This window comes from Neofelis nebulosa, chromosome 3, assembly GCF_028018385.1.
Source record: "Neofelis nebulosa isolate mNeoNeb1 chromosome 3, mNeoNeb1.pri, whole genome shotgun sequence".
Classification (NCBI taxonomy): Eukaryota; Metazoa; Chordata; class Mammalia; order Carnivora; family Felidae; genus Neofelis; species Neofelis nebulosa.
The window spans coordinates 78,928,254-80,081,686 of record NC_080784.1 but is presented as its reverse complement, the minus strand read 5'-3'; the positions used below and the strand labels follow the sequence as shown (position 1 = coordinate 80,081,686).

At 36.7% G+C, this 1,153,433-nt stretch overlaps 1 protein-coding gene, 1 long non-coding RNA gene and 1 other non-coding gene across 13 annotated transcripts; 2 read left to right on the top strand and 1 right to left on the bottom strand.

The window, feature by feature from the left end:
• Positions 1-320,254: 320,254 nt before the first annotated feature.
• Positions 320,255-330,442, top strand: LOC131506120 (uncharacterized). The gene is made up of 5 exons (XR_009258740.1): positions 320,255-320,575; positions 320,645-321,028; positions 323,661-323,759; positions 329,317-329,507; positions 329,692-330,442. It is a non-coding gene; the product is annotated as an uncharacterized LOC131506120 (long non-coding RNA).
• Positions 330,443-472,560: 142,118 nt separating this feature from the next.
• On the bottom strand, positions 472,561-1,137,056 carry IQCM (IQ motif containing M). Of its 11 annotated transcripts, none has more exons than XM_058721193.1 (19): positions 1,136,788-1,137,055; positions 1,060,633-1,060,738; positions 1,059,707-1,059,789; positions 1,051,233-1,051,315; positions 1,048,935-1,049,202; positions 1,008,441-1,008,531; positions 1,003,226-1,003,317; positions 949,023-949,138; positions 912,415-912,470; positions 882,057-882,255; positions 862,124-862,268; positions 845,214-845,348; positions 751,570-751,731; positions 613,262-613,350; positions 505,152-505,269; positions 497,097-497,183; positions 493,910-494,014; positions 486,418-486,462; positions 472,561-472,697 (listed from the first exon to the last, which is right to left on the bottom strand). In XM_058721193.1, the coding sequence occupies exons 3-15, from the start codon at positions 1,059,741-1,059,743 to the stop codon at positions 505,204-505,206; spliced, it is 1,539 nt and encodes a 512-aa protein (XP_058577176.1). In that variant the 5' UTR covers positions 1,059,744-1,059,789; positions 1,060,633-1,060,738; positions 1,136,788-1,137,055; the 3' UTR covers positions 472,561-472,697; positions 486,418-486,462; positions 493,910-494,014; positions 497,097-497,183; positions 505,152-505,203. The 11 variants fall into 11 exon arrangements, with proteins under 11 accessions (XP_058577176.1, XP_058577180.1, XP_058577178.1 ...); XM_058721197.1 differs by having other exon boundaries at positions 1,051,242-1,051,315; XM_058721195.1 differs by lacking the exon at positions 1,136,788-1,137,055 and adding an exon at positions 1,135,154-1,135,241.
• LOC131508179 (U6 spliceosomal RNA) lies at positions 490,991-491,094 on the top strand. Its single transcript, XR_009259891.1, has one exon. It is a non-coding gene; the product is annotated as a U6 spliceosomal RNA (small nuclear RNA).
• Positions 1,137,057-1,153,433: the final 16,377 nt, after the last annotated feature.

The following is a 1,153,433-nucleotide window of genomic DNA, read 5'->3' as shown; positions in this document are numbered from 1 at the left end:
GGTGCATATATATATATGTATATATATATACATATATATATATATCTTTTCGAATTAGTGTTTTCATATTCTTTGGGTAAAAGGCTAGCAGTATAATTACCAGATTGTATGGTATTTCTATTTTTATTTTTTGAAGCAACTCCATACTGTTCTCCACAGTGACATGTATTTACATTCTCACCAACAGTGTACAAGCATTCTCTTTTATGCACAACTTGCCAACATTTGTCTTTTGGTAATAGTCATTCTAATAGGAGGTGATATGCACAGCATGATGACTATAATTAATACTGCACTTGCAAGTTACTAAGAGAAAAAGTCCTAAAAGTTCTCATCAGAAGAAAAAAACTTCTTGAACTATGTGTGGTGATAAATATTAACTAGGCTTACTGTGGTGATCATTTTCCAATATATACAAATATTGCACATTATGTTGTAGACATGAGACTAATATGTTGTGTGTCAGTTACACCTCAATTTAAAAAATAATAAAAAAAACCCCACTGTGACAGAAATAACATTTTATTCATTGCATCAACACAACCCTGTTTACTATAGTTAACACACAGAAGTTGCATACATTCCTATTCATGGATAAAGCAGGCAATTGCTCCCAGTGTCTAGTTGGATTGATCTAGGGAAAGAGATCCCCATGGGGGAGCATTTTCCAGTCCTAGACAATGCTTTGTTAGAAGTACTTTTGTGGAAGGATTAGCTTGTGTCCCAGCCTGCGGGGCACAACCCCTTGATAAGTTACTGCAAACACTGTTTACACAGTTACTGTTACCTGAGAGTTTGATAAACCTTTTTAGATTCCCAAGGGTCCACATACCGAAAAAAGGTTAGGACTCCACAGAGACTTATGTAAAATTGGAACATTATTAATTTAGAATAATAAACCTAAATTCTGCTCTCTTGGTAGATGGCTTGCTATGGAAATCTGAACAAGAAGAATTGGTTGGATAATCCAATCAACTGGTGACCTCCAACCATGGTGCCTGATTCAGCAATGCTTGCCCTCTTCTCAGGACAGTGCTAGAGATACTCTTTAGCTCCTTTCCTACATACATCTCACAGATCCAGAACATTGAAAGCCAGTTTGGGCCTGGGGAGAAACTTTTTAAAAGATAATTTCTAGGAAGAGAAAATATGTTCTGTAAAGTATTTGTTAAAACATATTTATAAGGGATTTGTATTGATAATATTGTCAGATGTCATTCCACTTTTTTTTTTCGAATAACTTAAAATATCCAGGCTATGTTGATTATACTTTGCATTCTTCTGAATCTCTTTAATTTCTTGAATTGTGTCATTTTATGTGTTACACACATAGAAAAGTACATAAAAGTAAGTATATAGCTCAGTGGGATTTTACAAAGTGAACACACTCATGGAAATAACACTGGGAAACAGAAAAGAAACAGAAGATTTCTAATACCTACAAACCCACCCACCACACCCTCTCCAATCTCTAACTGCTGACCTCAGGGTAAAAACTATTCTGACTTCTGCAGTCTAAAATAGCTTTGTTGAGGTCAGGATACTTTGTTTCTTCTGAATTTGTTTCCAGAGAGTTGTGTTGATTTCAACCTTGCTGTTGCCCCATGCCCTGCATGTAACTGGGACACTGACTGAGAAAGGTCTTTCCAAACTGAACTGATCCAAGAGTGTGCATGTTCTTTAGGCAATCAAGATATAGGTAGAAGAATGGAGTATGGGAAGAAGTGGGTGAACATCATGAGAAGAGGACTTAGACTGAGATGGCCAAAGACAGAAAAACTTTCCTGTTTCCACACTTCTACTAGGAAAATCTCTAGGGAGCAGAGTTCTTGTTTCTTTTTTGGAATTTTCCTCTTGAGACCTCTGTATGGTTCTTATTGTTGACTTTGCCATTTGTGCTTATAGAGGAAGATCATGTATTGCTCTCGATACAAAATAACTTAGTGAGTATTAAAGACATAAATACCAAGATTTATAAGGACATTGTGCTTACATGAGTATTTTACTTTGGTGCATTTCCAGGAATGTTTCCATCGGGGCTGAATAGGACCCATATTTTCAATTCACCAATACAGCCTTGCTCACTAAGTAGAGGTAAAAGATCAGTCAAAGCACAAGATTGTATCTTAATGAGAGGGTGTAGGGTAAGTAGAAACTGATGGCTTCAGGTGTGGATTCCTACAGGCCAGCAAGAACTGCTGAGAAATAAACAAACAAAAAAACCCACTGAGTAACTTACAGGAACACCCACTTGCTAAGGACTGAGGTAATTCTCTATTTTTTCCCTTTCTTTCTTTAAGAAACATGAGTCTGGAATACCCCTTACTAAAGGTGGGAGGAGTCAGTAGCAGTGTGAATTATTCAACTTAAGTCTAGGCAGAGTGCAGCACCTTTTCTTATCCACAGCATAATTCTTGGAAGGTCCACTTCATAGAAGAGCCTGACTCTTCTATGGAAGGAAACACTTAATAGTCCTGAATGCTTCCTCTCTTTTATTTGAGACAGACCCCACCCTTCCAGATGCAACAACGGTCTCATGTGTTAGAACATGTGACTTACTAAAGCAATTTAAGGGAGTTTGTTGTCTCTTCTGTCTGATCTACTTTTACATGGCCTCCTGTGTTTTTCCCAGCAGAACTAGGGCTTAGACTAAAGCCAGGGGAGACAGACAGCTATTGGAGGCTGGAGACCCACTCCTCAGTTCCTCCACATGTGCAAGAAAATGGCTATCCCTGCCAGCTGGAAGTAGGTTTGCATATCCTGTCTTGGTAACTCTCTAGGCTGGGAATAGAAGACCCCTTAAGTATTAGGTCTGGGATTTTCCCTTCAGGTTCATTCTGAGCTCTTTGAATCTCACTGAGACCCACATGAAAAGAATGTTCTGGAATGCATCCATATTTACGTCTTGCTTTATGTCATGTTTTCTTCTCATGAGCCTCAGTTCTCTTTGCCATCTTAGTTTTTATCTCTATTTTCTCCCTATTTTTGTCCTTATTCAAATTCCTCTAACTCTAATGCCCAGTAGGTTTCTTTTGACTTCTGATCTGACTCTGTTCATCTAGTCTTCAGTTTAGCTCCCACTCTATATAAAGTTGGATCTACTAAGGCAAAACTCTTTTTGATGAATCCTTGTTTCTATGTCCTAGTTTTTCCCAAGAGGGATAGCTCAAGCATGGGGCTCTTTCTCTCCTTTCTCTACCCCTCCTCACCTCTTTCTTTTTCCATCTTACCAATTTATTAATTTATAATGAGAAATACAAATGTCAAGTTATTTCTTATTTTGTTATTTTGGTTTATTTTTTTTCCCTCTGTTTAAAAGAAAACCTGCTTAGCAAACATGGAATAAGAAATAGGGTAGTAAATTACTATTTGATTATTTAAGCCATGCATCTCTGAAACTAGAAAGTACTTTTCACTTTGGTCATGTGCTTGAACTTGGGAATGCTGCCGTGTTGGATGGTACTGGTGTTATGTATGCACTGTGGAGCCTGAGGACCCTCCTTTTCCATGCACAGATCTAAGCCAAGCAGCTTATAAGCCTATAACTGATTTTCTTCCACCTTCTCAAACTCTCCTTATTTCTGTGCTTTCTTTTTCTGCTTCTTTAATGATGCATTTCTGTGATTCTCTCCTTTTTCTTCATTGTCCTATCTCTTGTTTCCTTTCTGGACACTCCCTTGTGGATCATGATATGCCTTTCTCTTTACTCCTACCACTTCACTTCCTTCTCTGTCTTCCTGCCCTCGTTTTCCGTATTCCTATAGTGAAGGGACTGTCTATTTGCACAGATAATCAGATCAACATTGGTGTCTAAAGACAGATAGCCTGCAGAATCTATGTTTCTTTAATATTTCCAGGAAATAGGAAAGTGCAATCACCATTATTCTTAATTGCCCTAGCTTAGCAAATGGTGGAGACTAAGGTACAGCAATTGGACAACCTCAGCTGTTTGTTAGCCATGGTAGCAACCCATTAAAATGCCAATTTGGAACTTTTAACACATTATTATTTATAGTGAGTTTTATGCAATAACATCTTCCTTAAAAATCTTATCTGTTTATTTATCTTACCAAGGATGGGAGTGTGGGGTGGGAGAGGCACATCTTAGGATCTGTTCTTAATTAGTCTCTTTTGGAATTGCTCTCAGCAATGTTTTTTCTTTTCTTTTTTTTTTTTTTGTTTTGTTTTGTTTTGTTTTGTTTTGTTTTGTTTTGTTTTGTTCTTTCCTCTGAGTAAATGAGGAAGTAAGTAAATAGGGGATATCTCATGATGTGAAAAATGAACCTAAGAAGAATTAAAGATGTATAATGATATTATTTTTTTTTTTGCTTTTAGTTGTTCATTAACTAAAATGAAGGCACGATAAATGAATGTAACTAGAATGAAAAATTGGCAAGGTGAAGTATTTTTAAAGAAAACATTATTTTTCATTTTTTTAAACAATGTGAATTAACTCCAATTAGCTGTTTACAACATGTTGCCAAGTAGAACTCCTACCACAACTGTTTTAATGAACAACAAAGGTTCATTTGTAAGTAATCATTTTTTCCCCCAAGGATATTGTGAAAGTGTATTTTTGGTTCGTTTATCATTCACCCTGCAACCTGGCTTATACTGATTTTCTCAGGTCCTTGCAACTCAAAGTATGTTTGTGCACGGCTAGCATAAGCAGCAACAGGGAGCTTGCTAGAAATGCAGACTCTCAGGGCCCCATCCCAAAGCTGCTGAAGAGGAACCTGCATTTAACAACTTCCCCAGGTGATTCCTATGAACACTGAAGTTTGAGAACCATTGACCTAGAAGATCTTTCACCTCAAATTACCAAAAAGGTAAACTTTAGTCTATACTTCATGAAATTATCCCAAATTCTGAATTAGTGGAATCAAAATTAATCAACTATCATTAGATTTCATTCCTAATGTAGATTAAATTTCACTGTTTTATTTTACTTACAATTTTTATTATCTAATAGTTTATTTCATAGGCTGGAGTTTTCTGGTCCAGAGAGAAACATCTATTAAAAACTGGACTCATACCCAAATTCTCTTTCAATCTCTTCAGCGTAGCTGGGCTTTGTCTATGAGATCTATTTAAGGGTAGTTTGAAATCATGACATTTCCTTTTCTCTGGAGTATTGTATTCTTTCCTTTAATTGTGCATTGGATAATTTCCTCTAGTCTCAGTAGAAACCTATGTATCATGTTTTTATTTCCTGAGTTAAGAATTCCCAACAGATTTACAGACGTCTCCTAACATATGTTCCATTAGCAGTATTTGGAACCTATTTGGTGATGTAAAAATTCCTTAGATATCGTAAAACACATTCGAAGACAAGTTTCAGCTTTTGGTTCAAGTAGGAGTGAATTTGTAAAGTAGCAAGAAAAAACTCTGCTTATCATGGTATACACCTTACATTTCTTATATCCACTTTAATCTTTTTTTTATCTTTGTACTTCAAACAATAGCTTTAAGTGGTTCTAACATGTGTAAGCCAAAAGCTATAAGGCAAAATAAAAATAGTACAAGTCACATTTGCCTGACATCTTTTTAAAAGGACAATTTATTGATCAATCTGAGAATCTATATTTTCTCTTTAAAGATGCATAATCTTGTAACTATCTGGATGGCATCCTTAATCCTACTTATTTATAAATACTTCTTGCAGGGAAAAGAGTTCAAGATAGCCATTTTATAAGAAGAAATACTTGTTGGATATTAATTTATTTGCATATGAATGTCAAATTATTGTAAAACTAGAATATAAACTCTCTGAAGGCCGACATTTTTTGTGTGTTTTTTTTACTGTTGTACTCTCTACTACCGGGGACAGTGAAACACACACACACGGTGTATGATAAACTCTTGGTGAAAAATGAGTAAATAATCAGGGTGAAAATGTAAGTTCTCTTCAAAACTAAACAGTTGGGATTCATTTCTTTTCTCTCTTTCCTTTTTTCTTTCTTTCTCTCTCTTTTATTTAAATTCATTTCTTATTGGTTGCATTTTGCTAAAAGCATCTTTGGGTAATAAGATCCTCCCTGGAAACGAGATCTTATCTAAACAATAACAGAAGCCAAAATAATTGTGATTCTTGAAGTTATTATGCAGAAATGGCTGCAACAATATGCCCAGTTTACCTATCACTCACCTATTTCACGCCTTTTATCTATGATGGTTTCACAGCCAAGTGTTTTTCTCTTCAAGTGCTTCTTCCTGTTCCTCGATCTGTCCCCATCACATAGAATTCTGGCAACAAAACTGTTCAGAGGGATTTCCTTTCTGCTTCCCACCTATCACCTTCTTGGCCCTGAGACGGATGAAGCCTATTTTCCCTTTAAACCTTGACTCTGGTGACTTTCTCTCTGTTTGGTTGGCTGGTGCATGACTCTCCACTAAGTTTATGTAATAGGCTCATGGCCTCCAATTTCTCTTCCTTTTCCTTATGGAAGAATATACTCTGTGTAGATGGTAGAGTATGTCAACAGACAGATAATAAATGGTGGAGCAATATTTTCCCTTTTGGGGAAGATTTGGGGTCAGAGTAACACCAGTTCTCTCCCATTTCATCTCTATGTCTTATAAAAAGGTCCCCAAAGAAAGCTGGCCTTCCATACCCTGCTGAGTTCTAAACTTTTAAAAATGACTCAATATTTTTTAATGTATTTTATAATTTTAAAAGGAAAAGGCAACTCTATTGTTTCCTACTTGAATTTACTGCTAAAAATGTGATGAGTGAGACACTGGGGTGGCTCAGTTGGTTTTGGCTGATGGCTTTTGGTTTTGGCTGATGTCATGGTCTCATGAGGTTAAGCCCCAAGTTGGGCTCCAATGCAGGGTGTAGAGCCTGCTTGGGATTTTCTCTTGCTTTCTCTCTCTCTCTCTCTCTGCCTGTCCCCTGCTCATTCTCTCTTCTCTCTCTCTCTCTCAACCTAAAAAAATAAATAAAAATGTGATTAGCAACTCTACATTGTGTGTGTGTGTGTGTATGTGTGTGTGTGTGTGTGTGTATTGGCCTAGGAAACTTAATTCCTACTGGGAAATACATCATATTATAACATCATGATTTGCTAATCACTTTCCTAAGCTAGGAGGTTTAATATATAGAGGAGGATGTTTATAATCTAAAATCATGAAAGTTTTGAAAGATTGGAATGGAAGATAATAATCCCTCAAGCCATTGCAAAAGCACTTAATTACTCATCCAACTATTAGTTAAAACAATTATAGCCCTTATCATAAGAGGTCCATTCACAAGCAAAGTGTATATATGGAGCCAACACAGTAGGGTAGCAAACAGGTGCAGGCTCTCCAGTCAGAATCCCAATCTGCTCCTTACAAGTTGTATGATATCAGCAGGTTACTATCAGCGGGAATCTAGTTGGTATCTCAACTTCCCATTTGTAATAAAAGACATATTAATATAACCTACCTGACAGAATTATTGTAAGGATTAAATAAAATACTGCGTGTAAAATAGAAGTACAATGATTATCATGCACTAAGCACTAAACAAATAGCAGTTCTAATCATACACACACACACACACACACGCACACACATATACACACACACTTTGTATGTTTATCAATTTAAAAATTCAACTGCCTTTGAACAAATCTAAAAAGCAACAGCCTGTTAAGGCATGCTGAGAGAGAGTTTTACATGAAAACATGGCATGAGAGGGAGGTGTTTAGCTAGAGAGGGAGCTTAGTGTACCCTAGCATCTACATCTCAGGCAGTTTGTCTTTTTCCATTTGATGCCAGGTGCAACTGATGGTCCTGGAAAGGAAGCCAGGTGCTTAGGTAGGCGATAGTATTGATAATCTGAAGATACATGGACACGTTTTTTTATGAGCTATGACCTACTGGCTATATTTGTTACTTGTTAAACAAGTAGGCTGCTAAATTAAAACCACAATGAAATATCACTTTACACTGGTCAGGATGGCTAAAGTAAAAAACATAAGAAACAATAATTGTTGGCGAGGATGCAGAGAGAAAGGAACTCTTGTACACTATTGGTGGGCATGCAAACTAATGCAGCCACTGTGGAAAACAGTATAAAGGCTCCTCAAAAAAATTAAAAATAGAATTACCATATGATCCACTAGTCACCATACTGTGTATTTTTTCAAAGAAAATGAAAATACTAATTCAAGAAGATAAATGCATTCTTATGTTTATTGCAGCTGTATTTATAATATCCAAGATACGAAAGGAACCCAAATATACATTGTTAGATGAATAAACAAGATGCGGTATACACATTCATTCATTCATTCACACACACACACACACACACACACACACACAGGAATATTACTCAGGTATGAAAAATGAAATCTTGCCATTTACAACAATATGGATGGATCTAGAGGGTATAATGCAAATGAAGTCAGTCAGAGAAAGACAAATATCATATGATTTCACTCCTATGTGGAATAAAAAAAATGAACAAAGGAAAAAAAGAGAGACAAAGAAATAGACTCAATACAGAGAAGAAACTGGTGGTTGCCAAAGGGGAGGTGGGTAGGTGGGGTAGTTGAAATAGATAAAGGGTATTAAGAGTAACCTAATCTTGATGAGCACTGAGAAATGTATAGATTGTTGAATCATACTGTACACCTAAAACTAATGTAACACTACGTTAACTATACTTCAATAAAAGAAAAAAAATAGGCTGTTAATATCATTCTTATTTTGCAAATAAATAAAAGTTAAATAGTTCATGACTTGTGGCTATATTATATCAGTGGTGGATCAAATATTACAACTCAGTGGGGTGCCTGGGTGACTCAGTTGGTTAAATGTCCTGTCTGACCCTTCTTGATTTTGGCTCATGGTTGGTGAGATGGATCTCCATGTTAGGTTTGGCACTGTCGTTACAGAGCCTGCTTGGGATTCTCTCTTTCCCTCTCTTTGTCCCTCCCTTGTGCTCTCTCTCTCTCTCTCAAAATAAATAAACCTAAAAAAATATTACAACTCAAGAATTTTTGTTCATTGTCTTAGAGGCAGATTCCTATGAAGGGAGCTAAGAGCTTCAAAGCACAGAATGACTTGAGACATAATTCAGGGAAACATTGCATTTAGAGCCAGGCCTAGCATAATAGGGTACGATCAAAAGAAGGGACCACATTGGTTATTTTAACAGTAAGACTTTAACATAAAGAATTATTAATTAATTATCGAAGAACTGAAAAGGGCTAAAAGAGAACGCAAAGGTATCTCCACGGTAACAACTGCAGAGAGCAGCTATCATCCCTGTGGCCTGGCCAGGAGTAATTGAGAGAACAGAGGGGGGTGGGGTGGAGTTATTAAAATTTCAAAGCTTGGAGGAAGGGGCTGACAGGGCTGAAACTCAGACCTCTGATAAGGGGCAGGGCTGCTGCTGGTGTTTGAATGCATGGTCAAGGAGGTGCCCTGTGGACATGGGACCCAGATTCCTGAGGAGAGGACCCTGGCTGCAGCTGACTGGTGTCTCTGAGTGGGCACAATGAAGTTGGGTAAAACTTCCTAACTGGGTTTGACAGGTGTTACTGGGATTAAACACCATGGCTTGGGGGATGAAGAGGCACTGCTGGCTGATGCTGTCAGGAACAGAAAGCCCACAGACAGTGAAGAGGAAGAAGCATCCCCTTCCCTCCTCCAAGCCCCATAGTCTCCCTCTAGGAGTCCTATTCAAAGAGTCAAGCAGCCAGTCAACAAAGCAGAAGTGCAGTTTTTGGAGTCCTGATCTTAGAATCACAGAACAGAGGCTGGAAGGATGGGTTTGAAGCTGAGAGACCATAGTATAACATCTAGAGCAGATAGGGTCTGTACGGTGGTGGTTGGGGGTGGAGGGATGATGCAGAATCAGGGGTTCCATGAGATCTGTCTGGCCTTCCTTGGGCAAAAGGGTCCTAAGTACTACCTCACAGACAGAACAGTCAGGGTGACTACTTTGTCAGGGAAGCATGAGCCATTGCACTAACAGGATTCAGAGGCAGTCTTGGGGGCATGTCATTATAGAACTTTATATTCTGGCTGCCAGCTTTATGGAATGCCAGAGTCTGCTAAGTGTTGGGCTGAAACTGTTCTAATTATGGTTGTCCCTGTAAAAATGACTCAAAGTAAGGAGGGTCTGAGGCTGTGAGGGTCAGCCAAAGTTGGGAACCATGTGATATGAGAATCTTGTATCGCAACTACTCTGGTCTATTTTTCTTTTTTTTTTTTTTTAAATTTTTTTTTTCAATGTTTTTTTTATTTATTTTTGGGACAGAGAGAGACAGAGCATGAACAGGGGAGGTGCAGAGAGAGGGAGACACAGAATCGGAAACAGGCTCCAGGCTCCGAGCCATCAGCCCAGAGCCTGACGCGGGGCTCAAACTCACGGACCGCGAGATCGTGACCTGGCTGAAGTCGGACGCTTAACCGACTGCGCCACCCAGGCGCCCCTCTGGTCTATTTTTCAATTCAATTTAATTCAATTCAATTCAGGACTTGATATATTTACAGGGTACTTGGCATTATGCTTGGTGCAGGAGATGTAAATGTGATAAATATCTCATGTTTCAATAGGAGAGACCTAGACATACATATACAATTTAATCTGGTTAAGTATTAGATTATGAACACTTAGTTATTGAGGATGATGATAATTAATTTTACCTGGGTGTGTCTGGGGTGAAAAGATGGGGAAATCTTCACAGAACAAATGAAAATATACATCTAAAGTGTCTAGATTGAGTTGATTCTTGGCAAGTGAGTAGGATTTTAACAAAGAGTCTAATGCATGAAAGAACACGATATGTTCAGTCAAGATGAATAGTTTATATGACTAGAAAACTGGTTGAATTGAGTAATAGGCTAGAGATGACACAACAGAAAAGTGAGAAGCACATTGTACAGAGTTTTGAATCCAACATAAATTGAACATCCATGAGAATCCAAGCACACGGCTATGTTCTGGTGGTACAAAAATGAATAAAAGTCAGTATCTATTTTTGAGATGTTCTCAGTTATATGGATGAGTCAGACATGAAGTAGTGTAGGGAAAAATTGCAGGTAGAGAGAACCAGACAGACAAAAACAGACAAATGCCTCTGATTTCAGGAAATAATACTAGCCCAGCACTGCTGGATGTGTGAGAGGGATGAGTGGAGAGAAGTCTTAACAGCAGATTGAGATGAGATTGGAAGACCACTGTTTGCTGTAATAGAAGTTTGGATTTTATGCTATCATTAACAAGCAGCTATGAGGATTTTAAAGTGAAGATTATCATGGTGCATATTAGATTTATAACTGATAACTTTGGTGGTGTTATATGAACTGTGACTTGACAGAAAGGTGGGAAGAGAGACTGGAGACCAAAAGACCAGATAAAGACTATTAAAGTGGTCCAGACGAGAGATTTTCTGGTCTAAGGCAGCTAAGGTTTTGTGATTGATGGTACTGTATTTTATGGAGCTTGGGAAGACAGAGAAGGATAATTTTCCTTTGTTTTTTGTGAGGGGAAGGAGGACACCTTAAGTTTGAGATATCTGGGTTATCCAAGTGACACAGTGAGGTAGACAGTTGAAAACATGCAGCCAGAGTATAGATTAGTCTAGATTAGCAACGTCTACCTGGTGTCAGCAGCTTGCAGGGGATAGATGAAGCTAAGTAAACAGCCAGAGATGAACTAGCTCTTGGGGAAAATCAGCATTTGGTGATGAACAAGAGAAAAGGAACAGAAGGAGACTAGGAAAAACCAGTGGAGATCAGAAGGGATGAATATTTCTGAGGTTCAGTTTCTCTCTAGACTTTAGAGAGAAGATAATTTTTTAAGAGGAACGTTGGTCAACAGTGTGAAATACTGCAAAGTCAAGGAAGATAAAGAACTGAAAAGGAAGACTTTTAGATTAAGTTCCATGAGTAAGAACCACATATATGTTTGACATATGGTAGGCACTCATGTTTGACATATTGGAGGCACTCAGGAAGTACTGTGGAATGAATGGATGGATGTACATTCTCGATTTACCTTGAGGGACACACACTGCTTCTCTTCTCCAGTTTATTCCTGTCTATATACGGGATTACTTATAATTCAATATGTAACACATACCAGATGTGAATATTTCTCTGGTTTTCAAAAGCTGGAGATAAAATTAATCTAAAAGTAACATGATCATATTTTTCTAGTTGAAAAGTAGGCATTATTCTGCATGAAAAGGTTTTTTTCCCTCGTCATTTTCAAATAAATGATATATTATGCATTAAACAATGGAAGATGAAATAGCACACATTTAATTTTCTATGTCATCAGAAGTATGTTCCTTTTGACCTTTACAAGTTAAATTCAAAAGTTAATTCAATTTTCCCACTAAAGGCTATTAAGGTTCTGAGGCAAGGGTTTAGGTTGAATTCAGAAAGATTTTAATGAGTTGGAAGTCGGTCAAAAAACATTTACTACTCATTTAAAAAAATGTTCCTGATTTATCATGACTTTTTCTACAATATTTTCATAACTTATCCTCTATCAAAATTAAATCCTATGAGCTGATCAACTGTTATATTAATTTAAAAGTAGCAAATCTCTTTCAAGGGGGCCAAATAATTTACAGAGCATTTAAAAATATGTATTACTTGAAAGGAACTTGACTTCAGAATCCTCAAAACTGCTACAAATCAAAATATGATTTTTAAATCTCCACTAATTTGTACTCTTCTAATTTTCGATGTGGTATTCATGTTAAGTGTGTGATATTTCTTTTTATATTCTCCTTGAAGGAGAGGTTTATGAAGGTAATTAGCAGACTATGGAATTCAAGGTGATTAATATAAACTAATTCAAAGAAAATTCTGGTTTTGAATATTACGTATACACATACACTACTAATTACAGATGAGTAGGAAATGTAGTGGTTTAACCTACTGTTTTTAGGTAAGTTTCTCTAGAACCAGACTCAGAGAGGAGGATTTGTGGCCAAGTGATTTTTTAAGGAGGTACTTTTGGGAGAAGCTGGCACGGGAGTGGAAAGCTGGGCAGAGAAGTGGGCAAGCCAAGCAAAGGTAGGATTTCCAGCAATGTCTTTCTTGGCTTCAGTTTGAACCCAAAGGGTTCCTCTGGAGTATTAGCTACACCTTTAAGTTTCTTACCCTAGACAAAAACCTGGGCTCTCTTGTTCAGTACAAGCTAGTCATTTATTAAGGGCTGTGGAGGGTGGGGGGGAAGGGAAGTACCTTTGCAGAACTTCCGTTTAATTCTATAGGTAAAGCGGTGCTTCCGGTGGCCTGAGGAAGACTTCTGAGGAGAGTCTGGCCATTAGAATTCAAAGGAGTAGGTAAGGGCGATGAGAGTGGGGTGGTAGGAATGGTGGAAGGGATCTGAAGAGATGAGTGGAACAACAACAGTATGTTTTGTATAGTCAAAACCTAATTTCCTTGAAAATATTACAATTTCCAAATTTGTCTAATTTCTCTAATTTCGGTTGCTGATCCAAAAGTCCATATAAAGAAGGTTTTATGTAACTAGTTATAGCGCATTTGTTGCTTGGTTGCTAAGTTAAAAGTGCCCTCTTTTCTCTATAGACAAAACCAGGTAGAAATACATTTAGAGACACACTAGCTGGCTAGAAGGAAGTGTTCTTTATTGCTCCATTTTTATTTAGAGAGGCTCCCTTCCTGTCCTAGCACAAACTATTCCACATAATGTGCTTCCGTAGTAGAAATAGGTATGTGATTCACCAAATAACTTCCATATCACATTTGACAAGTGACCATTTTTCTCCTTCAAGAGTCTTTCCAGATCCACACAAAGTTTGTTTTGCTTTTGTTATGGGAAGCCGTTTTTCTTTTCTCTGCCTTGCTAAGGTATTGATGATATAAGGATAAAGAAGCCATGTAAATGCATATGGTGATGTTTTAGCTCAAAAGTACTTCACATAAATCTCTAAATCATTAGTTTCTCTTTATTAAGTGTGTGAGAAGTTGGTTGGTACAAAAGTTACTTCATAGTTTTGAGTAGCTGCTTGAAAGATTAGGAGTTGTTTAAAAGACATGTTAGCTTTGCTTTTTTTTTTTTTTTTTTTGAAAAAGAGTGATATCTGAGCTCCAGTGTCCTCTGAAAAAAATCAAATTTTGATGCAAAAAAATATCTTGACAGAGATCTTAAGATAACAGCTAGTATTTGTTGCTCCAACTGAGGGCACTTGTGGTTTCAAATCTTTCACTATTGCATTGACAAACCATGGTTAACAGGGAAACTATAGTGGAGACTGGTGGCCATTTTCAGCACAGACAGTCAGGGTCTTCTGCCTTTCATTAAAACAAAACACACCTAAAATCAGGGCTGATTTACCTTTCAGGGCAATTGCACAATCCAACTGGCATTCTTCCCTTCCTTCACCCTCACTCCTTATACTTATCTAGTGTGAGGAGAAGTAAAGAAAAGGAGGTCAATTAGGGTTCACTTCTCTTAGAAACATGACCTTATCTTAGCTTTCAAGAGAATTTTTCTAGTTTGTTTTGGAAAGGTAGTTAAATCTTGAAGCAATAAGGTTATCTTTTTTGCTTGTATTGTCTATAATTATTTTCCATCACCCTCAGATGTTAGCAAAAATGACTTAAAAAAACCCCACCTAAACTCATATCTTTCTTATTGCCAAAAATGGACATACAAAGTAAGATATGTAGGGATGAGGCAGAATGGAGACCATTGTTAAAGAAACAGAGGAAGTAGAGGGAACTTACTACACCTGGACAATTCATTTAACTTCAAACTTCTTGACATTTAAGGTGAAACAAAACATATTTTGGTTTCTGAGCTCATTTGTTACCAATATCGGGTTACTTTGACACAGAGGAATGGGCCACAAGCCGGAAGGAATTTCGCCCAGTTTATCCCCACCAATGCAGTCTTTTTCTTTCCAAATTCCAGTCTGAAATCACAAATTTTAGAGGAAGACCTTATATGTGAAATACATAGCATCTAAATGCTGGAAAATGAGATCCAGAAGGTTTGTGACTGCTAAAGAATGTGAGGAGTAATGGAAATGGACTTAGACACCACCCCACATCCAGGCCTTGGACCACTGTATTTATCGACATTTTACTTTCATGGTGGAGTGGAATGATTTTAGAGATAGTGGCTACTCTGTACTCTGAAATTATGGAGGGAGAATTCTGATGGGAGAGTGGGTGGGAAGGCAGGCTGAGATGACCATCCCTTTCCTCCCCTATTCTGTCTCACTCTTACTTCCTTTTGATCTTAGCATCTTATTTCTCATTTCATTGTCATCAGTTTTATGGGATGTTTTTGGGTCCCACAATATCTGCTTCCATGGCCAAATTGCAGTTGACAGCAGACAAATCATTGTCCCTTTTGAACATCCGTTTTCATCACTATAAAGCAAAGAGGCTAGTCCTTGCCTTCTTGCTACCTCATAAGAGTTTAAGCAGAAGGAAGGAGAAAGAGTACACAGAATGTTCTAGATATCCAGGGAAAAGGTGTTGCATGCTAAAGGTTATCTCACTATCTCATGGGGGCTCTTAGGAACTGAGACAATATGTGAGATATTTGTATTTCCATGAAACACAGGCAAGCATATGTATTTGAGTTGTTGTATTAATGTTCTGTGAAGCTAATAGCAGCATTTTACTTAATATGTCTATTCACTACTTCATTCATTCTATGGCAGACTCCACATGGGCAGTGATTCAATAGTGGAAAAAAAGATTGTGTTTAAAACAATTCCCAAGCAAATATATAGTCATCCAATAAATATTGTATCCCCTGTCTACATATCACCACCAGGCCATCTATTGTGATTTATATTTTCCTTCCAATAAGGAGGGAGGTGGAAGAGGTGGTAATGAAGGGAGAGAGCAAAGAAAGGACAATGTCAGAGAGGTTTATATTCAAGTGATTCCAGGTCTCCTAACACTCAGCATGCTGAAGGTGCCTCCAAACATTAAGAAACCAAAACGTCTCTTTTGGAATATGGCTCATCAGTGGAATGGATTTAAATTTCTCTGTTTGCTACAGAACGACAATCTTTAAAAATATTAAAAAACTTTCCTGGAAATCTATTTTAAGAAACATGGGCCATACAGATCGACCCCTCCCATGGCCCATTCAATTCCAGAGCATCATGAAAATGTTTATTAAATGTTTAAAATTGATTGCAAGTAACATATTACTTTTAGACAAGCTAACAGAAAACAACACAAATTTAGTCAACAAAAATATTTTGGGGGAAGCCGGGCAGCCCACACAATGTAAGAAAGAGCTGAACCAGCAAACAGACTTTGAGAAAGACCAGAACATCTGCTTCTGCCATCTGAAGAGCAGTAATTCAAGGCTTTCTCTCCTTTGGTTGGGCCATCACCCAAATTAGTCCCTGTGTTCTGCTTAAGATACACTTCCTTGAGAGAAGGATTAATTGGATTAGTTCGGATCAAGTACCCATCTTGGTGTTGATGGCTGTGAAGGGGTTCCTGGAATTGACAGCCCCACCAGAGACGTGGACTTGGGGAGGTGCAATTCTCCAAAAGAAAAGAGGTTGGCAGACAAAACCCAAGACATCTACTATCTCAAAACTATACTATATGCTATACTTAAGTTGATTTCTTAAAATATGTAGTAGGTATTTTACAGTATATTGGATTCCTGACAACTTTTATACTATAGTTGTATATATTGCTTAAAGCTAATGTAAAGGATGCAATGGAGTAGTGTAGTCTTTGTACCTGGGTTTGCCTTAGAATGGTCACTAATTAGATGTATGATGTGGGCAGGAACCTTAATCCCTGAGGGTCTCTGTTTCTAGAGTTGAAAAACGAGAGGGTTTTTAGACTTTTTTTCCCTTTGTTTTTGTTGTTGATCTGGGATACAGAATTGAATAACTGTATAATTCAGTGTTATGGTATACCATCCATTCTTCTAAGCAAGGTACCTTTTTTTGTTTTACTTTATTTTCTACTCTATCCCTAATCTCCATTCTTTTCACCAATGGAAAATTAATCTAATACTTTCAATACATGTTCTTGTATATGTAAATATATATTACTTTTTGTCATGTGGTTGTGTGTATATAATACATATTATACTATACATATTATATTGTGTATATATATATTATATACACATTTAAACTGTTTGTAACTGGTATTAAGCTACTAATCTCATCCTGGTTTTTAAAAATTGTTTGATGCAATGTCATGTTTTTAAGGACTATGCACATTGGTTCCTGTATATCTAGTGCATTGTTTCTTTGCAATGCATAGAATGTTTGTAGCATTCCATTATATGTATGTACCCACTGTTATTGGATGTATCTATTTTTCTAGTGATACACACATAAAGCAACATTGAACCCTAGCAAATTACTTGCTTGTACATGTTTTTGTTTTATTTTGTTTTTGGTAGGACTTGCAAGAGTTTCTTTGAGATATTCCTATTTAGTAAGGTTAGGATATGAAAATTTATAATTTCACTAAGTACAGACAGACTGTTTTCCAGAAAGGTCTTACCACTTACCACTCCTATCAGTTCTGCATAAAAGCTATTGCTTGTCTATATTATTTTCAAAACTTAGTATTATCCAACTTCCTATGTAAATTTACACATATAGAAATAGACATATACATACATATATGCATATATATATGTTTATATATATGTGCTTTTTGCTTTCTGATCACCAAGATATTCCCCTATTTTTTTCCTATGTGCTTTATCATTTTAACTTTCATATTGAAGTCCTTAATGTGTTTGAAATAAACATTGTTTTTCATTTTGCCTGTATGCATGTAAACAAAATTTTTTTAAGACCGTCAACTAAATAAGCCATATATCATGTTTTCTCACTTATTTTTGGTGTCAACTTTATATAATATAGCAATTCACAAGTAAATATTAGTCTCTTTTGAACTTTCTGTTTTGTTTCATTAATCTGTTTGTTTTTGTACCTATACTACACTGCTTCAAATTACCATAGCTTGTGGCATGCCTTAATATCTGAGAGGTTAAGTCCCTGCTCATTGTTTTTCTTTTTCCAAAATTGGCCTAATGGCCAACTGGCTATTTGTATGGAAAGAAAGAAAAATAAACTGGAGTATAAAAGAAATAAATTCCAAATTAATAAGGGCATAGAAATAATTAAAAAATAAAACTTTGAAAATCTATGAAAATAAATGCACAACAGATGGAGTACCGAGATCTTCCAAGCAAAACTGGAAATCCAGAGGCTATAAAATAGGAGATAGAAATAATTGACTGTATAAAGTTTAAAACTTTTGTATGGCAAAATATCCCATAAAAGATCAATAGGCAATGATGAAACAAGAAAAAAAAATTGTAATTCAGAGTATAAATTTCTATAATATTCAGAGATGAACAACTCAGTTAAAAATGGACATGAGATATGAATAGATAATTCAGAAAAGAATAAATTTAAATGGCTAATGAATGTGAAAAGATGCACCAATTTAAAAAATGAGAAATCCACATTAAAGAAGCCATGAAATACAACTTTATATTCATTGGACAGAGACATAGAGAAAAGGGTAATGTGATACATGGTGGTGGTAGGGATGATATACAGCATTTTGGGAGGAGAATATGGCAGGATCTATGGTAATTAAAAATACATATTTTTTTCTATTCACTATTTCTATTTCCAGAATTCTCTCAATTACAGAAATGTAGGTACAAATCTTGCCCATAAAAATAAAAGTACAAATTTATATGAACATTTTACTGGATTATATATTCACCCAAACTGGAAGTAAAGATGTACTAATGAGTTGAATATAACTGAATTATGGTTCAAACACCATGTGATATTCTATAGTCCGGAGAATGAAGTAGAACGTATGTATGTGAATGTACAGAATATAGGATTATGGAGGAAAATAGAATGCTAGCATGGTTATATGGAATTAGGAATGACAGTGGAGAAAAGACATCCAGGGTAAAGGGAATGTATGATATGATCTCATCTCTATAAAATTATATATGTATATGTATGCATAAGTAGTGAAACAAAGGATAGTTAGAATGTTAAATGTGGTTTTCATAGGGTAGTGAAATTCCAGGTGACTTCTTTACATTTCTACATATTGTTATGATTTTTTAGTGAGCATGTTTTATTTATATAATCAGAAAAATAGAGATAATTTCATTGTATGAAAAAATTATAAAAATGCAAAACGAACAAATACAAAACAAAATTGACAACTTTTATGAACCATTATCCTTCCATGTAGTATTAGAAAGTTTGTAAGGTGTATAAAATAATCCTACTGGTATCTTTATTAGCACTGCATTGAATACAAGAAAAATTCTTTGCAGATTTAATCTTTATGATATATTTTATTGTATATTTATTTACTTCTGCTCATTTTTTTATTCTTAAAACAGCTTACAATTTTCTCTGTGAAGGTCTTTTACATCCTATATTAGGATAATTCTTAAATACATTGTTTTTGTTGCTATTATGTTTTCTTATTTTCTATTTTATTTTGTAATTTGTTATGAGGTATAGTAAAACCTTTTTTACGCTTATAAGTCGATCATTATCTTGTAATTGTGCTGAAATATTAGTTCATGTGGTATTTTTATTAGTTTGTGCTTATTTTATAATTAAAAATTTTTATTGTGGGAAAATACATATAGCATAAAATTTACTATGAACCAGTGTTAACTGCACAGTTCAGGGTTATTAAATATATTCATATTGTTGTTCAATGATCACCACCACCCCAAACTCTTTTATCTTGTAAAACAAACTCTGTACCCATGAAACAATAGATTTCTATTCCTCCCCTTCTCCCAACCCCTGGTAACTACCATTCTACTTCCTTTCTCTATTGATTTAATTGTTCTAGATATCTCATGTAAAAGGAATCATATAGTACTTGTTCTTTTGTGACTGGTTTATTTCACTTAGCATAATATCCGCAAGAGGCATCCATGTTGTAGCATGTGTCTGAATTGTCTTCCTTTTTAAGGTTGAATAATACCTCAACATATATATATATATCACATTTTTTTATTCATTCATCCATTGACAGACATTTATTGTGTCTACTCTTGGCTACTGAGAACAATGTTGCTATGAACACGGGTATAAAGATCTCTTTGAGACCGTTTCAATTCCTTTGGGTATATATCCAGAAGTAGAATTGATGGATCATATACTAATTCTAGTTTAATTTTTTGAGACACTGCCATATTGTTCTCCATAGCAGCTGTACCATTTTACATTCCCACCAGTAGTGCACAAGTGTTCTAATTTCTCCACATCCTTGCCAACACTTAGCTTTCTGGTTTGTTCTGTTTGTTTGTTTGTTTGTTAGTAGCCATTTTTACAGGTGTGAGGTAGTGTCTCATTGCGGTTTTGATTTGTCTTTTGCTAATGATTAGTAATGTTGAACATCTTTTCACGTGGTTATTACCTATTTGCATATCTTCTTTGGAGAAATGTCTGTTCAAGTCCCTTGCCCATTTTTGAATTGGGTTGTTTGCTCTTTTGTTGTGGAATTTTAGGAATTGCTTTTGTGTATATTAATCCATTATCAGACATATGATTGCAAATATTTTCTCCCATTTTGTAGGTTGTCTTTTTAATCTGTTGATGGTACCTTTTGATGCACAGAAGTTTTAAATTTTCAGGAAGTCTCTAATTTGTCTATTTTTTTGTCTGTTTTTCTTTTGTTGCCTGTGTCATATCTGAGAAATCATTACCAAATTCAGTTTCATGAAACTTTTGTTGTATGTTTGTTCACTTCTAAGGTATTTATAGTTCTAGCTTTTACATTTAGGTCTTTGATACATTTTGCATTAAATTTTTATATGATATTAGGTAAGATTCCAACTTAATTCTTTTGCATGTGGACATCCAGTTTTCTCATCATCATTTGTTGAAATCAAGAGTTTATTTTAATGTGGATTATCATATTTTTTTATTTTAGAGAGAAAGAGAACATAAGCAGGGGAGAGGGGCAGAGGGAGGGAGGGAGGGAAGGAGGGGGAGAGAGAGAGAGAGAGAGAGAGAGAGAGAGAGAGAGAATGAATTTCAAGCAGGCTCCATGCTGAGCCTCCTCTCCCCAAAGTGGGATTATGACTTAAACTGAAATCAAGAGTTGGAGCACAACCGACTAAGCCACCCAGGTGCCCCTAGATTATTATATCATTTGTAAATAATGACAGTTTTCTATTTTTCCCTTCTACTTCTTACAATCTTTTTTCCTTTACTTGTTGAATTGGCCAGTTACGAGATACCATGCTGAAAAGAGGCAAAGTGAGCATCTTTATCTTGTTTTAAAGTTTAAATGGATGTATCTAAAGTTGATTTGCTAAAAAAATGAGACTTACTGAAGACTTTTGGTATATTGTCTTTTCCAAATTAAGGAAGTTGACTTCTATTTTTGATTTATGAGATTAAAATATTGGGGTGTTGAACTTTAGCAAATATTTTCATGTATATGTTGAGCAGTCATAATTTTTTTCTTTTAGTCCATCATTTAGTTTAAACTGAAATTCTAAATTATTTGTTATTCATTAATTATGATATTCCCTGCCTCTGTTTAACTTTTTTCATGCTACCTGCAAGAGTTTCTGAGAAGGTTGTGGTAAAATATCCAGTTATAGTTGTTGATTAATTTTTTTCTGGATTTCAATTCTATCAACTTTTGCTTTATAGAATATGAAACTCTAGTCTTTGTTTCATTTATGTCTTTGATGTATTGTTCTTTTCAATCAGCATATTATGCCCCACATCAGTCTTTTATGATTGCTTTTGGTATTGAGTTTTATTTGTCTGATATTAAAATTGCTATTCTAGTGTACTTTTTTTAATACTCTTTTTATTTTAGAACAGCTTTATATTTATAGAATTATTGTAAAGATAGTACAGAGAGAGTGGCCATACACCCTCACACACAGTTTCTCCTATTAACATCTTACATTAGTGTAGTATATTTTTCATAATTAATGAACCAATATTGATACATTATTATTAAAGAAAGCCCATACTTTATTCAGATTTGCTGTTTTTACCTTATGTCCCTTTTCTGATCGAAGATCTCATCCAAGATTTAGTCATCATGTCCCCTTAACATGTCCCATCATGACAGTTTCTTAGACTTTTCTTGTTTTCGATGACCTTGACAGTTTTGAGGATTACTTGTTAGATATTATGTAGAATGTTCCTCAGCTGGGATTTATCTCATGTTTTGAAAGATTAGACTTGAGTAATGTCTTTTTGAAAAAAAGACAAAGAGGTAAAGTGCCATTCTCATCACATCAGATCAAAGGTATATACTATTAATATATCAGTGTTGATGTTAACCTTGATCACCTGACTTAAAGTAGTGATTGTCGAGTTTCTCCACTGTAAAGTTTCTCTTTTTCTCTTTCCCTCTCCATATCATAATCTTTGGAAGAAAGTCTTTATGCACAATCCACATTTAAGGAGTAGAGAGTTATGCTCTACTTAAGGGTGGAATATCAACATAAATTATTTGGAGTTCTACTGTGTGGGAGACTTGTCTATTCTCCCCATTTATTTACTCAATTATTCATACCAGTATGGACTGAAGGATATTTATTCTGTGGGTTATACTCCAAAGCCACTTTATTTTGTTACTAAAATTGTTCTAATTTTGACCATTGGGTGTCCTTTCAGTTGGTTCCTGTATATCTTTGACATATCTGCTCATGGAAGGTTTTTTGTTTTGTTTTTTTTTTTTAAAGCATTTTCTTTTTTTTTAAATTTTTTTTTTCAACGTTTTTTTTTTCATTTATTTTTTGGGACAGAGAGAGACAGAGCATGATCGGGGGAGGGTCAGAGAGAGAGGAAGACACAGAATCGGAAACAGGCTCCCGGCTCCGAGCCATCAGCCCAGAGCCCGACGCGGGGCTCGAATTCACGGACCGCGAGATCGTGACCTGGCTGAAGTCGGACGCTTAACCGACTGCGCCACCCAGGCGCCCCTTAAAAGCATTTTCTTACTTCCTAGTGCTATAAGATACTTCAGGCTCACCTTGTATATTTTGTGCTCCATTCCTAGAATCAGTCATTTCTCCAAGGAACTCTCATTTCTTTTATTGGAGAATGGTATTAGAAATGAAGGTTTTGGTGCTAGATGTTCTTGTTGCTAATGGATATAACTGTCTTTTGGCCCTCTCAGCTGACAGAGCAAGGAAATATATGTGTGTATACTAACCATGTACACATATATCTACACATATTTCTATATGTTACAATCTATATCTATATTAAGCTAAATATGAGATCTCATTGATGTCTCCAATTCTAATGCACTACCACATGATCATTCTAGAATCTGCCACCACCTTCCTTATTTGTAACATCTCACTCTCACCGTAAGAAATCCGGCTCCCACCACTTGACATTCTTTGTCTTGCCTTAGAATTAGTTTGTATATTATTTAGGAAATAGTTTGATGAGATTTTTTTTTTAGATTTTAATTGAGATTGCACTAAATCTATAGGTCAAGTTGTGAAGAATTGACATCTTAATAAGAAGTCTTCAAATCCAGAGTATCTCCCCCTTTTAAAGGTCTTCTTTGATTATTTTTTATTGGTAGTTTTTTATTTTGTAGTTTTCCATATATAATTCCTACACATATTTTGTTACATTTATAACTAAGTATTACAATTTGTGGGTGCTATTGTAAATATGTTAAATTTTTTTTCAACATTTGTTTATTTTTGAGATAGATATATATAGAGAGAGATAGGGAGACAGAGTACAAGCAGGAGAGGGGCAGAGAGAGAGGAGAACACAAAAGCCAAGGCAGGTCCCAGGTTCTGAACTGTCAGCACAGAGCCTGACACAGGGCTCGAACAACAAGCTGTGAGATCATGACCTGGGCTGAAGTTGGATGCTTAACCAACTGAGCCACCCAGGTGCCCCTGTAAATATATTTTTAAAAATCCCAAATCCCAGTTGCTCATTGATAGTATATAGGAAAACGATTGACCTTGTACTAACCTTTTTATATTAACCATGTATTCTGTGACTTTGCTATACTCTTTTATTCATTTCAGGAGATTTTTCTTCTGGCTAATTTTTGGAATTTTCTATGTAGACAATCACATCATCTATGAATACAGACAGTTTTATTTCATCCATTTCCAACTGATATGACTTTTTCTTTTCTTATTTCATCATTCTAGCTAATAGTTCCAGTACAACGTTGAATAGGAGTAGAAAAGAACATCTTTGCCCTGTTTCTTATCACAGGAGGAGAGGATTCAGTTTCCCATCATTAAGTGTAATGTTAGCTGTAGGTTTTTTATAGATGTTCTTTACCAAATTGAGGAAATGCTCCTTTATTCTTTGTTGAAAATTTTCGTCGTGCATAGGTGTTGGATTTCATCAAATGATTTTTCTTTGTCAACTAATATAATCATATGATCACTTGTTCTTCTTTAATCTGTTGCTGCAGCAGATTATATTGATTGATTTTTCAAATGTGAAACAGCCTCACATGCCTGGAATAAATCCCATTTGTTTGTACTGTGTAAGTTTTTATATACATTGTTGGGTTCAATTTGGTAATATTTTGTTAAGGATTTCTAAATCCATGTTTGTGAAAGATATTGGTCTATTGTTTGCTTTTCTGTTAATGTTCTTATCTGGTTTATGTAGTAGGGTAATGCTGGCTTCATAGAATGAGTTAGAAAGTATTCCTTCTGCTTTTGTCTTCTGGAAAAGATTATGGAGAACTGATATCATTTCTTCCTTAAATGTTTGGTAAAATTCACCAGTAAAATAATCTGGGCCAAGTATTTTTTTCTTTGGAAGAAAATTAAATATTAGTTAAATGTATTTAAAAATATAGGGTTATTCAGGATATCTAGTTTTCCTTTTTTGGTTTTGATTATTTGGGTCTTTGCAGAAATTGGTCCATTTCATCTAAATCATCAAATTGGTGGGCATAGAGTTATAATATGCTTTATTATCCTTTCTGTGATAATGGGATCAGTAAGATGATCCCTCTTTCATTTTTGTTATTGGTAATTTGTATCTTCTCTCTTTTCTTGGTTAGCCTGGTTAAAGGCTTATTAATTTCAATTATTTTTTTTCCCAAAGAACCAGCTTTTTTAAATTCATTGATATTCTCCATTGTTTTCTTGTTTTTAATTTTACAGAATTCTGCTGTAGTTTCATCATTTCTTTTCTTATGGTTGCTTTAGGCTTAAATGTTCTTTCTCTATTTTCCTATGATAAAAGCTTATGTTATTGATTTTAAATATTTTTTCATTAAAAAATATGCCTTTAATGCCAAACATTTTTCTCTAAGCCCTACCTTTACTGCATTCCACACATTTTTATAAAAGTTGTATTTTTATTTTCATTTAGTTTTAAATGTTTAAGATTTTCTTCTGAGGAATTTTTTGGTTTGTTTGTTTTACCCAAGTGCTATTTTGAAGTATATTGTTCGATTTACATATATTTGGAGCTCTTCCAGTTTCCTTTCTTTGATTGATTTTTGTTTAATTCTATTGTGGTCTGAGAACGTACCTTATATGATATCTACTCTTTAAAAGTTGTTAAGGTATATTTTATGGCCAGAATGTAGTTTATCTTGGTGAGTGTTTCATGGGAGCTTGAGAGGAGTGTGTAATCTGTTGATGTTGGATGGAGTGAACTATAAATGTCAGTTAGATCAACTTGATTGATAGTGTTTTTCAAGTCAACTGTATCTTTATTGATTTTCTGTCTGCTTGATCTATCAATTATTGAGGGAGAGGTGTTGACCTCTTCAACCATAATTACACTCTATTTCTCCTTTCTGTTCTATCAATTTTTATCTCACATATTTTGACATTTTGTGTTTAGGTACATACATGTTTAGTGTTGTTTTGTCTTTTTGGAGTATTAATTTTTCTCTATTATGTAGTTCTGTTCTAGATCTCTGATAAGTTTCCTTGTTTTGAAGTTTGCCTTATCTGAAATCAATATAGCTACTCCACATTTCTTTTGATTAGTTTTCTTTCTCTATCTCTTTGCTATTAATTTCTTGTATATTTAAAGTAAGTTTCTTGTAGACAATATAGTTTGGTATTATTTTTTATCTGCTCTGATAGTCTCTGTCATTTAATTAGTATAATTAGACCATGCATATTTAAAGTAATTATTGATATATTTGATTTAATATAAACTATGTAACTTTTTAATATTTGTTGTCTGACTTTTTCTTCTTTCTCTGGTTTTAATTGAACATTTATATGGTTCCATTTTATCTTCTCTCAGTTTATATATTAGACTTAAAAAATTGCTTTTAGTGGTTGCCTAAAATTTATAGTATACTTAAATTTTTTTTTAACATTTATTTATTTTTGAGAGACAGAGACAGACAGAACATGAGTTGGGGAAGGGCAGAGACAGAGGGAGACACAGAATCCTAAGCAGGCTCCAGGCTCTGAGCTGTCAGCACAGAGCCCAACTCAGGGCTCAAACCTACAAACTGTGAGATCATGACCTGAGCTGAAGCCAGACACCCAACCGACTGAGTCACCCAGGCGCCCTGCATATTATACATTTTTATACATTAACCTAAATCCACCTTCAAATAACACTATTTGCTCAATGTGTAATACAAGTATCTTATAACAGAGTATTTCTATATCTCTTGTCCTGTGACACTGCAATCATCCATTTCACTTTTATATATGTTGTAATCACTCAACATATTGCTACTATTATTAAATAGTTATTTTCAGATTAATTAAGAATAAAAAAAAGGGGGTGCCTGGGTGGCTCAGTCAGTTAAGTGTTGGACTCTTGATTTCAGCTCAGATCATCATCTCAGGGTCATGAGACTGAGACTTGCATTGAGCTCCATGCTGGGTGTGAAGCCTGGTTAAGATTCTCTATCCTTCTCTCTGCCCCTCCTCTTCTTGAGTGCACACACACTCTCTTTATAAAAAAAATGAGAAAAATAAAAAGATACCTTATTGTATCTTTATTCCCTGATTATCTTTATTTATATAAATCCAGGCTTCCTTCAGATTGAAAAAAAAATCTTTGAACATTTCTTGCAGGGCAGCTATGCTGGCAATGAAGTCCCTCAATCTTTGAGAAACACTTTATTTTCCTTAACTTCTGAAGGACAATTTTGTTGAATCTCGAATCTTAGGTTGGTGGCTTTTTAACACTTTAAATACTGTGTTCCAATCTCTTCTTGCTTGCATGATTTCTGGCAAAAAGTCTGCTGTAGTTCTTACCCTTATTTTTCCATAGACCACATGTTTTTTCAATCTTGCTTCTTTCAAGATTTTTTGTCTTTGGTTTTCTGTAATTGAATATGCTATGTATAGGTATGTTTTCATTTATTTATTTTTTTGGCATTTATTTTACTTTGTATTTTCTGAGCATATTAGGTATATGATTTGGTGTTTGTCATTAATTTTAGAAAGTTACTAGCCATTATTGTTTCAAATATTTCTTTTACTCTGTTTTCTCTTTGTTCTGTTTCTGGCAATCCAACAGCCTTTCAAAATTTTCCAAAGTTCTTGGGTAAATTATTTGTTTTTTAAAATATAGTGTTTTTTGTTTTTTGCATTTCAGTTTGCAGAGTTTCTATTGATGTATATTCAAGCTCCCTGATTCTTCCATTGACTGTGTCCAGTCTATTTATGGGTCCATTAGGAGCATTCTTCACTTCTTTTACATAGTGTTTTCAACATCCAGCATTTACTTTTGAATTTTTTCTGAGAGTTCATCTCTCTACTTGCATTATCCATCTGTTCTCGCATATTGTTTATTTTTTCCATTAGAGCAATTTACAGAATAAACATAGACATTTTATTTATTTTTATTTTTTTATATGTAATTTATTGTAAAATTGCTTTCCATACAACACCCAGTGCTCATCCCAACAGGTGCCCTCCTCAATGCCCATTACCCATTTTCCCCTCTCCCCCAGCCCCCATCAACCTTCAGTTTGTTATCAGTATTTAGGAGTCTCTTATGGTTTGCCTCCTTCCCTCTCTGTAACTTTTTTCCCTCCCCTCCCCTCACCCCTGGTCTTCTGTTAAGTTTCTCAGGATCCACATATGAGTGAAAACATGGTATCTGTCTTTCTCTGCCTGACTTATTTCACTTAGCATAACATGCTCCAGTTCCATCCATGTTGCCACAAATGGCCAGGTTTCCTTCTTTCTCATTGCAAAGTAGTATTCCATTGTATATATAAACCACATCTTCTTTATCCATTCATCAGTTGATGGACATTTAGGCTCTTTCCATAATTTGGCTATTATTGAAAGTACTGCTATAAACATTGGGGTACAAATGCCCCTATGCATCAGCACTCCTGTATCCCTTGGGTAAATTCCTAGCAGTGCTGTTGCTGGGTCATAGGGTAGATCTATTTTTAATTTTTTGAGGAACCTCCACAGTTTTCCAGAGTAGTTGCACCAGTTTGATTCCCACCAACAGTGCAAGAGGGTTCCCATTTCTTCACATCCTCTCCAGCATCTATAGTCTCTTGATTTGTTCATTTTAGCCACTCTGACCAGCAAGAGGTGGTATCTCAGGGTGGTTTTGATTTGTATTTCCCTGATGATGAGTGATGTTGAGCATCTTTTCATGTGCCTGTTGGCCATCTGGATGCCTTCTTTAGAAAAGTGTCTATTCATGAAACATAGACATTTTAAATTCTCTTCAGATAATTCCAAAACCTGTGTCATATCTCAGTCTTATTCTAATAATTGCTGTCTCTTCAGACTTTTTTTTCCCTTTTGGTATGCCTTGTAATTTTTTTGTTGTTGGAAGCTAGACATGTTGTAATCATTTACAGAAACTTAGGTAAAGAGGCCCCCAGTTTAGGAATTTATGCTCATCTGGCTAGGAGTTGGACTCTGTTTAATGTTTTCTGAAGCTATAGGTGTCGGAGGTTTCAAATCACTTTAATATCTTGATTTTTTCATCTCTTTTCTTTATTTTTGGCTTACCTGAGTATTCCCCCTCAGAAAGAGTGTTTCTTGCAGCTCTTTCTGCTGTAATGTATTTTTATATTGGAACCAGATTCACAGGGTCATAAGTTATGGGAGCGAGAGAATGTTTTATAATATTTCAATTAAGTCTCAGCCTTTTGGTAAGCCAGTGTCTTTGGTTTGTGACTTTCACAAACATGTTTTCTTACATAGCTCAGCAACCCTCCTGTTAAGTGAGACAGGAAAATTTGAGGGTGTTGGAATGAGAGTGATACCTTTCTTCTCACAACTATTGGAAAGGTTCTGGTAAAGTATTCCTTTCTAGAGAGTAGGCTTTTATTTTAAATAGAGAAGGCTCTGTGCATATTTACCAAGGATTACTTTTTACCTCACCCAGCTAGAGCCACAAAGGGATCTTTCTTGGATCTTTACCTTAAGAACCTGGTGGGGTTCCTGGAGATGAAGACTATGTGGCTCTAATACTTTTTCACTCTTAAGGTAGTATACATGGAACTTCCAGCAATTTATCAAAATTACTGTGTATGTGTCTAACTAGCTTGAGCAGCTTCTATTCTAGGTGAGTAGATCTTGGCTTTGATTTTTTGTGTTTGGCTGTCTCTCTAGGTTTTGAGGTAGCAGTTTGCCCTCCAAACTTAGATCTCTGATTTGTTCAAGAAAAGACATGGGTTTTCTGTTTGTCCTACTTTTTCTTGTTATGAGGACAGGAATTTACATGTTGGAGCTGAAACATAAAGTTCAGCTTACATCTTACATTTTTATTTGATGCATTTTCCACCCTTCCCAACCATTCTATTATTTTCAGCCTTTTCATATTCCTGTGCTAAATATGCCTCCTATATTGGTTGTGTTACTGGATCTTACTTTTTTAGTCCAATCTAAATTCTTCCCTTTGATCTGTGAATTTTAAAAAATTATATTTGTTATAGTTACTGCTCAAATGTAAGTTTTCCAGGTTATTTTGTATTTTCTATGCTTCTTTTTAAACTTCATTTCTTGTCTTCTAGCTATTGCATTTTTTGACTTTAAGTTACACTTTTATTTTTATTCTTTGGGTGATTACTCCTACTAGGGCTCATACTTAAATTTATTTTATTCATTTTTAAGTTTCTGTATCTTATCTCTTCCTAAACTAAATGACTACTTGCATACCTATAACTACTTCTGTTTTATCATTACCAACTTTGTACACCCCACCTCATTCATAGTGTATGTTATTATCTCTCCAGGTTTAAGGTTAGGTGGGAGAGCCATCGACCATGCTACTTGCCATCTTATTAGCTATGGAAAACCTTTGCTCTGACATTCAGTGGATCAAAACTCTAATTTCTACCTCATGTATCACTTGTTAGGGGCAGCAACAATTCACTTTGTCTATTTGGAATTAGAATCATAATTTTTGTGCAGAAAGTGATCTTAGAGATCATTTAGTAAAGTAGTCCCTATTTAATAAAGAGTCATTTTCACTGAGGCAGGGGCCAACATGGCGGAGAAGTTGGGGTATCTGAAGTACCCTTGTCTCTCAAACACAGCAGTGTGGAGGCCAAGGGCCTTTGAACTCCAAGAGTCCAGGAGGCAAAGTGACAGAGATGCCTCCAGGGCCCCACTGGGACAACCTGACAAGCCATAGGTGAATGATTGCAAACAGGGAGATAGAAAACGGGTGGTAGAGGAACAGAGGGGAAGGATCCCCTTCTGTGGAGAGACAAAGGGAAGAGAAAGAGAGGCTGGGGAAGCATAGGACTGCATCTGGACAAGAGAAAAACCATGGACCGGGACAGAGAAAGGTCCAATCTCTAACTGCGGGGCTTCTCTGGACTGGGGCCAGTTGTCCTGTTCGCCCACCTGGAGAGGAGGGGAGCCAGCCCCGGCTCAGTAACTAGTTCAGAGGCGCAGTCTGCAGTGGGAGAAAGCAATCTCCTCCCTGGAGTGCTGTGGGAAGAAGGTATATAGCCATTCAAAGGGCAAAGGCTTCCTGCACCCACCAGCCAGAGACCATATATCAGGCGGCACACAGTGGCACTTTCCTGAAACTGGGGCAGACAGAGTGGGAACCTTAAAGACATGGGGGTTTAAGTCCCAGCCAGTGCCAGGGAGGTGTGGGAGTCAGCGGAGTGGGACAAACTGCCTTGTTTGCACTGCGGCACAGTGAGGTTGGCTTGAACAGAGTGGTTTGGGACACCTGGTCTGTGGAGGAGAGACTGGGGTGTCAGTATTTGTCTCCCCATCACCAACAAGGTGAGGCTTCAGGGATCTGACAGTGGGGCCCACAATGGAAGTGATACTTGCCTACACAAAACTATGCCCCTCCACACATGGTAATTGTACATCTACTGGAGCAGGATTGTTGCTGATGAAACAGACAGCCACTCCTCCAGACCAGTGCTGCTGCATTGCCTGGTTTAATCCTTGGCAAGTTCTTATTATACAGATACATTCTTCATTTTCTCCTTCTTATCTCTTCCCTCCTCTAGTCTGTTTACTCTGGCTGTTAGTTTGTGTAAGCAGACATATTTAATCTATTCTCTTGATACATGTTCTACACCTCCTTATTTATTCTCCGTTCTCTCTCTCTGGATTAAGCTGTATAGTTTCTCTGTCTGGACAATGTTCTTTTCTTTTCTTTTTCACTGCCTCCTTCTTAATTTTCCTTTCTGTCTCTCTGCATTAAACTGTATAGTTTCTCTGTCTGGTCAATTTTCTTTTCTTTTTTTCCCCTGCCCTTGTCATTTCTCTCTTTGTATGGGATAAAGCCCCTTCCATCAGCATCACCTCCACCCTGTTGTTTACTTGTAACTGGAATTTCTGTTTTTTTGTTTGTTTGTGTGTTTGTTTGTTTTTGTTTTCTGTTTGTTTGCTTGTTTTCCATTCCAGGGCTACTTCAATGAAAAAATCAAAGCACACCTGGTGGAGGGTCCAAAACATCACTATGAGTAGGGAGATAAAGTAACCAAAGTCACAACAGCAGAGAGCAAGTAACACACTCCAAAAAACACCTCCTAAAGGGCTGGACCCTGGACAGTGTATGACCCCTCTTTATAGTAGTGCTTTCAGGTTCAGGGCACATAACAAGCTTTTGAAAATACATAAGGGACAGAAAACTAGCCAAAATGACAAAACAGAAGAATTCTCCTCAAAAGACATTCCAGGAAGAAATGACAGCTAAAGAATCGATCAAAACAGTTATAAACAATATAACTGAACAAGAATTTAGAATAATAGTGATAAGATTAATCACTGGGCTTGAAAAAACCATAGAGGACAACAGAGTATCTATTGCTGCAGAGATCAAGGAACTTAAAAATAGTCATGATGAATTAAAAAATGTTGTAAATGAGGTGCAAAATAAACTAGAGGTGGTGACAGTGAGGATTGAAGAGGCAGAGGGGAGAACAGGTGAAACAGAAGATAAAATTATGGGAAATGATGAAGCTGAGAAAAAGAGACAGAAGCTGAGAAAAAAAGAGATAAAAAAATTCTGGACCATGAGGGGAGAATTAGAGAACTAAGTGACAGTTCTAGCAGTTATTTGGTGGTGTCTGCTCCACCAAATGAAATGAAATGAAATGGAATGGAATGAAACGGAATAATATCCATATCATAGGAATTCCAGAAGAAGAAGAAGAGAGAGAAAGGGGCAGAAGGTGTACTTGAACAAATCATAGCTGAGAACTTCCCCAATCTGGGGAAGGAAACAGACATTGAAATCCAAGAGGCACAGAGAGCTCCCTTCAGACATAACTTGAATTGATCTTATGCATGACATATACTAGTGAAACGGGCAAAATAAAAAAGATAAAGAGAATTCTGAAAGCGGCTAGGGATAAACGGGCCTTAACCTACAAGGGTAGACACATAAGGGTAGTAGCAGACCTACCTACTGAAACTTGGCAGGCCAGAAAGGAGTGGCAGGAAATTTTCAATGTACTGAATAGGAAAAATGTGCAGGCAAGAATCCTTTATCCAGCAAGCCTGTCATTCAGAATACAAGGAGAGATAAAGGTTTTCCCAAACAAAAATTGAAGTAATTCATCACCACTAAACCAGCCCTACAAGAGATCCTAAGGGGGACTCTGTGAGTAGAATGTTGCAAAAACCACAAAGGACCAGAGACATCACTACAAGCATGAAACCTACAGATTACACAATGACTCTAAATCCATATCTTTTAATAACAACACTGAATGTAAATGGACTAAGTGCTCCAATCAAAAGACATAGGGTATCAGAATGGATTAAAAAAAATAAGGCCCATCTATTTGCTGTCTACAAGAGACCATTTTAGACCTGAGGACACCTTCAGATTGAAAGTGTGGGGATGGGGAACCATCTATCATGCATTGGAAGTCAAAAGAAAGCAGGAGTAGCCATACTTATATCAGACAAACTAGATTTTAAACTACAGGCTATAACAAGAGATTAAGAAGGACATTATATCATAATTATGGGGTTATCCATCAAGAAGAGCTAATAATTATAAATGTTTATGCACCAAATTCGATAGCACCCAAATATATAAAACAATTAATCACAAACATAAGCAATCTTATTGGTAAGAATGTGGTAATTGCAGGGGACTTTAATACTCCACTTACAACAATTGACAGATCATCTAGACAGAAAATCAATAAAGAGACAATGGCCTTCATATATGAAAAGCCCACAGCTAATATCATCCTTAATGGGGAAAAATGAGAGCTTTTCCCCTGAGATCAGGAACACAACAGGGATGTCCACTCTCACCACTGTTGTTTAACATAGTGTTGGAAGTCCTTGCATCCGCAATCAGACAACAAAATGAAATAAAACGTATCAAAATTGGCAAAGAAGAAGTCAAACTTTCGATTTTTGCAGATGACATGATATTCTACATGGCAAACCCAAAAGACTCTACCCAAAGACTGCTAGAACCGATCCATGAATTCAGCAAAGTCACAGGGTACACAATCAATGTACAGAAGTCGGTTGCATTTTTATACACCAATAATGAAGCAACAAAAAGAGAATTAAAGAAACTGATCCCACTTACAATTGCACCAAGAACCATAAAATACCTAGGAATAAGCCTAACCAAAGATGTAAAAGATCTGTATGCTGAAAGTTATAGGAAGCTTATGAAGGCAATTGAAGAAGACACAAAGAAATGGAAAAACATTTCCATGCTCATGGATTGGAACTATAAATAGTGTTAAAATGAGCATACTACCTAAAGCAATCTACACATTCAATGCAATCCCAATCAAAATGCACCGGTATTCTTCTTAAAGCTAGACAAACAACCCTAAAATGTGTATGGAACCACAAAAGATGCCACATAGCCAAAGTAATACTGAAGAAGAAAACCAAAGCAGGACGCATGACAATCCCAGACTTTAGCCTCTACTACAAAACTGTAATCATTAAGACAGTATGGTACTGGCACAAAAACAGACACGTAGACCAATGGAATAGAATAGAGAATCCAGAATTGGACCCACAAATGTATGGCCAACTAATCGTTGACAAAGCAGAAAAGAGTTTCCAATGGAAAAAAGAGTCTCTTTAGCAAATGAGGCTGGGAGAACTGGACAGCAACATGCAGGAGAATGAAACTAGACCACATTCTTAGACCATAGACAAAAATAAACTCAAAATGGATGAAACTCAAAATGTGAGACAGGAAACCATCAAACCCTTAGAGGAGAACTCAGGCAACAACCTCTTTGACCTCAGCTGCAGCAATTTCTTGCTTGACACATCTCCAAAGGCAAGGGAACTTAAAGCAAAAATGAACTACTGGGACCTCATAAAGATAAAAACCTTCTGCAGTGCAAAGGAAACAATCAACAAAACTAAAAGGCAACCAACAGAATGGGAAAGATATTTGCAAATAACATATTAGATAAAGGGTTAGTATCCAAAATCTATAAAGAACTTACTAAACTCAACACCCAGGAAACAAATAATCCAGTGAAGAAATGGGCAGAAGACATGAATAGACACTTTTCCAAAGAAGACATCCAGATGGCCAACAGACACATGAAATGATGCTCAATGTTACTCATCATCAGGGAAATACAAATCAAAGCTACTCTGAGATACCACCTCACAGTAGTCAGAGTGGCTAAAATGAACAACTCAGGATACCACAGACGCTGGCAAGAATGTGGAGAAATGGAAACCCTCTTGCACTGTTGGTGGGAATGCAAACTGGTGCAGCTGCTTTGGAAAACAACATGGAGGTTCCTCAAAAAATTAAAAATAGAACTACCCTACAACCCAGCAATAGCAGTAATAGGAATTTACCCAAGGGATAATTTACCCAAGGGATACAGGAGTGCGAATGCATAGGGGCAATGTTTATAGAAGCACTTTCAACAATAGCCAAATAATGGAGAAAGCCTAAATGTCCATTGACTGATGAATAGATAAAGAAGATTGGTTTATATATACAATGGAATACAACTTGGCAATGAGAAAGAATGAAATCATGCCATTTGCAGCAACGTGTATGGAACTGGAAGATATTATGCTGAGTGAAATAAGTCAGTCAGAGAAAGACAGATATCATATGTTTTCACTCATATGTGGATCTTGAGAAACTTAATGAAGGCCATGGGGGAAGGGATCGAAAAAATAGAGAGGGAGGGAGGCAAACCATAAACGCTTTTAAATATAGAGAACAAACTGAGGGTGGATGGGGGTGCTGGGGGAGGGGAAAATGGGTGATGGGCATTGGGGAGGGCACTTGTTGGGATGAGCACTGGGTGGTGTATGTAAGTGATGAACCACAGGAATCTACCTCCAAAATCAAGAGCACACTTTACACACTGTATGTTAGCCAATTTGACAATAAATTATATTTTAAAAAAAGAATCATTTTCTTGTGGTTCTCCAAGAAGGTTGCTCCTACCATGCCCATGTTATAAAAAAGGAATACAGTTAATTATGAAGCTTAGCTACTCTACACAATATATGTAGTGTCACTCCCATTTCTAAATAAGTTTCCAGAAAATTTCAGAATAGAAGGCAAGTATCACTCTAATGTTATAAGGGATACCTGAATTACTTTAGCTTCATGTTTTTCAGAGAAACAAACATAGAACTAGGTGGATTAGGTGACTATGGTCCAGATCATGTAGCATTTAAAAAAAATTTTTTTAACATTTATTTATTTTTGAGACAGAGAAAGACAGAGCATGAATGGGGGAGGGGCAGAGAGAGAGGGAGACACAGAATTGGAAGCAGGCTCCAGGCTCTGAGCCATCAGCCCAGAGCCTGATGCGGGGCTCGAACTCACGGACCGCGAGATGGTGACCTGAGCCGAAGTCGGACGCTCAACCGACTGAGCCACCCAGGCGCCCCAGATCATGTAGCATTTTAGAAGCAGAGCCAAGGCTGACTCCATGCTTCTGACTCCTGTTCCTGTGCTCAGTCCTTGGAACCATAATGGCTCCTATTTAGAGTCTATTTTGTGTAAAAGTATATGAAGAAATAGCTGCCTTTGAGTACATAAGAATTCCATATTACGATACAATGCTGTGTAAGGAGAAAGTAATTTTCATTATAAGCCATTCCTTTCCGTTGTTCAAAGTCTTCTGAAATAATCTCTTATAGATTTAAATTATCCCTGCTTGAAAAATGTATGGCTGAAGATCAGAGGTAATTTTATATTGAATAATTTGGGCAGACTCTTTTGAGATACATCAGATTGGTGGAAATATAAAGAAAGAAAATGTTCATAAAAACTCACAAACTTATTAGCTTTCACTTAAATCTCAACTTGCTGAATTCATAACTTTCTTTAAATAAAATTCTTCATTTAATTGGAATCAAATCATAAAATAGTTGGGTAATTTAAAAATGTTAGGCCACTTAATATTTAATATGTTAATTGGAAGTACCAATAAACATTATGGCCCTTATTTTTCTTGTTTCAGCTAGCATTATTTCATCTTTTAAAAACACCACAAAAACATATGATAACAGAACCACACACACAAACTTGTATTGGGGGTGATCATTTGAACACTGTAAAGTCAGGAGTTTTCAAATTGAAAGTTCTTTGTGAAATAAAACACAAATTTAATATTTCCTATTTCCCTTTTCTCACTGAATATTTAGTTAGGCATTTTTGCTTTGATAGAAAGGAATAGAAAACTGCTCTAACAACCCAAGCAGTGGAGTCTTATTGGAAGGATACATGTGGTCTGGAACCACATGAAGAAACTCACTGAGAACTGAACTGTTCCTTCTTGATCTCATTTATGGAGTCTTAACTTCTCTCTTGGTATCTGTTTTGGCTCCTTTATTCTTTCTAGCAGATTCTCTTATTTATGTTAAGCTTCTGCTTCTTCCTGTTTTCAATGTGTACTAGATTATTGCAGTCTTTCTGACCTCCCTATACATCATGACTGTTCATCTCCACCTTATCCATGGGTAACAGAATGCACCCACCAACAGGTTGCAGTGATATCCACCTTGATGCACCTGGTTTGACCAGTGCCACCTCAATGGTAGGTGCCAGTGAGGTCATGCTAGTACCAACTATGGCTATCTAGGTTTCAAGGGCTGATGGAGGGCATGTGGAGTTTGTTGTCTCTGGCACAAATACTTACTTATGTACATATTTAACCAAGAATGACAAATGGATACATATACAGTACCATGTCTAACTTGTCATCATAAATTATAGTTACTGGTGGCCTCATTGGAATTCTCCAAGGTGTCAAAAGTGACAATATATGTGGGTACAACTGTCTAAAATATTTTCCAAATGTATTTGTTATGAATCTTTTAGGTGGATATTATTATAGTATTTTTATGTAATCCAGACACATGGCATGAATCTGAACACATACAGTTGCTACACGTTATGACATCTAAAGAGTTTCTATTTATAGTTTCATTGGGGTTGGAGTGGGATAGAGAATGCATGTTTAAAAAAAAAAGGAAAAGAAATTCAAAATGTCACATGCTTGCTCTATTTGATCAATGTACGTATACATTATGTAGCAATATCTGGTGGGTCTTATCAAATGATCTTTGAAGCCAGAGTTTCCTCCATTGACTATTAGAGTTTTCCTTGGAAGGACTTAGGAAATTCCTCCTCCCAGCTAACTATTTCCAGTTGCCTAGATTTGAAGCTCTAGGCAGAGGCAGCCTGAACACTGCACTTGTCCCTGGTGTAATTGTGACTGTGAAACTGGAACTCATGAATCATGTTGTTCCAAACAGGATGTAGGAAATGAATGTAGGAGATTAAAAAGAAAAGGCCCTGCCCCCTCACTCTGTGGTCTCATGGATATTGAGCTGCAGGAGAAGTAGGGCAAATGGAGAGATACCAGAGGCCAAGATCCTTCTGGAGTTGGGGACTTCTATCAGTGGAACAGTGGAGGTCAGGGATCCAAACCACCAAGTCCTAGTCTACCTGCTTTCAAGTTCCTACAGTCTGTCTGATTAACCAAGTGGTTCATGTGAAAATCACAATATTACAGTTTGAAAAAAAGCTCTGCTGAACTGCTAATTTTGTATTTATATGAATGTATCTGGTATTTGTAAATCTTCTGCAATAGCAGAGGCTCTGTCCTGGGAACATTTGTACCGCGGGAAGATTCACTATGGTGTAATGGAAAAACCCTGGAGTAGGCATCAAATGTCAGAACCTGGTTTTGTTCCGACAAGCTGTTTGACCTTGGTCCTTTATGAGACTGGGTTCTTCATCTGACAAATGCAGGTGCTTAAAAAAAAAGAGGAATACCCACCCCATTTTCCTTCAAATGAAATTGTAGAAGGAAACCTATTACATGTAAGACTTAAGGCTGAGTTGGGATCCTCATTAAGCTTTCTCTTCACTCCTACAGCAGTCCCTGAACTGTCCCCTGCAGAACCCTAGGACTCAGAAAACAGTTTGAAAATGACTAGATTATCTCAATGATTCCTGGTCTCTGCTCCCAGAGATTCTGATTCAGAAGTGTTGGGGGCAATGCCTAGGAATCTGGATTTAATTCTCCTTCCCCTCAAGTGATTCTGATGTAGGTCTTCATGATTTATTCTTTTCTGAAAGTCTCTCAGTCTAAGTTACTTTAGATTTGTGAAATTCCAGTTGGCTCATCTGCAAATATGAAGATTAAAATATCATCCTACTTGAAAGGTTTTTTTGTGTGTGTAGGGGGGGAGGGATCAGATGAGATAATGTATACAAAATTATGACTTTTAAAATGACATCTGTTGAAAGATGATTTAAATACCTGACAGACTATAGAATACTATACTATTCTAAAAATAGTTTTATGTAAAAATGCAATCCAGATAGTATAAAAAAGAGTCTTCAACTCCAAAACTTCTATATTAAGATCTTTTAGAAAGAAAAACTCTAACTGGGTGTTTTTCTTCTGTTAACAAAAAAGAAAGTCATAAATGTGCAATCTGATTGATTAAAGAAATATAGTTTAAAAGAATAGTACTTATTTTTACAAGTGTTCTTTTAGGAATTTTCTGTATAACAGGGGACTATAAAGGAGATCTTTACTATTAATGTATATTCATCCTACAATAGATCTTGAATTTGATAAGAGGTGGAGGGTCTATGGCTGATTTTCATTGGATATAAAGAACATTCGTTCTTTTGGATGAAAACAGACTTGTGAATATTTGAAGAAGCTCCGTTCTAGTATATATTATGTTCAGCCTGGTACTCAAAACACTTGTTCATTTCAAAAGTCCCAGATACTTTGTTCCCTAATCCATAAAATGAGCATTTGGGTGATCTCTAGATCTGTCAACCTAAGCATAAGCTCCTATAGTACATAAATAGCACTCTAGAGAGGAAATTTACCTCAAAACATCCATGTAATCAGGAAGAGAGTGAGGTTATTGTTTGACTCATAGTCATGTTAAACTTTATTTTTGTGGCAGCTGATATTTTCTAATGAATCTGTAGAAATTCCTGAATTAATAGGGTTGCTATGAATTAGACTATAGCAGAAGATAATCTGAGCCAGTAGTCCTAAACCAGGCTCCTCTCAGATCTGTTGAGAATTCTGATCAGCCACATTTGGAAACTACTGTACAAGAGAGCCATTTGTTGAAAACAGAATTTCTCCGGATGTGACTCAATTAATTCTTGTCAGCCTATCACACTCAAAAGTAGCTATGGATGGTGAACTTTTCTAGAAATGTCCTGAATCCAGGTGTGCGTGTGTGTGTGTGTGTGTGTGTGTGTTTGTGTGTGTGTGTGTGAGTGTATGATTTATCAACTGTGCATCCACTGTTTTAAATAGTGTCTAGTAACTGTTAACACGTGGGTGCTTAAAAGCAAAATACAATATATCTTGTTGCAATGTATATGCAATATGCCATTTTATAGCTATGGAGAACTTAATATTAAATAGAAGTATACAAATAAGTAGGGTCATATCTATTCCCAAATGAAATTAAATGAAAATCCTTTCAGGACTTTAGTCAATATGCTTAAATTTCTGGAGCCTACACTGCTTAATACATATGCAAATGCATATTTCCGTACAATTCTCTACTGGGACCACGTGACAGGTACTGAGGGCTCAGTTATTCCACCTCGACTCTACAATTTCTTTGTAGTTGAAGGAGAAAAAGATTTTAAGAAAAGTAAAAGAAAAAATGTGGAGAATAAAAAGCTGCTGAATTCACTATAAATTAGTTATATGTTTATATATATTAAATATATTTATAATTTATAAATTAGTAGCCCCCTTTAAGCCCTGGAATGTTGGAGAGAAACCAGTGCAGGGCTTCTTAGTATATATATTTTTAAAGTGCCTTTGAATATCTTCTACTTTTCCTCCTACAGTTTGGACATCTTCCTTGCACCTGTGTTTTCTCTTATAACTGGCTTAGAAAATGTTTTTGTTGGTTGTGAGACAGCTGGTAACCTTAACTTTTACCTCATTATGTTCTTCTGAGTTCATTGTTTTGATTACAATCAATGTCCAAACTCCATTATTCTGAATCCAGTACAAATATGTACCATGGGTACTCTGAGAATTTCTTTGGGTGTATTCAATCCTAAATCATAATAAAATGTCTTTTTCATGTATCTCATATATGTTATCACAGGAATCATAAAGGCAAAACTTCAATCTGAAAGTTTGAAATACTACTTTTTAAAAAAAAATTTAATATTTATCTCTGAGAGAGAGGGAGAGAGGGAGAGAGGGAAAGAGAGAGAGAGAGAGAGAGAGAGAGAGAGAGAGAATGCAAAGCAGGCTCCAGGCTCCAAGCTGTCAGCACGGAGCCCATTGCGGGGCTCAAACCCACAAACCACGAGATCATGACCTGAGCTGAAGTTGGATGCTCAACCGACTGAGCCACCCAGGTGCCCCGAAATACTACTTTTTATAGCTGACTATCTTAGGGATGATTTTAGCAAAAACAGAAACCCACTCAAGCTAACATGAATGAGGGGGTGCATCTCACGATCTTTTACTGGGAGCTTGAAAGTCAGGTAGTTCCTAATTTCCCTTCTCCTTATTATAAAGTCTTCAGCTAGTGTCTCTGGTTTCCACTTCCCAGGAGACAGAATCTTGTTGGCTTAAGTTCATGTAATGAAGTTATGCTTCCTATGGCTGGGGGTGGTGGGGAGCAGATAATACAAGAAATGTCATGGGAACTGGGAAGAAGTGATGGTCTTTATAGTAAATGACTATTGCTACTTTTTGAATTTTGGTCATAGTATCTATTTGATATCTTCTTTTTCTTTCCTTTTTACATCTTCTTTTTCTAATGTTCTTTTAAGGATAAGTATTTATTATATTATTTTCTAAATGTTTATTTCTGACCGAGAGAGAGAAAGAGAGAGAGAGAAAAAGCATGAGTGGGGGAGGGGCAGAGAGAGAAGTAGACACAGAATCCAGAGTAGGCTCCAGGTTCTGAGTTGTCAGCGCAGAGTCCAGCATGGGCTCTCACTCATGAACTGTGAGACCACAACCTTTGCCAAAGTTGGGTGCTTAACCAGCTGAGCCACCCAGGCGCCCCCAAGGGTAAGTATTTTTAAAACCCAGTTAATTCACGTCACTAGCATCCTTGTTTTATTATTATTATTATTATTATTATTATTATTATTATTATTATTTTCTTCTCTGATGGTATACTAGTTTTGGACCAGACTGTTCGAGACCTCTCCCTTCTCTCCCTCTGGTCTGTGTTACAGGGCAGCAGATCCTTGCTGTCCCATTGCCCACCTCCCATGACAGGTTGGTTAGCTAATAAAACAGTTCTCAGAAGAGACTGGAGTGGGTAGAAGGGAGAAGCATGGTCCTACTTCCTGGGAACATTTATGTCAGTGTTACTGCCTTCTCTGCCACCCCAGGTCCCATGGGCCATTTGGTTCTAGCTCTCTCTACAGCCCAGCCTCTGGCTGTCATAACATGTCTTCCTCCCTTTGTCTTTTCAACTTAGGGGTAGAAGCTGCTTCCTGCTATTGCAAGTCACTGAGCTGGGCTTACTGTCTACACTTCCTCTGTTGTCTTATCTCACACCTCACCTATGTAACCAATTCTTGACTGATTGCTTACAGTTTAAATACTACCCAAAGCAATGTACACATTCAGTGCAATTCTTATCAAAATAACACTAGCATTCTTCACAGAGTTGGAACAGATGACTCTAAAATTTGAATGGAACCAGAAAAGACCCCAAATAACCAAAGTAATGTTGAAGAAGAAAACCAAAGTTGGAGGCATCATAATTCTGGACTTCAAGCTATATTACAAAATGGTAGTCATCAAGACAGTATGGTACTGACACAAAAACAGACACATAGATCAATGGAACACAGTAGAAAACCCAGAAATAGACCCACAACTGTATGGCCAAATATTCTTCAACACAGCAGGAAAGAATATCTAATGGAAACAAAAAAGATTCTCTTAAGCAAACGGTTTTGGAAAAACTGAACAGAGACGTGCAGGAGAATGAACCAGGACCACTTTCTTATATAATACACAAAAATATATAATACACACAAAAAAAATAGGATGAAAGACCTAAATGTAACACAAGAAGCCATCAAAATCCTAGAGGAGAAAACAGGTAACAACCTCTTTGACCTCAGCTGCAGCAACTTCTTACTTGACATATCTGTGGAGGCAAGGGAAACAAAAGCAAAAATGAACTATTTGGGGACCTCATCAAGATAAAAATCTGCACAGTGAAGGAAACAAGTCACAGCTCTAAAAGGCAACTGACAGAATGGGACAAGATGTTTGCAAATGACCTATCAGATAAAAGGCTACTGTCTAAAATCTATAAGGAACTTATTAAACTCAGCACCCAAAAACCAAATAATCAGGTGAAGAAATGGAAAGAAGACATGAAGAGACACTTTTCCAAAGAAGACATTCAGATGACTACCAGACACATGAAAGGATGCTCAACATCACTCATCATCAGGGAAATACAAATCAAAACCACAATGAGATACCACCTCACACCTGTCAGAATAGCTAAAATTAACAACTCAGAAAACAACAGATGTTGGTGAGGATGTGGAGAAAGGGGGACACTTTGGGGACACTTTTGCACTGCTGGTGGGAATGCAAACTGGTGCAGCCACTCTGGAGAACAGTATGGGGGGTCCTCAAAAAATTAAAATTAGAACTACCCTATGACCCAGCAATTGCACTGTTAGGTATTTATCAAAAGGGTAAAGAAATGCTGATTTGAAGGGGCACATGCACCCCAATGTTTATAATAGTGCTATCAACAATAGCCAAATTATGGAAAGAGCCCTAATGTCCATTGACTGATTTATAGATAAAGAAGATAGAACATTACTTGGTGATCAAAAAGAATGAAATCTTGCCATTTGCAACAACTTGGATGGAACTAGAATGTATTTTGCTAAGTGAAATACGTCAGTCCAAGAAAGACAAGTATCATATGATTTCACTCAAATGTGGAATTTAAGAAACAAAACAGATTAACATAGGGGAAGGGAAGGAAAAAAAAGTGAGAGGGAGACAAACCATAAGAGACTCTTAAATACAGAGAACAAATTGAGGGTTGCTGGAGAGGTGTTGGGTGGGGGTGATGGGCCAGATAGGTGACAGGCATTGAGGAGGGCACTTGTTGGTAAGACACTGGGTGTTATATGTAAATGATGAGTCAGTGGGTTTTACTCCTAAAACCATTATTACAGTATATGTTACCTAACTTGGATTCAAATAAAATAAAACTGAAAAATAAAATTAAAAATATAAAGACCACATTAGACCTTTAGAGCACTAATGACTCAGAAGAAGCTCATAGGAACACATTTAGAAATTATTCATTTATTCTTTTGCCACACCCATTTTTTTTTAAAGTTTATTTAAAAAGTAGTATTTGGACTAAGTGTGATACAGTATAGAACTGTTGCTGCTTGTCTTTTTTTTCTTAATTAATGGACTTTATTTTTTAGAGTGTTTTTTTGTTTGACAGAAAAATTGAGCAGAGTTTTTATGTATCCCCTGTCTACCCCCACATATAGTTACCTCTATAATTGACATTTTGCACTAAGGTGGTACATTTGATAAAGTTGATGAGCAAATAGTGATACATTAGTAGCTAAAGTCTATAGCTTACATTAGTGTTCACTCTTTGTGTTGTATATTTTATGTGTTTTGACAAATACATAATAAAATGTATTCAATTTATAGTATCATAGGGAACACTATCATTTCTTTTTTATGAAATATTATTTTTTTCTATTTTTTAATTTTTTAAATTTACATCCAAGTTAGTTAGCATATAGTGCAACAATGATTTCAGGAGTAGATTCCTTAATGGCCCTTACTTATTTAGCCCATCCCCCCTCCCACTACCCCTCCAATAATCTTCTGTTTGTTCTCCATATTTAAGACTCTCTTATGTTTTGTCTGCCTCCCTGTTTTTATATTATTTCTGTTTCCCTTCCCTTATGTTCATCTGTTTTACCTCTTAAAGTCCTCATATGAGTGAAGTCATATTTTTGTCTTTGTCTGATGGACTAATTTCACGTAGTATAATACCCTCCAGTTCCATCCACGTAGTTGCAGATGGCAAGATTTCATTCTTTTTGATTGCCGAGTAATACTCCTCTCTCTCTCTCTCTCTGTGTGTGTATATATATATATATATATATATATATATATATATATATATACACACACACACACGCACACACACACCACATCTTCTTTATCCATTCATCCATTGATGGACATTGGGCTCTTTCCATACTTTGGCTATTGATACACTCTTCACTTCTTTAAACATTCCTTGTTTTCCAGTTATTTACCCTTCCCTCCTCCCGGTAACTCCTGATCTTTTATTATCTTCATAGTTTACCTTTTCAGAGTGTCATATAGTTGGAATCATACAGCCTCTTCAGACAGTCTTCTTTTACTTAGTAAAATGCATTTGAGTTCCCTCCATGTGTTTTTGTGGCTTGAAGTTAATTTTTCAAATTGCTGTATAATATTCCTGTATAGCTACACCACAGCTTGTCTATTCATTCACATATCAGGCAACTTCTTGGTTGCTTTCAAGTTTTGGCAGTTATGAATACAGCTGTTTTAAACATTTGTGTGGACATATAATTTCTACTCATTTAGGTAAATACCAAAGAATGCCATTGCTGGATGATATGTAAGAGTGTGTTTAGTTTTGTAAGAAATTGTCAGACTGCCTTCTAAGGTTGCTGTGCTGTTTTGCAATTCTCACTAGCAATAAGTGAGATTTTCTGTTGCTCCACATACTCATGAATCCAGCACTTCAATGTTTTGGATTTTAGCCATTTTAATAGCATTTTTTCCCACTGTTGATGATAACCAAGTCTTTTTCTTTTCTGGTGGTAAAGAGATGAGATCAGTTGACGATATTATGACTATTTGTAAGCATGCTTTATTAATCATTACAATTTCTTAAGGACTTAAATGTTTTGAAAAACTTGTGATCCATTTGCTTTTTTAAAAATTTTTAAAAATTTAATGTTTATTTATTTTGAGAAAGAGAGAGAGAGACAGAGCATTAGCAGGGGAGGGGCAGAGAGAGAGGGAGACACAGAATGTGAAGCAGGCTCTAGGCTTTGAGATGTCAACACAGAGTCCAACATGGGGCTCGAACCCACGAGCCATGAGATCATGACCTGAGCTAAGGTCGGAGTCTTAACCGACTGAGCCACCTGGGTGCCCCTCCATTTGCTTCTTTTGGTTCCCATTGCTTTTTTGGGGGGCCTGTAATTCTTGTGTTTTGTTTCTTCATTGGCAGTAAAACTAGAAATTAAGAATTGGTGCGTGTGTTGGTGCATGTGTACATACACTTGCTTTTGTGTACAGTTTACACCTAAGTGTCCATGCACAAGGCAGGTGAATGAAAGATTTCTTGTATTGGCTACAAGCATTATCCTTATCCATGTTTTCCTTGTTGGATACATAGACCAGTAAGCCTATATCATTATTTACTACGGTAGCCCATAATTCAGTAAGGAGGAACAAGATTGTGCCTTTTCATTATCATTTTGGAAACTGTTCCAGGACTTCACCTATTTATGCAATGTCCTTTGTGTCCATTCCCAATGCTGCAACCTCGACTCCAGCTTTCCTGTTTCACTTGATTTGCACCAACAGTTTTCTGAGTGGTATTCTTGCCAGCATACTCTCATTCATTCACTCTATGAATAAAACATTATGAAGAGCCCACTATACGTCAACATTGTGCTACCTGACAGGGATACACAGATGAGAGAAATATGCTCTCTTCCATCAACATATTACATTGTAATATTATATTACAATATAGCATTATATTATAATATAAAATTCCAATATAATAGGAGAGAAAATTAGATACTGACATGCTCAGAATGGAATCGGTAGGTCAAACAATAGAGATATTCACACAATAACCTTATACTTATTCATGAATACCTCCAGGTAATTAGTTTTGGATGGGAGACTATGCTGTGGCTATAGTATGATCTCAACAAATATTTGCTGAAGCTGTGAAAAGACGAGTTCTCCCTCTCTGAATGCCAGCTAGGTCTTTGTATTTGCAGTTGCAAAGCTATAATTCTTAGGGAAACATAAATCTCACTAGTTTCCCCACCCAGAGATCTAGGTTTACCTGAACAATAATAAAGCATACTTTCTCTGTTCTGCAGAAAGAAGCAAGTCACTGTTTAGAATATTGCCTGTTCCTCTCATGAGGTTTGGTTTGGGCAGTATATGACACTCTATAAATATCCTGCATCCTGACTTATAATTTAGCTACAGTTGTTTTCTCCTCCGGCTCTTAGGGTAGTCTGTGTCTAGAGATTTTTGAGACCGTGGAGAAGCAAGTCAGGAAGGAGTCTTCCTTGTAAAGAGGCCCCATGTCAGGGGGCTCTGTGGGAAGGAAGTAGTGAACACGTGGACTCACCACATGGAAATGGCAAAAACAGACCCACATGCGTGTGCATGATCACACGACTGACAAAACTGCTCCTTGTAGCGGTCTCCTAACAATCAAGCTGGGGTTGTTACAGAAGTTGTTATTGAACACTTTCTATGTGCCTTACAAAGTGCCAGGCACTTTTGCGTGTGTCATTACCTTCAAATAAATATGCCACTAAATTTGTCAGCAAAGAGATAGCATGGAGAGAGTAGCTTTAGGGAGATATGGTTAATGTATGGTTGAGTACACAGAAGTGGTTCCTGCAGAGAAGCTTGGATTCAAGGTACAAGGGAACAGGGTAACCTTGCAGTGGGAACAAAACCTAAGAAAAGCAGTGCTTCAGGAAGACTTACATGGCAGTGCTCCCCACAAGCCCAAGGAAGTTGACATGTGAAGTAGACCTTAGCAAAAAAAAAAAAAAAAAAGCCTGTGCTTGAGATGAGCTCAAAAGTTCTCTTTTGATCTTAGCACCTCATTTCTGGAACATCTTATAGCCCTTGAAGCATCTGGCTTTTGTGTGCTCTGCTCTTCTAGTTGGAGGTACACTTATCTCAGAAGGTAGACACAAAGGGGTCAGAAGCACAGATGCGGCAGTTGACCCACGAAAAGCATAGGTCAAGATAGGAGAGTCAGGACTCCAGGACTAGGACTTGGGGAGGGAGAGGAGGAAAGGAGTCAGCAAAGAACCAACGGGCTTTGGAGCAAGAGCAAGAAATACACTCTGAATCAGGCTGCCGTAATATCAGCAAAACTGAGTTTTAAGAAGGAAAGGATGCTTTTTGGGATCAAGGGCAGTAGCACCTATTAAGAGTCTAGGAAGCAGTATTCTAATCATTCCATTTGCAGCAACGTGGATGGAATTGGAAGGTATTATGCTGAGTGAAATAAGTCAGTCAGAGAAGGACAGATATGTTTTCAGTCATGTGTGGATCTTGAGAAACATAACAGAAGACCATGGGGGAGGGGAAGGGGAAAAAATAGTTACCAACAGAGAGGGAGAAAGGCAAACCATAAGAGACTCTTAAATACAGAGAGCAAACTGAGAGTGGATGGCGGGCGGGGGGAGAGAAGGAAAAATGGGTGATGAGCATTGAGGAGGGCACTTGTTGGGATGGGCACTGGGTGTTGTAGGTAAGCCAATTTGACAATAAATTATATTCATAAAAGAAAAAAAAGGAACCTACAAAGCCTATTCCACAATCCTGGTTAAAATGAAGTACTCTGTCCTCTCTCAATAACCTGTAGAGCTATCATTTTTTAGAAGAACAAATATGTAATCAGTCCCATGACCTTTTTTACACATATCATTTCAGTCATTACAGCAGGTTTATTAAGTAGATATCATCAACGTCATCACTTATTTATTACAGATTGAGGACACTAACTCAGACTTTAAATGCCTTGCTCAGGTTTGCACAGCTAGGAAAGATGGAATTACAACCCAGGATGGTGTGTTTCGCAAGCCTGAGGTTTTAGTACTAGCATTATTTTATGGCACTTGAGATTTTGTAAGTGTGTCCCCCTCTCAAAAAAAGTTCCCTTTCTATTGTGTTTTTTTGTTTGTTTGTTTGTTCTCCACCACCTTATGCTCATGGTAGGAATACAATGCATATTCACTGAAAGACTGAGAGGAGTGGAATGAAAAAGAATAGGCCAGAATAGAATAGATGATAGAGAAGTACTTGCTACCCCTTGAAATCAGATTGCAAAGGAGTTACTTCTGACCTAAGTGGAGTTTATTATTCTCTCTCCTAGATGGTCTGTAGGCACCTCTAGATTCACATTTCTATTTATCTGACTGGTCTAAGAATTATGGCCCCATGCTTATATTTGTTAAGGGGACATTCTAAATCAGAACTCACTGGCCCTTTTCATTTCCTGAACATGTTATCTAACAGAGCTCTTATTTGCATAGAGTTTTGTTTAGTTTTTTAAATGCTATACAAGCTGATCTTGGTAGAAGAAAACTCAAGGAGTGTTAAGTGAAATGGAATTATTTTGCTCACTCTGAGTATAATATTTGATTTGTCTCTCCTTGTCATCTGAAAAGGAGACTACCTACAGACTAAAGATAAATAGAGTGCAGAAGGCTGCAGATCCTTGAATAAATATGATATGCAAAAGGTCTGAATAGTCAACTCCATTTACAGACACTCCTGTGCAAATTAGATAGTTGGATTTTCCCCTAGGTAAGTGAATTTTGGAGGATATTTAAAATCAGAGTGGTAGATGGCCTTTTTATTAAAATAGAAAACAATGAGTATGTGCAAAGAAGTTTGCATTTGAATGTCCCACAGGGATCATTGGATTCACTTTAGCTCTCACAGATAAAGAAATTGAGATAAGCTAATTGGCCTTAAATATCACACAACTAGGAAGGTAGGGAGTATACCAGACTCCATCCTAGTCTGTTCTCTGGTTACCATGACAAACTGCCACCCAATGACTCTGCAATTCCTCCTCTCAACTCCCCTGAAGCAAAATACTGAACTTTTCAAATGTTCCCAATCTTGGGTTATAAAATTTGTTTTGGTATATTAATACCAATGTTACTGATGCATACATAATAAAATAATTGGAGGTGGAAATGATTACTGAACTGCTCTGTGCCAGGCACTGTACTAGACGTGCTAGACCCAAAGGGTGCAACTGTGAGCAAGACATGGGCCCTAAACTCTAGGAACTTCAAAGCTAGTGAAACTGGCTTCTTGTTCTGCCACTTAGGAGCCAACCCTTGGAGTCTCAAATTCCTCATCTATAAAATGGGATAATCATAGCTCATAGAGTTACTGTATAAAGAAAGGTATACACAAAAGTCCTAACATACAGGATCTCAGTAAATTGAGCTATTACTAGCAGCTTTGTTTTACAAGCAAGGAAACGATGGTCCAGAAAGACCAACCAACACACTGAAGGTCACACAGTTGTAGGCAATCTGATTCATTCACAAACAGGATTTATATGGCTGGGGAATTCCTAACCATGCTCAAGGGTGTACCTTTACTTCAATTTTGTTGAATATATCTTGCATCATGGTTGCTTTCTGTAGTACCTTTTACATTGCAATCTCTTGGAATGTAGAAGCGGATGATTGAATACCAAAGATGACTTAACAAGTGTTCAGGGGAAAGCCCCCCAATATTCTTGAATCAAATTCTTCATTTCTCATAATAAAAGGAACTTCACAGTCCATTTAATGCATCCTCCCTATTTGGTCATTCAAATTAAGTCTTGTACTTTGGCTTTCTTAAAAGCTAGCTAGTGTTCATTTTAAAAGATGCTTAAGTAGCAGATAATCATCATGTGAAAGCACACTCATGGTTACAGAGCTTTCCAGTTTAGAAAATCATGCATTATAGGACCTATTCAAATAATATGTTCTCTTCAGACTAGTGTGATGAATTTGCTACTGGGTAGGGGAAGGTGAAGAGGTAATTGGTACCCATTGAGTAATATTCAAAGATTTTCAGAAAGATTTAAATTTACAGGCGATTTAAAGAAAGATTTACATTTTAATAAGCACCAATATTTGCTGTTGTATATACCAAAATTCATTTTAAGAGAAAACAAATCTGTTACCTCTTTCAGGACTCAGATTCAGTGTGCTCACTCTGGAGAAAGGCGAGGAAGAGGTCCTCCTCAGCAGCTCTCCCTCTCCGCTTTTTCATCCTCATTAGCCATCTCTTCCCCAGGGCTTCTCCTGCCTCAGGTTCACTGGGAGCTTGTTACAAAGGCGTATTCTTAGAGCTCATCAGACCAACTGAATCTGAGCTGGGGGTAGTGTGGGGTGGGTTTGAGAGAATCCACAGTTTAAACAAGCTCTCCAGGTGACATTTTCCCCATAATAAAGTTTGAGAACAACTACAGGTGTGTCTGTTTATTGGTCCTTGTTTTAAACCAGTGGTTCTCAAACCTGGTTACATGTAAGAACCGTCTGGGAAGCTTTGAAAAAATATCGATGCCAGGGCCCCACCCATGGAGATCCTGAAATAATTGGTCTGGGACTGAGCCTAATCATTAGTATTTTCTCCAAGTGATTTTCATTTGAAGACATAGTTGAGAACCATGGCAATGCTTCTGAGATCCCCACGTGATGCTTTCCCACATCTGCCCTCTGTCTCACTATTCTGCCCCCCTGTCTATTATTTTCCAATTTGCTGCTTCCTTTCCTTGCCTTGTACATCCCTAATTCCTGACAGATGGAATTCACAGACCATTTGGCATCTGAAAAGGGATACCATAAAGCGCAAAAAAGCAGGAAGTCACTCAGTATTTAACGTCTGTATTGCTGGCTTTTAATATCCAGGAAGGTTGTGTTCTAGTCATCCTCCTATAATTCAAATGATGCCCTTTGCACCTGGCTCTGAGATTCTGATTATGGAGATGACACATCTTAAAAATAAAACAACAGAAAAAACGTGATTGGTCCTATTCCTGCTGATGTTTAAATTTACTCTTATGAATAGGGGAAAGTCATGAGACATGTTGGGCCAAATGATATCTCTCCTGTCATCTTAGGAGGTTCAGATTGAAGACTGGAGTTGGTCCATTTCTTTCATTCCACAACATGTAGAGATGTATTTCCTCTTTTGGATTTTTGTGATTATTGTTTCATTCATTATGTTAATTAAATAAATATGTATTGGGCACTACTACAATGAGAATGAATGATCTATAGTCACATGCAACAATATGGATGAATCTTACTAACATAATGTTGAACAAAAGAATCCATACATAAAAGCAATGTACCGTATAATTAAATAAAGTAAAAGCAAATGCAAAATTAATCTATGCTATTGTAAACCAGGACTGTGATTACCCATGGGGATGTATGTACTGGAAAGGGCAAAATGGAAGACTTCTGGTGAGCAAGCAATGTTCTATTTCTTACTCAGGGTGCTACATACTGAGTATGTTCAACTTGTGAAAATTTATTGAGGTTTTTACTCATGATTGTATTTTTGAACTCTTTTATATTTTCATAGAAGTTAAAACTACATAAAGAAAAATATTTCATGGGCACTGTGAGACCCTAGGGCTTCAGAAGTGAATATGTCAGAAGTGTACCCTGCCCTCATGGTATATGCGGTCAGGTGGGGAACACAGGCAAGTTCCATCATATACAGTATTACAAGGTTTCCCAGAGAAAATGACAGCTAAGACATTTGAAGTGTGAACAGACGCTTGTCAGCATAAGTGGTGAGGAAAGGGAGAGTACCCATGGTCGCAGGAACAACGTGGACAGGACTCTGAAGGCTGAAAGCATGGTGGGGCAGACAAAGTGAAATGGCCAGCATGCAAGATGAGCCTGGACAGAAAGCAGGGCCAGATTAAAAAGACCTTCTAAGTCATTTCAGAAGCTGGACTACTTGTCACAATGGGGTCCCTGAAAAACATTTGAAGGGGACATGGCAGGCTGCGGTCCTGAACAGATGTGGTTTAAAAAAAATTACTGTTACTGCAGAGAAAGGAATAGATTGGAGAGTGCAATTCTGCAGGCTGGGTTCCTGTAACGCAGGCAGGAGATAATGGAGGTCTAGCTGTGATGGAGGCAGTGGGTGGACCAAAGTATTGAGAGGCATTTAGGAGGTAGACTTGCCAAGATTTGGTGCTAGGTTGGAAGTGAGGGAGAAGGAGAGGTGAAGGTTGAGCAGCTTAATGAATGGTGGACACTGGTAGGATGATGGTGGGTCCAGTTCTGGGCACAGAGAGAATGAGACTATGATGATTCCAGCTGAGAACTCTCTTAAGAAGGTGTGTTTTCTTGTTCTGCCTGCAGCCTTCCCTAAGAGCAGAGTCTATTTCGAAACAGCCACATTAATGGCAAAATGAAAAGAAGCTATTAGGTCCATTCATTGGGCAAGTTGAGGCATGTCTCTTAACCACTGGGTCTCTCAGCTTCTTTCTCTGTAAAATGATGACAATTAACAAGCCCCACCTATCCACCCAGAGGTAGAGAACATAAAATGGAATCCTAATTGTAATCATGTTCCCTCAATGCAAGGAGACATTATTTCATCATATTTAGTCTTGGAGAGCATTTCCCTGTATTTTCTTTTGCAACTGATGTTAGATGATATAAAATCTGTTCTCTCTAACTTCACATTCACAGGAAAGGTATTTCTGATATCCGTAGGAGAAGGACTGGAATCAGACCCTCCTTCATGGTTACCTTTGAGATGGGATCTTTCTGTGTCAATCTTTGCCATTTTGGCATTTTGGTTCATTTTGTGTTGCCAGAAGGTTGTCCCCACAGCGCGTGCTTCTCCTGGAGCTGCTCTCGGAATGTTTTAGTTATACAAGTGGTACCACCATCCACAGGTTGTGTACGCAGCCTTTGTCTGCAGCCAGGAAATTAGTTGGGAATCTCGACCTCCTCCACTGAAAGACCAGATGACTTCCCACAGACTGTCTCTCTCCTGCTCACTAATGAAGAGAATCACAGATGCCATTTGATGATTACTTCCCAATTTTATTAGTTGTCTGTCTAAGAAGATAAATGAAAATTCTTCCTTTAGTACGTGTTTCTGCAAATTGCTCCAGTAGGAAAGGCCAGGTTCATGTGTAATCATTATTTATCTATTAATGGAGCTGTAAAACTATAATCGTAATTTAAACTATAAATCACGGAGTTAGAGGTGACTTGTATGACTGCCTAAAGTTTCCGTGTCATGCTCAGTGTATGGTATTTTGGGGAGAGAATCTGACTCAACCATGCATCCTCCCTAGATTCTGAAGTAATTTCTGTAATCATTGTACATCACTGTGGTACAGAGTATTGTTAATATTAGGCAAAATATGGAGAACTGTCTCATAGAAAATGGCACTATAATCCATTCATATAGTTTTGTCCAAGATAAAACGAATTACCTTGGTAGCTACTGAAAATACAGTATTACATTGTGTTAGAAAAGAACTAGTCTGACTGAGGAATTTATTACATATTTACTTTGCGTTCAGTACCTTGGATATCCGAGTGCCTTCCTAAGTACTGAGTTGTGTCTTGATCGTTAAGTTCAGGGACCCCGGGTGTGGTTTACTCCTTTCTCTATCTCAAGTCTACGCTCTAATCCTTTCCTTACCTGTGCCCAGACTGTTCTTAAATCCATACACTGAGACTTGTTGCACTGGTTACACTTTTCAGTTTTATTATTTATATTTAGTTGCTTTTAAAATCTGCTTGCCTTATTTTTGCTTTATAGATTATATAATTTCCTTTGTTCTGTTTAATGTTTAAAACAATCTTGGGTTGCTTTTTATTACCTACACTCTTGGACTGTGAATTATGCTGTTTGTTGCATCAGCAGATTCTTCTGTGATAGTTTGTCCTCTTCTGTTTATAAATTTGGAGGGTGATCTCCTCTTCCATGCAAGCCTTACCACACGCCCTGGCTGAGGGTCTCAATATTCAGTTGGACTCAATTTCCCCCAAGACAGACCCTCTCTTGTATCTTCCTTGTACATTTTCTTGTACCTTTCTATTTATACCTTCCTATTTTCAGAACTGCCTTCGCCTCTACTTCCAGAAGTAATGAGTACCACTGATGTCTGAACCACTGTACTATAGAACTATACTCTTCTATTTTCATTTCATCCAGATGATAAGAGAGCCATATTTGACTCAACTGAGAATGTTTTAAAACACACTATTATAAAGAGCATCATTATATGACCAGTGGATGATTAGTTGCTTTACTGTTCCTACATTAACAAAGCACACATGTATTGATCACATACTATATGTGTCAAGCCCCTTCTGGTCACAAGAGATCCAACGCTGAGCAGAACTTATCTAGTTGAGGAGATTGACAAGTGAGCGATTATTATATGATCTGATAAACACTATAATAGAATTATGACCAAGAGTTCTGAAAGAACAGGTGCTATTAATTATCGCAGCAACTTATGGATATTTACTTTGTGCCAAGCACTATGTTAAAGGCTTAATTTCAGTACCGAGAGGCAGTTGACAGTGCTGAACCCATGTCAATATTCTCATTTTACAAATGAGAAAAATAGGGGTTATCCTATGAACAGGAGTTATACCCCTAGCAAGTGGCAAACTGGTGTTTTTAAGCACATCACTCCTGACTCTAAACCACCCCTTATGAGTAGAAACTGGGGGGATTTCGTGGAGGCAGTTCAACTGGGACTTGGATGAGTAGATATTAGCCAGTCAGGGAAGAGAGAAGTCACATTAGTATGGGAAGCATCTAGGAAGGGGAGCATCCTGATGTGACAGGGACTTAGGGAACATTGAAGGGGTGGGTAAGCATGGAAGATGAATGGGAATAGATCCTGAAGACTTCACAGCCACCATTGTCTCTCATATGAGCCTCGCTGGGTTTGGGGAGAGAAGTGAAAGGGTTGGGGGTAGGATTGAGAGTTGGGATAAGTATGCTATTGACATGCATTTAAATAAGAAAAATATAAAGTTCAGATATTGGCAATGTATGTGAATTCTCTGCTCCATTTGCCTCATGTATAATTGGAACCACAGAGCTACCGTCAAATGAGCAGACTGTACCTACCATCCTGGTGTGGCGTTTACCCTGTAAACACTTATTGCCTCATTGCATCCTCCTTCCCTTACTGCACAGCATCTGTTTCTGTTTGTTACTGGACTCCATGTCAAAGGTTTCAACCAGCAACTTTTTTTTAAATGATTTGCCATGGTTGAACTTTGCAAGGAAGAAAATCACCTCCTCCCCTGCCGCCCCATATTCTGGGGAGCATGTAGTCTATTCAATGACTTCAGGCAACTAAGTTAAAAAATAATAATAATTTGTGATAATATTTAGAGGAATGTCAGCGAGTTATGGTGTTGCCTTTTGGTTGGCATATGCACATTTGATTATCACCTAGGTAAAAATTATCTTCTTATAATGTACATCAGGTGATGTGTTGCATATTAGCATCCTTCCTTCCTTCCTTCCTTCCTTCCTTCCTTCCTTCCTTCCTTCCTTTTCTTTCTTCCTTCCTTTCTTTTCTCTCTTTCTTTCTTTCTTTCTTTCTTTCTTTCTTTCTTTCTTTCTTTCTTTTCTCCTCTCTTTCTCATTTTTTTTTCTTTCATCCTTCCTTGCTTCCTTCCTTCCTTCCTTCCTTCCTCCCTCCCTCCCTCTCTGCCTCTCTCCCTTCCTTTCTTTTCCAATGCAACAGTGACAGGATTTCAATCCATATGACAAATAATGTTTTGAGGTATTTTCCTACATTCACAAAGAAATTCCTGTGTTTTACTAGTGTGTGTGTTAGGGAAAGTGAAGACATAAAAATTGTTACTTGTTGTGGCCCTTTGTTGATACAGATATTTTCCTCTCAGGTACATGTTCACAGTGATTAAACACAGGTCATCTGAGCACATTATTTCATTTGAAATCCCAATTAAAGTATCTCATAACTATTAGAAGTTTAGTTGAACTTGTGTTCTTGGATTGTGCTCACTGTCAGCCATTCTTTTTATTTCAGTGCTAGATAATCACTAAATCCTTGTATTTATTTCCATTTTCCCAATTAGCTTAAGTTGTTAGTGCAAATTTATATGTCCTGGTTCTTCTAAGTTCTTGCCAATTACTTTGCAACATTGAACACTTTAACTGTGCTTGCTCTGGGGAACTAGCAATGAAACGGTAATTAACTGAGATACTTGCTCTTTTCCGTGAAAGCTAAGAGACTGAGATTATACTCCAATAAACAGACTTAAAGCAAAATGATGGTAACTCTTTTGATAACAAATTGTTAATCATAGTTTACATGTAATTCATTTTTTACATTAGTTAAAACTACAGAATGAAAACAAACTAAATTATAGTTTGTCAGATATAATAAAATGCTAACAGATCAGGTCTGGCTTGGCTCAGGGATACTCTACAATTTACATGACGTTTTAAATGAATCATAAAATGTTAATCAAGTAGAAATCTTGACTAAATCCAAGTAATCTGATTGAGTTCTGCTATAGAGATGAAACAATGGAAATTTCTTTCTCATTGCACTTTTTCTTTGAAAAATTCATTTATGGTTATTGAAGAACAGACTTAGAAATAATTTTTAAAATATTCTAAAGTTAATCTCTTCTACCACCTTCAAAGACAGTCCGGTCATTTTCCAGCACTGTGGAAAAAAATGAAATGGGGATAAATTATCACAATGTCTCAATACTTAAGTGGAATTTCAGACACATTTAGCGGCAATCAATAGATCAGTGACATTTACTGAGTTTCTACTAATGCATCTAGATAAAGATGCTAAGGAACTGAAAAGATACTAAGGAATAAATGTGTATGTGTATATATACAGTTGATCCTTGAACAACATGAGTTTGAACTGTGTGGGTCCACTTATACACAGTTATTTTTTCCAATAAATACAATAATATGCTGTAAATGTACTTTCTCTTCCTTAAGGTTTTCTTAATAATATTTTCTTTTCTCTAGCTTACATTATGGTAAGAATAAAGTATATAACACATACAACATACAAAATATGTGCTGTTTGACTATTTCTCAGCAAGACTTCTGGTCAACAGTAGGCTATTAGTAGTTAAGATTTGGGGAAGTCAAAAGTTATATTTGGATTTTTTTACTTTTATTTTTTATTTCTTTAGAGACAGAGAGAGTGCAAGCGGGGTGAGAGGGGCAGAAGGAGAGAGCAAGAGGATCCGAAGCAGTCTCCATGCTCAGCATAGAGCCTGATGCAGGGCTTGATCCCACAACCCTGGGATCATGACCTGAGCCAAAATCTGGAGTGGGACACTTCACCAAGGTGCTCCATATTTGGATTTTTGACTATGCAGGAGGTCGGTGCACTATATATGTGTGTATGTATATACATATATACATACACATAGTGTATATATATACACACACACACACACACACACACATAGTGTGTGTGTGTGTGTGTGTGTGTGTGTGTGTGTATACCTCCAACACATTGTGATATTATAAGCTGGTTTTTATATGGATCTAATACTTTAGAAGCATAAAATCCAGAGATGATGTGAGAAATTTTTTTTGTGTTGTGGGACTTACAGATACTTGTTCTGAGGCAAAGACTGAGATGGTGAGATGGAAGAGCCAAGTGGGAAGTTCTGCAAGTTACACAAAGGAAGAGATTCTATAGCTATACAAAAGTGCGGTGCCTTCAGTGGGAGCAGTTGCCACCCGCTCCTTCACTTCTTAAAAGTCTTCAACTCAGTTTACTGGGAGATCGTTTCTTTTTTAATGTCAACATATAGTCAAGTTTATTATGTAAATTAAAAAAACATTTAGTTTTAAAAAGGTTACATAGCCATTGTTTTTGGTATTATCTGGGTTTCATAAAACCAAAGGTTCATATGAGGTATTTTAATCAACAATGTTTTCCTAAGTTCAATGCCATTTGTTCTGCAGCAGGAGGTAATGTCCACTGCTGACATTCCTTAGCTATACATTTTTTTTCCTTTCAGAATCTGGGTCTCTGGGCAGTGGGAATTTGTGCCATCAGAGAAAGAAAAGTAGCTTGTGTTAGATTTCCACATCCCCAGAAAAGCTCATTTCTTCTCTTTGTGAAACCTCTCCATGCGGTTTATGATTTACTTCTCTCTCCTTTAGGAGCCAAGTATCTGTTTCCTATGAAATTTACTACATTTGTGAAAGTAAAACCTGGTACAACTATTCTTACATGGACTTGTCAAGACTAGGTGGAAAATTTTTTAGCTTCATTCATATCAAAACCTAAGTTATTTATAGAAGCTTTTCATTAGAAGGCTAATGGTTCATTGGGACATCTGTATCCTTGTTTTTCATTAGAAGTTTCCAATTTTCCTCTCAACATCTAAATGAGTATGACAAAAATCATTCTCCTGCTGTATCTTAATATAATGTAGAATGAAATATATCATCAGATGCTCATTTCTAACAGACATCTCGATCTTGGCATATCCAAATTGAGCTCCTAATCTCTAAATACCAGCCCATATGCCCCATGACTCTTTCCTCTTTCGATCTGTTCTGTCCTCCATCTTCCTAATATCAGTTGATGGTGACACCATCCTTCCAGTTACTTAGTACAAAAATCTTAGTGCAATGCTCACTTCACTTTGAAGCACTCTATGCTGGTGTGTCCTATCCCTCTTACCCTGCTCTATTTTTCTTTTTACCCACAGCATTTAGCATTTTCTAACACACTATATGGTTTACTCTTTTGTAATGTATATTATCTATTGTCTGTATCTCCATATTAGAAAGTAGGATTCTCAAAGACCCGAGGACAAGGATCTTTGGCCTAAAATAGTGCCTCCATAGAAGACACTCAAGATATATTCGTGAATAAATGATGAAATAAGCTATGAATAAATTCCACAAGAGATTATTCAGTTAGCTATTTTTGTTGCCTAGAAGTAGCTAAAAGTACCCAATATCAAGGAATCTCTTGCTGACGATTCCATTTAAAATAGTCTCAGAAGGGGCGCCTGGGTGGCTCAGTCAGTTAAGTGGCTGACTTGGGCTCAGGTCTTGATCTCACAGCTGGTGAGTTTGAGCCCCACATCCGGCTCTCTGCTGTCAGCACAGAGCTCACTTTGTATTGCTTTGGATCCTATGTCCCCTCTCCCTCTGTCCCCCCCCCTCCCCCAGCAGTCTCTCTCTCTCTCTCCCAAAAATAAACATTAAAAAAATAAATAAATAAAACAGTCTCAGAATGGCTATGATTTGGCTTTCAAAGTAAGAGTGAGGCAGGTTAGGCTGGTTTCTAGAGGCATCCTGCAAGTGAAGTGAATTATGAGGAGTAGAAGAATGATCTCTAATCTTTGATAAACCTTTATATGTAATATTTTGAGAACCAGTAGGTATAAGGAAAGACATTCTTTATGGCTTGAGAAAAATTAGTTTATATTTTGCTGTTATTGCTACAATTCAGCAGCATGATCACTTAATTCAAAGAGCATAGCTTTGATCCTGACAACACTCTCAGTAAATTTGAACAATTACATTCTTTCTTCTTTAATTTACTCAACTTAGCTATAGGAACTAGGATTAGATAGTTTTGTATTTATTTCTTCCCCAAGCAGGAAAATAAATTCAGCATTTTTCAAAATTTCTTAGAACATAGGAAATAAAGTAGTAATAATAAAAATGAATTCATAAGGTGTTTCATTTTCAGATAATTAAGACATAAGATTATTGTTTGTAAATTGCATTGTATAGATAATTTGTGAGATGTAAAAGGTGAATTATTATAGTTAGAAGTGTTATTGCTAGACTAGTTAAAATCAACAACATAAGAAACAACAGGTGTTGGCAAAGATGTGGAAAAAAAAGGAACCCTCTTGCACTGTTGGTGGGAATGCAAACTGGTGCAGCCACTGTGGAAAACAGTATGGAGGTTCCTCAAAAAGTTAAAAATAGAACTACTCTAGGACCCAGAAATCCCACCACTGGATATTTACCCAAAGAATTCAAGAACACTAATTCAAAGGGATGCATGCACCCTGATATTTACAGCAAAATTATTTATAATAGCCAAGATATGGAAGCTGCCCATGTCTATTGATGAGTGGATAAAGAAGATGTATATATATACAATGGAATGTTATTCAGCCATAAAAAAGAATAAAATCTTGCCATTTGCAATGACATGGATGGAGCTAGAGAGTGTAATGCTAAGTGAAATAAGTCAGTCAGTCAGAGAAAGATAAATATAGGATTTCACTCATGTGGAATTTAAGAAACAAAACAAGCAAGCAAAGGGGAAAAGGAGACAGAGAGACAAATCAAGAAACAGACTCTTAATCATAGAGAACAAACTGATGGCTACCAGAGGGGAGGTGGGTGCAAGATGGGTGAAATAGGTGATGAGGATTAAGGAGTGTACTTGTTGTGGTGTGTCTGAGTAGCTCAGTCAGTTAAGTGTCCTACTCTTGGTTTTAGTTCAGGTCATGATCTCACAGGTTCATGGGATTGAGCCCCACATTGGGTTCCATGCTGACAGTGCAGAACCTGCTTGGGATTCTCTCTCTCCCTCTCTCTCTCTGCCCCTCCTATGATTGCTTTCTCTCTCTCTCTCTTTAAAAATAAATAAACATTAAAACAAAAAGGTGTGTACTTGTGATGAGCACCGGGTAATGTATGGAATTGTTGAATCGCTATATTGCACACCTGAAACCAATATAACACTGTATGTTCACTATTTTGGAATTAAAATAAAAACTTAAAAAGGATGTTATTATTAGTCTATGTTTTCCAGAAGGTTTGACTTTTATTTGATGTGTTTGATTAAAATATCTGAATCTGAGATACATAGTTTTGAGTAATATCTTGAGTAATTTATTTCTACTTTATAGGAAAAGTATTTAACATATATGAAGATCTGCTTCAAGTTGACATTATGGAAATGGTTAGGGTTTTAGAAACACAAGGACAAGGGTAAAATAATTTTACAGTTTATAACGTACAGCTCTCTAATCTGATGCAACCATCCGGAGATCACACAACTTCAGAATTGGAAGAGACTTGGAGATTTCCATAAGATTTTATATTTTGACTAAGAGAAATCAAGTGATTTGCCCAATGGTATCCCATCCCACAACTGGTTCATGGCAGAGCTGGCTCTAGAAACCAGGAGTGTGACTGCCAGAGCAGAACTTTTTACTTTCCAAAAGCAGAGTTTTGAGCTAAATTAGGCCATCTTGGAATCTTACATTCTACTTAAACTTGGCTGAGGAGAGCATTCTTATTACTGAGAAATAATTTCTACCAGGAAGCAATCTATATTCAAGAACTACCATGTTTCAAATACCACTAGTAGAAGCATTTAGTGGAGCTGATCGATTTGGATAACTCTAGAAGACAAAATAGAATCTACAGATAAGTTGGAGAAAAGAAAAAGGAACGAAAGAGGAAGGAAACAATATTCTGGATAAGACAGAGTCTGGGATATCCTGGAGGTAGAGAGAAAAAAGGCACTAAGCCGCTAAAGCATTCTGCTTCCTCTTGAAAGGAATGTGATTTGGGGTAAAAAATCATTGGAAAGAGGGCAAGTGGAATTAGAGCCTATCAATCCAGGAGCACCTGGTTGATGACAAGTCCAGCAGTAATAGAGAGGAAAGATGGCAGTTTCATTGGAATCAAGTTAAACTTGGTTCCAGAATTTAGTGGACACTGACTACAAGGACACACCACAAAGAGGGAATTTCTTACATTCAGAATTCATCTGGAGGAGGGGAGATATGATATGGAGTATGAGGAAACATAGAAGTCTATTTAACCAGAACAGAGGAGCAAACATACATTAAAATCTCATGGGTCACCCCCAGGAGGGATGTAACTCCAGAGGTTCTGAGGGATGTAAACTGAGTTTGGTATGTTAGGTCTCAGTATTACATATGTTTATTATGCCATGTTATTTGTTAATACTCTATTATCTGTCCTTCCTGCTCTGTTACTCTTTCCCTCATTAGGTTCTACTAAATTATTTTGAGAGGAGAACTGTGCACTATTGTTCTATATCCCGCACTGCCCCTCCCATCTACTACCCAGTATTCCTAATCTCCCTACCCTGCCCTATTTTTATCCCCTTGTATTTACTATGTATTACATTTATAAGTTATTGTCATCTCCTGTTCAAAGAATGTAGGCTCCATGAGGGAAGAGATTGCTTTCTTTGTTTTTGTTTTCCAAATGTCTAGAAACATGCTGGGAGGTTAGGAAGTATTGAGTAACTAAGTGTTGCCTAAATTGTTAGGTCTCTGGTTAAATATCTTGGTTAGTTCCACGTATCTTATGGTTATGTTGTTCTTCCCTTGCAAGTAGATCCACAAAGCCAGATATTTAAGTCAGCATAGTCTCTATTTCTTTTTCTACGATCTGAGAGCAAACTGTTGGCCTGAAAGGAGAGAAAGAACATAAACTGACCTGGGACTGATCTGGGACCTGGAAAGACTGTGGCACCATGAAGAGGGCTTTCTGCTCTGGTCTTTGCTAATTCAAAGAGGCCCAGAATTTGCCTCAGTATCCTGAGCTTACAGGTGGGAGACCCTGGCTCTTGTTCTATTCTGTCACTAATTTACTATGTGACATCTAACGAATCACTGTCTCAGTTTCATTGTTTATAACATGAGTATAATAATGGTTTTAAAAGTTTAAGATGCTATGTATTTGTAAACATATTATTACTGCTTTTATTTTAAAAAAACATTTTCTTAAGACAGCATCTATTTATGTATAGGATAAGATTTTAAGGCATAATATATAATTTCTTTAGGTGACATATTTGCTTAATATGCACTCTCATGAAATATTTCCTGGTTTAGAATATCAGTCGTTTTTGTAGAGTATGATTTTGGGAGATATCTTTTTCATTCAGATATGGACATCAGTTTTTACTCCATTGGAAATCAGAAAATGAAGTTTGGCTATTTGTGATCACTGCTTTTGGCTGAAAGAATACTGGATTTGAAGTGAGATGCTGCATAGAGGTTGCACGGAGGGCCTGTGGGAAAGGCTTAGGCAGGTAATGGGCACTGACGAGGAATGAGTTTGTCATGAACCAGCCTATCAGGTGCAAGGGCCATAAAATGAGGCCATGAGGGACACAGTGTTCCTGATGACAGTAGTAAATCTGTTTCAAGTAAAGTGAACTGTTTGCTTAAACTTTCCCATGTTCTGTCAGACCTTTGGCACTGAGAACCAACTCAATACAGAAATTAGCTCACCCAGAGACTGCAGGGCAGAAAGACTCAAGTACAGATTGTTGCATCAAAATTGTATTTAGTAAAGCAAAGCTCTCATGAAATATTTGGTATATTGTTTTTTTAAACTTTCTGGTTTGAATAGAATTTTCCTTTCTTATATTACTGTTCTTTTAGCATAAAATGTGAAACAAAGTTCTTGCCTGATAAAATATGTATATATATATATATACATATATATATATATATATATATATACATATTTCAGCTCTCTGACAAATCTATACTCTCTTAATTTTAATTTTTTATTAAAATTATACAAGGAAAATTATTTAGCATCCCAAGGAAGCATTGATTGTACTTATCCTCATGGACATTTCTTGTTTTATTTTTATTTTTATGTGGACTTTTTTCTACTTCCTTTTCTCCAGTGAACATTGTTTCAAATAAAGCTGTCTTATATAGAACGACATGGTTGCTAGGGAGCCAGAGTCACAACGGCTGATGTTACTAGGGAGGATACAGAGGTGAGTCCCTGATTATAGAAGAGAACCATTTTTCATTCTCCTTGAAAGTGAGTCTTTATATACAGATGACAGGTTCACTAACTCGGTTAGGAATAAGACGTCAGAAAGAAATATGAAATTTTAATATGTTTCCTCAGAGTGATATAAATCTAAAGATATTTCTTCCAGATGAATGGATGGGGTTTATACCCACCTCTATCTTACTCTATGGTAAAAATGCTTTTGGAAAATACCACATAGTGCAAATTGGTTTATAAAACTGGGCAAACTCTCTAAGATCTTGAGCTCAAAACCTGTCATTAGATGAATCTCTGCCCCATATTCCTTTCATTTTCACATTTGATTAAGTATAGGTCAATAAACATCCACTGAGATCTACTATATGCTAGGCATTTTACTAGGGGATTTTCATGTGTTTTCTCATTTAATCTTATAATCCTCATGCAAAGTATTATTATTTTAACAAACACTAGTAAATATTCTAGTTAGTGGAGAAGGCAGAATTTGAATCCCATTCAGTGTCACTAACTCATTTCTCTTAAAACATCTCCTAATGATGAATAGAATAAATACATAAATACATCAATACATCAGTTTCATATAAACTATACCAACAGTACTTTTTCTGTTAGTTTTACTAATGCTTCTGAAAAATCCATAAATGGTACAGTTTAGTAAAATACTTTCAGGAGATTATCCTGGCATTTGAAAACAAAATGTGCTAAACATTTCTTAGTTTTACCATTAGATAATTTAATTTTGTTGTTTGGATTCCCTGTAGGATGTTGTTAATGCCCACGGTTAAACTCAATTAAAACTTACTGAGTAGATACCTTGTATACAACATGGTGCTAGAATAGGTAGGACTGTCATTATGAAGCTTTCTATATAACATGGTGGAGATATTACCAGATGGCAAAAGGAAAGCATTTTGAGTGTGAATCCTTTTTTTAAAAAAATGTAATCTCTGTGTTCAACGTGGGGCTCAAACTCATGACCCTGAGATCAAAAGTCACCTACTCTATCAACACAGCCAGCTAGGAGCACCCTGAGTAGAAATCTTTAGTGCCTCTTCAACATTTGAAATTTGCAAACAATCATATCAGCAACATGTTCCTCTTCAACTTTAGATACCTACAATCTTCAGTACTCTAGAACACATTAGTGGAGTCCTAAGGTCAAAGCCAAAGACTATCTTTACACAACTTCTGAGATTATGGAGTTTTCATTGTCACCAGCATCCATTCACAGAATCTGAATAAGAGCATATGGAATAAACTAATACACTTTAAGAAAAGGTTGTGAATCTTGAGGTTTACACGAGATGAAGACATGAGCCACACTGAAGAATGGATTGGCACCCTATTAGCCTGAGAAACCACATCCCATAACCCAGAATATCTTTTAGAAAACAAAAGTGGATTAAAAAAGAGAGAGACATGTTCTTGGAGAGCAAGCTGTATGACTTGAGTGGGATTTATTGAGGCAGTTATTGTGTCTGGATTTTCAAGAGTGCTGGAAAATTTTATGATCACCACTAGGCACTTGTAGCCTGGTCAGTGGAGATATAAGAGAAAGATTATTTAACGCTTCTGAATGTGGATTTATTGTCCGTGGGAATTAGGATTGAGAGTCTTTCCATGTATTGCTTTTTCCTATGCTAGATTATTTTTTTAAGATTTTTTTTTTAAAGAAATTTTGGTCTTTTCCTCTGAAATACCTATTTGTTGATTACTGTGAGGGGCAGGACATGTGATTAGGTGTATTGGCTCAAGTGTAGCAAATGCCACCCTACCTTAATAGAGGTTGCTTAGAAAGGTAGAGTTGGGGATTACTACCTTAATGGTCACCCATGGATTTAGCACTGTCAATCCCTTATCTCACAGAGGGCATGGGCAAACCTTTAAATGACTCCAATTTTAGACATGGTGACACTGTGCATTAGACATAAGCCTTTGCAGCAGACCTGAGCCTTGAACACAAACCGAAATAAGAGATTTATGGGAAAGACAAGCCTTGTTTTTCGAACCACTGGCTGTTCATAAAACATGACAATCAGATAAAACTGTATGAGTTTTAAGCATAGGAAGAAAGTGGAGATATTTCTCCACATACTTTGTGATTTTATCTGTAAGCCAACTTTCTAGGAAAAACCTTATAAACAGTTGCAGTAAGATGCAAGGTGTTAAGGGAAATGGCAATATTAAAATCAGCTGTAGGACTGCATTGTTTACAAATGAGCCAGTTCATTTAGAAGGATCCATTTAGAAGGATTTAGAAGGGAGTCAAAATAGCCAAACTATTCGTATAAATTACCTATGTTTTTATTTTATTTAAAAAAATTTTTTTAATGTTTATTTCTGAGACAGAGAGAGAGCATGAATCAGGGAGGGGCGGAGAGAAAGGGAGACACAGAATCAGAAGCAGGCTCCAGGCTCTGAGCTGTCAGCACAGAGCCTGATGCGGGGCTCGAACTCACAGACTGCGAGATCATGACCTGAGCTGAAGTCAGACGCTCAACCGACTGAGCCACCCAGGCGCCCCATAAATTACCTGTGTTTTTAAAAATTACCTATGTTGAAATATTCTAGGGGTTATGTGTATATATACAATTCACAAAGCATCCAGAAGTTAGTAGGAAGTTTTGGACATGGTTTAATGTGCCCCCTCCCCTCTGCCTTAGTACTGAAAAGGAAACATTCAGTTCTCCCCAAGATATCTACTGAGACCTTATTTTATGTCAGGCATTGCAAATGTGCCTATGGGTTAGACATAGGGAAATACAATCCTACTATTAAATAAAAAAGAATATTTATTAAACACAACATTGCCCTTGAGACAGGTTGTACGAAACAAAATAGGATTATTTGACCTTGCGTGCTATGTCAGTCATCATTGCCTATTTTAGAAGATCTTGGTTCATCATAGCAAAGACCCAAGAGACTTGCATATTTTTAGGTTATAATCACAAGAAATTAAAAAACTGTTTCATAAATATTTAAAGTCTTCTTTTTCTTCAGATACATACAAATAATTGCTGCTACGGTTTTTTTCTTTTGTTTTTCTCTTTGAATAGGCAATGGCTACAATTGATTCAGTGCTACTTTACCAGAATAAGTAAAGGTCTATTTGCCTTGCATGATATTAAATTAAATCTGTCTGAGAGATAAACAACTTAAATTTTAATGCTTCATATTCAAGAGTGCATCTGTGCTAATATTTAAATAATACAATACATCTATCTTTCAGACTCTGATTTAAAGTTTCGGTCTTCTTTGGTTTTAGGCTTTTGTTGAAAGCTCTAAATTTATTTAATCCTTCTCTTTTCCAGAAAGGTGAAGGTATTAGTCTAAACCTTGCCTGACTAAAAAAAGAGTGCAAATCTTACTTCAGATTCATCCACTGAGTTATTTATTTTACTAGTTTACATCAAGGCTTAGTCATAAAGGCAAATAATATGAAGCAATGTTACCTGTAATATTCTTTAGTATATTTGATAGAAGTATAGAATGACCACATCATCAAATATATGCCTATAAAGAAATTTATTTTATGTCTTTCCTCACCAATTTGAATTACTCCATTCCCCAAATCACTGAAGGTAAAGCAATCTTTCTAGGATTTCTATATGAATATAGGTATTTCTTTTTCACCTTTCATATATAAGATGAACCAGTGGAGTGTAAATACATTTTCATTTTCAATTTTTTCCCCTCCTTTATATTGGTATATATTGTCGCCAAATTACCTCCTTCTTTATGGAGGGTTTGTAATACAGACACACTCACTTTGCCTCATGAGACAAGATAGTGTAAGGAAAAAAAAATTCAGGGCCCTAATACTATTCCTTCCCTTAACTCGGGTGCAGTTATAAACCTTGAAGAACTTCAGTCTCTTTATTTGCAAAATGGAGTCAATCTATCTACCTTTTTTGGATTTTATGAGGATTAAATTAACATTCAAAACAAATAGATCCTGACAAATTGTGGGCAATAAAAAAGTGTCAGCCCTTTTCTCCTTATTGTTAACTGTGAATACATTAGTGGGACAAAGCCAATCATTCTTTCCTCTTCTTTCCACTAAGATCCAGGAGAAATGGCAAGACTTTATTTTACTTTTCATAATGTGTAGGTTGTCATTAAGAAGTTGTGGAAGTTAGTACTAGGAGATAGTCATGGTATTGTTTCATGTTTTTTTCTTAGAAGTAACTGAAGTATACTCATTTGAAATTTTATTAACCACAGAAACTATTGTATAGCTTGACAAATAAATCGAGTTGGCTTGAAATTTTATGTTTTTTGGAAAAGGTGTGTAGTGATCAAATACATCATTTTCACTTTGCGAATATTTAGTTCATAATTATGCCTGAAGGAGTTCTTAATGAGTTTCAATATGATTCCCAGACGAAACAGTTAACATCTAACCTTGTAAAAATTCCATAAGTCTTAGGCATTTGTGATGGATAAGAGTCTCACTGACGGCCATCACCAGTTTCTTCCTTCTCTAAACCTATCCATTGTTCCTCATATCAAGAGTGGAATCTAATTTCCATCTCCTTGAATCTGGGCTGGCCTAACTAGCTAGTGTGACCAATAACACGGAGCAGGAGTGATGCTCTGTAGCTGCTAAGCCTAGGTTATAAGAAGTTTCACATCTTCTTTGTTGGTCTTTTGGGATGTTTCCTCTCAGAATCAACCTTCCTTGTTGTGAGAACTCCCAGACACATGGAGAAGCCACGTGTAGGAGTTCCAATTGGCAGTGACAGCTGAGCCATAGTTGGTGGCCATTATCAGCAGCCAACCATGAGAATGAGCCGCCTTAGATGTCCAGCCCAGTCAAGGCTTCAAATGACTTTAGCCCCAGTAACTGTTGGACTGCAACCACGTAAGAAGCCCCGAGTTAGAACCAGTCAACCTACAGAACCATGAGAGAAAAAATTAAAAACCTGTTGTTTTAAGCCGCCAAGTTCTTGGTAGTTTGTTATGTAATTGAAATATGGGTAACAGGAATAGCATTATAAACAAACTACATGTTCATATAAAGATGTGGTGTCTGTTATGTTAAACCTCAACATATTAAACAATTTGTGTCCTTAATAGGACCAAATCCTGTTTTTTTATTTCAATGTGATCGAGTTCTAAAAAAAACATAGTGAGTGTATGGTGTTAGATTTGAGGGGGAGAATCAAAATATAGAATTTTGGAACTCTGAGCCTCATATGCATCCATCCATTCATTTAAATATTGATTATGTACATATGCAAAGCAATATGCCAGGTGCTGTGGGGGATAAAGGGATGAGTCAGAAAGCTGTACCAATATTAGCATTTTGGAAGACCCTCCCTTTTCCCTCTGAAGACAATAAAACACAGTGTTCAAGTTTCCTGCTGGGTTTTCTTTTGGTGTTCTTTTCAGTTTTCTTTCTTCCATTCTTTTGCCTTTTTTTCCCCCTTCAGATTGTAGTTTCTTTTAGTGTTTGGGAAATGTAAAAAGAAAAAAAACCCTTAATTTGAAGGAAAAATAGTCACATACATAATTACATAGTTATAAAAAAAACACACAAACTAGTAATGTTAGTAAGCAATCTAAGTTTTGGTGAAGATTTTTATTTTTATTTTTTGACCCAGTTTATTTCTTTTTGACACTATAATATTGTTGTCTTTTGGTGAGATTTACGTTCATGATTTGATATAAATGACAAGAAAGATAATACTATTTTTCTGTAGCTCAGATGCTTCAAGTGTGATAAACCAACTATTAATTGCTTTCAAGTACTGTGACTTTAAGAATATGGACTTCAAAGGGACAGAAGCTGAACCATATTTGTGACTGATGTTTACTATATTTTTTAATGTAGGTAATTTTCAAAACACTCTAAACCTAAGTTTTATTATTTAAAAAGTGAGCATAAAACTGGTACTGGGGCGCCTGGGTGGCTCAGTCGGTTAAGCATCTGACTCTAGATTTTGGCTCAGGTTATGTTCTCACAGTTGTGGGATTGAGCCCTGCGACCGACTCCACGCTGTGGATCCTGCCTTGGTTTCTCTCTCTCTCTCTCTCTCTCTCTCCCAAAAATAAATAAATAAAAACTTTAAAAAAATGGGGGGTGGTGCCTAGTTGCTCAGCTGGTGAAGCGTCTGACTTTTTATTTCAGTTAAGGTCATGATTTCGTGGTTTGTGGGATCGAGCCCCACATTGGGCTCTGTGCTGACAGTGTTGAGCCTACTTGGGATTCTCTCTCTCTTTCTTTCTTTCTCTGCCCCTCTCCCACTTGTTCATTCTCTCTCTTAAAATAAATAAACATTTTTTTAAAAAAACTTAAACAAATTATACTGATATCCAAAGGCTATTATGAGTATTGGACACAAATATGCATGTAGAGTACTTGCAAGAGCTCTAGCACATAGTAAGAGAACCAACATTTTTCTGAAATTATGGTCATGGGAGATTACATTTTTAAGGTATTAAAAAATGGTGATGCTGATAGTTTAAGGAAATGTGGGTTCCACAGTCAGTGGGGCATTTAAAAATTGTCTAGATCTGTTTACTTTTTACAAATGGTACCAAAATTTAAAAAGATCATTTAGGAGTGCAAGCTTTCTTTAAGTGTAATCCCATAAAAATGGGTCGTTTATCTAGTTGAAATGGGGGTAGGGATGAATCTCACTTTCTGCAGTGGTTCATGTAGGATGAAAACCTAATGGATTAGCAAAGTCCAGGTTAACAATGGTCGCATTAGGCTAATCTTTCCATATTTGTGACTGTGTTTCTTTTTAGTTCTGCTTGGCCATGTGTTGGAAGCCCTTGAAACTATATATTATCCTAAATGTCCTACATCATCTCTTGCCTCCCTGTGAGAGCAGAGTTCCTGCTCCTCATTCTGCCTGCAGAGTCCTAACCTGTGCTTTTGCTCTGGAGATCAGCTTCATTGCTTCAGCTTGGAGGGGAAAGGACACAAGTGGAATATGTTTTGAGGAAAAAAAACCTTGGAATGTGTTAAATTTACTATTGCAAACATTTTATTCCAATTACAAAATGAAATCAAACATGTTTCACCTTAATTGCTCAAGCAGACTGAGCTACATTTTCATCTCATAGCTTTAAGTTTTATAATTTGGGATTTCTCCAAATACATTCTAGGGAAGTTGGTGAAGGCACTACCAGCTGGTGAGCACAGATGTTATTTCATTAACATACTTAGCCAAACCTTGATGACTCCTAATATATGTTTCCTTAATCCAGGATGTTTCTTTCCTTGAGTTCCTTTTCTCAAAGACTTCCAAAAATTTCCAGGGATGCTAGCACATATTCATGAGATTTTCCTGGTTGTAGGTCTTTCTTTGGTGAGTCCACTCCAAACTCCACAGACCTTAAAGCTGCTCCCCAATTCTTGTGCATCTCAAGTATTTGCCACTACTATCAGTGATGAGGCTGGCTGTGTTTCGTATCTGGCACAGGGGGTCTCACAGCTTACTCTTGCACCTATAACGTGCAAATAAGAGCATCTCTTCTGCTCCCTGTTAGAGGGAAGGCTAAAAGTTTGCCTGAAAAAAATAAGTCCTAGAGTAGTTGGTGAAAGCTTTTTTTAATTAAACAAGAATAAAAATTTAAGAATAAAATATGCTTATTTTAAAATTTGAAATAATATAAATTCATGTAGGTAAAAGGGGGAAACCCCCACTTTTGTCCATTTTGTTCACATCTTCTATATATTTCTACTCTTTTGTTTATATGTGTATATACATATTTTAAATCAGAGCTCTTAGAAGGAAGAGAAAGAGAAGGAGGCAGAAGCAATATTTGGGAAGATAATGGATGAAAATGTACCAACTTTGCTTTGATTAGTGTTTCATGATATGTTTTTTACTCATGCTTTCATTTTCAGCTTTTCTATTTTTTCTATGTTGTATCCCTTAAAATTAATATGCAACTTGTAATTTATAAGGTATAGCCTAAAATTTTTTTCCTTTAACGGAACATATGGGACATTTATATTTGATGTAATTACTAACATTTCAAATTGTCCTGTCTTTTTTCTCCTTTCTTGCTTTTTTAGGGTAATTTTTTATTATTCTAGTATACCCTTCCACTACTTTGGAAGTTGTATATTATGTTTTTTTCTTTTAGTGGTTTCCCTAGAAATTATAATGTGAATAATCAAAGTCTAATGCCATATAATACCTTTACCCTTCTCCTAGACAGTAGAAATCTTAAAGACTTTTAATGCCATTTACTCCCTTCTTGATTTATATTACTTTGCTAGATATTTTAATTCTATCTTTTCTATATTCCACAATATATTATTACCATTTTTTTGTTTAATATAGTCAAAGTTCACTTAAATTTACTCAAATACTAATTTCTTTGCTCTATATTTTTTCTTATATCTCAGACTTTCCATTGGGGATCACTTTCTTTATACCTGGAGAATATCCCCTAGAATTTTATTAATGAAGATCTCTTAGTGGAAAACTTTCTCAATTTTGCTTATAGGAAAAATGTCATTATTTATCCTCTTTAAAAATTATATCTTCTCTGGGTATAGAAGTCTTGATTGACAGTCATTTATTTCAGCCCATTGAAAGTGCTGTTCCACTGGCTTTTGATTTCATTGAGGCTATTGAAAAGTCAGATGTCAGTCTGTTGTTACATTGAAAACAAATCTGATCTCTGGCTTCTTTTAACACCGTCTCTTTGTCTTTGGTCGTGTGCTGCTTTACTGTAATGTGACATTTCTTCTGTGGGGGATGTATTAAGACTCTGCAATTTGTGAATTGATGTGTCTTTTATCATTTCTAGATATCTTCCCACTATCTTCCCAAATACTGTCCTTGCCTTGTTCTCTCTCTCCTGTCCATCTGGGGCTTTGATTGAAAATATGTGAGGCATGCTAACTCTACCCTCAATCTTCTTACCCCATTTCTTTATTTCTTCATACTGCATTGTAGACAGTTTCTTCTGATCAATATTCCAATTAGTTTTATTTTTAACTGTTTTTAATCTGTTCACGGTCACATCAGTTGAGTTCTTAAATTTGAATAAATGTATTTTTTTTTAATTTCTAGAGTATCTCTTTTATTCTTTCTCATATCTGCTGGGTCATTTTTTATAGTGTCCACAGATATATTAATTCTTCTCTTTAATAGGTATTTTATAATTTAGAGCTCATTAATTAAATACCTGAAATCTCAGTTTGTTTTGGCTCTTGTTGCTGTTGTTCTAATAATGCCTTCATTTGCTGTGTACATTGTAAGTTTTAATTCTTCGTTGCTTATTTTCTTTGGGAAATTATTTGTGGGAATTGTTGAGTCCTAGAATGAAGATGAATTCCTCTAAAAATCTGAAGAGTATTTTTGTTTTTTTCTGCCATGTACCTGAGGGAACTGTGTCTGTGACTATCTTAAAGTAAATTTATAGTCTGAGGTATTTTGGACCACACAAATGAAATGAATTTTAGCTACAAATATATTGAAAAGCTGGTTTACAACTTTTCATTGAAGATTTATCCTTTTTGTTTTCCTTTAGTACCAAGTCAGATTTCCTTGTAGCCTCCTGGAAGTGGGGAAAGAGGGATGGGCCTATTTCTGATTTACTCTCATTTAGTTTGTGGACACCTGGAGTCACAGATTATTGATTGGGAAGTGTCTTTTATCAACTTCCTAACTTGGGTTAACTTTGTGCTTTATTTTTAATCCCCATGATTCCATGAGGCTATGAAAATGAAATTCAAGTTTCTAGGTTTAGAAAATGCCCCCATGTTAACACTACATTAGTCCTATGCTAACTCTTTGGATTCATTTTTTCCCCTGTTTTTGATTGGAAATAAATTACTATTTTGTCATATCATAGCTGCTTTTAATATGACATTTTTATGATTAATCCAGTATTTTTAGTTGTTTTCAAAAGGATAATCAGTCCCTCCAAATTCCTAACTGCCATAATAACTGAAGCATAAATCCCCATTCTTGTCTATACTATTAGTATATTACTTAATCATATGGGGCTTTGTCACATCTCTTACTTTGTGATTAATAATTATTAGGCTGTGTAACATTTTATTATATGTGTCACCATTCTAAGTGTATTATAAACACCTAAATCAACATTCATGTGACACATATGGCACCCCAAGAGTGAGGATCACATTACTGGTGCCCAGAATATATTGGCTGATTGAAAGACTAGGGTTTAATTTTTCCATTTTAGGAATATTCTTTTTTTTTTTTTTTAATCTATCAGTATAGCACCATGACCCACTGACAGTAAGTTTATGCTCTTTAAGTTGTTTTCTCCATAAACACTGATTAATTTGTACTGATCTATTTGTACTCTTTGGGCAAGGACATTTATCACCAGGGGCTTGTATTCATGAGCTGGAGAAAGATCAGGAAATGCAAGAGCAGACTACTTGTGAGTGTGTGTGAAATGGTGGAGGCAGAAATGGTGGAGGCAGGTTAGTTTTCTCTCAATATCTACTCTCCTTTTCTCTCATTACAAGAAGGTTTTTGGTTAGGTACATGTCTTCCTAGAATAATAAAATATACTGGCCAGCCTCCTTTGTAGTGATGTATGAAATATAGCAATATTCCGTGGGCTGTAAGTGGAAATACCCTGTGAGAGCTTCCAGGACCCTTTGATATGATACAACTGGCATGTACCTATTGAACCTTCACAACCACTTCCTGTAACCTGTTGCCTAGAATATTTGTGATGGCTATAATTCCATCTCAGGTCATGTGTGAAGACCATGCCCAAAGGATGGCACAGTGGAATGTTGGAAGGAGCCTGGATCCCTGAGGACATTGTGGAACAGGGCTGCCCTACTGTCTCACAGTAATGTTTAGCTCTGAGCTCTTACCTGAGAGACAAATGAACTTTTAGCTTGTTTAAGCCACTGTTGTTTTATGTTTCTGCTATTCACATCTGAACATTATCCTAACTAATGAGTAAATAGTTAATTCCAGAAATTATGCTGTCAGAGGGTTTGCTTTTAAATATCTGGGATCCAGCACGTAACATTTAGTCACACCTGATTAATGGTTTTTGTCACTCCGTAGGTGGGATTGGATGGTAAATAGCATAAGCTAATAATGTAACATCTGTTTTATATGCTTAAATTAAATGCAGAGTAAACTTTACAGTTTTCAGTGTATGTTTTGAGTTCCATTATTTTACAATTTGTTTTGTTATATTTTTAAAGTCTCCAGGTTAAATATCTTCCCTGTATCTTGTTGATATTGTATGGATTGGATAAAACCCCAGAAAAAAATGTTGTTAAGGTTGGGCTTCATGTCATAATGCACTGGGTAGCCCTGGAAACATGAGACATTTTTATAAACATTACATGGCTAGGTGTTTGTGCTTTATATCCATGTATATAAATCTCCCCACTGAAAACAAAATAAATTGATGAGAGCAATTTCTATGATGTTGATTTTTTTTTTTGTCATGCCACTGAAGTCTTAACACGATTCTTATTTCGGCAACTGATTAATTTTATGGAAATACGAAGGGAAATGTAAAGGTTTTACCAAACCTTTCAGGAAGAGATAATTACTATGTAATATATCCATTCCAGGGCCTAGAATTGGTTAGTTTTTCAACTCATTTTATGGAATGGCAAAATCCTGCTGTTGATTCCAGAAAAGATAACCCAAAAATGATAACTAAAGGAAATTCCATTTATAGATATAGATGCAAAATCTTAAATAAAATAACAGCAAATTAAAACAGCAGTATACAAATCACCATACCTCATGACCAAATAAATATTTTTTAGGTTGGCAAGTGTGGGTCAACATTAGGACAGACGCAAGTGTGATTCATTTTACCACTAACTTAAAAGTGGAGGGAGGAGATCATTCAATTTTTCAACTGAAAAATTCCTATTTTTATCAGAGATCCTGATCACGTCTCTTAGAAAGATAGAAATAAAGAGAAAATCCCTTAACTAAATATAGTGTATTTATAAAAGACCTTAAGCACAGATCTTACATAATGGCAAAATATTAGAAATGTTCTCATTATAGGCAAGCACAAGACAAAAGTTTTCACTACAACTGGTAGTGCCGATATTCGATGAGAAAGCCTGTTCAATTTAATAAATAAAAAAATTTTATATATATGTGTGTATATCATTTCTAAATTATATAAGGTTTATGCCTTATAATATTATTTATATTATAAATACATTATATAATTTATACATGATTATATAAATAATATACAAATCGCTTTCTATATAGACTAACTGAAGTCAGTCTAGAACATCTGAGTAAATTACACAGACAGGTAACCGAGGCTCATTTGCCTGATCTATGTAGTACTAGTACCTTTCCTTCAATCCATGCCTATGGCACCACTGGGGACATGCTGACAGGGGGAAAAAGGATCTGGGCCTGGCTCACAAAAATGTTGGCATAATATGTTGGTGCTAGTCACAAAACAGTTGCTGCTGTATGAAAGTCCCACTCGATCTTGACCCTGAAGGAAAGTGATTAAGAGAAATCTTCCCCTTGGACACAATTAAGAGCAATACACTTGATTATCTGTTGCACATTGAAAAAGAAGTGGCATGAGTAAAGGATATATACTGACTCCTAAGGAGTGGGAAATAATATAATCAAATAGTCAGAAGGAACAAAACACAAAGACATGAGACAAAGATGTTAGCAGAAACGTATGTACATAGACTACCAGAAAACAGCAATCTCATACAAAGCTCTTGGCAACCAAGTAGACAATGAATGTCAGTTAGCTTCTTACTGAGTCATCCCAGTGCTTATATAAAGGAGCAATGAAGCCATGATAGTAAGGATGGAATGTAAGCATAGATCAAAAACATATGATTCCTTTCACTAAGGCTTATCTTTTCATCCCACAATCTTAGTCTTTGCTAGATTAGAGATCCTAGCTTTTCCTCCATGGGATCCACCCAACGGGGGGCTATAATTACCAACTTGCCACTTTGGGGTCTCTTTGCCAGTGAACAAAAACAAAAACAAATAAACACACAAAAAGCAGGCAGTAGACTGGAATAAAAAAGACGCATACGTGTATAGAAATTATCCTTTTAACAAAAAATATGTATATATGTGTGTGTAACAAAGAATATATAAAAATCATCTACAAGTCAGCAAGAAATGAATCACCCAATAGAGGGGAAAAGCATATGAAATATGAATAAATACATAAACTTTTGAAATGATAGTAACTCTGCTGTGAAAATCAGGGAAATTAAATGAAAGCAATTGTGATAAATACAGATATTCCCTCAAATTTAGAAAAAAAGTAAAAAGATTGATGATTGATAATATCCAGTTTTGGTAAATCTGTGGGGAAATGACAACTCTGAATATACTGTTTGTGGAAATACAAATTGGTTAAGTCTCTATGGTGGGCCTTTGGAAATCTTTATCAAAAATTTTAAATGAGCTTAACGCTTGAACCAAATTTCAACTTCTATGTACATAAGTATCTAGTTATGTACCAAGATATTCACTGAAGCAGAGTTTATAATCAAGGATAACTGAGAGAAGCCTAAATATAAATCAATAATGAAATGGTTAAATATCAGCTTCATATAATAATATTCTGCTACAGTTCAAAAATAGGAAATACCTATAAGATATCTGGACATATTTTTAAGAAAGATTTTTTTAAAGTAATGTGTATGATATGATTTTATTTATGAAAATAAAAAAATATTTGTTATACACATATATACTTTGTGTAGAAATGCACACACTAAGCATCGACAAAATTTACATTGATCTTTCAGGAAGGTTCTACGGGAGAGACAGCAGGAGGAGGGCAGCAGGGAGTGTAAGGTGGTATTTACTTTGTAACCTACATACTTTTGTCTTATTTGCATGTATCAAAAAAAATTAAGCCTATGCAATTTTAAAGTGGTTACAAAGATCCAAGATTCTTTCTTTCTTGTTTGTGGCTATTCCTACCCAAAATGTTCTTGCATCTATTCTTGTATCTTATATCATGAGTAAGTCATACAGCATTCAAGGTGTCCATTTTAAAGGAAAGCCTAATTGATCATTAGGAATTTAGTATACATGTGAAATCATTTTTCAGGACAAAAACAGTGTAAAATGGTAGCCATTGTTACAATAAATGTGTATTTATATTATGTGGACAGTGGTTTCACTCATTATAGATATACAGGTTCTAACAATGCCATTTGTTTAGGTGTAAATACAATTCTCTCAGACAGTAAGGCTAGAGAATAAGATGGTGAATTTCTATTTCATTTGAGATAATCTTAAAGAGCTTGAAAATTAGAGGAGAAAAAAATAGGTAAATGTGAGTACAGGAGTTTTTCTAGAATGTTTCATATTCTGCCAGTTCTAAAGAGCCTCCTGGGGCGCCTGGGTGGCGCAGTCGGTTAAGCGTCCGACTTCAGCCAGGTCACGATCTCACGGTCCGTGAGTTCGAGCCCCGCGTCAGGCTCTGGGCTGATGGCTCCGAGCCTGGAGCCTGTTTCCTATTCTGTGTCTCCCTCTCTCTCTGCCCCTCCCCCGTTCATGCTCTGTCTCTCTCTGTCCCAAAAATAAATAAAAATAAATAAATAAATAAATAAATAAATAAATAAAGAGCCTCCTGAAGGGACAGATGCTTTTCACTTATTGTCTATTATGTTTTCAGTGGATTAGGAATAAGAATCTTGCTCAAGGAATCCTGCAATGTACTTGTAGTCACTAGAGTTCCTATCATGTTTTTTATTCTTGATGGAAGCAAATGTTGTCATATGACTAGGAATTATGGCTCTCATTTTTGAACACTATTAATGCCCCAGAAAGTCAAGGTTTTCACCTAAGAAAAAATGTAAACTTAAATTGGGGAATAATAATGTCCAGTAAAACTGTGTCTAAGTTACATTGAAAGAGAGGTTAAGGAATTTTAAAAAGGTAATATTATCCCCTGAAGGAAACTGTTTTAGGTTATTTGATATTACATGAAGGCAAAACATTTCTTCTTTTATGTTTGGAGAAAACAAACGAATGAAACGTGTGCCAATTACATTTTTACTAGTCAGTGCTGACAGATTCAACTTCATATTGATTCCATTTATGAAACCTGAACTGATACCCCCTTTTGTGACTCAATGAAGCTCTGCCAATCTGCAGTGGGTCTAACAATGTGCTGGGAGACAGATGCGTATATGGAATGTAGACAAGGACCAGAGGGAAAAAGTTACTGAAAACAGGAATACCTAAATTTTCAACCCACTGTTGGGAAATTACATCCAGGGAGGCAGCACTGAATTTTACTGTAAAATTCTAAGAAAGAAGGAGGTCCACCAAAGAAGGGCCTCAATAAAATAAAATGGAGGCAATTGAAAGCTTGGCAAGCAGAAATGCATGTCTGGGTAATTCTATTAATATGGGATTTCAAGGGAGTAGTGTGTGAAAGAAGAGACTCAGATAAAGAAACTTAGAACTAGAGAGGCCAAACAGTTTAGCTCTTATTTCATTTCTAATACATCTAGGGCAACTTCTGGCTGTCAGTCTGTAGCTCTTTTACTACATTTGGTCCTTCTTTTCCTTTAAAGAGAAAGCCTTTTCTCAGAAGCAACACTGAAGAAAGTCAACAAGGGAATCTCTATGGACAGAAACATGGAGGGTGTTATAAATAAATATGGAGGTAAATAAATATGTTGATCAGCATAAGAGTGATAAAAGTAAATTTGGCGATAGAAGGTGGCTATCAAGCTTTTTTTTCTCTGGAACTGGGTGAACTACAATTTTAAAAGTCAAATCAGGCAATATAGGAATAAAAATGGGAGTATTAAATAAATTGAGATGCAAATATTTATGATACAGATTCTATGTTTGCAAAAATAATTTTTCTTATTGAGAATAATGGCTGTTTAAATAATTATCCATGCTTCTATATAGATAGTTTAATCATTGGGAAGCATGTAAAATACTCCTGGCCTGTGTTAAATGTACCGTTTGGGTTCAGATTATGTTTGGCACCTTTTTTTGACCATCTTTGTCGAAAGCACTTCTACTTTTAGTCCAGTGGACTTTAGTGGAACAATAAAATACCCCTTAGACAGAGCTTTTTAGATAAAATTGTATTCTGTGTATAAAATTAATACATAGTGAAAGATATAGGAAAAGCTAAGGATAGACAGGATAGATGAAAAATGGTATTTCTTATTCCTATCTCTTGGGGATAACCATTGTTATAGTTTTGACACATTGCTTTCTCAAATGAATATTTTGAGGTATGGAGATCTATGTGTCAATGCTTATGTATCTTTACCTGTCTTTCTATCTATTTGTCATCTATCCATCTATCTATTCCTCATACACATACATATGTGTACACATACACACATCCATTTTGTTAAATAAATAAAATTAAAAGAATACAAAGAGAATTTTTAGCTAGACCATGTATTTATGTATACTTTTAATTATTATAATATATTTCTGTTTGAAAAAGAAGATTCATTTTCAGGTCCTAAAAGCCTAGTAATGTCTACATAAAAACTTTAATTTCTCTTCCAAATCGAAGCGTCTCCCCTCTACTCAGCCTATTTCTGACACCCCCTGGCTCAAGGACTTGTAATGAGGAAGGTGAGAAACATATTATTATCAATCCTCATCTTGCTGTTGGACTCCCCAGTGTTCAAACAAGGGAAGGGGAATTAGAGGAAAAGAGACAAAGTTGTAGATGACTAGTACTATTTTAGTTCTCTATTGACTAATACTATTTGTTTTTATTTTTTTTATTTTTTTTTATTTTTTTTTAATGTTTTTTATTTATTTTGGGGACAGACAGAGACAGAGCATGAACGGGGGAGGGGCAGAGAGAGAGGGAGACACAGAATTGGAAACAGGCTCCAGGCTCCGAGCCATCAGCCCAGAGCCTGACGCGGGGCTCGAACTCACGGACCGCGAGATCGTGACCTGGCTGAAGTCGGACGCTTAACCGACTGCGCCACCCAGGCGCCCCTTGACTAATACTATTTGTTAGTCAGGTCCTCCATTTTGGAAAGTGTCCCAATATTTACACAGAATGGATGGATTTCTAGTTCTTTAGGGTCAGTTTGCACATGCAAGTGCGTGCGCGCGCACACACACACGCACACAGACTTCTGTGCTATGCTGTTTCCTCATACAGATATTTCTCTGACTCCTTAACATGTTTTTCAACTGCCTCGTAGTTTTCCTTTTGGGTCACATCCATCATACCACTTAGCTCTCACGAATCTTATGCATCCTTACCTTGCTATATGGCTGAAGTACAAGCTGCTCCTTATGACTATCTTTTGTCCTTATTTTGCTAAAGCAGATGACTCCAGTCCATTACTTGCTTTCAGATCGAGAAGCAGTCTCTAGGGTCCTGAAATTCCAGGCGACACACATCAAGCTCTGTCAAGATTCTCACTTTATTTCAGTCTTTTTTGGAGCATTTGAGGGAGAGGTTGAAGGGAAGGGAAAATGTCACTGTATTCTCTGTGAGTTTGAACTATTCTTCTCTCTTAAGAGTGCTCTTGAATCCACTTTTGAACTTTAGACTTCATGTAAGTAGGTTATAGGTGGTGGTAGGAGTTGATAGTTGCTGGAACAGTTCTTTTCTCTTCATTGAATCCTCCATGGATGTGTCTAGCATCTCTCTTTAGAATGTGAAGTTATTTATAACTCATTGTTCTTGTTTTGGGGTTTCAGCCAAAATCCTAAGACAACAGGAAAGGTCCTATCCAAATTCTTGAAATATATATATATATATATATATATATATGCACACACACAGATACAGAGATGATTTCACATTGCTTATGTTGTGCTTTTTAACCTTCTTTTTACTGTCAATTATATCATGTTCATTTATCATGTAATTACATTTCTTTGGAAATGAAATACTAATAATTAATATTTCATCTTTATGAAAATGTCATAATTTATTTTCCCTTTTAATTGTTAAAATGTTAGTTTTTTTATTGGGTCATACCAGTAATACATGCTCATTAAACATTTTTGAAAAATACAGAAAAGTACAAGAAGACAATAACATCATTTGTAATTCCATGAATAAGGACTACCTGCCTTTTGGTATATTTCTTGCTAGATTTTCTCCCTCTGAATAGCTGTAGATAAGTATATGGATATAGAGATAGTTATATCTATGTATGTGTATATATGTATGCATATACAAACATATTTAATCTCTAACCCTTTTTATTATCATACATCTGTATTCAAAAATGAATGGGGTTCCTACTGTATATAGTTTTGTACCCTATTTTCACTTCCTATTATATTTTGATTTTCATATTTGAAGAAGTATTTTTGAAACCTATTTTTTTTATTACTAGCAAATATATGTTAATTATACAAAGGTTAGAACATATAGACTAGCAAAGAAGAAAGTCAAAATAATATTAACTTTTTGATATTTATCCAGTCTGAAGGTCTACCAAACCGCCTCTAGATAGAAATGAATTCATAATAATATGAATATGCAAATCTCACTAGCTATAGAACACATCAGTCTTCTGCTGCAAAGTCTGTCTCCTATCCCTACCCTCTCCAGTTATTTATGGGCATTCCTCACATTAGAATGCTAATCATTCACTTCTGCTGCTCATTCATCTATTGGTGGCAGCTGTATTAGGATATAGGAGGCATTGGGAGGCCATATCCCTCTGGAGAACCTGGTTGGTGGATGCAGTGTAAGCCATGCTCTAGTACCCCAAACCACAACCTTTTGTCTCTGGGAGTTCAGTCCAGTTTGCTACTGAGCTCCTTTTTTTCGCTTAGGATTCTTTCCAGGGATCCCATAATTCCTACCTGAAATCTGTCCTTCCTACCATCCTCCCTCCACTTCCCATAGTCTCAGAATGATGTCTGTATATGTGTGCAACTAAACTATAGACACAATTACAAAAATACCCTTTGCCCTGGGGGGGGGGGTGTTTCAGCCTTGTTGTAATTCATTAGAAGTTGTTAGGTGGGAAGTTGGCACAGGCAGTGCTTGCACGTGCACACACATACATACATGCACACATTTACATTTATGGGAAAGATTTTTATAATACACATATTTTATACCATAAAATACTTTTCTGGGTGTATTTATTATTAAACCTTTTAAATTTTTTAACGTTTTTTGTTTATTTTTGAAGGAGAGAGAGACAGAGCATAAGTGGGGGAGGAGCAGAGAGAGAGGGAGACATAGAATTTGAAGCAGGCTCTAGATTCTAAGCTGTCAGCACAGAGCCCCATGCGGTGCTCAATCTCACGAACTGTGAGATCATGACCTGAGCCAAAGTCGGACACTTAACTGACTGAGCTACCCAGGTGCCCCTATTATGAATCTTTTATGTGTTTAAAGATTTGTATCTGTGTAAGCATGTGTACATGGTAGTTTTAAAGATGTGTCTATAGATCCTTTGGTACTCCTCCACTAAGGAGAAGCTTAATTACCCTCCCCTTGAATGTGGGCTGGACTTAGTGACTTGCTTCTAGTGGTAGAATATCACCTCTAATGTTAGATTTTAAAAGACTGTGCATCCATCTCAAGCTCCCTCCCTTCCTCCCTTCCTCTCTCTGTCTCCTTTCACCTCTCTTTCCCTCTTTCTCTCCCCACTCTCTATAGGGGAAGCAAGGTTGTGAACAGTCTTATGGAGATGATCACATGGGGAGGAAATCAAGCCTCTTGCAGTCCTCCTGAGCCTGGAAGAAGATCCTTTAGTCCCAGATGAGTCTTCACAGATTGCAGTCCTGGCCAATAGCTTGGCTGCAACCTCATGAGAGATACTGAACTAGAACCACCCAGCTGAGCTACCCCCAGATCCCTGACTCAAAGAAACTTGAGAGAGAATAAAAACAATTGTAATTTTATGCTGTTTAGTTTAGGGTAATTTGTTATACACTAATAGAAAATGAACACAGGATAGATAGATAAATAGATGATAGATAGATAGATAGATAGATAGATATAGATAATGTGAGTTATAAATTTATGAAAACCTATGACCCAGGACTCAAGCTTGCAACATTCCCTACTACTCAGTATACCATGAACACTTTTATATGCCATTAAACTTTAGCCAATAATATTTTTAAATGATTAACAGCATTCTATGGTATAAATGCAATTTGCTTGACTCCAATACCAAATTTTGGATATTAAACTAATTTTTAGTTATTCATAATTAATAATCCTCTGTTGAACTATAAAATGTATAGTCAGGATTCTTAATTGTAAGCCACAGAAAACTTTTCTTGATGATTTAAACAGAAAAGGGATTTTCTTAGGTAATAGACCTAAAATTACTTAAAAATAAAAAGTAAAAAGCTCTGAAAAATGAAACAAGGGGCAACTGGGTAGCTCAGTTGGTTGGTTAAGTGTCCTACTCTTGATTTCAGCTCAAGTCATGATCTCACAGTTCATGGGACTGAGCCCTGTGTCAGGCTCTGCACTGACAGTGTGGAGCCTAATTGGGATTCTCTCTCTCCCTTTTTCTGTCCCTCCCCTGCTTGTCCCTCCTTGTGCACACACACACACTCCCTCTCTCTCAAAATAAATAAATAAACTTAAAAAAAAAACAAAGGATATTAGGAAATGGAAAAACAACATACCATATAGCCCTTTGGAGTACAAAAAGCTGCAGAAAATATTCAAATAATATTATGAAAACTGTTTCAGGAGGAAAATGAAGCCACCTCAATATCTTTAATGCTGATCCTACACCTATGGCACTCACTGATCTCGGTGGCACTGCTGCCTCAAGTGCCCTGGGAAATCTTGTCTTGTGACTGCCAGGCAGGATTCTCTTAGTCTCTGCTTCTTTCTGATACTGCCTCCCAAGTTTGGGGTTGTTGGGTGTGACTGGTAGAGTCCTTTTCAAAGGCATCTGCCCTCCAAATGAGAAGGGAAAAATGAGAACTTGGCAATTTTAGTTTCTATCCTGGGAGCTAAGTTGGGTCTTCTACTGAGAACAAGATATAGATACTGAGAAGTGAAAAAGGGTGCCAGATGTCCACTGACATCCACATTAGCATGTGCAACATTAGCTTAAATTTTTCTTGCAGTAATAATAAAATAAAAACCTTTCTCCAACTTAATGTAACTAACCTTCCTGTGTCCAAACTGCATTCCCCTCCTTTCCAAAGGGGAACCACACAAAATGTCATTCACTGCTGCATCCTGAAAAATCCATTTTCCTTCTAGTTTATTTACAATCTATTGTAATCCTAAGAGACAAACTGAAAGTTGTTTAGCATCAACATACCCTATACAAAATGGTGGAAGGAAAGATAAACAAGAAAGGAGAAGTGAAACATATAAGCCTGAGAAAGGAGGAAAACACAAAAAGTTGTTGTGATCCTCTCTTTGTAACTGGTCATGAGGTTCAAGTTGGTGATTATGACTTTTCTACTACTCATTTTGTGTATCTTTTTAAAAAATTTAGCCCACACCTCAAATGTCAAAGTGCTTAATGTGATGTAGTGTCCCATACTGACATTCTTGAGGAATCTAAGGCTTTGGTTATCTTCCCTACATAAATGTTGTGGCCTCCCAAAGAATTTTGTCAGTGAACATTCAGAACCAGGAGGCACCCCAGGATGTTCTTTTAGAGTCGTCAATATTTCTTACTTTCTTAATTGTGTAGCAGCAATTCTAACTCCTCTTGACAGAATCAATCTCAAAAGTCAACAGCATAATCCCCTTTATTTCCTGTTCACTTAGTGGCCTGAAGAGTCTGAATTGGCCAGGTGGTATTTTCAAGTTACCCATTAATTATTCCCTTGTTGTATCTTTTGATATAAGCAGTAGTGCTTTGGTTACTGAAACAACCAAATCAACAGCACCCAGAATTTCACGGGTGGAAAGTTATATTTTGAGAATGCCTGTATTTTGCACGGGGCCTTCTGAAATCTAGAATTCCCCATTCTACCCCCTTTCAGTCAACTGATCATTGGCAGCTTTGCATAATACCTTAGGCAAGAATAGAGGAAAGGATAAAATGGTAGCACTAAAACCATTTGTGCCTTCAGAACTTTATCAGGTCCCATCGTGTATATCCACTTCCATTTGATGATGGAGCATTTTGGAGTACACCTGACTTAATAGACAAGTGGGTTAAGATGTCAGATTCATAATGTGAAGTTTCAGGTCCCATGGTCACATGTTTAGTTGTCAATAGGTACCAGAGACAAACCAGGATCTATTATTCAAAATAGGAAAAGACACTTGAGGAAAGGGTAATGGCTTTGACCACGAGCCTGAAGAATTTCTTCTGTGATTCCCCTAGGGGCTAGCCACAAACTTAACCATTGGATTTCCTGGGTAAAATAGTGAAGCTACTTCCAGTACAGTTTGGTCAGCTGAAGAGCCTTCTTTGTCCTCTGAGACCTTACTTGAAATTCATACCTTTTGTATGTCACACCTATTATATTTCATAAATGCTCAGATGGCATATTCAAAAGTGGTTACATTTTCTCTCTTACAACTAAAATGGCTCAAGTGTAATGTCCTTTTGTAGTGGATACAAATTAATGCACCTTATCTTTCACTTTGTTTGAGACAGCCCATATTGCCCTGGAAACATCTTCTAGAGAAGTTAATATTAGGGTACTGTGTTTTTATATTTTTATCTCCCATTATCTGGAAAATGTATATTTTACCCAGGTATATTTTTACCTTTGGTTCCTAGTTTCCTACAAGCCAGAATAATGTTCTAGGAAGGTGAACCAATCCATTTATCTAAAGGGAATCCAGCTTATCTCTTACCAAAACTCATAAGATTGGTATTTTTCCGAGGTAGGAGTCTCAGGAGAATGACTAATGTCTACTATAATAATGAATGATTCCTGTTAGGTCTGAACTTGCAGTCAAGGAGGATTAACAATTCAACATACTTCTTTGGATGAGGCTGAGCAGTATGAGTACATTTGACAACCAGGATCTTAAGAAAGACCATTAAGTGTATCATTCAAATACAAAAACCAGTGTACTTCCCCTAGCCACTTTTACCACACTTTGACCCTTGTGGACAAGACATGTTTCAAAACTTTTAGTTTGTGTTGTTTTCATGTGGAAAAATGTGAATGTTCTCTTCATGGATAGATTCAAACTTTCTGAACAACACTATGCTCCCATAGTCATTTGTCCTGGGGGAGATATAGACAAATGGATTTAGACTAGGGTGGGCAAGAGACACTTACTACACTGAACCTATCATGATTCTCTCTACTTCCTAATGACAGAGCAAAAAGAACAGGTCCAATGTGCAGAGGTAGGGGAATAGTACCCGATTTGTCACTTTGTCCATCCTTTATGAAAATTCCTCTGTTTACTTTTTCCTGTTTATTCAACAAACCCTCCATCTTTTTTTCTGGTTTGCCAAACCCAGTCCTTTGACGTTTCTTTGTCTCTCTTCATGTACATTTCCCTGAGGACTTTTTAAGGGTAATTACATAAACATAGCTTTTAGTGACTAAAAAAGTAACATGTAGGGAATGCTATATTTCAAGCATTTTTAACTCCAACCTAAGTGCAAAAATTTCTACAGGGCATAGGTATGTAAGGTTGAAAGGAATATCTGATGGGTGTTTGATCACTTTATGCTATGCATTTAAATACATAATCTTCACATGTCTATGATTATTCTAGTATTAATTCTTACAGTCAAATTTCTAGGTCAAAGGAGGTACATGTTCATAAAGGGCAAACTTGGCCCCAAGAAAAGATGAATTAATTTATAATTCTACCAATAGTGTACAAAAGCTTATTTCTTAACATCTTTGTTAAGATATTACAAATAAACACAATCTTTGACAATCTGCCCTGTAAAAGGTATTATCTTCTTATTGATTTCTAATAACTTTTTATATATAAAGAATATTAAACATTTACTTGTCATTGGTATTTAAATATTTTCTCTAGGTTTTTTCCTCCAGTTAGAAGGAACATTTGCATTAAATATATATGTGATGAATATATCAATATTTTCCTTAATTTTTTTTTTTTTGCCTGGATGCATTGATAGCATGCCTAGAAAGTCTTTATCTGTGCTTAATTTGTGTAAATGTTCCCCTATAGTTTCTTATAAAACACTTTGTTTCATTATTCCAAAGTAAATCTTTATCCAATCTGTAATTCATTCTAGGGTATATCTTTGGGGGGAGTTGTTGCAGGGAGTATGGCCAGAGTCACAAAAGATGAGTCCACAAACAAAGTACAAGTCCACAAAGTGAAGGTCCTCATACTTGAGTCAGAATGAGGCCCCGACTCCAGAATGAAGCTTCTTTTTATTAGGATAATTACTAAAGACTACATGCAGAAAATCAGCTAAGCAAGTGTGCTAATCAATCTAATGGTTTAGCTTTTCAAGGTTGAATTTCGAGTTAATTGGTTTCTATAACACTAGGAAGGGTCAGGTGTGAAGGAGGATTGGGTCCTGGACAATGTTAATGGCTCTAGGTGTTCCTTACAAGCAGAGCCACAGCCACTTTCAGCTATGTAAACATGTCCTAAGGCCTTGCACCTCTCCAGCCTTTCTCTTTTGAAGTCTTTTTCCTTTTTTTTAAAATTTTATTTATAATCTTATTATTTTTTTTTTTGAAATTAACATCCAAATTAGTTAGTATATAGTGCAACAACGATTTCAGGAGTAGATTCTTTAGTGCCGCTTACCCATTTAGCCCATTCCCCCTCCCACAACCCTTCCAGCAACCCTCAGTTTGTTCTCCATATTTATGAGTCTCTTCTGTTTTGTCCCCCTCCCTGTTTTTATGTCATTTTTGTTTCCCTTCCCTTATGTTCATCTGTTTTGTCTCTTAAAGTCCTCATATGAGTGAAGTCATATGATTTTTGTTTTTCTCTAATGTCATGTAGCATAATACCCTAGAGTTACATCTATGTAGTTGCAAATGGCAAGATTTCATTCTTCTTGATTGCCAAGTAATACTCCACCATGTATGTGTATATATATATATATATATATATATATATATATATATACCACATCTTCTTTATCCATTCATCCATTGATGGACATTTGGGCTCTTTCCATACTTTGGCTATTGTTGATAGTGCTGCTATAAACATGGGGGTGCATGTGCCCCTTCAAAACAGCACAACTGTATCCCTTGGATAAATACCTAGTAGTGCAACTGCTGGGTTGTAGGGTAGTTCTATTTTTAATCTTTTGAGGAACCTCCATACTGTCTTCCAGAGTGGCTGCACCAGCTTGCATTCCCACCAGCAATGCAAGAGAGATCCTCTTTCTCTGCATCCTCGCCAACATCTGTTGTTGCCTGAGTTGTTAATGTTAGCCATTCTGACAGGTGTGAGGTGGTATCTCATTGTGGTTTTGATTTATATTTCCCTGATGATGAGTGATGTGGAGCATTTTTTCATGTGTCTGTTAGCCATCTGGATGTCTTCTTTGGAGAAGTGTCTATTCATGTCTTTTGCCCATTTCTTCACTGGATTATTTGTTTTTTGGGTGTTGAGTTTGATCAGTTCTTTATACATTTTGGATACTAACCCTTTATCTGATATGTCATTTGCAAATATCTTCTCCCATTCTGTCGATTGCCTTTTAGTTTTGCTGATTGTTTCCTTTGCTGTGCAGAAGCTTTTTATTTTGATGAGGTCCCAGTAGTCCATTTTTGCTTTTGTTTCCCTTGCCTCCAGAGATGTGTTGAGTAAGGAGTTGCTGCGGCCAAGATCAAAGAGGTTTTTGCCTGCTTTCTCCTTGAGGATTTTATTTTTAAATTTATTTTTTAATGTTTATTTATTTTTGAGACAGAGAGAGACAAAGTATGAATGGGGGAGGGTCAGAGAGAGAGGGAGACACAGACTCTGAAGCAGGCTCCAGGCTCTGAGCTGTCAGCACAGAGCCTGATGCGAGGCTTGAACCCACAGACCGTGAGATCATGACCTGAGCTGAAGTCGGAAGCTCAACTGACTAGCCACCCAGATGCCCCTCTCCTTGAGGATTTTGATGACTTCCTGTTTTACATTGAGGTCTTTCATCCATTTTGAGTTTATTTTTGTGTATGGTGTAAGAAAGTGGTCCAGGTTCATTCTTCTGCATGTTGCTGTCCAGTTTTCCCAGCACCACTTGCTGAAGAGACTGTCTTTATTCCATTGGGTATTCTTTCCTGCTTTGTCAAAGATTAGTTGGCCATACATTTGTGGGTCCATTTCTGGGTTCACTATTCTGTTCCATTGATCTGAGTGTCTGCTCTTGTACCAGTACCATCCTGTCTTGATGATTACAGCTTTGTAGTATAGCTTGAAGTCTGGGATTGTGATGCCTCCTGCTTTGGTTTTCTTTTTTAAGATCGCTTTGGCTATTCGGGGTCTTTTCTGGTTCCATACAAATTTTAGGATTATTTGTTCCAGCTCTGTGAAGAATGCTGGTGTTATTTTGATAGGGATTGCACTGAATATGTAGATTGCTTTGAATAGTATTGACATTTTAATAATATTTGTTCTTCTTATCCAGGAGCACAGAATCTTTTTCCATGAAGTCTTTTCCTTTGATGCTTCTCTCCTGCATCTCCCACAGGGAATTATCTATTCCCCCCCCCCCCAAATGATAAGTTCCCTGCTCTATTTTTAAATCGTTTGTCCCCTGATTTAAAGCACTATCTTATCCCACACTGAATTCTTAGGTATGCTAGTACTTGACCTGTCTGGGCATACTTTTCTATTCCTTTTGGTTTGATTCTGTGCCTTGGTTTGATTATTGCAGAATTTTAAACATTTTATTATATTTAGTTCTTAATTTGTCTTTGGTTAGTAAGAACATATTATTTTCCAAGTGACTCAGTTTGTCGAAGTTTAATCTAAAGTTTTATTCCTAGAATACTGCTATAAAGTTGTTTTGAATTGACATTATGTTCCTATTTTAAATACTTATGACATTTGTATTCACTTCATAGCTATATTAGCAACAGTTATTTGGTTTTAACAATGTTTAACTGGTTTCAAGAAACTGTCTTGCCCAGGTAAATAACATATTCTATATTCTAGAGGTCTTGTTTTGACTCTCTTCTTAGTGGATTCAAATTAATCTTGGAATAATACTTTGCTTTCCATGAGTCCATAAGTAATATTCTTTATTAGCTCATACACAGACACATACAGGAACATAAACACAAATACATAAATATCTAAAGCTCTCTTTCTGTTGTGTGGATACAACAGAAATTTTAGTTGGGGTTAGATCTTTAGGGAGATACAAATTTTTTCCTTAAAATTATCTGTAGATGTTAATTTTTAGTATCATTCTTAATTTTGATTTATTATTCAGACAGCTCTAGAATACTTTTTATTTTATCCTGGAGAACTGCATTTCAGAATTTGACCTATTGCATATCTTAGATTATCATTTTCTTATTCTCATGTAAAATGACTATTTTGATACATATACAATTATTAGTTACTCCATTGTCTTTGACATTTTGTGTCCCTGAGTATAAATCTAAGACTTCCCTATTTTTAAAAAAAATTTTACATAGCATACTTTTTTTCTGTCTATACACTTGTTTTACATTTTAGTAATGCAAAATTTTCTTTAAGAGAGCTTAGGTAATTGGCACCTTTCCAGTAAAACTTCCTGCAGCAAGTAGAGCAACAGCAATCACACATATTCTGTTTGCACTGCTGTTTCAAAACGTTTTCTACACTTATATCCTTGATTGTTTCTTCTGTTTTAATGTTAATTTTTCTTGGAATTTTTGTTTTGAATTCGCTGTATTGTGGGTCATCTTTTCAGGTCTGTACCCCTTATTACTGATTTGATTTCTGTACTCTGCTATACTCTATATTGATTTTAATATAGATTTTAATTCCATTGAAATGCTAATTTTGTCACATTATTCCCTTATTTCATACTCAAGCCTTAGTCCTAGATTTCCTCTTTATGTTACACTTCAATCATGCTTGGTTTTATTTCAATTTAATGTCATTATTTCATTTGTTTCTCTAATTAATTGAGTTCAAACTTTCAGGAGATTTCTGATAACACGAAGTGATGTTTTATAATTGTAAGTCTTCTGCACTTTGTTTTTTTTTAATATATGAAATTTATTGTCAAATTGGTTTCCATACAACACCCAGTGCTCATCCCAACAGGTGCCCTCCTCAATACCCATCACCCACCCTCCCTTCCCTCCAACCTCCCATCAACCCTCAGTTTGTTCTCAGTTTTTAACAGTCTCTTATGCTTTGGCTCTCTCCCACTCTAACCTCTCTTTTTTTTTTCCTTCCCCTCCCCCATGGGTTTCTGTTAAATTTCTCAGGATCCACATAAGAGTGAAAACATATGGTATCTGTCTTTCTCTGTATAGCTTATTTCACTTAGCATAACACTCTCCAGTTCCATCCACGTTGATACAAAGGGCCATATTCATTCTTTCTCATTGCCACGTAGTACTCCATTGTGTATATAAACCACAATTTCTTTATCCATTCATCAGTTGATGGACATTTAGGCTCTTTCCATAATTTGGCTATCGTTGAGAGTGCTGCTATAAACACTGGGGTACAAGTGCCCCTATGCATCAGTACTCCTGTATCCCTTGGGTAAATTCCTAGCAGTGCTATTGCTGGGTCATAGGGTAGGTCTATTTTTAATTTTCTGAGGAACCTCCACACTGTTTTCCAGAGTGGCTGTACCAGTTTGCATTCCCACCAACAGTGCAAGAGGGTTCCCGTTTCTCCACATCCTCTCCAGCATCTATAGTCTCCTGATTTGTTCATTTTGGCCACTCTGACTGGCGTGAGGTGATATCTGAGTGCGGTTTTGATTTGTATTTCCCTGATGAGGAGCGACGTTGAGCATCTTTTCATGTGCCTGGTGGCCATCCGGATGTCTTCTTTAGAGAAGTGTCTATTCATGTTTTCTGCCCATTTCTTCACTGGGTTATTTGTTTTTCGGGTGTGGAGTTTGGTGAGCTCTTTATAGATTTTGGATACTAGCCCTTTGTCCGATATGTCATTTGCAAATATCTTTTCCCATTCCGTTGGTTGCTTTTTAGTTCTGTTGGATGTTTCCTTTTCTGTGCAGAAGCTTTTTATCTTCATAAGGTCCCAGCAGTTCATTTTTGCTTTTAATTCCTTTGCCTTTGGGGATATGTCAAGTAGGAAATTGCTACGGCTGAGGTCAGAGAGGTCTTTTCCTGCTTTCTCCTCTAAGGTTTTGATGGTTTCCTGTCTCACATTCAGGTCCTTTATCCATTTTGAGTTCATTTTTGTGAATGGTGTGAGAAAGTGGTCTAGTTTCAACCTTCTGCATGTTGCTGTCCAGTTCCCCCAGCACCATTTGTTAAAGAGACTGTCTTTTTTCCATTGGATGTTCTTTCCTGCTTTGTCAAAGATGAGTTCGCCATACGTTTGTGGGTCTAGTTCTGGGGTTTCTATTCGATTCCATTGGTCTATGTGTCTGTTTTTGTGCCAATACCATGCTGTCTTGATGATGACAGCTTTGTAGTAGAGGCTAAAGTCTGGGATTGTGATGCCTCCTGCTTTGGTCTTCTTCTTCAATATTACTTTGGCTATTTGGGGCCTTTTGTGGTTCCATACAAATTTTAGGATTGCTTGTTCTAGTTTCGAGAAGAATGCTCGTGCAATTTTGATTGGGATTGCATCGAATGTGTAGATAGCTTTGGGTAGTATTGACATTTTGACAATATTTATTCTTCCAATCCATGAGCACAGAATGTTTTTCCATTTCTTTATATCTTCTTCAATTTCCTTCATAACCTTTCTATAGTTTTCAGCATACAGATCTTTTACATCTTTGGTTAGATTTATTCCTAGGTATTTTATGCTTCTTGGTGCAGTTGTGAATGGGATCAGTTCCTTTATTTGTCTTTCTGTTGCTTCATTATTAGTGTATAAGAATGCAACTGATTTGTGCACATTGATTTTGTATCCTGCAACTTTGGTAAGTTCATGTATCAGTTCCAGCACACTTTTGGTGGAGTCTATCGGATTTTCCATGTATATTATCATGTCATCTGCAAAAAGTGAAAGCTTAATTTCATCTTTGCCAATTTTGATGCCTTTGATTTCCTTTTGTTGTCTGATTGCTGATGCTAGAACTTCCAACACTATGTTAAACAACAGCGGTGAGAGTGGACATCCCTGTCGTGTTCCTGATCTCAGGGAAAAAGCTCTCAGTTTTTCCCCGTTGAGGATGATATTAGCTGTGGGCTTTTCATAAATGGCTTTTATGATGTTTAAGTATGTTCCTTCTATCCCGACTTTCTTGAGGGTTTTTATTAAGAAAGGTTGCTGAATTTTGTTAAATGCCTTTTCTGCATCGATTGACAGGATCATATGGTTTTTATCTTTTCTTTTATTAATGTGACGTATCACGTTGATTGATTTCTGAATATTGAACCAGCCCTGCATCCCAGGAATGAATCCCACTTGGTCATGGTGAATAGTTCTTTTTATATACTGTTGAATTCGATTTGCTAGTATCTTATTGAGAATTTTTGCATCCATATTCATCAGGGATATTGGCCTGTAGTTCTCTTTTTTTGCTGGGTCTCTGTCTGGTTTGGGAATCAAAGTAATACTGGCTTCATAGAATGAGTCTGGAAGTTTTCCTTCCCTTTCTATTTTTTGGAATAGCTTGAGAAGGATAGGTATTATCTCTGCTTTAAACGTCTGGTAGAACTCCCCTGGGAAGCCATCTGGTCCTGGACTCTTACTTGTTTGGGAGATTTTTGATGACTGATTCAATTTCTTCGCTGGTTATGCATCTGTTCAAGCTTTCTATTTCCTCCTGATTGAGTTTTGGAAGCGTGTGGGTGTTTAGGAATTTGTCCATTTCTTCCAGGTTGTCCAGTTTGTTGGCATATAATTGTTCATAGTATTCCCTGATTGTATCTCTGTATCCCTCTTGTATCTCTGAGGGATTGGTTGTAATAATTCCATTTCATTCATGATTTTATCTATTTGGGTCATCTCCCTTTTCTTTTTGAGAAGCCTGGCTAGAGGTTTATCAATTTTGTTTATTTTTTCAAAAAACCAACTCTTGGTTTCGTTGATCTGCTCTACAGTTGTTTTAGATTGTATATTGTTTATTTCTGCTCTGATCTTTATTTCTCTTCTTCTGCTGGGTTTAGGCTGTCTTTGCTGTTCTGCTTCTGTTTCCTTTAGATGTGCTGTTAGATTTTGTATTTGAGATTTTTCTTGTTTCTTGAGATAGGCCTGGATTGCAATGTATTTTCCTCTCAGGACTGCCTTCGCTGCATCCCAAAGCGTTTGGATTGTTGTATTTTCATTTTCGTTTGTTTCCATATATTTTTTAATTTCTTCTCTAATTGCCTGGTTGACCCACTCATTCTTTAGTAGGGTGTTCTTTAACCTCCATGCTTTTGGAGGTTTTCCAGACTTTTTCCTGTGGTTGATTTCAAGCTTCATAGCATTGTGGTCTGAAAGTATGCATGGTATGATCTCAATTCTTGTATACTTATGAAGGGCTGTTTTGTGACCCAGTATGTGATCTATCTTGGAGAATGTTCCATGTGCACTCGAGAAGAAAGTATATTCTGTTGCTTTGGGATGCAGAATTCTAAATATATCTGTCAAGTCCATCTGATCCAATGTATCATTCAGGGCCCTTGTTTCTTTATTGACCATGTGTCTAGATGATCCACTCATTTCTGTAAGTGGAGTATTAAAGTCCCCTGCAATTACCACATTCTTATCAATAAGGTTGAGTATGTTTGTGAGTAATTGTTTTATAAATTTGGGGGTTCCTGTATTTGGCACATAGACATTTATAATTGTTAGCTCTTCCTGATGGATAGACCCTGTGATTATTATATAACGCCCTTCTTCATCTCTTGTTACAGCCTTTAATTTAAAGTCTAGTTTGTCTGATGTAAGTATGGGTACTCCAGCTTTCTTCTGACTTCCAGTGGCATGATAAATAGTTCGCCATCCCCTCACTCTCAATCTGAAGGTGTCCTCAGGTCTAAAATGAGTCTCTTGTAGACAGCAAATAGATGGGTCTTGTTTTTTTATCCATTCTGATACCCTGTGTCTTTTGATTGGCGCATTTAGTCCATTTACATTCAGTGTTATTATAGAAAGATAAGGGTTTAGAGTCATTGTGATGTCCATAGGTTTCATGCTTGTAGCAATGTCTCTGGTACTTTGTCTCACAGGATCCCCCTTAGGATCTCTTGTAGGGCTGGTTTAGTGGTGATGAATTCCTTCAGTTTTTGTTTGTTTGGGAAGACCTTTATCTCTCCTTCTATTCTAAATGACAGACTTGCTGGATAAAGGATTCTCGGATGCATATTTTTTCTGTTCATCACATTGAAGATCTCGTGCCAAGCCTTTCTGGCCTGCCAAGTTTCAGTAGAGAGATCGGTCATGAGTCTTATAGGTCTCCCTTTATATGTTAGAGCACGTTTATCTCCAGCTGTTTTCAGAATTTTCTCTTTATCCTTGTAATTTGCCAGTTTCACTATGATATGTCGTGCAGAAGATTGATTCAAGTTACGTCTGAAGGGAGTTCTCTGTGCCTCTTGGATTTCATTGCCTTTTTCCTTCCCCAGATCAGGGAAATTCTCAGCTATTATTTCTTCAAGTACCCCTTCAGCACCTTTCCCTCTCTCTTCCTCCTCTGGAATACCAATTATGCATAGATTATTTCTCTTTAGTGCATCACTTAGTTCTCTAATTTTCCCCTCATACTCCTGGATTTTTTTTTTCTCTCTTTTTCTCAGCTTCTTCTTTTTCCATAATTTTATCTTGTAGTTCACCTATTCTCTCCTCTGCCTCTTCAATCTGAGCCGTGGTTGTCTCCATTTTATTTTGCAGCTCATTAATATAATTTTTTAGCTCCTCCTGGCTGTTCCTTAGTCCCTTGATCTCTGTAGCAATGGATTCTCTGCTGTCCTTTATACTGTTTTCAAGCCCAGCGATTAATTTTATGACTATTATTCTAAATTCGCTTTCTGTTATATTGTTTAAATTGTTTTTGATCAGTTCGTTAGCTTTCGTTATTTCCTGGACGTTTTTTTGAGGGGAATTCTTCTGTTTCATCATTTTGGATAGTCCCTGGAGTGGTGCGGAACTGCAGGGCACTTCCTCTGTGCTGTCTTGAATACCTTGAGTTGGTGAGTGGGGCTGCAGTCAGACCTGATGTCTGCCCCCAGCCCACCGCTGAGGCCACAGTCAGACTGGTGTGTGCCTTCTCTTTCCCTCTCCTAGGGGTGGGATTCCTTGGGGGTGGCGTGGCCCGTCTGGGCTACTTGCACACTGCCGGGCTTGTGGTGCTGGGGATCTGGTGTATTAGCTGGGGTGGATTGGCAAGGTGCACAGGGGTGGGAGGGGTAGGCTCAGCTCGCTTTTCCTTTGGACATCCACCTTGGGAGGGGCTCCGTGGCACCGGGAGGGAGTCAGACCCACTGGAGTGATGGATCCGCAGAAGCACAGTGTTGGGTGTTTGTGCGGTGCAATCAGGTTCCCTGGCAGGAACTGGCTCCCTTTGGGATTTTGGCTGGGGGATGGGCGAGGGAGATGGCGCTGGCGAGCGCCTTTGTTCCCCGCCAAGCTGAGCTCTGTTGTCCGGGGCTCAACAACTCTCCCTCCCGTTGTCTTCCAGTCTTCCCGTTCTCTGAGCAGAGCTGTTAACTTATAACCTTCCAGATGTTAAGTCCCACTCACTGTCGGAACACACTCCGTCTGGCCCCTCTGCTTTTGCCAGCCAGACGCGGGGGCTCTGCTTGGCCGGCGGGCCACCCCTCTGCCCCTGCTCCCTCCCGCCAGTCCGTGTAGCGTGCACCACCTCTCTGCCCTTCCTACCCTCTTCCGTGGGCTCTTGTCTGCGCTTGGCTCCAGAGACTCCATTCTGCTAGTCTTCTGGCGGTTTTCTGGGTTATTTAGGCAAGTGTAGGTGGAATCTAAGTGATCAGCAGGACGTGGTGAGCCCAGCGTCCTCCTATGCCGCCATCTTCCCCCAAGTCTCCTGCACTTTAAATCTATCTTTTCCTTCCAGCTTATGTAGAACCCCTGTAACTTTCTTATTAATTTAAATTTATAGATACCCATTCTGTAATAAAAGATTAATTCAAGCCAAATATTTGTCATTAAACCATATAGCTGGTTTTGTTTAGATGTCTCTTATTAGATCTTAAGCTAGTATTCAGATGATATGCACAACTATGAACTCAATTTTGGAGGATTGTGCTAATTCAGGTAGCATTAACTCTACTGGACATAGAATCTCCTACTCCTTTTTCTAAGCATATGGAAGATTTTTTTTTCCTGAACAGCTTGAGGCATTATATGTTTCTTCCTCTGTTAGATACACCACATCTAAAACTTCAATCCCCTAACTGCCCTTAAAGTTTTACTTATCTCTCTCCCTTCTAGTTTGGCCTCATATCCCAGTGTGATATTGTCCATTCACTTTCAATCTGAAAAGTGTTACAAATTACTGAAATTGTTGTTCCTTAATAGGAGAAAAGCAGGAAGGACCAGTGTGAGAGAGAGGTGAACATAAGGGAGAATTCTTTTTTTTTCCCCCTTGAAATTTTTAAATGTTTATTCAGTTTTGAAAGACAGAGAGCATGAGCGGGGGAGGGTCAGAGAGAGAGGGGAAACACAGAATCTGAAGCAGACTCTAGGCGTTGAGCTGTCAGCATAGAGCCTGATATGGTGCTCAAACTCGCAAACTGTGAGATCATGACCTGAGCCAGTTGCCGCTTAACCAACTGAGCCACCCAGGTGCCCCATGGGGGATTCTCTTAAGTGCTAGTAAAAAAAAAAAAAAACCAGTATGGGCATTGATTAATATTCAAACTACTACTGTTGCAACATCACATCTCTATCTATGCTGAAGAGAGAGCATATGTGTAGGTCAATAGGCAGGAGAGCTTGTGGACTGTAATGGGTTGTATGAATGGACTGTGTGGTGAAAAAGGGTGGGAGGAGATGAGGCTGAGGGGATCAGAGTTACATAATTATCACATATATCTGCCTGTGGAATCTAACTTTATCCTGAAGGAGGTGCTGAAATGTTCAAAGCTGGCATGTAATGCAGTGGGACAGAAAGATCTCTTTGGTAATCATTTGATTGGAGCAGGAGGAGATTCCTGACAGGAAGGGCACATAGGATGCATGGAAATCACCCAGGCAAGATAAGGTAACATGCTGGGGGGAAATGAAAGACTTTGTGATTGGAATAGAGGGCAAAGGAACTGGAGGAATCCAGGGTGACTCTTAGGCATTTGGTTAATGTTATAGGGTCAAGGAGTGTGACATTCACTGGAATAAGCTGCCTTCTTGGGCTGCGGTATTAAGTGATGATGAGTTCAATTTTGGAACTTTATTAGTGATTTCATATATACAATTTTATACACAGGCAGTGATCACTTTAACTTTAGTGGAACAACAACAAAAAATGTTTCCAAGGATAATATAAGCTGACTGTTTTGTACGCATGTATTGTCTACTTAAACTATTTGGATTGTGGTATGTTGTTGCTAAGGCCAAGGAAAGTAGAGAAATTAACCAACAAGATCAGTATTTAAATCAGGGTTGCATTGGCAGCACAAGAGAGTGAGAAAGAGCTTAGCTTTGGAAGGCAGGAAATTAATATCCTTGAACGGATTTTGCTCATTAACAATAGGATTTGGGGCAAGGCAGTTAGTCACTTAGTCATATAGGCTCCTGAGTTCCCGATTTGTAAAAGATAGATAATATCATCTTTCAAGTTATTTCGGAGTCTTAAGATCTGAACCAGATAGCTGATATGAAATTGCTTCCATATGCTGGTTTCATATCTGGAATGACAAGAAACAACATATTAGATATTTGTTGGAAACTGCATTGGGGCAAAAATGTTCTGGTGGACTACCTTATGTAGTAAGGAAGTAAGGATGTAAGGAAGACTAGCCTTTTGTGCATTTTAATGCTACCTTTGATAAAAGAATATATTTAATTCAATTTTGGTAAACATAATAGTTTGGAGACTAGAACATTACAAATGTAAATTCTGACACATTACAAATAAAATAAAGCTAAATGGCAGTACTGCGTGCCAGAGAGATATTTTTTGCAATCAATTTTTTAATTAGCATTTTCCTTTATTAAAAATACAAGAAGAGAGAAAAGAAAATAGTTTTGCATTCAATATTAATATAATTTTCAACTCCTGGCTATGATTACATCATAAATATCACAGCCAAACTTCTTACAGAACTAAATACAGAGCATTTCATATTCTTTCAAACAAGTTCACATAATTAAGAAAGTGTTTTTCAAATGAAATAGAATTATCTCGTTTACTCTGCTGTATTTACATATGTCTTTCATGAAGAGCTATTTGGCAGTAAATCTAGCTGTTCTTTAAATAAGCGTACTAAAATACTTCTTCAGAGTCTAAAGTTCTACTAAGAGGAAAAAAAATCCACACCAATTTTGCCTCTGAAAAGATATTATCACTGCTCTTTTTGTTGGTCTAGAGACAAAATATTGGAGAAAATGGAATTTTACCAAAAGCAAATTATGAATTCTCTTTCACAGAATCTTATCCTACAGTTTTTTTATAAACCAATAAAAACTAATGGATTAGGGGGAAAACCCACTTATTTACCTCAACGTATTTTGGAATAAAGAAACTGATCATTATTTACCCAGTGGCAGTCCTAGGTAAGCTCCCCTCAGGCAGAAGTCCAAATGAAAGACTTAAACACTGCAAATTGTGTTTGTCACATGAAGCTCTACCCCTCAAAACAAGCCAGCGGCACTTTTGATTGGTAAATATTTTAAGCTAGTGTCCAGTCAGCACCTTAGTTTGAATGGGTTTTATTACTAAGTTTAAATTTTGGGTATGTTAATATCTGACAGAAATTCTATTTTAACTCCGATGGTAAAACTAAAAAAAAAAAATAAAATAAAAGAGGGGAAAAAAAGGAAGCTATTTTAACAGCTGAATGGGTTTGAGAACAATAACTTTTTAGTTTGTGCCTGAGTGTCAACTCATTCTTGTTGTCACCAGGGGATTGATTAGACTAGTGTTTCAGAGGCCATCTTTGCAGTCAGGCTGCTGGAGTTTGAATCCTGGCTTGCCTACTTAGGAATCATGTGGCTTGAAACACATTACCTTCCTTCTCTGTCCTCATTTTCCCTAATTATAAAATGGGGAAAGTAATAGTACCTGTCTCATAGTTGTTGAGAGTATGAGTGAACATAGAAAATGTTTAGAACAGTTCCTGACACACTAAGTACTCAGCAGTTATAAGCTCTCCTTACTATTCTCAAAGAATAGTTAACACAACAAAAAGCTGATAAACAATGAGAAAGAATAGAGTAGGCTCTTTTAGACTAGTGCCCTGGACGTTGCAGGGATTTGAGAGAAGGAATGCACCATTAATAGGGGCTCTACCAAAGGCTACCTCTCATTCTTATTGCTTGGGATCGATCTTGAAAAACCAAGAGGAGGAGTATATCGCTATTTCCCTGAATGCTGGCGACCTAACCAGAACCTTCAGTTCTTTTCTTACTGGTAACATTCATTCCCAAATGAATCCCTCCTCTCCCCCTCCTACCCCCGCAAACTTGCAAAACCCACATGCCTCTCCTTGCTTGAGAAATACATGTGCCAAGTTTGAAATTTTAAAATTCAAACTCCTTTAATTTTTTGCATACACATAAATTCTGGCAAATTTCAATGCTGGTAAAAAACACGTTTTGCTTGTTGGAATGCTATTATCGCTCCAAACGAATGAACAGATTTCTTCAGCCTTTTTAAATGTAATTCATTTCTGAGAAGACAATAGGGATGAAGAATTTCTTCTTCAAGGGTCATGCTGAAGGAGGTGTAGAAAGTACTGAATTTGTGCATGCAACATACTGAATAAGTTTCCTCTCATCTATAACTGGTTATTGTATATACTTTTATTTGCAAAACTCCCAATGAGACAACATAGCCTTGACAAAATGAAGAAGAGTGTTAACCGGAACCTCATTTAACCCATTACGATGGATAGTTTCATGTGTCAAATTGGATAGGCTATGTTACCCGCCTTTTCAATCGCACGCTAATCTTGGCGCCGCTGCAAAGTTATTTTGTAGAAGTGGTTAACATCTGCAAACGGTCGACTTTTAGTAAAGAAGACTACCCTTGATAATGTGCATAGGCCTCATCCAATTGGTAGAAAGGTCTAAGGACAAAACAGAGGTTTTGCCCTTTCATGTGGGGTCTTCAGTGCCAGCTTCTACCTGAGAATTCCAGCCTGTAGGCTTGATCTACAAGTTTTGAACTCAGACCAACCAAACCCCACAATCTCATAAGACAATATATATACATGTGTGTGTGTGTGTGTGTTACACACATATCTGTATATTATTCAGTTTTGAGGATGAATTTATCCTCAAAAGAGGTGTATTTATGTGTATATATAATATACATTGGTTCTGTTTCTTTCTCTAGTAGAGCCCTGACTGATAGACTCTTCACCTTAATTGTGATATAAAATGCAAAGTACAAATTTCACTGGAATAAGACTTTTTACTTCAACTGCAAAAACACTACTGATTTCCAGAATTTGGGCATCTGATATGGTTGGTTTTTAACTTTTTATTGAAATATTACACACACACACACACACACACACACACAGAAGAATAACACACATCAAATTGAACACACCTGTGTAACCAACACCCAGATTAAGAAACAACATAATCTGGATACCAGAAGTCACCTTGGTTCTCCTTGTTGTCATGTCTCCCCTTCTCACAGAGTAACCAGTATGCTGACTTCTAAACACATAGATTAGTAACCAGACATAAAGATTTTCAGTATGGGCAAGTAAATGTGTTTGGAGGATAGATGTCATTATCTTCAGACTTAGAGTGAGGTCTCGAAGCAAAGAGACAGTCTTATTACTCAGAGGTTGCTCAGAGGTTAAGACTTACTAAAGTTCAGAGCAAATGATGAATTTTTCTTATTATTTTAAAGCCTTAGTCACTAGACGGGTTTTCTTAAGTGTATATTATAAAATCTACTCCAATCAGTAGTTACAGAAATCTATGTCCAGAGAGTAGGGAATTTAGGAGACAGTTTCTGCCCTTACATTATTTAATAATTAATTGCAAGAAATAATTAATTCTGTAAAATGGAAGTTTGTTTCCTTTCAAACTTCAAGCCAGTGGTGCTGGAGTGGTCTTGAATACTCCAGCTTTTTCATAAAGATGTTAGATCAGCTTCTTTGAAGAGAAGAGACTTTCTATGAATATATGAAAATATTCATATTTTCAAATATGAAAATATCCCTACTATTGGCATTTACACGATTTGTTATTAATAGTACTTTACCGACTTTGTGAAGTTCCCTTAGTCTTCTGAAGCTATTTCCTGGTATCACATATGCAATCAACTGACATTTCCTTACCAGAAAGTTAACCCACAGCAATTTCCAACTTGATGTACATTTTAAAGTTAAATAAATATCAGAAGATTATTGGTGTAACTAGCACCGCTTCAGAACTTGAATTAGAAAAACTCTATTTCATGGTGGAAAATAGGACTTTTACATCCAGAAAGATCTATGGAAAGATGGATGCTTAGGAAATGAAGCCAGGAAAGGATTCCAAAGTCCCTGTGTATACTCTCTGGCCAGAAACCTCCCAGGCACCTGTTACAGCATCCCCTCTCTCTTGGTCAATGTGGGCATTCAATTCTGTTTCTTCCTTGGGAGGGCATTACTCAGATCTAAATATACACAACTCCCAAATCCCTCAGGTTTTAAAAATTTCATGACATTTGATTTATGGAGGTGAAAAAAAAGGATCAGGGGAATGGAAAGCCCTGTTAAATGGCTTGGCCATTCTAACTTTCAGTGTGGTGATGAGAACAAAATCAGATTAATCTGGCCGTTGGGGATTTGCATGTTGATAACCTTTCTGTATATATATCATAGTCATATGGGTGCATGTCTTATCTTCACTAATACACCACAGACTTCTTAAGGAAAAGATATCTTCCCAATAAAGTTTTGTGTTCCTCCATAGTGTCTCAAAAATCAGTATTTGTCATATGGCTTTAAAAAATAACCATCATTTAGTTTTTAGTATTAACCCATTAAAATTAGAACAAATTATGCAGTTTTGGGGATGAACATTATTTATCCTCCAAAAGAGGTTTAGGTTTTCTGCCCATTGCTTAATTGTTTAAAGGAAGAATAGGCAGAACAAATCTAAATAAAGCCTTGATATGTCACCACTTGGGATGTTGCACATTATTCTAGTTGTTTCATCTTGAGAAACAGAAGATCAACAGAGTATTAGAAAAAGAATAAGAAGATCATGAAAGATCTTACATTATTGATCTCATTTCTTCCTTTAGTTACAACCTTTACAGCAAAACTCCTGGAAAAACATCTATTCTACTTGGATCTGATTTCTCTACTCCAATCTCCCTCAAATCTTCCCTGACCCACTTTTGCCTGCACCAAATCCACTCTACCAAAACTGACCTTGGGGGCCACACATTTCAAGCCTTATATGACTTGACTTACCATTGGACAAAGTGACCACTCCCTCCTTTTTGAAGTTTTTGGCTTAGCTTCTAGGGCACACTCTTCAGGATGCCCCTCTGCCTGCTCCTTCTCAGGGGTTTGTGCCAATCCCCCCTCATCTATCAGTTACCTTCATGTTGGAGTGCTCAGAGCTCACTTGCCTCTTTGTCTACATTCACCCTGATGAACATGATGTCAGTCTCATTGCCCAAGTTGCCTTCTGAATGTTGATGACTCTCACATTTATAATCTTAGGCTCACCTCTTCTAAGACTCCCAGTTCCAGCTACCTATTCAGCACTCTTAATGGATATCTAATAGGATATCTAAAGCATCCAAACTGACTTCTATCTTCTCCCAAACTCCCCCTGATATTACTCTGCAAGCTTGTTTCTCATATATTCCTCCTAATTTCAGATTCAGGCCAAAATCTCATCTTAAACTCCTCCCTCTCACAGTCTACATTCAAGCCATCCAGCAAATCATAGCGGTTCTATCTTAAAAATATTTTCAGGACTTCACCATATCTCACCAGTTTCACTGCTGCGTAATGTTTCACTTAGATTATTTCAACTATCTCCTGACAATGGTGTGTCTGCTTCACTCTTGCCTTCCTATAGTCTGTTCTCAATACGGCTGCCAGAGTGATTGTGTTAAAAAGTAAGTCAGATCACATTACTCCTCTGCTGAAAACCCTCTGTTGGCTCTCCAAGGTACTTAGAGCAAAATCCAAAGTTCTTATATTGGCCTGCAAGAGCCAACATGATCTGGCAACCTCATTTCTTACTATTCTTTTTCCTCCCTCTAATCATACTGGTCTTGCTGCATGTTCATGGTTTCTGCACTTGCTATCTCCTCTGCCTGGAACACCTTTTCCCCAGTCACCACCCCCTTGCTTCCATCAAATGAGCTTCTCAGAGAGACGTTCCTCCTCTATTATATCTGAAACAGCAACCACCTCCACATTCCTTATCTTACTTTCCTGTTTAATTTTTCTCCAAAGTACCTATGAACACGTGGCATAATACATATTTTGCTTATTTAGACACAGAATGAAAGTTCCAAGAATGAAGGGAATGTTTTTTTCTCTCTGCTAAATACTCTGTCACCTAGGATTTTAAGTACCCAATTATTTGTTGCATGATTGTGCCGCTTCCCTTCTCTCTCCCCTCCCCTCCTTTCCTCTCTTCTCTTCTTTTTCATTCCTTTCCTTTAGCTTGTTTTCTCTACCTACATTAATTCTTTTGATGATCTCCCCAGTGACATGGCTTTGGTTACTACAAGAAGTATAATCCAAAACTTGTTTAATAATTATTGCAATATAAAATATATTTAGAGGCATCTGTCCCCAGTGAGAAAATGAGGTAGGCAACATAGAAATAAAATGTTGTTTTATAACATTTACGTCCATTTCCATATAGACGTATTTCTACTACCAACAACTTCACTCACTCTCTCATGATTTTTCCTTAAATTATTAGAATAACTTCTTAGTTGTTATTTGTAACTTATTTGTGAATATCTCCAATCTTTTCTTCACATAGTTGCCAATGTAATCATATCACACATATTTAAATATATTTCAATTGCTTCCTACAAGTGAGGAGGATGATAAAAATGAGGTGTAGAATCAAGTATTTTGAAACTGGAATGAGCCATGTTTTTTCCCCTCAAAGTCAAATATATGTTTCCAATATGAGTTAACCATATCAAGGAGACACTCTGAAGAATGCCTGCATTATACATGTATATAATATTTCCACTGCGTGAAAAATACTGCTTAGTTGAATTAAAGGCCTGTATTGCCATTACAACTTTTAAACATTTCATTCTTTTAAATAAAGTAGAAATAAAATTGAAATCCATCTTGAGGATCATGATGCATTTCTATAAATCTGTGGACTGTTGCTTGCCATTAGGTCTGAGTTTTGGTTTGGTCAGCATTTTCTTTGCTAAGAAGGTCATCCATGAAACCCATTTTAGATTGATTGGTTTCTTTGTTAAGTTACACGCTATTTTAGTGGTGCAGAACATGGATAAGTTTTCTTTCAGGAAACACAAAAGTAGAAGTGTTTTCCAAATCTTTCTATACTTGAGTGACATTCTTCACTGGCCCAAACTTCTTTGGCTAATTGATTCTCTAAACAAGACCTCAGCCAACCTTCAGAGCAGCTGTTTCTGGAATAACGGAGACTGGCAAGTGAGGGAATAACTGTGGCTTTAACAGGCATGCATTTGCTTTCCACCACATTCTAAATTGCCTTCTCTGAAAGGGTTGCTTTTGATGACCAAATGCATCTTGTTTTCTCTCGGTTAAAAAAAGAAAGAAAGAAAGAAAATACAGTCCTATTTTTTAGACCATGATAACATAAAGCAGTCACTGGAAAAATTGGCAAGAGTGACTAGAGTTCCTAATAGGCTGGCCACTGTGACTTGGGATATTTTTCTGAGAAACCCAGTAATGCCTGTTTCATTTTGGAATAGATTCCTTTCCCCCAGTGGCACTCCAGAAGCCTAGCTGTCTGTTTCAATTATAAATCCCCAGTCTTCTCATCACAGACTCAGGGCTATAACTGACTTCTGGCAATTTATGATCAGACCTAAAGCATTTAGCTAGTGAATTGTACCATTTGTTGAGCATGTAAAAATTTCTGACACTCAGAGCCAAAATTAAAATGTCATTTAGTAAATGAGTGTGTTAAAAGCCAGGGAATCTTATAAGAGAGATAACCAGTGTCTTACTTAAAACCCCAGAATTTTAGAGCTGGAAGGGAACTTAGTGATCACTTACTCTAACCCTTGATTTTACATATGAGGAAACTGAGGCCAAGGAAGATTAAGTACCTGGCTCAAAGTCACAACTGGCTTAAACAGATCAGTAGCCTAGTTCCCTCCAAGAGCCTGTTTCGTGTCCCATGATTCTCTTTTCACTCAAATGGGCTTTTGTGAAAGAGCAAAATCGGAAGACAAAGATCTTAGGTGTTTATTTTCCATTATTGACAGTTCTCTTTTCCCCAGTGTGGTAGGCCAGGGTGGGCACAGGTGGAGGATGATTGTGCAAGCTGAGAAGCTCCTGAGATAATATTGCTTAACTTCTATGTATTTAGGACTGTTACTGTTGTAGGCTGAGTGAAACAGGAGGGGGATGAAATTATCTTTCCTGGAAACAACAACAATAGATAAGAACTTTTTGGGATCTGTTTAATAGTAGAAAGCATGAGGGCATTTTGGACAGCTGTTTTTAGTCAGTGTGTTTGGATAATTTGGTTCACTGTAAAGAGGTCCTGGGTGTATCATGGTATCCTGGATTTTCAGTTAGTTTGGGCTGTAGGACAACTTCTATCAAATAAAGCACAAATTTGAAAACAAACTTAGAAGACCCTTTGGAAAGACCATGGAGACTGAAATTTTGGAATTAAGAGCCATTTATCACTGGAGTTTTGCTGAAAAAATTGATAGGAAATGAGGAGAAGACTATTTTTGTAGTTTTATACCTTCAGGATTGTTAGAGGCAGAATCAGTCTATTAAAATGATGTTCCCTATACTGCTGCAGTATGCTATGGAGAGTCTTGGGATTCCTAGAAATGTTTTAGGGTTTGAGTTTTCTTACAGTTGACAGTGAGGTTGGCTCTACACTAGGACTGTAGGTTGTCTTTCCAATAAACATTTTTCCCCCTAACTAATCCTGAACATTCACATTTGATGGTGCTATATCCACGTCTCAATTATTAGGATATCAGAGAACATCTGTTGCATTGTAGATACTTACATGTTTTTCAAGAAAATGTAAAAGGATTATGAATTTGGATTTAATTCAGAGAGGGACAGAGAGTGAGTGAAAGGTTTTAGTATTGGATGTGGCCATGTTCAGGGTTAGACAACCTCTTCCAGCCGCCTGGGTCCTATCACCCAGAAGTTTGTGGGGGTCATTTGTCCCTACATTTCCTCCTATCCAGTTTGGAACAGAAAGAACAGATAACCCATCGAGCTACAACATAATGGCCAACGATTTTCTGCGGTAGCATGAGACTAGCGTTTTGATGCATGTAAATTAAAGAATATCAAAAAAGGGAAAATTGTTAAGGTTCTCCAAATATCCAATTTCTAATAATTCATCTACTAGGTTAATAGATTCAGTTTTTCTCAGCAAGCATTTGTTGATGCTAGCTGTGAAATATTTGGCTTCCATAGAGATAGAAGATCCCAGATATTCCTTGTGAGAAAGTCCATTAAAATTAGCATGTCCATTAGCATGTCCAATTTAGCATGTCCATTAAATTTCATTTTAACCATAATATTTATTTGAAACAAGACAAGAGAATCTTACCTCTTGGTACTTTAACAAACTATATGTAAAATAGTAAATTGATTTCCCTTTTACTACATCTAGCAGTTCTTCTTGTTTTTTTTTGAATTTCTAATGTTTATTTATTTTTGAGAGAGAGACACAGAGTGTGAGCAGGGGAGGGGCAGAGAGAGAAGGAGACACAGAATCGGAAGCATAGCAGTTCTTCTGATTGACTAATTTTATTAATATGATTATTTGGAAATACCCTGGATGCAGTATGCTAGTTTCAGTGACTTTAAAGGATTTCATATACCTACATGTAAGTGTAGGAGACAATGATCATAATTGATGTCACATAATGTAAGTGAATTCAGCATTTGAAGTTGATTTGCTGGAACATCTGATCTCACTGGAAGGAAGTGCTGATAAAGGCAGAAAGGTTTTCAAGGGAGAGAGGTATCAAGTTCAGTAACACCTCATTAAGTGCAAGTGCTTTGTCTGCAGGGAAGAGAAATTACTGATATTTTCATATCTTTCAACATTTTTCTTTGTAATTTAGCAGCACAAAGCCTTGTTTCTATAGTAAAATTCTCTGGAAAACTATCTTTTTTTTTTCCTGGGCCATGGTCTTTGACCTTCTTATAGTGGGACTCATTTTAAAAGTTCAAAATTGGTGAGAGGTTACATTGAAAATTGTATCCATTATTTTTCTAGAAATAAACCAAGCTATAAAACTTCAGATAGAAGGGGTACAGAGAATACCAAATGGGATAGATGAGAAACAAAACAAAACAAAACAAACCTATATACTATAGTGAACTTTTATACCAGAAAATACAAAGAAAATTTCTAAAAGTTTCCAGAGAAACACAGAAGGTTACTTACTAAGTAATAAGAATCAATATCTGACTTCTCAGTAGGAATACTGGAAACAGGTAAACGATTGAACAATATCTTGAGGGAAACCTTTTAAATATTAGACTTCTACAGCCAAATAAAATATTGTTTAAATATTAAGATGAAATAAACATATCCTCAGATATATAAGGTATCAGTGGTTCACCTCATAGGGACACTTTTTAAAAATAACTCTTAGAGAATGTACTCTAAAATGAAGAAAAATGAATCTGGAAGTGATGAGATATGGAAAGTAAGGCCAAGTTCATTGTTATAAAAAAGCAATTAAAAGTGAATAGCCATAATGTTCTAAAAATAAAATTCTAGAGAGCATCAATGATACCAGGGAAGTGAGTATAGTATAAAGGATAGATCACAGGGAGGTGTCAGCTTGTAGAAATTTTAGTCTTGTTCAGAGTGAAGACACAGATATTTATAAACTGTAGCGGAACTAGAGGGTATAAAAGTTCATGAGTTTTATGTAATGGCAGCCCACCAGAAGAATAAAAATAAGAAGTATAACTATTAAAGTAGCAGAAGAAAATTTTATTTAGCCAATAGAAAATAATAAAATAGAAAAAATAAAGTACAATTATTGTAAAATAAAATATAAACTAAGATGATACGGTTAAGATCTGATATAACAGTGATTACAATAAGTATACATGGGTTAAAATCACTGCAAAAATGAAAGAAGCAATAGCTGAGGGAAGAAATCAATATAATTAAAAACAGCAAAAACAATAACAGAAAAGGTATGAAAAGGAAAAATGAATCTTTAAAAAGATTGATCAAATATGTTGTGAAAGCCAGTCAAGAGAAATGGAGATAAGTTTTAAATTTTAACAGTGGAAAATAACTAGTAGAAACAAATAAAAATTGAGAAATAGTGTTCAGAAAAACTAGATGTTAATAATTCAACAAGCCTAGATAAGATATGTGAAATATATGATTTTGTTATGATTTCCAAGGTGAAAGTTTTCTTTGGCATGTCTAATAAATGCAAAATTTCTCTAAATTGAAAAAATGCATTAAAAGCATTAAATGCATTAAAAAGCTTAAATTATGATTTAAAAGTTTGCATTGGTTGGACATGCCAAAGAAATCTTTCACTTTGATTCAAGACCATGGTAATTTGCCAAGCCTGTTTTGGGGAGCCTTATAGTCATATCACTAATCTCTTAGGGTTTATAGGAGAAGACAGATGGCTTTAGTATGTTGTAACAGTTCCCAGTAAAATATTATCTCCAGAGGATACTAACCCATGCTAGTAAATGAATCAAAAAGTGAATTATATAATTATGGAACAAAAGCCCCATTGTCCATGAGGGCCAAGGACTCACCATTAGAGAGGTGATGCTGACTCAGAGTAACCCAATAAGATATGGCCATCTCATGCTTGGGGGGCTCTAGATGTTTTATTTATCACTAATTGTACAGTAGAAGATGACTAGGCACTTGGAGCTTGAAAAGTGTTTACTGATTTTCTGTGGAACCCCATGAACCATGCTCCCCTGGATCCATCTTAGCTTTTGGTTATGCTGTTTATTCCATTGTTTCAAGCCCTTTAACCCTATACTCAGAAAGAGTTCTGAATGACTTTCTGCTGCTATCAGTAACTTGGATCAACTAGTAAGAAATTTAGTTTCTCTGTGAAGGCAGAAGAATGGATAATTTTCAGACTGCATACTTTATACTCCAGAGACCTGAGGGGAATATCTTACCAGTAAAGTGGTAACATTTCTGTAAAAGACTGTATAGGTATAATACTTAAAATAATTGAGACCTGTAGGCAGAATTCCTAAGGGAGGAAAAAGGTATTTGTTCTGTTCAAAAGCATATGTGAGAATATCTATCTTTGGCTTAATCGGGTATTTGCCAGGGTTGTGCCATTATTTTACATTTAGATAATGTAACCAATCAAATAAATTTCTGGCACACTTATAAAGCTAACCACCAAATCAAAACAAAATAGGACCATTTGTATTTGAATACTCAGAAGTAGCTAGAGATGACAAAATAAGCTCTAATGATAACTGGCCTTGTTAGCTGACTGGTACTGGTTTCAAAATAGCATGTTATTCCCAAGAAGGAGATTCTTTTGATTCTGATCTGGTTGTCTTCTGGGTTGATTCTAGTCTGGATTCAGCGTTTCTAGAGAGCAGTTATGAATATCATGCTTATTTGGCTTCATGTTTGAGTGCATGCTCATTAGACAAAAACTGAATGATAAATCAGGTCAGTGTTTGAGTGGTCAGTTATGTCTAACTCATAACTATGTTTGTTGAATCCTGATTTATGGGCAAGGACTGAAGTAGAGTCCATTTCATGTTATATGCAGAACTTCATTTTCCATAACATATGCCTTGGAATTTGAAACCTAAAGGATTTGATAATTTTCTTTGAAAACCTGCTACCTTATGTAGTGCTCCTCTACTTCATATTTTACTATCATGGGACATCTGGGAAGAGTCACTTTGTTTTAGATTAATGGGCTTGGCTGTTAGATTGATGGAAATATGGAGTACTTTTCTGTTAGATGAAGACATTTGTGTCTCACCTCCCATGCAGGGAATGAATATTGTCTTTTTATAGTTCAGGAAAGCAATTAGATAACAATTTTTTTTAAAAGGAGGGTTGGTGTGTGTGTGGGGAGATATCTAGAAACTATTAAGGCTTAAAAAGCTCCATCCAAAACAGCAATAGCTTACACATGCAGTGTTTTAAAGTTTACAATGATTCCCATATATTATCTCATTCATTTGTTCATTTGCTCACTCCAACCATATAGACAACACTGGGCTGCCTTTTAGTCTTTCAAACAATTCTGTGAACTGGGTGCTATCCAAATTTGAAAGATACAGTGTATGTTACTCTATGAATCTCATGCATTGTTTTGTGATAGGGTTGATCATATTGATATTTCTGTTTATAAGTTCTTTCTTAGGGCTTCTATGAATTATGGTGCTTATGAGGCCAAAAGCTTTAAACCATGTAATACCTTTCAAGGGCAACTGCACATTCTCCAGCTACCCACTATGTACAAGGTAATCAATGTTTCATTGGATTTAGCAGATGTAAAGGTTGGCCCCAAAATGTGCAGCAGACAACTGTGAATGCCATGTACGCTAGTACTTCCATGAGGATAAAAGAGATAACTAGAAAAGGTCACTTTAACATATTTACGTCCTAATAGACTTTCCTCTGTGCTCTATTTAAAATTAAATGTCTATGCTGGACACTTCAATATAACCTCTAGTTGTAAGCAAATATCATTGAATTGTTACTTAGCTTTCTATCACAGCAAAAGTCTCACTCGCTCGTAATTGCTAGTTTATTTTACCGTTTCTTCCTCCAAACTGAGATCCTTAGAGCCTTTGTGTTTTTCCATGTACTCCTTTCCATCATTAAGCACAGAACTTGACACCTAATAAACATTCAGTGTAAGGTTTTTCGGTTTTTTTTCCTGATGAGTGGCTAAATCATAGATTCATAAATCTAAATTTCCAAATATTATTTCTGCCTGTGGGCAATGCCATTAAGAAGTCATTTTCGGGGCGCCTGGGTGGCGCAGTCGGTTAAGCGTCCGACTTCAGCCAGGTCACGATCTCGCGGTCCGTGAGTTCGAGCCCCGCGTCAGGCTCTGGACTGATGGCTCCGAGCCTGGAGCCTGTTTCCGATTCTGTGTCTCCCTCTCTCTCTGCCCCTCCCCCGTTCATGCTCTGTCTCTCTCTGTCCCAAAAATAAATAAAAAAACGTTGAAAAAGAAAATTAAAAATAAATAAATAAATAAATAAATAAAAAGAAGTCATTTTCTAGGGACACTTGGGTAGCTCAGTTGGTTAAGTTTCGAACTTCAGCTCAGATCAAGATCTCACAGTTCATGAGTTGGAGACCTATGTCAGGCTCTGTGCTGGAGCCCGCTTCGGATTCTGTGTCTCCCTCTCTCTCTGCCCCTGCCACATTTGCTTGCTCTCTCTGTCTCTCAAAAATAAATAAACATTAAAAAAATTACAAAAAAAGAGGTCATTATCTAATAAGGTGCCTTTTGATACATACACTGAGAAAAACAAATTCTATTCACATAATTGAACTTTAGTGGAAACTATGGATCAACTGCTTTCAGTATTTACATTGTATTGAAATAAGACAAATTCTACTTTGACCAATAAATTATTTATTACAAAAATTTAGTAAAGAATATTTAACTCCAAACAAAAGAAAGCTATACTAAGTGCGTCATTTGACTTCCAGGCAGGTGCTCGCCATCTCCATCTCCTTTTTTTGTTTTTTTCATGAGAACATTTAAGATCTAGTCTCTTAGCTAATTTTAATTACATAACTATATTTCAAATTTAAAATATATGACATAATTATACAGCATAATATATAATTATACCTCTATTCTTATGTAACTTTCGGAAATGTATCCTAATGACCAAATCTGGACAGCCTATCACATTTCATCTTGAAAGTTTGCTACAAAAAAAACATTTTTTGGTTTGACTGACAGGAATAAGAACAGAATGGCCAGATGAAGACTTCTTTAAGAGTACCATTCTTCCTCACTCCCCCAAAAGCTCAATGTCGTAGATGCAGAAGCATAAGATTATCTCACCTTGATAGAATACAATGAAAGTATCATGGTCAACTTTCATAAGATCGAGCCAAGAAAAGGTCTAAAGTGATGTACAAATAGTACAAATAATAACATTATACAAATGTACAAATAATATTCTCTCTTCTATTCAGTCAGATCAGTGCAACTGCAGGGGCAAGAAAGGGTATTTTCTACTACTAAATGCAATATGCTTCTATAAAAATGTTTCAAATCTGATATTACTTATAAACTTTTTTTGATGCCTGGGTTGAGGTTGAAGACTTGTAATATAAAGAGTGGGTCAGTTGTGAATCTTGTCAACATTGTGCTGGTGACAGACTTTGTTACATGTAAAAAGAAAAAGCAGCTTCAGAACATTTCAAATGTGTTGGCTGAACAGATATAAACAAAAAAAGATTGGCATCCTTGTAACTATATTTTATGTATTCAAAAGCCCCTTTCCATTCATGGGGAAAAAAACCCAGAGTTCATTATGTATTTATGAAAAACAAAATTACCTATTCATAAAAATCAAAAGCAATATGTTTTGCTTATATCAACGGGTAAAATTAATACAACTTTTCCTATAATAGCTCATTTGCTCTGACATGATTTTGAATATCAGAACAAAATGTCAAGAAGAGTTATAAATTAGAATAAGAGATAAAATTCTTCAAGTAAATTGTTTTCTCTATAGAGTCATAGGAATCAATTATTTATTATTCATGGAAATGTTAGCACTTCTAATTTGTACAAGGGCTTTCATTTTTACTTATTGATTCACCTACAGGGCATGCCCCTACTGTAAACATCAAGGTACATTATTATTGTTGCTGGCACTACCTATTAATAACTTGATATTGGAGCTGTGCTTCCAGTGCCATGTTTAATCTGCTTTTGATTAAACCAAGCATTCAATTATTCTTGGATAATATTCCCTTGAATCATACTTTTAAATATTAAGAGCAACAACCTCTTCTTTCTCTCATATACTGTTATATTTGTCCCTGTCTTGTAAAAACGACTGGAGATGTAATGAAACTTCATGGAGGCCTGTCTTCCAGACATCAGTGCTCCCTTGCTAGAACAGGTAGGGATGGGAAATGCAACTTCCTACCAATGAGACAGCACTCAGTAGGATTATTCAATTTCTGAACTTGCTTCTGCTACCAAGGCTGTTAATTAGCACCAACTATGACAGCTTGTGGCATGATTGGACTCTTGTTCAACACAAATAATCATTAGCTGCTAATGATTTTAAATCACTGTGAACAAGACAGAGTCTGCCCTTCTGACCTAAATGTTCCAGGGGATGCTTAGAAGTTACAAGGTCTCCTGTAATGGATGAGGCTGGGTGTCTGGATTGAGAGCTGGGATTGTTTCTTAGCCACAGGAATAACGTCTTTCAACAAATAAGACATTGGGGTCTCAATTTACTTAATTTAAAAAATAAATATTTTATCTGATATAGTATATTTTGTGTATAGAATTGGTGCCATACAAAAAAGCCACATAGAGGAAACGCATGAAGTACTTCTGTTGGATTTTGTGTGCACCTTTGCAAGTTGTTGGAAATGTCACTTTTGTTTTTCTTTCCACAGTGATTAGCGTAGTTAGTTTTTTTCCCATTATCTCTAGATAACTAGTCACTTAAGACTGGCTCAGCTGAAAGTGGAATGAATCAACGGAAAATGAAAAATGGCTCCTCCAAAGCATTGTGGAAAAAATTTTTAACATAATGAGTTAGTGATGTAGTTCTTTATATATTTTACATGTATTTAATATTTTGTATAACAGTTACTGAATTTATACATACAACTATAGCTAGAGACAGACCTATGAACTTAAAACACATCAGAATGAAATAGAACACAGATCTGATTTATCAAGACAAAAGTTCCTAATGTAAGGAATAAAAAAATAAGAATGTAAGAAATATAAAAATATAATAAGATATTTGAGGCCTCTCAAGGGCATTGCTAAATAAACTTATTATAGCATTACCAGATGCTTTAACTATTAAACAAACTGTTAGAGTATATGAATCAGCATAGGCCAGGAGTAAGAGTCTTAGGTTCCATTTTTATTGTATTTGTCACTCCCTCATTGCATAATAGCATCCCGAACAGTTGCTGCCCAGAACCTCTCAAAGGTGGGTGATTATTGCATTCTATCAATGGTTATACCAGAGACACAGGGTTATCACTGCACCTATTAGCAGCCAATAATGAATGCTATATACAAACAGTAAATAATACACACATATTTTCCAAAATGGAATTCTATTTTCAGGCAAGCATAATTGCTACTTTCCTTTGCAAGATTCCCTATAAATTTGTACTTATTGAGAAATTAGTCAAATATGGGATTGGTTTAACAATTATTAGTCTCAACTAGAAGATAACATGGGACAAATAAAAACAGAATGACTTGGAGATTTGTCTGGCTTCTTTGGGGACTGATAGCTTAGGAAAAGTTAGAGATGGGAAATAGGAATTCTTAGGTTTTTCAGAATTGGATTCAATGATTTTGATATATTTTTTTTAACGTTTATTTATTTTTGAGACAGAGAGAGACAGAGCATGAACGGGTGAGGGGCAGAGAGAGAGGGAGACAGAATCGGAAGCAGGCTCCAGTTTCTAAGCCATCAGCCCAGAGCCTGACGCGGGGCTCGAACTCACAGACCGCGAGATCGTGACCCGGGCTGAAGTTGGACGCTTAACCGACTGAGCCACCCAGGCGCCCCGATTTTGATATTTTTAATGATGGTGAGGTTTAGGATTTTGGTAACATTGCATGTTATCAGTTTCAAGTGTTTTATTCTAATTGGCTCAAATGAGCTGTAACTTTTCTTTACTGAGTAAATTCTGCTTATGACCAGAAGATGCTTAATATAGTAGTAAAAACTTGTATTTATGGGATGTCTGCCATGTCCCAAGAATTTGGCTAGGTGCTTTCACATATATTATCTTACTTTCACAAAAACACAGTCCAAATTGATGGAGAAATTAAAAGCCAAGTGTCTATGTGTCTCAACTTTTGTGAAGCATGGCACTGGTTTTGGCTTAATTGTCACTGTTTATCTTTGGTCTTTCCAGCCTCTTTTCCACTTCCTTTCCTAAATCCTTGCCCCATGAATACCTGCTCAAAAGAAAGTATTGGAAATTTGCATGTTATGAATATTTAAATAATATCAAAAACAAAAATCAAGAAGTTTTAATTCTAATATAAAAATTAGAGCAGTAGCTTATCTTAGCATAAAGCCCTAGGTACTCCCTAATGCACGCAAATCTGGAATTTTCTGAGATACTTAGACAGAATCACTGGCACTGACAAAAACTGAAGTTAGTACTGGACCTGGGGGAAAAAAAACCCCAAATATCCTTGGTTACGGGTAAAATGTTGGAATCATGATCCCAGAAATGTTCTATAGAGTACTTCATTATTGTTACAAGCCCCAGGACCAAACAATATAAAAGTAAAAGTCTAAATTAGCGGCAAAGCAAAAAGCAAAAACACTGTATTTTTGCTTCTTTCATGAAGAAACCCTAAATATGTGTGTTCTTGTGTGTGTGTATGTGTCCCCATGTCTGTATTCCCATGCCTGTGAGCTTATATCTGTGCATTGGTGCACATGTGCATGAGTTAGAAAGGAAAAGTACAAATAATGTAGGAGACCATGATAGTTGTCTCTGAGTGATAATACCCCAACAAAACAGAAATTTTATTAAGCTTTAACCCATCTGTGGATAGATAAATCCACATCAGGTTAGATTCATACAAGAAAAACCAAACAAAGCACTCAAATGAAGTTATAGGTGTGAAAGGGAAGGAAAAATGGAAAAAAAAATCATCCCGAAATTGTCAGTTTCAAGCCAGGGAAATGTGATCAGAGCCATAAAAAAGTCTAAGATGTAACAAAGCCACAAGGCTAATGTGATAACTGGATGCTTGATAAATCTAGCTGGAACTTGTTTCTATCTGTGAATTGAGGATAATCTTTGAAGAGAAACATGCGCCTCTTGACTGCTTAGATTCTTCTTCTAGGATCGGCACTATAATCCAGGTCAATTAAAGGAAATTGGCAGAGGTTCCCTGGTGAAAACAAAAGCAGGTTTTCATGCAACATGTGCTGTAGGTTAAGTAATGGACTCTTGGCTTCTTGGGACAGGATGTACTACTGGATATGTGCTAGGATCATTACAGAGAGAGCTTCAAGCATCCACCAGGGTTACAGGCAACAGTTATTAAATCCATTTCCTACTCAGGTTCTCGGAGGTTCATCACCGGCCTCCTTCCTGAAGTGACCTGATTCTTCTGCCCTGAATGTATGGTGTGACTTGCAAAGCTTCTCTCAGCATAACAGTACACTCTTTTCATTATTGTCTTTTTCTCTGGGGCTGGGCATTTTTCCCAGCTGGCTCTTATTTGGCTCTTGAGAAATCAAATCCTGTCCTGGCTTTGTGTATATCACCCTACTGCTTTAGTGTTTTATTATTATTATTTAATATTTATGGATGTGACATCATAATCATCGTGTGCCCATTGCCAATTTCCTTAACCTAATTTTGACAGTCTCTACCCACAGGGCTACAGATGCTCTGTGAAAAAAAGGTGCAACTTTCAGAGAGCGCTTCAGTAAGATATCATTAGTGAGTTGCTAATTAGCATGTTTTCTCTGCATCATTTTGGATGGTCTCAGCCTTGTTTTCAGTTTTTTTGAAGCATGCATTATTTTTGCCTCTCTTAAAACATACCATTAAATTTCACTTCATGTAACTACATCTGGAAAGAAAATATCAATCATTTCTCAGTAATTAAATGTGGCTACTTCATTGCTGATTTACTATCTGGTAAAATCTCAGAATTTCCTTGAGCATTATTTTAGAATCTAGCCCGTGAGAAGTGTTATCAGAGATATTCAAAGTTTTGTGGTAAATCTAATAAGATCTCATGATAATTTTGGTGATACCTTATTAAAACTCCCTGTAGTATATAATTAAGCCCCACCATCCTGCATTTAACTGAGGGGAGGAAATTCTGAACTGTAACGTCAACAGCTGCAACCACTTTATGAAAATGTTAAGATAGTTAGCAAAGCCAAAACAGTTACAGATTACTATTATGTAAATTATAAATTTACATACACCCCCACATACACACATATACACAGACATACACACATCTGCAGCAGAGTTTATTTTAAAATGGAGATATGGGTAGGTGAAATTTATATCTACCTTACCATCAAGTCTTACGTGTAAATCAACACTTTTTCCCGTCCCATGTCCTCTGTTATACAGGTCCATGGAAAGCCATCCCACACCCACCCAGGAGTCTCACCTCACATTGGCTTTTTCCTCCAGCTACCGTTTTCTTTCACATTGAAGTCTTCCCAGTCCTCACTACAACTTCTACAATGGCCTTTCCCTAAGTTTGAGGTCACAAGGGTATAAAACCCGCTACAGGGTGTTAGGGGTAGCAGTAACCCCACCTCCCCTTAAGTTCAAACCACTAGGCATGAAACCAGCTTGTGAAAGCTAATTTGCTCTCTATCCTTGAACAAGAAATATATGTTCCACAACAGCTATTATTGTGTCCTATCTAGGATTCACTGGGTCTCCAGTGGATACCAATGAATTGTGTATAGAGTTTTTCATCTCTCTCTATATCATATATAGATGTATGTGTATACACACACACACACACACACACACACACACACACACATATATATATATATATACACATATACATCTCAGAGATATATCCATATCTCTGGATATCATTTTTAACTTAAATTTTTATGAAGGTAAATTATAAATACAATTGTAAGAGATAATATAGAGAGATCTCTTGTATACTTTGCCTAGCTTCCCCCAGGGCTAACATTTTGTAAAATTACAGTCTAATATCACAGTCAGGATTTTAATATTGATACAATCCACTCAATCTCATTCAGATTTCCTCAGTTTTATTTGCACTTTTGTGTGTGTGTGTGTGTGTGTGTGTATGTGTGTGTTCTATACAATTTTATCACCTGTGTATGTTTGTGTAGCTACCAGCACAGTCAAGATATTGATTCTTGCTGCCTTTTATTACCATGCCCACCTCCCACCTTCCTCCTTATGTCCCATCCATAACTCCTGGCAACCATTAATATATCTTCAACTTTTAAATTCTATTATTTCCAAAATCTTATATAAATGAAATAGGACCCTTTGGAACTGTTTTTTTCTTTTTTCCATTCAGTATAATTCCCTGGAGATTCATCTCAATATATCATATATCATGAATTCATTCTTTTTTCTTTCTGAGTAGATTCCATGATATGTTATGTTCAAAAGTTAGTTTAGTAATTCATTGATTGAAGAACATCTGGGCTGACTCTAGTTTTGGCTATTAACAAATAGAGCTGCTATGACCACTTATATACAGGACTTTCATAAACATAAGTTTACATTTTCTCTTAGGAAGTAATGCATTGAGTTGAGAGCTGAAGGATGGAACAAAAACCCAGTAGTTCATCCCAGTATGTTCAGTTTTTATAGAAACTACCAAACTGTTGTCCAGAGTGGCCATACCATTTTTAAATTCCCATCAGCCATGTATGAGTGATACCATTTCTCCAGGTTCTCTGTATCTTTGCCATCACTTAGCTTTGTCAGTTTTTTATTTTAGATATTTTCATAGGTGTATGGTGAAATCTGGTGACAGTAACTTGCATTTCCCTAGTGGCTAATGATAGCAAACAATTTTACTTTTGCTTATTTGCCATCTGTAAACATTTCCAAGAAAATGTCTGTTCATGTCTTTTGCCCATTTTCTGGATTTTTTTTTGCTGTTGCGTTCTGAGACTATTTTACATATTCTACACATAGTCCTTTGTCACCTATGTTATCTGTAAGTATTTTCTCCCAGTGTGTAGCTTGTTATTTCATCCTCTTCACATGCACTTTCTCAAAGCAACAGTGTTTAATTTCTGGATGTCACTTAACAATGTCATGAGTGAGACCAGAAGGAAGAAATTGGTGTTTATTATTTAACTGCCATCATCAAGATATGGGTTAAAATGCAAGGTCTTCAGAAACCATAGTCCCACATCTAGTTCAGTATACAGATAATAATAGCTGGTGGCAAAATAAGGTATGTGATGGTATGTTGCAATAAATGGTTATCTATAAATTCATATATTCATTCAATGAATAATTATTGAGTGACACTTATGTGGTAGGCCCTATACTGGTGGTGCAATGGTGATTTAAATCACAAGAATGTATAATTAAAACTGAGATAAGAACTCTGATGTAATGGAATATTGTACAATAAGAACATTTAACAGAGGGACAGGAAATAATGCCTGAGTTGAGAGCTGAAGGATGCATAAGGGAGGAGGAAGAAGATATGAGTGAGGGTGGCAGATGGGGAGATGTGCTGTGCTCAAAGGGAGTGCAGAGACCCTGCAGTGGGAGGGAGCATGAGTAGCCGGGAAACAAAAGGAAGGGCGGCTGTAGGGTGTGTAGGTGACAGGACAGTGATGCAAGAATGAGATGGAATTTGGTCTTTATTCTGAGAGCTATTCCAAGACTTGGTAAGTTTTACAAGGGAGAAGTGAATGAGTGATCAAACTTACATTCTAGAAAACATACTCTACCTTCTGTATGGAATGAGGAATGGAAGCAGTAGGGAAAGGCTGTGGGCTCACAGGCTTCTGTGATTGTGCAGGTGAATATTGGTGGTGGTTTGAACTGAGATGCTTATGATATGTTCTTGATAAGGTTTTCAAAGGATTAATAGCCAACCTCAGACAATGAAATTAAAGACAGAATTTGGGCTGCATTTTGTAGAATTGGGTGTTCACAGAATTGGGTGGATCCCCTTTTAGACACATACATAGTAGAAAGACTACTACAGGGGTTGTTTCTTCTCTGGGAAGGGATAAGGACAACTATTTACCTGCCTTTAGGGTTGAATTTAGAAGCCTCAGTGCTTTGTCTTGCCACTAAGAGCTGAGGTGATATTCTATTCCAATCAGTTTTATGAAGTTTCCCTCCTCCCTCCTACCTAAACCCCTAGATCTAGGACCCAAAACCCAAATGGCCTGGGTAGCTCTTCTAAGACCTAGGTCATAAGAAAGGAAGTATGTTAAAAAAATACAAGAAAAGACAAAAGTTTAGAAAATCCAGGGAGTAAGAGTAAAAGAAAGGAGTGAGCGAAATATAAATAGAGTTTGTGACAAATAGGAATGAAGAGAAAAAGTTGCATCTGTCAGGGAGTGCCATTCATTATCAGTTGGTGTTTCCTCACCAACAGAAGCCCCCAGGTGGGCATAGCTCCCTTTCTCTAGCCATGATTGATGGTAGGGATGCCATTTTTGTGGATGAAGAGCATAGCAACCCAAAGAAAAAAAATTGGAGCCATCTATGGGGTAGTCTTGGGAGCTGAAAAGGGTCTATGACAAAAAGCAGAAATTATGTCACAGAAGCCATTGGAAGGATGGGGCAGGAGTGGATGAAAGAATACCTTTAACATGAACCAAGGATGAAATTTTACTCTAAATTCACAGAGTCATATTTCCAAGTACACTTGAAACATTTGGTGTCTGTGCTTGTTTATGGCTGGGATATCATAATTTCCTTTGTATGTATGTTTTAATAAAGAACTTGAAGAGAAAAGAAACACCTCTAAAGCCTTTTTTGATGACAAACAGATTTTATGAAACATTCTTTAATAATCTAAGTATAAAGGATCTAATAGCACATAGATCAAATCTCTCAAAATATCAAGTGAAATAAAAAGAAAAACAAATATGTAATAAAAAGAAATACATCGTTCTTCCAAATATTTCAAAATTTCTCTCAATATGCAGAAAGTCCCCAGCCCCAGTTACGGTTACCTGTCTCAAGGTTACAAGGAATGAAAGGACTTCTCCATAATCTGAGAGACAAATAAAATCTAATTTACTGTGGATATACATTAATAAATATGTATCCAAGAGGTCATTTCAGCTCTAGTGGCTTGGGCTGCTAAGTGCAGTCACTTTGCTCACAGAGAAACTATCTAGTGTAGTCAGCAAGTTCAGTAGGACTCATTTTTGATATTGTTGCCATTTAGAAAACTGACCTTTTTTTTTTTTCCTTTTGGTCACCATTTTCACATTCTAATTCTAGCATACGAAAAAGATTGGCAGTGCTTTGGGGCAGTAGGGGCAGCTGGCATTGAGAGAAAAAAATGCTGAAATGCTCAGGTTGGCATTTAAGGAGTAATTGCAATTGTGAATGGCTCTCTCAGGCAGTGTCAATGCAGATTTGCCTCTATGAATATGACCACTTGTTTTATGCTTGGAAAATTCAGGATAATGTATTTTTTTAAATCTCAGATAACCACATTTTGCATGATTCCTTTTTATATTCTATGAGGAAGATTCTTTTGGAAATTGTGTCCTAAAAGGTATCCACAGACTGGTGTTGACCAAGTGGTTATACACATTAGCTATTCCCTCTGCAAACTGTTATAGGACCAGATTATCTCACTTGTCCTATTAAATGAAAGAAAGAGAAAAATACCTGAAAACAGGAAAATCACAGAAAGAAAAGTATAAACCAATTGTATTTTTCTCCTTCATCTCACCCATCTCCTTAAGATAGTATTAGATTTGTAAATGAATGCTTTGTGCACAATACTGTTTTACCTTGAAATTTCTAATTTTATAAACAGTCATCTAATTTTGGGGAATTTTCTGATAGCACAGTTTCCTGTTTCTTGGTTGCTCCCCAATTTTCTAAAATGTAATCATAGTTTGTTGTCCAAAGACAGGTGAAAAGTTGCCCAAGGAAGAATTTATCAATCTGGGAAACTCCCAAGATAAAGGACACTGAGAGTTGATGCTATCATATAGTTGGAAATCACTATTAAGAGCTTGAGGAAAATTATGGTTCACATTAAGTGAAGTGGAATGCTAAATACCGTGTGACAGACAGTGAAGAAGGGATCAAAAGGCTCACAAAGTAGATGTACTACCATGTAAGCCTGGAAAACTCGCCTGATGACTACATTATAAAGGACATCCCAGACTTTAAAAATGGGAGGAGGCTGACTGCCTGGTTCAGTTGGTGAAGTGTGTGACTCTTGATCTTGGGGTTGTGAGTTGGAGCCCTGCACTAGGTGTAGAGATTACTTAAAAAGAAAATCGTTAAATAAAAAGAAATAAAAGAAATCCCAGGGGACACTCCTTTATTAAAGCAGCTTTGGCAAGGGGCATCAACACCATAGAAAAGCTTCATGGTGGCTGTGCTTCACAGACCATAGTTGATGGTAGGAGTTGCCTTAATAGACAGCAATGGGGATTGACAGGATCCCAAACTAATGGAGGCTAATTGTTAAATGTCAAAAGCCAGTTGGGCATATTTACTGTAACGAGCAGCAAGGCTATAGTGGTAGCTGAGACACCTGAGATCAGAGGGCTCTGGAGATGGTTAATAGAACATGGCATCTCTAGGGACAAGATAGATGGGAAGTCAGCAAAGGTGTTGCTCAATCTACACCATTAAAATAAATCAAGATTGTCAATATGCTAGGCAACTTCCCAATAAAATGTCAAAATCTCTTACCCCTTTTCTGGATTTGAGCCAGTTTACTGATCCATAACTTATTTACTGTAGAAGAGACCATATTCTCAGAAGGAAGGACACAACAAGATCATGACAAGTGTATATGACAATAATTCCCTTAGTACTTCTGCAAAGGAATCTCTGGGCACTTACTTGACAACTATATACTGAGAAAGGGACCCAAACATTTTGAGGAATATTGGACAAAGAGGCTGTGGGGAATAGATAATAAAGACCTGGCTCAGGTTTGACTCAAGGAGTCCAGAGACCCACTCACTGATTATTTCCCCAATCACCCAATATATAATTGAATGTAGCAAAAAGAAACTCCATATTGAGATCTAAGCCTACGCCTGTATGTAAAAGCAATCATAATGAGGAATGCCAAATAAAAGTCTCAGAAATAGCCTCCTTCCCATCTTGCCTTCCTGGGACTGAATTTCTGATCCTCCAGTTTCTAGAAGTATGGAAGTATAAAGCTGGGAATATGTGAGCTTTAACTTATAAAGCTAAGTTCCCATTTCCTCAATAATTGAGTCACTCCTCTTTCCCAGGGGAGCTTCAATCTAATGGTTAATGAGAAGGATATAAAGGTTGGCTCCTTTGCCAATTTCCTACAATTCAGCTGTGCACATCCCTAGCTTCAGAGCTCCCCATGAGATTGGCTGAGGATGTTGTGGGGCTTACCATCTCTCTGCCCATTGGTACTTCTTTTAGCATCCTATAGGTGGTAATGTCAAGGATACTCTCCAATAAACTTTGTGCATGCAAACCTCAGTCCTCTCAGAGTCTGCTTACCAGGGACCTGACCCGCAACATCATCCTTTCTCTTTTCAAAATAGAAGAATTGTGGGACTTGCCCAGCAAATAAACTCATCAGCTTATTTTAGCCAATTCTTCCAAAGTGTTAGGTATTCTAAATGATCGTTTGTCTGTGGCCTTTTTGATATGAAAATTACCTTGATCTGATGAATGATTACTTGGGAAATAAATTAATGAGTTGATTGTTTCATTTGGGCTCAGCCTAGCATTTTTATCAGAATATCCCATTAAAGATTCAAGGAGATGGTTCTTTCTTTGGAGAGACCATTCCATTCCTTCCAAGATTACCTTCCATTTTGGGGGAATTCTGAAATGCCCTGAGCTATGCAACTGAGTAAAAAGGAGCCTCTTTATTCTCTCTGGTCATAATATGCAAAATGGTGTGATCTTTTATTGAAATCTTCCAAACCTGAAATGCTTTTTTTTCCTTTGTCTATACTCATTCAAGTAAATTATTGTTTTTATAATAGTAAACCAGAGACAATTTCTCCTCCCATTTTTATATTTTGAAATTGATTTTTATTTTAAATCTTGGGTATAGACTGGCTTTTATCCATTGCTTTTATTTTTTTTAAAATTTTTTTTTTCAATGTTTTTTATTTATTTTTGGGACAGAGAGACACAGAGCATGAACGGGGGAGGGGCAGAGAGAGAGGGAGACACAGAATTGGAAACAGGCTCCAGGCTCCGAGCTGTCAGCACAGAGCCCGACGCGGGGCTCGAACTCACAGACGCGAGATCGTGACCTGGCTGAAGTCGGCCGCTTAACCGACTGCGCCACCCAGGCGCCCCTATCCATTGCTTTTAGAAGGCTTTACAACCTTTACAACCTAAAAGGTGTAAAACCCAGATTTACTGAGTATCTACTATGTGTCTGCCATTATGCTTCACTTATTCATATGCATTATATCATTTAATCTTCACAATCATCATGTATTATAATTATTATTCCCATTATATTATTCCCATTGTATTTCCCAACTCCTAAAGAGTTGAGAGGTAAAATAAATTGACTAAAGTCAGACAGCTCATAAACTGAAATCAAGGTTAGAACCCAGATCCTAGTCCCAGAATCCATGTTCAAAGCTTTTTCCACAGCTAATTTGACTGTGTGCTTTGTATCTAAAAACCATATCTCCTTTATGGAAGATTTTTAACGTCTTAAAAATTGTGTCTTATCTGAAATACTATGATTTTACAGATAATTAGACTCTATTGAAATTTTATTTCGTTTTCCAAAAATCACAGAGAAATTTGTGGAATAAGAAATCTTTTTTCTTTTTTTGCCTCTTAAAGAAGTGGACTATAGTATCCCCTTTTGAATTCTTTGCTTTGAACTCAGAAAATATTTTTACTTGAACAGAATGAGAATTTAGTATTTAAAATATAATTGTGGCTAGTGTGTATATGTATGTGAGTTTGTGTTTGTGTATATTTAATTTATAAGACATATTATTGTGTAGTAGAAGCGAATTAATAGATCATTGGAATGGTTCAGAAATATTTAATGTATTTAGGAAATAATTCTCTACCTACCTCACCAGTGGTTTTAAAAGGAACCAGGGTGATGGGGAAAAGCAATGGTTTCCTTAAATGGATCTGAAACAAATGACAATGACTCTCCCAGACAATGACTATACAGGAGGAAGAGCAGCACACTTATTCTTTGACCCTATCTCTGACTGAGTGGTAACCAAAGGAACAACTAGCAAGTAAGTCTTTCTGTATCACCATTTTAGTTACAAGAAACTCTCTTGAGAGAGCCAGTAGAGTATAATAACGTAGCATAGCCTAGATAGGGGCACTCCTCTTAGTAAAATAAATATCTGGGAGGAGATAAATAAGTGACTGTAGAAAGTATTAAGAAGTAATTGCTTGTGTATCCTAAGTCAAAAGTATAATTTTGTGATCAACACACATCTATTCTGTAGAAGAAAACCAGGGAGCGCAACATATCATTTATGTCAGTACATCCACAGCAACCCTTATTAGTTCCAGGTTTGGAGTGGGGACTCAAGGGCACTTTGGACTATTTACCAGATAGCGTTTTCTGCTTGTTGTTACTAATGCTTCATTTTAGTATCTCGGGATCAGTGTGTTTCCATATGGGGAAACTTTAGTCTACCCAAGAAAGTCTATTTTGACACTGACGTAAGAGGGTTATACGAGAATCTGATTCAGTGCTTTAACAAATGGTTAATCTTATGTAACGATGCAGTTCTGTAAATGCAAAACCTTTGGTTTAGTTACTAAAACAAACACTGCATATTATATCTAATGAAAGCTCTGATGTCGTGCAGTTGGAGTGATAAGAATTCATTCTTGTATGTTTACTTTATAATTTCCAAAGTGTTCTGTTTCATTCAATGTCTTGAATGTTTAATATGACTAATCTCTTCTTGCTCTGGAAATGAGCATGTTCTTTGATAAATTGTTCGAGTGTTTAGGCATATAAATGGAAAAGATTTAGATTCTTGACACTGTATAGCATACAAGTTGATGAAGGGAACCTCACTATCACATGCCAAACAGGTTCTTCAACATTATGTATGTACAGAGAGATTAATGAAAAATAGCATGGGCTTTGGAAAGTTAACCTCTTCTCATTCCTAGATTTTATTTTGTTTCTTTGTTTTTTTAAGCTAGAAACAACTGAGCCATCATTGAACAGGTGAGAAAATCATACAGGTTTACTTTATGTACACACACACATATACACACAGCTATTAAGTAATAAGTATTTTCTGAAGCATTTGTGAAGGCTAAGGGAAGACACTGAAATAACTATAGATGATGGGGGGTGGATAAGGCAACAGTGCCACCAATTACTTTTATCAGCCATATCACCCCATTATGTAAATCATAGAGATATGCAGATATATCTTTATAGATTGGCTTTGGCTTATCTATAGGGACAGATGTTATCATTTGAGTTGAACCCAGTACATCATACATTCATAAAAGCCAGATGGATGACACTGCTTATAGGAAGTTTAATACCTGCCCATAAAGGCCAGATGGGTGCTGCTTCACAAAAAGGTTTATATTGGCCAGCTGTGACTGCACTCCAGAGAGTAATGAAATATTCTCAATTCTCCAAAGAATTTCTTTACTCTTTGTTTTCCATTGTAATTGTCTACAGAACTTTTCAGAACAGAAACACGCCATTGATGTAATCATATACAACCTATATCTAAAGACTGTTGCTCTAGGGTAATACATAAAAAATATAAGACACTCAGCAACCATTTCAGTCAAAGAAAATAAACCAGTCAGATTGTGAGATGATTTTATGCTGGCTATTTCCTTCAGTTAAAAATGGTTTTGAGTCCCATAAGTGTAGCTTAAAATATGTCAAAGTGAACAAGAGATTTCTTTGATGGAAACACTCAAAATCTATTCTCTTCACCTGTATTAACACACAAGATTCCAAAACATTGTGGTGAGTGAAAATCAAGCCAATGTTGAATGAAGACTAAATTGATATTCCATCTCTATGTGGTTTCCTCATAAAACATTTATTTTTGTGACTTGTTCTCTTTGCTGACTTGGTGACTGAATTGGTTATGCTTGGTTTCTTAAATTTTCAGTCTCATAAATAGTTTGCTTGTAATTTAATATTATGATTACTTAAAATCCTAAATTTACCACAGACTTTAAATTCATGGGAGAGCAATCTCAAGGCTTTGTAAATATTAAAATTTATGAATATCACAATAGCAAATTATTTTCCCCATGAAACTTTTTATATTCTGAGACCCATAACTTTCTTATAGTGTTTCATATTCTGTTTCATTCCTGCCTCTAGCAGTAGCAATTCCCACTTGTTTAAGGACTATTTATTTCATAAGCCAAGATTTGTATCACCTCATGAGTTCTACTGTGTGCATGGAAAAATAGAGAATAATTGATCTTAGCTGTAGATGATGAGGTTAGTAAGATTCTAACATGTTCAACTAAAATTCTTTAAGGTTAGTCAGTGTTGGTGAAACCATGAATGTTAAGTCTGTGCATATTAAAAGTTTACCATGTTGTCTACTCTAATACACCTATGGTGATAAATCTCTTAAGGCTTTTTAGGGGGTTAATGTGGCTAAACAAAGAAAAGAAGTATTTTAATTAAGAAGAGGGAGAGCATGAATCGCTCCCTCTCACTGAAGTCTTTATTTTCTTCGAATTTCTTCAGATATTCAATATAGTTTCCCTCTACACAAAGTATGAGAAACTCTGAGCTAAAAAACCAATGGGAAATTACTTCAAATTTCAGGTGTACAGGTCGAGTTCAGACTGGACACCACTTCAACTATTTGGTGAGAAAGTTCACCAAAAGAAAAAAGAAGAATGGAAGCAATATACACTCAATCCACATTTCTTATGGGCCAGCAAGCCAAAAGTATGTTTAGTCAAATATACCAACCAAACTTGGCTCTTCTAACTTTCAATGTAGAAGAGCTCTTTCACAGATTGAAACACAAATATGATGTTATTGAAGAGTGAACATGGCTCCATTGTTATCCCCCAACCAGGAAGTAGAGTCTATGGCCCAAGCAGAAACACTTCAGTAGTTTTGGCCTACTGAAATAGGGTTTAAAGAGTGAAGGACTTGAGCCCCAGCATTACCATATTGACAAGACATAGCTAATTTTAGTGCACAGGGCAAAATAATAGAGTGGGCCAGATCTCTGAGGTTCTAGGAATACAATCTCCTTAAAGATCTCTCAGAGTTAGAAATAAAGCATTGTAAAATATTAGAAATTTCCACAGATGGCAGAGTAGAGAGATCCTGAGCTTACCTTCCCCCACAGAGAACCTATACCCACATCTCTGAGAACAAACTAGCAAAACTAGCAAAACAGATCATATACAACTAACAATACAAAGAAAAATCCATATTGAGATGAGGAGGAAAGGCAAAGATGTGGTTTGATCAGGAATTATTGCAGGTGGAATATTACAACCATAGAGGCCCTCTCTGAGGAATGAAGTCCTAGGCCCCACATTGGGCTCTACAGCCTGGGGGAACTGCACTGGAAAGAGGAGCCCCCAGTGTTTGGCTTTAAAAACTGATAGGCCTTATGTCTGGGAAAAAAGAAAGGCAGTAGGAAACCAAGACTCTGCTCTTAAAAAGTCTCACTCGCTCAGAATCTCACTCGCTCAGAATCTCACTCGCTCAGAATCAAAGTGCAGAGGCAACAGTTTGAAAAGCACTTGGGTTACATTTGAAGGAGATCCATTGACCAATTTACTCAATGTATGCCAGATGGGCAGGGATATATTGGAACACTCTTCAGGGACAAAAGCACTGGTGGGCACCATGTTTTTATTACTTCCCTTCTACCTAGCTGGCCTGGTGCTGGTGGGTTCCATTTCTGAAACTCTCCATCTATTGTCCTAGCATCACTTGCTCCACCCTGGCTTTCTTCTGTGGTCCTGCCCTATTAAACCCATCTGCCTACCAGGAGCCCCTCATAAGCTGAATGCTACCCTAAACTTCCCAGCAGTATTCATTGGCCAGCCCCAGAGCCCTTCCCAAGTAGCTTCCCCAGCTCTTCCACTTTCAGTGGGAATACTTGGCTGGCACTGAAACCACTCCCAAGTGGCCCTACTCTGGGGCCAGCCCACACACTAAAATGCCTATAATAGTGATAGCTGGACTACCACTAAGCCTATCAGTAAGCCCACAGCTATTGCAGCCAGACCCTGCAGCCAGTTGCACTGGGGGACAGCCTGCATACCATAGTGCCTGCAATAGTCATTTCCAGGCCACAGATTCAGACAGGCCATGGGCCAGCCCTGATCACCAGCATACCCATAAAATTCATGGCCAGACTTGACAGACAGCCTCCTTAGCAGGAGGCTGTCACATCAGCAAGTCTACAAAAATCATGATCCAGACATAACAGGAGGATGAATGCAGTCCACACAGGGGTCACTCCTAGGGCAAGTGGCTCAGGTGGCCAGGGAAAGTTTGCAGTACAAAGTCCCACAGGGGACCCTCTTCATAAAGACACTACTCCGAGACCAGGGAACATAACTCATCTATCTACCTGATACATAGAAAAAACCCCCAGAGAATTAGATAAAATGAAGATACAGAGAAATATGTTCTAAATGAAAGACCAAGACAAAACTTCAGAAAAAGAGCTAAATGAAATGGATATAGGCAATCTACCAGATAAAGAGTTGAAAATAATGGTCATAAAGACGCTCATCAAATTCAGACGAATGGATGAACAGAGTGGTATTTTCAACAAAGAGATAGGATATACAAAAATAAAAATAAAACCAATTAGAGCTGTAAAAAAAAAAAAAAGAAAAAAAACACTAGGAGGAATCAAATGGATTAGAGGAAGCAAAAGAACAGATCAGCAATCTGGAGGACAGAGTAGTAGAAATCATCCAAATGAACACACACAAAAAATAATAAAAAATAAAGATATGTTAAGCAATCTATGGGACAACATCAAGCATATTAAAAATCATGGTGTTCCTGGGTGGCACAGTCAGTTAAATGTCCAGCTTCAGCTCAGGTCATAATCTCATGACTCATGAGTTCAAGCCCCATGTTGGGCTCTGTACTGACAGCTCGGAGCCTGGAGCCTTCTTCAGATTCTGTGTCTCTGTCTCTCTGTGCCCCTCCCCTACTTATGTGCTTTCTCTCTCAAAAATAAATAAACATTAAAAAAATCATATTAAAGGAGTCTGAGAGAGAGAGAGAGAGAGAGAGAGAGAGAGAAAAGGGTAGAAACATTATTTGAGTAAATAATACCTAGAAACTTCCCTTACCTGGAGAAAAAAAGGACACCCAGGTCCAGGAAGCATAAATAACACCAGACAACATGAACTCAAAGACACATAATAATTAAAATATCAAATGTTAAAGATAAAGAGGCAATCTAAAAGCACCAAGAGAAATACAAATTGTTATGCAATTTATGCAATAAAAACTGCCTAAGGCTATCAGCAGATTCTACACCAGAAACTTTGCAGAGCAGAAGGGAGTGGCAGGATATATGTAAAGTGTCAAAAGGAAAAAAACAAGAATATTTTACCTGGCAAGGTTATCATTCAGACTTCAAGGACAGATAAAGAGTTTCCCAGACAAACAAAAGTTAAAGGAGTTCATCACCATTAAACCAGCCTTACAATAAATGTTAAAGGGACTTCTTTAAGCAGAAAAGACTATAACTATAAATAAGAAAATTATGAAAAAAATCTCACCAGTAGCAAACATATAGTAAAGGTAGTTAATCAACTACATATAAAGCTAGTATGAAGGTTAAAAGACAAAAGTAGTAAGGCAAATATATCTAAAATAATTAGTTAAGGGATACACAAAATAAAAGTTGCAAATGTGACATCAAATACATAAAATGTGGAGGAAGGGAGAGTAAAAATGTAGTGCTTTAGAATGTGTTCAAACTTATGTGACCATTAACTTAAAATTGACTGCTATGTACATAGAGTATTATATATCAACATTATAGTCATCATAAACCAAAAAACGTCTATTTTGTTAACTGATACACACAAAATAAACAGAAAGGAATATAAACAACACTAAAGAAAGTAACCAAATCACAAGGGAAGAGAGCAAGAGAGAAGAAAGGAACAGAGAACAACTACAAAAACAATGAGAAAACAATCATTAAAATGACAATAAATGCATATCTATCAATAATTGCTTTAAATGTAAATGGACTAAATGTTCTAATCAGAAGACATAGGGTGACTGAATATATTAAAAAAAATAAGACTCACACATGTGCTGCCTACAAGAGACTGATATCAGATCTAAAGACACATACAAATGGAATGTTAAAGGATGGAAAAAGTAATTCCATGAAAATATAAACAAAAAGAAAACTGGGGTGGTAATACTTATATCACATAAATTAGCCTTAAAAAAAGCTGTAACAAGAAAAAAAAAGAAGTGATTTACATAATGATAAAGGGATCAATCCAACAATAGGATATAACACTTGTAAATATCTATGCACACAACATAGGGGCACTTAAATACATAAAGCAAATATTAACAGACATAAGAGGAGAAAATGGCAATATCACAACAATAGTAGGGGACGTTAACACCCCACTTACATCAATGTATAGGTCATCTGGACAGAAAATCAATAAATAAACATTAACCTTAATGATACCTTAAACCAGATGGACTTAATAGTTATATACAGAGCATTTCATCAAAAAGAAGCATAATATACATTGGTTTCAAGTCCACATAGAATAGTCTTTAGGATAGACCACATAACAAGGCTCAATTAATTTAAGAAAAATGAAATCACATCAAGTATCTTTTTCAACCACAAAAGTATGATACTGGAAATCAGTTACAAGAAAAAAACCCCTAAAAATACCACAAATACAAGGAGGCTAAGAACCTGCTACTAAATAACCATAGGGTCAATGAAGATACCAAAGAAGAAATTAAAATATACCTTTAGACAAATGAAAATAGAAACACAATGTCCCCAAATCTATGAGATGCAGAAAAAGCAGTTCCAAGAGGAAGGTTTATAACAATACAGGCCTACCTCAAAAAATAAGAAAAAATCTCAAATAAATAATCTAACCTTACACCTAAGGAAATGAGAAAATGAACAAAGCCCAAAGTTAGTAGAAGGAAGGAAGTAATAAAGATCAGGGTGGAAATAAATTGAATAGAAATTCAAACAAAAAAAAAATACCTAGAAAACATCAATGAAACTAAAGTTTCTTTCATAAAATAAACAAAATTGATAAACTTTTAGCCAGAATCATCAATAAAAAGAGAAAAAGAGCGCCCAAGTAAATAAAATCAGAAATGAAAGAGGAGAACTTACAATGGATACCACAGAAATACAAAGAATCATAAGAGACTAAAACAACTGGGATGACGTGGAAGAAATAGATACATTCTGGGGCGCCTGGGTGGCTCAGTTGGTTGAGCAACCATCTTTGGCTCAGGTCATGATCTCACAGCTCATGGGCTCGAGCCCCGTGTTAGGCTCTGTGCTGACAGCTCAGAGCCTGGAGCCTGCTTGGCATTCTGTGTCTCCCTCTCTCTTTTCCCCTAACCCAGTCGCATTCTGTCTCTGTCTCTCTCAAAAATAAATAAACATTAAAAAAATTAAAAAAAAAAAAGAAATAGATACGTTCTTAGAAACACAACCTTCCAAGAAGAATCAGGAAAAAGTAGAAAATTTGAATACACCAATTACTAGTAATGAAGTTGAATCATAAGTTTAAAAACCCCAGCAAACAAATGTTCAGGACCAGACAGCTTCACTGGTGAATTCCAACAAACATTTAAATAGGAGTTTATACTATCTTTCTCAAAAAATTCCAAAAAGTTGAACATGAAAGAATGCTTCCAAACTCATTCTATGATGCCATAATTACATAACACCAAAACCAGGCAAAGACACTACACACACACACACACACAATAATTACAGGGTGATATCCCTGATAAACTATGATGTAAAAATCTTCAACAAAATTTTAGCAAGCCAAATTCTCCAATAAATTAAAAAGAACATACACCATGATAAAGTGGGATTTAATCCAGAGATATGGGAATGGTAGAATATCCACGAATCAATCACTATGATATACCATTGAAGAGCATCTCAATAGATGCAGAAAAAGCATTGATACAATTCAACAACCATTCATGATAAAAACACTTGATGAAGTAGAAAAAAGAGGGAAAATACCTCAACATAATAAAGGCCATATTTGAAAAACCCACATCTAACATCATACTCAATGGTGAAAAGCTGAAAGCTTTTTCCTTTAAGATCAGGAACAAGACAAGGATGCCCACTTTCACCACTTTTATTCAACATAGTATTGGACATCCTAGCCACAGCAATCAGACAAGAAAAATAAATAAATTTATTCATATTAGAAAAGAAGTAAAATTGTCACTATTTGCAGATGACATGATACTACATATAGAAAACCCTAGACTCCATCAAAAAATTACTAGAAGTAATCATGAATTCAATGAAGTTGCAGGATACATAAATCTACTGCATTTTTTTAACTATTTTTTTTGAGAGACAGAGAGAGACAGAGCATGATAGGGGAGGAGCAGAGAGAAAGGAGACACAGAATCTGAAGGAGGCTCCAGGCTCTGAGCTGTCAGCAGAGAGCCAGACGTGGGGCTCAAACTCATGAACTGTGAGATCATGACCTGAGCTGAAGTCAGACGCTCAACTGACTAAGCCACCCAGGCGCTCCCCCCCCCCCCCATTTTTTAAACTTTTTAATGCATTTATATACACTAATAATTAACTATCAGAGAGAGAAATTGAGAAAACAATCCCATTCACAACTGCATCAAAAAATAAAATTCCTAGGAATAAATTTAACCAAGGAGGTGAAAGATCTATTCTCTGAAAACTATATAACATTAATGAAAAAAACTGAAGACTACACAAATACCTGGAAAGATATACTGTACTCCTGGATTTGAAGAATATTGTTAACATGTCCATACTACTCAAAGAAATCTACAGATTCAAAAGAATCATTATTCAAAATACCAATAGCACTTTTCACAGAAGTGGAAGAATCCTAAAATTTGTATGGAATTACAAGCCCCCAAAAAGCCAAAGCAATCTTGAGAATGAAGAAAAACGTGGGAGGTACAGTGCTCTCTGACTTCAGATTATACTACAAAGCTATAGTAATCCAAACAATATTGTACTGCCACAAAAATAGACACATAGATCAATGAAACAGAATAGAGAATTCAGAAATAAACTCATACAGTCAGTTAATCTTCAACAAAGGAGGAAAGAACATATAACAGGGCAAAATCATTTTCTTTTGTAAATGGTGCTGGGAAAACTGGGCAACTACATGCAAAAAAATGAGACTGGACCACTTTTTTTTTTTTTTACAACGTATACAAAAAAAATTCAAAATGTTTTGAAGACTAAATGTAGACAGGTGCCTGGGTGGCTCAGTCGTTTAAATGTCCGACTTGGGCTCAGGTCATGATCTCACAGTATGTGGATCTGAGCCCCAAATCAGGCTCTGTGATGACAGCTCAGAGCCTGGAGCCTGCTTCCTCTTTCTCTGCTTCTCCCCCACTTGTGCTCTGTCTCTCAAAAATAAATAAACATTAAAAATTATTAAAAAGTAAATGTAGACAGGAAACCATAAAACTCCTATAATATAACAGGTAGTAAGCTCTTGGGCATTGGTCTCAGCAATATTGTTTTTGATCTGAGGCAAGAGCAACACAAGTAAAAATGAATAAATGGGACCAAATTAGACTAAAAAGTTTTTGTACAGTGAATAACAGGATCAACAAAAGGAAAAGGCAACCTACTGAATGGAAGAAGATTTTTGCAAATGATATAACCAGTAAGAGGCTAATATCCAAAATATATAAAGAACTCAAACAACTCAAGATTTAAAACAGCCCAATAATCCAATTAAAAATGGGCAGAGGATCTGGATAGACATTTCTCCAGGGAAGACATGCAGATGACCAACAGGCAGACACATGAAAAGATGCTCAATATCACTAATCATCAGTGATATGCAAATTAAAACTACAATGAGATATCAACTTACATCAGTCAGAATTGGTGTTACCAAATAACAGGTACTAGTGAGGATGTAAGAAAAGGGAGAAAAGGGAACCCTTGTGCACTGTTGAGAATGTAAACTGGTGCAGCCATTATGGAAAACAATGTGGAGACTCCTCAAAAAACAATTAAAAACAGAACTGAAACTAATACAATGTTGCATGTCAACTACACTTCAATTAACAAAAAAAAGTAGTTGCTATGGCCCATTTGGCTCCATCTGGAGCCTGCTTCAGATTCTGTCTCCCTCTTTCTCTGCCCCTCTCCTGCTCACGCTCTGTCTCTCTCTTTCTCTCAAAAATAAATAAACATCAAAAAAATTAAAAAAAAAAAAAGAAAATTTTGTCTATAATAGTCTGAATACTTAATGTCCTGAAGTGGACCTCTAAAAGATGATTCTAAAGTTGAAGAACCATAAAGGTAGGTAATTTTTGTAATAGCAAAGTTAAAATAGGCATTTGATTTTTCTTTCTCGGTCTATATGGGTTTTTATTTCTCTGGACTGTACATAAATATAAGGAAAGCCAATCATAAATATTATATATATGAATATTTTGAAAAATCTTATTTGAGCTTTACTGGATTTTAATCACACAGAAGTTAAAGGGTTTGCATTTGGTTCCAAATGCATTATACATTTACAGACTTTTTCTAGTTTTTTTTAATTAAAAAAATTTTTTTAATGTTTATCCATCTTTAAGAGACAGAGCATGAGCTGGGAAGGGGCAGAGAGAGGGAGACACAGAATCTGAAGCAGGCTCCAGGCTGCGAGCTGTCAGCACAGAGCCTAACATGGGGCTCGAACTCATGAACTGTGATATCATGAGCTGAGCCGAAGTCGGATGCTCAACCGACTGAGCCACCCAGGCACCCCTCTAATGTTTTAAATAATTATTGCTAGTTTGCTTTTGAAACTGAAACAGATGTATATCATTGATAGCAACACCAAAGGAATGTTTTAATTTATTAATTAAAATGTTATGGCTTCTTCAAGGCTGGTACCTAAATGCAAGCAAAGGCAGTGATCTGTGAATTAATTTCTTTTCTCAAATTTCTTTTCTCAATCATTTTCTCAATGGATATATAAATAGCATTTAACTGAAAGAGAAAGTTCTGTGGCTAAATCAAAGCATTAAAATATTTTAGTGAAATTTCGATTTCAGTTCATTTTCCAAACTCACGAATGATTTTCCCTAAGCATGAAAGGCAGAAGTTGAGGAGGCTGGGAAGAATGTGGTCACTGTAAAGGGAAGCACAGTCCCTGGTTTCTGTGATTGCCACCATTCCATTTCAATGTTGATTTCCAAAGTCTGGTCATGATTCTTTCTGTGGTTATATGTAACTAAAAATGTCAAACTGGTAACAAAATGGCATAGCTGTTGAGTTGGCCTCCCAACAGTTGGATGGCAGATCACTGTTTTGGCTTAAGAGCTTGGAGGAGAACCTGAAGATGGAACCGAGGCAATTCCTTTTCCAAAATTATGTTCAAAGAGGTTCTCTCAAGGTCGAACTTCATTGAGAAAGTTCCAGACAACATTGGCACTGTGCAAGGGAGACTCAGCAAATAGTTTTTGATAGAGTCAGTCACTAATTCTCTGACCAGATCTGTTCTAGATCATCATAACCAGAGATGCAGACAGGGCATGACAGAAGATTAGGCTAAATCTCTAACATACCCACAGCAACTATCTCTTTCATCTTTGGTTTTCGGTAGACTGACAGCTCTGATCAAATTCAAGTTGATGTTACTTTTAATACTATTCTTTCCTCAAAGGACACTCCTTAGTAAGAAGGGTGTGGGGAAAGACAGTGCCAGCTACAACATGCATTTTTGAAGGCTTCCTGGCCATACACCTTCTTTCGATAACATGTGTTCCATTTCTTATCAGACTCAGTATCAAATGCTTTTCTTTAGGCTTAAAATGAGTGTTCTATTTGTGGTTTAATAGAACTTATAAGTTAAATCTTTACAATTTATAGAAAAAATATAGCAGGGAAAAATAGAGAACTTTTTGTGGTGGGTAAACTTAGTTATTGGGGAGTCGAATATAAAAGGGAAGAGAAGACATTGGGCCTTGATAGATACAGGTTGCTGTCCACAATACTTATTAAATATGACCTTGGAAAACACTAGGGATTCTTATTGTGTACTACCAAATAAAATGATCCTACAGTCAAGAGAAATCCTGGATTGCAAAATGACTTCTGAAAATATACAGTACAAGTAAAATCGGTCTGGAATTTCAGTATGGTCTCAGTATGGAAATTCAGTATGGAATTTCAGAGATCTTACAAGTATAATGACTTTATAAAACTACTTCAAATTAACATAGAAGAACTAGAAACTGATTATATTATCTTTAATGGGTTAATGAGATTTATGAGGGAATCAACACATGTAGGAAAAATAAAATTCATGAATCTCGGTCTTAGATCTATACCTCTTTTTACCCTTGGTTCTTTAGAAAATGGAGTCTGTGACAAAGCTTAATCGCTCAGGTTTTATTGGTAGTAGCGGCAGATCTGAGGCAAAAGATAAAGAGAGGCAGGGAAAGAGGGAATGAACATACAAAAGGATAGATAGACAAGCTGGTTCTAGCTTCACAAGAAATACAACTGATTGCTTGATTTTGCACACTGTTTTCCAAACAGGTCCTGCCTCAGAGTTTCCACTTTAGGGCAGGAGTCCACAGAATTTATGTGTAAAAGGCCAAAGAGCAAATAGTTAGACTAAGCAGGGCATATAGTTTAGGTCACAATTACTCACTCTGTTGTAGAATGGAGTTGTCATAGACAATAAGTAAATAAATGAACATGTCTGTATTTCAACAAAACTGAAAAAATAAAAGGAAGGTCAGAATGACCCTTTGACTGCTTGACAAATCCCATCTTAGAGAGGAAGGGGAGAGGGATTTACTTGCCCTTTCTTTCCTGTCTCCTCTCTCTCATTGGTCAAAGTTCACCTCATGGGCCATTAATACTTCTGACTTTGTCAGCTACCCCTCCCAATAGTCACCGAGTAAACAGATTCCACATACCACAGTGTGGTGTATCATTTGAGCTCAGAAATGTTGAAGGAGTTGTAGCCTTCATAGGAGGTTGAACTTGATTCCAAGAACCACCATGATAGCAAATGACAAGGTACTAAGAGGAAGAAAGAATGGTGGCAATTTGAGCTGTCTACTTGAACAGGCAGCCATGGACTGAAGACTGGGACCCTGATGGGGCTGATTCAATCTTGGGAACTACCTAAACTGAATCTGATAATGTATCATATTCATATAAGGATTAAAACTTTCTGTGAAGAAAATATAAGTGAGAAGTGTTGATTGACACATATCTGACCTATGTTCTTTGCTTTAAAGTTTGTTAAATTACCACTACTGTAAAACCATTAAGAACATTCTCTGAGATGTTGCTGAAGCCTTAAATGGCTACAGAGCCTTAATGGCTACTGAGAAAATTGGGATAAAGCCAACATTTGAAAATAATATGCAAGAAGATGCAGTTGTCCTCTGACGGGTCTCTGGAGCTGCTATAATAGGCAGAATAGTTAGTTGATTAGATGGTCATCAGAGATCTTGCTCTATTTTTTACATAGCCAAACCCAGGCATTGGTGTCAGAGAGCTTGGGTTCAAAGCCTGGCTTTGGAATGGATCAGGCATACTCCTGACTCAGACCACCTCATTTGCTATTCCCCTACCTGGATATCCTCAAAACAAGTCCCTCATCTCCTTGGGGTCTTTGATGAAATGGCACCTGCATCCTGGGGCCCTGCTGGACCACTTGTTTAAAATCACAAATCCCTCCTTCTCCAGCCATCCATATTTATACCACCTCCTATTTAATTGTCTTCATAGCATGTATACCATCTAATACATGACACCTTTGATTTCTTTATTTTTATTAATGGCCTATCTTCTCTCCTGTAGAATAGAGAAAGCTTTTGTCTCTATTGGTCACTACTGGGTCTTTCATGCCTTGAATAATCCTAGCACATTTTTGAATAAGTGAAAAATCAACATTTGAAAAATATAGAATTTTTATATATATATAAAAGCCTTATAGTATTTTAATTATATATAGAATTTATATATATAATTTATAAATCTATAAAATTATACATATATGTACATAAATAAAATTTACATACATATATAATTTTATATGTATAAAATATACATATTTTATACACATGCACAATATAAATTTTATATATGTGTATAAATATACACTATATATGTGTATATATAAGTGTATATATGTATATATATGTATATATATGTATATATATGTATATATACATATATATATATATGGCTTATAGAAATAATCTAACTGGCTCTGGCCCAAGATAGTGACATAGTGACATAGGAAGACATTGAACTCACGTCCTCCATGAACACACCAAATTACACCTATTTATAGAGCAATTCCTCCTGAAGAACTGACGGTAGACTGAACAGCTTCTGAACAACAAAAGATAGAATGGCAGAAGAGAATGGCAAAAGAGACAGAGACAGGGTAACAAAAGGAACCCCTACCCTCAACACTGTGAACTGCAGTGGGGAGGGATAGTACTGAGGGACTAGAAACAGATTCATTTGTCCTGGAGCACAGAAAAAAGTCCCAGTTTAAAAGAGCAGCTAGTGTATAAAGATCCAGCCCTAGAACTTTGCCAAATGATGGGGGAGCTTCTGGAACTCTCTCTGGGTGGGATGGGCTGGTGGACATGGTCTATGCTCCCATCTACCTTGAAAGAACAGACTACTTAATGAAGGGTCTTGGTTCCAGAACATGCCCGCTGCTTCAGTAAGCCCCAGACCCCTGGCCCACACTAGCCCCAGCCATCCCATCAAAAAGGCCACAGGGTGGTTCCAAAACCCCTGGGCAGCACTCATTACAGCTCCAGCATTTATACCAAGGTGACACAGGCACAAAGCACCCTAAAACACTCCAGGCCCATACCACCTCAGCTTTAGATAGCTTGCTAGGGTACCCCCTGGATGATACCCGCTTCAGATTCAGCTGCCCTGCCATGATGCCCCCTACATGGAGCATTCTGGGAACCCCTGGCCCATGCCAGTGTCAGTTATAGCCACTTTGCCAGGGCACGCCCTGTGCAGAGCACCCTGGAACACCCCCACCCAGGCTGGCCTCAGCTCCCAGTGCCCAGCTAGTGTGCCCTCTGTGCTGAGCACCCTGAAATTGTCCCAGCTTGACCCTCCTTCAGCTTCATATATCCTTCCAGGGCACACTTTGTGCAGATAGCCCAGGCACCACACCAGCCCGTACTTCAGCTTTAGCTGTCCTCCAAGGGACTCCCCTGTGTGGAAGACCTTAGGGCCTCCTGGCTTGTACCCTACTTTGGCTCCAGGCACTCTTCCAGGCCACCCTCTGTATAGAGAATTCTAAAATACTCCAATTTACACCCACTTCAATCTCAGCTATTTTTCCAGGGTGACTTTTGTACAGAGAGTACAAGAACCTCCTGTAATGCACACTGCCTCAGCTCTAGTTGTCTTGCCAGGACACCCCCTGCATGGAGTGCCTTGAGACATCCCAGCTTGCACCCACTTCAGCTTCAGCTGTCCTGAAATGAGTATTTGCTACACAGAGCCCTGGCATTTCCTGGCCTACATCCTGCCTCAGCTCCATTCTCCCTCCCAGGGCACCTTCTGAGAGTCCTGGAATACCCCAACTTACATCCATTTTGGCTTCAGCTATCCTCCTTGGTGCCCTTGGTGTGTAGAGCCCTAGGACCACTTGGCTTTCACCCATTTCAGATTCAGCTGTCCTGCTAGGGCACCCTCTGAACAGAGAACCTTAGAACCACCATAGCCCACACCCACTTCAGCTCCAGCCATCCCACCAGGGCAGCTCTAGCACAGAGTGCCCCACAACCTCCAGCCCATGCAAGCCACAACTCCAGTAAGCCATTAAAAATCACCAAGCACACACAACCTACATAGGGGCAGATACACAGGACCATTCCTTCAAGTTTAGGAGCAGTAACTATGTGCCTAATTCATAGAAACAAACATAGAAATTCAAGCAAAATAGGGAGACAGAGGAAAATGCTCCAAAATAAAGAATAAGACAAAAACTTCAGAAAAAGAAGTAAATGAAATAGAGATAATAAATATGCCCGATAAAGAGGGTTAAAATGATCATAAAGATGTGTACCAAGCTGGAGTGAAGAGTGAAAGAACTCAGTAAGACTTTCATTAAAGAGAAAGAGAATATGAAAAGAACTAGCCAGACATGAAGAATTCAATAAATGAAATGAAAAATACACTAGAAGAAATCAACAGATTAGCATATTAGCAATCTGGAAGCAGTGTAGTGGAAAGCACCTAAGCTGAACAGCAAAAGAGAAAAAAATAAAAACAAATGAGGATAGGCTAAACAATCTCTTGAATGACATCAAAAGAATACACATTTATATTTTAGGGTCCTAGATAAAGAAGAAAAGAAAAGAACAAAAATCTTATTTGAAGAAATAATAGCTGAAAAGTTTCCTAACCTAGGGAAGGAAATAGACATCCAGGTTCAAGAAGCAGAGTATTTTAACAGGATAAACACAAGGACATCTATACCACGATACATAATAATTAAAAATATAGAATTTTAAAAGCATCAAGAGAGAAGCATAAAGTTATGTACAAGGAAAACACTATAAGGATATCAGCTGATTTTTCAACAGAAACTGTAGTCCAAAAGAAAGCAGGATGAAATAGTCAAAGTGCATAAAGGAAAAAACTGAAACCAACAATACTCTACTCAACAAGTTTATCATTTAGAAATTAAGGAGAGATGAATTTCCTAGACAAACAAAAGCTATAAGTATTTATCATCACTAAACCAGCCTTATGAGAAAGGTTAAAGAGACTTTGTTAATTGGGAAAAAAAGGCCATAATTAGACATAAGAAAATTATGAATAAAAAATGTGAAATATGACAATATATATATATAAAAAAGATGGAGGATGGAGTTAAAAATAGTGTTTTAAGAATGTGTTTGAAAATAAATGACCATCAACTTAATACAGACTGCTATAAACTTAGGATGTTATATATGAACCTCATGGCTCATAATCCAAATCCAAAACCTATAATAGATACATAAAAATTAAAACAAAGAAAGCCAAACATAACACTACAGAAACTAATCACAAAGAAAGAGAGCAAGAGAAGAAGGAACAGAGAACAACTACAAAAGCAACCAGAAACAATTAACAAAGTGACAATGAGTTCATATCTATCAATAATTACTTTAGGGGTGCCTAGGTGGCTCAGTAGGTTAAGCATCCCACACTTGATTTTGGCTCAGGTCATGATCTCATGATTTGTGGATTTGAGCCCCGTGTCAGGCTCTGTGCTGAGCATGGAGGCTGCTTGGAATTCTCTCTCTGCTTCTTTTCCTGACCTTTCCCTACTCACACTCTTACTCTCTCTCTCTTCAAATAAATAAATTAATTAAAAGTTCATAATCTCATGGTTTGTGAGTTTGAGGCATATGTCACACTCTGTGCTGACAAAGCAGAGCCTGCTTAGATTTCTCTCTCTCCTCTATCTCTGCCCCTCTCCTACTGTTCTCTCTCTCTCTCAAAATAAATAAATTAAAAAATAATAATAATTGATCTAAATGTAAATGGACTGAATACTATCATCAAAAGGTAGGGTGACTGAATGAATAAAGAAATAAGACCCATCTATATGCTGCTTATAAGAGATTTACTTGAGATCTAAAGATGTCTATAGTCTGAAAGTAAAGGTATAGAAAAACATTCACCATACAAATGGAAATGAAAAAATAGCCAGGGTAGCAAGATTTACATCAGACAAAATAGATTTTAAAACAAAGACTAACAAGAGACAAAGAAAGGCATTATATAATGTTAAAGGGATCAATCCGACAAGAGTATATAACAATATAAATACCTAGGCACCCAACATTGGAACACCTAAATACATAAAATGCATATTAAAGGACATAGCGGGAGAAATTTATAGTAATGGAATAATAGTTGGGGACTTTAACACTCTACTTACAACAATGGATAGATCATCCAGATAGAACAACAACAAGGAAACAGTGTTTTTGAATGACACATTAGACTAGGTGGATATAATGGATATATACAGAATCAAAAACCAACAGAGTACATATTTCTTCCAAGTACACTTTGAACATTCTACAGAACATGTCATGTATTAGACCCAAAACAAGTTTCAATAAATATGAGAATTTTGAAATTATATCATGCACATTTCTGACCAAAATGGTATGAAATTAGAAATTAATCGAAAGAAAAAAAACTGGTAAAAACACAAATATGTAGATGCTAAATAACATGATATTAAACAACCAATGGGTCAATGAAGATATCAAAGAAGAACTAAAACATGCATGGAGATAATTGAAAATGAAAACACAAGGGTCTAAAATCTTTGAGACACAGCAAAAGCAGTTCTAGGAGGGAAATATATACAAGTACAGACTTAGCTCAAAAGTCATGAAAAAGTTCAAATAAACAATCTAATCTTACAGCTAAAGGAACTAAAAAAAGAACAAAGCTCAAGATAAGTGGAAGGAAGGAAATAAGAACCAGAGCAGAAATAAATGACATAGAGACTAAAAAAACAATGGAAGAGATAAATGAAACCAAGAGATGATTCTTTGAAAAAATAAAACCTTAGCCAGACTCATCAAGAAAAAAAGAGAGGGCCCATATGAGTGAAATCAGGTATGAGAGAGAAGTAACAACTAACACCACAGAAATACAAAGGATTATAAGAGAATACAACGAAAAATTTTATGCCAACAAACTGAACAACTTAGAAGAAACAGATAAATTCCTAGAAACAAAATCTTCCAAAACTGAATCAGGAAAAATAGAAAGTCTGAAGAGACCAAACACTAGAAATAAATATGAATCGGTAATAAAAAAAGTTACCAAAAAATAAAAGTCCAGGAACAGAGGGGTTCATGGGTGAATTCTGTAAAACACTTAAAGAACTATTAATACATATTCTCCTCAAACTATTCCAAAAAAATAGAAGAGGAAAGAAAGCCTCCAAATATATTCTATAATATAGCATTACCCTGTGGTCAAAACCAAATAAAGACACCACAAAAAAAGAAAACTGCAGGCCAATATCCTTGATGAACATAGATGAAAAAAGTCTTCAACAAAATACTAGCAAACCACAATTAACAATATATTAAAGTGATCATTCACCCCAATCAAGTGGGATTTATTTTGGGGATGCAAGGATGGTTCAATATTTGGGGATGCAAGGATGGTTCAATATTTTGGGGATGCAAGGATGGTTCAATAATTAGTAAATTAATCAATGTGATACATATCAACAAAACAAAGGATAAAAACCATATGATAATCTCAATAGATGCAGAAAAAATATTTGACAAAATTCAACATCCTTTCATGATTAGAATGCTCAAGAAGTGGGTTTAGAGGGAACACACCTCAACATAATAAAGGCCATATATGAAAAACCCACAGCTAGCATCATCCTCAATGGTGAAAAACTGATGACTTTTCCCTACGATCAAGAACAAGACAAAGCTGCCTACTCTCACTACTTTTATTCAACACAGTACTGCAAGTCCCAGCCACAGGAATCAGATAGCAAAAAGAAATAAGAGGAATCCACATTGGTAAAGAAGTTAAAGTCATTATTTGCAGATGACATGATACTATATATAGAAAACTCTAAAGACTCCACCAAAACACTACTGAAAGTAATAGTGAATTTAATAAAGTTTCAGGGTAAAAAATTAATGCCCAGAAATATCTAGCATTTCTATATACTAAATAAAGTAGCAGAAAGGTAAATTAGGAAACATTCCATTTATTATTGCACCAGAAAGAATAAAACACCTAGGAATACACTTAATCAGGGATGTGAAAGACTTACTACAAAAATTATGAAACATTGATGAAAGAAATTGAAGATGACACAAACAAATGGAAAGATATTCCATGTCATGGATTAAAAGAATTGATATAATTAAAATGTGTTTATTACCCAAAGCAATTTACAGATTCAATGCAATCCCTATCAAAACACCAATAGCTTTTTTTCAGTACTATAATAAAGAATCTTAAAATGTATATGGAGCCACAAAAGACCTCAAATAGTCAAAGCAATCCTGAGAAAGAAGAATAAAACGAGATAACACAATTTCAGATTTTAAGATATACTACAAAGCTATAGTAATCAGAACAGTATGGTACAAATATAGATATATAGATCAATGGAACGGAATAGAGAGGCCAAAAATGAACCCACAGTCATATGGTCAATTAATCTATGACAAGGTATACAATAACACACAATGAGGGAAAAACAGTCTCTTCAACAAATGGTGTTGGGAGAAACTGGACAACTACATGCAAAAGAATGAAACAGGACCACTTTCTAACACCATACACCAAAATAAACTCAAAATGGATTAAAGACCTAAATGTGAAATCTGAACCCATAAAAATCCTAGAACAGAAGAAGGAAGTAATTTCTTTGACATTGGCCATAGCAATATTTTTCTAGTTACGTCTCCTAAGGCAAAGGAACAAAAGCAAAAATAAATTATTGGGATTACATCAAAATAAAACCCTTTTGCACAATGAAGGGAACCATCAACAACAACAAAAAAGGCAATCTACTGAAATGGAGACGATATTTGCAAATGATATATCTGATAAGGAGTTAATACCCAAAATATATAAAGAATTTATATACAATTATACAACTTGTATATTATATTTGTATATTATACAAATATATTTGTATATTATACAATATACAATTTGTATATTATACAAATATACAATTTATATACAATTATATACAACAACAATTACAAAAAAGGCAATCTACTGAAATGGAGACGATATTTGCAAATGACATATCTGATAAGGAGTTAATACCCAAAATATATAAAGAATTTGTATAATTCAACATCAAAAAATCAAACAATCTGATTAAAAAATGGGCAGAGGACTTGAATAGATATTTCTTCAAATAAGACATACAGATTTTCAACACACAAACACAAAAAAAGATGCTCAACATCACTAATCATCAGGGAAATGCAAATTGAAACCACAATGATGTATCACCTTATATCTATCAAAATGGCTAGAACAAAAAGATAAATAACGAGTGTCGGCAAGGATGTGGAAAGAAGGAACTCTCATGCTCTGTTGGTAGGAATGTAAATTGGTACAGTCACAATGGAGAACATTATGGAGGTTCCTTAAAGAATTAAACATAGAAATACCATATGATCCAAAAATTCTACTATTGAGTTATGATCCAAAAGAAAAATGAAAACACTAATTTGGAAAGATACATGTGCCCCTATGTTTACTATAGCATTATTTTTTTTCAACGTTTTTTATTTATTTTTGGGACAGAGAGAGACAGAGCATGAACGGGGGAGGGGCAGAGAGAGAGGGAGACACAGAATCGGAAACAGGCTCCAGGCTCCGAGCCATCAGCCCAGAGCCCGACGCGGGGCTCGAACTCACGGACCGCGAGATTGTGACCTGGCTGAAGTCGGACGCTTAACCGACTGCGCCACCCAGGCGCCCCTACTATAGCATTATTAACAATAGCCAAGATATGGAAGCAACCTAAGTGTCCATCAATAGATATATGGATAAAGAAGATGTGGTTTACGTATATGTTTGATTATAAATATTATAGACATAAAAAAGGATGAAATTGTGGCCATTTGTGACAACATGGATGGGCCTAGAGGGTATTATGGTAAGTGATATAAGTCAGTGAGAAAGAGAATGATATGAAAGTATATGATTTCATTCATATGTGGAATCTAAAAAATAAAAAAAAAAACAAAAACAAAGAAAAAGCAGAATCAGACCTATAAATACAGAGAACAAACTGATGGTTGCCAGAGGTTGAAGAGGTACAGGGATGGGAAAAATGGGTAAAGGACAGTGGGAGATATAGGTTTCCAGTTATAGAATGAATAAGTCACAGGAATAAAAGGCACAGCATAGGGAATATAGTCAACTTATTTCCTTGCTATATCCTAGCCTCACACTGGGTTTTTAACTTTTAATTTTGTACATTTTAATATTTTTAAACTATAATTTTTATATTCTCTGATAATACAGCAGACAGGGGGAAGAGAACTGAAAAGTTTAACCCCTAAAATATGCAGTAAAATTGCAGATTCAGTTTTTAACACAACAAGCTGAGGAATTGCACAGAAAATAACACAGGCTTGTGTCTTTTTACCATTGCTTTTGTCCAGCACAGCTCATTGAGCTTTGCGGGTATATTCAAGTGGCTTCACACAACTAGCACTCAGTTTTACAGGTGGAGTGACCCGTACTGCAGCAGTAATTCTGTGTGATAAGCATCTACCACTCGTCTCTTCCCTGGAAGGAGTTCTGTTCGAAGTGGGCATACCCAAATTTCTTTGCTGTTACTGACAGGACCCAGAAACCTATTTCTGGTTTGGACTGGCAGGAAAATACGAGAGGATAGCAGGGTAAGACTTGTCTTTCTGTGTCCAGGAGGATCCACTGCTGGCATTCTGAAGGGGATAATCAATTAAAATATCTTTATGCTACTCTGAAACTTGTGAAAAGAAGAGGTTTTTAATTCAGTAGGAACACTTCAATTGCATTACTTGCTGTCTTGCCTTCCCCCCAGCTTCTGGTACCTGCTGTTGAACATGTACCTACCTGGCCAAACCATTCGGGTAAAGGGAGAGGTGAGATATAATCTCTCCACCTACTTCTAGGTTGGGTGGCATCAAAATCATCCTGAATTCATTGAATTGTGCCGTCTCAGATCCTTCCCTTCTCTATGCCCAGAGAAGAGAGGGTCGTGGCATCCACTTTCCAGTGTTCACTAGAATGCTATTCAAAACCTTGGGATAGAATAACCTCAGCCTTTCTCTTCTCCTCTGTCATGAAACCAGGTCCTCAATTTCAAGGAAAGCTGTGATCTGAGTTTTACCTGCTCCTTTGAGCAACAGCGGAAGTGAAAACAAATTAGTTCCTCCTTATTTTCACATGCAAAACAAATGTAATAATATATTATTTTCCCCAGGAGAGCCAAACACTGGTCAGTGTTATACACTGCCCAATTTTGTATATTTCTTCAATTAGTCTTATTACAGTCATAACAAGTTAGCCAATATTGCCTTTGTTCTTATGCATTTCTCCTGAGTCATAGGATTTCTATTTGTTAAAATTCCTTAAATATAAAGAACTACGACTGGAGGATGGTATCTGATTTTATTTATTTATTTTTTTATTTTTTATTTTTTTTTATTTTTTATTTTTTAAAAAATTTTTTTTTTTCAACGTTTTTTATTTATTTTTGGGACAGAGAGAGACAGAGCATGAACGGGGGAGGGGCAGAGAGAGAGGGAGACACAGAATCGGAAACAGGCTCCAGGCTCTGAGCCATCAGCCCAGAGCCCGACGCGGGGCTCGAACTCACGGACCGCGAGATCGTGACCTGGCTGAAGTCGGACGCTTAACCGACTGCGCCACCCAGGCGCCCCTGGTATCTGATTTTAATACACTAAGCAATGTTATTTCTTTCCTACAGAAATTTTCTTCTGAGTTTGGTCTTATCACCATCATCGTCACCATTATCATTATGACAGATAACACTTACGTGGAACTTACGATATACTAGGCATTGAGAGGATTTTACATTTATTAAGTCACTTAAACTATAAAGCTTCTCTGTAACACAGATACTATTTACCCACTTTCCAGATGAGAAAGGTGAAGCTCAGAGACATTGAGTAGTCCAAAGTCACACAAGTAGGACAAGTGCTAGAGTTAGGATTTTAACCAGGCAGAGTAACATGCTCTTATCCTCTGAGCTATCCTTTTTGTCACCAACTAAAACAAACACTGCTATTCAACTGCTATTTTCCATTAAATTACTTGTTTTCTTTCTTGAGTCCCCTTTAGGTATATTAGTTCTATGATTAAGTGGTAATTAAGGAAGTGTTCAGATGCACAAATGGCCTTATATTTTTGATAAAACTCTGGTATTTATGTTGTCTCAGGGTTTTCCTCCTATTTCTTAATTTTTTTGTGTCTTATGAAAAATAATTCTGTCTCTTACTTGCTGAGAGTTATCATGACCATATAAATGAAAAATATAGTAATTTTAAAGAGAACCATAGAAGATTTATTCAGGTGGGCTTTAGCATTTGAAAATAGTCAAATAATTGAATTGGTAAGATGTGAACTGAAGGCAACAGCTTTACATGTCGCAGGAAGGAATTTTATAGGCAGCAATGGGCATGCAAGCCTTGTGTGGCACAAGAATATGTTTGCTTAATGACTTACCAGATCTAGTGCCAGTCCTAGTTTATGAGAATGGCCCTGTGTGTTGCTATGTAGATGATGAATTGTAATAAATGTGTTCAAGGACATTACACTACATCAGCAAAGACATTTGGAGAATATATACTATATGCTGTAAAAGAAAGTGGCAAACATTTCTGATTAATAAAAAGATATTTTTTGTGGAGGTATTACTTCATTCTTCTGTCTTTTAATCTTTATTTGAAAATTATGCAATCAGCTCTTTTGTTATTAAATTAGTTTCAAATCTACTACTATATATCTCAGTATATAAGTGACTGCAATTAGATGACAGCCATGTTTGATTTCACTGCATAGACTCCACTTTCTTTAAATTCATGTTCACAAGCAGCATATTAAATGAATTTATTTTACAAAACAGTAGTTGCTGAGTGATGTTAGGGGAGTGTGTGTGTGTGTGTGTGTGCCCGCAGCAACAGCACGTCTAGGAACAAACTTGTGTCTCAGGGTGAAAATTTGGCCCCCTAAGTTTCAGCCAGAATTATTTTTTATGACTTAGTTATAAACCCACAAAACATGGCTTTATAATGTAAATGCTGACATAACCTTTATATATACCCAGCAATAAATCCAGGAGCTATAAAATACAACATTTAAGAAGTCAAGCTAGGTAAAAATACTGAGTTAATGTGTATTGAGAGAAAGAGAGAAGTTAAACACTTCCAGTTTCAGTTTTGAACGAAATATAGACCCTTTTGTGTATTTTCCATAACAAAATAAAATTCAGAATGACCATCGTGTAGAAGTGAAATTAATGTCCAAAAATACTCTTTATGGGAAATAAAAGATACTTCAATTAGGGGATTACTGTATCCCAATCCAAAAGCAAACCTATGAAGGCCATTAAGAGTTCCTTCCCTAAGGAATTACATTTCAGTCACCTATGTTCTGCTGGAGATAGAAAAGGTACTCAGTTCTCAGGGAGTGCTGTGACAGGGTAAAGAGTTTGTGGAGTCCAGTGGAATATCATGCCAGCAGAATTCTCATTGAACACTTGATGTCATGCATCATCTGACACTGGCTTTTCCATCAGGTCATTTCAGGATAAGGTACTACTGAAAAAGCATAACTGACTGGTGAACTGCTGACAAGTTTTAGGTGTCTGGCTGGCATTCCAAAGTTTATTTGAGTTAATCTCCATTCTCATTGGCCTGCAATGCTCGGTGAAAACTTGGTTTTCAGGGAACACTTTCATTACTACCTGATTGTACTGGTATCACAAACACCACAAGAAAAGTACTTGAGAGACAGGTTTTTATAGGAATAATTTTCTTCAGGTAAGAAAGAACTTCCTGTTACAAGGTACAAGGAGTATCCAGTTTTTGTTTATTTGTAACACATGGCAACTGCAGACAGCCGTATTTACCAAAGCCAGTGTCATTGGTGTGTTGGTGACTTGTTCCTGGGAATTATCTGGAATTTATACTTTCTACAGTAGGTTCCAAAGAATTCTCATTGATTGGTTAAGTAGGTAGAAGGTAGCAACAGATAAAATCAATTCAGCAACTACACTGTGAATCTGCAGAAATTATAGTTGTAATTTTAAGTTTAATAGATGATGATTGATCTGAGAGGGTGTTAGACTGAATAGAAAATACCGCATTTTACTGAATCTCAGAGCCTTAGGGCTCAAGGACCTCATAAACTATACAACGATTCTCAGACTTCCATATATTCCATCACCATTTACAATGAAAAGGTCTGTACCATCTTCTGAGGATAATGCGTATATACTTAAAAGATTTTTCTTCTGCTCTAGTAATGGTTATGGAAAACCTATGTTCTGCTTAGACAAGTCTGTACCTGTGAGTTTGGTTGGGATTTTTTTGGGGGGTGGAGTTTGATAGTACATATAAAAATAATAGCTAAGTGGGAAAAGAAGCACTGGTTTGGTCAATGGCTGAGCAAACAGAAACATCGCTATTACTGGATTTTGTTAAAAGATTTGAGAACACAGTTTAATTTTGGAAGCTTAGATGAGGCCTCTAGCTGCCTCTTCAGGAGATCTTAAGTTCTGAGGCTCTCATCCCCACCGCATGAGAAAGGCCAATCCACTGCACCTACCTGTGCCAGAAGAAAAGGGAAAGGTAGCAAGAGAGTCTCCTTCCCACTGATGGATCATTTCAAGCTGGCCTAAGCTGTTTATACACTGCTAGGCCTGACTTCCTGTGTGTCAAGAGAAGAAGGAGAGCAAGGCCCTGGCCCTCTGACAGGTGAAACAAAAATTTATAGAGAGAGTGGAAATTTATAGAGAGACCTGTTTTAAATGGATACAGGAAGTGAAAGAAGAAAGCAGGACATGACCATTTCTTCTTAAGACACAGTAACAGTACTCTCCGTTAAATGTGGTGCCAAAGATGTCAACTTTTGTCCGATCAAGTTGGAATGTACTCCTCCCACAGGGCAGTGGGAAGGACTGAAGCCCAGGCAGACATTCCCTTCTTTATGAGCAGAGATGGGAATGTGGCGAGAAGAGGGAGAAATGTTTATCTTCTACACTTCCCTTCTGACAGTGGAATCCTTTCCATAATTTGCTCCCCAAATGACAATCCTGAACTTTCTTGAATACCTCCAGAAGCTGGAAATTACTCCTGGCAGTTCAGTGTGATTTGGGATACTTGTAGGAAGTTCTTATATGGAACCCAACTTACCCCATGACTTCTACAATGTATGTGGGTGTTGTCTTTGCAACAGTAAAGAGCTGGTCCAGCTATGTAACTCATTTCTAGATATTTGAGACCGTTATCTCTCTCCACACACCCCTCCTGACCTTCAAACACCATGCCTCTCCATGAAATCTAAGAAGTAGGAAGAATTTTTATAAATATAAGGACACTTAAATCAGTTTCCTCTTGAGAGCACTTTCTGTTATATCACCTCCTGGAGGGGAAGTTCAGGTTAGAGTGCAGGAGAAGCATCACTGATTGGCAGGACCCACAGTGGCACAGCAGGGAATGTGTAATGCCTCTTCTTTCCTCTCACTAAACAGCAGTGAAGGCTCTTGTCCCTCTCTGTGTGCCTTCTTTTGCCTCTGCTCTTAAAAGTGAAATTCTGCATAGTTGAGAGGACTGGTGCAGAGTTAAGACTCGTAGAGCCAAGAAAATAAAGAGTCAGATGTCCCAGCAGCTTTCAGTGCGTCCTGATTCTCACCACCCCCAGAGCAACCATGAAAGTAGGAGGGACCAGATGAAGACATTTAAAAATTGGTTCTGCTCCATAGTGATCCAGAGCAAGCTGGGGCTCGGCTGCTTTGAGGTGGTTTGAGAAGCTTCTCTCTGGGGTTGGGACATTAACGTGGCAGCCCTGCTTCCCTTTGAAATCACCCGGACTCACTCCCCAAAATAAAAGTGTTCCTTTTTAAAAAAAATCTATTTATCTTAACATACAATCTAATGAAACCAGATTCCATGGAAATCCAACAGAAGTATGTATTCAGCATAGCCATGGCCAACTTCTGGTCTTTAGCACGGATCTGTAATGCGGGAAGTGTGTGGGTGTTTGTGTCGGATTCGTGCCATTCATTGGGTCTAGAGTGAGATCTGTGTGAGTTAAGAATTCCATTTATCCCATACGTTACAAGGGGAGAAAGGAAGTGCACTTATGTGCAGTGTTAAGAAACAAACAAAACAAAACAAACCCCCCTACAATGTAAAGGCCTACATCTTTAAAACTGTACCAGCTGCTGGAGAGTAGATGATATACATTTGGGATCTCACATGACATGTACAATGCTTCATGGTCACTTATGTAACAACCATTTGGGTGGGGAATTACCTACCGAGGGCTTTGTATGACTATTAAAGAAATATTCATAGAAAATACCTAAGTATGATATGAAATGTAGATAAAGTAAACGTTAGCCACCTGCATATGACTTGGCAAAGCATGAGCCTTTGTAATTACCTGGTAGGAATCTAACATCTTCCAAGTTCTTTAGTAACCTTGGGAATTCATCAAGATTGTCAGGGCCTGTCACGAGGTAAGCACTGAGTGGATAAGGTTGAAAGAGCAGTAGATTGAACTTCCTTTATTTCTTTCTCATTACATCACACAAATGTCTGTGTTCCTGGCCAAATACATTAAGAAAAAAAATAAAAAGGAAATTCTAAATAATGATTGATAAAATGCCAAGCAACTTCAGAACTTTGTTGACATTTGCTCTCTTGAATTGTATCCTAATGCCTATATAAGATACAACTCTAAAGTAAGTAACTTAAAATACCAGTAAAAATATGCATTATTTTCACTGGAGCAGTCATTATGGAATGATAGCATTTAACCCAATAATTCCAAAATTATTCAAAACCATTACTATACTCTCTGCAAGTATCTACAGTTCCATGCACATTGCTTTGAATGTCAGTGTCCCTGGGCCTTACTGTTTGGCACATGCATGTCCTCTAGCATCCTCATTATAGAGAAACTTGATCTATAAAGTTCAAGTGATTTGTCCAAAGTCACAGAAAGCTGGGACCAGAATCAAGATCTGTTTTCCAGGATAATATTTTTGCCACAACATCCTTCTGCTTTTTTCCTTCGTGGGTGGACTTAATTTTTGGCAAAGAAAAGCGCATAAGTTATTCAAAGCCAAGTCTAGTGAATAAGATGGATGATCAGCTCAGTTCAATGCGGCAAACATTCATTGGGCACCGACTATATACAAGGCATTCTGACAAGTGCTGCATGGCATACAAGAGATTTTACGGTATTGGGCATGACCTTAAATTAACTGTAATAGATATTGGGAAAATGAACTGTGATTACAGTATAATTGAGAGCAGTTTCCTTGAGTTCCTGATTCTGTATAATATCCCTTCAATCAATAGGTTTGGATTTTCTAAAACCAACAGAGAAAGCACCTACTTTAGTTAAGTACCTATTTGTTGTGCCCTTCTTTCAAATTCACCATGACAGGATTAGAATGAACAAAATTATTAGCCTATGAAAAGCATTATGAGTCTTTAAAATGAAAATGGGACCCAGCATTTTAGGTAAGAATACAATTATTATTTTCTGTAAAACCTGTTAGAATTTTTAGAATATTTATGTACTGCCAAGTTGCTACGTGGATACCTTTGGGGAAACGAAATCAACACATCCAATCTGTGGTGACAGACCTTTAATCAATCCTGTGCTTTCCTAGAGTCTTTCAAATATGGCCAGCTCTTAAACCTACTGCTTTTTAAAATCCCAAAATAAAGATAATACTTTGTGAATCTACTCTGTTTCAATTAATTTATATTATGATGACATAACGGCCTAGAAACAAAAGTTCATTGCCTACACCTTTTCCTGTGGTTTATGTAACAGAATAAATGTCTTTTCACAAGAATATATAACTACTGACCTATCATCAATAGAGATTTGAGTTAGTTTTCCAGTAATAATGTCATTTGGGAGATTAACAGTTGTTAAACATACATTCGATGTCTGGTGCATTTTATAAATATTAATTGCATCATTTACACTTTTAATCCTCATAATAACTTCCTCAAGTAAGTGTTAGTAAGGAATCTGAGGCTCAGAGAGGCTAAATAAATTACCTAACTTCACAGAGTAAGAAAGTAGCTATACTGAGATTCAAGTTCAGATTTGTGGGTTGCTAAGCTGTCTTCTTCTTGCTGCATTATCTGTCCATGCTTCTTGAAATCAGAGTGCTACGTCACCTTTCCCTTTTATAATCAACGGTATAAACTGCAAGATGTCTGGCCTTGGGGGAAGAGAAAGTTGAGAATAAATGGCGGAGAAAGAAACGGTAACTAGTATTCTAGGAACTTCCAAATCCAGTCCTTGGCCTCCCACACTTCCCTGAAAGAACCTTGAGGGATAGGTATTCATAGAAAAACATGTCAGGCAAACATTAGCACTTTATTAATATCTGTGTCTTTGACCACACAGTTTGGTGCATTTTCTTTGGGATCTAAGCTGGGTCTTATGAGGAACCTCTATAGACTCTTGCTTAGGCCAGAAGCCATCCAAGTTGTCTCCTTTTTCCTCTGCCTCTTTCTGGTTTCCACTTGGTTTCTGAGGGGAAATGAAGTGGAGAAGAGGTCACTTATTCTTCAATTAGGACAGGGCCTGATTCTACTTTACCATGTAGGGATGAAGCAAATATAAAGAGATAAGTGTTTGTGTCCTTTCCGACAGAACAAGTCTTAGGGCCCTGTACTCCCCAGTCTTCAACTTCTGGCACACTCAGATTGTGATTCTATCCAATCTGGTGAAAATTATTAACCCAGAGACCAAAAAATGTTCTTTCTTGTCTTTCAATACATCCATAGTGAGTGGATTAAGGATAGTAGAAATGGGAATAGGCTAGGACAGGGTCTATAGGCTTCTCTTGGCTATTGGGGAGAATTATGCATTGATTTGAAAAACATCCAGCTCACAATGCTGTCTTAATTCACACACTACCCTAATCTTCTGAGTTAACCAGCCTATATCTACCTTAAAGTTAGGTGAAATCATTTCAGAGGAGACATGGATAAAATACATGCACAAGAATCACATTTGACAATATCCTTTATATACACTGTGGTAGAAATGACTTGACATGTAACCTGAGATTAAATATCTTTAAAGAAGAGGATAACTCACAAAACACCTGACACAAATATTTTCTAAATTTGTGGCTACAGAATAAAATAATTATAATGGTTTTCTTTTTTTCCCAAACTTATCACTAAGTTTGTGCCAAAATTCCAAACACATATCAAATCAAACTGATGAGCCCATAATGTTAGTTTCCGATCTACATTGTGTAAACAGGGCTTTATATGCATGTGGTTCTATGAAGTGAGGCCCATCTTTTCCATGTATGAGGATGGAGCTTTATCTATCGTCCCAGTCAGAATAAACAAATAAGAGTTTTAAGGATGTCTTTATTTGAGATAATTCTGGGATAAAACACCTATTTGAGCCCCAACAAATAAATATAACTATTTTATCACCACATATGTACTTTTCCTGCTCCTTATATTTTATTTCCTATTGGTGTAATATTCAAGACTGTGTTTAATATTTTTATTTTGTAAAATCTAAGTGTGGCAAATGCTATTACTTTACTGTCCAAAAGCTATAGTCTTTTCTTGGCTAACAAAATCCCAATTTTTTAGGTAGGCTAAGTACCAGCTTCAGGAAATGAATTATAATTAGACAAATTTGGATGATTCTTTCTACTTTATCAGATACTTGCTTTTCCAGCCTTTATTCTGGTGAGGGATGCCATATGACAAGTTCTAGCCAATGAGGCCCAAAGGGAGTTCTGTTATTTTTTTTCCCCTTTCTCCAATTAAAACGAATAGTAGCCTCCTTCTACCTGCTGCCTTCTTCCTCCCTACTTGAGACACTGAAATAAAGATGTGATTCATCATTCCTCGAAGTACAGTAATTATTTTGCAGTCATAGGGTACTAAGCCTAAGCTTGAAGGTCCATTCACCATAGCAGTGCAGAAACACAGGAGATGTGCTGCACCCAAAATGAAGCCACAAGTTTCCAGAATAAGAATTTGTACTATTAGTCAGATTGAAGATGTGGACAATAACAATGCACTTATGTATGTCATATAGAGGAAGCTTAAGGAGCTAGGATAGAATGAATGAGGATTCCAAAATATGGTATAGGCAGATCCAGGGTTATCCAGACCAAGGTAGGCAGAAAAATTCTGTAAGGAAAGCAATCTAAGCTGAGATACCAGTGGGTGCAAAGGCAGGTTGATGAGCAAGAATATGACCTGATTGCTGAATATCTGTTATGTAGTTTAAGAGTGTCAAATGCCAAAGGGTCAATGGTGAGAGATGAGGTTAGAGAGGGATTAGTATCCTGATCCTAAAAGGACTTTTATGCCAGACTGAGGACTTTGCACTTTATTCTGATGATAGAGTGTCATTGAGGGAAGAGAATATATTATATTACTACCTATTATATATTATATATTATATTCTAGAAGTTCCAGAACTTGGAGACAAAGAGATATGTTAGGATAAGGGAGAACATGAAGAATATAATGGATTTTTAATCCTTTCACAAAATGTGCAGATTTTATTGACTATGCCTTATTCAGAGCTAGTGATGTCCTAGGAAAATGTCCTTCTGCTATCAACGGGAAGCTTTTATACATAAAGACTAGGGGATCACATGTCTGGGTATGAAACCCAAAAGACAGATTCTTAAGCTACAGCATCCATATAAGTTGGTAGCAGAGGCTTTTCTAAGGAATGGCACTTCCCTCTAAATCTAGGCAAGTTTCCAGGCATCTAACAAGGAGACTTTTCTGGGTCCATTTTGGCACTGACTCTGTGTTCTCAGGGGCCACTGATAAGCAGGAATAGTGTAACCACAAGAATGCTCTCCGATAACAGTAAAGTAGGCTGCTGCATTCCTGTGCCAAAGCTATGTGCCCCCATCTACTGCCAGGCTGAAGAAAGAGACAAATTGGTCAAATCTGGTCTTACCTATTTGGGCTGGCAGCTATCAGGAAATGAGCAGCAGTATATGTGTATGTGTGAACGAGCAAGAGAGAGAGAGAGAGAGAGAGGGTGCACATGAGAACTTAGGCATAAATCCTGGCCATGTATGTGGTGCTACAGTGCCTTGCTTCTCTGCTCTCAGGGGAATACCACTTGACTGGTTGATGACTCCTGCATCAGAGGTGGACCTGCCAGAAGCTTGCCTTTGCCTTGACTCTAGCAACCTGAAAGAGCAACGGCCAAGCTGCTTACAGTGCCTCTGCCCACTGCATCTTCCTTCCTACCACATCTCTAAAACCAAACTACTCATGATGAACACAGACTTGCTTTGTACATGCTGTCCACTTTTCCTGGGATCTCTATCCTTCTTTATCTGCTTGGGAGAATTCCATTTATCCTTCAAAACAGTTCATGAGTCACTTTGTCTAGGAAGAAGATTCTCTTTTCTCTCAATACCACATCTGAATGATCACTGTGTCCCCCTTAGGTTCCTTTTATCCCTTAAACAGTTTCCTTTAATCACTATATATACATATACACATACATGTATATATAGGGATTGTGGTAAAGAATAAATAACATAATTGTGATAAAGAATACATAACATAAAATTTACCATCTTGAACATTTATAGTATACAATTTAGTAGTGTTAAGTACATTCACGTTGTTGAACAACAAATCTTCAGAAATTTTCATCTTGCAAATCTGATATTTTACACCCATTAATCACCTTTCATTTCTCCCTCCTCCCAGCCCTCACAACCACCATTCTACTGTTTGTTTCTATGAATTTGACTACTTTGATGGATCATATTAAGTGGAATCATACAGTATTTTTTGTGTTACTAGCTTGTTACTTAACATAATGTCTTCAAGGCTCATTGATGATACAGCATATGAAAGGATTTCCTTCCTTTTCAAGGCCAAATAATATACCATTGTATGTATACATCACATTTCATTTATCCATTCATTCATTGATAGACATCTGGGTTGCTTCTATCCCTTGACTATTGTGAGTAATGCTACTATGAACATGGGTATACAAATATCTTTTTGAGACCCTGCTTTCAATTCTTTTGGACATATACCCAGAAATGAATTTGCTCAATCATATGGTAATTACATTTTTAAGTTTGTGATGAACCATCATATTGTTTTCCTTAGAAGTTGCACCTTTTTACATTCCTACAAACAGTGAACAAGTGTTCCAACTTTTACACATCCTCACCAACACTTGTTATTTTCTGTTTTTCTTTTTAATTTTAGCCATCCTAATGAGGGTAATATCTTTGTTTTGCTTGCATTTCTCCGATAGTTATATTGAGCATCTTTTCATAGCTTGTTGGCCATTTTTATATCATCGTTGGAGAAATGTCTATTCAAGTCTCTTGCCCATTTTTAAATTGAGTTTTTGTTGTTGTTGCTGATGATTTGTAAAAGTTCTTTATATGATCTGGATAACAACTCATCAGATTTACAATTTGCAAATATTTTCTCACATTTCATAGATTGCCTACTTCTATTGTTGTTTGTGTTCTTTGATGCATAGAAGTTTAAATTTTGATGTAGACCCATTTGTCTATTTTTTTATTTTGTTGTCTGTGCTTTTGGTAACACATCTAAGAGATCACTGCTAAATTCAATGTCATGAAGCTTTTCCTCTGTTTTCTTCTAGGAGTAGTTTTTATAGTTTTAGATCCTATCTTTAGGTCATTAACTCATTTGGAGTTATTTTCTGTATACGGAGTAAAGTAAGGGTCCAATTTCATTCTTTGCCATGTGGATATCCAGTTTTCCTAACAAGAAAATTTATTTGTTGAATATATTGTCCTTTCCCATTGAGTAGTCTTTGAAAAGATCATTTGACCATATATATGAAGGTTTATTTCTGAGATTTCTATTCTATTCAATTGGTCTATATGTCTATGTTTATGCCAGTACCACATAGTTTTGATTATTGTAGTTTTGTAATATGCTTTGAAATCAGGAAGTGAGAAATCTCAAATTTTGTTCTTTTTTTTTTTTTAACATCGTTTGGCTATTTGGGGACCTTTGAGATTACATAGGAATTTTAAGATGGATTTTTCTATTTCTGCAAGAAATGTCAGGGGGTATAGTTAAGGATTGCATTGAATATGTAATTGCTTTGGGTAGTGTAACGGACTGAATTGTGCCTCCCCAAAATTCATATATTGAAGTCCTACTACATTTGGAGTAAGGGCTTAAAAGAGATAATTAAGGTTAAATGAGGTCATAAGTATGGAGCCCAAATCCCATAGGACTAGTGTCCTTATAAGAATAGGAAAAGAGAATAGGGATGCATGTGTACAGAAGAAATGTAATTTGAGGACAGACACAGCAAATAGACGACCATCTGCAAGCCAAGGAGAGAGGCCTCAGCAGAAATCAAACCTGCCCACATCTTGATCTTGAGGTTCTAGTCTCCAGAACTGTGACAAAATTAATTTTTTGTTGCTTAAGTCACCCAGTCTGTGGTATTTTATAATGGTAGCCTACTAGACGAAGACAGGTATTATTGAAATATTGACAATATTGGGGGGCCTGGGTGGCTCAGTCGGTTAAGCATCCGGCTTCAGCTCAGGTCACGATCTCGCGGTCAGTGAGTTTGAGCCCTGCGTCGGGCTCTGGGCTGATGGCTCAGAGCCTGGAGCCTGCTTCCGATTCTGTGTCTCCCTCTCTCTCTCTGCCCCTCCCCCATTCATGCTCTGTCTCTCTCTGTCTCAAAAATAAATAAACGTTAAAAAAAAAAAAAGAAATATTGACAATATTAAGTCTTCTAATCTATGAACAAGGTATAGCTTTCCATTTATGTGTGTCTTCTTTAATTTCTTTCAACAATGCTTTGTAGTTTTCAGTGTAAAAGTTTTTGACTCCTTGGTTAAGTTTAATCCAAAGTATTTCATTTTTTTATGCTGTTGTAAAGGAATTATTGTATTAATTTCCTATTAGGATTGTTCATTGTTAGCATAAAGAATACAACTGAATTTTGAGTGTTCATTTTGTATCCTGCAACTTTGTTAAATTTATTTATTATTTCTAAGGGTTTTTTTTCTGGTAGAATCTTTATGGTTTTTAAGATCATGTCATCTGTGAACACAGCTAATTTCACTTCTTCCTTTCAATATGGATTATTTTATTTATTTATTTTTTCTAATTGCTCTGGCAAAGACTTCCTATATGTGTAGGATAGAAGTGGTGAGAGCAGGCATTATTTATGGCTTTGTAAGTCTCTCTCTTGTACTAGACTAGACCCAAAAGTCTTGAAAGTAGGGATGAGTCTTATTTATGCCTATATCTTCAGTGCCTGGCATTGACTAATATATATTTAATTTATTTCCTTAGAGAAAATAAAAGATAAATAAATTTTTGCAGAAAATAAAAATTTATTTTGGGATTGCCTGATAAATATCTTTGTAGTAATATTAGGAATATAATTATAATAACTGGTAAACATTTCTGTTAAAAATATACAGTTCATTGTAGCTCACTCAGATTTAACATCAACAGTGACAGCATCCTGATAGAATGTACCCTAGATATAATGTGGTGAGAATGATTCTTTACCTCTGTGGTCTTCCTCCCCAAATCCCAGCCTAGTCATGAGAAAAACCCAGATAAATTTCAATTGAGGGGTCATGCTACAAAATACCTGACCATTGCTCCCCTCAAAAATGTCAAGATCATCAAAATCAAAAAAGGTCTGAGAAACTATTATAGCTAAGAAGAGTCTAAAGAGACATGACAACAAACTATAATGAGATCCTAGAATAGAAAAAGAACATTAAGAAAAACCTGACGAAATCAGAATGAAGTATGGATTTTATGTATTAATATTGATCCATTAATTGTAATAAATATGCCATATGAATATACGATGTTGATAATAAGGGAAACGGGGTGTACAATATATGAGAAATCTACCACCTTCACAAATTTTCTGTAAATCCTAAACTATTCTAAAAAAGAATCTGTTGAGAGGGTACTTCTCATGCTGTGGTCTTACCTCAATAAAAATTTTAAAAGGGGGGTTTTAAGTATTGGCATGAGCTACTGGGACACAAGATTAGAAGAAAATGAATATAGAAGATTCTAAACAAAGATTTTGGAAAAATGGATTTCAACCATTATTCTCACAGGCTCATTTCCATACTTTTTCTCTCTCCTCTTTATCCTCCCACTCCTCCTCTTCTTCCCTTCCTCCCTCCCTCCCTCCCTTCCTCACATACACAGATATACACACACGCCCAAACCCTCGAAACTGAGTATCCATATTTATCTATACGAAAGTGTGTGGAAGGAGAGAACATCATTGACATGCAAGGACAAAACACACACACACACACACACACACACACACACACACACATGTGCACACACACAAAACCCTCAAAAACAAACAAAAAATAATTGAGAAAGAGAGTAAAGAACAGGGAGGGGTGAGGTCAGCTAAATAGATTGTGAAGATGCCAATTAATCTTTCCTGAAGCAGGAATGAACAGAGATATTTAGGTTAGGATATTAGCCTGATTCAAGCTACTTTTTGGAAATTCAAAAAGTACACATTTATATTTGTATAAGATCTTTCAGAGTGGCACAGGGCAAAGACATTTCCTTTGGCCTGGTGATTCCACTGTAATATAAGCATGATGAAATAAGACATCGTTCTTGTCTACTGTTGTAAACCCATTACTTGAAACAATCCTGACATATAGTCAGCACTCAAAAAATGTTAACTCACCAATGAACTTCTGTGTGACACTGTGCAGATGGCAAGGAGCTCCATGTACATTATCATATTCATCCCTCTTGAGAACTGTATTGAAGATTCTCAAAGTCATAGAGCTAGTAATGGGCGGAACCAGAGCTTGAACCCAGCTCTGAATGTAAATTTCATGTTCTTTCAGGGCTGACCTCTTTTGTGCCCTAGTGCTTTATAAGTAATAGGTATTCTACAAGTATTTGTTAAAATTAATACCTTCCTTGCACAAATGTTATTTCTGACCATTAACTAGATAATTTGTTCTAGTCTTTGTCTGTCAATCCAGGGCAGCAAGTGTTTGTAGCTCCAATATTTATAAGCATTTGCTCCTAACTGTAGATGTAGGTTTCAGTGAAAGGCAGCAATGAGCCTAATTAACAATTTTTGCCATGGGTATATTTTCATCTGAAGCTATTTATTTTTTAAAACTACCATACTGAGCCACTGCTTTGTTATATATAGGACTTAATATACATAATATGTACAACATAATATGTTGCCTATATATAATATATATGCCTAATACATATATGAATGTGTGTATATTTCTGTATCTAGTCTTCTGTGTCTGACTTTGCAGGACTGGTGGGCTGGGATCCCTTCAGGAGATACTGTAACAATGCAGGCCTGCTTCAGTCTCCATGGACAGAAGTGAGTAGGGGACACTTGCCAATGGCTCTGGTAATCCAAAGACTGTAGCTCTGGAAACCATGCATGTCCTTGGCACGAACCTTGCAGTTTCCATAGAGAGCATCAGGAACAGCCTGTGTCAAGGTGCCTGAAAGAGGGAGTTGGAATACCTGAATAGGAGCAGACATATTCCTGGATACTCAGGAGAAACCATCATGAAATGCCTAGAAATAACTGGAAGATACGTTTAGTAAGGACTGCAGTCTGACAATCATGAAGATGGGGGCTAATAGCTGCTGTAGTTTGAACAGAAATGTTACTAAGACTTCACATAAGGAGGAGGCCTGGAAGTAGTCAGCTTACAAGGATAGCTATTAAACAGTGGTTAGTGTATACAAACTTGGACATTAAAATAATTACCACCAGGAAATGCCTCATAGAACAATCAGGCTTCTTTGACCCAAGGAAAATCACTTGTGGATTAACAAGTGAGTAACAGTCCTATTTGGTTTGGGTTTACTGAAAGTTAAAGGGATTGGTTTGAATGTCATCACTTACTTTTCTTAATAAATGGTTGATAACCAGTATTAACAAGAAAGTTTTGCAATAGCAAATTTCAGCTCTCAGAAATAGCAGCCATCCTCTACATACTGTTATTTAAAAATAGTGATGGTTTCTCATGGTTAGGAGTACAACAAATCTTAGCTGGCTCTAACTGTTACTCTAAAATATAGATCTTCTTTTCAGGTGGTCATGGGGTAAAATTATCTTGAATTGGTTTTCTTCCAAGAACTTACAAACCAGGCAACTGGGATTGGCTGGTGGTCAGTTACAGCCTGGGACAAGAAATTTGAGAAAAGAAGTTTTAGTGGGAGGCAGAGAACCAAAAGTTAATTAAAAACAAAAACAAAAACATACATTCAATACATTTAAGAAATTATTTCTGATCATTTTCAAATCCTCTCTGAACTAAGAGCATGATGGATGAGCTGAGCTTTAGGGAAATGAAGTAGTCTTCAAATTATAGCTTTATAAAGATTTCAGATTCTGCAATGAAATTTTAGACAATTTAAATCAAAGAGATTCAATTACCACTAAGCTAGAAGTAACAATTTTTATAATTTTCTGAATAAATGGGTTTTTTCCAAAGTCTTTGTTTTGATAAAATATTTCCTTCATGGTTCTCATTGACTTCTCCTTCTAGGCTGAGTGTTTTGAAATTAAGATCTTTGTGTCATCTTTACAGTTTCTCATGGCTTTACAGGTAGTAGGAACTTGGGGTACCATCTGCCAGTCTTTCTGTCTCATGTTGTTTGCACATGGTAGGAGCTCCATTACTAACCAAAGGCTGAGAAAGGGGCAATGTTTGCCTTGTAGATGACGAAATGCTGCTGTTATCCCCTCTCTTCTTCTCCGTGTTTGATATCTATGTAACTTTGAAATACAGCAATTGAGTTTTATCTATGGGAATACCAGGATACAATGAATAAATTTCAGAATTGCTGAAGTTTAGTTTAGTTAATGAGTCATAAATCATAGCCTTAAAAATGAAGAACACTTTTGGTGTCACTCTACTTCTAAAATAGGTAATAAAGCTGCCTCCATAAGATTTATTATTATTATTCCAGGGACGTAAATTGGATAAAATAGGGAGAAGAAGCAACAAATATGAGGCACATCCATTATTACTTAACCAAGGGAAGTTGGACACTGCCCTGAAAAAACCAGCATCAAAAGTGTAAAACAAAAGCATGCACTGACATTGCTTTATGGTCCTTGGATGGTTATCTCGGCTCTCCTGCATGCAGTGTATTGCTGACAATATGTTTTTCCAAATTTTTATTTCACTCTAAAGATAGTCCCGGAAATAAGTTAATCATTTCTTCTGGAAGAAATTGAAATTAATGTTACTCTTGAGGATCGGGAGAGAGCAGGTGAAACCCGGAAAACATAATGTGCTTCATATGGTCGGGAATCCAATACCAAACCAATCATGTTTTGGCATCTGAAATTAAATCTTATTGTTCCTATTTGTAATAGTGTTTCCTCTCCTATACTGCCTCTGTGCCTTGAATAAATGAGGGCGCTCACAGTTGAACTGATTGCTATGGTTACAGGCAATCTGTGTTACATCTCAAGGAAGTGAAAAAAAGGGTAGTTTAAGGTAAACATTACCTCTCTCTTAGAGAGGACAATTCTCTCACAACTGTACTCCTGACTCAGGCTTCTGTTGAAAATATATAAAGAATGCATTAAGGCTCAGGTTCTTGCCAACCCTCCTGCCCCACTCATAAAGGTGTACCCTTGATGCCCAATCCTATTTTCACCTCTAGAGGACCAGCTACCTTGGTTTCTGGAGTTTGGAGGCTAGGAGCAGGTTTAGAGTTGCAGACACAAAGAAATGTGTGAGACCTGTAAAGTTATATTTATTATTATAACGTATTTGGTAAGAACTGGTATTGTTATTGGCACTGACCAACTGAGCCCTAATACTTCCGTTGTTGCAATAGCTAACACTAACAGCAATGGTACTTACAGTGGTGCATGCCTTTTCACAGCCATGCCTCTGTCCCCAGTGCTGGATGGGGAGTTGGGCCTTTCTGCTCCGTGGGTAAAGGGCTGGTCTCCAGGCAGTCTGTTTAGTTGGGTTCACCTCTCAAGCATGTATTGAGAGACTACTCCTGGCCAGGTGCTCTCCTGGGCTCTAGAAATGCGAAAATGAATAGGTCTTTTTCCTCTTGGAGAGTTGTCAGATAATCAGTATCTTTCCAAAGATGAAGAGTGGGCTATGAAAGACTTCTTTAGAGGAGTTTTGTTTTGTTTTGTTTTGGTTTGTTTGTTTAGGTTTTCCAAAGGACTTGACTGGCTGACAGCAGTTTTTCTGTTAAGAGAAAGGTTGCAGGTGTAAGACACCGTAATTGGCTCTAGATGTTTTAATGATCCTACAGGCTCAAGCTAGAATCCTATTTCTTACTCGATACATTTTTCTACGTATTTTAGCCCATATTTCATGTTTCCATGTGTCTCTCCTTTTAGTTTATTTTTTCCTTTGTTCTCTTTTTGCCTTCTTTATGATATATTTATAGATGATTTTAACCCCATTTTCTCTCTTAGTTTAGATAATTCCTTGATAATTATAGCTCTGTTGAAATTGGAATTGAAATAGGGAAATTAACGTTGTAATTCATTACTAATGAGTTCATACTTTTCTTTGCATAAGAAAGATATTAATGGCATGAACTAAGCTGACTGGCTTTGCTCTCTGGAAGGAAGAGGTTTTATTTCTTGGTTACAAATCCAGCTTTGGGCAAATGTTTCTGTTTTGCACACAGCATATTTTAAGCCTGATTCTGTTGTGCAGGAGGTGATCCAAGGAAAGCTCAGTGTTTGAAGTAAATTGGTCAGTCCCAGATCTTGATTGAGCTTTATTCATTCTTCTTCTGTTGGTTTACAGTGGTCTGGTCTGTTCGCTAGCAAAATATCATTATTTAAATGAATATGGACAGAGAATCTTGCTGTTCTGACAGTGAACGACAAGAACTGGACACATCAAGAACTGGACACATATTCCAGAAATTTAGCTTCCATTTCAGAAGTCAGAGATTTTTTTTTAAGTTTATTTATTTAATTTGAAGGTGCGGGCAGAGAGAGAGAGAGAGAGAGAGAGAGAGAGAGAATACCAAGCAGGCTCTGCACTGTCAGTGCAGAGCCCAATGAGGGGCTTGACTTATGAAACTGATCTTGACCTGAGCCAAAATCGAGTTGGATGCTTAACTGACTGAGCCATCCAGGAGCCCCAGAATTTAAAGATTTTTAAAGAGCTACCTAGGAGAATTTTAATATTGATGTAAGAATTTTCAGCACATTTAACATTCATGCCAGTTACCTTTCTTTGCCAAAGTGGAATACTCTCTCTTTCTTTCTTTCTTTCTTTCTTTCTTTCTTTCTTTCTTTCTTTCTTTCTTTCTTTCTTTCTTTCTTTCTCTCTCTCTCTCTCTCTCTCTCTCTCTCTCTCTCTCTCTCACACACACACACACACACACATACACACAAATACTATCAAGCATCTTATAAAGCAACCCAATGTGAAATTTACTCCTGGCTAGTCTACATGAACGGAAAGTAGTTGGCAGGGATTCACTTCCAAGGAAGCTTTATAGAGATGTTTGGCTTTATGGGACAAAATTTTCAGGGAGGTTTGCGGAAATGATCGAAGATTGGGCATAATGGCTTGGTGGGTATTGAAGCAACTATGAGGAGACATTTAATATAATATGAATAATAATGTAGCATTTAACAGTCCCCAAACATCAACACAGGAGAAATCTATATTAAGCGCCTGAAGTTATATATTACAGTTTCCCAAAATGAGCTCTTGAGCTGTGCCCTAGCTGTTTTAAAATTAAAATGGAAATAGTGCATCCCTTCTTCATTATTTCATTGCTTAAGCCGGGAGGACTTAGATGCCTTCCTTGAATATGGGATTCTTTCCAACACTCCAACAAATTGAAGGAGATTATGGGTTTGGTGTGCATGCTGGTCAACCAGCCGTATCCTCTACAGGTTCTTTTAAATATTTTGTTTTTCTCCAGAGATTTTATTTCTGACTCTCAATTTGTAATGTGGACATTGGCTAGGTATCCCCAAATTGAGAGTAGGTAGCTGAAATATTCTAAAACAGGCAAACAAAAAAAGAAGCCTGAGCTGTTTTGTTTGTTGGTTTGAAAGGGGGATTGTTTTATGTTTTCCACCAAACACTCCCCATTTTCCTCATCCCCTGAGTAGCCATAAAGGGTGACTTTCTCTTTATAAATTAGATGCGTGTGTTAAAACTTAATTAAATACCCATGCAAACTAGGCTTTTTCTTTTAAAAAAATTTTTTTTAATGTTTACTTATTTCTGAGGCAGAGAGAGACAGAGCATGAGTGGGGGAGGGTCAGAGAGAGAGGGAGACACAGAATCAGAAGCAGGCTCCAGGCTCTGAGCACAGGGCTGTCAGCACAGAGCCCAACGCAGGGCTCAAACTCACAAACCGTGAGATCATGACCTGAGCCGAAGTCGGTCGCTCAACCGACTGAGCCACCCAGGCGCCCCACAAACTAGGCTTTTTCTTCCTGGTTTTATGTATGTACTATTTCTTTAATCTTTCCTTTTTTGGTTTCACTTGCCTCTGCAATCATGTATAAAACCAGAATTCCAATCAATTTTTAATGGTGTCATTTTGACGAAAGGACAGAATCCTACTTTTCATATAGCTGTTCTTTTTCTTTAAGTTTTATTCATTTATTTTGAGAGAGACAGAGGTAGCATGAGTAGGGGAGGGACAGAGAGAGAGAGAGAGAGAAAGAGAGAGAGAGAGAATCCCAAGCAGGTTCCATGCTGTCAGCACAGAGCTCAAACTCACAAACTGTGAGATCATGACCTGAGCGTAAACAGTCCGCCGCTTAGCCCACTGAGTCACCCAGACACCCCTCATGTAGCTATTCCTAACAGCTAAGTCTTTGAGTAACACATTCATAGAAGAGACAGTTCTGTTAAAAAGGTACTTAGAGACCAGACAATAGATTAAAATTCTAGAATTGAAACTTCCATTAGATGTCTGACAAGGTGGTAAACTTTTCCAGGTCTCTGTTTTCTCATTCTGACAAATGAGAATGTTGTGCGAGATGTTTTTGCATTTTTAAACCCTGTTCTATGGTCTGGAGATTTATAATCCCCAGATAGTGATTAAAATAATTAAAATTCTCTATTCTTAATCAAAGCACTATCACTATATTAACTAAGATGTTAGAAAGATACCTTTATGAAAGGAATATTCTTAATTCAGTCAATCTAAGGCTTTCAAGAATTTCACATTAATATTTCAAATTGAAGAGCCATTCACTTCAAACTAAAAGAAAACATTTCTAAAAGGGCTGTGGTGAGTAGTATTTGGAATTTGTGGACATCTGGAATGAATCCTCTTCCACCTTTTCATTGCTCTTCTTCCCACCCCAGGAATCCCAAAGCCAGCATGCTCTTGAACTTTGTATTTCTGGCCTGTAAATACATAGGTAATGGAGTCAGAGTATTCACTCTGAAACTCCCATGATCATAAGATTTTTGAAGTATTTTTTATAACAACAACAAGGACCCATCTCTATTAAAAATAATATTTTAAAAGAGCGCTATAGAATTTTTAAAAGAGATATCTCAAATCAGTAATTATTGTTAAAGGAAATCTTAAAAGCTGATAGTAAAATACATGGCCTCTATTTGCTAGAACAGAATTCCTTGCATTATAATATTTGGAAAAAAAGAAAATCTGGTTTAGTTTACACTCATATTCAAAAAGTGTTCATTTGTAACCTTCCATGTGCCAGGTGCCCTGGCAGTGGCTTGCTTGATTTTCATCTAGTTTAATCCTAACAGTGATACTATAGACAAAAACCAAAAAGTATTATATATGTTTTTTTTCAGATTATGAAAGTGAGCATCAGTAAATTTACTTGCCCAAGGATTTAAATTGAGTCTTTTGGCTCTAACTGTCAAAAACAACCATCATCTGAATAGCTTTTTCCTCAAGAAATTAAATTGTTCAAGTTCTCATCATTACTAATTGTATGCTAACTAAGTATTATCTAAGGGAAACTTTACACTAAAAAAGACAAATAATTCAGAATATCAAACAGCCAGATGATCTCTTGCAATTATAGAAGTTGTATGTAAATGGATTCATTTGTGTGGGCACTCTCCTTATGGGTTTGCCCAAGCCATAGTAATTTGCTTAGCTGCCCTTTTTTTTGATAATGTAAAGATAAACATCAACCCATATCTCAGCAATTACTGGATTAAATATCCATAATCCATAATCCATATCAATTTGGATTTATCTTTAGACCACTATGGAAAATACTACAATTATTATACAGTTGATCGTTGAACAATGTGTAGACTCCCCCATAGAGTCAAAAATCTGCATATAACTTTTGACTCCCCCCATAAATGGATCCTATGACTGGAAGCTTTACTGATAACATAAATGGTTGATTAACACATATTTTGCATGTGATAATGTATTATAGATTCTTATAATAAAATAAGCTACAGAAAATATCATTAATAATATCATAAGGAGGCAAAAATACATTTATATTACTGTACTGTATTTATTAAAATTTTTAAATGTTTATTTTTGATAGAGGGAGAGTGCATGTGGGGGAAGGCAGAGATAGAGGGAGACACAGAATCTGAGGAAGGCACCAGGCGTTAGCTCAGAGCCCAATGTGGTGCTCAAACTCATGAACCATGAGATCATGACCTGAGCTAAAGTTGGAGGCCTAACCAACTGAGCCACCCAGATGCCCCTAGTACTATACTGTTTGTTGAAAAATGTCTGTGTTTAAGTGGACCAGTACAGTTAATGTCCTTGGTGTTCAAGGGTCAACTGTAGTTTTATATTTTAAGAGATCAGCTCATCTTGGATATTGAAAGTTGTATGATATTAAATCTATGTCTTGGAACATGGTAAAGTTGTTATAGAAGATGTGTTTGTCTACTTTTCAAAGTTCAAAATAAGGAAATATTTTTTTCTGATTTACATGAAAAAGTTAATAAAGCTTTACAATTTTAAAATCTCTTTTAACAAAGAACTCAGAAATCAGTGCCAAAGTTCCTCCTTTAACATCCAAAAATGTCCAAAAGAGTGGGCCCTAGATTGATTTGCTTCTCTTTAAGCCTGTCTGATTGATTAATGAGACATTTTCAAAGGGAGAAATGTCTTGCTGTGTGGTTTTTCCGGGCCCTGCCTGGAGGAAGTAAACCTTGGAGGGAGCGGTTTATCAGAAAGAAGAATGAAGGTTTTCACCAGCCTTGTGTCTACTATTCAGCACCTTCTTGATCACTGGAACCAAAGTGCTGGGAAAACCTGGATACTCTGATGTGGACATGCAGGGCCATATGCTCACTGTCTAGTCAGAAGGGAATAATCCTTTTCCTTGTATCCTCATGCAGAGGCATGGACCACCAGTGTGATGGGAAGAAAACAAGTTACAACTTAAAAAACAAAACAGAAACAGATACCTTAATTAAATGTGATTTAATAGAAAGAAATTCATATTCATTAGCATACCATAATTGTAGCTTATTTCCCTGCCAGCAAGAAAACTGATCTCAAGCAAAGTTTACCCATTCAAGAAGACTGAATGTACTCTTATCCTTGACTGATTGCAACTTGGATTGAGATGAAGCTTATTCATCAAAAAACCTCAGCTAAGACGGTAATCTTTCCATCTTTTCAAATACCTGCCTGATGCTTCATAGGGTGACCTCATAAAAGTTTGATCCTCTACATACATATTTCTGTATCCCAAAGGACTGTGGGAAACAAGAATAAACCAAGATATCTCTTACTTTCATTGAAACCTGAACAGGAAAGATTTGAAGGAATACCACTCTTTCTGGGTCTTTTCAGGGAATCAAAGAAAGAAAACAAAACAAAAACAAAAACACATACCTCTAGGTTCAGTCATCCTCCTGTTTAAATCTCTGAGAATGGCCTCACTGATCTCCCCTATTCCCCAGGAAACACCTGCCCCTCCAGTTGGTTCTTTGTTGGTTAATAACAGTGTGTCAAGGGGAAATAGCATTTCCTCTGTGTTAGATGTTTCTTTGTTAGAGCTGTATCACGTTTAGGCATTTTTCTTTCATTTCTTTTTTTTTTTTTTTTTTTTTGATGGAGGAAAAATGCAGGATGATGAGAAAGCACTGATTGACATCACCAGATTACCTTTGAATTATAAAGCCATTCCAGTCGGATCACTAAGGCTTGAATATGCCTTAGGCTCAGAGACTTAATTGGAGTTTTCTCTTGCAGTTCCATTTTCTTCTTGAAGGGTTACAGAATTAGAGCTAATAGATAGAGAAAGGGTATTCCAGAACATTACATTTAATTTGGTGAGATTGTCCATTTTGTAATATTCATGTCTTTCAGCCCCTTCACGTGCACTTCTGTTGATGCTTCAGTTGTTTTTTTTTTTGGGGGGGGTGATGCACATAATTCCATTATCAAATTTACTTTCTTTCCCCTACAATGTCTTTTCCATTTTGGAGTTGTAGGAGATTATGCTCATTTTTGTTTTTAAACTACATAATCATTGGTTTGGGAGTAATAATGCTTACAAGTATACTTTTTTAATATAGCAAAACTTTGGTATGATGGTATTTACCAAAAACTTCTTGGGGACTGTAAGAATGAAGATTTACACCCAGTAGGTTCCCTTTCATCCCTTTGTTTCCAGTGACATTTGAAGCCCCCAGCTTATAGTTATTAATCACATTGCTGATGGCTTTGTCTTTCAACTACTCTCCCTCTACTATAGATTCTGTGGTCATCTTTATTCCATACAGAGGAATGAGGAATTTTTGTGATGCAGTAATTTGAAGTTCCAAGTGATTGAAAAACACAAAGAAGAATTAATGAATCTAGGTTAACGTAACACAATAAATAGTTTCTTTTTTTTTTAAGTTTCTTTTTTTTAAGTTTATTTATTTATTTTGAGAGAGAGAGGGAGAGAGAGAGAGAGATCCCAAGCAGACTCCATGTTGTCAGCACAGAGCTTGACGTGGTACTCAAACTCACAAACCATGAGATCATGACCTGAGCCAAAATCAAGAGTTAGATACTTAACTGACTGAGCCACCCAGGTGCCCCTCTTTTTTTTTTTTAATGAGGCAAAAATAACTAATTTTCCTCCAAAATAAATTGGGTCAAAATGACAAAAGGGTCAAAATACAGAATTCATGAGTTGGCCTGGAAAATACAAAGACAGACCAATAAAAATGAAGACCTGATCCCTGTCCTCATGGAACTTATGGTGTAAGGGGGGAACATACATTATTCAGATAATTACAAAAAACAATTATCTATAAACACAATAAGTGCTACAAAGGAAATCATGAATTAAGAAGGATTTTTATATTTTAAAATGACTGAGAAAATCAAGAGAAGAAGAATGTTCTGTGACATGTAAAAATTATATAATATTTCAAATTTCACTGTCCATAACTATGGTTTAATCTGAATGCAGTCATCCTCATTTGCTGATGTACCATGTATGGCTCCTTTTGCATTTTAGTGGCAGAGTTGAGAAGTTGTCACAAAGACAAAATGGTTCACAAAGCCTAAGACATTTACTATCTGGCCTTTTACAGAGAAAGTTTATAGACCCCTGTTCTAAGGGAATGAATTAAAAGTTGGTTTTGTTCCCGTGGTCAAGGAAAACCTTGGTTGCAATACTCATAAAAATAGAGTCCCTAGCGGTTGTAGACCTTACTTCTATAGAAATTGCAAATACTACAAGAACTGAATAAATGGAAATAGAAGAAAATTAAGGGAATTTTTCAGGAAATCCGGTTTGATCAAGGAAGAAACCAAGGCTATATATTTGTGTTATTTTAATAAATTTGCACTTTTTTTCTCCTAAACCTTTTTATCTACCTATCTGAATGTGTGTGTGTGTGTGTGTGTGTATATATATATATATATATATATATATATATATATACATTTACATATATGTATAATGGAGTCTAATTTTGACTTTTTATTTCTCACTTATAAGGTTCAACCTATAATAAGTGAAATTGGTTAGCAACTGTTAGATATTACCAGTCTCACTGAATCATTATTTAAATATGCTTATGGTTATGCCATTTGTTGGTTTTAACTTAATGAAAGGAAAGTATGAGAAGTTAGAGAAATGATATAAATATCGATTTTGGAGTCATGGGTCTAAATAACCTTCAACAAGTTATCCTCTTTTAGCTTTTATTTTTTTTTTTTACTCTGAAATCAGTATATCATTACCTCATATTGTTATGAAGATTAGATAATGCATCTAAAATGTTTGGCACCGTGCCTAGTACCTAGACATGCACCTTAAATGTGTTATTTTTATTGTCATTATCATCACCTTTACACTAAGCTTCTTGAAGTCAGGAACATGTCTCATTTGTCTTTAAATTCCCATTGTCTATTACATAGTAGGGGCTCAAATTTGTTAAGTGAATAAGCTATATTTATCACTTATATTTCAAAACTTCTATAAAACAATTTTTCTTTATTTAAAAATAATAGTATCTGAATTCTAAAGAACAAAAGCAATATTTGGCTTTTGGCAACACTTGCAGAGAAATAACATATTAAACAGGTCATTAGAATGTAAGAAGTTAGGGGTTCCTGGCAGGCTCAGTCAGTGGAGCATGAGGCTCTTGATCACAGTGTCATGTGTTCAAGTCCCACATTGTATGTTTACTTAAAAACAAAATAAAATCTTATAAAAAAAAAAAAAAGAATAGGGGTTCCTGGATTGCTTAGTTGGATAAACATCCCATTCAGTTTTGGCTCAGGTTTGTGGGATCAAGACCCATGCTGGGATCCTCAATGACTGCTTGGGATTCTCTCTCACTCTCTATTCCCCTCCTCCACTCATGTATTTGTGTACATGCTTTCTCTCTCAAAATAAATAAACTTAAAAAAGAAAAAGAACATAATAACTGAATTAAAATCTGCACTAGAGCTTTGTAAATGCAGAATTGATGCTGAAAAAAATCAAATCAGTGGGGTGAAGAGGAAATTGTGAGAAGTTCACCAATGCATATTTTTATGCAAAGAAATGAAAGTGATGAGATCAAGACACAATAAATAAGAAAGTCAAACTTCAGCTACTGATAATACCTGAAGGAGACAACAAAACAACTGGGAATGAAACAGTTATCAAAGATATACTGGAAGAAAAATGTTTCGAGCTAAAGAAGTATCCATTGAGCTTGCTTATTTCTATTTTTTAGTTCTTCCTGTAACCCTCAGATCTTTCTACCTTGCTTATCTTACTTGTACAAACACATAAAAGTTTCTGAGACTTGGTTATGCAATAGGAGTATAGCTTTCATAATTTTGGAATAGCTGGGATGCTTTTAAATTTTATTTGTATACTGAGAACAAACTGAGGGTTGATGAAGGGTGGGAGGGAGGGGAGGGTGGGTGATGGGTATTGAGGAGGGCACTTTTAGGATGAGCACTGGGTGTTGTATGGAAACCAATTTGACAATAAACTTCATATATTGAAAAAATAAATAAATAAATTTTATTTGTATAAAAGCCAATCCAAGTTTAAACACAGATAACTAAATTCTTACCTAGGTTGATTTAAAAATTTGAGTTAAGTTTGAATTAAATTTTAACTAAAGCACTAGATAAAGCATTGCTTAAAGATGGATAGTAGTGGTAAAATGTGTGTCCCATTTAGGCATCTAAAATATTAACCATGAAAGTCATTAATGAAGCTTGATAATACATATGAGCTTAATAAAATATCTGTTTAACAACACTTCCTATCTTGGGAAAAGGTAGGCTATAAAGGTGAATAACACAAAATTCTTGCCATCAGAGAAACTGATAACATGGTTGGGAAGAAAAATGTGTGCAAGAATAAATAAATGAACAAAGAAAGGATCATTAGAAGTATAAAACATGGTTTGAATATGTAATCAAGAAGATTCAAAATTTCAGAATAGACTATTAGTTATATGAAAGGGGCCATTTTAAACCATCAGTCAGGGTTACAATTGATTAAAAAAAATTCTTTAGGTTCTGGAGACCTGAAATGACTTTGATAAAAAGAGCTGATTTAAACCTTGTCACAGTGGGACTGTTGTTTTTGGATCATTGTTATCTATCTTGGAATGGAGCCATTTGATCTGTTTCTCCTCTGATTCTACCTCTTCTGGGCTCTCCCTTCCTCTTCATCATCATAATAATATCTGTCATTTATTAGATTGTTTTAAAGTAGTGGCTAATATTTGCATATTCACTATTCTGTGCTGGGTACTATCTCAAGTGTATAATTTAATAATCCACATGCTTTACTCAACAATCCTAGTAACAGCCTGAGGAAGTAGATACTATCTGTATTACCATTTTTTCAGATATGGAAACTGAAGCAAAGAGAATTCAAATAACTTGTCCAAGGTTGCAACTTAAAAATGGTAAGGCTTGGATTTGAACCCAGGCAGCCTATCTCTAGACTTTGCGATCTTAATTGTTATGCTGCACTATGACCAAGCCCTGCAATTGGTATTATGGTAATCTTCATAAGAACCTGCCAATATAGAGATTATTATTTTTATTTTCACAGGTTAAAACTGAATACTCATTAAATCTCTTAAAGTCATAGCGTTAGTAAGTGACAAAGCGGGACACAAACCCAAACCCAGGTTTGGATAAATCCAGTGCCTATTTTCATTATCTAGTATTATCTTTTATTAGATTTTAGATAAGATACCCTCTAAGCAAGAATTTCAACCTAAACAAAAAATTCATATAGTATGAATATGTAATATAGATAGGTTATTTTAGAGAGATGATTTTCTTATAGGAGATCTATTTTTTTTTTTTTTTTTTTTGGGACAGAGAGAGACAGAGCATGAACGGGGGAGGGGCAGAGAGAGAGGGAGACACAGAATCGGAAACAGGCTCCAGGCTCTGAGCCATCAGCCCAGAGCCTGACGCGGGGCTCGAACTCACGGACCGCGAGATCGTGACCTGGCTGAAGTCGGACGCCTAACCGACTGTGCCACCCAGGCGCCCCGGAGATCTATTTTTAAACAGATTTTCAAAAGCAGATATTTATGGGTAGAAATACATTTAATACTTGATAACAAAGACTTTTGCTTATAAATGCAGGATTGAAAAAGGCACATGTTTCTTAGCTTGCTCTTAAAGAGGATGATTAAGAACAACAACAACAAAATTCATCTTAATATGTTATACCACACTCAACTTCAGCTACAGTAATTTTAGAGCAAATGAACTGTTAGACTTTTTACTATATTCTGTTATCTGATATTAGAAAACTCCCTTGTATAAGTGACATATACAAATAAAGGGAATTAGCATTTAAATCACCAGATCAAGTCTAACAAAGCTTGTATATATTCATAGGATTGGTTTCCATGAAGAATAGAGTGTTGCATCAAGAAGATAATTGGACCAGTGTTCTTGAATCTTGTGTAGGTGATTTTGACAAGAAACCTTCATGTAGATTTGAAACCAATGACCTAGGAAGATGTGTGCTTTGAGTTTTTCCAGAGACAATGAAGTATGTAAGCTGTCATCATTTTCGCTTGGAGGCTACTCGTGTCATGGACTACCCATTTGTATGACAGCTAGCTGACATTAAGTTATCTGTGGTGAACTGGATGAAACCAACTGGTCTGCCATACAGAATGATCCTTTAGTTTCACATTTTGGTCATCATTTTTCTAACTGACGGATCTGTTTAATTAATCTCCCAATTTGGTTTATTCACCTTGGCTATTTTATGTGATTATGAATAAGTTTTTCAATCTCAACCCTTTTTTATGGATAAAAAAAGCAACATACTACTTTTGCTTTTATTTTGTGTCTTTGAATAGCAATTTGAATTACCACTTTTTTTGAAGTGTCAGGTAAAAGTGTTACAAAAGGATTTTTTTTTTAAGAAACCACAGTTTGCCTGTTCAAGTTTGAGCCAACTCAAGTTCTTTGGGTAAAAGCCAACTCAAAATAGATCTCCAGTTCCTGACATGAAAACAGCATATAAAGGTAAGAAATTTAAGACCACCTAGTGATTTTTAATATCACAGGGAAAAGTTTAGTTGATTTTTGCTATCTTTTTCCCTTTAGAAAAAGATTTAAAATGCTAATAAAACCCAGTCCAGTCTTCCTTTGAGAATGAAAAAGGAAATGGGGGCACGGTACTCATTTAATGATGGATATATGAAAATGACAGCATCTTAGGGAACAAGAGAAATGATGTAAATCTTTTAAAATGAGGATATTAAAGACTTTTTCTTGACATGCTAAAGGCAATGTGTACCGGGAATAATTATAATGCCTACAAGAAGGTAAAAAGCTAACTTGGTTTGCTGGAATAAGTATTATTGGGATGTACCTTTTTTTTCTGATGGGCTCAAATAAATGACTAAATATATGCTAAATATTGATTTTTTAAAAATACACATTTTTATTTACTAGATGGTTCTTTTTTGAAAAGATTATATGTGCCTTCCCTTCTTGGAAAATTTTGTTTATTCTATTTTTTTCCTTCCTAGTTTCACAATGCCATTGGTTTACTCCCACTCTTCCTCCATCTCACGTGTTCCCAATACACAGAGTTTTGTGATGCCCCTCATTAAACACAACACACGGTTATGTAGATTGGAGGTTCAGTTGTTCTAAGTACCCTTTTTGTAGCATTACGGATATTGCTAGTCTTTTGTGTGGGGTCTCTGAGATCTGTGCTTGTCTGAGCTTTTGCTCAATCTGTCATGATCTTAAAGATGGTAAAACAGGAAGAGAAAAAATTTGAACTAAATTTCAGGTATTTAAAAGCAAGTGCTTTTCATGTCCTTAACTTCTATCTGAAAAATTTCCTATTTAAAGCTTGCCCTTGGGGCGCCTGGGTGGCTCAGTCGGTTAAGCGTCCGACTTCAGCTCAGGTCACGATCTTGCAGACCTTGAGTTCGAGCCCCGCGTCAGGCTCTGGGCTGATGGCTCAGAGCCTGGAGCCTGCTTCCGATTCTGTGTCTCCCTCTCTCTCTGCCCCTCCCCCGTTCATGTTCTGTCTCTGTCTCAAAAACAAATAAAAGGTTAAAAAAAAAATTAAAGCTTGCCCTTGATTTCACTCTACCTAAAAATTCCCTTAAGACCAACTCGTAGTCATAAAGTTAAAAAAAATAACAAACAACATGATGATGACATAGTTACTCTTAAAAAAAGGAGCAGAGGTTATTGAATACAAAATATTTAGTGTACTCTCTATGCAAAATTGTAGTCTTACTTTGTCCTACAATATGTGCCACATTTTTCTGTGAGTTGGCATATTCAGTTTTAGGTGGTACCTAAAACATGAACAGGTAATGTTGATAAATAAGCTTGAAATCACACTCCAAAATTAGATGAAGAGCTCATGTAACCCATTTATGCTGGAGGAACCAGGGAATGAGAAGAAGGTACATACAAGGGACAGTGCTCACTACTATTCCTGTGCGCATTCAGGATTTGCAATTGGTGGAGTGGCCAGATCAGGGGAGGGCTGACAACTGCTCTCCCATCCCTCCTCCTTCACAGCAGATTTTGTAGGTTTAAGTTTGCATTGTATCAGAGCTTCGCTAATTGTTATTTCTAGCTGAATAGCACTCAGCTTGACCCAGGTGTGAGTACATTAGAAGGGAACAGAGGCAGGGTGTAAACAGAAGAGCATCATTATTCTTTCAATTTGCATATGTGTAATAATTACACACTTTGGGAGGAGAATTGGAAGGAACATTATTATATTCCTTTGTGAGTGCTTCTCAATTTTCTTACTTCTAATAGGTATACTCTTTCACCTTTGGAAAATTCTTGATGCCATAACTCTTTATCCTTTGCTTTCCTTTGGGATATAATTATTGGCAGTTGACAAAACTTTCACATTGGATTTCAAGTTGAAGAAAGTCATTTAAGTAAGCTTAACCAATGTACTCACTTTCACTAAATATTTTTTAATTAGTTATTTCAATAAAAAGGCCCATGTTTAAAATATTATCAATGAACTGTCATACATTAGCCAGAGAGAGTCTCCCTGGCATGAGTCCAGGCTTGTCTTTACAAGTGAAAAGAGAACATTTTGTATTCTACCTGCCAGGTGAGAATCTGAGTCATACCTCCCAAACTGGTGTTTTTGGAGGCAGAGAGCCAAAGAGAAATTTAAAATGTAGCAGTTTTTCCTTCTTAATATAATGCATAAAATATTGACAGAATGTGTAATATGGATGGTTTTTAATTTCAAGTTCTGGTTATAAAGTTCTAATAAACGATCGAGAAGAACACTAGCTAATTTAGAACATAATTCTTAGAGGAGTGTGTTATGCCCCAGGGCTTTGGCTTTGGAGAGACCTTTGACAATATTTAGCATTTCTTCATTGAAACTATTGAATAGCACAATCTCAGTAGCTTTGTGTTAGGATATTTCATTTTGTAAAACCATTCCTTCTCTTATTAGCATTCCCAAGCTTTTATAGTGGTTATAGGATGTGATTGGATTAATAAAAGGTTTTCTAGAAGACTACTCAATTCATTAATAGAATTTTTGTCATAAAAATTAGCATTTAAAAAATTGTATTTTGAAACATTTGAACATAATGAATGAGTTAAATAGAGTATGTATTTTTTTTTTTTTAATTTTTTTTTTTCAACGTTTATTTATTTTTGGGACAGAGAGAGACAGAGCATGAACGGGGGAGGGACAGAGAGAGAGGGAGACACAGAATCGGAAACAGGCTCCAGGCTCCGAGCCATCAGCCCAGAGCCCGACGCGGGGCTCGAACTCACGGACCGCGAGATCGTGACCTGGCTGAAGTCGGACGCTTAACCGACTGCGCCACCCAGGCGCCCCTAGAGTATGTATTTTTAAACTAACATTTTGTTATGGTTTTGAAATTCAAAACTTCACTTTTTTGAAGTAATAATGCATTTGGTGAGTCTGTGGCTTCAATTATTTACTATTCTTATCCATGCTATAATCAAACTTCAACAGTTAAAAATATTCATACTGCTATTCACTATTATTATGGGAGTCTCAGATTCCCATATAAACTGTATAAACACCTAATTCTTCCTGTTTTCATTGTGATACTACTAATCTAATTCCAGTTGCAGTATGTGCTTTTTTCCAACACTACCAAGCAATTAACTAAATTCTGATACTAACCGCCTGGAGACGGCATTAGATCCCACAGGTTAAGAGCTCAGTCTCCTAAGATGCTCCCGCCCCCTACCTTCAGACACAATTACACGTCCTGGTTGTCACCTGTGCTCCTGACTAACTGGCTACAGGTCAGAAGTCTCAACAGCTCCCTCCTTGGGTTTGGCTAGTTTGCTAGAGGGTCTCACAGAACTCAAAGAAATATCTTAGTTATTAGATTGTGATTACTGGTTTATGATAGAAGGATGTAACTCGGGAATATCCAGGTGGAAGAGATGCATAGGAAGAGGTGTGGGGGAAAGGATGGAGCATCCATGCTCTCCCAGCACACCTCTCTCTCAACACCTCTATAAGTTTACTAATGTGGAAGCCCTCCCAACACTGTACGTTTGGGTTTTTATGGAGGCTGCATTACATAGGCACAATGGATTAAATCATTGGCCATTGGTGATTGGACCTCTCTTCTGGGGGAGGAGTTTAGGCAGAGTTGAAATTTCCAACTCTGTAATCATAAAGGTTGGTTACAAGGGCAAGCAGTCACCATCCTTGGGTGCTTCCTAAAGGTCACCTCACTAATACAACCAAATACACCTTTATCATTCTCATCACAGGAAATTCCAAGAGTTTTAGGAGCTGTGTGCCAGAAACTGGACAATGACAAAATATATATTTATCATAAATTACACCATCACAGGTACTTCGGCCCACACTTATTTATTCTTCTTTAGAAATCTTATTTCAACTCAAACATCACAGCCCAGTAAGGAATCAAGTTTGTTTTCCATTGTCTGCATCAATGACAGATCATTCTTCTCAGGTTCTGTAATTCTTGCCCTGGTTAAATTGTAGGCTCCCTATCGCCTATAGCTTTAGACCAAGAATTGGCCTGCCCTTCAAAGTCTTCTATTACATGACCCCACTCTACTCGTCCAAACTTGACTCTTGTGACTCTTCCACAGGAAACACAGACCTTCAATAAAGCAAGCTATTCACTGCCCTTAGAGTATCATATATACATCTGTACATGCATACTTCTGTTCTACATTTTCCCCAGCCTTCATCGTGCTTCCTCTCCCTTTACATATTCTTATCACCTTATTAAATTCAATTCAAAAACCACTTTTTTCTCTATGTATCTTCACATGAATTCTGCTCCTAGCTCTCCCTCTCCTCACTTTGGATTTCAGTAGCATTCACTGTTGACACAATAACATTCACCAGGCACAACATGAAACTTTAAATGTATCTTTTCTTTTCTTGGAGTCTAATAAGCTTCTTAAGGGCAAGAACTCTGTCTTACCAGTCTTATTCATATACTGCACACAATATCGGCTCCAGAAAAGGCACTCATGGTTTGCTTAAATGAATAAATAAATAAATAAATAAATAAGAGTAGAGGAAGGAAAGAAAGGGGGGAAGGGTGCGAGGGAGGGGAAAAACGGAAAGAAAAAGAGGGTGATTGACTGATCTCTTGTGTCATCAGCAGAAAAATAAATTTTTGAAAGATGAGGGCTATACCTTTGTGTCAAAGAAACCACAAATAGACATCACAGAATTGTAAATGCTAAAATATTCATTCATTCAATAATTATCCAGTAAGTTACTCCTCTTCTGTCCTCCATGAGGGAATTTTTCCCTCTGTAATCATAGAAAGTACATCCCTGCTTTTCGCCTTATCACCTCAACATTTTGGAAAATAACATAGTTCCTCACTAGTTTTTGGAAGTCCATGTTAGTTATGTTGTCCATGTCTGTACCTGCATAAAAATGTTTTCCCTCAGCTAATATTCTCAGCATTAAATAATTTTAATTAAGACCTCAAATTGGAATTTCTGAATCATCTTCTAAAGTATACATCACACATAGTTAGATAGATTATGATTATGGATGAGTCATAGTTACCATAAGCATACAGATAAGGAGAGCCTCAAAATATCCCTAATCTCTCTGTGATGATAAATACCTCCCCTTCCAGTTCCAGACAACAGCAATCTAGGTCTATACTGAAGCATATTTACAAAGGATGTATATTCTTATCTTAGTGGGCTGGTTGTATGTTTTCCTTCTATATATAAAATTCTACCTGTAAAAAAATGGTCAGAGATCAGGTAGATTGCTCTGAAATCTTTCCTACCAAACCTGTATACCATATCATAACAGTTAGAATACACTCAACAGAATGTAATAGAAAACTCAAACACAAGTAAGTGGTTGAAACATTATAGTGGCCATGTTGATTAGCTTCGCAGCTCAGTGATGGCTCTCTCCATGTTTCTGCATTGCTGTCCTAGCTGGGTTGGGTAGCTCCTCTCTGCATTGCTAAAGCTCTAAGCATCACATCCTATTGATCAATGTCAGAGAAAAAGAAAGAACAATTTCTTCCCCTGGCATTAAAAAATATATTAAAAGTGAAGAATATTTTCCCACAAACATTTTCTATTAATTTTTTTCTTCTCCAATTAAAATCTGGGACCCATGTGAGCAGAGACGTTTCTGCTTTGCTCACTGCTGTTTCTCCCGGACCTAGTGTCTGCCATGTAGTGGGTATATATTTGTGGAATGAATGGATGAATGTATCTAGGTCTTATTGGCCCTGGATTGCATGCCCTTGCCCCAAACCAATCATAGACAAGGAAGATGAAACTCTATAACTGACTATGACCCTTCACAGTTTATCTGAATTAAATAGGGAAGGATAGACCCCAGAGCAAATTGTGGGCCTAACAGCAGGAAAAGGGGGCAAATGGCTATTAGGTTGACCTGCACATGGTCTTGGTAAATATCATAGCTAGCAATTTGCGGGGGGAAAGGGTATAAAAGTCAGTATTTGCAGTATGTTTTCAACAAAGTAGGTTGATGAAGAAAGAAGGAAGTAGGAGATAAAAAGTATAGAATATTTTTCCAGCCTAGGAAAGGAATGAAATATTGGATGCAGTAAGGTCACGGAGTCATGCAGCTTGAGATTGTCCAATTATTCTGTATCTTTATGTATTATCTATTTAAAGCTTTATATATGCCCAATGTAGTGTTGTTTATTTAATTAAACTTCATGGTAGAACTTTGTTTCATTTGTCCTGTTTTTCAGATATTATCACAAATGCTCAATCATGTCATTAGGAGGTATTATCCAAAGTTACCTGGAGAAATAAACTGTTTCAAATATTTTACTTTTATTTATCTTCATCAGATTTTTTCTTTCTAGATTTAGGCCTGGACATCCTGCTTAAACTGTTTAAATCCTGAATCTGCTGCCCACTGTATTTGCTACAAGTTATTATTAGAGACTTCAGTTTTGGACATTGGACAATTAACCAGCAATCTTAGGTTTAATGGTTGAAATGATCAGTCTTTTAGCAAACTGCATTATCATTGACCTTGTAGGTTTTTTTAGCTCTTGTATACCTCCATCATGAAAGCTTTTACTAAAGACTTTTCTGCAAAATGGTAATCAGAGACTTCAGCAACATCCAGGTAAATTGATCCATCACAAACAGATAAAACAAACAGTATTTCCCCCTTTTAAATCTGTGGATCTGTCTAGAGAGTTTTGTTTTCATATAAGAAATGTTTTTGATAATCAGTCCTGAAATTCTGCAGTTTGCTAAATACACCTTGATAGAAATTTTAAAATCCATAGTCTCTTTGAATATCAGATCTTTGTCTGTTTTCTATTATGTATTTATTTCATTCTTTATGACTCCTCAAAGATTTCAAATTTGATTCAACAGTCATATTTGGTATTCTTTTAGAACTTTTGGCAAGATTTCAAACACATTTTGAAGGGCTCATTCTTCTCTTTTCTTTGGACTTTAAGGCCTCTTCACCAATACTTTGCTTCTGACAATCTGAGAATTAGTTTCCCTAATAACTAAGACAAAGCCAATGGAAATAAAATAGTTCTCCCCTCATTGCCATGTATTAACAGGGTTCTGTCACTCCAATCTGAGGATTTCTTCCTTGAACATTCAGAATAAAATAGATGATATCCTGTAGTGATTAGACACATGGGCTTTAGAGCATGTCCACCTGGATTTAAGCCCTGGTTCTGCCACTTATTAGCACGGATCTCTTTGAGTATGGATAATGAGGATAATAACTGTGTTGATTTCATAGTACTGTTATGAGCATTAAATGAGATAATGTCCAAAAGATTCTCAGCATAATACTAGACACATTGCAATTGCTTAAAGATTGTAGCAGAACTGTCATGTTAAAGAAGATCTGGCATTGGAGAGGAGGAACAAAGTTTGGGGGAGGTTGCCAACATACGACAGAAATGCAGCAGTGCTAGGAGATGGAGTATTCTGCCAGTAATCAAAGTGTTGCTTGCACGGGACATTGCACATTGCTACTTTTGTATATGGCACTTGCTATTAGAATCTACTGCAGTAGTTTAAAACTCATGAAAAGGGATGACTACATCACTTTTGAGGGTGTGTAATCCCTAAGGAGTCAGTAAACTTATATGAGCTTTGACCTTTTTTTCCTGTAAGTGCTTGGGAAGTGTCAGAGTTTGTTTTCTGTGTTTTTTTTTTTTCTTTCCACCACCCCGCTCCCCTTGAGTTACCTCAGATGCCCTTTGGTGTGTTTGATATTTCAGGCACTACGCTTTGAGATATTCATTTTTTCTCCTCCCATTTATTCCCTCCCTTTATAAACATGAACTGTGGATCCCAGCCTGTATCTAAATGGGCTCTTTCCTTGTTGAGAGCATAGTAAGATCCATTGATCTCCAGGGTCTTCAAGTCCTCTGTGGCCAGTGTATTAAGGTGCACGCTGTGTGTTTTGTTCCCCTGTAGGACCTTGCCCAACTGGGTACTCTGCAGCTTAATTAACCTTGGAGATAGACAGTGAAGCATTTGTTTAGTTTGACATTGTGGGTTTGTCAGATTTTTTAGGGGGAATGGTAAAAATAAACATGTTATAGTAATTTATGTACAAGGATGTTTATTGCAACATTATTTGTAATGGTGAAAAATTGAAAACAGACTAAATGTTTATCAACCACAGAATGGTTAAACAAATTATGGCACATCTATAAGATGGAATACTAGCTAGACTTTAAAATAAATGAGGCAGATTTGTATGTAGTTGTATAAAAATTTTTCAGTACTGTTGAGTGGATAAAAGCAAATTGAAGAATATTGTGTACAGTATGATCTTGTTTCTGTGTGCGTGTGTCTGTGTGTGTGTGTGTATAAAACCGAGAATGCCCAGAGTGTAGTAATTAAACTGTTAATAGTTGCTACTTTTGAGCAGTGGGGTCTGGAGGCAAATAAGGAGTGAAACTTTTGCTTTTATTTAACACACTTCTATTATGTTTGAATGATTCATGGTAAGCATGAAATCCTATGATAATTTAAAAATAAAACTAATCAACTAAAAGCTGATTTTTTTTTACTTTATCTGCATTGTCAGTTGCTTATTGAATAAAAATTAAAGAGAAAATATTTTACATCTATCCTTTCTCCCATCCATAATCCTGGAATCTGATTATAAAAATTAATATAATGGCCCTGGAATCATAGATTCAATTTGATACTAACTAATACTTTATGATACAAGATTAAAATAGTAACCAAATAATTTAATAACTGATGTTATCAATTTGTATTAAAGAGAATATTTTTTAAAGGAAAATAAGGGGAAAATATTTTCTCATACTATTTCTATATTTAAGGTTTAAAGGGATATTTGTTTGAAGGGAAATAGGTCAGAAACCAATTGTACAAAACAAAGGACTCTGTGTATAAGAAGTAAATTAAATATTGGGATAGAGTATGGGAAAACCCAGTGCCTGGTTTATCACTACTAGGCTTACAAATTTTTCTGCCATTATTTTAATAAACTTGATGATGGATTGCATAAAGACAAGGACACATGACATTTTAACTCTATGTGTGTGTGTGTGAACGAGATAAGGGAAAGAGGAAGGAAAAGAAGACTCAGAGAAGGAGAAGGTGAGAGGGAGAGAGAGACTGAACTAGCAAAAGAGATCTTGAGAGAGAATCGTCCTTACCTCTCAGAATTTACCCTCTATTCTGCTGTAAGACTAGAGAAGGTGAGCTCTCAAGAAAACGTAGAACATGAAAAATGATAATAATTATCAAAAATTAAAAACCCAAGACTTCCAGTTTCTGGTACAGCATGTGAAAAGCTTGGCAGTTGCCACTCTGTCCTAACAGCAAAAAGCTAAACAAACTGAAAATCAACAATCCATCCTAGATCCATAAGAGAGGTGAGGTCACAAGGCAAACTGCTGCCCCCCAAAGTTGGCATGCCTGATAGAAAAATACAAAGAATTACAACTTACCAGAGCAGAAACTCGTGAGCTGAAACCTCCTCAGAACGAGGGTAGAGACACCTGAACTTCAGTTGACAAATGGCTTGAGGTTCCATGTGAACAACTCTCAATGCTAAAAACCCTGGGGTGACATGGTCATGGTAGAAGGGAGAAGACCTGCACACTCCTAGGTTCCACCTCCCAGATATATCTACCAGGTTCTTAGAGTGAATACTGGAGAAAAATCCCTTTGTGCTTCTGGCAGGGAGCAGAGAAAGGAACCATTTTGAAATATGGTAGAGAATTATGCTCTTCTTAATAAGGTCTGCCCCCAGGAGAAACGAGTTAATGAGAACCTAACCTGATGGAGTTTTATCAGAGCCTAATTAACCTGAGGGGAAGGGAAATATTCAACTCCAGCTGACTCTAGTTTCCATGTGAAGGAAAGAAAATACCTAACTAGAGCCCACTCTAGACTGCCATGTAGAAGAAGGAAAATATCCAGGTCCACCCAACCTAGTCATCCTTTCCCATCTAAGGGTAATGAGAAGATGGGGGGAACTAAGAAGCACGTGTGAACTTCACAGTCCAGAAGCACTGGTTCACTAAAAGACTGACAACTAGTTATAAGAGTAGAAAACACTTCTTCCCTTCCACCTACACCTTACCACTATATTCCTAAAGAACTTTTAGGAATGTGTCTTTTACCTGACACATCATGCCCAGCTATTGAGAAAAAATTACAAGATATACTAAAAGGCAACAAACACAATTGGAAGAGAAAGGGCAAACATCAGAACTAGGCTCAGGTACAGCAAAGATGTTGGAATTATCAAACCATGAATTTAAAATATTTATAATTAATAAGCCAAGGGTTCTAATGGATAAAGTAGACAACATTTAAGAACAGAAGGACAATATAAGCAGAGAGATGTAACATCTCTTTCATTTCTGATTTTATTTGAGTTCCCTCTCTATATTTCTTAAGTCTAGTGAAAGTCGTGTCAATTTTATTTACCTTTTCAAAAAACCTGCTCTTAGTTTTATTGATCTCTATTGTCTTCTTAGTCTCTATTTTTGCTGTAATCTTTGTTATTTTCTTTCTTCTACTAATTTTTGTGGGCTTTGTTCTTCTTTTTCAAGTCCTTAAGGTGTAAGGTCAGGTTGTTTGAGACTTTTCTCATTTCTTGAGGTGGACACATTGCTATGAACCTCCCTCTGAAAGCTGCTTTTGCTGCGTTCCACAAATTTTCGTATGCTATATTTCCATTTTCATTTATTTTTTTAAATGTTTTTTATTTATTTTTGAGAGAGAGAGAGAGACAGTGTGAGCAGGGGAGGGGCAGAGAGAGAGGGAGACACAGAACATGAAGCAGGCTCTAGGCTCTGAGCTCTAGGCACAGAGCCCGATGTGGGGCTCGAACCCACGAACCATGAGATCATGACTTGAGCCGAAGTCGGACGCCCAACCAACAGAGCCACCCAGATGCCCCAATTTTCATTTATTTTTAATTGAAGAGAAGATAATGGAAACGCATTCTTAATTATATAGCCTTAAAGAATGGAAGAGATAGAAGGAAGCTTTCAGGTCTTCAAATCCAAACTTCCTTCCCTTAAAAAATGCTTCTGTAACCTTTTTAATCATCACATCTCTATTTAAGCATTTCCTGCAGCAGGGAATTCATTCCTTTATTTTTATTTTTTATTCCTGTATTTTCAGATAGACTATTCCAGAACATGGACTTGTCTTAGAGAAGAAATCGTGTCTACTTCAATCTCTGACATCAACTAGCAGAACGAATTCTAGCAAGTCATTTAAACTCTCCAGGCCTTATTTTTTTTCATCCATAGGATGAGGTAGTTAGACTCAGAGGGTATTAAAGTCCTATATAGCTTTAAAGTGCTATTTGAACTTCTATGATTTTCATTTGGAGTAGAAATGTAATGTAACAGAATTAGCATGGGCTTTGGAATGAGGGAAACTGGGTATGAATATTAACTAACATTTTCTGGGTGGGTGACCTTGAGAAGATCATCTGATGTCTTAGTCTGACTTCCGTATCTTTAAATTAGAATTCACAAAGCCCATTTTGGATAGTTGTTCTGTGTGTTGATTGAAATAATGCTTTTAAAGCACTCAGCTCAGCATCATACTAAGCATGTGATAGGTGTCCAACAAATGTTAATTAACTCTTCCTTTCTCTCCATTTAAAACAGGAAATCTATGGATTAAAACGAAGCAAAAGTGAATACTTATTAGATAAAGAATATATTTTTTAAAAATAGAGTTAATGACTGGTATTAATTGGGTAAAATTTGTTCAGTGTTGTTTGGATTATTCTACTTGGATCCAGAAAGACTAGATTATGTTGGAAATTTATTTCTCCTCTCTAATTTACCATTATTACAACACAGAATGTTAAAAAATAGCATAATGATACACAAACATATTTAACACTGTTGAAATAACTTTCTATGCCCAAGATGGAGCCATTCCTGCCTGTGGGTATCACATCAGCAAACTGAAACTTAGATAACTTTCCTGTCCCCGGAAATGCTCCTCTTGATCAGAACTTCAGTAAGCCATCAGCCAGTCCCCAAACACTAAGCCAACCCTGGGCCTTCTCACCCCCAACAAGGTTGACCATGTGGCCCCAGCCTATCAGATATTTTCCATTTTTCTCTTTCTTCTTCTTTATTCTTTTTCCTGTAAAAGCTTCTTGCCTTCCACCCCATTTTGCAGTTCTCTGAATGGAGACTGTTTTATGAAGTATTAAATAAAGTTTGTTTGTGTTACCTACACTGTCTTCTTTAGTCAATTTTAACAACAGTTACTAGTAAAGAATTAGATACTTGTGGTGTGTTCCGGTGGCTCAGTCAGTTAAGCATCTGACTCTTGATTTAGGCTCAGATCACGATCTCAACTGTTTATGAGTTTGAGCCCCAAATGGGCTCCACGCCGACAGTGTAGAGCCTACTTGGGATTCTCTCTCTCTCTCTCTCTCTCTCTCTCTCTCTCTCTCTCCCCCGCCCCTGCTTGTGCTATCTCTGTCTCTCAAAATAAATAAATAAAAACTTAAAAAAATAGTTAGATACTTGTAAACACTTTGCCATGGTTTATTGAAACTATTCTTCTAAGTCTGTCTTTCAAAACAGTCCTTGAGGAAGGAATCCCAATCCATCTTTCTGCCCCCACCACACAGCATGGTGGCAGGCATATGTTAGGTATCATTAAATATTTATTATTCTAAGCTAGTAAGTATTCAATACAAATTACACCTTCAAATACTTTAGGAGAAATAACTACTCCATAATGAGCCAATTGACAGCACATATAATTTATTATCTCAGATTAAGAATCTGAGGTCCCAAAAGATTATCAGACTTGTCAAAGTTCAAAAAATGCCTTCCTAACAAAAAGAAGTTTGGTGACACAGCAACCAACTGGACCCACTCAGCTCTTCCTCTCCCTTCAAGGCCCTTGTAATTCAACAGAGGGTACTAAAACCAACGCAAAGAAAATAAAGGAATTCAAATGTAGGCCACACAGGGAAATAATATAGCTCTAGGTGTACTATTAATAAAGAGACATGGGGTGATTGGGTGGCTCAATGGGTTGGGCTTCCAACTTTGGTTCAGGCCATGATCTCATGGTTTGTGATTTCAGGCCCCACCTTGGGCTCTGCACTGACAGTGAGAAGCATTGGAATTCTCTGTCTCCCTCTCTGCCCCTCCCCTGCTTGCACTCTCTCTCTTAAAAATAAATAAATGTTAAAAAAAAAAAATAAAGCAGCAAAACAAGCAAAACAAAAATGCTCAGGTATAGCAAGAGAGGAATGGAAGAAAGTACTTGTGATCAGTTAGTTAAAATTTTGCCAGCTAAACTTTAAAAAAAATAGAGTCGAGTAAAAGAATAAAGAACCAACACTTGAGAACACATAAAAAGTTGTAGCAAAAAGAACATAGAAAAAAGTGAGAGAAAGAGACTCCTATTGCTTTCTATGAAGCAAAAAAAAGTATTACAGAGCAAAACGTCAAAGCTAGATTCATGCCGCATGTAACTCCCTGGAAATTCTCCTCCAGAGTTATGCAGCACTGTAGTGCGGATGGCATTCACCCAGAGATTCCAAGCCTCTGAGATATGCTTTTGTACCCATGTCACATTTGTACATTGCTTGTCAAAATTCTTCCATGGGATAGTGATGAATGAGAATGTGGAGCTAAATATAAACAACCGTATAATTCTACTCATTAAATTAAAAAGTCACTTCAGCTCAACATTCAAAAACAAAGGAAACTAAAAAAAAAAAAAAAAAAAAAAAAAAGAACATCTGTAAAATTAGGAACTTTGGCTGGCTTGAAGAAAAATGGCAAAAAGTATCTTTCTGTGAATTTTCATGGTTCATGGGATGAGGCCCTGTGTCCTTTGTGGACACCTCGCAAAATTAATTCCTTCATAACCAATCTTTAAATCCTCATTGAGAAAGACATTTCTAATCATTAGAAAAGAGGAAATAAACATGGGAAGTAGTAAGTTTGGGGGTAATTACCACTCTTTCATATTAAAAGATTTCAAGATTATCCAGATGTTTGTACAGTTCCCCAGAGAAAATTGGAGATCATTTCCTGCCAGGATGGAATGAATTATATAGTGTATGTGCAACATTTATTCTGTCATAAAAAAAAAAAAATCCCACAAGTTTATTCCATAACAATGAAACTTTGTTAATTCTTGGAAGATAGGAAAAGCCACCTGGGGCCTTTTATAGTTAATTTATTTCACACAGAAGACTCCATTCACAGTTTACCTGATTCTCTGTAATGCCCTCTTGTGCCCCTCAGGGCAACTTTATCTTGATGGGACTTCAGTTTACCTAATCCAACCAGTCTGCATGGATAGACTGAGTGGAGGGTTGGATTCAGATGCGAATTGGAGCCTGACATTTGAACACTGTGGTAAAATCAGGAAGAAAATATAATGACATACAAGGCATGAAACTCAAATATCACTCCAAGAAGCCCTGTGCTTTAAAGAAGTTTAGAGGGTGATGGGTATTGAGGAGGGCACCTGTTGGGATGAGCACTGGGTGTTGTATGGAAACCAATTTGGCAATAAATTTCATATATTAAAAAATAAAATAAAATAAAATAAAACACATGACTATTTAAAAAAATAAATAAGTTTAGAAAATAGTTATTTTGCAAGCTTGTCTTCATATTGGTTTTAAAATGCTGCTTCCAACAATGTATATTGAATAGATTTAAAAGCCAACATGTGACCCTTTTTTTCCTCCTCACCTCATTAGACTTTAATGAGGTGATAAAAGGAGAGAAAGATTGTCCCACACTTCAGGGCAGAGTCAGTTCTTCAAGAGCCCTGTACAGAGTAAGAATTGAAATTTGAAGAGAAGGGTGACATTAAGGAAGCATGAGCTGCATATTCCTATGGAAAGTGTGAAATTCTCCCAGATTTATCACAATTGAGATTCTTTTTTACATTTATACCAAACATTTCATAGCTTACTCATTATAGTTTTCAAAATCTATTCTCATAATTTATGTAGTCTGATTTATGTAATAATGCTATAAAATAATCAGAAAAGGTAATGTTAGAACAAAGATAGCATTAACATCCATGTAAATTTGTGGAGTCTGTCTCAGGCAAGTGAAGTGGCTTGCTTATGCTCAGCTAGCACATGGTCTGAGGCCTGGCAGAGGTGGGTTTACTCTCCACTATTTAGAGAAAGGTTCTATACATAGCTGCGTTTCCTGAAATTCTCTAAGTGATGCCTTGTACATCGTAGTATTTGACCCAATGTATGCTGAAAGAGCGATGCGACTGAGAGATCTGGCCCATGTAAGGGGAGAGAACTTCCACGAGAGAGAGAGCAGGTGGCTCAGGTGGGGTGAGGGGTCAGGTAAGCGTGCAAGTGGGAATAACAGCTACAAACCAGTTAACAACTGCACCGTTTGTTAAGTTCTTATTGTGAGTGTGGACTGGGTTTGTTTGTGTCTTTCTGTCTTGCTGCTTAAGTAGTTATGATACTTAGTGCATTTAGTGCTTGTAAGAGTGCTATGAAATAAGCATATTACTACCTTCGTGTTAAAAGATGAGGGAAACAGGTAAATGGGTGGCTCTGAGTCTCTTGGGCAGTCTCTCCAGTGTGAAAACCTAGGCTCTTCGTCCTGAGTCCTGGGGTTTCCCTCAAAGAGATTTGCTGAACTGGAGTGAAAGATAGGAAATGGGAGACTAGAGAGAGAAAATTATAGACATGCCTACAAGCAAGCCCATTATATCCACTCTCCATTAGCATCATTTCTGCCCCCAAACTATTAGCATGTTTCCCACCTGTATTCCACCTTGAAATCTAATGGGAATGCAGAAAGTGTAAGAAAGATATGAATAGAAGTGTGTCCAATTCACAAATGGGAATTGGAGAGAAAAGGAAGAAAGCCGGAAATGACTGAAGACTTTTCCCATGTTAGTGATGAAGTAGAAAGGATTAAAATAAAGATTTCTGATCTCTTGGCTGCCATTAGCTCACTTGACAGCAGTGAATGCTTAACGTCAGTTTCTGTCACCTTTAAAACAAATGGAAACAATATCCTTTACATCCCCAAATAATATAAATAAGCTTTGACATTAGACAAATTATATTAATGACATTTTGTAAATACTATCTCATAATTACACAAAATAAGCTCAGTGCCTTCAATACGTAAACATCCACATGTGAAGTGGGAAAAAAAAGGAGTAAGTGGTGTGTAGAGCCAACTGAAATCATGAAAGTATGAAAAGTTTTAATCTATATTTGTGTTGTTTCTGGAAAACAAAAAAGTAAACCAAAACATTCAGGGGTTTGCCAGATGTGGACCCACTTCACGAAACGGTAGCTTCTAAATACAGTGCATTGAAGTTAAACATTTTCAGATTGGGTAAAATGATAGAATGCTTCCACCAGCATTTAGCCCCATGAATCTTAATTTCCCATGAAGTTTGCTTTCAAAACCTTCCAATCCCTCTTATTCTACCTCTGGATGCTCCCAGCCCCTCCTCTGATTCAGGAGGAATCATATCATCGGGCAGTGGAGGCAAATTGGGACCAAAATTCAGGGAATCCAACCCGACATGAATAAAGTATGATGCTATCATGTCAGTACAAATCCAGTTACAATATTATTGAAATATGAAGATACTTTTTGCATATTTATGGAATCAAGAAATACACAACATCATGCTAGTTTTATTTTTATTACTTCTTATTTTGGAATTCCAAGATCTGAAACCATCAATGCGAATATTAATTTATATGCTTACTTTAAAACAGACCTCTAGAATATATTTATAGATTAAAAAATGGTTTTCTAAGAAACCATCAGTCATAGGAAAAGGTAATAATATTTTGTTCATTATTTCAGTGCTCTTTCTCCTAGAAATGCATGGTAGATTTGGTACTCTTTGTTTGCTGTGTAGATTACAAGGCTAAATAACATTTTTAACCACATACAGCTTTGGGATAACTATGTAGTACTAGATGATCATATATTACATCAGTGAATTTTAGTTATTTATTCTATTGGTTCCCTAAAATCAAAAGATATGTATGACTGATTAAAGATATATAAAAATATTATATCTTTAATTTAATTTTAAGTTATTTATTTATTTTTATTTATTTATTAAAAAATTTTTAAATATTTACTTATTTTTGGGAGACAGAGAGACAGAGTGCAAGCAGGGGAGGAACACAGAGAGAGAGACACACACAGAATCCGAAGTGGGCTCCAGGCTCCGAGCTGTCAGCACAGAGCCTGACGTGGAGCTCAAACCCACAAAGCATGGGATCATGACCTGGGCTGAAGTCGGACACTTAACTGACTGAGCCACCCAGGCACCCCTAATTTTAAGTTATTTAAAAAGAAATACACCATAGGACATAAATCAATATTGTCACTGTACTAGTTGATATATAAAACTACTTATTCACCGTCTATGATGCCATAAAATCCCTGAGATATTACTCATGTTACTCATTGGAAGTTGGTTTCATGTGACCGAATACTTTACAGGATGGAAATTCATACATAGTTTCCTTGGTAGCCATTCTCACAGATTTAATCATGGTGACTCATTTTGGCACTGTGTGGCTATAATAAGTAATTCCATGGGAATCCTAATGTAATTCAGGAATAATTAAAGTTCACTAAGCAGAAAAAGATTCTGGCAACATCACAATGCAGAAGTTAGTTGTCCATCATGGTTTTAAAAAAATATATGATGTAAAAATGCGGAGAAAGCATGTGTGGAAGGCCTTGGAATGAGAAGGACAAAGGGAACAGGTTTGCCTTACATCTCTTTTCAGAAGTTTTATTAGTGATTTCCACACTGAGAGTAATAGTGGTAACAGCTACCATTTATTGGCCACTTATATGTCTAGGTGTTTTACACAATTGTCTTACTGAATTTTGGGAGCAACCGTGAGACAAGAGTATTATAGTGTTCATTTTACAAAGATAGAGAAATAGTGCTCAGAGAAGTTAATCAATTTGCCCATGATCCCACTCAGTGAGAAGTTGACATTCAAAACCAGGTTTTCTGAATCCAAAATCTTCCTCTGTCCCAAGGAGCTACACTTCCACTGATTACTACAACTTCCTAGTGTACATCTCATCCTCATTCAGAAAACTCCACACTTCGAATACTTTTGGGATATTTCTTCATGAATGTTGAACAGTTGGTGGTGGGAAACCTCTGATTGATCTTATTCAGAAATGGTTACAAGGATATTGACCATTTACCCTGAAAATCAGATCTGTCTTGATCGACCAGATCAAGAGCCTGACTAGGGTATGATTTCAGAAGAACCAAAAGACTCTTCAGTCAAAAGAAACATGCTCACAGACTTGCCCACCAAAGCTGAACCATTGTCCTACTTCATTTCTTCACTTCTTACTAAAAATACATTTAAAAATTTTTTTTATTTTATTTTATTTATTTTTTTGCAGTGTTTCATGGGTAGAGGAAAATAGGAGAGGAACGTAGGCTGGAGGCTGAGGATTGGAGCTGTGGAGATTTGGAGAGGTAGGATCAGTTCTCCAGGCCTGATTTATTAATTGTAAATCATTAGAGGGTAGAAACCATGTCTAAGTCTGTCTCTCCAGCTTCTAACCCAGTGCCTGGCACATTGCTTTGGTCCCATTACTATTCACTAGGTTGGTTAAGAGGGATATTCAGGTCTTTTTTGAATCAGAAAAGAGAAAGAAAGAAGAGAGAGAAAGAGAATCTGAAAATCGTGAACACTTGGGTTAGGGGTAAGAATCAGCTAGTAGGATTTTCAGGATTGGGGGAGAATAAAAGAGATTTGATTAATGAATGAGAGTAAAGTCATTAATATCCTACCTAAGACATGTAGAAAGCACTCACAAATAATGACTATTTTTAAAATCTTAATCCTCATCTCATCTCCGTGATGTAGGTATTATTATTTCCACTAAACACATTAACTAATGCTCAGGGAGAATGATTAACTTTCCCAAGGTCACATAACCCGTACATAATCATGTTTGTTTGTTTTTGTTTTTTTTCCCTGGGACCTTCACTAGCATACTACTATATTGATTATTTGAAAAAGACAAACTTCAAAGACCTCACAATAGGGAAAGGCCTGGTTTTGTAGTCCCCTGAGCTCTGGGTTATCAGACCCATTCATTCACGTAGGTATATTTATGGTAGAAGTTACTGACAATAAATTTCAAATTTAGAAATAAACTTGATTTTGCATGTTACTATCACATGGCTGTAAATTCTCCTTACATTTCCCTACCACATGCCAGGCAGAAAGAGACTTAGACATTTGCAGGAAGCTGTGTCATTACCAGTCCCATGTTATATGAATTTTTCTTCTTGCTCACCAATGTATCGGCTGCTCCTTTGCTTTCTTTGAGGCAGTTCAGTTTAATTTTTCATTATGACAGGTTTTTGTCTCCAATTCTTTATTTAGAGCATGGTTCTCAAAACTTTTTCATTCTGTAATCCTTTTGAGGGTTTCCACAACCCTCAAACATACCTTGAACCACTTTGCTATCAAAATAAAAGTTTGGAAGAATAATTCAGCTGTTGGGAGGGGAAGCTGGTAACTGTCTCTACTTTGCCTGACACTGTGTGAGAGAGGAAAGTGCTGGGGAGAAGGTGGGCAGTGCGCAGAATGCAGGGTGGGCAGGATATAGGGCCTTATGGTTCCAGTAAAAGAGAAGAAAGGGGTTGAGGCAGAAGATATTTTGTTGCAAATCTAAAACTGCCCTTGCTTAACAGATGTTAGAGAGGTTGCAACTCTGATTCCCTGATTCCCTTGGAATAGCCCTGGGGAAAGGACATCCTCTTTGTGAAGTATTGATTTGAAAACAAGCAGCTTTTTCTCCTTTTGTCCCCATCCACTGCCCTCCTTCTCAAAACCCCTCCCTTTCCCTGTTTTCCCTTCTCCCCTTCTAACTCTGGCCTCTTTTCCTCCTCCTCAGTCACCTCCTCCTATTTAGAGAAATCCAGTGATTTGATTTATTTTCCTTGGGTTTTTCAAGGGGTCTCACTCATGACCCCACCAACTCCTAGGGCGAACTTTGCCCTCTGACCCAGAAAGCCTCAATCCCCAATTCAGCTTTTGTCTTTCCTACCAAATATAGATGAGTGATACTGGGTATTCTCTCTCTCTCTCTCTCTCTCTCTCTCTCTTGCTTTCTTTTTGGTGTGCAAAATTTAGCTCGCAGCAAATCTGAGCTGGCTCTCTTTTTCACTGGCTCTCTTTATTCGTACCTGCTTTTCTTGAATTGATCAAGTTGCAGCTGTTTTTCTCTCTAACTTCCCCTTCAGTTTCAGCGAAAATAAACTACTTCCTGACTTCAGCGCCTGGCCATCTAGTGATGTTATCCTGACTGAGTAGCTTGACTACAGAGTTAGAGGAAGTGAACTTTCAGCATTGTTTGCCTATTGAGTAACATTTGTTTTTTCCTTTGGTACAAAGACCTTGTTCGGTTTTTGAGGGCATGAAGCTTATGTTTTGTCCCCATGTAAAGATCATGTGTGGTCACTGAAGGTTCAACTGCCACCAAGACTACACATGTTTGCAGCTGGCCCTTTGCCACTCGTTCATTCCAGCATCCTCTGTGATGTCTGGTTCTCATCTGGTCCTTCCTAAGGCCATTTGCTTTGTGATAAATCACTGTGATTCCTGTCATCGCTTACTCTACGATTCCCTATTCTAGCTGCAGCTACAATCTCATGCTCAGTGACAAATCAACATTACATCAGCTTGACTGTCTTTTTGTGTCTTTATACAGTTTGAAACTTCTTCCTGCTTTTTTCAAAACTCCATGGACTTCCCACTCTCTAGGCTTCTATCTATTTAGATTGACTTCTTAAATATTCTCATTTTCTGGAGGCGTTTGGGCGGCTCAGTTTGTTGAGCGTCCGTCTTCGACTCAGGTCATGATCTCACGGTCCGTGGGTTTGAGCCCCATGTCAGAGCTCAGAGCCTGGAGCCTGCTTTGGATTCTCTGTCTCTGTCTCTCTCTGCCCCTCCCCTGCTTGCGCTCTCTCTCCCTCTCTCTCTCAAAAATAAACGATTTAAAAAAATAAAACGAAATATTCTCATTTTCTGTACCATCTTTTTCCCCTCTCCTTGTGCAGCTCAAGCTTACTATGTCTCTTGGTTGTCCATGGAGGCAGTCTATCCTCCTTTTCCCTCTTGAGAACAAGACTCGAGTTGTTTCCTCTTCCCAACACTTACCTTTGATCTTTCCTGGATAAAGAGAATGTGTAATGTGAGAAACTTCTTATTCCTTGCTCCACAAGTCATGTTTTTCCTTCCTCTTCCTTTCTCTCTCATGTCTCATTTTCTCCCTTCTTCCTTCAAAATAATTCTGTCTAGTGTTTTCTGTCCTTAGATGTGCACATTAATCTTAAAATATAATCTAACACCCAAATGTAGTTCATCTTATGTCACATTCAATTTTAAAATCTAAATTTTTAGCAACAAGTATCAAGTGTCTAAATACAAAACTCTAAATCAGCCTTAAAAAGTAAGGATACATTTTACCATCTTACAAATTATTTCCACTCATTTTCCACTCACTGAGTTATCCTTAAAAATGATCAATATGCCAAGATTCTAGCTGACTTGTTTGGCATAAACCATTATCTGGGTGGATGGATGATATTTTCTCTCAAATATCAAACCAATACATTATCAAGTGAACCTGAATGTTCTTTATCAGATTGGTTTAGATATAGAATGTACAAATCACTCATTTCCCTTTTTATTCCTGGGATGGTGCAGATTCTTGTTTCTGCTCTTAGAATATTACACCGAATGTGATGTTTACTATGTCACCACAGAGGCTTTTCCTGCCAAGGGTAGTTTATAGGGACTTACTGATGTCCCTACAACATTTGAAGAGATAGCAGAAACAGTGGAGGTTGAATATGCTAATAAACATTTTTGGATCAAAACTGTTGCATTTCCCCAGGATAGCTGGCTTTAAAATACACAAAGGAATAAGCTCTAAATTACTGCAGGGTTTGTCAACCTCCCTAACAGGTTTTTTCTCTTTTGTTCTGAATTCACTTTAATGTGGACTTAATCATTTCTCAAAGCAATAATCACCATTAGGAAAGAAGTGTGGAAAAGTGGAAAAGAGCTGAGGTTTGAAGTCAAGTTGAAGAGATCATTCCTTATCTGTATCTGCAGGAATGACATCACCTCTCTGTCATCATTTTCTCATAGGTAAAATGGGGATAGTGATTCTTAACTTTCCATCAGGGTTATGGGATCGAAGATACCATGTGAAAACACCTAACATTGTCTGGGAAGTAAAAGGTGTGAATCAAATATTGCATTATTGTATTGACTGGTACTATTTGTTTTATTCATGAACTGATACCTACATCAAATTTACAGGTTTAGGCACAGGTAGATGGAGTACCACATCCTCTGTATGATTTCTGGAATACTGGAAAGCTCCAGAAAATACTCAGAAGCCACTTCCTGACATTCTGACCTGTTGTCTCTATCCCCTATCTCCTCCCCTCAATGTGTTCTTTCTTTACCTTAAAGTTTGGTTCACCATTGAAATATAAACACCACTAAGAAGATTAATCCTTTGTCTTATCAATGGTTACCTTTCAATGTGAGTAGAGTTATCAGAGACATTTTCAGGGGAATTTGATTAGGACTAAAGTAAAGACAAAGAGCAGTTTAAGACACTGGGATTCTTGGGCCTGAGGATTTAGAAAAGAGTATATGGAGGGGGATTAAACAGCAGCCTTGAAGGATATATAGGTAAAAGAATGCTCTGAGGTGCCTCCTACAATCTAGCCACTGAGCTAGGGTGCCAACCCCAGTTGCCTATCAGAATCACCCTAAAGCTTTTAAAAATACCAATGCCCAGGCCCAGCACCTTGGAGATGAGGATTTAATCATTTGGGAAAGGCATCTTGGTGTTTAAGAACTCCTCAGATAATTCAAGTGCTTACTTGAATTGAAAACCACAGAATTGGAACAAATAGGGGCACTGGAAACATTTTTGTCTAGTCCTTCCTAACCTAGCCACAGGTTTTGATTGAATTAACTGCTTAAAACCCAACCTCTTTAAAAAGGATTTGTTTGGGGGCGCCTGGGTGGCGCAGTCGGTTAAGCGTCCGACTTCAGCCAGGTCACGATCTCGCGGTCCGTGAGTTCGAGCCCCGCGTCAGGCTCTGGGCTGATGGCTCGGAGCCTGGAGCCTGTTTCTGATTCTGTGTCTCCCTCTCTCTCTGCCCCTCCCCCGTTCTTGCTCTGTCTCTCTCTGTACAAAAAAAAAAAAAAAAAAAAAACGTTGAAAAAAAAAAGAAAAAAAAAAGGATTTGTTTGTTATTGGTTTAATTATTTTTAAGGCCACGCTTAAAAAAAAAATGTGAGGCCGTAGTATTTATTGACTCAATCTTGTCATTTTGTTAAAGAGCATACAGTTTGAATAATTAAGAGATTCTAGGATCAGTTCAGCAATCATCCATGCTAGGTAAAGAATTTTGCATTGCTTTTATCCTTAGAGTTTTTGAATTTAATAAGCAAGGTTCTCGTTCTTCTCAAATGAAGAGAATTATGATAGAATCTTTAAGAAATTCCTAAAATAACTAATTCAATTAACTAACTTGTTTGTTGCTTTATAATGTATAATGCAACTTTATATATCACAATGATTAGGTATGTATTATTAATTATCATCATCATCATCATCATCATCATCATCATCATTTTTGTCACTTGCAGAAGAGTAAACAAAGGGTTAGAGATTCTGACTTGCCCAGTTATGTGAAGATTTAAATGCAGAGGTAGAACTTCACTCAGGTGTTGATGTTAAAATTTGCATCCATTCCACAAGTTTATTATTTTGAAGTTCATTTTGTGTTTCTAGATCTTTAGCAGTACCTTGGTAATTTTTTTGACTTCACTGATTTTCTCTGTAATAGCTAGGAATATCAAGGATTATGTGGCATAGAAATCCCAAAACGGTAGTGTTAGGTTTTTGTTTTTGTTTTTTCTTTTTTGTCTTTTTCATTTTAGAATATCAGAAATCAGAGTGTGCTAACAAAAGAGTGACCCTAAGTCCTGATTCAGTCTGGGACGGTCTTTGCTTATACTTTTGTCCTGGATTAGTTAGCAATTGTGCCCCCTTCTCTCTCCAAAGGTTCTCAATTAGGATGATAAATTATATGATCACCCTACCTAATGAGCATGCATCAAGCTTCCTCTCTTTGTTTTGCAGAATTAAGTTATTTATTTGGTCGAGTTTTCTTTCAACGAGTAGTCAGTAGCTTTCATAGTTCCTTGATCCCCCCGTCATGTTTTACTTAAAGCTTCACTGAAATTTGAATATTTAGTGCATATAGAATCATGGTGATGATAAGGATAATAGTAACTTGCATTACTAATCATTGATTTGTCTAAGCACCAAGTTACAGGCTTTACATCCATTATCTCATTTAACACTTATAAAACCTTGTGAAGCAGGAACTAGTGTTGTCTTCATTTAACACAGGAGCAAACTGAAGTTCAGAGATGCTAAGTTGCTCTAGGTTCAGGGCTGACTGACAATCAGGACTTTAACCCATGTGTGACTTCAAAGTCTGAATTCTAAATCCATACACTAAAATTCATGGCCCTCTTATCCATTCTACAAGAACCATCTTCTTATTCAGCTACAAAGCAAAAATTCTTATCCCTGATTATTTGCTAGATGTAATAGGGCATAAAGGAATGTAAGAAAAGTAAAGCGTTATATTCAACATGCTGTTGGAAACTTTACACCTCCATATACAGTTGTGTCTATAGCGGCAGGAATACCTGTAAAGAATATAAATATTTTTGCTTAAAATCTCAATCTTTTGTCTAGTGTAGACTAAATATGAGGAAGATTGATGACTCTTCATCTGTATGTTTTGAGGTAGCCTACACCATTTAAAGTCAGTAACTTGGTCAGCAATTTTATAACTTATAATGTTGTGAGTTAATTGAAGCTAGACCTAACTTTGACTATTCACATGCACTTGCTATAAGAAAGGGACCAAAGGACTAGTCTAAACAAATGGTGCTCAGCATGGTTAGCCAAATATTTGTCACGAGGTTTAATCATTGTAAGTTCACACATATACAGCAGAGAGATGAAATTTTCTCCAAACTAGTTTCTATTGAGGAGAAATGCTAGGAAATGGTAGAGGTTCAAACAATGGAAATGGGGTGGTGGCGGAATTTCTGAAATTCTATCTTAGTAGTACCTGCACATGAAGAAGAAAATCAAAATAGTGTGACCAAGTCAATATTGTAAATCCAAGTAGAGTTATTCAGGGCCCAGGCTGATGGACCCTTATTGGATATTAGGAAATTAGGAATTACTGATGTGAACCTTGCCCGTAGAGAGGCCAGAGTAGTAGTGAATAGGAAAGACAAATTCAAATAAATGTGTTATTGACTATTTTGAAAAGTTTGAGGTAATATTTGGAGGGTAGGGAGTTGAGAAAGCTTTCTGAATGTGTAAGACTAAACAACAACTACAAAGATGAAGGGCATTTTCTTTTCAGACTGAGGGAATATGGCCGTACTGGAGAGCAAAAAAGGGCTATTAATGTGTCAGTGGCCAAAAGAAGGTGGCTTTTGGGTCTGTGCGGGGGGTTAGCCTCCTGGTGGCAGTGTAGTGGTTGGAGAGCACACAGATAGGCAGTCCCAATAGTAAAATATTTGAGGCCAGCACTGAAGGCTAAGTACTGAAGCGGGAAATGGCAGTGACAATATCCATATGGTGAATGCGAAACATTCCTGTTGTAGACATTGAAGATTCTGAAGGCATTGGAAGAAAATCTGAAGGTGTAACTTGAACAGACCTAGATCAAAAGGTTTTATAGAGGGCGCTACAGAGGGAGAATGTAGAAGGATGGTATGAAAGTGCCTGAGATTAGGAACAAAGTGGATGTATAGCCTTTATACAATAAGTTAGCACAAATCTAACTCTTCTTTTTACAGAGGTGAAATAGAAAGCAGATTTTCTTCTATTCAGCCAAACTAAACACTAATAAAATTGGCCTACATGAACGCAGAAATAAATCATCCCAAACATGATTAATGTGCACACGTAACGGAGTTTCTGAAAGCAGGTACAAAGTATATTTTTTCCACCATCACATAAACTCTATAACATTTCCATAATTTGAGGTTTCAAGAATAAGAAAAAAAACCCACAGCTCTAAATGTTGACTTCTCTTAAGAGCAGTCATTATAAATATATTTGGCAAGAAAAAACAATTTTGGAAAGATTAGTTGAAAGTGAAAAAAAGGGATTTTCTGAAATTTCTTAATTTTTTAAAATTATAATTAAAACTATTTTTAGAGTGGTTTAAGATTCACAGCAAAAGGAAGGCACACAAATTTCCCTATTGTACCTTTTGACCTCATATGTTCATAGCCTCCCTCATCGTCAACATTCCCCACCAGAGTGGTATATTTGTTACAATTGATGAACCTATACTGACATATAGATTCATGGATTACAATAAAGATTCATAGATTACACTAAGTTTCACTCTTTTTTTTTTTTTTTTTTTTTTTTTATTTATTTTTGGGACAGAGAGAGACAGAGCATGAACGGGGGAGGGACAGAGAGAGAGGGAGACACAGGATCTGAAACAGGCTCCAGGCTCTGAGCCATCAGCCCAGAGCCTGACGCGGGGCTCGAACTCACGGACCGTGAGATCGTGACCTGGCTGAAGTCGGACGCTTAACCGACTGCGCCACCCAGGCGCCCCTAAGTTTCACTCTTAAGGTATGTTTAATGGCTTTGGAAAAATGTATAATGGGTTGTATCCACCATTATAGTATTATACAGAGTGGCTTCACTATTCTAAAAATCCTCTGTGTTCCATTTGTTCATCCCTCTCCTTCACTCCCAAACAATGATATTTTTATTATCTGCATAGTTTTTGGTTTTCCAGAATGGAAATATGGTTGAAATTCTATGGTATGTAACCTTTTTGGACTGGCTTTTTTCAATTGGCAATATGCATTTATTTATGTTTCTTTTTGTCTTTTAATGGCTTGATAGCTCATTTCTTTTTAGCATTAAATCATATTCCATTGTCTTGGGTGCCTGGGTGATTCAGTTGGTTAAGCATCCAACTATTAATTTTGGCTCAAGTCATGATCTCAGGGTTGTGGGATCAAGCCCCGTGCTGGGCTCTGTGCTGAGCAGGGAGCCTGCTTAAGATTTTCTCTCTCCGAAGATGGAGCAGATAGAACCAGGGAGGGGAAAAACTGAGCTGTGAAAATCAAACCCACTTTTCACAACACAACACACACCATTTTTAACCCCAACAGAGGTGCTGCTGAATGCACCAGGGATCTGAGCTACTGAATAATGAGTTCGGTGGGAAGACCCCTTAGGGAGCCTTTCAGCCAAAGCCACTAATTTTCCTAAGAAAGCTGAGGTTGGTGAGGCCAAGTCACTTAAAAAAAAAAATCACACCATCAGTTAATGCCAAAAAAGGAAATAAATTTAGTTCTCCTACCTCTCAAAAAAAAAAAATTTTTTTTCTCTCTCCCTCTCCCTTTGTTTACTCTCCTGCTCACTAACTCTCTCTGGAAAAAAAAAAAAAAAAAAAAAAAAAAAAATATATATATATATATATATATATATATATATATATATATAATATCCATTGTCTGGATGTACCGCAGTTTATTCATCCATTCACTTACTGAAGGACATCTTGGTTGCTCCTAAGTTTTGGCAATTATGAATGAAACTGCTATAAACGTCTATGTGCAGGTTTTTGGGTAGACGTTAGTTTTCAGCTTCTCTGAATAAATACCAAAGAGCCTGATTGCTGGATCATATGATAAGAATATTTTTAGTTTGTAAGAAATGGCCAAACTGTCTTCCAAAGTGGCTGCACCATTTTGCATTCCCACCTATAATGAATGAGAGTTCCTGTTGCTCCACACCCTCACCAGCATTTGTTGTCAGTATTCTGGATTTTGGGTATTCTGATAGCTACCTCATCGTTGCTTTAATTTGCCTGTCCCCGATGACATGCTCTGCGGAGCATCTTTCCATGTGCTTGTTTGCTCTCTGTATATCTATTCTTTGATGAGGTGTCCATTAAAGTCTTTGGCCCATTTTTAAATTGTGTTGTTTACTTTCTTGCTGTGAGTTTTTAAAAGTTTTTTCTTCCTTTTTTTTATATTTTGGATAACAGTCCTTTATCAGATGTGTCTTGCAAATATTTCCTCCTAGACTGTGCATTTTCGCATTCTTTTGACATGGCAAAAACAGAGGTGTTCAATTTTTTTTTTTTATTTTTTTTTATTTTTTTTTTTATTTTTCAACGTTTTTTATTTATTTTTGGGACAGAGAGAGACAGAGCATGAACGGGGGAGGGGCAGAGAGAGAGGGAGACACAGAATCGGAAACAGGCTCCAGGCTCCGAGCCATCAGCCCAGAGCCTGACGCGGGGCTCGAACTCACGGACCGCGAGATCGTGACCTGGCTGAAGTCGGACGCTTAACCGACTGCGCCACCCAGGCGCCCCCAGAGGTGTTCAATTTTAATGAAGTCTACCTTATCAATTATTTCTGTCATAGATTGTTTCTTTGGTGTTCTATCTAGAAAGCCACTACCATATCCAAGGTCATCTAGATTTTCTCCTATGTTATCTTCTAGAATTTTTATAATTTTGCATTTTACATTAATGTGATCCTATGTGAGTTAATTTTTCTGAAGGGTGTACAGTCTGTGTTGAGATTCACTCTTTGCCTATGGATGTCCAGCTGTTCCAGTGTCATTTGTTGAAAAGACTAACTTTACTCCATTGTACTGTCTTTGCTCCTGTGCCAAAAATCAGGTAACTATCTTCATGTGGGTCTATTTCTTGGCTCTCTATTCTGTTACTTTTCTTTACCATTAGAATTTAGTAAGCTTATAAAAGTTTAAAATGTATATTCATTAAAAAAAAAAAAACTACAGTGTTTTCTTCTGTATGTAAAAGGCCAAGTTAGTAGTTACAATGCTAATAAAAAGCCTATAGGTGTGAATAGTAACTCTCCTGGAAGGCTGCTAAGATATTTAGAACACGTATCCACCAAAAGAGATCCAACAGAAGATTATTTCAAATTGTGGTGTTCTCTCAACACTTATGGTCTTTCTTCTCTCACTTCCATTCCCAGCTTTGTTCCTTTCCTGAGGTAGGAATGGTTCCCAAGACCTTTACTTAAATGTCCTTACGCCCTACTCAAAGTATGGACCCTCTCTGACTTCCTGTTCCTTCTTTCTGTCTTCAACAGAAATTGCCAGCTCATTTCTCTTTCCCTGGGGGCTTTATGTTCTTCCCTTTGGAGATGCTAATGAATGAATAGCTTCATTGTACGTGCAGATAATATTGATGTTCTGTCCAGTTCCCCTTCAATCCTTTGTTCCTAATTTGGGGGCGCTCCTGGCTTTGTGCGTTTTGGCTGTCAATAGCCAGTGTCCGTTACTTCAGGAACTTCTTTACCCACAAGAATCTAGGGATTTAATCCTTCTGAAGTAGCATTTAAAGAACAGCTAAAGAGTGTAAGATTATGAAAGCCCAAATTTGTCATTTTGGGTCAGAGACAATACTGAGGTGAGGCAAGCCTAATTTTTAAGGTTTCCCTGTTGAATCAGGCTAGAGCATATTGGGCCTCCTCTCTGTTCCTTTTTTGCACCCCCCACCCCCTTACTGATATCCCCTGGAAATGTATACATCTCTTCCACCTGAATCCTTGTCAGGGTCTGCTTCTGGCATATCTGACCAAAGATGGTGTATAAACTGCTTTAGAATTGTTTATATTTTAACAGTGATTATTGAAGACATGATGCTTTAGCTCAAGGGACTTACTTTCTAATGATGGAATAGCATGTCCATGTAAGGCAGGGGTGTGTTCATGGGCTTGTAAATAATGCCCTTAAACTGTGTAGGTGACCACCTAATTGTCTAGGCATAAGGCAAACTTTAGTTATAGGTATGGACTAAATTGCATCTTTAATTCTAGGTTCCTGTTTTCCTCATCTATAAAATGGGAGAAATCTCTCAATAACTTATTCATGAGTTGTCATGAAAGTTTAATAAGATAATGAAATTATGTAGACCTTAGCCTGTGCTTAAGATAGTAATCATTCATTAGCATTTGCTAATTTCTTATGAAGCAAATTGTATACAGGCTAAAATTAAAAGTTTTAAATTAAATTATACTGAAATGTATTTAAATTATTGCTTACCACTTTATTAAAGTATGACTTTGAGTAAATACCTTCTCTAAATATCTCAGCTACCATTGTTTATAGAATGAAAGTCATCACATTAGGGAAATTCAGTTTGAAATAGACTGACGAGTAGAATTATAAGTAGCCGATTTGTAATAAAATATAAATTAATTTTGTTTAAAGATCGAGGTCTTGAAATTAATGGTTCACAAAATACAGTAATTGTTAGTGGTAAATCACAATGTATATTTTGTGATAGTGCTTTTAAAATCAAGGGCTACTAGTTAGATATTAGAAGCATTTAGTTTACCTTTTATTGGGCTTCTCTCTTAGAACAATTGTTTAGCTTTATTAATAAGGACATTAATGAGAATAAGTTTATTCATTTGATCTCAGTGTGGGCCAGTGAGCTTTGCTCTCTTTCATGATCACAGACTGACTCTTAATCCTTGCCAGTCATTATGTGGATTTGTAATGCTCAAAATGAGAACACTAATGAAACTGGTCAGTATGAACACACTGGTACAAATCCCAAAAGGCCATTTATATGTATGTATATGTATATATGTACATACATAATATAGCACATCAGATTAGGGCCAAAGGATCCAAGAAGATTAAGTAAAGCTGAGGGTGTTAGTATAGGTATGAAATTCACTATAAACTCACTGTAAAGTCATGACAATGACTGAGGAAGATACTCAAGGTGCACTATAGCTCTAAATGAGAAGATTCACTTTCTGAATGGAAGGGTGACATAATTTTTATTTTGTCTCTTTGGGCCTTAGTTCTACATTTATAAAGTAAGAGAAATAATACCTTTTATTCATATATTAAATTACATCATTTGTTTAAAGAGAAATGAGGAAAAAATCTTTTGGGTTCTTTAGAAGAAAGGCCCAATATTCAGCTAAGTGGGTCTATTATTTTTATGACTTTCTTCAGAAAACCCTTAAGTATATGTTAATTATAAGAATAAGGAAAGTATATTTTGTTGTGAGATAGCACATCACAGAGATAATCAAAGTTTATTTGAAAGTTGCCAAACATGGTAAAAAAGAGCCATATGAGTCTTTGGTGCCTAAGTAAGTTGCGACCTAGAAGAACTCAAAGGACCATTCTAGTGGCACAATTCACTATTCTATTATTCTGTGGTTTCAAACACACATGGAATGCCATGTCACAAGTGGCATTAATTAGGTCCTTCTTTTGTAAATTATTGTTTTCTTCTACCTACCTCCTTCTAATTAAATTAGTTTTTGATCTTGATCGTTGGCCTTTTCTATTGGTTCTTTCATCTAGAATTTATGACTGCTGTGTTCTGAAGCTTTATCAAACCAAAATGATCTATTTGCTAGTAACTAGGAGATTATCTTTATTTTTAGAAATTTTCCACTGTCAGATTTGCCTCATGTATCTCTTCGGTGTGCAACGTTACGTGCTAGAGGGTACTGATACTATGGGAAATTTAAAATTTTATTTGCCTAAATACAATTGATAAGAATAAGATCATAAAGAGTTAGATAACAGGTTTATTCGTCTTTTGAACTTTCCGAAATTATGGGCACCAGAAACTGGAAAAAATCAAACACTGGTCGATATTGTTCTTGGTCAGGCCAAGAAGCCCAAAATGGAGCGAATATGTCAGATGAAGTAAAGGGATTGACAGTTCACATGCTGCAGAATTCTTTTTACGCTTTCTTCCTCATGTAAGTAAGTGACACTTGTTAATGACTAAATTTTGTAGGAGAATATTCAGCTGAATCTGGCCTCTAGATATCTGCCATTTTCAGATGGTTGACTTTATGCTGGCCATGGCCATAGCCCTGAGAGAGACCATTTTGGTTGATAAATCTAGTGGTTTTCTCCACTGCTTACTTCTTTCTAGAAACAAGTTGGCCCGTGAAGCATTGCCAGTGGTCTAGATAGAATTGTGAACAATGAGAAACCTTAGCAGAATACAGAAAGAAAAAAAATATGTCTTGTTTCTATTATCTTTGTTTCTAGATTAAAGTGGGTTTTTTTAAGAATTTTAATTTAGAGATAGAAACATACTTTCTTAGTTTAGTGGGTTTCACTGGACACAGCAGCAACCACAATTGCCAAGTAGCTGGAAGAAATGGTTTCTCAAATAGAAGGAAATGTTATTAATTCCCAAGATAGAAGTGTGGTAAATTCAATGGGGTTAGTTTGTAAATTTGACTTGGTAATGAACCACTAAGGAAAAAAAAAATGACAGAAATTTCCCCTTACATCAATAGCTAACATTGGATATTTGAAATGCCATGACACTTTCTCAAAATATTTTAAGTAGATGGTGGAAATAATAGTTAATTATATCATAGGACCTGACAGAGAACTACAACTATTGGGTCTTGAAAATATGGACTTAGAACATAAATTTGGGAAATAGTCCTGATAAATGTTGGGAAATAAAGACCTTTTGTATTTGATTTGGAGATCTTTGTTATTACAGAGGAAAATACAAGAATCCTGGTGTATAGTCCATATTTTGCCAGTCCAAATCTTATTTCTCATCTTCAGTACCTGGTAACCAGGAAAGGGAAATCTCATTTTCATAATGAGAAGGAAAATAAAAGTAAGTTTAGAGGGGAACAGGATAAGAGCCACTAGGAAAAGAAATAAGCATGAGAGATAATTTGTAACATTAAACCAACAGGGCTGCATAGAGAGAATTATGAGAGTGGGGAAAGTATCTGTCAATGCATATTTGGGGATATTTAGTACTTGAACTTAAACAATAAAACAATGATCAAGATAAATTTTAGTGAAATAAAAATGTTAAACTATAAACTTACCTATAAAATACACTTAGAAATGTCACTGAGGTTTTGTGGTATGAAACTGAAATAACAGACTATATTATAGTTGGAAAGCTAAGACATGTATACATACATACATATATATATATATATGTCTTATTATATGTACATCATGTGATACATGTATATATATATATGTATATATCACCTTTCCCATTTTTTATACATACCCAATTCTCTCACCCTACATCTATTTTTCTTTTTTAATTCATATTATCAATGAAATATATCATCTGGTATTGAGAGCTCTTTGGTACTATACTACCTTCTTTGTAGAGCTGAGAGAAAAATGTATCCTCTGTCCTCATGGTAGACAAACGGATATACAATAGTAATTTCTCTTGTGGATCATCTTATTGATGATGACAGCTAAAAGTTCCTGCCTTTGTTTGATTTTTTGAAATATGTATATCATTGCCATTCAATTACATAAGAGGAGTTGTAGAGGCGATGGAATTGAAGCTGCACTTTACAGCAAGAAGGAAAACTCCATGGGAAGCACTGTGTCCTCAGCATAGCTTTGATAGAAGCATAGACCTGGGAGTAGAAGCAGGGCAAGTGATCTACATAGACCTGGAGGAAAAAGTGAAGCTCTCAGGCAATGCATAGATCACTGCCAATTTACACTCTTTTTTTTTTTTAATGTTTATTTTTTTTGAGAGAGAGACAGAGGAGTGTGAGCAGGGGAGGGGCAGAGAGAGAGAAGGAGACACAGAATCCAAAGCAGGCTCTAGGCTCCATGCTGTCAGCACAGAGTCGGATGCGGGGCTCGAACTCACAAGCTGTGAGATCCTGACCTGAGCAGAAGTCAGATGCTTAACTGACTGAGCCAACCAGGCGCCCCCAGTTTACACTCTTAAAGCATTTTAATACAAGTGAGTATTTGATTTCAAAGGCTCAGGGAACACTTCCACTTTGGTCCTTTGCCCATTTAGCAGTTTAGGATTACCATTTGTGTACTAGCTAGATTGTGAGGTTGAAAGTTTCTATTATATTTTACTTTTATATGTGGTTGCTAAGGTAAATGTTTAATAAGCAATCACAGATCAGTTATGGGTGCCTTTTTTATATTAATGTGGTTGTGTGCAGCTCTTCTAATAACAAAACATATGCAGAAGATTTCAAAATTAGTTTCATTACTTCATTAAAGTTTTTACAGTGCTTTCCTTTGATACAACTCACTGAATGAAAGAAAAGGAGAAGCTGCCTTCAATTCCTTTCCCCATGTCTTCTTTGTCTAGTTCTTCTAAGCTATTGCATATATATAAGAAATATATTGGGGCACCTGGGGGGCTCAGCCGGTTAAGTGCCCGACTTCAGCTCAGTCATGATCTCGCGGTCCGTGAGTTCGAGCCCCGCGTCAGGCTCTGTGCTGACAGCTCAGAGCCTGGAGCCTGTTTCAGATCCTGTGTCTCCCTCTCTCTCTGTCCCTCCCCTGTTCATGCTCTGTCTCTCTCTGTCTCAAAAATAAATAAACGTTTAAAAAAAATTTTTTTTTAATAAAATAAAAAGAAAGAAATATATATGTGTGTGTATATACACACATATATATACATATATATACACATATATATGTATATATATACATATATATATACATATATATATACACACACATATATGTATAGCTTAGTTTCTTTCAGTTGAACTACATTAAATTAAGGGGTTACTTTGCCCTAGATTAAAATAACAAAAATAAACAAGTGAACTTTTGGGATTTTCTATTCCCATGCCCAACCCTTTTTTTCTAATAACAAAGGATGGCATTTTCTCTTGAACATGTTAGTGTGTTTTTCTCTAAATTGTTGCCCCTTCTTTCCCACAATCAGCCACTTTGGCTGGAGCTTATTTACTGTGGTCAATTACTGAGTGATTTACATATTCACTTTACATTTTTTTGTTAATGCAGTCTATTTCTTTCTTTCTTTTTTTACTGAAGTGTAATTGATATATAATATCCTATTAGTTTCAGACATATATCATAGTGAATTGATATTTTTATACATTTAGAAATGATCTCCATGATCAGTCTAGTTACCATCTGTCCCCATATAAAGTTATTACAATATTATTAACTATATTCCCTCTGCTGTACATAATATCCCCATGACATTTATTTTATAACTGTAAGTTTGTACCTCTTAATCCCCTTACTGATTTTGTCTGTCTCCCTCTTCCTCCCCAATCTGGTAACCAACAGTTTGTTTCTGGTATCTATGTGTCTGTTTCTGTTTTGTTTTGTTTGTTTTGTTTTTTAAATTCCACATATAAGTGAAATCATGTGTTATTTGTCTTTCTCTATCTGACTGATTTCACTTAGCATAATACCCTCTAGGTCCATCCATGTTGCTACAAATAATAAGATTTCATTCTTTTTTTGGCTGAGTAATATTCTGGTGCATGTGTGTATGTGTATACACCCTCTTTTTTATCCATTCATCTATCAATGAACATTTAGGCTACTTCCATATCTTGGCTATTGTAAGTAATGCCACAATGAACATAAGGGTTCTTATACCTCTTCAGATTAGTGTTTTATTTTCTTCAAATAAATACTCAGAAGTGGTATTGTGTGATAGTAAAGTAGTTCTATTTTTAACTTTTTGGGGAACCTTCATAATTTTCCAAATTGGCTGCACCAATTTACATTCACATCAACAGTTTTCTTCACAACCTCACCAACATTTGCTACTTTTTTGTCTTTTTGATAATATCCAATCTGACCAGTATGAGGAGATATCTCATTGTGGTTTTTATTTACATTTCCCTGATGATTAGTAATGTTGAGTGTTTTTTCATGTGTCTGTTGATCATTTCTATGTACTCTTTGGAAAAGAGTACAGTCCTCTGCCAATTTTTAAATTGGGTTGCTTGGGTTTTCTTTTACATTAGGTTATATGAATTCCTTATATATTTTGGATATTAACCCCTTTTTGAAATTCTGATTTTCAAATATTTCCTCTAGTTAAATAGGTTGTATTTTCATTTTATTTGGTTTCTTTTGCTGTGCAAATGCCTTTATGTTTAGTATAATACTATTTATTTATTTTTGCTTTTGTTGTCCTTGCCTGAAGAGATTGGTTCAAAAAATATTGCTAAGACCAATGTAAAAAAGCTTATTCCCCATTTTTTTAAAGGAGATTCATGGTTTCAGGTGTTATATTTAAGTCTTTAATCCATTTGGAATTTATTTCTGTATATTAGAGAAGAGAATGATCCAGCTTCATTCTTTTGCATGTAGCTGTCCAGTTTCTGAAACACCATTTGTTGAAGAGACTGTCTTTTCCTCATTATATATTCTTGCCTCCTTTGTCATAGATCAATTGATCATATATGCATGGGTTTATTTCTGGGCTACCTATTCTATTCCATTGATCTATTTGTCTGTTTTTATGACAGTACTGTATTGTTTTGATTATCATACCTTTGTAGTATAGTTTGAAATCAGGGACCATGATATCCCCAGCTCTGTTCTTTCTCAAGATTTCTTTGGCTATTGTGGGTTTTTTGTGGTTCCATACAAATTTCAGGATTATTTTTTCTAGTTCTGTGAAAAATGCCATCAGTATTTTGATGAGGATTGCATTTAATCTGTAGGTTATTTTGGATAGAATAAATATTTTGACAGTATTAATTCTTACAATCCATAAACATGGCATATCTTTCAATTTATTTCTATTGTCTTCAATTTCTTTCATCATGTTTTATAGTTTTCAATGTACAGGTCCCCCTGTCATTAAATTTATTCCTAGGTATTTTATTCTTTCTGTATCAATTATAAATGGGACTATTTTTTAAGAAAAATTTTTAGGGGCGCCTGGGTGGCGCAGTCGGTTAAGCGTCCGGCTTCAGCCAGGTCACGATCTCACGGTCCGTGAGTTCGAGCCCCGCGTCAGGCTCTGGGCTGATGGCTCAGAGCCTGGAGCCTGTTTCCGATTCTGTGTCTCCCTCTCTCTCTGTCCCTCCCCCGTTCATGCTCTGTCTCTCTCTGTCCCAAAAATAAATAAACGTTGAAAAAAAAAAAAAAAAAAGAAAAATTTTTAATGTTTATTTATTTTTTTAAGAGAGAGAGAGAGAGAGAGAGAGAGAATGAGTGCACACAAGTGGGGAGGGGCAGAGACAAGGAGAGACAGAATCCCAAGCAGACTCCACACCATCAATGCAGAGCCCAATGCGGGCTCAACTCACGAACTGCAAGGTCATGGCCAAGATCAAGACTTGGACACTTAACTGACTGAGCCATCCAGGTGCCAGTGGGATTATTTTCTTAATTTCTTTTTCTGATAGCTCATTATTAGTGTATGGAAATGCAACTGATTTCTGTATGTTAATTCTGTATCCTGCAAGTTTACTGAGTTTGTTTGTTTGTTTATTTATTTATTACTTGTAATAGTTTTTTTGGTGAAGTCTTTAGGTTTTTCTATATATGGTATCATGTTATTTGCAAATGGTGACAGTTATTTCTTCCTTTCCAGTTTGGATGACTTTTATTTCTTTTACTTGCCTAATTCTCTGGCTAGGATTTCCAATACTATGTTGACAAAAGTGGCAAGAGTGGGGTATCATTGTCTTGTTCTTGACCTTAGAAAAAAAGCTTTCAGTTTGTTGCCATTGACTATCATGTTGGCTCTGGATTTGTTATACATGGCTTTTATTACGCTGTGGTACACTAGGCTGGTTTAGTGATGATAAACTCCTTTAACCTTTATTCATGTGGGAAACTTTATCTCTTCTTCAATTCCTTTTTTTAAGTTTATTTATTTATTTTGAGAAAGAGATAGAGAGAAAGTGAGAGAGGGAGGAGCAGAGAGGGAGAGACAGAATCCCAAATGGACTCTGTGCTGTCAGTACAGAGCCTGCCATGGGGCTCCAACTCACAAACCATGAGATAATAATCTGAGCTGAGATTAAGAGTCGGATGCTTAACCAGCTGAGTCACCCAGGTATCTCTTTCTTTCAATTCTGAATGATAACCTTGCCAGATAGGGTAGCATCAGTTGTAGTTTTTTTCCTTTCAGCACCTTGAATATATCATGCCACTCCTTCTGGCCTACAGAATTTCTGCTGGGAAATCAGTTGAGAGCCTTATGGGGTTTCTCTGGTATGCAACCAGTGCTTTTATTTTGCTTCTTTTAAGGTTCTCTTTTTATCTTTATGTTTTGACATTTTAATTGCTCTGTGTATTAGTGTGGACCTCTTTGGGTTCACCTTGTTTGTGACTCTCTTTGCTTCTTGGACCTGGATGTCCATTTCCTTCTCCAGTTCAGGGAAATTTTCAGCTGTTATTTTTTCAAATGAGTTTCCTGTCCCTTTCTCTTTCTTCTTCTGGTACCCCTATAATACAAATGTTAGTATGCTCAATGTTGGTCTTGAGGTCCCTTAACCTATCCTCATTTTTTAATTCATTTTTTTCTTTTTGCTCTTCAGCTTAGGTACTTCCCATTACTCTGTCTACCAGATCACTGATCCTTTATTCTGCATCCTCTAATCTGCTATTGATTCCCTCCAGATTTCAGTTATTATATTCTTTGGTTCTGATTGGTTCTTTTTTTACATATCCTCTTTGTTGAAGTTGTTACTGAGTTCATTCACTCTTCTCTCAAGTTCAGTGAGTATCTTTATGACTATTACTTTGAACTCTTTCAGTTACTTCTTTTTCTAAAGTTGTTGTATTCTTTCATTTGGACCACATTCCTCTTTCTCCTCATTTTGTTTGACTTCCAACGTTTGTTTTTATGAATTACACAAGTCAGCTACCTCTTCTGTCTTAAAGGAGTGGCCTTGTATAGGAAGTACCCTATGTAGACTATGTGTGCCTGGAGGTTTTGGTTAGCTGGCTGGAGTTGGAGAGGTTGTGGGCCAGGCATCCCTGAGCACTCTGCACCAGGGACATCCTGATGAGATGGATGGATCTGGGGTGAGTACGGGCTTGGTGATACTGAGGTGCTCTGTAGCAGGGTCACCCAGGTGGGATGGATGGTACTTGCACAGCCATACTCCAGAGAACTCCATGCAGGGGGCATTCTGGTGGGATGGCTAGAGATGGATTGGGCATGGTCTGGGGTGTCCCAGTGTGCTTTACACCTGGGCTACCTTAGCAAAATAGCTAAAGCTGTAGTGGGTGAAGACTGTGTGTCTCCTTGTGTGTGCCATGCCAGGAGAGCCATGGAGGGACAGCTAGAGTTGAGACAGTCACATGTGTGGGCGGGTGGTAGGGAGCTGGTATGGGCTAGAGCCCAGGGCTTGCTGAGGTAGCAAGCTGCCTAAAGTGCCTAGCCCTTGCTCCTGTTTGTGCTATCAAGGTAGAGGAGAAATGTAAGTAATAGCATTCTCTAGCCCTATGACGCTGTAGAAAGTTTTGGCAGTTTCCTCACTGTTAGGTGGATGCTCTAGGGTTGGCAAATGGGTTTTGTTCACTTATGGTCTAGTTTCCCTTTTAACTGCTGGGTTATTTTGTTTGTTTTTTGCTATGTTCCAGGTCATGTGAATCTGAATGTGGACCACTCAATGCTATCCCTTCCCACTGAAGTTTGTAGAGTCATGGGTGGGCTTCCTATTGCTACTGTGTCTCCATCTCTCCTGCTGCTCTCTCTGTGGTCACTCTATCCTTTGTTGTGCAAAAGCTGTTCAATGGACCCTCAGTTCTTCTTCAGGAGGATTTATGCTACATGTAGATTTAGTGTGTCTGTGGGAGGAGATGAGTTCATGGTATTTCTATGCTGCCATTTTGGACCTGCCCTCAATACCTAAATTTTTTAAGCTAAGAAATGACCTACCTATGCTATGAGTCAATGGTGGGTTAGCGTTTTAAGGTTTTTTTCAGGACCTTCACCAAGTCTGCCATACCTTGTTATGGTAGTTTCCAGGGTACTAGGCATGGACTGTACACTTTAAATATATTAGTTCATTTAATCTTTAAAATACACCTGAGATAGATTCTATAATTATCACCATCTTGCAGATGAGAAAACTAAAACACAGAGAGACTAAATACCTCAAACTAATTGAAAAAGTAAACAGCAGAGCTAGGTTTTGAATTCAGGCATTCTGAATCCAGACACTGCCCTTAAATACTTTAAGGGATAAAGCATATTAGGGGCAGATGATCCTGGGCATTTTCTTCTCTCACCATTTTTTTAATAGTTTTCAAGAATAAGAGTGGGCTTCCAAAGTGACTTTGTGAAGCCCTGAGGACATCCCATGGATAAGTGTTGATGTAGGATATTAGCCTAAGGAGTTAATTTGTTCCTGGGTCATTGGAATATACAAGAAGTGATTTAAGGCATAAGTGCATGACCATGGAAAACCTTGAGCAGAATTCTTTTCCCAAGTGTGCATTGCTTCTCTGAGTACAGACATCCATGGTTAAAATTTGGGATGAGATAATTTGAGGGTAGTAATACAATCTTACTTCATGGAAACAATATATTGATGTTGTCATGTGTTTAAGGTATAACTAACTTCTTGAAAGTTATATAAGATATTTTATGGGACATATGAAAACATACTAACATTTTTAGGGACTAATTAAATATGTATGAGTGTGTATAAATATGAATAATTACTATATTATGATTTATTAAAAAGGAAAATACTTAGAGAAGTAGGATAATACCTAACTTTTGCAAGTGAATTTCACATTATCTCACCTAATCTTGTTTACAGACAAGGAAGCTAAACCTTATAGAGATTAAGTAACTTCCCCAAGGTCACAAATATGATAAGGACAGAACTGGATTTGAAATCAAGTTTGTCTGACACCAAAGTCCTTGATCTTTAAATATCACTGTGTGTGTGTGTGTGTGTGTGTGTGTGTGTGTATTTGAGAGGTAGAAAGAGTGTGCTGAGTAGAATAGAATAAAATGGTTTCCTTTTGTAGTTCTAGTAAGAGCTGAGTGGTACCACTTCTATACATACATTCTAGAGGTCATTTAGTTAGCAAATGTTATTAAGAATATGTTTTATTGAGATTATGTGCAAGATTATGCTAAAAACATTACAGGATATAAAGAACCAATGGTCAGCTCTACCTTGTACCACTTGTGGTTGGAAACGTTCAACTCTGTATCACTTATTGATTTCTTGTTCAAAGTTTCCTTCCTGCTTTTTCTTTGAATATCAGCTCATTTAATTACATCAAGGCCATTTTCTTCTTCCAAGTCCCAGTGATAGTAGGCTTATACCAAAGAGCTCTCAGTGGGGACTAAATGTTAGAGGAAAAGGTAAGAAACATTAAAAACATAGCAAAAGGCATGGTTACTGATATTATGGGAATGACAGACGTGAAAGGGGCTTTAAGGGCAAAAAAGAAAGCCTCCTTATTCCCAGACACCTTTGTGTCTGGGTGACTGCAAAGATGCTGAATCATTCTTGAGGAGACAGACATTAATATTATACACAATGCACTAAGAAAATACTGCTGCTATTAAGACTAATGGTCAAAATACTGATTACAGCTCTTCCTATGTGCCTTCACATAGGAAGAAGAGATTATCAGGCCTCCGATAAGATCATTGCTATAAACTATTTTTCTAGGGAAGGTGAATTTCTATTGATATTTATTTTGATATAGCTATGAGGTTTAGGGCTTATCCTGTTGCCTTACAGTATAACCCAGCTAGCTATAGGTGAACATAGGGTTGGATTCCAAAATTTCTCCCTTATTACTTGGGGCATCCACCAGAAGAGCCACATAGTTACATATTACTGAATGCCTTTCTTGGAAAAGGAAGTGCCAACTTTTCCTACTCCTCTCCATACACATACCACAGCCTTATTTAGTTCAAGAGTGCTTAATCAGGGAATAACTAAATTGGGAGTACAGTACTCCTCCCACCCCTTATCTGCAGTGCCCCTTCAGTTTCAGTTGCCTGTAGTCAATGGTATTTCAGAAGCAGATGATCCTCCTTCTGACATAATATCAGTAGCCTAACACTACGTCACTATGCCTAAGTCATTCACCTCACTACATCTTATCACATAGTCATTTTATCATCTCACATCATCATGGAAAGGTGAGTCCACTACAATAAGATATTTTGAGAGAGAGAGACCAGATTCACATACCTATTATATACAGTATATTATTATACTGTTGCATTTTATTATTGTTAATTTCCTACTGTGCCTAATTTATAAATTAAACTTTATCATAGGTATGCATATATAGGAAAAACATAGTATATATAGGGTTTGGTACTATCCTCCATGTCAAACATTCACTGGGGGGGGGGGGGGGGTCTTAGAACATAATCCCCGGGGATAAGGGAGGACTACTGTAATAAGTCATAATCAGTGTGACAGGGCAGTGATGAGTAAACACTGAGTGTTCAATAAATCTCAATAGCCAGTCAATAAAAATAGGAGGGACAGTAATTAAGATGGATCGCCACTTGGAAGAGGTAATCTGAGAGGGAGGAAAAGGTGATAGAGGGTTATGCTGCCCCCAGGAGTCAGCAAAGCCCTCATATTCCTTTGGAATTCCTCATGAAACTTAGACCTCCCTTTATAAGAAATGCCGTGACATTAAGCAAATGCACACCTCAGGTATGGCAAATTGTAGTGATCGCCCAGATTAAGGGTGAAAGATTCAGAGTGGTTTAAAGAGAAAGAAGTGGCAAGTTTGCCAGGAAAGCCTTAAAATTCTTGAGAATGTAGCATAATGAATGAAGAATGAATGTATGAAGAAATGAAGACTAAGAATCAGAAGGCTTGTGTCTTTCTCAGTGAAGCTTGGGCTCCACATCTAACTTCATTTTCCTTGTCTGTAACAGGAGGGGTGTAGGCTAGAGTAGTGCCAAGGTTCCTTCCTGCTTTAAAGACTCATGGTTCTGAACTCACGTCATTTCAGAATCTTTACAGAATTGACACATATCCTTGATCCCCAGTGAAATGCTAGTTTGGTTGCCTGACCACAGCATCTCCCTGCCTATTCTAAAACCACTTCTCAAGGAGCATAGTATTGTCTGGCAGTATCATTTCTTTTTAAAGATGTTCTTTGAGGGTGACTTTATATTTTGATATAATTTCAAGCTTATGAAAAGGTTCTCCAATACTTTTCCCAGATTCACCAATTATTTGCATTTTGTTCATTTGCTTAATCATTCTCTGCATGTGTATATGTTTTTTTTTATCACATATATACTTATAGACAGAAAACCATTTGAGAGTATATTTTAAATATTGTCACCCTTGATCCTTAGTTTACTGAATATTTCCTAAAAACACAGGCATTTTCCGACATAGCCATAGTCCAATTAACAAAACCAGAACGTTTAGCATTGATATATATTATAAGCTAACACACAGTCCATATGGAATTTTAATTAATTATGTCAATAATGTCTTTTATAGATATTTTTCCTTGTCCAGGATCCAATCCAGAATGACTTATTGCATTTAGTTGTAATGTCTCTTTAAATATGGAATGGCTCCTCAACCTTCCTTTACCTTTCTTGATCTTAAAATTTTTGAAGAGTACAGGTAACTTGCACTCTACAGTGTCTTTCAACTTCAGTTTGTGTAATGTTTCCTTATACATAGATTCAGGTTATGCATTTTAGGGAGGTAGTTGTATCACTGAAGTTGTATTGTGTCCTTCTCAGTGTATCATTTCATTCGGTACGTGATACTGGTTTATCCCAATATTGATAATGCTAACTGATCATTTGATTAAGCTTCTAGCTTTCTCTACTGTAATGTTTTGTTTTTTCCCTTTATAATAAATAAAATTTTAATTCACATTATAAGTTTCTAATCACATATACTTTAGCATGTTAGATATTCTACTCCATTGTTTCACTTTTTTTGTGCTAATATTGGTATGATTTCCTGCTGTCAAGTTTACTTATTCTTTTCATTGATGTTTCCAAACTGATGATAAACTGATCTACGGGTTTTTCATCTCAGATACAATATATTTCATTTTAGCAATTTCGTTTGACTTTTCTTTTATAATAGTTTATATGTGTATGCTAAAATTACCCATCTGTTTATTTATGTTATAAACCTTTTCCAATATATTATTTTAACAAAGTTATTTTAAAGTCCCTGCCTTATCATTTTAACCTCTTGGCCATCTCTGAGTCTGCTTGTATTTCCTTTACATTTTTTTCTTCATGTGTTTTATAGTTTTTGATGTGTGCATTGTATGTACTAAAATAACAACAACAACAGCAACAACAATAAGAACAACCCAAACCAAACAAACAAGCAAATAAGACACAGTAGAGACTGTGAAGTAAATAATGAGTAAATATGTTTCTACTCAGGAAAGGGAACACCCTTTTTTCTGTCAGAAGTCCATCTAAACCATAGTTGAGCTATTGTTTTAATTAGATTTAGTACACCATTAGGTTAGTGATTCAGGGGTGAATCAGTACTTACCTTTGGCAGAGTAAGAACTCTGTACAAACAATATCCAACTTTTAAATCAATTGGAATCTCATTCTGTCTTATAAACTGGCTCCCAGCTTTTTATGTTGTTAAGGAGTTCCCTTTGCTATCATGTTTTGCTTCCTGGCTTTCTGTGTTTCAAGAGATCTCTTTCTACTTTCCTGTCTTGACCTTATCTTTGGAGTACTGAGAAGTGTAGTCAGTGAATGCTCAGCATACCTGTAAGGGTTTTAGCATGGTATGTCCAACAGACAGGGCAGAAGAGCTGAAAGAGACTCTCAGGTTCTGGGCACCTGCTCCTCAGTGTTGTCTCCCTTAACTCTTCTGTTATTCCTCCTGCTTTGGAAAGCCTCTGAGAAGTATGTAATGAGGGTCTTCAGTGCCTTGGAGGGTCTCTCTCAGTTCTCCTCTCCTACTCTTAGCATTCAGCAAGTGCCTGTGTTTTAGGGGTTCTGTCTCAGATCTCTTGTTCTGCTCATAATCTTTTGCATAAGCATTTAGTGAGGCCTATGGGAAAGATCTGATGAGTAGGTATAGATTCTCTTTGTGCATAGCACTTCTCAGAATTCTGAACATCATACCAATTGCCATTTTAGTCTTTAAAATGTTTAGAGTTCAGTTAATTTCTCCTGAAGCCCATTAATGGTAGTTTCTTCCTATTTCCACTTTCCTACAAAAGATAAGAAAAGTTGTAGGACATTTTTTTTATATAAGAGTCTAGTGACTTTCTAGATTTTGGTTAATTTTGGCTTATTTCATCCTCAGCTATCTGATGAGTTTACCAAAAAAATCTATGAGTTTGTAGGTTATTTGGCTTGTTTTTGATATTAGGGTGAAAGTAGAAGCTGAAAATAAGATTTGGTGTTCTTTTAACACATTTCCATCATTATGTAACCACTTTCTGATAGAACAAGATGTTCCAGGATCATCTTATACTTTCCCGGCTCCAGCTCTGTAATTAGCCTTTTTCTCATGGATCCCTGGCTCTTTTTAGTGGAAATGTCACTATTAATTAGAAGCCAAATATAAGTATTAGATGTGTTCATTGCTACTAGTGTCATTTCTTCTAGGTCCTCTTAAGTAGACAAAGCTGAAAAACTATCATCTATCTATCATCATCATCATCATCATCATCACAATGTATCCATTCATCTATTAAAAACTGAGTTCATACTGGTGCCTCCTATTCCAATCTAACAACATTATATACATCATAATCTTCTTTTTTTTAATATTTGTAACTTTCTGCTACAACAATGTTAAACTTGAGCTTCATTATCCTTAACACATTTACTCATTTGCTCAAGAGAGAATACATAGAATTTAGTTTAAGAAATACTAACCCATATCACTGGGAAAAGACAAAACAAACCAACTAACTAGAATTCAATATTTATTTACCATTTTAAGGTAAAATTTACATAAAGTATAGAAGTATTAACTATTTAATTCAATGAGTTTTGATAAATGTATATCTAGTATAATCCTCACCCCTTTAAAGATACTGAACAGTTCCATTATTCCAGAAAAGATCCCCTTCCCTCTCTGTCCCCAAATCAATTCTCTCTCTCAAACAACTGCAGTTCTAATTTTTTTCATTATATATTAGTTTTGCCTGGGCTACATATTCACAAAATGGAATAATATGGTATGCATTCTTTTGTGTTTGGCTTCTTTGGTTCAGCATAATGTCTGTGAGAATCATATGTGCTATGTGTATCAATGGTTCATATTTTTGAGAAGTATATTATATGTACATATTTCATAATTTGTTTATCCATTTTCATATTGATGTACATTTGGGATTTTCCAGCTTTGCTATTATGAATGAAGATGCTATGAACACTCTTGCACAAGTCTTTGTGTGAACATATATTTTCATTTCTCTTGAATACATTATCATGTATTCATTCTCAAGAATGAAATTGCTGTGGCATAGTATATATATATGTATAACTTTATGAGAAACTGCTAAACATTTTGCCCAAATGTTTGTATCTCAAGTATTTTTTTTTACTTAATTTTAACACCTTTCTTTTGGAACTAGTATGAGGCTTTTTAGCTTCCCCCACTCTATGGTTTTACATGACCTGAGTGCCCTCCATAGAAAGAGCTCTAGTGTTGGATTGATTTAAGGTCATACAGGGAGCCTTTACCTAACTGGAGTAGGCTAGTTAAGTTTCTAACTGGGCTTCAAAGAAGTGGCAAGGAACCTACATTCTCATTCAAAGAGCTTCTGGTCTTCCCAAAATTCCCCTCCATCTCCTCAATCATGCAGCTATTCAATTCTGAACCTCTAGGAAAGTTATCATATTTCAGCAACAGCTGGAGTTACAAGATATTCTGAAACTTTGTCATTTGGGAACATACTTTGTCCTCCACAAACCATAAGATGTGATGCTGAGGAGTGGGTTGGTGGACATTCCTTTGGCTGACTTGACCCCTTTGCTCTTTTAGTCATCTTGTGGCAGAGTAATTGGAGGCTACTTAATGGCTGAACCAGGCCCTAGTCTTTGTGATGTCTAGACTTCATGAGCTCTGTCTTTAGCTAAGAATTGTCAGAAACAAACTGACTAGGGCGTTTGAAACTCTGCAGTGTTCTGAAATACAGTAAAGCGTCTGTACTCCCAAAATAGCACTCACACAACACTTGGAGTGTGCATTCTCTCTCTCTCTCGGGACACTGTTGTTGCATTTTCTTTACCCACACCAGTTCATCCTATTACCTCATCCTTTTCTTTAAAGGGAGAACGTGCTACAGTTGTATCAGATTCAGACACTTCTCCCTAACAAAGTCTTTTCCTTCAGATGTATTCTTATTCTCCTTTTTCTGGTTTATTGGTGTCACAGGGCATTATCATGTATTATTGTCTGGCTGTGTCTCCTTAAATTCAGGAGACACTAAACCCCTGGTAATTACAGTACTAGCCTAGTGAAGGGCTTTTGTGATTAAAATGTTTTATCATCAGTGGTTGTTGTTCATGATTTTTTAAATGTGTCTGCTGTCATGAACACTTATACTGTAAACATAGCTGTGATACGCAGCTAAAAAGAGCAGTAAAAATACATTTCCTGGTGAGTCAGTTCATTTTAGGTAACAAACCAGGCCCTGGTTATTATGTATGTAGCAGAGATGGCAGATTCAGAGCATACATGTCAGAAGAAAACTTCTGTTGATGATGAGAGCAGCCAGGCCCTTTTCTTTTGGGCAATGGAGAATGTGCCAGGAGCCCTGCTTCTCTTCAAAGAGAGAAACTGTTTCCATTACTAATTTGGAGTCTATCTTTTACTTCCTGAGATATGACATTATTCTCAGGGAAACCTGGAGTCCTGTGTTGGTTCTTGCAGCCCCATCCAACTGTAAATAGATGTTCAAATATTTTCTTTCCATATTCCAATAGGTCATTTGTTCTTCCTTTGGGGCATGTATGTACTAGTTTGGAGACCCTGGGTTAAAGGATGAGTTGGATATGAACCCCTCGTATCTGACCACATTAGAGAAAACTCCACATAAAAACTTAACTTTGAATGATGAGTAGAAACTGGAGAGTATGCACCAGAAGAGAGTGAATGGCATGAATACTGCCATGGAAGCACAGGGTATGTGGGAGGAATAACAAAATGTCCATTATTTTAGAGCATCAAAGGAGATTTGTGAGGAAATTAGAGCCAGGATATTAAAGGCATTGAATGCCTTACCTAGGGTAAGAATTTAAACTTTATTCAGTAAGCATTGGAAGGCATTTTACATATATATATATTTTCCCCTTTGAACTGGGAGGTGTTTAAGGGAAGCAACGTTTTTGTTTATCTCTCTTAATCTCTAAGAAACTGGCCCTTTTCTTATGTGCATTCCCTTCCCTACACAACTTGTTATTGGAAATACCAGTCTAGAGTAGATAGGGGCTGGGATACATTGGTGGTGAAGGTGATGAGAGAGGAATTCAGCAAATGAAAATGCTTCTTACATGACCAGTGACTGGTTTAAGTCTGTTATATCAAAGCCTTAAAGGAGGGTGATAGTGATGGAAATGAAGGCAAAAATCACAGATTGTTTAGTGAAGGAAGAGAAAAAAAACATGCTTCCATTGAGAGTTTCCAGCCTGCTTAAGTGGGAAAGTGGGGATCAGGAAAAATGGAGACACCTGGAGAAGGAGCAGATTTGAAGGACGTCATAATCATGGGGGCTGATATTTAGCTAGAGGTGCCCAAAATAAAGCAGAGAAATAGGTATATAAAGATAGGGCTGGAAATAATATACACAACTGGAACATTACAGGAATTAATAAGATTTAGAGGGGAATTGGTTAAAAGGAGAAGATGATCAAAGACAATGTTGGGAAGACACCTCCCCACATTTAACCAGGCAGTACTAGTTGGAGCAGAGACTAGGAAATCTCAGCTTAGTCTCTTAATTCAGTTATTCATGTCTTTGGTGATTGTAGCTACTTCACAAATTCTTTTCTATCAGTTAGGTAAAATTAATGTGTTTCAGAAATCAGACTTCAATAATCTCAGGGAGTAAGTTTCAAGAAGTCTCTACACTAAGAGGGCTTAAGGAGCAAAGCAATACAAAAGAGCTAAGCATACTTTTAGAAAATAACATAAAACATAATGAAAAGTGAAAAAAAATAGAAGTTTCTAAATACAGAACTACCTCTGAAATGGAAATAATTCTGAATATTACCAAGGCTATATTTAAGGTGACTTCCTTAAATGATATAGGCACACTGATGTTACGGACTTATCAACTCCACTAAATGTGAAGTTTGGTTTTTTTCTCACTGAGTTGCTCAGTTTGACTGAATTGATAAACTGTTTTGCTGTCATAAAAAAAAAAATCCAAAAGGTTTTTAAAAGAAATATAGAGAATTCGTGAAGCCTTTAAGGTAACAAAAAATCCTAGATCAGGGCTTAGGAAGTAATTTGGGGAAAAAAAGGTTAAACAAGGCAGAGACACATTTCTGGCAAATTGCCAATAATATTATACTTAGTGGAGGAAGGAAGAGTATGTATTTTTTTATGGGTTGAACTATGTTGCTCCAAAATTCATATGCTGAAGCCCTAACCCTCAGTATCTTAGAATGTAACTAGATTTGAAGAGGGCCTTTAAAGAGATTATTAAAATTAAATAAGGTCATTGGGGTAGGATCCAATCTAATATGACTGGTGTCCTTATAAGACTTGAGAGCACAGACTGGCACAGATAGGTGATCATGTGAAGACACAGGGAGATGATGGCCATCTATAAGACAAGGAGAGAGGCCTCAGAGGAAATCCACCTTGTCAACACCTTGATCTTAAACTCCTGGCCTCCAGAACTGTGAGAAAATAAATTTTTGTTTAAGTCATCTAGTCTGTGGTACTTTGTTAGGACAGCCCCAGCAGACTAATATAATTTTTAAATTTAAAGAGAGTGACCTGAATTAAACTTTTGTTTTGTTTTGTTTTTGTTTTTTGAACTTGGACAGGTTACTGGATGGATACTCATGAAGAAAAAAAAAATCTTGTCAGACTCAATCATTATGACCTAGAAAAATAGGTCTAAGAAAGATGTGATGCAGTCTATCTTGACTTGAACATGTTTAAAATTATATTCCATAGGAAACACTCATCATTTTATTAGGGAATCAGATTACAACCATCCTACGGAGGCTCACTGGTTAGAGGACCAAACTCAGAGCGTGGTTATGAAGGTATATGACAACATGGAGGGGGTTGGTCAGGACAAAGTGGACAATAATCTAGAAAGAAAAGACACATTAACATTTGCTGCTAAAATTGTATCTGTTTTACAAGATAGAATCAGCATTATTAATGTAGATTCCTTACTGATGTGGGCAAATGGTGAGAGATTCACAGAGAATTTTTATTAAGAGTGTAAAGTACGAGGGGCAGAACAATAATTACCAAAAGGGAATCCTTGCTCTGTAATCTTCCTTAGTCTGGCTGATGGCTATTCCAGGGGTGATTATCAAGCAATGAAACAAAAAAGTAGCCCTATAGAGGGTAGAGTCACCATAATGAGAGGCAGGAATAGAAGTGCAGAAATCAGGAACCATGAGGTCATCTTTCAGTTATGCTTGCCACTAGCCAGACAGTCCCTGGGACCCATTTTTAAGCTCTAGATTCCACTTAGGAGTTAGAGGGAGTTTAGAGGTGAAGATAAAAATAATTAGGAAGTAAGCTCTATGAATATAGGTTAAAATAACTGATTATTAAACAAGAGAGGCCTAGGTTATTTAATAGTACCTTGATTTTTTTTTTAAAGAATGGTTTAGTTATAACTGATAATAACCAACCATTCTCCATTTACACAGCAGGGGTCAAAACAAGAGGAAATGGGCCCCAACTGCAATGTGTGGGATTTAGATTAAACATAGGGAAGAGTTGGCTGAGTGGGATGAATTACTATGGAAGGATATGGAGTTTCCTACGTGGGAGAACTTTATAAATAGTTTCTCAAGTGTCAAGCCTAATTTAAAAATTAAATCCTGTCTGAATAGTGGGGCTGGAGATTGGTGAATTGGAAGGTATAAGAAAACAACACAAACACTGAAGAGACCTTCTAATCTTCAACTGTATGATTATCTTGTAAGTAGTACAAGATATGAAGTAGGATATTAGAAAATCAGTGAGCACTAATACATGTGTTGTGATTTATTCTTAATATTTTATCTTTCTTCTTCCATTAATCTGGGCAGCAGTTTGGGCCTTTGCCAAGCAAGTTATAATTATCTATTGTTGAGATTTAAATCTCTTGATTATGCAAAATGCACCAGAAAGACCAGATAGAGAGGTTGGGAAATTTTTGCCTTTAAGTGTGTGTGTGTGTGTGTGTGTGTGTGTGAGACTAATATAGGGTGGTTAGATAAACACATGGGAAAAATTAGTGCACAATATTAGGTAGAATTATTGACTTATGTGACAAGGGCTATTTGTGTTGGAAGAGTGGGACAGAGGGGTTTATAGGCTGGAAGTGTCACAGAGTAGATTTTAAAGGATGGGAAAGAATTAAAAAAGAGTGAGGGTATAAGAAGGACATTTCTGGTAAAAATGTGACCAAAGGGATGGAAGTGAGAATGTGTGTACTTGAGTCATACTTTTGATACACCTAAGAGCCTTGCATAAGTATAGCCTCTGGGATAAATTCATAACTGTTCATAAGCCACACAAAGCTTTTATGATTTGCCATTACTGACATCTGTGACCTTAACTCAGCTTCTTTTTGTTCACTCTAACTCCCTTTTCTTTGTCACTGCCTTGAGTCTATTTGAGTTCAAATTCAAGTTCTGCCACTTTATGACTCTGTGACCTTGAGTCTTAGTTGCATCATGTATAAAAAGGGGATAATAATGGGACCTATCTCAAGGCACCTGGGTGACTCAGTTGGTTGAGCTTCTGACTTTTGATTTCAGCTCAGGTCATGATCCCAGCGTTGTGGGATTGAGCCCTGCATCAGGTTCTGTGCTGAGTGTGGAACCTGCTTAAGGTTCTCTCTGTCTCTCTCTGTCTCTGTCTCTCTCTCTGTCTCTCTTTCTGCCACCTCCCCCCACTTGTACTCTCTCTCTCTGTCTCTATGTCCTTCTTTCTGCCACCTCCCCCCACTTGTGCTCTCTCTTTCTCTCTCTCTCTAAAATAAAAAAAAGGACCTACCACAAAAGGTTATTGTGTGAATCAAATAAATTAATAGATGCAAAGTGCTTAGAATAGCACCTTGCATGTTGTAAGCATCAATAAAATATTATCTATTATTATTATTATTATTATTACTAATCCTGTAAGTCATGAAATGTAGGTGTTATCTCATCCTTGTCCATTCCTGAGCAGGCTACATCAACATCATCCGTGTGCTTGCTAATCTTTGTTCTTACCTTGTTCACACACAGTGCTCTAATCCTAGGCTGGGATGTCTGTATCTTCCTGGGTTGTGGGGCCTGCAAGCCACCATATCTTGTTTATTTCTGTGTCCCAGAGTCTAGGAGCAGTCAGTCAATATATGTTGAATAATTAAATGAATGAATAAATAATTGATAGAGAGATACAAATCTATGAATTCACACATTATACACTTCCCCCCACCTCCACTGAATCCATCTTGTTTAGTTACTAATACTAAAGAGTAATATTAGCATTATAAAAAACCAAACAAAATAGTGGAATAGGTAATGAACGTGTGTGGATCAAAATTTAATGATTTTGTATAATTGATCTCACTAAAAAAAGCTTTACAAAATATATTCATATTGCAAAACTTAAAGCCTACCACTATTATGTAATCTTAACAATTATATTGTACTTTAAAGATTTGTCCATAGTAATCGAGGCATGAGGTATTTCCACAACCTAATTAGTTATAAAATGTACTTTCTATTTTTAAAGTTTTCTATTGTAAATTCTTAGACTGTAGAGGTGGAGGGATCCAAAGGTAGGAATCAGGAGATATGGCAATGAACTTTCTGGGCTTTAGATCCCCTTCTTTGAGGGTTTGGACTAAACAGTCTCTAAAATATCTTTCCTTTAGATATGTTTCCTGTAGATTGTCTGAATTTTGTAAATCTATGATGTGGCTGAGGTTATAATCTAGGTTTCTGGAATGTAGACCTAGTGTTCTTCCCATTAAAATCATGTAGTTTTATTAGTCACAGGATTAGTCTTTTCAATTATTTTATTTGCACAGAAGCTCTAAAAGATAGAATTATGGCAATGGAGAATTATTAATGTTTTAATAAAAAATAAAATGGTAAAAATAGAATTTTTATCTTTTTTTTTGGTAGATACCGTTCTTTTTTTTTTTAATATATGAAATTTATTGTCAGATTGGTTTCCATACAACACCCAGTGCTCATCCCAAAGGTGCCCTCCTCAATACCCATCACCCACCCTCCCCTCCCTCCCACCCCCCATCAACCCTCAGTTTGTTCTCAGTTTTTAACAGTCTCTTATGCTTTGGCTCTCTCCCACTCTAACCTCTTTTTTTTTTTCCTTCCCCTCCCCCATGGGTTTCTGTTAAGTTTCTCACGATCCACATAAGGGTGAAAACATATGGTATCTGGCTTTCTCTGTATGGCTTATTTCACTTAGCATCACACTCTCCAGTTCCATCCACGTTGCTACAAAAGGCCATATTTCATTCTTTCTCATTGCCACGTAGTATTCCATTGTGTATATAAACCACAATTTCTTTATCCATTCATCAGTTGATGGACATTTAGGCTCTTTCCATAATTTGGCTATTGTTGAGAGTGCTGCTATAAACATTGGGGTACAAGTGCCCCTATGCATCAGTACTCCTGTATCCCTTGGGTAAATTCCTAGCAGTGCTATTGCTGGGTCATAGGGTAGGTCTATTTTTAATTTTCTGAGGAACCTCCACACTGCTTTCCAGAGCGGCTACAGCAATTTGCATTCCCACCAACAGTGCAAGAGGGTTCCCGTTTCTCCACATCCTCTCCAGCATCTATAGTCTCCTGATTTGTTCATTTTGGCCACTCTGACTGGCGTGAGGTGATATCTGAGTGTGGTTTTGATTTGTATTTCCCTGATAAGGAGCAACGTTGAACATCTTTTCACGTGCCTGTTGGCCATCCGGATGTCTTCTTTAGAGAAGTGTCTATTCATGTTTTCTGCCCATTTCTTCACTGGATTATTTGTTTTTCGGGTGTGGAGTTTGGTGAGCTCTTTATAGATTTTGGATACTAGCCCGTTGTCCGATATGTCATTTGCAAATATCTTTTCCCATTCCGTTGGTTGCCTTTTAGTTTTGTTGGTTGTTTCCTTTGCTGTGCAGAAGCTTTTTATCTTCATAAGGTCCCAGTAATTCACTTTTGCTTTTAATTCCCTTGCGTTTGGGGATGTGTTGAGTAAGAGATTGCTACGGCTGAGGTCAGAGAGGTCTTTTCCTGCTTTCTCCTCTAAGGTTTTGATGGTTTCCTGTCTCACATTCAGGTCCTTTATCCATTTTGAGTTCATTTTTGTGAATGGTGTGAGAAAGTGGTCTAGTTTCAACCTTCTGCATGTTGCTGTCCAGTTCTCCCAGCACCATTTGTTAAAGAGACTGTCTTTTTTCCATTGGATGTTCTTTCCTGCTTTGTCAAAGATGAGTTCGCCATACGTTTGTGGGTCTAGTTCTGGGGTTTCTATTCGATTCCATTGGTCTATGTGTCTGTTTTTGTGCCAATACCATGCTGTCTTGATGATTACAGCTTTGTAGTAGAGGCTGAAGTCTGGGATTGTGATGCCTCCTGCTTTGGTCTTCTTCTTCAAAATTACTTTGCTATTCGGGGCCTTTTGTGGTTCCATATGAATTTTAGGATTGCTTGTTCTAGTTTCGAGAAGAATGCTCGTGCAATTTTGATTGGGATTGCATCGAATGTGTAGATAGCTTTGGGTAGTATTGACATTTTGACAATATTTATTCTTCCAATCCATGAGCAGGGAATGTCTTTCCATTTCTTTATATCTTCTTCAATTACCTTCATAAGCTTTCTGTAGTTTTCAGCATACAGATCTTTTACATCTTTGGTTAGATTTATTCCTAGGTATTTTATGCTTCTTGGTGCAATTGTGAATAGGATCAGTTTCTTTATTTGTCTTTCTGTTGCTTCATTGTTAGTGTATAAGAATGCAACTGATTTCTGTACATTGATTTTGAATCCTGCAACTTTGCTGAATTCATGTATCAGTTCTAGCAGACTTTTGGTGCAGTCTATCGGATTTTCCATGTATAATATCATGTCATCTGCAAAAAGCAAAAGCTTGACTTCATCTTTGCCAATTTTGATGCCTTTGATTTCCTTTTGTTGTCTGATTGCTGATGCTAGAACTTCCAACACTATGTTAAACAACAGCGGTGAGAGTGGGCATCCCTGTCGTGTTCCAGATCTCAGGGAAAAAGCTCTCAGTTTTTCCCCGTTGAGGATGATGTTAGCTGTGGGCTTTTCATAAATGGCTTTTATGATCTTTAAGTATGTTCCTTCTATCCCGACTTTCTCAAGGGTTTTTATTAAGAAAGGGTGCTGGATTTTGTCAAAGGCCTTTTCTGCATCGATTGACAGGATCATATGGTTCTTCTCTTTTTTTTTGTTAATGAGATGTATCATGTTGATTGATTTGCGAATGTTGAACCAGCCCTGCATCCCAGGAATGAATCCCACTTGATCATGGTGAATAATTCTTTTTATATGCCGTTGAATTCGATTTGCTAGTATCTTATTGAGAATTTTTGCATCCATATTCATCAGGGATATTGGCCTGTAGTTCTCTTTTCTTACTGGGTCTCTGTCTGGTTTAGGAATCAAAGTAATACTGGCTTCATAGAATGAGTCTGGAAGTTTTCCTTCCCCTTCTATTTCTTGGAATAGCTTGAGAAGGATAGGTATTACCTCTGCTTTAAACGTCTGGTAGAACGCCCCTGGGAAGCCATCTGGTCCTGGACTCTTATTTGTTGGGAGATTTTTGATAACCGATTCAATTTCTTCGCTGGTTATGGGTCTGTTCAAGCTTTCTATTTCCTCCTGATTGAGTTTTGGAAGAGTGTGAGTGTTTAGGAATTTGTCCATTTCTTCCAGGTTGTCCAATTTGTTGGCATATAATTTTTCATAGTATTCCCTGATACTTGTTTGTATCTCTGAGGGATTGGTTGTAATAATTCCATTTTCATTCATGATTTTATCTATTTGGGTCATCTCCCTTTTCTTTTTGAGAAGCCTGGCTAGAGGTTTGTCAATTTTGTTTATTTTTTCAAAAAAACAACTCTTGGTTTCGTTGATCTGCTCTACAGTTTTTTTTAGATTCTATATTGTTTATTTCTGCTCTGATCTTTATTATTTCTCTTCTGCTGGGTTTAGGCTGCCTTTGCTGTTCTGCTTCTATTTCCTTTAGGTGTGCTGTTAGATTTTGTATTTGGGATTTTTCTTGTATCTTGAGATAGGCCTGGATTGCAATGTATTTTCCTCTCAGGACTGCCTTCGCTGCATCCCAAAGTGTTTGGATTGTTGTATTTTTCATTTTCGTTTGTTTCCATATATTTTTTAATTTCTTCTCTAATTGCCTGGTTGACCCACTCATTCTTTAGTAGGGTGTTTTTTAACCTCCACACTTTTGGAGGTTTTCCAGACTTTTTCCTGTGGTTGATTTCAAGCTTCATAGCATTGTGGTCTGAAAGTATGCATGGTATAATTTCAATTCTTGTAAACTTATGAAGGGCTGTTTTGTGACCCAGTATATGATCTATCTTGGAGAATGTTCCATGTGCACTCGAGAAGAAAGTATATTCTGTTGCTTTGGGATGCAGAGTTCTAAATATATCTGTCAAGTCCATCTGATCCAATGTATCATTCAGGGCCCTTGTTTCTTTATTGACTGTGTGTCTAGATGATCTATCCATTTCTGTAAGTGGGGTGTTAAAGTCCCCTGCAATTACCACATTCTTATCAATAAGGTTGCTTATGTTTATGAGTAATTGTTTTATATATTTGGGGGCTCCAGTATTCGGCGCATAGACATTTATAACTGTTAGCTCTTCCTGATGGATAGACCCTGTAATTATTACATAATGCCCTTCTTCATCTCTTGTTACAGCCTTTAATTTAAAGTCTAGTTTGTCTGATATAAGTATGGCTACTCCAGCTTTCTTTTGGCTTCCAGTAGCATGATAAATAGTTCTCCATCCCCTTCACTCTCAATCTAAAGGTGTCCTCAGATCTAAAATGAGTCTCTTGTAGACAGCAAATAGATGGGTCTTGTTTTTTCATCCATTCTGATACCCTATGTCTTTTGGTTGGCGCATTTAATCCATTTACATTCAGTGTTATTATAGAAAGATACGGGTTTAGAGTCATTGTGATGTCTGTATGTTTTATGCTTGTAGCGATGTCTCTGGTACTTTGTCTCACAGGATCCCCCTTAGGATCTCTTGTAGGGCTGGTTTAGTGGTGACAAATTCCTTCAGTTTTTGTTTGTTTGGGAAGACCTTTATCTCTCCTTCTATTCTAAATGACAGACTTGCTGGATAAAGGATTCTCGGCTGCATATTTTTTCTGTATAGCACACTGAAGATATCGTGCCAATCCTTTCTGGCCTGCCAAGTCTCAAAAGAGAGATCAGTCACGAGTCTTATAGGTCTCCCTTTATATGTGAGGGCACGTTTATCCCTTGCTGCTTTCAGAATTTTCTCTTTATCCTTGTATTTTGCCAGTTTCACTATGATATGTCGTGCAGAAGATCGATTCAAGTTACGTCTGAAGGGAGTTCTCTGTGCCTCTTGGATTTCAATGCCTTTTTCCTTCCCCAGTTCAGGGAAGTTCTCAGCTGTAATTTCTTCAAGTAGCCCTTCAGCACCTTTCTCTCTCTCTTCCTCCTCTGGGATACCAATTATGCGTATATTATTTCTTTTTAGTGTATCACTTAGTTCTCTAATTTTTCCCTCATACTCCTGGATTTTTTTCTCTCTTTCTCTCAGCTTCCTCTTTCTCCATAACTTTATCTTCTAGTTCACCTATTCTGTCCTCTGCCTCTTCAGGCCGAGCTGTCGTTATTTCCATTTTGTTTTGCATTTCGTTTAAAGCGCTTTTCAGCTCCTCGTGACTGTTCCTTAGTCCCTTGATCTCTGTAGCAAGAGATTCTCTGCTGTCCTCTATACTGTTTTCAAGCCCAGCGATTAATTTTATGACTATTATTCTAAATTCCCTTTCTGTTATATTATTTAAATCCTTTTTGATCAGTTCATTAGCTCTTATTATTTCCTGGAGATTCTTCTGAGGGGAATTCTTCCATTTGGTCATTTTGGATAGTCCCTGGAGCGGTGAGGACCTGCAGGGCACTTCCCCCGTGCTGTGGTGTATAACTGGAGTTGGTGGGCGGGGCCGCAGTCAGACCTGATGTCTGCCCCCAGCCCACCGCTGGGGCCACAGTCAGACTGGTGTGTGCCTTCTGTTCCCCTCTCCTAGGGGCAGGATTCACTGTGGGGTGGCATGGCCCGTCTGGGCTACTTGCACACTGCCAGGCTTGTGGTGCTGGGGATCTGGCGTATTAGCTGGGGTGGGTAGGCAAGGTGCATGGGGGCAGGAGGGGCAGGTTTAGCTCACTTCTCCTTAGGTGACTCACTTCAGGAGGGGCCCTGTGGCAGCGGGAGGGAGTCAGATCCGCTGCCGGAGGTTTGGCTCTGCAGAAGCACAGAGTTGGGTGTTTGCGCGGAGCGAGCAAGTTCCCTGGCAGGAACTGGTTCTCTTTGGGATTTTGGCTGGGGGATGGGCGGGGGAGATGGCGCTGGTGAGTGCCTTTGTTCCCCACCAAACTGAGCTCTGTCGTCCAGGGGCTCAGCAGCTCTCCCTCCCTTTGTCGTCCAGCCTGCCCGCTTTCTGAGCAGAGCTGTTAACTTCTGACCTCCCAGACGCTAAGTCGCGCTTGCTGTCAGAACACAGTCCGTCCGGCCCCTCCGCTTTTGCCAGCCCGACTCGGGGGCTCTGCTTGGCCGGCGAGCCGCCCCTCCGCCCCGGCTCCCTCCCGCCAGTCCGTGGAGCGCGCACCGCCTCGCCGCCCTTCCTACCCTCTTCAGTGGGCCTCTCGTCTGCGCTTGGCTCTGGAGACTCCGTTCTGCTAATCCTCTGGCGGTTTTCTGGGTTATATAGGCAGGTGTAGGTGGAATCTAAGTGATCAGCAGGACGCGCGGTGAGCCCAGCGTCCTCCTACGCCGCCATTTCCCTCTCCCCTTTTTATCTTTTTTTTTAACGTTTATTTATTTTTGAGACAGAGAGAGACAAAGCATGAACGGTGGAGGGTCAGAGAGAGGGAGACACAGAATCTGAAACAGGCTCCAGGCTCTGAGCTGTCAGCACAGAGCCGGACGCGGGGCTCAAACGCACAGACTGCGAAATCATGACCCGAGCTGAAGTCGGCTGCCCAACCGACTGAGCCACCCAGGTGCCCCGGTAGAATTTTTATCTTAAAATAACAAGTAAAACTATATAATCTTTAGTTAATACTAATTAATAGTATTGTTAGTTATCAGCATGGCAATTCAAAGGACTCTAGTGTGTAAACACTTTTAAAGGCAATTTATTTTATTGTTACATATCTGTCATAATTTAGAGATATAAGATAAAGAATATATCTATTTCAGCTACAGAATCCATAGGACTGCTGTATTTGCTTTCATCCCAAAGTTAATTCTTTTTGAGAAAGAGGAATTCAAAGGCCATAATTATATTATTGAAATAGCTAGAACACCACACACAGTATTCCAGGCATTTTGGAAACCAAGTGGGCTAGGTGCATGATGGATCGGATCAATTACCAAAAAGTCAACAGGCAGGGATGAAATTAGCAATGGCACATTCAGGCTGCTACATACTCTCATCTATTAATTGGGTTGTTTAGTGACTGAACTGACCTACCATTTCGCATTTGGAGTTAATTGACATAGCCAGCCTGACTATACTATGTTCTGGTTAACTGAGACATAGATATGGTTCCTGCTTTCTTGGTTCAGAGGGATAGCAAAAATAAGATGATGAAGGCACTAGTCTGGTTAGATTGTCAAATCTGAAATATTCATTTTGGTATTACCATCAATACTCTAAGGAACCATTTTTCTATGCTCTTTCTTTCCTACATTTTAAAGTTAGCATTATTTATTTTAGAAATCTGTAAAACATACTTTACTCCTTTTCTTATAATGGCATTTTGTTTTCTGTTGATGAGGCAGTATAGAACACTGCTCATATTCTGGGAGTATAACATAGTGGCCAAAAGCTTTGGAGTTAAATGGACCTAGACTGGTGCTCCTTTTCTATAGTATGGAAGGTACAATATCTAGTTCCTAAGGTTGTGGGGAATTAAAGGTTCATAATAAACATGAAGGCCTTAGCACATGGTGATTAATACATAGTAAATAATTAATTAATGTTACCTCTTGTTTCTGAGTGATGACACCAGAAATCAATAACCAATTTTTTCCCCATCATCACTTGATGGAAAGTTTTGACTTAACATTTGTCAGGATTCACTGTTGCTTGTATTGGAAAATGATATCCTTAGATGAGAGACAGCCTGGGAAATGGGGATATACAGTACTGTTTGGAATAAACTTATTTTTCTTCCTTTAAAAACATTTTTAATGTTTTTATTCATTTAAAAAAATTTTTTTTTAATGTTTATTTATTATTGAGAGAGACAGAAGCAGAATGTGAGTGGGTTAGGGGCAGAGAGAGAGGGAGACACAGAAGCAGAAGCAGGCTCCAGGCTCTGAGCGGTCAGCACAGAGCCCAACACGGGGCTCGAACTCACGAGCTGTGAGATCATGACCTGAGCCGAAGTCGGATGCTCAACCGACTGAGCCACCCAGGCGCCCCTGTTTTTATTCATTTTTGAGACAGAGAGAGACAGAGCATGAGCAGGGGAGGGGCAGAGAGAGAGGGAGACACAGAATCTGAAGCAGGCTCCAGGCTCTGAGCTGTCAGTACAGAGCCTGACGCGGGGCTACAACTCACAGACCGCGAGATCATGACCTGAGCTGAAGTTGGATGCCTAACCAATTGAGCCACCCAGGTGTCCCAAAACTAGATCTCATTTTTTAAAAGTAAGCTTCACACCCAGCGTGGAGCCCAGCACAGGGCTTGAACTCACAACCCTGAGAACGAGACCTGAGCTGAGATCGAGCTGGATGCTTAACCAACTGAGCCACCCAGGAACCCCTTATTTTTCTTTTTTAATTGTTTAATTATCAGATGCTATTAATACAAGGAAAAACAGCTAAAATGATAGTGAGTGAAATAAAACACTGGTCCTCCATCATATATGTCTCATTACCTGAAATGTAGTTTATTTAAAAACTGATATATGCATTGAATTAAATCATGTTCTTTTTTTTAAATGTTAATTTATTTATTTTGAGAGAGGTGGGGGGAAGACAGAGAGAGAGAGAGAGAGAGAGAGAGAGAGAGAGAGAATCCCAAGCAGGCTCCGAGCTGTGAGTGCAGAGCCTGACCTGGGGCTTGATATCACGAAACATCAGATCATGACTCGGGCCAAAATCAAGAATTGGTCTCTAACGGCTCAACCAGCTGAGCCACCTGGGCAGCCCAAAGTAAATCATGTTCCAATCTTTGACAGACTCCCTCATTGTGCAGTAGAGAATGGTGGGTAGAAGCTAAAAACTACTTGAAAGACTTCATCCAGCTCTGGCTTCTACAACTGAGAGGGAATAAAGACATTATGTGTTGAAGGTTCAGAGAGAAGGTACAAAGGTGCCAAGAGACTGGAGACTGGAGACTGAGGCCTAGGAGGAAATGCTAATGGGGTTGGGCTTATAAAGAAGGAAACAGGGTTGGAGGATAATGATACTAATGTTATAAAGAGTTGACACTCAGCAATGTAGCACGGCCAGAGGCCAGACCATACCAAGGTGAAGTGGGAAATGAATGTCCTCTCTTCCCTTTGGGTGTTTGATTCTGCTCCCCGGATGGCAGGGAGCCCCCTTCCCACACATGCATTTTCACTTTTTGTTTCTTTCTTATTCCTCCTCCCCCATTGCTGATTCTTCTCTCCAGCACGTCTTAGTGGAAATAATATCTGATTTGAAGCTAGAAGCTCTGAATGTGAGGTTTCAGCAGGTAATTATTAAATATATGAACTTGAACCAGTTCTGAGTTTCATTTTTGGAAAAAAAATAAGCGTTTCTTAATTTTTAAAAGGAAGATAAAAAATATCTGCCTCATAGGGTTTCTGAGAGGGGAAAATAAAATAGCAGGCACAAAAATCAGTTTGTAACATGTAGAGTAAATATGGGTGTGGGTTTTTAGTATTATCAATGTATTTCTTCAGTCTTTACATCTTTCCTCTCCTCCCCCTTCCAAGTAACAGGTAGCAGAGAAGAGAGACAGAAAATTGCCTTCTTACCTTTCTTTATAAGGTAGCTTCTTATCTTTAAGAAAAGGCTTAGTGATAGAGGGATGGATCTCAGGCTCTATTAGGCTTTATTCCAGTCTTGTGATTTCATGACAAATAAACCTTCACATATTTCCTCTGTGGGGTTGCTTATTGCTTTTTTTTTCGAGGCCCAGAGCAATCACTATCGTCTTCTAAATCTATACTTTGAGACCCTAGACATTTTTTAAAGAGAAAACTAAGGAAAGGAACAATTTCAGAGGCATGATTATATTGGTATGGATTGTGCAGCCAGCCTCTCCGGGTTTACCACCACCAAACCTTGTTCAACGCACCCTGCAGCCAATGTGGATTTAATCCTGCAGTGCTTTGCCTTGGAGAAGGAGACCAAAGAGTCCTGACTCCTCTGCATTGGCCATGGCTGTGTTTCCATGGTGATCCCAACAGAGGCCAGACCTCTGCTTCCTGCTGTTTGCACTGTGCTACCTGAGAGACACAAGGCAGAGTCCTAACAGAACTCTCGGTTCTGTTGCTGCCCTAAAATCACAGTGAGCACTGCCTTTGCTCAAACAGTGTAACATGCTGGCCTGCCCTGGGCCACATTCCTTCACGGCAAGACCTGGGATTTGCCGAGCAGAAGTTGCAAGTGTCTGCTGTTTCCTCACAGGTGAATCCAGAGTTTCACAGGAAACTGAGAGGATCCCATTTGCTTTGTCCTTCGTCTCTTTCTGTCATTCGGGACCATGTTAGTTTGTTAGCGCTGCGGTAACAAAGTACCATAGCTGGGTGGCTTAAACAACAGAAATGTATTGTCTCACCGTTCTGAAGCCTAGAATTCTGAGATCAAGGTGTCCGTAGGGTTAGTTCCCTCTGAAAGATGTGAGGGTGAATCTGTTCAAGGTGTTTTTCCTAGCTTCTGCCATGTACTGGCAACCTTTGGTGTGTCTTTGACTTCTGCTGCATCACCCCAATATCTATCTTCATTTTCACGTGGCGTTTTCTCTGTGTGCATGTCTATATCTGAATTTCCTTTTTCTATAAAGACACTGACCTTCTTGGATTAAGGGCTTATCTTACTCCAGTGTAACCTCATCATAATTATTTACTTCTGCAAAAACCCTTTCCCAAATAAAATTACATTCTGAGGTACTAAGGGTTAGGGCTTCAGCCTATGAATTTTTTAAAGACATGGTTCAATCCATAGTAAGGAAAAACTCTTATATGTATCTTGATTAAAATCTATTGAGTGCTCAAACTGTTTAAAACACGATCTGGGTCCTGTAGACATTGCTTAAAGATGTAAACTATGAATGATCCATGCCTACTAAGAATACACCTTTTGTTGAAAGTCAACTTTGTAGCTGAGAAATGTTAAACAAACATGGGAATAATCTGAGCAAAATTAATAGTAGATTTCCAACTTTTTTTAAGCAAGAGGAAAATCTTGGAGATTGAGAATAAAATATAAAAATTAGAAAAGACATATTTTCTCTGATTCAAGTGAGGATTTAGAGTCTCTTCTACCCATTTCTTTTCATAATAGCCATTGAGGTTTCATGGAAGTATTAAAATTGAATTAGAAACCCAAAGAATAGTTTGATCTAAAAGAGCAGAGGTGAGGAGAGGGAGTGTTCCAAAATAAAACACATAACATACGAGTAAAAGTTTGGGGATAGGGATATGGAAGGAATCTTAAGAAATTAGAGACTTGAGTTATAGAGAATAGTGGAAGCAAGTATTGAAAAGTAGGTTGGCTTCTTAGAGTGGAGGATTCCTTCATGGTTTGACTGACTTCAGATCTTTGAAAGAAATTTTGGGTAATTAGAAGCTTTCCTGGCCTCCAATGACCTCCATATATCTTAAATCATCTTATTCGCCTGTCTATACCTTATCCTTGTTTGATGGTTTCCAATCATTAGATAACTTTTCTTCTTAGAAAGGCAGCATTGAGACAATCTTAGAATTGGGGAAGCAGTTTTGTAAACTTGTCTCTTTATTTCTATGCTAGATACAGCATAATTTTTAAAAATTACTATCAAATTCATGTATATAATATGGATTTAAAGCTTTGATGAGGATCAGATGACAGAATTATGAAATGAAAAGAACTATACAGTACATACTGTCCCAGGGCCATAGGTACAATATTGTATCTCATCTTCACAGATTTCTAAGAAAGATTTAACTATTCCTAATTTCCAGATGAGCAATATGAAGTTTAAGTAAAGTATTTTTTCCCAGTCTCACAGTGAGTAAGTGTAAGAGTTGGAATATGAACCCAGATCTGCTTGACTATAAAGTTTATGCCTTTTGTTTCCCCTAAGATCTTATGCTGGAGAATAGAAGATACTGAAATCTAAAGGTGTCAACACAAAGTCAAAGCTTATAGTCAAATCCTGGATCAGAAATGACAAAAGAATGAAGGGTTTGTGATCCGAGGAAGCATGAATCCAGACTATTCAGTACTGATTTGACTTTCCTTAAAGACCATGGCAGAATTACATCTTAAAGATGTAAACTCAGCCTCCCATGTCCATTGTTGAGCCAATGGAAGAATTTTCCTACTCTGAAATGCACACTAAGTGGTAGTCACTTCTGTCTAGTCTCCAGCCCATGATATAGATGGTCTCATGTGCTTCTATTCCTGTTTGCCAGTCTGCTTCTCCCTACCTTATCGTCTCATTCATACCAAACTTCATTAAATAAATCTCTTAGTTTTGTGCACATTATTTTTTGTATGTACATATAGAGTCTACATATTATATAGCAGAAAATAATTTAATAGAAATACAGGTCAACTGCTGCCTCTAGGATAATGTTCAGTGGGGTCAGGAGGAAATCAGGAAGTAGGTTATGGAGTTATGCAAGGGACTTCAAATAAGAGCAGGCTTTTCCTTCCAAAGGGAGTTTAAAATGTCCTTCCATTGTCAAAACTTGCCAAACACCAACTTAACAAGGAGAATGGAGCCACTGTATAAAAACCAAACTGAAAAGTTAGGTATGAGAGACAGCCATTGTATCACATGCTATTTATGTGAAATAATAGGACAGGACACTAGCATTTTACAAAACATTTGGAAAAGCTTGTCATAGAACTCAGTCAATTCATTCTCACTATCCACTAGTTTCAACAAATGTATCAGCAAAGAATAGATACTCAGAGAAAATGTGGAGTTACAAAGAAAAATAATTATACACATGGAACTCTTAAAAAAAAAAGGAAAAATATTGAGAACTTGCTTCCAGAAACGCCTGAACTATTATGCAGTCTCATTCAGACAAGCTCTATATCTTAGAGACATTAGCAGAATGCTAAACTTGTAAAGTTCTGAACCTGGGATCTGGCTATTCATGGGAAGCTGAGTTGTGGATACATTTAATTTAGGTTTCATGGAATGTATTTATGTAATTCTCGGTCACTTCTATGAATGTTTATGTCACTGCTAGCTGTCCTGGTATAGGAATGTCTATCAAAAATGTAGTGAGCATCTTTTGCTTTGACCCACCCAGCACTATGACAAAGAGGAGCATCTGTATCAGGTTATGAATGTGTCCTCCAGTGGTGGGCCATGTATAATCAGTAGTGGCAGAGAAACAGAGTTTGAAATGTGTGGACCAGGAGACAGCTATGGACATTTTTTCCCATAAGCTATAGTTTATATAAAAAATTAACTTGTTGGAATGCTTCCCAAGTCTTATAACAACATAAAACTTTATGTAATATCAATAAGTTGTGAAGCTGAATGAAACTTTGTAAAACATCATTAAGTAAAATAAATTTTGATCAGTCAATGATGATAGATAAAATACTGAATTATTTTCCATTTCCTTAATAAAAATTGTATTATAAAATTGTTGTCCTATAGAGTACTGATTAAAAAGTGTGCAGCCAAAAGTGTCTTAAAAAAATGACTTATATAAATGTGTTGGTCAATTAATAAAAATATTGTTGTTTTTCTGAGCTTTGTGATGTTTATGTTATTTGTCAGACTTTTAAGACATTTAAATGTTATATTTTCATTCTCCATTTTAAATAAGTAATCATTTGTACTTAATTTCATATTCATGATTTTGTATTTTTTTCTTAAAGAGTCTCCTTAGTACATCAGTCTCCACCCCCACAAAACCTGAATTCTTTCCTGAATCTGAGCAATAAATGAAACAGTTGATAATAACCAAGATATCTAAAAAGGAATGAATAGACTTTTAAATGTGGTCCTTGTAAATCTTAATTTGATGTCATCAAAAGCAACCTCAGAAAAAGGATTCTCTGAAATTCCAATTTAAGCCTCACTTCTTCAGAAGTTTATCTTACATTCTAAGAACACATAAATTTGTGTCAAAGTATTTTCCAGGCTTCTGTGTATTACTTCCTGATGTAGTTTCTCCTATCTCACACATAGAAATGTGGAAAGTCACACAATACTAAGAAGCAGAAGTAAGTGCTGATCTATACCCATAATTTGTGAAGTATTTCCACAAATTATAAAGCCACTAGAATTTCCACTGTGGCCAATAGTCTTATATACACTGTTCGCTTTTTCTAATAGAGCTCATATAAGGGTCCCCAGGAAGATAGAATTACTTTAGTCCTATTAACGTCAAGTTCTTGGCTCCAAGTCCCTGGGCCTCTTCCAGACATTGAAATGGGCAGCTGTCATCTACACAGGTATTTTCTTAGAAGTTTGCTGAAGCACCAACCCCTTTTCCTCTAACCATCATGGCTCTTTTTAAACACGTTTTGCAGCTAAAAAGCAAAATGATACAAGAGCACAAAACAGGGAGGTATAAAAAGAAAATAGGAGCGGCTCATTATGTCACAGAGGCAAAAAGCTGTAAATGGAGGAAGATCAGGGAAAGCCCTGGTAGGACAACTAATTTGACAAACTGCAAATTAGATTATTTCATATATTCCAATCACTCTAAGTGTTACAGAATTATGGACAAGATGAACATATCCATACTGCATGATGGAAGACACAGGAATGAAGCCAGAAGTTGTATACATAATCTTGTTCTTCAGATGAGCATATGAACCTGGGAGTCTACTCATCCAAAAATGGATAGTAAACAGACCTGGGGAAATTTGGATAGTGGAGGGCAAAAAAATTTCTTTAAGTATTACAGTATATGGAAGTGGAATACCATCTTGAAGATTTATTATTAAAAGAATAGGATGCCGAAAGAGATTTCTCGCAGGGAACAGAAGAAAATTTAATATAAATTTAATAAAAACACCTAGTCTCAATGCTTTCATTTTACTGGATAAACATCCAGTTTACAAGAAGATAAAATTCTTATGAAATAAAAGCCACAGTCATCCAGAAAAGTAGTACTATGAAAATAAACACTGGGGGTGGGATTATTTTTATTAAACCCAATAACTAATAATGTAATAACGGAATAAAAATATGCTCGTAAAGGGAAGAACTGTTGTTGCAGAAAACCAAATGGGTAATGTCAAGGATAAATATACTACATGTCCCCCAGAATGCAGACAAAGAAACAATAGCAATAAGAAAGAATACGGCAGTTAGAAAAGATAGAGAGCAAGGATTCAACATAAAAATTACATGTCAACTTAAGGACAATGCCAAACAACTGGGACAGATTCAGTAAATAAAGGCAAATTGAACTGTAATGTTTGGACTGAAAAAACAAACAAAAAAGCCCCCCAAACTTGGTAAATGTGGATTGAAAAAGCTCATCATATTCTGAAAAGAGCATGAAAAGAGATGCTATGCCAAGCTATATCTTGGCCAAACTTATGAATAATCGGTGACATCAGTGTCCCTACAGAAAATGGATGGAGACTCAGAATAATCTGAGGAGAGTTTATTTACAGAGAGACTAATTTCAAGGGAGTGGATGAGATGCTTGGGAACCACAAAAGATTAAGGTAAGAATCCAGAGCTAGTAACAGCAGCAGACTATCTTACTCATAGACCCAAGGGAAAAAGGAGATGGAGAGGTCATCAAATCCCAAATGTAAGTATGTTACGTAGGGCAGGCCACCTTAAGATGATCAGTGGCTTTCTGGGACACCGGGTTGGTTCAGTGGGTTAAGCATCCGACTTTGGCTCAGGTCATGAGACAGTTAGTGAGTTCGAGCCCCACATCAGGCTCTGTCCTGACAGCTCAGAGCCTGGAGCCTGCTTCAGGTTCTGTGTCTTCCTCTCTCTCTGACCCTCCCTTGTTCACACACAAACACACACACACACACACACACAAACACACACACTCTCTCTCTCTCTCTCTGTCAAGAATAAATAAACATTAAAAAAAAAAGATGATCTGTGGTTTTCTGTTAAGGAACAAACCATTTTGAAGCAACCTGACAAAGGGAAATAATACACTAATTTCTCTCCTTTCTCTTCCAAACTCTTGGCCCCAGAGGCCAAATCCAACAGAAAACCACAGGGTGGGCATCCCAATGGTGTACATTACTCAGGCCAATCTCTCAGGAGAGAGAACAGAATGGAGAAGGAACATGATGGATTGATAGAATATGCTCGATGCAGCAATCAGAAAAAAAAAAAAAAATCCTGGGGCGCCTGGGTGGCGCAGTCGGTTAAGCGTCCGACTTCAGCCAGGTCACGATCTCACGGTCCGTGAGTTCGAGCCCCGCGTCAGGCTCTGGCCTGATGGCCCGAAGCCTGGAGCCTGTTTCCGATTCTGTGTCTCCCTCTCTCTCTGCCCCTCCCCCGTTTATGCTCTGTCTCTCTCTGTCCCAAAAATAAATAAAAAAAAAAAGTTGAAAAAAAAATTAAAAAAAAAAAAAATCCTTCAACATTTGATAATTGAAGGAATAAAATGTATAAATAAGCAAAAAATGTTAGGCTTAATAAATGCTTATTTATAAATTTATGATTATTGTTAATCCATTTGAAAACAGATGCATAATTCTTAATAAAGAACATATATATTACAAAATAATTTGAATTATGGTAATAGCCCACTTCTTTTCTTTAATGTTTATTTATTTATTTTGAGAGGGAAAGCATATGTGAGTTGGGGGGGTGGGGAGAAGCAGAGAGGAGGAGAATTCCAAGCAGGCTCCATACTGTCAACATAGAGCCCATTGTGGGTCTCAAACTCATGGAACCATGAGATTGTGACCTGAGCCGAAATCAAGAGTCAGCTGCTTAACCGACTGAGCCACCCAGGAACCCCATTAAGAGCTTATTTCTTAACACCACAGATTAGAGTGAGATTGGATGGGTAAACTGATTAATTTCTGATCTCATCAGGCGTATAGAAAAGATAAAAGACTTTTTTTTTTCCTTTTTTTACCCTGGTATTTAGAAAAAGCTATATGTGTATCTGTGTGTGTGTGTGTGTGTGTGGAAACTTAGAGGTTATTTCAAATAGGCACACACTATATTTTTAAATGACTGAATAAATTTAAAATTGGACATAGCAAAAGATAATGTTTGAAAAAGGTAAACTGAAGAGACTGAAGTAGTCAAAATAAAAAAAAATTTAGCAGTAATTACATGTTCCAATTTTAATAAAAGTTGAAGGTACTAGTTTAAAAAATCTAATAGCATGCTGCTGTAACACAATACAATAAACAAAATGAAGAGAGAAATAAAAATTAGATGATTTATCATGACCTTATAATGGTTCTCAAGCTTTTTGATCTCAGGATCTCTTTTCCCTTATAAAAATTGAGAACACAAACAGCTTTCATTTAAATAGATTATATCTATCAATATAGATTGTGTTATAAATTAAACTGATTTTTTTTTAGTCAGGTCGATTGCTGTATACATAGTAAAATTTACTCTTTACATATGCAAGTCTATGACTTTTGGCAAATCTCTACAGTTGTATAACCACCATCACAATATTTCCATGCCCTTTTGAGGTCAAATGCCTCTCTCTACTACCAGTCCTGGAACACTCCATTTTCTGGCTCTATATTTTTACTGTTTGCAAATGTCATATAAATGGAATCATTACATAGTGTATGGAGTCTGGGTTCTTTCACTTGTCATAATGCTTTTGAGATTCATCTATGTTGTTACATATAGTTTGGTCCCTTTTATTGTTGAGTACTATTCCATTGTATAGCTGCCCCATGAATTTTTTTCCCATTCACCAGTCAATGGATGTTTGAGGTTTTCCAGTTTTTTGGCTATTATAAATAAAGATGCTATGAACATTTGTGTATGGGGTTTTGCGGGGATATATGCCTCTATTTCTCTGGGTAAAGACCTAGGAGTTGGGATTGTTATATTGTATGGTCAGTGTATGCTTAACTTTATAAGAAACTGTATAAGAAATAATAACTCAATAAAGACAATTCCAAAGTGGTTGAAAAATTTTGCATTTCCATTAACAACGTATGAGAGTTCTATTTACTCAGCATTCTTGCCAGGACTTGATATTGTCAATTAAAAATTATTTTAGCTATTCTAATAGATATGTAGTATTATCCTGTTGTGGTTTTAATTTGCATTTCCCTGTTGGCTACTGATATACAGCACATTTTCAGTGCTTATTTGCTATCTGTGTCTCTTCTTCGGTAACATGTTTGTTCAAATCTTCTGCCCATTGGGTTGTTTTCTTATTATTGAATTTTAAGAGGTGTTTTTATATCTTCTGGATACTAGTGTTTTGTCAGGGTATGTTTTGCAAATATTTTCTTCTACTTGTGGCTTTTCTTTTCCTTTTTATTTTTCTTTAAGTGTCTTTCAAGGAGCTGAAGTTTTAAATTTTGATGAACTCCAATTTATCAATTTTTTAATATGGTTCATGCTTTTGTATTCTATCTAAGAAAGCTTTGCCTAACCCAGGTCACAGAGGCTTTTTCCCATGTTTTCTTGTAGAAGTTTCATAAAACTGAGAAATTTTTAAAACATAAAAATACACAAGCACACCTACTATTACCCTTCAGAGTGTGATGTGTGTATGTATGAAAGCCATACATCATGTAGACTGGAACATTCTACAGTCCACTCCTGAAAGAACGTGAGTGAGGAAGGCAAATATCTTAGAATTATTCTGAAAAGATTGACCTCATAAGCTTTCTGAAAGGGTTTCAGGGATTCCCAAGAGTTTTTAGACCACATTTGAGAATTGTCAATCTAAAAGTAAAGATAAACACAAATTATAAGTGGTAATATTAAATTTCAAATGGAGTAAAATTCAGGCAATACATTAAAGAAGACAAAAGGGTATTTCATATTAACAAACTCTCCTTTACCCAATTAAATTATAAGAGCTCTACATTTTATATATCAAACATATTTTAGAATATATTTTAGAATATATTTTAAATATTTTATATATGAAATATATTTGGAATATATTTTAGAAGTCTAGAAAATAAGGATACTTTCAAGTCATTGCAATTGTACTTGAAGAAATTATACCTCTTTAATTATTTAAGAGATAAAAGAGATCAATAACATATAAAATTTTTAAAGAGAAGATATAATTTTGACTACCTGAAACTTTATATCTTATATAGAGAAGATACAACTTCTTTTGTTTTTAAAGTTCATTTATTTATTTTGAGGAGGGAGAGGGGCAGAGAGAGAGGAAGAGAAAGAGAATCCTAGGCAGGCTCCACACGGTCAGCGTAAAGCCTGATGCATAAGCAATGAGATCATGACCTGAGCTGAAGTTGGATGCTTAACTGACTGAGCCACCCAGATACCCCAGAAAAATACAACTTCTTTTTTAGCATTTATTGAACATTTAGAAATATTATTATTGCCATAGCTCAGTGTAGAAACGTTGCAGTTTGCATTTTTTGGATACTTACAATAAAATTAGAAAATAATCACATAAATTAAATAAACAAATAAAATTTACAAAGCATTTTTCTAAATAATTCTTGAATCATAAGAGACCAATACTGCATTAATAAATCATTTAGAAAATAACAAATAAGAGAATATTATATGGCAAAATTTATAAAAGATTGACAAAATCTTACTCAAAAGCAAATCCAGAGCCTTAATTTTTATGCTAATCACTGATGAGGAGGGGATATAAATAAACTTTGCATCATTCAAAAAAATAATAACAATAGGTAAACTTAAGTAGAGATAATTAAATAATAAAATCATAGAAAAGGAAATACTAAAAAATATTTTAAAAGGAAATGAAAATACTAACTCAAAAAGATCTCTACGCCCCTGTATTCACAGCAGCATTATTTACAATAGTCAAGACATGTAAATAACCTAAGTGTCCATCAGTAGATGAATGGGTAAAGACGTTGTGATATATATACGTGTGTGTGTGTGTGTGTGTGTGTGTGTATGTGTGTGTGTGTAAAGAAATATTATTCAGCCATAAGCAAATAGGAAATCCTGACATTTGTGGTAACATGGATGGACCTTGAGGGCATCATGCTAAGTAAAATGAATCAGACAGAGAAGGTCAAATGTTATGTGATCTCACTCAGACATGGAATCTTGAAAAGAGTGGGGGGAAGTCAGATTTGTGGTTGCAGGAGGCAGGGGTAAGGAAAGGGAGAATTGGAGGAAGATGGTCAAAAGGTACAAGCTTCCAGTCACAAGATAAATAAATACTGGGGATGTAATGTACAGAATGGTGATGTTAGCTAACATTGCTGTATGGTACATAGGGCACCTGTTAAGAAAATAGATCCTAGGAGTTTTTATCACAGGGAATTTGTTTTTCTTTTTTACTTTCTCCTTTTATCGCATCTACATGAGATAATGAATGCTAACTAAACTCCTGCCTATCATCATTTCACATTATAGTAAGACTATTGTGTTGTATGCCTTAAACTTAAACAGTAATAAATGTCAACTGCATCTGAGTAGAACTGGAAGAAAAGCACTTTGGAAAATCTGATGAAGAAAAAAGGAGAGAAAATCAAATAAAATATTGTAAATAAAAACAAATACAGTGAGAAGTGACAAGGTTTTTTAAAAAATATGAAGGATGTATATAAAAATTTTCTATTAATTTGAAAATGTTAATTATACAATACTATTTTGAAAAAAAGAATTTCCAAAAGTGTCTGTGAAGAATGTAAAACCAAGATACATCAATGACCATAAAAGGAATTGAAAAATAAATAAAAAATATCATCAACAAAAATCACCAGGACAAGTTAATTTCATAGGAACATTCTTTCAAACTTTCAAAGAATAAATTATATGTTTTCCATTTTAGCCATTGTAGAGAACAGGAAAGGTGGTTAAATTTTGTGAAACTGGCATTAAACTGGCAAATATAGAACAAAAGAAAACTATACCCTTTTCAAAATGTTAAATGAAACACTTGAATGTCCTGTCAGGAGTTAATAGTTATCCTACACAGAAAGCATTCCATATATTTAGCCAAATAAATTTAATAAACCATGGATAAAACAAATCTTAACAGAGTGCTCTAGTACAGGGCATCTTAGGATCTCAAATATACAAAAATGCACGGTAAGCCTTCGTAATTTATTTAACCGTAAAAACACCTGTCCTTATTTTTTCTTCCCTGCCCCATATGCCTAATAATGGTTTATAATATTGGGCCTCCCAGAGTTCCAGGCACTGGTGTGTGTTAGTATTCTCAGCTCCTGGACAGACTGTCAGAAACCAATCTCCCTAATTAACATAGGTGTTGAAATCGTAAATGATGAAGATCAAACTGACACTGGCAGAGTATTCACAGCATCATTCATCATCATCTTGTAGATTTTATTGTAAGAATGCAAGATTGATTTACTACTATGAAGCACATTAATGGAAACACTTTAGAAGGTTAGATTTACAAATATGATCATTTAAGCCAATGACAACATGGGCTCTAATAAAATTAAAGAGAAGAATATCTTCCTTTATGAAATTGGCAAAGATGGAGAAAGCTGGTTACAAAGCTGGCAAGACTGCTGGGAGCTGGGTGATCTCAGATGCTGCTGGTGGGAGTGTCACATGGACGATCTTTCTAGGGGACAATATGGTGACGTGGGCTTAATATGTAGTAAATTTCTTTAGAAGTTAAAACTTTTTAGAAGGCTTAGATTCTAAGAGAATCGATGAGAGAAAGAGATAGACCAAGAGTGTTGTTAATAGTGTCTCTATTTTATAAACTTGCTCCAGTCCTTTGGAACCAGCCAGCCTCTGTCCTCCTCCCTTCCTGACCCTCAGTCCCATAGCGAGGACGCTTTCATGTCAAGGAAAATGAAATTAAGTCTCCAATTAAAAATCTTTCCTGGTCCCCAAGTAATTGGCAGGTAAATGGTTATCTGCAATTGTGGGTTAAAATATTACTGGTTCTCAAGTCATATCAAGAAGACAATCTTTGGCCCGGCCGGCTGGGCTGCAGTAGCTAGGATTTCCTCACACAGTAATAACTCGAATTGCTCCATCACCCAGGTTCCTAGGAACAGAAAGTGCTCACAGGTGAGGCCAGGTTACCAGCTGCTTCCTTCAAAGTCCACGGGGACAAGTGAAAGGGACGCTCATGGTTCTTCAGTCAGAACTTTCTTCCTTCAGCATTCTTAACGCAAATGCAGTCTGGGAAGTTTAAAAATGTATTTTGTCACCTGTTGGTTCCCTGACTTCAGAGTACCAGTCAAAGCTGTAATGCAATAATATCCAAGAGGTGAGTTTTTGGTTCCCCTGCAGTCGGGGAGCCACAGCGTCATGCTAATGTATCTCCTGCACAATCACAAAGAACTCATAATGCTGGCAGTGTAGGGGCCTGGATGTCTTTTACACCTATTTGTTACCTTCAAGGTCAGCAAGGATGCACCTGGAAAACACAGATGCAGGAACCTTAATCCCGCCTACTCAGGAAGACTTGTCTTTGGTTAGGTTATTTGAATAAAACATCATTTGGGATCTCACATGGTATATTCACACATGCTTATTTTAAAAATCTGCGTTTTGTGGAATATGCTGTATTTTAAAAGATTCACTACAGTCTACCAGTTACATATTTTACTTCGCTTTTTACAGACTTCTGATAGCAACAGCAGTAAGACTACTGAAGAATATTTCATTTGTACTGAATATAAGCATGCAGATAATTGTATAAGTACAAAAAATACTGAGATGTGTGTGTGTGTGTGTGTGTGTATATGCATGAGCTTTAAATATGTACTATTTCCATGGCAACACTGGAGATGAAGCAATTAACAAGATTTGACAAATAATTTCAAAGAAACCTTTGCCATGTTGGAACTTACCAGGATATGTGCTTCCTTAAATTCCTCCTACCTTGACCACACTTTTAGGACTTGATGCTTATAACAAAGGATAGTCCGTTAAATACTAAAAAACATTCTAAAGCAACTTTGTCACCAATATAGCTATTATGATTAATTTTTCACTTGACCCTCATTTAAAGGCCTGGAACAAATTTTTTTTTTCTTTTTGTTTTATGAGAAAGAATAAGTGAGTTATGGAAGAGATTTCTACTGCAAAACCTTTATTAAAGTAAAATATTCTGAAGCACGTGACTTAAAGAATGTTGTTTTATTCTGCCAGTACAATAATGTCATTTACACTGAGCTCGATAGAATGGCAGTATCAGAAGTGTTGCACACCAGAAAGTCATTAAGCTAAATATTAAAAACGTTGTTTTATACTTTAAGGTATATAAATAATTTATAGCATGTAACTGACAATCTAGATGAGAAGGAGGGAATGACTGTGAAAAATACCTGGCCAGTGCAGATGTGGAGTCTGACTGCTGTTAATGTGTAGTCCTGGGATTCACTGTGGCACATTGATGGGGAAGATGCTAAAAGAGTTAAAAAAAATGTAAGTTCTAACTGAAGGGTCACCAAACATTACCTGGGCCAGTCACTAATCCTCTCAGTGCCTCAATTTTATAATCTGCAAAATGAGATCATTTGGAAAATGGAATGAGAAGAACGCTGCAAAGACATTTTGAGAGCATTATTATAATAATACTAGGAGAAACAGAAGTGAAGTAGACTGTGGCCGGGTTAATCATATAGGTTCACCATTGATGTTTATGAGGGTAAAGTTGTGGGATGTATTTTTTTAATAAAATTGTATTTTATTTATTTGTTTGTTTTTGAGAGAGAGCGAGAGAATGCGCATGCATGCTCACGTGCGAGTGAGAGAGGGGTCCAGGGAAAGAGAGAGAGAGAGAGAGAGAGAGAGAGAGAGAGAGAGAGAATCTTAAGCAGACTTCGCACCAGTGGGGCCCTGTTGCCACACTGGTTCTCACAACCCTCAGATCAGGACCTGAATCGAAATCAAGAGACGAATGTTCAACTGACTGAGCTACCCAGGCACCCCATAAAAATTGTATTTTAAATAAGGGCTTAGAGGAGTATGCTTTGCTGCATAACCATTACGTTTTTCTCTCTTAATTGACCTTTCATTCTTACTAATAGCTTTTATTCCTTCATGATTTTTACCGTATATATGTCCCGTCACATGCATCTCAGATTTACTTTCATTCACATCTTGCTCATTTTCTTAGTCCAAGGTTTTGAGAAAGGAAACATATTGGTCCAGTTTATCTTCCCATGCCACACAATAGGTTATATGTCAGGGGTGTCTGGGTGACTCAGTCCGTTAAGTGTCCGACTTCGGCTCAGGTCATGATCTCCTAGTCTATGGGTTCAAGCCCCACATGGGGCTCCGTGCATACAGCTCAGAGCCTAGAGCCTGCTTTGGATTCTGTGTGTGTGTCTCTCTCTCTCTCTGCTCCTCCCCTGCTCATGCTCAGACTCCCTCTCTCTCAAAAATAAATAATATCTCTTTCTCAAAAATAAATAAACATTAATAAGTCATATGTCATTAGCCAGCAGGAATGGTTGGCTGTTATTGAGATAGTACCACACCTGATTTAACCAGCTCTATTCAACGGGAGGGTCCAAGGTTTATATGATACAAAACATTGCTGACTAAGCCACAAGATACCCTAAGCATGGAAATTTCACTAATCAGGGACTGTGAACAACTGGGTGCTGGGGGATATCTCATATTCATCCAGACATACTGAACAACTTCCATCTTCCTAAAGGTGAAATGTCCTTGCCTCTGGGTCTTTGTAGATGCTGATTCTCCCATTTTCATTTCTTTAATACATCTCAAACTTTGTTTAATAAATAAGCTTACTCCCTTGATTTGATGCTCCACTATCCCTTCCAATATTGAACTCTCTTTTGGCGTTCATTCAACATGCTTGCCCATTCATGCTTTCATTGTAGGCTGGGGAAATATAATTTGATAGGTGGGCCTGAGAAAGCTAACATGAGTAAAATGTAAATACTTTCTTTTGACTGGGTAAAAACAGTATCTCAGCCCCATCAGGCTACTGCACATCTATCCTTACCAACTTTTGATTTTGCTATGTGCGCAAATGAACAAACCAAACTCTGAAAGAAAGGAAGTTGGAAAGGTAAACTGAGGGTATCTCTTTCATTGGTACGAAAATATAGGAAAGATAATTTGGCTGAGAAAGAGGAAACCAAGCCTTCTAGCAAACAAGCTGCTGAGGGAAACTTCATTGGAACACGCTTGAAGTAGGAGAACAAATTGCTGGTAAGTGATTTTGCTGTCTGAAGAGGAAGAACTAGTGAGAAAGTTTTTAAACCACCCCTTGGATTTTTTCCTTTGAAAAATGTATCTAAAATATTTTGTAGCACAATAGTTAATATTAAGTTTAATTACTGTTATAACATATTCTTTTTGGTGCAAGAAGGAGACTAAATTTACTTACTCTATGTTAATTGAATTAGCCAGTGTAGTACGAAGCCTTATAACTTGGGTCACGTGACTGACATTCTCCCACCGCATTTGGAAGCTCACCTATCTTATAGGTGTGACTTTTTCCAGCCACTATTAAAGTCAACTGAGAATACGTAAAATTAAAGATACTTAGTAACAGTAAAGTACTAAGGTAGCAGTGAATGTGATCATGGAAAGAGCCAGAACTTCATTACTTCAGAAAAATAAAATAAAATAAAATAAAAACATTGCCTTTGATGTCTGAGAGGGCTAAATGAAATCCAAATTTTAGGATTTACCTTTTACGTAATCTCCAGCAACTTTCCATTTGTTTATTCATTCATCCACCAGATGCAAAATGAGTGTTTATCATGTGCCCACGATTATACTAGATGCCAAACATAATGATGAACAAAGCAGGTGAACTAACGTCCTCCAAACATCTAATCCAGAGACTACCGTCCACTTGTATTTTAAATATGAATATTTCTTATCTCATTGAAAATATATAATTGAGTAGTTTAATTCTTTTCCCCAAATTTGAAGGGTTATTGTGAAAACTAAGTATTTTATAAAGTGCCTAGTATAAGTGCTTAATACAATGTAAATATTCATAATAAGTGGTATGTATTATTTCCACAGTGTCTTCTAAAATGTTTAGTATGGGACTATAGTTTTACTGATAATAAAAAATTGGTATTAAGAATATAATTAACTGAAATTTTTATGTTGCTTAAGTCAGAGAGATAAGTATAGTAAGCAGTATGATACAATCTGTGTTGTATATAAGAAGAGTAATTTTTTCCCAACTGACTATATGTGCATAACTTTTTGGAAGCTATTGGGAAAAGAAAAAAAACTATAAATACATAATATTAATTTCGTTAGAAAGGTTTTTTTTGAAAAAAATAGGCTTTTATGAGCTGTTTAAATAAGGGGAGAGAGAGAAGCAGATGAGTTTAGACGGCGTGGTGGGGGGGGTTCTGCTGAGTTTAGAGTGCAGCTTGGAGAAGGTTTGGATGTGGGTGGGAGAGGAATGCAAATAGGAAAGAAGGCTGTTTGCACATGTGCTCATAGAAGTGGTGAAGCTCCACAGGGAAATAAAGGAATCTAAAGGGAATGAAGGATAAAGGAAAAGTGATTAAATAGATTAATTCTAATCCAAAGTGTAATCAATGGGTCCAAAGTGTACTCCATTGTTAAAATGATGGGCACAAGTGGAGGGAAGTTGGACAGTACCCTGCTGGACTATGAGAAGAGTTTGCTTCTTCAAGATTAAAGAGAAGACAAAAACAGAATACTGAAAATGATAGGAAAGTATCAGGTTTTTGGAATGCTGCCTGGGATTACAGCAATGTACTTGCCTTTTCTAAACCTTGGAAGAAATATAACTAATCAGGGAAGAAACCCTGGAAATGGCAATAAGTATAAACTTTCTTCCTGAAACTAGAGGGTACCAGATCTCAACCTGGGTGGTAGAAATTATGAAAGAGGGAAGGATAAAGAGATAGAGGGAAAACAAGCTGAGATGGAGAACAAATAATGTGGATCAAACTTGAGAAGTACACAGACTGGTAATATAACTAGAGGCCACCAAAGAAAATGGGAACCTTTTAGAGTGTGACAAAAATTGAGTATTAGGTCTATGGAGTGAACAGGGATTCTCAATCAAGCCAGTCTGGTTTGGACTTTGACATTGGACAGGGAATCTGAATAGCATATATTTATTTTTTTAGTGTTTATTTATCTTTAGAGAGAGAGAGAGAGAGAGAGAGAGAAAGAGTGTGTGAGAAAGAGAGGGGCAGAGAGAGAGGGAGAGAGAGAATCCCAAGCAGGCTCCACACTTGAAGTGGAGCTCAATGGGGGCTTGATCATGACTTGAGCCCAAATCAAGAGTCAGACACTTAACAAACTGAGCCACCTAGGTGTTCCTAAATAGCATATCTTTAAGACAGGCCATGTAAAAGACAATCTGAGTTTTTACCAGGGCGGAGACTAAGAAGCACTAAGAAAGAGTGCTAAAGAAGAGTGGACCAGATGATGTGGGAAATGCATCAACCATCTGGGAATTTTAGGAAAGAGTTATTACCTTGAGAAACATTTGAGAAACATTTTGTGCTGCTTGAAAGTCTTTGACATGTCAGTATCTATGTCAGTTTCCATTCAAATGTAGACTGTGAAGAACTGCCATAAAAATGTGGCCATATTTTCCAAGATAATCTCAATTATAGTGTCTTGAGGGGACAATCTAAGTCTTTCACAGACATAGGGAGGATTTTACACATGTGTCACAGAGAATTAGCTATTATTATTTAAAAAGTGAGTGAGTTGTTCTTGAAGCAGACATACTGACATAGTTCTTTACAGTTGTTCCTGGAATTCCTAACACTTGAAACTGTGAGTACATTTGATGAATGCTTATAGTATTATTAAATTCATTTATTCTTAAATTCATTCTATAAATATTTATTAAGTACTTACTACATTCCAGGTACTATTGTAGGTGTTGGGAATATAAAGGTAAACAAGAAATACAAACTTTCTGTTCTCATGGAGTTGACATTCCATTGATGGCAGAGAAGGAATAGAAAATAAGAAGAAATGTTATTGAATACATGACAAAATAATTTTAAGTCATGATATGTGCAATACAGAAAATAAATAAGATGATGTGATAAGTCATGAGGAGGTGTGAGGTTTGGGTGGTCATGACAGAGTCCTCTGAGGTAGTAACATTTAAGCCAAAAGACAAGATGTCAGCTACTGGTGAGGCAGAAACACAATGGCCTAGAGCAGAAATGAGCTTTGGGAAGTCCCTGGAATAGCAAAAGGGTGAGAGAGCATAAGTGCAGCTAAGAGGAAAGAGGGGAAGGAGACACAGTTGGAGAGAAAGACTTGGTCTGAGCATACACACCATAGTATGGCACAAAATTTGGATTTTCTTCTTAGTGTAGTGGGAAGCCATTTGCTGAAGAGCAACTTTTTTTTAAAAAACCAAAACGTTGGCCATCTGGATGTCTTCTTTAGAGGAGTGTCTATTCATGTTTTCTGCCCATTTCTTCACTGGATTATTTGTTTTTCGGGTGTGGAGTTTGGTGAGTGGATGGAACTGGAGAGTGTTATGCTAAGTGAAGTAAGCCATACAGAGAAAGACAGATACCATATGTTTTCACTCTTATGTGGATCCTGAGAAACTTAACAGGAACCCATGGTGGAGGGGAAGGAAAAAAAAAAAAGGAGGTTAGAGTGGGAGAGAGCCAAAGCATAAGAGACTCTTAAAAAATGAGAACAAACTGAGGGCTGATGGGGGGGTGGGAGGGAGGGGGGGGTGGGTGATGGGTATTGAAGAGGGCATCTTTTGGGATGAGCATGGGGTGTTGTATGGAAACCAATTTGACAATAAATTTCATATATTAAAAAAAAATGTCTACTTTACTACTGATGAAAGTGATATTGAGAAAGTGACCAAAGTATCAACTTTATTACTGATAAAGCTGGTATTTATTGGACTGTAACTAAAATATTAACTTTATTATTAAAAGCATATTGGAGAACTTGTGTTGTATCTGTGGACAATACTATACAGCATTAGAATTATAATTCCCCCTTCTCCCCCCTATCCTGGGCAGCTTGGACTGGGCGGCCTCTTCTCCTCCTCATGGGGTCCTGCCCCTATAAAACCATGTGAAGGAAGAAAGCAGAAAGGGTGGGCTAGAAAGTTTTCTATCCCAAAGGGTTCACTGGAGGACTTTTAAGAAGGAAGTGACACTGTATAATTTCAGAGGTACAAGAAAATGTCCTACACTTTGATGTTCTCCAATTAGAAATGTATTTCTTTGCTCTCTTTCTTCCTTCCTTGGTTTGCCAAACACTTACTGAGAATCTATCACCCATTCATTACTCTGCTGGGTGCTCGTGATCCAAAGAAGATTTCCAGCCCTAGGGATCCTCTAGTTTTATGATGGAAATGACACATTTACTAGCATTGGTGGAGGCTTGAACCAGCAGAATTTCTTTTAGGGGGAAAAAAATCCATGTTTGTGAAAATGCTAGGATGTGCTGTTTTTGATTATAAAACACAAGGTCTCAACGTAGTGTGATGGGAAAAATTTGGACAGAGGAGCAAAACTGACCCAGCCAGTACAATGTCAGAAATTTGTAGTTTTCAGATTGGTCCACGGGACTTGGAATAAAGTAGAGAGTCAGAGTAGAGGGGTCCAACATGGCAGCAGGTAGCTGGTTGGGCTCTTGGGAGAGACAGCCAGTGAAAATTTCCTGTGATTGGTGAAATTTCAAGGAACATGGGATGTGGAGTTATTTCTTACCCTGAGCTGCAATTATCCCCCATTATTTATGACATTATTCTGAAAAGTCTGTTATGTACAATAGCCTTCTATCCCTGACTGGTTAAATTGGAGGAATGCAGAAGTAAAGTAGATGTCTTTGGTGGGGATGAAATGCTTCAAAGTGAAGAGGTATCTCTCAGAGGTAAGATGGTAAATGGGAGCAGGAAATCAGAATTACTGGTGGCAGGAGTATAAGCCCCTCAGAAATGTAAGCAAAAAGGGAAAGATTGCCTGGGATTTTCCAGCTGAGCCATCTTATTTAGGTATTAAAGGAAAAGGTAATGATCCAGAGGGATTAAAGACTTGAAACTTTCGAGTAGCAAATATTTGAATCACATAGAAAATTATAGTATAGTCTAATAAATACAAGGATTTTGTACTGAAGCCTGGGATAGAGGTAGTTAATGATAGTTTCCTAAGGAGGGCAATAAGAGTTAGCTGTGAGCCAAGGATGGGGTGAAGGAGGAGGTTTTTCATGCCAAAAAAGGTACAAAAGCCCACAGCAGTTTAGTTAATTGCAAGTGAGTTTCTAGCATCTGGGATATAGGACTAAAGTGGTGGAGCTAAAAGGTTAGTCACCATCAAATCCCAGAGAACTTTCTAGACTGTATTCTGGACTCTATCTTGCAGGTAGTTAGACAAGAAGAGGGTCTCTGAAGGATTTTATGAGGAAATGACACACAAGACTTTTTATGTTTTATTTGTATTTTTTAAAGTTTATTTATTTATTTTTTTTTTCAACGTTTTTTTTTTTTTTTTTTTTTTTTTTTTTTTATTTATTTTTGGGACAGAGAGAGACAGAGCATGAACGGGGGAGGGGCAGAGAGAGAGGGAGACACAGAATCGGAAACAGGCTCCAGGCTCCGAGCCATCAGCCCAGAGCCTGACGCGGGGCTCGAACTCACGGACCGCGAGATCGTGACCTGGCTGAAGTCGGACGCTTAACCGACTGCGCCACCCAGGCGCCCCAGTTTATTTATTTATTTTGAGAGAGAAAGAGTGAGTGCGCATGAGTGGGGGAGGGGCGGTGAGAGAGGGAGAAATAGAATCCCAAGCAGGCTCCTCTCAGAGTCTGACACAGGGCTTGATCTCACGAACTGCGAGATCATGACCTGAACTGAAATCAAGTGTCCGATGTTTGACTGAGCCACCCAGGTACCCCTAAACTTTTATCTTTTAAACTGCATTTGCATAAAGGACAGCTTCCCACATATTTAGAGTTGATTATGAAATGAGTGCAGGTTTCCTTGGAGGCTCTTCCCACCTCTCCTTCCTCCTGTTGTAACTTCTGATCATCCCACACTCCTAGACTCTCAGGTTGTATCCCGATGCAGGGTGCCTTCCTTTCCCTGAGGGCATCACATGACTGTGCCTTGATCTTCCTTTTCTTTTCCTCATCAAAGATCACTGATCTTATTTCTCCTACTCTTGAGGCCCTGTTCTCTGCCAAAGCAGAGCTGATAGAGCACCCACGCCTTCTGATGAGCATCGTCTTACTAGGACTGAGGGAAGATGAACTTATACATACCGTGTACCTTCCCTAGCCACAGTCCCTGTTTCATGTCCAGTACCTGGCACCATGCCTGAGGTGCAGATTAGACCTGCAACAAAAAAAATCTAATTAATCATTGCAACCAGCTCTATCTTGTTCTGATTTAGAGATGAAGAAATTTAAATTCAGGCAGATTATTAAGTTTATCCAAGGTCACAAAGCTGCTGAGTGGCCCTTTGAGGATTTAAACCAAAGTGGTTGGCCTCCAAAGCTCATCCTTTTGTCATTCTATCATGATACGCCACTCTCAGAGACATAATTAATATGAATTTCAGAAAAGGAGCTAGCGGTGTGTGTCATTTTCATATTCTTGTAGAATAATGGAGAAATACGATGTGGAGCTGGGATAATTAAGTGGGTACATAACCAGTTGAACAACCATACATAAAGGCGCTGACGGATTGATTGATGTGGGCTTGGAGGAAGATGTCTCCTGGCTATCCCAGTGTAAGTCCGCAACCACGTCCTCCTCAGCAATCTTGTTTAAGGCTAGAATGGAGACATATTGGTAATATGTACTTAATTTGTAATGACAAATGCTGGAGGATAATAAAAATGAGAATTCATAATGTAAAATGATCTTCACAGACTAAAATTTGGGGTTGAATTGTCTCCAACATTTTAGAAAGAAAAATTCTACATATAAAAACAGTTGAATGAATATTATATGAATACTCACATATTGAGTGCTTAGGTTAAACAACTGTTAATATTTTATCAGTTTTCTTTACCTATCTAAATATCTACTCAAAAATTTAAAATAAAATTTTTTTAATGCTTATTTTTGAGAGAGAGATAATGAGAGTGATCCGGGGAGGGGCAGAGGGAGCCCGAGACACAGAATCCCAAGGAGGCTCCAGGCTCCAAGCTGTCAGCACAGAGCCAGATGCGGGGCTCGAACTCATGAACTGCAAGATTATGACCTGAGCTGATGTTGGACACCTAACCAAGTGAGCCACCAAGGAGCTCTTAAATACCTACTTTTTAATCATTAGAAAGCAGGTTGCAGACCTCAAAATTTGACTACTCCCTATCTCCTAAAAATACATTCTTCTATATTACTCTAATTCTGTTGATCACATCTAAGAAGAAAATTAACAGTAACTCCCTAAGATCATAATATCCAGTCCATATTTAAATTTGCTCAATTTTTTTATTATGGTAAAATATTTATAATATAAATAGAATTATCTTTTGACCATTTTTAAGTGTACAGTTCAGCAGTCTTATGCACATTCACATTGTTGTGAACCATTACTATTATCCATCTCCAGAATGTTTTCATCATCATCCTCAGTTTTCGAGTCACTGAATTTTATATGAAATTTTATAGGTATGGTACATAATCTTACATTTGGATCTAAAAATCAACTGCATAAGCAGAAGACTGAGGAGATGGAAACATATCTGTAGGATGAATAAAAAACAATTAGGGGCTTTAGTCAACAATAAGTTCAATTGTGAGGGTCAAAAAATGAGTGCAGGCTTAGGCTGACATGCAGTCTTAGAATCTGAAATAGGGAGTCATACTATTTTCTGCACTGCTCAGACCCTATTTGGAGAAGTATGCCCAGTTCTAGGCTCTACACCATTGGGCAGTCAGAAAAATGATACTTGGAAGGTGAAAGGATTTTAAAAAGGCATCATCTAAGAAAGAGGGGAAGAGATTGGATATTTGGGACTTTCAGAGAAACAAAAGTTAACATATTGAGCAAGAGATGTTATTTTAACTGTCTTGGAATATTTAAAGAACTGCCATTTGGAAGGTAAATAAGAGGAAAGTGCCATGGGAAAGGTTTTAATTCAGTGTAAGAATTCGATTGAAAATGTTGTCTTAGGAAGTAGCTAGTATCTTGTTATAAATGGCATTTACTGTAATATTTGGCAGAGGAAATTAGATGCATTGAGTGACTTTTTTTGACTAGATGACTTTAGAGTCTCTTCTGACTATGTTTTGTTTAAGATTCTTTCGGTTGCAAGTAACAGACCCAAATAGTAAGCTTCTTAGGTAAATGATGAATTTATTAAAAGAATGCTTGATGCATTGCATATGATCAGTGTTAGGGTTGAACACTGAAACTCATGCCAGGCATGCTTCTCTTTCTCTCTCTGTCTCTCCCAATACCCCCACCCCCCACCCCGTTGCTGTAACTCTCACACACTTGCTTCACCCTCTCTTTAGCTCTGGCCTCAGTTTCTATCATTGATTCAGATGCAACCTGGTCAGAAAAGAAAGCTGCTGACTGTTTCTGAATCTTAAGATGCTTGGTTGAAAAATCCTAGAGAAAGGCTCTGTGTTACCTACCTGTCAACTCTGGCCAGGAAAAATATAATAATGAACAGATTTGCTTTAGCTGTTGAGTTGTCAACTGTCTCAGGTAACAATGGACCCTTATGATGGGAGATTCAAATGTTGTGAAGGCCCAGAGTGAGTGTAAGACCCTATCTTGCCTTAAATGACATGGATGGCCAGTCCCGAAGGAAAATCACCATCTGCAGAGTGCTTCATGGCAATCTCAAGACACCCTAGAGGAGAAAATTCTTGAAGGTCACCCGGAAGTGCCACATTAAATGTTGTAGCATAGTTGGGAGCTACTGAGTAATCCCTGCTACCCACAGACTGGCTAGGAATGCGGCAAATAAAGCAAGGCTTTTCTTTTCTGACAACTTATGGGAAAGCTGTGAGACAAGGGCAGTGGTGCATACCAGCTTAGGCTCTGCAAACATTTACATTGTGGCTGAAAGCCAAGGGCGAGGCCCAGGACCTTTGGCACTGTAGATGAGATCCTAGCATTTTAGCAGAAAAGTCCATCCTTCCTTTACACTCAGGAGAGCTGAAAGTCCTCAAGGTGAAGTAACAATTCAGTGATAGAAATGATCCTCCCTAACATGGGAGTTCCCTGTCTCCTGATATTTCCTCTTTCCTGTACACTGCCCCATCTCTGAGAAATGACCTTATCATCTCCACAGAGGATCAGTGTGACTTTCTGTGCATTCACAGTCTGAGAAGGACTAGGCTTAGCTCTCAGAGGGTGGACAAATGTCCCCAAGTACCAGTTGCTGGTGTCATTGCAAGGACACCAACTGAGGAGCATTTCATTTTAATTTCTGCACAGCTATTTTTAAATTTGCTGAATATCATGTGCATGCACACTAATTTTGCTAGGAAATTATTCATTTCTGGGGAAATTCTACGAGTTGTAGCAGGGAATTGGGAGAGAGAACATAAACACATTACAGGCTCCTATGGGCTTACTCTCTTCCCCCGCAACTTGCCAACGCCCACTGCCCACTCCCACCTTCCCTAGTCCTGTCCCTCCTCCTGCTCCCTCTGAGGCTGACCTAGGACAGGGGCAGTTCCAGGAGTGACCGAGGCAGAGTTCAGAATGAATGCCTTTAGTTCAGCCCACCTGGCTTTTGCACAGTCCTCCGTGGAAGGGGACATAGAATGATGATGAAGATGATGGCGATGGTAACAATGATGGAAACAGGTTGCCCCTGCCAACCAGTAAATGCAGGTGGATCTGCTTTGCTATTCTGAGAACGTTGTCGAGTGCTGAGGTAACTAATGAAATGAAAGCTGAAGCGTGTGCACGCTGTTGCTTCCCTGAAAACCCATAAGGAGAATGTCAAATGTTTGAATGTTTCATTATATTTTATATTTCATAAGATGCTGCAGGGTATAGAAAGAATAAAAAGTAATGGTTAAAAAATGGAGGAGCAGGAGTGATGAGTCCTAGAATTGAAAATAATCATCACTCTTGGTTACTCAGAGTCAATAATACACTGTGAAAACCTCAGGAGGAAAAGGAGCAGGACTGAAAAAAAAAAAGTAACCCCACATGGATGTAAATAGGTCTCCAAAAAACAAAACAACAACAACAAAACAGCAAAAAACAATTAGGACAAAAGACAGACAGCCTTACTTTCTCTTTCTGAACTCTCACGCCAGAAAAGAGAAAAGGGGACCATTTGGGAGAATGTGCTACATAATGTAACAGTGGCAGCAGTGACAACAAAAACGTCCTGGCCTCACAATGAGTTATGGATGAAACCTATGTCTGTGACAAATGTGCCTCCTGTGAAAGATACAGCACTTTAAAATATATGGATTTTTTTTTCCTCCCTGCATCTTTTGGTATGGAACACATAATCTATTGGAGACATATGCATGCTCATGCCCAGAATAAATCAAGAGTGAGCCCAGCAGCCTTGGGATGTGGAACACGGGCCAGTAAAGAGGGCCCGGTTGCTTCGTTACAGTAATGCGATCACAGCACCACTCCCCCCACCAAGTTCCACATCTGTCTGTATGAAGATACGCTTTCAACAGTAGGCTTCTAGAGGGTGGCAACACGTCTTTCTAATTTGGTCAGCAGTATAACTTTTTTTTTTTTTTTTTGAGAGAGTGAGAGAGACAGACAGAGTGTGAGTGGGGAGGGACAGAGAGAGAAGGACAGAGTCCCAAGCAGGCTCCAGGATGTGAGCTGTCAATGCAGGGCCTGACACGGGGCTTGAACTCACGAACCGTGAGATCATGACCTGAGACGAAGTCAGACGCTTAATTGACTGAGCCACCCAGGAGCTCCATGGTCAGCAGTATAACCTTCAGATGACTACTTTGGTGTTGGAACTGGGTCAAGATGTTGGAAGATGTCACAATTGTTCTCCCATGAAATGTGTGTTTTAAGCACAAACGGTCACTTGTTGCACAAACTGACCACCATTTCCATAAGAGGCATTGCCACAGGTCTCTCACGGAGAATGATGTGGACAGTGTGCAATTTGTTAATGCAATGTTTTTCATGTATTTTGACTGTGACCTACATTTAACTCATTTTACACTGGAATGCATTATACATACACATTTGAAACAAGATTTCATGAAATAATAATTACCCTAGCTATGTGCACCACTCCCTAATTTTTCTATTCTATTTCATTTCTTCTATGCTTTTTTCCTTCCTTCCTTCCTTCCTTCCTTCCTTCCTTCCTTCCTTCCTTCCTTCCTTTTTTCCTTTCTTTTCTCCTTCCTTCCTCTTTTTGTTTTATGTATTACATTGGTTGTGGCTTACTGTTTGAATAGTTCTGAATTAGAAGACATAAAGAGATCAAGCAGAGCATCTGTGCTCTATCCAATGGGCTGGTTATAAGCCCTAGGAGGGCAGAGGCATCCTCAACACTTAGCACAGGGCACAGTGCATTACAGGTCCTAAGTAAATGTTAGTTATTTTTAACATCATCTACTAATTATTTGAAATTGAACAAATCATTAACTGCTTTATGTTTCTATTTTCTCATCTGTAAAAAGACACTAATAGGGGCTCCTGGGTGGCTTAGTTGGTTAAGCATTTGACTCTCAGTTTCAGCTCAGGTCATGGTCTCACTGTTTGTGAGTTTGAGCCCTGCGTTGAGCTCTGTGCTGACAGTATGGAGCCTGCTTGGGATTTCTCTCTCTCTCTCTCTCTCTCTCTCTCTCTCTCTCTCTCTCTCCCCTTCTCTCTGCCCCTCCCCTGCTCTCTAAATAAATAAATAAATATTTAAAAAAATTTAAAGATACTAATAATACTTATCTCTTGGCATTGTTGTGAGGAGGAAAGGATCTACAACAGTGCTTTACAGATAGTTAGCCATCATTTTTATTGGCAGTGTTATAATTAAAGACTCAGTGGCAAATGCTATCAAGTGTAGCCAACTTACTTGGCCCATTTCCTCATTCACTCTTTTCTGTAGTGCCTCCTCAGTTCCCTGAATGATGCTAAGCATTTCATATTCATTATTATCATTATCTTCTCAACAATTCTATGAGGCAGGGCCTGTTAGTCTCAATTTATAGATGAAGCTTAACTAGATGAGCTACTTGCCTAACATACCATATCTAATCCTTGACATCAGGTTTATATGACTCTGAAGACTGAGCCATTATCCCTAAGAAAGTGGAGTTGAGTAGAGGTATTTCAGGCAGATAGATTGGCAATTGTAGAAGTCTGGCGGCAGAACTTAATTTTTTATTTCATATATGTTGTTTTCCTCTCATCTGTGTAAACACTCTGGATTAGATTAAGCGTAAGGAAGGTAGGAAAAACACACACCACTTGTGACAAAATAAAAGAATAAAGGAAGTGTGGCTTGCTTCCTTTTCAGTTCTTGTAGAACTACTTTCAGAACCTGCATCTCCTCAGTCCCATGGTGGGTGGGTTGGAGTCAGTCAGAGACATTGAAGCTCCAAATTTGATAGAGGTCAAGGAAATGCAGTAAGACATAGATTACCTGAAAATCAGGAATGAGAGACAGCCAAGGTCAAATAGACAAACTCAAGACAACTACCAAGTAAATACAAACATATAAATGGAGTAGATTCTGGAACTGGTGTTGTCAGGGAGTGCAGTCTAGACAGGCAGACTCATTTCTTAGGGTGGTTTTTATCTGCCCAGTGGCCACTTTTGAAGGGCTGAAGCTATCCTACCTTTGGCCCAAGCCTTCACTTTGGAAGCCAGCTTTGATAAAGGTTGTCGTTTTAGCCACCAAGTTCCAGAGCTGGTGGCCATTTCTTCATGCAAATTCCCATTCCTTATTAATTATAACTTACCTGCTTATTTAAAATTTCTTTTCCAATTTATATACTCAGTGGAATGAAGCACATTTTCATATTTTAATGTGACAGTATTTCATGTTCATTGAGACTCTCCAAGATGAGAATTGAAAACAATCCATTCCTGTTTGTCTTGGAGGAGACCGAAAGCCGTACACTATTGACAATGTAGAATGATATCAAAGGAAAAGAAGTTGCATGTAATGCCACATGATAGGTTTCTGAAGGAAATGACTGAGGACTTAATTTAATAACTGGACTGCTTGCAGAGTGACAAGCCTTGTCTTGCGAAAACCTGAAAGGAATTTCCTTTTTAGGAATGTTCTAATTCCAAACTTTTCACCCTACTCAGCCAATCCTGTAAATTTGACAATTTCTTCCATGATTTGTCACATTTTAGATTATGCCTGGGTCTACTTAGAGCCCAAAGATTCAAGTCCCTTGACATGAATGACTCCCATGGTCTGGTGCCTTCCATACACCAGAAAGCTCAGCTGCTATTGAACCTCCCTCTCCATTTTCTGGGTAGCTTATAGGCAGCCTCTCACTCTTCTTATAAAACCACCAAATATCCACATGCATGTGTGTGCACACATACTTAAAGTATTTAACCTGCTACATCATGGACCATGGGCACTGGCCTTAGAAAAACATACTGTATTGACTAAATAATAGCCTAGTTCACCAGTATTTCATATTAACATTCCAAATCATACATATTTGGGGGAAAGGGGATATTTCATTTTTTAAAGGTCATTTATTTATAGTTTCTATGTGTGGGAGACAGAAGAAGAGCCTGAGAGTGAGCAGGCAAGGGGCAGAGAGGGGTGGAGAGAGACATGGAGCTTGGTTTTATGACTCTGAGATGATTACTTGAGCTGAAATCAAGGGTTGGGTTCTTAACCAACTGAGCCATCCAGATGCCCCATGGGGGTGGGGGGGGGGTGTATTTCTTATATGAGACAAGTATTCCCTATCGGTAGGAAAGGGAGGTTTGGAACCAGAATTCCTAGTTTGTTGTTTGAATTGCATGCTCAGCCCCAACACTTTCCTTTATGCTGGGGCCACGTCTCGTTCAGGTAGGAACTCACAGACTACCATCTTCTTTGTAAAGCTTTTCTTTCTTTACTGCTCACTGATACCATTAGCAGTTTCTTTTTTTTTTATCAGCTTCTCTGAGCCTGTATTTTTACCTTGCTTCCTTTACTGTCCCCTTTTCTGCTAACCTCTTGGACATCACAAAATAAGTTATATGAAATATACATCTACTAAAAGGTTTGGGAAACTATGGAATGACTTAGAGAATGTGCAATTGTCTTTTAAATATGACATTTATCATAACCTCATCCATTTTCTAAGGGAAAAGCACTCAGTAGTTTAACTCTTCAGAAATAGTTCCGTCTAGCGGGGTTTCTCAACATCAGCACTATCAGCATTTTGGGCCAGATAATCCTTTGTTGGGGGGTCCTCTCTGTGCACTGCAGGATTTTAAGCATCATTCCTGGCCTCTACCCATAGATATTAATAGCACTTCGCCAGTTACGACAACTGAAATGTCTCTAGACATTGCCAAATATCCCCTGGCCACACCCCTGGAGTCTATATCATCTGTGTTTGAGAACCACTGCCCTCTAGAGACTTAGAACCACTGCCCTCTAGAGACACACAAAATGTGTTCTGCAAACTAGCAGCATCAACATCACCTGGGAACTTGTTAGAAATGCAGAATCTCTGGCTGTGCCCCAGATGTACTTAAACACAATCTGCATTTTGACAAGATCCTCTTAAGTATACCTTAAAGATTTTGAAGCTCTGCCTTGAAGAATGCCTCCATTTGTTAATTGTCTCCTCCTAACAGATCCATCTTTCTCTCACAGCTCCTTCTAATCTTCCCTGGAAAATTTTTCATCTTTGTGGAAATTCCTTAAGCTGCTCACAGATGTCTTGGACTCAAGAGCCATAGAGTTCTCCCTTTCTTTCCAGCAGTTCCTTTCCTCAATTCTAAGTTATTTAGGCTATAATAACGCTCCAGAGGCTCTAGAGTAACATTCCAGAAGATGAGCCTGGGCTAGGAAGGGGAGGGGAAATTTGGGTCTTCAAGTCTGGAATAATAGTTCAGATAAGTACTGACAGTCTATGTCTGTTCACTCTGATGTTTCCTTGCTTGTGGGATTTGAAATTATACCTAGGCTGATTCTGTAGTTAAGACTATCATACTTCATCAGTTGATATCACACTTGATAATGAGATTCAGAATCTATGAACTGCTGTTAAGAAAGTCTGTCAATCTTTGACTAATGACTGTCCTCATTTTCAGTGGTCTTTAGCAGTTAGAGTCCAATATCATTGCTTAACACTCCTTCCCAATGAATTAGCACTTGAATACTATACCAGCAGGACAAATATACCTGCCTTATTTTGACACCTAATGTCCAATTTCCTTTAAAATTTTTCATTTGGTCATCTATTTTAATAGATTTAATATTGAAATTTAGAACTGGGCATAACTTCCACACACTTTCATATACTTGCATTCTTTGTATCTCACTTCATAGGTGGTTATTTAATGGTTAAAGCAACTAGCGGAGTCCAGACACACAAGTGTCAATTGCTTCGAAGTGATGTGCAAACTGGCAGCCATATAATAGATCTAACAGGGCTGGGTACAAAGTGAGGCAAGATAGTTACCTGGAGCACAAACACTCTCCTAAGTTCATGTAACTTCTGATTCTAGTCTCTCCCAGAGACCTTGTATCTTCATTCTGCCTGTGACATGTTTTTTTCCAGTCATTTCTCTATCACCGAAGTCATGGATAACAACTAATTTCCCTGTTGTTTCAATATTCATGTTGTATTTTTTGTTCCCTACACGGTTTTCCCAGTCTCATTTCCTAGCCTTAGTTTTCCATGAAATTGGGCCATCTTGGATTCCTGTCTCCAGGGGAGGTAAATTCAGTAACTTGAAGAGTAGGGAAAATATGATTCAGAAGATCAGACTTGGAATTTTGTTTCCCAGATCCATGATCCCCATATGCTAGTTATCAATTTGTTGACTTCTCAATCCAAACCCACTCCCCTTTGCACTATTTCTTGATAGTGAATCTCTATCCTATAAAAATTTCTTTTGCCGGCTAGCTCCATGTTAAGCTTCGTGAGTAGAGTATGCTAGGGGAACTCTGTATGTACTCCTGTTTTGTTGCTTTGCTTCTTTCTTTGGTAGGGCAGTGGCCACAGCTACGTTCAAGGGGGAGACCAAGTGATGCACATTTTCCAGCAAGTCTTGCTGGCATTCCAGCCAGCATCTTCCTAGTGAGTTTGCAGGAGGTTGCACTTTAGCAGGTTGCTTCCTGCTTTCCAGTTCCACCCTGCTGCACATTAGTGAGCTTCAGTGTTATCCAAGGGTCCACAGCCATTATTGTCTCTAACAAGGTCTAAATCTCAGCCTTGGTGGGAAGGTATAGTGACTTCCAAGTTTGGTGCTTCCTTGGATATTCTCCTTCATTCCTAGAGGTAGTAGTTATTCCCTTCATCTGCTATTTCAGTAGCTCTAGAATTTTCTTTACTTCTACTAGTATTATTTCTCTTTTGCATATTTAACATTTCCATATGTGAAATTACTGGTGTTGTTTCTGTCTCCTGCTTGGATCCTATTTCATCTTCCAGTCCAAAAGAGAAGATCTACGAAAAACTAAGTCTATTCTAGTTTCAGAAGGCATCTGTAGGAGATACAGGGCCCTTGTAGGGATCCCATTTATTTTCTTTTAAACAGATTAGAAATGGCCTTCCTTGGGAGAGACTGTAATGACCAGCTCATTAAAAGGTGACGCTCAGCAGTTAAGTCTCTATTGCTGTAGCTTGGTCTTCCTGGGTTCTTGCCTTGCCACCTTCTTTTCTCTAGTTCTGACTGTAGAGGACCTACTACCAATCTGTTTGGACACCATTTACTTATGTTTAAGCTTTGGGCTTTCCTTGTTTTTTATATATATCATTATATATATCTATATATATAATATTTACATATAATTATATGTGTTATTTTTATATATTTATAAATATATATAATATTTATACCTAAATTAAAAATATCTAATATTATATAAAAATTTAAAGTATGTAATATGTTATATTGTATCATATATATATATATATATATATGAAATCAGGTTTTAATTGTAATATGTAATATGATCTCACTGGAGGAGATCACATTTTCTAACTTTTTTTATTTTTTAGAGAGAGAGAGTGCACAGTGGGAGAAGGAGGCAGAGGAACTGAGAGAGAGAGAGAGAGAGAGAGAGAGAGAGAGAGAGAGAGAATCTCAAGCAGGTTTCACACTCAGCACAGAGCCCAATGCAGGGCTTGATCCCATGACCCTGGGATCATGACCTGAACCAAAATCAAGAATTGGATGCTCAAACAACTGAACCATCCAGGTGCCCCCACATTTTCTAACTTTATTGTTTTCTATTTTGTTTTGTTTTCGACAATAGTAAATCACTAGAATGGCCTTTTCCCATGGTTTTCTACTTTCAGTGTAGTCTTTCTTAATAAGTGCTTGCTTTTTTATTTTAAATTTTTTTAATGTTTATTTATTTTTGAGACAGAGAGAGGCAGAGCATGAGCGGGGGAGGGGTAGAGAGAGAGAGAGAGACACAGAATCTGAAGCAGGCTCCAGGCTCTGAGCTGTCAGCACAGAACCCGACGCGGGGCTCCAACTCACAGACCGGGAGATCATGACCTGAGCCGAAGTCAGACGCTCAACTGACTGAGCCACCCAGGCGGCCCAATAAGTGCTTGCTTTTAAACAGCATGGATATTTTCATGACTAACCATTTTGAGATTGATAACAACCATATTGCTTATGAGGGTTAATGAGAAAATACAAAGTTTTTATAAGATTTTTCCATTTTTCAGCTATAGTTTTCTTACCAGCTGGGTCAAGGGGCCCTCTGATTTACAGGAAGAGCTGTTGAATGCTAACTTCTATGGGACTGTGATTAAGCTGGTTGGCTTGAAAATATACATTGTCTTTACCATGTAATTCTGATTTGAAGACAGTTAAAAGAGGGGACATTAATACCTTTTAGTTTGCCTACTTAGAAGTAGGTGTCTTATACTCACTTTGCATATTTATGAAAAATAAACCATACATCACAATTTGAGCCCATGACCTTAGCCCAAATTTATAGCAGTAAAGTATTGCAACACTGATTTCTGATTGATAACCTTCATAAATGGATCTCATGCTTCCCACTGTGTTCTTGGCAAGCATACCTTATTATTTATTTTCCTATCAATAAAATTGGCATAGAATTATATTTTGGGGTCCATATATTGACTGTGCATACATTAAATGCAAAGTTTTGTTATTAATAGTAGACACACTGAGATCTGAGAGTTAATAACTATCTAAACTCACATACTAACATGCCGATCAGGTGAATGTTTGATTTAACAAAGTGACCTTCATAATTTACAATGTTTCTTAGTCTAAACTTCCCCATGACTATTTTCATTTGCACCTTGAGAGTTCTGTATCTCAGGGTCTTAAAGTATCCTATGTTATCTATTACTATTACACTATCCCAGAAAAAGATAAATGTTCCGTTTAGATTTGTTTGATACAAATATCCTTTCCGAGTATTTTTCTAAAGATAGTGTTTCATTTCTAGATTGTAAAAGATGTAAAATAGATGCAGAATTTATTTTTTTTCCATCTTTTGGTCAGCATCTTCATTCACTGATTTTACATCTTAGTTATACTTTGGTGTGAACACCCACGAAAAGCTCCACATCTAATAAAAACAGCCTGAAAAATAATGCCTTCTTGCTTATGGCATGAGAGCTATTATGGAACACAATTCCTGTGTTTTGAAAAACAATAGAGTTTGTTATGAAATTGAGTTTCCCCAGAGAGTGCCACATGACCATAGGCTATTAATTATACAGTTTTATTATTATCTTTTGTTCAGAACAATAGTGCTCCTGAGGTCCTGTGGAACTTTTCTCCCATGCGATTATGTCGAGTTTTGATTAAGCATCATTATATACAGTTCATTAACAATGTATCTTAAAATGAGTTTTTGATTGAACATTTTTATTGGTCATTTACTATAATTGATGGATTCTGTTGAAATTTTACATAGAAAATTTGCCAGGATAGTTATAGTATTTTTCATTATGTATCATTATGCCCCTTTTCCTTAAAAACCCAAGTTTCTTTAAAAAAATTAACTTTCAAAAATTAGATATTGATCTATTGCCAAGGCAGTTGCTCCTTCCATAGTTCAATTAGGAGAGAAACAGAAACTGGTAATATTGAATAGGAATGAGAAAAATTTGGGAAATTAAATAATCCTATTAGCATAGTCCTTTTTTCCCTAGCGCTCAAGTCATTCTTTGGGAAAGTAAATGAATGCTTGCTGGTTGATAAGGATTCTTCTAATGCATTATAAAACTTCATCTGTTTCATTGGATTCCCCAATATTATAATATTAATCATAATGTTTACTGCACCTGTTCTTAACCTTAATCATAAATGATTTGGCAATGAGTTGACAGATTACTTTTTGTAATATCTTTATATTTAAGGAAATGTTAAAAATTTCTTACAAATTATTTAATGCATTAGTAAAAACTGCAGAAACTATTTAATGTGGTAGTAAAAACTGCCCTGGAATTTTATGATAGTGAACTTATATTCACCGGAGTTGTTCAAGCAAATGCTTGATAGCTACTCATTGGGAAAGAGAAAATGGTAAAATAGATAATCTTTAATATTTCTTCCAGCTCTAACCTCTTACAAATTACTCATTGAATATAACATAAAGCAGAGAACAAAGGAAGAAAAAGAATTAGAGGAGGAGTTTAAAGACTGATAGTGTTTGGCTTCAAGCAAGCTACTTAACTTCTCTGGGTTTCAGTCACCTGTGATAATAAAGAAATTGGATTAGATAATGCTAAAGTTACCTTTCTATTGGAACAATTCATGATTCTCTATTTCCCTGATGGCTGAGGATTAAATGGAACTCCTCTGAGAATCTATGTTTCATTCAGAAAATACCAGACCCTTGAGAAATAGAGTCCACTGACAACAGTTGGCAAATGTATGAAATTCCAATGAACTTACAGTTTTGGTATCTGTTACGTTAACTTTTATTCCTACCTCATCTAAAGTTTTGTACAGCTTTCCTCCTACTAAGAATGTGAACAAGAAAAGAAAAATAAAGAAAAAAGATTTTTTCTTTGTAATTCTTTATTTTCTTCTTTGAAATAGCAATTCCAGCTGCTGCTGGAAGCTTCTATGAATTAAAAATTATACTTTAGTGTTGTCATAGAGAAAAGGTCAAATTAAAGTTTTGGTTGCTGATCATGGGTTATTTTTCAGGAAAAGAAGAGCTAGTCATTGCTTACTATTGTAAATCTCATCAACTGATTGTCATTATCCTTCCCCTCATATTTATTTTCCTCTTTTTCCCCCTGGGCAGAATATGAATACTCTTAACTCACAAGTATAATTCTAACCCTGTAGACTGAGCAGTTTGAACTCAGCCAACCACCCAGATATTTTGGGGGTCAAAAGGGCTCAATCTTCTGAAACTTGAAAGAAAAGAAAGCCTAAATGTAAAGGTCATATTTTATCTACTACAGAACTCTCTCTTCCTTCTCTTTCTATTTCTCTCTCAACATCCTACCCCAGTTGCAAGCCACCACTAACGGAAGGAAAATGTGCCAGGAATATGTTAGTTTATAGTTAATTTGGTCACTATTTACCCTATAACATTGAGTGGATTACACTTTTGTATTACTTTATGTCTCAGAATTTATTGATTCAGTGATACCTCAAGTGGTGGCCAACAAGGACACTTTCTCCCTCTACCACACCTACTTTCCTTGATTCTCTTGCAATTTAAGTGGGAAAAAAATCATGAAAAAATATAGTATGAAGAAAATCCTTTGTAACGTCAAGTTCATGGGTCAAGTTTAAGACTCTATTTGAAGTTCTTTCACATGATATTTTGATTTACTTGCCATATGTAAGGTGAATGAGCAAACTAGCTTTGTGAGTATTTAATATTTTAACCATATAGAGGAGAATCACTGCTTTTGCTTAAAGGTAAAACAAGGAGATAAGATGCATTTTATTGCCTATCTAGGGTTATTACGGGTTAAGATCTACTGAAATAATAAGAGTTTCCTATCCCATCACATATCTCTACATATCTGGGTAAAAGAAAAATGTTCCAGAGTTAAGATAGTAGCTCAAACAACAACTAACCCTCTTATTAATTGATGTTCTTGGCCAGAAAGGGAAAAAATAGTCAAGTGTGACCCTATGCCTCATCTGTTTTTAATGTTGGAAAACAATGTAGCCAAAAAACAAAACAAAAATCCTATAGGTTGTCAGTTAGTATTATAATCTGAATGTAGAGAGAACAAAATATGAAAACAGAGCCCAGTGATCCAGCCTGGGAATAGGATGGGAAGGCAAAAGTGTCTTACCTTTACACCAGCAGTAAGGCATTCTGAGAAAATCATAGAGTTTGGTGGTTAATAATGCTATCCTCCAGCCCTCAGTCCATCATGATGACTTGTGTGACCTAGGCAAGTTAACTCATCTCTATCAGATTTTCCGTCTTCCTTCCTTTCTTCCTTCCTTCCTTTTTAGGATATCAGATTTACTTTCTTAACATACAAAGAAATGAGACATCCTTGGAAATCTCTGGCACAGTACCTAGTATACAGCAGGCACACACGAAGTAGTCATGGGTTCTATATCTTTCCCATTTCCTCATTCATGATGTGAGGAGTTTGATCTATAACACAACAGTTTTCAAGTCTTTTTTTTTTTTTCATTTGGACAACAGCAATAAAATTTTTCATGGAATCCCAACACATTAAATAGATAAAAGCTAAACTGTCCTGGTTGAAGTAAAAGTAGAAAGCCCAGAACCAGCTTCACTGATTATTTGTGTTTATTACGGCAAAGGATTGACATTCATCCAAGCTTTTGGTCAGTATATGTTCATAGACACTCACAATCACAAATTTTTTCAGCACCTTTCACTATTTCTTGGGCCAAAATGTATTCCAAGTAGGTTTCACATGGCAGTGGTTTCTAGAGTTCACTTACTGTTTCCTCAAGTAATCTCCTTGACAATTTGATGTTAAAGGGGGTTAATATTGGTGTGGCAGATGATAATGATCCTGTGAAATTGCCCTGGAGATCATTCTTTTGTAAATGAAGGGTAACACACTAAACTGCAGGCAAACCTGATTCAAGCAGAATGCTATAATGAATGTCATTTATCTGTTCTGCTGACTGTGGGTGCTGGAATTTTTACTGAAATCTCTTGGGGACCACCCAGGGCAGATATCTATTTTTAACAATACATGAAAAGTTTCTTTTAATTCAAGACTATAAAAAGTTAAAAGAAATGTTTGGTTTAGTATAAATCAGAGCATTGTAATAACTGTATGTTTTACTAAATATTTAACTTACTTATACAATAACTATACTTAGCAGTATGGCATGGTTAGGAGGGGCTTCAGAGTTAAATCCCAGCTCTTTCACTTATTAGCTTTGTGACCTTGAGTAATTATTTTATCCTTGCTAAGCCACAATTTCCTCATTAGTGAAATGGAAATGAGAATTCATTCCTCATTTCGGTTGCTGTGAGATTTAAAAGGAAAAACCTATTTTGAATCCTACCATTGGACCCAGCATATAGTAGATGCCTAGTAACTTTATTTTTGCTTAAATGTGCTATGGCTTTGATGTCACTTATAGTCCCTCCTCAGCAAAAACTTGGTGATACTTGAGAACCCAGTTTGGCTGAGGAGTTGCAATGGTACAGCCTGGCTCTTTACCTTATTTTTCCTCTCTTTTTCTACCTCTGTGTCATTTACTGATCATCTCCAGAGTCTTGAGCTGACTTGGATTTTTATGCCAACTTACAGAGATTCTCAGGTTCTCTTAGGTTACTTGTCAAATGTTTATACAACATAAAGAAATAAATGTCTGCATTAACTGTATGCCTATAATCCAATCAGCTACTAGTAGGTACTGCACCAATTTACACAAAGTTAGAATAAGAGGAAAACTTTCTTTCAAAATGCGTTCTGCAAACTATCTGCTATTGTCATAAGTTTACCTAAGAATGGGTCCCCCACCCGTTTCGTCCCATTAGATGTTTTCCAGGTGGTAATGACTCCAATTTATATTCCACATAAAAACTTTTGCTATTCTGTGCAGACAACGCTAACTGTAGAATTAAATTCTCACAAATTTAATATGCAGACAAAACACTTGGGGATCTTGTTAAGATGCAGATTCTGATTCAGTAGATCTGGTGTGGAGCCTGAGTTTCTTTTTTTTTTTTTTTTTTTTTTTTCAACGTTTTTTATTTATTTTTGGGACAGAGAGAGACAGAGCATGAACGGGGGAGGGGCAGAGAGAGAGGGAGACACAGAATCGGAAGCAGGCTCCAGGCTCCGAGCCATCAGCCCAGAGCCCGACGCGGGGCTCGAACTCACGGACCGCGAGATCGTGACCTGGCTGAAGTCGGACGCTTAACCGACTGCGCCACCCAGGCGCCCCTTTAAATTTTTTTTTTTTTTTTTTTTTTTTTTTTCTGAGTTTCTGTGTTCTAACAACCTCCCTGATGGTGCTCATGCTGCTGATCTGCAAACCACGGTTTGGGTAGCAAGGCTCCAGGTGCATGCTAGGTCACCTTGCCAATCATCCCTTATTGTCTCTCCACCATCTCCTTTGCCTATCTTGCTAGAATAAGCAGACTTGGTGTTTTGTTTGTGTTTTGTATTTATGTATTCCATGCCAGTCATGGTTACTTTTAAACCTTTTTAACGTTTTTTATTTATCTTTGAGATCCGGAGAGACAGAGCACGAGTGGGGGAGGGGCCGAGACAGGGGGAGACACAGAATATGAGGCGACTCCAGGCTCTAACCTGTCAGCATAGAGCCCGACACAGGGCTCCAACCCACAAACTGGGTGTTCATGACCTAAGCCGAAGTCAGATGCTTAACTGACTGAGCCACCCAAGCGCCCCATGCCAGCAATGTTTAAAATATAAACACAAAAACAAAAAACAAAAACCCGACAAACAAAACATTCCCAACTTGGAAATTTTTAGCTGTTTATCTCCAAAAAGTTGTCTTCTAAAGGAAAGAAAAAGAAAAAAAAAAAAAAAAGAAGAAAAAAACAAACACAACTTTGTATCGATTTAAAATGATGACCTAGATTTATATGACTTCCTTTTTTGCATTCTAAACCTTCTTTTGACCATCATGCAGGTTGAATTTTCTGTCCACAAAGAAAGTAAAAATTCCTCATGGAAAAAACCTACTCTTATGACTTTGAAAAGTATTAAGATAACATTGGCATGTGACTGAGGCCGGCCCCCTGCAGGCCCAGCACTGACAATAGGGTGAACTCTTCCTTCTCTGCTTGCACTCAACAGTGAGCTGTCTGTAAGCCCTGTCCAATTAATAAAAATGATGCCTATGTGAAATGAACCTCTGTGAATTTATTAATTCATCAGTAGCCACATGAAAGGCATATCGGGTGACATGTTGGGCTCCCCATCTCTCAAATCCCAAGACTTGAGGATATTCAGAAATGCCATAAACTCCATTATTTTAAGAGCTGTTTCCTAAGAAAACTCTGGGCCAAGCATTTAGAATATATTATCACTTTAAACACAGATTTTCATTGACAACATTCTGTGGGCATCCATTTAATATTAATATTAAGCCAAAGAAATAATGGTCCTTGTTTCTTTCCTTTAAAACGACAGGAATAGTGGGTACTTGTTCCTTCTGAAAAACAGGAAATATCTAAGCCAGCAGTATTCACACTGGTGTCATTACTTGCATTACTTCAGTTATCGATTGAACCTTGCCAAAATTCTCCATGATGCATCTGCCTTCGAGCAAGGGAGAGGCTTCTATGAGAGATTGGCTTATAAAGGTTATCCCAGGATCAAATGATATGCAGTTCTCTGCCTTTTAAAAAAGTCTTAAAAGGCTGGGAAACAAGATACCGAGGCACAGAAAACGAGGCAGCTGGGTGTAATTTTCTAAAATTAGTAACATAATATTTTAATGTAACGGGTACAAAATTTGAACTTAATTTTTCAGAAGGGATGCCCAAACCAAATAAGCATTCATGAGTACTGTTCTGTGTCACCTTGAAATTACTGAATTCTAAATATCTTCCAGGGTTAGAACCCAGGGGCTCTTAGGAGTTTTCCAGAATCCTTGAAGTTCTTGCCTACCAAGCAATTTACAAGGTGGGAGAATCAGAGGTCTTGGATGAGTTTATCCCCAAATTTCAGGGAGACTTCTTGGTGGTTCTTTCACTGACATTTGAGAATGTTGTATTTTATTTTGTCCCTTCTGTTGAATCTAGACTGATAACACCCTCCGAAACTCTTGCCCTAAGGTCTATACACTTATAAACATAAGAAAAGGAATTGCTGAGGCCTCAGTTTGTTCTATTGATTGGAGAGTGCTGCAGGGAGTCCCGAGATCAATAAAATACTGGCTTCCTCTCCTTCACCTCTTCATTGCCAGTTTTCTGTGCCAAATTTGCCTCTTTCTTTTCCTCGTCTTGCTTTTGGGGATCAGTGCCATAGGCATCTGATCTTTTTCTTAATCTCTCTGGGGAAGAAAATATCTTAAATGCCCAGTGATTTTGTCAGGATTTTATCAGCAGTATATTTCAAGGTGGATTGAAATAGTACCAAATTCGTATGACCACCTCCAGGTCCACCTTTCTTGTGTCTCCCTTTATCCATAATATCATGTAAAGGTGCAGTGCTTTAGGCTTCACTCAGATGGGTTTGACTATGGTTTTTACTGGCCTTGGCACAGGCTTGATTATATGTTAGTCTATGTGGTCATGTGAACACCCAGTATATTTCTTTCTGTGTTCCTGCTTCCCATTCTCATCTGCATGTGTGTGCAAGTGTTTATGCACACATGTATAAGTGAACATACATATACCAAGGACAGTATCTGTACGAGAGAGATGGGTATATTTTTAAAAGAGGTCAAAATAGGGATGATAAAACTCACACGAGGATAAAATAGAAGTCCACCCTCAGGACAACACTGTGATATTTTGGCGATTGAGTTCTACCCTAGGTCCTTGGTTTCCTCTCTGGAAGACCACCTTATTTTTGACAAGCCTTCCTTTAGATCAGCCTCTAGACAACCAGTAGGTGCCAGAGACTCTTCCTGAACAAAGAAGATATTCTGAAGAAACTGCCTTTCATCTCTCTAAGACCAGAGATGGATTTCATTCATTCATTCATTCATTCATTCATTCATCCATTCTGCTGCACAAAGACCCAGAACACCAATGAATTTCTTTAGATGCAGTTGTATAATTTCACTTAAGAAGATGTCCTTAGATTCCCCTGAATCTTTCTTTTTCCCTTATCCCCAGAATCAATACAGAAAATAAGAAGAAGAAGAAGAAAGTGAGAAATAAATAATTTTATTTATTTATTTATTTATTTATTTATTTATTTATTTTTAACGTTTATTTATTTTTGAGAGAAAGAGACAGAGCGTGAGGGGGAGAGGGAAAGAGAGAGAGGGAGACATAGAATTGGAAGCAGGCTCCAGACTCTGAGCTCTCAGCACAGAGCCCGATGCGGGGCTCGAACTCACAAGCCACAAGATCATGGCCTGAGCTGAAGTCGGATGCTCAACCAACAGAGCCACCCAGGTGCCCCTGTGATCATAATTAAAGAAGGTTTGAATAAAGCTCTTTCCCTACGTAAAGCAAATAAAAGTCTTGTTCTTTCCACCACTACAAACTACATATACCCCTCAAGAATAGATTACTACTGCTGGAGTCAGCTATGGTTTCCATAATTTGCTCTGAGAACTGTTGGGATTAGCCTTCAAAGGGACCCTCTCCTCTGCAACTTTGTGCCTCCTTCCTTGACTCTGAAATCACCTCAGCAGAATGTCTGTTCCTGAATCCAGAGTGGACTTTACATTAGGAACAAAATTTCCTCCATGATCAATGGCTATCCAAACTAGATAATGGCTAGAAGAGGGGTCCAATGAATAGAACAGTTTCTAACTGGTTGTTCTACTATTTTTTTTTTTTAAGAAAATTCACTAGTCTTTCAGGTGGGTCTCGGAACTCCCCAAAAGTGAATAGATTTGGAGTTGCTCCCCTTTAACTTCTGATATTGGACCCACATAGGGAGTGTTTTTGATCCACACTCCACACTCCAGGCTCGTGTTCGGCTCTCCCTTCCATGACTGACAGTCCCTATCCTGTTCTGAGGAACCATCTGTCTCCACAGCTCGCCCACACAAGGATGGAGTTGTCATTGATGTGGCAGCCAGGACTGCAACAACAGGCACTGATGCCAGATGACACAGGTGGTCGGGAGCATTGAGAGTCACCAAGGAGACTCAGAGAAGACTAGCACTTCCATTAGTTGGGTGGGATGCGTCTGAAGGCATCACCATTTTGTCACAGATTAAGGAAATCTGAGAAAAATGATGGACACTGACTCCTAAAATGTGTCCATCACATTCATAGAGATGTTAAAAAATGCAATATGTCACCATTCACTGAAAAAACACTATGTTTTCACTGTAAGTCACCAGACTTCAGTGCTTCCTTTGACTTGGGAAGCTAAGGTAGGATGAAGAACATGGTCAATTTCATCTCTAACTCTAGATTTTGCTGTATAATTTTTAAAAGGTACAGAAATATTCCAAATATTTTCTTTCAAGATGAACCATTAAGATCATTGGATGACCATTCAGATGCCAAGAAACCATTTCCAAGGTGCTATGCTATGGTAGGTTATACCAAAATATCTCAGGCAGTTGAAGCTATTCAGCACGTCTTGTTTCAAAGAACAAAGAAAAACAACATCCTCTATTGGTCTACAAGAAGTTAGGCAACATGTGAATGTAATGAAATTATACAACAAAACTTGATTCTTTTTCTTTCCTTCCTAATGACGACTCAAAGTCTGATAAGAAAACTCAACATAATCTCTTTCCTTCATTTTCTTCTTCAGTTTAATATGCAATGCATTTCCAGTGAAGTCCTGTTGATTCTTTGCATCTTTTCTTATCTCTTCCTTCTGTTTCTTCCTGGCTATAAATGCTGAGTCTAGAATAGACCTGGCATGTACTTAAGTGCTCAATACATTAGAATGTTTGATAATCCCTGCTTAGCCATCTTCCTTGACTTTCTGTTTTTTCCAGGATGAAGTACAAACACCTGAACATTAGATTTAAGACACTTTGCATGTTGGTCTCAACCTGACTTTCCACCTCATTTCCTTGCATCTTCCTCTGCACAAACCTTCTGTTCAAGAAACCTGAAGATCTTGTCATTCCTTAAGCTTTCCGTGTTTTTTCATCCATCTCTGCATGAAAACCCTTTTTAAGACTACCTGGAATACAGAGGTGCTGATGATTGTCTTTTCAGTCATTCTGTCAAACCATTCATTCATTCATTCATTCATTTCCTGACCAGCATCTACACATCCTTGAAGACCCAGGAAAAATCTTGCTGTTCATATGAAGCCCTCCAAGACCCCCTGAGTTTGTCACATTTTCTCAGTGCTTTTGTAGTACTTTATATATAATTCCATTGAGTTGTAATTTATCTTATGTGTTTCCTTTGTCCTCCTCTGGACTATAAGCTACTACAGAGTAAGCAATGAGTCATTTATCAACTTGTCCCCAGTATATTTTACAGTGCTTGGTACATAATAAGTACTCAATAAATGCGTAATGAATAAATGAATAACTAAGCTACTGGGAATAGACACATGTTTTAGAAAGCAGAGATCATTGTTCTGGATTGAGGATTCAGCAGGTGAACTTCATAGCATTTTATCCATATATTTGAAAAACCTCAAGGAGTCTCTTTAGTAGTTATGTAAAATGCATATTGAAATGTTATTAAAATAATATTTTACATTATGTGAAATTCATAGGATAGCAACCAAATAACTTAAAGATCTTGGATCTATAGACCAAGTAATATGATAATGAGTCATATAAACTGAGCAAAGGATAATGCAGCCTACAGAAAAATGTTTAGGGCTCCCTAGTCTCAATTATCTGTACATAATTCTCTATGAAGCCAATGAGAATGATGAATGACTAAGTAGAGCAACATTTGGTTTCTAGAGCAAGGAAGTTAACTATTTCAAAACAAAACAATATTATATAAATGTGATGATTGTCCTCATGTTTCTTTTAAAAGTGATGAATGTGCCCCCAAGTGACTTATTTAAATTTAAATGTAATTTGGTTTTTAAAGTAGATACTTTCACGTTTCTTAAATGAGAGAAACGTGCCTAGTCATTTTGTTTTCCAGTCTCTCATTCATACCTCATACCCTCCTCTGTCAATGACTTTGTTTGTTTTCCTACCTGAAGCTGCCCACAGAGAAAACAAAACAAAATGTTTGAAGGACATTGAAAATGGACAAGCGGGGGGGGGGGGGGGGGGGGGTGCTTTCCCCAAGAAAGGGTACTTCTTAAATGAACTGACAGTGTTCTTTGTTGGTACAAATGAAAAGCTAACATAAAAATGTCCCCTAAGCTTCACTTTTAGTGTTTTGCAAGAATGGAGACCAGCTTTGACATATTTCTATGTGCCTATCTTAATCCTTCAGAACTGAGGATTCTGAGCAAACTGCTGAACCTGCAGTGTTTGTCTATTTATCTGTCTTCCATCTGCACATAATATAGACTTCACATTGTTCATTTGGGAGTCCCTGTTATTGTCCAAATGCCTGTCACAAAATAGGGTGTCTTAGTCCTCTAGGGTAACTGGCCATGGTACCAACAGACACAGATGGTGAATGAATGCATTAATATGCTCTGTTCATGGCGAAAATTGCACAGAAATAATACATTAACTTTAAAGGATTGCTTCCCATCTTTGTTACAGAGTTTTTGAGGCCATGTCTGCATGCACAAAATGAAGTGGAAATTTAAGGCAATTATCTGGGCAATATTTGGGGGAAAATTATAGTTACCTGTTAATAAAGAATTGTTAATTCTTACATTCTGAATTTGCTCACCCAGCAAACGTTCCTGATGGATTTCACCTCATTTGTCCACTAATTTACCTTGCCATGTTTCATACTTAGAGTCACAGTATACTTAGGTATTTAAAATGCAAAGCTGAGTTTCCCAGCCCCTAAGGAGAAAGGGGAAAAAATGGCAATATTTCACTATAACTCAATTATTATTTATAAGTTGTTTAATAAAAGGCTTAAGTTTCATTTGTAAAATGGGAAGCACAGGACCTATCTGCCTCCCCACCACAGAGACAGGGCTGTGATGAAAGCCCTCTATAATTGTGAAATCCTTTATAAATATAATACTGTTGGGTTGCATGTATTTAGAGATGGGGCGAGGAGTGATGACAGAAGGTAACTCAACAGATCTGGATTTATACGAAATTTTCAGCAGGAAAGTAATCCAATCCTTTATTAAATCAGGTGCAGACACTCTGGAGATCATTTGGTCGTATCATACAAGCACTATATAGATACGTAGAAGGACAAGGGTCTCTGCCCCAAATCCTTTCATGCTCAGTACCTGAGCATTGGCTGCTCTTGTGTGGGAAGGCAATGCATGTGAGGGTCAGTGTGAGCTTTCCTTTCTGTCTACACTCTTTGAACCCAATTTCATGCTTTTCTCTACTTTGCTGCCCCTCTGCTGACTTTGTAATGCCTGAAGTTCCAAAACCTCCCACAAAAGACCACCAGAGTCGTAAGTCAAAGCCAAGCGGCAAGGGTCGTTTATTGCAGGTTCGAACCTGGTCCTCTGCGCACTCGTTGCCGGTGACACAAGAGGCCACGATTAGGGTTGGTATAGCGTTTTTATAGACAGAGACAAATAGCACAGGGGAGGTTTTTACTTGTGGTGGGAGGAAGAAAGGGGGAAGGGGGTAGGTGAGGAATGTGCTAAGCAAGCAGGTTTACAGAAGCGAGAAATGCCGGTTAGTTTGTATACAATCACTCATTCCATTACATATCAGACTACATTTAGGAAGTTTTACAGCCCATTCTACAGTGGGTTACAATCAGGAAAGGTCTCACAATGCTAAACTAAGGCAGGGCTGTCATTTGGATTCAAAGCTGTTCCTTTCAACTTCTGGCATACTTTTTTTGTCTTTCTTTTACCAAAGTTTCCTTAAAATTTTTCAGAACAATTCATGCTTCCTGCAATCAATGAAGTTTTGTAAAAAAAAAATACATAAAGAAAAATAATTAAGGGTCACCTGGGTGGCTCAGTCGGTTGGATGTCAGACTTGGGCTCAGGTCACGATCTCGCAGTTCACGAGTTTGAATGAAATCTTGTTCAGCTCTGTGCTGAGAGCTCAGAGCCTGAAGCCTGCTTTAGATTCTGTGTCTCCCTCTCTCTGCCCCTCCCCCACTCATGCTCTGTCTCTCTCTCTTTCTCAAAAATTAAACATTTAAAAAAATTAAAAAAAAAAAGAAATAAGAATCTTCCTCCACATTCTCTCTCTGAACCCCTGTTTTTGATGGGCATATTCCATCAACTTTTAGAAAGTGATGATGTTAATCACCTGATGTGCTCTTTGCACACTGCTCTCTCTGCCACACATCCATACGTATAGGAAAACATATTTGCACATGAACATTTGGGGCTGACTTTTGCTTTTATGAAACATTATATTAAACTCATCACTCTGAAATATACATTTTTTCATTTAAAAAATCATTATGGACAGTCTTCCTGGCCAATAATATATTTTCTTAATAGCTACATTTTATCCACACAATACTCCACTATTTGTTTAACTTATTGTGTCCTTTCAGCTTATTTATAGGTTTTTTTCCCTATTTTTTTAATGTTTATTCATTTTTGAGAGACAGAGACAGAGCTTGAGCAGGGGAGGGGCAGAGAGAGAGAGGGAGATAAGATCTGAAGAAGCAGGCTCCAGGCTCTGAGCTGTCAGCACAGAGCCTGACGAGGAGCTTGAGCTCACAAACCATGAGATCATGACCTGAGCCAAAGTCGGAGGCTTAACCGACTGATCCACCCAGGCACCCCATATAGGTTTTTTACTACCAGAAAATTATGCTGTAATTGACACACTTGTTCATATATATTTATTTACTATATTTCTGTTCACATATATTTACTTTAGGAAAAAACTGACATAGTCAATGAAGGTGTGTTTTTACTTTTCATGTATTTTACCTGTATTTTTTGTATTTATCTGTATTTAATACGTTACTAGAAAAGTTTCCAAATGGTTTATACCAACTCACATTTCCACCAAACTGAAAAAGAGTGTCTCCTTGCCCTCATCCTTTATCAGCACTGAACTGATCACTTTTTAAGTTATTTTGCCAATTTGTTACATTAAAAAATGTTATCTCATTAAACTGTGTTTGCTCTGTATTTTAGTGAGGTTGCACATCTTTCCCACATTTATTGGCCATTTGCCTCTTCTACTTTGTTATTTGTTCATGTCCTTTATATAAAGTTATAGTGTGTGCATATAGGGTCTCAAAAAATACCGGTTGAACAAATAACAAAAATATCTCAAAAAATTAAAATTTTCGCCATCAGTTTGTAGTAGTCCCTTGTATACTGGGGTGCTATATCCCCTTTTTTACACTATCTGTATTTTTTTCAGTTTATTTGTCTCTTGGCATTGCTCTACCATAAACAAAGCTACAAGAGATCTCTTGGAACATGATATAAGTAAAAAGCTGATACAAGCTGTAAAACATTCCATAACTCTAGTAACTATGTCTAATAACCATGTCGCTACCCCATGTTGTTATGCCCAGCATATGTAGTGGTGTGTGACCATGTCCGATGAATGACTCTGGAACCAGGTCTCTTACATCACCTGTGGGGCTTAGTTAATAAATCAGAAAGCAAGGCACAGGCAAAAGAACAGCCTTTTCAGCCTTAGAGAGTAGAAATAGGACTGAGAGTGACTGTTTGCCTAATTGAAGGGAAGCCACACCTTTTAGGATATTTATAATGGGGCGCCTGGGTGGCTCAGTCAGTTAAGCTTCCGAAGTCGGCTCAGGTCGTGATCTCAAATTCATGGGTTCGAGCCCCACGTTGGGCTCTGTGCTGACAGCTCAGAGTCTGGAGCCTGCTTTGGATTCTGTGTCTCCCTCTCTCTCTGCCCATCCTCTGCTCACACTCTGTCTCTCAAAAATAAAATAAAAAATAATATTAATAAGAAATAATAAAATGAGCAGTAAAGGAAAATAATAATGTTAGTGATCATGATCATGATAATAGTAATATATATACATCCTAAAAATGTGTTTGGTTTCTCTGTACAAAAGAGTAGTTGGTATTTTTTGCTGATAATTTAATATCATTTATATGGTGTTTTGTTCTGAAAAGAACTTTAAAATAGAAGGTGAACTCAAATATTTGCATTTAAGATTGCTACTAACCAAATAGAGTTTAGAATTCTATCACTTTGAGTTGAGATTTATAAAGCAACAGTGTTATGCACATAGGGCCTCAATAAATGCTGGTTGAATAAATACAAATATCTTAAGAAACTTATGAAGTGTGATTTCCTCACTTTATATTTTTTTAAATTTTTGTGTATTTATTTTGAGAGAAAGAGAGGGTAAGCATGTGCACACACACGAATAGGGGAGGGACAGAGAGAGGAAGAGAGAATCCCAAGCAGGCTGCATACTCAGCTTGAAGCCCAACATGGGGCTCGATCCCACCATCTGAGCCAGGTAAGATCGTGACCTGAGCCAAAATCACATGATCATGACCTGAGCTGAAATCAAGAGTCAGACACTCAACCAACTAAGCCATCCAGGCACTCCTCCCTCACTTTATAGGTGTAGTTCTTGAGGTCAAGGGAAGCCAGTGAATTTTGGGGACAGCAAATGAGTATGTGGCAGTGTCAGGATAAAGAGGGACCCTCTGCTTTCGGAGTCTCTGCCCAGCACCCTTCAGTTAATTCAAGATGTAATAAAACTCATCCATCAGACTCTAACTGGGTATTGGACAAAGGGTGGGGTGAAGCATGGTTCTGCTGTTTGCTTAATGGGAAAAACATACCATTGCTCTGTGACTGATTCTCTTCTTTACGAATATGCTCTTGATGTTCCCAGCACCTTGGCTTAACAGAAGAGGAAAGCTTGCTGATGAAGGCTCATAGTCAGTCACTCAGGGGCTGAGTTGGACTTGAATGGCCACTGTGATTCTTATACTGTTCACAGAAGAGAGCCTAAGAATGAAGAGGTTACCTAAGAAAAATCTGGCATCTCAATTATTGTTTTTATTTTGCAGTGTAATAGTCATTATTATGTTTCATGAGTTACATGGACCTCTGCCATAGATATGACTAGGATTGTCAACAGTTTTCACCTCAGATAACATGGTCAAATGTCTTACCAGGTATGAAGCTTAGTGATGGCCTACATCCAACTTGAACATTGATCTGAAACTATTTCAGGGCCAATAAAGTTGTTATCCATCTTATAAAATATATGTGTTCCTCTTTTGCTGGCACCACTCCCAGCAATTGTTGGATGCCTCATCCTGCCCTTGATCTTCATGAGCAAAGCAGTCATGGCTTTCTTCAGCTGTACTCGCAGTTCCCCAGAAACTTAGAATCCCATGTGAGGAGAGGCAGCTGTAAGCACAGTCTAGTTTAATTCTTTAAAAAATAAATAATGTAAGTCACTTCCTTTTCATTTCATTTCATTTCATTTCATTTCATTTCATTTCATTTCTTTTGAACCAGTAATACATTTGCATGGTTCGAAGACATTCAAAAGTAAATAAGAGAAAGTATACAGGGAAAAATCTCCCTTCCATCTTTTCCTCCTTGTCAGCCAATCCTGCCTGGGAGAATATTAGGTTTCTGATGCATTCTTTCAGAGTTATTTCATAGTGTATACATGCGTGTGAGGGGGTGGGTTTTGCGTGTGTATGTACATATGTGTACACTTATACACATATTTGTTCACAAATGTTCACATTCTAACATGTTGTTCTGCATTTTGAGTTTTAACTTTATAATATTTCTTGGGATTTTTTCCTTATAAATATGTAAAATTGTTCTTTATTCTGTTCATAGCTGCGGAGTCCTCCATTGTGTGGATATATCATAACTTGTTTAGCCAGTCTTCTATGAATGCATACTTAAACGTTCCTTTCAACACTTGTTATTACAAAAAGTTGTAGGGGTGCCTGGGTGGCTCAGTCCATTGAGTGTTTGACTCTTGATTTCAGCTCAGTTCATGATCCCAGGGTCCTGTGATGGAGTCTGCTTCTGGCTCTGCACAGAGCATGGAGCCTGCTTATGATTCTCTCTCCCTCTCTCTCTTCCCCTCCCCTGCTTGTGCACTCTCTCTTTCTCTCTCAAAATAAAATAAAATAAAAAAGTAAAATGAAATAAAAAATAAAATAACACAAAAAGGTGGTATTAAATGACTCTCTATATTGGTTATTTCATTTATATTTGAAAAAAATACGCTTCAGTTGTATAAATTTCTATCAGTAGAATGGCTAGGTCATGGCATATAGTGCACTTATTTTGATAGGTATTACCAAATTGTCTTACATATGAATGTTAGTTGATTGACCGCCATTCAGAAACTGTTAGTTTTCTTAAGATCCCATGAATCTAAATATATGTGATTTTGTTGTTTTGGGCTTATGAAGGGATTTTTTTTTACAAGTAAATGATGAGTAAACTAAGGGTATTACCAGTAGCAAATGTTTCCGTAGCATAGTATGTGCCAGGCACAGCTCTAAGAGCTTAACATTGATCCAGGAGTGAATACTCCATCCACTTCCCCCTTCATCCTCACAAATAAGAATTCTCCAGGGGCGCCTGGGTGGCGCAGTCGGTTAAGCGTCCGACTTCAGCCAGGTCACGATCTCGCGGTCTGTGATGTGAGTTCGAGCCCCGCGTCAGGCTCTGGGCTGATGGCTCGGAGCCTGGAGCCTGTTTCCGATTCTGTGTCTCCCTCTCTCTCTGCCCCTCCCCCGTTCATGCTCTGTCTCTCTCTGTCCCAAAAATAAATAAAAAACGTTGAAAAAAAATTAAAAAAAAAAATAAAAAAAATAAAAAATTCTCCATAATCAGCCTAAAATATTTTCCAATAACTTTATGATTAAAAGTAAATTTTGAGGAGGATTTTTCTTTCAACTTTTTAATCTTCAACTCTTTTTTTTTTTTTTCTTTCTTTTTTTTTTTTTTAAATTTTTTTTTCAACATTTTTTATTTATTTTTGGGACAGAGAGAGACAGAGCATGAACGGGGGAGGGGCAGAGAGAGAGGGAGACACAGAATCGGAAACAGGCTCCAGGCTCCGAGCCATCGGCCCAGAGCCTGACGCGGGGCTCGAACTCACGGACCGTGAGATCGTGACCTGGCTGAAGTCGGACGCTTAACCGACTGCGCCACCCAGGCGCCCCTCTTCAACTCTTTTCTCATGTAATTATTTGGAAAAAAAAATGTGGATTTGTTCCTTATTTTCAGCCAGCTTCCTACTTCCTTTTGGCCATCTTGCCACTTGCCTTCCTCTTAACCTTGCTCCTAGATGCAGACTTTTCCAGATACCACTGCATATCATGTCATGGAGGAGTAGGTACTAATAGGTGTCATGAGCAGTTCTTATTTCCAAATAAAGCACAGGATGGACTTGCTCCTTTCACAGAGTTGAGAAGCTGCTGACTTCTATGTTCTCTTTAGTTCATCCACAGTTTCTTCTTTACTCACAAAGAATGAGTCATTTTCCTAGATCTTAATTTTTATTTTCTTTTATTACTAGCATAATCAGTTGACTTTTTATCAGAGATTGTTTTTACAGTGAAACGTTGCTCTCATCTCCCTGTGGTTTACTCTCAGGGACAACAGCAGTGAACAAGAATAGGAAGCCCTTGTATAGTGCTTGCTATGTGCCAGGCTGTGTTCTAAGTGCTTTGAATATTGTATGAGGGGTACAAAGCTCATGTGCCTTCTCAGATCCCTCAATCGTATCTTTCTTTTTCAACATTCAACTAACACCAAGCACCTCTCCATTTGAGACCTGGCTGAGGCATGGAGTGTGGTTTCCAAAGTGCTTGTCAAGGGACCAGATGAAGCTATGGGTAGAATAGGGCAATTACCTCTCTGCAGAGTGAACCAGTGGAATTCAAGAGACCAAAAGGAGCCAGACGGGTATATCCCCTTCCTTTATCTCATTCATGGACTGCTGTGAGGTGTGCCTCCTCTTTGCAACCCTTCCACATTAATCCCATTAACATCACCTATGTTGAAAGAACATCTGCTGAGCAATGTGCTCTGTTTTCTTAGCTATTTGTAGAGTGGCCAGTATGGTAAGGCATCTTACTGCATCGCATGGTATCTTGTCTTGTTAGGTTTCCCTTTTAACACCACTGTTACCACCTTAGGCATGTAACTCCCACATGAACTATCCTCACCATAATGTCTGTATCTGGGTCTTTCTTCCAGAAGACCCCAGCTAAGATCTATACATCAACTAATTTAGTCCTCACAAAAACTCTACTGGGTAGATACTACTCTTTCCCCATTTCATAACTGATAAAACTGAGACAGAGGGGTTTAAATGACTTACCCAAGGCCACCAAGTTTCTTTGTAGCAGCATTGGATTTTAGTAGGGTGGCTCCAGAATCTATGCTCTTAGCCATTCTTCTCAGCTGCTCTCCAATATGAAGCTCTTGGAGCTAAGCTGTATAGTCACCACTAGGCTCCTTCATGGGTTTAACTGACTTGTTCCCAAGCAACTTCTTTGCATCATAAGACTCAAACTTGAACCTCAAAAAAAATGATAATTTGTTGTAAGTCATGACCCTTTGGAGGTTGTTTGGGCAAACAGGAACTGACTGTTGAAACTGAATTCCAAGGGTTTGTTGTAAGTGTGGTAAGTGTCATATTTACTTTTTTGAAAAGTGTATTTTTGCATACACATACAACAACCCATATGAGAGTCATATCTTCTGGTGTGAGCATTGGGATGTGTGGACTAACATATGTGACACCTCAATATCTCTCCCATGCTAGACAAAAAGTGACCCAGGAGGGGTGCCTGGGTGGCTCAGTCAGTTAAACGTATGGCCGTTAGTTTTGGCTCAGGTCATGATTTCCTGGTGTGTGAATTTGAGCCCCACATCAGGCTTCCTGCTGACAGTGCAGACCCTGCTTGGGATTCTCTCTCTCCTTCTCCCTCTGCCCTTCCCCCACTTGCTCTCTCTGTCTCTCTCTTTCTCTCTCTCAAAAATAAATAAATTAAACAAACAAAAAAATGTGACCCAAAAAATCTGAGACACATGGTTATAGTACATATATATTTTACTGTTGGTAACAATTATTTTTATAGAATTTTCTGTCAAGGTTGGCTTCTCGGTATCCCCATTTGAACTTCAACTCTCAGGAAACCTGGGCGTAACTTCCTTAACTTACTCCCATAATATGGTAATTGATTAATGTGAGAGGCTGACTTCATGAGGCCAGTCCCCAAATGCTGTGGAGATTCCATAGTAAGAGAAGTATACTGCCACTGCTTTAAAAATGGTAAATGGAAAGGAATCAGAGGCGGCATCAATGACGCTTTACACATCAGAAAACTCTCTGTAGACCAGACAGAGAATGTTGAACATGATACCTCTTGGGGTTTGGTGCAGATGTTACACAGTAAATATAGTTTGAATTGTCGCTGCATAGATTCTCTCATTGTCAAAAATTATGCTCTTTGAGGTCCATGCCTGAGGCACTGTCCTGTAATTAAATCAGAAGGTCTTGAAGAAGTCTCACATGTAGAATTTATTAAACTGTAACTAGGGTCTGTCAGAACTGTCTCATTATCCTGAATGACCAGTTCCTGGGGTCAAAGTTCCAAGTGACCATTCTTGTTCAAGAACCAGATATTTAAAGTAAAAGGTGCTATTAAAGTGGAGCCCAGTTAGAGATCACCTTGACACCAAGTTTGGCATTAACCGACCACCGAGAAGGGCAGAACATTTTTGATGTATGTCTGGGTTTGTCAGGAATGAGAGCAGCCTATTTGCTGTTGGGTCTCTAAGCATAACATTATGTGTGTATGTATGTGACTCGCCATCTAAGAACAGGTGCTGGCTTTCTAAAGCTGGTGGCCCTCCCTGACAGCCAAATTCCTCCCAGGCTCTATGGGCTTGCCAGAGCCATTATTTGTCATTTGTTTAGTTTTCATCTTTCTGGGAGAATATGGCAAAGCACAAGACCACAGCTGTGCCTCTTCTCAAACCCTTTCATATTTAGACTTGGTTTTTGTCTGATGAGGAAAATTTTACCATAAAACATGATGTCTTCTGGATATGGCTAGCAGAGCCAAATAGGATGGCAATGTCACCTGGCTTTTAAGGAGGCTTAAATACTAAAAGGCCAGTTTGCAAGCCTCACATATTTTGTCACTGACACCAAGCTGGGAAAGAAACGAAAATATTTTGATCACTGGGTATGGGCATTTGTGGCAGATGGTCTCTTCAGCAGTATTCCATTTGGGGGGTCAGTAGGGGAGAGAGGAGGATATCCAAATAGAATATATAAAGTCAAAGAGATAGAATCTTGGCCTCATTTACAGGGCTTTGTGCCAAACCTTGGAACACCCATGCGTCTCCACTCAAGCGGGTAGAGGTTCCCAGTCTGAGCAGTGTGACAGAGATGACAGTACATTTAAACAGTCTGCTGGGAGGAATTGCCCGGTTGGAAACCCAGGACCCAGGGAGACTGAACAGAATGGGAAAATGTGTATGCCTGTACCATCGATCATGAAGGGGAAGGCTTCCAGTTGTGCCTGCATAAGCCCTTGGTAGGAAGAATGTTGCCAGAGGCATGTGTCTATGGAAAAGACTTGGAGAAATGCAGCCAAAAAAAGAGCTGAATCATCTGACTTCACCTTAGGTGACTTTGCATAGGACTGAAATCCCCAGCACAGCTCCTTGTCTTAAGACCTGGATCCTGCTGGCTGAATGGCTGGCTGGCAGGGGTCCAGAGACGGAGTTGCCTAGAAACTTTGGCCCCCACCCCCAGTCTCACCAAACAACCATTATGATAATGCAAATGCACTCAGAAAAAGCAGGGGACACTGCAAGCTACCAAGTAGAGCTGGGGCTCTTTGAGGTCACAGGATTCTGCTAATTCCACTCACTCGGGTTTTCTGTCTTGATATTATTTATTTATTTGCCTGGAAACTGCAGGCTTTTTTTTTTTTTTTTTTTTTGCAAAAATGTTTGGGCAGAGGCAAGAAAATTATATTGGAGAAAATATTTTTCCCAAGGGTTCACTGGGTACAGAAGTTGAGAAAGAAAAGGCCCAAGAATGCTATCAGTGTCATTACAATGGATCACCGTTGCCTTTCTGGACCTTCTGGTTGAAGATATCTCTCTCAGTCAGCTTTAGTCATTGGTGGGCTTGAACTTGGACTAACCTTTGTTGTCTCTGACAGAAGAGGCTATTTTGAGGTCCCTGACAGGTGGGCTTGTGAGCCATAACGCATTAGTGCCTACCTGATGACCAACCCAGGCAATGGTTCGCTTAAGTGATAACATTTTCTGAGCAATAGCTGTGTTGTAAGGCCTGTTCCACTCTTAGGGGAAGAGCAGACAGGAAACTGGCCCCCAAAGAGCATCCCGCTTAAATGTTCTAAAAATTGTTATTTCTTTTTCTGTTGACATAAAAAGATCAGCTAAAGCCCCAAAGTAATTACTCAGAGCCAGTGGCTTAGGACACCTGGTTTGTAGTCCCACTCACCTTAACTATACATAAAAAGTGACAAGAAGAGGAGACAAGTCAGAATATGAGTTTTCTGTCTTTGGTACACTCATATAAATAAATAATTACATACAGTACATTACAGTTTATAAAATGCTTCATGTGTATTTTTATATTTTATCTTTGCAGCAATATATATGGATGCATCCGTTTTTTAGATATGAAAGCTAAGTTTAAAAAGGTCAAATGATTTGCCCAAAGCAAGACATCTCATTGATGGAAAGCTGGGGGGAAAAGGCACAAGTTTAGGATTTCTGAAGCAAAACCTGGCATTTTATTCCTATTTCACAGCTGCCTCACTTATGTAGAGTAGTGCTAAGTGAGTACATCACTGTGAAACCTGTAGATTTTTAGCTGGGGAATGTTTAAAATGGAAATAGCCTGGTACAAAATGAGGCTAATTTTCCCTCTTTGCAGAGGGAGAGATTAGCTTGGGAAAAAGTGTACTAGCAGCCGGGATGAGTCTCATCTGAACAGGAGACGTCCTTCCTCCCTTACTGTGGAGCAGAGAGGTGACTGCAGGAAAGTGTATTTTTGCACATCTCTGGCATATATTGTCCATCAAGTTTCATCCCTAGCTGTGGCTGTGCAGGTTAGATCCTGGGTGGGAGGTGAGACAAGAACTTTGAGTTTCTCTGTCCTTCCTGAAGTTTCCAACAGAAGCTGCTGGAAACCTGAAAAGGGGATGTAAAATGTTCAAGCTCTCTTCTTTTTTTAAAAAAGTTCTTTAATTTATTTTTGAGAGAGAGAGAGAGAGAGAGAGAGAGAAAGAGGAAAAGAGTGTGTGCATATGAGTCGGGGAGGGGCAGAGAAAGAGAGGGAGAGAATCTCAAGCAGGCTCCATGCTGTCACCACAGAGCCCGATGCGGGGCTCCATCTCACAAGCAACGAGACCATGATCTGAGAAGAAATTGAATTGGATGCTTAACTGACTGAGCTCCTTCAAGCTCTCTTCTATTTTCACTTTTACTTTTAACTCTTTATGTAATTTCAGAATACAGAAAAGTCACCCAAAGAGTAATACAGAGTTCCAGTATATATTTCACTCAGTTGTTAACATTTTACTACATTTTTTCCTTCTTTCATATATATATATATATGAAATATATATATACATATATATGTATATATGTATATATATATATATATATGGGGTTTTTTTCTGAACTTTACAAGAGTAAGTTGCTAATACAGTGACCTTTTATTTCTAAATACTTTACCATGTGTTTCCTGAAAATCAGGACATGCTCTTACATAAACCTAATGCAAATGTCAAACTCGAGAATTTAACACCAACACAATAATATTACCTAATCTATAGACTTTATTAGATTTTTCCAATTGTCTTAATACTGTCATTTATAACAAGAGAAACTACTAGATGGCACTTCGTATTCAAGAGTCATGTCTCTTTAGTTGTCTATAATCTGAAAAAATTTCTCCATCTGCCCCTGACCTTGATGGCCTTGATATTGTGAAAATTACAAGTCAATTGTTCTGGAGACTGCTTTTCAGTTTCAGCTTGCTCTGATAATTCATTCTGATAATTTATTCTGGTTGAATTTAAAAGTGAAGAAAAATGTCATTAATAAAATCATAGATAAATCAATGTACCTAAATTGTATTGCCTGTTTCTTTTCCCTTTTCCCCCTATTTACTGTTTTCCATTCTTAGTATTAATATTCTTTAGGCCAAGAACACTATATGTAAATATCCATTTTTCACTGAAAAATTCTGCTTTACTGCTCTTTTAAAATGTTCTCACTACCCTTTCCTTTTTTGAAATGTAACAAGTTTGATCCTTTGTCTTCTTTCTCCCTAGTTTCTTGCACATTTCTTAGAATTTTGTGGGTGTCCAGCATCCCTAGACATATAAAGACTCCTTTCCTTACTCACTTGCTCTGTAGGTCTCTTTTGTATCCCGTTTGAAACGTTCTTCTTTCTAGGATGATTGTTTCTCATTTGGTTAGTGAAGTGACACTAAGGGCATGAATCCATGTGGAATTTAGTGAAGTGTGTAAGCATTATAAGATCTCTTGGAAACGAGCTCTGAAAATCTGAGAGTCATTAGCAGGGCCTCTGTAATTGGCCGTGGAGGGGTGGGCTGGACAGAAAGTGCAATGTGGAGCAAGTAGGCTTAGCTCATTTGGAAGTGGAGCACTTTCTGTTTCTTTTTAATGCTTCATTGAAGCTGGTTTTGAGGGAATTGAGAGCAGTTTAGTGGGTACTTTCTACGTTCCCTTCTTTACTACCAACCCATCATACACCCATCCTCACACAGGACATTAAATACATAGGAGGGACAGGAATTACTGAGAGCATGTTCTGGAATTACTGGAGAAAAAAGAGACACTCAAGTCTGGAGGGTGTAGAAAATAGAACACAAACACATCTCTTCTGCTCTTGCTGTTTTGATCATGGAATGGTAGGTAGAGACAGTGACAAAATGGAGCACGGTTGTGGAAGTTATGGTTTTCTGTAGAAAGGGGTAGGAACAGTAGTAAAAATACAATACTTAAAAATGAAATGTGTATTTCCTATGCCCCCACAGACTTGGAGATACAAGTGGTATCATGTAGGGCAAATTTTGTGGGTTATTTCTGATTTCTGCTAACTCTCCTGTACACTCACTCCTGGAGATGATATATCAGAAGGGAAGTCAACACAATGGAGGCTGATGAAAGGGTTGCTATTTAAAAGTGATTATAACTATTGCTGTAGAGCCACATTTTACTCCTTACTTTTTATGGGTAATTCAAAATTTATGGGATCTATGATGTGGAGGGAAACACAAAGTGGTGATGGAAACCCTGTGAAAATGAAGGTTTCCTTAACTTATGTTCCTGAGTTTTTCATAGATGTGTTTTCCTGCACATGAAACAGAGAGCAGTAATGTAACTCAATGTGTTTGAAGGATGTAACTTTTTTAAGTTTATTTTTTTATTTTGAGAGAGAGCAAGAGAACACATGTGTGGGAGGGGCAGAGAGAGAAGGAGAGAGAGAGAGAATCCCAAGCAGACTCTGCACCATCAGTGCAGAGCCTGACACAGGGATTGAGCCCATGAACCATGAGATCATGACCTGAACCAAGATCAAGAGTCAGACACTTAACTGACTGAGTCACCCAGGCACCCCTGAAAGAGAAATTTTTAAATAAAGGCCATAGACATAGAACCAAATTGTGGTTTAAAAAGAAGAAACCAAAATGTTTTGTATATGAATAACAACCTCATTTGTACCCTTACTCTATAATAATCTCCCCTTTTTATTCTTGACCCTCAATATCTTTTTACTAATCTTTGTCTGTTTTCGTGCAGGGTCATATGAATTTTCAAAGCTTTGATATTTTCACATACTTAAGAATTTAGTTCCTGCCAATTCAGCTTCTAGTATGCCTAAGACATTGGGCTAGCTGTGGTGGAGCACACAATGAGAACCAAAACATGGCCTCCACTTGAACAATGTCATACTTTAGTATAGAGGTAACAACCTAGAAATCTTGAAAATGAACAAACATAGCAAAGTAAGAGAAATCAAGGCAAGTCATCCTGGCTTCCTCACGTTCAGAGGCAAATCCCAGTGGAAAATGCCCCCAGCTCCTTCTCTGGTCCATTTAGCCTGGAACTCTTTACACTCATAAGATTCATAGGTCATACACTGTCTGCCTTTCCAACTACAAAGAGAAGAGAGGTGAGGGAGTTTTACTGATGAGAAAGAAAATGGGGATCAACACACTCAGGTTTGGTGTTTCTAAAAGGAGGAAATCTAAGACACATCAGATAGAGCTTTACAAACATAAAACATCTTTGTACATAAAAATATTGAGAATCAATATGGTCTACCTAACAACTCATTTTAGAATAAAGGTAAAATAAGGTTATTTTTCACAATAATGGGAGGCAAAAACCTCACGCATGCATGCACTGACTGCTACACTGTTCTTTATTGGTCTCTTCCTGAAGCATATGAACACTTTGTAACTGGAGACAAAATTACAAATAACTATAGAGTCCAAACAAGGATGCCCTGAGAGATATGATGAAGGTAAAATTATAGAAAGAGATTTGGAGATTGATTTGAATACACTGAAGAAAATGAATTCACTGACGAAAGGTTACAAAGTACAGATACGAAAAATTATTTAAAAAATCATGCTCGAAATCAAACACTCTGATAATCTATTTATCATATCATGTGGTCTATACTCCAAGATATGTGCAGACACATGTAAATATCAGCATAAATTTTTGAGCCATTTATTTAATAGTATAATGTGCTGGTCTTTATCTGGCTTCTATCCATTTCTTCATTATCTCTATTTTTATGATAAAATTTGTTGGTGTATCATTTTGTTATACTGATGTGCCATAATTTATTTACCCAGTAGTTTGTTGTTGAAAACTATATTTCTGTACTTTTTAAACATTAATTTTTATAAAGTATCTACTATTTATTGGCTATTTACTATCTACCATGCTCTTTATTAAGCAGTAAGTTTATTGATCAGTCTCAACTCATTGGGTCTTGACATGGAACAAATTTGTTTTTCTGCCTTGCTATTTTAGACCTTTGTTCTTTGTTCTTAGATGACATTTAAAGAAAACTCCATAAGTTTATCATCATTTTCAATTATTAAACATTTGCTCAGTTAAATCTCAAACTTGAGTTCTGGAGAGTTCTTTTAAGGGCCCTGTAGGGAACGCTTTGTGATGGATTTCCCTGGTGTGGAGAAGCAGGAGATGGAATCTGGTTGAGCAACTTCCAAACCCCTCCTCTCCCACCTCCAAAGTTTTTGCTCCCTGGGCAGTACTATGGAAGGAGGCACTGGAAAGGTCCTCAGAAGTGTTGCTTCACATACAGAAACTTAGATATCTGAACCTCTCAGGTTGTCATTTTGGGTGGCCTCCTGTCTTTCCACTCTGCTACTTCTCCTCTCTCCAACTTCTTTCTTGTGTCAGGTAGCCACAAACTGATCAAAAAAGTTATATACCTAACTTTTTGTTCTCCATCTTGCAGAGATCCTTAATCATTTCCAGTGATTCATTTGATGTCCAGTCTAGCTTATTCAGGCTACTATGGCAAAATACTATAGACTGGCTGGTTTATAAACAACAGAAAGTTATTTCTTACAGCTCTGGAAGCTGGGAAGTCCAAGGTCAAGGTGCCTGGTTAGAGCCCATATTCTGGTTGATAAATGGCATCTTTCCATAGAGTCCTCATATGGGAGAAGGGATGAAGGAGCTCCTTTTATAAGGGCACTTATCTCATTCATGAAGTCTCTTTTCTTCATGACCTAATTAATTAAAGCCTCCACTCCAAATACCATCACTTTGGGGGAATTGGTTTCAATATATGAATTTGGTGGGGGAACACAAGCATTCACTCCATAGCAGAACCCCACCAACCTAACTTTTCCCCAACTTAATTAAAGCATGCCCGTTGAAGGAAGAAAAAAACAAAAAACAAAACAAAAAACTATAGTCATGCCACAGTGAGCTGACCACTTACTACTCTGAAGATTTTCTTGTCTTTTTCCTCTACTGTCTTTTGCTTGTAGAGACTGTAGGTTAAACAGAGGGTCTGGATAAGTGTTTCTCAAACCTTAGTATGCATATGAGTTACCCATAGAACTTAATAATATTAAGATTTTAATTCCATAGTTCTGGGGTGGGGCCTGAGTTTCTGTATTACTAACAGGTTCTTGGGTGATGCTGATGGTAATGGTTTATGAACCACATGCTGATTAACAAAGGCCTAGTAATTATGATTGATTGTGGTCAGGCTGTTTTTGCCCCGTTTTAGAGGCCCTGGATACACTTGTGGCCCCAACTGCTCGCTGCTATCCTGTGAATATGTGGTTATAAGTCTTAGTCCTCGGGCTTGGGCTCCACTTTCCATTTCAGGTTAATGCAGTAAGTCTCCATCAGTGTCTTCTTTCACATACATTACCCTACTTCTTCTTCACATAAACTTACTGTTACTGTTATGTTTACCAATAAAGAAACTGAGGCTTGAGAAGTCAAATAACTTCCCCCCCTTGTTACACATTTTTATGTATAAAACCAAGGAAAAACCCAGTTCTACTTAACTTCTTTTCAACCCTTTCTTGCTAATGCATCAATATCTCACATGATGTCTCACGTCCTAGTCCAATTTTCACAAAAACTGCCACAGAATTTTTCTTTTGCTGTAATAACAATACTAATAACTGAAATGTATTAAATGTTACTAAGTTCAAGGCCCAGTGTTGAGGACTTTACCTGCAAAATCTCGTTAATTTTCACATCTATCCAAAGAGGTAGAAGCTAGTATAATTTAGACGCAGAGAAGTTAAAAAAATAAAGGATCTGGGATTAGAACTGTAGGCTGCTCAAAAGCCCAAGGTTTGAACCATAACCCAATGTTATGGTATATATTGCTACAGCAATATCTTTTTGGTTTTAATTCTATAAAAATAAAGATCATTCCAGTGGGCTTTAAAAAGAAGTACGGGGGGCGCCTGGGTGGCGCAGTCGGTTAAGCGTCCGACTTCAGCCAGGTCACGATCTCGTGGTCCGTGAGTTCGAGCCCCGCGTCAGGCTCTGGGCTGATGGCTCGGAGCCTGGAGCCTGTTTCCGATTCTGTGTCTCCCTCTCTCTCTGCCCCTCCCCTGTTCATGCTCTGTCTCTCTCTGTCCCAAAAAAAAAAAAAAAAAAAAAAAAAAAAACGTTGAAAAAAAAAATTAAAAAAAAAAAAGAAGTACGGATAGTGAAATGGACGTTGGTAAGATGATTCTTCAAGTCGTAATAAAGAGATGTGTTCACAAATTGCTTAGAATTTTCTATAAACTCCCAACACACATTCTCTGAGATGCGATGATAAATTTTTTTTTTAGGTCTGAACTGATGCATGGACTTAGTGTTTGTCATCTTCTGGGATGGTGCTCCTGGAAGTACACAGTTTCGGATCTCTAGCTAATTATTAGTGTGAGTGGTATGCATGTGGTGTGAGATATGGAGAGTTTAAGTAACTTTTCCAGGGTGACCATAAGATAGGTGTGGGGTTTGACCTAGAATCCAGGTCTGGCATGCACTCCAGGTTATATTCAACCAGGCTACATTGCATGTCTCTGTCCTACCTTTGGGAAATTGTGTGCTGATTCAAAATCTTGTCTCATAACCTATTAAGCATCTCTAAAAGGAATGGGTTTATTATGTCTCTTCACTGAAGTTTGCATGACAGATACTAGCTTCTGCTCCCTGAACCCAACTCTTTGTCAACATGTAATTCCTTGGAAGACATCAGGAGGCCCCAGCATAGGCCATAGCCACTGCGGGAAACATGAGCTTGCTCTTACTGTGTACCTATATGCTTGTGACTGGGCATCCTTTTGCCTTTAATGAGATTTTGCAGTGACAGGATTGGAACAGATTGCTGGCATTATGGCAGCCAGGATATTGTCAGGAGGAACTTGGCAGCACTCATAGGTGTTATGATGCTGGCTCTTTGCTCAAGGGCAAGAATATCGAAGGGAAAATTAGAGACGAAACAGAGAGTGAGAGGTAATGTCAGAAAAGTTCAGAAGATGAAACTGGGAGCTGTAAATACATTGGAAATTATTTGAGGTTTACATACTTTGAGTCCTTGGTGACTGAAGACATAGCCAAGAATTGCTTCAGTGATATTCCTTCATAAATCTGCATAATAATCTCTCGGCAGGGATTTGGTGAAATTACAAGTATTCATTTACTAAATTGGGTTCAGTGTCTGTATCATGCACGCCATATGAATATTCAGTGCAGTGAATTCTTCCCAAGCTATGTTGAAGTTAACACATAAGCTGAATATAACTCAAGTAGAACTCAAAATTGCATGCTTATTTTAACCTAACAGAGGTCCTAGTGTCTTAAAGAATTGGACCCACCCCCACGCCCAATATGTCAATTAATACTCATTCTAATAAAACAAAATGTAAAGGCTTTCAGTATTTGTATCTGATTTTTGGCATAAAGTAGTTTTCTTTATAATAGAGGATTAGGATAATAATACACAGGACTATGAATGGTTCCTTAGAACACAGTGGCAGCTGCCAAGCAGATTCAGGAAGAATGTTTAATTACAATACTCAGTAATAACAACAAAGGAAAAGTTCAATGAGAAGAAATGACTCTATTATAAGACAGAGGTCTGTGCTGAGTGGAGGAGGTACAATGGAGCCTTTTCTAGACCATAGACATTTGTTGTAGCTAAAGTTGCCTTGGCAGCTGATGGCCTTTTTACCTTAAAACTTGACTATTTTTCTTCTCAAAGAAACTCAGTTGGCTTTCCAGGTTAAGCATGCAGAATCACTTCAATTTCAAAAAAGTGCATTCTTTCCTGAAATGAAAACTGTTAATGATTTTAAGAGAAGGATTGATCATCTCTAGTTCTGTATGGCAAAAGAACACTTGACCAGGCACTTTGAGTTCTTGTCCAGAACTCTGTAACAAACCAACTGTGGGGTCCTCAAACAGCTATGAAATATCTCTGAGCCTCTTTGAAGGATGAAATTTTCCATGCTATTCTGATTATTAATATATATTTGAGAATATTCCTTTTAGAACCTCCTTGGTCATAATATTTCATATGGCCCTAGAATATAATATGACTTTATATCCACAGTAGCTTGTCACATGTTATATGTGAAATTTTATTGATAGGTAATATTTGTTTGGACCTCTTATATGGCAGTTGTTATGCTAAATGTGTTTCACATGCCAAGTGTCAGCATATAAGATAGCTTTATAGATGGAGTGGTTATAGCCCAGAAGGTTTAAGTCACTTGCACAACAACGTGTATTCTCTAAGTAGCAAAACTGAGATTCAAGGTCAAGTTTCTCTGATTCTGACAACAATACCTTTCACTATTCTATACTTCTTTCCTTTAAGATAACTTATAGCTACATGGTGAACCTCCTGTGTCCATCACTGGTGTGGGCTGAGGAAATGGGCTTGTGTTCTTAATTGAGTGTGTTACTCATTTAAAGAGATCTGGGATGAGAGATGGGAGAATATTATTTAAAGGATTGGATTTTAGAGGAACTGAGAGAGGAAGGGTAGAAGTTCATTAACACTGTACTTAGCAACAGCAAACAACTAGTGAGGTCAGTTTTCTCCTATTTTTAAGGATGTTACTTTGATATCTCTGTGGCTCTAAAGCAGATATGGCAGAAACAGAAACATGCAAGTGTGCAAACGGTGCTTGTGAAGGCAGTACATGAGAGTGGGTGCAGATGCAAAGCAAGAAGTGACCTCACTTGCATGGGTCTTTCCAAATGAGGAAAGCTTTGGAAAGCTAATGCAAGGATTTGAGGAAGGAACTAAATATTAAGTCTGAAAGAAGATTTATTTTAGCAGAGACAGTGTGAACTGACTAGCAGACATAGAGGTTGCAGCTAGAGAATTGGGTGTGAAATTGTCTTGATGATGTAAGATGAGCCAAGTCTGAGGACAAGAATTTAGTGATGGTGATCAAGACACATGACTATAATATCTGGAAGGAGATCATCATTCTTAGGTGGTGAGTTGTCAAGATGCAGTCCCACATAGAGAATGCCTCTCAATGGGAATTTTTGGACTTGGAGGGATGGCAGAAGGGAAACTGTGTGCCAAAGTCAGCTTAAAGTTACAGAAACATGTAGAAGATAAAACAAGACTCCTGAACATGAAATTAGAGAAATTTATTTTTCTCTCAAGAAGTTTAGATTTAGATCCCATCAAACATGATAATCAGTTATAATGGAAATAGCTATGACTTGTTAAAGAAAATTGTAGAAGAATAATACAAAGTTCTTTGTGGATTGTTATAACTAATGAGAAAACTGGAGAGTATTTTGAAGTGGTGGAAGATGAGATTTATTATGTCAAAGCCAAAAGACCAATAGAATATAATTATGTTGGAAAGCAAGCTTTGGCATTTGGCCTGAAGGGATTAGGTAAGACAAAAGTGGTCAAGGGCAAATTGAGCTGACATAAGTTTCTCCTTGGAAATTTGCTTCAAAACTACTCCATTAGGAACTGTGTCATTGTTGGGCTACCATAAAAATTAAAGTAAAAATTCTTTATTCTTAAATTCAGAGTCTAAATCCAGTACTAGAGGGAAGGTCTTTCTACATTCATAGTATAAGCAAAGAAGAAAATCATGTGCAAATGAAGCTGTCTATCTCATACTATCGGAAGCCATATATTTATATGTATATAATATAATATATATACATATATATGATTTCTAACATATATATGTATATATATACACAAATGTTATGCCCAGAATTCGTGATCCCCAAAGACCACCAGGGAGCCGAGTCCGATGCAAAAGCAAAGAGCCTTTATTCGAGCTAGCTCCAGCTCAATCTCCTACTTGCACCGTCGCAGCGGTGAGATACCGGAGAGAGAGCCATGTTATTACGGTAAAAACTGTTGGTTTTAAAGTATACCCTGGAACGGTGAGAGTTTTATATGTAAACTTCAGCTTCTTGTCCACATGAATGGTTCGCTATCCTGTATCGTGATCAAACTCACATACATACATATGTGTATATATATATACATATATATGTGGTATATACATGTGTATATATATATATATATATATATATATATATATAAAATTTGTTAATTTATGTAACTAATCTCTATACCTAACATGGGACCCAAACTCACTATCCTGAGATCGAGAGTCGCATGCTCTTCTGACTGAGCCAACCAGGTTCCCCTACATGTATATTTTTTTAATAAAAATAATTCTAATATATTTATTTTGTTAACATTGTGAATATTACTGTGGTAGAGTAAGCAAAGTAAATCTAAATCAGGGAGGAAAAAATAAAGGGGTCATTAGAAAGTCTCTAATTTTAGAATTTCATGAATGAAGATAGTGTTTATAAAATTGGAGGACTAAAATGGGATCCTTCTTCCATATGTCTGTGTCTCCTAGTAAGCATGAATCTGGACAGTAATCATGGAAATTTACACATCCAGGATTAGATGAGTCTTCACTATGTTCTACTTAGCCAACTAACAGAGCATGGAGCTCAGCCTCAACGAGGTCAGGAGACTATTTGTGGTCCTCAGTGACTTTACTTAGATTACAAATGAAGCATCCTGATTTCAGGAAATAACATTCAATAGGAGGCCTGACCTTGTGCAGGCAACAAATGAAGCTGGAAAATGTACCCTTAGGCCAGAACATTCTCAAACAAATTGACTTAGATTCTTGTATTTACATGTCTTTGGTTCCAGCAAAATTTTTTTGGTTCACCTATAAGACAAATGATTTAAAAAAATCGGAAAACAACAAATAAATAAAACAAAGCAAAAGGGATTTTTCATGTAGAAATTTCTCCTTTGCTAAGGTCACTTTTTCTGTGGGTTTATCAGGTCAGGAAGATGTAATCATAAGCCAGAGCAAAAGCAAACAGAATTGTCTGATTTAAAAGGCAAGAGTGGTTCATCTTGGTTTCATACATTTTGATTATATGATATATTGAATTTGGTGTTTATAAATAAAGTTGGAGTAACATGTCCAGACATAATTGTTTTCCATATTGCAATCTTTCAAAATGGAAATGGCTAGGCAGCATGTCCTTGCCAGCATTCTTTTTAGTTATTCTAAAGGGTACACCTTTTTGGGTTAGATACCTATGCAGACATCAATCTTTTTATCAGATGCCTATCTCTAGTTCCTGTTGACTTTAGCAGAACTTGGTTTAGCTAGTTAAACACCAATTGGCCATATCCAATGACCTTGGAAATTAATCGGTGAGAGTAGGTAGAGCAAGTGATATACACATTTTCCTTTAAAGTTTAGTTAGCAGAAGTAAGAAGCTTCATGAAGGAGACTAAATTACAATTAAAAAATAAATATTGAAGAGGCACCTGGGTGGCTCAGTTGGTTAAGCATCCAACTCTTGGTTTTGGCTCAGGTCATGATCTCACAATTGGTGATATCGAGCCCAGTGTCACTTGTACTCTCTCTCTCAAAATAAATATACATTTTTTAAAAAAATAAATAAATGTTTAAGAAGCAAAGCATGGGGGCAGGAGGTGTTGGGCTTTCTTGGTGGAATAATGGATTTGATTCTGAGTGTCAAGTTTCCCATGGCTTAGTGAGACACTTGAAAGCCATATATTTATAGGTATTTACTTCAGTGTCTGCAAAATGGGAACAATAATTCCATTCAGTCCTACTTTACAAATAAATAACATGTAATTGACTTTGAGATCATGAGATTTAAAGTGCTATATAAATGTGAATGATTCAAAGTTGTTTAAAATGAATCCAATTGAAGGGTACCTGGGTGGCTCAGTCGGTTAAGTGTCTGACTTTGGGTCAGGTCATGATTTCAAGGTTAGTGAGTTTGAGCCCTACATCAGGCTCTGTGGTGACAGCTCATAGCCTGGAGCCTGCTTCAGATTCTGTGTCTCCCTCTCTCTCTGCCCTCCCTAGCTCACACTCTGTCTCTGTCTCTCTCTCTCTCTCTCTCTCTCAAAAATCAATAAACATTGAAAATAATAAAAAAAAAATGAATCCAATTGTTGAAATTAAATTTTTTTGAGAGAGAGAGAGAGAGAGAGTGTACAAGTGGAGAGGGACAGAGGGAGAGACAGAGAGAATCCCAAGCTGGTTCCCCGCCTAGTGTAGAACCTGATGTGGAATTGAGACCATGACTTGAGCAGAAATCAAGAGTTGGATGCTCAACCAACTGAGCCACCCAGGTGTCTCTAAATTGCACTTTCAAGGAGTCTTTATAAATGAATTGAATCAATTGAAATTTTAAAAACCATATAGCAAGGTATTCTGAATGGATTACTTTTGAGAAGCTGAGCTCTACTTTAATGATTATGAAAAAATCAGAGAAAAGGCAGCAGATTAACTTACATATAAGGCATGGCTCTGTTATTGTCTTGATTTCAAATAAGAACCAGTATTCCAGGAGTTTCAAATGACTGGTGACATGTGGGAAGAATTCTGAGTTTGGACTGTAATTTAAGCACACAGCATTATTATTAGTTTTTCCATTAAAATGAAAGGGAAAAAAAAGCACTTATAATGTGCTTCCTGTGTTTGAAGCAACATGCTAGGCTCTGGCGCTGGAATGGATGGGGAAGTTGAAAAAGAAGGTCTAGGGGCTAGACTCGGGCCATCATGGAGATCTGACCTGAGTCCCCATTTTCCATGACAAAAAGAAGACCTATCAAAATGCCAATGAAGAACATGATACCAGAGGGCTCAACACCACCCTATAAAAAGTTTCCAGGGCTTTATCGTGAAGTTCTAGTATATGGACTCAAGGTAAGAAAATAAAGAATGTCACCACTGGACATATTAAGGAGCATGCTGCAATATAGTTCTGCTGCTTCCTCCCCTGCCCCCTCCCCCCAAGGTTGTTTACAGCCTTAGAGCTTCCGTACTAAAAATAATGTAGAAAGGCAAGTCTGAGTTGCTCTGTAACCAGATAGATAAGGTACTGATGACCTTGAAGGATTTGGGATCCTGGAATCTTGAGACCTGGAGCCCCTTAAAGATAATTTTTCCTTAGAGGGGTATGAAGACCACAGATAGGATTTTCCACCCTCTACTGAAGAAGGCAAAGTATCAAATCTGCTTGATTTCAGGTAAACTTAGAAGACTTACTTATACAGTTACAATAATTTTCTATGCTGACATTACGAAGAGGGGCTATCTTTGCCTCTTCATATAAAGCAGGCAAATTTTAGCCTGTTTTTCTGTGTGAAAAATGGTCTGTGTGTGAGAGGAAAGTAATTTCCCCTAACATCTTCTGGTTGTTACAAAGTCTACTGAGATACTACATTAAATTTGTTCTTGTCTCTGAGGTAAGCCAGAGTCCTTTCTGAGGATGCCAGGAGATTTCTAGAGAGTAAAGAAGACCTCTCATTCATGGCATGTACTGTCAGTGCTTAATGTTGGACCATTTAGAAACTAGTGAGGTTGTATAATTTTACTTAGGTTTTCTTGCTGGTTAATCCTAGTACAATTTACCTCGTTAATTTGTTCTTAATGAGTTCATCAGCAATGATTTAATACAACTCTGAGGAACAGCTTTCTTTAGTCTTTAATTCGCGACAGTTCCCCTCCTATTTGGCAGTACATTAATGGAAATGGAAAATTGCCTCATTCTAAATGTCAGAATAATGCTGCACCAAAAACAATTCAGTCATGTCTTTCAAACCACGCACATATGGTTCATCACCAAATGTCACTGTTCTTCCCCCTTCCCCCCATGCCCCCCTCCCGCCTGTACCTTCCCTCTTCATTTTCTGTCTGTGGTGATCATTGTTTGGATTAACTTTCTAATATCTTTGCATGAGGTTTATTTCTCCTGCTGTCCAGGAACCAGTTCTCGCAACACTAGTTTCACCTAGTTGCTTAGGATTTGCCGAGTTCACAGATCAGGTGACAGCTATTGCTTTTAGTATCGAAAATGGCTTTCATCTGCTCTCAAAATTGAAGAAGAAAAACGTTTATGTGAAGTTTCTTCAAAATCATTTTTGTGCATAATTTGTGGCTGTTTTGTGAAGTTCTCTAAGTAAACTGTATTCCTCATTCTGTCGATGCTAAGTCAGTTCTTCCCCACACCCCTGCCAGTTTTGCGTTCAACCAAGTTTCTCTCTAAAAGAGATGCTTCTATTATGAATATTTTAGTTGTGATTTTTTTGAGTAAGTTCATATGAAAACACCCACCGCACAGTTTTACTTGCACTTAAGGATACAAACTTTTAATTGAAGATCTGGATTCACTAATACTTAAAGGACATTTCAATGGAGTTTTAAATTAGTCTACGAGCTGTCTAAAGACTGTCTACACTGTCTAAAGACTGTCCATTTTTTTTTCAAAAGGAAAGTTAAAAGATAGAGCAATTTCCAAAATTATTTATCAAGCATCACTTCTGTGGGCCAGCCTCTGAAGAGTATTTTCAATAAGTTTTTCTTTCTTAAAGAGACCCTACTTCCAATAATATTTGAAAAAAAATTTTAAGAGAAAAGAATCCCCACTCTTGGTTGTATATATATATTTTACATTCTTATATTTAAAGTACTTGTCTGAAACTGGAATTTTGAATCTTAATTAATTTATTGGTTTGGCTTTTTATTTCTACCAGCAAGCTGACTCATCTGTGAAGTATGAATATTTTAATTCAAGTAACTGTTTTCTACAGATTGAAGATCATTTGTTTAAGCAGGCAGAAGGTAATCAGAGGGTAACTTGTAGTTTCGCATTACAGAGTTAGAAGCACCAAGAATGTTACCTGATTTCTCCGTTTTTCTTTTCCTCTCTCTAGTGATACATAGTTAAGATATTTTCTGGGTTTGCTCTGCAGAGACTATATAATTACTATCATAATAATTATATTTTTTCCACAATTTACTTAGCATCCACTGTGTCAGGTGCATTATACAGGTTATTGAATCTAATTTTCCTGAAAAGAGTGAAGTAAAGGTTATGAAAATAGTTTTCATAGAAGTTTAAAAGGCTGTTTGACATTACAGAGACGCTATGCCTTTGGACGTGCTTTTCTTATTCCACACTTTTTCTTTCATCTGTAGTATTTACTTTAGAGCATAAAAGAACATAAGGAGTGCATTAACCATTCTCCTTCATTGTCAATAGTCATCTGGCCCCTTCTAGAGTATTCCAGTGACACAGAATTCACATATTCCTAAGGCAGGCAGACTGTTGTTGAATAGTTCTAATGGCAGAATATGATTCATTATATACAACTGAAGCATGTCCTATACTCTTGCCCATCATCTTTCTTCTAGTTCCTATAATTAGTCAAATCTTTCTTCCACATGATACTTTCAGCTGTTTGAAGACGCTGCCGATTTCTTGAATTGATTTCTCCTGTAGGCAAAACCTTTCTGATTCCTTGCTGTAGATTCTTTATTATAAACTCATAACAGGGAGCAATAGGCCTGTGATGAAATCTGAAGCCATGTAGGATAAAAAAGGATTTCATTTGGGCATTATATTTTTTTACATGTAGACTCATAGGGTAGCCTGTGCCCTGTGTCCACCTCCATGAATTACGAAAATTTAGGATCAAGTAAAAAATAAATGGCAACATAAATTCCTAGGAACTAGGTCACCCATTTTGTACTAATGTGATTGACCTTTTGACCCTAACATGAAACTTTATACTCTGTGTAATTTTATGCACACTGACTTGGCCAATCAGTGTAGTTTTGGTTCCATCAATTGATATTTGAATCCTCTCTTTGCCCTCACATCTTTCTGACATAGCTGCATTTCATGGAATTTTTTTCTATATTGTTAGTCAAGTGATTGATATAAATGTCAGTGTAGGGCATCCTTAAAACAAACTCCTAGAACACAACCCCATGGGCTTTCCTCCAGCATAACTACTGTTCAACCCATCTGATGGGCTGTGATTAAGCGTTCCTCAAGTCATCCTGAACCTCCAGAAAAAATGGAGGCTGCCCCTGAGGACTCTGCCTCTGTCCCAGACATTGCTTGATCTTTAGCTTTTGTTTTGTTTTTTAACTGACATCTGGATGTCAGCCTTCATGTCACGCTTCTAACAGAGTCTTTGTTCTTGGCTCTTTCTGTGTGATATTAATCTTTGCTTTTATAGCCCATTTGTTCAGACATTATTAATTCGTATGTTGAGTAAAACACACAAAAAACACTCATTTACTGGGGACTTTCTATGTGTATTAAAAAAATGCATGCCAGTTACTAGACCCTTATGAATCTATGAAAGACTTGCTCCCTGGGGTTTCTTCTTAAAGCAGAGTTCAACCAACTGCACCATGCATAGACACAAAGGCTTCTTCAGATTCTTCCTTCTTGTCTTTCTGAAAGAGATTCTAAAGAGTTCGATAGACTACAGCTCAGGGCGCCAAGTTTTACTCATTTTCACCCACTGCTGGGCTCATAGGAGGTGCTCAGTTCAGGTTTGTGGATCTCAGCCAAACTGAATTCTGATCACTTGTGACTTCATAAGAATTTCACTTTGAGGGGCGCCTGGGTGGCTCAGTCGGCTAAGCGTCCGACTTCGGCTCAGGTCACGATCTCACTGTCTGTGGTTTCGAGCCCCGCGTCGGGCTCTGTGCTGACGGCTCAGAGCCTGGAGCCTGTTTCAGATTCTGTGTCTCCCTCTCTCTGACCCTCCCCCGTTCATGCTCTGTCTCTCTCTGTCTCAAAAATAAATAAACGTTAAAAAAAAAATAAAAAAAAAAAAGAATTTCACTTTGAAACTTTTCTATCCTTCTTAATCTTTCATGCTTTTGGAATGACTATCCTTGGGATGACACCTCTTTTGTTTCTTTTCCTCTTAAAATCTTGTGTTTTTGACCAACTGGAGTTCATTGGCCTTGGCTTGATGTGCCCTCTCCATGTGGTTGCTACACCCAACATAAGCCCATCATGTCCACAGAATCCCGACATTTCCACATCACCAGTAACATTCTTTCTGGATGCTCAAAATCAAGTTGTAAATAAGCTAAAGATCCAGAAGATATGATAGTTTCAGTCAAATCCAAAGTAACTAATAACAACAAACAAATGAACAATTAAATTCAAAGGGGCTTTTCTGAGTGCTAATTTTCATATTTTAATTTGTTTCTTAAAGCTTATTTTATTTTCAGAGAAAGAGAGAGAGGGCATGCACAAGTGAGGGAGGGGCACTGAGAGAGAAAGGGAGAGAGAATCCCAAGCAGGCCGCATTCCATCAGCACAGAGCCCAGCTCATGGGGCTTGAGCTCATGAACTGTGATATGACCTGAGCAGAGATCGAGTTGGAAGCTTAACCAATTGTGCCACCCAGGGACCCCTAATAATCTTTTTTAATCCAGAAAAATAGCTCCAACACTTCCTGAGCACCTCTTCTCTGCCAAGCACAGTCACTGCTGTGTTCATGTAAGTTGTCTCTAAAGTGTATGAAAGACTTTCTGGTTACCTACTGCTTTAAGCAAATTGTTTTGTTTATATAGGCTAATAGAGAGTTGAAAGGTAGATCAAAAATATTTGCTAGAAGTAGAATAAAATTTGATTCTCCTTTTGAATGGTTCAAGCAATTTTAATGATTTGTAAATTCAACTAAATTTTTATTTATATAAATGCATGCACATGATAAGTGCTCAATAATGTTAAATAATGACAAAGCTGATTTTTTTAAAAAGTAACTTCGTTTCCTGGTTATTTTTGTGACCAGAATATCAAGTACCAAAATAAACTGTAACATGTCTTATGATTGTTGTTAACTGGCTGGAACTGGCATATATCAGAGGTCAGAAGCTTATCCTCATAAGAATTTTAAGAGCGAAAGTTTCAGGTTGCATCATGAATGCTTAGGCACATACCCATAATGCATACCCACAGCTTAGACTTTCTGAGAACTTTTTCTTATGTGATAAGTTCTTCAGGTAAATAGTAAGAGGTAGTGGAAAGAATGCTACCCTAAGAGTCAGGAGAGCTAGATTCTAGTATTGCCTTTTTTTTTTTTAAGTTTATTTATTTATTTATTGAGAGACAGTGAGAGAGAGAGAGAGAAGAGAGGCAGAGAGAGAAGGAGAGAGAGAATACAAAGCAGACTCCACACTATCAACATAGAACCCAATGCGGGGCTTGAACTCAATGAACTGTGAGATCATGATCTGAGCTAAAACCAAGAGTCAGGCGTGTAATGGACTGAGCCACCCAGAGACCTTTTATATCATAAATGGATTCCATTGGAGGAGGTGTTGGATTCACTACAATAGGCCAATGGAAAGGGCGCTTGAGTCAGATCTAATAGGACTAAACTTGTTGGGACAATGGCCTGGTATCTAAAATATAGTATCTGTATTGGTTTCTTATGGTTGTCACAACTAATTACCACAAACTTGGTGTTAAAGCAATAGGCATTTATTCTCTCATTGTTCTGGAGACTAGAAGTCCAAACAAAATCAAGGTGCTAGCAAGGCCATGGTCTCATTGAAGGCTCTAGGGAAGAACATTTCCTTGCCGTTTCCTGGTGACTCCAGGCATTCCCTGGCTTGTAGCTGAGCTGTGTCACTCCAGTCTCCACCTACCTCTGCCTTCACATAAACTTTTTCTCTATTTCTGTGTGCTTTTCTGTCTCTTATAAAGACATTTTGAATAGATTTAGGGCCCACCTAGTCCTGCATGATGTCATCTCAATTCTTACCTCTAGTGTGTCTTCAAAGGCCCTGTTTCCAAATAGAAGATTTAAATTCTATTTCTTTCCTACTTCTAGGTTCCAGGTAGATATGAAATAGGGAGTGGGAGCACACTGTTCAACCAACTATAGGATCTAAAGATACATGGTAACTTTTGATTTAGGCCAGTTTTGAGTCACTTATTGATCCATTGTTTCATTCATTCAACAATGATTTATTGAAAACCTATTATATGGCAGAATAGTGCTAAGTATGAGGGTACTATCCACAAGCAGATATGAACCACAATTTTATGGAGCTGTCTAGAAGCACATAAAGGGACTCTGCTGCCTATATTCCTAAAGCATGATCTCCATACTGACTTGAGCATGCATATTTTTTCAGCATGTACTTCTAATATAAACTTTCACATTTATTTACTCAATTATTATATGAACTACACTACTAATGCATATGTATATTGTATAACACACCCCAAAATTTATTTATTTTTTTTTAATTATTTTTTTATATGAAATTTACTGTCAAATTAGGTTCCATACAACACCCAGTGCTCATCCCAAAAGATGCCCTCTTCAATGCCCATCACCTACCCTCCCCCCCTCCCACCCCCCATCAACCCTCAATTTGTTTTCAGTTTTTAAGAGTCTCTTATGCTTTGGCTCTCTCTCCCACTCTAACGTCTTTTTTTTCTTTTTTTTTTCCTTCCCCTCCCCCATGGGTTTCTATTAAGTTTCTCAGGATCCACATAAGGGTGAAAACATATGGTATCTGTCTTTCTCTGTATGGCTTATTTCACTTAGCATAACACTCTCCAGTTCCATCCACATTGCTACAAAGGGCCATATTTCATTCTTTCTCATTGCCACATACTACTCCATTGTGTATATAAACCACAATTTCTTTATCCATTCATCAGTTGATGGACATTTAGGCTCTTTCCATAATTTGGCTATTGTTGAGAGTGCTGCTATAAACATTGGGGTACAAGTGCCCCTATGCATCAGTACCCCTGTATCCCTTGGGTAAATTCCTAGTAGTGCTACTGCTGGGTCATAGGGTAGGTCTATTTTTAATTTTTTGAGGAACCTCCACACTGTTTTCCAGAGTGGCTGTACCAGTTTGCATTCCCACCAGCAGTGCAAAAGGGTTCCCGTTTCTCCACATCCTCTCCAGCGTCTATAGTCTCCTGATTTGTTCATTTTGGCCACTCTGACCGGCGTGAGGTGATATCTGAGTGTGGTTTTGATTTGTATTTCCCTGATGAGGAGCTATGTTGAACATCTTTTCATGTGCCTGTTGGCCATCTGGATGTCTTCTTTAGAGAAGTGTCTATTCATGTTTTCTGCCCATTTCTTCACTGGATTATTTGTTTTTTGGGTAACACACCCCAAAATTTAAATTTAAAGAGAAACAATGTAATACAAGTAAATAGAAATAAAAATTATAATAATGTCTTTTGGGTCTTTATTGGCCATTTTATGCAAGTCATTCTTTTCTCAAGAACGCTCTGTTGGGGTGCTTGAGTGGCTCAGTCAGTTAAGCATCCGACTTCTGCTCAGGTCATGATCTTGCAGTTTATGAGTTTGAACCCCGCATTGGGCTTTGGGCTGACAGCTCAAAGCCTGGGGCCTGCATCAGATTCTGTGTCACCTTCTCTCTCTGCTCCTCCCCCTCATACTCTCTTTCTCTCTCTGTCTCTCTCAAAAATAAATAAGCATTAAAATAAAGAAAGAATGCTGTGTAGACACCCATTACATTCTGATCTGGTGAGTGACATCATAATTCTAGATGATTCCATGTGTTCGGAACAACATCCCAACCTGAACTGGGAATCCAGGAGGCAAATTGTAGTCCCTAGGATATTGGAATAACAAGGGTGTCAGCACTTTCCCTCAACCTTCAAGGGCAGACTGAGGATCATGCAAGGCTTCAATCACATCAAAAGATACAAGTAAAGAAAGGCAGGGGCCCATCCATACGAATTGTATAGTCGTGGTAAAGGTTAGGGAGACTGGAGATTGCAGGTCTGCATGTACTTGGGGCCTATACTCGGTAACTCATACTGGACACAGCTCTGAGTATACTTTTTACTGTAGTTAAGGATGGCTGGGATATGGATGAAGCTATTGTTGAGAGTGCTGCTATAAACATTGGGGTACAAGTGCCCCTATGCATCAGTACTCCTGTATCCCTCTGTATCACAGAGTGAATTCCTCTGTGTTTGAAATCAAAAAGACAGAGAAATGCAAGAGCAGACATTGTTCCTGCCTGTGACTAACTTTATGACTTTATAAGAGAAAGTGATCTCAGAGGCGTTACTTACCTCAGTAAAATGAAGGTAATAACACTTAAACTACTTCAAACCAGAGTCTCAGATCAGGAAAATTTTGCCATCTCTTCCAGAAATAAGACACATAACTGTAAGATTTCATTGTTTTTCAGTAAGTTAAATGTTTTCCAAGAAAGAAACTGTTGACTCTTCTAATGATGACAGTTAAAATCGCATACTCAAAGTAGGAGGAGGACCATTTTCAAATAAATCTATATTTTCATGGACTCAGGAGTGTCACAGAGAACAGTAAGCTGTGGTATGTTTCCCTAAAAAGATGTGGTTGATTCATAAGTGAATATCTTTGAAGGAATTTTACAGACTAAATGCATATGTAAATGCTGCCTTCATGGACTTGTGTTGTTTGATTAGGAGCATTGCTGGTTCTGTCTGGTGTGTTTATAGAGGGAAGTATATTTGCTGAGAAATAGAGGTAATCAAGAAATGGTTTTTATTTCTTCTTTTTTAATTTTTTTGATGTTTATTTATTATTGAGAGACAGAGATAGTGTAAGCAGGGAGGAGCAGAGAGACAGGGAGACGCAGAATCCAAAGCAGGCTCTAGGCTCCAAGCTGTCAGCACACAGCCTGACGTGGGGCTCGAACTCATGAACCGCAAGATCATGACCCGAGCTGAAGTTGGACACTCAACCAACTGAGCCACCCAGGTGTCCCAAGAAATGTTTTTTTAAAAACAGGCAATACAAAGATGTATCCTAAGTGGTTAGAAGAATTTGATTCTCACTCATTATTATTGAGGCTACCCATTTCAATACACTTTTGAAGATACTTTCTGCTCAGTTGTAACTATTGTGTTAATCCTTTAAAACTAACAATGGAGGAGCACCTGGGGGGCTCAGTTGGTTAACCATCCAAGTCTTGGTTTCGACTCAGATCATGATCTCACAGTTCGTGAGATCACATGTTGGGCTCTGTACTGACAGTGCAGAGCCTGCTTGGGATTCTCTTTCCTCTCTCTGCCCCTCCCCAACACCTCCTCTCAAAATAAATAAATAAACATTTTAAAGAATTAAAAAAAATAAAACTAACAAGAGAAATACAACCATAATATTATATTGAGATTTGTGATGCTTTTTTAGATAAGAAGTGAAATACCAACATACTTCTCAACAGTTTCATGTAATAAAAATTACAGGATCTTGTAAGTTGAATAAGCAATGGATTGGACATCAGAAGGTCTCTTTCTCCTGGTGCCCATTAGACTCACACTTCCTATTTTTCAGATAAAGTTCCTTTCCCTCTTTGAGTGTTTTTTATTTTATTTATTTTTTAACTAATGGGGCTGGGGTAGATTTTCTGTAACTTTCCTGATAGAAACATTCTGTTGTTTCTATCTCTGTTTCTTTCTGGTCTTTAACTCTGAGTTACTACTGTGCTCTCATGTTTACACTACGTTCTTCCACCCTTCATCTGCTTGGCTCAGCTGAACAATTATCTTTCCATTATTACCGCTCTTTTCTAGTGTCTCTGCTCTATTCTCTCTTTTTTTAATTTTTTCACATTTATTTATCTTTGAGAGACAGAGAGAGACAGAGCACAAGTGGGGGAGGGGCAGAGAGAGAATGAGACACAGAATCCGAAGCAGGCTCCAGGCTCTGAGCTGTCAGCGCAGAGCCCGATGTGGGGCTTGAATTCACAGACCGCGAGATCATGACCTGAGCTGAAGTCAGACGCTTAACCTACTGAGCCACCCAGGAGCCCCTCTGCTCTATTCTTTATATTCATACCATACCATGTGGATTAATCACAGTTCAGAGCAAGGTGGATAATACCATTGATTTCAAGCTGTGTTTAATTCAGGGAATTGGATCCCCAAAGGTTAGAAGGAACTGAAATTAAAAAGTCACTCTGGACTATTGATTTGAAGGTCACACTGTCATAGCAGCTACCCAGAGATCAGAAATTTCTGCTGCTCCCACACTTTCCCTCATGGTCATTAGCTGGTGACTAGCCTCTGGGGCATGGAGTCCAGTCACCACCAACACACCTGTATGACCTTGCTTGCCAGTATCAATACAGGCAGGAAGAGGGTTGCTACCCCACATTTATTTTGAGCTGTCCTTCAAGTCCTTGCTCAGATTTTAAAACTTAGCCTCAAGTGCATATGGGAAATTTAGAAATTAGATTTTGAATCCCTTAAACTAGAAGGAGGGTAGAATTGTGATTAAGAGAACCAACCCAAATGTCTACCAAAGCATATATAATGCTTGACATGCTGAACTCGTTTATTTTACGTGGATCTTCTTAAGGGCAGGGACCATGCCTTATTAATTTCTGTATTAATAAATTAGGAAGAAGACACAGCATGAAAAGGTTATAGTCCATTCAGAAAATGTGTATCAATAGTAAACACTGAGAAAGAGTTAAACAAAGTTATATGTATATATGGTGGACTGATAAAGTCTAGTTAGAAGACTAGTGAAATCTGGACTGATAGAGAAATCTTAAAAGATTTAGATTACAACATGAGTTTTTTTATTCATTTTTATTTTTTTAATTTGAGTATAATTGACACAGAATATGACATTAGTTTTAGGTGTACAACTTCTCTAGTGAATCAACTTCTCTATATGTTATGCTGTGCTCACCAGAGAACTCTATTACAATATCATTAATTACATTCCCAATGCCGTATCTTTTATTTTCAGGCTTACTCATTCCATAACTGGAAGTTTGTATCTCCCACTCCCTTTCACCCATTTTGCCCATCCTCTACCCGCCCCCCCTTCCCTTGGGCAACCATCAGATTGTTCTCTGTATTTATAGGTGTGACTCTGCTTTTTGTTTGTTTATTCATTTGCTTTGTTTTTTAGATTGCACAAAGAAGTGAAATAATATGGTATTTGTCTTTCTCTAACATATTTCACATAGCATAAAGATCACGACATGAGTTTGGAAGAACAGTAGAATTTGGATGGACCCAAAGACAAAGATAAGATGTTACTATGGAGAGACTCCACTCTAAGCACTGTGAGTCCCTGGAGCTGCCTCTTCTCAAAAAAGAAGTTTCTCACATACAAAAATATTTTTCATTTATTCACTAATTCACTTACAAATGTTTACTAAGTGGCTAATAGATACACCATCTATTTTTCAGGGGCTGGGGCTATAGCAATTAAAAAACAGGAGGGGCGCCTGGGTGGCGCAGTCGGTTAAGCGTCCGACTTCAGCCAGGTCACGATCTCGCGGTCCGTGAGTTCGAGCCCCGCGTCGGGCTCTGGGCTGATGGCTCGGAGCCTGTTTCCGATTCTGTGTCTCCCTCTCTCTCTGCCCCTCCCCCGTTCATGCTCTGTCTCTGTCTGTCCCAAAAATAAATAAAAAACATTAAAAAAAATAAATAAATAAAAAAAATAAATAAATAAAAAAAAAACAGGAAAAATGATTACAGAAGTATCGAACTTTGGTAGAGTAGATATTTTCAGATATTGATACATTATTTGACACTGTTTTTTATATTTTGGAATAGTTTATGTGATTGAATAAATATCCTTCCCCACCCCTTTTTTTCCTACATATGTGGTTCAAATGGTTTCTAATATGTTTGGCAATGTAGAAATTCTCATATAGGCTATGCCAGATGGTCTCACTGTCTAAATGTTTAACAGTTGCGTTACACTATAATAGATGTTAACACAGTTGTGGAGAGGAGGGTAATAATAATATGTTAAGTAAGAGATATGGAGTGTAGTTAGCCTATTTATTCCCTACCCCATCCCCCATCTTTTGGAAAACATCAGTTTAACAGGGAATATGGTAAGTAGGAAAGGTGTTAATTTTGGCTTTATGTTAAGATTTTGTTCAAAGCCAAAACAAAACCTTTCTAGGGAATGCTAAATGAGTTTAGACTCATGTCTGTTTCCCGTAAATATATCTTCATTCAATCTGTTAATGAATTTATATAGTAAGAACAAGTATCTCCCTGACTTAATCAGTGTCCCATGCCTTATCTATATTGTAATCTCTTCAAGGGGTGCAAACTTTCAAGCTCTGTAAATGCCACCTCAACATTTCTTTTATTTTGTCTACCCTGAAACTCATTGGTCATTTGTGTGTCTATGTCATATTATTGTGTAATCAATCTGCAAATTCTTCCCATCATTTGCCATTTGATTTCTATTTAGTAAACCATCCAGAATCATCTACACAGTTGGAAAATGTCTCCCTTATATTCCTAATCATTTATTAAAATCCTAAACAAAATTTGTTTCCTAGAGTAAATTTTTGGGTGAGAGGCTATATATTTATCCACTCATAAGAGTGACTTTTTAAAATTTTTATTTATTTATTTTTAATTTTTAACATTTATTTATTATTGAGAGACAGGGCATGAGCATGGGAGGGGCAGAGAGAGGAGGAGACACAAAATCCAAAGCAGGCTCCAGGCTCTGAACTGTTAGCACAGAGCCTGACACAGGGCTTAAACTCACAAGCCATGAGACCATGACCTGAGCCAAAGTCAGATGCTTAACCGACTGAGCCACCCAGGTGCCCCAGAGTGACATTTATTTTAATCTTAGAAAGAATAATCTCAGGATGTATATTTTATACTCTGCTTTTATAACAAAGTATTTGAAGCAAATATGACTTAATATTGAATCAGTTCATATTTTTAATTATTGTCCTTTCTAATGTATAATCTGCCTTTATTTTATAAAGAAATATTTATAATATAAAACATCAAAACTAAAGAAAAATTGAAATATCATAGAGTTCAAACAACAAAGATAACCAATGTTATAATTTTAATGTCTTTCTTTCTAGTCTTTTCATGTAGCTATGATACAAAAGAAAGAAATAGTTATATGTATTCTCAGAGCATTTTTTAGATTGGTTACAAATGGTGCCTTTCCCCTACTAGGTTATTTTTAGACATTCTACCTTTTTATTATGGCTCCATCTCAGAGCTGTTTCTGGTTTATAGCAATTGGGGTCATCACTCCAGACTTTGTGCTCTGGGAAGATCCATAATTCAACAGAGAACAAATTCCTAAAACTCCTGGGAAATAACTAGAAGAGAAGAAGGAAGAATGTTATCCCAAATGGGGGTTAAAATTACCTGAGACACTCTTATGGTTACATTTCAGCAGATATAATTCTGATGTGTTAGGGGTGTCAGGAGAGATAGCACTTCAACTTCCTTTAACTGCCACCCCCCTGCTCCCACCTTCATCCCAGCTTCCCACATCTCAGTCCTTAAGTTTAAGGCTGGCATTTTGGGAAATACTGTCTTCTTTTCCCTTCAGGGTACCCTTGATATTGCTTTTGATCTGCTTGTCTTGGCTACATTTAAGGGAATGTTTGTATGGTGGGGGCATATAAAATACTGCTTTTCAGTGATCCTATATGCCCCTAAATGTGGACTTGATTCTACCAGTTTAGGATTCCATTAACTGATACTCATCTTTTGCACTCCCTAGAATCTTCTCTAGTGATCTTCACATAGAATGAAAGTGTGATCACTGGTTATACATCTCAGGCCTTATGGCCATCTCTGTCAAGTTATATGTTATGGTCACTTTCTCTATGCCTGACGATTTTCTGAAGATACATGATTTATCTCTGTCTAGTTTATCAGTCAGTCCAGCACATTTGTGTGCATTTTCTGATGTTAAGTCTGTAATTGTTAGCTTTTGTGGTAAAAAGTTTGCAAAGAGGGCCACAGTTATTGTTCTCATTCTTATAAATACATACCTTTTCAGTGTGGGTTGGTTGTGTCTCAGAGTAAGATGTGGAATTTATTTCTCCACTCCCTGCATATGGGCTTGGCACGTGACTTGCTTTGGCCAATAAGATATATGCAAACAAAGGCTTGAAATGTGTTTGCCCATTGGGGCTTGCCTTCCCTTCCCGTCCTAGAAAAACTGTTGCCATGTGGGCAAGCTGGATTAGCTTTCTTAGAGAGCTGAGCCATGTGAAAAGAGGCCCACTTGTCCCAGGTTAGCTTGGCCTTGGTCATCCAAGCAAGGCCACTCTAGGCTCTCCAATCCTCAGGGAGTTGATTCAGACCAGAAGAACTCCCAGTCCGTCTACAGAATTGTGGTCAACAAAAAATATGCTTGTTTTCTTCCAGGCAGTTTCTTACGGGAATAGTTTATTATGCAGTAAAATTGAACTGATACAAAAATTGGTACCAGAAGTGGTAGGATGCTGTAACAAAACTCAAAACATGTAGCAATGACTTTGGAATAAGATTGGAAATGAAGGCTGAAAAAGTAATGCAGAAACTGCTGTCAAAGCCTGAAAAAAAGGCAAATGAGCTGTTAGAGGCTAGGAAAGTGGTGAGGAAACAGCAATAGCCAGCTAAAAAGATAACCCATGTTATGTAGCCATGAAAGAGTTGACATAGCTGTCATGGGATTAAAAATGTACCTAATAACCTTGTAGATATGCCTAAAATGATATTATGGCCAAATGGTTAAAGCGTCCATTGGCTTCTTCTCGCTGTACCTTATATGATACTGTGAGAAAAAGAGGAGCTAAAGAAAGAATGATTTGGCAAGCAGAATTTAGAGATGTAGAGGGAAGCCAAATTTCTAGGTTGGAAAATAAAGCTGTTTTCACATCCAACCTCTCCAGACGGCAAAAGATTCTCAAAATAAGAAATGGTTCCTTGATAAGGGTAAATCAAGTATATGGCTATCAGATCCTTTAAAAATCCTCCGGAAGAGGTAAGGTGGTGCTTAGCAGACTCTTTCAGCTGGACAAAAGAGCTTTCAGTAATTTTAAGGGTGCTTTCCTATATCAGCCTGACATGCTGCCCAAACAGAGAAGTGTCTATTCCAAAGAAATTGTGGATGTAGATTTTGGAACAAGGAGTGGACTTCATTCCTCTACATAGGGGAACTTATAAAACTTGGTGAGAGATTATCCTAAAGAGAAAAGAAACAGTTGGAAACCAAGAGAAGCCTCTGAGCCCCAAATTTCTATGGATAGGACGCAGGCTTCTAGAGCTACACTGAACAATGGACTTGGGAACCATTCCTGGGATTAAAATTGGGCTCCAATTAAGGAACATGCCCTTCTCTAAGAGTAGAGGCCCTTGTTAATGTTTACTTGGAAAGATTTTACAATAGCTACCGACCAGTGTGACTACCTGTATTTCTTTCTTCCCATTTGAGTGGAAGTATCTATTGATGTTAGCTATTCTTTCTATTACATAGTGTGTGTGTGTGTGTGTGTGTGTGTGTGCGCATGATATAAATAACTTTAGTGCTAAGTCTTTGAATAAAGAGGAGTCACATTTGAGGAACTGTGCCTAAAGATCCTCATCTGTTTCTGGACCTTATTTAGATGAAGATCTTGTAATTCAAAATGAATACCATAATGAGAAGTGACTTCTGGGGAAGAAAGAGAATGTATTTTGTATGTGGGAGGAAAGTTTCTTCTGTGGCTAGTGGGCAAACTATGATGGATTGTCTGTAGAGATGGCCACAATAATCCCTGCTATGCTTATATACGCATCTCTTTGTAATGTAACATTGCCATTCTTTCTAATAAGAGGTGGAATTTTATTCTTGCTCCTTTGAATCTGAGCATAGCCACGTGACTTGCTCTGGCCAATGGGACATGAGGAAGACAAAACCCAGGCACATGAATGGTTATACATTAAGACTCATTCTCTGTGGCTGCACATGTCATCCTTTAACAAGGATGTGGCAGTCCTGACCAGAAACCACATGGATGAGAACCAGGGAGGAGAAGTTCAGGATTGCCACACTGGTAGGTGAGGCCATCCTGACCATCCAGCTCCAGCTGAGCCAAGAGCTGACTGCAGCCACTTGAGTGAGAGACAGATAAATCCAGCAGAACTGCCCAGCTGATCCCAGCACAAATTGTCCATCTGCTGAATCATGGTCCAATCATTGTTGTGTTAAATAGCTAAGTTTTGGAGTCATTTGTTAGGCAGCAAAAGCTAATTGATACAGATTCTTCATTTAAAATGCAATTTAAAGTGCTATATCTTCATAAAATTCCTTTTTTCATGAACATTACAGCAAATGCTTTGCCTTCATGTGCTTGAATACAGCCTCCTTATCTTGAATCTCAAGAAGTTCTGTTAATACTTTACCTACTTTCCTTTCTTTGTTTAAGGACCTTAGTGTTTTATTTTGGATTCTCTTGCAAGGTGCCTTGTAATTAAGTAGCTCTTGACCTGTTTAAATTTGTTTAAATTTGACTTGTCACATTTATAGAATTCCCACTCTTCTTCCTGGAAAATTCTATTCCTCCCTAAAATGATTCCTTGCCCTTATCCCCTCCTTTTTTTAAACCGCCTTCTTTCCTTTGCCATTTAGGCATTTAGTGTTTATTTTCAAATGCTTGCTCTTTTTGGGCTGAGTCAAACATTTTTCCTGAGTTTCCAATAAGCTGTTCTTAAACAGTCTCCAGACTTCTTCATGGTTATTTACTTTCAGAACTATTTCTTTCAGGATTTTTTCCCTAAGAAAAGCCCAAATTTTGCCATAGTTCCCTTTTCTAAAACTGAATAACTTCATGATGAATATTTTTGGTTTTCCTTTCTTGCCAGAATGTTGGACTTAATCACGTGGTAATTGCTGTTAAACAAGCACTCCTTGAGACACAACATCTCTCTTATGAACATCCCTTCAGATGAACAAAACCATCTCCTCCCCTCTTCTGAGGGACTTGAAAAACAAAGCTTGCCTGTCTATCTAAAGCATATTCTTCAGCTGTTGAGAAGATTCAGATGGAAATGAGGTAGAGGGGAAAATAACAGTTTGTTATTTATTTTGGTACTTTTCTGATTAATTAGCCCTCTCTATGAGGACATACCTTTATAGCATCTATATTACAGTTATTTGTAAATTCATCTTATCTTCCGTACTAGACTCAAGACATTTGCAAATAAGCTTCAGGTTTCCATTATCTTTGTATCTTTCAGAGTGAACCCAGGAAATAAGAGTTACATTATAAATATCTGAATAAATGAAGAATTATCAAATAAATTGATGAATGCATCCAAGCTATGACCTGGACCAAGAACTTCTGTGGTGGGAAAAAGAGAAGGTTTTCTCACTTAAGCAACCCTCCTGAATGAACTGTTTGCCTCTCCACAGTTGCCTAGTTTTGCCTTCCTACCTTACTGTGCCTTCCTTAAATGAAACAGATGGAGTTAAAGAAATAGAAAATCTATAATAACAAATAACATTATTTGTCCCCACTTACCACTCAAAAGGAGTCTGAGCCTCCTGTACCTACTTCTTCTGCTGGTTAAGTTAAAGAGAAATCTGGAAGATGGTGATGGCACATTTCTTGAATCTGTCTGACTATCCATTAAAATAAAAAAAGTAATGACTATGATAAAACCAAACACCCATATAAGAAAACATATGAAAATATATTTTCCTGTACCTCCAAATGTGAGTGGTGACGAACCACCAACAGTTCACAATACAAGGTATTCATACCTGTGTGGGGAGACGCAGAAGGAAGACAACTGGATATCTATTAGTTCTGAGAATGGTGAGCACTGGGCTAATCTGAGAATAGTAGTCAGAAAGAATATGACAGGTTTCTGTAGAATCCAACTCAAAAAAGACTACAATGGATTATACTACCATAAATTCTAATGGTGCTTGAGGCATCTGGGCCTATAAACTCTCAAAATTATTAAAACAAAACCTATCTTCCAAGGTTGCCTGGGTGGCTCAGTTGTTTCAGTGTCTGACTTCAGCTCAGGTTATGATCTCACGGTTCATGAGTTCGAGCCCCGCATAAGGTTCTGTGCTGAAAGCTTGGAGCCTGAAGCCTGCTTCAGATTCTGTGACTCCCTCTCTCTCTGCCCCTCCCCTGCTCACACTCTGTCTCTGTCTCTCTCAAAAATAAATAAAACGTTAAAAAATTTTAAAAAAATAAATAAAAATAAACATTAAAAAGTATTAAAAAACTATCTTCAAAAAAAAAAGAAAAAAGAAAAATAAAAGAGGGGAGGCTGTGTGGCTCAGTTAGTTAAGTGTCTGACTCTTGATATCGGCTCAGGTTTTGATGTCATGGTTGTGGGACTGAGTTCTGTGTCAGGCTTGTGCTAAATGTGGAGCCTGCTTGAGATTCTTTCTCTCCCTCTCTCTTTGTCCCTCCCTCACTCATGCTCTCTCTCAAAATAAATAGATAGACTTCAAAAAGTAAAGAAATAAAACAAAGCTATCTTCTAAGACCAAGCCCCATACTGAGGAGAAACTTCTAGGAGTAGAATTCAACAAACAGGATAAAGGCAATAGGGAAAAAAAAAAAAAAAAAGACAGGTGAGGAAAGAGAAGAGAAGAGAAATATACCAGACTATCAGAAAAATTTCTTTACTTACAGGGATTATGGTTGTATCCAATATAGTGTAATGACTAAGACAAGAGAATAAAAAGAATAAGATTTCTACAGAAAATGAAAACGTGCAAAAATGCCATGCCCTCAATCATTTGAAAATTGTATGCTAATTGTGATAGGCATAATAATGGCTCCCTAAAGATATTTTCATCTTAATCCCCTGAACTTGTGAATATGTTAGGTTGCATGGCAAAGAAGAATTGCATTGCAAAGAAGAAGGTTGCAGATAGACTCAGGTTGCTAATCAGGAGTAAACTAAACAAAATAGGGAGATTAGCCTGAATCACTCTGGTTGGCCCAATGTGATATCAAGAGACCTTAGATAAGGGAGGCTAAAAACAGAGAATTAGAGAGATGGTGGCAGGAGAAAAACTTGGTCCAAAATCACTGGCTTTGAAGATGCATAGATGCAGCTATAGGCCAAGGATGTAGGCAATCTCTAGAAGCTGGGAAGAGCAAGAAAACAGAATCTCACGTAGAGTCTCCAGAAGGAACTCAGACTTGTTGGAACCTTAAATGAGTTAAGTAAGTTAACCCAGTGAGATCAATTTTGGATTCTGACACTCAGAACTGTAAAATAATACATATACATTGTCTTAATACATCAAGCTTGTGGTAATTTGTCATAACAGGGACAAGAAATGAATACACTAGTATCTTAAGATTACCTACAAAAATTAAGAAAATGATAGAAGCTATTATAATTTTTAAAAATATAAATAAAGTAGTTGGAGAAAAGCTACATTTGGGGAAAAATGGGGGACAGACTCAGAAAAGAAAAATAAACGATCATCTCATAAGTAAAGAACAGAGTACAGGAGCACCTGGGTGGCTCAGTTGGTTAAGCCTCCAACTTCATCTCAGGTCATGATCTCACAGGTTCATGAGTTTGAGCCCCGCATCTGGCTCTATGCTGACAGGTCAGAGCCTGAAGCCTTCTTTGGATTCTGTGTCTCCCTCCCTCTCTGTCCCTCCCCCACTTGCACTCTGTCTCTGTTTCTGTCTCTGTCTCTCTCAAAAATAAATAAACATTAAAAAAATTAAAAAAAAAAGAATAGAGTACAAAGGATATGAAAATGAATAACACTACTGATAATGCCTTAATAGAAGTAGAAGATGGAAAGAAGGAACAAATTAAAAACAAATTAGAAAGGGGGTGTCTGGGGGTCTCAGTCAGTTGAGCATCTGACTTTGGCTCAGGTCATGATCTTGTGGTTCATGAGTTTGAGCCCCACATCAGCCTCACTGCTATCAGTGCAAAGCCGGCTTTGAATCCTCTGTTCCCCTCTCTGCCCCTCTCCCTGCTCAGGCTCTCTCTCTCATTAAAAAAAAAAATTAGAAGATTAAAAAGAAATTTGAAGGAAAGTGATAGAGATTCATAAAGAAGGTTCAACACATTTATATATGAGTCATTATATGAAAAACAAACCAAGGGAACAGAATATACTCTCACTAAAAGTTTTTTTAATTTCTTGAAATAAAAGATTATTTGCAACTTATTAAAATATATACCACATACTTGGGAAAATCTACACAGAAAGGTAAACATCAAGGCATAGTTTAGTAGAAATACTGGATTAAACAAATCCCATGTGCATTGAGGTAAAGAACAAAACCATACATAATGAAAGAAAATAAGATTATCATTAGAGTTTTCTACAGCAACACTTTATCCCAGATATGGAATAGAGTAGCATTTTAAGATACTCAGAAGAAAGAAAATTTAAGACACATTTTCTATGTAGACATACCAACTGTCAACATAAAAGCTGTAAATAAATGCCTATGAACATGTAGTGATTTAGAAAATATTATTTCCATGAGCTCTACCTGAGTAATTTACTGTAGAATGAGCTTTAGCCAACCAAAAGATTAGAGAGGTTTTGAAGTCAATAATGCAGTGTCTGTGTTTTCTTGCAATGTAGATATGGAACAATAATCAAATGGAGAAGAGAAAGCAGAGTATTTATAAAAAGAAGATTGCTGATTGCTTTAACAGTATTAACCTGGAATAAAAGAATATAACTTCATTTTGGATATTGTGCAAAAATTAGGGAGAAAGGAAAGGTTACCGGCTAATTTCAACATAGTTCATAGTGGCGAATCAATAAGCAATAGCCAAAAGCAAATTTAAAGGTACTATAAAAAGATATTAATGTAAGTTTTTAGTGTATTAGTATAACTCATTTGTGTACATATTATGTCTATATACATATATCTTTATGTATGAAACCGATATACGGCACGAAATATTGATGTGTTGATCATGTCAAAAAATGTAAATAAGTTTAAAACACCCATTTGAAGTAAAAAAAAAAATTCAGACCGGTTAACAAATCATTATTTATTTATTTTGTTTTTATTTATTTTTGAGAGAGAGAGAGAGAGAGAGAGCACAAGCCAGGGAGGGGCAGAGCGAGAGAGGGAGAGAGAGAGAAAATCCCAAGCAGGCTCTGCACTGTCGGCATGGAGCCTGATGCAGGACCTGAACCCACTAAACCTGAGATTATGACCTCAGCTGAAACCAACCATCAGACACTCAAACGACTGAGCCACCCAGGTGTCCCCAGTTAACAAATGATGCTTGAACACTGGAGCACCTGGGTGGCTCTGTAGGTTAAGCATCTGACTCTTGATCTAGTTCAGGTCTTGATCTCAGGGTCGTGAGTTCAAGCCCTGCATCTGGCTCCATGGTGGGCATGGTGCCTACTTAAAATAATAATAATAATAACTGAACACTATGCTACATACTATAAATCTGAGAAAGTAGAATTAAGACCAAATGCATTAAGAAATACAAAATTAAGGCTTCATTGTGCTAATAGCTACATTTATTCAATAACATAGTACCAACTTTCATAAAGCAGAAATTACATTAATAGAGAAAATTTTGACCATCTAAGTCAAATCAAGTGGACAAGGTATTGGTAAAGCTACAAAAAAAGTATGATATATTTAATAAGGTAGATATAATATATTCAACAAAGTAGATCTTAGATAAGAGATACATATGAAAATCAATCCTGATAATGGAGGAAGCACTTTCCATCAAGTGGATATGAAATATTTATGAAGTTGACTATATCAAAGTACAGAAAAAGAACTCAATAAATTCAAAAGACTAGAAAAAATATTAATTAATAGTTTTAGACCATAATGAAAGAAAACTAAAAATTAATAACTAAATCAAAACCTGAAAGATTTTTATTTAGAATTTTTTAAAAAAAATCCTAATAGATCTAAAAGAAAATGAAAAATAAAGTTATAAAATTTCTTTTAATTGTAACATAAAAACATGATATATTTGAATCTGTGGGAAACAGAAAAGAAGTTATCAGGGGAAAATTTACAGAATTAATTATTTATCCAAATAGCAATGTAAACAAACATATGAATTTGCACCTCAGGATTTTAGAAAAAGAAACACACCCCACCCCCACCCACACACACACACTAAAGTAGAAAGAAATTAGTGAAGATTAAAAACAAAACTGATGAATTAAACACCAAAAAAAAAATGGAATTATTAAATAAAACTAAATACTAGGTCTTTGAAAAAAATCAACAAAATCAACAAAACAGGCAAAGCATTGTGTAACTTAGAAACAAAAGGAAGAAAGAACAAATACACAAAATCTAAAATGACAAGGAGAAAATAGTCATAATAGGAGAAATTTAAAATAGAAATAAGAAACCATTCTGCATTAGTTTACATAAATAAATTTTAAAACTTTGAACAGGGTTCTGTGAACTAGAGGCTAAATCTGGCCAGCTGTCTGTTTTTGTAATTAAAGTTTTATTGAAACACACCCATTCTTTTCTGTATTGTATATGGCTGCTTGCTAAAATGTCAGAGTAGAGTAATTGTGACAGAGACCCTATGGTTTGCAAAACCAAAATATTTACTATTAAACTATTAACAGAAAAAGTTTGGTGACTCCCAAACAGAGAAACTGATGATTTTCTTTTTGGAAAAAGTAGACTTTGAAATGGGCTTCAATTGAAACAATATCACCCATTACTGTAGGAGAAATACAGTAAGTGCTTAAAAAGTTACTGCAAGGGAAGTGTTATTCCATTCTCCCAACTGAGAGACACCTGGAGGCCAGGGGTTATCAACAAGGAGGATCCACAACAAGTATGCAGTCCATGAAGACTTTGTTCCTACATTCCTGAGACTCCCCTTCCCCGAGAGACAGATGGACAGCACCATTAGGTGAATACTATCATCACTAGCAGACCAACATGTGAAGCTTCTTTAACTCTGCAGGCTAGAGACTCTTCCCCTACCTAGTGGCACCAGGTGGCCCAGAACTCAAAGCTTTTTCTGTCTCCTCAAGCAGCACCATCAAAGACTAGCGACACCCTTACAACAACAAATAAATAAGCAGAACAATAGCACTGCAAAGTCTGAAAATTAAATTGTCATGGACCCACAGTCTATGAAAGTAGACCAAGATCTACTTGCTAAACCTGACCACGATGACTATCTTAAATTTAAAAATTTAAACAACTCAGAGACTCTTAACATAATTGCCAAAATGTCCAGCATGCAGTTGAAAATCGCCCATTCCCATCAGACCAAGAACCAGGAATTCACAACTCGAATGAGAAATGATAATCAACTAATGCCAACATGGAGATGAGTATTAGAATTACCTCATAAGGACCTTGAAGCAGGCATGATAAAAGTGCCTCAACATAAATTACCCATTTTCTTGAAACAAATGAAAAACAAATAGAAAATCTCAGCCAAGAAATAGAAGTCATATTTTCAAAAAGGCAGTATAGAACTGAGAAATATAATAGAAAAATATATTTGAATAAGTGCAAAGATGCACCTTTATCTTGGATAGAAAGTCTCAATAATGTCAATTTAACTTTAGTTAATGTAAAAATTTAATTACACTCCAAATGTAATATTTAATACATGGACATTGAGGAAATAAGAATGTTGATTGGATGCTTGGTTTTACTATGAAATAATCACTAATCTTTAAATATGATCATTATTTGATGGGTATAATTATGCAAATGAGTTCACATCTTTTGGAAACAAACAGTGAAATATAGAATAAATAATAGAATGTTTATGATTTGCTTCAAAATAATGGAGAATAGCAGGCATTAGGTAGGAATAAAACACGATTCGCTATATGTTAATTTGTTGATAACTGTTGAAGCTAAATGACAGGTATGTTCAGTCTATTATACCATTCCTCTGCTTCAGTATATGCTTGAGATTTTTCCAAAATAAAAAGTTTTAAAAATATGTTCTCAAGATCTGAGGCTTGCTGATTTCTGTTTTGGTGGGGGAAAAAAAAGGTAACGTAGAAGAGGCTGGCATTTGAGTAAGATGGAGGTAAGAAAATAATCGCAGGAGCCTGTAGCGGCACTAGTGAAGACGACTCCAGCCAAAGTATCCACAAACCACCATTTATTAAGGATATAACTTCAGAAAAATGACACACCCAATCTTGCTTAAAAATGGCGTTTTTAAAAATAAAAAGAAAAATGACTCAAAGGAGATCATACCAAAATTTCCTGTAGTACTCTAAAATTTCTGTCAAAATCACCCTTAGTATCTTCTTATACCAGCTTCTTTTTCTTATTGTTTCTCTTCTTTAAGTGCAATAAAAATAAAGAGATAAACATTTTATTTTATTTTTTTTTTATTATTATTATTTTTTTATTTTTTTTCAACGTTTTTTATGTATTTTTGGGACAGAGAGAGACAGAGCACGAACGGGGGAGGGGCAGAGAGAGAGGGAGACACAGAATCGAAGACAGGCTCCAGGCTCCGAGCCATCAGCCCAGAGCCTGACGCGGGGCTCGAACTCACATCACAGATCGCGAGATCGTGACCTGGCTGAAGTCGGATGCTTAACCGACTGCGCCACCCAGGCGCCCCAAGAGATAAACATTTTAGCATACTTTATTAATTTTCTGTTTTGCTTGGACACTAGTATTGTTTTCTGACATTTTTAGTGTAATTAGTTACCTATTCATGGGTCAGAACCTGTTTTCCAAAGACAGACTGTATATTTGAATCCAGCCTCCATCACGTAGGAGCAGTGTGACTTTGGGCCGATCACTCACTCCTTTTATGTGTCAGTTTCTTCATCTGTAAAATGGAGAAGAGCTAGTACTTAAGATGGTGGTTAGAATCAACATACTTACTGTGAAACTAAGGGAATTTGGGACACAATCTGTTCAAATGCCTGGGGTTTTTGATTATTCTCAGTGCATGGAAGGCACGGGCAGTTTATTTCTTGAACATAAAACTTGGGACTGAGCATTCAATGGCATGGTATTTGCCTCTATAATTCTCCACTATCCATCTTCATTAGTTTCCGGTGACTGTTATAACAAATTACCACCAACTTGGTGGCTTACAACAGAAATTTATTCTCTAACAGTTCTGGAGGTCAGAAGTCTGAAACCAAGGTGTAGGGCAGGGCCACACTCTGTTCAGAGGCTTTAGGGAGAAATCCTTCCTTGCTTCTTCCAGCTTCTGGTGACCCCAGGTGTTCCCTGGCATGTGACTGAGCTACATCACTCCAATCTCTGCCTCCCTTCACATAATGCTTTTCTCTGTCTCTGTATATTTGTTTTTGTCTCTTAAAAAGATAATTCTCACTGGATTTAGGGCCCACCCTATTGCAATACTGTTTCATCTCAATTTCTACCTGAAATATATCTGCAAAGACCTTATTTTCAAATAAGTCCACAATCTAGGGTTCCAGGTAGATATGAATTTGGGGGGACACTATTCAACCCACTATAGTATCTAAAGATACATCATAACTATTTTGGTTTGGCTTTCTTGGCTTGTGGTTGTATCACTCCAATCCCTGCCTGCATTTTCATGTCACCCTCTTTTCTGTCTTTCTCTTTTCCTCTGCATGTCTGTGCCCAAACTCCTTCGGTCTCTTTCCCCTAAGGATACACGTGATTGTTGTTAGGGGTTACCAGAATTATCTAGGGTAAGCTTTTCAAGAATCTTAATCACATCTCTTGCCATGTAAGGTAATATTCACAAGTTCTGGAGGTTAGGATGTAGACATATATTTTGGGGGGCACGATTCAGCTCACTACACTATCTGAAAGAGTCACTCCTCTAACGAGGTATCGAATAAGAAGACTAGGTAAACACGTGTGGAGACTCAAATTCAGAAGCATCCATTTTGGAAGCAGAGGAAAAGGCAACATAATTTGTCACCTACCACACTAGGCTGTGACAATCTTGGATCCAGAAAATGCTGGTGCTTTACATTTCTATCATTTGGGTCAAGGTCCACTGAAAGAATGTTGCACTGAATTCTAAGAACATAGCTTATTACCTTTGTTTGGCTACCTGACTTCAAGGTGCCCCAGCTTGCTGGACCACATTCCTGACTCATTCTGGATGTTTTGAGTACGATTTAGATGAGTGCCCTTGACATTTTTATTTTGTTTTACCTTTAATTACAAAGGTAACACATGCTTCTTGTTAAAACTTGAAACCAAGGACATTATATGTAAAAAGTGAATAATCTTCACCCCTTGTTTTTAATTACTTTCCTTACCCTAACACCACCACATCTCCAGGGTACTCATTATTATCAGTTTGGAGTTTGTGTTCCCATGTCTTTTTATGTATATGTAAATATATATAACCAAAATAGACTTATGCCATATGTATTATTTTGCAACTTCTTTCCAGCTTTCCTTTCTTTAAATTTTATTAATAGCTCTGTTTAATTTATCCGGAAAAAAATCCCGAAAACTATCTTACTACTTCTAATATCACCCATCTATTGTAACAATCCAAGTGAAAAATGCTAACGGCTAATGTTAGCAATAGAGTTTTGAGAACTGACCAAATAATGGAGATCCAGATACTTACTGTGATCCAAACACCCAATGGACAATATTCTTTGAAATGCTTTTGTAAATTGAGAATTGAGTAAGTGATTCGTACAGGGCTATCACCTTTATTGGTTTCTATTTACTGCTTAGGAAGCCAAGTACATTTCTTTTACTTTTGCTTTGCCAGGAAGCAGTCATCTACTTTACTTCCAATTTAAAATGCTCTATTGTAATCATGAAGAGCAACTCTAAAAGACTTCTCAGTTCTATTAAACATTTCTAGCTCTATTATCAGATGCATATTAGTTAGTATGAAATTTGCACCAACAGCAATTTCATGTTGCTTTTTTCTCATGAAAAGATAGTTTCACTATTACTGTCTTTCAACATTGTCTTCACTACATTCTCAACAGCCTATGCCTTTACTAAGGTCTATGACATCCTTGGCACTGTGCTAGGAGATACAAAGAGATGTGAGGTAGCCATGCTTTTCTTAAGAGCTGAAAATCTGGATGGTGAGAGAGAATATATAATAGTTCAAGTATCATAAATTGGTGAATTCATTCATTCGTCGTTTTTTTTAACACTTTATGCTAAAAAATATGTATATCAGCCATTTTTTGGCTCTGAGATAAAGCATTGAACTAAACAGATGCAAATTTCTGCCCTCAAGAGAAATACTCTAGATGGGGAACAAAGCAATTAATAAGAAAAATATATGGTACATTAGAAGGTTAACAAAACTATGAAGAAAAATAAGAGGGAAACAAGAATGCAGAATGTTAGGGATTTTGCACATGCAGTTTTAAATTAGATGGGAAGTGTGGACCTCACTAAAAAAGTGATATTTGAGTGAGAATTTGAAGGAAATATGGGAGAAAGTCATGCCAGTATCTAGGGCAAGGACATTTTATATAGAAGAGATAGAGCAAAATCTCGGAGGCAAGATCATATCTGATGGTTTCAAAGAATAGCAAGGTGGTTAGTATGGTGCAATAGAGTGAAAAAATAGGAAGTAGCAAGAGAAGAGGTAAGGAAGGTCACAGGGCAGGGGGCAGTATCTTGGCTCTTACAATGTCAGAAATAGGGAGAGGTTTCAAGCCGATGAGTAACTCGTTGGTTGAAAATAGACTCAAATGTGAGCTATAGGAAGTTGAGAAATCAGTGAGGACACTGTTGCAATAATTCAGGTGAGGCATGATGGTGGTTTGGACCAAGGTGGTAGGAGTAGAGAAAGGGAGAAGTCATCAGATAATGGATGCATTTTGAAGGTAGAAACAGCAAGATTTTCTGATGAATTGGGGGTATTGTGAGACAAAAAGAGGATTACTCTGAAATTTACTAGGCTGGACAATTGGAAAAAAAGTGTTGCTGTTAACTGCCAGGCATCAAAGTTAGGAGTTCAGTTTGGCACATGGTAAGCTTGAGATGTTTATTAGACATGCAAGTAGAGATGTTACATAAGCAATTGGATATAAAAAGCTACAGTTCAGATGAAAGGTGTGGCTAGAGATAGAACTCTTGTAGTTTATAGTGTAGACATGGTCTTTCTAGCCTTGACATTGGGCAACATCAAGAAGATATAGAACATCAAGGTAGAGAAGAGGTCTGAGGACTGAGTCATGGAAAACCCCACAAAGCAACCAGTAATGGTCCACGAGGTAGAAGGAAAACTCATGAAGCTCTGAAACAAAATATTTCAGGAAAGAGTGACCAACTTTGTCATATGTAATTGATGGATCAAGAAAGAGAAGAGAAGAAAAATATACATAAGTATGGAAACTCTTTATAGGAAAGCAAAAGGAACAGAAATATGGAAAGAGCTGGAGGGGAAGGTGGGTCAAGGACTTATTTTAGATGGGAGAATTAACAGTACAGATAAGACACTCTGTTTCATCTCTAATGTTTTAATGCATTGTGGATTTGAATATGTAGAGGAAGAAACGTTTTCTTTGTCCTCCATCTGTTTTAAGTTCAGTCTGGGGCCCTATAAATTAGACTGACACAAGACAGAGAAAAACAAACAGAAGTTTATTAACCTGTGTATCACACATACACACGAGAGTATTCAGTGATGAGTGACTCAAAGAGGTGGTTAGAATTTGAGCTTATATGGCATCTTAAAAAAAAGAACAAAGCATTTTTAGAGAAATGACAACACAAAGGAAAAAGACTGTTTCTAGGGTAGAAAATTGTGGGAGGGTAAACACATTTAACACTTAGACAACAGGTTTGAACTGTATGAATCCACTTATACACAGATTTTTAAAAAAAAAATAAATATAGTACAGAACTGTAAATTTATTTTTTCCTTTATGATTTTCTTAATAGCATTTCCTTTTCTCTAGCTTACTTTATTGTAATAGAACATATAATACATATATGACATACATGTTAATCGATTGTTCATATTATCCATAAGGCAGCAGTAGGTTATTAGTAGTTCAGTTTGGGGGGGACCCAAAAGTTATATGCAAATTTTCAATTGCCCAGAGGGCTGGTGCCCTTAACACCCATGTTGTTCAAGGGTCAACTGTATATGAAGAACTAATGGAAGGTAAAGGCTAGCTAGTGAAGTTTCTCATATAGAGTCCTCTGGGTTGATAAGGGTCAGAGTTGACTCTGGTGATTAATTTGGATCTTTCTTGGTGGAAAGGGGAGGAGGGACACCTTTACCAATGTATGTCCTGCCTTTAGGCAAATAGGGAAGCAGCTCTTATATCTGCTTCTTCTCAATTGCCTTCAGCTCTAAATAATCCTTATGAAGTGGCATATTTTGGGGTAGCATGTTCTGCTACCCTTCAAATGCCTCTTGAAAGGGCATGTTCTCTTCAGTTCTCCACATCCACATCCACCACATACTGTCTTTTGTCTAGCCCTGTAGGTGTTCAAGTTTGCAACTCCTGCAGGAAAATGTACACCTTTGTGTACTTAATATTGGCAGTTGTGGTATTTTAACCCTGAAAGACATGTACTCATTTGTACCTGTACTGAGGCACTTCCTGTTGGCTTTTTAAAATAATTTTTCGGTGCTTTGGAAAGTTATAAAACTAAAATTTGTTTATAGTAGATAATTTAGAAAATACATAAAGGGAGGGGCGCCTAGGTGGCTCAGTCAGTTGAGCATCTGACTCTCAATTTCAGCTCAGGTCATGATCCCAGCATCATGGGGTTGAGTCCTGTGTGGAGCCCCATGTCAGACTCTGTGCTGAGCCTGCTTAAAATTCTGTCTCTCCCCCTGCCCCTCTCCCCCCACTCACTCTCTAAAAAAAAAAAAAAAAAAAAAAAAAAAATATATATATATATATATATATATATATATATAAAATAAACAGAAAAAGGAAAAGGAAATAAATATTAACCATGAAAGATGGTAAATATTTACCATGAAAGATGATCCTCTATTATACTCTAGCATTTATGCTCATAGACTTTTGTGGATTTTTTTCAATGGAACCAAATTTGAGAAAAATGGGGTCACGCTCTAAATAATGTGTCATTTATTTTTTACCTTCAACATAGTATAAAGTCTTTTGGAGTAAGTATTCTCACTCTATCTTATGTAGTGATTTATATATAGCACCATTTTTATAAGTAACGGAATTCCATTGTATGGAAGGATTGAAATCTGTTTAATTGATCACTTGTTTAGATATTTATCTATTTGTTTATTGTGAATAAAATAATACGACAATGAACACCTTTATAGCAAATCTTTGCATGTGTTTATTCCAAATTAGGATCAAAAGTGCTGCAAAGCTGGTGTGAAAAGTAAGTCACTTGGCCTCAGGGTGAGCTGGCTGACTTCCTCATGCAAAACTTCATAAAGCTCTGTTGTCTTATTAAAATAAATTACCTCAGTCAACCTTCACCAAAAGAGGTAAATATTATAAAACGTGTCTTTTAAAAAATTGAGGAAATTTTGGGAAAGTCACATGTGTACTGAAATAAAACCTCTCAGATGTAGAAAAACATCAATGATCCAAATAAAAAGTGTACTTCCCATGTAATTTTTCCTAATCTTTCTTTAGAGTTTGTAAATAAATAGCACCATGTCTAACTGGTTCCTTTCACACATCAAGTCTTAGTGACTATTTCCAGGTTTTCTCTTATTGCTAAGCATTTAGACTTGTCAGTCTTACTATTTAGGCTATTGGCATCTGTATAGATGACTACGTATTTTGGCCTCAGCTTTTTCCTGCAAAGTCTCACATCTGTCAGTTGTCTGAGTAAGTGAGTCAGTCGCTTTGTCCTTTAGCTTTTCTCAAATATGGCGTAAATTCCCTTTCAACCATTCTGAAAGTGCTTTAAGTAACTAAAATCTTAGGCACTTTCACACTGAACTCTATCAAAATTTTGAACTCTGGAGATTCCCTACATAATTTTTATGCATTTGGTGCCTATCTCTTCTATGTAAGTTCCACCTGGGGCCCCTTGTCCAAAAACAGCAAAAAATATGCCATTAAAGGTTCTAAAATACAAAGCTATTTTCCCACAACCCACCTCTCAACTTGTCATGGCACTTTTATCGGCTATTTAAAATCATTCTAGGTGGAGGAAAAAATTAACATTTTAAATTATTACTATGAATGTTACCGTTCATCTTTATATTGTGCCATGCCAGTTTTAATGGCAAATATAAGAACAGTGAACACAAATATGGAATCGCTGAAATCACACAATTCCTATTTGGTGGCTCATAGGTGCATATATATTTTGTACTTACCAGAAGCAGAAATGCTGGACAAAACTAACTCACCTGATCTGTTTTCTCACATGGTGATAAAATTACATTCTGCCAATACTTTCTACCTTTGGATTACTCGTGAGTAAGGAAGGACTGAAGGGAGAAGATGGCTTTATCTTTCCCTTTCCTGCTTTGCTGTCATTTTCAGCCTAAGTGGTTGACTAATACCTGGAAGCAATACAAGTAGGAAAAGATATCATAAGGTTCTTTGGCCACTTATGTTTCCTAGAACGCCACTTTCTTCTGCGTTTGAAGCAAACTCTGGTTCCAACAGAAAGTGTGCCCTGTCAGTGTATCAGCTTGCTCAGCGGAGGATGATGTGAAAAAAAAAAAAATTACGTCCTCTTCTCTTGCTGGATTCTCTTCCTAGAAAGCCACCTTTCTTAAAAGTTACAATTATGAACTCTATGTCAGTAATGTCCACATATCTGTATGTTCACAAATATCTGTATCTTCAGCCTATAGTGCACTTCTGAATTCCAGAGCCATGTATCCACTATCCACCTGACATGTTTGCATGGATGTCTCAAAAGGACATCAGACTTGAAGTGACTAAAACAAAATGTATGAATTCTCTCTTCATTGCTTCCTTTCCTCCCATCTTACCCCCAACACTTCTAGATCTTATCACCTTCTAGTGCCATGGATTTCAATGAAAGAGATCACCATCCAATCAATTACTCAAGTCAGAATTCCGAGGCCATCCTTAACACCTCTTTCTTCTCACCCTCTGTGCAATTCCATCATGGTGTCTAGTCAGCTTCACCTTTGGAATATCTCCCTCATTTCTTTACTTCTCACCCCCCTCTCTCTCTCTGTTGCTGCTGCCTCTGTACTACAATGGCATCCTAATTGCTCTTGCTAAATTCATTCTTGCCACATAAGGTCTGTTCTTCATGCTTCATCCAGAACACTTTTGGTTTTTTGCTTTTAGGAACAAATATGATTTTCCCACCTTCTTGAAACTCATCATTGCTCTTAGTTTAAAAAGAAAATCTTTAATGTGACATGCAAGGCCATTTGTAGACTGACCCCTACCACACCTTTATTGTACTCTAGTTCTGTCTTCCTTACATTCTGTATTTCAGAAACACCAACATTTTAAAGATTCTTAAAAACTCCTTGTTTTCAAGCCCAACTTCAGGGATTTTGAAACCTGTCTTCACCATGTCTTGGAATACTCTTCCCTTCAGCTTATGTATTTGGATACTACTCTTCCTTTAGACCTCAGTTCAACTGCCAAATACAATAGTAAAGAATTCCCTGACCCCTAACTGAGTTAATTCTCCATATTATATAATACCACATTTGTCATGTAGATAGTCCTTTTATAAGTATATATTTACAATAACTTAGAATGCATCCTTTGTAAAGTGTTTTTGATCAAAATTTATCTCCTCCTGTATGAGTATACTCTGTCAGTTCAGACAGCGTGTCTGGCTCACCATTGCCAACTCAGTTCCTAGCCCAGTATCTGGCATGTAGAAGAGACTAAATAACTATGTCACATCAATGAATGACCACTTACTTTGTTCCAAGCACGATGCTTGGCACTTTACATTTTTTTATCTAATATAATCCTCAGACAACCGTATAGGGCAGAGTCTATTATTATCTCAATTGTATATAATCTGAGGCTTAAGTTACTTGTATAAGATCATATAGAGTATAAGTAGCAGAACTAGAATTTGAACCCAGAGAATTTGTTCTCTCTTTCTCTTTAAACATAGTAAGAGAGACCATTTAAAACTGGACTTGAGAGGGGTGATGGAAACAATGAGTTGAAACCTTAACCAGCATTCTGGAAAGAATCCTATATGGTTTATTTCAAAAAATTCATCAAAGCTTCAAATAATAGAGATAAATATGTGATCCCAGTGTCAATGCCCAACCCTCTTCACCAAGATGTTGGGAATCCACGTAGGCAGGACCAGCAAAGGAAGGTCTATCAGCTAGCCTCTGGAACAGACTTTTCCTTCCCTATCCTGCCATTCAGTCATCCTTTTCTGAGTCTTTTATAAAATGTGGCCCAGCCAGATCTACCCTTACCCTTTCCATGTTCCCATCCCGATGGATCCACTGCTGAGAAGTCTATCCATTCAGCAATTGCTCCAGAGCTAGGCTTTAAAGTACAAAGTTTTCATCAACTAAAAGTCCTCCAGCTGTAGCTGTTTCTACCACTGAGCAAATGCTGAAACACAGCTTGCCTTTACAGCCTGCCCTGCCAAGTATGTCTGCCAAAGCTGCCTGGGAATGTCTTCTCGGTCCACACACAGAAGTGATAAGAGTGATTTCAGATATCTTCTTAACTTTCTGCAAGGAGAATAACACTACTTTGCTGCGTGCCACCTCAACAGGGCTTCCAGCACCATGTAAAATGTGTAAAATTACCATCATTCTCCAGGCACTTCTGAGGCTCCATTATTCAACAGTTTCTTTGTCAGCAGCAGGGCAGTTAAAGCTGTCACTAGCAGCCTCACTTGGGCTTGTACTTTAACTATTTCATGACTTTGGGGGAGGGAGGGTGGAATATGTGTGTGTGTGGGAGTAAATTTAGTGATGGTCTAAAAATAATTTTCTTTGGCTTTTTAAAATATTGATTATTGATACTTCCTTTTCATTTCCCCAATAATTTCGACTGTTCATGTTGCCTGGTTTGCCCAGTGATTACAAAGATCTTACAATCTGGAAAGTTAATAACAAAACCCATAATAATATATGGAAGCTTCCTTTTGAGAATGGATGTAGAGAAGAAAGACAGATGGAGAAAAAGGGAGTGTTAGAAATAAATTAGGGAATAGGGTTGGCCGCAATCTATATACACCCACATAGAGTTACTTGCAAAACACAGTTTTAATCTGAAAGGCAGTAGAATCCTCATGAATGGACATGGGAAAAGGTGGCATGCAGCAGTTAAATATTTTGTGAGCAGATTGAACTGACTGAAGGACAGAGAGCTTAGAGGTTGGAAGGACAGAAAAAAAAAAAAACAGGTGGCAGGAGCTAATAAGAGGCAGAGATGAATACAATATTCTTTTAAATGGAGCCCAATAAATATTTTTGTTGTGATTTGAGATGTGGCAAGGCACACACTGCTTTGACACTTACACCTTCCAGCACTGGTGATGCCATTTGTAGTCTATGAAACTAATAAATGGTTTCTGATCCGCCCTTTCAGTGCTGGCATTAACATATAGGGAAATAGTCAAGGAAAAACAAAAACACAAAGGAACTACTGTAAAAATATTGTATTATTTGGATTCAGTCATCACCAATCTTGCCAAATCCCTGCGGATTTCCATTGTCCTGCATAGCAAGAATAAAGGAAAATATAGGGGTCGATGCCAAATTGTTTTAAGTTGAATGTTTTTCAATTTTTTTCATGAGATGTCAGTAGTTCTTTAAAACTCAGTTAAGGGTTTTGCAATATTTTTCTTATATGTATTTAAGCAATACATAAATTTCAGACTCTGTCTTAGTTATTTTAGTTGCCATTTTCAAGTAACTGATTTCAATTGTGAATATGCTGAAACCCACCAAAAAAATAAATAAAAATTAAAAAATGGAAAAAAGATAAATATTGGTGTGAAACGATGCTTTCAATGCATGGGTGCCAGACAGGAAAAGCTCTTAGTCTTTTCCTATATTTGATCAATTGGCTTGTCTAATCCATTTGACTGTGGAAGGTTGGCCTGACATGACTTCAGATTAGTTTAATAGGGATTAAGGTGGCATGAAGTGTAAAACACCATGCATTTGCAAGTACAAACATGCTTAGAAATTCATTTGTCTTTTGGGGGAGGCTAGTTCCAACTCCAGCTATATTTACAAACAGATTCTAGCCACAGCCGAGCAATTTGGAGCTGGAGAAAGTAACTGTGCCTGCCTTTCCTTAAACCCACAGGGCCTTTGATTTCTGCCCAAATAAAGCAGGCCTTTGGCATTCAGCTCTCTTAGCTGGCAAGATATCTGCATAATGTCTGCAGAATTTAGAATGGCCAGGAGGGGCAGGTCAAAGACAGCCAAATTATGATATCACACCCATAAAACCTCATCAGTAGTGACATACAGAAAACACTCAGTGAATTGCTTTCATTAATTTATCCTTATTAAGAAATTCTAAGCAATGTCTTCATTTCTTGGCAGGTTTCAGATTTAGCCCTTTCCCCTTCCTTCATTCACTGCTTTTCCTTAAAAAGAACAGGCACCACGGACACTGATTGACAGTAGTTGAAGACATGTGGCTTGGGGGAATCTAAGATGCTTGAACTACCCAGGAGGAATGTGTTATTTGCCTTTGGGAGAGCCAAAAACTTTCCAGAACCTCTGCTATGGGTTAGGATGAGAGCTGTTCCTGCAGAGAAGTAAAAGAAAACCTGACTATAGAGAATTCTGTATTTCTCTCTTCTCTAGAAACAAGGACAGGAGCTCTGACATACCCTGGGGCCAGACCCCACCCTGGCCTTGGGTTGCAATGATCTGACTCTGGAAAGAAGAAACAGGGATGGTTGTCATGTTGTCAGGATAGAGGCAGGATCAGGGAAAAGGTGGGATATGCAATGGAAGGCGGGCCAAGCTTTTCTTCAGGTCATACATGTTTCTAAAGCTGAAAATCTGGCTGGTCTACAAAATCGACATCAGGAGGAACTGAGGGAAGTGAGAAGACTGATAGGAAACATTTCCAGATAATCAGCTGACCTGTTGACAGTTTAGAATGACATCAGCTTAGGGGTAGATATTCAGAAGACTCAGTGCCTTGTCTGCTTGTCTGACAAGAGGTCTGGGAAACATGACCTGAAAGCCTTATTCAGGAGGCAGATTCATAAGCCAATACAGTGCCATGTGGAACTTTCCTATATAGGTATGTAGTGAGAGAGGAGTGCCAGAAATCTGAGACCAAGGAAGGCAGAAATAAAAAGACTTATCAGAGCATATTTAAGATTGGAATGAATAGAGAAAATGTTTTTTTTTTTTAATCTTTATTTATTTTTGAGAGAGAAAGAGAGAGAGCAAGGGAGGAGCAGAGAGAGAAGGAGCCAAAGAATCTGTGCTGGTAGCACAGAGCCCAATGGGGGGCTTGAACCCAGGAACCACTAGATCATGACCTGAGCCTAAGTCGGAAGCCCAACCAACTGAGCCACCCAGGCTCTCCAAGAGAGTGTTTTGAATATGAGAGAAAGGATCAAAGATGTTGCATTGTTTCACAGACAAATTTTAAAGTAGCAAAGATATAATTTATGTAGTGCAAATGAATCCTTGTTCTTTTGTGCTTTTTACTTACTGTGCTAAATTTTATTTCTTGGATTGTATACTTTGAAAATTCAAGTTTTTAAATATTTTAAAAATCCCTTAGTTATTATCAGAACTAACTGAACTAGGGCCTTTTGGCTAGCTAAAAAGTATTCTTTTAACTTAACCTTGCTAGTCACTGGTGTTCTTAAGGACTTCCACGTTAAATAAGCATGTCAGATGGACCCTTGTTAGTGACAGGCATTGATACAAGATGTGGGCAGGGAATCATGATGAGGGAAATACCCAAGTGCAGATGTTAACCACTCCAAGGAGGGATGAAAAAACCCAAAATCCCCAAAGCATGACTTAAAGAAATCAACTGTGAAGACAGCAGCTCTTTCTTCCTGCTAGCTTACTGATTTGAACAGGATGTTGTCTGGAGAAACAGTCCTACACTAAGGTGAGAAAAGACTATCATGACTCTCATCCCAATTCAGTGTGAATGAACCAAACTAGAACTATGCTCTGATTTTCTAAGGATATCAGAATCTTAACTGTTTTGACATTATTATACGAAGGCTTAAATGCATTCATACTAATTCCTTCTAGGTGTAGAGTCATGATATTCAATAACGAGAGGTAATGCCAAGAGATGAAAAGACACAGCTATTTAACACAAAACAATGCAAAAAAAAACCCCACAAATATAAGTAATGGACAGAAAGGTACCCTGGTGAGAGACCTTGACCCGTGTGGGGATTTGAAGTCTAGTACAGGCTCCACTGCTGAACAGCTATAGAGGAAAGGACCCCTGACTCTAAGTTCCTTTTCAGCTCTGCATATACATATATATATTTCAGTCTGATTCATCTTCCTAAGAAATACAGTTCTAAAAAGAAGGAGATCTTGCCATTTGCAACAACAGGGATGGACCAAGGCCAAGGTATAATGCTAAGTGAAGTAAGTAAATACCAAATGATTTCACTCATCCACGGAATTTAAGAAACAAAACAAATGAACAAACAAACCAAAAAGAGACAATCAAAAAAAAAAACCCTCTTAAATACAGAGAACAAAACGGGTGCTTGCCAGAGGGGAGGTGGGTAGGGAGATGGGTGAAATAGATAAAGAGGACTTTAAGAGTACACTTAACATAATGAGCACTGAGAAATGTATAAAATTGTCGAATCACTATATTGTACACCTGAAACTGATGTAGCCCTGTATGTTAATTACACTTCAGTAAAAAAATAAAAAAGAAAGAAAGAAATACAGTTTGAGAGGTTCTTGGGTGTCTCAGTCAGTTCGGCGGCTGACTCTTGGTTTTGGCTCAGGTCATGATTTCAGAGTTTGATGAGTTTGAACTCCATGTGAGGCTCTGTGCTAGTAGCACAGAGCCTGCTTGGGATTCTCTCTCTCCCTCTCTCCCTCACTCCTCCACTCACGCTGTCTCTGTCTCTCTCAAAAATAAATAAATAAACAAACAAACTTTTAAAAAGAAAAAGAAATAGAGTTTGAGTCTCAAGAGCACTGAACATCAGTAAATAGTGAGTCTGATTTCTTTTGGTTTTAGGAAAGACCTGCAATTCTGTATAAATAACTATTTGGGTTTACTCTGGTGCATACCCCTTTCATTTTATCATCTTGAAAACTAAACCTGTTGGTTTATGATTTTTGGAGAGTTCAGAGGTAAAGTTATTATACTGCTGAGTTGTTTTTATTTTCAAGTACAAATGATGAATCTGTTTCTGGTGCCAGCCCTGTTATATCTTCACTGTGGTCAGCTGGATCTGTTGTTGGGGTCAGTTATAGATATTTGACCTAACTTAGGTAGTATGTTGAGGTTTTCTGTTCACGGCCTCTTTTAAAAAAAACTTTTTTTAAATGTTTATTTATTTTTGAGAGACAGAGAATGACAAAGAATGAGCAGGGGAGGAACAGTGAGAGAGGGAGATACAGAATCTGAAGCAGGCTCCAGGCTCTGAGGTGTCAGCACAGAGCCTGACGCAGGGCTTGAATCCATGAAATGTGAGATCATGACTTGAGCCAAAGTCGGATGCTTAACCAACTGAGCCACCCAGGAGCCCCATGTTCATGGCCTCTTTTTTAAGCAAAAGGTGAAAACTCACACAAGCTTATGTGAGCTAGTATAACAACATTTTTGATTTTACTATCACTATTTTTCCTCCTGGTGGTAACAGAAAAAGAAATTAGAGAACTTTGGGTTAAAGGTCCTCGATTTCTACAACGGCTAGTTTGATCCGTTAAGCACATTTAAGTAAAATGAAAATGAATTGCAGGCTAAAAGCAAGCTGTCTGCTTTCAAGAGTATCTTGGCTGATGATCCCAGGCAGCACTGAAATAGAAACCCCGGAAGAGATGCTACATATGAACCAGTGCACTCTGCAGTTCTCACTTCTCAAGAGAAACGTAAAATGGTCTTGCTCTTGTTGATGTGTGCATGCACAAAACAACAACTACAAAACACCTCACCTTTCAATACCTTTGAAAAGTTCTATATGTTGATTGAACGGGGAATTTGATGAAAATGACAGTTTTCTTACCACCGTCAACAGAGAAGTATAAAAATAAAAGCAGTGTGTTTGTATATGTGTGTGTATGTGCTCATGTGTGTTCATACACACGTGAGGAAGAGGTGAGGAGATATTCAGACTCAGGTACTCTTGGTGTGAATCAGTAGATTAACATTTGACCACTCTAAATTTATTTAATGTTTTTTTTTTATTTGTTTATTTTAAGAGGGCGGGGGTGAGGAAGAGAGAGAGAGGGGGAAAGAGAATCCCAGGTGCTGATGGCCACGCAGAGCCCAACACGGGGCTCAATATCACAAACTGTGAGATCATGACTTGAGCCGAAATCAAGAGTCAGACACTTAACCAACTGAGCCATCCAGGTGCCCCGACTCTTCTCAATCTCATAAGGGCTTCCATCTCCAGAAGACAGAGAAGAAATACTGACCATTTGGCATCTGTTTAGCTTTGCAGGTTTACTTGTCAGTGTAGTTTGTGTAATAAGGCTTCTCTCATCTCCAGAGTGTTCATGGTGGTCTTTTGCTATGTACTCCCCCAAATTCCTTATTTATTTAGAGAACTCTCCTGGGATACTGATAGGATGCAGTGCCTAAAGATGGCACACACTGTCACTTTGTCCTTGTATGTGTGTGGTTTTTAAAGGTATGATTTCTCCCATTTTTTTCGGTTTGGAAGTAGACGAGAGGGAGCCGGTTGTGCTTCTCACCGCCGCGTCAGGCCCCAGACACCCAGATGGATATTCTGGTGCCTGTAGGAGTGCTCGTTAAAGACCTAATCAACAGGCTTCATTGACTCACAGGCTGCAATGTTGTCACTGGGGGTTGATTTTTTTCCCCTCTCGTTCTTTTATTATTTCCTTGGCACCTCTAATATTGTGTTGAAGATCATCTGAGACTGAGACAGAATGATGCGTGATGGGAGGAAATCAGAACTGAATATATTTTCTGTACTGGCACATATACCACACAGTTCTAAGGCTGACAGGCTTATCTGAAATAGCCAATTTTTCCAGGTGATAGCATATGCCTTTGACCCCTGGATGCCTCCCCTTCCCTTCTTACAAAACAAGAATGTCAGAAGAGCTTTTAAAAATTGCCTTAATAGCTATATTCATATCAGATCGAATATCTCCATGGCTTTCAACAAGAGCAGGCACACTGGAAGTAAAACATTATATTATTTAGAACAGATAATATGAAAATGAGAGATGAAGATGTTTTCTGTCTGAGGTACTCTGAAAAAACAAAACATGTGTCAAAAGGTTATAATTCTATTTCTTGCTCTCTCATGCACAATTTTCCTGGCCTTGGAAACATGGATATCATCCTCAGCTTTATCAGAAATATATCATAAAGCTGAGTTTAGACAAGGATGGTGTGAGGATGGATAGATGTGGTGGCATAAGAAAGTCTGAATAGTTGGGCGCCTGGGTGGTTCAGTCGGTTAAGCGTCCAACTTTGGCCCAGGTCATGACTTCATGGTTCCTGGGTTTAGTTCTTGGGTTAGAGTCCCCCACTGGGCGATCTGCTGTCAGCACGGAGCCATCTTGGGACCCTCCGCCCTTCCCTCCCTGCCCCTCCCCCACTTGCATGCATGCTCTCAAGGGCACTCTCTCTCAAAAATAAGTAAACATTAAAAAAAAAATTCAACTCTGGTGGGCTGGGAGTACATTACAAGAGACTGTCAATCACTCTCTTTATTGAGTTTTGTACAAAATGGGTAATGAAAAGCTAGAAGCAGAAAACATTTCTATGCAGACAAACTTTGGGTATGTGTTCCCTAATTCATAAGTCAAAAGCAAAGAGAAAACGGTAGCTTGTAAGATTGTGTAATCTGGAGATCCTACTATTGTCTGATTTCAAACAGACTAAGGACACTTTTTACAATTGTTTTTAATGTTAATTTTTTTAAAGAATAACATTTGTTTTTAAATGAGGAAGACTTTGCTTGTGTAAATGACCTCTGAGGATTCTGAATACCAAAGAAACTAAGATGTTGAAGGATGGTTGGAAGCAATGACTAGAAGGAGGAGGTATATTAAGAAATAAAAATCCATATATATATATGTATATATACAAAATATGTATATTGTATATACACAAAATATGTATATCTGTATGTATACAAAATTATTTGGATCACTTCCTTTGTTGCCAAATCACACATCCAAAAAAGACTTAGAGAGTAAACCGAGGTTTGCCTCCTCTTCAATAGAATAACCTCAATTTCTGTGTGTGCAGAGGTGGGTCAGAGGCAGCTGTGAGCTGGCATCCTGGGAAACTTCATTACTGGATTGGCATCATGGGAATTTGCCCATTCTGTGCAAGACAATTTGTTAAATCCCATTCATGTGTCCAAATGCATGATTAGGGACTTATAGTAACCACCCATGTTCACACATCTATCATTCAGACACAAAACAAAATACAAAACACCAAATGTCTCTAGAGTTGAGCCAGATCTTTCTTATCTTTGAACAATCAAAACTTATAAAAAGCTTCAGGGAATTGAAATGATTTATGAATGTTCAAATTTGCTAAACTTTTGACAATCGTTCTTGCTAAAACAAAACTGTCTACATTATCTTGTATTACCATAAAGATTTTGACAAAAAAATATTTGTTTCCAAAAAAAGAATATTGTTTTCTTGTTATTTCTTTCCCTTCTATTTAGACATTACAATTTTTTTAAAAAAAACTTTGTGTTTTTTTTTTTCTTCTGAAAGCTGTTATAAGTAAGAGCATCTGGGAGAAACAGAACCTTCCCAATGCAATGTAAGTAAAATCTCTGTTCTGGTCTGGTCCACAACTTACATCCTGTCACCAGGCTAACCAAGTAGACATTCATTACCTCTTAAACTACCAGGGAAAACTGTAGATTTTAGAATATGTAGATATATAATATGTACATTCAAGTCTGGTGAAAAGAAAGTGCAGGTTATAAAAGCCTAGCTAACTCTTACTTTATTGTGAAAGCTCCAGGGTCCTGCTACTATTTCTTTTCCTGCCATGCATATTTTTTCACATAGCAATTAGAGGAATATCATTGCTGTTTATGCTCATGGAAAATTAGCAAACAAATGTATTATTTTCTAAAGCATTCATTTATGGATAAATCATAGTGTGGATAAATCACTATGGATAATCAAAGTGTTTTATTTGCTTCTTTTAATCATGTGGTTTCTTAAGAAGAGTCAGCTGTCAGATTTTTTTCCCTGGATACAGAGGCTGGGAGAGGAGAGGGCACACAGTAGAGAATTGCAAAGAGAAAGAATTATGATTTATATTTTCTTTATTCATTTTAAGGTAAAACTGAAAGATGTGAAATGTGGTAAATGAAAAACGTAACTGATCCATTGTGGTTAAAGACTTCTTGGTTTCTCAGTATTAATTTTAGGTTATGAATTTTTCAATCTTTTGTGAGATCTTAATGCCCTCTGTTAAGAAACAATTATGTTTCCTTAACGTCTGATTGAGCATCTTGTCAGCCTTAGATGACAGATTGTAGACACCTAGAAAATCTCTAGACTAATGTTGTTATCACTGTTGACAACACCATTCTTCCAGATTTCAGTTACAATAATCAGTGTCTTTAGGCATTCTTATCCAGTGATGGTGAGATTATAAATTGGTGCAAGCATTTTGAAAACAGCTTGGCAGTATGCTGTAAGAATCTTAAAACCAATTCCCTTGAGCTAGTCATTTCTCTTCTTGGAGTACAACATAAGGAAAAAGTACCAGATGTAGAATACGTAGCTTAATTTTTTGATTTTATGTAAACTGAGGACCCCCAGGTCCTCCAACTATCTGGGATTATCCTTTGCCTTTAATATCCAAGTTAAATAAGTCAAGTTTTTACTCATATTAACTACAGAAAATCCAATGACTTTCTAAACTCTCAGAGACTATGGTATGGGGTTGAGGTCAGGACAAGAGATACTTATATGATTACGTTGGTTGTCCATTATAACTTCTCTAAACCATTGCAGCAGACCTTTACTGAATTCCTGTGACATCCCATACCTGCTTTTCCATGTCATACAAGTCTTGCTGTGCCATTTCATGCCATTTCCATTATTATCCCAGCACACCTAAGGTAACTGAATTTTTGGGAATTGTGGAAAGGCTTTGCAGAATGGGATAGGAAATAACTTAAAAATGGGTCTGGGTCACATTATGCTGTGAAAGCTAGTTGGCCATTCCCTTCCTGGTTGACTCTCTCCTTGGGCTCCAAACTATCACCCTGTTGATGGGCACTAGTCTCTCCTTTCAAAGCCTCCTTCCCATTTCCTGGTCACTCCAACTTCCTGTTTCCCTCCCCCTTCCTGACCTTGTCTCCTTTCCAAGAACCACACAAAGGTATTCCAAATTATTTTTTATCTCAACGTAGTTTTCCTTCAGAGAAAATACACTTTAACTTTATTTTAAAGAACAGTTTAGATTCTTTAATTTTAACATCCCCATTCTAAATTTTGTCTGAGACATATTTTTTTCTTTCTTTCTTTCTTCTTTCTTTCTTTCTTTCTTTCTTCTTTCTTTCTTTCTTTCTTTCTTCTTTCTTTTTTAACATTTTAGTTTTTAAGTAATCTCTACACTCAACGTGGGGCTCTTGAACTTACAACTCCAAATCAAGAGTTGCATGCTCCACTTACTGAGCCAGCCAGGCATCCCTTGCCTGGGACCCATCTTATCTTTTAAACCAAAGGGTCTATTAAATGTTACTGTTAAATTCAGGAGCAATCTTTTTCTAAAGCTGAATTCCGTTCTCATTGCCCCCTTCAAATTCATGAAACAGAATGTTTTTCTGATGTCCTGATAAACAGATAAAACTAAAAGTAGTCTGGAAAAAAAGTAATGTTCCCCCAAAAGGAAAATGATTAATCAAGTTAAAGCAGATACATAGAATAAAATAATAGCTTATAACTATAAATTATATTTATGAAGAAGTTTTTGTTTTATATGTCACTATTCTAAATGACATAACATTAAATAAGCCATATTATTTTGGCTATGTAAAGATACTTAAATAAGCAGAATAAAATACACTAAAAATAAATAAAAAAAACATCTGAGTGGTAGAGTTATGGGTGATTTTTATTTTCTTTTAAACATTTTTTAGTAGTATCCAGTTTTTCTGTAATAAGCATATATTTACTTTATGACTTAAAAATAAATTTATTTAAAATTCTCGGGAATTTAGACTTTTACATCTGTAACTTCTGTTTTCTTTTCTTCTGATTGTCTGTTCACAATGACGGTATAAATCTGGTCAGCATGAATCCAATACAGTTAATGATCTGGGATGAATGGTGGGGCCAATAATCAAAGAATTTAGGCTAATAACTATGTAACTTAATAGGGAAAAAGATGAAAAGCCACATGTTCTCTGGGAGCATCCATTTAAATGTTAGTCAGCTATGAAGAAGATGCCATCTATATATAATTTTCTAAATTGCTAATCTGGCCCCAAGTTAGAAATCAATGATAATAACCTCACAGTCTAGTCATATTCTGTTCATGGTGGTACAGGCAAACACTCAACTCCTCCACTGCCTACTCACATATAAACTAAACCCCCTAAATCTTCAATGATTAAACCCATCAATTGGAATTAAACTCTCCCTTATCTGATATTTGGGGCTGCTGTGCAACATGTTCCACCAGATTTATGAGATCAGAGGACGACTCTGTGTGTCTTGTGTTGCCTGTTGAGCCTCGTGAGATGTGCTGGTTTTTAAACTGTTCTCTTGGCCCCCGTCAGATGCCGCTGCAAACTTTATTCTCAGAGTTCAGATCTTTCTTCGTAAGATCAAGGATTGCATCTGGGTGATATCCTCAACAAGCCTAGCAATATCAAAATCAATGATGTAGGAAACCCATTTATTGTACAAGGTGTAAGCATGGAGTGGGACATGTTGGAGCACCAGAACCCCTATGCAGTAGATACCCCTTACAGGCACCTATATTCCCCTTAGATGGTCTTTATTTTTGATGTAATCAAACAAACAATTATTGAATAATAGATGTTTACAATTTCCAAAATTATTTAATAAGATGCTTGTCCTTTTCATTAAGAAAAAAAATCTTTTATTAAACTTGGGAATATCTGATTTGAAATGATATTTCTTTTATTCCTGTCCCCTGAATCCATAGATCTGTGGAATAAAGTCAGTAAAGACTTTTTCTAATAAACACATATTTGATGGCTCACTTCAGCCCACAATTTGAGATAGTAACTTCCTCGCCTTCTGCACTTTGAGTTATACCTTATGTCTGAGAGTCACAAAGAAAAATAGTCTTTAGCTCTGGGTAGACCATGATAAGCCTAACTCAAAGGGAAATTTATATCATGAAGGTGGCAGGATAGTTTCAAGGAGGAAGTAAAATCTAGAATTGAACACAGAAAAAAAGTGTTGCATTGTAAGATCTATTTTGCCAAAAAAAAAAAAATGTTAATTTTGTTTTTCAATGCAGATAGTTACTGCTTCAGTATCACTGAAGCATACTTCAATAATTAAATTTAATTTTCATTAAGAAGAAACTGTTTCCACAAGGCCAAATATATGTACCAAATATCTAAAATCTTCTGCAACCAAATTAAAAATATAGAATAATTGCCCAGCAGTCTTGCCAGGTAGCTGCATCACAATGGTGGGGGTGGGGGTCTTCTTGAATAATGCTTCAGGGCACACACAGCTCTGGAGATAGATGGCCCGAGTTCAAATGCAGGCTCTACCACCAGCTGGCTGTGTGACCTTCAGTTTATTATTTAATCTCCTTAAGCATCCATATTCTCAGGAATAAAATGGGGATTATGATGCTATTAACTTCACATGATTGTTGTGAGAATTGAAGGGAAGATAGTACACACAGAATACTTAGAACAGTGTTTGGGTGATGCTAAATGATCATTAACCTGTAGTTATTGACTGCCATGATTTTCAAGGATATGTGTGTGAGTTTGAAATTAAAAGCTCAATAATGATATAAAAGCTAACTCCTAGTTCACGTGCCCATATGGCCATTCTATGTTCATTGCTACATATTAACTCTGAGCAACTTGCTCTAAATGCTCAGAGGTTATCTCTGAGGTTGATAAATCATCTTCTTACTGAAAAAATGTGAGGAAGAGGATTTGAATGGTGAAATCTAGAATGAAATGCAGATGTGTTTTCCATCAAGAAAATACCCACTATTGTCATCTCCAGAATATCAACTGTCACCAAGCATCCAACAAAAATTGACAAAATATATTTGCCTAGGCCTTAGGGTTACAAAATAAATAACACCAGGGCGCCTGGGTGGTTCAGTTGGTTATGCATCCGACTCTTGAAATGGACTCAGGTCTTGATCTCATGGTCCATGAGATCTAGTCCCATGTCAGGCTCTGCATTGGTAACATGGAACCTGCTTGGGATTCTCCTTCTCCCTATCTCTATACCCCTCCCCCACCTGTGCTCACTCTCACTCTCACTCTCTCTCTCTCTCTTTCTAAATAAATAAATAAACATAAAAAAAAAACAAAATAAGTAACACAGGGTCCTGCTATCAAGGAGCTTTTCTTCTGTAGGGGAAATAGGGGAAATACCAAGTAGCCTCACTATAAGGTAGAAAGGGATAAGTGCCTGAAACATATGTATAAAGTGAGTTTAAAGGAAGGTATCATTCTTTTTCAAATATGTTAATCAAAGAAAAATTTATGGCATTTGAGCCAGACTTTGAGAAATAGCAAGACTTCATGTAGTATTATGAAGAAAATGCAGGCATGATGGCAATTGCATTAGCAAATAAGATTAGTTTTGATTTTCTAGACCCAGGTGTGTGTAGCAAGTTATTTTCTGCATGTGTTTTGCCTATGAGATAACTCAAAGTTTAAGATAATTAGAGTCCTTATGCTTCACCTTATGGAGAGATTAGCAGAGGGATGACTTCTCTTGTAACTGACCTCTCTCAAAATAAATTCAAAACAGGTCACAGAGTTACACACAAAAGTTAAAACTGTAAAATTTCTAGAAGAAAATTCTAGAGAATACTTTGCAACCTAAGGGTAGATTTATCACCATTTATAAATCATACTTCATAAAAAATTAAAACTCTTGCTATCAAAAGACACCATTAAGAAAATCAGAATGCAAGCACAGACCAGAAGAAAGTACCACTATTCTGAATATATAAAGAATATATCCAATGTAATTAAAAAAAAGGCAAAAAACTTCAACAGATATTTTATCAAAGAAGATATACAAAGTGCCATTCAACATATGAAAAGGTGTTTAGCCTCATTATTCAGGAAAAGGAAAATAAAAGCCTCAATGAAGTATAACTGACTAAAATTAAAAAGAATGACGATTTGAAGGATTGATGAGGATGTGGAACAACTGGAAATAGCATACATTGCTGGTGGAAATGCAAAATGGTACAACCACATTGGAAAAGCAGTGTGGCAATGCCTTATACAACTAACTATACTTACATCCTATGTATGACCCAGCAGTTCCATCTCAGTATTCACTCAAGGGAAGTGAAAACACATGTCTATGGAAAGACTTATATAAGAATGTAGAATTGATAGGTTTGATATAATAGATATATATTTTTAAATATTTATTTATTTATTTATTTATTTATTTTGAGAAAGAGAGTGAAAGCAGTGGAGGGCAGAGCATGTGAGAGAATCTTAAGCAGGCTCCACCCTAAGTACTGAGCCCAGTGCAGGGCTTGATCTCACAACCCTGGGATCATGACCTGAACCAAAATCAAGAGTCAGAGGCTCAACTGACTGAGCCACCCTTGTTATAACAGTTATATTTAAAATGACTTACTAGAGCAGGGATATATTTTTCAAGTACAAATGGGACATTTATAAAAATTAACCATGTACTAGGTAAAAATACCTGTCACAACACAATGCCAATAATGAATATTATATAGCTCACATTCTTTGATCACTAGAAAACAACATTAAAAAGTTTTTCCCTAAGCCCACACGTATTTATAATTTAAAGATTCACTCATGGGTCAATGAAAGAAATAACGTGAAACTAAGGAAATACCTATACCTGATGACTATGGAAGTACTACATATCAAAACTTTAGGAATGCAGTTTAAGCCATATATATATATATGTGTGTGTGTATATATATATGTATAATCTATAAATGCATTCATTAAAAAAGAAGAATAAAAAGTAAAGGAGTTAAACTTTCAATTTTAGAATGTATGAACATCAGAATAAACCAACGTTGAAGGAAAGAAATAATAAAGATAAGAGCAGATTTAAATAATGTAGAAAACAAAGAAATAACAGCAAGAATTAGCAAACCCAAAAGCTGGTTATTTGAAAAGATGCATAAATAGAAACATTTGAAGCAAGACTGATCAAAAATAAATAGGCAGAAATGAACAAGATTAGAAATGGAAAAGAGGCTATAAGTCCAAATGCACTTGAGCCTTAAAAATCCTCAGAAAACAGACAAGTTTGTTTCAAATTAATTGAAAATTCAGAAGAAACAAAAAAAATTTCTAGAAAATTTTTCTTTTTCTTTAGAAGCAGTCCAGCAAAATGATTAAGAGGGCAGCCTCTGAGGTGTATGATCTTGAACAAATTCATTAAGCTCTCAGTTTGCCCATCTGGAAAATGTGGATAATCAGTGTGCTTTATAGAATTGACACAAAAATTGAATTAATAATGTTGTTAACATGCATGAAAGACTATCAGGGAAATATTAAGTACTTGGTGAGTATTAACATTTATTATTTTTGTTAATGTTAATTTCCAACTCTAACTCAAGAAGAACAGAAAAAATAAATAAACCAATTACAACTAAAAAGTGAATTGAAGAATAAAAGTATACTTTCTCTATAGTCACCATATCCACTGTTTTAGAAATGAATTTTACCAGACTTTCATATAGCAATCTCCATTTTTAATAAAATGCTTCAGAAAATTGCAAATGAGAGTACACTACTAAATGCATTTTACAAGGACAATATAGCCTCTTCCATAAGGACAGTGTCATGCTGGACAAGGATAGTACAATAGTCCCCTTTATCCATGGTTTTACTTTCTATGGTTTCAATTGCCTGCCATCAACCATGGCCCAGAAGCAGGTGATCCTCCCTCTGACATATCAGAAGGTCAATAGTAGTCTAATGCTGTATCACAATGCTTACATTATTCACCTCACTTTACCTTATCACATAGGCATTGTATAGTTTTACATCATCACAGGAAAGTTGAATAAGATATTTGAGAGACAGAGATTGCATTCATATAACTTTTATTGTAGAATATTTTTACAATTATTCTATTTGATTATTAGTTATTGTTGTTAATCTTTCACTGTGTGGTTCCAGCCATCCACTGAGGGTCTCCGAACCTATCCTCCCCCACAGATAAGAGGCTGCTGGTATACAAGGCATGGAAAATTATAAACCAATGCCATTTACCAACATAGTTGTTAAAACATGGTTGTGAAAAATATGTACTAACTGAAAATTGACTAATTAAATTCAAGAGTATATGAAACATACATATGATGAAGTATACTGTGAAAAGTAGAACATCAAAACAACCTATTAATGTAATACCTATAATCTCAATGAATTCAGAAAAAGTTAGTTGATGAAATTTAATACAAATTAATGACAAAAATGTTGCATGAATTAGGGGCAAACTTTATAAAGTTTATTAACTTCAATTTCTGACAAAATAGAATTTGATGTTCAACTACATTTTTAGAAATTTGCAGCAAACGTCATGGTTAATACCAAGATTCTAGATGCATTTCCATTAACGTAAGGAGCAAATGATAATTCCTTCACTCAACATTTCTGTGCATATTGTCCTGAGGCTGTACTAATTAGAATAAGGAAAAACAAAGAAATAAGAAGGGTAAGAATTAGAAAGGAAGAGATTATCTTTTACTAGATGAGAAAATTATAATGTAATTAGACAATATGCAAACTATTAGAACAAATATGAATGCTAATGTTGTTAGATATGAATCCAACATACCTAAATCAATGATTTTCTTCTATAACATTAAACTTTAGATACTATAATAGAAAACATCCTTTTTTTTTAGCTACAAAATATAAGGGTAAGGATAAATATAGCAAATATATCTAAGAATTTATGGAGAAATTATAAAAATTTTTAATGACATGAAGGTAGACAATAATGAAGCAACACATGGTATTAATTTAAATGTAGACCCAATATTTCAATACTACAAATTATGTGAAAAATTATCAACATAGTTCAATAAAAATCTAACTAGGGTGTTTCATGCAACTAGACAGGTTTTTTCTAAAGTTAACATATACTTGAATAGGTAAAGAAAATGTGGCGTATATATACACAATGGAATATTACTCAGCCATAATAAAGAATGAAATCTTACCATTTTTGACAACATGGATGGAGCTAGAGTATAATGCTCTGTGAAGTAAGTCAGAGAATGACAAATATCATATGATTTCACTCATTTGTGGAATTTAAGAAAGGAGTAAAGGGGAAAAAGAGAGAGAGATGCAAACCAAGAAACAAGCTCTTAACTACAGAGTACAAACTGATGGTTACCAAAGGGGAGGTAGGTGGGTGGTAAATTAAATAGGTGACGGGGATTAAGGAGTGCCCTTGTTGTGATGAACACCAGGTGATGTATGGAAGTGTGAAATTACTATATTATATACCTGGAACTAACATTCACTCTATGTTAACGAACAGGAATCAAAGTAAAAACTTAAAAAAAGTTAACTAGAATAGCAAAAGGCAAAGCTAGACTTAAGGAAAATTAAAGAACACATTGCAGCAGAGCAAGTCCTACCAAATAGCAAAAAATAGGAAGCTGTGGAAATGAAGATAATGTATCTGAATACAGAGACAGACAAACAGACCAAGGGAACAGAATAGAGAGCCAGAAATAGAACTAATATGAAAACTTGATATATGATAGTGGTGACATTATAAACCAGTCGACTAATCAATCACTGGTGATGAGGAAATTGGTCATCCACATAGAATGTAGTAATAATGATAGGTTCCAAAATCAAACTATATCCAAGAAGAAAAGTCTATTCTTAGGGGGAGATTCCGATTAACTCTTCAAGGTAAAATTCCAAAAATTTGTAAGGAAAATAAAGGATAATATTATGATGCTTAGGTAGTGAAAGGTTTTTTCGTAGGTAACAAAAATATTGAGAGATTTCAGTATAAAAAGAAAAAGGGGGAAAAAGTCTGCATATGAACAGAAAACATAAAGAAAATGAAAAGGCAAGTCAGAGACTGGGATAAGTGTTTTTGAATAGATAAAATCAAAACAGGACTGAGAAGCAGTGAGCTAAATTACCTGAGTTCAAAACCAGATCGCATCACTTATTAGCTGGATAACCTTGGCCAAGTTATTTCACATCTATGTGCTCCAGTTCCCTATATACAAAATAGAGATAATGGGTCTTCCATCTCTTAGGATTGCTGTAAAAATCAAATGAATCAATAAATATAAAATTGCCCCAAACAGGGCCAAGCTTGTCACAAGCACTTGATAAATGTTAGCAATTGTTTTAAAGGATTAGTATTAAAATATATAAAGAAATCCTAAAAATAAATAAGAAAATGACAATCTAATTGAAAACTGGGCAAATACTAGTAGTTTAAAGAAGATGCCTAGATGGCCAATAAACATTAGAAAAGATGATTGAAATATAAATTAGAACAATAATGAGATGCATTTCATGCTCATCAGATTGACAAAATTTTAAATGTAGGGCTATGGAGCAATAGACAGTCCACAAACTGCTGGTAAGAATATAAATTGCCACAACCAATATGAAAAGTAATTTGGCAATATCAAGGAACACTGATAATGCTCATAAGAGATAATCCAGCAATTGTACTTCTAAGATATAAACCCTAGGAGAATTTTAATATGGGTGATCCAAAAGACATGTACAATACCATATATAGTATAATAATAAATTATTAGAAGCAACCTAAGTATCTTTTAGGGGAGATATGGATAAATAATATTCTTGTATATTCATATAAAGAGATACTACACGCAGTTACAATGAATGGACAAGAACGATATTTATCAACATGAACAAGTATGAAAACCTAATGCTAATCACAGTTTGTGCATTTGGATTCCCCATCTTTTCTCACCAACTCAAGCACACCACTCTAAGAATTTCTCTTCCCACAAGAGCAAATGTTTTTATTTCTACTGGATTATTCCCATGAGCATACAACTTGCTCTACCTTATTTCATCTTACATTCATTCTTCCGCTATCATCCCATTTCCTGCTCTTCATAGTAGATCTCTTTCAAAGGGTTGACCATACTTGATGTCTCCAATTCCTCTCTTCCGATTCTATTTCTTAATCTTCCTAAATTTCCTTACCTGTTGCAACAGCCAACATCTCAAAGTATTATCCACAATTCTTATCTCTGTGTCTTTTAACAACTTAATATTTTCAATAGATAATATAGTCACACATTTCAGAAATTTAAAAATATAAATACTTATATGCAGTAAGAAACTCTTTCTTTTACTCCAGTCTTTCTTCTACACAATTTCTACTCTTCTGTTATTTGTTTCTTATATATTATTCAGCTTATTTGTATACACAGAAGCAAATGGAAATATATTTACGCTGACTCTGCTGCAGAACTTTTTTCACTTAATGATGTATTTTGGAGGCCATTTCATATCAGCACATAATAGTTTTTCAATTATATTTTCTAAGTGTCTAGTATTTGATTGAAAGGAGGTACCATATAATTTATTTTACCACTTTCCTATTGATGAACATTTAGATAGCTTCCGTGCTTTTGTATTCATAAAAAATGTGGCAATGAATGACTTTGTATATTTGCTGTATTGCATGTGCATAAACATATGCAGATAAATTTTTAGAAGCAGAACTCCTAGGTCAAAGCAAAAATGCACTTAATTTTGATGGATATTACTAAATTTGTTTTATAGGAATTGTGTCAATTTAAGTTTTTCTCAACAATATATGGGAGTACCTGCTTCCTCACTGCCTCCACAAGAAATGCTATTATCAAATTTTTATTTTTTCTCATTTCATGGGTAGAAAATGGTAAATGGTTTTAACTTGTATTTTTCTAACTAAAAAAAGTTCAATTCTTTTCATAGGTTTTAAACTTTGTATTTTTTTCCTTATTTTTTATCTTTTGTCATTTATCTTTTGCCATTTTTTTTTCAATTGGGTTATTCCCTTTACCAATTTCTGGGGGAGCTCTTTAACTGTTAGAGCTATTAGTCATCTGTTTGTGAAATGCTTTTCCCTTTTTGTCATTGACATTTACTTTTGTGATTTATTTCTGCCATGAGAAGTTTCTTTTTGTTTTATAACATGTTGATTTTATGTCTTGGTTAGAAGAACTGGCCCCACATCAAGGTTATAAAAGGGTCTTCCTAAGTTTTCTTCTAGTGCTTTTATTGACTCATTATTTAAAACATTTCAATCTCTGGATCCCTTGGAACTTAGAATAGTGTACAAGTATGGATCCAATTTTATTTAATTTTTATTTAGATGGCTACAAGGTTACTCCATTTATTGAATATCCTACCCTTGAAATGCCAACCTTAGGCTATTCTGTATTTCTTTATTCCTGTATATTGATCTGTTTGTCTATTAATGTACCAGTTTCATATTGGTTTAATTGCAGGGTTGAGACTTCAAGTATAACTTTTAAATAGGTATTTTTTTAAAATAAGTTTTAAATATCTAATTGAGCTAATATTTCTGTCTTGCCCTTCTTTTTCAGAATTCCTTTGCTCTTCTTTATTTTTCCACGTGAACATGGCATCTGTTTCTCTAGTGCCTCAGCAATCCCACTGGTATTTTATTTTTTTTTTTTTATTTATTTTTTTTTTTAATTTTTTTTTTTCAACGTTTTTTTATTTATTTTTGGGACAGAGAGAGACAGAGCATGAACGGGGAAGGGGCAGAGAGAGAGGGAGACACAGAATCGGAAACAGGCTCCAGGCTCTGAGCCATCAGCCGAGAGCCTGACGCGGGGCTCGAACTCACGGACCGCGAGATCGTGACCTGGCTGAAGTCGGACGCTTAACCGACTGCGCCACCCAGGCGCCCATTCCCACTGGTATTTTAACTGGGAACCATTACATTTATAAACTAACTCTGTAAGTTAACACATAGAATTGACATCTTTGTGACATTGAATTTCTAATCCAAGATCTTGGTATGTAATTTATTTGAGCAGCATTTCATTCATATAATTTTGTATATTACTTCTGGCAAATTTCTTTCATATAGTGTTAAATATTTCATTTCATTCTCAGGTATTTTGTTATATTTTTTTATTCCTCATGAAAATAAGACTTTTCCAATTATACTTCCAAACTGTTTATTATTGTATACATAAAATATAATTTTTAAATTGATTTCATACTATATTACCTGATAGAATTATCTAGTTTATATTAGTTTTCAGTTGATTCTCTTGCCTTATACAGGTATATAAATGTAGCATCTGTAATAGTGATAATTTTACTTCTTGTTTTTCAGGTTTTATGCACCTAAATATTTCCTCTTCTCAGTTGTGTTGATGATAATGGTGGGCATTTGGTTTTGCATGATTTCTGTGGAAATATCTCTGGCTTTTCCTATTAAGTATGATGTTGGCTTATGGGCTGCTATAGTCATGTGGTAAGGAAATTTCCATCCATCCTCATTACTGCATCATTGAATTATCTAGAAGTTTCCTCAAGATAGCTTCATTGGAGCTATTATTTCCTCATATCTTGCACATCAGAACTGTTTAACTATAGCTTTTACAATTGGATATAATTTTGGCTGAATATAAACTTACAGATGTTCCTTTACTAATGAAAACTACTGTAGGAAAACATGATACCAATTTGATCTCTCCCCCTCTTATAAGAATGGCACTTGCATAACTTATTGTTCAAACTTATTGGCAATTCAAAGAGCAAAGGAGGGTTCTAATAGTAATTATACTGGAACAAAAACCATAAACCGGGACTGCCTTTCCTTCTATTCCTCTCCCAAAGCCTGAGATATATGATAACACTAACAGTAAGTAATTTCTTCTTTATTCTTGGATACACAAGATTTATTTCTTTCTAATTAAAGTTGAACAAATTTATTAAAATATATTTCAGCATTGGTGCCCCTGGGTGGCTCAGTAGATTGGGCATTCCAACTCTTGATTTTGGCTCATGTCATGATCTCACGGTTCGTGAGTTTGAGCCCCATGTTGGGCTCTGCACTGACAACTCAGAGCTTGCTTGCTTAGGATACTATCTCTCCTTCTCTTTCTGTATATATATATATATATATACACATGTATACATACATATACATATATATATACATGTATATATATACATACATACATATACATATATATACATATATATATATATATATATATATATATATATACATACACACACACACACACAATGTTGAATGTTCTGTGTTAAGTGTTCTATTTTCTATGGTACACGGGAAATTTCAATATATAGATTCAAGTAGTCTCATATTCCAAGAAAGTTCTTAAGTTACATTTTTCAGGGTTTATTTTGTTCCATCATTTGCGTTCCTTTTTCAGAGATTCATATATTGGTTCTCTTTTGCCTGTGTTTTATAACAAACATTTTCTCTCTAATCCTCTTTAACTCTTAATTTCTGTTTGAATTAGATTGCTTTTCTCATTTGTGGTGTCTCTTACCTTGCTCCATGATATATAATCTATTTCATGTTTCCAACTGCACTTTATTTTTGTGAGATATATATTTCCTTCATTTCTGAGTTCTACCAGATTACACTTAATCTATTTATCATCATATTTTCCTTAGATTTTATATTTCTGTTTTATAATATTCCTTCAGAGATGTAATTACTTTATCAAGTTTGGAAACTTCCAAGGCAGAATCCTTAGTGATAATTTGTATTAGCCTATCATACCATGTTTTTATGAGTGTTCTTTACCTGTTGATAACTTTTTTTGCTTCTATTTTTTTTCTTATCCTTATATTGACATTGTGCCATGTAATTTTTTATTACTTTTTACTGGATGAATTGTATTTTCCTGGACTAATAACTATTAGAAATTTCTTGAGCAGTTGAATAGAGCCAGGGTAATCTTCTAGGAAACAGAAAGCAAAGGTGTCTCCTTTTTTATTTCTATAGAGATAGGCTGTTTCTGGTAAATACCACTCACCTTTATCTACCTCTGAATCCACTGATTTTATAAGCTATCCTCATCCAAGAGGATTTTTCCACCAGCCTTCTTCATCCTAGTTATAATACTTGAAAAGAAATGATGTGGATTTATAATTTAGGATGAGCCCTGTACTATCACAAAGTGTATTTTGTCCAAGACAAGGGGAAAAATGTGAAGTCACACAGCTGTGTTCCTAACAGAAATTCTTTCTCCTTTGAACCTGCTCTGTTCGACACATTTTCTCACCACCTTGCTGAAAGAGGTCTTGCTAAGTATTATTAGTAACCTCTACATTGCTTATTCCAATGGTTGGTTTTTAGGCATGCTTATATTTGACTTTACGTTAGTATGTAGCACAGTTGATCCCTTCCTATTTTGAAACATTTTCTTTGATTGAATTCCAGCACATTCTTCTCTCTTTTCCTCTTATCTCTTTGGCTAATTCTTTTCCATCTCTTTGCTGATTCTTCCTTATCTTCCCAAACTCTAAACACTGAATACAATAGGGTTCCATTCTCAGGTCTTCTGACTTCTTTATCTTCACCTCCTTAAGTGATCTGATCCAGTCTCGAGGCTTTACACACCATCTCAATGGGGTTGAAATCCACTTTATATATCTTGACTCTATCTTCCTATGAACTCCATATTGATATATTTAATTTATCACTGAACACTCTCACTTGGATGTTTAACAGACATATCAAATTTAACAAGTCTATAATCAAACTCCAAAGCTTTCTCTCTGATATTTTTCACGCTTTCCCCATCTCATTTAATGAAAACACTATCCTTATAGTTGTTTAGATCCCAAATTTAGAGTAATTCTTGATTCCTGTGTTCCTCAAACTTCATATCCAATCATCACCAAATACTGTCAGGTCCTTCTTAAAATGTATCCAGAATGTGACCACTTCTAACCAGCCACCAACATCTCAGCTTGGATTATTGAAATGTCCTACTGTTGCCACCGCTCTTCTGTGGTCTGTCCTCCATATGGCAGCAAAACTAATATAATTTTAATATAAATGCTAGCACATTATATCTTTCTTCAAAATTCTTCGAAGTTTGTCCATTTTATTCACAATAAAAGTCAAGTTCCTTCAATGGCTGCAAATCCCTTAATGATGTGCTCTTTGCTCCAAATACAATATAGTTTTTTGTGTGGTTTGTCAATCATTCTAGAAAGTTTCTAACCTCAATACCTTTGCACTTGATGTACTCTTTGCCTGGAATTGTATTCCCCTTTTGTTTTCTGGGCTCACAGTCTCAGTCTTCAGATTGTGCTCCTAAGTCTGCTTAATATTAATGTTTTTCCATAAAACTCTACTTAAAATAACAACTATTGGACCATTCCACACCCCAAGTACTACGTATTTCCTTTTTCTTGCATGATTTATCTCTATAGTGTTCATTGTCATTTGAGATATTAGATGTTTGTATATTTATTTGTTCATTTTCTGTGTGCTCCTTTTTGAACATGTCATGAGGGCTAGACTTTATTGATATTGTTTATTGCTCTATCTTCAGTACCTTGTTTGGCCCATGGTTGAAAGTCAGTACATATTAGTTGAATAAATAAATTAAATACATAGGCAATAAATAGAAATTAAATAAATATATACTAAATATCCTATTAATTAAATAAATACAAACATCGTATAATATTTATATGAAGATTTACATTTGCAAAATAGTAGTCTATAACGCTGATGGAACAAAAGTAGATGGGGAAAGTATAAAAACATCTATAGGATGCTAAGGAAGGAGAGAAGACACAGGGAGACATACATGGAGACCCTCAATTATACATATGATATTTAACTTCTTAAAAATTGTGAGAAACACATGTAACATAATGTTAAGATTTGATAAAACTCAGTGGTGGGTACACTGGTATTTCACTTATTCTCTACCATTGCTGATGCATTGAAATATTTCATTTCATTCCTTAGGAAAGAGAAAACAGAGTAATTTCTTAAAGAAATCCCAAAAATGTATAGAATAAGAACTAGTTGAATGAATACAAAATTTATTATGCCTGAGGAATGACTGAAGTGATTGGCAGGGATTAGTATGGTATTTAAATCCACCTAAATTTAAACAACTCTGAAGGCAAAAGAGTTTAACCTGGATCCTTTTTTCATCAGATGCCTGGTAAGGTGAGTAACAATTACAAATGTTATTGATCTCATCTAGAAAAAGAATATAGCCTATAGTTTAAGGCACAATTGTCCCTGAATATTTAAAAACCCACATTCACACAATAAATATGTAATGAATTTTTTCTATTGATCAGATTTATGCAAGTTATGAGGACTACAGAAATGAATAAGATGAAAATGGGGATAAAAATATCTGGCTTCGCAGAGTTCACAGTCTCGTGGGGAAGATGGACAAGTAAACAGTTATAAAACAATGTGCTATAATCGTGCTATAATAGCGACGCGTGGGGCGCCATGGGGGCAGAGAGCTGTGAGAATGAGCTTCCCATATGTCAATAAAGATCTGTGCTCACAGAGAAACTTTACCCAGAGCCGTGCTGTCAGCAACTATGTTCCAAAATCTACCATAATTATTAGTCCTAACTGCCAAATCCAGGGCCTCCCACTAGAATTTTTTATATTCCAGGTTTTGTGATTATTTTTCCAAGTAATAAGGCATTTGTTAAACTCAACACGTTCTTAGGAAGTTTTTATACTCTGATTTAAGTGCCATGTGGCTAACTTAATTAGGTTGTTTTCTCTGCTTCTGAAATACCCCTATTAAACCAACAACTAACAAGTGAAGTCTTTTTGATCATAATTTACCCACTTAATCTAGTGATAAGAGATATGGATAAAAGCCTCTCTTAGGATGAAATACTAAAGTGATTTTTTCAAACAAAAGCCAATTTGTTAGATATTAGCTGACCCCATCTTAAGATACTACTAGTTTAGTTAGGGGTAAAATTAAGTGCAGCAACAGCTATAACAAGGGTCAACAAGAAGAGAACTCTAAAAATATTCACCCAAAGGGTGGTAATAAACAGAAACGGTCTAAATATTAAAAGATCAATATCAAGGTTTTTCTCACAGCCTACTATTCACAAGTATAATATCTTGTCTGTATTTCAGCAGCTGGTTTCCTCTTGGATTTATATCTGCCCTCTGAAAAGAGTACCACAGGGCAAAATCCTTCTGGTTGACATGATGGATAGCTTTGGCATTGCCATTACTGCTCTTAAGTCTTCAGGTATCCTGCCATCAGGTAAATAGATTTCACAAAGGTGAGATAGTTTTTACACTGGAAGCTGCAATCGAGAAAACTTAAGTGTCCCTTTTGGAAAGGAAGGCCATCGACATTTCTCGGGATAGCTTAATCAAAATGGGAAGTAACAAATTGTTATTCCACGAACTTGGAAACTTGTGGATAAATGGTTTCTGTATTTAGACATCGTTTCGCTTTACTGAATAATTCACTGATTAATATAATGGTCAACATTTCCTTCATTTGGACCCTCATGTTTTCCCCTCCATTTAGGTCCTAAAACCTTAAAGTTGAGGAAAGGAATTTTCCAGAACTCATGTTTCATTTAGGCAAATTATGCTATTGCTAAAAGAAAAGCTGACAAATTGTAACATTTACATTTCTATCCACATTATGGAGGAGGGGATTTAGTAGTTGGGTAGGAAATTCAACTTTTGAGGGAAAATGAAGTTCTACTTGGGAATATCCCTGGTCTCTCTGCCTGCAAGAAGTAGAAGTGGTATCATATTTCTAGTTTATAGGGTAGAATAATTGCCTCAGGTTTCTGGATTGAATTTTCGCTAGAAGTTCTGTAGGACAATTTAGGCCTTTGGCAATAACTTATCTAGGAAAAAAAATTTATACAACATTTAATCAATTTCATCCCTCTACAGTGTATACTGTTGCCATGACGGTCTTTTGATACAACTCACTTCATGTCTCAATCTCTGCTGAAAACCATGAAATACAGTCTTATTGATTGCAAAATAATGTCAAAATCCTTAAATACAGCATTGAAGGTTATTCACTATCTGGCTCCATACTACCCCTCCATTCCTTTCCTCTATTCACTTCTTAAGTAGCTTATTCTCTATTGAAACTTGCCTTTTGGACTTTCCCTCCATATTCTCTGCTTTTCCCACCTGAATGACTCTCTCCTCCTCTCACACACATACTTTAAAACCCAACTCAAACCTGCCTTCCCAACCCTCTGGATTCCATGTATGTAACCCATCTCTCTCTGAACTTTGTACTTTTCTTCAGAACTTTTACATTATAGATTCTTCTATAATTGTTAGAAGAACACCTTTTCTTTTGCACCTCCTGTGTGCAATGCTGGAATTAAGACATGACGGAGAACAACTTCATGGACTCCATAGTCTAGCGGGAAGGATAGACCAAAAATAGAATGAGGGAGGGAGAGAGAGAGAGAGAGGGAGGGAGAGAGAGAAAAGGAGAAGAGGGAGAATATAAGAAACAAATTCAAATAAATAAAATAAATAATGTATTACAATAAATGCTATTCATAAACAAACAAGCAAAGAGATAATATTAAAACCATCACGTAGGCCAAGGTATTTTCGGTAAGGGGTATCATTAGTCAAATTTCTTCAGAGAAGCCGAGCAGAGAGAGAGGGAGAGTGAGAGATTGAGATTTATTATGAGAAATTGAGTCAGAGTATTATAAAGACTGAGAAATCCCATGATCTGCCATCTGTAAGACAGAGATCCAGGAAAGTCAATGGTGCAGTTCAGTCAGAGTCCAAGGGCCTGGGATCCAGAGTTGCTGAAGAAGGAAGTCTCAGTCCAAGGGCAAGAGAAGATCCATGTCCTAGTTCCATCAGTTATGCATATAAAAGGTGAATTCCCCCTTCACCTTTTGTCCTATTCCAGTTGTCAGTAGATTGGATGATGTCCAGCCATGTCAAGGGAGGGCAATCAACCTGCTTCACTAACTCCACTGATTCATAGTCTATTCTCATCTGGAAACACCACTGCAGACACACTTAGAAATAATGTTTAGTCAGATATCTGGGCATATGATGACCCAGTCAAGTTGACACAAAATTAACTATTATGTATGATCAGGGAAAGTCTTCCTAAGAAGGTGAAATTTAAGCTGAGTGTGAAAGATCAGAAGAATACAGCTATGGAAAGAGTGGAAGAAAAATATTTGAGGCAGAGGTAAAGGTGTACAAAAGCCCTGAGGAAAAGAGGAAATAGAAGACTATTTGTGTATGATGGAAAGGGGGAGCATGCAGAGCTTGAGGAGGAGACATTTTGTGTTTTAAATGTTCCGTAAAAGGAATGATTACTCTGTCTTTGGTGGGGAAAATGGACTGAAGGAGATAGTAAATAATGGGGCAGATTAGTTAGAAGGATGTTACAGTAATCCAGGTATGGTGCATTGTGCATGACAGTACATTCCACATGCTTCTGTGAAAAGGGGAGGTCATTATTCCCTCCAGTTGAATTGAACAGAGGCTTGTGACTGCCCAAAACACTAGAGTATGGTAGAAGTGATGGTATGACGTTGGAGGCTAGACAGTAAAAAGGATACAGCTTCCTTCTTGCTGATTGTGTGGGGACACTCACTCCACGGAAAGCCAGCCACCATGCTGGTAGGAAGCCCAATTACCTTATGTGGAGAGACCACATGGAGAGGTTCAAATGGAGAGAAAACTGAGCCCCCAGCCAGTCACAACCACCCAACACGTGAGGAAATGGGCCTTCAGATGACTTTGTCTTACAGCTTGTTTGTGTTGTGTTCCGTCTGGATTCCCGATCTACAGAACCGGTGGGCATTAAAAACAAACAAACAAAAAACTTGTTTCATGCAACCAAAGTTTGGGGGTAATTTGTTTTTAGCAAGAGATAAAAAATAGATTGGTGATACAGGAGGTGACAAGAAGGCAAAGTCACGATATTAAGAGTAAAGAGTAGCTCCACCTACTGAGGTCCCGAAGACAGGAGGATGCAGATGGCAGATTTGGAGAAGGCAAAGCTGATCTTTTCTACTAGACTTTAAGCTCTTTGAGAGCACAGTTGCACCGATTTCCTTCACAGTGCAAAGCACAGTGGGTTTGGTTTTTTTTTTTTTTTTTTGAGTCTTAAGTGCAAAAAATATCTCCTAAATTGAACTGTGAAGAAGCTACTGCCCATGACTGCCCCCAGTGAGATCATCGCTTCTGAAAGCATTTATCTACAATATATATGGATATAGATGAAGATGCGTTTTTTACATTTGCATGAAAGGAATTGACATATTACATCAATTAATCACACTTGGCAAAGGAAGAATGCATAAATTAACTTTCTGTCTTTCAGACTTTGGCTGCACATAGCAGAGTGATATAAGGAACCGGAAAATGTATGGTTAATTTGGCTCATGGAGACATGCATATATTAAAACAGGTCATATCAGTCACAAAAATGAGGAATTGTTACGCCACGCTGTGTTCTGTAAACAAAACCTTTGTGCTTCTTACTTATGGCTAATTCTAGTTTATGCTTGCATGACCTTGGCCTTTTCTTCAGTGTGGCTGCTTAGATTTGTATTAGCCAAGTCTTTTTTATAAAGTGCCTAATTGAATATATTCTCTGCAGAATTTCTGGGAACTTTCCTGATGGGTCCAAGACTTTAAATAGACACAAGATGAGAAGTAACATAGCTGCAGTGACAGAAGAGCTCCCTTGCAGGGAATACTCCAGAGTAACACCTAAGTGGCAGTCTTTCTGAGTTCCCTGTTTCTGCAGTGTCCAAAGGAGAAGTCATTCTATCCGCATTCTTGGTGTTTGACACAGCGCTTTCTGCAAACTTGCCCACTTTGTAAATACCTTCACAGGATCTGGTTTGCTTTTTCTTTCTGGCACCTAAGTTAAGAATTTATCCCTTTTAAAATATTTGCTAATCTCATTTATATTCAAAGGGCAAATATGAACCCTGGAGACATCTCCTCTGGCCACATTTTTTGCCTCTGTGTTTCTGGTCGGGAGTAAAAAATGCCATGCTGTGGGTGCCATTAATGGGTCTGTGTGGGGAAAGGCAAAGGGCTTGAAAATATGACTCACAGTCCCAGCCACTGGACACACAGACACTGTGTCTAAACGTCCCATAACTATCCCAGGGGAAAGGTTCAGCTTTTTAATGATATAGATGTTTAATGACAAAGATGTCTCCCGTTTCACGTTTTTCCCCGTAGAAAGGAAGTTCATATAATCAACCCATTTGGCTTTGCTTTTAAAAAATGATGGTCCTGTGTAAGATGTTAATGTTTATCCCTTATTAAGTGCTGATTCTAATTAAACAAACTCTCTACTTTGAATGAGAAAATTGATTTTCTGTTTAAAATTTTTGTCGATAAAATTGTGGTGATTAGTGAGGTTGCAGTTAGTTATTAAGTCTTAATATACAGTTGTAACTTAAATTTAGCTATTATTTTTTAATAATGTGCAATGACCCATCAGGTTTCCTGAGGTCGAGTTTTCACTGTTTATAATCCTCTATTGTGTTCAGAGGATTGTGAGGTACTCCAGGGAGCAGGTACTCCAGGGAGCAGGTGCTAGTGGCCAAGCAGGTTTCTATTTTCATCAATGGGAGGAGTTTTCATAAAGGATTGAGTAATCCTACATCAATTGGCCTCAGGGCATCCCATGCCCAGTGAGTGTAACACACAGTTTTTCTTTCTTCTCTTTTCTTCCTCTCTCTTTTTCTTCCCTTTTCTTTCTTTTCTTCCTTTCTTTCTTTTCTTTCTTTCTTTCTTTCTTTCTTTCTTTCTTTCTTTCTTCTAAGTTCCTTCTTTCCTTCCTTTCTTCTTTCTTTCTTTCTTTCTTTCTTTCTTTCTTTCTTTCTTGATGAAAGTTAGATCCACATTTTTTAGCTTGGTAATGGGTAATGTGGAAGAAAAGATGGAGCCTGTAGCAGGTGTTTGGTGATGTCAGGCTGCTCTTAACCCTCTTGTACCTACCAATGCCATTCTTCTGCATCTGTGGCATGGCATCTGGAGGCTTCATAAATTAAGGAAACTGATTTTAAAACTTCCTCTTAAATTTACCAAACCTTTTAAATTTACCTTTTGTTCATTGCAGACATTTGAAACAATGCACCAAGGTATATAAAATATAGTATCTTCATCACATCATCACCTCTGATCTTGTGCTCTGCCTAGAGGTAGTCACTGTTTTCAGGCTACTACGTATCTTTTGTTTTGTTTTTTCTATATATACCCATAAGCACACGTGTAGGGCTCTGTCGATGGTGGTGATTTTTGGTCAAAATGGGATCATGTGATATAGTGCCTCCAGCTAGCTTTTTCACCCAATAATGTATCACGAACATACATCATGTAAAAATATACCATATTAGATCATAATGAAAAGTATTTAAAGAACACTGATTTATTTTTTTAATCAAACTAATCAGCATCCCAAATTGTTGTTCTCTTTGTACTGATTGCATCAGAAGTCTAGCTATGTTCTTTCCACATTGCTACCATTTTTTGAAATATCTTTGACACTTTTACATCCACTTTCAGAGCCAGGTTAGACAATTCATCTCTTTACTTTGGGAACTCAAAGCAAATGGAGCATGCATTTTTTTGCTTATATATACAGTAGGTTTTTTTGTTTTGTTTTGTTTTGTTTTTTAATAGACCCCAATTTGATAGGCAGAATTCTAAGATGGCCCTCAAGGTTCTTTCCTTTGCCATCCAGGTCAGTATCATCCTCTCACCTGGGGTGGGAAGGGGCTGGTGGCTATGAGGAAATATCTCTTCTGGGATTGCATTATGTTATCCAACAAAGATGTAATTAATCAGCTGATTTTGAGTTAATGAAAAGGGTGGTTATCCTGTGGGAGTGAGCCTGATCTAACTAAAGGTAGGTCCTTTAAATCTCAGTCTAGAGGTCAGAGACAGAGCATATCAGGCAGATTCAGAGCTGCAGCAGATTTTCCCCTGTTGGCCTTGAAGGAGCAAACTGCCATGTTGTGACGACCATGTGGCAGGAAACATCAAGCAAACTCTTCCTGCTCGGAGTGGCCCCTAAATGGCAGCCAGCAAAAAAATCTGGATCCCTGTCTATACCCTCAAGTAACTGAAGTCAGCCAACAACCAGTGAGTTTGGAAGAGAACCCAGCGCTTCACATTAGATTGCAGTCCCAGCTGACACCTTGATTTCAGCCTGCGAGCTGCTAAGCCAGAGACTCGGTTCACCCACGTAGGGTTCTTGACCCACAAAAACTGTGTGATCATACATTTATGCTGTTTTCAGTGGCCAAGCATAGTGGTTTGAATTGTGGCCACCGAGAGGTATGTCCACAGGAACTTTAGAATGTGATCTCATTTGCAGATAGGGCTTTACAGATGTAATTAAGGTAAGGATCTCGAGATGAGATCATCCCGGGTGAGGGTGATGACACGGAGGGACAGAAAGGCCATGTGAAAATGGAGGCAGAGGTTACTGTTATGTAGCCCCCATGCCAAGGAGCACCAAGGGTTGCTGGCAGTCACCTGACGTTTGGAGGGAGTTGGTGAAGCCTTCACTCTCAGAATCTAGGAAGCAAACCAGCCCTGCTGACACTTTATTTTGCACTTCTGGCCTTTAGCACCATGAGAGAATAGATTTTTGTTGTTTTAAGCCTCTCAGTTTGTGGTAATTTGTTATGGCAGCCCTAGGAAACCAACACACCAAGTTTGTGATAATTTGTTACCCAGAAATAGAAAAAGGATACACAATATTACAATTTCAGGAGATTTTGTTCTCTGTATCAACCCTGCATCTGCATCTCACATGGCGGCAGCGATTAAGAGGCAGCTGCTGCTGTTTGCCCTGGTCTGAGTGATCTGGTTCTCTCTGTGGACCACACCACTCCCACAATGCCCTTCAAGCACACTCACACCTGGCCTGTGTCTTCACCTGTTGGGCCCTTATGGTCATTTGCACTTTTAATCTTTGCTTTAGGATTTCTTTTCTTTCTTTTTTTTTTCTCTAAAACCTGAAACCATATTGGCAATTTATTGACACTTTGTTGCTTCTCAGAACTGAAAACTCTCCAGCAGCACTGAGGTTATTCAGAATAGAAATGTGTATGTGATAAAAAAAGAATTCCAAACTATATTCCAAAAGTATGTTGGACCAAAGCAAACTTTTCCAAGCAGACTTGGCCAAACAAACCCTACATTGGACTTGAAATGAGGTGTCACTTTGAGCTATTTACCTACTTATTTCTCAGTACAAAACATCAACAATTTTTAAAAACTTACAGTACTGTTTCCCGCCCTTAAACTAGAATACCAATACGGAATATAGAGTAGTGCTAATTTTCATGGAAACTGAACGTGTCAAAGACAAACTGTCTCTTCAAAGATACATTCTGGATGAGTCCACCTTGAGTTAGGTTCATAGTTCCTGCTGTGGAGTCTGCTAATTCTAGCTTCTCCCTCTCATACCTGAGTTGGCAGCAAGATTCACAATCCTACCTGTTTCTGAAGAATGGGTCTTTCTCTTATGAAAAGGATTTATGGATGCAATTTATGCCCAGTGACAAGACTTCCATTTCTTTCTACCTCCTGCAGCGAAGTGCAATTTAAATTTGTTATTTATTCGAATGGGCAAAAACTCGCCAATGGCTTAATAATTGCTTATTTGTTTCTTTGTCTGCCAATATCACTTATTAAAAGAACTGGAATGAAGAGAAATGTCAAAGAGCAAATACAGTTTTCCTATAGGTCATCTTAATGGGAAACTAATACATTTGACCCTTGAATAACGTTTGAACGTCAGGGGCACCCATCTCTCATGCAGCTGACAGTCTGTATGTAATTTTGATTCCCGCCCCCCGCAACCAAACTTAACAACTTCCTGTTCACCTGAGCCAATAATATAAATAGTTGATTAACACCTATTTTGTACGTTAGATTATTATATACTGCATTTTTACAATGAAGTAAGCTAGAGAAAAGAAAATGTCTTTAAGAAAATCATAAGGAAGGGAACATACATTTACAGTATTTTTTAAAATCTGCGTAGAAGTGGACCCATGAAATTCAAACCATGTTGTTCAAGAGACAAAGGTATAGTAGAGAACCAACATTTTCACAGGTGAGAAAGGAAGAGTTGATAAAATACTGAGGAAAAATGATGGAACAGAATAACTATGATATGTAATAAGATCCTTTTTAGTTTGATTCCTAACCTGAATTGAAAATAAAACCTGAGCCACTGTCACTTAAGGATATATGACAGTCTGGGAGTTGTGTTTTGATGATGGTTATGATTGAATTTCAATCAGAATTCAATGTTCAGGTTCACTGCTACCACACCATTACTATTTTATACCGACACAGCATCAGAGGATAGGCAAGCTTGTGTCTGGCAAATAAGACATTGCTATTTTTCCCAAGTCCCCTGGGGTTTGTTGTAAATAGATTTCTCTGCTGATCAGCAGCATTGATCAATATTTATTAAGTGTGGACTGGGTGCCTGGAATTGTGTAAGGCCATTTCATTTGTAAGATTGTTTTTGTCACTCATGTCATTTTTCTTAAGAAGGAATAGCTACTATTATTGTTAACAATATGCAAATAAGAATATTTAATTTATCATCCTTCCACTTTGATCTGGAAAAGGAATTAAAGCTTGTATATTACACCACCTTCCAATGAATCCTTTCCCAAAGACGTTATCCTAGATTTAGTTATTTTAAAAAAAATTTTTTTTACATTTATTCATTTTTGAGAGACAGAGAGAGACAGAGCACAAGAGGGGGAGGGGCAGAGAGAGAGATAGGGAGACACAGAATTCGAAGCAGGCTCCAGGCTTCGAGCTGTCAGCACAGAGCCTGACACGGGGCTCGAACTCACAAGCTGTGAGATCATGACCTGAGCAGAAGTTGGACGCCCAACTGACTGAGCCACCCAGGTGCCCCGATTTAGTTTTTTTGTTTTTTGTTTTTTGTTTTTTTTTTTTCAGCTAACTGATGCCTACGACTCTTCAGATTGTTGGGACCATTGCATAAATAGCTCTCCCATCCCTACGTGTCTGTTCTCTACAAGTTTCAGATCTCCTCTCCACTTTGACTTGCACAGTCCTCAGAGGGGTCACAGACAAGGGAATGGGTCAGACCAAAGAGGAGGAACAAATTGCAAACATGGGATGACATTAGCTACAGAACTTCAAACGGAGAGGAAACTTGTATATTTGATATACTTAACAAAGACATCCAGTTTTCCAGCTTTTCAGGGGACTTCTGTGTACCACCCATGGTATGTCAGTTCATCGGCAAAGGAAGCAGGAAATAAAATATTTGTGAGGAGTGTTAGGAAAGTACCTAGGGCAACTGAGTTCTCACCTTTAGACAAGAGCAATCTATCAGTGTTGTATTATGCCACGAAGAATTGTTTCCCTTCCCTTTTTTCATTTATTTTTATTTTTTAATGTTTTTATTTATTTATTTATTTATTTTTGAGAGAGAGAGAGAAAGAGAGATAGAAAGAGAAAGCAGGGGAGGGGCAGAGAGAGAGGGAGAGAACTCCAAGCAAGCTCTGTGCCATCAGCACAAAGCCCAACGTGGGACTCGATCCCACAAACCGTGACACCATCACCAAAGCTGAAATCAAGAGTCAGAGGCTTAACCAGTTGAGCCACCCAGGGGCTCCTTTCATTTATTTTTAAAATTTCATTTATCTGCTAAATCACTTGACAAAGGGAGTATAAAATACTTGTTCTGGGTAATCTTAGAAGAATGTTCTAGATTTTTCTACTAGAAATTTTACCGGTTTCTTTGTAGACTAAGGACAAGTTAAATAGTCTCTTGTTCTGACCCATTTCACTTTCATGTTTTCTGCATTATCTTTGGAATCTTATTTATTCATTATTCAAAACTGAAAACAAACTAGATGCAGTGAGCAAGGAACCATTTTCTTTTGTGGGTGTTTCATTTTTGGCTTCTTAGAACAGTACCAGGGCCAATCCTAATTAGTTGTCATTGTTTGTTTTAGTTCTCTGCTTAGGTGGGAGGATAGAAGACCAGCTTTTATACTGCTGTTTTTATTTATTATTTTCTTACTTTTCCTGAGGTTGAAAAACCCTGCCTCTGCTGTTTTATTCATTGTAACAAAAATGTGCTTAATTAAACATAACACTTTACAGATGCTTCAACAAATGTCTTATGTACAAAAGCACCTATCTGGCTGAAAGAAGGGAAGCTTTTCCTTCCAACTCTTCCTGTATTTTAAAGAAAACAAAAACAATTGGTGTTATTGCTTGGGTCCAAATGTATATGTATCAGGAGGCACGGATGTATGCTACAACAAAAAATTAAATTTTTCTGTTTATTTGGAAATCTTGTGAATACTTAAAGAAAGATAAATCCAATAAGATATTATACGAAGGTATTATTCTATTATATATGTATATAGCTACGTGTAACAAGAATAATTATATTGAAGATCATGGAGAAACGCTTTAGATTCTTCAGACAGTAATGTATAATGGCAAGTGTTATCTGACCACATTAAATAACAGTGAAAGAAAATGTTGAAAATAATTATTTAATGGAAATATATGTTTTATATTTTGCTCTTAGCATTTTCTTTCAACACTGAAATTTTAAATGAAGAGTAGAGCATGCCACTGCAATGATAAAAAATTTATACCTATGTTTTTCAGATCCATGGTCCTCCATGATCACCTCTGCCCTCCTCCCCAACCTAATCTCCCTCCCAGACACCACATGTGTCCTTCAGTCCAGGCTACAGGATGCATATTGCCATTTATTATCTCCACTTTGTTTTCCTTTTTCTTTGTTCTTTTCTTTCTTTCCTCTTTTTTTAATTGTCTGATTCAGGTTTTTTATACTTGCTTCAAACACTTCTCTTTGAATATCACCTTTTAATTTTATGATTCACAAATAACTAAAGATAATTAAAATTTTCTACACATTTATACTGCATGTAGATTGCAGTTACAACTACAACTGAAAAGCTAGAGTTTGTGAGCAGCTCATGATTAGAATCCTGTTAAGGTGGTTTGGAGGAATTTCTGTGTGGAGAAATTAATTGAATATTCTGTTGCAGAAGCCCATGCCATAGTGCATAGTAAACCACTCTTGTAGCAGATTTAGTTTATGCAGGTTTATTTTCTCTAAGTTACTACCTGACAATGACCACTTTAAGAGATGAAACAGACAAAATGCCTCAGACATAATGCCATGTGAAAAAATGAAAAATGAGAAAATCATGTTTCTCCTTTACTGTTTACACAAATGGTGCTCGAAACAAACGAACAAACAAAAGCAGCAATTTATCTATGGATCTTGTGAGACCTGTGGTTTGGCCCTGTAAGATGATTATTAAAGATTGGTGAAGTCTGTGCACACTGGAAGCATGAAATCATCTCCTTTCTTTTATTGGAGCTGATTTTTTTCCAGTCATGGGGAACTACGTGCAGCGTTCAAATTGAATTATGATGTTTCAGACCGCTGTACCTTCAATGTACAGTCTCTTTCGCCTACAGTCTCTAAAGTGTCTTTCTTTATTTCTTCATCTTATCAAATTCTACTCATATGTCAAGATATAGATGTAGCATCATCTCCTCAAGGCAGCGTTCTCTAGATATCCCAAGATAGTTAGTATGCATTCTCTCAGCTCAGGTAACATCCTGCATGAGTATTTATCATAGTAATTATGAACTGTTACCATTTTGATTTATTCTGTCTCTCTTGGACCACAAGCTACTCTGGGAAGAAGAGGATATCTTTTCCAGTTTTGTATACCTAATATTTAGAAGCATCTTTCATAGAAAGGGTGCTAACACTAATTTGTTGAATGAGTGAACCTGGCTGATACATTTGACTTGTACCATTTCAGACACTAGTTGGCCAATGAAGCTAATCAGTATAATGAGTTAGAGTTCATGGTGTGTTTTCTAAAAATAAACCTGATCTCAGATGTCTATTTAAATTACACTTTTCAATGAAAACCATGGAATTAATTTCTCTGGTTTTCATTTAGAAACTCTATATTTAATAACCATGCCACCGTGTCCAGTTAAGGGAAACTTTAATTTCCAGATTTATGCCTTAATAATATTATTGTTATGGTAAGTTTTAATATTTTAATCCCATATCCTGGCCAGTTATTTAACAAATATATATTGATAACTGACTATGTGCAAATCCTCCCTGTTTGGGGCACTAGGAATACAACTGTGAACAAATTCCTGCTCTCATGGAGCTTACATTCTGAAGGGGATAGACAATAATAAGCCAAATATATATATCTATAGACAAAAACTCTGTCTTTAAAAAATGTATTTCATGAACTCTGGGTTAAACATGAAACTAACTTTTAAGAAGAAGCTATCATTTAGCAGAAGAAGCTGCTAAAATACTGAAACACCTAATTCAGACCACAGACTCCTGTTTGCTCCTCTTGGGGATGCTTAACTGCAGAATTTGGAAGAGGCATCATGACCAGAAAGACTGAGACTTCTTTTTCTATGAGAAAACAAACATGGATATTTTGAATTCTTTACTACAAACTAGACTGAGTGTGGTTCTGAATATGGTCGCAAAATTGTTTGGCTCTGTGAATCCACAGCACTATAAAATTAAGCTTTCTGGTAAAAGGACTGCTTTTTTAACCTTAAAATTCGCAGGTTTTTTTTTTTTTTTTTCCATCATAGCCCCTGTTCTCCCCACCCATTTCTTTGGTGCTCTTGGCAATGAGCCCTTTGGCTACACGGGTTTTCCAGCAGGTAGTATCTCTTATTTTTAGCCCAGTTAATGGCTTACTTGCAAACCAGTGAGTCTAAATCATAAAAAGTAAGGAATGACTCACATTCATTAAAGTGAATTCTGATACATTTGGCTACTCATGTAAAACAGAGGTACATAATGAGTCAATTGGAGGACACAGAATTCATTAATCCATGAGGTGGCAGTGATGCCAAGCAGAGACAGGCAGACATTCCTCTTAGGTCTCTTATAGGCAAAGTAATTATTTCTTTAAAAGATCTGCAGTTTATGAGCATTTGTTACCCTTGGAGGACTCCCCCTTCAAAACTTAGAAAAAGAAAATTCTCTGAGGAATTAACCCAGATGCATGAGTTGTTATGGATTACAGTATCCATTTTATTCCCTAGTTTCTGTCAGATGCTATTCAACTACTGTTGATTCAGCAGTTCCTTACCTTCATTTAGATTTAGGCAGGGTGGCTGCCTAGACATTCAGGGCCAGGACCACAACAGTCCCCCTGGTCCTCGTCATGGCTTACAGATGTCTTGGGACTGTGTCCACAGATTTGAATTGTTGGGTAGTCTTGCTTATTTATCTCAGAGAGCGGAAACAACAACCAAGGGAAAACTGTTTAGCAAAAGGCTGTCCATTACATGAAAGAATCCTTCTGACAGACACTCATCATTATCATTTTGGCCTTATCATCAGGCCATTTTTCCAAAGTATGGCCTCTTCGTAATTCAATCTAAAAGCAAAATATAATAAAATTAATCACTATTGGTTTAAACTAAATTCTTTGAATCTTAATTGGTTCACCTTCTAAATGAATTAATGGCCATAATAGTTGATCTGGTCGCATGGGTAAGGAAAGTCTTAGATAAGGATCCAGGTGTCATTTTTTGTTTTCCTAAAAGTACCTCTTTGGGGAGGATAATAGATTTACTCAGGTAGCTGGGACACAAAGACATAAAGATATTATCTTATTGTATCCAGAAGTTCAGCTATTTTTTTTTTTTTACTTCCAGTGAAAGGATCTAAATAACTCAAATGATTCCTGATTCAAGACAAACTTCGATCATCCTCCAAAGCAGAAAGAACATGAAATTCAAAATATAAATAATAATATATGTGAAGAAATGAGTCATAAAATGACTTTATAAGGAGTTCTTGTAAATTATTTCTACCTGCTATTTTTCTGGACCATCCAAATTCATACATATGTGATAGTTGACATTGAAGACTTACTGATTTGGATAACTCATTTAAAAATCTTAGAAAATATAACCTCTAATCATATATTTTTATTTATTTGCAAAATTTGAAGGAGTCACAACATTCATGAAAACTTTCATTTAAGGAGTCAGTTAGACTACATGTAGACATAAGAGTATATAATAATTAACATTTATCTGTATTTAGAAAGTCCTTAGGTGTAGGAACTTGCACTTGCTCTACAGGAGAAACATAGTTGTCAAGAATTAATGACTTGTAAAAAAAATTTAAAAAAAGGAATTAATGACTTTTTTCACCAACACTTATGTTTAGAAAAAAATCCCATATGTAAGTGAACTCCCTGGAAAGGGAGTAGAAAGCTGGTTATTTTGTAGCCCTAACTACCATTTCCTACCCTCTTCATTGGTAAGCTCCTTTCCATCTAACTTGTAGAAATGGGGTTAAAGTGGTCATTTGTATCTTCTCTATCAAATGTTCTAGAGATTCAAGTTTGAAACTATGTAATAAGGGAAATTCTAAAAATAGATGATCCCCTTTCAAGTATTTGCAAATCACCTCCATGTTTTTACCTAGAGAAAACTTTATTGAGTATTTACTATGTGTAAGACCTTGTAAGAAGTAGAAAACCAAACACATTGGAAAGTCACATGTCTGGTAAATAGAAGAGTTACAACTATGGACCACATGCCTCCTGATATTTCCTCTCCTTTCTTTTCCTCTTGCCAACTTCTCAAGAATTGCAGAGGAAATGTAAGTAAAATATTTTAGGAACGCATTATTTTATTTCTTACTACCAGACCATCAGGGGCAAGTCATTGTTCTTTACTAAATGGAAAGTTAAGCTCCTCAAAGTTATTTCTTTGGATTCGACTTAGCTAGAAACAAGCCAAGACTAAAGATAGTGGCAACACCCAGGGTGGCTCAGTGGGAGATGTAGGGTCCCCCATCACCTCCATAATCACCTCTATAATTCCCTTTCCTTGATCTTTTTTTCTCCCAGTATTATGTAAAATATTATCTCAAGAAACCTTACACTCCCCCTTTGAATTGGCTCTCCCCTTCATAGAAATATTGGATGTGACATTGGACCTAGAGATTTCTCATCTTCTGAGAGTTTGAATGAAAATGTTAGGGACATAGTAGAGTTTTGTTTGATTTAAAGAAATAAAGCATTCAATAATTTATCTGCCATGCTTGAAGATGCAGAAAGGGATCTTGTTGCTAATGTTAAAATATGCATTGTATATCTAAGAAATTTTTCTCCTCAGCAGGCTAGGTCAGTACATAGAGTGTGCTTCTGAAATCTACATGCAAAAATGATCATGATGTAGGTTGATGAGAATTTGGAAGAAGATTGAAGCCACATATCAATCTGGGAAATCCTAGCAATAGTTAAAGATTTTCAATGGCAACTCAAATCTAAAACTCTGTATTATTTCTTATTAAACTGCACAAATGCTCTGTGCAAAAATCAAGCAAGAAAATAAAGGGATTCAATCAGAATTCAGTGTAACAATGAGAAAATAGCAGCCTGACTTTGATACTTCATGTGAGTCAATTTCAAAACCAAACAGAAAAATAAAAGGCTCTAAATACTACTGTATATATGAGTATATATAATTATAAAGCCACATTAATATGGATATGAAACTATGATTTTTTTTAATTTATTGTATCAACATAGTCAAACTGGAACTCTATTTTCCTGAATTCGCTTTTTTGTGTGGATTCAGTTTAGGGCTGTACACAAGAGAAATTTGCGTGAGATTTGGAAGGTTGAAGCAGTTATCATGTTCTAAATGTTTGTGTGAATCCCAGGAGCCCAGCATATCACACATGTTCTCACAGTGTTCCCCCAGCTCTTGCCCAAGCTCCTCCTGGAGTTCTTCAACTTCTGGACAAAGCACCATGTATGGTTTGTAGCAAAGTGTACCCGTTTCTTCAGTGGGTAACCCACGTTGTCAAAGTTCTCTGAGGAAATCTGTTAGCCTCCCTTGCCTATAAAACCTGTGTTGGATTTCTCTGTGCAGTTTGCCCGTATAGGGACTGCTGATCCTCTGCAGAAACTGTCTCCACCATCTCTTTTTGCTTCCAGACCAAAAGCCTGAATCCAGTCCTGGCATGCTCCAGGACCACCGTAAAGGTAAACAACCAAAATGATTACCCATATCAACAAACAAAATTATTCTCCATAAAACAAACAAAAATGAATGCAAGATATCTCCAATCTATATCAACATTCCTGGGAACATTCATGTTTGGGAATGAATAAGGTATGTTGAATAAGGGTGGGAAAATATAAAATACTGAATCTTTTGGTATAGGTGTACTCAAAAAAGATTCTAGATTCAACGTGTTAGCTTTAGCAGCTGGAAGTGGCTCTAACGGTCATCTTGGTTAGACAATTGAACTTGTTTGGTACCCTGGAGATGATGGTACCCAACCAAGGTCGTAATTCTAGAAAGGATCACCTCAAACCCACTCTCTGTCTGGATGACATTCTTCTCACAAATGATTTGCAGAACACACATGTGAGGGAGCTCTAGACTGGCTATTCTCTGTAGTCCAGAAATACCAGTAGGAACTGCTGCAAAGTAGACTAACTGAATGCAACAGGGATGATGAGACCTTGCAGTGCCAGGGACCAAGTTGTGGCACTTAATGGCCAGAGACAAAGTGGTTTGGCCCACTTTGGGTTGGCCAATAATATGTCTCTAGACAGGAATAGATTGACAGACTTTTAAAGTATTACTTAATGTGTATAGCAGTCAAGGTCTCTTCTGGTGAATGGAAATCTAACTTTAATCATTATAATGGTTATGCTTCTCAACCACTTCCCAGCATTGAGCTAATTTACAAACCTAGAGCCCCTTGAATGAGGCAGAGGCCAAGTTATTCATGAAGAAAGATCCTGCCTCATAGCTAAATATTTGTAATGTAAACGTCGTTTCCCAGATTTCCCCAAAAAGGACATATAGGCATTTCTCAAGGTGACTGTGCATTTCAGAAGAGAAATAACACAAACTTTTGGGGTAATTGTTGGTCACTGGCTCCAAACTGACCTTAATTCCTGGAGACACAGAATGTTGCTATTGTTCATCAGTGAAAGTAAAGGACTATGGAATTCAGACGAACAGTTTGGGTTCATGTTTATCTCACAGTGGACTCAGCAGGTCCCCAAATCTATATTGGGGTTATTTTGCCAGTTAGAAATGCATAGATGGAGTATTATGCTTAACAATAGGCAGACTTTGCACATTGATTCCTGTTAGTAACTCAGGCAGTTAGAGTTGTGATGATAACACAGGCCAAGCAGAAACCACTGGAAGGACTCTGCCTACCAAATAAGTAAACCAAAAGCAATACATCGCTGTGGATAAATTGCAAAAAATCATTGCCAATACCAAAGGCTTGAAAGATATAGGGGTGGTGATACCTGTCACATCCCCATATAATTTGCTTACTTGGCTAGGACAGAAGATGGCTATATCTTGCTGTGTACAGTGGGTAACCTCAAAATCATGTAGTGAATCCTATTTCAACTGCTATTCTAATGTTTTCTTTCTGGAGAAAATCTGCAACATGTATGTAGCTATTGTGCCAACAAATACTTTTTCTTTTATGCCTTTTAGCAAAAATCCCAGAAGCAGTTTTCTTTCAGTAGAAAAGATCGTACATCTTTATTATCCTACTTTAAGGCTATACTAACTCTTCAACCTTATGTCATAATTGAGTCCAGAAGGGCTTTAATTGCCTCACCATTTCAAGGAACATTATGCAAGACCATTGCCTTGTTGATATAATGCTGATTGAACCTGGTAAGTTGGAGTAGCAACCACTCTAGGCACTTGCATAAGATAGATGCATGTCAGATAGTAGGAAATAAATCCCATGAATATTTTGGCCTGCCGCCTCTAAAAACTTCTAAGGAAACAGTCATTTGAAGCTTAGTGGAATTCCCCTTCCAAAGTTAAGGAAAAGTTGTGGCATCTTGTGTTTCCTAGCACTACAAAAGAGACACAATGCCTACAGGGATCTCTTTGGATTTTAAAGGTATCATATGCCTTATTTGGGTGTACTTCTTATATTCATTTATCCAATAACTTCAAAAGGATCCAGTTTTGTGCGGGTTCTAGAACAAGAGACATCTCTAATAAGTCCAGGTTGATGTTCAAACTTCTCTACCATTTGGGATGTATGAGCCAGCTGATCATATAGTGCTTGAAGTGTCTTTGGGGAATGGGATGTTGTTGAAAGCCATTAGCAGGCATTTATAGGTGAATGAATGTGCAGATCTATTGGATTTTGAAATAAAGCTACGGCATATGCTGCAGATATCAGTTCTTTGAAGCAGTTTCTGGTCTGCTACTGGCCCCAATACAGATTAAATGCTAGACCATGACTCATCAATTTGCCATACCACATGAAATACCAAACATGAACTGAGTATTGTCTGACCACCAAACCATGAAGTTGGGTCATCCCTCATCAAATGGAAGTGGTAGATATGATAGCCAACGTCATGAAGGCATAAGTTTCACGAGCAAGTTGCCCAGAATTTTTGTTATGTGGCCTCCTCCTTCTCAAACATAAGATGGCCTCTTGGAGAGTTCCCTATGAGTGTAACTGAAAAAGAATATTTGGGTATGGTTTACAAAGGACTACTGGCACCACCATTCCTTAAAGAGATCAGCCTCTGTGCTGGCAGGTTGATTACATTGGACTTTTTCCATCATGGGAGGATCAGTTCTTTTTCCTCACTGAACGGACTCTTGGTCAGGATATAAATTTGCCTTCAATGCACACATTTGTTTTGTTAAAAAACTCCATCTCTGTGTGCTTTATTTACCCACATATTCCACATAGCATTGCTTCTGACCAAGGAACTCCTAAACAGCTAATGAAGTATGGATAAGGATGAGACATTTGAAGATTTTGTTATGACCCTAGCTGGGTGGAAAAATCTTGTAGGGCCAGGGTAGTGTCCTCTAAGTACAGTATTTACCCCAAATCGTGGCACTGTTTCTTCCATAGGGTCATCAAAGAATGGGGATTAGAATCACTATTCTCATTATCATCATTAATGATCTATGAGACATTTTGGGCTATACTAGCAACTTCGGGCTGGTCTTACTTTCCAAGACAAAAATTCTTCTACCTGAGACACAGTAAGGGTTCCGTTAAACTGGAAGTTAAGACTGCTACTTTTAAACTGATACCATCGAATCAAAAGACAAAAAGAGAGGCTGGGATGTTCAATATTGACTAAAAAGGAGAAATTGAGTTTTGCCCATAGAGTGGCCATAAGGAGTGGGTGTTTCTGGAATGTAGGAGGTCACCTAAAGCACCTGTTAGTATTGCCTTATCCTGTAGTAAAAGTTTGAATTACTCCATCAGGCATGGAATTATAGCAAGACGAGGTGCCTAGTAAGGAAAAATAAAATGGTAGTGAAAGAAGGAAGTCATAAATATAAGCTGTGGTCATATTTCCAATAACAGAAATAAGAACTGTAATAGTTACAAATATTTCTTCCTTAATTTATGTACTTATTTTTGCGCATGTATATGTGTGTGTTTGTGTGTCGTGTGTGTATTTGTGTATATTAATAAATTATTTTGCTCCCCTCCCATTTTCCTACTATCCCATATAAGGCATGTTAATAGTGGTTAATTTTAGAGTTCAATATTTAAGCCACAGAATAGGAAGAGTGGGCTCAACCGGAAGAATGAACATAAACTAAACATGGGTAAAGTGACATATGGGGCTGTTATATAGAGTTAGTGTGTTTTTGGTTGTACAAAGGATAGTTGCATCATATTCTACCACATTTATCTGGAAGTCAAAACATGCCTGAAAGAGGTATCTCTAGACATGGGGATACCAAGTGGACAAGTTGTTCAGAGACAACTTAACTGAGCTGGAAATACGTGTTTGAGACTGTTCTTGCATCTACAGATCCATATTATGAATGGCCCCAAGGGAAATTTGCACAAGATTTGGAAGGTGAAAATGAAATGGCAGCCATTACCCTCTGAAGGACAATATGGGGTGTCAGGCATCCCTGTAGTTCATGTATGTTGTCATTGATCTGCTGGCTCACCTGGGCACAGGACACAGCTGGGCTTGTGACTCTTCCACCTCCCACTGTACCTCCTTCATCATCTTCTCCAAGTCCTGGACTAGGTATAAATGCATATCCATGGGAAAAACTATCCGCTTCCTCTGAAGGTCACCTGTGTCATCAAGAATTGCGGTAGCGAGAGACAGATTAAGTTCCAATTCTTCCTTGCAGGTTCCAGTTGGTTCTTACTGTGCTCTGCTTCCATTGGAAATTGCTCCTGGCTGCCAGTACTGATGGCCTACAATTTCAGAACCTATACAGCAGCAACAGCTTTCCATAGACTTTCTCAACCGGTTCCAACAATTACATATGATCTAGACCCTTAAATGAATTTATACCTCCATATCACTTATAATGGATCTATTTTCTGGATTAAACCCTAACTGATATGGTAACTAAAGATGTAATTCAGTACGGTCTTCTTTTAGGAAGAATTACAATGTACACAGCCATTAAGAGTCATGTTTATTTTATACTAATTATTTTAAGCAAGAGCTCCTAAATTTATGTGATCCTCACTGACCTCAGCAGGAGAAAATTTATGTTGTTTTGTTTTTGTTTCATAGTTTTACAGTTCCTATTAAGGTTCTTCTCCTAGCATTTTAAGAGAATTATAATTCTCAGAATATTGTAAAATCTTCCTTATATATTAAAAATATGTAGCAAAAAGTAAACAAATAAGGTTTAATTAACAAAAGTGCTTATCTATATTCCATATGAACACAAATTAGTCCAAGTTCTACCTTAAGCATGTGTATGTGAAAGAGAAAGGTAGAGATAGAAAATAGTGTCTCTTATTACATAGAAAAAATGGAAAAAGAAAAGAAATTCTTTTCTTACCAATTTTAAGGATAGGCTTTCAAGATTGTAGCTGGATCCAAATATGTATTTCTAAAATAACTCTGTTACCCTAGGCCTAACCTTTAAATTTGAAGATCATAAATAGTCCATAGATGGAATAATACGTTTTCAAAAGAGTTCCACCTTAGATGAATAGGACTATTTACCACATCTAATTGGGGGAAAAAAAAAAAACCCTGTTTTCCCCACTTAAAGAGATCACCTACTCAGCAATCGGGCTACTTTGTCAACAGTTAACTGGGACTGGAATCATGGGGAATCAATATTGCCACTTCCACCCCTACCCAGCTGGGGGCTGGAACCAATCACGGAGTCAGTAAATGGAGAGTTGAAATGTCAGCTTTTTATTTTTTTAACTGATAAAGTGGCAGCCCGAATAAGATGATTTTTTTTCTAAGCATGTGGGAGGGTGTCAAGATGAGCTTGCTAACTCTTTCCCTATAAAATGGACAGACTCACCCACATAGTCACAAATAGGGGAGGATGACTGCAAGCCCCACTAAGGTAACTGCATAGTTAGTCCATATCTTTCCAGCAATATGGTTGCTAATTTTTTCTCTTGCTGTCTTGCTATGAAATTAACAATTTATTGTGTATAATCCAACTTTGTACTTGCCTTTACCAAGTACCTCCTGCAGGGTTTTGGTAGACTTACCTGATGATGCAACCCAAACCCTCATTCCAGGAAGTCTGAGCCCCTGACCATAATCTTCTCAATGTTTATAGGTTTTGATTTTATTTGTATAACATTGCCTTGTTCTCTGTGTATATATGGTATCTCCTTAAATTGACCATAAATTCTTTATTAATAAGAGTCCGTGTTTTATGCTTTTGTTCTACCTCGCTGCCTTTATCATAATGCCAGGCAATAGTAACTGTTCAAATTAAGGAACATATATTGAATAAATGAATTAATGACTGCTAGGTACATGTTGTGGGAGTATGGGAGTAGGTCCTAGGATAGAGATTAACGTGTAGAAAGTTTATTAGGAATTGTTTACAGGATCAATCCCTGGCAAAACCAAACCAAACCAAACCAAAAACCAAAAACGAAAAACAAAAACAAGATAAGGTAAAAGGAGAAGTTGTGTTATGTTGTAATGGCAACAAACAAAGCTCTCAGCTAAACCCATAGACAGATCTAAATCTGGGATAGACCTTCAAAGTTATCCCAGCTTGGGAGAGGCTTCTGGACCTTTACATCACAGTATCTACCATTCATTGCATGCAGGCTTCTCCCAGGAAGGGGCATGATCTTGGCAAGATACCTCTCCAGGTGACTGCAATTCCTGCAGAGGCAGGCAGGTGGGATCTGTCAGCCAGAAGCACTTCCAAAAACTTGAGGACCACGTGTTTCAGTATTGAAGAAGATCTAGGTGATATACGAGAGCATCCATTACAGACCACCACTTACAATGCCTAGATTCACTTCTTCCTATAAATTCTGGGAGAAGCTTCTCAACGACTCTGGTGGTGGTCTTGTCCTGGAAGAAATTTCTAAGAAGGTGCATGGGACAAATTATAGACTCTCAACACCTGAGCTGTTCTTGCAGCCATTAATGTCATCTAATCTACCTCTTCCTTTACCATCCACTTTAGACTCCTTTCATCCTCAGCCAGTACTTCTTCAATTTTAGGTGGCCCTGACACAGATTTCATGCTTTAGGGATCTGAGTCCCTAATCATCATGCCCTTTTAAGGCTGTGTCATGTATTTGTCCACAAACCATAAAAAATGAGTGAGAATAGGTAGAAACATCCAGCTGAATCACCTGGGTGCCAATCATATTCCACTCTACTCCCATTGTGTAATAACATTTCTACTTTTTTCTGATGGTCAGGGTCGATTACTCCTTCCAGAAATGGTGACTCATTCTTGGCCACAGTCTCTTGGCATTAGGGCCCCTAGGTGCCTGCACAGCAGCTGTAGCTTAAAGTCCAAGGGCACTTCTAATGTGTCCCTTTGTAGAGGTATTCCCTTTTGGGAACCAGGACCTATATCCCACAGCATCTAGAGTTGGGGATTGGGAAATCTAAATTCCCAAGTGGGTCACTGGCAGTGTTATTAAGTGGGACCATTCACACTTCCATCCTGACATATTTTCTCACCACATTTATCTCCTAGTCTATTGCAACTTCAGGGACACAAGCTCAAGTGGCTTAGCCACTTGCATACAGTCTGGACCTACTGAAAATCTCTTTATAGTTCTTCACAGAACTATAGTTAAGTCTCCCATGCAAAGTGGGAAGGCTTTCATTGTATCTGAGAGATGGGTTGGAGTGGTATCCCCAGCTGTGGAATATGCTGCCTCTAAAACCTGAAGAGATCTACCAGCTATTGTGCTTCCTTCTTTGTAGTAAAACAAGTGAGATGCAATAATTTGTCCTTTACTTTGGAAGTCATGTCCTGGCATGCCCCAGACCATGGAACTTCTAAAAATTTTACTGATGTGGTAGGCCCCTGAATCTTCATGGGATGTACCTTCTCTTTCTGTAATGTCTGTGTCTTACTAAGGACCCCCCAAAATTTGCCAAATTCTTGTTTTTCTGGTGTGACTAGCATAAGGTCACCAATATAGTGGACCAGAAGGATGTTTCATAGTATGTCCAACTTCCAGATCCCTTTGAAATATAATATGACAGAAGGCAAGATACATAACACAGTCTTGGGCAAGGCCATTCACTCTTGATCATTCTAAATGAACATGAATTATTTCTTTTTTTTTTTTTTAATTTTTTTTCAACGTTTTTTATTTATTTTTGGGACAGAGAGAGACAGAGCATGAACGGGGGAGGGGCAGAGAGAGAGGGAGACACAGAATCGGAAACAGGCTCCAGGCTCCGAGCCATCAGCCCAGAGCCTGACGCGGGGCTCGAACTCACGGACCGTACCGCGAGATCGTGACCTGGCTGAAGTCGGCCGCTTAACCGACTGCGCCACCCAGGCGCCCCGAACATGAATTATTTCTGATTCCTCTCTATGATAAAGACGCAGGAGGACATATATGTACATATATGTACATAACGACATATTCGTTATGTACATGTGCCTGAGGTTCTGTGAATCTGCCCTAGTAGTGGTATCATATCTAGCACAACAAATACTTCAAGCAACTACTTTTGTCAGTTTGGCGTGGTCTACTATTATTGTCAAGGATCAAGGTCTTTTTTAAAGACCAAGTTAGTGACTTTAACGGGGATATGATGGGACTACATATCTTTTAAGTCTGTAAGTATGACACACTAACTTCTGCCATTTCCCTGGAGTGTAACATTGTTTTTGATTTACCATCTTGGCTGGAGCCACTTGGCTTTGTCCATTATATAGCTTTTACCTCCTAAGCAAACCAACCAAATTTGGGGATGGGGTAGGAAAACTATCAATTATGTCCAACCAGTTATACATTGCTGGTGAAATGATCAATGATGTGTCTGTGAGGTAGGTAGTTATTCCCTTTTTACAGATAACTCCAAGGCTTAGAGTAGTTAAGTGACTTGTCCAAAACTGACAAGCTAATGCGCAGCAGATCTGGGATTGAAACACATATCTCTCTGATCCCATATCCCTTAGTCCAACAGAACCATGCTAAATAAGCCACTGCCAATGTTAGTTAGGACGGGAGTATATTAAACAGTTCTCAGCTCATTATGTGAGAAGGGAATTCTAACAAGAATCAGGGAGTCAGTGTGGGGAACCCTGGGCAATCCTAGTAATCCATCCTAGATTATGCTTCTTAGAAATAAATAAAAGAAAACATGAAGCCTATAAAAAGTTTCTGCAGATTTTAAAAATGAAAACAGACTTACTCTATAAAAAGCAGGGGACATTTTGTTACTTCAAAAGGAGTGCACTTTAGAAAGCTTTGTCATCTCAAAAGACCTAGGGAAACTTGTACATTATGAAACAAAAGAGAAATGATGGGATAAGACCAAAACTAATATAAGAAATGGATTAAATAAGGAAAGATTGTAAAAACACAAATAAAAATGATCACAAAAATTTAAATCAGATTTAAAATAAGGCAGCAGTGATATTGCAGAAAAATGAATTCATGTTGTAAGAGGCAAACTAGAGAACTCTTCTAAAGTGCACAGAATAACAACGAAGGGACCAAATGGGAGGAGATGGTAGATATAAAGGTCAGGATATTAAGAGCCAACTTACAGATCACTTGCAAGCATGAATAGACAAAAAATTTAAAAAGCAAGTTAAAAGGAAATTTCCTGAGATAGAAGACTCTACAGCTAAGAAGGACAGATTTTGTATTAGAAAAAATTAGTAATACTTAGTACCTCGAAAGATCCTGGTAGCACTTTTTAAAGTAAAACAAATTAGTGACATTTAAAATAAAGTAGTTCTTTAAGTAATTCTAGGAATAAGTAAGAAAACTGTACATACAGAATATTCAGGGAGTAATGAGAACATTGTATATGTAAATGAAGGGGTGTAGACAAGATAGTTTAAAAGGAAAATTTGTGAATCTAATTTTTTCCAATTAATCAAGAGGTTCAAGAACTGCTCACAGAAAAAACAATTTATATATTCCAGCAGATAAATGAAGAAAAAAACCAAGAACAAAAGAGTAAAATTTCAGAAAATATCTTCAGGAACTTGGAGGCCAGGAAGGGCCTCTCTTAAAATTCCCAGAGCACTTTGATAAGAGAATAGTTGATAGCTCTGATATCATTCATATTAAAATGTTATGCACATAACAAAGCACCACTTTAAGAAAGCAAAAGCAAAACATAGGCTGATAAAAGTGTTTTGTTTTTGTTTTTTGTTTTTTTGTATTTTTTACAATGAACACGAGCAACTCAATAGAAGGAGTTCTAGAAATATAAAGAATACTTAAAATCAATCAGAAAAGACAACCCGACAGAAAATAGACAAAAAGATAAGAAGAAGCAATTCAAGAAAGTCAAAAGCTTAACAAAAAATAAACATGAAAATACATATAATCTCACTAATAACCATGGGAATGCAAATTGATATAAAAGCGACAAAATCACGGGGCGCCTGGGTGGCGCAGTCGGTTAAGCATCCGACTTCAGCCAGGTCACGATCTCGCGGTCCGTGAGTTCGAGCCCCGCGTCAGGCTCTGGGCTGATGGCTCGGGCCTGGAGCCTGTTTCGGATTCCGTGTCTCCCTCTCTCTCTGCCCCTCCCCCGTTCATGCTCTGTCTCTCTCTGTCCCAAAAATAAATTAAAAACGTTGAAAAAAAATTAAAAAAAAAAAGCGACAAAATCACATGAGCAAAAACTAAGAATTTTGACAATAGTAAGATAGGAATGTGGAACAAGAAGAACTAATAATTCTCTGCAGTTGGGAGGGCAAATTATCACAAACACCTTGGAAAAAAATTTGACAAGTTAGTAAAATCAAAGGAATGAGTATTCAATGACCTAAGAATTTCACTCCTAAACTTATAGGCAATAAAGGTTGTGCATGTGTGTGCGCATGCACACACATGTGCTTGTCAGGGGAAGAGATTGAAACATTTATGACTGGTGAATGGATAAATGTATAGGTAATAAAATTACCTATATGTGGGATGTTAGTCATCACATTCAGGGATTGGATACCTCTGGGAGAAAGGGAGGAAAAGGGAATATGAGGAGCAACCCACAGAGATTTCATTTGAATATGTAATATATTATTTTTCAAGTTAGGTGGGTAGATGAGTGTACATTATTTTATTCTCTATACTAATTTTCATGTGCCTTAAAAATTTATAAAACCAATATATGCCCAGAGAATTAAGATAAAGCCATAAATTAATGAATTAGAAACAGAACAGATCAACTAATCCAAGATCTTGGCCTTTTGGAGAGAAGTCTAAACATGAATTACAAAAATACAAAACACAAATATGGGATATTAGGCATGACAAAAGCATATCATGACAAATGGGATGTTTTAAAGTTCTAAAAGTATATTATCTGTTCAGTCTCAGTAAGTATGAATATTTCAACGAAGAAGACATTTTTCTTTCTTTTTTTTTTTAAGGAAAACAAACCTAACTAAAAAGGCATTACTGGTCTGCAGAGATTTAAATGCTCAGCTGGAACCCCCTAGTCATACCCTGTGACAGCCCCAAATCCTTCCAAATACTCTGAACATTTCTGAGTACCCAGGTTCCTGAGCCACTTCTGTCCTTGGGATCCCTGCTGACACTCTTCTTTGCCATGTTGACCAAGACATAAAATTTATTCCCCTTCTCAGTTTCTGCCAAAAATTTAAAATCACTCTCACCAGACTTTTGAAATGTGGAAGGTTTTACCTAAAATTGGATGACGAAGTTAAATGTTCTCAAACAAAATATTAGACATAAATGTCATTTGGCCATCACATCACTAAGGACATTTCCTTAACTGATTCCCAGACAGCTCTCATTTCCCACCCTCTCCTTGACTTCTCTGTCTTACCTCTTCTTTCTCTATACTCTGCTTTCTTCTTTCTCTCTATTGCAAAGGACAATAATAATTCCTTTTGTCGTCCCACACATGTAAGTAATGACACATGCCTTCTGGATCTCATGTTCTATACCAATGGCTCATCAAGGTATTTCCCCAATAGACAGTAGATTCTCTCTGAAAGGGACTCAAATTATAGATGCTAACATGCTGTATTTTTCACTTCCTCATTATGGTTGCCAAAAAACACCCAAGAAATTACAAAACAGTATGTATAACATTATCTAAAATATGAATTATGCCTATCATATACATATATACTCTAAGATAATGTTATTTGCAGATATACTGACTCTATTAATAGTGATATTGTTTCTATTTTTTAATATTATTTAGGTAATTAGAAAAATGACATTAAAATAAATAAAAGTATAGGCATAGCATTCCTTAAATAAAGAAGGCAAAATATCCAAGCTTTCTGCCAATGCAATTTCTATCACATACCTAGAACAAATATTGACAGCCACCATTCTGCCTCCAGGCAAGGCTGCACTGACCCGGCATCGTGGGGCCTAGGCAGACGTATTCCTTGTTCTATTTCTCCGGAAACCTTCAGAGCGCATTTCCCTGTATATCCCTAGTGCTATTGTGCTGTATTTCCTGGAATCTGTACTCCTGCTGTAGTTGAATTTCTGTCCTTTGGGAAGTTGCCTTGTTTCATATTGATTCTCCAAGATGTCTTGCAGTGTTCCGCCCCTGAAGTCAATTGCCTACAGAAACTAGTGTCCATTCACAGGTATGCATTCAATGAAGAGTAAGCAACAGTGATTCTGGACTGACACCCTGAAACTGCAGCAAAGAATAAAACCCAGGTCTCTCTCTTTGTGTTATGTATGTCCCTGTCCCTATATTATTCTCCTTCCCTAATAATTAGTAAAAGTGACATTTTCTCATGCAACCTTCCTGAAACCCTGGGCTAGCACAACAGGCCTGCTACACATTCCCTTAGCAATCTTCGCTTTGCAATCTTTGTAAACATTAATTCCATGTAATTTAAGGCCCATGAGAGCAGGATCATGTTCCTCTTGTTTATTGCTATATTTATGGATGTAAGAATTGCTTAGTGAATAAATGAAGAGATGGATGAATGGATGGATGGATAGATGGTTGTTATACTGTCATTTTAGAATTTTCTATTTCATCTTTGACTCTGTTCACTGGTTCTTACAGCAAAAGAAAAAAAAAGTTTAGCCAGTGTTCTCACCAAAATAAACTCTGTCTCCAGTGGGAAAGATCTAAAGGAAATTAAAAGTATCTTAATGAAATCAAGGTAGCAATTTAATAGGAATCCAATATCAAGATTAAGAGAATTTCAACCAAAGGTTTTTCTTCATCCTCTTCCACTCTTGTCTGCTTTTTTAGGAGATTGTACTCAACCTAAAACATGAGGCTTTTCCCTGCCATTACTCGTAATGACTTCACATCAGATTCCTCTGTCATATGCTGACTCTAAATCTCCACCTACTTTATGCTGATGGCTGCACACTTACATGGCTCCTTCCTGTATCATCACACAGCCCTGTTCCTCAGATGAATACTTCCTTGGAGTGTCCCTCTCTAAATTTGCCAATGATCACATTTTCCCACCAAGTTTATCAGTTTGGTTTTCCATATATATGATCACTTAATCCCTCACACCATTACCTGAAATATCATTCCCCAGATGCAGGAAGGCTATCATTCCTATGTTGTAATTCCCAGCACATAGGCCCATTCTTCTTTTTCTTTTTTCTTTTTTTTTTTTTTACTACCCTGATTCTATTGAAAATAGCTCTTTATCATAGGTCATATCTTCAAAGAAAAATATCCCCTGACTACTCTCCTTTTCCTTCATCTCCCCTACTTCTCCAACACCATCCTGCATAGTACCTATTTCCTGGCTAATTTGCCCAAATCAATCCTTTCTGAGGACATTATTTTCAAAACCTCTAAAAGCTTCTTATTGCCTTAGAATCTACTGATAAAAAAATTCTCCACATTTAACTAGGCATTCTCTGAAGGAGCTATAATGTTTATGTGTAACCCATCTTCCCTCCAATCCTTAATGGTGCCAACCATGCTAGTGTCCTCATTCCTGCCTGCCTGCATTTACTTCTATCGACCTTTTCAGAATGGCTCTCCATTCTGCTGTCTTCTGACCCAAATCCTATTAACTTTGCCCAGATCAGTTCCATATACACCATGAAGCCTTCCTTTAGTCTATCAATTATTGTTTATATGAACTCTTCTTATATTTTGTATTTAATACCAGATCATTAATCTAAATGTTTCATGTATATTAGATCTGCCTTTCAAAGTCCACTGTGTCCTTCTTTATAGAAATATGTATTAGACTTCTGTATTCCCTGTTATACCCACAACAGTGCTTTGGACTTAGCAAAACTTAGTAAGTTTAGTGTCTACTGAAACATAAAGATGGCCTCCTTCCCCTGTTGAGTTGTTGAAGGTTGATTATTATTAGGAAAGAAAGGAATTGAATTAGGAAGATGGCAGGGAAACAGTGCACAGTAAATGAACGAGACAGATTTGAAGACTAAAGAGTTTTGAAAACTATTTTCAAGCCTGAGCCAATGTTACCATGACCAAGCTTGTCAACAACCATGAGCAAACTAGCTACCCACCTGCTGTGTTAAGGAAGCATTTGGAGCTCAAAGAGAGTGAGTAGTAGCTTCAGATAGCACTTTAACACTAAGATAATAAATATAATAAAGCATATTTATCAATACTTTTTTGAGAATCCCTAGCTGGTGTCTGGGCAAGCTTTCATGTTATACCTGTGATGGAAAGTGAGGGTACGGATTGTGAACATTTTGACAGAAGAGGACAGAGAGAAATCCCCTGCCGAATCTAACAGTGATACAACTGAGAATGGAAACCAGGTCCCATGCCTCACCATCTGGTGTTCTATCAGCTAGACCACACTGTCTCTCTAAATTGCCAACCTGGATCAATAACTATGCCTGTGACATAATTCTCATCTTCCTCTTTCTGTGCTGTTGAAGATGGGATGTTTCTTCCATCGGGTATGGTGAAAATTTCTGTCTATATAAACACATTTAAAATTAGTGATATTGCTTCTTTATACACAACAGGATGATGATAAAATAATTTATTTAAGTTTATTTAAGTGCCATAGGAAAATTAAGAAATTGTTTGGTGTTAGGAAGATATTAAGTTATGAATTATATAAAGAATGTATTTTGAGAACTGGATAATCTATCATATTCACTTCCATACATCTATCCTAAAGTCCGAGCTACTCTCTTCAACAAAGCAGGAGTCTGTGCACACAGGACTTCTGCAGGTTCAAGTTTGTGCCAAACCATGGTTACAGAAATAAGAATGCTGGTCCTTGTCATCCACTCATCCACTATGCTAGCCCTCATGTGCACTCCCTTGGGCAGGTGCACACTCACATATATTGTTTACCAGAGTTCAAAAGCTGTACAATTTTGACTCAGACTGAGATGAGTAGTATTTTCTATTTAATTCAAGGAAATTGACAGTTTAATATCAGGTGAAATATATTTGGTTTAATTATCAAACCAGGAATCCATTTGGGGTTACAGAAGGGAGCCAATCCTTGAATCACTAGCATTTCAATCTTTACTCTCTCAAATGTCTATGTACTTCAGACCAGCTGTTGTAATAAAAACTTCCCCACCTTTCTTTTATACCTTTATGGGTTGTCTGAATTATACACCACAATAAAGAGAAAAATTGTGGAAAACAAATTATTTACTTGAAAGGAATTAAGAGTTGAGGCACTGTGAGTGAGTGAGAAAGGATATCATAAAATATGGATCACTCAAGGGACAGTGAAGTTTGGTGAGTGACAGGAGGTGGTAGATTTCAGGGACATACTCAGCAGCAGACTCTAGGGAACAGCCCTGGGGCTGATCTCTAGAAGGTAACAGGGTCGCTGCCTCTCTTGTTCACTGTTGCCCTGGTTCCTAAACATGGTTTGCCCTACTCACCACTTCTTCTTTCTAAAGGAAAATTAAGGTTTTTATATTTCCTTCAATGGTGAATTTGAGCTAGACGTAATACATAAGACACCGAGGAGAACTATTTCAGCTCCTGAATTAATTCACTGAATGTGTAAAATGGGGCGATAGGTCTGGCAGTGATCCAAATAGAAGAGAAATCTGAAAAGATTTAAAAATATATATAAAATCTCATTTGGGAATGAGCTACATAAGACAGGCTATGGGAAGAGGGAGGAAAGAAAAGGGCAGGTGTGATGGGTGAGAAAAAAATAAACACTAAATCTTTTTAGTTCTAGAATTTAGGATGAAAGATAATTGGGAAGGAAATAGAGAAGTATAAAGTAAATAGATGAACACAGGAAGGGAATGTTTCTAAAATATTAGTAAGGATACTGAGCAGGAAGAGAAATACTGCATTTGTGACAGAAGATAATAGTGTCGTGGGGAATACAGCATATTATTCAAGGGCCCTATATTTAGGCAATTGGAAAGTCATTTTCGAAGATTTTTAAAATATAGCAGAGAAGTATCTTGCTCAGTTCTTGCGGCCTCATTGCTGATCGTTGTAAACAGATTTCCTTTTTTTAAAATTTATTAGAAGTTTATTTATTTTGAGACAGAGAGAAAGAAAGGGGAAGGCGCAGAGAGAGAAGGAGAGAAAGAGTCCCAATCAGGCTTCATGCCATCAGTGCCGAGTGCAACCCGGGACTCAAACCCACAAACCACGAGATCATGACCTGAGCTGAAATCAAGAGTCAGAAGCTTAACCCACTGAGCCACCCAGGTGCCCCCTGTAAACAGATTTTCTTGTCATTTCAATATTAGACAAGACATAAAATAAAACAGGACATAAAACAAGATATAAAATAAAATGGTGAGGGCAAATATTGTGAAAGGAAGGGAATCCTCATAATGGGGCTGCTGCACTCCTACAGAGCTGCCCAACTTCAGTTAAATAAAGGACAGGAGGGGTGCCTGGGTGGCTCAGTCAGTTAAGTTTCTGACTTCATCTCAGGTCATGATCTCAGGGTTCATGAGTTCCAGTCCTTTGTGGGGCTCTGTGCTGCCAGCTCAGAGCCTAGAGCCTGCTTCGGATTCTGTGTCTGCCTCTCTCTCTGCCCTTCCCTAACATGTGCTCTCTCTCTCCCTCTCGAAAATAAATCAACATTAAAAAAAATTTACAAATACAATAAAATAAAGGGCAGGAAGCTTAAGCCTGCCCTTGAGCTCCTTCCCATGTCACCTGTTCCTCCCTCCCCTCACTTCTCTCTGCTGCTTTCCACCTTTTTGCCTTTCAAGTAGACTGACCCATTCTCTGCCTTCCCCTGGGGAACTGGCCACCACTCCCTCACCTTTCCTCAGGCCTTTCTCCTCAGTGGGAATGGCCATTTCCTTCCTCCTCTTGGTCGCATGTCATAGCTTTGTGCGTATGTTTACAAAGTCACAACAATCCAAGCTGTGTTTGTGGTTGTTTTTTCTACTCTTCAGATCATCCAATAACACATGCTTTCCTTAGGCTGGATTTGTTTTATTCTGGTCACTCCATTTTTTCATGCCACGTGTTTTATTTCATAAACTAAGATTGTAATAAGTAGTGTGAATGCAGAGTCCCTCCTTGATACTATATAGCCTTTCCTGTGTTGACTAGCTGGGTGAAAACGGTGATTACTGAGAAGTGAGGCTTAATATATGCCTGCTGTTTCATTAAGAAGGACATCTACCATGTGTCTTTCACTGAGCATTTATAATGTGCCATGTGTGGAGTTAGAGGCTTGATGTTTAAAATCATAATTGTAAAAATCATCATCATCATATCTTTCTTTTCCTTTTCTTTCTTTCTTTTTTTTTTACCTTTCCTTTCCTTCTCCCTCCCTCCGTCCCTCTCTCCTTCCTTCCTTCCTTCCTTCCTTCCTTCCTTCCTTCCTTCCATTTTTCTGAGAGTAAACTTAGTGCTATGATTTAAAAGCATTTAAAAGTTTCTCTTTGTGTTGCATTTTAGAAATGAAGGTTAAATTGATGTACATTTTAAGCTTGCACAAGGCAGGCAGTAACTTGGTCTATATGATATTTTTTAAATAAAAAGTTATTTTATTCACATGCTAAATATATGTCAAACCTATAGGTTTAAACACTTGCAATCAGGTTATAGAGTTTGGACCTCTTTCCAGACAAACTAAAACCTTCTAAGTGGAATACTTGGAATAATTTACTAAGCTAGCTCCTTGACTCACTTACCAGTGACTTCAAAACATTATTCAGAAATGCTTGGTTAGGGGCACCTGGGTGGCTCAGTCAGTTAAGCACCTGACTCTTGGTTTTGGCTCAGGTCCTGATCTCACCTGAGGTATACCTCTGCATTGGGTTCTGTGCTGAGCTTGGAACTTGTTTGGGATTCTCTCTCTCCCTCTCTCACTGTCCCTCCCCCACTCTCGCTCTCTCTCTCTCTCAAAATAAATAAACTTAAAAAAAAAAAAAAAAGAAACGCTTGGTGAACAGTACCAAAAGATTCTGCCTTGCTTTTGGGCTCTGCTTACTTTTAGGTATCTAGTGGTATTATAGAGTATGAGTCCTACAATTTGCTCTCCGCAGCCCTGAGAAAATCACAAACTAAAATCGGAGTTTTCCATTTGTGTTTCAAATTTGACTAAGCATTTTTATAGCATGACAGTCATGGACCAATGGTATACATATTTTGAGTCAGGCATGTGCTCGGTATTCACATGTCTTTAGTATGGCTAGTTGATAGTCCTCTCAAGCTATACATTTTCACTTGATTATGCAAATTCTCTTAGTGACCGGCTGGCATTAGTTACAATTTCTTATGGCAATAAAGAACATGTAATCCTTGGATGTCTAGTTTTATGAGGCAAATTCTTCCATTATTTTTATGCTTTAAATTTTTTCTCATATCCTGAAATTAATTCAGTATTTAAAAGTATTTTCTTCTAATTTTTGTGGATTTAATTTTACCATTTAATAATGCAGCTCAAATTTTATCTGTCTATCTATCTATGTTGGTATGATGAAAGGTAAAAACACAATTTAGTTTGCCGCATGTAGCCAATTAAGCAACATCAGTAGTTTGCAGTATTTTGAGTCTTTTATTTCAGGATCTGTTTTAGGGTTATCTGTTCTGTTCCCTTGATCTGTCAGCTGATTTTTATGCCAATATCACACTGTTTTTAATTATTGGCTCCTATAATAGAATAAATCTTCTTGTTCCAGTATTTAATTCTTCTTTTTCATTATTTTGGACAGTCCCTTACTGTTTATTTTTTTCGGATTTATTTTTGAATCATTGCTCCAAAGTTACACAACAAATTCCATTGGGATTTTGTTTGGGGATTGCATTTTGAAGATACAAACTGATTTGGGAAGAATTGGCAGCATTACAGTATTTAATGTTCCCAATAGGGTAATCTAAATTTTATGCCTGTGAAAAGTGAAACCTGTTTCCTTTCTGATATTATTTGGGGGGGAATGACTGTGAATGAATTTCAAGTATTCCGATACTGCTTGTTTGGTCTATGGATGAGCAGAATCTTTAGCTTCTCTTTTATCTCACAGCCTGATGTTCGCGATGGAACTTACACCTTCACTGAGGGGAACAGGAGTCCAAAAGCAAACCCAGGCCAATAGTTCCAGGGACAGGCTTGGTCAAGAAGGGAACTGGCATATCTGGCTGTGAAGAGGACTCCTCTATGTCTGGCCAGGGGCCTCTCTGCCCATGAGGTTACTAATCATGTCTATTCTTGTGTTTCTCTGACCTTCTCAGCCTGTGTGGCTACCTCTCCTCCATCTCCTCCACCCCGACAGGCACACTGGCTTGATATATATTTGAATTGAATTAGGGTACAAAGGAAGCTTAGTTCTGGGGCTTTAGGGGTGTCTTTGCCTCTGTTAATGAAAGGGCACACCAGAAATATGGATTCAGAAATAAACTTAGAGTCTAGTTTCAAGGAAAAGTATAAGCCTTTAATAAATTTTTTAGTATTAACAATAGGTTTCATTGCCTCTTCATTGCTGTGTCTGTCAAAGCTCTCTGATTCACCTTTTTGGTGTTAGGAATTTTTTTTTTTTTTTTTTTAAAGGAAGACACTTTCCACCAGTCACCTTTTTGTCCCTATAAACACTGAATACTCTCTCGTTTCTGATGAAAATAATTTCATTTCCAGGAGACAGCTGGAAAGATACACAAGCTCAACCATCAACAGATTGCAGGCCTTGTGGTTGAAGAGGTTGAGAGGTCTGTGGGTTTCATTTCTGTCCTCCCACAGTTCCATCAGTTGTTGGTAATGCATGTGACACCATCAGTCTCTGGTGTCAACCCATGATGATGATGGGAAATAAATAGCTTTTCAAATGCAAGCTTGGGTTTCAGAGATCCAGTTGAGCCAGGCATGAGGGCAGTGAGTTGCATGGTTCCTGCCTATTATGCCTGGTTCTTGTCTTCTCTGCAATCTCCCCCAGTTTTTTGTTAACCCAAACTTGTTCTTGAAAAATGTTTGGAAATTCAATTCTAAGCAGTATTACTGATACGGATACTTTCCCCTCAATGGTTGCATTTAAAATATCTATTTAGGGGAGCCCGGGTGGCTCAGTTGGTTGGGCGTCCGCCTTTGGCTCAGGTCAAGATCTCTCAGTTTGTGGGTTGGAGCCCTGCGTTGGGCTCTGTGCTGACAGCTCAGAGCCTGGAACCTGCTTCAGATTCTGTGTCTCCCTCTCTCTCTACCCCTAACCACTTGTGCTCTGTCTGTCTCACTCTCTCTGTCAAAAATAAACATTAAAAAAATTTTTTTTTAATTTTAAATATCCATTTAAGGGGCACCTGGGTGGCTCAGTGAGTTAAGCATCCAACTCTTGATCTTGGCTCAGGTTATGTTTTCAGTTTCTGAGATTGAGCCCCGAGTTAGGTTCTGTGCTAACAAAGCAAAGCCTGCTTGGAATTCTCTCCCTCTCTCTCTCCCTCTCTCTGCCCCTCTCCTGTCCGCGTGCACTCTCTCCCTCTCTCTCTCAAAATATATAAGGAAATTTTAAAAATAAGTAAAATAAAATATGCATTTAGGTATGATCTGTATGTCTGTTGTAAATGTTTACAATATGTAGTATTTATAACAGAAAATGGCACTGTATTTTGATACAGCTTCAGATAATCTGCATCTTTCAAAAAGAAAAGCGAGTTAAGAAAATCTTCCACTGTTAGGCTATTGTGTCAACGCAGCAAGAGAGAGAAGAGACAGAGAGAGTAGAGTTGATGTCCTCCTTACTCCGATCTGCTATTCCTGTCCTTAGGGTGACTCTCAAAGTTGCAAATCAGAGTCAGGTTACCTGAGTGTGGGGTCTGCTCACCACAGACCAGTGGTGAGTGTGTGTGCTGCATAAATAGGGGTGAGCAATCCAGAGGCTCTTTGGAGTAATCTTCAATTGCATGTGGGTTATTGTCTAACCAATCTGCTTACTATTCCAAAAGTGTTGCCTTGTCTCTGTAGATGCCTGATGTTCTATCGCATTTTTTCAAACTTCCACAGCCACTGCTTGTTTTAGATCTATTTTTCATGACAGGATGATAGCTTTTTTCTCCTTGCTGTTGCTTCAGAAAAATGCTGTGAAAAATGTTTCACAGGATTTTCTTTTTTTCCCCTTTAAATTTTTTTTTTGTTTGTTTGCCCTTTGGGTAGCTCCTGCGTACTCCTTTCACATGCAGCAGGAGATTAGATTTTTTTTTAAAAATTACACTGCATGTCAGTTATGTATTAGAGCAATCTGTCATCTTCACGTTAGAAACACTGAATGCTGGCTCCAGCGGCTGGTTCTCTAGGACTTATATTTTAGCAAGTATGGTACCGGGTGTTACATGAACAGTGTCAGCAGAGCGTTATTCTTAATATGACGTACTAAGTTATAAATATTACCAGACATCCTGGTGCAGGTTTAGGAGATGATTCTGTGGTTAAAACAAGAAAACGTTCACGCAGCTACCAGGCAGAAGCAAATGAAGAAACTAAAAAATGTATTGTTTCTGTGAAGTTTTAAAGCTGACGTAGATAGCAGCAGTAACGTGGTCTTATAGCACAATAGTTTGGAACTCTATTTTATATGTTTTCTTTCCATTTTATAAATAAGTAAGTAAATGCATGACATATTTATACCCTACCTCTCCTTGCCCCATGAGGTTGGTCAGTGCTCAGCTTGGACAACCACCAAAATGGAGATCTGTAATTCTTCTTGGACCTTCGCTAAAGGTGGGAGCCCAGCGGTAGCTTTATAATAGTATCTATTATTAACGCACATCCATTCTGCAAAAAAAAGGATCCATGCCAGGAAGCACTCCAAAGAACCCAGTCACATTTTATCTTAAGGAGGCTGGTGTTTAAACGTCAAAATAAAATAGCTCACACAGCTGAAAGGAAAGCAGATGAAAAGCAGGAAAACCAAGTGGCGCAATCTGAACTTCCCGGCATAGCTCACCCAGGGGCTCTGCTCACACACTGAAGCTGTGTGCCCTTCAGGAAACTCTTCTTTCTGCAGCCGTACGGATCGTGAAACAAGTGTTTGTGGAACCGTGAAGACATCAAGTTGTAAAATATAAACCTCATCCTTTCATTCACCCACATTTCTTGAAGACCGTTATTTGTAAGTGCAAATAGTGGGCTCCATGATTAAATGCAGATGCATGGTGCAGTCATGTCATGGCAATTTATGTGTTTCTGAGCACAACCAGCTTCTTTACCAGGTTAAATACACACAGCACCTAACAGTGATCGCATGTGAAGGTTAGAAACATCTTGTTCACGTACCCATGTGATTTTTTTGTTATTCCAGGAACATTATTTAGAGTAAGTATATGTATTTAAAATTCTCTTATTACATGATGGGTTATCAGTTCATAGATACGAAGTATATAAATGTTTTTCTAAAATACCCCATGTGTAATGACGTGTGTCTATGGAAAGGGATCAGTGTAACCACATTGTCTTTAAAATATGGTGCTTTAAATAGTATGAGGCAAACATGAAAATCACGTCCTACCCATATGTGCTCGGTAATCCAAGATTCTCCTATTTACAAAGTATACTTCACTTACTATTAATTTACAATTTTGAGATCTTCTGTTAAACATATATTTAATGTGAATTTTCTATGCTTCAAAATATTTGAGTATTTCTTTCCCTCACACTCCAGAGATACGACCATAAAAACTCCTCACGTTGTGACAAAAACTATTTGAAAAACGGCATTTTGTTAATACCATTCATTCATTAGCATTCACTAACATAATAATTACGAAATTAGGATGGGATCTTTTATTTATTATATTTCTGTGCAGTTTTAGAGGATAATTGTATTTCAAGTATTTCTGCTTTAATTGTGAAATTTGAAAATGAACCACATATTATCTGACATTTGTACAATATCCTGATTCTAACCTGAGCTATTGTATTGGATGTTCACAGAACCATAAATTTTTTTCCCCAGATATCTATTTGCAGAAATATCAATGCATTGATTACACCATTTTCCACACCATGGAATCAGTTCATCATTTCTTGGTATCCATCCATCTCATTAACCTTAATTAGTATTTACTTGGTCTTACCATACTGGGTATATGGCACTGTGCTAAGTGCATGAAATGGTTTCACTTTAATTAAAAAATTTGAGTCAGTAATATTGGGCACATGAGCATACACACAGACATATACACACACATTGACCTAATCGAATGTGTAGGCCAGGCTCTAATGGTCTAGTAATCTCTGAGGGTGCACGAGCTTCCTCTGTTCATGAGTGAGTATGCAGCAATGATATTTGGCGAGCACAGAAGTGTTTTTACCAGCTGCACTGCACTTTGGCATCTACGCCACAGTACCAGAAGGATATATAAGGATCATTTGGCTGCTCTATTTATTTTCAGAGGTCATGTGTCAGTTTCATATGTACATTTTATTAAATTTTTAAAATTCATTAGCTATAACCTCCCAAACTCTAAAGTATTAACATAGTTTTTCCTTACTTTTTTAAAAATTAAAAATGATTTTGATGTTATTGACAAGATATCACAATTTCTTTAATATCAATAATATTCATCAATCCATCACTGAGGCTCACAGATGGTGTGTTGCTTCAGCATGGAAGGTTTACTGAATACTTTTATTTATTCTTTCAATTATTCCATCTATTTGCAAAAAGAGGCATTCCTACCAAATAATTAGAGTTGTTTTCAGAATTTGGGAGGAAAATATCAACAACACACTGAAGGACAACAAAAGGATTAAGATGTAATTTCCACATTAAAAAAAACAAAAACAAAAACCTTCTCTTCCACTCATCCCATCCCTGTTTATATACAGTAAGGAATAAAAACCTGAGGCATGTTTAGATAAGTATAGTTATTAGCTATCTAGCTGTTAAACAGGCACAATTTCTTTGAATCTTCAGTTAATGTTGTCATTTGCTTGATAATTTACATTCCTGATGCTGTAGTCCAGGCCAGTCTTTAAATCTTCACATTTGCATTTAACTCCTTAGTTCAAGTTAAATGCTGTGGTAAATCTGAAAACAAAATCCAACTGGAAAACATGATTCCTTGCTTGGAGTTAGGGAGCAGAGGGATAATACAGTCATTGGCTAAGGGACAACAGTGAAAGTCAGATAATAAGGCATGTGCAGGTTGCTCAACTATAATATCGATGTCCTGTTGCTTTTTTCTTAATGACAAATACCGGGGTATGTTTTAGCTAAAAATTTATGCATAAAACATCGCCCTTGGCCCTAAGAATACTCTTGATTTACTTTCTCAAAAAGGAGGAAATTCCAGTTTTACTAGTTAATAGGTATGCTACATTTTTGTTCTCTTGAAGCCAAGAAGTACAGATAAATTAATGTAAAAAAAATGGCCTCCTTTTAAGGACTGAAAACATTTTTACATTGCAGATTTTAAACCTTGTTTTATGATTCTTCCATTAAATCAAGGCAATAAAAAATAAGTACTATTAGTACATGGTCCAAGTAGAGTAAATTAACCCTTGCTTTAAGGTTAAAATAGTACATGGAAAATAGTACTTGAAATAGCAAAATGCAAAATAATGCCCTGTGCACTAAGGGACTGCCTGAGAAACCTCAGGAATTGGTTCAACCACAGCAAACAGTGTCAGTTTGTCTTATACTCTGTGAAAGAAGCGATGGGATACAGTAAAAGACATTTCTACCACCTCTAAAACACCCGCTATGGGAACCGCTATTTATTTGCTCTGAATTCTTTGAAATAGAAGGGAGGCACAAGCTTTAGGCTTATTGATCTGTTTGTTTTACTGTGCCTGAGTTTCAGTGAAGTTACGGATTCTGAATCTATACACCCATTGCAGGTCTTTCCCCAGTAATACAGATGATATCAAGCAAGCAGCCTGCAACAGGTGAGTTAAACAGTGGCTTGCATAAAATCCCACCTGCTTTTATATGCCTTCTGGGAAAAGGAGACACAGTAAAAAACTACAAGACCTCACACCCCTTGCAGTCCGACTATAGCAGCCAAGAGGATCTCTGGTCTCAGCCCTTCCTGACCCCTGGATGCCATCCTTGCCATCGAATACCATGGAGCTTTGCTAGACCAGCTTCAAGTTGTTAGTAAAAGACAGGGATATTGGTTCATTCCTGTTGTTATTAAAATCAGGTTGGCAGGGAGGAAATATGTGAATGGCTTTTTGAGGGTCAAGCTGTTTCTGTCTGTAGGGAAGTAGTGTGCTCAGAGCCAGAATAAGAAATAGGCCAGCCAAGCTAGCACCTGGGCACTTAAACGCTACTGAGGCCACTACAGCATGATTGAAAATGCTGGGAGCTGCAGCAAATTGCATTTTCTAGAACTCTCAGAGAGGACTGCTGATGATTGGAAGAAATGCCATGATAAGCTGCTTGCTTACCCTTGTAGCCGCAGCCAAGCAGGGTGCCTAACCTATAGGTGCTAAATAATATTCATGAAGCAGACGTGATGCGAAGCCTGACCTCAGAGGCATGTTCAAGCAGGAAATGATCACTCGATGGTCTATAAAATGCCTTCTAAAGAGGGGTTATTGGAAGGAGCATTTTTTTTCCTTTCTAAAATTCCTTCTTTGAGTGGAGAATGCAAGCTAATGACTAAACATTAGAGGAGAGGCTGATTTCTAAACCAGCATGTCTCTGCTCTTGCCCTTCTCAGTGTTCAGCCTGTCTGCCAACCCATACTCATATTTAAAGAATATCAATTTAAAGGAGTGTCAAATTATTAGTTAGACCCATACACTCATGTCTCAGTTTGAGCCTGAAAGTGACACTCTGACTTTGAGCTTGCTTGTAGTTATATATTTTCGGAATTCTAGTCCCAACTCTGTTAGTACATTCATCCTGGTGTCTGGAGAAGAAGCACTGTACAGACTCAGGAGTCAATGGTTCATTTTGCTTCAGTGAAAATCCTCCCCACTCTCACCACCCCCACATACACACGCTCACAAATAAGCATTGCTGTACGGAGTTAGAGCTGGCTGCGTTGTTTCCACTGAGATAACCAATAGAAGTCCTTTATGTAATGCAGCATGGAAGAAATTTTTCATTAAATTTTATTAGAAATGAATTGGAAATTTAAAATACCAGAGACATGATGCGACACCTGGGTGTCTCAGGTGGTTAAGCGTTCGATCGAGCCTCACATCGGGATGTGCACTGACAGCCCAGAGCCTGCTTGGGATTCTCTCTCTGCCCCACCCCTGCTCACGCTCTCTCGCTCTCTCTCTCTCTGTCTCCCATAAATAAATGAATAAGCATCTAAAAAATAAAATAAAACATCTGAGATATGAATTTATTCCTGGACATCAGATACTTTTAACTCAAAGCGTAAAAAAATGATTGACAGGCATATATGTGTAGCAACAGTACACATTTAAACAGTTTCACTTCAATGCCTTAAAATAATTTGTACCCAGTAAAATATCCACTTTATTTTAACAAATCATGAGTAACACACAAGATGACTGAGATTGTTCAGTGGTAATCTATGTAATTCACTTCCTAGGGTCCTTATTGAAAACATTTGGCTGCCCGGACATCAGGTGGGACATACCATCACCATGTATGACAGACTATGGAAACTTTCTCTACAATAATTGCACAGGTTGGATTTAAACACGTGGTTAAAAAAAATAAAACTCCAGTGCTTTAAAGAATATGGTTCTTTGGTCTGAGATGCTTCCCATGATGGGGTTCCTAAATGAAGTACCTTGTATTGTATAATCAGAAACCATGATATGTGTTAAGGATACACCGAAACTCAAATATAGCCAAGCTATAATTCTTACAAAAGTGCCTTACTGGTGAAATTCAGCCTGCAGTGCTTCTTCCTTCAGTGCCAGAATTTCTGAACATTAATGAAAGGATTAGTTAAATCCTTCATTGAAATGCTAGAGTGTCTGATTTCCCTGACTTTTGCTTCCGGATTACCACTTTTAAAAACATCTGACAAGTCAAAGAAGAATGAGAAGCAAAAAACCTATTACTCAAAGAAGAAAAGTCAGGAAAAGATCAAGTTTAAAACATAACCATAAACAAGGAAACAGAGAGACAAAACCCTGAATATATTTCTTTAATTAAATACCATGTATGCAAATTGGGAATGTTGGGACATTTAGTTAACTTCCAATTTTTTTTTCTAGAGTATCCAAATAGCAAAGACCCAGTTTTGAAGGCTGTAGAAAGACTTAAAGAAAAATGATTCTTATAGTGGATGTATGAATATGTTGGATGTATGCTTTTGTTGATCTAGTGTTAAACTGGGAGAATAATACAAAAAATTAAAGGAATCTTTTTTTGCTGTTTTCTGTTTTCCTTTGAGATTTAATAAGGTTATCATTTTCGATCAAGATTCCAATGACTAAGGTTTTTTTTTTTTATGACTAAGATTATTGATATTCAGCAGTGCATAGAGATAACTACCAAGGTTTCCCTCCAACATCTTAGTCTCTACCCTATGAGCAAGTTTATTTTCAAGAAAATGCTTTCTCCAGCAAACTGTCTGATGGCGGTCTCTGAATGTATTACTCCGCCTGTTGGCTCTTTGTTATTAAGAGTAAATTCTCAGGCTGGGTCAGGATAGGCTCTTAAAAAGTCATAGAAGTAGAAGCAGGTGATATGCAGGAGAGATACAGGCAATGGCTCAACTATGCTGCAGGTACCACGTGTATCTTCTCTGAAGGAGCAGTTTCTTGGTTCGTGACTCCCGGAGGCCATTTGCCCTGAACTAAATAGTCCTGAAATTCACTTAGCTCTTGCTTGTGAGACTCTTTAAAATTTATGATTATAGGTATTATGTATGTGTGTGTCTATAATTCTTAATATTGAAAAACCCAGAATGTAAAGAAGATAACATTCACATCAAAATCCATCACTTACAGTAATCCTTCTTGACATTTTAAAATGTATATATTTACAATAATTTTTCCATGCATAGGTTTAATTGTAAGGCATTATATAGCTTAAACTTTATGTATGAATATTTTCTAATGCCATTTTAATGTCTCTGTCATATTTCACCTTACAAATGCATCATATTTTTAAAACAATGCATATTGTTGGATGTTTAGGTTGTTTGCAATTTCATATTGTTAATAAACAATTCTGGTACAAACACTTTAGAAAATCATTGAGTAGCACGCCCATGATATTTTTTTAAGGATCAACCCTGAAAAGCAGATTTTTTGAAACTGGCTTTGCAATACTTGGATCTTGGTATTTCCATGGTTTGCAGCTGTGCAACCCATAGGCTAACTGTGATAACAAACAACATGAAACTCTCAGAACCATAGTACAACAAAGATTTATTTTTTATTCACACAGAGTCTCCTGAGGATGTTCCAGGTCAGTGATTCTTCTGGGTGGCTTTCCTCCAAGCAGTAAATTCAGGATTCAGGCTCCTTCCACTGTATGTTTCCACCATCAAGGAGTCAACGGGAACCATCCTAAGATGACTCATATGTTCAATGGCTGTGTCTGAAACAGGGTATATCACCTCTGCCCACACTAGATTGCCCATAACTCAGTACCATAACTCAATCTATCTAGATTTATCTACAGATTGTCACACAATTTATCTATCTCCAAGTGTGTGTGTGTGTGTGTGTGTGAGTACGTGTGTGTGTGTGAGTGTGTGTGTGGGTGTTGGGATTAGTGGTGGTGGTAAATAAAGTCTTTCATTGAGCCCAGGAGGGAAAAAGAATGACTGGACGATGAAAAAGAATGAAATCTTGCCATTTGCAACAATGTGGATGAAACTAAAGGGTATAATGCTAAGTGAAATAAGTTAGAGAAAGAGATTTCATATGATTTCATATGATTTCACCCATATGTGGAATTTAAGAAACACAACAGATAAACATAGGGGAAGGGAAGGAAAAATAAGATGAAAACACAGAGGGAGGAAAGCCATAAGAGACTCTTAAATACAGAGAACAAACTGAGGGTTGCTGGAGGGGAGGTGGGTTGGAGATAGACTAAATGGGTGATGGGCATCAAGGAGGGCACTTTTTGGAATGAGCTCTGGGTGTCATATGTAAGTGATGAATCACTGGGTTCTACTCCTGAAGTCAAGACAACACTGTATATTAACTAACTTGAACTTAATTAAAAAAAATACATTTCCACAAATAACATCTCCAAAAAACTTTAACATGATACTTCCAAGGTAGTAGACTCCTATCCTTGGAGCAGTTGAAAGGGAGGTGAGATTAGCATTTTCCAGGGACATTATACAATGGATTTTTAAATTGGTTGGAGGGTTGGAGTAGATAAGTTTCAAAGTTCTCTCAACTCTAGGATTCTCCACTTTTAGTCACTGGTCCACTTGGATCAGAGCCAACTGGGCCTTTTCGGGGGGACCAGCCATTGCTTTCAAATGCACAAATTTGACATGGCTTAAGACAGCATCACTTTGGACTGGGTCTTAAGAAGAATGGCTCAACCATGGCTTTCTAAAATAGCTTAATGCTGGAGATATTTTCAATGTTTGAAAAAGTGGAATTTTCTTTCCTTGCCCTAGGGAGTTACCACTAAAGAATCTAATAATATGTCTTTTCAACTGAATCAGTAAAAGCATGACTCTTCTTACAGGTATTCTTTTTTTTTTTTTAAGTATACCATATTCTCCTCAATTCTGATTGTGTTTGCTGCTTGTGATGGACAGAAAACTGACTAGTTACATTCACATAATGTAATGGGTGCTTGCTAGCCCTGTTTTATTTCCCCTCTGCCTCCCTTTGCAAAATGAGAGGCTTGTTTTGCCTCCACTGGCACATAAATTATATTCTTTCACTGTAAAATTAAGACAGAGTGATAGGAGAGAGAGGGAAGGAAGGAGAGGAGAGGGAGACAGAAAGTGAGATACTGAGGAGGAATAAAGACAGAAATAGAAAATAAGACAAAGGAAAGAGAAAAGCATAAAATTGTCACAGGCAAAATGGTATAATTGTTTTGCTTTCAAATTATGCATTGGTAGAATTGCCTAGTGATGGAATAGTTAAAATATGCTACAAAATATGTCTATTGTCAGGCAAATTAGAGAAGAATAGTATAATTTCAGGAAACAAAACTATCATTAAGGACACTGAGAAAGGGAATAGAAAATACAGCTAAGTCTCTGTTTTGACTTCACTCACTCTGCATAATAGTTTAAATAACATATTCCTATTTACAAATTTGAAAATAAGTGTCTGATATATTTAAAATCATCAACTGTTTTTTCTTCTACCCTAGTTTTTTTTGTTTTGTTTTGTTTTGTTTTTTCCCCCTTTTTGAGGCACAGGCCAAACCAGGACCCATGGACTCTAGCTTCCGGTTTAGTTCCTGTGTCAATTATGGAGCATAAAGAATGGCTTTGAGTTACCCACCAGCCTGCTTTCTCTTTTCTCCCCCCTTTCCCTCCCTCTTCTCTTTTAAGCTTCCCACAACCCAGCGACAATCAAAACACACTTGAATATTTTTCCTCAATTGTTTTTCCTTGCATAATTTACTTCTAAGTCACATCATTCACAACTATACCATTCTCAAAACAAATTCCCAATTATCTTAAGCAAAACAGAAAACTTTATCTTTAAATGAAGGGGGTTAATTTAGGGATTTTTAGGAATCCTGTCAAATAAAAACAACTTTTAGGGGCACCTGGGTAGCCCAGTTGATTGAGCATCCGACTTTGGCTCAGGTCATGATCTCGCAGTTGACGAGTTCAAGCCCTCCGTCCGGGCTCTGTGCCGACAGCTTCGAGCCTGAAGCCTGCTTCAGATTCTGTGTCTCCCTCTCTCTCTGCCCTTCCCTTGCTCATGCCCTGTCTCTCCATGTCTCAAAAATAAATAAGCATAAAACAAAAACAAACAAAAAAAAAACTTTAGAGGCCTCAATAGACCTGCTGAACATAGTACAACCTTGTGAAAATATGAGAAAGAGAAAAACAAAGGAAAATATCCTCTCTAGCAATGGCCCAAACAGCAAGGACTACCAAGAATAAAATAAAAGTATTAGTGAAATTTTGTCCCCTAATAATTGCAAATTGATCCCATGCCAATATGTCTTACTTTGACTTAAGTTACATTATCAAGAATTTAGCTTTATCGCCCAAGTACAAAAGTAGATGGGTACAAAACCTCAATCAGGTTAACCTCATATGTTTCCAGTCATGTTCATTTCTTTAGTGCTGGCCTTTTAACATTAATACTTATTCATTCTTTTCCTGTCTTGACTTTCTTTTCATTTTTCTTCACTCACTTCTTAAGTCCCATGGTCTTAAAATCACCTGCATGTTGTTGACTGTCAGCCTTGTAGCTGCATTCTTTGCTTCAGCCTTCACGTAAGTTACCCCACTGTCCTCACCTTTGCATTATCTCTGACAAAAAGTCAGCGCCATTGTTGTATTTGTTCTGTTGTGGATTCTATGTCTCTTTCCTCCTGCTATGTTTAAACTGTTTATCACTGTTTTAGGCAGTTTGATCATGTTGTACACAGTTGTAGTTTTCTTCAAGGTTCTTGTGTTTGGCATTGCACTCATTGGGTCCAGGAGTTTATAGTTGTCAGCAGACTTGCAAGATTTTTACCCATTATTATTTCTGTTCCACTGCCTTTAAGGACTTCAATTAAAGGTAAATTAGACTGCTTGAAGTTATTCCACTGCTCAATAATTCCCTTTTCATAATTTTTAATTCCTTTTCCTCTTTTGTTTCCTTTGCATAGTTTTTGTCACTATGGCTTCAATTTCACCAAACTTTTCTTCTATAATGTCAAAACTTCCATTAATCCCACCCAGTGTATACTTTTTATCTCTGAAATTGTATTTTTTATATTTAAAATTTTTCTCTGAGGCCTTTTAAATTTTCTATGTCTCAACTTTTGAACATATAGGGTACAGTTCAAACAACTTTTTAAACGTCTTTCATCTCATAATTCTAACACCTGTGTATATCTTATTGGTTTAGATTTATTTTTTCTCCTTATTACGAGTCATTGAGAATTTTAACTTGCTGGGTGCTGGATATATTTTGTCCCGATGAGTATTCTTGAACTATGTTCTGGAACACAGTTACTTGGAAACCATTTGATCCTTTCAAACTTTGCTTTTAAGATTTGCTAAGTAAGACCAGACCAGTGCTCAGCCAAGGGTTTATTAATCCCCACTACTAAGGTAAGACCTTTCTGAGTAGTGTACCCATGGCCCATGAATCATGAGGGTTTTTTTTAATCTGGTTAGTGGGGGTACACACTATTTCTGCATTGTGAAATCTTCAAGTATCCTTAAAGGGATTCCTTCCCTAGCCTTGAATAATTCCCTCCCCTACATGCATTGATCTGTACTTTGCTAAACACTTGAGAAGGATCCTATGCATGTCTCTGACATTTTCTCTCTGTGCAGCTTTTTCCTCTCCAGTATATTGTCCTGTGAACGAGCCCCTTGATTTCCTAGAACTCTCAGTTTCATCTCCTTGACTCAGAGTCAACTAGGCTTTGCTTGGGTTCCCCTTCCCTGTGCCACAGCATGTAAACTCTCTCAAGGAAGCAGGTCAGGGAGATCATGCACCATATCTCATATGTTTCTTGTCTCTCCAGTACTGCTGTCCTTCATTGTCTGGTGTTCAGGTTTCAAATGTTTTAAAAACTGTTATTTCAGATGTTTTTCCAATGTGTTTGTTGTTTCAGATTAAAGGTTAAACCCAGCCCCTGTTACACCATCTTAACTAGAAGTTCTACATTGTAATCTTAACCGTTTTGTTAAACTCCAGCTATGCATTCAACATTCAAACTTACATGTCTAACAAACATTCCAAATGTATCATGCATACAGAGTTCTTTATTCCTTGCAGAAGCTTCTTTTAAATTTTCCTCTGTGCTCTAGAAATTCAAGCCAAATATTTAGAATCATCATTTTTGCATTTCTCTATTACACCTCCTACAGTCTATTCATCATCAAATTTCTTTAATTCTACTTTGCAAATACATTCCAAATCCAACTTCATTTTACCTTAACTGAGACCACTCTACTCCAAGACAACATCAAATTTCTGTGAAAGCCCCATGTCAGTCAGGCCTCTGACAGGGATAAAAGATAGTATACTCAAACTGGTGAATTAGGAGAGAATTTAATAAAGACATTGTTTGAAAAGATGAAGTCTGGGCTAGGAAAATCATCAGAGAAAAGTTTTGTAACCAAGAGCTAGTAATAATGGGGAGTCATTTCCCCCCAAAGAGCTGAAAATACAAAGGGAGAAAGAGGTACCAAAGTTAGGGAAATTAGGGGCTACCTAACAGAGACTGTGGCTCTTGGTAGAGAGATACAGCCGACCCTCAGCAACCTCACAGGTGGGAGGCTGAGGAATTTAGTATCCTGACCTCAGTCTCCTCTCCATTTTCTGTTGGTGGCTCCCATTAACTGAACCCAACTGGAAGTCAGAAGTCAAAGGACTTTTTTTGGTCCAGCACAGAAAGGTCATGTTCTAGGGACCCAGCATGGAGACAGACAGTGACTCTGGAGGAACAAACAAGTTACTGAGCATGTTGCCCTAAGTGGTCTCACTCCTATGCAAGCCCTCCTACTATCTGTTCAAACCGGCCAGAGAGATCCTTTGAAAATATAAATCTGTTTATGTCATTCCAGTGCTTAAAATGCTGAAGTGGCTTTCCCTGACACTTAGAATAAAATTTAAAATCTTTAGCAGGATCTAAAGTTCCTACATGATCTCATCCTTGGCTATTTGTCCAATCCAATCTCTAATTACTCTTCCCGTCTCTTATTCTTCTACATCCACAGTGGCCTTCCTGCTTTTTCTCCATGCCTTAAATTCCTCTCTGCTTTGCACGTGCCATTCTCTCTAGTTGAGACCTCTTTCACATTCCCTCATTTTATTGTCTTGGAGAGGTCTTCTCAGATTCACTCACCTAAATAGTAGCCTTTATTATTCTCTATCTCCTCACCCTATTTTATTTTCTATTTCTTCATAGTAGTTATTGCCACTTGTTTATTGTCTCCTTTGTGTCTCTGTTAAAATATAAGCTCCATGAAAGCAAGAGCTTGGCTGTGTAATTGGCTGCTGTGTCCCTGTGACTAGAACAGCCTGTCACATTATAAATAATCATATAAATTGAACAATTAAAGACAGATAATTCTCTCCCTCTTTTCCTAATCCCGAGAAAGTTTCATAATATCCCTTCCAATTGTTGCATCTCATTATGCAATATTGTAGTTTCCCCATTTTATTTTCCTAAATATTTACAGACAATATATTAGTTTGCTGGGGCTGCTGTAACAATGTACCATAATCTGAGTGGCCTAAACAACAAAAATATAGCTCATAGTTCTGGAAGCTACAAGTCTGAGATCAAGGTTTCATGAGGGTTGGTTCTTTCTAAGGGATGTGAGGAAGAGTCTGTTCCATGCCTCTGCCCTATATTCTGGTGGTTTGCTGGCAGTCTTTGACATCCCTTGGATTGTAGAAACATCAACTCAATATCTGTCCTTGTCTTTACCTGGCCTTCTCCCTGTGTGCATCTCTGTCTCCAAATTTCCCCTTTATTCAACAGCTGTGTTGGATTCAGGGCCCACATTAACACTAACACATCTTGACTTCAATAATTATAGCATCAAAGACCCTATTTCCAAGGTCACATTCTGAGACACTGAGGATTAGGAGTTCAACATATAAATTTTGGTGAAACACAAGTAACCCATAACAGATAATGAGTTTGTCATATGAATAAAATAGATTAAAATATGTAAGAATAAATAATTAAAATAATATTTTAAATGCTTAAATAATTTATTTTGAAGTAATTTCATATGCTTTGAAAAGTTATAGCAATGATACAAAGAATTCCTGCATCCTCTTGAGATCCTTCAGCTAAGGCTATGTCACATGTATCACCTTTTTTCTCTCCTTCTCTCTCTCTTTCTGTCTCACTCAACCTATTATTAATATTCTTTCACTGAGCTATTTGAGAATAAGTTGCAGTCATAATACCCTGCTCTCCCCTAAATACAGAGACATGTAAATCTCCAAAACATAGTATAGAGACTTGACACACACCAAATAGCCACAATACAACCACCCAAATCAGTAGATCAGTATTGATGCAACACTAACTTTTAGTCAATGAAGCACATTAAAAGTTTTTCAAATGCTTCCACAATGTTTCCCCCAACCCCCAGGGTTCAGTCCAGAATAATATATTGCATTTAGTTGTCACCTGTCTTTAGTCTCTTTTAATCTAGAACAGTTTCACGGTCTCTCGTCTCTCAGGATCATCAAAGTTTCATTCTGTGGACTGTTCTTCAATAGGAGTCCATCTGGTTTTTCCCCTTGTCTAGTCTCTGGCTGTGCATTCCCACAGGAATACCACAGAAATGAAGTTGTGCTCTCTCTGTGCATCACATCAGGAGGGGCCTGTCTCTCTGCCGGTGATGGTAAACTTGATCACCAATCCAAATGCCTGTCTGTCATGTTCCTCCCACTTAATATCCTCATTTTACCCTTTGCAACTGAAAAGAGTTTTGGAGGCAAATACTCTGAGACTATGTCAATATCCTGTTCCTCAAACCTTGACCCCCCAACTTAAGCATCTGTTAGTGACTACTACCTGAATCAATCACCAGTGTTACAGGGCCAAATGGTAATTTTTCTATTTCCATCATTTCTTCTAACTTATTAGTTGACATACTAATTTAAAGAGGAGCTTATACTTTATCCCTCCATTTATTTTTAAATACCAGAATGGAACTGTGCATGCCTGTTTTATTCAAAATGTTGTAATTTATTTCTATTATTATTTATTTCAATGCTCAAACTTCCTAGATTTGGCCAGTGGCAGATTCTCGCTAGGTTCCTGTATCCTTCAGACATGGACTTATCATTCTTTGGGCACTTCTTTAGATTTTTTTTCTTCCAAATTTTTATTTAAATTGTAGTTAGAATGCAGTGCAGAATTAGATATAGAATTCAGTGATTCATCAATTATATGCAATACCCAGTGCTCATCATAGCAAGTGCCCTCCTTAATGCCCATCACCCATGTAACCCATCTCCTTCCTCCCTCCATCAACCCTTAGTTTGTTCTCTATCTTTAAAATTCTTTCATGGTTTATTTCCCTCTCTCTTCTCCCCCCAATATATTTGTCTGTTTTGTTTCTTAAATTCCATATATGAGTGAAATCATGCAATATTTATCTTTTCTGACTTATTTTGCTTAGCATAATACACTCTAGCTCCATCCATATCATTGCAAATGGCAAGATTTCATCCTTTTTAATGGCTTAATAATATTCCATCACACACACACACACACACACACATACCACCTCTTCTTTATCCATTCGTAAGTTGATAAGACATTTGGGCTCTCTCCATAGCTTGGCTATTGTTCATACTGCTGCTACAAACATTGGGGTGCATGTACACCTTTGAATGTGTATTTTTGCATCCTTTGGGTAAATACCTAGTAGTGCGATTGCTGGATCATAGGGTAGTTCCATACTGTTTTCCAGAATGGCTGCGCCAATTTACATTCCCACCAACAGTGCAAGAGGGTCACCCTTTCTCCACATCCTTGCCAATGCCTGTCGTTTCTTGTGTTGTTAACTCTAGCCATTTTAACAGGTGTGAGGTGGTATCTCATTGTGGTTTTGATTTGTATTTCCCTGATGATGAGTGATGTTTAGCATCTTTTCTTTGGAAAAGTGTCTAATCATGTCTACTGCCCATTTCTTAAAAGAATTATTTATTTTGGGGGGTTTGAGTTGGCTAGATTCTTTATAAATTTTGGAATTTCTTTACATTTTGACAAAGAAAGATGCCATACGCTTACTTTGTATTTTCCTTGCCTTTGCCCTGAAATCAGCCATTTCCCTGAGGATCCCTGGTCTCTTTTAGTGGAGGAAGTTTTTTAGAATTCAATATATGGGCATTCACTGAGCTTCTTAAGTTGCTTTTTAAAATCCTTTTATGGACAGAATTAGAATATAAATATTCACATATATACATATACGTAACATACACACACACATCTTTCTACTTCCATCTTTTCCATATTTGTGAGTCCTTTCTCCAGCAGTAAGAAATGTTGCTGTCATGATCCTCAACATATTTACTCATGTGTTCAGTACTCAGGTATTCAGCACCATGCTGGCTGCCACCTTTGTTCTGGTCCCAGTGCTCTCACCTCAGCTCCTTGCCTATCACTGTGTCCTAGGGTGCCGCCGCCTCAGCGTCTAGTCATGTCCACTCCTTGAAGGTGAGCGAAAGGAATAGAAAGAAAAGAGGAAGAGCAACAAATCACACAGGATCACCTGAAGTACATAGTAACTATTTTATTCAAATTTGTTTGCTACCTTCCATTGCTCCATTTGTGTTTGACACTTCCTTTGTCCTTCTCCAGACAAGTGAGATCAAACCTCACTTCAATGTTCTGCTAGTGCACCTACTGATATGAAAGACCCTGTCTGAGATAAGGTGAGATACAGGTGAGATAAGACCCTGGACAAGATACACATCCTGCCTTCAGGGTGTCCACAGTTGAGTTGGGGATATGCATGTATGTGGATCTATTTTGTCAAACAAACTGGACTTCTTACACTATAATAAAAAAGCAAAACCAACTTTATTCACTTCTCCTTATTTCTGTTTGATTCTGTGTTAAGGACTCTCCCATGTGACATGTTTACACATTCTGAGAAAGCCTCTTACTGAATGCCTCTGATTGCATCTGCCATATCAAGCCATATGGCTCCTCTGGCCAGTCATCTCCATTATTCCTTTATGATTTCTAGGCTTAATCCTTAATCCTGAACACTTTGGAGCTGCATTCATCTTCCTTGGTAGCAGAGAAAACTGAGAGAAAGCCTTAGAGTTCCTTTTCTTGTAGGCCTCCTTAGTTAGTCCCTGGACTGCTAGGGACATCCAGCTTGTCATAGTCATACAGTGGCTCTCTAGCTTTTTCTGACCTTGAACCCTCAGGGAAGGGAGAGGCAGGAGTTTTGGCCAAGGTCCCTGGCAGACATCGCCCAAACACTACCCCTAACAAAAAGCATTCACCTATGCTTCATAAAACCTTTCTTTCCCCATCAGTGAGGTCGTGGCCACTGCATTTCTCTAACTCACTCTCTAACCTGAAGAGATGTCTATATGCCCTTTTTAAACTACAGTAATGCTCACAGTCTATCAAAACGAGGGCTGTGTAAACTATGACAATGCATTTGTGGCTTCTTTTCACTTTTAATCAGATATAGCTACCCTTCCTCAGTGGCTCTTGAGCTTAGATTTTTTTCAAAGTAGACAATGTGACTTTTATACATTATAAGGAAATAAAATCACATGAAACTGCAAATGCAATTTTTACGTCAAGCTTAGTCTCTTCAATTTGTTTAACATGAAGGGGAGATGTGTTAACTGAACCTTGTTGGTGCTGATTACACCTTCAAATGTACTGATTTTTTTCTTTTGCAAAGAAAAGAGATAATGAATTTTTTTTCATTGAAGTACAGCTTTTGTCAAGCTAGCATATTGCCTGCGAATATGTCTTATAAGCCTGATCAGTGAGAAGTTCAACCTGCTCATCTCACTAAGAATCCATGATCCAGAGATCCTACAGACATGTCCAGCATGTACCAGTCACCAGTTCCCATTATCCGTGTATAAATAACAAAGTTATTGAAGCCTCTCCAAACTGGACTTGTTTGTCACCATCTTGTGTTTTACTTATTCTTTTAGCTGAGTAAATGCTTTGATTGCATCATTGCACCATCTCTTGATATTTTGCATCCTTCTCCATTCCTGGCTATAGCACTAATCAAATTCAGTCTCAAAACTGCCCTGCTTGTGGCATAGAGCTTACCCACAAATAAGTTCCTTATTTCCTTAATTCAGTTTTAATGCGACAATAGATGTCCATGTCACAGATAAAAATATTCAAAAATGATGGTGACATAATTTTGTTTTGATAATTCTTTCTCTGGAGTTTAGTGTGTATCTTTAACTTCCCTCAGAGGCCTTTTTGGTTATAGCACTTTTCTCCTAAGAAAGGCAAGATTCAGGCCATCTTCATAGCTCAGAGTTTAAAAATCTCAATCTGGTCATGTACTTTGATTTACTTCTTCCGTCTGGACTCACACTCTGTTCTCACCAGATACCCCGAACAGTCTTTCAAATTCATCAACAGCTTTCCCCATTGAGTGGTTCTTTATATAGCCTTTTATGGGTCCAGAGCTGTCAGTGTTTCTCTGCAATATTTGTTTTGTATTCAGAGATTACCTGCTGGATATCCTTGAAGTAGTTTTCTGGTGATGGATAATAATGGCAGCAGTTGTCCAATCCCCATGCTGTCCTCCATAATCAAAGTTGGCAGTGCAAATACGGGGCTGTCTGTTTTTCCACTATGTGAGAAACCTCTTACAGACAGGCTGTAAACAGCTTGGGTGGTATTGGCATGACACCGTCTAACTTTTCTGTCTACTTTTTTTAGACTTTCTGCTTGTTACTTTGCTCACGTGTACCCATGTGTCTAAATATGTTACTGAAGGCCTTGGAAGATAGTTTTTGTGCAACTTTTACATTGTCAATTTCAAAAATTTAGGTAAAATTTGCATACAGAAAATGTACATATCCTATTGTACAGTTCAATTAACTCCAACAAATTAAATACCCCAGTCAAAATATAAAATATTTTGATCATCCCCCTCAAAGTTCCTTCTACTCTTATACAGTAAATCCACACACATCATAAGCAACCACTGTTTGGATTTCTACTTCCACATTCTTGAAATTCATATAAATTTAATTGGACAATTATCTATTCTTTTGTGTCTGACTTCTTTTAGTTATGACAATTTTGAGATTCATCAGTGTTATTGGGTTTATCAGTGGTTTATTCTTTTCTTATTGTTAAGAAGCATTATATTATATGAATATGTCATAATTTGTTTATCCATTTTCTATTGATGTACCCTTTGGGTTATTTCCAGTTTGGGGCCCGTATAAATAAAATTGTTATAAACATTCATGTAGAAGTTTCTTTTGGATCTTTGTTTTAAATTCTCTTGAGTAAATATGTAAGAGTATAATTTCTTGGTCATGGGACAAGTGAGTATTTAAATTCATAAGAAACTATCAAAGAGTTTTCAAAAAAAAACCTGTACCATTTAATATTTCTAACAACAATGTATGGAAGGTCCAGTTCCTCCACGTTCTAACATTTGGTATAATCTGCCTTTAACTTTACCCTTTTGGAACTGGTATACAGAATGTGATTCTAGCAGGTGTGATTTTCATTTGAATTTCCCTAATCAGGCTAAGAATTTTTTGTGTATATTTTTCACCATTTGTATACATTCAGATCTTTTTGCCCATTTCTTTATTGTAATTTTTCTTTTTCTTTTCTATTTGTAGGAATTCTTTGTATATTCTTGATAAAAGTGTTTTCTCAGTTCTATATATGAACTAGTCGGTGGCTTTTCTATTTATTGTCTTAATGGTATCTTTTGATGAGTAGAAGTTTTCCATTTAAATGAAGTGTCATTTATCATTTTTTTTTCTTTTCTGATTATTGGTTTCTTCATGCTCCTTGAGAAATGAAATATTTGTCTACTCCAATAATGTGAAAATATTTACCTATGTCTTCTCTTCGAAAGATTTATAGATCGAGGTTTTGTGTTTAGGTCTATAATCCTTCTTGAATACATTTTTGGTTTTGGTGGGAAATAAGATGTGTGTTTCATTGTTTTCCATATGTTTTATTTTTTTTAAAGCACTATCTATTAAGAACATTTTTCTACTCCCTTTGCCACCTAGATAGAGAAATAATTTACTGTGTAAGTGTGGATCTCTGTTCAGAGAAGTATCTTTTTGGTTCCATTGATCTATTAGCCCACCTGTGTGTCAATACCATCCTGTCTCGATTACTACAGCTTTAGAGTAAGTATGAATACTTAAGTATTATACCTACACTTAAGTATACTTAAGTAAGAATTCATAATAGTATGAATCCTTCAACTTTGCTCTTATTTTTCAACTTTGTCTTGACTATTCTAGCCTCTTTGCATTTCCATATATATTTTACAACTGGCGTGCCAATTTTTTTAAATTAAATTAAAATTTTTTTAATTTTTAAAATTAAAAAAAAAGCCTGCTGGGAATTTGATTGGAATTTTTTTTTTAAATAAGAAATGAGTACTGAATTTTATCAAATCTTTTTCCACATATATCTGAGATGATTATATTTTTCCTTCTATTTTTTAAATATGGCAAATTACACTGTTTTTCAAATCTGGCCTTTCTGAGATTAACCTCACTTGGTCATGATGTATTATCCTTTTTACATGGTACTGGAATCAATTTTTTGATAATTTGTTTATCAGTATTCCTAAGAGATACTGACCTGTAATTTTTTTTTCTTGTAATGTTTTGGTCAGGTTTTGGTATAACAACAATTAGGCTGGTCTCATAAAACTAGTTGGGAAATTATATCTTTTCCTTTATTTTAAAAAATTCATATAAGAATGGTATTCATTCTTAAAGATTTAATAAAATCCACTAATTAAAACATTTGTGTCTGAATTTTGTGGGGAGAAGGGTAAAATTTTTATTACATTTTCAGTTTCTTTAGTAGATACAGGGATATTTATATCCCTGTTCTTCATGTGTTTATTTTGGTAATTTGTATTTTTCAAGAAATTTTTCTATTTCATCTAAGTTGTAGAGTTTATTAGCATATTGCTGATCTTCAGATTTTCTTTTTACATTTTGTTATCTGTAGGATTCATAGCTCCTTTCTCTTTAATCTTATATTTTCATTTTCATTGATTTCTCTTATGTTTATGATTTCTTTCTTTACTTCTTTTATTAGCTTCTTCAGATGGAAGTTAAATAATTTGCACCACTCTTCTTTTCTAAAGTGGACATTTTTAAAAATTTTATTTATTTATTTTGAGAGAGAGAGAGAGAGAGAATGAGTAGGGGAGGGACAGAGGATCTGAAGCAGGCACCATGCCAACAGCAGAGAGCCCGATGTAGGGCTCAAACTCATGAATCTGAGATCATGACCTGCAGAGAAGTTGGAGGCTTAACCGAGCCACCCTGGTCCGCCTCTAAAGTAGACATTTAAAGTTATGTGTTTCATTTTAAGCCCTGCTTTATCTGCATCTCACAAATTTTGAAATGTTTGTTTTAGTTATTCTCAAAACATCCAATTTCTATTATGCTTTACTTTAAGTCCTAAATTATTTAGAAGTGTATAATTTCTAAATAGTAGGGACTTTCTAGAAATATTCATATTACTGATGTGTAGTTTAATTCCACTCTTGTCAAAGAACATATTCTTTATGATTTTAATACTTTTAATTAATTGAGGCTAGTTTTGTCAGTCACCATGTGACTTATCTTGGCGAATTTTTCATGCATACTTAAAAATAACGTGTTCTTTGGGGCGTCCCGGTAGCTCAGTCAGTTAAGTGTCTGACTTTGGCTCAGGTCATGATCTCACGTTTCTGAGTTTGAGCCCCACATGAGGCTCTGTGCTGACAGCTCAGAGCCTGGAGCCTGCTTTGGATTCTGTGTCTATCTCTCTGCCTCTCCCCCACTTGTGCTCTGTCACTCTTTCAAAAATAAATAAACATTAAAAAATAATTTAAAAATAAAAATAATGTGTGTTCTTTTGTTGTTGGGTGGGGCGTTCTGTGAATATAATTAAGTAAAGGTGGTTCATAGTGTTGTTCAAATCTTCTACATCTTTGTTGATTTTTATCTACTTACTCCATCAATTATTGAGAGAGGGGTGTTAAAATTCCCAACAATGATTGTGTATGTATCTATTTCTCCCTTCATTTTTGTCAGGTTTTTGTTCGTGTATTTGGAAGTTTTTATTTTTAGTATATACACATTTACGACTTTATGTCTTCCTGAGGAGGTGACCCATTTTTAAAATGCCTCTCTATTTCTAGCAGCAGTTTTTGTCTTGATGCCTGTTATGATTCTTCGCACACCATCTTTCTTATTCTTACTGTCTGCACTGTATACCTTTTCCAACTTTCTTAGTCTGAAGCTCAAGTTTAGTCTTAGCTCAGGCTCCCATAACAAAATACCATAGAGTAGGTGACTTAACAGAAATTTAGTTTCCCTCAGTTCTGGAGGCTGGAAGTCCAAGATCAAGGTCCAGCAGGGTTGGTTTCTAGTGAAGACTCTCTTCCTGGCCAGTAAATGCCACCTTCTTGCTGTGTCCTCTCAAGACAGAGATTGAGTCTCTGGTGTCCCTTCATTTTTTTAAAGAATGCCAGTTATATTCCACTATTGTGACCTCATTGAACCTTAATCATCTCTTTAAAGAAACTTTCTCTAATATAGTCACATGTGGAAGGGAACTTTAACAAATAAATGTAGCGGGGGTGGGGGGAACAATCCAATCCATGGCTCTAACTTTTTACATTCAATCTATTCATTTCTCCACATTTAAAGTGTGTTGCTTGTATATAGCATATAATTGGATCTTGATGTTTATGCAGTTGGACAGTCTTTGGTTTTTTTATTGAACTGCTTAGTCTATATTTAATAAAAGCATTGTTATGGCTAGATTTAATTCTACTGTATTCTTATTTGTTTTATAGTTTTTCACTCTGTTTTCTTTTCTATTTTCTTCCTATTCTGCATTTATTTTTTGTTAGTCAAAAATTATTTAGTGTTCCATTTTGAATCTTTTTTTTTGGCTTTTTAGCTATACTACTTTGTATTTTTTAGTGATTGCTCTGGGGTACAATATGCATTCTTACTACAATTTTCCCAGAGTTAATGTTGTGATTCTAACATTCACTTAAAATGTATGAGCCTCTCAAAATAGAATTCCATTTACTTTTTTCCATCCTTCATGCTACTGTTTTCATATATTTAACTACTATATTTATCATAAATTCTGTAAGACACTATTATTTATATATTTTCTCTAAAAAAGATCAGCTAATATTTTTCTTTAAGAAAAAAATAGAAAATATGATAGGTTTTAAATGCCACATACGGTCTCTGTCAGTTTTTGTTATTGCTGTTGTTGTTGTTGGTGGTGGTGGTGGTTGTAATGGTAGTTCATACTTGCTTTTGTTTTCACAATCCTTTGAAAATATGAAAAACATTCGTAGCTGTCAGACCAAATAAAACAGGCTGTGAGCTGGATTTGGCCCATGGGCCATTGAATTTGCCTGCTTCTACTCTAAAAAATCAGTTGTTTTTTTAAAGAAATCAGTGTAGGGAAAAAAAGATAGAATTTTATATTTATCATTCTCAATGCATTTTTTCCTTCCTGTAAATGTGAATTTAGGTTTGTATCATTTCCCTTCAACTTGAATAACTTTAAAATTTCTTGTAATGCAGGTCTCATGAATTCTCTCTGCTTTTAGTTATCTGAAAATGTCTCCTTTTTTACTTCATTTTCAAAGGATATATTCCTGGATAGGGAAATTTGTTTGTAATTTTTCTTTTCTTTTCCTCCTTTCCATATTTCAAGTATTATGCCATCATCTATTGTTACACATGGTTCTGATAAGAAATCAGTCATAATTGTTCACCTTTATGTATTGTTTTCTTTTCTCTATGGTTCTTTGTGGTATGTAGAATCCGAAAATACGTTGTTCCCTATCCCACCCAAGATTCCAATTCTTAAGACTATGAACATGGTAAGATATCATGCCTTGATTATGTTACATTACATGGAAAAGGGGATTTTGCAGATGTAATTAAGGTAACTAATCAGTTGACTTTAAGTTAGTCAAAAGGGAGATTATCTAGATGGGCCTAGTGTAAACATGGGCATGCTTTCAAAGCAGAGCGTTTTCTCCAGTTGAGATTGGAAGAAGTCCAAGAAATTCATTGTGAGAAGGAGTTGATGTGTCACTTCTGGCACTGACAATGGAAGGGACCACATGAGGAGGAATGCAAGTGACTTCTAGGGGCAAAGAGTAGCCTCTGGCCAACATCCCAAAAGCAAACAAGGACCTTAGACCTACAACCATAAGGAACTAGATTCTGCCGACAACCTGAATGAATTTAACGTGGATACTTCCCCAGATCTTCCAGATAAGAGTCCAGTCCAGATAATGCCTTGATTTCAAGCTTGTGAGATCCTGAGCAGAGTATGCAATTGGGCCCACACAGGCTTTTGACCCAAAGAACTGTGAGATAATAAATGGATATTGTTTTAAGCCTCTATGTTTTGTTGCAATTTGTTACACAGCAATAGAAAACTAACAGGCTCCTATCAAGATATTTCTCCCTATTGTCAGTTTTCAGAAGTTAGATTGTGACATACTTAAGTGTGGTTCTGTGGTATTTTCTTGTTTGGGGTTCACTGAGCTTTTTGAATCTGTAGGTTTATGTTTTTCATATAATTTGGGAAATCTTCAGACGTTATTTCTTTTAAAAAACCTTTTCACCAGAGTCCCTCTCCTCCCCTTTGAGACTCCGACTGTGCGCACACTTGGCAGTTTGACATCTCACAGATTGCTAAGGCTCTTTCTTTTCTTTCCTTTCAGTCTTATTCTTCTCTGTTTTTCAAATTTTATTATTTTTATTAATCTTCCCTCAAGTTCACTATTTCTTCTCCCATCTTTAATCTGTTAATCCCATTCACTGAAACTTTCATTCCAGATACTGTATTTTAAAGTTGTCGAATTTCCTTTGGCTTTTTTTTAATAATGTGCTCCATTTCTTTGCTGAAATTGCCTGTTTACTCTTTATGTCCATCATTTTTTCTTCGAAAGTCCATGCACACATCTATTAAAGTCCTTATCTGCTGATTTCTGGGTCATCTTACAGTCTACCTGATTTGACTTTTTCTTGATTGTGAGTTTCATTTTTCTCCTTTTTCAGTTAAATAGTAATTTTTTCTTTTTCAAATCTTTATTGTTATAACTTAGATTAAAAGAAGTTACACACATTTAGTGTATGCATCTTGATAAATTTGGACATATACATACACTCATGATACCACCGCCACAATCATACTACTAAATACATCCATTACTTACAAAAAATTGCTTGTGTTCTTTTGTGTTCTGTGTGTGTGTGTGTGTTAAGAGCACTTAACATGATATCTATCCTCTTCACATGTTTTAAAGTGCACAATATTATTTGTTATCTATTAGTACAGCAGATCTCTAGAACTTACTCATCTTGCATAATTAAAACTTTATACCCATTGAACAAACAATTCATTTTCCCATCTTCCCACAGCCCAACCCAAACGTCCATTTGCAGATGAATGGGTAAAGAAAATGTGTTATACGCATACAATGGCATAGTATTCAGCCTTAAAAAAGAAGGAAATCCTGCCATTTGTGACAAAATCAATGAAACTAGAGGACACTATGCTATTTGAAATAAGTCAGTCACAGGACAAATACTGCATGATTGCACTTATGAGGTATCTAAAATAGTCAAACTCATAGAAGCAGAGAATATATAGAAATATATTTTTTAATCTAGAATATTATGGATTATAGGCAGTGTAGATTATACTGTCTTTTTGAAGAAAGTTGAATTTTGTTCTGGCAGGCACTTAAATTACTGTTGTATATATAACAATATATGTGTATGTAACCACATCTGTAGTTAATACTGTGTTCTGTATCTGCAAGTTGCTAAGAGAGTAGATCTTAAAAGTTCTCTTCACAAGAAAAAAAAATGTGACTATATGAGGTGATGGATGTTAGCTAAGCTTATTGTGGTAATCATTTCCATATATATATATATATATATATATATATATATATATATAAAACCATTGTGTTATATACCTGAAACTTAGACAATATTACATGTCAATTATATCTCAAATTAAAAAAAAAAATTTAATGACTGCTGGTTCATTTAGAGTCCTTCAGGCCTGGTTTTATTGTTTGTTTCGGTTGGATTCTTTAGGATTGTCCTTAGCCATAGAACATGGCCCTTACTCAAGGTTATGGATCTTATGGGCCTTTCTGAGTCTAAAATGAATGACCAAGGAGTTCAGTGTGGCTTCTCTGCTCTGGCTAGACTGGAACACCAATGTCTTCCAGACTCACATTACCTCAGGTATCCATTCTATCTATTTATTATACCTTTGTGGTCTCTATTCAGCTCTCAGCCTCATGGAGACTACTCTCTACCAGGCCTCAGGTTGTCTGGACTTGTACATGCACAGCCAAGACTTTGGCCAAAGTCCCACAGAGAAGCCCCCCATATGGGTTCTGGCCAGCTTCTCCACAGCTCCGGGCATTCTGGGACTCTATCCCACACATGACTGGCACTTCTGTAACTCTGAACTTTGCCCCATCATTCTTTCTTTGGTCAATTCCTCCAGAAATTATTCCCAGAAAATAGCCAAGACAAAGGCACTTGGGTGGCTCAGTTGATTAAGCATCTGACCCTTGATCTTGGCTCAGGTCATGATCTCATAGTACATGAGATCAAGACCTTCATCAGGCTCTACACTGACAAATAGAGCCTGCTTAGAATTTTTTCTCTTCGTCTCTCTGTCTCTGTCTCTCTCTCTCCCAAAATAAAACACTTAAAAAAAAAACAAAAAGCCAAGACAATCATGGTGTTGACTCCTGTAGGATTTAAGTCTTGGGCTGTGTATTGTCTAATCCCTAAAAAAAAAAAAAACATTGTTTCATACAGGTTTTCCAGTTTTATACTTGTTTACAGTGGAAAGGAATGTCTGGTACCAGTTACTCCATCATGGATAGAAGCAGAATTTGCCATATTTGTTTTAATAATCTTTCAGGCCCCATAAGAATATTGACATTATTTTTCCTATAAATTGGGAGTATCCAAACTGTAATTCATGAAGTTATAGATCTATGAAAAGGAGTCTATAAATAAATATGCATAGGAAGAATTATCTATTGACTGAACAAATAAAATTTCTTATCCTGTTTGTCAGGTTTCGTCACTGTAAAGGTATTACCCCCCCCCTTTACATATTGTACTCTTTGGAAGCCCAAACTTAAGGTGGGGGTCACCTCATTGGAGGCAATCTATCTACACAAATTATTTGGAATTCTTATGCATGGAATATTTGTCTTTTATTTTCCATTTATTGCTGCCTCCAATCATTTGTGCTCAGTCAGGGATTGTTTACTTCTATTTAGGAGACACATGGTGTAGACAAAGGGGCAATAAGCATATACTCATATGTTGGTTTGAGTCCTAGCTCTCCCACATGATTGTTCTGTGGTTTGTGTAATTTCTTTCATGCTGTTCATGCTCAATTTCTTCATATGTGAAATGGGAAACAACAATATTTGCTCCCTAGTGTATAATAAAGTTAAGAAAGAAATGTGGAAAAAACCTTTCAAAGAATCGTACCTTTTTGTCTACCTGCATCCCTTCTAGGTAATGAAGAAGTGGGATGATTTAAAGGAATTGAATCTAAAAAAAGGATAGTGATAGCTACATACCAGAAAATATTCAGATAAAGAATAACGGATTAAATCATTGAGATGTGTGCATGTGTGTGGGTATGTATGGATACATGAGTGATGTCTGTAATAAATGTTTATACTGTTAGAAAAATCTAGATAATTTATTCAAGTTTACTTTTCACACTTTTGGCACTCCCCACAGTGAAGCCAGAGAGATAATTACTCCTCTTCCTTCATTTAGTATCAACTACAAACTTGAAGAAAATTATTAATTTATCCTTTAGTTCTGTCATCTGTAAGATAAAGTAAGTACTACTCCTTTTGACCTTTCACCATATACTTTATATTGAAATTATTTAATAAATATTCCTAAACATTTCCAAGTTTTATAAATCCTTCTTAATATTTAAAGTCTGAAATTAACATACTTTTCTCATAAAAGTCTAACAAAAAGAAGTCGTGTTCATTGAAAATAGCATATATAATTGTGGTTTAAGGAAGATTTTCAGCAACTGAAATAAATTTGGTTCTGAGAATAGTTAGAGAATTATCAGCCCAACATTGTTGATCTATCTGTTTTGATTAAAATAGAAAATGAGATGAGAAATTAAGATGTTTTAAAGTCTCTTTTGGAAGGACAATAAAATGTTTTGAATAATTGTATACCCCAGAGGGTTATCCTGGGAAAGAGAAAAACACGGGACTGAAGGGTAAAAGAGACCATTGCTTCCCCATGACCTGAGCATGAGAGGTCCTTGCTGTAGGCCACCATATTTTACAAGCCCCCAACTCTCACCTTCCTCTGTCTACACTCCACTATGACAAGTAGTGTGCGGTGTCAAGAGGACATGTCCTGTTAGAATCAGCACTCACCCCACCTACTACCACCACGAAACCATATTCTGGTTAGCTGGGGTTTTGAAATCCTAGCAATAGTATGAGTAACAGTTATAAGCCAGTTTCCTCAGCCTGAGTAGGCCTCTTGCTTGGGTCTGTGAGCCCAAAGACAGACTCTATGTCAGCATATGCTTCTCTTGGCTTTAGAACTGGCTGAGGGTGTATGGGAAGTATAGATAGGCCTCATTCATGCTTGTACATGCAGACTGGGTTATCCACAAGTATGTCTTTGAGGCCTATAGTGGTGTGGATTGAACTAGGGATTAAAAAGAAAAGTAATGATGGTTTGCTTCAGACCAGGGGCTGGATGTCAGGGGCTGGCTCTCTTCATATACTCTGAGGAGTCTAAGAACTAAGAATTTTATTCAAACTGGAACATGCAGGTCATGATGAGGAATGTTTGTCTAAATAGATGTATAGAACATATTTTATTGAACACTTAGTGAGCTTGATTAATAACTTTTTAAGTCTTCAGATATATGACACATAGCTTCCACAGGTACTCCTGCCTTGAGCCCACAATATATTAGGAACAGCCTAGAGATGACCCAAGCTTTAGTTCTGGTCCTTCCACCAACCAGCCCACAAGTTTGAACAAAGGACTTAAAATGTTTGGGTTCTATTCTTTGTATTTGTAAAAGAAAGTGGCTGGCTTAGTTTCAATACTATTTCTGTCATTTATTAGCTGTGTAACTTTGAACACGTTGCACAAAACTCTGAGTTGAGGACTTTGCATCTGAAAGTCTTAAGGTTTAGATCAGGTGACTATATGATCTATTTTAGTTCTATTCCACAAAGACTTATTTTTTTTTATTAGGTTAGTTGCGGACATTTTTTCAGAAGAAGGAAACATATTATTAGAGTAATGGCTAAGGTTGATAAAAGTTAACCTGCATTAAATCGAGTTCCTCCTTCCCTGCAGTGTCTTCTTTCCTGGTTCATTGTCACCTGAGAGCTCCGTTTTGTTTTAACTTAAGTTAAAATTACAGTTGAATAATGTGGTTCAAGGTCAAAAATCAATTAAATGGAAATTACAGTTTCATGTTTTAAAAGTTCAGGCAGTATTTCACATCATGAATCTGTTGGATGACAGTTGATATAGATTAATCAGCAACCTGCTTTCTCTTTGATCATGACTCAAATCTGCTCTGGACAGGAGTGATAATAAGGAAATAATTATGAGTCATTCCCTTGGAGTGGTGTACATGGAGGGCTTTGGATAAAAAGCCTCTCTGAGTGCAAATTGAAGCTCTTGTTGTTATGTAGGAAAATCAGATTAATTGTCTCAATTCATGTCCAAGAGCACAAAGGGCAGCTCCTGGTCAGTCACATCAATTCTTCTCTGCCCTTTATTATACATCGATTACCCATGAGGCAAAGGTTGATATGTTACCTTTTGTTTTATAAGGCACAGGGAGAGACAGTGATATTCTCTGGGCTGTGCAGGGGGCTGAAAACTCCATAGCTGTGTTTTCTGCCTTTAGTTTTCTCCTGAACCATTAGAGAGCCTAAAGAAATACACAGAATTTAGTCTGGAAGGGTTAAGTTAATTGGGGTAGTAATTACTAGGGGAGAAACAGGAGGGTTTTCCAACTGCAGTCAGAGAGACCACAGGGATGGCCCCTGGTGGAAGCTCATCTCTTCAGACTTCCTGTTTCCAAACTATTGGCCACCATCTTCCAATTTTCTCTATACCATTTATTTCACCCATAAAATGAGCTTTTACTTCCATTTCACACACACACGCGCACACACACACACACACACACACACACACACACAAAGTTTCGAGGCATAAGCATGATTCACAGCAACTCTTCCCTTAATTATTCCATTTACATAAAAATGATCAGATGTCTGTAATGAAGAAATAGCCCCTCTCCCATTTTGAACACCAAAAACAGAAAACATTATCAAGTCCATTCACAAGTTAGGCTTATGCTATACATTTGATGAATAAATATGATGGTGACTAGAATGTCACAATAAAATCTGTGTGATTTCTGTAAGGTATCTACAATTCTTTATTTTAAAGAAGGGGGAAAATCACCTGCTATATGCTACTCAAGCAAAATCCTTAAAATATGACTTTATCACAACACCAGAGGTAAATGTTGATAACTTTTGTTGTACCAGAGGTAAACTGTCCAAACATCCGTATTTAAAGCTAATGAGAATGTTGCTCACCTTATTTCTCTGCCTGGGGCAGTGGGGGAAGGGAGGTAGAAATGAATTCAATAGTGCTCATTTGAAGGTAAATTGAGAGATTTTGCAGCCTACTCAAGTTCAATTAAAAATAAATGTGGAAAATTGTTTTATAAGATTGTACACAGTGATTATCTCAAATTGCCATGGGAAATACAGAAATGCCTCATGAAAAAACACATTTAGACATTTTTTATATATAAACTCCATCATTTATATTCTAGCTTAGAAAAACCTCCTCACTTCTAAACAACTAATCTGAAATATGTCATCATCACTTTTATGTATTCTAGAATATTATGTATATGTGTTCAGATGATTTTTAGTGTACACTGACATCAGGAAAATCATTTTAAAGGGAAACTGGAAGCTTGCAAAAATAAAACAAAACCACTGGACAATTAAAGGATTACTAAATCATGCACAGAAGCGAAACCGGCAATAAAACTGAATCAAATCTCGGTAGCCTCCCAAAATTAGGCTTGGTAAGTATCATGATGCTGCCTCACCATACAATTTCTTGGCGTCAGGTAGAGGTTTTACCTCACCTCAATCTTAAACTGTATGTATATGCTACTTAAATACATCGTGCTTTTTCTTAATTGTGTGAAAAACTAACATGACGAGAGCCATTTTATTTTATTTTATTTTATTTTTAAATTTTTTTTTCAACGTTTTTTATTTATTTTTGGGACAGAGAGAGACAGAGCATGAACGGGGGAGGGGCAGAGAGAGAGGGAGACACAGAATCGGAAACAGGCTCCAGGCTCCGAGCCATCAGCCCAGAGCCTGACGCGGGGCTCGAACTCACGGACCGCGAGATCGTGACCTGGCTGAAGTCGGACGCTCAACCGACTGCGCCACCCAGGCGCCCCGACGAGAGCCATTTTAAAGTAGAGCTGGAGCGGCCTCTGCAGAGATACTCCCTTAACAATCTTCTTTTGAACTGGCCCAAAAACTTTGGACAATTGTTTTAAGCCAAAGTCAGCAGGAGATTGGATATCTTTATCACAAGACATGGCTGTGGATTTTCTGAAGACAGAATCAGGAGTCAATCCATGTACAAACCAGAGTAGCTTAGCTTGTTAATACCCAAAGAAAAGTTTTTCTTATTTTCAACTCATGTAATTGCCCCCTTCTTTTTCCTCATAAAAATTTCCTGCTTTCACCCTACAAGCGAGACAGTATTTGGGTTTCCACCTGAATCTGTGCTCCCCAAACGGCCATTCTGTGATCCCAAATAAATGCTTATTTGCCTCTCATTACACCTCTTTATTTTCAGGTTAACAACTGAAAGATTTAGTAGATCAAGAAAGATCAATTTTACGAATGTTTTCGTCATTGAGTTGAGCCATAGTTTGGTGTTGAGTGACTGCATCATAAAGCTCTATCCACAAAGTCAGGCTTTCCTCAAAGGCCAAAAAGAAATGCCTTGTTACTCTGCTTTCATTTTACTAACCTGAAGAGACACACACATCTTCAATGTAGTTGAGTGGTTCTCCCTGCGAGCAAGAGGTTATGGAGTGGACACGATGCAGAAAAGAAGGAAATCAAAGTTTTTAAGACTCATGGAATAATTTGTTCCACATTTTAAAGAATTTGAACTTACACTTTGTGGTTTCAGGAAGAAAGGATATTTGTATCATTAATAGTCATTAATAGCTTTACAGCCAAGAATAAATGATAGTACAGGGAAAATATGGACACTGTATAACTAAATTATTATTACCAATAACATACTGATTTTCTTTAAATTGTGGTTTTTGTGACTATCACTTTTTATGAGCCATATTTTCTATGACATATTTCTTCCTGGAAATTTCCAAAATTGCCACAGTACATGATGACTATAATATGCATACACATAAAATTGAAAAATGGTAATCACTAAAAGAGATTTCATTCTTAGGTAGAACTATGTGTAGACAATTTGATCACTAGCACAATGTCTTTGGGGAGTAAGCCTTTCCAAGCAATTATATTTTGTACCCACATCTTCTGTTTTATGCATTAAGGATTAATGGACCTCTGGAGATCAGCAATAGAAAATTTTAGAAACTAGCAAAATATCTTTTTTTATTTTTCACCCTTAGTAACTCTGTGGTTGGGGTTAAATTTGTCCTGGGGTATTATCCACTTAGTCAACTCAGACTCTTCAGGCAAGTTGTCTGCTTTGCGCAGTTTCCGTGAGGCAAATGTTGCTTTCAAATATTTATAGACAGTTAATACCTGCCAGGCCAAATTAATTCCAAGGCTAACATCTTATACTGCCTCTATGAACTCAAACTTTCTGAAGACTAAAGCCTAAATGGTACGATTTGAAATTGATGTCCAGGTATCCTTCACTTTTCAAAAGTTCACATTACACCACTTCACTTTTGTAAAAGACCTGCCTTAGTACCAGTTTTCCCCAAAGGAAAGAAGTCCGAAGAGAGAAGAGGATTTTTGCCTTCACAAAGAGAGGTGAAAAGTGACGCTAGTGTTCAGCATTTGTTTTGCAGTGACCCTTTATAGAGGCAGTGTGCACAGGGCTATAGGGGCACCACCGAGCTCTTCCCCTCGCGCCCCACCCCCACACCAAGCGACAACAGCTTCTCAGCATCAAGCCACCAAAGCTTGTATCTGTGAACATCTGTGTTTTATCCCCATATATTTTATACATTCATTAGCTAGATGTGTCCTAAATTATCAGAAAACCCTAAGAGAGAGGTTATTTTGGGGGCCTGGGAACGCTCAAACATTTCCCACATAAATTGATAGTAGTGGCTTCTTTGCTTTATGACATTTCCACTTACAAAATCTTTCATAGAAATGACCTGCTTTCGGATATTGGTGGGGAAACCTGTCCTTCCCTGCATTACCTATGGTAGAGGAAGTCTCAGCTCTGGAAGGATGTGCCCTGTATGAGGTGCTTCTCTGGGCCCAGCTCTAAACGCAGCTCCCTGGATACAGTATACTATGTTTTGGAGACACAGCTGGAGGATGGGCATGGGGTAAACGATTGGGAATACTCAGGAACACATCATCCTCATCAAACATTTTGTTTTTTCCTTCAACCAATTTATCTATAGAACATGCATTCAGTAAAAGGAATGTAAGCAAAGGAAATATTTATAAGTAGAACCTATTCAAAAACAGAGCATCACAAAACTACCCAAGGAAGATCTGAAAAAACAATGTACCAGGAGTTCGTTATGGGGAAATATTCCAGCCATCAGGCAACCCAGAGACCTGTATGTGCTTCCCACTTCTTCCCAAATCGAGGTCTCAGTGGTATACTATGTACCTACTTGATTGGCAAAGGTTTAAAAAAAACCAAACTGACAATATCATGTGCTGATGAGGATATGGATCAATGAATTTCTCCCACTACTGGTGGGAGTATACAGAGGTAGAACTACATTTGAAAGTAATTTGGCATTATTTACTAAAGTTGAAGGTACAAGGAACATAAGAGCAAACAGTCCTACCAACAGGTAAATACCTAATAGAAATGCACACATACAGGTTAAAATTATGTACAGTGTTCACAGCAACTCTATTTGTACCAGTTTCAAATGGAAGGCAACCTAAATGTCCATCAGCCATGGAACGAATTCAAATGTGTTATTTTATGTATGATGGAATACTATAAGCAATTAAATTAAAAATAAACTTACAGGATATAAAATAATATAGAGGAATCTTACATAAATAATATTAACTCCCACAAAACAAGACTGAAAATCATACATCTACATGAGATTCCAATCATCAACTTCAAATCAGACTAAACAAAATTATATTCTGTAGTGACATATAACAGGAGATAAATGTACTGAGCAAAAAACAAAAGGAAATGTGTATCATAAAAAGTCAAGGTGGTGGTTATCACTAGAGAAAACAAAGCAATAGTAATCCAAAGAGTGGCTATGGGCAGTTTCTGGGGTGCTGGAAAAGGTCTATTTCTTAAACCAGCTGGTAGTATATGGATGTTCACATTATAATTATTTAACTATAAATTTGTTTTATGCATTTTTCTAAATGTGTACTGTTTTTCTCAGTTGAAAGAAAAGATGTAAAAAAAACATACTTTATAGGATGACTTAATTTTGGGAGAGGCACTTTGGTTCCCAGAATTCAAAACCCAACTATAATGACATCTAAGTTAAAAAAAGGTATTGCATAGGATTTTTTAAACTAAACTTTTATTTTGAAGTATTTGTAAATCCACATGCAGTTGTAAGAAAGAATGCAGAGAGAGTCCAGGTACAGGCATACCTCCTTCTACAGCACTTTGTTTTATTGTACTTCACCCATAGTGCATTTTTTACAAATTGAAAGTTTGTGGAAACCGTGCATCGAGCAAGTCAGCGGCATCATTTTTCCAACAGCATTTGCTCATTTCATGTCTCTGTCACATTTTTGTAATTCTTAAAATATTTCAAACTTTTTTCATTACTACTATATTTTTTTTTTTTTTTTAAAGTTTTTTTTTTTTTTTTTTAATTTATTTATTTATTTTTGGGACAGAGAGAGACAGAGCATGAACGGGGGAGGGGCAGAGAGAGAGGGAGACACAGAATCGGAAACAGGCTCCAGGCTCCGAGCCATCAGCCCAGAGCCTGACGCGGGGCTCGAACTCACGGACCGCGAGATCGTGACCTGGCTGAAGTCGGACGCTTAACCGACTGCGCCACCCAGGCGCCCCTCATTACTACTATATTTGTTACCGTGATCTGTGTCAGTGATTACGACTTGCTGAAAGCTTACATGATGCTCAGCCTTCTTTAGCAATGACAAATTTGTTAACTGGCATACATTGTTCTTTTGAACATGACGCTATTGCACCTAATAGACTACAGTATTGTGTAAACATAACTTTTCTATGCACTAGAAAACTGAAAAATTTATTTGATTTGCTTTATTGTGATACTCGCTTTATTGTGGTATCTGGAACCAAACCTGCAATATCTTCGAAGTATGCCTGTACCTGTACTCAGTTTCTTGCAAAGGTAACATCTTACAAAATTATAGTACAATATCACAACTAGGATACTGACATTCATACCTCAAGATACTGAGTATTGTCATTACAATTAGCCCTCACATTGCTCATTTTTTCTTTGGCTTCCCATTCCCTCCTTAACTTTTGGCAACCATTAATCTGTCCTCCATTTCTGTATATTACTTCATCTTAATATTTATTTACTTCTGAGAGAGAGCATGAGTGTGGGAGGAACACAGGGGGGTGGGGACAAAGGATCAAAAGCGGGCTTTGGGCTGATACCAGAGAGCCCAATGCGGGGTTCAAACTACGGAACCATGAGATGGTGACCTGAGCCAAAGTCGGGTGCTCAACCAACTGAGCCACCCAGGCATCCCTGTTTTTGTTATTACATCTTAGGTGAGAGCTTAGATAATTAATTGCATATCTTTCATTTCTATTATAATCATTTAAAGCTATAAATTTATTTCTAGGAAGTATTCTGTGTCTCACAAATTTGATAAATTGCAATTTCATTATCGCTCAGTTAAATTTTTTTTGTTATTTTCTTTGAAATGCTTTTGACCAATACATTATTTAGGAATGAGTAATTTAATTTCAAGTAGATGTAGATATTCTAGATATCTTCTTGTTACTGATATCTAGTTGTGGTTAGATATCATAGAGTGCATGATTTTAATCCTTTAAAATTTACTGAGATTTGCTTTCTGGCTCAGCATAGGGTCTATTCTGATGAATATTTCCTGTATAGTTAAGAAGAATTATAGCAAATTGCACAACAATGTTTAAATTTAAATGTTTACTGATTTTTGTCTGTGTGTTCTATTAATTTCTCAGAGAGGGGTATTAAAGAGCCAATTATGTTTGTGGATTTGTCTGTTTAGTTCTGCCAAATTTTACTTCATGTGTTTTAAAGCTTTGTTTTTAAGTGCACATCCATTTATTATTGTTACCTCTTTCTGGTGAATTGATCTTTTATCATTATGAAATAGCTTTTTTGTCTCTAATAACACTCTGAGAAAACTCTTGAAATTTACTTTATCTGATATTAACATAGCCATGGCGGCCATATTTTTCTTCAATTGATTAATTTTAATTTAATTTTTAAATTTCAATATAAAGCCAATTGATAGACCAAGTGTAAAAGCAAGACCAAACAACGTGCTTTCTATAAGAAATTAATTTTTACTATGAAGATGTAGATAAGCTAAAATTAAAAGGGTAGAAAAAGATTATACCGTGAAAGCACTAAGCTTAGGCAAGTTTACTATGACTTAAGTGAGAAATAAATTTCTCTCTCATGTAAAAGACTGAGTTGACATGGTGCCTCTGTCCATGAACTTACCAGGAGCCCAGACTTGTTCTAATTTATTGCTTTGCCATCCTTGGGGTATTACACTCATCTTCTTAATTTAAAATTACTTAGCTCTGTCCAAATACTGACAGGAAAGGAGGAGGGGGAAGGCCATCTTTCTTCTATCTAAGGGCAGGACAGAGGAGTTTTCACACGGCACTGGCACTTAGTCCTGTGATCCTCAATGATAGGGTTTCAAGATAAGCTGAAGAAACTCTCCAGAAATGCAATAAAAAATAAGGCTCTGTGTAACAGGAAAGAAAATATTAAACCATGAATATTAGGAGCTCTGGAAAATTACAAGAGGGGTAGGAATTTATCAAATATATAAATGTCTCAAACTGAAGGACATGCATTTCTAGATTAAGAAGGAATTTTTTTTAACTGTTGGCAAAAAGGAAATTGTGCCATTCTACAGAGGAAAACGGATCTCACAAAATAAATTGAGAACATGAATGACAGCGTGCTTCATAACAACAATGGAAGCTAGAAAGAAAGAGCAATGGCTTTAAATTTTGATTGAGAATGTTTTCCAACCCAAAATTCTATTTCTAATGAAATAGCAACAATAAATGAGCAGAGAGTAAAGCATTTCAAACACAGGAGTTAAAAAAAATTATCTTGTATTCATTTCTCAGGAAGCACCTGAAGAATGGCTTCACCAAAAATAGGAGGTAATCTGTGAAAACTCAAATCCATGAATCCAGGAATTAGAGATTCTATACAAAGGAGAGATAAAGGGATGGTGGTGAACATAGATCTGTGATCAAGATGTAAGAAAAAATTGATAGAATAATAATTTCTGTCTATAAAAGAAAGCTGAATGCTCCAGGAGGAGATTTCCAAGAAGAAATCAAAACCGTATTGGGAGGGGATTTTACCCATCTGGCAGTTTGGTGATGAATTAGTGTTAAATATATGGAATACTAAGCCGTAAAAAATTAGATGATAAAAATTATATGAAAAAACACGGCATTAGTATTCTACATGGCTCAGTAAGGATATTTATACAATGATAATAAACTTGAAAATGGACTTAAACAAAAATTATAAGACAATTGTGGGAGGTGAGCAGAAAGACCCTAGAGATCTGAATCCTCATCTTCTACAGCAGAAAATCAATAGACAATATCTGAAAATGAAAAAAAAATCAAGATTTAAGAGTACAAGCATGTTATTCAGAAATATGAAGGTAAATGAAAACAGTGAATGTGGTTTCCTCCAACAAATGGCAAAGAGGCTTTGGAAGGTTTTGGGGCAGGGAACTGCTGTTTTATCATTTTCAGTCCTGGTAGAATTGACTTTTATAACCATGGTCATGTGAAATATTGATAAGAAAAATAATAATTTAAAAAGAAGGGAAGATGTAAACTAGCATGATTAAATTCTACAGCTTTCTGCTTGAACTTAGTTCTCCAGCAAACAGGATTGTGCTGTTTCCTAAGTTCAGAAAAATCAAAGAAACACAAAAAGAAATAAATACTAAACAATGTAGTGTGAAAACAGAAGACCAATTTGGAAAACTTTCATCAACGATATGGCTGCAACATCACTTAGCTGTTTGTTTGGCTCAGGATTTGCTCTCAGGAATATGGTGAACAGCACCAAGGACCAGAGGCAGAGAGGAGACACACTACCTGCCTTGTCCAGGAGCCCAGAAGAATGAAGTTGACCTTTGGATACATTTTGGAGGTACAAATCTCCTTCTTCAGAGCATGCATAAAGCACAACCCCAGGGAAATTTCAAAGAATCTTTTAACAGATTTTGGCAGATAGGAAGAAGCAGAGAAAATATGGAGCATTTGAGATTTTATAGAGTAATGCTTAGTCACTTATCAGAAGTCTCTAGTGAAACCTTCACTATTTGTTGTATTTTCTGGCCTACAGATATGAAGACAGAGCAAAGGTACATGGGAAGAAGAACATATTTTATCCCGTGGATGCTGCATTTATTCAAGCCTTACTGCTCAGCACAATCAAGAGCTCCCAAAGGAATACAAACCAGAAAGCTGGAGAACCTCCAGAATCTGTAAAAGGACAGAGAAGTCACAGGAGATGAGAGAGGGGGGAGAATAGAGAACAGATGGAGGGTGAGAATGATTTAAACCTGCAGTGGATCTCTTGAGATCCTTGAGAAAGTTTTGGGAAGAATCTGAAAACAATTTTTTGGATCATCCTAGAGAATATCAGATACTACCTGAGGGAGCCACTAGGTAGTAAAACAAGATCTGTGTGATGCTCCTTCCTTCCAGGGGTTGCTATCTAAGAATAATGGACAGATATCCATTAACGGTTCTTCACAGATATACATATTACCCTAAGATTTGAGTTTTAGAGAAGATAAATAATTCTTTCATGACAGGCTTGGGCATTAAATATGACAATCCTGCTTTTTTAGTAAGGCTCTAATGTCTTAGATTGACAAACGTGAGAACACTTTATTGAATGAATGGCAACGTTGGAAAAAGAATCACTCCTCTAACACCTGCTTCCCAGCAGTCCCTCATTCCTCCTGTCTCTTCTTCTCCTTCCACTTTTAGAACTGTCTCTGGAAAGTGAAAAATTGATCCTTGCTCCAAAACCCTTGAGTTAACAGTTAAGTCGAAATATTGGAGCAGTGCAAAGCTCCTTCGGGCAATCTTCCCACAACCCGCATTCTAGCCATTCTTACCTTAGCAGTCTGGGACCAACAGTTTCTATTTGCAATGTCATTCTACCTTATTATTATTATTATTATTATTATTATTATTATTATTAGTGTTTATTTATTTATTTTTGGGAGAGAACTTGAACGAACACAAGCACAAGCGGGGGAGGGGCAGACGAGGGAGAGAGAATCCCAAGTAGGTTCTGCGCTATCATCGTGGAACCTGACGAAGGTGGCTCAAACCCACAAACTGTGAGATCATGCCCTGTTTCAAAATCAAGAGTGGGTTGCTTAACCTACTGAGCCGCCCAGGCACTCCATTCTCCCTTCTTTTTAAAGCCAAGCTCGATAACCACCTCTTTTCTGATGATTTCCCTGACTTTTTTGGGCGGAGTTCATTATGTTTGGTGCAATGTTCTTGTAGTTAACTACAATTCCATTGCATTTGTATAATTGTATTGTGATTATTTCTGTCTACCGTTTCCCATTAATTTGTCCTCCTCAAAGGTAGAAACATATCTTATTTATCTTTTTCTTTGTCCCAAAGCACATTCCACAGTTCCTGATACAAGAGAGTGCTTCATGATAATAGTTTGCTGAAGTTATTAACAAATGCACAAGGAGTGGCGATTTTCATGCTGGAGGATGAGAAAGATGCTAGAGGGTATTCTAAGTTCTTGACGATAAATCCCAGTCAATCCAGAAAAAGGTCTCATTCTGTTCTGTCATTCTTAGTCGCGATTTATTAGTTTCATCTTTGTGTTTCTGTCCCAATCATCCTTGCTGCTGAATGTCCTTTGTTTCTGCTACAACCATATTGTGTTTGATGGGCAACAGGCAAACACTTCCAACTGTGCTCTTTAGAGAGGGGTAAGTAAGCCCAATCTTGAACAGAACAAAATAAGGGAGAGTGGGAGAAGATAGAATTAAACCAAAAACAAAGAAAACTGCCATTGTGAGCATTTTATATTAACCTTTTTAAATGATGGATTATCCATTCTGAGCACAAATATATCAATCAGGGGAAATTATAGAGGCAAGGGATATGACAGCAGCTGTGGAGTTCGCCCTAACGATTCTGGACTGCCAACATTTCTCAGCTTGGTGGTACAGAAGAGAAGGGCTAGGAATTACGTGAGGTTGTGAGAAGAATACAAATGTCCTGCATACCAATGGAAAACAAAGATCCTAAAAATGAAGACTCCAAAAGTTGCTGGTGAAATGGCTTCTTCTGGACTGTTGGAAGAGTAATTTTCACTACGCCACTACATTTCAATATCTGAGGCACTGCAAATTTGAAACTTTATTAAAACCTTATTAAAAGAAACATGAAAATCAGCCATTCTTACTCCTTAGACAATAGGATTGAAGGAAAGACACACATGTATATTTTACATATACATACATTTACTGAACACACATATAAACACACAAAGAAATACCAAACACTGAACCTGAACACCAAAGAGAACTGAGAATTGCCAACTGTTAAATGTTTAGAAGATTTTTCACCTAAGATTATATATGAATTCATTTCTGCTCAACACAGTGCTTGATGTATATGTGGTTTGTGGGATTTAAACAGAGGATGAAGCATAGAAAAAAATAAACCTCTTAAAATTCTATTCTTGTCTGGTGCTTTGGGATCCTCAAATTTGCTTTTCAACTTTCTGTTCTGTTTGAGCAGACTTAGAGTATGTTTAGTAAAATTATCTGTAATTTAAAAAATAAACTGATGTGTCTGGGTGACTCACTTGGTTAAGCATCTGACTTCGGCTCAGGTCATGATTTCACAGTTTGTGGGTTAGAGCCTCACATTGGGTTCTGTGCTGACAGCTCAGAGCCTAGAGCCTGCTTCAGATCATCTGTTGCCCTCTCTCTCTGCCCCTCATCAGCTCACACTCTGTCTCTCTCTTTTAAAAATAAATATTAAAATTTTTTTAATAAAATAAAATAAAATAAAATAAAATAAAATAAAATAATTTGGTTAAGTCCCAGGCTGATGTTGAGGATGGGCAGGGCATGATTCCCACAAAGGAGCCGGAGGGCAATGGGATCACACCAAAGGGTACTTCCAGATCTCCTTTCAGTTAATCTTCAGGTGTAATAGCAGGAAAATCTCGAAGAGCAGAGAGATAAACAAAGCAAAAGTTGTTACCCTCCCTTAACAGACTCTTGGTAATGTACACAAAATATATAGTTGCATTCTGATCTAAATGATCACTCATCCATTCATCAAGCAATTTTTGAGCTCTGGTTATGAGGCAGGACCTACTGCTATAGCAAATAAATCAAAGATCCCTGCCTTCATAGCACTTACATTCTAGCAGAAAGATCATGATTTCTAGAGGGGCAAGTCTTAGGGATACGCAGAATATGAAAAGTGCTCTTAAAAAAAATCATGATGTATTCTCCTCTTTCTAATTACCAATCCACCTATTTTCCTGAAGGCAAGTGTTAAAAAATGGCAGAGGTCATGCGAAATGTACACAGTATTAAGAGTAAAACATTAAGAAAAATTTATTAATGATAACAACCTCTTGCCCCAAAGGGTGAAGTCTTCGGCAAAACTAACATTTTTGTCAAATCTCAATCGTTCTTTAGGGTGGGGGACAACTGTGATAATGTCCACATATTTTGGTATTGATAACATAGCCTGTCTAGGGAGGATTTGCTTTAACCTTATGGGTTTCAGACCACAGGGCAATTGCATGTACACTTCTTTCCTGGAAAGATGAATTTCCATGAAATTATTTGTGGCTATTATTATATTAACTTGTAAAAAGATCAGAAAAATTATAACATCACAGAATATAAAAATAGAAGGAATGTCTGTTACAATGTCACTTCGCTAAAATACTTGGTCAAGAACTCTTGAAATTTTTAATGGTTCATATTCATCACACTGCAGGACTGAGTTTGTGCAGACAGAAGCATGCATAGGTTTCAGAATTGATCCTTCGAGGAAAGCTTTGAAAATATTAGTAATAACTACTATTGATCAAGGGCCAATTAGGTACCAGTAGTGGGCTTAGAACCATGTACCAGTTAGTTGATTTAACAGCACAGCCTTGCAAGGTAGATACTGATATATACATTTTGTAGATTAGGAACTCAAGATCGAGCACTGAGATAAGATTTGAACCTCAGTCCAATTCCAAACTTCATGCACTTCCCACAATGCAACAATGCCTCTCTCAATAAGAGTTTGAGTGGATGAAAAGATGAACAATTTACATTCCCTTACTGATGCATGGTTTCATGAGAGCTTCTTTACTAATACATACTCCTTGGGTACTAAGACCAAAAAGCTGTTGTCAAACTAAGAGCTTCTACAAATTTTAAGGGACTAGAAGGCTTGCTAGGTATTTTCAACACACTTCTACAGTAAAAAATTTCTTATTGTTGTTCTTAACATGGGCAAATAGAATATTCATTTCAATACACTCTGTTTCAAAAACTATACTCTGGGCATCAAATCATAAATAAGAGTACAAAAAACAAAAATTCATGTGAACACCTAATAAAATACTTTTTGTGAAATGAGTTCATTTCAGGTCCACAGAAAGGTAAAATACTATAAAATATTATACTTGTAAATATAATACCTGTAAAGTTCGTCTTCCAATGTGCATAAAATCAGTGGAAAAGTAGAAGAGAGTTTGACCAAAAAAATAGGCACAAGCATGTGTCTCTGGGCTACATGGTGCTTGGTGGCTCAAGTTTCTACTGTACATTTCCTTTAAAGAAAATTGCATTTTCTAACATAAAACCTCAGCAGGCATGCACTTGGCTAACAAGGGGAAAACTCTGTCCCAGTTTTCCATAATACATTCATGAAGGGATTTGAAGCAACCAACAGTGACTGCAGAAGGAAAACGAAAAAATGTTGTTCCCTGGCATTTTTTAAACAAACACAAAAGTTCAAGCTCTACAGCTATTAAGCTTTTTGGAGGCGACATAAACACAGGCTTATTTCTAACCCACTATAATCCTTGAATCAAACCCAATCTTCATTTTCTGTTGTAATTTTTCTGCAATACTCCAGGCAGCAGGAGCGCCTGAGGCAGGGTCACCAGGCCTGGGCTTCAACTGGATTCCTCCAGTAGCGATATCAGCACCAAGGTCTTCACTTCATCTCTCCTGGTTGAGAGACATCACATAATAAGCACCTTCTTTTCTACTCTGTTTAGTCTACAGGGAGGCCCTTTTCCTTTGTGGAAAAGTACCATCTCTTTTCTTGTTCTCTTTCTTCAGAAAAGGAAGAAGCATGTCCAGGGAGGATGTGGTTGACATATTTCTCTTCCATGTGAGCAGGGGGAAGGAAATTCTTTTCAAAACATAGCTTGATTTATGCAGGATCTCCTAGGATATTATAACATGTCATGTGATCATTGTGCTCAGGGAAACCTCAAGGGAACAAGGTCCACCCTCTGCCTCTCGACAGACTGCTTATAAATTACAGCAGCACAAAAAGATACAAATGGATCTGTGCTTATAAGTTCTGGAGATGAAGTTTCCACAACTTCTGCTTGCCTTCCCCAGTCGAGATATTTGCCTGATTTTGTCTGAATCTTTTTTTCCATCATCGAAAGGCTTAAAAATATTCTCCTTTCAATAGAGAGAATGGTTGGCCACCAACACCTGAGTAATAACCCCTCAGGTTATTTTTAAATACTGTAATAGCACAATGGACCCAATGCACCATGAGAAGGCAATTTCCTAAGTGGACACAGAAGTTCTGAAGAGGATAATGTATGGGCAAATGTTACTTAACTGTCTCCATTTACCTAGCTACAACCAGGCCCGATAATTACAGGTGAGCAGTGCAAACTCACAGCTCAGTGCAAGGCCACAGAGTTTTTCCTCACGTCTGCAGTCTTGCATGGCACTGAAATGCACACAATAGATGATCAATATTAACAAAGCTATCAACCTTGATGATACCAAGGCTCACTTATATGAGGATAAGTACTGGTAAAGTGGTAGAGGAAAAAGGCAAAGTTAACCCAAAAGATCTATACTTCATTGAAGCAAAGGTAATTTTGTATGTTTTGACTTTTACTTGTGGGTTCTTAATACCTATTAAATAAATAATGAGAATTAATAATTATTTACAGTGCAGTGGTTATTTGTACCTTAGTTATCTGAGCTTGCTGAGCTCTGTAGACAAAGGCTATAGTACATGGTACACACAAAATATTTTTTTAAATATAATTCTAATTATTTAAAATTTGAGATTCACCTTCTCCAGCTAAGAATTCCTATAGAAGGACTGTGAACAAGGCACTTCATTTTTGGTATGGACCTTGACTTTCCTATTTCTAATACAAGAAGGTTGAAATAAGTGATACTTAAGGTCTCTTTACCTCTAACATTTTGTGATTATAATTAACTATACAGCTGGAGATTGATAGAATTCTGGACCTGGAAGAGATTCCAGAGTGAATTTATATAGAATTGTTCTTAAGACAATCATGGAGGCACTTTTTTTTAAAAGACTGCATGTATTGAAATCTTATTATATGTAGTCTCTAGAAAAACCACTCTCAAAATTCTCTTTTATGCATCTAAGAAAAGTTCTGTGATTTAGACACTGTTGTAATCTTTATCTAAGGAGACCAAGGCTCAGGAAAAGAAATTGCTTAGGAACTCAAACCCAATCTCTGGCTCCAAAACCCATGCTCTTAACAACAGTAACTGCTTTTGGAATAACTTCCCCATAATCCTATTCCCTGGAGAAAGTTTGAACTTGATCTTACACATCTCCTCATCACCCTATGATCTTTTTGCCTCCCCTTGGCTCAGAGCCAAGGTTCTGTTCAACTCAGAAAAACTAGTTTCCTGTAAGTGAGAAAAGAAAGTCACATTGCTTCTCAGTATTTCTGCTCAAATATCTGGGCAGGCAAGATGGGACAAGTGACCATTCTGCTAGTCTCAAGTTTTAGCACAATAAGATTTTTCTTTAGAGTTTCATCCAGGGGAACATGGTATTCTAAATTCTTGTTTCCTTGCAGGAGCCACCAAAGTATAGGTCATTCCCCTTCACTATAGGCTAACCAGTAAGGATGTCTCTGACAGGCACTTGCCTCTCTTTCTTTCTTCCCCCCTCCCTCTGTTCCTTTGCCCACTGTGCAAGCAATTAGTGCAACCGAATCTTTAATAAGGACAATTGAGTCCAACCCACATAGCTATTTTGTTCCTGATAAATCAAGTATTTCAGCTCAGATTGAGGAGGCTGTCATGTTTACGATATCACAGTCAGTATCTTCATATTTCTGTAAGGAATAAGAATCTAAGGAGTATTCTCAGAGTGGAATCTCATCTTTCTATTTGTGTTAGGGCTGATGGTTGTGCTGCTATTGCTAGAGTCCCTTGTCTTAACCACAGGCTTGAGAAGATGATTTAGCAGTCACTTAGAATACTTTTCACATAGAAGGGAAGAGAGCAGATAAGGGTCCACAGAGCTCTGTTCATATTGGGTACAAGGGATTTGAACAAGTATGGAGGACCCTTCATGCGTGATTTCCCTTCCAAGATTCTATAGGGCTAGGTGGATCCCATTATATAACATAATATTTAAAGCTTACCAAATGACCTTTAATTGGTAGGAATTATCAGTGCCTATTCAATCTCTTGATTTCTTCAACCATGTTAGCAAAGTAGAATTTAATCATATTAAATTAAAATTTGAAATTCAGGTCCCAAATATTCCCATAGCTCTACCCTAGAATGGAGAAGCTTTAGGGATCACACACATGTTGAATGTGTCATTTAGGATAAATTTGTACTTTAAAATTTTATATCTTAAAGAGATGCCACGTGCTTTTTACTTAATAATGGAGACTTAACTAATTTTTGAATTGAAAATGTTATAAAAAATAGCTATCCCATTGTACTAGATTTAAAGTATATTAAACTAGATTTAAAGAATTTCCTTAGTAAATTTCCTAGTTGATCAATAATGTGGTGTGATTGCTCATATAACCCATTGGTAAAATATTTAAAGTGAGAGACTGATGCTCTTACTTTCCTTTCATTTTTCAGATAATTGGGCTCAGTACTGTGAGCCAATAGACTCCTATTAGGCTATTTTTAGACTACTATTTTAAGGAAAATAGTGTCAAACCTTAGTATATTCTAGGAAGAGTGTTAAAATGGCAAGTGGATTAGAAACCCTGCCAAATATGAAGTAGTAAAGAGATAATGACTTATTTGTTTAGAAAAGGGAAGATTTGTTTCCAGTCAGGGAGTTCCTGCCCTGAGAAAGGTGTTTCAGCTCTTTCGTGTGGAAGAAGGATCAAACTTATTCGGTATGACACTAGGGATAAAACTAGGGTCAACGAGTAAAACAAGAGAAAACCAGATTATAATTAACTATGAGGAAATATGTTCTAATAGCCATAGCTATGCAAAAATGAGAGATGCTAAGTTCGTCTTGTCTAGAGATGTATAGGCAGACACTAAGTGCCCAGGTTGCAGGGATACTGTAGCACAGGGTTTGGGGAAAGAGAGCAGGAAAAAACTCATATTTAAAGTTCCTTTCTATGAAAGACTACAACTCTACAGTTTATGTTCTCACTAAAAATATGATCTATACTTGTTTGATTTCCTTGAAAAACAGCATGAGCTCAATAAAAATAAAGATAGAAAGCGAGGGAGAGAAATCTGAGGGATGGCCCTCTGATTGCTGCAGAGGAAACTTATCCTCTATCCTGGTCTCTTGACCATGGCAGTACATTTCCCTTCACTCTGCAAAAGAGTGAAAATCAGGGCCTAAACATGTTGACATGGCATCAAATATTAGACTACTATTTATTTTCCCAGAAACTGACAAGCAAATTTGCATCCAGGCTGCCAAATATGGTAAGGCAATAACATTAGGTAAGTTTGGATAACTTCCTCGAAAAGACATCCCTGTTGGAGTACAACGGGATAGCTATTTTTTATAACATTTTCAATTCAAAAATTAGTTAAGTCTCCATTATTAAGTAAAAAGCACGTGGCATCTCTTTAAGATATAAAATTTTAAAGTACAAATTTATCCTAAATGACACACTCAACATTATGCATCCAGAATAACAAGAAGCTTGTTTCCCTTTTGAGAATAGTCATGATTTTGTTTTGCCTTCTCTTAGTTTTTAATCACTATCCTTGTTGTCTAAAAGGCGAATTAAATTGTTCCAGTGTTCAGCTCTTTGTTCATGCAAATAAATGAAATCTCTTTGTGAATTCCATTGTTAACATAAAAATCTAATTTTGAATTCTTAGTTACATCCAATCAATATCCTACCGTAGATAATATCACAACTATCAATTAATTGTACTCTTTTTATATTTTGGTTGAAATAAAGATTAAAAAGTTGTACATTGCCAAAAGAAAATTTTTGTAACCTTGGGAATGTTAGGAAAGTTTCCCTGGCAGCTAAGTTTTGCAAAGATCCATGGCTTTTTGTGTTATAAGCAGAAAAACATGATTGCAACCTACGTTGTCTCTTTCTTATAGATGGAGGAAATTTTCACCTTTTTGAAATAGTATTATTTACCTTATGCTAAGTTATACTGCAGTAATGATTGACTTCAAATCATCTGTCATTTAAAGCAAATGTTTATTTCTTGCTCTCATTACATATCCACTGTGGGTTGACCCATCTGGAAGACCTCTGCTCCCATCTCTTATTAATACAGTGACTGTGTGGTTGATTGAACAGCCTCAATCTGAGATTACTGAGTTCATGGCAGAGGGAAAAGAAAAGGCACAATGTCACTGTTGCTCGTGCTCCATTGACTAAATCAGGTCACAAGCGTGATGTCAGTCAGTGGAGTAAGCATGTATAAGGAGGAGCTGCGTAGACCTTTGCCTACTGAATGCAATGCTAGAAACATCAAAAGGGTCCTTATAATGTAACAAATGTCCCTGTGGACATATGTGTGGAAACATTTTATCTCATCTGTTCTGTTCCTTCACAACTCTTTTTTTTAAAGATCGATTTATTTATTTTTGAGTAATCTCTGCACCCAACATGGCACTCGAACTCACAGCCCTGAGATCAAGAGTAGTCCGCTCTACTGACTGAGCCAGCCAGGAGCCCCTCTTCTCAGCTATTTGAATGTGATCAATTGAGGTATTTTGTCAAGTTGCCAATATTTCATCACTCGTTATTTTGCCCTTAACCTTTGTTAACCTCAGATTATGTACCTATAAAATGACAATTCAGTGAAGTTTCATTGTGAATAACCAGGGGACATGGTACTTTTGGCAATGCTTTTTCCCCCCTCTAAAGTAAAAAAATAAAATACTACGTGAAGCATCCACATGAATTTTTCTCATTAACACTTCCTAGTAAATGGATATTAATTCATGTTACTATAAATTACAATAGAGTGCCTAAGCTGCTATGGAATTACACCTCACAGCTACAGAAATACCTGGAGAGCTGCTGGGGAGTAATGTGATTATCACAAGCAACACCAGGGAAATAATATAATTTGTTGCCTACTATAAACTGCTACCCCATTTTTCTTAGAAGCTTGGCAGGTTGAAATAAATTATTTTAAAGGCAATTTATTAGATTAAAAAATCCCACCATTTCCCCCTTCCTTTCCTCACCCAGAGACCTTTAACAAACAGGTGTAAAAGTCAGTAGGCAACCAAATTTATTGAGGACTTTCTTGAAGAGAAAATCTTGGAATTAGTTAGGATAACATACTCTGAATAGCACTGATAAGATTACTGCCCCAGTAATTTCTGGTAGATTACCTTAAATAACACTTTGAAATTAAAATAATGATTAGATAGGTACACAAAAGAAGAAAGAGAAGAAGGGGGAAGGGAGGGAGAGTAGAAGAGAGAGAGAGGGAGAGAGAGAGAGTGTCATCAGAGCACAACAAGATTATTTCTACTGGTGCCATGGATTCATCAAAGCATGGGAGATTGTAGAGATGCCAGGTGCTGATATGAAGCTGATTTTTTTCCTTCCTTAGAAAGTAACAGCAGTTGACACAAGCTTGTATTTAAAAAGATTTCCCACAATAATTTCTCAGCTGAAAATCTTCTCTTCTCTCTCTTCTTTGGCCATGCTACTAACCTGAAAACATCGGAGGTGTATGTAAGTAGGTATGTGGGTTGCGTGGAGCTCTAATGTTGATGGTTGCTAGATTGTACCCTGGGTTCTTATTCTGTCCCTGGATGCTCAGAACAGACAGATATCCTGTATCCCTTTGAAACTATGTGCCCAAATGCTTTTTGTCCCTGCGGAGCCAGAGCATTCATATAGCATCTCTTTATTTTCGAATTCCACTGTGCGTTTTCTACTATAGCTGTTTGCATATTATATTCACAAAAATGCTCTTTTGAATTAAAACATAATAAAACAAAAACTAGAGAAATGGCTCAGTATGAAAAAGCAAGATAACACATTCATGGACTCACCACTGAATTATAATTTCACAATTATGGATGCAATTTGTGGTTTCTTTCCATATCTAATCACTAAAATGCCCTCAAGGGTGACAAGAACAGAAAAAATACATCTAGTACATCATCATTACTGCCTTTTAATTTCTTACCTCAATATTCAGGTGCCTCCTTGCAATTTCCCTGTTGTTGACACACCTCACATATTCTGCCTCCCAACTGTTAATAATTCTATCATCAGCCTCATGTCTAGTGATTCAGTTCAAGATACATTCTGAAGGTAGAGTGGATAGAACTTGCCTGTAGATTTGGACATAAGGTGCAAGAGAAAAGGAAGAGGCAAAGATGACTTAAAAATTACCTGAGCACCTGGGTTAATTGTGGTACCCTTACTAATGTGGGGACATAGCTGGACAAGCTGGATGTGGCATAGGAAGCTATCCAGGGTTCTGTTTTGGGTATTTTAAATTAAAGATATTGAAAGGACTATTGGATACACAAGCCTGAAATCCAAAGAGTAGATAGATAGAGCTTTCTCAGAAGAAAAAGATTAAATCATTAAAGAGAGGAGGCTGAATGGAGTCATATAGGGAAAAGGGTGTACAGTTGAAGAGAGGAGGTCTGAGGACTGAAGGGAAGAGCAGTGAACAAAATGGTCAGGAAAGAAGCATTCAGGAAAGTAGGAGAGAATATCATGAAAGGAGGAGACAGAATGTAAACATTTCTTCCAAGAAGTTCTGCTATATAGTATATAGGAGAAATGGGTGGAAGCTAGAAAGAAAATCTGGTGTTTTTTTTTTGTTTGTTTGTTTAGTGATTATTTATTTATTTTGAAAGAGAGAAAGCAAGTAAGCAGGGGAGGGGCAGAGATAGAAAGAGACCAAGAATCCCAAGTGAGCTCTGCACTTACAGCAAGGAGCTCTATGCGGGCTCAATCTCTCTCAACCATGAGACAAAATCAAGAGTCAGATGCTTAACTGACTGAGCCACCCTGGTGCCCCAAGGTTTGTTTTATAAGATGAGAGATATTACATCGTATCTGTATGCTGATGGAAATCACCCAATAAAACAGAAGAAATTAAAGATGAAGGAGAAAACAAGATTGAATTCAGGACCAACGATTTTGCATATTTCAGAGGGGATGGGAATCCAGTGTACAAGTGGAGGGGTTGGTCTCAATGATGGAAAGACATTTCATCCACTGTAATAGGAAGGAAGGCAGTGTTTATGGTGACAGATACAGATAGAATGGTTTTCGCGTTGGGAAGATGGGGACATAGGTTGCTGCTAATTTCTAGGTTAAAAAAAAAGCTTTATCAGCTGAGAGTGAGGATTCAAGAAGCATGGTTAAGGAAAACAAAATGATAGAAATAGTTATGGGAGGTGAATTGACAAGAGAAATAAAATAAGATTTCTGGATAGAACTGATGACCCACTTAAGATTGTGGTCATAATTTTGAAGGGAGACCAGTCAGCGTGGTTGTGGATTTTTTTTTAGCCACTTTCTGCTGTGAGAATGTGTTTCTAACTATGGTTGCTGTTTTGTTATGTGAAATCATGGATTGGAAGAACAGCAAAGGAGTTGAGATTTTTCAAAAGAATGATTATGGTGAAACACCATGGAACCAAATCTCAGTGAGAAAGAATGGTGGCCATGAGTGCCCATGGCAGTTAAACATCCCTCAAATTGAATTCATAAGCTTTCTCTTCAAACATGATTCTTGTGTTTCATCCTTTCCTCAGTGATGAGTTGCCTAGTTCTTTGAGCTGGAAATCTAGAAATATCTTAAGCTTCTCTTGCTTTGAAATCCCATCTCAATTTTTGTCAAATTGATCACATATTCTTTAAGTATTTTCTATTCTTCTCCCCATATGAGCTCCCCATGATTACGCTCTTTAGTCACTCACTTTGATATTGCAAGAGCTGGTATTTTAACTCTCCTCCAATCTTCCACCTCATTGATCCATGATCTGCAGTTACCAGAATGATTTTTAAGATCTGATCATACTATCTCCCTACTTAAAAACATTTATTGTCTCCAGATACTCTCCAGAAAAAAGTCCAAAACTTCAAGTGACAGAAGAGTAATGATAGTTGATAGTTCTTCAAAGGCTACTATGTGCCAAACACTGGGCTAAGTGCAACACGTCTTCGAACAGCCTCAGGGATCACTGATTGATTGATTGATTGATTGGTTGATTGATTATTCCATTGCAATATTATATTACATGTAAAGAAATGGAAGGACAAAAATATGAAGTTACTTCATCAAGGTGATACTTAGAAGTAGAAGAGTGAGAGTTTGGATCCAAGTCTGACTATTTCCAGAATGTGCTCTCATGACCATGGACATTATTGTCTAAGTATAAGGCTTGCTGTGATCTAACACTTGCTCATCATTCCAGACTTGTTTCTTATCCTTTCTCTCATCCCCTTAGACTTACCTTGTGGAAAATACTGTTAAATAATCTCATGCCTATATTTATGCATGTGCTTGAAATGCTTTCCCCAAAAGTCCCTCCTTCACCTCAACTCCACCTAACACCCATCTGTTGCTTGAAAATTTTTCATTAATTGTTTAAAATTCACCCCTTTTCTGATATTCCTGGGTATCTTTTTCCCAACTCCCCTTTCAACCTTCTGTTATTATATCAATAATACTTAATTGCATTTTGTTTATCTGTTCATAGATCTATCATGGGTTGACTTGTGTCCTTCCACCTAATTCATACGATGAAGACCTAGCTCCCACCATTTCAGAATGTGGCTGTACTTGGAGATATATTCTTAAAGAGGTGATTAAGTTAAAGTCAGACCATAGGGTAGGCTCTAATCCAATCAGATTGGTGTTTTTATAGGAATGGGAAATTTAAACACACAGAGACATGACATGGTTGCAGACAGAAGAAGGATCATGGAGATCATGTGAGGACATGACAAGAAGGTAGCCACCTATAAGCCAAGGAAAAGGGCCTCAAAAGAAAACACAGCTGTGACTTTTTGATCTAGGACTTACAGCCTTCAGACTGGTAAGAAAATAAATTTCTGTTGTTTAAGCACCACGTCTGTGGTATTTTATTATGGCATCCCTAGTAAACTAATACAATAGCTTTACTACTAAACATTGGTGCAAGAACTCATTTGCATCATTAACCCTTAGGAATCTTATGCTGTAGACTCCTCTACCCTCTACACATTTTTTTTCATCTGACCAACGTTACAGATATTCAATATACTTTACCAAATGAATGAAAAACTAAACAGGTGAGAATGAATACGTTTGCACACAGGAGAACATTATGGACCTCCTGAATGTGGGTCTGAATCCATTAAATACTCCAAGGCCACGGTTGGTTATTTCTTTTTTTTTTTTTTTTTAATGTTCATTTATTTTTGAGAGAGAGACCGAGTGTGAGTGGGGGAGGAGCAGAGAGAGAGGGAGACACAGAACTCAAAGCAGGCTCCAGGCTCTGAACTGTCAGCACAGAGCCCCATGCGGGGCTCGAACTCACGAACCGTGAGATCATGACCCGAGCTGAACTCGGACGCTTACCGACTGAGACACCCAGGCGTCCCCACGGTTGGTTATTTCATGTTATTTATGTATTTTCACATCTTTGCCTCTACATGTTATTAAGAATTATAGTTGGGTACTAAGAAATATGGCAGCGCATGTGTTAAATCAGTAGCACTCCAGTAATTCATTAGCCAGAAATGTAAACTGATGTCCAAGCCTCATGACTTTGATCTTCAGAACTATGGACTTCGAATTTGCCCCTTTCAGAGGTACACCTATGGAGGCATGGTTACATTTGCCGGTGTAATAAGAAATTGAGTGCCTTCCTCGGGTTTCTTAGTGCGGCCAGCACCACTGTTATTTTTCCCTCTCACATCCTTTCTTTCCTCAGTGAAGGAAAACAGAAGTGTGTTGACCTGGCAGACATTTTCAAGTTTTCACTGTTCTAGCTAAAACATTCCAAGTTACTGTCGCCATACTTGAGAAAGAAAATAGCAACATAGCCAGCCAGGATCTGATGAATGAAGTTACATAAATATTTGGTGTACAGTGTAGGTAAAAGCAGCATGATGTGTGTTAGAGGGATTCCATCCCTTTTGAGCAAAACTGCAATTTCAGCCGATTCGATTTTGTGGTGAACAAAATGATTTCCTAACAATTATATCAGCTTCTAGAATAGCCACAGTCCCAGCCTAGTGAGAAGAAAAATAAACTTTTGATCTTTGCAATTTGTAGGCTACAATGTCTTGTTAAACCCTGAGGGCCTTTGAAGGACTAGACTTACATTTTGAACCCCTTTTATTACCATATCTTCATTTTTCCTTAATTGTTTCTTTAAAGTCACAGGACTTTGTTTCTTCACCAGGAAATTTCTGACAGGGTTTTTGATAACTTTAGAACAAGCCGAAGCAGCTCGGTGAACACACTTTTTGTAGTAACGAAAATGACTACTAAGGTGTGTGTGTTACAATTTTGATTTTGTGTGATTTTGATTTTTTTGCCCCCAGAGGTTGAGTTAGGGCTGGAAAGAAGAGTGCACTGAAGCAGGAAAAACTTTTGTGTTCCAACAAACCATTAGTCTGCTCTTGCAAACCTCCCAGGGCACTAAATAGCTAAGTAAGCAAACATAAACCTGAAGCCTGTCTTGACTTCCAATTCTGTTTGTGAAACTCCCCTATCCTGTCTGAGTTTTCTTTTCTAGTGTCCTATTAAAGATTCCTATAAAAACCCTTACACTGTAATTGTATTTCAAACTTAAAAAAATTTTATTAGAGGCTCATGATCCCATATCTATCAGAGTTGAACTCTCCATATTCCTAATTCCACTGTGGACACTTCCCTTCTCCGGGCTTGGCGGTCTTACCTTTTTCATCCACTCTAGCTTCCCTTTCTCCTGTTCCTTGAAAGAGAGCAGCAGGGGTTATATGAAGAAGGGTTCAGAAGGCCAGGAAACACAGTGAGTCCAATGATAGAAAGTTATGTGATATCATGGCTCCATCTGTGTTTCAATCTTCAAATAACCTGGAATTCATTATTCTGGCCTAGAATATACTATTCTTTGAATAAGATTTTTTAGAAACTATGCAAAGCAGACATTTGATTTGTATGGAGACATCTTACCTTTCTTTTTATTTTATATAGAATCTCCATAAATGTTGATGAAATGTCCCTATGGCCTCTTCCCTTATTTGAATATCAGGATACAACAGAGAAGGACAAAGAGATTTGACTTGTTACCTTGTTACTTGCTAGATACTAGGTAAAGCCAGGACCCTAGTGAGAATATTATTGATAATATTCAACTTAATAAAGGTGGTGAGAACTTCGGATCTAGGGAGGGAAGGCTTAAGAAGCTGGGGCCTCAATATGTTTATCTGAAGTGTACCATTTTCTTTAACTCATCTTTTTGTGAAAATTCCCAGCTCTTCCTAAAATAAACCTATTTTTGTAAGAAAAAGAAGACGTGTTCAAATTGTGGATAGCTTCAACTCTTTCTTAAAAACTGAGCAAAATCTAAACATTTTCATCTCTTTAAGTATTTGATAGGCAATGTAGACCTTAAGAGTCAGAAGAGGAAGGCCCCACCTAGCAAAAGAAACACTCGCTGTTAAGTCAGAAATGGCTGGAGGGCAAAACCACAATGATTGCTGCTACAAGGCCATATGGATTTGAGTCTGGTCTATATTATAAAGGCTGAGGAAGACTTAGCCTCCTTCCAACACCACCCATTCCCCACCACCCCTCAGTCCACTGTCTTTGACTTAAAGCCAGGGTTTTGCTATACATTTTGAAGCATAATCCAAATATTCTCCTGTCCTCTAGCCTATAAAAAAAAGAGTCTGTCTTGGGTAATGTGTCTGTGAAAGTGTTCACCCTCATGAACAGTACAATCCAAGAAAACTATGTCACTGTATATATCCACAGCTCTTAACAAAACAATAAGGCCATCTTGTATGCAACACTCTTTCACAGGACAAAAGGTACTGGGACTTTCCATGTGGGCAGACGTGGTCCTGCTGTTGTGGAGATGGCTCAGGGGAATAGGGGCGGTACCGGAGGTGAGGATGTGAGAACATGAGAAGAGACCTCCACAGAGAGGACAGGACTGGGATGTGTGAAGCTTTGGCCCCATTTTATGCACAGCTGTGTTATAAATGTGATGAACTAGCATTTCTTGGATGATGTTCAGCCTGGGTCACAGGACAGCTAAGGTGGGAATAAACGTAATGTTACCTTAGGCCTTCCCTCCCTCAGGATTGTATTTCTAAGCATTGAAAACTGCTGAGATCTGTCCTCACAGCTGCAAGGGCTCAGAATAGCATGAATGATGTACATTTTGTCACACCTAGCTCTTGGTTGCCCAGAATTGAGGGGGAGGGGATCTCTCTATATTCCTCTGTCTCTGTCTCTGTCTCTGTCTCTGTCTCTCAATCATCCATCTCAGGATTGGTTGGGGGATAAAGTCATCAGGCCAACTCAGACCTCCTCCTGAGCTCAAGAAGGTGGGAGGGGGCAGGGCTGGTAGTGACTTTGACATAGGCCAATCAGCAAATAATCTACCTAATATTTGTGTGAATTGCTGAGCAAACTGTGGTCCAATAGTTCTTGGACTGGAAGAGAGATTATGGGTATTCATACTCTTCTGGAAAACTGTTTGATATTATATGTTTAATATTAACAAAATATATAGGCATGCTCGAAAATGTTTGCCCTCTATTCCCACTATAAGCCATATATAATAGTTTTCTTCATATATCACAACTCCACAGATTTTTCTTTTCACCCCATGAGTTATGATTTGTAAGAATGGTGGCCAAATTACAAGTGGAGAAACTGAGTCCTACAAAAAAAAAAAATGTGTTAACTCTCAGAGCCTTACCACAAGGCATGGGTGGGAACAAACAGACAGAACAGTGTTTATACATCTCACTGGGTTGCCTTTCCCCTGAGAAAAACAGCACATCCTCTATTGATTTCCATGTCTTAATGAACCAGATGTAATTATAAATATGAGGGTGGGAAAGACACTGAGGGAAATTGATTTTGAAAAGAAACAGACAACTATTTCTGTCAGATGAAAGCCTCCCTCTGTGAAGACTGAGCAGGCAGAGAGTAGCAGCTAACGGGTACACTTCCCATGTTTCTTGTCCACTGCACACAAGAACATTCTCTAAGTAAAATTAGGTTTAAAATTTACGTCAGCTGATGCTTGTTAGGGCTTTAAGGATGAGCCTAACTGAAAAGACTTACTCCAGGGATTATGTAAAAATATTCAAGTTGAATATGATGAACTTCTGACTTTCTTATACCCAGATAATGAGTGAATTGGCTTAGAAATTATGCTATAGCCAGAAACCCACCCCCTTAAAATAAGCCTCTGGTCTTAATGTTCAAATCCATAAAAAAACATTGTTGTGGGCTTCACAACAATCCCTAATATATGTAATATGATCAAAAGTAAGCACAAAACAGTCTCGGCAACCTCACTTAAAGCAGCAGATGTCCTAATTACCTCCCAAATCCTTGAGATTGATGGGGCACCGACGTGATTTAATTCATGTGCTATTCCTTTACACAAGGGACTCTTGAAGAAGGCAAGGCAAGTTGCTGGCAAGGGCAGATCCCTGGAAGGCAATGCTCTGATAAAGTTGGCTCCTGAAAACAGTTGTTTCACTCGGTGATAAAATCCCAGACTATGACACCAGGAACTGTTTCTGAGTCATATAGAAAACCACACCCAGTTGCATTTATTTCCTGAAAGAAGTAAATTAAAATTCCCCCTCCCAGCTAATAAACTCCAATGCACTCTATCCATTTAATGTTCTTTACAAAATACAAAAAATGCGAAAAAACATTACAGGAGCCTGATACACTCTCAAAATAAGGGCCCATCGGCTACAGGACCAGAACCCAGAGGGGCTCATGGTAAAGCTGAGGATATGATACTGAAGAACTAATGGAAATATTCTAAAGAACGTAAGATAAATTTAATATGCTCTCTGTCATACTCTCTTTCTCTGTAGGCTTGAGAATCCCTTTGACAGAAAAGTGCGTGTGTGTGTGTATGTGTGTGTGTGCATCAGAGTTCTTTTTAAATTCTAAACCTATGGGAAGAAATAGAAGTAACTGAAGAGTACATAAACAATGAAATAAAACTGTGGAGTGTAGTTCATGCCCATGTAAAACATGTCACATGGAAATTTTGATAGTTGATTATTTGAAAAAAGGAATTTGAAAAATTCAATCTAGTAATGAACACCCGATACTAGTAGCCAAATAATCATTGTTAATAATATTAACTGAAACTGGGTTCATTTTAAAACACATAGTACTTTCACAACGGCTTCAAAACTGAGAAAACTTTCCTCCTCTTGTTTTCATAATAAAGTTGGAAATGAACTTCATTTGGACTCTTGTCCCCCAAAACAATTCAACTTCCAAAAACTGCTGAGACATAGGTCTTTTCTACCCCATCCCATTCTCACCCTCCCAGTTGTCTTTTATTCCAAAAGCATGATGACTGCTAATTATCTAGTTCATAAAAATTGTTTTCTCAAATGCTTTTACATAAAAAGGGCCTTCAAAACTCATTTCTCTTGAATTTTGCTTGTCTTAGTTTTGCTTGTCTTGATTTCTTCCAGTCCTATAAGGCTTCTTTAAGTCTGTAGCAGTCAATAGACTCCAAAATGAATTTTTTCTAACCCCATCATCTGTCTTACCACTTAATTCCAGGCACTTAGAAAACTCTTACTTTGATTGTAGCTGTTTTTCTTTTTCAGTCTGTTTCCCCCATTACCATGCCTTCCATTGATCCTATTTCATTCCCATCCTTTGTCTCTCATGGTCTAGTCTTCTATTTCTCCCTTTCTCTCTATCCCTTATTTGGGGGAAGAGGGGGGCTCTACATGACTGGGGTCCATTCTAAACATTTTTATCCATTTCTTTCACCGAGAGTTATCCTGTTGGAGAAGCTACAGTAACATTGTGTGGTGTAAACAAGAATTCATAAACAGTAAGAACAGTTTGTTGGTCTTTCTTGGATGAATGGGCTAATGATTCTTTTTAAAGCTGAATTAAATACTGCAATTGTTAATTAACTCTCTTGATAAGAAATAATTCAAAGTAAACATGACTAGGTAAAGCAGCAATACCCACTCCTGACAATACAATATTCATCTCAAAGTTTTTGACCTCATTGTCAAAAGCCTTATAAGAACCGAATTTATTAAAATTTCAATTCTTTTTCCTTTTTAGTAGTTTCCTCCCTCAGAAGGTAGAAACTACTGGTGACTAAAGTGACAAAATGTTAAGAAACTGAGAAAGTACTTTTTCATATCAAAGGATTCTAATAGAATAATTTCCTCTCAGTCTGTGACTCATACCAATACTGAGATCCTATAAAAATAAGACACGTGTTTCTTAGCCTAATTCTTTACTGTCAGCCTATGAAATAACAACATTGATACTGAAGGTGTTTTTAATTTTCTTCTGTAGTTCCAGTCTGGTTCCAAGGGAAGGAAAGGATATGTAAAGATATAACATCTAGAGATGGAAGGGAGGTACCTTAAAATAAAAACAGCCAGTATTCTTAAAGAATGTTTAAGCTTTCCCTCCTCCCTACCCTGTGAGCTCACTGAGGGAAGGGCCCACAATTTATCCATTTTGTTTTTGGCCTACCTGGCACCATGCCTACGACTTTGTAGGTGTCCAGTAAATATTTATAAATATTTTTGGATGAATAAAAATGACTGTAAGCATTAGACATGCTAAATGGACACAATCCTAAGCAGATCAGATCTGTGGCTTATTTAAGTTATACTCCAAAGCATCAATTCATATTTTGTATACTATTGGTGTTCGAGTCCTCAGTGATTTAAAATTAATCGCCATAGACTAAATCATTCAATATTAATTTCCATCATTTCCTGATGTATGTGTTGAAAATCCTTTCTTTCCTTATTTTTCAGTGGGCTAAGGAAAATTAGGTAAGTATCATATCTTATAAGGTGAATTTTGCAATCATAGAAACTTAAGAGACTTGTAATTAAGTGACAAGCCCTGTGGACTAACAAAGGTAAAATTAAGATGATACACAGGCCTTCTAAACCTAGAGCGGTTCTTTATGATCCAAATAAACCCTGGATTAATGACAGAACCTGTGTTAGGGTGCTAAGATCTCAGCATAGCATCTACACATCCCAGGTTCATTTAAGCCCTTAATTGTTTTGCCAAGGGATTAATCTTTATTGAAGGCAAGAAAAAAGAAAGAAAGAAGGAAAAAGTAAAAAGAAAGAAAGAAATCTAGAAGTTCTAATATAATTCGAGTTACTGGAGTTATCAAGTTTAACTTAAAAAAATTTTTTTTAAATGTGTATTCATTTTTTGAGAGAGAGAGAGAGAGAGCATGAGGGGGGAGGGGAAGAGAGAGAGAGAGAGAGAGAGAGAGAGAGAGGCAGACACAGAATACAAAGCAGGCTCCAGGCTCTCAGCTGTCAGCACAGAGCCGGAGGCGAGGCTCCAACCCATGAACCTCCAGATGATGACCTAAGCCAAAGTCCCGCGCTTAACCGACTGAGCCAACCACACGCCCCTCAAGCTTAATTTTTAAGAATATGGGATCTCTGAGAAGCCTTTGGAGCTGTATTTGCCAAGCAAACCAATTTAAATACTCAAAGCCTCATTTTTTTTCTATCAAAACTATAGACTGCATAAGGGTGGGACGACTTCTAAATTTGGCAAAGCTCCCTTTCCTGGTATTCTAGAAACAAGTATCAATCACCCCAAACAAGCAGATCGCACTAATCAGCAACCACATAATGAGTCCCACTGAAAAAACTTGAAGCTATTTCTTGTGTCAAGTTAGAAAAAGCTGGGGGAAAACATTCTTCTTTTGATTAAGCATCACAAAGGAGAATTACATTTAAGCAAGTGCTTTCTGTTAACTAATTTGGAGAACACACAGGAGACTAAAATTTTTACTGAGGATATGGGAAGAAACACGGAAAGAAACATGAATGTATTTATGGATGTGCCACTCTGGGATAAGTGAATATCTATCACAGCTAAAGATGACAGTTAATATTTACAAAAGGGATATATATTTTTTAATCCAAACATCAATCCTCCAAGAGGAAAAGAAAAATACAAGTGTGATTTGACAGGCTCAAAAACACCATTTTGATGCATTAAAAGCCTTTAATCAAGAGAGGGGCTAAATCAGGCATTCTTACATAGGGAACAATCACCCTAAAGAGATCTATTAGAATTCAAGGGGGGTGGGAGGTGAAAATTTGGATGAAAAAAAATCCATTTTTATTTTTATTAATCTATAACTCAAGCTTCATCATTTCCTTCCAAATGAATGTAGGCAACCAACAACATTATTATTAGCAATATCTATGACTTTGTCGCCAACAGAAATCACAGATATTTTAATAATGTCATATTTATATGTATTGAAGATACCTAGAAATTTTCTTATCACTATTTTGAAATTATAGCAGTTTTAGACCAACTGCTAGATCTTGTTTGTTATTAACATTCAAAGAAACGTTATTTGTGTCACAAATATTTTCTTAATATTTTGACTGTTCTAATATAATTTGTTCCCTATTTCAATATTTGACTGTTTCAAAATAATTTGTTCCCCATATAATGCTATGCATTAAAAACATTATTGCAAGCTTTTATGCATTAAAAACATAATTGCAACACTTTACTAGTCTGCAAAAGGTAATCATTTCTAGGCTAAGCCACCAGTTAGAGTTTGGAAAAATCATCAATATACCTTGTACATGTTTGTGATGAACATTTACCTGGCAGAGAAACACTTTGGAGCATTCTCTACTACTTATATGTAATTATGTACTACAGTGTGAGTTTAATGGCTCACACACTGATAAATAATAGTTCCTTGTGAACTATTTACAAATGAACATTAGCTAGCTAAGTTGTTTAAACAATAAATGCACTGCTCACTGGGGAAAAACAATACTCTAACAGATTTTTTTTTTTTACTAACTTTATACTAGGTACTCTACAAACCTGAAAAATGTTTGCATTTATATGACACAATTTACCAAGCTAAGTGTTCAAAACAAAAGACTTAGGGAGATGAGAGTAAAGAATTTGATTTTCTAGGTTAAGAATGGAGGTCTAATTATTCTATTTTTACATCCATTTTCTGCATTGTCAAACGGTGACTACACTTGAAATACTGACATTGATGTATTATAAATACCACACTCCTTTATTTATTCATCTATCCTGTCATTCTTTGAGCCCCACTGCATAGACAAAGTTGTTTTAAAATTTGGCTCTTTGCTCACTTTATTATTATTGTGAATTCCGTTTCTTGCTCCCTTTTCAATATGCAACAAATGATTCTAGTACTTTCAACACTAGATATTACTAAAAATATGCTTCTCCACTATAACTCTATGGAAGTTGTAGAAATAGAACAACAAGACATTTGGGGCTTGTTACACAGATTATTGTCAGTGATGGTGTTTGGGGCAAAACAACTAGAGAAATGAAGTTACCATGAACTCAGATGAGAAGGCAGGTTTGGGGATTGGTGACTGGACATGACTGACACATTACGTTTGAGCTGCTGGTTACATACCCAAGTGGAGATGTCAAGTATGTGGCTGCATATATGAATTCAAATTTCAAGAAAGAAGGCTAATCTAGTGACATGAATTTGGGAGCCATTATGTAGATGGATCTGAATGAGATCGTCTGGGGAGTGGGCATAAACATGAACAACCATAAACAAGAAGAGGCCCAAGGTAAGGACCCACAAAAAGACTGAGAAACAGCATCCGGAAAGACAGGAGGATGGCTTGGCAATGTTTCTTCCAGGTTCCTTTTCACTCCCTGGTTTGAAGGCATTATAAATGTGAGCAGTTATAGTTTAGTCCTAGAAAATGCTGTAAGGATGATGTTGCTTGGTTCAAATATGTTTAAAGATGCTGAGAAGTGTACCATATGCAGTCCATTGATATTTTTCTTTGGTTTGAATTAAGACTTGCCGGCTGCAGAAAACTAAAAATACATCATGCTGAAAAATGGACACCCTGAACACTTTGTGTGTGTGTTTTTCACAGTTTTCCATGACATTTTAACTAAGTGTGGAGGATATTGTTCTTCTTTTTTCTTACACTTGGTATGGCTAATGCTGAATGTGTGGGGATTACAATCATACCATGTGACAGATTGCAGTGTCACACACACAAGATTCTGCCTCCACTGCAGGGATGAACAGAAGGAAGTCATGGCTGGGAGAGAGTAACTAGTTATTCAGCTGCAAATAGCATCATAAAGGGGTAATGATAATTAAGAAAACTACCAGGCTAAAGTAATGCTTCCCTCAGGTTCTTCATTCTTCACTATTACCTGAAAGTATGTGTCAAAGTATATGTGTGTGTGTGTGTGTGTGTGTGTGTGTGTGTGTGTGTTTGCGTGTGTGTGTGTAGTTCAAGGTGTCTCCATCTTTATTAAAACAGATAGTTATATTTGCAAAAATACTCTACTTCTGTTATTCTGTGTTAAAAAAGCACTCAACAAAGGCTAACTTTCAATTTAGGAAAAACTGACTTGCTTGGGAAATCAAGTAATGATACTTCTATGTAGAAAATACATATAAGGAAAACAATAGAGATCATACATTGCTTATATAAAAACTGTATTTAGGGGCGCCTGGGTGGCGCAGTCGGTTAAGCGTCCGACTTCAGCCAGGTCACGATCTCGCGGTCCGTGAGTTCGAGCCCCGCGTCAGGCTCTGGGCTGATGGCTCGGAGCCTGGAGCCTGTTTCCGATTCTGTGTCTCCCTCTCTCTCTGCCCCTCCCCCGTTCATGCTCTGTCTCTCTCTGTCCCAAAAATAAATAAAAAACGTTGAAAAAAAAAATTAAAAAAAAAAACAAAACTGTATTTAAATTTGGAAGCCAGATACGATTGATTAGGGAAGAAGTCCCAACGTCATTGTTTAAGGTGATACTTATCTAGGATGTGTCATTGTGTGAGGTCTGTCCTTATTCCTCTTGGGCACTGAGCTCCTTTCTCTGAGCACGTTTCTGGAGACAGATCAAGGAAGGCAAAGAAGACAAACATTACATGTCTTGGTTCTTCAGGTGCTATATAACGCTAACCTTAAGAATTTTTTTAAAAAGTGGTTTTGATCGAAGAGCTAAATTTTAACTAAAATAGACTTCTGATAGTTTATGAAGTTAATTTCTTCATGCTTTCTATGTCCCCCAATTTGGAATTAATATCTTAGAGACACAGCCAAGTAAGCAGATGACTTCACTCAGTTGTAGGGGGAAATGCCTCTCTCTGCTGCTCCTCTCTCTCTCTCTCTCTCTCTCTGTCACTTTGTTTATATGGCTGTTTCTGTCTCTGTCTCTGTTTTGTCTCTTTCCTTCACAATCTCTCCTCATCTTTCCCCTTTTGTAGTATAAGTTGTTAGAATTAACTGATTTTTTTCTAGATAATTTTTTTCAAATGTTTACTTTTTTGAGAGAGAGAGAGCAAGTAGGGGAGGGACAGAGAGAGGGCTAGAAAGAATCTCAAGTGGGCTTTGGACTGCCAGCACACAGCCCAATGTGGGGCTCGATGAGACACTTAACCGACTGAGTCCCCCAGGTGCCCCATAATGTTTCAGATACTTTAAAGTTTTAATTCATTTCTGCATCAAACTTATTTCCAATCTCCTTTATTGCATTTTTTTCATCTCTGAATCATTCTATTTTTTTTCCTTAAAGTTTATCTATTTATTTATTTTGAGAGAAAATAAGCAAGCTGGAGAGGGGTAGAGAGACAGAGTTAGAGAGAGTCTCCCAAGTAGGCTCTGTGCTATCAGTGCAGAGCCTGACTCAGGGTTCAAAGCCACCAACCATGAGATCATGACCTGAGCCAAAATCAAGAGTCTGACACTTAACTAACTGAGCCATCCAGGTGCCCCTAGGTAAAATTTTTGATAGAATTTTATTGTATAAAACAAATTATACTACTTGCTCCTGAGACCAGGTACAGATACATTTCTCAGGCCTCCTTTCATACTCAGTCAAGGGAAAAAATTTCATATCCTGACTGATATATTTTGTGCAGTAATCGTGTGTTCAAAGTAGTGTGCAAGGGGTGATGTTCGAATTCTAAAATTTAGGTATACTGATCTGTGAATTAAAAACTAGTCACTAGACTCTCTGAACCCATATTTTCAAAATTCACTTAAATGAGTTTGTGAAAAATAACACCTTTCATTTTATTCTTAGATATTGCTCTTAATAAATAAAATAATAAGAATAATTGAGCCCAACACCTATGGCATCTGTCCTTTTATGGAAATGCTCATCTTTATATATACTTTTCCAAGAAACAAAAATGAATTAACAGCAATTGATAGAAATTAGCAAGAACATCACATTGACCACATGGAATAAAACTTTCATTTCATTTCATTTCATTTCATTTCATTTCATTTCATTTCATTTCATTTCATTTCATTTCATTTCATTTTTTAAAGTATCCCTTTAATAGTCCCCTGGACTTCGTGATAAAATTAGGTCAATGAAAGTGATACAGTTTAATGATGTGGTCAAAAAGCCCCTGAGGAAATAAAACGTCAACAATAATTCAACTTGTGTTCAAAATTTATAGCCACCAATTTTGTGGCATTGAAGAAAATTCCGTTAAGCATTTAATACATCTCTTTTTCTCCCTGGAGGAAAACAAAGTATTTATCTCCCTTTACCATGATTAGAGAATTGTCACCTTTAAAAAAACAATGTCCTTTGTCCCCAAAGCAGAAACATAACAAGAAAATCACAAAGCATGTTCTTCTGAACTCGGGAATTGATTTGGTGATCCCACCTTTACTGAGGCATTTCCTATAGGTACACAGAGGTGTACTTCTATCGAATGCTACTAGATGCCAAAAACCGAACTGTGCACTTTTCCTACTTAAACTTTTCCTTCAACAACTTCATAAGAATGTTTTTATTATTCTCATTTTCCAGATGAGAACACCATGTTTCAGAAAAGTTAAATGACTTGTTGATGGTTGCTATAGTTTGAAGTGTTAGAGCCAGGATCTGAACCTGGATCCAAAGGTGAAGAACTATACACCATGATGAATTAGCTCTTTGTAAAAATTACATATATTCATTTGTGTATGTGTGCATATGTGCATACACGCGTGTGTGTGTGTGTGTGTGTGCATGTGTGTGTGTGTGTGTGTTGGGTGAGGGTGGACAACCTACACAAGCCAGCCAAAAGAGCAGATGAAGGTGTGCTTTGTCCTAGTTTCAGAAAACAAGACATAAGTGAACAGAAGTGATGCTATGATCTTATGCTTGAATGCAGCTGTGCAGTTGGGTGATATTCTACTACACAGATCAGGGCAATTCCCTAGGGATAGGAGAGGAGCAAAATGGAAGGACCTCAGACCATGAAGACTTTAAGCCACCATCTGAGGCCTGGACTCCTATTCAAAATATTTCCGAAAGTGTCGTTTACTTTAGCCTAAAGCATACGTAACTGATATAGAACTGCACAGATTAAACATTCATTAACAGATTAAGCATTAATGATCTAAATTACAATCAAGAAATTAGGTAAATAACAAAACTTAAGAAAGTAGAAAAACAACAAAAGAGGAAATATTAATGTCATGGAAGATGAGCAAAAAGAATAGAGAAGAGCAATGAAATTAAAGCCCAGTTCTATAAAAGCACCATGAATATAGACAAAATTCTGCCAAAGTGGATCAGGGAAAAAAAAAGGGTGAGAGAAAGAGAGAAGCAATAGATAGACAGACAGGTGATAGGTACATAGTTAGACAGATATTGAAAAGACCATAAATATATGTAATATTGAGGATTTTAAAAACTTGTTCAAAATATCAGAACCTTTATAATAAATTTTAAAATAAAATGCTAATTTTCTAGAAAAAAATGCGTTAACAAAAATGTATTCAATATAAACAAAAAATTTGAGTACACCTATATCAACTAAAGAGATATAATCATTATCAAAAAGTCTACATACAGAAAAAGCAACAGGTCCAGATTGTAGTATTCCACCACGTTTTCAAGAAATAGAAAACCCTTTTCTTATAAAACTGTCCCAGTGTTTACAAAAAATTAAAGTTCACCCACTAATCTTATGGAACTAGTATGTATTTGCTAATGATTCTGCAAATAAAGCCAGAAAAATGATTAGCAATTGTCATTTTTGAAATAGATGTAAAACTACTGTGTAAAATAGCAAACTGATTCACAATGTGTTGATCCTGAGAATATTTAGATGATTTAAATTTAGAAAAATACATTAATATAATATGTCAACTTGACAATGTAAAGAAAAATTTATATAAATAAATGCAGCAGTCATTTAATAAAATTCAAAACAACTTATGAAAAAAAAAGGAACAAAACAGTAATAGAAGGTCAATTTCTTATTCAATTGTTCATATCTGCCAAACAGCAAGCAAATTCAATGGCAGTGAAATGTTAGAACATTCCCTACTTTGGGGCTCCTGGCTGGCTCAGCCGGTTAAGTAGCCAACTCTTGATTTCGGCTCAGATCATGATCTCATGGTTCGAGACTTCGAGGCTGGCATCGGGCTTTGTGCTGATACCACAGGACCTACTTGGGATTCTCTCTCCTCTCTCTGCCCTTTCCCTCCCTGCTCACACACACTCTCTCTCTCAAAATAAATAAACTCAAAAAATTATTTTAAAAAAGATCATTTCTTATTTTAGTTATTCCCCCACATATCTACCTCTAATCCAAGTTTAGGCTAATGAGATATAAATTAAAACTTTAGGAGGCAGCTTCTGAGAGCCCTTCCTTAACAGACATCTGGCCTGTGACTTACCACCTTTCTTTTTCTACTCTTCCCCCTTATTTCCACTGCTGATGTGGAGGCTGCTATGAACCAATGGTATCAGAGTGGAGAACTGGAAGGCCTGAGTTCTTAACAACATGTAGGACCATATCAGCCCCAAACTGCCAGTTTCCAGACTTCTTGAAATGTAAGAAATAAACTATTTTGTTTAAGCTGTTATTACCATGACTGCTTCCTCTCAACTCTATACTGGGAAGTACTGGCAAATTAATGAGAGAATAAAAAGAGATGAGATATAAATCATAAATTGACTCGAGGTGAGGAGAATTATATGATTATATACATAGAAAATCACAGAGATTTATACTGCAACATCAGTGAGTTTCAATTTCACAGCCATAATATTGTCAGAAATTAAAAGGTCTGATCACACCAAGTGTTGATAGAGTCATGGAAAAATACAAACCCTCATACATTGCTAGTGGGAGTATAAATATTTTAAAACTGTTTCAGCAAGTTTATAGTTAGAATTCTTTTGGCTTTAGGCAATAGAAATCTTATCTCAAATTGGCTTAATTAACGTGGACGTCTACTATCACCTGTGTACAGAGTTTAGCTGAAAACCAGGCTTATTATGATCAGAGGCTCAATGAGTCTTCAAGAAGTCAGTTCTTTCCAGTTCTGTTTCTGCCATTATTAACATACCAGCTTCTATCCCAGACTGGCCTCTCTCAGGGGCAAGAACACTGTAGTTCCTCCATGGATCTCATCCAGACACACAGTGTCTAGAAGAAAAGCAAGGACCCTATATTCCTGTGACTTCATTTTAGGATCAAGGAAACCATTTCCAAAACTTCATGTTTCTCTGCTCAATATTGGTCATGTGCCCATTCTCAAATCAATTATTGTCAAAGAGAATGGAATAACATAATCATTAGGCAAGGTTTTTCATACCAAAAGGACAAAGACTCAATATTCGGTAACAAGAAAATGGACAAAATTGTATGTTATATCATTACAACATCATACTACATAATAATATTAGTAAGAGTAATAGATAACATTTATTGAGCTGTTACCAAGTGCTAGGCACTCTCTTAAGTACTTGCTCAATATGTATTTGTTTTCCTACAGAGGGATGGACAAAACCCTGCAGGTGTTGGGCATTTAAATTGAGGCAGCAATTTCATCCTATTTCGTACCCATAATATTGATGAAAATTAAAAGTTCTGGTTAATAACAAGTACTGGTAAAGATATATGTTATGTGTGAATGTACATACATATATACATGTATATAAATATATATACATGTGTATAAATATATACATATATATATAAATAAATATATATTATGAGGAACATAAACCTCAGAAACTAGTTATAAAAGTTTAATTTTTCATATAAAATTATAAAGCATTGGGGCGCCTGGGTGGCTCAGTTGGTTAAGCATCTGACTTTGGCTCAGATCATAATCTGAGTTCGAGCCCCACGTCGGGGTCTGTGCTGACAGTTCAGAGCCTGGGCCTGCTTCGGATTCTGTGTCTCCCTCTCTCTCTGCCCCTCGCTGCTCACACACTCTCTCTCTCTCTCTCACTCTCACTCTCTCTCAAAAAAATTAAACATTAAAAATTTAAAAATAAATAAAATAATAAGGCATGAAGAAACTAAATACTTACCCAAGATCACAAAGCTATTAAGTGGCAGAGATAGGATTTGAGTCCAGAGAGTCTTTAAATAGCAGTTAAAATAAATAAATTAGATCTATACACATGTATCAATGTGGACAATTTTAAAGGCATAATGTTGAGTAGATGGAAGCCTTTCAACCTAAAACGAAATATAAGAACAGTCCATGCTTGCTAAGGGAGAGGTAGATATTATGAATTCATTAGGGAATAGGCTGTATTGAAGGTAAGAAACAAGGATGATGCCCCATAGTCATGTATACTACCATCCAAGAGGCAATCAGATACAAAGATTTCAAACGAGGTGTTTGGATCTGGAGAGGTGACAGTTATCAGGTAGTAGTGGAAACTGCAAGTGGATTTAAAAAGTGCAAAGAGGGAAGTAGGAAAGAAAGAGTCCGAAGTATGGGGAGAAAGGAACCAGGAAAAGAGGCTGATAAAGACACCAGAGTAGATATAGATGACACAGTCAGGTCTCAAATATGAATAAGGGCTGAGCTTCAAGAACATTATGGACAATATTGTCAAATGCTGCAGAGAGTGGTGAAAATACTTGGCACATCATTAAAGATATGGGAGAAACCAGTTTCCAAGGTAGTTATAGTTACAAACCTGTATCCATGCTTTGAAAAGTCAATAGGCGATAAGAAGGTTATGTAAAATGCAGCCTCTTTTTTTTCAGAGTAGCTTGGTTAGTGAAGGGAAAGTGAATATTAGAGCATTAGACAGAGGGAATGAAGGATTTTTTCAGTGGAGAAGACATGGTAGTATTTTTAGCTTGTGTGAAAAGAGTCAGCAGAGGGAGACATCTAAAATACTGGAAAGATAGGGAAGGGTAGGACTTACTGTAGGAACAACATCTGGAAGAAGATGGGAAGCAGTGGATCAAAAGCACAGGTGGAGAATTTAGCCTTGAATGTGAGAAATAATGAGGAAGTGAACAAGAGATCTCCCAGATGAGAAGAGAGACAGATGGAACAAAGAAAGGAGAGAAATGAGTTTTGTCCTGCTGTGTTTCCAGTCAGCTTTTCCCAGAAGAGATACTTGGCAAGGAAAACAGGAAACAGACAGGTGGTCCAAGGTCTTTTGGGTAAAGTTAATATATAGTTGCCTGATTATTCAGGTCTGAGTTTTAGGACAAAAAAAAAGTAGATTAAAAGCAATTACTGCAAATTTATGAATCACATCCAGTTGCCCAGACACCAGTCTCCTGACCTGAATTTCTCCTTCCCTTAGTGAGTGAAGCTGGAATATTGCCTGTATGGAAGCCATTCTGAATTTACACCAAAAAAACAAACTGAAACCAGAAAAGAGTTAAAGAAAAGTCTCACCAGATGTCAACACCAAAAGCCACCTAGTGATCATCCACACAAATCCACTCTCACTGAGGAAAAAAACAAGTCTCAAAAGGGTACATGATAGCTCCAAGGTCATCAAGTTATTGATGGGTGGAGATCTCATACTTTATTCTCATCAAATACATGATATATTTTATTTTTTTAAATTTATTTATCATTTGCCTCCTCCCATGAGAATATGGTCTCCTGGAGAGCAGGGATTTTTGTCCCCATTGCTCACTGCTGTTGCCTCAACCCTCAAAGTGTACCTGGTGTTTAGAAGACATTTGATCATTATTTCTTAGTGAATGGATTCCATCTAACCCAGTGCACTTTCCACTCACCTATAACAATTTCAAAATGAGCACTTCAAAGTGAAACTGACCCTTGTAACAATCACCTCCATGCAAATAATTTTTATTAATTGCTTCTTCATTGGGTGGAGAAGGCTCCAGGGTACAGCAGAATTCAAATCCAAGACTGCCTGGTCTCATAGCTAAATGTTGGATGAATTTGACCCATTCAGTTAGTTCTCCCTGACAAAAACCGAAGGGGTTTTTGTGGCAATAAACAAAACAACAATAGCAAAATAAATGAAAGCCAAATCAATATAATGTGACAAACTATACAGAATTCACACAGCAGTGACCTTCACGGTGTATTCCACATTCAAATCTTCACCCATATTTTTATGTCTATGCCCAGGTTTATGCCACCCAAAATAAATATGGTAGGAAAAACTCCCTGGGTCTGTTGCTAGGGGAGTGTTACGAAAATTGTAACTTCATATGACCCTTCCTCTGCTGAAGAAAATTCCCTATTTTGGGGGTTTTGTGTGAAAAAAAGGAGAAAGAAACACTGTAAAGTAGGCAGCTACAAAGAAGAATGTTGTTAGATGCTGGGTGATTCTGAGAGAGGTTTTCCTACTCTCTCTGAAGTGTAATTTTTTTTTTTCCTTCAGGAGTCATCTCCAGGGACAGGAAGGAGAAACACTCTGAATGAGGATGTGTCCATCTCAGGGGAAGCATATGAAACCTTAGAAGAACAGCTCACACAACAAAGCATTTATTTGTGAAATTAGGTAAGAGAATCTAATTTTATAGCTGTGAGAGATGCAACTGAGTATTTAAAAATTCACATTCCTCAATGTTTTCTAGTATCTTTGGGTAACCCAAATTCTTACCAGAAAATGTACAGATTAGTATAATCAGTACATTAAACTTTATAATACATAAACTAGGATGGCAAATAGGATAGTTAGTTTCTAGAATTTTTGCAAAGATCCAAAGCCAAGAACAAATATACCTCATGTTCTATGTCCAGAAAGCCCACCACCTTCCTACCAGGAATTAGTGACAAGAGCCAGTTTAGAAAATGCCTAGTCACCAACTCTCCCCATCCCCCAGCATTATCCCAGTCAAAGAGGGGGGTTGGGTAGGGAGAGAGGTGGTAAGTCTTATGGAGAGAGCAGAGCTTGGGTAGGAATGAAAGTACTACTCTTCCCTTTCTAATGCTCAGTGGGAGAACTGCAGGAGGATCACAGAAAGATTGACAGTTCCTGCCAGGGGAGCCTGGCAACCTGAATCTAGCAGGATGTGTGCGGGGCTGCAGAACACAAACATCCCCGTCTGTGCCATCGTTAATGCTGAACATAGTCAGAGAGACTGGATTTGGGAAGAGCATCTGGGAGTCTGAAGCATAGAGCCTTATTCTTTTCAGCCCTCTTCATCCAATATGAGGAAGAACAAACGTGTCCCTGAAGTTGGGAAGTATACACAGACACAGTGTGGTCTTGAACTTTCTGTAACAGAAACACCTGTATTAGCAACACTTGAAGAAACTGTGGCACAGTGTACCTGGGAGGAAAATGGTGGTAAGCTTCCTCCATCCCAATTTCCCATAATCCTCCGAAGTGTGAAGCAGACTCCAATAGTTTCCAGAGCTGCATGGAAAGGCACATGAAGGACAAAAGATGAGGGTGGACCTCGGGGCTGGTAAATAGCTGCTGGGCCAATTTCATAAGGCTCAATTTAGAGAAGCTGTGATACCCAATCTGCTGTAAAAGGAAAACTGCCCTAGGGGATGGGGTGTAACTATTTGAGTAACAGCAAGTTAACAGAGTTTCAGGGACATTGTCATGTCACCCACATTTCTGCCCAATTAAGGAAAACATTCATTTTCTTCTCAAGCCCTAATCAGCAAATAACCTGGTATCTTTGCTTTATTTTTCCATTAAAGTAGGAAAAGAAAAGACTCTCTTTATTGCTATAATAGGTAAGATAGTACAGGACCCAGAAGCAGATAGACAAAGAACACAAAAGGCCTAAAGAAGGGAAAGGTCAAGTAGAACTTTAGGATCACTGAAAAGAAATAAGCAATTCTCAGAGTGCTGAGTAATTTATGGGAAAAATCTTGCCATTAATTTCAGAGAAAACAAACCTCCTTGAGGAGCACTGTTGATAAAGTCTTGGTACACAAGCAGAAAAGAAGGGTTGTCTATAACTAATAATAAGGGCTGAAATACAAATAAACAACAACCCAGAGTAGATAGGTATGGGAAAAGAATAGTGCAGGAAACACCAACAAGATTTGGATAGTATATGAAGAAAAAATCAGGATGGGTCCATGGCAGATTGTATTTTCCAAAGAGGAACACCACCACAGAGTCCATCCCCCATTCTCCATTTAGAATGACATTGACAATCCTTCCATCAAGCAATAGAATCTCTGTCCCCAACCCTTGGACCCAGGTAGACCTTTGTGACTGATTTGTTCAACGGAACACAACAGAAGTAAGGCTGTATGACTTCTAAGTCTAGATTATAAAAATTCTCTATTCTTTTACCTTCTTGGACACTTGCTCTGTACATCCAGACACCTTGATATGAGGAGGCCAAAAGGAAGCCTCTGGAAAGGCCCATAAGAGGGGACCCATGCAGAGAGGAACTGAATCCCCAGGCACTCATCCTTCACCAAGCTCCAGCTGATAGCCAACATCCAATTGCCAGCCATATGAGTGAGCCATTCGTGGAGTGAATCACCCAATGTCCAATTGAGCTGATGCTACATGAAATGGAGATAAACCTTTCCCACTATACACTGCCCAGACTGCAGATTCTGTGCAAATAAGTGGTGGTTGTTTTAAGCCACTAAGTTTGCCAGGGAGGAATGGGCAACAAATAACCAAAGCAAGACCAGGAAGGGAGGGGACTATTTACCTAGCCAAAGCTGAGTTTCCACAGGTCCTTTGGAAGGAAGAATTGAAAGTTTCTATCAGTACTGCATTTTGTATAAGAATACAAATATGACAAATATGTGATTTCTATAATTTATTGTCTCCTTAATGGTGTATGTGTAGAGAATTCTCACTTCGTTATATAGGTTTAGGTGTTATTAACAATTCTCTTGGCAGTTTTTATTAACTTTCGAATTAAACTTTAAGTATTGTTTTAGTTCACTATACAGAATGTTCAGCTTCAAATACCAGTAGTGGTTATAAGCTGTTGCCCGAAAAGGGGTACGCCACATAAACAATACTCTACAAAATGTGATTTACTCAGGCTGCTTTTTAATTAGGTGAATAACATGCTATAGTTATAAAGATCGTCATGTGGGAAAAAGAACGTTTCCTGAAATATTTTCCCCAAATCTGAGTGGTAAATTTATAAAAAGTATAATCCAGACTCTCTGTGTAACAATAGAAAACATAAGGATCCATTAAGTGTGTGTTTGTAAAATATACATAGCACATAATTTTTTCATTTAACAGTACTCCAGCAAAGATTTTAGAGAAACTGCCTGCCAACATAAGACTAGACATAGAAGATACAGAGGTGAACAAAACACATTGGTCCCTGTTGAGATACTAAGATGGTAAGTATATATATGTGTGATATATAAGTATACACACACATATGTGTATATGTGCGTGTGTGTGTGTGTATCAGAATGTTGAGAGGTATAGAAAATAAATTGAAGTGGGTAAAAGAGATAGCATGCCAAGGTGGGATGGGGGTGGGTAAGCATGGTTGCTATTTTATATCGGATGCTCAGGAAACCCCTCCTGATGCACTAGCATTTAAGCAAAGAGTAAATCAGATAGCTACCTGGAAGAAGCACATTTCATGTTAAGTGAACAGCGAATGGAAACCCCATGAGATGAGAACAATCTTAGTGCATTCAGAGGACTTGAAGACACCATCAGGCTGCAACAGAGCAAGCAAAGTGCTAGTGGAATGATAAGCAGTACTGGGAATAGGAAACAGGTTGTGGAGGGACATGGAATATTATAGAGACACTGGAAAGGTTTTAGCTTTTATTGAGTGATTAGATATAGATATAGATATAGATATAGATATAGATATAGATATAGATCACGAACTGAATGCTTGGGTCTCCCTGAAAATTAATACATCGAAGCCCTAATTTGGAGATGAAGCTTTGAGGAAGTAGTTAGCATTAGATAAGGTTAGGAGGGCAGAGCTCTTATGATGGAATTACTGGTCTTATAAGAAAAGCAAGAGATAAATTTCTCTTTCTCTGAACTCATGTACCAAGAAAAGGCCATGTGAGGACTCAGCAAGAAGGCAGCTGTCTACAAGCCAGGAAGAGAACCCTCACCAAAACTCAACCCTCCTGGCACTCTGATCATGAACTTCTGGACTCCAAAACTGTGAAAATAGATCTCTGTTGTTTAGCCACCAAATCTGTGCTATTTAGTGATGGCAGCTTGGACTAAGACAATATGGCTATTGCCACAGTGACATATAGGACAACTACAATGTCAATCGGCTTTAAAAAAATTAACATTTATTTACCTTTGAGACACAGAGAGAGAGAGACAGAGCATGAGCAGAGGAGGGGTAGAGAGAGAAGGAGACACAGGATCTGAAACAGGCTACAGGCAGTGAGCTGTCAGCACAGAGCCCAGCACAGGGCTTGAACCCATCAACTATGAGATCATGACCTGAGCCGAAGTCAGGTGCTTAACCGATTGAGCAACCCAGGTGCCCTCAATGTCAACCGGTTTTAAGTCAAGACTGAAATCCAATTTTCTTTCAAAATATCCTCCTCTTCATTCTTCTCTCAATTCCCCTGTCCACTTCTACTAGCTTTTGGGTAACAACGGTGCTAATTGCATAGTTCTCTGTGTGAGATCGCCTAGTGATTGGTTTCAATCACAACTTTTCCAGTTGTATTTCTAAAATGCAATTTTTCTGAAATATGAGCAAAGACATGAACTTGGGGAAGTATGCCTCTCTGCTGACTGAAATGTCTTTTGTTAAAGTCTTTTGCAAACTGTGTCACAAAAATTAAAATAAAAAGTCTTCTCTAATATGCATATTACAGTTATATTGGCACGGTTTTATAGATTGCTCTGCTCTAAGAGGAAAACAATATTCTTTTTAATTTTTTAAAATGTTTTATTTATTTTTTAGAGAGAGAGAGAGAGAGAGAGAGAGAGAGAGAGAATGAGCTGGGCAGGGGCAAAGAGAGGGAGACAGAATCCACAAAGCAGACTTCAGGCTCTGAGCTGTCAGCACATAGGCCTGAACCCATGAATCACGAGATCATGACCTGAGCCGAAGTACGATGCCCAACAGACTGAGCCACCCAGGTGCCCCAAAACAGTATTCTTCTATTCGAATGAGAGATTCTTGTCCATTATATGGAAACCCTTCTGCCTATAGTTATTTATTTGTTTGTTTGCTTACTAATTAATTAATTATCCTTTGGTTAAAATAGATGGGGTTTCTGACTCTTCTTTTCAGGCTTTAGCTATCTGATTTCATATAGAATCGACTATTAGGCAGAGTTGAATTTAACCTGCCAGCACAGGCTCTCATGAGTAAATGACTGTTTTTAGCTTCTCCTGGCCACATTTCATGTTCAGGTAGTTTCTCCTGAGCTCTTTAGAAGTCCCAGACCATCTTTGTGGTTAGTGCTATGCTGGTTTTCTCCACATTTCTGTTTTTGTGTTTTGCAGGAGTGCTCAGATACCACATAATGGCAAATCTTTTAAGAGACTGAGACTCCTTTCCTTTCCTGGAGCACCTCTATTTCTCATTTCCTTCATCTTTGTCCCTGTCCCTTGTGCCACTTATCTTAGCACTTCCTCCTCCCCCTCCTTCCCCTCGTCCTCCTCCTCCTCCTCTTTCCCCTCCCTCTGTCACACCACGCTTCCTCCTCCTCTTCAGTCCTGTCCAGCATTTGTATTCAGGCTCCCTGGCTCACGTTTTTTCTAGATCTCTAAGGGATTTTCACCAAGTTTCTGCACAATGGGTGGGACTGTTTATCATTTCTCAGTCAAGACTCTTTCTAGGAGAAGAAATAATTACCTTCTTGGCATTTATCTCCAGTAAACAAACACACAAGAAGCAAGCAAACCAACAAGCCCTAGCACTGGGGGGGCTTTCTGCTCCCTGTCTTTAATACTTATCTAGTGGCAATGGACCAGACATCACAATGGGCAGAAATGGTGCTTTGGACCCCTGCTCTTTTTTTTAATGTTTATTTATTTGTTTATTTTGAGAGAGAGTGCTTATGTGTGAGTGGGGGAGGGGCAGAGAGAGAGAAAGAGAGAGAGAGAGAGAGAGAGAGAGAGAGAGAGAGAATACCAAGCAGGCTACTTGCTGTCAGTGCAGAGTCCAACACAGGGCTCGAACTCACAAACCACGAGATCATGCCTGAGCCAAAATCAAGAGTCGGTTGCTTAACAGACTGAGCCTCCCAGGTGCCCCTTGGATCTCTGCTCTTTCACTCTTAACTATGGGGATAGGTTCTGTAAGAAATCTGCAGTGTCTTCAAACTCAAAGGGCAGGGAGATTATGAGTTATCATCTGGGCTCACAATAGAATTCTAAGAATGACATAACATATCATTTGGGGGAAAAATGAACTTCTCTTATAAGGAACGTGGCTCACCTTATGCAGCACTTCCTCCACAGATAGAAATGTGGTATTTATGTCCTAGGAAAAACAAGGCCACAAAAATAAAGTGAATTGACAATATTGTAGGGATTCAAAAAATACATTTTTTCCAACTTTGTTTAGATTCTCCATCTTTCACGGCAGCTTTGGTTTTTATGCTTATGAGTCATAGTAAGAAAATTTCAAAACAAAGCTGACAAGATTTATGGAAATTTCATTCCATTATTTTTAAAGGAAACACTTTCATTGGAGGAAGGTAGGCATTCATCCCTCTCATATGTCACTACCTCGATTGCATTGGGCACCATAGGAAAAATGTTCATCTGGTTGTTTACAGAGAAGCAAGTAATCCTGTTAAGTTTAGACTAGAAAATTATAAAGAGTCATATCATTCTGAACTTTAGAGTCAAAGATCTGGCTTTATATCGTGTTCCCTGTGTAGCCACAGACAGCTTACTTAAGCTCGTTTACCTGAGCTTTCCTATCTAGAAAAACCAAAATATCTGTGCCTACCTCTTAGGGTTATTGTAAGAATTAAAGAAGGCAATGACACATAAAGCACATTTAGCAGCACATCTGGCACACAGTAAATGCTCAGTAAATACTAGATAATATTATTAGAATTGTAACTGTTATGGTCATTTTGCAGTTCCATTTTCTGTGACTCATTCATAGTATACTAGTGTACTTTGCTCTATTACTAACTGGAAACCTCAGTCAATTCACTTGTTTTCCTCATCCTTCATTCATAGCCTTCTAAATGAGATTTCCTTTACATATAGTGGGCTATAATAGCTACTTAACCCTCAATAAGTTATTTTTAGATCAGCATTTTGTTGTCCAAATGATAACATTTAACAATAGAGGTTCTGTGACATGCTAGTTCTACGGTCTAATTTAGCAAAGAAACTCCAGGGTGCCATGGTTCTGCTCCTTTTCCATCGCCACACAAACATATTCTCTGTGATTACTGTTGATGATATCCAGAATCTGTATTCAATAAATACACAATGACAGTAACTCATAGTATACAACCTCTTATAACTCATAGTTTTGACCTTAGTAATTTCCAAATAAAAATAATTGTCTAGTTTTTGGGGAAGAGAGAGAGAGAAAGAGAGAGAGCTTGAGCGGGGGAGAGGCAGACAGACAGGGAGAGAGGGAACCAGACCCCACGCCCATTGCAGAGCCCCACGTGGGCTCGATCTCACAACCCTGAGATCATGACCTGAGCCTAAATCAGGAGTCAGACACTTAAGTGACTGAGCTACCCAGGCGCCCCCAAAAACTGTCTTTCTATCTCTGTCCCTTCTAATAATTAAGACCTTCATGTATGTAAGTTTTTAATGAAATCCAGTTGTTAGTGTTCTGCTAACTAGAAATTAATTATGAACATATTTTTTCCTTATTCTTAAGATAATGAAACTGAGACTGAATTTGACGGAGTTTAAAAGTGTCTTGGAAAAAAAAAAGTATCTTGACCAAACAAAAATCAGAAAGTAGTAACAGGTGAAACCAGGATTCAACATTGGTCTGTCAAATACAAAGGAACTGGCTTTAACCATCACACATGACTATACAGTATATGGATCACTGCTAAGGAAGATTTTTTAGGCAGCCATTATAGGCAAAGTTATTCCCCAAAATGAACAATACCAAACTGTGGTGTATGTGGTATTGCTTTCCTTTTCCCATGCATTATTCAGGTGGTTGTTGACCCATAGGGGCTACACCTGTTACTCTACAGACAGCTTACAAATCTTACAGTATAAATAATAGAAGAGCTTGATGGATTCTTGTGAATTTACACACCATGCCAAGTTTCCAGCAACCTCACTCTACCAGTTTCTGTGTTAGTTGACACAGGGTGGGATATTTACACTGCTGATTTCTTGGAGAGGTAATAAGAGCTGTGTGGCAATAAAGGATCATTTAGCTCATCTATTGGCTGGAACTTATATTCTAAAAATGTAAGCTAGATGCATTCTTAAAAAATAATCTTCAAATCATCCCAGCTGTGTCTGATATACAGAGAAACCACAGGAGGTTGTATGTGTTCGAGTGGCTGCAGATATTTGCTGGGGGTGTTTTTATGCATGCGTGTGCAAGGCTCCAGAGCAAGTGCAGTTTGTCTTCCAAAAAATGGCATTTTACAGCTTTACATGAACTTGGTGTGCATTAAGGCATCTTTTGTGCTTCATGTTTAGTATTTAGATACAGAAATACTGAAAGATGTGATGCAGTTATTGATAAATGACTGATTTGCTAAAATAATTTTGGATGCACACAAGAAATACTGCCTTCTCTAAATTGTGTCAGATTTTCACTATCTTCAGATTACACTTGCAGAGCACAGTCTCAATAGCTTCTCCACACACACACACACACACACACACACACGGGTACACATAAATACACGTATAACTCTTGGGCTCCTTGGTTAAGCAGTAGAGAGTAGTGATTTGGCTCTCCTGCAGTAGAGCTTCTCTGCTGAACATCTCAGATCCTAGCCCTTGGGTGTCCCATTCTTGGAATTCCTTCCCAGAGCAGTTCAAACTTCTTGATGTGGTGCTAGTTGGGAACATGCCAGACTTAGTGCATGATTAAAATGAGATGGTCCAAATCTGTTATTGTCAATTACTGATAATATCATCAAGACAAGTCTTTGTTTAGAACTTTGGAACTTTTATCTGATGCATCAAGATGAATTGATAGAATTGTGATAAATTTATCTCTACTAATTCATTAAATAATACTCATGTGCTATATTCATATTTTGATGATTTCTTACTGAAGTTTAAATGAATGTATTTATTTACATCAGAAAAAAATGTATCACATGGTCTTCCCCACTTGGATTTGCCAATGAAAATGCCCCATCCAAAATCATTCCTTTCTGTAATTTTCTATCTCAGCTCCATTTTTATCTACTTCATAACATTCATTCATTACACTTTGTAATTATTTATCTGTTTTATATCAGCTTCATAGAGCACAGATCTTGGCTATTTTTTTTTTTTTTTACCAACAGATCAAGCACTCTGAGTGGCAAACGAAGTCCTTCTTTAAATATTTATTGAATGAATGGGGCCCCTGGGTGGCTCAGTCGGTTAAGCATCTGACTTTCAGCTCAGGTCATGATCCTACTGTTCCTGGGTTTGGGCACCGTGTTGGGCTCTGTGCTGACAGCTTGGAGCCTGGAGCCTGCTTCAGATTCTGTGTCTGCCTCTCTCTCTGTCCCTCCCCCGCTCACACTGTCTTCTCTCTCAAAAATGAATAAACATTAAAACAATTTTTTTAAATATTTATTGAATGAGTGAGTGAAGTAATTAAATAAAAGACAGGTATTAATAACTTAAGTAGTCATCTTTTTAGCTTTATAAAATACTTTTTGAGAGGGCAAAAAGGAGGCTGACTCTAGAATATTTAAAACTACTTTTCCACAGACAACCAAGCTGAGAATGGTAGACTTTGGGTGGAAATATTAAGAAAAAGGAGGAAGGGAGTCTGAGTAAGTACAGGAATTACATTTGCTTTAATCTAGCCTTAGTATATTAAGTTAAAATTCCATGGTGAGTTGGGGACAGGATAATCTTAATGTTAAAAAAAAAAGGCAGTTTTGCCAAATTTAGGCCAGACTCTAGAACAACTATGAACAACAGCAAAGCCCTTGATCCGATATTGGCCTTGAGTTGTTTTCTCCTCTGTGAATCTTGTCCTCTCATAGCATCTTGAGATTCTAAGCAGGTTTCAGTCACCTAGGTAAGTACTAATGAAAGAATCAAAGTGGTGCCTTTTGATTGTCACATCTAGGCTATTGACTTCAGAGTCAATACTAATGAAAAACAGGTGGAAAGAAAGCTACTGGGCAAAGTGAACTATACTAATCTTACTCAGGACAAATGTGAGCCTGCTCATCATGCAAGTAAATGGCCATCTTACATGTATTTATGTAAAAGGATATTTAAGGTTCTTTGTGTGTGTGTGTGTGTGTGTGTGTGTGTGTGTGTGTATTTTTGCAAACAATGTAGATAGATGGACAGACAGACAGAAACAGGTATCAAATACTTTAAATTTACCAATATATCACAGTATTATTTATGCTAAACAATTAGGCACAAAGTGATTTTTCAAGAATCTGAAAATGGCTCAGTGACTTATGACACACCGTCATGATAGAATATTTTTATAGAAGGATCTCATTTCCCTCAATCCTCATGCTCCCACACTCACTTCAGAGATGACGTTCCATCATTTCCACCCTTTGGTGTATAAGAGACCTCTGCCCCACCTCTCCATGTATTATTATTCAAGGTTGAAACAGTTGCTAAACTTACTGGTAAATGGCTGATCTTCATCAGTTCACATTTTCACTAGCGTGGAATTACTTTACCTCACAAGTGGGGACACAGACTTTTAGGCTTTTATTTCATTCTTTACCTTTTCCTTGGGCTGTCCTCCTTGGAATCTGAAAGGAAGTTAGTGGGATCCTTACTATTTTTCCATGTGAAAGCATAGGATCCAGGTCCTGCATTTCAGAATATATGTCTTAAAATCTTAAAGGACAGTGCTCTCTTTAGCAGCACACACCCGAAAATTGGAACAATACAGAGATTAGCATGGCCCCTGCATAAGGATGACATGCAAAGTCATGAAGTGTTCCATGTTTGGGGGTGAACTAGATAAAGATTAAGAATATACTTATCATGATGAGCACTGGGTCATGCATAAAACGTTGAGTCATACTGTACACCTGAAACTAATACGACACTGTATGTTAATTATACTTTAATCTAATTTTATTTTTTCTACATTTTTTAATGTTTATTTATTATTGACAGATAGAGATAGACAGAACGTGAGTGGGGGAGGGACAGAGAGAGAGGGAGACACAGAATCTGAAGCAGGCTCCAGGCTCTGAGCTGTCAGCACAGAGCCTGATGCGGGGCTCGAACTCACGAGATATGAGATCATGACCTGAGCCGAAGCCGGATGCTTAACTTACTGGGCCACCCAGGCACCCCAACTTTAATTTTAAAAATCTGATAGAACAAATTCTCCCTGTTAATTTCTTCATTTTTAAGGTTGTGGTTATTTGTGGACTTCTATTTTTCAAACAACTTTTTAAGTAACTTTATTGTGTTCCTCAAATATCTAAGTGGATCTTAATTGGTTTGTGCAATAAATTTATAGAAAAATAGACATAGTATTGTCATCTGTATAACATCAAGAACTTTTATCCACAACCATGGGATGTTTCTCTATTTGTCTTTTATTAGAGTATTAAGTTTTCCCAAGGAGAGTATGAGGTAATTATAGTAAATAGGAAGATTTAGTATGGCTTGTTTGTTAGGATTCTTGGGGCATCTTTGTCTTCGGAGATAAGGATGCTCCTTTTCTCTGGCATAGGAAGGGCACCTCTTACCTGAGAATTTTATGATCTGTTTCAATAGAGAAAGATTGGGGGGAAGATCAGAGTGACCTTTCTGCTTCTGCCATTTTCTCAAACTCCTTCAGCTTAAAATATTCAATATGCCAAAGTGCCATATTTGGGGTTAGCATGTCCTGAACTCCATCAAGTAAAAAGGGAAATCCTCAAATATTAATTATATATATGCTTCAAAAATGCTATAGGTCAGTTCTGAAAGATTTTCAAAATGAAGAGAAATACAATATTCTCTGCAAATAATTTCTATTTTCTGGTTCAAATCTAATGATTTTCAAAGTATATCTTTTACTTAGAGTTGCACCAGTAGAAAACTGAGGGAAAAAAAGTATTGATAATGAGCAAAAAATTAGTAATATAATTTAATTTACTAGGAAAGTGACTCTAAGGAAAACAAAGCAATCTATATCAGACTGATCACAAAGAATAAACCCCATGTGTTTCATGCTTAATTCTTTAGGACCTAAATTTTGATTATGGAAGATTCTCATAGAAACATTATATGATGAGAGAAAGCGAGAAAAAAAACAAGAGACTTGCCTTTTCACTCTCTTCCTTCCTATCCACTCTCCCAAACATTACGTGATAGCTGAGTCTTGCCAGTATAATTCTACTTAATCATTTTTATGAGAATTAAGTTGCCAAGTTTTTCATCAAACATCAACTACATATTGGAGAAATACAGACTTTGCGTCACATTTTATTTAGTGTTCTACCAAAAAAAAAAAAAGATTAAGTAAAGACTGAATTTATACATGTAAAGCAAATGGAAGAAATGGGGTTATTTTTCTGATAGTCTGTGCTGACATTAAATTTAACCTTGTGGAGAAAATAAAATTTAACCTTGGGGATACCTGGAATGAAGTATTTTATGATGGAAAGTAATTGAGAAATTAGCCCCAATTTTTCACTTCACTTAGAGTAAATAATACCTATTTCATTTCAAGCCAAAAAAAAAAAAGGTTTTATGCTAAAGAAAATAAACTACAGAAGAAAATAAACACAAGCACATTAGGAGTTGGGGAACTTATTCACAGTTATTTTTTAAAAGTGCTTGTTGGAAAACACTTACAAATTTGGATCACAATCTCCATTGAGTAACATAGTTCTATAGCTAGATCACTGTTATCTGTGATTCTAATCTGGGATAACCTGACAGTGTAACCATGCCGAAGAGATCTCTTTTGTTCAACAGCATTTTGTTAACCAGCTGTCTTTTTGAGGTAGAAAACTGAATTTGTTAATATAAATAACACACAGGGAGGATATGAACAGTCAAAACAGTGTAAAAGGCCTCAATCTAATTTTTATCTTCCTGTCATCCTGGGTGGGTTCCCTGAGAGACAATACTCAAGAGCGCAGAGGGAAAACTCTTACGGGATATTTTACCCTTACAATTTATAGTAAGTTGTTTTTTGACAGCTAGCTTAGGGCTTTGCCCCTCCTCTTCTAAGGAATCATGCAAAGAATGTGTGAGCCTAGGAGTCTAAGGCGGTATTTTTCTTAAACTGACGATGAACACAGCCAAAACTGAAACCCAAGGTCACAGATAATGGAAAACACACCATAGGCATTTTCATTGCCTTTATGTTTTTAATGATGTCTTCATTGTCTCTTATTGGGTTTTTGTTTTGTTTTCTTTTTACAGTCGCTTATGTTTCCTGCTCTTTGCCGATTGCTTTTCAGGCTGACACTATAGCACTTCCATAAAATATCTTAATGGCCCCCTGCAGGGCTTCTGTAGCGAAGGGTCTGCTAATGTTTCCATTATGACCCTTGTCTCAGAGATCTTTACATCACAGTCATCTTAATTTGCATGAGACCATGGGGAACATGTCACATAGGTCAGTCTTGGGAGCGATATTTTTTGGTACACTTGAAAAAAATGATGGTATAAATTCCCCAGCAGTTGTATAGCTCTGGAGCACTGAATCTAGTTACAGTAGCATTTGCTGGGGTTTTAGCTGAGTAACTTCCATAAAAGTTAATTGAAATTATCTGAATGAAGCCTCAGGTGATGCTTTGGAAATAGAGACTAACCTTGTAATTGCCTTGTTCTCCTTTCACCTTCTTCTCTTGTCTTAAATAAGTAGTGCTGCAGCTGATTGAGCTAGAATGTCATCTTACAGATGAAGGTGGAATGACCTATTAATTAAAAACAAATTGTATCTTAGTTTAATAAAGGCTTCCAATATAAATATAAGACATTGTTTTGAAATGTCAGAGTGACCTAGGATAGTGATAATAGAAAGAAGCAAATGCCCAAAGCAATGAGCTCTCCGGAACAGACGCTCTGTCCCGGTATGGGGGTGTCACACTTGTGGAATCAAAGAGAATTAAATACCACTTTGTGAAATGCTTGTGATCTATTTTCTGGTTATAAAATGTGATGAGTATTCCAAAAATTTTATTTAAATCCTGAGTCAAAGAGTCAAGAAAAAAAATAATCAAGAAATGAATAGAAAAATATAAGGGAAAGATTCTAGTAATACCCAAATATGTAGATTGTTTAAAAACTTTTAGACATTTGGCATTCATTTAGTCTTTAAATCTTTATAACAATCTTTTGAATCATGCAAGAGATTCCCATTTTCAAGATAAGTAAACAGATTATTGACTGACAGCGTGTATTTTTCAGACAGACCTGGACTTAAATTCTTCCTTACCATTTACTAAGTGAAAGTTCGGGGCAAGTTACTCAATTTCATCAATTATGAACTTGCACATGGGCAATGTAGTGTTACTGTTACAGGGCTGTTGGGGGCCAATGAGATTCATGCATTATCTTCACACAATCCTAGCACAAAGAAGGCACTTACAACTGTTCTTTCTCGTACTTTTTTTCTTTGAGAAGATGCGGACTTACTTAACAACACAGATGGTTAATAGCAAAGACAAAATTAAAATATGAGTGGTTTGACTTTTGACCTGATTTTGTTATACTCTATACCTTGTTCTTCAATAATTAAAGTTAATTCACCAAATATTCTCACATAATTTTATTTTAATTTACTCATTTTCTAATCGAATTAGAAGGGATTGTATTTGAAGAAGCATGATATGGAACAAAGTATTTTATGAATAACAGAACAATATATGATCGCAAGGAAGAAAATTTCTTTGCTTCCAAATGAAGCCGGAAAAACACAAGGGAAATCAGAAAATTTTGTACTGTCTGCTAGAAATCATGAAACAAAATGTGTAGAATCTACCACAGGGTCCTACAGAAAACTAAAATCTGGAATGTGAAAATTGAAGGAGATAAAGTTAACCTATATATGTAATAACAAATTGTGACCTTTCATTCTTGTTATCTAGATCACTCTCTAGTGAGTTATTTTACAGAGTATCTCACAGGATGTGTTCTGGGGAAATGCTCAAATTACAGTGTAATTATATGTCTCCATTTGCCTGAAATGGTCTCTGTTTCGGTTTGTTGTCCTACTGTAATTATTAATATATCACCTTTCACTCTCAAAAAGTGTCCATCTTTGGATGATGAATTATATGGTCACCCTTTCAATTAAAGACACAAGCCCCTGTCATGAGGAGACATAGTATTCTATCACAATCCTTAACCCGATACCAGGCACATCATCACTTTGGCTACCTATGTTCATTACTCCTTGTCACCATCCAACCCCCAGAGATTAGGGCTCTTTGTAAAACAGAGTATGAAACTGGGAAAGACTATTGGATTGGGGCTACAGGGTGAATATCTGTAGGAACAGGAGGAGAGCCACAGTGGGATACATACACTACATTGAAATTAAGGCATTAATATTTTTAAACTGTTTCTAGTGAATAAAGATGAATAGTGGGTAGCAGAGCATCCAAACAGAGCATCCAGATGCTATAAGTCAATTTCTACTGTAGGACCCAGTTACATATTCAAAGCCCCAGGTTTGGAGCACGTATGCAATTGTTTATAAAATTGTCACTATTCTTAGCAGCCACATCACTTAGTCCTATAGGCCATTTTGATTAAGGTTTCTGGAAGGCTTATTCCTGAGAATAATTTATATATTGTAAACTGTTCCTGAGAAAATTTATCATATGTTATGCTAGTTCAATATGGTCAGTTGATTGTCTTAGTTTCTTGCTGGTGTGAATAGATGAACTCGTGTACACCAGTTGAATTACTGGGTTGAACCATATGAAATTGTTGCCTTTTAACCATTTTGACTTGAAAGCAGAATTCTATCTGGTTTAACCTAATATAATCCTATTAAGAAGGGAAAAGGAAGATAGAAAGCTTAATTTAACAAGGTAAATGATCCTGAAGCATGACAGAAAGGGGGAGAGAAGGGGAGGGGGGAGGTAAAGGGGAGGGAGAGAGAGAGTGAGAGAGAGAGGAAGGAAATAGGGAAAAGCCACTAACAAATGGTTGTTGAACACCTATTTCCACATGCCAAGGAACAGTGCCAGGTGTCTGGGACTTAAAATAGACATTCTCTCTTCTGTCATGGCACAGGCCTTTGGGAACATAAATTAAGAGTTCATTGTCTAGTTACTTGTCTTGTTTTTAAACATAAATTCTGATAGAGCAGATTCTCTTCCTCCTTTTCTATTTTCTTTTTTTCCTTTCTAGGTTTTCTTCCATTCCAGAATATTTTGATAGTAATTTGCAATCATTTTTCCTCCTCGGTCTGAAAGCCTAAATTCCTATTGCTCTAAAGCATCTATTTCACTAGGGTGTATATTAGTTACCTGTTCTGACATCTGTGCCTCCTCTAAGCACCAAAATGTAAGCTCCTTGAAGACAGGGAATGAGAATTATTCATCTTAATTATCATGTGCAATACTTATTCCTGGCCTCAAATGTTGCTCAATAAATTCCCATTAAAGCAAATAATGCCCAGTGTACTGGTGCAATATCTAGGCTATGCCCAAGCCTCAAATATTAACATATTGATAATATAGATATAAGCATTGCTATTCACTACCCAGAAATTGAATGTTGTCACTGGATATTATGTTTGGAGATCAATTAAAATGAGTTGCTTTTCTCATATATATGTAGCCTCTTTTTTAATGTGAACATTAATGGGAATCATTTTTCATTGCTCGGTATGAAAATAAAACAGTTTTGCAGTTTGATTCAGTGTTTGCTGCTTTTTTATGCAATCATGCCAAGAGATAAAAAATATTACTAAATGACATAAAACATGATGAAAATTTTCTGTGAAAAGCTACAGAAACCTTAAACTATTTATTTTTCTCTTACCTCTTTTCCTGAAAGGAGACCTTGAATCTGGAACCTGAATCACTCTTGCTTGTCCTAAGATGTCAGTGGAAGATGGGGACAGCCAAGCTGGAAGGTCACCAAGAGACTTGCTAATGCATAATTTGTCTTGCTTCCTGCATTTCACAATTTTTAGAACATTGAATCTACTTGAATAACATAATAGGAAATACATAGCAATTCACTCCTTAAAACAAATAGGAATCCACCTACATGTATATCAGGGTAGAGATTATGCACATAGACACACAATACATATTTCATTTTAGATTTGAGAAAATATATAAGAAAATATTAATATATTCAGTTAAAATTTTGTTCCATATATATTATCTGGTATGTATGTTATATTGTGTGTGTATATATATATTTTTTACATAACATATATGCGTATATGTTATACCTTGTTTAAACAGCTTATTATTTAAACTTGTTCTATTAATAAATGTATATATTGCCCTATAAATACACTATTCCTGAAAATATTTTTAAATATGCATTAAGTGGTAATTTTTGAATAGGTTTATGTGTTTTCTAGAGAATATTTTCCAGAAGAATCATCATAGTGCTCTCTAAAACCTTGGGAAACCAAAATCTAGAATTATGAATTTAGGAGTGAAAGATTTTTAACAAAGTAGGGATTTGCCCTTAGCAGACTGTCCCTGGTTTCTCTGGCAAACAAGGGCTGTGCTAGAGTTAAAGGCTAACGTGTGCTGTCAGGTAAAGGTCACAATGACTCAGGTTGTTCTCTGTTCTTTGCAGAGTATTTGGGTGAAAGGCATCAAACTGATTCACAGAGTAATCACTTTGTTGTCTAAGAATAACAAACTGAGTTCTAGTAATAAATTTTATTTTGGCACCGGAGGAACATATTCTAAACAGTGTTTGTTTTTTAATTCAATTTATTTAAACTAAAACAAAAGCAAAACCACTATACCTATTTCTCCCATTGTCAACTCCCTGCCTCTGGCAAACACCAATCTGTTCCCTGTACCGATGAGTTTGTTGAGTGAAATTTTATATATATAAAATCATACATTATTTGTCTTTCTCTGTCTGACTTATTTCATTTAGCATAATGCCCTCGAGTCCATCCATGTTGCTGCAAATGGCAAGGTTTCATTATCTTTTACGGCTGAGGGATATTCCATTGTGTATATAAACCACGTCTTTTTCCATTCATCCACTGTTGGATGCTTAGGTTGTTTCTACATCTTGGCTATTGTAAATAATGCTACAATGAACATAGGGGTGCATATATCTTTTTGAGTTAGTGCTTTCATTTTCTTAGGATAAGTATACAAAGTGGAATTACTGGATTGTATGCCAGCTCCATTTATAATTTTTTAAGGAACTTCCATATTGTTTTCCATAGGGGCTGCACCAGTTTACATTTCCACCAGCAGTGCACAAGTTTCCTCTTCTCTACATCCTTGCCAACACTTGTTATTTTTCGTCTTTTGGATAAGAACGATTCTAGTAGGAGTGAGATGAGCAAGGGTTATCTTTCCATTTATTTGTGTCTTTAGTTTCTTTCACCAATGCCTTATAGTTTTCGGTAGGTTCTTCTCCTTGATTAAATTTATTCCTAGGTAATTTATTCCTTTTGATGCAATGTAAATGCAAAGTATTAGTGCATAGAAATACAACAAATTTTATGTATTTTGTATCCTGAATCTTTACTGAATTCATTTATTAGTTCATTTATTAGTTTACAGTTCTTGATGAACTCTAGGATTTTCTATATATAATGACATTTGAGAATAGTGATAGTTTTACTTTTTCCTTTCCAATTTGGATGACTTTCATTTCTTTTTCTTATCTAATTGCTCAGGGCTAGGACTTCCAATACATTGTTGAATAAAAGTGGTGATAGTGGGTATTCTTGTCTTGGTCCTGATCTTAAAGGAAAAGATTTCAGTTTTTGACTATTGAGCATGATGTTAGCTGTTTGCCGTATGTCAGTTTGCCATATATGACCTTTATTATGTTGAGGTAAATTCCCTCTATATCTTCTTTGTTGAGTGTTTTTAGCATAAATGGATGTTGAATTTTGTCAATTTTTTTTCTGTATGTAATGAGTTGATCAAATGATTTTTTTCCTTCATTTTGTTAACATGATGTATCACATTAGCTGATTTGTGGATATTGAAACATCCTTGCATGCCTGGAATAAATCTTACCTGATCATGGCATATGATCCTTTAATGTATTGTTGAATTTGGTTTGCTAATATTTTGTCAAGGAATTTTACATCTATGCTTATCAGGGATATTAAACTATAATTTTCTTCTCTTGTGGTATCCTTGTCTGGTTTTGGAATCAGGGTAATGCCGCCTCATAAAAAGTGTTTAGAAGAGTTTCCTCCTCTTCTATTGTTTGGAAGAGTTTGAAAAGGATTGTTATTAGTTAGTCTTTGAATTTTTTTTAGAATTCACCAGTGAAGCCATCTGGTCCTGCACTTTTGTTTATTAGCAAATTTCTGATTACTGATTCAATATCCTTACTAGCAACGTATCAGTTCAGATTTTCTCTTTCATCATAATCCAGTCTTGGTATATTGTATATTTCTAGGAATTTATCCATTTCTTCTAGGTTTCCAAATTTGTTAGTTTGTAATTATTCACAGTAGTTTCTTAGGATCCATTGTATTTCCGTGCTATCAGTTGTAACATCTCTTTCATTTCTGATTTTATTTGAATCCTGTCTTTTCTCAATTGCCACAAATACCAGAGATTTGCAAAGATTCTGCTTTTCTATTCAAAGAATATCTTTTTTTTTTTTTTTTTTTTTTTATTTTTTATTTTTGGGACAGAGAGAGACAGAGCATGAACGGGGGAGGGGCAGAGAGAGAGGGAGACACAGAATCAGAAACAGGCTCCAGGCTCTGAGCCATCAGCCCAGAGCCTGACGTGGGGCTCGAACTCACGGACCGCGAGATCGTGACCTGGCTGAAGTCGGACGCTTAACCGACTGCGCCACCCAGGCGCCCCATCAAAGAATATCTTTTGGTTCCATTTATCTTTGCTATGGTCTTTGTAGTCTCTGTTTCATATGTCTGCCCTAATCTTTGTTATTTTCTTCTTTCTACTAACTTTGGTCTTCATTTATTCTATGTTTTTAGTTCCTTGAGGTATAACATTGGTTTATTTGAGATTTTTCTTGCTTCTTGAGGTAAATTTTTGTCACTATGAACTTCCCTCTTAAAACTGCTTTTGCTGTATCCCATACACTTTGGTATATTACATTTCCATCTTCATTTGTCTCAAGATATTTTGTATTTCTCCTTTGACTTCCTCTTTGACCCACTGATAGTTCAGTAATTATCATATTAGTGAATTTTCCAGTTTTCTTTGTGTAATTAATTTCTAGCTTCATACCTTTGTCATCATAAAAGATACTGTATATGATTTCAATTCTCTTAAATTTATTAAGATTTGTTTTTTTGGCCTAACATATGATCTAGGAAAATGTTCTACGTGCACTTGAGAAGAATGTGTAGTCTCTGGGATTCCTGGATATGGATAACTCTTTCAGCCATTATTTCTTCAAATTGGATCTCTGCCCTTCTCTTCTTCTGAGAACCCTGCCCAGCAAATGTTATTCTATTTGATGTTGTCCATATGTCAATTAACCGTCTTTACTTTTTTCATTCTTTTTCTTTATGCTTCTCTGATTGGATGAGTTCCACTGCCTTGTCTTTGAGTTAACTGAGTCTTTATTCTGCTTTATCTAGTCTCCTGTTGAACCCTTCTGGTGTATTTTTCATTTCAGTTATTGTATTCTTCAGCTCTGTGACTTCTATTTGGTACTTTCTTATACTTTCCATCTCTGTTGAAGTTCTCACTGTTCATCCATTGTCTCCCCAGTTTGGAGAGCATCTTTATGACTAATACTTTGAACTTTTACCAAATAAATTATGTATCTCCATTTTATTAAGGTTTTTATCTTAAGGTTTTATCTGGTTCTTTTCTTTGGAGTATATTGCTCTGCTTCTTTATTTTGCTTGGTTCTCTTTGTTGGTGTCTCTACAATAGATGGTTGGTTTTTGTACAATAGATGCTTTCCAAGTCTTAAAGAAATGGTCTTTTAAAAGAGGTGAACCTTGTTGTTAAACCCTGCTTCGGTCCTTGGTTTTCCTCTTAAATCTTTGTTCTTGTCCAAGCAGCTCGTTATATTATTAATAGCTCCCTATGGTTGAGGATGTGCCAAGACCTCTTGATGTTCCAAAGGGGGAATCTCAGCACCTAGATTCAGGTTAAATGGAAGCCAGAGCCTCACACATTAGCTTTTAAGTGCAAATATATACAGTCCTATGTGACTGCAAGCATAAACCTCACCTGCCACCAGGGGATCCCGAGTTGTCCTTGGGTGGCACAGAAATCAGCACTTCACATGAGCGTATAAGCTCTTCCCTGAGTGATACCAGCACACTGGAGTAAGGCACAGGGAGAGCATTAAGATGGCATCCACAGCTTACATTCCTTAAGAGCAGCTTCATCAGCCACTAGATATTTGCCAAACCTGAAGCTTGCCTCTCAGGCCAAATCTCCAGGACAATCTAAGAGGCCTCCTGCACAGAACAACTGGGGATTATGCCTCAGTCCTCTATGAAATGCCCTGGCAGTGACAGCTTGCAAAAACCATCTCTTCAATTGCCACAATCCTGTGGGACTCAGGAATGAAAGCCCTCTTGGCCACCAGAGCCAGGCAATCAAGGGATATTCCCTGGGCAGTGGCTACAAAAGCTGGGGAGCCTGACATAAAAACCAGGGCACCAGATGTGTGTAAATCTCTTCAGGGGATGCTGATGCTCTGGAGTACAGCAGAGGGTGAATGCAAAGATAGTGCCTACCCTTCATGGTCTTTGGAGAGGATTATAGTCAATCCCAAGATGTGTGTTCAATTAGAAGCTTGCCCCTGAGGCCACAGTCATGATTAGCTAAGAGGCTAATTCACAGAAACACTGAACTGCTGGGTCTCTTGCCTAGGGTGGTAGCTGTTTAAGAACTCTTTCTCTGTTAGGTAGTCCTATTGGACCCACAAATGTTAAGCCCCACCAGCCACCAGAGCCAGGTGATATACAGGTGTCTTATAGCAGTTTCAAATCTCAGGGTGCCAGAAAGGACTATGAACTCTTTTCTTGGTGACACTGATTATTATAGTCTCATAGGACTAGGAATACAAGCTCTCCTGGCCTCCAGAGCCAAGCGATCAATTGATTACAGCAGCTGCAAAAATTGGGGCACCAGACACACATAAAAGCTTCCTTCCAAGAGATACTGGTGCTCTGAAGCACAGCAGAGGGATAAACAGTTCTATATTTAGAGCACCACACCGTGCAATTGTAAAGGTGTTTGTCTCCTCCTATACCGTGAGCTCATAGGGGTCAACAGAACCTATGCTTGTCTCATCCGCTTTGTGTCTCTCAGCACCGGGCCAGCACTTGGCCTGTCGTACATTATCAATAATTGTTTGTGAGCTTAATTTAACTTGATGTGGAAAACAAGTCTATCTTAATTTCCATTATAGTCTTAAATTAGCTTTCCATTTCCCGGAAGGAGAGAAAGATTATAAATGAAGTGAAACAAGTGTAATGTGGGAGGAAATAAGATAATCAGGTTTACAATTATTTCACTCTGAGAATATTTACTAAGTGTTTGTAAATGATCCAGGCAATTTTCCAGGCAGGTGGGTACTCGTTTTTATTCCACTTGACAGATGAGGAAACTGAGGCACAGAAAGGTTAAGCAGTTTGCTTAAATTCACAATGCTAATAAGTGGCAGGGCCAGGATTTGATCCATGTTATCTAATTACAGAGTCTACACTCTTAACTAGACAGTCAGTATCCTCCAGAATATTACAACATGAAACTAAATTATAAAAGTCACTAAGAGGGGCACCTGGGTGGCTCAGTCAGTTAAGTGTACAGCTTCAGCTCAGATCATGATCTCATAGTTCGTGAGTTCGAGCCCTGTATCAGGCTCTGTGATGACAGCTCAGAGCTTCAATCCTGCTTCACATTCTGTATCTCCCTCTCTCTCTGCCCCTCCCCTGCTCACACTCTGTCTCTCTCTGTCTTGCAAAAATGAATAAATGCATAAAAATTTTAAATCACTAAGAGAAAGAAAAAGTTTTTTTTAATATTCACAAATTTTGCTGATTTGTATAATACTAAAAACAAAAAAGTAAAGTCTAGGATGTGACAATAAGTAATTCTGCTTTAAATTCTGCTTTACTGGAGGGGCATCTGGGTGGCTCGGTCGGTTAGGTGACCAGCTTCAGCTCAGGTCATGATCTCATAGTTTGAGAGTTTGAGCCCCGCATCAGGCTCTGTTCTGACAGCTCAGAACCTGGAGCTTGCTTCGGATTCTGTGTCTTCCTCTCTCTCTGCTCCTCCCCCGCTTTCACTCACTCTCTCTCTCTCTTTCTCTCAAAAGTAAACATTAAAAATTTTTTTAAATGTTTTTTACTGGAGGTTAATGAAGCATAGCAAATTCAATAGGTGAATATACTAGTTAGCACTTGACATGAACACACTTGTACACCCATTCAAAAATAAATATTGAGCATTTGTCACATGCAAGGTAATCTGTTAGGGATGGAGCCAGGAGGTACAATGGAAATCAAATCACTAACAGACCTAAGGGGGCCACAAGAGGTACATGAATAGCTTCAGTGCAGAATACCAATACAGACAGCATGATTTGAGAGAGGGAGAGAGTTGTTTTCCCCTGGAGATCCGGGTGTGTGGAGATTGGGGGACAACTTGCAGCAAGAAAGCAAGAGACATTCAAGGGAAACGGACAGTAATATGATTCAACTGATGCATAAAATACATAAAGTAGATGAAGAATTTACAAGATACTGGCCCTGTTGGTAAGGCCTTGAATGACAGGACAAAGCAAGGAAGGAATGTGGTGTGTGTGTGTGTGTGTGTGTTTATGAAAGCATGAGAGAGACCACCTTATCTTCTTTTTTTTAAATTTTTTTTAACGTTTATTTATTTTTGAGACAGAGAGAGACGGAGCATGAACAGGGGAGGGTCAGAGAGAGGGAGACACAGAATCTGAAATAGGCTCCAGGCTCTGAGCTGTCAGCACAGAGCCCGACGCGGGGCTCAAACTCACGGACCACGAAATCATGACCTGAGCGGAAGTCGGCCGCTTAACCGACTGAGCCACCCAGGCGCCCCAAGACCACCTTATCTTCTATGCATTATTCTTCCATCATCCAGCTTCCCATCAACTATCTATTTATTGTGATGTGTGTGCAAACACAAATGCATCAAGTTATAGTAGAAAAACAAGGACTTTGGCATGTGATGAACCTAAGTATGGATCCATACTTCATCTCGCTCTAGCTGTGAGATGTCAGAAAAATTGTTTCACATAGCTGGATCTTGATTTCTTTAACTGTAAAATTCAGATAATACTACCCTGCAGAATTATTATGAGGACTAAATAAGAACAAACCTCACTGCCTTGATTCATAAATATTACTCAATATATATTATTTATCAAAGAGTATGAATATCTTCCTACAAGAAATACAAAGCTACTACAGTATTTTAGGTGAGTAACATACTTGCTAATTCATCTTGGTTCTGATTTCTGTATAGAGTAGATTAGAGGCTTCTTTTTTTTTTTTTTTGACTAAAGAATTCATCAATACCTAGTGATATATATACGTGTGTGTGTGTGTGTGTGTGTGTATAATTTATATAATTTATAATTTATTATATATATAATTTAATGCCCTATTTCTTTGGTGTTCCTCAAGTTTGAGGAGCACAGTTCACCCTGCAGTCACATTCTAAACATGAAGGGCTTAAAGGGCTTAAGACAATCTGGTTTGATGTCATCCCCCTGGACACCAGAGTAGTCAGGGTCTGCTTGTCTTCTGAGAACTTAAGAGAAATGAGTGCTGACTGGAAAATATTGCTCTGCTACTCAACTAATCTCCTCTAGTTTTTTACTCTTTCTTATTAACAAAGATACCTGTGGAAACTGTGGAAAGTAATTGGGGCAAAATACCCTTGGTCTACCTTGGTGGAGAACTCTGCTGTGACTTTTTTGGTTAGCTGTCTCACAAAACATGCACAGCCAGGATAGACAGATATTCACTTCTCATGACTAATGCTCTCTGGGATATCTAAGAAGGAAAAAGAAAAAAAAAAGAAGTAGTGACAGTCTCAATGTTATGAACTGATTGCATGTTAGGTGTCACATGAGAAAAAATGGGGGAGGGAATGAGAAATTAGGACCCATGAATCTTACAGCAGCAATAGAATATTCTATCACACTTGATATAATTTCCATATACTGAATGCCTACTTTTATATTTCCTCTTTATATTTTTACTTCTAAGCATACCTTGAAAGATTTGTCTCAGTGTGTTTCTTTCAGAGGTCAATCCTCAGGAGATTTTAGAAGCATATATTCCTTTTTATATATATATTATGGTTTTAAGATCCTGGAATTTTGTCTTCAGAACTGAATTGAGTAAGCCACTTATTACTCCACTCTTTTAGCCTGTCCAAGTCAGTCTAAGCACGCTTTTGTGACTGCGCCTTCAACGCCTCAAATTCCCTATGTCAGCAGATTTTATCCTCCTAATGCATATGCCCTCTTTTGGGTCATTGATGTATAAAGTGAACAAAAGTCTGTCCTAATATTTATCCCCGTAGCAGTCCATTAGTTAGTCGTGACCAGTTACCATTCTCAATTACCTTCAATCTTAGTTATTCAAGGTAATTTTTCCCCTCATTCAAATATCTCATCCCTTCGTACCATAATTGCTGACCTTGTGAATCAGTTTTTCTGCACTCTATTATATTTTAAAATGTCTCAAATTATATGGAAGGTATATATTCATTATTTCTATTCCCTCTAAATAAGGATTTCATGCCGCCTTGTTCCAGAAAATTTTATTAGTTTTGTAATGAATAGCCTCTTTTAGTGAATCAGCATTATCTCTCTAATTTGAAACACTAATTTCTGTATATAAATTTTTTTAGGTTTGTATTTAAATTCTAGTTAGTTAACATATGGCATAAAATTAATTTCAGTTGTACAACCTGGTGCTCATCACAACAAATGCACTCCTTAATCCCCATCACCTATTTAAGTCATCCCCCAACCCATCTCCCTCTGGTAACCATCAGTTTGTTCTCTATAGTTAAGAGTCTGTGTCTTGGTTTGCCTTTCTCTCTCTCTCTTTCTACTTTTTGCTCATTTGTTTCATTTCTTAAATTCCACATATGCGTAAATCATATGGTATTTGTCTTTCTCTGAATGACCTATTTCACTTACATAATACTCTATAGTTCCATCCATGTCATTGCAAGATTACATTCACTTTCATAGCTTAGTAATATTCCATTGTGTGTGTGTGTGTGTGTGTGTGTGTGTGTGTGTGTGTGTACCACTCTTCCTTATCCACCCATCTATTGATAGACACATGGGTTATTTCCATAATTTAGCTATTGTAGATAATGCTGCTATAAACATCTAATGTTTGTATGTACTCTTATTGTCTCCACTCTCCAGTTTCCCATTTAGAAAAAAAATAAACTATTTTGTAGACTTTACTGGATCTGATTTGCTGTACACAATCTTTATAATTTAAAACAAGCATATATTTTAAATATTTTTTTTTTAATTTTTTTTTTTTTTCAACGTTTTTTATTTATTTTTGGGACAGAGAGAGACAGAGCATGAACGGGGGAGGGGCAGAGAGAGAGGGAGACACAGAATCGGAAACAGGCTCCAGGCTCCGAGCCATCAGCCCAGAGCCTGACGCGGGGCTCGAACTCACGGACCGCGAGATCGTGACCTGGCTGAAGTCGGACGCTTAACCGACTGCGCCACCCAGGCGCCCCTTAAATATTTTTAATATATCTTGATTTCATATTAAAATACATTTTATAGGTCAGAGAAAAACACAAGGGAAGCAGAAGGCAGAAAGAAAAGATATTTGAAGATGCCATGCTGTTGCCTTTAAAAAATAAATAAAATGAAATACATTTTGTATATTACTGATACTTGCCTGATTTTCGTGATAAGCTATGGAAGTTAAACTGCTTTCTAGGAATCAAAGCTCATGGACTATTTAAATGCTTTTGTCAGTGAGCCAATTCCAAAGGTGATTCTATCATATGGTAACAGTAAATTTTTTGAGTAACTAAGAATCACTGGCTAAATGTTATTCAGTGGTAAATTTAAAGCATTAACTTTTTTAGTGTTTATTTATTTTTGAGAGAGAGAGAGAGAGAGAGAGAGCGTGCGCGTGCCCTCACACAAGTGGGGGAGGGGCAGAGAGAGACAGGGAGACACACAATCCCAAGCAGGCTCCAGGCACAGAGCCAGACACAGGGCTCGAACTCATGAACAGTGACATCATGACCTGAGCTGAAGTCGGATGCTTAACCAACTGAGTCACAAAGTTGCCCCAAGCATTAACTTTTTCCAGATTACACTTTACTAAGTGACTAAGCCAAACCTACAAATCATAGTAAAAATATCCTGATTTGAAAACATTTTTTAGGTCTGAATAGAGCTGATTATTTCCACCTGTTGATGTTTCTCTTGAATTGCAGGATTTACTCTTAAGTGGGCTATTGACCTCTTGAATATCAAAACAACAAGTTATGTCACAAAACCTATTTTTGACCATCATAATGAAAACTCAATATTGATCATGTGTGTATTTAAGATATTACACTATCATCACCACATCGATAGCACAGATAATTTCAGTGGAATTTAATCATATCAACTCTAATTATAAGGAAATACAAACTACAGCCACTGGTAGAAAACCATTATATTTAAATTTTAAGTCACACCCAACTCATGCCTACTGCTGGAGACATCTAAGAATATACTAAAATAATGGATGAGTTTTTATTCTGACTGGATTTTTCTTTTGATAACTAGAATAAAGTAACCCATATTCAGCATACAGTTGTCATTTTATAACTTCAGGACTAAACCCTCAGAAAGCCTGCAGTCTAGGGCTGCTAGGGACACCGTGTTTGGAAAACAGTCTCTGGGTCACTCACCTCACAGTAAATTCTCGGTAATGTGCCTACAGTGCTACCAGTTGCTTACACCTCATGGGAAAACAGGCCACATTTTCCATCGTGGGTAAAAGGGCCTAGGAGTATATTTAAGCAAAAAACATGGGTGGGATGCATCTTGAAGGACTTGAACAGGGAGTGTTGCTAGTATGAAGACCTGTATGCCAGGGAATTATGGATATTGATCATGTATCAACATCAATGATATGATTGGTGTTCCTTGGACTGTAGACTAACTTCAATCCAGTTTAGTTTTTCTACACTTATGGAAAGTAAATTATATTCTATTATCTCTTTCCATTGGCTTCTTTCTGTCAATCACATTGCTATCTCCCTTGTGACAAATTTGCAAATAGTTTTCTTACTTTTAGACAAACAAGGACATGGGGGCATTGCATCATTACAAAACTGAAATCATCAGTGGCCAATGATGATGGTTAACCATTCACCCTGCTATGGTTTGGAAGATATCGTAACCTAAAGCTTCCTCTCCAGTACAGTTATTCTTAAACTCTATCCCTACTAAATCCTGGACATTAGTACACATACTATGGCTAAAACAGACTCTATCTTAACTTGACAATATATAATTTCTTTCCCTTCCATGGCTGCAAAAATCTGTAACTGCTGAATAATTCATTTGCTCTTGAAACCAGCCATTTTTCATCAGCCATACCTTATTAATTTGCCACCCAAATCTTTTCCTCCTCTGCTAGATGCTATCCTTAACACAGGAACTCAAAATATCACAACAGTAGGTATTTAACTGTGGCTGATTCACTTTTAGCATAAATGGCAATTTGTCATTACATGAATTTGTATATCTTTGGTGCTAGAGAATTTAAATTTTTCATGTGTAATTTTTGTGCCAAATGTAACAGAAACGAAGATCCACATTAGAGTTCATATAAATTTCCTATTTTGTCTTTATGTGGTACACTTGGGACTATGCATTACATCAAATTTAATCGTTTTCTTTTCTTTTTTCCTAATGTAATTCATATTATAATTTCTCCTATTACTGACTTATAATGAGAGTTTAATTAGCAGAAAAAAGAATTTAACATATTCCATCTCACTAATAATAAAGAAATTATAATTAAAATTATGTATTTTTGAACTATGAAACTGACAAAGGTTAAAAGCAAAATACTAGCATCTAATATTGGAAAGTAAATGCTAAAAGAGATTTGATAAAGGTAGTTATTTTGATAAAGATAGTTTGATATCTAATTTGATAAAGGTAGTTATTTAAGTTGGTGTGAACTTGTGGAATAAATCCTAACAATGTTTATCAATACCTTTGAAAATGTTCATGCCATGGGACCCCTGGGTAGCTCAGTCAGTTAAGCATCCAACTTTGGCTCAAGTCATGATTTCACGGTTTGTGAGTTCGGGCCCCATGTCAAGCTCTGTGCTGACAGCTCAGAGCCTGGAGCCTGCTTGGGATTCTGTGTCTCCCATTCTCTCTGCCTCTCACCCACTCACACTCTGTCTCTCTCTCTCCAAAAATAAACACTAAAAAAATTTTTTTTAAATGTTCATGCCATGAATTTATCCATAAATGCTCTAGCAAATTATGTTTTTAATTATAAGAAAGCTATACAGAGATATGCATATAATTTCACTATAATGAAATTTCATATTATTTTACATACTCTGTATACATATTATACAAGTATAATGGCAACATTTAGAAAAATTCAAGGTTTCTAAAGAATAGGGGTGATTAACTTACGGTATATCCTTTGGATGGAATGTTATACAGATACATCACTCAGATACATGCAGATAGTCATTAATAGAGATATGTAAGTAGAAAATTACACATAGAAATATAAAACACCAAGAAGTTACCAGTGACTATTTCTAAGTAATGGAATTGTCAATCATTCTTATTTTTTATTTTTCATTTCCTGCATCTTCTTTGAAATTTTACAGGTAATTATCAATTATTTTTATAATTCAGGAAAATGTTATAACTGAAAAAAATGGAAAATTCTAAAAGTGAGTCAAATATTTTCCCATTCCTTGTGATGTCAATTTGCAGAGTTATTGAGTCTCCACTTGGTTGTAATGGCTGAAAAGATGGGGAGTTTTTCTGTTTGGGCTTCTTGGCCATCAGTAGTGAGTCCCAGACAGTCACATTTTTGCTGTTCCCACCCTCAAAGCACTATTTGGGGAACCACTTCAGAGTTCAGAAGCCTAGCCTTAGCTGTGTGTTGGCTTCTCCCATTTTGTGAGACAGGAGGGTCCTGTGCTGATGATCTGTTTTCCTAACGAAACGAAGGCTGACCACTTTCTCTTTTCCAGGACTTTTTTCCTCCTGCCTGTGGCTTTGTGCAGAGAAGACAGTTAATCTGTACCTCACTTGGGGATTCTCTTGCTCATAAACTATGATACTCACTATGTTGTACCCTAGTCTCCATTTTTATGGATAAACTCCCAGATTTCTGTGTCAGGCCTATAAAGGACCATTATACGAGTTTGCTCACAATGCCACTCATTCTACGTTGATTTTGTAATAGTTCTTTTTATATGACAAATAGCAAACCCTTATCAACTGTATTCAAAGATCTCCAACAACTGTTCTCTTCTTATGTGAATTTTACTTTTATTGCAAAAGCATTGTTAACATATAATTTTTTCAGTGTCCTTCTATATCTTATTATGTCAAATTGTAAAAGTTGCCTTTCATCCATAGATTTTACAGATATTGAACCAGCCCTGCATTCCAGGTATAAATCCCACTTGGTCGTGGTGAACAATTTTTTTAATGTTATTATTGGATCCAGTTGGCTAATATCTTGTTGAGGATTTTTGCATCCATGTTCATCAGGGAGTTGGTCTTATAGTTCTCCTTTTTAGTGGGGTCTCTGTCTGGTTTTGGAATCAAGGTAATGCTGGCTTCATAGAAAGTGTTTGGAAGTTTGGTAGAATTCCCCTGGAAAGCCATCTGGTCCTGGGCTCTTGTTTTTTGGGAGATTTTTGATCACTAATTCTATTTCTTTACTGGTTATGGGTCTGTTCAAATTTTCTATTTCTTCCTGTTTCAGTTTTGTTAGTGTATACGTTTCTAGGAACTTGTCCATTTCTTCCAGATTGCCCATTTTATTGGCATATAATTGCTCATAATATTCTCTTATTATTGTTTTTATTTCTGCTGTGTTGGTTGTGATTTTTCCTCTTTCATTCTTGATTTTATTTATTTGGGTCCTTTCCTTTTTCTTTTTGATCAAACTGGCTAGTGGTTTATCAATTTCATTAATTCTTTCAAAGAACCAGCTTCTGGTTTCATTGATCTGTTCTACTGTTTTTTTTTGGTTTTGATAGCATTAATTTCTGGTCTAATCTTTATTATTACCTGTCTTCTGCTGGTTTGGGGTTTTTTTTTGCTGTTCCTTTTCCAGCTCCTTAAGGCATAAGGTTAGGTTGTGTATCTGAGATCTTTCTTCCTTCTTTATGAAGGCCTGGATTGCTATATACTTCCCTCTTATGACCGCCTTTGCTGTGTCCCAGAGGTTTTTGGGTTGTGGTGTTATCATTTTCATTGGCTTCCACGAACTTTTTAATTTCCTCTTTAACTTCTTGGTTAGCCCATTAATTCTTTAGTAGGATTTTCTTTAGTCTCCAAGTATTTGTTGCCTTTCCAAATTTTTTCTTGTGGTTGATTTACATCCATAGATTTTAAAAAGAAAAGTGTGTACTAGCTTAGAGGTTGTAATTTTTTATTGTATACAGGGGAAAACCATATTCCCTAGGATTTTCTCTGAAAGAAGATGTATATTTCTGGCGTTGAGATTTTTTTTATGATATTAACTGATTTGGTAATTTCACTGGTGGGGTCTCCACATGTGGTGCTAAAGTTGGAAGTGGTTGGGAGGATCATAACTTAGGGACAAGATGACAGGAAACACGGAATGGAAAAAGTCAGTAGGAAGAATAAGTTGTCCCAGAAATAGTGAGGGCTGGCTATAAACTATGGAGAAAGGTAGCCTATAAGAGAATCCTCTGTGCATTGGTAGGTATGACCAATGGATTCTGGGATCTAGAATATTTTATTTTCAGTTTTAATTTAAAAAAATTTTCAACATGTCATTTTATTATTTTAGCTTTGGCCTATGTATTATCTAGGCCGCTGCAACATGAGGAATGAAGAAATGTCCAAGTTTGTGTTTTGGAGGTAAAGTTGGTCAAAGAATGCTGGACTGGTAGAATACTTGACTCCCAAAATATATGTAAAGGAGCCCTAAAAATACTCAGAAATACTTGGACAAGAGATTAGTTTTTCTGAAATCATGTAGAATGAGGTTCAATTTATTGTTACTTAAATTAAAGGGGAGGGTAATTCCAGAAGGATATGTATAAATTAAGTATAACCCATTTGGGTCATTTTTTTTTTTTTTTTGCCAATTGCTATGTGGTTCTGGCCACACAATTTTTAAAATAGACATCCCTTCTGCTTTATTTGTATATTTTACTTTGTCTTATAAAATCCTTGTGTAGCTGAATTTATTTTAATTTTTGCCTCTTTTCTATGAACCTAATTTATTTTTTATCCCTTTTTTTAAATTAAAAAAATTTATTCTAGTACAGTTACCATACAGTGTTATATACATTCCAGGTGTACAATATAGTCATTCAACTATTCCATACATCACCCTGTGCTCATCATGATGATTTTAACTTCTTTATGTCAGTACCACACTGCTTTAAATTATGCTTTTTGAATTTTGTTAATATTGTATTAATTTCCTATGGCTGCTGTAAAAGTATCACAAACTTGGTGATTTAATACAATACAAATTTATTCTCATGGTTCTGAAGGCTAAAAGTTTGAAATTGATGTGTGAGTGAGGCCATGATTTCTCAAAAGTCTTCATCCTTCCTTACTTCTTCCTAGTGTGTGGTGGTTATGGGCAATCCTTGGTGTTTCTTGGATTGTGGAAGCATAACCCAATGTCCGCCTCCCTCTTAACATAGTGTTCTCCCTATCTGTGTCTGTATGTGTCCAAATTATCCTTTCTATAAGGTTATCAGCCATATTGGATTTACCACCCCCTGTAACTCAGTATGACCTCATGTTCACTTGATTATATCTGCAAAGATCTAATTTCCAAATAAGGACATATTCTCAGGTTGTGGATGCACATAAAAGTTTTAAAGAATAGTATTCAATTCAGTATAAGTATATTCTAATATAATCCTTGTAATATTGGTCTTTGTGTTACACAGACCTGTGGAATCAAAATTTATGTTATATTGCCACTAGGACTTAAGATAAAAAAAAACCCTTTGTGTCTTTCATTAATTAAGTAAAAATTTACTAGTGAATATAGGCTATGTGTCAGGCACTATTTTAGACACAAGAATATAGCAAACGAGGTGCATGACATTATGGGGCTTGTGTTCTAGCCCTATGAGGGCTAGAGGGATGAGGGATACAGACAATAATTGAGTATATATTTGGATCATTTCAGATATTTCAGATATTCTGAAGAAAATAAACCTAACATGAAGGGAGAGAGATTCACTGGGGGCAGTGTCACTGGGGAGATAACATATGAACAGAGCCTTGAAGGTTAAGAAACAGCCAGTCATGTGACCTTCCAGGCAAAGACATAGTGTGAAGTCATGTCCATACACAGGCCATAACTATGACACATCCATGGCATATTCAAAAAATTACAAAGAGGTGAGTTTATGTGGAATGAAGTGAAAGGGAAATGTAGGCCCTGAGGCCAGACAGGGATACAGAGATCAGGTTTTGCAGGGTCTTTTAGAGTATGCCAGGAGCTCAGATTTTATTCTAAGAGGAAATCACTGGAGTGTTATAAATATGAAAAAGGTATGATCTGATTTATGCTTGCAAAAATATTATTTTGCAAGTAATGTTTGCAACCATTCTCCTGACTGTTGGAGAGTTAGCACTCACCCTACATAAGTCAGGATAGTCTGGGCTGTATTGAAATAACAGACATAAACTCTGAAATTTCAATGGTGTAATACAATAAAGATTTATTTCTCCCTTACATAGAGTCATACAGGTCAGGAATCTCTCCTCCACCCTATAGCTGTGTGATTTAGAATACATACTCCCCAAGGATGCCAAGGCAAGGAAAGAAAGAAGACTGGAGGATCATGTAAGATGCTTCTAAGGACCAGACCTAGAAGTGGCTTATATACATTTGCCCACATCTTGTGAACCTAAGCTCAATTATATGGTACAAAACTCCTAACAAGGGAAGCCAGGAGATTTTGTCTTCTTGTGCATCTAAGAATAGGAAACAAATGTTCCTGCCAAACTCCTTGAGCCAAGATAACTCTGACTTACTGCTTTTTAGAAGCATCAAAACCTGGTAGACATCCTATTCTCTTTTTCAGGAATAGTGAAGCAACACCTTCGGTCTTTCCGGGGTCTTGGCATCAACTAGCAAGCAGGAACTTCATTAATCTGACAGAGTTCCAAGCCCCCACACACCTTCTAATTGACCTGGGATCTTGAGAGAGTGATAATTATTTCTTGGTCATTCAGAATCACTTTCTGCTTGCTACACCAAGCTAGCGTAGCCAAAGACAAAAAAGCTTCTCTCCAGGACCAGAATCCAGAATGACTTACATGCCATACAACTCAGACCCCAAAGGAGGAGCACTTGGTATGGATGGAATGTATGAGCAGCTACATCTTTTCCTTTTTTTAAGTGAGAGGACTGATATAAGGAGTAGCACTGAGAGGAGCCATCTCCTTAATTCTCCTTTGTCAGCAAAATTGTATTTCTCCCCCAAATTTTCCTTTCACAGCTTTTTCTCTGTGAGAATGGGTAACTTCTTATTTCAGGACCACAAAGGGAAAATCAGAATTATTATGACTTTTGGGACACTTGCCTCTTTTTTTTTAATTTTTTTTTAACGTTTATTTATTTTTGAGACAGAGAGAGACAGAGCATGAACAGGGGAGGGGCAGAGAGAGAGGGAGACACAGAATCTGAAACAGGCTCCAGGCTCTGAGCAGTCAGCACAGAGCCCGACGCGGGGCTCCAACTCATGGACCCTGAGATCATGACCTGAGCCGAAGTCAGACGCTTAACCAACCGAGCCACCCAGGTGCCCCGGGACACTCGCCTCTTAACCAGTAATAACACAGGGGCACCTGGGTGGCTCAGTCCATTAAGCGTCCAACTTTGGCTCAGGGAATGATCTCACTGTCCATGAGTTCAAGTCCCACGTTGGGCTCTGTGCTGATGGCTCAGAGTCTGGAGCTGCTTTGGATTCTGTGTCTCCTTCTCTCTCTCTGCCCCTCCCCTGCTCTGTCTCTCTCAAAAATAAATAAACATTAAAAAATAAACCAGTAATAATACAAATACTGGTGATACTAAGAGTACTTATTAACTATCCTTTTTATTTATTTATTTATTTTTGGCCAGATGTTGTGATAAATTCTTTAGAATGTTTTTTTTCTTTCAACTCTCACTACAAATGTATGCAGTTGGAACTACTAAAAAAATTGTTAAAACTGAAAAGTAGAAAGATTATGTCCTCTTTCTGGTTCCACCGCTAGTAAACAGGGAGCCAAGATTCAAACTCATTCTAATTCCTACTCCCATGCTCTTAGACACAAGAAAAGGATAAGGCAGATCCCCAGCCTGTTTTGATTAATCAAAATCCAACTACTTAGGTTAAAGATTCCATAGCTATTTACTAACTTCCCAAATACTTAGGATTCTAGAATCTATGGTCTAAATCTTTTTATGATAAGCAAATCAAACACAAATTACATTTTTTGCTATGGAGATATTAAACATAAATATTCTCAGGGCACCTGGGTGGCTTAGTCAGTTGAGCATCTGACTCTTAATTCCAGCTCAGGTCATGATCTCATGGTATCAAGCCCTGCATCAGGCTCTGTGGTGATAGTGCAGAGCCTGCTTGGGATTCTTTCTCTCCTTCTCTCCCCACCCCTCCCTTGTGTGCTCCACCCCCGCTCTCAAAATGAATAAACTTAAAAAATTATATTCTCAAAAGTTATAAATTCTATGGACTCTGGAGAATGTGCATGCTTTCTCTGATAGCTTTAACTTCCCAACCTGCCCCTGCTATCAGCCCTGAAGCCATATTTCTTTGTCTTTGAATCTTTCATATTGATTTGCAAATAGTATGCTTTCAACAAATGTTTGTTAAATTAGTGAATTCACATACTTATAAGTGTCTATGGGCTTGAAAATAGATGGAGAAGCACCAAGTATCAATATGTTTTGAAATTATATGATGATGTGTGCTTTTGTCTGTATTATGAATATCTTTTGTTTTTGTCTTATTACATATATAATAAATGATTATTGTAGAAATGACACAAAATACTGATACATTTCGTATAGGATATATGTGTATATACAAATAAAGTGGGCTTATGCTGGTGCACTGCCTTTAATTTTTAAATTTCTCTTTTGATTAACTATCAGCTACTATTCAACAACAAAACTTTCTAAACAATACCTAATATTATTATATGGCTAGTTTCAAGCTTTCATAGACTATTTATGATGTGGTTTTCTGGAGAGGAGCATGTAAAACCAGGTTTAAATCTTCCTGTGAAATAGTTTAAGTTTCACTGTTGTGCCAGTAAAGTATTCTTGCCTTGAAAATAAACAAAACAGCTCAAAAGTGAGATTTTTTTTTCCACGTATGATATGTACACAGATTTATGCAAAAATTCTATTGGTAAACAGCCAAACAAAACAAGGTCCCTTCATTATGAATGCAAGAAAAATAATTAAACAATCATTTAAAAACCCATAAACACAGTGCTCCTGTGCATACCCATACACACACACACACACACACACACACACACACACACACAGTCTCATTAACTTCAAACCACGAGAAATTAATTACAGATTCACTGCTAATGAACATATGGGCTAAGTGCTGACACTCAACTGGTTTCAGTTCAGTGATCACAGAAACAAAGCAATGCTCACAGACGGATGGTGGGGGAAACGTCAGTGAGTGGGGGCCAGGAAGCAAGATTCCTTCATAACTATGGAAAGCAGTTCCAAAATATTCAGACAGAGGAAAAAAAGGGCTCCAAAATTCATCCCATGTTGAATAGGAACAGACCTTCTCCATCACTACCACCTGCTGTCTCTACCTCTAGAAGAAACTGAAATGTCTTAGGGAGGGAGAAGCTTGAGCAGAGGGGAGAGGGTAGAGAATTGGCAGAGAACGAAGGCTTAAGAGTAAAGAGATATCTACCCCTTAGAAAATAAAATGGGCAAAGAAGAAAACAGAATAATAGTGTGTCTAAAGAAAAGAGTCTCAAGCTAGAATCAGTTACCTACACAAAGAAGTCCTGAGTTAAATCAGAGGTTAAGTTACTGAGAGATTGCAGAGAAATTAAGATAGTGATACTGTAGGTCCTTTTCCATTTAAATACACTGACAATTTGAAACACCTCATGAAGATGCAGATCATGAAGACACTTGCCATTAATATGCTGAGTTACAATGTCAAACTCAAAAGAAATGGCAGCAGCAGGATCAATGTCACTTTATCTTCAGAATTCTTACCTCAAGGAAAACAGAAGGCAGCAATGTTGGACTGGGGATCTATTAGCAAGATGTGAAAGCGAGTGATACCACCTGGAGTTATAAAATAGTGAATGCCACCTCTTATATTGCTTGGGATGAACAAATTCCTCTCCTATTTCTATTCATGTCCAGAATCACCAGCTCATTTTTCATCACCTGTGATATATGCATTATTCATGATTCAATATTTATCAATTCATATTGGTGATTCTTCCTATTGAATCACTCTCCTATTCTTACTCATCTGTTTTAGATCCACTGAAAATGTCTTAATTTGCCTATGAGATGGGAAAATCCTAAACATCTTGTGCTTATGTACATTACCTATCTTTTTATAGTTACTTCTAGGAAAATATTCTCCAGATATTTTAACTTCTTTTGGAATTAGGTGCCTTTATTAGTCTTCTTAGATCTAGAATCGTTTTCCATCAGCTTATATAACCTCTAACTCTATGCTGATAAGGATTTTAGCTTAATATGAGTACTAATAAATTCATTTAGTTTCTGGATTTGATTTTCATCTTCCTGCTTATCAGAACTTTACCAGTCTTCAAAAATAAATCAGACACTGACTTTCAATTATCAACAGTTAGGCAATAATAATAATTAGAGAATCTAATTTATTATACACACATAACATTTTTAAGAGATGTTACATAAAAGTATGCCTAGAAAACCATAATTTAAATCTTGTAAATAGACACTAAGTAACAAAGCATGATGAATCCCGTACTACCATGTCATTTTATTTATTATTCTTGTTGTAGAAAAGAAATACAGCTCTAGCTAATACCCTTCCCAAGTAAATCTTCCAGGGCACAAAAGAGTATAATTATATACAGATCACTATTGTAATAAATAAGTTCACCTTTTACAAATTTCAATGACTAGTTCTGATTGAAGGGGTGTCTAATTATTACTTTGCTAATGTTGAGAATGTATGGTGTTATAGGTATGGCTTTTAAAGTATGGTGAAGGGTAAGGCTTTAAAGTTTAACTGCTTGCATTCAAATCCCACCTTCTTAGCTTGCCAACTAAGTAGCTGTGCCTGGTTTCCTTTTTATGTAAAATTAGCTATTTGCAGAAAAAATCATTTTCAGGACTAAGAGACATAATGACATGATTTATATGAAGTTTTCAGAGCCTTTAATCTGACAAGCACTCAAGGAATACTGGTACCATTACGTTGATAAATGACTTTAAAGCAAGGGAAACAACCTGTTCTTGAAAGGGAAGTGTGTGTGTGTGTGTGTGTGTGTGTGTGGTGGGGGAGGGAGTCTAGGAACAAAAATTGGACCATACAGCCCCTAAGATAGGGGTGTTGCCTCCATATTATGTACAGCTCATGGGTTTTATCACTATACTCCTTGTGTATATTAGGGCATGGGAATGAAGAGAAGAACTCTTGAATTAAAGATAAGAGAACATCTAAGTTGGGTGGCTTTACCATGTTGATTAGACACGTTCTCTAATCCAGGACCCTTATTATCACAGAGAGTGAGATCTCAATTAAGTATTTAATGATTTGCTTTATTCTTCTTCATGTCTCTATATGGATGTTTAAAATTTGTCATGGACAGTAAAAAGTGATCTATTTTCTCCTTTAGCTCTGGTGACCCTGCACTTTCCTAGTTGTCCTCCCAGAACTCTGGGTATTTCTTCTGTCTCCTGTGTGGAATTCTCTCCCATGCACCTCAGCTTGTGTGCCTAATCCTTTTCTTTTTTAAATTACTCTTTCTGAGAAATATTCACCCTCTTAGCTTTATCTACCCCCTAAAATCCCTGCAATGATATATTGAGCTGCCCTCTTACCATCCCCTGGATGTCTCACCAAGAGTTCAACAACAACATGTCTATGATAAAATTTTATTTTCACATCTCAAGTCCACTTCTCCTAAATTCCCTCTCTGAGGGATGGCCTGCCATCCATTCATTAGCCCAAGAAAGAAGCCTGGAATCTATCCTGTTTTGCTATCCCTAAGCACACTCATCTCATTGTCAGCCCAGTTCTAAGAGTAATGTCTTAACGCTTTCCCAGCCTTTCTGTCCTCAAGTCTCTTAATTTAGCTTTTCATCATTTCTTCTCCACACCACTAGCTACATTAATGCACTGATCATCTCTGAGTTTTCCTTCTTTCACATTGTTTTCCATTCCATAGTCCCAGAAATGGCTTCCTTATCCACAATCACTCTATTGCTTAAAATCTACTTATTCAGACATTAAATCGACACACATTTATTGATCATCCACTTTGTGTTAGTCCCTGCTCTAGGACCCAGGAAAACATGGTGACCATGCCCTTCCCTTGATGATGTATATAGATAATTTTAAATATATATACACATGCATACACATGTATATATGTACACGTGTGTTGTATTTTTACATAGATATATATATATATATATCTATGATGATATACCTACAGATACATAACTTTCTTATGATAAAATATGTATCTGTGTGTGTGTATATATATACATATATACATATATATATATATATATATATGTATATATGTATGTATGTGTATATGTCGCGGCCATATAAGAGCACCAAAACTGTCAAAAGTTTCCGTTTCAAATTGGAAATGCATTAGAAGTATTCTTATCTTGCTTGCATTTTCATTCACTCATCCATTCAGCAACTATTCTTTGGTGTCTCTTTAACGCCTTCATGATAAAGTTCAAACTCATTAGCATTACATACAAGTGCCTTCCTGATCTTATCTCTCTCTCTTGCTCTGGCTCTCACTCTTCCTCTCTCTCACTCTAGCTATATTTTCTGCCACTCTTTTATATATCTCCTATATTCTGATCATATGTTTTGTGTGTCCTATAATCTTATCTGCTGCCTGAGATTTGACATTCCTCTCCCTTCTACCAGGAACATCCTTTCCTGCCTTACTCATGGAAACTGAAACTCGCTTATTCAGAGTGACTTGTCTCCACTCACCTGACCTTTCAGACTATTAGAGACCCTTCGTTGTACAGAAATCTATCCCACCAGCTGCCCAATTGTATGATAATTGTTTATTTTCTGATCTCCACTGTGAACTTCCTAACACAACCCCATCATATTCACTTTCTTACACAATGGCTGGTACATAGTAGCAATTCATAAATGTCTTCTGAATGAATAAAAGGCAGAATGAATGAGTAAATTAACTACCCCACAAGCACTTGGGTCACATGCTGCAGAAATATTCAGAAGTTTGTAGAACAAAATGCTTTCATTTCTTCTTCTAGAAAGTTCTGGAATAGTGGTCTAAAGATACTATGAAAGTTTTCCTAAATTGAGACTCAAGTCAATTAAATTTTAACAAAATTACTATTTTGAAAGGTATATAAAATCTATTTAACATAATAAAAATACCAAAAGAAGTAGGAGAGAGTCGATCAAACTTTTTCTCCTAGACTTTATGGGCACAAATTTTGTAAATGATGAGACCGACACTTTTTTTTTTTTTAATATTTATTTACTTTTGAGAGAGCGAGAGAGCGTGCATGAGTGGGGGAGGAGCAGAGACAGAAAGGGGGCGCCACAGAATTCCAAGCAGGTTCCAGGCTCTGAGCGGTCAGCACAGAGCCCAACATGGGGCTCGAACTCACAAACTGCGATTTCAAGACCTGAGCCGAAGTTGGAAGCTTAACTGACTGAACCACCCAGGCGTGCCCCCCCCCCACCCTTTTTAAAATTTTTTTAATGTTTATTTATTTTTGAGAGGGAGAGAAACCGAGCAGAGACCCACACTTTTTAAAATCTCTTCAGTTCACTCAAAGGACAGCGTGCCTCAAGATACTCTTTCTTGATATCCACCTTTACCTCATTTGCCTTAATAAAATTGGCAGTTCTGAAAACTGATAAAACCTCTGGGGCTCTTTGTATCTACTTTGCCTCATTTTTTTTTTCCCTTAAAAACGCAAGTATCCTGAAAGCTCCAAACATTGGAAACAGTGTAGCTGTTGAGATTAATATCCTCTGACCAAACAATGTGAAAACACTGGGCGATACCATCAGTTTTCAGGGGAGGTAACAGTAACCCCCTGCAGGGTCTGCGTGTTAGAGCCTCAGGGTATGCCACCTCGTTCTTCAGTTTTAAAACCAATACACCCAGCTTCCTTTCTTTGACTATTTCCTCAAAAACTTGGCTTAAAAAAATTAGAATTCTTCAAATAAGAGTTATTTACCATTACCAGCTTTGAAAGGCTGAGTCTACTCCAAATTATACTTAATGTTAACATAGGGAGTGTGCTTGAAAATGTTTTGTCGTGAGGCAACAAATATATGAAGCTAAGAATGAAAATTATTACTTCATGCAGGAAATGGAAGATTTTGTATATGCATTCATATGTAATTTTATATGTAAGATGTTATATATGTATCTATTTAAAGCCAGACAACCAAACTGAATAAATAATGTATGAATTAAAATTCAATTTGACTTTAAACAATTATGTAATGTTCTGAAATCGTCTCAAGCTATAGGGAAGTTAAATTTCCATTAGCAAGGCCATTCTGTAATACTGCATTGTTCATTAATTGTTGCTTGAAGATTGAGTATGAAGTAATGGATTCTATGGCACTTACATAATATTTTATATTTGCAAAGTGCTTTGCAATCATGTGCCAGTTAAATGTTAACTGGCCTTATATCCATTATGGATGAGAATAAGAAATTCCTATATGCAAAAGGACAGATTATTGGAACTTCTTTAAATGAGACCAGAAACCCTTTCATTAACTACATATGTCCTGTAAATTATTGACCTGTCCACATCTTCCATTTTATGAACACTCTTTGAAGTGAAAAGTTTAAAATACAACTAGTCATTCTTCAATTTTAATTCAGATCTTGGAACAGAAACTGCACTGATTCCAACAATCACATATTTCTCTCTAATCAATATTCATCCCAAGTTGTCAATCTACCCTGTATTTTAGTGCATGTTAGCACTAATATCTCTTTTCTTCAACTCTTTGTCCTGTAGGAAACCTTTATCAGTCAGTAGAAATTTAATAATTTCTCCTGTCTTACTGGTCTTTGTATTTTTTTATGTCAAAGTCTTTGAGGCTCTTGCTTATTATTTAAAATGTGTTCAGCCTTCAATAGGATTAATGAATTTTTTTAAAAAATAGATTATATCCTCTCACTTTCTTCCTATCATATCATATTTATGAATACGGGAACTCTTCATAAATAATAGTTATTCTTATTAGAGATAATGTTCTTTAATATATTATAAAGATACTTTGCTGGTGGTAGTGGTGTTTAAGATGGTTTTAAATAAAACTGGGTGAACTAAAATAAGGCATGCCAAGCCTCCCAAGTGGAAGAAACTCTTAGAACCCACATATCGTGCCTTGTAAACTCCTAACTCAAAATAGTCACTTACTGAGAAATAAATGTAAATAGAATTTATGCTGGTGTCTGCTTAAAAGGTAATGATTATAAAACACACCTACAGTTTAATTATACAATAATGAGGCCGATTCTTCAATATAAAAAAAAAGCAGAATGCTTCCATCCCTGACTGGAGTCAAGAACACTGAGCGGAAGGCACTGGAACAGCTCAAGTGACATCCCATAGGTACTGGAAATAGGTAGGGCAGTAGATGAGCAAGGCAATTCCAGGTAAGGGAGAGGCCGCTGTAGAATCACCACAGTGACACAAGGGGCAGAACAGAAGCAGTAGGGGGATACAGAGAAAGCACTGCAGAAAAATCAGAGAGAGAGCAGACAAAGTTAATTTTAGAGATTTTGGAATTAGGGTAGTGATGTCTGCCAGGTATGTGGAAATACAGAACAGTGCTTTGGGAGAGACACAGAGGTAGGGATGGGGAGTAACCAGTTTACAAGTCATCTGCACAGTTCTTTCTATGGGCCTATTTAAAAAAATTTTTTTTTGTTTACATTTTATTTATTTTTGAGATAGACAGAGACAGAGACAGAGCACAAGTTGGGGAGGGGCAGGGAGAGGGAGACACAGAATCAGAAGCAGGCTCTAGGCTCCAAGCTGTCAGTACAGAGCCCAACGCGGGACTTGAACTCATGAACCACAAGATCATGACCTGAGCCGAAGTTGGATACTTAACCAACTGAGCCACCCAGGCGCCCCTCTATGGGTCTATTTTATTTTATTTTATTTTATTTTATTTTATTTTATTATTATTTTTTTTTAACATTTTATTTATTTTTTTGAGACAGGGAGAGACAGAGCATGAACAGGGGAGGGTCAGAGAGAGGGAGACACAGAATCTGAAACAGGCTCCAGGCTCTGAGCTGTCAGCACAGAGCACTACGTGGGGCTTGAACTCGCTGACCGAGAGATCATGACCTGAGCAGAAGTCGGATACTTAACCGACTGAGCCACCCTGGCGCCCCTATGGGTCTGTTTCAAACAGAGATTTGGGTTTGCAAAGTCAAGAAGTAAATTCTATGTATTACTTTCTAAATACTTGGCTAAACTTAGGGAAAGGTTTTATATCAAGTACACTATACAAGATACATAAGCAGAGAAAGATTCAAGGACATAAAATCACCCAAGTCCTTTTTAGGATTGCTTTCCACATAACTGTCGCTTTCCAACACCCCAATACAATCATTTTTAGGTGGCAAAGGCCTTTTCCTTTGGGGAAAAAATTAAGAGTCAAGGTTAGTCTCAGCGCGCAGAGTGTAGCAGCCCCCAACAGTGAGTTTTTAAAGTGTTTTCTTGTTAACCCCTATCAACGAGGTACCATACTTCCAACTCCCCAGTTGTCCTGCTTTAGGAGAAACAATGTTTTATTTTTATTAGCATTCTCTCTGTTCTCAGAGTTCTGTCCTAGGTTCACTTGTGATCTCTGAGCTGCCTTTTTTTTTTTTTTTTTTTTTTTTGCTGTTTTCTTTCTTTCTTTCTTTCTTTCTTTCTTTCTTTCTTTCTCTTTCTTTTTTTCTTTCAGGCTTGGAGAGAAGTAATAGAAAGACAAAACCAAAAAAAGTTAAAACTGAATATTTGTGCTACATGTTTGTGGCTGTGAGACTGTAAAACTTTTCCTAATCAGAGAAAAATCATTGCTTCTTTCCTGCCTTAGCTTTTTGGCCTTTGCAGCTGTATCTCTGTAATGCTCATTTGCATTGGCCAGCTTATCCTCAGGCAGTTCTGACACGTAACTAATTTCAGATGCAAAAAAAGCTTTCTCAAATATTCATATTTATCAATTTTACCGAAGTATTTTACAATTTTAAAGTACATTTAAACGGAGACTTCAAACAATTTAAAAATAAAGATGAAATGTTTTAACACAGGCAATATATAGCATATGCCCAATTCACATTTGTAGCATTTTTCTAAATAAAATATCGTGAGATATTACAAAATAACTTGGTTCTTTTCTGTTAGGATACAAGTAAAAGGGGTTTTAATTTAAATTGTAGGGATGAACTCTGGGGCGCCTGGGTGGCTCAGTCAGGTAAGCTTTTGACTTCCACTTAGGTCATGATCTCATGGTTCGTGGTTCGGGCCCTACATTGGGCTCTGCATTGGCAACTCAGAATCTGCTTGGGATTCTCTCTCACCCTCTCTCTCGGCCCCTCCCCTGCTTGTGTGCTCAGTCTCTTTCTCTCTCAAAATAAATAAATAAACTTAAAAAAATAAAAAATAAATAAATTGTAGGGATGAACTCTAATGAGAAGAGCCAGTCTTAGGTTTAGGATCTGAAATAAATAAATAAATAAAAGTCTTTGCCGACACATTTGGGGCAGCCTGAGAAATAATGAGAGAATAAATTCACATCAGATTAAAACATTACTTAAAATCAGGTAGGGTTGTTTGAACATTAAAGAGATTCGGGGGCAGGGGATATATTGCACGTCATGATAAATGGCCATGTATATGCATTACTCACTATAAGGTGATGAGTCTCCCTTTGAATATAGTTAGAAAGTTTATTGGAGGATTTATTAGATTTGTGGTATTTTTGCCTTACCACTTGGAAGGCCTTGCTTCCAACCTGTGAAGGAATGCTTCTTATTTTCCTAGTATGTGCTAAGTTTCAATATCTGCTTTACAGCTTGTATTCTAGGTGTTCTGTGTGCCATACATGATTTATGGAGTAAAGATGAAACGTGTTGTAACACTTGATGTGCTAGCAAGAATTTTTGTATATCGTGTAAGTTATTTATACAATTTACTGAGACTAAAACAGATATAATACAGTGCCAATTTAAATCTTTACATAAGAGAGAAAATATGTGCAATTTGTAAGATAGTGCTTGAAAGCTGTTACATTTGACACATTTCCATGACTGGCATCAATCAATTGTGGATTCCATGGTGCAAGAGTTTTCAGTTTTACACTCTCTCAATGAGTACACAGCAATACACAAGGCTTAATATCTTTTTTCTTCTTATAGTTCTCTCATTAAACCGGTCTAAGGCAATGCATATTTGAAAACATTTTTTTTCCTGGTGAATATGTGAGAGCAGCAACACAGCAATGTTTTCATTTATATCTCAAGATTTTACTTAATATCCAAAGCATTCATATGCAAAAATCAGAGAGCCAAACCAAGTGGCTGATGGAACAGGGGTGCTTACCCAAGGTTCTGCTGAAGAACAAGAACGAAGAACAAAGCTCTGAAGGCTGAACCAAGCACCCATGACACCAAAGACAAGTGTCCCCCACAGACAGTGTAGGGCTGTCAACTGAGACACTTCTCCCGCAGGTTTCCCACTTTATCCAGGACTTCACTCAACTCAAGCCATGAACTTAAAAGGGAAAGCAATTAGTGCTAGAGCAGGAGGAAAGGGTAGGAATGTGAGGCCTGAACAGAAAGACACATGACAAACAAGTACTTCATTGGTGAAATGGAGCCTATAAATAGCCAGAGGTAGCAAGGACAACCTGATTCATTTGGTGATGTTTTCCTTGGCTGCTGTTAGGAATTACAATTCTTTTCTCTGTCTGCTGTTAAGCTCCAGTGGGATGGACTAGAAGGGATATAGATAGGTTGGCAGATTTAGCAAAAAAAAAAAAACAAAAAACAAAAAAAACAACAACACAGGACACTCAGTTAAATTTAAGTCTCAGCTCAACTATATGTATTTTTTACAGTGTATCTTTTCCCATATATAATGAGTGAAAGCACTTGTTGTGTATATGAAAATTAAAGTGGGCATTCTATGTTTTATCCAGCAACCAATAAATGGGGAGGAAACACGGAAGCAGATGAGCATATGTAAAAAAGAGGAGGGAAGAGGAGAGATGTCAAATCCCTGAGGTCATATCACTATTCTACATGAACAGCTTCCCATTCATCTTTATCTTCTATGGCCCTCCTCCATCTTTATTACAGGGCCAGGCTGAATATTCCTCATGGGTTCTCTTCTACTCTCTTAGAAATTTGAAAGTCTGTTTTGAGATAAGAGCCACAAATATATTTTACTACATTGTGTTTTTTCCAAACCATTTCTTTGTGAAGCTAAGCCTTGTTAAAACCTCCTCCTGATCCCCACACACTGTTTGAATTCTTCATCAACATACATTCCTTTCTCATACACATACAGTCTGTCTCCTGAAACCTAGAAATAATTGGGACCAATGAGAAGGGCAGCCTCCAAAGTGCCTTGAGCTCAGTGCTTTTACATTTGCCAAATGCTTTTACGAAAAAATCTTCAGGGAATTTTAACTTTCCCCATAAACCAACACCTCAGTTTTGCTTCTCATCTAAAATTTGCTTGTCACCATGACATATAAAAAACATATTTTGGACAACTCACTCAAGGAAGATGCTATGAAAAGATTCTATGACATTCTTCAACTCATGGAGAGCAGGAAAACCTTACCAACCTGCACAGCTTCAGCCACCATGACTGATAAGATGATGGTGCACTTGGGAATTCCAGCCCAATCAGCAATCTAAATTGGATTTTCACTTTGTTCTCCTCGTGTGTATTACTGGTCGATCATTACTGGGCCTTTGTGTAGCATGGTGCTATATCCAGAGGTATCCTAAGTGGGATCTACAGCCATGTTGGATCTGAGAGAACTCTTGGAAGCTAGGGGGTTAAGGAGAAGCACTTCACCATTTCTTCAATGAACTCATGCTTTGGCTCTTCCCCATGCATATAGAATGCAGCTCACATAGAGAGTGAGCGCATGCTGTTGTGATCTCATCCTGTAGTGGGACATTACTTTGTGTTGGCTCCCACACTTGAAGCAATTTGAATTTCTCAGCAACTATACATCACCAATTTTGACAGAATTTGCAGGTTTGTTCTTCACTCCAGACCTAATGGATGAAATGAAACTTGGTGAGCTCCCAGAGTCGGACAACCTTCAGAATGCTGAGACAGACCAAACGAAGGAAGAAAAGTTCTCCAAGACTCAGCCCTCCCCCAGTGCCTGTGGCAAGGTCCAGTTGTTTCAGTGAAAAGCCATTGGACTTTGTGAACCAGTAAGTGGTCTCTATGATGACAAAAGCTTCTGACATTCCAGAATCTTTTGTTCAGCCCTCGTTTTTCCAGCCAAAGAAGATGGCATATAAAGTATGAAAAATACCTGACCCTTACCATCTAGCAAAATGACTTGCATATGCAGATTCTCAATAAATATTGATTCATCTCTGATTGTCTCTAAGAGAAAATACATATTCTAAAACCAGTTCAAAGTGTTAGGGTTAGTTTCTTTGTTTTGGGGCTTGCTTTTATCTGTTTAGTTTAAATTCACCTCAACTTCTTTTGATTAAGATTGGTATCAAATTATTAGACTTAATTTGTTCCTCTTGTACTTAGAATAACATCGAATAACATAGTTTTCGATGAATGAGCCTTCACATGTATACCTTAGATGTACTAGTGTAGGTGCACTTTTCCTAAACCTGTCTGAAATATATACATTTCTTATTAGTATGTTCTATTTCTTCACAGGCCAGAAATAGCATGAAAACATCTCTTGTATTTATTTTTGTTTTATACACTATAATTTTAACTCTGCCTTTTCTAATGATTGTTATGTAAAAATAGATAAAAGCCATTGACCTAGATAAAACAATTTTTTTAACACTGAATATTCATAGTAGATTTTAGATCAGATCCTTGTTTTGCTTTCTCAAATAAAAATCATGTTCAGGATGAACTCTAATAAACATCTGAATGGGGTAAAAATATTGTTTCTCATAACTGAGCTTTGTTTTCTTATTAGTTAAGCTCAGCAAGGATGGAGGGCAGGGCTGGCATGGTACTGATGTGTCCTGATGTATTATGAGACGTTACTGTGGAGCTCTATAGCCCTGGGCTGAGGTCAAGCGAAGGTGGAAGAGATGACTTCATACAAGCTCCTGCCAGAAGCTTGATATCCGATGTTGACTGCTGACCACAAGCCAAGTGAATTCACTAAAATTTGGACGCTGCACAAGTTTGGTGCCTCATGTGACTGTATAATTGGTCTTTATACCCCAGATTAAACTGCTTATAAGAGCAGAGGAATTGTCAGGGTGATACAGATTTTACCACAAATGGAGAAAGATGCTTCGCAATATTCACAAACAACCCCACTGACCCAACTCTGAAGTGTACATATTAAGACTAACAATATAAATGACCTCATGCACATTATATGAGGTTAAAATTTAGAACTGAACTTCTTTCTTCAAATTATCAGATCTGTCCATGTAATTTTCTTGTTTATTTGCATGTTGCCTGTCCCATGATTGTCTGTTTTGTTCACTGCTATATGTATTCCTCAACAGACAGAAGGCTCCCTGGCCCAAAAGAGGCCCTTAAGAAATTATGTATTAAAGGAATGATAAATGATGGAAATAAGAAACACCAAACTCAGGTTACTGGTTACCACTGAGTACAAGAAGAATGGAAATTAATTGCAAACGGTTACACAGGGGCATTGCCTGTATCTGTAATGTCTCCTTAAAGAAAGATCTGATGTAAATATGCCAAAACACTGAGTTTGGGCAAAAAAAAACAAAAACAAAAACAAAAAACAAAAAACAACTCAGTTGTTAACACAGTTAATGGGTATGACATAAACAGTTTCACAACTGGTTATAGCATATACCATGCAATTTAAAATTACATATGTTTTGATTCATATACAGGAAAATGTAAAATTGTATTTATCTTTTAATGTTAATTTTTTAAATGTCTTTAGTATCATTTTTGAGAGAGAGAGAGAGAGACAGAGCATCAGTGGGGGAGGGGCAGAGAGAGAGGGGAACAGAATCTGAAGCAGGCTCCAGGGTCTGTGAACTGTGAGCACAGAGCCCCAGACACCAGGCTTGAACTCACGAACTGTGAGATCATGACCTGAGCCGAAGTCAGACACTCAACTTATGGAGCCACCCAGGCGCCCCTAAAGTTAATTCTTTGTTTTCTTATCAACTGTGTTATGTCTCTGTTTAGTCAGAAATGATCATGAAAAACACCTATTTTTGTTTAATTTCTAGATCTTTCACACTGACAACTATAATGGACAATTTCAGATTGTATAATACAGTTTGTCAAAGGCTTAACATTTACCTGTATATTTGACTAGTTTAAACTGTTCAAGCCCACGGTGACTTTAAAGAGAGTCCAAAGTATTTGGACAATAACGCTTCACTGATTACATTGAACAAATAATTTTGTTAAGTCTTTAATTCCAGGGTAGTTAACACTGTGTAATATTAGTTTCCGGTGTACAACATAGTGATCCAACATTTCCATACAATACCAGGTGCTCATCACAATAAGTGTGCTCCTTAATCCCTATCACCTATTTCACCCATCCATCTACCCTAAATTTAACCAATAATTTTAATCCTGGATTTTATTTAGCTTTTTTTTTTTCATAGACAACATCCTTTGAAGATTATAGGAAGCTTCCTGACATATATTCTAGATCCTATTCATTTACAAGATATATTTTCTGTCTCTTGGACTATAAATTAAATTTTCAAAAGTTGAACAAACTTTCATTGATTATCTGAATACATAAATGACAAGGCCAAACAAATGATAAGCAGACTGAAAATATCAATTCTTAATCTCACAAATTGATGCTGGCACTTCTAGAGGTGAATTATTTCATTGGCAACTGTTTGGCAGTTGGAGATATTTATTTTCTTTCTATCCTGCACTCAACATGCTTCAAGCTTCAAATGAATTCCGTGACCTCTATAGGAAGTAGTATAACAGATATATAATTACCACAAAAGGATTTTTGAAGGGATTTCATAATGTAAGAATCAAGAATATGTAACAACACGTTTCTAAGGAAGTTCCCCTAAGTTTCCCCTCATAAACAATGGTCTGCCAGTCTTCTCTGCATCCATTCACTCATTCATTCATTCATCCAAAAGATAACATTCCGAATTTCCTGTCTTCAGGAAGATGGATCTGACAGTGGAATGTTATGTGGGCATTGTCTTTGGACAAAACATTCTTCTCTATACATAAAGTCATACGGTAAGTCTAAACATATCCCACTGGAACTTTGGGGACTCTGTTTTCTCCAGTGGGATGATAATTGAGGCAGAAGAGATTGCTCCTAAAGTCATGCAAAAAATATTAAGAGGCTCTCAAACTCAGATATCATTTGAAATGTGTAGAGTATTTGTGGAAGATCCTATCTAAGGCTTTTCTTGAATATTTTTGGATAAAACTCTTCTTCCCCAGACAAGCGTGGTGTATTTTCTTTTTTCATACCTTTACTCTTAATGTGCCCTCTGTCTAGAATGCCTTTGCATCCTGTACCAGATGGAATACCATCCCCCAACCTCCAAGGCTCAGTCAAAATAGAATCAAATCCCTCTTCTAAAGCCTTTTCTAATTCTTCTGGTAGGAGTCATTTTTCCATCTTCTGAATTTCCTTTGCAACTTTATTAACCGAGTTAATGACCTTTAGATGTTTTCCACACATTTAACAGCTATCTATGTGCTTTAGACAATAAACTTTGGGGAGGTAGTGGGTATTACTTATCTTTGCATTCTCCATCTTAACCAGATGACTATTTTGCATGCACTAGGTTGTCAATCTATGCATGGTGAATACTAGTTGAATAATCTCTCCCTTTCTTTCCCACAGAAGGAATGGCTCAAAAATTACAGTTTGGCAGCATACCTTTTTTTCCATTTCTAGCCAGTCTGTCTCCTTTATAGAATAAAAGCCTTGAGATTCAGCCTATCTAAAACAGAAAAAAAAAACAAAAAAACAAAAAACGGGGGGGGGGGGTGGCACTAATAATGGCAGCTATAAACCAGCTGCTACACCTTTTAAGATCCAAGAATTCAGTATAATCTGTTTTCCCAGGAATCTCAGAGCTGTTGAATGTTTGACACCACACTAAAATTATGAACATCAGCATTGGGAGGCTAATTAGCTAACCAATCATTAGGTTTCTACTTCTCTCCTTATTCTGTTTGGCTGTTGATAAAAGGTGGCAAAAGAAAAGTTAAAACTAAAGCTCTGGACAAAGAAAATATAGAGAAGGGGAAGTGGGTAAATAAAAGTGAGATTCATATTTTGAACTATTTGTATCTTTCAATTATAAATTAAAGTGACAAATATCCCAAATGGACCTTTTCTTTAAGTAACCTGAATTTATCTATACTTTGTTATTGTGTTTGTTTTCTGGATATCCTTATCTAAACCTAATGTAACATATGACACCTGATAAAATTTATCTTTCTGAAATACCTCATTACCCATTACATATCGTACCAGACAATTTTTCCCAAAAGAAATTTCCTGCTTCCTTATGGGTTAATAGTCATGACTCAGTCCCATAGTGAATTAATGTTAGAGCTCAGCCTTGGAATCTAGGTTTTGTTACCTAATTCAGAGCTTTTACATAGGTGTTAAAAACCCAGATGCCATTAAAAATCAGGCTCCCTTTGAACACATAAAACATGATTCCATTAACATATCATTCAAGTCAAATGGAATTTTTCCAGAAAACATCTATTACCTAAAGCAAGAGACGGAAGTAGTAGGACAAATGTAATGAAATTTAAAATAAAGCTAAGGAAAATGGTCTGGCAATTCATCAAAAGGTTAAATATAGAGTTACCATATGACCCAGCAATTCTAGTTCTAGATAGATACCCAAGTGAGAGATAAATACACACAAAAAGCTGTACACAAATGTTCAGACTGGCATTATTCATGATAGCCAGAAAAGTGGAAACAACTCAAATATTCGTCAACTGATGAATGCATAGACAAAATGTGCTATATCCAGACAATTGCATACCATTCAGCTACAAACAGGAACGGATTGCTCATGCATGTTGCAACATGGATGAATCTTCAAAACATCATACTAAAAAAGAAGCTGGTCAGAAATGGCCAATATTGCATGATTTCATTTATGTGAAGCATCCAGGAGAGACAAATTTATAGATTCAGAAAGCAGTTAGAGATTGCCTGAGGCTGGTGGAGGTAGGAAAAGAGAAGTTCAGAGAAAATGTAGAGTGACTGCTAGCAGGCTTGAGATTTTTGGGGTGTGTTGAAAATGTTCCCAAATTGACTGTAGTGACAGTTGCCCTACTCTGTGAATATACCAAAAGCTATTAGATTGTGCGCTTTAAATGGATAAATTTTATGGTATGTGAATTATAGCTCAATAAAGCTGTTACATACTTTTTTTTTTGAAAAAAGTAAGCCATTCGGACTGAAAATCCAATTTATTCATTTATCATTCACTATTTTATTCATTCATGTATATATTCATTTCTCCAGATTAGCCTGCTCTGACCTTGTTACCTCTCTACCTCCATGTCCATCACTGGACTGACAATATCCTCGTAGCACCACTCAATTTTCCTTCAGAGCACATATCACATTTGTAATCACTACAACCTTTATGACAAAGCACCATATCTGTTCTGGTCGTTGATTTATCTGTAGTACCTACTATGGTGTGCATGGAACATGAGCATTGTTTTCAACAACTGAAATATAAAACATTGAACACTAAAGAAGAACTTAAAACTTCCCAACAAAGCATATAAATATATATAATTGGATGAAGGTATATGTGATAATAATAAAAATGAATAGACAAGATTGTCGCTCAGTTGGATTTTTAATCCTAAATCTTTGTAGTTGTTTAAACAAAACAACAAATCAGAAAATACATCAGAGACTGATTTCAGGGAGACCATGGCATTCCTGATAATATGTGCAAATTTTCTTTCTATATATAGTATATAAATATATTTTTTCTGGGAGACTATATACAGCTATTATCCTATTTTAAAGCAGTTTATGAGCCTCCAAATGTGCACTATTATTAGACCTTGATCAAAAAGCCCCCAATTGCTAGTACAATTCAAAATATGAATTGTCCACTTGTTCACTGTATCCATCTAGTTCATTGTTAATTTTCATTGATAATAACACTTAAATATTAACTGAATGTGCCCTTATGTATCTGTTTCTGCTTTTACTGCTTTGGTTCAGGCATTTGTAATTTCCTGCCTCAATTGATGTACTAGCAACCAAACCACTCTGCCCACCAGCAGAAGAGAGGTGTTCACCTTCTCCTTTAGTGAATTAGTCATTCACAGATGCTGTGCAAACAAACAACCCTGGGCTGCCTACTGTATGCATATCTGCAATTATAGTTTTACTTTCTTCTTTTTCAGTTAGTACATATAAGAGACAATAAGATTCTAATGAACAAAGACCATGATTAATCATCTCTATACTCAGTCTTGAAGATTGTAGATGTAGAACAGCTATTTGTTTAATTGAATGAATCTGTAAGCCTCAAATGCCTAGCATGTGCTTTGCATAAGAGAGAGGTTTAATAACATTAAACAAATGAATAATATTTCTACATGCTATGTGTTCATGTAGATGCATATTCTATGTGTTCATTATTTAGGCTTTCTTCAAAACCCTCCTGGGGGGAAAAAGGCAAAAACCTTGAAAACAGCAGGAGTTTATTTCTACATATGTTGCTTTATGAAACGGATGTGTCTTAAAGCCAAAGCCAATCCCATTAACAGAATAAAACCCCAATATTCGCATAGTGTGGAGTTGGCGCAATTTAATGTAGTCCTGAAAGTAGCTGCCTTGTAAACTGCCATCTTGTTTACATAATCTAGGAGATTTCTAGATTATGTTAGTATTCTATAAAAATTTATAATAACTTGAATTCTGGAAGTTGTTTTGTCAAGGATTTTTTCCACTGTGTAGAGAATTAGCCCATTCAGTTTATTCCATTTAGCGGTCTTGAAAAGCTTTAATATATATTTAGTTATGCCCTAATAAAGACCTTGAACAACAAAACACACTGCTTTTAAAGTAGCTGCTTTAGTGTGGTGCCACACGCATCATAAAGGGCTTATTTACTTTTGCTTCTGGTTTCATGTTCACTAATTACCAGAGGTGTTTAGCTCAGAGAACTAGATTTACTGTGTGTCTTTTGGTAGACAATACATTTTCAAATAAGGAGGCAAATGCTTAGATTTTTTAAAGTCCGATACATCGTTATAACTCAAGTATGGGGCTAAAAAGGTATTTAAAATCTCTAAAGAGCAAGCCTGTATTGAATTATCAGTGTCCAGTCACCTTGCATTACATTGTACACAATAGGTAATGCACAACAACAACTTCCCAAACCACATTTGCAAAATGAATCCCCAGCAATCCATCATCCCTGGAAATGTGCTCATCATGTTCTCCAGGTGCATTTTTCTTCTTGACACTCATTCTATGCTTTTATTCAGTAGTTAACTAGCCATGGGCTTTGGGCACATCTTTGAGGGTGGATTACATCATCAGCAAAGAATCTGACGTCTTAACCTGCATAAAATCATGGGTGCTGAAGTAGACCAAGTATTGAGGCTCTTCCCAGTTCCAACGTCCAGTAATCTGGAATTTAGTCAGCATTTTCAGGCTCAGTAGGATAAGACTACTTTTAATAAGACAAAAGTAGGATGGAAAAGTCAAAGCAAGGCACTAGTGACCATCTTCAAAAGTCGAAAAATTCTAGTCTGTCCCTTCTCTCGAATCTAGCTGTCATTGCTTTAGTTTTCCTAATGTCACTGGGACAAAAAAAATCACTAAACTTCTGATTGATGTCATAAAACAATATTAGCTATATTCTCATCTCATCCTTGGTGAACACTCAGATATATTTCACTCACCTGCCATTTCTTACCTTCAGTACCTCCCAAGCCCTCTAAATAACTCCTGAGTTTCTTGCCCTTGGCAGATAATCATCCCTTTTAGAGATCCTCATGGGAGGAACCCCTCCCCTCTCCATTCCCCACTTGTCTTCACCATCAACACACATGTTATGAAGATTCAACCATTTTCACCGTCTTTCTTTAAGGTGCGGAGAAAGACTTTTGCCTCAAGTCTTGTCACCACACCTTTATCATGAACCCATCTTGGCCTGTCTCCTTTAAAAATATGTTTCTCCAAAGATTCCCTTTCTCTTCTCTATTTCTGTATTACACCCTGCATTCTATAAATATGGTCAAATCTTTTGTATCTTAAAAATAAAACAAAAATCCCCCTTTGATTTACATCCCTTGTTAGTTACCCTTCTAGTTTTCTCCTCCTCCTCTCAGTAAGCTCCTCTGTGTGCTGTCTCCAGTTCCTTATTTTATGTTCACATTCAGGATCTACTTTACATTTTTCACTATAAGCAATTTAGGGGAGGGTCACCAATAATCTCACTTCTCAACATCAAATGGGAATTGTCAGTGTTTAATCCACTACATACATGTTTTTGAATTTCTAAATATTTGAGCTTGTTTTACATTTCCTCTTTCTCTGGCTCCCAGGATACTTCACATTCCTAGTTTTCCTTCTATTCTTCAATCCTTCTTTCTCAGTATTGTTGCTTGCTATTCTTCCTCCTTCTGCTATTTGCATATTAATGCCTTTCCCACCTTCAACCAGAACTTTTCCTGGGCCTTTCATTTCAAATAGTATTCATTTGTGATGATATTACAATGGATGGGTTGAACTACCCAAATCGATATTTTGTAGGTATTTCCAATTCAATATGTTTAAAATTAGATGACTCCTTTCCCCCAAATATGGACCTATTAAGAGGGAGAATATTTAGACTAAGTTAAAAAGAAAAGGTCTTTTGTGTACTCAGTACTTCAAGAAGTAACATAGCCAAATGATTTTGAAAGAGTTGAGAGAAATTTATAAGTGAAAGAACTAAAAATAACTTCTTTCAGAAATTTCGATATACCTAATTAAATTAAAACTAATATTGAGAGAAATAATCTCACTGCCCTCCCATGAAACATTGCTTAAAACAGGACTTCTGTTCACAAAACACTGGCTGGATAGACCTTGGGTCTGACTTCTGGATTGATCCTGATATTCCTTGATTCACAAAAATGTGAAGAAAGATATTTTACATTGTGTGGAGCAGTGAATTTCCAACCCAGAATCCTGGGAAAGATATCATTCTAGGTACTATATATTAGAATCTTGTAGTTAGGCTTGGAACAGGGAAGGAGTATTAGGGCCTCTAAATCTACTTTGAAAAGTGCTTAAACTATTATAATTATATATTATCTATAAAATATCAATCTACACAATCTTGAAATTTCATATAACATGAAAGAAAGACTTTGGATTCTTATGCTTAACAAAAGTGGGTGTGGATTTCAAAGGCCTAAGAAATATCTGTTTTCTATCATATGACACTTCTTTTTTTTAGAACCTCATTGTTAAACCAATTGTTAAACAGATAGGGGATTTTTTTTTTATTGCTGTAATACAAGTCTAGTTATTCAAAAAGAAAAACAGTAGTACTTTTAGTCATACAACAAACAGTATTAATCCCAATTGGAATCCAAGATTAGAAAGCAGTTTTATGTTCAACCGGCTCTCATAACATTTGTTAAAACAAAATTCCCCATGCAAAGGGACACTTTCATGTTCCCCAGTGCTTTTCAGACACTAAAATTGGCCTAATAGAGTGTCAACCACACTGAACATGGTTCCTGAAGAATCTGTCATAATCCCTGACCTAAAAAATTCAGAGTTTTAATGTTATAATTTCTCAGTAGGCTCCTCAATTGTGACTAACCTTATATGTTCTTATTTTCTGTCCACAGGGGACAGTGCATTTTAACAGTGACTAGAGAATTATTGTGATTAAAAGTTTTATACGTTAGGGGGGAGTTCCGGAAGATGGTGGCATAGGAGGACGCTGGGCTCACCGCGCGTCCTGCTGATTACTTAGATTCCACCTACACCTGCCTAAAGAACCCAGAAAACCGCCAGAGGATTAGCAGAACGGAGTCTCCGGAGCCAAGCGCAGACGAGAGGCCCACGGAAGAGGGTAGGAAGGGCGGCGAGGCAGTGCGCGCTCCACGGACTGGCGAGAGGGAGCCTGGGCTGAGGGGCGGCTCGCCGGCCAAGCAGAGCCCCCGAGTCTGGCTGGCAAAAGCGGAGGGGCCAGACGGACTGTGTTCCGACAGCAAGCGCGACTTAGCGTCTGGGAGGTCATAAGTTAACAGGTTTGCTCAGAAAGCGGGAAGGCTGGAGGACAAAGGGAGGGAGAGCTGCTGAGCCCCCGGACGGCAGAGTTCAGCTTGGCGGGGAACAAAGGCGCTCACCAGCGCCATCTCCCCCGCCCATCCCCCAGCCAAAATCCCAAAGAGAACCAGTTCCTGCCAGGGAACTTGCTCGCTCCACGCAAACACCCAACTCTGTGCTTCTGCGGAGCCAAACCTCCGGCAGCGGATCTGACTCCCTCCCGCTGCCATAGGGCCCCTCCTGAAGTGGATCACCTAAGGAGAAGCGAGCTAAGCCTGCCCCTCCTGCCCCTGTGCACCTTGCCTACCCACCCCAGCTAATACGCCAGATCCCCAGCACCACAAGCCTGGCAGTGTGCAAGTAGCCCAGACGGGCCACGCCACCCCCCAGTGAATCCCACCCTAGGAGAGGGGAAGAGAAGGCACACACCAGTCTGACAGTGGCCCCAGCGGTGGGCTGCAGGCAGACATCAGGTCGGACTGCGGCCCCGCCCACCAACTCCAGTTATACACCACAGCACCGGGGAAGTGCCCTGCAGGTCCTCACCACTCCAGGGACTCTCCAAAATGACCAAATGGAAGAATTCCCCTCAGAAGAATCTCCAGGAAATAACAACAGCTAATGAACTGATCAAAAAGGATTTAAATAATATAACAGAAAGTGAATTTAGAATAATAGTCATAAAATTAATCGCTGGGCTTGAAAACAGTATAGAGGACAGCAGAGAATCTCTTGCTACAGAGATCAAGGGACTAAGGAACAGTCACGAGGAGCTGAAAAATGCTTTAAACGAAATGCAAAACAAAATGGAAACCACGACGGCTCGGATTTAAGAGGCAGAGGAGAGAATAGGTGAACTAGAAGATAAAGTTATGGAGAAAGAGGCAGCTGAAAGAAAGAGAGATAAAAAAATCCAGGAGTATGAGGGGAAAATTAGAGAACTAAGTGATACACTAAAAAGAAATAATATACGCATAATTGGTATCCCAGAGGAGGAAGAGAGAGGGAAAGGTGCTGAAGGGGTACTTGAAGAAATTATAGCTGAGAACTTCCCTGAACTGGGGAAGGAAAAAGGCATTGAAATCCAAGAGGCACAGAGAACTCCCTTCAGACGTAACTTGAATCGATCTTCTGCACGACATATCATAGTGAAACTGGCAAAATGCAAGGATAAAGAGAAAATTCTGAAAGCAGCAAGGGATAAACGTGCCCTCACATATAAAGGGAGACCTATAAGACTCGTGACTGATCTCTCCTTTGAAACTTGGCAGGCCAGAAAGGCTTGGCACGATATCTTCAGTGTGCTATACAGAAAAAATATGCAGCCGAGAATCCTTTATCCAGCAAGTCTGTCATTTAGAAGAGAAGGAGAGATAAAGGTCTTCCCAAACAAACAAAAACTGAAGGAATTTGTCACCACGAAACCAGCCCTACAAGAGATCCTAAGGGGGATCCTGTGAGACAAAGTACCAGGGACATCACTACAAGCATAAAACATACAGACATCACAATGACTCTAAACCCGTATCTTTCTATAATAACACTGAATGTAAATGGACTAAATGCGCCAACCAAAAGACATAGGGTATCAGAATGGATAAAAAACCAAGACCCATCTATTTGCTGTCTACAAGAGACTCATTTTAGATCTGAGGACACCTTTAGATTGAGAGTGAGGGGATGGAGAACTATTATCATGCTACTGGAAGCCAAAAGAAAGCTGGAGTAGCCATACTTATATCAGACAAACTAGACTTTAAATTAAAGGCTGTAACAAGAGATGAAGAAGGGCATTATATAATAATTACAGGGTCTATCCATCAGGAAGAGCTAACAATTATAAATGTCTATGCGCCAAATACCGGAGCCCCCAGATATATAAAACAATTACTCATAAACATAAGCAACCTTATTGATAAGAATGTGGTCATTGCAGGGGACTTTAACACCCCACTTACAGAAATGGATAGATCATCTAGACACACAGTCAATAAAGAAACAAGGGCCCTGAATGATACATTTGATCAGATGGACTTGACAGATATATTTAGAACTCTGCATCCCAAAGCAACAGAATATACTTTCTTCTCGAGTGCACATGGAACATTCTCCAAGATAGATCATATACTGGGTCACAAAACAGCCCTTCATAAGTTTACAAGAATTGAAATTATACCATGCATACTTTCAGACCACAATGCTATGAAGCTTGAAATCAACCACAGGAAAAAGTCTGGAAAACCTCCAAAAGCATGGAGATTAAAGAACACCCTACTAACGAATGAGTGGGTCAACCAGGCAATTAGAGAAGAAATTAAAAAATATATGGAAACAAGCGAAAATGAAAATACAACAATCCAAACGCTTTGGGATGCAGCGAAGGCAGTCCTGAGAGGAAAATACATTGCAATCCAGGCCTATCTCAAGAAACAAGAAAAATCCCAAATACAAAATCTAACAGCACACCTAAAGGAAATAGAAGCAGAACAGCAAAGGCAGCCTAAACCCAGCAGAAGAAGAGAAATCATAAAGATCAGAGCAGAAATAAACAATATAGAATCTAAAAAAACTGTAGAGCAGATCAACGAAACCAAGAGTTGGTTTTTTGGAAAAATAAACAAAATTGACAAACCTCTAGCCAGGCTTCTCAAAAAGAAAAGGGAGAGGACCCAAATAGATAAAATCGTGAATGAAAATGGAATTATTACAACCAATCCCTCAGAGATACAAACAATTATCAGGGAATACTATGAAAAATTATATGCCAACAAATTGGACAACCTGGAAGAAATGGACAAATTCCTAAACACTCACACTCTTCCGAAACTCAATCAGGAGGAAATAGAAAGCTTGAACAGACCCATAACCAGCGAAGAAATTGAATCGGTTATCAAAAATCTCCCAACAAATAAGAGTCCAGGACCAGATGGCTTCCCAGGGGAGTTCTACCAGACGTTTAAAGCAGAGATAATACCTATCCTTCTCAAGCTATTCCAAGAAATAGAAAGGGAAGGAAAACTTCCAGACTCATTCTATGAAGCCAGTATTACTTTGATTCCTAAACCAGACAGAGACCCAGTAAAAAAAGAGAACTACAGGCCAATATCTCTGATGAATATGGATGTAAAAATTCTCAATAAGATACTAGCAAATCGAATTCAACAGCATATAAATAGAATTATTCACCATGATCAAGTGGGATTCATTCCTGGGATGCAGGGCTGGTTCAACATTCGCAAATCGATCAACGTGATACATCACATTAACAAAAAAAAAGAGAAGAACCATATGATCCTGTCAATTGATGCAGAAAAGGCCTTTGACAAAATCCAGCACCCTTTCTTAATAAAAACCCTTGAGAAATTCGGGATAGAAGGAACATACTTAAAGATCATAAAAGCCATTTATGAAAAGCCCACAGCTAACATCATCCTCAACGGGGAAAAACTGAGAGCTTTTTCCCTGAGATCAGGAACACGACAGGGATGCCCACTCTCACCGCTATTGTTTAATATAGTGCTGGAAGTTCTAGCATCAGCAATCAGACAACAAAAGGAAATCAAAGGCATCCAAATTGGCAAAGATGAAGTCAAGCTTTCGCTTTTTGCAGATGACATGATATTATACATGGAAAATCCGATAGACTCCACCAAAAGTCTGCTAGAACTGATACATGAATTCAGCAAAGTTGCAGGATACAAAATCAATGTGCAGAAATCAGTTGCATTCTTATACACTAACAATGAGGCAACAGAAAGACAAATAAAGAAACTGATCCCATTCACAATTGCACCAAGAAGCATAAAATACCTAGGAATAAATCTAACCAAAGATGTAAAAGATCTGTATGCTGAAAACTATAGAAAGCTTATGCAGGTAATTGAAGAAGATATAAAGAAATGGAAAGACATTCCATGCTCATGGATTGGAAGAATAAATATTGTCAAAATGTCAATACTACCCAAAGCTATCTACACATTCGATGCAATCCCAATCAAAATTGCACCAGCATTCTTCTCGAAACTAGAACAAGCAATCCTAAAATTCATATGGAACCACAAAAGGCCCCGAATAGCCAAAGTAATTTTGAAGAAGAAGACCAAAGCAGGAGGCATCACAATCCCAGACATTAGCCTCTACTACAAAGCTGTAATCATCAAGACAGCATGGTATTGGCATAAAAACAGACACATAGACCAATGGAATAGAATAGAAACACCAGAACTAGACCCACAAACGTATGGCCAACTCACCTTTGACAAAGCAGGAAAGAACATCCAATGGAAAAAAGACAGTCTCTTTAACAAATGGTGCTGGGAGAACTGGACAGGAACATGCAGAAGGTTGAAACTAGACCACTTTCTCACACCATTCACAAAAATAAACTCAAAATGGATAAAGGACCTGAATGTGAGACAGGAAACCATCAAAACCTTAGAGGAGAAAGCAGGAAAAGACCTCTCTGACCTCAGCCGTAGCAATCTCTTACTCGGCACATCCCCAAAGGCAAGGGAATTAAAAGCAAAAGTGAATTACTGGGACCTTATGAAGATAAAAAGCTTCTGCACAGCAAAGGAAACAACCAACAAAACTAAAAGGCAACCAACGGAATGGGAAAAGATATTTGCAAATGACACATCGGACAAAGGGCTAGTATCCAAAATCTATAAAGAGCTCACCAAACTCCACACCCGAAAAACAAATAACCCAGTGAAGAAATGGGCAGAAAACATGAATAGACACTTCTCTAAAGAAGACATCCGGATGGCCAACAGGCACATGAAAAGATGTTCAACGTCGCTCCTTATCAGGGAAAGACAAATCAAAACCACACTCAGATACCACCTCACGCCAGTCAGAGTGGCCAAAATGAAGAAATCAGGAGACTATAGATGCTGGAGAGGATGTGGAGAAACAGGAACCCTCTTGCACTGTTGGTGGGAATGCAAATTGGTGCAGCCACTCTGGAAAGCAGTGTGGAGGTTCCTCAGAAAATTAAAAATAGACCTACCCTATGACCCAGCAATAGCACTGCTAGGAATTTATCCAAGGGATACAGGAGTACTGATGCATAGGGGCACTTGTACCCCAATGTTTATAGCAGCACTCTCAACAATAGCCAAATTATGGAAAGAGCCTAAATGTCCATCAACTGATGAATGGATAAAGAAATTGTGGTTTATATACACAATGGAATACTACGTGGCAATGAGAAAGAATGAAATATGGCCTTTTGTAGCAACGTGGATGGAACTGGAGAGTGTGATGCTAAGTGAAATAAGCCATACAGAGAAAGACAGATACCATATGGTTTCACTCTTATGTGGATCCTGAGAAACGTAACAGAAACCCATGGGAGAGGGGAAGGAAAAAAAAAAAAAAAAGAGGTTAGAGTGGGAGAGAGCCAAAGCATAAGAGACTGTTAAAAACTGAGAACAAACTGAGGGTTGATGGGGGGTGGGAGGGAGGGCAGGGAGGGTGATGGGTATTGAGGAGGGCACCTTTTGGGATGAGCACTGGGTGTTGTATGGAAACCAATTTGACAGTAAATTTCATATATTAAGAAATAAAAAATAAAAAAAAAAATTTATACGTTAAAGCAGGTCTAATGTGACCTTAATTCAGGTAATTTTTAAAGCAATTACAACAACAGTCATTCCAACAACAAAAACAACAAAAACCTTGGTGAAGGGCTAAGGGAGAAGGTTAAGCTAGAGGACACAAATAGTAGAAAGAAGTATGCATTACTGAAAATATTTATAATGTGTTTCTTAATTGGGTTAAAAATTTATGGTGGCTGACAAATGTAATTCAGACTCTACACGTTACAACAGTATTATTCCAAGAGGACTCAAATAGCACTTTATGTTTTTAAAGTCATTATGCTTGAATTTCCTCTTTTGGCCTTGATGGCTGTATTCTTGAAAGCTTTCTTAACCAGCAGAATTTCAGAATAGAATTAATTCTCAATTATCTGTGCTAATGGAGAAAATAAGAATAGAAAACAAAATAATACTAGCAAAAGTAAGCAACATTTTATAAAAAGGAATTAGTAAACTCAAAATGGATTAAAGTAGACCCAAATGTAGATGCTAAAACCATAAAAATGTTAGAAGGAAACAGGTGTAAATCTTTGAGACTTTGAATTAGGGGCACCTGGGTGGTGATTGGTTAAGCATCTGACTTCAGCTCTGGTCATGATCTTACAGTTCGTGAGTTCGAGCCTACTGTCGGGCTCTGTGCTGACAGCTCAAACCTGGGACCTGTTTCAGATTCTGTGTCTCCCTCTCTCCTGCCTCTCTCTCTCTCTCTCTCTCTCTCTCTCTCTCTCTCTCAAAAATAATAAACATCAAACAATTTTTTAATAAAAAGACTGAATTAGACAATAGTTTCTTAAATATGACGCCAAAAGCACAAGCATCAAGTGTAAATACAGATTAAATGGATTTCATCAAAATTTTGTGCATCAAAAGATACTATCAAGAAAGTAGAAAGACAACCCATGGAGTGGAAGAAAATCTTTGCAAATCATTTATATGATAAGGATCTAGTATTCAGAATATATAAAGAATATTTACAACTCAACAATAAAAAGACAACCCAAAAAGTATTTAAATAGACAATTCTCTACAGTAACTATACAAATAGCCAATAAGTATATGAAAAGATGTTCAACACTATTAGTCATTAGGGAAATGGAAATCAAAACCATAATGAAATACCATTTAATACCTGCTAAAATAGCTATGTATGGTTTTCAAAAGGAAAATAACAAGTGAGAAAGTGGAGGAATTGGAAGCCTCATAAATTTCTGGTGGGAATATAAAATGGTGCAGCTACTGTGGAAAACAATTTGAAAGTTCCTCAAAGAGTTAAATGTAAAGTTACCATATGAGCCAGTAATTCTACTACTATATCTATGCCCAAGAGAACTGAAAACATACAATCACACAAAAACTTGAACACAAATTTCACAGCAGCATTATTCATAATAGCCTAAATGTGGAATAATCTGAATGTCTAGCAAATGATGGATGGATGAACAATATGTGGTATATCCATAAAATGGACTATGGTGCAATTATAAAAGGAGTGAAGCACTGATACATGCACCAACATGGAAGAACCTTGAAAACATTGTGCTAAGTGAAAGATGCCAGACTCTAAAGGCCAGATATGGTATGACTCCATTTATATTAACTGTCTAGAACAAGGAAATCCAAAGTAGAGTAATGATTACCTGTAGACATTGGGCATGCAGGGGAATGGACTACATGTGGTTTCTTTTTGGGTTAATAAAAATGTTCTGGAATTAGGGGTGCCTGGGTAGCTCAGTCAGTTGAGCATCCGACTCGGTTTTGGCTCAAGTCATGATCTCATGGTTTGGGGCTTTTGATAGAAGTTAGCCACAGTTACTAACCTGGTTTGAACCCTGTATCAGTCTCTGGACTAATAGCACAGAGCCTGCTTGGAATTCTCTCTCCCTTTCTCTCTGCACCTACCCTGCTCTCTCTCTCTCTCTCTCTCTCTCTCTCTCTCTCTCTCAAAAATAAAAAACAAACTTTAAAGTGTTTAAAAAAAAACTTTCTGGAATTAGTGGTGATGGTCACTCAGCATTGTGGATATACTATAAAACCACTAAATTGTATGCTTTTAAAGGGTTAAAATAGTGAACTTATATTAGTTTTTTAACAATAAAAAAATTTTAAGTAATTAGAGTGTTGTCTTGATCCAGCTTTAGAACTCACAAACATGCGTACGTACGTATATACGTACATACATACATACATTTAAATAGTAATTTGTTTTCAACTGGTCCTCTGATTATTTTTTAGTTAGGCCCTTGGCAAAACAATTCACCAAAGGAAGTCACTGTTGATAAAACACAATGTTACATAAGCTGTAAGTATTCTTTTCCAGTAAAGAGTTCCATCAGGAAAATAGACACAATTGTAGATATTAAAAGCAAAAAGGGAATTAATATAAGGAGTGTAGTGTTTTTAAAACAATTGAAAAGACTATAGTGAAGACATAGACAGACCAACACTAGCTCTATAGCTTAACCACTCATTTCCATTGAAATGGATCACCCAGGTTAGGAACTGTGGCTAACTTCTATCAAAAGCCCCAGTTGTCTCAAGTACTCTGGGAGGCAATTCACAGGGCAATGCCTGGGGGCTGCTGAAAATTTTCCAGTTTTCCAAGGCCTATGCTTCTGTCCAGAGTTGAACAATGCCATTTGGCAGAATGTAAATTGCAGCTAGTGTCATAAAGGCCAATGTAGTTTACAAGTTTCAGGTCTTGTAAAGAGGGGAGAGCATAGGAAGAAGTGGGGCTACATAATTGAAAAACAAATCCAGTACATTTCCAAGAGTTAACTGTAATTAAAATATTTAAATCCTCACAAGTGTCATTATCTGATTGGCAGATGTTAACCCCAGTTTATGTGACTACTTTTTCTCATTTAATTAATATAAATATTTATATATTAATTATATATATTAATATATTTAATTAAATTAATATAAATTATTGACGTCTGTGGACTTTTTTTATGTTTATTTATTTATTTTGAGAGAGAGAGAGAGAGAGCAAGCATGAGTAGAGGAAGAGTAGACAGAAAGAGAGAGAAAGAATCCCAAGCAGGCTTCATGCTCAGTCCAAGGCTGGGTTCAATCTCACAACTATAAGATCATGACCTAAGCCAAAATCAAGAGTCGATGCCTAACCTACTGAGCCACCCAGGAATCCTATCTATGGACTATATTTTGGGCACGTTTTCCTTTCATAAGTTCTCATTCTTTAATAGGAAGTTCCACTTCTTCCCAGCAATAGACTACCAAGTCATCCAAGCCAGTAGGTGCTTTGAAAGGACAAAAACTGAAATGAAAGCAACATCTCTTTGGTTCACTTCAAGCCTACTATGCACATTTTTCTTTTCTTGATGATAATTGTTCTCAATCTAGCTTTCCAGAACAATCTGACTAACCTGGATTATGTTGAAACCTGATCTCAGAAAGAAAAACAGATATATGTGGAAGAGATGGGGTTTGAATCATTATTTAAATATAACTATTGTCATGAATTTCCTAAGATGAATTTAGGTTGGGGAAGATCAAGCTTCAGATCAGATAAAGAGTTAATATTTTCATCATCTTCTTAAAATACATGTTACATAAAGTCAACTTACAGTACATTAATAACTTAAAAACTAATAAAATCATCCCTTTGCAACAGATAATAGAAGGCAGAATCATATTATTAATAGATTTTAGACAAAATGGGGCATGATTCTTTTGAGTTACAAAGTGAGTAAAGCTAATATAATTTCTGCATGGGTACTTTTGACATTATAACCTAATTATATTATTCCCCTTACATTTGAAATAGAATGTTTCAGATTAATTTTGGATAAACTTGTAAAGAAAGAGTGTATTCCTTTTGCTCTTGTAAAGGAAGAGTTTATTTAGGTCATAAATAATAAAATCCTAAAAACTTACTTGCTTTGAATTATAGATCCCTAAATCAGCATGAATGCTAGCTAACACTTAGATTTTTATTTTACTCTCTTTGGAGAATCTAAGGCAATATTTTGGCCTTTTTCCTGTACAGGATGACCTCATCATTGGCTCATAAAGTAGGTGAAATAATGATACTAATTCATAGAAGCTATTTTAATATAAATGTATTTGAGTTGGAAAACACTGTAGGTAAGTATATTTCTTTTCTCTAAACATGTAACAGAAATCTTGTAACACAGCAGTATTATTATTAATATAGTTTTTTGCATAATCTTGATTTCCTGTCATAAAGTTATATTTTCAAAAGCAAAAATTAAATACAGAAATATTTTTGGAAAGTTAACATATGACAGTTACCTCAAAATGGTTCATTAATTAATTAGAATATTCTAATAATTATCCACCTATGATATTAAAATATTTTGAAAAAAACTTTAAACATTTTCAAAAGTTTTTAAAAAGAAAAGATTTTGAAAAAGTCTATGTCCAAGTTCAAAACATAGAGAACTAATACTTTTACCTACTGTAAGAATGTTTAATCTCTATCATGTGAGCTTCTGTTTGGTTGGGATCTTAAATATGTTGTTCATTGTATCCCAGCCTAGATCAATAAAAATGTGTTGAATGAATTGTAAGATATAAATATTGTTAATGGTTATAGTATCAACAAAGATGTGTCACTTCAAGATCAAAATGATGTTTCTTGTTACGTATAGTAAACTAGCATATTTTAGCCTTCCTGACAATGATAATCTTGCCTACTTTTACTTTACACTGGGTATAACACTTCTTTCTAAAACATAAAATCTGTTTTAATAAACATTATAGGTTACTATCTTTTTGGATAGTATGAGCTATTTCCCCTTCCTGAAATTTCTTATTTCTATATGTAGTCTTAATTGTTATGGGTAAAAACAGGTTAATAAAAAAACAAGTAAACAAACATTTAATAAATGTATCCCCTTTCAACATAAATGAGTCACTAAAACTTATTATTACAATCAATTCCTTTCAAAGTTCTTGCTGAATAGCTTAGTGACTAGCTCCTACAGGCTTGTGTGAGCCTCTGCCCTGCTGGTGAAGAATCCAGTCCAGGAGAATTTCTACCTTCTATCAACCCAACTGTTAGAAGAGAACAATTTTAAATTCAAAGACCTTAGAATTCAACAAACACATTCATAACAATTTAGAATCAGTCGTTAAATTTGACTACCAACCTAACACACAAACCAAAATAACTTGACAGGCAGGAATCGACAATGAAATTATTAAATATGAGCCTCTCTTTCAGAAGATGGGTTGAAAATAATGTTTTGTCAAGTTTTAGCATTAAATAAAATAAAACTGAGTTTTTTCTACTTGAAATTTGCCATAAATGTCCCTGCATACCTTATTTTCACTAGTCTTGCTAATGAACCAGCCTCAAAATTTTGAAGAGAAGGACTCTTTATTCAGAACTAGAAGAAAGAATGCCAAGGGAGGCTAGGAGTCACAGAAGTCAGTAGGGAGAGATTTTTTTAAAAAGTGAATTTAGCTATGTCAGTGGCTGTTGAGATGCCAAACAAAAGAAGAACTGAAAAGGGCATTAGGAAGATGCCAGTGTAGGAGGATGCTGGGCTCGCTTGTCCAGCTGATCGCTTAGATTCCACCCACATTGGCCTAAATAATCCAGAAAACTGCCAGAAGACTAGCAGAACGGACTCTCCAGAGCCAAGCATAGACAAGAGACCCACAGAAGAGGGTAGGAAGGGCAGAGAGGTGGTGCGCACTACACAGACTGGCGGGAGGGAGCTGGGGCAGTGAAGGGGCAGCCCCACCTGGCAAGGGAGAGCCCCGAGTCTGGCTTGCAAAAGCGGATGGGCCAGACTGCGTGCGTTCTGACAGCCAGTGGGACTTAACACCTGGAATGTTAAAAGTCAACAGTTCTGCTCTCAGGGAGTGGGGAAGGGGAGAGGACACCAGGAGAGAGTTGTTGAGCCCCAGAAGGACAGAGCTCAGCAGGGGAACAAAGGAACTGGCAAACGCCATTTCCTTCTCCCATCCCCCAGACAAAATTCCAAAGGGACCAGTTCCATCACTGAACTTGCTTGCACCACGAAAACACCCAATGCTGTGCTTCTGTGGATCCATCCCTCCACCGGGTCTGCCTCTCTCCTGGTGCTGCAGGAACCCGCCTACAGGGGACCAATGATGGCAAAGCAAGCTAAGTCTGCCCCTTCCACCCCTGTGCACCTTGCGAATCCACCCCGGCTAATACGCCCTTGGCAGAGGCCACAGAAAGAGCACCACAAGCCTGGGAGTATGCAAGTAGCCCAGACAGAGGCCATACCACTTCACAGTGAGTTCTGCCCCTGGGAGAGGAGAAGATAAGGTACACACCAGTCTGACTGCAGCCCCAGCAGTGGGCTAGGGGCAGACATCGGGTCTGACTGCGACCCTGCCCACCAACACAAGTTATTCCAGACAGTACAGGGGAAGTGCCCTGCAGTTTGGAGCCACCGCAGGGACTACCCAAAATGATGAAACAGAAGAATTCTCCTCAAAAGAAACTCCAGGAAGTAGCGACAGCTAACGAATTGATCAAAAACGATTTAAGCAATATAACGGAACAAGAACTTAGAATAATAGTCATAAAATTAATCGCTGGGCTTGGTAAAAGCATAGAGGACAGCAGAGAATCTACTGCTACAGAGACCAAGGGAATAAGAAATAGTCATGAAGAGCTAAAAAATGCTATAAATGAGGTACAAAATAAAATGGAGGCGGCCATAGCATGGATTGAAAAGGCAGAGGAGAGAATAGGTGAATTAGAAGATAAAATTATGGAAAAAGAGGAAGCTGAGAAAAAGAGAGGGGAAATTAGAGAACTAAGTGATGCAGTGAAACTCAATATCCGTATAATAGGAATTCCAGAAGAAGAAGAGAGAGAGAAAGGGGCTGAAGATGTACTTGAACAAATCATAGTTGAGAGAAGGAAACAGGCATTGAAATCCAAGAGGCACAGAGAACTCCCTTCAGATGTAACTTGAATCGATTTTCTGTATGACATATAGTGAAGCTGACAAAATACAACGATAAAGAGAATTCTGAAAGCAGCTAGGGATAAACAGGCTCTAACTTACAAAGGTAGACCCATAAGAGTGTCGCAGACCTATCTACCGAAACGTGGCAGGCCAGAAAGGAATGGCAGGAAATCTTCAATGTGATGAACAAAAAAATTATGCAGCCGAGAATCCTTTATCCAGCAAGTCTGTCATTCAGAATAGAAGGAGAGATAAAGGTCTTCCCAAACAAACAAAAACTAAAGGAATTCATCACCACTAAACCAGCCCTATAAGAGATCCTAATGGGGATTCTGTGAGTGAAATGTTGCAAGGACCACAAAGTACCAGAGACATCACTACAAGCATGAAACCTACAGACATCACAATGACTCTAAACCCATATCTTTCAATAATAACACTGAATGTAAATGGACTAAATGATCCAACCAAAAGACTTAGGGTATATGAATGGATAGAAATACAAGACCCATCTATTTGCTATCTACAAGAGACTTATTTTAGGCCTGAGGACACCTTCAGATTGAAAGTGAGGGGATGGAGAACTATCTATCATGCTACTGGAAGTCAAAAGAAAGCTGGTGTAGCCATACTTAGACAAACTAGACTTTAAATTAAAGGCTGTAACAAGAGGGGTGCCTGGGTGGCTCAGTCGGTTAAGCGTCCGACTTCAGCTTGGGTCATGATCTCGTGGTCCGTGAGTTCAAGCCCCACGTTGGGCTCTGTGCTGACAGCTCGGAGCCTGGAGCCTGTTTCGGATTCTGTGTCTCCCTCTCTCTGACCCTCCCCCGTTCATGCTCTGTCTCTCTCTGTCTCAAAAATAAATAAACGTTAAAAAAAATTTTTTTTTAATTAAATAAAAAAAAATAAAGGCTGTAACAAGAGATGAAGAAGGGCATTATATAATAATTACAGGGTCTATCCATCAGGAAGAGCTAACAATTATAAATGTCTATGTGCCGAATACGGGAGCCCCCAAATATATAAAACAATTAATCATAAACATAAGCAACCTTATTGGTTAGAATGTGGTAATTGCAGGGGACTTTAATACTCCACTTACAACAACGGATAAATCTTCTAGACACAGGATCAATAAAGAATCAAAGGCCCTGAATGATACATTGGATCAGATGGACTTGAAAGATATATTTAGAACTCTGCATCCCAAAGCATCAGAATATACTTTCTTCTTGAGTGCACATGGAACATTCTCCAAGATAGATCACATACTGGGTTATAAAACAGCCCTTCATAAGTATAAAAGAAGTGAGATCATACCATGCACACTTTCAGGCCACAATGCTATGAAATTTGAAATCAACCACAGGAAAAAGTCTGGAAAGCCTCCAAAAGCATGGAGGTTAAAGAACACCCTCCTAAAGAATGAATGGGTCAACCAGGCAATTAGAGGAGAAATTAAAAAATATATGGAAAGAAATGAAAATGAAAATACAACAATCCAAATGCTTTGGAATGCAGTGAAGGCAGTCCTGAGAGGAAAATACATCGCCATCCAGGCCTATCTCAAGAAACAAGAAAAATCCCAAATACAAAATCTAACAGCACATCTAAAGGAAATAGAAGCAGAACAGCAAAGGCACCCCAAACCCAGAAGAAGAAGAGAAAAAATAACAATCAGAGCAGAAATAAACAATATAGAATCTAAAAAAAACTGTAGAGCAGATCAATGAAACCAAGAGTTGGTTTTTTGGAAAAATAAACAAAACTGATAAACCTCTAGCCAGGCTTCTCAAAAAGAAAAGGGAGAGGACCCAAATAGATAAAATCGTGAATGAAAATGGAATTATTACAGCCAATCCCTCAGAAATACAAGCAATGATCAGCAAATACTATGAAAAATTATATGCCAACAAACTGGACAACCTGGAAGAAATGGACAAATTCCTAAGCACCCACACACTTCCAAAACTCAAACAGGAAGAAATAGAAAATTTGAACAGACCCATAAGCAGCAAAGAAATGGAATCAGTTATCAAAAATCTCCCAACAAATAAGAGTCCAGGACCAGATGGCTTCCCTAGGGAATTCTACCAGACATTTAAAGTAGAGATAATACCTATCCTTCTCAAGCTATTCCAAAAAACTATAAAGGGATGAAAACTTCCAGAATCATTTTATGAAACCAGCATTTGATTCCCAAACCAGACAGAGACCCAGCAAATAAAAGAGAACTACAGACCAATATCCCTGATGACTATGGATGCAAAAATTCTCAATAAGATACTAGCAAATCAAATTCAACAGCATATAAAAAGAATTATTCACCATGATCAAGTGGGATTCATTCCTGGGATGCAGGGCTTGTTCAAAATTTGCAAATCAATCAATGTGATACATCACATTAGTAAAAGAAAAGATAAGAACCACATGATCCCCTCAATCGATGCAGAAAAAGCATTTGACAAAATTAAGCATCCTTTCTTAATAAAAACCCTCGAGAAAGCCGGGATAGAAGGAACACACTTAAACATCATATAAGTCATTTATGAAAAGCCCACAGCTAACATCATCCTCAATGGGGAAAAACTGAGAGCTTTCCCCCGAGATCAGGAACACAACAGAGATATCCACTCTCACCCCTGTTGTTTAACATAGTGTTGAAAGTGCTAGCATCAGCAATCAGACAACAAAAGGAAATCAAAGGCATCAAAATTGGCAAAGATGAAGTCAAGCTTTCACGTTTTGCAGATGACATGATACTATACATGGAAAATCCGATAGACTCCACCAAAAGTCTGCTAGAACTGATACATGAATTCAGCAAAGTTGCAGGATACAAAATCAATGTGCAGAAATCAGTTGCATTCTTATACACTAACAGTGAAGCAACAGAAAGACAAATAAAGAAACTGATCCCATTCACAATTGCACCAAGAAGCATAAAATACCTAGGAATAAATCTAACCAGAGATGTAAAAGATCTGTATGCTGAAAACTATAGAAAGCTTATGAAGGAAATTGAGGAAGATATAAAGAAATGGAAAAACATTCCGTGCTCATGGATTGGAAGAATAAATATTGTCAAAATGCCAATACTACCCAAAGCTATCTACACATTCAATGCAATCCCAATCAAAATTGCACCAGAATTCTTCTTGAAGCTGGAACAAACAATCCTAAAATTTGTATGGAGCCACAAAAGACCCCAAATAGCCAATGTAATATTGAAGAAGAAGACCAAAGCAGGAGGCATCACAATCCCAGACTTTAGCCTCTACTACAAAGCTGTAACCATCAAGACAGCATGGTAATGGCACAAAAACAGACATAGACCAATGGAATAGAATAGAGACTCCAGAATTGGACCCACAAAAGTATGGCTAACTAATCTTTGACAAAGCAGGAAAGAGTATCCAAGGAAAAAAGACAATCTCTTTAACAAATTGTGCTGGGAGAACTGGACAGCAACATGCAGAAGGTTGAAACTAGACCACTTTCTCACACCACTCACAAAAATAAACTCAAAATGGATAAAGGACCTGAATGTGAGACAGGAAACCATCAAGACCCTAGAGGAGAAAGCAGAAAAAACCTCTCTGACCTCAGCCGCAGCAATTTCCTACTTGACACATCCCCAAAGGCAAGAGAATTAAAAGCAAAAATGAACTATTGGGACCTCATGAAGATAAAAAGCTTCTACACTGCAAAGGAAACAATCAACAAAACTAAAAGGAAACTGATGGAATGGGAAAAGATATTTGCAAATGACATACCAAAGGGTTAGTATCCAAAATCTATAAAGAACTTACCAAACTCCACACCCGAAAAACAAATAATCCAGTGAAAAAATGGGCAGAAGACATGAATAGACAGTTTTCCAAAGAAGCTATCCAGATGGCCAACACACACATGAAAAGATGCTCAACGTCACTCCTCATCAGGAAATATAAAACAAAACCACACTGAGATATCACCTCACACCAGTCAGAGTAGCTAAAATGAACAAATCAGGAGACTATAGACGCTGGCGAGGATGTGGAGAAAGAGGAACCCTCTTGCACTGTTGGTGGGAATGCAAACTGGTGCAGCCACTCTGGAAAACAGTGTGGAGGATCCTCAAAAAATTAAAAATAGATCTACCCTATGAACCAGCAATAGCACTGCTAGGAATTTATCCAAGAGATACAGGAGTACTGATGCATAGGGGCACTTGTACCCCAATGTTTATAGCAGCATTTTCAACAATAGCCAAATTATGGAAAGAGCCTAAATGTCCATCAAGTGATGAATGGATAAAGAAGTTGTGGTTTATATATACAATGGAATACTACTTGGCAATGAGAAAGGATGAAATATGGCCTTTTGTAGCAATGTGCATGGAACTGAAGAGTGTTCTGCTAAGTGAAACAAGTCATACAGAGAAAGAGATACCATATGTTTTCACTCTTATGTGGATCCTGAGAAACTTGATGGAAGACCATGGGGAGGGGATGGGAAAAAAAGTTAGAGAGGGAGTGAGGCAAACCATACGAGACTCTTAAAGACTGAGAATAAACTGAGGGTTGATGGTGGGTGGGAGGGAGGGGAAAGTGGGTGATGGGCATTGAGGAGGGCACCTTTTGGGATGAGCACTGGGTATTGGATGGAAACCAATTTACAATAAATTTCATAAAAAAAAAAGAACTGAAAAATGTTCTTGTGACATTGCTGAGGTCCAAAGAGTACTTGGCAGTTTAGTTGATGTTTGGTGGAAGTCAGATTACTGAATTAAAGAGTGAAAGGTGAGGAAGGAGAAAATGCAAGGATCAAAACTAGTTTGTGCCATTTCGAAGGGACACATGCACCCCCATGTTTATAGCAGCACTATCAACAGTAGCCAAAGTATGGAAAGAGCCCAATGGAGGAATGGATAAAGAAGATGTGGTGTGTGTGTGTGTGTGTGTGTGTGTGTGTGTGTGTGTGTAAAGGAGTATTACTCGGCAATCAAAAAGAATGAAATCTTGCCATTGGCAACTACGTGGATGGAACTGGAGGGTATTATGCTAAGTGAAATTAGTCAGAGAAAGAAAAATCAAATGACTTCACTCATATGAGGACTTTAAGAGACAAAACAGATGAACATAAGGGTAGGGAAACAAAAATAATATAAAACAGGGATGGGGACAAAACAGAAGAGACTCATAAATACGGAGAACACACTGAGGGTTACTGGAGGGGTTGTGGGAGGGGGGATAGGCTAAATGGGTAAGGGGAACTAAGGAATCTACTCCTGAAGTCATTGTTGCACTATATGCTAAGTAATTTAGATGTAAATTTAAAAAACAAAAACAAAAAAATAAATAAAACATTGAAAAAAATAGTTTGTGAATATTTGACAATGAAGAGAAGGAGACAGGAAAGTAATTACAGCCCTAAATTTCTTTGACTCTTTTTCATGAGAGTTGAGGTATATGTCCCATCCCTAGAATTTTTCACTCTGTGAATGCTTAACTAATAAAGAAGGCTTTTCCCATTTTCAGAACTGGACCCTAAGACAATGGCAGCTTCTTAAGAATAGAAGCACTGTTTATTTCTTAGAATCATTATCTTTAAACTTATATAGATTTTCTGAAAGTCTCATTTTGGTTCACCCCACTAGACAGAATCTACAACTAAACATCCATCTGAGATAAACCCTCCTGCATGGGTCGTCTGGGTGGCTCAGTTGGTTGAGCGCCCAACTGTTGATTTCAGTTCAGGTCATGATCCCAGGGTCATGGAATTCAGTCCCGTGTCAGTCTCCATGCTGAGCATGGAGCCTGCTTGGGATTCTCTCTCTTTCTTTATGCCTCTTTCCACTGCTCATGCACTCTCTGTCTCTCAAAATAAAAAAAATAAAATAAATTAATTTTAAAAACCCCGCTCTACTGTGGGTTATGGAGGGGCCATTGGAAACATATTCCAATACATTTCTTGGAATATGGTCAACATTCTGCAAGGGAGCCCACATAAAAACTGTGGAGAGACCTATATGGGAAGGAACTGACAGGTAGATAGCACCAATTTTTCAGTTATTTGGAAGAAATCTTAGAAGTGGTTTGTCCAACTCAAGTTGAGCTTCACCATCCAAAAAGGCATGGGTACAAATTGTTCTGAGTTTTGACAAAATTTAGACTTGTGAACAAAATAAATGACTGCTGTTGTTTAAGCCATTAAGTTTTGGGGTGGGTTTGTTATGCAGCATACATAATTGAAGCAGATGTTGGTGCTGGAAGTGATATGTTGTCATGGCATACAAAAACCTGTGGCATTGACTTCAAAGTTGGATGGTTATCAGAAGTGGGAAGGGCAGTGAGGGGTCTGTTTGTGGAAACCTAAGAAAATTCAAGGAGTGTTATGATCAACCTCAATGGTTGAGGAAAATGTAAAAGATTTCATAATACTGTTGGTGAAGGTTTAAAATAAGGAAAATATCATTAAAAGCTGGTAGAAAAATGGATTCTTGTTATATAGTGACAGAAATTTGATAACACTGTCACCTGAAGAAATGTGAAAACATGAACACATCTTCTGAATTCAATTATCTAGCTAAGGAGATTTTTCCACACAAAGTGTTAAAGGTCCTGCCTGGCTTCCTCTAGCTGTTTATTATAAAATTAAACTGGAGAAAGATGAGCTAAGAAGGGAAATTTTGAGTTTTTGAGGAAAATTTAGAAGAAATACAAATGATTCAGGGTCTGTTCAAAAATAAAAATGTCTTAGTCTCTTTAGATGACAAAATATTTTCAAATTAAAATATGGCTTCCACAAAAAGGTCAAATCCATGGCAGATCTGTAAGACCCTTTGTTAAGACATTATGAAGATTTAAGGTAATGCCTTATAGAGCCTTTCAAACAGACAAAAGACTTTCTAAAGATGTTAAAGGCATGCTTCATAGACCTTCTCCATTAAGCAATCATTTTCTAAGAAAATTAAGGACATGGTCCCTCAGTAATCCATTGTAGAGAAGGGTTTATCTCAAATAGATTTTTGTTTGTAGCTTTTGTGTAGTGGATTGAACCCCAATTAGTTTTATAGAAAATCTACACGTTTAAAGCTAAACATTTTGGAAGAAGTACTATTTTCTTTTTTTTTTTTTAATGTCTTATTTATTTTTGAGAGCACGCAGCCCGGGGAGGAGCAGAGAGAGGGAGACAGAGGATCTGAACCAGGCTTTGTGCAATGTAGGGCTTGAACTCAATATCATGAGATCATGACTTGAGCTGAAGTCCAACACTCAACCGACTGAGCCACCCAGGTGCTCCTAGAAGTACTACCATCTTGAACTAAAATGGACAGTACAAAAGGGAGAGGCTTTTAGAGCACCAACATATGCCTTCTAATGGTCAAGAAGAGCTAAGAATAAGATTCAGTTGTAAACTGTTTTACTATGGAAAAAGTAGAATGATTCAAAGGACAGGATCAAAAGCCCAGAGAGTGGAACTAAGCCACAGAGAATCATTCACAGGGAGCAGGACTGGGAACTGGCAACATGTGCCAGGAGAGTTGAACAATTGCTAGGGTCCAGACAGTGTTGCATTCATTTTCATCTTTTTTGAATGGAAATATCTACTGAGGCTATCTTATGTTCATTCCACCATTGTATGTTTGTTGTATGGGTGGTGGGGAAAATAACCTGTCTCTTTAGTTCACAGGTCTTCAGTTTGAAAGGACCTGTGCTTGAGAAACCTTATTTACAACTAGACCTGATATCTATAACATGATCCTGAATCTCAAGCCTGAGGCTGAGCCTGTAATGAAAGAAGACTTTTGGGAATGGGGGGTGTTGGGAAGATGTGTATTTAGCACATGGATAGAATAACAATTAGTTTGTGGCAATGAGCAGACTGTGGCAATTTTAAATACTGTCTCCAACTTATTTTGACACTCTTCTATGAAGAGATGGAGTATCTGGGTTTTTTTGTTTTTTGTTTTTGTTTTTTGTGTTTTGTTTTTTTGCCTTAATCTGAGTCTGCTTGACAAATATTATATGGCACTGTGTCAGCTGCTAAGCTTAGACCTCAAGAAACTGGCAGCTTGTGACCTGGGTGGCTCATCAGTTAAGCATCTGACTCTTGATCTCTGCTCAGGTCATGATCTCATGGTTTATGCGATCAGACCCCACACTGGGCTCTGCACTGACAGCTCAGAGCCTGCTTGGGATTATGATTCCCTCTCTGTCTCTCTCTCTCAAAATAAATAAATAAACATTAAAGAAAGAAAGAAAGAAAGAAAGAAAGAAAGAAAGAAAGAAAGAAAGAAAGAAAGAAAGAAAGAAAGAAAGAAAGAAAGAGAAAGAAAGAAAGAAAGAAAGAAAGAAAGAAAGAAAGAAAGAAAGAAAGAAAGAAAGAAAGAAAGAAAGAAAGAAAGAAAGAAAGAGGCATCTTCACTCTCTCCCTTGAAATGCTCGTGCTTGGAACCCTGCACCATATTGTGAGGAAGCTCAAACAGCATGTGAAGAACCCCAAGAGGGAAAAAACTGAAACCCCAGGTTCACAAAATCTGAAAGTCAACTACACTTCTTCCTCTTCCTTACCACAAGTATTTATCAAAATTATTAATTTTATCATACATGCAAAAATGTATAATATGCACATGTTTATATAGTAACTGTATCCACACCCCAACTTAAAAAGAAGATCAGAAATTTAGAGCACCCTATTTGCTCTCCACAATACATTCTATTCTTCCATTCTAAAGATCACTAAAATAAAGTACCAGCTTTTTTATACTTTATAAAGTATAATATAATATGCATATCTTTCAATGTTGCTGTAGGCAGCTGTATTTTATTTGTATTAAAATTTTGTAATAAAAACTTTTTGTACTCTGTTAATATTTGTTAATAATCTTTAGTTCCCAATTTGGGCCCCCAAGAAATCAGACTAGTAGTTGCCAGAGGTGGAGGGTAGATGGAAAAATTGAGTGAAGGTGGTCAAAAGTTACAAAATTCTAGTTATAAAATGAATAAGTCCTGTAAATGTACTGTATAGCATGATGACTATAGCTAACAATACTGCATTATATATTTGAACAGTTGCTAAGAGTAGATCTTAAAAATTCTTTTCACAAGAAATGTGTGACTAATGTGAGGTAATGGATGTGAACTATATTTATTGTGGTAATCATATCACAATATATACGTACATCATCAAATCACTATGTTCTACACCTAAAGCTAACACAATGTAATATGTTAATTAAATATCAATGAAACTGGAAAAAAATAAAAACAATTAATTTCCTGCCATCATTTTGGATTTTTTAGTTTCCTTTTGAATTGTTCTCATTGTTTGTTTTTATATTTTATGAAAAGTAATTAAGAGCTTTCTTTTATCTTATTGTAAATGATAATATTAACATATTGCATATTAATTTTTTGCTTAGCATATGTATATATTTAACTCTTTTCATTGTTTTATGTGCACCTCAAACAGATTACAGCTGGATTTTTAATGCAATTTAATATTCTCTGGATTATAAAAGATCATTTTATTTCTGCATATTTATTAAAAATATATTTGATCTCATTTACTCAAAAAATGTCATTATTTCATATGGTGTTATACTGTATAACTATGTCAAAATTTACTTATGCTATTTATGGACTTTCAGGTTATTTCCTGTTTTTACAATTGCAAGCCGTATTATAGTGATCTTGCACATATTTTCTTCTGGATGTGCGTCTTTGGGAGTAAAAACACTAGATGATAAGATATGTGCATGTTTAATTAACAAGGTAATTTTAATTTTTTTTGCAAAATGGTACCCAATTAGGTTTCATTAGTAGTGTATTAGAGTCTGTTTCTCCTTCTCCTCACCAATATACATAATATAACACTTTTTAACTTTTGACAGTCCAGACAGTGAAATAGCATCTGGAATAATGGTATTGTGGTTTGAATGTGCATATTTTTGATTACCAAGGAGACTGAACAGCTTCTCCTGGGCCATCCTTGCTTTCTCTTAAGGGAAATGCCTTTTCACATCTTTTGTCCATTTCTTTTTCTATTTGGCTGTTGATCTTTTTCTTACTGATTTATAGGAATTTTTAATATTTTGTTAATTTGTTTTCCATCATGTATGTTCATCCTTTTCCAGTTTTTGCCTTGTATTTGTATTCACAGTATAGCATCCTGTGATGATCTAAAGTACTTCTGTTAATGTATTTGAATATATTGTTCTTTTCCTTTAGTTTTAGTGTGTTTATTGTCTTATTTAAGAAATCTTGTACCACTCCAAAAATGTGAAGAAATTCTTCTGTATCTTCTTTTAAAACTTTTATAGATTAGCTTTTTATGTTACATCTTTAATTCACTTGGAATTGATTCTTATGTAGTGTGATGTAGGAATTTTTTTTCCAGTAGGCATAATCAATGATTTACCAATGATTCAGTAAATACTAAGTCTTTATTTAGTGCTCCAAACTTTCGCAGGGATATTTATCCCACCTTTACATTCAGAAATATTAATCCCAGGGCTGGGTGGCTCAGTTGGTTAAGCGACTCACTTCGGCTCAGGTCATGGTCTCACCGTTCATGGGTTCAAGCCCTGCACTAGGCTGTGTGCTGACAGCTCAGAGCCTGGAGCCTGCTTCAGATGCTGTGTCTCCCTCTCTCTCTGCCCCTCCCCTGCTCACACTCTGTCTCTCTGTCTCTCAAAAATAAATAAATGTTTTAAAAAAAAAGAGAAATACTTAAGCCAACTTAACTATGAATTAAATTTTCATAGGTGCATGAATATAGTCCTGGATTATTTAATTTGGTCATTGTTTAATTGACTGTGCACTGCTCTCAAACTGTCTTAATATAACTTTATGATATCTTGATATTTCATAGGGAACACCCCCGACCTCAAACTTTTTTCCTCTTAGAAATGTCTGGTTTATTATTGTTGCATTGTTCTTCCACGTAAGTTTTGGAAGCATCTTATAGAGAATATGTAAGAAAAAAAAATCTTGTCGAGATTTTGACTGCAAGCCTATTTAATATAAAGAAAATTTTAGCAGATTTTATATGTTTCTGCCTATATAAATGCCATATCTCTTGCTTTATTTAGATGTTCTGTTTTCTTTTAATAAAATTTTACAATATTCTCTACAAAGAGCTTGTCCATCTTTTGTATATTAGTTTTAAATATTTTATATATTTATTGATAATGTAAATGCTACCTTTTTACAATAAAATTTCAAATGAAGAACAACAATAAAAGTTCTCAATCATTAGTATAAAACTCAATTTTGATGCTGTGAATACATCCAGGTAACCAACAAATAGGTATTAAAATAGAATACCATCAGAACCCCAGAAGACTCCTGCACTCCCCAAGAAGTACCACTCTCCTGTCTAATTCATAAATTAGTTTACTTGTTGTTTTGTTTTGTTGTTTTTGTTTTTGTTTCTGAGAGAGCGAGAAAGAGCACGCACACAAACACATGGAAAGTGCAGAAGGACAATGAGAGAGAGAATCCCAAGCAGGCTCCTGGCTGAGCAAGCTGAGGCTCCATTCCATGACTCTGGGATCATGACCTGAGCTGAGATCAAGCATTGGATGCTCAACTGACTGAGGCACCCAGGCACCCCTTGTTGTTCTTTGTAACTGTATTTCAAAATAATTATAGAATATGTGACTGGATTCTTCAACTCAACGTTATATTTGTGAAATCCATCAGTGTAGCGTTAGCTTATTCAATTTTCATTGTCATGTGATATTATACTGCAGTAATATTCCACCACTTACTCTCTTATTCTAATACTGATGTGTAGTTTTGAGTTTTTGGCTATTAGTCATAGTATGGTTATGAACATTTTTTATACATCCTGGTACACATATATTCATATTTCTATTGGTATATACCTTTTAGATCTAGAATTTTATTTTACCCTATTTACAAGCTAGTAAGTTAGTTTCATGAATGCTGGCAGAAGACACAAGACCCCTAGCTTAGAGACAAAAACATGTACTACTCATGGCACACTAAACAGCACGAGTATCAATATATTTGTGCCAGCTTCCCTCTCCTGCCCCAAGACTCACGGGGATGAAGCAGCAATCAAGATGGAGCCTGTACACTTGAGTACGATGTTAAACAGGACTGGTTACAACAAGCATCTTTTTCTTCTAGATCAGGCAGCAAGCTTCCAAAATGTTATCATTAAATATAAAATTTATTCTATTTATTATTTGTTATTGTTGCAGTTAGTATTGTCACAGTACATTTTAAATATAACGTTGCACACAGATTTTAAGTGTGAGGATTGAGGAGTTTTGATAAATGTATACAGACTGAAGTAAGTCCCATGGCAGACATGATTCTATGATGGCCTCATCATAGAATTCCCAAGTCCCTAAGACATGCACACTACATACTCTCCTCCTTTTGAGTGTAGATAAGACCTTTGAATATGATATCACTCCCTTGATTATATTGTGTTATATAGCAAGAGAGATTTTGCAGATATTAACATTCCTAGTCAGCTGACTTTGATCAAAAAGGAGATTATTCTGGATGGGACTAACCTAATCAGGCAGCCATAAAAGAATCAAGCAGCAGCAGCAACGACACACTTCTCCTCCATAAGAAAATAATCGAGCATGTTGTAAACTGCCTGTGGAGGAGAACCTAAATTTTAGGCATTGAGAGTGACTTCTAGCTGGAAGTCAGTGAGACACAGAGAACTTAGTTCTACAGGGGCAAGAAACTGAATTCTTTCCACAATTACAGGAACTTGCAAGAGGACTCAGGGCTTCACATGAGATCTCAGCCCCAGCTACATCATGACTTCAGTCTTGTGGGACCCAGAACAGAGGACCCAGTTACGTCATGGCCAGAATTCTGACCTACAGAAACTATAAGATAATAAATGTTGTTTAAGCCACTAAATTTATGGTAACTTGCTATGCAGCAACAGAAGACTATTACATTCCCTCATCCTAGAGGCTGTTCTGATTTCAATCACCATATCTTAGTTTTGCCTTCCCTAGAATTTCATAAAAATTATAAATAATTATGTGTGTGGATGTGTGTGGCATCTTTTGCTCATGTTTTTATGTGCATCAGTAGTTTGTATTTTTTATGGCTAAGTATTTTATATTATTTATGTTAATATATAAAATTATATTATTTGTTGCTAAGTTTTTTATTATTATATAATGTAGTTCAATTTGATTATTCACCTGGTTTTGGATGTTTGAGTAGTTTTTAGCTTGGGGATAATATGAATAAAGCTGCTATTTTTAACATTCTTGGCCACAAATCTTATTTGGATATATGTTTCATTTCTTTGGAATAAGTACCTAGAGTAGAATTGTTGAGTCATAAGGCAAGTGGATGTGTATAAGATGTTGCCAAATTGTTTTCCAAAGGATTATATTATTTTTCACTCCCACCAACAATGCATAATCATGCCAATTTCTCTACCTCTTGCCAACACTTATTATTGCCAGTCTTTTTAATAGACTATGGAGTCAGACTGCCAAAATTTGAATCCTGGCATTGATGCTTAGCGTACGACCTTGAGCAAGCAATTCTCTGTGCCTCAGTCTTATTATTTGTAAATTGAGAATAATATTAGTGCCTGATCCATAGGGTTGTTTTGATGAATAAATGAATTTATGTATATAAAGTCCTTAGAATTGTGCTTGTCATCTAAAATTACACAAATAAAAATTAATATTTAAAATTTTTGCACTTGTATTCATGAAAAATACAGCTCTATAATTTTCCTTACTCCTACTCTCTTTTGGAGGTTTTCTGACCCCAAAATTATCATTCACATATCTTACTTTTTCTATTCTTTTGTAAATTTAACAAATCATTAGAGCATATTTTATCATTGATAAAACTCAACAATAAAACTGTGTGAGAATGGTGTTTGATTTGGAAAGATTTTTAACTCATTCTATTTCTTTGTTATGTGAAAACTCTAATTTCCCACCTCTTGTGTAATATCAGCAAACTATATTTTTACCCAAAGTTATCAATTTTATCAAACTACTCATATTTATCTATTTTTTCCAATAATCCTTTAATTTTTTTGTTGCATTTATAAGTGTGAACTCAATTGTTTTCTAATAATGCTTGTGTGTGTTTTTTTAATTAGTCTTGCTATCATTTTGGCTGACCTTAATGTTTTCAAAGACTCAGCTCTTAACTTTGTTGAGATGTCACATTGTATGTTAATTTTCCTTATCATTTATTTGTACTCTTATCATTTGCTTTTTTTATGTCCTTGGCAAGATAACTCTTTACTCTTTTTAACTTGGATGTTTTACTCTTTAATTCTCAGCACTTCTCTTAAAAATGTCAGCATTTAAGTCTAAATTTACATTTCCTTCTATGCACACCGTTGCTGCATACCAAAGGTTTACGCTTTGATAAAAAGAGTTTTCATCAAAACTTAGTAGTATTAAAATATTGCTAAATATTTACTCATTTCCACTATTACTTACTCTTTAATATGTGTTACACATACATGGGTTTTTTAAAATTCCAATATAGGCATCCATTCTGGTCATCTTTTTGCTCTTGAATTTTATCAAATGATTTTCTGCATTTTTTGAGAAAATAGTATTTCTAGTCTCTTTATTTGATAATATGGTGAGTTTCATTGGTAGTTGTCAAATTCTGAAACATTTATAGAGATTGATTTACTACCAAAGTTATGTTCAATTTTCCTAAATATAACATATGTGTTTGAGAGAAAATGTGCACCTTTATTTACTGAGTACAATATTTTATATGTCTGTTGGCTAAGCTTGCTAATCAAACTCTTCAAAATCATATATCCTTAGTGATATTTTTATTGGCTTGGTCTATTGATTACTAAACATTAGTTATCTTATTCCCCTGTTATAAATTATGATTAAATATAGTACTAAAACAATAGTTATGAAAATTAATAATTTTGCCAAGTTCAGCTTCTAACTTAGACATTTTTCTTTTTTTTTTTTTTTTTTCAACGTTTTTTATTTATTTTTGGGACAGAGAGAGACAGAGCATGAACGGGGGAGGGGCAGAGAGAGAGGGAGACACAGAATCGGAAACAGGCTCCAGGCTCCGAGCCATCAGCCCAGAGCCTGACGCGGGGCTCGAACTCACGGAGCGCGAGATCGTGACCTGGCTGAAGTCGGACGCTTAACCGACTGCGCCACCCAGGCGCCCCCTAACTTAGACATTTTTCATGTTTTGAGACTATTTCATTAGTTGTATACAATTAGATCTCTCTGGCAGTGAATCCATTATCAATACATGGTGATCTTTGTCATTGGTAAAAGTTGTGCATTTTATTTCTGTGATTTGTGTAATACATCATCTTCTTTTGGTTAGTGTTTGTCTCTTGTAAGTTTTTAATATTTTTCTTCAATAATTGAGTATTTTTATACTTTAAGGATCTCTTTAATAAAGATCTCTTAGCTAAATTTAAAAAATTCAATTTGACCATCTTTGTCTTTTAAGTGAAGAGTTTAGTCCATTTATATGGTTATAACATTTTTTATTTCTACCCTCTTTGTGCTTTTCATTTTGTCTTTCCATAATTGAAGAAGTTTCTCTTTGAACATATCAGTTTTCTATTTTCATTATCTCTTTGTAGACAATGAATACATCATTCTGAGCTTTTTGAATAACTTTTAAATTTTCATCCAATTCCTCAAATCTCTCTTCAGCTGAGTTGAATATGTAGCTTAACTATCCATTAGGTTTAAAACTGATTGTTTTTGTTATTCATAGGAGCTCCTTCTCTCTCTCTCTCTCTCTCTCTCTCTCTTTTAAGTTATTTACCCATTTGAGAGCACAAGCAGGGGAGGGGCAGAGAGAGAGAGAGAGAGAGAGAGAGAGAGAATCCCAAGCAGGCTCTGCACTGTCAGCTCAGAGCCCAATGTGGGGCTCAATCCCACCAACTGTGAGATCAGCCACCTGAGCCAAAATCTAGAGTTGCTACTCAACCAACTGAGCCCCAGGTGCCCCAATATGAGCTCTTTCTGATTTTTGTTTTCAAATTTTCTTTGTAAGTTTTATATATTCTCTTGTTCCTTGTTTATATACTTAATCTTCTTATATTAAAATGTATTAATATTTAGTTTTTGCTGTCTCAATTTAAATATCATTGTGGGTTTGATGCTACCTCCTGTTGTTTTTGCTGACTCTTACATATGGAGTCATGTTTTCTTGTTTTGTTTTATAACTTTTAACTCTGAATTCATATTCCTTGGAGCTTTTTGTTTATAGAACTGTGAGGCCTGGCCTAAGGTGCATTCTCTAAAGGGGGATTGAGTTTGTTTATGCTTATTCCTGGGAGCACCACTAATCTGGATTCACGTTACATGAGCTGGCATGAATTTGTGCTACAGCCTCACATGATGGAAAGATTGTGTTGTGACATCTCAAGGGAGAATTTTTATATTCTTCTAGTAACAAGATCAAGGGAAGAAATATTCCTTGTTGGCCCCTTCACCTGGACACCCTGACACTGAGCATATAACCCTTTGAGGCCCCAGCTGTATGTAGGGGAGTTCTGATAGACTCCATATTTTTTTCTGGCTCTAGAATGTATGTGTGTTTCTCACACATGCTGTAGCCATTGAAACTAAAACTCAAGGTCACTAGGGTTTGGCAGATATCATCAGAGTGGCTTAAACACTGGCTTACTTCCCAGAGTTTCTGCTTTAACTCACTTTTTGGCATCTATTGATTCCAACCTTTTTTGCCACTTCAGTTGTATACTAAGTTTTGATCTTTAAAAATTGTTTTTAAAATTTTTGTTCAGATAATTAGTTATCTTCTGCAGCTGGATTTTTCAGAGTGTCCAGTTTGCCAGAGTACTAGAAATATAAAACATTAATTTTTTAATGCTTGTAGAATCTATCTCTTTTCTCTGTCTCATTTACAGCATCCTAAGGCCCTCATCTAGATTCTCATCTTGGTTCTGGTTTCACTCACTTCCACATGTGGTCAAATTTTTATAGGGTTCTCCTTGAGTTACACAAAATCCAAATTCCTTGGAGGGACAGAGAAGGAATGGTCAATAATATGTGACTAAAACTAACGTGTGTGCTATAAGGAAATAGAGCCAATTAAAAAATGGATTACCAATAGTGTATTTTGCAGGATCTAGGGCCATGGAATTTTTTTTATCTCAGTTCTGAGTCTAAAAGTATAGATTTCTACTTTGCATCTGGGGGAAAAAAATCAAATTTTCCAAGTTCAACACTTGTATTTCAAAGCACATGAAATTATTTGCTTAGTCTAAAAAGATCTTTGACAGCAAGTTTCAAGTACTTAAGAATGCATAAGCCTTCTTGTCCATGAATAGAATGAACAGAGAGATGGATATATGCCTTGTTATGAAAGTCTTCCTGAATGATAATTCCATTGCAGATGGATAATGATATGTTGCCTCTCCTTGCCATTATTGAGCATTAGGTTGTTATTAACACTTTGTTTCATTTTCTATTACCTACAAAATGGATATGTAGACAAAAGTAGGTTCTTCTTTCCATAATAAACTTTTAAAGCGTTTTTAAATCAGTATCTAACATATTATGATTTTTAAATTATGATTTAAAAGCATGTGATCAGTTCCTTCACTCAATTAATTTAATACTAATTTTAAGCCCTCCAATCTTGAATGATAATTAGAGTTCGAGGAAATAATGAATCAGATAATACACTATGTTATTTTCATTTTTTTCTGCAGTATGCAAGACACACTCACACATATACACACACATCTTTATCAATGATCCGATCGAAAAGCACCTTAAGTTCTTGGACAGAAGGGGCAGGTTTTGCTCATGATATATCAATACATCTCATATATTGGCAAAATTTCATTTAGTAAAAATCTTTAGACAGTGGAAAGCAAACTTCACAAAGAATATTACAGTGGTTATAAACAGATTAAGAAACACAGCTGTTAAAGAAACTGTGGATATAGATACTTCAGAGAAACACCCTGTCGTCAATAATTCCTTGCCAAAAGCCTGGAATGGATCGTACCAAACTTAGGTCAGATGAAAACGATTTCCAAGGTAAGGGTTGTGCTAAGGTTAGATGTCTAACCCCATAACCTATATCTGCAGTTTGTTAAGTATCTTCATACCTTTATTTGTAGTTTTCTTATAACTCACTTACACTTAAAACCCGGCACTTTAACTCAAAATATCAGGGCCTTGCTGATTTTGTTGTCTTCCTAATAATTGTTCCCTGTTCCACAGTCATCAAATGAAACATATCTTATAGTACTGTCCACTTCTAGATCAGCACCATCCTATAGAAATATAAGACAAGCTGGAAGTGCAAACCACATGTTATTAAAAAAATTTCTAGTACCACATTTTTAAAAAAGGAAAATAAATGGGAAATTAATTTTAATAATGTATTGTATTTAATACCCAATATCCAAAATAGTATGTCAAATGTAATCAATTCTAAAATTATTATTCGGTTTTTTTATATTCTTTTCTCATATGAGGCCTCTAAAATTCTCTGTGTATTTTATACATCCAGCACATTTAATTTGGGTTAGCTCCATTTCAAGTATGTAAGTGACAGTACAGTTCTAGACAATTTTTTAAAGGAACATATGGCACAGGCTTTATGAACTCAAGCTCAGTTGTCTTTATACCACCTTATGATAATGGAAGGTTGAGAATACACTAAACTTTCATTTTTAATCCCAGGAAGTTGAAATATCTACCTGTTTATTTAGCAAATATGTATTCTTTGATGACATTATGCTTTATAATATACTTGGTGCTAACTTTATTTTTTCATACTTTATTTTTTTTTTACTTTTTAAATTTTTTTAACTTTATTTTTTATTTTTTAAAATTTACATCCAAATTAGTTAGCATATAGTGCAACAATGATTTCAGGAGTAGATTCCTTAGTGCCCCTTACCCATTTAGCCCATCCCTCCTTCCACAACCCCTCCAGCAACCCTCAGTTTGTTCTTCATATTTATGAGTCTCTTCTGTTTTGTCCCCATCCCTGTTTTTATATTATTTTTGTTTCCCTACCCTTATGTTCATCTGTTTTGTCTCTTAAAGTCCTCATATGTGTGAAGTCATATGATTTTTGTCTTTCTCTAATTTCACTTAGCATAACACCCTCCAGTTCCATCCACGTAGTTGCAAATGGCAAGATTTCATTCTTTTTGATTGCTGAGTAATACTTCATTGTATATATATACCACATCTTCTTTATCCATTCATCTATCAATGGACATTTGGGCTCTTTCCATACTTTGGCTATTGTTGATAGTGCTGCTATAAACATGGGGGTGCATGTGTCCCTTCGAAACAGCACACCTGTATCCCTTGGATAAATGCCTAGTAGTGCAATTGCTGGGTCATAGGGTAGTTCTATTTTTAGTTTTTTGAGGAACCTCCATACTGTTTTCCAGAGTGGCTGCACCAGCTTGCATTCCCACCAGCAATGCAAAAGAGATCCTCTTTCTCTGCTTCCTTGCCAGCATCTGTTGTTGCCCGAGTTGTTAATGTTAGCCATTCTGACAGGTGTAAGGTGGTATCTTATTGTGATCTTGATTTGCATTTCCCTGATGATGAGTGATGTTGAGCATTTTTTCATGTGTCGGTTGGCCATCTGGATGTCTTCTTTGGAGAAGTGTCTATCCATGTCTTTTGCCCATTTCTTCACTGGATTATTATCATTATTTTTTTTTTTTTGGTGTTGAGTTTGATAAGTTCTTTGTAGATTTTGGATACTAACCCTTTATCTGTTATGTCATTTGCAAATATCTTCTCCCATTTTGTCGGTTGCCTTTTAGTTTTTCCGACTGTTTCCTTCACTGTGCAGAAGCTTTTTATTTTGATGAGGTCCCAGTAGTTCATTTTTGCTTTTGTTTTCCTTGCCTCTGGACACGTGTTGAGTAAGAAGTTGCTGTGGGCAAGATCAAAGAGGTTTTTGCCTGTTTTCTCCTTGAGAAAACTAATCTTTGACAAAGCAGGAAAGAATATCCAATGGAATAAAGATGGTCTCTTTAGCAAGTGGTGCTGGGAAAATTGGACAGCGACATGCAGAAGAATGAACCTGGACCACTTTCTTACACCATACACAAAAATAAACTCAAAATGGGTGGTAACTTTCATGTCACAAAAAGTTTTCATGCTCATGGAGCTTGTATGATCATTAAAAGGATGTACACATAGGGGCTTCTGGGTGGCTCAGTCAGTTAAGTGGTCCGACATGAACAACGCAGTTCATGGGTTTGAGTCCCATGGTGGGCTCTGTGCTCAGAGCCTGGAGCCTGCTTCAGATTCTGTCTTCCTCTCTCTCTGCATCCCATCCCCCACCCCACTCATGCTTTGTCTCTCTCTCTCTCAGAAAAAAATAATTATTAAAATTAAAAAAAAAATTTTAAAGGACAAATAAACAATTGTCATGCATTTTGTGCTAGAAACTCTTCTAAGTGCTCCCTATATATTATCTCCAGCATGTATCAGGTAGGTAAAACTCTTCTCCCTAATTTACAGATGAGAAAATTGTAGTCAACTAGCTCCTTGCTCTAATGCCCTGTCTTCATAGCTCTTTTCCCCAAACTGAAGATATTCTCACCTAAAAAATCCTGGGGCAATAATTGTCAACTTTGGTAGCACATTAGAACTTTTAGGGAACCTCTCTCAGAAATTCTGATTTGGTTGGTCTGACTTTTTTTGGTTTTTATTTGTTTTTGTTTTGTTTTGTTTTAAACTACCTGGGTGGTTCTAATATGCTGCCAGGATTATTTTAGGAGAAATTCAAGGAGCTTTAATTCCATGGTCATGGGAAACAGCTGTAACTCACCGTTAATAGTAAACTCTTTCTCACCTTTACTCATAATAGATTAAGCTTTGTCTTTGTCCCTGATATCAAGTCTGAAGATTTTTGCCTAAATTCATTTTATCATCTTCTGCTCACCTAAGAGACCAAAAAATCACTTAGCTCTTTGCTAAGCTTTCTGTTCAGTCGAGTTCTTCTCTAAACCTCTACCCCAAAACAGGACTAAGTCTGCATTTCTAACAATATCCAGAAGTTGCTAATGTTTACCCAGGAACCACACTTTGAGAACAATTGCTCTGTGGAATGTTGTACTGGATTCCTCCCAAATACCTTTGGGAGGTACTCTAGCTGCCTCTTCCTAAATACATCATGGTGCTTGCCCCACTCTGGAATATGTCCATCTAACTCCCAGCATCTGCTGATCTACCCCATCTTATGTACTTTGTATTTATTTTAAGTATTTTAAATTTTATTGTTTATTTTTGAGAGAGAGAGAGAGAGAAAGCTCGATTGGGGGAAGGGCAGAGAGAAAGTGGGAGACAGAGAATCCAAAGCAGGCTCCAGGCTCTGAACTGCCAGCACAGAGTCCGATGCGTGGCTCGAACTCACCAACTGTGAGATCATGACCTGAGCTGAAGTCAGACGCTCAACCAACCGAGCCACCCAGGCACCCCTGTATTTCTGTATCTAGTTCTGTGATGAGATATACTTGCACTTTTGCAAATACAACAGTACGAGCTTTTCAGCAACTAGATCAATGATGCTATTGTAGATTCCACACAAACCCCATTCATCTATGAGCACTGCATGTGAAGAATGTTAAAATTGGAACTTTTATTGACCTAGAAATTTCATAGTCCTTTATGAAGCACTGAAGGTATAATGTTATGTCTTTAAGATGGCATATCTGATTATCAGAACAGCAGAGGATGAACAAGAAGAAATACTTTAGGGAGAGGAGAACATATCTAAATTACAAAAAGGAAATATAAAATCAGATCTTCTTAGATCAACTCTGTAGTATACTGCTGCTTATTTATGCCTGCTTCCAAAAAAAAAAAAAGAGCATCAGTCCTCTTGAGGTTAATCAGTTTCTATTTTGTCTTACTTGGTCATCTTGTGAGTTATAGGTGGCCCTTGATGTTCTGTACTTTGTATTCTAGTTTAGCCTCTCCTTCTTTATCCTTTGTGGACAGTTCATTCAACCATCATTCCAACTCTCAAACTGTTTATCTTCCTCTATGATATATGATAGATGTTAGCTAAATCCTTGAATTCTCAGCTTCTCTTCCCACAAGAAGTGACATAATTCTGTGGCATATTCCCGATCAGGGAGGTACAAGCACAAGTCTCTGAGGAAGGCTTTCTTCAAAACTTCACAAGAAGAAGACTTCCACTTTTATATTTTGCCCTTTGCCTATCCTCCTTCTCTCCACTGGCACCCAAACAAATCTCATAAATTCAGTAGCAATCTTGCAACCAAAAAATGGCAGGAAGGCAGAAAGATCCTAGGTCTTTGCTGAGATATTTGAGCAATCAAACCCATCATACAACTGACCTTTTTGTTACATCAGAGTGATAATCCCAATTTTATTCATCCCATTTTCCGTCAAGTTTTTTGTAAAAGTGAAATCAATCCTACTTGATACATATATTGAACTCTTGAACTACCCTTCAAACTATTAAGTTACTACTTCTTTAAACAATACCTCATTAATGATGACTTTGAGCTCTCACCTGCTGGTACTGCCAGCCATATCTCACCACTGGAGTAAAAGGCCAAACCTCCTCACCAGGCTACAGGAATATTTGCAGGTAGGAGCTTAGGGAAATTATTTTTTCCCTATCATACATGGTTCTAACAATCAATATCTGCAACATGAAGAAGGGACCCTGGAAACTCACAAGTATTGGGAAACTATAGTTTGCTTGCTCATGATTGACTACATTTTTTTGGTCAATTCACAACCGTCTCTGTCTCCTCACTTATATGCTGTTCCCATTTTTGGTGTGTGAAGCAAGAGTCTGCTGCATTTCCAATAGATAGCTAGAAGTGAGTGTTTCATCCAATCAGTCACCTGTGCACATTGCTCACAGCTGTTCCTTGACTGCTATGGTGAAAAGAGACACTTCCTACTCTACTCTTAGTTCAGGAACTAATATGGTCTCCTTCAGAGTTTTGAGCTTGAGCACTGCCCAGGACTGTACTCTGGTCCTTCCAGAGGACTCTGGACACATGTGAGTCATTTAGAAGAGGTCACCAGAATAAAAGGAAGACCACCTCTTGACCTAGAGTTCCTTTAATCCATTTTCTGGTTATCCTTCCCAAAGTCTTCCTTGAGTCACAGAGGAATAAATATCGCCCCTGGCCATTGAATAGGCAGAGACTAGATCTTTCTAAACCTACCAGCGTAACCAAGGCAAAGACAGCTGGAAGCACATAAACTTGCTGGTTAAGTTATTGTTAACCAAGAAGGGCTTAGCATACTAAGGGGGAAAAGTGCTGTGTTCAACATTTTAAAACGTTTTACGTCCCTGTAGCAGTGGGCTACAGTACTTTAGCTTGAGATTAGTTTCACATAAACTTGCCAAGATAAAGAACCTTTGTGGAATGCTTCTTCCCTAGCTGCTTTATGATTAGCAATGCAACAGTCATAGGACCACATCTTGTGGTCTCCTACTTGCTAAACAGTTTCACTATGTCAGAATTTCACATTAAATTAAAAATGACATGAAAATGCATTTTAGTTTATGATGATGGGGACTCTTAAAGTCTCACACACTGAACAATTCTGAAATATCTGATGACTTACTCTTTTCATAATTTTGTTACTGCATTTTAGCATTCTGAGCTTAAAAAACACAAATTATTTTTAGCGTTCGTATCACCCGTTTCTTAACGGAAAAAAACCCATGCTTTTTCTAAAAAGTACTACAAAGTTAACTAGACACAAACATAGTTCCAGTGGTTATCCAGTCCATATAGAAAAAAACATTCCAGTGGAAGCAAATCACTTCTGGTAGCATTCTTTACATTTTTGATTCCTTGCATTATTCCTATAACCTCAATGGTTTCATTAATATGTCTGAATGAGGCCTTGGCAGCAAAGCCCTGAGAATGATGAACAAAATAGGTTAATTAGAAGCCTTCTAACTTTTCTTAACTTATAAATTCTCATGAATAAAAGAAGTGAAACATAAGTCTCAGAATGCAAGAAGAAAAATGGCATTATTTTTATACTCCCAGATGAATAAACTACAGTAAGAAAAAATATCATTTATGAAAAATCTTATAGCAATAGCAGGCATTTTTTCAAGATTGGCCCCATGCCATCTTTCTCACTGACAGTCTACTCCCTATGGCTACCACAGCATCAGTATTTTTATGTAACATTCTCTTCTCCCCTCTTTTTCCCTATAGTTGTGAACTTCTGTCTTCTAGTCCTTCTTTCCCTGTGTTTGGACAGGAAGAGGATGATTTTGTGATCACAGTGATCTATAGTTGTCTTTCAATTATCATCATTGGCATTTTCCACTTCCCAGATTACCTCTGGCACTCTCTGAGCAAGTTTCTCCCACTGTGCAGCATGCTCCCAGGATAAATCCCCTGCCATCAGTTGCTGTGTGGGCAGGAAATGCAAACTAATTTTAACCTTAGCTTAACCAAAGCAGTATCAGAATCTTAAAACCACAGAAAAGAAATCACACAGGAGAGGTGAAAAGCAATTAGGAATGATGGAGAAGTGTGGGCCTATCTGGTAGTGGGGGTTATCCTAAGCTGATTTTCTCAATGAGTACCAATAATTGAGAACAGAGTCTATAGCTTTGCATATTTATTATTCTAAAGCACATGTCAGACAGACAATATTTATCTGGGTCAGTGAGCTCAGTTGGTGTGGAGCTAATAAGGCCAAAAGCATGGACTCTTTCCCCATAGAAACCAGGAAAATTGACTCAGGGAGAAAAACAAACTTATTCTACATTCACAAGTTGTACCCCAAAACCTGGCCAGACATCTCACAAATGCATGCTGTGGATAACAAGTGGGGTGGGTGAGAGAGACTATGCTAACTCATAATAAGTCCAATGAAAGTGTTCCAGAGTTGACTCCAAGTGGAGGTCCTTCAGGAAGCAAATTAGGAACGTAATTTATTAAGAGGGTTGGCATTCATATGTCAGATAAAATAGGCATATAGATGCAGGTCACTGCCACTTGCCAAAAAAAAAATTGTTAAGATAATGTTATCTATGTTGATGTATGCATTGTTTTAGAGAATTCATAATGAGTTTTTGGTGGTCTCCACTATTTTCAGGGCTCATCTCTTATAGGCAACTCTGCCTCTTGGCCACATAGGAAGACACTATGAAAATATCTACTTTGGAATCAGAGCCTGCTTCATTTCCTTCTTGCATGGCCCTGGATAAATTATACTCTCTAAATTGTTTCCTCATATGCAAGAGAGCAGTTGGGAGGATTCAGTGAGATGAAGTATGTAAAGCTATTAACTTAGTGCCTAGGACATAGTAAACTCTTCACTAACAGTTATTTGGGTTATTATTACAACATGAGATAGCATATGACAAGTGGCTGGTGTAATGTCAGGTTCATAACAGGGAAATCAACAAAGATTAGTTCCCATTCTTCTTCCCTTGACAGTTTCTCTGATTTTTCTGTAGGTTTCTCTCTTCTTTTTCCTTGCAGGTCACTCTCTCTCCCTGTCCAAAGCCTTCCTACTTTTATGATTTCACAGAACACCTGCTTAAGAATCTTGGCATCTCTAGCCTGAGGTGTGCTTCATCCTTTACACTTCATTTGTGCATTGACTGTGTCTCAAGGTCTTTTCCTCAGAGCAGCCATCTTGTTACTTAACCTTCTTCTAGCATTCACTCATTGGAAGATTTATAGATCCATTCAAAAACAAAACAAAAAAAACAAAACACGTCTATTAGTAGTGTTGTTCGGGAGGCCAGATATGAGGGATATATTTGGAAAGTATAGGCCACTTCACTTCCAGGTTAAAAATTTGCCTCTCTATATACTTTTATCTGTCTAAGAACTAGTTTCAACCTACCTGATTTAATGTTTTTTTTCTTTTTTTCCTCCTCAAAATGAAATTGAAAGTAAGCTTAATGAAAATAAACTGGTGGGCATGGGAGAGATGTACAATGAACCTTAACTCTGGTCTCACATGTTATGTTTCTCAAAGTTTAGTGTTTGCATAGGAACTTTGATGCTGTTTCCATATTTCAGTGATATAAGTGGTAGAAATAGCTGGACTTGATTTTATCCTTGTGTAGTTCACCTTCCAAGAAAAAAAAATCTCATTTGCCTCCCTTTGATACTGTGAAATAGAGAGTACAAGAGATCACTTCAACTCTACCATGGGAAACGGGTTCCTTTTTAATTTTTAAGAAAGTACATCTGTGGGTACAGCCAAAGGCCCTCAAAAGAAATTCAGCCAAAGCAGTCGATGATTCAAGAAAACCTTGTCTGATTTCTCTTGGTTCACTCCCAACCAGCTCTGAGACCAGAGTGAGCAACCCTCACTCTTTTTCTTCTTTTTCCATTATGTGCCATAATAAGATTTTATCCCTTCTGCTGTTAATTCAATTATTGATCTCAGTTTGTCTGTAATCGTGATTTTTCTACACATTCCAGATTTTGATGACCATTCATGTCCTTGTAGATATATCTGACCTGCATCTGTATTTTTCTTAGTTTTGAAATTTGTTGGTAGGATTCACAAAGAGACAAGATGTTAGATGTAAGGATGTCTATATGGAAGGCCCAAAAGAACAAATATCAAAAAGTTGCATTCTTCTAAAGCAGAATCCTTACAGAATAAATTCTGAAAACTCCCATATTTCTCTGATCCCACTCTTGGGTAGATTATCCAACCTGATCTAAAACAGTTTATTCCTCACCTGTTCCAAATTTGTAATGTTGTCCTCTAAGGAAAGCATAACTCCCAAGAGTTTTTCCTCCAACATCTTTCAAAGAATTATGAAAACTGAGGGTTGGAAAATTGGGGGGGGAGGCTGTCTTTAGTGTGGGTTATGAGGCTGATGGTTGGTCTACATCTTATGAGGACATGCTCTAATACTTTCTTGCTACTCTGTGAGAAGAGTGAAAGACATATGGTCAAGTTTATGCATTCATTAGACTATTGCATATTGAGAACTCATAGATGATGAAATATTCAAAAGATGAAGAAGACATTGGTTCCTGCCCACCATCTAATAGGGAAAGATGTAAACAAATCAGAATACAAATGACCTAATTTATGGATAATTGATAAACTTTTAATACTTCAGTTCCTTATGGACAATGTATGTGCTTTTCACTTCTATTGAAATAGCACAACTTGGGGTGCCTGGGTGGCTCAGTCGGTTAAGCATCCGACTTCGGCTCAGGTCATGATCTCACAGTCTGTGAGTTCGAGCCCCGCGTCGGGCTCTGTGCTGACAGCTCAGAGCCTGGAGCCTGTTTCGGATTCTGTGTCTCCCTCTGTCTCTGACCCTCCCCCATTCATGCTCTGTCTCTCTCTGTCTCAAAAATAAATTTAAAAAAACGTTAAAAAAAAAAATTTAGAAATAGCACAACTTTTGGAGTAGAATTAACATCATACATCTCCTATAGTCTCATCATATTCTCTGTCCATATTAGTTTCCACTACATTCTTTCTGTTTTTAATTTCCTGTCCTTCCCCCAGGTCCCAGGCCCTCAGTCAATCAATTTAATCTAGTATCCCTTTGATAAGCTGCTGGGACAGTGTTATAAGTGTCAGTATATCTGCTAGTCTCCAGATCACTGAATAAATGTACTAAGACCTAAAATTCACTTGGCAATGCTGTTGGTTGAATCTTCAATAAAATTATGCACTGGGATATACTTGAATCAAAGGCAAACATGGAGTATTTTTTTATTGATATACTCCCTTGAGTCAAGGACTCAAATTTTAAAACCAAATACACTTACAAGGAGAATCATTTATAATGTATTTATTCATTAATTCAAACTGCCTTCACAGTTTAAAAAAAACAAAAAACTTGTAGAACCCAGAATCCCAAGCCTATTCCTTAAAAGAATGTATTTTAACCCTATTACAAAATGTAAAGGATATCAAAGTAGTCAAACTAAACTCATGAATATTTATAAAGTTTTACATATCTTTTCTCCATAGAATATCAAGACCTGACAAGTCATTTTCTCTTCCCTTCCTTTATACCAAATGAACTTATTAACAGTGATTACAATGATTAGAAGTGAAACGTTTAAGAGAGCTGACATTTAGGTGCTCATAATTGGGTTTGAAAGTTACCATATTATTGAGATGGATAGGGGAAGTGACTGTGTCATTTTCTCTTGCTCCAGTGGGCTCAGTTCCATGGGCAATAGAATATCACCAGAGGGAGGTTAAGAAGACTATAAAGTTTAAAATAGGATCCAGCAGAAATCTCACAGAGGGGCAGCAATTTTCAAAATCATAGACTTTGAGTACCCTAACTTGTGTGGTCTCTGTACAAGTTGGAAATTATTCTTTGCCTATAAACTAACTAAATGTGTTTGTGTGTCCATTTCTTCTCTTTATTCCTGTTAATTACATCTACATCTATACTCACATATTTCTTTTCCCCTTTAGCCTCTAAAAGAAATGGACTCTTGTTAAGGTGCTATTATGTAAGGAGTGTTTCTAATCTAGTGTGTTCATTCTGTGTACCAGAATTGAAAAAGGAATTTTCAGCTGTATCCCTGGTTTAAGCACCTATCTATAAAAATAATAGCATGAAGTGTTAATAAATATTAAGTCACAGAGAGACCAATGTGGCATGAGAACTCCATACGCATTACTTAGGATTAATTATAAATAAAGCCTGGTTCTAGCTTCAACATCCAATGCAACCCTTCCTTAGCTTGGTGGCTTTCTTAGGTAAATTTGGCTAAAGAGATTGACTTTGCCCTCTTTAAGTTTGAATCTCTTCTTTGATTTTTTTTTCTGGCACTGCTTTGCTTCCTTACTAAAAGATAGGTTTACAAGGTAGAATTTCTGTCTATTTTGTTTATTCCTGAATTTCTTACTCCTGGATGGTACCAAGTCTATTACTATGTAAACCATACATATATATGTTTATTTAGTTTTTCATTTATACAAATATATAAATTTATATATTTATACATATACACACATACATCAGGCATATTAGGGTTTTTTTTCCCCACTAACATGTAACCATTACGTTTATTCTAGTTTTAAGAAGGAATTTCTTTCAGCACAGTACAGAATTTTTTGATCTAAAAATAATTTCCACAACTTAAGCAGCTGGTGGTAAGGGGAAAGATAATGAACCTCTTTGAACTTCAGTTTTCTTCCCTGTAAAATTACAATGCCTATCTCACAGGTTGTTGTGAGATTTGAATACAATAATATACATGAAGTATTTAGTACAATGTTTGGCATCTAGTTAGTATATGCTCGATAAATGCTGTGAAAATGTTAGAAGGGGTCTTATACTCTAAGATTGAGATGCATTGAACATGATAATTATAAGGTTATAGAATTGCTTTATGGCAAACAGAGAATGGCTGGCCAGAGTTCCTGACTGTGAGATCGTGCATGGATGACAAAGCCTAATCAGCCATGGCAGAATTGAATTGCTTATTTTGGCTTTATTTAACAATAAGTTCTGCACAATTAGTTGCTATCAAACTATTAAAATTAATTCCTTCTAGGGAAAGAGTATTATGTAAGTTATGCCTTTACTATTCAAAATGTTATGGTGTGATTTAATTTAAATTTTAAACCAAGATTCCTTCCCAAATACCCAAAGTTAGAATATTGCTTACAAATTAAGGTTGTATCAAAGCAAGCAATATATTTTTGCATTTTAATACCCTGGTTTCAAACATTATTCAAATGTCACTTATTCCTAAGTTATTTTTTCCAGGAATATAAGACTACATGGGTGCAGGGAAAATAGTACCAGAATCATCTTTGCATATTTACTTGAAATGCCCCACACTACTGCTTCAAAGTGTCAAAAATATGCTGATGTCAAGTCTACGATCCTATGAAAATTCAATGAAAAAAAATGCTAGCAAATCACAAGTTCTCACTTGATACACTATCAAGCTGTATCTCAAAATTTCCCTAGGTTCTAGGGAGAATACTTGGATTTGGCCAAATTGGGTCCACATCTCCAATGCTACTTCAGCTGCTGGGGCTCAACAGCGTTCCATTTTGACAGACATGCCTTTCACATTTACCATGGCCCACCCTGGATGCATTTCTGCCATTTTGGTTACCTGGGGATTTTATCTTTACTTCCAGAGAGTGGAACAAAGAGACCCTACACATAAATGATAGGCAATGTGTTCAGAAAGTGAGATTCTATGGAGCTACATGTGTGGGAGAAAATGACACATTGACCAAGGCCAGGGAGAAGATACCATAGGGGGAGAGAGGATGGAGTACAAAGGAGTCAAAAACTTTGGACAGCTAGAAGAGAAGTTCCAATGCTAGCAGCAGTCAGGGGGTTCAGACTGATCCCTAGGATATAATTTCTAAATCAGTCATGTCTTGATGATGTGTTAGTGGTGGAATTCAAAAACTGAGGAAGACTAACAATTTATTTTCTTCTACCTATGGCTTATATCTAGCCCATCTTTATGCCTTATTTCTATCATTTGCTTTTGGAATATTTGTTATTTTTATTGAAAAATACTTACATAGCACTTACTGTATGCTGAGCACTCAAAGAATTTTACCCACAGTAACTCAGTGGTTCTCAACCAGGAGCAACATTTGGAAATAATTTTGGTTGTCACAGTTTAAGGAGGGGGGTGTTGTTGCTACTTCATCTAGCGGGCAGAAGTCAGAGATGATGCTAAACATTCTATAATGTACAGGACAGCCCCTCTCCTCGAGGCAGAATTATTTAGCCAAAGATATCAGTATCACCAATGTTGAAAAGCCCGTATTAATTCGCTAATCTTCAAAACAGCCCTGTGAGGTAGGTACTGTTATTATCCTGATTTTACAGACAAGCAAAATGGGAGTCAGAGAGGTTAACTAACTGGCTAAAGGTCACACAGTTAAATGGCAAAGCTGGTGTGCAAGACTAGTCAGCCTGTGTCTATAATCCATGTTCAACCACCACACCAGGCTGCCTCTCTCATGGTTTATATACAAAATACCTCTGCTATTTTGAAATCTCACCAAGGAAGACCACACTTCATCCCATTCCATCTCCTTACTTCCATACCACAGAATGCAGACTCTGCTGGCTTTGTCCTGTGTTGTCCATCCCTGCCATGGAGGGTATGGGTATGTCAGATGCAAGGAAGTTATTCCTGTCCTAAGCTGGTCTCCATTCATAGTGCGTCCTTAACCTTACTCTGGGATTATTCAATATCATGGTGTCTTTATCCTCTTCTTCATGACTTCTAACATTTTGGCTACTACAGGGCTAATCTATGTATAATTCAGAAGATAGATAATGGAGAAGTTCAAATGAATCCATTTGTGACAAGTTAGCATTCCTGAAGAAGGTATGAATACACAATTTGGAAAATTATGAATAAAATAAAGTCAGCCCACTATATGTGCATTCTTTAAATAAAACTTGACACACAGATGGCCAGACATATGAAAAGATGCTCAACATCACTAATCATCTGGGAAATGCAAATCAAAATTGCAATTTATATCACCTGTCAGAGTGGCTAGAATCAAAAAGACAAGAAATAACAAGTGTTTGTAGGGATGTGGGGAAAAAAGGAGCGCACTCTTGGTGGAAATGTAAATTGGTACAGCCATTGTGGACAAGGGTATGGAATTCCCTTAAAACTTAACAAGAGAAATACCATATGATCCAATAATTCCACCACTGGGTATCTACTCAAAGAAAATGAAAACACCAATCCAAAAAGAAATATGCACCCTATGTTTACTATGGCATTGTTTACAACAGCCAAGATATGAAAACAGCCCAAATGTCCACTAATACATGAATGAAAAAAGGAAGATGTGGTATACAGAACAGAATGTTACTCAGTCATTAAAAAAGGTCGAGATTTTGCCATTTGTGACAACCTAGATGGACCTAGAGAGTATTATAAGTGAAATCAGTCAGACAGAGAAAGAGAAATACCATATGATTTCACTTACATGTAGGATATAAAAATAAAAATAAGCCAAAGAAATAAACCAACAAAAAGCAGAATCAAACCTATAAATACTGAGAGCTGATGGTTGCCAGTGAACAAATACTGAGAGCTGATGGTTGCCAGTGAGGAGAACGGTAGGGGGATGAGCAAAATGGGTGAGGGGAGGAGGAGGTTCAGGCTCCCAGTTATGGAATGAATAAGCCATGGGAATAAAAGGTACATTATAGGAACTACAGCCAATGGTATTACAATATGATTAGGGTGACAGATGGTAGCTACACTTACGGTGAGCACAGCATAATATATAAGCTTGTTGAATCATTATGTTGTACACCTGAAACTAATGTAACATTGTGTTCCAACTATACTCAAATGAATTTTAATAACAAAATAAAATAAAATTTGGTCCTTAAATTTCATTTGATAACTCTAAGTATAAATAATTACTTGAGAGTTTGCAAAAATTGATGGGAAAACTGAAGGATAAATCCACCCCTACCTGAAAAAAATAAAAGAACTGGGGATTCATGTTATCTCTCTGCAGTACCAAGTGTACATTCACCGGGAAAACACAAGATTTCCAAGCAATATGTGAATTCTGTCACGTAAAAGATCTGAAGGAAAATATATCAAAGTGTATGTTTTTTAAAAAGCTACTCTTACGTTTGCAAAACACTTGGCGTCCATCAAATAACGTGTGGGTGGACAGCCTTGCTCTCAGAAACAGGGAGTATCAATTAGGCTTCTTTTAACTTTCCTCCACAATGCTGGATTGTTGGTTCTAAATATGTGCTGGGAAACCATGATGCTTTCACTATAACTGCCTGGATCTTCTGATGCCAGGTCACGGATGGCCTGCACCCTGGAATTACCCAGTGTGGCATGCTGTAACTGAATACAACTCCCTCGCCTTTACCGCTCTCATTGTGATGCGAGCATCATTACCACCAACCCAGGCTGTGTGCAGGGGTGCAAAGGGACTATATGCACAGAGGAAACAGAAAAGAGAAGAAAGGGAAGGAAACCAGTGAAAGGAACTTGGCCAGAATTTAGAAAGAAGGGAACCAGTAAAGAAGTCAGTAGGACACAACAACAACAACAATGACGACAACAACTAAGAAAGTGTTGTCTTGCAAACGCCAAAGGAAAAAGTAGGTGACAGTAGATAAAATAAACAACTACATCAAATAGTGTTTGATACATTGAATCAGGCAGGTTGGGACTTGACCTTAGGATTTGGCAACATGGTGTCAAAGGTGATGGCAGGCTAGGAGGCTTACAAGACCAAGCTGAACAGAGAAAGGTGTTTACCCCAGGTGGCCGAAAGCAATTCATGGGAAGAACTAATTCCATGACTGGGAAACCTGGCCCAAGATCCAGTTAGAAAATAGTACACTTATGTGTAAATCTATCCCCATACACTTACTACCTCTGGTTAAAGGTGGTGAACTGTTTCGTGTGCCCACTCATATGCAAGACCAGCCACTGCCATCTGCCCCGATTCCTGCTCCTTCCTGCATTGATCACCTGTCTCTCATCTTTCTCTCTAATTGCTCTCATTTCTTCCAGGTTAATTTTATCAGCATACAAACAAGCTGTATTATTTCCAATCTAAACCACAAAACAAAATAAAACCAGCAAGTCTCACTTGACCCCAATGTGCCCCACTAGCTCTTGCCCATCCATTTGCTCCCCTTGGTGGCAAACATCCCCCAAAGAGGTGTCCTTGGACTTACAGTCTCTTCTCACATCTGCTTACCTCAATCCAGAATATATACCCCAGATTCTACCCAAACAACTCTTGTTAATTTTTCATCACCTCTGACAAGAGGCTCAGGGACTGATGTTAGATTCAGAATGGCAAAGAGACAGAGAATGAAGGGGCCCTTCCTGCCCAGAAATGCCCAGACTCCATTCCTGAGTGTCTCTTTTGTTCTGTGTTATCTTCTCCGTGATGGAAAATGGCCTCAGACCATTTCCTCTGTGTTTCTGTGCTAATCTGACAACTTGGGGAAATAAATTTTGTTTTTTCTTTGAGAATTGGCATTCTAGAACAAGCCGCTGTTGGTCTCTGTTCACATTCAGCTGCAAAGGAAAGAACAGATAACACTGCACATGGTCGTAGCCCTTCAAATACTGATACTTGCTACCATTGAACACCATCGTTCTTCACTTAAGCCAGGCCTGTGACAAACAGTAAACTACAAAGTCTTTATCAATAAGGATTCTCAGGCTAAAATTATAATTCCTTTTTGTTATGTGTCTCTTGGCTAATGGGTAGGTGTGTATGCAAAAGCATCATGACCCTCCTTCATTTGGGTGAAGAAGGTGCCAGAATACCAAGACACTGGTCTGCTTCTCCATTGACTGGAGAAACTTTATCCTCTCAAAACATTGCTCCAAATATGGTTATCATGTCCTTTGCATCATGCTGAGTTGAAAGTCTCTAACCATTAAGTACAAGTATCCTAAAAAATTCCATTATAGACCTGTAAAATATGCAGCTAGACAAGACGCTCCCACCCTTTTCAGTAAGCAAACTCAATCTGTCTCAGAAACTAGCCCTCTAAATTCCAGGGAGGGACACTGTGTTGTTGATCTTCTCATTGCCAAATTTACTGGAAATTCAAATTTTGGCTTTGAATGGAAAGATTAACAGTTTGCCTAAACAAACAAATTTTTTTTCCTTTTTAAAAAATGTTTTTAATGTTTATTTATTTTTGAGAGAGAGAGAGGGAGTGTGTGTGTGTGTGTGTGTGTGTGTGAGAGTGGGGGAGGGGCAGAGAGAGACAGAATCCAAAACATGCTCCAGGGTCTGAGTTGTCAGCACAGATCCCGATGCGGGGCTCGAACTCACAAACTTCAAGATCATGACCTGAGCCCAAGTCGGATGCTAATTGACTGAGTCACCTGGGTGCCCCTAAACAAATTTAAATTTTTAATTTATTTTCAGGAAGTGATCATCACTTCTGATTCCCAGGCAACAGTGAATGGTGCTAAAGATAAAGAAGGTGTCAGGGGAGAGGGACTTAAGATTCTAGCATTGCATCTATTCTAATGTACTTGATAACAATTAAGAATGCTGTTCTGTCTGCACTGAGCAGTCTGAGCCACTCTAACATCTGAGGAAGATACCGTTAGTCACATAGAATAACAATCCAATGTATAGAGCGTGGTCCATAATGAGCTTAATAGGATTCACAAGTTAAAACATCATAAACAAAATACTAGAACAGGTGGCTTGTAGATGAACAAATAGGAAAAGGCAGAAATCTTAAGTTGGAGAGAATACTGGGAGGGAATCAGGTGACTAGGTTGAGTTCCAGATGTACAACCTGCATTGAGGACCCAGGAACTTGCGCTCCCTCTGAACTCTAAACTGGGGATAACAGTATTGTGCCTGCTCACAACATCCCGTCATTCCTCCACAAATGCAACAGAGGTTTGTGTTCAACTTGCAAGGAAGGCTCCCACTGGGATGAAATGAAACATAGTGGCCAAGAGCCAAAGCACTAGAGCTCCACCAAAGTCTCCTCGCAGGAAGTCTGGCAAGTTACTCAGTTCCTTTGTGCCTTACCTTCCTCCTCTGTAAAACCAGGAGAGCCATAGGATGTGCCACAGAGGACATTTTTGAGGATGGAACAGTTGATTCTTACAAACGGGCAGAGTAGTTCCTGGCAAACAGTGAGTATGGGTGTTACCTGTCTCATCACCCCTGACCCCTCCACAAGGTATGGGGAAAACACAGATTTGGCCCTTGCCCTTGGAGAGTGTGCTGTGGCCTTGCTGTTTGTACAGACAACTTTGTATCCTTACTTTAAAGATCAAGCAACATCCTAAATGGAAAAAAGCTTTATAAGTTCTTTATAAACACAAGGCATTATTATCATTATTTGAATTCACCACACCCCCAAGGAAGAAAAAGGACTTTAATGATGTGCATTAAACTAAATAATGCAGAATTTAATTAGTTTAAACTGTGGGATTCTGTAGGAAAGTCTTTTTAGGTGGGCTGTAGCATTGCTTTGAGGAAATAATGAGTCCATTTTAGGGTATTAAATGAGTTCCTAATGCCTTAAAGAATGAATGCACCCCCTGAAGAGCCCTCCTTCAGACTGGCTTGGCACGAGGGCAGAGAGCTAGCTCCTTGTTACCCAGACAGCTCTTCGTCCTTCCAATAAACCATCTCCTCTATACAGGAATAGCCAGGCAATTGCAGAACTCTTCTTATTTATTTTTAGTTTTCCATGCTACTTTTCATTAGGTTTAATCCTTTTTTATTTAAAGTCTTTTGAGTGTTTTCTAGTGTAATTTTTTTATAAAGTTTAAGTTATCTAGACTGGCACCAGAAATTATTTTTTGAAAATGTAAATTGATTCAAACATTGGTTCAGTGTATGTCAATTATTAGGCTGACAGCTGAACTCTTGGATCTCTCGACAATTTAAATATTAATGTAGACTTTCAATAGCATCTTATGTGTTATGTCCAATACAATCAAAAAGGAAATGGATGCACTCCAAATAGCTAGCATTCGATAATGTGCACTCTCTGAAACGCCCGACAGAGATGATCCCAGGGGAAGGGGACATTGCAACATTTCCCATAACATTTTGTCAGCCACGTGGCTTCTTACCCATTCCTAGAAAATGGTGAGTCTAGGGGAACCTGGGTGTCTCAGTTGGTTAAGCGGCCGACTTCGGCTCAGGTCATGATCTCGTGGTCAGGTCCGTGAGTTCGAGCCCTGCGTCGGGCTCTGTGCTGACAGCTCAGAGCCTGGAGCCTGTTTCAGATTCTGTGTCTCCCTCTCTCTCTCTGACCCTCCCCCGTTCATGCTCTGTCTTTCTCTGTCTCAAAAGTAAATAAACGTGAAAAAAAAAATTTTTTTATAAAGAAAAAAAAAAAGAAAATGGTGAGTCTAATTTCATGAAAGTTCCTACACTTAGCTGCATCTAAATGTGGATGGTTTTTGGATTCATGGGAGGAGCTGGTATTAACCAGGCTTTTTTATTTGAACTAAAATCCCTAGCACTTCAGGAATCATCCACTTTCAGAAAACAATGGGCTCCAAGCTTCGTCCTATTATCATGAATGGGAATCTTTGGAAGGGAGTTGTTAAGTCAATGGTAGGCCTTGGACAGATTTCAAATGCCCAGGTACTCTTAAAAACTGAATGTATTAGAAACTACAAATATAGACGAATTGTTGTCCATGTTTAAAGTCATATTAGGTAGCATTCATCAAATATTATATTCTACTTTCTTTAGTGAGAGATAAGTAGTAATGGGATAAACTAAAAGAATTTTCAGATATGATTAAATTGACAAAATGATGGTTTCAGAGATAGTTTCTACTCAGAGTACAAATGCCAGTAATTACCTGGTAACATCAAGTCTGTCATAGCTTATCTTTGTACAAAATGGTGGATCAAGAAAGTTTTTCCAAGGGAAATTTTTTTCAAGTGTTTTTTAATGTTTATTTATTCTTTGAGATTGAGAGCATGAGCAGGGGAGGGGCAGAGAGAGGGAGACACAGCATCCGAAGCAGGCATCAGGCTCTGAGCTATTAGTACAGAGCCCGATGCAGGGCTTGAACTCACTAACTGCAAGATCATGACCTGAGCCAAAGTCAGATGCTTAACTGACTGAGCCACCCAGGCGCCCCCCAAGGAAAAATTTTAATAATGAATTTGCAGCAACAAGTTTTGGAGTTCTACCTGGGATTGAACCCTGTTTCTAATACTTATTAGTGTGTAATCATGGGCAAATGATCCAAACAAGTCACTGTGTTTTCTCTGGAGATACAATATAATAATGCCTACCTTTTAGATTTGAGAGGAGAAAATATGATAATGTAATTTATGAAACATAACTGGTTCATAGTATGTATGTATGTGTACATGCATTTTTATACATGCTTCCCCCATTACATATACAGAAATTGAGACCTTGACTCATGAATTTCCTTCTCTAAGAACACATAGCTCTTCAATAGCAAAATAAGCTTCGAATCTAAGACAAATCTTTTAAATTTCCTCATAGTTAATGTGATCTTAACAAAAACCAGTAAGTCACTACAATGCTCTAATTCTCATTTCTGAAAACTGTCAGGTTGCTTTAATTGATTATTTCAAAATCTTACTAAATACAATCATGAACCCACCTCCCCTCCTCAAGTATGTGAGTTCGCATTCAAGCGAAATAAACCACAAACCAGCATGATAGAAAACTGAGGACACCTTCAAGATGCTAAAACTGGAAGAAAAGCAATTAACTTGGAAAGCAGGTTAAACCTAAGTACAGCAGACAACTGCTGGTCTTTATTTAGTATTGGTGAGTGAAAAAGAAAGGTCCGTTCCATTCACAATGTAAACCAAACCCTGCACTAGACAGCAACATATTAGCATACCCAAAACCTGGATTTGCCACTCCAGATTTTACTTTGCTCTCACCCATATTTTGCTTTAGCTTATGTGTTTTGATAGGCAGTAATAATGATAATTAATAATGCCTCTTCCTGAAATTCTCCCAAGTTTTGTTTGAGACTAGCAGTCTGTGCTAAACACCAATTCCCTTCAGAATCAGGAGCAATGCAAATGTAGTGCCACTAACACTTGAACATGCACGTGAGGGATATGAGTAATCGTAAGATTAAATCTTTGATTTCAAGATGTTTGCAATATAGTTTGGGAAACTATTATTTAGAATTAGGTTACTTTATAAGTGACGAAAATTCAAAATATAGCCACCTAAACAAGTATATTTGTTCCTAATACTGCTGTATAAAACTATCACAGATTTAGTGACTTTAAACAACAAAAATGTATTCTCTCACAGCTTGGGGGGGTGGGGGGGGTACAAATGGGCAAATGTCCAAAATCAAGGTATTAGTAGGGCCATGCTCCCTCTAGAGGCTCTAATGGAGATTCTTCCCTTACCTTTTCCATCTTCTAGTGGCTTCCCACAGGCCCTACAGCCGGGTCACTCTAATTTCTGGTTCTTGTCTTCATATCTTCTCCTCCTCTGTGTTTCCGAGGCTTCTCTGCTGCCTGTGTGTCTCCCTTCACTGTGTCTGCTGTAAGAACACTTGTTGAATTGAATATGGGGCCCACCTGGATAATTCAGGATGCTCTCATCTTGAGAGCCTTAACTTAGTCACATTTGTAAAGACTTTCTCCAAATAAGGTTACAATCACAGGTTCTAGGGATTAGGACATGGGCATATCTTTTGGGAGGACATAATTCAACCCACTGCAAGAAAGGAGAAGCTTATTTCTCTCTTATAATATCTAGGCAAAGTGCCAAATGCTGACAGGATTCTCCTCAGTGTATCAGCAACCTGGACTCCTGCTATCTGGTTTTCCTGCTAAAACGGGCTTCCTTTCTGAAGACCAGCTTACAAACCAAGATGGCTGATTCAGTCATTGCATCTGATTTTAAGCCAGTAGAAGGAAAAATAGGGCTCATGAGAGAGTTCCAAATGAATGGCAGGGCTGTTGACCCTGGTGTCTCAGACTCCTCATTAGAGAAGAAATAAAAACTCCATATTTTAGTACTTTGTAAGTTAAACTAGTTTTTCTATCACTTCCAGCAAACCAGGCCATAAAAATACAAACACATTTTTTAAAATTGTTTTTTAATGTTTATTCATTTTTGAGAGAGAGAGAGAAAGAGAGACAGAGCAGGAGAGGGGGAGGGGCAGACAGAGAGGGAGACACAGAATCTGAAGCAGGCTTCAGGCTCTGAGCTGTCAGCACAGAGCCCAATGCGAGATTCAAACCCATGAACTGTGAGATCATGACCTGAGCCGAAGTCAGATGCTTAACCCACTGAGCCACCCAGGCGCCCCCATGCACGTATTAAAGACTATTAAGCCATGCAAAGCAGCATATCATAGGGACTGTGATAGAGTCCAGAAGAGGGGAGAACTCTGTGGCTCAAATGATCCAGAAACAGCTTGTTCCTGATCATTATCAGAATTAGTGAGATTTGACAAGGTGGGAAAAATGAACTTCCAGATGATGTCAAGACTTAATTGATCTTTCTGGACCATAAAATCCAACAACTTGGATTTCAGTACTTACTTGTTGCCTGAAATCACTTAGATTGTATGTTGGGAACAAAAAAAAAAAATATCATTCTGAAAGCAATCGGTGTTATATTACTCACCTCTTAGGTTCTGGAGTGCTGTCAGAGCAGCACCAGAAGCAGAACCAGAAGAAACCTAAGATTTACCTAAGATTGCAAGGCACTATCTGAGGAACAACAACCAAAGGGGGTGGGGGGAACAAACAGATATGGGAGATAGGAAGAGAGGTAGAGAGCCTGAGTTTTGAGGAGAACAGAAGAGTTTGAAGAAGATGCTGCTATTTTAAAAACTGCTCCCCACACCCTGCTTGCCCCATATTTGCTACCACTACAAGAGAACTTAGGACAAGCTTATCCTATTACTGAGGGTTTTGGAGCAGCGTTATAGACAAGACTTAACACAGGGACAAGAAAGTACTGGGGAAAATACTTGCACCTGGAAGATAAAAACAACAGCAGCAAAACTTAACAAACTACATAATACAAATCTCAATTACGATCACTTAAGATGAAGGTAGATAACTACTTTCACTCTTGTAGAGATGATTGAGAAGCTAGGCACTGCGCTAGCCACAACAACATTTACTCCCTCAAAATCACAGAAAAATGGATAAGATGCAGACAGAACACACAAATATGGCATAAGATATTGGTTGTTTTCATGTTGATTTCAATAGCATTCTACCTTTATTGCCTTTTAAAATTATCATGCACAATATGCAAATAAACACCCACCATGAGTATTTTTTCCATAAATTACTTCTCCCTGTGCTGAAAGGAGCCCAGGGGATTACCAACCGGTGGTGCAGGTACGTGGTATTTACTTGCTACACAGTGCCATCTGGTGGCAAATGTGGCAAATTTCAGACACAGGGTCCCTGAGCTCTAGACAGACTCACAGGGGCTAGGGGCCTTGATGTGTCAGCCCAATGGAAAATAGGTAAATACACTGGAACATTTGTCAAAGTTGAAGATCAAGTTATTTGTTAATTATTCTCGTTAGTACTCCTAATATGTAGCTAATGTATTTCCAATAAAAATGAACTCTTTTATGAACAAATTGATTCATAATAGCAACAATTCTCAATCTTCATTAACACTGTAGTTTTTAAAGTCCTATTCTTATTTAGGAATGCACAAGATGGCTATGGATATTATGCCTTTCTCACAAATGGAAAATGAAGCTCTGGTAGGCTAAAGAAATCGCTCAAACTCACAAAGCTAAAAATAATGGTGCTGCTAAAGCCCAAATAAAGACTCTCTGTTACTAATCTGTGTGTCTTTACACTGATCCTGTTAGCCTAGGCTTAAAATGAAATGACGCAGTTTCAGTTGAAACTAGATTGAAGCTTTCGCTTCCGTGCAAAGTGGGTCTTTTGAATTAGATGGCGCTTCATAAAGTAACAGTTCCAAGCCTCCCCTTATGGGATCTGGAGGAAGACTCTGGGAATGTTGGTGGAAATGGCTGTGCATTCCTAAAGATCAATAGGTCATTTTTTTTCTTGTTTTCTCCCCAGCCCTTGTACTCACATATATGAAACACCACCTGTCTTTGTGTTTTGCTCTGCCTCCCTGTCTTGGGATTTACTCTTTATAACTGCTTTTTATCAGAAGCAACACCTACTTTCCAGTAGACCTTCAGGTGGCCCCTCACTCCCTCCTGGTAGATGTATTTCTTTCAGAGTTAATCAAAGAATGATATTTAAGGTGGCATCTCTTATTAGGCATCTAGATGACTTATGCCATTCGTATCAATGAGACCTTTTCAACCCTAATATCTGTTCCAGAGATTTATGGAGTACAGCCTTGAAATTTAATTATGGTGATGTTTCAGAGGCTGATGGACAGCTTTAAGCATCTTGCCTTAACATCGTTAGACAGTCCCAAGTTTCAGTGCTATAAAAGATTGAAGATCAGGCTACTGCATGTCTTACCTTCATTATGATCTATAGGTATAAGCCTACATTTCTCAGACCCTGTCAGAAGGTTTTTTATCTTGTGAGAAACTATTGAAATTTAAGGCCATTTTTTCAAAAGCCTATTTAAACCTATGGGTATGGTCCTGATGCCGTCAGTATTTTGGTCATTCCTTTATGGCTGCTTATATTTTTAGACTTGAGCAAAGAGTCCTAAAACCATTCCAGGATCAAAAGTTATTAATGTATTCATTTAAAATAACCTTCTGAGGGGCGCCTGGGTGGCTTGGTCGGTTAAGCGTCCGACTTCGGCTCAGGTCATGATCTCAGGGTCCGTGAGTTCGAGCCCCGCGTCGGGCTCTGTGCTGACCGCTCAGAGCCTGGAGCCTGCTTCCGATTCTGTGTCTCCCTCTCTCTCTGCCCCTCCCCTGTTCATGCTCTCTCTCTGTCTCAAAAATAAATAAACATTAAAAAAAAATTAAAAAAAAATAACCTTCTGAGAAAAATGCTACTTATGCATTATGATGTTTCATTTTATTGGTTCATCAAAGTCATTTTGAAAATATATTTGAAAATTTATCCCAAAATGTAGAACATTTTCTTTCCCAAAGCTACCACACCAGTGAAAACCCCAAATTTCCCTTTTCCTTTATGCCATTTATCATCAGCTGCAATAAAGATTTTGGAATTAGAACTTAGGTAGCAATTTTGGGATGATGTATTAGCCCTTCTTCAGCTATGTTTGCTCTAGAGAGGTGATTAATATAAATGTCAGTTTATTTGTAAACTAGGAATATGTAACACAGAAAAAAAGACACAGGGAAGAACTGATACTGCCATTTCCAGAGCCTCATTTTAGACCCTAAATGAACTTTAGTTGGGAAATGGCCATCACTGATAAACGCTAGAAGTGATATTGCCTAAAGTGACAGAAAATACAGTGGCACCCATCTCTTTTCAAGGTTAAGAAGTTGCTTACTCTGTCTCAAGAGCTCAGTATATAAACACAGTTTACAAGGAACTTTAAACTGATCACTAAAACCTGTGTATATTCAACTGTTAAATCAAAAGGAAGCCTGTGGTGTTGATCAAGCCCAATAATCATTCTTTAATATCACCAGGGAGATAGCAGCATGATGAAAAGTATAAGGATGGTATAAATCAACTGAAGAAATTCTGAGCCAAAGACCTTCATTTTTAAAAGGCAGAGATTAAAATCACCAAGCTAATAAGATCTGCTCAGGGACCTAGAAATGTCAGCCAAAAATATGGAAAATGTATCCCCCAAGAGTAAGCTTTACTAGGTTGGTTTATAAATAATAGTTATCTGCTGAAAACAGACCATTAAGCTTGCTGTTTAGCTAAAAGTAGTATTTAGTTAGAATTCTATATATGGGATGTCTTATTCATATATTAATGTTCCTGTCTAATGGATAGGAAAAGAAATAACTATTCAAAGGAGATTATGCATTAGTTTCCTAGCTCTTTCCTGACATCTGACATTCCCTTTATGCTGCAAATACTACTGCTTTGTAAACATCTCCCCTGACCCAAGATCTTCACAAGGTACTCTTGGTAACCCCTCATATTATTTTGACCACCTAAGGTAGTGAGTGGTATGATCTATTAATTTGGCAGTCAGTCCCAATAGATTGGGGGTTAAAGAACAAAATAGTGTCCTAGTAATGTTGCCTCCAAGGCCTATCTCTGTTCCAGACAAACAGCAAGTGCTCAGTGCAAAACTGTTGATCTTTATTAATTCTCTCACTATGTCTCAACATAGACATATCTCCAACCCAGCTGATTGACTTCTGATCGCCGGACAATGAAAATCCCTTCTTCTGTCGTTTGGTTTATACCATATATCCTTCTAGGAGGTTCTGGTTCTTTACTTTCTAACTCTTTCCATTTTTTTAGACAATTTTTAACGCTTATTCGTTTTTTGAAAGACAGAGAGAGAGGGAGCGCAAGTGGGGGAGAGGTAAAGGGAGAGGGAGACACAGAATTCGAAGCAGGCTCCAGGCTCACAGAGCCCGATGTGGGGCTCACACTCACAAGCCATGAGATCATGACCTGAGCTGAACTCAGATGCTTAACTGACTAAGCCACCCAGGCACCCCATAACTCTTTCCATTTTTATAAGTTACAGTCTACGAGACATCCCAGAGAAAACAAACTTTTCTCTCCTTTCTCTTCCTACAACATTGACTATTTTCGCCAATTCTCCTAGCTCATGTTAGTACATGCTATCTTGTGTCACTGCTATGTTTCTAATTAACAATCTAATTCCAAAACAAGATTGAGTCTCTTCAAGGACAGGAGTCATGTCTTGGATTTTGTCACACAGCAGTTACCTAGGGTGCTACATTAGCACATGCAGGTGCCCAGTAAATCTGAGTTTAAAGAACGCTGGTTCAATGCTCATCTAATGATAACATAGCATAATAAAAATGAAGCCCGGTGCCTGTCAGGCAACACAAGTGTAACTCTGAACGTTACCTTGATAAATTACGTGAAAGTTCAGGCTGAAAACAGGTAATGCAAAATGATTTGATAAAATTAATTTTTAAAGAAAATTTGAATCATTACAGTGAAAATGTTGTGCAAAATCGTACTCATCATTCAGTACATAAAAAAAAAACACGCCACTTTTTCAAGAATGATTCCCTTATTCATTTCCCTCCCCTCCCCAGCCAAATCAGAAGCAATGGTTTCCTAAGATAAATACTCCAAACCTAGCATTTATTTCTCAACTATTTGGTTTTTCTCAGCTATGCTTAAAGTATCATCTCCATTTGGAATGTACTTAATTGAACATAATGTGTTTTGTCCTCTTCTAAGCCATAAGGTATTTGGGGGAAGGAGATCAAGTTTAATTTATTTTTGAAATAGTCCCAACACGTAGAGCATGGCTTACCTGTAGAAGGGCCTCACTGTGTGCCTGCATGCCTACATGAATGAATAAGGGTCTACATCATTACAATAGGGGCATTCAAGTTAAAATTCTGTACTGGAGACCAGCAATGGTTCTCAAGTCCTAGAAGCACACTTTTTAATTTTAATGTTTATGAAATCACAACACCTCTTACATTGGATGTGCACATTTAGTGTTGTTATTGTGGAGTGTGTGTGTGTGTGTGTGTGTGTGTGTGAGGGAGGGAGGGGAGGGAGAGAGAGAGAGAGAAAAGCAGTTATTAATTGGTAGCACATCTTAGGATAAATAGCATCTTTGAATTGAGAAACTAGAATACAGGTCAAAACTTCTGACTTAAAGATTAGCTGGGTTTACACATGTCTACAAGAAAGAGTACATGGTTCAATGTGAGGAAAAGAATCTCCATCTTCCCAAAGAGGTGCAGAGTTCTTTGTCTGATGCATTGCATCCCTAGAATGAGATGAGTAAGTATTTGCTATGACTAGAATACATACTCATCTCTAAAAAACTGCAGTTGTTTAAAAGAGAGCTAGCCAACTGCCCACTGTTCTTCCTGCATCCCTTTGTTCTCAGATGTTAATCCGTTATCTCCCATGCCCCCATTATCACTGTGATTCATGGCCATCTTTAAATATAGATGCATTGCTTAGTTCTATCTTCATTCATGTTTTGCCTGAACCTTCTCATTCATGATAAAGACTAGTTGATTTGGATGTGTAAAATCTTGGGTTCATAGCCAAACAACAGTTGGCCAGTTTGCAAATTAAATCCTCGGTTATAAAGAGTTCCAGGAAAGAACAGAAAATGTGGATCACATAGTGTACCTAGAATTCTACTTCTAGAAACACATTCCCCGGCACCAGACATGCTGATGGTATGATGTGAGCATAACCTTAATCACAAAGGACAACAGGCTAAGCTTCCCACACTGTGTACAAGAAATAATCAAGATGACAGAACCCTTTCTGATCCCCTGCTACCTACTTCGGGATTATCCATAAGGTTTATAAAAGTAAATAGAGGAGAAAAATCACACACTGATTAACTTTGGACAATGGTCAGGGCAGCCTCTTAAGTATATATATATTCAGGAAGTGTCTGATAAAACAAGAAGTCATTGTTCTTAGGCATATGTATGGGAAATGCTGTTGTTTTTCCTTTTTCATAGTATAGCGGTCTAACCACTACCTGTATGTGTGCATGTGTCTGGGTAGGGATGAGTAAGCAAATGATAAAGAACATGTATTGAATCAAATCATATTTTGAAGCGTGATCATTGCTATAAAAGACTGCAGTTGTCCTTGTGAGTCTAAAGAGTTAATTTTTTTCTAGCATGATTTCATTTTACATCCCAAAGAATCAGATTACTCCCAGAAAAATGCCACTTAAGTGGGAAAAATAAAAGGAGGCAAGAAAGGGATAGACAAAAAAGCAGGCTTGAATGCATAATGAATGCTTTGCAACTCATTGATAGACAACCCTTAAAACAAAGCATTGTTGTGTAAAATGTTCTAGAGAAAAGAATTCAAGAGTTTATCAAATGAGTTATTGGAGAAGAATTTTTTTTCAATCTGCCAGAAATGTACCAGGCCATTATTGCATCTTATAAATTATTTATTATTCTTAGATATGTCATAAAGCCCAACACAAATAAAGAAAAAATGCTGACAAGACAGAAACATCATTGTGAATATAGAGATAGCTTTCTGAAGCCTTGCAAAAACTCTCTAAGGATCTCTGCACCCTGCCCCCCACATTGTCACCACTTTTGTGTCTTGCTTCTTTGTATTTGAGGGTGTCAGCACTTCGCTCCTCCAACAAGACCACCCATTCTTGTTTCTCTTTGCATGACTAAGCTAATAGACCACAAACCATTTGTGTCTGGGTGTGTGTGTGTGTGTGTGTGTGTGTGTGTGTGTGTAAGAGAGAGAAAGAAAGAGAAAGAGAATTAGCCATGAAAAATTAAGTAAAATATGATTGTGAAGAGAAATCCAATTGTAAAAACATCTATTAATATGACTGCCTAGTTTATATGCAACTCTGCAAGATTTTGCCATTTCTCACGACTGCCTTAGCTCTTCCAGAGTCTTATTTAATAGAGCAGAGAAGTCTCCCTAGTCTTTCATTCTTATGAAGCAGACTAATGAAATATCATAGAAATGGTTTCATTTTAACACTGGGAAGACATTAAGTATCTGACTGTAAAATACTTTTCTCCTTATTCACTTTTAAGGGTCTTATGGAAATGAATATGGTTTTAAGTAAAAGCAGTAATTTCAAAGTTGCTTAGTCACATGAGGACACACTATCTTCCATATTTTGCTTTATTCTTTGCCCATTACTCCTTTCCAGTTCTGGAAGCACATTTTTCTTCTTCATGGCCTTTCTGGTGAATGGCTAAAACTAGATCCCAAATCCCCTTAGGACAGACATTCTGTCTTGGGTACCTTAGTATCCTCTGCAGCATTTCATCAAATGTTCTGCAGATCACAGATGTTCCATAAATATTTGTCGATTTTAGTGAGTATGTGTGCGGAGTGGGTGGCAGAGAATCTTTCACCTCCTCCCAGTATGCACCAAGAAAACTCTAGGGCACCAAGTATCATATCACTTTATCTGATCTTCTCCAGGGTAGGGGTCCCAGAGGTCACAGCTCTGATCTTTTTTGTATCTAGGAAATCATACTAAATAATACAGCTATTTGAGATTTAACTCCTGTTTGTGAGCACAACAACCCTAAGAAGACAGCTTGCCTACTGTTAACTGTTAGCCACATGGCTCAACATTTTCCTGACTTCCATTTTCTTAATCTTGTATCTAAATAAATATACTCTTAATCCATTTTTTTCCAGAAACATTACTATATATTTTGTTAAAGGTTGCTCTGGCAATATTCAGATGAAATAAAGTCAAGTATTGATGGTCTAACACTTAGGAGTAAGCAGAAAATTTGAGGCATTATAGAAAGAACCATAGTAGGACCTGGGGTATAGTAAGAGATGTCTGTGAAGGCTGAAGTTGCCCGTGAAAGATGCGGCAAATGGAGAATTATTTCAATTTTATACTGTTCTTTTTGCCACATTCAGGGCCTTGGAAAAACCAGAACTCGGGTCACTGATTGGGCATAAAGGCCTCTATGACTCTCACATAAATATGGAGTGTATGGCAGTGAAAGGAACAATTGGCGGGTGGTGAGGAAGCCTTACTACTAACAGCTGAGAAATCCGGGGCATTTCTCCTCTTGACTGCAGCTTCTTTGATTGTAAAGTGAAGGCATTAGACTGGATTATCTCATATTTTTTAATGTTTATTTATTTTTGAGAGAGAGAGAGAGAGAGCTTAAAGGGAAGGGCCAGAGAGAGAGAGAGAGAGAGACAGAATCTGAAGCAGGCTCTGAGCTGTCAACACAGAGCCTGATGTGGGGCTCGAACTCATGGACTGCAAGATCATGACCTGAGCCAAAGATGGACACTTAACGGACTGAGCCACCCAGACGCCCCTGGATTATTTCATTTTTAGTTTTTTGTTTACATTTATTTATTTTTTTGAGAGACAGAGACACAGCATGAGTGGAGGAAGGGCAGAGAGAGAGAAGGAGCCATAGATCTGAAGCAGGCTCCAGGCTCCGAGCTGTCAGCACAGAGCCCAAGCCTGACACAGGGGCTCTAACCCACAAACCATGAGATTATGACCTGAACCGAAGTTGGAAGCTGAACCTTCTGAGCCATCCAGGCGCTCCTGGATTATTTCATTTTTCAATCATTGTATTGTATTCTATGGAATCCATCTGTGATATTTTCTTTCTGCAGTGCCCTATAATCTATCACTCCACGAGGACTCCTGAGAATGTATCCGTGTCTGTTTTCACCCCTCTTTTGGTTCAGACCCTCATCAGTGTTTTCCCTACTTTTGTCTTTACTGCCTAATTTACCCTGTACATTTAGTCTTTGCTAACCATGACTTAAACTGCATCATTTCCAGCTCCAGTATCTTCGAAGATGTCCCACGATTAGAGAACATGATTCACTTACCTTAGCCCAGAGTGACATCTGTTTTTTGTTCATTCTTTACTGAGAAGTTAGCTATTAGCTGACTTCTTATCCCTGATGTCAAGTTAATAGGTGTGAACACTACTTATTTCTTGATTTCAAACATAACCCTTGCTGGTGTGATTTAGGTCCAATTTCTTTCCTACATCACTCTACTGCACAGCGATCTCTTTCTCCCCTAAATCTCTATGGTGCTGTCTCTTCCAATCGTATCTTCCTTACCATTTATTGCTTCACTTGTCTGGATCTGCCAGTTATTATTTATGTGGCTCTCGGCAAATTACAATTGCTGAAGTCTTAAGTTGCTCTATCTGTTAAATGCGAATGGCAGATGCATATACCCACAGATGGTCTTGAATCCCCTCAGATAATACGTACAAAGTACTTTGTACTGTGCTCAGTTCCTAAGAATGACTAATACTGTTACCTAGACAATATGTATCATGTCCTTTTTCATTATAAGGAGTTTACTCTTTTTTTTTTTTTTTTTTAATTTTTTTTCAACGTTTTTTTTTTTTTTTTTAATTTATTTTCGGGACAGAGAGAGACAGAGCATGAACGGGGGAGGGGCAGAGAGAGAGGGAGACACAGAATCGGAAACAGGCTCCAGGCTCCGAGCCGTCAGCCCAGAGCCTGACGCGGGGCTCGAACTCACGGACCGCGAGATCGTGACCTGGCTGAAGTCGGACGCTTAACCGACTGCGCCACCCAGGCGCCCCAATAAGGAGTTTACTCTTAATTACAACAGAGCACAAGACAAGGAAAAATAAAAGCGACCTAGAGGTCTGGGTAGAATGCCGTGTGTACACAAACATATGACTGCTCTTCTTATGACAATAAAAATGACCAAGAGTATGTCAAAATGGGGAGTGTGAGGAATCTGTGACAGAACAAGACTTGAGGAAGATACCGTCTTCTTTATGGAATTTTCAAAGATTTTCCTGAGAGAAATAATGGCAATAAAACCATACGGAGAAGAGACCCTCAGAGACATATTCACTTCTCTATGCAATAGGGGTGGGCTTTTGAAATCCAGGCAGAAGAGCTCAGGGACTCCATAAACACCATCTGTTTGGGTGGATTGAAATTGACGGTGAACTACAGGGCAGAAGAGGCTTTCCTTGGGCAGTTGTGGATTGAGGACACTTGAGAGAAACTAAGAGGGTATACAGAGGGTCATGGGCATTTACACACAGCAGAGGCTTCCTTCAAGCTGCCTGTCTGTTCTTGAAAAGGCAGTGGGTGAGCCATGAGCATCTTCTCCCAGGCGACACTGGTCCCATTAACCATTACCCAAAGACAGTGCCAAGACCATGTTTCTCTTTTGGAGATTGCCTATTAGTTACACAAAGAAACAGAAAGCAAACGGCCATTGAGCCAAGCTTTAAACTCAGTACTGTTTGACTCCAAAACACTAAAATAAAATATTTAAAGAATAGGAAAGCCATAATATAATTGCCTGAAGATGGGCATCGAATCCATTTTTAAATGTTTGAATGTTATAAATACGGTTGCAAGAGTGGCAATTTTATTTTTGAAAAATAAAATATGTGATATTGTGAGAATTTTTAAAACTGGAACTATAAATTAAATTATATGAAAATAAACCAGGATTTGGGTGAGAAGGTAAAGTATGGCAATGTTTCCATCCTGCATCACAGGAAGCCAGTGAATACCATTTTGTTCTTGATATTGACAAAACACTTGGAAATTAAATACTCTTCTAAATAAAATATACTAAAACTGAATTTATCAAATATATAGGGAGTATAATGACAACACTGCATATTAAAACCCATGGACCCCAGCCAAAGATGAAATTAAAAGCAAATTTACATCATGAAAAACTTTGATTAAAACAAGGAGAGGGGCACCTGGGTGGCTCAGTCGGTTGAGCTTCTGACTTTGGCTCAGGTCATGATCTCACTGTCTGTGAGTTCGAGCCCCGCATCGGGCTGTGTGCTGACAGCTCAGAGCCTGGAGCCTGTTTCAGATTCTGTGTCTCCCTCTCTCTCTGACCCTCCCCCGTTCATGCTCTGTCTCTCTCTGTCTCAAAAATAAATAAACATTTAAAAAAATTTTTAAAAAAACAAGGAGAAATGAAGATATGCAATTTAAAGAAATAACAAAATTGTTCAAAAGAAAGGAGAAATAGAAGGGATTAATAAAGAGATATATGCAGAAGTGAATAAGTATAAGAAAAAATAAATCTATAAATAAAAGAAATTCCTTCTAACCTATCATTCAAAAACTGTCTTATAGATGTTAATAAAATATGGAATTATGTTTGATGTGGCATGATTTAAAATATTGGATCCATAGACACCTAAAAGTTAATTTTAGAAATTCTGTAGGCCAACTCAAAGAAATAAATTTTCATATTTCAATATAGCTAAAGCCGAGGATGAAGTTTTCGTCTAATCCTGAGGACAACTGAGATGGTCTGCTGGCAAATAAAGGCTATGAGGGAGACAGAAGCTTCACCTTGGGAGCCCATGGGAGTAACTAAAGGAAAAGGTTATAATCCTACAAACACCCAGAGCTGAGACATAATAAGCGATCCACAGACTAAAAAATAGGACAAATATGCCGCATGTATTAAGGAACAAAATGATCACATCAATATAAGTATTTTAAAAAATCAGCGTCTAGAACTAGGAGGAGCATGAGATTATATTTATCCTACTCTCAAATTAACAAATTATCCCACCACAATTTCATGAAGCTAGCAGAAGATACAAAACCCATGGGTCAGAGACAAAAACCTTATGAGTATCATGTTTATATTAATTCCTCTTTCACCCGAGTTCTAGGGGAAGTGATGTGGGGTGGGGCCCAGTGGTTGCTGGGCACACAGTGGGTTTGCAATCATAGCTGAAGAGCCTTGAGCTGGAACCCAAATCTTTTGTAACGGACTGCATGCAAACCTCCTTGACCTCTGTGGCAAAGCAAGATATTATCATATTATCTTTATTATGCTCGGCAGGAAACAGATCTGTCTTCTGCTCCAGAGGGAGACATTATCTTTATCTTCCAAAGCTGTTTGCTCTACAACATCTTTGAAAAGTTATCCTAGGACACAGGCCGCCGTGCCTCTGCTCACAACATGTGCAGAAATGAGGGAGACCTATGGAGAATTGTCTCTGAACACACACAGATGCTCTGAACTGCAGATGCTGACTTACAATTGCTCTGTATCTTAACCTGTACATATCTGTGTAACAGGCTATAGAGTAGATAGGATCCAGGATTTACTTAGCAACGCTTAATAATTTTTCCAAGCAAGTCAGATAGTTCAGCCAGTAATGTACAAACCTAAGAGTTAATTATTTGAAATTATTTTTTTATGGGAAAAAAATAATAGCCAGACAGCCTGGATGAAAAATTTAAACATGCAGAAAAATAGAAATTAGGAAAAGTATATAATACAAAGAGGTCAAAAAACATCATAATAAAATACTATATTTAACTAAATGATATAATATATGATTTTCTAAGAAACACGAATTATCTAATTTTTGGCACTTTAATCCTTCTGGAATAAATTTTGGTATACAATATGGCAGTGGCATTGAATTCTGAAACATTAATTTATCAAATATATCCAATACCTGATATCTCAAATGTACTATATAATTAATCTTTAAACTACTGGCATATGTAGAGAAAAACCTAAAATAAAATAGTATAACATTAGAGATAGTGAAAAATGGTCAACAGATTTGATTTGTGATTTTATCACTGTCCATTCTGTCTAGGCAGTAGTGTAGGGCAGCATTTAAGAGTTTAGATGCAAGAACCTGCCTTCCTCAGTAAGAAAACTCACCCATCCCAAAATAGCTAAATGACTAGGAGCATGTTATGTTACCCCTTAACTTTTCTGTACCTTGATTTTGTCCACTGTAAAGTGCAGATAATAAATGTACATACCTCTATCTGGATTAAATGAGTTAATGATTATAAAGTGTTAATATAGAACCTGAGACAAAGAAAGCACACCGAAAGTGTTAACAGTTGTTATTTTTTGCTATTTTTCATTTAGCACAGCAAAATATGGCAAATAGAGATGACAAAAATGTAACATGTCTGAGATTCAGATTATTTAGGCTTAATTTAAGAGAAACCTACAAATCTTTAAGAAAAAACAAAGACCCTGATGGAAAAATTGCTAAGAGACATAAGCAGGTGACACATACACAAAAATACAATGAAAAATACTATTAAAATATTTAATATTTTATGTGTTAAAATATTTAATATTCTGTGAAAATAGAAACAACCAGGTCTTTTCCTATCATATTGCAAAGATTAAAATGAGTGGAAAAATATGCATAAAAATGCTCAAATAGTGCTGAAAGAATAAGCATAGAGACATATCAATTGCCTGAAGGAAATATGTCAATATGGATCAAAGCCTTAAGTGTTTGAAGAAGAAATCCCACCACTCTACATTTATTCCAATGATAAAATCAAATGTCTATAATTTTGTGTGTACACACCTAACAGAGTGTTATTTATAACAGCAAAACATTAAAAAGAACCTAATGTCCAGCAGGAGAGCACTGATTATGTATATTATGGTGCATCTTTACGATACCAGGTTCAGGACTGAGACAAAGTTGAGGCAAGACAGGTGCTCAGAGCACATGATGTAGGGAACCACTCACAGTCACTGTCATGGCTAAGTGCCAACACTGATCGTACAAGCCTCCAGGAGTGAGCACCTCTTCAAATATTGCTACTGAGGCAAAATTCTTTTGCCTCACCCTAGGCCAGATCCTAAATATGAAACTTTCATATTTATAAGTGTTTATAACATGATATAACACTTAAAATCATGTTATAAAAGATTGTCTAATGATCTAAGACCATATTTTTATATATTTCTAATGCAAAATCTAGGCTTGACACAAAGGCAGAAATAATACTAGGATAACATTAGTCTAACTTTCGTCCTATTACTTATTCAACATTTAATTTCTTGCTTTTTTTTTTTACTATTTTGAGTAGTGTTAAGATGACTCTCCTTGTATATAATTTTTTCTATGTATCATACATTATTTATTTTTGTTTGTTTCCTGGAATTGGAATTGTTAGTCAAAAAGTATGAACATTTTTAAGACCCTTGATAAAAGTTAATGATTGCTTTCCAGAAAGACTCCATTTTTATACCCTCAAGTGAGCAGTGTGACTCTGAAAGCCTCCAAATATGTGTCACCCCTTCTATTGAAGCTCAAATGCATGAAAATTTTGGATTATTTCTCCAACTCACCAACTATAGAAACTTCTAGCGAGGTCAAGACTTGATTGTATATACTTTTGTTTTCCTTTCTGTGCTTTGCATATTAACCTGCATTAAAAGCTTACTAGGCACTAGTTGATTGGTAGTACCTCGCATATATTTTTTCTGCCACAACTTTATACACTTTTTTTAAAAAAATATTTTTAATGCCTTTATTTATTTTTGAGAGACAGAGAGTGAGCAGGGAAGGGGCAGAGAGAGAGAGGGGGGACACAGAATCTGAAGCAGGCTCCAGGCTCTCCGCTGTCAGCACAGAGCCCGACGTGGGGCTTAAACTCACAAGCCGTGAGATCATGACCTGAGCTGAAGTCAGGTGCTAACCAACTGAGCCACCCAGGCGCCCAACCTTATATACTTCTTAAACTTATGAGTTCCTTTTCTTCTCTTTCCTTTTTTTTTTTATCTTCTGGTCGCAGCAATATGAATAGAGGCTGGCCAGAAGTCAAGGGAAGACAAAGGAGCCAGCTGGCTTCAGCAGCTCCTATAATTCTGTACAAATCACAGTGTGGAGAATACTGAAAAATGGCGAATTAATGTCGAAGGCCTTTCAGGAGAACTTCTCCCTCCACAGACTGCTATCCTTGATTGCACTGTGCTGATATTGCATACAAAATGCTGCACAGGTAAATTAAACTTTGAGCGACAGGACATTAAAATCCACTTGAAAAAGAAAACCAAGAAAATAGTTCTGATTCTTGTTTCCATTGCCAAGGTGTCCCAGAATAAGAGGTAGATTTCTGAAATGTTTTCATGAGAATGGTGCCAGTGTCCAAGGAGCCACGTGGGTATTTTTGGGCCACATCAAAATTGACCAAGGGATCCTCTATGTCTCTTTAGTTTCCTGCTTATATTAATGGGAATTTCCACCTAACTGATGATACCAGTGATCCCAAGGCTCTGTGCCAGGCAGACACGAACACAGAATCAATAATGTCACAGCCCACGCTTTCGTGGTCAAAAGGACACGGACTGAGAGCCCACATGAAGTACCTACAGGCTTCCTAAGGGTGATGACTTGGCAGATAACTATGACCTGCAGGAACTTGCAGTGAGGGGCAAACTGACACACACACAAATGGCAGCACACTGTCATCTCAAATTCCTAGAAAGAAAAATTTGTTGTTAAGGCTTTGATACTTGTTTTATTTTTCTGTTCCTTCCTCTACCTCTTTCTGTCTCTCACATTTACACATTTAAAAGGAAACTTTCAATTAGTCCAAGAGAATCTGCCTGTGCTTTTAAAACAACAGGAGGTCGCCAATCTTATTCTCGAATACTGACTAGTAGGCATATTTACAATGGGACTTGGGTTTTCTTGGTGGATATTGTGAATTTTTTTTGAACGTTCAGTATCTATTTTAGCAATTGCCCCAGAGACTTACTTATGATTTCTCTATCAGGTAACATGGCATTATATCTATAGTTACCAGTTTTGAAATTTAAGCTGTAAGCTACTGAATAGCTTATCATAGAATGTTCATCCCTCTTTTAGCAGTTACAGTATTGAAAATAATGTTACAGACTTTAAGAATCTAAAAAAAACACTTCTGATAGCAAACAAAATGAAGCAAGCTTAAGTGTTTTCTCTCTTTAGTCCCTCAAGATCCAACGGGTCAGGTTTTCTTGGCACCTGCTGTCCCCAGCTGTGGTGGCTACGGTCTGGCTATGGGATAATAGACTCATCAGAATTGTGCACCACCAGCTGTTCCGTGTTTCCATGTCTTGTCCTCAGGGTCCCCTTCTGATTCCGATTGACCCACTAGTTGAGTGCCAGTGCTCTGAGCATGAATTATGAATGGCGTGCCTTGCCCATCCATCACCTGGACTCTGCAAGCTACCTACACTTGTCAGAAGTGGGTAGAGTGCTACTTGTAAAAGCCTGTATAAAATAACACATCCAAGGAAAGGATGGCATTCTCTGCACTTATCTTGCTCAGTCCAGTCCTGGGCCTTCCATTTGCACACCTAGTCAATACAGCTTTCCTTTCTCTCTAGCAGCGAGGAAGTTTTTGTAGGCAGAAATCTTCTGACAAACATAAAATGCAATGAGAGAAAAGAGTCAGAAGTCTTGAGTCTGAGTTCTACTTGAGGATGTGAGCACATTTAAGCAATCTGGACCTGCATATTCATCTAATGAATTCAGTTTGGAAATTTGGCTCCTATCGCTACTTCCTAAAAGAGATGGAGTGCCAAGAGGGTAGCAGCTGAGAGGGGAGGGACAGAAGGCTGCAGAGTGGGCGAGACTAATTGGTCTTGTCACATAACACAGATTAGATTATGTCTGCCTAAAACTAGGAGGGGGAAGGGATGTTTAATCATTGTTTATACCAAAAAGATATAAAGCCGAGCAGCCTCATAGAACCAGATGCAGGGATAGAAGCACAAGCTTCTTGACAAGAAAATAGGAAAAACTAAGTGTGAGAAAAAAATTTTTTAAATGGTACAACATTTTGTTTTTCAGCTAGATAAGGGAATTGAGAACTGGAACAGCAGAGTATAATCTGATAAGAATTATGGTAATTTCTGACAATTCACTAAGGCCAGAACAGAAGTTTACCTTGCTAACCTAGTCAATAGATTTTTTTTTTAATAGAGCAAGAGATTGGTGGAGTTGTGGGGCATATTCTAGCTACAAAGATCAACTTTTCAAGGAAATGGGAGTAAATATTTTAATATAAATAACTAATATGGCTAACTATTAATGATTCTTATCTGTCAATAGAATAAGGCGTCTTAGAATCTCTATTCTAGAATTACTATTATAATTCAAGTTACTGTGTGTTCTACAATATAAAACTGCATTTTTGAGGACAGTACTCTGCAGATCAAACTCAGAGAACCCAGGCTGAGCACTCCTTCATTTGTTCATATTATTTAAGGGACTACTGCATGTTGGCTAAGTAAACAAAATGTCTAAAAGGAAAACCGATATGGGTTTTTTTGTCTACCCTTTCCTCTTACCTACTTGTTCTCCTGCCCCACTTTTTCCGTTGGATCTTTCTGACTTTCTTCCTTTCCCAAGATAGTTTGTCCCTTTCTGGCAAATTCCAACTATGTTAATAAGAAAACATGAGGAAGAAATAGCAAGTGTTGATTTGTGACTAAAAGTTTTCTTCAGATTACTGTAGGTTCTATGACATAACCTTTTCCCTAGACTCTGGAACTCGAATGAAACAGAGATTTCCCACAGGTCATTCTCTCTGTTGCCTCTGGCCTCGGACCACAGTTAAATCAGCCCCCCTGGGTTTGTCTTACATACCACATCAGATATCCCAAACAGCCCTCATTATTAAACCCAGCTGTGAGCTAACTAATAGTACCAAAATAGATTCTTCTCTCCTTTTTACTGTTGGGAAAACATACCTCAGAATCATAGCTTCCTGTAAATAGATGAGCCTGTTCAGCCACTTTAGTAAATAATCAGTGGCTTTGTCATGGAAAGTTTTTATTTAATTGGGGGGTGGACATGGTTTGTCATATTGCATTGTGTCAAAGAACGTAAAGCTTTTATTCTATTCTTTTCAAAAAGGTTTCAGAGGGTTTTTAGTACTCAATACATATTTCCTATCTTTTCTTTCTTTTTAACTCACAGTTGCTGGATATTCATTTTCTGTGAAATTATAATTAGTGATATTTCTAGAAAGAATAATATTGAGTTTTGTATTGCACCTGTCACCCTTGAGTTCTCTGCAGATGTTTTTAGCAAGATGGATGATAAGGTAAGGTAATGACTGTGAAGGTAAAATGCATCAACTTGTGAATGTTCAGAAATGACTCACCTATGAGCTCAAACTGGAGCACTTATTTCTGAAAGGATTTTGGCCAGGAAACTCCAGCGAGGAAGATGATTTTATTTGCTTTTAGAAATGAGAGAGGGTAACTCTAGTTTCTAACCTTACATTCATCAGGATCAGGGGAAGGGAGGGAACATGCAGAGAAAGGAAAGGACTCTGAGGGTAATGTGGGAGAATTTTGTGGGAGGGTATTGGGCCTCTCCATTAGTTACTGGAAAATCCTGAGTAGGTCACAATAAAAAAAAAATTCTCTTAAAAACTCTTAGCAAATTACTTGAATTATTTTTTGGAGACACTATTGCCAGAGACTGATTTTAAAGGCATCAGAGTTTTCTCGGAGATCTGAGTTCAGGAGAGGTGAGCTACCCTTTCCTTGTAGCCTTGTCGTCTACTAAACTTGGGGGCAGTGTTTTAACCAGTTGCTCTGATAGTCCCAGGTGAGCGCAACACGAACAGTAAATACTCTCAGCCTGTGACCTGTATGGTCCCTCAGACGGTCTCAGCCATTAATCATGTGTTTTATTTTCTCTTCTATTTGTAGCCCAAAATGACATCTTTGTATTCCATTAGAATAAGCAAAAAATGGGCTATGTATTTTGATATTGATAAACAACAATTATTTCTGCTAATGTTATTGACTACTTACAATTATGGTAGTGAGGTAACTATCTACTTATCTATTTATCTATGTATGTATCCATCTACCACCTCTTTTCATCCTCCTAACAGTTTTATGAAGACAGGTAATATTACTGTCTTCATATAAATATATAAAACTTATATTCAAGGGCTGAAAAATTCCCAGGGTCATAACACAAGTAAGAGATAAACCAAGTTTTAAGCCCTTATCATTTTGACTATCAAGTCCATACAACTATCTTGCTCTCCTGCTATTTTAATTGATTTCATGTTATGACATTGTCATCATTTGTGTCTCATAGACAAAAGAGGCAGGAGTAATTACAAATGTTGGAATGAGGGGCACCAGGGTGGCTCAATCGATTGAGCATCGGACTTTGGCTCAGGTCATGATGTCACGGTTCATGAGTTTGAGCCCTGCATCAGGCTTGCTGCTGTCAGTGCAGACCCTACTTCGGATCCTCTGTCCCCTCTCTGCCCCTGCCCTGCTCATTCTCTCTCTCTCTCTCTCTCTTTTCTTTCTCTCTCTCTCTCTCTCTCTCTCTCTCTCTCTCTCTCTCTCTCACACACACACACACACACACACACAAATTAAAAAAATAAAAAAATAAAAAGAAATTAAAAAAAAAAAGAAATGTTGGAAGGAAATGAGTTTCCTTTGTTTTACTACTATTCACATGCCATTTCCCAATTTCTGGTCACTTGTGTATGAATAGGTAATTAAACCAGATAAATTACCAACAGGGTTATAGGATTTTGCTTTGGTACTTTCTGTTTGCCTAGTATTTGCGTTATTCTCAGAGAAAAACGTATGATTGTTCTGAGATCATCCTTCACAGCTGTATTTTGTACAACTCAGTTCGTTTTTATTTGTCTGAAGAGAGAGGGAGAGAGAACTTTGGTCTTGATAAAACTCATAAGAGTAGCTAGGAATATTTCTCAAAGCAACAACCTAAATGATTGAGCTCAAGGCCTCCAAATCACGATTTTTTGATGATACTGGCATTGTATATTTTTTCAGCATTGAATTTATTTAAACCTTATTCTTTACAAAATGGCTTACGGCAACTTATAGAAGAGACACAACAAGAAGCATACTAATTTGGGGGACAAAAGAATCAGCAAATAAGACATAAGGAAAAGAGAAAAACACAGGTAGCCTAAATGGCAGGGTTAACTCAATTGTACAACTAAACTCCAAGTTTGCCTGTGAGCTTCCTGGACACCAGAACAAGGAAGCCTGATGAATTGCATTGTTATGTCTAGAAAACATATGTTTAAGGTAATACAATTGAGTGTTGTCAGCCCTATTATGAACTCTTCTTTGTTTTCACATCTTTATTATGTCCATTCCTTCATATTAATTTTTCTAAGAAAACTGTTAGATGTGGTTCAAAACTTTTATAATCCCATATATTCCTGGAATTGGCATTAACAGGAAAGTTGTTATAAAATAAACATTCATTCTAAAAATAAATAAATGAATTTAAAGTATGAAGCTACATTTCTGATTAATTCTGTTGGATCATCAATAATAGTAAAACCTACTAAATAAGTGGTTGAAGATTATGAAAAGAGAAATATAGGCATCTGTAAAACAGTGCAAATGAGCTCTTGAGGAAACTGTGACACACTGGCAATGTTTAGCTCTGCCTCTGGACACATGGCGTTCAAGTTGAGCATGTAATGGTGCTGAGGATTCTTGAAGAAGTCACAGGATAAACATATTGAAGAAACTTCACACCAATTTTTTTTATATTATTGACCAAATTTTTGCCTCCTCTTGGAGCAATACACTACAATATCAAACTTCACAGTTACCAAAAAATTATTTATAGTTTTGAAAAATGTCTCCATCTAGAACTAGATACCTCAGCTGGCCACTACAGACAACATGAAATATATTTAGACTGCCTTTCAGCTGTTTCCTACAGCTTTTTTTTTTTTTGTCAGAATTTTACTTGACACTGAGTTGTTACCAATCCAGATTCTAGCTGGCATTTTTGTAACCCTTGAACCATTAAATAAATCATAGTCTTGCTACGTTAGAATCCAACATTTCAACAAAATGGTTTCTAGACGTCCCTGTTGCATACTATTTCTTACATTTAACAACAACAAAATCCATAACAATTTTCTTTTTATATAATTTTATAACACTTCTGAAATTTAAATGTGTATTAACTTGTTCCTGACGTATTATGGATATTTTCTACAGGAAAAAACAAACAAACAACTATCATTTTATTGTTGAAAAGCAAATGACAGATAAGTGGACTCCAAGAAAAATCCAGAAAACATAGATATTCTACTAGAATTCCTGGGATTAGATAAATCAATTGGTTGAAAGTAAGTCAATAATTTTCTGCTCAACAGTTTTGATAAATTTGCCTCCTAATTTTGAAATAAGTGACTTTAAATTGTGTGTAATTTTAATTCATTTCTACTTCTTTTTAAGAACTGTCATAAGTTCGTGTGTCTTTTGACGCATGAAAAGATGCTCAGCATCACTCATCATCAGGGAAATACAAACCACAAGTACAATGAGATATTACCTCATACCCATCAGAATGGCTAAAATTAACAACACAGGAAACAATAGATGTTGGTGAGGATGTGGAGAAGGGGGAACAGTCCCATACTGTTGGTGGGAATGCAAACTTTTGCAACCTCTCTGGAAAACAGTATGGAGGTTCCTCAAAAAATTAAAAATAGAACTACCCCACAGTCTAGCAATTGCACTACAGGCATTTACCCAAAGGACACAAAAATACTGATTTGAAGGGATACATGCACCCTGATGTTTATAGCAGCATTATCAACAATAACCAAACTATGGAAAGAGCCCAAATGTAGACCAACTGATGAATAGATAAAGAAAAGGTGGTAAGATATACAATGGATATACATTCAGCCATAAAAGCAAAACAATGAAATTTTGCCATTTGCAATGAGGTGGGTGGAGCTAGAGTGTATTATGCTAAGTGAAATAAGTCAGTCACTGAAATACAAATACCATATGATTTTACTCAAATGTGAAATTTAAGAAACAAAACAGATCAACATACGTGGGGAAAAAAGAGAGAGAAACCATAAAACAAACTCTTAACTATAGAGAACAAACTGAGGATTGCTGGAGGGGAGGTGGGTCGGGGGATGGGTTAGATGGATAATGGGTACTAAGGAGGGCACTTGTGATGAGCACTGGGTGTATAAGCAAGTGATGAATCACTAAATTCTACTCCTGAAGCCAATATCTCACTGTATGTTAACTAACAAGAATTTAAATGAAAACTTGGACAAAATAAATTTAAAAATTATTAATGCACTTAAATATATGAATTGAACATATGAATGCAATCTTGGTTAATTTAGTGTCACACAAATAGGTGATGAATCTAATAGAAGAACATGAAGCAATGGGATATTCTTTGGAGCCAGAGTCATTTCAGAATTCCCTTTTCACATAAGAAGACCAGGATCATGGTTGGATATGTTGGACATTTCACTCAATTCTTAGAGAACTCCATTTCTATACATGGCTTCATGGGAGACAAAACTGGAAGGCTGCTTACCACTTAATAGCTCTGTTATTTATAGCTTCTTCAAACTCCTCACTTTTCCTCCCTTTAAAATAAAGATACAAATATCCCCTCCCCCAAGTTTTAAAAATAATTATTTGTATATGACATTTCTTGGCTCATAGAACTATTAAGTATGTTCAACTCCGTTACCTTTCTTTGTATGCTGAATGAACACTGCCTTGTTATCTTCTGCTTCATCATTCCAAATTTTTTTTCCTCTGGAGCTATATTAAACAAGCCTTATTGCAAAAAAGAAAAATGAAAAAGAAAAACAAAAGAACTGTCATAAATTTATTCCCTAAACAGTAAACAGAAATACAACATTTGTATAGGGAAATGTCCCTCAAGTTCTGAAAATAAAAGAGTTTTTCATTCATGTCAAGGATAATGCTCTATGTCTGCTGTAGGCAAATATACTAGCAAATGAGATGTATTTTCTGGACAAGATTTGCAGATGATGCAAAAGTGATATCACAAACACATATCTGTGACTTAAATTGCATTTTTAGCATAATTTTTTTATCACAAATGAAGAGGATAAATGTTTAAGTGGGTAAAAGATGATTCTAAGAAAGCATGAAAAATGTTTTTGTTCAGACATGCTATGATGTATAAGAAATGCCAGATTTGATTTATGTTGTCCAGTAAAATAAATTTAGGATCAATAAGGGGCTGTTAGAGAGAGACTGCTTTCAGCTATCTACAAAAATTGTTTTAGATTGACAGCTTCATGAGGGCAGGAATGTCTTTTTTAGCAGTGTATGTTAAGCTTCTAGCAGAATGCCTGGAAAAACAAAATTAACTTAGTAATAACAGTTAAATAAGCAGAAGTAAGATTTTAGAAGGAGAAGAGAACTTCCCATTCCTCCTTTCTCTCTGCAAAGATGTACTCTCATTCAAAGATAGGTCAGGCTTGAAGTTTAGCAGAAAGATGCTTTGTAGCCATACCGTTCAGATTAATGGTTGTCAAATTTTTTCTGTAAAGGTCGGATAGTAAATATTCTAGGTGCTGAAGTCCAGATAGTCTCTTTCACAACTATAAAACTCTGCTGTCACAGTACAAAAGCAGCCATAGACAGTAAGTAAATGAACTGCTAGGGCTGGATTTGGCTTATAGACACACCATAGTTTGCCAACCTACCATCTAGTTCTGTTATTACTCTCTCCCTACTTCCTTCCTTTAGCGATGCACTTTTTATAATCAAAATTATTTTATTTTATTGTTTATTGTGCTAATGTATACATTACAAAATATTAAATTTTAACCATTTTTAAGTGCAACAGTTCAGTGGCGTTAAGTGCATTAGCATTTTTGTATGACCATCGCTGCTCTCCATCTCCAGAACTTGTATATCATCCCATACTGAAAATGAATACCTATTAATCAACATTTCCCTTTCTCCTCCTCCCTCCAGCCCCTGTCATGACTGTTCTACTTTCTGTCCTTACTGTGGGTGCTTCATACAAGTAGAATCATACAATATTTGCCCCTTTGTGTCTGGCTTATTTCACTTAGCATAATGTCTTTGAGTTTCATCCATGTTGTGACATATGTCAAAAGTTCATTCCTTTTTTAAGACTATTTTTTTAATCAGTTTTACATTCACAGTGAAATTCAGAGGGAGGTACAGAAATTTCCCATATACTCCTGCCTCCTCATATGCGTATCCTCCCCCATTATCAACATCCCCTACCAGAGTGTTACAACTGATGAACCTACATTTGGCATATCATAATCACCTGAAGTCCATGCTTTACACTGGAGTTCAGCCTTGGTATTACACATTCAATGTGTCTGATAAATGTCTGGATGACTTGCATCTATCATTTCAGTATTATGTGGAGTCTTTTTAGTGTCCTAACAATCCTCTGTGCTGTGCCTTTCCAATCCTTCCTCCCTCATTCCCTGGAAACCACTGATCTTTTTGCTATATCAGTTTGGCCTTATCTAGAATGTCATATAGTTGGCATCATACATCATGTAGCCTTTGGAGATAGTCTTCTTTCACTTAGTAATATGCATTCAAGTTTCCTCCATGGCTTGGTAGTTCATTTCATTTTAGTGCTGAATAATACTCTATTGACTGGATATATCACATTTTATTTATGCACTCACCTAGTGAAGGGCATCTTGGTTGCTTCCAAGTTTGGGAAATTATAAATAAAGTTTCTATAAACATCCACATGATGGTTTTTATGTGTACATACATTTTCAACTCTTTTGCCAGGTTGTAGGGTTAGAATGTGTATAGTTTTATAAGAAACTGCCAAAATGTCTTCCAAAGTGGCTGTACCATTTCACATTCCCACCAGGAATAAATTAAAGCTCCTCTTGCTTCATATCCTCACAAACGTTTGGTATTGTCAGTGTTTAGATTTGTTTGAGATTATATTCTAATAAGGGTCTGGTGGTATTTCATTGTTGTTTTAGCTTGCATTTACCTGATGGCATATGATGTGGATCATCATTTCATATGCTTGTTTGACATCTATATTACCTTTGGTAAGGTATCTTTTAAGGTTTTTGGCCCATTTTTTAATCAAGTTGTTCCTTATTGTTGAGTTTTAAGAATTCTTTTTATATTTTGGATAACAATCTTTTATCAGGTGTATCTTTTGCATGTATTTTCTCCTTGTTTGTGGCCCATCTTTTTGTTCTCTTGACCATGCTTTTTAATACAATTTTATTTAAACATTCCAATTATACCTCAAAGGAACTATAAAAATTTGAGGGAAAAATGCACTTCTGGTTAAGATTGGAGCAGCTCCTCCTGAGTATAGAGTTATCAGTGATAGAAAATAAAAGCTCACAAATGGAAATAGAAGTCACAGGAGTAAATTGAGGCTATAAAGTCCAAGCATCACATTTCCCTAATACCAACTCTGCAGATCTTTTCTTAGGTATTTCAGCACTTTTACATGATTGCAAAAAGTTTATTGGGGTTCTGGTGTCTGGTAAGATGGAATGAGCACATTCTGCCACTGAATGCATAACAAAACATGGACAGAATGCATGAGGAGCTATTTGAGAACACTGAAAAGTAAATAGTAACAGGCAGATGGGGGGGCATAATTCTAAGTGCCACTAAATCACCAGTTATCTTACCATTTTTTGTCTCTGATATCTGCAGAACTGGTCTCAATGTAGCCTGATACTCAGAAGTTGGCATTCTCACAGAAAGAGTCATTAAGTTACAGCTTGCAAGATGGGAAAGGGATCTTCTAACGGTGAAAGATAGTGGGATAAAAATCTCTGTGCTATTGTTGTTTCCTTTTCTCCTTTCTGTCCTCTCCCAGTTCTCAAGCAATCCAGTGCAATTAGTGGTGGCAGTGGAAGCAACAGCAACCATGATGGCTAAGGGAGGCACAATGAGGAAGTAGAAGCTTCCTTACAAATCAGAGATTAGACCCCATAAGAGTGGGGCAAGCACTTGTTGCTTTTTTTCTTGCTGCATCTCACTTCAGGAAATGCTTACAATTGCAGGGAGTACATGACAGAACTGGGAAAATAAAGCCCCAGTTTTCTGGCTGAACTGAAAAGAAGAGCCCCAGAGAGCCCAAAAAGTTCTAGGAAGGTCAAAAAAGAAAAGAGTTGGGAGAGTGACCTGAAAAGGTAGTTCATGAGCTCATGGGAACACTCCCAAGACACACATGTATAGCTCTGACACATAATAACATACCTCCAACTTTGAGAACTGAGCTGCAAGGTAGATCACCACCCAGGATTCAGAATGGCCACAGGTGGGAACACACATAAGACAGATCCAGATTAACTTTGTAATACTGCAAAGTTACTGACAAAGGAAGTGACATTAAGACCACAACTCCCATAAGGCAGAACTTGAAAACTGAAACAAACAAGGTCAGTTGTGTGCTAAAAGAAAGACATCAACATTCTTCAGAAGACTTGGGCAAGACCCTGAGAACTCTAGCATAATATTCAAAATGTCCAAGATACAATCCAAATTACATGGCATATGAAAGACCAGGAAAGTGTCCCTTTGTGTGAAAATTTCTTTATAAATGCAAATTTCTATTATAAAAGGAAAACTTGTATCCTGTTTTTAAAGTTTTCCCTGCACCTACTGATTCTCAATAGCCATTAGCTCAAAATAATCCATATGCCAAAGAGACATATTTTGGGATGGCAAATTCTGGTACCCTTCAGGAATGATGGTTCTATAAATCTAAACTTGGGTTAAAATTCAGAGAATTGTGCACTCTAAAACAGCGTATTTTTATTATATTTTAACTTGAGCAATAAAAAATGTTAGAAATACAAAAAAAACTCATTGGGGAAAAGTAAACTTAAAATGTGAAAGGAATTTTGAGTTAGATGTTCTTCATTCTAGATCACCATCCAATAAATCACCTTCAAGTAAATTCATTTTTAATTCTTCTGTTCCCAATCTATTAAATGGGAATAATAATATCTGACCAAACTTTCTGGATGGTGTGGTTCTCAATTTTATTGTCTCGGTTTCCCATTTATGTTCTTAAAAAGTATTAAGTATGTTAAGGATTTCATTCATATGGGTTATGTTTAGTATTTACAATATTAGAAATTAAAATGAAGAACAAATGTAAATATTTATTAACCCATTTTAAAATAACAAAACAAACTCATTACAAATTAGCACAAGTAATATTTTTAATAAAAAGTATTTTCCAAATCAAAGAAAATAGTGAGAAGAATAGAATTGTTTTAAGTATTTCTAAATCTCTCAATGTACAGCTTAATGGAAGACAGCTAGATTCTTACTGTAGTTTCTTCTCTCTGGGCCCTCTGGGAACTCATACTATGTTTTGGGAACTACTGCTTTAGAGAATAGGAGAAAGAAACAATCTGAATCTTTATATATACATCATTAATATATTTTAAACTGGTGTGTGTTATAGATTCATAAACAGAGCCGAAAGCTACTTGTTTCTATGTGAATGAGAACACATGAAAATTGCCGTAGCCCAAAAAACTAAAATCTTGGGGCGCCTGGGTGGCGCAGTCGGTTGGGCGTCCGACTTCAGCCAGGTCACGATCTCGCAGTCCGTGAGTTCGAGCCCCGCGTCAGGCTCTGGGCTGATGGCTCGGAGCCTGGAGCCTGTTTCCGATTCTGTGTCTCCCTCTCTCTCTGCCCCTCCCCCGTTCATGCTCTGTCTCTCTCTGTCCCAAAAATAAATAAAAAAACGTTGAAAAAAAAAATTTAAAAAAAAAAAAAAAAAAAAAACAAAACTAAAATCTTCTCTGACCCCAAATCCCATATACTTTCACTATGCCATGTTGCCTCTCGAATGCCTTGCTAGGGACATTCCAAATCCTGCTTACTTTGCCCCCCTCTGGACTATATTGGAAGATAATATTAAACACTTCTGAAATCATTAGGTATTTTTACAGTCTAAAAATGCTATTCTTATTTAGTTTGTTGTTTTCCTATTTTCCTCTTGGGTTTTTTTCCTCTAAATTAATACCTTCCCAAATATTGTCTGAATTTTTCTGAATAACAACAGCTGTTCATTCCCAGGTTGGCTATGACCCCAAAGCAGCAATGGCACCAAGCCAATGTTCTCTCCTTGACAGCATCAAGAAAATTAACATTTTCTGGATTCTATTTACTCGTAGATCCTCTTCATATATGAAATCACAGGAAATGTTAGAAGTGTGAAATTAAATGAAAATAGTGCACCTTCTGGACTTTTTGCTTTGGAATATTTAAGAATATTGGAAGGTCCCAAATGTCATTAATAATGAATATATCTGAAAAAAGAATATATCTGAATATATAATATATAATATAACCTATAAAATTAAAGAATTTGAAACGTCCTTGAGAGACTATTTTATTGCACAACCTTTATACAGTAACACACTGATGTGAGAATTGTATGAAACTGCTGCAAATATTTCTCATCAAAGAAAAGGGGAGACTTCACAAATGTTCTCGGTAGCCCATTGTAATACTTTTTGCTATAGAACAAACCACCTCAAAATGTGTTCATTTAGCTTGTGATTTTCTGAGCCAGCAACTTAGGCTAAGCTCAAATGGCTGGTTCTTCTGGGCTCAGCTGGCCTTATGTGTCTACAGTCAGCTGGGTAACTCATTTATTTAAAAAAAAGATTTTTTTAATGTTTACTTTTGAGAGAGAGAGAGTGAGACAGAGTGTGAGCGGGGGAGGATCAGAGCGGGGAAGGGAGACACAGAATCAGAAGCAGGGTCCAGGCTCTGAGCTGTTGGCACAGAGCCCGATGCGGGGCTCGAACTCATGGACCACGAGATCATGACCTGAGCGGAAGTCAGACACCCAACCGACTGAGCCACCCAGGTGTCCCATGGGTAACTCATTTCTGAAACACAAGGTCTCATCCCTTAGCATGTTAGCCCACACACTGGATAGTCAGAATTTTGCAACAAAGCAGATAATCACGATTCTTTTGAAGCCTGGACTTAGAATTTGTACACTTATGCTACATTATGCCACATTCTATTGGCCAGAGCAAGTCACAAGTCCAGCCCAGGTTGAAGGTGTAGGGGAGTGGAATCCATCTCTTGATGGGAAAAAAACTAAGTAACATGGAAAGGGTATATTTATAGGAAGGAATATAATATAGCCAGTTTTTCAAATAATCTGCCATACCCATTTTATGAGATCCAGAAAGCTACTCCATGTCAATTTTCAGCACAAGAAAATTATAAAGATGTGGAGGTAAAAATAAGAAAAAGAATGGGAAAATATCTAAGTACACAAGGAGGGACACTTTTGTTGGTGGTGACAGAGAGAGATGGAAAAAGCTGAGCGCTAAGGAAAATAAACAGCACTTTGATCTCCATTGTGTAGTTACATAGAGTGTAAGTAGGAGTAATGGAGAGTGAAATTGAGAAAAAGAAAACTTGGGCAGAATTCTATGCAAGTTCTAAGAGTAAAGATTATTATTCTATAGAATAATCTTGCAGACTAAGCAATGTATTGTGCATTGCATAAACACTCAAAGAAAGCCTATAAAACCACACTTTTTAATTCCATAAGGAAGAAACTTGCTTCATATGCTGTGAGGCTGGCCAGTGTGTTTAACCTTCTCCTATTCTGTACTTATCTGCTGATGATGCCAGTTCTCAGAGTATGTTATCCCTTCCCCCTCCATTTCACAGTCTTTGGGCAGATCCCAATCAAATCATGCCTGGTATGCATCTCAGCTGGCCATCCTGTTTCTATCATTTCCTCTTCCTACAATAATACTGAGAACTGTATTCCAAAGGTATCATCTTGGAATTGCACTCTCCTGAACAATGTAGTGTTTTGTTTAAAACTATCATTTTCAGGCAATGGACATTAATTCAGCTCTTGTCATGTGCTAGGTGCTGGATAAAAATTAGTTTGTTATATAAAATGTCATCAATGTCTAACTGAATATTTTCTTGTTAACCATTTCAAAGAACTTTCTCATCTGTTACCTAACTGAGTCTCTGTGAATTGGCTAAGCAGATGTCGATACACGTGGAAACTAGGTACTGTAAAATATATGGGAGTGACTAAGGCCATGTAGCCAGTTATGTGTACAATTCCCCAAATTAGCAACAACAACAAAAACACAAAGAACAAAAAATTAAGACTGTGAGGCCTGAGGAAGAAATGGAAAGTATATATTGCACTGTTTGCTCTGTTTGAGCTGGTCAAAATTGGATCTTCTAAATCACTGCTCACTTAAAAAATACTTATGAACATGGACGATCCTCCCACGGAAAATGTGTTCTTCCTTCTGCCAGCTCTCTCCTCTCTTCAAAATGGTCTTCAAAACTCACCTCCACCAAGGAATTTCCTAGAGAATCCTTGGTTATAAAACCATTTTACATTTATAGATTGCATTAAGAAAAAAAATACTTGTATAGATTTTATTTGAACCTCACATGGTGGTTCATGTGAGTGGATTTTTCTGTTTTTACTTTACTTTTCAGATGAAGGATCTAGGATGACTCTGGGGAGTTAAGGGATTCCTGAGGGTCATAGCGAGTAGAAGAGTCAGTATTATCATTGGAGAACCCAGGGAATTTCCTTCTACAGGCACTGGTTCTAATTAGTCATTATAGTTTCTCCTTGGGGCCTGTGAATGTTGCTACACATCATTGCATATTCCTTCTGTTTATATACCTTCTATCGGAGCATGTTCTCACACCCCTCATTATGGGATGAATTGTGCCCCACTCTTCCTATGTCAAAGTCCCAATCCTCAGTACCTCAATGTAACCATATTTGGAGAGAAGTTTTTTAAAGAGGTGATTAAGTTAAAATGAGGTCCTTAGGATGGAGCCCTAATCCAATATGACTGATGTCCTTATAGAAAGAGGGGGGTGACACCAGGGATGTGCACGTACAACCAACACAGAGAGAAGGTCGCTATCTTCAAGCCAACAAGAGAGGCCTCAAGAGAAACCAAAACTGCCATCTTGGACTTCTGGGCTCCAGAACTGTGAAGAAATAAATGTCTGTGTTTAAGACATTTAGTCAATGGTATCTTGTTATGGCAACCTGAACACCTTAAACCTTATGCTGTGGTCATACTTCTCACTGTTCTTGGAGTGCCTGGGTGGCTCAGCCAGTTAAGCGTCTGACTTCAGCTCAGGCCATGATCTCGAGGTTCATGGGTTCCAGACCCGCATCAGGCTCTATGCTGACAGCTAGGAGCCTGGAGCCTGCTTCAGATTCTGTGTCTCCTTCTCCCTTTGCCTCTCCCCCACTTGCTCTCTCCCTCTCTCTCTCAAAAATAAATAAACATTTAAAAAATTTAAAAAAAAATAAGAGGACTGTTCTCATTTCATGGTAGATTTTATGTCTAACCATAAAAGTTTCAGGGCTTTCTAGCATCTTCAGAAATCAGAAAGAAAATATATACGCTTTGGCACATTACTCTTCCTTCGAGATAAATCCAACAAATGACCTCTGCACTAAAACAACTGTTAGAGGTTTTCAGGTAAGAAAAGGGAAAAAATTAAAAAGTAAATTTGATCAAAAGAGTGTTGCTTTATATGACTTTCCTGTGGCTTAAGGCTCTCAGATCACCAAAGTTAACATTTCAGGTGTCTTTCCAATATTTAAATGCTTATTGGGATCTAGGAAAATGTTGGTGAAGAGGGCTGCATCTGCTGTGACTACAGTAACAAAGTATGTTGCTAAAATAGAATTTGTTCTTCTCGTGCATGTGTCTTTTCCCCTTCATCCTGGAAGCACACGGCCCCACCCACAGGTTAGTCTCCAAAATTAAGGACAGGCAGAATATGCGTGGTGAAATGCTAAGTCATGCCAGGTAAAGCCTCTCCTGTTTTCTACCGATGTCTCAGTTGTTTCCTGATCCTGTTCGAAGTGCAGCATTGACTTCTTTTTCCAGCCTTGGAAGGACTTGGTCACTCTCCTAGAAGAACGAGTTTTAGAAATACAGGGAATTGATGAGACATGGTGTAATGGTATCAGAGTCCTGGCAAGGGATTATAGGCAAAATAATTCAAACCAATGCCATTCACACCTGCCAGATTTTTGGTCAAGTAATGTGCCAAATATTTGACAGAATAGTGATGAATGAACAATGAGAATCTTTAGAAAACATGAAAAACTGCTTTATTTTGAGAACTGCTCAGCGCACAGACAAAACATAACTTCATAGATTAGAGCCTCTGTTTAGGAAATAGAAAATCATATTCTACCAATCCTTAGGCAAATGTTAGTAGCACAACAGATAGAAGTACAGGTATTTTCTTTTTTAGGAACCTGTGGGATTCTGGGCCTGTCTGTTGGGCTGTGTTTCTGGTCTGATGGGACACCCAATTCTAGGTCTCTTGTCAGGAGAACGGCAAGGAAACAAAAATCACTTCAGAGGATTGGGTCCATATGAGTGCTCTCTGGATCTAACTCTGCAGGAATTGGACAAAATAAATCCTGTATTGTCTTCTTGCAACAAACAAATTTCTCTCGTGTTACACTGGAATCGAAATGGGACTGCTGGAGTAGGAATCAGGACCAGAGACAGCCCTCTCGGGTATTTAGAATCAAATCCCAGATTTCCCCAAGGACCAAATGAGCCTCTAAGGCTGGTGGTGGGTGGAGGTGGGATGGAAGTGAAGGCTATCCTTCAATCTATGCCAAAGCAGGAAAGAGAACCTTAATCAAGAATTCTTCCTACAAATATCTATTAATTTACTTTTCTATGTTGCATCACTACCAAACCCCAGAATGGCTAAACATTTGTCAGCTGAATTCACTTCTTTGCCCTTCATGGTTATCTTGTGGAAGGTAACAGATAAGAAGGCATAGCACACCTTCCATCTGAAATCTAACATTCTTTCCACTCTCTGTGCCTCATCAATATGGAGAAGACCATGGTGTCAGAGGGAGGATTATGATCTGAAGGGGAGGAAAATATGGAGCTTGCCCTGTCTGCCTTAAAGCTTCAAAGTGCATATAAATAATTCAAAATGTAGATTATTAACTTGTTCATAAAGTTAACTTCTGCTAGAAATCCAGTATGCCAGTACAAATGAAAGAACTTTTTCTCAAAGAGAATCAGGAAACATGGAAAACAGAGTTCTATTTTCAGATTGATTTTCAGAAAAAAAAAAACCTTTTACATCTTTGTAGTTATTTTTTACTATGAAAGTAATGCATGCTCCCTATCTAAAACAAAATTTGAGACAATACAGAAGAATATATAGTAGAACATGTGATATTCTCATTTCCCTCTGCTCTCTTCTTCTTTGAATTGAATTCTCTAGGGATAAGAACTTTAAAACAATCTGATGTATAGCTTTATGCAAATGCCTGTGGATTTACAAATACACATCCCAAAACCAACAGAATTGCAGGAGTTATACAACAGAGACTATCCCATCATACATTCACTTAGTAATTCACTGTGGGCCTTTTTTTTTTTAACATGTACATATTTTTGAGAGAGAGAGAGAGAGAGAGCACGAGTGGAGGAGGGGCAGAGAGAGAAGGGGACATAGAATCTCAAGTAGGCTCCAGGCTTCAAGCTGCCAGCACAGAGCCTGACACAGGGCTCAAACTCACGGAGAGATCATGACCTGAGCTGAAGTCAGCTGCTTAACTTACTGAGCCACCCAGGCGCCCCCACTGTGGACCTTTTCTAAAATAATATGTAGATCTACTTCATTATTTTTAACCACTGCATTATATTCTAGTACATGCATTATAGCAAAACTTATCTAACCAATCCCTAAAGATGAAAATTTAGGTTTTTCCATATTTATTTAAAAGAACATAAACACTATGCCTGTACATGCAAGCATGCATTATACACTGTCTTCTCTTACAGCACTTATTCCTAACATTGCAATTCATAGTCAAAAGGGTACTAGCAATTAAAATATTGACAAGGGACACCTGAGTGGCTCAGTTGGTTGAGTGACTGACTCTTGATATTGGCTCAGGTCCTGATCCCAGAGTCATGGGATTGGGCCCCATGGTGGGCTCCATGCTGAGCATGGAGCCTGCTTAAGATTCTCTATCTCCTCTTGTCCCTCTCCCCAACTCGCACTCTCTCTCACTCTCTCTCTCTCAATAAAAAAATAATATAATAAAATATTGACATAGTTGACAAATTGCTCCAAAAAGTGTGTCCTAAACTTATTTATGATACTAACAGTACTGTATGAGTGCCCAATGTCTTGGGGTGCCTGGGTGGCTCAGTTGGTTGAACGTCCTCCTCTTGATACTGGCTCAGGTCATGATCCCAGGGTTATGGGATGAAGTTCTGCTTGGGCTCTGCCTCAGCCCTCTCTCAGCCTCCATACTAAGCATGGAGCCTGCCTGGGATTCTCTCTCTCTCTTCCTCTGCCCCTTTTCCCTGCTTGTGCTCCCTCCCTCCCCCTCTCTCTCTTTCTCTCAAATAAGAAAAAATAAAAATACATATATATATATGTATTTTTTTTTAAAGAGCGCCCAATGCCTTCATTCTCACCCAGATTGGATAGTAGCAGTCATTTGTCTTTTGCCAATCAGATAGGCAAAAAGTTACATCTCTTGGTCATTTTTGTTTGTTCAGTGAAATGGAACATATTTGATATTGTGCAATTTATATCTCTTGTGAGCTGCCTGTACATACCCTTTGCCCATTTAAAACAATGTTTTCTTCTTCCTTATCATACTGATATGTAAGACTGAGCTCCTTATATTCGAAGAAGGTTAGCTTATTTCATGTGCTATATGCTGTGAATATATTTTGTTAATATCTTGGGAATGTTTGTTCATGTAGAAGTTTTAGATTAGGATGTATTAAATTTGAATCAGTTCCTTTCCTTATGGCTTCTAGATTTTGTGTCAGGCCTGGGAAATTCCTCCAAGATTGTCATAATATTCAATTGCATCTCATCCCAATACCTGTATGACTGCATTTTTAAAAAGACATTTAAACCTATACCTCATCTGGAATTCATTCTGGTGTTAAATTTGAGGTAGGGATCCAATTTACTTGTTTTAGCTACTGTTAAAATCATCAGTGATTGAATAATTATTTCCCAGTGATCTGTAATGCTGTCTTTCTCACACAGTGAATTCAAATAAAGGTTTTAACCTATTTATTCATTAATCTGCACCATTGGATTATCTATTCTTTTACTGGTACCACAGTATTTTAATTATTGTAGCTTTATAAAAGCCTTAAAATCTGATATGAATATTCCTCCCTCCTGATTATTCTGTCTTTCTAGAATTTCTCATCTTAGTCTAAGATATTTATATCTCTAGCTGAAATTTATGAAGTTTAAAGAAAGCTGTTATGATTCACATTAGGATTTCATTTACTTTATACATTAATTTAAAAAGCATTTATATCATTACAGTAAACTTTTCTATGCAAGAATAAAGATTGTCTCTCCTTTTAAAAGGCAATATTTTTCATACTTGTAGCTTATCATTTTTTAAAAGAGGTGCTATGTACTTTTTTCTATATTTTTAGGGTGGTTTTTTTTGTTACTTCTTTAACTGGAATATGTTTATTCAATCATCTTTGATACCTGCTTTTGACGTTTGTAAAGTAATTTTTTTTAATGTTTATTTATTTTTGAGAGAGAGAGAGAGCATGAGTGGGGGAGAGACAGAGAGAAAGGGGGACAGAGGATCCAAAGCTGGCTCTCTGCTGACAGCAGAGAGCCTGATGTGGGACTTGAACACACGAACTTGTGAGATCATGACCTGAGCCAAATTCAGACACTTAACCAGCTGAGCCACCCAGGCACCCAAGTAATTTTCAACTAGTTCCCAACTAAATTTTAAAAATGCAGTCGATACTGTTTTTTCCCCTCCAGGCATGCAGTCTTAATATAATTTGCACATAATCCACCCTACTTGAATATAAACTCCAAGAGTGCAGCCCATCCATCTTTACATGGCAGTATGTCCTAATAGCCATGTTATATGACTGACACCTAATAGGCTTTCAATCAATATTTGTGGAATAAAATGGATGAAATAATGTTTTCCCCTTTGTAGCAATGTTTCACATGTTTCTTCATTAATCTTAAACACTACCAATTATAGTGGGTATCACTGTTATATTTCTGACTTTAATTGTAATACTTCAACTGCTTCGTTCTTTACTATGACACTTTTAGTTGGCACACATATTTTTTCATGTGAAGGAAATTTCTGTTGATTCCTATTTCTCTAAGAGTTTTTCTTCTTGAATCAGGAATGGGTAATGAAATTTTCAAATGTCATATCAGCATATGTTGAAACCATCATTTGTTTTTTTCCTCCTTTGACTTATTAATGTGCTGAATATTAGTAATGCATTTTTAAATATTGAATCAGTTTGGATTTCTGGATTTAATCCCAATTGGCCATGGTGAATTATTCTTTTAATGTACTGCTGGATTCTATTTGCTAATATTTTATTTAGGAATTGCATCAATATTTCTAAGTAAGATTGGTTTTTAGTTTTCTTTTTGTACTTTATTTTAAAATATCAGCATTATGGGCTTAGAATAGAAATAGAAAAGAAGTTTACCTTCATTGTGTTATAGAAGATTTTAAATAGCAGGCAATTATTTCTGACTTTTGAGGTCTCCTTCCCCTAATTCTCTAGTCTGAAGAAAAGTTAATCTTGATCCCTCTAGGGGAAATCATCCCTTTCCAAGTTTGAGATATTGTTCTGATATCTGGCCCTTTCAGATCTTTTTGTAGATTCTGCCTTCCTTCACCAGAGAGCTTTTAGAATTACTATGTGTGTCCTACATATGTATGTACTTGAGTACTTGAAAGCATTTTCCTTCCTTGTTTAGACCAAACTTGAATTTCATCACGTGGTTCTCCTTTTTGTGTGTCACATGTTTATTTTCATCACTCTTATTTGTAGAAACATGTGCTGCATATTACGAAAGATATTGAGGGGCACCTGGGTGGCTCAGTCAGTTGAGCATCTGACTCTTGATTTCGGCTCAGGTTATATCTCACAATTCGGTTAATGACATTGAGCCCCAAATAGGGCTCTGTGCTAACAGCGTGGAAACTGCTTGGGGTCTCTCTCTCTCCCTTTCTCTCTGCATTTCCCCCACACTCTCTCTCTCTTTCTTTCCTTCTCTCTCTCTAAAAAATAAACATGAAAAAATAAAAATAAAAAGATGTTTAAAGATATTGATTGGGATGCCTGGCTGGCTCAGTCAGTTAAGCATCCCACTCTTAATTTCGGCTCACGTCATGATCTCACCATTCGTGGGATTGAGCCCTGCATCGGCCTGTGAGTGCTGACAGCCTGGGATCTGTTTGGGATTCTCTCCCTCTCTCTGCCTCTCCCCCACTTGCATATGCACAAGCATGCTCTCTCTCTCTCTCTCTCTCCCTCTCTCTCCCTCTCTCTCAAAATAAATAAATAAACTTTATTTAAAAAAATAAAGAGGGCTGCTAGGGTGGCTCAGTCACTTAAGCATCTGTCATGATCTCAGGTCAAGCTTAGGTCATGATCTCACGGTTGGTGGGTTCTAGCCGGGTCAGGCTCTGCGCTGACAGCTCAGAGCCCAGAGCCTGCTTCGGATTCTGTGTCTCCCTCTCTCTCTGCGCCTCCCCTGCTCACACTGTCTCTCTCTCAAAAATAAAATAAACAGTTAAAAAAATATATAAACATAAAGATGGATTAAACACTATGCTTTTGCTATAATTAAACATTTAAAGAGCAGTGCCTGGGTGGCTCTCTTGGTTAAATATCTGACTCTCAGTTTCAGCTCAAGTCACAATCTCACACTTCATGAGTTTGAGCCCCACATCTGACTCCATGCTGACAGTGTGGAGCCTGCTTGGGATTTTCTCTCTCCCTCTCTCTCTGCCCCTTCCCTGCTCACCCTCTCTGTCTCTCTCTCAAAAATAAATTAATTAATTAAAGAAAAACATTTAAAGATATATCCTTTGGAGAATATTATCATTCAACCTTAGTACTTTTATTGTAATAATTTTGAAGCACTATTGGTTATCATTTGAGAGAAAGTGCGACATAAACCAGAGTTGGGTGATCAAAAGATGCAAGTATTAGGTTGCCCAAAATCTGGACATTGTGGCAATGTCCAGAGACACTGTAAATAGACTAGACTGTTTAAATTTATGGTTTGGGACAAACTTTTCCTGATAGTGCACCAACAGATAGGGTGATGCTGGTTTCTGATGTTTCATTATGCCAGAATACTAATGTGTTATTAAGTATCAAAATAACAGTCTTTTTGTTGCTGTAATACTATTTTGATACTTTTTTTTTACAAATATGAAATCTAGATCATTTCTGCTTTAAAATGCCTCTAGAGATTTATATGTTACATTAAGTTTTCAACTGGAAACAAAAATATATTCCTCCAAAAACATTCTTCACTGTGTAAAACACCTCCCAGTGCATATTACTGTTTTTATTCCAAGTATTTGTGTTAGCAGGGAGGTTGAGCATATTGTATTTATTTTCTATTTCTATTTTTTTTTTTTGTGGAGCCAGTTTGTATTTCTACATTTAGAAGATCCTCAAGGGCTTTAAGGAAGGTGGGAGAAGCCCATGGAAGGATAACTGGGGAGGACAGTGCAAGAAGGGATAACAGCAGGGATCCAAGGCCCAAATCAAGCCCTTCCTCTGATGTTTAACCATCTCTTTCCCCTAGAACTGGATTCCTTCTGCTACTCTCATTTTTTCCCTTAGGACCAGATCTTATCTCTAGGTCTTTATCTTCCAATGATAATTTATGTTAAACAGGGACTTCTTTTTAGTTATCCAGTTGAGTTACACTCAAGCATGAAAGACAGAAGAAATTTAGTCCTGGACCCTAAGCTTTTCTTAGGGGAAATTGTTTCTAAGAAAAAAGTACAGAAGACTATCACAATGTAATCTCATTTTTTAAAGTAACTATGCAAAGAGTTATATATTTTGTTCTCATATTAAAAATCACTAACCACATTGATGGACAAGGCCAAATATTGACCTTTTAATTTCTCTTTCTTAAGTTCTCCAAACAGTATATTTTAGTGGGTAAAACCCTGAAGTAATTACAGTGAGTCTGGGAGCACTTTAGGAGGGTCTAAAATATTGTAGACAAATGTAAGCACAAAGAAAAAGCAAGGGCCACAATACGAATATCAGATAAATTTACTTAGCAAAAGAAACATATATCTCTCCTGCAACTTTATGCCATAGTTGGTATAACTGTTGTGTGACTTTAATAAATCCTCAAATGTAAATAAACAAACTAAAGCAGAAGAACAGACATTTTAAGTTCTGAGTGTTATCAGAACCAGGGACCATGGTAGGAAAAAAAAGAAGGAAGAAGGGGAGATTGAAATGATCTGAATGAGAGACAGCAACATCAGTGGACTGAAGTTTCACTAGTCTGGTGACCAGTTTATTGGTGACCAGTATATTGACAGCTCCCAGGATTCTTGCTGAATTTTGTTTGGAGAAGAATGCAACTGTTTGCTCGTGTGTGTAATGAATGAGGATAAGTTGACCTGAGAATGGAAGGTAAAAGCTAGGAGAGAGTAATATGGAAATGTTGGCTGGAGTGGAGGGGTAATGGTTTGGAAGTGGCAAAGAGAGGAACTAAGAAACGAACCCCACCATTTGTGACCAAAAGATATGGGAGAGAGAGGATAGAGTGCTACCACCTGAGATGCCACCTGCTGAAGCCAGGTTCTCAGGGTCGAGGCAGGTTTTAGTGAAGCCTAAGGAGAAGGAAGCAAACAGAGAAATGATTGAGATATGAAGAAAAACCGATAACTTTGGGAGGACAGTTCCAGAGGACACAGAGACTTGGAGAGAAGTGGGACTTGGGGGGATGGGTGAAACAGGTGATGGGGATTGAGGAGGGCACTTGATGTGATGAGCGCAGAGTGTTGTATGGAAGTGTTGAATCACCAAATTCTACACCTGAAACTGTGATAGCTAGCTGGAATTTAAATAAAAACTTAAAACTAAAAAACCAAATGTTTTGGACTCAGTCCAACTCATAGAAAAATACTGAATAGGTAATATGGAGGGGTAGCCTTATGGAAAACAGAGGGTAACAGTTAATATCATAGGAGTCAACTGACAAAACATAGGAAGCATGATCAATTTAGCCTCATTTTCAGGAGGGTGGAAATTGTGCCTGATGCCCAGGTGCCTTGGCATTTAAAATACTCAAGAGTCTTCCATATACAAAATCAGTATTCAATATTAGTGACTTAAAACCGTAATCATATAGAAAGTTAAGCATAATTTCAATGAGTTCCCTTTTATCTATGATTTACCCATTTGGTTTATAATAGGAATTGTGATATCATAGAAAGATATGTGGTCTCTGTCCCCAGTTCCTTTGTTCTAAGCTCCTAAAAACCTTGGAATTTTCTGAGTGATAAGAATAACAGAATTGTCTTATGCTCTAATGAGGCTACCTTTGGCAGGCCCCTGGACAGCTTCAGGATGGGTGCTAGTTACCAACCAGAAAGACCAATCCTTGATTAAAAGCTTGGAACATGCAACCCTATCCCCCAGCCTCTAGGAACAGGAGAGGGACTAGAGATTAAGTTAATCATCAAGGGCCAATGATTTCATCAATTATGCCTACCTCATGAAACCTCCATAAAACCCCTGATGTGACAGAGTTCAGAGGGCTTTTAGGTTGGTTAATGCATCCAGGTGCAGGACAGGCGGTACACCCCAGTTCCACAAGGTCCACTGCTCTAGACCCTTCCAGACATCACCCTTTGTACCTCTTCCTCTGGTTTATTTGTATGCTTTATAATAAACTGGTAAATGTAAGCAAAGTGCCTTTTGAGTTCTGTGAGCTGTTTTGGTAAGTTATTGAAGAGGCTCATGGGAACCCCTGAATTATAGCCAGTCCGGCCAGAAGTACAGGTGGCCCAAGACTTGTGACTGACATCTGAAGTAGAGGTAGTTCTTGATGGACTGAGCCCTTAGGATATGAGGTCTAATTCCAGGTAATTAGTGTCAGAATTGCATTGACTTGTTAGACACCTAGTTGGTGTTAGAGAATTAAAGACATAGGTTGAGAAAACATCATAGATTTGATGTCAGGAGGAAAAAACATCTCTCAGGTACTCTTTTATTATTAGCCTTATTAGCCTAAGCTACACAGAATGAAGTAAAATTGAATAGAATGCAAACTCTACTGAGATGAACTCTCTAGTACCCCCTACACTGAAATTTAGTCATAGACTGTAATTCCAAAGTCAAATAGCAATAACTGTGAGCATAACTGAAATTTAAATTTATGAGTACCTAGTGTTTTCTAAGAAACTACAATCTTCCCTCCTCTGTATCTTCCATATAGTTTTGTTCCTATTCCCAAGATTAGACTATAATTACTTAATCTAGCTTGTAAACTTCAGGATCATTCTGAGATCAAGCTTGTAAAGGATACTTCTATTGAAATGAATAGCATTTCTAGGCTGTGCTGAATACTCCAAAATATTATGTAAGGAAAGATGTTCAGGATACGTGGCGACCATGTGAGCCCCACATGAAATAAATTTGTCATTGATTTTTACTGCAATTATTGTATGAATTTCAACTGATCAACCAGGATAGCTGTTTGAGACCTTGAACTTCCTTCCTTCTGATATGAAATTTAAATGAATAAATCACCTCTGCCTATTCAAAAAGTATGACAATACAGAAATTGAAGTACTTTTACCTACAGAATTTCTCTTTGTAGATTATACTATCACTTTTCATTGACACATACATATGCTAGAGAGGTAAATAAATATCTCATCTTTGTTCTGTCTCAACTCAAATTAATATTCTGAACCAAGCACGATTCTCAAACACTTTACAGTAAAGAATTCTGAAATATTCATTGATTCTTCTATATCCCTTGAAAGCAAAAAGCATGATAGTTTTAGTCTTCATTGTTTATGTGAGATACTAGTTTCCTCAATCACTTTCCTATGGAATAAATTTGTACTATAGGGGAAAATTTTAAACTCGGTATCTTCCCATTAACAAAGAATTTTTTAAATACAGCACATAAGTGCCAATGTGAATCTTTTATGTTTAATAGATGATTTTAGAGGACATTTAAAAAATTATATTGTAATCTTATCTAATCAATGTGCTAACAAAATTTCCCTATGGTAAGTTAAGGATATATTTGAAGATAGAAATCTTTAGCATGTTTATATTTAAATTATCAAAAATGTTTCTACTCATGTTACTAACCAGTAACATACACTGAATTATCTGAGCATTGTTAAGAATTAGTGGATGTATCCTAGAGGAAAAAAAATATTCTCATTAATGATGGTTTTAAATTTTTTTTTTTTCAACGTTTTTTATTTATTTTTGGGACAGAGAGAGACAGAGCATGAACGGGGGTGGGGCAGAGAGAGAGGGAGACACAGAATCGGAAGCAGGCTCCAGGCTCCGAGCCATCGGCCCAGAGCCTGACGCGGGGCTCGAACTCACGGACCGCGAGATCGTGACCTGGCTGAAGTCGGACGCTTAACCGACTGCGCCACCCAGGCGCCCCTAATGATGGTTTTATACTGAAGAAAGAGAGCTGAGGTACTTGCTATAACTTTCTTAATGAATTGTAAGATACCTCTCCAATCTCTGTCACCTATTTCTCCTCCCCTATTCTATACTGAATTTCAATGTGTAACATATGCACTTTAAACATGATGCCAGAGATATGTAAATATGTGAAAAAGAGAACAGGTGTTGGTGTTAAAATTAGAAAAAGAAAATTGAAAAAAGAAGAGTTTATCACATCTCAATTTATATTTGCATAAAAACACAGTGACATTTATCTTTTGTTTGAGGTGCAAGGATCATATGGAAATTTGACCTGTGACTGCATTGCTCACACCTGTATGAATTAGTAGAATTTAAAACTCTAATGTACATCAGTGGACATATATCAGTTTTATTGTGAAAAAAGAAAAGGTGTTTTGAAAGGCACATACTAAAAAAAAGAACAACAACAACAGGAAAGAAAAAGCTAACATCGCAGCACTACTTAAAACAGTAATTATCTCTCGTTAGTAATTGACATTATATTACATCAGGAAGTGATTTAAACTGTCTGAAGTTTTCTGAAAATATTAACTTACTAAGTTCAAGGTAACGCACAAACTGTTGGATATATGTCCAGGTACTTTTGGAGGGCAGGAGAACTCTGAATGTAACAAATAACAGTGTAATCATGGTAACATAAAACGTTACAGGTTACGGGAATTTAAAATCAAACACAATTAAAAAAAAAAAAGCACCATGTGCCAGAGGGGGAGAGGGGCAGAGGGAGGAGGGGAGAGAAGCTTAAGGAGGCTCCATGCCCAGTGCAGAGCTTGAAGTGGGGCTTAATCTCATGACCCTGGGATCATGACCTGAGCTAAAATCAAGAGTCAGACACTCAAGTGACTGAGCTACCCAGGCACCCCAAAAATCAAATACAAATTTAAAATCAAACTAAATTCTTCTTAAAAACACCACAATGTGAAACCTTTTAATTTTTTTGTCAGTGTATTGACACTTACTTTTTCATATAAAATCATTATCTCTATTCAGTATGTTACTCTAAGCTACTCTAAGCAGCTTAAGATACAAAGGTTCAATTTTTTTTAAGTTTACTTATTTATTTTGAGAGAGAGAGACAGAGAGAGCAAACAGAGGAGTGGCAAAGAGGAGGAGAGAGAGAATCCCAAGCAAGCTCTGTGCTGTCAGCACAGAGCCTGATGCAGGGCTAGAATTCATGAACTATGACCTGAACCAAAACCAAGAGTCGGACACTTAACCAACTGAGCCACCCTGGCGCCCCAAGAGGATCTCATTTTTAAATGCCCCATGTGGACCCTACAGAAATTCTACACTTTCATTAGTTTGCATGAAGAAAATTAAAATGATAATTTTGATATACAAAGGGTACTATTTTGTTTTTCTCAGAGCATCTGATATAATTGGACAAAAATGTCAAGGTATGAGGGATGTTCCCAACTCAATGGAAGATAGCTGGTTGTGTTTTCTTGTTATATATAGTACTTCCATCGACACCAGATCTGTCAGTTTTTCAGAAATTCATGGAAATCTCAACAAATGTAAATCGGGTTTTCATGTAGATCTCCATCAAGCTTGAACCATGTCCAGAATTCCATCTAATGTTAATGAAAGAACTATAGTGTATCTGACAGCAAACAATCTTGCTCAGTCAAGCTTGCTGAAATTTTGCCTTATGCAAAATGTCAAAAATATATCTTTCCAATATGTGTCCACTTTATTAAATGACTAGTTCGGGAGCAATGACTCCTCTCACCCATTCCAGTCACCAATATCCAAGTCTTAAGACTTTATCAATCATGTTGAAATGTTTTTGCTCAGTACTATTTTAGAACTTTTCCAGAGTCATTTGTTTTTCTTTCTTTCTGAGAAAGACTGGGGTGACTATAGTGTGGCGAAGAATTGCAAACAAACTTGCATTTCCACATTCTATCAAATTTTATGAATATCTCCATGACAAGACACAGAATAATAGATACTTTCACAAAGTGGCATTTCCCTCCAGATAACCCCAATTTAAAACAGGATATCCTGGTCTCTCAATTGCCTGACAGGAACTCTATTTGGATAAAATAGACCATATGTTTTCCATGATGCAAAACAAAGAGATGAAGGATTTGGTGGGAAGTTATTAGACATTCCTCACAAGGATGAAGGAAAGCAGCAGAAGCGTCTTTGAGCTGCACTCTGGAGGAGCGTGTCATAACAGATTTAGGAAATGATAATCCAAGACACAGAGAAATATTTAGCTAGTGGAAGGGAGAATACATTTTCTAACCATGAAGCTATTTAACATTTAGTTCTGTGGAGCGAAAAGTTTATAGGGGAAATTCTTTGGCTTCCCCGCTAAGATAATTCCCTGAGGGTGCCTCTTCAATTCTTATCTTAAAATACACCACTGAATCTTGGAATGATAATGATTTTCATTACTTTTATAGGGATTTGTCATTTTTTTTTCAAGTTTGAGTATGTGAATTATTTATTTCCCCAAAATAACTAGGGGAATATTCACAGATACTATTTAACAAGTATTCCTTCATTCTGAATTCATCTAGAAATAGCATTTGCTTGGTACCATTGCATATGTAATTATGAAGAGGGATAACATTAGTAAACTGAAAATGACTTACACATCCTGAGCATAAACATGATTGTAGTAGTGATTCTCATTAGATATTTTCATCTGATATTGGTGATGTGCAGTGTGTTTGTTATCCCTACTAATCAATACCATAAGATCTTTATTTCTTAAGTTAACTGACATTCATCAAAAACCTTATACTTACTAAGCACTATACTAGGCACTGAAGAAAGAGACGACCAAGTAAATTATCTATGAAATACAGTATATTTTAAAGAGCTAAAGGTAATAAATAATCTGTCTATAAACAGACATTTATTAAGTACCTAATAGGTTCCAGAAACTATGGTTAGTTGTTGAAAATTTAAAAGTGGATAAGACATGATTGCTGCCCCCACAGATCATACAGGATATCAGTTAAAAATAATTACAATGGAATATGATAAATTCTGACAGGCAAGTAAAGATTATTAATAGAAGTACATAACTGGCCAACCAAACCACTCAAGGCAATCAAGGAGTAAAGACTTCTAGGAGGAAATGTCTAAGTTAGGACCTAAAGAATTATTAGCAGTTACAAGGTCAAGGAAGAGTAGCGAGTGAAAAGGGAGTATCACAGGCAGGGAAAACATGTATAAAGATAAAGGAGAAGAGGAAGGATTTGAAAGAAGTTTAGTATGCCAGAGTCTAGTCTTTAAGAGCAGAAGTGACAAGAATTGAGGATAGGGGAAACAGGGGCCAGGACATAAAAGACCTGGATCACTACCTTAATGGGATTGGTCTTCATTTAAGATCAATGAGGAATTATTTCAAGTTTTAAGTATAGGAACAATTTATCAAACTTACCCTTGGAAATATTACAGGGGCTGCACTGTGAAGAATGGATTGAGTAGAAAGCAAGGAGATCAATTAGGCTTCTGTAACAGTAATTCAGGTAAGAATAATGATGGTCTGCAGTAAGGCAGTGTGGGTGGAGAGGGAAAAAAGTTGAATTTAAAAGATATTTAGAAGGCACGATGGCATTTCTGAATGGTAAATGTGGAGAGAAAGTGGAAGAGATGAGGCTAGAATAACCCTGGTTTGCTGATTTAGATAACTGGTAGGAAGGTGCCAATCATATATTCAGGGAATCCAGGAAGAGGAACCATTTAGAAAGTGGAAAGGTGGGAGTTGAGTCTTGAATATGCAGAATTTCAGGTGCATGTGAGAGATCTAAGTAATAATATCTAACAGGCAAATGGTCTAAGGATATGAGAGCAGCCTGAATTAGAAGAATAAACTTGAGAGTCAGTAGTATTTCAAGGCACTACAGTGTGCGATCATAGATGCCAAGAGATGAGAGTGCTTCAATAATAGTATTTATTAGAGACTTGCAACTTTATTTGAGAGCTTCCCCCGACCCTGCCACCGGGCCTATATGCAGGGGAACTCTAAGGTGTCAAAGAGGTAATGTCTACCAAAAGAAATATAGGAAATTGGCGGGTAAATGCCCCAGCCTGCTTGTGCATTTTTTGTAGTCTGAGGTGTGTTCTACACAGTGTCCTAGAGTTCCCAGGTGGAATTAAGGCCCAGCTGTCAATGGTGGCAACATACTTGCTGAGTCACCCTTCATTGCTTCCCTCTCTGCTCCACTTCATCACTCCACCACGTGTGTTTTCTGAAATCACCTGAAAAATTAACTATTTGCACTCTATTTCTTGCTCAGGATCTGCTTCTGAAGGAAACTAAAACTAAGATAGCTGGTATAAGAATTTGTCTTAGGAAGCACTCTGTTAACATGGTGTTCTGAAACTCAATCATTTATCCATCAGATGGCAATTAAGGATACCATTGCTGGTCATGATATGGTTATAATTCCTGATATTGCTGTAGCACCATAATCACAGTGCTCTTGTGTGGAGTGAACTGGGATGAATACAGCTAGGAAGGAATGCCCTGGATTATGCAATACCTCTAACCTAAACAGACAGGGAGTCTATGGCAATAACAAGAGGTTTAACGTTTATTTATTTTTGAGACAGAGAGAGACAGAGCATGAATGGGGGAGGGGCAGAGAGAGAGGGAGACACAGAATTGGAAGCAGGCTCCAGGCTCTGAGCCATCAGACCAGAGCCCGATGCGGGGCTCAAACTCACAGACCGCGAGATTGTGACCTGAGCCGAAGTCCGACGCTAAAGCTAAACCGACTGAGCCACCCAAGTGCCCCAACAAGAGGTTTAAAGTAGGGGGTGGGACGCCTGGGTGGATCAGTTGGTTAAGCTTCTGACTCTTGATTTTGGCTCAGGTCTTTATCTCAGGGTTCCTGAGTTTGAGCCAGGCATTGGGCTCTGCATTGACAGTGCAGAGCCTGATCAGGTTTCTTTCTCTCTTTCTGCCCCTCCCCTGCTCTCACTCCCTTCCTGCCTCAAAAAAAGAAAAAGAAGTAGGTGGACTGTTACTTAGTGCAATAGATTGAAACTTCAACCTCTACAAGTTTTCCATGGTAAAGCCAGAGTTAGAGTTCTTGATAGAGTTCTTGAAATCAGAATATGTGGGTGACTATGTGTGAGAAGAACGTATCTGCAGATTCTTCTGAAATCACTGGGCTGGCAGAAAAGGACTGCATCCTCTTGTGAGAGAATGACAGTCCCCTTTTATTAGAGAACATGCAAATTTATCACCTGATGGAGTTGCCTCACAAGATGATGCTTGGCCCTCTGAAAATCTACCCCCACCTGTCAGTACTTCTGGACCAATAACTAGAATACAGGCTCAACATGGCAAGATGGTGGGGGTGGGGATAAAGTCCTTGCTATGGGAGAAAAAGGATTATTACTAAAATAGCTTTGGGATCAGGCCACAATGTACTGGGAAAAAACAAACAAACAAACAAACAAAAAACCAGGAAAACATGCCTGAGAATAGATATTGTGAGTGATAACCCAGTGGCTGCAGAATAAAAGATTGAATAAAGGAGAGTGCACTGATATAGGGCACTTTATCATGACTCAAGATTTAATGATGAGGCAAAGTCATGTATGGCCAATTCTAATATACTGATGGATTGATTCTTTTAATTTTTTTTTATGTTTATTTAATTTTTGAGAGAGAGAGAGAGAGAGAGAAGCAGAGCATGAACAGGGGAGGGGCAGAGAGAGAGACACACACACAGAATCCAAAGCAAGCTCCAGGCTCTGAGCTGTCAGCACAGAGCCTGATGCAGGGTTCGAACTCAAGAACCGTGGGATCATGGCCTGAGCCGAAGTCAGCACTCAACTGACTGAGCCACTCAGGTGCCCTGATGGGTTGATTCTTCTAAGCACAAAGCAAATTATGGTAATTGGGATGAAGTATCAGAATAGCCCTACCAGAGTATTGAGGAAGGAGTCAAAAGGCTCAAAAAAGGAGTGTATACTAGAGTGGACTTATCCTATAAAACAGAGATAACTGCATTCCGCAGGAAAGCCAAAGGGATACTCCCTTTATTCAAATGATAAAGAATGGGTTAATGGGCAGGGGTGGGGGGTGGGGGGGGACTGGTATCATTGAGAAATCCAGTGGAGGCTATCCTTGTAGGACAGTTAAGTAACTGATCCCTATGGCACCAATGAGGGTGATAGGACTTTCTAATAGTGGAGCCAAGTAATACCATTTAACTGATGGAGTCAAAGTGGGTACAATTACCATAATGTGCAGGAGATACCTGTAGTTATGGCAAATAGACCATGGTATTTGAGAAGTGAAAGGCTTCTAACAAAGGTGTTGCTTAAGTTTCAAAGCCAAGATATATCAAGAGCAGGTGAGCAAAGGCTGTTTCAGGCAGCAGAATAGAAAGCCATCTTACCAGCAAACAGACATGAATCAGACCCAATGAACACTGTAGGGGAGGGAGACTCTCCTTCAGGAACGATCTTGCAATGTCAGAATAAATATATACAGTATCTATTCTCCAATCTTTCCCCACAAAAAGACATACAGACATTTACCAGAGGAGTTGTACCCATATATTTCAAGGATTGTTGAATAAAGAGTTGAGCTAACACTGGTAACAAAAAGACTCAAAAGATACTCATGACTCCTTTTTAGAGCTGGGTTTGGGGAGGCCTGGTAGAAAATGGAGTCCATGAACCTACTCAGGGGTTATTTGTCTAGCATCTGATTGCATAATCACCTTGCAGAACCCTCACATTGGTTTCCTGATCTGTAAATTAAGAACCATAGCGGCAGGTAGAAAACGCCAGGTGACAGTCACTGAAACAGCCCCAGATCCAGCTAAGATTATAAACGAGAAGCAAAACACATCTTCAGGGAAGTGTCAGAGATCACTGCTTTCTTCAAAGATTTTTAATAATGCTGAAGTAGTGGTCCCCATCATATATGCATTGAATTCACCAGTTTGGTGGTTTGGAAAACCAGATGGATCATGGCAGATAGCTAATGTCTGAAAACGTAACTAAATAGTAGCCACAAATGTAGTTGCTGTGCAGGATGTGATTTTGGCTATAGCTCATGAAACACTTGGCAATGTTGCCCTGATCCATTTGTCAAGTGATTTGGAAGCCTTATAATCTATATGGAGCCCAGAGCAAAAGAAGGTTGTACAGCAGATATAGACTGCAATACACATAACCCTTCTTGGCCACACGACATGGAAGATTCTACGTTATTAGAGGGAGTATTCATGGTGGATAAGGACGCCCTGTGGATCTGCTAGCATGCTCTGGTAGCAAAGTCACGATGCACTCCTCAACATTTCTGGAGCACACTCATATTGTCTACACAGAAGAGCTAGCTAATGTCTAAAAAGTGACCTTAACATGGCTTATGCCTCAGTAGAATAGCTATGGAATTGGAGCTTCCCATATATGCCACGCCTATCAGGTTGACAGGCACAGAAGCAATCCATTAGATAATGGAACATCATATTTGCAATTGGATTTAAGCATAGAGGGGAGACAAAAGTCAGTTACATGAACAGGCGCCCACTTTATCATGTCACCTCTCTGTGACACCTCTCTCTTATCATACTCACAGCTTTGTTGAGGATTTCCTATGACCATTTGATGGAGGGAAGGGAAAAAAAACAATTTGTTTCACAGATGGGTTGGCTTAATATGCCCACGAGAACCAAAATTGGACCACAGATGCACAACATACAATCCTACTCAGCAGTAGTCCCAGATAACAATGGTGAAAGACAGTATTCCAGTGGGCAGAGCTTCAAGAAATACACCTAGTCATCAGCTTTGTGAGTTTTGGATATACTTGGACTGCAGCGAATGGCTGGTTTTGTTGCTTCATCAGAAAGACTGTGAGGAGAAAAACTGGAAAATCGGAGACAAAGAAGTCTAAGGAAGAAGTGTGTGAATAAACCTAGGGGAATGTACACAGAATCTGCAGTTCCTTGTGTTTCACCACCATACCTGCCGGACAAACTCCTCTAAAGAAAAGGCACTAAGCAACAAGGTGGGCAGGATGGCTTTTCCTGTGGAAGTCATCCTGCCTCTGTTATTGGCCGCTTCAGTGTTTGTGCAATGGACCTATGAACAGAGAAGCCATGGTGGCAAAACTGGACACTACGAATAGACCCAGTGGCATGGACTGCCCTTCACCAAAACTAACCTAGCTACTGAGCAGCTGAATAGCCCAAGTGACCAAGGTGAAGATTGAGCCCTTAATATGGTGTATCCTGAACTTGACCACTTTGAACCACTTCCTTCTGGGAAAGGATAGGGATTCAGAATTATTAAAATTAACTTAGTTTCTGAGTATCAGTTTGTCTTTCTTACTCCCATTGTCTTAGCCAGCCCTACTATACAAGGTTTCACACAAAGTATCTGATTTGTCCTATGCAATATTACCTTGGCCCAATTTTGTGGGGAAGAATGTGTGATAGCGGGAACATGACTGTGGGATCCTTTATTCCTACTGTGACCACATGATCCTAAAACAGCCAGAATACAAAAACATTGAAATAGTCTTCTAAAGATAAGCTAAAATGCCAGATAACATCCTGGAAGGTTGGGCCCCTGTCCCTCAAGATGTGGCCTATATTCTCATGCAGTCATTAGATGGTACTGTGTCTTTGAAAGGTGGAACATATGGTCTGGGAAACAAAGGGTGGGAATAAGAGCAACCCCTGTCATCATCGCTCTCCATGACCCACTAGCAGAAACTGGGTCTGGTTCTCAGAAAGAGGATATGTCCACAGGTGATACATTAAGGACTGTACGAAATCATTTTGGGCTCTTCATGCCAATAGATTAGCGAGTGAAGAAGGATGTTACTAGACTGCCAGTGGTGTCCGGTCTAATTACCATGTAAGATAAGGCTGCTAATAAATAATGTGTCCAGAAAGCAGTATCTAGAAAGTATATCTAGAGCCTTGGAAATCCATTCACTATGTCTCTTTTAGCGCTTTTGTGTTTCCCATTCCCGCGAGCAAGAATTATAGCATCCATGACCTGCCCCCTGGAGCTTCAATCATGAGCTCGGACCCCTCAAAGCTAAAGGTTTTGCTTACCCTACTAAGCAAATAAGCTAGACTAGCAGAAAAGCTAGCCAAGGATAAGAGACAATAAAATGGGTGGTAAATTTAAAAAAAATGATAAGTAGTAACACCAATTAATCTCAGAGCTGACTGCAGTAGAACAGAATGTAGCTTATTCCACTAACCCCTCACTGGAAGTCCTTTTGTTGGTAACTGTGACTGCCATCACCTAGGAGAGTCAGTGACAAAACTGAGGGGTTTAGATCTAACCTATTATTTTACTTGGAGAGAAAATGAGGCCCAAAGAAGTTAAATACTTTTCTTCAAATCACTCGGCTAGTGAATGACAGAACTGGGACAGTTCTATCAATCAAATGTTTGTTTATTTACTCCCCAACCCACCCCCCCTACACACACACACCCAAAAAACCTGTGCCTTTTCATGCGTTAGCATTAGTTATTGTATTTTTTACATCATTTAATGTGTACACCTCTTGTTTTCACAAAATTATAATCTCCCACTAAATTATCCCTCATAGGGTAAATGCAGTTCTTATTAGTAAGTCTACTAGAATCTGATGACTCTGAGAACTCCGAAAATACGAGAGTCTCTCACGTGAGGGTGCAGTAGCTTCCTACCTTGTCTCCTGTCTCTGCCCTCATCTCCCTAACATCCATGCTTCATGCAGCGCCCACAGTGATCCTCTTAAAATGTGAGTCACACCGTGTTACTGTTCTGCTTATTGCCCTGTAATGGCTCCACTTGCATTAGGAGTGAAGAGTCCAATTCTCATTGGTCCTTTCATGATTCTGACTCCATCTCCCAAAACATGACCTCATCACCTACTGTTGTTCCCTCTCTCATTCTGCTCAAGGCCTTCAGGCCTCCTTACTGCACCCACTTATGTTAGCATGCTTCTGCCCTCAGGCCTTTGAACCACCTGTTCCTTCCACCCAAATGTCTGCAGAAACATTTTACCTTTTTTAACCTTTTTCAGTTATGCTTAATGTCACCTTCTAAATGAGACCTACCTGATCACCCAAGTGAATACTATCCCCATCACAATCCACCTTAGGGGCTACAATTTTATTTTGTTCTATAGTATACATTAGTTTTGAACACTCTAAAGTTCACTTTTATGTCTATTTTTTAATTGTTTGTTTCCTCCTACTGTAACATAACCTCCACAATAGTAAGGAGCACTGTTTTGGGCTCACTTGTGCATTCCAGACTCCTAAAACCATGAATGGCACATCCACATGCTTAATGCTTAATAAACATATGTTACATTGAAGTTATCCTTTCCAATAAAAGCCTACTCAGTCCACTTACAGCATACTACATATTTTAAATTTCTCAAATAATTGCATTTATATTAATTACTATGATAAAGTCATAGTAATAATTTCAGTTTGGATAAAGTAGCCATAGAAAAATGAGCAATCAGGTAGACTATATAGATATATCTTATATCATTCTATTTCATATTTCCAGTGTATAAGCATTTCATGAACATAAGTTGGTCATCTTTGAGAGATACATTTACACTTTCAGATGACTAAGGTGCTATTTAAAACACCAAACAATTGGCAGACATTTCTTCAAAGGAGACATACAAATGGCCAATAGACACACGAAAAGATGCTCAACATCTTTCATCATCAGGGAAATGCAAATCAAAACTACAATGAGATATCGCCTCACACCTGTCAGAATGGCTAAAATAGAAAACTCAAGAAAACAACTTTTGGTGAGAATGTGAGGAAAAAAGGAACCCTCTTGTACTGTTAGTGGGAATGCAAACTGGTACAGCCACTGTGGAAGACAATATGGATGTTCCTCAAAAAATTAAAAGTAGGGGGCGCCTGGGTGGCGCAGTCGGTTAAGCGTCCGACTTCAGCCAGGTCACGATCTCGCGGTCCGTGAGTTCGAGCCCCGCGTCAGGCTCTGGGCTGATGGCTCGGAGCCTGGAGCCTGTTTCCGATTCTGTGTCTCCCTCTCTCTCTGCCCCTCCCCCGTTCATGCTCTGTCTCTCTCTGTCCCAAAAATAAATAAAAAATGTTGAAAAAAAAAAATTAAAAAAAAAATTAAAAGTAGAACTAACCTATGATCCAGTAAGCGCCCTACTGGATATTTACCCAAGGAATACAAAACAATAATTCAAAGGGATATGTACACCCCTATATTTATTGCAGCATTATTTACAATAGCCAAATTATGAAAGCAGCCCAAGTGTCCATTGACTGATGAATGGATAAAGAAAATGTGGTTTACAGACACAATGGAATATTATTCAACATAAAAAGAATAAAATCTTGCCATTTGCAACAACATGGATGGACCTTGAGGGTGTTACGCTAAGTGAAATAAGCCAGTCAGAGAAAGACAAATACCATACAATTTCACTCATATGTGTAATACAAGAAATAAAACAAATGAGCAAAGGAGAAAAAGAGAGAGAGAGAGAGAGAGAGAGAGAGAGGGAGGGAGAGAGAGAGAGAGAGAGAGAGAGAGAGAGAGAGAAAGAGAGAGAAACCAAAATAAACCAAAATAAAGACTCTTAACTATAGAGAACAAACATATGGTTATCAGAGGGGAGGTGGGTGTGGGGATGGGCTGGATGGGTGATGGGCATAAGAAGGGCACTTGTGGGGGCACCTGGGTGGCTCAGTTGGTTAAGCGTCCGACTTCAGCTCAGGTCGCGATCTCGCGATCCGTGAGTTCGAGCCCCATGTCGGGCTCTGGGCTGATGGCTCAGAGCCTGGAGCCTGCTTCCGATTCTGTGTCTCCCTCTCTCTCTGCCCCTCCCCCGTTCATGCTCTGTCTCTCTCTGTCTCAAAAATAAATAAGCGTTAAAAAAAATTTAAAAAAAAAAGAAGGGCACTTGTGATGAGCACTGGGTGTTATATGTAAGTGACGAATCACTAAATTCTACTCCTGAAACTAATATTACACTATATGTTAACTAACTAGAACTTAAATAAAAACTTGACACTTAAAAAAAAAAGAGTACACTTATCTTGATGAGCATTGAGTAATATATGGAAGTGTTGAACCACTGTATTGTATACCTGAAACTAACATAACACTATATATTAACTATATTGGAATTAATTTTTTTTTTAAAAAAAGAAGCAATCAGAAAAAGCAGTTTAAAAATCTGGTAACAGTTCCCTCTGGGAAACTGGAACCAGGGGTGCAGTGGGAGTCTCCTGAAGACTTAGAAGTCTGTAGTTCTGTGTAAAAGGATGTATATGTATTATTTTGAAAAATATTATTTTGAAATTGCTGATATTTGTCAGTTTTGGCTTATGAAAATGGCAATTATACATGGTTCAACTTGATAAAAATTAAAGTAGAAAAAAATTAAAATAAATAAACCCTGGAACAGAAAAATGATAGTTTATAAAACAGTCCAAAAAAACCTTGCCTTAATCTATCATGCTAGTACCTTAAAAGTCATATAGAAAGATTTTTATTGTTTTAATTTAATTTATATTGCACCCTCATATAAAAACTTCATTCACCAGATTTGAGCTCATTTTGTCACTTAAATTCAAGCAGAAACGGATTTGACCAAATACAAACAGAAATATACATATGGCAACAATGTCATTTCATTCTAGTTAAATTTTCCTTAGTCTAGCTTTATTTTCTTTTATTTGTTCATTGTGATGCTTTCTGGTAACTAACTACATTAGACAATATCTGTTGAGTAAAAAGCATTGCTTAGAGAAGTCTGCAGATAGCTTTGTTTCCTCCCACTAAGAGTTAATTGTTAAGATCGAAATTTTTTAACCATTTTCTTTATAAATAAATTTGTTAACTGAAGCAGAGAATCTGTTGAGCCTTTGTTATCCCCAGGAGAGATGCTGAAAATGCATGAGTTAATCTACTGTGACTATGGAACTTAGATACTATTAATAAGGGGAAAATAAATATGATTCTAGGCCACCATCCATTTTTAGTAACTATATTTGTCGCTATTATTCTCCCTATTGAAATTGTACATTAGGATTTGATGCCCTGGCTTTGGTGTACAGAATGCTAATACTCTCTAATTAGAGATATTTCCTGACACTCAGGTAGATGCTGCAGATAGTGTCCAACAATCCGCACCTGTGGTGTAGCCCTATGATTCAATATTGCTGAGAAAGCAAGTGGTCAGGGGAAGACATTGCTCAATGTGGCTATCTTTAACTTAGTTCTGATTTCCTTTTTCAGTATATTCCTCTGACTGAATCCTTTCAATTATTTTGTTCTCAAATTTCTTCAGATTCAGGCTTACAGACCTTTTGAAAATTTAAGGATTAGAATCTTAGATTATCTCTCCCAGAATATGAAAATCTCAATGGATATTCATAAGAAGCAAGAATAAGGAAGTAAATCAGATTAGATAAGGCTGCGGATAGACAAATTATTATGGTAAGGACGCAATGCACATAGTGGAAATTGTAGAGGGTCTGGGGCCAGCCCATCAATTCAAATCCTGCTTTGGGTACTTTAAATTAAGCTACAATTGTCTCACTTCTTGTAATGTGATTATAATAACAACCTAACCCATAAGATTTTTGTGAGGAAAGTGAGATATTGCTTCCAGTACATCTTTGCACTTGGTAAATTCTCAATGAATAGTACCAATCATATAAGTTATTCCATTAAGTTTACTATCGTTTTTCTTTGAGATGAGTAGGTCATCCTAAAATCAATAATCCAGTGGGAGAAGAGCATTAAAATCACACACAATGAACTTATTATGGTTCTGATAAAGGTTTTTCTTGGTTAAATAAAACAAAACAACATTCTGAGGCTTCTGTTGACATTTTTACTGACCAAAAAGTTTTAAGTGAGGTTTTGCAAGATGTTGCAAGTACCATATGGCTACAGTGGAAAAGTAGTTCAGAAATTTGAGCCTTAAGGTGAAGTTGAACTGTTACTGCCAAAGGAAATGGAAGGCAGACTGTCCCACAAGAGGCTTTAGATGGAGACATCCGTTACCCCTGGTTTCTCCATGGTGTGAGGGATGACCATCTCACTTTCAAGGCCAGACACACACTTGGTATGGATAAAAGTTTGAAAGTTACAATTGCTGAATGTAATTATGGTAGATGGCAGGGGTGGTTTCTTTGAAAGTCATTTTTATAATATTGCAGAATAAGTAAAGATGACTCTAATGTTCCGTGATTTGTGTAGCTGGCTTACTGTATCTTTGAAGGTTTCAACACCATTCTGAAAGAACTCGGCAAAATTAAAGGTATCCCCCTACTTGTCTCCAAACTGCTATGTGTATGGCAGAAACAGGAATTTGTCCATCTCCCAAGGACAGAATCATACTAAGCAGTTCATATATAAAATTGGAAAGGCAATTTATTAGTTGACAATGAATAATCTCTGCAATGAAACTAAATATTCAAAATCCTTGCATGTAGACTTACATGCAAGCCAAATATATATTAGAGGTTTTCTTAGAAAGCAGAAATCAGACCAAGAGAAGTTAGACTAGTGGAAATATATCATATGAATCCAATATTTAATTATATGCTTCTTTTTATAAAATTAAAAAAATTATTTGAGAGAGAGAGAGAGAGAGAGAATCCTAAGCAGGCTTCCCTCTGAGCATGGATCCTAGCGTGGGGCTCAATCCCACAACCCTGGGATCATGACCTGAGCCAAAATCAAGAGTAGGACACTCAACCAACTGAGCCACCCAGGTGCCACCAAGTATGTGCTTCCTTGACTGCATATCTCGTCTACCTATTGCTGCATGGCTCTGCTCTTTGCTTCCATCAAAATCTTCAGAGGAGTTTCTAGAATCGTCACAGCTTGCTCTGTCACCATCCTTTCATTCTTTCTTGAACCCACTCCATTTGGCCTTCATTTTGCCAAATCCAATGGTCAATTTCAGTCTACTCTAACTTGATCATTCAATGGTGTAAAACTACATAAAACATAATGATGACATCCCCCTCCTTGAGACATTCCTTCACTTTTTTCTAATTTTTTTAATGTTTATTTTTGAGACACACACAGAGAGAGAGAGAGAGAGAGAGAGAGAGAGAGAGAGAGAGACAGTGTGAGCAGGGGAGGAGCAGAGAGAGAGGGAGACACAGAATCTGAAGCAGGCTCCAGGCTCTGATCTATCAACACAAAGCCCAACACGGGGCTTGAACTCATGGACTGCGAGATCATGACCTGAGTCAAAGTTAGACACTTAACCAACTGAGCCACCGAGGCACCCCAAAACATTCCTTCACTTTTTCCCCCAACTGTGATGCCCCTGGCACCATACTCTCTTAGTTTTCCAATATCATGCTGATTCTCATGGACTTTTTAAACTTTTATTTGAAAATAAGTTTATATTTACAGAAAAGTTGTGGGAATAGTACAAGAACTTCTGTACATGCTTCACTCAGATTCACCAACTGCTGACATTCTGCCACACTTTATCATTTTCTCTCATTCATTTTTATCCCCTGAACCATTTGAGAGTAGAGACCACAATCCCCTTATCTCCTTTACTTTTCTGTGTAATTTCTCAGAACCAGGATACATTTTAACATAATTATAGTATAATAATAAAAATCAGGAATTGTAAGATTTATACACTACTATTCTGTATTCTACATTGGAATTAATCAAATTTCATCAGTTGTCCCAATAATATCGTTTATAGAATTTTTTCTTCTGGCCTGGGATCCAATCTAGGAATCATGACTCTATTACCTTGTTACACCTCCTTTAATCTGGTACTTTTCCTCAGACTGTATTTGTCTTTCATGACATTGACTTTTTGAAGAATACAGGCCAGTTATTTTGCAGAATGAGTTTTCCTCATGATTACATTTAGGTTTGCATGTTTGGTAGGAGTGGAACTGTGTCATTTTCAGCACATCTCATCTGGAGACACACAGTGTTGGCTTGTTCCATTATTCATAACATTCTCTCTGATCATTTGGCTAGAGTTATGTCCTCCACGTTTCTCCCTATAAATTTACTACTTTTCTCTTTACAGTTAATAAGTAATTAATGAATAGATACTTTGAGATTCTGTATATATTCTGCTTCTCGTTGGCTTTCAACTACTAGTCTTTGTGTTTGTTGATGATTCTTGCTTTAATCAGTCATTACTATCATGGTTGCAAACGAGTGACTTTCTATCTTCAACCACATTTATTAGTTGGCATTCTATTTGCTTTCAGGAAAAGTTTCCTATTTTTCCCCATTTGTTTATTTAACCATTTGTATATCAGTATGGAGTCCATGAATTTATATTGTATTCAATGGGTTCATTCAATGGGCTTATTCAACCTACTGTTTTTATAATTTGTTTTGCTGTTCAAATTGTTCCACCTTTTGAGTTCCTTTTGGTGGATCTTTTTTTTCTAATGTCTTGGTCTGTCAACGTTGGAAGTATTTAGGGCTAGTCCACAACTCTGATTTCTTTTCTTTGTACTCACTCTGGGAAATCTCATCTAATCCAATAGCTGAACCATCATCTTTACATTGAAGACCTTAAATTTATATCTGTAGTCCAACCCTTCCCCTTTAATTCTACATTTACATTTCCAATATCCTACTTTACTTTCTATTGTCTATTAGGCATCTCAAATTTAAACTACTCTCCAAACCTGCACACCACCCCCCTTCAGTATATCCCATCTCAATCAGGTACAGTTCTCCTGAATCAGAGCTCAAGCTAAAATTCTTGGAGTCCTTCTTGACATCTCTGTTTTCCTCACACACCACGTTTAATCTATCAGCAAATCCTGTATCCTCCAACTTCAGAGATCATCTAGTACCTGACTGCTTGGAATCACTTTCACTGCTATCATACAAATCCAAGCAGTCATTATTCATCACCTGGATTCTTGCAGTAGGCCCCTGAGTGTTCTCTACATTTCCACTTTTACCTGCTATCCACTGTCTGTTTTTCAATCACTAGAGAGATCATTTCAAAGTGTATAGCATATTATAACATTCCTCTGTTCAAAACCTTCTAATGGATTCCTATTCATTCAAATTAAAATTCAAAAACTTAAGCATGGCCTAATTTGGATGATTTGGCTGGTGATTACCTGTTTGACTTCATCTCTACCACTGTCCTCTTTCCTCAGTACATTTCATCCATTCTTGGCTCCTTGCTCTTCCTCTAGCCCTCAAAGACTGATCCCTGATCCTGCCTCAGGACCTTTGCATGTGCTGTCTTTTCTGCCTCTCTTTCTCCCCTTTCAGACATTTGCATGGTTTACTTCTTTCCATCCTTCAAGTCTCCACTCAGATGCTACCTCCTCAAATAGGCTATTGCTGATAACTCATCAAAAACAGCACTCTTGTTTCTATTCCCTTACTTTTTTCTTAGCACATTTCACTACGTGATATATTTATTTGCTCATGTTTTCAAAATATCTATCTTCCACAGTAGAAAGTAAATTCTGAAAGCAAGGATGTATCTTTATCTTCCAATGTATGTTTTCTTGTGTGTTGAAGAGTGTCTGGTATACATTAGGAACTAAATATTTGTAAATATGTTGATGGGATTAGGCTAAGACAGACTTACATAACCTTCTCTAGAGATAGTCTTGCTAATATATCCAAAATCCCTGATGTCTGCCGGTGCTAAATCTTCTACCCCCAGGAAAGACTTGGGTGGCAAAATAATTCTCCTTCTTCTGTGCTTCCTATGTCCTGAAAATTGCCATCTCACTTCCTGAATACATACCACATTGTTTTTCTAGACTTGTCAGTCCTTCAGTCAGGTTGTATTTTTGTCTTTCTGCTCTCAGTGTCATTTGGTCTATAAGGTGATTTTGCCCAACTATGGTCTATGATCTTACCTTTAACTCTTAAAAGCCAATCTTCTTTTTAAAAAAAAATTTAAAATGCTTTTTCATTTTTGAGAGCCAGAGAGAGCCAGAGAAGAAGCAGGGGTGGAGCAGAAAGAGAGGGGACATAGAATCTGAAGCAGGTTCCAGGCTCTGAGCTGTCAGCACAGAGCCCAACATGGGGCTGGAACCCATCAACTGTGAGATCATGACCTAAGCAGAAGTCAGACAAGTAAACAAGTGAGCTACCCAGGCACCCCTCTCTGAAGCCAATTCTGATGCCTGTTTTCCAAATACTCGGTAACACCACATTGTTGCTTCTTGTTCTCAAAGTCACAATTGTTCCTTGTGAATTCTTTCACAGAATCATTTGTCACATAGAAGAAGTTGGCCAACTTCCCTTTTACATAATAGAAGCTCTGGTTTGGATTCTGTTAGCTAGGTTGTGTTACATACTATCTAATTTGAATATCAGTATTCATCTTTGTAACTATGACATGCAGAAGCAAATGTATATATACCCTTGATTATAAGTCATTTTCTTTTACCATAGATGGAACAATTATTATATACTATTTTGGTGTCACTTATGACAATTGTTATACTATACTGTGCTCTATGTCATATACAAACATGTTTACATGGAAGCATCCAAAAACCGTGTGGAAAGAGTAAAAATTTTTACTTTTATAGGTAAAGAAATGGAAGTTTGGCAGGTGTAATTTTTCCCAAGACCATTCAAGTAAGACTACTTATATTCAAGCCCAATTCATCAAACTCCAAAGCCTGTTCTTCTGCTACTATATCATCAATGTCTCTCAACATACTGAGTAAAGAGCCCTAGCTGTTTATGACTGTGACCTCTCCAACCAACCTAGCAAATGTTCTTAGTGCAAAGTTCCTTTCTTTTTAGTGCCTATAACAAGTGCCTGTGGATTCTTATTAGATATAACTGAAAAATATTACATTCTAAGCCAAACAAAGTGTATAATATATGTAAGCCTCAAACCTGCCAATAAATCTGGGCAGGTTTAATTTCCACCTAATTTTTTTTTTTTTTTTTTTTTTGTAATGGATTGATATAGGGCAGCAATTCTCAGCTTGGGGCAATTTAGCTTCCAAAGAGATATTTAGCAATATTTGGAGACATTTTTGCTTGTTACAACTGTGGAATTACTACTAGCATCCATTAGGCAGAAGACAAAGATGATCCCAACATCCTACGATGCACAGAACAACCCTCCACAACAAAGAAATATCTGATCCAAAATATGAATAGTATTCAGGATGAGAAACTTTAATCTAGGACAACCATGATAATTCAAACAACCTGGATGTCAACAAACAGGATTTGTCGTATATCCACAAAACGGGAATAATAATATTTATCTGACATAGACTGTTGTGAGGTTTAAATGAGATAATGGTATACAACTAGCAAACCCTCCATACATATTCACTACTGTTATTACCAGTATATATTCTTTTTACCTCTATGCCAAACAGGTGTTTCTTAGTTTTTCCTTGAGGCACATGCCATAGCCTTGACTCCCTGAAATAACTGTTTTCTTGATCTAGGGAAAAGCTGAATTTTGATGGTTAGTAGAAGTACTTCTTCTTCTTTTCTACCACACCATGTCTGCTCCAAAAATTGAGCATCTGTGATCACTTTACACTTTTTCTGATCCTTTCTGTGAACTAGCAGATTGATTTTTAAGCTTATCCTGTTGACATTTTCAGTTCCTAGGAAGTAAGACATTTGTTTCTCTCTAAGCTCTGTCCCTGTGGATAATTCTACCCTGATGGCACCCATCTTTTAGGGATTTCAACAATCCCCCAAATAAACCTAAGTCCATCTGCTAAAGGACCTAAAAAGAGTCAGAAATGTGATTAAAGGAAATTGAACCTTTTGGTCTCACCATTCCCTCTGGATTTTCTTTTTGTTTGGTTTTCTTAAAACTATAAATTTGCCAGGGAACAAGTACTGTATCCTGCAGGTTAATGCACGTGTTCTCAGTAATATGAGAAATAGAGGGGAAAGGTGCTGGGGGAGAGAAAGTTATTACTGGAGAATTAGGAGGATTCGTTACAGTCAAGGAGAAAAGGTATTTCAGCCTAATGGATTTTTTTAATTTTCTTCCACTCTTAGGCTTTAATGTGTGAGGAATCCCATTTTCCATGTAGGAAGGCAGTTTGGCAGAAATTTAGGCACAGACTGAGCTCAGGTTTAGGCACTCCTATATTTCTCCACTGATTCAGCCTGGGCTTATTATAAGGTCTGAGCCTCACTCAGACCTTGGTTTCTTCACCATATCACCTGTCAGGACCAAATGCATAGTAAGCACTCAACGTTACTCTTATTTTACTTGTCCAATATTCCTCTTTGTTCAGAGTCTCCAACCCTCTTTGGAAAGAGGAGTGCTTAATATGCTCCAACACAGAAACTTTATCAAAACATTCTAATAACCTAAAATCTGATTTGTCAAGTTCTTTTTTAATTTTTTTTTCTTTTTGCTGGTTTTTCTTCTTTCTTTTCTCACAGGTCTCTGATACAGAGCAAGATAAAAGATTTCCATTGTTGATTTCTCAAACTATCCTTATATGCAAATATTTTAAAAAGAAAAGGTTTCTATTCTAAAGTTACTATTTCTAAAGTGACAGGCGTTCTGGGCTCTAAGCTCTCAAATATGCAGAGGTCACTAAAAGCTACCTCTTGAGGAGTAGCAGGAGCTGGAGTAGAGCCATCAGGTCTGTGATGGGAGACTGAAAATCTTCAGGAGTCACTGGAGGCTATAGGTTGTTTAGAGCTGTACACTGTGTTGGGAAAAGGAACGCACACCAATCCAATAACCTGGGCTAGTGCTAAGCATTTAGGTAAACTACTGGATCTGTGATAGCTCCAACTAACAGCTGCCACTGTGAGGCCAGATTCTGTGCTTGATGAAATGGGGCTCAGTGTAGGCAACCAGAAATCTATTAAGTAGGGATGACTAGGGGCACCTGGGTGGCTCAGTCACTTGAGCATCCAATTTTGGCTCAGGTCACGATCTCATGGTTTGTGGGTTTGAGCCGTGTGTCAGGCTCTGTGCTAACAGCTCAGAGCCTGGGCCCGCTTCAGATTCTGTGTCTCCCTATCTCTCTGCCTGTCTCTAAAATAAACAAACTCCCTGCTCACACTCTGTCTCAAAAGTAGACAAACACTAAAAAAAATTTAAGTCAGGATGACTAAAGAAAGAGGGAGAAAAATTAAAAGGGACAATAAACAATTAGAAACAATTCCTACTAAGAAGAGTCTGTATGACATAATCCACAGGAATGTATAGAAAACTAATACTATGGAAAAACCAACAAACTCAGTAATAAGGAGAAGGATTAACTAGTTGAAAAATCAAAGAAATGATTGTAAATGAGATAAAGGGAAGAATAGCAAATGTTTTTAAAAATACATTCTGAAATAAAATTAGGAAGATATGAGTCAAGAATAAAAACAATAATAAATGGATATATAAAAGAACCAGTTGCAGAAATTTGCAGTTAAAATAAGTTTATTAATTTTTTTTAATTCCATGGATAAAATAATGTTCTAGCATAGAGGGACAGCTAAAAAGAGAATTACTAAATCAGAATATAGACCTGAGGAATTCTTTCAGAACACAGTTTTGGGAGATAAAGAAAGAAAAATCACAGCAGAGAAAGTAAGAGACATGAAGGATAGAATGAGGGATGAATACACTTAGGTCTCATAGTTTCCCAAAGTTGAGAATAGAGGGAATGCCAGCGAGGCAATGTCTATTCAATGTGGTTGAGAATATTCCACCTTTGAAGAAAGATGAAAAAAAAATGTGCATATAAAGCCAAGCCAGATAAATGAAAATGATTACTCCAAGAACACATCCTAGTGAAACTGCAGGATACCAAGAACATATAAAAGATCTTATAAGCCTTTGAGAAAAATAAAAATATTACCTGCAAAGGAATGACAGACCTAGAACAGTGATCTCACCAGCAAGAATAAAAAGTAGAAGATGTTAGAATAAAGTCTTCTAAGTACTAAAGGACAATAACTCCCAATTTCACATTCTAGATTCTACCTACCATTCCAAAGAGAGAGTACCTACCATTCCAAAGAGAGAGAAGTGTAGATATTTTCAGGTATTTAACACATAAGAGAATTTACTACCCAAAGAACCTCATTGGAGAAACTACCAATAGTTACAATTTAGCAAGAATAAAAGTGAATCCAGAAAGAAAAATACCACAAATGTTAACAAAACATTTATCATAAAAATTACAAATTTTTGGTCAACATATGTACAAATCTAGAATTCTAAAAGTAAATTCTGTACAATTAAAAGTTAAACTTGCTAAATTTTATTTCATGCAAGAGAAGTAATGAAAACTTTAGGCTCTGATAGAAAAAAGTACTTGAGTATATATGTTAACATTTTTAATGGTAATAAAACAGTAGAGAGGAAAAGAGAATAAAACAAATTGATCTAACAGAAGGCACTTGGAGAAAAATAAGCAAAGGAAAATCATACTAAACAGAAAACACAAAATATTAGAGATGATATTTGAGATAATATTAGATATTATTAGAGATAATATGAGAGATAATATTTCCAAATTCAACAATCTAAAAAGTGAAATTAGAAATATTTTAAAATTATATCATACATTTGAATACTACAATAATCTAAATATACATTAAAGATTAAACAAAAAATAAAATTACAAAATATTTATAGTGAATAACATAGAAATCCTACATATCAAACCTAATAGATGTAGTTAAAGTATTGGTTAGATAGAAACTTTAGACAAATGCAATTATTCTAAACACAGAGGTGTTAAAAACAAATTAGCTACAGAAGCTATTAAAAGAAAAAAGATTATACCTAAAGAAGGCAGAAATAAGGAAATAAAAGAGACAAGAGCAGACAATAATGAAATAGAAAAAATATATATAATCGCAAAAGCAATAGAATGTTTTTTAAAAAGAGTAATAAACCACCTCTAACAAGGTTGATGTGAACACTTTATATTAATTTATTTAATCCTCACAGGAACGCTGTGTGGTAGGTACTATTAAGAGTTGGTACAAATAAACATTAATATAGGAAGGAAGGTAAAGAAGAACATGGCTACAGACTCAACAGAGATTTTACAAATAGTAGCAAATTCTGAAGACAACTTTTTGCCAGGACACTGAAAATTTGTCAATATCAATTACCAAAAGTAACTTACACTAAATAAATAAATAAATAAATAACCCAATACCTATTTTAAAAAATGAAACTGGCAGCCTATAATCTCCCCCTCAAAAAAGTCATTTGTAAGTGGAGGCACTTTTACTGAACCATTTTATTAATTTCAAATCCTATCTTATACAAAAAGTTTTACATAATAAAATTAGGGAGCAGTTAACAAATTAATCTCAGGAAGCTAATATACTTTGAAAATAAGACCTACCAGAGAATTCAAGAAAATCCAAAATTAAAATAATCCCATGTGGTTACAAAGATGAAAAAAATCTTAAATACAATTTTTGTAAATCAAGTCCCGCAATGTTGTAATAAATACCATGTAACCAAGGAGGATTTCTCAGAGGAACTCAAGAATGATTCAATGTCAGAAAATACTGTAATGTAATACACATATTGACGTGACAAATGAAAAGCTATTTTAGGAAAAAAATATATACAGTAATACTTGAGAAATATTCTCATTCATCATGAATAAGGCAGTGTTGCCCAGTATCACTCGTCACTCATCAGTATTCACCATTGTACTAAAGTCGCTAGCCAAGGAAAGGCTAGCAGAAAAATAATAAACGCATAAAGATTGGTAAAGGATAAATTAAAAAATTATTTGTATAGAACACGTTTATAAATAAAGAAGACATACAGTAATTTCCAAACAATTAGAATTCACAATAAAGTTCAGCAATGTGATTAGATAGGTCAATATGTAAAATCAAAAGGAGTGTGTATGTTTTAATATATTAACTATATAAAATGACAAACCAATAACTAATTGAAATTATGACAGAAAATGTATTTGCAATTATAAATGTACCTGGAGATTATAATGTATCTAGGAAAATACCTAGCTAAAATAGGTAAGCCCATACTGATTTCCTATGGCCACCTTAACAAAATAGCATAAACTGAGTGGCTCTAAAATAACAGAAACTCTCAAGTTTATAGAGCCTAGAGGTCTGAAATCAAGATTTTGGCAGGGCCATGCTCTCTTTAAACTCTCAAAAGGAGGATTCTTTGACTCTTCAGCTTCTGGGAGCCTTACCCAGGTGCTCCGTGGTGTGTGATGCATACCTCCAATTTCTGCCTCCATGTTCCCCTGGTCCTTTCCCTACGTGTCTATGTCTCCACATGGCTGCCTTCTTATAAGAGCAATCATACTTATTAGTGTCCTACTCTATTTCCTGAGGACCTCATCTTAACTAAATATATCTGTAATGATCTTATTTCCAAATAACATCATATTCTGGGAACTTTGAAAATAAGAAGTTAAGATTAAGGGGGTTAAGATTTCAGCATATCTTTGTGTGTGTGTGGGGGGGCACAATCCCCAAATTCAAGGGGGCTTTGTTGAGGGGGTTGTTATTTAAGGAGATAGAAAACAAAGGACATTAGAATAACCTGTCTACAAACCTGACCATCAATTCTCCTGATTACTTGGCTCAGCAAGGAAGACTGCATGCCATGGGGAACAGTAAGAAGAGGATGTGTATGGGGGCCTTTGACAGGATTTGGTCTTGGGCTGTTGATTTGGGTGACAGCTTAAGGAATTTAGGGTTTGCTCTGGACTGGATGATGTCAGAAAGCAAAGGTAGCTTCTTGGGGATTGTGGGTTATTGGAGATCTTAACTTTTTCTAAGAGAAGTGAGAAACAAAGAAGTAACTTTGTAACTGGCAAAGGAGCAACATTCACACATTATCTGGAAAGGGGACATTAGGTCATCTTTGTGGTTTGCATCGTGTCCTTATTTTTGCCTGTGTCATTAGGTAATTGCCTTGTTTTAGTCTTGCTCCATCACAGGCTCAGTGACCTCATGTGATGGGGTTCTGTGACATATTCACCACCATCCAGCTGTCACTATCCAGCTGTCCAGCTGACAGCTATTAAGGGTACTTTCCTCCATATCACCTGAACTAATGGTGAAATTTACCATGATCATGAATTAGAATATTATAAAGATGTCAATTCTACCAAAGTTAATTGATGAAATCACTTTGTAAATAGACCCAGTAAGGATGACAGATTTAAAAGTGCATGCTCCTGGCTAAAAGCATTAGCTCTTTCAAAAGGACACAATTCATCCTTGGAACTGATTTCGTCCCATTCTATAGTTCAGGTGACCACACATTCTAGTTTTCTTGAAACAGTGCTGACTTACACCTATGTATAATCCTATCTTCCAATCCAGTTAGCATTTTCCCCAGATTTTTCATTTTTTACCAAAGTATTCATTTTAATAGTTGTATTAAAAATAAGCCAGAATTAGTTTGGTAAACCTCCTCTGTGCACTTCCAGCTTGTCTTAGTTATCATCTAGTAGTATGTGATGTATATGTGCAGAAAATAGCCTCATTTAGTACCAGGTGATTCAGGAAATCGGTCTCCAATGACCCATCTCTTTTCCAAACCTTTTCATAAATAATACAAGTTATATTCAAGAACAACATGCCAAGTATTCCCTGATAGAGCAAAGTTGTCTGCCCACAACAGCAGCTAGAGACAGCAACTTCTTTGGGTATCCAGTTTCAGTAGGGAAAGGTTTTGAGGGGCAGGGGAGTGTTTAATTATATTTTTATTTACTAAGGAGTCTCATTGGGGTGGGAGCTGTTACCATTAGTCTTACAAATAGAAATGTAAATTAAGCTCATTTAATTAATTTTAGCAATATCCTGGCTTTTAGTAGTATTCCCCCCAGATTTACTGAAGTATAATTGACAGATAGAAATGTAATGTATTTAAAGTGTACAACGTAATGATTTGATATACATATGTGTTGTGAACATTTTCCTGCAATCAATGGGGGATGTATTTGATGTCACTGTCCTGCTGGCCACATGGCATACCAGACAGTTGTGCTCTAGCCTCTAGCCCCTGTCATAGTTTGCAAGATGTACTGAATCTCCAGACCTTGAGTTGGTGGAGTCAATAAGAAACATGGCAAATTACAGGTGAAGTATATGTGAACTATGTATGGGAAATGGAGACTGAGTAGTCCACAATAAAGAGTCGGGAGTGGCTTCAAACTTACGCTTATTTTGGTAACATTTGTTTTCTTTCCCATTTATTCAATCATTTATGTATTATTATGGACTCATGGAGTTGTTGTTGTTGTTGTTTTTTAACCTCAGGGTTAAAATTCAATATTAGAGTTTGTTCTAGAATTTAGAAACTTTTATTATAAAACATTACACTTTGCTTCTTTGTAACTTCTCAGAAAGTGAGAAACTTAAGTCACATTATCTGCAATATATCTACTTCTTTGTTCATGCTTAGCACACCTGTAAAATAGTTTCAGAATTATTAACATGTATCTCCTATGGCAACATTTAAATTTTGCAACAAACACTTTTTAATAGCCATCAACTCAAGAAAAGGATGTCAACATTCAGTTAAAAATTAAGAACTGAATTTATTTCTCAGGATGCCTAGGTAGCTCAGTCAGTTAAGCGTCTGACTTCATTCAGTTCAGGTCGTGATCTCATGATTCATGGGCTCCAACCCCATGTCAGGCTCTGTGCTGACAGCATTGAGCCTGGAGCTTGCTTCAGATTATGTGTCTCCCTCTCTCTCTGCCACTCCCTCATTTGTGCTCTCTCTCTCAAAAAGAAAATAAACATTAAAAAAAAATTTAAAGAACTGAATTTATTTCTCAAAAAATTTCCATAGTTATTTTCAGAAGACTATGCCCAAAGATGACCTAAAACGTACAGACTCAGAAGATGCCTTTAAGTATAACTCTGTAAAGTATGACATTCATTTAGATTAATTACTGAATGGATTTTTGCTTATTTTCAAATCCAAGTTTTCTTTTACATGATCTCCAACTTAAGTGATATCTGATAATGTGTTAATTAACATAAAGTGATAATTCTATTATCAGAAAAAGATAATACACAAAGCATATTATATTAATGCCATCAGATTCTATACAGGGAAATATCAGTGAAGATAATTGTAATAATACTATGATTTTTTTATATATTTCATGAAATTCACATAAATCTTTTTGGAATTTCATCCTCTCAAAGGTGAGACAATCTGACATTAAAAAAATTTTTTTAATGTTTATTTATTTTTGAGATAGAGACAGAGCACGAGTGGGGGAGGTGCAGAGAGAGAGGGGGACATAGAATCTGAAGCAGGCTCCAGGATCCAAGCTGTCAGCACAGAGTCTGAGGTGGGGCTCAAACCCACAATTGGCAAGATCATGACCTGAGCCAAAGTTGAACACTTAACCAACTGAGCCACCCAGGCACCCCAGACATCTGATATTTTTTAAGTGCTTTTGTAAATTAAGTTAAAATGCTCAACATTGAAAATAGTTTCTGTGTTTGTAGTATAATATCAATATAAATTTTGTGAAGGATGAGATTACAGTAAAAACGATGCCCTTACAAAATTAAGAAATATTTGGGGGATGCTCAAATAGGATGGTATGGGAAATATTTGGGTGGCTCAGTCAGTTAAGAGGCTGATTCTTGATTTCAGCTTAGGTCATGATCTCACGACTCATGAGTTTGAGACCCGCATCAGGCTCTTTGCTAAAAGCATGGAGCCTGCTTGGGATTCAATCTCTCTCCCTTTCTCTCCTCCCCTCCCTTACTCATGTGTGCATGCACTCTCTCTCTCTATCTCAAAATAAATAAATACACTTAAAAAAGTAAATATTTGGGGCAGAAATATTCTTGGAATTAGTTGTAGTACACACATAATTCAAATTGCACATGAACAAGCTACAGTATTATGAAATAGAAGCTATAGTTGTTGAATTTCTCATACATGCACACACATGCATGCATAGACTGGTAACCTGAATTAGAATAACTGTACTACAGAGTTTGTGGGATAAAGAGACGACCAAGGGGCACCTGGGTGGCTCAGTCGGTTAAGCGTCTGACTTAGGCTCAGTTCATGATCTCGCAAGTCTGTGAGCTCTAGCCCCTCATGGGGCTCTGTGCTGACAGCTCAGAGCCTGGAGCCTGCTTCAGATTCTGTGTCTCCCTCTCTCTCTGCTCCTCCCCTACTCATGCTCTGTCTGTCTCTCAAACATAAATAAACCTTTAAAAAAAATAAAAAAAATTTAAAAAAAGAGACTGAAACTGAAAAGATACTTCAGAATGGCAGCATGTACTTTCTCTCACTGTTGCCCATCGTCATCCTGATTTCGGAAATGTTTTGCTTTTAAAGAACTACTTTGTAAGTCAACTCCTTGTGAATCCTCTAGATTTTCTTTATTTTCTTCAGAATCAATATGAAATCTTTACTAAAATTATTCAACAAAGGGAATTGTCAAAAATGCCATCTTTGAAAGACTTTGCTTAATTGCAATATATTGGAAAACAAAACTGGTAAACAGGAAGACACTGACATTTATTCATAGAAAAGCAAGACTAACTGAAATGATATCTAACATTTAATTCTGGAATTCTATAGTTTGCTTTGGAGTATCTTGACTGGTAGCAACACTATGTTATTGGAATTCTAACTATTAATTGAATAAGTTATGTTCTGGGATGAAATGAATCTGACAAAATACCTATGATTTTACACCACCTGAAGTTGATAAAACAACCAAAAACTCATATTAACATATTTGATACACTTTTTTTTCATGTGCAAACATTAAAGAATGGATGCTAACTGGAGGCTGATCATGAATATCTGTGAAAATATTGGAGTTGAAATATTTATATATTTATACAAAAAATTTTACACTTGAGAATATTCTTCATTTGGCAGAATTTGCTCTGAGCTTACCAGATACCTTGGCATTTTTAGTGTTCTTTTAATTAAAAATAATACAATCTACAGAGAAGTTTCAGTGGTAGGTGTTCATTTTTATTTTGTTAACCACAAATGCAACTTAGAAGTCTATTTCAGGCAACTTTATGAAAAAATAATAAAAGAATGAGACCATATTTGGGAAAAATACCAATGGCTTTGTATTAAAGAGTCATTGCTAATTCATTAAAGTATGTGATTAAAAACGTGAATTACTACTGAAGGAGGATCCAGTCCGTTGCCTTGACTGACACCATTTTGCCTTCAACTTGTTCCTCTTAATTACTTTGTTTTTCCCTCCAGCTTGTCTGTTAATTCAGGCAAGGGGCCCTGAGTACAAAATATGCAGCGATAGTAACTGAAACTACCCTCTCAAGCAATAATGGCTGCCCTGACTACATCAAGATCCTGATTGACCCCAAAGACAATGATCAGCCTAATCTTTGCTGCTCAGCTGCATGTACCCACCCATCTTTGTTCCACACTTTCATTATATAAACTTAGAAGTATTCACATCTTGAAGATAGATCCTGGGACCCTAGTCTGCTGTCTTCCCAGTATTGGCCTCACTGAAATAAATTCCTTTCTTGTTTCACCACTGCTCCTCTCTCTGCCTTCGGATTCTGTCCATGGTGAGTGGTTGCACCTGGTTGATTCTTGTACCCTTGGGCTCTGGCAACAATACCAAGACCAATTATGCTGCATCTCTTCTTTTTAATGTTCAAATAATCAATTAAAAGGTATTTTAGTATGTTACATGAAGGTATATAGATGTATGCTATTTTTATTTTGGGGAGAGAGTTTTATTTTTGAAAACAACTTTAATAGAATTATTTTATACATCCACTATAACAAAATTAGTGGGAAAATACATAATTTTAGCTATTTTTGGTACCCATTTTACTCTCACAATTGTCTCATTTTTTCATCTGCCTTTTTGTGACCTGCTACTGTCTATACATTTGCCAGCGTTTGGTGTAGGATCAAAGTCTGAAGCCTTTCATAGCTCAGTAAAACCTTTGCTAGCCTGTTCAGTTTGATTGGGCAGTCCTTGGTTTAAATCCTCTTAATTCAATGGACATTTCTCAAAAACTAGTGCTAGGTTTAGGGATGTGGTATAATCTTTGCTCTCAGGAGTCTTTTTTTTCTTTTTCTGGTGAGTTAAAAGTCCTGCACATGAAACAACTCATTGAGACCAGTATACATCAGTGCAAAATAACATCATCAAGAACAAAAATAAATGGGGCAGAGAAATTCATACTGGCAGAAGGGAATAAAAGCACTAAGGATGACTGGGTTTTCTGGGAAAGGTTTGAAAGAGTAGATCTAGGACTGGTTGTCTAGATAACTAGGTAAATTTCAAACAGACTAGGAGAAAATGGGAGAGGTGCCTTGAACTGAGGGAGGGAGGAGGCTTGCTTGCTCCGGGGTCAGCAGACTAGGCAATAAGGTGAAGGTGTATTGCAAGAAACACAGAAGGCAAGGGTACAGATATGAACTTTAGCCAAAGGTCTAGAAGGTAAAGAACAAGGAATGTCTAAGATTTAGTAGGAAGGCCATGCATTGCTAGATGGATTGGAGAATAGGACACTGACGTTGTAGAAAATTCAGAGACATGTTAAGAAATCTAGATTAGGAGTGATTAAGTCCTGGACTAGCAGAACGAATGTGAACGTGAAAAAGAAAGGGACAAATCCAGGAAGTGTTTTGAAGAAAAGGGAACTGGCAAGTTATCTTATGTAAGAAACATGAGTTTTTTTAAAAAAATGTAATTCTTTGTGATTTAACTCAGAGACTGTGTGGGCTAACCTGGGAGTCAAGATTAAACACGAACTTTTCCTACATAAAACCTGAAATAATATACTGTATTGATATAATCATCTAGACACAAGATGTATACTAGAAGGGAGGCTCAATATCAGTCATAACAAATACATAAAATAAAAATTCTAACAGGATTTTTTAAAGTAAAGTTGTTCTTTTTTTTTTTAATATGAAATGTATTGTCAAATTGGTTTCCATACAACACCCAGTGCTCATCCCAACAGGTGCCCTCCTCAATTCATCACCCACCCTCCCCTCCCTCCCACTCTCCCCATCAACCCTCAGTTTATTCTCAGTTTTTAAGAGTCTCTTATGCTTTGGCTCTCTCCCTCTCTAACAGGAATTTTTTGGGTTTCAATAAAGTTTGTAGTAAATCGTGACATAAATGTTACCAGGATGCCCCTCAGTTGGTTTGCACAACGGCTGAGGCTCCCAGCATTAGTCACTCACAGTTGACAGGCCTTGTTAAAATGCAAACAAGGTAATACATGAAGCCATTAGGATCCATTAACACCTTGAACCAATTTAATTGATCAAATTAGCTAACCTGTTCTAAAGCATGAGGAAAAGAAGGATGCAAGCAAGGACAGCAGGGAGATTTTTTATGTGGGGGAAGAGAGAATACTAGAGAAGTCATGCGGCATCAGGCACCTACAGCATGTGCTGTTTGTGATGTTGCCTAGTTTGGCCCTGCATTGTGGATCCTTCTTTCTAGAAAAATCCACACATTTTTGTCTTCTGTGGAGGTAATAAGGAATAGGATAAAGGAAGATTGGGCTGGGAATCAGAAGATCCGATGCCAATCCCAGCTCAGACAATACATTGCTGTATGACCTTACTTAACCCTTGACTTCAGCTTTTATTTTTATAAAATGAGGGCTTTCAACCATTTAAGTAATGCCTGCTCCAGCTACTCAATTCTATAAAATAGTTACATTTTTATTTTCACAGGGTTTTTTGTTGGTGCTTTTCTTTTAGGATAAGGGAGTTTTATAAATAAGAAAAACTCAGTTTTATCAAGAATATCACCTATTTAAGATTCTGAAGCATCAATGATGTTTCAAAGACATATTTTCAGGCTCTTTTACAGATTAGCCTGATATCTTGGTTTATGATGAAAATCTATAGGACCTGTATTTGCATAAGGCAGTATCAGTTTTCCTTAAAGCCACATTTCACTTATTAGAGCATCCCAAAATGTATGTTCCATTAGTCATCTAACTATATAAGAGATTTTACTTCTAGACTAACCACTGCATCATTGAAACAGTACAAAATTTACAAATAGTTTAGTCTTTAATATACATGTCAAAATGCAGAAAGATTAAGGTGATAAATCTCATCCTATTCTATCCCTTTCATTTTTGTGGATTATATACAACTGTCAAGCTTCTGGAGTTTCATCAAATTATCATCCTGCTATCAAAAATAAAGTTACTTTTCTGATACCCTTGGCTTTTCTACTATAGAGGATTACTTATAGGAATAGTATTTAAGGTATCAAATATGCTTTCAACTAAGATGAAGCTGCCATGACATGCAGGAGGAAAAATGGAGCTGGGATTTTTTGGGACAATGAGACATGCTAGGAGGTCAGATATCTGGCCTTTATGCTTATGGAGTACATCCCAAATCTTCATTTTGAAAAATGCATCTTACTTCTAAATACCTTTATATTGGTGGAGACTTTACTGATGAGCATTATTTAGTAAAGAGGGAGAAAAGGAAAGAAGAAGGGAAGAGAGGAAGAAAGGAAAGAAGAAAGGGAGGCAGGAGGAAAGAAGGAAAATAAATGGTTTAGGGTTCTCAGTTGAACAAGTAGTTTCTGGCAGCCTATTTTCTCCAGACTGAAAATCAGTGGTCTTTTATATAAAAAGAATGGCTCCTATCTGGGCACCTGGATGGCTCAGTCAGTTAAGAATCCAACTCTTGATATTGGCTCAGGTCATGATCTCATGGTTAGTCAGGTCAAGCCCCACACTGGGCTCCATGCTGACAGTGTTGATCCTGCTTGGGATTTTCTCTCTCCCTCTCTCTCTGCCCCTCCCACACACACTCGCTCTCTCACACAAAACAAATAAGTAAACTTTAAAAAAATGGTTCCTATCAACATATTACTGAAAAGTATTTACTTAACAATTTTTATTTGAGTAACAAAACCAAAACAAAATAAAACCCAAAGTTCTTCAATTTCAGGAAAGAAAAACACATACGTAAGAAATGAAAAAAAAAAAAAGTTTCCCTTTAAACTGATGCTAGATGTTTGCAGGATTCTTGATGAATTATACAAGGGATTAACATCACAATATTGGAAAACTAATGACTGGATTATTTGGATACTTTTATAATAAAATGTTAAACCACAATGATGACCATCCAAGTAAAGCCATTTGAAATTTTTCTTTTTCCCTAAAATAATGACGAATGCAATCTAATCCCTGTGGCAGAAAAGGACATATTCTCTTCTTGAATGTAAAACTAGTCCACATTTCCTAGCCCCCTTGAATTTCATTGGAGCCAGGTGACAAGTTGTCTCCAAAAGAATGTGAACAGAAGTGATGATGTGTTCCAAGTTCAGAGTGAAGCAGTTAAGATATAGGTGTGTTTTCTCCACATTCTCTTTTTTGTCTACTGCATGAATGTGAAGACTGTGGTAGTGGCCCTAAGGAGTGGCAAAACTATTAAGAGGGAAAAAGACCGAATCTCTGGAAAACTGCACGGGCCTGCTGACTTGGGGTGGCTTGTGAAGTAAGCAAAAAAGATATTATTACTTTAAGCCAATGGGATTTTTAGGATTGTTTTTCAAAGCTGTTAACCTGCCCTGACTGATACACTTCTCTGAACATATTTTGGGAGAAAGCAGTTAATATAAAAATTTGGTCTACCTACTGTTGAAATAAATTTCTAGACCCAAGATAGAGCCACTCCTGCCCGAGGTGCCATCTAAGCAAACTGAAACTTAGATAACTTTCATGTTCCTGTCAATGCTCCACTTGACCAAAGAAATACAGTGTATGACTTCAGCTGATCCCTAAATGCCAAACCAACTCTGGACTCTCCTTATTCCTTATTCCTTCTCACCCCAAACAAGGTCGACCATGTGGCACCAGCCAGATAGCTCCTATTTTTCTCTTCCTTGTTCTTTATTCTTTATCCTGTAAAAGTTTCTTGCCTTCCACCCCATTTTGCAGTTCTCTGAATGGAGAATATTCACCTTCTGTCTTAATAATTGTCTACATGGTCTTCTTTAATAATTTTTCACTGTCAAAGTTTCCACAATTCATATTTATGTGAAAGCATACCGCAAATACTAAAGCATTTTGCAAATTTAATATAGGATTGTTATTAACAGCATTAATAAAAATTTTAATAGAGAATTCGGTATTTCAGTTGTATATTTTGGAGTGGAAGTTGGGAAAAGAAGTGGATAGACAAATAAGAATCCCCTTAAATCTGAATTTTATTTATTTTTTAATTTTTTAAGCATATTTACTTTGGGAGAGACAGAGACAGAGAGAGAGATAGACTGCCCACAAGTGGGAGAGGGGCAGAGAGAGATGGAGAGAGGGAATCCCAAGCAGGCTCCACTCTGCCAGTGCAGAGCCAGACACACAGCTTGATCCCACAAACTGAGATCAGGACCTGAGCCGAAATCAAGAGTCATAAACTTAACCAACTGAGCCACACAGGCGCCCCTGAATTTTCTGAGAGGTACATCGTGCTGAAGGATCACAGCTTCATTAGTACTCTAATAGCTGAACTTATTAAGAAAAATATAGACTCATAAGAAAATGTAAAACATAAGACATAGGCGACTAAAAGACATAACAAAGCTGAATCTTGACTTTTCATTGTTTCTGGATTTTTTTTTTCCTAATGCACTTTTATTTAATTTGGCTTAGCTATTTTACAGATTGTATTACTCTAGTCAGAAGCAGTGTTTTAGAACTCAGTTGGGTCACAGGAACTTTCTCACCACTCCATTCTAATTTGCAGTTTTGCTATAATAAAAGGCCCAAATATATTGCTACTGTCTAGACGTTTTATCTGAAACAAGTGTCCTTTGTAGTCTCAGAGGACTTTTCTATTTTATTTCCAGTAAATCAAAGTCTGTGAAGAGCTTCGGTTCTTATTAAGACATACCCTTCACAGTCCAGTGACTGCCAACAGTAGCAAGCCATTGACAGTTCATTTACATATAAGTGATGACTTCCATCAGGTAGTTGGCTCAAAAACACAATGGACATTTAGAGCATATCCAATATTTCTTGTTCTTTGATGAGCACCAAGTGCCAATTTTTATATAGAAACTAACTATTGAGAAGTGAAGGCTTCTTTTCCCTGACCTTACACTGTCTCCTGCAGCTCCAGAGTGACATATTGTCACTGAACTTTAATGTAGGATCACATCTCTGAAAGACATTCAGTAGCCCTACCTCAGTTTGCTAAAAATCAAGAATAATAGTCAAATGTGGGAAACAGGAGATAAGAACAATTATCACATTTTGTTAAAGGAAAAATAAACTTCTATATTCTGCCCCCAACTGTCATAATCATACCTTAATTTTTATGTTTTATTTTTACAGGGTAATATTGATGCTTTTTTATATTAATTGTTTTCTCTTATAAATATATTTGCCATTTGAAATAGTGACACTCATTACACAACACTCATTAGGAAATCCTGTATTTTAGTTTGTAGGTGCCTTTCATTATAATTCTATGGTTTTGCTCCCAATTTTTTCTTGAATAGTGGTAGCAGAAATCCAGCCAAATTTTCATCCTAATAATGCTATAAAAAGGAGCAGGCTGATGATCTGTTACCACACTGGAACTCAACTCATGTGTGATTTTTTTCTTTTCTTTTTTTTCTTTTTTTATTGTGCGCTTTCCAGATTTTTTTAGTCTTGAAATAAAGAAAAATGTTTTTCTTTAAAATGAAACACTTTCAATTACCAACAGGGAGAATTTGGATAATTTAATTTCACAAATAAGCTAATGTGTATATTTTAGCTCATAATCATTTACCCTCACCCCTCCCCACCTCTAGCCCCACCCCCATCAAGTGTTTTACTGAAAACATTTTCTGGTTAGAGGATTAGCATGTTTTTTAGCCCAGCTTGGTTCTGGTTTTGGTGAGGCCCTGACTTAACATGATTTTTGTAACTGGCTTTTCTAAACATTTTATTCTAATAACTTCCACATGGGTTCTACAGTAAACTTTACTGAATCAAGTATCCTGAGAGAGATTTTATTCTTAAACCAGAGTTGATTACAGAACTCACAGATCACAGGTAAGAACCGAAAAAATGAAACACATGTAGTTCCCACCTCTATTCATATCTAGTCTCTATGTTAGGTACACATTCTGTTCCTTCACTTATTTCTCCAACTGCATTCAGAAGGAGGAAGTAGAGGAGGGAAGAATTGATAGATAACCTGATGGATGGATGGATGGATGGATGGATAGACAGATAATATTAAATGCAAGATTCTTAAGAAACTGGTGTTTTCCAACTGTGCCTCAAATCCTTTCTGAACTAAGGCAAGCAACTCAGGAACACTATATGTTGACTTCCAGTTTTTCACAAGTGAGGAATGACAATAGGGAAAAATAATACTAGACTACACTAATAAAGTCATACAGTTTAAAATACATTTTGAGAAACAATTTCCAAAAAATTTAAGAGAGTTTTTAGAAACAAAAATTGTAAAGTCTCTTTATGGCATTTATTGGTAATGGAACAACATAAATTAAAGTTCAATGAAAGGAACACTTGACACTAAGAGGTTTCAACTTCATTATGATAAGAGTAGCTTTTAGTGAAGAAGAGCCAGTGAATGGTTCATCCAAAGATATTTTGAAATTATAAACTGACTTGTTGAAATCCTTCTTTTGATATCCAAAGATGCTTGTCATTTTTTCCTGTTGATATATAATTAATCCATGGTCGATGTTAATGTATCTTTGGGTAGAACGGTTCAACTCTTAAGATAATAACATTGTGTTGAAACATTATTCTACTTCTTTTGATAAATGTCTCATTTTCCTTTCTCTTATAGATCTGGATACTAACTTTCCAACAATCCGGATGTTAGCTCTTTTGAGTATTGGATGTCCGTTCACTATAAGACAAATATATACTACATTAATACATTTTCAAATAATATGACAATGTGCCATGCTTTTGAAATCATAAAATATTATAGGAAATAAATTATAGTTGTTCTAGAACATTAAAAAGTTTGAGTTGGACACATTTCTTTCAGGTATATTGTACTACATTATATATCATGACAAGAGACTCAGCAAGAGTTACTATAAAACCAAACAGCTGAGAGAAGGGATGACAGAAACTGGATCCCAACATACAGTGTACTTCAAATAAGTTAGATGCAGCATATGTTTGATCATAAGAGCAACAGTATTATTATTATTTTTTACAATACAACATACTCAGTTCTGATATGGATATTCAAATCAATGTAAACTATTTATATAGATTGCTTGTACTAGATTCATCTTTGGATAAAATGACTTTCCAAATGAGAAACAAAAGCCATAGATCTAATGTGTCTACCATGATACACACGCTAATTTACAGATATGGTAGTATGTTTTTGCCTTTCAGGACCTATTGCTGTTATGAAGCAAAAACAACCAAAAAATAGTTTAAGTTATGAGGAGAACAATCCACGTTACTACAAGGAATTTAATGACTTGATGTGTTGCAAAAGAAATATCAGGGCACTGTTGCTGTTTTATGTTATCTATATTGCCATTAGACAAATACCAAGGCTTCTAATAACATAAATAAATTATACCACATTCAGAGTATTTATAAAATAATTAGTAATTATCACTCCAGCTGTGATTGTTGGTAGCCACCAACTGGTGTTCTAATCTAGTAGTTATATAAGATAAGCATGTTAGTTCTAAAGATAAGATCTCAGGAAAAAAATGATTTCCTATTGTGAATGTTTTGTAATTATATACAATACCAACCATACATTTCATCAGACAGAAGACAGTTAAAATATAGGATTTCTCAAATTACTTAAAATAGAAAAAATAGTGAAGATAATGGTTCAAGATCTTGTTTCTACACATTTTTCAGTGAATCCAGACTTAGTGCTCAGCCTTAGGTTCCTTATTTTTGAAGTGGGGATAATATCTATCTTGTTCAGTTGTTGAAAGGATCCAAAAAAACCATATATCAAAAGACATATGTTTAATAATGTATTAATATTTACCCTTTATTTATAATAAATATACCATACTAATGCAAGGTGTTAATAATTAGAAATGGGAGAAGGGGGTGTAAGGAGGTATATGGGAGCACTTTCTACCTTCCACCAATATTTCTATAATCCTAAAACTCCTAAAACAATAAAGTCTATTAATTTAAAAAAAAGATATGTCTGATACTTCATAAATATTCAAGATACAGTTGCTGTATTGTGATTACGTACACCATGATGTTATAATGTATAACCTTTATAAAGATATTTCACTAACAATTATGTGAGATAATAGAAAAAATATATTGGTCTCTGCCTTCTGATTCTTGGCACTGAACTACTAAAACCTTTGTAATTTTCTAAGTGATAAAAGCACTAGGAGCATCTTTTGCCCTAATGAAGTGACTCTGAGTGAACTCTTGGGTGGCTGCTGGATGAGAGATGGATCCAGGACACCCAGTTAGTATCCAAGAATTACTTGTTGGTGTAAGGGAAAAATTCACACACGGATGACCAGAATCCTAGTTGGTGATCAGGAGTGGGATTGGGAGTGGAATCCTAAATTTTATAATCCATTATTTTATAAATGTTTCAATTAAATAAAGGATCATTTAATTTTAGGAAGAATAAAAATATAAGTATACATGATATATTTTTAACCTTTCAAAGTAAATATCCTTGACCTTCATTTTCATCATATAGCAGAGAACAATCCTTTTGATTAAAACAAGTCAAATCTTGAATAAAATATTATATGTATTTTAACTGCGTTGCTAAGCTGGCAGAGAAGTAGGAAAATGCAGAGGCCAAAAAGAAAGTAAAATCAGTAATCTATAGTGGATATTTGAGTGCCAAAATCAGTTTTGTTTTGTTTTGTTTTTTTTGGACTGAGGTTTTCTGCAGAACCCTGGATACCTGAACTTTATTCAGCCTTATGAGGGGGGTGGGGACAGGAGATAAAGCATACGGTCCATTCAAAATGGGGAGTTCATCAGGAGACCACAATGAAGGGGTGGGGCCCTAGAGGGATACAGCATCAGAGTAGGCAGAATGATGTTAAAAAAGAGAGAAGGAAGGGAAGGGAAAGAAAAGGAAGGGAAGGGAAGGGAGGGGAGAGGTGGGCAGAGCAGAGCAGGGCATGGAAAGAATAGGAAGGGAAGCAGAGGGGAAGAAAGAGAAGGATGAGGGAAGGGTGAGCATCTAGGAAAGGAAGAGAAGGGGAGGGAAGAGGAGAGGAGGGAAGGGGAGGAAAAGGAAGGAGAGTGGAGGGTGGGGTGGTGGGGAAAGGAAAAGGAAAAGAACACTTCAAAGAAAAACAGCCAGGGAACTTTCCTATCTCTGTGAGGCTGGGTAGATACAACTGAACCCCAAGCCTGGCCCTGGTTTGATGTTCCAGTTCATGTCACCTGTGTGGTCCAAAAAAATTTCAGTAAGTGTAGAGTTTGTTGGTCTGCCAACAAACCCCTGTTGTTGGAAAAACCCCTATAGAAGAAAGCAACTTCAACCAAGGCTTTTAACATACATCACAAAAACATACGTTATCAAATGCCTATATGTTACAAAGTTATTTTAAATGGAAAAACAGATTACAAAAGCAATATCCACAAAATGATCCCAGTTTTTAAAAAAAATTATATGCGTGGGGCAACACCCACAATATTAAAAGAGCAACATGTTAATAGTGAGTGGAAATATAATTTAGCTTTAGTTCTGTTTGTTTATCCATATGTTCTTTTTTTTTATTTTTATTTTTTATTTTTTAATATATGAAATTTACTGTCAAATTGGTTTCCATACAACACCCAGTGCTCATCCCAAAAGGTGCCCTCCTCAATACCCATCACCCACCCTGCCCTCCCTCCCACCCCCCATCAACCCTCAGTTTGTTCTCAGTTTTTAACAGTCTCTTATGCTTTGGCTCTCTCCCACTCTAACCTCTTTTTTTTTTTTTTCCCTTCCCCTCCCCCATGGGTTTCTGTTACGTTTCTCAGGATCCACATAAGAGTGAAACCATATGGTATCTGTCTTTCTCTGTATGGCTTATTTCACTTAGCATCACACTCTCCAGTTCCATCCACGCTGCTACAAAACGCCATATTTCATTTTTTCTCATTGCCACGTAGTATTCCATTGTGTATATAAACCACAATTTCTTTATCCATTCATCAGTTGATGGACATTTAGGCTCTTTCCATAATTTGGCTATTGTTGAGAGTGCTGCTATAAACATTGGGGTACAAGTGCCCCTATGCATCAGTACTCCTGTATCCCTTGGATAAATTCCTAGCAGTGCTATTGCTGGGTCATAGGGTAGGTCTATTTTTAATTTTCTGAGGAACCTCCACACTGCTTTCCAGAGCGGCTGCACCAATTTGCATTCCCACTAACAGTGCAAGAGGGTTCCCGTCTCTCCACATCCTCTCCAGCATCTATAGTCTCCTGATTTCTTCATTTTGGCCACTCTGACTGGCGTGAGGTGATATCTGAGTGTGGTTTTGATTTGTATTTCCCTGATGAGGAGCGACGTTGAACATCTTTTCATGTGCCTGTTGGCCATCCGGATGTCTTCTTTAGAGAAGTGTCTATTCATGTTTTCTGCCCATTTCTTCACTGGGTTATTTGTTTTTCGGGTGTGGAGTTTGATGAGCTCTTTATAGATTTTGGATACTAGCCCTTTGTCCGATGTGTCATTTGCAAATATCTTTTCCCATTCCGTTGGTTGCCTTTTAGTTTTGTTGGTTGTTTCCTTTGCTGTGAAGAAGCTTTTTATCTTCATAAGGTCCCAGTAATTCACTTTTGCTTTTAATTCCCTTGCCTTTGGGGATGTGCCAAGTAAGAGATTGCTACGGCTGAGGTCAGAGAGGTCTTTTCCTGCTTTCTCCTCTAAGGTTTTGATGGTTTCCTGTCTCACATTCAGGTCCTTTATCCATTTTGAGTTTATTTTTGTGAATGGTGTGAGAAAGTGGTCTAGTTTCAACCTTCTGCATGTTGCTGTCCAGTTCTCCCAGCACCACTTGTTAAAGAGACTGTCTTTTTTCCATTGGATGTTCTTTCCTGCTTTGTCAAAAATGAGTTGGCCATACGTTTGTGGGTCTAGTTCTGGGGTTTCTATTCGATTCCATTGGTCTATGTGTCTGTTTTTATGCCAATACCATGCTGTCTTGATGATGACAGCTTTGTAGTAGAGGCTAAAGTCTGGGATTGTGATGCCTCCTGCTTTGGTCTTCTTCTTCAAAATTACTTTGGCTATTCGGGGCCTTTTGTGGTTCCATATGAATTTTAGGATTGCTTGTTCTAGTTTCGAGAAGAATGCTGGTGCAATTTCGATTGGGATTGCATTGAATGTGTAGATAGCTTTGGGTAGTATTGACATTTTGACAATATTTATTCTTCCAATCCATGAGCAGGGAATGTCTTTCCATTTCTTTATATCTTCTTCAATTACCTGCATAAGCTTTCTATAGTTTTCAGCGTACAGATCTTTTACATCTTTGGTTAGATTTATTCCTAGGTATTTTATGCTTCTTGGTGCAATTGTGAATGGGATCAGTTTCTTTATTTGTCTTTCTGTTGCTTCATTGTTAGTGTATAAGAATGCAACTGATTTCTGTACATTGATTTTGTATCCTGCAACTTTGCTGAATTCATGTATCAGTTCTAGCAGACTTTTGGTGGAGTCTATCGGATTTTCCATGTATAATATCATGTCATCTGCAAAAAGCGAAAGCTTGACTTCATCTTTGCCAATTTTGATGCCTTTGATTTCCTTTTGTTGTCTGATTGCTGATGCTAGAACTTCCAGCACTATATTAAACAATAGCGGTGAGAGTGGGCATCCCTGTCGTGTTCCTGATCTCAGGGAAAAAGCTCTCAGTTTTTCCCCATTGAGGATGATGTTAGCTGTGGGCTTTTCATAAATGGCTTTTATGATCTTTAAGTATGTTCCTTCTATCCCGAATTTCTCAAGGGTTTTTATTAAGAAAGGGTGCTGGATTTTGTCAAAGGCCTTTTCTGCATCGATTGACAGGATCATATGGTTCTTCTCTTTTTTTTTGTTAATGTGATGTATCACGTTGATCGATTTGCGAATGTTGAACCAGCCCTGCATCCCAGAAATGAATCCCACTTGATCATGGTGAATAATTCTTTTTATATGCTGTTGAATTCGATTTGCTAGTATCTTATTGAGAATTTTTGCATCCATATTCATCAGAGATATTGGCCTGTAGTTCTCTTTTTTTACTGGGTCTCTGTCTGGTTTAGGAATCAAAGTAATACTGGCTTCATAGAATGAGTCTGGAAGTTTTCCTTCCCTTTCTATTTCTTGGAATAGCTTGAGAAGGATAGGTATTATCTCTGCTTTAAACGTCTGGTAGAACTCCCCTGGGAAGCCATCTGGTCCTGGACTCTTATTTGTTGGGAGATTTTTGATAACCGATTCAATTTCTTCGCTGGTTATGGGTCTGTTCAAGCTTTCTATTTCCTCCTGATTGAGTTTTGGAAGAGTGTGGGTGTTTAGGAATTCGTCCATTTCTTCAAGGTTGTCCAATTTGTTGGCATATAATTTTTCATAGTATTCCCTGATAATTGTTTGTATCTCTGAGGGATTGGTTGTAATCATTCCATTTTCATTCATGATTTTATCTATTTGGGTCATCTCCCTTTTCTTTTTGAGAAGCCTGGCTAGAGGTTTGTCAATTTTGTTTATTTTTTCAAAAAACCAACTCTTGGTTTCGTTGATCTGCTCTACAGTTTTTTTAGATTCTATATTGTTTATTTCTGCTCTGATCTTTATTATTTCTCTTCTTCTGCTGGGTTTAGGCTGCCTTTGCTGTTCTGCTTCTATTTCCTTTACGTGTGCTGTTAGATTTTGTATTTGGGATTTTTCTTGTTTCTTGAGATAGGCCTGGATTGCAATGTATTTTCCTCTCAGGACTGCCTTCGCTGCATCCCAAAGCGTTTGGATTGTTGTATTTTCATTTTCGTTTGTTTCCATATATTTTTTAATTTCTTCTCTAATTGCCTGGTTGACCCACTCATTCGTTAGTAGGGTGTTCTTTAACCTCCATGCTTTTGGAGGTTTTCCAGACTTTTTCCTGTGGTTGATTTCAAGCTTCATAGCATTGTGGTCTGAAAGTATGCATGGTATAATTTCAATTCTTGTAAACTTATGAAGGGCTGTTTTGTGACCCAGTATATGATGTATCTTGGAGAATGTTCCATGTGCACCCGAGAAGAAAGTATATTCTGTTGCTTTGGGATGCAGAGTTCTAAATAGATCTGTCATGTTTATCCATATTTTCAACAGAACATACCATTTATGTAAAAATAACAATGTTAGAGGTCTTCAAGTTTCTAGATTGCAATATATAATAGAAAGTCATTTTTATTGTAATGAATAAATAATCATGAGTTAGATATCTTTGTTTATACTTCAATAATTTAAAGAAATGATTCAAATTGGAGAATTATTCAAATTAAATAGATAATATGCTAAAAATATGCATTTCATTAGCTGCATTTTTAGGAAAGGATACTAAAATTTTCTCAAAGATTGAAAGTATGCTTTGCCCTCTGTTTTCTTTTTAACCACCTCCAGACTTTCAGGTTCACAAATCTATTTCATTATTTTTCATGCAATCTCTCTGAACTCTTCAAGGATATGTATTATTCTACACTATTGGCTACCTCCTGTGAATGCTTCAAAATGAACCTTTGAAAGGAACTTGGAAAGAAAATGAATGTGGATTATGTAAAAAGTAAAATATACATTCATGTCACTGAGTATCAGTAGAACCCTGTTTGTGCAGGGTCATGCTAAGTGTTATGAGGTGATGTAGAGGGCACCAGCTTAGACCTTTCTGAGTCTTCATTTCCTAACCCACAAACAAACCAAAAACAATAAACAAACAAACAAAACCCTGTAATTTTATGTTACTCATAGAGATTTAGTTAGAAAAAATAAATGAAAGCAACTACCTAACATGGTATCACAGCCCTGCCCACCAGCAAGATTATCAGAGCCTATAAATAGCACAAATATAGTCCTAGATGACAAACAATTAAGGACATATTTAAGTTGTTACATTTGATGCTAGTATATGGCAGGGTCCAAGTTTGAACCTGCATGTTGTGCACTTTAGAATTTCAAACAGGTGTATGTCCAGAAGACTGGCAGAACAAATCCTCCAAGGACCTTTCTGTAAAGAAAGCAAGAAATCCTCTTGGGGAAAATCTCTTAATACAGGAAGAGTTAGCTGAATATTCCGTCTTGGTCTATGAAGACAGTGGCAGCTGGCAGGGATGGGTATATTTACGTAATTTGAATTGCCTCTTGCTAAGATGATTTTGCTTTGACTTTCCACTTCCTTATTCCCTATCCATCTCTTCCCCCTCCCCCCCCCATGGCCCCCCCATCTCCCATCTGGATACTCTGTGGGAGATACTTTGTGGGAGAAAGGCCCCAGTGAGAAAATGACAAGGGACCTGAAAAAGCTGTTTTCCTACACCATGCCCTTGGGATGCTGAGAGCACAGGGCATCAATACTGAGATTGAGGTAATGGTGGTTCAAAGTCCAAGGGAGAAGTTTTTCTTTCTGCAGGTTAGAATCAGCATGGCATGGCCTGCATAGGTGCTGACAGCAATGACAGCAGCAAGACACCTTTGCTAGGCTTCCTGCACTTCAGAGTGACAGCAGAGTGTAGAAGTCTATTTTTAGCCTAGAGTTGGGTATTTATGAGCACATGTGAGACATCCTAGAAATAACCAATTATGAGGACTGCTTTCAAAGAAATAACAGATTGCATAAAAGTAGGTAGAAAATTCTATGTGACTACCTTTGTGACTATACATGTATCTACATATACATATGTGTGCATATATGTGGTTGGATATTGTTTTGAAATATTAAAGGTTGGCTCTCGACTCTTCACCTCTCTTAGCTCCCGGTTCTGCCATTCAGGCAATAGTAATGGTTTCCTTGAGGGTGACTGAAAATAAATCACCTCATTTCTGACACTTACCAGTTTGAAACAAGGAAAAATTATGTAAATAGGTAACAAATATTCCATTATTGAGTTTTTAAATAGTTGGGTTCCTCTTTGTAATCTATAAAAAAATATATAAAACAGGAGCACCTGGGTGGCTCAGTCAGCTAAGCATCCGACTCTTGATTTCTGCTTAGGTCATGATCTCACCATCGTGAGATCAAGCCCTGCATTGGGCTCTGTGCTAGGTGTGGAAACTGCTTGGGATTCTCTCTCCCTCTCTTTGCACTTCCCCTGCCTTTCAAAATAAATAAATAAACCTAAAAAGTGAAAAAGAATTGGACTAGCAAACTGGAGGGGAACAAAAGAAAAGTTATTGATGCTCTCATGAGAAAGGGCCAGGCAGCCTTTCCCCTTGTACCTTGCCCTGAGGGAATGGAAAAATGGAAATCTCAATGACAGAAAGCACTTAGAGTTTGTGGAAAGATTTAGGAGTAAAGGAGTTTTGTTGAAGGGGCCATGATTCTTCTGAAACACAAAGCCAAGTGGCCAATATGGTGCTGTGACAGTAGCTGTGGGGAGGGTCTAGGTAAGGGTTATGCAGCATCCCAGAACAAATTGCAGCCCAATGTAGTATGAGGAGAGCCATTGAGATTGTAGAGATTTCTAAGTGGGAATGGGAATTCTGAGAAGACTGGCTGACTGGAGGAGGCCAGAGGTCAGGACAGGGAGAGAATTGAGTAGATGCACTTCTCTACTGGGGCTAAGGCAGATGCTAAGGCTGAATGCCAATGAATGGTTCCTAAGGTCCCAAGGTTCCCAAGGTCCAGGCACAAGAGTTACATCTCAGGAGGCCATCAGAGAAAAGAGGTCACAGTGAGGATGTCTCTCACAAGATGAAAAGAAACAGGAGAGCAGCCCTATTATAGGTGGGGGCCTGGCAAAGACTAAGAAAGAAGGACAAAAGTTGATGGTATATATAAGCAACAAGACCAGCATAAAAACACACAAGTTAGAGATGTAGCTTACAGATTACTAAGAGGAAAGCAGTCTGGTTACTAACAGGGAAATATTTTCTATGTGAAAAACTTGAGTATGAAACTCTACTTGCTGTGCAATCAGAAAATACGAGTTTCATCACAAGTGATATCCACTTATGGAATGGGGTAAGGGGAAAAGAGCTGACCTAAGTAACTTGAAAAAACAATGTTTTGCCTAGAAACTGGAAGCTAATGAAAAAATGCAAATGGATAGATGCAGATAGATACATAGAGAAATAATTATGTTTACAAACTTGGGTTAGTAATCCAAGAATCAAGTAATCCAAGAATCATATTATATATATTATATATATATTTATATATATAATATATATAATATAATATTATATAATATATAATATTAATAATATATAATATATATTATATTATATAATATATAATATTATATATTATATAATATAATATATAATATAATATAATATAATATATATTATAATTATTATTATAATTATTATATAATATTAATACATTATATAATATATAATATAATATAATATAATATATAATAATATAATATAATAATAATATAATAATATAATATATATATAATATTATATATAATATATATATAATAATATATATAATATATATATATATTTATATATATATATATATATATTTATTTCTTAGATCTGTCTACTGAGGGAGGCTGGAGACCTCAGTAACAATGAACACATCCCAGTGCCCAGATTTTGGTTTCTTAAGACTACTCTCCAATAAAAGGAACCAAGAGTCCCTGGAGAAATGGCTGGCTCTAGGGCCAAGGCAGGGACAATATAAGATGAATCTTCAGAATCTTGTAATGTCAGAAAGTAAGGAAGTGCTCAAAAAACAAAAGGACAGGAGCATGTCACAGGGACTCAGGAGTCTACGTGAAAAAGCACCCATGTCTAAAGCTGGAATAATCTGAAAAATAGCAACAACAAAAGAATGCAGTATTAGATTATAACTTAAAGTATAAATGAAATATACAGGAGTACATGTAAATAAATGATTGAATAAATAAATAGGGGAGAAAAAAATCTTCATTACATAAGAATTCTTTATAATTTATGTAGATATTCCCACTTCCCAGAGAAAATGTTTAATATCTCATTCATACTTCCTTGAGTGTGAGCTGGATTTAGTTATGGACTTTCAAAAAAAAAGATTGCAGAGGGTGGATGGGGAGAAAGTAACTTATAGCAAGTGGAGGAACCAAAAAAACACTATCTTGGCCCGTTGATGGAGGTTAATATCACGAGAAATAATTCAGATTGGTAGCATGTTCTTGCTAATGTGATGTGATGAGAAGGGCACTTCACCTCTGCTATTCTTTCAAAAAAATACACAACCTCAGCATTTGAAAAACAACAATATTGACAATGAGAAGGATAGCTTCCATTTAATGTACATTCATTCTTTGCCAGGCACAGTGCTGAGTGCTTTACTTATATTATCTCAAATTCTCTTTCTACCAACACCAGATGCTGTCATTAATATTATTATAAGAAACTCAGGGGCGCCTGTGTGGCTCAGTCGGTTAAGCATCCGACTTCCACTCAGGTCATGATCTCGTGGTCTGTGAGTTCAAGCCCTGCATCGGGCTCTGTGCTGACAGCTCAGAGCCTGGAGCCTGCCTCAGATTCTGTGTCTCCCTCTCTCTCTGCCCCTCCCCCACTCACACTCTGCCTTTCTCTCTCAAAAATAAACAAACATTAAAAAAAAATTTTAAAAAAGAAACTAAGACTCATAATACTAACATGACTCATTGGGCTATATAGGTAATTTTTGATACACATATGAATTGCAGAACCTTTTATAATAACTCACTGGAAACCATAGCACTATTTAAATCATTCATTTTTAAAGCAGGTCTATGTTACATTATATAATTCTTTTGCCTTTTTACTTAGTACATCCCTTGAGCATCATTTGTCCTTCTTCAAAATATCAGGTAATATAATTTTTGTGTCACTGCATTAATCTCTAAAATAGTGTCTTGCAGATTAATGAGTGTTCAATAATTTTGATAATGCTTATTTTTTTTACAAAATTTTCATCATATTATACATATTTTGCTTTCTTCACTCAAGAAGAATTGATGGAAATCTTTCCATGCTAACCAGTATAGCTCTAATTCATTATTTTAAGTGGTGCATAGTATTTTGTGATGTGAATGGATCATGTTGCTTTATTGATTAGCATTTACTTTGCTCCTCAGTTTTCCCAAATAAAAATAATGCTTAAAATAAGCATGCTTATGTATTTAGTAGCACTGTCATTTCCATGTGACAGATTCCCAAGATGTAGTGCAGAGTCAAAAGTATTTATATTTTTAATTTTAATTGATATTGCCAACATGCTTTCTAAAACAGGATGAAATGCAATTTATACCAGCAATGTGTGCCAATACTTCTTTGCTCATAACCTAGCCACAATAGGCATTATTGTTTTACTTGCTTTGTTTTAATCGTGACCAGTCTAAAAGCTGCTAATCCATTGAGTTTCCTCATCTTCTAGTGACTGAGCAACTTTGCATATATTCAACGACTTTTGGATTTTTTGTGAGTGGTTTCTCTACATCTTTTGTCTATTTTGCTATTAGATTATCCTCTTTTGCTCAATTTTAAACAGTTCAACATATTAAACCTCTGTCTCATAAAATGCAATTCTACTCCAAATCAATTTTTAAAAATAGGTTTGTTTATGGTATTTTTTCATAGAAAAGTTTTGAAATTTTTATGAAACGAAAGTCATTTTTCTTCTGTTTTATATTCCTTATTGAGTATCTTTCTTGCTCCTACCTTAAATATGTAGTTCTTTAGATTTCCTTGCAAATTGATTATTGATTAATTGGTTGATTGGACTCATTGTTGAATTTTCTCAATTGCTACTTTTAGTATCTATCGATATTATTATATAATTTTTCCCTAAAAGTCTTTATGTAATAAACTATGGGAATAGAATTCTGAATTTTTAATATGGTGTTATCCTTATATTTGGAACAGAATGTATTTGGCCTTAGTGTGTTATCCTTTAATAGATGCCTGGGACAAGTTCCTTTTTCCAAGTACTCAGTGCTCATAACTACTAAGACAAAGCATACCAGCCACTTCCACCTTGTTAGAAACTTTCTTTGGATCTTTCAGGCCCAATTACAAGAAATCCACTCTCAATAAGAGCCCTTTCGCCAGCATCATATAATAGTGGCTAGGACTGCCTCCATTACCCAGATCTCATTCTCTGCTCAATGGCTAAGTGACACAGCTTCGAAGCAAAGACATGAAAGATGAAAACAACAAGAGGAATTTTAGAGTTTTCAACTGGAAATTCTTCATCATATTTTTAAAAGTGTTATAAAAAGACAGGGGCACCTGGGTGGCTCAGTCGGTTAAGCGTCCGACTTCGGCTCAGGTCATGATCTCACGGCTCGTGAGTTCAAGCCCCGCGTCGGGCTCTGTGCTGACAGCTCAGAGCCTGGAGCCTGTTTCAGATTCTGTGTCTCCCTCTCTCTCTGACCCTCCCCTGTTCATGCTCTGTCTCTCTCTGTCTCAAAAGTAAATAAACGTTAAAAAAAAAAAAATTAAAAAAAAAAGTGTTATAAAAAGACAAAGTAATAAAAGCCAAAGACTATACAATCTGTGTAAAAAAGGCACAAATATGAAATTTCTCTAAGCTGAGGTAGATCATTTTTTCTGGGGAGGTTGTAGGAGGGAATCAAGGCAAGATCTTAATATTCCAAACAAATACATGAGATTAACATAACGAGGAGGCCCATCCAGAGAACTCACATCTTAAAAACTAGAAAAAAAAATACGTCCAAATGCATTTCACCCTAGATGTTTTCCAACTTAGTACATCTTTTGAGCATCATTTGTTCTCCAACTCCTTGTCAAAAGGAGTGCCCCAATCCTGAGAGGCCCCCATGAGCCACCAGGCTTCAGGAGGTGCGAGGTTCATCAGAGCCTCTCCACTCCCCTCCCCATAGATGAGGCAGTCTGCAGCAAGCAGAAACAGTTGGGTTCTCTTATGTCAAAATGGCAAAATACCAAAAAGGAAGTTGAGAGAAGCCCTCTCTTTACTATCCAAGCCAAACACAAGCCTTCCTGATACCCTGCAACGGCGTGCCTTGTACCACGCAGAAAACGAACTCCAAGAAGCCAGTAAACAACACAAAACAAAATAAAACAACAACAACAAAATGAAACTGGTATGGTATTATTACAATAATCTACCAGAAAATACTCAAGTGCTTCATTATTCATTTTAATCTACATTAGGACAACAGCAGAGTGAAGATTCAAATTGCTGAACTACCTCTGAAAAGAAACAATCACAAAAAAATTAAAGTATTCCAATATATGTGCACAATGGAAAAGTGCAAAGAAGGTTTAAACCATGTATGTTGTAATCTATTGCATTCTAATTGAAATCCAATTGATCTTAACAGGATTTAGATAAGGACATTTAATGGACAAACTTTTCAAAGCAGAATGGTCAATATCTCACCAAGAAGTGATAAAAATTCTTGTGACATTTTTAGTAGAGAGCCAAGAGCATGAACTTTGGGATCAGAAAGACCAAAATACTAAAAGACTAAAATATTGGCGTTTTTAGCTTAGCACCTTTGTGATGTTAAGAAAGATGACTTTGCATGTCTTCATCTGTAAAATGAAGACAATATCAGTACCTACTTCAAAGGAATAGTATAGGAATCTAATAAGAAAATATACATAAAGCACTTGATTTAGATTTGAATGTATCATAAATTCTTATATTGTGTCTATTATTATCCCCCTTTCTCTTCTTTTTTGTCCTCCTCCACTGAGATGGAGATTAGTTTGTCACAATCTGCCCTGCCAGATATTTACTAATTTACTGGGTATTTTGTTGTTATTTTCTTTAAAGTGTACTTGCTTTGTGAATGCCACTTCCAGATAAGCAAACAACCCTTTTCCAATGAACCACCATATTGTTTCCTCTAACTTCTTCCTATAGACACATTCTGTATTTACCACTGATGTGACTGCATTCTGATGTGAAAACCAGTGAAAATATAATTCCTAGTTAGTTTTTAACACACAATGCTACCTCTTCCACCCACACACATAACCAAGTGAAATTCCGAGAAATATAAAATCTTCATTTTGTTCATTCTTCTTAGATAAATCAGATAAACCTATCTAGCGTTTCCAAGAGGTCTACCAAAACAGCCCATCTTCCTGCCCTTCCACCTCTCCCTTCTCATATGAGCATGACTCTGGAAATCTTGTTAAGACAGTCTGGTTGAGGGGTGCCTGGGTGACTCAGTGGGTTAAGCATCCCACTGTGGCTCCAGTCATGATTTCATGGTTTGTGGGTTTGAACCCCAGTGGCAGCACGGGGCTCTATGATGACAGTGTGGAGCCTGCTTGGGATTCTCTCTCTCTCTCTCTCTCTCTCTGCCCCTCCCTCACATGTGTGTGCACACACTTGTGCTCTTTGTCTCTCTCTCTCTCTCTCTTCCCCTCTCTAATAAATTAAACTTAAACAACAACAAAAGACATAGTCTGGTAGAGCGTCTTAAATTTCCTTCTCCCAGACCTTGAAGTGAGGCACTTACACTTTCTGAGTAAGCATATTTATTGATCATATAATCCCTTTCCATACAGTGTCTACATCTGTGAAAAGGCTTAGAATTGGGTATGTTCACAGAACAAATATGCTCAAACTTTACCACTAGGTGTCGCTCTGTCACATCCAAGCAAAAGTGGGGCCACTTCACACTATCAAAATGCTGTGCAGTCTAGGCACTTGTCCCACACCTGAGAAATATCTAACAGTAATACTGACTTTGCCGCACCGGAAGCAAATAATTAAGATTAATATAAGACCAAAGTTGGCTCTAAGTATCCTCTGATCAGGATAGAAGAACCCACTTATCTCCACCAACCATGATCTCATTTGATAGGTCCCCACTTCCAAAGGGCTGAGGTACACCTGCAGTGTTTCTGTCTCCAAGAGTTTTCAGCTTTCCAAGCTCCATGATGCCAGAGGCTAATGGAATCACTTCTTTTATCCCCTCATATCGTGTTGGTGTCATGAGCAACAACTCAGATGGGCCTCTGAATTTATAATGAAAACTAAGGTTCGTCAATATGTCTTTACCATATGAAGCTGCTATGCAAACATGATCCAATTGATCCTCATTCTCTAAGATTCATTCTACTATTGCTGACAAATCATGGAAATTAATTTTCAGGCTGAGAATCTGGCAACTATTTTGCAGTGAGTTAGTGCACCCCAGAAAGAATTTTGTGGAGCTGAGTTCATGAAAAGCCCCAATTCTAAGCCTCCTAGATTCACACTTAGCACTTCTACTTCCAAAGATGGCCATCTCTAGAGATTTAGTAGCGTGTTCTATCCATGTCTACCAAGTCTTTTTCTCCCTTTGGTACCTCTCATGAATTTCTCGAGTTTTTTTTTTTTTTTTTTAAACAACTATAATTAGTCTGAACCAATGATTAAAAGCAATAACAACAATAACAACAAAAACTTGTTTAATTATAAGTTTCACAGCAGTGAGCACATTCTCACACTCACAGACATCCGCATTTATCTGACATGAACATTCTTTGAACAGAAGAATTTTTGAGTTCTTCAAAAACCAGGTCTCCATTGAGACTTGGTTAAAACTCACATCCCATTGGAAATTTAATGAAGGACTTCTTTAGACTTCCTCAATTTAGTAAATTTATATGGTACTGAATAGGTTTGCTTCTCTTTTAGGCATATCTTGTCTTGAACAGGGCATTCTAAGCAAAATTATAATGGGTGCATGTTCAGTTTTGTTGACATCCCTCTCCTTTATGCTATCCTTTGACCAGAAAAATAGAAATGGTGAAATGTATTTGTGGCTCAAGTACAAAGTAATTTTAATGCTGAGCAGAAAGTTGGATTTAAATTTCCAGGTTATAGATCCCACAGTGAAACTCAAATACAAGTCATGGATCTATGAGATTCCATTTCTGGCAAAATCTGAAGCAATGATGATGAATTCTAAATCTTACTCAGTCCCATAATAATATGCCCCAAATGTAGCTTCTTAAAATTATTTTAAAGTTATCTTTAGACATCTTTTTGACAGTCAATACTTTTGCACACCCATTTGAAACTTCCTTTAAAAACCGTCTCTTTCTATTTGTTTCTCTATGTATTAGTGCTCCCCTGTATCAATCCTACGAATCTCTTTGGTCAGTACCCTTAAAATTTAACCATACATGCTAACTGCTAAAAAATCTATCTTTCTACCTCTCTTTCATCTAAACATCAAGAAATGTCCCCACGGTCTGATCCTTCCCTATTTCTCTCCTTCTGTTCCCATGCTGTTAATGTGTACCTACTCTTGGAATGCTGCTCTTATCTTACATCTCTACCTCCTTCATGTATGTTTCTGGAAAGGCACTTTTCTTCTACTATGATTGATTTTTTAGGCAATAATCAGTCTATTCCCACACCCACTAATTTCAGAGAATAAAATACTCTAACATTGTAACTGCTAATGTTTTAATGATTGAATAGATAAGGAAATCCAGCTTAGAGGGGCTAAGTAACTTGCCCAATTAAGAGGTGGACTGTGAATAAACACCCAAACAGCATTACTCCAGAGATTCAGTTAGACAGGCAGCATGAAATGATGGTTGTGAAGACCAACTCCAGACCATACTGTCTAGGTCTAAATTATCAATCTGCAGCTTACCATCCGTGTGGTCTTGAAACACCCTCTCTCTCTGCTTCATTTTTTACATTTTTCAAATGGGCATAATGACTATATTACTATTTATAGTTGTGATGAATAAATGAGTTAATATATGAGCAAAACACACACAGTAAATGAGTTAAATGAGTAAAATGTATAGTAAATATTAAATTGTTATCATTAAACATTGTACTGTATCATTTTTCAAATTCAAAAAACATTTTAAAAATAAATGTACATCTATTAGTCAAAATAATATGACCAGTCTATAACTCAAGTTATAAATAGGGGTATAACTTAGTATATTTAACAGAGGAATGATTCACTAACCTGTCTCTCCATATCAAATACTTTAGTAGTGAAACCTTCGATCAGAGTTTGAAACATGTAACAGATGCTTAATGATGATGATAATGATGATGATGATAGCAATAACTGCTAACATTTATTGTAACTTACTGGGCACTAGCTGCTTATTTGACGCTATGGTAAGTACTTTAATCATCCCTATTCACAGACGAGGAAGCTGAAGCTAACAGGTTAAGTAATTTGTTCAAGATCGAGAAGGAACCAAATATCAACGTTTGAGCTTCATTTCACTGAGGTAATCACAGAGCTGACCGGAGCCTAAAGCTCAGAGTCAAAACACAATTGAGTAGCACATACATTTTCAGATAAAGATGCTTCAAGTATTTGTAAGTGTAATCGTATTTCTTTGATTTATCTTTACATGGCATTACATTTGCTTTTCTACTCTAAAGTTGTACCGTTGGTCATAAAGTCATAGAATCCATTACTAATAATAAGCTTTAGGTTCAAAATATAATTATTTAATGTAAAATGTTCCCTAAATATTAGAATAAAAAGAATTCCAGAATATGTGCCTACTAAGCCTCTGGGTGTGAATATAGTTGTAAATTTAAAGGTAATTTTACCAAGAACCTTGTAAGCTGGCTCCATACTAGAATGGAGAAAGCTGCAGCCCAAAAAGGTTAACAAGTCACACAGACAATAAGAGGCAGAATGGTAATTTGAATGAAGGGGGTTTTTCTGATCACAAAGTAATTTCCACTAAACCAAGTGGTTCTCCAAAGTACATATTTTTTCTTAAATTTGCCAGTTATAACTTAATTTTTTCCTTATAAACAAATTTAACTTTAATAAAATCAATCTGTAATCATACCCTCAAGTGCATCTTTTTAAAAAAAAAGATTCTAGGGGCGCCTGGGTGGCGCAGTCGGTTGAGCGTCCGACTTCAGCCAGGTCACGATCTCGCGGTCCGTGAGTTCGAGCCCCGCGTCAGGCTCTGGGCTGATGGCTCGGAGCCTGGAGCCTGTTTCCGATTCTGTGTCTCCCTCTCTCTCTGCCCCTCCCCCGTTCATGCTCTGTCTCTCTCTGTCCCAAAAATAAATAAAAAGCGTTGGAAAAAAAAAAAATTAAAAAAAAAAAAAAAGATTCTATTGTCACAGTTCCTTGCTTTTGAGAGACAAAATTAGTGGCGTTACACCTAGAATTTTTATAAATTGGCATCTAGTATATTGGTGGTGAAAAAACTACACATACTATCCATCATATCCTATCTGGATAGCATATGAATATTGTGTACCAGTCTAGACAGTTTCATGCCCGAGACTATAATGCAATCTGTGTCTATAAGATATAATAAATAGAATAGGTTTATTCTGTTTCTTCTCAGAAGGACTGCAAAAACAAAAGCCTTGTGTTAAACCTTCAGAAAGAAAATGTTGACTAGACTGATAATGTTAAAGCAAATTCAATAATGAAATGTAAGATGTTTTCAAAAATACCCTGGATCTTATTCTGTGTCAGACATTGTTCTAAGCACTTTATGTGTACTATTTAATTTATTTCTTATCACAACTCTGTGTGACAGTACCATTATAATCTCAATTTTATACAGGAGGAAACCGAGGCACAGAAATTTTAAGTAAATTTCCCACAGACACAATGTTAGTAAATCCTATTACTGTACTTCAAACCCAAGCAGTGTAGGTGAGGTAATCATACACCGACTCCCATATACGACAAAAACAACAGCATTAGCAATAACAGTAATGGGTCAGACACCTACATAAGCATTTTACATGTATTTTTTCACTTTTCCTTGATACTAACACTATGAGATGCTACTACCATAATTCTTGTTTCACAGATGAGAAAACCACAGCAGTTAGATAACCATACAGGATCATATTACATTTTTTTAATGTTTATTTATTTTTGAGAGAGAGAAAGACAGAGAAAGAGAGAGAGAGAGAGAGAGAGAGAGAGAGAGAGAGAATGAGTGGGGGAGAGGCAGAGAGAGGGGTAGACACAGAATCCAAAGCAGGCTCCAGGCTCTGAGCTGTCAGCACAGAGCCCAATGTGGGGCTCGAACACAGGAACCACGAGGTCATGATCTGAGCCCAAGTCAGATGCTTAACTGACTGCGCCACCCAGGTGCCCATTTATTAAATGGCAAGATCAGGATTTGAATCTAGCTGGCCAACAGACTCCATGCTTTTGCCTTTGTCTGAATATTAATTACCCGCATACATATTTAGTTGATATATATTTATATTTTATTCAAATATTTTATACACATTATGGTCTTAGCTCTAGGAATTTAAATGTAAAATAATTACATAAGTATTTATAAGCATTTTCTATTCTTGAATATTGACCCTGCAGTGGATATTGGGGATTGATTCCTGCCTTCAACCTTCCCTTTAGATTTAGAGCAACTGCAAATAAAAAAAAATAAATTAAAAACAACCACTTTATTTCTAAGATGGCCTTGAAACTAAGACTCTGAGTGTTACCTTCTATCAATTAATTATACTTTCACAGGATTTGGAAGGCTAAAGGGATGTGGAGACTTTTTTCTACCTTATTTGTTTCACCTTTCTGCTAGCAGATAAAGTAAAACAAAACAAAATAAAACAAAACAAAACAAAAGTAAGTTTGTTCCACCACAATGTTCCAAAGACTGTTATCTAGATTCCTGAGTGACTAGGAGAATTTGGAACTGCGACAGTAATCTTCCTAATTTCACATCCTGATTTCCAGATCAACCGTTGGATGTTCTTGAATTCATGGCTCCAATGGCAACTGCCAAGGTGGTAGCTTCCCTGATGGGCTAGGCCTTCATTAGTCTGAATGCCACTCCCAGAAGTTCAAAGTAAAATCCACCCCTTCACCCTCCGGTGATTTGTTATACTTAATTTATTGTATCAAATCCGCTTCTTCTTAAAACATCTAGCATGCTTTTCATTTCCTGTGCTGAGCCTTGACTGATAAGAGTATTCATTGTGGGAACTGTATTACTGCTCTCCAGCAGCAGTTCTTGGAGCTGATGACTTTGAGAGACTGTGGTGCTGTAGTATCTGACAGTTTTATCTTTCCATACACTCCAGTCCATCCTCCTCACCTAATCCTCTTTCCTTTAGTAACCCTGTCCATTCCCTGCTTCAAAACCATTAACAAAAACCATTTGATGGTCATGCCTAAGATGTGCTTTGCTCCCATTTCAGGAATATTAATATCCTTTTGAAAGAAAGAGATCATTCAGAAAGTAGAACATTCAAAATCAAATAGATTTTGATTTAAGTCACTTAAAAATAATGTTTCTGGGGGCGCCTGGGTGGCGCAGTCGGTTAAGCGTCCGACTTCAGCCAGGTCACGATCTCGCGGTCCGTGAGTTCGAGCCCCGCATCAGGCTCTGGGCTGATGGCTCGGAGCCTGGAGCCTGTTTCCGATTCTGTGTCTCCCTCTCTCTCTGCCCCTGCCCCGTTCATGCTTTGTCTCTCTCTGTCCCAAAAATAAATAAAAAACGTTGAAAAAAAAAATTTAAAAAAAAAAAATAATAATGTTTCTGATGAAAATAAGTTTTGTAGGTTTGTTTGTTTGCTTTTCTTTTCTCTGGTATATTTAAACCAGAAAATATGTCCTGGTATCTAGTTCCTATCTCCTGCCACTTTTCACCATTAGTGCAACACCCTTTGGTGCTGCTATTGTTACTGCCTCACCTTTGCCCTAAAAATTGTTTCAAAAAAGGCTGTAGGTACTGTACTTGATACTTGATATTTGTCACAAACTATAAATGTCTACAAGACATGTGTATAAAAACTGGAGATCAAAACCATGCCAAGCCCCTCACCTCTGCCACAATTTTGCACAAAACCCTTGGTGCAATAACCTTTTTTGAAAACACTGTCAATTTTTTCCCCAGTGTATCCTTTATTAGCAAAATGGAGTTCAGCCTAGGAGTAGGCATTTTAAAAAGTCCCAAATCCATTCAGTTAAAAAGCTCAATAACTTCATATCAAAGAATAAATATTGGTACCAGAGCACCTTGCTGAATTTGTACTCAGCTGCACACTAAAATAAATACCATACATATTTATACGTGATGGTTGTTGGGAAGAATATCAGAAGGGTAAACAACATTTGGGAAAAGCAACAGCCATTTGCTTCTTTGTACCTGACCAAAAATATGTTCAGCTGGTATTTGTGCTACTACATAGATGGGCGCCTACAGCCCATCTGATACTTCTGCTCCCGTCTTCTTCCCCTGCAGAAGGGAGGGAGAAGACAGATTGAAAACTTTGCCCAAGTCCCCAGATGCCACAGCCAAACAGAAAAGTATCCTAACAAAAGACAAAGTCCCTGTCTCTGGGAACTGGCTTAGCTCCTACTTTTTGTCTCTGGATGGCAATTTTTGTAGAAAAAACAAATATGAAGTAAAATACAATTCCCACTCTCAAAGTGTCTTAAACACTAGTTTGAAAGTTAATCAGGTGAATGCGCTTATGTGAAAGGAACTGGAACTTTTTGCATTCTGGTTTCCTTCCAGATCTTTTTCAAAAATGTAAGTAAAATTCCCATTACTATTTTCTTATTATTCCATTGTGTTTTTCCTACACATTGTAATTCATTGATTTTTCCTCTAGTTATGATTCTTTAAGTTCAGATTGGAAGCATGGAATTTCCTTATCAAATAGTATTTGATGCCACAAGATTATTTTAATTTACATTTATTATAAATAATCATTTGATGAAACAAATAAACATCTATTGCATGTTCAATGATAGGGCCAGCAGGGGAATATTTGAGTCTTTAGTTTCCAATGGTTTATTACCGAATATTTGCAAACATAACAAAAATGTGAAAGAATTATACAATTAAAACCAGTCAGAGTCTACAATTAATATTTCACTATATTTTCTTTATTATGCATCTTTCCATGTCTCTGCCCTATTTGGGGATTTTGTAATCAGATATAAGAAGAATCAGCTAAAAAAAAATTAAAAAGTTTATAACTAACTAAATAGAAATCTCCCCACCCTTAATAATGTTTTCAACATTTTTACTTTGCTTTTTCCTTTCTAAAAATTACTATAAAAATTTGGATAATGTTTGAAGTGAATGCTGGGATTATGACTCACTCATATCTCAAATGTTTTCTGCAGGTTTTCTCATGTTTTTCAATAAAGTAGGATTTGTTGAGCAGTAGAGGACAAAGGGTTATCGCTGAGTATCAGACTAATATATAAAGCTCCTTACATGCCATCACACTGCCCTCGATTTTTAAATAATGGGATTTTATAAAAAGACTAAAAAAAGGACTCTAAAGCGATAAACTACAGAGAGATACAAGATGCTATTGCCAAAAACAGATAGCACTCAATTAGTTTTTTTAAAGGCATTCTTATCACATCTTCTCCTAATATTAGCTTTCTCAATAAACAATAGCCTGCTGCAATATTGCCAGGGTCGCCCAGCTGAGATGACAATGTGCAATGACAGATGATCGGGACCATCGAATGGTTGATGTTATTCACAAATAGCACTCACTGGCCCTTCGGTTTTTAAGATTATTCCATGACTCTAGCATGAAACCAGATTAATATTTATGTGGGAAGAGAGATGAGAAATGCATTTTCCTGCAATAAAAAAGAAACTAAAAATATTCTGTGGGTCCATTTCCAGCTACTAACTTTTATCTAATTGAGTTTGATATGTACATAAAAAGCAACAAACACAAATCTTTCAGCTTTTTAAAAGGCTTTAAATCTTGTATGTCTATTCAAGAACTTAGTTAAGGTTTTCATATTGTATTCGGAAAAAAAAATCTCTACAATTTAAAGTAGAATGCCACCGTTCACACTAGGTTATGCCATTCTCTGGTATGTATGTATGTATGTTTGTATGTATGTATTTATTTATTTATGTTTTTATTTATTTCTGAGACAGACAGAGAGAGAGAGAGGAGCAGAGAGAGAGAGAGAAACACAGAATCCGAAGCAGGCTCTAGGCTCTGAGCTGTCAGCACAGAGCCTGACACAGGGCTTGAAACCATGGACTGTCAGATCATGACCTGAGCCAAAGATGAATGCTTAACTGGCTGAGCCACCCAAGCACCCCAGTCTCTATTTTTTTCTAACATACCAATTAGTACATTAAACTGCTGAGTCAAATTAAAGTTTAGAATATTTTATAATCTGTTCTTTTTATCCAGAATATAGATAATATGTAGTTTTAAAACAAAAAAAAAATCATTATTTTAACCCATCTACCTAAAAAGTGTAATTTCAAGATATTTTGGGACATTGGCCAATTTGACAGTATTGAATCATCTGACTTTCTGAAAGGAAATTTAAATTTTACTTACAGGCTAGCACAAAAGTAAGATACCAATATCCTTGTAACATTATAATATCTCCAATTCAACACATAATGCAATTACTACCTTATGATAAATAAAAAAAATCTTAACATTATCTATAATGCCCTGAAAAGTGTGGCCCCTTTCTATCTTTTCAATCTCCTCTGGAATGATGTTCACAGGGTTTCCAGGTGAGTCAACTGTCTAGTTTTCTCCTACCTTCATGAACTTCTTCTTCTCTGCCTTTTTTAGGATTCTCCCTCCTTCTCTCTGACTTGGTATCATATTCTGTGTCTTGAACACTATCCTCTATTCACCCCTTTGCTGTCCTTATCCAATCCCATGTCTTTAAAGATCATATATTTCTCAATGGCAATCAAATTTATATCTCCAGTTTCAATAGCTCCCTAAACCCCAGATTCAGTATTAAAAGGGGCTTTAGGACCCACTACATATCAGGAGGAAAAATTGAACCCTTTCAGTGATGTGCTGGACCAGTAAGAACAGATTTTACACATATCTTCCCAATTCTGCATTCAGTGACATCTCATTAGAAGCCTGAAATTGGCCATATTGGGAATATTTCACCCCTGAAAGCCAGCAAGTGGTACAAATCCTTGCCCCCTGCAGAACTAGCTTAGCAGCAAACAAATGCCTGTGATATCCTGGAGAGGCCCAAGAAAATGAGGGCCAAGAAGATGCTGAGTACTTAAGATGCCCTTGTGGTGTGTGTGTGTGTTGGGGAGGGAGAAATTGTTTTAGTTATTCCTTCAAGATCATTTTCTAAATCTATTGCTTTGGTTTATTTAAAATATTTCTAGGGGCGCCTGGGTGGCTCAGTCGGTTAAGCGTCCGACTTCGGCTCAGGTCATGATCTCACGGTCTGTGAGTTCGAGCCCCGCGTCGGGCTCTGGGCTGATGGCTCAGAGCCTGGAGCCTGCTTCCGATTCTGTGTTTCCCTCTCTCTCTGCCCCTCCCCCGTTCATGCTGTCTCTCTCTCTGTCTCAAAAGTAAATAAACGTTAAAAAAAAATTTAAAATATTTCTATATACACAAAGTTCCAAATCCTGATCAGCAACTAAATTTGTTTGTCTTGGGATATTTAACCTATTCATTCAGATGGAATAACATGGTTAGACCAATATATGAAGTTAGAAGAAACAAATTTAATTACTTCAAGGAAAATTTTACTAATAATTATTATTTGGATTGGGATCCTATGGTACTACCACCTCTAACTCCCCCCCCCAATGTAGATATTTAGATCGAGGAAGAGATACTTAACACGAGCTGAGCAACGAAATTTTTTCTCCTGGAATTTGTAGGGTGGTTAGCTCTTGATAGCCAAATTGGAAAGTCATATTTATATCTTCCACCTGACATTAGTGCTGTGAAGAGCAATGTGTTACAGAGCAGAGGAAATCACAAAGCAACTAGGAGAATAAAGAAAATATGCAAAGAGAAACAGTGTTAAGAGATCTTGTGGTCCAGGAAAGAGAGGGCAACGTGACATTTCATAACCTGCAATCCCATGAAGCATGGCTATTCTGCCTGCAATTGGGTTTCACATGCTTCAGTTCTGTTCTTTAAATGAACACTTCTTTAGTTTAGAAGTTCTTATTAAAAATGCCATTTCAGATTTAGTTGAGAAAAAATATTCCATTAATATCCAGTATGGAATTAAATTGACCTCTTGCAATCACTTAGCAATCACTTAGATGTTCAATAATCATCTCAAAATTTACATCCAAAAGTGAACTCCCGAATTTCACCCCAAACTGTTTCATGCACATTTCATCTTTTTCTTCACATAAATGTCTCCTTTTTTTTCCTAGTCATTCAAGCTAAAACCATTTGATTTTGACTTCTTTTCTCTCACATAACTACATCCAATCCCATATAGCATATCATGTTGGCTCCATTTTCTGAATGTATTCAAAATCTGAATTTCTCATCATCTCCATTGCCACCAAGCTCTTCCAAGCTATTATTCTCTCTTGCCTGGATTATTGCAATAACTCTGAATTAATAGTGCTCGTTTCTGCCTTTCTCCACCTCCACCCTTCCCCAAGTCTATTTTCTACACAGCAACCAGAGTAAATCATCCCTCTATTCAGACAACACTACATTAAGCTTCCTTCCCATTTCCCTCAGGCTCAAAGCCAAAAAACCATATAATGACTCCTCCTCTTTAGCTCTGTAACCTCACCTCCAACTATTCACCTCTTCATTTATTTCCTTCCAACTCTATGTTCTTCCCTGCTTTCCTGAAACACCCTTCCCTTCAGGTTCTTTGCCTTTCCTGTTCCCATTTGCTTAGAAATTCTCCTTAGTTATCTGCTTAGTTCAATTCCTCACCACCTTCAAGTGTTTACTCAAATGTTACCTTATGACTACAGATTTTCCTGGCCATTCAATTTAAATTAAAACACCCCCACCCCCCAGGACATCTTATCCCCTTTCAAGCTCCCTTCTGCCATATAATTTACAAGCATGTAATGCAGTATATATTTAATCCCTTTTGTTTATTTTGTTTCTCTCCACTAGACTATATATAAACTCTGTGCTGGCAGAAATGTTTGACTGTTAGATCACAACTGCATCCCCCTGTGCCTAGGAAGGTGTTTAGCATATAGTAGATGCTCAATAAGCCCTTGAATAAGTGAATGAGTACATTCAAATAATAAATAAAAATATTTGTGGGGGTGAAGTTGGGAGATGGCTGAATTACACAAACTATTTGCCTCCACTGCCCTAATTCAATGGAATATTGCCAACTCTTTGTTTTGTTCTATTTAGATTCTGCATCTGTGTAGATTCCGTTTCCAAAATTTGTGGATGTATAGTAATTTAGTCAGGAAAAAAGTTGTTTCCATGGATGCCTGGTAAACTGATTACAATGAAATTGGCACTGGGTTCTATAATATGACACCATGGCATATTAGAATTCTAATTTACACTATAAAGTTTTTCTAGTGGCAGAACGGGTACTTTCCAGGTCTTTTTTTTTTTTTTTTTTTTTTTAACAGAACTTAGATAAATAGCCCATGTTGTATCTGGCATCTGATCACTCATAGCAATCTTCTCAGATAAAAACACAATGTCAGTGAGAAGAAAGGAAAAATATCCTGCAGAATAGAAAAGAATAATCCCTTGCAAAACCATCTCTGGATGCTAATGAACCAACAATAAAGGCCCTATTATGAAATTGTTTTGAGTGATATTGTTCACATTAAGTTTCAGTGATGCCAAAGGCAGAATCACCCTGAGACTTGGACCCATCAGCTAGGACAATGACATTTAAGCTCAGCAATTTTAAAAATGGTTGGTGCGTCTAGTTTATATCAGAATGAAAAATTGGAAACTTGAATTTATTTTTAGTCTTATTTTGACATTATTGATCATATTCTTGAGCAGAAAACAAAGGAAATACCCTGAAATACACACAAACATATATCCTAATGAGACAATACCAGCATTTAAAGTGTATGGAGTCCTCCACACCCATCCCCAGGCTGAAAGAGTAATATGTGCTTGTTTTGAATTTCCTGTGTCCTCACACAGTAAGATTTTGAAATCTGGTTAGATTGGTAATTGCTTCCATTGCCATATGTAGACACTTTAAATAATGATGTAGGTGATAGGAACTGGAGACGAAATGCATAGTCAATATATTTTGACTTGCTCATAAATCTAGGAAATTTAGAGAATCTCTAGTCATTAAGTAATGTTTGAAATCATATGTGGATAATGAATTCCTCCATGGCCCTCCAAGGACAACACAGACTCCAAATTAGACACTAGAATTTTGTACTATATGAATGTGATACTGAGATCAGATGTTCAGCATTTTGGCATATTTAATAAACCATACTTGACACAATTGTATTTTTTAAATGTACAATTAAAGTTATGTCACAAATGAAGTAGTTGATCTAGGAAACGTTTAAGTCTTCAGTTGTAAAACTGAGTATTAAATTTGAACAGCTGGATCTTTTTGGTTAACTCTAGTGAAGGGATGGGCTAACCTCCTCTATGATTAATCCTCATATCCTTGGTAGACCATTCTGGAATAGTCCAACTTAGAAATTCTTACAAAGTTAAAGTTTCTACGAATGTAAAGATCATGTAGGACAGATGATGAAGAGGGTATCTTCTCATGAAATTTGAGGCCTGAGAAGAACACTAGAGCTCAGCTTCACTCAATTTTTTCATTTTACAGATAAGAAGTTGAAATCCAGAAAAGCAAAGTAATGTGGACCCATAACAGTAGTTATAATTGCATTATGTGACTAAAGGGGATCTGAGTATGCCATCCCAAAATATGTCACTCTGGGAAAAGGATGATTTTGAGTTGAAGGCAACTGAGAAGCAACAGATGTAGGAAGAACTCTGCTCTCCCACTTTCTGCTAAAAGCAGGGCATAAGTTTCCTTTGGTAAGTTTCTCCATGTCTGTCAAAATTCAAAGTACAATCATCAGCCACTTTACTGCTGCATCACTTGAGCACTTAGAAGCAGTCCTAGCACACACTCAATGCTCAATAAGTATATTTGATTCACAGAAATGGATTCCTTTCATTCCTTTTGCTTACCTTCTAATTCATTTTCAAAGGGGCAGAGTGATCTTTTCAGTTCTCTAACACTATCACATCATTCTCCTATTAAAACCCACATTGGCTTTCCATCACTTTTTGAAAAAAAAATTAATAAGCCTTAAATGGTCCTGCATGAATGGATTGGTTAATACTCTATCTTGTACAAAACAAGATGAGAAATGTGAGTCTGTGCACTTGTAATTTATTACCACTGTATGGTATTTGCACTGTGATGTCAACCTCCACATTGAATAATTGGGAACTGTGAGTGTGCCAAACTTCAATGGATGCAAGAGGAGAATATTGGGGGAAAGGATATCCCACATGGCACACACATTTTAAAATAAAATTTTTGATTATAAATATTTTCAGACACAAATGGAGAGAATATATAACTCCATATACTTATCACATAGTTTTAACAATTATCAATATCTTATTTTACATTCCTTTCTTATAGCTAAAGTATTTTAGGAGAACTCCTAAACCTCATACCACTTCATTTCAACTTTTATTTATTCATTTATTTCTTTACTTACCTATTTATTTACTTTTACTTATTTTTATTTTTTATTTTTATTTTAGAGAGAGAAAGCACACGAGCAGGGAAGGGGCGGAGGGAGGACAGGAAGAGAGAGGAAGAAGGGAGGGAGACAGAGAGAATCTTAGGCTCCATGCTTAGTGCAGAGCCCAACACAAAGCTGGATCCCATGACACTGCGATCAAGACCTGACCCAAAATCTAGAGTTGGATGTTCAACAGACTGAATCACCCACGTGCCCCCTCATTTCAACTTTTAATGGGCACCTTAACAATATGCACACTTCCTGATAAACTTCAATGCTGCTATCCTATTAACAAAAAAAGCAAGAGGTGCTTGACATTATCTGATTCAAAAGCCATATTAAAATATTTAAAATTCTTTCAAAAAGTGTCTTTTTTACATATGAGTTATTAGAATGAGGATCCAAACAAGGTCCATAGATTGTGTTTGGTTATGTCTCCTAAATTTCTTAATCTGAAGCAGTCCTCATTCTCATCTTTTAAAATGTTATCCCATTGACTTAAGACACAGGGTTCGAGGTCCTACAGAAAGTCCTACATTCTAGATGTTTCAGTTTGATTCCTTTGTTGTCACATTTAATTTGTTTTGCCACAAAATTTTCTGTAAATTGAAAGTTACCCCAAAAGACTTGAATAAATTCAGATGAGTGTCCTCTTGTATTTTCTCCCACCAAGAACACCGAAGTGATGCTGTGTGTTTCTCATAGCATTACAGAAGAGGCACACAATGTCTGATTCTCTTCTTAATGATACTAAAATAAATGTGGGTTCAGGTGGTGATGGACTGACCCCCTCCATTACAATATTACCAATCACACTTTTAACCAATACCTTCCTTCTTTGATTATTTTTGTCTTAATTAGGTTTTAAGGGTTTACAAATGATCATTTTCCAACTCTGTCAATTCTTCCATATTTATTTGTTGGAATTTCTCTGTAAAAAAAAGAACAAAAAACAAAACAAAAAACACCTTTTCCCTTGTCAACTAAGGCTGTTTACCCTAAAATGTAGTTTATATAGATAAAGCAGGATTGTTTTTAATTGTCTTCCATTAATTGACAAGATCCAAGTCTAGGTCTAAGGTCTAGTCTGCGTATATATGTGTTTCTACAGCTCCGTTGAGATATTTCACATATTATAAATCATAGTTTACAGTTCAATGCTTTTCAGTATATTCACAGACTGTGCAGTCATCAACCTAATCAAATTTTAGAACATTTTCAATACTCTTGAAAAATCCCTGCCCATTAGCAGTCACTTCCAATTATCCCTACTTCCCAGTCGTAAGGTAACACTAATTCCATGTCTGACTCTATAGATTTGCCTGTTCTGGCTACTTCACATAAATGAATCATGTGGTGTGTCATGTTTTGTGATTAGTTTCTTTCACTTAGCATAACGTTTTCAAGGTTTATCTATATTGGACCATGTATCATCACTTCATTCTCTTTTATTGCTGAATAATATTCTATTGTATTAATAAAACATATTGTTTATCCACTTGGGTGATATCATCAATAATACTGCTATGAACATCTGTACAGGAGTTTTTACATGGGCTTATTTTGGATAGATACCTAAAAGTGGAATTGCTGGGTCATATGGTAATTTCATATTGAGCCTTTTGAGTAACTGTCAGACTTTTCCAAAGCAGAGGTAAAATTTTACATCCCCATCAGCAATATATGACTGTTATGATTTCTCTGTCTCTTCATCAACACTTGTTATTGTCTTTCTTTTTATCTTAGCCATCTTAGTGGTATGATTTTAATTATGCTTTTGATTTTCATTTCTCTAATGATCAAAATTGCTGAGGATCATTTCATATGCTTACTAACCATTTGTATACCTCCTTTGGAGAAAAGTGTATTCCAATTCTTTGATTACTTAAAATGTTTTTTAACTTTCTTTTTTTATTTTGAGAGAGAGACAGAGAGAGAGCAAGTGAGCAGAGGAGGAGCAGAGAGAGAGAGGGTGAGAGAGAATCTAATGCAGGCTCCTCATTGTCAGCACAGAGCCTGATGCAGTGCTCGAACCCACAAAGAAGCCATGAGTTCGTGACCTGAGCAGAAACCAAGAGTCTGATGCTTAACCAACTGAACCACCCAGGGACCCCTGACTGTTTTTTATTTTGCTACAATCCTATGGGAATTTAACCCATTGGTACAGGCTTATTTAACTTTAGTTACTACTAACAATCCTATCTCCATATATTTCTATTCTTTACTTCATTATTTCCTCTCTAATCTTTCCCCCCCCCCTTCTATTTCTAGATTCTTAGGGTGGAAAGGTAGATTGTTGATTTGAGATCTTTCCTCTTTTTAAATATAGGCATTTGCAGCTATAAATTCCCCTCTCAACATCACTGTAGTTGCATCCCATTACTTTCAGTATACTGTTTCCATTTTCAGTAATATCAAAGTATTTTCTAAAATTTCACTTATGAATTCTTCTTGACATATTGGTTATTTAGGAGGGTTCATTTATTTTCCACATTCTGTGAATTTCCCAATTTTTCTCAATGTTGATTTCTGATTTAATTACATTGTGGCCAAAAAACATACCTTGTATGATTTTAATACTTATAAATTTATTGAGTCTTATTTTATGACCTAGCATATTTCCATCCCGGGAAAAGTTCTCACTGCCCTTGAGGAGGATGAGTGATCTGCTGCTGCTGAGTGCTGTGTTCTACAGATGTCCATAAAGTCTAGTTGGTGTTTAGCCTTAAGTTTTCCATTTCCATGTTGATCTGCCTAGTTCTATCCATTATTGAAGTGGGGAAGTGAAGCCTCCAATTATTATTATTCAATTATCTATTTCTCCCTCCAATTCTGTCACTTTTTGCTTCATGTAATTTAGGGCTCTGTTAGTAGGTGAATATGTTATAGATGATTGGCCAATGTTCTTGGCATTATCTTATTAGCTATTACCTTATTTTGCTAGCTTAAAAGCAATGATTCTATTACTATTTCCTGTTAATCCTGAAAACTACTTTATTCACAATTAATACAAATTAGTGGGTTTTTTTCTACATCTAAAGTTTCTATACCCTAATATAATAGTTCCCATTTGGAAGTGTGTGAAATTCAATCTTTGCTTTTTAAAACAGATTCTTTAAAAATCTTTAAATTCTTTAAAAATACCACTATGACATAATTTTTTTTAATGTTTATTTATTATTGAGAGACAGAGAGATACAGAGTGTGAGCAGGGTAGGGGTAGAGAGAGGGAGAGACACAGAATCTGAAGTAGGCTCCAGGCTCTGAGCTGTCAGCACAGAGCCCGATGCGGGGCTCGAACTCACAAATTGTGAGATCATGACCTGAGCTGAAGTCGGACGCTTAACCGACTGAGTCACCCAGGTGCCCCTATGATATAATATTTTAAGGATGGATGATGCAGTGAAATTAATAAAGGTTACAAATTTGAACATTAATATGGCAAAAATCATGCATAAGTGTTGTCAAGAAGTGATCACAAAATGGTAGATGGATCACCTTTAAAAGAAGTTCAGGGGCACCTGGGTGGCTTAGTAGGTTAAGCATCTGACTTTGGTTCAGGTCATGATCTCGCAGTTCATGAGATTGAGCCCCACATCAGGCTCTGTGCTGGTGGTGCAAAGCCTGCTTGGGATTCTCTCTCTCTCTGCCCCTCCCCCATTCTCTCTCTCTCTCTCTCAAAATAAATAAACTTAAAAAAATTAAAAAAAAAGAAGTTCATGCCTGATAACTGATGCATTCGCTCTAAGAATACTTTGCAAGTATATTATATTAAAACACTGAAACTGTAGAGGAGAGAGGAGATAGAAAACTCAGGCTCCATGCAACATGGAAATTCTATGACTTCCTATTAAAGTAATGAAAATGCATATGGAGCAAATATCAATAGGAAGATATAAACAGGAATGAAAGGCTGAAGACAAAGCTATAGCAACTTAAGGGTAATTTGTTAATCTCTATCATCTGTAACCAATATCCACTGCTGTGCACAGAAGACAGGCAACAAGGCTTGACTTGCATATAATGTTCTATAAATTACCTCCGTATAGTTCAACTTCAGTGAAATGATGGACTAGACAAAAACCTGTCCACAGAGAAAAGGAAAAGACATAGAAATGTGTCTGATATAACCTGGACACTGGGCAGGAAAAAAAAAACTTAATTGAAAATTTATAACCACAGTTCTTCCCTCAGGGGTTTAGGATTATAATTTATGCTAACTGTATAGTTCCCAAAACTCCAAACTCCAAACTGAATCTGCATTTGTTCCATGATAAGGGTATCCCAATAACCTGGAAAGAAGCCATGGCAAAACTTTTCTAAAGTATTTATAGACTCATAATCCAAAATTTACATAAAGCCCCAGGAAATAGACAGCCACCAGAGAAAGTAGAACAATACATTGCAGACTTTGACCCCCAAGAATTTCAAATTTTACAAGTATATGAGATCTAATGAAAATTAATTAAAGTGTAAAGAAATAAGATTGAAACAAAAAGATGAACAAATAATAAAATAAAAAACAAATAATAAAATATCAAGTGATGTGGAAAAGACCTAAGTGGATCGCTAGAGATGAGAAATAAAATAATGGAATTATAAACTTCCATACTGGTTAAGTTGCAAAATAGACATTGTAGAAGAAGAATGGGTGATCCAGTTGAAGAAACTGAGAGAATTAGCAAACATGAGAGGTAAGTTAGGAGATGTGAAGAAAAGAATGAGAAGTTCCAGTGTAAACCTAAAGGAGGTTTAAAAGGAAAGTGTATATTGGAAAAGATGAAATGTTCTAGAGAACAGGGGGTAAGAGTTAAGAATAATATAAAATATAGAAATTCAAGATTCTGGAATCCCAAACAAGAAAAATAATTTACCTACATCTAAACACCTTTTAGGCTGTAAGAAATCAAAGACCAAGAGAAGATTTTAAAAGAATCAGAGGACAAATATAGTTACATAAAAATGAGTGACAATAAACATGGCAGCAGTGAGAGACCCAAATTAATATTGGTGAGGTACTAAGAGAAAATCACTATAGACCAAGAATTAAATATATAGCTTATCATTCATGACCAAAATACAAATAAAGATAATTTCAGATAAATAATAGTGAGGACATTCTAAAGGACATAATTCTGGAAAAAGAAGTTTCCCAGAAGGAAGTCAGAGATGCAAGAAGAATTGATTAGCAAAAAGAATTGGAAAAAACAAAAAATCTAAACAAGTATTAGTGTATAAAATAATAAGCAGTTGGGTATAAAAATACTGAATAATAGTTTCCAAGTCAGGATGTTGGATTTCAGATGCATTTCTCCCTTCTCATAGTATTGTTCTTGGCATGCCCAATGCCATTTTTATTCAAATTGGTTTTAATATAACCTCTCTTTGTTATGTTTTCTCTTTGTAAGCGTATGGATAATTTAACATAATCTTGATGGGTGTCTTGCTGTATTTATTTTTATGGGTACATTGAGGGCTTATTTAATTCGCTCTCATCTTAAATGTTTGGAAAATTTTCTTCCACTATTTCTTTTATAATATTCTCCCTTCATTTTTTTCTATCTTTACTTTTTGAAATTCTAATATTTCAGTTTAGATTGATCCTCTAATTTTCTAAATGTTTTTTTTTTTTAACATTTATTTATTTTTGAGACAGAGAGAGACAGAGCATGAACGGGGGAGGGTCAGAGAGAGAGGGAGATACAGAATCTGAAACAGGCTCCAGACTCTGAGCAGTCAGCACAGAGCCCGACGCGGGGCTCAAACTCACATACCGCGAGATCGTGACCTGAGCCGAAGTCGGACGCTTAACCGACTGAGCCACCCAGGCGCCCCTATCCTCTAATTTTCTTACATTTTGTCCTCATTTTTCTTTTTCTTTTTCTTTTTCTTTCTTATTTTTGTATACTTCATCCTTTTCTTTTGAGAGATTTATCTTGCAAATGTTCTTGTTTTTGTCTTTAATGTTTATTATATTATTGGTTTCTAAGCAATGTTTTGCTTGTTCTCAGCCTCATTTATGTACTTCTTTAAGTTTGTTCAGTCACATCTTCTGGAGCCTTGACTACTTATTTCATGAAAAGCTCTGGTGGGTCATCTCTCTTCCCTTTCTAGAACAAACAGATGTCTGGCATCTCTTGCACTGAAGTCAGATTCCAGGGCCTCCAAGGTGACTGCCAAGGTGGGAGTCCCTGCCTACTGGATACCCAAGTCCCACTCAGCTGAATCCAGTCCCTTACTTGCAAACTAACCTGAAGCTCATAGCAGCTGGCTTCCTCAGCAAACACATTATACTCTGTGAAGACTGAATCTGAAAGATCTACTCTACATAGTTTTGTATATCTAAACTCCTCATCTTGAGAAAGGACTAATTTGAATATTTTTACCTAGTTATTCATTAGGTTGTATCAGAGAAAGTCACTTAAATCAAATCTTTCTTCCAGAGAACTTGCAATTACACTGTCTTGAGGTCCATATCACTGTCTCCAGACAATTTTATTTTGTTTTTTATTGGCCTATAATTTAACTGACACAGAAAAATCAAAGAAAGAAATCCTGCAAAATAAAACCTAGCTAAAAGAATAGGAAGAGCACATGTCCACAAACAGGTACCTAAAGCTGCCCCAGTGAAATTTAAGAATTTAAAAGAGGCCAATTCAAATGGGAAAGATGTCACAAAGCAAAACATATAAACATATCTATAGCTCACATTTGTTTTGATCACACGTTCCTCTAGGAAACACATGGCAACTAGGAAGAAAATCCTATTTTCACTGCCAGCAGTTAAAGGACTAACCTGCCTTGGAATCCAAAGTATTAGGAGTGTTGTATGTGTTTTAAAACTCATCAAGTGCCACTTTACAGGAATGTTAGAGATTCACTTTTGCAGTAATGATAACTGTTTCTATTATAGAAATATCATTTGCTGAATATAGCTTTCAGGCAAAAAGACCACTATGTGAGTTAATAGACTTCAGGTTCTAATTAAGTGCTGCTCTTTGGAGAATGGTTTACATATGGGTACCCTAGACTTAATGTTTTATTTAAACATAGCTTGTTTTGTATAACAAAGGATGGGAAATATAAAAGCATAAACTGAAAAATATCCCAAGGGGTTATATATTGCTTCTCTTTAACCACTGGAGAATTGTACAACCCACTTATCATGGGGTTGTCTGTTCTTTGCTAAAGAATGAGGGTGAATCTTAAATTATTCCAAGTAGCTCACTTCGATTTCCTACGACCATTTCTATCAGGAGACAGAAAAGTATTTTGGGAACAATAAAGTGCTATGCAAATGCAAGTTTTTATAATTAGTATTAAGACCTGTTCTCTATTCCCAGAAGAGGAAAATGACTAGACATTTTGCATCTTATAAAAATTCTTGCACCCCTGAAAACACTAAGATGTTATTCTTCAGCTTTCTCCATGCAAATAAAACTCACATTTTACTTTTTCCTAATTAGCCTTACTTCTCAGTCTGAGTTCATTCTCCCTATTGGACAATTGCCAAACTTACCATGCCAGAAATATAAAACAAGTAATAAACTAGCAGAAAATGGGGTGATTTTTGTTAAATTTTTGATATTTTTAACAGATAAAGGTCAACCTCTAATTCAAGTCAATCATGTCTAATACTTATATTTTAATTTTTACAACTTTTAATTATGAATAATTTTAACATGAAAATTGAAAGACTACTACATCACCAGGAATGTCTACATCACCAGGTGGTCAATTTGATTCAACAATTATTAGTGTTTTCTTATAGCTGATTATCTATCATACACCCACATGCACACATACACAATTTTCCAAATTATTTTAAAGATGCAGATACTGCATAGCATAATAATAATGCAATTATCTCACCAAAAACCTCCAAAATCTCATTCAGTGTCAAGTCCATGATCAAATTGCCATAGTCATCCCACAAATACCTCTCCCACAATCTATATATTATAGGTAGTTTCTGGGTTAGCTCTCCAATTTTTTTATTGAAAAAATATATTATATATATATAATTTATTTTTTATTTGAGTATAGTTGATGATACACAATGTCACATTACTTTCAGGTATACAGCATAGTGATTCAACAAGTTTATGCATTATGCTATGCTCATCACAAGTATGGCTACCATCTGTCACCACACAACTCCATTTCAATGCCGTTGACTACATGTATATTATGTGAAAGGAAGCATGCCGTATGCAATTCTACACTTTGTTTTGTTCATTTAAATTGTATTCTTGTGATCCCTGTATATCAGCGCAGACTGGTCATCTTCATTTCTCTAACCTCATGGGGTTACTGTGACTATGGGTTAATATATGCAAAGGGCTTAGCACAATGGTCATAAAATAGCAAGCTCTCCATAAATGCTAACTGCTGTCCTTTTAGAGAGACTATATAAGAATCCTGGAATTAATGGAGAAAAACACCATGCTGTTTTCAGGGAAAGGTATATATAAACACACACACATATGTGTAAATTTACTCCAAGATATTTACTAATGTAATGAAATATGATTGCTGACTTTGGATTGGCTATCAAAAAGCAGTAGCAACACCTTTGTTCCTTATTGTCTTTAACTTCAGAGGCTGAACACCTTTACTACTCAACTCTCTGTCCTCTACTGCAGCTAATGATGTCAGGGAACATTAGTATGGTTATTGAGAGTGTGTGAGCATCCCTTACATACTTTTATCCTATAAAGAGGCAAAGTGTCACTGGGAAACTAGGAGTACAGTTTTCTATGGGTTCATTTTCCTCCTTCCTCCATCTTCCTGCCTAGAACTCAGCTCTGTTGACTAATGGTACATGGGCTATCTTAGGACCTTAAGATAAGAAGCTTGAAGGCAAAGTCTTGTAAGTTAAAGATGGATGAATTGAAAACAGAAAAAAAAAATCCTGAGTCCCTTAGGGCACTGCAGAGCTGCTGTGCTAACTTTATATTATCTACAGATTTCATGTTATAGGAGACAAATCTATATTTTGGGGAAGCTACTTTTGCCTGGTTCCTGCTTTTTTTCAGTCAAATGCATTCCTAATGGACACAGATAGAAGTCAAAATGAAAATATTAACAGAATTTTTCTGAAAACATAATGCTTTTATTTTAAATTACATTTTTGATCCTTTGTAGTTGAGAATACCAAAGAGTATTCAGAAAAACAATGATGCAGAACACTAATATTATCAGCCTTTCTGTATATTAAGATAGATTTGAAGCAAAAATAACTAAATTAACATATCATTGGGTGGCAAATAAATGATACATCAGTGGAAGAATATTAAAGTTAGTAAATGTCTAAAAGTATAATACATGAAAAATCGGGCATGACCAAATGATGAAGGCGGCAAGGAGCACCCAGTCATTTTTAAAAAGTCATCAATTTGAAAAACATGAGATTTGCTCACAAATTTTCTCGTGTGAAGCCTTACAGATTAATTCTTGTGGCAGACCACAGAGAGAAACCAACATACCCTGTTCTGTGCCGTTGCTGTAAATTTTGCTCTAGCAATTTTCACATATGTTAGAAGTTGACTGGTTTGTCTTTTAACACCAACTCCTAAATAGTGCCCGTGGGCTCAATAAATGAACAAAAAATAATTGAATGCTTACCCCCTTCAGTGTTTGGTTGTGGCAAATTTATATAAATAAGACACACCCACCCTCAGAAACCTCGCAACCAGTACAGAGGATATGATTATGTAACCCACCAAAAAAAAATAATACAAGTAGAATGTTATAAATATCTTGCGGTGGATGCAAACAAAATATTCTCTGAATGTACAGTATTCAAATGAAACCAAGAAAGAGGGAAATGTTTGTTTTTGTCAAATATGTGGATGACTATAACTGTAAAGTCCTATATATTATTTAAAATAGTGTTTTTATCTTTTAGTCAGTGATGGACTACTTTGAGATCCAACCGCTCCCTATAAATATTCCTATATACATAGACCAAAATTTTGCACACAATTTCAGGAGATTTAAAGATTCACTTGAAGTTTGGCCATGAACATTTAGTTAAGAACCCTTGATCCAGATATATGTAGTTAGGATTTTATCACGATTTATGTAATAAATAATCTGTGTCCACATATAAACTAGTAAACATCATACAGAAATATTTTTAGTAGTACAGAAGCAATGCTGCAGACCCATGATACAATAAATGTTATATATTAAAATACAAGTATTAAATATTATATTTCAATAGTTATGTGAAAATTTTGCTTGCAAACAGGCTAACAGAGCATGATACTTTCAGAGTGTTAAAACTGTTTCTAAACAATTACTTTTTAGCACTGCTAATGAAAATGACAACTTTTGCAATGACTTTTTGATGAAAACTTGGCACAATTAAAAGGTTACTTTTATAAAGGTTGATAGTTTCCAGGATATTGAGAGCATTTTGTGCACGCGACTTTGATTGAATATTAATTATGTGTTAATAAAAAATTATAAATGTTGAAGTAGATCATGTAGAAATGGACTTAAAACACTTCTATGGAAGAGGGAGTTTAACGCATTAACATAATTTTTTTTCATGATGACTATACAGATAATTTGGGCTTAATAATCATGTGTTTGTTGCTGTGACTACTGACAGACACATGTGTACAGGTGCAGAAAGAATAGGAAAATATCTTTGAAATTCAGGACTCACTTATTCAATGTCGTTAAGGCTCAAACCATATTCAGGTCTGAGGGTCCCTCTTCTCTCAACAGCTATATTCTATATTTGTTAGTAGAAAAATACCATTCTTACTGTGGGGTTCTAGGGAAACAGTTATGCCTCATAATTTTCTACCCATACCTTTATAGTGATTCAAGGAAGAAAAAGTAGAGAGGGAATCTAAGGGCACAAAATATATAAGGGAGATTATGGTCAGAATTGTTCAACTGAGAATCAGTGCATCTCAGAAATTTGCATTTGCATGTTCTATACATCATTTTGGTGTATATTTATTGGTTCTGAAAATGTTGCTTTAGGGGCGCCTGGGTGGCTCAGTCGGTTAAGCGGCCGACTTCAGCTCAGGTCATGATCTCAGGGTCCGTGAGTTCAAGCCCCGCGTCGGGCACTGTGCTGACAGCTCAGAGCCTGGAGCCTGTTTCAGATTCTGTGTCTCCCTCTGTCTAGCCCTCCCCCATTCATGCTCTGTCTCTCTCTGTCTCAAAAATAAATAAACGTTAAAAAAAATTTTTTTAAAATGTTGCTTTAAATATATATCCAATATTAAACTCCGGGCCATCATTGACTCCTTTGTCCATGAAGGCAAGGAGGTAAGGCTTGGTTTACAGAGAAGCAAGCCACAGACTCAATGGTAGTTCCTCAAGTTCAATGAAAAATGCTCCATTTTTCATGAAATAACCGTATGGGGATCCAGACACCATACATGAAAATTAGAAATTAACAATGCTTTAATCAACATGTGGAACTATGTGGCTATAACATATTTCTTAGCTACTTATTAGGATCTTTCTATATTTGGAGTATCCCATGTCATACAATTTAAAATTATTATGCCTCTATTTGTACGGTGCCTCTTAATTTACAAGGCATTTTCACAAACACGGTTTTCTGTAAACCTCTTAACTTTTGAGCAGTTCTCTCCATTTTATAAATGAGGAGAGCTAGGTTTTTCAATGACATATGCCTAGTAAATGGCCAAGCCAGGACATTAATCAAGGTCTTTCAACTCTCTCGCGCATTATTTCCATTTCAACACGGTTACTTGCATTTCGCGATACATAAAATGTACTGGCTTTTACATTTTTCATTATGAAATAATTCATCATAATTCTCAGAGGACATTCTTATTTGAAAATTCATCAAAAAATATATCCAATATAAGCATTTTTAAGTGAATGGAATATTTTGATTATCATTTTATTTCTTGAGACCGAATTTAGTTGGTGTTTAGTTCTTCTTAAGAGAGATATTTATGGATCAAAACTACCTTTCCAGACTGCTGGTTTCCTTCCAAACAAAATTTCTTTTTACTTTTTTTCCTCTGGCACAAGTTTCTGCATGTAACAGCAGGAATACAAATTATGTCCAAAGCACTTACGTAGTTGGCAGAAGTATTTTCTCTTCTGCTATAAATTTATCAAACATTTTTCAAAACAGTAAATCCCTGAAAACAAGGGCTGAATTCCAAATAGAATCATCATAGTTATGCCATTTACAATGTTTTAGTTAAGAGAATCTTCAATTATCTATTGTAAAGATCCTAAGTTCGAACGCAATAACAATTTGCTATGGGTCTGAACTGGCAGACTAATTTTCAGCTTCAGCAACTCTATTTTTTTCTTGAAACTTTAGGCCAGTTTTTCACTATGGGAAATGCATTACTAATTAGTGATCAGTTCCTGCATGGGTCTTTTTACACAACGTAAGAATATGCATGGCATTGCAGACTGTAGCATTATCATCAAATCGGGAGCATAATGGGACAGATGGAGGAGAAAGAAAGAGCTTTCAGGAGTCAGAAGACAAAATTGAGTGCATACGACATCATTTATAATGTCCTTATGTGTGCAAATTCAATTAGAGGTAAAATATTGATTAGGTAGTTGATGTCACAGATAATACATTATGGAAAAGTAATTAAACATTTTCAATTTTTCATTTTTTAAATATTCACAACCCTAGAGCAGAATTAAAGATGAGTTAGTTAGGAAATAAATGGTGCTGATATGAGAAATGAGTTGAGTATGGACAGTCAGATGAGAATTTTTTGTTAATCATAAAGTATTCAGCAAGGATTTATTAAGTGCCTAATATTTGTTAGGCATTCTGTCAAGCAAAATAGATACAATGATGGACACAGAGTAAGACATAGTCCCTTCCCACAAGGACTCTCACCTTTTGAGAGCAGTGAACACTCATCCTTTGAAACACCTTGCACCATTGCTCAGATTCACTAGGGTATTTATCTGGAGTTAGAGAAATATAACTGGGTATGTTGACGCAACTCCAGTTGCCACATCTCTTTTGACCAACAACACAAAAATTTATTAGTACAGTAGTTGAAAATGGCCACCATCAAAGCACAGATTTATTAAGACCTTTCCAGATTCTGATTATTTGACATTTATCCTTTATTTCTAAGCTGTGCTTGAAAATATTAACCAGATGGAACCTCAGAGAAGAGTCTCTGGGCTCTTGACTGCATATCAAATGAAAAGGCCACCCTGAGAGCTCAAATACAAGTTTGACTAATCTTAAATACTAAATACCAAAATACTTACATGCCAAAAACACAGAAATACAAAGGAGGTGGAGATGTTATGAGGAGTTCATATTTATGAATATAGAGGTGGAAGAGAATATAATAAATGCACATAAAGAAGGTAGTGTTCATTTCTTGGGGTAAAAAATGAAGTCTAGCAGCTGGTGGGATATAAAGGAAAAAAAATCAAATCAGATATGGAACAAAAATCTGTACAGTTAGCAACCATAGATGGGAAAGTGTTTGGAGAACATAAAAGGAATAAAAGAATATAGTCTCCAAGGATAAGGAGAAAGAATGGTACAGAAAATATGTACACAAATATAGAGCTTTTCATCGCAGATTTTTATGGAAAAAGATTAATTAAGCAGTTGACAGCAATTTGTCCTTCTATAGAAAAAGCAGAGAAATATATTTAGCAGAAAGATACAGACATCAATTTATACTTTACATAGAAGAATAATTTGAATAACCTAACAAACTGAAATTCTTTGCTAATGTTTCCCATTATGAAGAAGCAATAATTCAGTAAATACATAAATGCAATCTCCCTTGAGACAGGAAAGTATGTTTTGGGATAAAATGGCACATCATTCACATAGGGGTTTCTGTCTCGCAGATCTACATATTCATAAGAGAAGGGACATTAGGCCATATAAAAAAAGAAAGGGGTGGGGAGGAAAGAGGCTTCTAAGCAGCCAAAGAGATAGCAAGATTGCATAAAATACTGTATACTCAACAAAAAGTTCCTAATACAGTGCCTGACACATTTATTGATCAGTGACTTAGTCAAAAAAACTTTCTTGGCCCTCATCTTACAGCCACTTAACTTTAATTTTAAATATTTTTCTAGCCTTGCCATTTGTTTTCTTAGCCCAGAAGAGATGAAGAGATGGAGATAAGTAACTTGATAAAAAATAGGAAATAGCTGACCTCCAGACACTAAATGGGCAAGTAGAAAATAAAATTTGAAAAAGCCTCAAGAAAACTCAAAATCGGTCACTTCATGTTGGAATATACCCCTGAAACAACTCTGCAGGAAATGGGTGTGCAGGGCAGAAATTATTACTCACAATCACGAACTTATTTTAGTCATCTATTTTCTCAGTGTATACTTACTGATCACCTACCTTAAGTGACCTACATTCTCAATCCTTTTTTCATTTTCACCCTGTAAGAAGTCTATTTAGACACCTATTTTTTTTCCTGAACTGCCATTCGCCACTCCTGCCATGAAAATGTAATACCACAAACATAATATTTATCTTTTTATGTACTGTGGTCCTTTGAAGGGTTTCAAATCTCTGTAATATCTATGATTTTTTCACCCATTAAAAACCACACTTTGTCCCCTTGAAGGCAATATAGCACCCCCAATGAAGATATATGCTCTACTTTGAGCCAAGCACTGAAGTATGTAGTGGTAAACAAAATAGAAATGGTTTCTGCCCCTGTGGAACTCACTGTCTAGAGAAGGAGATAGTTAGTATAAGCTCAGTATAGTAGCAAATGCAAGGATATAATGATGAACCCATATTACTAGTCAGCTGGGTAAGAAAAGACTTCTTTGGGAAAGTGACACTTGAACTGAGATCTGAAGATGGGTAGGATTATCTAGTAAAGAAGGAAAGGAAAAGCATCCAAGGTAGAGAGAACAGCATGTACCAAGGGTCTGTAGCAGGAGGGAGTATGGTAAGAGCAAGAGATTTAAGAAGACCAATATGGATAGAGCAAAGAGAACATCAGAGAACACAATGTACAATGAGGCTGCAAAGCAGGCAAGGGGGTTGCAGGCTATATTAAGGCTTTTAGTCTCCATTCTATCCATGCAAAGAGCAAGCTGAAAAAAGTGAATGGCCTCAACCAGAAGCAGAGTCTTTAACATAATCAGATTTACAATAATCACACACATACAAATTGAATTATGTTTAAAGTATATTCTGTTTGTAAATGCCTGGAATTATGGAAGTTGTAATATTTTCAGTGTTTTCCATTAAAATGACAATGATTTAAAAATTGATGCTTCTATGGTGGATTTTAATTGCCTAGAAAATTAGACCACATGAAACAGTTAATTCTCAACAACACCAGGAAAAGCAGGTATTTTTCTATTTAAAATTGGACCAACTCATTGTGACATATGGAGTAATAAAGAAAATGAATAATGAATGTATGCAACAGATGATTATTATGTTTATAAAGTATGACAAGTAGAATGGTTGCAAAATAATTGATGAAGAATAAAGGCTGATAAGAGGCATATGTCATTCTAAAAGCTGTAAGAGTGAGCCTCTCCTCAACTGATATGCTATGCATCCCTACTTGAACAAAACAACTGCTTCTCTTACCTTTGAATGCATTTGTTTCCTACCATATAAGAAATTTCCATTAGAAATCATACCATTTTAAGAAATGACTTTAAGTCACTCAATTCCTGTTCTTTGGTACTATACAATAGGTGAGTCTTTTTTTTTTTTCTTTTTTCCTTCTTCCTTTTTATTTTATTTTATTTTATTTTATTTTATTTTTAATGTTTATTTTTGAGAGAGAGAGAGAGAGAGAGAGAGAGAGAGAGCAAGGGGTAGGGAGAGAGGGAGACACAGAATCTGAAGCAGGCTCCAGGCTCTGAGCTGTCAGCACAGAAACCAATGCGGGGCTCAAACCCATGAACTGAGAGATCATGACCTGAGCCGAAGTCAGACGCTTAACCGACTAAGCCACTCAGGTGCCCCTCCTTCTTCCTTTTTAGAGAGAGAGAGAGAATGTATGAGGGGGAAGGAGAGTAAGAGAGTAAGGAGGGAGGGAGGGAGGGAGGGAGGGAGAGAGAGAGAGAGAGAGAGAGAGAGAGAATCTTAAGCAGTTTCTACATTCAGCATGGAGCTCCAACATAGGGCTTAATCTCACAACCACGGGATCATGACCTGAGCTGAAATTGAGTTGGACACTCAACTGACTAAGCCACCCAGGAACCCCAACAGGAGGTGAGTCTTAACAGAGTTCAGAAACTTGCTTAAACTTAGTTACATTAGGGTTCAAATACATCTTTGATTTCTATTCTCAGTATATTTGTATTTGTCCACGTGTATGTGCATATACCATTGAATATTAGGTTATAAAATCTCAAAATATCCTTTTTTTTTTTTTCAACGTTTTTTATTTATTTTTGGGACAGAGAGAGACAGAGCATGAATGGGGGAGGGGCAGAGAGAGAGGGAGACACAGAATCGGAAACAGGCTCCAGGCTCCGAGCCATCAGCCCAGAGCCTGACGCGGGGCTCGAACTCACGGACCGTGAGATCGTGACCTGGCTGAAGTCGGACGCCCAACCGACTGCGCCACCCAGGCGCCCCTCAAAATATCCTTTGAGGTTTTTTTCTACATTTTAATTTTATTTATTAATTTTAATTTTTTTTGCATGTTCATTTATCTATTTTTGAGAGAGAGAGAGAAGGAAAGCACGAAGAGAGAAGGAGTAGAGAGAGAGGGGAAGAGAGAGAATCCCAAGCAGGCTCCTTGCTGTCAGTGCAGAGCTCAACACAGGGCTTGAACCCATGAGCCCTGAGATCATGACCTGAGCTGAAATCAAGATTAGGACACTTAATGAATGAGCCACTCAGGCACCCCTTCATTTTATTTTTTAAATAATACCATAGTAGAGAAACGCAAGTGTTGCTATTTAAGAGCAGACTGTGTGCCCCAACTGATGCTCTCAGGTTAACCAGGAAGTATATAATATGAAAGAAAGGCAGGGAGGCCTGGAAGTTTGGTTTTTTTATGCTGTTCTAGAAAAACCTCATCTTGTTCAACTTGGCTATTTAACACTTTGGTCAGATATGTGCACACAACACAACCTTTGACAAAATTACTTCCTGGGTTGCTTTTATTTTCCAAATGAGGTAAAGTTATGTAAAGCGATCAACAACTTTCCACCACCCTCCCAAAGATGACAGAAACACTACTGCTCCATGCCATTGTGGAATACAAGGATGTGCTCCCATACCAACAGAGGCCCTGAGCCAATTCCAAGGTCCTTGGAAACTATCCAGTGGGTGAGAAGCCAGATCAGAAAATATTTACTGAGATGATTCACAAAAGGTCAGTCAAGATGGGGCCTCTGAGGACATTACAAATGACTCTAGGATGGGTCCAAAGAGCCATGTGTGAATTAAAGTTCTGAAAGGCCTGGCAGGAGTCAGACTGTCACCCATGCCAGTCATCCCAGAGCCCAGAAATTCATGGCCTACACCAGAATGAGCTCCACTCAGACATTCTGGCACTGCCTACGGTTGCACACTGAGTCATAGGATGTGGCAAATAGTCCAGCAATTATCATTCTGGCATCTCACAAAGTAAAAATCATGGGTTGCTTTTGTTCTACTCTGTGAAGGCCAAACTGACAAACAACAAAACAAAAGATGGCAGGAAATTTTTTAAAAGTTTCTTTACCAAATCTCTTTTGGAAGTCAATTGGAAATTTATGTGGTGGCACAGAGTGTAACTGTTCTTTATAAATAAAAGAGTAGTGTGTTAAAGGGCTTGTGAACAGCTCTGAATGTTGTTCAATGATCTGGGATCCTGAAAATATTCTTGTTCTTCCCTGGGCACTTTCCTCCCTCGCTTATGAAGATCTTCCACCCTGTTTCTAAAAGAAGTACACATCTCTATAGTGGGGCAGTAACACACAGAGGCAAATAGGCAGTAGCAACAGCCTTTCATTGGGGCATACTTCCCCTGCTGGTTGGCCCTATTCACACTGCATCCTGCAGCACGCCTGGGCACTCCAAAAGGACCAGCCCTACGGAGCTAAAAGACACCAAAATGCTCACATCTGCACCCTAGCAGTCCTTGAAATCACAATCATAATATTAACTATTACAGCTTATGGCAGTGTATTTATATGGCATAAAATGTGGCCCTAAATTATTAAAATAAGCTTTCCCTCCTGTGGAGAAACTGCTCTGCAACCACATAGCTAGCTACCTAGATGATAGATAGAATATGTTCAGACATATTTTTCAGACAGAGTATTTCCATATCATATATCATAATTATGAAAATTCAATTTATATATGTAATATTTTCATTTTGTAATTAATAAACAACTGATTGGCGATGGAAAGTCTGTACTTTATATACTGAAATTCAAGATCGAGAGCTTAATAGTAGTGTTCACATTGTCACACTTTTTTTTTTTTAAGTAGAAAAGTTGTTCAGGTATCTCTGCCTTAAGAAGAGCTATTTTCAATGACATTTAGGCTAAAATTAGCAAAAGTCAGACTTCTATCTTTACCTTGTGATATCTTCAGGTGAAGATGAAATTTTGTGACTTTAATTGACTGTCTTAAGGAAGTGATCTTAGAAGCTAGCTGGCCAGTAATCTCTGCAGACCAAGGACCTATTCCAAATCCCTCAATATAGTGGTCTTTACTGATTTCACCTCACTAGATTTAGATTTTTATATTGGAACTGTGTACAGTATGCTGGTGAGCAAATGGGCAAAACCCTCTTTTATTGTTGTTTTAGAATATGAGGAAAAAGAAATAAAGAAAACTTAATTAATTATCTTTGTATGTTTCAAGAAGCTAAGAGGTAGCCTCCCCGTTGCCATGGATATGGGCATCCTGTTTATAATAATGGTCTTTTCAAAGAAACTGAAGCTCATTAAAATCACCAGTTACACAGTAGCACTTTTATTGCAATGTCCCATTAAATTTATAAAATTTATGTATCCTCAATATTTTGCTTTCAATAGTCTTTTGTAGCAGTTTTTTTCCCTACAATATGTTTTTCAAATGTCATTTTTAAATGATTAATATTTTAGTGTATTTTAAAACAAAATACAGATTCTATTCATTACAGTTCTGTTGGAGAAAACATAATTGTTTAACAGTTTAAAATATGTTTTTATTTTTACACATATTGTGTTCATGGAAAATAGGTTAAAAATCTGTCAGTAAAAAAGTCAATTGTAGCTAACGTTTTTTGAGTGCTCACTATGTGTCATGTCATCTTCTAGGTGATTTGTATGTATTAACTAATCTGTATTTGGGGTCTGAAATTTATTTGGCAGCCTTAACAGAGGCTGAAATTAGTAATATTGTTTTGACTATATAGAAAAATAAAATTTATCGGTTAAATGTTCTACCCAGAGCGAGAGAAGAAGAAGGAAAGGAAAGGAGTTACGGGGATGTTTTCTACTAGGTTAGTAAGCTTCCAGTTCACCTTAAGATCCATTTTATTAAGCTAGTTCTGTTTTTAACTTTTTGAGGAACCTGTTTTCCATAGTGGCTGCACCAGTTTTTGCCTCCAGCAGTGCAGGAGAGGGTGGATGGGTGAAATAGGTGATGGGGATTAAGCAGTCCCCTTGTTATAATGAGCACATCCAGTGATGTACGGAAGTGTTGAATCACTATAGAGTACACCTGAAACTAATATTACTAACATTACACTGTATGTTAAGTAATTGGAATTAAAATTTTTAAAAATCCACTTTATTAAGTTAAAAAAGTAGTTATGGTTCCTAGGAAGTACAATAATGAAAGTTGTCAACAATTACCAGGCTTTTTTTTTTTTTCAGGCACTATGCTATGTTACTTAACTATTTTGCATTATTCAATCTACAAATGCTCTTTTCAAAATTTTTCTTTTATGGATAAGAAAACTTCTGTTCAAGGAAGTATATAATTTGTCCCAAAACACACAACTAATGGTGTTAGAGGTGAGATTGAGCCCAAATTATTCTACTGTTCTACTCCAGTACATAAGGTCTCAACTAAATTATTTTTATTATTATATATAATTAAACTACATAGCCTTATCTTATAGATAACTTTATATGTATTTATATATCTTCATATATATCATAACATCTATATCTTAATACATATAAAATCAGCCTCTCACTCTGCAACCAGTCTTGGGGAATAGAATAGTAATACAATGAAGGTGGCCACAGTGAATATGATAGTCTAAAAGTTATGTCTTGGGGCTCTATGGCAAAAAGGAAAATGGGGGCCTGGGTCACCCCAGGCCTAATAAATTCCTCAAGACTTAAAAATAGCAACACTAGTGAGGTTTTCTTCACTAGAGTATTAAATTATGCTTTTATTTTTTGAGCATTGAAAATCCAACTGTGGATATCTAGAGCCCTCTCAAAGGAACCTAACTCTTGTATTTGCATTCTATCATGTTCTTGGAGTCAACGTACACTGACTAAACTTAAAGCTATATACAGATTTCCTTTAGTGTTGGTTGTAAGTAGTAGTAGTACCTATGTAATACAGATCCACATTTCTATCCACTTACTCATAAGTATTTATGGAGCACCTGTGATGTACCACAGTGTACAAGTACTATAGATGCAAAGATTAATGAGAAATCGCTCCCACCTAATGTAGCTCAAAGTAGAATTTAGGAGACAGATATGTATAAATCTAAATTGTGATGTATTGTGCTAGAGGTCTTCAAAGTGTCTGAAAAAGGGCTATGGGAGCTCAGGGGATGGAGTGATTGTAGAAATCTTAATGTTTCATACCATAGTGCCAATGGATTTAGTTAATGTATACAGATAGGGTTTCCAATCAAGAGAGCAAGTCTTTTCTGTGCAAGGGAACCAGTGTGCTGAGGCAGGACCAGCGGAAGTTAAAAGGTTCAGAATGCCAAGGAGGTAGGAGACCAGCAGGCAATGGGATGGAGAGAAAAGTGTCCGGGTCAGAACAGGAAGGATCTTGAATTTTGTTCTCAAAGCCAGTGTGGTCTCTGAAATTTTTTATTGTGTACCTCTATTAGCACAAAGCCCTTAAGATATGCATATTTATCTATGTACAGGTGAACTTACTTATGTTATCATAAAGCACACATTAAAAATACAAATGTCAGAAGATATAAGAAATTAAATCAAACAGAGGTCCTGAAATTTTCTTCTCCTGTCCCAATGACACATTCTTTGTCTCTGCACCCCACTTTAGGCAGTGAACATTCAAAAGAGACTTGGAAACAAGGGAGTGGTGCCATCAGCTATGCATTCTTGAGAGACCAGCTCAGGGAGAAGTGTGAAGAAAGGATTGAAAGAGATCAGGGGGTGCCTGTGATGGTGCCAGAGAGCTGGTGGGGGAACCTGGGTTGAACTGTGGCACAGCAGAGGGTATGACTGATTGGCTCCCCTGGTTGGGGACGGGGAATGCCAGAACCACCCTGAGGCTCTAGCTATCCATCTGCCAGGGCTACTCAGAACCATATATACACAGTTTCTCGAGGAACTCTTCTTCCGCATGCTTTGTATCAAGACCTTGTTAAGGAAAAAAAAAAGAGAGAGAGAGAGAGAATAAAGAGAAGTATATAAACAAAAATTTTAAAGTTCTATCTGGATAGTAAATAGGCAAGTGCTCATTATATTAGTTTCTGTATTTCTCTATGCTTTTGAAATATTTTAAATAAAAATATAACTTATTTGCATGTTTACATTTTTAAATCAACTTCATTAACAGAGAATTTGATTTCTGTGACTATTAAACATTAAGTTCTCCTTACAGAACTATGAAGCAGTTTTTTAAATTCAGTGAAATGTTGACATGTGAGAATTTCTTACCTTAAAATGACTAAACATTTCATACATCTGCAGATAGGTGCAAAATTGCTATCAACTCCCCTCTTCTGTTACAAAATTAATGAGTGTTCAGTGAAGCCATAACAAAGAATTTTCCTCTAGGCATGTTATAAAAACATTTCTAGTTCTAGTATGAATGCAAAGTCTTGACTGAAATCCAGTGATTTAAAATATGCACATTTTTGAAGATGACGAATGCCACACAAAGTAGTTCTTTTGATTTTTCTCATATTTAAAAATCTCTGATCTACCTTATCAAGTCCTATTCATAATGAATATTTTCCTAAGGGAAGATTGAGGAACAATTAATGATTAAATTCAAAGCATTCTCATTTCATCTGACTACTTGAGGATATGGAGCTCCAATAAATTCTGAGTATCACTAAAGGACTCAATTGATACTACTGTATCTCCTTCATAAAGGACGATTTTGTTCAAAACTGATACCTCAAATTATTGGAGGAATAATGGATTTGCTTTCACTATGATAGTTTTTTGATGTTATATAATAACACTGGGGTCTGAATCTCAGTCTCTGACTCATGACACTTTCATTTTAGTCTCAATATAAATGAGAAAAGTAGTGTTGGAAAATAAGAGACAAGTCCATGAAAGTGCATAGAGTCATACATTCATGAAATAAATAATCATCAATGCATTCGGAGTTTGTCCATTATGCTCCTTATGAAAAAAACTTAATATTTCCATTTTATTTCCCCCTCTCCTTTTAAGAGTCCCCATGAGAATTTTCTATATTTTGTGGATACTTCTCAATTATATAATTAACATTTGTCATTAATCTTTATAAATGAAAAAATAACAAGCCAAAAATATTAACTGAGGAATTGTCTTTCCATCATCAATAGTCCTGTCTAGGAATTTTACTCTCACATTTATAGAATAACAACCTGAGGTTTCAAATGTAAAAATTAATAAAATAGATAAAAACAGTAATGTATTCTTAAAGGGCATAAGTCACATAGGGAAAAAAACTGCAAATATCAGAATTATTAAATCAAGAAAATCCTCTGTTTTGTAGATTCATGGAGAAAAGCATATGCATCAGATCTACTAAAAACACATTTTATAATGTGGACTCAACTGTATGTATGTTTTATTTTATAATTCTTATTTTTCCATTTATATTTCATAGTATTTGTATCTGGTTGAAAATAAACTCATTTTACACAACTTCTAAAAATGTCAATTACGCTGGAAAAAGAAATGGCTACTTCGATTAAAAAGCCATCATGCCACATTTCCATCATATTTAAAAACGCATGCTGAAAAAGACAGCCTTGAACACTTGAAGTTTTGAGGTTACCTAGAAAAATTATATTGCAGTCATTGGTTTGTGAAATAAGCTCAATCACCATCTCTTGCTCATCATTCTTTGTAATTGATGAGACCACTATATGAAAATAAGACTACCCATAAACTGATAGAATTCCTTCAACCCCAGTCTTCTAGTCTGCAAAATGAAAAAAAGTCTACTTATCTATATCTGTCTATCTATCTATCTATCTATCTATCTGTCATCTACCTATTACTTGCCTCGGTAATATTGAAATGGTCACATTCAGAAGTGTGTTTTATAATGTTGACTGTAAATCACACAACTGCAAATATTCACAAAGAAGACAGCAGGAGTATGAGGTCTGTCCTCCCCAGAACACTAAATGGCTGTTACTCTGCTTTGTGGCTCCTGATTTTTTAGAAAGTGCTTTCCTACATTTCCCAACTTAACAGTAATGCTCATCCTTCATCTATTGACATATTGCAACCCATCCAGGAACAAAGGGAGTCAAGAAAGGGACTGATGCTAGAATATTCCTTTCCGGGATGTGTAAGATCATAGGTGTAGTAGTATTAAATTCTGCAAGGGTAGCTTCTCACAAATTCATTTATCAAGAGTCTCTCTGGCTGGGCAGTAAGATTGCTGGACTGGGTAAAACCCTGCTAGTAAAGTTAGTTTAGAAGCCTCCTAATCAGATGACTTAGGGGGTCTGACCCATAAACAAGTGGTTAGCACTATCACCAAACAGATATTTTCTTATCCAGGGATGAAAAAACAGGAAACACAATCACTCTTTCTCTGTCTCTGTACCAATAAATACTGCAGAACCAAAGTGATCTAAGGATTCAGAGGAAACATATTCCTGATAAATTATCTACTGCTGTATTCAAAATAAAATTCTTGGAAATTTTGGTACTTGATGCCTATGAAGTAGGAACTGAGCCTTCATTTGTTTAAATAAAGGGTTATTAGTATCTTAAACCTGACAGGTGTTTTCTTAAGGCAGTGTTTCTCAATCTCTTATATGTATTAGAATCACCTGGGAGTCTGGGGAGGCCCCACCCCCCCACCCCAGACTCATAGTATTCAGTGCTGCCCAGGTGATTCTAATGTGCAGTCAGGGCTAACCACTCAGCGAGTATAGGATACATCTGTGAACACAGGGGCACGGTTCCAGCTGTCATGGAGCCATAGTTCTGGAGGTTAGAGTTCATCGTAAACAGAGAAGTAACATAATATTAGATAGTGATAAAAGCCATGGTGAAAACAAAGCAGCTTATATTAGAGAGAGACTGAAGGCAAGGAGCAGGACATTTTTGATTGGCGAGGGTGGGGAAGACTTCCTTAAAGAGGGGACATCTGAACTGAGACCTAATTATCAAGAAAAATGAGGCTTGCAAAGATCTAGGGGTACTGGTTTACAGGAAGAGGAAACAGTGTAAAGCCTTAAAGTGGTATGATTTTGATGGAGTTGAACAAAAGAAAGGAGGCCAGCAAGCCTGGGATGATTGGTGTGATGGAGATGAGAAGGACAGGCCACAGACAGATCAGAAAAGCCTCCTAGGGCTTGATAAATGTCCTGATTTTTTTTTTTTTTAATTTAAAGTGAAGGCATAGGAGATTTTAGGCAAGGGAATAGCATGATCTTATTTACACAGCTATAGATCATTTTGACTTTGTGTGGAAAACAGAATGTTGGGTGGGCAAGAGGAAGATTAAGAGACTTTAAGTGGTCCAGACTAGAGAGCATACAACTGGAACAAGAATGAAATGGAGAGAGCACAAGGGAGGTTCTGAAACACTGCAAAAACGCAATGACTGATGAAGCTGGGTAATGAGGTTCGCTGGGCAATTCTCTCCATAACTGTCGGAAATCTCTGGAATAAAAAGCTGTGTGAACATATAAGTGCAGAATTGCTATAGGCTTTCGCGGAAAAGATTTTGACCTGGGTGCTTCATGTCCATTCTAGTTTTATCATGGGGACAGAAAGACTTTCGCAGGGTATGTGAGGACTTAAATCATTTTCACATTATTTCAGACAAACTTTAGCAGACGGAATGAGTAATCAAAACTAAACTGAAGAATGGAAAAGTTGTCTGTTATAGGTTTTTCCTTATTCTATTCAGAGCCCCAAATCAAGGGTCTTATTAGATAATGTATTGTCAAAACACTCCTGCAGCCTGATCTTTTTCCTTAGTAGTATTCTTGTTTTTGCTGTGTTCCCTTTCTTAGGAAGTGTGTTTCTTGGGCCACATCCTTTAATCCACAATTTAGATGGAATTTGTCAGGCTAATGGTTGCTAAGATTTTTTAGGTCTCTCCCTAAAACCTGGAGCTAGACTCCCTGCCTAACTCAGTGCTCCTCTCCTCACACACGGGTTATCTCCTCGTCCCAGCTCAGGACTACAGAGCAGCTTATATTCCTGTGGGACTCAGCACCTACCTGTTCTGGGCACTGTGGTTCCACTGGAACGTGAACTACCTGAAGATATTTCTGGGAGTTGCCCATTCTGTTAGCATTAAGTCCACTTGGAATTTAATTTAGCAATCTTGTAATGTAACTAAATTAGAAAGATAATTCATCATACATCACAGTGGATACTTTTGATGGATGTGTCACAGCTTGGTACAAAAAACCTGTTAGACCCAATGTCCACAATCTAATACTTTAAACTTGTACAGTTGAGTCATCCCCTCTCTGCTCTACAGGAGACAGATGCACTTTACGGTCTTCTCTCTGGTGATTCACCCTGTAGGCCAGACTGTTCTAAGCTCCTTGGTACATGCTCAGATGCCAGATGCTAAGAAAGTATTCCGTATTTCCTTTTTTACTTTGTTTTTTATTGAAGGTACTTTGAAGTTTGCAGAAATAGAAGCTTTAAGAGTTTGGTAGTTTATCAATAGTAATTTAGGTCTATAGGATGAGTCACGGTCATTACCTATATATACTTGAGCCTAGCAAAGGCAATGATGAGTTCTCTTAGCTTGTAGAACTTCTCTGAATGGCTAAAATATTTACACAGTTGGATACTCTCCTGTATTACCAATTTTTTTTTTCCCTGAACATAAGCAGAGGAGCAAAGAAACCAGATTGGCCATTTTCTTTATAGGGAATTGTGACTGATGCTCTTCTGCGTCTTTTTGACTCATGTCGAATGACCTGAATCACTCAATTATTCAATCAACAAAGATTAGTACACTCTCCTATAGCTAACAGTATATTTCCATTGCTTTCTTCATTCTCGTCTTCCATTCAGACATGTGAATATTCTTGGCTTAAGTATGATAAAAATAAATATATACAAAAGTGTTTAACTTTATTAACATATGCAGTTAGTAAATTTTCTTACAAGTCATTGTACAATTCATAAAAATATACAAAATCAACAGATTATTTCTAAATAAGTATTTCTCATTGCATTTTCTAAAATTTTCATAATGAGAATGCATCATTTTTATAATCCCAAAAATGATTTTAAAATTCCTGTGTGCATCTACAATTTGTATATGCCCTATCATTACAACTATAATAGTTGACCATGATCTACAGTTTCATTTCGTGTAGTTTCAGTTACCTGCAGTTGACTGCGATCTGACACACCTCAGAAGGTCAGTAGTAGCTTAATGCTATATCACAATGTCTACATCATTTACCTCACTTCATCAGTTACGCATTTTATCATCTCACATCATCACAAGGGTGAATACAATACAATAAGTTATTTTAAGAGCAAGAAAAACAGACCACATTCACATAGCTTTGAATACAGTATATTGTTTTGATCATCCTCTTTTGTTATTAGTTATTGTTGTTAATCTTTTACTGTGTCTATAAATTAAACTTCATCACAGGTACATATGTATAGAAAAAACAGGCATTCCCTCGGGATCTTGGAATGTATCCCCCATGGAAAAAGGGGGACTAAGTATATTTTTTAAAAAAGCACAACATGAAAACACAGCAAAAACTTAATGATAGTTATCTCTTGGTGGTTTATTTTATAAGTGATCTTAAAGACTCAATAAATATTTGTTGAGTAAAAAAATAACTTTTCCTCTTTATCCTTCCTAATTTTAAATAGATGGTTATGAGCAAATATTGCATTCTTCTTAAAACAAAAAAAATCAATAAAATTTAACTTCGGTCATTGTTATTGACCCATAAGAACTAATCCCCCCCACACACCCAAAAAAGATTTTATTGATTACTAAGGCTTAAAATTGCCAGTAAAAATACTGTATCTATTCACAATATACAATGATGCCCATCCAAATAATTGTGTGTGTTGTCCCTCTTTTTAAACTATTGTTTGAATCTTTTATTCTGATCTATTTTTACAGGTTACGTGTTTAATACCCTACATCATTTTAACTATTCCAAATAATGGGCTGAAAAGTCAGAAATCATGAGCTGGTTTCATTTCACAACTCTACCGCTTTCTAGCTATGACTTTTAGGTATATTGCCTCTCTGTGATTCATGGTTCTTATGGCACATGGCCCATTGGGTCTCTATGAGGATTAAATAAATTGCTTACATGAATATAGGTAAATCATTTAGCACAGTACTTTGCATATAGGAAGCATTCAACACATGTGAAGTATAATTATTTTTCTTTTTGCTTCCTAATAATAAAGTGTCTGGAGCACAGTTCAGGTTCACTAAACAGATACTTATTTGCTTTGAAGAATTCTGATTAATGTGAAACTTAAATCCAGAAACCAAAATCACAAATAAACAACGAATATACATGGAAGAACAGATTTGGGTATATTCTACTGTGTGGAAGAATTGTTTTACTACTATAACACACAGTTGTAATTTATTTAAGCAGGTTTTTTTAAAGCTAGAAATAGTTCTCTTCTTCCTCCCATACATATGACAACATACAGTGATGTTTTTGCAAATAATCAGGCACCAGCAACTACCATAAAATTCCTTTCTCACCCATCTCTTGCACACGTTTCCCTCTCCTGCCTTTAAATTTTACTCTTAAAATCTCTTGTAAGTGCCCATTAGACAGACTGTCAGGTGGAGGTTAATATGTGTAACCATGAAAAGCACGAATGTTTTATGGTGCCAAACATTATACACTTTGCATATTTTTTAGTTCAGAGGTCCTATACGTCCATCTACAAACTGGCTCAAAAGAAATCCACTCAGTGTTCGGCCTGTTCTACAATTTTTTAATGTCACTTCATAGCTACAGGTTCCTAGTAAGTACCATAGCATGCACTTCAGAATATGTATTGAATAAATGAAGTTTTGAACCTTTCTTTTAAATAAGGTGAGATAGAATAGTTCATATTTTGCATAGACATGTGTCAAACTTACTCTGAAAAGAAGAAAGCAGGCCAGCCATACCACCAAAAAAGGGACAGTATATAATTGTGATGTGAATGTTTAAAAACATATATATGGTATTCATGGTCACTGAGTCCTTCTCATGCATAAATAAAGACAGTTAAAATTGTTGAAAGAGCTCTATTATTTGCAACATGCCACAAAGAGCATTTTTTAAAATAAAATTATAAGCGGTTTTTATAAACATATGTCAATAGATTTATTAAATAACTCCAGTATGCAGGTGTTTGCATATCAAATGAAACCTGGGAGCCTCTACATCTTTTTCAATTCATTACTCACTATTTTACCACAATATACAAATAGTTATAAGCTAAATAAATCATAATCATCAGTTGACTTTAAGTCTAAAGTATCTGTATTTATATAAAAATATCTGCTGCAAATTTTAAAGACTTTAAGAAAGAAAGACAACAATAGTTTCAGTACATGATTTACATACTTGTTTAAACTAATGTTAACATTAAAGGCATTTAAAATGTTCCAGGGTAAGCTAATTTAACAGGTTAATTTATTCTAATATTATATAATCAAAACAGGGTTCAGGCAAACTATATTTGAACTGAGATTAACATAATGACATACCTTTAATAGAAAGTCTTATCAGCTCCCTACAATTATCAAATGTTCTAATTTAACTGACAGTCAAACAATACAGAGGACAATTATAAAAATTCCTAAGTATTGTGAAAACATTCTTACCTCATTATACTTCAGTCTTTAGGAGGAAAAGTCATTACTATACCCTAGGGATATTAAATAATTTTCAGCTTAAAGTTTACATCTAATAAGGATCAGTTTCTGTTTTATGTGAGATTTCATGATGAAGCACTATTTCCTACAATTTAATATGTGTGGTTGGAAAAGGAAAGGAACTGAGCTAAAAATAGCCATGCAAAACAAGATGTGACAGACCAAAACTGCCTGGTCAGAGTCTTTCAAAAAGGTTAGAAGCCAACATGTGCACTGGCAACAAGAGTTTTTGCAGCGCCAGACGGAGCAAAAAGGGGAGTGAGTATGGTTTCTTTCAGTTTTTGCTTTAGAAAATATACAAAGGACAAAACTAGCAGCCAATTTTTTAAGCTGGAGGGAAACAGAGAGAAAAATAAAGACTAGTACAAAGACAGATGTAGTAATGCTTACTTTGTCCAGAAAAATTACTTTTCATAATAAAGCCAGAATGAGGGAGTATGTGCATGTGGTGGTGGAGGGTAGATAGTGATGGGCCTGATGAGACTCTGAAGTTGAATCACCATCATGTTTATAATTAAGGTCATGACCTGGAACAAGCCACTTAGCCTCTGTGCCCTCTGCTCAATTCAAATGATTTTTTTTCAATACCTGCTAACGGGATCCCTGTAAAACTAAAAAGGGAATTGGCAAAATGACATGTATGTCCCTTCCAGGGCTTAAATACTCTAGTTACAATACGTTTTTACAAAATACTGGAAGAAAATATGCCAAAATAAAAAGTAGTTATATTACAGAAAGTAAACTCTCAGTAACATTTTCTTTTTTTAAAATTTGGAAATTATCTGTAATTTCACCTTTATATTAAGTTCATACATAAAAATATCAATGTATAGGACACTATGGTTGATCACTATATAATGAAATAATGCTTACTCCATAGTAAACAAGTGCACTATTTTAAATTATTTCCGAAGGGCTAGTTAAGCATACTATCGATGTTTTCGTTGAGGGCACTCTCTTCCTGTGAGCGTGAAATAACTTAAAAGGCATCCAGACAGTTCTCTAAAGACATCCTAGGTCTCTGCATCAGGGCTTATGCTCCTCTCTCAAGCAAAACCCCTACTATGCCTGCCTAACCTCTCAGGATTGCTTAGTGGATCAACTGAGAACACAGCATGGACTTGTTTTACAACTCTCATCGCTTTACATCTTCTACTGTAGTTAATTATGTATTGGTATCATTTCCCCAGCCTAAATCATAAACACATGAGGAAAGCTGTTTTATTTACTTTTGAATTCTCCTGCCTATCACAGAGTATTGAACATAAGGAACTCAATAAAGATTTGTGGAGTGACTGAATATGCTCTCATTACCTTGGATCTTTGCTTCCATTATGGTAAAATTATATTTTATTAATAAAAATTTTAAATATTAAAAAGAACTGTGCCATGTGTATTATAGCCATATCATATTACAGTAATCTTTGAAGGAATCCACAGAGAACAAACAAAAGTAATTTTAATATGTTGATTGGAAAAAAAGTATTTACCTTTTACATGAAAAATACCTTAAATGCTAGAGTAATACTTTATGTATGCATTCCTATAACAAATAGTTAATGCATAAATGCCTACTATGTGCTAAGAATTCTAGAGTAGGAATAAGGATAATTAAATAGAGTGTGTTCTCAAAAGCTTATGGAATTATCAGAAGAGGTATTTAAAATAAGTATTATATTTTCATACCTGAAATGTAGTTTTAAATGCAAAACCACTTTAAATGGTTTTGTAAAATAAAATTTAAAAATGGTTTCATTCATTTCTCAATTTTTTTTTGAAATGCTATATTTGATTTATTATTAATTATATGATAAATATACTTTTCATTATACTTCAACACAGCAAAATCAAAATAATATCAAGATAAACTTACCAATGAAAAACAATGTAAACATAGATAAAACTCTTTGATTTTTTTTAGGTAAAGAATATGGCTTACATATGGAAGTTCAAAATATTTTACAAGTCCCTAATAATTTTATTACTATTGTTAGACAAGAAATGTAGAGTAAAACATGTAGACTATGTAGAAAAATTAGAAAATTCAGCCATACTCGAATAGTTAAAGTCCATTGGATTAACACAAGATTAAAATTTGCATATTCTTACATTCAATTGATATAACCATGTGAGTATACACACCATGCTATTATAAATATGTATTTTTTTGTATTTCCCTATAAGTAAATACTCAGTAACATAATTTTGATAGTCATATAAGAACTCCACCTTATCATGAACCACAGTATATTTAACCATTTCCCTATTCCTGGGACTTTACATTGTTTTAACATGTACAGTAATTACAATATTGTAATTACTATCATACATATATCTATACGTATGATTTATTTAAGATAAATTATTATATACCTGAATTCTGAAAGAATAATCATAATTTAAAGTTTTCTTGATGATTCAAAATAAATCACCACATTTATTGCAGTATATAGTAAGGTGGTAAGTGCTTGCTCTCAGTGCAGAATGTCTGAGCTGAAATCCTGGTGGCACACCCCAACAGCTGGATGATCTAAAGCAAGTTTTTTAGCCCTTCTAAGAAATGTTTCCTCTGTAAAATGAGTTCAATAATAGCAATTATCATATAGATTATGAAGATGAAAGGATAAAATCACATAAAATGTTTAGTCATTAGGCTTAAAGAGTACAAAATGAATAAATATGAATTTTATATTAACTATGTTATTTTACCATCGTAACAATCATAAATACCAGGAATTGCTAATTGTTCAACTCTATTTACCCCTCACTCAAGAAACTAAAATTACAATTTTCAGTTTTGAAATATCATATATATATATATATATTTCATAAATTACATATAACTTCAAGATCTGAGTGTCTGTATGTACATGTATACATACACATATGTACATATAATTATATTTATTTATTTTTAGCACAGAGTATCTTACCAAGTGTAAAACCTCTCTTAGGAAATATTTTGGAACTTTGAGGATGTGGTATTGGGTATCATAATGATTGGGATGAGATAAAGTGGCTTTTATTAGGTAGGAGCCAGGAATACAATATTTCCTTCAATAAATGACACAGTATATGCAACAAAGAAATGTCCCATATCCTACACAAATTTCAAATATTCTCCTTTAACCTTATGTAAAAGAATCCCATTTATTTTTTACTGGTTTTATTGAGAAATAATTGATACATGTCACTGTGTAAGTTTAAGGCATACAGCATGATGGCTTGATTTACACATATTTGTGAAATGATAACCATAATAAGTTCAGCTAATATCCATCCTTTCATATTAATATAGTAAAAAGAAAAGAAAGACAGGAAAACATTTTTCTCCTTGTCATGACAACTCTTAGGATTTACTCTCTTAACAATTTTCCTATATAACACAAACGTGTTATCTATAGTCACTATGTTGTACATTACATTCCTAGTAGTCATTTATCTTATAATTGGAAGTTTGTGCTTTTTGACAACCTTCCTCCAATTCCTCCTTCCCCCACTCCATGCCTCTGGTAACCACAAGTCTGATCTCTTTTTCTTTGACTTTTGTTTTGTTTTGTCTTAGATTCTGTATATAAGTGAGATCATATACTATTTCTTTTTCTCTGTCTGACTTATTTCACTTAGCATAACGCCTGCAAGGTCCATCCATCTTGTCACAAATACTAGGACTTCCATGTTTTTTATAGATGAACAGTAAGTGTTCATGTATGACTGAATGGATACAGAAGTTTGAGATTCTTTGTTCTAGTTCTGCAAAAAATGCACTGGTATTTTGATGGGGATTGAACTGAATCTACAGATTGCTTTGGTTAGTATGAACATTTTATCAACATTAATTCTTCAAATCCATAAGCATTGAATATCTTTCCATTTATTTGTGCTGTCTTTGATTTCTTTCATCAACATCTTGGAGTTTTCAGGTCTCTCATCTCCTTGGTTAAATTTATTCCTAGGTATTTTATTCTTTTTGATGTAATTATAAATGGGTTGCTTTGTTAATTTCTCTTTCTGATTGCTTATTATTAGCATATAGAAATGCAACCAATTTCTGTATGTTAATTTTATATCCTGTGACTTCAGTGAAATCATTTACTATCAAATAACTTTTTGGTGCAGTCTTTATGTTTTTCTTTTTTTTTAGACTTTTTTTTTTTTTAACATTTATTCATTTTTGAGAGACTGAGCATGAGTGGAGAAGGGGCAGAGGGAGAGGGAGACACAGAATCTGAGGCAGGCTCCAGGGTCTGAGCTGTCAGCACAGAGCCTGACATGGGGCTTGAACTTATGACTGTGAGATCATGACCTGAGCTGAAGTCAGAAGCTTAACTGACTGAGCCACCCAGGCGCTCCTTTATGTTTTCTATGTATAGTATCATGTTATCTGCAAATAGAGACAGTTTTACTTCTTCCTTTCCAATTTGGATACCTTTAATTTCTGGTTCTTGTCTACTTGCTCTGGCAAAGACTTCCAATATTATGTTGAATTAAAGTGACAAGACTAGGCATTCTTGTGTAGTTCCTGATCTTAGAGGAAAAGTTTTAAGCTTTTCACCATTAAGTAGATGTTAACTGTGAGTCTGTCCATATGACCTTTTTATGTGTAGGTATATTCCTTCTACACATGCTTTGAGAGTTTTTTTTTTTTTTTTTTTAATTTTTTTCAACGTTTTTTATTTTTATTTTTGGGACAGAGAGAGACATAGCATGAACGGGGGAGGGCCAGAGAGAGAGGGAGACACAGAATCGGAAACAGGCTCCAGGCTCCGAGCCATCAGCCCAGAGCCCGACGCGGGGCTCGAACTCACGGACCGCGAGATCGTGACCTGGCTGAAGTCGGACGCTTAACCGACTGCGCCACCCAGGCGCCCCTGAGAGTTTTTATCATACATTGGTTTTAACTTTTGTAAAATACTTATTCTGCAGCTATTGAGACAATATAATTTTCATATTTATTTTGTTAATGTAGTCTATCACAATGATTGAGCTGCGGAACTTGAACCATCCTTGCATCCCTAGAATAAATCCCACTTGATTGTGGTGTATGATCCATTTAGTCTATTGAATTTTGTTTGTGACTATTTCATTGAGGATTTTTGCATCTATGTTCATCAAGGATATTGGCCTGTAATTTTTTCTTCACTTTATTTTTCTTTTTTACTTTTCTGTCAGTTTCTGTCTCGTCTTTGTCTCTCTATCTCTCTCTCATTTTTTGTGGTGTCTTTGTCTGATTTGGGTATCAGAGTAATGCTCTCCTCATAAAATGAGGTTGTAAGTATTCCTTCCCCTTCAATAATTTGAGGATAGTTACTATTCAGTTATTTGATGATAGTTAAAAGTTTGGTAGAATTCATCTATGAAGCCATCTGATCCTGGTCTTTTTTTTTTTTTATAAGCCTGCTTACATTACTGATTTAGTTTTGTTATTTATCATCACTCTATCCAGATTTTCTACTACTTGTGATTCAGTATTGGAAAAGTATGTGTTTCTAGGAATTTCATCCATTTCATCTAGGTTTTCTATTTTTGTTTCTTTTGTTTTTTATTTTATTTATTTATTTTTAATATTTACTGTCAAATTGGCTTCCATACAACACCCAGTGCTCATCCCAAAAGGTGTCCTCCTCAATACCAATCAACTACCCTCCCCTCCCTCCCACCCCCCATCAACCCTCAGTTCTTAGTTTTTAAGAGTCTCTTATGCTTTGGCTCTCTCCCTCTCTAACCCCCCTTTTTTTTTCTTCCCCTCCCCATGGACTTCTGTTAAGTTTCTCAGGATCCACATCAGAGTGAAAACATATGGTATCTGTCTTTCTCCATATGACTTATTTCACTTAGCATAACACTCTCCAGTTCTATCCATGTTGCTACAAAAGGCCATATTTCATTCTTTCTCCATGCCATGTAGTATTCCATTGTATATATAAAACACATCTTCTTTATCCATTCATCATCAGTTGATGGACATTTAGGCTCTTTCCATAATTTGGCTATTGTTGAAAGTGCTTCTATAAACATTGTGGTACAAGTGCCCCTATGCATCAGTACTCCTGTATCCCTTGGATAAATTCCTAGCAGTGCTATTGCTGGGTCATAGGGTAGGTCTATTTTTAATTTTTTGAGGAACCTCCACACTATTTCCAGAGCGGCTACACCAGTTTGCATTTCCACCAACAGTGCAAGAGGGTTACCGTTTCTCCATATCTTTGCCAGCATCTATAGTCTCCTGATTTGTTCATTTTAACCACTCTGACTGGCGTGAGGTGATATCTGAGTGTGGTTTTGATTTGTATTTCCCTAATGAGGAGTGACACCGAGCATCTTTTCATGTGCCTGTTGGCCATCTGGATGTCTTCTTTAGAGAAGTGTCTATTCATGTTTTCTGCCCATTTCTTCACTGGATTATTTGTTTTTCAGATGTGGAGTTTGGTGAACTCTTTATAGATTTTGGATACTAGCCCTTTGTCTGATATGTCATTTGCAAATATATTTTCCCATTCTGTTGGTTGCCTTTTAGTGTTGTTGATTGTTTCCTTTGCAGTGCAGAAGCTTTTTATCTTCATGAGGTCCCAATAGTTCATTTTTGCTTTTAATCCCTTGCCTTTGGGGATGTGTCAAGTAGGAAATTGCTGCAGCTGAAGTCAGAGAGATTTTTTCCTGCTTTCTCCTCTAGGGTTTTGATGGCTTCCTGTCTCACATTCAGCTCCTATATCCATTTTGAGTTTGTTCTTGTGAATGGTGTAAGAAAGTGGTCTAGTCTCATCCTTCCGCATGTTGCTGTCCAGTTCTCCCAACACCATTTGTTAAAAAGACTGTCTTTTTTCCACTGGATATTCTTTCCTGCTTTATCAAAGATTAGTTGGCCATATGTTTGTGGGTCTAGTTCTGGGGTTTCTATTCTATTCCATTGGTCTCTATGTCTGTTTTTGTGCCAATACCATGCTGTCTTGATGATTACAGCTTTGTAGTAGAGGCTAAAGTCTGGGATTGTGATGCCTCCTGCTTTGGTTTTCTTCTTCAAAATTACATTGGCTATTCAGGGCCTTTTGTAGTTCCATACAAATTTTAGGATTGCTTGCTCTAGCTTCAAGAAGAATGCTGGTGCAATTCTGATTGGGATTGCATTGAATGTGTAGTTAGCTTTGGGTAGTATTGGCATTTTAACAATATTTATTCTTCCAATCCATGAGCATGGAATATTTTTCCATTTCTTTATATCTTCCTCAATTTCATTAGCTTTCTATAGTTTTCCAGCATACATACCTTTTACATCTTTGGTTAGGTTTATTCCTAGGTATTTTATGCTTCTTGGTGCAATTGTGAATGGGATCAGTTTCTTGATTTGTCTTTCTGTTGCTTCATTACTAGTGTATAAGAATGCAACTGATTTCTGTACATTGATTTTGTATCCTGCGACTTTGCTGAATGCATGTATCAGTTCTAGCAGACTTTTGGTGGAGTCTATCGGATTTTCCATGTATAGTATGTCATCTGCAAAATGTGAAAGCTTGACTTCATCTTTGCCAATTTTGATGCCTTTGATTTCCTTTTGTTGTCTGATTGCTGATGCTAGAACTTCCAACACTATGTTAAACAACAGCGGTGAGAGTGGGCATCCCTGTCATATTCCCGATCTCAGGGAAAAAGCTCTCAGTTTTTCCCCATTGAGGATGATGTTAGCTGTGGGCTTTTCATAAATGGCTTTTATGATGTTTAAATATGTTCCTTCTATCCCGGCTTTCTCGAGGGTTTTTATTAAGAAAGGATGCTGAATTTTGTCAAATGCTTTCTCTGCATCAATTGACAGGACCATATGGTTCTTATCTTTTCTTTTTTTAATGTGATGTATCACATTGATTGATTTGTGAATGTTGAACCAGCCCTGCATCCCAGGAATGAATCCCACTTGATCATGGTGAATAATTCTTTTTAAATGCTGTTGAATTCGATTTGCTAGTATCTTATTGAGAATTTTTGCATCCATAGTCATCAGGGATATTGGCCTGTAGTTCTCTTTTTTTACTGGGTCTCTGTCTGGGTTTAGGAATCAAAGTAATGCTGGCTTCATAGAATGAGTCTGGAAGTTTCCCTTCCCTTTCTATTTTTTAGAATAGCTTGAGAAGGATAGGTATTATCTCTGCTTTAAATGTCTGGTAGAATTCCCTAGGGAACCCATCTGGTCCTGGACTCTTATTTGTTGGGAGATTTTTGATAACTGATACAGTTTCTTCACTGGTTATGGGTCTGTTCAAGCTTTCTATTTCTTCCTGTTTGAGTTTGGGAAGTGTGTGGGTATTTAGGAATTTGTCCATTTCTTCCAGGTTGTCCAGTTTGTTGGCATATAATTTTTCATAGTATTCCCTGATAATTGCTTGTATTTCTGAGGGATTATTTGTAATAATTCCATTTCCATTCATGATTTTATCTATTTGGGTCATCTCCCATTTCTTTTTGAGAAGCCTGGCTAGAGGTTTATCAGTTTTGTTTATTTTTTCAAAAAACCAACTCTTGGTTTCGTTGATCTGCTCTACAGTTTTTTTAGATTCTACATTGTTTATTTCTGCTCTGATCTTTATTATTTCTCTTCTTCTGCTGGGTTTGAGGTGTCTTTGCTGTTCTGCTTCTATTTCCTTTAGGTGTGCTGTTAGGTTTTGTATTTGGGATTTTTCTTGTTTCTTGAGATAGGCCTGGATTGCAATGTATTTTCCTCTCAGGACTGCCTTCGCTGCGTCCCAAAGCGTTTGGATTGTTGTATTTTCATTTTCATTTGTTTCCATATATTTTTTAATTTCTTCTCTAATTGCCTGGTTGACCCATTCATTCTTTAGGAGGGTGTTCTTTAACCTCCATGCTTTTGGAGGTTTTCCAGACTTTTTCCTGTGGTTGATTTCAAGTTTCATAGCATTGTGGTCTGAAAGTATGCATGATATGATCTCAATTCTTGTGTACTTATGAAGGGCTGTTTTGTGACCCAGTATGTGATCTATCTTGGAGAATGTTCCATGTGCATTTGAGAAGAAAGTATATTCTGTTGCTTTGGGATGCAGAGTTCTAAATAGATCTGTCAAGTCCATCTGATCCAATGTATCATTCAGGGCCCTTGTTTCTTTATTGATCCTGTGTCTAGATGATCTATCCATTGTTGTAAGTGGAGTATTAAAGTCCCCTGAAATTGCCACATTCTTATCAATAAGGTTACTTATATTTGTAATTGCTCTATATATTTGAGGGCTCCTGTATTCGGTGCATAGACATTTACAATTGTTAGTTCTTCTTGATGGATAGACCCTGTAATTATTATGTAATGCCCTTCTTCATCTCTTGTTACAGCCTTTAATTTGAAGTCTAGTTTATCTGATATAAGTATGGCTACTCCAGCTATCTTTTGACTTCCAGTAGCATGATAGATAGTTCTCCATCCCCTCACTTTCAATCTGAAGGTGTCCTCAGGTCTAAAATGAGTCTCTTGTAGACAGCAAATAGATGGGTCTTGTTTTTTTTTTATCCATTCTGATACCCTATGTCTTTTGGCTGGAGCATTTAGTCCATTTACATTCAGTGTTATTATAGAAAGATATGGGTTTATAGTCATTGTGATGTCTGTAGGTTTCATGCTTGTAGTGATGTCTCTGGTACTTTGTTTCACAGGATCCCCCTTGGGATCACTTGTAGGGCTGGTTTAGTGGTGATGAATTCCTTCAGTTTTGTTTGTTTGGGAAGACCTTTATCTCTCCTTCTATTCTAAATGACTTACTTGCTGGCTAAAGGATTCTCAGCTCCATATATTTTTCTGTTTATTGCATTGAAGATTTCCTGCCATTCCTTTCTGGCCTGCCAATTTCAGTGGATAGATCTGTCACTAGTCTTATCAGTCTCCCTTTGTATGTTAGACCATGTGTATCCCTAGCTGCTTTCAGAATTTTTTCTTTATCCTTGTATTTTGCCAGTTTCACTATGATATGTCATGCAGAAGATTGATTCAAGTTACATCTGAAGGGAGTTCTCTGTGCCTCTTGGATTTCAAGGCCTTTTTTCTTCCCCAGATCAGGAAGTTCTCAGGTATGATTTCTTCAAGTACACTTTCAGCACCTTTCTCTCTCTCTTCCTCCTCTGTAATCCAAATTATGCGTAAATTATTATTATGTTTTGTCGCATCACTTAGTTCTCTAATTTTCCCCTCATACTCCTGGATTTTTTTCTCTTTATCTGCTTTCTCTTTTTCCATAATTTTATCTTCTAATTCACCTATTCTCTCCTCTGCCTCTTCAGAGCTGTGGTCGCCTCCATTTTATTTTGCGCCTCATTTATAGCATTTTTTAGCTCCTCCTGACTGTTTTTTATTCCCTTGTTCTCTGTAGCAATAGATTCTCTGCTGTTCTCTATACTTTTTTCAAGCCCAGCAATTAATTTTATGACTATCATTTTAAATTCATTTTCTGTTATATTGCTTAAATCATTTTTGATCAGTTTGTTAGCTGTTGCTACTTCCTGGAGTTTCTTTTGAGGAGAATTCTTCCATTTCATCATTTTGGATAGTTCCTAGAGTGGCAGGGAACTACAGTGCTCTTCCTCTATGCTGTCTGGAGTAACTTGTGTTGGTGGGCGGGGCCACAGTCAGACCTGATGTCTGCCCCCAGCCCACCGCTGGGGCCAGTCAGACTGGTGTGTACCTTATCTTCCCCTCTCCCAGGCGCAGGACTCACTGTGGAGAGGTGCAGCCCCTGTCTTGGCTACTTACACACTGCCAGGCTTGTGGTGCTGCTTTTATGGGATCTGGTGTATTAGTCGGGGTGGATCCACAAGGTGCACAGTGGCGGGAGAGGCAGACTCAGCTCGCTTTGCCTTAGATGGTCCACTTTGGGAGGGGCCCTGCTGCACCCGAAGGGAGGCAGACCCGTCGGAGGGATTGATCCACAGAAGCACAGCACTGGGTGTTTGCGTGGTGCAAGCAAGTTCCGTGAAGGGAATTGGTTCCCTTTGGGATTTTGGCTGGGGGATGGGCGAGGGAGATGGCGCTTCCCAGCGCCTTTGTTCCATGCCAAGCTGAGCTCTGTCCTCCAGGGCTCAACAATTCCTCCTCCCGTTGTCCTCTAGCCCTCCCACTCTCCGAGCAGAGCTGTTGACTTATAACATTCCAGATGTTAAGTCCCGCTGGCTGTCAGAACACACTCCGTCCAGCTCCTCTGCTTTTTCAAGCCAGACTCGTGGGCTCTGCCTTGCAAGGGGGGTGCCCCTCCATTGCCCGGCTCCCTCCTGCCAGTCCGTGTAGCACGCACAGCCTCTCCGCCCTTCCTACCCTCTTTCGTGGTCCTGTTGTCTACGCATGGCTCCAGAGAATCCATTCTGCTTGCCTTCTGGTGGTTTTCTGGGTTATTTAGGCTGATGTGGGTGGAATCTAAGTGATCAGCAGGATGTGGTGAGCCCAGCGTCCTCCTAGGCCGCCATCTTCCCTAAACTCCTGTTTTTAACTTTTAAACTGCAGTTTTAATTGAATTACGCACCAATATTACCATATGGAAGAATTTAAATATGACTATATATTTACCATTACGAGTGAGATTCACCTTACTGTTTTATGTTTTTATGATGTTAATAATCATTCTTTTGCTTCCAGTCAAAGAACTCCATTTAGCATTTCGTGCAAGGCAGGTTTGGTGGTAATGAATTCCCTCAGCTTTTGCTTATTTGGGAAAGTCTTTATTCCTCCTTTTTTCCTGAAAAACTGCTTCATCAAGGATAGAATTCTTGATTGACATTTTTCTTTCAGTATTTTGAATCATCCCATTCTCTCTCAGTCAAAAATGTCTTGTTGAGAAATCTGCCTAAAGTGTTATGGGGGGAGGGATGTAACCTCTTGTATGTAAATTCTCTTTTCTCTTGTTACTCTTACCATTTGTAATTTTGTCTTTGACTTACGAAAATATAATTATTTGTCTCAGTGTAACCCTATTCGGTTTCAACCTATTTAGCATCTTTTGAGCCTCATGAATCTGGATACCCATTTCTCTCCCCAGTGCTGGGAAGTTTTCAGCAACTATTGCTTTAAATGTATTTTATATCCTTTTTTCTTCCTCTTCTCCTTCTGGAATTCCAATAATGTGAATATTTTCTCTTTTCATTGTGTCCCCTAACTCTTGTAGGCTTTCTTCACTGTTTTATTAATTTTTTTCTTTTTTTTCCCTCTGGGTAATATCCTAGCCTCCAGGTCACTTATTCTTTCTTGTGCATGGTTAAGTCTACTTTTGAAATCCTCTATTTATTTCTTAAATTCAGTTATTATATTTTTCAACTCTATAATTTTTTTGTTTTTTAACGGTTGCTATTTCCTTGTCAAACTCCTCATTTTGTTTATGCATTATTTTCCTAATTTCATTAAACTGTCAATGTTTTCCTCTAGTTCATTAAACTTCCTTTAGAGGACTATTCTGAATTCTTCATCTGAAGTTTTATAGATCTTCATTTATTTTTTAGGGTCAGTTAATGAAGCCTTATTAGTGTCCTTTGGTAGTGCCATATTTATGATTGTTCACGATCTTTGGCTTCTTATATTGATAACTGTGCTTCTGAGTAATTGGACGCCTCTACCAAACTTTACAGGTTTACTTTAGGAGGGACAGTTTTGCATCAGTCAGTGCAGTATGGGTTTCTGGGTATCTGTTGGTAATGTCTTTGGGCAGGTTAGGCCTGCTAATATGGTTTATTTTGGGATGGGGCAACCGCTGGAGCTCTAAAGAGGGGGATGAGGGGTTGTGTCACTGGCTGAGAACAGTTGACTAGGACTGCTGAATTGGTACCCAAGTAATCCTGTAGAATGAGTTCTGCAGTTACCTGGATTCTCTGGTCAGAATCAGGTGGTCAGGACTGGGTAGTACATTCAGTTGTATATGAGGTTTTAAATCAGTTTCACTTCCCTGGCAAGGCTACAGGACAGGACTCAGGTTCTGTACTGCTTGTTGGTTAGGAACCCAAATCAGTCTAGATGTGTACTGAGTCCCCTTGCAGATGAGGCCATTGGTTTTGTTCTGAAGATGGGGGAGTCCACAGACTGTGCTTTCTGTTCAAGCACTGCTGTATGTAGGTTTGCTGAATGGGCTATGCAGTTTCCCATGTTCTCTGGTTAGCTTCCCTGGTCAGATAGGCTGAAGCTTATATTCTGCCACACACAGGGCTACATAGTAGATTATCTGTCTGGAGACAGCAGGAGAAGCAGCTCCAAAGCTGGTAAAGTTCTTTGTTATCTTAACTCAACCCCACCCACACTGCCCCAAGTTCCCTGACCAGTCCATTGGATTTGCTCTGCAAATTATTGGCTCTGGTCACTTCTCAGCTCAAGTGCTGCTAGGCCAGCACAGCTTCCAGGAGTTGTCACCAGCTTTTCTGGTCAGATGGAGCTAGAAGACATTCTCCATAGTGATTGGGGCAATATCTCAGCTCCCTTGCCTAGGCAGGATGGGGAGAGGCCACTCCAGGCTACTCTCAACTTCCCAAACAGGCTATCAGTTCTGAGGAGCTGGGAGCTATCCTCAGCCTTGGCTATGAATTAGTCCTCTTGACTGTGCATGGCATGGGAACACTCCACACCCAGTATGGGCTTTATGCTGGGGTAATCAGCTCTGATCACCTGCCTCTTGGGTGAAGAACCACTAGACTACACTGCTTTCAGGTGTTGTAGCCAGCCCATCTGGTTAAATGGGGCCAGAAGATATTCTCCACAGCAGCTGGGGCTGTGATTCAGCTCCTTGCCTTGGCAATGACAAATCAAATTCTAGAGCTGGCAAAATTTCTCATTTGAGGATCCAAACAAACAGATCTGCACCCTGCTGAGTTCCCTGGTCAGAGTGTGATCCCAATTTAGTTCTGCAGGTGAGCAACACTGCAGGTTGGAATTACTACTTGGGTACAGCAGGTATCATCAACTTGGTCTGCCAAGATTCACATGTTGGTCGTTGCAAGCCCCTGTCCCTTCTCTGTCTTAGTCAGATTCCTAATGGTTGAGCCTCACAGATTTCCCTCTAATGCTCGTGATGTGAAATTAGAGTAAGGATTCCCATAGAGTGACTCACAATGCTGCAATGGGGCTGCTTGTTGTACCCCCTGGGTTATCTTTTCACTCTGGAGGAAGTATAGGCTCAGGGGAGATCTCTGTGCATTGTGTTGCACTAGCCTGAGAGATGGGCAATGCAGTCAACATATAGCTGTCTCTCTCACCCTGCTAATGCAGTCTGTCTTTGGCCTCACTCTCATGTTCTAGAATTCTCTCGGTAGTGTCTTGTTCTTAAATAGTTCTTGGTTGTTCTTCTTGTGAGGGGGGTATGATGTCAAGAACAATTTATGTTGCCTTCTTGGTGATGTCACTCTAAAATCCTGTTTATGTTTATTGGAGCATAGAACCCAACTTCATGTTATGTATAATCACAAAGTTTTTTTATTTATTTATTTTTTAAATAGAGAATTATACTTTATTTATTTATTTTTTAATGTTTATTGATTTTTGAGAGAGAGAGAGAGAGAGAGAGAGAGCGAGCGAGCAGGGGAGGGGCAGAGAGAGAGGGAGACACAGAATACAAAGCAGACTCCAGGCTCGGAGCTGTCAGCATAGAGACTGATATGGGGTCAATCCCACAAACCATGAGATCATGACCTGAGCCGAAGGTGGATGCTCAACTGACTGAGCCACCCAGGGGCCCTGCACAAAGCTTTTTTTAAAGCACTATTTTAAATTACACCAAGTTTTCAATGAATAAAAGCACAATGTAAAACACAAGACTAAACTCTGTCTTATTCAAAACTTTACCAAGAATTGTTCATTTTGAAATTATATCCCCCAAAAGCAATACTTCTCAAAATATTTGAGCTAACAATTCACAACACCTTTTGTCATTCTACATTTGTAGCTGTCATATTTATGGTGTTTCTATATATTGCTGCAAACATATGACTATTTTATATATCCTTCTATAATATAGTCATGCCCAAGTATTTATATATCAAAGCACATTTTCATATACCACCTTTCCTTTTATCCTTTCTCATACATACATATATAATAAGGTAAATTTTAAAATATTTGTTATATAAAACGGGTGCTAAGTCTAATAAAGTTGAGACCCATTACTCTAGGACAAATTCTCTCAAACAAGAATATGCTTTTTCTGGTGTTTGAAATAAGAATAAATGGGCATTGAATGAGACTCTCTCCTGTGAGCTTTAATATGTTTCTTTTGTTATATCAATTTTGACTGGCTAGAGACACTTTTATGTGAATTTCCAAATTCTTTATTGCATTCTGAAGTTGAATTTATCACCTAAAATACTCTTTAACACATAAGAACTTACTCTCATCTCTAATTTTATATATTCTATAATTAAAATATGTACTTATTACCTAAAATATTAATTAACTTATGAGGAGAGATTAGAGTGTGTGTGTGTGTGTGCGCGCGCGCACGTGCGCATGCTATGTAGTCATAAACTACATTAACTAAATGTGAGAGTGAACGGGCATAAACTTCCAAGAGGTGACTTTATGACACTTGGCATTGTATACTATGTCACCAATTTATCAGGCTTTATAAAACCACTGTCTTAGTCTCGTGTAAAAGTTGTGCAGAAACACTTTATAAAAGGGGTGTGAGGTGGAATTTCTTTAAACAAACAACTGAAGAGAATGGATCTTTCCAATGTCCTTCCCTTTGCCTATAACACTTTATTATCCACTTAGTAACTGTAATCTGTGCTATAAGAACAACTCATATACCATAATCTTTATAAAATCATCTCTCATACAGCCAGATGTAGTCATTCCCTTCTCTTAGGCTCACAATTATACTTAATTGCTTCTGTTATTTCAATTAGCATGAAAGCTTGATTGTTTTCTTTATGTGCTTATTTATTGAGAATAACATGTCCTCATACTCTTAAGAAAAGTCAAATGTTTCTACAACTATGGCAATAAGTTACTACAACTTATTTTTAAACTTCTTTAATTAATCAATTATAGTTCTTTAGCTATGGTGGCAAGTAATGTCCACAACAAGTTATAAACCTGTTTTATCAACAAGTGATAGCTCAATTCTGGAAACATACTTCTGAAAACCAACCAGTAAGTGAGAGATACTACTTTGACATCTAACTAATTAGCAAAAGTCCCTCTCTAGTAATACATGGTTGAAGGCCAATCAGCAACTTGGTCTTTCCTGAGGAACTATACCGTAATCTTTTTTTGTTTTTAAGTTTATTTATTTATTTTGAGAGAGAGAGACAGAGTGCAAGCAGGGGAGGGGCAGAGAGAGGGAGAGAAAATCTTAAGCAGGCTCCACACTGTCATTGAAAAGCCCAACGTGGGGCTCAAACCCACAAACCATGACGTCATGACCTGAGCCGAAATCAAGAGTCAGACACTTAACCAACTGAGCCACCAGGCACCCCTACCCTAGATCTTATGTCATTTCACTTCCATTGCTAAAAGCCACTAACCACTAACTTGCATGTTGTGTAACAAATTAGCCCTACCTTAGAAGCTTAAAACAACATTTGTCTCACATAGTTTCTGAGAGTTAAGAATCTGGAGTGGATTTTCTAGGTGGGTCCAGCCACAGTCTCTCATGGGGTTACAGTCATCTGAAGGACTGATGGGGTAGAGACTCCACTTCCATGTTGCATTACTCACACAGACCTCAGTTCCTCACTGGTTGTAGGTGGATGGCTTCAGTTCATTAGCACAAAGACCTCTCAACAGGTCTGCCTAAGACTTTTATCACATGGCAGCTAGCTTTCCTCAGAGAAGCTTATCTAAGAGAAGGCAGCAGGAGTCACAAAATCTCTTTATGAACTAGCCTCAGAGGTAACACACCATCACTTTTTTTTTGTATTCTGATACAGTATGTGTATTTCCACAAAAGCATGAATACCAGGAGGCACAGATCATTGGGTCCATCTTCAGAGATAGCTACCACTCTTCCCCCAAACCCTATATAATATCAATAGTCTGCTTTGCTCAGAAAGACTATTTAACCAGGATAACTCTCACTTACTTAGATGTACAACAAACTGAGCTTGGAGTTTTTATTTCACATATTGACTGTTGCTGTTAGGCAGGTTCTCCCAAGATTTTTTTTTTGAAGATCCATGTTTTGTGGCATTTTGTTTGACCCATAGACCAATAGAAGTGCTCACTGGGACTGACTGAGCCAAAACACTCTGATAGTGTTTTGGATCTGCTAGAATGTGAACACTTCTAGGGCAGGGATTAAGCTCAAATTATTTTTCAAACTTTATTGCCAAGAACATAATTGACACTTAGTTCATGCTTGTTAAATAAATGGATGCAGAATTCAAATAATAAGACATTAATCCTACAATTTTCATTTTAAAAAGTTCAGAAGTATTGAGTGGTAGATTACTGTTTAATATGAAACTCACATTTCCTTTAGCTTATAGATCTAATGCCACATCTTAATGTCTTTCGCAAATGCTTCCATCCTGCTTGGTGAAACTGGGTTTTGGGAGAGTGGGAGACATATCTCTGATTTTATCAATGAAGTCCAAGAAAAAATGGAATTCACATAGAACACATTCATTCCATTAAATGAGCAAGACCTCATTCATCATCCTAAAGAATTTGTAATAACTTGACCATAGTTGAAAACCTTTCACCAGATACAATACAGCATTCATTTTTATCTTTCTGTGGATAATTTCTGTGAATGTACTAAATGTTGAAAGTTTTAACCAACTGAACCATCATCTAAAAATAAAATACCATTGTTCCACCAGCAAGTACCCTCATGAAAACATAATCACATAATTTGCCCTTAACAAAGAAAATCAAAGGGACATTAAAGAACATGAAAGTTGAGGCTGCTGATAGTTTATAGTTGGTAAAAAGGGACATCGACAAGTATATGTCAAAAAAACTTTACAAGTCCAATTGAATATAAAATATAGTTTTTAGTGATATTATTCTCCTCAAACAAGCAGGTTATCCATAGGCTAAGTAAGACCCTGATATAACCATAGTATGTTTAAACTTATTCAAACTATAATAGACCATTTCCTGTACTTAAGCATATATAAGTGATATAAAATATATGACGCTCCCTTCAAATCAGGATTTATTTGAGTTTTTCATTTTTTAATAATTAATCTTACAGAATACCCCAAAGAACAGGTTAAAAACTCAAAGTAGTTTTAACAAGAGTACAAATGTCTATATCTTAATAAGTTAAGGATGATCAGGACAAGTCAGGATAGCAAGTTTAAGAAGGCAAAATAAATTGCACACATATTAATAGTATAAGAAAATATGGTAAAAAAGGAACGAATGATGATGGGTAGAAATCCAAAAGCTGAGATGTGTGTTTTAAAAGTTTAAAACAAGTGCCTATTTTTATCTTCTTTTATTTTTCCCTATATTCATTTGTTTTGTTTCTTAAATTCCACATATGAGTGAAATATGAGACTCTTAACTATAGAGAACAAACTGAGGGTTGCTAGAGGGGAGATGGGTGGGGGGAATGGCTAAATGGGTGATGGGCATTAAGGAAGGCACTTGGGATGATCACTGGGTGTTATATGTAAGTGAAGAATCACTGGGTTCTAATACTGAACCAATACTACATTATATGTTAACTAACTTGAATTTAAATAAAATCTTGGAAGAAGAAAAAAAAGTTTAAAACAAGTACAGAGATATAAGCAGAATATGTGGTAGCTGGCTTATATTCACAATAAATTAAATATATTCGACTATCATATCTTCTGAATTCCATCACTTAAAAGAAATGAGAAAATTTGGAAAATGTTTAGAGAGAAGTACCAAAAGACATTAAGGATTAGAACGAGGGCTTCTGAGGAATAATATTTTTAAAGGCCTATTATAGAAAAAGAAAGATTCTTATTAATCTATGCATAGACTTAATTTTGTGGATTGTGGAAAAATTACAACTGCAATGAACATGTGTAAGAAAAGAAAGTCTTATGTTTCAGAGTAGAAAGTTCTGAGATAGATCATCATCAAAAATCAGACCTGTCAAGGACAATTATGTAATTGCCAGAGTCTAAAGATGGGATTCTCATTTGGCTAATATACATCAGATCTTGCCTGAAGGCAGTGGAATAAACCGAACAGCATAAAGAGGTATCTTTCACTTTTATAATGGGTAACAAAACAGTGATTAGGCCAGGAAATCAGTTCCAGCATTAATTATATAACTTAAATAACCATATGTTATAGGGATAAGTAAAATGTACTATATGAAGGGCTGGAAATGATATATGAAGAAGTAGTAGAACTAGGGGTCTCTGCTCATTACTCAGGATCTGAACTAATTAGAAACCTTACATTAATATAATAATATGATTCAGTTAAGAATGCACCATTGGTTTGAAAAAGTAATTTAATCATTCATTTGTATTCTCTAAATGATTGTCTTGAGAGATAATGGCTAACCTACTCCTTTCAAGGTATTCCCATTAGAATTCCAGGGGTTCTTAATATAATCTACAGCTTTCAGGTTGAGAATCCACCAAAGTCACAAAAGCTAATGCAGGTGAGAAATAAGTTCAGTATGTCTGCAACACGCCAGAAGAGCAGCGGGACTCAAGGGCAGACAACTCATAAGGAAAGATAACAAAAGACACATTAAAAGACCAGCCTTCCAAAAGGCTTGTTAAACTTATTTTCTGCAAATACATATGTTCCTGGAGAAAAAATAAAAGTTTTTAATTCATTGATCTAAAATGATAAATTGTGATTCAGAAGAAATACTTTGTGTATTTAAGCAATTTGAAGGTATGACTTATGCTGCATTCCAGTGACATTCAAACCATTATGATAGGAATTCTGAGATATAAAAACATGGATATAATGATACTTTTAGAGTATGTATGGTCTTAATACTACCTAGTTTGTTAGCAACCCATGCCATTTATAGAACATTCAGTAATTCTATTACTACTCCTCAGTTCTTGCTGATGATACTTCCCTAAATTACAGAGTGAAATCAATAAACAGGAGTGCCTACATGGTGGAGTATTATTAATGGTGGAACACATAATAAATTCCCAGAGCTAACTTCCTTAAAATGTTTCTAGCAGAGCAGATACTGAGTTTCAGAAAGTGCTTCTGTAATACACTAATCTTTCTCAAGGCAAATGCTGAAAACTATTTTGTCTATCAGTTTAATAACAACTGTAATTCAAAAAAATGCGAGACCTTGGTCACTTACAAAAAGGGAAAAGGTAAGCATAAAACTTCAGAAGATAGAGTCTTTAACTTAAAAAATAATGCCTCTTGCATGTTTCCTTTATGTTTGTTTTATTTGCAACAAATGTTCACAAATGGGCTATAAACAATGAACACAAATCTTTGGAATGATATGGATTCCCCTGTGGGAATGTTCAGGTGGAAAACAGCAAAGAGAAGATAAATTGCAACAGGGTCTTGATTCATCTTATAAAGCCTGAAGCCCTCAATCTTATTTTTCATAATTTTCCTTCTCTTTTCCTCCTCTTCTTCCCCTATGTTATCTATCAGAACAGGGTACTTAAATATGCCATTACATACACTAGCCCAATGAGACTGTGCTAAATCTGTGGCTCTCTATAGATAAGTTCTAAAATGCTGAATCTAAAACTTAAAATCATTTCTCAAAATTATTACCAAAATACAAATTTCACTATCTTGGTTCTTTAAATTTATTTTATAGCTTTATTGAAGTGTAAATGAAAACTGCACATGTTCAAAGTATACAATTTGATGAATTCTGACATATGTACATATACACAGAACTATCACCATGATGAAGATAATAAACATTACCATCATCCCCGTCACAACCCATCACATCTCACTTCCACGTCCCAACCCAATCCCAGGTAAACATAGATCTGCTTCTGTCATAAGGTTTAGTGTTCATTATCTATAATTTCATAAAAATGAACTCATACTCTTATCCTCTTTTTTTTGGAGGGGGGGGGTCTGGTTTCTTTTACTCAGCATAATTCTTTTGAGATTCAGCCATGTCGTTACATGTATCAATACTGTCAATAGTTTGTTCTTTCATATTGCTGAGTAGTATTCTGCATGGATATATCACAATTTGTTTAGCCTTTAACCTGTAGATAGACATTTGAATTGTTTCTACTTTGAGTCTTTTACCAAAAAAGGGATCCATGGATATTCATGTACAAGTCGTTTACAGATGTATACATTCTTTCATCTTGGATAAATATCTAGGAGTGGTATGGTTGGGTCATAAAACAGGTTTATGTTTAACTTTTTAAGAAAACATCAAATTATTTTGCAAAGTGTTTTTACCATTTTACATTTGCACTGGCAGAATATTAAAGTTGCTACACATCCTTGCCAACACTGGGTGTGTTCAGTCGTTTTAATTTTAGTCATTCTAGTAAGCATGTAGTGGTATCGCACTGTGTTTCAATTTACATTTCCCTAATGAGTAATAATGATGCATATCTTTTTTGGACTTGTCATTCATATAAATCCTTTTTTCTTTTTCTTTTGTATTTATCTTGAAAATTTTATTTACAGTAAAATTCACTCTTGTTATACAGTTCATTTTGACTGATTTTTAGAGCCCTATGACCATTATCATGATCAAGAGACAGAACAATCCCATCACCCAATGAACTCCCTCATGCTGCCTCTTTGCAATCAAATCCTCCCACCAGCTGTAAGCCCTGGAAATCACAGGACTGATCTCTGTCCTATAGTTTTGCTTTTTCCAAAGTGTCATTTAAATAGAATCTATATATAGCCTATGAATTTGGATTCTTTCACTTAACATGACGCATGTGAAATTCCTGTTGTTGTATCAATAGTTCATTCCCTTTTATAGGTGAAAAATATTTCATTGTGTAGATGTAAAAGTTTTCATTTACCACCTCGCCAGCTAAAGAACATTTATGTTGTTTCCAACTTTTGGCAATTATGACTAAAGCAACTATATACACTTATATACAGGTTTTTGGTAAACGAATACTTTCATTTTTCTTGGGTAATTACCCAGGACTGAGATGGCTGGGTTATGGATACAGTACTGCAACTTTATAAGAAAGTACCAACAAAATATTCTTAAATTGATTATATCATTTTACATTCCCAACAGCAATAAATGAGTGTTTCAGTTGCTCTACATCCTTGCCAGACTTGGCACTGTCATATTTTCAATTTTATTTTAGTCTAATAGGTGAGTATTCTTGTGGCTTCAATTTGTATTGCCCTAGTTACTAATGATGTTGACCATTTTATATAAAACTTAAAGAGAAATCATTTCATGTGCTTATTTGCCATCTATGTATCTCAATAGTCTATTTGGTTTTTACCAAAATACAAAGGTAATTAACAGAAGGATAGTCTTTTCAACAAATAGTGCTAGCATATTTGGATATCACCATGTTAAATTTAAGAAAAAAAAAGAACTTCAATCTATGCCTTGAGCCAAGTACAAAAAAAAAAAAAAACCCTCAAAACAGATTATACACTGAAATATAAAACCCAAAGGTATAAAATTTTCTGGAGGAAACCCTTGAGACCAGAAGTCTGGCCAGTTTTCTTGGCTATCACAACAAAAACATAAAGAATACAGTAGTAAACTGAATTTCATCAAAATTAAAAACTTCTCTTCAAAACATATTATTGAAAGATAGAAAATACAAGACACAGACTAGGAGAAAATATTTTCAAAGAATATATCTGAAAGGATTTATATTCAGAATATCTAAAGGACTTTCAACACTCAATAATAAAAGATATATATTAAAAAATGGTCGGGGCGCCTGGGTGGCTTGGTCGGTTAAGCGTCCGACTTCGGCTCAGGTCATGATCTCGCGGTCCGTGAGTTCGAGCCCCATGTCGGGCTCTGTGCTGACAGCTCAGAGCCTGGAGCCTGTTTCAGATTCTGTGTCTCCCTCTCTCTCTGCCCTTCCCCTGTTCATGCTCTGTCTCTCTCTGTCTCAAAAATAAATAAACGTTAAAAAAAAATTTTTAAAAATGGTCAAAAAATTTAAGATGGACAGTTGGCTGATGATGATATCCAATGCCAAATACATGAAAACATACTAAATATCATTATCTCCTGGAAAAGTGAAAACCACATCAGAATACCAATACTTCTCTATTAGGATGGCTAAAATTAGAACAACTAATTATACCAAGTACTGATGTGGAGCAACTGCAGCTCTGAAGTCTGCAGGGGGCGGGGGGCACGGGGTACGAAATGATAGAACTGCTTTGGAAAACAGTTTGGTTAAGAGAAATGCTAGGATAGGTCTATCCACGATCCTGTGCATGAATGAATGTTCATAGTAACTATCCGTAGAGTATCACATTTTCGAAAGCAACACAAATGTCCATCATCAGGTGAATGAATAATCACAGTGTGTTTCTGCTATTCTAGAGGAAACACCAAAGTGTAATACAGACACTTTTTAAACTGCAGGAATAATACTTAAGAACTAAAATGAATACTCCCCAGGGCCTAGATATTACACTACATCATCTAAGTGACAAATAAGAGTTAGATAAAGGGTCATTTCTTCTATAATATAAAAAAAATAATAAGATTCAGCATCTTACCTATATATTTATATCCTTCTTCCCCATTTACTACGGGTCTCAGCCAAGTTGACCTAAGTCGTATATTTTTACACACATGGGCACCTTGAGGAGGATAGAGTGTAAATAACATTTCAATCGCATTGTACTTCTTGAGGAGTTGAGAATATCTGTCACGGTCTTCTGTAAAAAAAAAAAGAATATATATTTTTTAAATTTTAGACATTTTGCAAAAATGTCTAATGTATTTTTAAGGGATGCACATTAGAAACTATTTAATAATTTGAATGCTAATGGTTATGTTGACAACTTGGGTTTTCTTTAGTCAGAGGTACTTCACCAATAATCTTACTGTGCAGATAATTCCTACCTGTCGTTGATACTGGTTCTCTAAACTAAAACATGGAGCCTCTTCGGCAAAGAAATGCCGTGCACCTCTCTGTGCCTTCAGGAGAAAGTTCCATGTGTCAAATCTCAATGTAGTATGTCTTGTATAAGGGGGAGCCTGTGTAGATGAGCACATTCTGTGACATCGATCCATGGAAAGTGGTAACATCTTCCTGTTTAATTTCCGGGTGTAAATGAACTGTAATTATTTTGGAGGGCCCTAAATTTCTGTCCCGTGAATGATTTTTTTTTTTCTTGACATTGGTATCAGAGTGCAGTAGTTGTAGTTAATGGAAGAATAAATCCCTCTCAGTGGCATAAAAAAAAAAAAAAAAAATTAAGGAGTAATGGGTTTACTAATATCATCTTTAAACACTATCAGTTTAAAGTAGTATTGTTAACAGGTATGGAAAAAAGTAAAGTAACCAATGAATAGCATTTATATTATACATAATATAACTATATGTATATTTGTAATTGCTATTAAACAATGGAAATCAGATTAATCTGACAAAAATGTTGAGTAAACGTAGAGTTCCCTAAAGTGGAATGACTAAATTAATATTCCTAGGCTATGGTCTTTAAGAAAATACAATGATGTGTGTACAAATATTTATTTTATTTTTTTAATGTTTACTTATTTTTGAGAGCGAGAGCAAGCAGGAGAGGGGCAGAGAGAGAAGGAGACACAGAATCCGAAGCAGGCTTCAGGCTCTGAACTGTCAGCACAGAGTCTCATCAGGACTCAAATCCACGAACAGTGAGATCATGACCTGAGCTGAAGTTGGACACTTAACCAAATGAGCCACCAAGGCACCCCATACAAATATTTACATGCCACTTACTATATGGAAGGAATTGTTCCAAGTTCTTTTAAAAACTAATACATTTAATTTTCGTAAAACATCTATATGGCATATCTTATTATTTCCATTTTACATGAGGAATTTGAAATGCAGAGAAATTAAGTAACTTGCCTAAATCTTGCATTCTGTAAATGATGCAAATAGGCTTTGGGTTATCTAAGGAAGCTCTCATTTGCAAACATATAATTCTCAACCAAACATAACCTGCATTAACTAGTAGATGAGAAAACTAGAATTCAAAAATAATTGGAACCGTAGAGTGAAAAATCTTTGGTTATGGACCCTGGGCCTCTGGGTGGTAACTTCAGTTTTTGGCTGATAAACTAGTGCCTAAAATTCAATAAGACAATCTCTTGAGCAATGAATTCAAAGTAACTCTACCTAGAAACATCTCAAACAAAAGAGAAATACTGATGTAAACCACTTATAATCCTGTTACATTTTCTTTCTTTCCTTCCTAATTTCCTCCCTTTCTTCTTATATTCCTTTATTTTGTTAAATAGCATATTTTGTGGTAGAGTAAGTATAAGACAATATGACATAATGCTTGAATGATTAAGAAAGTAGACTTGTTGGTGGGTAGTGTGCCAGGTATCAATCTATTACCTCACTCCTAATCCAACTTTCACAGTCCTGCTTCTGAGACTAGAACACTTCACCATAAGGCACAATTTTAAGCATCTTACATAGAGAGCAAAGACGGGAACTAGATGAAGGGGCTCTTCCTGGTTCAGGGTTCTTCTGTCTGCAAGCCCAGTGGCCACCAGTGTAGGGCACTTTCTGGGTTGTGTCTCCTGGAACACCCCACACACATACACTGGGAACTTCCTACCAAATTCCATGGTGCAGCACCTTCCCATAAATGGGTTCCCAGTGAGTTCCACAGTGTGACACCTCCCTAGGGACAGTTCCCCAAGAACCCCAGAAAATGCCTTCCCTGTGAGTTCCCCTAGCCTCCTACCTCAGTGAACTTCTTTGCCATTCACTGGGCCAAAGCTATGCTCTCTCCAAGAAGATGTGGCTTCTGGGAGGTGGGGGCACAGTGGAGGAAGAAGCTCTTTAAAATTTGTTCTCTCCAAAGGTGCTCTGCTTCAGACCTGGAGTACCAGCCACTCCCTGTATCTGCTCTCCTCAATTCTTTGCAGTTCCTTTCACGCATTAGTAGCACATCATAATTAATGATTCTTTTTTTTTTTTTTAATTTTTTTTTTCAACATTTTTTATTTATTTTTGGGACAGAGAGAGACAGAGCATGAACGGGGGAGGGGCAGAGAGAGAGGGAGACACAGAATCGGAAACAGGCTCCAGGCTCCGAGCCATCAGCCCAGAGCCTGACGCGGGGCTCGAACTCACGGACCGCGAGATCGTGACCTGGCTGAAGTCGGACGCTTAACCGACTGCGCCACCCAGGCGCCCCATAATTAATGATTCTTTACATTAAACTGTTCCTGCTCAAATTACTGTGTACTTTCTATTTCCTAACTGGACCCTGGCTGATACAGACAGACCTGGGCCCTAATTTTCAAATCATCATTAAGAGCTGTGAAATATTAGACAAATCAGTTTATCTTTAGGTGATAATATTGACCTTATAAAATTATTGTTAGGATAATCCTAACATTTAAGTGATATAAGATATATAAAACATTCATATGTCACCATGTCATATGTACTAGATGAATGTGTTACCAATTTTCATCTACTATTATTTCAATAATAGAAATGATGAAAGAGTCAGAAAATAATAATAATATGTTATCTCATCTTTCAATTATACACATCTTAGAGACTTTTCTGCCTCCTTTTAAAAGGGAAAGTTTAAAATTGTTCCCTTGCAACTAACAAACAAACAAAACAAAGAAATGAAAACCCAGACATCCTCACATATGTGAACAGATTACATGTAGATTTAGAAATCTATACATGATATATATATATATCTGTCAACACCTGCCAACATCATCTGTCAACAGAAGAAAGGAGGCTTGAACTATTATAAAACCAGCGCTAAAGAGTGAACCTGTTGTACTTTTTGGCTCATACTTCTTCAAGAATTTGGGGAGGTGGTGCCTGTGCCTGGGTGGCTTAGTTGGTTAAGTGTCTGACTTCAGCTTCAGGTCATGATCTCACCGTTCGTGAGTTTGAGCCCCTCATTGGGCTCTGTGCTGACAGCTTAGAGCCTGGAGCCTGCTTTGGATTCTGTGTCTCCCTCGTTCTCTTCCCCTCCCCCACTCATGCTCTGTCTCTCTGTCTCTCAAAAATAAACATAAAAAATTTTTAAAGAAAGAAGTTGAATGGGGGGCTTTTCATGCTGGAGGGGGCTTCCAAAGTTGTAAGGGAGTCTAAGGATGCAGCATTACATCATGATGAGAAGTCACATAGCTAAATAAAACATAAGACTGAAATTTTCCATGATACACAAAATAAAGAAACAAAATAGATCAGAATTTCTCTCTTTGAAACCATAAAGAAAATGAAAGCAGGAAAGACTAGCAATAATAGCAGTTATTTAGTGTAAAAAGATGGAACCGTACTTAAGGTTTCTCCCCTCCCTAACACTTATATCTTTCTAACTCCTTTAGCCTGAAAAGGGTGTTTAGTAATATAGCTTGATAGGATTATGCTTATTGGTTTTAATAAGCACTATATTTTCCATAAAAACAAATGTTTCCATCAAACAAAATAAAATGCCTACACTAAAATCTCTGTAGTGGTAAATGTAGAGCTACAACTTTTTCTGACTGGCTTAGCTCAGAGTCCTGCTAATGTCACCATTTACCATCAGGTAACACAAATGATATGATTTCTGAATGACTGTACCTTCCTTCATAATATCAAAGTTGATCACAGATAAACATTTTTAGTTTTAGAAAACACATAATTTATAAAACATGTTATCTTTTTATTACATATGTCAACACAAGATAAAATCAGGGATTTAACTTTTGTTGCTGATATTGAAAATTTTTGTTATTTATTGGAGCACCTTCCTTTGAATGCACTGCTAAGCCAATATTGCCATATTGGATTCAGATATAGTAGTACTGTTCTCAGAATCCAGAGTAAGAGTTCTTCCTTCCTCCTTCCTCCCCACGCCACATGTATAGTAAAAATCTGAAGATCTTCAATATATGTGTCATAGTCTGGTTCTGTGGCAAAAGCCCACACAAAATTTCCAGAACTCTCTATTGCTCCCAGGTCACCAAGTAGTTAGTCATCTTCATTAGAGGGAGCAGTGGTTGCCAGCAGAGGCTCTGGAGCAGCACTTCTTGAGTGTGAATCTGGATCTGCCATTTATGAGCTATGTGACCAGAAGCTAGTTAGTTAACCTCTCTCCAGATCAGTTATCATTGGTAAAGCTGTCCACATGATAATGTTGTTATGAGGAATACATGGGTTAATGTACGTAAAGTCTTTAGGAGAACATCTAGTCCTTAGAAGAACACCTCATCTATAGCCAGTATTATTTAAGCATTAGATATTACTATTAATATGATCTGCTCCATTTAACAGATACTGATACAGCCTCTGTCCTATTTAGGTAATGATGGTAGTTTCCTGTCTCTTCCTCCATCTTACTTATTTGTGGGTAGGTGGAAAAGACGTCAGTTGTCTTGAAGCAAATTGCCCTTTCTGGTCACTCCTACACTGTTTTGGATGCTCTGATGGTTGGTGGTTCCCATTGGCTATGGACTGGAAGTTTTTGTTACTTGGTCACTTGTGGGCTACTAATTGGTGTTATGGAGGTCTTCCTTCTTATAATTATTAGTAATAACAATATTTTGATGGATCTAAGACATTACAGATGTTGAGGGCCCCATCAATTTATATACCACTAAGAAATGCAAAGGACTAGAAATTTAACTATGGCATAGCATTGATTATAAGACATAGTTTAATTTCAGTAACATTAAAATATGAAAGTATACATCTTAGAGTTAACAAAATGTGGCAAAAACAAGATACTTGTACAGTTGACTAATTGAGAACTCCACTTAACTAACGAAGAGGCAACTCAAAGTCTATGCACCAAAACCAGTCTTGTGTCAGGGTTACCTATCTCAGTAAATAGCATCTATCTAATGGTAGAGTCTAGAAAAAGCTATCACCTACATCAACAAAAACTCCTTAGTTTCCTAAATAGCCTTCTTGGCCCTTCCAATCTTATCCCTAAACAGCAGCCACAATAACATTTTAAAAATGTATTTTTTATCCATTTTCTATTCATTGGTTTCTTGATGCTCTTAAAAGAATGTTGGCCCTTTACTAAATCCCAAAAGATGCTGAACATTCTGGCCCCTCCACCTCCTCCATCTCTAACAACCTTGGATCTCTTTCAGTTTCATAAATACACCTTGTTTCCTCCTGTTAAAGAACCTTTGCACAAGATGTTGTGTCTGCCTGGCATGTCCCCTCTCCTTCCCTCCATTACCCCAGTAACTTCTACACAACCTCATGTCTCTCCCCAGAGACTCCTCTGACTCTCACCAAACTAGATCAAGCCTCTGCATTTTAAGATCCCAGAGTTATTGTTTTTGGAACTTTTCCTCTGTTATACTTACTGAAGTTTGTAATTCTATTATTTTATATTATTATTATTTGATTAAAATCTGTGTCCAGATTATTAGCTCCAGGCAGGCAAGGTACATGACTGCTTGCTAACCTACTTACACTGTATCACCCATCACCTAGGAGTACCTGATACTTACAAAGGATCAATAAAAGGCCTCTTAATTAAATGAATAAAACAATAACTGGTTGTGTTTTTTGGGTGCTAAGCAGGTTATATATACTAGCTAACTGAATCCTAAAGGCACATATATTAACTTGCTGACAGCCCTGTGAATTTCATCTTATCATACTCATACCAAATATTTTTTTTTTGTAAATGTTTGTTTTTTGGAGAGAGAGAAAATGCACACATACAAGTGGGGAGGGGCAGAGAGAGAGGGACAGAGGATCCAAGATGGGCTCCGTGCTGACAGTATGGAACCAAATGTGGGGCTCCAACTCACAAACCACAAGATCATGACCTGAGTTGAAGTCCGATGCTCAACTGCCTGAGCCACCCAGGTGCCCCTCAAATCTTAAGACACTGAGACAGAGAGAGGTTGCAGAGCATTCTCAGGGCTTCACAGCTAGTAAATAGTGAAGCCAGCATCTACTCTTAATTCTGTCTCACCTCAAAGCTTGTCCTCTTAACGAGGATGTCAAACTGTTTTAAACACAGGGGACTGGGTATCAGGGGCTGTCAGTGGCCTCTAGAGTTGCTAGTTACCTGGTGGCCTCTCCCCTTGAAGTTTTCTTCCCATCTTTCTAACTGTTCAGCTGTCCCAACATAGTCAGCTAGTCCACACCATGGTTTCTCTCACAGAGGCAGCTCACAGCTCTTTTCAGCAGTTTTCTGACACTCATCTTCTCACAAGAATTTATTTTGTAGAGAATACTGATGATCTCTCAGATCGACACCATTATTAATCAACTGATTAAAACCCTCTTTGTTTGCTAACAATGTAAACTAGCATAAAATCCCAGTGTGACCCCCTTAGCTTCCTCCAGGTTTCCCCTGCCTCTCAGATAAGTGATGTTTGTTATGTTCAATATTTGTAGTAGATGGTGAATTTTCAGAGAACCCCAAAATGCACCTTCCCTTCCTCTCCCAAACAGGGCACTGCATTATTGACAGTTCATTGCTTCCCTCCTGCAGAGCCTGGATCTGAATATTTAAGGCAGGTTCCCAAACTTGAACACAGTGATTAAAAAAAATATATATTATCAATGGGATCTTACTAATTGAGTTTATCTGTATTTGGCAAATATTCTGGTTTCATGGTTATTTTAACATTATTTCATGGCTTTAAACACATTATGTGTTCATGATAGGAAATTCTGGAAATACAAAAGAGCATAAGGAATAATTATTACTTTCAGTAATTGGCTAATCTAATCCCATATGCATAATTTTTATTCTCCCACAATGCTGAAGAAACCACAATAGAGCACAGGTAGTAAATAGAACACTTGGTGGCAAATCACTCCTGGATGAAATAAATATTAAAATATTTCTATTAAAAATAATAAATTGAGCATATGCTTTAAAAATAAAATATTAAAAGTTTTAAATTGGGTAATACACTGAAAGTTGGCAGCTTTACATTAGCAATCAGAATGATAAAAACAAAGACCATTTATCGTCACACTTGTCCCTTTCTAAAATTATTATTAAAGGATATTTTAACACTAAACATGCAAGAGCAACATAATCTTAGATGAAAGAACATTATTTACATTGAATGATGGGAACCTTGAGTTTCTAAAATTTTTGAAAGTGTCAGTTTCTTCCTAATGGGCCTGTCCTCAACACAAATCCCAGCATAGACTCAATACTTAAAAAGGGCATGTATGTAAATTATTAAGTTCAAGACCAATTCTAAGTGTATCGGGGAGAGTTAGAAGGCTAAAAAAGCTTGACTAGTGACCCTGGGTCATTAAACCAGAATGGCAGACCTTGTTACTGATGTCAATTATTAACAAGTATTTTCAAGTATGGGTAGAAATAGCCTATTCTTTACCTTTGCCCAGTAACTGTACTACTATGTAGCCCAATTTATTGCCGAGGTAAAAATATTCTTTAAAGCCTTCATAAGCACACGAAGTTCACAAGCTAAAAGCAATGGTGACAGTCAAGGTTTTCTTCCATTGTGAACATTATGCATTCATTAAAACGTTGATTTATCTCTCATGTGCCACTGACCAGTCATAGTGGGTTTTGGTATGGGGTTAATGAATGTGAGCTTGGACTGGTGGTCGAATGGACTATAACCCACTGTAAATGACCACTTTCTAAATGTTGTACTTTTACTATCTTGCCACTGCCACAACACGTATGTGGCAACCATCTTCTTTGATTTGAAATAAGCGAATGTCATACTTTTTCATCATGCCATTTTATCTAAGCTTTTTCTATTTATTAGTAAATTTATTTTTTTGTTAATGTTTATTTATTTTTGAGAGAGAGAGAGAAAGAGAGAGTATGAGCTGTCAGCACAGAGCCTGACGCAGGGCTCAAACTCACGAACCAGGAGATCATGACCTGAGCTGAAGTCAGCCACTTAGCCGACTGAGTCACACAGGCGCCCCTATTTATTAGTAAATTTTAAAGAAGGCTACCAATTTATCAGTGTAAAAATTATCTATGTCTTGAACAAAGGAGATGAATGTAAAGCCTCCCCATTCTTAAATTAATGAAACTTTCTTATATTTAATTTCTTTTAAGAAATAGAAGATCTTAACTATCATTAGTGGAAGAGCAAGATGTTAAGGTTTGAAACCAAAGGGCAAAATGGTTGAAAGCAGTTAAACAATTTGCCACTGGATGATATGACCTGCAAAAATAAATGCAAGGACTATTGATCTTTCATATTATAGTTAAATACTGCTATTACTCACTTTAAAGAAGAGCAAAAATGTCACTAGCACTTGACTGAGAATAAAGAATATAAAATAAGGACGTACACCAATTAAAAATTTGTTAAAGATAGCAAATATTAATTTAAAAATTATTAAAATATAGCAAATATTACTACTTTTAAATCTCCTCAGTTCACGGAAACAGGAACATATTGTGAATTTTTCAGAATGTTCTTTACTACATAATTCAAAGGTTAAATATTAGAAAACTGTGTCTTTGACATATATCTTTATAAATCCAATAAAAATTATGCTATTAAATATAAAACTATAAAATTGCAGCCATTGGATTATTCAATAATAAAAGTACAGTTATTTCAAAAGGTTCACTTCTAATCAGAACAGAGAGTTCATAAAGAAATATGCTAACATTTTAATTTTATTCCCATTTTATTTTTACTCTTTACACTTAAAAGCAAATGCATTTTCAAGTATTTGATAAAGAAAGCTAAAAGACATTTCCCCTTTTCTGTCTTCATGAAACTTAGATAAAAATACAGATCGTACTACTACACATAAATTATATAGCTACATAAAACAGTAAAATAACTGGTTAATAATTCCAATAGAATTATAAAGATTCCTTATGATGGGCTTTTTCTAAAAGCCTATGTAAAAACAAATGGTCTGTTAAAACCTAAATTAAATTGCTAAAGAAATGCTCAATGATAAATTTATGTTAAAAATCTTTTTTAAAAAAACATTTTTAAAAAATGCTTTAAAAAGATTTTTTCAAAATCTTTGGAAAAGAAGCATCTTTGTTATTAAACAACAAAGAGTAAGATAACTTTACATCTAAAAACCTGAAAACCATGAAAAACCCAACAACATATTTAAATAATAATACCTAAGGAGGAACAAAGATTCAAGCTTTAATATGATAGATCGAATAAAATGTAAATTATTTTTATAGATGTTGAAAAGGTATTTAATAAAACTAAAAAAAATCTCTTCATAAAGATATCTAGTAAACTTGGAAGAGAACACTTAACTTAAAATAACCATCAATGGTATATAATATTAAAATCAGTGAAGAAATAACAATGTCCATCCTTATCATTATTATCTAAGGTCTCAAAAGGTCTAGCCAATGCAAAAGCCAAGAAAAATATATCATAAAGTCACATCCTATATGACAGATGCATAATTATGAAAAATATCACAATATCATTATTTTCAGGGAAACAATTACATACTAATAAAAGTCAACAAGATCAGCTGAAAACTATGATTTTAGATAGTACAATATGGCTACAGGTCATAAAATAAGCATATGATAATTAACAGTCATAAGAAAAACTTGCTAAAATATATAACAGAAAAAGAATATGATTCAAAGAGTTTTTAAAAATCACAATCAAAACAACTACAAAAAAGCACCTATGTGTGTGTGTGTTTGTGTGTGGTTGTCTGTGTACTAGAAGTAATGCAAACATTGTCTCATAAATGATTGGGGTATTCTGGTTAATATAAAGTATTCCATTTTAAAAATATGTCCTTCAAGGGCGGCTGGGTGGCTCAGTTAGTTAAGTGTCTGACTCTCGATTTTGGCTCAGGTCACGATCTCATGGTTTCATCAGTTCGGGCCCCACCTGGGCTCTGTGCTGACAGCACGGAGCCTACTTGAGATTCTCCCTCCATCTCTGCCCATCCCCTGCTTGCACTTTCTCCATCTCTCTCAAAATAAATAAACAAACTTTTAAAAAATGCCCTTCATTTTTCTCTTAAGGTCTGAGTCTCAGGATGGCCAGATTAAATCCATTAACATGACTCTACTCTGACTAAAGACCAATTCTCCTCTCACCTTACTTTGAATGCCTTTACTTTGAGAGAACACAATACCACAAAACATTCTTAAAATTTAAGAGCACAGTGGCATACATACAATGAGCTTACCATACATAATTCAAAAGATACGTCTTTTCACTTTCTTTGGAAGAATATTTTCATAAAGAAATTTACCTCCTAGATTGGAAGCATAAAAACTCCAAATAAATATAGTTACCTTAAATTGTTAAATCAAATATGAATTCCCCAATCCTCTTTTTTTTCTTGCCACATACTGTTATCTTTTTTGTCATTTCCCCATATATATACATATTCTTAAGGGTCAGGTGAAATCCAACAAATATTCAGGCTATTCATTAGTAATATCAGTTTTGAAAAGTATTTGGGGAGGGACGCCTGGGTGGCTCAGTCGGTTAAGCGTCCGACTTTAGCTCAGGTCATGATCTCCCAATCCTTGAGTTCAAGCCTGTGATGACAGCTCAAAGCCTGGAGCCTGCTTCGGATTTTGTCACCCTCTCCCTCTGCCCCTCCCCCACTCATGCTCTGTCTCTCTCACTCTCAAAAATGAATAAATGCTTCAAAAAAAATTTTTTTGAGTATACTGGGAAGAAAGGTGGAGTTATTTCACAATTCAGTGTTTTAAGTATTATTGCCCCCTACTATCTCAATCTCTTACTGAAAATTATAATACCTGGCAATTGAATATAACAAACTTGGGGCACCTGGGTGGCTCAGTTCACTGAGTGTCAGTCTTGGCTCAGGGCATGATCTCATGGCTCGGCTCCTGAGTTTGAGCCCTGTTGTCCGGCTCTGTGCAGACAGCTCAGAGCCTGGAGCTTTGGATTCTGTGTCTCCCTCTCTCTCTCTCTGCCCCTTCCCTCCACTTGCACTCTCTATCTCTCTCAAAAAATAAACATTAAATTAAAAAATAATAACAATACAACAAACTTAACTCTATACCTTTACTCAACAGTTATGTCAGTCTGCCATGCAAAAAATATTATCAAAAAAATCCAAAGATTTACTTTACCTCTCATGTGCTTAGGACTCTCTCCAGATACAGGAAGCCAAAATAATACCATTCTGTTTCACACAGCAAAATATGAACTCTAAATAACTAAGAATCTTTCCTGATGGATTTTCCAAATGAATACTACATAAATGAGGTTTTAAATATTATTTTATGTACTAAATTTTTAAACAGTGAGTGATTTTAGAACTGAGCAATTTATTTAGCTTTTTGGAGTTCATTTGCCAGGTTAATTTAGATTTCTTAATACCAGTAAAGAATTCTATGACTTGAGGTCTGTTTGTTAATTATCAAAAATCTTAAATGAATCTAAATTCCTTCTGAAACAAGATTGAGTACAAGTTAATTAGCAAGTGGAAGAATTAACTTATTTAACAAATGTCCAGTTTCCTGGCTCAATATATTTACAGGTATACTTACGGGTAATAATATCCCTGGTTAAAGGTAGTAGAGTGAAAGAAATTTTTTTTCTCTTCTTCTATCCCATGATAACCGCCCCCCCCCAAAACATTTTTAACACACCAAAAATATAAATATATAAACATATTTGGTAAAAAATTAAAGTTCCCACAACCTCTAATAAATCAGAAAAGTATTTGACAGAAACAATGAAATTCAGACCTAAATGAGAGAGAATATCTACAGCTGACACAAACTTCTTCAAATCTTGGACAAGAGACAGATGTGTCTGAAGGGAAGAATCATGGTCCTGAAGGACCCCTGCAGGGACCTTTTGAGGAAATGACAAGACCTGTCTGTGTAGATGGAACATAGGAGAAGCAGGAAAAGTAACTGAGATACCCAGTCCCAGTCCACACCTCAGAATGACTTAGAGATGGAGCCAAAGGAATCAAGGTTAATGTCTGTCTCACATGCATATTCACCTCATCCCAATGTCACTTAAGTCTCTACCATTGATAGCATCAAGTCAAAATCCAAAAATCTCATCAGTTCAAAAGTCCCCAAACTCATCATCAAAATCATCTAGGGGCACCTGGGTGGCTCAGTAGGTTGAGCGACCGACTTTGGCTCAGGTCATGATCTCACAGTTTGTGAGTTCGAGCCCCACATCGGGCTCTGTGCTGACAGCTCAGAGCCTGGAGCCTGCTTCTGATTCTGTGTCTCCCTCTCTCTGCCATCTCCCCCGCTCATGCTCTGCGTCTCTCTGTCTCAGAAATAAACGTTAAAAAAATTTTTTTTTTAAATCATCTAAATTTGGTATGGGTGATGCTCTGGGTATAATCCATCCTGGGGCACAATTCCTCTCTATGTATGGACCTCTGAAACTTAAGAACACATTGTCTGCTCCCAAACTACAATGCTGAAACAAGCATACGATAACAGCTAAGATATTTCCATTCAAAAGAGAGAAAATGGGGTGGGGGGGGGAAGTGTTTTTGAAATCCAGCTGGATAAACTCCATTAGATTTCAAGGGTTGGAAATAATCATCTGTACTTTCCATCTCTACCCTCTGAATCATTTTTCCTTTTTTATGAAGGGTAGCATGGAATCATAACAGAGTAGTTTTATCAGTCTGTTTCCTGCCTCTATACTTCTGGGTGTCCAGGAGCTTTCTTTCATTTCATAATGTTTTTGTCCTTTTTGGTCAAAACTGACCAGGTTCTGCTGGTATTAAATTCTCAAGAACCTTGTGGTTTTTCCATGTATGTTACATAGATTCATTCCGTTAGACAAGAGGCTTCTCCACACATCCTTCCTAAAATATCTTACCCCCATTTGTGACTTCTGCATAGATAACTGAGAGTTTCTATTAATCACATATTTTTCTCTCTTCAAAGAACCTTTGTGTAACTAAATTGTCTTTTTTTTTTTATCTTTCTGATGTATTAGCAAAATGTTGTCTAGCCATACTCTCAGCTTTTCCTATAGAGCATGTTTTTTTCTGATAGTGAAGTCTTAGTTTTAGCATCTTTCACAATTTGAATGAGTTGAAAATTTCCCAAATCATCTATTACGGGTTCCAGTTTTTTCTCAATTTATCCTCTTGCATTTTACTATAAGCTGCAAAAAGTAACCAGGCTGCACTTTCAACTCTGCTTAGAAATCTCCTAGTTGAATGTCCAAGGTCATAGCTTCAAAACTCTAGTCTGTACATAACTATAGGACATTATTACACGGAGCTTTCTGCCACTATATAATAAAGATCTCCTTTCCCCTAATTTCTAATCAGGTGTTCCTCATTTCCTTTTGAGCCCCCAGTAGCAGTACATTTAACTTCCATATTTCCACTAACAGTCTGTAATTTAGGCATTCTCTAAGGTGATTCAGATTTTCTCTACCATGCTCCTCACTTCCTTCTATATCCTAATTAGCAGAATCATTAACCTCCATAATCCCACTGTCTGTCTGTTCAAGCCAATCCAGACTTCCACTATCAGAGTCCTCAATATTTTTGTCTCCACGGACTTCCCAATTCCACATTTTTAGATAATTTTTATCAGTCAGTATTCAACTAGAGAGGCAGAAAGACATTTCTGATGTGTTGCTTATACACTTGTGGGGACTAGGTAGACAAGTCCTAAATTCATAGAGCAGACTATCAAGAAGGGCAGGCTGGAATTCTTGGGCATAGCTGAGGTCACTATCCATAGGCAGAATTTCTTCCTCAGGGAGGCCTCAGCTCTGCTTTGAAGGTGTTTCACCTGATTATTTCAGGCCTGCCCAGATAATCTCCCTTACTTAAAGTCAACCAATTATGTACTTCAATCATATCTATAAAATATCCTTGGAGCAACATCTAGATTAGTGTTTGACTGAGTAAGCGGGAATTTTAGCCTAGGCAAGCTCACACATCAAAAAGACCATGGAAAACCTAATGAACTTAAGGATATACAAAGCAGCCTCTGGGAATCCAAATCCCTTCCAACAGGTGATAATAGAGGACTTTGGTTCTTCCAAAACAGAAATCAACAAAGAAACAAAAAAAACCCTTAAAAGTTCTGAGAGAAGGTGCAATCCTAGAGTTTTATATGAAGCTAACTTTATAAAGATACAAAAATCATTTTCAGGAAATACGGCACCCACAACCTCTTTCTGGAATGAAACAAAACAGAGCAATAAAACACCACATTGTGTTAAAATAGAGCCAAATAAAATTGAATCAAAATAAGGAACTAAAGAACAGAGAAGCTCATGGCAAAACATTAAGGAAGGGAAGAAGGAAGGAAGGGGAAAAGGAAGGAAGGAAACTGGTAAGTAATGAACTCATTTAATATATAGAAACACAAGGCCAAACAACTGTAGGACTTACAGAAAAGGTATATATGTTAGAAACCTTGAAAATATTTTAAAAAATCATTAGATATATTTTTAAGATTGGGAGATGTTTGGGAGAAGTAAAAGGAAGCTTGATTTTATCGTTTTATTGCTAGGATGTCAATAGAGGGTTTTGATAAGTTAGGAAATACTTAAAGTATTTCAATTTCTTAAAATATGGGGCGCCTGGGTAGCTCAGTCAGTTGAGCGTCCGACCTCGGCTAAGGTCATGATCTTGCGGTCTGTGAGTTCGAGCCCCGCATCAGGCTCTGTGCTGACAGCTCAGAGCCTGGAGCCTGCTTCTAATTCTGTGTCTCCCTCTCTCTCTCTCTGCCCATCCCCCCGCTCATGCTCTGTCTCTCTCTCTGTCAAAAATAAATAAACATAAAAAAATTAAAAACAAATAATAAATTTCTTAAAATATGCTTAAAAGGGCCAAAACCAATGCAGAATAATTTCTGATAAAGCTAAACTTCCAATGAGTAACATACATAGTATTTTATCCAGATAGATTGCTGCCTCTAACAATTTAGAGGTTTGGTTACCAATGAAAAGGGGAAAGACCACACATGTATATATTTACCATCTTTTCCCATTCTCCAAATAAATTAAAGGCATTTGGAAAGAAACTCTCATGGGATATTTTTCCTGTAAATATATAAATAGCACATGTTTTCTATAATATAGAAGTGTATCATTATGCTGTTTTCTACATGAATATAGAAGTATATCATCTTATGCTATTTTCTAGAGGTAGCTAAATATTTATTAGTCAGGTTATTCCAATAAATGTATTTAAAAGAAAAGTTCTATGGTGTTTAGAAGATTTTTTTCTGACATTTGAGATAGAGTAAGTAGCCAAATTCCAGTGTTTTGTGCATGCTATTTCTTGGAAATATAAGACAACTTGGGTTATTTCCCTTTGGGTTTTTCCAAAAGAGAAAGATTAATTGCTTGAATAAAGATAAGCTTATTACATAATTTATAAATGTGTATGCAATCCACTGTACTTTATTTAATTTCTTTCATAGAATAACAAGCTTAAAGGATAAAGTAGATTAGAGACCTGCTATCTTTCTATTTTAATGGGGCTTTAAAGAAGATTTTGTAAAGACAAAAATATATGGAAACTAAGGAAAAACAGATTAGCAAGCACTAAGATCAAAAGTATTGGCAGAAATAATAAACAGATTGTTTTTAGTGGTCCATGGCAAATTAACAAGACATATTAAACTGATAACAAACATGAGCCTAACACACTGTATTGTCTCGAAGAAAAAGGGAAAAAGTTAGTGTAACATAGTTCAGAAAATGCACTGGGATAATCTTCAGAAATAATACAAAGTAAAGAAGAAAAGATAGGTGAATTTGACTACATTAAAATTAAGAACTACTGTTTATCAAAAGACGACCTTTCCCCTTAACATCCACTCCCTTTAAGGTGGAAATACCCTTTATAAGTACCACATACTAACGTGATACATAGTACACACTGCAATTAGATCACACTCACAACTTTCATTTCTTACCTTTAACCTTAAAGCACAGTCAAGAGACAGTTTGCTGACAACTAGCTCCTCCCTGTGAATGATATAACCTGCAAGTAGACTTTTCTATGCTTCAATGAGGTTTTCTTCTTGGCTCAAAAATTAGCATTAACTAGATATAAGTGACTAAGAGAATAGAGAACAGATTCATTTTTATCTGTACTGTTATTCTCTGCATCCCTTTCATAACAGGCTAACGGTTATTCCCTGATCATTTATCCTAAAATCTTGGATTTTGATTCAGATTTTTTAAAGTAAGGTTTATGTTTCAAGCAGCATTAACATGTTTTACCTAGGATGGCAGTTGGGAATAAAAAGAATATATTTATGTTATTTCTTCTGAGAAGTACACCTGTCCATCATTTAGGTTGTCACATAATCTGCTACTTATCTGGATTAAACATGTTTTTCCCCTAAACAGACACACGAAAAGATTCTGAACATCACTCATTATCAGCGAAATTCAAATCAAAACCACAATGAGATATCACCTCACACCTGTCAGAATGGCTAAAATCAACAACACAAGAAACAACAGGTGTTGGCAAGGATGTGGAAAGAGGGAAACCCTCCTGCACTATTGGTGGCAATGCAAACTGGTACAGCCGCGGTGGAAAACAGCATGGAGATTCCTCAAAAAATTAAAAATAGAACTATCCTGGGGTGCCTGGCTGGCTTACTTACTAGAACATGCAACTCTTGATCTCAGGATCGTAAGTTCAAACACCATGTTGCTTGAATTACTTAAAAAGTAATTCACCATGTTGAATTACTTAAAAAGAAAAATTAATTATTAAAATGAAATAAATAAAAATAGAACTACCCTAGGATTCAGTAATCACACTACTGAGTATTTACCCAAAGAATACAAAAACATTAATTTGAAAAGATGTATGCACCCCTATGTTTATTGCAGAATTATTTATAATAGCCAAGTTATAGAAGCATTCCAAGTGCCATCAATAGATGAGTGGATAAAGAAGATGTGATATAAATACATAAGTCTAAGGGTCTCCAATTTCCAATAAGTATACTCTTTCTTTGTAAATAAAAGCATGCAAACAGTCACCCTGCCAATACATACACACACACACACACACACACACACACACACACACATATATATATATATATAGTTGCAAACTAAAGAATATTTCCTATTTATTCCTCAAGGGTGTTGGCATGTAAGCATTTTCCTCAAAACACTTTTGATATGATTTTTTCTAACTTCCAGAGAAATCACCAAGGACTAAAAAAATATGTGATAATTATTATACTCTGACATGTAATATTCTGGATAAAATTATGTTGCTGACTTAAAATATTAAAACTATAGTTCAATGATATTTTCTTTTATTATTTGCCATGAGAAATTTGGAATGAGCCATTCACACTCTTATTTGGTGACTCATATAATCCCTGAGATGTATTTATAATAAAGCTGTCTTTAAAAAGGAATTCCTTCTTGTGCAATGGAACAGAATGGATTCTTTGTGTCAAGCTAACCGGCCCATGAAATAACTGAACATATAATTCTAGGTCTTTCTAATATGCTCTGTTCAAAAGAACTAGCTGGCTCAAATATGAATAATACTTAAACTTTTGAACAATAATAAAAATCTGTGTCAGTGACATTTGTTTTTTGCAAAATTTTTTAAGATGCAAAGTGTCATTTTATTGGAAAGTAAATTGTATGGGAATGAGGAAAAACTTGAGAAATTGTTACAGCAAGCTGAAACATGGAATTTATTACATGGTACCAAAACCTTAATTTTAATAATCTCGGGAAGTGGTTGAAGGAAATAATGGGTCTGACACTTATACACATGTTAACTATTTAGTTATAGATTTCTTGTTAAAAATTCAAATGAAAGACATTATGCATTCTTCTAAATCGTACATACAAATGTATTTCCATGAACCATTCATTTTAGTAGAATATTTCATAAAGAAATTCAGAGAAAATATACTGCTTTAAATTTCCTTAAAATACAGTCAGGCTAATCAATAATAATTTCATAGAATCAGAACGGTAAAGCTCAAAAATTGTTTATATTTTACATGTATTAGAGTAAAATTCAAATGTTGCTAAGAATGTTAAGTCCCTCAAACAAAATGTTAACACATGATGTTAAAATAGCAGAAATCTAAAAATCAATCATTTTTAATTGAGCAATTATTATGTGCTAAACATTGTGTAAGGTATTAAAAATAAAAAGACAGCAGTGGCACTTTCCTTCATAGACCTGACTGTCTATCAGGATATGAGATAAATAATAAAAACAGAAATGAACAAATACATGCAAATGATTACTCATGTAACAAAGGGCAAAGACAGTGATGTGAAAAAAAATAATACAGCGGGTAGTGAAAGAAACAACCACTTTAGCTAGATTTGTAAAAAAGAAATGCTTTTACAAAGATTGAAACCACAAAAAATATTTATAGGAAGAAGCTATCAAACATCATTAAGATACAATTCAAAATGTGTAGCATCCATAAACAAAATCGATAAACCTGTAGCCAGGCTTCTCAAAAAGAAAAGAGAGGGGACCCAAATAGATAAAATGACAAATGAAAATGGATTTATTACAACCAATCCCTCAGAAATACAAGCAATTATCAGGGAATACTATGAAATATTATACGCCAACAAACTGGACAACCTGGAAGAAATGGACAAATTCCTAAACACCCACACACTACCAAAACTCAAACGGGAAGAAATAGAAAATTTGAACAGACCCATAACTAGTGAAGAAATTGAATCAGTCATCAAAAATTTCCCAACAAATAAGCGTCCTGGATCATATGGCTTCCCTGGGGAATTCTACCGGACATTTAAAGCAGAGTTAATACCTATCCTTCTCAAGCTGTTCCAAAAAACAGAAAGGGAAGGAAACCTTCCAGACTCATTCTATGAAGCCAGCATTACTTTGATTCCCAAACCAGACAGCGACCCAGCAAAAAGAGAGAACTACAGGCCAACATCCCTCAACAATTCTCAACAACAAACTAGCAACTCAAACTCAACAGCATATAAAAAGAATTATTCACCATGATCAAGTGGGATTCATTCCTGGGCTGCAGGGCTGGTTCAATACTTGAAAATCAATTAGTGTGATACATCACATTAATAAAAGAAAAGATAAGAACCATATGGTCCTGTCAATCGATGCAGAAAAAGCATTTGACAAAATTCAGCATCCTTTCTTGATGAAAATCCTCAAGAAAGTCGGGATAAAAGGAACATATTTAAACATCATACAAGCCATTTATGAAAAGCCCACAGTTAATACCATCCTCAATGGGGGAAAACTGAGAGCTTTCCCCCTGAGATCAGGAACATGGCAGGGATGTCCACTCTAACCGTTGTTGTTTAACATAGTGTTGGAAGTCCTAGCATCAGCAATCAGACAACAAAATGAAATCAAAGACATCAAAATTGGCATAGATGAAGCCAAACTTTCACTTTTCACAGACCACATGATACTCTACATAGAAAATCCATCAGACTCCACCAAAAGTCTGCTAGAATTGATACATGAATTCAGCAGAGTCGCAGGATACAAAATTAATGTACAGAAATCGGTTTCATTTTTATAAACCAATAATAATTCAACAGAAAGAGAAATAAAGAAACTCATCCCATTCACAATTGAACCAATAATCCTAAAACACCTAGGAATAAACCTAACCAAAGATGTAAAAGATCTGTATGCTGAAAACTATAGAAAGCTTATTAAGGAAATTGAGGAAGATACAAAGAAATGGAAAACATTCCATGCTCATGGATTAGAAGAATAAATATTGTCAAAATGTCAATACTACCAAAAGCAATCTACACATTCAATGCAACCCCAAACAAAATTGCACCAGTATTCTTCTCAAAGCTAGAACAAGCAATCCTAAAATTTGCATGGAACCACAAAACTTGTATGGAACCACAAAAGACCCCAAATAATCAAAGTAATATTGAAGAAGAAAACCAAAACGGGAGGTATCACAATCCCAGACTTTAGCCTCTACTACAAAGTTGTAATCATCAGGAATATGGTATTGGCACAAAAACAGACACATAGACCAATGGAAGAGAATACAGACCCCAGAATTGGACCCACAAATGTATGGCCAACTAATCTTTGACAAAGCAGGAAAGAATATCCAATGGAAAAAAGACAGTCTCTTTAACAAATGGGGCTGGGAGAACTAGACAGCAACATGCATAAGAATGAAACTAAACCACTTTCTTACACCATACACAAAATAAACTCAAAATGGATGAAGGACCTGAATGTGAAAAAGGAAACCATCAAAACCCTAGAGGAGAAAGCAGGAAAAAAAACCTCTTTGACCTCAGCCGCAGCAATTTCTTACTTGACACATCTCCAAAGGCAAGGGAATTAAAAGCAAAAATGAACTATTAGGACCTCATCAAGATAAAAAGCTTCTGCACTGCAAAGGAAACAATCAACAAAACTAAAAGGCAACTGATGGAATGGGAAAAGATATTTGCAAATGACATATCGGATAAAGGGCTAGTATCTAAAACATATAAAGAACTCCCCAAACTCCACACACAAAAAACTAATAATCCAGTGAAGAAATGGGCAGAAGACATGAATAGACACTTTTCCAAAGAAGACATCCAGATGGCCAACAGGCACATGAAAAGATGCTCAATGTGACTCATCAGGGAAATACAAATCAAAACCACACGCAGATACCACCTCACACCGGTCAGAGTAGCTAAAATGAACAAATCAGGAGACTATAGATGCTGGCGAGGATGTGGAGAAATGCCCTCTTGCACTGTTGGTGGGAATGCTAACTGGTCCAGATGCTCTGAAAAACAATGTGGAGGGTCCTCATAAAATTAATAATAGATCTACCCTATGACCCAAGCAATAGCACTGCTAGGAATTTACCCAAGGGATACAGGAGTGCTTATGCATAGGGGCACTTGTACCCCAATGTTTATAGAAGCACTTTCAACAATAGCCAAATTATGGAAAGAGCCTAAATGTCCATCAACTGATGATGAATGGATAAAGAAGATGTGTTTTATATATACAATGGAATACTACTTGGCAATGAGAAAGAAAGCAATCTGGCTATTTGCAGCAACGTGGATGGAACTGGAGGGTATTATGCTAAGTGAAATAAGTCAGGCAGAGAAAGACAGATACCATATGTTTTCATTCATATGTGGATATTGAAAAACGTAACAGAAGACCATGGGGGAGGGGACAGAGAAAAAAAAAGTACAGAGAGGGAGGGAGGCAAACCATAAGAGACTCTTAAGAACTGAGAACAAACTGAGGGTTGATGGGGGCTGGGGAAGAGGGGAAAGTGGGTGATGGGCATGGAGAAGGTCACTTGTTGGGATGAACACTGGGTGTTGTATGTAAATCAATTTGACAATAAATAATATTTTAAAAAATGTGTAGCATCTAATAAAAATTACCAGAAATGCAAGGAAACTGAATAGTACAACCCATACTAAGGAGAAAAGTCAATTTATCTAAACAAAGACAGAAATAACACAGACTATAGAATTAATAGACAATGACATTAGAAGTATTATTATAACCATATTCCATATGTTCAAGAAGTTAAAAGAAAGATTAAACATGTAAAGTAGTAAGTGAATGACATCATAAAGACTAGAATAAAACATCTAGAGATGGAAACTACAATGTCTAAAATGAAAGTATACTTGATGGAATTAATGTCAGATATAAGAACAGTATTTTAAATTGAAAACATAGTTATAGAAACTGTGCAAAATGAAACAGGGAAAGAAGAATGAGAAAATATAAACAGAGTACCAGTTAGCTGTAGGACCAACTTCAAGCAGTCTAATATATGTAAAACCCCAGTTCCCTAACAAGTAGAGAAGAACAGGGATAAAGAAGAGAATATTTGAAGACATAGGGCCAATTTTCCAAATTTAATGAAAACTGTAAACTCACAGGTCCCAGGAGGTCAATAAACCCGAAGCATAAGAAACATGAAGGAAACAATAACAACATATAATCAAATTGTAGAAAACTGGTGATAAATAAATGATCTTTAAAGTATCCAGAGAAAAAGGACACAATAAATACAGAGAAACAAAGATAAGTTTTAGAAATAAAAGGATTTCAACACTCCTCTCTAGGTTATTGATAGAACACACAGACAGAAAATCATTAAGGATATAAAAGAGTTTAATAAAAATATCAAAAACTTAATTGACATTGAATAAAACACTGCAACCAACAGTATCATAATATATATATTTTTCAAATGCACACAGAACATTTTCCACAATAGATTAAATTTTGGGTCAAAAAAGGTCTCAATAAATTTCAAATGATTCAAGTCATATACCATATGTTCAAGGACTACAAAGGAATTAAGTGTAAAATCAGTAACATAGAGGTCTCTGGAAAAATTCTCAAATCTCTGGAAACTATATAGCACACATCCAAGTAATTTCTGGGTCAAAAGGTAATTTAGAAAATATTTGAACTGAATGTAAATAAAAACATAAAATATTAACATTTGTGGGATGTCACTAAGGTAGTAGTAGTACTTACAAATTTATAGTACAAAATGCCTCTATTAGAAAAAGAAATACTTCTTGCACCGAAAAGTCAAGTTTCTACATTAAGACTCTAGAAAAATAAGAGTAAATGAAAGCAAAAAATTAGAGATGAAAAGAAAAAATACAGGACTGAGCAGAAAATAGTGAAATACAAATAGGAAATCAATGAAGAAAAACAACGAAACGAAGAATTCTTTGAGATCAGTAGAATTGATAAAAACTTTAAGCCAAAAGAAGAAAGAAGATTTTAAAAAAATGTCCAATATCAGGAATGAGAAAAAGTGACATCACTACAGCATCTACAGATGTTAAAATAGGGGACTATTATGCACAACATTATGCCAATAAATTCAACAACTTTGATGAAATTGACAAATTCCTTGAAAGACACAAATTAGCAAAGCTCACTTAAGAAGAAATAGACAGCCTATATCTATGAAAGACATTGAATTTGTGTAGAAATACCATCCCACATAAAACTCCAGGCCCAAATGGCTTCAGTAATGAATCCTACAAAATATTTAATGGAGAAATGATAGCAGTTCTTTGAAATATTTCCAAGATTCTTGAATAAGAGGGAATGCTTTCCAATTCATAGTGTGAGTTAAAACTATTCCAACAGAAAAAGAAGGAAAGACATTAAAGAAAAACTACAGAACAATATTTCTCATGAACATACGTGCAAAAATTCTTAACAAAATTATAGCAAAATGAATTCAACCATATGCAAAAAGGATAATACATCATGAATAAGTGGGGTTATTTTAGAGATTATGGGCTAGTTTAACAGTTGAAAATTAATCAATTAAACTTCCCACATTATATGACCATATATCATCTCAATAGATGCAGGCAAGGTATTTGTCACAATCTAATATCCTTTCCTGGTACAACTTTTCACAAAGTAGGAATAGAAGGGGACTTCTTCAACATGATAAAGGGCACCCATAAAAAGCCAACAGCTAACATCATATTTAATGGTGATAAACTGCATACTTTCTTTCTATGGTTGTGAACAAAGCAAGGATAAACGTTCTCAACTTCTTTTTAACACAGTTGTTCTAGTTAGTACTACAAAGCCAGATACAGGGGTGGCGGGATCTATTGTAGGAAGGAAGCAGTGAAACTGTCTTTATTCACAGACTACATATTTATGTGGAAAATTCTTTTTTTGTTAATTTTTTTAAGGTTTATTCATTTTTGAGAGACAGAGTGCGAGTGGGGGAGGAGCAGAGAGAGGGAGACACAGAATTGGAAGCAGGCTCCAGGCTCTGAGCTGTCAGCACAGAGCCCAATGCGGGGCTAGGACTCACTGATTGCGAGATCATGACCTGAGCTGCAGTCGGTTGCCCAACTGACTGAGCCACCCAGGTGCTCCTAAATTCTATGGCACCTACAAAAAACTACTAGAATTAATAAGTGAGCTAGGTCAGCTTGCAGATTATAAAATCTATTGTGTTTTTATATGCATGCAACAAAACTTCAGTTTGATATTTTAAAAACTACATTATAATATATGAAATATGTAAAGATAACTAGAAAAAAGGTATGAAGGACTTGAACAGTGAAAGCTACAAACATTTCTCAAGGAAATTAAAGAAAACTTAAACAAATGGAAAGATATATCATATTCACAGATCAGAAGACTCAATATTGTTAAGATGTCAAGTCTTCCCAAATTTATCTATGGATTCATTGCCATCATAACTTTGTAAAAATTGATAGAGGATTCCAAAATTTGTATGGAAATGCCAAGAACCTGGATAGCTAAAATGGTTTTAAAAAAGAAGAATAAAACTGGAAAATTTATACTACCAAATTTTAAGGCTTAGTACAAGCTATAGTAATCAATACAATGTGGTATTCATATAAAAATATACAAATAGATTAACACAAAAAGTATTAGAAAAGTTTAACTTGAAAAAAGACATTAGAAAGTAAGTTTTAAAAGAGAGAGTATGTAGACAAGCTTTAAACAAATAGGTAATGGGATGTACTAAATTGGAAGTAAAAGGCTCATGTGGCTGCATTATAGAGATTGTGGGAGATTAGCAATGAGACTGGAAATATAGGTAGGGCTTAGATAACATCTAGCCTTGTACACAATAGTTACTAATTCTTATAAATATAATGAAAGGGCATAATAGGGTTTTATTCTGGGTAATGTTATGATTTAATTTACATATTTAATAGACCACTTTGATTCATATGTACTGAAAAGTAATATTGGAAGGACAGAGATTGAATGAGAGACTATTTGCCATAGCCCAGGCAGAAAACAATGTGCTTTGTAAAAAGGGGGCAGAGAAGTACAATCCAAAAATGACTTTAAGAATTCCATTCACAACATCATAAAAAAGAAGAAAATAATTAAAAATAAATTTAACTGGGGGGTGCCTAGATGGCTCAGTTGAGCATCTGACTTCAGCTCAGGTTCATGGGTTTGAGCCCCAAATTGGGCTCTCTGCTGTCAGCACAGAGCCCACTTCAGATCCTCTCTCCCTCCTCCTCTCTGCTCCTCCCTGGCTCATACTCTCTCTCTCTCTCGCTCTCAAAATTAAAGTATAAAAAAAAAATAAAAATAAAAAATTTAACCAAAGGAATGTGAAATGTGTATACTAAGAATGAATTTGGACCCCTACCTCATACTAGATACAAAAATAACTCAAAATGGATCAAAGACCTAAATATAGGCTTTAAGCTATAAAATCCCTAGAAGAAAATAGGAGTAAATCTTTATAACCTTTGATTTGGCCATGGTTTCTCAGAAATAGTATCAAAAGCATAGCAACAACAACTAGAAGAAAGATAAATTTAACTTAAAAAAATTTTAAAAATTTGGCTTCAAAGGACACCATCAAGGAAATGAAGACAACCCACAGGCTAGGAAAAAATATCTGTAAATTTTATTTGTAATAATGGACTTATAGCCAGAATATGTAAGAAACTCTCACAACTCAACAATAAAAAGACAATCCAATTTTTAAATGGGCAAATGATTTGAATAGACTTTTCTCCAAAGAAGATATATAAGTAAGTCAATAGTGTATGATTAGATACTCAACATCATTAGTCATCAGAGAAATATAAAAACCAAAGTGAAATACCACTTCATACGTAATACAATGGCAATGATCAAAAAGACAGATAATAGCAGATGCTAACAGAAGTTACAAAGAAGTTACAGCCTCATATATTGTTGATGAGATTGTAAAATGATGTAACTACTTTGGAAAAGAGTTTGGAAGTTCCTCAAAATGGTAAAGGTAGGATTATCACATGATCCAGCAATCCTGCTTTTAGATATGAACCCATGAGAAATGAAAACATATGTCCATACAAAAAATTGTACACAAATGTTCATCACAGCATTACTAAAAATAGCCATAATGTGGAGACAACCTAAATATCCATCAACTGATTAATGAATAAACAAAATGTAGCTTATCCATACAATGAAATATTATTTGGTAATAAAAATATTAAATACAGATAAATGAGATAACATGGATGAACTTCTAAAACCTTATGCTAAGTGAAAGAAGTCAGTTATGAAAGACCACATTTTATATTATTTCACTTTATGATTATATCTATAATTGGCAAATCCATAAAGACAGAAAGGAGATTATAGTAGTGTTTGACCAATGCTGGGGATTTGGGTGGATAGCGGCCAGGTAGGGGATGGGAAGTGACTGCTATGGTTATAAAGTTTCTTTTAGGGATGATAAAAATGTTCAAAAATTAGGTTCTAATGATGGTTGCACAGCTCTACAAATATGCTAGAAACCACTGAATTGTACACATTAAAAAGATGAACTTTATGGAATATAAATTATTTTTTAATAAAGCTATTCATAGTTGTATATATTATATGTATAATATATATAACAATTATTGATTAAATTACTCAAATATTTAGACTGAGAGACCTATGGCTCTCTTGGTCTGGAGTCCTCTTTACCGCCATCTTCAAGTTACAATGCCCACTTGCCTAGAAAATGGAGGGGCGCCTGGGTGGCGCAGTTGGTTAAGCGTCCGACTTCAGCCAGGTCACGATCTCACGGTCCGTGAGTTCGAGCCCCGTGTCAGGCTCTGGGCTGATGGCTCGGAACCTGGAGCCTGTTTCCGATTCTGTGCCTCCCTCTCTCTCTGCCCCTCCCCCGTTCATGCTTTGTCTCTCTCTGTCCCAAAAATAAATAAAAAACGTTGAAAAAAAATTAAAAAAAAAAAAAAAGAAAATGGAGACCATGCCCATCTCCTCTACTTTGTATGCTTAATGGAAAGTTCAACTCTGGATTTGATAAACATTTGTTCAATGTCTTAATGAATAAATGACTATAGTTTTATTAAAGCTATGAGTTAAAAAAAAAGTGGATTAACATTTAATGCTTCCTATGAACCCAACAGCACCCTAGACATTGCCATACATGAGATCTCATCAATGACAAAGATGTTATGTTTTTGTTGTTATTCCCATTTAAAGATTTTTTAAAAGACTCAGAGTGGTTAAATTTGCAGAATGTTCCACAATTTTAAATGAGGTAGATCTGGTTCCAAACTTGTATTCCTCTAATTTTATATTTTTTCTCTAAGCCACAATTAAAAGATTACCAATCACTTTTTTTTTTTCTTAGAATCAATACAGTTCTTCCCTATCTCACTTAGTTACAACTAGAGTTACCAGGAAACATTGAGAAACTTTCTCTGTTCTTGGATTGCATTATAATTAGAACTTTCTAGAAAAGAAGTGTTGTATTTGTCCACAAAATGTATATACACTGGCCCTGGATCTTCTCCAACCTCCTGTGAGTTACTCTGGTCACTACTATTAAAAGAACAAAGGCAGGGTGATAGAAATGTGCCCTGCAATAGAAAGGGTAAACTTAATTAAGAGTGTGCTGCTCTCTTCAAATATGTAGTTTCAGAATGGACTTTAGCAAAGGCTCATTCACCTTGACAGAGTTGATTTTAAAATTTATAACAAATCTAGGGGCGACTGGGTGGTTCAGTTGGTTAAGCATCTGACTTCAGCTCAGGACATGGTCTCACACTCTGTATCTCTCTTCCTTCAAAAATAAAACATTAAAAAAATTTATAACAAATCTGAAGAAATCAAACACAAGGCCATGGGAAGCATTGCCTGCTATTTTGCTATTAGCGTGATAAAAGAAAAAAAACATATATCAGAGGTTGGCTGGCTAAAGGAAGAAAAAAGATACAAAAGTGTTTTTTCAAAATTGTGCAGCAATAATTTATGGAAAAAGGATTGGGGAAAAGGGTACCATGGTGCTAATACTGAGTTTTAGAAATTGAGCAAGGAATAACTTTTAAAATTATTTTTCTATGACTTTACTTTTCTATTATAATCATGTTTCTTCTTAATAATAAAGAGAAATGCCTGCATGTATGTTAAGAGGAAGAATGAAAAATCAGAAATTCATTTTGACTTGTTACTTTATTTCCTTTTCCTTACATATCTAAGTCATAGTTGGTTCAGGAAATGTAAATTAAACAATATTATATGCACATCAGCATGGACAATCCCAGAGAGAAGAGGCAAAGGAGAACAAAGATAAACATAACACAAAGAAACAAAATAGGATAGGGGGCAAATGTCACACAAACAACTGACAAACAACTGACAAAAGTCGAACATTATAAGTACCACAGGAGAAGACGTAAAAAATCTCATTGGGAAAACAAAAATAGAAGTGTTGGAAAATGTTTAATTTTGTGCTTGAAAGTGTTTAATTATTCAGGCATTGTGGCTCATCAGTTTACTTAAATTATCCTGGCCATCTGAGAAATAATGTGATTTTGTTACATTAAAATAGGGCCAATGAAGAATGTAAAAGAACCTTCCCTAACAGGTAAACAGTGTATTTCATGTAGTAAATAAATTTTGAATACATAAATGAAATAAATTCAGGTAAAAGAGATGGCAAAACGTCTTATCTAAAATTTCTTGGGGCGCCTGGGTGGCTCAGTCGTTTAAGCATCTGACTTCGGCTCAGGTCACGATCTCGCAGTTAGTGAGTTCAAGCCCTGCATCGGGCTCTGTGCTGACAGCTCAAGGCCTGGAGCCTCTTCACATTCTGTGTGTGTGTGTGTGTGTGTGTGTGTGTGTGTGTGTGTGTGCACGTGTCCCTCCCCCCGCTTGTATTCTGTCTCTCTTTCTCAAAAATAAACATTTTTAAAAAGTTTTAAAAATAATAAAATATATTAACATATGTATCCAATGAGTAAATTTAGGGACCAAGATTAATGAAAGGCAACAGGAAATAAGTGCAAATATTGAGAACATTCAATGATAAAGTGTGAGACTATAATCTTCTTAGTGTCTTTTTCCTTTTCTTAAATGTCAATCTTAAGATTAAGTAACCTTGCTGTACAGTAAATTTTAATTTGTTAATGTCTAGTTTGTAAGAAAAAAAATAATTTAGGAGTCGATTTTCTTACAGAAAATATTAGAAAAGAAAGATTAAAACTATTTTATCCAGGGGTACCTGGGTGGCTCACTCAGTTAAGCATCTGACTTTGGCTCAGGTCATGATCTGATTGTTTGTGAGTTTGAGCCCCGCTTTAGGCTCTATGCTGACTGCTCAGAGCCCAGAGCCTGCTTTAGATTCTTTCCTTCTCTCTCTGCCCCTTACCCCCACCCCTCTCACCCTCAAAAATAAACATTAAGAAAACATTTTTCATCTTAAAAAAATATTTTATCCAATGTTATTCTTATAGACAAATTGTTTTGGTGTCAAACATTTTGAAAGCTAATTCATAATTTTATATTCTTGAAACAAAATCTTTTCTTCAAGTGGCCATGAATAGAGAACTTAACTGATTTATAGCTTTAAAATAAACAAATAAGCAAATAAACAGATTCAAACTATAAAAACTGTTTAGTTTCCATGGTCCTCCTCAAAGTACTAGGTTTGGGGGATTATGCTTTACCACAGATTAAATAGTTTATCTTTTGGGTGCCCTAGGCAGCCATCCAGTCTAATAAATGGCTAACATAAGTCACAACAATAAAGCTAAATGGAGGGTTTCTGTCATTGTTATTTTACTTTCATCACCAGTAGATTATACTGTGGTGGGAATGTGACTCCCTGGCTGATGCCTTGAAAATAATCCCATTTTTCATAGAGTAGCTCTGTCTATACTGAAACAAAAAGGTCTAATAGCTCAAGAAACATTATACTCCCTATTCTAAAAGCCTACATTATGATCATATACTCAAGTTGAATGTAAAATAATTGTGGGTTTTTCTTATTTCAATGGGATAAAACAGACACAGAATGAAAGAAAAGCATATCCTGTGTTGAGATATTTGTCACATTGTTTCCCCTAAAGGTCAGACTTGGCATTCTCAGCCACTCACTACTGTCTTGCCAATGCCTGGCACTTAGTAGTTACTCAGTAAATGTTGGCTGTTGGATTAACTGAAAAGAAAACTATGAAGAAGTACTTGCAAAATCAAATTAAGAAAGCCTTCCTATTTTACCCCTTAATGTCACAATCTAATTTTAACTTAGTTTCAAGGTTTTAGAAATGACTGCATATATACACAGCATTTTTAGTTGTATAAAATGTACACTTTAGAATTACCAAATAAATGTTTTAATTACCCCACGTAATATGAGTATATTGCCTCAAGTTAAAGGTGAAAGATGAAAAGTTCTTGGTATCAGATAGAGTGTCATCTAAGAGGATCAACAGCAATATAATAAAAGAAGAAAGAAAGAGGAAAATGGAAAGATGGAAGGAAGGAAAAAAGGATGGAAGAAGGAAAGGAAAGTAGGACCAAATTACTGAGTGTAAAAATTAACTAGGTGATGCAGAAAGCTGTAAGGCATTTTAATACTCACCACTGCCATTTAGACCAAAAAATACTGATGGTCATTGGAAAATATTTATTTCATTAAAGAATAATCAGATATTGATTTTCAAAATTGCTGCTGGACCTCTCAATTTACTACTATTATACCACTTTAAAAATTCCTCTGTTAAAATAAAATCAATGTCAAAATATGTTAATAAAATAGTGCTTCAATCTGAACAGGTAAAGGGTCACATGGATTGCTACTGCTCATGGTAAGATAACATCTAATGACCATGTTGACCATGTTATGACATCAAGAGTCATATCCCCTTGATAAGAAAAAACATTATGCTTATGAACACCTGTCTTTTCAAACAATATACATAAGCTTAGATTAGAAAATGTCAAGAAGAAGAAACATGAAAAAAATAGAACACTGTTGATTTCATTTCTAATTTTGAAATTGATTGGAAGGAAAGAACAATTCTAGTGTGGCAAGTTTCTTATCAATGGCAACATGAAACCGATAAAACTGAAGGAATAATTTACACATATCCAACCTGAGGCTATCCCTGGTATTGTGAATCATTTTCAAGAGCAGAAATTTCCATTAGAAAAGATTGAATGTGGGGCGCCTGGGTGGCGCAGTCGGTTAAGCGTCCGACTTCAGCCAGGTCACGATCTCGCGGTCTGTGAGTTCGAGCCCCGCGTCAGGCTCTGGGCTGATGGCTCGGAGCCTGGAGCCTGTTTCCAATTCTGTGTGTCTCCCTCTCTCTCTGCCCCTTCCCCGTTCATGCTCTGTCTCTCTCTGTCCCAAAAAAAAAAAAAAAAAAAAAAAAAAAAAAACGTTGAAAAAAAAAAATTTAAGAAAAGATTGAATGTTATCAAAACTTGGATTTGTCCCAATGGAAGTATCTTGTCTTGCATCACCTTATGAGGTTGCTTGTTACATTGTCAAAGAAAAGAAGTGATGAATGACTAAATATTGATGATATATTGAATAAACCACATGCCCAGAATATAAATGGTCAAAATGGCTGTGGCATTGACGGAAGATAAATATGAGTTCCCTTAGAATTACTTGGAGAAACTCAAATCTAAGCTAGAGGGAAGGAATAGAAACCTGAGAATGGTTAAAGAGCAAACTTGTATCCGTTAAAAGCCTTCTTTTTAGAGTACTAGAAAATGAGAAAGTAAAGTTCTTACACTATAAAAAGTAGTTGCTTTTATAGACTTTATCTATTAATATATACTTTGGAGCTCTCTAGATAAATTGTGCCTAAGAGATACATAACATTTATTAAATCATTGATGAATTCTTTGGAGATCTTGTTAATGTTCTACATATGTGGTACCCAAATGCACATTATGATTTGGTAGGGTTGGAGTGGAGCTTGAGGTTCTACATTTCTAGCATAAGTCCAAGTGGCATCAGTGTTGCTGATATCAATTAATATTGAGTGAAAAAGTTATCAATGGGCTGCCTCACTAGTGCAGGAGAAGGGTCTTTTTCAGGGATAGACCATAATCGGAATAATGACACTTCTTCAGAAAGAAAATAACTCAGTCAAAATAATGAGATGCCTGCCTATTGTCTCACAGTCCATTTAATTGACTACTATAAAGACATGGGAGAGAAAAGAAGGAGCATTAGATGGATAGATGAAAAACTACTCATCTTTCCCCATTCTCCACAACAGCATGTACCACCTACAGACGGTACACTGAAGTTAATTTTCAATAAAGCAATAGAACTGTTTCCTGCTGTTTGAATCTCTTGTCTTTTATTTTCTTGTTTATCTTGCATGTGTCTTTTTCTCCATTCTCCACTTAGAGCTCATTAGTTATCATGGAAACAACAACTCTGGCGTGTATGAGGAATAGAGACGTAAGTATTTTCAAGTGAGGCAAAGTGCCACAATTACATTCAATTCTCAGAGCTGGGTTAACACCACAGCTGGACAGCAGCAAAATTAAATCAGAAATTAGACTGCTGAATTATTCTGGATTCAACTCTAGAAGTCAGGCTGCTAGTCTCCACAGGAGAACATATGAATTTGAGCTACAAAGAATGATTAGGCAATGTACAACACACTGGGACAAAATGAATTTGTAGGAGGAAGGGATAAATAAAAGTTCTCCTTCTCTATTCTACAAATTTCAAAATATCCCTTTGGTGTGAAGAGTTGGAATTGCTGCATTAAAAAACCTGTTAATAAGAACTTAGAAAAATAGCATGATCTCCATCATTTAGGAAACAGCTTTTGGTTAAGGAAAATAATAAAGATATCCACATTATATAAAAATTCCATTTATATATGCAGGCAAAGTAAAGACTACTAAGCTGGAGGTGTCCAATGAAAATCTGAACCTGATTCATTAAGTCATGAAGACAAACGAAAATCAAAAAGAGCACTTTAAAATTAACTGCCATAAACAACAGGAATACACCTTACCCCTGCTATTAGCCATAATTGGCTTTGGGAAGGAAACAGAAGCTGAATGCAATATAGGTAATTAAAGAACAAGCTTTTGTTAACACTGGCAATCATGGGGTTGTGATTTTACAGACTTGGAACCTATTAAGGTACCCTGAAACTAGTCTATTTTTAAATAGGTAGTGTATTTCTCTTTCTCACAACACTACAGTATAATCCTGGCTAACAGACAGTTCGTTTTCTATTCAAACTATTTACTATCCATTTAGGGCAAAGATGAGCATTTTTAGAATCCAGAATTACCATGGAAACCATATTCTTAATCCCTGAGGGCTGGAGAACAATTGGTTATGAAATCATGATGGCTAAATTACAAGTCCCTAAATAGTGCATTATTGTAACTACTATCTCAATACTAAGCATATGGGGTTTTATTTTGTTTCCCTTTAAAATGTACTCTTTTTTTATAAGATGGCTATAACATATTAATTAGGTAACTTAAAGTAAATATGGTATTTCAAAATATGATGGCTGAGAATCAAAATTAAAATCATAATGAATTTAAAAGAATGATTACAATTGTCATACCAGATGTTCAGCATTTTTGGAGAAATAACATAGACTTAGCTTTTTAAGAAAAGTTCAGAAGTAAAACATGAAAATAACACCAGATATAGACCCGATAAGTATGAACCTTTTTAGAAAGTTCCTAACCATGCTGCTTGGAAAGAAAACTTGAATCTCAAAGAAGTAGCTCTTCAAATAAGAAATTAGAATAAACTGCACATTCACATTTCTTTCTACTTTGGGTATAAAAGTAGAATTATAAAGCTTTGTGGTATTCATCTTTTTCCTCTTTTTCTGTATATGTAATATTGGTACTCTGCTAATTATAATGAACTATTGATATCGGACTTTCATCACCTACCATTCCACAAAAAGGACACTTAACCCTATCTCAGTATTCTGTTCTGCATCACATTCTTAATCAAGGGCAGCTTAATTGCTGTTAAACCAGCTTTAGTCTGAGATTACCATCTAACTCTACTAATTGGTTTCTAGACTAGATCCTCATGAATAAACATTAGTCTTCACCTAAAAATCACTCTTAATCCAGTACTCAGATTCTTCCTTTTCCCTACCTCCACCCAAACCAAATTCTTAACATAGTATGTTGCTTATTTCTAGTCTCATCTAGAACTAGAACCTATCCTACTTTCATCTTGCTAGAGCTCTCTGGACTAGGTACCCAGCCCCTAAATTCTCTCTCTTGCCAGATTGGTCTGATTTCCCTACCTTGACATTTGACTATTGCCTGCTATCATACCCTCGGATGCCAATACCTTGCTTACCTATGGTAAGCCACTAGGCCCTTCTCATGCAGACTTGACTTAACCTAATTGCACTTCCAATGATTTTTTTAAATTTTTTTTTAATGTTTATTTATTTTTGAGACAGAGAGAGACACAGCATGAGCAGGGAAGGGGCAGAGAGAGAGGGAGACACAGAATGTGAAGCAGGATCCAGGCTCTGAGCTGTCAGCACAGAGCCCGACGCGGGGCTCGAACTCACGGACCATGAGATTGTGACCTGAGCTGAAGTCGGACGCCCAACTGACTGAGCCACCCAGGCGCCCCTCAATGATTGTTTTTGATGGAACTTTTTGAGATTGCTTTGCCTTACCTGGGAGATCTCACCACCTCTAGGTTCTAGTTCTACATGATCAGAGCTACTTAATAGAACTTCCAGGGATGATACAAATGTTCTGTTACCTGTGCTGCCCAATATGGTAGTCATTAGCAACATGTGGCTCTTGAGTACTTGTAATGTGGTTAGTTCCAAGGCACTGAATTTTTAACTTTTAAATTTTTAATTAATTGGTTACCATTTTGAATAGCTCAGGTCCAAGTCCTCCCCCAACTTCTTGGTAGTTTACAAATAAAAATCATAATATAATGTTAAATAGGAATAGTTAAAAGTCTAGATGTATGATAGACACATAAGAGATACAGATAGAAGGAAACCATGATATTATTATTGTTTTCATCCTTCCCCCATTTCCATTATACCTGTGATACTAACAAGTCTGTGTAAGTACCTGAACCATTAACAAAAGAATTGATAACATATTAATGATATATAAATAAAAAGGAGAAAGGATATTTAAATGTTAATCTTTATGTATTTTTCCATGTGCTGTTTGGTATAAATAAGAAAAATATTCAGTGAATAGTATTATATTTGATTTTTTTAATCAATAACCTAACAAAAGGTTTGTGATATATATGGCTTCACAAGCACAGTTTACATAAATAATGCACATGCTTTTAATTGGTCTTCAAGCTCTGTATAAACACTTGTGACATGGTCACTAAAAATATGCTGTTTCTGTATATAATGGGATGCTGTTAGGAGCCAAAGGGAAAAATTGGTAACTAAGATTCACAAATCTACATTCTAAGTCTAGAAAGCTACAAGCTGTTGAGGCTTGCTGAGAGATGTATACTGCAGAACCAGCTCTAATTCCCCTCAATACCCACCTCACTGCACAAACACCACCAGCACTGGTAGAAATGAAGGTACAGTGGAGGGAAGGCCACTGTAGGAAAGTTGCTCCTTCTCCTTACCTCCTTGAGGGAACCTCCCCAAAGTCAAATTAGAAAGATTCTGGAGAATTGGTTGTAAATAATGGAGTTCCTTCAAGAAGGGGACATTAGCTTTTTGGTTCCTAGTTGGCCATCTATTAGGCACTATTATTATAGACCTGCTTCTATGCTACTGAAGCAGAGAAAAGAACAATGAGGAAAGATGAAAAGCTACCTGGTGGGGAACTGCCAAGGGCAAAAGAAGGGCTCCTTCTTATATACCCAGTTTCCAGGAGATCAAGGCACATAGATAGATTCAGGAAATGGTGAAGGGCAGGGTGGTTATGTTACTTTGTTTTGCTCCAAACATTTAAAATAATCATGAAAACAGATTTGAGCATTAGAGGAATATATTAAGACACTACAACTGGGAGATACCCAGAAGATGTAGTCTAGTCTAGCAAAGGGCCATCAATGCTTATGCAGGCTACTTGGGTGTGAGCCCTTTTGCAGTGAGTCATTTTGAAGCTCTTGCCATAGATACTGAGTCTATATACAATAAGTTAGAACAGCAGATACCACCAAACCTGATAGAGGCATAAAAATAAGGATACCATTGCCTTTCCTAGCCAAACTCTTGCCCAGCATTAGGACAGTAACTGCCCAGGAGAAGGAATGGAGGAGTGAAAACACACTGAAAGCCACTGGAGCCATGATCAACACTGTGCAAGAAAAGCAAGGTCTTAATGAAAGTATAAAATTAGTTGGTCAGAGTCTTATCAATACAGATGAGGTGATTTAAGAACTGGAGGTGACAGGGGCGCCTGGGTGGCGCAGTCGGTTAAGCGTCCGACTTCAGCCAGGTCACGATCTCGCGGTCCGTGAGTTCGAGCCCCGCGTCAGGCTCTGGGCTGATGGCTCGGAGCCTGGAGCCTGTTTCCGATTCTGTGTCTCCCTCTCTCTCTGCCCCTCCCCCGTTCATGCTCTGTCTCTCTCTGTCCCAAAAATAAATAAAAAATGTTGAAAAAAAAATTTAAAAAAAAAAAAAAAAAAAAGAACTGGAGGTGACAGAAAATTATTACACTATACTGAGACATAATTAATATACATGGATTCCCAGCAAAGAAAAGGATGCTGGTGGTTGATACCAGAGAATAGGAGGTTATTATTAAAATAAAATTATTTCCTTTTACTCCCAAATGAGATCACATCCTAATATAAATCGCTAGAGCTGAATCAGAAAAATATATAGGGGTGTGTGTGTGTGTGTGTGTGTGTGTGTGTGTGTGACAGAAAATATGTGCCCAAATAGAAAGATAAGCAAAAAGTAGAATTCCCAGAAAGGAATATAAGGACATTTAAGAAAAATGCAAAGGTCTAGCACATATGTAATGAAGTCTCAGAAGAGGGAGAATGAGATATAATTCATAAACTTTCCAAAAGTTATGAAAAAAAATCAAACCAGAAATTCAGGAAGCACCAGGAAACCCAAGCAATATAAATACAGAGAAAAATCACTGATAGGCAAAGATAATGAATTTTTAAAAATTTTTTAATATTTATTTATTTTTGAGAGAGAGACAGAACATGAGCAGGGGAGAAGGAGAGAGAGAGGGAGAGAGAGAGAGAGAGAGAGAGAGGGAGAGAATCCAAAGCAGGCTCCAGTCTCTGAGCTGTCAGCACAGAGCCCAATGTGGGGCTTGAACCCATAAACCATGAGATCATGACTTGAGCTAAAGTCAGACGCTTAACCAACTGAGCCACCCAGGGCCCTGATAATGAGTTTTCTAAAAATTGAGTATTGACTATATAAAAATGTTATATGAGATTTTAGAATTTAAAAAATTGCCACTATAGACCAACAGAGATTGGAGAAGTAAAATGGAGTTTAAGTGTTCTAAAACATTACACTGTGAGAAGTGGTCAAAGAGATAATTTAGATTAAATATTAACAATATTCATGTTGTAATCTCTAAAATAACCACAAATAAAATGGAAAAGATAGCTTAACAAACGATAGAGAACAAAACTGAAAAAAATAAAACCAATCACAAAAGATTCAAGAATAGAGATAGAAGTGAATGTAGAACAAGTGGAGCAAATAGAAAATGAATAATGAGAAGGGAGATTTAAACACAAACATATGGCAAGAGATATGAAATATAAACAGCATAAATTATGCAACTAACCAAGATCATCAGACTGGATAAAAACAAAAGCAAATTCCATACCTCTTACAAAAGCCACATCTTAAATATAAAGACATGCAAGCATAAAAGAAAATACAAGGAAAGAGATATACCATTCAGCAATAACCAAAAAAAAAAAAAAAGAAGAAGAAGAAGAAGGCGCTATTAGAACTGTAATTATCATAAAATGAAACAAAGTAAATTTTTAACAAGAAGCATTACAGAGATACAGTGGAAATTTTCATAATGATAAAAAGTGTCAATCCGTAAGTATAACAATTCTAAATTTATTTGCTACTAATAAAATGTAATATATAAAGCAAAAATTGATAAACCCAAGAAGAAACAAACAAATCCACAACCATAACAGATTTAAAAATATCTATCTCAATAACTTATAGAACATTTATATAAAAACAGGAAAGACTATGGAGTTCTGAACAATGTAATTAACAAATTTGACCTAAAATACACATTCTTTTTAAACTGTACATAGCAAATTTACCAAAAATGACCATATTCTGAGCCAGAAGGCAAATTTCAATACATAGTAAGGGGGTAAAACAATCCAAAGTATGTTTTCTGATCACAGTGAAATTAAGCCATAAATCAATATAATTTTTTAAAAAGATAACCGGTAAATCCACAAATGCTTGGAAATTAAGCAATGTAATTCGAAACGACCCATCAGTAAAATAGGTGAACGATAGATGATAAATGATAGGTAGCTCTGACTAGAAATTACATCTTTGAATTGAATGGTAATGAAATTACAGCATATCAAATGATATACAAATAGTAAAAAGAAAATATTTGCAACCTATGTACCAAAGGATTAATCTACAGAAGTTACTAAGAGCTCTAACAAATTAAGAAGAAGACAATCTAACAAATAGAGAAATAGTCAAAAAAGTATCAAGAAATTAGAGGAAGAGGGGCACCTGGGTAGCTCAGTCGGGTAAGCGTCTGACCTTGGCTCAGCTCATGATCTCATGGTTCATGAGTTCGAGCCCTGCGTCAGGCTCTGTGCTGACAGCTCAGAGCCTGGAGCCCATTTCAGATCCTGTGTCTCCCTCTCTCTCTGCCCCTCTCTCACTCACACTCTCTCTCTCCCTCAAGAATAAATAAACATTAAAAAAAAAATTAGCTGAAGAAGAAATACAAATGGCTAATAAATATTTGAATCAGTCAACTTCATTTACAGAGAAGTACACATTGAAACAACTGAAATATAGTTTTGTTTATCAGATTTTCAAAAAGTAAGCCAACTGATGATGTTGGAATTAAAACCTAGGCTGACCTCATACATCATTTTCACTGCCACCAATATTGTTTCATTGAATCAGTATTTTGAAGTGACTGTGAACAATGTTAATGTGTGCATCTCTATCATATCAGCTAGAACACATCATCACTGTTAGTGTTTATTTGCCCAGCTCCTTCCTACTAGATTGCAAACCCCTTGAGCAAAAGATTTGTGTGGCCTGTATCATACAACCTGAAAGCCTTTCTTCATTGGCTCATAACTGAAGTATAACAACAACCACAACCACAACCACAGCAATGTTCAATTGAGTGCTTAGTTTACACTAATAGAAATGCAATAATCTGATCAAAGGAGATGCCTGTTTTGTTTATTTCTGCATGGGTTGAAATGGTATATTCAATTCTATGCATTACACTTTCTGTGGAATTTTACCAAGAGCAACATGACCAACGGAGGGCTCCACAGAATAGTCTAGACTGCTTATTAAAAAAGAGCTGGGGATGCTTAACTTCAAGCAGACTAAAAACACAAAGGGCTTAGCTGTCTACAAAGGTTAACAAGAGTACCAGAGGAAAGTATATTATTCAGTATGTTTTTCAGTAAGGATCTCAGATAGAAAACAGACAACACACCTAATAAAAAGTTTAAGTAGACTACTTGAAAAAGGTTAAGGTCAAGGTTTAGGGTAACCAACAAGGGCTAGTGCATAATCTCAGGGCTAACAATTTCAGGGAGCTGTTATACCAATGGGCCTGATGGAACCAGAAAAGGGCATAGTTATCAAAATTCTTAAGGCCCATATCACAGGAGCTATAGATTTCAGTAGAGCAAGGCTGCCAATGGTGGAGACACAGCAGGAAAGAATCTGGGGAAATAAATACCCCAGCCTCATTGTCCCTTTGTCCTCTGATCTAGTGCTGCTGCCCCCCATTGATCACACTTGAGTGAAACCTCAAGGACCAGGGAGCCTGTTGATGCAGTTCACACAATTCATCATCTCAGGGCACAGAGCAGAGTGGAGAATGGCTCTGAGGGAGCGAATGAAAAATATCCATCATGGCATGTTGGAAGGTAGTAAGTATGCAAATAGTAATAAGAATGACAAAGTAGGGGCAGGGGGATGACGAGTACAGAGATGAGGAGAGTGTGTTGCACTATAAAGGGGTCAGAGTAGACATAATTGAGATGGTGTCATTTGAACTAAGACTTGAAGGAGATAGGGAAGTTAGCCAGGTGAATATCTGGGTAGAAAGTATTTCAGGAAGAAGAAATGGTTGGTGCGTGGCTGCTGTGTTCAAGGAAAAGCAAAGCAGCCAGTGTGATGGGAGCTGTGTGAGTGAGGAAGAAAGTAGTAAAAGATGGAGACAAAGTATTTCAGGGAGCCAGATAATGCATAGTTTTAGTGGCTAGTGAAGGGTTTTGGTCTTTACTGAGCTAGGTCGGGAAACTAATGAAGAGTTTTGACAAGAGTAAAGACACAACCTAACATATTTTTAACAGATCATTCTGATTGCTGTGTTGGAAATAGACTGTGTGGCAGGGAGTAGCAAGGGTAGCATCAGAGCAGTGTGGGAGGATGATGTTGCAGCAGTCCAAGTGAGATGATGTTCAGACTATGGTCTGGCACCAGAGAGAAGTAGTGGTCACATATAGTTGAAGGTACAGCCCAAAGAATTCTCTGACAGATTAAATGTGGAGTGAGAGAAAGGCAGGAGTCAAGGATGTCTCCAAAATTCAGGGCCTTGGGAGCAATGGGAAGGATGAAATTGCCATTAACTAAGATGTTAAGATTGTAGGTGGGGTCAATTTGAACCAGAAGATCAGGAGTTTATTTTGAATATGTTGAATCTAGAGACTCTGTTAGACCTCCACATGGAGATATTGACCAGGAAGATACATAAACAAGAATTGGGAGAGGGGTCTGGAATAGAAATAGAAGTTTAGGAGTGGTCAGCATACATGTATATTTAAAGCCATGAGAAAGAGATGGAAGAGATCATGAAGGTAGTAAGTATAAACAGAGAAGGGAAGAGGACCAAGATCTGAGACTTGGGGAATTGCAACACTAATGTGGTTGGGAAATGAGGAATCAGCAAAGGAGACTGATAAGGAAAAACCAGAGAGAAGAGGAAAACCAAGAGATATCTTTGAACAACAATAACAACTAAGTCTATGAAGGAGAAGGGAGTGACCAGCCCTTGGAAATGCTGCTGGTAGACCAATTACGATGATAACTGGATTTAGGAAATGAAGGCTATTGGTGGCTTTGACAAGAGAAGTTTGGGTGGAGGAATGGGAGGCGTGTGTGAAAACCTGACAATAGTGGACTTAAAAGAGAAAAAGACGAGAGGAATCAAAGACAGTAAGTGTAGACAACTCAGGAAATTTTGCTGCAAAACAAGTGATAACTGGCAAAGGAAGAAAGTTTTTGGTTTGATTGGTTGTCATTATTCCCTATTTAACCTGGGAGAAATACCAGCAAGTTTGTATACTGTGGGAAATATCCATTAAAAAGAGGAAGACTGGTGATTTGGAGAGAGAGGTGAGAATTACTGCAGTAATGTCCTCAAGAAGGTGAGATGGGGCTGGATCTAGGCACAACTGAATGGACCAACTTCATCTGGAACATGAATCAAGTGGTGCATCTATGGTAGCAAGAGGAAGGCAGGGTAACTGATGGAAGTAACAAAGGCATAGACATTTCTTGTGAGCAACAATGTATTAGCCTCTTTGCTTGACATAGAAAAAAATTCCAAAATCAATCTCCTTTTCCTCACTCAAGCTGCCCAGAGTAGCAGGAGGAACACAGGTTCTCGATTAAAAGGGAGGCTTTATATTACAATGTGAAGTTAGATGGACTTATGGATAAACTGACTTTATCATGAAGTCAGAAAGTCATCAAAACATTACTAAGTCTTAAGTGACCAGCAGTGTGAATTTCAGTGTAGTCCCTGAAGGCTTTAAGAGGCTGGGGACTAGAAGTTTGCACGTTCTTTATAACCTGAAAAAAAAAAATAATAAATTGCTAATTATCTTGAAAGGTCCAAAAAGTCAGATTCAAGATCTCTTCTATCAGACTAGATTTAGTCTAAGCTGCAAGGAGAGAAATTCCCTTATTTTTTTTTCTTTAAATAAGTTACAGGAAGCTTTATGAGCCAGAGAGGAGAAAAAGCAGACTGAAAGGGTGAGTCCCCATGCCCATCAGATCCAGGGGTCCATCTCACATCAGTGGCATTGAGTCCTAAAGCTCTCTAATGATATTCCTATTCGTACAATAACAGCAACTTTTCACTTGAATAGAATTTTACAATTTAAACAGCTTTGTGCCATATCAAATGAAAATTATGTTGAAAGGAATCTCACAAATAGAGGAAGGCCAGAAACCTGGCTTCTGGGAAGACAGCTGGCATCATAGAAACAGCCTGGTGCAGTGTGTAGGTTCCCAAGTGGAGTAAGGGAGGCTGCCATATGCAGGGAGCTCCAGATACGGCTCAAGAGAATGCACCAAGACTTGATCTCAAAAACTGTCTAGATCTGGAAAAACAACTGCCACAGCTGAAACAAGATGATACCCAGAAAAATAAAGTATACAGAAACATTAGATGATATATAAAGTACAAACACTGATAGACCTGCAATTAAAGGCCACTTTCAGAGATTAAAGGATGATCTTTGTATGGCTATCAACATGGAAGAGTGTTTTGTTCAAACCTCACAAGCATTGTTAATATGCCATTGGTGGGTCCACCTTTAATCACTGTGATTTAAAAATAGTGTTCTTAAAAGATATTTAGATAGATAAATAGAAATATTTTTTGGGGCGCCTGGGTGGCTCAGTCGGTTAAGCATCCGACTTCAGCTCAGGTCACGATCTCGCGGTCCGCGGAGTTCGAGCCCCGCTTCGGGCTCTGGGCTGATGGCTCAGAGCCTGGAGCCTGCTTCCGATTCTGTGTCTCCCTCTCTCTCTGCCCCTCCCCCATTCATGCTCTGTCTCTCTCTGTCTCAAAAATAAATAAACGTTAAAAAAAAATTAAAAAAAAAAAGAAATATTTTTTAAAAGATTGTTTCCATGATCATTCATTCATTCATTCATTCATTTTCTTGACTGCAGCAGATTCTACTTCTGTATCAGGCAACATAAGGTGACTCTCATGCTGAAAAGGGCCGAAGCATCCTCAGCTCCGAGATGTCCAGCTTGCAGTGTAAGAAGGTGTACAGGGTGTACTCATTTGCCGGAGATTCCTGCAGGTGGTGTCGTCCACTGGGCTCTGCAGGGCCGGTGGCTTGAGTGGGCTTTTTTGGTGGATTTTGCTTCACAGGATTTGATGCCAGTCCCTTTTCACTCTGTCCTGATTGTGCAGAGAGAAACGGTGGGAGCAAGTCCTCGAAACACTTGTGCTTCTATAAACACAGTCTTTACTGCCCCGACTGGACCGTCCTTGCCACAGCAGTAGCAAGGCCTCCAGGACAGGACACGGGGGTGGGCCCAGTACTTGATTCTTTTAATGTTTTTTTTTTTTTTTAACGTTTATTTTTTTCAACGTTTTTTTATTTATTTTTGGGACAGAGAGAGACAGAGCATGAACAGGGGAGGGGCAGAGAGAGAGGGAGACACAGAATCGGAAACAGGCTCCAGGCTCCAAGCCATCAGCCCGGAGCCTGACGCGGGGCTCGAACTCACGGACCGCGAGATCGTGACCTGGCTGAAGTCGGACGCTTAACCAACTGCGCCACCCAGGTGCCCCTTAACGTTTATTTTTGAGACAGGGAGAGACAGAGCATGAACGGGGGAGGGGCAGAGAGAGAGAGGGAGACGGGGGAGGGGCAGAGAGAGAGAGGGAGACACAGAATCGGAAGCAGACTCCAGGCTCTGAGCTGTCAGCACAGAGCCCCACGCGGGGCTCGAACCCACGGACCATGAGATCATGAACTGAGCCGAAGTCGGACACTTAACCGACCAAGCCACACAGGCGCCCCTACTTGATTCTTTTAAACATGGAAAACTCTTTGTAAGAGTTTATCGGTATTGCTATAATGTTAATTATTTCAATGCCTGTACTGACCTGTGAAAAATATATAGTTACCATGCAACATTTATCTACTACAAAGAAAAGCATTCTTAAATAAATATATTAAGTTGTCTCACAAATATTTACCAATAATCCAAGATCACAAGAAATACTTGATTATAAAATATGCACTAAGGAAATGAAGGTTATGCTAAAATGAGCAAACTAATTTCAACATGATAAAAGTTCTATGAAACATTTTACTTTTCAAAAATACATTTGGGATAGACTAGGACGCGGAAACAACCAAATTTTGAAATCCCTCAATTCATTTTCATATAAATGGCATTTCAAGTCAAGAACATAAATGAATACATTCTAAAAAGTTGTTAACACAACCTTTCCAGATATATTATTGCCATAACAACAAACTTCCTACTGTCATTTTTGAGGTTGTGTCATAATAGATAGACTGTCTTAAAGAACATGGAGAAATGACAACTTTCTCCTTAGGTACTGAAAACACACAGCTATGACCCAAAAGGACACTGTTCTATGCTTTACTTTGTGGTGTTTTATGAACTATGTAAATTCTAGAAAAAAATAGAGGAGGCAGAGTAGGTAGACTAACATAATTCCCAAGAAGAGAAAGGTAATGGTAGATACTTGATCTCAGAAGGGAACATCAGCAGGGTGCCTGGGGGGCTCAGTAGGTTAAGCATCCTACTCTTGATTTGGGCTCAGGTCATGATCTCTGGCTCAGATCATGATCTCACGACTGAGCCCTGAGCCTGGAGTTAGGTTCTGTACTCACAGCCTGCTTGATATTCTCTCTCTCTGCCCCTCCCCCCACTTCTCTCTAGAAAAAATAAAGGTAACATCAGTTACCTTTATAAATGTGGAAACTTGAAAACACACCTAGGCATTTTTCTAAAGGACAATGAGAAGATGGACCTTTGGATGGCCTGAATGGCTATGTAAAAACAGCAGTAATTTAAAATATTTTTGCTAAAACTATAAATCAAATTCTAATGATTTATAATGAATGGCTAAAGATTCCATCCAGCTAAAAGACTTGGATGATCTAGCCCTCTCCAAATACATTTGGATGGAGATTTAATTGGATGTTCTATTTAGAGTCTGTGCTATTGAAAAAGGCTTTTATCAACATCAAATGGGCATAGTAACATAATTCAACAAGCAAGCAAGTAATGGAATGAAATTAAACAAAGGAAAACATACACCCACAAAGGTGAACTTAGCGTTGGAGGGCTTCAACTACATTTTTTTAAATGCTGGATTAAATACAAAATGTCCAACATAGTCTTCCCAGCAAGTGCATTATTTGTTGGAAGCCAGAATGCTACTTCAATGCATTCTGATTCCTTATTTTGTTACATAATAATATGCTTAAAAAGCAACACATTGTGAGCTTGGGAGCTGTTAGGCATTTATTTACCATGGTGGGTTAATCTCATTCAGTGAGGTATAGAAACTCAATAATGAGTGCTACAGTATATAAGCTAATTGCTAGGATAAAACCAAATGAATAATTACTTAACTCCAGAATGAGGCCTGCGGGAATTTTTCTTTAATAAAGGTTTAATTCACCAGTGATAATGAATGCAATCTCACATACTACTGAATAACACCATTAGCATAATGGCTGCGATACAAAAACTATAATTAGAACTAAACAGAAACGTTAATTACAACCACCAAGGTACTGAATGAAATACTGTTGTTTAAGAAATTGACCTGCTTTGCTGTCATGCTTTATGGGTTCAAGGATATCTCTGTAATTATATATATATATATATATATATATATATATATAGCCATAGAATAGGGTTGTTTTTTTTTTTTTAATCACTGTACTGGAATCCTTTTAAGTATAATAAATATATTAATGATAAATTGTCTAGAATTTGAATACAAGCTAAAACATCAACATGATTAAAACCTTTGTTTTATCTTGATTAAATGCAAAAATCAATATGTGTGTTAAAAAAATTCCAATATTAGAGAGAGTAGGAGTCTCCAATTTTGCTTTTTACTGATGTTAGCTCTATGAACACTAGAAAAACAATTACTAAAAAATGAATTGATTAATAAATGTGAAATATTACTTATAATAGGCTATAAAAATAAGTTGCATAATCAATGAAAAAAGTCAAAGTACGAAACTAATGGTTCTAAAAAGACTCAGCTATGATTCTTAAAATTATCTGAATTTCACTTACCAGATAAATAAATATGTATATGGCATTTAACTGCACACATAATAAAGAATTTATGTATCTAGATAGATATATATTGATAGGCATTTTGAAACCAAGTGTCACATTTGTTCTCTATTAAATATCAAAAATAGTAACAATAACCATAACAACCTTATATTATATACTTTCTTTTATTTTTATTTCTTTAATGATATATTTTTTAGAGAAAGAGAGAGAGAGAGCATAAGCAGAGCAAAGAAGAGAGGGAGACATAGAATCTGAAGCAGACTCCAGGCCCCAACCTTTCAGCACAGAGGCTGACACAGGGCTTGAATTCACAAACTGCAAGATCATGACCTGAGCCGAAGTCAGATGCTTAACTGACTGAGCCACCCAGGTGTCCCTCTAGATACTTTCAATAGGATATGCTTAAAAATATTATCAAAAGGATAAAGCCATATGCTTCAAATATGTTTCAATGCCAAATTCAATGGTATTAATTTTTCATTATCTTTATTTTTAAGATAGAACTTCAAAAGAAAAAACATATGAGCCAAATCAGTAAGACTAGAAAAATCTATCCCTGGCTACTCTTATCCCTATACTCATTTACTCCGTTTTAATGAAATAAATGTATCTCCACTATTTTTCTATCAATCCCCTCCCTCTATCATAATGCATTTTCCAACAGTCTAACACAATTTTTTGAGGTTATAACATCTCCAGTAATGCATCTGGAAAGTGGCTGTCTTCTCACTATCAGCCATCCCATTAAAACTCCATTCTTTAATGAAATATTACCTGGTAATAATTCATACAACAGATGTATTTATCCTTCATACTACTCATTACAATTTTCTGTGACCTACATGACCGCTCACCACAAGTGGATTGTTAACCACAGCCTCCACCCTGACAATAGCCCATGAGGGAGAAGGGAGAAAGCAATAGCTGAGATGTATCCTTTCCCATGTTGCTTCATATCCTCTTACACTAATAAACTATATGAGTAGAACTGATGGTTTCTGCAAGTTTCTCTTTCGCCATCTACTCTTCTGTGGAATGTGCCTAAAACAACTACACCTGATTGGCCAGCTTTAAAATTTGAATTCCAGACTCATGCTGGAGATTCTAATAGATAACTATAACTCCCAAATATGCCTTTGACCAAAGAAAGCTGCTCTTGTATCAAGGAATATCATCTTCTTGCACACTTTTGGATGGGTTACAGAATGCAGGGTAGAAAGGGAGGAAGACTGTGATCTGGCAAATTAGATGAGTACAATCAACTCTGGCTCCATTGGGATGAGTGATCACCCTCATTACTTATCTAATTGCCTGGTGGGCATCTCCTTCCCAATGATTTACAAACTAACCTCTGCTTGGTATTGGTCTGCACACATCTTCTTCCTCATATTCCCTATTTCAGTTAATGGTAACAAGATCAGCTCAACAACCCAAGCAGGAAATGCAGAAATTTTTCTCTACATTGTTAAATACAATTGACTAACAACTTTCAATTGCTTTTTAAAACAATTTATTTTCTTTGTCATCCTCAATAATTCATTTTTTTTTCTCATTAAGAAGGGGAGGGTGAGACGCCTGGGTGGCTCAGACAGTTAAGCATCTGACTTCAGCTCAGGTCATGATCTCACTGTTTGTGAGTTCGAGCCCCATATTGGGCTCTGTGCTGACAGGTCAGAACCTGGAGCCTACTTTGGATTCTGTGTCTTCCTCCACACTCGTACTCTGTCTCTCAAAAATAAATAAACATTAAAAAGAAAAAAAGAAGGGGAGGGTAAAGAAGAGAATAATTTTCCTTCAACAAAAACTTGAGTGAGTTTTAATTTACCTTGAATTAAAAGAACTCTTTTTAAAACCATGAAAAGCCAACATTAAGAGTTTAAAAATACTTCGAGTAGAACAGCATAATATTGTCATTTTTGGAAACTGTGTCACCAACTGATGATCACAAATGTGGATTTAATACTATTAGTCCATCCAAGTATACCTAGAAATGCCTATCATTAAATTTTAACTCCCCAAAACATATACGTTAAAATTGCCTGTAAACATACAGTAAGAGTAATCTCATGTTTCTCATAATAAACAAGACTATGATTTGCCTGTCTTTCTAAAGGAAGAGAAAGGAAAATCCTAATGGCTCCCAGCAATCAGTATTTTTACCCTTGAGTGATCTCTGCAGTTTGAGAATGCATGCATGGTCTGAAAACATTCACCTTGCTATGGACCTTGAACCATTCTGCAAATACATAGAAAAATAAATTAAGTTAATTCAAGTGCTGTTGTGCTGCTAACACTGTCCTTCACGAGGAGAGGAAAAAAAATAGGTGGGTGGGGGAGTAGGACTATAGAGAAAGAAATTTGGAAATGGCACAAAAATCTACATTCTGCCTAGAGCTTACTGGCATATAAATTTCTTAAAAGGAGAATCATAATCAAACACAAACCATCTGTTTTGTTGTATAAAAATTAGTAACCATAGTTCCAGCATGTGGCTCTATCCAGATACAATGCTTTTCTTTTTTTTTTTATTTTTTGCATTTTCCACTTCATAATATATAAAAACTCCTGTCCAAACAGAGCCTGATACTACACCCACAATAAGATTCAGCCTCCTCTGTATTTTTAATTAACTCAGGCTCAGCAGTCGTTTTTAACAGCTAACATTTTGTGTGAGTTACAGTATGCACACTGCTGAGACATAAATGCAAAGTAATCACTCTAATAAGTAGATATAAACATTTACAATAATTGCAACAAGTCTCTGCAACAAATAAGGGGATAGGAAGAAAAATAACCAGCGGTAAGCCAGGAAATAAGTTTCAATACAACTGCATGAGTACAAATATCATTCAAAGCTCTGATCTTTTGTTGCATTTAGTCATTTCAACACCCCAAAGTCACTAACGAGCTTGTACTTTCAATGCCAAAAAATGAGTACCTTGATTAAGAAACAAAAACAAAAACCAAGACTTCAATTTTTATGTTTGTGCCAAAGACACCAACAGAGAACTCAAGGCACTTGGGTGACAGCATCATTTCCATAACAAAGAAAAATTATAACACCTCAGTCCAGAACCAAACAGGGCAAGCCTTCAGCTCTCTTTCTGAAAAGAACAATAGACCCTAAGTTGGAAAGATGCTGGACAGATGGGAAGAGCAATGAAAATGCCAAAGGGGTAAGATGAGGTTGGAGAAGGAGGCAGTGTGTAGAAAGCCTTCTAGAGCAGGATAAGGGAAACAGATACTAAGTATAATGAAAACATGGGAGAATTTTAAGCAAGGTGGCCCCATGACCTTACTTACGTGTCTTGAAGGTTACCATGACAGCAGGTTAAAGAATGGGTTATATGGGGCAAGAGTGAAACCAAGAAAACCGCCTATGGGCTATTGTAGTAGGATGCTTGGTCTTCATGAATAGGACTGTAGATAGAAACAGAAAGAACAGATAGATCAAGGAAAATATTAGGGAAAGTAAGGCAAAGGAAGAGACAAAGAATGAATCCACACTGGGACTTGGGCATATGGGTGAATGATGATGTCATTCACAATGACAGGGAATACAGGTAATAGAGAAAGAATAAAAGTTCATACAAAATTGAAGTCAACAATTTTCAGGCTTCTGATCTATATCAAGCACTGTCTACTATATACTATGGGTATTGCCATTGCCTTTTACTTAGTAGCATATTGTCTGCTATGACACAGAAAAACAAATACATAATCATTCTAAAAGAATAGCTAACATGTGGAATGTATTAAGTGTGCACTAAGCACTAATCCGAGTGCTTTATCCATTTAAATCTCATACAAACTCATGTTACAGGTGAGTGAACTGGGGTCCAGCGAAGTAAAGTGGCAAGCCCACAGACACCTACCTGATAAATGCTAGAGCCATGATTCAAAATGAGGCAATTTGCTTCCAAAGTCTATACCCTTAACCCTTTATACCACATAACTTTTAATACATACACACGTATATGTGTATACACACACACACACACACACACACACACACACACACACACTATAAATTCTACAGTAAATGTACAGTAGAATAAAGATTGATGCCAACTCGAAGCATCTGGGAATGCAGACAAGCTACTCTGAGGATGGTGCAGAACGAACACTGAAGGCTAGATAAGTTTTTGACAGAAAGGAAGAGCTGGGTGTGGTTGTTAGGCTAGGCAAAATGGTTAGTGTACATATCAAGTGGGTAAGGTAAAGGTACCTTAGCTACAGAATCCAAAGAAAGCTTGAAAAATTACTTCTCCTCAGATATAATTTTGTCTAAGCCAAGGTTTGCCAAAAACAGTTGACACTCAAAGCAAATGTCTATTCTAAGTTGGTAGGGTGGTTTGTCTAACTGTGGTAAGAATTGGATAGCTCATTACTTACATTATCCCAGAGTAGTGAGTGTTTCAACCTCTCAGAGGAGGAAGAGATATTTAGCTGCATGAAATTAAGCGAATAGAACAGACCTGCAATTTCCATCTATGGGCCTTTGTACCCTTTTTACCCTTTGTACCCATCAGGCAAGTGGAAACATCTTGAGGACTGGCCAGCAAGAGCTTTTCTAAAGGGATAATCACATGAGGAGGGTAAAGGAGTTGTGAGGGATTAATCACATCTTTTTTATCAAATGGTATTTAGTTTGTTTCAATACCTTGACTATTGTGAGTAATGCTACAGTGAACATCAGGGTGCAGATATCTGTTCAAGACACTAATCTCATTTCCTTTAGACGTGGAAGGAGTAGGATTACTGGATAATATGATAGTTGTATTTGAGGAATCTCCATACGGCCTTCCATAGGCTGTACCAATTTGCATTCTCACCAGCAGTGAAAAAGGATTCCCTTTTCTCCACATCCTCACCAACATGATCACTTGTGTTTTTGATAACAGTCATCCTAACAGGTATGAAGTGGTATCTCCTTGTGGTTTCAACTTATATTTTCCTCATGATTAGTGATGTTGAACATCTTTTCATGTGCCTATTAGCCATTTATATTTCTTCTTTAAAAACATGTCTATTCAGGACCATTAAATCAGGGTATTTGTTTTCTTGCTATTGAGTTGTTTGAGTTCCTTATATATTTTAGACATTAACCCCTTCTTAGATGTACAGTTTGCAAATACTTTTTGCCATTCTGTAGATCATCTCTTCACTTGGTTGACTGTTTCTTTTACTGTGAAAAAGTGTTTTGGGTTTTTTTTGGTTTTTTTGGTTTTTTTTAATGCCATCCCTTTGTCTAATTTTGCTTTTGTTGCCTGTACTTTTGGAGTCATATCCAAAAAGTCATTGTCCAGATTGATGTCAAGAAACTATTTCCATATGTTTTCTTCTAGTAGTTTTACAGGTTCAAGTCTTATATTTAAGTCTTTAATTCATTTTGAGTTGAGTTTTGTATATGGTGTGAGATGAGTTCAAATTCATTCTTCTAACATGTGGGTATCCAGCTTTCCCAACATCATTTATTGAAGAGACTATTTTCTCCCCATTGTGTGCTTTTGGCACCTCTGTTGAATATCAATTGATGGTAAGTGTGTGGATTTGTTTCTGGGGTCTCTATTCTGTTTCATTGATCTATATATCTGTTTTTATGCCAGTACCATACTGTTTTGGTCACTAGAGCTCTATAATATAATTTGAAATCAGGATGTGTGATGCCTTTAACTTTGTTCTTATTTCTCAAGATTGTTTTTGCTATTGTCTTTGTCATTCCATAAGAATCTTAGGAATGTTTTTTCTATTTCTGTGAAAAATATCATTGTTATTTTGATAGGGATTGCATTGAATCAGTAGATCTCTTTGGGTAGTATGGACATTTTAACAATATTCTTCTAACCCATGAACATAGAATATCTTTCCATTTATTTTTATCTTCATTTTCTTTTATCAATATCTTATAGTTTTCAATATATAATCTTTCACTTCCTTGGATAATTTATTCCTAAGTGTTTTATTTTTATGCTATTATAATTGGGATTGTTTTATTAATTTCATTTTTTTAGATAATCTGATATTAGTATATAGAAATGCAACTGAGTTTTGAATGTAGGTTTTGTATCATGCAACTTTACTGAATTCATTCATTAGTTCCAATTCATTCATTAGTTTTTTGGTGGAGTCTTTAGGGTTTTATATATATATAAGATCATGTCATCTGCAAACAAAAGAATTTTATTTCTTCCTTTCTGATTTGGATTTGTTTTATTTCTTTATCTTACCTAATTGCTATGACTAGGATTTCCAGTACTACATTGAATAGGAGTGGTGAGAGTCAGCATCCTTGTCTTGCTCCGGATCCTAAAGGAAAGGCTTTTAACTTTTCACTATTGAGTGTGATGTTAGCTGTGGGTCTCTTACATATGGTGTTTATTATATTAAGGTATATTTATTCTATACTTAATTTGTGGAGAGTTTTTATCATGAAAAAAAGTTGAATATTTTGAATGCTTTTTCTGAAAATAATGAAATGATCATATAATTTTTATCCTTCATTCTGTTAATGTGGTGTATGGCATTATTGATTTGCACAGGCTGAACCATCCTTGCATGGTGAATGATCTTTTTAATGTGATCTTAAATTTGGTTTGCTAGTATGTAGTAATTTTTACATCTATGTGTAGAAGAAATGGATAAGTCCCTAGAAACATAAAACTTACCAAGACTGAATCATCAAGTAATAGTGTGTGAACAGACCAATAATAAGCAAGGATATTGAATCAGTAAGCAAATATCTTCCAACAAATAAAAGCCCAGGACCAAATAGCTTCATGACCAAATATTTAAAGAAGAATTAATGCTACTTATTCTCAAACTCTTTCAAAAAAATTAAGACAAAGGAACACCTCCAAATTCATTTACAAGGCCTGCATTACCCTGATACCAAAGCCAGACAAAAACACTACAAGAAAAGAAAATTACAGGTCAACATCCCTGATGACATTCATTCCTGTATTCATTAAATATTTATCAAACCTCCTGGTCTACCAAGGCCTCTTTGGGGCCTAATATGTATGTGTGTGTGTGTGTGTGTGTGTGTGTGTGTGTATATATATATATATATATATATATATATATATATATATATATATATAAAATGACAAACAAGACAGGTATTTGTTTCCCAAATACACACTGTCTAGTGGAAGGGATAAAAACAAATAAATGCAATAACATCTTTTAAGTGCTGGGTAGGGCAACAGTGAGGACAAAAGGGAAGGTAATTTCTGTTAACTGTTGGGTACTGGGGGATAGTGGGGAGAATTGTTCAGAATGGCTTTGTGGAATCTTTCCCTCTGTCTTCCCTTTTGTCTTTTTTGTGTGAATAACTAAAAATTCTGAGTTAAAAAAATACTATGATGTTTTACTAGGGAGTTACAATAATAGGGGGGACAAGAAAGTATACACAATTCTCTAGTCAGCTTTTCAAAGAAAGGAATGCCAAGGGAGAAAACTATAACTGATGGTGGCTACTTCTTTGGCTGTGTCTTGAGCTTCCTGGAAGGAGTTGGAAGGAGACCATCAGAAAGGGCCCGGGCCTGAGAAGGATAAATAACAGAGAAGCTACAGGACTTTCAGGCACAGGGATACTCAGAAAAATCAATCCTTCATTTCCTCCCCAGAAGGCCAGATATTAGGGGGGGAAATGTTACATTCCCCTGAATGTTTATCAAGGTAAAAAATAATGTTGAAATTTTATTTCATTTTTAAAAAGAAAACTATCAAAAAAAATCTCTGTGTTACTATCAATTGCAAGTTTGTTTGTATATTCTGATTTTAACTTTTCTTTCATTTTTTTTTCTTTTTGGTTCACAAGTTGTCTTGCTATTTCCATGTATTATTGAGTGGTTTTTGTTCTACTGTTACCAAATTGAGGCCAATACCCAAAGTCATAGGTGCAATAAAATAGCACATTCTAAAAACAATTCTAGACACATCTTTGGGAAACTTCCTAAAAGAAGTCAGAACTAGCCCATTATGCCAACCCCACTCCATATCTACAATGTTTAAACAGAACACTATTCAAATAGAACACTCAGGCTGTAAAGTCAAATATCTGTCCTAATGAGTCAGTAGTCTAGGGTCATTTGTTTTTCCCGTCTTCTCTCCATAAGGGAAGGGAGGCACATGCTCCTTCCACCCAAAGCCAAGTGATGATCTGTAAAAACTGGGTGAGGTTGCAAGAAAGAGAGATCAACATTCTGTCTCTGATTATGAGCAAAATTACTCTGTGACTACTGAGCCAAAGAAAGTGAACTGGGAGAAGCCACAGGAGAAAAGGCAAGGGTCGATGATGGGGGCTGCCACCACTTCCATTATTTAGTGTGGCAAGGACTTCACATTTCTGGCAGGATCACATTTATCACAGAAAGTAGCCCGGTTCAGGCTGCCTTGCAAGTATTTCAACCTATTAGACTGCTTCCTGGGCATGGGGCTCCCGGCAGCCAGAGGCTCAGAGCTGTACCATGGGGTGGACAGAAACTAAGAGGCCGTGCTGAAATCGATGCCCCTGTCAAGAAACTGAAATAGGGATGATCCCACAGGGTGCTGTGAAGGACACACATACCTCATCAGAGAACAAGCAATTAGAAGACAATTAAATAAAAAAATGTCTTCATGACTGTCATTTAATCCTCCCTCCAGTTCTGCCCCCTGCCCCAACACACACACACACATATCCATCGCTATAGAGCTAGATGAAAAACAGAAGGGGTCGCAGCTGGGAGTTTGAAGGAAGGCACAGGCCATATTCACTTTTACTCACATTTCAGGCCAACACCTGCCTGGTGGGGTTGGAAAGAGAAGGGATACATGGAAGAAACAAAACTAAAATTGTGCACTGAGATAAATGGTACTGGATTTTTTTTTTTTTTTTAATATGTGAAAGGACAAGAAAACTATGGCTCTGCTTGAGAAACTGTTGAGAGGAAGAAGGCATATTTGAAGGCAGTACATGAAAAAATAAACAAAAATAGATGCCCCCCAAAACTGTTCAATAACTGGTATTACCAGCATAGTTGGGTATTTAGAGAACAACTTTTACAAGTGATATCTGGATAGAAATAAAGTTGGAGACATGATTTATCCCCCTTCAGATGAGGAGAGAAAAACACACATTCAATTCTCCCAAAGTTCCTGAAACACAAACACAATTTCTGGCTCTTGGGAAGGAGTGGAGGGCAAGTGAAGAATGTTATACAGGGAACAGAAAATGTTAGGTGCAAATGCTTACCTATCATGTATCACTCCATCAGTTAAATATACACACATGTAAATATACCTGCTACTTTTTCTAGAAACAAAATAGTATAATCACCAGTTTTATTTAGCTCCTTTAATTTTCTCAAAGAAACAATATTTTTACATCAAAATATTAGGAAAGAAATAATTTGCCTTAGTAAAGGAGAATACAAACATAGTAACTCTAATTTGGAAAGATACTGAACCTATATTTATTTGCTAATCAAATATATTGTAAAACCAGAGAGACACAGCAATATTTAAAATCTAGCTGATTACTCTTTGGAGGCAGATGACTAACAGCTTACCTCAGCAAAGCAAAAATTGCTACCAGAGATTTTTTTTTTTTTATAGAAATGGTCCTTATTTATTATCTAAGTAACAGCTGTATACCCGATAGGCAAGAAATGCAAGCTCTTAAAAGCATGATTTTTAAAAATCTAAACTTTCTGTTACAGTAATATGAGGCGAATTAAAGGGGTGACTTGGAAATAAATTCAAGATATCTACTTCATAATCCACGGTAATGAAAAAAGGAAATGTAGACTGGCCAAAATAGTGGACAGAGAGTCTGTTGTATTTACTTTGGGATGTAATCTTTACCTGAATATTCGAGCGAGGGGAATAAAAAACATTGCCTCGGAAATTGCCTTAAGACTATGCAAGTTCTTCTATCTGACTCTTCCATGCTCAACAACTTCCAGTAACTCAGTGCATCCTGAGAATACACTGCTCTTTTCCAGCTGACCAAAGGCAACAGCCTAAGCTTAGCAGACCTTGCAAACCCTTTCTGGGGAAAAGTAGTTTAAATGAACAATCAATTATTAAGTTCCTGTTTTGTCCAAATCCAATTTGGTAAAGAAATTTTGTCTCAATGAACTTTCTTTCAGCGTTTCAAAGGTAAAGAATACCAGATAACAATAAAGAATGATTAAATAAGAAAGATCTCAACTATCAATAAAGGGAGATATCCCTGCAGAGTGAAAGCCTTACATGTGGCCCTTATAGAAGTCTGCTTGATTACGTATGACTTAAGCCAACAAAGTGCCAAATGACTGGCAGGCTTAAGTTTAGATAATATAAACCCTCTCTCTGTATTCATTTAGGAAGGAATGAAAACAATCCTCTGTTAGATGTAGTAAATTGAAACTTAAGGTAATTAGGAAAAAGTTAACAGAATATAGAAATGTATGAAAAGAGTTCAAATATTCAGACTGAGATGACTGAATCAGAGATGGCTGAAAGAATCTTCAGATATGAACACATGCTACCTTGAATGAACTTTTAGAAACCATAGAAACTTGAAAAGTTACCAAAAGACTAAGGCAAAAGGGTGTTTTGTCCTTTTTTTTTTTTTTTTTTTTTTTAAGGATGGGTTCCAGGAACCATAGAAATGTTGACATCAACCTCAAGAGAAAATTTAAGGACAGAATTTTAGGCAGATAGCCTGTATATATTTAGGGAAAAAAGAGTTGAAATAGAAGGAGTCCAGTAAGAAAGTTCAAATCAAATCAATATTAGTTCCTTTTTTGATACTATTTCTCTAGTAAAAGAGTAGAAGAATACTCTAGACATAAATGACCCTGATTTCATTAAAATATTCAACAAAATCACATGCTATCACGGAATATAATAGAGAAAGAGAACAATGAAATGATATCAACTCAGAGTGCTATGCTACTCTAGGCTCTTTCCTTTGGCAATATTGTTTCTCAGCGCCTGCAAAGAACACATGTAAGTCATGATTACCTGTTACTTTGGGCTTCTGCACAAGCTGTTTCTTTTGTTTGCAGTGATTTTCCCCTTCCCTTCCTGGTTTGTTCAACAGAAGAGCTCTTACGTTTTCACCAAATCTGTTTGACTTAAAATTCTATCTTCTAGGATGCCTTCCCCAAAGAGCTGCTGACATATTTTCCTATACCTGAGTGAGCTGTTTACTTGTTCTTTAGCCATCTAGACTGTGACTGTCCTGAAAAAAAGATATTGTTCTTTACATTCATCCTGGTACAGATGAATAACAGATATTCAATATTTGATGAATAAAACCAGCTTGCACGATTCCAGAAAAAAGTTAGTCGGGATGGTGAGAAGCTTTTTATCAGAAATTGCAGAAGAAACCACAGCTATCTACCTGTTAGTAAAGAAAATTCCTGGTAATGTGAAAGGCATTTACCTGTTCATTGCTTCAGATTCCTACTGAAATGGCACAGAAAATGTAAAAAAATAAATAAATAAATAAATAAATAAATAAATAAATAAATAAATAAAATACAAGGTAAACTTATCAACAATGAGAAGGGACCACCAACATGACATTTTTAGTAAATTATACAAAAAACAGTACAGATGGGATCATATCGAAGATAAGAAATAAGAGATGATTCCCAAGTCTCCTGCTGAGATGTTCAGAATCAACATGAAGAAAGAAAATTCATGCAGAAAACTACTAACACCACATAACTTTGAGAGTAAATACTGGATTCATGGACAGTGCATGGCCAACATGGAGCACCGTTTTAGGGTCCTCCACTAGGACGTCCGTTGCTCTGGGAACTAGCACTGGGGCTGCAATGTCAGCAGGTAAGTGGAGCAGCAGCAGCATGAGAAAGGCTGACCCTGTGGTGAGGCTGAGAGCCAAAAGAAGACAAGTTCCTTCTGTGGCTTTTCCAAGTTCCCAACATGGCAGTTTCATTAATAAGAAGAGATTCCTCTATAAGGAAGTTCCCTTGTTGGTTATAGGGGGAAGTCCTTATAATAAAGTTAAAGAATTTTCTATAACTTTAATTCCCTTCCAGTTCACCTTAGGCTCCTAAATCACTGGTTAAGGAAATTTAGTTCAGTCTAATATCTCAAGACATGATAAAGGACTTTTAGCACAGTTTAGACAATAAGAACCCATCAAACCATTTATGGGCAATTACTAGCCCTGAATAGACTTCTCTTGTTCAATGAATATTTTTTAAAGTATCTAAATATATAAAGATATATAGATATCGTTATATAGAGACCAAAATTGCTCACTATTGAAAACAAAAGTAAAATTTGTAAATGTATCACTTTGTACTCATAATAAAATTCAATGGAAGTAAGAATTCTGGAACTACAGATAAAAAATAAAACGGTAAAGCAATAGGCTGAGAAAAAGAAGAAAGAAGAGCCCATGAGGTAAGGGAAATTGAAAAAAAATGCAGTTGCAGAATTGAAATATGCATCAGGAGAAATGAATAGTGAAATTGGCACTACAGGAAGTTTGAACTCATTATGTAGGGGACAAAAGGGAAAAAATTTCCAAGCAAGCAAAAGGACTAAAAAAATTGGTATCCAATAGACATCTATGTGTTCCTAAGAATATATCAGAAAATTTTTGAATAAAAATAAAAATAATCAAAAATAACATCTCTGATCTATAGAAATACCTGAATCTGAATATCTAAAGGACATACTAAAAATCAAGAAAACTAATGCAGACAAAAGAATACATGGCTATAGGGCAATGGAATTTTAAATTTCAGAGACAAAGACTCCCTAACCACTCAGGTTGAAGTAGTTTGAGGGGAGAAGGGAATCAAGATGGCTTCAGAATTGTTCCACCAAATATTCAATGCTAAAATGAAATGATGTCTACAGAGTTTTCGGAGAAAATAACTGTAACCCAAGATTTTGATGTGCAGCCAAATTGTAGATCACATGTAAATGCAAAAGAAAGATTCCCTAAAAGCTAGAGCTCAGAATCTAAAACACTAAGTATTTTTTTTCTATTAATATTATTGAAAACTTATGTAGCCAACCAAGCGGTGAACCACAGGAAAAAAATATATAAATAAAAAACTGAAATGACCAACAAAAAATCAAAATACAAAAAAGAATCTGTATCAGCTCAGAAACACTGAGGAACTATAAAATATCATATAAACTTCAGGAAACTGAGGGACATGCTTATTTCAAAACACCAATATTTTAGAAAAAAACTACCATTAAATCAAAAAATAAACATCAAGTTGGAGAAAAAATTGCATCTGGAATGTCTGACAGAAGAAGAGCAGTAAGCAAAAGACATGGGGCACCTGGGTGGCTCAGTTGGTTGAGTGTCCAACTCATGATTTTGGCTCAGGTCATGATCTCATGGTTCATGAGTTCAAGCCCTGCATCGGGCTCTACACGGCAGCTTGGAGTCTGCTTGGGATCCTTTCTCTCTCCCTCTCTCTCTGCCCCTCTCCTTCTCTCTCTCTCTCTCTCTCTCTCTCTCTCTCTCTCTCCGTCTCTCTCTCTCTCTCCCTCTCAAAATAAACTTTAAAAAAAAAGGGGGGGGCGCCTGGGTGGCTCAGTGGATTAAGTTTTGCACTTCAGCTCAATTCATGATCTCGTAGTTCGTGAGTTAGAGCCTACATTGGGCTCTGTGCTGATAGCTAGAAGCCTGGAACCTGTTTCATATTCTGTCTTCCTCTCTCTGCCCCTCACCAGCGCTCGCTCGCTCTCCCTCTCTCTCCCTCTCTCTCCCTCTCTCTCCCTCTCTCTCTCTCTCTCTCTCAAAAATAAATATTAGAAAAAAAAATAAAAGAAAAAGACAGCTGCACCAATTAAACAAATTAGCAAATGATCCAAATATATCATTAACAGAAGAAGGATTTCAAATAGAGTGGAAGCTTATAAGAAAGATTCACTCTTACCAGCCATTGAATAAGACAATTTAAAACAATACTATGAAATCATTTTTCATCTATCAGATTAGAAAAAAATGAAAAAGTATGAGAGTCAAGGTGAGAAGAAATGGACATTGTCATATATAACTAGCAGTCATATATGAAGTATTAATCTTTTTGGAAAGACACCTGACAACATGACTCAAAAGCCTAAAAATGATTTCCTCTGTAACTCAGCAATTCCACATTAAAACTACCAATCAAAATATATGCACAATACAATGTAAGAATTATATAGGAAAATCATCTACTTATTTATTCAATAGGCATATATGTATTACCTATTATGTACCAGGTATTATTCCAAATAGGGACATATAATAATAAACATGGCAGTTCAGGTCCCTAATCTCATGGGGTTTACATTGTAATGGGGAAAAGGGGGGACAACAGGTACATCACGGAAATTTTTCAATATATTACCTAAAAAGTACATAGGAAAAAGACGACTTGCTGAAGTCATAGATAACCTGTGATTTAGCTTTAATTTAAAAATAATCTTTGACCCCTCTATTTAGGTAGTATTTCCTAAAGTATGCCATACTAAAAAAGGGGAATTCCAGAGTCACATTGTACTGGCAATAGTATATAGTGGGAATCCCCTCAAACTGAAGGTTCTAAAGAGGTTTGAAAGTAAGATATCTGTTTTGTTTTCTTTAAGTTTTCTGGAACTTGTATTTTTTAAAATGTAGCTCTATAGGTTTTATCAGATTATATAAAAATATATTTGAAATACTATCAAAAAGAATAGTATAAAAAAGCAAATATAAATCCTCTGAAATCACACTACCCTGAGATAACCACCATAATAAGCATTTTGCTATTGATCTTCTTTTCTTTCATGTCTCCATGACTATATAGCCACACAGTCAACATGTATTTAAAGACTGTTCTAAAATACTGTCCTTATTGGGGATGTATTTGTTTTATTTTTCTTTTCTCTTACCCCTCCATTTTCCATCCTGAAAATCAATGTTAAGAATCTGGTCGTTTCCATATTCATATAATTATGCACAATTTTTTTTTTAATGTAGCAGGATGTTAAATGGGATTGTCTCTGTACTTTGAGAGATGCTGAAGCCCTAAGCAGAAGATGTTGAATGATCAGTGCCAAAACATTCTAAAGATTTTAAAGAGGTCCTAGACGCATTTTCACATGACTTACTAGGAGGGGAACAAAGTTGGGCCTATGAATCTTAGTTACCCCTCAACTTGAGCCTACATATGACCATTTATTTATATAAAGAGGTGCTGGCTTAACAGAGGGTGAGCCAGCATTTCTTCCTTCTAATAGAGGAAGGGGTGCTACCTTCTCACATACCAAGCCAAGAACAGGAATGGGGAGTGAGGAAGACAGCAATAAAATCCTTGGGAAGATTATAGGAGGCTTGCCTAAGAAAACTTTGCCATGTCATTTTCTGATTGAATGCTTGTCAGTGTAAGGAAATACATCAGCCCAACCAGTACTACATTTCTTACTATTGCAAAAGAATTCTTGGAGAATATGATATAGTCCTAACAGAGTTTGGGGGAATACATCATAAAAACAGAAGCTGCTGGAATTCCCCTGACCTCAGAAAAAGGAAGGAGATTAAAACAGAAATAAAGTACATTTCCATGGATATGGGACAAGAAGATAAGTTTTCCACATGTCAAGTGATACCATAAATGAAGTAGGTTAAAGCTGCCTTCAAAAGGTCCCTGTTCAGGGTACCTGGAAGAAAGAGAAGACCCAAAATATATAGTCTTTGCAAAGGAGCTAAGAAAAAATTATAAAAATATAGACCAAAGAACATTACTCAAATTAGGATAGGTGGAATATAAAAAAGTCATAACACCAGATTGCTTGGGTAGGGGTACCATTAAGGAGTCTACAAATGCATTTCAAAGAGAAGGAGCTAGCAGCACTAAGACATGTGTCATAACAGACAGCATCCTGAAGCCAAGAAAGAACTCCCAACAGCATCAGCATTTGCCTGGTTGCCTCTCATCTCTCCTCCCTCCTTTGACACTGGAAGAATAAGCTGCACAAGAAATTTAGGAAAGAAGCAAGAACAAGAATAAATAGTGAACAAAGAGATGATACTGCATCACTACTCACATGCCTCTCATCTTCCTCATTGCTGTTTTGCAGAAGCAAGGATCCAGCCTGAACCAGGGGCAAGGGAGAAGATCTGAATTGCTTAAGAGATTGGTTTTGGTATTAAGTTAGATTGGATTTTTTATATGGGAAAAAAAAGAAGACTGGAAAGCCAAGAGATCTGAGATCAAGAGATAATCCAGGGACAAGGAAGGGATGCCTGACAAAGTCTATTTGGTCATCAGTAGAGAAAAATAAAAGGTATTTCCACATCAATCAATCAATCAATCAATCAATCTTGTGTGGGTGACTGTGTCATTATTAAATTTACAAAATGCAGTAACGTTTATATATGTTATATTTCTTCATATCTTCCTCTTCTTATTTAATAATGCCCTCTGGAAAGCCTCCCAAACTTAGTTCTAATTCATTCATGAATGTTACTTTTGAGTCCTTGGTAGTGATGTGTCCATATTATCATCATTCCAGTGGCATAGACTCACAGTTAGTTATTTTTTTAAGCTTATTTTTATTTTTGAGATATAGAGACAGAGCAAGGGCAGAGAGAGAGAGAGACACACAGACCTGAAAGCAGGCTCCAGGCTCCGCTCTGTCAGCACAGAGCCCGATGCAGGGTTTGAACTCACGAACTGTGAAATCATGACCTGAGCCGAGGTTGGAGGCTTAACCGACTGAGCCACCCGGGTGCCCCAACTTACATTTCTATATGCATATATATATTTTTTGCTGCTACAAAAAACCCTGAAATATGCATTCTTTTTTTATACCAGCTTTTATTTATATCAGATTATTTTCTAGGAGTCTTCTTACTAGGAAAATATATGCATATTATATTCTAATATATTGCCAAAATGAATTCCACAAGGACTATAACAAAATTTCCACCCTCAATATAAAGAATGCCATATTCTTGGAATCCCCACTGGTAGATATTACCACTCTTTTTAATTTTTAACAACTTAATAGGTGAAAAGAGCTGTCTCAGTAGTTTTTATTTTATTTTATTTTATTTTTAGTTGGGTTGAGCATGTTTATTGGTCATGTGAATTTGCTCTTTTGGCAAATTCCTTATAATACCATTTGCCTATTTTTCTACTCAGGTATTTACCCTTTTTTCTTATCAATTAAAAGGACCCTTTGAATAGAATTTAATTATTCATAACCAAAATATTATAAGTATTATTTATCAAGCAATCATATCTTAGCTATACATTATTTTTTATTCTTTTAAAATAACCTTTGAGTTTATAAATAATTTTAGATTTATAGACAAGTTACAAAGATAATACAAAGAATTCCTGAATGCCCCTCACCTACTTTCAGTTCCCTGTGATATTATCATCTTCCATGATCATGGTACATTTGTCAAATAAGAAATCAATATTGGTATATTACCAATAACTAAATTTTAGACTTTGATTTCACATTAAAAAAATTTTTTATGTTCCTATTTATTTTTGAGAGGGGGGAGGGGCAGAGAGACACACACACACACAGAATCTGAAGCAGGCTCCAGGCTCTGAGCTGTCAGCACAGAGCCCTAACACAGGGCTTGAACCCACAAACCATGAGATCATGACTTGAGTCGAAATCAGACGCTTAACCCAGTGAGCCACCTAGGTGCCCCAACATTTTTCCATTAATGTCCTCTTGCTGTTCCAGAATCTAATCCAGGAAAGCACATTGCATTTTTTTTCTATCTCTTTAGTATCCTATTATAATATTATAATAGTTTTTCAATCTATTCTTGTTTTTCATGACCTTTTAAGGAGTAGTAGTCAAATATTTTATAGAATACCCCTCAATTTAGATCTGATATTTTTCTCATGATTAAACTGAGGCAATGGGTTTTTGGAAATAGTACCACAGATGTGCTCCTCTCATCAAATAGTATCACACAGCACCTGGTACCATGTGACATCACTGGTGATGGTAACTCCATCACTTGGGTATCACAGTGTTTGTCAGGTTTCTCCACCACAAAGTTCCATTTTTCTCTTTCCATACTCTATTCTCTGGAAGCAAGTCTTTAAAGTCATACTCTTTTTATAATCAAATACATACTTTTCATTTAAACTCCTGGGTTTCCTACTGAGATGTTTCATCACGGCTCATGGAATCAACCCAGCCTCTACAACATGACTCACAAGTCCATGGCAGATGTGACCCTACCCACCTTCCTCAGCCTCATTTACATGCTTACTCCATTCTTTTTTTTCCTCTCCGTCACCTCTGGTTTCACAGAGTTAAATCCCATTCTTTCATCAGATATTAACTTACATGTCACTTTTTTCACAATGCTATTTCATGAGATCTCCAGTTTGGTTCTGGTGATGCATCTCTGTGCTCCCATGGCACAATGTCGTCCCCTGTAGCAGACTTTATCATTGTGTGCTCTAATCTTCCACATCCTTCATTGGATTATATATTATAATAGGACAGTGATAGTGTCTTTCCTCTTTCTTTTGTGTGTCCCGGGTCTAGAATAGTGTCTGATACATAATGTGCACTTGATAAATATTTGATAAATAAAAATCTGTTTCAGAATACCATGGCCTTGATGATAGCAGCCTTCAAAAGTATTTGTTTATTGCTCTTAATTCTCATTCATTCGTTTAACCAATATTTATTACACACCTTCTCTGTGTCAGGTACATGCTGAGTGCTAGGTACCTAGAGAATAAGACAGACTATAGTCTCTTCTCTTATTATTTTATAAACATGTACTGCATGGAATTGTAAAACTTTTTAAAAAGCTAAGGCAACTTCCAAAAGTCACTCACACATTGTGGTTATCAGCACTGACTGATCAACCTCTTAGTTTCTGGGGGAACATAAGCTCTACTCAACAGAAAATGTAAATTAAATAATATTATTCCAGTTGATCAACTCCCCCTAGAAAGCACAAGTAAGTAGTTTATAAGAGTTAGGGAGGTGGGATGAGACTGGGGAGTAAAAATGTAGAAGGAGGAGGGGAAATGGTTTAGAAATTGGGAGATTTCTGCAGTGTTTTTCAGTGATACCATACACAATCTAGATCTGCAAGTTTTATCTCAAGCTAAGAAATTTGTTGATAGAAATGGCGGCAGCATTTTTAAACTTTTTATTATAGATATTTATTTGGCTTAACTTGAGAGAATTCACAAATATAAATTTTAATGGAGAGCTTTTGACCTTTCATATTAGATTAATTTATTTCTCTTTTAAGTTGTTTGAGTATTTTCATTTGATTCTGTGTTGTCAGTTGAATTATTCTACTAAGTCAGAGGTAAAGCTTACAATTATGAAATCCAAGCATACTTGTGACTTATGACCCAACCACCTCAAATTACTGCTGACTGAGTGAACCCCAGACCTTCTAAAATATTAATTGTGTAATTTCCGCTGAGGCCCTTGCTATTTCTCATAAATATGTGTTTCAAAAAAATGAAGTCACTACAGTCATCCACTATTCTGAATAACTTTTATCTCATAAAGCTGAACTGAAGTGCTTTTAATAAAGATACCCTTAGCTTCCTACTGTATGATTGCTTGGGTTGCTATGTGAATATAGCCAAGAGGGATTTAATCTAAGCTCAAAATACCTTGTTTAGGTTTTTATTTCCTTGCCTATAAAACACCTCCAGTTCTTCTCCTATAAATAATGCAGCCATGTCCTAGATGTCATTTTCAAGTACAGAGCTAATGCAGACTAATGAACTACATGTACCCCAAACCCACTCTAGCTAACCAGTGGACCATAAGTCCAAAGTTGGTAGAGAAGGTAAATCTGGTCTCCTTATCCCAAAGAGAATCTTTGGAAGAGTCACAATCTCCAATCTTACATTTTGTTTCTAAAGGCATGGAATAATTTAAAACTTGGACAACATACTAAGTGAGGAGAGGGAGTTGAATATTTCTTAGTATAATGAGCTAATTCCTGAAGGTGAATAAGAGTTCTGCACTCATGTTATTTATAGTGCCCAAGTTATCCTTATGTTTTTGTCAACATAGCTTAAGAACTATTATTCACTCTATCAAAAAAACACACATGTGCAAAACAAATATTCCTTCCTAAAGAATAAGTGTGGAATGAAAAGAAAGAAAAGAGGGGTCACATTTATCCATTTAGTTGTAATAAATAATGCAAGCTTTCCAAGTGGAAGTACTGGAATAATTAATTTTCCAAAATTATTCTAGTGTATTCAATTATGGATTTTAATTATTTTAGAGAAGCAACTTGCAGTGTTAATGAACAAGACAGTAGTAAAAATCATGGTGGAGTTAGGTTTCATGTTTCTGCATTCTATAAGCTTTATTAGACAATGTTAATCAAATATTTGATGAATACTAAGAGCCTTTTGGGATAGTAAAATGAATATTATCATCATGACTCTGAGAACTAGGTTGAAGTATAATCACAGTCAGTTAAGGTAAGTGGATTTCACTGCCAAAGGGAACATTGGTTGAAAAGAGGCCTCTGGAGAACTGTTTGGTATTAAATAGAAATAATACTAAAATAAAAATTAAAGCTTTCTGAGTTCAAAATGTAAACCACAGGAAACCAAAAATAATAAGATAATGTCACTCTTCAATCTTCAACTCAGAGTGGATAAAGATTCAGAAGGGTACAAGAGAATAGAATAAAATACGTATCATTTCATTTTCTACATCATATATATTTCACGTGTCACCCAAATACATCCTATTCTTTTCTCTCTATGGCATCTTAAAAAAGAAAAAGAGAAAAGAAAAAGAGAAAAAAAATGGTGTTTAGTTCAATGTTTATTGGACTACCTGCATCACAACTACCTGTCAGCGATAGTTAAAAATACAGATTCCTTGGGGCGCCTGGGTGACTCAGTTGGTTAAGCGACTGACTTCGGCTCAGGTCATGATCTCATGGTTCGTGGGTTCAAGCCCTGTGTCAGGGCTCTGTGCTGACAGCTCAGAGCCTGGAGCCTGCTTCGGATTCTGTGTCTCCCTCTCTCTCTCCGCCCCTCCCCTTCTTGTGCTTTGTCTCTCTCTCTCTCTCTCTCTCTCTCTCAAAAATAAATAAACATTAAAAAAAAATATTTTTAATACAGATTTCTTGTAGTCACCCAAATCTAATTAATTGATTGCTAGGGCTAAAAACAGGAATTTGTTATTTAAATGATCTACCCAAGTGATTCTTAATCACATTAAGGTTTAAGATCTGCTGAATTAGATTGCTGAGTGAAAAGCCATGTTAAATATCTATTTTGATTCCCCCCTTTTCCTCCAATAATAGCATGACAATCTTTATAAAGTATATGAATTTTACCTCCCTTAATAAATACCACATACTGAAATACTTTGCTTATTTGAGGTTAAAAAAATCTTCTGGAAACTTGTATTAGGGAACTATTGCTGTGAGACAAACATCAGAGACTATTAGGGACACAGAATGACAAGCATTTATTTACCTCTCATTTTTATCATTACCAATGATAAAAGTTTAATTGGTTCATGTGGGGGTCAGGTAAACTAAACCAGGTTTACCTAGGCAGATATAAGCTGTAGGTTGGTTTTCAGTCTGTTTCATGTCTCTTGTCATCTTGGACCAGAGGACTAGTCGGGGCATGTCATTCTTACAGCAATGACTCAGGCACATGAAGACTAACCATGCAAGCACAGGTCAAGTATGCTGGTGTCACATTTACTAATATCCATCCATTGGCTAAAGCAAGTCACATGGCTGAGCCCAAAGCAAAAGAATTATAAAGCACATTCCACCCACTATGTAGCTAAACTAGATAAACTACCTAAAGCTAGTTACATGGCCAAATTCAGTATCAAGTGTGTAGGTAAGTCCACTCTTACCATGGAGTTTGTAGGGAGGAAATAACTAACAAGCTTATAAGTGATAATTTACCTTAATAAAATTAGAGTAGATCTCTGCTAACTTAGTGCTAACTGGGTAGATGAGGGAGACCAGGACAGGGGTCTTCTACACACCATCATCTGCCTCAAATATCACTGCTAAGTTTCTTCTTTTAAGTCTGTATGGTATGTAGAAATATTCTGGTATAACTCAAGCTTCCCAGAAAGGAGGCAATACATTTTGAACAAAACAATATATTTTTAAAAAAATAATACAACATTTAGGGTACTGTCTCAGGAGCATATTCTTAAGTTATATGGGTCAGATATAAGGTATCAACAAAAAAAAAGAAAGGAAGGAAAGGAAGTCAGAGATACATGGGGGAAAAGAAAAAGAATCAAGAGAACACAAAAACTGATTGGATGGTATGAAACAAGTGTAAAGAATAACAACAGATTTTAGGTCCCAGTGGGTATTGAAATGGAAATGACCCACAGAATACTGGAAATGTGAGAAGAGAGCTCAGCCTAGAAGTTAGACCAGAGAGAAGGGGAATGGAAGGAGGGTGACAGGGAGGAAGGGGGTGAGAGAGAGAGAGAGAGAGAGATGGAAGTCTTTTTATTTTAAGTTTATTTATTTATTTTGTGAGAGACTGAGACAGCACAAGTGGAGGAGCAACAGAGAGAGACTCCCAAGCAGGCTCCACATTGCCAGCATAGAGTCTGATGCAGGGCTCAAACCCACGAAGAAGCTATGAGATCACGACCTGAGCTAAAAACCAAGAGTCTGATGCCTAACCCACCCAGCCACCCAGGCGCTCCTGGAAGTCTTTAACATATAAGTGGCAATGAAACTTGAGAAAGGAGGTAATGAGGTCACCTAAGATAAGCACTGGGAAAAAGTGTAGGAAGTAATTAAAGAAAGACTCTTAGGGAGTTTCTGCATTTAGGGAAAAATTAGTAAAGGAAACCGAGAATACCTCAATTAAGCTTACTTGTCCAGGACACATCAACCATACAATAAATAATAGATAATAGATCGCATTATTTGATCTAGAGAAGATAACAGAGAGATGACATTAAATCCCTACGATGTGATTTCTTGTCAAACAGTGCAAGAGACCATTTACCAGGCATTACTGTTCTTTTGCTGGGTAGAAATCACCTTCCTGAATCCAGTAAAAACAAGTAAGGGCAACTTGATGCTGTCTACAACACAGAGAAAGTATTATACAAATTTGTGATTAGTTTTCTACTAGTATTTCTACTAGTATTTGTTGACTATTTGATTCTATCATTTTGAAAAATTAGAAAATATATTCTAATTACTTTGTATGCAAACACAGTGACATTTGCTTTTCTTTGAATCAGACCATGCACTGGAATAGTGCTTTCTTAATAACGTGCCAGTTAATATATGTGACAAGCTTTTAAAACCTTTTACGTTTGATACCTGTTAAACAATATGTGGTAGACCTGGCTAAGACAATCCCACCAAATGGTAATAGTATGGTAACGGTGCTTAACATCTGCAGAGCACCAAGCACTTATATATATGCCAGGTACGGTTCAAAGTGATTTTTGTATATTAGCTAGTTCAATCCACACAACAACCTTATGAGGATACCCTTATCTTCTTTGTCACATAAGAAAATCAGAGCAAAGGAAGTTTGAGTAACGTATGGGCTCTCACAAATGGCAGATGCAGAACTCAAATACAGTCTGACTCCAGGGCTCAGCTGACAACACATCTCTCTTTGGTTTTTCCTGTTGTCCCAATGTAATTATTAACTTCACATCCTTTAATTCTCAAAGTGTCCCATTTGGGATGATAAGTTATATGGTTAGCCTACCTACAGCCTAAACCCTTACCAACTACACAAAGCTGCCTCTCGGGCAGAAAGTTTGCAGTGCTGAGGAAGGAAACAGAAAAATGAAGAAAGTACTGCTCAGAGTGGTAGGCAGATTAGTTAAATCTCAGGAGGCTAGGAGAATATATCAGGTTTATTTGCCTTATGTATATAAATGTAATTTGAATGTTCCAGGTGTCACAAATCTAAGATTATAAATAGTTCCATTAGCTTAAATGCACATATCCTAACTGTTCTTAATTCTATCTATATGATTCTAAGACATCATGATTTCCACAGACTCCCTCAGTTATACTAGGGTTTCTAAAATACACATCACATGCCTATAGACACAACGTATTCATGCTCTTCCATCCTGCCTCATCATTGAGAGCCTGATGTCCATCAGCTACTTAGCAGGGACATCTCTCCTATCTTATATACTCCATAAAAACACCACTTTCTCAAGAGTCCCAACCTTTCCTGTTGCTCTACTGGGCATAGCAACCCTCTGCTGGTCTAGCTACTATAGGGTTGCAGGTTCCCAAGTTTCCTTTCATTCTGGGAGGAAGCAAGGCCAAGGGCAGAATGGCTCACTAACCCACTCTGGGATGCTGCTTTTCCTTACATGGGTCCATAAGAGATAGTTTTGACCCCACATGTCACCAGGTTAATTATAAACAGTTCTTTTTGGTTATGGGCATATTCCTTCCTTACACAAGGCCTCAAATCCATCTATTAGTTAGAAAGCAAGAAATGCCAGTGAACAATCTGTCATCTCAATTTTCCTCTTTGCCATCTTTCTTAGCACCTAAGAAAAGAAGAGGAAGAGAAGAATGAGAAGGAGGAAAACAAGAAATGGAAGGAAGAGAGAGAGGGAGGAAAGAAGGAAGGTAAAAAACAAGGAAAAAACTTTCCTCCTCATTTTTCTACCATGCAAATAATTACCTCACAATACTCACAAGTTCCATATAGAATAACTCAATTTCTATCTCAGAGACAGAAAGAAAAATTATTCTACTTTTTGTAATGTTTAATTCAGCTTAAATATATGAATCTTTCAGCCTCTCTCAGAGGTTTTAGGTCAAAATGCATTCATATGTAATTGAGTTGCAAAGTCTCAAAATCAGTCGACCCTTTAGACAATAATTTCACTAACATTTTAAAAGATAAGCTATTATTTAAATATCTTTAACATCAACAACATAAAAGTCTTCATTAGATTAACTGGGTGTGACTGAAACAATTGAATTTCAATGACTCCTTTTTCTAAGTTGGAAGATGAGGGTAATACTTGAACACATCAATTAGGTTATATTGGCCCTTTGGACTCTTACCTGCCACACTCCTCTGCCACTTCAGTGCAACTGATTGGAGCACTTGCTTTACTCTCCAGACTGGAGGGACTTGGAGAGTCTGAGTGACACCAGGGGTTCCCTGAGTTTCTCTGGGCTGTAAAAGAGATTGGAGGCTAAGGTGGAGAGTCCTGGGACAAGGATCAGAATACCACTCTTTACTCTGAGAGATGGGACCAGGAGTGATAAGACCCTTGGAAACAAAGGACTGCTTATCCCAGAGAGCAAATACTAGTATCCCTTTCACTGGAAGTGTTACAGGGGAGTAAATGAGTGAGTGCAGTGCTTCAGACACTAGATGCTGAGAGAGCCTTTACTGTTAAGATCATCAGGGAGCAGCAGACAGGGTTCTTTGAGTTCTTTCCGGTACCTTGCCAGCTACTGACAACTTGCCAGCCAGTCCTTGCCAAACTATAGGGCAGACAGCTGCTCCCCTCAACACTATTCACACTCTCACAACTACAGGCAACCAGCAGCTGCCCCTGGCTACCAAGAACCATACATACACAAAGAAAAATAACTTTATACTTCAGGAACCCAAGAGCCAGACAGAAGAAGAAATAGAACACCCAGAATAAATGGCTCCTAACAGAACAGAATTGCTGATGGAAACAGAAAAACACTTGAAAAAAATAAAGTAAGGGAATGTAAGTACAATTAGAAATTTTTTTAAAAAGCCTTTCCATAACAATGAAAATACAAGTCTTTAATAATTCAGTTTGTAAATTGAAAAAGAGCATAATTACTAATAAAGCTTGATTTAGTAGCCTAGAAGATAGTTGATGAAATGAATTCAAGTCATAGTAAGGAGGGGGAATAGTGAATTTCTCAATATCTCCAGAGAAAATATAAACAACATATCAATAGACCCAAGAAGTATAACATGCAAATAGAAGTTTTATAAGAAGAAAGGAGAGGGAGGGAGAGGGAGGAAGAGAGGGAAGGGTAATCAATCAAGTGACAAAAAATTTTTTTGCTTGAATTAATCCGGATTTGACTCTATAAATTGAAAAGATTTACCAAGTTCCAGAATTCCAATTAGGACTGTAAATACAATTAGTTAAAAACAAAAAAGAATCAGTCAGGCAGTGGACTTGTCATCAACATAGAAAGTTTTAAAAAGTACCATAAAATCCTCTAATCGCCAAAAGGAGAGAATTCAATACATTTATACACAATCAAAGGATTGTTCACTTGTAAGAAAAAAGTATATTTTGGAAGTGCAAGAATTTTGAGAACACATTCCCCATGTTTTCCATCTGAGGATAATGACCAACAAAAAATTAGAAGAAAAGCCACAAGACAGAGGAAGATGAAGAGGAGAGTAGAGAATGGTAAACAACAACCCTAAATATCTACATTAATATTGATGAATGGATGGGTGGATAGATAGATTTAAATCAAAATGGACAATAAGAAACAGACTGAGATCATACATAAAATAAGCACTACATAGGAATCCTGGAAAAGGAATATTAATATTGCAGGGGCAAATCAAATAATCTGGAAATAAAAATACTTAAATATCTCTGTGAAACATAAGTTGGGAAAAGAGCAGAGTAAAAGCATTCTAGATTGAAAAAAGTGAATATAAATAGTACCTTGTTATGTTGGATTATGATTAAGAAAAAAAAGAGTCATTAAAATTGATTGAATGAAATATTGTAGTAAACAATTTTCAGTTAAGAGATAAAAAGAAAAAAAGTGACTTGATTGAAAAAATAGGAAAAAGGGGGAAAAAAAACAAAGATATATAATAAACTGGACCTAGCTGACTGAAAATACAAAATCCAGTTATATTTAAGTTATTTAAAAAACAGAATTTAGGGGCGCCTGGGTGGCGCAGTCGGTTAAGCGTCGGACTTCAGCCAGGTCACGATCTCGCGGTCCGTGAGTTCGAGCCCCGCGTCAGGCTCTGGGCTGATGGCTCGGAGCCTGGAGCCTGTTTCCGATTCTGTGTCTCCCTCTCTCTCTGCCCCTCCCCCGTTCATGCTCTGTCTCTCTCTGTCCCAAAAATAAATAAAAAACGTTGAAAAAAAAATTTAAAAAACAGAATTTAAATAGTGATAGAAAAATACTGAAAATAAAGTAAAAATTTTCAGTTAAGAGATAGAAAAAAAGTGACTTGATTAAAAAAATAGGAGAAGGGAAATGGAATACAAAGGACAAGATTTATGAGAAAATATAAGTATCATAAATGTTTATGCCCAAACAATATGGCAGCTAAATATATAAGGCAAAATCCATTAGAATTATAAAATAATTAATGGAAAACAAAAAGCAATATCAGACCCATACATAAACTATGCAGTTTCAGAACCAGATAGATCCAACATAATTGACAAAGGCATAACACAATTATGTTTAAAAAAATAAACCAAATTTGACATAAATTTTGCCTTATTTCCAAATAAAATCTTTAACAGAGTTTATATTTTACATATCTTCTGAATATAATCCACATTGGAAATTAAAAATATGCAGATTCATTAAAATATTAATGACTTGAAAACTCATAACATACTTCTAAAGTAACTTTTGATTCAATCCAGTTATCCCATTCCTTAAGTACATACCTAAAGAAATGAATGCGTATGTTTACCAGAAATATTTACATGTTCATAACAATTAGTGTATAATAACTTCACACAGGAAATAAACCAAACTACCATCAATAAAAGAATGAATAAATAAATCATGATACATTCATACAATGGAATTCCAAACAACAACAATAAAGAATGAAATATTGTTACACAGGACATAGGTGATTCCTGCAGATATTAAAAGTGAAGAAAGTCAAACACAAAAAGTACATGTTAGATGATTCCTTTTATATAAAAATGTAAAATTGTCTCTGGTGATACAAATCAATATGGTGTTTATCTTTTAGAATTGGTATGTTGGTGTGAAAGGGCACAAGGGACCTTTCTGAGGTGATGTAAATGTTCTGTATGTTGATCTAGGTGGTGGTTACACAGGTATACACATATATGTAAAATTCATCTAGAGGTATGCTTAAGAATTGTGCACTTTAGAGTGTATAAGTTATACCTGATTAAAGAAAAATTAAAATAAAGGGACTGAAATTATGCAGTGCCTATTAAAAAAAAAGGGAATACTTCAAATCAAAACAATTAGGATAAGATCTAATTTATAGCTTTGTATTCCTTCATTGTTAAGAGGAACTGACTACAAATAAAGAAATTTAATTTCTGATCTTCAAATTTTTTTAATGTTTATTTATTCTGAGAGAGAGAAAGCATGAGTGAGAGGGTGGCAGAGAGAGGGAGAGAGAGATTCCCAAGCAGGCTCCACACTGTCAGCACAGAGCCCAATCTGGAGATGGAACTCATGAAACACGAGATCATGACCTGAGCCAAAGCAAGAGTCAGATGTTTAACCAACTGAGTCATCCAGGCACCCCTGATCTTCATCTTCAAATGTTTTAAAATGATAAAATAACTAAAAGAAAATTATTAAAGATAAAAGCTAACAATAATGAAAAAGATGGGTGCCTGGGTAGTTCAGTCAGTCAAGCCAGTTAAGGATAAATGGCCTTTAATTAGATCTAAGTATATATAGGAACTTAATATATAGAAAAGCATTTTCATTTAGTGGCCCAGAGACCATTAACTTAGTAAATGATGTTGACACAAATGGATATCCATTTGCAAGAAAGTAGAACCCCTACTCACATCATATCCAGATATAAATTCCAGGTAATTAAAGATATGTAAAATATAATAAGTTTAGAAGAAAATTTTAGTAGGTTTTATATATAACTTAGAGTTTAAAATACTTTTCTAACCAAGAAACAAAGACATAAAAGTATACATTGTTAGAAATACAAAATTTTTGTATTACACAAGACAACGTAAACAAAGTTCAAAATTAAATGACTGGAAAATGATTATAACATATATGGCAGGTAAAACAATTAATATATACAATAGAGTAAAAAGCATATTAAAATCAGTAAGACAAAGAGAAAGAACCAAAACCGACAAACACTTATAAATAGGCAATTCATACAAGTGCACATAAATATGAAGGACAGTTAAATGTCACAGATAGGGAAATATAAACTAAAGTAAGTTTAAATCATTTCCTACTCACCAAATTGGCAAGTACATCTGCCACTGGGAATTTGGATAAAAATATTATACTCAAATTAAATCTGAATTGTTACAGCCTTTCTTGAAAATAATTGTGTAGAGGCACCTAGGTGGCTCAGTCAGTTAAGTGCCTAAGTCTGGATTTCAACTTAGGTCATGATCTCACAGTTGGTGAGTTCAAGCCCTGCATCAGGTTCTGCGCTAACAGCACGGGGCCTGCTTGGGATTCAATCTCTCCCTGTCTCTCTGCCCCTCTCCCACTCCTGCAAATGCTTTCTCTCTCTCAGTCTCTCTGTCTCTCTCAAAAATAAACTTGAAAAATTTTTTAAAAAGAAAATCATTTTGTAAATATCAACCAAAATTTACAATATTTACATCTTTTGATCCAACAACTTCACTCTTTGAAGTTAAAAGCACCAATACAAAAAGATGTCTGTAGTGGTCCCAAACTATAAGCAAAGTCAATTCTCATCAACAGGGGAATGACTGAATAAACTGGTGTGCATCCATATCATAAAATATCATGAAGACATTAAAAAGACATAAAGGGTTCTCATGATGTATTGCTAAATGAAAAAAGATTTAAAGAAATGCATATAACATAATTCTAGTCTGCAAAATAAACACTAGCTATAAACATTTACGTTCATATGCATCTATAAGCAAGATGATCATAGATTTTTTTTAATTTTTGCAAGAATATATTATATAAAAAATGTTTTTTCTTCACTGTGAAAAAGTTCAAAGAGCTATACAAGTGTGAAAAAATGGCTCCTCCTCAAATACTTTGCAGCCAGTTTCTATTACACAGATGAAAATAGAATCCACACAAAATGAAAGCTATTTCTCTGGGTAATGAGAGACGAATCCATGTTTAATTTATAAATAATTAAATAATGCTGACAATAAAATGTTCTAAATAGACTTTTAACAATTTGATATTGTTTTTGGCATTTTATACATTTATAAACATTGGAACTAGGAAATTCTATGAAAATACATATTTTATGGTGATATCTTAAATATATAAACTGTGAATATTAAGGATTACTATTCAGAACAAAAAATAATCATTCTGCTATACCTTTATTTTTTTGTTTTTTCTATATATTTTGTTTACTGATGAATCATATATCCATTTTAAAGAAATCACTTATTATAAATATTTACAAATAATTAATTCTATTATTTGTGTTTATAACCTCTCAGAAAAAGTAATTACACATAAGTTTGGTTGTAAGACATTTACAGATCAGCAAAGCAAGGAGAATTATAGTTTCATGCCAAAGCACTTTCCTGTATGATTCCTGGAATTATGATCTCAGCAAGAACTAAGTTATAATAGAGATACCAATCTGAGAAGGGAATCACCAGATCAACTTACTATAAAAAGACCATGATTATTACTCCCATCAAGTAGGACTTCACTCTCATCAAGTATCACTAGACTAAGCATGAGTTGGCCACAGCAACCAAAGCAGGTTTAATAGTTGAGTCCTTTGCCCAGAACAGAAACAAGAAAGGATGCAAAGTGATTAAATTAATGAACCTGTAGATGTGTTGCTTTATATGTAATATGTATTCCTCTATTGTTATAGACTGAATGTGTGCACCCCAAGTTCATATGTTAAAGCCCTAACCCCCAATGTTATGGTATTAGAAAGTTTTGAAAGTATTAGAAAGTATTAGAAAGACCTTGGAGAGATAATTAGGTTTAGATAAGAACATGAGGGTAGACCTTCATGACAGAATTCGTGCCCTTGTAAAGAGACACCAGAGAGTCTTCTCATCACCTTGTGAGAATACAGTGAGAAGGCAGCCATCTTGAAGCCGGGAAGAGTGTCTTCACTAAGAACTGAATCTGCTAGCACTTTGATCTTGGGCTTCCCAGCCTCTACAGAAGCAGGAGAAATAAATGTCTGTTGTTTAAGCCGCCCAGTCTATGGTATCTTATTATGGCAGCAGGAGCTGATTAAGACACTAGATGTATTTGTGAAATAAATCTTTAATTTCGATGCATTTGTCTTCAGAAACCGCTACAAATGATAATTTCTTGGATATAAGCTGGCAGCTACCAGTTTTTAAAATTCATTATATGCAGCACCAACAAAACTAGGCCCCACAAAGGAGATTGTATACTAGTCATCAGTCTTATTTTTATTTTAACAATAAGAATAATGCTCCCTTTTAATATTTAAACATTTGCTCTGATTAAACAGTCCATTTCTGCTGACTCATAACAGACATTGGCCTGGTACTGTTTATTAACTTTCCTATGAACATATTGTTTATAGCAGGTGTCTGATTAACATAACTGGTCACTGAAGGCTCATTGTTGGCCACATAAGAGAGTAGCTTTGCTTGGCAGCAGAGCCAGCTCCTTTATCACCTCATGTATTTGAATCCTAATCAGATTTAATCTCCTCCTAACATTCCCTTTTGTTGGGTGACTCATACTTGGCTGGCTATGCAAGTGTGTCCTAAGTTCACCAGACCATTGCAAAAAAAAATTTGAATATGTCTCAATAGATATGGTCTTGGGATGCATCAAATGTTTTCACCTTAAAAACCTTAAAAACAACATATAAACTAAATAAAAACATGAGCAACAAGAAGCCCTTTTGGAGCCTGGTAAACAAAGCTGATGCTGGCATGACACCAGACCACCCTATATTCCTACAAAGTGACACATTTGCAATAGATCTATAAGAGATGTCCCATGCTTAAAATCATATACCCCAACACACCAAACAGAATAATCATGAATAAGAAATTATTACCTGGGCAAGCCTACAGGATCTGCAAACGTTTGACTGGCAGAAAGCTTTGGAAAGTCCTGAGGGGATCAGACTTTTTCTGAAGGGTAACATTCCCTCTTGGCTCCAAGACATGACAGAAGGTGACTGAAGAGTCTACTTTTTATCATCTCTAGGAGTACAGGCAGATGATACTTTTTCCATTTTTTCCTACTCTAATAATTTTAGAGGAAAGTAGGAAAGATTTTCCTTTCACATCTCTTTCCTTAGAACTGGCATGTATCCTTCATTCTGCTGTGGCTGGTGACATCATCTCTCCCTTCTTCCTGTATATGCACAAGGGTCTATCCTATGAACTGGATCATAGCAGTGAACAAGAAAGATAAGATCACTGCCATATTGGAAATCAATAGGCAAGTAGAGGAGATAGACAGTTAACAAATAAACAAATACATGTTTGAATATAAATACATTCAAATATGTAGAAAATATCAAAGAAACGGAGGAGCATAGAGGGCAGAAGACAATGAGAGGAAAGCGAGGTATTTCAGAAAAGAAAATCAAGAAACGTCTTTCTGAGAAAATAATACTGGAGTAAGCATGTGAGTCAAACTCTTACAAAGTGATCCAAAAGGAAAGAGAGTTCTAAATAGAAGAAATAGTGAGTGTAAAGAATTTAACATATTCAAAAACGTAAAGTCATCAGCCTGACTGGAGCAGAGTAAGCAAAAAGGAGAAGGGTAGGAATTGAAGTCATAAAGGTAAAAAAATGTATCATTTGTTAAGTATTTGAAGTTTATTCTACATGTGACAAAAAGGAACTGGGAAATTTTGATTTTTTAAATTTATTTCAGACATATAAAAAGAAGTTACTAGAGCAGCAAAAATAAACATGTGTACCCAGCACCCAACTTAAACATTAAAAGAAAGGTTAATCTTCCTTCATATCCTATAGCAATAAAAGATATGATACTTAGAAATAAGTCTGTTAAGCAAGATGAATAAGTCCTATGGGATCTGCTGTACAACATTGTACCTATAGTCAGCAATCAGCAATACTGTACTATGCACTATAAAAATTTGTTAAGAGGGGAGATCTCATGTTAATTTTTCTTAATATAAAAATATAAAATAAAACAAAAAAGAAAGAAGTCCAATAAAAATGCATAAGACCTTTAGGGAAAAATGAAGAAAACTATTGAAAAACATAAAAGATATAAATATAAAATATATAATAAAAACATAAAATGTAAAATATAAAAAAACTTAAAAAATAACCTATACATAAGCACAAAGATTTAATATCCAAAAGTTAATTTTCTACAAATTGTTTTGATATTTACTGCATTTTTAATGCAACTAGAAAGACTAACTCCCACATTTTTATAGAAGTGAAAAAGTCCAAGAAGGTACAAGACAAAAAAAGGCCCTGTCTGGTCCAGTGACTCATTATAAAGCTACACTGACTATGATATTGGTACAGGAATATACTAAGAAAAAAAGAAATAGAATTGAAAACCCAGAAACAGACCCAGATTTAGAAGAGAATTTGATATATGTTAGAAGCAGGATTGCAAATCAGTACTCCAAGAGAGTACTGATTTGATCAAAGAATCAACAAAGCATGCTGGGATAAATAGTTTAAAAGGAAAAAGAAAATATCTTACTCCCACTAAAAACTGAAAATAAAATGTAGGTGCTTTATGTAATCCTTTCTCAATTGTATTCTCACTTTTTCCCTCCCACCACAGTGGTAATGGCTCCTCTCTCACCTGCACACTGAGATGACCTAGTGTGAGTGAGAACATTCCCCTTATCCTTTTATCTATTTCTTCTATCCCATACCTGTAACCTGTATACAGCTCAGATTTGGCTGTGCTGGAGAGCTCCCTTTTATGCAAAATATTTCAACAGGAGCTTCCAGAAGTTTCACATGGGCTAAACTTGGCAGCATTTCTGTTAGGATGTTCAGATGGAAGTTTTAGTTCACATTTAGTTTTTGAGAGGATATTTCTGTAGTGCTGGACTCTTGTCCTGTACAATATTGATCTCTCTTCTCTGTGACCGACTGGGGCTCCCTGACATGCCTAGATCTCTAATGAAGCTGTTTCTGCCATGGTGAAGAAAAAAAAAAAAGAGTTAATCATGACTCCAAATTTACGATTTTCCCTTACCTCTTTCATGTCTTTATGCTTTTATTACAAATCTATGTACTCTTAAGTAATTAAAAGTTCATGTTAAAAGCCTAAAATTTTTGGGGCGCCTGGGTGGCGCAGTCGGTTAAGTGTCCGACTTCAGCCAGGTCACGATCTCGCGGTCCGTGAGTTCGAGCCCCGCGTCAGGCTCTGGGCTGATGGCTCGGAGCCTGGAGCCTGTTTCCGATTCTGTGTCTCCCTCTCTCTCTGCCCCTCCCCCGTTCATGCTCTGTCTCTCTCTGTCCCAAAAATAAATAAAAAACGTTGAAAAAAAAATTAAAAAAAAAAAGCCTAAAATTTTTACATAAATTATGTGTCCTTTGACTTCATTATTTTTTGAAAAATATTTATCTATGTTGCTACAGGTACCATTAGCCCACTACCTGAGTAGTATTTATTACATGTCAGTGATTTGTTATATGTCTGAATTACTTGATAATATGTCTTAAAAAGAAAATGATAGATGGAGAGGTAAGAAGATAACAGTCTTTTCTAATTTTGCCTGCTATATCATTTTCATTAGACATAAGTCATTAGCAAGGAGGGGGAAGATAGAGGTGTTAAGTTTGAGGAGGACTGAATTGTATGAAATATTCTGGGAGAAGAAGAAATTGAATTAACTAAAAAAAATGGAATAAAACTGCCTGGCAGTTCCAGGGGTCCACCTGATATTTATGATCAGAAATTAAAGTGAAAGAAATCAGCATGGTTGTGTTTTTCTCCAGCCATGCCATGTTCGTCTTCTTGAACTAGGCAGAGACTTGGCTCTGTCAGATTCAGCCTTTTGGAAATTAAGGCTGGGGAGAGTAAGGAAGTTAATACGTATTGTGAAAAGCTGACATGACTGGATCCATTTTAGATAGAGCTGGAGTGGTCACTGCAGAGAAACTGCCTTACCTCCCTTTATGTGAACTGAGCCATAACCTTTGGACTGGGCAAAAGGGCAAGCAATTGACTTAAGAAGTCAGTAGGAGAAAAGACATGCTGATCACAGGGCTGACAGTTGTGAACTTTCTGAAGACAGAATCAGCAGTCAGTCAATGTATAACCCAGAGTAGCTTAGTTTGTTACCATCCATCGAAAAATTTTTCCTTCCATTCTTCAACTCATCTAATCACCCGCTTTTTTTTCCTCATAAAAACCCCTTGCTTTCACCCTACAAGTGGTACACTATTTGGGTTTCTACCTAACTCTGTGCTCCGTGAATTGTAATTCTTTGATCCCAAATAAAAGGCTTTTGGGGCTCACATTACAGCTCTTATTTTCAGGTTAATAGTATGTGTGGGGTACCATGGAATAAATCCAAGCTAAGTAGTGGGGAAGGTGAAAGACCCCAAGGGTTATGAATATTATAAATATAGTAAAGTTAATGGATTCAATGTTCCATGTGCTGCAGATTTATTGAAGGGAAAGAAGAGCCATAAAGATGTGAGAGGTGGTCAGGGAGAAGGAAGCTTGAAAAACAGATATTGGAGGCTTGCAGTTGCTGGGAATGACAAAATCCAGTTAGAACCAAGGAAGTAAGTTGCTATAGGAATATGACCATTAGAAATGAAAATTAAAGAAAATGAGAGCCTAGGTTATGCTCAAAACTGCTAATTGCAAGCACCTCCAGAAAACTGAAGGAACACAGAGAGCTGTAAGTAAACAGAACAAAAGTCCTCAAGTTACTATAAATGCCTCAGTCCTGCAAATGTTATATATAGGAAGCTAGTTATTATCTGCAGAATAACAAGTTTGGAATATGGTAGTTGGTGATGGGCTTCTTTGTCTTTCACTTCAACCAAAAACGTCATGAAGACCATAGTATTAGAAGCATTTCTAGCAATGATTGGTTCTAGGTAGGTACAGAAAACAAAAGTATGGCACAAGCTAGAAATTTACAGTACTTACATGAGCAGTCATCTCATTGCTGAAAAGCAGTACTGCTCTTAACTCCACAATAATCAGAATTTTTTCCAAGGGCAGAGTAAGCAGAGTAAGACTGACCTACTGGAAATTAGCCAGCTGATATGGGCTATTAACACACGGCAAGTGTTCTTACTCTATTTCTGGCTACACCTGCCTAGGGTGAGGTTCACCTGCATGACACATGCACAAGGGCTGAATTTGGGTGCAATTCCCAACACGCCAGTCTTAACTCCATCCTTTCTCTCTCAACAAAAAGTCTTTAGAATTCCAGTAAGTTAGAGTGATGCTACAGGGATTATTTCTAATCCATTCAAATTTCTTTCTTACTTTAAAAATTTGGGTACAATAACTTTCTTAGAATCAAATTATTTGGAAATAAGTTTTTAACTTATTTAAATGCATGAGAATGTTATAAGACCTTGGTTAAGAGACATAAGTTTAATAGGTTGTTTAATGTTACATGAAAATCGCTATACTAGAAAATATACACAATAAATTGTAGGTATAGAGTCAATTTTGCCTTTTCTGATTAGTACTATGAATTAAACTCCACAAAGAATAAAGAGAAAAAGAAGGTTCTGGTATCTGCCTTTTTTGAGCAATTATTAGTGTTGATGGGAGTTACTAACTATAATACATATGCTATGCAAATGTGCTTACATTTGTGTACTTGTTTTACCTTAAAAGATGACAACTGCATACAAGGATGCATATGAAAATTAAGTCCTCTATATATAAACCACTAAGGAGCATCAGATGAAAAGATGTTTGGTTACTCATCATGCCAAAAATATATATATAAGCATTAGTAGATAAGGTATCATTGGAAAGAATACTTTGAAAGACTATAAATCCAACAACGTTCTGGTAGAAATATGAGGTATTTATGTTAAAATGCCTGAAAAACCATTCCCTGAAAGAATCTTACTCTATAAACATCTCCTTGCATAACAGACCAACGTGACTCATAAGAAAATGCAGCTACAAAACAATATTACCATGTGGATTTCAACATGGAAACAGTCACAGAATTTTAAATTTTGGAAATTGAAATACCAAATGAAACTCATGAGCTTATCACAGCTTTAAAGGCAAACTTTAAGTTAACAAGACTTTAGCATTAACAACTGGCTTCTATGATGCCAAATTGGCAGTTCTCACAAGCGTGGTTCTATAGATCTGAATCATAAGCTTGCATTTCAGTACCATTTATAATATACAGAGTATGACAGACTTCACAACCTGGGAACATCATGGTGCCTTACTGAGCAGAGCATAATTTTTGTTTTAGTTTTTATTTAAATTACACTTCCTTAACATACAGTGTAATATTAGTTTCAGGTGTACAATATAGTGAGTCAACACTGATTTTTTTTTTAATCTTGATTCAAAACTGTTAGAAAATGTGCATTCCTAAAGGTGACTTAAAAAGTGAACTGGGTGAGGTACCTGGGTGGCTCAGATGGTTGAGCATCCAGCTCTTTATTTTGGCTCAAGTCATGATCTCACGTTTTGTGGGTTCTAGCCCCATGTTGGGCTCAGTGCTGACAGTGTGCAGCCTGCTTGGGATTCTCTCACTCCTTCTCTCTCTGCCCCTCCCCTGCTCACACTCTCTCTCAAAATAAATAAACTTAAAAAAAAAAAAGTGGACTAGGTGAGGGGCACCTGGGTGCCTCATTTGGTTGACCGACTGTTGATTTCAGCTCATGATCCCAGGTCATGATCCCAGGGTCATGAGATCGAACCCCCATGTCATACTCCACACAGAGTGTGGAGCCTGGTTAAGATTATCTCTCTTTCTCCTTCTGCTCCACTCCCCTGCTCCCCCACCCTGCTCTCTAAAATAAAATTAAAATTAAATTTAAATTTAAAAAGTGGACTGGGTGAGATTGGCAAAACTCACTTGACTGTCAAGGGCTGAAAATTACTCTAATTCCTTTGACAGTTTTCACTTCACTGGGGAAATTAATGGGACTCTGGATCAAATGGAATGCCAGAAAACACACACACACACACACACACACACACACACACACACACACACGGCTCTTTAATGCTTTTTGATGTTGGAATACTTATACTATATCATAAAATGTTGCATTTCATAAGACTTTCCGATGAAATATTTTATATTAATGTTTCATTAATCAGCAACTTGCTAGCAAAGTTGTTTTCAATATTTCATACCCCTGATACTATAGTAATTTAATCATATAAAACAAAGACTTGCTAGTGGATTTTTGCATGTTAACAGTATTGGGTGTGTAATCTTAATAGTGATCTAACAAAAGGAGCCTAAAGCCTTGCCCTCTAATAGACTTATGAAAGTAATTATACCTTTATTGAAGTTACACTCCTCTCAAACCCCTGCTGTTCCTGCTGTTTCTTGAAGATGGTTATTCTCTACTTAACGAAAACAGACAGGCCTTAAAAGAATAGCTAGTGTTAAGTCATATTACACAATTTAATCAGATGCTCTATGTAGCTTATAACAATGGTCCAAATATTTCAACCCAAACAATAAAAGACTCAAAGGCTTAAAAAAAAAAAAAAAAATCCCAGAATGGCTAATTAGACTACCTCACTAATTGGAGTAACAACTCACATGACTGCAGGAAGACAGGAAAGAGGGGAAAAGGGAAAGTCTTTCACTGGCCCAGATCATTCCCAGGGCATATCATTAGCATAGGCTTTAACAGGCTTTGCACAGCCATAGCTAGGGTGAAAGAAGGCATTAACAGAATGAAATAATGAAATATGAGACAAAATATCAAGAACCATCTTTAAAAAGTGTTAGGGGAGAAAGCAGGCAAAACTGTGGGAGCAGCTGCTTGGATTACATAGCTGAAGCATGGTGGTGAGAGACAGATCCAAAGGGTTGCTCTTTGCCCCTAGGGTTGGTCCCTCTAGTTTATGCAGGGGTGTTCAAGTTCTAGAGAAACATGTTTAAATAGCTCCTAACTGACACAAAACTGATGTATGTATCCAAAATCTAATATGAATTGTGTATTTGAAAATATCCATTTCCAATAGATGACAGGTGAATACATAGGATTCAAAACAAGAAGAACAGTATAAGAAGAAACCACTGTCAACTAGATCTCAGTGAATGATCTGACATCTTTTAGTCAGCAGTTTTAGTAAACCACGCTCTCTCCAGTTACCCACAGATTTCTCCTCTTCACCATTACCAGCTGACCTAAAAATTCTAATTTGCCTTGCACAAATCTCTCTTTTATGTGTGAAACCTCTTTCTCTTATGATCTAGTTAACTCATACAACAATGATTGACATTATCTTCAACATTCTCTATAACCTTCTCTGACTTCTAAACTTAAGACATGACATTTGTATTAGTGCTCGATACTATTGTGAATATATAAACATTTACAACCTTGTATTTATCTAGTTATATATGTCCATGTCCCTCCTGTTATTAAGTGGATTTTTGAGACCTTTGAACCACAATATATTTCACAGCACATATAAAGTGCTCAAAATGTATTTGTTGAAATTGTTGTTGAAATTTGTTGTTACAATTTTTTCAAAAAAGATTCTGGATTGCCACAACCACAGAAGGCATCCATGCAGTATGCTCTAATTCATTTCTTTTCACTTCATAACTTATTCCTGAAATCATCAATCAGAGAAGAGAATGTGTTTTTACCTTTCACGTGGCTGAAAGCATCAGAAAATATCTACTAAAACACCAGAAAAAAAAAGTTGCAACCTGCTATACAAAGGCTATAGACACCACTGACAAAATCTTTACTTTTTTGTAATGCATGGAAAGAGTATCAGTTCATGGGAGTTTTGCAGTACACCCATCAGAGTAAGTACTTGATATTACTTTTTTTTTAAGTTTATTTATTTTGAGAGAGAGAGAGAGAGAGAGAGAGAGAGAGAGAGAGAGCATGAGCAGGGGAGGGGCAGAGAGAGAGGGAGAGATTAAATCCCAAGTAGTCTCCACAGGGTCAGCCAAAGCCAGACACAGAGCTCAATTCCATGAACCATGAAATCATGACCTGAGCCGAGATCCAGAATTCAATGCTTAATTGACTGAGCCACCAGGTGCCCCAACACCAAATACTTCTAAAGGGATCCAGTGTTCTATAACACAAGTACATGAAATTCTGCTAAAGAACTTCATGATAAATCGGTTCAGGATTCTTCTAGAATTCTTCTAGATTCTTCTAGGAAGTGGAGGTGATAGTAAAAGGAGTATTATCATTATATAGTCATTAGAATAGGTGCCAAACTTTCCTAACACTGACCACATGCTCCAAGTCATCTTTATTAAGTCATTTCAGATAATTTTGTCCTAAGAATTCTACTCATTTACTTGCCTCCATATTTTTTGAGCATTATGTCTTTCTCTAGTGAAAAAATTTAGATCACTAGGTCATAGGTTTTACTGAACTGGGTCATGACAATAGTATGAAGAACCAGTATCAGTATGTCTAACATGAGGATTATTCCTCCTACCCCCCCCCCAGCCAGACACCAATCAACCAGGAAGCTAAATTGACTTGAAGAAGTAGGAAAAACTCCACATCTATTGACATTGAATAGTATATATAACACAATTGATAAGAAATAAATGGAGAGACACTGCAGCTGTGCTAGCCTGAATTCAGTCTGAGTTGGGGCAGGCACTGGCAAGCCGGAAATTTCAGAGGCCTATTTCGAAATGAGAAAGCCACAGAATGGCTTGACAACTATTACACACATCCCAAGCTAACTGGAAAACAATGGGAATGAACAGGAAAGACCCAGGAGTACCAGTGGAAGGTAGAATATGAGGCAGATGTAAAATATGAGCACATTCGAGCACTGAATGTACTCCCAACCCACACACACAGATCAGGCAGAGGCTGGAAACCTTAATGGCTCAAGGTGTTTGAGTAAACACTCTATCTAATCATAGGCTGACAGCTAGGTTATACAGAATCAGAGATAGCTTTTTCAAAAGTCACTCTAAAAAAATTAAAACAATGACTGAGCAGAGAAATGAATAGCCAAACACCTGGAGGAGACAGATCAGATTCCAGATATTAAGTCCAGAGAAGTTACTAAATAAATAAATAAACCCTTGGAAAGGGGACGCCAGAATCCATAGTTGCAACAACATATTACCTAAAATGTCCAGTATTCAACAAAAATAACAATAGAAACATTCAAATAAATAGGAAAGTGTGACCAATACTCAGGGAAAAAACAGCAGTCAACAAAAATTAAGTCTGAATGGACTTATATATCAGATTTAGCAGACGAAGACATCAAAGATGCTACTATAAATGTGCCCAAATAATTGAAATAAATTATATTTAAAGAATTAATGGGAAATATGACAATAACTCAAAAATGGGCATTATCACGATAAACAGAATCTGTAAAAAAATAAATGGATTCTAGCATTGAAAAATGTAATAACTGTGGGGAATAAGCTTAGGAGTTCCCTGAGCCTGCACTGATGGGTTAACAAGGCATAAAGAATTAGAAAGCCATAGGATGTACACACCCAAGTTTGGGTAAACAAGATTAGGTAAATAAGATTAGGTAAACAGGGCAAAGTCCCCCTGTGTAGGAGAAGCAGGGCAAAGGCCTCCAGTATAGGACAAAAGTATAGGAACAGAGAATCTCAGGATGAAAACATCCAAGATGAGGTAAACAAGATTAGGTATTCAGGGTGGAAATGCCCCCCAACTTAGTACAATAGCAGAAAGCTGCTTTCACAGGAAGGATCAAATTAGGTAAAGAGGTAAATAGAGCTAAAGATTGCAGTGGGGCAAAGTTGCCCAGAGGGGAGCTAATTAGCAAAAGAAAGGTGCCTTGTTGACCTTGAAGTAGCATGCTCAGTCTTTCTGGTCTCCTAGACCAGTTTAGGTAAACAGAGGTGAGGACTGAGTCTGCTGTGAACAACCTTCTGTCTGGTGCCAGGATTTTGTTTTGTATTGACCCAACCCCCTAACACCACATATCTTCAAAACCCCCTTTCCCTACACACCCATGACTTAATGTTCATGATTTCATTGTCTCTTTGTGCACATCCATCACCACATTTGTAAGCCTTCTGATCCTAATAAAAATGGAGCAAGGACCCTTACTTGGGGCTCTTATTTCCTCCTGGACATTAGCCTCTCTCTCATTTTTAATCCTGTGTCCCATTTTCTTGCTGGACAAGAGAGAACTCCAGACACAGAGTCTATGACAAATAAAAAATGAAAAATTTACAAAACAGGCTCAGCAACAGATTTGAGAAGACAGAAGGCAGAAAGTAAACTTGAAGATAGATCAATAAATATTATCCACTTTTAAGAACAGAACAAGGGGCTCCTGGGTGGCTCTTCAGTTGAGTGTCCAACTTTGGCTCAGGTCATGATCTTACAGTCTGTGATTTCAAGCCCCGTATTGGGCTCTGTGCTGACAGCTCAGAGCCTGGAGCCTGCTTTGGATTCTGTGTCTCCCTCTCTCTGTGCCCCTCTCCCTGCTCATACTCGCTCTCTTTCTCTCTCTCTCTCTGTCTTTTAAAAATAAAGAACAAAAATTGAAAAAAAGGTAAACACAACCTCTGAGACCTCTAGGACACATTAAGTGTACTCATATAAATGTAATAAGAGTCTAAGAAGGAAAGGAGAGAGGGGAAAATGTACGAAAAAAATGGCTGAAAAATTGACAAATTTGATGAAAACATTAATCTACAGATCCAAGAAGTTCAATGAACCCCAAGTATGATAAACATGGGTGATCCATGATCCATACCCATGTCTGTGGTATTTTGTTACGACAGACCTAGCAAATGAATACACCAGGCAATGCCTATGTCAAAGATGACACTGCAGATCAGGTAGACACTCCACATGCTATGTCAGTATGTAAATGCCCTCTATCCCTTTAGCCACAATCTCAGAAAAAAGGGAATGAAAAGCCAGACTGACTGAAATTCAATTTTGATGGGTAGAAGCTAGAAATAAAAATTAACTTGTTGTAGAAAAACAGTGAGGGGGTGCCTGTGTGGCTCAGTTGGTTGACTGTTTGACTCTTAATTCAGCTCGTCCGGCTCTGAGCTCAGTGTGGAAACTGCTTAAGATTCTCTCTCTCTCTCTCTCTCTCTCTCTCTCTCTCTTTCTTTCTCAAATAAAAGGAAAAAAATAAAAACAGTGAGTTTATGAGCTGAGATTTGTACCCCAACATAAATATATAGTGTGATCAAATTTTTATTATATAAAAAAAGAAGATTGTCAGATAGTCTCTACAAATGTTAATAGTAACACTAGGAAATCCATATAAGACCTGACTACCTATTCTATTTGACCCCTAGTCAGTAGCTGGAACACAAAATAACCAGTAATTTTCATTTCATCTTTTGTTTTTAGGGTGTGTCTTCAGCATTTTATAATAAATATGTGCTAAATGTTTTTATAAGTTATTTAAAATAAGGCGCCAATACTTCTGTATTTTTTTACTGCCAGAATTTGCCCATGTCTCACATTTCCTATACCCTAGAATCTCTTACTATCTTTTTAAATCCTCTTTAACCACTTTCCTGCATAATTAAAATTTTATCATTAGAGTGTCTGTTCATACGAAAAAAATTTAAGGAAAAATAATTATACATTTCTAATTTAATAACATAAAACCTTTTCTCTAGAAAACAGCAAAAAATTCAGTGTTGTCCATTTATGGTGGACAAAGCTGTGCCCTGAGGAGCAGGAGGCCCAGGATTTAGTTATAGTTTGCTACTAACTAGTCAGGGAACTTGAAATAATTTACATTCCATTTTAGGCCACAGTTTCTTCAGATGCATAGAATATGTTAGGTTAAATAACATACAGGTAATTTCTGTGTTTCTGATTTTAAGGTTTTTGTCTAGAGCTCCATAGTGAAAATGGACTTGTCTTCATTATTACTGTGTGTTCATTTTAACTGCAGAAAATAAACTAAACGTTCTATTTGCATGCTGGAAAAATACTGGAAAACACTCAAAGTTCAAATTTCTAAAAATTTAGGCAGATGATAAGAGAACAGATGATATAGAACCACAGTGTATTATTTTCCTTACTTTCAGATATGCCTTTCTGTAGTTTTTAGTTTCATTTGTTGAGATTTAAATGAATATTAAATAATATCATGTTTGCATACTCTTCAGCTTTTAAGATCAACGCATGTATGTAGCCTAAGATCAATGCATACATGTAGCCTGAAGTTGCTTCATTTTCCCAAGGGAAGATTTTCAGACAAAAACCGTGTCCTCAGTCACAAATTTTTTTGTTACCATAGTGATGAGAATAAAGAATGGGGGTGGGGGAGCTAAAAATACCTGAATACATACAGACAGTTTTAGGAATGTGACCTACTTGGTGTCATACACCAAAGAAGTTAATCAATTGAATTAAGTACATATGCGTTAGGTAAAATATGCTACTGGATGAAAAAATGCGTAGGTTTCACATCTGGCGCTATTATCCCAATCAAAGAAGTCAGTATGAATGAAGATGACTGACAATCTAAAACACATAAAATCAGATTATTTTAAAAATGGAATATATACCAGAAGCAAGTAGAAAACCATTAATTTAGCTTCATTTCTCATAATTTTTTTCCATTAGTTAGTATATTTCCATTTCAAATGAAAGCTTCTTATGCACCAAAAGAATTTTTTCAAGTGGATGGAGCAACATAATTGGACATATATTTTAAATTATGTTAGAGTGGCTCCTTTCTATAAAAAAAAAAAAAAAAAAAAAAAAAACACTTCCCAATTTCAGGCAGTATAATAAAAACAATATGGTTTAAAACTAAGTTTTCTTTTGAAAATTCTAGTTTTAATAAGAAATTTCATAAACTCAATCATTTGCAGAAAACCTACTATATTGCAAGGCATTAGGCTAGTCTGTGAAAGATCAACAAAAGGCAGTACTTGCTGTCAAGAATGTTTTCATCATCTAATTATGCTTTCATAACATCGACTTTTAAAGTATCTTCACATAATAAAATGGAAGCAACACTGAACCTAACTTAAAGAGACCAGGAGTCAAGTTCCAAGTCTACTAGTGAGCTTAGAAAAGTCTCTTCTTAAGTCTCAGCCCTCTCATCTGTAAAATGAGCATAAATGAACACACAGGTCATTGTGATATAAGAGGGGGTGGAAACCAACAAAAAACATTCAGTAAACAAGCTCTATAGAATGAATCAGTATACAAAGAGATTCAACAGTTAAACATTTTCAACATAAAAAATTATCAAAATGATTAAGTATACTTACAAATTTTTTAAGAATAATGAAAGCGAACATTACTGAGCCCTTGTATTGGGACACATATTTTACATAAATTATTTCATTTAAACTTCACAACAGTCCAATTGACTTAGATGGTATTATCTTTGTTTATGGTTGAGAAAAATAAGGCATAGCAGAGATAAATAAATAGTCCAAAGATACAACCAGTAAGTGGTGAAGCCAGGAATTAAACCCAGGAGAGCTAATGCCAGAGCCATACTCTAAATCTAAGCTTATATGATATATTCCAAAATAATCAGTAGAGGGAAATATTTCTATGAAACTGTTAATTTGAAAACAAAATTATATTTTAGATTACTAACACTGATCAGTATAAGTTTTAAAATGTCTAATTCATGCTATTTTGCTGCATTTAATTTTTTCATTATTATTTATTATAAAGAAAAATGAAAACTAAATTTAAACATGCAATGATAAATAGCTTATAGAACCTCCATATGACAGATTATCACCCAGTCATTAATAATGCTGTGAAAGGTATGGCTTGGAAACTTGTAAGTATTGGTAAGCAAAAAAAGCAGATTTTTAAACATGTAGAAAATAATCTCACTTTTCATAAAAATAATGTCATATACATAGAAAAAAATAGGAAAGATAGACATCAAATGCTTACAATTATTATTTCTTGGCAGTTTTGTATATTTATACATTCCTAAATTTTCTATAATAAACATTCTAGGTTTCTGTCATTAGAAAAAAAATTAAACAATCTAGTCATGACTACTAAAGCACAAAATGATTTAGATGCTTCTGCCAATCTGTGAGCAAATAGTTATTGAGAGTTGAGAAAACTGTTCTAGGTACTAGGGATACAGCAGTGGCAAAGCAAAGTCATAGGTAATAAATTAGGTAAACTAAAAATTAAGAAAGAGAACTTCAAACCTATAATGAATCTCCAGCTTTGTCACTCTGACCTTAATCAAATCTTCCTACAGGCATATGAGTCCTTTTCCTGCATTTAAAGTTTATTTATTTATTTTGAGGGGCAGGGGAAGGGGCAGAAAAAAATGGGAGAAAGAATCCCAAGCAGTTTCCTCAGTGTCAGTAGAGAGCCCACACAGGGCTCATTTTCACCATTTTCCTCAATTAAATTGTGAACACACCATCCATCATCTCTAAACATAACAGCAAGCTATAGCACTATTATGCTCATAGAAACATTCAGAAGAACCTTAAGGAATTAAGGAAAACTTGTTGATATTCCCCACATCTTCATGACAATTTTCATGGGATGTTCTTCCATTTAAATTATTAAGTATTCTCATACAATACTATCCTTTCACCTGTTTACTGTTCAGAAAATAAATGATTTTCTAACTGTAAAATTCTATTGAAATAGTTTACAATGTTTAAATATTTAAACTTGGCTATGTTCTTCAGTACCAAATCTAGCTATCTGGTAGAAAGATTTTTAACATCAGTAGTTAAAATATAGTGGTTTAAAATACACTATGTTAGACACAATTTATATTGTATCAAAAATATATTAAAATCTTAAAAACTTAAAATAACCTCCTCCGCCCCTTTAAAAAAACGTGTTACATTAACTTCTTTGAATCATCCTTAAATTTCTTCTTTTATATATATTAAAATCAGATTTTTAAAACTTTAGGAAAAGGATTTTATAAGACAAATTTAATGGAAAAGAAACATGGGAACAATTTAAATTTAAATTATATTTAAATTAAATAAGAGAAGGAAGGAAGGAAAGAACAAGGGAGGAAGAAAAGGAGGAGAGGGAAAGACAAAGTAAAAGAAAAGAAGACAAGAAATGGGAAACCACTCACCTTTATGGACCAGGTCCCAAACTTCATCAATTTGCTGTTGGATTGGGAAATGACCACACTCATTGAAGAATTTAAGGAGCTCGCTTCTTTCCAATCCTTGCCAATCTTCTCTCTTAGCAAACATTGTTTCATAGACTAAAAGAAAGACATAAAATATTTTCTTTTTTTTTTTTTAATGATGGAAATTTGGTAGAATGAGAAAGTTGATTTCATAACTATTTACTTAAGAGGGCAGTTCTTTTTTTTTTAATGTTTATTTATTTTTGAAGGAGAGAGAGAGAGAGCGTAAGTGGGGGAGAGGCAGAGAGAGAGGAAGACACATAATCTAAAGCAGGCTCCAGGCTCTGAGCTGCCAGGGCTAGCACAGAGCCTGAAGCGGGGATGGAACTCACAAACCACAAAATCGTGACCTGAGCCGGGTGGATGCTTAACCGACAGAGCCACCCAGGCGCACCAAAATATTTTCATTATAAATACTCTGTCAAGTACAAACTACCAGAAAGCTTCCTCTAACTTCAAAGGAACTTTACCTCCAGTTTTATTTTTATGTCTTGATTAGAGTGGCATTATGGCGACCTCCTGGGGAAGGCTAGAAGGAAATGGGGCATGCTTCTCCTTCCTACATTCCACAGTAGTCAGATTTGGACCTGTTTCTGCAAGAGAACACTCGCATCCTCTGGCCTGGTTTACATGACAATTGCCCATGGATCATGCGTACATCAATGCTCAAATCACATTGTAAGACATAACTTTGATGTCAGGATTCATTTTTCATTAGTTCCCCTAGTTTTTTCTTCTCTTTCAGGCTTCTATCTACATTCTAACCACTCGTATAATTGATTCTCCTCTGGACTATTTATTCTGCTTCTGATTTTGCCCCTAAATGGAATGATGTCTATTTTTTGTTCACTGACTTCATGTATTCTTCCTTCCTAGTTAAGGTCACTTGCTTCAAGTGACCACAGAAAGTGACCTTGCCACTCTTCGCTCAAGGTTTCCACAGAAAACCACTCAGTTGGGTCATCCTTCACCTATCTCCTATACTTGGCATTAATGGGAGTTAGACAATAACCAAGAAAACTGATGCATACATTTTACAAGTGTAGTTCCCCATAAAGAGTTTATTTTTTCTTTTCAAAAATGGGATACTAAACCTGTACTCTGAAGTATGATTGATTCGCCCCATGATGAGGATTGTCAATCAGAGTGAACAGAATGACAGGGTCTGCCTCAGTACAGGTTTAGTTCTGAAATACGGGCTCCAAATGACAAAGAGCACTAGAATGTTTTCTAACAGAACTTAAGGTACAATCCTGGCACTCAACCACATGGACTTCAACTTTCCATTTATTTACTTATTTGTTCGGTTGAGGTGGACAGTCATGAAATATCAACAAATTCAAGAAATATTTAGTGATTGCCTAAATATAAGCCACTATTCCAGAACCTAAAACACAGCAGTAAAATAAATTCATATGTAGAGTATCTATGGCTTTTTCTCTCTTTTCAAGGAAGCAAACTAGGGTCACCTGGGTGTCTCAGTAGTCTAAGCATTGGACTTTGGCTCAGGTCATGGTATCATAGTTTGTGAGTTCAAGCCCCACACTGGGCTCTGTGCTGACAGCTCAGAGCCTGGAACCTGGTTTGGATTCTGTCTCCCTCTCTCTCTTTGCCCCTCCCCCACTCGTGTTCTGTCTCTCTCCTGAATTCAAAAATAAATAAACCTCTGATTTACTTTTTTAGTTTTTATTTAAAAAAACTTTTATTTAGTTAGTTAGCTTTTTTCTTAAAAAAAAAAAAAGGGAAATTGCTCAAATAAGCAAACTAGAGCAGTTGCTGTTGGTGCCCCATCCATATGGCCTTGTCCCTGGCATTTCTGTGAATGCTGACCTGACTTTCAATTGCCAGCATCTCATTTCACTGCCTCAGGGCTCCCTCTGGCTGCAGGACTCCACTCTGCCCACCTATGCAGCAAGTCAGAAGTGCCAGGGAATTAAGGCCCACAGTGTAGTGGCCCTCAACCACTGGCCATCCCTCAACTGAGAGTTGATGTATAAAGACCCAGCACTTAAGGAAAGTTGTCTACACTGTTCCCTAGAGGGATCGAGCTCTAGTTGATGGTAATCTGCTGGATAATGCATCCTTTTTTGACTTCCATCCCTTCCCTATCTTACTTCATTCCACTAACAGTATTTGCTGGGATCAACTTTCTTTTTTTTTTTTTTTTTAAAGAATTTTATTTTAATTTTTTTTAACGTTTATTTATTTTTGAGACAGAGAGAGACAGAACATGAACAGGGAGGGGTAGAGATAGAGGGAGACACAGAATATGAAACAGGCTCCAGGCTCTGAGCTGTCAGCACAGAGCCCGAAGCGGGGCTCGAACTCACGGACCGTGAGATCATGACCTGAGCCTAAGTCGGACGCTTAAGTGACCGAGCCACCCAGGGGCCCCTGGGATCAACTTTCAAATAAGTTAGTTGTACTTGAATTCTTGTCTCAGGGTCTGATTCTGGAAAAATCCAAACTAGTGCAAAAAGAATGCCACCTTTTACTTTTCTGTTTAAGTAAATATACTTCTCCTTGAAAAAGTATATATATCTTCATCAGTTTTTCATTTAATCAGTTTTAGATGCTTCTCAGTAGATCAAACTGATGTACATATTAACATTATGGTCATGTAACTATATTAATAGATAATAATGTCCTTAACCTGTATATTATGCTGAAAAGCAAATGTTCAACAACACACCAGCAGAATTAATATTCTAGGCAAGTTTAATTAGGGTCATTACAAAACTTAAATCATGAAAATTAATGACATTTTCTGGTCATTAAAAGATTCTTGAAAATGTGTATAGATACCTGCAAAATATCACCCAATTAGCAATACACATATGGAAGGGATGGAGAATTTTCTAAGGAACATAAGGGCAAATAAGAACTTGCAAATTCTGTGGACTCTAGAGTTACTTTAATCCTTAATGCAAAGGGGCGCCTTAGTCGGTAATTCTTTAAATCATTCATTTAGCTAATTCTCTTCCACTGTTTAGATCCTACACTGGACAGAGCACCATCAGTCCTAACTGGACTGGACTCCTTTATGTACTTACCTCATGCCAGCCTATTCTCCACAAAACAGCCAAAGGGATGTGTTCAATCATAAGTCATATCATAGCCCTTGGATAACAGTCCTCCATGGGCTTCCCAACCTTTTCAAGGTAAAATCCAATGGTCTATAAAACCTGACACAGCCTATGCTCCTGCTCCCTGCTACCTCTCCCATCTCATTCTGCTCTGTTCTTGCTCCATTCCAATGGCAGTAACAGTTTCCTCCAATACTAACAGCCTCCAACTTTGTGCCTTTGTGCTTGGGGCTCCCTCTGCCTAGAACATTCTTCCTCCATGTATCCACTTGGCTCCCTTCTGGCTTTTTTTTAAGACTTTAAGTAATTTTCAGCTCAAAACCACCAGAGTCCAGGCCAGAAAAATGAACCACATTAGCTCTTTTTCAAAATGAGAGATTAAGATGCAATAAGGGTGAAATCTGCAGCTAAAATCAAAGAGGAGAAACGGTGGGAAGAAAGTAAAACAGAAAAATAAGCAAGATTCTATAAGGTTAAAAAATGAATTTAGTGACAGACTTGGGGATGAAGACAAGACTAACTGTGTGAAATAGTGGGAGTATTTTGGAAAGTATATGTGATTTGGTAGTCAGTAGCTTAAAATATAAAATGAGTGGAAAAGAAAAGGTGTTCAGCGTAATAACTGTAAGAAATGTAAGGTCCTAGTAATTATTTTGATAAAATGATAATATTTGTACAGTAATCTCAATTAGAGAATATAAAATTACTGTCCATTAAAGAGTGAGAATACCTCTTATTAACTATAATTAATAACACTGTATTACATATTTAAAAGTTGCCTAGGCAGTAAATGTTAAAAGTTCTCATCAAAAGAAAAAGAAAAAAAAAAAACTTGCAACTATGTATGGTGACCAATGCTAACTAGACTTATTGTGGTGATCATTTTGCAATATACATGAATACTGAATCATGTTGTACACCTGAAACTAATAGAATGTTATATATCAATTACACTTCAATTTTTTAAAGTTTGTTTGTTTGTTTACTTATTTACTTATTTATTTATTTATTTTGAGAGAGGGAGGGAGAGAGAGGGAGAGAGGGAGAGAGAGAGAGAGAGGGAGAGGGAGAGAATGAATCCCAAGCAGGCTCCACAGTGTCAGTGCAGAGCCCAACTCGGGGTATGAACTCATGAACCACGAGATCATGACCTGAGCCAAAATTGAAAGTCAGATACTTAACCGACTAAGCAACCCAGGCATCCAACACCTCAATTTAAAAATAAGAAAAAAAAAAAAAAAAAAAGAAAAAAAAACTGTAAAAAAAATTATAATAAAACAAAATTATTATAAAACAAAAAAATATCTTTTTGAATTTTGTATATAGTGGGTGTAGAGTTTATGTATAAAAGTTGTAAAATCTGAGTGCATGTCAGTATAATCTCCCTCTTTCTCTCTCTCTTACTCACTTTTTTTTTTAAAGGATTTTTAAGACAAAGGAATTCCAGCAGCTTCCTAATGAGAAAAATATTTTCCCTTTCTTGCCTCTCTCACTTGCTTTCTCTTTCTCCCTTCTTCCCATCTTTTCATCTCCAACACATTAGTCTCTTCTGCTTTTTTCTCTGGACACCAAGATTTTGGACTGCATTACTTGATCTAACTTAATTCTGTGACTTGTATAAATCTGTCTCTGACTTCTTCATTCCTTAACTTCTAGCTACAGAAAAGGAGTCATTCTAACTCAAAGAATTCTGGTTATTTGTAAATATCTTTCAGCAATTTTAGCCTAAGTAATAAACTTGATAAAAACTATCAACAAATATTTCTGAATCCTTTTGATAAAACAGGCATTTCCTAATAGTGTCTATTTATTAATTAATCAAACAGATACAGTCCCTGTCTTCATGGAAGTTATAGTCCACTGGGAAATCCACATTTCATGATTGAACTATATAAAAAAATGTAGCACTATAATAAAGCAGTAAGATGCTCATTTCAATTAAATATAATATATCTGCATCATTTTGTTGTTTTTGTTTTGTTTTTTTAAAGACAATTTTTTAAAGGGCAGTGTTAAGTTGACAACAAAATGAAGAAGGTACAGAGATTTCTCACATACCCACTACCTCCACATAAGCATAGCCTCTTTTCATTATCAACATCACACATCAGAGTGATACATTTGTTACCAAGAATGATACATCACAATCACTAAGGTCCACAGTTTACCGCATAATTCACTCTTAGTGTTGCAAATTCTATGGGTTTGGACAAATGTATAATGACATGTATCCATCATGCAGTATTATGCAGAATAGTTTCACTGACTTAAAAATCCTCTATATTCTGCCACATCCCTCCTCCCAACCCCATCTCATTCCTGGCAAATATCAATCTTGATTTTCTCCAGTTTTGCCTTTTCTAGAATGTCATATGGTTGAAAGTATACAGTGCATGGACTATTCAGATTGGCTTCTTTCACTTAGTAATACACATTTAAGATTCTTCCATGTCTTTTCATGGCTTGATAGCTCATTTCCTCTTACATCTAAATAAACTCCCTTGTCCAGATGTACCACAGTTTATCTATTCATTTACTGAAGGACATCTTGGTTGCTGCCAAGCTCTGGCAATTATGAAAAAGTAGATATAGACATACATGTGCAGGTTTTGTGTGGATATAAATTTTCAATGTCTGTGGGTAAGTTTGATTTGTGTGGACATAAGTTTTCAATGCCTATGGGTAAACACCAAGGGGCATGATTGCTGGATTTTTTGGTAACAGTATGTTTAGTTTTATAAGAAACTGTTTTCCAAAATGGCTGTATCACTGGCATTCTCTTTAACAATAAACTATAGTTCCTGTTGTTCCACATCCTTACCAGCATATCATATTGACAGGGTTCTGGATTTCAGCCATTCTAATAAGGGTGTAGTGGTATCTCTGTTTTCATATGAATTTCCCTGATAACATATGATGTGGAGCATCATTCCAAACACTTGTCATCTGTGTATCTTCTTTAGTGAGGTGTCTATTGATATGGTTTCTGATAGATTGAATGTAATTCTTATCTTTCTACCTCTATAGGAAAGGAATTTTTTTCCATGGCTTCTTTCAGGATTTTTTTAAATCTTTGATTTTCTGTAGTTTGAAGATGATATGCCTACATCAAAAATGTTGTAGTTTCTGGAACTTATTCTGCTTGGTGTTGCCTGAGCTTCCTGGATCTGTGGTTTGGTGTCTAAGAATAATTTGGGGAAATTTTCAGTCATTATTGTTTTAAATATTTCTACGGTTCTTTCCTCTCTTTCTTCTCCTTCTGATATTCCCATTATCCATGTTACTCCTTTTGTAGTTGTCCCATAGTCCCTGGATATTTTGTTCAGGTATTTTTTTTCAGTCTTTTTACTCTTTGTTTTTTGATTTTCAAGGATTCTACTGGTATATCCTTTAGCTCAGACAGTCTGTCCTCAGCCATGTCCAATCTACTAACAAGCCCATCAAAGGCATTCCTCATTTCTGTTAGTCTTATCTCTAGTTCTTTTTGGTTCTTTCTCAGTATTTCTATCTCTCTAGTTACATCGCCCATATATCTTTTGCATGCTGTCTACTTTATTCATTAGAGCCTGGAGCATATTAATCATAGTTGTTTTATATTCCTGGTGTGATAACTCTGACGTCACTGCCATGTCTGGTTCTGATGTTTGCTCTAGCTATTCAGATTGTAGTTTTTGCCTTTTTGTATACTTTGTAATTTTTTCTTGATACCCAGACATGATATATCAGGTAAGCTGTAAATAGGCCTCTAGTAATGTGATTGAATGTGTGGGAGGAAATGTTCTATAGACCTGTGATAAGGTCTCAGTCTCTTAATATCCCTGTATCTCTCTGGGCTGTGAACTATACAAGTGTTTCTTAGGATCTTTTTTCTCCCCCTATAGGTGGGAGAGGAAGGCCAGAATGGACTGAAGTTGGGTATTGCCCTTCACCACGTCAGTTAAGCTCTGAAAATAACCCAGCAGGTTAGGCTCCAGTTAACTAATTTCCCTTGAAGGTAGGCCATGTAAAGAAGAGTGTGATCTGGCAAATTTCAAAATGGTTCTGTCTCTCTGATATTTACTGTGGGAATCTGCTCAATTTCCTGGAGGTAACTATCACAACACTATGGTGGTCTTCTTATGACTGGGTCCTCTTGGAGTTTTGTTGTTGTTGTTGTTGTTGTTGTTTTTTGTTTAACTCTTGGGATTGTTCACACTGAGCCTCCAGCTATTTGCCAATGACAGCTCATTTTTCCTAATTGGTGCCGGTTCTCACATCAATTTCTTTTTTAACATTTGATTTTAAATATGGTATAATATGCAGTGTTACATTTGTTTCAGATGTACAGTATAGTGATTCAACAGCTCTACGCACTCATTATTCAGTGCTCATCATGATAAGTGTACTCTCAGTCCGCTTCACCTATTTCACCCACCCTCTCTCCCACATCCCTTCTGGTAACCACCAGTTTGTTCTCCAAAGAGTCTGATTTTTGTTTTCTTTTTTACTTTGTTCATTCATTTTATCCAATTCCACATATGAGTGAAATCATTGTATTTGTCTTTCTCTGATTGAGTTATTTCACTTGGCATTCATTCTAGATCTGACCATGCTGTTCGAAATGGCAAGATTTCATTAGTTTTTATGGCTCAGTAATATTCCATTGTGTATATTTACCATTTCTTCTTTATCCATTCATTTATCAACGGCCACTTTCGTCTTCCATAATTTGGCTATTTTAAATAACGCTACAATAAATACATGGATGCACACGTCTTTTTGAATTAGTGTTTCTGTATTCTTTGGGTAAATACCCAGTAGTGCAGTGACTAGATTGTATGGTAGTTCTATTTTTAATTTTTTGAGGAACTTCCATACTGTTTTCCATAGTAGCTGCACTGGTTTGCATTCCCACCAACAGTGCAAGAGGATTACTTTTTCTCCATATCTTTGCCAACCCTTGTTTCTCCCCATATCAATTTCCACTCACCAGTCTCTGCTCTGGTAACTGCAACTCCCTGTATTTGAGTGTCTATTTCTTTAACCAGTTTTCTCTGTCTTTTCCCGTCTCTTATAGATCCATGAGAAGTTAATTTTTTAGTATATTCAGCTTTTTTACATGTTAAAATGGAGTGGAGACTTCCAGGCTCCTTACATGTGGAACCAGAAACCAGAAGTCCTCATTTATTATTTTTTTAATCAAGAAACTGGCTGTAATGTCCATCCTAATCCTAAGCAATGTAAATTCATTAAATATAATAGGAACCAGGCTCTCTGAAAGCTAAGATATAAATTGAGGAACTTGTTCTGTGAACAGAATTTCAACACTAACAAGCAACACATAATAGATATCTATTTAGCCTGCTTGGTGTCCATTAGCTATTTTTCTGTTAGCAGTATGTAATTTTCCTTTGGGGAGCTACCCTTCCCCCAATGGATATAACCTCTGTGAAACTCAAGCAAAATTCTCTGCCCTCCCATGGCAGAGTGTTGGATTCATGATTCAAATTAAGCTAATCAGATGTTCTCTCCCTGGAATTTGAATTTAAAGCATAGAAACAAAAAAGTCTTATAAGTGACAACAGCTTATCTGTCTCCCAAAGACAAATAGAGATTTTTTTTCCCCTTACTTTTTGCTCCCTAAATCTTTGGAGTAGCTCTGTTTCAAATTCTGTGTGAAATCTGATTCTTTAACTATTTTTCCTATATTTTTCCTATAAATTTTCTTTTTGCTTTGGTTAACCAGAATGGGTTTTCTGTTGTTTATAAACACAAGATCCTAATAAATTAAGCCAAATATACATCACTTTAAAATGCAAATAGCCACCCGGTGTTACATGGAAGTATTGAGTCACTATATTGTACACCTGAAATTAATATTACCCTGTGTGTTAAACTAACTGGAATTTAAATAAAAACTTTTTTAAAAAAACTTAAAAAATAGATGGGGGAGGAGCCGAGATGGCAGAACAGCATGGAAGTTTTTTCTGTGTCTCGTGTCCATGAAATACAGCCAGACCAACACTAAACCATCCTACACACCTAGAAAACTGATGGGAGGATTAACACAGCAATCTGCACAACTTGAACCACAGAATTCAGCAGGTATGTGGCACGGAGAGGTGAGTTTGGGGAGCGAGAAGCCTCAGAGGGTAGGGAACCGCTTTTGGGGACGGAGAGAGGACAGAGACTGGGGAGGGGGGAAGAATATGGGAAAAGCACCCCTCCCCAAAGCAGCTGGAGAGAAAGTGGAAAACTGGAAACAGCCGCAGGGACTAAACTAAAAAGGGAGAAAGGAGAAAGGAGAAAGTTTAAATCCCATTAAGACTGTAAACAACGGCAGGGCAAAGTCTGTAACTCCACAGCTCAATACCTGGTGGTGCTCTGGTGGGAAAGACGAATCCCCAGGAACAGAGTGGGGTCCAGGAGGTTCTCAGGTCACACGGGGAAAAGCGGTTCCACTGCTGGAAGGGCATTTGGTAGAGACTGTTGAAGCCACCTGGTCCCAGCACACCCCAGAAAACGGCCACATCCACTGGTACTGGAACAAGGCCGCTAAGGGTGAAGCCTGGTGCCAGATGCGTGTTGTGATTTTCCATAATCCCTGAAAAGCTGCCACTATACTATCTCGTGAACTTTTTCCAGGGCAGGCTGGCACCTGGCCGCAGTCTCAGGGCACTGGCAGAAGCAGGGTCCAGCAAGCGTTCCTGGGCGCAGCCAACATTTGGCCATTGCTTGTTCAGCCATTGCTCAGTGAGACCCTCCCACAGAGGGGCGGAACGGGTGAAAGCCGCAGTCCTTCAGAAGTAAGGGGCCAGGGAAAACAGCCGCATCTGAGACAAAACTTGGGAGAGAGGTACTGCCTGGGGCCTGGTCATGGAGAGTGAAAAAGCGGGACGTGGACCAAAGCTGAAGACAGAGGACAGGTGCGTGATTTCTGATCCCGGAGAACAGACTGGTAGCCAAATGGTGCCATGGTCACCCCTCCCGCGCATGCGCATACGCACCTACAAGCACCGCCAACAATCCACCCCAGTAGGCTAGCAGCGCCAACTAGTGGAGAGCAGAGCTGTTACACTGAGCCCCACCCAACTGGGCCAACTTCCCTCTTCAAGAACACAAGTCTCACCGCCGACTTAGTTTATGGCCTATAAAGCACTACATAGACTAACTTCTAGGGGGAAATGAAGTAATTTCAGTCCTACTTCAATCTGTGAGCAGGTTCATCTATTCAATTTTCTTTCTTTTGTTTTCTTTTTCTCTTTTACATTTTCTTGAATACAGAAAGAGAAAAAATTCATTTTTATTTTCAATTTTTAATTAAAAATATTTTTCTTTAATTTTTATTATTATATTTTTTACTTTTGTGTAAATTTTTTCAAATTCTATTTTACTTCCATCATTTTGTTTTAGTCTACTTCAGTATATTCACCGTTTCAAATTTTCAAACAATTTCCTTTTTTTCTTCTTTCTTTTTGTTTTTTGTTTTTTGTTTCTTTTCTTTTTCTTGAATGTAGAAAGAGAAAAACTTCATTTTTACTTTCAATTTCTATTAAAAATATTTTTATTTAATTTTTTACCATATTTTTGCTTCTATGTAAATTTTTCAAATTCTATTTTACTTCCATAATTTGATTTTAGTCTACTACAGTGTATTCACTTTTTTCAAATTTTCAAACGATTTCTTTTTTCTCTTTTTTCTCTTTTTTCTCTTTTTCATTTCTTTTTTTCTTGAATATAGAGAAATAAAAAATTCATATTTATCTTTAATTTGTATTAAAATATTTTTCTTTAATTTTTTCCACTATATTCTTTACTTTTGTGTGTATTTTTTCAAATTCTATTTTACCCCCATCATCTCATTTTAGTCTACTTCAGTGTATTCATTTTTTCAAACTGTCAAACGATTTCCTTTTTTTTCTTCTTCTTCTCCCCACCCCCCCATTTTCTTTCTCTAATCTGTCAAACCACTTTCAACACCCAGACCAAAACACACCTAGGATCTAGCATCATCTATTCGATTTGTGTGTGTGTGTGTGTTTAATTTTTAATTTTAATATTTTTTAATTTTAACTTTTTTTATTTCAATTTTTATACCTGGTTAATTCCTTTTCTCCCTTCAAAATGACAAAACGAATGAATTCACCCCGAAAGAAAGACCACAAAGAAACGACAGCCAGGGATTTAACCAACACAGATACAAGCAAGATGTCTGAACCAGAATTTAGAATCATGATAATAAGAATACTAGCTGGAGTCAAAAATAGATTAGAATACCTTTCTGCAGAGATAAAAGAAGTAAAAAATAGCCAGAATGAAATTAAAAATGCTATAACTGAGCCGCAATCACGGATGGATGCAGTGGCGGCAGGATGTATGAGGCAGAACAGAGAATCAGCAATATAGAGGACAAACTTATAAAGAACTATGCAGCAGAAAAAAAGGGAGATTAAGGCAAAAGAGCACAATTTAAGAATTAGAAAAATCAATGACTCATTAAAAAGGAACAACATCAGAATCATAGGGGTACCAGAAGAGGAAGAGAGAGAAATAGGGGTAGAAGGGTTATGTGAGTAAATCATAGCAGAAAACTTTCCCAACCTGGGGAAAGACACAGACATCAAAATCCAGGAAGCACAGAGGACCCCCATTAGGTTCAACAAAAACTGACCATCAACAAGGTTTATCATAGTCAAATTCACAAAATACTCAGGCAAGGAGAGAATCATGAAAGCAGCAAGGGAAAAAAAGTCCCTAATATACAAGGGAAGACAGATCAGTTTTGCAGCAGACCTATCCACAAAAACTTGGCAGGCCAGAAAGGAGTGGCAGGATATATTCAGTGTGCTGAATCAGAAAAATATGCAGCCAAGAATTCTTTATCCAGCAAGGCTGTCCTTCAAAATAGAAGGAGAGATAAAAAGTTTCCCAGACAAATAAAATTTAAAGGAGTTTGTGACCACTAAACCAGCCCTGCAAGAAATTTTAAGGGGGACTCTCTGAGGGGAGAAAAGATGAATATATACATATAAAAATAAGTAAATACCAAAAGCAACACAGATTACAAAGGACCAGAGAACACCACCAGAAACTCAACTCTACAAGTATCATAATGGCAATAAATTCATATCTTTCAGTACTCACTCTAAATGTCAGTGAACTCAATGCTCCAATGAAAAGACATAGGGTAAGGGAATGGATAAGAAAACAAGATCCATCTATATACTGTTTACAAGAGACCCACTTTAGACCTAAAGACACCTTCAGATTGAAAATAAGGGAGGGAGAACCATCTATCATACTAATGGTGAACAAAAGAAATCCAGAGTAGCCATCAGACAATCTAGACTTCAAAATAAAGACTGTATCAAGAGATGCAGAAGGGAATTATATCATATACAAGGGGTCTATCCACCAAGAAGACCTAATTGCAAACATTTATGTGCCAAATGTGGGACACCCAAATATATAAATCAATTAATCACAAACATAAAGAAACTCATCGATAATAATACCATAATAGTAGGAGACTTCAACACCCCATTAACAGCAATGGGCAGCTCATCTAGTCAAAAAATCAGCAAGCAAACAATGGCTTTGAATGACACATTGGACCAGATGGACTTAACAGATATATTCAGAACATTTCATCCTAAAGCAGCAGAATACACATTCTTCTCCAGTGCACATGAAACATTCTGCAGAATAGACCATATACTGGGACACAAATCAGCCCTAAGTAAGTACAAAAAGATCAAGATCATACCGTGCATATTTTCAGGCCACAGCGCTATGAAACTCGAAATCAACCACAAGAAAAAATTTGGAAAGGTAACAAATACTTGGAGACTGAAGAACATCCTACTAAAGAATGAATGGGCTAACCAAAAAGTTAAAGGGCAAATTAAAAAGTACATGGATACCAAAGAAAATAATAACACCACAACCCAAAACCTCTGGGAGGCAGCAAAGGCGGTCATAAGAGGAAAGTATATAGCAATCCAGGCCTTCCTAAAGAAGGACGAAAGATCTCAGATACACAACCTAACCTTACGCCTTAAGGAGCTGGAAAAAGAACAGCAAGTAAAACCCAAACCAGCAGAAGACAGGAAATAATAAAGATTAGAGCAGAAATTAATGCTATCAAAACCAAAAAAAAAAACCAAAAAAAAAAAACCCAGTAGAACAGATCAATGAAACCAGAAGCTGGTTCTTTGAAAGAATTAACAAAATTGATAAACCATTAGCCAGTTTGATCAAAAAGAAAAAGGAAAGGACCCAAATAAATAAAATAAAGAATGAAAGAGGAGAGATCACAATAAAAACAACAGAAATAAAAACAATAACAAGAGAATATTTTGAGCAATTACATGCCAATAAAATGGGTAATCTGGAAAAAATGGACAAATTCCTAGGAACATATACACTACCAAAACTGAAACAGGAAGAAATAGATGATTTGAACAGACCCATAACTAGTAAGGAAATCGAATTAGTAATAAAAAATCTGCCAAAAAACAAGAGTCCAGGGCCAGATGGCTTTCCAGGGGAATTCTACCAAACATTTAAGGAAGAGTTAACACCTATTCTCTTGAAACTGTTCCAAAAAATAGAAATGGAAGGAAAACTTCCAAACTCTTTCTATGAAGCCAGCATTACCTTGATTCTAAAACCAGACAGAGACCCCACTAAAAAGCAGAACTATAGACCAATTTCTTTTTTTTTTTTTTTTTTTTTAAATTTTTTTTTCAACGTTTTTTATTTATTTTTGGGACAGAGAGAGACAGAGCATGAACGGGGGAGGGGCAGAGAGAGAGGGAGACACAGAATCGGAAACAGGCTCTGGGCTGATGGCTCAGAGCCTGACGCGGGGCTCGAACTCACGGACCGTGAGATCGTGACCTGGCTGAAGTCGGACGCTTAACCGACTGCGCCACCCAGGCGTCCCTAGACCAATTTCTTTGATGAACATGGATGCAAAAATCCTCAACAAGATATTAGCCAATCAGCTCCAACAATACATTAAAAAATTATTTACCATGACCAAGCGAGATTTATACCTGGGATGCAGGGCTGGTTCAGTATCCGCAAAACAATGTGAATCATCACATCAATAAAAGAAAGGAAAAGAACCATATGATCCTCTCAATAGATGCAGAGAAAGCATTTGACAAAATACAGCATCCTTTCTTGATAAAAACCCTCAAGAAAGTAGGGATAGAAGGAGCGTACCTCTATGAACAGCCCAATGCTAATATCATCCTCAATGGGGAAAAACTGAGAGCTTTCCCCTAAGGTCAGGAACAAGACAGGGATGTCCATTCTCATCACTGTTATTCAACATAGTATTGGAAGTCTTAGCCTCTGCAATCAGACAACACAAAGAAATAAAAGGCATCCAAATCAGCCAGGAGGAGGTCAAACTTTCACTCTTCGCAGATGACATGATACTCTATATGGAAAACCCAAAAGATTCCACCAAAAAACTGCTAGAATTGATTCATGAATTCAGCAAAGTTGCAGGATATAAAATCAATGCACAGAAATCAGTTGTGTTCCTATACACCAACAATGAAGTGACAGAGAAATCAAGGAATCGATCCAATTTACAGTTGCACAAAAAAAACAGAAAATACCTAGGAATAAATCTAACCAAAGAGGTGAAAAATCTATACACTGAAAACTATAGAAAGCATATGAAAGAAATTGAAGAAGACACAAAAGAATGGAAAAAGATTCCATGCTCCTGGATAGGAAGAACAAATATTGTTAAAATTTCGATACCACCCAAAGCACTCTACATATTGAATGTAATCCCTATCAAAGTAACACCAGCATTCTTCACAGAGCTAGAACAAATAATCCCAAAATTTGTATGGAACCAGAAAAGACCCGAATAGCTAAAGCAATCTTGAAAAAGAAAACCAAAGCAGGAGGCATCACAATTCCAGACTTCAAGCTATATGACAAAGCTGTAATCATCAAGACAATATGGTACTGGCACAAGAACAGACACTCAGATCAATGGAACAGAATAGAGAACCCACAAATGGACCCACAAATGTATGGCCAACCAATCTTTGACAAAGCAGGAAAGAATATCCAGTGGAATAAAGACAGTCTCTTCAGCAAGTGGTGCTGGGAAAACTGGACAGTGACATGCAGAAGAATGAACCTGGACCACTTTCTTACACCATACACAAAAATAAACTCAAAATGGATGAAAGACCTCAATGTATGACAGGAAGCCATCAAAATCCTCAAGGAGAAAGCAGGCAAAAACCTCTTTGATCTTGGCCGCAGCAACTTCTTACTCAACATGTCTCCAAAGGCAAGGGAAACAAAAGCAAAAATGAACTACTGGGACCTCATCAAAATAAAAAGCTTCTGCACAGCGAAAGAAACAATCAGCAAAACTAAAAGGCAACCGACAGAATGGGAGAAGATATTTGAAAATGACATATCAGATAAAGGGTTAGTATCCAAAATCTACAAAGAATTTATCAAACTCAACACCCAAAAAACAAATAATCCAGTGAAGAAATGGGCAAAAGACATGAATAGATACTTCTCCAAAGAAGACATCCAGATGGCCAACTGACACATAAAAAAATGCTCAACATCACTCATCATCAGGGAAATACAAATCAAAACATAATGAGATACCACCTCACACCTGTCAGAATGGCTAAAATTAACAACTCAGACAACAGATGTTGGCGAGGATGTGGAGAAAGAGGATCTCTTTTGCATTGTTGGTGGGAATGCAAGCTGGTGCAGCCACTCTGGAAAACAGAATGAGGTTCCTCAAAAAACTAAAAATAGAACTACCCTACAACTCAGCAATTGCACTACTAGGCATTTATCCAAGGGATACAGGTGTGCTGTTTTGAAGGGACACATGCACCCCCATGTTTATAGCAGCACTATCAACAATAGCCAAAGTATGGAAAGAGCCCAAATGTCCATTGATGAATGAATGGATAAAGAAGATGTGTTATACATATACAATGGAGTATTACTCATCAATCAAAAAGAATGAAATTTTGCCATTGGCAATTACGTGGATGGAACTGGAGGGTATTATGCTAAGTGAAATTAGTCAGAGAAAGACAAAAATCATATGACTTCACTTATATGAGGACTGTAAGAGACAAACCAGATGAACATAAGGGAAGGGAAACAAAAATAATATAAAATCAGGGAGGGGGACAAAACAGAAAAGACTCATAAATATGGAGAACAAACTGACAGTTACTGGAGGGGTTGTGGGAGGGGGAATGGGCTAAATGGGTAAGGGGCACTAAGGAATCTACTCCTGAAATCATTGTTGCACTATATGCTAACTAATTTGGATGTAAATTTTAAAAAATAAAAAAATAAAATTAAAAAAGAAGATCTACAAAGTTGACTAATAAAGAAAAAAGTCCTAATATGTATTGAGAACTTATATTCCCAAGCACTATTCTTGGCCTTTTGTACCTATTTATGATTTAATCATTTTGACTTCTTTATGATATAACTGTTATAACTCACTAGATAAATTGTTTGAAGGGAGAATTGGAGACATTAAATGATGTGCCTAATAAATTAAAAAAAATAAAAATAGAAAATTTAAAAAAAATTAAAAACTTAAAAAATAAATAAAATGCAAATAGCTTTCAGCAATATAAAACATGGTTTTCCTTTGGTGTCTATGGGTAATTATATGTAAATTATGTATAAAACCTCAATATTTAAATGAATTCCAAATTTAAAATAAAATCAGAAATGACTATCACTTACATTTTTTTCTGTCCATCCATTCCTCCAGCTCTACAAAGTTTATAACTTGTCTTGTCCTCCACAGACCAAGTCGATATTTAACACGATGGATTAGTCTATGATACATGTTTATAACTGCTCTCAAATTTGGTCCATGATGCAAAGCCTATAAAACAGCAATATAGACAGTAAAGCCCCATATTTACATATTTCTTTCATGTGTATTTAATCTGAATTTGCCCTTTTCATTTCATCTATTTCACCCAGTTTCTTAAATTATGAATGTATTTGTTAATGTTTATTCTGTAGGTTGGTTAAACACATGCACTGTTGAATGAGATAATCTCTTTGGAGTGCAGAGAGCTTCATCATAAACTGTTTTGTCATCAGATACCCGTAATTCCCATATCATAGAGTTTTCAATGATGGATACTTTCATGAAAGCTTCCTAGATTGACATCCAGATTTCTATATATGTAACCCACTTGGCCAGAATAAAAAAAGTTTTAAGGCAGTTTCTGTAATGGTGATTCTTGCCTAAGCTATTCACTAGGGGTGGGTGCTCAAATTCTCGTTCCTTTTCTTTCTTTTGAAAATTGTATGTTTGTATCTTTTACTTATTTTTTACTATAGTTTTTCATGTCTTTAAAACTCTGTTAAATAAATTAATCATTTTCAACATATGTGCAAATTTTGTTCTTTCAATTTACCTTTTAACTGTGACTATATTTTCTCTATATACATTTTCTATATTCTACTACAATAAATTTGAAAAATTAAAGTATAAAAACCAATCTATTTCAGATTTCTTCTTTTCTTTAAAATTTTTTTTTTTTTCAACGTTTTTTTTATTTATTTTTGGGACAGAGAGAGACAGAGCATGAACGGGGAAGGGGCAGAGAGAGAGGGAGACACACAGAATTGGAAACAGGCTCCAGGCTCCGAGCCATCAGCCCAGAGCCTGACGCGGGGCTCGAACTCACAGACCGCGAGATCGTGACCTGGCTGAAGTCGGACGCTTAACCGACTGCGCCACCCAGGCGCCCCCAGATTTCTTCTTTTCTAAGAAGTTTCATTTTATTTAACAATTCAATTATTTTTACTGGTTTACATTTTCTAGCTCATTAATTTCTCTATTTATCTTTATTAATTCCTTTTTTAAGGATTATTTTCCTGTGCTTGACTTCTTAAATTATAAATCTTTTTTTTAATTTTTTTTAATGTTTATTTATTTTTGAGACAGAGAGGGACAGAGCATGAATGGGGGAGAGTCAGAGAGAGGGAGACACAGAATCTGAAACAGGGTCCAGGCTCTGAGCTGTCAGCACAGACCCGACGCAGGGCTCGAACTCACAGACAGCGAGATCGTGACCTGAGCCGAAGTCGGCCACTTAACTGACTGAGCTAACCAGGTGCCCCTTGACTTCTTAAATTAAAGACATCTATTTTCATTACTTTTTTTTAGAATGTGTTTAAGCCCATGAATTTTTCTCTGAGTCATCTTTCCTTTGATGTGCTTTGTATACCGTTTTACAAGTGAAAAAACTGAAGCAAAAAAAAAAAAAAAAAAAAATCTTTAAATAAGTTTCCCAGTTATTGGGTGTTTTTCTGCAATAGCTATTAAGTTAGTAACTTGCAGAATTGGTCTTGAACCCAAAACTAGGACACTTCAGACCCCATACTTTTTATTATACACTATATTCCTCTTAATTTACTTGAATTTAGTATTTTTCATGCATTCTGTGAATTTTTGTTTTGGTTTCTTTCCTAAAACATTTCTTTCAACATTTAATAACATTTCCCAATGTTTATTTTTAATCTGCCATTTATTCAACAGGCTGTCACTTTATTTTAAAAAAATAAATGAATTGGTCACACTTGTGGAGCATTCCCTACCATATGAATATTAGTGGAAGGCAGAACAAACCTCCCACAATTTGAAGCCACACATCAGATACTAATGACCAAAGCCTCCTCTGTTAAAGCTTTGTTCATTATCCACATCAACACCAGATTTTGAATCGAAACTCGTGATGGTTTAGATGCAAAACACTGGTATATCCATTTGCGTGGTAGAGTGTGGCAACAATGTCCATTTTTCAAGGGCAGCATTGGTGGAGGTAGGAATACCCAGGATTGGGTGTCTGCATTAGATTCCTTCTATGTAGGATGTAGTTGGAGTTCTGAGAGCTATCTAACCTTCATCATCCCTTCATGTTTCTAAACTTAGTTCTCCAGACCTCTGCCCAGTATTCTCCTCAATATCTCTCTGCTTAAATCTGTTAGCAAGTTTCTTTTGCTTATAATTAAGAATCAAGCAATGTTTTCATTGTGCCCCTAGAGCATGAGCCAAAAGGATCCTGGTTGCAGTGTGTCTCTTAGACGGATGATGACATTTGCTAAGAGAGCAGGAGCACTGGGCAGCTATCAGACCCAACTGGAGTGTGTTTCCCTCCAAATTTAACAGAGCCTCTTTGGGGACACAACCCAACTTGTAGGGGACTCCTCAGATCTAAGGCATTCAGAAGGTTACCTAGGTTTTTATGTTTAACAATTTGGGTCAGATCTGCATGGTTCATCTGCATGGTTCAGCATGGAAAATAATCCATGCATCTGCAACCATGTCCATCTGCATGGTTCTTATTACAATGTGTCTCTCTCCCAGTCCTCTGCATGGGAATATGCCTCTGCTATGGTGCTATGTACATCTCAGTTAATAAATCTTTCACCAATTTCTAAACATTTCTCAAGATAGAATCTATCAAAAAAATGTACAAATTGATATTTACAAAAACAATATTGGAATCTAAAAGACACACTGCAAATTAGTAATTATAGTTTTCTAATTCATGCTAACTTAAAAGGTAAATGTATCATACTTATGACACATCAACATTTAAATTTTTTCCAGTATGCACTTTCAGTCTGCCTTTTGTTTGATATAGTCATCTCTCTTTTTAAAAAAAAAGTATTAGGGGTGCCTGGGTGGCTCAATCTGTTAAGTGTCCAACTTTGGCTCAGGTCATGATCTCACTGCTCCTGAGTTTGAGCCCTGTGTTGGGCTCTGTGCTGACATCTCAGAGCCAGGAGCCTGCTTCAGATTCTGTCTCCATCTTTCTGCCCCTCCCCTGCTCACTCTCTGTTTCTGTCTCTTTCTCTCTCTCTCTCTCTCTCTCTCAAATATAAAATAAAACATTAAGAAAAATTTTTTGAAGTAAGGAATGGATTCCTTGCTTGGATAATTCCACTACCATATGACACTTACTAGGGCTTAATTTCTTTGATTACTAGCAGGAGTTCTCTCTTTTCATATTTATTTGCCATTTATACTTCTACAGAGAAGCTATTATTATGGTATATTTCTTATCAGTTTGTAAGAGATCTTTACATGTGGAGTTTTTTTTAAACACTTGCAAAATATTACAGCAAATGTTTTACTACAGATTGACTTTCTAACTTTTAAAAAATGATGTTTATTGTGTACTCCATTGGAGTACTACGTGGCAATGAGAAAGAATGAAATATGGCCCTTTGTAGCAACATGGATGGAACTGGAGAGTGTGATGCTAAGTGAAGTAAGCCATACAGAGAAAGACAGATACCATATGGTTTCACTCTTATGCGGATCCTGAGAAACTAACAGAAACCCATGGGGGAGGGGAAGGAAAAAAAAAACAAGAGGTTAGAGTGGAAAAGAGCCAAAGCATAAGAGACTCTTAAAAACTGAGAACAAACTGAGGGTTGATGGGGGGGTGGGAGGGAGGGGAGGGTGGGTGATGGGTATTGAGGAGGGCACCTTTTGGGATGAGCACTGGGTGTTGTATGGAAACCAATTTGACAATAAACTTCATATATTGAAATAAATAAATAAATAAATAAATAAATAAATAAATAAATAAATACACATTAAAAAATAAAAAAGAAAAAAAGAAACCAATTTGACAATAAACTTCATATATTGAAAAAAATGATGTTTAAAAATAAAAGCAGGTAACTTAACCACGTATATTAACTGAAGTGTAACCTTGTTTAAACACATTGGACATTATCTAAAAGGGTCTTTATACAAAAACCTTATTAAAACTAAGCAGGAAAAGATTTTTAAACTTAAACTAAACCAAATGAAATAAAAAATGAGTATTTTGAGTTGTTATCTTAAGCACATATACATAGACACACACAAGTATACAAGCCATAAATAATGTTAACTATGATTTTTGTATTCACTTCCCCATCCACTAAAAAAATAGTGAAGCCCTTAGCCACACCCATGTAGCTAAAGCAAATGTCTCTCCCCTGGGCTTGGTTCTTCTCTTTTTAGGCCTCTTCTCTATAACACCTGCTGTTGTCATCCGCTCTGATCTTGGTCAGAATGATTATTATATACCTGAAGTACATGGTTAATCCTTCTATCTCTAATTGCTTAGTATAAAGACTGTGAGTACACATTCTTAGTCAACTGTATCACTGAATCTTGTTTTCCTCCCACACGCCTCTGCAAAACGTAGCAGCTTCTGATTGCCACACAATTGGTGTCCCTTTATATGAATATAGCATCTCTCTGCATCATTCCCCTGATGTGATCACATCCCAATTGGCTTTACAGTATTAGAAGGTAGTTTTAATCTAAATTTAGCTTTTGACCTGATACTCCAATGTCTATGTTGAGCCTGATCTAAGAAAAGACTCCACCATTTTGCGATGATTGCTGAATACTGTTGTTACCAAAATGGTCTAATGTTTTAAAGTGTCTGTAGCCAGACAGGCTTCAGTTTTATGCTCAAAATTCAAGTATGCCACTGGCTGGATGTGTAACTTTAGACAAATTTTGTTAACTCTCTGTGCCTTATTTTTCATAGCTAGTAAAGATAATTATGCAACTTAGAGGGATGGTATCACTTCAATTCTTGATCCCCAACCTCACCTGGCCTGAAAATTCACCCATGTTTTCCTAGGCATCTCTCTTTTTTGTCATTTTCTATAGAAATTCAATCTCCTCAAACATTCAAACTCACCTTCTAAATGCTCTCAGCAAATGAGAAAACATTAGATTATTGCTGTCTCAACTTCCTATCACCAAATCTAAACACTCAGCAATACCGTTTGGTCCTACAATATAGAAATATGTCTCTCTTACCTAAGGCTAATCCTGTCAGGTGTCTTAAAAACACACCCTTTCCAATATTCTTAGCCTTTTAATATGGATTATCCTCATCTCTCATATCATCAACCTTCTCCTCTTACTCGCTTTTTCAATAAGCATTTAAATGTACTTAAGTATTTTCCATCTTAACCTTTCTTTCCCTAAACCTCATAGTGTCTCATCTTTATCTACTCTAGATATTTTCACTTCCTTGCTTCCTTGCAAAATTTTTGTCTCAGGGAGTTACATTATAATGGAAGGAACAGTAATCCAGTAAATAAATATCTATGTGTTGGGTGGCAATAAGTGGTTTGAAAAACAATAAAGTCTTTTAAATGGAATAGGGAGTGACCAACATCACATCTACTGAAACTTGCCAGGGTGATCCATGAACTAACTATTGCAAAGACAGGAAATTCTCTCTAGACCTTCATTCCTAGCAGCATTTGAGACTAGCTACCCTGCTTTCTTTCTTAGACTGCCTCTGAACTTCCTTGATCTAGCATATTCTGGTTTTGTTCTTACCCCTCTGGCTAATGCTTTACTGTTACTGGATTTTTCATCATCTGCCTTCCTCCTGAACAGTGTGCTTTCTCACTCTTACCCTTTAACTGCTTTTCTCCTTACTCTATATATTCTCCCCAGACAATACATCAACTCCCGTGGCTCCAGTTAGTATCACTAATAATAATCTCAAATCTCTGGATGGGGGCAGAGTACAGGAAGTTATCCTTGGTCAGGGAGCTAAATAAAAATATTTACAAATGTGTTTTTTTTCAAATTTCTCATCTTCTGATCCAGATATTCTATTATAATCCTCTATCATATTGAAAATAACTTATTTTAATTTATATATTTATTTTAACTAATTAAATTAATTAATTAACTAATTAGGGGCCTAATATGTGCCAGGAATGTTCTAGACTTTGTGAACAGATTAATAAACAGAAAAGGCAAAATTTTTGTCTCAGGGAGTTACATTATAATGGAAGGAACAGTAATCCAGTAGATAAATATCTATGTGTTGGGTGGCAATAAGTGGTTTGAAAAACAATAAAGTCTTTTAAATGGAATATGGAGTGACCAGACTGGACGTTATTTTTTGGGTAGTAAGGGGCAGTCTTTTTGATAATTAACACAGGTTAATTAGCACAGACATGAATGAAGAGAGCCATCTAGTCACCTGGGTAAAGAGCTTTCTCGGAGATAACATGAGAATCATTGCTAAATGGAGCTACTTTCATGAGTGGGAAGGTTTTATCATCTTCCTCAAGTGTGTTAAGGTGGAAAAGAATTTAAGAACTACTGATGAATTCTAAATGTTTCTTTATGGACCAATCTTCCTTCTGAGTTTTGGACCCATATATTCAACTTCTTCCCAGACATCTCAAAGATTTCCCACAGGTAGTTCAAAGTCAGTGTTAAAACTTGGACTCTCCTTTCCTTTATGCCCCACTCCTACCTGCTCTTCCTCTTAACTTCTGTATTTCACAATCATCCACTGGGTTGCCCAAGACAAAAACCACAAAAACTGAGGAACTGTTCTTGACTCCTCCCTCTCCCTTACCTTCAAGTCCATTTAAACCCAATGTCCTATCTTTGCTCCATCTCTCCATCCCTAACTCAAGCCACCATTATCACACACTGAATTATTGACAAAGTATATTAGTTGCCCTCTCTTCCTCTTCCCCAATTCACTACCCAGAGACAGTAATTTTTCTAAAAGGCAAATCTGTTAATATCACTGATTTCCTTTAAAGTCATCCATTCCCATATACTAAATAAAAGCATAAAGTCCTTAGCCTGATTTTTAAGAAAATGCGTAATCTAACTGCTATCTCAGCGTCATCTACTGCCACTGTCCTCCCAACCAACCCCTAGCCCCTCAATGTTCTATCTCACCTAAGGCCATTGATATTGTCTTTCCCTGTGCCTACAACACTCTGAGCCTCTCAGATGACCTGACAAAACATAACTTCCCCTCATTTTCCAGATCTCAATGTATAGGCACTATCCAACCCCTACACCAGACACAGCCTTTTGGATTAAATGGCCTTTCTAATTTCTCTATTAGTACCCAATACTTCTTTTAGTTATCCGCATATATCTCTGGACTATATGCTCTATGATATCACACACCAGGCAAGAAATTGGATCCAGTAGTAACTGTTATTAATTTTTTTAAGTAATCTTGAATAAAGAACACAGTTCCCCTGGTGTCTGGGAGCTAGCAAACTTATGTAATAAAACTTTTCTGATCCATGTCGCCTGTGCCATAGGGCCTATGTATGGGCTTAAGGATTTTCTTATTGTTTCTGTTTTGTGTTTTGAGATAATGAGAGAAAATCTATAATCTATTGAACTTTCAAAGGATTCTATAACCTCCAAAAGGTTAAAAACCACTGGCCTATGTATGGAGTATTGCTATCATAACCTTAAGCCTCAGATTTTCCAGAAGTATCCCAAGTTTATTTATTCAACAAATATTTATTCAAAAATAACAAATATTTATTCAAAATTCAATTTGAACACTTTCTTATTGCAACCATCAGCTTTTCAAGTGCCCTAGGATTTCAGTATGTTTGGCAAATAGCAAATGAATATTATCAATTTAAGCCTAAAATTTAAAAATTTAAATTATAAATATTCATAGAAAAATATTAAAATTAAGTAAAATCTTAGAGGCATTATACTCAGAAAAATACTGTTTTTGTATCTTTATAGGTTTTTTTTTAAAGATCATTATTAATTATTCCAAAACACATGCAAACAACACAGAGTTTTTAAAAGGAAAAGGACACTTTCAATGGTGGAAACAATTCTGGTACTTAAATGCAGCAACCTCTGTGGTACCCTTATGACTGATCTAATTCAATGTTGCTTCATTATTTCTAAATAAACCCAAGCTGGAGCATTTCACAGGAAATGGTGGAAATTGTACATTCTCTTGAGGTATCGTAAAGTGACATTCTCATAGACACTGTCCACGGCTACCAGATCTGAAGCAGTAGCCAAACAATATGACCATGGAAGTCTTCCAGCGCAGAGATTGCCATGGTGCTGACAATTATCCAGTGATTTGCTGCACAGCCTCCAGGGCAGAAACTCTATCAAGAATTCCCCCAACTGCAACCCTGTACACAGGCACAGTCCTGGAACTTGACGATGTGTGCATTACAGGCCTGATGCACTAGCTGTTCAACAGCAGGCAAGACAACATTCACCATATAAAGAGAGCAGTCATCCAACATACAAAGCACCATATGAGTGATATAATAAAAAAGAAAATCAGTGATTGTAACAAATTTTATAACCAAGTCAAAGTCAACAGTCTAGTTTAAACTGGCTCCAACCCATTAAAAGTGCTTCCCATTCTTTCCATTTCAAATTCTACCTCTACATAGAAATTCAGCATTTTCCTTGTCTCTCCTTTTCACCATTCTCTTGGGCCCATTCTTGCTCTCTAAGTTTACTAAGACTCATTTCTCTACCAGAGGTGATGGATGACTCTATAATTCACTCTAACACAAGAAATTCTATAATTAAATCATAATATAAATACATAATCATATATGTGATATATAACCATATATGTTATATATTATGTACTTATATATATGTGTGTGTATATATATATATATATATACACATATGCATATACATTATTTCTCTCTACATATAAATATGAATCATTGGGAGTGTCCTGATAAATTTCTATAACTATATTTTGTTGAATTAATTCATCCATTCAATACATATTTACTGAATACTTACCATGTACTAATCACTATTCTAGGCATTCAAACACAGTAGCAAACAAAACAGAAACAATGTAAACATATACAAAAACCTAAACAAACAAGAAAAAAAGCAGATAATAAGTGCAAATAGTTAATATAATAGAGGGTGTATATTACATGTCAAAATAGTGTAGCACTATAAATATAAAAATAAAGGGTATATTCTTCCAAATAGGTCACATATTTGTATTGCTTATGACAGACATGTATATAAAGGTCACAATATAGATAGCTGAGCACAAGAATGACCAAAAGGATAGAGAGATAATTACTGCTTAACGGACCTGAGACACTGTCTAAGCACATATATGCAAGGAAGATCTTGAAAGATGAGTTGGAGTTTATCAGAAGATTAGGAAGGAAGAGTATTCCATCCGAAGAGAACAGCATAAAAACATAAGATACAGGGGTGCCTGGGTGGCTTGGTCGGTTAAGCGTCCAACTTCGGCTCAGGTCATGATCTCACGGTCCGTGAGTTCGAGCCCCATGTCGGGCTCTGTGCTGACCACTCAGAGCCTGGAGCCTGTTTCAGATTCTGTGACTCCCTCTCTCTCTGCCCCTCCCCTGTTCATGCTCTGTCTCTCTCTGTCTCAAAAATAAATAAATGTTAAAAAATTTAAAAAAAAAACATAAGATATAATAGGAAACAATCAGGGAATTAAAGAATTTGGGCTTTGCTAGAGCACATGGCATTAGTGAGGAATTCTCATGTGAGGAAGATGGACAGCAGGCAAGTGCCAGACCAGGGAGGTAATGTGTACCATGTTATGTTAGAGAATTTATGCTTTCTCTTATAAGCAATATAGGCCATTAAAAGATGATAAGAAATGGCATAAGGTAATCTGTGTGAAGTTTCTATAATTTTATATGACAGATTGGGGGGTAAGTAGAAAAGAGGATAAATAGGAGATAACTGTAGTTCTCCATGTGAGAGTTAGTAACTAGAAGCTCTGGCAAGAAACAAAGAGAGGAAGAGCAACACAAGAAATATTATGCATGTGATAATCAATTAAATATGGAAGTGAGCGAGTTGAAAGTATAAAAAACTCCAGGTATACCTTGGTGGGTGGTGGAATGGTTCATCAATATAGGTAGTACGGGGTGGGGGTGGGGTGGGGGGTCCAAGATAGGGCATAGGAAAATCCTGAACTCCTCTCTTCCCACAAACACACCAAACCTGCAGCTATGTATGGAACTATTCCCTCTAAAAAAGAACTGAAAACTAGCAGAACTATTCCTCTATAACAAAGGATTAAAGGTCCACATCCAGATGGGTAGGAAAACCAACAGGGTTTGCATCCAAGGAATACAAAGGGCTATAGGAAACCAAGATTCTCTTATTGAAAGGCTCACCTGCAGTCTCACTCATGTTGGGACCTACCACAAAAGCAGTAGTTTGAAAAGCACCTAGACTACAGGTGAAGGAGATTCACTTGCTAATCTTAAAGGATTTGTTGAAGGGGCAGGGGACAGCTGGGACTCTCTTCAGAGATGGAGGCACTGGCAGCTGTCAGTTTTGCACTCTCTCCCCACCCCAGTAGCACAGGAGAGTATGTACAGACTCAGTGCCATCCTGCTGCCTTGCTAAGGCTGGTGGGGGTGAATGGCGGTGGCACCCCTGCCTTCACTGGCTGGGGCCCATGAGCGTGAGCAGTCACAACATTCTCCCAGTCCCTTGCTAAAGACTGTGAGCATGGGTGTTTGCAGCCCTGCTCCACTCCCTAGCTGAGGCCAACAAGTGCAAGTGATGATGACATTCTCCCACTCCCGTGCTAAAACCAGCATTAAATTTAAGAAGACTGAAATCGTACCAAGCATGAACACTGAATGGTATGAAACTAGTAATTAATTTCAAGAAAAGAAAACTCACAAATATGCAGAGATTAAAGAGCATACTACTAAACAACCACAGAGTTAACAAAGAAATCAGAGAAATTTTTAAAATACCAAGAGACAAAGGGAAACAGATATATGACATACCAAAATCTATGGGATGCAGCAAGTATTTCTAAGAGGCAATTCATAGCAGTATAGGCCTACCTCAACAAAAACAAAAAACAAAAAAACAAAACAAAACAACACAAAAAAACAAGAAAAATCTCAAATAAACTATTTAATTTTGCACCTAAAGGAATAAAAGAAGAAAAAGTGAAGTCTAAAGTTAGTAGAAAGAAGGAAATAATAAAGATCAGAGCAGATATAAGTAAAATAGATACTAAAAAGATAATATAAAAGATCAATAAAAGTAAGAGCTGGTTCTTTAAAAAGATAAACAAAAATTGACAAACATTTAGCTAGACTTACCATGAGGAAAAAAAAAGAAAACTCAAATAAAATAAGAAATGAAAAAACTTACAACTGATACCACAAAAAATACCAAGAATAAGACTACTGTGAATAATTATATGCCAACAAATTGGACAAACTAGAAGAAGTGGATAAATTCCTACAAACATACAATCTTTCAAGAGTGAATCAGGAAAATACAGAAAATATGAATATATCAGTTAATAGTGAGGATATTGAATTAGTAGTCAAAAACCTCCCAAAAAACAAAAGTCCAAGACTAGATAGCTTTACTGGTGAATTCTACCAAACATTCAGAGAAGATTTAATACCTATACTTCTCAAACTCTTCCAGAAAATTAAAGGAATGAACACTTTCAAACTCACTTTATGAAATGAGTACTACCCTGATGCCAAAACCAGAGAAGGTAAAGAAAGAAGAAAAGAGAAGAAAAGAGAAGAGAAGAGAAGAGAAGAGAAGAGAAGAGAAGAGAAGAGAAGAGAAGAGAGAAGAGAGAGATGGAGGGAGAGAAAAAGAAAGAAAGAAAGAAAGAAAGAAAGAAAGAAAGAAAGAAAGAAAGAAAGAAAGAAAGAAAGAAAGAAAGAAAGAAAGAAAGAAAGAAGAGAGAGAGAAGAAAGAAAGAAAGAAAGAAAGAAAGAAAGAAAGAAAGAAAGAAAGAAAGAAAGAAAGAAAGAAAGAAAGAAAGAGAAAAGAAAATTCACAGGCCACTGTCCCTAAAGAACATAAATGCCAAAATTCTCAAAATATTAGCACTGAATTCAATAATACATTAAGATGATCATATACCATGACCAAGTGAAATTTATTCCAGGGATACAAGAATGTTTCAACACCCATAAATAAATCAACCTGTTGCACCACATTAACAAAATGAAGGATAAAATTCATATGATCATCTCAGTAGATGTAGAAGCATTTGATAACATTCAATGTCCATTTATGATAAAAAAAAAAAACCTCTCAGTAAAGTGGGTATAAAGGGTCCATACCTCAACATAATAAGAAGGTCATATATAACAAACCTATAGCTAAAATATGCTCAACAGTGAAAAGCCAAAAGCTTTCCTGGAAGATCAGGAACAGGGAAAGAGGCCCACTCTCACCACTTTTATTCAACACTGTATCAGAAGTCCTAGTCATGGCAATTAGAGGAAAGAAAAAAAAAGGAAATAAAAGCCTTGCAAATTGGAAAAGAAGAAGTAAAATCGTTACATTTGCAGATGACATATATGGAAAATCATTGGGGCACCTGGGTGGCTTAGTCCATTGTGTCCAACTTTAGCTCAGGTCATGATCTCATGGTTTGTGAGTTCAAGCCCTGCACTGGGCTTTGAGCTGACAGCTCAGAGCCTGGAGTCTGCTTCAGAGTCTGTCTCCCTCTCTCTCTGCCCTTCCCCCTGTTTGTGCTTTCTCTCATTCAAAAATAAACATTAAAATTTTTTTTAAAAAGAAAATAAAAACATAAAGACTCTACCAAAATACTATTAGATTTAATAAATGAATTCAGTAAAGTTGCAGGCTACAAAATCAATATATAGAAATATGTTGTTTTTCTTTATAGTTATAACAAGCTATCAGAAAAAGAAATTAAGAAAGTAATCTTATTTATAAGTACATCCGAGAGAATAAAATACCTAGAAATAATCCTTTTTTCCCAAGATTTTATTTAAATTAGTTAGTTAACATAGTGTAGTACTGGTTTCAGGAATGGAATTTAGTGATTAATCACTTACATATAACAGCCAGTGCTCATCACAACAAGTGTCCTTCTTAATGCCCATCACCCATTTAGGCCATCCCCCCCACACACACACATTTCCCCCCAGCAACCCTTAGTTTGTTCTCCATAGTTAAGAGTCTCTTATGGTTTGACTCCCTCTATGTTTTTATTTTATTTTACTTTTCCTTCCCTTCATCTATGTTTATCTGTTCTGCTTCTTAAATTACATGTATGAGTGAAATCATATGGTATTTGTCTTTCTCTGACTGGCTTATTTCGCTTAGCATAATATACTCTAGTTTCATTAATGTCATTATAAATGGCAAGATTTCATTGTTTTTAATGGCTGAATAATACTCCATTGTATAGGGGCATCTGGCTGGCTCAGTCGGTTACGTGTCTGACTTCGGCTCAGGTCATGATCTCACAGTTCATGAGTTTGAGCCCCACGTCAGGCTCTGTGCTGACAGCTCAGAGCCTGGAGCCTACTTTAGATTCTGTGTCTCCTTCTCTCTCTGCTCTTCCCATGCTGTCACTCTCTGTCTCTCTCAAGAACAATTAAAAAAATTTTTTTAAATACTCCATTGTATATATATACCATTTCCTCTTTATTCATTCATCAATCAATGGACATTTAGGCTCTTTCCACAGTTTGGCTATTGTTGATAGCCTCTTGGGTGCATGTGCCTCTTTGAATCAGCATTTTTATATCCTTTGGGTAAATACCTAGTAGTATAACTGCTAGGTCATAGGGTAGTTCTATCTTTAACTTTCTAATGACCCTGCACACTGTTTTCCAGAGTGGCTACTCCAGTTTGTATTCCCACCAAAAGTGCAAGAGGGTTCTCCTTTCCCCTTTCTCCCACATCCTCACCAATATCTTTTGTTTCCTTAGTTGTTCATTTTAGCCATTTTGACAGGTGTGGGGTGGTATCTCATTGTGGTTTTGATTTGTATTTCCCTAATGTTGAGTGATGTTGAGCATTTTTTCATGTGTCTGTTCACCATTTGTGTGTCTTCTATGGAGAAGTATCTACTCGTGTCTTTTGCCCATTTCTTAACTGGATTATTTGGTTTTTGGGTGTTGAGTTTGATAAGTTCTTTATAGATTTTGGATATTAGCCCTTTATCTGGTATGTCATTTGCAAATATCTCCTCCCATTCTGCAGGCTGCCTTTGAGTTTTGTTGATTATTTTCTTTGCTGTGCAGAAGTGTCATTTTATCTTGGTGAGGTCCCAATAGTTCATGTTTGCTTTTGTTTCCCTTGCCTCTGGAGACGTGTCTAGTAAGAAGTTGTTATGGCTGACATCAAATAGGTTTCTGCCTGTGTTCTCCTCTAGGATTTTGATGGTTTCTTGTCTCACATTTAGGTCTTTCATCCATTTTGAATGTATTTTTGTGTATGGTATGAGAGAGTGGTCCAGTTTCATTCTTCTGCATGTCTCCAGTTTTCCCAACACTGTCTTTTTTCCACTGGATATTCTTTCCTGCTTTAAGATTAGTTGACCATATAGTTGTAGGTCCATTTCTGGGTACTCCATTCTGTTCCATTGATGTCTGTGTCTGTTTTTGTGCCAGTAACATACTGTCTTGATGATTACAGCTTTGTAATACAGGTCAAAGTCTGGAATTGTAATGCCTCTCACTTTGCTTTCCTTTTTAAACATTACTTTGGTTATTCAGGGTCTTTCCTGGTTCCATACAAATTTTAGAACTCTTTGTTCTAGCTCTATGAAAAATGCTGGTGATTTTGATAGGGATTGCACTGAATTTGTAGACTGCTTTGGGTAGTATAGAAATTTTAACAGTATTTGTTCTTCCAATTCATGAGTATGGAATGTTTTACCATTTCTTTATGTCTTCTTCAATATCTTTCATAAATGTTCTATAGTTTTGTGAGTACAGATCTTTTACCTGTTTGGGTAGGTTTATTCCTAGTTATCTTATGGTTTCTGGTGCAGTTGTAAATAGGATAGATTCTTTGATTTCTCTTTCTGCTACTTCATTATTGTATATGGAAATGCAGCTGATTTATTTATATTAATTTTATATCCTGTGACTTGACTGAATTCATGTATCAGTTCTAGCAATTTTTTTGGTGGTGTTTTTTGGGTTTTCCACACAGAGTATCATGTCATCTGTAAAGTGAAAGTTTGACTTCCTTGCTAATTTGGATGCCTTTTATTTCTTTTTGTTACCTAATTGCTGAGGCTAGGACTTCCAGTACTATGTTGAACAACAGTGGTGAAACTGGACATCCCTATTGTGTTCCTGACCTTAGGGAAAAAGCTCTAGTTTTTCCCCATTAAGGATGATACTAGCCGTGGGTCTTTCGTGTATGGCCTTTATGATGTTCTATCTCTACTTTCTTGAGGGTTTTTGTCAAGAAAGGATGCTGTATTTTGTCAAATGTTTTTTTCTGCATCTACTGAGAGGATCTTATGGTTCATACCTTTTACTTTATTAATGTGGAGTATCACACTGATTGACTTCTGAATATTAAAACACCACTGCAGCCCAGAAATAAATCCCACTTGATCACAGTTAATATGTCTTTTACTCTACTGTTGGATTCAATTTGCTAGTATCTTGTTGAGAATTTTTGCATTCATGTTCATCAGGAATATTGGTCTGTAATTCTCCTTTTTAGGATGGGTCTTTACTGGTTTTGGAATTAAGGTAATGCTGGCCTCATAGAATAAGTTTGGAGGTTTTCCTTCCATTTCTATTTTTTGGAACAGTTTCAAAAAAGTAGGTATTAGCTCTTCTTTAAATATTTGGTAATTCCCCCAGGAAACCATCTGGCACTGGACTCTTATCTGTTGGGAGACTTTTGGTTACTGATTCAATTTCTTTACTGGTTATAAGTCTGTTCAAATTTTCTATTTCTTCCTGTTTGAGTTTTGGTTTTATATGTTCCTAGGAATTTATCCATTTCTTCCAGATATCACATATAAATAAGTTTAACCAAGGAAGTGAAATAACTGTACCTTGAAAACTGTAAGACATTGATGAAAGAAACTGAAGATGACACAAATAAATGCAAATATATACTATGTTCATGGATTGTAAGAATTAATATTGTTAAGATGTCCATAATACCCAAAGTAATCTACAAATTCATTATAATCCTTATCAAAATACAAGTAGCATTTTTCACAGAACTAGAACAAATAATCTTAAAATCTGTATGGAACACAAACAACTCTGTATAACCAAAACAATCCTGTGAAAGAAGAACAAAGTTGGAGGTATCATGCTCCAGGATTTCAAACTATGCTACAAAGCTTCACTGATCAAAACAAATACAAAGATCAAAAGAACAGGGGCGCCTGGGTGGCGCAGTCAGTTAAGCGTCCAACTTCAGCCAGGTCATGATCTCGCGGTCCGTGAGTTCGAGCCCCGCGTCGGGCTCTGGGCAGATGGCTCGGAGCCTGGAGCCTGTTTCCGATTCTGTGTCTCCCTCTCTCTCTGCCCCTCCCCCGTTCATGCTCTGTCTCTCTCTGTCCCAAAAATAAATAAAAAAACGTTGAAAAAAAATTAAAAAAAAAAAAAAGAATAGAATAGGCAGCCCAGAAATAAACCCACTTACATGGTCAAGTAATCTATGATAATGGAGATAAGAATATACAATGAAAAAAAGACAGTCTCTTCAGTAAATGATGTTAACACTGAGCAGCTACATGCAAAAGAATGAAACTGGTTCATTTTCTTACACCATAAACAAAAATAAATTCAAAATGTATTATTGACTTAAGTGAAACCTGAAAACATAAAATTTCTAGGTGAACACACAGGTAGTAAGCTCTTGAATATTGGTCTTAGCAATATTTTTTAGATCTGTCTCCTCAGACAATGACAACAAAAGCCAAAATAAACAAATGGGTCTACCTCAAACTAAAAAACTTCTTCACAGCAAAGGAAAAGATCAACAAAATGAAAAAGCAACCTAATGAATCTGAGAAATTGTTTGCAAATGACATATCAGATAAGGTGTTAACACCCAAAATATATAAATAACTCATACAACTCAGTATAAAAAAATCCAATTAAAATATGGTCAGAGCACCTGAATAGATATTTTCCCAAAGAATACATACAGATGGCCAATAGGTACATGAAAAGATGCTCAACAGCACTCATCACCAGGGAAATACAAATCAAAACCACAATGAGATATCACCTCACACATGTCAGAATGGCTACTATCAAAAAGATAAGGAATAACAAGTATCAGTGAGGACGTGGAGAAAAGGGAACCCTTGTGCATTATTGGTAGGAATGTAAATTGGTATGGCTACTGTGGAAAATAGTATGGATGTTCCTCAAAAAATTAAAAACATAACTACTATACAATCCAACAATTCCACTGTTGGTATTTTTCAAAGAAAATTAAAATACTAATTCAAAGTTACATGCACCTCTCTGTTCATTGCAGCTCTATTCACAATAGCCAAGATATGGAAGCAACCTAAATGCCCATTAATAGATGTATATGTGTGTGCACACATACACACACACACACACACACACACACACACAATGGATGACTATTCAGATATAAAAAAGAATAAAATCTTGCCATTTTCAACGTTTGTTTTTTTTTTTTTATTTTTTTTTATTTTTTTTATTTTTGGGACAGAGAGAGACAGAGCATGAACGGGGGAGGGGCAGAGAGAGAGGGAGACACAGAATCGGAAACAGGCTCCAGGCTCCGAGCCATCAGCCCAGAGCCTGACGCGGGGCTCGAACTCACGGACCGCGAGATCGTGACCTGGCTGAAGTCGGACGCTTAACCGACTGCGCCACCCAGGCGCCCCAAATCTTGCCATTTTCAACAACATGGATGGACCTAGAGAGTATTATGCTATGTGAAATAAGTCAGTCAAAGAAAGGCAAATATTGTATGATTTCACTGATATATGGACTCTACTATAAAACAAATGAACAAACAAAACAAAGCATAAACCAGCTCATAGATACAAAGAATAAATTAATGGTTGCCAGAGGGGAGGAGTGCAAGCAGATGGACAAAATTGGTGAAGGGGATTAAGAGGTAAAATCTTCCAGTTATAAAATAAATAATACACAGAGATGTAACGTATAGCATAGGGAACACAGTCAATGATATTGTAACAACTTTGTATGGGGACAGATGATAACACTTACTGTGGTAAACTTTTCATAACTTATATAAGTATTGCATCACTATGTGTACAACAGAAACTAATACAATGTCATACGTCAATGATTCTTCAATTTAAAAAAGGAATGAAATTTTGCCATTTGTGGTAACATGGATGGATAACATAGGCATTATGCTAAGTGAAGTAAGTCAGAGAAAGATAATACCATAGGATTTCACACACATGTGAAATTTAAAAAACAAATGAACAAACAAAATAAAAACAAAACCATAGATTAAGAGAAGAGAAGTGGTTGCCAGAGGAGAACTAGGGAGTAGATGAAACAGGTAAAGGAAGTGAGGTAAAAACTTCAAGTTATAAAATAAATAAGACATGGTGACTATAATAGCCCACACTCAATAATATCATAGAGCACACTTGAAAGTTGCCAAGAGAATAAATCCTGAAAGTTAACTTCATATGGTGATGGATGGTACTAGGCTTATTGTGGTGATCATTTTGCAATGTAATCAAATACCAAATCATTATGCTATACACCTGACAGCACTATAATGTTATATGTCAATTATTCCTCAATAAAATTTAAAACAATAAAGGAAAGGAAGAGCTTTGTGAAGTATGAAAACAAATTCATTTAAGGCTATGTGAAGTTTGATTTAATTATGGACCTTTCAAGTGGGCGATTTAATGCCTGAATTTTGAGTTAGAGAGATAGGTCTAGATATGGCTTTAGATCAGATTAGGGATGAATCAGCCATAATAGTTCAGTAGATGATATGATATATAGAATAAGATTGGCTTTGGAGTCAGACAGACATGAGTTTGAGTTCTACCTCTGTCACTTACCAGCAGTATTACTTTGAGCAACCAGCTTTATTGCTCTGAGCTTCAGTTTCTTCACTTATAAAATGGATAAAACTGTTACCTCACAGAATTAATGAAATATTGAAATATTAATTATATGGAAATTTTACCTTTTTGTTAAATTTTTACATGTGTTATCACATTTAATCATCAGAACTACATACATGTATTATGGGTGTATGTATATATATATATACACACACACACACACACACACACACACACACACACACACACAGAGAGATAGGCAGATAGATTGCCTTCTAACAGCATCACTGAGTTCTCAGAGAAATGCATTTGGAGTGTCCACCACAAAGCCATTCAGGAAGGCTCCTCCCAGAAGTGCTAGGAATTTAAGAGAGCACTCCTGACCTATTCTTCTATTTGTAGTTGGCTTCACAAATTCCTTGTGAGTGGTAAAACTTTAGCCCTCAAGGTGAGGATATTTTAGGATCCTCTCAGAAGTCTGCCAAGATCCATCCAATCAGGTTCTTCTGCATTGTCCCAGACAAAATAAGTCCTAAATATTTGTTTTGAAAGTCAGGACTGCTGCTTATAAAAGTTTCTCAGAGGTGTGTGTGTACATGTGTGTTGTTTGTATAGTTCTTTTTGAGTTGAATGTATATGCAATACAACCGTATCAAGGGGTGTGAGAAGTGAAAGAAAGTTGCTTTATGCAGAAAATAAACAGCAAAAAAGAGAAACAAAATTAGAACAAAGATAGACAGTCCTGGCCTTAGCATAAAAGTGGTCCCAAAATACTGGGTTAAGGATAAACTAGTCCTTTTGCTTAGATTCTTCAGTTTGACAAAATCTGAAACTGTCAGCAGAATAGATTATTCATACCATTTTTTTCAATGCAAAGAATGCAGTCAGAATTTTATTTAGAAAATCATAGATATATTGACAAGGTGACTATTCAAAATCTACACAAGAAAATTTACACACATTATATTTAACATATGCTTTACCTTGATCATTATTCTCTGGTATCTTCTGCGTTCGAGCCACCCTCTGACATAGGCCTGCATGATGGTGATCATTTTCACTATTTTTTTGGTATTTATGAATTTGTTCCTTTCCCGGAACACTTGGAAGATTTCTATGTGTGGTCCAATTCTTTTAACTTTATTGTCAAGTTTACCACTTTTAGTTAGAATAGATTTTGACCTAAAAATAAAATATAAAACTTTCTTAGTGTAGTTAATAAGAAAAATAATCACTTCTGGAAAGTCTTAAATTCATTTCAATGATAAATATACTGAAATAGGAAATGTATTATTATTTGTACATAGATTTCACACAGATCACCTGAACATGTCAACAGGGTTCTCTAAATAAGTTTCAATATGCCACAGTCAACATAATATGTACAAAATTAACCTTCTAAAGAAAGCAAATCCAAAAGAAAGCAAATTTGTCAAAGCTTATCCATAACTATTCAAGAAAGAGATATAACATTTGAGGAACAAAATGTTTTCATATAACAGAGTTAGTCATATAGTTAGTCAAAATAAAGACTACTTCAAAATTATTTGGCACTGATACGCTGCTTATCAGACACAATCTGAAAAGTGATTTTATTTTCCAAATGCTCTCTATCAAAAGGCATGGTAGTGTAGTGGTAACGTCATGGACTATAGGATCACAGAAGCAAGTGACCATAATGGAAACCATTATAAACCCTGACATACTGATGTGGATGGGCCTTGCAGTGATGAAAATTTGTGAGAAAACTTCAGACTTTCTACCATGGACAGACTGTCTGTAATCTCGTGTCTGCTTTTTTCATTTATATATGGTGTATTCTTTATGTGGCAGTTAGTTTTTTCAAAGTCTTCCAAAGTTCAAAGTATAGTTTCCCTGCAATTTTTAGCATATAAAAATCTTTTTTTTCTTCTTCATTACTTTGGTTTCTGCATGTTTCACAGCTGAAATTCCAATGAGTTGCCCAGGTTGATTCATACACCAGACAGAACTGAGTCTTGGCCCTAAAAAGTACACTGTATATAGATATCTGGATCCTGGGCCCAACTTTCTTGATTCCCAGAGTGAATATCATGGCTCTGTTTCTGCATTTTCTTTCCTCTGGAGTTTATTTTGATGTCTGCATTATGCTGATTCATGAGGAGTCCTGTTCTATTTTGTACAATGGACATTATTGTTCTTCCCGTGGTAACTGAAATGTTGGGAGTCTGATTTGGATTATTTCATGCAGACATCTAGTCTCTGTCGGGTTGGTAGATGGTAGATGACAGCTCAGTCTTTTTCATTTATTCTTTTATGTTAGTCTTAAAGTTTATGATACGCCTTGTATTACATGTAGTTTGAACACCAGTATAGCTAAAAACATTTAAGAGGCAATTTTGTGCCAACTAGAATGGAGATCAGCTCCCTATCAAGAGACTGTCATAACAAGTATCTTCTTTGACTCCCTGACATTCCTATTCCCAAGAAGCCACAACTGACAAATGAAATTTGTTCAGGCACAGAAAACTGGATTCCATATCTACTTTTCACCTATAGCTAAGGATGTAGAACTGAGGCTGTTTATTCTCTTTGTGCTTGTGTGTATAAATGAAAAAAAAAAAGTTCCCACTCTCCTTGCAAAAGAAAAGAAGTTAGCTTTGTACAATGTTCTTGTAACTGTAGTTCTTTTGTATCTATGGCTGGTCCTTTCTCTCATTCTCTTTCTTGATAAAACTTTTTTTAGATTAATGAGTCAAAACTATATCATTTTGTGTTCTGAAGAAATATCTTATTTAGACAAAACTACACTAAAAGGCAAAGAAAAGGAAGTATACCTTTCAGAGGTTTTTTGTTTAAATTAATATTGATTTTGAACAGCTTAGAAAAGAGAGCTCTGTCTTATAAGAGGATTTTTGCTTGGTTGATATACCAATTTTGATGAATGACCTCGATGTATTAAAAAAACTAGTGATGTAGACAAAATGTTAATGATTAGTTCTGGCTTATCCAGAGTTTAAAGACCTACTGTGAAATCTAGAGAATTCTGATTTCCTAACTTTTCTCCTTTCTGTCAGAAGAATTAAGAGAACTGTCATAGAAATACTCAAGTGTGCAAAGTGTATACCCTAAGTTCCATGTTCCAACAAGAAGAGATAAATAAATCTTAAAGGGGTATGTATGATTGTAAATTGATGTGTGATGTGTACTGTTGAAGCACGAGTATTCTGCTGGTCTCTAAAATTGCCTTGAATGTCACAGAGTTCTTAGTTACCCCCTGAAAAGTGTGTGTGTGTGTGTGTGTGTGTGTGTGTGTGTGTGTAAGAGAGAGAATTGAAACTGAAATTAGTTATTTTGGTTAAAAGCTATAGTTAAAATGAGTGATTAGAACTATATTAAGTAAAATAATTATGAAGAAATGCAAACATGTGTACAGAATGATGGATATGTTTTGTCTGTTTTTATCAACTTAACAAGAAATAAGTTTTATCTTAGGCTTTAGACATACAGACTTTGATCAATAGTACATCTCTAAATAACTGGAGTGCTAAAAATAATAGAAAGGGAAATTTGAAGTTGAAGTATGATTTATAGAAGGCTTGATGTAAAGTGAATTATATTAAAAAATAATGGATTTGAAAAGCTATAAAATATATCAAATTTTTACCAAGTCAATTTTGGTAAGTTTAATCATAAAAAAGAGAAATGCTTGTGAATCCTTGACTATAAAATGTTATTTAAGTGGTATACAAAAAGAATAAGATTGGAATTTGATTTACTTTCTGTTGCATTGACAGACTGAGTTTTGAATCCATTCTGCTCTTAATTTAACAAAGGAAAAACCATTTAATGCCTTCAATATAGTGTGCCTGGAAAATAAAAGTTACTTATATCACAAAAATATTCTATCGCAATTATCTTTTTTTTTCTTTGTGATCTACTGCTTGCAAAATCTGGTATTCCTAATATTTAATGTTACGGTGGCTGTGTTACTATTGTTTTACTCTAAAGGAACCAATGACTTGCTCATAATCTTGGCTCTTCTAACAATTCTTTCCAATATTGTTTCTCCAAGTTCAAACTCCAAACGTAAAAATAAACTATTATTATATATTTTAAGCTATCTTCTGGGTGTCCCAGATGGCTGCAGGACCACACCAAAGATTTTCTTCTTCACTATATAAAAGGAGGGATGCTAGAAATGGTAAAGTATGTTTGGCATAGTTATATAACTGAACCAAAGATGATTTTTTGTATATTGGCCCCTACGTTGTTCTTATATCAGGATAGGACCATTAGCTCACAAGCCTGCTGGCTCAAAACTCAAAATTCTTAGACATCCTATTGTTTTAAATATCTCCCAAAAAGTATATTTTCAGCCATTCAGAGCCTGCCTATATATTTTGGAGATATTAGCAGATTAAATTCGAGACCACTGCACAACAGTGAATATCAATGTGATTATTGCAATGAAATGAGTCAAATGAATTTGTTGGTTTCCCAGTGCATATAAAAGCTATATTTACACTATACCATTGTCTACTAAGTGTGCAATAGTGTTATGTCTAAAACAAAATGTGCATACCTTAATTTAAAATTCTTTGTTGTCATTTCAACAATCTTCACAATATGTCCACCAGGATTAGATTCCATTTTAAGAAACAACATTCTGGGGCATCAGGGTGGCTTAGTTGATTGAGCATCTGACTCTTGATTTCGGCTCAGGTCATGATCCCAGAGTTGTGGGACTGAGTCCAGAGTCAGGCTCCGCACTGACAGAGTAGAGCCTGCTTGGATATTCTCTCTCTCTCTCTCTCTCTCTCTCTCTCTCTGTCTCTCTTTCCCTCTGCCCCTCTACCCTGCCTGCTCTTTCTCTCTCAAATAAAATTTAGGTTTTTTTTAAAGTAAAGAAAAGAAACCACTTTCTTTGCTCATCCTTAAGAAGCAACTCCTCATCGGTGCAAGTTTCATTGTAAGAACGCAGCAGTTCAGTCACATCTTCAGGCTCCACTTCTAATTCTAGTTCCCTTGCTATTTTCAACTCATCTGCAATTACTTCCTCCTCTCTGAAGTCTTGAATTCCTAACAGCTTCCATGAGGGTGGGAATAAACTTTTTCTAACCCATTTATGTCACTATTTTGACTTCTTCCCATGATATCACAAATATGGTTAATGGCACCTAGAATGGTGAATCCTTTCCGGAACGTTTTCAATTGACTTTACCAGATCCATCCGAGGAATCACTATCTACAGCAGCATTAGCCTTACAAAATGTAATTCTTACACAGTAACAGTAAATCAGTCCATGACCCATAGCCTACAGAAGAGATACCATGTTAGCAGGCATGAAAACAACATTCATCTCATTGACCATCTCCATCAGGGCTCCTGGGTGACCAGGTAAATTGTCAGTGAACAGGAATATTTTGAAAGGAATCTTTAATTCTGAGCAGTAGATCTCAACTCTGGGCTTAAAATATTTAGTAAACCATGTTACAAACAGATGTTCTGTTATTCAAGGTTCATTGTTCCATTTATAGAGCACAGGCAGAGTAGATTTAACATAATTACTAAGGGTTCTAAGATTTTAAGAATGGTAAATAATCATTGGCTTCAACTTAAACTCACCAGCGGCATTCACCCCTAACAAGAGTCAGCCTGTCCTTTGAAGCTTTGAAGCCAGGCATTGACTTCTCCTCTCCAGCTATGAAAGTCCTAGATGGCATCTTCTTCCCATACAAGGCTGCTTCATTTACAATGAAAATCTGTTGGTTGGTGTAGCCACCTTCATGAATGGTCTCAGCTAGACCTTCTGGAGAACTTGCTCCAGCTTCTTCATCAGCACTTGCTGGCTCACCTTGCCTTTTGATGTCACTGAGATGGCTTCTTTCTTTAAACCTCATGAACCAACCTCTGCTAGCTTCCAACTTTTCTTCTGCAGCTTCCTCACCTCTCTTAGCTCTCATAGAATTGAGGAGAGTTAGGGCCTTGCTTTGGATTAGTTAGGCTTTGGCTTAAGGGAATATTGTAGCTGGCTTAATCTTCCACTCAGACCACTCAAACTTTCTCCCTCTCAGCAATAAGACTGCTTCACTTTCTTATCATTGATGTGTTCACTGGAGTAGCACTTTTCATCTTCTTTAAGAACGTTTCCTTTGCACTCACAACTTGGCTGTTTGGCACAAGAGGCCGAGCTTTCAGCTTACCTGAGCTTTCGGCATGCCTTCCTCACTAAGCTTAATCATGTCTAGCTTTTGACCTAAAGTGAGGGATGTTCAACACTTCCTTTCACTTATTAAATGATCTAATTTCAATCTTGTTATGTCTCAGGGAACAGGCAGGTCTGAGGAGAGGAGACATAGGGGGAACAGCCAGTTGGTGGAGCAGTCAGAACACCACATTTATGGATTTTGGGTGTGTTTTGTGACACCCCAAAACAATTACAATAGGAACAACAAAAATCACTGACCACAGAACCATAACAAATATAATAATTATGAAGAAGTTTGAAATATTGAAAAAATTACCAAAATATGACACAGACACATGAAGTGAGCAAATGCTGTTGGAAAAATTGCTCAACACAGGGTTGCCACAAACCCTCATTTTGCAAAAAAAAAAAAAAAATGCTACTGTGAAATGCAATAAAGTTAAGTATAGCAAAACAAAGTATGCATATAGTTCTCTCTAAACTAATCTCTAAAATAAAGTTATATGTATAAAAATATCAATCATAGTTTTCCTTATCATGGGAGAAATCCAGAAACAAATATCTAAGTAAACTGTATTATACCCAGTCAATAAATTATGAGGTCATAAAAGTGATATTTATGAACATTATGTAATAACTTAAGTGCTTACGATTCCAAAAAAGGATATTAAGAGAATGAAGACATTAAATTATATGCATTATACGATTGCAACATTTTCTAAATGATGTATATAAATAAGTCCAGAAAGAAACATGCTAAATATTATTAGTGACTGTATTAATGTGGTGGTTCTGAATCAAGTGAGGCATCTAAGAAATATTTTCAAAGAACTCCTGCTCAGGGTCTTTCCTCATAGATTCTGATGCATTAACTCCTCCAATAAAATGCAAATCCATGATTAAACAGTATGTTGTGAAGAAAACCTTAGGTTTATTTTTTTTAAATTTTTTTTAACGTTTATTTATTTTTGAGACAGAGAGAGACATCATGAATGGGGGAGGGGCAGAGAGAGAGGGAGACACAGAATCGGAAGCAGGCTCCAGGCTCTGAGCCATCAGCCCAGAGCACGATGCGGGGCTCGAACTCACGAACCTTGAGATAGTGACCTGAGTTGAAGTCGGACGCTTAACCAACTGAGCCACCCAGGCGCCCCGAAAACCTTAGGTTTAATAGAAATGGTTAAAACTCACTATTGAACAACATGCGTGTGAACTGTGCAGGTCTACTTATATGTGGATTTTTTCAATATAGTACAGTACTATATATGTATTTTCTCTTCCCTTATGATTTGCTTAATAACATCTTTTCCAGCTTACTATATTGTAAGAATATGGTATATGATACATTTAGCATACAAAATATGTGTCAATTGACTTTTTATTACCAGTAAGGCCTCTGGTCAACAGAAAATTAGTAGTTAAGTTTTGAGGGAGTCAAAAAGTTATATGCAAAATTTTTATTCTATGGGAGAGTCAGCACCCTAATCTCCATGTTGTCCAATTGTCAACTGTATTTATTTCTTGTTCTCTATTTTTATATATTATGTAGACTAATATGCATTGTACAACAAAAAAATAAATATATAATAATTAAATCCATTAATAGCAGTAGTAGCAGCAGCAATATTTTATTAAACATTTGTTTCAGATATACTTTCTCCCTTAATCCTGAAAACAGTTTTATTGGATGGGCGCCTGAGTGACTCAGTTGAGTGTGCAACTTAACTTTGGTTCAGGTCATGATCCCAGTATCGTGGGGTCTAGCCCCACATCCACCTCCACTGACCATGGATCGTGCTTAAGATTCTCTTTCTGTCTTTGCCCCTGCCCCACTCATGCACTCACTCGTGCCCTCTCCCTCTAAAATAATAAATAAATTAAAATGTTAAAAATAATAATTTTATTGGATAAATGTTACTATTATGATTTCACCCATTGATGCAAGAGAAATTAGGTGACTTCCAAAGATCATGAAGGTGTAATTAGCATAGTCAGAATTCAAAGTCCTCCTTGCCTTGTATGTAATAAAATCAAAAGAGAACAAAATCATGTCCTGACTTCCCCAATCCTCAATTGTTTAGGATGATTTGGGTGACTGGCTCTAGGTTTCTCTTCTTTTGTTTGTTACAGCAGTACTGAAAGATACAGCCATACAACATATACTAAGATAGGGGAGATGCATTGTGACTGCCAAATATATGGAGGCCAAGTGACCTCTTATTAGAGAATCAGTAGGAACTATCCTGTGCTTACCGTCTAAATGAAATTTAAAAATTTATCTTCTTTCACAATGTCTTAACACAATTCTGATATGGAGAGAATTCTCATTTTTACAGATTCTTAGCCACTAAAGAGTCTCTATAAAGTTCTTCTGGAAAATCTTTATGAAGATAAATATATAAGTCATTAGAGGCTAAATATAAAAACAGTTTTCCTCATTGAAGAGACCACCTGCTTTGTCCTCAAGCCACCTCCTGCTAAAGTCACCCTAAGAAAGACTGAGAGAAAGACCAGGGATGGCTTGAATAGCTGAATTTGACTTTTTCATTTGAAGTTTGACAAATTTATCAAGGTATGAAATCAAGTAGTTTTCAGTGAGAGAAGAAATCATTAAGCAAGATTACATGTGAGAAAAGATACAATAAGTTAATTAGTAAGTTAATCATGTCTGAACATTAGATACTGAGCTTGGCAAACATTTGAACAGGGAATTTCCTTTCAACTACTAATGCTTATATGGTAATATATATTAAACACTAAATCAGTTTTAGAGTTTGGTTCAGATATTGCTACTAATTAGTTTTGGCTGATATTGAAGTATTTTGTATGCTCCATTTATAAAAGCACTGCTTGCCCATCTGTTCATAGGTTGAAAGTGATTAAAGGGTACTTATTTTGGCTGTTGTAAAAGCCAAATACTTTTTAAGCTGCAAATATGTGACAAAACCAGTTGAGGTTGCCAAGTTCAGAAATATATTAAAAGAGATTTGTGATGTTTCCCTCCCCCAATTCCTCTTCCAACCTGTATTATCAAAAAGTAAATATCACTGTTTTCCCGATTAGACTAGCATGCCTCTTTGTCCAAATGCTTTGCAATTTCGTTATAATTTTCACAATTTACCCTGATTTGGATCCTCTGCTACCAAGCTGTGTTGAGGGCTTTCGTTTCCTGTACGTGCAGCCTTGAAGTAGAAACATGTGATGTCCTCGTGCTCTGCATGCCAGATTTGAAAGCAATGTGGGTAACGAGTGAAATAAGTTTGTGGCCTCCTTTAATCCCCTACATGAGGTCTGTTCAGTTTGAAAACAATGCATTTAAATTCAGAGTGGGATTTTAAAAAACAAAGATTTTTAAGAACAGGGATGCACTACATTTCCATGAATAATATAGTCTCAATACTATTTAAAATTTTTAAGTAATCCCTACACCCAATGTGGGGCCCGAACTCACGACCCCTAGATCAAGAGTCACATGCTTTTCTGACTGATACTGCCAGGCGCCCCTTGTCTTAATACTATTTAATACTTCATTTCCAAATCTTCCCAAGGGATTAGTGCTGCATATTTGTAAAACCTGTACACTTCAAAAATCAGACCGGGGTTTCGGGGACTTTTAAAAATAAGATGCAATCTCCTGAAGTGGAAAATAACACCACTTCAATTCAGGCAAAATGTTTAGTTTCAATATCTGAATGAAATGCATTTTCTTCTGTTCTTTATACACTCCTTTTGTTTTTTGATCACTCCTCATGATGTCAGCCTGCCAGACGCTCCCAAAACCAAGTCGCCTCTTATTTTTGGCTGTTCCCAGTAGCATAGCAATCTCTCAAAGTAGATCATATTAAAGGGTGGGGTCGACATTCTATCTGAAGTCTCTGTGGGTAGGCTCAGTCAGTTAAGCATCTGACTCAGCCTCAGGTCATGATCCCGCAGTCCATGGGTTCAAGCCCCACATTGGGTTCTGTGCTGGCAGCTCAGAGCCTGGAACCTGCTTCGGATTCTGTGTCTCCCTCTCTCTGCCCCTCCTCTGCTTGCACTCTGTCTGTCTGTCTGTCTCTCTCTCAAAAATAAATAAGTATTTAAAAGATTAAAGTTTCTGGGGGTATTTGCTTTAGTTTATTTACTACCTGAAGTTCTCTAACTAGTACCTATCCAGCAGTGCAAGTGATATAATGGGTTGGTAGGATTTTCTCTCCTTGACCCTAAAGAAATTCTCCCAGCCAATTTTGTCATATCTAGGGAAAGATGGGTTTTATTATTACTGCTGCTGTTGCTTGGTATCAATTTATCAAAAGCTTTTCCTCAAAACAACTTGGAAATATCTAAGTTCAAATTCAGTTCAAAAAAAAAACCCACAATTATTCTTTCCCTCACGTATAAACATTTTGGAGGAGCACTTATTTATTGTGAATTAAAATGAAATTGTCATTTTACATAGTAGAAAAAAAAGTAGAAAGGAAATGTTATTTTTGTTCAAGTTTCATTGATTCTGATTTTATGGTCAAGGTAATCTATGATGCACTTTCAGAGAATTCTCTTTCATACAAACATTTAAAACTCCTTTTTATTGTGCCTATGTGTTTTATCCATAGGACACTGAAAAAACTTACCCTGAAGATGCCTGAAATGACTAGGATGTTTATGCCAAAGGTGTAATAGGAGCTGATTTTTCTGTGGCACAGTGACCAGAATTGTCAATTTTTCATGAGCTTATCTAAAAAATAGGGAACATGAGTTGTCTACTCTCCCAATAGTGTAATTTGCTTATTTCTCTTGGGGTGACCCTCTGCTCCTGGCCCAAACTTTAGTCAGTCCTGGAGGAGAGTTGCCTCCACCCACTGCCATCTGTTTCTCTCATCTCTGCTCAAAAAGGGCATACAATGAAGACTGGTGCCTGTTCATAAATTACTTGTCCCTAGAATAGAATTCAGGTGATTCTAAAATCATTTTCTGATATTACTCTCGATCTTTTAGCCCCAACCACGTATACGTTTTAGGGACTGTCGTTTCTAGGAATTCAGAGACCCTCAGGCAGGCACAGAGTGATGGTCAGACAGTGGCAGGTCAAATTCTATTAGAAAATCAGGAAACGTGGATGGTCTTCAGAGCAACCTGCAGGAGAGAGGAACTTTATAGCCCCCTTTATCCTTGTTTCTGCCTCCGCACTCTCTCTCTGTGAGTTCTTCCATGAAAAACTAATTGAAAATCTGATTTTCCCTGCTTGAGATATTCATTTATTTTGCTTGCGGGCAGGATTACTGTGATTTAGAGATGGGAATTTATGTGTGTTTTTCCTCCCATGATTCTGCTTGTTGCTCCTCAGACATTTGCGTTCTGATTCCATGCAGGAATCACACCTTCACAGGGGCTTCCCTTTTAATCAGGCTCAGCCATTTTTCCCCCCAGGTACTGATTCTATGTAGTCGGTTTCTTCCTTGCTCACTGCTACATCCCTCAGCAGACACTGGTGGAATCAAGAATAACCCATGCATATGAGAGACAAAGTAAACTCAAGATTTTTCTAATTTCTCAGCCACCTCTATTTCAAAGAAGAAAGCAGAAGTTCCCAATTCAGCCTCTAGCTTAAGCCATATGCTCCAACTCCGTTTTACCAGAGAATCCAGCTATCAGAATATGGTTACTGTTTGGCCTGCCTACTGGTGTAATGTATTTCCATCCAATTGGACAAGATTGAAAAAACCAGATGGTGCTGACCTAATGATCCTTGGTGACTCTCACCGATGCTGGATTCTGGACACATTCAGAGATCGAAGCTGCCAATGGTCTACTGCCGACCTTGCTCCTGCTTGGGTGTATGGCTTTCTTGAGTAGAATCCTTACACAGGAATGTAAGTAATAAAAGGCACCAAAATTCCATAATTAACAACTAAGAGAAAGTTTAAAAATTGTTGGCAACAGTCATAAGCAGGGGGCCAACAGTTCCTGAATATTCAGACCAAAGTAGACATTCTAAAAGCCAGGGAAAGCTAAGATAGGTGAAGGATCAGCACAAAGGACACACCAAGCAGGGAAAAGAAATAATTGAGCCAATTACCTGACCTATATTTAGCTACCTTTGTCCTCTTCTTACACTATTGAGGAACAGGCCTGAGGAAGGCAGGCCTGGAACACTGGGAAACATTTGGCCAAATGATAATACTTGGCTTTAAGGTGTATGAGTTTTGAGATGGTAGCATTTCCCAGCAGATACAGTTCTCTGGTATCTTCCCAGATTTCTTCATATCACAAGATAATGGCGCTGGAGTACCATCAAGGTACTACTCTCTATTAACTTGATAACCCTAGCAGAAAGCAATGAATTCATCCTAGGAATTGACAGAGCTGGAAGTTGAAGGGAACACTGGACATAGTCAAATACACCCTCTCGCTAGCTACTCAAAGTGTGATCTGAGGACCAGCAGCATTTGGCATGACCTGGGGTTTACTGGAAATGCAGTATCTCAGGCAATGCAATATCTCATTGGTTCTATGTTGCTCAATAAGAATGACCATCATACCAAAGAGGGCAGAACAAATACTCATAGAAGAGAACTCAAACTGGAAAGATTTCATAAGCAAAACTGAAGCTCCTCTTAGTTAAATTTTCTGGGCTCAGACAAATAATTTTCCAGATTCATCTGTTGATCTGCTCTCTTTGAGAAACCGGACGATGAATGTGATATGAGAATTCTGGAGAACAGTAAATGTCTTCACTTTCAAAGAGGAAAGAATTTAAAAAAATATGTAAAGTATGGGGCAGTAAGTATGGACCAGATTTTATCAGTTACCAACTGGATGGTATATAATTAAAGTAGTAATGGTGCCAAGAGTCAGAATGCGTATAAAAAGAATGTCATGCCATCTTGAATTTCTTTTACTTTATTTTAATTTTATTATTATTATTGTATTGTTTTGCTAGATTGCTATTATTTATGATGTTTGTGAATGTCAGGAAGGTAATTTTCAAGGTTCTCATAAAATCTTTGTCAACCAGGTAGAGAAATAATAGGCTGATTGGGTGGTCTTGTGTGTAGGGTGGATAGTATCATTACCAGCTGAGATAGGGAATATAAGAAAGAAGATTTGGAGAAGGGATACATAATTACTTCAGTTTTGAGAAATGGTTATGGGATATTACAGTAAAGATACTAATAAGCAGTAGAAATGGGGGAAAAGCTACAAATAGCTAAAAAAGGGGAAAAAATTTATTACAAGACAAAGACAAAATTCAAAAATTTAATTCATCCATTGAAAAAATATTCATTCATTCATTCATTCATTCATTCATTCATTGTAAGATGCTCTTCTAGAACTGAGGATATATTAGTAATTAAAACATAGACAACTCTCTGTCCACATTGGGCTTATATTCTAGTGGGAAAGACAAACAGTAATCACAGTAAACAACTTAACTGCAGAGTATTTTAGAGGCAATATATGCTATGATAAAAAAACAAATAAAGTGGGAAGGCAATTAGGGAGTGATAGCAAGGGTGGAAGATAAAATTTCAAATGTGTGTCATGGCAGGTATAAGTTCTTGAAAAGGTAATATGTCAGCTAATTTTCTGAAGTAAATGTGACAAGGAGTTAAATCCAATGTTGAGATGTGACAGCTTTACTTGCAAAGCTATGCAATTGGTTGATGCATATGATTATACAAAGAATTCCTCTCAGACCCATGGAGATGGTTAGGTACCTTTCCTCCATCATTGCAGTTACCACATTACTTTATAATTATCTCTGGGTCTATCACCCTTCTATACTCTGAATTCCCTGAGAGCAATGACTCTTTCTTGTGTGCTTGGAAATATTTAGTAGATGAAGAAAAGAAGAGCAGAAAAGAGAAGAAAGGAGAGATGAAAGGAGAACAAAATGGGGACAAATTAGAATATCTGATGTCTCAAGAGTTTGCTTGTTTGGGGTTTTGTTTGTATTTCAGAATTTAAATCAATGTATTACCCTTAAGAAATTGTCCACCAAAACTGACATAACGATGGGCTTCATGAATGGATCCACAGTGTTGACAGTTTGGTCTCATTCTACCTGTGTAGATAAAATTATATCTGAAATACTGTTCTTTCCTAAGCAACATACTTTATTTTTTTTAAGTTTATTTATTTGTTTTGAAGGGGGAGGGGCAGAGAGAGAGGGAGAAAGAATCTCCACACTGATAGTGTGGAGCCTAACATGGGGCTCTATCTCAAAACTGTGAGATCATGACCTGAGCCAAAATCAAGACACTTAACGAACTGAGCCACCCAGGCTCCTCCGCACATCTTTTCATGCTAAGCAAGATACTTTAAAAAGGATACTTTTGAGTATGGTGAGCACCTGTTCCTTTCCTCTATTTTATACCTCCTTGACTTTTATAGAACTGCACTTCCTCTAGTCCACTCATGTGACTTCAACATGATTTGTCTAGGGTTGATTGTGTCATCCACACTGAAAGGTCAGCCAGAATAATTCGGGGCGGGAGGGCGGGGCAGTCAGTGGGTGTGGATGTGTGAAAGAGACCATTCTTTTTGGTAAGAGCAGGAAGTAAGTCAATTGCAAATAGCTGGAAGCCAGCCATTTTCCTTAACACATGGAGAAAAAGTCTTTAGTAAGAGGTATTAAAGCCAAGCAGGAGCAAGCAGAGATTTGAAATGAATGAAGAGAGTACATCTTGAAGACATTACATTTGACCTCTGAACAACATGGGGGTTATAGGCACTGACCCCTTGTGCAATAAAAAATTACATATAACTTTTGACACCCCCCAAAAAACTTAATAGCCTGTTGACCGAAGGCCTTTCTGATAACATACACATATTTTGTACATGTATCATATACTGTATTCTTATAATAAAGTAAGCTAGAGAAAAGAAAATGTTACTAAGAAAATCATAAGGAAGAAAAAATAGACTTACAGTACTATATTGTAAAAAATCCTCATATAAGTGGACCCTTGTAGTCCAAACCCATATTGTTCAAGGGCCAACTGTACTTGAGTCTGTTGAACCAGTTAAACCTGAGATGTTAAAAAGATACAAAGAGCAGATGCCCACCTTACTCTACACTCTTTGAATCTCCATTTACATGGACATACAGATTTAAGTATCATTTTGCTTAAACTAAGTTGAATTACCATTCTAACATGTTGTAAAACCATTATATATATATATATATATATATATATATATATATATATATCCCTTAAAACCATCATATAAATACACACACACACACACACACAAACTTAGGGGCTTAATATAAAAAGAGAAGACTAGTAACTAGGGCAGTGCCTTCAAGAAGATAAAGTCAGGACCAAAGGGTATGAGTTCAAGGGGGATAGGTGGTGAGCTTTATACAGAGAACTGTCTGAAGAATCTGAAAAGTCCTTACATTAAATGAGATGCCACTTGAACAGAAACATTATGAATCCCTGGAGTTTTCAAGTAGAGGCTATGTGGGTACTGTATTATAAAAATGCACGCTTTGGATAGACGGTTTCAGTAGAAAACATCTAAGGTTCCTTAAACTCTGGGATTCTATTAGTCTCCAAAGACAAAACACACAAGTGGAAGTACCATTGGGGAAACATTATTCCCCATAAATATTATTCCCCATAAATTTATTTTCATAATTTCTTAGGCTGAGTACTGCCCCAGATAAAGAACCGTTCATGGAAGATACTAACCATAAACAAGCTAATGTTACATTATTAGGCAACAAAATTTCAAGAAGAGATCAAAGGCAAGTTATCAGTTGGTAAATTATAAAAATTGTGTTGAGATAAAATAAGAGAACCTGACCCTGTCTGGGAAAAAATGGCAATGCACAAATATAGTAATTTCAAAGGAAACACTCAACAACCCACCTAAATTTCCTGACTCTGAAATGTGAATTTCATACTTACATATGGCAATAAATGTACTATATTTTTTAATATCAAAAAAGGAAAAATTGAGGATAGTGCAATTTTACTTTTCAGTGACATATTGGTTTTTCATGTCTTGTTACTATTATCCTTTTGGTTCCAGTATACTATAAAATAGTAAGGAGAAAGTATGTAATTATTCCACATCTACATATTTACATGACCTATCTGGACACTTAAAATTCTAAAGAATAAAAAAAAGGAACTTCAGGTTTCCAAAATGGTATACTTTTTTCATAGATGATATATTCAAATAACATTTTCATCATCCAAAATTGAAACAAATACTAAAAAGGTGAAAAGTGATGACCAGCCTCTGAACTTATTACAACTAGAAGGCTAGTATTATGAATCAACAATAGAATATTTTTACTCTATGAATTAAAGATCCATCAACTGCTCTGGTCTATACTTGCAAATCAGTCATTCATTAAAAAAAAAAAACCAATTAAGTGCTTTAGAAATTCAACAAAAGGAAAATTCATTACGGAGGTCATATGAATTTGCAAGGGATTAACGGCTCACTGCAGAAAGACATCAAAAGAAAATAAGAGTCTTATTCATGGAATATAATAGTTTATCTGAAGGAAAAAGATTTTTGCCATATGGCTAGAGGTACTAAACAAGTTCGAGTAGACTCAAAGAAGATTGTTTATTTATATAAAGAAAATCTTTCTCACAGAAAATAAAAGTACAGTGTCATCGCAATAGTACAATAGATTACAATCAATAAAGCTCCTGGCTCACAATTTTTGCTTAGATCTTGAGAATGGACTCTGTGTGTGCTGATGCATATTTCCCTTGACCTAATAATATAAACTGCATTTGATACTTTACATTAAAAATACTATATAAAAATAAGAGAAAAATGGGCTAGGTATAAAGAAGTTAATGAACAGATTTTTAAAAAGATGATGCTAGGAGAAGATAAGATCTTACTTTATTGCAAATATCAATCTTTACCTTTATTGAGGTAAAAAGAATAAATATGTATACATAATTCATGTACACATTACCTTTTTTACACTAAAAATTAAGAGTTACATCTATTTGTCTTTAATTCTTTCTGGTTTAGAAAACTTATAATTGGTATTTTACTTTAAAAAACAATAAAATTCACAAAAATCTTCCTTTGACAATTCTAAATGAACTGAAATCAGTTGGCTTTCTTTGAAATGCTTCACTTAAACTTTCCTTAATAATGGTTTCAGGCTTTCTCAACCATACTTTAATCTTATGGATTTCTAATAATCTGAAACCTGTGGAGTTTTAACAATTTCACAATTTATTATTTAAATTGAAATACTGAAGTAGAAATTATTCAGAAACAAACGTTATAAATGCTCATCTATGAAAATTATATTCTAAAAATGTTGAGCAAGGGCGTATATGAAAAAAATGTTTACACCAGAATTAGAAAATAAAGGCAATAAGATCACCTCTCTCTTATAAAAATACACAAATGTATATATTTAAGAACCCAAAAATAAAAGCAACCAGCCACTGTTTGGAGTCTGCAACCTGCAAAATTCAACCTAAATGTACTGGATTTGAGGACTACAGCTCTTTGTTTAATAATAACGCTAATGAAAAGTCTTCTGTACATCTGTACATATATTTGTACAGGCAAATGTACCTAAGCACTACTATGCCATCTTTTCTTCTCCTAAATTTTGAGATCTTGATAGCTGAAATAACAGGGAGATAAAAGAAAAAGATAGGAACTTGAAAACCTGTCTCTTAAGTTTATGATCATTGAAGACTAGGACAGAAACCATCATGACTCTGCCTTTTGAACCATCATTTATCTACGGAAGGGCAACAGGTTCCATTCCCCCCCTCCCCCACCAAGAACAGGAGTGGGTACACCAATTTGCCGTAATTCCAAATCAAGTGCAGCAACTCCATTTTTCATTTGCTTAACTTCCTAGCCCCACCTTTTAGCAGACAAGAGACTGTCTCCTTAAAAAATAATGCTGAGTTAGCACACAAACCAGTTCTATTTGCCAAATGTAGAGGGTTCCTGCAAAGCTTGTGGGTATGTGTAAATGAATTCCATTATCTTTTCTTTTTTTTCTATAACTAAGAAGAGGGGGTGGGGAGCAAACTGTCTTCTATTTACTGTAGCCTGATAGTGGTAATATATGTGTGACATATATTTACCCTTGAAATGCAAATGTGCTTTAGAAATTGGCCAGTACCCCGTTGAAGTTGACTGATGACTGACAGAAGGTTATAATACACCCTGCCTCATGCAGGCTGTAAGGAAACCTTGAGCTGAAAATACATGGGAAATTCCTTTCTAACAAGAAAAATCCTTCAGGTCAAGCTTATAAGGTCTCAACATTTGGATTTTAAAGTTTTCTGGAATTTCTATGACAGAAATGGTGTGGGATTTCAGGTAAACAAGGAAATATTAATATTGTTTCACTAAGATATTTTCAATGAAATTGTCTGCATGTTTTGTATTTACAGTTTTATATTGTTCACCACTTTATTTTCACATTGCTTCCTTCTCCCTGGGATTCTATTCTAGTGACACTTTTTAATCACTAGAGCCACTCTAAGATTTTCTAATTCAATAAGTACAGTTTCAGTCTACATTTCTTCAGTGAGCATCAGAAAGACAGTTAAAATTTAATATCACAAATGGCATAAAGCAGCATGACTGGTAGGAATATTGAGGGAGGTGCCTGAGTGGTTCAGTCAGTTGAACATCTATCTGACTCTCCATTTCGGCTCAGGTCATGATCTCACAGTTTGTGGGATAGAACCTCATGTCAGGCTTTGCACTTGAAAGTGCACAGCCTGCTTGGGATTCTCTCTCTCTCCCTCTCTCTGCCCCTCCCCCCACCTCAAAATAAATAAACATTAAAAACAAAAAAAAGAATACTGAGAATCTGTTTTTCTTTTTTACTTTTGTGACCTTGAAGAAGTTACTTAATCTTTTTGAATCTCAGTTTTCTCAACTACAAATTAAAAGGATTAAATCAAAAGACCTCTAAACTTCCCTTTAGACATCATTCTCTAAAATGTTTAAGATTTCCCTGCAAAAATAAGCTATATATCCCTGCAAAACTTTGCCACAGCTCTTTATGCCTGCAACAGATGGAAGACTGTACAGGAAAATGTTTAGCATCCAGATTAGCTGGCTGGCTCCAGTAAAATATAATAAACACTCATCTTTCAGACTGTACAATTTTTTAATCATTGAAAGGGCTGGCCTGGATTTTAATTTAGTGACACCTATGAGGGAAAAAAAAAGACTTCCTGGTCAAACTAATCAGGTAGAGAATATTTATAGGAAAAAGACATAATATCAGCTGGTTTATCACCATTAAATTGTTATAAAAAATAACTTTCTTTTCTTTAAAGCAAGTTTTTTTGGGGAAAGGTTTTTTATAACAAATTAAATTTCTTTACTAGACATGAGTCATCCAAGTTTTCTATCTATTCTTGTTTCAGTTTTGGCATGCTATCTTTTTTTTCAAAGAATTTGTCCTTTTATCTTTGTTGTTTTGCACATAGTAGGCATGAAGTCATTCACATCCCTTTATTTTTAATATTGGCATTTGTGTTTTAACTCTTCTTTTTCTTAATAAGTTTTGTAACAACCTTACAAAATTTATTATTGCTTTCAAAGAATCAACTTTTGGATTTGTTAATTTGCTATATTGTTTCTCTGTTATTTATTTCATTGCTTTCTTATTTCTATAATGAATGTTAAATGTGCACTTAAAAAGAATGTATATTGCACAGTTGTTGAATGTAGTCTTGTACAAATGTCAATTAGGTCAATTAGTTGGTAGCTTGTTCAAAGCTGCGATAACACTATTTATTCTTTTGACTAATTTTCCTATTACTAAAAGAGGCATGGGAAAAATTTCCAGGCATACTTATGAAGTTGTCCATTTTACTCTTTAATCCTGTCAATTTTTGCTTTACTTACATTGAATATTTCTAAGGCATATACATTTAGGATTATTATCTAATTCTGAAAATTGACCCTTTTACAATTATGAAGTGTCCTCTTTATCTCTGGAAATAGTCCTTGAAGAGTACTTTGATGTTAATATGACCACTCTAGCACTCTTCTGCTAGCTTTTGTTCATTGTTTTATCTTTTTCTATCCTTTTACTTCCAATTAATGTCTTTACATTCATGTTTTAGAGAGAGCTGAGAGTTGTTCTTGCTTTTTTATCCATCCTGAGAAGCTCTTTCATTTACATATAATGTTTACATTGTATATTTAATATAAATGTTGCTACAGTTGAGTTTAAGTCTATTTTGTATTTGTTTTTTATTCACTCAATATGTTCCCCTTTCCTGTCTTCTTTTAGTATTCCATTTAGTTTTAGGTATTCCATTTCAGTTTCTAGAGTATCTTTTAGGTTTGCCTTTTTGTATTAGTGGTTGCTCTAGGAATTGTAATATGCATTCTTAATTACCACACTCTGTTTAGAATTAATACTGCTATACATAAAATGAAAGAAACTTGCAAGAGAATAGCTCCATTTCTGTTGCTATTATTGTCACACATACTTGTATCTACCTAACTTATAAGTAACATAATAATGTTATAATTTTCCCTTAAATGGTCAATTTTAAAGAAATTTTTAAAAATTATTCTTTTAAATTGATCAACATATATTTTCTATTTTCAATGTTCTTTATTTCTTCTTGTAGATTAAAGTTCCCATCAGATGTCATTTCCTTTCATCATGAAGAACTTTCTTTGAAATTTGTGAAGGGCATATCATCTGGTAATAAATTCTCATTTCTTTAATTTAACTGCAAATTGCTTTTTCAGCCTCAATGTTGTGTGATAGTTTCATTTGATATAAAATTATCAGTTGATAGTTTTTTTTTCTTTCAGAACTTTATATAATTTCATTGCCTTCTGTCCTCCATCATTTCTGATGAGAAGACATCCATCATTCTTAAAATTGTAACTTTCCTTATAATGTACATTGCCCACAGCTCCCTGCTTATTTCCAAAGTTTTTTCTTTGCCTTTGATTGTCAACTCTGACTATATTTGTCTTCATGGTTTTTCTTGTATTTATCTTGCTTATATTTGATGATCTTGGATATGTAAAGATGTTTTTCATTAAATTTAGGAAAAATTCAGCCATTATTACTTCAACTGTTTTTTTTTTTCTGCCTCTTTTATTTCTCTTCTCCTTCTGAGACTCCAATTCATATATGGTAGTCCATTTGATATTAGATTATAGGTCATTCAGGTTTTGTTCATTTTGTTTCTCCATTATGGTTTACTTTGCTTCAGATTAGTTTCTATTGATCTATAAGTTTACTGACCTTTTCTACTGCATTTTCCAACATGCTGTTAAACGTACTCAATTGTATTTTCATATCAATACCATATTTCTCAGTTTCAGAATTTTTATTTGATTATTTTGTATAGTTTCTATTTCTGCACTGGCATTGTCTATTATTTTTTTTAATATGAAACTTATCGTCAAATTGGTTTCCATACAACACACAGTGCTCATCCCAACAGGTGCCCTCCTCAATGTCCATCACATACTTTCCCCTCCCTCCCACCCACCGTCAACCCTCAGTTTGTTCTCAGTTTTTAAGAGTCTCTTATGGTTTGCCCCCTTCTCTCTCTGTAACTTTTTTTTTCCCTTCCCCTCCCCCATGGTCTTCTGTTAAGTTTCTCAGGATCCACATAAGAGTAAAAACATACGGTATCTGTCTTTCTCTGCCTGACTTATTTCACTTAGCATAATACCTTCCAGTTCCATCCATGTTGAAGCAAATGGCATGATTTCATTCTTTCTCATTGCCAAGTAGTATTCCATTGTATATATAAACCACATCTTCTTTATCCATTCATCAGTTGATGGACATTTAGGCTCTTTCCATAATTTGGCTATTGTTGAAAGTGGTGCTATAAACTTTGGGGTACAAGTGCCCCTATGCATTAGCACTCCTGTATCCCTTGGGTAAATTCCTAGCAGTGCTATTGCTGGGTCATAGGGTAGATCATTTTTAATTTTTTGAGGAACCTCCACCCTGTTTTCCAGAGCAGCTTCACCAGTTTGCATTTCCACCAACAGTGCAAGAGGGTTCCAATTTCTCCACATCCTCACCAGCATCTATAGTCTCCTGATTTGTTCATTTTAGCCACTCTGACTGGTGTGAGGTGGTATCTCAGTGTGGTTTGGATTTGTATTTCCCTGATGAGGAGTGACACCGAGCATCTTTTCATGTGCCTGTTGGCCATCCAGATGTCTTCTTTAGAGAAGTGTCTATTCATGTTTTCTGCCCATTTCTTCACTGGGTTATTTGTTTTTCAGGTGTGGAGTTTGGTGAGCTCTTTATAGATTTTGGATACTAGCCCTTTGTCCGATATGTCATTTGCAAATATCTTTTCCCATTCTGTTGGTTGCCTTTTAGTTTTGTTGATTGTTTTCTTTGAAGTGCAGAAGGTTTTCATCTTCATGAGGTCCCAATAGTTCATTTTTGCTTTTAAGTCCCTTGCCTTTGGGGATGTGTCAAGTAAGAAATTGCTACAGCTGGAATCAGAGAGATTTTTTCCTGCTTTGTCCTCTAAATTTTGATGGTTTCCTGTTGCAGGGAGTATGGCTGGAATCGCAAAAGATGAGTCCACAAACAAAGTGCACTTAAGTGAAGGTCCTCATACTCAAGTGGGAATGAGGCCCTGACTCCAGAATGAACCTTCTTTTTATTAGGATAATTGCTAAAGACTACGTGCATAAAGTCAGCTAAGCAAGTGTGTTAATCAACCTAATTTAGCTTTTCAAGGTTGAATTTCAAGTTAATTGGTTTCTATAACACTAGGAAGGGTCACATGTGAAGGAGGAACCAGCCTTGGAAAATGTTAATGGCTCTAGGCATTCCTTACAAGCCGCAGCCTTGTTCAGCTGTGCAAAAATGTCCTAAGGCCTTGCACCTTCTCCAGCACTTCCATTTTGAAGCCTTTTCCTTTGATGCTTCTCTCTTGCATCTCACAGTTTCCTGTCTCATATTGAGGTCCTTCATCCATTTTGAATTTATTTTTGTGAATGGTGTACGAAAGTGGTCTAGTTTCATTCTTCTCCATGTTGCTGTCCAGCGCTCCCAGCACCAGTTGTTAAAGAGACTGTCTTTTTTCCATTGGATATTCTTTCCTGCTGTGTCAAAGATTACGTGGCCATACTTTTGTGGGTCCAATTCTGGAGTCTCTATTCTATTCCATTGGTCTATGTATCTGTTTTTGTGCCAATACTGTGCTGTCTTGATGATTACAGCTTTGTAGCAGAGGCTACAGTCTGAGATTGTGATGCCTCCCACTTTGGTTTTTTTATTCAATATTACTTTAGCTATTCAGGGTCTTTTGTGGTTCTATAAAAATTTTAGTATCGTTTGTTTCAGCTTCAAGAAGAATGTTGGTGCAATTTTGATTGGGATTGCACTGAAAGTGTAGATAGCTTTGGGAAATATTGACATTTTGACAATATTTATTCTTTCAATCCATGAGCACAGAAAGTTTTCCCATTTCTTTGCATCTTCTTCAATTTCCTTCATGAGCTTTCTATAGTTTTCAGCATACAGATCTTTTACATCTTTGGTTAGGTTTATTCCTAGGTATTTTATGCTTCTTGGTGCAATTGTGAATGGGATCACTTTCTTTATTAATCTTTCTGTTGCCTCATTATAGTGGGTAAGAATGCAACTGATTTCTGTACATTAATTTTGTATCCTGTGACTTTGCTGAATTCATGTATCAGTTCTAGCAGACTTTTGGTGGAGTCTATCGGATTTTCCATGTATAATATCATGTCATCTGCAAAAAGCGAAAGCTTGACTTCATCTTTGCCAATTTTGATGCCTTTGATTTCCTTTTGTTGTCTGATTGCTGATGCTAGAACTTCCAACACTATGTTAAACACAGCGGTGAGAGTGGACATCCCTGTCCTGTTCCCGATCCCAGGGGGAAAGCTCTTAGGTTTTCCCCATTGAGGATGATATTACCTGTTGGCTTTACATAAATGGTTTCTATAATGTTTAAGTATGTTCCTTCTATCCTGACGTTCTCGAGGGTTTTTATTAAGAAAGGATGCTGAATTTTGTCAAATGCTTTTTCTGCATCAATTGACAGGACCATATGGTTCTTATCTTTTCTTTTATAAATGTGATGTATCACGTTGATTGATTTGCTAATGATGAACCAGCCCTGCATCCCAGGAATGAATCCCACTTGATCATGGTGAATAATTCTTCTTATATGCTGTTGAATTCAATTTTCTAGTGTCTTGTTGAGAATTTTTGCGTCCATAGTCATCAGGGATATTGGCCTGTAGTTCTCTTTTTTTGCTGGGTCTGTCTGGTTTAGGAGTCAAAGTAATGCTGGCTTCATAGAATGAGTCTGGAAGTTTTCCTTCCCTTTCTATTTTTTGGAACAGCTTGAGAAGGATAGGTATTATCTCTGCTTTAAACGTCTGGTAGAACTCCCCTGGGAAGCCATCTGGTCCTGGACTCTTATTTGTTGGGAGATTTTTGACAACTGATTCCATTTCTTTGCTGCTTATGGGTCTGTTCAAGTTTTCTATTTCTTCCTGTTTGAGTTTTGGAAGTGTGTGGGTGCTTCAGAAATTGTCCATTTCTTCCAGGTTATCGAGTTTTTGGCATGTAATTTTTCATAGTATTCCCTGATAATTGCTTATATTTCTGAGGGATTGGTTGTAATAATTCCATTTTCATTCATGATTTTTATCTATTTGGGTCCTCTCCCTTTTCATTTTGAGAATCTTGGCTAGAGGTTTATCAATTTTGTTTATCTTTTCAAAAAGCCAACTCTTGGTTTCATTGATTTGCTCTACAGTTTTTTTTTAGATTCTATATTGTTTATTTCTGCTCTGATCTTTATTATTTCTCTTCTTCTGCTGGCTTTGGGGTGTCTTTGCTCTTCTGCTTCTATTTCCTTTAGGTGTGCTGTTAGATTTTGTATTGGGGATTTTTCTTGTTTCTTGAGATAGGCCTGGATTGCAATGTATTTTCCTCTCAGGACTGCCTTCGCTGCATCCCAAAGCATTTGGATTGTTGTATTTTCATTTTCGTTTGTTTCCATATATTTTTTAATTTCTTGTCTAATTGCCTGGTTGATCCATTCATTCTTTAGGAGGGTGTTCTTTAACCTCCATGCTTTTGGAGGTTTTCCAGACTTTTTCCTGTGGTTGATTTCAAGTTTCATAGCATTGTGGTCTGAAAGCGTGCATGGTATGATCTCAATTCTTGTATACTTATGAAGGGCTGTTTTGTGACCCAGTATGTGATCTATCTTGGAGAATGTTCCATGTGCACTCGAGAAGAAAGTACATTCTGTTGTTTTGGGATACAGAGTTCTAAATATATCTGTCAAGTACCTCTGATACAATATATCAATCAGGGCCCTTGTTTCCTGTTTATTCTCTGTCTAGATGTTCTATCCATTGTTGTAAGTGGAGTGTTAAAGTTTCTTGCAATTACCACATTCTTATCAATAAGGTTGCTTATGTTTGTAATTATTTTATATATTTGGGGGTTTCCATATTTGGTGCATAGACATTTATAATTGTTAGCTCTTCCTGATGGGTAGACCCTGTAATTATTATAAAATGTCCTTCTTCATATCTTGTTACAGCCTTTAATTTAAAGTCTAGCTTGTTGGATATAAGTAAAACTCCAGCTTTCTTTTGACCTCCAGTAGCATGATAGATAGTTCTCCATCCCCTCACTTTCAATCTGAAAGCGTCGTCTGGTCTAAACTGAGTCTCTTGTAGACAGCAAATAGATAAGTCTTGTTTTTTTATCTATTCTGATACCCTATGTCTTTTGGTTGGAGCACTTAGTCAATTTACATTCAACGTTATTATTGAAAGATATGGGTTTAGAATCATTGTGATGTCTATAGGTTTCATGCTTGTAGTGGTGTCTCTGGTACTTTGTGGTCCTTGCAGCATTTCACTCACAGAATCCCCCTTAGGATCTCTTGTAGGGCTGGTTTAGTGGTGATGAATTCCTTCAGTTTTTGTTTGTTTGGGAAAACTTTTATCTCTCCTTCCATTCTGAATGACAGTCTTGCTGGATACAGGATTCTTGGTTGCATTTTTTTGTTGTTGTTGTTCATCACATTGAAGATTTCCTGCCATTCCTTTCTGGCCTGCCACGTTTTAGTAGATAGGTCTGCTACTACCCTTATATGTCTACCTTTGTATGTTAGGGCCTGTTTATCCCTAGGTGCTTTCAGAATTCTCTCTTTATCCTTGTATTTTGCCAGTTTCACTATGATATGTCATGCAGAAGATCGATGTAAGTTACATCTGAAGGGAGTTCTCTGTGCCTCTTGGATTTCAATGCCTGTTTCCTTCCCTAGATCAGGGAAGTTCTCAGCTATAATTTGTTCATGTACACTTTATGCCCCTTTCTCTCTCTTCTTCTTCTGGAATTGATATGATACGAAATTCATTCTGTTTGATTACATCACTTAGTTCTCTAATTCTCCCCTCATACTACTGGATTTTTTTCTCTTTTTCTCATCTTCCTCTATTTCCATAATTTTATCTTCTAATTCACCTATCCTTCCTCTGCCTCTTCAATCCGTGCTATGGCTGCCTACATTTTCTTTTCACCTCATTTATAGAATTTTTTAATTCATCAAGACTGTTTTTTAGTCCCTTGATCTCTGTAGCAATAGATTCTCTGCTGTCCTCTATGCTCTTTTAAACCCCAGCGATTAATTTTATGACTATTGTTCTAAATTCTTGTCCCATTATATTGCTTAAATCGGTTTTGACCAATTCGTTAGCTGTCGCTACTTCCTGGAGTTTCTTTTGAGGAGAATTCTTCTGTTTCATCATTTTGGCTACTTTTCTGTCCCTTATGCATTTTAAAAGCTTGTGTGCTCTGCACCTGCAAGCACTGTCATGTTAAAGTAGGATTATACAAGGTCCAGGGCCTGGCCCTTCAAGAGGTGTTTTTTTCGGGGATTGTTACTTGCTCTCTGTTGTGACTTTGGTTATTTTATTACCCTGCTCGTAGTAATATTTTGTACCCTCCACCAGGTGTGCTTTGATTTGTTCCTTGGAGTAGCCCTGTAGAGGAAAACAGACAAACAGGAGACAAAAACACGCAAGCACACAAACAAAAAATACAAACAAATAAACAAAAACAAAAGCTTAAAGACTAAAAACAAAAAACCCATAAACACCGACTACAAGTAAAGAAGAGGGTGGAGGTAATGCTTATGGAAGAGCACATACAAAGAGAGAAATGACAAGGGGGGTGGGGTGGGGGGAATAAACGATGATTAGCCAGAGAGACTAAAAGGCTTAATCCAGAGGGAGGAAAATAAAGAAGGAGGCGGGGAAAACGAAAGGAAGATAAAATTACCCAGATAGAGAAGCTATATGGCTTGATTATTCCAGAGAGAGAGAAAGGAGTGTAAAGAAGGAGGTGTAGAACATGTATGAAGACAATGGATTAAATATGTCTGTTTAGATAGACCAATAACCAAAGTAACCAGCTTAGGGGAGGGAAGAGATAAGGAGGAGAAATGAGGGAGAGGGGGTTAGAATATATCTATATATCCAGAATTGACCTAGAGTTAATCCAGGCAATGCTGATCACTTGTCGGGAGGGGCTATCTGCAGGGTCTGTGCTGCTCCGGTGGATACACAGTTACCCAGTGCAAGGGCATGTGTGTTGGCGAAATCTGAACCCACCTCCACTATGGGCCGGGGAGTGATCCCTCTGAGGCCCCACTTCGGTGGTGGTGGTGGGGTGGGGGGAGGATGGTGATTCCCCCAGTCTCTTCTCCACGGAGCCAGACTCAGTGGACTCCATTTGAGTCTTCCTCAATGTGTTGTGGGTGCAGACAGGGAGGTCCTTCTCACTCCACCAACTCCCCTGACCCTGCGTTTGGCTAGGATTCAAAGTCCCACTCTGTGTGCTCTGGCACTGGGGAAGTACCTCTCTGTGCAGCGATATGTGGTCCCAGCTGGCTTTGTCTGTGCCACCGCATTTCAGGGAGGACCGACTTCTCCTATTGCAGACTGAGAGCTGCTGCCCTCACCGCAAGCCCCCAGGGTGGCGCACACAGGCAGGCTTTGTCTTTTCCCACAGCACTCCAGGCAAGCGGCCGCCTTATACTCCTGCAGACTGTGCCCTCCGCCCAGCCACTGTGCCCAGGCGTGGCAGATGCAGGCAGGTTTTGTACTATCGCGCAGCCCTCCAGGGAGGGAACCACTTTCTCCAGCTGCATACTGAGCCTATGACCTACCACCACACCCAGGCCTGGCTCCCCTCCTCCCCAGGTGCAGGAACAGGGAGTCAGCCCCTGTCTGAAGAAAGCCCCACAGTTAGAGACCGGATCCCTCTCAGTCTCAGTCTGCGGTCTTTCTCCGGTCCAGCTATGGTCCTGCACTCCCCTAGCCACTCTTTCTCTTCCCTTTGTCCATCTGCAGAAGGGAGTCCCTCCCCTCCGTGACCATGCAGCCTTTTTTTTTTATCTCCCCCAGTTGGTAGTTACCCACCTATTTTTTTCCAGCTTTCCCATTTTCTTTCTAGTAGATTCAGTCTCTTTTCCTCCCAGGCTCTGGTGTTCAAAGTCCTTTGGCTTCTACATTTCCTTGTTTGAGAGACGCTGGACGTATGGATCCCTCTACTTCTCCGCCATGTTGGCCCTCTCCCCGCTGGCATTCTCTATTATTATGAACATCTTTTCCTTTAAGTTCTTCAACATTAACAATAGCTACTTTAAAGCTCTTTGCCCATTAATTCCAACATCTGGGATATCTTTTTCTTTGATGTAAATCAGATTTTCCTGTTTCTTCATGTCTAGTATTTTATTTGTTGTATATTAAACATTTTACATTATACAGATTCTGAATTCTGTTACTGTCCTTGACAGAATGTTGGGTTTGTTTGTTTGTTTTTTTCATTCTATCTGGTGGCCAAATTACTAGTTTATCATCTTGAACTTGTCAAGGCTTGATTTTACACTTTCATTAGGGCAAATCAATTTGTTTTGTCCTTAGTACTTAGGTGAATCCTTTAGTCCTAAGACACAGTTTCCACTCCTTAGGTTTTTGCCTTCTAAGATTTCTATGGAAAGAATGAGGTGCTCACTAACTCCCCATCACTCAATGGGACTTAAACTCCAATTTTTAACTACTTCCATTGTGAACAGCAATGAAAAGTATGCCTAGGCTTTAAGTTAAATCGATGTAAAGAGTCTATCTTGTTCACGCTGTCTTTAGCACATAAAACAGCAAGTGTTTAATATTTGTTGTTAAATGAATAAACTATAAAAGACTGAAAGAAAATTTTCTCAAAAAAACAAAATACAAATCTGTTTTTCCTATACCTCTGGACATTGTTCACTTATGCAATTGTATTTACTGGGTTCAGCTATATTCCAGAGATTATGTGAGGAGCTTTAAATAAAAGTGCAAACAGAATTAACAATCCTTGCCTTAACAGAGGTTGAAATTTTAGTCAGAGATCATTCTGGCACAATTTATAGTATCATAGCTATGTGTCTATAATTAAAGAACCTAGGTTTGAATCTAGTTCCATTGCCAACTAGCTGGATGACCCTAAATGAGATATTCAACCTCACTTTTCTCATCCATAAAATGGTGATAACAAAAATACTTACTTCATTGTGTTCTTAACAGGAGTTATATGAAAGTACAAAGTCAAGTACATAATAAGTCCAGACTGAGTGCTATGGCTAAACTTATTATAAGACTAGGTCTCCAGTAATATCCAATCTTAAAGTGGACAGCTGTTAACTGAGTATTTAAAAATTTTTTTAATGTTTATTTATTTTTGAGAGAGACAGAGACAGAGTGTGAGTGGGTTGGGGCAGAGAGAGAGGGAGGCACAGAATCTGAAGCAGGCTCCAGGATCCGAGCTGTCAGCACAGAGCTTGATGCAGGGCTTGAACTCACAAGCTGTGAGATCATGACCTAAGCTGAAGTCGGACATTCATCCGACTGAGCCACCCAGGCACCCCTGTTTACTGAATATTTAAATAATTGCATTGCATTTTTCATAGCCATATTTGGCCTAGATTTTCCATAAGTGCAATTCCATAGTACTTGAAACTTAGAGTCATATATATTTTGGAAATCATATTTTTTTTTAATTTTAGGAAATTAATATAGTGTATTTACGATATATTATGTAACACTCAAGCAGGGTCTGAGGCACTGTCCTGATACAAAACACATCAATATTAATTAGCTAATGTAATTAATGTTAATATGTAGGCAAAATGTGAATATCCACATAAAATAGGAAAAGTAAAAACCGAATAATCATAATCACTTGTCACTTGAGGTCAGGTTTTTGACACCAAGTAATTTTAGTACCACCTAAAGTGACATCAACTTTCAGTTTCTGGAGCTTTCTGAATTTTGGAATTATGGAGGAGGAATTATGGACCTTGTAGAGCCACAGATTTTGAGTAAATGAGAAGAGGAATGAAGAAGGATATAAAGTAGAAGAAGGTAGGCTGAATAATATATTTCAATAAACTTGTATTTACTGGGGACTTAGAGTTCCAAACTGGTAGCTTCTGACAAACTTCAGTCTCCAAGGTGTACCCCTTTACTATATGCATCTGGATGGCCTGGCACAGTGCTTTGCACCTCATTAGTCCTAGATAATATTTGGTGGGTTAATGAATGAATGTATTACCAGTAAATAAGAAAGCACAAGTGTGAAACTTCCCTTTCTGAGAACGTTCACTGTTACCTTTCCACAATCCATTCTTTCCCTCACACTGTCCAATCTATCTCATAAAATCAATAGTTTTTCACAAGTTTGTTAACAAATTTGATACATATAACAGCAAAGAAATCTTAACACTCTCTCTGAGTCATTGAAAGACATGCTTTTACCATAGTGAATTATAGTACCCTGTTTCTAATAAACAAAATAGATGAAACATTATATACTATTGTTTACACTGATTTTCTCAGCTACTACATAGTAAGCTTCAGCCTGGTCTACTGAATGCTCATTAATATACTCAAAAAAAAAAAAAGATTTTTTTTCTCCTTGCCTTAGTCAAATTAAATGGAAGCACTAAAACATATACGTTAAAAACTCAAGCTTTCAACCACATGCACTTCTTTAAACGTAGATACCTAAGTAAGGATAAAACCAAAACAAGCACATTAATTTATACTTTTCTGCTATCACATAAAGATATACCTGGGTGGCTTTGGTTCTGGTTGGATAGGCTGTTGCTCTTTCTTCAGTAAGGTTTTCTATAATAGAGAAAGAAGAGTTGACATAAGTAGGAAAACAACTTCAATGTAAAATTCTAATTTCACTAATGTTCTATTATCAAAGGGAGAAGGAACCATTCCATTCTAATCTATATCACAAACCTAAACACTGATGTAAATTTGTAAGTATACTATGAACTGAAACATCCAAGATGGAGTCAGGAATGTCAAAGGCCCTAGAATGTCAGGATCCAGGAGACCACCGGGGAAATGAACAACTACAAGTGGATGGAACATAAACTTTTAGACTGTGCTGGGCACAAATGGCTACATCATGTTGCAGGTCTCAGAATGAAGCTTATATCACTGAATTCCAACCTAACAACTAGCATAGTAACATACCCTAAATAGACTAAAGTTAATTATTTTTACCTACACCAGTCATAATTCTTTCAAAACAACTTATAGAAGCCTTAGGGTTTTGCCTTTATATACTCTTTCTCCTCCCTCAGGTTCCTCCTGAATCTGTGTCTCCTGGACTGGAATTCCTAAAGACCTCAAAGAAACTTTTGGTCTGCTTTGCAGCCTAAGTACTTTTCTGTTTGACAATACTCAGAGGAGTATGATCATTGTACTTCATCCAGCATCTTTTGGCACCCAGGAATACAGTTCCTACCAATCATTTCAGTGAAAAAATATCCATACAAATCTATTACAGATGAGAATGTATTTATTTATTTATTTATTTATTTATTTATTTGTTTGTTTGTTTATGTGTTCCTTGTCTTATAAAAGAGATTCAAGATAGCTTACAAAAAATATAGTACATACGAAAAAGGAAAATAACAAAGCCAGATTAAAGGGAAAATATAGATAGAAAGATAGTATCAAATAGTTTCTGATATTTTTGTCACACAGATTTTGTTCTCCATTTCCTAGCTATCAAAATGTATGAACTGAGTTATGTTCCACCAAAATTCATATATTGAAGTCCTAATTCGCAATGTGACAATATTTGGAAATAAGGTCTTTCAGGGGTAATTAAGGTTAAATGTGGTCATAAGGGTGAAGCCCTAATCCAATAGAACTGTTGGCCTTATAAGAAGAGGAATAGATGGCCAGGGACACGTGTGCACAGAGAAACACCAAGAAGCAGCCATCTGTAAGCAAAGGAGAGAAGACTCAGGAGAAATCAACTCTGCCAGCATCTTGATCTTAGACTTCTAGTCTCCAGAAATGTGAGAAAATTAACTTCCATTATATAAGCTACCCACTCTGTGGCATTTTATTATGGCAGGCCTGGCAAACAACGAATACACAAAGTAATGAAGAAAACATGGTAGTTCTGACATTCACAATGTCTATAAGAGAAGCAAATTTAACTTCTGTGAAAAATTTCTTCCATGAGTTCTTCAAAAGAAGTGTAGTATGTTGTGATAATTAGTTTCAACAGCATTTCTTCAACAATTACATGAGAGTGTTTAATGTGGATTTTTTTAAGACAATTCTTCAATTATCTGTCAACATTGGAAAGAACAACCAGGAAGATAATTCTATAAGACTTAAGAATAACTGGGCCATTCCCTCCCTGGTCATTCTGTGTGATCCAAAGGTTAAACTTATGCCTAGAGGCATTGATGAATTGCATATCTACTTTATAATCTGCCATGACAATTATTTTGCACAAAATATCTTTGGGAAAAAAGTGGTCTCAGATAAGAGGAATTTGAGGAAATCTTGATAAATGAATTAACGGATTTTGGATTGTTGGTTTTGTCTTCTCCCTCAGACTCTATAAGAAGTCAGGAACATAAAATGTCTTGGCTATTGTTATATGGTATGCTCATGATACCACAAGGAAATGCTCATTTTAGTTCTGGTTCTTAAGTTTCAAATATGTCCTTAACCACTATTTGACAACTAAAGCCAAAGAAGTTTTAGAGATATAAAATCTCTAAATCTATAAAGGAAAAACATAAAGACAAGTGAAAGTAAGTTGTGTTTGCATTGCAAACACCCCTCAATATTAGGACATAAGAATGATTGTTTTAAATATTTTAAACAAATTATAAGTATCCCTTTTAAAGTTACACTCATTCTGTGTCCTATTACTCTCTCAGATGCATCTGACTTATATATGTTAATTTTTTATTTGATGCCAATCATTTTTTAAGATCAAAGATTAACTTTTCTTCTATCATTATGTTAAAATGCAACAATCACCTTGAAAATTAGTTTGTAACCTCTCTCAACTATTTGTAACTTTTAGAATTCCCTGATGATGTTTTCATTTTCAAAGTAGGACATCATCTTCAAGAATAATACTGTAATTTTTAAAAAATTATGAGCAACATGTAGGTCATCATAAAACGTGAAGCAAGACCTACATATTTCAAATGTTGCCCTCAAGATGTTCCATGACACATATTCATGGCTACAAAAATACTAATGACTACAAAAATTAATTTTAACCAATATATTCCACACTTTGCACAAAACAATGTGCTTGGCTAAGAACACACTGTCCGTATGTGATACTACTATTTACACTTGCCAACTTGATTTTTTTTTAACTGCTTCCTTCTTAGCCAGAATAACTGAATTGGCATGCTCTCCATGATGAAGGGTGTCAAGTTTGAAGGCTGCTAAGTAAAACAGTCTCAGACAAACATTCTTGAGGATTTTCAGTACTAAGATAGTCTCTGATTTTTTTTCCAGTTACCCTCTTGCAACTGCATGGCCTTAACAACCTCCATTGTGCCTCTCTCTTCCTATCCTTCTATCTCTTGCTATCAAAAACTGGTTTCTGTTTTGGATCTTTTCCGATTTGAGGGGGTAGTCTCCATTTTGCAAAATCAGCAGCAGTCCTATTTAAGAGGTCCTGTGGACTTTTGATAAGTATTAGTGTTCTACATATAGATATATTCAAATCTCAAGTCCATTCTGTCTTAATGTTTCAACTCCATTCTTTATCAAAATCTTTCCTTTTCCACAGGTATGACCTGCTTCTTTAAACTATTTCAAGCTCTTTGTCTCTAGATGACCATGCATTTGGAGTGACACATTCTAAATTTTTTTTTTTAATTTTATTTTTGAGAGAGACAAGGCACAAGTGAGCAAGGGGCAGAGAGAGAGGGAGAAAGAAAGAGAATCCCAAGGGCGGAGCCTGAAGCAGGGCTCAAACTCAGGAACCACCAAGATCATGACCTGAGCCGAGGTCAGATGCTTAACCAACTGAGCCACTCAGGCACCCTACCCTACATTCTAAATACTTGATGTAAGATGTAACTCATTTATTAAACCCTCATGTCAAAAATTTTTAAGACTTTTAACAACCTGTGTGTTATTTATTCCAAACCACTTCTCAGACTCCATTCCCCCACATATTTTCTCACATCCTACAATTTAACTGGTACCAAGATTAATTCTGATAATTTACACAATATTATTGCACCTCCAGCTTCTTTTTAGAAGCAGCTGTCTAATCCATCAATTCTTCTTTTCTTTCCAAATTTCATCTGGATTTTTTTTTCCCTTTGGACAATTCTGCGAATTTCTCTCTTACTATAATGATTAAATTTTTGATTAACCACAGATGAAATATGGAAGAAAATCTTTCATTTTGCATATTAACTCTAAGACATATTCCTTTTTTAAATGTTTTTATTTATTTTTAAAAGAGACAGACAGAACATGAGCAGGGGAGGGGCAGAGAGAGAGGGAGAGACACAGAATACAAGCAGGCTCCAGGCTCTGAGCTGTCAGCACAGAGCCTGATGCAGGGCTCAAACCCACAAACCATGAGATCATGACACAAGCTGAAGTCAGTTGCTTAACTGACTGAGCCACCCAGGCACCCCTCCTAAGACATATTTCTATATTACTAGTATTAGTGTGGAATTCTAGAATATTTTTACTATAAAAAGGTAATCTATTATTGGCATATTACACCTCCAATACTTACCCCAAATATGGTTAAAGGGTATTTTCTAAATAGCAAGGAATTTTCATAGTTCTAAACAGTTATATGACCCTACCAGAAGTATATATAAACACACCATTAAAGGTAAAGTTAAAGGTTTGTTTAATAGTAGGTAATTGTGAAGATAAAATCATTAATAGCATATACATATAAAATTACAATTACACATTAAAAGATGTGAAATAAACTGAAAATCTTTTCCTGCCAGGCTTGACTATTAACACTTGTGTTTCCCCAGCAGAAGTCAGTCATGTCACTAGCACCTTCTGTGAAATAGCAGTAAGCTTCCTCCTTTATATTGCTACTGCTTCTTGTATGAGAAGCAATTTAAAGGGAGGAATGTCAATAGCTTGCACACATGCAGAACCAGAAGGCACCAAACACATCATTCTGGGATTTTTCACAAGTCAGTATCTTTGCATTATTAAATTTTAGAGCTTCCCCAAACACATAAAAACCACAGGAGGATTTTCAAGCCATCTAACTGCCCCTAGGAAGCTGTGATATGCCCAGGAAACCCATGGATATTCAAAATCTCCTCATGCAGCAAGAGCAGCATCCATTTTGGAAGATGTTCTTAGGTGTAGCATTTTCTTCACGGTTCTTAAGAAAAATAGAGGGATTCCAAAGGTAATGCTGGCCACTCAGTAATGGCGATGACCTCAAAAAGCCATTCAACTTTCAGATTAGGGAAGACTGAAGAAGGTCTTTAGCTCACCAACACACAGGTTGTTTCTTTACCAGTCACTATATAAAGTTTCTTCAATCTCCAAGAGAAATCAAAACTATAGGAATTTATTCTTCTAAATGCAGGAATTGAAGTATAACATGAAAGACAATAAAAAGACTAATGAGAGGAGGGAGCTGGATGGAGAAGTTTACATTACAATATAAGTCCCTCTGAGGGTTGAAATATATTTGTAAAAGATATAGACCCAGAAAACCGCCAGAAGACTAGCAGAACAGATTCTCCGGAGCCAAGCGTAGACAAGAGGCCCATGGAAGAGGGTAGGAAGGGTGGTGAGGTGGTGCACACTACACGGACTGGCAGGAGTGAGCCAGGGCGGAAGGGGCAGCCTGCCTGGCAAGTCAGAACCCCCGAAGTCTGGCTTGCAAAAGCTGAGGGGCCGGACTCCGTGAGTTCTGACAGCCAGCAGGACTTAACATCTGGAATGTTAAAGGTCAACAGCTCTGCTCAGAGAGCAGGGAGGGTGAGAGGACGCCGGGAGGGAGAGAGGTGTTGAGCCCTGGAAGAAAGAGTTCAGCTTGGCAGGGCAACAAAGGCACTGGCAATCACCATCTCCCTCTCCCCACCCCCCAGCAAAATCCCAAAGGGAACCAGTTCCTGTCACCAAACTTGCTTGCACGGTGCAAACACCCAATGCTGTGCTTCCGTGGATCCACCCCTCTAATGGGTCTGCCTCCCTCCTGGTGCTCCAGGGCCCCTGCTGCAGGGGACCACCTGCAGCAAAGCAAGCTAAGCCTACCCCTCCCATCCCTGTGCACCTTGCAGATCCACCCTGGCTAATACACCAGATCCCAACAAAGCTGCACCACAAGTCTGGAAGTGTGCAAATCGCCAAGACAAGGGCCACACAACTCCACAGTGAGTCCTGCCCTGGGTGAGGGGAAGATAAGGTACACACCAGTCTGGCTGCAGTCCCAGTGGTGGGCTGGGGACAGACATCGGGTGTGAATGCGGCCCCTCCCACCAATACAAGTTACTTCAGACAGCACAGGGGAAGTGCCCTGCAGTTCTGCACCACCCCAGGGAATACCCAAAATGATGAAACGGAAGAATTCTCCTCAAAAGAAACTGGAGGAAGTAGCGACAGCTAACAAACTGATCAAAAACGATTTAAGTAATATAATGGAACAAAAATTTAGAATAATAGTCATAAATTAATTGCTGGGCTTGAAAAAAGTATAGAGAATCTATTGCAACAGAGATCAAGGGACTAAGAAATAGTCATGAGGAGCTAAAAAATGCTATAATGAGGTCCAAATAAAATGGAGGCGACCACAGCACGGATTGAAGAGGCAGAGGAGAGAATAGGTGAATTAGAAGATAAAATTATGGAAAAAGAGGAAGATGAGAAAAAAAGAGATAAAAAAATCCAAGAGTATGGGGGGAGAATTAGAGAACTAAGTGATGCAATCAAATGGAACAATATCCATATAATAGAAATTCCTGAAGAGGAAGAGAGAGAGAGAGGGACTGAAGGCGTACTTGAACAAATCATAGCTGAGAACTTCCCTGATCTGGGGAAGGAAAATGGAATTGAAATCCAAGAGGCATAGAGAACTACCTTCAGATGTAACTTGCATTGATCTTCTGCACGACATATCATCATACTGAAACTGGCAAAATGCAAGGATAAAGAGAAAATTCTGAAAGCAGCTAGAGATAAACAGGTTCTAACCTACAAAGGGAGACCCTTAAGACTAGTGCAGACCTATCTACTGAAGCTTGGCAGGCCAGAAAGGAATGGCAGGAATACTTCAATGTGATGAACAAAAAAAAATATGCAGCCAAGAACCGTTGATCCAGCAAGTCTGTCATTCAGAATAGAAGGACAGATAAAGGTCTTACCAAACACACAAAAACTGAAGGAATTAATCACTGTTAAACCAGCCCTAAAAGAGGTCCTAAGGGGGATTCTGTGGGTGAAATGTTGCAAGGACCACAAAGTACCAGAGACATCACTACAAGCATGAAACCTACAAACATCACAATGACTCTGAACCCATATCCTTCAATAATAACACTGAATGTAAATGGACTAACTGCTCCAACCAAAGGAAATAGGGTATCAGAAGAGATAAAAAAAAGCAAGACCCATCTATTTGCTGTCTACACGAGACTCATTTTAGACCTGAGGACACCTTCAGATTGAAAGTGAGGGGATGAAGAACTATCTATCATGCTACTCGAAGTCAAAAGAAAGCTGGAGTAGCCATACTTATATCAGACAAACTAGACTTCAATTTAAAGACTGTAACAAGAGATGAAGAAGGGAATTTTATAATAATTACAGGGACTATCCATCAGAAGAGCTAACAATTACAAATGTCTATGTGCCGAATATGGGAGCCCCCAAATATACAAAACAATTAACCACAAACATAAGCAACATTATTGATAAGAATGTGGTAATTGCAGGGGACTTTAATACTCCACTTACAACGATGGATAGATCATCTAGACACAGAATCAATAAAGAATCAAGGGCCCTGAATGATACATTGGATCAGATGGACTTGAAAGATATATTTAGAACTCTGCATCCCAAAGCAACAGATTATACTTTCTTCTCAAATGCACATGGAACATTCTCCAAGATAGATCACATACTGGGTCACAAAACAGCCCTTCATAAGTATACAAGAATTGAGATCATACCATGCACACTTTCAGACCACAATGCTATGAAACTTGAAATCAACCACAGGAAAAAGTCTGGAAAACCTCCAAAAACATGGATGTTAAAGAACATTCTACTAAAGAATGGATGAGTCAACCAGGCAATTAAAGAAGAAATTTAAAAATATATGGAAACAAACGAAAATGAAAATACAACAATCCAAATGCTTTGGGATGCAGTGAAGGCAGTCCTGAGAGGAAAATACATTGCAATCCAGGCCTATCTCAAGAAACAAGAAAAATCCCCAATACAAAATCTAACAGCACACCTAAAGGAAATAGAAGCAGAAGAGCAAAGACACCCCAAAGCCAGCAGAAGAAGAGAAATAATAAAGATCAGAGCAGAAATAAACAATATAGAATCTAAAAAAAAAAACTGTAGAGCAAATCAATGAAACCAAGCGTTGGCTTTTTGAAAAGATAAACAAAATTGATAAACCTCTAGCCAAGATTCTCAAAATGAAAAGGGAGAGGACCCAAATAGATAAAATCATGAATGAAAATGGAATTATTACAACCAATCCCTCAGAAATATAAGCAATTATCAGGGAATACTATGAAAAATTACATGCCAACAACTCGATAACCTGGAAGAAATGGACAATTTCTGAAGCACCCACACACTTCCAAAACTCAAACAGGAAGAAATAGAAAACTTGAACAGACCCATAAGCAGCAAAGAAATGGAATCAGTTATCAAAAATCTCCCAACAAATAAGAGTCCAGGACCAGATGGCTTCCCAGGGGAGTTCTACCAGACGTTTAAAGCAGAGATAATACCTATCCTTCTCAAGCTGTTCCAAAAAATAGAAAGGGAAGGAAAACTTCCGGACTCATTCTATGAAGCCAGCATTACTTTGACTCCTAAACCAGACAGACCCAGCAAAAAAAGAGAACTACAGGCCAATATCCCTGATGACTATGGACGCAAAAATTCTCAACAAGACACTAGAAAATTGAATTCAACAGCATATAAGAATTATTCACCATGATCAAGTGGGATTCATTCCTGGGATGCAGGGCTGGTTCATCATTAGCAAATCAATCAACGTGATACATCACATTTATAAAAGAAAAGATAAGAACCATATGGTCCTGTCAATTGATGCAGAAAAAGCATTTGACAAAATTCAGCATCCTTTCTTAATAAAAACCCTCGAGAACGTCAGGATAGAAGGAACATACTTAAACATTATAGAAACCATTTATGTAAAGCCAACAGGTAATATCATCCTCAATGGGGAAAACCTAAGAGCTTTCCCCCTGGGATCGGGAACAGGACAGGGATGTCCACTCTCACCGCTGTGTTTAACATAGTGTTGGAAGTTCTAGCATCAGCAATCAGACAACAAAAGGAAATCAAAGGCATCAAAATTGGCAAAGATGAAGTCAAGCTTTCGCTTTTTGCAGATGACATGATATTATACATGGAAAATCCGATAGACTCCACCAAAAGTCTGCTAGAACTGATACATGAATTCAGCAAAGTCACAGGATACAAAATTAATGTACAGAAATCAGTTGCATTCTTACCCACTATAATGAAGCAACAGAAAGATTAATAAAGAAAGTGATGCCATTCACAATTGCACCAAGAAGCATAAAATACCTAGGAATAAACCTAACCAAAGATGTAAAAGATCTGTATGCTGAAAACTATAGAAAGCTCATGAAGGAAATTGAAGAAGATATAAAGAAATGGAAAAATATCCCATGCTTATGGATTGGAAGAACAAATATTGTTAAAATGTCAATACTACCCAAAGCTATCTACACCTTCAATGAAATCCCAATCAAAATTGCACCAGCATTCTTCTCAAAGCTATAACAAGCAATCCTAAAATTTGTATGGAAGCACAAAAGACCCCAAATAGCCAATGTAATATTGAAGAAGAAGACCAAAGTGGGAGGCATCACAATCTCAGACTGTAGCCTCTACTACAAAGCTGTAACCATCAAGACAGCATGGTAATGGCACAAAACAGACATTGACCAATGGAATAGAATAGAGACTCCAGAATTGGACCCACAAAAGTTTGGCCAACTAATCTTTGACAAAACAGGAAAGAGCATCCAAGGAAAAAAGACAGTCTCTTTAACAAATGGTGCTGGGAGAGCTGGACAGCAACATGCAGAAGGATGAAACTAGACCACTTTTGTACACCATTCACAAATTAAACTCAAAATGGATAAAGGACCTGAATGTGAGACAGGAAACCATCATACCCTAGAAGGGAAAGCAGGAAAAGACCTCTCCGACCTCAGCTGCAGCAATTTCTTACTTGACACATACCTAAAGGCAAGGGAATTAAAAGCGAAAATGAACTATTGGGACTTCATGAAGATGAAAACCTTCTGCACTGCAAAGGAAACAATCAACAAAACTAAAAGGCAACCAACAGAATGGGAATGACATATCAAACAAAGGGCTAGTATCCAAAATCCATAAAGAATTCACCAAACTCCATACCCGAAAGACAAATAATCCAGTGCAGATATGGGCAGAAAACATGAATAGACACTTCTCTAAAGAATACATCCGGATGGCCAACAGGCACACGAAAAGATGCTCAATGTTGCTCCTCGTCAGGGAAATACAAATCAAAACCACACTCAGATATCACCTCACGCCAGTCAGAGTGGCCAAAATGAACAAATCAGGAGACTATAGATGCTGGAGAGGATGTGGAGAAATGGGAACCCTCTTGCACTGTTGGTGGGAATGCAAACCGGTGCAGCTGCTCTGGAAAACAGTGTGGAGGTTCCTCAAAAAATTAAAAATAGATCTACCCTATGACCCAGCAATAGCACTGCTAGGAATTTACCTAAGAGATACAGGAGTGTTGATGCATAGGAGCATTTGTACCCCAATGTTTACAGCAGCACTTTCAACAATAGCCAAATTATGGAAAGAGCCTAAATGTCCATCAACTGATGAATGGATAAAGAATTGCGGTTTATATACACAATGGAATACTACCTGGCAATGAGAAAGAATGAAATATGGCCTTTTGTAGCAATGTGGATGGAACTGGAGAGTGTTATGCTAAGTGAAATAAGTCATACAGAGAAAGACAGATACCATATGGTTTCACTCTTATGTGGATCCTGAGAAACTTAACAGAAGACCATGGGGGAGGGGAAAGAAAAAAAAAAAGAGGTTAGAGAGGGAGGGAGCCAAAACATAAGGGGCTTAAAAACTGAGAACAAACTGAGGGTTGATGGGGGGTGTGAGGGAGGGAAGGGTGGGTGATGGGTACTGAGGAGGGCACCTGTTGGGATGAGTACTGGGTGTTGTATGGAAACCAATATGACAACAAATTTCATATTTAAAAAAAAGATATAATAGGACCGTTGTTTCTAGAGCTATGTTCATAATAACAAATCACAACATAATACTCTAATAAATTCTAAAAACAAAAAATAAGATATTTTAAATACATGGCTGAGTTGTTGGGAAATTAATAGAAATTCTTTCTGGTCAAAAATAACAAGAAATGTTGAATTTACTATTGTATTAGATCTGGAGGCCATCTTTATCTTGAGGATAGCATAGAAATTCCTGACAACCTAGAGTCTGGATTCTAATGAGCTACATGCCTTGCAGTTGGAAGACACAACTGAAGCCAGAGAATGAAAGAATGTCAGAGTTGAGAACCTCCCTCCAAAAACCTGAGTACTAGAAGTAGGATATCCTTAGAGTATAAATGAGGATTTAAAATTTCCCTATAAATGGGGTACCTGTGTGGCTCACTCAGTTGAGTATCTGACTAAGGCTCAGGTCATGATCTTACAGTTCATGTGTTCAAGCCCTCCTGTCAGGCTTTGTGCTGACAACTCAGAGCCTGGAGCCTGCTTTGGATTCTGTGTCTCCCTCTCTCTCGCTCCTCCCCCCACTCACTCACTCTCTCTCTCTCTCTCTCTCTCTAAAATAAATAAACATTTAAAAAAGTTAAATAATAAATAAATAAAATTTCCCTATAAAGAGAAAGAAAGAGAAAGAAATACGATAAGACCACATCTGTGTCATGATCTTGGCCCTGTGTGGCTCTAGGCTCCAGAACACTCCCCCCAAAAAATGAAAAGCAAAGGTTTAGAATAAAGTGGTCTCAGGTTGGTAGAGCTCTAAAACACCTGGTAAAATCAAGTATCAAGCATTTTTTAAAGACTGCAATTTAAACTCAGGTTTCAAAGTATTCTTACAATAAAATACCAAGAAAAATGATTTCAAAATCAGAACAGTCATTAAACATAAGAAAACAAGCAATCAAGGAGTCAGAAAAACAACAAAATACATATTCAGAACCTCAAAGACGGTAGTACTATAATTAAGATATATCGAACATAAAATAAGGTTTTACTTCTACATGTATAGAGAAGATTAAAGGAAGCAAAAATTTTCAAAATTGACTAAGCTGACTTGGAAAATAACAAGTAGACATTCTAAAAGTTAAAAATAATATTTACTAAAATCAGAAACTTAATAAAAAGATAACCAATAATCTAAAAGAGAAATCAAAGGGGGGGGGGGAAGAAGACCAGTAAGAGACAGAAATGGCAAATATGAAAAATAAACAAGGCAAAAAATGAAACTGAGTGAAAGAAGAAAGAGAAGAATGGAAGGCAGAAAGCATTTGAAGAGATCATGGCAGAGATTTTCTTTTTCAGAATGCTGAAAGACAGTGATTTTAATATTTAGGGAGCCAAACAAAAACCAAGCAGAATAAATGAAAACAAAACCACACTTACATATCACAAAATAAAACAGCATAATAAAAATAATAAGTTCTTAGAAGTAGACAAAGACAGAGGAAGATTACTTAGAAGGGAAGATAAGTGGAAAAACATCTGATTTTTCAACAGCAACAGCAGCATCCAGAAAACAGAGGAATGATAACATGAAAATTCTGAGAATGTGTGGTTGAGGAGGAGTAAGAAATAAATATACTGTAAGCTGAAGTCTTCTGCAAACTGACCCTTATTAAAAGGTACATCTAAAGGATGTAGCTCAAGAAGAAAAATCATCTGTAGGTCTGAGATACTATATATAATGGCAAGTACAAAAAAAGTTAAGCATGTAGGTAAACCTAAGCAGTGGAGTATAAAATAAAATAATTGTGTCTAATTTGTGAGGTTGGAAAAGAGAGAAGAAAAGTTCTGGGGAAGATAACAGAGTAGGAGAGCCCTCTGCTCACCCCATCTCACATTTACAACTAGATATCATCCATATTCAAGTCAATAAACTGGAGAGTGATCTGAAGACTGGCAGAACAAACTCCACAACTAAATGTAGAGAAGAAACTGCATCTGAAAAGTTAGGAAACTCAGAAAGGTGAAGGAGGCTGTCCGTGGGAAGGAGGGAGCTGCAGGCATGGAGTGGGCAAGGAAAGGGGCCCTTGCACCAGGGAGCTCACACAGGGAAGACTAATCCTCATAAATTTGGCTTTGAAAACCAGAAGGGCTAAATTCTGTGAGTTTGTAAAACCAGTGGGACTTGGAGCTTTGAGCTTTAAAAGTCTGCTGAATCATACTGGACAAGCAGGGAGGGCTGGTGATAACTTGATCACTGCCCTTTAAAGAGACAGCAGTCTGAGCAGAGAGGCAACATAAAAACAGCATTAACACAATGCCGGGGGAAAAGAGGAGACAGATCTGCTCATACTGATTTCAGACAATGTTGGGGGTGGGGGGGCTTCTCTAAAAATGAGGGAGCTGGGAGCACCATTGTCTTCCCCAGCCCCCCAACACAAACACAGAGCCACCTTCATGAGGCAGGGCTACACACACACTTACTACCTAACCTGCTAGCAGTGCTCCACCACCACAAGTTCTCCTGAGGACTTGCACACTCCAAGCCTGCTATTTCAGCCCCGGGCTCAGCACAGATTTTGTTAAAGCCATGCACCCTGCCCAGCTGCCCAGGGCACAGCTGTTGCAGTGCCCTCCAGTCCAGCCACAGAGCAGCACTCCAATCACTGTGCAGAGCCCAGCCATGTGCATCCCGAGCTACCGTGGTGTGCTAGGTCCAGCTACACCTAGCGATGTCATGTGTCATGCCCAGCCTCATGCCCTTGGCTGCCCCAGTGCATAGTCCCCAGCTGCCACAGTACTTTGGGGGATCAGGCATAGGACTACTGGCCTAACACATATTTTGCTACCACCACTGCCATACTCCCATATTTCCTGATGGGCATACTCCCTCAGAACTGGCCTCCCTGGGATCCACTAACACCACAGAAACCAGGTACAGCCCAGAACAGGCCAAAAGCCAATGCAAAAGACTCCACTGAAAAGAAAAGTGATTCAGACACAACAGCAGGGCATAAGCAACATATAGAGGATACTGTCTTGAGGTGGCAGGTTCTAGTAAACAGGGGAAACTTCACTGCAGGGCAATCCAGGACCCCTTCTTCATAAAATCACTACTTTCAAGAACAGAAGACACAGTTAACTTTCTTAACACATGGAAACAGTCACAGAGAGGCAGACAAAAGGAGGAGACAGAGAAATTTATCCCAAATGAAAGAACAGGTAAGGCCAGAGATCTAAGCAAAACAGATATAAGTAACATGCCTGATAAAGAATTTAAAGCGATGATCATAAGGACACTCACTAGACTTGAGAAAAGAGTGGAAGATATTAGTAAGACCCTTACCACAGAGAGATAAGGAATAACATAGCAGATAAAGGGCTCAATAAATGAAATGAGAAACACACTTGGTAGAATGATCAGCAGGATGGAAAAAGCAGAGGAATAAATTAGTGACATAGAAGACAACATAATGGAAAGTAATCAAGCTGTACAAAAGACAGAAAAAAGAATTACACAAAACAAGAATAGATTTAAAGGAGTCAGTGACTCCATCAAATATAAGATTCATATTACAGGAATCCCAGAAGAACGAGAGAGAGAAAGGGAAGCAGAAAATTAATTTTAAGAAATAATAGCTGAAAACTTTCCTAATCTGGAGAAGGAAACAGATATCCAGTTCCAGAAGGCACAGAGAACTCCCATCAAAATCAACAAAAGCAGGTCAACACCAAAACATATTGCAATTAAGTTAGCAAAATATAGTGATAAAGAGGAAATTTTAAAAGCTGCAAGACAAAATAAGACAGTAAGTTACAAGAGAAAACCTGTAAGGCTAGCAGGAGATTTCTCAACAGAAACTTGGCAAGCCAGAGGGAGTGGCATGAAATTTTCAAAGTGCTGAATGGGAAAAAAAAATCTGCAGCCAAGAAATACTCTAACCAGCAAGGCTACCATTCAGAATAGAAGGAGAGATAAAGTGCTTCCCAGAAAAACAAAAACTAAAAGAGTCTGTGTCCACTAAACCAGCCCTGTGGGAAATATTAAAGGAATATTTCCATTCCTCTTTGAATGGAAAGGAGAGACCAAAATGATACTATGAAAGTAGTAAACACAAAAGCAGTAAAAATGAATTTTTCTGTAAAAAATCAATCAAGGAACTCACACAAAAAAAGGATATGAAATATAATAACATATACCTAAAACATGGGGAGGAGAGGAGAAAAGAATGGGTTCAAACTTAAATGACCATCAACTTAATATAGACTGCTATATACAGAAGATGTTATATACAAACCTAATGGTAACAATACATCAAAAACCACTAATAAGCATGCAAAGAATAAAGAAAAAAGAAAACAAATATACCACTAAAGAAAACCAGCAAAACATGAAAGAAAAACAAGAAAGCATCAAAAAAGTCTTCAGAAACAACCACAAAACACGTAATAAAATGACAATAAATGCATATCTATCAACAATTACTCTGAATGTGAATTGGCTAAGTTCTTCAATCAAAAGACATAGGGTCACAGAATGGATGAAAGAAAAAAAACAAAACAAAACAAGACCCATCGGTATGAGACTTACAAGAGACTCATTTTAGACCTAATGACATCTGCAGGTTAAAAGTGAGGGGATGGAGAAACATCTATCATACAAATGTAAACCAAAGAAGGCCAGAGCAACAATACTTACAACAGAAAAAATAGACTTTAAAAAAACAGTGTAACACAAGACAAAGAACGACACTATATAATAATAAGGACGACAATCTAACAAGACGATATAACAACTGTAAATATTTATGCACCCAACATAGAAGCACGCAAATACATAAAACATTTAGTAATAAAAATAAGGGAACTAATCAATAATAATACAATAATAGCAGGAGACTTTAACACCTCACTTACATCAATGGACAGATCATTCGAACAGAAAATACACAAGGAAACAATGGCTTTGAATGACTCACTGCAACAGAAGTATTTAACAGATATATTCAGAATACTCCATCCTAAAACAGCAGAACACACATTCTTTTCAAGTGCACATGAAACATTCTCCAGAATACAGCACACTTAGCCCATAAAACCAGCCTCAATGAAATCAAGATCTGAGTCATACCATGCATTTTTCTGACCACATTGCTATGAAACGAGAAGTCAACTACAAGAAAAAAATCTGAAAAGACCACAAATACATGGAGGTTAAATAATATGCTGCTAAACAATGAATGGGTCAGCCAGGAGATCAAAGAAGAAATAAAAAGTACATGGAAACAAATGAAAATGAAAACACAATAGTCCAAAACCTTTAGTATAGAGCAAAAGTGGTTTTAAGTAGGAAGTTTATATAGCAATACAGGCCTATCTCAAGAAACAAGAAAAATCTCAAATAAACAAACTGACCTTACACCTAAAAATAGCTAGAAAGGAATAATAAGCAAAATCTAAAACTAGCAGAAGGAAGGAAATAATAGCCTAGATCTGAAATAAGTGATATAGAAACTAAAAAACAAAACCATAGAATGCATCAATAAAACCAGGAGCTGTTTTTTTTTTGAAAAATAAATAAATAAAATTGATCAATTTCTAGCCAGAATTATCAAGAAAAAAATAGAAAAGACTCAAATAAATAAAATCACAAATGAGACAGGAGAAATAACAACCAACGCCACAGAAACAGAAACAGTTGTATGAGACTATTATGAAAAACTATATGCCAACAAATTGGACAAACTAGAGGAAATGGATAAATTCCTAGAAACATAAACTACCAAAACTGAAACAGGAAAAAAATTTAAAATGTAAGCAAACCAACAACCAGCAAAGAAATGGAATCAGTAATCAAAAAAAAACTCCCAACAAACAAGTTTAGAATCAGATGGCTTCACAGACAAATTCTACCAAACATTTAATGAATAGTTAATATCTATTCTTCTCAAATATTCCAAAAAAAAAATAGAAAAAGAAGGAAAACTTTCAAATTCATTCTATGAGGCCAGCATTATCCTGATATCAAAACCCGGATAAGGACACTATTCAGAAAGAGAAATACAGGCCAATATGAGCTGATGAACATAGATGAAAAATCTTCAATAAAACACAAGCAAACTGAATTCAACAATCCATTAAAAAAATCATTCACCACAATCAAGTGGAATTTACCCCTGGATTGCAAGGGTGGTTCAATATTTGCAAATCAATCAATGTGATATATCACATCAATAAGAGAAAGGATAAGAACCATACGATCATTTCAATAGACACAGAAAAGGCATTTGACAAAGTTCAATATCCATTCATAATAAAAACCCTCAACAAAGTAGGTTTAGAGGGAACATACCTCAACATAATAAAGGTCATACATGAAAAATCCACAGCTGACATCATATTCAATTGGGAAAAACTGACAGCTTTTTTCAGTTCCTTGTCAGGAACAAGATACGACTTCTTCCTACTTCTATTCAACATAGTGCTGGAAGTCCTAGCCACAGCAATCAGACAACAAAACAAAAATAGCAATCAGACAACAAAAATAAAAAAGGCATCCAAAATGGTGAGGAAGTAAAATTTTACTATTTGCAGATGATAAGATCCTATATATGGAAAGCCCAAAACACTCCACCAAAAACTGCTAGAATTGATACCTGAATTCAATAAAGTCAGAAGGTACAAAATCAATGCACAGAAATCTGCATTTCTATACACCAATAACGAAACGGCATAAAGAGGAATTCTAAAAAATATTCCCCATTTACAACTGCACCAAAACCAATAAGATACCTAGGAATAAACCTAACCAAAGGGGTGAAAGACCTGTACTCTGACAACTGAAACACTGATGAAAGAACTTGAAGAAGACACAGAAATGGAAAGACATTCCATGTTCATGGATCGGAAGAACAAATATTGTTAAAATGTCTATACAACTTAAAGCAATCTACACATTCAATGCAATCCCTATAAAAACACCAACGGCATTTTCCACAGAACTTGAACAAACAATTCTCTAATTTGTATGCAACAACAAAAGATCCTGATCTTGAAAAAGAAGAGCAAACCTGGATACATAACAATTCCAGGCTTCAAGTTATATAATGTAGCTATAGTAATCAAAACAATACAGTACTGCCATAAAAAAAAAAAAGAGAGACATATAGATCAATGTAACAGAATAGAAAACCCAGAAAATAAATTCACAACTATATGGTCAATTAATCTGCAACAAAACGGGAAAAATATCCAGTGGGAAAAGGACAGTCTCTTCAACAAATGGTACTGGGAAAACTGTACAGTAATATGCAAAAAAAAGAAACTGGACCACTTTATTACACCACGTACAAGAATAAATTCAAAATGGATGAAAGACCTAAATGTGAAAAAATAAATGTGAAAAAATAAAAATCCTAGACGAGAACACAGGCAGTAACCTCTTTGACACTGGCCATAGCAACTTTTTTTTTAGAAAGGTCTCCTGAGACAAGGGAAACAAAAGCAAAAATAAACTATTGGGACTACATCAAAACAAAAAGCTTTTGTGCAACAAAAATCAACAAAGTAAAAGGCAACCTACAGAATGGGAGAAGATATTTCCAAATGATATATCCAAAAAGGGTTAGTATCCAAAATATATAAATAAATTATAAAACTCAACACCCAAAAAACAAATAATCCAATTAAAAAATGGTCAGAAGAGATGGACAGACATTTCTCCAAAGAAGACATCCATTTGGTCCCAGACACATGAAAAGATGTTCATCATCACTTACCATCAGATAAATGCAAATCAAAACTACAAAAAGATATCACTTCACACCTGTCAGTATGGCTAAAATCAACAACACAAGAAACAACAGGTGTTGGCAAGGATGCGGAGAAAAAGGACCCCTTGTGCATTGATGGTGGGAATGCAAACTGGTGCAGCCACTGTGGAAAACAGTATGGAGGTTCCTCACAAAGTTAAAAATAGAACTATGCTATGATCCAGCAATCACACCACTGGGTATTTACCCAAAGAATAAAAACACTTGAGGCACCTGGTTGGCTCAGTGGGTTGAACTTCCAACTCCTGATTTTGGCTCGGATCACAATCTCACAGTTCATAGGTTTGAGCCCCGGGTCACGTTCTGCACTGACAAGTGGAGCCCGCTTGGGATTCTTTCTCCCTGTCTCTCTGCCCCTCCCACCTTCTCTCTCTGTCAAAAATAAATAAATGAACACTTCTAAAAATACTAATTCAAAGGGATACATGTACCCCTATGTTTATAGCAACATTATTTACAGTAGCCAAGATATGGAAGCAGCCCAAGTGTGCACCGCTAGATGAATGTATAAAGAAGATGTGGTATACACACACACACACACACACACACACACACACACACACACACACACTGGAATACTATTCAGCCATAAAAAAGAAAATCTTGTCATTTGCAACAACATGGATGGAGCTAGATAGTATTATGCTAAGTGAAATAAGTCAGTCAGAGAAAGACAAATACCATATGATTCCACTCATATGTGGAATTTAAGAAACAAAACAAATGAGCAAAGGGAAAAAGAGAGAGAGACAGAGAGACAGAGAGGAAAAACCAAGAAACAGAGTCTTAATTACAGAAAACAAACTGACAGTCACCAGAGGGGAGGTGGGTGGGTGGTTGGGTTAAATAGGTGATGGGGATTAAGGAGTTAGTGTACTTGTTATGATGAGCACTGGGTGATGTATGGAATTGTTGTATCACTATACCGTACAACTGAAACTAATACAACACTGTTTGTTAACTAACTGGACTTAAAATAAAAACTTAAAAAATAAGAGACAACCAAACTTTAGTAGTTAAGGAAATCTAAGATTTCTGTATGAATTGGGAAGAGGGTAAAGATACTTAAAGTTAAATTTATATATTACCATCTATAGGTTAACTACTTACAAAAGTAAGAACAAGAATACGAATGCCAAATTAGTATAAGGAAAACTATTACAATGCCAAGCTTGGAATAGGAAAAATGGAACAAGAGGGAAAAATATGTCAATCAATTTCCAAAAAGACAGCAAAGGAATTGAAAAAAGGGGAAAAAAATTGAAAGAATAGAGAGCACAAAATAGAAGGAGTAGAATTGCATCTAAATCCATTTTTAAAAATACAACAGTATGACATTTACAAAGAAGAAATAATGGTGGCCTAGAAATATGTGAAAAATTCTCAGCCTTATTTGTCATTAGGAAAATGCAAATTAAAATCACAAAGAAATATTTCATGCCCGCCAAATTGGCAAAGGTTAAAATTTTGACATATTAAGTATTGCCAAGTATATGAAGCAATGGGGACTCTTGTAAGCTGCTGCTGGGAGTGGAACAGTGTTTGCTAGTGCCTGGTAGAACTAAACATATACCCACTGGCTACCACAGCCATTCGACCAGAGGCAATCAATTATGCACGTAGTCAATAATCAGTTATTGAGCTCCCACTGTCCAGGCCCTGCCCAGCTGCCTCAAGGCTGAAGGGATCAATATCCCAGCATCTATATAACCCATTCTTGATGCAGTAGGATGCACGTTCATAGTGATGGTAGGAATTCTTGCCCTAGAGAAATTCTTGCACCTATACTTCAGAAGACATGTAAAAGACTGTAGAAGAATTGTTCATAATAGGAAATAGCTAAAAAAAAAGGGGGGGGGGTGCAAATATCTCTCAGCAACAGAAAGAATAATTAAACTGTAGTGTAATCATCCAGTGGGATGCTGTGCATCAATGAAAATGAATAAAACACGGGGGCACACATCGACATTTATGAAGATCGATGGATCTCGAAAATACACAGTGTTGAGCAAAAAGAGAGGCAAGACATTATGATCCCATATACATAATGTTAAAAACAAGCAATAGTAAACAAAATCCTAATTAGAGATATGTGTATATGTGCTAAAATTCTAAACAAAAGCAAGGGAATGATGAACATAAAGTTAAGGAGATTGGTTTCTTCAGGATATGAAAAGGAAAGAAAAGACACACAACTCTATTATGTTTTGTAAGTATTTGTTTTAGTATTATTCTTTAAGATACACAGAAATAGACAGATATGTATAATGTGCTCTTGTGCATAAGTAACATATAAGACAGAAGAAACTTCTTTAAATAACAGGGTAGAAAAATTCCTTGAACTTATGACGAGCACCCCTTGAGAAAGAGAAGAATGAAGAGACCTTGGCAATCTACAGGTTTCTCAGGTATACCACAACTTCCTAGGACATGACATAACTCCAAATATCTCCTGTGGTTTGCGTGTATTCTTAGAAATTCTAAAATTCAAGAATGCCAAAGGATAGAACAGCTGCTGCCAGGTCTGAGTTATTTCTGAAGTCTTAAACTGTATGAATCTGTAAATACATGTGACTGGTTGTTTTTATAAGCTAGAATTAAAAGGAAAAATTGAGGAAATGAGTCTCCACTTTACAATTTGGGGGCATTTTAATATGTTTGTGTTTACACTGATGTTACAGTTGGTGTTTAAATAGATACAAGGTGCTTATTTGATTTTGAAAATGTTTCTCCCTTAGGATTGAAACTAACATCCCAGGCAGTTAATTTATTACTAAACAAATCAGTTACAAACTGAACAGTATTTTAAAATATTGAATTCAACCCTTTTCATTTGTGATTCTGTTTGAGATTTATTGGAATGTGGAACCATTGTAAATACAAGTTTGGGGGCGCCTGGATGGCTCAGCTGGTTAAGTGACTGACTTGGGCTCAGGTCATGATCTACGGTTGGTAGGCTCGAGGCCCCGCGTGGGGCTCTCTGCTGACAACTCGGAGCCTGGAGCCTGCTTCCGATTCTGTCTCCCTTTCTCTCTGCCCCTCCCCCATTCATGCTCTGTGTGTGTTTTTCTCTCTCTCAAAAATAAATAAACATTTGAAAACAAGTTAAAAAATGTGAGTTTGGTTATCATCATGAGATTTATATACTTTGTGGTAGATATGGAAGTACATCACAGAACTAATAAATTGTTTAACTAATAATTAGAACCTATTATGTGCTTATGTACATTTTCTTCAATCTTCACCAAGGCTGCACAAAAGATATTTTAATTCTCACTTTTCCTAATGAAGTTGAGACATTTAATATTTTTACCCAGATGACACAAGTAGGAGGTGGCTTGGATTCAGATTCAATATACTACTGTATTCAAAAGGTGAAATTGGTAACTAAGCAGATTTTTAATCACTGCAAACAGAACATAGTGAACAAAGACAGTATCAGAATTTGTTAGGTTTTTAATTGATTGACACTCAGCAATTTTGTTTTCCACTTTTATTTCTTTTAGAAAAGATGTCATGATTTTGTAGGGAGTCAGTAGGACTTAATCATAGTGGGATTTAGGACTGCCCATCAAATGCATTGAGGTCAAAGCTTGTCCCCGCCCCCAAAGTACAACTTGACTATCACTCCTTATTTGGAGAACTTTTACAGAAAATTACACAAAACAGTTCTTCTCAAACTTGAACGTGCTCATAAATCACTAATACCTGATTCCTAGAGACTCAGGGCATACTTGGATGGATATATCAGCTTATTGAAATTGCCCAGATTAGTCCATTTGGGTGAAAGCTCTAATTATAAAAATATCTGGCATATTTTCCGAGGCCAATTTTGACATTCACTGTAGTTCCATTTCATTATTTGACAATGAGTTTCTTATAGCTCTGATTGGTTATAATCTCACTCCTCAACTTTCACAAGAAAATGCATTCCTGCCCCACCATGTGACTCTAAATTCAACACAGAATAGCTGCACTTCAGGTATTGGTCAAGAAAAAAAAAAAAATACTTCATATATACTGTGACTCCTTATCAATGCTCACTTAACAGGCAGAATACCACGGGGAATGATCTAAAACAGCATTTGTAAAACTTTAATATGTTTGTAAATCACTATGGATCATGTTCAAATGCAGATTCTGGTTCACCAGAGTTGGGGTGGGGTCCTGAGATTGTACATTTGTACCAAGATGATAACGGTGCTATTGAGTCACGGAGGAGAAAGGGCCTGATGAATATTCCCCTGCTCCTCAAGATATCCTAAATCTACCTCTGATTTAAACTAGCCCTGCAGAGACCTGGATACTATGTTACCTAGTAACCTAGCTTACCTGGAGGGTCTTCTAATGAGTGTTGGAAGAGATTGAAAAAAGAAAAAGAGAAACCAACAAGAGAACTGCCTGACAAAATGAGAATAGCCACTGATTCCAGAGAAGAGAAATGGAGGGAAAGTCTATTTCAGAACAAAGAATCAATGATTGTTCAACTCCTTTTGGTCAATACAGAAAATAATAATAATAATTACAGCAAGATTGATGCAACAACTTTAAATAAGTTTTTTTTTTCTTTTCCCTCCTCCTGATAATATTATTATGGCTGTATTTTTCACCGCCTAGGGAACTTGGGTCTCTTTTGTGTTCCTTTTAGAGAAAATTTCAAACAACCTACTATTCATTTTGAGCAAATATTTTCCAAGGTCTAATTTATGACATTAGACTACTCTAAGCACCAGGGCTGCCTCAGTGATCTTAAAAGTCCTCACCCCTGTGGGGCCTACATTTTAGAGAAAAAGGCCAGGAATAAACCAATAAAGAGATACACAGTACACTGTCAGGTCAGAGTACCTCGTATGATGAATATAAAGGCAGTGGTCCTCTTTTGGTGGAGCACAGCAGAGGACCCTCACAGGAAGATGCATCTATCAGTAAGAGGTAATCATATCTGCCTAATTCTGCCAAGAGGAATCATACAAACATGGGCATTCCAGGATATCTTGGACCAAGAATCAAGAACAATGACTATATGATCGTGCTATTTTCCTTAATAATATGCGTGTGTTTTCATGTAAGTGTGTGTATATGTCTGCCCTCATCTGTTTCTCTTCCCTGTCTACCTTCATCTACTACTACTAGAGGTCTATGATGAGACTCAGAAATCCAAAAAGCTTTGAAAACCAACAAATTTTGTGTAACTCACATGTTACTCACATGGAAGAAAACTTAACCCACTAGATCTTTGGTGGCAAAACCTGATGTGAACCAACTTAAAAGACCTATATAGTGGTCTCTCTCACCCACTTAATGAGAACATTTATATGCTTTACTGCAAAACATTAATATGTTTTGAATACCGGATTCATCGCAGATCTATTTATCTTCTTTCCTCTCTAAAGTTTGAAATTTTCTGAGTTCCTCAGTATATCTGGCCCCAAGAGTTTTGAAAAAGGATTATGGATCTGTACAACCACTACAGGGTACAACTATTAACTACTGTTGCTGTGTGTGCTACACAACTGTGTCTTTGAGTAGCTCTGTATTTGTTATTCCAAATCATTCCACCTCACTAGCTGAAGCCTGAAGAGAAAACTTTGCACCAAAACTATCTACTGTTTAATAAATACACTTGACTTTTCTAAACATTTTTTTTCTGATCATTTAAAAAAGGAAATTACAGCATGCTAACTCAATGCAATATTAACAGCCGTGGCAATATCCAAATCCTGGATACTAGCTAGCAATTTGTATGTCTACTCTCACTTTCTACGTCTACTTACTATTACTATTGAAGTTTTCATTCATATTCAACATCCATGTCTGGTGCCTTTTGTTTGATGAAAACAAGCTAATTAGTGTTGAACTTTCCCTAGTTCATAAATTTATTCCTAAGAACATTAAAAAGAAGTCAAGTGAGACATGTTCAGTAACAGATGTTTGCCTTTTTTGGCTGCCTTTTTACAGTTTGTTCTCTTTCATTACTTTTTAAGAAATTTAGTTAATGTTCCTTTTACAAGAGAACAAGCATACCTAGCTTCCCAGCAGATTGGAGGTGGGGGGATTCCCCAGGGCAGGCACAGTCTGTTCATTCCCATAACCTAATATCTTCCCAAATGCTCTGTGCACTCAACTTTCATTCTTTCATCCAGGTTTTGGTAACAATCACGCTGCAGCTTAAAAAAGAATGCATACATTGACTGGAAACCATAAAACTAGAACTAATATGGGCACTAACACTAACACACACGGGTCTACTGTCCCTCAAATATCTTTCCTGCATGGGAATATCTCAAAATAAAGGATCAATATAATTGAAATACTGGTTCAATCTTTTGGCTTCCACAATAAAGATTGTGAAATGGTTTCCAGAAGTAAGAATCCAGTTTAATAATAAATGAGAAGTATAGATAAATATTTTTCTCCATAAAATTAAAGTGATCCAAAAATACAAACTTAAAATTATCTGATTATTTTCCTAACCCTCCACTTTTGAAAATTGTTTAGTCTGAGTCAGACTGTGACATGGTTTAAGTGGTAGTATACTGGAAATCTAAGTAACATTGCAATCCAAAGCTTGCACTCAACAGAGTGCTTTCTTTTAATAATTTGTGAAAATAATTGAATGTAAGTTTCGACCAATTTATTGCGACTACTCCTCTTGACCTATTCATTGCTAAAGGAATTTTGCATGGAGTACCTCCATTATTTTTCCCAATAAGTTATCTTAACTAGGACAACAGTAGGAATTTTTATCTAAAAGGAAAGATTCAATAAAATAAAATAAATGATTGTTATAAAAACATACTTCAGGCCAAGATAATACCACTGCAAAGCACCATAACTATTGAAATGTAGGCTTTTAACTGCAACTGTGTAAATTTAAAATGTCCATCTATATACATATATATCAAAGTAAATATCTACTTCATTCTATCATAAATATTAAAACCTTTATAGATTAATAATTGTCAGGGACCAAGAGGATGAATAAATGGAAGAATGCCAATGGGTATGGGTTTTTTTTTGGGGGGGGGGCTGATGAAATTGTTCTGAAATACGTAGTGTTATGGTTATATAACTTTGTGAACATACTACAAAACACTGAATTGTATACATGAAGTCTCTGAGTTATATCTCAATAAAGCTTTTATTTTAAAAAGGTTAAAAACTTACTATTTCACAGAAAAAATATGCATTTCAAAATTAAAATGTGAAGGCTAAAGATAACATACATTAGGCATCACTACTCCTTGTAATACAACAAAAACAAATGAATAAAAAAGTACACAGATAAGAGCAACTACTGGAATGCTATTCAAAATGTCAAAAAATCATGGTCACTTAGCTGTTAACTCAGTGCCTAAATTAATCCTAAGCCTACTGCAGGATTTTCAAAGAGTAACTTTATTTCTACCCAAAAATGACAATAAATACTTAGGAAATCATTTGAACAAATAGAAAATTTTAATTTAGTAGTTGTGATATTTGTGCTAATTCTTACAAATATCAAAATCAAATCAGATGACTTTTTTTTTTTGAGTCAAATGTAGCCCACCAAGGGGGAAAACCATGAGCATGAAAATAATTAAAACACCTTCTCAATTGTTTTGGAGAAGGGAAGGAAAGGCTCAGAGAGAAGAAATTGGAGTGGGGGAAAAGACAATAAGTAAAGATGCTTTACATATTAAAACTTAATTAACTATTTTTTATCATGTAATAAACTCCTTCAAGTGAATGCCCACAATCTTCCGAGAGTACAATTTGGTAAAGAATTACAAAAAGACATCTACATTTCCACGTTAAAAAAAAATATCTCTTTAGATTCTTAAAACTTTCTTTTACTAAAATTGCTCAAGAAAATTCTCCAGAGAAAACTAATCAGAAAGTTCACGTTAAAAAATAGTCAATTCGTTCTATGGTCAAAATGAACCTGATATGGAGTAAAAGCAGTACCACCTTAAAAACCTGGTGTGGAGTAGGAGGACCCTAGGCTCATCTTGGGTCCCCGGAACACAACTAGATAACTATCAAATCATCCTAAATACCCCAAAAATTGGCCTGAAGTCTTAACAGAACAAACTACACAACTAAAGGAAGATAAGAGGCCACATCAAAGAAGGTAGGGAGAAAAGGTTTGTGGCTGCTGTGGTGGGGAGGGAGTCGTGGTCACAAAGAAGGGTGAAAGAGAGGAGCATACAGGGGAATGCACAAGGGAAATGTTTCTCAAAGCCATTGGTTTGGAACACAAGAGGGGCTGAATTTTGTGAGTTCTTGCAACCAGCAGGGCTTAATGCCTGGAGTTTTAAAGGTCAGCAGACCCCAGTGGCTGGGATAGACCCTGGAGGGCACTGCACTGCTCCTGGAGAGAAGGCAGGCAAACAACCTGGTGGCAGACATCATGGAAACAGTGATCTGAAAACCATCTGGGGCACACAGGAGAGAGATTATTCACTCTTCTAGGAGCCCTTCCCTGAGAGGCAGCATTCAAGGAGATGCCCCTCCAGGAACAAAGGAGCCAGCGGGGGCCATTTATTTCCCCTACCCCTCAGCATAAACAGAACCACTTGAGGGAAGCAGCTCAGCATGAACATTAGCTGCCTAACTTGCTTACATCAAGGCCCAACCCCTAGCGCTAAGGTAGGACTACCCTTCTCAGTCAAGCTTGCCTCAGCCCCTGTGTGATAGGCCCCTCCCCCAGAAGACTAGAACAGGCCCTACCCACACAACATCTTCGGACCAAAGAGTTCTACAGGGCCTCAGTTCTGGTGGAGCTGGTGTCAGGCCTCATTTCACAAGCATACCTAGTTAAAGCTTGCCACATTCAGGCCAGAGACCAAACACTTCCCACAGCAGGCAAGGAGCACCTCTGCAGACAACTAACCTGAAGGATAGAGTAGCCAGAACACAACAGCCAGTACAGCAGGCACAGCACACACTTGAGATACTCCCTGAAGTGCCAGACCCTGAGCACTATATGACCTCTTCTTCACAAAGTAAAGCCATTACTTTCACAGGCAGGAGACATAGCTGGCTGTTCTAAAACAGAGAAGAAGGCAGAGATTTAGACAAAATGCCAAAAAGGAGGAATTTATCCCAAATGAAAGAACAAGATAAGGCCATGGCCAGAGCTCTAAGTGAAACAGATATAAGTAATATGCCTGATGGGGAATTTAAAGAACGATCATAAGGATACTCACTGGACTTGAGAAAATAATAGAAAACATCAGTGAGACCCTTACCACAGAGATTAAAAAGTTAAAAAAGAATCAATCAGAGATGAAGAATACAATAAATGAAATTGGAAGCAGGCTTGATGTAATGAACTGGCGGAAAGAGACAGAGAAACAAATTTATGACCTAGAAGACAAAATAATGGAAAATAATTAAGCTGAACAAAAGAGAAAAAGAATTATGCAACACAAGGGTAGACTTAGGGAATTCAGTGACTCTATCCAACATAATAACTTTCAAAGGAGTTCCAAAGAAGAGGAAAGAAGGCAGAAAATTTACTTCAAGATATAATAGAAGAGAACTTCTCTAATCTGGGGAAGGAAACAGACATCCACCTCCAGGAGGCACAGAGAACTCCCAATCAAAATCAATAAAAGCAGGCCAACATCAAGACATATTGTAATTAAATTTGAAAAATATAGTGGTAAAGAAAAAATCTTAATAGCAGCAAGACAAAAGAAGTCCTTAACTTATAAACCCATAAGGCTAGTGGGAGATTTTTCAACAAAAAGTTGGCAAGCCAGAAGGGAGTGGCATAATATTTTCAAAGTGCTGAATGGGAAAAATCTGCAGCCAAGAATACTCTACCAGCAAGGCTATCTATCATTCAGAATAGAAGGAGAGATAGAGTTTCCCAGACAAACAAAAACTAAAGAAGTTTGTGATCACTACACCAGCCATGTAAGAAATATTAAAGGGGACTCTGAGTGCAAAGGAGGGACCAAAAGTGACAAAGACAGGAAAGAACCAGAGAGAATTTCCAAAAACAATGACAAGTCAAGTAATAAAAAGGAAATAAATACATATCTATCAATAATTTCTCTGAATGTAAATGGACTAAGTGCTCCAATCAAAATACACAGGGTGTCAGAACAGGGTGTCAGAACAGATTAAAAAAAAAAAAGACCCATCTATATACTGCCTACAAGATACTCATTTTAGACCTAAAGACACATGCATATTGAAAGTGAGAGACTGGAGAAACATTTAACATACAAATGGATGTCAAAAGAAAACCAGAGTAGCAATACTTATATTGGATGAACTTGACTTTTTGTTCTTGTACTTTTTTTCTCCTGCTTTGGGATCAGGGTAGCACTGGTCATAGAACAATTTTGAATGTGTTCCCTCTATTCCATTATTTATAAGATGTTGGCAAAGACTGCCATTAATTATATTTTTAAATGTTTGGTAGAATTCACCAGTAAAACCATGTGGTCTTGGGCTTTTCTGTGCTGGGAGATTTTAGATTCCTAACTCAATTTTCAGTCTTGTTATTGGTCTAAGAAGATTTCTTATTTCTTGGATTCAAGATTCATGATTACATCATGGTAGCTTGTGAATTTTTAGGAAATATCTGATTTTTGTCTAAGTTATCTGATTTGTTAGTATGTGATTGTTTATAGTAATCTGTTATCACACTATGTATTTCTGGGTTATCTGTTGTATTGTTTTCCATTTCTCATTTTGGTTTTTGAGTCTTCTCTGTTTTTCTTAGTTTATGTAGTTAAAGCATTGCCAATTTTGTTTATTTTCTTGGAAAAACTGGTCATTACTTTCAGTGTTATATTATTGTTTATTCTGGTCCCTGTTTTATTTATTTATGATTTTTCTTTGTTATTTTCTTCCGCTACTAAATTTTAGCTAAGTTTTTTCTTTTTCTGGTTCCTTGTGGTATAATGTTAGGTTGGTTATTTGAACTTTTTTTCTTAATCCAAGCATTTATATCATACAATTCATTCTAACATCTGATGTTGCTGCATCACATAGGTTTTGTAATATTGTGTTTTTCTTTTGTTTTGAGACTTGCTTTAATTGGCCATTTGATTTCTTATTTTGCTCATTAGTTGTACAGTAGTGTGTTGTTAAATATTTACATATTAAATATTTAATATTTACATTGTAGATTTCCTGGCTTTCTTTTATTGTTGATCTTTAGTTTTATACCACTGTGGTTGGAAAATACACTTGGTATGATTTCAGTATTCTTACATTTGTAATATTTGTTATGTCCCTATATATGTGATTTAACCAGGGGATTTTTCTGTGTGTAACTGAAGAAAATGCATATTCTATGTTTCTTGGATGGAATATTTTATATGTATCTTTTAGAACCATATATTCTGAAGTATGCTTCAAGTAAAATATGTTCCTGTTGAAAAAAAAATAACTTTAGGGGCACCTGGTGGCTCAGTTGGCTAGGTGTGTGACTCTTGGTTTCAGCTCAGGTCATGATCTCACCATTTATGAGCTCAAGCCCTCTTAGAGCCTTCTTAGAATTCTCTCTCTCTCTCTCTCTCTCTCTCCCCCTCCCTCCTCAAAAATAAATGAACATTACAAAAATAATAATAACTTTAACTGAGGGTACTAGTTTAAAATCAAGCATATCACAGGGGAGGTGGGGGGATGGGTGAAATAGGTGACGGGGATTAGAGTACACTTATCATGGGCACCAAATAATGATACACAGAATTGTTGAATCACTATATTGCACACATAAAACTAATATAACACTATGTTAACTCTACTGGAGTAAAATTAAAAAATTAAAATTAAAAAACAAAATTAAATTAATGTGGAGAATGATAATGTTATATTTGAAATTTCTTTTCATTTCTAAAAAACGTTTCTATAAAATCCAGTGAATTTTGTCGACAAGATGAAGATATAAGTATGTTTAAAAATATGACCAATGAATTGTTTTCTTATCTCTTATGTAGGATGTGTTCCCCTAGGGAAGGGGGGATAGAGGATAGTGCAGAGGACAACGAAGCCAAATGCCCAGAGGACTGACTCACAGTTTGTTCTCTGAAACAAAACAATTTATAATGCAACCAATTATTAAACTGAATTCTACTTTTTTTTATAATCCCTTAAGTCCAAGTGTCAAGGTTAGGCAAATTCCTTGCAATCAGGGTTAAGAAGATAACGTGACTGACAGTCTTCCTACAAAGACACTTCATGATAATAGGGACTTGCTTATCTCTTCAGTTTCATTTCTTGCCACTTGCCCCTTAGAAAGAATATGCTGCACTTTTACTGCAATGAACTTCTTTCAATTCCTGAAATGCCCCTACTCTCCCATGTCAGACAACTACAACCACTCTTTTCCCTCCATTCTACTGCCTTGAACCTCATCACCATCCCATCCTGGATGCATATGCACACGCTTGGCATTCCCTGGCTTGGAACTCCATCCTCACTGGTAGATATCACCAAACGACATATTTCCTCTTAGAAGGGGCACTGCAACATAATTAATAACCACCCTCTGAGGACAGGTTTGCCTTACTAACAACTAATGAATAAAAGTTATTGCACTTTCTCCTCTGTTTCCCAATTTTAGCTAGAAATTAACTACTTACACAAATTTCTGTCAATATTTGTTTTTATCCTAGCTATTTTTAAGAACACTGTTGATAAATACATTAATTTTTCCATCCCAGAATTTTGATAAATACCAAGGTTGTTTTCTATAACTATAACTAGAGTCCTCCAGGTTGTGGTTTCAAGATTGCTTCATACATGATTATAAATGTTAGCAAAACTTTTAAAGAAGAATTATAAAATGAAACTGTGGTGAGAAAGTTGGAGATTGTATTATTGCCATGTAATATTACATTGTTATGTTATACAAAAGATTACATTTTCAGTATTCACTTACCATGAATAAATATTATCTTTCAAGACAATTACGGCTATAAATATCTCAGTACTTCAAAAAGCATAAAAAAATTTTCAAAAATCCTCAGTATTTCAAAAAATCATAAAAAATACCATCAGTAACCTTTTCTTCAGCATGCAGTTTCTTTCTTTATTATTTTTTATTATTATTTATTTTTTTAATATATGAAATTTATTGTCAAATTGGTTTCCATACAACACCCAGTGCTCATCCCAAAAGGTGCCCTCCTCAATACCCATCACCCACCCTGCCCTCCCTCCCACCCCCCATCAACCCTCAGTTTGTTCTCAGTTTTTAACAGTCTCTTATTCTTTGGTTCTCTCCCACTCTAACCTCTTTTTTTTTTTTTCCTTCCCCTCCCCCATGGGTTTCTGTTAAGTTTCTCAGGATCCACATAAGAGTGAAACCATATGGTATCTGTCTTTCTCTGTATGGCTTATTTCACTTAGCATCACACTCTCCAGTTCCATCCACGTTGCTACAAAAGGCCATATTTCATTTTTTCTCATTGCCACGTAGTATTCCATTGTGTATATAAACCACAATTTCTTTATCCATTCATCAGTTGATGGACATTTAGGCTCTTTCCATAATTTGGCTATTGTTGAGAGTGCTGCTATAAACATTGGGGTACAAGTGCCCCTATGCATCAGTACTCCTGTTGGATGCAGTTTCTTTAACTTCATATAAAGACATTTTATGGGCCCACAGGACATTGCTTAAAGTAACTAGAAATTCTAATAACATAATTCTAATATAGTAAGGCTGAAGTTTCAGAAATGAAACATTAAAACTAAAGACATGAAACATTATTAAATTATTATTTAATTGGAACTGAAAACATATGGTGAGGATGTGGAGAAAGGGGAACCCTCTTACACTGTTGGTGGGAATGCAAACTGGTGCAGCCATTCTGCAAAAGAACATGGAGGTTCCTCAGAAAGTTGAAAATAGAACTACCCTATGATCCAGCCATTGCACTATTAAATATTTATCCAAAGGATACAAAAATGCTGATTCAAAGGGGCACATGCACCACAATGTTTACAGAAGCACTAACAACGAGAGCCAAACTGTGGAAAGAGCCCAAATGTCATCTACTGATGTATGGATAAAGAAGAGGTGGTGTGTATGTGTGTGTGTGTGTGTGTGTGTGTGTGTGTGTTATATATTATATATAGTATATATATAATAATATATGTCATATATATGGAATATTACTGAGCCATCAAAAATAATGAAATCTTGCCATTTGCAATGAGGTGGATGGGCTAGAGTGTATTATGTTAAGCAAAATAAGTCAGTCAGAGAAAGACAAATACCATATGATTTCACTCGTGTGTGGAACTTAAGAAATAAGACAGATGAAGATATGGAAATGGGGGAAAAAGATAGAAAGAGAGAAACAAACTATAAAAGACTTTCAACGATAGAGAACAAACTAAAGGTTGACAGAGGGAGGTGGATGGGGGATGGGCTAGATGGTGACAGGTATTATGGAGGGTACTTGTGATGAGCACTGGGTGTTATATGTAAATGATGAATCACTAAATTCTACTCCTGAAACTAATGTTACACTATATGTTAACTAACTAGAATTTAAATGAAATTTTGAAGAACTGATAACATATAAGGATTCAAAAGATTTTATAAAGAAAACAAAAACTTCAGGCTTAAAAGGGATAGTGTTGTTTTGTTTTGTTTTGTTTTTTAGGTTAAAGAAAACATATCCACAGTGACTTTCTTACCTGATTGAATTAAAATTTTGATAAGAGTAGCTATGCTGTAGAGAGCGTTTTGAAAGCAGAATGTGCAAAATTTTTCTCTCCTCCTACAAAATCAAAGACAGGGTTTTCTATGCCCTGTGCCTACTTTTACCAGTGCAGGTTTCTACATTCTTTTTTTCCTACTTACTTTTTGGTCTGACTGAAAAAAACTCAGATCAAGATTAGGTACCATTTCCCACCCATTAGTAAGGCTGCTTTCAAGAAAATGGATAATGTAGTAAGTGCTGATGAGGATATGGAGACATTGGAATATTTGTGCATTGCTACTGGGAATGTAAAATGGTGCAGCCACCGTGGAAAACAATATGATGATTCCTTAAAATATTAAACATAGGAATACAATATAGTCCAGCAATTCTACTTCTGGGTATATGCCAAGAGAAGTGAAAGCAAGGACTCAAACAATATTTATACACCCATATTCAAAGAAGCATTATCCAAAATATCCAAAAAGGTAAGAGCAATTCAAGTGTCCATCAACAAATGAGTGGATAAACAAAATATGGTACAAGTATCCCCCACTTTTTGAAAGTTCACATTCTGCCACTTCACTTTTAGGAAAGACCTATATTAGTACCTACTTTTGCTAACTCAAAGAAATCCAAAGAAGATTTTTGCTTTTATCTAACGAAAAAGGTGAAAAGTGAAAATGGCATTCAACATTTGTTTTGCAGCAAGCCATTATAAAGGTAGCACACAACCCAACCAGTGAGAGTGGCCTCACCTAGCTCCTTCCCTGGAAACTCCACTCAGCACCTCATCATCAAGCTACCACACCTTTGAACTGTGTCTTGTGAGCATCTGTGCTTTATCTTAAAGCATTTTGTTCATCCATTAGCTAAGATATCAGAAAGGCCTAGGAGAAGTTATTTTTGGGATCTGGGAACACTTGAAATTTTTTCCATATAAATCAATGGTAATTATTTCTTCACTTTACGTGATTTCAGCTTACAAAATTTTCATAGGAATGTTCTACTTTGGGATAGTGGGGAAACCTGTACAACAGAATATTATTCAGTCTTTTTAAAAATTAAGGAAATTCTGACATATGTTACAACATGAATGAACCTTGAACACATTATGCCAAGTGAAATGAGCCAGTCACACACACGCACACAAAAAATCAAAACCATAGAGACAGAAAGTAGAATGCTTGTTGCCAGGAGATGAGGGAAGGGAGAGAGAATTAATGTTTAAAGGGTACAGAGTTTCAGTTTGGAAAGATGAAAAAGTTCTGGAGATGGATGGTGGTAATGGTTACACAGCAATGTGGGTGTAATTAATGCCACCAAATGATACACTTAAAAATGGCCAAGATGTAAATTTTATGTTAAGTATATTTTACCACAATAAAAATCGGGGAAGAAAAGATTACTTAGAACATGATGTTTGATCCCTTCTAGGATTGTGATTATTTTGAAGGATAAACAAAAGAGCAATTCTTACTTAAAAAAAAAAAAGGCCATTTAGACTTTCAGTAGTAGAAACTGAAAATCAAGTAAGCTGCAGGAAAGAAATTTGAAGGTCTGAATCCTGCTCCTTATCCATTCACACATACCCACCCCCAGTACTGTTGGTTTTCAAGGATAAGAGACAAGCCTTTAACTGGACTGATACAAAGGGCCTTTTCATGCTCACCCAGTCTCCACTCCAGTCTACCCCAAACTCTTTAGCCATGTGCACGTCCCCAAAGCACTATCTTTTATGTCAAAGCTATGGGTAATAGCCTTTTGTGTTCCTAATTCCCCCACTCAACAATGAATAAATATACCCTGTCTTGCATTTGCTCTCCACAATCAAGTCTACCCTTGCCAGATATATTCCCCCAAAGAAATATATTTAAATGTGGTTTGTCACACAGCTAGGAGCAGTCTTTAAATTGTTAGTGTAAAACAGGGTAGAGCTGGATCTGGAAAGCTTAGAAGAAGCAATTCTTTTTTTTTACCTTTACTGGGAGATAATAATAACAGCCTTCTATGGGTATTGCTTTTGTTAAAGACATCATATTATTTTCCTTAATAATATTCATATAATGTCTTTGTCTAAAACAGTGTTTAGTTTTAGTAAATTTATTCACAAATTTAGCAATATAAGTTATATATGACATGATTCAAAAAGTTCTGGTCTATGGGAAAAATATAAAAATACAACCTTTGTTTTTTTTTAATCTTAAGTAATCTGTCTATTCAATAAACAGGAAAAATAATTTTAAAATATATTTCAGTTGTCTAATGGTGTTATGGACTGAATTAGGTCACCTCAAAATGCGTATGTTGAATTCCTCACCTCTAATGTTACTGTATTTGGAGATAGGGCCTTTAATGAAGTCATTAGGTTAAATGAGGTCATAAGGGTAGGGCCCTAATCCAATATGATTAGTGATCTCTTAAGAAGAGACAGACACCAGGGACACATACAGGAAAGGCCATGTGAGGACACAGCTGCCTGCAAGCCAAGGAGAGAATGGCCTCAGGAGAAAACAGACCTGCTGGCACCTTGATCTTGGATTTCCAAACTTCAGGACTTTGAGAAATAAATTTCTGTTGGTTAAGCCACCCGGTCTGTGGTATTTTGTTATGACTGCCAAACACACTAATACAAATGACAAGTCAAGAAAAAAACAGTTAGTGATACAAAAAGAGAGAAAAAGTCAGTGAAAGGATGAGACAGACACATTCACATACAGAACAGAACACGGAGAAGATGTAAGAAACCCAAACATATATATATAGGTACTGTGAGACACGACATTATAAAATAGAAATTGTTGCTAAAGATTTCAGAATCACATGAGTTTCCTCTACTATTGATAGAGAAACATCTTAGGACCTTGCCTGATAAATAGATGAACTCAAAGTGAAGTCCAGATTCCATTTTCAAGTCCCAGATTCCCATGTTTCAGTTTAGAGAGTCCTCATTCAGAAAACCATCAATGTGTCGTTGTGAAATTGTCCTTGGATTTTTTTAGTCCTCTGTCACACTCCTAACAGCTATCTTCATGCCCCACTGGCCTCCATTATATTTACTTGATAGTCTAGGTACCATTACAAAAATAGTTACTATCACATTTGGGGCAAATCATTGTGATGATCACTTTGGCTATCAGTACTCTTCAAATAAAAATTAATACACATATTTAGGAGTTAAGGTGATCCACAAGATGCAAATTTTGCACAAGATATGATAACACAAGTAAAGCGCCGTTTCAGGACAAAGAATTTCAGTGGAGAATCATTTGGGAATGAAATAGGTCCACAGCACAATCTCACATATTTTATCAAAATGAACCCAATAAGCTGCCAGAAGAATGGTAACGCAACTCTATATCCAGTTTCACAAATACTCACAGAATGGTAATCCCGAAACACTGATGATGGCCCACACAAACTAGGCCAGCTGGAGTCAGGAGTCAAACGGGAAGGCTTTGTTGACATAATTCCTCTCCAATCGTAGAATGTTTTATCTGTTAGAAATATCAATGCAAGTTAAAACAATATTTATCCAAGAAAAGTACACACAGACCATACTGCTTAATGTTACAAAGAGGAAAACAGATCATCTTTACGGCCCTGTTATTCTATATTAAAATTGCATCTTGTCATCTAATCAGAGAGATGCAGAAGCATGAGCACCACACAGAGAGAGGCTTCAATTAATTGGTTCCATCACACAGTAAAGCTCTTGTGTTTTTATTGGGTACGGTGTGCCCATCAGAAGACCAGGTTCATTCCTTTGAGTCTCTTCTGTTCAAGAGCACTGACTTCTTTTTTTAAAGGAGGCTTAAAGCAAAATCATATTTGTGAATAGCACTTACAAAAACAAAGGGAAAACTCCTCTCTCTGCTACGTCAGTACTTTAAAAGAAAATTCAGAATTATGATGAGGGTACACATTTTGAAATGGCAAAGTAAGTGAAATTATTAAAAGTGCTCTAGACGAATAAGTTGAAAGAGCAAAAGCTTAGCCAACATATGCCCACATATTTCTTCTGTCTCATGGCAGTTGTTGCATGGGATTTCTGCAGACAAATTTTTTTTTAAGATGAGGAGATTTAAGATTTATTTGTCTATTTCTCAGAAACATTAATCATTTAAAAGAGAAAAATTCAGTTCAATCCTGCCATCCAAAATGAATCAAACTGTTTACACATTTCCAATTTTCTTTCTAATACTTATTTATATACATATATTCTTTCCTGAAACTTTTGATTTAATAGAGACATCTATGGACTGCTTAATTTCACATAAATTTAGAGAAAACTCAGACGTAATAAATTCTCTCATTTCATTGCTTCAACTTATTTATAGGATCATAAGCTAAGTGTCCTATAGGGAGGCAGATAGTAACATAAAATAATAAAAAAAAAAATGTAATGTTATCTCAGAGACATTCCAATCAATAACATGCATGTAATCTACCCCATTCTAATTTTATATGTATATAATTTCTTCCACTTCAGTCAAAAAGAATCTTTGTCCTCTTATCAAAAAGGCAAAGTGTCTAGAAGAGGCAACATAATAAATCATATTTCAATCACAACTCAATATGAATAAATAAAATTCTTTAGTGGAAGCAGATGCCAACAATGGAAAGATTATAGGGAACCTGAACATATTAGTATCTGGGAAGAGGACAGTAAAGAAAAGGCCATACACATTAAACTTTAACTGGGGATTTTTATAAACCCAGGGGGACTTAAAAGGGTAGAATAAGAGTTATTAGAGACGTGTAAGTCCCCACATTTCTTATGACGCTTTCTTGAGTAATTTAAAGCATTCCTCAACTCACTAACACTATCTCTGGACCACCTACTTCCCTTAATGAACTTGCACCATAAGTGTCTTCACATGTTTTAGATAATTGGGCATCTCTTTCCAATCTCCTTTTTAATTTTAACTAGGGTCTAATTTACTTTATTTTTTTCATATTTATAATTTTTACTTTTCATTTTTTAATATGATTTATTGTCAAATTGATTAACATACAATGTGTACAGTGTGCTCTTGGTTTTGGGAGTAGATTCCCATGGTTCATCGTTTACATACAACACCCAGTGCTCATCCCAACAAGTGCCCTCCTCAATGCAATCTCCTTTTAAACTGATAAACGCTTCCAGGACGAAGACAATATCTTAGTTGGAATTTATCTGTGCTTCTGGTTCATCAGCAATGCAATTGAGGTAGCTATGTAAATACTGGTGAACAAGAATTAGCCTCCAAAGGGGAGATCTCACAGGGAAAGGGAGTCTTCTGATCATTGAAGAGCCCAACCCAAAATGAATCTAAGTGCTATACAAATTATTTTCCAAGACAGTACAGAGCATTTCAAATATTTTATCTGGTTTACCCACAAAACAGACTCATGCAGTTGAGAAGGCCATGCATTATTTTCTCCAGTCTATAGGTATCACATTAGAAAATATAGCTATAACTTTTCCACTTCAGGAAGCAGTAAACCCTCCACTAAAATCCTCAAGGTAATCATTCACACACTGATGTATGCTAATGACTCCTCCTCAGAAGCCAGGCCCGGAAGGTGACATGCAACAAATTCCAGTTTATTCCACAAAGTCAGTCAAAAGTTATAAACTGGTAGTTTGAAGAACAGAGTCATACATCAGACTAAATGTTCACAAACCCTCACGGAGCCAACACTCTTCACAGATACTGCCACAGAGAAACGAAGATTCTGAATGCTGGAAATGGAGTGGGGAGCAAGCAAGAGTAGGTTGCTTATTGGTAGGTGAAAAAATAAGAAATCTCAGCAGTGATCCCAGTTTAACAGCCAGCAGGATAGAACAAAATATTCTGATATTAAACAAATCTGGGGAAAATGCAATACCAAAATTTGAAAAGAAACCAAGAAGGTTCCATCAGGTTAACAAGCTGGTGGAATAGGAGCTACCTTGGAACATAAAAAATTTGGTTAAATAACTACCCATACTGATGTCTTCCTGCCTTTGTATTTCCTCAATACTTATACAGACTCTTTTTGAAAAATATTATACACTTAGTTCATGTTATTTTGTTGTCTTCCGCACATCTTATTTTCCTATCTAAACTTAAAAGTCTTTTACTTGCTTTGCATTTCCCATAAAACTGAACATAATGCTGTGCCCAAAGCATATGTTCAATGTATGCTCTGGAATTACTTGGCACTGATTGAAAGGCCAATCACCAAAACTGTTAAAAGTGAAAAGTCCCATACAATGCAACTGACACAAATATCTGAAGGAATGGAAAAAAATTTACAACAGGTTTTTAAAATTCTATTTTTTTTCAAGATCAACTATTTTCCACCAGATTATCTTCTCTCACTTTCTAGCATCATCTTGATGTTTATAAAGGTAATAATTTTTAAACATATTTCAGTTGGGGGTGCTTTTTTAAAATTTTATTTCCCGTTTCTACTTAAATTTATGTAGTTAACAATGAGCCAATTATTTGCAAAGGTGACAGACAGTTCCAAATTCTAATTGTCATAGTTATTTTAGAAACTAAAATTTCTCAAATGACTCACAGAAAACTGATAAGGTTCTATACTGTGGTGAGACTGCCAAGAGAATGAAGAAAGAAAGAAGGAGAAAGGAAGGAAGGGAAAATTTGTAGCTAGTTGAAACATTCACCACTTATGTAATAATCTTCATAGTGACAAATATTTCCTCCAGGTTGCAAATGGATATATTTGTCCAAGTCACCTGAATTATCAGCAAAAGACCCAAAGACAGTAGTTCAAATTTTTTAAATATATTGTGTCCATCAACCATGAATGAAGAACTAAGAAACAGTCTATGCTAATGATATATAATGTAAGAATATAATAGTTCAAAAGAATATGTCTATGCAACTGCATCCAACAGAGCCGAAGAAGTCCAAATGAAAGTGTGAAGTATCTTTACCAGGACATGATAGAGCCCAAGACACTAGTGGGTTCAAGTGGTCCTGTGTCCCTAGAGCCTTTTTTATGCCAAGCTTGTTCTGTTTCCCTTTTATCAATTCCCTTGTATCAATTAATTCTCTGAGTTAATTGCACATGCAGTTTTAATCTGCGTGTAATTACAAACAATTAATAGTTAGGAGACAGAATTAGCAGTTCTTAGTTTGATTATCTATATAATTAAAAGGGGTGGTAAACTAGAGTTGACAAATAGCATCTTAATCACTTGAATAATCAAACCCAGAAGCTTGCTTGGGCAGCTGAACTCCATCTGTTACATTAGTTCAACTTTTAGAATCAATGACTGAAATGTCCATTTAAATCAATCATATTTCAATTTATAGTCAAAAACATACAATATGTATTCTCAAATTGCTTAAACTATTTACTTTGTTTCATTTATTTAAAATTAACTGTTTCCAAAAGGGTTTAATAAAAATAAAGATTCAACAGACTAACTTTTGTGTATCTACTGAATACCAGTTAATATTCATGGCTCCCAAATCTTATATTATAAAACATGTAAGAAATACAGATAACTCTGTGTTCCAATTAACACTTTTATTTAAGTGAATCCTGAGAGACAGCAAATAAGACATACCTATGATCCTTTTTTGGGTTCTGATGGGATCACTTGTTTATACATACAAAGCAAATACTAAAAAACAGGAGAAACTTAAAGTGAGTTTAAAAATATGTGAGAACCTCATTCTTATTAGGATATAATATAATACAGAACAGTGGCATCACTGTTGCATAATATGTTTCTGAATTGCCAAGTATTTGAACAAGTTTGACAGATACTTTCAGCTAATAATGGATAAAAAAAAGTGTTCAAAAAGAATCATTTCTGGTTCAATATGGCTTTGTGACTTCTGGCTGTGAGGCAGCCCCTTTTACAGTACCACTAAAATACTGTAACAATAAAGAAAAAGATGAAAATCTCAAGGTTACAAGAAATTAAGTCTAACCATTCATTAATATGCAGATGAGAAAACAAAATTCTTTAAGATGAGGAAGTGAATTGAGGAAAGCAATTAGTGACCTTTACATAATAAAACCCCTAGCCCATCTAAAAGATGTTAGAAAAAAGGCTTATTATCTCCCAAGAAAAATATAAAGAAAAAAGAACAAAACCCATTTCTGTACAATGTGGATGCTGCTTTTGAAGAACCCTTCCCTTTCCATACCCTCAACTACCACAATCCACTTGGACACTACAACTCTAAGGAAACAACTAGAAAAGAGAGTAATCCTGACTGTACCAACAGGAATTGAAACAGTCTTATTGTAAAGAAAGAGCTCTGTGCAGAGGATGGGACTGACAGGATTTGACAACAATGCATAACGGGGATTGTAATTTTAATGTGCTAAACAGCTAAAAATAATAGTAATACTAAAGAATGAAGGAAAAATGAAGGAATGATAGGACCCACCCAGTAGAACCAAACTGTTCCAAATGGGCATCTCCGGGTTACTGAGAATTCGGCAGAGAAGGGGGCATTGACACCAGCTCATCAACTATAGAACTAGAAAAGGTAATTGGCACATTCAAGTGAACATGGAGCAGAGTAGAGAAAAATCCATATGTTCTCTCTGTTCATAATCACTCACTTTGCATGGAGCTATGTCTTTTTATTCAGGGCAGAGTAAACATCCTGGGGCCTATATTGATCATGGAAATGCCAGTTAACATTTATGGAGGACCTAGATTGTTGAATACTTTACACGCATTACCTGACCTAATCTACACAAGAACCCTAGTTTAACAGAGAAGAAAACAAATTAAGTCACTTGCCCCAGTTCAGGCACCTAGTAAGCAGTTGTGTGAACCCAGGTCAATCTGAATTTGAAGCCCAAGGGACAGCAACACAAGGGGAAAGGTCCCAATGGAAGACTGAACAATGGCCCCAAAGATACTCACATCCCAATCCCTGAAACCTGCAAATGTTAGAATACATGGCAAGAGGGACTTTGCAGGCATGATTAAATCAATAATCCTGAGAGGGGAAGATAACCTAGGATATCATGATGGGCCATATGTGTACTCACAAAGGCCCATGGAAAAGAAGGAAATGTGATGACAGAAGCAAGAGTGATTTGGAGAAGAGGTCATGAGCTAAGGAATGCAAATAGCCTTCAGAAGCAGAAAAGGAACAGAAATATTCATCCCTAGAGTCGCAGAAAGAATCAGTCCTGGGGAACATCTCCACGTAGTCCAATGAAATTAATCCCAGATTTCTGGCCTCTAGAACTGTAAGAGAATACAGTTGTGTCCTTTTAAGCTACCAAGTTTGTGGAGTCAATTGTTGAAGCAGCCCTGGGAAACTAATACAGTCTGCAATTCTGAAAATCTATAAAAGAGTTTAAGTCAAAAATATTCTATTAGACTCAGACGAAAATTTTAGAATAGTATTGGCATTCCATTGTACTATATAACAAGCCAAACTCTAAAATAGAAGCCAAAAGCAATAAGGAGAAAACAAACTAAGACTTTAAACAATAAGAATATTTGCAAGATAAATAAAAATGGAAATGAGTGATCTTTAAAAGGCAAGAAATACCAGGAAACCAAAACTGTAACAACAGAATTAAAATGTATTTCACACTTAATAGGAGTGTAAGAGACAGTACAGAATATCAAATGACTAGATTTAGCAAGTGTTCCTAGAATAAAGAAGTATCCAAAGATGAAAATTATAAGAGAGAAGATTATAAATTAAAGTTGACAAAAAATAAGTATCCATCAAAGGAGTCCTATACATTACTGAAGATGAAACCACAATAATCAAAAGTAAAGAAAACAAACACGACTGAATAATAATTTCCTCAGCTAAAAAAAAAAGCATGTATCTTCTGAGTATTGGGGCTTATTGTATATTATGAGAAAGTAATTAAAAGAGATTTGTATGCCATTACATCCTGCAAAATTACAAGAATAAAGAAAACAAACTACTAAAAGAATTCACACACATTTGCAAAGAAAAAACATCTCAAACGTGTAAAACACAGGTTGTTATCAAATGTCCTCTGTGAAACAACAAAAGAAACAATAAATGACAGAAAACCACAAACAGAATTTCCAAGGAAAAGGAAAAGTTGTGAAACAGAAATTTTAAAACCAAATTGTCTTCCATTTATAAAGGCCAGGGAAAAAATTCATTCTCCGATATACCAACACCCCGAAGGTCTGCTGAGAAAAATCACGTGTTTTTGTTTAAATAAAAAATATCTATCTGAAGATCAAGACTTGAATCAAAATTAAGGTTAAAAGAGTTTAGAAATCATGGGACCAGCAGTTCTTCCCATAACCAGAATAGCCATTTCAAGTAGGGCCACAACAGTCAACGTGGATTCTACACCTCAGACTTACAGCTTGGTCTTCCCAGTCCTAGCCTCATAGTTCCTTTTCTGCTTCATTTTGCTTTCCTAGGAAACAAACAGTTTGTTTCCTATGGTATAAGCTTTACCTCACTCACAGTTCAAATGAAATGTTCTTTCAAATGGAATCTTGTTCTATGATTACCAAAAACAATAACCAATGACCAGCATTGGTGTCTCGTGCACTTAGAATGGCTAAAGGTTCGGAACATGCACCCAGTAAACGAGACAAGGAAACAAAGAACAATAGTGGCTATTTTCATTTTCCAAGAACTTAAATAATGACTTTTCTCCTTCTTAAAACTTCAAATGGAATCACCTAAATCACGACATCACCCCCCAGGAAGTGCCTCTTTATATCATGAGAACAGCCTCTGAATATTCCTATGGCCCTCAGTTGTTTAAGGGGAAAAATATACCTGGCAAATAGATTGTAGGATATACACCAGAATTTCATAGTGAGTATTTCTGGGTGGTAGAACAATAAACGAGTATCTCTTTTTGTGACAGTTTTCTGTATTTTCCACATTTTCTGCAATTAATCATACTAATTGCAACTTTACAGAGAACACATTTAAAATAAGTCTGTATAATTTTAGGCGAAATTAGACAAAAATTATGTAGAAAAACTATGAACAAAAGCAAAGTCTGAAGAAATCATCACAGAACTTTAGGGAGATTTACCTCTCTTTTTTCTAACAAAGATGTTTTGTACTTGGTAAAGAAGAAAACACAATTTGCTTAAACTTCTTACATAACAAGCATACATACAAAAATAAATGCTTCCTTTATTTATTTTTAAAAAAAATTTTTAACATTTATTCACCTTTGAGACACAGAGAGCGAGCAAGGGAGGGGCAGAGAGAGAGACACACAGAATCAGAAGTGCACTCCAGGCTCCGAGCTGTCAGCACAGAGCCCGACGCGGTGTTTGAACCCGCAAACCCGAGACCATGACCTGAGCTAAAGTCAGACACTTAACCGACTGAGCCACCCAGGCACCCCAATAAACGCTTCCTTTACATTTGTCTTCAATGACACAACAGTTTGGGGGCAGGGGAGAACCACACTATCTTTAAAGAGTCATAAACTCACATCCCCCTCTCAGGAAGTAACAGAGATAGTCTGCTATGTTGAGGTAGCTTTGGAAAAGTTTAGTCTCAGTCTTTTTGATTAACTAAAACAAGCCCAGGTACTACTATCACAGATTTATTTCTGTGATACAAGGGCAGCTATCTGAATACATGACCTGAAAATGCCTCTTGATGGCAGCCCACTTGTCATCTTTGCCCAGAAGCACTATGACAAATACAGCTCATGCTGACAAATACAGCTCATGCTAGCACCTGCCTGCAAACTCCAGGTGGGCAGACGTCACATCCTGTATACTGTTGTATCCTCTACACAACCACAATGCCTGGTACAGAATATGTACGAATAGTTTTGAAGAAAAAATGTTAACATGAACCGGATGATGCTTGTTTTACAGATGGCGATGATGTCATAGGTTTCTAGCCAAAAAAAAAAAAAAAAAAAAAGACAAGAGTTCTGGGAGAAAAGTGATTTATTGCATGGTAACTCAATGGGAGTGTTCTTAGCAGTCCCTGCCCCATCCCTGTAAAAAGAAGCAACAATTAACTAGCCATTTGTTTGCCTCATAAAATCCTAAATTTTTAAAAATTATTTCTTCCAGGTTGACTACATACTGATGTTTGGACAATACAGATCTTACTGATTTTAGTCAAGGTTTCTGTGCCCACACTCATATATGCTTGGTGAAAATGAAAATTTTAAAAGATTCTGGGAAAGTAATTCGCCAGTGAGAGAAGTCTTTTAAATATTCATATTTTTGAAGTAATATCGATTTCTAGGAATCTTTCATAAGGAAGTTATCTGAAATATGCCACAAGATTCACTAATAACGATGTTTATTACAGCATTATTTATAATAATTGGGCAGAAGAGTTAACATAGCAAAGCTGAGACTGTTATTCCTAGAAAGACAAGTTTACAAGGTAAATCCTAGGCTGGTATCTGGGAACTTGGCAGGTGAACAGTTCCCTACACTGATGTAAAACTTTTCCTAAGAGTATCTCACTGTGCCTAGACTGGGCAAACAATATGGGTTTATGCAAAATGTGTGCTTCCTTCTGGAAATCTGGAATGTTGGGACATACTAAGCAGAGGATACTTAGATTACCCCCCAGTAAAAACCTTGTTGCTGAATCTTTAATGAGTTTCCCCAGTGTACAATACTTCACACATGTCACGATTCATTATTGGAGGAATTAAATGCATTGCACTGACCACTGGAAGAACTCTTGGAAGCTTGCTCCTGGTTTCCTCTGGCCTCCACCACATGTGAAGTGATTTTTCTTTGATTGTTGATTTTTCTTTGTATGTTTTTATATAATAAACCTTTGCTATGAATATGACAACATACTGAGTCCCATGAATCTTCCTAGCAGATCACTGAACAAGGGGTAGTCTTTAGAACCCCAACACAATAATAAAAATTGAAATTAACATAAATGTCCAGTAATGGGAGATTGTTTAAGTAAATATAGTACATACATGCATTGAGTTATTTTTCAACAACAGAAATATATATCTTGCACTTTCAATTATGAACGAAAAACCCATAAACAAAAAGACTAAACAAAAATATGCCAAAATGCTAAAAATAATAATTTTTGGTTTAATCGAACTTTTGTCTGTATTCTGTTTTTTTGTTCTGAATGGGCTGAATGCAAAATTCATGAATCTGAAGGACCTGACTCACATAGAGCCATTTTTGAGGAAAGCTATCCTAATTGTTTTTTCCTCCTACTGGTTGCCATAGGACCTAACCCATGGTTTATTTGTAAAACCAGACTTGCTGCCTGAGCTTGAATAGACTGGATAAGGAAGCAGTCCATGGGCCTGAGACAAATATACATGAGTTGGACATGAGGGGGTAAGCACATATTTGGCTCAAACTCTGCCTAGTTTGGTCTCTACACCACATGGAAACAATGTAATACAATCAAATCTTATGTTTTAACAGTTTAAATGCTAAACGAACAAAAAGAAGGAGGTTGTTAGCTAAGAGGTGAAATACCCCTCTACTTCTCTCTGAAGCAAGTTGATAATCGCAGTTTTAAAAAATCTGGAGCGTAGGGGTGCCCGGGTGGCTCAGTCACTTGAGCATCTGACTCTTGATTTCAGCTCGAGTCATAATCCCATGACCCTGGGATCAAGCCCCAAGTCAGCTCCATCCTGAGCGTGGAGCCTGCTTAAGATTCTCTCTCGGGGCGCCTGGGTGGCGCAGTCGGTTAAGCGTCCGACTTCAGCCAGGTCACGATCTCGCGGTCCGTGAGTTCGAGCCCCGCGTCAGGCTCTGGGCTGATGGCTCGGAGCCTGGAGCCTGTTTCCGATTCTGTGTCTCCCTCTCTCTCTGCCCCTCCCCCGTTCATGCTCTGTCTCTCTCTGTCCCAAAAATAAATAAAAAACGTTGAAAAAAAAAATTAAAAAAAAAAAAAGATTCTCTCTCTCTCTCTCTCTCTCTCTCTCTCTGTTTCTCTTTGTCTCTCTCTCTGCTCCTCTCTACTCCCTTCTAAAATTAAAAAAAAAAAAATTAAAAAAATAAATTGGAACCTAGAATGACTGTGGAATTTAGGGGACGACTTTACAGGATGTTTTCGCATACATGCATCACTCAAAAAAATATGCACATGCCACTCCCTTCCAGTTATAAGGATGTTGACCTGAATATTTAGCTTTCCAGAAGCTTTTTTATGGAGATATAGTTGTTTTGTATTACAAAAGGATGATTAAGCTTTAAACAAAACTATCTACCAAATGTTTTGTCACAAATCTTTGGTATTTTATTTACTCATAGGTTATGCATGAGCTAGAATAATTGTGCAAATTCTGGAATGAGCTGGCCTTTTTAGAAAACAAAAACAAGACTCTAATCCCCTAAGAAAGATTGTTAATTTTTAGTTATTTCCATCTGTCTTTCATGATTGGCTTCTCAGGAAACTGAAGTTCATTAATGTATCATTATCTTTACTAAAATTCATTAAAGCAATACATTCAAGGCAGGAGAAAAGATTCTAGTGACAAAAACAAATGGATAATTATGGATAGCATTTTAGCTCTCCTTATGTCAGTATTTTCATTCTAAATGTTTCACTCTATTCTTTTCTTCTAGTCATAGCTAGGAGAGAGTAAGTCTGTCACCTTGTGAGGCATAGAGCATATATGATTGATGGAACCTTAACTAAATTCCAGGTGGAGTATTATATAAAATTAAATTTAAAATATATCTAAGTACAAAGAGATTCACAGAGCCTAAGTCTATAAAGCTATAGCAAACATCACACATAAATATAGCAAACAATATTAAATAAGCTAACAAAAAGAACATTTTTATGATGATAAAAAAATTACAATTATCAGGCTTAAAAATTAGCCAATTTCTACTTGTCCTTTTCAGTCCTTTCAATCATCATCAGAAAGGAGGCAAACATAAAACATAAATTAATGTTTCTGTTTGTTTATAAATACAAGAAATAGTCTAAGTTCTGAGTAGATGATGAAAATTCTGGATTTTAATGTGTTAAATATTATCTATAAAGCTCAATAGCCATGGAGATGCTGTTTCCATTATCACTAATAAATGAAAATTGACTGTACTAATAAAATATTTCACAGATGCTCTGCCTTCTTACTCCTACACATCAACAGATCAAATTCAACAAACTTGCTTCTTTTCAGAAACATAATATGTATTATTTTAGCAGCAACTTTAAGAATAAATGAGAGCAAAATAAAGACTATTTCTTAATTTACTTTCCTGGTTTTACTAATGACAATGTCAATGTATGAGTCTTTCCTCTAGTTGAAGGGCTCTACTTGCCTTAACCTAAACAGCATCGAAGTCCACCCATTTGCTTCCATTTGTGATAGTTCTTTTTGTGTCAACCTGTCTAAAATACAGTGGCCAGGTATTTGGTCAAACATGTATGGCTGTTGCTGTAAAGGTATTTTCTTTGAAGGGAGGGGGCAGTTTGTGCATGGCAGTGGGGGTGGAGAAGAGAGAAAGGGAAAGAGAGAATCCCAAGCAGGCTCCATGCCCAGCACAGAGCCTGGCATGGATTCAATCTCATGACTGTGAGATCACAACCCAAACCAAAATCAAGAGTCAGACACCCAACCAATTAAGCCACTCAGGCGCCCCTGTAAAGTTATTTTAGATGAGATTAACCTTCAAATCTGCTAAAGCAGATTGCTCTCCATAACATGGGTGGGCCCCATCCAATCAGTTGAGGCCTCAAGAAAAAGACTCATCTCCTCTAAAACAGAGAATTCTGCCAGCAGACTACTCCAGACTCAAATTTTGTACTTGTCAGCCTCTACAATTGCATAAGCTAATTCCTTAAAATAAACCTCTCCATATATGGAGTCAAGAGGAGAAAGAGAGAGATTTAAAGGCTCACATATGAAGAATGAGAAAGAGAGAGGGTATCTATCATGTATCTGTCTTTCTATCTAACTATACCTCTACTTGTCTATCTTGAGCTCAATATAAATATATACATAAATAAGTAATAAGGTAGATCTAGTTATATTTTTATCAAGAGGAAAATAGAGAGGACATAAAGAAAGAGAGACAGAGAGAGAAGGATCTTATTGGTTCTGTTTCTCTGGAGAACACTGACTACCATACCCAGATAACACATTCTAACCAGTCTCCACCTTCCCAAAGCATACCCAACTTTCAAGGACAAACTTTCAAGACTCATCATCTTTTTCTCTCCATCCAAAAAAGCATATTGTAATTCAAAATATTTCCATTATGGTTACTGATACCAAATGTCTTTATCTATGTAAACAATAGAAGCAAAAATGATAAAACAACTCCATCTCTACTTGAATGAACTCTCTATCAAAATATGATGAAAAATGTAGAATTTGAACAATTGCTAGATATTAATTGATATTAAATTATTGTTAATTTTTAGATGAGATTATGATATTTTGGTTGTGCTTTAAAAAGAGATTCCTGGGGCACCTGGGTGGCTCAGTGGGTTAAGCATCCAACTGCAGCTCAGGTCATGATATCAAGGTTCGTGGATTCAAGCCCCACGTCAGGCTCTGCACTGACAGCTTGAAACCTGGATCCTGCTTTGGATTCTCTGTCTGTCTGTCTCTCTCTTTCTCTCTCTTTGCCCCTCCCCTGTTTTTGCATGTTCTCTTACTCTCTCTCTCAAAAATAAAACATTAAAAAAATTTTTTTAATAATAAAAAGAGATTCCTTATATTTTATAGTAAAACTGAAAAACATTTATGGAAGCATATCAAGGAATTTGCTTTAAATGGCCCAAGGTGGAAAGGTAACTGAGTGGGTACATGTACATGGATGCAACAATACTGACCATGAATTTATAATTATTGAAGCTGGATAATAGGTACTTGTGGGTTTATTATCCTACTCTCTTTTTGTATATATTTATATTTTCCATAATAAAATGCTTTTTTATCTATTTATTCAAAAATGCATAAACTTTTCCAGTGCCAAGAAAAACTTGAATTAAATAGCTAAGCATCGGGGGAAAAAAAAGAGCAGACCGCAGAGCACAACATGAATAACAATACTTTTCTATCTGGCAAGATTTGGTTTGAAAAAGCAAGAAGAGAAGCACACATTAAGGTGTAAGAAAGTTCAGCTAAGAAAAATCCCCACCAAGTCTTCATATGGTGGCTTTGTTGAAAATACTGTAAAATCCCAGGCCAGAACCTTCCTCAGAGCAGAGCATCAGAAATTTATTGTCTGTCTTCTCCAATAGAATATAAGTACTACAAAGTCAATAACTTTTGTCATGCTCACCATTATCTCCCTAGCAACAAGCAAAGCACACACAATAGGTGATCAATAGATATCCGTTAATCATTTCTGTGTACAAAATATGTTCTCCGATGGCTATCACCACTATGCCATAAACTATTAATTACAGGTATAAAACTATTAGAATAAAAACTCATTTCAGAGATTCAAATTTCAATTATATATGTATCTTTCTGAAAATTATTTATCAGCAACTTACATCTATTTAGCATGTTAAGAATAACTTCTACATATACCATCTCATTTTAGCTTCCTCAAAAAAGAGAGATATAAAACAGGGATTACCTCTCCTATTTTAGAAGAGAAAAAGCTGAAGCTCAGAATATACTATTCTGCTGAGATTCCAAAGCTGGTTTTTTTACTCAAGATCCTTAATTCTTTCAATTGAAGAACCATCTGTATGTCCTTTTTAACTTAGGATACTTCTAATTAATCAAACATTTTCACTCAGTATTATTCATTTAAGGACAGAAAACATCCTGAAGTTGAGCCCAGACCCAAAAGATAAGAGATGGAAAATCAAACCTATTATGTGGGTGTTTAGGTACAATATTAAGGAATATCATTTCAAATCTTAAAAGATATGTAGAGTTCACCTTTCACTTTAAATATAGAAAATCACACAAAAAATATTTTCCACTCTAGCAATAAGAACAAGAGAGATAGTGTATAAAACAATAATTTTTGATCCATGAAGAGCTAAGGTCACAAGGCAACCTAATGAACAACTATACAAGGCTGACAAGCTCCTCCAAGAAAAGATAGAGTACAATTCACCTTCGACAGACCATGGGAAGAAGAGATGACCACCATGGAAGCATGGAAGAAAACAACAGCTGAAACTTTGGATAAACCTTTAAAGACCAAATGTGTACTCATTTGGTAGCACAGATTTCTTAGAAGCCCAAATGAGGCATCTGCATCCACAATTATACTCTTTTCTAAAGGTTTCCACCCAGTCTTCCCTGGGAAAGACCAGGGGAAGGCAGGAGATCTGACAGAGACCTCCTCTGTGATGCAGGTGTGTGGGTCTAGAAAAGAGGCACTGCAAGAGGACAAGGTGGTTGTTGGCTGCTGCAGGAGAAAAGCCAGGAAACTCAACTAAGTTTATGAAGCCATTATAATTCTGATAGCAAAGCCAGACAAAGATTTTATAAGAAATAAAAACAGACCAATGTCCTTGAGAAACACAGATGCAAAAATCCTTAATAAAATATTAGCAAATCAAATACATCAATATATGAAAAGCATCCATCAATATATGAAAACCATAATGTGATCAATTAGGTGTATCCCAAGAATATAAAGTTGGTCTGATATACGAGAATTCACAGTGTAATTCACTACAATAAAACACTGAGAGTAAAATCAATAATTATCTAAGTACACTACAAAAAAACACTTTAGAAAATTCAACACATTTATGATTTAAAAAAATTTTTTTTCCAGAAACTAGGAAAAAGGGAAATTTCCTAATCCTGATAAAGGGAATCTACAAAGAACTATAACTAATATCATACATAATGATGAGATATTGATGGCATCTACCTAAGATTTGAAACAAGATAGGATGTCTGTTGGGGTGTCTGAGTGGCTAAGTCGGTTAAGCGCCTGACTCTTGATTTCGGCTCAGATCATGATCTCTCAGTTTGTGAGATCGACCCCCATGTCAGGCTCTATGCTGGCAGTGCAAAGCCTGCTTGGGATTCTCTCTCTCTCTCTCTCTCTCTCTCTCTCTGTCCCTCCCGCAGGCATGCACGCACTGTCTCTCTCTCTCTCTCTCAAAATAAATTTTTTTTAAATTTGAAAAGAAAAGAAAAGGAAAGAAAAGAAAAGAAAAGAAAAGAAAAGAAAAGAAAAAGATAGTATGTCTGCAATCACTACTTCTATATAGCATTGTGCTAGAGTTTCTAACCAGTGCAGTAAAACAAGACAGAGATAAAAGACATGCAATTTGGAAAGAAAAAAAGTAAAGCTCTCTTTATTCAGAATGACATGACTGTGTATATAGAAAATTCTAATGAATTGAAAAGAAAACTGGTAGAACTAGTAAATAAATTCAGCAATGTTGCTGTGGACAAAATCAATTAAAAATCAATTATATTTAATATAGTAGCATGAATAATTTAAAAAAATCAATTAACAAATTTAACAAACAGCATGTAAAACCTTACATAAATATAAAATATATATCTTACAAAATATAAAATAGTGCTGAAAAATTAAAGAAGACTTACATAAATGAAGAGATAAATTGTGCTGATGGATTAAGGACTTAACGTGAAGAGTGTTGTTCTATATCCCTGAAGTGATATATAGATTCAAAGCAAAGCCATTTATAATTGCAGCCAGCATTTTTTCTGGAAATCGGCAAGGTAACTTTAAAAATTTGTTTGGAAAAGCAAAGGAACAAGAATAGTCAAAACAATCTTGAAAACAAAGTTGGAGGATGTGTACCATATAATTTTAAGACTTACTATAAAAGTAGTAAGAAAATGTGGTATTGGCAAAATGATGTATAAATACACTAATGAAACAGAGTTGAGAGTCCTGAAGTAGACATGCACAAATATGAAGATTTTTGACAAAGATACCAAAGTAATTCAATGGAACAAGAAAAATCTCTTCAACAAGTGATACTAACTTAGGCCATACACAAAAATTAATTTGAAATAGATAATAGGTTGAAACATAAAAGCCAAATCAACAAAGCTATCGGGAAAAAAAACAGAGATCTTTACAACCTTGGGACCAGGAATGATTTTTAAGGAAGGCACAAAGCACAAGTCACAAAAGAGAAAATGAAAAATTGGACTTCATCAAAAATAAAACCTACTCATAAGAAAAGGCAAGAAGAAGGGGGAAAAAAAAAGCAAGTTAGAGACTATGAGTAAATATTCACCACATATGACAAGGACCTAAATCCAGAATATATACTCTTACAGCTCAGTAACAAAAAGACAAATCACTCTGTTTTAAAAAGGGGCAAAAGATATAGAAACTTCACAAAAGATACGCAAATGGAAATACACATGTGAGAAAGTGCTCAGCATCATTAGTCATCAGGCAGAGGAATGCAAAATGAAACTGCAAAGACCTACCTTACCAACTGAGTGGCTAAAATTAAAGAGACTCCGGGTGCCTGGGTGGCTCAGTTGGTTAAGCGTCTGACTCGGTTTTGGCTCAAATCATGATCTCAAGGTTTGTGAGTTTGAGCCCCAACACACACTCTGCGCTGGCAGTGCAGAGCCTGCTTTAGATTCTCAATCTTTCCCTCACTCTCTGCCCCTCCCCAACTCTTGCTGTCTCTGTTTCACCCAAAATAAATAAACTTAAAAACAAAATAAAATAGAGGATCCTGGGAAGATGGCGGCGTAGGAGGATGCTGGGCTCACCACGTGTCCTGCTGATCACTTAGATTCCACCTACACCTGCCTAAATAACCCAGAAAACCGCCAGAAGACTAGCAGAACGGAGTCTCCGGAGCCAGGCACAGACCAGAGGCCCATGGAAGAGGGTAGGAAGGGCTGACAGGCGGTGCGTGCTCCATGGACTGGCGGGAGGGAGCCAGGACGGAGGGGCGGCCCGCCAGCCAAGCAGAGCCCCCCGAGTCTGGCTTGCAAAAGCGGAGGGGACTGATGAAGTGTGTTACGACAGCAAGCGGGACTTGACATCTGGAAGGTTATAAGCTAACAGCTCTGTTTGGAGAACGGGAGGGCTGGAGGACAACGGGAGGGAGAGTTGTTGAATCCCGGACGACAGAGCTCAGCTCCGCGGGGAACAAAGGCGCTCGCCAGCGCCATCTCCCTCGCCCATCCACCAGCCAAAATCCCAAAGGGAACCAGTTCCTGCCAGGGAACTTGCTCGCTCCTCTGCGCAAACACCCAAAGCTGTGCTTCTGCAGATCCATCCCTCCAGCGGGTATGACTCCCCCCTGGTGCCGCAGGACCCTCCCGAAGCAGATCTCCAAAGAAAAAGCGAGCTGAGCCTGCCCCTCCCGCCCCTGTGCACTTTGCCGATCCACCCCAGCTAATACGCCAGATCCCCAGCACCACAAGCCTGGCAGTGTGCAAGTAGCCCAGACGGGTCACGCCACCCCACAGAGAATCCTGCCCCTAGGAGAGGGGAAGAGAAGGCACACACCAGTCTGACTGTGGCCCCAGCGGTGGGCTGTGGGCAGACATCAGGTCTGACTGCAGCCCCCCCCCACCAATGCAAGTTATTCAAGACAGCAAGGGGAAGTGCCCCACAGTCCTGCACCACTCCAGGGACTATCCAAAATGATGAAACGAAAGAATTCCCCCAGAAAAACGTCCAGGAAATAACAACAGCTAACGAACTGATCAAAAATGATTTAAACAATATAACAGAAAGTGAATTTAGAATAATAGTCATAAAATTAATCGCTGGGCTTGAAAACAGCATAAAGGACAGCAGACAATCTTGCTACAGAGATCAAGGGACTAAGGAACAGCCAGGAGGAGCTAAAAAATGCTATCAATGAGTTGCAAAATAAAATGGAGACAACTACGGCTCAGATTGAAGAGGCAGAGGAGAGAATAGGTGACTAGAAGATAAAATTATGGAAAAAGAAGCTGAGAAAAAGAGAGATAAAAAAATCCAGGAGTATGAGGGGAAAATTAGAGAACTAAGTGATGCACTAAAGGGAAATAATCTACGCATAATTGGTATTCCAGAGGAGGAAGAGAGAGGGAAAGGTGCTGAAGGTGTACTTGAAGAAATCATAGCTGAGAACTTCCCGGATCTGGGGAAGGAAAAAGGCATTGAAATTCAAGAGGCACAGAGAACTCCCTGCAGACGTAACTTGAATCGATCTTCTGCACGACATATCATAGTGAAACTGGCAAAATACAAGGTTAAAGAGAAAATTCTGAAAGCAGCTAGAGATAAACGTGCTCTAACATATAAAGGGAGACCTATAAGACTCTTGACCGATCTCTCTACTGAAACTTGGCAGGCTAGAAAGGAATGGCAGGAGATCTTCAATGTGATGAACAGAAAAAAAAATATGCAGCCGAGATTCCTTTATCCAGCAAGTCTGTCATTTAGAATAGAAGGAGAGATAAAGGTCTTCCCAAACAAACAAAAACTGAAGGAATTCGTCACCACTAAACCAGCCCTACAAGAGACCCTAAGGGGGATCCTGTGAGACAAAGTGCCAGAGACATTGCTACAAGCATGAAACCTACAGACATCACAATGACTCTAAACCCATATCTTTCTTTAATAACACTGAATGTAAATGGACTAAATGTGCCAACCAAAAGACATAGGGTATCAGAATGGATAAAAAAACAAGACCCATCTATTTGCTGTCTACAAGAGACTCATGTTAGACCTGAGAACATCTTCAGATTGGAAGTGAGAGGATGGAGAACTATTTATCATGCTACTGGAAGCCAAAAGAAAACTGGAGTAGCCATACTTATATCAGACAAACTAGACTTCAAATTAAAGGCTGTAACAAGAGATGAAGAAGGGCATTATATAATAATCATAGGGTCTATCCATCAGGAAGAGCTAACAATTATAAATGTCTATGTGCCAAATACAGGAGCCCCCAAATATATAAAACAATTACTCACAAACATAAGCAACCTTATTGGTTAGAATGTGGCAATTGCAGGGGACTTTAACACTCCACTTACAGAAATGGATAGATCATCTAGACACACGGTCAGTAAAGAAACAAGGGCCCTGAATGACACATTGGATCAGATGGACTTGACAGATATATTTGAAACTCTTCATCCCAAAGCAACAGAATATACTTTCTTCTCGACTGCACATGGAACTTTCTCCAAGACAGATCACATACTGGGTCACAAAACAGCCCTTCATAAGTATAGAAGAATTGAAATCATACCATGCATACTTTCAGACCACAATGCTATGAAGCTTGAAATCAACCACAGGAAAAAGTCTGGAAAACCTCCAAAAGCATGGAGGTTAAAGAATACCCTCCTAAAGAATGAATGGGTCAACTAGGCAATTAGACAAGAAATTAAAAAATATATGGAAACACATGAAAATGAAAATACAACAATCCAAACGCTTTGGGATGCAGCGAAGGCAGTCCTGAGAGGAAAATACATTGCAATCCAGGCCTATCTCAAGAAACAAGAAAAATCCCAAATACAAAATCTAACAGCACACCTAAAGGAAATAGAAGCAGAGCAGAAAATACACCCTAAAACCAGCAGAAGAAGAGAAATAATAAAGATCAGAGCAGAAATAAACAATATAGAATCTAAAAAAAACTGTAGAGCGGATCAATGAAACCAAGAGTTGGTTTTTTGAAAAAATAAACAAAATTGACAAACCTCTAGGCAGGCTTCTCAAAAAGAAAAGGGAGATGACCCAAACAGATAAAATCATGAATGAAAATGGAATTATTACAACCAATCCCTCAGAGATACAAACAATTATCAGGGAATACTATGAAAAATTATATGCCAACAAATTGGACAACCTGGAAGAAATGGACAAATTCCTAAACACCCACTCTTCCAAAACTCAATCAGGAGGAAATAGAAAGCTTGAACAGACCCATAACCAGTGAAGAAATTGAGTCGGTTATCAAAAATCTCCAAACAAATAAGAGTGCAGGACCAGATGGCTTCCCAGGGGAGTTCTGCCAGACGTTTAAAGCAGAGATAATACCTATCCTTCTCAAGCTATTCCAAGAAATAGAAAGGGAAGGAAAACTTCCAGACTCATTCTATGAAGCCAGTATTACTTTGATTCCTAAACCAGACAAAGACCCAGCAAAAAAAGAGAACTACAGGCCAATATCCCAGATGAATATGGATGCAAAAATTCTCAATAAGATACTAGAAAATCAAATTCAATAGCATATAAAAAGAATTATTCACCATGATCAAGTGGGATTCATTTCTGGGATGCAGGGCTGGTTCAACATTCACAAATCAATCAATGTGATACATCACATTAATAAAAAAAATATAAGAATCATATGATCCTGTCAATCGATGCAGAAGAGGCCTTTGACAAAATTCAGCAACGTTTCTTAATAAAAACCCTCGAGAAAGTCGGGATAGAAGGAACATACTTAAAGATCATAAAAGTCATTTATGAAAAGCCCACAGCTAACATCATCCTCAATGGGGAAAAACTGAGAGCTGTTTCCCTGAGATCAGGAACACGACAGGGATGCCCACTCTCACCGCCGTTGTTTAACATAGTGTTGGAAGTTCTAGCATCAGCAATCAGACAACAAAAGGAAATCAAAGGCATCAAAATTGGCAAAGATGAAGTCAAGCTTTCGCTTTTTGCAGATGACATGATATTATACATGGAAAATCCGATAGACTCCACCAAAAGTCTGCTAGAACTGATACATGAATTCAGCAAAGTTGCAGGATACAAATCAATGTACAGAAATCAGTTGCATTCTTATACACTAACAATGAAGCAACAGAAAGACAAATAAAGAAACTGATCCCATTCACAATTGCACCAAGAAGCATAAAATACCTAGGAATAAATCTAACCAAAGATGTAAAAGATCTGTATGCTGAAAACTATAGAAAGCTTATGAAGGAAATTGAAGAAGATATAAAGAAATGGAAAGACATTCCCTGCTCATGGATTGGAAGAATAAATATTGTCAAAATGTCAATACTACCCAAAGCTATCTACACATTCGATGCAATCCCAATCAAAATTGCACCAGCATTCTTCTCGAAACTAGAACAAGCAATCCTAAAATTCATATGGAACCACAAAAGGCCCCGAATAGCCAAAGTAATTTTGAAGAAGACGACCAAAGCAGGAAGCATCACAATCCCAGACTTTAGCCTCTACTACAAAGCTGTAACCATCAAGACAGCATGGTATTGGCACAAAAACAGACACATAGACCAATGGAATCGAATAGAAACCCCAGAACTAGACCCACAAACGTATGGCCAACTAATCTTTGACAAAGCAGGAAAGAATATCCAATGGAAAAAAGACAGTCACTTTAACAAATGGTGCTGGGAGAACTGGACAGTAACATGCAGAAGATTGAAACTAGACCACTTTCTCACACCATTCACAAAAATAAATTCAAATGGATAAAGGACCTGAATGTGAGACAGGAAACCATCAAGACCCTAGAGGAGAAAGCAGGAAAAGACCTCTCCGACTTCAGCCGTAGCAATTTCTTAGTGGACACATCCCCAAAGGCAAGGGAATTAAAAGCAAAAATGAACTACTGGGAGCTTATGAAGATAAAAAGCTTCTGCACAGCAAAGGAAACAACCAACAAAACTAAAAGGCAACCAACGGAATGGGAAAAGATATTTGCAAATGACATATTGGTCAAAGGGCTAGTATCCAAAATCTATAAAGAGCTCACCAAACTCCACACCCAAAAAACAACCCAGTGAAGAAATGGGCAGAAAACATGAATAGACACTTCTCTAAAGAAGACATCCGGATGGCCAACAGGCACGTGAAAAGATGCTCAACGTCGCTCCTCATCAGGGAAATACAAATCAAAACCACACTCAGATACCACCTCACGCCAGTCAGAGTGGCCAAAATGAAGAAATCAGGAGACTATAGATGCTTGAGAGGATGTGGAAAAACGGGAACCCTCTTGCACTGTTGGTGGGAATGCAAATTGGTGCAGCCACTCTGGAAAACAGGGTGGAGGTTCCTCAAAAAATTAAAAATAGACCTACCCTATGACCCAGCAATAGCACTGCTAGGAATTTATCCAAGGGATACCGGAGTACTGATGCATAGGGGCACTTGTACCCCAATGTTTATAGCAGCACTCTCAACAATAGCCAAATTATGGAAGGAGCCTAAATGTCCATCAACTGTTGAATGGATAAAGAAATTGTGGTTTATATACACAATGGAATACTACGTGGCAATGAGAAAGAATGAAATATGGTCTTTTGTAGTAGCAACGTGGATGGAACTGGAGAGTGTGATGCTAAGTGAAATAAGCCATACAGAGAAAGACAGATACCATATGGTTTCACTCTCATGTGGATCCTGAGAAACTTAACAGAAACCCATGGGGGAGGGGAAGAAAAAAAAAAAAAAGAGGTTAGAGTGGGAGAGAGCCAAAGCATAAGAGACTGTTAAAAACTGAGAACAAACTGAGGGTTGATGGGGGGTGGGAGGGAGGGTAGGGTGGGTGATGGGTATTAAGGAGGGCACCTTTTGGGATGAGCACTGGGTGTTGTATGGAAACAAATTTGACAATAAACTTCATATATTGAAAAAAAAAAAAAGATCCTGTGTAATTTAGATTAAAGCAGAATCCCCAGACTTTAGGATTCATGGTTCAAAATAATTAAAAAAAAATAAAATTGAAGGACTGGAAAAAAAAATTTAAATAACTAAATTCTACACCTGAAACTAATATTACATTGTATGTTAAGTAACTGGAATTTACATAAAAGCTTGGAGAAGTAGCTTTTGGTTTACCTGAGTTGTGAAACAGAAACATAAATGCTGCATATCTTTAATTAATTTAAAAATCTGCATATTCAAATATTGTCAAAATGTCAATACTACCCAAAGCTATCTACACATTCAATGCAATCCCAATCAAAATTGCACCAGCATTCTTCTTGAAACTAGAACAAGCAATCCTAAAATTCATATGGAACCACAAAAGGCCCCGAATAGCCAAAGTAATTTTGAAGAAGAAGACCAAAGCAGGAGGCATCACAATCCCAGACTTTAGCCTCTACTACAAAGCTGTCATCATCAAGACAGCATGGTATTGGCATAAAAACAGACACATAGACCAATGGAATAGAATAGAAACACCAGAACTAGACCCACAAACGTATGGCCAACTCATTTTTGACAAAGCAGGAAAGAACATCCAATGGAAAAAAGACAGTCTCTTTAACAAGTGGTGCTGGGAGAACTGGACAGCAACATGCAGAAGGTTGAAACTAGACCACTTTCTCACACCATTCACAAAAATAAACTCAAAATGGATAAAGGACCTGAATGTGAGACAGGAAACCATCAAAACCTTAGAGGAGAAAGCAGGAAAAGACCTCTCTGACCTCAGCCGTAGCAATCTCTTACTCGGCACATCCCCAAAGGCAAGGGAATTAAAAGCAAAAGTGAATTACTGGGACCTTATGAAGATAAAAAGCTTCTGCACAGCAAAGGAAACAACCAACAAAACTAAAAGGCAACCAACGGAATGGGAAAAGATATTTGCAAATGACACATCGGACAAAGGGCTAGTATCCAAAATCTATAAAGAGCTCATCAAACTCCACACCCGAAAAACAAATAACCCAGTGAAGAAATGGGCAGAAAACATGAATAGACACTTCTCTAAAGAAGACATCCGGATGGCCAACAGGCACATGAAAAGATGTTCAACGTCGCTCCTCATCAGGGAAATACAAATCAAAACCACACTCAGATACCACCTCACGCCAGTCAGAGTGGCCAAAATGAAGAAATCAGGAGACTATAGATGCTGGAGAGGATGTGGAGAGACGGGAACCCTCTTGCACTGTTGGTGGGAATGCAAATTGGTGCAGCCGCTCTGGAAAGCAGTGTGGAGGTTCCTCAGAAAATTAAAAATAGACCTACCCTATGACCCAGCAATAGCACTGCTAGGAATTTATCCAAGGGATACAGGAGTACTGATGCATAGGGGCACTTGTACCCCAATGTTTATAGCAGCACTCTCAACAATAGCCAAATTATGGAAAGAGCCTAAATGTCCATCAACTGATGAATGGATAAAGAAATTGTGGTTTATATACACAATGGAATACTACGTGGCAATGAGAAAGAATGAAATATGGCCTTTTGTAGCAACGTGGATGGAACTGGAGAGTGTGATGCTAAGTGAAATAAGCCATACAGAGAAAGACAGATACCATATGGTTTCACTCTTATGTGGATCCTGAGAAACGTAACAGAAACCCATGGGGGAGGGGAAGGGAAAAAAAAAAAAAAAAGAGGTTAGAGTGGGAGAGAGCCAAAGCATAAGAGACTGTTAAAAACTGAGAACAAACTGAGGGTTGATGGGGGGTGGGAGGGAGGGCAGGGTGGGTGATGGGTATTGAGGAGGGCACCTTTTGGGATGAGCACTGGGTGTGTATGGAAACCAATTTGACAGTAAATTTCATATATTAAAAAATAAATAAATAAATAAATAAATAAATAAATAAATAAATAAAAATAAAAAAAATAAAAAAAATAAAAAATAAAAATAAATTAAAAAAAAAATCTGCATATTCACATATCAGTTAAAATAAAACATTAAGCTTTCATTTAAAAAATAAAATAAAATAATAAAATAAAATAAAATAAAATAAAATAAAATAAAATAAAATAAAATAAAATAAAATAAAAGAGATTGACAACAACAAATGTTGGAGAAGGTGGAGCCACCAGAACACTTAATCACAGGTGATGAGAACGTAAAATGGTTATGACCACTTTGCAAATCCTACTTTGCTTCTTAAATAAACACACATCTATTTTGTAACCCAGCAATCCTGCATTCAGGTATTAATCCAGGAAGAAATGAAAACAAAGGCCCCCACAAATACTTACACACAAATGCTACTGCAAAGCTTTATTCATACTAGCTAAAAATTGGAAACAATTCATAAATCCATAAGTAGGAAAATGAATAGCTACACTGTGGTATTATCAAATAACAGCAATAAAAAGAATGAACTACTGATATATACAACAACATGGATACATTTCAAAGACACTATGCTAAATGAAAGACATGAGACAAGAAAATATATATGCTATAGGATTCCATTTATATGAAATCCACAAGTTGGCAAAATTAAACTATGATGAAAGAAATCAGGTCAGTGTTTACTTCTAGAAGTGGAGAGCACAGCATGGGTAGATTGATTGCGAACATGCAGACAGAAACTTTCTAGAGTGATAGAAACACTGTGTCTTGATAATCCATTCCTCAAAACTTCATGAATGGTACCTTCGAAATATGAGCATTTCTTCTTTTTTAATGTTTACTTTTGAGAGAGAGAGAGAGCAGGGGAGGGGCAAAGAGAGGGGAGACAGGGAGAAATGGGACAGGATCTGAAGTGGACTCTGTGCTGACAGCAGAGAGCCTGATGTGAGGCTCAAACTAAGGAATGGTGCGCTGAGATCCTGATCTGAGCCAAAGTCAGACACTTAACCGACTAAGCCACTCGGGCACCCCAAGATATGAGCATTTCACTAACGTAAGTTATATTTCAATAAAAAATAAAAATAAATTAAATATTCTATGTTCCTTCTATTAGCATCTTCACACAAGCAATTTATATTATTCATATTATGGTGCCAAATAAAATTTGAGTTATAGTCCTAAAAGGTTAAAAGTTCCTCCCAAATACTTTAAAAATACTTTCTAATTTAAAGTTCATCTTCAGAATAAATCATTCACAAAACAAAGCATTTCAAAATCTAAATAGCCAAGTCGTTTTTCTAGGAATAAGCTCTTGTTCTTTCCCTGGCACATGCACTAAATTTAAAAATCATTTTTTAAATGTTGCACCGAGGTGGTTTTCTGTTAAGGAGAATCAGAATTCCTGTGGGTATTTAAATTAGATGAGACTTTTTTAACTTCAGAATTTCTGCAGTTTTATTGATTCAAGTTATTAACGTTCCATTCTAAAAATGATTTAAAGCTCAAAGTTTAGCACTTCTCAGTTTATACTTCTACATAAACAATCTTGTCTGATTCTCATATTTACAATGAATAGTAGATAAAAGAGGCATTTCCTTCCCTATTGTAAGACAAAACAATGATTTTCTCTTCTTTTACTGTCTTCCTGATCTTGCTTGAAATTCTTAACTATCCTCCTCTTTGATTCCTTAAATTTTAACCACGTTTTCTATACCTCTAATATCTCCATTTAAGGCTTTGTCCTTAATTAAGATCCTCACTTTTCCTAAAGAAATTATCTTTTTTATCCAAGTTTTTTCTTTCATTTTTAGGCCAATCCTGTGATACAAAGACAATTTTAACCATACCAAAAATATATTAAAAGATTTTTAGCAACTAGATAACATCTTTGATGTAGTCTTCAGAAAATACTTGTTCTCATTTTCACTGGTAATTAAATACCTAACTCTGACGAAAGAAAAACAGAAAACTAGGGGCTCCTGGGTGGCTCAGTCGGTTAAGCATCCAGCTTTAGCTCAGGTCATGATCTCACAGTTTGTGGGTTCTAACCCCACACCAGGCTCTGTGCTGGCAGCTCAGAGCCTGGAGCCTACTTCAGATTCTGTGTCTCTCTCTCTGTCCCTCTGCCGCTCATGCTCTGTCTCTCTCTCTCTCTCCTTCAAAAATTAAAAAAAAAATAAAAACATTTTAAAAATTTAGAAAAACAGAAAACTAAAGAGTAATGAGTAAATGACTGTAATTTTATTTAGCCACTTATTATTTTTCTCTACATCAATTTATTAATTCTGATGGAAATTGTTTTTAAAGACCTGTGGTATTAGACCCACACAAAAACCTATTTTAATTGTGTGTTATTTCAGAAACACTAAAAATTGAAAAATAAAAATACCATTTTAAAAATTCATGTTCTACAGATTAATTGTGGAAAACCACTTTCATTTACCTACAATTAGGTAAAAATGATTAGGGAGCAATTAAGACTGTGAAAAACATCAAAATTCTTTTTAAAAGTCCATGTGTTTTCCCAATTTTATAAGTGAGAGATAAATGGTCTCATTTTTTAAACACAATTAAGTGAAAATGTATCAGTCATTTAAATATTGTCTTCAATATATTACTGAACCAAATTTTGCCCCACAGAGGAATTTAAGCCAAAATTAGAAACCCAGAAAAAGAAGACTTTATAATTTTCTATTATACTTATTTCCATGCTTTAGCCTTCCATTTTTTAGGTAAGATAAGCTTCCAAAATATTCTATAGCAGACATGGTCATGAATTATTAATCCTAATTTGTAAGACTTATGCCAGAGAAACTACCTTAGGTGTAAAAAAAGGTTTCTAAATCCAGTTGGAAAATTGACTTTAAAAACAGGAATTAGATCTTGCTTTTAATTAAGGAATAAGATCTTGCTTTTAATATTCTAAAAAATAGTTCAAAAGTCATTGTAAGTGAATTAAGCAACATTGAAATTTTGGTTGTCAAGGACAAAGCTAAATTCTCAGTGTGTATATTCAAGAAAAAATACTCCAAACAGTGAAGAGAAAGAAAGAGAGAATTAAAAAACAAACATGGACCTCCCATCCAAGTACTAACCAGGCCCGACCCTGCTTAGCTTCCGAGATCAGATGAGATCAGGCGCGTTCAGGGTGGTATGTGGATCCTGAGAAACTTAACAGAAACCCATGGGGGAGGGAAAGGGGAAAAAAAAAAAGAGGTTAGAGTGGAAGAGAGCCAAAGCATAAAAGACTCTTAAAAACTAAGAACAAACTGAGGGTTGATGGGGGGTGGGAGGGAGGGGAGGGTGGGTGATGGGTATTGAGGGGGGCATCTTTTGAGATGAGCACTGGGTGTTGTATGGAAGCCAATTTGATAATAAACTTCATATATTGAAAAAATAAAAATAAAAAAAAATAAAAAACAAACATGGGCACCTGGGTGGCTCGGTCAGTTGAGCGTCAGACTTCGGCTCAGGTCATGATCTTGTGGTCCCTGGGTTCAAACCCCGTGTTGGGCTCTGTGCTGACAGGTCAGAGCCTGGAGGCTGCTTCAGATTCTGTCCCTCTCTCTCTGCCCCTCCTCCCCATCGTGCTCTGTCTCTCTCAAAAATAAACATTAAAAAACTATTTAAAAACAACAACAAATAAAACCACCTTCATAAAATGCTCTCATAGAGATTTGCTTTATAGGACTGATGGTACAAGTAATTAGTATGACAATAAATGACACTTTGAAGAACTGCTAAACCCCAGTAAACCTTCAAGTCATACTACCTTGGCTTTTATTTGCTTTCAAGCAACAGAATTATATTTTGCCACCATAGTTCTACCACCTCATGTTTAAAAGATTCATATGTATAAAATGCTTAAAAGAAACATTCCTTATATACACTGTATTTCCCAGTGGACATAGCTTAGCACAAACTGATAAAAATGAAGGGTCATAAAATAGAAAATCCATTTTCATACTCATTGGTGTGTAATTGAATAGACCTTTTTGAATAGTCGCTATAAATTAATTCCAACTTAAAAGCAATGAAATATTTTACTTTTTGCAAAGCAGTCAGGAATGACAAAACTATTCTTTTCTCCCTTTAGCAAAGAAGGGATATTCTGTGATCTCAACAGTTATTGCCTTCATCTATCTAAACTATAAACCCATCTCATGGACTGCACAGGAAAATTTGGAGCTCCTTCAAAGCTCAATCATCCAAATACAACAGAGATTTTCATTGGCTTAAAGTATATTTTAGAACACTAAGATATTGTTCCAGGATATTAAATTTGAAGAATGACTGACTTTGGTTTCTCTATGAGTTAGGACATAGTAATGAATAGTTCTCCTCAGATTTAAAATAGGTTCAAAATTATATTTAGGGACACAAATAGGGCCTACTGGTCCATAAAATATGTATCAGCCTTTGCCATATGTATTAGAAGGAAAAAACACATCAGTTATATTTCTTAATTAGGAATAATAAATGTGGTTACCTAACAGAACTCACACACAACACAGTATGGACCACAGAGAGCTTTATGTTCTAAGACATTTACATTCAATAAGAGTAGCCTACACATCAGTGCTTACTTTTTTGTGTTTTTTTTTTCTTCTACATTTTTTTTAAATCAAAAATGTTATTTACCACTGTTACACTCAATCAGGCAAGCAATACTTACTAAACCTTAAGAATAATAATGTAGTGTGGTTTTCTTCAGGGCCAAATAAATTGTTACACCTAGTATTTCAGTTCAATACATGGTTTTATTGTCTACAATCCCAGCAGGTATTTAATTCATATTTACTAGGTGCAACTAAACACCAAATGCATACTCTTTGCCACGCATGTGCTAAGTGTTGAGAATACAAGATGAACAATACACAGCCCCAGGCTTTGAGAAATACACAGTCGAATAGGGAAAAGTAAATAAAGACAACACATAGCACTTTGTGGTAAGTGTTTACTAGATGTATGTTTCAGAGGCTCACGCAGAGATGAGGCATTTCTAGCCGAGGAAGTCCAAAGATAGCTTCATAGGTGATGACGGGACACCTGAGCTGGATACTAAAGGATGATGAGTAGCTCTAGCAGGAGGTAGAAGCATTTCCATCTCTCAGTGGAGACAGCAATAAAAATGAGGAGTTAGGGCTCTGAGCTCTAAATTCCCAGGGCACTCAAACATTTTTAGAGATGTCTTAGTACAGAGTACTTGAGACTTAGTATAACTATTTAGCCAGAGAGGAGGATGTAAAGTGAAAGAATTCAGTCAAAATCCAGAAGTTGCCCATGATAACCAGAAAGGATGATCAGGCAGGACAAAACGGGCAGTCAGGAGCTTCTTAAGAAACCCAACTGATGGTTTAACAATGTGGCCTTTTCCTAGATGCTATAACTAGAAACTCCAAATACATCTCTCCAATGGATTACCTTTAGATTCCTACTTTATTTAAAAAAAAATTTTTTTAAGGTTTATTTATTTTTGAGACAGAGAGAGACAGAGCATGAACAGGGGAGGGTCAGAGAGAGAGGGAGACACAGAATCTGAAGCAGGCTCCAGGCTCTGAGCTGTCAGCACAGAGCCCGATGCGAGGCTCGAACCCACGGACCTGAGATCATGACCTGAGCCGAAGTCGGACACTTAACCAACTGAGACACCCAGGTGCCCCTAGATTCCTACTTTAAAACCTGAGTTTACTCTGCCTTCCTACTATTATATTTCCTAGCATAATTTTACAACTGATGAGATGTCCAGGACCTATGCTTCGTATTTGATGACCTCTCCAGTAGTAAAGTGGTCCAGATGCCCAGTCACCAAACCATCCCAGTTTGTGCAAGACTGCCTCTGTTTTAGCACTGATAGTCACAAATCCTGGGAACCTCCTCAGCCCAGGGCAATCTGGCCCCATTGGTCACTCTCAGACTTCCTATTCCCAAGGTTCTAGCAGAATAGGTACACAGCATTGTTTTTCATAGTGAAATTTTTTTTCTTTTAAAAATCTACTATTTTAAAATGTAACATACATAGAGAAAAGCACATAAATTATAATGTATACAGTTTTTAACAAATAGTTATGTGTACAGTTTTCAGGAAATAGTGGGCCACCTAGTATCAGAAATAATATATATGCCACCACTCCAGATCCCTTCCTTCCTTAAGTGTTTGCCATCCCCCAAGAATTAACTCCTTTCCTGAATTTTCTTTTAAACATTCCTTTTTAAAATAAATGTGCCAATGGTTTTAAACTATGAAACTTAGCTTTACATATGAACTCCATCTATCAAAATATAGTACTTTTATGTTTTGCTTTTAGTGCTTAACATTATGTTTATAAAACTCATCCACGTTGCTGCATGTAGATGTAGGCTGTTCACTTTCTTGCTGTATACTCTTCCCTTAGATGCATTTACCGTAATTTATTCATCATTGTACTGTTGATCACATCTGAATTGCTTCCAGTTCTAAGTTATTACAGACTAAGCCATTATGAACATTCTTGCATGTGCATTCTGGTGCAAGTGTGCAAAAGGTTCTCTGGGGCTATACTAGTGAAAAGTATGGTCAATGAATTAGCAGAATCATCATCACCTGGGAACTTTATAGGAACGCAGATGCTCAGGTCCTAACCCAGACCTGCTGAATCAGAATATCTGTTCTAACAAGATTCATTTGCATATTAAAGTCTGTGTGAATAATACGCAGTACAGGGTGAGATGCACTACTCTACAGCATAAGCTAAGAGGTGGAATCACTACAACTAAGCTTTACTTGATGCCAGCAGAGTGAGAGTTCCTGGCCTTCCACATCCTCACCAACACTTTGTACCATTAGTCTTTTAGATCTATAATGCCCTAGTGGGTGCTATCTTGAATCTCCTAGATTTCTTTTGCATACACCTAATCACTAACGGGGTTGATCGTCTCTTTATAAGTTGATAAGGGATTTGGATAGCCTCATTTCAAATTTCCTTTCCAGTCTTTTATCCAGGTTTCTATTGGTTTGTTTCTCATTGTCTCCTTAGTTGGAAAAAATTTGCTGCATACATTGGGTTTTAGAGAATTGGTGGGTGTATGTATTGAGGATTTCTCCCACTGTGTGCACTTTTTACTCTTTATGGTGCCTTTGACCAACAGAATTTCTTAATTTTGATGTAGGTAAGTTAGACAGTTTTTTTTTTCGCTTATGTTTGGGGACTTAGTATATTATTTAAGAAATCCTTTCCTACTCCAAGGTCCTGGATATATTTCCCTATACTATTTCCATGAAAAAATTCACATTTTTTAACCTTTTATTGCAATAGAATTCATGCAGAAAACTAAACATGAGAATTCAGCTTAATAAATTTTCACCAACATCCTTGTGAATGATGACATGATTTCTAGCCACTAGAAACCCCTATGATGTTCCTTCCCCTTAGTCACTATTCCTCAAGATGAAGATGATGTGAGATAATTGCCCTGTTTCACCTTTTTCTATAGGGATAATTAACCTTTCTAGTACAATGTACCAGAAAGTCCCTTTTATTTTCACTCATATGTGGTGCCCCTCTTTAGTATATCAGATGTACATGTAAGGTATAGATCCCTTGGCAAACTCACAGCCCCAGTCTGGCCTGGTGATTACTTTCCACAGTCCTTGCAACACGGAGATTGCACTCCAGACCCTCTGCCAGCACTGCCACCAGACTCCCTCTGTTCATGTATCCTCTCCCTAGGTGGACACTGGGCATTCCAGGCCTCCCACCTGCACAACAGTACACCCACTCCCCCTGCACACCTGTGTGCCTGTGTGCCTGCCCCTGCATGAAGCTCATGTGCAACTCAGAAGGTTGCTTCCTGCTTGACCATCTCCGGTCACACAGTGAACTTCTCTGCCTTCCAGCAGGCTGCAACTACATGTTCTCCAGTGTGGGGATGGGAGGCCCCCTCAAAGTCTTACCATCCCTGGATGATCTCCTTCAGCTTTAGATACACTGTACAATTCTCTTACATCTCTTTTTCATGGCTTAATATCTCTTCATATTAAATATCCCTTGTTTAAATCACTGTGTACTCCATGTCTCCTGATTAAACCTAGACTAAAATAAAGCCTTTATATTTCCAAAATATAAATTTTAACTACTTCTGAAATATGAGATTAGAGGTTTTTATTCTTTGAAGGCCTGATAGAAATTGCCAGTAAAGCCATCTGCCCTAGCAGTTTTTGTGGAAAGATTTCCACAAGGAGTTACTTTCTTTAATGATTGTGAAAGTTGAGGTTTCGTATTTTTGTTGTTGTTGTTGAGCCAGTTAGGGGTATATTATATTTTTCCAGAAGCCTTTTTACTGTGTCTACATTTTCAATACTTCTGGCATAACATCCTCCCTTTCTTCTTCTATGTCTATATCTATAGCGATATCACCTTTTATATTCTTAACATTGGTAAAAGTATTGAACTATATACACTCTGCTAACAGAGATCAAAAGAAAGTTGAAAAACCTTTTACTTCAACTTTCTATATTCTATGTTTTAAATGTATCTCATAAGTAACATAGAGTTGACTCTTTTCCCTACAATGTAAAATTCTTTGACTTTTAACTGAAGTATCTCTTTTCATTTATTTTCAATGAGTAATATTTTTTGTAACTATCTAATTTTTCCTATTTTGTCACTTACTCCTTTTCCCTCTCTCCTTCCTTCATTTGTGCTAAGTACTTTTTATTATGCTACTTTTAACCTTCCATCAGTTTGAATGATACACTCTTAAGAAAATTATATTCTAGATATTAAAAATGCATACATAACAAAAACTTTATCCTTTTCTTGGATAAACTAAATTCTCTAGAATACTTTAACTTTTATGTTAAGTTAAAGATAATATTATAATCACTATTTAATATTTTAATTATATTTTCTAGACTCACTAGATATTATTACTGCTATTGCACATCATCAGTTTATTTTCTTGTAAATATTTGTGATTTTTTAAATCTATATTTTTCTTGTCCTGAAGTACATCTTTTTTTTTAAGTTTATTTATTTTTGAAAGACAGAGAGAGACAGAGTGCAAGCAGTGGAGGGACAGAAGAAAGAGGGAGACACAGAATCCAAAGCAGGCTTCAGGCTCTGAGCTGTCAGCACAGATCCCGACACAGGGCTCAAACCCATGAGCCATGAGATCATGACCTAAGCTGAAGTTGGTTGCTTAACCAACTGAGCCACCCAGATGCCCCCTAAAGTACATCTTTAATATTTCCTTCATGAGATTCTGTTGGTCATAAACACTTTCAGTCTTTGTTTATTTTATCACATCCTCATTGAACCTCTTGAAAGATATTGACTATGCCTGTAGACTTTTAGACTAGCAGGTATGACTGTAAGCACACTAGGGTTATTATTCCATTACCTTCAGGCTTTCATTGTCACTGTTGATAAATTGATTATCTTACTGCTCCTGCTGTGGAGTTTTTCTTTCTCTTTCTTTCTTTCTTTCTTTCTTTCTTTCTTTCTTTCTTTCTTTCTTTTTTTCTTTCTTTCTTTCTTTCTTTCTTTCTTTCTCCTTTCCTTCCTTCCTTCCTTCCTTCCTTCCTTCCTTCCTTCTTCCCTCCCTCCCTCCCTGACTTTTAAAAATAATTTTTTTTTGTTTGGTCTTCTTTATCTTCACTGATTTCAAAGTATATATTTCTTTTATTATTTATCCAAATTAGGATTTACTAGGCTTCGGTTTGGCACTCCAATATTCTGCTTCCCAGTCTAGTTGCAGACAGTTAAAGAAAAACTGACGTGTGGTATTCCCCACTGTCTTTTTAGTCCTTCAGTGATTTTTTTCATATATTTTTAGAACATAATTTATCTAACATATTTTATTATTTCAAAAGGGATGCTGTATATAAATATTCCTTAACCTCAGTAAGTGAAATAAATGCTTCATCAGAATTGTCAAATTATTAAAATCAAAGTTTAATAGATTTCCTTTATCTACAAAATAAAAAGAGATGCAATTCTAATGTCCATATTTCCTTGGCTACATGGTAACACATTTTACCTGTCCATGGGTAGATAACTAAGTAATATTGGACTAAACGAATATCTCCTGAGATATTAATCACTGGTAGGTCTCCAAACACCTTCTTCCCAATTTAGAAATGATAAAATGTAAACATGGTACTAAAATAAAGAAATCAATATGTCTCAGTGGTTCAATATAACTGTCATAAAAAGCAAAATGTTTGTGTTTTTTTTAAGAATACTTTAAAGCTGTTTCACAAAAACCTTGTTTATCTGTTAAAAAAAATAGTAAGTTAGAATAATCAGCTAATCCATTATCTTCCAAAAGATACAACCTCTTATGTTCTAAACTGAATTGTGTTCCCCAAAAAGACATGTAGACTCCTAACGCCTAGTACCTCAGAATGTGACCTTTTTTTGGTAAATAAGGGTCACTGCAGATATAATTCATTAAATTAAGAAAAAGTCACATTGAAGTAGAGTAGGCCCTTAATCCAATATGACTCATGTCCTTATAAGAAGAGGAAAAACACAGAGACATATAGGAAGAAAATATAAAATCAGAAGCAGAGACTGGCACATGTCTATGCCACAAGACAATGAGCATCTAGGGCTATTACAAACTTGAAAAGCTAAGAAAGGACCCCGCCTCAAGATTTCCGAAGGAGCATGACCCTGCCATTACCTTGGTTTCAGACATCCAGCTCCAGAACTGTGAGACAATAAATTTAATTTGTTACAGCAGCACTAACAAACCAATAAACCCTATTAAAGTGTTATTTGAAATTTTATATCTTATCAGTAACTTTTGAGGAGGTTATTAGACTATGATTTAACAATAAAATACAGATAGATAATAATATGCTCTGCATTAAAGATTAATGTATGAATTATAATTCTTTCAGGGAGACTTGTTTATTGGCATTTGCTTGAGTTCCTCAAAATAGTATCACACCTTCTGGCTTATAATTGTGGAATAAAAATACAATCTTTCCCCCTTCTTCTCTTGGAAATAGTCCAAAATCAATAATAAAAATTAAACACCAGAAAAACAAATTCCTTCAATGAAATAAGAAACCATCTAAAACCTAGAAGCATGCTATAAAGACAGAACTTCCAAATATAAATGAAAGCCTGGGCGGCCCAGTGGTTGAGTGATCGACTTCGTCTCAGGTCATGATCTCACAATCAGTGAGAGTCTGGAGCCCGCTTCAGATTCTGTCTCCCTCTCTTTCTGCCCCTCCCCTGCTCACACTCTGTTGTCTCTGTCTCTCAAAAATGAATAAACGTGAAAAAAAATTTTTTAATTTAAAAAATGAAAGTTAAATGGATGTGAAAGAAGATGAAATTAAAGATGCCACCATTGTAGATCTCAGGTAATACAGAGGATAGATCTCTAAAATAAGTAGCCACATCTTGAAGGGCAAATCCCTTTGGGGGAAGAATGAAAAATAAGGGGTCTATACTGATAGCAGAAGTACCCTGGGCCACATTATCTCAAGATCTCAAAAAGTGGGGAAGTTGGGACTGGATGAGGAATCATATATGTGAGGCATATTTTCAGGACTCAACCTCCAGTTGAAGCAAAGGGTAAGGAGAGACATTCAGCACTGTGAGTTGTCCTTCAGAGTGGAAATAAAATGGTTGGGGAGAAGCAAAGGCTAAAACAACTCATGTATACCACCAATCTGCATCATTAAAGGTCTTTTCCATCAGGGAACCTGTGTGGCTTAGTTGGTTAAGTATCTAACTCTTGACCTTGACTCAGGTCATGAGATCAAGCCCCCCTATGGCTCTTCTCTGAAAGTGTGGAGTCTGCTTGGGATTCTCTCTCTCTCTCCCTCTCTCTCTGCTCGTCCCTGCACTCACTCACTCTATCTCTCTCAAAAATAAACTTAAAAAAAAAAGATGTTTTCCATTAATCAGGAACATTGTCCTGTCCATTCCTATATGCAAACCTCCTACAAATGGCTAGTCCAAGAAGAACACACTCCATTAAAAGTAAATAATCATAATCATAATCATAATATATATTGCAGAAACAAATAAAATGTAAAAGGCATTTTTTAAAATGACACATGAATACCATGAGAAAAAAATGTTGCCAAGGGAAAAAAAATGAAACATATTGCCACGAATAAGATAATCTTTTTAACCAAACGCATTGCCTAAGAAAATGTTTGGAGGAAAAAAGGTAATTGCCTCTATACAAAGAATTCTCAATAAAAATATATAAAAACTGAAGAAAAATATAGCGAGACAATAGAGATCACTGCTTGAGTTGAAGAAGCCCAAAAAGAAGTAAATGGAAAAAATTAAATCATTTGCAGAAATGAAGACAGAGTATGGGGCACTGGAACTAGGATTGATAGCAGTGAACATGAAACATAATAAAGAAAGCTTAAAGGGATTATAAGAAAAATGATAGACATAGGAAACAGGCAAAAGCAGAAAAGAAACAAAGTAATAGAATAAAAATATATTAAATACATAATTTAAGAAATAATCATTGAAATGAAATAAGATTAGAACCTTCAAATTGAAGGACATACTTTATGTCATGAAAAAAAATCATCACAGTATAATGCTTGCCAAAACATATCTCAGAAATATCAGGAGAATTCAGAAATAAAAAAATAGGCAGGCAAAAAGAACAATATGACTATAAAAAGCAAAGCTGCAAACTACAAGGCAGTAGAGAAATGTGTACAAAATCCTCAAGAAAAATGAGCTTGACATAAGAGTATCACCCTGGCCTAGATGACAGAATCAATAAATAACTAACAGAAATTTTAAGAAGGAAAAGAAGTTGGTAAATGATGTAAGTTGGTAAATGCTGATTTCAACATCTTTTATAGTTAAAGGGGGAAAATTCTCATTTGGAATTAGTAAATCACTTGGTACAAAAATAGGCATATTTAAAGTAGGACTATCATGTATACTTTACCATGTATACTCTTTTTTTAAAGTTTTACTTTAAATTCCAGTTAGTTAATATACACTATAATATTAGTTTTAAGAGTACAATGTAGTGATTTAACACTTCCATACAACACCCAGTGCTCATCAGAGCAAGTGTGTTCCTTAATCCCCATCACCCATTTACCCTTCCCCCTACCCACCTTCCCTCTTGCAACCATCAGTTTGTTCTCCATAGTTAAAAGTCTGTTTCTTGGTTTGCCTCTCTCTCTCTTTTTTCCCTTTGCCCATTTGTTTTGTTTCTTAAATTCCATATATGAGTGAAATCATTATCATGTATATTCTTAGTGTATACCTACACACTAAGAGAAAAAACATATCTAATAAAATCATTGGTGGATAACAGATAGAGGAAGGAAGAATAAATAGATATATAAAACTCCATTATTGTCCATGGGAGAGACTCACAGTTACATATAAAGAAAATATGTCTTCTACTTTTGAAATAGTAACTACTATGGGAATGGTCTCCTGTTACAAATAGCTAAAAATCTAGACAAAAGACTTATTATAAACATATGGTAATTAGAAGCATGTGGTACTCTTCTAAGACTAGACAAACAGATCAGTAGAACAGAATAAGACAGAGCAACATATCTATGCATATGTGGACATTTAGTATATGACAGAGGTGGCCAGAAGACCACTGGGTAAAGAGAGCCTTTTCAGTAAATATGTCTAGGACAAGTGAGTGTCACTATGGCAGAGGAGGGTGAGAAGAATGGGGAGGGAATGAAACTGGACCCTTCTCTCACACTTTGCACAAAATAGACTCCAAAAAGCTTAAAAACTAAATATAAACATAAAACCATAATAACTTAGAAGACATCAATGGACATTAATGACCTTTAGGTAACAAAGGTTTTACACTAAAATTTTCAAATAAGATACAAAAGAAATAGTCATAAGGTAACACTGATAAATTCAATTTCTATTTAGCAAGACACCATAAAACAGTTTATAAAGACAAGCCATGGACTTTTTCTAACACATGCAGTGCACAAAGATGCAGTTTATGAGATTTTATGAGAAATGTTTTAACTCAATAAGAAAAAAGCAACAAACCAAAAGAAAAATGGAAAAAAGTAACTGAACAAGATTTTTTTTAAAGAGGAAATCCAGGGGTACCTGGGTGGCTCAGTTGGTTTAAGTATCCAACTCTTGATTTCAGCTCAGCTCATGATCTCAAGGTTTGTGAGTCCGAGCCCCATGTCAGGCTCTGTGTGCAGAGCCTGCTTGGGATTCTCTCTCCCTCTCTCTGCCCATCCCCCACTGTGCATGTTCTCTCTCTCTCTCTCTCTCTCTCTCTCTCTCTCTCTCACTCTCTCTCTTTCTCTCTGTCTCAAAATAAATAAATTTTAAAAAAAAGAGGAAATCCAAATGGCTAAGAAGCGTATGATGAGGTTCAACCTCATGAATAATCAGAAAAATGCAAATTAAAAAAATTTTAAACACTGAATCCCAACTGATTGGCACAAATTTACAATTTTAACAATTTCAAGTGAATAGGCTGTGAAACAATGGGACTTCATTCTCTGCAAGTGTGAATGTGAATTAGTGCCAATCTTGGAATAGTTTGGCATTATTGAGAAGTTTAAAGTATACGTAGCCCATGAACCAGAATACTCTCTCCTTGATATATAGAGAACCTCTTGCAGATATACAACAGGAGACATGCACAGTAGCGCTGATACAGCCCTAAAGTGAAAACAACTTAAATGTCCATCAAGAATAGACTAAATGCTGCATTATGTATTCTTAAAATGGTACACTATACATTAGTGAAAATGAACAAAATACAGTAATCTGTAACAGCATGGAAAAATTTTGTAAGCAGTGTTGAGCAAAACAGGTAGGGCACAGAAACTATAGATAGTATAATATAATTTATGTAATTTTTTTTAAATAGGCACCAATAATTCTCTATCAGTCTGGGTGGTAAACCTACAGAGAAAAACATGGAAATTGTTACCACAAAACTAAAGCTGGTGGTTAACACTGGGGGGTGAACAAGAGTGTTCCAAATGGGAGGAGAAAAGGTGGGAGTGGGGGTAAATACTGAGTGCTGACAACATTCTATTTTATGATCTGGGTACTGCTGACACAGGTTTAACTTTATAATTATTCATCACATCATAACAGATTTCCATTTGCTCATTGCTGTCTTTCAGTCTGTCATGGTGGTTTTGACTTGCAATTTATTGCTGTCAATTTATTGTTGCTGGGCCAGTGCAGATCTTCAGGTGTGCAGGCTGCACTCATTCACCAGACCCTCCTTGCTCTGCAAACACAAACAGGGCAGAAGGCATGTGTCTGCAGTCGCTGAGCTGGAACCCAGGAGGGAGCGGGTGGTCAAGACTCCATCCTTGGGGTATAAGTAGGGAGGAGGAGGTGGGACCAATTGGGAATTAAGGCCCCAAGCTTCCCTTGCATGTTCCATTATCCTATTAGACTTACTTACAAACCACAAATTTAAAGGTAAATTACTTGGAAGTTCAAGACAATGACCAGAGAGCATTAATCCCCAAGAGCTGATCCCTTTCTAAGGGGCAGAGTCCTGTGTGACTTCAGGGTCACATGCCCATGAAGCCAGCCCAGTACCATAGGTGTATGTTTTCTGCACACCTCTACATGTATTTTATATTGTGTATGTGAATGTGTGAATGGAGGAAAGGAAACAAAACAAAACAAAACAAAACAAAACAAAACAAAACAGATGATGCTTCTATTTCTTACTTCAAGTCCCTGAGCAGTTCAGGTCTGAACAGAAGGGAAATAAGAAGATCTGAAGTGATCATTGCATTAACATTTTAAACCGTCTACCTGACTGAGCTTATTTACCAAAATGTTCATATATCTGAATGTAGACCTGCATGTTTAAAGGATGTTTTATAAATTAAATATTAAATATTTATAATTAAGATCATGGGCAATTAATTCCACAGCATGCTAAGCAATTTAACATAATTGTCCTTGGCTATAATCTAAATGCCAAGAACCTCCTACTCTGATTCTAGTTCCTTCCATTCCACTCACTTTAACTGAAAAAAATGTAATGTTTGGTGGGGCAATTTATGAAATCTAATAAAAGTGGATATGAACAGATTAAGTTATCTAATATAGGACAATTCAGATTCCAGAAGGGAAGTGGGATGGAAGGAAACCAAGTAGGTGCTCTACCTTTGATACCCTCATTTAATTCTCTCGCAGTAATACTGAAAGGCATATACAAATGTCTCATTCCTACAAAAGAACACTGAGGTTAGGAAGGCTAAATAGCCTTACCAAGGTCATCCATCTAATAAGTGGATATATATACTCCAATCAGGCAACAAACTTCTATGACCTTTCTTTGCTATCTTTTTTTCTTCTTTTCTTTAAACATATACTGTCCATTTACTATGTGCCAAGCATGATCACAAAAATGAGTGATCAACATCCACTGGAGGTCCAAATCCTAATCCTGTGTTCTCAGTATGATAAAGTGTGGCTATGAGCACTTGAAATGTGGCTAGTATGAATGGTGATGTGCTGTATGTTAAATTATATGCCAGATTTTAAAGAATTTGTAAGAAAAAAAAAGGAATGTAAAATATGATACTAATAATTTTTCATATTGATTATGTATTAAATGATGAATTTTATATATATTAGGTTAAATTTAGTGTGTTTAAAATTTATTCATCTGTTTCTCTTGTTTTATGTGACTACTAGCAAATCTATTTTTCTTAAGTTTATTTTTTAGAGATGGGGAGGACACAGAGAGAGGGAGAGAGAGAATCTCAAGTGGAGAGCCTGACACAGGGCTCGAACTCACAAACTGTGAGATCATGACCTGAGTCAAAATCAAGAGTTGAATGCTTAACCAACTGAGCCACCCTGGCACTTCATCCAGAAAATTTAAATTATAAGTACATCTTGCATTTTATTTTTATTAACATCATTGGTCTAATGATCCCCTTTCAATCTTGCTTCAGGGTATATAAATGAATTACATGCTTATAATGCTTAAATGTTTTATTTTAAGATTATTTTGCATAAGAAATATCTGTAATCCACTGTGGAATGTATCTTCCTGCTACCATCAATATTTATAGATGATATATTCAATCTCTTGAAATTTCAGAAATTAGCTTAGCTAAAATTAGCTAAACCCTGTTGGGTTTTCCTCTTCCTGACAGAGTATATAAATGAACAGAGAAATACCTGGATTCAAGACACAGGTATTCTTGTAATGGAATAAAAAGAGGTTTTTCACATTCCTCAAATATCTCTTAGAGATTTGCTGAACACTTCTAATATCATAGGATGCATTTTTCCCAGCATGAAAATTTTTGATTGTTTAGAATTTGGTACATTAAAAATACTTTTTACATTTTCATAAAAATGATGAGGCAAGGTGAATTTTCAGACAAACACTTGTGTTTTTACAAGATGTCTATTAATGTGAGCAGTGGGGAATAATGCAAAAAAGCTATATTTCCTAATATATTATTATATACTTAAACAGCAATAGAAACTAATTTATAATTCAATATAAAGGCTAACACTCTAAAATTATATATGATGTAACAATATTATTGATAAACTTGGAAGACTAATTGAAAACGTAATTCTAAAAAATATGTACAGTAGTGAGAAACACCATATTTAGACCACATAGTATCAGATGGAGAAAAACTCAAAAATTACACAAATTTACACTACCCTTTAGTTTGTAACATTTTATGTACTACAAAATACTCACTTTATAAGCCCATCCTATATTGAATTACTCTGTTTTGTCATGAAATATAGCCTTAAAATATCCCAATTTTAGGGGCACCTGGTTGGCTCACTCAGTAGAACATGCTACTCTTGGTCGCAAGTTCAAGCCCCACTTTGGGTGTAGAGCTTACTTAAAAAAATAAAAGCTTTGAACAAAATATCCCAATTTTATATTTAAAGAGCAAAATATTCATAGATACATATAAGACAATATGAACCTATATAAAGCAATACAATAAAATGGAATGAGAACTGGGAATCAGAAAACTAATACTTGAAATTTGAGCTACTTACATACTTTTTAATATTTAGTTTCTTCATACCAGTGATGGGAAAAATTAGATGAACTTTACCTGAAAATCCCATGAGAATCAAGAATACAACATATAAAAAGAAACTTACCAGTAAGGAGTGATACGAATTATGTTATTAGTTTATTAAAAACAAATTTATTCTATTACTTTGTTAAAACATCTATCTTTCAGTTAATGTTTTTAGTAGCCATTGTGGCAAAAAAATTAATAAAAATATTTTAAATATCTTAAATTTCAGCTTTTTTCAAATAACTTTTGGAATTTCCTAGGTATAAAATAATAACTGACATTGTATCAACAAATGAAAGTATTTATGAGAAGGTACTTGATTATTATATTACTATACAATTCTACTATATTATTATAGTAGAATTGGGGGAGATAGGGGATCACAGAATCAAAAAGGCAGGTAGCAATGGTCTAAATGTACACAAGGCCAGCATCGTCTCCCTCTCACTGCACCTGTTGTAATATAGTGGATTCCTGAATAAAACTAAATCTGCTTAGAATGTATAGAATTTATTATTTGGGGGCAAGAACAAGCATCTTATGAAAGGCAGCAAAAAGGGAGCCAAGAAGAAAGTGGTTGATCCATTTTCTAAGAAAGATTGGTATAATATGAAAGCACCAGATACGTTCAATATAAGAAATATTAGGAAAACACTAGTTACCAGAACACATGGAACCAAAATCGCATCTGATGTCCTCAAGGGTCATGTTTTTAAAGTGAGCCTTGCTGATCTGCAGAATAAGGAAGTTGTATTTAGAAAATTGAAGCTAATTACTGACGATGTCCAGGGCATCTTTCCATGGCATGGACCTTACCCATGACAAAATGTGCTTCATGGTCAAAAAAGTGCAGAACATGATTGAAGCTCATGCTGATGTCAAGACTACCAATGGTTATTTGCTTCATCTGTTTGTGTTGGTTTTACTTAAACAACAACAACAACAACAACAACAACAACAACAATCAGATTTGGAAGACCTCTTATGCTCAGCACCAACAGGTCCTCCAGATTCAGAAAAAGATGACAAAAATCATGACCCAAAAAGTGGAGACAAATGACTTGAAAGAATTGGTCAATAAATTGATTCTAGACAGCATCAGAAAAGACATTGTAAAGACTTGTCACTTTATTTATCCACCCCATGATATCTTTGTGAGAAAAGTAAAAATGCTGAAGATGACCAAGTCTGAATTGGGAAAGCTCATGGAACTTCACAGTGAAGATAGTAGTTCTGGAAACACTACTGGGGATGAGAACGGTGCTCACGTTGAACGAGCTGATGGATACGAGCCACCAGTCCAAGTATCTGTTTAAAATTCAGACATTTAATGGTGACAAATAAAAAAAAATCTTATTTGTGATGTTTAAAAAAAATAACGTATTATTTTAAAAATTCTATTTTCCACTTCCAAAATGAGTTGAAAATACCTCTCTACCCTCCTCCCTTCCTATCTTCAGCCAGCTTCACATACTGTCAAAAGGCAGGAACAAAGAACATGGTTTTTCCTCCTCTAGTACTGAGTGCTGTGGACTGAATTTTGTTCCTCCCAAATTCTTATGTTGAAAGCCTACCCCTCAAGGTGATGGTAGTTGGGAGATGGAGCCTTTGGCAATTAAGTTTAGATGAGGTCATGAGGGTGGGACTCTCATGCATGATGCCCCTATAAGAGACCAGAGAGCTCTCTCTCTCTCTCTGAATGTGCCCTCTCAGAAAAGGCCATGTGACAAAACAGGTAGAAGGCAGCTGTTTGCAAGCCAGGAAGACAGCTCTCATCAGAACCCAACCACGTAGGTACCCTGATCTCAGACTTTCAGCCTCCAGAACTGTGAGAAAATATTTCTGTTGTTTAAGCCACCCAGTCTATGGCATTTTGTTTTAGCAACCCAAGCTGACTAGTACCTGAATAACCTCTGATGAGCAAGTGAAGAAGCTGGAGAGTTAGCTGTGCTGGTACATGAGGGAGAATTCCCTTGTATTCATTGAGAGAAAATGAAATGGATGCTTATGTCCAATTAATGAAAGAAAATTATTACATTAGACTTAACTAGAAAAAAAAATTAAGTATTGCCATTAGGTTTTAAAAAGATACAAAGGAACAAAATTGAAAGGAAATAAACTAAGTTGTTAAGCACAGCTGTGAGAGGGTGGTGGCATTAATTGACAAGTTTTTTTTTCTTTTTTCCAAATTGTTCTTTAATATAGTTGTCTGTATTTTTATAACTGAAAAAAAAAATGAAACCTAACATTTGGCTATTGATCTCAATACAAAAGGAGTCTAACAGAAAGGTTTTGTTTATTTTCAGTTATCTTCGCAGGGGACAAAAGCTATTTATAAAGCATTTTTTGAGTTCCCATATGTCTACCATTCTATTGGCTATTTTTTTTAAGTAGGCTTCATGTTCAGAGAGAAGCCCAATGTGGGGCTTGAACTCGCGACCCTGAGATCAAGACCTGAGCTGAGATCAAGAGTCAGATGCTTAACCAACTAAGCCATCCAGGTGCCCCTCTACTGGCTATTTTTAAAGGGTATGTGCTGCCTTCCTTAAACTCATCCATTTTATTGAGAGAAGATTTCACCACAGTAATTGATAATAATACCATATATACAGTATTTAGACAATTTTCATTGTAATGAGTAAATGCTGAAGTAAAATCAAATAACAAATATTAAGATCTCAAAGAAAGCACTCACTCAGAGCTGACCAACACGGAGAGCAGGAAAATATAATGATTAGTAGAAATTCATGAAATAGAAAGCAATGCACTCTAAAGAAAACCAATTAATCCTAAAGTTGTTTCTTTAAAAAAATAAAGTTGACAGACATTCAGCACAACTGACTCAATAGAAAAAGGAAGGAAAGGAGGGAGAGAGAGAAACCTAAATAATTAATATAGAAAATTAAAAAGGAGACATCAGTACAAATGTTATTATGGACAACTTTGTGGCAATACTTTTGACAACTTGGACATATTACTATAAACATAACTTATAAAAACTGGCAGAAGATTAAAATAATTTCATCAGTTCCAATCTTATTAAAGACATTTAATCTATGATTTTAAAATCCCATATAAAGAAATCTCCAGGCCAAGTGGCATCATTAGTGATTTTCCCCCAACATTTAAGAAAAAAAATAGCACAATCTTACACAAAGTCTTCCAGACAAATGAAAAAAGTGAGAATAGTTTTCAACTTATTGTATAATATTCATTACCTCAACACCAAATCCTGACAGGAACATTATAAACAAGGAAAATTACAGGTCATTTCTCTTTTCAAAATAAGTTTAAAAATCCTCAACAGAATATTAGCAAATTAAATTCAAGTTTGGTTTATTCCAAGGTTGAAGATTAGTTTCACATCTGAACATCAATGAGCATAATTCACTACATTAAGAGAAATCATATAATCATCTTGAGATAAAAATAAAATCATCTGATAAAATTCAACATTGACTCATGATGAAACCTCTTCACTAAGTAGGAACTTCTTTAATATAGACAGGCTTTGACAAATACTATACATTATACTTAATACTAATATATATAATAATTCCTTCTGAGATAGAAAATGAGAAAGCTGTTCACCATTTTTGTGTTACATTGTTCAGGGGGGGCTAACAAATGCAATAAGGTAAGAAAAAATAAATAAAAGACCCAGAATAGGAAGAAAAGAACATAAACTGTCATCATTCATGACAGTATGATTATATACTTAAGAAATCTAGAAGGATCAACAGATAAACCAGATTAACTACTAGAAATTATGTTAATTTATAAAGTCTATAAGATGTAAGGTCCATATAAAAAGATTAACTGTATTTCTAGGTTGCAGAAACTGGGGTAGGGCTGAAATAAAATTTTAAATAGCATTTAAAATAGCATCAAAAACATCAAATGCATGGAAATAAATCTTTAAAAAATGCAGAAAACTATAAAATATTATTGAGACTTTATAAAGCCCTAAATAAAAGGAAGGACATATCATGTCCATCTGCAGTTCATTTGGAAAATTTGTAAGTTTTTTTGCAATTCTTGATATCTACCTGGGGACAGGCAAATCTAAACAAACATCATCTTTTTATAAAATAATGACAATTATGGCATAGCTTGTGAGATTACAGTTAAAAAAAGACAAAACTGGAATAGTGGACAATGAGAGTAAGAACTTCAAGATTGGGGGAGAGCAAACCTACAGCATTTCATTTTATTGCCCCAAAGAGGGTAATATTTTTGTTCAATTTTGTCATATTTAAATCAATATCATTTGTTTATCAAAGACACCCTTAAAGGAAGTGAAAAGACCAGTCACAATACAACAAAAGATTAGTATCAAGAATTTAAAAACACTCCAAATCTAGGAATCTAGGGTGGAAGCAAAGAGACAGGATTTGGCAAGGGCAAATAAGTAGATATCAGTTGCTATCAATATTATTAAACAAATGAAATAAAAGAGGGCAACCCATGAACAAGTGATGAGAATGCATCATGACAAAAAATCAATCTATTAATCTAATTCTGGATTCCTGAGATCTAATATGAGTATGTGTGTGTGTGTGTGTATACACGCGTGTATATATATATATATATATATATATATATATACACGCGTGTATATATATATATGTGTGTGTGTGTATGTATATATCTATATATCTATATATGATTGATTGAAAGGAAAAGGAACAGAAGTGATACAAATTTTTTGTTGCTTGTTTGTTTTAACTAGGAGAGTTGTAAGCTACCAGGAATATAGGTATGAGCCCTAAAAACAAACTACTCTAAATAATATAAAAACCTTGTGGAATCAGACTTTCTTATATTTTCTGGTTTTACTATTTTTATGCTTTCCTGCTCGTTCAGCCAGGGTTTTAATCTTATCTTTTAATATTTAACTAGCATTTTTAGGTGTTCTGTACCCAAAAGTCTTTCCTCGCATAGTTGTTCACCATGTTCTCAGAAACTCACATGCACACACACACACACACACACACACACACACACGCACACACGCACACACATATAGAGCTGTATTTTTTTCAGCTTTATTTTTTATTCAAAATGAAAACAGCATATTTAAGCTCCATGGGTGGAACTATTTATTCTAATAAATTAGATAAATTTCTTCATTAAATAGAAAAAAAATAAATATGCAAATTGGTACCACTCTTAGAAAATAAAATGGTATCTTCACTCATAGTGAGTACTTCCTATGTGCCAAGAATGATTCTGGATCCAAGGGATTTAGTAGTGAATAAATCAGTCAATACTATCTGTCTTCATGGATTTTACATTCTAGCAGGAGGAGGCAGACAAAGTCAGATAAATGAAAGAAGCAACATGTCCTGAGATCTCAAATGCTAGAGGTCAAAGTAAAGCAAGTGACATAACAGGGCTGGCAAGTATGGTTGCTGCTATAATAAACTGGCCAGGAATGGCCTTACTGGTAAGGAGGCATTTGGACAATGCCCAGAAGTGGCCAAAAGGTGATGCCTATGATATCTAAGGAAAGGAGCTTTCTAGACAAAGAGAACAACACCTATGGAGTTCCTGAGTTGGACATGTTAGGTTTGAAATGCCTGTTAAAAATTCAGGTAGACATGCTGATTAAGCAGCTGAATGTGAGATGGAGTTCAAGAGAATAACCAGGCTGGAGATATGTTTGGAGTCATCAGCACATAAATGATAGTTAAAGCCACAGCTTGGATAAAATTATCAAGGGAATGAGTGTAGCTAGAGAAGAAATTCAAAAATTTAATGCCAGGCCTCTATTTTCACTAGGGTCCCAAGACTCTTAGTGGGATTTAAAAATATTGTTAGAGTTTAGAAGGTGATCTGGTGAACACTAGTGCTCTTCAATGTCAGGTTTTGGAAATATTTCAAAGGTATAACTATTAGAGAATACATGTAGTATGATGGAAAGCAAAATCATTTAAGGAAAAGGGCTCAAGGAATGCAGAAGCCAATGAGTCAGAGAGCTTATTTATTTGGACACCCACATCACAGTTATTACAAGACTGGTGCTTGAGAAAGTCACAAGGGCCCAGGGTCTAAATTCTTTAAGATATTTGAAAATGGATGCAAATCAATAGATTACTGTAAGAAGAAGAGATAATGGAGGATATCATTTGATGACATGGGATTCAAAGATGGATTCATGTTAGAGAATAGGAAGTGACAATGGTCTGGAAACAGCATAAGGAATAAGGTCACTACTCCATCTCCAATCCCAGACAGGCGAGGTGTGGGAGAGAGAACCATCACCACTTGAGACAACAGCAGAGAAAGAAATGTCCTCAGGGCTAGGGACAGAGCACGGATTTTAGTGATACCAAGAGCTAAAGGGAACACTTAGCAGAAGAGAAAGATTCAGGGCTTTTGCTGGTTACTGGCTATGATTTCAGGGAGGAGAATAAACAGTTTCTAGGAGCAAAAAGGATAAGGGATAATGTCACAAAAAAAAGGCATACAGAATTAGAGAGAAAGGGAGTGGGACTTTGGTGATAAGAGGCAACCTGGAAGTCCTAGGTGTCTCGTGGACACTGATGTAGACAGAGTTAAAGGTCATACTTAATGAGATTCATCCCAAGGGTCCCAAGGCTGTGAACTTACCAAGTAGGGTAAGGTAAGAAATCTTGCTAAGAGCAAAGGCTGGGGTTGGTCCACTTCTCTCCAATCAATGATTATGTACAGAGATTTTAATATCTGAGAAGCAACCCTACAGGTAAGGGAAATATTCTAACCTTTTGTTCTTTTCATTGAAGATAGTTTCATTCTTTCCCAGAAGATTACAGATGATGAAACTAAAGCCCAGAGAACTGGGGTACCTCCTACCATGGGCCTATTCCCTTAGAATCATAAAGATGGAGGTAAAGCTCTGAAATGACTGGTGAAAGGAGTGCTTGAAGAATATCAATTTCAGTGTGACCTACCAAATTCATTGAAATAGCAAGTAAACAGGCAGATTCAAGGTCTAGAGCAGGATGCTAACAATGATAACGACAAAAATAGTTGAATTCAGGAAAGGTCACAGTGATTGTGTTTATACATTAACAATAAAACTCACTTTCCTGAGTTCCATGCTGTGATAGGGTTGAGTGTGTGGTTAAGAGGTGGGTCTTGTGCTTCTAGTAATAAATCCTTTAGGATATATGCTTTACTATTTACATCTAGGGAACTGAAATTAATAGTCACAGCTCAATTTTATTAAGCACCAGGATGTATGGTATACATGTTATAAACATAATCTAAAAATGTTGAGGTTGGTATTGTTATTATTCCCCATGTAATCAATGAGGAAACTGACTCATAGAGTGATTAAGTCACTTGGATGAGATTTCCAACTAGAAACTGGCAGAGCCAGAATTCTAATCTCATTAGAATGACTAAAACAACTTCAGTGCCCTCACTACTGTGCTATCCCGTAGCCCCCTTACCTGCAGTTTCACTTTCTATGGTTTCAGTTACCCACAGTCAACCAAGATCCAGAAGCAGATGATCCTCCTTCTGACACACTGTCAGAAGGTAAATAGAAGCCTAATGCTGTCATAATGTCTATGTCATTCACCTCACTTCATCTCATCAATAGACATTTTGTCATTTCACATCATCATGGGAAGAAGGTGGGTGTAGTACAATAAAATATTTTGAGAGACAGACCACATCCATGTAACTTTTATTACAGTATATTCTTATAACTGTTCTATTTTATTATTAGTTATTGCTAATCTCTTACTGGGCCTAATTTATAAATTAAACTTTACCATAGGTACGTGTGTATAGGAACACACATAATATATATAGGGTTCGGTACTATCTCAAGTTTCAGGCACCCACTGAGGGTCTTGGAACGTATCCCCCATAGATAAAGGGGGACTATTGTACCACTTTAAAAGGCAAGGCTTCAAGTAGTATAAAGTATATATATTTCTATATATATAACATATAATTATTATGTGTCATACATAATAATATATGTAAGTCAAATGAATAGAAGTCTTGACTTTGTCTTAACTCCCATGTTCTAATTTCCTTTCCTTTTTCCTTTAATAAGAATAATGTAAAGGAAGGAAAAAATAAGATAAAAACGGAGAGGGAGGCAAGCCATAAGAGACTCTTAAATACAGAGAACAAACTGAGGGTTGCTGGAGCAGAGGTGGCGGGGCGGGGAGGGGGCGGAGATGGGTTAAATGGGTAAGGGGTATTAAGGAGGGCACTTTTAGGGAGGAGCACTGGGTGTCATATGTAAGAGATGAATCACTGGGTTCTACTCCTGAAGCCAACACTATGCTGGACGTTAACTAACTTGAATTTAAATTTAAAAAAAATATATTTATTTATTCTAAAAAAGAATTGGGCAATTTTAATTTAAGAGCCCAGTAAATTATCATATACCTCTGAGAAAACCGCAAGATCGGCATTCTCCACAATTTAAGCTACATCCTCTTATTAAAGAGACCTCAGCAACTGTTTCAGACATTCAGTGAAGCTGTAACTTACTAACCAGTGTTAATACTGATGTCCAGAAAAAGCTTTGCTGGACAAATTTGTAGACTAAAGCTTTAAAATGAACTAAAAAATTAACATGAATTTTAAAAAGTATTCATAAAGTATTGATTATTTTTCACCCAAGACACAAAGCCAGGATCACACCTAGGTCACACCTAAAAAAAAAATCAACATTTTTCACACTTCTCTGATAGGTAAGTAAGTCCTGGCCACAAATTTTCAGACATTTCTGACCTTACCAATAATAATAATAATAATAATAATAATAATAATAAAATTGCTATTATAAAAGAGTTGTTTGGCTGAAAACAAAGCAAAATAAAACAAAAATTCACATAAAACAAAGCACTGGTGAAATTTCCACTCTTATTTTATTAAAAATACATTTCATTTTAAGGAAAAAAGAAGAACTGCACTATAGCATTTGGAAATAATATTTTATTGAAAATTTTTATACTTTCAGCATGTTTAACCTTCCAAATCCCCTGAAGTTGTATGAGTATTGAGAAACTTATATCATAAAACTAATAATCTGCCCAACAATTTGCTTTTAAAGCATATAAATGAAATGCATAACATTTTACTTATTTTTATGCTATCTGTGCAGTCTACACATAATCAGTGTAAACCAGAACCATAAAAGAAAAGTGTCCAGTGCCCTTTTTTTGCAGGTATATATTCATTGTTGTTTTTGTATTTTATTTCCCCAAATTCATCTTTTTCTTTTAGCCTATAATGCAGAAAGAGATACACAGATACATATAGAAAAATATTCCATTTGGGTGGCTTCTTTTAATTTGTCTTCATTCATTCATTCATTCATTCAACAAATGTTTATTAATGCCTAATATGTGCCAGTCACTGTGATAAGACAAGGAGCCTTCATCTCCCATGAAGTTATTATGGATCTATTAGTAAATATTCCAAATGTGTCAGCAGAACATTTTTGCATGGACAGAACCTTTAGCAAACCTCAAAGCACATCCTGTAGGTGACTGCCCATTCTGCAGGCCTTTGACTCACAATTTCATAATAATCTGTAGCTAGTAATTGAGATTCTCTCAATAAACATTTTAGAAAGATTTTGTCTTTTCTTTAGCACTAAAAAAAAAAAAACAGTGGTCAAACTCCAATGGAGTAAGTTCCATGTAGATGGAAAAAGACTTAAATTTCTACATTCAGAGTAAAGCCATGAGAATTACTGAACCCTTCAATGAACTAAGAGGTGGCTCTAAAAAGGGAAAAAACATATGATTTATCTGAGTTTGATGGTATTTGAAAACAGATTTTTATCAATGCTTAGTATGATTCTGAATAAACTCTAAATATCATAGAACTTTCACTTATAAGGTAGTAAGGGCTGCAAAACCTCAGCCTTCACAGTTATCAGATTTCAAGATTATACTATTTCACCTATTAGATCCTATGCTTTATGAAGAATTTTTGACAGCATTTACTTCTTCATATACATATTCTAGACTCAGTGAGATCCACACATTGTTTACACTACCTGGGACCTCAAACTACCTGATCAAGCCTTAAAAGAATTTAAGCTATTGATCAATTCAACATTCAAAAATTTTAAACAGATGTGTGTTCGACTTTAAACAGCATGTGTTCAAGATTCTGACATTATATTCACAAATGTTAAAAGTATTGGTGAATATTGGTTGGATTAATGAAAATGTGGTGCTTGAGCCTCCATTTGATGCTTGAATTCCTTATAATAATCAAAGCAGAGAAACGCTGGCAAAATTGTAATTGGATAAAGGAAATTTTATGCAAGAATGTCTTAAGAATGCAAGGAGAAGCTTCTTCTGCAAATTTTCAAAATCAATCAAAGTCCCACTCTACAAGAAGAGTTTTCTCTTAATGACAGCCTGAAGCTCAAGAACATGAGTAACAAGTTTAAAAAGAGGAAAACTACAAAACAGTTTCTTTGGATCAATAGCCCCCTAGGTCTGTCTTTAAGCAAGTCACCAAGTTCCAGAGAGTTAGCTTTTCAATCACCCTTAAGGGACTTTAAAGAATCATCTATATTTTCTTTTGAAGAATTATGTATTCTTTTAAAACAACAATAACTCAAGGATAGAGGAAATTATAAAAGTATAAGAAATTTATGCTTATAATTTCCTAAAACCTTCAATATTCACACACATTAAAAACATCCAATCTGGGGCGCCTGAGTGGCTCAGTCAGTTCAGCATCCGACTTCAGCCTAGGTCATGATCTCGCCATTCCTGAGTTCAAGCCCCGCGTCAGGCTCTGTGCTGACAGCTCAGAGCCTGAAGCCTGTTTTGGATTCTGTGCCTCTCTCTCTCTGCCCTTCCCCTACTCATTCTCTCTCTCTCTCTCTCACTCTCTCTCTCTCTCTCTCTCTCTCTCTCTCAAAAATACAGAAACATTAAAAAAATCCAATCTCTCAAGTTCAAATAAAAGAGCTGAAAGTGAAATATTAGTATTTGTTTCTGAAATCTCTTTATATTTTGACACAGTATTTAAAGGAAATACTAGCTGTTTGACACTACATTTTAAATGAATGTGAAATAATGAAAGTCACTGCGTTATTAACACTTAAGAATGAGACTCACCATGTTCTTTCGGAAGTCCCATGGAAGAGGTGGTCATGGGTTGTAAGGGCAAGCCAAAGTTGATGGGGACGGCATATGGTGAGACCAACAATCTGTTTCCAGAATGTAAAGATAAAGCCTTGAGTGATTTCTAATCCCTATTTTGTAATACAAACGCTCAAGAACAATGTTATAATATTAGATGCTAATCACAGAGAAAAAAAACACTTGTCTCCTATCAGTAGAGACTATGCATGTTGGACCCTCAGCATTCTGCAGAGTTAGAAGCATGCAGTAGGCCCTCTATAAATATTATTGAAAATATATATTTATATGTAATTATGTTATTACATATAAATATATAATATTTATTGAATTAAGACAAAAATAATACCAAATTTTGCTGGCTCTGAGCATGGATAACAAACAGGAACATTTGCTTTCTGAATGAAAACAAAACTCAGAAAACTGAACAAACATCATATCTATTTATTCTCACTTTCACAAGAGATTTTAAGTAACATGTTCCTTATCATGACTTAGTGAGATTTAACCAAGTCAGCTGAATCAAAAACTGGGTATCATGTAGAAATTTTAGCAAATGTACATAAGCGAAAGGAAGAAAATAAAAATTAGCCCTAATTCACCACCCTATTATTTTAGTCATATTTGTAAAACCTTAAATGCTTCTTAAGGGCCAGGCACGATTCTAAGTTCTGTCTGTCTTGCTGCATTTAATGCTCACAAGATACTGGGTTTTTATTATTATTACACCCATTTTATTTTATTTTTATATTTATTTACTTATTTATTTAAATTCAAGTTAGTTAACATACAGTGTATTATTGGTTTAGGAGTAGAACCCATTGAATCATAACTTACATATGACACCCAGTGCTCATCCTAACAAGTGCCTTCCTTAATGCCTATCACTCATTTAGCCCATCCCCCCACACTAACCTCCCCTCCAGCAACCTCAGTTTGTTCTCTGTATTTAAGAGTTTCATATGGTTTGCTTCCCTCTCTGTTTTATCTCATTTTTCCTTCCCTTCCCTTATGTTCATCTGTTGTGTTTCTTAAATTCCACATATGAGTGAAATTATATATTTGTCTTTCTCTGATTTCTTATGTTTAGCATAATACACTCTAGCTCCATCCACGTTGTTGCAAGTGGCAAGATTTCATTCTTTTTGATCACCAAGTAATATTCCATTATATATATATATATATATTCCATTATATATATATATTCCATTATATATATATTCCATTATATATATATTCCATTATATATATATTCCATATATATAATATATATATATTATATATATGGAATATATAATATATATATATTATATATAAATAATATAATATATATTATATATAATATATAATAATAAATATATATATTCCATATTCCATTATATATATATATATATATATATATATCTTCTTTTACAAATGAATAAACTAAGACATTAAACGGTTAAGTAGTATATAGTTCAAATCATCCCAGCTAGAAATGGGTGGAGCCAGGATTTGAATCCAAGTAGTAGGACCTCAAGAACTAAACTCCTTATAACTATTTTATACTAACTGTATTTGTCATAATTAACATATGTACTATATTTCATACCTTCTCTGTTTATTTGCACATATATGTACATGAATCCTTTAGCTCATTTTTTTTACTTAATATCATGAATTTCTTTATTTGTAAATGTACAAAGATGTACACTGTCATTTAGACCCTTTACAAAGCATTCCATTATATGGATTTAACATACTGATGGTTTATTTACCAATTTCTTTTGCTGGATATTTGGGTTGCTTCCACTTTTTTGGTATTTATAAACAAGGATGAAAATCTTTGAACATTCATATTTGTGAACCTATCCAATTCTTTTCTTATTATAAATGTCTAGAAATTGAATTGCCAGTTCAAATGTTATATAAATATTATAGAAATTTTTAGGATTTTAGGGGCGCCTGAGTGGCTCAGTCGGTTGAATGTCCAACTTCGGCTCAGGTCATGATCTTGCAGTTTGTGAGTTTGAGCCCCACGTTGGGCTCTGTGCTGACAGTTCAGAGCCTGGAGCCTGCTTCAGATTCTATGTCTCCCTCTCTCTCTCTGCCCCTCCCCTGTTCGTGCTCTGTCTCTCTCACTCTCAAAAATAAATAAACATTAAAAAAAATTTTACGAAATTCTTAGGATTTGAAAACATTTTGCCCATCAAAAAACTAGGGTCTCTGAGGGAAGACTCTGTGGCAGAGTTTTACATTTGGCATACAATTGATACTTAATAAATAGTAAATAAATGACTGACTTAATAGGATCCATTAGTCTATCTGTCACTCGTGTGGTCACATGCAGTGGCCAAACAACTGAGGTATCACTAGTATGACCAAATCATACAGTCAAGGGAAAATATGAAAGTCTTGAGTATACAGTCAGCTTTGCAAAACCCCATTTAAAATTCTAGAATTTATTTGTATGTCATCAAGAATAGGGCCACAATACACTAATCAATCACAATTTTCTTTGATCTCTTCTATCTGGCCCATGGTTATATATTTAAATCTCCAAATTAGGACTATTAATTGAATTGTTCAATAATTCCCTATTAATGAAAGATCCTAACAGAAGCAGACCACAGTTCATCCACTTAAGCAAAATATTTTACAAACATTAAGGTGAAATGGCAGGGTCGTTTCAACTTGGATGTGAAATGCAGTGAGGGATTCTATCATTACTTTATAATCTTCTCATTTTATTATTCAATTGATCAGAATAGCCTAAATACAAACTGTCATATAACACACAAGAAACTCCCAAATGGTCACAAAACTAGGGGAAGAAGTCTGGGCTCACTTGCCCAAGTTACAGAATGCATTTACAGAAATACAGTTGTCATACCTTCAAATGCACCAAATATTATAAACAACAACAACAAAAATAGCTCTAAAAATAAGTGCATAGAAAATTAATTTCCTTGGTGGAAAATTAACATTTAGAATGCACTCACATTTATCACTATTGTCATAAAAAGAGCATGTTAATGTACGGTAATCTTTGAAGTTAGAATTCAAAGGTATATTGAAGAACTTCACTTCCTTAAATTTGAAAATTCAGAGGTATTCAATTTTGGTTTTGCTCTGCAAATCAAATGTAGAGAAATCTGGCAAAAGGAAATCATACATTTATAAGATTGTATTTCTTCATGTATTGTCCAAGGAAATTTCTTTTGTGGAGCCAATATTTTTACAGTCTACCTAAAAATATTATGTGTCTCCCTTAGAAATAAGTATTTTCCAAGGCATCTTCAGGGGAATTGTAAGTAGTTTATATACAGCTTCCCTCACAGGGGTCTATTCGTATTGAACAGAAATCTTCCAGAAGTCTCACAAAGAGTTGGGCAATTCATGCTAATTAGCGCTGGACTCTGTCCCTGCATTGTTAACGAACTCCTACCTGATTTCCAACTGATTCTATTGTCCTTTCTGTTGCTTATATCCTCATGGCTAAGTTTCCTTATCTTTATTATGTGGTGAACTAGATTTCAGTAAAAATTTCACTCTAATGGCATCTTATTTGTCTAGTTAAGCACAGGTTTTCTAATACCCTGAGTCACCATGTCCCAGAACACTTATTTGTCTTTCCTTCTGTATTCCCATCACACTTCTAACATTAATGAAATGAAGCTAACTGCAAGGTAGGAAACAAGTTACCGCCATAAGCTAGCTATAAATAAAGACAAAGCAACCCTAGTGGATTGAAGTTCAGGCTTTATGTGCCCCAGGCTGTTACCGGGAGTACATGGACTTGCTCTTAATTTCAGAGGGTGTTGATCTTCCTCATTAGGTAGGACATGTTTTCATTAAAAATGGGATGTTAGGGTGTCAAGAGACCTTTATCTTCCACCAGTTACAGAAGAAACAATTCTTTGAGAAAGACTCAACTCTCTTGAGAAAGACATACTGAAAGATACTCTACCTGATCAGATTTATTATTAATGAGTGCTCCACTTGTCCCTAAGTCATTATTATTCTTTCTTGAATCTTCAGTCCCATTGAAATATACAGAAAATGGTAGATTTTCAAATTAGTTCAGTTAACTTTTCTAGTTATTAAAAGCGTACTTGAAATTCTAAACTATTTGGTTAAATTGGTCTATTTTTAGCAGTTACCACTCTGCTAGATCAACCTGGGTCTTGGTTTAAATTAAGGGCAAAAGCAATTTTTTTTTAAACTGGTAAATTCCCAATATAATCATTTCTTTTCCTTTGCAATTAACATCTTCCCCTACCATGGATAAAACCAAACCCTCAGTATTAGAGCTTTACATAAATTCCACTCTTCCAAATTTGAATATCACATGACACTTATGCCAACAAAGTGTTGACTTCTGAGCATCAATCTCCTAGTGTTAAGCACAGATTGTTGGATAAATGTTGGAAGGTCCATGATATTCTTTATAGCCAGGGAAACATTTTCTCAAATTTTTATTATTTATTACTGTGCTAATTATCCCAAATTTCTGACGATGTTACATAATAAAATAATGTAAAACAAATGACTGAAAAACACATTTAACAGAGCAACATTGATACTCTACAAGTATAAACGTTCCTACAAAATGTGCTGAAGAAACTTTAGAGGTTCTGTAGCCCTAGAGCCAACAGTTATGTACACAATTGTAAAGTTATCTTGAAGATGACCGTGCTATTTAATGGAATAATGCGGAAAAGTAACTGACTCATCTCCACACACCTTTGGAAAGCAGAAGCAAATGCCTTCCCTGAAACTATGCTCTACAGGATCAGTCTCACCTTCCGTTAGAAAAAGACTAACTTTAAATTATTAAATTAAAAAAGAAAAATTATAACTTAACTCTGCTCCATAATTGCTGCAGAGGAGTTATTAAAATTCCAAACTTATGTAATATTATCATAAAATATGGCATTTTTCTCAAGAAAGCCACAAATTGGATTTGAGCTTATGCACTGTAAAACCCAGATGGTTTGCTTAACTACTCAGACATCCTCCAGTTCAAAAGTTAATTGAATTGAAAACTAAAATTTTGATAATTGATATGCTTTAAGGGACTCACGCAGAAGGACAAATTAGGATCCCGCACGACGTGTTAATAGACTTGAGAAACTACAATTGGTCAGGAAGTATTCGCATAGTAGAATAAAACTATACATTTTCTATAGGTTAGGTAATTACACATTACCTGGACTTAACATGGTGCTGATGCTTTTCTTTCTCCATTTTTTTACACACTGATTCAATATTAGTCACTATTTTACCCAGTTTAACTTGTTCTGGAATTTAAAAAAAAAAAAAGAAAAAAACCTTTAATTGTATCCTCTTCGTTTTCAAGTTCTAAGTGCATATTTTGAATTAAATTGCAAATTGCGATTTTTTAATAACAAGAGGTACAATATTTTTCAAACAAATTACTAACACAAAGATACTCTAAAAACACATTTGAGTGGTTTTTTTTTCACCCCACACTCCTCAGATGCTTTGCAATTACCAAAATTTAGTACTGAAGGTATAGAGTAAATGAAGTGCATATATCAGAAAGGAGATAGCTCCCCAAGAAATGTCTGCAACAGCACAGTACACACAAATGAATACCAAAGCCCCGTTTATACGTATCAGCATTATTATCACCATTATCATCATGAGTCTTAGCTTTTATGGATAGCTTGCTATTTTAAAATAATTTAGCAATCATTAGTTAATGTAAGTAGGAATACTCATCAATTTGATAAAGCAAGACTGATGTCCAAAAAAGGCAAAGTTCTGCTTTAAAAAAAAATTGAGGTTTTAAAGTCTAAAGAGAAATTTACATAAATATTTTAAATACCTATTCCTTTCTATTTTATATAGATAATAGGACTAATATAGTTTGAAACATTATCACAAAATATTAATTCAATATCTATTAAGCACGTTCTAGCTACCTGCTCAAGTATAAGAAAGATACACTAAAGATACAGGAAACTTATGAAGTGAAACCCTCTGTTTTAAAAAAATTTACAAACTAGTTGGTGTGTCAATACTAACAGAAGAGCACAGTTGACTATCTTATGTTAATTTAGATTTAAAATATATAACACAAATATAAAAATTTTGGAGAAACAGAAAACAGAATGTTAAAATTTATTGACTATTTATATACCAGGGATGTTGGTTAGCCTTCCCCATAAATTGTCTCACACTTAAGCCTCAGAACCAGTTTCTGGAGCTTTTGTTTGTTTGTTTTTTGGTGAAGTGCAATGATTATTCTCTTTTACATGGAAGGAGAACAGCTTACCCAAGATTGGGGAAGTTAAAAAGTACAGAGACAGAGCTCCAACTTCTATCCCTCTGACTGTAAGTTCCTTCATCACTATAGCCCCTGCAGCTCAGGGGGCTCCCCTCAGCTGCCTAATGAGGGAAAGAGGGCCATTTCTGTCTTGCTTACTTTGGAGGTTAACAATAGAGCTCAAAAGACATACTTTATATAAAGACACTAATAGATGGAGAAATATGAGGAAGAAGTAGGGAAGGAATTTATAAGTTTGAGTCTTAAAAATAGAAACATTTAAAAATATTTGCCATACGCTAAATGTGCTAATTCCTATACATGGGTTATCATATTTTACTCTCACAAGCACAATACAAATTAGGTTCTATTATTATCCCCCTTTTACAGATGAGGAAAATGAGTCAGAGAAAGAGATTAACTTCCCCAAGGTTATATAGCTAACAGTAGGTAGAGTCAATATTCAAACCCAGGTAGGCAGTCCTTGGAGCCTGCATTGTTAATCAATATGATACTCAATATGCATATTTATTTTATTTCAGTAATATCTACTGAGTGAAAATTGCTATGCTAACTCCTAAAGAGGGGAGATATAAGACACAACAATTAATAAAACATGATTGGCACTTTCAAGGGACAGCATGACTAACAGCAAAAATTATTGCAGAAAAGCAAAGGAGCAAAAGGATAGGGAGGAAAGATCACGAGAACGTGTGATCCAGAGATCTAAGGAGTGAATTTTATAGTGATGCTAAAGAAAGTAAGATTGGATACTATAATAATTAATAAAGCAAAAGATATGCCCATTTGGGGGGGTTAAATTCATTTTTTTAGTAATCTCTACACCCAACATGGGGCTTGAACCCACAACCCTGAGATCAAGAGTTTCATGCTCTTCTGAGCCAGCCAGGCGCCCCTATACGCCCATTTTTAATAAAATCTGTTAAAAAACTTCAGGCATAATCCATTTAAATGCTAAACTAAAAGCCTCTACAGTAGCATTTAACTAAATCATGTTAGGACTGCGTCCAAAATTAAAAAAAATAAGTATAGTTATATCCCTTTAAAAAGAGGGATTTCTAGAAAGGCAATTAAAGCATATAAAAAATCCAACATTACTTCTAATTAGCTTAATAAACCTTTGGATGGGGAACCAGACTTATTGTATGCCTTTGGGCAAATTATGTCATCTCAGAGTTCATAACTATTCCCTTTATGTAAAATCTAGTCTCTAAACCAATTACATCAAACTCAAATTCAGTTCTAGAATGTAAATTATAAATCACCTCTGGTTAGAATAATTGGTAAATAAGAGACAAACAGGGAGACTCGGAGAAGAAAATGCAGGTAAAGCAATAAATTTTTAGGGCTTTTGTAATGAAATCAAACATATGGAACATAAGGCATTGGAACTGCCAAAGGACTCTAGTCCTTAACACTATGTACCATGCTTTCTTCAGAGTTCAGCTGGAATGGACCATTCATTCACCTGGAATCAATCATCCATTTGATTTCCTTCACTTCTGAGTACTTCACCTGTGTCTTCATGGACTCATGTTGCCTTGCCACCTCCAGCTGTTGTGCATGCCCCACAGCTCTTTCTTTGGCTGCCTTCTAACCCTTTACTTGAATGATCTAGCCAATGCCCATGGCTAAATTAATCAACTAAATGTAGATGCCTCACAAAATCTATATATCTTGCCCAGCCTGCTCTCAAGTGCCAAATTTGAATAACAAACTATCTCTATATATATGTCCCAAGACATCCCAATTAACATTTCTCTCTCACAATTAATGACACTACCATCCATCCATCTACTTGGAAGTTACTTATACTCATTCTTCCTCAGTTTCCTCCTACAATCAGTCATTAAATCCCTTCCATCCTTTCCCAAACATAGGGCCTCAAAACGGACCTTTGTCTTCTCTCCTTTGAAAACTAATACCTTCCTTCCTTGGATTCCTGCCTCCAACCAAAATACCCTCTAATCCATCCTCCTTACTTTCCATGAATAATCCTTGATTTTCAAGTTAGGGATTTTAAATTATCATTGTCATTTTTTTAACTTTTTAATTCATTATCATGGGTTTTTACTTATTTTTTAACGTTTATTAATTTTTGAGAGAGTGTGTGTGTGCACGTGTGCACAAGCAGGGGAGGGGCAGAGAGAGAGAGGGCGACAGAGGATCAGAAGCAGGCTCTGTGCTGACACCAAACATCGAGATCATGACCTTGAGCCTAAGTCAGACACTTAACCAACTAAGCCACCCAGCTGCACCTCATTGTCATTGTTTTAAAATTTAATTTCACTGTAATCAGAGAACATGAAGTATAATTCCAAATTCTTTGAAGTTTATTGATTCCTACTCCATAAAACAGTGTGTAGTCAATTTTTCATAATGTTCCATATTTGTCTGAAAAATATATATCCTCTCATTGTTGTTCTATATTGATCTAATAAGTTGACTTTTTTTTAAGTTTATTTATTTATTTGAGAGAGAGAATGTGTGAGCAGGGGAGGGGCTGGGAGAGAGGGGGAGAGAATCCCAAGCAGGCTCCATACTCTCAGCGCAGAGCCCAACAGGGGGCTCAAACTCACAAACCTTGAGGTCATGACCTGAGCCAAAACCAAGAGTCACATGCTTAACAGACTGAGCCACCCAGGCACCACAATGAGTTAACCTTTCTAATGTAGTTGTTTAAATCAAATTTTATAACTTTACTGATATGTATACACATATAATTTATCTTTTGCTGGACCATTTGAAAGTAAGCTGAAAACAGTATGACATTTCTCCTTTAAATATTTCATTACATAGCTCCCAAGAACAAGTACATTTCTTACACATTCATAATCCCCACCTAAGGATTTAACATTGATAAAATAATATTATCCAATAAATTGCCTATAAAAATTCCCCTAACTGTCCCCCAAATACCCTTTATAGATGCTTATTTATTTAAATCCAGGATCTAAACAAGGATCATATATATCTCTTAGATCTATTTAAACCTAGAAATTCCCTGTGAATATGGTAGCCACCAGCATATAACTACTGAGTCTTAAAATGTGGCGATTCTAAATTAAGATATACTATATGTATAAATACAGTCTGAATTTCTAAAATTTACTACAAAAATGTAATATTTCAAATTAAAATGTTATATTAATTAAATACTTAAGTAATATCTTCCTATATTGAACTAAATAAAAATATGTCATTGAAATTAATATCACCTGTTTTTCTTTATCTTTTTCCATGTGGCCACCAAAAAATTTTAAATTGCATCTGTGGTTTGCAATGCTTTTCAACAGGACAGTACTGACCTAAAACATTCCTCCTATTCTTTTTTCATCTTGAAGGCAATCTGAATTCTCCCCATTGTTTCTTTATGACTAGATTAAGACTAAGCATTTTTGACTGGAAGAGTACAGAAGTGTATGGTGTCCTTCCTACACATCCTATTAAAGCTCATCAAAAGGTGTTGCTAAATTTGGGCATTTGATTTGGGTGGCAACTGTCAAATATTTCTATTATGAATGTACATTTTCCTCTTGTAATTAATAAATAATTTCTGGCTGATACTTTGGCTGTTCCAAAATTCTAATTCAGGTGGCTAAAAGCAACCAATCTTAGTTAAGCTAGACCGTGGAATTTAGTAGGAACCTAGTTTACTGGAACTTAGAGTTTTAATAATTCAGGTATTGGATACTGTAAAAGGTAATGTGTTCCCCATCACAGGTATTTCCTGGCAGAGACTGGACAGGGACTTTCCAGAAAACATTAATTAAGGAACTTTGTATCATGAAAATAGTTGGGCTAGAAGAATGTTAATGTATCTTCAATGCAGAGATTTAATGATACTAAGAAAGTGCTTCACACAGGTTAAATCCAGATCCTTTTCATTCAAAAAATGAGATTTTAGGTTTTGTATACTGAGTAATTATAAAATGCTTTTCTTTTTATTTTATTTTATTTTATTTTATTTTATTTTATTTTATTTTATTTTATTTTAAATATATGAAATTTATTGTTAAATTGGTTTCCAGGGGCGCCTGGGTGGCGCAGTCGGTTAAGCGTCCGACTTCAGCCAGGTCACGATCTCGCGGTCCGTGAGTTCGAGCCCCGCGTCAGGCTCTGGGCTGATGGCTCGGAGCCTGGAGCCTGTTTCCGATTCTGCGTCTCCCTCTCTCTCTCCTCCTCCCCCGTTCATGCTCTGTCTCTCTCTGTCCCAAAAATAAATAAAAAACGTTTAAAAAAAAAAAAAAAAAAATTGGTTTCCATACAACACCCAGTGCTCATCCCAAAAGATGCCCTCTTCAATACCCATCACCCACCCTCCCTTCCCTCCCACCCCCCATCAGCTCTCAGTTTGTTCTCATATAAAATGCTTTTCTCACCTTTCTCTCTTTTTAGGACCCACTGTTTAAATTATATTCAATCTCATATGAATTAGAATAAAATTTAAAACTTAATGTTGCAAATTTAAAGACAGATTCATTAGTCAAGAATGACAGATTGCAATTTACTGACATTTCACATTCTAGTGTGTGGGCTGGGTGGATGTCATATGATTTTCTACTGTTGGAATTTCTAGCACATGTGTGTTATATAGAATGCCAATTCCTCCCTAGATTGTGAACTCTTTCATGGTCTCTTGAGGACAGGGATTGTGTTTTTATCCAACATCCACTTATTCAATCATTAATTCAACAAATATTTACCAAATGCCTCTAATGTGACAGGCAGTCTGCTAGGCACTGGGGATGCAAGACATAATGTGGGGATTATGAAGGTTATATCCTAGGGAATTCAATAACTAAATAATTGATTACACAAATAATTGAGTACTTCCAATTGCAGTGCTAAAAAAAATCTATTTCCATTATCTCATACATTTAAGACAAGGAATGAAATACATCCTTTCGCTTTTCTAATTAGGAGCCTATTCATGGAGAGCTAAAGGCAAAGATAGAAGCAGAAGCAAGATTTCACTGCTATGAAGGAATAAACTCATTGGAAATAATAAATGTAGACTCTCTTTTTAAAAAGTGTGGTTTGAAGAGGAGGAGAGAGATGAAATGACCATCATGGGGACATAAGTTTGAGAAAGAATGTTTTGGTGTCGATATATTTTTAAGATGAGGAGATTTTAGGATGCTTATAATATTGTAAGAAAGGAAAAAGTGGAGACATAAAAAAAAGAAATAATATGTAATAGACAAGGTAGGTTCCTGGCAAGAAGGAAGGCATGGGATAGAATTTACCCATATTCTAGAGAAAATAGATATATTTTCTTTTCAAGAAGGTAGATAAGGTTTTAGGTAGCTATGAATAAGTTTCTAAAGAGTTCACTATCAAGAACTGCATTTTCTCCATGAAGTAGGAAGGAGAGGGGTGTAGAAGTTTGATAAGGATCTTCAGGAGAGTGGAAAGGATTTGAAATAAACAGTAAGTGTGGTGGGTAAACAAATTGACCAAGTTTAAATAAAAGGTTTTAACTCTGATTACCTCATAACGCAGTCATCATCACAGCTATCACTTCAAAACAAAACAGAACAAAACCTTCTCTTTGCTTTATAGGAAAATGATTAAACTGGCTGTCTACACATAGTTTGCACTTCCTCATCCCCACTTCCGATCCACTCCCAGTAAAGGTTGCTCAGACACCATATCAAGGGCACAATGACTTCCATGCTATCACTCCCACTGGACAAATCTCTGTCTGCTTTTTCCTGGGCAGTACACAATGGTTAATAGTAACCCTCCTGTGAAGGGATTACATGACACTTTCTTCTGGTTTTGCTCCTAGGAAAACCAGGCTGCTCATTTTCAATATCTTTTGCTGACTCATCCTCTTTTATCAACCCTCTAAAGGGTTGAGCCTCTATCACAAGCCCTTTTGTATTAATTTCACTTGTTCCTTAGGAAACTTCATCCAGGTCCTTGGACAAATTATGTCCACATACCAATGACTCTAAAACTTTATTGTCTATACCACATCTGTGCTCAAAATTTCGCTCGTGTATACAGCTGTCTTACATGTGAACTTGCATGTTAATAAGTATCTCTAATATATTTAACAGAACTCTTGATTTTCTCTCCCAAACTGTTCTTTCTTGTATTTCTCATGTCTGTAAATGATATTATCATACAGCCATCCATTCAAATCAGAATCTCATTAACTATCACTAAGATATATCTCTAATTTGGCCATTTCTCTCCAATTTCACTAATACTACAACAATTGCCAATATAATACTGCATAGAAAACCAAACCAAAAATCAGTGGATTGCAAGTTTAGATTTTTGTTGCTCACAACTCTTCAGCTTGGCCAGAGCAGCTCTGAGTCAGCTGGCTTAGATGGGCCAGGCTGGAGAGTTCAGCTACCTGGGGCACAGTCTTTCATGGCAGATTGTGGAGTATAAGAGGCAAGTTAAACCACCAATACATTTAAAGCTATTGCTTGCATCATGTCTTCTTATCTTCTATTGACCAAAGCAAGCACAGGGCCAATCTCACAATCAGTGGGTCAGGGAAGCGTACTCCAATCCAAGGTAGCAGAGGAAGAGAGTGAATACGTGTTGAACAACATTAGGAGTGAAAAATAGTTTTCTGGTTAGTCTATTTCTCTCTAGCCTCTATTACTTCATTTTACACACAGAGGTCAACACATCTGGTTAAGATGGAATTCTGATCATAACATTTGCCTTAAAACCATTCAATCACTTTCCACCACTCTTAAAAATCAGCTTCTTGCATTACTTACAGGGCCATACATCATCTGATTCCTGGTCATCTCTCTCACACGATTTCATATCACTATCCTTATTTTCTCTGCCATTACTCTACATCCACAATGGTTTCCTTCCTTTCAGAACCTTCAATGAGTCAATTCCTGTCCCCTCTCAAGGCTTTTCCACTGCCTGGATTTCTTTCATATTGCTGCCAGTGATGTGTTGCAGCTGGTTTATACAGCTTTCAATGGCCGGTTGTTAAATTTTTAGAAATTTTTGCAATCCAGATGTTAAACCATTGGTAGCCTGAAATTAGCCACAGTGGGATATTTACACCATGAAAGTCAAGACATGTTATATCAGGCTTTTTTTTTTCTTTTTCCAGAGTGCTAGTTTACCAGCACACCACTGGTCCTCCTCTCCGTGACATCTCACATCAAATATGAGTTCCTCAGAGATGACTTCAAGACATTTGCATCTAAATATATCCCCACAGTCTATTACATCACTCTATTTCCTTCATTGTGATCTTTGTGTTTTGTGATTATCTTCTCTATTCGTATGCTTTTTGTCAATCCTATCCCAGCAGAATGTAAGCTCCATTTCACAACTATATCATCAGTGTCAAGAGTGGCTGGCATATAATAGATGTTTAATAAAGAATGAATGAATGAATGAATGAATGAATTTTTTCTAGCATATTATTAGCTATTTATGAATTGAGATTTTTTATTCCCTTTCTAACTCATGCATAGCATTATAAATCAGAAGCACAGTAAATGTTAATTGTATAAGTGAAATAATTTATTAATACATTTACCAGGTACAGATATAATGAATTTTAGTCAGAAAGGGGATATGCTAGACAAGTTGTCTGAATACTTCAGATTTTACTATATATTTTTGTACTCCATTCTCATGTAGGTATTTTTGTCCACAATATGATATCATTCAACTAACAAATGGTAATTGACTACCTCCTTCAGCCATGTGCCAGAGACCATGGAGGTTATAAGAAAATGGGAAAACATCATCACCACTTTCCAAAAGTTTGTATTCTATTAATCACACAGTAAAGATAATCATTCATTCATTTGTTGAACAAATCCCTCAAGTGCCTAGCCTAGCATGCATTAGGTACTCAATAAATGCTGAATGAATAAACAAAACCCTGCCAGGAACCAAGAACAGACTGAATTAAATAAAAGAGAATATAAAGTTCTCTGTGATGTCAGAAGAAGAATACTGGAAATTAATACATATTTTGTCAGTACAATTTAACTATACTATGAGACCTCAGTGTGTAAAACAATAATGCAAAATGTACTAAAATAACAAATATATAACTATTTTCAGAAATCTAAAAATATAATGTAATAATAATGAAAAAGAAGACAAAGATTATATAACTCCAATCTCCTATAAAGTTTAAGACAATTTACTCAAGTATAATCAATTCAATATCTACCAGGTACAAATTATTATGTTAACTGATATCCTATTTTAGGAATCTGAATCTCATCCTCTAGGGGGTATACTGCATTATTTATTAGGGATCACACAGAAAAATGATTAAGAGGACAGAGAGACTTGAGGGGGTATAAATTTGAACTTTATCACCAGTGTGACCCTCAGGAAGTTTCATCATATCTCCGAGTTCATCTTCCTCACTTATAAAATGTGTATGATGATAATAGGTTACCATGAGGATTGGATGAGTAATACATGCAAAGGACTTAGCACAACAACATCTGGTACATAGCCAATGCTCAATACAATTCGTGGTGGTGATGGTTAAAGTAACATGTTATTGATTATAGTCCATACAGGATATGAAGCAGACATGTAACATGTTATAAAGTGAAAGCTATATGTGCTATAATGTGCTAACAAAATACTGTATCAAGTATGTAAACTTTTAGTAATAGCACAACGTATTGAAAACAAAACACAAAGTCGTATTATGCTAAGTAAATATTCCTATGCCTAAAACTTTTCTATCAAGCATTCATTTCTCTCTTATCTAGTCATAAAATACAGCAGTACTCATTAAGCCTTTAGCAAATTAGGTAACATACACTCTTCCCCCAAAGCAAAATAATGCCAGATATCCCCTACTGAAATAGCTGAATCTCTACCAAGTAAATATCATAGCTAAAGGCTTAACAAAATTGCCCGGAAGAAATGTATTTATATTGATCTTCTTAGGCCACCCTCTCCTACAAAAAATAAAACAACTAAAAAGCCAAACAACAATAAGAACCAAAGATGTGGGTACAGTTAAATGACTCTTACAAATCTGAACCTTCGCTCGGCCTTACCGGGCTCTGGTCCACTTGATGGAAAAATACTGGTGCATATCCCCAGTCAGCCAATCTTGATCTTTCCCTTACACAAAATTAAAACAGGTGGCAGGAGATAATTCTCTATGAATATTTTTACTTTTGTGCACTGTCAGGGTTTTCTGGGCAACAAATTCTGGCACCTGGGTTAGAGGATGCCTGAATGGCAAACAAGCCAAGTAAGTTAAAGGTAGAGACTCAAAAGAGATTTAGGGGCACCTCCCCTGGAGACATTTATTTACATTCCAAAGACTAATAAACAGAGGGACCTTCACTTCACCTCCTTCTATCATTTATAAAGCACTTGTGAGCTTTCTTGTACTCACTCTCGCTCTCTTTCTCCCTCTCTCTCCCTTTCTCTCTCTCTCTCTTTCTCTCTCTCTCTCTCTCTGCCTCCCTCCTCTCCCCTCTCCCTTCTACGCTGTCTCTCTCTGCAGGGAAGAAAGGGCAATTGTGCCAAATGCCCCCAAATAAACTCTAAAATTCACAATTGCAGAGTTCCTCTTCGTGGTACTAACTCCACGGTATATGAGGTACAGGGAAACTGAGGTAAGATGTTCTGAGTAATTAAGTCTATCTCTGATACAGAAATCTCATGTTTCTTATCAAGATAGGTAGATGTGGATGGATGGATGGATGGATGGATGGATGGACGGACATAGATAGCCAGATTGCTAGCTAGCTAGCTAGCTAGCTAGCTAAAGACATAAAACTTAACATAAACAGGGTTGATGTACTCCTTTCCCTCACAGATGAGCCACATTGAGGGAAGTTAAGGAACTGACTTCCAGATGTGTGAGTGTTTTACCTAGCTCTGTCAGATCACCACCCTTCATACCTGTTCCCCATGCTCCCTCCTCACCATGCAAGGAAGTCCATCTTTGGGTTATGACTCCAAAAACCTTAGCACTATTCTCTTCTGGCTTATAGCTGGGCACCTACTAAACTCTCTAGTTCTAAACCATTCCATTGCAATATCTCTCAAGAGTTTTTGAAAACAACTTGCTACAAACACTCATTCCCTCAGGAAATGCATCATACCAGAGAGTATGAGATACTTAAAGTGAGCAGTGTGGGCATATGGATTAGCAGACTGAGCTGGCTGGTCCACCACTGGCCTTGGGTAAGACACTTAGCCTCTCTAAGCTTCAGTTTCATCATTCTTAAAATTAGGGAATGATACTCTGAGTGTTATAAATTAGACTCTAATGTGTTCAGTAAGTTGTCAACTATCTGCATATAAAGCACTGCCTGTATAGGCACTCAGAATAGGGAACTGTTGCTGCTATCATTGATGTGTGTATTGTCTCTTTTGCTTTTTATAAAGACAAAACATAAATTCCTCAGCACTTGCTTTATCTAGCAGGACTCTTGTACGACTAAGGCCATCACCAGAGGGACCCAAGGACCTCATCTTTCTTTCCCATTGTGTCTAATCTAAAGAATACAGGAGACTTGCTAATAACCCCAAATCCCTCTGAACATGCTTCCTAAAAGTGAGGCATAAAAACACACAAACTGAGTCTCAGAAGCAAGTAAATACATCACACTCTAGCACAGGCCCTGAATTCGATCTTGAGAACTCAAAGATCTTATTTGACCCTACCTACAATACTGTCTGCAGAAACCTGGGAAGGTAGCAGTCATCAGGAGACGGTGACAGATATAAAGACAAATCAATGTAAAGCTAATTAAATTCACATGTTAGGGAACAAAATACAAGCATTCATGGAGAAACCCAAAATACCATAGCCCTTAATCATAACCATTTAGTAACCTTGACATGGCAAGGAGGGTATTCATTTATAATCTTTTCCCTCACAGCAGATATCCCTGGGGTGAGAAGGGTGTAATTACTAGGGCAGGACTGCTAAACATAGAAGGTGGTAGCTTTAGGCATTAGGGAGTGTTTGCAAATGGAGATTGCTTTATTTATTAATTTCTGAAGCATAAATCATGCTGCATCTTGCAATGGTGTTGTCATTTCTCTTGCATGCACACACTGAATTACTGAGCAGTGCTATGCAATGTGTCTCACACACGCTGGCACTTCCATTTCATACTTCACAGTTTTAGTGTCACTTTGAGGTTTGAAATGTTTCACAGTTATTTGCTATATGTGGGTGCCAAAAAAAAAAAGTCAGCCTATATCACTGAAAAAGATACTGCAAGAATAGAAAATGGTTAGAGTCAGATGGGAATGTTTGTCCCATTAACATTCAGAACTTTATCAAGAATCAATTTACTTTTTATCAAAATCTAATTTATGCTTTACAGATGCATGGGAGCATACAATTATTTTGCTCACCACATACACTTCTCACAAAGTTAAATATAAACTTTTATTGATATAGATAAGATTCTATAATTAGGAAATTGAAAACACCATACATATTTTCTAGCCTACAACTTGCCCATATGCTCTAACATAACAAACCCCAAATCCTCAATCCAGTCACCTGATCTAATCCAGTGTAAATATTGAGCGAATTTCTATGTATATATCTTGACACATGTTTCAGTTTAATGTGAAGTCAATCTATTTAAATAAAGATAGAATGGCTTATATCTGCCATAAATATAAATGTGTTAAGACAGATCATACACTGAACAATATATGGATCGACATCGACAAATAATGACAGGCATTTTACTATCAATTCTTGTAAAGCGCTACCACACCTGATGATGTCCTATTTCTGCCTATATACTTTTACCGATGACTCCCTTACTGTTACACGTACCCCCAGTATTCTGGCATATGACCACCCACATACCACATGTATATTTTTATTAACATAACCTGTCTAGTTGTCAACCACAAAACTGAATAAACAAATAAATAATAAACATGTTAAGACACAAACAAAAAAGGAAGCTTTTCACACGAGAAGTGTCTAGAATAAGCACTTGGCAGAAATCAAGCACTAAGTAAAGATGTGTCCTCTTCCTCTCCTTGTCTTTCTAACTGCACAAGATGTTTCCTCAAGCTTAAATGTCTGGTTTGTTTCATTACAAATAGATTCCGAGAGCCTGGTAAGCATGAGAAGAAAGCAAAAAGAGAAGTAAGCAAATACAGATGGAAACTCAAGTAGTGACATGTTTGGGTATGCTCTAAATACTGTTTAAGAGATTTTTTTTCCCCTCCTAGCAAGAGAAGTTTAGGCCTATCTGAAAGATTATAATTAATTGCTAGAATGTAGGAGAGTAACTTTTCCATATAGCCCTTAACAGAGAAACAGATGATGTCAGAGAAAATAATACTGACTTGTTGCCAGCACTACAAAGAGTCCAAAGGGCTATTCTAGTTGCAAATATTCCAACAAGAATCCAGGGTAATCCTGAAACTGGGTATTCGGAGATAAGACCAAGCTCCACAAAATGGACAATGGGCGCAAGAAAAGCTCGTTACCACAGAATGCTAGCATCGGTCTGCTTTGTGTTCCCAACTTAAACTCTACCTTGGCAACGCCACACTAAAAATGCAAAACTGTCTGTATTTGCTATATTTTATATTTGCAACTTTCTCTCTAAATGTACAATTAAATGAATAGCAGCAACAACAAAACTTAAAACATACAACTTCTTTATCATAGAATAAAAGTGGCTACTAGAAAGCAATAATATTACACTATTTAAAAGGTTTTGATTCCACTTGGTTACCTCTGTTAGCTACATATAATGGATATTCTGACCCAGGATTTACCATTGCCCCAAAGTACTGACATTGTACCAAACTGCCTCATGAAATTAACAAAAGAGGTCTCACAATAAATCAATTGCAACTCATGTTAAAATTAACACTTCCTAGTGGCATGTTTAGAAATAGGTGGGGAGAAGAGGTGGAAGAAATGGATCAGAAAATACCTGCAGAACTTTTTAAGTATCACAAATTCCTTAAAAAGATAGGCAAGTATTGGTTTAGACAATAGGCCAAGGCCTCGACTGTGGTTTCTAAAGAGACTGACTGGGCCTTCAATCATGTTTTTGCTTTACACTTTATTTAGTTAGAAACATGTCTTGTGTCAAACTTTCTGTCAGATGCTATGGGGTTAACAAAAGTGACAAAATATATGGTCTGAGTGATCATCAGAATTAGAGAACACCTTATACAGAATAAGAAATAATTTTATTTAGAAAGTAATAATTCAGAGTTTACTTGAGAATGTCAAGGGAAAAAATGATTACCGTTAAAGGGAAAGTCAGGCTAATGGTTAACTATTGAGTAGCTGAAGCAGTTCTGATTAAAATGTTAGAATATGAGGGGCGCCAGGGTGGCTCAGTCGTTTGAGCATCCAACTCGATATCGGTTCAGGTCATGGTCTCGTGGTCGTGGGATTTAGCCTTGGGTTGGGATAGAGCCCTGTGTTGGGACTGTGGGACTGAGCCCCATGTCAGGCTCCACACTCAGTGTGGGGGATTCTCTCTCTCCCTCTCTCTGCCCCTCCCCCATTCGTACGTACATGCGTTCTCTCTCAAAATAAAATAAATATTTAAAATGTTAGCATATGAGGGGCGCCTGGGTGGCGCAGTCGGTTAAGCGTCCGACTTCAGCCAGGTCACGATCTCGCGGTCCGTGAGTTCGAGCCCCGCATCAGGCTCTGGGCCGATGGCTCGGAGCCTGGAGCCTGTTTCCGATTCTGTGTCTCCCTCTCTCTCTGCCCCTCCCCCGTTCATGCTCTGTCTCTCTCTGTCCCAAAAATAAATAAAAAACGTTGGGAAAAAAAATTTGAAAAAAAATAAATAAATAAATAAAAATAAAAAAATTAAAAAAAAAAATGTTAGCGTATGAGAGAATTAATTCATAAGATCCTAACATTCTCTAGAACCCTTTCTCTATTTCACACCACCACACGCTACTCCATAAGCTGAGAGTGTCTTTCTCATGTATAAGCACAAGACAGACATATTCCCAAATGCATGGTATTTGTGAAGAATGTGCAAAGCTGGAGAAGTCTCCAGTCTTCCAGTCTTTTTCGCACTCTACTATCAGTACAAAAACATTTTATCAGGGGTTCCAATATATGTATAGTTGTTTATCTATAAATCACACTGACATTCTGCTTTATTAACTGTGTACATTATAAAACAAAAAATAGACATTTTAATCAGAAGATACAGAAAAATATCAACAGAAACTTCTTACATAACCAGGTATCACATTGCTTAACCCTTGGAATAAGCATTCCCTACTATAATATCAATGGATCAGAGTAGGGGTTGGCAAAAACCAGAGCCAGGGGCAAATTCAGCTCATTACCTATTTCTGTAAATAAACTTTTATTGGAACACAGGCACAATCACTTGTTTACCTACTATCTATGGCCACTTTCGTGTTACAAAAGCAGAGTTGGGTAATTGCGACAGGCAACACATGGGCCACCAAGCCAAATATTTTTACTATTATCTGACCTTTTACAAAAACAGTTTGCCCTGCCCCCCTGCCCCATCAGGATTAATTTTGAAGTATCTAAGGATGGAGAGTTCTACAGATACAGCAATAAGACGAAGCATCTGAAATGGAGAAAAAGAAAAAGGCAGAAGTGACGAATCGGCTAGGGAGGGCAACCAAGTTGCAACACAGACAAACGAGAAGAATTCCCTACCAGAATAAAACTGACCGCAGCATCAGAGAGTATGAACGCAGAACTTAAATACTGGTGAAAACAAAACATAAATCAAAGGTATAGAGGAACAGTTTATTTTTTAAAACTGGTATTTCTTACAATACCTCCACGAAGGTAGATAACTTCTATCTCAGCACTACTTTGGTTGACATACCTTTCATATCTATGTCAGCACTTGCCACAAACTTCAGATTAGGGGCCCACAAAATATTTAGGATATCAATGGTTAAAAAGTTTGGTTTAACATGAAGAACGAATAGCACAAATTCCAATTCAAATCTCTCTCACACACACACGCACACACATAATTCTAGTCCTCACATCCTCTAGCAAATATCATAATATTCCCTTAGCTGTGACAGGGGTTTCTCTTAAATACGCTACTAAAGATAATTGTTGGAATATGGAGAGTGAAGGCATTCATGTCCCACATAATCTCCTTCCTTTACGAAGCTTTCTTAAAGTCAATGCCAAAGATCCTACCATTTATTTATTCTGCAATAGTTTTGACTTTCCCAACTAGAGAGGACAGAAATGACAAAATAAAGATACCTGCTGTGTTTTAGTATGCCACATGTCTCTTAGAATGGGCCTGTGGTAATACACCCAATAAATAATTGTTGATTGATTCCTGAGAGGTTATCTGCAAAATGTGTTGTTCCATCTTATCGCTTTTATTATAAAACTGAATACTCTTTTTAAAAAAAATGTTTCAGGATGAAGTGGAAAGAGCACTGGACTAAGTGTCTTAGAAATTTAGTTCTAGTCACAGTTGGTGTGACAAACTAGCTTTGTCACACACTGACTTGAGCAAGTCACTTTATCGCTTTTGTTTCTCTCTCAGCATAATGATGGGTTAGAGCAGCTGACAACTAATACCTTAATATTTAGCTCTAAAAACCCTGTGACAAGATCACATTTAAAGATACAGCAAATCATTTGAAACCATGTTATTCAGGTCAGGTGTTATAAAATGGCAGCTGGAGAGCTGAATCCAGACACAGATTTGGCCGGGGTCGGGGGGCGTGGGGAGAGGTTTCAATGTTCAAGGTATTGAATCAGAGTGTATCTGGATGGGTATGCTTTCTCTAGCTTGCCATAGACACTATTCCTCCCATTGATCACACTGGCTATTTTATAGTTACCTGCTGATCTCAAAAGGGCATTTAAGTTTGTACCCCATGACTTAAAGCAATTATAATTCTGTTGTTATTTCAATACCTAGGATGATGAAAAACAGAAGTACTATTGTTACCGAACAGAACTTTAGAACACATAATGAGAAGGTACTAAGCTCCCAATATCCTTGAGTTCTTCTTTGCTCAGAAGGCAATGTAGAGTGTAGTGACAAAAAACACTGAATTTTAGATTCAAAAAAATCTTGGTTTCGGCTCTTCTGTTTACCACTAATAAGACCTTTGACCTTGGGTGGCAATTCTTTGGGGCTCTCTGGACCTCTGCTTTCTTACTGGTAAAATGGAGGTGGGGTGGTTAGACTAAATTGTGGCTGATGTACATTTTATCTCTGCAATTCTGCAATTCTATGAACAATTTCATTGTTTTGACCTTATTTCCTAGAACTTTGAGGAAGCTACAGGCCTTTAGAAATAAACAGATTTATCTAAGCTAAAAGGAGGAAAAGATGCAGGAACACTCTAGTCTGATAAAATCAAAATGCAGCAATAGAAGAAAAGGAGGAGTCATTTCCTGCAATGTACACAGCAGTAAATAAAATAATGGAGAAGCCCTCACTAAAACACACAGCCAACAAAGCCTAAAAATTCTTTAGCAGTAATACAAAAACAGGCCAATGGTAATAACATTAGACTATGAATTAAAAATACTGCATTGTAGTCCCTGCTGTGCCACTTATTCGTGACTTTAGCTTCTTATTTAAACACATTGAGCCTCAAATTCCTTATTTGCCAAAAGGAGGGAATGATAGTGCTTTGAAACTACAAATATATGTGCATAGAATTTATACAAGTTACAATAGACACATATTGTTGGCAAGATAATCATCTAGAGTTCCTAAGGGTTAGAAGAGGCAATCTGCCATGGGTCCTAAACACACTGAAAATCATACTGGGTGACAAGAATGCCAGGTTCTGGCTGTTCTTTGCTCTTTACTCAGACTGTTTCTCAGGGTTGTGTTTGCAGCAAGCCAACCTTGAGGAGTGAGGTAATGCCTCTCCCAAGACAGACAGCATGCTTCCTCTAAAAGCCATAGATTCCCTCAAGCTCACATCTCTCAGCTGTAACCCAAACCCACCATGGGAATGGCAGCCCTCCATGTGGCTCTCATGGGACTTGAGGGGAAGGGGAAGAGACGTGGACATGAAGCTCAGCTTGCATGCTCTAATTTGAGTAATGAAGTCCTTATCTCTCTCTGACAGGTCCTGATTCTGTCTTCTGCCTATATCCATGAAACTGTATCAGGCTAATTTTTAGCTTGTAAATAGGGAGAAATCCCAGACCTTTCAGAGACCTTATGAAAATGCTTGAAAATCCATGATTGCTGTATGAACACAAATTAGAATATTTCATATACATTTCATTTCCTTTTCTTAATAGAAATCTAAGGTAAGTTTATTGTCTACTCTTATGAATAAAGAGTTCTATATTTTAATCTACAACCAGGAAGAGAATTTGTGTGGCGTTTGTGATCTTCCTTATTCCTTATCGCACAAACTGTCCTCTGTTAAGTAATTTACTACACTACCATCAACATCCCATCCCGCCAACCACTCAACATTATTGATGACAAATGCCAGCACCTCACCTCTTTCTTCTTTCCTTGGTCAGAATTTTCCTGCCCTCAAAAGCTAAGAACTTTTAGCCTGACTACTAAGGTCCTGATCCGAGCTAATCCCAGATCTGCCACGCTAATTACAAGCAAGTTATTGTAACGGTATCCAGCACCAACACCCAAAATATATCCTTTTTGTGGAAACTTTACAAATGATACTTCTGTGCCTTAATTGCACTTGAAATTGTTACAGAAAAAAATAGGTATAGCTGAAAAGACCGTAAAATTGCTTAGGATTGTAGACAGGAACTTGGAGATTTAAGTGCCACCTCTACTATATTTTGTCAGAATGTAAATATAATTGCAGGTGCTCAGAAAAAAAAAAAGACAAGTATACCAATAAAAATCTTACATGCTGAACGCCAGGAAAGCAATAACACTTCTATTATAAGCCATTTTATGTGATAATTGCCTTTTGAGAAATAGGGATAGGGATATTATCACTAACAAAAAGGCTTTAAGGAAATGCAAATTCCTGATTAGGATCATTTTCAAGTGAGGTAAACAGCCATTTGTAAACGATTATTTCTTTCTCTGTTTTCTCACCAGCTCTTAGCTTTCCTCACATTTTATACCATCACTTGTTTTAGGTAAAATATTTCAAACACCTTGACATACTTTCTCACCTTGCATTAGGAGTCCTATTTTTCCTGTGCCTAAAACTAAGTCTATGCGAACGGACAGAGGATGTTCGCCAAACCACGATATGCTGTTTGTCCTCAAATGGATTTGGCAGTCTTCTTGTTGTTTATCTACACAGACTTGCCAATGGCATTAAACCACCAGACAGAACAGGAATCTGACTCATCTGCGGCGAATCACAAGGCTCGAGGCTGTAAAGCTGACCAGTTTTGTGACTGGTTGCAGACACAGAAACCAAGGTGAAACAGAGGATGGAACCTGGCCCCACTCCTAATTAAGACACTTCTGCTAAAACCCTATTTCCCAGTACACTTGATGCCAACAACATTTGTCACAGTTGCTCCCTGGCAGTTTATTAAGTAGTTAACGTTTTATTAAGTCTTGAAAACCACATGATACACGAAATTCTAAAACTTAGACGATACACTTGGGCACCAACATAGCTTGGCACCAACATAGCTCGAACACATTTACGTAAAACTAGAACATTAGTTTTCAAGTAACTGCCAGGTAAATGGATCATACTAAGCTTTAGATGCCCTACCCAGTGTAATGTTTGAATGTGATCTGTTGACTGAGGAGGAGAGGGAACACAGACAACCCACTCAGATTTCCAGGAAAATTTTCTTTTTGCAAAAGCGCTTTGTAACTGCTTTGTAATAAGACAGCCATCGGCTCTTTTGTATCAGCATGTACATCCTTTTCTTATGTTAGTCTTTCAACGAGCCTTTAATAATGTACCTGGCATTTTATAGTTTATATTTTCGCATAGAAATCTTATTTGGTCCCCACAGCGATCTAGTCAGCAGGTATTTTTATCATTGTCATCTAACAAAATGGGAAACTGAGCATGCAATCAATGTGTTAAATAATTTCACCGAGATCATGTAGGAAGAGAACGAGACCTTGATTTTTTTGTTTTCTTTCTGAAACTCAGATTCTTCCCCAAGCAGATGCAGATTAGACTCTCATTATCATCCACGGACAGACCATCATTCTGGACTACGTTCAGAGTACGGAAGCGCCATGGCGAAGTCTTCTTGTCCCACCCTCTCAGACCACTGAAGCTGCTCCTTTAAGCAGTGCAAATATTTCCTCATGGACAGGATGTTCATATCAGAGCTACAAACACAGTAACAAATCTAGGAAGATGTGAAATTCACTCTAGGTGTTAAGGGAATAAAATTTGGAGGCCAACCACCAAAAGAGTACAGCCTCTAGTTACAGTGACAATCAAGATTCGAAAAACATTCCTTTGTCAAGGAGGAAGAGAGACCCAGATCTGTAGATCTGGACAATTAAAATGTCTGTAGGAAACAAATGATTAGAAAAAGTGTACACTCATTTGATTTTACTGCTTATGCCATAAAACTTAAAACTTTTTTCCAAATGTAATTATGCCTATAAGTAAATGAAATCAGCTGCGAAAGGCAGATTTGAGCAAACTGGGGTTTCAGCTATTGTGATTTTTTTTTCTTTAAACAAGGCAAAGGCACTATGTACAAATTAAAATCAGCCTTCATTTAAAAGCCAGGCAAAGAAATGCCTTGGGCAGTATAAACCCCATGTCTGGTGGTTCTAGCATTGGGTCCTAGAATTATAAGCATTATAGTGTCATTGCTGAGTTCTAACTACTCACATAACAATTTTACCTAAGAAACCGTCTAGGAACATCAAAAACACCTTCATAGCCATTTTGGGCAGTTCATTATTGTTGACCCAGCCAAGTAATCACGCCTTCAACTCTTTTACAGAGACAGTCAATCCTTCCCCATATTCTGGCTGCTCCTCCCACTCAAGGAATCCATCTGTGCTTTCATTGATGAATGTGGTATTGTTAGAGAGGATTTTCTAGGTAGATGTAGAAACAGTCACCATTTTCACAATAAAAAGAGGAAGAAAAAAAAAAAGCAACTGCCAAAGCTCATCCCAAAGCTAATATTCTCACCTTTAAAATATCTGTGTAACATGAGCTGTCTTTTCATTTTTACTAGCAAAAATAGATTCATTTCCTGGAATTTCTTGAGTCCTCTAATACACAGCACAATATATCCCTCAGATGTCATTTCTTTTTCTGGTGAAATTTCTAAAATGCATCAGGTCTCTGTGGCTTTGGTCAGACAGGAAGGTGAACCCGCAGCAATACTGGCATATTTTGCTCCTGATCCATAGAATCAGTGCTGAATTAATTACCTAATGGTTTCCACTGGCATTCTTTGTCTTCATCCACAGGATGCCTCTGTAAGGACCTATTGAAAATGATGCTGCCCCTTGGGAACATCTTTGGAATAACCAGGAAAGCCTACAATTGCTACCGGACATAAATGACAATGGCATAATTTTCATTATTATCTAAGATGAATTTGGGCACTTTAAATGTCACCCGTCTTCTGAAAGATCATAACTCTGCATGAAAATACAATAGCTTTCCAAAGCAACAAAGAACAGATCAGTTTAATGAGGCAAATTGAGATACAGAGAAGAAAAGTGACTCACTCAAGGTATACAAGAAATTAGGAGATTTAGCACCACTTCCATGCTCCCAGAGCACTTGGGAGACCCTCATTCCTCCAAGCACCCTAAATTGCTCCTAATGCCACTGAGAAAGAGGATGCATGAGTGGAAAGAATGCAAGCTTTAGAGTCAGAAAGACCTTAGTCCTGGTTCTGCCATTTGCTATCCATGACAACAGCATGGGCACTGTCTCTCTCTGTGCCTATTTTCTTAACTATACAATGCAACTAATGACATGCCTATCTTGCAAGACACTGGATAACGCATGGCTTAATACAGTGTCTAATAAGTAGTAGATGCTCAATATATGTCGTTTCTTAGCTCCTCTGTTCTGTCCCCCATTATTTGGCTTCCAAAAGAAGAAGAGTGGAAACATTTTCAATTTCTTAACACCAAAAATTAGCTTCTAGAGATAGAGGTTTCCAAACTTTCATCAAGAAATAAAAAAGCAAAGGTCATTTATTTACCACGCTACAACCTCATATCTCAGACTGTTTATAAATGCCACTTAAAGGCCACACTTAGTGGTTTAGTGTAGCTGGAAACCAAGAATTTAAGTAGAAAGTGCCATCAATTTAATCACACTGAAGTACTTAAAAGCACCTATTAAATATGCAATGATAACACATTATATGTCTTCATGAATGTCTCTACAGTGACTGCATGGAACACTTCTTAGATCCATCCTAAGTATAGTCAGAGTACTCATTGGACTTCTGGAATAGTTTTTTAAAAAATAAAGTGTCTCTAAAATAATGTTTTGATTCATTAAGTGCAATGGGATCAAAACCAGATGGACTTGGCAGCAGACTTGTTCCCCTGGTTCTCAGGCTGTTTCAGAGCAGTGCCAGCTCAGAGAGGAGATGATCAATGTCACACATTCCACACTTCAGGCACTAATAGATCCTTGGCTCCAGGTTTCCCAGTGTTCAGACGGAATGCCAGAACACACGTGCTGTGACAGAATCATTTTGGAAGCATCCATGCAGACCAGAGAAATGAATAACTGCTTTGGGCACTGAATAGCTCGGGCACCAGCTGTTTCACACTGGACAGTGATTAGGATCGATCTCTTTATTCTGTACAGTAACTGTCACACTTCACAAACACACACACATACCCATTAGGTCTTCCTAAGGTGTAACACAGGGATCAGCACGTTGTAACAGAAGTATCAACTCAATGGTAAGTGGAATTGTTTGAAAAACCACCAGGCTTGCCTAGAGCTGGTTGGTGAGTTACACATGCACTCATACTTACACCTTTCATCCCATTATCCAACAAATGTGTATGGACTACTCCTCAGGTTCTAAATGAGCCCATCTTTCTGCTTTTCGGGCACTGAGAATATAAAAGCAAACAAGAGAAATAAAATCCCTGCCATTCCCACTAGTGGGCTTACTTTTTAATGTGAATTACAGATCAGTTCATAGGCAAACCACTCTGATGGGAGATGTTCTTGGAGCTATCAATTGGAGGAATACCTAACACTCCTCTAAAATGATAATAAGAACACTGTCCACTCATGTTGGAAGACTTTTGATGACTTACAGAGCCTAATTAATCAGGATCTCTGCAGTAGAAAGCTATGAAGAAAGATTTTTTATTTTAAAGTTGGTTGGTCTCGGGGAGCCTGGGTGGCTCAGTCGGTTAAGCATCCGGCTCAGGTCATTATCCCACAGTTCATGAGTTGGAGCCCCATGTCAGTCTCTGCGCTGACAGTGCAGACCTGCTTGGGATTCTCTCTTGCCCCCTCTCTCTCTCTGCCCCTCCTGCTCTCTCTCTCTCAAAATAAATAAACTTTTAAAATAATAAATAAATAAATAAATAAAATTGGTTGGTCTGAAAAGTAACTTACCTTGGTATATTCTGATACAAATTAACTAAATCAGGGTTGTAAGTGGCCTCACCAGAAGAAATTGAAAGAAGTTTATAAAGATATTCACTGGCCAACGTTTGCGCATAGTCATAGTAACTAGCAAAATAACCAATATTAACTAGATTATAGAATTATCTTCTATTGCACTTCTGCTAAAACCGAAGATAAAATTACAATAGCAAACAAAATATGTTCCTTTAACTGCAAGAATATTTTTGCTTAATACAACAAGTCCTGCTTTTCTCTATCTGATCCCCTCCCCCCATAGAAAGATGACTTCTTTGGGGTTGTCTGCCCCATGCAGTCCCCTTTTCCCAAACCACTTTCTCGTCTATTGTCTCCACTAAGAGGTTGGGCCTAAATGGCCATAATGGTACCTTACCACCATCGCTTCTGCCCTGACTGTGGCTTTGGGATCACCTAACCGAACCTAGGTCTATCATATTGCTCTCCCAGAAATAGGAGCTTTAAGAAAATGAGTTAGATGTGTAGTGTAAACCCAAAACTTCATGTGGACTTAGGCCATGAGGCAACCATGTTGGTCTGTGTGTCTGATGAAAAGGAGAAGAGACTTAACTGTGAGGAAAAACAGAGGAAACAGTCCCACTGGGAGAAGCAGGAGGAGAGACCAACTGGTCCTCAACAGCCTGAGAGGGCACCTCAGTTTCTGCTAGGCTCTCAGTTCTTACGAGACTCAGCTGTATTTTATGTTCCCATTCCTTGCATTTAGCGAGGTCTGAAACTTGAAATACATTCCCTTTACTTGAGCTAGCCTGAGGTGGGGTCTTTGTCCTGTGCACCCCACAAACATATAAGGACAGGTGCAATTGCCAATTAAAATTTGACTCAGAATGACCTTTTATCACCCTCCTTCCATGCTGATAGTCAACTTTTTCTCTGAATTCATTCATAAACATTTATTGAGTGTCTGTCAGGCTGAGGTATGGGTTATAAAACACTGAAAGAAACTACTGTCGACCCTCAAGGAACCACTGTGTCCCTGTTCACACCCTGGTGTGAACCAATCAGCCGGCACCTGAGCTGCGTTTGAAGCATCTGACTCTCTAATCACCAATTTCTACTTATTTAGGTTATTCCTCATTGCCAACAATTTTTGACCCCTACCAGGACCTATTATTCACTGATACTACCACCTTCCCACACTCCCTTGCCATCTTTATAACTTAGCCAGTTGCAATTCCAAGTCCGTCCCCATGCTCATTCTCTCACAGACCCTCAGCTCTTTTGACCCTCCTGCATTTTGTCATGTTCATTTGTGAAAACACAAAACCCTACTTGAATCTACATCTCCACCTCTTGTGTGGTATTTGCACCCTGCATGATTGATGTGAGAGTAGGAAACAAAAACATGATTGGCCTCATTTCACATTCATGAACGAGAACCCAAGTGGGCCTAATGTATCCAGTAGTCACAACACAATTCCTTAGTCCATTCATTCTCCCCTCTCTGTTTCACATTTTTCTACTCTCTCTTCAAACCTTCAACACTTCCCCGACCATACTTTCAGCTGATATCCTTGCTTTCAATTTCACTGAGAAAACAAAAGCAATCAAAAGACACCACTGGGGGCACCTGGGTGGCTCAGTCAGTTGGGCGCTTCGACTCAAGTCATGATCTCACAGTTCGTAGGTTTGAGCCCCACCTCAGGCTCTGTGCTGACAGCTCAGATCCTAGAGCCTGCTTTGGATTCTGTCTCCCTCTCTCTGACCATCCCCTGCTCTGTCTCTGTCTCTGTCTCTCTTGGAAATAAACATTAAAAAAAAAAAAAAAGACACCACCAAAGCTATCCTCCTGACCACATCTGTACCCATTCACTCTCTGCCTTTCCTTATTGCCAGTGAAAATACCCACGTTCCGATCTAAGGCCAACCCCTCTATGTGTCCAACAGTTCTCCTCTACTCTCACCTTCTCAAGGACACTACCCCAATAATTCCCTGCTCCTTGCTTTATTATAATTTTTTCCTCTTCTCTTGAATGTTCTGATCAGAAATGTTGTAATTTCTTTCATCTTAAAACAAACAAGTAAACAAAAATACTACTCTCTTGATCTCACCTCCCCCAATAAGCACCCAGTTTCTGTTCTCCTTTATAATAGAATTCCTTGAAATAACTCTTATACTTGTCTCATTTCTCTCTTCCCATTCTCTTTTGAATTGGACACGCTACTGAAACAGTGGGTGTTAAGGTCAACATTGACCTCCACATTGTTAATCCAATGTCAGTTTTCAGTCCTCACCTTACTTGATCTATAAACAGAATTTGACAGTTAATCACTCCCTTCTTGAAACACCCTCTTCACTCAGTTTTCAGCATATCCCAGTGTCTTTTTTGAGGTTTGTTTGCTTGTTTTTTTTTTCCTTCCTCATTTGCTGTTGCTTTTTCAGTCATCTTTGCTAGGTTCTCATAGACTTCTTAACTCACTCCTATGATATATCATATAGCCTTAGAGCATTAAATACTGTCTATAAGCTGAGGTATCCCAAAGTGATATCTGAGCCTATTCCTCTGCCATGAACTCCAAATCCAGATACCAACTTTCTATTCAATATCTTCACCTAGATGTATAACTGATATCTCAGATTTTATATGACTAAATTTAAATGACTGAATTTCTGGTCATAAGACTCAAATCTGTTCTTCCCATAGACTTCTCCATCTTGCTAAATGGTGACTCTACCCTCACGAACTTGGGACAAAAGCATTTATGTTTCAGGTTTGTTTTGAAGTAGGACCTTCAATAGGAATTGGTGATGAACTGCTCATCTCTGACTCTTTTCTCTCCAAAAACATCCAGTAATCAACTCATCAGCAAATCTTATTGAAGGTTCCCAAAGCCTAAATACTTGCTATCACCCTAATCCAAATTACCATCTTACTATTTCTGTTTTATGACAGTAGCTTCTGATTTTCCCGCTTAACTTTGGGCCTCCACTGGTAGTGAATCCAGGTATTTTAGGGACTAAAAATTATAAAATTTGTGGGGACATACTAAAGAAAGTGTCTGTAAAAGCATAAATACAAAATGAGGTGTGAACGTGAATATTTAGAATGAGAAGGTTATCACCATAAATAACAAGTTCTTAAAGCTGAAAAGTAATCACAACATCATAAAATCCAGATAAATAACAGTATTTTTGTTAATTACCTACCAGAGATACCTCTGTAATACATTTTGCCTCCTTTTTTGGCTCTGTATTCCTTGATTACTGCTTCATATAACAAAAATTTCTTATTTTCCATAAAAAGAATAGAGAGATAATTCAGTCTTTCTTCTATCATGATTAATCCAACTTTTAAAAAACATTCATAGTTGGGATACATAAATATATAATTTTACCTCCATTATCCTGTGGGCCCTGGGGAAACATTGAAGGATTTTTGAAAAAAAAGAGAGTGTAGGATTTGCACTTTACAAAAATCACTCTGGCATAAGTTTTTTTTAAAGATTGAATCAGATTTTGACCAGAGGCAGGGAGACAAGTTAGGGGAGCGTGTTAATAATATTAATAATGTAGGCTTGAAATGACCAAAGACTGTCTCTGACTGAAAATAGGATTATTGTCTTAACAGCATTCTTTAGTTTACATGGAGGTCAGTGGGGAAAAAAAAAAAATTCACATTAAAATTTGTAAAAAGAGAAGACAATTAAGTTACCCTCTGCTTATTTCTTTTACACATATATCAATCTCAGAAAGGTATTGTCTCTGAAAGACAACCAAGATCTTAATAAGATGTTCAACCTCAAATGTTGAAAGTTAACTCTACTTGATGTACTAATTATCCAGCAATCAGATATGTGCCTGAAATAGGTTAAAGTAATAAACATGTTACTGGTTGGGGTTGACTAACTTCCACACAGTAGGACAAAAATAATTATGGGTCTCTTGGCTACATATAAATCACTAAGAGGAAGGAAATGTTCCATGGCTTACATTTTTTTTTAAATCCCAAAGTACCCAACATAGCAAGGAGGAAATTACATGCCACTCAGTAAAAGATTTAATTACCTTAACACCCAGTTTATGGCTGTTTCTTTTCCAAACCCTCCAAAACGTATGTAAACCTCAGACAATAGGCAAATCCTGCAAGTGGTAACATGGTGGCCTCTGACGATAAGAATCTGTAGTACTGGGGAGCACACATATATTTATGTTTTCCCTTACTTCAGAGACACAAAGGAGATGAGGGTATGGCTAGACAAAAAGGCTCATGGCTTTGGTTTGTGAGAGGCCAAGGCCTGCCTTCACCCTGTGCCCTTCCTCATTCTGACTAGAAAAGCCAAGCTGGGCTTGATCCCTTCAGAGTGTCTCCAGCCTACAAGAATGGAGCAAGCAAATACACTCTCCTCTGCAATAGGAGGTTTCATTAGAGGGCAGGTGTTCCTCTGTGTGTGTGTAGGGGTGGGGGTGGGGTGGTGGTTAAGCCACAGGGCTACTTATCCAGTGCCATATTCTCCCATCAGCTTTCTCTGTAACAAAACGAACATTTTAATCTCCATTTGTCCAACTCCTGTGTCTTCTGCATTCAGTTGGTTCTTAATTCAGAAGGGAAAAGACAGTTACTTATAACGCTGGACTCCCACCTTGAAAAATCTCCACCCCCCCCCAAAAAAAAAACCCCACCCTGCAATATGTATATTTTTTGAGAGAAAGAGAGAAAGGGAAAGTAATTTATGCTAAACTGAAAGTTTCAGGAGGGCAGGGGCCATGGTATGTAGTATCTGATTCAAGGAGGAGCTTAATACAATTGCTGAATAAACATATGAATGAGGAAATGAAAGTTGAAACAATTGACCTACTGATCACACTTTTGCACTCATTATAACAAAGAGATTATTTTTCAATGTCTTGAAACCTACTTTTGGAAGGACATTATATTAGTTCTATATGACTGTTATAACATATGGTGGCTTAAAACAACAGAAATGTGTCCTCTCACAGTGTGGGAAGCCAGAAGTCCAAGATCAAGATGTCAGCAGGACTCCACTCCTTCAGTCTCTACAGGCAAATCCATTCCTTTCCTATCCCAGCTTCTGGTAGCTGCCAGCCGTCCTGGGCCTGTGGACATATCATTCCGATCCCGCTTCTATGGTTACTCTGTGTCTCCTTTTCTATGTGTCTATAATCCCCCTCTGGTTTTCTCCTATAAAAACACTTGTGTGACATTTAAGGCCCACTGGAATAATCTAGGATAATCTCTTTAGCCCAATATTCTTAACCTAATCACATCTCGAAAAATCCTTTTTTCTGAATAAGGGAACATTTATAGGTTTCAGGATTTGGAATGTGGTATCTTTGAGTGGCTATGATTCAGCCTGTTACACACATCTTAAGTGGAGTTTTTCCTACATTGACTGGATAAGGACGGTGTTTCCATCAGACTACCAAGAAAAAAACCAACAGAAAACCAAATTACCTTAAAAGGAATCAAAGAAACTGATGAGTGTGAAAGCTGAGATGTGAATCTAGGGAGTTGAACTCCCATGTTCCAAGCCACTGAACTATCTGCCTTCTCCAAAGGGCAGAGTTCACTGATTCCCATAAACTGGGAAATCCAGGTAAAGTCTGTCTTCATCAAAGCTTGCATCAGAGGCTTAAACAATGTCATCAGGGCTTATTTATCTGCATCATTCAGCTTACTCTTCCACGTTGACTCTACTCTAGAATTCCTGTGCTATATTCTCTGGTACCTCCAGGCTCACATCATTCTTCCTCATTAAGCCCAACCATTCCATACATCACTGTGGTCAGGAGAATAAGCTCATCTCTTTGTGCCTGAATCACATGCCAAGCCTGGGGCTAGAGGGTGGGTGACAGCCCTTTCTGCACTGCACAGACTCAAAGTGGGAGGAAATGTTTCTCCAAAGTCAAACCTGAGAGCTGTTACCAGAGGTAAGGTTAAAGGATGCTGAGAAGTCAAAAGCAACAAAGGTCCACTGAAGATTTTCACTGCAAATAGGAAACTACTCCTAGGAAGCAAGGACTCTCATTTTAGTTCCTTGGGGAAGCTGGTATTACTTACTCCTACAGAGAACTTATGTACAAATGACTTAGGAAGAACACTAGCCCACTATAAAATATTTCACTAGCCTCAGCTCTCCTCTGCTTGTATTCCTTGTCAAATGCAAAACATAGAACAAATGTACTTAATCATAAAACCTCTGCAAGTCACTACTCTACCCAAAGATTTCTGTAATTCCCTAAATTATCCTCTGGGCTAATAAAATAGTAGAAGGCAAATGGTAAAAAAAAAAAAAAAAAAAAAATGCCTTTCAACTGTTTCTAAATCCTTTGTATTGTTTAATAATTTTTATATTTAAGATACTATTACTTTATTAAAAGTTAATGAACTTTATGACTAGTTAAATGTAATAAACCATGTTCCTATAGAGCAATGAGTCTCCTATCTTAGAGTCTCCACGTTGCATCTTTCTATTTCAGAACTTACCAGGTCAGCATAAAAAAAAAAAAGAAAGAAAGAAAAGTATAAGGAAGAAAGAACTGTGTTCAAGACATGTGTCACTCAAATATATAATTTGCTAATCTTAATCCTTAAGTCCTTTCCTCAAGAGCATAGGCAAGCAAAAGAAAATTACTGACAAGAAATGGGAAGAAACATAGCAACCTAAACCAGAAAGAAACTAAGAGAAGCAGAGAAGCGGTTGCAAAGTTCTGTGTGATTATCCCAAATTTATTCCCTCATCTAGAAATTCCTCAAGTAGAGTCTGTTTTCATATGTGGAGGAAGATGCTTCAAGTTCCAAAGCTCCAAAAATCAAATTATTCTGTAATATAAAATTCAATATAATCTTCCACCTCATTTAAAAGAGCCTCTAGATTCCATGTTTCTTATATATTGTTATGGAACTTGGCCTCAAATTCTTCTAAATAATTTTGTAGGAATGAGTAAAAAAACAATTTTAATATATTTGTTGAAATCATATATATATTTAAAATCATTAAAACATAAAACAGAAGATTTTATATACATTGCTGATCAAAAAAATTGTTTGGTAACTTTTCACAACTGAGAAGAAAATAAATAAACATAGCACAAAGTCATTTTTCCTGATAGGTTTCTCCAGTGCTTTCCAGCCACATAGTTATTTTAAAGCATTATTAAAAATCATTCTGCCTTCATTTTTTTTTTTTTTTTTTTTTTTTAATTTTTTTTTTCAACGTTTTTTATTTTTATTTTTGGGACAGAGAGAGACAGAGCATGAACGGGGGAGGGGCAGAGAGAGAGGGAGACACAGAATCGGAAACAGGCTCCAGGCTCCGAGCCATCGGCCCAGAGCCTGACGCGGGGCTCGAACTCACGGACCGCGAGATCGTGACCTGGCTGAAGTCGGACGCTTAACCGACTGCGCCACCCAGGCGCCCCTCTGCCTTCATTTTATATTTAAAGGAAGATTTGTTTGGAGACCAAAGAATACATACACACATAAAAACACATACACACACAAACATATACACATTTACTCCTTTCCAAACTGGTCCAATATTGACCTTAAATATATTTGCTTGACATGAATATCAGGAAAGCTCATTGAGTTTAATTAATCTGTTTTCAAATTTAAATGACTCAAAGTTAAACCTAAGTATTTTTTTGTTCCTAAAGGAATACATAAATGAGTGAAAACTATATATTATATAGTAACTATAGCCTAATATTTTATATTACAAAACCAGATTTTCACATGTGACTTCTAACTGTCAAGATTCATAAATTGTTGGCAGCTTGACAATACAAAATGGTTAAGCAGTACTGTAGAATATCTACATACTCAAAGAAGAAATCATTTTATATTTTTTCTGATTTTGCTCTATGAAGAAAAAATATGGGCATTTATTACATGTAAACACAGAGAACATATTTACTAAAGATACTTGATATTATAATTGTTACAGTGTATTTTTATTTTTTTATTTTTTTTAATATTTGTCTATTTTTGAGAGACAGAGCATGAACTGTGGAGGGGCAGAAAGGGAGACAAAGAATCTGAAGCAGGCTCCAGGCTCCGAGCTGTCTGCACAGAGCCTGATGCAGGGCTCAAACTCACGAACCGTGAGATCATGACCTGAGCCAAAGTCAGACACTTAACTGACTGAGCCACACAGGCGCCCCTATTACAGTGTATTTTTATTTTATTATTTAAAATTTTTTTTAATGCTTATTAATTTTTGAGAGAGAAAGAAAGAGCACAAGTGGGGGAGCACAGAGAGAGGGAGACACAGAATCCAAAGCAGGCTCCTGGCTCTGAGCTGTCAGCACAGAGCTCACGCGGGGCTCGAACTCACAAACCGGGAGATCATGACCCGAACTGAAGTCGACTGAGCCACCCAGGGGTCCCTATTTTATTTTTTTAAATTTTTTTAAATCTTTATTTATTTTTGAGAGAGAGAGAAAGAGACAGAGAGAGAGAGAGCATGAGAAGGGGAGGGACAGAGAGACTGGGAGACACAGAATCCGAAGCAGGCTCCAGGCTCTGAGCTGTCAACACACAGCTGGACGCAGAGCTCGAACTCAAAGACCGCAAGATCATGACCTGAGCCGAAGTCGGACACTTAACCGACTGAGTCGCCCAGGTGCCCCCAGTGTATTTTTAAAGTTGATATCCTTGGATCAAATTCAAGGAATGTTTGGCCTCTTCTCATACAGATGTTTAGCTTATGGAAGATAATGCAGCTGATCTGTCAGTGCAGCATGAGCAAGGTACATGTATCACACACACAGGACTCACTTTTCTTTCTAATCTCACAAACTTTAATCAAGTTCTGGAATTAATACTGCTGATATCTTAGATCATGCTTCCATTCACACTGAAGTGAATATTAGGAGTATGTTTAAAAAATAGATGCAAGTTACAGACTTAATATACACTTTTTGAGATAAGAACTTTAAGAAGTGAATTCCAATTTTAATTCAAATATAAACTCTAAGATCAGCACTTCACAGCTGTCTGGTGGGACACATGCAAAAGCTCCCAGTAAAATGTCTCTGGCTTCAACAGAGCCTATAATAGGATTTTCAGGAGGACCACTGTCATCCTTGTGCTCTTGATAAAACTTTCACTCCTTTCCTATATCCCTCACCCCCAACATCCTTGGTCTCGTGATCACAAACCGCTAAAGAAAACAATCCCCAAAAGGAGACTACCATTTGAACATTTTACCTGTCTTCTATAAAAGACCCTCTGAACTTGTCTTCTCATTCTTTGCTTTTGACCTTAATCTCCACAGACCCCCACTGTTTTATCCTTCCTTGAATTGCCTCCCCAAACTCTTCACTGTACCCTAAGAAACCCCAGATGTTTCATCAGCTGAACTGATATTCTAGCTATGTTCTATGTTTGAACTGTCTTCTTGTTCTAACCCTTATTTTCCTAAGGGCACAACTTCTTCAACAGTTCTCTCACGGGGTAACCATTATTCTCTTTCACCCTTCCCATAATCTAGGGCTAGAGATAAAGTCAGATTCTTCCTTAATCCTTACGGACACTTCCCAACTATTTCTCTTTTCTCTTAATAAAAAAGCGGGGGGGGGGGGGGGCGCCTGGGTGGCTCAGTCGGTTAAGCGTCCGACTTTGGCTCAGGTCATGATCTCGCGGTCCGTGAGTTCAAGCCCCGTGTCAGGCTCGGTGCTGATGGCTCAGAGCCTGGAGCCTGTTTCAGATTCTGTGTCTCCCTCTCTCTCTGACCCTCCCCCATTCATGCTCTGTCTCTCTCTGTCTCAAAAATAAATAAGCGTTAAAAAAATTTTTTTTTAAAAAGGGGGGGTATTTTTCACAGAAAATTACCTTTCCTAGTCCATGCACTTCCACACTTTCTCAGATTATGATTAACTCACTCTTCTCCTCACTCCTCAAAACGCAATACTTCCCATCCCTTCCTCAAGTGAAGACCTTACTTCTAACTTCACTGAAACAAACAAACAAACAAACAAACAGTACCAATCCCACCATCTAATCTACCAATGAGACTGTCTCTGTGCCCATGGCCCTGTCTTTCTTCTAGGACAATGGATGAGATTTCCTTGCTCCTGTCTAAGGCATTCCTCCTCCTTTACTGAAATACGAGTAATATATTTCACACTCTCATGATTTCTTCCCCAGCTCTTCATTTCTACTTCCTTTGCTGGGCACTTCTCTTCTTACCCTCTAAATGTCAGAAACCTCCAGGACTTAGTCCTTGGATATTTTTTCTCTACCTACATTTATTTATTTGCTGATATTATCTATGATTGTAAATTAAAATGATATCTATGATGTTCAATGCAGTAGCCACTCACCAACTATAGTTACTGAGCATCTGAAATGTGGCTACACCAATTTCTAAAATATACACTAGATTTGGGGTATAAATGTAAAATAATGTAAAACACTAACAATTTTTATATTGACTATCATGGCTATAATGAGTTAAATAAACCTATTATTAAAATTAATTTTATCGGTTTCTGTTTTTTTAGTTTATTTAAGAATCTCTATATCCAATGTTTGGCTTAAACTTACAACCCCAAATCAAGAGTTACATGGTTTTTCAACTGAATTATCCAGGTGCCCCTTACCTATTTCTTTTTTATCTTTTCAATGTGGCCACTAGAAAGTTCTCAATCACATTTGTGGTTCATATAATATTTCTATTAGACAATATTGATCTGTACTTTAGTGACTCAAATTTTGAGCCCACACTTATACACTACCTATCTGACATTTTCATTTGTATGTATAATAGACACATTAAACATAATATCCAAACCTCAATTCTACATTTATGCCCATTGAAAACTGTAGGTCACTCTCCTGTCTCAGAAAGTGGCAACTCCTATCTTCCAGTTCATTAAGTTTTAAAGCCTAAGAATTATCCTTTCTTGACTCTTCCTTTCCCTCACATTCCATACTGTCTCTTACCAAATACTGACAACTCACCATCAAAATATTTTTTAAGAGGGTATTTTAAGAAAGTGAGCTCAAGGAACAGGAAAGAACAATGAGGAAATAAAACAAGAAAGAAAGGTAATATAAGAAACCTTTCTGAGTTGAGCATCACTACAAGAAACTGGTTGCTTAACTGTTTAGGACCTTCTGAGAAGTTTATATAGTGTAACTAAGACCATTCTCCCCAGGGAAAGAAAGGAGGAAACATTTACCCATTGGCTCTTATCCTCCCTTCCTTGTTGCTCATGTGCCAGTGTTGAGCCCATTTTTGTTGGTGTCCCAAGCTGGGAAGGAGTCAGGGAAGCCTGGAGAAGGAAGCAGCCTCTACTGCAGTAGCTGGATAAGAAGTAAATTTAAGAATATTTCAAATGGTGTGTGAAAGGTGTTTGCCCCAACTATGGAAAGAACAGACTGTGCACATCTCTTCACAACTCCCCTAATCAGTGATGTAACATTGGTAGCTTGAAATTGGCTACATTAAAGTATTTACACCATGGAAATTGGCAAAGACTATAAATCAGGCTTCCTCCCTCTGCCCCACCATAGCCAGTTAATAAACATTTGCTAGCACAGCACTGACTACAAGGGCCTATTTTTCAGATAGCTGCAGGCTACCCCTCTCCAGCTCCTTCCCAGAACCGTAGCCTCATAAGTTCTTTTTGTACTTCTTTAAAATTATGTCTGTGCTTCCCTCCCTTGGGCCATTGCAAATGGTTTTCTCATGACGTAGAACTCCAAGCAGGAATTACTTCTTATCCTAGTAATTCTTCCTCATCTTTCATAGCTTAGCTCAATTATCATTTCCTCTGGAAACCCTTTGCTGACCCCAGTCCAGGCACCATTCATTTGTCATATACTCTCAACTGCATGTAAGTGATTATTTAATTGATAACTGTTTCCCCCGCTAGTCTCCAAGTTCCATGAGGGAGCAAATTTCCCTTTTGTATTCCCCATACCAAGTTTTGCATATTTACTGAATATCTCAATCAAAATTTTTCAATTGACAGTTATTAGAAGCACTTTTACAGGGTTCCTGGGTGGCTCAGTCAGTTAAGTATACGACTTTGGCTCAGGTCATGATCTCACAGTTCATGGGTTCAAGCCCTGCATCAGGCTCTGTGCTAACAGCTCAGAGCCTGGAGCCTGCTTCAGATTCTATGTGTGTCTCTCTCTGTCTCTGCCCCTCCCTGGCTCATGTTCTTTCTCTCTCTCTCTTTCTCTCTCTCAAAAATAAATAAACATTAAAAAAATTTAAAAAAAAACAAAGGTTCTGTGTAACAGAAAAAAAATTTTTTAATAAATAAATAAATAAATAAATAAACGATAAATACGTAAAATCACTTTTACTATTCTCCCATCAATGAAATTGCAATTGTTTTAAGAGTATTGAAAAAGAGTCCTCATAGTTGAAAATATGGGAGACATGTTGGGAAAAGAACAAAAGATATTTTTTGGATAAGCATCACTTCTAGCTATAATCCACTGGGCCAAATCTCAGTCACATAGCTCCACCTAACTGTAAGCGACATGAGAAATGTATGTTAGCCAAGTGCCCAGGAAAAAAAGGATACAGTAATAAGTTTGATAAATATCTAGCCAGTCTCTGCCACAGTCAGCCCTTCTGAACATCAAATATCCATCCATTCTTATTCCCTGACAAATACACTCTTCCTCTCCCCAAAGGAGATAACCTAAAGTTCAACCAAAGTACTACATTCAGCTCAGAGTCCAGAATCTCTGGCTATTTGAAGTCTTCTTCATCAGGTCCAGGTGTGGCTCCTTCTGGCCAGTAATAATACATACAAGATATATAAAATTATTTCCACCTTCCCCCAGAAGCACACAACATCCAGCATTGGGGCAGGTATAGGATAACTTCAGTAAAAACTCCATTCGTGAAAGAGAAAAAGAAAAGTCACATAGCAATCACCAGACTAAAGAAGTTACAGAATCCTGCTGGGGAGTCACTGAGAGCCCCCTTAACCTGGAGGTGGAGAAGTTTTTTGAGTATACAATGATTCTGTCCTGGAAGTACACTCCCTTATTCTTTTTTTTTTTTTTTTTTTTTTTTTTTTTGGTTCATTGTGGTCTCTGGATCTACTCTGGGAAGATTTTTCTTTGCTTGTTAGCTACACCTTGCTATTGTCCTCCCTGGGGACTATACAGCTTTTGTGGGTCACTTCCAAATAAAGCCAGGTTATTCTACTTTTGAACATTTTATTAAATCAAAGTTCATGGTTTCTTTGGCAATAACATTCTCTAAAATATTTGTTAGATGTTTTAATTCATTTTTTTCTAATTAATTCTTCATGCCAAAAACCACATTCAAAGTTCTTTTTTTTTTAAGTGTAGCTTTAAAATCTCTTTTGTATCTTCATTTATTTATCCCTTGCTTTAGTCTTTCAACTTAGTGTTAAGTGCCTGGAGGGGATCTGAGAATATGGGCTGGGTTAAGAAGGACACACCATTAATCTGATTTTTGCTACAATGATAGGTCTTAGACATTTGCTCAAAACCAAGGATTCTAATACCTAGTACCACTCTATGCCCTTTCATTTCTGCTTGCAAACCAGCCAATACTTTTGATAGTTCATCTCTTTTATAGAATAACTTCCCACAGGCATATTCAATAATGCTATTTCCCAATTTCATCACCTAGAACAAAGCTCAGTAGGTACATGGTTTAGATTCCAACTTATTGCTGGTGGCAGTTTTACTATTACATAAGATGTATCTTCAACACTTTAATTTCCTGCATCCGTTCCCATGCTGCCACTTAGTACAAACTATGCCAGTGAATCCCACAGCTCTTCCCCTGTGTCTTATGTTCCACCTACTGCTGACCAAATCTAGGAACTCTAGTTCTTAAATGTCTCTAAAATCTCTTCCCTCAGTTCTGTTCTCAGTGCCACTACCTTAATTCAAGTCATCCTTTCTCATATGAATTAGTCCCCTCATCGATGGACCCTGTGCCTCCAAAATTCAACACACCTCATCTCTGCAACCAGGAATGCTCTAAAAATGCAAATGTGATCACTGCCAACTTTTCACTAGAACATCTGAAAAGCAGGGAACCTGGGTGGCTCAGTCCGTTAAGTATCTGACTCCTGGTTTCAGCTTACGTCACGGTCTCATGATTTCATGGGTTCTAAGCTGGCAGCATTGAGTCTGTTTGAGATTCTCTCTCTCCCTCTCTCTCTCTCCATCTCCCTCACTCACGCTGTTTCTGTCTCTCTTAAAATAAATAAATAAACATAAAAATAAAAAAAACATCTAAATGGTTCCCATTACTTTTAGGCTAAAATTCAAAGTTCTCCAAAATCTAGTCTCATCTCTGATTACTCCTCAATCTTCATTTCAGTCATATAAAATCATTTCAGCTCCTGCAAAGACACTACAATCACTTTCTCAGATATCCATTATCATGTAGAGGTTAGACCATCTGAGTCTAGTTAGAGTTCTATAGAACTTTTCGTCTTTCATTATTTTTTTAATATAATTTATTGTCAAATTGTTTTCCATAGAACACCCAGTGCTCATCCCAACAAGTGCCCCCTCAATGCCCATCACCCACTTTCCCCTCCCCCCACCCCCCATCAACCCTCAGTTTATTCTCTGTATTTAAGAGTCTCTTATGGTTTGCCTTGAGTAGATGTTTAATCACCCTTCAAAATTTACCAAAGACTTTAAATCTCCTGGGAATCCATCCTTAATTATTAAATCTGAAGAAGGTATCGCCTTCCTATTGATTTCAAAGCAGTAAAGCTTATTTTTATTACAATATGGGTCACACTATATTGTAACTATCTATTTATCGTTCTTTATCCAACCACATACAAATTACATATATCAAGTTTGAATTTCTTCAGGGTAAGTAGCATATCTTTTGTCTCTATACATTTCACATATAAGTAAATCTTGGCTGAACAAATGCATGAACCTCACAATTACATCATGGCAGTTAACCCCCAACGTCAATCTTCAATCTTCACCTGTCTCTCTCTTATTTGCCAGATCTCCAATTCCAACTTCCTAACGGTTATCTTCATATTCATGTCTACTTATCAGGTCTAAAACTCAATTCACTATCTTTCCCATTCCTTTCTCCATCTGCCTAAGTTCCACTTGTCTTTCTCCATTCCGATCTCAATTTAATAATGCCTACCTACCCAGCATTCCAGTCTAGAAACCTCAATGTCTTTCTTTAGGAATTCTTTGCTCAAATGAATTGGTGATGGCCAAGTTAAAAAGAGCAAACAGAGTTCTTTTCTACAGCATTTCACAGAGCTCTCAATATATTAATGCTCAACATGAATCTCCAAGTAGTAAATGCATTAAAACTTATCTAACTGGAGATCCCTTTTGTTGAGGTGAATGCCTCAGAACTAGTGTTCTGAAGACTCTACTTTGAGAAATGCTGCTGTAAATCCCTCCTCCACACTTACTTGATGCTGACTACTGCCCTCACTTAGGCCCCTGCCATCTCTTACATGGACCATCTCTTTCCCATGCAACCTCCTCACTTATCTCTCTGGCACCATTCTCTGCACAGCCTCTACTGACAGTTTTATTTTTCTATCAGAAGAATATGGTCATATCTTACCCTTTCCCCACTTTTCTCTTGAAATGACCAGTGGCTTTCCATTACACACAGGTTCAAATCCTAGGCCTGCTATTATATTTTCTTCTAAATCTAGCCTCACCCGTCTTCCTAACCTCATTTCTTATCACGTATCTCCTTTCCCAAAACGTATCACATTCTTTCTTCCTTCAGAGCTTTAATATTTTTCTCCCATGGCTCAAAATGGCCTCTTCTGTTCCCACACTACATTTAACAAATTTCTCCTTAAAACCCCTTTCTAATGAGCTCTCTTCTGAGAAAATTTCCTTCTGGCACTTGGTTGGTTACTCCACAATGTTCCTGTAATGCTTTGCACTTACCTCTAGTGTAGCAATTGTCACACTGGATAATAAGAAATTACTCAGACACTCATCCCCACCATTACTCTATGAGCCTTTTAACCTTTATTTCTTCAGCTCCTAACATAGGAAAGTATCCACATTGAATGAATAACATAAGAAGCAATAACAAAAGAGGAAAAATGGAGATGAAGTTACAAAGGCTTAAACAGAAATGTGTTTTAAGAAGTCATTTTGTCTAGAGATGCCTGGGTGGCTCAGTTGGTTTCATGATCTCAGTTTATGAGTTCAGCCCCACATGGGGCTCTATGCTGACAGCACTGTCTGGAGCCTGCTTCAGATTCTGTCTCCCTCTCTCTCTGCCCCTCCCACACTCATGTACGCATATGCTCTCTCTCTCTCAAAAATAAACATTAAAAAAATTTTTTTTAATAAAAGTCATTTTTTCTAGCCATTAGTCTCAGGAAAACAATATCATTTTGCTTAAATAGACTTCCAAGTTCCATCTTACCAAGTTCCTGATAGAAAATAAACCTCTATTATATAATTTTTCTTAAGGAAAATTCTACAATTCCTAAAAATCCTTTTGGGGTTTTGGGGGAACACACTCACAGCTTGCCTATACTATCTACCCTGCTCAACAACAGAATTCAAAGCCATAAACCTCTCACTGCTTTAGTAATGGTGAACTACAATGGTCTGAGAATTTGTATCAGAAGAGATATTATCCTGTCGGAAGACGTGGCTAACCAATTTTGTCCTAATAAATTCCTCTTTCCCATTAGCATACTCTCTTCTCAATTTCTGGTAGTCCCCAGAGCTTAGTAACCCTTTTAATCATGGCTCCCTACCTCCCATGGCTAAGACTTAAAGTATGGGCTTTTGTTTCAACAAGGAAATTCCATTAAAAGCACACCAGAAGCAAACAGTTTTGCCTGTTGGTTTGCTGAAATTCTCTGCTCCACCAAAAACTTACCTTTCACAATTAGATCCATCGAGTCCTTGAATTTTTCCTTTACACTAAACATGCATGGCTCCTTAAAAGAAGTTTGTTGAGGGGTCTCCTCAAAATGTTCGCTTTTGAACAGGTGTTTGGGAAAACAAATCTTTTTGTGTGCCGTCCAAAGTTCTTGGACCCCATCAAGTGTTTCCTTTTTTTTAATCTCCAAAGGTATGAATTTTACAGATTTTGGTTTTTGATGTTTATTTCTAAAAACATTTATAGAAGTACTTTGAACATTATTCTGTGAGTAAAACAAAAATAAATTTAATAAAACTCAATTTTACTATTAATAGTATAATACAAAAATTATATAATACATTTTATAATAAAATTATATCCACTCATTGATTTTACAAAGTACCTTTACTATATAAGACATTTACTATAAAGCACATGACAGTAATCAGATAAAGCAGATGTTATCCTTTATAGTTCTTCAAAAGCCCTTAACAAGAATGAGGGTTAGTTTTCACTTCCAAAAAAAAAAAATGTAAATTCTAAAATAGTAATTTTCTCCTCACATGTGATATTTTCAAATGCAGTTTTAAAGTCCATTTTACAATAGAAGTTTTCAAATACTAGACATATTAAGAGTTTAATATTTTTCAAGCATCTTTGAAGAATTTTCAAATGTTCTTAAAATGCTAACACTCCCAAACTTCTTGGTTGAACCAGAACTTACAGTTCTTATTCGAAGTAAGTTCTCAAGAAAGCATATTAATAATCAGATATATATTTCAGATCCTTTCAATCACTTAATTCCTTCTTACTTTTGACTACCTTGAGCAACAGAAATACAGTCCCAGGTCTCCAACAGGTAATTATCCAAACAGTTATAACTGTTCTAGTCATTATCTTGGCCCATAGACAGAGCTATGGCTCTCTGCCCTCATCACTCCCCTCCAGAAAAAAGATTTATACAAATTCAAATTGTTGCCAACTCAAGATGCCAATAAAAAGATTTTAATAAGATAGTACTATGTTTTGCCAAGCAACCAAAGATAGAAGAGTATGCTCTTAGGATTGGATAAAATTCTTTAGAAAGCTCAAGTTTCTAAAATACATCTATCTAACTCTTTAGTTTTCAACCTATGTTTCTACTAGTGAAATCAATATAACTTGAAATCATTTTTAATTGGTTAGAGAAAAAAAATTAGTTAAGCAATGTTAACAATGTTGATTACAAAATTAAAACCACTTATGACCAGTTTCAGCCTAGAGGACCATTCAAAAGAAACCTAGGTAAAATTATATCCCCCTCACCTACAAGCATTTAAAAATATTTAAAGTCCTTATCTAAAATTCAGTTTTTAAAAAAAGTATTCAAGGGGCACCTGGGTGACTCAGTTAAGCATCCAACTTCTGCTCTGGTCATGACCTCACAGTTTATGGGTTCGAGCCCTGTGTTGGGCTCTGTGCTGACAGCTCAGAGCCTGAAGCCTGCTTTGGATTCTGTGTCTCCCTCTCTCTCTGCCTCTCCCCCTTCCTCCCCCTTCTTCTCTCTCAAAAGTTAATAAACATTAAAAAAATATAAGTATTCAAAAAGCAGTAGTATGATGTGGCACACAGTAAGCCATCCTAAGATCCCTTTCCCTCACCTGTCTCCCCAAAGACCCATTTCTCGCAATAGCTGCTGCTCCCCTACAATTTCTCATCTCGTCTGCAGATGCTATCCTCTAAAATTTCAACCTGCGCTGATTCCTGTCTTATTGCTGACCGATTCCCTCACACTCCCACCTTCCAAATCTATGCCATTCAGCAAATATTCATTGAACCAACCACAAAGCTTGTTGCTGGAGATGTAACATTCACAAAAGAGTCACGGCCCTCAATGGATGGTCAGACTGGTAAAGGGCTCTAATGCAAAGTGATATGAAAGGAGATTCAGGGGAGAATGTCATTCTGGGGGCATAGGAAAAACACATCTCACAGTGTATTTTCTAGTTTAGCTTTATCTAATAGTGTTTAAAGAGGGATATTTATTTGAGATAGTTAATTCAAATATTTGTTATAATTCATTAAAAGAAAACATTAAAAATTGGATTAAATTTGCAAATTAAATATATATATATAATCAAATAATCTGTATATTTATAAAATCTTATTTTTAAATGCAACCTAAAATCAATTTTTATATCTAGTGAAGATTTCATTTTTTCTTCTATTCAGAATCTATTAGGGTTCATGCAACCATTTGGAACAATCAGTGTAGTATACAAAAATAGTTATTAGTTTTCTGAAAAATAAGTTAGATAAATGGAAAGCATTAACCTCATTTACTTTCTCATAATGTTGGGCAATGAGAGTTTTTGCTTCTTGAAAAAAATCTTGCTTGGTGATCTCTAATATGGGACCTAAAACAGAAACACAAAATGTTTTGGTTTGTTTTTTTAATGTAGTTAATGTACTTTCTTGATCACAAATGGCAAAACTATGAGGTTAAAATTTGGGCAGTGATGAATCTTGCAGGATATTATAAAAGGTAAGTGTTACAAGTGGATGTTGTAAGTGAACGCAAAAGAAGTTCACGGAATGATCCTTCAACGTAATATTTTACTTTAAAAAAACATCAGCTTACAATGATGAGAGTGGTAAGGTAGATATCCTCATTTACTTAAGTCCAGGGAAACCAAACAAAACACACAAAATCGAAATCTCCTTCAGCTCTTCAAGTTCTTTAAATGTTACTAGATAGAAGACATAATATGTTTTGGGCACAGAAATTACTAACGAATCTAAACGTATTTTGTATACCTGATGACTAATTCTTATGTCTGTACATTTCTTCAAGAATATTTACCTTATATCTAGATGTTAAAATTATAACTACAAAATAAACTCAATAGGTTTACTGAGTAGGAATAGCAATGAAATAAAAAAATACACAACTACAAATGAGTAAATAATAACTCTTATTTATATTCTCCTAAGATTCTCATTCTTTTTATCCAGAGCTACATATAGAATTCTACAGCATGTACATAGACTACATTATTCTCAGTCTTGTCTAAAATTTCCTCCTTAGAGGAAAGGAGGATCAAGATTTTTCTCTCTTTTCAGCCATTCAAATTTTAAGCAATTAGAAACTTCATCTTCACAAAAATCAAAACCTTAATAAGATACTGTCTTACTTCATGTGAGCTGCTATAACAAAATGCCATAGGCCAGGTGACTTACAAGCAATAGACATTTATTTCTCACAATTCTGGAGGCTGGGAGTACTAGATCAGGGTGTCAGCATGGTCAGGTGAGGGTATCCTCACATGGCAGAAAGGACTAGGGAGCTCTCTGGGGCCTCTTCTATAAAAGTACTAATCCCATTAAACCCTTTGATGAGGGTCCCACCGTCATGACCTAATCCCCTTCTAATACCATCACCTTTGGGGGTTGGATTTCAACATTCCAATTTCTAGGGGTAGGGGTGGGGGGGCAACATTCAGATCATAGCCACCACATACCCACCAGAATGGCTAAAATTGAAAACACTCATAACAGCCAATATTGGCGAGTCTGGAGAGCACTGGTAGGAATGTAAGATCATCAGTTTGGAAAAGATACAGCAATTTCTTCTAAAACTTAATATACATCTATCCTGTGACCTAGCAATCCCACCCCTAGGTATTTATCAAAGAGAATTAAGCATATATTTACAAAAGAGTTGTACCAGAATGCTCATAGAAGCTTTATTCATAATAGTTCTAAACTGGAAACAGCCCAGATGTGTATCAACAAGAGAACAGCAAACAAACTGTAGTATATTCACACAATAAAATACCACTAAGCAACAAAAAAGATTCAAACTACTGGCACACACAACAACATGAATGAACTTCAAAAACATTATGCAAAGTAAGCATTCTTACACACACACACAATATAATACTTTATCGTTCCACTTCTATGAAGTTCTAGTGCAAACACAGCTAACATATGGGAGAAAAAAAAAAGAACAGTGATTTTTCTGGTGGGAGATGGCATGAATTGACTGAAAAGGAACATGAAGGAAATTTCTAGAGTAATGGTAAGCATTCTATATTTTGATACAGAGTGGATCACACAGGCATATGTAATTAACTCAGTGAATATCTGTATAAGATGTTGGCATTTTGTTGTTGTACATTTTATACTAATAGAATAAAAATATAAACAAGTAATGAAGTCTGACTATGATATGCATGTTGATGCATGGATATGAAATAAATTGAATACAGTAAAATATTCATGGTAAGAACTGGGTGGTAGGTCTATGGGTGTTAATTTAAAATTCTTTCAAGCTTTCTATATGTTTGAAATTTTCATAACAAAATATTGGAGACAAGTTCTCTCTCCATTCCTTCATGAAACCTCCCCTTGCTTTTCCCCATGTAGACTCATGAGCCACAGGTAGCTGTTCCTTTGAGGCAATGCCATCCCAAGGATTGAAGCCTGGGAGAAGACCTTAGCAATAAAGGAGAGAGACAACTGGACTCTAGCACCCCCTTAAAAATGTTGGGTTAGAAGAAAAAGCATTTACTAAGTTGTCCCATCAATGGGCATTAGAATTATTTCTGTGTAGTCATTCTAGAAAAAACATCTTTTCTTGCTCTCAGGCTTCTTCCTTCCTTCCATTCATACCTATACCATGGAAAGTGGTGTATGTAAGTCATGTCAAACTCAAATATCCCGGTCCACCACACACTTGCCACTGTGTCTCCCCACATTCAGAGCTATTTACATATTTCTAAGGATAATGATTGGTGGGTTTTTTTAATTCTTTCCAATAAAAAAAAAATTGTCAAGACTTCACGCATGTGCTTTTGGAAAAGTATACATATTCTTTGTACAGATCAGAGCACAAAGTCACATGTGAATCATAAAATATTTCATTATAAATATCATCACTCAAACCATAAAATGCACTGTCCTCACATGGAAGAGACAGGAGTTCAGGGATTAAAACTGTCTGTCAAGTTTGAACTAAAATCCAAATCCACTTTGAGGGGTCTTCTAACCAGACCATGTACTTCCCAGAGGAAAGGCAGTAACATATTCTGAGGGATGACTCCACAACTTATCCTCTTTATCTTCCTCTCATGATGATCTTTCCTCCTTCAAATCCATCCTTCTGACTAATGGAATCTCCCTTATAATTACAGCACCTCCATGTGTCATACACATGACAAACAATATAACTTATTCATAGATGAGATGGTTAAGTCACTGAGTTTTGGTGAAACTATTTTGTCTTCATTCCAAACAAGACCTTGAAGATGATCTAATCTTCATGTATAGGCAAAGCTCTGACACGCCGAGGGCCCAAATGCCTACTGAAGTCAGCTGAGCTGGAAGCCTACACAGGAGCCGTTCTTGTGAGTTGCTTTCTGCTTTTTCCTACACATCTGCTTCTTTTGCTGAAGCCATGCACTCCTTTTGAGTACTGAAGACTCCAATGAGGTTTGCCTGTTCACTCTAGTAAAATATTTGCATTTCATTGCCACTTTCTGCTATGGACAAAAGATATGTATTGCCCCAAAATTCATATGTTGAAACCTAATGCCTGATAGATGCTATTAGGAGGTGGGGCTTTTGGGAAGTGATTTGGTCATGAAGGTGAAGCCCTCATGATTGAGATTAGTGCCCTTATGAAGAAGCCTCCAGAGAGGTAGGTAGTCCCTTCCATCCTGTGAACATACAGTGAGAAGACATCCATCAGTGAGGAAGCAGGCCTCACCAGACATCAAATCTGCTGCCACGGTTATCTCGGACTTCCCAGTCTCCAGAACTGTGAGAAGTAAATTTCTGTTGCTTATAAGCCACTCAGAATATGATACTTTGTTACAGCAGCCTGAATAGACCAAGACACTTTCATTTCAAGCTGTCAATCCTGAGTCCTTATTGTAATTTAATGTCCTGATAAAGCTGTTCTGATTTTCCCCCTCATAACTATAAATTGGCCTTAGACAGAGGAGATAAATTCCCAAGTCAGCATTATACTCCTAGCTGGGCTTTTTGATGACTGGTGTGTCTGATTCTCACCAAGAGCCACCTGTCACCTCTGAACTGTGGAGGAGTTAGTATACACCCTGGCAACCCTAATGGCCTTCCTGGAGCCAGCAAGTAAATTCTGACTCATTGAGGGACTTGCCACAGCGAACTCATACAGTGAAGCCATGAAGTTCTTGAACACAACAAGGCCTGGGATTGTTCTTAAAAGGGCAGAGAAAGGCAGCCACCATCAAAAGAGCGCAACTTCTCACAGACCCTAAAACGACTCCAACTGAAGACATATAGATACACTGACTCCAGGTCAGCAATCCCGAGCCCTCACTGGCATTTAAGATGCTGAGGCAGTTGTTCTGATTTCCTCTGGTAACTAAAAATTAGCCTTTGAACCAAAAAGTTAAAGTCGTAAAGTAGCACAAGAGAATTCATATCTCAGGCCCTTAGAAAAGGCAAAGCTCTAGTGTGTGTTCCTTAACTTTATAATTTCTAAGAATCTTTATATATTCAACAAATGAGTCTAAAATTATGAGAAATTAAGCAATTTTGATGTTAAGAATCCATCCAGTTAATAATCTTTGAAGCTTCTGTTTCTCTGTTCATAATAGGGTAAGTATACAAGCATGCAGCTTTTATACATTCAAGTGTGCATTAGAACTTCAATTATTAAAAGGAAGCTGTCAAGGTCTGCTCCTTCTCTTAAAAAAATCTATAATTAAAGCTTTGTTTACTTGCAGATATACATCCATAGCATATAGAATGACTTTTAAGAGCTCTCATTCCTGAGTCACACTATTTTGGTCTTGAATTACAATTTGCTCATGAACCTTATTTTATTGTCTTAAGCCTTCATTTTCTCATTTGTAAAATGAGAACAATAATAAGAATATATCTTGCACAGAGCTTTGAGGATTCAATTGCACTTGGTTACAAAGCACTTAGCACAGAGGCTGGCACATAACAAGCTTTCAATCAATGTGAGCAATTATTACTGTAGTTACTGTGGTATTACTCTCATTGAGCTAAACTTTTCTCCAACCATGTTTATATAATTAATTTCATCAGTCAGTTCTCATTTCTTCAGTAGCACAAAGATAAATTTCAACTTTCTAAATTAGTTCGAATAAATCTGGTCTTATTATAGTTCTTTTTATCCAAAATTAATTAATTAATAGGTTTGAAAATAATACAATTTCTTTATACTTTGGATTCCTTAAGTTACTAAACCCCCAAAAGCAGTAAAAAATCATTATAAGCAATAACAAATATTTTATGATAAAGTTCATGAAGAGATTTAAATACTTACACTACTTAAATAAAACATGAGTACAAATATTAACATTTCTATGGGGGAAGATAATGAATTTCTAATGCCAAATGATTTCACTGGCCTAAAATTGTTTTCTTACGTTTATTTTATATTTTTTTAAAAAACTCACTCTTCCTATATCATCAGTTTAATGCTATTATGATAGATAGTTCATAAAACTTCATATTTTTCTTAATGCTTTGGAGGTTCTGTGTAATTGCTCTAGTAAATCTCTGAAGTGAAGACACCAGAAGATCTAATTTTGGAAGTTATGACAGGGAACAAATCATTGGCCATCTCTTGATTATATCATTGAAAAAAATCTTTTCTGCCCCTAGAAAAACCAAGGGACTAGCAAACATGTGTTTGGTAATTTGTTGTAGCAGCAACACAATACTAATACAAATTGTTTACTCATTCTTCTGTTGATGGACATTATAGCTATTCCAAGTTTGGAGCAATTGTGAATAACACTGCTATGAGCACTTTTTCACAATGCATTTGGTGGAAATTTTTCACTTGTTTTGTGGAATAAGAATAAAAAATAAGAATAAGAATAAAATTTCTGGGTCATAAAAAAAATAACTGGCCTTACTAAGAGAGTTTCTATCCTTCCTACTAACAGGTTCTATTCTTCCGAGACATCACAAAAATTTACTACGGAGATATCGTGAACAAAGATGTATGCCTACATGGCTAATGCCTTCTTTGCCTCTATAGTCAAAGTAAGTGCCTATGTGTTTGATCTCACAGATGTTAGAAAAGCCATACCTCAGACTCAAAGAGATTTAGTTCAGCATATGTTCATTAAGCACCTACTAAGTCCCAGATGCTAAATGTGCTAAATTTGGTGCTGATTTGGTGCTAAATGTGCTGAAATAAATAGGACATTAGGTAGCCCTGCCTTCCAGGTACTTAGAGCCTAATGCCAGGAAAAAAAAGAAATATTGTAAATAAACGCCATGACATTCAGTATGCACATACATTGTGATAGAGGCCAATGTAAGTCACTAACACCCCCTACTGCCAGCTTGCTAATGTATGAATTTCCCTTTAAAGATATGAGACTTTGCATTGTATTATTAGAGATAAGGCTTAAAACAGAAATATCCCAAGAGAAATAAAACAGTGAATCAAATCCAAACTAAGACAGTGGTTTTAAAACTGTGCTTCATCAATTTCATGTGCCTTCAGGGCCCTTCCTTCTTTCAATCACAGAAGCTCAGACCTTATCTGTTTTACATATTTGAACTCTTCCTAAGTTTTCATTTTGTAGGAAATATCCCTTGGCTAAAAATAACAAACACACAGAAAACAAGTAAAAAAACAAATTAACAAAGGTTTGAATATTACTTTGTGCGCTGAAAGATCTCCTTCTAAAAGCAGGTTCAGAGGACGGGCAGGATTAAGTCAGGGGAGGGGAGAAGCTTAGAGACAAGGTGCAGGAGAGAGAAGCTGAAACTAAGATGGTTTAATTTGTTCCAGGGCAAAGAGTTGTGGAAACCAGAATGTGAAGGGAAGCTCTTTGAAGAGAAACCTCAAAGAAAATAGTTTATATTCAATTCCACTACACTTAAGTGAAGAAAATATAATTTATCTAATTTCTTTTCAAAAAGAATTTATTTTTTTAAAGATTATTTTGAGAGAATATGCAAGAGCGCACAAGCAGGGGAGGGGCAGAGAGAGAATCCCAAGCAGGCTTCCTGATGTCAGCCCAGAGCCTGATGCAGGGCTCAATCTCACAAACTGTGAGATCATGACCTGAGCCGAAATCAAGAGTTGGATACTTAACCAACTGAGCCACCCAGGCGCCCCCCCAAAAAACCAAACGAAACCCAAATTCCAAGTGGCATATGGCTATAATCTCCTAAAACACATATTTGACAATTTTTTCCACAGCACATTCTCCATTAAGACCCAACTCTTCAGTTCCATTGTAACAGCATTCTGTTGAGTTGTCCCTTACACACTTTTCCTCACTTCCCCACTTTCTTTATTCCTTCTTTAGCCAAGTGGTTTATCGTCTTTACAACAATAAACTAATTAAGGTTTCTACCTACCTCAGGGAGATTTTACAGTGTACCTCCCCTCCAAAACAATCTCTCTTATGTTAATCTTTCCCAGAGTGGGATTAGGTTGCTAAGGAGATACATGGGAATTACCAGCTCTCAGTATCAAGACTTCAAATATAATTTAATTAATTATGGACATGACCCTAAGGCAAAATGGAACTAGAGAACAGTCCTCCTCTACTTTATGGATCTTCTTCCCTTCTGTCCTATACCTCTTAAAAATGTGCTGTATTATCCGGATAGAGAGTTAAAGTAATCCACACAGCGCTCTATTTGTAGCCCAGAATAGAAGCTGGCTGGCCTGTATCATATACTGCCTGGGGTCACAAGAGTCAAAGAGAGGTAGCCTAACAGGAAATCTTAATGATCTCAGCCTCTATGCAGCACTCTATGTTTCTCAATCTGGTTACCTAAGCCTAAATTTAAGGTTACCTGCATGTTGCCAAGTCTAGATTAGATCTAAATGAAATACAATGTGAAGGGTGCCTGGGTGGCTCAGTCAGTTAAGTGTCTGACTTCAGCTCAGGTCATGATCTTGTGGTTTGTGGGTTCGAGCCCTGCATTGGGCTCTGTGCTGACAGCTCGGAGCCTGGAGCCTGCTTCAGATTCTGTGTCTCCTTCTCTCTCTGCCCCTGCCTTGCTCACACTCTGTCTCTCTCTCTCTCAATCTCTCAAAAATAAATAAACATTTTTTAAAAAATTCTTTTTAAATAATACAATGTGAGCCTAATATAGACACATTTCTAAAAGTGAAAAAAGATGAAATTAATTTTAATAACATACATAACTGTTATAGATTTTACTTAAAGGATATATATCCAAATATCATTTCCACATCAATCGACATTAAAAATTAATGATATTTACATTCTTTTTTTCTTGTCTTCAAAAATCATGTATATATTTTACACTTATATACCTCTCAATTCAGATGTTGGTCTTTAATCAAAAATAATCTATTCAGGTTCTCTAAAATATCCACTTGCAAAAGTATATTCACATACTCAAGTTCCTCTAAACATGGTTAAAAGTTTTCCAATAACTGAGTTAAATATTTTAATAAATCAAATTACATTGAAATTAAAATTAATTACATTTAAATTAAAAGAATAAAATCAAACACTCAATCCTTAGTTTGACTGGTCACATTTTAAGCAATCAATAGCCATATGTGGCCAGTAGATACCATGTTGGACAGCACACTAAATTAAAAGTTGCTATAGATCTCTCAAAGGTTGGTTATATTTAAATAAAGGGAATGAGGTGAATTCTTACAAGGTACACCAGTAACTTTAGTGCTCCATATATTAATAATTAGAAGTTTCTCAAAACTGTTGGAGCACCATGCGTTGCGCACTGAGTCGTTAGGGAAGTGCAATACTCACCTTCTTTTTTATCAGACATAACTTCCACAGCAGTCATGATGGGCGGTTAGGGTGATCTTTTTTGAGAGCTGAGTTCCAAGTCCCTAAACACAATCACATTAAATACTGCATTGATAATAAATACTTGCTTTTATCTATTTCTTTCACCCACTCATGAAAAAAAAAATAGGATGATTAACACTTTTTATACATCACTCCTCTGCTCTAAAATCTCCTATGCCTGCCACTTCTTTTTTTTTTTAATTTTTAACATTTATTCATTTTTGAGAGACAGGGAGAGACAGAGTATGAGCAGGGAAGGGGCAGAGACAGAGGGAGACACAGAATCCGAAGCAGGCTCCAGGCTCTGAGCTGTCAGCACAGAGCCTGACGCGGGGCTCAAACTCATGAACTGCGAGATCATGACTTGAGCCGAAGTCGGATGCTCATCCGACTAAGCCACCCAGGTGCCCCTATGCCTGCCACTTCTAAAGACAGTAACCATAAAAGCTAGCATTGGGTGGGGCTCTGTGGTTTACCAAATGCTTGTGTGTGTGTGTATATGTGTGTGTATATATATGTATATATATATATATATCACCTTACTGATTCCAAACAACCTGACTGGAACTTATCCCACTTTTGGCAGATGTGGAAACTGGAGCTCAGAGATGTGAAACAACTTGTCAAAGTAAGCATATATTTAGTGGCATGTACAGAACTCAAATCCAGATCTTTGGGCCCAATTCCCTATGCAGGCCCCTCTGAATTCTCACTATTTTCCCACTAATATCCAGTTAATACCTGGCACATACCTTACACATCCTTGCCTTGAGCCAACACACTTGAGCTTAGGTTGACATTAGTTTTCTACTCAGAATGCCCCGTTCTCACACCTTTGTTTTCTTATATCCTACCCATCCTTACAGCATAGGTTCAAATCCTACCTCCTCCATGATCACTCCAGCCTCTAGGGGCCTGTTCTTGCAAACATAGCAGTTATGATGTCCATGCGTCTTACTTGAAACTTAGTACATGCTTCTGTGTAGGGAGCTAAAAAAACAAACAAAAAAACAGAGTGAAAGATATAAATAGAAGTTCTGTATTCTTAATTAAACTAAGTGCCTTGAAAACCACAGTGTACTTTATACCAGTGGCTCCTCAACCCTGGATGTCTATTTAAGTTGCCTGGGTGGGAAATGGTTAAAAATAAAATCAAAGTCTAGAGTTGGGCCTAGGAATCTGTGTTTTTTTGTTTTGTTTTGTTTTTTTTAAGTTTCCCAAAAGATTCAAAGGTTCAGCTGGAGGAGTGAACCACTGCCTTTTGCCTTGAACTTCCTAATGCCCACCTCAGTGAATCACATTCTGGAAGTGCTCAGTAAAGGGCTGATAAACATGTTGACTAAGCTGAGCCCTTCTTCCTATGTTTGAAATTATCACTACTTCCAACGGATTATCCAAAATGCTTCAAATGTTACCCCAGGGAGTCAGGGGTTACCCCAGGGAGTCAAATGACCCCAGGGAGTCAGTTATACCAATGCATATTACTGTGTGCTCACATGACTTTATAATTAGAAATAGGAATATTAAATGCTTTACAGAGTACCATGGACCCTCTTGTTCTAAAACCCTAGGTATAATTTTTAATTAGCTGACTAGAGCATCAAACTGTGGTGAAGTATTCAAGACCTTTTAAATACTCTGGGCATTATTTGAGTAAATGCACAAGCCATCATGGCCCTACGGAAGTCATGACTCTATGGCCACATGATCTTAGGTAAAAGGCTACAACACTTTTTCTCAGCTTCTACCCAGAGAGGGGGAAATATTGCAGTTAGTTTTAAAATAACAAATCTGAAACATCCAAAAATGATTCATTCTCAAATTGTCAGCATTATACCATGGGCAAGAGTACAGACCATGTACCTCATTTGCCTGATTGTACAAATGAACTGGGACAAATTGAAATACTGCACCTCCCTTAGCAATTAACAATCAAAACTCATCTTCTGGTCTGGCTTAATTACTGTCTCCTTTCCATTTAAATATAAGAAGAAAATAAAGGTGTTTTGTGCTCTGTCATTTTCTTGTTTTAATCTCCATAGCAATGGACTCTTCTCTGGGACAGTTGGCTCTTCCACCTTAATTCAGTATGCCAGGAGTGTCAGCCTGCATTAAATTGGCTGGCAAGAAAGCCATCCCACAGTCCTTTTAATGCACAAAACTAGCCAAGCATCCTAAGGGGTGCTGGTGTGGTAATGTCCCCACAAACCCAAGGTGATAGGGAGTAACTGAGACAGAATCTGGGGGTGGATGAAGTCTTTGGAGTCTATAGCAACTGTGAAAATATTACATGGATCAGAGTATAAAGCAAATGGAAAAGTCATCAGATAGACAGAGGTGTCCATTTCCTAGAAAATGATGAGGATGGAACTGATTAAAGATACAGAGCACAGAATATCAGATAGGGTCCCTCTCCACTTTCCATCCCCAGCAGACAGTTATGAAATGTTGCGTACCTCCTGATATATTGATCAATTTCAATTAATAAGACCAAATCTAGTATCTGGGTTTTACAAGGCGTACTTCATCCATTTTGGAAGAAAAGGCAAACACATAAGTCAAATTTTTAAATAAAATCCAAACAACTATATGGCAGATGTCATAAGAAAGCCTGTGAGCTTTGTAAATAAGTGATATAAACCCATGAGTGCCATGAGTTCAAATGAAGACAAGACCACTGAAGGCTAAGAAAGGACTGAAGAAATGCATCAAAGGGAGACTGAGCAAAATCTGGAAGGGTGACTGTTGTGGTAACAGCAAAATTTTGAAAAACTGGTTCAGCACAGGCATCAACCAATTAGAAGTGGATGCTGGCCAGCACACCTGTATGGTACTGAGTATCAGATCCGTCCCGAGTGGGTCAGGTTGGCTGCTTTAAGAGGAACAGAGAAGCAGGCAGGCGAGAGAAACAGCAAATGTAAGGTGAGAAAGCACATGGACAGCAAATAGTGGCTCTGATTTAAGCAGAGGGTTAGACTATATGCTGTTGAAGTGGGCAACAAACCACTGAAATAGTTTGAAGCAAGCAATGACATAAGCAGTGTTCTGGAATGTGACTTCCGTAAAGGAAGGATTCTCTTTTCTTCCCTGCTTCAGTCCCAGTGCCTTAAACAGGACCTAGCATTTAGAAGGATTTCAAAAACTGTTTGTGGAATGAGTAATTGTGTCAACAGGATGCTGGAAAGGGATGCCCTACCTTCTCATGTCTTTTCAGGCACATCTGTGAAAAAGTCCTTCCACCCCCTCTCCTCCCGTAGATGCTCAAGGCTCTCCTATCAGGTTATAGGAATGCTACGGGTTTCTAATTCTATTTCTATGTGGATAAAAAAAGCAAGCAGAAGTGGAAACAGCATTTCCCTACCTTATCTCCTTAGCTTATCCTTCCAAAGTAGATGACTGGGAAGAATTTATCATGGTACCTTATATAATTAAGGATCCTGGTGACAAAACAAAACAAAACAACAAAAACAAAAAACTGCCCTATGGTATTCAGCAGGACTTGGGGAAACACGTCATGGTCCATCGATGTAGACAGTCAGTTTCAACAGTCAAGATAAGGGTGAATGAGAGCAATGCTCCTAACCTTCAATCACGTTAGTCCCTCCCCACTTCTCCATGTTAGAAATTGCACTTATAGGGGCGCCTGGGTGGCGCAGTCGGTTAAGCGTCCGACTTCAGCCAGGTCACGATCTCGCGGTCCGTGAGTTCGAGCCCCGCGTCAGGCTCTGGGCTGATGGCTCGGAGCCTGGAGCCTGTTTCCGATTCTGTGTCTCCCTCTCTCTCTGCCCCTCCCCCGTTCATGCTCTGTCTCTCTCTGTCCCAAAAATAAATGAAAAATGTTGAAAAAAAAATTTTTTTTAAAAATAAAAAAAAAAAAGAAATTGCACTTATATCCACCTAGTTACTCAAGCCATAAAACGTTGACTCCTCCGTATTTTTACCTACCACATCCAATCCATCAAGTCTTCTACATTTTTAACTTCAAAATACATCTGCTTCTCCTCATCTTCCCTCTTCCCAGTCACAATCATTTCATTCTTGGAATGCTGAAATAGCCCCCTACCTGCTCTCTCAATTTCCAATCTAATCCTATTCCCATTCATTCTCCACACAACAGAAGTTGTCTTCTTAAATGTTTATCAGAGCATATCATTCCCTTTCCATTACTTCCGAATGCATTTAGAATAAAACCCAGCTTCTTGCCTTGGGCTTTTCTCTCTCTTGCAACTGAGTAAGTATGGATGAAAAATATAGCACTGTCATCGCACAGCTCCATCCAGAACTGAGCCAAGGGGCTTGCTTTGACTTCTCTTAGCCTCAGCTTCCTTATTTGCAAAATAAAACTGTTGGGAAAGAAGACCTGGAAGGCCCCATTAGTTTCTAAAAACTGTTATTACATTGCTTTTGTATGCAATTCTAACTGGCCCCAAAACTCAAACACTATGAAGTTAAGAGTTTGTGCCTCCCTCTAGTTCCTCTTCACTTTCCTGAGCAGAATATCCAAGAAAGTGGCCTAGGCCTGACCTCTTTCCATCACATCCCTGGTTGCAACCCTCCTCATGTGCTCTCTACCCTTGGCCACCAGGGTCTCCCTCTCAGATTTTGTCCTGTCGCTTGTCCTGTTTCATTCCCTGATAAGTGTGAGCCCTCCTCCACTTTTTCTCTTTCAAGAAAACAAGGATCTTTGTGTCCTTTTCCAGATTTGTTTCCAAACTTCTCTCTGCCAAGTCTCCTTGTCCCTCAGACCAGATATCAGATATGCTGGCACCAAACAATAGGAATAAAAAAAAAAAAAGGAGTATAGGGAGAAAAAAGGAAACAGAACAAGTCCTTACTAGGTCCAATATAACAGAGCCAATATTAGACATCTATAATGGGTAAAAAGGTATACTCAGAGAACAGGAGAATAAAAAACTTATAACTGTATAATTAAAATTATGAACCAAATTAATGAGATAGCCATAAAATGAGTTGGAAAGAAGATACTTTATGAATTCGCCAACACCAGTATCAACTAAGCTGGGATCCTGGGGAACACATGTAACAGTGGCAAACACACTTCTTTCCTGACGCAGAAACCTCCGATTGTCTAATTAACTTGGATGAAGACATTTCTCAGAGCCAGGAAGTGGGAAGGGAAAGGACATAATTGAATCATTAGGATATTGCCCCAGCTGACACAAATATCAGAATCTCAGAGCACTGTGGAGATAGCAAAGTTGGATTTCAGTCCTGATTCTGTCATTGCCAAAGTGTGTGATCTCAGCCAAACCACTTAACCTCATAGAATTCCACTTCCTTCCTGAATTCCTGTCTATAAGTGAAGAATTTAAAATAGACACACAATTCTTAAAAGAGCAGCTTCAACCTATGTTTAAAGGAAACAGTTTCTCAGAAGTCAATGAGGACAATAGATGAAAGCCTGGCTGTTCTCACTCAAGAGAGTCTCAGACCTTCTCCCTGCATGGCCCTCACTGCCACCAACACCAACCCAACACTCCAGGGTTGGAAAAGTCCAGTCGGTGACTACAGGTGCCTTGTGAGTGTAAGGTTCAACTTCATAAAACAGACATTATGCTGTATTTCCTTGTGGGCTTGCATGGACACTGGCACTTAATTAGGAGATCCCAAATATTCCTGGTTTTACATAAAATATTTAGGTCTTCAAATCACCAAAGATAGCTATTAATTTCATTTCAATTAGCAAGTCGTTAAAAAGGAGATGTTAAACTGAGAAGACTCGCACATGATGCTTGAAAATACTCTAAGCTTAAATATACAAATTCTTTCCCATTTGGCTTCAATGTGTAAAACTGGTCCTTCTGAGCCATATGCAATAAGCTATAAAGTTTTTCTGTGTTCTTACCTTAGGGTTTTGATACAGAGATGGATAAAATAGGATTTGGGAACACATGAACATGTACATTTAACGCCACTGAGAATCAAAGTTTACCAACAGGAGATGAGGGCCAGGGTTGGCAAGATAAGACTATCATTCCACAGTGGTCAAGTGGAGTAACCTGGCAGGGAGAGGGAAGCAATCAATGTCAGATGTAGCCATACTTCAGTAAAGAGATCAACTACTAGAGAGAACTGAAATATTGACTTTTAGTCCCTGAACTTTCCAAAATCATAAGCACAAAAATAACATACACAACATAGATAACTTTGACAAATCAAAGGAAAAGACAGACAATCTAATATAAAGGTAGGCAAATGATTGCAATGGACACTGCAAAGAGGATTTTCAATGGGAAATCAGCATGTGAAAAGATGGCTCAAAACTCATTGGTCATTAAGGAAACACAAAGTAAAACCACAACTACCACACACCCAAACAAATGGCTTTCACAAAATCCTAGGTGTTGACAAGGATATAGAGCTACTGAAATATGCATTTACTGCCTGTTGGGAATGTAAATTGGTAATCTCTGGAAAACTATTTGGCAGTATGTTCAAAACCTAAATAGGTTAAAAAAGAAGATGGCGGCATAGGAGGGCACTGGGCTCACCATGTCCTGCTGATCACTTGGATTCCACCCACACCTGCCTATATAACCCAGAAAACCGCCAGAAGACTAGCAGAACAGACTCTCTGGAGCCAAGCATAGACAAGAGGCTCATGGAAGAGGGTAGGAAGGGCGGGGAGGCATTGTGCACTACATGGACTGGTGGGAGGGAGCTGGGCGGTGGAGGGGCAGCCCCCCGGCAAGGCAGAGCCCCCAAGTCTGGCTTGCAAATGCGGAGGGGCCAGATGGAATGTGTTCTGACAGCCAGCAGGACTTAACATCTGGAATGTTAAAAGTCAACAGCTCTGCTCGGAGAGTGGGAGGGTGAGAGGACACCGGGAGGGAGAGGTGTTGAGCCCTAGAAGACAGAACTCAGCACGGCAGAGAACAAAGGTGCTGTCAAGCACCATCTCCCTCTCCCATTCCCCAGCCAAAATCAAAGGGAACCAGTTCCCATCACTGAACTTACTTGCTTGTACCACGCAAGCACCCAATGCTGTGCTTCTGTGGATCCATCCCTCCGACGGGATGGCCCACAGGGACTGCAGGGCCCACAGGGGACCACCTATGGCAAAGCAAGCTAAGCCTGCCCCTCCTGCCCCTATGCACCTTACAGATCCACCCCAGCTAATACACAAGATCCCATCAAAGCAGCACCACAAGCCTGGAAGTGTGCAAGTAGCCTGGACAGGGGCCACACCACTCCACAGTGAGTTGGGCCCTTGGGAGAGGGGAAGATAAGGTACACACCAGTCTGACTGTGGCCCCAGCGGTGGGCTGGGGGCAGACATTGGGTCTCACTGAGGCCCTGCCCACCAACACAAGTTTCTCCACACTGCACAGGGGAAGTGCCCTGCAGTTCCACACCACCCCAGGGGCTACCCAAAATGATGAAACAGAAGAATTCTCCTCAAAAGAAACTCCAGGAAGTAGTGACACTAACAAATTGGTCAAAAATTATATAAGCAATATAACAGAACAAGAATTTAGAATAATAGTCATAAAATTAATCACAGGGCTTGAAAAAAGTATAGAGGACAGCAGAGAATCTTTTGCTACAGAGACCAAAGGACTAAGAAATAGTCATGAGGAGCTAAAAAATGCTATAAATGAGGTGCAAAATAAAATGGAGGTGACCACAGCTCAGATTGAAGAGGCAGAGGAGAGAATAGGTGAATTAGAAGATAAAATTATGGAAAAAGAGGAAGCTAAGAAAAGAGAGACAAAAAAAAATCCAGCAGTATGAGGGGAGAATTACAGAATTAAGTGATGCAATCAAACAGAGCAATATCTGTATCATAGGTATTCCAGAAGAAGAAGAAGAGAAAGGGGCATAAAGTGTACTTGAACAAATCATAGCTGAGAACTTCTCTCATCTGGGGAAGGAAATAGGCATTGAAATCCAAGAGGCACAGGGAACTCTCTTTAGACGTAACTTGCATCAATCTTCTGCACGACACATCATAGTGAAACTGACAAAATACAAGGATAAAGAAAATTCTGAAAGCAGCTAGGGATAAACACACTCTAACATAAAGGGAGACCCATAAGACTAGTGCCAGACCTATATACTAAAACTTGGCAGGACAGAAAGGAATGGCAGGAAATCTTCAATGTGATGAACAGAAAAAAATATGCAGCCATGAATCCTTTATCCAGCAAGTCTGTCATTCAGAATGGAAAGAGAAATAAAGGTCTTCCCAAACAAACAAAAACTTCAGGAATTAATCACCGTTAAACCAGCCCTACAAGAGATCCTAAAGGGGATTCTGTGAGTGAAATGCTGCAAGGACCACAAAGTACCAGAGACATCACTACAAGCATGAAACCTACAGACATCACAATGACTCTAAACCCATATCCTTCAATAATAACACTGAATGTAAATGGACTAAATGCTCCAACCAAAAGACATAGGGTATCAGAATAGATTAAAAAAAGCAAGACCCATCTATTTGTTGTCTACAAGAGACTCATTTTAGACCTGAGGACACCTTCAGATTGGAAGTTAGGGGATGGAGAACTATCTATCATGCTACTGGAAGTCAAAAGAAAACTGGAGTAGCCATACTTATATCAGACAAACTAGACTTCAAATTAAAGGCTGTAACAAGAGATGAAGAAGGGCATTACATAATAATTGCAGGGTCTATTCATCAGGAAGAGCTAGACATATAAATGTCTGTAAGCCAAATACAGAGCCCTCAAATACATAAAACAATCACAAACATAAGCAACCTTATTGATAAAAATGTGGTAATTGCAAGGGACTTTAATACTCCACTTGCAGCAATAGATAAATCATCTAGACACAGGATCAATAAAGAAACAAGGGTCCTGAATGATACATTGGATCGGATGGACTTGACAGGTATATTTAGAACTCTGCATCCCAAAGCATCAGAATATACTTTCTTCTCGAATGCACATGGAACATTCTCCAAGATAGATCACATACTGGGTCACAAAACAGCCCTTCATAAGTATACAAGATGTGAGATCATACCATGCATACTTTCAGACCACAATGCTATGAAACTTGAAATCAACCACAGGAAAAAGTCTGGAAAACCTCCAAAAGCATGGAGGTTAAAAAACACCCTACTAAAGAATGAATGGGTCAACCAGGCAATTAGAGAAGAAATTTAAAAACATATGGAAACAAATGAAAATGAAAACACAACAATCCAAATGCTTTGGGATGCAGCGAAGGCCATCCTCAGAGGAAAATACATTGCAATCCAGCCTATATCAAGAAACAAGAAAAATCCCAAATACAAAATCTAAGGGCACACCTAAAGGAAATAGAAGCGAACAGCAAGGACACCCCAAACCAAGCCGAAGAAGAGAAATAATAAAGATCAGAGCAGAAATAAACAATAAAGATTCTAAAAAAAAAAACCTGTAGAGCAGATGAATGAAACCAAGAGTTGGTTTTTTGAAAAAATAAACAAAATTGATAAACCTCTAGCCAGGCTTCTCAAAAAGAAAAGGGAGAGGACCCGAATAGATAAAATCATGAATGAAAATGGAATTATTACAACCAATCCCTCAGAAATACAAGCAATTATCAGCAAATACTATGAAAAATTATATGCCAACAAACTGAACAACCTGTAAGAAATGGACAAATTCCTAAGCACCCACACACTTCCAAAACTGAAACAGGAAGAAACAGAAAACTTTAACAGACCCATAACCAGCAAAGAAATTGAATCACTTACCAAAAATCTTCCAACAAATAAGAATCCAGGACCAGATGGCTTCCCTAGGGAATTCTACCAGACATTTAAAGCAGAGATAATACCTATCTTTCTCAAGCTATTCCAAAAAATAGAAAGGGAAGGAAAACTTCCAGACTCATTCTATGAAGCCAGCATTACTTTGATTCCTAAACCAGACAGAGACCCAGTAAAAAAAGAGCACTACAGGTCAATACCCCTGATGAATATGGATGCAAAAATTCTCAACAAGATACTAGCAAATCGAATTCAACAGCATATGAAAAGAATTCTTCACCATGATCAAGTGGGATTCATTCCTGGGCTGCAGGGCTGGTTCAACATTTGCAAATCAGTCAATGTGATACATCACATTAATAAAAAAAAAAGATAAGAACCATATGATCCTGTCAATTGATGCAGAAAAAGCATTTGACAAAATTCAGCAACCTTTCTTAACAAAAACCCTCGAGAAAGTCGGGATAGAAGGAACATACTTAAACATCACAAAAGCCATTTATGAAAAGCGCACAGCTAACATCATCCTCAATGGGGAAAAACTGAGAGCTTTCCCCCTGAAATCAGGAACACAACAGGGATGTCCACTCTCACCACTGTTGTTTAATATAGTGTTGGAAGCTCTAGCATCAGCAATCAGACAACAAAAGGAAATCAAAGGCATCCAAATTGGCAAAGATGAAGTCAAGCTTTCACTTTTTGCAGATGACATGATATTATACACAGGAAATCTGATAGACTCCACCAAAAGTCTGCTAGAACTGATACATGAATTCAACAAGGTCACAGGATACAAAATCAATGTACAGAAATCAGTTGCATTTTATACACTAAAAATGAAGCAACAGAATGACAAAAAAAGAAACTGATCCCATTCACAATTGCACCCAGAATCATAAAATACCTAGGAATAAACCTAACCAAAGATGTAAAAGATCTGTTTGCTGAAAACTATAGAAAGCTTATGAAGGAAATTGAGGAAGATATAAAGAAATGGAAAAACATTCTGTGCTCATGGATTGGAAGAATATTGTTAAAATGCCAATACTACCCAAAGCTAACTACACATTCAATGCAATCCCAATCAAAATTGTACCAGAATTCTTCTTGAAGCTGAAACAAACAATCCTAAAATTTGTATGGAACCACAAAAGACCCCAAATAGCCAATGTAATATTGAAGAAGAAGACCAAAGCAGGAGGCATCACAATCCCAGACTTTAGCCTCTACTCCAAAGCTGTAACCATCAAGACAGCATGGTAATGGCACAAAAACAGACATGGACCAATGGAATAGAATAGAGACTCCAGAATTGGACCCACAAAAGTATGGCCAACTAATCTTTGACAAAGCAGGAAAGAGTATCCAAGGAAAAAAGACAGCCTCTTTAACAAATGGTGCTCGGAGAGCTGGACAGCAACATGCAGAAGGATGAAACTAGACCACTTTCGTACACCATTCACAAATTAAATTCAAAATGGATAAAGGACCTGAATGTGAGACAGGAAACCATCAACACCCTAGAGGAGAAAGCAGGAGAAAACCTCTCTGACCTCAGCCACAGCAATTTCATACTTGCCACATACCCAAAGGCAAGGGAATTAAAAGCAAAAATGAACTATTGGGACCTCATGAAGATGAAAACCTTCTGCACTGCAAAGGAAACAATCAACAAAACTAAAAGGCAACCAACAGAATGGGAATGACATATCAAACAAAGGGCTAGTATCCAAAATCCATAAAGAATTCACCAAACTCCATACCCGAAAGACAAATAATCCAGTGCAGAAATGGGCAGAAGACATGAATAGACACTTCTCTAAAGAAGACATCCGGATGGCCAACAGGCACATGAAAAGATGCTCAACGTCGCTCCTCGTCAGGGAAATACAAATCAAAACCACACTCAGATACCACCTCATGCCAGTCAGAGTGGTTAAAATGAACAAATCAGGAGACTATAGATGCTGGCGAGGATGTGGAGAAATGGGATCCCTCTTGCACTATTGGTGGGAATGCAAATCTGTGCAGCTGTTCTGGAAAACAGTGTGGACATTCCTCAAAAAATTAAAAATAGATCTACCCCATGACCCAGCATTAGCGCTGCTAGGAATTTACCCAAGGGATACAGGAGTGATGATGCATAGGGGCACTTGTACCCCAATGTTTACAGCAGCACTTTCAACAATAGCCAAATTATCCAAAGAGCCTAAATGTCCATCAACTGATTAATGGATAAAGAAATTTTGCTTTATACACACAATGGAATACTATGTGGCAATGAGAAAGAATGAAATATGGCCTTCTGTAGCAATGTGGATGGAACTGGAGAGTGTTATGCTAAGTGAAATAAGTCATACAGAGAAAGACAGATACCATATGTTTTCACTCTTTTGTGGATGCTGAAAAACTTAACAGAAGGCCATGGGGGAGGGGAAGGAAAAAAAAGTTAGAGACAGAGGGAACCAAAACATAACAGACTCTTAAAAACTGAGAACAAACTGAGGGTTGATGGGGGGGTGGGAGGGAGGGGAGGGTGGGTGATGGGCATTGAGGAGGGCACCTGTTGGGATGAGCTCTGGGTGTTGTATAGAAACCAATTTGACAATAAATTTCATATTAAGAAAAAAAAAGCTAAATATATGCCTACCTATGGCCCAGCCTCCCACTCCCAACAGAAACACTTTACAATGTATACTAAAAGACACATATAAGAATGATCACTGAGCGCAGCACTATTCTGTAACAGGAAAAACTGGAAGCAACTCCAGTGTCCACTGACAGTAGAATAGATAAATCGCAGCATATTCATACAATTCAATGTGTCACAGCAGTGAGGATGACCTGCTATACACACAGACATAACTGACTCTCTCTCTCTCTCTCTCTCTCTCTTTCTCTTTCTCTCTCTCTCTCTCTCCCTCTCTCTTTCTATCACACACACACACACACACACACACACACACACACACACACACAATCCTGAGATAATGCATGGAGAAGACAGAATGTATACCTCCATTAATGTCAAGTTCACAAAAGGCAAAATATTAATGGTAATAGAAAACAGGGTAATGGTGACCTTTTGGAGAAAGGGTGTAGTGTCTGATGGGGCACAAGGAAAGCCTATAGGTGCTGGTAATGTTTATTTATCAGATGGTGGTTACACAGGCGTGTTTACTTTGTGAATATTCCTCAAGCTGTATACTTAGGAATTGTGCACTTTTCTGATAGTATGTTATACATCAATTTAAATTTAACAATAAATTTTAAGTTTTAATTATTAGTTTTTCAAAGCAACCTATTAATCCTCTGAAAACACTACTTTCATCATTGTAGATAGTTTTCTTTCTACTCTTCTTACTCCTTCTCAAAAGAAAAGATGAAGCTAAGAACTTTGCTAAAGGCCAACAATATCTACACTAGAATGTAAGCCCCACTAGGGAAGGAACTAGTTTTTTTTTTTATTTCTTTTGTGTCTTCCATAAGACTGATCACATGGCTAACCAAGCAATAAGGACCTCGTAAAAAATCTATTTGAATTCCTACAAGAAGTCCTCTAACATTATAATCTTAGTTTTCACAGAGTTCCTAATATTTATTTAGAAATCTCAGTACTACTAATTTTTCCATGTAATGTGTCATGATTTTTTGCAGTATGGCTAATGGACTTTTTTTAATGGAGCCAATGGTCTCTAGTGGGTGACACTGACATTAATAAATGACCAGCAAACGAATACATACTTCTAACCGATGACGTGTATGTACACAGGAAAAGTTCAGAGTGCTGGGACCAAATGTAGCAGGAGGCCGGGTAAAGTCCCACAGGGTGGCCATTACAAAAGATTTTCTCAAAAAAGTGGCATCTGTGAAGTGATGGCTGAAGTGTGTTTCCTAGTTTCCTAGGCAAGAGGGTAGGGGAGGAAGTGCCCCCTGAAGGAAGTAGTTAGGATTTCATTTCACTGCCTGGAGAAACTGAGGTTCAGTGAAATTCAAACAACTTTTCCAAGTTCCCACAGCTAGCATGGGGATTAAGGAGTGCACTTGTGGTGATGAGCACCAGGTGATGTATGGGATTGTTTAATTTTATGCACCTAGTTCCCTTGATAGGAAGACCATAATTATCCAAATGAGGAAAGGAGCTAATTACTTTGGCCCAAATTGAGTAGTAATCACACACACACACACACACACACACACACACACACACACACACACACTGGTTTCAGAAAAGCCAACACTATTCCACGTTTTTCTCATCTAAAACTCCCAGTCTTTGAATTTAACCTTAAGATACTGACAGAAAGGGGCCGGGGAGCAGGTAATAAGATTTTTCTTGAATGAAATGTTAAAAATATTTGAAGTTATATCTTGTAAATTTGAATTTGGTGAAATTTTAGTTAGAAACATATCAGATACAATTCATGCGTCCAGGAACAACAAAAAAAGGTAACAGTACTTTACTTCTTAAGCACTCTATTATATCAGAAATGCTTTCCATATATCTTAGGAAGATTCACATCTCAATACATGCAGTTATGCCTTCAACAAGAATTGTGGCATGTTGGGACTATGTTTCTCATGATTTTTCACAGATGAAAACTGTGCTGTTATAAAAGTACATTCTCTCAGCTATTAATCACACATGCCTTAAATAGAAGACATTAACATTTTATAAATAACAATAAAGAATGAAAGCCAGATTTTAAAGCAGCTCCTGCTTAGATGTTTAGGACATTATGTAAACAGCTAGAGACAACAATGAAAACACTATAAAGTTAATTACCACAAATTAAATAAAATAAATTAAAGACCAGAACTGTTAAACTGTTTCAATGGAATTTGGCTGTGCTCAGATAGTCGCGTTGATGTTAAAGAGCTAGATCTAGAAATATGAACAAAATCATGAAATACTATAAATCCTGATATCTATTTTCAGATTTCTTCTTTCCCCATTACCTTATAACTTGATGGGCTATGAAACAGTTTTGGAGTTTATTTTAAATTTGGAAACAATCTTAGGAGTCGCCTTCTTGTTAGTCCTCATTTTATGGGTGAGAATACAGCTGTATGGGGATGTGAGTGATTTGTCCAACTCAACACTGGGTTTGTGGACACCCTGGAACCAGAATTCAGGTCTCCTGACTCCTGCTAAAGCACAATTTTCCCTAACAAAATTCCTTCCAGGAAATAGTACACCCCGTTCATGAATTCTTTCATGCCTTTACTTTCTATCTCCTCTGTGAATCAGTCCTTTTATCCCTACTTTGTTCTAATAGAGACAATATAACATGGTGGTGAAGAGCAAAGACGGTAGTCTCAAGAGGACCTGGGTTCAAGCCGAGGGCTTTGCACCTTCCTGGTCATTGTCCTTAGACATGGGGGGGGGGGACCAATTCATTTGTTTGCCTAGGACTTTCCTGTTTTAAAACTGAAGGTCCTGAGTCTTGGCAGCCACCTCAGTCCCATATAAATTAGGTTAGCTATTTACTTAACTCTATAAGCTTGAGCTCTTTTATCTGTAAAATATGGATCATCGTCATTCTTATGCCTCATAGTGCTGCTAGGAGATCAAATGAATGAATAACTGTATGAAAATATTCAGCATAGCTCCTAAGCCTGGCTCATCTAAGCCCTCATTTCCATATGGATCCTTTCCTCTTCCACCTCTCCATGTTAGAGATGTAGATTTGAAAGTCTGTAAGACTCAAGTGATACGTAAAGCCAAGAGAGAGAAAAGAGTTTCCTGAGAAACAGGACAAGCAGCTGACTTGTGGAGGGTGGGAATAGCACAGAAAGAAAGAGAGTGCCTTGAGGCACTTGGTCAGCATAATCAGACAAGAAATGAAAGAATTTCAGGGCAATGGCATGCTTGGAAAAACTTAGTAACAAATTCTACTCTTGAGTCTATAAACACATGCAGATTCCATAAAGGATTTCTTTTTTTATTTTTTTAAATATTTATTTATTTTTGAGAGACAGAGTATGAGCAGGGGAGGGGTAAGAAGAGAGAGGGAGACACAGAATCTGAAGCAGGCTCCAGGCTCTGAGCTGCCAGCACAGAGCCCAACACAGAGCTTGAACTCACAAGCCATGAGATCATGACCTGAGCTGAAGTCGGAAGCTTAACCAACTGAGCCACCCAGGTGTCCCTCCAAAAAGGATTTTTTAAAAGTAAGTAAAAAGAGGAAGTGAGAGTGAGGGGTAAATAGGTATAATACTTTGTTACATGGGATAACTTTAGAAACATGAAGAATCATCAAAAGAGACAAAAACACCTATAATTACCACATCACTGATATAGACAGTACCATATCTAGCATTTATATCTTTCTAGAAAAAAAAATATCGAAGTGGAATAACATATTGAACAACAAATATCAAAACACCTATCTTTTTCTCACCAATATCTGGCTGAAGTCTTTTTCCCCAGGAGTGAGACAGGCCTGAATCAGGTAGAAATCTTTAGTAATCAGGAGTAGAAAACAAATGCAGAGTGGTGATAGCAAAGAAACTGTGAATGCTGTTCTAGTTCCTAGACACAGGCAGAGGCTACTTGGAATTCAGTCGCAGTGGGAAACCCAGAGCTCAGCCCAATTCCCACATCAGGTGCAGGATCAGGACCAGGCCCTGCTGAAAAACCACCAGATGAGAGGAGGCAGAAAATACAACTTCCAAACCATTCTTGGAGCAAGGACTTATCAAAAGCTCTATACTGGGGAGGCAGAAGATATACACATGTCCCACCACCCAGACCAGCCATACCAGCCACTGGCTCAGAGACAGAACTTGAAATACCATCAGTATCACAAGGGCAGGAGCCCCTAGGAACCAACCTAAGACCTGGTTCTGGAATGGAAAACACTGTGTCAACTACAGTACTATGAATCAGAATGCAGTGAGTATAAATAAAACATAAAAATATGATACAACTTCTACTCTACGTAAGCCTGAAAATTATTATAAAATCATTTCAAAATTACAAAACACATGCCCAAAACAAACACTAAGAAAGATACAGTCAATAAAATCAACTACTCTGTAGTAATTCACTCCATCGGAAATGAAAATGATAAAAGAATTTAAAATAAGTAGGTTAAGAATCCACCAAGAGACAGAGGAGGAAATAATATTCCTAAAAATATATATATGAAAATATGAAACAAAGAAGCCAGAAATAAAGACATAAAAAAAAATCAGAGCTTTCAGGATAAAAATATATCCCTCTTTTAGGGGCACCTGAGTGGCTCAGTCAGTTGAGTATCTGACTTTGGCTCAGGTCACAATCTCACGGTTCATGAGTTCAAGCCCCACCTCAGAGTCTCTGCTGTCAGCGTGGAGCCTGCTTTGGATCCTCTGCCCCTCGTGGTCTCTGCACCTCCCCTGTTCACATGCATGTGTTCTCTCTTGCTCTCTCTCTCTCTCAAAAATAAACATTGAAAAATATATTCTTTGAAAAAACTTTATAAACTTAGTATACAGAATAAAATCTAGACTAGATATGGTATAAGAAAAAATACTGAGGAATTTCCCAGAAGATAACAAAGATATAGATAAAAAGATTAAATAACAATTAAAATTTATAAAACATAGACTAAAAGATCCCAAAATGTGTATAAAAGAAGTTCCAGAAAGGAAAAAAAGAAGAAAAAGAAAAAGAAGAAGAAATGGAAAAAAGCAATGTTTGAAGAGCCAGTATTAAAAAATGACATGAATCTTGAGATTCAAAGTACACTCTGAATGCCAGGCAAGAAGAATAAAAATAAATCTATATCCAGATACTTCTTAGCATCAGGAATGAAGAGGAAAGAGTCATCTGTGCTCACTGTCTCTGATTTCTGTCTTCCCATTCTTTTTTGAACCCACTCTCATCAGGCTTTTGCCCTCACTACTCCATCTAAACTGCTTCTAATGGACTCTGTGATGTGCCAACCACAGCCTCTAGAAGAACTTACTCCCCAGCTGCTAGAAATGCACCAGGAGACAGTTCTGACCCTTCCTGAGACTGCACTGGCTAAGGGAGTCACTTTGTCCAAAATCAGGGTCCTTTCCAGGACAGCCCACTTCCAATGACTAGTCAACATGGTGTTTATGCAGGTCCATATACCTCACTCTGTCTCAACAGCAGAGCTCCTCATGGGATTTGCTGCAACCTTCATTAGACTGGGCATCACAGCCCAACTTCCTGCCTTCTTCCCTCCCTTACACAGATGGCAATTATGAAAGTAATTCTTAGCAAACCTCTTACTCATCTCCATCTCAGAGTCTTACTCATCTCCATCTCCTCACAACCTGCCATTCCTTCTATCAAGGTCACTGATGACCTTCATGCTGTTAAACCCAACTGCCAATTCTTAGCCTTTATCTTGGTTCACCTATCAACTGTATTTTACATATTTCATCACTGACTCATTCTTGAAATGTTTTCTGCACTTGGCTCCTAGGAACCCCCACTGTCCTAGACCTTCTCTTACTTTTTTTTTTTTTTTACCTCCTCAGTATTTTTGCTGGTTCCTCCTCATCTCACTGACCTCAAAATATCAAAATGTCCCTAGACTCAGACCTGGAATCTCTTTTCTTTTCCACTACATATATTTATTTTGTTATGTCATCCAGCCTCATGGCTTCAAATACTATCTCTATGTTTATGATTGGCAAATATGTATTTTCAGCCCAGTCCTCTCTCCTTGGCTAGTTCACATTCCCATTTGAGCGTCATAAAGGCATCTCAAATTTTTCATATTGAAAGTGAGTTCTAATCTTCCTCTGATAATTTTCCCAACATCAGCAAATGACATCTCCATTCTTCCTGGTACTAAGGCATCCCTGACTCCTTTTGTTTTTTGTACATCCCACATCTTATCCATTGGCTAATCCTAAACCAGCAATACTTTCAAAATAGATTCAGAATCTGATAGCTAAGCACTACCTTCGCTATTAACACTCTAGTCCAAACCATTACTATCTCCCACCTAGATTATTAAAGTATCTCTAACTGGCCCCACTCTGCTCCCTGCCTCTATCCTATAATCTATTCTCAACCTAGCAACCAGAGCTATCCCACTAAGTCAGATCATGCCCTCCATTCAAAACCCACTGGTGGCTCACACAGCCCTACATTATCGGTTACCTCACTAACCTAATTTATTACCCCAACCCCTTGCTCACTCTCCTGGAACTACACTGCTTTCCTGGTTGCCCTAGCCAGACAAGGCTTGCGTCTGACCTCAAGACATTTACATTTGCTATTTGCTATGTCTGAAATGTTCTTCCTTCAGATCTCCACAAGGTACCAAACCCTCACTTCTTGCAGGTGTGTACTCAAATGTACCCTCTGAGCAAGGACTTCACCAGCCACCTATATACAATTGTGATCCCACCTCCCACAGCCCTCCCTAGCTCCCTCCTTGACTTACTTTCCTCCTTAGCACTAATACTATTTAGCATACCATGTGTTTTACTTGTGGCAGGGCAGAAACTGCTAGCTGACCCCCAAATGTGTTTTCTCTTCTTTCCTTCAGCCCACAGCTGAACTACTTTTCCCAGGCACCCTTGAAGTTAAATGTGAACAAGTGACTTCATCCTAGCCATAAGAATATAGGCCAAAGTGGTAAGTGCCATCTCTCAGGCTAGCCCATAGAAACCTCCCATGCTGGGGTGCCTGGGTAGCTCAGTCAGCTAAGCAGCCAACTCTCGGTTTCGGCTCAGGTCACGATCTCACAGTTTGTGAGTTCAAGCCCCACATGAGGCTCTGCACTGACAGTGTGGAGCCTACTTAGGATTCTCTCTCCCTCTCTCTCTGCCCCTCTCTCCCTCTCTCTCTCTAAATAAATAAACTTAAAAAAAAAACCTCCCATGCTAGGGCACCTGGATGGCTCAGTCAGTAAGCATCCAACTCTTGGTTTCAGCTCAGGTCACAATCTCACAGTTCATGAGTTTGAGCCCCTCACCAGGCTCTGCACTGACAGTGCAGAGCATGCTTTGGATCCTCTCTCTCTCCCTCTCTCTCTCTGCCCCTCCCACTTTATCTCTCTTTCTCTCAAAATAAATAATAAACTTTAGGGGGAAAAAAAAACTCCCATGTAATCCTCCACAATCTTTTCCCTCTCTGGCTGCTAGACTGTTGGTGACCCCAGCACAGCATCAGAACTAAATGTTAAAGATGACACGGTCACAAAGTAGAAGAAGCCTGTATCTTGAGAACTCCCTAACTAGGAGCATCCATAACAGACAGTGTTAAATATAAAAAATAAAATCTCAAAATATTAAGCCAATAATAATCAGGTGTTTAATTTATTATAATGGCTAGCTTTATCTTAGCTAATACATTCACTTGTTAGACTGTAAGATCTTTGAGTGCAGGGAATTTTTACTGCTTTGTACACTGATGAATACCCAGTGCCTAGAGCACTAACTGTCGTCAATCAATAAATATTTGAAGAATAATGAAAAAGTGAATTTAAAAGAACATAAGTTCCACATAGAGAAAAGATAGGCCATATAGAAAAGAATGACAGCTTAGGCAAAAGCTCTAATCAGCAATGACAGTTGACAGAAGATAATATCTTAGAATATTAAAGGAATGTAACAATAAACATAAAATTCAAAGTCAATATAAACTATCATATAAAAGTGAGAAGAAAATAAGGACTTTTAGAAGTATTAAGTCTAAGAAATCTTCACAGACATACACATACACACACAGATCCCCCTTAAATGAGGGGACACACTTCAGTTAAGAAGAAAGTGAGTCTGGGGGCACCTGGGTGGCTCAGTTGGTTAAGCGTCCAACTTCAGCTCAGGTCATGATCTCGCGGTTTGTGAGTTCGAGCCCCGGCTCCGGCTCTGTGCTGACAGCTCAGAGCCTGGAGCCTGTTTCGGATTCTGTGTCTCCCTCTCTCTCTGCCCCTCCCCTGCTCATGCTCTGTGTCTCTCTGTCTCTCAATAATAAATAAACGTTGAAGAAGAAGAAGAAGAAGAAGAAGAAGAAGAAGAAGAAGAAGAAGAAGAAAGTGAGTCTGAAAGGAATGAATGGAATGCAATAAAAAATAGGGGCGCCTGGGTGGCGCAGTCGGTTAAGCATCCGACTTCAGCCAGGTCACGATCTCGCGGTCCGTGAGTTCGAGCCCCGCGTCAGGCTCTGGGCTGATGGCTCGGAGCCTGGAGCCTGTTTCCGATTCTGTGTCTCCCTCTCTCTGACCCTCCCCCATTCATGCTCTGTCTCTCTCTGTCCCAAAAATAAATAAAAAACGTTGAAAAAAAAAAATTTAAAAAAAATATATAAGCACAGAAATATGATAATGTTTGTAAGTATAAATAACTATTACCTACAAAATATTATGAGTAGTTAATATGGGTTTTTTCCCATGGGAAACTAATTATTTTAGTGTGATTTATTTATTTATTCATTTATTCATTTATTTATTTATTTTGAGAGAGAGCATGAGTGGAGAAGAGAAGAGAGAGAGGAGGACAGAGAATCTGAAGCTGGCTCTGTGCTAAGAGGCTGACAGCAGTGAGCCTGATGTGGGGCTCCAACTCACAAACTGTGAGATCACAATTTGAGCCAAAGTCAGATGCTCAACCAACTGAGTCACCCAGGCACCCCAATGTGAAACTAAAAATTTTAATATAATAACCAGGAAGGGGGCAGGGATGACCCAGAAGGGAGCAGTTTTCAGTGGATTAAAAGTCCAGGGCTCTTGTCTTGCTTAAGAGGAGAATAAATATACTGACTAGTTTTTTAAGAAAAAATTAGAGGCATATATTTCCAATAACATATTAAGGATGACTTCTACTAGAACACCAATATAACATATAGCTCTGAAACTATCAGAGGAATAATATATAATTACTGAAAACTCTATCGAGCCAAAAGAAGGCAGTAGAATGAAAAAAAAAAAAGCAAAGAAAAAAATTCAAATGGGAACCTAAAATAAGATAGTAAAATAAATATAAATTATTAATATTTATAAGTGCCATAAATATAAGTAGATTACACCCATCTTTGAATAGACAAAGATTATAGAATATAAAAAAATTTAACTAAAGGGTTTGTTTTAAAAGGTAGACTTAAAACCAAAGAACACAGAAAGATTGGAAATTCATGAAAAATATTTACCTACATATAATAACCAAAAAAAGCTATTATAACACTAATACTACATTAGATCAGACATTAGTCCAAAACAGACATTAGAACAAAATTATTAACAGGAATGAAGAGGTACACTAAATCATGGTTAAGGAAACAATGCTTCAAGAAGTAGGACGATCATGAATTTGTACATACCTAACAAAATAGGTCCAAACTTTTCAGTAATAGAATTACAAGGAAAAAATGTTAAAATAATTACAGAGGGAGATTTTAACACACCACTATTATAAACATGGATCAAGTATATACAGAATGATAAGGATATAGATTTAACATTAGATGCTTGATGTAATATATGTTTTTAGAATCCTGCACAAATAAAAAATATACATTCTTTTCAAACACATATAAGGCATTTAAAACTTTCTTCCATACACTAAGTCACATGTAATATCCCAATAAATGTTAAATATTTGAATAATACAATTGTTACAAATCAACAGTAAAGACAAGTTTTTTTTAAGTGTACTCCTGAATAACTAATTGATTAAAGAGGACATCAAAAAGAGAATTACGAAATATTTAGAACAGGAAGTAAATGGAAAAACCACAAGTTAAACTTGTGGAGGAATGCAGGCAAAGTAGAATCAAGAAGTAAATGTATTGCCTTAAATGTATTTATTAAATGAAACAAGTATTTAAAATAGCAATGCAGGGGCGCCTGGGTGGCTCAGTCAATCATCCGACCTCAGCTCAGGTCATGATCTCGCGGTTTGTGAGTTTGAGCTCCACATTGGGCTCTGTGTGGGCAGCTAGGAGCCTGGAGCCTGCTTCAAATTCTGTGTCTCCCTCTCTCTCTGCCCCACCCCCACTCACATTCTGTCCCTCTCTCAAAAATAAATAAACATTCAAGAAAAATTTTTTAAATAAAAAAATAAAATAGCTATTCAACTTTAACACACATAAAGCAAAATTTATTAAATTCAAAGAAAGTAGAAGAAACTAATAAAGAGCAAAAATAAGTATAATAGAAAAGCACCACACAAAATGAAACAGTAGAGATTATCACCAAAATCAAAAACAAGTCCTTTGTAAATACTGACAATATCTACAAGCCTCTAGGTACCACAAAAAGAAAGATGGGGGTGGGGGAGAAGAAGAGGAGGAGGAGGAGGAAACAGAGTGGGGAGGGAGGGAGGAAGGAAGGTGGGGGAGAAAGGGAGGAAGAAAGAAAGAAGACAGGGAGAGGGTGGGAAGAAAGGACAGATGGACAAATAAGCAATATTAGGAACAAAAGAAAAGGCTGAAGAGGATGGGGAAGGTAATCTAGATTTGTTAGAGTACTGGAGGAACCAAACAGGCCCAGGTAAGGCAGAAAAGTGAGGAAGACTCAAAACACCCAGGAGCAGCATGAAGGCACTGAATTCTACATGGGAGAAGAAATCACATAAAATAAGGAAAAAAAAAACACAGAAAAGAGCATGAAACGCACTAAAGGAAGAAGCAAGTGTAGAGCAGCATAAGGTAACCATATGCTAGCTCTTCAAGTATTTTCCTTTCTAAGTAGAAAACTAGCATTACATAAAATAAAATCCATTTAGAAAATGACTTTATTAAGAACTATTTATACAAAATTATAATAATATAGCAGAAGGCTGAGAGTGAACTTAATTGTTCTTTTATACATCTGTGTAGCGCATTAACAGAAACCAAGGTATTCATTAAGAAAGGATGAACTGGGAGCTGGGTCTCCTCAGTGGCTCTGCTGGTTAAGCACACGACTCTTAATCTCAGCTCAGGTCATGATCTCACGGTTCATGAAATCTAGCCCTGTACAGAGCCCTGCATGCAGCCCTGTCAGGCTCTGCGCTGACAGCATGGGGCCTGCTTAGGATTCTCTCACTCCCTCTGTCTCTCTCTCTCTCTCTGCCCCTCAAAAAAAAAAAAAAAAAAAAAAAAAAGAACAGCTGATGTTCATCCAAAGAAAAATCCCACATCCAACTACCCACTAAGGGTCTGGTTCCTGATTTCATGTGTAACGAAACACCTTTTAGGTATGAAACACTGATCATTTTGTTTCATTTTTATTAAATAAAAATAATAAAACCACCAATGAACTCTGTGTTGTATTTGTGTATTTTACTTACATGTATGTATGAATTTATATTTTATACTCCTGAGATATTATTCAAAACAGTAGGTTAGGTAAAACTATGAAGTCAATCTAAAATATAAAAATCCATATTTGCCTATATATTCTTGAGAAATATTCTTCCCCCTTGTAGACATCTTTTCTCTGCACAGTGCTCTTGACCTATACCCAAAGGCTTTTATATTTTAATAGGGGAAAATACATCAAGAAATTGATCACTTGACTTTAAGGAATTTGTATAAGAAAATATCAGATATTAGCAGACAGAGAATTTTGCTAAGTCTTGTAAAACAAGCTTTCCTAGTAGCCCTAAAATCACAAAATACAGAACTGTTACTGTCAATTCCATGGACCCATGCCTATGTCAATTCCAATGCCTATGATATATAGGCCAGGATGTGAAAATGAGTAAGAGTGTTTAGAGCCAACAGACACATAGACCAATGGAATAGAATAGAAACTCCAGAACTAGACCCACAAACGTATGGCCAACTAATCTTTGACAAAGCAGGAAAGAATATCCAATGGAAAAAAGTCTCTTTAACAAATGGTGCTGGGAGAACTGGACAGCAACATGCAGAAGGTTGAAACTAGACCACTTTCTCACACCATTCACAAAAATAAACTCAAAATGGATAAAGGACCTGAATGTGAGACAGGAAACCATCAAAACCCTAGAGGAGAAAGCAGGAAAAACCCATTCTGACCTCAGCCGTAGCAATCTCTTACTCGACACATCCCCAAAGGCTAGGGAATTAAAAGCAAAAGTGAATTACTGGGACCTTATGAAGATAAAAAGCTTCTGCACAGCAAAGGAAACAACCAACAAAACTAAAAGGCAACCAACAGAATGGGAAAAGATATTTGCAAATGACACATCGGACAAAGGACTAGTATCCAAAATCTATAAAGAGCTCACCAAACTCCACACCCAGAAAACAAATAACCCAGTGAAGAAATGGGCAGAAAACATGAATAGACACTTCTCTAAAGAAGACATCCGGATGGCCAACAGGCACATGAAAAGATGCTCAACGTCGTTCCTCATCAGGGAAATACAAATCAAAACCACACTCAGATATCACCTCACGCCAGTCAGAGTGGCCAAAATGAACAAATCAGACTATAGATGCTGGAGAGGATGTGGAGAAACGGGAACCCTCTTGCACTGCTGGTGGGAATGCAAACTGGTGCAGCCGCTCTGGAAAGCAGTGTGGAGGTTCCTCAGAAAATTAAAAATAGATCTACCCTAAGACCCAGCAATAGCACTGCTAGGAATTTACCCAAGGGATACAGGAGTACTGATGCATAGGGGCACTTGTACCCCAATGTTTATAGCAGCACTCTCAACAATAGCCAAATTATGGAAAGAGCCTAAATGTCCATCAACTGATGAATGGATAAAGAAATTGTGGTTTATATACACAATAGAGTACTACGTGGCAATGAGAAAGAATGAAATATGGCCCTTTGTAGCAACATGGATGGAACTGGAGAGTGTGATGCTAAGTGAAATAAACCATACAGAGAAAGACAGATACCATATGGTTTCACTCTTATGTGGATCCTGAGAAACTTAACAGAAACCCATGGGGGAGGGGAAGGAAAAAAAAAAAAAACAACAAGAGGTTAGAGTGGAAGAGAGCCAAAACATAAGAGACTCTTAAAAACTGAGAACAAACTGAGGGTTGATGGGGAGTGGAAGGGAGGGGAGGGTGGGTGATGGGTATTGAGGAGGGCACCTTTTGGGATGAGCACTGGGTGTTGTATGGAAACCAATTTGACAATAAACTTCATATATTGAAAAAAAAGAGTGTTTAGAGCCAAATAATACACTAATTCAGCTCTTCCTTCACACATGGCCTTATTACTCAACATTGGAAAAAAATCCTAACAATCTCTCTTAATCATGGATCTACAGTTAGTTCTGTCCCACCCTTTATCCACAGGGGACACTTCTAAGACTCCCAATGGATGACTGAACAGTGGATACTACCAAACCCTGTAATACTCTGTTTTTTCCTATACCTACGTATCTATGATAAAGCTTAATTACAAATTAGGCACATTAAAAGATTAAACAACAATAATAAAATAGAACAATTATGGCAATATACTGTAGTGAAAGTTAGGTGAATATAATCTGTCAAAATATCTTATCATACTGGACTCAACTTCTTCTTATGATGATGTGAGAAAATAAAATGCCTACATGATGAGAAGAAGTCAAGTGAATGATGCAGACATTGAGATGGAGCATTAAGTTACTATTAACCTTGTAGCAATAAGTCAGAAGGAAAATCATCTGCTCCCAGAACATGGTTGATTGACAAACAGTAACTGAAACCACAGAAAACAAACCCAGGATAAAAGGGACTACCATATTCACACTCCTCTTTTGCTCAAGATATCAATGTTTATAAAATAATATGGTAATAAAGAACCCAAAGAGGTAAGTCCAACTCCCAAGTCTCGATGCTCTCACTTAGGCATGGCACACAAGATCCCATTTCTGATTCCCACCACAAGCACCCTGCGCATTCCTCCCTTGCTCAGTTTCGTTCATTCTGGTTTTGCCACCTAGGTATCAACTTTGCTATATCCCAAAAAGCAAACAATCCTGATTTTCCTTAGAGGAATATATCAAACGCCTCCTCCTCCACAAATTTGCTCTTATTCTCCACATTGGAAGTCTTCCTTCTGTCCTAAGAACCCCACAGCCCTTCCAGTATCCCTCATTTATGACACTTGTTCTTTTAAATCTTGTATTGTGGTTATTTGTGTGCAGATGTTATTTCCCCCATTACACTACAAAAGTCTCAAGGATAATATTTCTGTCTGAATTATCATAATATCCATCAGTTCCTAGGAAAGTTCTCTAAATAAAGTAAATTGATTGTAGCAATTAATTATGGTAATTTTATTAGTAGTACAAAAAGCCAGTTCCCCAGAAATATATGTACCAGAACTAGGTTTAGCTGCTGACTTCTTATATGACATCACCCATTTTCTGGGACCTCAATTTCCCAAACATATAGCATTAAATAATAATGGAAAAAAAAGTTTTTAACTTATAAAATTTATGAAAAAAGTTACCCACTATATAAAGTGAAAATCAAGTACCTTAGAATTAAAGTGGATGTTATTATAAGTATTCCCAAAAGAAGAAGTCTGACAGCTTACAGTAAGAAACTAAGGAATTGATCTCCATTAATAAGACTTAATCATCATGTAGGACAATATATACAGGGAAAGAGGTAACACAAGAAAGGGAAAGACACAAGAGCAAGACCTCACAATTTTTTTAATTGATAATAAAAGGTATAAGTTCCCAAAATCAACTTTATGATTAAAGGATAAAATATCTAGGCATGGTTCTTCAGGAAAAAACAGTAACAAAAAAGAAGAGACAGGATAATGGATGTCGAATTTAAGGAGGACAGATAAAATTAATCAGTCTAGCCAAATAAGAAGTAATTCCAATGGCATTTTTCACAGAAATAGAATAAAAAGCCCTAAAATTTGTTTGAAAACATAAAAGATCCCATATACCCAAAGCAGTCTTGAAAAAGAAGAACAAAGTCTGAAACATCATGCTTCCTGATTTCAAACTATACTACAAAGCTACAGCAATCAAAATAGTATGGTATTGGCATAAAAGCAGACACATAAATCAATAGAACAGAATAGAGAGTTCAGAAATAAACCCACGTATATAAGGCCAATAAATTTACAACAAAGGAAGCAAGAATATACAATGGGGAAAGGACAGTCTCTTCAATAAATGGTGCTGGGAAAACTGGACAACTACACACAGAAGAATGAAATCGGACCATTACCTTACATCCAACAGAAAAATTAATTCAAAATAGATCAAAAACTTGAATGTAAGACCTGAAACCCTAATACATCCAGAAGAAAACACGGGCAATACTTCTTTGACATTGGTCTTGACTATGATTTTTTAGATTTGACACCAAAAGCACAGGCAACAGAAGCAAAACTCAACAAGTGAGACTACATCAAACTAAAAAGCTTCTGTACAGCAAAGGAAGCCATCAAGGAAATGAAAAGACTACTGATTGGGATAAAATATTTGCAAATAATATATCTAACAAGGGGTTATATCCAAAGTATATTAAAAATGCAAAAACCTCAACAGCAAAAACAAAAACAACAAAACAAAAACAAAAACAAAACAAAAAAAATCTTGATTTAAAAATGGGCAGAGGATCTGAAAAGACATTTTTCCAAAGACACAGATGGCCAACAGGTACATAAAAAGGTACTCAACCTCACCAATCATCAGGAAAATGCAAATCAAAACCATCATGAGGTATCACCTCATACCTGTGTGAAAGGCTATTATCAAAAAGACAAGAAATAGAAAGTGTTAGAGAGGATGTGGAGAAAAAGGAACCCTTATGCAATGTTGGTGGGAATGTAAATTAGTGCGGCCACTGTGGAAAACAGTATTGAGGTTCCTCAAAAACTTAAAAATAGCATTACCATGTGATCCAGCTCTTCCACTTTTGGGTATTAACCCAAAGAAAACTAAAACACTAACTCAAAAAGATATATACATCCCTATGTTCACTGCAGCATTATTTACAATAGCCAAGACACGGAAGCAACCTAAGTGTCCACTGATAGATCAACAGATAAAGAAAATGTGGCGTATATATAATACAATGGAATATTATTCAGCAATAAAAAAGGAAAATTTGCCATTAGCAACAACATAGATTAAAGGTATTATGCTAAATGAAAAGAGTCAGACAGAAAAAGACAAATACCATATGATCTTACTTACATGTGGGAATCTAAAACAAACAAAACTAGGGGCACCTGGGTGGTTCAGTCGGTTAAGCATCTGACTTTGGCTCAGGTCATGATCTCATGGTTCGTGAGTTCAAGCCCCATGTCAGGCTCTGTGCTGACAGCTCAGAGCCTGGAGCCTGCTTGTGATTCTGTGTCTCCCTCTGTCTCTGCCCCTCCCCCCACTTGCATTCTATCTCTCTCTCTCAAAAATAAATATTTAAATTAAAAATAAATAAATAAAACAAACAAAACTGAACTGACAGATACAGAGAACAGACTGGTGGTTGTTAGAGGCAGGTGGCGGGGTGAGGGGAGTGGTGTAAAATGGGTGAAGAGAGTCAAAAGGTACAAACTTCCAGTTACCAAATAAACAAGACATGGGGACATATATGTACAGCATGGTGACTATAGTTAATAACCCTGTATTGTATTTTCACCAGTTGTTAAGAAAGTAGATCTTAAAAGTTCTCATTACAAGTAAAAAAAAATTGTATGTATGGTGATGGATGTTTATTTTTTTTTTTCCAACGTTTTTTTTTTGTTTTTTTTTTTTTTTATTTTTGGGACAGAGAGAGACAGAGCATGAACGGGGGAGGGGCAGAGAGAGAGGGAGACACAGAAGCGGAAACAGGCTCCAGGCTCTGAGCCATCAGCCCAGAGCCTGACGCGGGGCTCGAACTCACGGACCGCGAGATCATGACCTGGCTGAAGTCGGACGCTTAACCGACTGCGCCACCCAGGTGCCCCGATGGATGTTTATTAACTGTGATCATTTTGCAATATGTACAAATATTGGATCATGTTATACACCTGAAACTAACATAATGATATATGTCAATTATATCTCAATTTTTAAAAAGTAATAAGGTAGGGCACCTGGGTGGGCATCTGACTTTTGATTTCAGCTCAGGTCATGATCCCAGAGTTGTGGGATCAAGCCCCACATCAGGCCCCATACTGAGCATGGAGCCTGCTTAAGACTCTCTCTCTCTCTCTCTCTCTCTCTCTCTCTCTCTCTCTCTCTCTCTCCCCTGACCCTCCCCCCCCCCCGACTCACGCTCTCTCTCAAATTAAAATTTAAAAAAGGAGTAGTAAGGAGTAGTATCCTACACTATGATAATTTTAAGTAAAATATTAAGAGAAACTATATGGTGATTTTTAAAAATTGTATATAATTTTATTTTATTTTTTTTTTAATTTTTTTTTCCAACGTTTTTTATTTATTTTTGGGACAGAGAGAGACAGAGCATGAACGGGGGAAGGGCAGAGAGAGAGGGAGACACAGAATCGGAAACAGGCTCCAGGCTCCGAGCCATCAGCCCAGAGCCTGACGCGGGGCTCGAACTCACGGACCGTGAGATCGTGACCTGGCTGAAGTCGGACGCTTAACCGACTGCGCCACCCAGGCGCCCCAAAATTGTATATAATTTTATACACAATTGCTTGCCCAACATAACAGGAGATGTTCCTCAATGATGGAGAAATTCAGGAATATGTTAAATATTGTTTAAAAAACACTGAACAGAATAAGATCATATTTGGAGAATGATCCTTCTAAGTCAGCCTTGCAAGTTTCTCTTCATAGCCAAGGCAGATGAAATGAAGGGTGGTTTAAAATATAACACCAAAATCCAGTCTGGGGAAAAAAGTTATTTCTTCCAGGTTTCATATTCAAATTACCAGTAATTACGCCATTGTACTTCACCACAAACTATATCGAACTCTTGATAAAAACAGTTATCAAGCATTTTATTTCATCTTCTGTGAGGTAGCACTAAAGGCTAATTGAAAAGGACAGTCTTACTTCATTACAATGTGAGCACTTAGGAAAAAGGCTGAGGTATTTCTATATTATAAAGGCATCTTGATCCTGTAGGTTCTGCTCATCTGGCCGTCTCTACGAGGCAGTCAATGCCACCATAGGAGAATTATATTTAATTGCCTTGTTATTTAATAAGTTTTAAGTATAGTTTCACATGAGGGATTAGTTCTAGTTCAGATTAATTTATTAAAACCCTATTCAGTTGTAATTTAATGATAAGGTTCTCCACAGATCTCTACAACCTCTAACCGACAAATCCCAAAATACTTTTTATTTAAATCACCGTTCCTAATTACTCCTATTAGGGGATCTCAGAGATGTTCTTCTCTGTCCCACACAGCAATTTTCAGTAGCAGATTTAGTAAAAATGTTAGATTTAAATACATATACACGTGAAGTGCAAGCACACTCACACACACGCATACACACACACACCAGGCCCATGCTCTGATAACACCATCTGAAGTAAAATCACAAAGGCTATTGAGTTTCAATGAGTGAAGTTTAAATATAATTAAATCTTATTTAATATTTGCCTTTATCCTAAAAATATGATGGCTTCCTATTTATACAGAATCTGTCATCTTCACTGTCATCATCAGAAAGCAGTGAGATGGACAGTACATCATGCTGCTACTGTACTGATTAGCAAGACTTACATAACACCACGAAGAACAAACAAACGTTCGGAGTCCTTGCAGAGTGTTATATTTTTGCATGTTGAGTTTAGCGTCCATGTGAAAATACACAGAAGAGGTGGGATGTTAAGAAGCTCCAAAAGGAGGAGAAGAGGCTTAGAGAAGCACAAGAGCCAAGGTGTTCCTTCCCCGAAATGGAACATCAGAGAGAATCTCACAGAGGTTTGTAAAATAGGAGTAATCAGTGTGGGAAACCCCCAGAGCACCATCTTTACTATGCAAAACCCTTTCAATCAAGGCTTTATGGAATATCCACAAAGATGCTCTGCACTTAGTACTAATAATATCAATTTCTTTAGATAAGGACACTGCTGCTCAGAGAGGTAACTTCTTCAAAGCCAAAGAGCTGGAAGAGCCAGGATTCAACCCAAGATCCTCTGACTCAAAAACGCAAACTCTTAACCATTGGGCTTACTGCCTCTTTCCATGAAAGGAATGAGAGAAACTCTCACAGAAAGATGCAAAGCCTGAAGAATCAGAAACTCATTTTTTTCAATCTAGAAGATTCTCCACAATGAGGAAAAGAAGGTAAGAGCAGAAAGTATTTGGTCATGTCAGTGGTAGAGTTGAGCAATATGTCCTACTTGCCAGGGAAAGGATGCATTTTCCTCAAAACAAAAAAAATCCAGATTTATCCAAAGAGGAGGTTAAATGAGGATGTTACTGTGTCCCCTAGTGCAGAACCAGGCACCATAGATGTCATAGCTGGATAAAAGCTTCACATCTTACAAGTGTTTTTTTAACAAAATTAACAAGTCCCAAGCTACATATCTCTGGTCAGTTATGGTTTAAATTATTTCCCTAAAAATTTAAATTTAACTCTTTAAGTTTACTTATTTATTTTGAGAAAAAGAGAGAGAGAGAGAGCAAGCAAGGGAGGGGCAGAGAGAAAAAGAGAGAGAGAGAATCCCAAGCAGACTCCACACTGTCAGCACAAAGCCCAATACAGGGCTCAAACCCACAAACTGTGAGATCATGACCTGAGCCAAAACCAAGAGTTGGACCCTTAACCATATAAGTCACCCAGGTACCCCTATCTTTAACTTTTTACCAAAGTAACTTTAGCTCAAACTCAAAAGCAGCACTGTTTGAACATTCATTTCAAATGAATGTTAAGTAATCAGGAAAGAACAGAGTAAAAGGGCCATAGAGAGATATTTGAATCTGCCACCAACCTAGAATATGATAAAAATGAAGGCATTTGACAGCTGCTAAACATAGAGAAATGTTTTCCTCTACCTAACCACATCACAACCACTTTAAACATGTGAAAAGTACCCCCCAAAATATTTCTCCATGAAATGCCCTAATAAAATTTATATTTGTGACCAATACTTATAAATCTTATGTGATGGCAAATACTGGGATCAGGGAAACCAAGAAAATAAGTTAGAGCCTTTCTGCAAAGTGTTCTCCTACATGAAGTGCACTTAAGGAGCAATAAAGAATAAAAATGGATTTGTTATGACGTAGGACCCAGCAGATACTGACCAAGGGAAGAAAGTATAATAACTACCATAAGAGAGAAATCAAAGATGAAGTAATTTGGAAAATGAGAAGAAAAAAGATAGAGTTCTGTGTTAATCACTATTTTTTTTCTATTTTTTATTTTTGAGAGAGAGAGTGTGTGAGTGAGCAGGGCAGGGACAGAAAGAGAGGGGACAGAGGATCTGAAGCAGGCTCCACACTGACAGCAGAGAGCCCGATGTGGAGCTCAAACCCATGAACCACGTGATCATGACCTGAGCTGACATTGGACATTTAACCTACTGAGCCACCCAGCTGCCCCTAATCACTATTTTTTAAATTTCTCTGATTTGCTAAAAAATCACAGAACATTTGCTACCTTGCAACCACTACTCCATAACTGGAAGATCTGTTATGAAGGATCTGTTATAAAGGAATCTCAGCTTACCAAAGATGGTTGATGAAAACAGAAAATTCAGTGGATCCCCATAGGTAGAGGATTTGGTTCTCAGGTTTGCAAGACAAAAAACTCACTACAGATAACTCTCTGATTTTTACATTTAATCTCACTACTGCATTCTTTCCACATTAACAGAAAAATGCTGCAAAAGAAAAGATTAATATTGACCCTAGTAGGAGTAATCACATTTTTTGTTACTTTATCTAAGGCTAATTGAAATATTTTTACCTAATGATATTATTAACAAGAAAAAATATTAGGTTCAAAATAATATGTAAGGAATGATCATATTTTATAAAAAATAAAAATAAAAATAAATTTGATGCAATTTCATAATTTTTTTCTTTTCTAATTTTCCTAAAAACAACATGCATTACCCATAATTATTAAGAGAGGGAATAGGAAAAATTGAAAGCTAATGAAGTGGTTTTTATTAACCAAAGTAATCTACCACCAACATGGCAATTTACCCATTTCTTACAGTAACTATCATGATCTTCATGGGGACAGGTGTTGCTCAGACATTACTATCAGAGTATTAATTCAAAATATGTTCTAAGATATTTATTTCATTATACTTAATTATATCTTAGCATGGTTTGTTCCTGGTGTCATATTCAGCTTCTGTCATTTCAAAATTATACTATATGAGTCACTTCTAAAAGAGATGGCTGTAAATAGCAAATTCCATACATGGATGGTACTAGCATCAGTCTGAAAGGGTAATATTTCCTGAATTTGACCCTAGTTTCAAGAGTGCATCTTGTTTGAGGGCCTGTGATCTTTTCTCCACTGATTATGTTGGTTTGCGTAAAAATTTCATTATTGTAACTGCATGCTTTAGCTCTGAATATTAAATGGTCTGTTGAGCTGTGTTATCATCATTGCTGATCATTAGTCTCTGTCATTAAGATGACAAGTTGAACTGGCTTTTGAAGAATTCAAATCTCTATGTGTAAATAATTGTTTGAAAAATAAGAAGAGAATGAATGGGAGTCTAGGAGGGACTATAGATACATTTAATAAAAAGAGACAAAATAAAATGGCTTTTTATAAATGTGTATGTGCTAAGGGGATCTGTTTTAGAGTTTTGAGTATTTACTACTTTTAACTTACATACCTGACCTAATTTCAGTTACATGAGCCAAGAAAACTATTCAAAATGGGTATGACTACTAGTCTATGTCTCAAGGAAAGTAACTCACAGCCCTGATGTAAGAAATTTTATCACCTCTCTGAATTCCTAGAAAGATAACTCAACAGGAGATGAGGTTCTTTTCACACATCTTGCATTTTGCTTCAAATTAAACTTTTATTTCACACACAAAAAATGTGAAGAGGTGACTAAACTGTTAGTAATCATGCCTTCAGCAGAGACATAATTTCACAATCACTGTGAAGCATTTTACAGTTTGGAGACTGGATTAACCACAACACCAGGAGGCAGAGTGACCTTGCCCACCTCACAATTTCTGTAATAATAAAACCAGGGTTAGAAATTGAAAAGTTTATTCATTAGATAAATCATTTATAATGAATCATCTGACTTTCCAGCCTGTTACGGGCATAATAGATTACAGCAATAACAACCAACAGTCTACAGGAAAAAAAACAAACTTAAGTAGAGATAGGATATCAAATGTCATTGCATCACTTAAAAATTTCTAGACAAGTGCATTTTAAAGTTAAAATAAAATCCTACTTAGCATCAATGGTCTGAACAGCCCACACACCCTGTCTTACTTGAATGTCTGCTGCCAAGAGTTCTCACATGTAGAATCCAGTCTGTGACATTTCTGTCTGTAATGGGATTATCCCAATATTTTCCCCACCCTAATCAGAGTAAGGTTACTCAGCGATGGTAGCATTTAAAGAGAGATCAAAGGTCATTAAGGAAAATACTCCTAAGATTTGGCAATTGAATTATGTATTTACTGAAGGCTTAAGATATGTGAATCTTCTGTGGTATTACTTGGCACTAAGAATTATGAACAAAACAGCTGACAGGCTTGAGCCTTTGGGCAGTTTATATAACTTGCTCACCAGGACAACTGAATTCTTTGCAGTATCTGTCTGAGACTAAATTTACAAAAATATTCGTGGATAATTTAAACTATTTAGGGTATTACATTTAGATCAGGCACTTTAGAAGGAATATAAAAATCACCACAGATCTTACAGTGAAATATCCAAACAATTTTCCGCGATAAAAGATTTACTATCATTTGCATTTAACAATTCATACATGTGAGAAAACTTTCATTGCCAGAAGTATCCCTGCTGTATTAGAACTTACTTAAACTACAGATTCTTTCTCATTAACTATCTATGCTTGCCAGGTTTTCATTCTTGGTCTTTCTCTGATTCTGAACAGCCTTCCAAGGGGAATTCATTTAAACCCATAAATTCAAGTACCTCCTGTGGACAGATAAAGCCTGAGTTGTATAACCATATATGCAACTGCCTGCTGGACATATGCCCCAAGGTGGTTCATCCAGAATCACAAACTCAACTTGACCAGATAAAACCCGTGACCTTTTATACCCAAAATGTGTCCCTCTTCATTGTTACAAATAAAACTACCAACCATTCAGACCCAACATTTTAATGGGGCACAACAGAGAAGAAAAGGCACCAGCCAGTTTTCCTAAAAGTGCATAGTGAGATCAGAGAACCACCACGTAAAAAACAGAGCCCAAAAATGTATGGGGCTCAACAGCTAAAAGAGGTTAAAAGTAAAAGGACAGAAAGCCTCCTGGGTGGCTCAGTCTGTTAAGCATCTGACTCTTGATTTAGGCTCAAGTCATGATTTCATGGTTTCCTAAATGAAAACTCTGCCTTGGGCTCTATGCTGACCACAAGGAGCTTGCTTGGGATTCTCTCTTTCTCCCTCCCTCTGCCTCTCCCCCACTTATGCTGTCACTATCTCTCTCAAAATAAATAAATAAACAAACAAATAAATACATTCATTTTTTTAAAAAAAACAGTAAAAGGATAAAAATGACAGACTTTTCTACACTTACCCCCCCACCCCCCCAAAAAAGACTAGAATGGCTATATTAACTAGACAAACTAGATTTCAGAGCAAAGGCTATTACAAGGGATAAAGAAGATCACTTCATAATGATAAAGAGTACTTAACAATTCTAAAGGTTTATGAACCTACTGACAGAACTTCAAACTATACAAAGCAAAAAGCTGATGGAACTGCAAAGAAAAACAAATCTACAAATTATAAGATTTCAAAGTCTTTCTTTCAAAAATGGAAAATAAGGACAAAGAAGATTTAAATAACATTATCAAGAGAATAGTAAATGAAACCTAAAGTAAGCAAAATAAAACACTAGATAGAATTCAACAAGGGAAAACAAAAACAACAAAAATCAATAACTTCAAAAGCTACCTATTTGAGAAAGTCAATAAAATTGATAAACTGCTATCCAGACTGATAAAGAAAAACAGAGTGAGGACAGAAAATACAAATAATCAATAGCGAAAGAAGTCACATGACTACAATTCTACAGAAAGTAAAATAATAATAAAGGCAGATTAGCAACAATTCTATGCCCATAAATTTAACAACATAGATAAAATGATATCCTTGAAGGACACAAGCTACCAAAGCTCACTCAAGAAAAACAGATAACCTGAATAGCTCCGTATCTATTTTTAAAATTGAATGTGTAATTAAAACTTTTCCACAAAGAAAACCCCAGGCTCAGATGGCTCCACTCAGATGGTAGAATTTGGTGAATTCTACCAAATTTTTGAGGGAAACATATCAGTTCCATACAAGCTCTTCCAGAAAACTGAAAAAGGAAAACACTCCGCAATTCCTTCAATGAAGCAAGCATTAAGACAAAATCAGACAGATACAAGAAAAACAAAATAAAACCTACAGATCTATCCCTCACAAACATACATTAAAAAAATCCCCCACAAAATATTAGTAAAATACATCCAATAATATACATAAAGAATAACATATCATAACAAAATGCGGTTTATCCCAGTAGTGAAAGAATAATTTAACAATCAAATATCAACAAATATAATTCACCATATTAACAAATGAAAAGAGAAAAACCATATGATAATTTCAAAAGATTCAGAAAAAAGTTTTTGACAAAATCCAACATCTATTCTTTAATCATCATCATCATCATCATCAATCATCATTATCATATCTCAGCAGGCTATGAAGAGAATAGAATGGAAAGAAATTTCTTTGTCCTGATAAAGAGGATCTATGAAAAATCTACAGCTAGCATCATACATAATGATGTTCAGAAGACTGAACAATTTTCCCCCAAGATCAGGAACACGGAAGCAATATCTGCTCTCATCACTGCTCTACAGAATTGTACTGGAAGTTCTAATCAATGTAATAAGGCAAAGAAAATGAAGTGAAAGTCATCCAGAGAGGAAAAGAAGACAAACTGGCTTTACTTGTCCAGTACTCTTTCTACTATATGTCTAATTTTATGATTTATATTTTCTTTCTTCATTTTTTTTTGGTTAAGTTTATTCCTAGATAGATTATTGGTATTTGGTGTGATTGTAAATGAGATTATTTCCTTAACTTCCCTTTTCACTAGTTCATTATTGGAGTATAGAAATGCAACAAATTTCTGTATATTAATTTTGTATCCTGCAACTCTACTGAATTCATTTATTCTAGTAGTTTTTGAGTGGAGTCTTTAGAGTTTTCTGTATATACTATCATGTCATGTGTAAATAACAAAAGTTTTATTTCTTCCTTTACTAATGTGGATGCTTTTCATTTCATTTTCTTTTATCGACTTCCAGTATTATACTGAATAAACATAGACCCTAACTTCTTTCTTCACATATTTTAAGTAGTTCTAAAACCTAACATTCATTGGGGTACCTGTGTGGTTTAGTAGGTTAAGTGTTTGACTTCAGCTCAGGTGATGATCTCACAGTTCATGAGTTCAAGCCCCACATCAGGCTCTGTGCTGACAGCCCAGAGCCTGGAACTTGCTTCAGATTCTGTGTCTCCCTCTCTCTCTGCCCCTCACTGCTCACACTCTGTCTCTCAACAATAAATAAATGTTAAAGAAAAATTTTTAAAAATAAATAAAACCTAACATTCATCAGTGATTATGCACTTCCTACAAAGAACACTTTTTTTTTTTTTGTCAGATGACCCCAGGGAACTTCTGTCCAACAAACTATCACTGTGTGCCAAGAATTCTCATGGCAACCACTTTAAAATCTGTGGTTTTTAAAAATGTCTTATTTAATTTTTTATCTTAGAATTATCATTTAAATATATGCCCCTATCACACACAATGCTTTATCACAGGATATAAGTAAAATGAAGGCAACAGAATAAAAGCTAAAGACAAAGAATGCCTTACAATAGTTGTACCATACTTAATTGTCATACTGTCTCTTAAAGTCTCTTAAAATGTCCTCTTATTACAAGCCAATTAATTTATTTGCTTTCAGTATGAAAGTCATCTCTTCAAAATAGTCTATAGTAGAGTGTAATTTGTTTCTCATCTTATTTGGGAGACAAGACAGACTAATAAGGTTCTTTCATCTTTCATTATTTATTTACTTGTTGGTTGGTTACTTAGTTCAGTCTTCCTCTTTATAATACTTTGATTGCAATGAAAAAGCAGAAAGAGATATCAAGGAATCAATCCCATTTACAATTGCATCCAAAACCATAAGATACCTCAGAATAAACCTAACCAAAGAGGTAAAAGACCTGTACACTGAAAACTACAGAAAGCTTCTGAAAGAAACTGAAGAAGACACAAAAAATACAAAAATATTCCGTGATCATGGATTGGAAGAACAAATATTGTTAAAATGCTGATACTACCCAAAGCAATCTACACATTCAAGGCAATCCCTCTCAAAATAGCACCAGCATTCTTCATGGAGCTAGAACAAATAATCCTAAAATTTGTATGGAACCAGATATGATCCCAAAGAGCCAAAGCAATCTTGAAGAAGAAAACCAAAGCTGGAGGCATCACAATCCCAGACTTTAAGCTATATTACAAAGATGTAATCATCAAGATAGTATGATACTGGCACAAAAACAGACTCATAGATCAGTGGAATAGAATAGAGAACCCAGAAATGTACCCACAAATATATGGCCCACTAATATAAAGAACTTCTCAAACTCAACACCCAAAAAACAAATAATCCAGTGAAGAAATAAGCAGAAGACGTGAAGAAGACTTTTCCAAAGAAGACATCCAGATGGCTAACAGACACGTGAAAAGATGCTCAGCATCAATCATTATCAGGGAAATACAAATCAAAACCACAATGAGATAGCACCTCACACCTGTGAGAATGGCTAAAATTAACAACTCAGAAAACAATACATGTTGGAGAGGATGTGGAGAAATGGGAACCCTTTGCATTGTTGATCAGAATGTAAACTGGTGCAGCCACTCTGAAGAACAGTATGGAGGTTCCTTAAAAAATTAAAAATTGAACTATCCTATGACCCAACAATTGCACTACCAGATATTTATCCAAAGGATGCAAAAATGCTGATTTGAAGGGGCACATGTGCCCTAATGTTTATAGCAGGACTATCAACAATAGTCAAATTATGGAAAGAGCCGAAAGTCCATCAACTGACGAATGGATAAAGAAGATGTATATACATATACATACAATGGAATACCACTCAGCGATGAAAAAGAATGAAATCTTGCCATTTGCAACAACATGGATGGAACTAGAGTGTATTATGCTAAGTGAAATAAGCCAGTCAGAGAAAGACAAATATCATATGATTTCATTCATATGTGGAATCTCAGAAACACAACAGATGAACATAGGGGAAGGGAAGCAAAAATAAGATAAAAACACAGAGGCAGGCAAACCATAAGAGACTTAAATACAAAGAACAAACTGAGGGTTGCTGGATGGGAGGTAGGTTGGGGGATGGGTTAAATGGGTGATAGGCATTAAGGAATGCCTTAATGAGGCACTTTTTGGGATGAGCCCTGGGTGTCATAGGTAAGAGATGAATCACTGGGTTCTACTCCTAAAACCAAAACTATATGGTATGTTAACTAACTTGAATTTAAATAATAATAATAATAATGTTTTGAAATATATTATATTCATATTTGTAATTTTATTGAGTTACACTGTAAGTCCTAAATTGTGTGTGTGTGTGTGTGTGTGTGTGTGTGTGTGTGTAAGTTCTCACACTCAACGTAGTTACACATTCACTCATAAACAGACTACTAATGAATAACAAAGCACAAATTCTTGTACTTAATAATGAATTGTTATGACAATACATTTTTATTACCTTTATTGAAAATCAGCCATGCTAAAGGATTTTTAAAATTGTAATGGGGGTAGCATTGGAGGTATTTTAAATTAAAAGGATAATCACATATTCTTGTAGTAGGGTGACCCTATGTCTCATTTCAGTCAGTCTAGTCTTTGAACCTATTGATCCAGTTCTGTCCTGTTGAGCATTTGTTCTGGTAAAAGTGTCCTTGTTTGGACGATCAACTACATGGTTACCCTATTTTTTTGAGATTACTCTGAGACTTTGAAATGTTCAAGTCTTTTGGTCTAATAATCCCTCAAAAATCTATTCAAAAAAATCACTGATGCAGGGTGTACATTTGTATAATAAACATGTACATTATTAGATCATTCAAACTCACAAAAATGTAAACAATTTAAAAGGCAACAACTGAAGAACTGATAGGTAAGTAAGGTTCATAAATGAATGGAATACTATGCACCACTTAAACATTGTTTCTAAAAATAATTGAGTGAGCGAGCTCAAAATATAATTTTAACAGAAAAGGCAAAATATAAAATGCATTTATAATATAATCCCTTCTCTATTATATATTTCATACATAATACACACACCATTCATAAAAATAGAAATACCCAGAATGATGAACAGTTAATCTCTGAATAATGACATGAATAATATTTTTTCTTCAAATTTTGCTGTATTTTAAAATTTTTCTCTAATAATGCATCGCTTTTATAATCATAAAAAATAATTACTAGGAAAGCAAAAAAGACAGAGAATCAGAATTCTAAAAGATCTGCTCTTTTGGAGTTTTGGCAGAGGAGAGACCAGTTTGAGTAAGCAAATGAAGCATAAAGCAAGAAGCATCTTTAAAAACAACACAGTAGGGGCGCCTGGGTGGCGCAGTCGGTTAAGCGTCCGGCTTCAGCCAGGTCACGATCTCACGGTCCGTGAGTTCGAGCCCCGCGTCAGGCTCTGGGCTGATGGCTCGGAGCCTGGAGCCTGTTTCCGATTCTGTGTCTCCCTCTCTCTCTGCCCTTCCCCCGTTCATGCTCTGTCTCTCTCTGTCCCAAAAATAAATAAAAAATAAAAATAAAAAAAAAAAAACGTTGAAAAAATAAAAACAACACAGTAACATTGGTTAGTAACACAGATCACGTTCTGTGCTATTATCCTTTTCAAAGGTTACTAATACCAATAGTAATTCAAACAGAAAAAGTCTCTCAAACCAAGGTAGTATATAGTCTTACTTAAACTTAAAACAGCCCAATGTTACCTCGAGTATTACATTGTGCGCACTTTAAAAAGAAACATTATTTTATGGAATATATCTAAAGGATAGCAACTAAGATAACATTTTTAAAAACCTGAATGAAGTCTGATGAAGGACACTGGGAATGCTTCTTCTAAGGAAGAATGTAAGCAAACACAGGTTTTGTGTAATCTAGTGAAGAAAATAGCTAATGGTTAGAGCTAACTAAGGAGGAAATGGGATCTTTCCTCAGGCAGTAAGTTCCCCCTTTCTGCCCACTTGGGGATTGCCATCCATTAAATACATGTAAGGTAACTGCTAAAGAATCTACTTGACAACCACTTTGGAATCTACTGTTATTTGTAAAGATATTCTCGTTAATCTTGTTTAAGAGTGATAAACTAAGCATCAGGTGGGTATTTAGATTAAGCGTTCTCTAATGAGCCCTCTAAATTGGCATGTCATGCCTTTAGATGTTCTAAAACCAGTCCCAATGTGGGAGCAGGGGTTCTCTTCTGCACAACACCAAGCAATTCTTGGGACACTCTAACGGTACCCAAGAATTCAACTCAGTTCTGACACTAACTACCTGGAGATACCATCAAATTGCACAGGTTAAGTGTTCAGTCCCACAAAACTGCCACCACAACCCTCACCTCAGATGTCAGTTGCAAGCCCAGGCTATTTACTTATGCCTCTAATTGACCAGCTACAGACTGTAGGTTCCAACAATCTCCTTAGGTTTAATTAATTTGCTAGAGGGACTCACAGAACTCAGGGAGACACTTAACTCACGTTTACCAGTTTATTAAAGGATATTATAAAAAAATAGAAATCAACAGCCAAATGAAGAGATAGTCAGGGCAGGGTCTCAAGCCTAAGCTTCTATCTTCATGGAACTTAGGGCCTGGCTCGGTGACACATAGAAGCATTCTGGCCCCCAAGCATGGAAGATCTCTGGGAGAAAAAAAAAAAACAGGCCAAAAAGTTGTTCTCATGACTTTTTATGAAGGCTAATATAGTCATTGCCTAAGTCTTTGGTCATTGGCCAACTCAGTCTTCAGCCTCTCTCCTCTCCTCGGTGTTCAGGCAGTCAGACTGAAAGTTCCAACCCTCCAATCACATGGTTGGTCCTCCTGGCAACCAGCCCCTGACCTTGGGTAATGTCTAAAAGTCACCTTCATTAATAACAAGACACTCATTTCACTTTTATGGCTCTGAAGCATGTTCAGGAACTGTAGATGATCATCTGAATGGCCAATGCAAAAGAAGGTTTAAAACGAAGCACTGCTAACAGTCACTCAAAATAGTCAAAAGGACACTGAGGAAGTAGGGCCTACACATGTATGTCTCGTTTCAATCCTTTAACACCATCAACTTTTGATTTTTGTCAACTGCAACTCCACCACTTCCTAGGACACATCCTTCTACTTTGAACTGAAATACATAATGCAACACATCTGTTAGCTAAATAACCAATTGTGTTACTAGGCAGTCAGTTTAAACTCTGCCAGCACCGATCATAAGTCTTTCAAAACAAATTACATAACCCTATGGTTTTTGCCTTTATAAGCCTGCACTCCCATTTACAATTCAGAACACACTTTTAATTTCAGTTGACTCTGTGCCTCCTGGATTGCAATCCTTAGGACCTCAATTAAGTGCTTTTGGTTGCTTTACAGCTTCTTCTTCTTATATATTTCTTATAAATCGTTACATCGCCATATAATGTTACTATTCCTGAGATTTGACCCACGTTGCTCACATTTAGTTTTATAGCAAACTGTTAAGACATGGATGTTCCATCATTAGTTACCAATTCTTCTCAGCTACTTCACTATTCATTAGCACTTCCACTAGAAGTAGAGGGGGTGGAGAGAAGTTCATTCAAATGAGTTGACTCTTGTGCACGTTAAAAGTTAAAATGAAAGACTGTGTGCAAGAGTTTAACATCCCTGGCCAAAGTGCTTTATTAGTATTACGAGCTCCCTTAACCACTTTATCCCTATTATCTATCTCCCTTTGCATAAGATCTCTTCCATATGGTAACTAGGCATACCACTAAGGATTTAGAATATAATTGTGAAATCAGCTTCCCTGAAATGCCAAATCTATAACAATAATAACACGATAGTGCTGAGTTCATCTAGCTAGCCCAGAGTTCTGATTTTATCACAACTGAATATACATTTTATAAAGGACTGATCTTTTGTCTTGCTTTATCATGGCTTCTAAGGTAAACATCATTCACCCTAAGCGAATGGACCATAAGTATCCCTAAGCTTCATTATTGTAGATTTCTGGGTAAGTTCCTCATCCAGAAATTTTATTTACAGAAAATAGACTACATTAACCAGGTGAGAATTTGCTTCTATTAACTACTGTAGTAAAACACACACACACACACACACACACACACACACACACACACACAACATAAATTATACCATCTTAACCTTTCCAAGTGTAGAGTTCAGTATTTATTAAGTATACTCACACTGTTGCAAAACAAGTCTCCAGAACTTTTTCATCTTGCAGAACTGAAATTCTATACACATTAAACAATATCTCCTTTCTCCACCCTGTTCCTGGTAACCACCATTCTACTCTGGTTTTAAGAATTCACTTTTTGTATATAGTTTTCCAATTTTCTTGTATTTCTTATATATTTGTGAAAACAGTGAAAAATACACACTAATGTTTCATCTCACTCTTTTTAAAAAAAATCAATCATTATTCAAATATTAGGTTTCCCTAAATGTCATAGTATATATTGTTTTAATGCTACACTAACTATAAAAGCAATTTGAAAAATAACAGGCTTTTTTTTCTTATCATACCTGAAAAGTGACTGTTAGAAAAAAAATGCAAAAGGCATTTAAAGCAGTTTTTCTCCTTAGTTCTGTTCAAATATAGAAGAGCATAATTAGGTAGACAAGCTGCCTAACTCTGCAATACACTTCATCTCCACAACTCACAAACCCACAGCAGTAACAAGCTTTGCAGTAAATTAAAATCTCCACTTTCTGAAAAAAAAATTACATTCAGAAAGATGAAGTAAACACCAATTTTCTCTCTCCCAAGAGTGAAGTGTATGAGGTTAGAAAAAATTTCTTTCATTTTTTTTTTAATTTAGCAAGTTAAGATGCTGTAATAATGATGAGACATTCATTTTTCTCACCACCAAGTAATCACTTCCACATTAGTGGACAGCTTATGGGTTTGATTGCTTCACTGCCACTTAATAATCCTGGAAAAAAAGCCAACATTTTTCTTGGGTTCTTTTTGTGAAAGAAAGAAAGAAAGAAAGAAAGAAAGAAAGAAAGAAAGAGAGAGAGAGAGAGAGAGAGAGAAAGAAAGAAAGAAAGAAAGAAAGAAAGAAAGAAAGAAAGAAAGAAAGAAAGAAAGAAAGAAAGAAAGAAAGAAAGAAAAAAGAAAATATAAGAAAATAAAGAGGAGGAAGGGAGGAGAGGAGAGGGAATCTAAGAAGTTACTTTGGCAATGCAGCAACTCAAGTATTTCACTTTGGATCAGTCTTCCTTTTTTGTGAACATTTAAAAGATAAATTTATTTCTGGGGTGCCTGGGTGGCTCAGTCGGTTAAGCTTTTGACTTAGGCTCAGATCATGATCTCACAGTTCATAAGTTCAAGCCACACATTGGGCTCTCTGCTGTGAGCACAGAGCCCACTTCAGATCCTGTCTCCTCTCTCTCTGCCTCTCTCTCTCTCTCAAAAATTAATAAACATTTTTTAAATATAAGTTGATTTCTTTCATTCTACCCTAAATTCAAAGTTTCTAAGATAGATCTCTTGATTCTACCCACATTCTTGAAATGATTAATACAAAATCTTCTCTAAAATAAGTATGTGAATGAATGCTGCTTCTCCAAAACCAAGCTGACCCAGTCAATGTCAAGATAAGACCAGAATACATATTTCTCAGACCAGGTAAGGAAGTAATGCCTAAAGTTTTCAAGATCTATGGAGAGAAAGCTAGTAATAACCCAGAAAGTCATGCATGGAAGCTCAGCAGAACCTTAAATCTGTCAGTAAAGAAACAATAAGAGGGATGCCTGGTTGGCACAATCAGGTTAAGTGTCTGACTTCAGCTCAGGACATGATTTCGTGGTTTGTGAGTTCAAGCCCCGCATTGGCCTCTGCACTGTCAGTGCTTGGGATTCTCTCTCTCTCTCTCTCTCTCTCCCTCCCTCCCCTCACTTGCACTCTTTCTCTCTCTCAAAATAAATAAACTTTAAAGAAAAAGAAACAATAAGAAAATGGATCCCTAAAAGTATTAAAACCTACTACAGAATCTGAGATAAAACCATTATCTCTTCATTTCTTTTTTTTTTATTTTTTTTAAATTTACATCCAAATTAGTTAGCATATAGTACGTTATCTCTTCATTTCTGATCTGAGGATGTCCTTTTCAGGAGTTCTATTTGTCAGCACAGCTCACAGACTGACTACGTGTTATACAGGTCTTTTAACCAAATTAATGATTCTAAAAACATATTTTCCAGTTCATTGCAGATGTATCTCTAAATTACACTGGGCTTGCAAGTTGTAACAAGCACTATATCACATAGCTGTAAGTTCCTCCCACTCAACCTATTTTAAGTTCTGATATCAACCAAGGTAATAATGCCCATCACAAAAAAACTATCACAGGTTTCAATACCTGTTTAAAAACATTCATTAATTCAAAGATCAAGAGCCCTAAGTGAAAGGCACTGGACTAGGTGGTGTAGGTGACACATAGAAAACCATCCCTACCCTAGTCTGTTTTCAGTCTCCCCAGGATGACAGGGATAAAGAAATTAACAATGAAATTAACATTGAAAGAAATTAACAATGAAATCCCAAGTTGAATCTGTTATTCAAACTAGGATACTTTCAGAGTGAGAGAAGTGCTTCTAAAAATTAAGCCAGGATAACAGACATAAACAAGTCTGTCCAGGGAAAACTGGGACATACAGTTACCCTAACTATGGTATTCAATGTTTTGCAATTTAAGTTTTTCAAAAATGTTATTTTATTTTTTGACTAGAACAAAGACATGAGATAAATAACACAACACAATCCCCACTTTTAGATGGGAAAACTAAGCCTCAAAGAAAGTAAATGAGTTACCTAAGGTTTACACAACTAATAAATGATGGGACCAGGGCCTGAGCTGACATTTTCTAATTGCACATCTAATGTCTTCCCACTATAACACACTTGCCTCATCATTCGCTGTAACTACTACATATGCATATAAATTCTATAATGACAACTTGTGGGAAGCATTGTTCTTCTGATTATAATATATGTACAGAAATATAGGGAGAAAACATTTACCAGTTTGACGGCATTTTCACTTTCATAATAAAAATTATGTGGATAAATGAAGACAGACTAATCAAAGGAAACTATACAACAGAGCTGACCTACAAAAAAAAAGAGAAGAGCCAAAACAATTTCAAATAAAATCAGAGTCTAAAGAGGGATATCCTCATCACTGTTATTCAAAATTGTCTTGTACATTGTAATGGATAAATATTGGATAAGAAGAGATAAAATCATCTCCTTTTCCTAATAAGACTGTTATAATAATAGTGACAATGACCAGAACTTTTAAAAATTGGTAAGATAGTCAGATTCAAAATAAATATTTTAAAACTCAGTAATATTTGTATCTTCCAGCAATAAGTTCTCCCTCCTACCAATCCCAGACTCCTCCAGACTTCTTCTCATTCCATATAAAGTTTTGTCCCCAGTTATATCAGATTTTTCCAGTCTTGAACAGAATACCTAACATCCTACTCTGAAGTGTCTGGTTTGGATTATTTCTCCAAATCCAGAGCTACGAACAGGACAATGATTTATTGTGTATCTGTGACCAATAGGACTTGCTAATATTTTCCTTTCAGGACAAAAGACTGCCTCTAAACAAAATTCTACCCTTAGTCTTAGAGCCACTGGCAACAAATTTCTGGATATTTTAAAATGGCAAATTTCTTTCAGTCTTTAAGAACGTATAACTACTGACATCCAATATCAAAACACTCAATGCAGACAAGGAAAAAAAATGTCCATGATAAAAGGATGCATGTGTGCTTTTTTTTGGGGGGGTGGCAGGTGGGAATTGTCCACTTCACTATTAGCTCCCTAACAATCTGATATAACCTGTTTCAAATACCTCTTTCAGTCACTACAATCTCTTTATTTCTAAAATGACAGCAGTTTCTACAAAACTCAAAAACTAGTTGATTTATCAATGATATTTATGTGTCATCCTTTTAAAGAACACTGGTAACATTAAAAGAATTTCCATATCATTGCTGTGTTGAGATTTATTCTTTGAGAACTTGCATCTTTGTGTCTGTAATAGATACTCGTGACTCTCCTCGTGGGCTTGGTGAAGTGAGCAGCCGTGTGAAGAAGCCCACATGGTAAAGAACTGCAACAGCCTCTGGGAACTGTATTGGCTTCTAGGATCTGAGGATCTGTGTGGTTTTAGAACCACAGGAAATGGATTCTGACAACGACCTGAATGAGCATGGAAGTGGATTCTTCTCCAGTCAAGCCTCCAGTTGAGAAAGCAGCCTGGCCAATACAGTAAATAAAGCCTTGTGAGACCTTGAAGCACAAAGCACATTCAAGCCATGCCCAGAATCCTGGCCCATAGAAGCTGTATGTGTTGTTTTAAGCCATTATTTGTAATAATTTGTTACACAGCATCATGAAACTAATGTATCTTCCAATGTCTCTGCCTTAGAGTAAAATCCCAAGTCATTTTCACAATTTGGCCCCTTGCTACCCACTCTAACTTCATCTTCTCCCATTTCACCACTGCAAACTTAGCTCTAGCTACAATGGCCTCTTTGCTTGTCAAATAGAACAGACTTGCCATATTTCCTATAGGACAGACTGACTGAGCCTTCAGCATTCTGCCTGGAATGCTGTTCCCAGATACCTGCTTAGCTCACAACTCACCTTTTTCAGGTACCTATTCAGAGATCACTTTGTTGGAGACAACTTCCCCTGAAAAAAAAATAGGAATTCCAACCCCCATTCAACATGCACTGCTAACATCTGACTACTTTATTTTCCCCACAGCACTCTCATATCACCACCTGATATGTTTATCTGTTTATTGTATCTGTCCCTGTACCAGAAGGTAAAGTCCAAGGGGGCAGAGACTTTTTGTTGTTGTTACCTGTTGTTAACCTATATATGTGCAGCATGTGTTAAATAAATAAATAAATTGATAGATAAGTTAACAAATTAATTAATCAAAGCAAATGCACTATTAAAGAAATGAGAGAGTAGTTAACAAAATGACTTAGTGTAGAGATACGTTTAATCTAACAAATAGAATAGACAAAGCATTCAGAACTATAACAAATTATAATTTCCTAATTCCTCATGATCCAGGTGGGAAAAATGATATATGTTCTTTTTCTAATTGGGGCCTCTGGGTGGCTCAGTTGGTTAAGCATCTAACTCAGGTCCTGATTTCACAGTTCATGGGATTGAGCCCATCAAGCAGTGCAGAGCCTGCTTGGGATTCTCTCTCTCCCTCTTTCTCTATCTCCCCTGCCAGCTCATGCTCTCTCACACTCTTTCTCTCAAAAACATTTAAAACATTATATACAGTAATCATTTAAATATATATACAGTAAAACCTTGGTTTCCAAGCATAATTTGTTCCAGAAACATGTCGTAATCTAAAGCACTCGTATATCAAAGCGAATTTCCCCATAAGAAATAATGGAAACTCAGATGATTCATTCCACAGCCCAAAAATATTCATATAAAAATGATTATAATAGTGTAATATAATAGAAAATAATAAAGAAAATACAAAATATAAAGAAAAATAAGCAAATTAACCTGCACTTACCTTTGAAAACTTTTGTGACTGGTGTGAGGGAGACAATAGAGAGGAGGGTTATTGTGTAAGACGACTTTCATTATCACCAACAGAATCACTGCTATCTTTTGGCTCAATGGAATCTTTTTCTGCATGGGGGCCATTGTATATGCTTGTACAGATGTTGACTACAGCACAGTATTAATAAACTCTTGTCATATACTGTATTTAATGTAACTGGCAATAAGGCAGCAGAGGAAAGGGTCTGTATCTGCAGACAGCCTGATCTAGAATGAAGCAAAGAATTCCTGAGCTTACTCTTGTATGGAAAAGCAAAGGACTGTCCCTAGGTGCTTTGAAGTGACAAAAAATACCAGTTGTGGTAGTACCAGTTGTACCTGGTACTACCTGGTAGTATCTGGTAGTACCAGTTGTGGGCACCTTCCAATGTTCTGAAAAATCACCAATTTCTGCCAAACACTACAGCCTGAGACCGAGCATCCGAGCATGGGAAATGATCACCCACAATCCCACAGCAAGAGAGAGAGAGAAGAACCATTGGCTCCATTGTGATCATGTGACGTTCAGCATCATGTACTACTTGTATTGCAAGACATGGCTTATTTATCAAGTTAAAATTTATTAGAGATGTTTGCTCATCTTGAGGAACACTCTCTCATAACCAGTAACTCCCAATCCAAGGTTTTACTGTGTATGTGTATGTGTGTGTGTGTGTGTGTGTGTGTGTGTGTGTGTGTATGAGCATATACACACCCACATACACATATATTTCCTAATCATGGGAATTGGACTAACTCCATATTTCACAACAACTTCCACACGACAATGGAGCAATGACTAAAATGTTCTAAGAGAAAGAGAGAATTACTTTACTATTTTATACTCAATCAGATTTTCTCTTTAGATTCAGGCAATTGACTTTATTAAGCAAAAAAAAATCATAAGAAATATAATTTCTACAATAGCTTTATGAAAACTGAAGTTCTACCAGTCAAGAAATTGATGACATAAGGGGCTCGGAAATGGAAAAGCAAGAATGAATAAAATAAGTGTTGGTGGGCATTGAATCAATTTAAATAAATCAGGTTAGACAACTACAGAAATTTGCTAGAAAATACATTTTGAATGCTTTAAACTTTGACAAAGAGAAATAATATAACTGACAAAGCTGAAAGACTGGTGGAGAAGTGGTAAGAGGAAGTAAAAGGATATTAGAATATTTCCTCATAATTCACATGAGGGAGAAAATTTATATTATCTCAAAAATTGAAGCCTGAAATTTTTTTATTTTTATTTTTTAAAAAATTTTTTTTTTCAACGTTTTTTATTTATTTTTGGGACAGAGAGAGACAGAGCATGAACGGGGGAGGGGCAGAGAGAGAGGGAGACACAGAATCGGAAACAGGCTCCAGGCTCCGAGCCATCATCCCAGAGCCTGACGCGGGGCTCGAACTCACAGACCATGAGATCGTGACCTGGCTGAAGTCGGACGCTTAACCGACTGCGCCACCCAGGCGCCCCTAAGCCTGAAATTTTTTTAATGGCCCAAACAACTTAACTTATTCTTCATAATAATTTTAGTAACCTTAGATCTTTTCAGAATTGTTTTTACAAAGTTCTTCTGTAGATTGGCACAAAGTAAATATTTAGGCTTTGTGGGATGCACACAATCTCTCTTATGTTTTTCTTTCTTTATTTCTTCTATAACTCTAAAAATGTGAAGACCAACCTTAACCCCCAAGCTGCACAAAAACAGGCCTTGGGCTGAATTTGACCTGCCTGCTGTATTTTGTTGACTCCTGGCTAAATAACATTCTACTGTTCTTTCATTCCCACTATAGAATGTTTTGATTCTGTTAAATGTAAGTAAAGCTGATTGTGGTATTTTGTATTTAAACCTGTATGATAATTTCTAGGGCTTCCACTTTTGGCCAAGATGTACCCAGCAGGTATAATTCACGATGTTTGACATCCAATCAAAAATTATCAAGCATGCAAAAAACCAGGCCAATATGAACAATAAGGAGGGGGAAAAACCTAAATTAAAACCAACATGGAAATTACACAGATGATAAAATTTGTAGACAAGAACATTAGACTAGCTATTACAGCTGTATTCTATATGTTCAAATAGCTAGAAGAAAGATTGAGCATGTTATGCAAAAACCTGGAAGATATTTAAGACTCAAATATAACTTCTAGAAGTGAAAACTTCAATGTCTAAGATCTTTAAAAATATATACTGGGGGCACCTGGGTGGCTCAATCTGTTAAGCGTATGACTTTTTTGATATCAGCTCAGCTCATGATCCTGTGGTTCATGAGATCAAGCGCCACATGAGGCTCTGCACTGACCACATGGAGCCTACTTGAGATTTTGTCTCTCCTCCTCTCTCTGCTCCTCCAATGTTCACTCTCTCCCTGTGCCTCAAAATAAATAAACATTACAAAAAATTTTAAATACACCAGATGGGATTAACAGAGATAAACGCTGCAAAAGGAAAAATTAGTAAACTTGTAAGTGTATCAGTAGAAATCACCCACACTGAAACACATAAGGAAAAAAGGCTGGAAAATAAATGAACAAAGTGTCCGTGAGTTGTGGGAATATTTAAACTGATCCTACAATTTATCAACGTTCTGCTCATTGTTTAACTGAATCCTTGAGAGAGAGAACACAGAAAAATATTTGAAAATACAACCACCAAACTTCATCAAAATTTCCAAATTTGATGAAAACTATATTACCATATATGCAAGAAACTCAATTAACCCAAGCACAAGAAAAAAATGAACCACAAGAAATTGTTTAAAACCAGTGATAAAGAGAAAAACCTAAAAGCAGCCAAGGAAAAGACACATTGCATACAGGGAAACAAAAATACAAATTAAACCAGTGAAAAGCCAAAAGGTAGTGGGGTCACATTTTTAAAGTACTAAAAGAAAAGAATTGGCAACCTAAAATTCTAAACCTATGGGGGAAAAAAAAGCTTTCAAAAACAAAGGTATATACTTATTAAAATGGCTAAAATCTAGAACACTGACAAAACCAAATGCTGACAAGGATGCAGAGCAACGGCAACTCTCATATATCACTGGTGGGAATGCAAAATGGTACAGCTACTGTGGAAGACAATTTGGTTTCTTACAAAACTAAACTTACCATACAATCCAGTACTCATTCTCCCTGGTATTTACCAAAGACGCTGAAAACTTATGTCCATACAAAAACCTATAAGGATATTTATAGCAACTTTATTCATAATTGCCAAAACCTGGAAGCTATCAATATGTCCTTCAGTAGATGAATGGGTAAATAAACTGTGGTACATCTAGACAATGGAATATTATTCAGCGCTAAAAAGAGCTATCAAGCCATGAAAACATACAGGGGAACCTTAAATGTGTATTACTATTATATGATTCTAACTATCTGGCATTCTGGAGAAGGTAAAACTGTGAAGACAAAAAAAAATCAAATGGTTTCTAGGAAGCAGGGGTAAGATAGAGACACAGGCAGAGGAGAGAGGAGTTTTTTTAGGGCAGTGAAAATACTCTGTATGAAATTATAATGATAGATCTACGTCATTACACATTTTTACAAACCCATGTAAGATACAATGCCAAGAATGAACCTTAAGAAAAACCAAGGATTTGGGGTGACCATAATGTGCCAATTTAAGTTCATCCTTGGTAAAGAAAAAAAAATGTACCATTCTTGTAAGTGATGTTCATAATGGGGGAGGCTATGCATGTGTAGGGGCAGCAGGTATATAGGTAATCTGTCCCTTGCTCTAAATTTTATTGTAAACCTAAAACTGCTCTTAAAAATAGAAAGCCTTAAAAAATATGACTTACTAATGATCAATAAGCACATGAAAAGATGCTCAACGTCATTAGTCATTAGGGAAATGAGAATCAAAACCATAATGATTTACCACTTCACACCCACTAGAATGGCTATAATTAAAACAGACAATAACAAGTGTTGACAAGGATGTGGAGAAATAGGAACCCTCATACACTGCTAATGGGAGTGTAAAATGGTGTAACTACTTTAAAAAATAATTTGTCAGTTTCTCAAAATATTAAATATAGAATAACCATATAAACTGGCAATTCAACTCCTAGATATCTACCAGGAGAAATGAAAATACGTTCACATAGAGTTACACACAAATGTTCACAGCAGCATTATTCAAAACAGCCAAAAAATGGAAAAAAATCAAATACCCATCAACTGATGAATGTGTTTACACCTATACAACAGAATTCTATTTGGTGATTTAACACAGCAATAAAGTCCCAATACATGCTACAACATGGAAGAATGTCAAAAATATTATGCTTAATGAAAGAAGCCAGACACAAATTAATGCTATTTATATTATCCTAGCTATATGAAATGCCCAGTAAAAGTGCCATAAAGTAGATTAATGATTGCATATGGCTGGGGGAAGGAATGAGGATTTAGTACACATGGGCATAAGATTTGTTCTTGAGATCATGGAAATGTTCTAAAATTAGACTGTGGGGATAGTTGCACAACTCTGCAAATACACTAAAAATCACTGAATTGTATACTTAAAATGGAGTTACAATATCTTAATTAAATCTAACCTAAGCTATTTGAAAAACACAAAAGTAAATAAAGACCTTCTCAGACATAGAAAAGAATTTATCACCAGCAAGCATGCGCTATAATAATTGTGAAAGTAAGGCTTTCCTTCAAATGCAAAATGATATAATATAGAAACCTGGATCTAAACAAAGAAATGAAGGGGTGCCTGGGTGGCTCAGTCGGCTGAGCATCCAACTTCAGCTCAGGTCATGATCTTGCAGTTTGTAAGTTCAAGCCCCATGTCAGGCTCTATGCTGACAGCTCAGAGCCTGGAACCTGCTTCAGATTCTGTGTCTCCCTTTCTCTCTCTCTGCCCTTCTCCTGCTCATGCTCTGTCTCTCAAAATCAAATAAATGTTAAAAAAAAAAAATTAAACAAAGGAATGGAGCAAACAGAAAATGATAACTAGTGGGTAAATATAAAAGACTTAATCATTTTTTTTTTTTATTTTTTTTTAAAATTTTTTTTTCCAACGTTTTTTATTTATTTTTGGGACAGAGAGAGACAGAGCATGAACGGGGGAGGGGCAGAGAGAGAGGGAGACACAGAATCGGAAACAGGCTCCAGGCTCCGAGCCATCAGCCCAGAGCCTGACGCGGGGCTCGAACTCACGGACCGCGAGATCGTGACCTGGCTGAAGTCGGAGGCTTAACCGACTGCGCCACCCAGGCGCCCCAAGACTTAATCATTTTTTAAATGTCTTTCAAAAAATTGTTTAAAGTGAAAATATTAACAATATATTGTGACACATATAACATATAACAGGTGATGGGGATTAAGGAGCACATTTGCCGTGAAGTACACTGGGTGTTATATGGAAGTGTTGAATCACTATATCATATATCTGAAACTAATATTACACTGTATGTTAACTAAGTGGAATTTAAATAAAAACTTTTTAAAAAAGAAGTAAAATATATGAAAATAGCACAAAGGCCAGGAGAAAAGAAATGGAAGCAAACTTATAAGCTAACTATGTTATGGAAAAAGAGGACAAAAAATGGAAAAAATAGAAAACAAATAGCAAGATGAAAGCTTTAAACCCAAACATATCAATACTAATATTAAATGTAAATGGTATAAATACTGCAAATTCAAAATCCTTTGAAATGAGTGTTTCTTATTGGGTAAAAAGGAACAACCAACTATATGCTGCCTATAAGAAATCCACTTAAAATATAGAGAGAAATAGATTAAAAGAAAAAGAGTGGAAAAGATATGCCATGCTAACACTAATCAAGATAATGCTGAAGTAGTTATATTAATATCAGACAAAACATATTTTATAGCAAAAAATTTCACCAGAGATAAACAGAGTTATTTCACAGTGATAAAGAAGTCAATTTATCAAGAGGACATAACAATCCTTGATGCTTATGTACCTAGTAACAGAGCTTTAAAATACATTAAGCAAAAAATGGCAGAACTTAAAGGATAAATCAATAAAATAAAATTTATAGTCAGAGATTTCAACATACTTACCTTAGTAACTAATAGAACAAATTGGCAGAAGGTCAGTAAGGATATACAACACTTACATAATACTATCAACCAACTTAATCTAACTGACATTTACAGAACATTCTACCTGACAACAGACAAAAACACATTCAATTCAAGTAGACTCAGAATAATTATTGGCTAGAGCACATTTCAAGGAATAAAACAATCTTAATAAATTTAAAACAATATAAATCATGTAAAGTACGTTTTCTGACAACAATGGCACTAAATTGGAAAGAAACAACAGAAACATAGATAGCAATAACAGAAACATAGCAGAAAAATCTCTAAATGTTTGGAAGCTAAGTGGTGCTCTCCTAAATAACTCAAAGGTCAAAGAAGAAATCAAAAGAGAAATTAGAAAACATTATGAACTGAATAAAAATGACAATACAACATATTAAAATTTATGGGATTCAATTAAAGTAGCTTTTACACAAGAGTGCTATTTTGGAGGGGCACATGCACCCCAATGTTTATAGCAGTGCTACCAACAATGGCCAAATTATGGAAAGAGACCAAATGTTCATTGACTGATGAATGGATAAAGAAGATGTGCTAAATATATATAATGGAATATTACTCAGTGTCCAAAAAGACTGAAAAAGAATGAAATCTTGCCATTTGCAATACCGTGGATGGAACTAGAGTGCATTATGCTATGCTAAATAAGTCAGAGAAAGACAAATATCATATGACTTCACTCATATGTGGCATTTAAGACACAAAACAGATGAAAGTAAAGGAAGGAAAGCACAAATAAAAACAGAGAGGGAGATAAATCATAAGATACTTTCCTTGTGAGGAAATAAGTTCTACTTAAATAAATGGGTCAGAAAAAAGCTTAGGTCAGAAAGCTGCCGCCACCATGGGGTGAAAGTGCCAAGGATAGCTAGCAAGATATTATAATAGGATCATGAGTAACTTGTTATATCATCTGCAGGAAATTACTTTCCATCTGGCACCAATGTACCTTGATCACAGACTCCACTTGTCCCCCAGACCCTTTGCTTCTTACTCACACAAGTTAATGGTTACTATCTGATTGTTTTCTCCACATTCAGGAGTATAAGATCTTATTTTCTTCACATTCACCATGTGTGTAAGATCTTGAGAGCTCAATAAATACAGAGATGAAAACCCTGTTCGGGGCTCTTGGCTCCTCCTGGACATTAACCTCTCTCAAATTTAATTCTGTGTCCACTCTTTTGCTGGACAAGAGAGAACTCTGGATTTATAGTCTGAGACAACTCTTAAATACAGAGAACAAACTGAGGGTTGCTGGAGGGTGTTGGGTGGGGGGATGAGCTAAATGGGCACAGGGCATTAAGGAGAGCACTTGTTGAGATAAGCACTGGGTGTTATCTGTAAGTGATGAATCACTAAATTCTATTCCTGAAATCATTATTACACTGTATGTTAACAAGCTTGGATTTAAATTTAAAAAAATAAAATAAAATAATAAAGTAGTATCTACAAAGAAACATAGCACCAAATGTCTATATTAGGTAAAAAGAAAGTTTTCAAAACAATGGCCTCAGCTTCCACCTTAACTAAAACACACACACACACACACACACACACACAGAAAAAGAATAATAAATTAAATCCATATTAAGTAAGAGAAAATAACAATAAAGATCAAAGTGAAAATCAATGATACAGAAAACAAAAATAGAGAAAAATCAATGAAATTCAAAGCTAGTTCTTTTGACATCAATAAAATTGATAAACTTGTAGCAAGACTGATCAGCAAAAAAGAGAGAGAGAGAGAGAGAGAGAGAGAGATAAAATAGAATTTACCAATATCACAATTAAGGGTGATATCACTAGTGTCTATAGAAATTAAAATAAGAGAATATTGGGGCGCCTGGGTGGCGCAGTCGGTTAAGCGTCCGACTTCAGCCAGGTCACGATCTCGCGGTCCGTGAGTTCGAGCCCCGCGTCAGGCTCTGGGCTGATGGCTCGGAGCCTGGAGCCTGTTTCCAATTCTGTGTCTCCCTCTCTCTCTGCCCCTCCCCCGTTCATGCTCTGTCTCTCTCTGTCCCAAAAATAAATTAAAAACGTTGAAAAAAAATTTAAAAAAAAAAAAAAAAATAAGAGAATATTAACAATTTATGCCAATAAATTAAGCAATTTCGATGAAATGGAAAAATTCCTTAAAAGACACAAACTACCAAAGCTCATTCAAAAAAAAAGACATGAATGGCAAAGAAGTCTACTGAGTAAGTCAAATCTGTAGTTAAAAACCTTCCTAAAAATAAAACTCCTGGCTCAGATGTCTTTACTGGTGGGTTGTATGAATACCAGAAGGCAGGGTTGCTAGGGACTATGTCAGAGTCTGTCAGAAATAGTATATACTTTGATCCTATTTTAATAAAACTATTTCTATTTAAGTACTTTCCATTCACTTCATATGGCTATGCATCCATCTATAATGTAGAGAATGTTTATTTAATAACAAATGCTATTTCTGAGTGAGGACTTAGCAATTTTCAGCTTTCTTCTTTGCAACTTTACATGAAATGGGTGTATATCACTTTTATAAAACATTCTAGTAGAATAATAAAATATTCTTTTGGAAAGTAATAGTGAAGCCCCAAATTAGTGTAATGTCATTAATATGTCACTAAAACAAGAGTATTTCAAGTAGAAATATTTGATCAAGTGATTAATTCAGCAGAGAGCTTGATAAGCAAGAGAGCTGAGAAAATACCATTTGGATTAGTAATTAGGAGATCGGTACACCTTCTACAAAGTTGAATGGGGAAGCCAAATTACAGGGTGTTAGGCAGTGAGTGAGTGGTAAGGCAGGAGAAAAAATGGTTTAAAGCACTTATTTGAGAAATTAGTCTCTGAAAGGATGGTATCTATACCCCAGACTAGCTGTGGGAGGAACTGGAAAATTGTTACTCTTTAACTTTACTCCTAAACAAAAAATTACTGGAACACCTAAGCCATCTAATCAATTCATGCAATTGTTAGACAATATCAGTGGACAGAGTACTATCAGGCCAACTTTCAAAAAGGAGAGAATGGGTTTCCTCATGTAGGGGACTAGAGACAATATGAAATAAAAAAATTCTAGCTTCAAGAAGAACAACTGAGATTATACTTGTCCTGAAAGTAAATGAATTCTTTTTTTTTCTACAAAATAAAGTGATTACAAAGGAAAAGAAAAAAAGGATATCTTAATAATAGTCAATTAAGCTTAGAGAACACTGTGATCAAATTAGCCTTACTGTATCATTCAGATTATATATTCTTTACAAGACTGTTTTGTATACATTACTGAAATAACTTTCTGATTTCTAAAATATATCTACAGAATTTCACATTTTTCCTTAAATATGTAGATGCTTGAAATCACATTCCCCACCATATCCTTAAGAGTGGTTATCCTCTGACTTCAGTTTTTAAACAAGGAAATCAATAGGCTGATTTCAGTAAATGTAAAAAATTCTCAGGTGCATCCTATTAAAATTCATATCTACAGACATTTTTAAGATGACTTATAATTTGCCAAGCTATATTTAGACACCTTAAAAAAATTAAAACTCCTGAATGACCAGCAAACTCATACTATTTATAAATAAAAATACCCACTGTCATTTATCTGTTAAATAAATCAGGATTTAACAATTGCATTTCACCTGCTAAGTTTTCAATGTAACCACATATTATAGCTCAACTGAGAAGAGGCAGATGATTCCAATGGTTCTATATTTTTTGTTTACTTGATTTTTCTACTGGAAACTGAATGAAGAGAGCCAAATTAATCCTTCGAGCCTTCTCTTTGTATTACTATTGTTCATTGACAAACCTTCCACACAATCCCTGGGCTTTTAGCTCCAACCAGATTGTCCTCAGAATGTTTAGCTCCCTTCATGCCCTTAGTAAGCTACTTTTAAAATATATTGTATCCATTGGGTGCCTGGATGGCTCAGTCAGTTGACTTCAACCCAGGTCATGATCTCATTGTTCATGAGTTCAAGCCCTGGTCAGGCTCTGAGCTATCAGCACAGAGCCTGGAACCTACTTCGGATTCTGTGTCTCCCTCTCTCTGTCTCTCTGCCCTTCCCCACTCATGCTCTCTCTCTCTCTCTCTCTCTCTCTCTCTCTCTCTCTCTCTCTCCCTATCCATATCTATATTTCTTCTTTATCAAAGAATTAACTATAACGATCAGCATTTTAGTCTAGGTCATGATATATGGCTTTCTGGTAAATGATATTTCTCAGGCAAATACCTGCTCAAATTTCTTAATCAGGTACTTCAGAAAAGGGCAAAAATTCAGATTGAGAAAAGGTGTGCTTTTTCGAAGGGGCACATGCATTCCAATGTTTATCGCTGTGCTATCAACAATAGCCAAATTATGGAAAAAACCCAAATGTCCATCAACTGATGAATGGATAAAGAAGATGTGGTATATATATGTACAATAGAATATTACTTGGCGATCAAAAAGAATGAAATCTTGCCATCTGTAACAACGTGGATGGAACTAGAGTGTATTTTCCTATGCAAAATAAGTCAGAGAAAGAAAAATATCAAATGACTTCACTCACAAGTGGAATTTAAGATACAACACAAATGAACATAAGGGAAGGGAGGCAAAAATAATGTAAAAACAGGGAGGGGGACAAAACATAAGAGACTCTTAAATACAGAGAACAAAGGGTTGCTGGAGGGGTTGTGGGTGAGGGGATGGGCTAAATGGGCAAGGGGAATTAAGGAAGACACCTGTTGGTATGAGCACAGGGGTTTATATGCTGTGGATGAATCACTGTCCACCCTGAAATCATTATTGCACTACATGCTAACTAACTTGGATATAAATTTAAAATAATAATAATAATAAAGAATTCAGATCAAGAGATAAACATCTTTTTTTTATTATTTATTTTTGAGAAAGAGAGACAGGGCACAAGAGGGGGAGGGGAAGAGAGAGAGGGAGACACAGAATCTGAAGTAGGCTCCAGGCACTGAGCAGTCAGCACAGAGCCCAACTCAGGGCTCAAACTCATGAACCACGAGATCATGACCTGAGCCAAAGTCGGAAGCTTAACTAGCTGAGCCACCCAGTCACCCCCAGAGATAAGCATCTCAATTGCATATAAATGTTGGAAAGCCTCTTTTTTTACTGAAAAGTAAAATACGCTATTGTAAAAAATAGCAATAGCTATTACAAAAACCTATAGCTCATTAAGCCAATAAGGTCCTTTGTACCAACTATTCCTGTATCAACTATGTAACCTTAGACTAACTATACTTATAGAGTCTATCTTAATCGTTCACGAAATACTTGGCATTTGATAAAATTTGATTTTTATTTCATCCTCTATCACTATTTAATATTTACCATTAACTAATTTTGTATGTCTATCTTCCATAAACAAAGAAAACTGGATCTGTTTCTGTAACAGGTTCCAGAGAGCAAAGTAAAACTTAAGGTCAGCAAAAGGGGAATGCATAGGCTCATTAAATTTAAACAAAGTAACACATCACAGGCATGGCTGGATCTAGGGGCTTGAAAATTTCATCAGGACTCATTTTCCATTTTTCTATCTCTCAGCCCTCACCTATGTTGGCTCTGTCCCCAGGAGGATCCCTATATACAGTGAAAAGATGGCTTCCAACAGTTCTAGGCTAACTCTATCAGTAAACTCTGTTTGCCTTAATTTTAGCAAAGGTCCATGGATAAATTCACTGGCTCTGAAAGCCTTGGCTTGGGCCACATGTTCTCTTTGTTCAGTAGAGGTTATAATCTCCCCTGGAGATATACACACACTACATGGACTAAAAACAGATGACATGTAGTTCTATAAGGAACATCAGGAAAATGTTACTAAATGATTAAACACAAAAAAGATTATTTGTACCAGAAACTTAGATTTTTCACTATCTAAGGCTAACAGCCATATGATATACAGATCAAATTGCAGCCTCTACAAAAATACCATGATACTAATATCCTTTCATTTGGGGCTATCCGGAATTCAGGTGTCAGAATACCCATCAGAAACCACCATGTTCCTATCTGATAAAACACATGAGAAGAAAAAAAAATAGGTTCCTAATAAAAACATTTTGCGTTAAACAGTATTAACCTGAAGAAGGGAAAACAAAAAAGAGGGAAACTTGTTCAGATTCACACTTCTTTGCTGCAGCAGCCCAGTGAGTAGCTTAAGGCAACATAAAAGTCCGATACAAGCAAAAAGCAAAAGAAAACAATCAGGAAACAGAAACAAATAACACTCTTGCTGACTGAACCAGAAAATCAGTTCAGGAAGAGGTCTGCTATTACGATGATTCACTTCAGCCTTCTAATTCTTAAATCTAAGACCTCTTCACTCCCAACTACAAGATCAGTTCTGCAGCAAGATTTCTAATCCTGAAAAATTTAAGGACCCCAGATAAGCAATCCTATATTAATTTAGCCTTGCTCTCAGTCTCCTACTGACTTTGTTCCCTGGGCCTAATAACTGGATTCTTGCTACATTCCTCAAAATGAAAACCCCACTTGTACTGCAATTCCAAGGCTCCCATGTTCCTGTTTATTTTTCTATATGACCCCAACCCTAAAACATCTCTACTTCATTCATTCATTTTTTCAATAAATTTATATTTAGTGCTGCTAGTTTCTACACATTCTGCTGGGCACCATGGATATAGCATCATCACTGTCCTCATGTTGCAGTTATTGCCTTCCCAAACTCCTCTGATCCCATGCTTTCCCTATCCACTGGGGTGACAGTGGCTTTCCACTATCCCTGCTAAGAACTATCATCTTAATGCCTGACTTTATGAGAGCTCTAGAGAGCACAAACTACAACCAGAGGTGATGTACTATGTTTGTGCCCTCTACGTGCCATTATAGAGTCTGTCTAGATATAAACAAATCAAATTAATTAAGTTAATAAATAAATTGTGTGTTCATGCATTTTTCAACACCCCAGGACAAAACTGACAACAAAAAATTTTAGGGGATTTATGGCTCCCTCATTCCCTTTGGTATGTTTCTGATGTTCACCTATCTTCATCTGGTATTTCCTCCTCCCTTCAACCTGCTACACCTGGACTTCACTCCTACCATCAAGGATGCCTTTTTAGCACTCACTTTTTAGCACTTTATGATCTTCACATGCCTGGTCAGTTCTGCCACTAAGAAGTGAATCTGTGCTCTTTTCTAGGAGGGAATTTGAGATATCAGAAAGAAGAAAGCTATCTACTGTCCATCAAATTGGGTGGTAATAGACTAATTACACTGGATTGATACTGAGTATCAAGCTACGGCTTATAAAAATGCCTGACATACAGCATACAGCATGTTATAGTTCTAGAGACGACATTCACACATATTACGCAGCTGGAAAATCTCAGAGAACCTAAAATGTTAGCAAGTTACACACAAAGAGGGAACAGAAACCCAACTAGAGGGCTCTTTCCAAGTGTACTCAACACAAGTGGAAAATGAAAATGTCCCCCATATCTATGGAGGTCTCTAAGGAGCTCAACTGCATGATATTCTGATAAATGCTCACCCCTATTAATCACAAATCTAATCAGACCACACCTGATTTAAATCCTTCATGGCTTCCCACTGTTCTTGGTATAAAGAAAAAAAAAACACTTTTGAAAAGTCAGCCTTGTTTTGCATCTTTCCCCAGAGTCCCAAAACTATACCCCCTCAGTTTTCTTCACCTCAGCTGTCCTGCCCTACATTTTCATGTGGAAAGCATCATGCCATCTCCTTCCACAGGTTCTTTGCACTTGCCCTTCCTTCTGAAATGCTCCTCCATCATTGCTCAGGAGTTAACTCCTACTGTTCCCATCTGAGTTCAAGCTTCTTCAGTTAATATTACTCAGGCCAATAAAGGTGTGTCCTCTTCCTTCAGAGCATTTATCACAGTTGTGGTATACTTTCTATATTAATATATTTGGAAACTATCAATCTTCTCCAATGAGACTGTAAAGTTCAGGAGAGGAGGAACTGTGTTTATTTTTACTCACCACTGCATCTACAGAACCAACTTACTACTTACTGTGTTTTTAGGCAATTGGCACATTAGTGATTGACAGCAGTCTTTGGAGTCAGAAAGACCTGGCTTCAAATCCAATTTCCACATTTTACTAGTTCAGATAACTTTGGGATGGTTACCTACTCTCTTAAATCTTAATTTCTTCATTTTTAAAGTAGGAATAATATTAACCTAACCCAACCATACCTTAGATTAATTGTGGAGATTAAAAAATCATGCAGTAGACAAACATAGATGCTTATTTCTTCCAAGGTCCACCACCATTCAAATATACAATTTATATTTGGAAGGAAGGTGAATGATGTTTTGAATTTAATTAAAGAGACCCGTCAAAATTATTTAAGTATAACCTCTACTATGGATCAGTTACCATAAAAGGATAAACTCAAATAAAATGTGTTCTCTGATGCAAGAAACCCTGAAGTGTTAGTGGGATGAATAACTCACATGATATAACTTGTGGGGGTAATTAGACAATGACAATCTGTGCTGTAAATTAAAAGATAAATTAAGGACTAAGGGAAGATCCTTGCACAATTAAGAAAGAAATTCTCCCTACAGCATAGGTTGAAATCATAATATGATTATCAAAAATGACAGTGAAACAGCACGACTCAGCAACTATAAATTCCACTCTGAGATAACCCAGGGGTCAGGCCATATGTCAAGGAAAAACATACACTCATATGCACACCCACTTCCCTCTAGTATCAATTAAATACATGCCAAATCTAGCTCTTATACATTTATGCTAAAACAATCTGATGACTTCAAGTAAGTAGCTCAGTCATCCAATTTTAATGGTCTTTTTAAATTTATCATCTCAATATTAACATAAAGATAAATATTATGAATTTATACTCCCTAACAGCCTCTTATATGTTAGATCATTGACTTCATTTTAGAAAGAGCAATGGTTATTTTAGATAATCAAACTTGCAGTAATTAAAAAGGAAGGCAATATAAAGTATGAATAATTTTATTAAGGTACCAAAATTTCCAATGAAAGGATTAATAATGAGATTTATGTTTCATATTTCATTAATATAAATAGCTTTTGTAAGTAACATTATTTACTGACTAAATTTTATTACTGCCTTTTGTTGTTTTTTTCCCTTTCTTTCATTGACTGTAATTATGCTTTCTACCTAGAAAATTTTTAACCTGCAGTCATGCTATTGAATGGCTAAGAATTCTAAAAGGTTCATTCCACATCAGAAATATAAGCACACTTCATATGATGTCCTTATTTTACACCACAGGGATGTTTGAATGAAGAGCCTGTTATAGAATAAGAAGCAAAACTCCAGATTCCCATTCGATTACTTGAAAATTGTCATTAGTGCAAACAGTACACATTTAAACTATCACCCTGGAATCCTAAATCTTAAACTCAACATAGAGATTAAATATCAGCAGAAAAATAAATATGGGTTGAGAACTAAAGTTTTGTTTTTCTTCCACAACATGGAAGAGAGTATACATGCAACAGACATCAAGAACAGGCTAACCAGAGACTGAACAGATGCAAACAGGATGCCAAGCAAAACTCAGCTTTTTGCCAAAGGTTTTCCCCAAGAGGTGAATAACATTATCCACAAGTATAAGGAAACTGCAGAATTGGTTTGGTAATGAAATACTCTTAGCCACTTTTTAACGTACGATTTAACATTTCTGTTTTCTACTGAATAGGACAGGTTTATTAATTATGTCAGAGGGAAACCCATATTTATTATTCAATGAAAAGATAACAGTATTTTAATTTACTTGAGAAGATTTTACCATACGTAAAATCGAAAACATGCATTTTTAAACTGACTTTTGATAGTGTAAGACTATTAATACAATTATAGTGTAATGTTGCAAGATTAAAATTAAGTATAAAATTTTCAGGCAGGAGCACTTTGTATTATGTGACGCTAATTGCAACATATTATAATTTAAAAAGTCATATTGTAATTTTCATAAAAGCTACATAAGTTGGGCCACTTCATCATTGGAAGGTTAGATAGCCATATAAAGGAATTTGATTTTTAGAATATTTTCTGTTCAATAGTTCATAGGTGCATCACAGATGATTTTCAAACAACAGAAAAATGTAGCCTATCAGTAACACCTATTTTTGTCTTTGACCCACCATCAGTGATCTTCTCTTATTATTGGCACTCAGTGTTTATAAACAGAAATAAAAACTGGCTACTGTGTTTACTGTTTTTATTTTACTAGATTATTTCTAGAATTAGAAAAGCAATCAAACCAAGTCATGAAAAATACAGAAACCCTGCAAAATTGTTGTGAATTAGGCAGTAATGCACCTGACTGGTCCCCAAAGTGTCCAGAGAAACAAAAGCTTTCAGAAGTTTTCAACCATTGCTAAAAGCAGGCTCCACACTTAGCTCCGTGCATTTCAACACTGGAGCAATGTTCATATGTCGTAGACTATCCTACAAAGATACATAAATTGTCTGTATCCTTGACTGGGCACCTGTGACTTTGGAAAATTAAATTTCACATCCATTATTTATGAGGTCAGCACAATTCCCTTGACAGAATTTCAGCCTAATTAGGAAGTATTAAGAAAGGTGCGGATGTCCTAACTAGTTCACATAAATGCTCCACTGGTATAAAAACTAGGTAACTACCTTCTGACTGAGGACAGGTCATGAATCCACAATATTTATACCCAAGATCATCTACAGAAATTCAAATTTGTTTTCCTGTTGTAATTTTGAGTTTTAAGTGTTCAGGACTATCTTGAAGTTTCTTCCATGCCAAAGGAAGCAGGAGGCAGGAGACCAGATATTTTCCTTTTTTTACTCTTTGCCTTTAGGCACCTCTTCCCCCAATGACTATCATCAGTTCTTTTACTTTACTTCTCCTCATGCCTCTTTGCTCTAATTCCACCAGCTTCTATCCTGCTCCCTCTATTCACTCCTGCTTCCTATCTATAAAATCAAGCAAACCTTAAGATTATTTTAAGTAAAACTCATTTAGGGGTGCCTCAGTGGCTCAGTCGGTTAAGCGTCTGACTCTTGGTTGCAATTCTCTCTCTCTCCCTCTCTCTCTGCCCGTCTCCCCTTGCACTATCTCTGTCTCTCTCAAAATAAATAAGTGAATAAAAACTTTAAGAAAAATCATTTAAAACATATATTGTTTTGGGGTGCTGGGTGGCTCAGTCAGTTGGGCGGCCTATTACAACTCAGGTCATGATCTCGCAGTCTTAACATCGGGCTCTGTGCTGACAGCTCAGAGCCTGGAGCCTGCTTCCGATTCTGTGTCTCCCTCTCTCTCTGCCCCTTCCCTACTTGCTCTCTGTCTCTCTCTCTCTCAAAAATAATAAATATTAAAAAAAATTTTTTTTAAACCATATATTGTTTTGGGGTGCTTTGGTGGCTCAGTCAGTTAAGCATATGATTCTTGATTTCAGCTGAAGTCATGATCTCACTGTCTGTGAGTTTGAGCCCTACATCAAACTCTGTCAGCACAGAGCCTGCTTATGATTCTCTCTCTCCCCCTCTCTTTCTTTTTGCCCATCCCCTGCTGGCACTCTCTCTCAAAATCAATAAATAAACATTTTTTAAAATATATGTTTTAAATGTGAATATTATATATGGGTTTCAGTTTTTCTATTTTTACCAGAACACAAATTTGTCACCACAAAACTTTCATATATTTTGTTATAATACTTCATTATGGTTAGTCAGTTTTAAGACTCAGTCATTCAAGAAGTATTTACTGGATCTGTCCAATATTCAGTCCACGACAGAATTTATAAGGGATCTAGGACAGGTTAGGGGGGCAGAGGAGGACCAGAAGATACTTAAACCTGGTTTCACTCCCCGTGAAATTCTTTAAAAAATAAAGGCATAAGCATTTAAGTAACATTATGCTCAAAATGTATGTTACTACTGAGGCAGGATAGCAGGCTGAGCACAAACATTTACCTTTCTCCCTTTCAAATAAGACTGAAATGAATCTACAAATGCAGAAAAGGGAATGTGATAGCAAAAAGTGAATTAGGAAGGAAAGCAGAATGGACAGTAAGTTCTGAGTCGTCTACAAAGTTTAATGAATTTGGAGAAGACAGGTTATAGATGGAATTATTGGTGTGACAATATGTATGAAGACAAAACATGGAACAGCAGATGACGGCTATTCAGAAGACAGGTCTATTTTGCCTGAGAGGTCCCAGAAAGGTTCTAACAACACAACCCGCAGGCATGGAAAGCAAAAATAGGTTGTACAGCAATACTGAGGGTATTAAAGGGCTAACTACTGAACAGCTGGCTAAGTCCTTCCCACTTTCACTTTCAGACAACTGGCAGAAATACCACATAATGCAGCCTATCCCTAAAGAATTTAGATATTTTTCCTTGGAAGGCTTACACTCCAAAGGAAAGCATCAGACTGTCTGTTACACAGTACACATCTATCTACCAGTCAACATGCCTACTCAAGTATACGTAGTTTTTACTCAAGGGGACATAGCAATATATAATGGCATAGGAAAGCTACACCAGCGAGTTATGCTAATAAAACTTCCCAATTAACAAGTAAAAATGATCAACCATGCACTACCAGACATTTGAAGAAAATAAATAGCACAAGACTAGTCTAAGAAATATTGCATCCATTGGGGCGCCTGGGTGGCGCACTCAGTTAAGCGTCCGACTTCAGCCAGGTCACGATCTCGCGGTCCATGAGCTCGAGCCCCGCGTCGGGCTCTGGGCTGATGGCTCAGAGCCTGGAGCCTGTTTCCAATTCTGTGTCTCCCTCTCTCTCTGCCCCTTCCCCCGTTCATGCTCTGTCTGTACCAAAAATAAATAAACGTTGAAAAAAAAAAAAAAAGAAAGAAATATTGCATCCATATAATAAAAATCGGTTTCTATGAGGGGAAAAAGGAGTAAATTAGAGAATAAGATTTTTTTTTTAACGTTTATTTATTATTGAAAGACAGAGAGAGACAGAGTGTGAGCAGGGGAGGGGCAGAAAGAGAGGGAGACACAGAATCTGAAGCAGGCTCTAGGCTCTGAGCTGTCAGCACAGAGCCCGACGCGGGGCTCGAAATCACAAACTGCGAGATCGTGACCTGTGCCGAAGTCGGACTCTTAACCGACTGAGCCACCCAGGCGCCCTGAGAATAAGATTTTAAGGGAAATTAAAAATATAATTACTGAAATATAGTATGTGTGCCAACTAGACTCAAAATGTTTTAAAAAACATAATTATTGAAATTAAATTTCAATGAAAGAACTATAATATAAAGTCAAGAAAACCATGGAGTAAAAAGAAAAAGATAATAAAATGGTAAGATAGAAATACAGATGTGTAGATATTTCAAATTTTATTGTACTTTAATAAACAATATACAAGATATAATTTTTTTATGATTACAAAACCTGCAAAGAGACAAGAAATTCACAAGCAAGAGAATACATACACATTTTCCTTGATGGGGTTACATCCCAATAAACCCAATCTATGCTGGAAATATCCTAAGTCAATAATGCATTTAATACACCTAACCTACCAAATACAGTATCTCAGCCTAGCCTACTTTAAACACGCTCAGAACACTTAAATTAGCCTATAGATGGGCAAAATCATCTAACACAATGCCTATTTAATAATAAAGTGTCTGGAGTACCTGGGTGGCTCTGTCGGTTAAGCGTCCGACTTCGGCTCAGGTCATGATCTCGCAGCGTGTGAGTTCGAGCCCCACATCATACTCTGTGCTGGCAGCTCGGAGCCTGGAGCCTGCTTTAGATTCTGTGTCTTCCTCTCTCTGCCTCTTCTCCTGCTCTCTCTCTTTCTCTCTCTCTCTCTCTCTCTCTCTTTTCCTCTCTGAAAAATAAGTAATAAGGGGCACCTGGGTGGCTCAGTTGGCTGAGCGTCCGACCTCAGCTCAGGTCATGATCTTACAGTCCAGGAGTTCGAGCCCCGCGTCAGGCTCTGTGCTGACAGCTCAGAGCCTGGAGCCTGCTTCAGATTCTGTGTCTCCCTCTCTCTCTGCTCCTCCCCTGCTCATGCTCTGTCTCTCTCTGTCTCAAAAATAAATAAAAACATTAAAAAATTTTTTAAAAATAATAAACATTAAAATAATAATAATAGGGGCGCCTGGGTGGCGCAGTCGGTTAAGCGTCCGGCTTCAGCCAGGTCACGATCTCGCGGTCCGTGGGTTCGAGCCCCGCGTCCGGCTCTGGGCTGATGGCTCGGAGCCTGGAGCCTGTTTCCGATTCTGTGTCTCCCTCTCTCTCTGCCCCTCCCCCGTTCATGCTCTGTCTCTCTCTGTCCCAAAAATAAATAAAAAACGTTGAAAAAAAAAAAAAAAAAAAAAAGAAAAAAAAAAAAATAATAATAATAAAGTGTCAGATATCTCATGTAATTTATTGAATACTATACTGAAAGAAATAGAATGGTTGTGTGGGTACTCAATCCACACAGTGGGTTGACTGACTCTCAATCTTGGCTCAGGTCATGATCTCATGGTTCATGAGATCAAGACCTGCATCAGACTCTGAACTGACAATGTGAAACCTGCTTAGGATTCTCTCTCCCTCTCTCTCTCTCTGCCCCTCACCCACTCATGTGTGTGCTCTCTCTCTCAACCTCACTCTCTTTCTCAAAATAAACATTTTTTTTTTAAAAAAAGAATGGTTGTAAATGTATTGATAAGTTTATCCTCGTGATCATGTGGCTGACTTGGAGTTGTCACTGCCCAGAATCATGACAGAGTATCATATTGCATATTGCTAGCTCAGGGAAAGATCAAAATTCAAAATCCAAAGTATGGTTTCCACTGAATGTATATGGCTTTTGCATCATCATAAAGGTAAAAAGAAACTGTAAGTCGAACCATTAAAAGTCAGAAACCGTCTATATCCAACACAAACAGGATAAAATGATTGAAAAATGTGGTATTCAGGAGATAAATGGAAACTCTATAAAAGAACTAAAGGGAAATTCTAAAACTAAAAAATACAGTATTTGAATTTTAAAAATTCTTTCAATGAACTTAACTTCTAGACTGCACAATGCAGAAGAAAGAGTACTACACTTGAGAGTTCAGAAGTGATAAAGAATATATGGATAACACTTTAATTATTTTAAACATCACTTTCTACTATAGTTACTATTACACATGCAGCTTTAGCTTCTGACCTTTCAGATTTGATTTTGCCCAACTGCTATGAATGACATCATTGGTTTCTTCATAGGTAATATATTTGTAATTGAGATAAAAACTCAAAAGTGGTAGGTGGTATCTGGAGTCTAGTATAGCTGTTAGCTTCCCATTGGTGTGACTAACCAAGGAAATAAATCAGCTTTCTTTTTTTTTTTATGTTTATTTTTCAGAGACAGAGCAAGAGAGAGACAGAGTATAAGTGGGGGAGGGGCAAAGAGAGGAAGACACAGAATCTGAAGCAGGCTCCAGGCTCTGTGTCAGCACAGAACCTGGAGCTGTGAGATCGTGGCCTGAGCCCAAGTCAGGTGCTTAACAGACCGAGTCACCCAGGCAACCCTAAATTCACTTGCTTTTCTACTCACATATGCTATTCCATAAGAACAAGCCCAATAATTCCTAAAATAGATTATATTTCAAAGGTTTGACAATTTAGAGCAAACGTAAAAAAAGAAAAGAAAAAAGAAACACTAAACTAAAAGAAATTTAGTTTAAACTAAAATATTTTTCAAACCTACCAAGGATACAACCACATTGCATTATCCCTGCCACATAGCAAAACACAAAGAAAAAAATACATCTCTGAGTTATTTCCTTCAATCAAAGAGTTTCTGAATTGATCTGCTGAATAATTCTGATATCTCTGCTTTGCTTTTGACAATAATTAGTCTCATAACCCTGATTATTTATTCCCTTAAGTTTAAAATAAAAATAGTTTATTTAAATTGCTTTCCTCTAGTTAATGGATGTTTAATGAATAATGTTTAATTGAATTAAACATTTGTTTGTTTAAATATTAAACATTTAATGAATAAGACAGAATAAGCACCATATAGGTTTTATGGCATCTTTCTGATAATAGCTTTGTAAGGGTCTATATTCTCTTTCCCAAAATATTAAAATATACATAACACAAAGCATAACACAAATTCCAAGCAAAAATACAAAGCCATTTCTCCAAAGTAAGCAATAGTATTAACTAAAAGTCCTTTATTATAGAAAATGAACTCGCCTACAATATTTCCAAGTTCAAAGTTTGTCAATTTCCCATTTCTCTTTCTCCGTTCATCTTCTAGGGCTTGGGGCTAACCTTCCCAATCCCAGACATACCATACCTTCTTGTTGGTCTTTAGATGTCAAGTGAGCCCACCTTAGTACCCTCTGCTAAGGTTTGCCTTACACTGAAGAACCACAGGGACAAAATTACTTCCTTCTTCTCTCTTTCTGACCCCCTCAAAATGTCCATTAACTAGAGAAAAGCAACTTAATTAAACTAAGCCACACTGGATTCTGAATGATTGATTAATAGACTACTTGACCCTCCCTGGGACATTTTTATTTTTAAAAAGGAGACTGTAATCTAAGTGAATCAGTAATGGACAGAACTTGACACAGTTCAAAAAAGTAGGGGGAAATATATAGGCTTATTCCAGGAAAATATGTTTTGATAGAAGAGCCTTCCGAGGGTCTCTTAAATTATCCCTGTTGGTGGCCACCTAACTCAGCCTCAGTTCCTGACTAGGAGAATAAAGCATTGACTGAAATGCCCTTTTCCAGTTTTATAAGTGAGCAGCAAAGTACTCTCAAAGGGAAGACATTTGACTTTGAAACAGACTTCAGAAGTTGAAGTATGGTTTATTACTCCTCCGGGTGAACTGAGAAATATAAATGCTTCTTTTAACTTGGAGTCAAAATCCCAAGAGCCATCCTTAAACACCAAATATCACTATGACAAAGGTCAAATCCTCTGTCATGTGGAAATGACCCTTCAGATACTCTTTTTAGATTAATCACATGTTTTTTTAACTTTTAATTGGAGGATGAGAGTGAGCACCAGAAATATGTGATATAACCACATATTATGGAGACACAAATGAGAATATAATAGCAGAGGAACCTCTACAAACTTCAAGGTAAAGTTCAGCCTCTCACCTCATCAATCCTACCTTCTAGATCATCTACACATACACACACACACACACACACACACACACACACACACACACACATATTCAGTGATGGTAAAAAGCCCTATTTCCCAAATATTATTTATAGAGTATCCTCTTAAAATTTAGCTAAGTATCACCTAAAAACTTTGGAATAACACTGATAATAAAACTGCTAACATGTCTTTATTGTTGACAAAATAGGTTAGACGTAATTACAACGCCCTTTTTGCTTTAACAGTATTTTTTTTTCCAGCTTTAACCCTGGTATAAAATACAAAGAGAAGGAACTGTTTACTTCTTGCCTCCAGTTTCATCTACGTAAACTGAAGCTGATCTTCCACTCTAGCTAATTATAAATCTTGCCCTTCCCTACAACAAGATGACCACATAGACCTCTGTGGTCATGACAAAAGTCATTAGCATTTTACTTTGTTGTAACAGTTGTAAAAATCAACAATTTGACCCTTATTATATGAGTCAACTGCATTAGCATCTCAAGGATCTCTTCTGCAGAAATGTCAGGCTATACCTATACCTATTCTTTGGTGAATTTTTTCCCTGCATTAAAATATCTACTTAGCCCCTGGTGAACTTTTTCACTGCATAAAAACATTATACTTTGCCTTAATTTTCAAAATTCACTTGGTTGGTTGAATAGAAAACTACCATACAAGAAAGACATAGTTGCAATATCTATCCCCCAAACAAGAAAAGTTTAATTGATATTTTTTCCTTTTTGCTCTAAAAGTAAATTCCACTTCATGGCTAAGTAAACCTTCTACACCAAAATGTGCACCATTAATTTAAAATCTGCCTTCTGAAAACTTCTCATCAGAGGTACATTTTGAATAGGGTACCCCAGGGCAAAAGAGCATATTTAACAAATGTCTAATTTGGCCTATTTTTTAAAGACATGAACCCACAGGAAGGGGAAGAATAGGAGAGAAAACAATAGCAGCTAAGTTTTGGAAGGCAGAGAGCAGATACACACCCAGACCCAAGAAAGTTCAATCTTAAGGGGTCAGTGAGAAAAGCCAAGAACTAATAGTTACACAACAGATTCTCCACAATGTTCAGCAAATGTTAGTACCAGTTTCTCTACAACTGAAGATAAAGTGGGGTAGGCAGGTGGAAACCTAAAATAAGTAGGATTTGATAAAGGCTATTTGAAAAGTAGTTAGACATCTATATGTCTTCCCCTATTTCACTTTCCTGAGTAATGACCCTCACCCCTGCCCACTTCCCCCTCTACCACTCCCACTGAGGTCTAGAAAGAGTAAAACAGAAAGTCTTTAAATCAGGGGAATCCCAAGCAACTGAGGACATGGGAACCTTACTGAAAACAACAGATTGAGTAACTGTGCATACAGGATACAAGGTGCTGAGACATATTCCTTTCACCCCCATACCCTCTTTTTTTTGGTGCCAGAAGACTGACAGCCAGAACTTCCTCCAGAAAGGAGATTAGAACACATTTCTCTAGGGAGGTTGATCAACCCAATCAATGGCCTATCTCCCACAGTAAAGCTTAAATTTGACATTGCTAAAACGCTCGGAGCTTCCAAAAAGCTTTTCAGCCCCCATTTAGGGAAGACAGCCCAAAACAAACATCGTATTTAAGAAGCAACTTGTATGACACAGAGGCTATTCAGGGAGGAAAAAAAAAAACTTTTTAAAAAAATCAGAGCAGTAAGTCAAAATATCTCATCCATGATCAAAAGACTAAAATATCACAAATAAGAAATATTCAAAGAACAGCCATAAAAGGAACTATTAGAAACTAAAAAGCAGGATTTCAAAATCAGTGTAAGGGTTAGGAGATAAAATTGAAGCAATCACCCAGGATCAAAAGGATAAAAAGATGTGAAAAAGAGAGAGAGAAAGAAAGAGAGAGAGAGGAAAGATACAAAAGGTAGGAGACGAGTCTAGGAAGTCAACAACTATAAAGCAGGATTTCCAGGAAGACAAAACAGAGGAGAGAAAATCATCAATAAAGTAACTCAAGAATTTTTCATCTCTTCAACCAGAACGACTGAAGTTTGAGAAAGAATTAAGCTGGGTGCCCTTTAGTGCTGTTTCTCCATGTTTAATTTTGTGAAGAAAACAAATCCAAATACCATCAAATATCTAAGCCAAATAGAACATTCTTCACTTAAAGTATTAGAATCTTATTTGATTCATCTCTATCCCGAGCTGGAGGAGCAAACTGATCCATCTCTAAATAAGGAATACCATTAAAGAACTCTCATTGGTTAGTCCTCAATAATGTTCTTCTCTCCCTAGAAAAACAAAGAAACCAGCAGGTGGCAAAATTATTATTCCAGAGTCTTTAGCACAGATTGCTTGTTGGATTTTCTCATAATCTGACAAGGAGGAAATCTGCTCTGACCCATTTAGAACCCCAAAGCTTCATTACAAACCTCCCCAGAACTGGAAATCTGCAATTCATTAGGAACATGCTGGGATCCAGGGCTTCATGAAGAAGTTGCCTAAATTGGAGAAGGCAGTTGAAAAGAGTCTTCTGAATTCTTTCACATTTCTAAAAATAAGCAGGAGACTCTCTGGATAAGCTTAAGATATAGAAAATCAAACAGAGCTTAGGTCCTAGGTTCTTTAATACTCATCAGAATAAAACCTTTACACACTACCCAAACTTCTCAAATACAGAGAATTAGGTTTAAAAATTGCAAGACATTCCAAGAGGAAATACTGAAGAGCAAATTTCCATCAGATACTGATCAAGGAACTTCACTCCAAAATAGTTTATGTTGTTATGTCCATACCATAAATCATATTAGAAGCTTATAACTTCCACCCCTTGAAAACATATAATTGGCTATGCTGTACTGAAAACAGCTCTAGAAAATGATCATCTCATCACTAGAATTGTATTAACAACCTGTTTGGAAAGAACCACCCAGTTTCTATATCAAGTTAATTGTCTTAAGTCTACAGAGTAATTACTAAAGATGAACAAGGTAATGTTTTTACACTTTATCACTTCAAAAGTATAAACATAGTATTTTTAGTATGTTTTAGAATTCCATGATAAGTTTTTTCATAACAAATCACAAATATCCACCAGGTGTCCAGAATAGTTACTAGTTATTCTAATAATCACTTATTCACCTCTGTTCCACCTCACATAGGAACAGCTGAGAATGATTTCTCTGACCTATGTCTTGTTCTATCATTAGCATTTGACCAAATGGACAGAGACCATCAATAGTAAAAAAAAATAAATGTATAATGCTCACATAGAGCCTATATATTACCACTTTCAAATCTGAATCACATTATTACAGTTAAAATCTGAGATTTTTCTCATGCCCCATTCAATACACATCTTTCAAGAAATTAAATATGTCTGCATCCGAGTACACAAAAAATCTATATCTAAATAACATGGATTGTTTAGTGATGGGACTGACTTTTAGAGGAAAGCAACAAAAACAATGGAAGTGTCCTACTCTTTGAGACTGGCATAATTTTTTCTCAAAGAAGCGTTGGTCTCTGTTGACAACAGTTGTAATAGCTCAGCATTATGTACTGAATACTAAATGTATTTAATTTGGCAAAATTATTCAACTTTTAAGTGAAAAAAATTAAGTATCTCAAATAAGTGAGTCAACTCACAAAGTTACAATTATATAGTTTATAATTGAGTTAGCATGAAGTTGCAATACTATGTAAAATCAGACACTGGCCCGAGGCCTTAATTGTCTTTACACACAATGTGGTAAATTAGTAACCTCCACTTAGAATTCTTCCTTCTGAGGCCTACAGAAGGGAAGGCTTTCCATCCTATAAGGCTCAAAACTCTGAGAGCTAACAGACAACATGTTTCCATCTTATAAAACAGCAAACATTGTTGACTATATATCTTAACATCTCTAAACAAAAAACTTTATCAATATAATTTTGTCAAATCCTACAATAAAGCGTGTTTCTCTGGACAAACTTTGTGACCCAAAAAAACTGCTTTTAAACGCTTTTTTAAAAAAAGCAGATAATGAATACTACTTAACCCAATCGATACTGCTTAACTACTTACCTCTTGCCTTAGCTCCAATGAAACTTCTAGAAACAAATTCACTGCCCCAAAGTTATAATGAGCTCAGCAGCTTGATAGTACCTAATCCCTGTATTTTTCCTTTATTCTTTTTTTAATCTATAATTATCCACCTTTAAAATTTTTGTTTAAAATTTTTAAAACCAATTCCAAATAAGTCATAAATAATTGAATTCGTTTTCTAGACCCCTGACAACCCTGTGATTATTTCCTACTTCTCACATATGTCTGCCTTCATTAGACACCCAAAGAATTCTAGAATCAGAATATTTCCTTGTAATCTACTAGATGATAATTGGCTGTTACTATAGAACTACTTATAACAAGGTGAGCCTTTCTATTCTAGGCAAGAATTCAGGCTAACCTCCTTTGTGGAGAATACCAAATCTGACCACAGAAAACAGTAAAATACCTCACAAAAGGAAGAATCCACTTCCAGCATGTAAGATTTAGAAGAATCAATAAAAGTTGACTGAAAGATGAACATTTCTTATTTTTCATTTCTTAAAATATTTATCATGTAAGTATAAAGTTATAATTATCCATGATGATTAAAACTTCAGTATTTATAAATGTCAAGTATTAAATTACATCAAAAAACTTGATCATTCTCAATGTTCTATTCAAATGCAACATCAAACGCAAAACTATCAAATGTTGCACAGTTGCCAGATCTAGAATATTGAAATAACACTGAAATTATCTCTCACTGGCTTAAAATTATAAGAGTTAGCTCAGCCTGACTGCGCTTAATAGCAAATGGTTTAAATACTATGATTTGCATCTTATTTTCATACACACACTGATGGATTCGAGATAGATACCTTCTCATGGGTCATTCTTCTCTCCTGCATCATGAACATCCATCAGTGGTCTTCAGTCAAGGGTGATTTTTGCCCCCAGGGTGAGAGAACATTTAGCAATGGCTAGAGACAATTTCAGTTATTACAACTGAGTGTAGTGCCACCAGCATCTAGATAACTACAATGCCCAGAACAACTCCCCTGGCCACCCACAATTACCCTGCCCAAAATGACTATTCTGTGGAAGCTGAGAAACCCAGCTACAAGGACTAACACTCAAAATCTCCTATTAGGTGCCAGGCCTCAGCTTGCAATAAAAACCTCAGATGCTATGCCTCAACCTGTAATAAGGAAGGAGAAAAGAGAACTCAGGCTGGGATATAATTCCTTATATGGTCAATTTAACTCTGAAATGTATTCTACGTTTCAGCACTCAAAGACTATATTATTAAGTTCTCATTCTAGTCACTAATCCTTTCATTCAGTCAAGAATCTTCTTTATGCCTTTCCAGACCAATGCTAGAAGATTCCTCTGTATAATTAAAATTCAGTATAATTTTTAATAAAAGCTCACAGAGAAGCTTAAGTAGAATACATTTTACCAATCACTAGTTCTTCAATGTCCTCCCTTTAAAACATTTAACTTTTAACCCCCAAAAGAAGTTGATTGTTCATCTATAATTTTCATGTTTTTATTATAGTTCTGACAGTTCTTAGAAACTCCAGCATTGATCACAAAGAGAGATGCTCTAAAATGCAAATCAAATGTGCTCACTATATTAAAAACTGAATAGTACCACAATCAAAATAACAGAAGTTGAAGTCCTCTGATCAGATGCTTTCTATAACATATGAAATACTAGACAAATTTAAGCTTTGCCTCAAATTTATATGCTTCCAAGCTATTCAAATATAAAACAAGCACTAACAAATGGGCAACCTTGTCCACTGCAAGGCTAATAAATCAAAATCACCAAGGTAAGTTAACTGCATTTCCAGTGGATGCAGATTTATCATCAGAGACCTGATAATCATGCAACCACTAGAAAAAGCAATGTGTTTTCCATGACCTTGGTCATAATTCACCAACAACACTGACTTGTAACTTTTCACTATTATGTCACAGTGGGCACACTCTAAAAAAGATTTCAGAATTTTTGGACTTATGAATGAAGAACATGCATGTTTCCATCTGATTTTTTTTTTATATTAGAACTCAGTATAGAAACTATAAACACCTGATACTTGAAAAATAGAACAGTGGATTAAAAAAAAATGGAAGAAAAGCAGGACTTAAATGCCTTGGAATTTTTCTGAAAATGAAAAGCTAAATAGAAGTTTGAGTTGGTCCAGATGCAGAAGCCTCCAAACTTGCACATTTCAGCAATTACTATATCTCTTATATCTGGTCATTTCTTTTAGTTGACTTCCTCACACCCAACTGGTAATAAAGCAAGCAGGAATGTCACCAAGGTTGAAATAAAGACAGAAAAGTTCCCAAGCATTCCATTCTATAAGTAGTTTTATTTTGATCTCCACTAGTGGAGAAAGGCCTAGCTGCCACAAATATTTCCAAGATGGAGAAAGTGGTTAAGAGATGCTGATATCTTTCTAGGCTTTTCAGAGATTAATCAAAAGTATAGCAAATCCCTTCAAGAACACAAGATGGAGGAAACAGGGAATAAGGTGCTACCACAATGGGCAACAAGTCAAGGTAATATATTTACCGAACTTTCCCCTTGGCTTCCAAGCTTAGAATAATGGAGAATAGAAATGATGAGGTTTTTTAAATTTTTAAACAGAGGGGTTTTGTTTTGTTTTGTTTTGTTTTGTTTTCTTGTCTTAGGACAACAGACCAAATATCCAGAGGATAAAACAGTGAAGAAGCACACTATTTGAAGAATTGCTTAAAACTGAAAACCTGGGGGCACCTGAGTAGCTCAGCACTGACTCTTGATTTCAGCTCAGGTCCTAATCTCATGGTTTGCGAGATCTGTGAGTAGCACAGAGCCCACTTCAGATTCTCTCTCTCCCTCTCTGACCTTCCCCACTTGTGCGCTTTCTCTCTCTTTCTCTCTCTCTCTCTCTCCCTCCCTTTATCTCTCTCAAAAATAAATACATATACTTAAAAAAAAAAAACAAAACTGAAAGCCTGAATTGGAATCCTGATTGGAATTCTTCTTGGATGTAAAACTAGGCTAGCTTGTAATCACTCACAGCCTCTGGGTTTTGCTGTTATTTTTTTGTTTTGTTTGTTTTAATTTTGAGTTGGGTTTTGGTTTTAAGCTATAAAATAGAGTTTATAAAATCTAACTTCCAGAAAGATTATATGAGCCAATATATGTAAACAGTCGGAAACATATATGAGAAAGTGTATGGTGTTATTAACTGTCTGACAAAGTCAAAGTTATTATTATGCATTTCTATGTCAGAAGACAAAGAACAAAGACAAAAGGTGGGCAGAAGCCAGCATATTGGGTGCCACACACTTTTCTGGCCCTGAGTTTGATGAAATCCCAGAGAACAAACACTATGGACCTTTTCTGATTGCTGGGTGGGAAATGAGTCCATTGGAAAACTCAAGATTCTAACACTAGCAGCTAATATGCCAGACACAATAATCCAATTAAGGTGGTTCTATAATTATCTATTAGTATTCTCATTTTATAGCTGCAGGAACTAAAGGTCAAAGAAATTTAAGAATTTACACAGGTTACAGGCAGAAAATTGGAGGCATGGAACCTAGAGATGTACTAGAAACAAAAGCAAGCCCAAGAGTAAGCATCAATGGGCACAGAGTGAGTTCTATCCATAATGAGTCCTGAATGCTGGCTTCCCGTCAAGGTATCCCTTAAGAGCTTGCAAGCCAGGGTTAACCATTCTTACAGACACATCTTCCCTTTAGCACCTTACCTTTCCTTACTAGGCTAGTATCCAGTTTTCCAAGCAGAGGTTTGGGAGAGGACAAAAGTTTCAGCAAGGAAGCAAATATGAACAGCAGGACTGGGTTCTAGGAAAGTCAAGCTTGAATGAGTGGGATGGCCAAAGCAAGTATACAACACCAACACAACATCATAGATGGTTTTTGGTTTTGTTTTGTTTTGTTTCCCATACAATATCTGGGAGTATAAAGAATTAAAACGGAAGAAGCCAATTTTGACATTAGCAGGGAGTACAAACACAAGGTCTGGAAACAGCACACAAAGCACAGAAATTAGGAACTAAATATGCTCAGGTATGAATTAGAAAACCAAAGGCAAAATCAGAAAGTGAAAGCATCCAGAAACTTTGCCCTGAACAGGGGGATTCAGACATATTGAGGAGTGGAGAAGAGTCAACACCTCAGAGGCCAACTCTCAATGAGTGGGTAAAAGAAGCCCATGGATTCTGCTCTAGTCTCCTGTTCTTAGGGCAGACAATTCTGAGAAACACTCTGCACACTTTTCAGAGGTTCAGGTAGAACAGTGCCCTCACTGCCTATAGCAGCAACCTTAATAACACATCCTTACATTGTTGTTGTTGTTTTTCTCTTTCTCTGCCTCACTGTCTCCACTCACATTCTACACCGTCCCTAATAAGGTAAGAAATTTGTGTCTAGATGTCCCCTGAGACCATAATTTCTGCTTGCAAGGCAAGTTTTTTATAAGAGACAATTAACTCCTACTTTGCCAAATACCCTCATTCCTTGGTAGGGTATCCCGGTAGGGTCTGCAGAAAGTTAGCAAGAAAGGAAAGAAAACCCCCACGATCATCTACCCTGTCCCAGAGGAAGGCACACTGCTCTGCATGACTCAATATCACTGCAAATGACATCAAAGTCCAGGCCCAATATGGTCAGTGTACATATACTACTTAGCATTGCGTTGACCAGCAGATAAGAAAGGGAATCATTTTGGCTTCTTTCGTAATCCTCCAATTTCTGTATTATGGCAATAAAATAGAACATGGAGTTCTTTTCTATTGCTCTAACAAAGAATCTTTCCTGGAGAAGGAAGGCCTTCTCAAAATTGGCAAGCCCTCGGACAGGCAATTCTATTGGGACAAATTTGAGGGAGACTGGCACAATACAGGCATTAGAGTGGAAGGAGGAAAACAGACACAGAGCTCTATGGGTCTGATGACCAAGTTCTGTCCTCAGGATCACTGCAAATGCCATCAGAGTCCAGGCCTAATGCCTCCCAGTTTGCACAAAGTCATGATGGAGAGAATACACCAGGATAAGAGTCCTATCAGAAGGCTTCCTCTGGTCTTGCCTCACCTTGGCCTCCTGCTGAGTGGCCTGTAGACTCTCTCCTCTAGGCACACAAAGCACCCCTAGGTGCTATTCAACAGCAGTGGCAGACTTGGCAGAAGGGACAGGAGATGGACAGACTGTCAGTTCCAGGAGAACTCTACCTCCTTAAAATTGTCCAGCCAGAGGATTCCCTCACAGTCTGAACCCTGGTATCGGGATTCTGGAAGAGCATATAGGCATCTATGGCACCTATGATTTCCTAAGTATACATTTTGTTTGTTTATACCTGCTGCAAAGATATTCCATTTGTATCTTTATAAATGTCCTCAAATGCAATGAAGTATTTATTATCAAATTTTTAAGCATTTTAAACCATGTTTATCAGGTGCTTTATTATATTTGAGGTAATTTATAAAGGTATATATATGGTAAAAGGACAAAAATGAGAGGAAATCAGGGCAGAGGGTTAAATGGAAGACAATAAGACAAAACAAATGTAACAGATAAACCACCAACTAGCCTAATATTTTTAAGGGAGGAAAGGAATATCCACAAAATTAAGGATGAGTAATAATAATAATACAAACATTTATAGAGTGTTTATAAATGCTAGTCACTGTTCTAAGCACTTCTCACATATATTGCCTCATTTTTTCCTCACCACAATCCAATAAGTAGGAACCACTTCTTTCTCCATTTCATAGTTGGAGAGGCAGGAGAAATAATGTCATTTACCCAAGGTCACACAGCTTGTTAACAGTGAAGCTAGGATTCAAGTCCAGGTAGTGTGGCCCCTAAGTCCACACTCTCACGTATTAACATGCTGTCTGCTGACCCAGGAAGGGAAGGAACTAGAAACACAAAGATTTTGAAAAGAATGTAAGAGACTACTTTGAACAATATCATGCTAAAAATTTGAAAACCTGGGGATATTCTTATAGGAAAATGCATGCTACTAAAATTGATCTCATAAAGGAGAGGGAAAAGAAAACACTAAACTAAAACCATGGGGGGAAAAATGAGGAAGTTGTCGCAGAGCTGGCCTCAAAAAACTGCCAGATCAGTGCTTTCTTATATTAATTAGTTCAATATAATTAAGATATCATTTTAAAAATTCCAGAGCATAGAAGAAAAAAAAAGAAAAAAGGTATGTAAGTTTATTTTCTGAGTCAGGCATACATTAGTATCAAAACCTGGTCAGTTTTGTTTAGGAATATAAATGCAGGCCTCCTATATAAAATATTAAAAATTCATATCCAGTGGCTTACTTACAAATAACATCAAAAACATGCAGTCTTTATACTAAGAGTGCAAGAAAAGCTCAACAGTAGGCTATCTATTGATAAAAATTGATACATTGTGAGACTAAGTAAGAACAACAATTGGGTCATTTCAATAGATCCTGAAAAATGCATTTGAAAAAAACTGACACCCACAATGATATATTATTTAAAGCCTTTAGTAAACTAAAGATAGAAATTCCTTCAACAGTATCAAAACATTTTTAAATAAACACAACAACAAATATCCTTAATGATAAGGCTCATTCTCATAGGAGATGGAAGTTATGACACCTTCCCTTATTCTACTGTAATCATATATATTAGTGGAGAAGAGAAAATCCAGATATATCTACACACAGTGGGGAACTACGTAGAAGATAAAAGCTAATTTCAAATAAGTGGGAAAGAATGAAGTATAAAACAAATATAATTGGGACAATTACCCTCTATTTAGTAAAAAAAGTAATACTACTTTATACCACAATACACAAAAATAAATTCCTGAAGCAGTAAGTTTTATCTGTAAAATCCAATAGAATATTTTTGAAACTACAATATTGGGGTACCTGGCTGGCTCAGTTGGTGGAGCATGTCACTCTTGACCTCGGGGTTGTGGGTCCAGGCCCCACATTGAGTTTAGAGATTACTTAAAAATAAAATCTTTAAAAAAAATTTTTATAAAAACCATAATATTTTTATCTTGAGACTGTTCTTTATAAGCATGAACTGAAACTGAGAAATCATAAGGGAAAATATTAAAAGATTTTACATGTAAAAACTATAATTTCTGTTCAAGAAAAAAATAGCATAAACAAAATGCAAAGTCAAATAGAAGTTATTGGGAAAAATATTTGTAGTAGACATGACAAGAGGTTAATATCTTTAATCAACAGTGTACATTTAAATCAATTTAAAAAGATGAACACTATAGTTTTTAAAAATTAAAAGACATAGAGACAATTCATACAAGAAAAGCAAATGACCAATAACTGTAAGAAATTTGATCTCACAAATTATTAAAATATAATGATTAAGACAACAATCTGATAATTACCTATCTGCAAAAAATCAATATGATTGTTAATGTGCAGTGTTGGTGGGGGAGGTTAGGTACTGATAAATAGGCATGTATATTGGTACAACCATTCTGAAAAGAAATCTGGCAATCTGTATCAAATTTAAAATGTACATGTCTTCAAACTTGGCAATTCTGCTAGGAATGTTTCTAAGAAGCTAACCTAACAAGTATTCAATGAATTATACACAAAGATATTAATGAAGAATTACTTAAAACAATGGCTTTTTAAATTTAATTTATTTTGTTCCCAGCTTTGTTGAGATATTGACATATCACATATGTAAGTTTGAGATGTTCAGTATGATGATCAGATACATGTATATATTGCAAAATAATTACCACAATAAAGTTAGTTAACATCTCCATCTCCATTCCTTCACATAATTACAATTCTGTGTGTGTGTGTGTGTGTGTGTGTGTGTGTGTGTGTGTGTGTTGACAACCTTTAGGATCTATCCTTTTAAAAACTTTCAAGTATGTAATACAGTATTGTTAATTATAGTCATCATGCTGTGCCAAATAACAGCATATTTAAAACAACATAAATGTCCCTCAATTTATTTGTCAAATTATAGTGTTTCCATAGTATGAAGTGTTATTCATTTGTTTAGAAAAATAAAGTAGATCAAATTTATAAAGTTGTTCATGATATACTATCACTTGATTAAAGTAGGCTAGGAAATAATTATTAATAATACATTTTATACGTATCTAAATGTATTTTTTTTTAAGTCTGGAATGGTGTAACCAAAAAAGAAGAAAAGAGCTTGGAAGAATTTAAACCAAGGTTTATATAAACATAGTTGTTTAAAAATGGTTGAATTATGAGTATTTTTGTTTTCTTCCTTTTGTTTCCATAGTTCCTGACTTTTCTTTAATAAATGTGTTTTTCCCTTGTAGTAATTATTTGCATTTCTTACAATGAAAGAATCTAGATTAAAATATCAACCTATTTTAATAGACCCATAAACATTAATTACAGAAAACCAATCTTTTTATAGAATACTGTTGTTGTGTTTTTTTGCTGTTATAGCAAAATACACCAAACTTCCTAACATTTTTTCATCTTAGGATAATTGATTAGTCACTTCTAAAAATGTAAAACCAAGGGACACAGCTAATACACAGTCTTGATTTCACCATTATAACTTTAGTCTTTCCAAAGTCAAATATAAGTCTCTTCACACATCAAATCGTTTTTCAAGTGACATGGGTAACTCAACGTTAGGGGTCCAACATATGTTGTTGATTGGCTGACTCATGTTCTATCAACGTAGAAAAGCATCATTATCTACTGACACACTACAATACGATGACAATTTAATTAGTGTATGAACTGTAATTACAGAAAATGAAAATAAACAGGAAGAAAATAAAGGATCTTGAAATTGACCACATCAAGAATTTTGTGTAAATGTGGAAGACAGCAGGTTTTTCTGTTCACAGATATTAGTTGGATACTTCTGCAATTAATTTTTCAAGTCTCAAATCATGTTCTGGAATCACTAAGTATTCAAAACAAATTTGTTATTTTAGTCTCCACACCCATTGAGTCTTTCTCCAAAGAAGCTGCCAAACCCAGCACCAGCTGGCCTCTTGGGAACAAGACTAGGCTAACTACAGATATTTCTTTTTGAACTGTTAATAGATATTAAAAAGACAGAGTTGAACTAATCTAAACTAATCTAAACTGATCTAATAAAGGGTTACCATCAAGAAAGATTGAATTGTATAGTGAATATTTAAAATATGTCCATTTTCTTACCCATAAATCTTTATCTCTTTTAAGCCTTCTGGTTTTTCTTAAACATTAATTGTAGATAAGGTGCCCAGCAATTCTCCCACTCCCTTCTGCCTGGCTCTCTTCATGTTTCCAGAGGGGTTCTTTTAAGCATTAGTGAAACCTGGATAAAAGCACACACAGTAGCATAGCTTGTGGTACACAAGCCCCATTTCCTTACCTATCTTCCCAGACTCTGTCCACAATATCAATGAAATTTACAGAGATCCAAGTAGTTAATAGAGAGAAAATAGTAAAAGCATATGATCGCTAGATTGCTAGGAGGAATAGAAATTGGCCCAACCACTCCACAGAGTAACACATAACAACATTCTTTAAAATCTTCATGCCCTTTGAGCCAGTAATTCCCCAGAACTATTTATATTCAACTAGGCTCAGCACAACATTATTTGAGTCCTAGGACACTCAATCTTTTGCCAAATCTTTTCTAACTTTGATCAGGTGGTACTCTCATCCCAAATACACTAACTCGTCCAGAAACAACATCATTAGATCCTCTGTAGACTGAGCAAAGCTTTAGCCTAGTGATCTCCTATAATTCTCAACCAGGGTCCCAGGGGTTGTTTGGAAATATGGCAAGTATTTTATAGTCCTGGTGGGTAGGGCCAGGGATGTTACACAGCTGCAATGCTTGGGCTATTTCCACATAACAAGGAATCATTCTGCCCAAAGTACTAGTAGTAGAAGTAGATATTCTGCCCTGAACCTCTTTTCAAGGCCAATGCCCCAGGGGCTAGGAATATTGTTTGTTTATGGTTCACAGCTATGCCCCTCACTGAGCATTGCTCCAGATTACTGCACCTCCCAGAAGGAACCCATAGGTGGTATCTGGTAAAAGCTGCAAAGGCCTGACTCCTCTACTTCCAATTGGGACAATTCCATAGGGCTTTCCTTTCTCCATGGCTCCCTGTAGGATTGGCTGAGACATCAGTTGCTATCCTACTGCAACTCAGCTTCTCCCTGTGCCCCATCCTGCCCTCCTAACTTCAGACCAGGAGCATTTCTTGTAAGCATCTACAAGTAAAGCTTGTGCATTCAAGTCTCCCCCTCCGAATCTGTTTGCACAGAACCTGATTTATGATAATCCCCACTGAGATACACTGCTTTAGTCCAACTCCTTCATTTCCAGATGAGTGAAAAAGGGTCTAAAAGGGTAAAAATCATGTTCAAACACAGAAGTGGTTAGTTCAGCACTCACTACATATACTACACATTACAAATGGTGAGAAGCTTGAGAAATTGGAAGGAACAGAAAGAGAAGGAAAAAATATGTGAAAATCTTTATTGTGGGTGGGGCAAGCAAACCTGGATCTCAGAGTGGTGAGTTTGAGCCCCACGGTGGGTGTAAAGATTACTTAAAACAATAAATTTAAAAATCTAAACAAAAAAATCTTTAGTAAATCATAAACAAGAATTTTAAAAAGCATTTAGATTTAACTATATGGAGAAATGCTTAATAACGATCGAGTCTGAGAATCAATATTATTAATTAACTGCAATAGTGGAAATCAAAAGAAGACTGTTCAAATATCTCAGTTTGGGGAAAACTATTTACTGGATTCCCTAACTACTATCAGTCCACCTAAACTATTCATATTTAGTGTGCATCACTGTGATGGAACCAAAAAATAATAATTAGAAATTTTCCTCTTAAAAGCAAACGGCTGGAAAGATATGGAGAGTAGCCACTGAGGTGAGAGTGAATAAACATGAACAGTAAATCAAATCCCCTTCATTTCCATTCCTCTTTCCTCAGAAAATGTAGCTAGTTGTAGACACCCACTGCCCACCAAAAATGTCTGACATCCCCAGTGCTCTCTTCCAAGCCATCAGTCATTCCTGATCGACATGCCTCTACCGTAGCCAATCCCTCCACTCCTGCTTAAAAACTAGTAGGAATTACTAGTTTTTCAGTATGGCATTATGACATTTTCACTCTGCAATTTTTATACTTACATCTTTGTTCTGTTCCCAGTAAAGAAATTTCTCCTATTATGTTCAAGAATCATGTAGACAGAATAACAATATTGCTCAAAGTTCCAACTGTAGCCTAACAATCACCCTCTAACCTCCACAAAAAAAGGAAAACAGGGGCGCCTGGGTGGCTCAGTCGGTTAAGCATCCGACTCTTGATCTCAGCTCAGGTCTTGATCTCAGGGTCATGAGTTCAAGCCCCGCATTGGGCTCCAAGCTGGGTATGGAGCCTACTAAAAAAAAAAAAAAAAAAAAAAAAAAAAAAATTAAAAAAGAAAAAGAAAATATGCAGGTTTGAAAGATCTTTTTTTTTTTTTTTTTGAGAGAGAGAGAGAGAGAGCATGCAAGAGCAGGGGAGAGGGGTAGAAGGAGAGAGAGAGAATCTTAAGCAGGTTGCATGCTCACCAAGGAGCCCAAGGACCCTGGGATCATGCCCTGAGCCAAAATCAAGAGTCAGACACTCCACCAACTGAACTACCCAGGCACCACCCCTAAAAAATCCTTTTTAATGTAACCCCATAATTGTGATACAAAACTGAGTTGAAAATTACTAAGATTTTTTTTTTTGAGTAAAAGAAAATAATGTCTTTATCACACATTGACTTTCTTAATTTTCTCAGAATCAAAATTAGTATTTAAAAAGGCAGGAAATAAAGCACAATGAATGAACTGAATTATTACTAAAGCCAACATGACCAAAATAATTTTCCTCAAACCCTCATTTGAAAAGAATCTGAGGGGCGCCTGTGTGGCTCAGTCGATTGAGCATCCGACTTGGGCTCTGGTCATGATCTCAAAGTTCGTGAGTTCGAGCCCCACATCAGGCTCTGTGCTGACAGTTCAGAGCCTGGAGCCTGCTTCGGATTCTGTGTCTCCCTCTCTCTGCCTCTCCCTCACTTTCACTTTGTCTCTCTCTCCCAAAAATAAATAAACGTTAAAAATTTAAAAAAAGAAAAAAGAAAAGAATTTGATATCTTAAAGCAAAAACTCACAGAAGTCCTTTGCATTTAACTAAGAATCTCAAAATACTGTGTCAAATATTTAACAACTAATTTTAAAACATTTTGAGTGGTACTTTTACCCCATATATGTCCCAAAATAATCCTGAAAATGGTATTTTTTTCTAACATATAATAAAATACTTCCTGCATTTCAAACTCTGAGAGAGAGCATACATAACATACTAGGTTCCTGTTTATTAGTTCATGATATGAAAATAATTTTTTCCAGTAGCTTCAGGGAAAACTACTAACTAGAACTTACTATTAATAATGTTCTCATTTTCTTGGTCATCTACATGAAGTACAGTAAGAAGTCAGACTTACTCTTTAAAACTGAAAAATGACAGAAGTTATTTCCAGACCCCACTGTTATATAAACTCTGGTTTTACATCAAAGAGCACCATGATTATTTTAGTCATCCTCTGATTCATTGGCCACACCCCCTAATACTGCACAGAACAATCATATGTTTAATTAAATCTGGAAAAAGTAATAAGCATTCTACATTTTGGGGTTAGCAATATGGGCCTCCTCCTGTGTTAAACATGTCCCAGTTTATATCTAAGTTGAGAATTCAAAGGCTAAACCAGAAAAGTCAGGACAGCTTGACTTTGTTGGTTTCCCAATTGTACAGCTTGCAATCTCTCTATTTCATCGAGGTAGCAGGGCACCATAACAGGAACAGATTGTTCCATCAGCAGAACAAAAATTGAACTGACAGCAGATTTCTCCAAAACTGTGACTGTTTTCCAAATGTGCATGCTCTAGTTGGGGCTAAGGTTATTTATTCAAAGCTAATAGAAGTTATTGTGGCCATCAGTTTTCTAAGTTGAATTTAGAAACTGTTGCTTTTCTCTCTTACCTAAAAGATCTGGTCATATTCCTAGACCTTTTTCCTGGCTGTTAGGTTCTGAACCAAATATCCTCATATCTGTGTGAAATTGTGATCTGATGTTGATCGCTCTGTTTAGTTTGGCATCATTCCACAAACACTCACACAGTTAGAAAATGACATTTCTTTGATATTCTTATAATTATGATTTAGTTCTTCTCTAGGTCACTTTTAAGACCAGTTCTATGATGAAAGCAATAAAAAAAAAACTGGAAAACTTTGGATCATTGGAAATGGTTTCTGATAGATACTCTCTGTTAAATCTCTACTAAATCATCCCTGGCTTTCCGCTGTCCTTGCGATAAAACCCAAACTACTTAATTCAGCTTACAAGCTCCCTACCATCTGCCTTTTGTTACTTTTTCAAGGTCTCATTTCTCCCTTGAACTCTAGCTTTAGCTTCAGTAAACTTCTTCCCATTCTGGAAGGTACCATGCTCCTTCCTGCCTTGGAATCTGTAAGCATGCTTCTCTCCACCTAAACATTCTTGCTGGAAATACCCCCACCACTTTTACCTGCCTACCTCCCTTCTCATCCTCTCTCTCTCTCTCTCTCTCTCTGATAGATATAGATAGATATAGGTGATATATAGAGAGATACAGACATAGACATAGACATAAATACAAATATAGATATATAGATGTATGTATTTATAGAATTTATCAATGTCTGAAAGAATCAGTGATGCCATTAAGATACTTACCTGTCTCAAAACCTCTCTTACTACACATTCTTATAAAGATGCAAATAAAATTTTTAGAGAACTAACAAAGAATTATTTACATGTAATAAATTTAGTACAGTTAATAATGTGATTTGTTTTGTGAATATGCCAGGCAGAGAAGAGAGCTCCAAGGTAAGAAATGGGGACCAGGATAGGGAGCCCCCTAAAGGCCTAATCATCTATATTAGCACTACCAAAAGGGACCACAGACTGGCACTTGCCTGTGAACTGTGTTATAGTATAGTGAGGAGATAGCAGCTTGCACTAGAGTGTAAATCCACACATTGCTTCTGAGAAAGTCTTGCCAAAAAAAAAAAAATCAGTTAAATTTAACAGCTAAATTTAACACTAAATTTAAAGTTCAGTGACTTTGCATACCACTGATCTATAGCAAAATCTCAAGGCCCTAGATAAAGAACTAAACATAACAGAAAGTACCATAAAAGCAAGAAGAAACTTACTCAATAGAAGTTTTACATCTGTCAATTTTATTTAATGTCAGGCTTTAAGTTATATCCATAATGACATTCTTTTTCTCTTACCTCTGACACACTAGACTTGGCTATAATATTAACTAGGTAAATAAGGAAACGTTTCTTAATTCAGAAAACATCAGTACAACATTAACATTTTACAATGAAGAGATTGCACTAGATCAGTGGTTCTCAACTGAGGGTAATTTTGCACCACTAACACTCCCCTGCCCCCAGGTAGCACTGGCAATATTGAGAAATTGTTGATTGTCACAGCTGAAACTGGTGAATGAATTATCTGCATTTAGTGGCTAGAGACTGGGGGTACTGGTAAACTCCCCATTGTGCACAAGACTTATATCTCCCCAAACCGAAAAACATCCAGTCCAAAATGCTCCTATTGTTGAAGCTAAGGAACTTTGCACAGTAGATGGTCTAAAGTCCCCTTCATCTCTCACATTCTCTGGTTATTTTGATGTTCACAAGAGTTGTATTCATATTAGTGACCTAATAACAGTGGGCAAAGTGACTTCTTTATCTAATGTCAATTTCTGCAATGAAATATATTTAGGCTATAAAGAGAACAGGATAATACAGTTTCAGTATATATTCAAAAACTGAAACAGTTATAATGCTCAGCAAACTTCCATAATGTTATTGATTTATTCTAATTGAATTTTTTTTAAGTGGGGGGGAGGGACTGCCAGAAACTTCTGCCTAAAATGACTTAATTTTCTCTATCAGCTATTTGTTTAATCCAGTTGTATAAGGAGTTGAAAAACATTCAGGAAACTTAGATTCGGTCAGCACCTCTGTCCTGATCTATTACAAAGCCTTAAGCAGGGTTCTATATTCTGGGCTTTAGTTTTTGTTTTTACTGGAAAACAGACATACTACTTAAAGGCTAAAACCAAGAATGTTTGGCACAAAAATAACATGGTTTGTTGTATTCCTTGAGGCCTTTGTTTAAACTTTTCTGCAGTTAAAAAAATAACTACCATGAAGTAAGTTTTCCTCTGACATTCTTATGAGTACCCTGCAAATTCACTAACTCTAAATAGAACAACTATTTCTTTTAGATACACTTCAGAGTGTATGGTAATTTTTTTATTAAGTTAAAACACTATGTTCAAAAGAATATATATCTTATTGCATATAAAAATTATTTCCTGATGATTTCTAGTGTCTGCTTGCTTAATGATATCATTGTGTCTGTAAGATTCACCAGACGTCAGATTTGGAGCCACGATACTTTGGTGAAAGACCAAAGATTTTCACAAAGGATGTCAGTTATGCCCCTGGAATTACACCCTTCTATTTGATCTGTTCCAGCTTTCTCAGCTGGCACGTGCATACTTGAAAAGAAAAAACCTCAAGTTCCCAGGATGGTCTTTTGTCTTTGGTCCTCTTTTGCAAAGAGAAGTAATCTTGTCTCTGCATCTTCCACTATAGTTTTGTTGAGTGTTTCCAAAAGCACTTATCCCCAAATACTTGGATACTGCTCTTAAGTGTTCTTCAAAGTCATTAGATCTTTTATACTCCATCCATAAACAGATAGGGTTTTGTAAGCCTTATATAAATATTAATGACTACAGGCTAAGCATCAAATGCAAAATGGGCAATCAGGATTTTTATTTAAATTTAAAGGTGCAGGATAGAAATGTCAAGCCCATAAGCAAAAAAAACTGCAGACTAGATCTCAAAAGGCAATATGAATAACTGGAATGGTAACAGAGAAGTTTCCAAATGTATCAGAATGAGTAATGAAATCAAAATAAAATAATACTGGCATACTTACAAAACAATAACCTTGTTTGACCTATTAATAGATTTAAGAGCAAAATCTCTGAAGTCCCAGTCTGCCTACGAAAAACTGAGTAACTTAATCTCTGTACGTTTTGATTTCCTTATCTTTAAAACATGATTTTAAAAGTCCTTATTTCATAGAGTTAGTGTGAGTATTGAATAAGTCCACATGTTAATGTGTTTGCTCAGTGCCTGACACACAGCATTAACTTGATATACATTAACTATTACTCATAAAAATGTTATAAAGATCTAGATTGGAGGTAGGGAAACCACAGCCTGGCCCACAAGCCGAGTCCAGCTGGCCACCTGATTTTGTAAACAGTTTTTTTGGAACACAACCATGTCCCATTCATTTATGTACAGTCTAGGGCTACTTTTACCCAACAACAGCAACATTGAGTCCTCATGATGGTGACCGTATGGCCTGCAAAGCCTAAACTATTACTCTTTAGATCTTACTGTGTCTAAGGGTCTGTTGCCCTGAAAGAAATGACAATAAACATGCTGGTAATCAATAAGAAGCAGCACACAAGTCCCTTCTGCGAACACAGGTCC

What these genes read in the sequence shown, in the direction of transcription:
- IQCM (XM_058721193.1), bottom strand. Translation starts at nt 1,059,743, where the DNA reads ATGACTGCTGTGGAAGTTATGTCTGATAAAAAAGAAG. An exon ending in ATTATGAGAAAGTAAATGAG is followed by an intron (nt 1,049,203 to 1,051,232) that starts GTTAATGCTTTC and finishes TTTTACTCACAG; the next exon opens with AATAATGTTCAAAGTACTTC. An exon ending in CATTCAGCATACAAAGAAAG is followed by an intron (nt 505,270 to 613,261) that starts GTAACGGAGTTG and finishes TTTCCTTCTTAG; the next exon opens with ATATCCCAGAGAGCATTAGT.